The 1,138,215-nt window shown below is 38.4% G+C and overlaps 11 protein-coding genes and 1 long non-coding RNA gene across 24 annotated transcripts; 7 read left to right on the forward strand and 5 right to left on the reverse strand.

Annotated features, from left to right (window-relative positions):
- Positions 1-40,243: 40,243 nt before the first annotated feature.
- Positions 40,244-665,798, forward strand: CTNND2 (catenin delta 2). 7 transcript variants are annotated; one of them, XM_085220451.1, is made up of 24 exons: positions 40,244-40,679; positions 151,090-151,223; positions 276,784-276,896; positions 360,431-360,465; positions 360,941-361,057; positions 382,738-382,910; positions 390,758-391,322; positions 413,276-413,470; positions 430,124-430,376; positions 496,972-497,104; positions 518,633-518,846; positions 535,634-535,817; positions 570,109-570,226; positions 573,628-573,813; positions 583,590-583,763; positions 593,782-593,932; positions 625,844-626,054; positions 629,269-629,353; positions 635,816-635,941; positions 651,381-651,507; positions 654,926-655,057; positions 659,013-659,090; positions 662,006-662,079; positions 664,604-665,798. In XM_085220451.1, the coding sequence occupies exons 1-24, from the start codon at positions 40,643-40,645 to the stop codon at positions 664,862-664,864; spliced, it is 3,876 nt and encodes a 1,291-aa protein (XP_085076577.1). In that variant the 5' UTR covers positions 40,244-40,642; the 3' UTR covers positions 664,865-665,798. The 7 variants fall into 7 exon arrangements, with proteins under 7 accessions (XP_085076577.1, XP_085076582.1, XP_085076578.1 ...); XM_085220456.1 differs by having other exon boundaries at positions 40,245-40,679; positions 391,190-391,322; XM_085220452.1 differs by lacking the exon at positions 659,013-659,090 and having other exon boundaries at positions 40,245-40,679.
- An 81,845-nt stretch (positions 665,799-747,643) lies between these two features.
- DAP (death associated protein) lies at positions 747,644-790,575 on the forward strand. Its single transcript, XM_010708504.2, has 4 exons — positions 747,644-747,825; positions 754,891-754,987; positions 786,637-786,679; positions 788,322-790,575. The coding sequence occupies exons 1-4, from the start codon at positions 747,771-747,773 to the stop codon at positions 788,439-788,441; spliced, it is 315 nt and encodes a 104-aa protein (XP_010706806.1). The 5' UTR covers positions 747,644-747,770; the 3' UTR covers positions 788,442-790,575.
- Positions 790,576-803,964: 13,389 nt separating this feature from the next.
- ANKRD33B (ankyrin repeat domain 33B) lies at positions 803,965-841,259 on the reverse strand. The gene is made up of 4 exons (XM_010708555.3): positions 840,507-841,259; positions 815,798-815,927; positions 810,987-811,127; positions 803,965-805,761 (listed from the first exon to the last, which is right to left on the reverse strand). The coding sequence occupies exons 1-4, from the start codon at positions 840,924-840,926 to the stop codon at positions 804,911-804,913; spliced, it is 1,542 nt and encodes a 513-aa protein (XP_010706857.2). The 5' UTR covers positions 840,927-841,259; the 3' UTR covers positions 803,965-804,910.
- A 27,143-nt stretch (positions 841,260-868,402) lies between these two features.
- On the reverse strand, positions 868,403-869,692 carry LOC146544637 (uncharacterized). The gene is made up of 2 exons (XR_014882351.1): positions 869,088-869,692; positions 868,403-868,800 (listed from the first exon to the last, which is right to left on the reverse strand). It is a non-coding gene; the product is annotated as an uncharacterized LOC146544637 (long non-coding RNA).
- A 6,617-nt stretch (positions 869,693-876,309) lies between these two features.
- Positions 876,310-881,698, forward strand: SNRNP48 (small nuclear ribonucleoprotein U11/U12 subunit 48). The gene is made up of 9 exons (XM_010708505.4): positions 876,310-876,451; positions 876,553-876,666; positions 876,761-876,821; positions 877,352-877,426; positions 878,868-879,056; positions 879,964-880,085; positions 880,439-880,554; positions 880,831-880,995; positions 881,424-881,698. The coding sequence occupies exons 1-9, from the start codon at positions 876,356-876,358 to the stop codon at positions 881,461-881,463; spliced, it is 978 nt and encodes a 325-aa protein (XP_010706807.2). The 5' UTR covers positions 876,310-876,355; the 3' UTR covers positions 881,464-881,698.
- On the reverse strand, positions 881,461-890,272 carry ROPN1L (rhophilin associated tail protein 1 like). 2 transcript variants are annotated; one of them, XM_010708506.4, is made up of 6 exons: positions 890,140-890,272; positions 889,249-889,406; positions 888,424-888,547; positions 888,095-888,256; positions 885,172-885,347; positions 881,461-883,562 (listed from the first exon to the last, which is right to left on the reverse strand). In XM_010708506.4, the coding sequence occupies exons 2-6, from the start codon at positions 889,377-889,379 to the stop codon at positions 883,499-883,501; spliced, it is 657 nt and encodes a 218-aa protein (XP_010706808.1). In that variant the 5' UTR covers positions 889,380-889,406; positions 890,140-890,272; the 3' UTR covers positions 881,461-883,498. The 2 variants fall into 2 exon arrangements, with proteins under 2 accessions (XP_010706808.1, XP_003204882.1); XM_003204834.4 differs by having other exon boundaries at positions 890,040-890,173.
- A 2,401-nt stretch (positions 890,273-892,673) lies between these two features.
- MARCHF6 (membrane associated ring-CH-type finger 6) lies at positions 892,674-936,173 on the reverse strand. Of its 2 annotated transcripts, none has more exons than XM_010708508.3 (26): positions 936,066-936,173; positions 932,070-932,166; positions 930,970-931,043; positions 923,049-923,192; positions 919,960-920,032; positions 918,621-918,789; positions 917,155-917,347; positions 916,795-916,856; positions 914,569-914,601; positions 913,644-913,695; positions 911,029-911,087; positions 910,336-910,416; positions 909,146-909,214; positions 908,960-909,034; positions 908,220-908,354; positions 907,118-907,237; positions 906,712-906,812; positions 905,938-906,075; positions 904,414-904,615; positions 903,156-903,225; positions 901,895-902,076; positions 900,715-900,849; positions 899,431-899,520; positions 898,168-898,300; positions 897,371-897,506; positions 892,674-895,240 (listed from the first exon to the last, which is right to left on the reverse strand). In XM_010708508.3, the coding sequence occupies exons 1-26, from the start codon at positions 936,082-936,084 to the stop codon at positions 895,150-895,152; spliced, it is 2,733 nt and encodes a 910-aa protein (XP_010706810.1). In that variant the 5' UTR covers positions 936,085-936,173; the 3' UTR covers positions 892,674-895,149. The 2 variants fall into 2 exon arrangements, with proteins under 2 accessions (XP_010706810.1, XP_019469374.1); XM_019613829.3 differs by having other exon boundaries at positions 932,070-932,169; positions 936,066-936,140.
- Positions 936,174-953,316: 17,143 nt separating this feature from the next.
- Positions 953,317-958,773, forward strand: LOC100539497 (carboxymethylenebutenolidase homolog). Its single transcript, XM_031552782.2, has 5 exons — positions 953,317-953,524; positions 954,150-954,257; positions 956,096-956,238; positions 956,641-956,732; positions 958,392-958,773. Exons 1-5 carry the CDS (start codon positions 953,319-953,321, stop codon positions 958,569-958,571), a joined length of 729 nt encoding a protein of 242 aa, XP_031408642.1. The 5' UTR covers positions 953,317-953,318; the 3' UTR covers positions 958,572-958,773.
- Positions 958,774-974,201: 15,428 nt separating this feature from the next.
- LOC100538725 (carboxymethylenebutenolidase homolog) lies at positions 974,202-981,284 on the forward strand. 2 transcript variants are annotated; one of them, XM_010708509.4, is made up of 6 exons: positions 974,202-974,365; positions 977,023-977,297; positions 978,039-978,146; positions 979,243-979,385; positions 979,787-979,878; positions 980,788-981,284. In XM_010708509.4, exons 2-6 carry the CDS (start codon positions 977,083-977,085, stop codon positions 980,965-980,967), a joined length of 738 nt encoding a protein of 245 aa, XP_010706811.2. In that variant the 5' UTR covers positions 974,202-974,365; positions 977,023-977,082; the 3' UTR covers positions 980,968-981,284. The 2 variants fall into 2 exon arrangements, with proteins under 2 accessions (XP_010706811.2, XP_019469379.2); XM_019613834.3 differs by having other exon boundaries at positions 974,228-974,365; positions 977,083-977,297.
- Positions 981,285-997,607: 16,323 nt separating this feature from the next.
- Positions 997,608-1,009,106, forward strand: LOC100539651 (serine/threonine-protein kinase SBK2). Its single transcript, XM_003204831.5, has 4 exons — positions 997,608-997,759; positions 1,004,663-1,004,852; positions 1,005,624-1,005,826; positions 1,006,083-1,009,106. Exons 1-4 carry the CDS (start codon positions 997,652-997,654, stop codon positions 1,006,650-1,006,652), a joined length of 1,071 nt encoding a protein of 356 aa, XP_003204879.4. The 5' UTR covers positions 997,608-997,651; the 3' UTR covers positions 1,006,653-1,009,106.
- Positions 1,009,107-1,023,264: 14,158 nt separating this feature from the next.
- Positions 1,023,265-1,030,411, reverse strand: CCT5 (chaperonin containing TCP1 subunit 5). The gene is made up of 11 exons (XM_010708510.2): positions 1,030,229-1,030,411; positions 1,029,953-1,030,013; positions 1,029,692-1,029,856; positions 1,028,760-1,028,958; positions 1,027,524-1,027,716; positions 1,026,920-1,027,069; positions 1,026,464-1,026,583; positions 1,025,890-1,026,075; positions 1,024,879-1,025,016; positions 1,024,227-1,024,407; positions 1,023,265-1,023,548 (listed from the first exon to the last, which is right to left on the reverse strand). The coding sequence occupies exons 1-11, from the start codon at positions 1,030,331-1,030,333 to the stop codon at positions 1,023,421-1,023,423; spliced, it is 1,626 nt and encodes a 541-aa protein (XP_010706812.2). The 5' UTR covers positions 1,030,334-1,030,411; the 3' UTR covers positions 1,023,265-1,023,420.
- A 33-nt stretch (positions 1,030,412-1,030,444) lies between these two features.
- On the forward strand, positions 1,030,445-1,044,171 carry ATPSCKMT (ATP synthase c subunit lysine N-methyltransferase). Of its 4 annotated transcripts, none has more exons than XM_010708512.4 (5): positions 1,030,445-1,030,664; positions 1,031,225-1,031,499; positions 1,033,408-1,033,545; positions 1,034,551-1,034,601; positions 1,037,994-1,044,171. In XM_010708512.4, the coding sequence occupies exons 2-5, from the start codon at positions 1,031,230-1,031,232 to the stop codon at positions 1,038,189-1,038,191; spliced, it is 657 nt and encodes a 218-aa protein (XP_010706814.1). In that variant the 5' UTR covers positions 1,030,445-1,030,664; positions 1,031,225-1,031,229; the 3' UTR covers positions 1,038,192-1,044,171. The 4 variants fall into 4 exon arrangements, with proteins under 4 accessions (XP_010706814.1, XP_085076587.1, XP_010706813.2 ...); XM_085220461.1 differs by lacking the exon at positions 1,030,445-1,030,664 and adding an exon at positions 1,030,739-1,030,811; XM_010708511.4 differs by lacking the exon at positions 1,030,445-1,030,664 and adding an exon at positions 1,030,743-1,030,802.
- The last annotated feature ends 94,044 nt before the right edge of the window (positions 1,044,172-1,138,215 follow it).

The raw sequence follows: 1,138,215 nt of genomic DNA on the forward strand, positions 1-1,138,215 counted from the left end.
ACTAAACGCCTGGACAATATAGCAAGATAACAGTTGTTAGGAAACAGCTCAACTATCTTCCTTTATTGTAACTTTATTTAAGAACTTGAAATTAATTTAGATTTGGTAAGAAATTGATTTCTACATCTCTTTATGAAAGAATGAGACATTCACAGCTCTGAAACTGTTGTGAAATTCTTCAGAAGTTGCCATTTTGAAATCCAAGAAAAAGTTGTAGCAATTTTTAAAGACCAAAGATACAGTCACTACAGAAAGTAAATCTTTGATGAATTGTGTTAATGAGTTTCCAGCTTTTGAATTGACTTAAAACAGAATTCTTCTTTATTTTACCTTCCAAAAATCCAAAAGTATTCAACATATATATTGGTCACAGTGATTATTGGAAATGCTACTATAATTTCAATTGACTACAATTGACTATAGTAATTTCTCCTAATTTTATTCCATTCTTTTGTGGCTACATTTCAGTGATCTATGAAGTGATGATTGTATTAGTTTTTAACATAATAACTTTTAGATTAGGATAAAACACAAAGCAGATTTCCTGAATTGCTCACTTTTGTCTAAACTTTCTCAGATTTATCAGACTAATTTAAGTTTAAAATCCTAACTGTCATACATTATCATGTTGAGACTAAAAGAGAGGAAAAAATGAAATTACTAAATGCATATCAAACATGCAGACAACTAGATTCAAAATATATACAGATTAGCTAGAAAAATATTCTTTGAAAGAAAATGAGTGTTAAAATATACTTCTCAGGAATAAAGCCAATGAATGCTAGCTGGAATGTATAAATGGCATTTATGCTATCTAATCTGGAGTATGTATATTCAGCCATGTAAATGTTGCATACTTTTCTTCTTCCTTTTCTTAAGTTGATCTCCACTCAGGTAAAATAAATTTGCTTTAAAGTGTTTGAAAAGTAGACCAATTTACAGAAATCATCTGCAGAATGTAATTGCCAACTAGTATTCCAGGCAGCTCTCCTAGCTATCTGGAGAAAGAAACAGGTAAGGTAGAAACATAAATTACAAACAATAAGAAAGAAGTAGAATTATAGACTGCTGAGAAGAAAAACTACTGCTATCAGTCCTGCCAGTTCATAAGAAACTGATCTGCAATTCATGAATGTGACAGAATACATTCTTCTTACAAAACAATAAAACACTAAGAGAGCAGATAAGTAGGGGCAGAAGGAAAGATGCCCTGGTGAAATCAGTGCAGAACTATGAACAGTGTTTCCACTTAGGTAGATCCTTAATGTGTGAATAATGCAAGGACACAGAGAATGCAGAAATAATGGGAAAAAGTGGCAAACACATTTTCACATTTTAAAAAATGAACCCACAAAAGTAAGGAGCAAACAAAAAAATCTAAGCTGATATAACCCAGGAGTCCTGTAATCCTTATACTTGAGAAGCTATGAGAAAAAAATGTTATTTTTGTAGTTGTTGTTTTTTCTAGCTGACAGAAGCTGAAATTCCAAGTTTTCTACTGTTGTTCTATTTTTTGGGTTGTTCTTTTTTCTTTTTCTTTTTTTTTTTCCAGGAGATTAGAGCTCCTATGATCCTTTGTCTATGATTTCTTTTTGGTCTGATTATTTCAGAGTAACCAGGTGTCTTTTTTATTCTTTTTATTCCCATGTCTTTAAATGCATTGGATGGGAAATTGCTTTTTATCCTCTCTGTTGGAAATGCAGAGGTATTTTCGCTTCTGGTAGCAAAAAAAAAGAGTACTTGAAGGATCAGAGTGAGTAGACATTTTATGATTGTACATAGGCATTTTTAAGTGAGTCAAATAATGCATGCTTTTTCACTGTAAAGCAAATGTGGTACTCTAAACCATTAATTTCAACTTCAACAACTTCGGTTGCCAAGTTTTCACAGAGTTTGGCATTCCTTCATCCTTCATCTAATTCTTGATTCACATTAATACCCAACTTTAGGATTCACAGCCCTAGATTCACATTCTGGGGTTTCAGATTTATGTGAGGAAAGGAGAGAATCCCAGATAGAATAGGTCAGAAGTCAAACAGCTAAGTCCACGTGACATAGCAAAAAGCCTTATTCCAACATAGTTATCCTCAGTTTAAAACTTTTTTTAGAATATAATGGAATCTCTGGTTCCAGAGCAAAAGGACAGTTTGTTCTTGGTATTAACACCTTCACTGCACAGTGTTCTCATCTCCTGTTTTTCTCCACAAATGATTTTTTTCGCTCTTATATCTGTATCCAGAACAAATAGGGGTAATATCTAAAAAGAATAATACTAACAGGTTGAAAGGTAATGTGTGGAGTCACAATTCTGTTGCATTTTTTCCAAAGTGAGTAAAATAGCGGAATTAATTTCAGATTTATAATCATATGGAATTAGTCTAATGAGAGGCACTAATTACACTCCTCTAAAGCATTAAGCATAAAATACATAAGTAGGGATAATGTATTATAATTTTTATGGACATCAAGGCCATTGGTTTTCAGGAGAAGTGCTATGCAGTGAAGAAAAGACTATAACTTAAAAATTAGCCACGAGGTCTGTGATATTGAATTTTCTTTTCGATCTGGAAAAGAAATCACTGGAAAAGATGCAAAATTTTGTTTTATATGACTAGTAAAGGCAGGAAGAGATAACTGCCTAGTCCCCATTTTTTGAATGTTCTTCCAAGCATTGTTTTTTATAATAATTGAATCCTTCTTACATCAAACTATGATCATTCCTTACAAATATTTAACTAATGATAATTTTCCTGGGGTTGTCTCCAAATACTGATTTTAAGCATCTATCACAACTTACCCTGGAAAAGTTAATTTTTACTAATTTAAATAAATGTTTTAAGTAAAAGAAAAGACTTAGGTTTCTATATAGGAAATAGAAATAAGAATTAGACAAGGATAAGGAAAATCAGTCCATCTTAAAATTATATCATAGCATTCAAAGTCATCCTGAGGAAACTTTTTAGATCACAATCCAAGTGAATAGCAAATGGAAGCTGAAAATTAACATCTTTTTCAAGTGTTATTTCTGAAATGTGATCCAATCAACTCTGCATCAAGGTCCATAAGAGCTTGTTAGCTTGCCATAACACTGTCAGTCATGCTCTTTTCTCTACTTAAACTGTTGTTTCAACATCTAATATCATAGAATCATAGAATAGTTTGGTTTGGAAGGGACCTTTAAGATCATCTAGTTCCATCTCCCTGCGATTCCAATGATCTAAAAAATTGTTCCATAATGTATTCAGAACTCAAAGAAACCTTTCTGGAGAGAACATACCTAACTCCTGTAACCAGCTAGCAGCGATTTGCTTGACATAGAATGAAGAATTTTGTTTGATTGTTATATCCTATAAACATTCTTCATGCTGCCATGTTTATGAATTTTCCTCTTTAGGTAAACAATTTATATCATAATGCTGCCTGGGAGACATACTTCTGAAAATTAACAGCCATTCAGCTTCCCACCAAACCTTCCAGCATTCCAACACACATCATCCTTTTATGTGTAGTATTCTCTTGAACTGGCAGATGCTGTGATGAGCATCTTTTCAGCGTTTTCTTCTGGTCTGCTTATCTTTAGATGCTGCATCAAAAGAATGTTCAAAATGGTGTGAGCATTATTTAATGAAAGAAAAACGTCTTTCAAAAAGTACGTTTCCATTTTGTTTTGCCAGTTCTGTATTTAGCTGTATTTCACAAATAGAGAATTAACTTACTCCTTTTCTTGGCAAATTAAAGCTAAAGCTGGTTAAACTTGGCAGGGGTACGTGGAAGGGAAGAAATAGCAACTCTATTTCTGTTTCAATCTGCAAAACTACGGAAATGAGTCTTGCAACCAACTTGCAGCTGTGTCAGGCTTTTGCTAACCTGCAGGAATTACAAGGGACTGAATTAGAAAGATGAGCTGTTGTATAGCATATCTCAGACTAGAACCTCCCAAGGTGCAAAGAGAGTCTCTGAGCAGCATTAATAATCCTTGCACATTTTCTGCCCAGCACTGAGGAGAACCCACGGCTGTGTAACCCCTGAAGGAAAAGCAGCTTGGCTAGGTGACTAGCAATGGTAGCCAGCTCAATATACCTCTGCCCTCAAATAGCAAAGCACAGAAACAGTTTCATTGTTCATGTACACCTACTACATGTAGCAACACACTTTTTTGAGACTCGTAAGAATGAAGAATGTGTCTGAGCGGATGGTTGAACTGATGCTTCTGGATTCATTCAAAGCCAACTAAGTAAATGTAAAATGTTGCATTAGCATTAATAAGCTTCAGAGACCATAATCCTATGATCTGTAGAGCATGAGCCTGATTTCACAGTAAATCGCTTCATTGCAGTTATAGAGTATAACTAATGTAATAAGATTAGAAACCCCCTCTCATGTATATTTCTTATTTCACAATATAAATGGATATGTATTGCTTATAGATTTGTTCTACCTGTTCCTTTCCATCAACTTTTAATTCCATCATATGTATATTCCTCTTCTCGGATAATGCTTTGAGTCTTGTTAGATGGAAAAAAAACTGTGACATGGAAAAGGTAGCAACTTTGGCTCAGTATGTCCAAGAATAAAATTGAGGAAACAGACATTTTTATTACTGCTGCAAAGCAAACACACTGATTAAACTGTAACATTCTGAATGAAGAAATAAGAAATGCCAGAAAGCAAGTGCTGACATGAAAAATTCTGCTGAATTATTTCACTGATCAATGTCTTAGAAGCCAAATTTGACAGTATCTATAAAATAAAGAGGCAGAAAGATTTGTAAAAATACACCTCTTCAGAAGGAAAAGTTTCCTTTCTAAAAATGAAAAGATGATAGGGAGAAAGAAAAGCATTTTTTTTTCAAATGAAAATCTCATTAAGAAATGAAAGCTGGCAGCAAAAGAAGACTGCTGCCAGGTTGTTTGTTCATCTTAGTGTATGTTGTGTTTTTAGTTAGACTAGAGGACTTGCTTGGAACAGATTCCTAGAACAGTCCAAAGATCTGTGTGACATACATGCTTCATCTCTTGAGATTTACCCAGCAGAGGGAGGAATTTTTCCCACACTGCATAGTGTGGAAGAGGCTCAAGGGAGAGTTCTCCATATGAGACAGATGAATTTTTTTAATTCTGTAAATCCTGAAGAATTCTTATATGAATGCAGAAACAGGAAAGTGGGAAAGTACTCTACAAAACTGAGAATGGACAAGTTGAAGATTTCCCACTCCAGCTTATCTTCAGATACACTGCTTGTAGTAGATTATTTTGCACTAGCTGAGCATTAGAGGTATCCAACTGGAGCAGTAAATCTAGCCCAGTATATTTCATTACAGAAGGAACTGCTGAGCCTGACATTTACATGACCTGTAAAGGATATTGGTCCTCCTTATTTCACAGTAGACTAACCACATTGGATGTCACCTCAGGGTGAAGTAGGTACACTTGCATACATATCCAGTTTTGTGAAGGAACTAAGTACTGGTAGGTACAGAATGTAAGAGAAACCCTCTCATCAAAATCCTGATTCTTGACCTAAGCAAAATTAGCATTGAATATATCCGCTTTTTGTTTGACAAAGTACTGTGGGGTATAACAAATCATCAGGCAACTAAGTGCTTAAAGACAGTGTAAACATTCTGTGCTTAAACATACTGTGCCCAGAGGTGTCTTAGAAATGTGCACTGGAAACACAGGTATAAGCACAGGGCCTGTTTTTTTTCCTAATAAGCTAAATAGGATACCCTGTGTTAAAATGGCACAGAAACCTACATTCAGGCACCAAACCAATCCCCCTGTTTCTTATATGAGAAAATAGGAGGAAAAAAAAATCAATAAATCTAAATTTATTTAGTGTCTGTGAGCACCAACACTGATCACATGTCAATTGATTATTTTGTATCTTTTAAAAGAAAGTCATTAAGGATTTAATGTTTCATCGTTCCTAAGGTAACAGAACATAAGTTCCTTGCTTCACAGAGAGGGCACCCAGACTGGTCCATCAAATGAACAGTGCATGGTTTTGTTTCACCACATGAGAGAAAGGAGCATACATTGCCTGAACTCCCTGGGAAGAACTTGGCTACCAAGGATCTTCATTCCATCCCCACTGCATTGCTTTGACTTCCTCATCTACGTGCCAGTCCCAACTCCTGCCTCCCTGGTTCCTGTTCATTCTCTTTGTCACAGGTGTGCATGCATGAAAGTGATGGCTAGGATTCTGGCTTTCAAGATTCAACAAGAAATCTTTCATGGAGGGGACAGAAACTAATCTGTGAATGTTAACTTTGTCTAAAAGGGTGGTCCATATTTCAACAGGTTAGCTTCTGCTGTCACATCAGACTGGTGACCACCTGCACAAGATAGCAGATTCTTTCTAAACTGCTTGCATGTTATTTAAGACTGGTTGTGTGCAGTGATTAACCACAAATTTCTCCATTATTTCCTCATCCTAGACAATGATGTGGTCTTTTAAAATTTAATTTTTCACCAATTTGATCTATGTTGCTTATTTTTCTCATTCTTGCTTCTGCTTTCATTGTGCTGCAGGAATCCTTTTTCCTCTATGGAAATACAAGAACAGAAGAAGTTGTTTAATTATTTAAATGTGCCCCATACGTATGCACTCTGGGGAAGAGTACTGTGATATGAGACAAGAGGTGACAGACATAGCAGCAAGTAGTAGTCAAAAGTTTCAGCATGCAATGGCTTTTGCACTTTATTGTGTGGATATATTAGGGAAGGACTAGGCATGAATGAACAGAACAGAAGGCTTCAGATTTCTGGGTTCAGTGGCAAGGCTGGTATTTTTGATTATGTAGATATTTTATCTTATGGTGAATGAGCACCCACAGGAACTTATCTGTGATTTACAGCAATTGCCCCATGAACTTATTACTGTCCAGGTGGAGTAATAGGTCTCTAAACATTTCCACTTGAGTCAGGGTAGGTTTATTCTGCTCCCCATCTGAGACTTCCAGGTCAGGGGATAGAGTACCCCGAGAATAATTAGTATGATTAAGACAGATGTAAAGAAGGCACTGAGGACCTCAGCCTTTTCCTTATCTTCAGTGGTCCCATTCCCTGCCAATCATCCAGAATATAATGAATATAATATTCATTATATATATACACACACACATAAAGAAATAAGGGAAAATTTACTCCTTTCTCAAATGTGTAGTTTATTTTTAATTCATTCTACTTTTCAAATAGTGGAGTTATATAGGAATAACACACTAAACTAGAGAGTCATTGACAAATTATGTATAGAAACTTCATATAATATTGATAATATTATCAATGAATAAGAAGCTAGACACAAATAGAATAAAATTTTTAAAAGAGATGAACATAGTCTTTGTTTTCCGCATGTGCACTGCATGAAGATTAAGTATACAAAAACTTTTTTTAATAACTGAAAATTCCAGTTGACAGTTGAGGAAACTGGAAAACAAAACCCACAGTTCCTCTGACTCTATATCATATTCCCAGTAAATTGAATGATTTACTTTCTATCTACCTCATCTCTTTTCTTTTTTTTTCTGGCTGGTATAAACTTCCTTTAACAATAAGACCAATTTCTCTCCATGTTTTACATTTGCACTGTGTAAAATTATTTTAAGTTCCTGTTTTCACTGTATGCTTTCTATGTGCATTAGATTTCACGTATATTTTGTTTAGAATACAAAATTTTTTAGTATATATATATATATATTCTGTATTCTTGTGCATCTTTGTTCAGTCATGCACTTATTTATTAGTTGTATAAATTATAGTACAGGTTTTTTGTCAGTTGAATTCTATCTGTCCATTAGAGTTAAAATCCTTCTTGTTATAGAAAGCTATAAGGAATTACATATAATTTCTTTCCCATTTTTCAGTTCTGTTAAAATGCTTTTAGTTTGCTGAATAATTAACTTTTACCTCTCCTTAGGTACAGTATGAAGCACTCAAGGACCTATAATATTAATGTGCTATAGAATGTGCATCTTAAAGGAGAAAGACATTAGAGTCCAGCCTCTCTTGCTTCAAAAGAGTCAATTAGAAAATTTCACTGATGTTAATACTGCTAGCTTTTTTAATTTGAAGAGTGGCAAAATAATGAAGCGTTCCTTCTTAATGCTTTCGGATGTTTGTTGTGAGCACTAGCTTCATGCTGCATGCAGTCTGATAGCTGTCGAATGCTGAGAGCTTGTGAGGGAAGAGAAAAATATATTAGGATTACATTGGAGACCATGGAAAAAAGCAGGGGTCGAATAAGTCAATGGAATTATATAAGAATAAACAGGAGGTACAGATAGAATAGGAAAGCAGTAGAAGGGAAATTTTATGAGTGAAGCAATGGCAAAGGAGATATGAATACAGGGAGAAAGAAACCTGAGTACAGTGTTAGGATAGATAGATTAGACAGATAAATGACTACATACTGAACACAATTACCTTAGCATTGTTCTCAATAGCTAAGATTATGTAGCTTTGGTCGCTGCAAAATCAGGAATTTCTAAGTATTTGGGACTGAGTTTTAATAAACTTATAAATAAACTCACAACTAAGTTAAAAAATGGAGATCAAAATTGCACCTTACTGCACTATTCAAAGATAGTCCTAAATAAATAGTTTTGACAAATTTTATACTTCTTCAACAAGCCAAGACAGGACAAAGAATCAGAAAGCGGATCTGCATATCAGCATATTGGAAACATATACCTATATAGAAATCTATATTATGCAATTGATCTTGCCACCAATACAGTACATGGGAGCATTTTATGAGACATGGAAGTATTCAGAAAATCAAACAAATTAAAAGGAGGAAGAGCATTGAGGTCTCAGTGGAATGATTGTCCTCTCTAGAGAAGCAGGGTGGAGATACAGTAAGATTCTGGCTGAATCAAAAAGTGATGCTGTCAAGATAAGAAAGTTTGACTACCCAGAAGCTATCACACACTCATTTGTCTTGAGATATGGTCTCAACGCAGATACAGATAATGGCATGGACAGTAAAACAAGCTTGAGACTAGAGAGAGGGTGAGAAAAATTAGATATGCCTAGTCTCCATATGTAAATGTTGATGGGAACAACTGAAGTTTTTAAAACAGCAAAACAAAAAGGCAAACATGTGAGACTTGCAGTAGAAAGAATACATAAAATATTTTTTAGCTGCAAGCACTAATATGACTTTTTTTGAAATCTCACTCAGAAAAATCAGGAGTCGAGGCAGTAAAATGGAGGAAAAAACTCCCATGCAATATATCGGAGAGAATGTTACAGGAATAATAAAAGAAAGACCAGTGGCACTAACCATGATTAAAGTATAGGACATAGCAGTTCTGAAAAGACATAAATGAATGTAGAAACAAAGGGACATTTTAGTTTAATTGATGATTGTAAAGAATTTACAGCTTGAACAAAACAAGACTTTTTGATGAAACAGAGAGAAGTATTGAAAATGTCCCAAAAGTTGGTGTACGGGATACAATAAAGAGGACTAAGTCTTGAAATGAATAGAATTATTTATAAGGTTATAAGACAAGTAATTAACAGTGAAAATTGAGGCATTATAAGCAATTCTAATTTCTTAGTGCTAGACCTAGACAAATGAATGCACCAGAAGCAGCAGATATCACATTCATTGTCAAGATAAAAAACACCAGAATCCTTTACAAAATAGCAAGGTTATAATAAAAAGAAATTATGCTAGTTTTATTTTTAGTGAGAGAAAATAATGCAAAAGCAATAGAAACCTTCACCTTAGTAAATCAGGGGTTTTACATAGTTATAATTTCATAAAATTTTGAGAACTTTGAAAATATTGAAAACTTTGAGAAATGCTTGAAATTTTCTAGCAAGGTTGCCTAGAATTTTGAGTTCAAAAGTTTGAGCTTGAGGAGGATGCAGAATCCCATTCTGTCCCAATTACTTGCATCACTTGCTGCTTGCATCTCACAAAATTAACAAAAATAAACAAATACTGATGGGGCTACAGAAATCCTATGCTAATTAAGCAGTCTTACAGAGATGAAAAGTAAGAACAGAGCATGGAAACATGGAAAAGGGGATATATTAGAACAATATCTTGGCAGTTCGAAGATGCAGAAAAGACTAACAATACATTCTGGACTGATATTTTTTCACATTCTCACAATGTGAGAAGTCAAGAAAATGGGTAAAAACAGTGTTCTGTAGAGTGGCATGAAATTAAGAATAAAAATAAGCTGAATATTAAAAGATGATTCAATAAAGTAATAAAAGTGACCATAGTATAATGGAAAAACAACTACATCTAGAATGGAAAATTATTTAAATTGCTAAGGGTAGCTGCAAGAACAGAGATGTGATAATACAGGTATAAATATCTAGATGCTACAGAATAGAAGAAAGAATTTTAAATCTCACCACTCCTTTTCATGGGACTTTGCATTTACTCTAGTTGTTGTTGCTGAAATTTTCCAGTGACTTAGCAATTTTTCTCTGGTGTTTTATTTTGTATTAGAGAAGTGATCCACATTGAACAATAAAAGTATTTCATATTCATATGATATCGTAAAACTGTAGTACTGGAAATCTTCAGAGTATTAGACACATAACTTTTCTTACAATATACTGAAAATCCAATTAGAATAAATATTTCTAATGATTCCCCACTGTTACCAAAGAAAGATTTATAGCATCACCAGTTCTTTTGCAGTAATAAAACAAAGCTGTGCAACTTCACCAGTGTGACTTACAAACTACAACAAATCCCTAATCTGTCTAAAATTCCCGTTTAGCTAAGACAAAGAAGGCAATCACTTTTAATTTCACTTCTTAAGATAGATACTCCTCTCCCTTTAATTCATCTAATAAATCACTGTCTGTCTGCAGATCAGATTTTTGCTTCTGTACAAAGTCTTGCCAAAGCTGTATGTGATATTCTGGATGAGGTCCTGCCAATGTCTCAAAGAGCAATTCTGGTAATGGTCTATGTCTGTCAGAAAACTCTGTTTCTCTGCTTTGTCATTAGAATAACTTGCACCACTCCCATCTGGCAGCTCAATAATCTTCTCCAGATGACCATACTCAACTCAGATTTCCCCTCCCGCATTTCCATTTGGATAACTAAGCAGACTGTAGCAGTTGTTTCAGCCTCCCTCAGTGCCTGACTTTTCATTGTTTAATATCACTCTGTTTCTGCTGCTCCCTGGTTTAGTGACAAGAGTCTGCAGCTTCCTGTTTTCCACAATTAAATGAACCCATGTCTACTCCTGGTGGCCTCTGTTGCATCTGTTAAATCGGATTGGTTCCTATGACGTTGTTTAGAAACAATCTCCCTCCTTTCTTACAGCTGTTAAACTCTCTCTTTTGACAGCTTTTTTAGCAACCTCACAATTGGCTGGCAACGTCCAATCCTCACCTTGTTTTATAATTGTACAGAAGTCATGTATTAAATGATTAACTTAAATCTTGATCTATGACATTATCTGGATTTGATCCCTTCCGTGAGAAATCAGACTTACTTAATTTTTCTAAAGACACATTGATCTTAAAATCTATCTTTACTAAAAATGTGCTGATAATTGGGATAACTATGTTTGCCTTTTTGTCCATAGTCACTATTCAAGATCATCTCTAAGACAATAGCCAGTGTTGAAGTGAACTATCATGGAAATTTTTGGTGAATGATTTTCTACATTTTTTTGGAAAATAATGAATCATAAAATCATAGAATCACTCAGATTGGAAAAGACTTTAAAGATCAACAAATCCAAACACAACCTAGCCATACTACCCTAACTCTAACAACCCTCCACTAAATCATGTCCCTGAGCACCACATCCAAACTGTTTTTAAACACATCCAGGGATGGTGACTCAACCACCTCCCTGGGGAGCCTATTCTAGTGCAAGCCTTTCTGTAAAAGTGTTTTTCCTGATATCCAACCTAAACTTACCATGGTGCAACTTGAGGCCATTTCCCTTTGTCCTGTCACCTGTCACCAGTGAGAAGAGACCAACCCTGGGACAACTCAGCTAATCATGTGGTTTCCAAGTAGATAGCATGTCTTATGCAGCATACTGCAAATGCAGCTCTGATAGATGTATACATATTAGCAGAAAGCATGTAGTAGATGTGATGAAAAGAATTAAATGCCTTCTAAACAGAAATCTAATTTGAGGTAGGTTCAGTATCATGCATAGCTAGAAATGGTGAGCAGGGAAGGAAACAATAGTAGCCATCTCCTATCACTGTATGTCTTCAGATCAATAGGCCAGACCTAGGTGTTAATTTTTTTAATCCATGACATATTTAAAGAGAATCAATTTAAAATGGAGGAAATAAATACAAAAAGAAAGAATGTGAACTAACAGATATTTGAATTTTCCCTGCTCATTGAGGTATCCATGTTGTATGATATTCATGTTTATTTTTTTTACAACTGTTTTGTTAGTATTATTTAGAGACATGCATTGGTATCCCATGGAACATTCATGTCAAAAAAATCAAACAAGAAAAGGAATGCCTCATAATAATTACTGCTTTGTACAAACAAGAGTATTGTGACCAAAACATGTTTAATAAGGAATTTCTTGCACAGATACATTTTATATACTAAAATCAATGGTAGAATCCATAAACTACTATGACTCACTGAAATGAAAGAGGAAGTCTCAGAAAACTACTGAGAATTATTTTCGATCATTTACTCAGTGACATGATGACTTATAAGACATACTGTGGTCTTTAAATATAGCAATAAACCAAAAGTGTAATGCTACAAGGTGTGATTTATTTTTTCATTAATTTCTCTCCATCCTGGTCTTTTCACTTCTAATATATGAGGCAACTTCAACCAAAAGATGCTCTGGGGCCAGAAAGGCTGGAAAAAGCTATGAGATTCAACATTCTGTGGCTGTGAATAATCTGAATTCTTACAAGTCAAGGGAAGCAGAAATCAGTAAAAATCTACCTGTCTTCCTAATCCTGAAATCTATGGAACCAAGGGAGTACAGCTTTTCAATTTACATGTGATAAATAATACAAGTTTCTGTCCTGAATTATAAGAATTTTATTTTGGACAAGGCCCATTTAAGTTATTTTTTCCTCATAAGTGATCTGTCAGCATAAAACTATCAGTTCACGCATAATTTTACTACTGTTGGCATTTTCAAATCCTCCATCATTTGTAACACAAAACTTGGAAGATGTTCCAGAGAATCGTCATTCAGAATGTTTTGCTCTTTACTGTCAATTTGAATCAAAATTAAAATTCAGCTTATTTTTACCAACACCTTTTACTTAATATTCTGTTTCCTACTTTCTTACTTGTTATTTCTCACTGTACATTGTACTTAATGAGAGTATAAGATGTGAGTCTTAAGCCGGGCTATAATTTATCCTTTTAGTTCTTAATATTCTGATACTTACAGTCAGTGGGTACTTCATAACTGCATAAAGTAGGGAGGGCTCAGAATCTATATCATTTTGGCAGAAAATGCACCATAGATTGTTGTGATTGTGAGAGAAAAAAAGATGACATTAAAATTATATACTAGTAGCTTACATGACTAGCTGCTTCTGAAGTACCTAGCTGCACTTCATAGTATGCAAAAATCATAGAATCATAGAATGGCCTGGGCTGAAAGGACCACAGTGATCATCTAGTTTCAACCCCCCTGCTATGTGCAGGGTCGTCAGCCACCAGAGCCCAGAGCCATATCCAGCCTGGCCTTGAATGCCTCCAGGGATGGGGCATCCACAACTTCCTTGGGCAACCTGTTCCAGTGTGTCACCACCCTCTGTGTGAAAAACTTCCCCCTAATATCTAACCTAAACCTCCACTGTCTCGGTTTAAAACCATTCCCCCTTGTCCTATCACTATCCACCCTCATGAACAGCCGTTCCCCCTCCTGTTTATATGCTCCTTTCAAGTACTGGAAGGCCACAAGGAGGTCTCCCTGGAGCCTTCTCTTCTTTAAGCTAAATAAGCCCAGTTCCCTCAATCCTTCTTCGTAGGAGAGGTGCTCCAGCCCTCTGATCGTTATTTTGGAAGATCCATTGCCAAGTCATTATATCTTCAGAATCATTATATGTATGGGCATTTTTTTTTTTTTTCACTGAAAAACATAAATTCCTTTAAGGTTACAAACAAACAAACAAACAAACAAAAAGAATTTGTAAGTGGTATTCCTGAGAACCATGTAATATTAGTATTTAAAGGGATATAGAAATTTGGAGTACCACCTGTTGGTGAAACATAGAAGTAACTTATTTTCCTGCTGAATGGTAGATGTTATGCTTTAGTGAAGAGCTGGAGTCAACAATGATTTTTGATAATTATCAAGAAAACACACATAACGTGAAATTGTATTACAAGAAATATCAATTATTTATGATTTAGTTGTTTCAGGTTGATGATATTTAGCATGGATTCAGCAATTTTGGAATTATTTATGAGTTTTGGAATTATTTATGCTACTCTTTTTGGAATTATTTATGCTTTTTGGAATTATTTATGTTACTCTTTGTTTTGGATAAATGTGTTAAATTAAAATTAGACACCCCAACATGCAACACAGTAAAAAAACAGAAGCAGTAAAAGTTAAAAAGATTTAATTTAGCACAGAGACCATTCTAATTTTATCAACTGTGAAAACTGCGGCTATGTAAGCTACATTACTGCAGGCCAGATTCAATCTTTAAGGTACATCTGTGGAGGTGGTACAGAGAGGCTATTCAAGGCACAGAAAATAGCCTTGCCCTAAAAAAAAGTGTAACATTGCTAGTTACCTAAATCAGAAAGGGATGGAGTCATAAAAAAATAAATAAAATAAAATAATAACATGCTGTCACTTGTGTGAACGTATCATTCAAAGTCTCTTTAAAAAAAAAAAAATATATATATATATATATATATATATACCTTCTCAGTTCTAACTTAGACATTTTTAACTCGTCCTAATGTTATGTTTCAGTTTTTAGAAACTCCTCTACAATTTTTGCTTAGAAAAGTAGAGAGGGAAATGGAAGTCTCTTACAAAGAACACAAGTGTGTGCCCTTCAGTCTCTGTTTAGTTACACTACTAAATCTTATTCTGTTAGTCACTGTTCACAGAAATATCTACTCTTTCTCTGAACAGTCTCTGTGTTTCTTATGGTACAAATTTAATGTTCTTGAAAGTGGATGCTTGCTATATATACAGTATATGTAGTACCCAAGATAATTTTCTAGGGTCCTGCATTAATTTTTTTTACTCTTCAGCAAATTCTTCTGATATGTTTAATTGCATTTTCTTTCTCTTGGCAACATCACACCGATAACTTAACTCATATTTATGAACTCAAATTTTTCTTCCTCACTGTAATTTCATTTTCATAAACCTTTCATTTTTAGAAGAATATTCTTTTATCAATCCTTATTAGCAAGAACGTCTTGTTCTTGCATTTTAGATGAATTTCTATTTGCCTCCTTAGCCTTAAATACTTTTTCTTTGCCCGTGCATTCTAAGTTTTGCTCACTGCAAGGGTCAAAATAATTTATCTGCAGCTGTCCAGATAACTCACTCCTTCTGAAAAGTGCCTTTTCATTACTTCATGAACTATTTTCCATGCACACAACACTGAACTTTTAGTCAAAATAATCACCTCTAGACTTATTTGTGATTTCCTATATTTCTGTAGTCAGCAATATAAAAGCTGAAGATAATCCATCCCATCAGGTAGTCTACTTATTAGACTGCTGAAGAGATACTGATCACCTCGATTTTTCTTGTAATTTCAAGTGTGTTGGTTTACTGTTCCATACTGTTCCATTATTATCCAAGCTGTCTTATTTCCTGTAACAGATTCAGCAATACCCCACTTTCTGAAAACAGAAGCAGAGTACTAATTCAACCTGGAGCTATATTCAGCTTAATTTTGAACTTAATCAGGAGGAGCTCAACTTTGGCTAATTACTATCTTTCCTATCTCCTTGATCAGATTCCTTACTTCCTTGAGGATTAATCATTTTTTTTTTCTTTTTTCTTCATCCTTACAGGTTTTCATATTTTTTTTCCATTTTTTTTCTTAGTATCTTGTCTTAACTGCCTAGATATTCAGATACCTGTAGTGCCCTTTCCTATTTTAATTACGTCAAGAAAATCAAAATATGTTATACTTTTTCCCTTTATAGAACCTTTGATACAGAGATCTTTTTGGCCTGACCTCCCTAAATTTCTTTGCATGCCTCAAATCAGTGATTTTGATCTAGACAACATTAGTTAGGAACTGCTTGTTTATCCTTTCTTTTAAGTTGATCCTGCTCAAGGCATTTAATTGTGTATCTACTATTTCCTTCTGGAATAGCTTTATTTCTTCTCAATATATCGTTCTTTAGTGGTATATCTCTCAGCTATCCCAAACAGAAATGACTGTGCTATTCTGACTAATTTTTCTGTCATCCATATGTAGGAAATTAAAAATCCAGTAAGTATGCAAATTCAAATACTTATAGTATTTATAATACAAAGAACTACAGAATAAAATTCTTGAAATATGTAGAATAATTTTAATATTGCACCAGTACTGTTTATATTTTAATCTTTACACAAAATTATTTTGACTAATATGTCTCCTTTTAATGTCTCCCTCAGACATACTTCACCCACTCCAGTGGGAATATTTCTCCTTGATAATAATTAATAAATTAATAAATTTTTCTTTGTTCCCATCAGATTTTCTTTTTCTTATGTCTACATGTTTTATTTTCTGTCTGGCAGCGTGTTCATTTTCCATTCTCCAGTTCTTCTTTGGCTTCAGGACTGTCAATTCATTATCAGCAGTCCCCACTAGAAAAAACACAGAGTTGTGATGCTTGTGAGAGTCTGTTATTCATTTCCTGAGTATTCTGATTTCAATTTTCTCTTTAGTATCATTGACATTATTATTATTATTATTTTTTACATTCCTGCCCCTGGCTGCCTCCATTTCTTCTTGCTAGAAAAAGTCTTTCTCTTTATCATATTATTTTCTACCTGACTTAATTCTCAGCTCTCCACTACAACAAAGTTTTTCATAAGGGAACTGATAGACTTGTTCCTCGTAACCTACGGTTTGCCAAGTGAGTTAGTGATTTGACTCTTCACTCAGCAGTGGGGAGGGAAGCATGGGAAATTTCAGCCAGAGTGAAGTTACAACTGGAAAGAGTCCCAAAAGTCTTCATATTCTGCTTAGCTCCTATCAGCCAGGAAATACATCTTGGAATTAGCTCTCTTATTTAACTAACAATCCTGGGCTCAAATGTGCAAACCATTGTCAAGCAAGACTCCTGCTGAGTTCTTAAACTGACTTTTCTCCAAGTCTTATCTTTCTAGACTTCATGATTGGGAACTAGAGGAAAAAAAAGAAAGAATGGTCTGCCAACCCTATTTCCTCTCTTTTGTATCCCTGTTAAAACCTGTTAAAAGCATTATTAAACAAACTGCTTGTGATCTGTGATTCTCTACAAAATCAACACGCTGACTAAACCACTGAACTATTGTAAGTTCTTTTTCAAAGAGGAATGAAGCCATTATATGATAACTGCTAATAAATTTCCATTGTCAGGCATTACTTCAGAGTTTCCCTAAAGTCCTATTTCTAACTCAAGAGCTTAATCATTAACGAACATAGAAGTTTAGATTCATAGGATATAATATTGTTTTATATTTATTCAACACCATAAAGATATCCAACTACCTTCACTTGTTATGAGAAGCATCTTTTAGTTCAGATTTGACCCTTATTCACCCCATGTAGCATTTCAGTCTCCTGCATAATGTTATAATTTCCTGACTAAGCTTCCCAGAGATAGGGCCTTTTAGCAACTGTGGAAATGACAAGGGAAACTCTAAGATTATTTAGAAATGTCAAGCCCAGAGATGTAGCAGCAAGTGCTTTCTTTTTTTTTAAACTTTGTTAACCGTAGTGTTGAATCAGCTTTAAACTGAGAAAATAACAGATCTATTTATGACAACCGTAATAACTGAGACTGATGAGGTCTCATCCCAGTTGTAAGCTCAAGTTCCACAAAGTCATTGAAAGTTCACAAAATGTTCCCTGACTCCTAATAACATGTACTGATAGGAGAAAGTTCAAAAGACAGAGGAAAGAGAGAAAATGCCTAAAAGAATATTATACCAGACCATGGACACCATAAAAAGACAGGAATAAAATAACTTTTGGCAAACAGCAAAACTGAAATGAATGAACCAAAACTGGTGTACTGGAAACAGAGTCTATTCAATACCTGCCCTTAGCCACTGCCTTTCTTATGGTTTTTAAAAGATTGTTTGAGGCAAAGGACAGTAACTTTTTTTTTTCACCTTTCTATGGACATTATCAGATTAGCTCATTATAAAGCCAGCAAAGAACCCCTCGTGATTAATGCATCTTCCTTCTCTCTTATCTTCCCAGGATCTGGAGGAAAGACTTTTAATAAAAACTACTGTGACTAAGCTCCAGACTTGTATGCCAAAAAGTAAGCCAAAAAGTCACATTTCTCCTATCATTTTGATTTCATTATCTTTCTATACTTTCTTGTTTACTTAGAAAATAGGACAATGGCTGTCTGCCAAAATCTGAAAAGGAATACTTTTTTCCACATGACATATGTACATATGACAACATATTAGATTTTAATTAATGACTTATTACATTTAAAAAAAAAGATCTTGATGGTTCTTTGACCATCATCTTTGACACTCTTTTAGTGTTTTGTTGATAGTGTATTTTTTTAAGTAATTATTTCTTATCCTAACACATATTTCCTAGTTTTTGTGAAACGCTAAGTGGAGGTATCTCTACTTAAAACCATTTTAACATTACCATTACTAAAAATCATTGCATACAACATTAAAATGGAACAATCAGTGTATGAATCTTGGTAATTCAGCAGGCTTCTTTATCCTTTAATTCTAAAAGGTAGATTTATGGGAGTACATATATAACTGAGCAATTCAGTATGACTCCAGATCTGCTAAATCATGCCGTTGAACAAACCACTCTTCATGGGCTATGGCAGAGATTTGGTTAAGAAATAGGAGGACATCAGACCATTTCACAGTGAAAAAAGTCAATGTTCATACCACAGCAACTGTTATCTGATGCACTTTTGCCAATTCCTGGAAGTTTTTGCTCTTGTTTTCCTTGCCAGAATACATCTGTGGCTGGCTGATGAAAGCTGCTCAGAAGAAACACTGTGTCACTGAACCGCAGACACTAGGTATCCCCTATGGTGACTGATGGAGAATGTAACTGAAATATCTTATCTGAAATATGTTATCTTAAGTATCCCTGTAATAAGATAAATTGAAAAGAGACGGAAGATTTATGGAGTACTATACATTGTATATCTACATTTGTATGAACAGTACAAAATAATGTGAATCTTTCCAAACATGTCTGAATAGTAGTTTCTATAGATTAAAGGAACTTTCAGCATAAAAGTTTACTGTGTCTACCAAAAATGCCTCTTCATTTAATATTTAGCAGGATTCTAGCACAAATAGCACAAAGTGAAATTATTCTGAAATTATATGATCATTTTAATGCTTAGGTAATTTCTCTATGAATTATTTACGAATCTGTTCCTCAGACAGGCTTCCCACTGCCTGTTAAATATATGACTCAGGTTATCTCACCTTCCCTTAACATTATCATGCACTTCCCAGGGCACTTTTTCTTTACACAGTCTTATGTCCTTTAACCATTTATTCACATATTTACATCTTAGATAAAATTCATCCTGGGGCATATGATTCCACTTAAGTATTTGATTGTTTACACAGGTACAGTTTAAGAATTTTGAGTCAGATGCATCACTGAGTAAATGTCATGTTGTTTGCTGTTTTTTTTTTTTTTTTCATATCACCCAGTATAATATTCATATCAGTTTATATTAATACACTGATTGTATTACATATATTTTGTTCATTGACTAAACCGTGTGTCTCCTCCTTAGAGGAAACTATTTAAAGTCTGCATTAATCAGGATTTAAGTAAACATATCTGATTTATGACAGTGTGTTTTGCTTTTGGATGGAGAGCAGTCAGCCAGTTATTTGTCATTCATCACTGTGTAACAGCACTGATATTCATTCATTATCGGACCTTCAACAAGCTGGATACACAATATTTCCTTACCAGCTGATACTATGATATATTTAGTTGGTGGTATGTTTTGTATTTTGAAACTCATGAGGCAATTTGGTATCATATTCCTGAAAGCACGTATTTCTGTATAACTTGTATGTTAAGTAATAACTTGCCATGGTTCTTCCATTTCTTAGTGTTTTTCGATCATCATGAAAGTTGCCTAAACTAAAAGGTTTTATTTTTTTCATCCTCTAATTTTCAAAATATACAATTTTTCTTAACAGCAAGAAACAAGCTGTAAGATGCCAACTCCTTATTCAGTGTTTTATGTTAGATCTAAGTTTATTATTTTTAAACTATTGTTCTTCTGTACCCAATACTTGCAAGTTATGATGGAGTTAAATAATAAGTAAACTAAAAATATATGAAATCCTTCTCTGCACTCTCATGCCTTCCATTTATCATCATTATTATCTCCTCTATATAAATTCTTTAACTAGATTTTGGTTCCTAACAATGCTTAGCCAATTTGAATTAATTTTTCATTATGTTCTGAAATAAAATCTGTGCAAAGTAATCTCCGGTGAGCACTGAGGTTTACATAAATGTAAGACAAGGTGATATTTCGGTTCAAATTAAACATCATATTGATTTTCTACAAGAATTCTGGCCTTTGATTCAGGACTGCACTCTCCTAATAGTTCTATAGGAACACATTCATTTTGGCTGAAATGAATGTTATAATGGACCATTTGGAAAAAAAAAGATAAAACATCAAACAACTGATTGTGGATGAATTCATGCAGTGTTTACAACAGTTCACACCATACCTTCAGAAAATGACTGCTAAGCTCATCTTAGTCTGGAAAACATAGAGGTAGCTGACAGAAACCATTCACCTAGAAAAACCATACTGTGACAGCTGCTGGTTTCACTCTTTGCTTTAGTTTAGAAAAAGAAAGAGAAGTTTTGCAGTTAGGAAGAGAGGGGCTGTCATGTTGCAGGTAAGATTTCTCTACCAAAGGTAGTATTTATACATAAAAAAAGTCTTCCTGTTTTCCCTGTTTTCAAGAAGCTTGAAGTATTGTTGTTCCCATGAGAACAGGAATTGTCTTTTGTTTATGCCTGCAATACACAGATGTCTGCATGCATGCACACACATGCACACACATCTGTTTATGTTTATCAGCCTGTGATAATTTCATATAAAGCAATACTCATGTAACTAGTACTTAGACTATTCTTACTCGTATTCTAAGCACTTTTGGGACTGGTAGTACAAATGACATCATCTGAGAAGCACTGAAATTAGAGATTGCAAGAAAGTAAGAGAAAAGCAGTGGAGAAGATCTTTACTTTGTTTAAAGAAGGCTAAGGAAAACATCTAGAATTATTTTGTGTAACCTATTGGGAAAGGCCTGGAAGGAAGAATACAGGTACAGTACTGTTTAAGGATCATAGAAAATGAGACCTACAGAGATGAGAGGGAAAGAAATAATGAGTATTGGGTAGATAAAGTCCTCTAGCGAGCCCTATACTAAAGCATGATAGTGAAAGTGTCAAAGATAACAGAATCAGTGTCCCCTTGATAGCTTTTATGTGCATTTACTCTTACCAAAGTGCCTGCAAAACAGTGGAAGAATTACTTCTTTTCATTAGTCAGGAATATCCAGGAAGCTGATGGACAAAAGCAATCCAGAGACAAAAGTACATAAGTGGTTTGGTTGTCTTTTGAAGAAATGATCTTGCTGCTATTGGAACTCCTTGTGGCTAAATACAGGTGCTAAAACACAGGTGCTAGAACACATAAATCAGAAAGAAAATATTGTACTTTGATCATTCCTAGTGTATGCATGGAAAAGGGATGTTAGCTTCAATACCAGAATTCAGGCCAATAGTTTAGCAGATTTCCTCATCCTTGCATCTTAGCTTCTCTCCGATAGGAACCCACATTTTTTAATATCATAACCAAAATTGTGAATAGAAGGAAAGAAAATCACAGTTTGCATAACATTTTTGTCTGGTCCATGAGAGCAAGAGACTCCACCTTTTTTTCTTTTAGCTGTAAGTTTATTGTAAGAATTTTTTTCTCAACAGATATAGGAAAAGTTATATAAATTTAAAGGAAATTTAGTGTAATGCAGTTTCTAAGATAGAATGGTAATTGCCTTTTTTTTTTTTTTTTTCCATCATTAAAGAATAAAAGTAGAAGAACATGGAAATTCAATATGACCTGGTAGAATATATGGAAGAAATCTATATCTTGAGAACAAAAGGATTCTTAGAAGATTGCACATAAAAAATAGAGACAAACTACTATAGAAAAGAGAGTTGAAATACAAATGAAGGTGTTTGAATGCTTAGGAGATGTTGATTTCTTGAACTGTTGCTGACTTTTCTGTAGCTGAGGAGCAATCAGCCACAGTAATCCCATAAACCAAATCTGAACCAAAAGATCCTTTTGGACTATGCTAAAAGCACATAATGCTGCAGGTTCCTACAACAGGTTTTGATCCACAAAACCTTGTCACACTTATGGCTAGATTTTTCATTGTAAATAAGCATTTTAAAAATCAGACAGAGGTCACATAGGCATAGATATATTCAGTTAGGAAAGAACCTTGGGAGACCACCTAGTCCAATCTCATTCTCATATCAGGGTCAAAATTCAGTATAGATCACACTGCTTTGGGCTTTGTCTAGCCAGGTCTTGGAAGCCTCCTTAGAGCTAGTTTGAGAATTCTTTGAAATGAACACTAATAAAAGAAGTGAGAACTGTTTGGACATTTCATTCTGAACTGATTCAGAAAAGATTATCTCAGAGCTATTTTAATAAGGAAGTTCAAGAAATTTCCAGGGGATATTGTTGTAGCAGAACTGCAGTGATACTTTTGCAACCTAGGAAATTTGAATAGGCTACCCAGTCCTACTGTCTGTGTTCATGAATCAGTGTTGAAGACACTGGATTTGGCAAGGAGAAATAAGATTCTGCTAGATATGATCTCTAGAGTTTTTAGAGGGGCTGGCTTATAAATTACATAAATACCTGTAGCTTCAATTTTAGAAAACCTGCTTCCTACACTGACATGAACCTATAGTCTGTTGCTGAGTATTTTGTTAAGCTGCTTTGTTGGTTCAACCTTAGGCTACCTACAGTTTTAGGGAAACAATTCTTAGTTAAGGAAATATAATTGCTTGATCTTCCTTCATAAAGAGCAGACAGATGCTTTTTTGATAGTGTTTAGCTTTGATGCGCTTAAGAAGTACATTTATTCTACGATAGTTACTTTCTGGGAAGTTACATTATCCATTGTTAAAATACATTTCCCCTTGCTAAAAACTGTCATAAGAATCTATTTTAAAAATATTGTAAGAAAGCTTTCTTTGTGACACATATGTCATCACCTTTAAGAATAGAACTTAATGATTTAAGAGATTTTTCTTCTCTGTGGGAGATGAGATTACTTCACAAAGAAGAAAAATTTAACCGAGGCTAAATTGTTGTTCATAACATGATGTGAATCACTTCAGGTTACTGCTTTTTCGTTTTGCCAAATACAAGATTAATACTATTTTAAGCAAATGGAAAAAAAATAATGACATATATAAAGAACTGATTTAAGAAAAAAAAATAGAATTAAGAATTTCAGTTTCACATGGCAATTCTTGACATATGTTTAATTGTAGTGCCATTTCCTCACGTATCAAAATATATTGTTTTAATATTTTTTTGTCTATATGAACTTAAATATATTTCCTCTACATTAAACTCATTGAGAGCATGAAACTGTAACCTAAGACTTGTGCTTTCACAGAGCAATAAATGATGTGCGGAAAACAACTAGGAGTTAGAACTGAGGAAAATTTGATCATTTTCAACCTCTACACTTATACTTTCTGTTTTCTGTACTTTCAATCTGGTAAATCCTGATTTTAGTTTTGAACTGGGAGACAATATAATCAGCAAATTTGGTTTCTAGGTCGGGATCTTAATACAAAGACCAAAAAAATTTAGAATTTAGGAAATTGCTTTATTTTCATAACTGTTGTTTTTAACCTATGTTAAGGAAGACTAGAAACATGAAGAGAGAATTGCTGTGTTTTAGCTACTAAGATGGACATCAACAGATTACGTAAAGAAAAGCTGCACTGACATTTTATGCTCATAGCAGTGAAATGGCAATGCTATTTTCACCAGCCTTATAACTGGATATTTTATTCACAAGCTTCTCAATCTTTTTTCTCCTGCATCACAGTATACGTAATCACACTTTCCACAGCTTTCTATGACCCTACAGTCAACTTCTTGCAGCAACTCATCCTCAAATTCAGAAGTGCTCCAGAATATTTTCAAACTGTTTCTCAAAAACACAAAAGTAACACCCATGACCTCAGAAAAACACTTCCCTGCTCTGGTCATAGGACTAAGTGACTCATAAATTGAGATTTTCTGATCTACACAAAAAAACTAGAAGACTAGATGATTTAGAGGACATGCCGAAATATTTCAAGACTTTATCTCCTAAAAAAGCAGAGGGAGAAGTGTGAAGATCAAACAGATGGAGATTGTCAAAAGCCTTTATTAATGTTTGATTTTATGTACCACACTATCTGAGGCACCGATACACTCAATCTCTTTACTGCTCTGGATATATATTAGAATTTGTGTTGTCTGGAATGGTTGATAAACATAAAACACCTTTTGTAATCGCAAGAAAAAAAAAGTAATAAGAATTATTACACATGAAGAAGATTTACAGTGTTGCCATAGGGTATACTAAAAACAAACGGGAAAACAAATGAACATTAAAGGCCGGAAGATGATGACTTTATTGTTGTTCAAGGTCTGCCCTCACCATATGGTACATCTAACAATCCATGATTGTTTTTACCTTTCCCAGTTTTTTATTGATCCTTTTGTGTTGCACACATAATTGCTAGGAAAATTAATTGCTGGCACATTCTGATAAAATGATTTGCAAATATAAAATGAGAACCATTTCAGCATTTTCCCCTTTGAAAATACAACTAGCTTTATTTTTATCTAGATTTTAAGATCCTCATTTGTCTTCTAGAATCTTCCAAAAGTTGTCCAAAACAGTTGTGTAACTGTATCTTACAACACACAAGTGTCTGTTCCAGTGTAGTCAGAAGCAAATACTGTCACGGCATTGAAAATTAGGTAGGCAAGAGGAAATAAAAGCTCTTCAGCAGAAATGATAGCAGCTGTTGTACAGGCCACATACTCTCCACTGTTTGACTGTGTCCAGAGAACATATGGCCCATATTTTCTATCCCAGTACCTTTGCTGCCTACTCCTAGCTCATTTACCTTCTTCCAGTTTTAGTCTTATACTGCCTTATGAGCATCCACGTGACATGGTGGTCCACGACTTTGAGATACAGAATCAGAATCACAGAATCACAGAATCATAGGGGTTGGAAAGGACCTCCAGAGATCATCGAGTCCAACCCCCTGACAAACCAGGTTCCCTACACCAGGTCACACAAGTAGGTGTCCAGGAATATCTCCAGAGAAGGAGACTCCACAACCTCCCTGGGCAGCCTGTTCCAGTGCTCTGTCACCCTCATCATAAAGAAGTTCTTACGCACATTTATGCGGAACTTCCTATGCTGCAATTTCTGTCCATTTCCCCTTGTCTTGTCTCTACATGCTGCTGAAAAGAGTCTGACCTCACCACTCTGACCCCCACACCTTAGATATTTATAGACCTGGATCAGATTCCCTCTCAGTCTTCTTTTCTCAAGGCTAAACAGGTCCAATTCACTTAGCCTTTCTTCATAGGGGAGATGCTCCAGGCCCTTCACCATCTCTGTGGCCCTCTGCTGGACTCTTTCCAAGAGATCCCTGTCTTTTTTTGTACTGGGGAGCCCAGAACTGGACATAGTACTCCAGATGAGGCCTTACCAGGGCAGAGTAGAGGGGGAGGATCACCTCCCTCGACCTGCTGGACACGCTCTTTTTAATGCACCCCAGAATGCCATTGGTCTTTTTGGCCACAAGGGCACACTGCTGGCTCATGGCCAACCTGTCGTCCACCAGGACACCCAGGTCCCTCTGTGCCAAGCTCCTCGCCAGTAGGTCACCCCCAAATACTGGATATATATGTCACTGTGTTCTTTAGGGTGCTGGATACTCCCTGGTTATTTTGGCAAGTTCTGTGTACTCCTTTTGAGCTCTGCTGGTCACAATCCTTCCTGCTTTTGCCTCTGGCTAGAGCTACTCTCTACCAGTAGATGGGCCTGGGCAGCCCTGGCTCCAAAGGTGAAGGAGAGGATGTACTTTCCAGGAATTTGGAGGGTGGCATGTTTAGAAAATTTTCACTTGCTTAATGGAGGCACATTTCTGCAAATACCACCCTCCTTCTCTTTCATTCAGATGTGGGTTTCCAAACCTCTATCTTGTCATTCAAGTAATGGGAGAACCTCATCACCAATAGGACAGAAGAGGTTTCTGAAGTGCACAAATACCTGCTAAGCTGATGAAAAAATCTTTACCCTTCTCCCCTTTTTCTCCATCTTGTGAAAACAAGGTGGATCTTCCTAGTCAATTTTGACAGAGCAGAAAGAAGAGTGACAGATAATGTGGCCAAAATGAAGAGTGGAGCACTACATCTGATGTATTTCCTGAAGGCAAACCAGTGACTAGCTAGTGGTTAGTTTTCCCTGCAAATTTTTTGAAAATATGGCTAAAAACAATAGAAATTAAACCTTGCCCATTTTACTCTTAGTTAACACCTCTGGAAGCTACATAGAGCTAAGCTCTGCATGTTTCAAATAGATATTCAAGCTTGAGTAATGTGAGGGTTTTTATGTTCTTTTCAGCATAAAGAAAGCTTCATGAAAAATATTCTAGGGACTGATGAGGAGCTGTTTTGTGCAATGGCTTGTTCTCCTGAAATGGTAGGGAAGTTCTCCACACAAGTAACTGTACTTCTGAGTCGGATACATCAGAGGCGGATCCAATAGGACAAAAATGCTATAACAGATGTTAAGACTAAAGATACAGTAAAAAATTGTTGGCTCTAAGCAAATGGTATAGTGTTATTGCAAGTGAAGCTCAGGACAAGGAGGTGTGATGAGCTCTGACAAATACACAGAAAAGAAGCCTTATTTCTCAGATAAAATGTGGCAATATGTGACATGTAATATGTTCCTTCCTTGATCATTGTTTGCATGTGTGACGACAAGAACTTGAGATCTTTTGTTTTCCTTGTATAGCATTTGCTAAATCTATTTTTGATGGAGAGAAATTTGCAACATTAATAGAGAAGATTGTTAATTACCAAGAAACAAGATACTGTACCTTGCAAAATGTCACTTACCATGTAAAAACTGAGACCACTAAATGCTTTCAGCATAAGAGGACCCACTGTTTTTCAGCAAAACTGAATTCTGCAAAGTTAATTACAATAATTTTTACAGGCCACAGTGACAGCTTCTAATAACAGCTCATCAACTGTAGATGCATCAGTTGCCAGACTGAGTCACCTTTACAGCCATGATGAGCTGACGACTCCTGCTTGTGTGCTGTGTGTGTGTGTAAATAATCAAAACAAAAACAGTCAGAAACACAAATTGAATTGTCAGCATTGTTCATATCTGTAAATTCCTGCTCATGTAGTGATTCTTCATAATCTGTGAGGTGTTTCTAGGTCTTGTTAAATGCTAGCTAGCATGATTGACTAGTATTAGCACTGTTTGCAAAACAGAGTTAATGATCTAGTTGTAGGGTTATAAAACAGACTTTCTGAAAACAATTGAGAAAAAAAAAAGGCTATCTCTTAAAAAAACATGTATTATATCAAAATATTTAATTGATAAATCCAAACAATTCTACTGAATCTGCATACTATTTAAATGAGATGTATGGCTGATTAAGAAAAAGCCAACTAAGTCTGTATTTTATTAGGTGTATATTTTCTGATAATTTTTTATCTTCCACATCTACTTTGTTTAGCATCATCTTTTCCAAAAGAATTTCAGGTTACGTAGGACTTTTAAGCCAGGGCCACGTTTTCACAGTCTTACAGTGCAGTGAAGAGGAAGGATAAGAAGCAATTGATTTAACTAATGAATTCTTCAATTGCTCCAACCAAAAGAAGAATACAGGAAGTGAAGTCTGAATCAGATTGCAAAGGATGAGTGCAGAATAACATAGGCAAGCATGTGGAAACAAATGAACAAAGCATAAACCTCATGAAAACAGGAAGACGTATCACAGTAATAAATGCTTAGCATGCTAGCAGAAAAGAAAAAAATGTAGCTCGTTATCCAGTAGAGAATAAAACTATCATCAGCTAGAAAAACCCAATATTTCTTATCTTTTTGAACCTTGCCTCTCCCAAATTCCCCATCCATCACCATTTGGCTTCCACAATTGGTCAGTTCACAACAGTGGGATAAGATCTCAGCCTTGAGCAAAGAGAAAATAGGTATGAATGCATTCAGGTAAGATAATTACTTTGATATCAGCTAACTCCAATAAATTTCATTCTAAAATGTTTATGGAACTGAAATAAACACAGTCTCCAGCACTTATTTTTGAAAATTTGTGTCGAAAAAAGCAGCGAAATTGCAGGCGAAACCTGAGAATGGTGAAAGCTGGAGGATTTAATGTGGATTTTGCACATTTTTTTGCTCCATTGTTAACCCTGAATAATCTTGATGCAAATAAATAAGCCGTATGTTAGTAGTGAAGATACTAAAAGATTACAATATTGATATCATCTTACATGGATTTGTAAAAGATTAAGTGTCAAATCAATATAATTATATTCTGTGGCAGGGTGACAAGACTTGGGGGTAGAATGGAAACATAGAAACAGTAAAAACATACTTCATATTGTGACACTAATTTTAAGTATTAATGATGTCTCACATGATACTCTGGTAAACAGGTTAGAGAGATATGATCTACATGCAATTTATTACAGGAAAATCCAGATAAAACCTACTTCAGTGTGGGTGTAAATCTTGTTGGAAAACCATAATCAGGGGTAGTTATCAACAAATTACTGCCCACAGCAGAAGAGGTCTGCTCAGAATCCATTTTTACTTAAACTTTGTCATTAATGGATTTGATACTGAAATAAAAAGCAAGATTATTAAATGTACAAATGATGGAAAACCAGACAAAGCTGAAAGTGTGTTGAAACATAACATTAGAATTCAAAATGACTTTGATAGATTGCAAAAATAACCTGACAAAACAAGAAAGTTAGCAGTGAAAAATGCAGTGTGCAGTTGTGCAACTAAAAGTTGAAAAGAAACCTGTTAGAAATTAGTCCTGTGGGAAGAAGTAAAGAATGTGAGCATGTAAAGGCTACTCTCAGAGGATTGTTTTTGAAAGACAGAGCACTTCTAAGCCATCTATGTGGCCCTACTGTGCACCTGTTATCTAGTATTGTCCTACATATTCCAGGAAAGAATAAGAAAATGCAATATCATCTGAATGTGTACACTGAATAGCTAGGGTAATTAACTTAGGCAAGTTAAGATCTAATTTGGAGTATTTACTTGAATCTAGATACACAGGGAAAAGTGTGATATCTACCCTACAGAAAATTGGCCCCAGAAGATGCTAGAATATTTATTGGGAAAAGAATAATTATTAGGATTTTGAAAATTTGTAAGGGACCTTTTAAAATCGTATTTTCCAATGTGGAACTATGGTATACCTGGTGGACATCTTTATTTCTAGATTAACTGTCTGTGTCACCATGAAAAGGAAAGAGAGAAAGAAAGAGAGAGAGAAAGAAAGAGAGAAAGAAAGAGAGAAAAAGAGAAAGAGAGAAAGAGAGAGAGAGAGAGAAGAAGGAAGGAAGGAAGGAAGGAAGGAAGGAAGGAAGGAAGGAAGGAAGGAAGGAAGGAAGGAAGGGGAAGGGGAGAGAGGGAGAGAGGGAGAGAGCGAGAGAGGGAGAGGAAAAAATAAAAAGATTTTTATTGAGTTTAGAGGGGAATTACCTTAATATGTAACTCTTAGGAATTTACAATGAACAAAATCATCAAAAATTTCTTGGAAGATACAATCTTTTGTATTGCTCAACGAAAGATGTGGTACCAGTCCTCTCTGCAGGAATTTTTCAGGCTTGTAGGTTGTAAAAGTCTAAGCCATTGAATTCAGAAACTATTTATTATTCATCCATGCATTTCCCTATATATAGAAAAGCTTCTGCTTTTCTCACGTAATCCTTGCAAAAGAAAAAATGACTCTAAATCCCACCTTCCTACTCTTTTGCTGCTATAAGCTCTAGATCTAAGAAGTCCTTCAATTCCATAGTGTGAATTGTGATTGCTTCAAAGTGAGGGAACAGCTTCAGTTTGTGTCACACAAAGACGGAAAAGGGAAGGGTAAGCTGTCCCTGGGGAGGGCTCAGGTCTATGGAATATCTGGACAGATAATGAACTGCCTTTCTAGAACAGGCCAAAAATTTTCACTGCAGATTAAGACGAATTTACTCGTGTTTGCTTTGTTTTGTTTTGTTTTCATTCATATAACAGGGTATGTTCATCAAGTATTCCCTTTCTGTTGGGAAGAAAAAATTTTGAAAATGGACTTATTCAATAATTTCAGTTTCACAGCTGAAGAACATGACGCAAAATGAAGTTTCATGTGCAATTTCTTCTCACATTAGGCAATATAGCAGTGAAATTGCCAAGAAACTGCTAGAGAAGATACCCTAGGAAACAGAGTGATGCAGCTGAGTTTTGATATATTTTTTTTTTACTGAATACTAGTAGCTCTCTGAAGAATAGTCTGACTCTCTTGGCTGCTGTTGTAGAAAAGCTGCCAAAACAGCTCTAAAGGCTCTGAAGATCACTGTGTTTTAAAAGTGGGTGTTTTAAAATCTCATAGGCCTGGTCTGTCTTGATTCTTCATATTATGTTATAATGCAAGTGTCTAGTAATTTGTTGTTACGAAAGCTGTTTTTTTCTTTTTATATCAGTGTGTTTCTTCTGCCAGTAAAGTACCTGTAAAAATCAAAGTCTATTTCTGTAGTTGCACTCTTGTGTCTGCAAAGGCTGTATTTCTTAGAAGTTGAGTGATGCTTTCCTCAGAATCTTGTTAATAAATGTCCTTAAGTAAGAGGCCTTGTTTTCTTATCTTAGATCAATTTTCTTAGGCAGGTGAGCTTGACTTGCCTGAAGATTGAAGAATATAAATAAGTACTGTAAGGATATGTAGAAAAGGTAAAGCTATGTGAATTGTAGAGGATATGTACATACTTGTAATGTAAGGACACTTCATATGGACAAAGTAATGGCTACCCTGCTTAAAAACAAAAGGAAGAAACAGAAAAAGTAAAAAAGCCACCAAGATTCACAGGTACTAAGGAACAAGATATAACAGAGACAATAGCAAAAATTAGATATTTCAGATTGCTCATTAATGGAACACACATTAATGGAACACAACTGAATGAGTCACTCAAAATCTTGGAAAGGTTAGACTAGCTTTTCCTAATTGATAACAAGAGTTTGGGTGGGAAATAGGAATATCACAGACCTTACAAAAAGCAAACTTAGTCTGAGGTCTATAAGGTGTTTATTACAGTGTGTTTAGGAAAAGAACCAAGCCACAGAAGGGGCCAAAACTCTTGTCCATATGAGCTCTGCACCTGACCACTGCAGTCTATACAATATTCTTGACCCTGTTACCTTTTCTGTGTGACTTTGTTCTCTGTGCAGGTAAGCAGAGGTGACTCACCAGCAAGCTTCAAGCTATGCTAGGCAGCAAGTTGGAGGAGATGAGAATCTGGAAAAATCCAAATTTGGAGATGGAGATGTGTTAAACAGGGCATGGACAGGGGGCAGACCCATCTCATCTAGGGGCCCTTGAATGCAGGAGTAACTACCAATGAACAGTAATGGTGTGCTAATAACCACTAGCAAGTTGATCATCTGGAGAGGGAGAACAGGGTGTTCAGCTGTGTTGTTCATTTCCACTTTGCATGCAGGTGCAAGCAAAGACACTGCACATCACATCCATATGGATGGCCAGACGTGTGCTGTGTTCCTCTACTGGCAATGCACACTAAGTCTCACAACTGAATGATCCCAACAGGAGCAGAAAACAGACTGGATAGGAGAAATCTCTTCAGCCTTAAACTCCAGTGGGTTTGCCAAGCCTTTGTGCACACTCAGGAATTATTCAAGTAATAGCTATGCTATAACTTCTGTTCAAGAATGATGAGGAGGAGGAGAAGAGAAAACAGTTCTGCAGTCCCAGATGTGTAATCTTCTTTCATTCTCACCTTGTAATTATATCTAGTTTCCATTAAGCCACTAAAGATTAGGTATAGACAAGGGATTGAATGATTGTCATGGGGGAAAAAAGAGAAACAAATCTAAATGAATTGCTAACTAAGCAGTCATAGTTTCCTACACCTGCTTAAGAAAAATAGGAATGTGGTGATGGACGGAGAAGAAAAACAGGGTCTCTAAGAGTAAATGTGAAAGCCTCTATAGTCTGTTAGGATAAAGGAGTATGTCTTACAGTCAATAGGGTACTGTAAATGGAATTTGACCTAAAAGTAGCAACAGATCTGTACAGAGGTCAGTAGCTCAGACAAAAAGAGTTTGAAGGATGACAGAGCTGGCTGTGGTAGACAATAACAGTGAAAAGAAATCACATGATGATATATCTACAGAGACAAGAAGTTAAGAGCAAGGGAGGCACCTGTGATACAAGTGAAAGAGCCTTCTCAGTTAGCTCTGGAAGGCTAATAAAGCTCCACTCATCTGAAAGTGTAGGCAGTACATGATCATGACTACGTCATTTTGGCCATTCTCCACAATAAAATATAGAAATTTACAGTATATGGTTTGCAACCTTACCTCTTCCTGTAACATTCTTTACATAGAAGAAGGAAAGCAGAGAACACCAGACAAACCAGTGGGAGAAGCCTGCCAAAAAGGCAATCATATTCTGTGCATCTACCTTTCACTGTATATTGTGTTGGGATGGCTCTTTGTTCTTGGCCACTCGAGTACACTGGCTATGTTAAAGATGTTTTTGTATTTTGCATGCTTATGTTGCATCCCTTCTCCAGAGATCTCCATTTTATAATTGAAAAAGTAGAAAACAGGCATATAGAAATCATCATGAACTCTATGAAGATTTATAACAGAGCATCTTGACCCTCAGTCACTTGTTACAATGACTGCATCATACATATACATATATGGTGGAACATACTAAAGGTTCACTATTCCTACCACTACAACAGTCTTAAGATTGTTAGTTGATATGTTAGAATTACAGGTCAGATTTCTTATAGCAAACTGAAATGATATTGTACTAAAAGAACAAATCACTAAATTGACGAAATAAGTATTTTTCTTCACCATAATACAGTGGCCCTTACTTCTCTGTATGAACTCTAAGTGCAAGATAAAATTTACATATTGTTCACATTAACACTTGCCATTTTTAATACTTATAAGCATATACTGCACTGTTTAAAGAGGCATTTGTTTCTTCTTTTGAACTCAGTGTATGAAAACAAAAATTGCAGCTTTCAAAACCTTATTTTAGCTGACACTGTGGATTACTGCAATAAGACAGCAAGATGAGATACTTTATATTATGATCTTGCGATTTCATTTTTCTTGGCTATCTAAACTTAAAAATTCATAATCATACATGTAGACCAGAGTTTATGCTGTGTCACAAAATTCCTTGAAGCAGCATTACACTGGCAACCATCATGTCTGTTGCTCATTGGAATAAATAATAGGATAAAGAATACAAAGCAAGATATTTGCTTACCGACATTTTTTCTACAGAAGATGTTCAAACAACCCAAAGCACTGTACTACTCTCTGCTGCTTTATAACAGCTGAGAAATCTGCCAAGCATCACAAAGTAACATAAACATCACCAAAGGTCACTGAATCTAATATGATTTTCTGAATTGATGTCCTAGCCTGGAAAAAAAAAAAAAAAAAAAAGTAAATTGCCATCTGAATTCTGTATGTGGCAAAGGTAACTTATTTAAGGGATACAGTTGACATGGGAAATGTCAAAGATTTTTTGAACTTCAATTAAAAGGTTTAACCAGTTTAAAGTTCTTCTTACTGTTGGGTTTATCAGAGCTGTCACAGAATACTTTTAACTTGTCTCTGAAAGAACTGATTCTGGTACAAACTACGCTACTTTTGAACATCTACAGCTGTTTTGTAGCTTGTAGCCACAGAAGCTGAGGAAAATCCAAAATCCAGCCCCAAACACTGACTAACTAAATTTAATGCAGATAAATTTTTAATAAGATCCTGATTAAAAATAATAATAGTAAAAATCTTAATATTTGGAGTTGGCAATATCTTATTATTTCCCTCTTAGTACTAAGTATTACATAATATTACTTTCATTTTTTTTTCTTCTTGCATGAAGGGTAAAAGCATGCTAAACTCAGTTATCTTTTCTTTTTTAATAGAAGCAGGTGGTACTGATGAAATACATATTTCTATTTTCCATTAAGTTAAAAATAACACAAGGTGGCTAGGTTTGCAGTAGTACAGAGATTTAAATAACAGGATTAGACCAAAATAAGCAGACACTTTTTCTGCTGAAAATGCACAGGATAATAAACTCGTATTTCTCTTCGTGTTACCCTGAAACTGGAAAAGCAGAAGCAGAACAGAAAGTTAGAAAAAAATCCTTCCCCATATGTTCCATATATTTTCCCAATGTAGTTTTCAGCACTAACTTTAAATATCTTTGATAAAGGTAAAAAGCTGAACAATTTATATTTGTTTAAATGTCTCAATCAAGTTTTTATTATTTCCATTTTTAGAAGATTATTGTAAAAATCTGATTTTCCAGTGGAAAACCATGATTTTGAAAACTTGCATGAGTAAAATTCAGTGTTTTACTTATCATCCATAAGCCAGTAATCCCCTACTCATCCATTTCACTCCTGGTGAATGGTCTTTTAAAGCAGTTCCTTCCTTGCTAAAATTATTATACTAAAAAATTCAGTTCATTGAAATGCAATTGGGTATGGAGATTCTATGGAATGCTGACAAACATGTCTCTCCACTGCAAATTACATATAGGGCTACAGATACCCAATTACACAAGAGAATCTCTAACAATAAGTGTAAGACCTGGCAATCTGCGTGAACCAGATAATCTGATGCACTCCAACATTTTTCTGAGACAAATTCTGGGGACTGACAGAAGGAGTTATCAGGTGGGAGACAATCAGGTGGGAGACAATCAGGCATCTGTTTCACAACTATGAAGTAAAAAAGTGCTCAGCTAAGGAAAGAGAGGAAATGGTGGAGTTTTGGTTCCTGATCCACTTGGCTGAAATGTTTTTTCTTCTGACAGGAAATATTGACATTACTCACTGGTACAGTGCAAAGAAGGGAAAACTGGGGCTCAGTTTTCTGAGATCTTTTAATGTTACAGGACTCTATGTCCATATCACACCTATATCATCAACAAAATCCACAGTTGCTGCCAGGCCTCAATGCATACAAAGCACGCTAGAGGACCTTGAGTCCTTGTTGCAATTGGTGCACTCTAGAATGGAATCCAGCTGTGATATCAGCCTTGGTTCCACTAGTGGGGAAAACACTTTGAAAGCACCAAGAGGGTAAACAAGAAACTCCAATATAGATGTGTAAGGAATATTGTAACGAGCCTTCCTGTACACTAAAGACTAAAGTAAATGTCATGTAAGAAGACAAGACAAATATGCATGATATGTAAAAATTTGCGTGGAACAGAGAAAATCTTGCAGGAATTTGCTAACCCAAGGACCTTCAGTGGTTCCATACTTCACAAAGCTTGCTAGTGTGATTACTAAATGAAACTGAGAGCATGAGCCTGGATAGGCATCAGGTGAGATGCTAATCTCCTGTACACTAAGAAACCAGATCAGCTGTCTCTGAGAATAGAAAGCCATACTGGATGGAAAAAAAAAAAAGCATATGACTTTTGGAGAGTGTTACTCACAGCGTTAATAGCCAAATTTAGCTTCATTTTTCCTGTTGTTGCCTGAATGTGATAGAGAATAGTTTAAAAAATATGCTACATAATTGCAAGACATGCGAAGTAATTCACTTCTTTTTCAGGGTAAGCAGAACCTCAGCTTTCAGCGAGACCTAAATAGATGTTGAATCTACTGGTTCCTTAAACTCTAGCAGCCATTCACACCATAGAAAACTACGAGCTAAAACTCACACATAATTGGATTAAATAAAAGCATAGTCCACGTAATGACATTTTGCTAACTGCTATTCAAACCATCTCTATCCGAATCTGTGGCAATATTTCTACTTGGCCTTTTGCAGGATGGCCTCTACTGTTGAGATGGACAAACACAACACAAAATGCAAACAAGTACAGTGGAAAGAAAAAAATAATCCAAAAAGCACAATATCATTTTCTAAGTGTTATACCTTAATCCTAAATGCTTTTGCAGCTTTAAGTGAACAAAGGAATACATTCTGAGAATAGCTTGGGATTTCAATTGACACTAATAGGGATAAACTTGTTTTGAACTATTAAAACAAGACTCTGATTTTCAGCTGAGTTGACAGCTTAGTTCTCATAAAACTGGTTCACAAGCAGATAGATTGAGATTACTTTCTTCCATGGAATTAGGGTGCAGAAATTGTTACTGAACACTCACGTCTTTGTATAAACTGTGTGCAATATAATACATGAATTTCTAACAGGAAAGTTTATTTTTACCATGTTGGGAAGAAGAATTTTTATATTACACTGGTTTTTGTTTGAACTTCTGGCCTTTCATCTTCTGTACAAGATACCAAAAAGTTTTAAAACTATATTTCAATTAAAAACAAAAACAAACCAACTCAAATCTCCTTTAGTTCAGATGTGTGCCCTTAATAGAAATAACTGTTCATATTCTCTATGTCTTCTTAAATATTCCCTGTGTGTTCTTTCTTTGAGCTATATGAAATTCCTACTGTCCCATTACAAAGAACTCTTAGATAAAGTTCTCTTATGAAATAATTGTTATTGAACAAGACTGCTGTTTATTTGTGATTGATGTGCTCAACTGAGTTTCTGACCTTTTTGTATCATTGTACATGAAAATCTGATATGCTGAAAATGTCAAATTGCTTAATAGACAAATGGAAACTATTAGCTAATATTCATTTTTTTAGTGATTTTTTTTTTAAATTCAGCAGATAGAAATACAAACAAAAAAACAACAAACCAACAAAAAGACTCCAATCCATCTGTTTTATAGAGGTTTTGTTCATAATCATCAATTTGATCATCCATGGACAAAGTTAGGAAGAAGAAAATCCTGGTCAAGTCTCAGGAAACTGAGAGTTGTCTTCAGTACATACAATCCAACTTTCCCAGTGCAAATATACATGCATTTACAAAATCTGCAGGTACTATAAATTCAATTGTATCTTCCTTTTGCCAGCCAAGCTTAGCACTTAAACAATAATCTACTCATAACAAGACTGAGTCAAAACCAGCTGTGTCTCAGAATTCAAAATACCATATACTTCTTTAAAAGACTGCTGCTAAAAAAAAATATTTCCATGGGATCACAAGCTTATGCAAATGCGATCATGCAAACCTTCTCTTGCTATTTTCTCTTTGTCTTATAGGACACCATTCTCATTCCAGGATTTACATGTACTTTACTGTTAAGTATGCAATTGTGTACATAATACTGTGTAACAACTTAGGAAAAAATAATAGAAAATAAAAATATTATAATCCAAGGTTGACTTAGCTTATTAAGATAATATCATAGTCAAATGGGAGAGAAGAAATTTGAATCAGCTGTTTCAATATTCGTTTTCATTAAGGCAACATACTGTGTGTCTCAAGAAATACATACTTCCTATTGGAAATGTTTACTTTTATGGATGTTGTCTATTTCTTTTTAATAATTCCACCTTTAAATGATTCTTAGAAAGTGATAAAACAGCAAAACAATAACCTCTTTAAAGTATTGCTCCAAATATGAAATATTAGTTACGCTTAGCTGATTTTTCAGTTAATTAAAAAAGCCAAAAAAAACGTTCTACTGATTCCAGGATTGCTAAAGATTGCCTGCAACATGAATCTGTTTCCTAGACCTAGTTTTAATTCAGTTACATTTTTAGTATTCATAGTTCCCATTGACATCAGCGTGACAAAGAAAGGTGCTGCCCACCATTTCTCCCCTCAACAAAGGATCTGGATTTGGGGACGTTGGAGGCCCTGCATATGGCAGGGGGGTTGGAGATTCATGATCCTTGAGGTGCCTTCCAACACGGGCCATTCTGTGATTCTCTGATCTTAATAACCTTCAGATGAAGTATACATCTAATTTTAAACATTATCTAAATGCAAGTAAATCCAGCGTTTTCCATTCTGTCCAGAAACCTAGAAAACAAACGCCCATACCTTGTTCTGAGAAGGATTAATCCAAGAGTAAATATATTTATTTTGAGAGAGAACATGCAGATACCATTATTGCTTGTGTCCATGTAACTCATGTTTTAGACAGGTTGTCTAATTTTGGGACAATGGATATTTTCCTTTTCTCCTTGGTTAGATTTTTAGTTAACAGCAGGAAAAAAAAATAATTGCTGCCAACTAACAATAGTAATTCACAAGCCTTGCATATAAGTTTAAACAATTTGTAGCTGTTACTGTTTGGATAGGAAATTGTCTGGAAAAAAGTATTACTGGACTTAAATCTACTCATGTTATGACTTTTTTTTTTTTTTTGGTGCAAAAATTTCACTTGCTCTTATCTTCAGCAAGTAGAAACTTAAGCCCTCAAGGACATTTGAAAATATTACAGTTAAGTATAAGTGACAAAGACTTTTTACAGCTTCTATGCTCGAAAATCTCAGCCTTGATGCGGTCATCATTTCCATATCTTTTCCCCTCTAATTAGAAAGGGAACTTAGAAGTCGATGAAGTTAACCAAGGATTATGCTGGATACACCACTCCTAAGGCACAGCTTAAGTGAGACTGGCATCACAGGCTGCCTGCGGCTGAGAGGGCCGCGGGGACCGAGAAGGGAGCAGCCTGCACCTTTCTGGGATTCCAGCTCATCAGAAAGCGGCTGAGTCATCGGGAAGGAAAGGGGCACATAGGAGCTGCGACGGAAGAAGCAACCCCTTCCAGGAGCTGCCCTTACTCCTTTGTACTTTCCGCTCTCGTTTCCTCTTCCTCCGTATCGCAGAACAGGAGCAGAAAGACACTCGTGGAGGGCCGGGTTGGCCCCCTGCTCCCGCTGCTGCTTCTTCCTCATCCTTCAGCCCCCCCCGCGGGCGGCAGGGCAGGGCAGGCACCTGCTGGAGGTCGCAGAGCAGCCCCGGCTTAGCGGGGAGCCGCTGAGCGAAAGGTGGCAGCAGCGAGTTGCTCTCGAACCTGGCGGTGGCGGTCCTTCCCACCGAATCAGTTCAGTCCGGTGACGGACACCTCTCCCAAATTCCCTGCTAGTTAAACACCCGTTAGCACTAAGTCCACCGCGCTGCCCCGGGGACGGAGCAGCCCCCCTCGGCCCCCGCTCGAGCTCAGCCGCGCTGCTCCAGCCCGGAGCGCAGGTGGTACCCAGGCGGCGCGCGATGCCCCGACCGCCCCTGGCACGCGGGCTGAGCGGCGTCCGCCAGAGGAGATCGGAACCCGCTGTTCAACACGGGCGCAGCGCCGCAACGGCGCTTAAACGGAGAGGTGGAATGGGAACTTTCGGGCGCGCGCTGTCATTGCGTCGCACGCAAGTTTCTCGGTAAAGGGTTAAGCGCATACATAAGTAAATACGACTTCCATATTTCTCGCGCTCTTCGCTCGCGAAAAGACTTCTGCAAACACGGTAGGTTTCCCACCAAGGATGCAGAGAGAAAGCTGCGGGATAACGAGCGCGGGCGTCACCCAGATCCCATTTCTTCAATGCTTTCCCCAGCGAGGAGAGCTGCCGTGAGGGGATCCCCGCGTCCCCTCCCGCAGCGCCGTCCTTTTCCCGCTTCGAGGCCTCGGCGCGGCCCCGCCCGGCGCAGGCAGCGGCGGCGCCTCATCGGGCGCGGGGCCGCCCGCCCTTCTCCCTCCTCCTCCTCCCCCAGCCAGCGCCGGCTGCTCGGCCGCGGCGGGCGCGCTCCTGCTGGGGAGGGGACGGGAGGGAGGGGCGGAGGCAGGGCGGGAGGCAGGCAGCGCGGCGGCGAGAGAGGCAGGCAGCGCGGCGGCGGCGGCAGATGCTGCGGCGGCGGCCGCGTCTCCTCCGGCCACATCCTGCGCCCGCCTGGCGCGCAGCGCTACGGCGCGGCCGCGCAGCCCGGCTTCAGCCGCAGCCCCACGCCCTCGGGGCGGTGGGTGCCGAGCGCGCCTCGCCCCGGCTGCTGGCCGTCCTGAGCGCTCCGGAGCGCACACGCACGGGCGCGCCCGGGGGGGGGGAAGCCGAAGATGCTGCAGCTGGTGCTGGGCAAGGTCAGGACCTTGCGGTGAAGCCCGGGGCTGGCGCACCCCCCCCCCCCCAACCCCCGTCCCCGGCCCTTTTCATCCTTGCCCACCAGAGTGAGGATTTGCCGCTGGGGTTTGGTGGATGCTCGGGAGGAAACAGGCTGGAGCGGCGCCGATCGGTGAGTACGGCGGGCACCGTCATGGTGCCAGGTCCCCCGCCTCCCTCCCTCCCTTCCTCCCTTCCTCTCTGGCTTCTCGGTGCGGGCTCCTGCGCTGCTCCCCTCGGCGAGGCGGCCGGGAGCCCCGTTTGTGCTTGCAGACGGGAGGTAACAAAGTGCCTTGTTTCTTCCTCCCGCCTCTCTTTCCCCCCCCCCGCCCCCCCATCTCTTTCCTCCCTTTTTTCATACGCCGCCTATGTAGGGCACAGTGGCGGCTCCGTGCCGCCTGCCGCCCCACGCCGATGCTCTCGTTACGGCGGTGAAGTCATGGGCCGGGGCGAGGAGGAGAAAGGCGGTCTGGCCCGGGGCTGCTCTGCGTGTCTGCGCGGCTCTGAGGGGTGTCCTTCCTTTGAAGCCCCCCCGCAAAACGCTGCGCTCGGGGAGGGGGTGGGGAAGGGGCTGCGGAGCGCTCGCTGATCTATTTTTAATGGCTGAAAAGAAAGATGCTCTTCTTCCCTGTACCCTTCCCTTACTCTATTGCTGGTGTGTAATGTGTTCGCATCGATCGGGCAGCGCGGAGCCGCGGCTGGGTGAGGGCACACGGAGGAGGTGAAGCAGCACGAGCGGTGATTGTAGCACACCAACCCGTCTGGCCAGAGAGATCGGAGAGGAATCAGAAAGCCCTGAACTGAAATCATTTGGGGAACCATGTTAAATCTCCCCTGTAGGGACTGAAAGCGTGGATACGTGGAAGATGGGAATAGAGTATCTTATTGTGCTCAGACGTTTTCTTTCTCACAGTTTAAGTGTTGGTGTGTGCTTTGTTCTGAGTCAGGGTGTCACGATTAACCTCCTGTGTTACAGGAAAATAGCCCGAACTTAGAGGAAAATCTGTAGGAAGCGATAGGCCTCTATTAAAAGCCAGCTGTTAACTTTATTGGCTGTAGCAGAATATATCAGTGCACCTAAAACCACGTTTGCTTCTTTTATTGGTGATAACACGATGAAATAAAAACTTCATGTTGCGGGCTTTTTTTGTGGTCTGCGCGTAAAGTGGAGCCATAGTTGGTAGCCAACTGTTCCGTGGGCTGTGCCACACTCACAGCCGCACCTTTGGGGAGTGAGGGCATACTCAGAGCTGTGCAGGGTTTATGTAAGTCTGCTGTGGGCTTCTGCTCAATCAAGGGAGGGAAATGATGTGTGTCATCCTGTATCTCAGGATTTACTCCTCTTGTCTTGAGCTCGGGAAGTTACCTGGCTGTGCTGGGCTGATGTTGTCCAGGCAGCTCGGCTAGTTGGTCAGTGCAGAAGTGACGTGGTGTGAGGGAGTCGGTGCAGGTCTGTGGGGAGGGCTGCTGTGTGACCTGAGGTGGGCCTCAGGCCCACAAGGTTTTGGAGACTCGGTCAGTTAATTGGCACTGTGGGCATAGGGAGAAACCCCAAACCCAACCGCCAGGGAAGAGTGCAGTAATTAAGCAGAACTTGTGCATTCTGTGGTGATCAAACATCCCTGTAAGACCAGTTCTGTGTGTGAAGCTGCCCCTCTCATCAGGAAATGCCTTTCACTTTAGGGAACTGTGATGGAATATCATCAGTCTGCATGCTGCAAAGCTGCACAGAACTTGCAATAGATCATTCTTATTAGTAAGAAGTTGATTAATGGCTTGGGGATGTGTTGGATGAGACTATTGAGAGCTGCAGTACAGAAATGGGAGATTGCATCTTGGTCGCGGTGCTCAGAGATGGTTTTTGCAGCCTGTTATATAAGAGAGGCTTCGAAAAAAGAGGAGCGGGCTGTGCTGTGTGTACATACCAAAGGAAATACCTCCTAAAGCTTCTGGTAGGAAGCAAAGTGTTTATTTCTGGATTTCAGTTGCATGAGGGTTTGGTTTGTGGGTTGTGAGAAGGATGCTTTGGGAGGGAACTCCAGCTACTGTGTTGAGTTCTGCTTGTCAGATCCCTTAGCTGATGCCAAGCAGTGATAAATGGCTCATCAATGGCTCTAGCTTCTGATTTTCACTTTTTTTTTTTTTAATAATGCTCCTAAAATTATTTCATCCTCACATAGTGAACTCTGACAGACAGCTGCACAAAATAGAAATAGTATCAACTAAAAAAAAAAAAAGTGTTTGCATAATTCTTGTTTGCATAATTTATCCTTGCTGATGGATGGTATCGATTTAATGACTGCGATCTGTTGTAATGTGTTTGTTTCTCGAGACGTGTAACATCAACTTATGCTACAAAGGAAGGGATGGAGCAGCTTATTTTAAGGGTTTTAAGAAATCTGTTTTTAAGTAGGGCTGTAGATTGGCATGTAAATTGAGCAGATAACAAAATCAGCAGAACTCACGACTGTTAAATTTTGCACTAAACTTCAGATACATTTTCTATTTCATGGTTCAGTATGATACGATTTTTAGAGCCTATCACTCATGGCAATTCCTGCATATCTTTGTTAGGATTCCAGACAAACATTTCAAGTATTCCTAGAAGCAACTGCGTTCACGATTGCCAGTAAGATAAGGAAAACATATCATTATGGCACTCTTTACTTAAATAAGAACTTGTGGTTTTGATTCTTATTGATTGCACTTGTAAGTCATGAAGTTTGATATTTCCAGTTACAGCTTTATCTGTCAAAAATGAAATGGATTGTTTTTCTCCTTTTGAAGGTCTCAGTACGATCTTATTACAGGATGAATTTTGGGTGATTATTTAACTGCACAGTGTTAAATTTAGTAGTATGCTTGTATACAACATAAGTAATACATTGCAATGGAGGCAGGATTTTTAAATATAATACATTTTTTTTTAAATGACAGAATGATTTTTGAATAAGACTAAAATGCCTTTGCTTTTGAGCAAGAGATTGACTTTGCTCACAAATGTCAGTACATTTACAGAAGCATTATTTTTTTTCTGATTTTAAGGGGGAAGACATAGACAGCTATGCAATATTGGAATTAAGAAAATAGGTTGCCCAGAGAGGTGGTGGATGCCCTGTCCCTGGAGACGTTCAAGGTCAGGTTGGGCTGGCCTCTGAGCAGTCTGATCTAGCTGTAGGTATCCATGTACATTGCGGGAGAGTTGGACCAGATTACTTTTAAGGGTCCCTTCCAACTCAAACGATTCTAATCCTCTGCTCATGAACTGCTGAACCAATGCAGTTGGTTTATAGCTGTTCTGTAGTTAGGGTACTTGGAAAGAAGTCTGAATGGAGCAGGATACACTGAAGTGATTTCTTCTGTTCCCTTGGGATGTGCTAATGTGGTACCATGAATGGGCTGTAAAAGCAGATTGTCTGACCAGATTCCCTGGCAATATTCTGGTCATTATAAATGTAAAGGAAATATGTTATCTGCTATACGGACACTGATAGCTATGCTAATAGATTATTTTTTTTCTCATATGAGATGCTTGTTTATTGTAAAATTAGGAAAGAGGGAAACATCTCGTTATCTGTGACAGCAAGCATTTAATGTTTAAGTTGTTCTTGGCATGCTAACTTCTGGTGCATCCTACTGGCTCTTAATCTCCCTGTTCTGCTTTCAAAAATTCAGTTATAGGAACAAGCAGTTACTTCAGGAGACACGAAATATAGAGGAATATGTAGTATCTTGATCAAAAGGGCACTCTATTTTGTTGAAGTTTTTTGGAGAGGAAAAAAAAAAGACTTCTAATGAAACTTTGTATTTCTTGTATTTCTCAAACCTACCAAGAAAACTGCAAAAAAAGCTGTATTTGTAATGACAGTATTTGGTGTTATACTTGATTGTTTTATTGCTTTAGCCATTCTAGCTCTATAATATAACAAACTATGTTTTCCACCTGTTTACATTCATTTTGAGAAGGCAGAAATATGCAGAGTTGACAATGAGTGCTAACATAAGTTAAGAGCATCTGAGAGCCAAAGAAGTTCTACATCAAATGCTCTTTAAGGGAAGATTTTGGTGGTTTTTTTTTTTTTTTTTTTTTTTTTTTTTTGTTCCCCACCCCTTTTTTTCTATTTTTGCCAAGTTTTCAGTTGACTTAATCACTCAAAATGTTAACAGTCAAGAAAACTTCTTTTGGAAACAGATCGTAAAACTTAAATGTTATACTAAGCAGACAATATTAGCATAAGAGAATCATAGGATAGCCTGGTTGAAAAGGACCACAATGGTCATCTAGTTTCAACCCCCCTGCTATGTGCAGGGTCACCAACCACCCTAATATCTAACCTAAGCCTCCCCTGTCTCAGTTTAAAACCATTCCCCCTTGTCCTATCACTATCCCCCCTCGTAAACAGCCGTTCCCCCTCCTGTTTATATGCTTCCTTCAAGTACTGGAAGGCCACAATGAGGTCTCCCTGGAGACTTCTCTAAGCTAAATAAGCCCAGTTCCCTCAACCTTTCTTCATAAATATCTTTCTTCATATATACTCCTCTTTCAGCCACAGGTATGTTTTTCTTTCCTAACACAGTAAATTATTGTTCAATTAAGCATCTCCAAAATATCCCTTTAAGGCTGAATTTTTTTCAACAGAGCTGAATGAAATTAGGCATGTAGCATAAATAAGAATTTTTTTATGAGCTTCTTAATTGTTTTAAACACACTGGGTTAGACTTGACCTGAGATAAATTAATATGTAAAAGTTAACTTCTTTTAAATTGCTGAAGTGTTTAGGGAAATAATTAGAAGCAAGTTACAATGAGGTGTCTTCTGGCATTCTTCTCTTAATGTTGTACCTCTCTGGGTAGTAAGTAAGTAATTCTTGAACACGCACATTGTCTGCTCTTTCACAGAAAGTAGGTTGTTGTCCCAGTCAAGCTTGCATGCTTAAAAATAATCCTCCTCCTTGCCAAAGGTTTTACTGTTACCTTACTTGTTTGGCATACGGAAAGGCAAAAACCTTTTTGTGATCGTTTTTTGGCATGAGGAATTGTATGATGTTGAATATGAAGGTGTCTGAAAACTAAAATGACCCAGAAGTCTGGGTCAGAGACTCATTATCTATGGAAACGATGGCTTGAATGTCTTCAACAATGTAAACGAGTCAAGGTTAGAGAAACCCAGGCAGAGGAAGCCTTGTTATTGCAAGTTTTCAGAGGCATTGAGCTCTTTAAATAAGCTGAGACCTGAAAGCATTTTTGAAATCATCTGTCTCATGTTTCTTACAGCAGCTAAACTCCACTACAGCTTTTGAATATGCCCTATGGCAGCATCTCACTTCAGAATGGCTTGGGGCCTTTGACAGGGAGATTGTGTGTTCTGGAAGCTGAATTCTCACAGAAAGCAGGGCTTGGGTTCCAAAACACTGTTGATGCTAGAATGGGTCTTCCAGATAGATCATCTAGTGACTTCTTAGAAATCAAAGTCCCGGTCTGTCTATGACAATTTTGACAAACTGACAAATATGATGACTCATTTTGTTAAGCTGAGGGTTTCTAATGAAGTACTCATGTCCAGGGTAACCGGACCTTCAATTCTGTCTAACCTTGTCTGACCAGTTGTGCTTATAAATGCAGTGAATAAGTGAACAAGCTTTGGGTATTAAAAAAAAAAAAAAAAAATCAACCATATCTTGTGCATTCATGAAGCAAGGTGACAATAATTGAAGAATCGTGTTATTCTTGCTATTCTTACTGCTAATAATATTTTTGAAGCTTGAGTTATAAGAATCATGTAGCTTTATGTGTGGATTTCTATCATGTTGCTGAAGTCATTTAGTGTTGCATGGAAAAGCTTAGAAATGTGAAAGCATGCCTCATCTTTGTAAGTGTCTATAATACAGAAGGCTGAGTGCATTCTCAGAAAGATCATTATGAAAAGAATAATTGAAGATACATGGCATTTATTTTCTTTATTTCTTGTTAAACCAGGTTTATAGTATTTATCCCAATAGAATGATGTTGAATAACAGGATTAAAAGCCCTGCGCAGGGATCACCACATTAATTCCCACATGCCTCTCTGCTGTTTGTGATTTCTTTTTTAGATGGTAAACTTTGGTTCACTCTCGGAAAAACAAGATCTGTGATCTGGCACAGACCTCATTAATGAATGACTAGTACATATGCTTTAATTTTACCAATGGCATGTAGCACCCTATAATGAAATGTATATTAGATACATAACAAAATTTCCTCTATCATATCCTATGATAGTCTGCTAAAGATTTTTGTAAGATCAGAAGTACGTATTTTTGGTTACAAGTATTTCCTACAAGGTTGGCAGTTGGCAGCTTCTTGTTCTTGGTAAAGACAACAGAAGTCAGAAGTGGCAAACAAGCACAAGTATAGTATCTGCACAAAGCCTCAAGGGTCTTGGTGGTTTCTGACTTTAATCTCTTCAAAGAAGGGTGGGCAGGTTGAACTTAATTAGAAACATGCATGTCTAATGAAGGAGTAAGTTTAGAATTGCAGATTAAAAAAATCTGACATTAGAAATAGTCATGGTATGAAGGATCTTACATATGAATATCAGGATTGAATGGAAGCCATCATGTATTTGAAAAGCCTAGTGCACTATTCTACAAAGCAACTATTTAATACACTCAGGTAAATAAGTATTTAAAATGTGCCGTTACATTTTGTGCATTAAAATCAAATACTGAGGCATGCATTTCTGGTCAAATTAGGGAAGTTCGTTAGGCTCTGTGTGCTTCCACTGGGATACTGCACACTTAATTCTCAGTGCTGACTGTCATAATGAGCTATCAAAGGATGAATAATACTCCTCATTTCAAAAAGAAATAAACACTTCCTTATATTGTGTCACCTTGTATAACCTAGCAGCAGTCATGTTCAATGCATGAAATGTGAAACTATGATACAAAACAACTTTGGCATCTCTTCTCTTCCTCTCTGAGGTGGAGTTTTGAGCAACTGAGTTTTGATGCTCCCTCTCTGTAAATACCTTTTAATTAGAAGTAGACTTCTAATCAGCTTCATAATTGTTACTTTTCTGTCTGTCTAGGAGATACAGTGCATGTGTAACTTTATCTGCCTTTTTTTTTCCCCTACTCTATTTGAAGATACATGATTTTTTGGCAGTGAAGAGTAATTATTTATTTTAGCTCATATATATTAGTATTAAAAAAATTTAAACTGAGAAGGCATCTTGCTTTGAATGCTAAAAACAAAATTTTATACTTTATTCATGTTTTAGGCCTTTGCTTTAGTTCAGAATGGCTAAAGCTTTGCATAGTTAGATTAGGGAATTTAATTTGATTTCCAGGGTAAGATTTTCTTTTTATTATGTGTTTTACATACATACATACATATAGGTGCAGCATTAGGGTTTGAGGAATATAGTATATCTGATGCTTAATTCCAGCTAAATGCCAGATAATCCTGACCTACATTGAGAACTTTGGGATGTCTTGGATTTTTAAGACCTAGCATCTCTGATCTCCTGAATATACTGGTATCATTGGAAAGACACCAGCAAAGGCAAAGTCACTTCAGAGAACTTGATCTTCCCTTTCATGTGTGTATGCCCACCTATATTTTTGCGGGCTGTTTACTGTATAGTGTCAGAGTGCAGACACCTGAAGCCAGGTTCTGGTTTGTCTCAGCAGAATGGCACTGCAAGCAGAGCCTTGTCTCAGCTGGCCTGTAAGGAGAAGGACTTTTCTCTACAGTGCTGCTCTGGAGTCTTCATGGCTGATGGATTGCTCTTTGAGGCTTCCTTAGCATGGTCTCCATTCTGAAAAAAAAAAAACACATCCAGTGAGGAGCTGCTTGGCTTTTGATTAGTGGTGATGACAATATTTCAGGTCCCTGGATGACAGATTGTTGGTGATCTATTGACAGAGCAGACTGGGAGCGGTGATGTTTGTCAAGGAGCCAAAGACTCTCAGCACTATAAATTGCTTTTGCATTTTTCACTGTGTCATAAAAAAGGGTGGGGACTGGGAGAGAGGGTGAAAGTCAGGATAGCTGTACTGTCAGCAAAATAAAACGATGCTGATTCAATCTTTTAATAGGTAGTTGAGATAATCTGATTTCTAATAAATGTTTTCAGATATACATTTTCAGGAATACTTTATTTGAAAAATTATACAAGGTGTAACAGGATGCCTTGCACAGATTCAACAAATAAACCAGTTTGAACCTGCTTACAAAATGCTTCTGTGTGTGCTATTTGAATGCTATAAGCAAGATGGAACTAGCTGCACCTGTGTCAAATGCATCTATATCGTGCAACTTGACATGCTAAGCTCCAAAGCTGTATAATTTTTGGCTTTTTTTTTTTTTTTCTTTGAGCAAAACTCAGTCATATTCTCAATTAAGTAACAGAAATCCAACTGGTTCAATGGAAGATGTATGCTTTACAAGATGGACCTTGGTCAAAAATATTTTCTCCTAAGTCAGCATTTTTTCATCTACTTGGGTCTTTCATGAGTCCATGATCTAATGTTTGTCATGATGCAGGAAATACTGTTTCTTTGATTTAAAGAAAACCACAGGCATCTCGGTGGTATATCAAACAGGCAGAGTGAATAACCTCTGTACTAGTTTATACATTTTTTTTTCCTAAAATTTAGAATTTGTAAGTTTTGCTACACTTTTTCCATCTTTGATGAATGTATGAATTCCAGATGGGGGAAAAAGAGTGGAGGAAGGAAAATCGGTGGTAGTTTGTTTAGCTAACTTTCTCTACAAGGAGATCCTGTAAATAGCAGTGTTCCTCAGGGGGTCTTGTTCAACATCTTCATCAGCGACCTGGATGAAGGGATAGAGTCCACCCTCAGCAAGTTTGCTGATGATACAAAGCTGGGAGGAGTGGCTGACATACTGGAAGCCTGTGCTACCATTCAATAAGACCTGGACAGACTTGAGAAGTTGGTCAGGAAGGAACCTGGTGAGGAATAACAAGAGCAAGTGTAGAGTCTTACACCTGAGGAAGAATAATTACATGCATTAATACAGATTAAGAGGTGACCTGCTGGAGATGAGCTCTGCAGAGAAGGACCCCTGGTGGCCAGGTGGCACAGGTTGGCTATGAGTCAGCAATGTGCCCTGTGGCCAAGAAGGCCAGTGGTATCTTGGGGTGCACTAAAAAGAGCATGATCAGCAGGTTGAGGGAAGTGATCCTCCCCCTCTACTCTGCCTTAGTGAGGCCACATTTAGATTAATGTGTCCAGTTCTGGGCTCCCCCATTCATCAATAAATAAATACCTAAAAGAAGGTGAGAAGCAAATGGATAAGGCCAGGCACTTCTCTGTGGTGTGTAGGCAAGGAGTAATGGCCTTGAACTCGTACGAAGGAAGTTCTGTACTAACATGTGGAAGAACTTTATGGTAAGGGTAAAGGAGCACTGGAACAGGTTGCCCAGAGAGGTTGTGGAGTCTCCTTCTCTGGAGATAATCAGGATTCTTCTAGACACCTACCTGTGTGGCTTATTGTAGGGTACCTGCTGTAGCAGGTGGTTGGACTTGATGATCTCTCGAGGTCCCTTTCAACCCCTGCAATTCTGTGATCCTTACACATCCATAACAATTAAGTTCTGGATGCGTAAGGCTTATTTAGCTGATATCGTTGTGTGCTTATCAAGAAGTGATATTACTTCCTATGAAAATGTTTTCTTTGAGGGAATGAAGCAATTATTTCTCCCCCACAATTCATTTTAAAGTTTTCTTATACAGTGTTCTATTTCATATGCTTACAGTAAAATACCAGGAGGTCCTGACTGTGAAGGGTTTAATATTCTTATAATGTTTAAATATCCATATTTGTTCATATTTTTTTCAAATAAATCTTTATTTGAATATGGTCTTCTGGTTCCTTTTTCAGTTTAATTACTAGAGTATGTTGACAGGATGCCAAGAAATGGTTGTGTTGTCACATGTTTTCATTAAAGTATGTAATTTATATTGCTGTGCAATATAGTCATATTTTTTACTTAACAAATGAGAACGAGTGGCTAGTATGAAAAAGATGAATTGGGTAGAAGGAATGATACAAATGGGATAATTGAAGCTGTCCCTAAAACTGAAGTCAGATGGAGAATGGGAAGGAATAGTGTTTCCTCTTGAGATTACAGAGTAAGAGTATGTATCTTTGTCAAACTTTCTGAAATACATTAGTCCTACACTGTGGACTGTAAGGATCAGATGAATCCTTACTACAGACTCTTGAGATGTTCCTTTGGAGAAGCATGTGTTGATTCTTCCCCTGTGCACGCTGAAGATTTTAGTATATGCTCTTCTGGGTTCCATTCTTTCATACTTGCCTACCTAACCAGCAAAACCGCTCCCTGTGTTGGTAAACTTGTTACAGGTTAGGATGCTGTCACTGCAAAGAAGTTAAATTGGGGTTGACAGTGAAAATAGGATTAATGAGTTCCACGTTTTAATTATGTAATTTATTATTCTGATCTGGAATAAGCTGTTGGACTTTAGGTTCAACTTTCATCTGAAAGATAAGAGCACAAGCTTTGAATACTGAGAATATGTTTGAATACTGAACACATGTTGCTGAATGCATATTAATGTGGGCTATTGCTTTTTGAATAAAGCTTAAAAAAAAAAAAAAAAAGAACATTTAGATTTCCATCTTCTCACTAGGAAATATGGTAGCCTCTGAAACTCAGGCTAGTAAGACTTTATTGTCTATATAGAATGTTAATTTTGCTATGATGTTTTTAAAAACAGCTCTGCTTCTTTGGTGGTTAGTTTAAATTTGGTTGGTTTTCTGACCCTTTCCACAGCGTGTTGTGTAAAATGTACAGAGCACGATCAAAATTATAACAATGTTTCAGCTGGATCAATCCTACTTTCTAGGAATCAGAGAAACCCATGTCATATAACTAAACTAAAATAAATAAATAAATCTTTTTTCTTTTTCTTTTTTTTCTTCCTTCTTTCTGAATCAGGATGTTTCCTGAAATGAATATTTTAGAAATCTTCATGAATATTATCAGCTTGCACTCAAGTTTAGTAAGTACCATGAAAAGGTTATAAGTAGACTTTTAATAAGAGTCAGTAGCTGTTTTCATTATCTGAGCAAGAACTGCAGTCCTTTGTGTCGTTGCTGCCAGAGAACTAAGGTAGCTTTTGAATTTTATATCAGTGAAGTTGTTTAATTTTTTCTGAGGTAAAACTATTCATTTTCCCACAGTGTAACAACTAAATAAGGCTAGAATGATATTAACAGTTTTGACACAACTAAGTTAAGTGGATGGAATAGGAGATAGTCAAAAGAGTAAAATTTTACAATCTAGATCAAGGTGATGGAATATATGTAAAGGTAAAAATATGTACATAGAATTATATTATGGGCTTTCAGAGACTGCTCCAATTCAGACAGGAAATCAACCTCAGCAGTAATGGGTGATAGCTAAAACATTTCAGACTGCCTGTGTAATACATCAAGACTCTTACCTGCCGAAATAGCATGAGTTGAGACTTTATTTTTTGTTTTGGATCAGTGAAAGGAGGCAATATCAGTGTGATAAATCCTCTACTACCTCAATGGAATTTGACAATAGTGAAAATAATTTTAGTTTTCTATTCTGTTCCCTTCAGTGTGCAATTTACAGTAGTTTATGTGGAAGGGTTAGGGACTTGTGATTTATTTCTCAATACCAGGTTCTAGATATAAAGTATATTTCTGAATCATAGCTATATATCTGCATTTCACAAGATCCGTCAGAGAAAGGAAAGCCAGCACAAAGCCCTTTCTTCTGTGCACATGAATCCCTTTATAGAGCTTCTTCAAAAAACTGTGGCTTAAACAATGCTTCTGATATTTTAATCTTCTCTTTTTGTCATATATGTGTGGAGGAGAAAAACAAAAAGGGACTTGTAATTTAAGGTCTGAATATTTCTGTGTCCAAAACTTTTGAAGTTTGAATATTTGTCTGTTTCTAAAAATTTTTAGTAAAACTTAAGACATTCAGATATTATCCTAAGGATAAGAAACATATAAAGCAGTATGACCTTTCTCAATTTTTTATTTCTGTAGTTCTTCTTGTTTCAGGCTTTCTCTTTCGTAAAGATTTTTGTTATGTTTGTCTTGAAACACTCATTAATTGCTTAAATAGAAGAAGGCTTATGGAAGATCTTGTTGCCTTCTTTGCATTTTAAATGTTTGGGATCTCGTGCTCTCTGATAGAATGTGAGTTCTTTCTCTTGATCTCAAATGTGTGTTATATTCTAATAGTTCTTCATACTGTTTAACAGAATTAAGGTTTATTGCTGAAATGCAACAGATGTTGCTAAGGGCCTGAGGCACCTTCCTTTAGATATAGGCTAGCTTGTGGTAGAAACTCAAGAAAATTCCTTCAGTCATTGTTGTTTGCAGCTCGTTTCAAACTTTTTTTTTCCTGAACTATTCTGATGTGGAACCAAAGTTTTCAAAGTTTGAGTGGAAGTATATTTACTCATCACTACTAATTTTGTTATGAAACTGGACCTGAGATAAGCAAAAGTTACAAAAGGAGCTCAGAGCTAGTCGTGAATATCCCAGCATTTCAGACCTTGAGCTACTGTGTGAACTCAACACCTCTGAATTAATCCCAGAGCTCTTACAATCCATAAAAAACACAAGAACTTCAGTCTGACATAAGATTCAGCAGTGTCTTTGTACACAGGCATGTGACCATCTCTTTTCCAGCATGCTTGAAAAATCATGCGCTACAGCAAGATGCATTGATGGTCCCATATGTAAAGACCCATATGAAAGAACAAATGAAATAACAAACTGCAGTGCTAATTTATCACTCATCTAAGCAATCAAACATAGCTGTGGCTTTTTATTTTGTACTACATCAGTGTTTTGACAACTGAATTTAGAACACAACCCTGTTGAACTGGTGCTGTCCAAAACATTCTCACAGATGGTTCTGTGCTGAAGAGTTCAAAAACCCAGCTAATGCAACTGCTGAAGAAAAAGCACGCATAGAGAGGTTAAAAACAGGTCAGATACAAGCATGAAAACATGATCTTGGTTTCTTATGTACTCTGTTTCCCAGAACATGCAGCTCTTTCAGTGTAGTTCAGGCAAAGTTGTTTCTTGTTATGCTGCTATCAGTGCATGGATACCATAAAACTTTTGCTTGACTTCATATGGACATTTTTGCAAGTAGGTAATAATGCAAAGCATTAAATGCTGATTCTGATGTTTTGTTTTAAAAAAATACTGCCGAAGCTTTAAAATATCCTGGAAGTAGTGTTTTCTGAGATAATTTTTTGTCAGTATCCATCTTGTAAGGTAAAATAGTAAAGCACCCTATAGTTACTTTGACGTAATGCAGTGGATCAGAAGGTAACCACTGACTTATTTTTCCCCTCCACTAGGGTGTGTTACTCAGAAGAAGAAACTTAGGCCAGTATCAGCTTCAGCAAGGCTTTGAGGACTATGCGTAAGTTGTGCCCCTGCAACAACAACATACAGAAATAAAATGGAAAGATAGTGGGAGTGGGAGAAGGAAAATATTTCAAGGTTGGCATAGTTACTAAAAATAACTGTTTCCTCAACAAGAAAGTACCTGTTTTTTCTGAATCAGTGTCAGAATGTTATAAAAAAGTAAAATGCAGTTGCTGTATTGGATAGCAGCTGCCTTTATCATTTCAGGTGTTTAAAATGAAGTAAAATGTCTTGACAAGTATGGATTAGGACTTTGGCAAGAACGTATAATGATGCTTTTAATGTGGCCAGTAGACTACATTGTTCTGTAATAGCTTAGAAGATAATGTAATACATAATCAAAAATCTATTTGATGCAATATTCATTTTGAAAAATAAAACTCGGTAAACTTCTTAATTCAAAGAAGAAAAATTAGTTGTGGCTTTGTAGCTGATGCTGCTTCGGTTTAAAAAACACTTGACAACAATAAAAGCAAAATAAACAATAAAAACAACAACTCAAAGCATTTTGCTTAGCAAAACATTTATATTTTCTATTACTATTTAACAACTCTAATCCATTGATATACTTGTGGTCAGCGTTGAAAATATGGCCTTTTTGAATATTTGCCTTTTAATAATTCTAAATATCACTATTCTAACTGCACGCACCTAGGATGATTATTCCTTATACTCTTACGTTTTATACATTTCTATTTTGTATATTGCTCAAAGCATATATTCTTTTTCCTATCCATTATTCCTCTAGATTGACAGATTACAGTCTGCAAAGTGTGAGGTTAATAAACTGCATATGTGACAAAAGGGGAAATATCATATGAATGGCAATATTTCCTAAAGACATAATTTGAAAAGAAATTTCATTTCAAAAATTAGAGTTTCTAGGAGATAAATTGGCTTACTGTTAGGTTATTGTAGAATATATTACCTCCTTAATTCATGGTAGAGATACTAATTATTTTATGTTCTCAGAAGGTGGATGGACTTAAATTCTTTTTTATTCCTTTTTGTTTTCTTTCTTCCAGAAGACAGTTCTACAGCTGGGTACCCTTCCTAGACATCACTCAATATCTTGTTCTCATAAGCTTTGCTCCAGGATTCATTATTTGTATTTTCAGTTATTAACTTACTTGTTTTTGATTCTGCCTTTTGCTGAGTTGGGCTTAGGCTGTTCTTAGTGACTGAGAATCTGAATTCACTTGTCATGCCTGTAGCAACATGAAATTCTTTTGCATTGCATTATTTTGCTGTGGGATTATACAGCTATCTCTGGAGGACTCCAGTAGGACTTTAACACAGTCCGTACTGGAGAAAAGGAAACAGTGCAAGAATGTGCCTAATCAAACACTAATAAACAGCTGGTTTGTGTTTCAGAATTAGCTTGTAGGCAACAGTAGATTTTTCCACTGCATGGAGAAGGAGTCAGTATTTATGAATCTCATAATTGTATCTGACCATCACCTTCATTTAAATTTCTACTATTATACTAGTTGTAAGAGATTAAACTCTCTAACAATTACCTTTGAAAGGTCATGGCACTCAGGGGAGGTTCCTGAAGACTTGGAGGAAAACAAACATCTGGAGAGCTACAGGCCAGCCAGCCTCAGGTCAGTCTCTGGGAAGGTGATGAAGCAAATCTTCCTATAAATCATTTCCAAACACATGAAGGACAGAGAAGGTGATTGGAAGCAATCAGCATTGGTTTGTGAAACAGATAACATGCTTGACCAAACTGATAGCCTTCTACAGTGAGAAGTGTGGTGGATGAAAGGAGAGCATTGACTGTTATTTATCTCAGCTTTAGTAGAGCTTTTGACAGTACCACATATCATCATGTTAGACAAACTCTTGAAGTGTGGGTTAGATAAATGTATGGTAACATGAACTGAAAACTGGTTGGGCTGAGTTATAATCAGCAGTGTGAAACCCAGCAGGAGGCCACCTACTAATGATGTGCCTCAGAGTTGGTACTGGATCCTGTATTGCCTAAAATTGTTGTTAGTCTTCTGGGTTATGGGACATAGAAACGTTGTCTGCAAGTTTGCAGATGATACAAAACTGGGAGAAGTAATTTATATACCAGAGGACTGTGCTGCCATTCTGAGAGATGTTGACAGGGTGGAGAAATAAGCTGACAGGAACCTCATGAAGTTTAAGCAAAGGCAAATTGTCAAGCTCTACACCTGGGTAGGAGTAACATCTTGTACTGGGTGCCAACTGGCTCGGGAAAACAGCCTGGGTGAAGAAGAGCAACAGCCTCATTGTCTGTATTAGTAAAGTTATCATCAGGACATGGAGGGAAATAATTCTTCCCTTCCACTTTACTCTGATAAGGCTTGTGGAGAGCTGTGCCCAATTCTATTGAGTATTTAAATAATTTGTAAGTGTTCTTTGACTTCTGACAAAACAAAAATCAGATTTTAGTGAGCTATAACATCTGCTGAACTGTTACTTAATTTCAAATGAGGAACAAAGCTTTAAACAGGGAGCAGAAGCAGTTTGGGACAAGGGAGGCTGGCATGCTCCAGATGACACTTGATTTCAATGTAGCAGGTAACTCATTTCTCTGCAAACCTGAGACCGTGTGTGATCTTCAGATTCAACCTCAAATGCATTAATCATCCCAAGGATGTCAGTTGTTTACTGTGGCTTTTCCTGTGTGCAGGAGAAATTTCTTTGCAAGCAGACAACAAGTTAATGTTCTGATATTACCTGAGAACTTGGATGTAGCAGTTTGTAAAGGAACTCAAAGCTTTGCATGGTTTCTAGAAGGGCTTATATGCCTATGGTAGAGATGTGCAGCATCATTCAGCCTTAAGACCAGCTTTTCTACATTCAGTAATTAGTTTCCTAAAATTCAAAATTCACAATAGCTAGAATTGGATCCCTGAGAAGGCATCATCAAGATATTCCAAGAGTCTCAATACAGCTTTCTCTGAAGAAGATACTCTATGATTTTATTAGTGATTGGTCTTCATTTCATTTCATCAGTCACTGATAGGGCAGGCTGATTTGAATAAAGCAATAGGTATGTCTCAGATTACTCTGACAGTAAAACTGGAGAAGTGTATTGCATGCTCTCTTTTTTTCTGTTACTTTTGAGATACCCTTGGCACTCTAATCCAAGTGGTTTTGATTTGCTTTTCTAACAAAAGCAAGAAGAGATATTTGCAGCAAAGCATCAGCGGTCTCTGAGCTGGAAAGCTTTAGATTAATGGCTTGCAGTTTCAAATTGTTCTAAAAATAAACACTTCACAGTTGGAATTTACATTTTTATGGTATCATTGATGACAGGAAATGCCTCTTAATATTCAGATTGTTAAATGCATTTTCCTTTTTTTCATTCATAATGAAGTATCTTAAACAAACTATTGTTTTATGCTTTGTTTTGAGGACATTGCTCGAAGTCATAGAACTGCTTGGAAGACCCTGTATTTTCAGGCATGTAGGATGATTATAACAGAAAATTAATGCTTAATGTTTGAGCACCTTTGTCTTGGACTCTGGGGAGCATGATCCAACAAGATCCAAACAGGTAGTTCATTGTTATGTATTTTAGGAAGTTGCATTCTAGCTCCAACTTGATAACAAAGTCAGGAGGCATTAAGTAAAACTTAAAGTAAAAACTTTCATATTTGGTATGGATAGGTTTTGGGGGAGGGAGGGGATGGGGAAAGAAACAGGACAAATGATGGCAGATCAAGTGATTATTATTTCTTTTATTCAGAGAGCACAAATCAAATTTAAATTCCATTTGGTAAGACATAAAATGCATAAAAAAGCAAATCTGTGTCATGCCAGAGGTTTGAGCTGTTGTTTGAGCATTGCATAGATGGGTGATACAGTGTTTTGCTAACTGTCTTTGCTTTCTCTCCTTATAAACTAAGAGGAACTCTGCAGTGTTAGAAACTTTTGTGTGGTGAAAACTAGGTTTCCTGATCTCCAGAAGAGAAGTACTATTATTGATGTACTGTTTCTAGTTGTTGATCCTATCTATAGACCCAGCAGTCTTGGGCTAATTGAGTGGGACAAGCAGTTTGGACACAGACTGAAAACAATTGTACATCAATTGTTGTGTTGTGATGGTTTAGATTTGCAGTCTGAAATGAATATAAGTCTGCATTGGTTTTTCATTGGAATTCTGGATCTTCAGTTCTCTCAAGTTGTACAGAAAGTTATCTGTTTCTTCTGAACCGTTCCTCTGTTGGAGCAAAACCTCTAGGGGGTGCCAAGAAGTTGCTTTTGGGTTAAGGAAACTGGTAAGTTTTCTCTCAGTGGTGTCAAAAGTGCACAATTGCATGTTGAGATTCAGTTCCTAATAGGTCTTACAATTCTCAGTAATTCAGATGCCTTAAAAAGGACTTCTTCAGTTTTGCTTCTGAAGTCTTTCTACTCAGTGATAAGTTACCTTTGAGTGTGTGTGTGTATGTGTCTTTTGATACTAGGCACTATCTGTATGACTGACAAGTCTGGTTTTAGATTTTTTAAAACATTTTATCTTTATTCATAACTTCTCCGAACTGGGAAAATGCACAATGTTCTAAAGTCACACAGAGCATACATTAAGATAAATACAATTTTTTACCAAGGCTTGGTATGACAGCTGAGGCTATATGACTACAAGTTACCAATTCCTTTGAATCTTGCACAAGACTGTGCCATTTGTTGCCAAGTTAGTAAAAAGCCTCAGGTAGCTTTAACACACTGGACTGTTAAGCAGTGTCACTGCCAATCAGCTGCAGCTAGTGGTGAAGAGGGCACCATCAGAAGCACAGCTTTTTAGAGGGCTGTAAATTGTTCATCCTTGTCAGGGGCTCAAATTTGCGTTTTTCTTGCTTCTCTTAGATGCGTATCAAAAATATCTGGACATGTTCGCATATTTGTAGTTTGAAATACTCCTAGGAATTCTACTCAACTGCAGCTTTTTGCACAGCTGCACCAGGCTTGAAGTGGCTGTAGGCAGTAATGACATATAAAAGTAAGATGGTGTATGGGAACTGTTAGGTCATGGCCTGAACCAGTGATTGAGCACCTGGTGAAAGAGTGTGACCAGCCCTGAGACTACAGGTGCAAACAATTTACCCTAGCTTCATTTAATGGTTGGCAGCTGAAAAAGAAGCATCACCAATTGGAGATTGTTTCCTTTGGGAATTTACAGCGAGCCCTGATTCTTGGAAAGGGGTGATTCCTCCTTGTTGCTGGAATGCGATTGATACCTTTCTTGAGTGACCCAAAAACTGGTCGAAGGTAATTATATCTGCTGCCTATCCTTACAGAGAGTATATAAAAGATGGAATTATCATCGCATTAAAAACTGGGGAAAGAAGGTTCTTAAGGGCTCTGTAGGTATTTGGAAGCTTCTGCAGTGAGATATGGTTGTTTAAGAATTTCTTATATGACTCTCTGCCCTATGTCAAGGTAAAGGGAATCTTTGTATTCTCATCAACATAACCAAATCCTGTTCATATTTGCTTTCGAAATCCTGTTGCCATCAGTTGGACTATTTACATGAGTAGACACCACTGGGATTTGTCTCAAACTGTATAATCTCCTAATGAATTTGTTAATTTATATGTATTAACAGAGCATTTATAGCGGTTCATGATCCAAATTCTTGTTTAGTCTACAGAAATGTTACTGTGTATAAAATAATTACATGACCCCTTAAAGAGCATTTGAAGAATATTGCAAAACTAACTGCCTGAGGAAAAAAGAACCAAACCTCATACTTTAAAAAAAAAAAAAAAAAAAAAAAAAGTGATATAATGTTAGTTACTGATGCTCATTTTTAACAGAATGCTGCGGAAACATTGTGAAAATAGTGAGTGAGGACTAGGTAGATAAGTAATTGTCCCAATTAAGTGCACAGACTTTTTAGTGTAGCAAGACTAAGGGACATAGCATTAAACAATATCAGCTGGGTTTGCAAAACATTAAGGTAGTGTTACTTGTGCTGGTGGTCTTAAGAATGATGAGATTTGATATCCTTTGTCTTTCTAGGGAAGAAAAAAAAAGGAGTGTGTGTTTGGGGGGGGGGAAAGGGGGGGGAAGCAAAAGGTAAATCTGTCCTATTGGATATGCATTGGAGCAAAATTAGTTGAATAGTCTAAAACATCCAGATTTGAGGATCCTTACCCTTTAGTGCAATCAGCTGAGACACTGCAGGTGGAGTGAAAATGGCATTACAGCTTTGAGTGACTCATGATCTAGGAAACACCTGGGGAAGATGGAGCTTAAGTGACTCCTGATAGAGGGCTTCTTAACTCTGTAGCAAATAAATCAATGAGATTTGGAATTGGTGTCTAAGATTAAACTGATTGATTTCAGAAATAGGTTTAGAATTTTCATACTAATTGTAGTTCGTCATAGAAATAAAATGTCCATATGACAGCATTTTTAATTCATTTACTTGAAGACTACGTATATTTATATGTATAGTCAGATTGGTAAACGATTCTGTCTTAGATATCAGATTCAGTTGTGTATGATGACTTTGTATTTATGAATTCTTTGTTTTACTGATGCACTTTAGAAGTTACTATTTTGCTCTCAGTTGCTCACCAGTACACTTGATTGTAGTTTTCTTAATGTAATAAATATGGCTCTTATAAATATTTTGGAACTTGGCAATACCTGAATATCCAAATATTTAAGACACTTCATACTGATTCATTTCTTAATAATGTAAACATGGTTTAGGCTCTTTCATGTGCCAGTAAGGTATAGGCGTGGCTAAATCTACAGGACACAGGTTTTGAACAACCTTATTGTGAGATGATATGGAGTTTTGCAGTTTAAAAGCATGTTTGTTCTGCAACTATAACAGCTTATCTAACTGGTACTTCTGATGCTTAATTTAGGGAGTGCTAATTAAACTTGACTAATTTTGAACATCTTAAGCATGTTACGAAAGCAAGAGGGCTTTTCTTTATTTTAAAGGATAGGGGAGAGAGTGAGAGGCAATGGATTGATATTTCTAGTTCTTTAATCCAACAGTTAGAAATGTTTCTTGGGAAATTGTAGTACCTGTAATGAATAATGAGGAGCTTTCAAAAAACTATTTCTGTAGCTTGTAGTGCTTTTTCATTTTGCTTCATAAGTAGAGGAGTTATGTGGACAGTTTGAGTGCGTCTGTCCAGTTTATTACAAAACTGCATACACCGACACTTCATGTTTTTGTTTTCCCCAAATACAGTGACAATTACTTTGTCTCTGAAGAGTAATGATGTGCTGTAAGATGATGTGGTTTAGAAGAAAGTACAATTCTCCTAATAGTATAATGACCAAAGATGTCATTTTCTGTGTTTTTTAATCATTTACACTTCTATAATGGATCAGATAAAAATGAAGCTTCAGCATTTTTTCCTCAGTTATGTGACGCAGCTGTTCAGTGAACAAGGAGTTCAGAAATAGAATATCTCATAACTAATCGAGAAATACATGTACAAATAGAAGATGGTTTTTATTTTTATACCTTTTTTTTAATAGCAGCATAGTTCAATGATATGTGGGTAATTAGAAGCCTATATTAAAGGCTGTACTGCTGCTGGGGTTTTAAATAGTATACTTGGCTATTTACCAACAGAATAAATGTTTGAGAGTCACTTTTTCCCTCTGGATTTCTTCTTCCGTGCTGTAAGCAGAATTCCAGTGCATGAGTGCTCCGCATTTGCGTGGAGAGACGTGCCATTGCCTTCTGTTGCGTTTAAGTTAGGTGCTTTTTTCATAGGATTTTTTTTAATGGGATGCCAAGATGGTCCTGTAATCACTCCAATAAGGACACTTAAATAAGCTCTCATTTGTGGATGTTTTTAGTATTGTAGTATTCATACACCAAATATGTATTGTGTGTTTTTTTTTTTTTTGGTGGTGTGTTTTTTTGTTGTTGTTGTTGTTGTTTTTTGGTAGAATTCAGAAGAGACTGTGACTGTGGTCTCCTCTGGGGAAGAGTGAAGTCTTAAAGACCAGGAGCAATTTCCACAGTCTTCTGAAGGGCTCAATACTGGCAGATCTGCGAGTTGAGAAGACAGACTCTTGTTTTCTGTTGCCTCTTGCACTGGTCTTTGAGTAAAGCATCGATGTTTTCCTCTTTGGTAGTGACTGAATTGTGAAGCTTTTAAACAGTGTGGAGATCTGGAGCCAGGTTGTGCTGTGCCAGGAAAGATGTGGGGTTTTTGCTGCTGTTGGGCTGTATGGTCTGGCAGAGCCGCATCCTCTGAAATGTGCAAGGGCCGGCTTTGCACTGCAGTTTGGCTCTAGAACTGTCATTCTGGAGGGGAAGCCGCTGTGTTGAAGATAAGGATTTCAGAAAGGGGAACTGAAGATGCTTTCCTGATTTATACAAATCATGCTTGAAAGAGCAATTGCAATGTCAGGTGAAATAAATAGCATTATATAAGGGGTCTTGAAACATCTCCAAGCTGAAGTAATCAGGACAAGATTCAGTCCAGTTTGCTGACAGTTTGCCTTCTGCATCCTTCCTTATGGTAAATCTACTAAAATTAACGGGTGGGTGGTGAATATAGTGGTTAAAGGCTTTTGTACATTTAGTGAAATAGTACTCCTAACAATTTTAACAAATAAAATATGCGTCTTTCTAAAATACCCTCATAAAACTGTGAAACGGTAATTTTAACTAAATTTATTTTCTAACTCAGCCTAAGAAAAACTGTTTCTGCCTTCAGAATAATTAATACTTATTAATTCATTCTGTTACTAATTACTTGGTGTCCAAAGACACCTATCTGAAAATAAGTGATTGCTGTGTGCTGTTGCAGTCATCAGATGTCTTTATTTTTTCAAAGGCCTGTTAAGACTACCTCTTGTTTAAATGGGTTAAGAATTGGCAAAATATTTCACAAAAAGGCTATGGATATGCTCAAGAGGGTAATAGGAGGATAAAAACAAATTCAAAGACAATATGAAATGTTAGAACTTTTTTATTTGCTTACAGAATCTCACATCTTACACAAATGTGTTCTCTTTTGTGCACAGATAGCCATTGACTTAAGGGGTAAGCTTGATGGACAGAATCAGATCCACAAGCAATAGAGTCCTTTTTCACTTAGCAAAAAAATGCTGCCATCCAGATGTTACAAGCATGTTCATTGTCATTTTTTTTGAACTTGGTTTTGATGTGGATAATTAAGAGATTCATTGCTTGCTTATCAAATAGGGGAGAGGAAATGTTTGTGTTTTTATTGCGTACGGCCAGATGTCATGATATCACGCTGCATTATTTTTCTTTGAGATTAACAGTGCTTTGTCTGTCTCCCAGATGTATGCTGAACACCTGCCACTTTAATATCTGTCTAGGTCACAGTTACAGGGAGTTTCTTCATGATGTATATATGCTGTACGAACATCTCCTTTAAATGCCTTTTTTCCAGCTTGTTCTGCTTCTATTTCAGAGACTAGAGGATACACACTGATCTGTGGAAGTGCAGGAAAAGTCTTTAGCTCATCTTCTCCTCTCCTGTCAGTGTGAGGGCTTTGTGTTTTCAAGCCCAATTTTTTGGTGAATGTGAGAGCAGAGCCTTTTTCTGGCTTGGCCAAAACTTCTCTGCTGGTGTAGGCATTGGAATTGAGAGTAACAGCTCTGTCCTTCACCTGCTAGCCCTGTCAGAAGAACAGAGAGGTGCAAGTTTCCTTTGCCATCCCTTTACCTTCTGCTCAGTGTGTCTTAGCTCATGAATAATGGCACCGCTATGTTCTTTGTGGGGCCTTGCCAATGTCAGAGCTGCAAATGGAGCATGGTTCCTGCTAGGTGCCATAGCCTCCCCACTGGGCTCCCGGTGGCAGGGCTGAGTGATAACAACAAGCTCCTTGTGTTTTCCCTCTGCCACCATTTAACAAGCCTGTGTGTAAGGGGAGAGATTAATGCAGCTTTCTGTCTGCTGACTTGGGATAGCATTACAGCACTTGGCGTTAGGAAGCTTAGGTTTTCTTTTATATGATGTGGTGGGATTTAGTATTTTTAGAAATAATTTGGCACAGAAAAGTTGTCAGGCTTCTTAACTTGTTGTAGGAGACGCCATCCCTTAGTAATTAGCGAAGTAAAATATCAATTTAAGAACCTTTGTGTGGTGCACTCTGATCAGTGTGTTTTGCCTGACTCTACCAGGAGAGTGCCTGCTTCTGTTGGTAGCGCTGACAATAAGCCCCGCTCAGATTGGGATTTAATCAGGAAAAAGGTAGACCTGCAATCTGGCCTCATTTCCTTAACCTAAACATTCCTATGAATGGCTTTTATTTTTTGCCTTTTAAGTAGTGAGCATGTACATGCTGTTCTTGGTCCATAGGAAAGGAAAACTGATTGCTGTCTTCCTCAATTGTATCACTGAATAAGGATGCAGCCTTTTTGTCCCTCCTTGTACAAAATCTAGCTGCTCTTTTTCAGACCCAGCTCTGTGTTCTTCTGCACAGGGTGACCTGTGCTGCTTCATTAGCTCTTGCTAATGTTTCCAGATCTGTTGTGGCCATGCCTTCATCTCCTGTCCCTTTTGTAGATATTCCCCTCCTCAATAGGAGAAAGGGTATGAAAGAAACAAGTCTGTGTGATTTTCTTGCTGCTATTAGTGGATATCTCACTGTACTATGGCTTCACCATTTTTACTGTGTTTTTGAACTGCTCTGTGCTGATTGACCAGAAGTCACCATATTCAGATATTTCAGGATGTGTTTCAGAAATGCTGCGAAGATTGATTGATTTATTTACTTTAAAAAAAAAAAAAAAAAAAAAAAACCCTTATGAACCAGGACCCATTCAAACCATTTTATCTCAAGTACTTGAATTGCAGATGTCCAAGTCCTGGAACAAGGAAGTCCTATGAAGAGGATTTTATTTCCCACTGCAGTCTGTTTTACTGCTTTAGTGCTGTTCTAACACTTCACTATTCTTGCTCCTGTTTTGGGGACTTGATCAGTGTGTTCTCCTGTCATGACAGCAGAAAATTAACCACTTGAGTATGAAGGTCTGGAAGAAAATGCATAAATCTTCCCATTCTGCATCACTGCAGAAAGGTGGGATCTAATTTTCATAACATCTGCTGAGCTGTGACGCTCCTGTACTAGTTCTGTTTTAGTACTGTATCTTTAAGTCCGCAGCCCAGGTAACCTTCCATTGCAATAAAATGAGTATTTCACTGCAGTAGATGAAGAGAAAGAGATCTGGTTATCTCTTTCCATAAAGTACTTTGAAAGTAAGTGTAGCATAAGAATGAGTGGTTCTTTTTTTTTTTTTTTTTTTTTTTTTTAGCTGATGAAACTGGCATTTGTGTTTGCAGTAGTGACATTATTAGGCTTGTTAATTAGTTTTAATATGGGATTGAGACTACTTCTGGTACCTACAAGTAGATAGAGACTGCAGTTGCCAAAAATCAGTTGTCATTGCAGCTGCTTCCAATTTGTGTGGATATGGAGTGTATTTTTCCAGTCTCACAAGAGAATATCTGTGATACGGGAACAACACTTGGAGATAAATGCCAACTATTTTTCATTTGCATCCAGTTCAGACACTACTCAGAAGTCAGTTAAAATTAGTCAAAATTAATTTGTAAATGTTAAATTGAAATGTATCCTTTCACTTAATGTCATATTTATATTGAAGTTTGGGGAAGAAAATGAAGTTACATGTTACTATGGAACTTGAATAAGGTACTGAAGCTAATTTTTGGAAAATAATAATAATAAAAAAATCCATCTGCTTGCTGTTAATTAGGAGAGCATGATTTCTCAGGTGCCTGGGTGACAGAGCCAGCCTATTTTGGTGTGCACAGAGTAAACCCGCAGTGTTCAAATGTCAGTATAAATTTTCAAGTGTATACTTAGGTTCACTCATTCGCAAACTGCAACCTTTCATAAATTGAAATGATCTTTAACAGATATTAACGTATATTTCAGTAGGCTTGCATGTTACAGGTGCTGAAAAGGAAATGAAATTTATTTTAGGGGCAAGCTTTTGAGTTGTAGGGTTCATTAATGTTAAATGAAGCATTGTTTCTATAAAAACAGCTTTACACTTTAATGATTAAATTTTTAATGTGAAAAATGTTTTAGAACTTTCCCCTGTGCTTCTCTTTTGAACACGATATTTCACTGGGATCCAGACTTTTCTCCATGCTAAAAATTAAACCGTGTATTAGTGTTCTGGCAAATAATTTTTGCCCAGCATAACAGTGCTGCAAACAACTTCTTATAGTACTTTGGAAGCTTTTTGAAAAGGTGAAGAGAAGGCCTGTAAGGATGAATATTCATCAAAGTAGCAAGCCTATTACATGGTCCATCAATGCAGTTAGGAGTCTTAGCTGAAGTCAGCAAGCAAAGGCTGGCTCTGCATTTTTGTGTTTTGTTGGACATTTTGCTGATGTGTGGAGCTTGGATTTCTGCTGTAGGTGTGAAATATGCCCTTTTCTTATATTCAGCAGAAAGTCTATGACTTACACAAATCACAACTCACTAATATTTTGAAGTCTTATGTCAAGCACAGACTCTTTGCTGGGCTACTGGTTGAGATGCACTCTATACAAGGTATATTATATATATTATATATATTTGGAGGACTTAGACGTTAAGAAAGCATCAAGTTCTACTAGGAAAAAAAAGACACTTAATTTGCTTAAAAATGTAAAGGAAGGGAGTAAGAATCATAGAGTTACAGAATAGCTTCATCTAGAAGGTACCTTAAAGATCACCTCATTTCAACCCCTCTGCCGTGGGCAGGGACACCTTCCACTTGACTGGGCTGCCAGAAGCACCATCCAGCCTGGCCATGAATGCTTCCACAACTTCTCTGGACAACCTGTTCCAGTGCCTCTCCACACTCATATTTTTAAAATTATTTCAAATATCTAATCTAAATCTACCCTCTTTTAGTTTAAACAAAGATATAAATAAGGAGGGGAGAGGGAAGGTATAAGTTAGTTTCTTTTTTATCTAGCATGGATGGTGAACAACATCACATAAAATGTGCTGGAAATTTTCACCATGGTTAAGCTTGATTTAAAAACAACAAAAAAAAAATCCCAAACCTACATTTGTTACTGCTTATGTATTGCAGTATTTAAGTCAAATTGTATAGGATAATGAATTCAGAGTGTTATATCCAATTTTGTTTTGACTGGCTTAGTGTGACCCCCCCCTCCCCTTTGAGCTATGAGCAAAAAGTAGCTGAGATAACAAAAATGAGTAAACTTTAGTTCTAAAATGCAAGTAGTTTATTTTTCTGAATCTATACTAATCCAAGTATATGCATTTTTTTTAAGAGTGTTTGAATAGGATGTGCCACATATTTTGAGCTGATTTATGACAAGACCTGCATATGTTTATAGAAAAATCATGAGCTTGCTTATCCTATCTCTGAAGACTGTATGCAATTCTTAAAGACGGAGGAAAAAAAAGTTGTTTACTTTCCTTAATAAACAATGGTGTTTCTTGGGCATGTTGGGCTTTACTTTGTAATGTTATTTATACTGTCACTGTGCCTAGGGCTTCACTAAAGCTAATGAATAAATGCATCAGCTAGCTGCACAAGAAACCAGTTCAGTTGGAAGGCTGATTCTGAATTATATTAAGGAATGCTTGGAGAAAAGAACCAAGCTAACCAAAATACCTACATGGTAAGGCATTGTAAATTTACAGATGGTAATAAAACAATATAAAGCTGCTGCTTCCTCTGTTTGGAATTTGTCTCTTTACTCTCCTAATATGTGATGAGAGGTAAAAGCAATGAAAAAGGAAGGCTGTGAGGAGTGAGTGGAGGGCTGTGGAAATGCACCCTCTGCTCTCTTGTGCCCATCTGATGTCTGTCTGGGATGAAATGATGGACAACAAAATGTTGGTAAGTTCTATCAGTCCTTTCTTGCAACAAGGGCTGATTAACTTATTTGAATGGGGCATACGTAATTGGTGATAAACGTGTATAGAAAATCAGGTTTGGAGGGCAAAAAGATTACCAAGCCTTAAAAACTCTTAAGTAAAGGAAATGATGCCTTAGACAGGATTAAAACAGAAAATTTACCCTTACACTTTCAGATGTCTGCTAAGTACAAAAGGATTGGGGAGGGGGGGAACAGTGGTGTGTAAACGGCTATTTGTTGCATGCTTACCAGAATGGGTATTATTATTATTACTATTTTTTTTTTCCAACGGGGTACCCTCCCATAGTGCTGTCCAAGCCATGGATTTGGAAGAGACAGGAGTAAATTAATTTAGTCAGTACGTTCTAATCCCTCCTATTGTGTATGTAGATAATTGCAATACCAATCTTAAAGTTGATCTGATTGTGAACATATGGGTTTGGAAGCACCAGAAGGAAAACACTATAGGAAAGGGGCCCCAGGGACAAATGGATCCAAGCACAGACTTTTGGAGATGTGGATGAAGGATGGTGATCAAGGCCTTGAATACCCTCGGGGTGGAAAGGCTGTCAGGTAGATCCTGAAGACTGCAGGAAGCACACCCAGAGCACCTTGTGACTTCCAGAGAGGAGTCAACTTTGCCTAAAAATTTGCTCCAGCATTACTGTAGTAATGTAGCAATATCCTACAGACTGTTGTTATCTGCTGCCTCGTGACAGCACTAAAGCTTAGGGGAATCTGTAGGATGGGTGTTTATGGGGTATAAAATGCATTCTCCACAAATGCTCCATCTGTGAGCAGTTAAGTACTGAAAAAAAACATTTTGAAAACAAAGAACCACCATCAGCCGCTGTCCTGGTTTCACTGTATGAGTTTCAATTCTCTCCCCCATCCTGCTGGGAGCAGATGAGTGAGCGGAACTGTGTGGTTTTTAGTTTCTTGCTGGGTTAAACCATGACAGCCACTAAGGCATTTGTTATGCTTCAGCCTTAGGTCCTGGAGTGCTGCTTGCACGGGTGGTGCTGAGTGATGGGCCTGGGCGGGCTGTGAGATGTGAACACAAACTTAGAATATTGGTTTGCATCATACAGTGGGTGACAAAATTTAATAAAGTAAATAAGGAACAGAAAAAAAAAAATCTGTTCACATAAATAAGGAATTGCTTTGCTATGAGGAAATTATCTTGAAAATTCAATTTCAGATAATTCCCTAGAAACATTACATATATCTTCACCAGCAGTAAACTGATCACTTGTTACCCTGAGCCTTGCTACCTGCTCTTCTAGCTGCAGAGATTTAAGACTTCTTCAGTAAGAAAGCAGTCATTTTTAAGTGATTCCATCCAAGATTTTTCCTAGTGATGCTGAAGAAATTCAGTTGTCCAAAAGATACTATGGATAGTCCATCCCAAATTACACTTAATTAAAGATGTAAAGATTATAAAGGGTGAATGAACAATGTATGAGGGCTGCTCTGAAGTGACCCCTAATTGATTGTGTTGGCCCACAACATCAGAAGTGCATGTTGATGATACGGCAGTAGAGGCTGAACCTTTCTGCCAGTATTCTATTTCATGTTGTTGCCGTGTGACAGATGGCAGCAGAGGGGCGGTCTGACAGAATGGTGTCTGACATGGAAGCGCAAATGGAGCAAATGTGTGTCACTGAATTTCTCCATGCAGAAAAATATGGTACCCGTGGACATTTGTCAAAACTTGATTAATGTTTATGGAGGTCAAACGGTGGATGTAAGCACAGTGAGGTGATGGGTGGTGTGTTTTAGCACTTGTGACAGTGAGGTACCTCCAGTGATGCAGATTGCTAGCAGAGTGTCTTGTTCATTCCTGGAGAAAATTCACAGCTGATGGTGATGACTGTTGCAAAATAGTGTTTTGTAGCTGAGAATTTGCTCCATCAAATAGTGTTATTTTATCTGTTGGAGTTTCCATGGAAATAAATAGGAGGCATTACTTTCACGTAGCAGTAAGGCAATCCACCATATTAGCCTAAGCTTTGTTTTTTCTAGTTTTCATTACTTATTCTTTCAGGTATTCTATTTTCTTGTTAAAATGTAGGATCACACTTTAAATTCTTTTAAGACAAAGTTTGCTTCAAGATGAATGGGAGCTGATACATGAGGATAACTATTTATTACTCTGAAAGTAGCTCTGTGCTCCTGCACCAAGAGGGCTCCCTTTCCAGAGTTAGATTAACTACAAAAAAAAAAAAATGAAGTGGATGGCTAGTGAGCTGTAACAAAGCTTAATGAGATCAAATTTAAAACTATATTCTGGAAACAAACAAAAAAAATCTCAGTACTGGTTGTATGTACTGCAGTTCCTTTTTTTGTTTGTTTGTTTTTGAAGCAGTGAAAGTTTTTCTAGGAGAGTGGCCAATCTACTGGTGGCATTCAAGGAGGACACTGAATTGTCAATCTATTTCTGTTGTAAATGCTGAAATAACCATACAAATACATTTAAGAAATGAATTTGGTAATAAAGATAAAAGCAAGGAAACTAATGCAAAGAATATGTGATACTGTGTTGCTTTGTCAGTGGTTTTACCCCTTGGGGTGCTTTTCCTTATTCTAATTACATACAGGTGTACAGCCCAGATGCATTGAAATGTTGATAGTCATAAAATGACTTTGGATTTTTGGAGAATGCTTCTACAAAAACAAGAATATAATTCTTGGGCTTGCTTTGATCAGACAAAAACAGCTTTGGCTTTCTTAACTGGAGCAGGATTGTATGACAAATACTACAATATATTTTTGATATTTGAAGCATGTAACCCATTTGTGCTTGTAAAAATTATATGTTTATGAACATACATAGATATAATGATATCTCACTCCCACTTTTGATTCTTCCATGAATTATTTTTGTTTTGTATGCTCTAGGGAACTATTGGTGAAGTCTGAGTAGTAGCCATATGTTCCATAGACACTACCTTTGTAATACATTATGGTTTCTGTGTCGGAAGCTCAGATTCATCTGCTGAGTTCACGGCTGCTGAGTTTGGATATAGCAGGTGGCTGTGGGGGTTGAATTGCTCTTGTACTTTATGTAGAAATCTTTAGTCGTTCATTGACAGTGTTTTATCTTTTTTGTGGACTACCTATTTTGTTAAGTGGTATTATGAAGGCCAGAATATCTGAAGTGCCTGCAGAGGTGGAAAGCTGTAGTAGAGTCTCTGTTGATACATGATATCTGAATGATTCCATTTGTTTTTTAATTCTGTGTTGCACAACACTGGGCTCTGTTGGGGTTCTTTTAATGCTACGAATGTTGAGAGCTTTAATAATCTCTCAAACCTTTTTGCACATAATCTTTTTTTTTCTAATGCTGGAAATCTGGCAAATTTTAGGTCATTTCATTTTAAAGCTATCTAAATGTTTGTAAATTGCCTGAGTCACAGTTGGTATTTAGGAAAAAAAAAAAACAAAAAAAAAACCAGAAAACCCAATCATCTTTTCCATTTATTGTCTAAAATAAACAACAAATGCTAAGAATTCTCTTTTTCTGTTGTTTGTTTTGAAATAATTACTGAAATGTAATTTATCAAGGTCTTAACTTTACAGAATTTACATATTTGAAAATGGTATGATACCCATGCCTTTCTATACAAATGTGTGTTTAAGAATGTTACATGCTATGTGATGCAGTATAGATTTCATGCTATTCAATGTTACTGTCTTATTTCGTGCAGACTAATTAGTTATGGAGCTATGTCTCAGTCAAGCATTGACTTCATTCTTAAGGGGAGTATGTCCTCTCGATACTGAGAAGCTGAACATACAACTAATGAATATAGGATGCAAGATAACGTTTTTGTCTAGCGCTAAAGGAACTTTGGAGTCCTATCACATGTCTATCCGATGTATTTCCTATTATAGTAAGGTCCTGTGAGGAGTTTGAGACTTACTCTTCTTTTGAATCTCCAGCAGATCAATTAACACAGGCCCTCTCTAAAATGGAAAATCTGGTAGATCAAAGCAAAGAAAGAAGCCCTGATCATGTCATGTCCCAAATGACAGGATTTAAATCCCTAGGCTGGCCATCACTAATGGAGATGTGGTTGCTACAGTTCTGTTAGGTCCCTATTTAAACAGCTTAGAAGTTTAAACAAAACAGAAAGCAATGACGCTTGAGGAAGCACGGCCCTCACAACACAATGAGAACTGCTAATGCATTAGAAGCCAGATGTCTCCTTGAGCTTTGTAGATGCTGAGCAGCGGGAAACGTGCTGTTATCATACTGGAGCTGCTAAGAAAAACAGTATCATAAAATGTTATCATTCTTGAGTGGCAGAACTTAGGACAGAGTAAGAAGATGTAGTATGAGTGCACACAGTGTTGTGCTCGTGTTCTGTGGCTTCAAGTAGATTACTTTTAAAAGGGTGTATAATATTACTGCTGTGTACGGTGTGCCTTAAGTTGCAGTCACTTAAACTTGGTGGTAGAGAATGGCATGGGACTCACTATGTAGAGCCAACATTTTCTTTACTGAAAACTAGGGATGGCAGAACTTGCTCAAGGTTGACAGACTGAACTGTCTGCCTGCAAGGAGTATCTCTGCGCTGGATTTTTGCTAGAAATAATGAAATTAACTTCATATTTCTGTCTTGAACTAACGGAATCATAAGAGGGTCTTGTACTACTTGTTAAGGAGGCTGGACATCAAGGCTTTTATATGCTATGTTCTAATTTCTTTGAAAGTATGTGACAGTAAAAGATCACTTTTGATCTTCCAAATACAATAACAACTTCAACACAGAATCTTTTATTTCAAATTTTGTAAAGACAGCTAAGGGTTATATTCCAATGTGTTAAAAATAAATAATCTGAAATGCATGAGAGTTCTATTTCAGCTGGTTGTTTTTCTTGGTTTCTTTATAAGTTTTTAATCTCCTATGCAGATGTGGTATCCAAGCAGAATTTAGTTTGTAAATCTGTATTATCTCCCTCCGTACAAGTTTCTGTAGCAGCTGTGTGGCAACTGTATCAAAGAAAAATCATTAAATCCATGACTATATTTTCCAGTCTCCCTACTGACAAGTTATGAGCAGAATGGATCCTGTTTACATCTCCACTGAAGTATGTGATTTGTTGGGCTCAAAGATGATTTATTTGAAATATTCTTTTAAAGAAAATATAGAGTAAATAACCACTATATGTAGTATTTGGATAACAAAAGAAAGCTTGCTTACCTTAATCAAAGCAATTCCTGCAAATCAGCCTGGGACTGGAGGTAGTGAAGTGGAGACTTCTTTGGAAGAGCACACCGCCTCAGCAATTTGTCCATTGGAGGGAGTCCATTATAAATGGGAAGATGTAATTTCTTGGGACATAATTCTGAAAGGAAGGCCACATGTCTCTCTGTGCTATTGTATTGAAGGGCTGGGGGGATTCATACCAGGAGTGAATTCTCAGTTGTTTGTAATTGTTCATTAACGGCAGTCTCAAGAAGTAAGCTGCATTTAAAACTTCTGTTCCTGTGATAAAATGATCTTCTGACAGTATTTGGATACCATTTTGCTATGAATGTGTTAATTTTTTATTGGTGATATTTGAAGAGTAAATTACAAAGCAGTGTGCTGTAACAATCTTTAGAAAATGGTGCACATTGCAGTACAATTTTTCAAGTAAATATTTTTTAAGTACTGATGATGTGATGGCAAATGTTTTATGTGAAAATCTTTCATTGCTTTTTTCTCCACTTAGTACAAGTATTTACATCTAAATCTAATCTAACTTAAAAATTAACCTGATTGTAAAAATGGAAATAACTTCAGCGAATACAAAAGGAAAACATTTTAAATGTGAATTTTAGCTTTCAACAAAATGTGATAAGTATATACACAGGAAATGAATTAATCAAGTGATTGCTATAAACTACTTGTACCTGAGGGATATTTCTCATAACTCTCAGGTATATGGAAGAAAGCCCTTATTCATCTGCGAGTGTTTAGCTAATGTATTTGAGAGAAATAAAGCTTTTCACTTTTGTTTTCATTGTCTGCCTCCACAGAATTCTTGTAGGTTCTCTTTCATTGCTTTATTTCATCTTCCTGCTAAATGGTGGACTGTGTTAGATTTGAGCCTTTGTGTTTGGGTAAATAGCTGTTTTGTTTTTTCTAAATAGTAGAGACAGTCAGTCAGTGTAGTTTAGCAGTTTGTTGTGTCTGTATTTCACTGCTGCTTTTCTTTCTGAAGGGTTAAACAGCTTGGGCCAATTTATTGTCCCTGCTGCAGCATATACATGAATGAGATTCTTTCTCCTTTTGGCCAGAATCCTCTTAATGTCAATATATTGATTCTTCATTGGAGAAACAGATTTTGTTTGGCTTTTGCTCTGAAGTACAAACATGAAGATTCTTGCTTTCCTTCCTCCTCCTCCCTCCCAGCTGTTATGTCTGTGTAGGTATTTTGCACCTTCAGTTTGAAGAAGGAGCCTGCATTCCTCCTGATTTGTAAGAGCAGCCAGAATAGTAAATGGAAAAATTGTGCAAAATTACAATCTTAGAGCAAAGCGAGTGCTCTCGTGTCCTTTTCAGGACTGAGAGCCAAGACTCTTTCCAAAGAGACAATCTCCTGGAGTGACATCCATGTCTGTGCTGTTTTATTGAAAGGTACCCTTTCAACTTCTTTGACAGTTTGCAAGTTTGTTAAATACTAGTGCCTGTGGCTTTAGGGAAAATTAATGAGAATTGGGCACGCAGGATTTAAAAGTTTATAAGTTCAGCCCTCCCTTTCATATCATGATGATATTGTACGCTTTCACAAATTGGAAGATGTTTGCACATGTGAGGAAGGCTTTTGCTAGAATTGCAGATTTGTTTGTTGAGCATGTGTTGGAAAGTCTGAAATACTGCTGGCTGTACAGCTAGCGTAAGCTGTGCTGCATGCAGGTGTTCAAGGCTCACTTCCTTCAAAATCAATGTCTCTGACTTGATCAACAGTCCTGTGGCTGCTGCTTGTTTGTTAAATCTGGTAAGGTACAGAGCCATGACGATCCCATGGTGGCAGCTGTTATTCTCTAGCTGCATTCTTCAGCTGAATCTGGCAGCTGTAACGTGGGGAATGAATGAAAAGGGTGAGTATCCAGGTCTGTGGGATAACATGACCAGTGCTGCCTTTTCTCCTTTGCAACTTGTTTTTCCTTGCTTTCTTTTCTTAAGAGCCTTTGAGACTAGCTGTAAATGGTAATTTGTGTACAGTAAGATCCTGCTGACTGCAACTGCTTTGTATTTCTGCTGAGACCTTGTTGTAGTTTATGGTCAGCATTTTTACTATAGTGAAATTAATGTTTTATTGCTGCTTAATGTACAGAAAGTGAATTCTGTGGCAGAGTTGCTAGTTGCTTGCCACTTTTAAAAAATATCTTTTCTTCAGCTCATTCTGTTATTCCCTGTAAAGAATGGTACTTGTTCTCTGCTCTTGTGAATTGTGAAGCTCTCCATCCTGAGCCATATTTCCTTCACATTTGTTTTGCAGAAAATGTTTTAGGTTGCCTGGCATGTTCCCCAGACCAATTAACATTAAAATCTGTCAAAAAACAGTTCAAGCAAAAGAACCTAGCCTCTAACATGTCAGACTACAGCGAGCAATTGCGTTTTTTGACTAAGTTTAAGATAAGCACCTCTGCTGTTTAAATTATTATTCTATTTAGCTGAGATTTTCTTCTTTCACAGTGTTTACTGTCTGTCTGGCAAATGTATTCCCTAAACAGGCAATGCTGTTTCAAGTACAATCTCTATTCCAAACATTTTAGAGCCTATAATTTCCCCAATCAAATACCTGTCATAGCCAGAATCAAATTTCTAGTGTCTCATATTATTCGGTTGTGTGAACAGGAGAGAATTACTCTCTCATTGCTGTAGGTAAAACAAGGATATTTGCTTCATGGTCAGACAGAGGTGTTTATGCCTGTGATTTCTCCACCTGCCTATGTCAACGTGTTCCGTTGCTCTTCACTTGTTCAAGCATGCTTATGGAAACTGAATTGAGAAAGTAACTTATTTCTCATCTGAATTTGAATTTTGTTAAGTCATATGAATGAAAACTTTCTCTTACCTTCATTCATCTTTATGATAGCAATTTGTTGTGCAGTAGCACCTAGATAATCTAATTGAGGAGAGTTTTACAAACATGTAAGAAAAAGTGCAGACTCTCTAAGAAATTCTGTGAAACTTCTCATGGGATGTAGGCAAGAGATGAGTAAACTGTTTTTAAAATTAAGTAGGCCTTTTAGCCTATGATCATGCAATGTACCCTGGCAGTATTGAGAGTCAACAGCCTCCTGGGTTATTACTACATTAATGGAAGTATTTAATTCCCCTTTTACTCAGTCCTCATTAGAACACACCTAGAATATCAGATCCCGCTTTAGATACCCCGATTCTCCTTATCCAGTTTAAGAGACATTGTTGGACTAAAACATTTTCATTCAGGACCACCAAAATAGTTGAAGGCTGAAGCACGTGTTCTCTGAGGAGAAGCTAAGGGAAAGGGGACTTGTTCTTACTAGGGAAGAATTTTCAGTGATGGGTGAGAACCTAATGGCAGTCTTTCAGTATCTATGAGGTTGTAATCAAGAAACATGGCCAAGACTGTTTAATGAAGTGTTTGACTGGAAGATAAGAACCAATGCACGTAAATCAAGGGAAGCGAGATTTATGTACATAAATCAAGAGGCTCTGACTTAAGGGGAAATAGGATAATTAGGCATTGGAGGAAGTGGCCTAGAAAGTCTGTGGAATTTTTGTCCATGAGGGTTTTCAAGTCCTGTCTGGCCAAGCCCTGAGCACCCTGCTATGAGTTCAGTATTGACCATGCTTTCAGCAAAAGCTGGAAGCATGTGGCCTCTAAAGTCTATGGCTACGTGAAGTACGCTATGGTTTTGTGAACCAAGGAAGATCCAGAGAAGCAGGAAATGAACTGAATGTTTTCTGCAAGAGTTCATGGTTTTACAAATCACTAACTTCCTTGTAGGTGATCAAGAAAAAGAGATGAAATAGTTTTGAGGCTGCATTTCAGATTTCTGAGAATCATCTACCCAATCACCAGAATTATGCAAAGTTCTGAAATTATTGTAGTGATGGAAAAATGTATAGAAAATGGAAATAATTTTTAGATTTTGGGACAGCACCTCTTTGAGGGATGGTGAATGGTTAGGACCAACAAAGCCTAGAGAAAGCATAACTATTACGTCTTCCATTTACAATCAAGTGGTCATTGAATGATGCAACCAAGGAACACAATGAAATAGTGAGAAAATGGTTTTAACCTTTAAAGAGGTAGTTAGGTAGGACGGCTTGCTGCAGTTGTAATTTTTTTTTTTAAAGAATTAATGACTACAATAAAAATAATCCTTCTGTTAAGAGGTTTGGAAAGGATAATGGAAGAAAATATCCACTGAGAGCTGTTAAATATAGTGACTTTACCGGTGGATTTGGGGAGAGTATGAGAGCGCACCTGTTTTTAGCTACCGCTGGAGACAGAAGATGGAACTCTGGATATTGATACTGACATATTCTTGTTCAAGGATCAGCTTATTATGGAAACATGAGTTGTATCTACTCAGGATCTGTCACCCTGGCAAACCTTGAAATTATATGCTGTCATAGTCTGGCAAGCAATCAATGATCAGTTGTTGATTGAGTCATACTGATGGTCTAAGATCCTGGAGTGATCATGAAGATATGAAATAAAAATATCTTTTTAATGAAAGAGAGTGCAGACAATTTCCCCCTTGCTGGTGGTCTTGTTGACTTTCAGTGATAGTTCGTTCCCTCATCATTTCTTGACTACCAAACTTGTATCCTCTTGTGTGCTTACCTTTATTTGGTAAAGAAAAATAGTCCTTTTAATATTGTCAATGGGCATATCATATATGTAGAGCTGTTTAGTTCAGTGACTTTATTATGATATTTTTACATACTAAGATCAGAAGGAAGCTTGTTTTCAGACTACAAAAAAAAATGCTTAGACTACTTTATCCTTTGGACTTGTCAGGCACGAGTATCTGAGTACAAAGTATTTAGTGTTTAATTCAAAAATATTCAAGATCCAATATACATTTGAAGTCCGAATTCGTTTCAAATAATCATGTCAAGAAATCAAGCTCCTTAGATTAGCAAAGCTTTGTCTTGCATGATTGGTAGCACTTTGTAATAGCCTGTAGCAAATATCCAATATGTAATCAAGGGCATGTAATTTAACGTCATGTGCTTTGAATGCAGCAAGTGAGCATGTAGGACATCAGAATATTGTAACAAATTTATCCACTGTAAGTTTTTTCAGTGTGTGTGGGATTTCTAATTATCACAATATGTTTCAAAAACTGCAGATAGACAACTGCTGTAGCAGCTTCTTTTTATTTGAATAAATTACTGTTAATAACAAATATGTGATGCCTGCCAGAGATGTAGGAGCAAAACACCATTAATGATCTTCCAGAGTTCTTATGCACTTCTTTCCAATCCTGGTTCATTATGTATCAAACTTGATCTGTGGGTATGGCATCCAGCAGAGATCTCTTGAAAACATGGGTAGAATGAAGAAGACAATGAAATGGATGTATAGACCAGACTTCATCTGCCAGAAGCATTTTTATAGACTGTATTCCATAAAAAAGCTTTCTAAGTGAAGATAGGCTGCTTTAGTATATACTTCTGTCAGTATTTAACATGATAGTTGTCTTCCCTTCAGTTCATAACCAAATGCTAGTAATCACCATTTTATGCCTATGGCTGCAAGATGGCTGTCTCCCTCTCTGTCATTTGCATTGGCTATATATGAAGCCAGAAATGTATGCATACATGTCTACTGTTTAAATGAAGGCTTTTCTTTATTTGTTCATTGTCTTTGTCCACTTAAACACTCAGAGACCATGTTAGAAGAGGCTTATAAGTCCTGCCAAGTTTTATATCCCTGTAAAACATAAACACTGAAGTTTTAAATGATCATCAAGGCTATTGTTAGTACAGTCTTTACATGGCCTTGTGAAAAGTGATGTTAAACTGTATTTCAAGCCAGTGTCATCTTGCAGGAAATCAAATGCCTATAGGCATACTGTAAATCCAAAGACGTGATGCAATTAAGCAAATATACTCTTTGGCTCAGCTGTTTTTAGTCTTAAATACTTAATTATCCATTTAAAAGCAAAACAAAACTAAAAACTCAAAAAAAAAAAAAAACTGAACAAGAAATAAGCAATAAAAAAAAACTAACCCTGCAAAACTAGTCAGTGGTGATTATGTCTATTAATGAATCACAAATTTGTAAAAATGAAGTTTAAGTTTTATATACAGCTAAGTGTGTTTATCCCATTGTTTCACTTTATGCTTTCTACTTGAAAACGCTTGCAGTGAAATAAGAGGTTGAAAATTATAAAGTGTATCATACCAGCTTTTACAAATAGGGGAGAAATTTGTATAAACACAGTTTCCCACAGCTGAAACATTGGAGGTTTGTGTTCAGTGGTGACTAATCAACTGGAAAACATTCTATTGATTTCTAATTTTAGCAGTCTTTATGCAACTGTATATGTATAGAAAATGTGTTGAAGACTTAGATGACTTTTTTTTCTATCTCTACGTTGGAGGTCTCCATACCACATTACCATATATATAGTGCCTTGTTCTGTTGTTTTTTCTTTTTTTTTTTTTTTTTTCCCCAGCTTCTATGCAATTTTCTATTCTTACTGGTTCCTAACATCTATGTATAATGACACGTGGTTCAGCTCAATGATCATTATTTTCCTTGCGTGTCCTATTTAGGATTGATTTTTATCAATATAAAAGCAGAAATATGAATTGAATGAAATTACCTGAAATAGAATAGAAGGAATTTTGTAGGAATACTTTGAAACCATTTGGAGAAAGAATATATCCTGTTCTTTATCTTTCATATACAAAGACTCTTTCTATTTAAAAGTCACCGGCCTGTTTTAAAATATTTTTGGAGATAATGAAATATTTTTACCAGTGCAGTTGATGAGATGTCAGATGAAGATGTGCTTAGTGACTCATTTTTATGAACATGCTCATATTATGTGCATGCTGAATAGAAAAGTAGCTGACGAACTCTTGTGTTACTGGTATGTTATTAGGTTAAGTATGACAACAGAAATCATGTGAATGTATCTGCTAATAAAATACCTCTAGCACAACGTATAAATCATCATCAAAATGGCATCACTTTGCATGGAAGATGATGACTTGTAACTAAAGTAAATATGGTTTCATGTCAGTGTCTACTAGTTTATGTTAAAGCAGCCCTAGCTAATGAGTGCTATTCTGGAATACAAGCGAACACAGAAGCTTGAGGAAGATGTTTGCCGGTGTAATAATTCTGTATGTGCTGATTGTCAAAAATCTGGCAGGTATCAGTGATTTAGTGAAAATTACAGATGGCAGAAGAAATAATTCACTTTGAGAGCCTATGGCCTTTTTTTCTTTTAATTATTTCTGCAAATGTTTCAATGATGAAAGATAAACAATAGATACGGGGGCAGACATCAAACACTTTTTTGTGCATTTAGAAATTAGTTGCTAGAGGAAATCTAATTTTGAAGAAAGACAGATGATATTGGTAAGCTATTTTGAAGCCCATACATAGTATTGCTTGCTTATAGTAGCATGGGATATATTGGTGACAAGGAGATGAGGACCCTGTCTTCTACTTGCATGCTTCTGCCAGGACTTCAGCTGGTTAATGAATGTTTTTAATGCTCTTTTGGAAGAGGAACTTCAAAAGAATTGAAAGTGGGTGGGTCTTGAAAATTCTTTTGCTACCTCTTCAACAGGTTATGTACCCTGAAAAAAAAAGTTGATAAAAATAATATAAAAAAAATCACAGCTAAACATGATAATATCTCATCCTATATCTTTCTGACACTTCAAATCTGTGCACACAACAATATTCATGGTTGACCTCATGTGAAAGTTGCCGTCAGATCAGGGCTTCCATTTACTCTTCAGCTTTCTCCTTGATGTCAAATTTGACTGTGAAAGCAATGACTTACAGAGACTGTTGCAGAAATGTGGTTCAGGGGCTACTCACAAAACTGCGTAATTCTTAATTCATTCCAACAATAGAAGTGGAAATTTAGCTCAATTTTCTCTAACTCTCATCTTGATCTTGCTGGATAACTTACTATTGCAATAAGAGGCATCCTGACTAACTGGTACTCAAAAGTGGCATCAGAGACCAGCTCTCAAGCTATACCTCCTGAAGAATCTCTAACATTACACTTTTCATTTACCTTCACTTTCAGTGTAGTTTGTATACCATGAGTTTCCTTCTTCCTAACTTTGTTTCTCTTGGTGTGTTGTTTTTTTTTTTTCCCAGTGTTTCTTTGTTTCATACTTTGTTAAACCAAAATATCCAAAATATCAGTTTTATTAACTGATTTTATTATTTTATTAAATGAGACATTTCAAGAAAAAATGTTTGGAGTTACTGGCATGAGAAAAACTTTCAGGAACAGATCTTTCAAGTAGAAATTAATTTGAATTAATTAGTAGAATTAAGTTGAAATGAATATTTTAAATGTAGCTGGCTTCTCACTGTTGTCTACTTGACCTTATTATGTATCAGGCAAAATTCTTGGTCTTTTTTCAGGGATCAGCATTTACGGCTATTATTCAGTTGTTCCTATTACCTGGATAATTATCATCAGGTATTTTCTTGTATGTGTAGCGTGCTTCTATGGGGCTTGTACCTTAATCAGAAATTGTCATTTCTGAACAGCCAGCTACTGCACACGTATGACTAAAGTTATCTATGGCTTTGTGTGTTTTCATCCATTTGACAGATACAGGGTGACAGACATGGTGATATAGTAAGCTGAGAGAAGGCATAGTTAGTGGAACAGTCGCACCTTTCAGCAAAGGCCTAGTTTCAGAAATCCTTCAGTAATTACTGTTTTTGAGCTGACTCAAACTTTTCAGAGCCCAAGAAAAGCTGCACAATGACTAGGGGACTTTTCCTTTTGTTCTTTTAAAGCCAAAGCTGAGCCATTTGTTCTAGTAATATCAGTTTGTATAACAGTTAAAGGAAATGTTTTCTCTACCTGGAAAAGAGTATTTTTCTGTGAAAGAATAGAAGAGCTTAGATTTCATAGCTGGGAAGTGAGTACATAATTAACACTTCCTTGTTGCTGTTATAATAGAAATGAAATGGTAAAACAAAGCATTTTCTCTGCAAAATGTAGCTGTAGAGAAAATGCAGAGTTGTAGGACTGGCAGCCTGAGCATTTGAGCGATTTCCACTAAACTTGGTAGCCTATTTGGTGAACAAGAGGGATGTTGCTAGTAAGAAGACATACTAGAAAAAAAATACAACAACAAGCTATTACCAAATATCTAAGTATAATAAAGTTGCATTTCTTAAAATGATCTGCCTAGAGTTGATTAGATTTTTGAGAAAATGCAAATACACATGATGTCTCTGTATCATTTTTGTAGTGGAGAAACTTTTGGGGAAGATCGTCCTTGAAACATCCCTTTCTTCTTTGTTCCTTGGTTCAGGGAGATGTTATTTAGAAAAGATGTACAAGCAGAGACTACCTCTTTTGAGGAGGACCATTACAGTGGTGTTTGGCCCATTTCTTCTGTTCTTGAAATGGCAATAGGAGTCAGCACATCCCGGGGAAAGAAGTAGAGAGCTAAACAGGTCTCCACTTCAAGAACTGATGAAATAAAAGGAGATTTTTTTTGAAAAAGCTCTCCTCAATGGAACAGAAGGAGAGATGGGGAGAAAGAGGAACAAAAGGGAAGATGAGGAGAGCAAAATTACCAGACTTTTTCAACATGTTCTCAAATCCAAGAGCAAGTATGTGCTTCTAATTTGCTTGCTGATTGCAGACTCCATCTGTAAATGCATTGAAAGCCTGTACTCCAAACTTAAACTTTCCAGAATTATCCTACATGATTGAGAATAATTTTCTTAAATGTTAGCTTTATATGCAGAAACTTAAAAGCCAACAAAACAGCACATTCTTCTGTCATTAGAAGTAAGCAGATTGTACTGCATGTATCTCTTTTGAAGACAGATGTGCAACACTGAAAATGTTCTGCTTCGTGGTTAAGTTCATAGTAGATGTAGTGTAAGCTCTAAAGGTTTATTTTTCCATACTTTCTCTGTAGGGAAGAATTAAGGGCTATCTTATGGATGAGGATTGCTCTGAAAGTAATGCCTTGTACTCTATGATGTTGGCCCAAGAGGTCAGAGGCAGATGTTGGTGGTATGACAGTAGAAGTTGAACCTTCCCACCAATATTATATTATATTTTGTTGTTGTGCAACAAATAACAGCAGAGGGATAGTCTGACAGAATGGCATCTGATGCAGAATAGTGTGTGAAGCAAAGGTGTATCATTGAATTCCTCCATGCGGAAAAAAATGACACCTATTTGGCTTTTGTCAACATTTGCTGAATGTTTATGGAGACCAAACAGTGGATGCGAGTACAGTGAGGGGTTCATGGTGAACTACTCTGAAACAGTGGATCACCTGATGGTGCAGATTTTCATCAGTGCAGCAAGTTCATTCCTGGTTACAGCTAATGGTGGTGACTGTGTATCAAAATTGTGCTTTGTAGCTGAAAATTTGTTATGTCAAACAGTGTTGTTATGCTCATTGTATTGGTTGTAATTTCCATGGAAATAAATAGGAGGCATTACTTTCAGAGCAACCAATGTACAAACACAGAGCATTTATATGTTTAAGTTATGTATAAGCTCAATTTACTTTTGCTAATCATTACAAAGATTTTTAAAAACAAACAAAAAAACACCATTCCTGTATTTCTATTGAATTACTACTATGGTAAGGAAGAGGAAAAAACAGGCCCCAAAAAACCCCCTCAAAAAATAGCACTCCAAGCAGGATCTGTTAATGCAGTTCAGAACAGTGAAGTAATCCTCAAGTTTGGTCCCAGAGTGTCAGCTACCTGCAGTATGAGCAGGAAGAAGCTGTGTGCTGCAGACCTCACCATCTTTTCGGCTTGTTTTAAGTGGATAGAATCCTCCAGATGATTTTCAAGGTCAAGGCTTTTCCTCTTATCCTGTTTTGTGAGGTGAATGCATTTATTTACTTTAAGGACTTCCTTCCTTCAATTAAATTGTTCTGTGTAGCATCCCTGAGTGAATTTGAAAGTATAAATGCTTACGTTGTTGCAGCTGGGAATAGAAAGCAGACAAAAATGGGAGTGAGGAAGGAGGAACAAATTGTGTTGAAGTTAACAAGTTTTTAAGGCCACTGCAATGTTTAGAATAGCTCAGTTAGAAGAGAGATTCTGAGTTCTCAGCCTCTTCTCACAAGACATGCCTTCAGTCCTATTAGATTTGATTGCCCTCCTCTGGACGCTTTTGGGGACCTTAACAGCCCTTTTATATTGAGGAGATCAGAACTGCATGCAGTATTCAAGGTGAGGCTGCACTAATGCAGCCTCAATAATGGAATAATTCCTTTGAATTTTATTATTCAATAATGGAAGAATTCCTTTGACTGACTGGCTATGCTGTGTTTCATGCAGTCATTGTTCTTACATGCTCCTTCATTAAAAAATTTAATTTATTGTTCATGGCTGTTGCCAGAAGTGAAGGGAGCTTTGTATGAATCCCTGAATCACAGAGCTTTCCTCTGAGAGTTCCAGCAGCACAGCCAGGAGACAACTGTTGTCAATATTTGTGTCACTCCCTTCAACATATTTTCCAATAATGATGTCAACAGAGGGAACTATCACTGCTAATTTCTCCCATCACTTGAAGAAATGAGAGCAGCATAAGGGAGGAGTTGATATGGAGCTTGTCTCCTCTAGCCATTCCTGCAGCATTGTGAGCTGCTCACTCTATGCCATAGTGATGGATTTATATTAAAGGATGATAATTTCTATTTAAGATTTCATTTTAAAAGAGAAGAAGGAAGTACTTGCTGATTTGCCTCAAGCTGTGTCCAAGGAAAAGACTATTTGCTACTCTTCAAGGAAAAATGCACATAGAAATAAATCCTAGTAGTTTAGACTTCAATTTCACAATGTTCAATAGCATATAATTATCTTCATACTGTTTTCTTGCTATCTCACACAGGCTTGTTAATTGATTACAACACTAAAGCAAGATAGAGCTTATAAATTAAGTGGTGAGCAGCTATAGGTTTCGTTTGCTGTTGTACGACACTAAGATGTTTAGGGGAAAAATGATTTCAAATTTTTGTATAATGTTTACAATAGACAGTACTTCTGTGTTTTAAAGTAGGATACAATTGAGTCTGTGGTTTGGTTGGCTGAGTTGAGGTCTCCTTGTCCCATATAACTTTATTATGTCAATGTGGTCAATGGCTAGTAGATTATGGGTGGAAAAATATTAAATGGGAATGTGACTCGCCATAGTAAAGATGATCCTTTCCTGCTAATCACCCACATCTGGGGAAGGTGCTGGGGGGAGGGTGGATAAAGTGAGAAGAAGTAGGGTAAAATACTTGACTCCTAACTAGAAGTCCACTAGCTGTGTCTTATTGCCTTTATTTCCTCTGTTTTACTTTTTCTAGCGGAGAGGCTGGGTTGGGTATGGTCAGTACTTCCGTAGGCCTTTGGGTTCCATGGAGTGCATTCGCCAGCTTTCTGCTGCCTCCGTTTTTCCCAGCAGTTGTTTTCATTACTTGATTTTTTTTTTCTTAAGGGTCTTTGTGGATGAGAACAACTTCGATTCAGGATTTGTTGCTTCTTCCATAAAGCATATGCTGTCCATATTTTATGCATGTACACTTGACTTTATTGAGCAAATGAAATTTCGGGTGGTTGGCTCTTTGGTGTTGGTGTGATCGGGCTGCAGGGTGTTTATACATTAACATGTAGTTGTTCAGTGAATTTGGAAGAACTCATTGTTCTCAAAGCAGGCGTTTTGTCACAGTGAGTGAAAAGGGTGAATGCATCTCCTATTATAATATGGACTCCCCTACACATTTTCAGTTCCTTCTTTGATGTATTACAACATATCAAAATTCAGGTTACTTCCTAAGTTCCATGATAAGGCACTACATCTTTGGGGTTCTGCTTGATGCTGTGTGAAATACTCCCCTTAACAAATACTAATTCTTAATTTTTTTTTACTGTTTGCTGTCTATAGAAGTGGAAAAAAAAAAAAAATTGTCATTCGGAGATGTCAACTGAGTATTTTCCTTTATGACAGTGTTGTAAATTGTCTGAGATTGTTCACGTTTTCTAGAACAGCCCTCTAGCTTCACAGTCCATCAGAAAAAATACTTAAGTGTTTTTAAAATTTCTCTGTGCTGTTTATTTGATGGACTGCTGTTTGGCAGATGAAGACCAGAATTTTAATATTTGCTACTCTTTTTCTGCTTATAGATAAGAAGAGAGTAAAGTTAGTGCATGTGTATGCACAGGCTGACTTAGTTGAAGTAATTAACTTATTTCAGTGGTACTCTTTGGTAGTGGATATGCACACTATATGAAGTAACATTTTTATTCATTAAACAGTTAAGAATGAAAGACAATTATTAGTTAATACACTGAAGGATCAGTTCATGTAAGTTCAAATCTGTGATAGAAAAGTAAAAAATGGTTTTTACAGGCAAGAGATCTGATAGAGATTAAAAATCACTTATTTGGCAGGCTGTACTGACTTCCTACAGTACAGGAGCGAATTACTTTTCTAATCTAACATACAGTTTACTTGATCTTCTAATTTTGTAATTCTGTAAAGGAGACTCCAAAGAATGCCAGATAAAGTGTGCTGCATAAAAAATGTTGACATATTAACTTTCAGGAATCATCTTTTTTCAACATGTTTTTAGTTTTTATAGTTCATCTCAGTGCATTCAAAATTATGGAAAATTGTTTAGAAGTTAATGTTTGTCCATGGTAGGCCAACATACACATTTTCAGTACAGTGAATGCATAAAAGCATCTCTACTATGTTTTTACATATTGCATGCCTATGTTACATTTGGCATCAATACACCATGTTTACTTTCCCTCCCCTATGGAGTTTAGTTGGGCAGCACTTTGGGATCACTGTTCATGTTAGCTCAGGATTAAAAAAAAAAAAAAAAAACATTTTGTAGTGGTCTTTTTGGTTTTGTAATATTTTGTTGTGTTTTCCCTGGCTGGCATAGGGAGACTGATTCTACTGTGCCAGTTACTCTGCTACTTTGAAGGAATAGCATGGAAAGGACCCTTTGAAGGGTCTCTGAATATGGAAAGAAGCCTCCTAGTCATAGTCAGAAGTGGACAATGTTGTATGCTTCTCTGCTTCTGTTACTCTTGCTCAGTAACAGCAGCGTAGCCATACAGATGGAGCTGCAGGCTGTCCATGCGACTGCCCAGCTCTTGGGCTATGAGCGTGGCTGGGGCTGCTCCCTGAGGTAGAGCTCTGCTGGAGCACACACATTGTGTGGAGTGTGCTGGGCAGTGAGCTGCTCTGCCTGCTGGTCAGATTTCCAGAGGAGATGGGGAGAACTCTGACCTGTCCTGGATAAAGACAGCAACTTGAGGGAGACCGAAGGGTGGAAGCAAATTTCTGCGTGAAGATAAGGATGCAAGCCCCTGACTGCCCCCTCAACTTCTGCTGCTGAATAGGTACAAGACCCTGAGTATGGTAGATGAGTTACTTGAGAAAGAGGGAAGAGACTCTATTGACATCCTTCTGGATAAATTGTGCAACTATGAGATGAGCAGGTTCACACTATGCTGGATGATGAACTGGCTTGACAGTAAAGCTTGAAGGCTGTAGTAAATGGAGCTACATCTGGCTAGTGGACAGTCACCAGTGGTATTCCTCAGCGATCAGTTCCAGGACTGGGCCTGTGTAACATTTTTATCTGTGGTTTGGATACAAAAGTGCTGTGCGTGCTCAGCATGTTTGATGATGACACTAAACTGAAAGGTACTTTTACTCTATGGAAGAGAAGACGCATTGAATTCGAGCCTAGATAGATGAAACACTGATTAGCAAGGGCATGAACTACAAGAAAGGCTGCTGCACTTAGGACAGGGTGATGCTAGACACAGATGGGAGATGACTGGTTGGAGAACAGCTCAGGACGAAGGGACCTTGGAGTGCTGGTGACAACAGCTCAGCGTGAGCCAGTAGTGTGTCCTGGTAGCCAAACCAGGCAAAACCACATTTTAGGATGTATCAAACACAGTGCAGCCAGACATTCTTCTCCTATACTTAGCAATGCTTGTATCATGCTTACTCATGCAGCCTCTCTGTGCTCTGAGGCTGGTGGTGTCTGCTCTCCTCAAGGGCAGTAGTGTGGAAAAGTGCTGGATGACTTAGCTCTTCTCTGGGGGTGCCCTGAAATGATGTGTGTGAGGAAGAAGTGTAGGCTCTGTTGGGGGCTGTTCTCATGTGTTCGTAAATGTTCTTTTCAGATGCTATTTTTCTAAATGGCTTACTGTTACTTTCTTTTCCCACCACATAAATGCAACAGGACTTGTTGCACTTGGACCTTTATCACATACAGTTAAAGCAAATCTTTGCAGAGTCAGCATTAAGATGTAGAAAAGTAAGGTATTACTGAGCTGAAGAAAGTAGGTCACTGCAGAGATGGTGTTCAGCTATAGGAAACAACCCTCCTACCCAGTCCTGACTGTATTGATATTTGTGGTTACAGCTAAAGAAGATCTGTGACCATCTACTATTCCCTAGCCAGCCCTGAGGCAAGAGTTGTGAGGCATGCCCTGGGCAGCAGTTACTGAAGAAAGGAGACCAGTGGCACCTTGCAAGCCAGCTTGCTGGGTAGGGAGAGGCTGCTTAAGGGCAAATACAAAGAAAATGAGTCTTCAAATAGAGGATAGATAATCTGCCAGAATATGTCATCCAGCATTACACATCATGGCTCATGGGAACTCTTTGTTAGCATGGACCACTCAGTGGCATTTCAAAGTCACTTCTTTACTTTAAGGTGATGAATGGACAAGGCCAATTTGGGCACACAAAAGAAAATCAAAGTTTGAAGCACACGCTGATTTTGGTGTTTAAAATCTTTGATTGCATTCTAAACTTTTACCTTTAAAATGTCATTGATTTTCATTAAAAGCCTTGTAATGTACTTCAGAACTTTGCTTGCTTTCTCTTTTCCCTCCCTCCCTCTCTCCCCCTCCCCCCCCCCCCCCGCCAAAAGATCTGTTGTTAAGGAATTATACTTATTTCTTGTTTTGGATTCTTTCCAGTCTTATAAATTTGGACTTAATCAGGGATGCAGAACAGAAATAGGTTTTATAGTGAGTAATAGCTCAATAAGATATTTTGCTTGAATATGACTTGAACTGCAGCTCTGTACAAACGTGATATAAGAAAATGTTATAGGTTTCTTAATGTTTTGACTTACTATTGGTAAATATTTCTTTTTTTGAGAGAGATAAGTAAATTTATTCAAAATTTCTGAAAAGGAGTGTAACCAAGTTTGGATCTAAGCTTATTTCCCTAAGTAAGCATAGCTTAGAGTAAGAGGATAATCAAGCGTTAACAATTGTGTTTTTTTCCTTCAAGATGTCTGTCAGTGTATCCTCACGTAGCAAGCTTGATTTAGGAGACTGGATCTATTACTTATTGTTAGAATTATCTACTTCATTAAATTATTATGCCTCATGATGAAAACCCTGTAAAGGTGTGTTGTTGTTTTCTCATTTGTCAAGTTAGGGCAAAAGCCTGCCCATTTGAACCATGAAAATGAGACAGTGCCCTCACTCAAATATCTCTTTAAAAATCAAGATTACTTTAAGTAGACTGCGATGACTTTTTTTTTTATTTTTTTTATTTTTCAATATCATAAGTCATCTTTGCTGGATAACTCATATTCAAGTTCTCTTCAAGAAGCCTGACAAAGCCTCTGGATCAGCTATTCTCTATCTGTTTTCAGATTTTATTTGGAAAGGGGCCAGTTGAAAACAGTTCCCCCTCTCCATTTTCACATGTCTGTGAAAATGAGAGATCGAGAGGAGTCGTGATATGTTGCTGTGTTGTTGCCTAATACAGTGATATGTCTCTGGCTGATGAACATAAGCACTGCTCAATATTGTATAATCACTGAGCCTTGTGTAATGAGGCGGCTGTGCTGCTGTTGCTTCTGTGCATCTCTCCTCCCTGCAGAACTGTTCTGTTTCACAGTTTTCAAGGAAATGACTGTGTCTCTTAGGGACAAGGATTATCTCTGCTGTAAGTCCAGGGCTCATTCTGTACCGATCCTCTTGGAAGGTAAGCTCAATTCTGAGGTAGATGTATAGTAGATATGGATTAATTAAGGAAAAATCATCATTTTATTGCTAATGCACATCTCTTTTGTTGTTGTGTCATTTCACGAGCACAGCAGTAGCATGGCTTTCAGTGTAAGATATGTATCAGGACATCACGGTCAGTGTATGTTAACACAGTCAGAAAGTAGAGAAGTAGATCACTTAGGCCTAAGCAGACAGTACCTGGAATAACAGCTAACTGTACCAGCCAGCAGCAAGAACTCCTGAGGCTTGCTTAGATGGTGCTGTTAGCCATGAGTGACCAGTGCAAAAAGTTAGTGCCAACTTTGGCCCCATCTTCCACGTGCTAACAATTCATGTGTAGGTGATGCTTAAATACAAAGCCACCCTGTGGATTTTGGCTTTCTTCCGCTCTGTGTTTGAGCTTGGCAATAGGTTTGGCAACCCATATTGTATGGGAACTGCTGAATCATGGCCTGAACCTCTGATTGATCACCTGAGGTGAGTAATGAGTCAGCCCTGGCAATTCACCTGTGCTGCTGGAAGGGGTGGAGCCTGGCTCCACCTCTCCTAGACCCATTTAAGAGCTGACTACCAGTGGGGAAGGATCTCTTTCTGGTGATCCCTGCTTTGGAGTTTTACAGCGAGCCCAGGACACGAGTAAGCACTCTATTCTCTTTTGGTATAATAACCTGCTTAGCCAAACTCTCTTGTATATTTCATAATTATAACATCTGTATATTCATTGATTATACACATATCCACATATGTGGGTATCTTTTCCTATGCAGTTGTATAGTTATTACAGTGTAAAAGGTTCAAATATGTCACAGCAGGAATTTAGTTCATATGACATATAGCTCTTCTACTTATTTTCTGCCACTCCCTCCCCCAAACAACAACCAAAAAGAAACCAGCTAGACTTTTTTTTTTCTCCTTCTGAAGAAACAAGCATGATTAATATGCTAAATCTAATTAGTTCCCACCCGAGATTGCTATATCATTCTGACTTGGAAACTAGTGTTCTTTGAAAGAGGATAGAAGCTTTACTTTAATTAGTTCACCATTTAGCCACAAATTAGCCAGTAAATTTGTAAATGAATAACTTTGTATTTCAAGTTACACTTATCGAATGAGTATTTACATTACTTTATGCAAGTGGAATAATTACCTAAGTGAACTAGCACTCAACAGTTATTCAGTTTAGATAAATCTTTTCATTTAAGTAAACAAAAAGGCAGAATGACAAAATCTTATGTGTTCTTTAAGTCCTTAATTTAAATTCTTTTAGTCATATGTGAAATCTTGAAACTTCTTAAGCTCATTCCCACCCCCAGGGAGTCAACGAAACCAGCTTTATGTAGCAAGCGAGTATAATCATCACCACTTTTCTCTCATCCAAGAAATTACTCTAACTTCTCCAAGGGATGTGTCCTTCTAGTCCATTTTCTTTCATCAAACCATTGTATGGCTTGTGAACATTAAGAAAAATGACTTGCTATCTCAGGAATTGGATTTTTTTTGTGCGTGCGTTACAACTATAAATGTAGAACATGTGTTTACAACTAATCATTTCTCCTAAGTGGGGAAAAAAAAAATGTTTGAAAAAGTTAAGAAATTATATTTTAAGCTTTATTTTTCAGAGAGTAAAACCTTGCTAATATAATGGTTAATAATGAGAGTTGTCAGAGGGGTTGGTGCTTAAACATTTCAATTAAAGAAAAAAGTACTCATGATGTGCTGATTGAGAGAGTTAATGAACATCTGTAAATGTGTTGGAAAATTATTTTCCAGTCATAACCTCACAATTGGTTCTATTAGAATAACTCCAAGTGCTTTAAGAAATCAAGTCTTTGCCTATTTCACATGTGCCTTAGGCATAGAGCTTTCACTTATCAAGTATGCTTTGTGTGAATAATTTTTATTTTTCAGCTTATTTCTCTATAGTATCAGAGATTCTTCAGGATCTCAATGCCATAACTTGATACAAAAATAGTTTTTATCAAAAGCAGTAGTGCATATTCCTGAACTATTGGTGTTACTGGTGTAGTCTACTTTACAATCTTTATCCTTTTGTATTTTCTTCCTCTGAACCCCTCATTGTGCCCCAAGGCATGAGGCTGGAAGAGCTTATCCACCATCAAGTAAAAAATTTTAACTGTGTTACAGTGTAATTTGCAAAATTTATGTCAATGAGCTATCAAAAGTAAGTCAAAATTCAGAGCCCTCATGTTGGGAGGGAAGGCAGGGGTATCTATTACTGATACAAAAGATATTTTGTATTTATTTATTTTAGAGTAAAAGCAATGATATATTTTTGCAATGAGATAAGCTCAAAACAAAATGTTTTAATATAGCCTTGCAGCAAAACATTTTGTGAGAAAGGCTGTCAGTGTTCAGCAAATGCATTATAAGGGAGCACTTAGCCTTAGGCATAACATTCCCTTCAGTGGGAGGTCATCAAAAGTATATGTTTTTATCAACCTTTCTTAAGACTTCATAGCTGTTAGATGGATCACTTTGCATATTTATATCACAAAGGTCAGCATGTTAGTTTCACTGAACTGGCTTTTACGAAGAAATATTGAACAAGTGCATATAGTTGTGTTTTTTAGAAGGGGATGATTCTTTCAAGTATAGAGTTTCTAAGAGGCTCAGGTTTAAATACTGACACCTATTTCTATGACTTTGGAGTTGAAAAGGCTACTAAGGATATGCCTAAAATATAGAAACTTTGATGTGATGGTGGCAGTGGAACAGGGTTGGTAAATCTGCTCTGAACTGAAATTTAATTTCATATTCCTGTGTGGAATAAATTATGTTGGGAAACTGGCAATTCTGCCTACATAACTGCTTCTACCATGGAGGAATCTTGTTGGTTCAGATCAGTCAACTAGTGGAGGTAACTGGAGGTGAATGACATTAGCATAAATGTGCTCTGATTTGACTTAGAAATGTGTATCCTGGTTGTGAAACAGGATTAGGTTTTGGAGAAAGTAACACAATGTATACCCTGTGGTACTCTGGGTATATCTGGCAAGACTTTCAGCTGAGGTTAGTGAGAAAAATTATCAGAACATTGACCGATTTGTGCATGCTTTCACTGAAACCCCACTTGAACAAGAATTGATTACCCAAAAGAAAAGAAATTATATTTTCCCTTTTCCAGTTTGGCTACCAGTCTGATCTGTAGCAGCCGTAGTGGTAGGACTCAATGCAATCAAATATCAAATGTTTTTGTACTGTCAGCACTAAATTGGAGACCACCCTTGGGGAGTTACTTAAGACAGTGCATTTGAGATGAGGAAAAGCAGTTCTCTTCTACTTCCCCAGTTCTCCCATGGGAGTACTATTACCTGTAAGAAATTTATTACAGAGAATTAAGGAAGCTTAAGTGTGGAATTTAATGATGAAGTCACTATTTTGAAGTGTTGATTATCTGAACTTATAAATTCCTTTGCTCTGACACTGCCTTTTAATGTAAAAAGTTGTATAACATTTGGCAGGAGGATTACTTAATCCTAAACTAGCTCTCCAAAGAGCTGTTGAAGTCTTGAATAACCCTGGTATGGAAAACCATGTATTCTTTAATGGAAAAAAAATGCTAGAGAAACGAAATGGAGAGGTAGCTTGAAAATTACAAGTTAAGTTTGAGACTGATAGTTTGAATCCAGAAGCAGCCGAGAAGCTGCCCACACGTAGTGGTGAATCTTGGTTGCACAAAGTGTGCCCTGTAGATACTTGTGCAAACTGAGTTGGAATGAGGAAGATTGGCTGCCATTTGCCCTGAACGTGAGTGCTTCCAAGGCTGAGTGCCTGTGGGGTGATGAGGAGAGGTGAGGAGACGTGAGAAAATGGCTCTGTTGTGTCTGTTACCCATCTGTATTGCAGTTGGGTTTTGGCCTTGGATCAGTTTTGTGCGGCCTTGCAGCTGCTGCGGCTAATGCCAGCAGTGGTGGTTCCTTGATAGTTGTACAGCTGCAGAGCTGCTGGAGTATGGCAAGCCCATGTCCCCAGATGGCAGGAATGCTTAGGGTAGAGACTGTTTTTCTTGGATCTCTGCTTTGTTTTGTATATGAAGAACTGCATGTGACTAGACATGTAAATAGAAAGCAAATAAGCTTCCTGAAGGATGTATAGAAGTCTTCAGAATTCTAAAGTTCAGTAGACTGGAATTCTAAATTTTTATTGCTATGTGTCATGTTGAGTTGCACATTGCTGCAGAAGTTAATGCTGCCTTATTTGTGCTGCTTAGTCTGTAAAGAGCGTAGCTCCACTGAAACTAGTACAGATTTGCTATGAAGAAGAAATGTAAGTCTGGGATAGGCATCCTGGATCCAGCAGTTTGACAAAACCTGGCTCCTGGTGACCAGTCTGTAAACAGCACTGTTGTGTGTATTCACTCATTCTCACTTCTGCCCAAAGGTTCAAGATATCAGACTCGAGCCTCAAATAACTTCTTAATCTGAAAAGAGAACACCTTCTTGAAAATGGTATAATTTGGTGGCTTCCCACCACAGAGGCAAGATAGCTACCGCTGCCCATCTGGTTATCAGTTTGACTCTACTGAAGGGCTAGGGATACCTTGAAATGCAAAACATGATGCTTATTTGAGGTCTGAGTCATTGCAGCTCCAGCAGCAATTTTTGAATACTTACCTTCAGGATGCTGTTTTCTGGAATATAAGCATAACATAACCTGTTCCTTTTTACTGTCCTGTCTTGCAACATTACTTTTTTTTCATGCTTTCTTTTTTTTTCCCGGGGTATCTAATGTAATCAGAGCTCACAACCAAAAAGACAACAGCAGCTTAAGAAGATAGGCATGACTGTAAAGGGAAACGGGAAACAGAATAGTGATGGTAGGGAGTTGAGTTTACTGGAAATGTAACAGGCTTGTCTTTTCTTTTTGAGTTGACTATTTTTTTTGAAAGTTCTGGAGGAATGTAGGAATAGATAAAAACTCAATGGCACAAAGCTCAATATTCCTGATCCTATTGAACCCAAACTGACCCACCCTGAACAATGCACTGAAAGGTAGTCTTTTGGAGTTTTTAATTGTCTGTATAATAATTGTCGTCTTTGATATAATCCTGCCAGATTAATCTGTACGTTTCTGCATAGCACTAGCATAGCACTATGTAGGACTGAGCTTTCACACAAGGCTTGTTGATTATATGTAGGCACGAGAATTTGACTACTCCTATCAGCTTAAAATAGCTGAGATTTGCATGAACCAAAAAAACCACATACACTGTAAGCACACACAAAGACGTTATTTTATTCCACTTTGAACATAAACATTTAAATAGTTTCAAACTATATTGGTTGGACACGAATTTGAAAAGCCTCTTAACTTTCCTTGCTTGTGAGTCAATGCTTCCAGTTAATAAATCACAGAAGAACACATTGTATTATTTCTATGAAGATATGAGGATTAGTTGTTACCAATTGTGATGCAATTTACGACTGACTTTGGCTCAAATTTTGTATGTAATTCTTATTTCTCAAAATGTACTACAAAACTTTTCATCTTCTTTTATGTGTTAAATGCAGACGCATAAGTGTGGCCTAGCTGAAGATGTTATAAATTATTGAAACTGTTCTGATTTGGCTAAGGAACACATCCTCCTTTCAAATTCTCCATATCAGAGAGGTTGAGTGAGAGGTTCCTGGCAATTTCTTTAGGTGTTTTCTGTGCAGTCAAGTAGTTTTTTATCTCTTGGTGCGACATTTAGTAGATAAAAGCATTTGCAAATGAAAGCTTCAGTAAACAAAGTAGGTTGCAGAGGTGGGAAGGGGCAAGTGCTGAACTGGAAATAGCTCTCTATTTTCTGTAATAGGGTAGATATCAAGTTTTCTGTTGATTACAGACATCTAAAAGGATCGGGTGTCTACTTCATAAGTAATATGCTGAACAATAAATGGCTTTTTCAAAATCATATGATGGAAAAGGTAGATAGTGATTTGACAACAAATTTAATAGTTACAGTAATAAGAATGAAACTGCTAACGCTGAATAGCAATCCATCTTTATTTGGATGCAACCATCTGTTACCAACTTGCTGGGAAAATCACGGTGAAGTGGCATCATCCTAAACAAGCAGGTGTTCTTAAAGTCCTTACCTTGCTTATAGTGAAATGCTAATTGCATCAAGGAATACTTAGTGAGAGTGCCCCAAAACTGTTAAATATTAAATGTTTCCTTCCAATTTCAAACTCGGTCCTTGGTGTTTTAAAAATGATTAAAATTAGTTTCTTAAAAATAGTGTTACCAAGACCTTATATGGTATTAAATTTGTACAAAACTGCTTAGAACAATGGTAGAAGGGAGTGTAAAGTCCGTCTTGTTTATCTCAAACTGGGAGAAATCTAATTGCACTTTATCCTACTCTGCCAGCAAAAGTAGTTTGACTAAATTGAAGAGGGTCATAAAAAGTGAGGGATGTGACAGACTGATGAGTAGGTTGAAAATGTTTATCCTGTAGTATAAGGAGGCTTGGGCATGAAGACCATCATTAATCTATAAAGTAAATGAGATAACTTGAGAAAAATGTGAGTTGAATATGGTATAATTTTATCATAAGAAGTTATTTATGAAGAGATCTCTTTTTTTTTTTTCCCACCAAATCATTGTGTTGGTGTTGGGTTGAATAAATGACTTTCATATCACGTTGTCAAAGATAGTTGTTGTAATCATTAACTATAAAAATATCACTCTTCTGCTCTAACAGTTTCTTTTCAGTGCCTGAGAATTATCTTTGGGTACAATAAGGAATATTTATCTGTCATGAAAGATTTCTCCGGGAGATCCAGAAACATAAGACAGGATGTTTGAAGGGAGTGGAGGACTATGAATAGGTGGGAAAGATTGTTCACAATCAGACATGTTAACTCAATTTTTTTTTTTTTGCTGCTTCCTGTATCATGGGAATATCCCAGAGTTTCTAAATGAGACCAACCTCCTTATTACTGAAGATAGTGGTTGTATACAACCGCAGAGCAGGATTTTAGTAGTCTTATATTTCTGTGGAGTATGCTTTGCCCAAGAAGGAAGGGGGGGGGAAAAAAAAAAGGACTTGAAACCATCATATTAGTTCTTCATATGCTGACAAAGAATATGCTAGCTTTTGTGGGAGACATAGCTCTATCAAACTTGTACCCAATCAAACTTTTTTTCTAAATGGACTCTATCAGTTCAATGCAAGAAGCTAGTTCTAATAGACTGCATTTAATGCGGTGTCACCTAAAAGTGTTGATATTGCTAAATTTAAAACTAAGTAAAATTACTTACATAGCCCAAGAGCAGCTCCAGTGTGTTTCTTTTCTGCTCTGCTTAGCAATTAAGGAGCAAATCTCTCAAGATTAGCCAGGTGCAATATGCTGCTACTCCCTTCTCTGTGAAGCATCAGGTGTTGGCCAGTGCTGGAGGCAGCCTGCCAGGTTTCAGAGCAGCAATATGATCTGCTGTGACAAATCCTGTAAATTCTTTTGGGGTGGTATGAAACTACTCTGCTTTGAACACTGATGCATTCTCTACAGATAGTGTTTAGTGGCACGTCTATTTTTCTACATCTTGGTTCATAGTGATTGTATTTTCCACCCTGTTGATAGAGAAAATTTCTTCTACTTTTATGTTAGCATACATGTAAGTATGAAAGCAGCTGGAAGGATGTAATTAGTGTGGAGGAAAACAACACAAGGAGAAACAGATACCAGTGCAAGTCTAACAAGTTTGTATTTGTATGGGCAGCCTATTTTTTTTTTTTTGTGTGTGAAAATTAAGCAGAACTGGCTGAAGTATGGCAGCAGCCATGAAGTTAAGCATGTGCTTAACTTGAGGTTTATCCTCAAGTCTCTGTTGTCTTGAACTCTATTCTGAGCAGGTTCCCACAGGACACCCTTTGAGGGTGATGAAGCATAGAGAGTTTGCCCAAAGAGGTGGTGAAATCTTATTCTTGGAGATCTCTAAAAGCTGCTTGGACATGGGCCTCAGAGAACCGCTCTGAGTATCCCAGCTTGAGCAGGAGTTGGACCTGATGGATTCAGAGGGCCCTCCCACCCTCAGCCATTCTGTGATTCTTTGTCTATGCTAATCGTATTCTAGAGTACCTGAAAGTTAACCTAAACAATACTTTTTTTGTTTACATTTGTTTTGTTGTTTATTTTCAGATAACTGACTGAATTAGTGACGTGAGAATTTTGTTACTAATTTCCAGAAACTGTCATCTTAGAGCTTTACTGTGGTAACAAAAACAATAAGTTTATCACATCGCATACTACCAGAAGAGAGTGGTGTTTTATTGCAGCATTGCTATGACGAAACAAAAATTCAATTTCCTTTAAGAAATGGAGAGACCAGAGCAAAGAGAACAGGAGCAAAGATGGCAAAATGTTTCATTATCAGTCAAATTGGCAATGAATAATGAAAGTGTAAGAAGAATATGTTACAATGCAGTGTTGAGGGCTATCTAGCTCTGAAGGAAAAACAAAAAACAAACAAAAAAAAGACGAATAGAGACTCTAGTTTGGGGGAGATGACTTTGAAAACCTATTGTTATGAATGCTTTTAGGACAATGCTTCAATATTTTCAGAACTGTTTCTTTCAAAGAAAATGTTAAAAGAATTGTGGATGATGATGATGGAGATAGAAATAAGAATAAAATAATGTCAATTCAAAGAACTTGAAAATATAAAGGCAGTCTGGAGGATAATTACAAGATGACAGGAATGAATCTATATAGAAGATAAAATTTTTCCAGACCTTGCTTTTATGTGAAGAAGATTTAAATTTTAAGTGTAGGTTGCTGATATAGCCAACTTAATTTTGTAGAATTTTCTTCCTTTTTTGTTCCTTCTTCTGTTGCACTTGGAACATTTTAGTTTCAAAACTTTATTCCCCACCCCCATTGCTGATTAAGTTGCGGTAAAATGAATGCTAAGTCTGACACTGATTTCTTCAGGCAAAATGTTTTGTTCCATATCTTGAATCAGTGCCTCTGTCAGTTGCTGGCAGTAGTGGGTGGAACTCATGCTCACTCTAGTTTTATAACCAGGATGATATTCTCAAATACAAACAGAAATGTATGTGGATTTTTTTCTATTTTCTTATATCTTGCCCCGCTCTGCAGTTGAAGCCAATTGTGTATTTGACTATTTAAGCAGGAAGAATTTTAAGTTAGAAAAATTATTAATTCTTAATTTTTATGGGTAGGCATGTATGAGTGTTAGATAAATACTTTTGGCTGTATCTGCTGTTTCACTGAGTCAGCACCAATTTTTTGTTTTCATTTTTTTTAAAGATGCGATATTCCGAATGCGAAAAACAGAGATGCGTCTTTGCCAGTGACGGGTTAATAAAGAATGCATTAATTAGGACAATTTCTGAACTTCTCTTATACTTACCTTAAAACAGAACAATATGAAAGCCTCACACTTGTAATTAGTTTGCATTTACAGGGGAAAAAAAATATGAATAGAAAATGAGTGATGTCAGGGGTTCACCCAGTGGATGTTCTGGTTTGAGTCAAAGGCTGGGGAAGAGGGGCCAGGCAGGCCAAATGGATGTGTGGGTATTAGCAGAACTCTCCTAGAATGAGCTCCTTGAAGAAGTGCATGAGACTCATAAACCATTCAGCACACTACAAAATATACTAGGAACATTCCAACTGATCTGTATGGTAGTTTACATCATCTGCTATGATCTGATGGAATCAGAGAAATTAAGCGTTTGTGGGGTTGATCTACAATTTTTCCACTTATTGATTAAAGCTAAGGAATAGAAAAGACTACAAGCACAAATATCTTGATCTGAATATGATATTTTTTAAATGTTCATGTTGACTGTGATTCAACGGGTTTAAGTCTAATATGATATGTACTTTAAAGAATTCATTGGGATGTTTTCTGACATCTTGAAGAAGGTTTGATTTAAAATTCATTGCTAAAAGAAACAAAAATGTGACTAGGTGTACCTTTCTTCCTTAAAATACACTTAAATTTAAAAAACAAAACAAAGAAACCTTCCCAAAATATGTGCAAATTTCAGCAAAAAAAAAAAAAAAAAATCCCCAAAACTTGGTTTATCAATTAGTGAGAAATCCATACACTTTAGGTTTTGCTGTTTTTTTTTTTTTCTTTCTTTCTTTCTTCCTAATCTTCTAGTCTCTGAGGTGACCATTTTAGTTCATTATTGTATTTGGTTAACTTGGATCCATCTAAGCAGAGTTGATGGCTATAATTTGTTAGAATATGAATTGCAATACTGTTTGAAAACACATTTTAAATCAGTAAATTATCTGAAACATCTGCACTGCTTCAGGAATCTCTACTTAAAAAGACCCAGTGCTGGTTGCACAGATTTGTCTGTTTTATGATAGAGTAGAATGTCTTACACTAATATTCTTTCTCTGGTGCACAAATTATTTTTATGTACACTTGAGTGGGTAAATAACCCCAAAATACTTGTTCTCACGGTAATGGATTGTTCTTTTCAGGTGGGAGGTATAGGTGAAGCTGACATAATATTAATTGTTGCTATTGTCTAAATCAGCATCAATATACTAAGATATGTTTGCTTAAAAGAAAAAAAAAAAAACAACAAACTCAAACCTAGCAACAGTAAATCTCTTGAACCACAGAAACTGCATTTTAGCCAGCAGCTTGGATCTCTTCCAGACTGTGCCTTCGTGATATTGTAGAACATACTGCAAATATAGAGGTAGAATAAGAGTAGATTTAAATGTAGTCATTTTTGCTTTTTTTCTTTATAAAAACAAAAACAAAACTTTGAAATAAAACTAGAAACATTTCACATAATCTGAAATAAAACTCTGAAACATTATATTTCTGATATTACTGTTCAGTACAAAAAGAGAATTGTTTACTAAATTTTTATTTCTTGTGTCGTGGAGGAAAAATTACTTGAGCTTGAATGATAGTGTCATCCTTTACTAAGACGCACTTATGCTCAAAAAAAGAGAAACTTGCTCAAGAAGAGGCGGATGCATGCATTCTAATTTTTTCAGGGGTGCTATAAACACCTTAAATTGTTGTAGCTTTGGGAATGTCCTCACTTGGGAAGTTGCCCCATAATGCGAATTATTCTGAAAGACCTTAAACAAAGCAAAAATACTGGGGTGTTCTGTAGCCTAGTTAATTTTTATTTTATTTTTTTCTTCAGTGCATCAGCACAGTAAAAAAGCAATCCATGCTGGAAAAACATTTTGTGGGAGACGGTGTCAGCAAAGAGGCAGCTCGGCACACTTCATGCAGTTATCTTCACCAGAAACATTCAGGAAAATTCTGATTTACAATATTAACACTTTAAAGCAAAATATCTTTTGGCAAACCAGTATCATCGTTATGCTGCTATGGATGATAAGCCTCTACGTTAAAAGCTTGAAATGGATATCAGTTTGACTATTTTTGATATCCACCTGTTAATCTAAAATATAATGCAATTTCTGTTCTTTTTAATCTGTTCCCTTGCGTTTATGAAGATCAACATTTCCTCTAACACACTAATTATTGATTTTTAAAAAGTAAAACCTTTTCTTCCATCTTCATATGCTCATAGAATCACAGAATCACCAAGGTTGGAAAAGACCTACAAGATCATCCAGTCCAACCATCCACCTATCTATCACCAATAGTTCTCATTAAACCACATCCCTCTAGACAAAATCAAAATGTTCTTCGAACACCTCCAGGGTTGGTGACTCCACCACCTCCCTGGGCAACCCATTCTAGTGCCTGACCACTCTTTCAGAGTAGTATTTCCTAATGTCCAGCCTAAATCTCCCCTGGAGCAGCTTGAAGCCATTCCTTCCAGTTCTATCACCAGTTACATGAGAGAAGAGCCTGATCCCCAGTTTACTACAACCACCCTTCAGGTAATTATAGAGAGCAATAAGGTCTCCCCTTAGACTTCTCCAGACATGTGGCTCTCTTTCAGAGCCCTTTCTTTGTATACATTATGATATCAAAGGTAACATTAACCGTATGTTTGGTATTAGGTTTAACTCTCTTCACTTGATGTTTCAGTTCATAGCTGTTATCTGTGTTCTTTCTCATTAAATAGAATGTATCACATCTGAACGGACTGGCAGTTCTATATCACCTAGTGTGTACCATGCTGACTTTGTGTGTTCTTAGCACTTGAGGAGACATGAAGGGATGTGTCCATGTGGAATAACACCAATTTTACTACTACTTTCAGACAAGAAACATTCTGAATTCAATTCTCTATTCAATATAAAGTGTTATCTTGATAGGCACAGAATCACTCTAATTATTACTCTTATTCTTTTATCAATAGATCATTTACAGTGAATATTCCTTTCGTTCAGTTTACTTAGGATCTTAAGAACAGTTCTTGATAATTCCAGTTGCACAATAAAATTAAATCCACTATTCAGAGGAATATTCCAAATGACATTGTACTTTGGATATCAACTTGTACAGATATTTGTTTTTTCTTGATCGATCTCTTATATAGAACAAGTATACAGCACTGAGATTAGTTTGTATTAATTAATTACAGGTAGGGATTTAGATCCACATTCAAGATAACCTCAGAGTGAAGACAGTCAGCTTTCACTTTGAGGATGAGACACTATCTATCCTGCATTTCTGGGGCTTTAAGCTATATGTCATTCTTCCCATCCTACTAATATTAGCAGTTTTTATGTTTGCAAGTACTTCTATAAGTCTGTCGTATATACGTTTATCTGTTTGATATCCTAGGCTTGCATAAATTTGACTGATTATATCTGTTAAGATTTAAATCACTACAAAATTCAGGTCTTGATATTTTATTAAAAAATGCATTGTTTTATTTGTAAACTAGAATTGCTGTATTCATAAAAGTTATCACTATTCATACTTTCTGTTCAAAAACTAATTTGTAAGGAAGGTCCTCTGAATGTTGTTGAAATCACAGATAACTTCAATCAGTGCTAGCACGTAGTCTACACTGAGATCTCTGCATCTCCCAGACAAAAGTGTCCTTTTACCTTCACTTTTTTTTTCTTTAAACTGTTGAATTTTATTTATTTATTATTATTATTATTATTTTGGAAGTGCTGCTTCTCTCACTACTGATGTAGCAATTTCAGCTTTGGCTGGACACTTTCCAGCCTTTGGTCTAGTTAGGCTGGTGCTGCAGGTTCCTGGTGAGCCATATATTAAACTGTTTTTCAGGCTTGTTGATATGGCGCTAGCTAGCAGGGTGGAATCCACCTGATAAAACATTGTTACAATGGATCTCTTTCTTCCAACTATCCTTACATTTGGTATTTCTATAAACTTTCAATAATATAATACTGAGATAGCAACTGATAACTATTTCAACAAGAACTTCTTAACATGGCAGCATTTTTGACTACAACCTTAAATACTGAAGGTTAAAACGCTGTTTAAAACTGACTAAAGCAAATATTTCCAAAGAACTTTTCTACAGAAGATTTAAAGATCAATTTTCTTACCTGAGAGTAATAATTATCATTGTATGAATGTCATCCTTGAATGAATCCAGCATCACGTATACAGTTTAGGGTTGTTTTTTTTGTTTGTTTTATGTTTTTATCTCAGCTGAAAGAAATTTGAAATAAAAACAGTCAGAAATGGATCAGGTTGCTTGGAGAGACTGAGTAGCCTCAAACCATGTAGTTTTTCAAGATGCAGATGGATAAATTCCCAAAAAACCTAGTCTGATCTCATAGTGGCCCCCTTGAGCAAGGAAGCTGACCTATATGATTTTCTAGGGCCAATCCAATGTTATTCATCCAGTGGCCCAATGAAATTCAGATTATGTCACCTGCAGCTACTGAAACTAAAAGAAGAGTGGCACGTATGTGGCTCTTTTTCAATCAGTTCAATCTTCTCTGAGATAACATAAGCAGTGGTAGAGCTACAAGAAGAAATAGAATCATGGGAAAGCAGAAGAAACAAGGCATGCTTAGTGCACAAAACCTTTAATCACTGAACATTTAGATCTTTTAAGATGCCTTCTGATGTAAGGTAATTTTGTTAGCCCCACAGTTTTGCTGTTCATTGGGCAAATGCAAGGAGCTTATTCATGATTGAATTGTAAAAAGATGTGTTAGATGGTCGAAGTGAGACAATGCTAAGGGTATAGTTTAGAAGGAGGAGTGAGTTATACATTACCTTGCTATATAAAAAGCTAAGCTCATAAATATGTATCTTTGTGGTCTATGAATGTGAAAGATAACCTTTTAAAAGTATTTCCTAAAGACCTTTTTTCATCTCTCTTGGCTTATGTGCCCTCACTTGGTGATTATTTTTAACTGCGATATGGACAGTGGTATCCTGTTGGCCATTTTAACTCTCTTGTAAATATCGATTTGAATGTAATTAATGTTTTTGCAAAAGTGGTTAGTCCTCATTTACAGAGACTGTAAATGTAATGCTTCCAGTATGGAAGTGTAGCTTGATATATTGCTCTCACTATGGAGGAGCTCGTGTTTAGAATACCAAAGTGAAGAATGATGTCTATAAACATAGAATTGCTTTTTTTTTCCTTTTTTTTTTTTTTCCCCACCCCCAGTTACTTGAGTATAGTAAAGATGTTAAAATCCCCATGATATTATGTGGGCTATTGCAGCTTGTTTTTTCACAATACTATCTGTATCATATTTTATTCTTTTAACCTATGTTTGTGCGTGTCAGATTTAAAATCATTTAAAATGTCTGTATTTTGTATTTAAGACTACAGACAACTGGTGGGTTAGTTTACTATGGAAAAGTTAACCAGCAGTTATTTAATAGAGTATTACAAACTGAGAAAGTAAGAGAATGAGGAAAATGGTGTTCACGTTCCTATACCCCTGCAGTCTTCTGCTGAACTTGAAACAAAGAGAAATTAAAATGCATCTGGAAGAGGAAGTTGATAGGTTTCTGGGTAATAGAACAGCAGTACCAAATTCAGAGATCTTCCTGCAGAATGCTATCCAGAAATCCCAAGGAGGAGGAAAGGCCTAGAAAATCACTGAACTCATTCTTCCATCGAAACACACAGTGCTTTCTTTCAAAAATTTTCAAATTCTGTTTTCCTTGTGTGCAGTGTTCATAGCTTACTTTTATTAGCTGCACTCTATAAGCATTTCTCTTGTAATCAGGGAGCATCTGGAACTCAGGGTATAGAATTTATTTGGAATTCTGTAAAATTATTACTGAATTTCCTTTGTCAAGGATGCTAATATAAATGAATAACAAAAATGGTTTTCATTATTTTATATGCCTAATGCTTGTATACCCAATGAAGAATTTCAAGAGTGCCTTTTCTATTCCTTTTTTCCACTGTTTGTTGTTCTCTCAGTCACTATTCTCTTACTTTTATTGCAGATTAAATGTCTGTGATAGGCCCAGTCTAGTAGGATATAAAACAGTTACAGGAGGGTAAAAGGTTGCCTTGATTTTCTTCTGACCTCTGTTGAGGGCACTAGGAGCTTTCTGTCAGTAGTAGCGGTGACGTTAGAACAAATTCCTGCAACTAGGTAGAGCTGTGCTGGTTTTTTTTTTTTTTGGTCTCTTGATAGCGTGGGACATAGCACTGCTACTGGAATCTTGTGTTGTGCTGTCCCTTGGTTCCCTCCATGATGTAACTGGTGCCTGTGGGCTTTACTGTAGAGAGCCTTGATGTTGAGCAGACTTGTGCTTTCAATAATCTCCTTGATACTGTAGGTAATAAAGCTATGCTGTAGTCATCTTGACATCTATTCTGAGTCTTTGCTCAGGCTTCACTTTTGTTGTGCAGTGTTAGTTAGTGTTTATACTTTTTAATGACCTTGATATTTTCACCACAATATATACCTGCCAGAGGCTTTTCAGAATATTTTATCATCTGAAACATTAAGATCAATCAGGTAGGCTAAGATACTTTACTTTTATAAAACTCTGTTTTATACATGGCTTCTGAAGGTAAGGAGCAGCCTTGTCTATTTGTTTAAAAAAGTCTGGTATGATTTCTAATGTGCTGTTCTTTGCAAGTAGAAGAAAATAACTTCTTAAAATTGTAACTTTGAGCAAACCTTTTTCCTTGATCAGATGGCAAAATATTAGGTGTTTGTGAATTTTCTATTGCCTATTAAAAAGAAATAAAATATCACTGGTCTGAAAATGTAAATTTACATTTGTTATTAAATTTTTCTAAAAGCTGAATTTTGTTTGCATCATGTCACACATCACAGAAGCTTTGACTAGAGTTCCCTGGCAGTTTCAGGAAGAGACTTTCAAGTTTCTCACAAAACAAGTGAATGATTTTCTTAAAGCACATGAGGGAGATTGACTTTCAATTGGTTGAATTCTGAGTCATGTAAAAAGAATCGTCTTTCTTGAGAAGTATTGTAACATTTTAAACACTTCAGGTGTTTAAAGTCAAATGGGCAGAGTCTTCCAGTATAGCTACGCAGGGAATCTCAATGAGCAAAAGCTGTTTGGAGCTTACTGTCTGCTCCTGTTAGTAAAGGTTGGATGGATATTCTGCTGGAAAGGAACATAAAGGTAGCTGCACTCATCTTCTTTAAAACAATTCCTTGGGGGTTGTGAATGCGGCCCTGGGACGTGAAGGTGAGAAGCTACAACTTAGCTTTTTTTCCTTTACATTTTTTCTGGATGTATGACACACTCATTCCATGAAGTCCCAGAAAGCAAGTTAAAGTGTAGGCGGAGTAACACACGTGCCTCTGGAGAGTGAAATATTTTGTTTTTGGAAAGCTAGAGAGAGACCAAGTACATAGGAGCAACCAATATCTTTGGAATGAAAAAACCTTGGGTTCAGATTTAAACAAGTATGAACAGGGAAACCTTGAAAACAGTTTTCTTTTCCTAGATCAGTAGATTGCTCACTGGAAGAAGCAACCGATTAGATATTTATAAACTGTTAAATATGGAATAAAGGGCAACAGTTTCTTTTAACCACCTACTTAGCTTTAAGTGATGAATAACTGAACACCAACTTAAAATACCTCCCAAGGAATGGATTAGTAGAATTTGTCACTGAATTCTCTCCTCTCTATACTCCCACATCTTCAATTTGATTATATACATGTAACTGATTTCTATGATTTCAGGTTATTTTCTTGTTGTTCCATATTTGTCTTATGCTGTACTTAATATATATGAGTTTTTTTTAATCTAATGACTGCTTTTTTGAACTGTGAAGTTATATGGAAGAAGGCACATTTCCTCATGCATGCAGGAACAGGGGAGGCATGATGGCAGATGGCAAGCCCTAATAACTCAGGGAAGGGAACCCTTTCCCTGGCCTTTCTCTGAGGGGGCTGTCTCTGGAGGGACATTACCCCATGGCCTGCAGCTGTTGCCCATCATCATGAGTCAGTGGGAGCAGCTTTCTGGAGCCCCCTTTAAAGTGAGTGTGGAGAGATTCAGTGCCTGAGGGTACAGGCACATGATGGGTTGCAGGGGACTAGTGTTTCAGGATGGCACTAGCCCATGAGTTGCTTCAGTGCTTTTGGAGCCAGGTATGTTTGTAATGAGCTTCTGAGACCCCACTGAAGAGACTAGAGGGTCCAGGAAGTCAGTAAGTTTCAGAGAGGTGAGAAGGGGTCTCTGTGTGAAACTACTGAAAAAGGAGGGTGCAGAGGCCTTTCACTGCACAGGCACAGAGTATCTCAGGACAGTTACTGAAGGGGAGCACAGTGTGTGTTTCCTGCTAGAGGACCTTCATCCTGATCTGCTGGAGAGGAGAACAGGGTGAGATGATTGTTGTTGGACGTGCTGCTACCTGTGGTCCTTACAACACTGAGGGCCAAGTGATGTAGCCTTGCTGCTGTTTGTACATGTCAGCGTTGCTTTTTCATGACCGTGTGAATTTGATATAAGTTTACCGGGTAGCCATTTAGTCTTTATCTGCAGGATACCTTTCTTTACTGATGCTGATTTTACACTGTTGTGTAGTAACTCTTTGGGAAGGACCTGGTGGACAACAAGTTAACCATGAGCCAGCAACATGCCCTGGTGACTAGGAAGACCAATGGTATCCTGAGCTGCATTAGGAAGAGCATTGCTAGCAGCTCAAGGAAGATGATCCATTCCCTCCCCTCTGTCCTGATAAGGGTCTGATGCTGTTCAAGATGCATGGAAATACTGGAGAGAGGGCAGCAGAAAGATGCAAAGATGGTTTGAAGTCTGGAGCATCTGTCTTACAAGGACCAATCCTTCCAGTTATCTGTATGGCACCTGGTCCCATCCCTTATTTTTCTCCTCCCCATGCTGTAGAATATTAATTCGTTAATTTCCTTTTCATTCTGCTTGTGATCCATCTTGCAATTTGAAGGTATAGTAACCACAGTCAACCACCTAGGTGTTGGGAATAATTTCGGATCTGATTATTGGGAATTGCATTCAAAATATCTTCCTCTTGTGATGGTCACCATCAAGGACTATTTCAGGAATGTTTTATTAACAATTTAATATTTTAAGATTCCTTGTGTTTATTTTACTTTTTAAATTTATCTATCAAGAGTATGTTGAGATTATTTTATGGTTATATGAGATGACGGAAGGGTTGTTGTGTTCTAATAATGCAAAGATCTGTTATAAATATACTGATTTCTAAGTGGAAAATCAAGCATCTTTTTTGGGTTGCTGTACCGATACTGATGATAATGATACTGAGGCCTTTAGCTCATTTGATTGCTCAAAATATGTGGTTTTTGCTCCCAGTCCTGTACTTCAGAAGTGCAGTGAAGAAATCTGCAGAAAAAAATTTGCATTCATATGGAAACTAGCTCAGGCAAAAATGTCTGTCAAGCAAAAGAGCACTAAAAATGCAAAAGTATTAGAAATATTTGTTTCTTGCCTGTTACATGGAACATTAGAATCAAAGTTGCTAGTTCTCACATTGAAGATATTCAAGACAGTAAAGCTGACAGTAATTGAAATCATAATTGTATTAAATGGTAAATATTTTCATTTTTAATATACAAAAAAAAGCATTCATTAGAAAAAAAGTAATTCATTTCTTATAAATTGAATGTAACGTCAGTTTAATTTTCAGAACATTGCCTGGAGCAATGGTTTGACATTTTCTTGAAAACGATCTGATTAGTTCTCAGAATTACGCTAAGAAATGCCACTTACTATGGAAAATACTTTTTTAAGCAGTGAACCTCAGAAAGGAGAAAAATTTTCTTTGCAGATTACTTTGTGCTTTTCAGTGGCAGAAGCAACAGTTAGCTCTAATTGTGTATTGAGCTTGTTTTTATATGATTATGGAATCAATTTAGAATCTTAACAGAAAAATGATATGGATTGAAGCAAGTCTGTTGTGCTATTTTTGTGAAGGTGACCTTAAAGAGTGATCTTAAAGACTTTCAAGTATTAAATTTATATATTTGTCTGCTGCAATTCTTATGACACATAGCACAGAGTTGCCTGTGTAGTGTCTTCCATAAAGTGGCAAACACTCAGATATGGGTTTTGAACGAGAGAACAAATATAATATTACATGATATTGTTTAGGGGACTTTATAATATAAGTATCTGCCTGTATTGTTGTTCAGTACTATGAAGTTTTCAGTGATCTTACTGTGTCTTAATGGATGTTAAATACCGTGTTAAATTACAGTATTTGAGCTAGTTTGGCAAATCAACTGGTAAACTTCCCAGAACTTAAAACCAAACATTAATTGTCAAATTTTCATGGTACAAAACTTCAGTTTCTGCCAAAAGCAACGTCTTCACCAATGAATTGGGTTTTATGGTTGTGTAGAGTAGATCAGCAGAATGCGCTGTCTGAAGGATGGTGATCTTCAGTGCTGTAATGATTTCAATAATTATTTAATATTGAAAATATTTTACTGCCTTTATTTTTAAAACAAAGACTATGTATATTTTAAGAACTTAATGCTGTTTATGAAAAGTATATAAATTTCCCCCTCTATCTTGTTTTTTTAACTAAAAAAAGTTGGCATGTCTTGGGCCTTGCTGGATGACTGCAGTGGAGTGGGTTACTGTCTACTTTAACACAACTAACTTTCTAATTGGATGATATTTTCATGCTGACAAAGTTGATGCATCTTGTTGCTTTCATCAGTCTGTATTCTCTTGCATTTCTTTGTTTTCATTGTAAACAAAGCTCTATTTTCAGGAGACTTCCATCTGTATGTTAAAAAGAAAGTAGAAAGCTGGTTGTTTTCTTTCTCCAGGTTGGGCAAAGTGTCATGTGCACCTCTAATTAAAGAAAAAAATCTTCAAGTGGGAGGAAAATTCTTTATAGAAGATAGAAAATGCATTTGACTAGTATGCACAGTGCAATTAGTGTAGAACATCCTCTTTGTTAGGAATGAGGAGACCTCTTAAAATTATTGGAATGACTTTGGACTTGTTCTTAAATGCAGTTAACCTCACAGTACTCTTGCTGCTAATACTGATCTAAATGTTCTATATGTTACTGCATATATAAGTAGTTAGATGTGCAAATTGATGTCAAAAATCCATTCTGATTATTAGTTATCCAAAATGTCTGTAGCTTTATTTAAAAAAAAATTAAGGTATTTTTAGCATTCAGATATAATGACAGAGGTCAGTTTTTTTTTTGTTTTTTTTTTTCTTCTTCTGTATTTCCCAGGTTTACAGATAGGGAACGTGAGAAGGAAAAGAGAGAATGATTCACTTGTGGTGCATTAAGAAAGGCAATGATAGAAGCCAGATCTGTTTAGCCCCCATCATATGCTCTTCCTTATTCCTAATTGAATACCATTTCCAGCAATGTTAGTTTTAATTAAATGACACTAGTTCTATCTCTAAGCATCATTAAAGTACTGTTTAGAAACTAGGGAGATGAGAAAAGGAAGTCAGAGTTCCTTCAGCAGGACTTGAAATTCTGGTTATGAAACATAATTTAATTTCATGTTCCAGATTATTTAATTGTTAAAATCACTGTTTTCTACTGAATTCTTCTGAAATACAAAAATGTTCAGCTTGTTCTAGAGGTGCTCCTCAAACTCAAAAAAAAAAAAAAGTCAAAACCTCAAAATATTCTTGAGGCCTGAAAACAAGAAAACAGTTTTAATTGTGTGGGAAATAATCGTTTTAAGTACAGTACTTGACGTATTTTTAAATGGATATTGTAATCTAAGGGTTATAGCTAGATGGAAACTAGCATTTGGGTGAATTTGGGTTCAGATGCTTTCTTTTAATAATAAGATACCATGATTATGATACTGAAGTACTCAGCAGATTTGACTTTGTGATACTGTACTTTTTGGGTTCTTTTCTTAATTTGTTTCTTGCTCAAACATAATGAGACATAGAGGACTAGCACCAGTTCAGAAAATGGCATGCCTTTGTGGGTGTGCCTCTTTTACAGGAAGAGGAGAAACCACAGTTATAAAATCACAGAACGGTTTTGGTTGGAAAGGAACTCAAAGCCCTCTCAGCCCCAATCTCATGCCATGGGCAGGGGTGCCACCCATCAGCTCAGCTACCCAGGGCCCCATCTGACCTGGCCTTGAGCACCTCCAGGGATGGAGCACCAGAGCTTCTATGGGCAACACATCTGATGCTGCAAGGCTGTTTAAGACAAGGCAGTTGGAAAGCTGGATTTTTCATTGAAGTGATTCTGCAGCAACATATGAAAGCATTTTAAAGTAATCTTTTTAATTATGCAGTGTTTTAAAATTTGCAACGTGTGCGTGTGTGTTGGGATGACTAATTGATGTCCACTACATCTTCATAGCACTCACAGGAGTAGGAGCTGTGCTCCAGCATTGCGACTTTTTTTTCTTTTTTAAGTAATGCTAATGGAAAGCTACAAGTTCTGGGAGGTAATGGCAAGGTGGGCATTAAGCAGAAATCCCAAATTCCCTGTAGCCTCTGTGAAGTTTGTGAAGGAACTAAAGCTAAAGCTTTCTCCTTAATTTCTTTTGAAGTTACTTTTCCAGCTGACTTAATCCTCTGCCAGGCAGAGGACAGAGGCTGTGCCCTGGAAGTGGATCGGCTTGTTTTTCCTTTGGTTTGTTTTTCTCCAGAGACCAAGCACAGCAAGTGCTATCTTTGTTAGGCTGTTTTACTGATACGCTTCATCCCCGTCCAGTTTATTCCCTGTTCCCAGAGAGGATAAAACAGCTTTCATCTGCTACTCCTCACTACCCCCTCTGCAGAGCCTCTTGTTTGGAGGCATTTATCGTATGTCTTTGGTAATCTGGGGTATGAGCACTTGCCATTATTGTTTTTTTTATTTGTTTGTTTTTTCCATCAAGACTACACTGAACTGGAGAGGAAGAGAAAGCTATCAGCTCAAATACAAGCAGGCTGTGGTAAGCCCTATATGTTTCCAGTTACTCATGGTGCGTGCTTAAACCCAAATCAAATCCCCTTTTCTAACATTTGCTTCAACACTGTGCTTTAGGAAGAGATGAACCACCTTTTCTCCCCCTTCACTACCCTTTAATGTTTGCTTGCTCAAAGTTGGCTTTATTTAAGAGGCACCCTTCTATATTGCATCATTCATTTCTAAGAAGTGATGTGTGCTTGTCACATATCCACTAATACCTAACAAAGTAATATGAAATGGGATACAACAATTTCAGCCCTCCCTAAAAGTGACATAAACAAAATGTATTCTGAGTGACAACTTCAGCCCCGTATTGTGAGAAGAGTTGAGTGTGAAACAGTTAGCTGCATCTGTGGCTCCTGGATGGAGGCATGGGGCTCTTGTCTTCCCATCAGAAACTGCAAAAATTACAAGTGTGTGGTTAAAAAAGGGAGAAATGGTTTTAGACTCTTCCCATATTTTTCAGAATTTTAATGTGTTTGGTTTCAGTACCCTATATGAAGCAATTCAGGTTATCAGAGTTGCACCAGTAGCATATGGGGAGTTGTTAATGCAGATAAAGGATGAGCTCTCAGGTGTCCATATAGCTCTTCTTGAGGTTGTGCATTTAGGAGTAAGTGTCAGCAGCTTCACTACTTTCTAGGTAGAAATGCAAAGTCCTGTCTGCAGGCAGAAAACTGGTCTGTGGTATGACTAGAGAATGAGATTGAAGCATGCAGTGACCCACTCTTCCACAGTATACTGATAATAGGAAAGTTCCCTTCTTTCAGGAGCTGTGAGGATGCCAGATCTTTGGTCTTGGAAAGTTTTTTTCCAGTCAACATGCATTCATCCAGATGGGCTAAGCATCCAGCTCAAAAAGCATGACACTGGAGAAAGATGTAGGAGATATGGGTCTTAACTCCAATTCACTACAATTTTTGCCACTGGAAGCTATTTATTTTCCATTACTCTGCTGAGAAAAGTACACCTGAAGCATTCTCCCTATCTTCTTGTGCCAGTAGCAGGGAACCGATGCCTCAGTTCTTTTCTCAAAACTTAAACAGGTGTTTCTTTTTAAACCAATCTCTAAGGTGTTCATGGTTTCTTGATACTGACAACAGATGCAGATGAAAAGTAAACATGCAAGCACTGGAGGGGAGGGGACAGCCTCCAGTTACCATCCCCTCCCATCTGTCTTCCTCAGGTCCCACTTTTGCTGGAGAATTCATGTGTGGCACTGCAGCTTCATGAGAATAAGCTGCAGGCTGTCAAGATGTTTGTAAGAAATAGGAAGCCAGTACTTCAATTTCCCAGCCCACTATCTTTTTTAACTTGCAGTACCTCGGAGCAGGTGGCTCTCTGAACCTGAAGTGTGGTAGTCCTCTCCTGTCATCTCTTCCTTGCTGTGAAACACTGGAATTCAAAAAGCTTTGTGCCAACTAAAATATACATATTTGAATTTTTCCATTGCAGCCATAAGCAGCCTGCAATAAAGGACTTCCAGGGCATGAATTCATAATGTAACAAGGGTTTAAAATTAAGTATATAAATATACACACATCTATCTATCTATCTATCCACGTGCATGTAATATATAGGGTGGTTCATGTGTATATACATATTTGCCGTTGTTTAAAGTTAAAACCTTCTTGCACAGTGAATACATACATTTGTCTGTCCTCAGTTATCTACTTTTTCTCTGAATAATTGTATATTTGCACTCATTAATATATCCAGGTACAAGTTGTACTATGTAACTGAAGTAATGAAAAAGAAGAAATCATGGTTCATTACATTGTCCCATATTCTAACATATGGACATAATGTTTTCATCACTTCCTTCTTGCACATTAGGTTTAGTTTAGGTTGTGTTCACATGGGTGGATAGTGATAGGACAAGGGGAAATGGTTTTAATCTAAGACAGGGGAGGTTAGATATTAGGAGGAAATTTTTCCCACAGAGGGTGGTGACGCACTGGAACAGGTTGCCCAAGGAGGTTGTGGATGCCCCATCCCTGGAGGCATTCAAGGTCAGTCTGGACGTGGCTCTGGACAGCCTGGTCTGGTAGTCTGTGACCCTGTACGTAGCGGGAGGGTTGAAACTAGATGATCATTGTGGTCCTTTTCAGCCCAGGCCATTCTGTGATTCTATGGTTTTCTGTTATTAGAAATTCAAAGGTAAGAGTGGTGGCCTTGCCCACAACTCTGAGGTGCTGACCTGCGGAACTGTGCTATTGTAAAGTTTTCTGTTATTTTGTCTACTGTCGTTTTCTCCTCTTGTTATTTTCTGTCCAACTCACTTAACGATGTAAAACAGTTCTTTATGCATTGGTCTATTTAATAGCTATGGACAGTTATTCTTCATCTGTGGGTATGGTTTTGCTCTGTTTTTAGGTGTTTTCGTTTCTGCTGGGAAGCTCTGTAAAAGATAAACAACTTATGAGAAATCTAGGTTTTCTTAATGCTTCAGCAATGAACAAAGACTTTATATCAGGTGTTCTTCCACTGAGATAATGGCTTTGAAAATAAAATTTAGTAATTGATGGTAGTATTTAAATATAAAAATCAAAAATTAGTCTAGACCTTGTACAAAAGTATTAAAAATTATAACAGAGGCCCTAATTCAACTGACAGATTATAGTTCCCTCATTCATGCCCATACTTTGATTGGCTTTTGTTGGTGTTTCTCATCTAAGTCTTCTTCACTTTTAGCTGAACAGTACAAAACCATTCCTATTATTTATTTCAAATCTTATACCTACCTGTGTTATTTAAAACAAACAAAAATCCCACACAACCCCCTCATTTTTCCTGATTTGCCATTGTAGTTAACTGAAAATAAGGAACCTGTAAATGAAAGAATCGCAATCCCTGTTTCAGAAAATCACAGACAGGTGAAGAAACTAAAGCAGAAGCCTTTTATCAATATGATGTTTGCTGCTAAAACTGGCTTTGAAAGCTGCTGTCTTTGGATCTACACAAGAGAGAAATAGTGTGCTGCAAGTATAGAAATATGTACTTTATTTTATATTTCTACATAATTAAATATAAAAAGGGATGCTAATTTTGCTCTAGGAGTACTACTATGTAATAAATTGAATAAAATAATAGGCTAGTGAAGGGAAGTATCCTAATCATCTAAATGGATGTAATTTATTGTAGAGTGAAAGTACAGTTACTGTAATTATTTATAGGCACATACTTAAATTCTTTCTGTGTTAATATTTGCTTGTGGTATGAACTGAAAAAAAAAATATCTTAAGGTTTCTCAGGTCTGACATATGAATATACTGATCATTTCAAGTTCTATATAAAATTGCTTGGCCTTTTTGTCACGTAGTTTCCATTTAATTCAGGGGAAACTGTGCAGCTAAAATCACACTGAATTCATCGAAAATCTAGGGCATGCTTAAGGGGCACTTCATCTGAGTAAAGAAATCATTGCTTTGACTGTGGCTATGTTAAGTGAGAGATGGAAGTGAATAGCCTTTAGTTTATTGCTCATTTGAAAGCTGGAGGGTAAAATGTCCTTTGTCTATCGGCCAAGCTCTTCCCCTCCCCTGCCCAAACTTCCTAAAAATGCTCATTTGAAATCTAGCAACAGCTATCTTTGATTTCTTTCAGTAGCTTTACAGCATTACATTTTTGTGATGAATTTGATCTTTTTTTAAAGTGTGATAAGTAAAACTAATGCGTTTTGAAACAAGCCTCAAAGAAAAAGTCACTTAATGGTAATTTGGTACTTAATTCAGAATGTGATCACTCAGATGTGTTCTTGAGTTGCTTAGTCATTTGCTGTTAATATATTAAGCTGTTAGGTTTCTTCATATGATTTTAACAGTCCTGCCTTTTTGTGTGTGCTATAATCGCATCTTACCACAGATGCAGTCTCAGTGTTGTAACATTGAAAAATGGTAATTGCAGCCTACAGGACATTTGTGATCTATGCATTGGTAAATGTGACACCTCAGTGTTATGCAATTAAATGAGGAAAGTAAAATTATGATTTCTACTGGTATCTTCAATAACAGTACTCTTAGTGCATTAATTAGCCTCACATTTGCTTAAAGTCCAGAATGAGGAACAGAGAATATTTGGTGTTTTCGTTGGAAAGCATTAAACAACACAAGCTTTTCTCAGGAGAGGTGACAATGTACATATTGTGGTTTTGCACTTATCCTACTTTTTCTTAAAACTTAATTGGTATTTTGAGCTCCTGACAACATCATGGATGTTATGTAGGCATTTGTTAAGAGACCATCTTGAGAGATTGCTTCTTATGGAGCGGGAAAAAGCAAAGTAAAACATCATCTGGTATCTTTTTCTTCAAAGATGTGTTGTAATAAAGAACCTATGTACTCAGAAATTCAGCTGAAGTATGTAGCTAACTTAACATGAAAACTCACCAAGTCCTTCAACTCGTTTTAAGTGTAATTGAAAATGCTTCCTGAGCAGTGAATTAGATGCTGATCTGATTATCAGTACTTTGCTAGATGCTGTTCTGAGCATAATTATTTATGTTTTGCCTGATAAAGTCAATTGTTACTCCCATGAAGTTTATGTCAGTAGCCCTTAATAATTTTTGTGTTTGCAATAGTAACTGATAAACTAGATGTTTTCCAGCAACGAAAAAATGGCTAGTTAAGATTAATTCAATTTCTCTTACTGTTTTAACTAAACTTATATATTGTTAGTAGGTGTGAAACTAGAAGTCATCGACGATGATAAAAAAAGTGTTTGGGACAAAAGACTCTTAAGTTGAACTTACCTTGGCAGAAGGTCATAAGTACTGCTTAGTGTTTACTGCATTGTTCTTTCTTACTGGATTTTGATAAAATCATATAAAGCATTCCTGATACTTCAGATCTTTTACTGAATTAAATATACTCTGACTTACTGGACCGGATAGATCTTTAAGCTAAAATCTTGATGCACTATGCTTAATTTGCTGTCTAACTTTTTTTCTGCAAAGCGTAAAGGTAGGCCATTATTTGCCCTTCAGGGATATCTTTTTCTTACCATTTTTCCATTTTCTTTTCTCTATGAGCTAGGGAAAGGTACTGCTATAGGTAACGATGCTGCTAAATAAATGGAATTCAAGAATGAGACGTTCTGGAAAAACAAATGTTGAACCTCATGACATAAATGTTGATTCAGTAAATTCTTATTTTGTAAGTGTGGAAAATGCTTATTTTCGCAGTAGCATTAAGGTTTCAATGATAGTTACTTGGAAGTGTTCATTTCTGTATTTTTCTTTGTGACTAAAGTTGTGCGTCCTATTCGTATCCCTGTACAGCACAACTTTGCATTCACACTACATATATGATGAAGGACCTTGGATTTGTACGTAGGCTCAGAGTCATGCTTAAAATGCAGTGCAAGTGTAGCAAAATAAGCCTATCATAACAGCATGCATCTTCCTTTTACAACGGCATCCAGCCAAACCAGCAGGAAAAGAGAGGTTGTGGGTGATGAGCAGTTGTCTTGAAGGTCAGAGATTTGACTGAAAGTTGGCTGCTTGTTGTTTCCATGTCTCTGTAATGGTATTTCACGGTTGATATGCATTACAAAGTACTGTTTGAAATAATAGTTGTACAGAACTGACTATCTTGGTTGTAAAAAAAAAAAAAAAAAAAAAAAAAAAAAAAAAAATTAGATTAACTCCAGTAATTTCATAATCTGCCAAATACAAGTAAAAGGGAGAAAAATCTTTCTTCAGAAGGTGAATTGCATTTTTTTTGTCCTGTCCATCTTAAATATGTGACATTTTGAGGCAAAGATTGTCTTCCTAGCAAATCAACTTTATTTTCTACTAGTTCACTGAAGTATTTTCAAAGATCTTCTTCATGCAGTTTCAAGGAGAAAACAGTGTTAAGAGTTTTCTTAGCTATTATTTTTGAACGATTTGTGTACAGAGTATTTTATAGGACTTTAGTTTACAGCATCATTGATCAGTTTCAAAAAGATTGTGATTGACTAGGTAGATATTTTATTTCCCTGACCATAGCATTTGTTGGATGATGTTACTGTGTAGAATTAAGTACCCAGAACTTGGCTTTTGTCTCCTTTTAAATGAAAAAATAAATAAATAAAGTAAAAACTAGCTTATCATCATCTCATTTAGCTGGTTCCCTCCCTACTCCTTTTCTTTCCCCCCAAAATAGACACTTTAGTGATTATTATTTATTTAGTAACTTTAAAATATGTATCTGTTTTCTGTGGATGCGTTACTTAATTTAAGAAACTTATTTGCTGTAACTTATTTGCTTCTGAACCTTCTCAATTAATGAAGAAAACTATTACTTTGGAGGACAGTTCTTATTAATTAATATATTATGATTTGCAATGTATTGGAAATGTTTAGAAAATGACAATTGGCATGTTGTTTGTGTATACTTTTTAGTAGTATAAATTTGAGATGTTAATGCTTTCTATGAAAAAAGAAAATCCATGTTGCCTATAGCTTTAAAGATTGGGAAGACAACTTTAAAGATTTGCATAGCTGCGGGATTTCATAGCCTGTAGTCGAGGGAAACCCATTGAAGAGAAGTCTTGTAATTTGTTTTGATTATAGCCAAGTTTTGTTCTTGAATTCATTTCTGCCAGCAGCAAATACCAGAGATACATATCATTTGCCAAGAATTTCAGCAGCCTTTTGGCTGTTGAAAACGCAATGCTTGGAGGCAGCCAAACACTTTGTGTCAGGGTTGAAGGATCAGTGCTTGGCCTTGGCATCCCAGCACTCATGCTGCACTGAGCTCTACACAATGCTGTCAGCAGTCCAGCACTGACTGCATCACACAGAACGTGTACTGCCAGGTGTCACAGGGCAAAGGCACAGAATGAAACACCTGTTATATTTATCCTCTCAAACATATGTTGTTGTAGATAGGCTGATACGTACTTTACTATGAAGTCCCAGACCAGAACATCAGAAGCCACATTGCAGTGGTTTGTGTCTGTATTTATTAAAAAAACAAAAAAAACAAAAGTCCTCCCCAATGCTCATGTATCATGTTGTCTTTTTACATTTTACCCTTTTTTTTTTTAATGTGTATAGATCTAGACTGAACAAATTCGTATTCCTGTCAGCATTTTACCATTCTAAATAATGAACAACAAATGTTTATTGGATGTCCTTATCATCATGAATGCTGTAAAGTCCAGGATCCTTGAGTAGTACTCACCAAGGATGGAGTGATGCTTGCTTTTTCATTTGCTTTCTTTTCTAAAGTATGGAGGACAGGATTGGTTTCAACAAGCAGAGAAAAACACATGAAGTATAAAAGCAGTGCCTGGAAGCTTTCAAAAACACTAAATTAGTGCTTTGATATTTCCTAAGCTTTCATTATGTTGGCTCAATGCTTTTTACAGTAAATTTAGCCGCATTTAATCATTATTCAAAAAGCTGTGTTAAACATTTCTGAACATAACATTTTAGACATGAATATAATGTATGGTTATAGGCTTGGACTACTCCTTAAATACCTTCCATAGTAACAAAGCTAGTTTTATATTCAGAAGTGGTAGCGAGCAGCTTTGCACAGTTGACTTGAGATAGTGTTTCTGTTTCCTCATTTGTCATAGAAATGTTATCTTGTTAAGTAGCACCTGAGTTATTTATTAAGCAGATGTTGTTTATAGTAAAAAGCAGCATATCTGGCATTCCTGTAGATAAGGAGATTGTGGATTGTGTATGATAAGTAAAATCTAAACACCTTGGCATTAAGACTAAAAGTAAATAAAATTCAGATATCATTATTACTGCTGGGCTCTTTCAGTAAACAGGACGTGTTTGCGTAAGCTGATTGAACTTCATCTTTTGTTCGGCTTAGATTGGATACTGAATGATATTTTTACTTATGTGCTGCCCTACTGTTCTCATGATAGAACTTGCAAACTGACCTTTATTTGCAATGAATGATTCTGTGCAGAGCTCAACTCAGTTTTATGTAGGTGACAGCAGTACATTATCAGAGAGAGATGGTAGTGCTTATGGGAGAGGTAAGGAATATGGGACTTTTGTCCCACAGAAAACAGAATGCAGCCCAGCAAAGTCACCCAGCTTGTAAGTAAAAAAGAACTAGGCCTTGTAAGGAAAAGAAGGGACAATTCAGATTTTCTTTCCTTGAGATTTGCATGCAAACCAACATAAGTTATTTACATGATGTTTCTTTTTGTTAGTTGATTGTTTTGTTCTCAAGCTAGCCTGGCAAGATAACCCTCACCAATCTCATCTGATCTTAGACTGTTTCCCAAAAGCCTATGCTTCGCTTTGGTTCCCTTATACCTTCAAAATAATTGTTCCTATGTTCTTGTTCCTCGAGGTCAGTGTCTAGTGTATAACCTGGTATTATTGTGACTGTGCTGGCTGGGCTGGCATGTTTTGGGCCCCTCACTATGCGAAGGACATTAAGTTGCTTGAGCGTGTGCAGAGAAGAGCAATGAACCTGGTGGCAGGACTGGAAAACGAGTTACAAGGAGTAACTGTGGGGAACTGGGGCTGCAGCAAGAGGGGTTGGTCTCTTTTCTTAGGTGCCAGCCATTGCTTTTGTAAGTGCTCATAAACTGTTTTAAGGATACATTAATGAAGTGCTTCTATATGCATCAATAGGTAGTATTATTTTTAATATAAACTGATTTTTTTTTGTACATCAGTAAGTAATGCAAATAAACTCAAAACAGTATGAAATTGAACTGATCTTGTGTGTAATAATTTCGCACCATACGCAATTCCATAGGTGCTGGTCTTTGTTTTGAATCTGATTTCTGTATCCCTTAGGCTTTCCTTTATTTTAAAAGAATTGAGTTGCATTTTAAGTATTCTTGTTTTGGAGGCTTGATATTTGGAATTTGTGGAACCTTCAAATATGTTCTATAGAGTTTTTGGAAAGCTTCAGCTTACTCTGAAGATAATTTACTTTTTTGGATTACTGGAAAGATGAAATGATGGGAGGTGGCAGAGGGCCATCGCAACTGTCGTAAAATGTGTGATGATGATCTTACTGGTCTGCTGTGTAGATGCTAAGAAGAGCAGGGACAGTTGCACCCCTTGTCTTAACTGCAATGTGAGAGGAGGAATGAGATAGGTAGTTTACAAGGAATGGACTGTTTAAATTTCCACTTCAAATAAAAATTTACTATGAAGATTAAAGGCTGTGGTGCTTGTCTGCTACCTGAAGGTATTGATTCAAACTAGAAACTTGCAGGTTGAGGGGCAAGTTCAGGATGCTGACTTGTTATTTTTTCATTTTAAGTGACACTAGGAAAGGGGGACAAGGCTGCAGGGTATGCTCTTCTCTTGGAGGACTCTCAGAGCCAAAGGTTTGAGAGTTGATGTCAGAACCAATTAGCTTGTCAAAGTTAGCCTGCACTTGAGTGTATATGTGTGTGTGTGTATATATATATATATATATGCACATATATATAGCTCATCAACTCTACCAAGTTTAATTTCTTCTTAAAAAAACAAACAAACAAACAACGTGCAGATACAAAATCTATGATCTCATATAATTTTTATACACATTTTTTAGGTTGATGGATTTTCTGTATTAAAAAAAGCACTTTCCAAATGATAGATTGGAGTAATATCAGTGGGATATCTTTTTAAAAAGCAAAAAAGAACAAAGAAATTACTTGAAGTGCATATTTATAAAGAACTCTATAGCTAATTTAACTTCTGAATTTATATTATTAACAAAAGAGACTGCCAAGATAAACCAGATACATAACAGAGTACTGAATATATTTATTTGTATGAAGATATTTAAACAATGACTTTCTTCTAATTTGTTTATGATATTAACTGTAATAGCTGTTGCCAAGATCAGAATGAAATCTGACTGAATTATTTTTGCATTTGGAGAAATGCAAAAGGGTAAAAAAAATATACTCCAGGTTGTAATAAAATCTTTTTGCATTAGCAAGCCATTCTTGTGATCTTGCTGCATGTAACCATGGAGTTTAGTAGTCAGGGAATCTTAGCAGATGAAATAATGAAAGAAATTAATAAAAAGCCAAATGTAGCTGGAGCATCAAGTCAAGTCTACCGAGCACTGTAGATGGTGGCGGTCCTATCCTTCATGCTGGGCTTATCCTGTAGCAGCATTTGTACAGCTGAGAGCTTTTGCCTTTGGTCAGAATGCTGTAGGAACAAAGTGTGCTTGAGATTTTTTTACCCCCAAGCAGTTGCTAACAGTAAGTGCTGCAATTTTCCTAATATTTTATTCCAAAATTTATCAAACTCTTTAAGAGTAGTTACAAAGGGAGATGTTTTTTTCTTGTTAAACTGACTTGATTGTTTTAAATGCTGTACATTTACATGCACTTTTTTTTTCTTTAGAAAGGTATTTGTGTGTGTACTCTTCCATACACACTTCTGATTCAGGATTCATACCAAAACAGCTTTTGCCTGACCTTTGATTCTGTTCTTCTTCAGTCATACTGGTGAATACCTGGGGATCCTTTATTGAGCTGCTTACTTGTACCTGCATCCCCAGTCACAGAGCACTGCTCTTGCTATCTTACCAGTCAGAGCAGCCATCTCCATTAAGGTTATTGACTCATCTACATGGAATGAGCACCGAAAATATCCTGTGTTGCTAGCTGTAGCTCCCACTACTCAGCTTATTTTGGTGATATGTGTATTTTCCCTTCTCCACTGTCAGGTGATTTCTTCAGCTGTGTTGAGTCTATCTACTAAAAGCAGATAAACTAGGCAAATGTTTAACTGGAGGTAAACTGTTCTTGTGTCTGTGGACATTTGAATGTTACTGGCATAAGACATTTCAATCCATACAGTCAGGCGCATGACTCTATTTTTGCAGCATGTGAACTGCACACCTCCTCTGTGTGTTCTCTGAGACAGGTATCAACAGGTGGCACAGCCCTACGGAGCCTAAAAACTGCTTTCTCTATGTTATCAGAAAGGAAACCTGGCTGCTGGGGGATTTTCTTCTTGCTGCGCTGATGGTAGTTTCTGTTGCATATTTTCTTGGAGGAAATGTGGCTGTGTTTTGCATGTTTGCATTATACCCAAGGTACACACAACTTTGAAAATCCAGTATGGCTACTCTCATTGTAAGAAAGATTTGTTTGTCTAGTCTTTGTAGGTAAACGTCTCTTTTGGGGCAGCAATTTCCATGAAGCATATTACTCTTAAAATATATGAAAATCTGACGTTGATGTTTGAATTTTATTTATTGGAGTTCTGTGCAAGATCTTAAGGCATACTTTGATTTGCAGAAAAGATGCATCATGATAGTTCATGTACAAAATTTGGAGTTCATTTGCCAAAGTTGGATACCGTAAATAGTTTCATATTTCCTTTTGGTTTGTTTTTCCTGTTTTTCTTTCTTCCTAGTTTTAAGTTGGTACGTATTCAATTTGGGACATTCAATGGCCTCTTCTGTACTTCAGGCAGCAGTATTCAAGAGCATTTCTCCCTTGTGCTTCATAGTGTAGATTTGATATCGTTTTTTTCTAATATAGTTATAATTTATAACAACTACATTTCAATGTACTCAGCAATGTGTCAGAAAAGCTATGCTGAATTTTATTCTACAAGTGAATGTTAAAATAACAGTGCCCACTGTGAACACTGTTTCACATCAATTTAAGGAAATTATTACTGTATCTGCCTAAAATGTGCCACAATCTCATGTTTGGAGGTGATCCTCACCATGACCTTCTAGACATTAACAGTTTAACCAGCATCCCAGTAATTTTCTTGACTGGAACATACTTCAGCTTGTCAGTAGCCTTGCCTCATTGTGATTTGAGCTATAGCACTAGAAAACCTTTATTGTAAATATGCATTAAATGCATCTTAGTAGTCTGAGACACTTGAGAAATGGAGGTTAGTTGATGTCTGCTCAACTGCAAAGAACGTGAGTCCACAGCTGTAAGCAGAAATGAAAAAGAAATAGAAGACTGTATACCCCCCAGTAGAGGTTAGGGATTTATTATTTTAATTTGTGCAAAAATTAAATTACAATTGTATGGATATTTCAGTAGCTCAAATTACTTAGTCTCTCAAATTCAGCATTATTGAGAAAGCAATTCAGTATATAGCAGTACTGTGTGCTAATATACATTTGTATCTTTTACCTGTAGATTCATAAGATTTTTATCCTCTAGTAGAGCATGTATTGGCTGTTATCCACTGAGCATAGGGTTTCTAATCTCATGGAATAAAACCATAGACAGTTTCATAAAAGCTGAAATACAAATTAATTCAAACTAGCTTAGTAAAGCAAATTTGAGGGCTTTTCTAGAAACAGAACATCTTGTACATCAGTAAACCAAATTATGTGTCTGATTATTTGAGAATTTCCATAGAAATAAGAAATTATGCAGAAATCAAAGCATAACGTTCATTGAAGTTTGGACAAGGACAGTAAAGAGACTTGGAGTTGCACAGAGTGGGAAATGAAAGTGAAATCACTGACTTATTCTACTTCTCTTGAGATTATGGTCAAAGATAATTTCCTTTTTTTTTTTTTTTTTTTCCTTCCATTCACTGATGCTTCTGAAAAAGAGCCTTGCTTGAGGTATTGTGATTGGAAGATTAACTTTTGGGACAGTGTAGTTGAAATTACTTTAGTAAAGGTCCAAGTAGACATCTCCATTGTGGAAAACCTAGAGGGAAAATTTGATGTGAAAGCTCTTGTAGAACTTCTTTGTTTTCTGGGTTGAGTTTGAGATGACTGTGACGTCTGAAAAAATGCTAATTACAGCAAATCAAATTAATTCCCTGTGTTAAGGATATCTCTGTTCTCTAAACATATAATTTTAATTGAAGGGGAAAATTTATCAGATTTACAAAACACAAAAATTGACAGCCAAGACAATGGAAATCATAAAAGGGAATCATGGAACCGACTGGGGACTATTAACCCGGGTAATAATGGACTTCTTCGTGAAGCAAATTACCTGCTGACATCAGTGCAGCTAAATCATGAGAAAGTGCTAACACATTTGTAGTCCAAAAATTCAGGTTTGTAAAAGACATAACATGGAATACATGGAATAAGAAATAACCAATCAAAGATCAAAAGGTACACATGAAGAATGTGAGAAAGGTATAAGTGAGGAAGGTGAAAGAAATAAAAATTCAATCCACTAAAAAATAAATTTAAAAAAATAATCCCAAAGGAAACAAAAAGCCAAACTCCGAGAAATACAAACCAAGAAATGGCAATAGAGGAGCCTCTCTGAAAAGAAGAAATTATTTTTATAAAGTGTACAATAAAGAATTAGTGAATCTTATTTCATTACAGCTTTAGGACACAAGTATAATTCTGTGGTGATAATTAAAGACTGAAAAAGCCAAAACTATTTCTCACCCAGCTAGGACTCTTTACTGGTGAATTACCTACAGGCTACCTTGGAAAATTTCGTGCAAATTACATGACTCATCTATATCCCCTGGGTATGGAGAAAAAGGGTGGATAAAAGTTTTCTTTATGTCAATCTTAATAATGGAGGAAAGGAAAACAAACAAGCCAGAAATGTAATTCTTGTAGATATCTGAAATCATATTGTGATACAGTGTATTTAACCAGATCTGCCCTATGACTGTGTCTACTAAGTACTGCAGGAGATTAAATTAAAGCACTAGACTCCGTATATGTTAACTCTTTTCGTTGAGAACATACTTTAATTATTTTCATGGAGGTTTTTATATGTGAATGCATGAAAACTAGTGTGCTGTTAATAAAGGTGAAGGAGGTACCTGCTGAATAGGGAGTAGCAGTGGTTAGTGTCTACCCAACATAACACATTCCCAAGCATTTCCTTGAAAAATTTAACATAACAAATGCTTTGCAATCAAATTAAATCCCAGAGCTTTTCTGAAAATGGATCTTATTTCCTGTTGGAGAGATACAGACAAATCCCTCTTCTTCAGTGGTTTTCTCTGATATTAATGTATAGATTCTTTGCAATGAAAGGACCTAACCCTGTATACCAAGGCCATTTCTGTGGCTTCCTATTTCTTTTCTGGTCTGAGCCTCTTGGTTAACAATCTAAAAATGTTTTTTGAGTGCCCATTTTCCTCACAGGATCCTGCCTCTATCTTCAATGGGAAAGCACCTTCAAGTGCCTGTATCTGTCAGCTCTGGTAGAAATCTTATATTGTTTATTTCTCTAATGAGTCCTGCTGGCTGCCTGTTCTGACTATTCAATTTCAAAATGACTGGCTTCTGTCATTAGTAATTTCATTATTTCTATGGCATCTGACAATCTGTTGACTGTGCTAAGTGCAAGCGACTTCATAGAGCTAATAAGTACTGTATTACTTTAGTAAGTGGTTTTATTTGGCATATGATATCCAAGTAGACTTGACAAACTTCCCAGGTGCATTCCTCTACAGTTCTCTAATCTCTGGACTGATTGTGAACTTGCTTTAGGTTCCTGAAGTACAATTTCAACATAAAGAAGAGTATGGATTTACGTCCAATATTTTTTTGTCTTATTTTTTGTCTTATTATACATAGAAGAAATTCAGTGTAACTGTTGACTTTCTAGAATTCATTAGTTATTCTCCAGCTCTTTGCTAATTGATATTTTACATTACCTATTTCAAGAGAGCTATATGTTGTTTTCCATGATCTGTAATGACACTGATTTCCTGACATGTTTCCCTTGGATCTAGTTGCTGTTCCTTATGGGGGAGATTAGCCATATGCTTGGGGCTGTGAACACCAACATTTTCCAGATCATTATGTACTATTAACCATAATGCACAATTTAAAATCAGTGCAGAAATATGAGGCTTGAAGTTCAGGTGTTATTTGTACAAATCACAACTCTGCATGTAACACCGTCTTTCCTTAACTGGACTGGAAAAATTTCTGCTGAATAGAATACCTGATAAAGGGTATTTTTAAAAAATGCAGAGGAGTGGTTTCTAAGTGCTTTGTCAGTTCACCACAGCAGAGAATTTAACCCAGCACCCAACTAAAAGTGCATAATCATAAATTTTACAGCAAAATCTGGTATTTGATTTTGGGCTCAGCGTTAGAGAATACACTCTAAAATCAGTGTTTTGTTTTTTTTTCCCATATACCAATTTTTATTTGTATTTGCTAAAATGCACTTATATAATCAGCGTAGTTTGCCCACAGAACTGAGGTTTGTAGTTGTAAAGCGTAAGGAAGCTCTGCCAATCCGACTAAGCAAGTAATAAGCATGGAAAAATAATGCTTTTTGTCTTTTTCTTAAAGAAGACACAGAAACACACAACTTTAAATAGTGGTATTATGTTGTAAATTGTATTTAATTATGAAAAGATATTACATCTCCTTAAATGTATTGCAAAGAATTTATGTAGACTTTTTTAAAACAGTTTCACAATAGGACTTAATACATAACAGATGAATAAATGCAGTCATCTTCAGTATATGACTTCTACTATACTGTTTTCATGCTCCAAACTATTTATGAGTGGTCAGTTTAGAAGACAGAGTTAATACAGTACCAGTTCCGTAGCTGTGTAAATCATCCCAGTATCATCTCTCTTCAATAGATGACTTTTTCTTATTTTGAGGTGCTTGAAATGTGGGCAGAAGAAGGGTTTCATAAGAAATGCAATTATTCAAAGCTCTGAAAATAAAGCAGTCTTATTTTCAGTCTGACAGTCTGGATCTAGTTGACCATCATTTATCAGTTGGCAGATCGGTGACTAATATGTGTGCAGTGCTTGTAAAGGAGCAGGCAGCATATTGTGCACCACCGTTGATCACAGAATCACAGGGTTGGAAGGGACCTCAAGGATCATGAAGCTCCAACCCCCCTGCCACAGGCAGGGCCACCAACCTCCCCATTTAATACTAGACCATGGCTGCCCAGGGCCCCATACAATCTGGCTTTGAACACCTCCAGGGATGGGGCATCCACAACCTCTCTGGGCAGCCTGTTCCAGCACCTCACCACTCTCTCTGTAAAGAATTTCCCCCCAGGCATCCAACCTAAATCTTCCCTCCCTCAATTTAAAACCATTTCCCCTTGTCCTGCAGTTATCTACCCTTTCAAAGAGTTGATTCCTCTTCTGTTTGTAGGCTCCCTGTAGGTATTGAAAAGCTGCAATGAGGTCACCCTGCAGCCTTCTTTTCTCCAGACTGAAAAAGCCCAGCTCCCTCAGCCTGTCTTTATAGGTGAAGTGTACTAGTTCCCTGATCATCTTTGTGGCTCTTCTCTGGACCCTCTCCAACAGCTCTCTGTCTTTCTTGTACTGGGGGCTCCAGACCTGGATGCAGTATTCCAGATGGGGCCTCACAAGGGTAGAGAGGGACAATCACCTCCATGTCCCTACTGGCCACCCCTCTTCTGATGGAGCTCAGGTTACCATTTGCTTTTTGAGCTGCAAGAGCACACTGCTGGCTCATGTACCTCTCCTACCGCCTTGTTCAAGAGATCTAAGGTTCAGTATATATACAGATCTGTTTTCTTGCTAAGTGGATAAGGCTGCTTCCTTTGTACTGGATTTGTTGAACAGCTCAATTCATATTCACCAACTCAAACAGAGCTTAATAATGTGTGATTGTTACAGCTGGTGCGTTTGTCTAATGTGATAGACTAATGTATTTTGCCTTGTAAATGCTGAACACCGATCTGTCTTAAGAAGGCAACTCTGATTCATTCAGCATATGCTCCAGCCATGCTCTGTTGCTTCCTGACAATATTTTGCAGGCCACTTGTGAAATCCTTGGGGCAGGGGGTATTTGGGAATCTTTTTAGCTTCCGTTTGTGCACTTGCAACACTTAGCATTTGTTGGCAGATCATGAATCCTGTATGTTGGTTATGTTGCATACATGAATGAGAAAGGAAAAGAAATAAATTAACAAAATGGTATAGTGAAAAACTTAAGTGGTTCTTTTTAAATTATAGAACCTTGGTAACATAATTTAGGAAATCAGGCGCAATGTTGAAACAGTATTTGTCCAAGTATTCTTGAATTTAGAGATATTCTGCTTTTGTTTAAGTAAAGTGATTTGTATTAAAAGTAATTTTAAATTAGTAATGTTGCAAACTGTAGAGCTGTGAGGGATGTTTCCAAAATGATATTCAGATTTTCTGTCAGACCCTTTAAGAAAGGAGAGACACCAGTATGTCAATTTGTCTTTAAAGAAATATTTGTCCTCTTGCTCATAATAGATCAATGTATCATTAGTATAGTCCTGAAGATGTCACAAATGCTTACCTGTATTTATTTTTCATTTTTTTCTTATTAATGTAGCTTAATCTTACTTCTCTTCATAAACTCATGTTGTTTTTGTCCATTTGGTTTTGAGTCTTTGCAGCTTTCTGAAGTTTATTTAAAACTTGTGTAAGCTTGAAAGCACCAAAGAGCTGCAGTAGTCCTTTTGTTATGCACAAAGTCATTCCATGTCTACTCAGCATGCTGTCAAAGTAAGTGTTTTGTTTCCATAGCAAACTCTGGGGTAATAAATTTTATCTGAATTTGGCTTTGTGCTGTAAAAACAAAACAAAAAACTAACAACAAAAAAACATTTTCTGTGAAAAATACGTACGTAATCCTCTTACTAAGCTCTTCATGTGGCATTTTTCTAATTTTACTTTGTTCTAGGAATGTAGGGCTCAATTCAGTTACCTTGACGTAAAAGCCTAATGCCTTCTGAGATGCTCTGAATACCTGGCATGGCAGATATGGTACAGAACCTACAAGAGATTCACTCCTTCTGGAATCTACATCTAGAGTTCAGACGAGATTACTCACAGACAGCACACGCCTACAATAAGCTTTAGTTTGGCTATATTTCAGTTAACCAGTTATGTTGGCTGAGAATCTGACATCAGTGATTAAGAATATCTATCCACTGTCATATTGCTAAAAATGGCCAAAGACAAATGATCAGAACAAGACAAGTGTGCATTATGCACACTTTTTAGCATAGTCTCAGAGACTTTTTACAAAGTGTGGTTCTGTGTTTATTTAGAAATCTCAGTGCTGGGTTTTCTTGTTTGTTTGTTTACTTGCATGCAGTCATGTATACCTTCAGCAACTTGCAAGTTCATTTTACAAGGACTTCATCAGCTCAGTGATGGATAAATAACCGCCACTTCCTTTTGCTTGCTTGGCACTTATGAGTTGCTCACTTCATTTGCTCTCCCTATTTATTCTTATTCCCTACTCACCCTGCCTGTGCTACCTAAGATTTTATAAAGCTTTTTTCACTCATCCCCTCAGCCCTGTCTTTTCTGGACCAAAGGGTTCTGGCATGCTTTGTTGTTCTCTAAACAGAAGCCATTTCATGCCTTTGGTTGTTTTTATTGCCCTTTTTTGCCTTTCCAGATCTGCTGTATCCTTTTAATGAAAGGAAACCAGAACGGTCTCACAGCATTCAAGAGGCCAGTGAAGTACAGCTATTTTATTACTCAGTTGTTTAGTCTTGTAAGGTCCTCCGCATTTGTTCCTAATTGACCATTTTCTATAATACTTTCAATTTAGTACATTAGCAAATTTACTTGTCTCCTGTGCACCTGAAGAAGGGAGTAGTGTGAATATACTAAACAGCACAGAGCACAATATATCTTTTTCTGGGAATTTGTCAGTGTTTTTTTCTCCTTATGAAGAGCTCACTCTTTAGGTTTTTTTTTACTTTTGATGAAGGACTTGAGAAAAGCATTGATGCAGTCTGCTGCAGCATCCTTGTATTTAAGTTGGCACATTACATCCTAGCTGAGTAGCTCACTAGATAGATGAAAACTAGTGGGCTATCAATCCAGGCATGAGTGGTTTACCTTAAGGGATCTGTCCTGTGCCCTTGTCTTGTTTAGTTCTTCATCAGAATAAATCAGTCAGTGATGAAAGGCGTTCTCATCAAGTGGCCAAGAACAAATTGGGAGGTACAGTTGTAGCACCCAGAGACTGGTCTACCATTGAGAAGTGCCTGCATAGACTAGAGGAAGGAGATGACTGTGCGCTCCTAAAGCTTGCAAAGGTGAATAATGCGGTCTTGGAATGGACTAACTTGGGTCATCACTACATCTTGGGCACTCGCTGACTTGAGGAGAATATCTGCTAAGTGGACATGTAGTTTCAGGAAGATGGCAAACTGAGTGTGAGCCAGCAGCACATCTTGGCAGCAAATATGGCCAATGGCAACTTGGGCTTAATCACAAGGAGCATATCCAGTAAAGTGAAGGAAATGTTTGTTCAGTTCTACTCAACACTCATTAGACTGCGTCTTAGAATATTGTGCTCAGGATTTGGGGCACCCCAATTCAGGAGAAGGCGATAGGCTGGTGTGTACCAGGAAAACTTGCTTTGTGAAAAGAGACTAAGAAATTGAGGCTTGTTCAGCATGGAGAAGAGATGGTTTTGGGGGGCCTTGTAGCAGCTTCCTCATACTTAAGAGGAGGTTACCAAGAAGATTGAGGCAGGCTTTTTTGTTGAGATGGAGTTAGACCCTTTCTGAGGGGGATGTTTTTACTTAAGGGAGAACAAATTGTTCACAGTGAAAGTAATTAACCACTGCAAGAAAATGTCTGGACAAGCAGTAGGGTCTTGATTCTTGAATGTTTTAATGAGCCAACAGGACAAAGCACTGAACAGTCTGGTCTAAGTTTAATGTTGATCTGCTTTGATCAGGATGTTGGATAAGATAACTTCCTGAGGTGTGTTCTAGACTGAATAATCATTCTGTATTACTGATTTTCTGATAATTCCATTTTTTTTCTTATCTAACTCCTTAGCTGAAAACAAAACAGTTTTTTAAAAAATTAATTATATTGTGGAGAATAAATTTATTTGTATTGTCTATCAACATTCACTTGACTGAATTCTTAAATTCTAATGCAGACATAACTAAAGAACAGTTAAAATAATATTTTTGTAAGCATTTCTTGTTAGGAATGAATTTTCCTCATCTGCTCTGGAAGAGTATTATGTTATCTCCTTTTCAAAAGGTAAATAATTGTCAATTTGTCATAAATGCAGTGTACACTGTGTAATTATTTTAGTAGTGAATTTGCATGCATACATATTTATGTTGAAAACGTATGAAAAAAAGAACCCAAATTCCCATGCTACGTAATTCTGTGGATGTAACAGAAAAAGTGTAAGAAAATCTTTGGTGTTTACATGTTGGAGACAATTGCTAGCACTGGGTATTTTTACTCATCCTTCCAGAAGTTTTGAATAACCTTTTGATTAGATAATGTTTTCCTGATGAGCTTATTTGTTGGTAAATTTATTCTGCGTCTCAGATGCAATGCATCTTACCTAATTTTAGCTACCTGAAAATGTAGTCATTGAGTTTAAAATAGTTGTCTAAGCGCTCACTACAGGTAATAGAGATGATTCCTTCTCCCCTAAACATGAATCATCCTGTCTGCCTTAGAAGCTTCTCTTGCGATGGAATTAATCACTCTGGAAGCACACATTCTTCCCAACAAACTAGGAAAAGAATATGGGCAGCGGACTCTAACACAAAGGCTAGTTTTATATGATTATTTTGCAGACAACAATATCAAGAGACTAATTCTTTTTTGGTGTTTGGTGTGTTTTTTAACCTTCTTCTCTGGAGATTTCACTTCTTACTTTCATACTGTGGTCTGTTGGCAATCTCAGAGTTGCCAACATAAGGTAGTGGGACAGAACTTCATCTTGGGTAACAGAATTTTCCCAATATACTAAGAGCACATTGGAAATGCTCATACCTCCATTAAGCTTGCTTCAATCTTTTTTTTTTTTTTTTTTTCTAATCTGTGGTAAATTAAGTTGGCTTATTCAATGCAATATTTGTATTTGGATGAGAAAAAAATATATATAACTAAATATCAGTGAGACACTCTGTGGAAACTGTAGAAGCGATGTGTGCAAGACAATTCTCTGAACATGTCCTGGAATTGCCTTTTCTTTTGCTTCTTGTTCCGCTTAGAATCTTGACACAACAAATTGATCCTGTACACGTACTTCTTTTCTTCTCCCTTTGTAATATGTGAATCCTCTTCAGGACAGGTCAGATACATGAGTATATATACACTACAGATTAAGTCAGATGAAGTGTGAAGTATTATTTTTTAAAAAAAATAATTGAAGGAAAATACTGCAGTCAGTAAGCAGAATTAAGCACACTTCGTAAGAGAAACCCTTATCAATTAATTCACAGATGCCTATAAAAGCCCAGCTTGAATTGGTGGGCTAAAGGTAACAGTAACAAAGCATAGCTGTCCAAGATTGTTTGGTGCTTAACAATTAGCTCAATAAATAGAATATATTTGATGATTTATTTAAGGTATAGGACAGGAAAGGAGACAAACATCTGCATTATCAAGATTTATCTTTGTCAATTGTAAATACAGTAGATGTTAAGTCAGGAGGATTCATTGCCATAACTGTTCATTTGGTGTTGTATATCAAAATGTTGCTAGCAAATTTCAGTTAGATAAATAAAGGAAATGGATAGTCATGAATACAGCAAATGAATAGCTGTTTCTAGCCTTGTACAGTCTGTGTGTTCATTTGTTACATCTTGTAGATGTTTGAGGATCATAAAACAATGACTTGATGCACATTTTAAATGCTTCTTTACAGTATTAAAGAATTGTGCAGGGATTTTACTTAGTTTTTGAGAGGCAAGGGAAGGGGAAAAAGAAATCTTTATCATTAAGTGGTTGTAGAGATTATTAAGTCTGGACTGTTTCAGCTTTCTGATTTTGTAAACTATAAAAGGGGCCTCAAAGCCATGATTATCTTCTACTTCTATCTGGCTTTGTTGCAGGTTAGTGAATTTGTAGCTGAATTTCTTTATCCTGTGCATACTTAAAGTGACAAGCTATAGCAAGCCATCAAGAAACTTACAAATGATGCTTTTGAACTATTAATTTTGTAGTCAGAAAATAATCACTTATCTTGAATTCTATGTTTGCTTTTTTGAATGTGTTGAATTCAGTAGTGAGATCTGAATTTCTGCAATCCAGCTAAATATCATTGTGCATTATGATGCTTTTATGATATTTTTGTCTTGGAAGAAACCTAAGAGCTAAGAGACTAAATCGATAGTCACTTTCCTTTTACTTAAGTTCTACTTTGTGTTTGCTATAACTACTTATTGCAGTTCTCTATGTACATAGGGCATGACAATGTACATTTTATGTATGGGTGTGTATAATTTTATAAGATTGTATATTATGTGCATGCATGTAAAAAGCCTACCACACATAGAACTGAGGAGGAAAAAAATACTGTAGTAAATTGAGATGACAGGAATTCAGTAAGGCAAATAAGATTATGTAGCATGGAAATAAGCTCATAGGAAGGTCTTTAATATCTTAAATATTTACCAATTCTAGTGCCCTGTCTGCCAGCCTTCCTTTCTGTTTTAGTGTATGAAGAATGTGTCCATACAATTTCTATTCTGTTTTCCTTCGCTGTTCTCATCTGTACATCTCAAAGATTTCTGATTCGTGGTGACTACATTATCAATTTTAATCAAGTGCTGAGAGATGATACGTGTTCATGGCAAACCAATAAGCTGCACAGTGAACAGTCTTGTAGGACACACCATCCTTCTTTTTATAATGCACCATGCTTTCAGAGTACAAGGACTGGACACTTGCATTGCTTTTTTGCAGGGCTCTATTTGAAAGTACATTTCAGACTGCAAGTAATGTGGGCTGACAGCTTCCTCTGCAAGCCTTTCTCTAGGAGAAGCAACAGCAGAGTCTAGAGAACAGAGAATGAGGCCAGAATTCATTTTTGGTCTATCTTCCTGAGCAGTATTACTGACTTGCCATATCCTTTCCTGTATCTTGAATAGATCACTTTATTTCTCTATGGGCATTTTCCCTTTCATTCTTTATTTTATCCATCCAGGCTTTAAACTTTCCAGGGCTGTCTTTTCTTAGTTTTTGTGGCTCTGGAGCAGTGGGTCCAATTGCAGTTGAAGGCTCTTGTAATACAAATAATAATTTCCTAGCTATGCCTTGTACAACATAAGTACTTTCACAGTTTCCACTTTTATTTAATACTTTTTTTCATAATGCAAAAGACACTTTTCAAAAATAAAATTCTTGGAAATGCCTGAAGTGTTTTAAGACTGGAAGGCGCTTAGTTATGACACAGCTGCTTGGATGGAGTGTTTTGGCCCAAGCAGTCAGCTTGTCGAAAGAGTAAGTGGCTCAAAATAGGATCTTAAATTGAGAAATGCTAAGCGTTACTAGCTCTGCCTGTAATTAAAAGAGAAAGCTAGAAAGAAGGTTGTGAAACTTCCGTAGCAGCTTTAGGTTTGTGAAATAAGTGGATTTCATCAGAGCTCTTTAAAAACCTCACTCCTTGCAGTCGCTGACAAGGTTCCTAGAAAGGCTTGGGACTGCACTTCTCATCTTCCTTCAGCACAGTGGTTCATGTTCAAGAGGCAGCCTGCAGCCCCTTGCTGGAGGAGTGGGAGGGGTGGCACCTGCCTTTCTGACTTCCTCACAGATTGTCAGTCCAATCTCTAGGGCCTTTTGCTGCACCACTGGTAGTATGTGCCTGAACACAACACTTGCAGGAGTTTGTACAAACTTTTAACTACAGAAACTGGATTATCTGCAGTGATGTGTGATTTCACAAGAGGAGTTTGTAAATAAAGTCATTTTAGATTCTGTAGATAGGAAAAGATTGGAGCACTCTCTAATTACATTCATATATTCATGTAGGTGGTTAAACCTGGGTAATATAGATAGCCAAAACGGAAGCTGGAAAACATGTATAACTTAAAGCAATTGTGTGTGACTTTGCATATGCGGTGAAATGTATCTGTTTAGGATGAGTGTCGCTTCTGTTCCAGCCACTTGACATTGCAAAGGAGTTTAGTGGCATCTTAAATCAACCTTGCAGTGGGAAGGGAGGACAGCAGTTGTTATACCGCTCTAATTTAAACTGTATTGTTTAATAGCAGCCAGCAAGGTAGTTTCCAGGATCTTCAGGATTTAATCCTTATAGTAATATGGCATTAATTCAGTTCAAAACTTGGACAATAGCTTTGGTTATAATCTGAAACGAAGGAATGATTAAAAGAAAAATAAATATATTTTTAAAAGGAAGCATTTAGAAGGGTTATAATACATGGAAGGAGTAGATGCTAAAAAATATAATTACATATACTGATAACTTTTCTGTTACCATTAATAAGTTTGATGTAGTAAAATAGGGCTACACGGTGATCAGTAGAATTCTAGAACAGATCAGTCATGGGCAATTTTCATTTCTGTGCAGCCAGTTTAGTTGGTTTAAATCCAGCTCACTGAGGGGATAACCAGCTTGCTTCCTACGCCTAATTCCTTCTATCACTTCATTATTGTTTCATATATCTTAATGTCCCTTTTTATCACAAGGCTATTGTTTAAGAATCAGATTCTGTACTGATGTGTTCTTGGTAAGTCTTGTAAAGTAAACGGGCCCCTAAGAGAAGATAGTAATGTTACAATATTGTAAAAGCAGGCTCTAGTTCTAGGCTTTTTGAGCAAATTGTTGTAAATCACTTGCCTTGGAATGCTTATAGGTAGAGTTAAAAACAACAACAACAACAACAAAAGTAATCATAATTAAAGGCCAATGTAATGGTACTAAGCTAGTTCCATTTTTGATCCTTACTGAGAGTAGAGTCTAGTGTCTCCTTTCAAGGACAACTTGTGGATTTTCAGGCAACACTGACAGTAAAGTGAGAGATTTGGTGAGGTTCAGATAGTGCTATGGCACCATTCCTTTACATGACTTGCTTGGCTCTTAAAGATCACCTGAGTAGTCTGTTGATATGAGGGAGAGATCAATTGGTGATGTTCAGCTTGTGATTTTCTAAGCAAAATAGCTATGGATAAGCAAGACATTTCACAAATACAGTTCACACTATCAGCCTGACCCCCTCACACTTAAGACTTTATGTCTGATTGAGTGTCCCTGTCAACATTTGGGATGTTTTATGTTGTGTTGCACTGTTTGGTTTTATGTACACCTTGTAGTCTTTCTAAATTTTAGCATATTCATAAGATTTTACTTTATACATCCCAATCAATCAACTTGTTAAATTAACAAACCTTTGAAGTTCCTTATCTGGGAGGATCAAGGCTCAAGAATGAGAAATTCCAAGCTGCTGGTGAAGGTAGACAGAATATTTTAAATGGCACACAGAAAAGTTTGCTCTGAAGCAATTATGCAAGGCTTCAGATTTGTGGATATTTTTCTCCAATTGATTTTTGCTATCATTTAGCATATCCATTTTGATGTATTGAAAACGGGAATAGGAAAGACGTAATAAGTCTTGCAAGTCATGGATTCCTAGCTGATGTATTTTAAGAATGTACTCAACATGCAGTGTTTATAGATAGCACTCTAAATTAACACTGTTTTAGTGTGAGAGACTGAAGATTGAAACTATTAGACAGTCTTGAATGTACATATTTTTATCCTTTTCCATCGATTAGCTGTATTCTGGATATCATTTTGGCTAGAAAGAAACCAAAATAGAAGATAAGTATTGTATAAGAACACCGGGCTTGGTTGAGCCACTGTGGGAAGGGATCAGTAATTTCAGGTTGACTGACTGAAATAAAAATGCAGGCAACTACCTTCTCTAAATCACAGGACACAACTTACAAGTAGACATACAACATCTTTAGGTAATTTATTGTAGATTTCTCAGTGAGTTCCACAATATCTGGCTGTAGATTTAAAAAAAAAAATGAATTTGAAGGAGTTGTCATCGCTTACAATTATTCTTATTGTTGATTGAAATGTGTTCAAGTTGAATCTAAACTTTCAAGCTTGTTTTGTGTATGTAAAAATGCAAGGATTTCTGCCTCTACTTCATGATAGGCAGAGAAACAGAGTTTTCTATTCTTCTGACTTTTTTTAATGGTGATCCTAATTCAAGTTGATGTAGTTGATGTATCATTTATTTTCTTATTCAACAGAAATCCAGATTCCAGGGTCAGGACAATGTTTTCAACTATGCAATCTGGGGGGGAAAAAATACTGCACTCTGTAGAAAGAGAATAGTAGCATTTTCTTTTCTTGGAAGTTTTGGCATCACTGGTATAGTAATACTTCTTACACTATAAAATGACATGAGAGCACATAAATTGCTTACAGTATTCTAGCATTTCAAATGCACACAAAGGAATGATACTGATATTTGTAGAATAACCAGGCTGATCCTTACAAACCTGTCATCTCATTAATGGTGTGGGGTGAGGATTTTTTGGTAGCAAAAAAGTTTTTATTTATTTATTTATATACCTGAGAAGTTCTTATGTTTATTCTGGGTTTTTCATGGTGTCTTTTTTTTTTTTTTTTGTGAACTTTACAATTCAGCTATATGTTTTCCTTATCTTTTCAGTATTTTAAGTGGTATAGCTTTACAAGCAGTTACTCACACAGTAAGAACTATGACATTGGTACCATTTCCATCTATATCCTAAAGCATAGTTGTGTGGATAAGATTTTACTTTGTCTTTTCAGATGTCTTCAGATCTAGAAGCTGTGTATTTTTTTAATTATAATTTATGCTTTGTTCTCCTTATTGACTTTAACTAAAACATCTTCACTCACCACTTCTAAGTGTGACTATTAACCTGCTGATTAAGGGACGGAGAAAGAAAGAACAGATGTATTCTACCAATATGGCATAATGCAAAGAGCTGTAAAGATATGATTTTTGAAGCACATTATTGGGAAAAAGAAAATGTTCAGTATTAAAATGTATGTTAAAAATATGTATAATAAAACTCATTTGCAGGAAAGTAGATTCTCGCCTACCTGTTTTATTCTATGTTTTCCACTGATGATGAAATTGGCAAAGTATTTTCTATCCTGATTATACGTTTACCTCAAATTACCAAGAAGGTTGTGGGAAATTGGGTAGGTTAAGACTTATTCTTGAAGAAGGCAGGGAGATTGCTTGAAGGACACCAGTATGGAATGGAATAACACAACATAGCAAAAAAGAAGTGTCTGGGATGGCTATTCAGCAAAGCTGAGTACTGACGTGAAGTTCCAATGTAAGAAATAAGGAAGATTTTGCTGTTTGGTAGAATGAATGTAAAATATAATTAAAAGAATATAAAAAGTTAAGAAATAAAAAAGGAAAACTTCTTAATATCTGGTGCAGGAAGCTTGACAGTGAGTGTGTAGGGGTTAATAGGACAGCTAGAGATTGCTGTCATCTAAGACCAAACGACAGTATGAAGGCTTAGCAGATTGGATAACAAAACATTTTTATCACCGATCTACGCAATTTAAGAATGACATGACTTCCCTTTTCTATGAGAAGCCATACTGATTCATTATATAACTTCTCTGTGAACGGAGCAGAGAATGTAGTCCTGGAGAGAAATCAGATGGGTCAGAATGCTCTTCTGTGTGCAATCAGGATGTAGAATCATGGGGTCGCTTGGGTGTGCTGAAGTGCTCTCAGGCTGTTTTGGTGTTGCCCAGATGGTCCCAAATTCTGATGCAGCATGATAGGATTCTCTTCTCTGTTTTTATGATACTCTGTCTACCCACAAAATGAAGTGTCCTTTGTTGTAGGATTGAGCAGGGAATACCTTATTGATGATTAGTCCTTTCAAATTCTGATTTGCTGCTGTTGCTCACAATCTGCTTGTTCCAGATGCTTCTTGATGTATTTGCACTTTCTGATAATCTACAGGTTGTTTGTGTAGGTTTTCTTTAGCACACACAACCTGTTTTGTTCCTTTGGGCCAGGTGGTTAACTATATTTCATCTGCTTCTGCCTCAGCAAAGAGTTAATATTCACAGGCATATGCTAACAGCTATCTTATCTAGGCATAACTCATGCTAGCTGCTACTGAGAGTGAAGTAAAGGAAGGTTTTTTTAAATCTTGGCTACTGTGTCTTCCCTTGCTGAAACTGTTCTTTGTGGGGATTTCTTGGGGTCTTAAAATCTGTAAAGAGGCAATGAAGCAAAAAAAAGCCACTACCAACAAAATCAAAATATATATAGACAAATCACCAGGAAAAGGTGATATTCACTTGAGGGCTCTAAGGTAACTCAAGAATTAAGTACCTGAATAGCTAAGGATATTGTTGCGTGTAACCTTTTGAACTATGAGTGCTAGAAGGCTGGAAAGCACCCAGTCATTCTGCCAGATTTGTAATGGCTATTGAGTATGTTCATGAGCTAGAGACCAGAAGTATTTGCTAGGCAATTCATTTGAAACTATGTAAAATATTATTAAAATTAAATAGTGTTTTCTGAAGTTTGGCCCATTTAAAAGGGAAGTAATTCATCATAATTTTGTTAGAATTCCTGGAAGGATCTTGTGTCTTTCTGGTTGGTATTTGCTGAATTTTCCTAAAGATTTCAATAATTTCCATTTTTCTAGAGCTTTTAAAGACAGCCAATGTGGGATAAGAGGGAAGTTATTGAATGTTGAAAAAGCTACTTAAAAATATAAGAAATAAGTAACATCAATAACTAGTGAGTTTACTGTTTAATGAGTTTACTGTAGAGGTAGCTCATCAAAGTGATATCTAGCAGTGGGCATCCTTAAATGACTTGGAAAAGGAAGTGAATAGTTGAATGACATAGATGCTAAGCTATTCAAGATAGGGAAATACAAACTGTGTCTGCAGAAGGATCAGCAAAGTTGAGCACTTAGATAAAAATCCATGTGGATTAATATAAAATGATGCACTTAGAAGAAGCAGGGGAGGAGGCAGGGAGGGAGGATTACAACATCCCAGCTTCACATGTGAAAATGAGCTCAAAGACCATCATCTTATTACATTCTGTTCCTTAGAAGCAAGGAGATAAGGGACAAATTGGGAGGTCTTGGAGAGATTGGATGAAGCTGGGGTCAAACCCACTGTAAAGAGGAATAGCATGAGAAAGCAAGAATGGTGTGTAACAAGCTTCAAATAAAAGATTCAGAAGGGTTTGTCAAGCAGGCAATTTATGATTTCCACAGATCCAGGTGTGTTGAACGAGTGAATGAGGAGACTGTGCTCTTCCACCAGCTCTCCATTTGAGAGATACAGTTGTGAAAGGAATCCCAGAGGGATAGCTATGCTATCATAGTTCCATAGTGCAGTCCTAGCTGCTGGATATTGTTTGCGGCCATGAAGGTTTTGAGTTACTGTCCCTGGAGATGTTCAAGAAATGTTCTTGACACATGTTGTACTAAGGAACTTGGTTTAGTGAGGAGATATTGGTGATAGGAGGACGGTTGGCCTGAATAATCTCAGAGGTCTTTTTCAACCTTGGTGATTCTATGATTCTAGAGATGCACTTCGCATAGTATTGTATGGGTGCTGTAAGTATTTATTCTGCATTCCAGCTCTTATAAAAGAGTGAGACATGAGGTAAAGAGGATCTGTGCAATTTAGTATGATATATATAAGTAAGCTCCTTAACTGTAGGAATTAGCGAGGAAGTAGATTAGTCCTGAGATTACACCAGTAACAGAACTGTCTATCCTACTTCAGGTTCAGAGCCATGGGAGACGTTAAGAGTACTCTGTGTGAATCAGCTAGCAATTTAAATTTAAGTAGGAGTAATAAACCGTCTATTTTGGCATGAAACCTTAGTGAATACAGACTTGAAGGGCTGTGCTTTTGTCTTATTTCTGTTTTTGAACAGGCTGTCATCAATCCCATCTCTTGAACTACAAAATATGTTTGTATTTTTCTCATTACAGTTGTTGATGTTGAGGGGAATTACTAATAGTTTCTGGTGGATTGATCCCAGCTAGCAGCTAAGCCCCTGCTCAGTCATTTACACAACAGCACCCCCAGTGGAATGAAAGATAGGCAAGAACACAAACTAGTAGATAAAGTCAGTTCAATAAATGAAAGAAAACCAAATAATGTGAAATCACTCATTGCCAGCCAGCCCCCAAGTAACAGCTACCTTGGAGAAATTCCCCCCAGTTGTATTGCTGAATGTGATGTGATATGGTAAAGAATTTCACTTTGGTTGTTTCATGGCAGCTGTTCCAGCTGTGTCCCATCCCAGCCTCTTGCTCACCCTTAGCTTACTTGTTGTGAGAAACAAGAGAGATCTTGACAGTGTTCAGCAGTAGCTCAGCCCACTGTTTAGGTAACAAATCTAAAGCACAGCACGTCTGTGTGAACAACTATGAAAAAAATTAACTTGATCCCAACCAGACCCAGTACATGGTGTCACCTCCAGCAGACAATAACCACTGAATGAAAAGAAATACAAAGCAAACATTCCATAATTTTTTAGTATCACCTTCTCTTATGATGTGTAGATCAAAAAAAATTCAAGAATTCACTATAGGAGTGCTTTCGAGTTTTGTTTTTAATTGTTGCGTTTTGTTCTGAACGCCTAAGGGTATTGCATTGTTGCTGAAATAAGAGCTCTCATTCCCACAGTAACACAATATTCTTTTTCTGGGTTCCACAAATAGGACAATTTTGCTAGATTTGTGAATAGACTTTTCAGCAAAACTGAAATCAATTATTGTAAATTCTCATGCTGAGATCTGTAAAATATTGGCAGAAGTATGAATTTTTATGTTGGTTTTTCTTTGTGATCACATTGCTGACTTCAGCTGTGAAATATTTTCATAAATTTTTTAGGAGGTTGCACAGTTCTCAAATGGTGTATGCTAACTGGTATGGGAAAATTCTTATGGATTTAGTAGGTGGTTTCAGTGCCAATGATGTTGGAACATGTTCCAAGCCAGCATGTTTTATCTTTCCTAATTATTCACTTAATTACAATAATATGTCAATAGAGAAGGGGGTTGGGAACATTTAACTGGAGAGTAGTCAGTCTTCCTGGGTTTGATTATTTGAATATTTATAGAGCCCGTGTGGATGCTGACTCAAGTTAAAGAGGAAAAAAGCAAGTGACATGCATTGGGCACCTTTTCTTTGCCTTTTTTCAGAAGCCCTGTGGGCCAAATAATGAAGCTTTTCTCTCATGCATTCCTTATATACTGCTAAAATCACTGGAAATTTTGTGAGAATTTTTGTTTGATTTTTATGAAGGAAGTCTGGATAGTGACCTGAAATACTTGAAATTCAAATTATTATAGAAACAAGACTACCTTATTTTATGACATGTTATATGAACAAACAGTACCTAGAAGGATCAGATTGAAGTAAAATATCTTTAAGCATCATAGATAGCTGAAGCTTTAAGCAAGACTTCAGGTTTGGCTTCTGGCATTCTGTCATTGTTAATGCAGACAGTGAAAATATCTTATGCAGCCTTAGGAAAAGACCTCATATTGACTACTGTCTGTATAAGATAATTCATTTTGCTTTTTTGTTGGAGAATGGGACGCATTTTGATCCGACTTTGGCAGGAGTAGAGAGTCTCTAAGGAAGAAACTTTGAGCTGTGATCTTTGGATTGTTACAGGAAATGCCTTTTTGAGTCAGGTATCTCTGAAAGAGAAGGGAGGAGAATTTTATATGTGTGGTCTGCATATGTGCCAATATTTGTCATTTCCATTTTAGGTATTATATGTTTATCTGTAGGATTTTAAGAAAGGATAGATGAGGGTGTTGAGGAAAATTTTCTGATAAAGCTCTTTGTTTTACAGTTATAGCTGTCTTAATCCTTTACTGTGACATCTTTTATGTTTTTTATACCAATTTTGCTAAGAGAAGGGGGAAAATGGAAAGTTTATGGTTTTCAGAACCTGAATTTATACTTCATTGAAATCTGCAATCAGGAGATCATTTTTCATCCATTTTTAAAACCAGAGGATTCTTTCCAGTCCATTTGGAGGCATTAAATACTGTGGTTAAACTAATTGAGAATACAGCAGTTCGTCACACCAGAAGAAAGAGTGGCCTCTTTCTTAGTTAATAAAGAACTTGATGGGTCTACCAGCAAAGAAAAATCCCAGAAAGAGAATAGAGCCTCTGCTCTTTGGAAAGTCCCTCTGATGAACTAGAATAGATAGAACACTGACTCTATCCCTCATATCCCTGACCCCTACTTGAGCTTAAGTCTTTGCAAAGGTGTTTAGAATATAACATGCTTTTAAACTAACCTGTTTTCCCATTTAGTAATTTCTACGTAGGAGGCATATGCTTTAGGATGTTGTGATAACTACTTAAGCAATCAGAAGAAATTTTCTTCTTTGAGATATTTGACAGGATCTGGAAGATTTTCTTCCCCTTGATTCATGAACTCAAGAGATTATCAACTTTTTTTTTTTTAATAATCCTTACCCAGACATAAATTGTATCAAACTCTCAGCAAAGACAGAACACAGTGATCCCTCTGTAAAAGGAATCTACAGTTTCACTTGTTCTGTGTGCAGGAGAAGGCAAGGCACATCTTTATGTACTTCCTGTCCAGTTTCTCTGTCACACAGCTGAAAGATTTACTTTCGTTACAGATGTGATGGAACAGTAAGTATTTGAGCTATAATGCTGAAAAGTTTATTGCAGTGTTAGTAGGTACATAAATTGCTGCCTAGAGCCAATACTGTCTTAGTCATCGATCACATCTCCAGTTTGATTTTTCCAGAAGGGTGCAAATAGGTCATCTTTCTGCTGATAATTCCTTGCATGCCTGAATCCTCAAGCAGTGAAAACATCTTGGTTAGCCTCTAATAGTAATGTATGTGATAAGCAGACTAAACTAAGTCTCAAATAGTTGAATTGGCTTAACTAGTGTAAGTTAGTGGAAATGATTGTTTTGGCTATTTTTTATGTATATTTTAATAGGAATATTTGAAATGCATATTATTAAAATGATAGTCATGCTGCAGTCTGTAACAGAATGTTGTTGTTATGGGAAGCAAAAATTATTTCTAGATGCACAACTGCATGTTGAATTGTTTTTAATTGATTGGTTCTTATCCAGGGCTACTTCCATGTCATTTTATGGTTCTCCAGATTAGATTTTTGAGCCAAATTTGATTTCTGTGTAGTAAGACAGCATGACCTACGCTTTTATGATGAATGTTCTCGCTGATTAATGATTCGTTGTATGGGGAAAACCCACTGGGGAGTACATATTCTTTACCGTAATACCTTTTAATTAAAGAAACTTATTTGGATTTCCTGATTCCACTGATATAATGCAGCTGGCAGCATAGTTGGTGGTTCTTCTTTCACCATAGACTTTCAGACATTCTGGAGCTATTTTGACACATCTGTACATTCTACTCAGAAAGGGATAATGCAACAGTAGACTATGCAAGCAACATTAACAAAGTGACCTTTAAAGGAATGTCAAGCTAATATTTTAAAAAAATCTACCTCTTTAAACCGATTTTTTCTTATCTAAACATAGATTACAAAAGAACCAGAACCTATTAAAACAATGCAGTTAAAGGTGGGAAAAGAATTAACTGCTTGGTTTACAGAAGAACATGCAGCTTTTTCAGTTCTAGGCCGCCTTCTGTGTAAATGTGCTGAATGAGGCATTGCATTTCTGTTGTGGAGGAGAATAAGTTCATTGAAAGGTGATACAGCCACGGCAACTGACAAAGAGTGACAACATCATCAGTGAATTCTGCCACCAGAATACCTTTGCCAGTAATGTCTTCATGGCTACACCCTTGTAGGTCCATGTCCAGTATGATTAAAGTCCATATAAAAGTGCACTTCTAAAATTAAATTTTCAAGTGAAACCATAGCATATGACATTGCTGTTTCCATATGTGAGGATAAATAGCATATATACTTCTTCATTTTACCTAAGGATTGATATGCAGTATAAAATGTTAGCCCTTCCCAAGGTCTCCCTGAGCTGCCCAACCATGCCTTGTGGTGGGGCCCTTGGAGCTGGCTGTGTCTGGCACAAGGCTGCCCTGGCTTCACCTCACACGCATAGGGAAGAGGACATTTTATTTTTTATCTATAACCTTATTTATTCTTCTTTTTCCCCAAAATGAGGTGAATTTTTCAGATTCTCTTAGAAAGATAACGGGGGAGAAGAAAAAAAAAAATAATCAAACTCCACATAGAATTTTGCCAGTGATATTAAGTATGGGAATACATGAATTATTTATATCCAGCTTTCAGTATGTTCCCAACAGGCTGGTAGTACTTTTCCTGTTCATCTATGAATGATCATCTAAGATTTAAATTTGGTTCTCTCAGGAGCATGTATATGCTCTAACTTACAGAATTTCATTTGTTTTTCTCTGACGCTGATATGAAATAGCAGGAAACTGGGGGAATCAAATACAACAGATTGTGTTATAGTTATATATACAGCCACGGTATACTGTTACATTTCTTAATTTTTATTTTTCTTCTACTTGCTATAATTTTCCATTTGAATTTAGGGCTAAGCTCCCTTTTGTTAAAAGCTTATCATCATCAAGTGTAATTTGTGAGGAAAGATGAAAATAATTGGAGTAGCTTTTTCTAGAAAAGAGAGCCCAGAGCAGAGGAGTGTTGTGACCATGTGTGCTAGTGATGAAGTAATTTGATTTCTGTGTGTGCTTCAGATGGTACAAGACATGCTGAGGTTGTACTGGGAAAAGCATGTTAACTAGTAAAACGAGCTTTCTGCCAGTAAGGTGGATAGAACTCCAAAACAGGCAGAGGAGGCCATGGGAGGCTTCAGAAGGGGATGATGTAAGGAGTTGATTATTCATGTTAAATGCTCCAAGTGACTTAGGAAGAAAGAGAATCTGCATCATTGGGAAATTTTTGTAGTGAGATGGGGAACTTGCAGGCCCTTTTCAGCCCCATCTTCTGTAATTTTTAAGTACCAGCAGTTATAAGCCCCATTAAGACTTGAGAGTGCCTGACTTCTTATACTGAAGACCAGACTGAATTAAAATGTATTCCTAATCTGATCAAATGGACTAGTTCAGTTCAAATGCTGGCTGCTCCGTTAGTGTTGAGCAATACTATTCCTGATTCATGTATGATTCTTTTTGAACATAACTGCTTTCAGTACAGTAGCTTCTCTGTCATATTGCAAACTCAATTCTCTGCTTTCTTTGTATATGATTTTTCTCATATGAATTTGCATAATGCAAAAACATTAAAGCACATTACATTAAAGGCTCAGCTGGCTAAAGTCACGCTGAGATTCAGTGTCATGTTATTAAATGCAATTTGTTACAATCTTGCACCCTCAAATAATTGTAATAATAAACTGAACTAATGAGATAGAAATTGTATTTTGTCCAGAAGAAATATTTTAATGGGTGCATAACACATTACTTCTAAAGGCAGAATGCCTTTTCTTTTACTCATCATTTTAAGCTATATATTAAAGGACAAAAGACAAACAACAAGAAAAAGCCAAAAATCATGGGACGCATGAGTTGACTGTAGAATATTAGCACTGCTCAGTCCATATATTGAGCCTATTTTATTGAAGCAAATACAGTTGGTTGCATTATCAGATTTGTTTTCTATTTAAATTGATTTTTGGAAAATTTCAAATACTGCTGGAGCGATATACCATGCCTTTTTATTGAAACAAAGTGTTTACAAAAAGCATCTGAAAATTAAAATGTAATAAATTTAATGCAGTTCCAAAACAAGTTTGTGATAGCAAGAGGCAGTGTGTCATACTGATATTACTCATTCTGAGCAGAGAACTTGGTGTTGTCATATCAGTAGTCTCTTATGATCACAAAGGCTTCCCAATTGACCCTTATAGTTTCTCACAAATTTATGTATTTTGGAGGGTTTGTGCTTAACTGAGCATTTTGTCTAGCATGTGCATGTTTTCCAGTAACTCATAGAGGCTTATTTTCTTCCATCTTCCTGAAAACCTAACAGCAATAGGAAAAAACTGTGCCCCAGTGTGCCTCATTTGGATTTGCTCTCAGAGAGTCTCATGGACAAAAAACAGCCTTGAGTTCAGGAATTATGCTTAATTAGATATATTTCCAATTAACATAAATCTAAAATTATTGATTGTAGTAATGAGAAACGAAGAAAACAACCAATTAAATGAACACAAGGAAAAGATTTATCTCCTCCCATCCAACTAAATGAACACAAGACACGTCTCTGCCCATCCTGATGATAGTTGGCTGAATATGAGCAAGCAGTGTGCCTGGGTGGCCAAGAAGGCCAGTGGCATCTCGCTTGTATCGGGAATGGTGTGGTGAGCGGGACTAGGAAAGTAATCCTGCCCCTGTACTCGGCATTGGTGAGGCCTCTCCTTGAGTACTGTGTTCAGTTTTGGGCACCTCAATACAGAAAGGACATTGAGGTGCTGGAGCAGGTCCAAAGAAGGGCAACAAGGCATGTGAAGGGCTTAGAGAATATGCCCTATGAGGACAGACTGAAGGAACTGGGGCTGTTTAGTCTGGGGAAAAGGGGCTGAGGGTAGACTTCATTGCTCTTTTCCAATATTTGAAAGGTGCTTACAGCAAGAGCAGGGTTGGTCTCTTCTCACTGGTGACCGGTGACAGGACAAAGGGAAATGGCCTCTAGTTGTGCCAGAGTAACTTTAGATTAGAAATCAGGAAAAACTTCTTTACAGAAAAGGCTGTTAAGCACTGGAATAGGCTCCCCAGGGAGGTGGTTGAGTCACCATCCCTGGATGTGTTTAAAAACCGTTGGATGTGGTGCTCAGGAACATGATTTAGCAGAGGGTTGTTAGAATTAGGGTAGTATGGTTAGGTTGTGTTTGGACTTGATGATCTTTAAGGTCTTTTCCAACCTGAGCAATTCTGTGATTCTTCCTCCATCTTATACTCTTTCCCTTTGGTGAAGTGAGGGGTGATCTCTTCCCACACAGGTCACCATGTGTTCTTCTTCCTCCCCACAAAAAACTCTGCCAATTAAATCTTGTCCAGTATGGAGAGCTGCAGCACAGAACAAGTATTTTCTGGCTGGAGCCAGAAGCCTTCAGGTAGTGTTTGCTTCTTCCCAGCCAGGTTCAGTCATCAATGATGTGCTGTGGTAGGGAACTGGGGGCAGAGCAGGCAACTCCTTTTGGTTTGTCAGATGAAGAGGGAAACTGGGCATCAAATGGCAATTCATTGCAGAGCTGGGAGGGAGACTAGGGTACTCTTGACTTCTGGTCTTTTTTAGTTTGCTGGGTTTTACCTCCTCTGGTTAACATATATGAAAATGCCAGATCTGCAGAGTTGTCCTTTGGGATTATGCAGGATGGTGGGGCATTAGGATGAGGGGAGCCAACAGGAGGAAGCCAACTCTTTGTAAGGGTAGATAATAGCAGGACAAGAGGAAATGGTTTTGAGAAGAAGGAGGGAAGAATTAGGTTGGATGTCAGGGAGAAGTTCTTTATGAGAGTGATGAGGTGCTGGAACAGGCTGCCCAGGGAGGTTGTGGATGCTCCGTCCCTGGAGGTGTTCAAGGCCGGATTGGATGGGGCTCTGAGCAGCCTGGTCTAGTATTAAATGGGGAGGTTGGTGGCCCTGTCTTTGGCAGGGGAGTTGGAGCTTTATCCTTGGATCCTTTCCTTGAAGTCCTTTCCAACCCAGGCCATTCTATGATTCTGATATGATTCTATGTTATTTGTATGAGTGTTTTCTGTGGTACTTTACAAGCCAGTAATGATTTGTTTTGTTCCATTTTTTAAAACACATACTAACTTCAAATAGTTAAGCACCTAGAGCAAGTACATTACCAGAACTAAGACGAAGTTTTATCACTTCTGTTTATTTCCTTACAAAAAGGGATTATGAAAATGTGTAGCTGCTTTAATGAAAAGTAATGTTTTATGATAGTAATCTTGTGCTTCAACATGTCAACTAATCTAGTCTGAAAGATATGGAAATTTCACTTTAGAGAATAACTGACCTTTTTTTTTTTTATGAATAATCTGCTTTTTCATGTTTTTACTGTATGTAAGAAAGCTCATCTTCTGAGCTTCAGGAAGCTTTTGAAAAAGACTCCCCATCTAGACTGAATCAGTGTTCCTGGGCAGTACTGAAGCTTAGATCCAAACTTTTATAGAATGTAATCTCCCTTCTTTTAGAGCCCTGCTTTCCCTGTCACGGCAATGTGCTGATTTTTACTCTGTGACCTTAATTTTGTGTGTTGCTGTTAGCCAAGTCCCCTTTACTTTTCTTCAGACTTTGCATTTCTTTCCATTAAAATAAATAAATAAATAAATAATATCTATCTTCGTAAAAACCTGAGTTATGTAAAGTGGGTTGGAGCCAAGCATAAGGTTTTGCCACTGATGTGAATGGTGATTGCTGTGGCATTTAAGTGGAGGTATTACAATATAGCTTAGCCTTCAGAAAAAAATGTATCATCCTTTTCAAAGAAGGAATACTAGTAATTCCTGCAATTACTACGAGTCTTGTTTTGTAACGGATCTCAAAAATGGTTTAACAACTGGTGTGCTGAGTTTTTTGCTTGTTTCTTCAAGAACACTCTGATAAAATATTTTCAAAATCACCCTCTAGACTGGAATAAAGGAATAGTCACCAAGGCTTAAAATACAATAGATACTAAATAGTCAATTGAATTAGGAAGCCAGCACTGGAAGTGTTATATTTCTCTCGTATTATTAGTTGGTTTACTGTTTGCAAAGCACTTCATGATTCATTACTTTCGTGATACTGTAATTTAGTGTTGGATGCTGCCACTGGAATACTTTATGAAAATCACAACTGTAAATGATTTGAATTCTCTCCAAATGTACTGTGGTGAATATTTTAGAGTAAGACTGGGAGATATATTTTGCTTTGAAATGAATTTTAAAAATTATTCACAGTCTGAAATAAATCTCTTTTTTGTTGTTTTTCCATAAACTGCAGAAGCTATGCCTGTTCCAGACCAGCCCTCGTCTTCTGATAAGACAAGCTCCCTCAGTCCTGTGCTGAACACATCCAACGGTGATGGATCTGAAACTGAGACAACGTCTGCCATTCTAGCATCAGTTAAAGAACAGGTATGCCAGAACTGTGTCTGCGTGTTAGGAGAGAATATTATAATTTGATGGTTTTACCAAGGTTTAGTAGGCATTACATGAATAATTTTATTAGCAGATGCAAGTTATAAAGAGCATAAAATATTTGTGTCAGTATGCTTCCATGTACTGTCCTAGGAATAGCTTCAATGTAATTAAAGTGTTGATTTTCTCCTTCATATTTAGTCTTTATTGTGGACATTAGTTTTGAAAAATGTCTCATTTTCTTGTTGGTGACTTACGTGTGGGGTTCCATGGTGGTATTTAAGAACTACTGACAAATAGTAGGTTTGAGAAAAGTTTGTTATTCCAGACATTTTAGTTAAAAGATTTAAAGTATACCAAGATTTTAAAGTTCATCATATGCTTGTTTTTATTCTTATTGTATGCGCAGCGTGGCATGAGATTATTGTAGAGCAAAACTGGGAGAGATAGAAGCTTTTGGCCTTGGAGTTAAAATCAGAAACATTAGAAATCTTAGAAGGAAAAAGACCTTTTGAGTGACACTCTGCATGATTCTAAAAAGACAGTTTTGGATGTTTTTATGTCAATTTTGGTGGGTTGATTGTCTTAGATTTTGTTTAATGCCTCTTTATACTTCAAGAGATTGTTTGTGTTCTGGTTTGTAAAAACACCTAGTTTCCACTGCTGCTTTGTTCACTTCAGCTGTAGCAGCAGGTATCCTGGAAAGAGACATAGATGGTTGCTTTTGGTCAGATTTCTCCTTCCTGTAAGCATCTTGGTTGTTCCTCCCGTTATAAAGTAGTGATCTTAGCAGCATAAGATGTTCACTGCTTCATTAGTGAAATTAACATGAATTTGGTTTATGATATCTAATACCATTGCAATAATAGCTGTTGCATCATTGGGCAAAAAAAAAAAAAAGTCATCTTGTGCTTATTGTTTTATTTTCAGATTTACCCACAGATTAAGTGTTTGTTTGCATTTTTTCTTCCAGGACTGAGCTTGTATCATTGTTTTGACTTCAGACAGGTGTTTCAGACCGTGTTACTTTATTATTACCATGAAAAGTATCTTTCTTATTAGCTATTGGCTTTTTCTTTGAAAAAATATAGACATGGGCATCAAATTGGTAGAAGATGCATGTACTTATCTGTTGGAATGTGAAACAAGTATTGAGTAGTGAGAAGTTGCTTTTCTGTTGCTGAATTTTGTGATCATTGTGCTAGAATGTACTTAGCCATGTAATTTGCAACTGTAGAAAAATAAATAAAAATAAAATCCTCCCCCACACACACAAAAAAAATTATGAATAAGTCAAAGAGTACTAGAGGAACTTGGCACTGAAACCACAAGCCAAAAATGATTTTAAATGGAAAAGATTAGCAAATTTGTTTGTGATTCCTATGAATAACCAGCTAACCTATGCTACTGCTGTCTAAAAAGATAATCGATTGTGTCATTGTGATACAGGGTAAAAATGTGAAAATTTCATTGGTGTTCTCTCCAGTGAATTTGTTTCTTGACGGGTGATCTGTGTGTACTAAGATCAAAAGTTAGACTAATTTTGAGGGGTATCTCAATGCATTCTTCAGAATATATGGTGACTTTAGGAAAGTCAGTTTATGATACGCATTTATGTTCAGCCATGCTGCTGGGAAAGCCATGTAATTTAATGTTTTTTATTATTATTACTTTGTAGTAAAGGTTTGAAATAGCAAATTGATTTGGCTTTCTATTTCTGTTTTCTGTTCCCCATAATAATGTATATTTTGATAGGCTTCTATTAGATAGTGTTTTGTTGGAACAAGTCTAGGCTGCTCTTGCCATACTTAAAGCAGATGAAATGTATTACATCAATTCAGCATTAGGGAAGTAGATTAAGTAAGTTTCTATCTGCCTGTTGAGATGTCTAGCCCTTGATTTTTAGAAGGATGAATGAATGAATAGTATCACTACTTGGTATGAGTCTTTTCTTTATTATTCACTGTAGCCCAGAAGGAAACTTGAGTTTTTGAGAATTGCCTGTGTTTGCATGTTGTGTGACTGCATGAGAGTTACCTGGGATTTAGAATACTGAGTACTGTAATGAGTATTTTTTTCTTTGAAGAGGGCAGGATATATGAAAGAAGGCACAGAGAAGTCATAGAAGTGATGTTTGTTTTAATTTTTATGTGAAACATAAATGATTTATTGGAAAAATCTGAAGCTTTGCATTTGAAGATCTATGTGCTGTCTCTTATTTTGAGGAACAGATTTATGGGATCTAAAAACAATTTTGCCTTTAACGTGAAGTGGCATTCATACTGTTGTGAATTTAGCTACATGCTTTTCAAGGTGGGGATTTATGACTAAATGGAAGTGGAAGCCTATATTTTGTTGCTGAGGAGTTATGTGTATTTTAAGGAATCCTAAACTACTTGCTTTAACATATTAGACATTTTCTTTGTGCTTAACAACTTCTCAAGCATACTGAATAATGCTCATGTTTCAAACCTTTGAGAAGTAGTAAAGGATAAGGGGTGTAAACCCAGGTTTTTTTTCTTGTTTCTAGCTTCTTCCAGGTCATAGGCACTGCTGGAGGTGACGTCAGAATCACACACCATATTTTTAAGAAATCTTTGGATGCTAGACAGTGAACTTTACCTTTGATATTTTCAAGCTGTCCTCATCAGGAGTAGGGGTTATCAACTTCTCTAAAGTGAAAGCTGCTTTTTGTTTCATTGATTGTCTGCTACTTTTGTGTCTGCAAACATTGAAAAAAAATTTCAACAAACAGAAATCATGATTTCTGAGAACACAAATTCTCCTATTGCATCTATAAGGTTTCTTCTGCAAAAAGTGCTGTACGATTTTGATTAAGAATTCTCATCTGTGCAAGAGACTTCTGATCCTACTCAGTGTTAAAAGGTTCCTGGGAAGAGACCCATTCATAATGCTGTTTTTTGTAGGTAAAAATAGCTGCTGGAGAGCCTTTTGAGTAAATACATAGTAAAGCTGATGCTTTTACTGGGAATCTATAGACATGTGGTTCACAGTGGTTCAGTTCTTGGCATGCAGAAACAGCTCTCCTGGAAGCTGAGGATGGATGTAGTGACAGTGATCTAGTAAAGGCTGTTTTGGCAGGGTTGTTTTTTTTAAGTGAAAATGCTTGGAGAACATGAGATAAAATAATTTCCTAAAAGTGAGAGAGCTCTTGAGGCACTGACAATTATGTTTAATGCAGAAATAGTATCATACATTTCTGTTAGATTTTGTGACTCATGTTTTTTCACCATCTGAGCAGTTGCCTATTCCAGAGAACAGCTCTCCTCTCTTTCATAAAGCTTACGCAAAGGAGTTGTGTAACATTTAATATTTCTTCTGAATTGCTTTGAAATCTACCTATTTCAAATCAAGTTACTATTTTTCAAGTGCTTGTTTTCACTTCCCTTTAAAAACAAAATAAAAACCTTTAGTCTCTTACACTGCTGGAACATTTCTCTCTCTGTTTAAAGAAATGGTTGATTAATATGTTCTTTAAGTCACAGTACTGATTCCAGAGAAAACAGAAGTCTCTGGATTTGAGATGGTTGCTGATAACTTCTCCTGTTAAAACAAGGATAAAAGAGTGATCTCGGTTGTTAAATTTGCTCCAGCTTTATAAGGCTAACATATTTTTTGTTTAAAGAAAGATACTTTTAAAAAATAACCAGTATTATTATTATCAAATTGTTTTTTACAGAAATTTCAGTTAAAACTAGTCTAAAAGCACACACAACATGTAATCATTATTACTTTGTAACGTGTGTCATTCTTAAATGAGGGTAATATATGTGCATGACTTTTGTGAACTTATTTGTTAGGTATTCATACTTCCTGGAGACAAACGTATGTACTTTATGCGCTCTTTATATCTGTAAGTAAAACTACAGATGAAAATGACAAAAGATGAAAGATTTAATTTCTTTTCTTCAATCTGTCAGATTGTTCTTTCTACATCTATATATCATCTTTGAGGTTTCAGAAAATCATAAATTTAGGTTAATGTTTCAATCCAGGCTAGTTTTCTAATTTTATAAGGACAGAAGAGGCTTAGGAAATCATTTAGTCACTGCATTTCATACAGTTGTCCAAGTACTTAGCCATGAATCTGTTCACAGAATGATTTCTGCTGCTATTTTTCTGATTAAACTGAATGCTATATTGTGTGATATTCGCCAAAATAAATAAAATCTCATTGTTTCCTTGTAGGAACCAATAATTAGTGTAATAACTTGAAGTGTTCTGTGGATCTTTCTAAATAGGTTCAGTTATGATACATTCATATTTTGCTCATCCTCACACATCAGGCACTATCTTTGCCTTTGTGTATTTTGGCATCTCTTTTTCAGACCCAGGTTAATTATATTCAATTTATATATTTTTTTCACCATCTCAGTAATGTGCCAATATATTCACTTCCATAGTTTTGGAGTTATCTTTTTTTTTCCAGTGAGATTTTAAAATATTTCAAAGAGATCCCACTTCCTTGTATCATCTTTCTTTTCATTAATATATTTATTTTAGATATTAATACACTGTAACAGGAATTTGACTGCATTAGATATTTTGAATACAACAAATGTGTATATATTGGATAGCATTATTCTAAGGGTGCAGAATGGACCAACATACTATTAAAATACAAGGCTGTGTGAGTAGAGCTATTGCTTCTCAGATGCTTTCTCAAGCTGATGGGGTTGCTTCTGAGATGTGCGATTCCCAATACTGGAGTTTTGTAAAGAGAGATCATAGTGGCTGGTGAGGAAGAAAATCATAGATATACTTTATGCTCTGCTCTACAGGATTCTTGAGTTCTTGATTTAATCTGGGTTTGTTTTCGTAGAGCTCTGTAACATAGCCATGAGTAAATTCGCGGGCTTCTCTGAAAATGGCAGCGTTTGAGAGAAGACACTTAGACAAGTCATTCTTTTTCAGATACCTGTATTCTGTAAGTCATCATCTATAGCTACTGTATCTATGGATCGAGTATGAAGAAAGTGAAAACTCTTTCACTGAAAAAAAAAAAAATAATAATAACGCAAAATACATACCTTGTGTATTGCTGGGAATGAGCTAGGTTTGGAATGTCTTATATAAAATTTAGTGTGATGGAACAATGTTGAGAGAATATAATCTCCCAGCAAAACCATCTTTGAAGAGGAGGAAGGAAATGATGATTATGAGAATAAAATTGCAGTTGCATATTTTCTATTTTAACTTTGGAAGTGTTCAAAATTTAGTAATTTTGAGCCAATAATTTTTAGGGAAGCTGGGTAGAATACCACTTAGTGGCAGTTCAGTCTAATGCTAATTTAAAGCACTGTTAAAGGGTATCATAAAGAAAGACAAAAATATTCTTTGTTATCCTGCAGCCAGGATCTGAACACGTTTCTTCTGATCCACCAGCACTTCTCTCTCAACTCTTTTTGTCATTAGCAGAAGAGTTTTGAGTTTGGAATAATGATACCCTAAGAAAGTAATAATAAACTCTGGATTGGAATTTAAATATATAAAATTTGTAACACTGCTGATCTTTCTCATATTGTCATTCATGGGGCTTTTTAAAATCTAAAATATTTTCACATCTAAATTCATGTCTTTTAACTTGCCTAGTGGAATGGGTTCTCAATTGTAACTTGAAATCATTTGAGAGGATCCAGATGAACTCAAAATATTTAGGAGCAGCTAATGAGTTAGCTGAGTAAGTTAAAAATAACCCCCCCTAAAGATTAGAAGGCAGCTTTGTGACAAGGCAGGTTGAATGGTGAGTGTTTTCTTTTCCTTTTTGAGGAATTGTATTGTATTGGTTTGTCTAGATGTTTTCAAGGGTTGGTCTTTTAACAAAGCTGCTGTAAAATATGCTTCAAATCATGGGTCAACTTCTTTTAGTAGTTTTTAGAATGCTTCAGAAAGTCTAATCTAACGTGATGACCCTGTTTAAATGCAATGGGAGAGGAGTTGGATGTGCCTTTCCCACTTCCTTATCTAGAACGTCGTGTTTCTGTATATTTGATTTTCCTGTTTTCAGTATTCCTCTCCTGCTTGAGAGGAGCTTGAATTGCTTGAATTAAGCAAGATCAATCGACAGCTACATTTATTTGCATAACAAAAGAGTTTCTGAGACCCATGGCTTTTTCAAAGCAGCATACCTATTCTGGAGAGAAAATAAAGTGCTATTAAAACACTAAACTGAATGCTTTGGTTAGTAATTGGTTTTATTTCTTCTTCTTCTTCTTTTGTTGTTGTTGTTATTGTTGTTTTGTTTTCTTTGGAAATGAAACAGTAAAAGCATTCTCTGGATTCCTCAGTGAACCCTCTTCCACTTGTCTTGCCAATACTTTTCAGGCAGCTTGCTTTTGTAACTAGAGCTCTGTGAAGGATTTTTGAAGGCAATTAAATTTTCATCATTGTTTTGGTGATTTTTGTTTCTTTTTGTCATTTTGAAAACTTGAGTAGTTCTATTGTGCTTTTCCATCTGTTTCTGTGTGTTTTCTACTCTTGGATGCATTTACTGCTAAGTGGAGCTATGGAACTGTATCTTTCTGTGGGCAATTTAAATCTTTTGTACTCTAAGAAAAAAAAGCCCAAAACTTAATGCGTAGTTGAATACTATGCATGTTATACTTTGATAAAATGATACAATTCTGTTTTATCCCCACATGTTAGAAACCTGAACTCAACGAATGCTAAGCAGAGTTTGAACTTGTATTGAATGTATACCTGAGAGTTAAGATGCATCACTACCCAAATAAGTTTAACTCTATCTATGAGTTATATTAAAATGTTTTAGAACACAATAAACTAACCTAACAATATTTGATTTATGCTTACCCTTTTCCTCCTTTGATGATGGAAATGAAGTGTGCCTTTAAAATTTATGGTGACACAAACTTATTCTATAGATACTCTTGATCGGAATCTTTCCATTTTGGAGGGGTAAAAGGCTAACAAAAGACTTGAAATTTTACTAAGTATCTTCAATTATTTTTAAAATTCTAGAAAAATTAATTGCTTAATTCATAAATTCTCTTCCTCAAGATAAAATTGTAGGTTTGGTCAAAGATAGCTCCCTTTATCTTGTAGGGAGGTTTTACATGCATAACCTATAACATGTAAGAGTACAGCCACAGTTCTTTGCACGTGTTTAGTGCTACTCTTTGTGCAGACACTTTCATCTTCTATGCAAACAGAAAATCCACATTCTGTGGCTCAAGAGAGGTTTTTTCTCCTGTTTCTCTTCTTAAAGTCTTTGTTGAAAGTTTTATTTATTTTTTTGAAGGAGTAGATGAGGTAAGGTTTTAGCTACTTACGTTTGGAAACTCTCTTCTAGGATATCTTTCTGTTGCTGTTGTTGAAACCTTATCATGAGCAGTACTCTCTAGCCGTGTTCTTCTGGATATTTATATGTTGAGGGCATAATATACACTATAGAACTTTATTAATTTGAAGTTGCTTGCAATTATGGGGAATTTTGGTTTAGCACAGTGACACAGCAATGCACTCAAATCACTATTTAATTATAATCTATACCTAACAAAGTATAGCAATTGTAATATAGATTAGATATAAATATGAATCTTGTTATTCAAAATATGCTTACCATCATGACTCTGAGCATCCCCTGGTCACCAGAAAGGAATATGTAGGTTGAGGCTAGCTGAAGACCATAGCTCTCTTCAAAGGTCTTTATGATTGTTTGATTTTAAACATGGTGTTAGTCTTAATCACGTACACACCCTCCCAGTGCTCGTCTGTTGTTACAGTCATGGGGTCTCCAATTCCAAACCAGTTACCCATCTCATCTTTTTTTGAGCCTGCACTGAACTACTTCACTTTTGTAGGCCACTGCTGTTGTATCAGGCCTGCACTTCATCATTTTAGTGGCATTAAATACCTCACTCTACACAGAATAACTGCTTGATACTGCCATTCGTACAAACTATGGTCATAACAAATTACCATAGACACCTGTTCAATTACAAAAATTGCTGCTACAGCAAAACGAAGTAATAACAAAGCTGCAGTCAGGTCAAGCAAAGTTCAGATGGAGAAAGCCTGGCAGAGATTAGTCCTGGGGACTTGCAATCTTGGTACAAAGCTGAGACATTATGTGGTTCAGTACTTGGCTCACATAAAGCTATCTGGAAAGCTCTGCAATGGGGAACACACTCCTTCCTCTGAGCCCGACAGGGTGAGCTGTTGTACAGGCCTGGAGGACAAGGCTTCAGGCAGGCAGCATAGCTCAGCCCCTGTCATATCTTTGTGCTGTTGCACTGCTACTTCATCAGCCACTAAATGTAGTTAGAAGTTGAGCAGGCAGTCACTTGCTGAGGGAATAGCTGGGATCTACAGAAAGACATAGAACAATATGCTGAGTACCTACTGCAGGTGCATGGATGAAAGATACTGTTGAGTCAAAGGATCACAGTATATAAGCAAGTATAATAGGTTATAGAAGCTATGCCATTTTGACTAGTAGCACACCTGAAACTAGTTTTGTTTAGTTCTGGGCCTGTAAAGCACGCAGGTAGTTATGCAAACAATTGAAATGCTTTTCTGGTATAGCATATTTATCTAAAACAGAGTTACCTCTGCATTCCCTTTCACATTGAGATGAGTTTGGCTTCATTTTCAACAGCTGTAATCAATCATTTCATTATTCTCTCTTGAGCCTCAGGGCCACGTATATTCACTTATCTCTTCAGAGCACTCTTTCATTATGGATGTGGATCTGTAGGGAGTGAGAATGGGAGGGGGATTCTTGGATCAGACACAGCCCTTTGTGCACTTATCTTACATACGATAGTACGATTTTTTTCTGATGTGCCAGAAAATTTACCTTTTTGAGTAATAATATCTCACGGCTGCAACTTTTTAAAGTGAAAAATGGCCACCAGTTATCTACTTGACAGCATATGAAGAAGTATTTCTATTTCCATTAGTATTCTCTCAATTTCTTCAGTCTGGATCGTCACACAGCAAATAAGTGCTTGTTGTCTGTTTCCTTGGTTATTCCAAAACATGAGCCTCGCTTCTTAGATTTCATCTGTGTTCATTCATTTTCCATGTCTGTCTCTCTTTGAGTCCTCACAAAACATTTTTCTTTGCATTTTTTTCAGATATTTCCTATAACTAGTACCTGCCTGCATTGAGCCTTTCTTCCTCAGCTGTGTAGCACCCTCCAAAATAATTATTTGTTTAATCTGGAATGGTATTTTGCTGGTTAATGAGGTATTCTAACACACTAACCTGGCAGTGTTATCACTTGGTCACAATTATATATCCATCCTGACAGTAACACTGCAATTACGTGTCTGGCTGTGTAACTAAGTTTTAAATCAAGCCTTTTGTATACCGTCACAAGACTCTTTGACTAGGAATTCTCCCAGTTTTTGTTCACGCTGAAAAGTGTTTTTCAATGAAATCTTTCTTTAGGGGAAAAGACTAGAATGGGAAAAAAAATCCTGACATTATCCATTCACTTGAATGTATTTCATAGTCTTCAGAATCCTGATGTATATTAAACCTTTAAGAGTTGCACTCTATCCTATCCTGAAACTAAGTATCCTGTTTTCACCATCTATTTCATTCCAGCGTAGCAATACATCTTGGCACAAATCTTTTTTTACTGTATATTTAGTGAAATACGTACGCGTTCAGGTTTTTCAACTGCTAGCTGTGGAAAGAGTATTATTTTCCTCTTTCAAAGTAGTTGAGTGTTTATTTATTTTTGGATACTGACTTTCCTGTGTATAGTTATGACCATCTTTGTTCGCTTCATTGTCAGTGTAGACTGTTATTTGAAGATTTTGTTGACAGAGCACTTGATGGTAACTGCATCTGATGTTATAAATAGACTTCATTCTTCATTGTAAGTCAGCAAATACGCTTGAAAATCCTCAAGTTTATACTTAGCTTGATAAACTGGAAGCCTTACCTCGTTCTTTTGTCAACCAGTAGCGTAACAATTTTTAATGAATTGAAATCTTCAAAGCTTCAAAGCTTTGACATTCTACAACTGAATAATTCGCAACTAACATAGGAACATGCTAGTTTTGTTTGCAGGGGGAAAACGGGCCCTTCAAACTATTTAAACTTCAGTTTTTATTTTACAAAGCAGTGCTTTTACATGAGAACCTACTACAACACAGCTTACAGCATTCTGTTTTTTTTCAGTTCACAGAAAATTGAGGATACTGTGCCTCTTTCCATATGTTTTTAGTAGCATGTGCTGTAAAAAACAGATATTTCTTTTGTTAAGTTGGTTTGTTGTTTGTTTATGGCAACTTGTGGCAAGGACCAACCAAACACCATGGATTCTAGCCACAATTTAAGGCAACGTTTTGGTACAGTTAAAGCTATGATAGGTTGCATTTTCTACGTGGCTATAACTGCAGAAAGAGACTTAGGTGCTTCTATGGTTTCAGCACTGGAACAAACTCCTTTTTCTCTGAGGACTTGGACTGCTATGCTTCCCACTGCACGTATGAAGTAAGAACATTGTATTCCTGCTTGCTCATTCATCTGTGAGTTCTGAAACCTCATTTAAATAGTGCTTAAATTCTTAGGATGAAATTAATAATGTGAGTTCATCCAATGCCCTTTCTGTGTGCAGAACAAATGAATTGCAAAATCCAAGTATAACACTAGGTCAGTTCTTCTGCCCCTAAAAGAAGGACTGGATGTACCACAGTCATGCAAATTGGGTTTGAAAAGCTTCATAAAAGGTGTGCTTTTTCCCACTGCAGTCTATAAAGATGTCTAACCACCCCACAGTTTATTTGCAGCACTGACATCTTCTTTAGAGGTTTCTCATACTGAGGCTGAATGATGAACTGTAGAAAGCAGACAGTTGTCCATAATAAATTTGATAGCCACACAGTGAGGTTTGACACAGTGCCTGTTTGCTGACACTGAGTTGGCACTGCTACTTGTGCTGTACTTCTACGTGAGAGATTCATTCTCAGGCACATAAATTCATTGGTAGTATTTGCCACAGCAGTACCTACTTAAATGCAGAAGAGCTAAGCTAAGTTAATGACTCAAATTAATGCGCTTTTAGAAAGTGAACTACAGTTTATTCTGTAAATCCAGTGAATTTATTCAATGAATTCAGTGAATATGTAAGAATTCATATAAATCAAAAAGTTCTTCATGGCAGAGTGGGATGCATGTAGCATGCAATTGTATTCCTTTATTAAAAAAAAAAAAAATCCAATAGTTTTTGATATAATGTTTGAGAGAGAATAAGAATTTTCATTGTCATGTTTTCTGATTCACTTTGCTGGTTTATAAAGATCATAGCAAGTCATGAATTCCTGAATAAATGTCTGGTTGTCTTCCGTTCAATCTGAAGGGAATCAATGTGCTCCTTCCCCTTTTCAACCATAGCAAGACAGGAGTTGAGCTCATTCTCTTCTGTTTCTGACTTCTGATTTTCTTGTGTTGACTACTGTATCTTCTCCCTCTCAGTTCATCTGTGGTCATGCAAAGAATTATTTTACGATTTCTTTCTGTAAATTTGTGTGATACATAATTAGTGTCCTTTAAGAATTTTTATTGCCTTTTCATTAACAAGGTAGGCTCTTTGTCTGTAGTTAGAATGCAAGATTTACAGGTATAGGTGATATAGTTTATAAGTTTATAGTTTATAGTGTTAGCCCATTCTGATAGCATATCCTTTTCATTACAAGCCTTCCTTCATACGAAGGTGTCATATGATGAAAGGTGTTCTAATTTTTTTCTCATTTTCTGATTCAATATTAAAAAAAAGTTTTTGAAAAAGAGAAAGTCATGGATCTTGTTTTGATAATATACTTCAATATTATTGTAATGACTACTGTTTGCAAACTTTGTGCACATCAGTGGATCCTTTTACTGTGATAATGCATCTGTGTACGTACAGAGAAGGAAGGTCTCTTAATAAATTGTATTCATTTGTGTCTTTTTTGATCAACATCTTAAGTAATTTGTTAAAATTTCTATTTTGTCAGACTTCGACTTGAATGTTCATTGTCTTCTTTTTTAATCATTACACTGTCCTACCTCAAAAACTAGAACTGCAGATAGAGGTTTTACCTCTTCTCAGTAAGCCAGGAATGAATGGGATGACATAAGAATACTGAAAAGCTTCAGGTTAACATTTACAAAGATAGGATTTGCATTTACAAAGAAACAGCAGTTGCTGAAATAAATATAATTCTTTCAAATGTGAATATTCTTGACATATGCCTTCCTTGTTGGTCATTTTTACTCTTTACCTTTTTCAGTATGTGCTTGTAAGAGTCATCAAATTATGGAGATAGTGTATCCTTGCAGTTGTGTTCTAAAATTGCTTGCTTTTCTTTTTTTTTTGGAAAGTTCAATATTATTTCGTTTATATATGTATAAATACTATGCAGTTTGCAAGATATTCTGCTCATTGCTCAACAGCATAGTATGAGACAGATTAATTCAGTTCCATTTATTTTAGTGAATGAATTAACAAGATCAAGAGCAGCTTTGCTCTTTTATTAATGGTGCAGCAATTATTTTATAGTAGGGAAAAACCAGGCTTTGTGTGGTATGTTTTCTTCTTTTCCTACAAAAACTTCCTGGGACGTTTCAGAACACTGATGTCCACATTCCCTTCAGGATGAAGTTTTCAATGTGTAAAGCCTACATCAGTCTTTCAAATAATATAGGTTATAATTTCTAACCTTACATGCATGCTGATATAGAAGCTGAGTACACGTCTACTGTAATGTGTTTTATATGTTAACTTTATTTTGTTCTTTACTTGTGGGAAACTATACTAATAAAATCAGGAAGACCAAAGCCTATTTTGAGCTAAATTTCTGGGCATAAAGTTAAATTTTGCAATAGATGAGTAGCAGGAGGGAAATGTGTGTCTATAGATGAATGCTGGAAGGAATGTAATGATGGAAGACACAGAAAAGGCAGAAATTTCACGTTTTTTAACTGTTTCCAGACAAGGAACAGTAACATGGGGGAGCTGGAGTTCAGGGACTCTTTAGGCAATGTGGATGTGTTCAGCTTCTTTGGACACTGTGCCAAGATTATCAAGAGGTTTTTCTGGTGATAGGATTGCAAAGTAGCAGTGAAATGACAATTGAGTAAAGTCCTGAGAACCGGGAGAAGGCTATTGCTATACCAGTTCTTAAGAAAGGAGAAGGATGGAGGGAGGGATCTAAAGGCCATGCCAGGTCAGTTTCTTTCCCCAGAAAGATCATGACACACAACTTCACAATTGTTTCCAGACATGGGACTGACAAGAGGGTAAATGGAAAGTCAACACAGATTTCTTAAGTGCAATTAATGTCTTGCTAATCTCAGTGCCCTTGTAGGGTAAAGAATTGACAATGTGAGTGAGGGGGGAAAATAGGTGATACGATGTGACTGGAACTTTACTAATGCTCCTGTTAGCTTCTCCCACATTAACTGTCAATAGTAAGCTGAGGAAGCACAAACTAGGTATTAAGTGGGCTGAAAATTGGCTAGATTACTGGTCTGAAAGGATAGTCATCAGTAGCTTGACTCATTAGCAGACTAATAAATGGAATTCTTAAAGGGTTGATTCTTGTAATTGTGTAATTTAATTTATTAGTGACTTGGATGACAGAACTGAACAGAATACACTCTCAGCAAATTTGTGAATAATGCCTGGACAGCTGAAGTAGGTCTTAAAGTCTTAAAGCATCTTGATACCTTGAGAACCTGAGGACTTAGTCACAGGAATTTCATGTAATTAAAAGTGAGACGACTGAAATTCTCCTGAGGTTCATCTGAGGTTGAATGATCCATGCATCCATCTAGGTTGGGAAGTATTAGGCTGAGTGACAGCCCTGATGAAAAATACCTTGGGCCATTATGAACATCAATCTGAATTTGAGCCAATGGTGTGTTTTCACTGCAGACAAGACTAACTGCATTCTGGGCTACATTAGAAGAAATGACAAACATGACTAGTGGGCCAAAGAAGGCTGTTACCACCACTGCTTGGAGCTGATGAAGCTGCTTTTGGACAGCTATGTCTTGTTATTGGTAATTAGCAACATAAAAGGGATATTGAGAATCTGGAAATAGTCCAGTGAGGGGATACCAAAATGGTCAGAAACCACATGATGTGACAGGAGATTTTAGGGAACTGTCTTTTTTAGGAAGCTAGGCTAACAAAGGCTGAAGGATGATCTTATGTTAGCTCATAAAAACTTGGAATGGCAAAGATGATGGCACTAAGCTATTCTCAGTAGCGACATATAGTTTAGCCAGCAACAACAGCTGTAGATGGCAGCTTGGACAGTTCAGAGTAGATATAGCAAAAATTTAATGTAGAAGCTATTATAGTACTGGAACAAGTGATGTAGAGAGGCTCTGAGCTTTATAATTTTTCAGCCTCAATCTGGTGTTGGAAATTATCATATTTTTAGGAGTAGGTGGGAGTAGATGACTTTTTATGTTTGTGATGATTAATTCAATAATAATGCAGATTTTTTTTCTCAAACTTTAATTTATACCTGTGTATCTGTGGAAGACGCGCTTTGCTTGAGGATGATGTGACTTAATAATTCCACCAATGTGATTGCTTCATTTTTAACACTTTGAGAAACAAGATTTGAGACTGGGGAAGACTGATTATTGAAGAATAATCTCATAAATGTTTAACTTTTGTGTTAAGTGGTAAGACATGAAATAATAAATCCAGAAACTGGATAGGTGGATGAAGGAGAAAACTAGTGAATGCAGAATGGAATATTGGAAATTTTGGGTAAAATCTACTTTTTTTTCCTTTTCCTAACCATATTTTCCATTACATGAAGTTTTCGTTTTTTAAGCAGGTTTTAGAGGCAAAGCTATTACTTCTCAAACTCAGCCATACCTAAATGCTTACAGGAGAGCAACATGGAAAAAAACAACAAAACATGTTTTCCTAAAGTTAATAATATAAAAGAGTAATTGTAGCCTCACATTTAAATTTGACATCCTTCTTTGTCTAATGATAACTGATCTATTCTCTTCACAGTCTCTTTGTTCCATGGCTTGTATTTATCGTTTTTTGTTTGTTTGTTTGTTTGTTTTTTGTTTTGTTTTGTTTTTTTTTTGAGTTGGGAATAGAAACTTTTTTCTAAATTTCAGGCCAGTTGCATGTGTATATACATGAAGAGAACAGGTTGGGTCCCTTAGGGGAGACAGAATGCTTTTTTCAGTCATCTGCTTGTGTTAGATGAATGGCTGGCAAATAGAATAGGTACAAAAATTGTGTTGTATGCTCTTTGATGAAGATTGCTATGTTGTAGTAGCTGAGCCCATCCCATCAGAGGATTCAGAACTTGTTCTTCATCTACCTATGTAACTTGCACATCATGTTGCATAAAATGAAGTGAGGCAAGTAAGATCTGACTTCAGTAAGAAAATTAATCGTAATATGGTCTGTGTATAGCATATAAGCAAGTAGACGGGAAATCAGGATAGATATTCCTAACAAATGAAAGTGAGTGGCCACTCAAGCTGCTACAATAAGCTGGTTTGCTGACCAGCTTGCTGACCAGCTTGGTCTCAGTGGTACAGAGAGCAGTCGATTCCTGAATGCACAGTCAGGTCCGCAGGAGACTATTCTTTGGGTTAATCCTGGGCTTCGCCGAAGTATTGCCAGGTACTTGTTCAGCTATTTCTAAAGCTGCAAGAGAAATACAATGTAATAGTTGCAGTAATGTAACTTTAGGGTATTGTACAATGATTGTTATCTCTATCATGCTTAAGTGGTTGCTGTGAAAATAAAGATTGCTCACTTTGGAGACAATTCTTAGGCCCTAAGGGAACATTTAGAAGAAATTCCAGTGCCAAAATGCCAGATTAGTATTTCATGCAACACAGGCAAGACTGTGACCTGTTTGTATCTGTTATCTGACTGTTGATGCAGTAGTCATAGGCAAATACCAAATCCTTTCCTCCCCTTCCTTACAGGTTAAATCCAGTGAAGTATGTGGTCCTTTAAAGAAAATTCATACTTGAGCTGCTTTGAGTTGGTATTGTGTAGTTTACTGAAATGCTATTCAACAACACTGTTCTACTTTTTGTGCATTAGTGGATTTTTTTGTTTTTCAATTCTGTTCTGCTCCTTCTTGACTCTGCATGGGCTCTTCAGCCAGAAGAGAAGGTACCAGGGGGACCTTAAAGCAGCCTTTCTGTATCTGAAGGGAGCCTACAGGAAAGCTGAGGGAGGTTTTATAAGGGTAGGTAGGATGGAGGGAAATGGATTTAAACTGGAAGAGGTTAGATTTAGACCAGATATTAGGAAGAAATTCTTTACTATGAGGGTGGTGAGACACTGGAACAGGTTGTACAGTAAGGTTGTGGATGCCCCCTCCCTGGATGCATTTAAGACCAGGCTGGATAGGCTTTGAGCAGTCTGGTCTAGAGGGAGGTGTCGCTGCCTGTAGACAGGGGCCTGGAACTAGATGATCTTAAATGCTCTTTCCAACGCAAACCATTCTGTGATTCTATGTATTTAAACAGTGCCCAGAAAGGGAGTATAATAATGAAGTTGCAGCTTACATTGTCTAATAAACTATATATCAGTGTTTTCTGAAAAAAAATGTTAGCAGTTAGTTTACTTTCCCAATTTCCTTCTGTTGCATCATTGTCAGTAAAACTGAAGTGCGTTCTACTTTTTCTAATGATTGCAAAGCTATATTGACTTCAGTGAGTTTATATAATTTTGGCTGCTTAGTTTTCCAATAAGGTTTCTTGGTTACTTCATGAACAAGTTATGCTTTCTTTCCTAGATACTGTCTAGGATACTGTCTACATTTGGATTAAAAGTAGTATCTGACAGTGTGAGTTTGGTGGTTGGACTTTTTTTATTATTATTTTTTTCTCAGTACATTGTACTGTTCTGAATACATTCTAAGATAATTGAATAAAGGCTTGTTAAATAGGGATTTTTACTCAAGGTTAGATTTTTTTTTTAAGCTTGTTGGTTGATATGAACTGGTCTCTTGTGCACTTTTAAATTTTAGTCTCAAAGAAAAACAGTTCTGCAGAACAAGGATTGCCATCCATTTGCTATATCTATCTTAATTTTATTTAAGTGAAATTTTGTGGATAGAACATGTGTTGTGTAAAGAGATTGCCTTTCTCTATTAGCATTGTTTTTGCTCAGAACAGTAACATCATTCCTATTGCTGGTACCTCTGGATCCTGTCATGTCTAATTTCAAATTAGAATAACTTGATTTTCAGAATATGCTTTAATAGTCATTTATCAGAATCTCCTGAAGTAAGTTGTTCTAAGCAGAACTTCGTTATCTGTGTGCACTGGCTAATGGGACACGTAACGTGGGTTTATGGCCCTCAGAGCCTTGGCAGGTGGTTAGCATCTGGGAAGGCAACACGCTGCTTGTGTCGGTAAGCTGAGTGAGTCCCTTAGGTTCAAAAAGTAAAGAAACCAAAGAAATGCACTCTTTCTAGATCCCAGCAGGTGTGTAATCCCAGCTTGGTGCTGTACATGAATTAATAAATTCCAAAGGGTATTCTTGACCACTCATCCTTTCAATGTTCCTTATATGCCAGAATTTGTCTTGTTGTGTTTCTGTTTCCTGGGATTCTTTTCCCCAAAACATGCCTTTTCTCCATACTCCAAAGTCTGGCCTGTGAAACGTACTAAATGTTTTAGCAACAGTGATATCTGAAGAGGAAATGGGAAAAAAAAAAAAAAAAAAAAAGCCAACAGTACAGAAGGAGATCATAAAGTATGTTAGTTATGTGGGTTATGGAAAATAAGAAATGAGTTTATCTTTTCTTCAGTAGGAAAGAATTGGATTGAGCTCCCTGTCATAACTGCACCATACCTGTGTTTCTGAGAACTTGTTTCTCATGAGCTCCTGAACACAGAGGCTAATGGAGGACAGACAGACTGATGGAGCTGTTGAACGAACAGCTGTTTTCATTTGACTAACTAGAAGCTGAATTTTCAAACTGTTTCTGTATAAATATAAGTGGAAAAGAGGTCTAATCCATGAACATAACTATACTCACATGAATATCGTATGAATGACTTCATTAGCTGTAATATGGGTTATTTGCAAGTCAGAGGCTTAGAGATTTGAGTTGAATCCTGGTTTTAACTTGAAAGGTTCATCTTTGAAGACTTGGAATCAAATGCTGATAAAGTTAATTATAAAAGTGAATCCTTGCATGAAAGTATAAGAGCAATTTTAACATAAATTTCCAAATGTAAATGATGTAATATCCAAATCGTGTGACTTTTTTGTATCTTTTTTATATAATTTTATAAATAACATATTTGTAAAAAAAAAAAATAAATTAAAAAACTAATGATAATTCCTGTGATAAATACTTTATGTAGTATATTTTGTTAAGTTCCAGAGAGCTCTTGTTTAATTTTCTGTGTTTCATAGTTAATGTGGATTTCAGTGTTAAGTTACCTGTACATTTTTAGGCTTGTAGGGGATATGGACTTAATTCTTATTTTAAAAGATTGTAGAAGGTTTGTAAAATGTGGGAAGGCTGATCTGAAGTTTGACAAAACCTAAACAGAGAAAAATTAAATCAGTGACTCAACAATGTTTTGAAAATGAGCAATCTTTACACTTGTCTTTTGCTGAAGAAATAATTTTGGTTTTGTTTCTACACAATGGCTAGAAAGAACTATCTGAAAGAAAGCGATTAGTAAGCGTCCAGAGTAACAATTTTAAAATGTTAATATGCTATAAATTTATTCTACTCCTGAGAGTTATTAAAATACATTTGTATTAACAAAGTTAGCTTATGTATGCTTGATGACTTAGAAAAATTGGTGCAACATGTACGCAAAACTAATATTATCAGAATTACATATAGCAAGAAAATATTTCAGTGGGGTATTCTAAAGCAGATCCAATGATGAATGCTAAACTTTTATGACTACCTAATCACTATGCAGAAGTAAATATAGACCACTTCAGAAACTCAGTAATGATACGATCAGTAAGTGCAATATATGCATGATTAGGATTGTAAATACTACTGATACAGAAGTAGTTATGCTTGCTTGTTTAGCAAAAAGATGACATTATTTTTAAGGATCTTAATCATTAAATGTATTTTGAAATTTGATGCATTTAGTGAAAGCTTATTTTAGCCATGGTAGCATAGTAATGTTGCAACAGAGAGAACAAAATTACTTTTATTCTCATGCATCTGCTTTCTCTTCTGTATGTTTTGAGTGTTTGCATTCTGTCTTCGCTATCTCTTTTACAAGCTCATTGAATTTTATTGGTTATCACTGCAAGCCAAACAAAATAAAAGGAGTTGCACAGCTGTGGTGGTATGAGTCTGAACTGCATCGTCCTTACTCGCAGTAATATGCACAGTGGAGAAAAAAGAAAAAGATAGATTATAGGTCTCGGGAACTTTGCCAGAGATGGTAAACAAAAGATTTTCTCAAAAACAGTTGAACTTTTTTCAACTGGGAATCTTAAAAACTGGAAGAAAAAGAAAAAGAAAAAAAAAAAAACACTGAACCATGAATTCAGAAAACAAGCAAACAAAAAAGTAAAAACAAAAAAAACCCAGATAAGCAAAGATGGTATTTTTTTCTACACCGATAATGAGCATTCTTTGCCCTCTAAATTAATGAGAAGAGCAGGTTTTCACTGTCTGTCAAAAAATAGAGTAGTATACAGAGAGCTTATTGATATTTCAGTTACCTGGCTGAACAGAAGTGTATCTAAATGCATTTACGTTGTCCCTCTGTAATTATGACAGAAGTAGCTGTGGCTGACAATTGATGCTGGATATCAAAATGACACCATTTATTTTTGTGTATAGAGCAACATATAATTTAAGGTCAAGAACAAGTCCTCTTGCACTGTGCTGCTAAGTAATTTCAGAGCACTGCAGCAGGTGTGATGACTGGGGTGAAGGGACATCATCTATCCATCAAGGTTATACCTGTTGAATTACTGCTTGTAATCATATTTAGTGTAGGCAACTACTAAAATTTACGTTTAGATTTCCTCTTAAGAAAAGAATCCCATCTATTTAAGACATTTCTATGTGTTTGTTTAGTAAATCATTTTTCTGCGTTTTCTGCTCATAGGTTGTACAAAACCACGCCTCAAAATTTCAAGCTGGTTTGCTCTGGAATTTGTAGCCAGCTAATTTAAGCATAGCATTGATCAAGTAGTATTGCATACTGGAGGAAATGGTATGTCTTCTGAGAATGGCATGACTTTTAAGAGCTCAAAAGACAGGTAATCTTTTATGAGTGTCTTAGTTTCAGCTCAGGTGAAATTGTTTTCTTTAGAGTATCTGGTATGATGCTATGTTTTGGTTCTAGGAGAAAATGCAGATAATGCACCAGTGTTATAGTTACTGCTGAGCAGTATTGTACAGAGATAAGGGCATTTGCATCAAAGGGCCCAAGGTCGTAGGAAGGGACAGAATCAGGACAGCTGACTTAAACTGGCCAAAGGGATATTCCATACCGTATGACATCGTGTGGAAGGAGTTTTGAGGGAGTGGGAGTACCGAGTTGCAAACCAGTCTTGTTACACCAGGGCAGTCACAAAAGCAGGTGAGGCTTCCGACTTTGCAAATAGCTTAAGCACACGCAAAAGGACATACATTGAAGAAAGTGATGGAACTGGTTACTTGCCTTTAAGTACAGTTGCCTATCTTTATAGAGCTAGGAATGACTGACTAGTTTGTGTAGACTCAAAAAAAACCCCAAACATTCTATACTCTTATTGTAGAGCCATTATAGATCAAAGGTAATGCAAGGCTATTTAGAACAGCTACAAGTGATGAGCTGTTTAGAATCATATTTTGCCTGCTTATCTGTTCTAAAAAAATTTTTATAAACATAGACTTTACCTGTCAGAAAGAGATTGTGAAATCTTTAAAGCTTAAAATTCATGATTTTTAAGTTTAATGCTTGGTCAATATTAAGCAACACTTAGTTTTAAAAATATGTTTTATTTGTAAATTGATGAATTTTCTTCCTCAGCTATTGCTTTTCATGTAATGCAAAAGTATTACTATTCAAAAATCTCTTGCTGGATTATGACAAAATAATATACAAAAAAGTATACTGATTGCCCTGGTTATAATTTCACCAACAAGCTTCTTTTCTTGTCTCTCACACACTAAAACAAATGCACTTGTTTTAATCTGATAAAATAAAATTGAAAATTGGGAAAATAATTTTAGGAGCATACACAGTAAAGTGCATTAGCAAGCAGAAAATTTGAAATTCATCCTTCTAGCATATTTATTGCAGCACTGTTTCTTCATGTTTTTGGCAAAGCAGAACTCAAGATGTTTTTTGAGCACACCTTTTGAATTTTTGCATTAGAATTCCTAGAAGGCTGCAAAGGATCAAATCTAACATATTCAATTATGAGGCTCTTTATAAAGGAAAGATCTACTAACCATGTATTATTTGGTCTTTAATATGGAAAGTAATTAAGTTGGTATTTCTTTCTGTAGTGCTTTTTTTTTTTCAAATTTGAGCAGCTGCTTGTTTACTTCTTTTCCTCTCAGTTACTGTTTTCTGACAGATTTTGAAACTGGAGGAGAGCTCAGAAGGAACTGTACCTGCCATACAAATCTTTTCAGTAATTTGTTATGGATTATTTTGTTCTTGCATGTTCTTATATCTCATCTGCCTAGTATTGGCTTCAATAAAACGAGCAAATGTAATAATAAACAAAAGAGACACTTCAAAATAACATCTAAATATTTTATCTTTGCTCTTAGTGAAACATGAGAATTCAAATTATATTTTTCTGATTTGATTGTCATTTTTGTATGTTTTTGCCTGATATGCCTGTTTATCCTCCAGGAAAACCTGCCAAAAGTTTTAAAAACACTTTCCTCCCACCTGTCAAATTTTAATATAGTGAAAGCTTTCAGTTGCTACAATCAATCTTTGTTTTTGTTGGATGAAGAAATTACTCCACTGTAGGATAAAGTTGTTTTATTCACTTTCTTGGGGAGTAAGATAAATTTATTTCTTGCCTATATGGATATATAAGTAAAAAATGAAAGAGTTAATGTGATTGTCTCAACAGGAAAAGACATTTCTGCACTTTGATTTCATTTTAATTCAGAATTTTACTCTTTTTTTCAAATCTTTGAGTAAGTTATATTAGGATGAGAGTTAATGGCTTCAAGATGCACCAGGGGAGGTTCGGGTTGGATATTAGGAACGATTTCTTCTCAGAAGGAATGGTAGTGCATTGGAACAGGCTGCCAGAGAGGTAGTGGAGTCAACATAACTGAAGGTGTTCAAGAAATGTGTGGATGGATGTAGCCCTGTGTAACATAGTTTAGTGGGTATAGTGGTGATGAATTGATAGTTGGACAAGATCTTAGTGGTCTTTTCCAACCTTAATGATTCTGTGATTCTAGTTGGATTCCTGTGTGACTTCCTAATTCAGTTGTCAGGCCTGTTAGCTAAATCCTTTTTCCCTCTTTTGCTAATGCTATATGACAGTAAATGGATTAAAACGGGGAACAGTCCATACTTCCCTGCCTCTTACAAGCTAGCCTGGAAAAGGGAGCAAGACAGCATACAGATGCTGCTGACTTGATATTACACAAATTGTTGTACTCAGCTCTGAGTGAAGTGACATTTCAAGGTGAAGCCATACTTCAAGTACTGTGTTCGGTTTTGGGCTCCTCACTACAAGAAAGACATTGAGACCCTGGAGGGTGTTCAGAGAAGCTAGGGAGGGGTCTGGAGCACAATTCTTATGGGGAGCAGCTGATGGAAATGGGATTGTTTCTTTTAGAGAAGAAAAGGCTCAGGGAAGATCTTACAGCTCACTGGAACTACGTGAGAGGAAGTTGTGCTAAGGTGGGTATAGGACTTTTTTCCTTTGTAACTAGGACAGGACAGGTTATGCCAAGCTTGATTCAGGTTGCACATTTGGAAAAATTTCTTCTCTGAAAGAGTGGTCAGACACTGGAATGGGCTGCCCAGGGAGGTGGTAGAGTCACCATCCCTGGAAGTGTTCAAGAAATGTTTAGATATTGTTCTAAGGGATATGGGCTAGTGGAGAAATATTGGTAGTAGGTGAACTAAAGGATTCACATTTTCAAGCTTCTTCATAAGCATATGACATGGGTTTGTCTTTTTTGATAGGAAATGAGATTTTCTTGGAACTACCAGAGAACAAAAAGGCAAAGCTTTCAGGGAATGTAGTGGAAAATGACCTGAAGACTTCCACTTTGACCAACCTTTTGCATTTGGTAGGGATATAGAACATAGCAAAGATGTGTCTCTCTAGAAACATTAACAGAATGATCTCACATTATTCTTGAGTTCTTTATAAAGAATTCTTATTTACAGAGGAAATCATTCCTCAGGGTTCATTATAGAATCTTAAACTAGGAAATAGCTAAAATCAGAAAACATTGTAATTTTTTGTTCAAATATTAACATTTTTAGAATAACTGTTTATATTCTGATTTGTGTACAAAATAAGCAGATACTTCTTATTTAGTCTATTAATGTGTGTATTTGAATTCACTAAAATTATCACTTTGAAGTTGAGGCTGAGTATTATCTAGGTATAAATAAACCACTTTGTAGTTCATGTAAGAACCACAATACAGAAAAGTTGTACAGATGTAATACAGCTAGAAATTTTACTTCTCTAGATTAAACCCAAAGGAAAAAATTACCATTTATTTCATTTAACACTGAGTAACGAACGATGAAATATCATTAAATCTCTGTCAGAAGTAATGCTCATTTTCATCTTTGTAAAATAATTCCTCGTAACTCAATAATTATGCTCTGTACAAGAAATAACTCCTAGTTTAGATTCAAATAAATCTAAGAAAGACCTTATCTCAGTTAATGAATGAAGCATTTCTATGGATACTATGTTTGGTTTTCTGTTTTTTTTCTGTTTTTTTTTTTTTTAATGCAGTGGCACATACATTATAAATGATTTTGACTTTTAGAGAACACAAGAATGGACCATTATAGCTTTCATACGTAGTACTGTGAAGTCTGTTAATTTTAGTAGTATTCCTTGTTTTAGGCTAAGTTATATGTATCCTTTTTTCTTTTTCTTCAAGTTTAGTATTTCTCGACTAAATTAATATTTGGATGCATAAATTTACTGTCTAATATCCAAGAGTGGTGAGTCATATTGAAACTAGCCATATTAAGCATCTAACAATCAATGAAAACCAGAAATCCATACATGAATGTTTGGGGAATCCAGTCTTTTGTATTAGTAATAGTAGCAATATGGAGCTCCTGGGAGAATTGCCTTCCAACTCGCTCCAAAAGTGATTCACAGAGGTTCTTTACAAGATTCAGGGCTTTACTTAAAATATAAAGGCAATCTTCACCCAACTCTCAAATGTTATTCCCACTCAGTCATGTTGTTTCCTTTTCTTGAGTAGATTAAGAAATTGTTTCTGAGTTCTAGAAAATTTTGTTGGTATTTTTATAATGTCACAAATTCCATTTAAATTTATAATCTACAAATTTGTACTTTTTTTCATTCAGTCATTTCCTTTTTGTTTTGAGTTACAATTGTGAGAGAAGTCCTTTAAGTCCCCGTTAGAAATAAATTAAACCATCACTCAATAGCAAACATTCAGTGCTCTTACTAGAAAATCAGGTTTAGAGTGTAATTTGCAATTAAACTAATATTTAACTTGCTGTCAAAGCTACATTTAAATAACAACCTTATTAGAAATGTTGACAGGCTAGCACAGGTACCGTATTTAATCTACTTTTCTAAATGCTGCTGTGCTTGTGTAAAAGCCTCAGAAGCTGAATGCAATGTCACGAACAGCAGGATTTAATTTGTGCGGAAAATAAAAAAAAGCATGACAACTGTTCAGTTAAGAGTAGAAAATAATTAAGGAAGATGAAAATGAGTACCAGTAGGTTTTGCCAAGATGACCAATTTACTTCAGTTTTGTTTTCCCAGGAAATAATAGATGGCAGTCTGTCCAAAGTTGAGCATCTCTACAGACTGGGAGGCTCTTTGAGTGTCACTATAAGCAAAGAGCTTGAGTTCTTTTTACAATAAAGGTCAGCTGAAAAGTAATTTGTATTCACAGAATCACAGAATTATAGGTGCTGGAAGGACCTCTAGAGACCTTCGAGTCCAACCCCCCTGTCAAAGCAGGCTCCTTACAGCAAGCTGCACAGATGTTTGCTAAATGATGTTTCACCCCAGAAACCCAGGCACCTGGAAGGTCCTTGATAGTAGCAAGTACAAAGCGGTTCCTTCTGAGATAAGGACTGCCCAAGTGCATCAAATACTAACTATAACTTAGTGCTAGTAAATGAACAAAAACTGACACCAGAAATATGTGCAGGACTAACACAGTCCTCTAAAACAGCTACCTAAATAACTTGGTGTAATCTGCACTGTCACCCATACTGAGGCATAAAGACTTCCTTTGCTTTAGGAAACATTACAAAAATAACAGAAAATTTTGTAGTTCCAGGGAAACAGATTCATGAAAACAGAGACAGAAAATGTAACCTTTCCTAATGTAAAAATGTTGTTTTGAGTTTCTGAATCGTTGTTCCCATGGCCTCCCATCCCCTGATAAGCCTGAAATTGTGAGGCTCTCTGTTAGCTCTTTCTGAGAGGTTGGAGAATGCAGCCAGTTGCGTAGGATTCTGTCTTAAGTTCTTTAAGTGCTAAAAATTGTTTGGCAAAAAAATTAGTTGTGTAAGGATGAAAAACTGCCTTTTTTTTTTTTTTTTTTTGCCACATAGCATTTCTGATGACAGGATAATGACTAAGTTGAAAATTAATTCTAGCTAGTATCTATAGTCAACTCATAGTTAGAACTGATTATAGAGAGCAGTTTCATAATTTAGCTTGCATGTTTAATGTGAGTTGTATTACAGTAAAGCTACTTGCCTTAGACATACGTGTTGATATTTGATGATTCAATTTACAATTTCAGAGTCCACAGCCAACTCTGATGTAACTGAAGCTCGGAGGATGTGAAATGCTCACCAATCATCTCATTCTTAATTAATACTTTGATTCTGTGTTCACTAACCCCTGTTGAGTCAACTCTAAAAGTTCACAACAGATGTTTAATGCATTTTTTCACTTAACTGATTCCTGTCTGAAACTCCTACTTATAGTAAAATTATATTATCTGGATCTTCACTGTATGATCTACTTACTGTAAGGTGAGGCTTTACGTTTTTCAAATGCTGCCAGTCATGTTATTAAAAATCTTCCTAAATGGCCATATTAACTGAAGGAAATAGACACTTTCAAATACAAAAGCCAAATCAATGTCCTTAGGAGCTGTAGTTGTTGTCTGTTACCACAGGTCATGGAAGGAGGAAGAATTATTTTTTCTGGCAGTAAAGGCCTATACATTTTAACCCATGTGCATTTTTGTTCTGCTTTGATACCTCTCTTTAATAAACATATTTTGGAGGACTCAGTTTTTCGTAATGTAGTCTGCTTCTATTTACTCGAGCTGCCATGGGACTGCATTGTCTGAGTGCCCTCGGTCACATAGTGGTCTCATGGAACACCAGCAGAAAAGGCACCAGGAAATCTATGCCCATACAGACCTCTAGGGAACTGCCCAGTGGTGGGGCCCAGGGCATGATCTGCATGGAATAAGGCAGCAAAAGTGGGCTAATTCAGAAGTGACTCCTCTGTAGTTTCTGTGTTAAGTTCAAGAGTGCTCTAGGAACCAGAAAAATTTATTTGCTCAGACATGGTATCCAGATTGAATTGGTCCTCTGTATGTGCAACATGACTGTTCTGATTAATGTCCATAAAGTCATTGGTTCATGGCATGGACACCTGACTTTTTAATTATTGCTTTGCTGTAAGCCACCTTGTGGGCTTTGTTTCTGTGTTGACCATATGTGAGCAAAGCAAGAACAGCTTTGTACAGTGCTCTCAAGAAAGCTGACACCTTGATTTTCAGATTTCTCTTGAGCTCGTCTCAGTGCTGTGAGCATTGAAAGAAGCAGTTAAACCTGCTCACAGAAAACTGATATGCTGACTGTCTTGGTGCTAACCGTGAGCCAGGCACATCCAAGCTGTGGCCTTTGGGCCATGTGTAGCTCAGCACAGTTCACACTGTGGCCTCCTCATCTCATGCAGGATGTTTTCTTTTGCATCCCACTGGGCGCTGCAAGCCAGACTTTGCAGTCGAATGGGAAAACCCTGACACTGGAAGGAAAACACGGTTGTGTTGGACTGTGCTCCCTCAGGACTTTAAAATAGCCTGATGATACTTGGGAATCATCTTGCTTGGAAACTGGAGGGATGGCAGCATGAACATCTGGAAACTACGCTGCTGCAATATGTAGATGATCTCCTTATTGGTGCTGAGATGGGGAGGAAATAATACAATTGACAGTAAGTCTCCTGAATTTTTCGGGCTCTGTTGGGTACAGAGTATCCAAGAAGAAAGCACAAATAGCTTGTCAGTCTGTGATTTTCCCTAGGTTTTACCACCACTCACAGCCTGGGGGTTGAGCAAAAGGAGACAATGTACCAAATAGCAGCACAGAAGCTAGAATGGGGACCATGAGGTTTCTCAGGTGTGGCAGGATTATGGATGCCAATGATGGACTGATCCTGGAACCTTTATGTCACAGGTGTCTGTTTTGATTTGCCCGGGTCACATTAAGTAAAGAGGAATTGTCTTGGGCTACAAGATGCTCCAAAAGTAATGCCTCCTATTTATTTCCATGGAAACTACAACAGCTACAAAGAGCAAAGTTCGATAAAGCAAATTCTCAGCTACGGAACACTGTTCTTCAGCATAGTCACCACCATCAGCTGTGCATTTTTGCCAGCGATTAACAAGAGCCTGCATGCCGTGCTCATAACAATCTGCAGCAGTGGAGGTGACCTGCCGTTGCCACTGCTGAAATGCACTGCTCACTACCTCACTGTGCTCACATCCACTTTTTGGTCTTCGTAAATGTTTACCAATTATCAGTGAATATCAGTGGGTGCCATTTCTTTTCCATGGAAGAATTCAGTGACACACCTTGCTCTATATACACTTCTGTGTCAGACACTGTTTTGTCAGACTGCCCCTCTGCTGCCATCTGTCACACAACAACAAAATGTAATGGGATATTGGCAGAAAGATTCACCCTTTACTGCCCTACCACCAGTATGTGCCTCTGATGCTGTGGGCCAGGGTAGTAAAGTAGGAGGCATTACTTTTAGAGCAGCCCTTGTAAAATATATAATATTGTTAATATCTAAATAACAAAACATTTTTATTTTTAATATTTTTCTTAAAACTAGTGAGTTATTTGACCTTGTTTCTGTATAACTAACACATCAAGATGGTTCTATGGCAGCGGATGTTCTCAAGGTTTCTCAGAGACTTTTGGTGAAATTTTATTCTTTCTGTACTCCATCCTTGACCATTGTTTACAAATGTGCATACTGCCAAAAAGCAATGATGTGAATAAGGCATGATTGTGAAGTAAAGGGCATTTTTTTCTGGTAAGTCAGAAATAATGAAAGTCTGATAGAAGGACATAGTAAGATTTTTGAGTTGAATATCTGCTTATAACTCTGTTCATTCCATTTGAAAATTTACAGGTCATATATTTATATAAACTGAAAATGGTATCACGAGTATAAACTGATATTTTTGGGTTTGTTTTTTTTTTTTCAATTTTGTAACTTGTTCTCCAATTCCTTTACTGAAGCGGAAAACACAGCTTCATATTCTGCTCTGTTTAGAGTACCTGTGTTTAGCTAATGTGTTAAAAAGCATACAATTGTTTAGCATCACTTGAGTCAGCACTGCACAGCACTGCCCTCCCTAGTTTCAATCTCAAGACAGTATTAATTGAGCACCAACAGTTTGGTTGTTGCTGACTGATGGGTGCATGTCTGGGGCCATTTGTAGGAAACAGCTGCTACCTTTATAGCACAGAGCCGGGGGCAGACTGCATGCAACCCACAGGCCATGAGTTGGACATGGCTGCTTTATATGATGCTATTGAAAGAGAACTCTTGGAATGGAACCCAGAATGCTAAACTGCCTGTATTCAACTGAAAGCTGCTTTGATGTCTGTCTCTGCTCTGAGACTTCCCAATCTGGAAAAGTCTTTTGAATTATATGTGCAAGAAAGTAGTCACATTGCACTGGGAGCGTTAGTACAAGAAACTGGAAATCCTGGAAGAGATCAGTGAGCTATTTCTCTAGACAGTTGGACCAAGTAAGTAAAGAATGGTAGCAATGGCATTACTCATACAGAAGACAAGAAAACTGACTTTGGGACAAAAATTAGTGGTTCATGTGCTTGATGTGTTACAACAGCCCTACTCTGGCAGCATCCCCAAAGCAGAACCACCCCGAGACCTGCTGGCACTGCCCAAATCCAGGAGGAAAGCCTTGGCCTACTCCACAGCATGCAGCAACCACTGTGTTCCTTATACACACCCGCAAGGACAGAACCACTGCCAGAAATGGGCTCCCTTGTCAGCGTGGCTGCAGCCTGTGGGGATTGGAGACCTTGCACCTTGCTGGATTCTACGCTGGAATCCAGCTCTGCCTAGACTGGGCCACAGGAAGGAAGATATGGGTTAGATGCTGGAGAGAAAGCAGTCCTATGCTTCCAGCCCCTAACACTGCCCATCTGTGGAAAGGCAGACAAGAATGAAACCGACAAACGTGTATGGAATAAGTTTTATTGTGATGGTCTCTGTAGACAGAAGCCAGTGCATGGGGCTGCTCTCTGGGGCTGGCTGTGGGGATTTTCAGACCGATGTCATACTCTTGAGCAGCTTTATGCCTGGGCCCGCCCTCCCTGTCTGTACCTGCTGCTGCCAACTGCTGGGGAATCCCTAAAGGACCCTGATGGCCCTGGCTGGCAGATATTGGGATGCATCTATCAGCAACACCTCTTGGGGCTGTAGCACGTCTGTTCTCGCAGTGTCCTTGGAACTGAGTATAGATGTCTTTATCTCGATGTAAACGTGAGTGGATTGTTCTCTGGTCTGTCCCAGGCTGGCTGGACTGGCTCCTGCTCTCAGGCACTCCAGAACTGCGTGCTGGATCTCATGCTGCCTGGCTGATGGTGCTGGAGGTGCCGTTCTCAGGTGTCACAGAGCCATGGGATGGCCCCAGTCCCTGCTGGATGGTGGTGCTGGGGCCAGCGAGCTCTGAGTTGGCACTGAAAGCTGCAAGGAGAGGCAGGAAGGTCAGCAGGACAGACCTCCAGCCCCAGCATAGGGCTAGCTTTCATCGCTCCTTGGCTGGAGAGGCTTGGCAACGCTGCCCTGGGGACCCTCTGCCAGGCCTTGCCTGGCCTCAACCTAGCAGTACATGGCTATCAGCCTTTTACTAGTGCTCACACTGGCATAGGTGTTGCACTCCCAGGTGTCTGTGCTGTTGCTCAAGTAGGAGCGGTGCCAATGGGTGCCTTCTGCAGCTGCCAGGGCCTGTAAATCTCACCTGTATGTCTGGTTGTGTGTGCTGTGTTGTTAGGAAGCAGAGGAAGATTTGTGTGTCAGCAGTAAACAGATACAAAGCTCAGCACTTAAACATTTTTGAAAGACGGTGGCAGGCAGTGCCAATAAGGAACTGCCATGTTGAAATGCAGTTTTCATTACATAGCTCATAGATTTTTAAATGCTTGTAACTTCCTCAAGTGGTTTTTAGAAGGCTGAAATTATTCCAGGCTCTGTTTCAACTAGAGGTCATTAATTTTTAAGTTTATTTATTTATTTTTTAATTTAAAGAATCTTTATTTTAAATGATGCTTTTTTTTTTCCTTTTTTCTTTTTTTTTAACGGCAGCACTAAAAACATAAAGCATTTGTTTACAATTTCCCTGTTTCATAGACTGCTTAGACCCCTGAACAGTAATCATCACATAAAACTGATCCAATAACTCTGGGCTTTTCCTTGTAAAACACTGTATTTTATGAGATATTAGCTCAGTAACCATTACATTGATTTGTATGTAAAGACTGCTGAAATGCTTTTGTGCAAAGCAGGCAAACTGAAAATACCAGTATAAAATTGAAGAGTTGTGATTCCATTAAGTTTGACCCGTCTCATTCAGAAGTAGTTTGCTGTAAAGGAAGTTGTACTCAAGCACTTGCAATGGATACAGATTAAATTTACTCATAAATACTGTATTATTTCACTTTTATTGAAATGCAGGCTAGAAAAACAAAGGTTGTGTTTATTGATAAAGAGGTATTCATTTAATATTTTCAAAATTGTTTCCTCTAGATTGTTGAAAGTTTGTTATGTAAAACTGCCTCATCAAAACTAACATCTTACATACTAAAATTTTTTTGTGAATGAAAAACCTCGTCTCAGCACTTACCTCTTTCAAGGACTCACGTTTTGGGTTACATCTGGAAAAGTTAGGCCCTTCCTTTGCTCAGTTTTTCTTTTTTTAAGCAATATTTAATTTATATTTTATTTTTGTTTGGAGAATACTATATGCATAATAACTTTTTGTTACCTAAAAAAATGAAAGTTTTTTTTTTGGGGGGGGGGAGAGGAGGAAGCAAAGAATTAAGTAAAGCCACAACAAACGCTTGTGCATAGATTTTTCTCCCAATTCATTTTTTAAAATTCAAATACAAGTCTTTTCCTTAGGGATCATTACCAATGAGGTGCTGAAGTTTTATGCTAGATAAGTATAAACACTATGTTAGACAACATAATGTACACATTGTACGCATTATTCAGAATGAAAACATTGCTGAGTGTAGGAGATTATTTTCTTTATGTAAATCAGTCATTATTTCAGTACAGAACTGTAATGTAAATGATTGAAAGCAGTCTTTGAAGAAGGGGAATATTTCTGCTTCTCAGATGGGTAACTTCAATGTCAGATTTCTAAATACTTGAGTTTCATTGAACTTGGTTTGCAAAGACCATAGATAGCACAAGCCAAATTTAAATATACATCAACCACATCTCTTCATTAGTATAAGATGTAATAGAAGCGTTTATTTTTGTTGGCCTTGATCGCCTAGTGCAGATATCAGCCCAGAGTTGTTGAATTAATCAAGGAGAACACAATCACCAAGGGCTTCTTTGCACTGCTGTAGGAATGGCTGAAGCTGGAATTTTTCAGCCTAGTTACATAAATGGGATGGTGAATTAAGTCAGTTTTGATTTCACTCTTAAGAGCTTAGAGAGCTTTAGGGAAAGGTAATTGTAAGATATAACTCTTAAGTTTAAGCTGATTATCTACCCTACTCTGGTTTTCTGGTTAATGAAAACTGAGGCAGAGTGCCTCATCAGGTGCCTCAATACATACCCCTGTTTGCTGTCATTAAATCAGCTGTGCCATTCACCTGTGGTCCCATATTTCCCTTATTCTACTCTTTACTGGTAACAGACTTAGAAAGTCTTTCGTTGTACACAGTGTTGTTTGCAAGTTTTATCTCTAGTTGAGTTTTGGCTTTTCCCAAGACCATCCCTATGTGCTGAAGAAGTATTTTCAAACTCCTTTGTAGATTTTCTCGGCTTCCATCTCCTGACAGCAAAGGGAATTTAATTCCACAAATATTTAGCCTTGGCTTTGTGCAAGCTGGCAAGCTGGATGTAAACGGGAAGCAGCAGCTGCTTGTGTTTTTGCATGTGCAAAGGAGTTTTGTAGGTGGGCTTTCTTTCATCAGTTTCTGCATAACGGGTGCAATGTGAAAAATCAATATTAAATGCTTCAGTACATACAATAAGGTATGCACATTGTCAAATGTTTGCTTTCTGTCATCATTTACCCTGAGCATCACTGGAATGACTGGAATTTGGCTAAGTTTGTTTGTAGATGCAGTACTACAGTGTTTGACTAGTGCTTTTAGCACTCCACTTGACAACAAAATTATTCAGAATCATGGCTCTTTTTGGAACTTGCTGCTGATAACAGTCCTGGAGAAACATTGAGTATTCTGGGTGATTTTGTTTTGTTTGATTTTGTTGGGGGGAGGGTGTTGTTTGTTATTTTTATTTTGCTCTCAGAATTGCTAAGAGTTTCTATACATATGTTTTGTATTGTTAGAGATGTTGAAGTATTTGGGGCAAAATTATTTTTTTCAATATTCTTTCAATTAAAAAGCTCATAGTCCAGAATGCTTTAAGTATTGAGAATGTAATATAGAAAATATCTTATAAGGAAGGCTATATTAGCAGCCTGGAAAACCTGTGTAGAAAATGGTAAAGGGTTGTTTTACTATTCAGAACTGCCGCTCAGGTGTTGTACAGTACAATAACTGAGTCTTAAAGATACTGACTATATTAAATAAGAAGAATGCTGAAAATACCAGATATTTGAATTTACAGTTGTTTTATTTAGTAACTTGTTGTATGTAGTATGTCTTTGACTGTCATTGCAGTATCTCTTTTCTTAAATAAACAGCTGATATTTCTATTCTAGATCAATCCATGATGTTCAAGTAATGTTTTGTGGTAATCAGTGTAATTATAATCCACATGATGATGAATTTTTTTAATAGTGTCTCACAACAGAGCCAATATGTTGTTTACTTTTTTATGAAATATGGATGACAATAAGTGATGTTGAATATTCTAGAATTCATACTTCTGTGACATGTCTGTAGTAATGTGGTAATTTAGAAGAGTTATTCTGTGAATCTAATGGAACCCATTACATACGTTAAGATATGCCTCATATAGATACATGAAGTTTCAGCTATTTTTGCCTTTTCTAAAATTAAGTTAGCCATATTGTGATGTGAAAATGCACAGTTAGGGCACCCATGTAACCTTAACAGCCTTCTCACCAACACCCACACAACTGTAACTGCATTATCACAGCTCCTTTTCAAATGCACAGCTCCATTTCACTGAAATTTTCATTGCAGAATGTATTTCGACACAGGAATAATTCTATTTTAGTATGGCAAAGCTTATGTCTGACTTAGAAGTTGGATATTACATAACTGTAAGCGTTTCAGTAAGTTTCTGTCATCCACAGATCATAAAAGGTATTCTGCTTTATACTTTTAAGGAGAGTCTTTGAAACCTGACTGCTGTTCTTAATCTACAGCCAGCAGGAGTAGGTCTTTGGGAACGTGGTTACAGGCTGCTGGATGGCGAAGCACAAGCTCTGTGTGCTCGGTCAAGCTGAGCTCACAGAATGTTAGTTAAAAACATAGCTTAAAACATTAAATACATGTTTGTGCAGAAATTAACCTGTATTTTTTCTAGAAGCTCTGGTGCCATGTTCTCCCTAGACAGAGGTGTGATGAAGTGATGCTTTCCAGCACTGTTTGGAGCAGTGACCAGAGTACTGCAGAAATAGAATAGATGTCATAAACTAAAGGCCTGAGAATTTGTTCAGCTGTGCCTATCGAATGCTAGGCAGATGTTATCCAAGTTAAAGGCCTGAAGTGTGACCATGTGGTCCTTAATTGTTCCAAAATGCCAGTTGTCACTGCTGATAATCCTGAGCTCCCACATAGATGTGTAACAATATGTCTTTATGAATTAAGACTGGTGACCTAATTCATAGATTGCTATAGGTAAGGGCCATCAAGTGAAACTGTTTGTTGTTATTGTTTTTTGGTTTTTTTTTCTTGTGTGTGTGTGTAGAGATTAATTGGAAAATTGGACTCAAAAGCAACTGTGTAGATATGACCTTGGCATAGATATTCACTTAGTATTTACTTGTATTTATGTTGTTGCTGAAGTGCATATGTCGATATTTTTGACGTGCATGTACCAGTTATATGCCTACCATAGAATATCTTAAATTCAGCTGATAATTGATTCATCTGAACTCTGTCATACTGTGCAGAAACTAGACCAGTTCATTCTTTGCTGTCAAGCTGTCTGCTGTTAGAAAGACAGAGGAAACTGCTTCTATTTTTGAAGCCCAAAAAGATGCCAGGTTTATTTTCCTGGTGGATTTTGAAGTTTATTCATATTGATTGATAATCATTAGATTGTGAAAACATAGAATGCAGGTCTAACCTGACAGCACTGCTTGTTAAATTGATGGAGGTACGTGAGAACATAATTATATCTGTCAGATTTTTTGTATATTTTATGGAATTAACTACCCACGTCCCTCCTATCCTTGTGCACTGAGATTATCCATACAGAATTCTGTCCTGTCCTGCTTAAGGTGTATAACCTTTTTTGCTGCAGGAAAGATTACTCTTCAGTGGTATTATTTTTCAGAATATGATATCCAGTCCCTTATTGCTGATTGGAGTATGAAACTACATTGGAAAATATTATTGTAAAAACATGTTTGCATGGCAGGTTGTGGCAATATATGAAGTATAATGTTAGCCTGTAAATTTAAAACACTCACATTCATATTTCAGATTTGCTTTTACATGTTTCTGCTGAAACTTCTTGTTTGGTCTACATATAAGTGAGAGTTGGACAAGGAGTTATTTGCTTTAGTTTGTAAGTTTTCTTCATATGCTTCTGCCAAAGCAAGATATGGTATCCATAATAGAAATAGCTTGAATATTCAGAATAATAGAACTACATGAATGAAAGCAAAATGAAACATTCGTGTAACTGAGAACACTGCTTTTTGTAAACTGAAGGAAAACATAGAATTTCCAAACTTGATTTTTAATGGCCTCTGCAATGATAATGAAAATGAAGATGGTGTTGGTTTTGGTTATTGAACTCTATGGTAGTATTGAAATTATTAGGAGCTGCAAGTGCTCTGTATTTTCAAATCGAGCTATACGCTTGGTGAATGAGTAAGGACAGCCAAGTCCAACTCAAGGTCTGAAGCTCTAAAAACTGTAGAGGAAAATACTGATTCTTTTTATACGCTGTGCTTGTTGCATAGCTACAGGCATGCTGGGATAAAACATACTTTTCAAATCCTCCACTGACCTCTGTTCCTTTCAGGTTCACTAGCCATATGAAAGATCCTTGTAGTATATATCCTAGCTCCATTTACAGTTTCTGACTTCCTGTCCTGTAGCTGAGTCTATTTGCAAAGGAAATCTAATACTAAAACTAATACTGAAAATAGTGAAAGAAGCTACAACTATGCACATATATTGCATTTTGTATTTTATATGTAGAAACATGTTTTACCATGAAGTAAAAATGCGGTTTATGCAAAAACACCAAACAAACAAAAGAAAATCAATTCAGCAACAATAACAAAATCCAACATATGCAGGTGTGTTTTTTGGGGCAGTAAGTACATAGAGATTCCACTTTGTCGTATCAGAGTATCTCTAAAGCAACATACTGTGAATCACACCAGAAATAAACTACGGTAAACCAGCAGGCATCTTTGAAGGTATTCATAGAGGAGCTAAATATCTTAGTAGAAAGATAAACCACAAAATTTTATGTAGAAGGTGTTCCATTTTGTTTCTTGAACCAGACATTTAAATCCTTAAAAAAAATCGCAATTGATTGTTTGGATTAAAATGGGATTCCTCTATAGGGAAACAAGGTAAGTGGTAAGGAAAAGAGTTTTTGTCCTCTATAGTTTTTCCTTGACAGACAAATCTTTTTTTAATACGGCTAAATTAGTCAATGCTTACCTCCCTCAACCAAAGAAGATTTAGTTTTGTGATCAAAAAGAGGGACATGTGTTTTCAGCTGGAAAGTCGAAATAACTCTTGTACCTGTGTAATTCTTAAAAATCTTGTATTAAAAGGCTGAGACATCAATACTTTAGGATGCTGAAAGGTAGATTGATAATTCCTTTTCTTTGTTTGCAAGTGACAAATTTATTTCATATAAAGAGCTTGAAACTTGAAATTCTTTGGTGTAAGCAATAGGTATACTGTGTATGAATATGATATATCCAATGGTCATGACACTAGATATTTTTATAGGAGATAGTTTCAAGAGAAACATTTCTTTGTATTAAGGACCTAAAATAGCTTAACATTATCTGTCTTCCAGAATTGTTTATACACATCTTAGTTGCAATTAAAACTCTCAGGTTGTTTCATGTTTTCTTTTTTTTGTTTTGTTTTGTTGTTGTTTTAACTGAAAGGGACATGTGTTTCATGGACTCCAGAGATGAAATAATATACATACATCATTTTTTAATTTTCATTGAGCTTGTAATCCTGTTGCTTTATTAATGCATTTGCTTAGAAGCTATACTCCATACCTGCTCAATATTCTTTTTATTTCATCATCTTATAGTAGTAATGCTGAGCTTAAACCACACTACAGTTGATATTAGATTGTGTTTTGACCTCTAAGTGTCTAGCCGTGTAAGATTTGTTATCATTGAACATTTACATTTTGATTTGCTGCCTAGAAAAATCATTTTTTAAAAATTATTTGTACATGTTGAATTAAAAATTACTATCAGTTTCCTATAGTTCAGAAAAAGTGTTCTTAAATTAATGAACTCAACAGTAGCGTATTAGCTGATATTAAGGGTGAATTTAAAGGAGATTGGTAAAGTATTTTGACTTGACTTGCAAACTTGAGGAATATTAAAACTATCATGCTATGGATCTTAGTGACTTTTAAGTTTAAAATAAGCAACAATTGAAGTGCTTTAATTCATTTGTCAGTCTATCTTTTAGGACATGTTTATTGGGATTGATTGTTGAACAAATGCAGCAGAATCAAAATCTAATCTGATTTTCAGAAGAGAAAACAATTGAGTTCTAAAGATACCATGATTTGATTTTTTTATTTGTTTCGTATGTGATTACTCTTGAAAGAATGGGTTTAAAAGTATATTTAGTATTGAAACGTGATTCTTATGCTATAAAGTACAATTTAATGCTTTTGTTGAGCTATGTTAGTTTCCGATTGATATAATTTGAAAACAATACATTGAAAAAAAGAACATGAAGCTGATGAGCAATTGATTATTATTTTCATATCTTCATTGAAAGCGCTTCGTTTTTCTCACATGAATTTTGATCTGTTGGCAGCAAAGTGATAGCAGCAACTAATTTCTGTCCCTGCAAAGTTTCAACTACTGTCTATTTAATAAATTGAGAATACTTAATATTGTCTACAATCAACTGCTATTGCAAATGTTCTTGAGCAAGGGATATGGAAGAGGCTTTTGATCTGTCTTGTAGATCTGCACCTGAGATTAGTTTCCTCACCAGTTTTCTAATGATTCAGAATGACTGCCAGGAAGCTTTCATATGAATGGTTTTGAAGCAGGCTGAAAAATTAATTTGCTTTGCTTAGTTCACATACATTAGACACGTTTTCTCAATACCTTAGGTTTGAAAAGTCTTGACTCTTTTAACTTTGGGAATTTGCATAGCAGTGCCTTTCTTAATTCTCCTGATTTAAGCTAATTAAAATAGAACTTCTTTTCTTCTCACTGTCTTCTTAGCACTTTTTTTTTCCCTGTGATGATGTAATCATGATGAATAATATTATTTTCCTGAGAGGCTTTTTAACTTAAGGAAACATGCCAGAGACTTCAGCTTTTTTGGCTTCCTAAGCAGATTCAGAAAATATCTCAGTGACTTCAGCAGATTTTTGCCCCTTCCTTTATGTTAATAACTTTTGTTGATTAAGATTCTGATGGGTTCTCAATTTATGATAAAATAACATAATTTGCTGAACTTTAATTGCAATATCAGCATTTCCTGACTAATCACTAGCAGTCTCAGGCCCAGGAGTATGTCATTACAAGTGGGAGACAGACACAGATTTCCCATCCAGCCTAAGGTGACTTTGCCCTTTATTAGGAAAAAGTTGATGTAACAGATACTCCTGCATCACGTGGCAGTGTGGTAAGTTTGTGCAGCCATCCTCTCCAATAAACTGAGGCTGCAGCCTTTTGTGTGGGTTGCTGGCACAGAAAATTGGTACACTATTTTGTCCTTTTTTTCTATCATTTTGAATCTCATGCAACAGAGCTTAGTAGCTGCCATTAGCTTATCTCTGCTCTTCTGCTACCCAATGTTTACAGAGTATAATTATGTCTGAAGTAGGAAGAGGCCAATCTTCACTGTGCAAGCTCTGTATGTTACCAAATATTTCAGCAATTAATCCTGCTAATAGTTTTTCTTTCTATTTTTGGAGTATCTGAGGGTCCTCAGAGATTGTGTGAAATGTGAAGTTCTGATGGATGATATTAAAAGGCTTTTGGGGCAAAAGCATCATATTTACTACTTCCTGAAACCTCTTTATTACAAGTTGCCCTCCTTATGTACCAGCAAAAAATATGACATGCTAAAAGCAACTCTTTCAGCGTATGTATTGGGCTGAGTGAATTATTGCACTGACTTGCATTTCAGAATGTCTCACATTTACTTCTGCTGTGATTCAATTCAAATAGTGTCCAGAACAGTTAATCATGAAAGGGCTCAAAGTTAGGGTAGAATGTAACAAGATTACATTGGTTACTTACCAGCCAAAATCAATAAAACAAAATCTAATTATCACAAACTCTGTCCTTGTCAAATCAGTTGTGAAGTAAAAAGGCCAGTATCCTGAGGCACAGCATAATAAATACAATAAACTTTAAAACTTTTTGCAGGAAGGAAATTCTGTCTTCTTCATATTTGAATAATTAATGTAAAGTGCATCTCCATACGTTATGTGCTGCTTACAGTAATGAAACAGTGTAAGCTGTGTGTTAATTCTGAGTCAAAATGTATGCATAATTATACCTTCACAATACTTTTATTCTCACCTGATGATACTACATTAATTTAGAAAAATGAACTAAAAAGAAAAAACGAAACAAAACACCTGCGGCATAAAGTAGCACCAAACTGTAGGACTCGTATCTGTTTTGTTTTTTTACTTTTGGGGGTTTGCTATGTGCAGTATAGGCTTCAGGGAAGTCTGAAGTTGTCTCATCATTACTGTTGTATGGGAGAAATGAATTTATTCTGAATAAAAATCCACCCTGTTTCTTTGCTTACAATGTTTTTGAAAAAGATTAAATTTATAACTATTGGTAAGTCAAGGTCATTTGAATAGGCAATATTTGTCAAGTTACAAATATTGTAAATATTTTGAAACCATATTGTAGTTTCTCAATTTTTCTTACTTAGGTAATTTAAGCTATATGTTATTTAAGCTGTATTTTTAGGAGGGAAAAGCTAGCCCTTATTGTAAGATTTTTTTTATTTTCATTTTTTAATACAAAATGACATCTATCTAAATGAAGGAAATTCAATTGCTTAGTGATTCTCAGGGGATGAGAAACTTGTAAACTTGAATGTCTAAGAGCATGTGGTAGACAGTAGTGTGAATAGAAAGTGGGGAGTTTTTGCTTGACTATGCAAACCTTATCTAAGATTTCTTATCTAGAATTAAAGTTATACTCTGTTTTAGAGAGAGGACAAATGAAGAAATTAAAAAATAAATTGATGGTTTTCTCTGTTATTTTTGTGCTTGGTAGTATTTCCCACTTTGGCAGCTTTCCATGCCTTGCTTAGAACTGATTTTAATGAGATTTCTTCACAGTCTCTCTTTCTGTCATGACTTCAGTATTAATTCTTCCCAACAGCTTTAATTTTTTTTCCCAGAACTGTTTAAAAAGAATGCCCTATTTTCACTGGATTGCTTTTTCCCATCTTTTATATTAGACCAAACTGGAAGGAATGTGACAAACTTCAAACAGAAGTTCAGAGGAAGTTTCTGGTTTGGCAGGACACCTGAGTGGGTTATAGCTTCCCCAGCTCAGTGGAACTCTGGCAATATTTTTCGTGTTAGAAGAAGGAATTGCTCCTGTGACCATCATGTTTAAAAAGAACAAAACAGCAACAATCTACATACAAACAAAAGTTGCTCTAGTTACCCTGTGTGTGGATGCTATTGCTGCTTGCAGAGGGCTTTCTGTGTTTTCCCAGTTATTCCCCAGGAGTAGTCCAATGAAACACTTAATGAACGTAAAAGTTATTTTAATCACACTAATATAAATAAGGTCTGTTGAACATAACTGAAGTTTTACAATGGAGTAGTATGCTGCAGTCATTCTATTATGTAGCCCATATTAATGGCATTGTACTGAAGTATTATGAAACAGACTGTTATATTTATAATGTGCAGGTAAGTGTCAATGTAGACATAAGAGCCAACCACTATTAACAAAACCTGGAATTAATAAAGTAGCAAATACTGATATTGAGAAATTCTGTCTGCCTTACTTGTTCTATAACAAGTACAGATTTTGTATAATGCTAGGACTGGAGCCTGGAAAAGCGTGGAAAAAAAAACCACAAAAAATAACTTTGAGAAGTCTGCTTAATCTGTACTTTTTCAGATAGAACATTTAGTGTGAAGAAAAAGTGAATGAGCTTTTTAGGAGGCATTGTTTTTTGCCTCTTCTTTGAAAGATATTCTGTTATTTTGACAATTAAATGATTTGATTTTATCTTTTTGAAAGAGAGATCACAGCACTTTTTTTGCCAGAAATGTGAAGAACTGCAGTTTCAATATGGTGTAAGGTTTTTTTTTTCCGTGCCTGCTGTAGTTAGAAATTGCCTAGATTTCTTGAAAACAATATATGTTTTATTTTCCTTGAAACTATTCCCTATCTTGCTCATCTTTATCTTGTAGCTTTCTTGTTTTTTTACTTTTTTGTTATCTTTGGTTCTCTTCTGGTATTTTATAAGCATCAACCAATTTAGATCTTGGAGCTGCTTGGTAGAATGTTTTGTCCAATCTATGTTTACAGGTCTTTGTTTTTCTTCATCCTTCATCCACATTACTTCTGATGGGATCATTTAATACTCCTTGAACTCTGGCTTCCCTGCCTCATAGTTAACACCTCTCTCATACATGTTTTGAGTACCTTAAACTCAGTATATCTTCCTGAATTTTCCATCATCCAACTTACTGGAGATGAGGAAGAACTTTTTTTTACAGTAAGGTTTGTGAGGCACTGGCACAGGTTGCCCAGAGGTTGGTGGAAGGTTCCACAGGTCGGTGGAAGCCCCATCCTTGGAGACATTCAAGGTCAGGCTGGACAAGGCTCTGAGTAACCTGATCTAGCTGTAGGTGTTCCTGTTCATTGCAGGACTAGATGAGCTTTAAGGGTCCTTTCCAACTCAAATGATTCTACAATTGTTAGATATTATCCTGAATTTTCCTGAGCACCAGCTTACAAAGTTGTTGAAGGTGGTGTGATTCCTGCTCCTATATTAGGCTCACATCATTTGGCACAATTAACATCTTAGGTATTAATTATCTTCATAAACACTTAAATAGCATTTAATATGTAGTTGCCTCTTGCAAGTTAAGTGCTTCAAATTAAATGCATGTTGAAATCAGCTTGTCACCTCGCTTATATACTACAATGGGAATCATAAATACGGACATTGTGAGAAATGACCAGAGAGTTTTAAGTGCAAAGATTATTGCAAAAACTGGCACAGAAGCAAGGTGAGAAATGAGGTGTGTTAATTTTAATAGATACAAGGAATGTGTGGCATCTAAGAATGTTAACACATGCAGGAACTGAATACAATTGGAAATGATTAAGTAGACTGATAGAACAAGGTAACAAAAATGCTTCGAAAGAGAGAAAATCATAGCTTTTCAGATCACCTCTAAGAAAGATGTCAAATCAAAGTGGGAGGCAAAAAAATCTCAGGATCACAGATTTATTAAAATCTGCTTAAATTATGTAGTTTTTAAAATTTTAATTCTCTGTGCTTTTTAGCTAGCTTAAATTTCAGCTGTAGAAGAGAAAGCCTTGATAAAAATGACTCAGGAAAAAAAAAAAAAAAAAGAAAAAAGAAAACCTAATTCCAAATCCAATGTAGATAATCATGAAGTGCCTTGAATCTGCTATAATTTATTAAGGCTTTCAGAAATTCTGCATGAAAATGGCTTCAATTCTTGGTGTCATCTTAGCAGGGCTTCTAGAAACTGCTGCCAATTGATTTTCGTAGTGGGGAAAAAAAAAAAAAGGCAAATTAAGAATTGGTGGTTTCTATATTCACAGTGCCAGATTAAAAGCAACAAATGGGTTGTATCCTATCCAGCTGCTTCAGGTTCTTTTTGTATAAACGTGTATCAATTCTTAGGATTCAGCAGAAATGATGGGAAGACTTTTTTCCCCAAGTAGGGATAAGGATGTCTTATTTTTGTTTGTTTGTTTGTTTTTTGTGTTTTTTTTTTGTTGTTGTTGTTTTGTTTTGTTTTTGAGTGCAACTGGGAATAAAAAATGAGTTAAAAACCCTGCAACTTTGTTATATGTTCAAGTAACATGAGGAAAGTGCTTTAATTTTCTTAGGATACAAGTTTCTTTCACGCAGGTGAAGTAGAAACTTAAAGTCTCAAAAATGTGTTCAGTACCAATTATAAAAGTACCAATTGTATTATACAGTAACTTTAGATCAGTGCTACTAGCCAAGCCAACTTAAGTATATCTACAGCAGCTCTTGCTTCCTGTTTGTTATTCTGTGACCCCCTAATGGCTGATCTGAACTACTGGTAAGTATAGTTTTGAGGAAAGCATGCTACAAAAGCTCAAAACAGAGAAAGTGAGAGTTTGTCCCCTAATTCTGCAACAGCTTCAGGCAAACAATGTCCGGCTCAGTCCTGTTGCTGGATTTACTTGTTCATACAGGAATTATGACTCAGGAAAGGCTGGAATGATATGGAAAGAGGAGGCTGCTGCCATGTATGAAAGAAAAGCTGTTAGTGCAGTAAGGTATATTTTGAGTATTCTGAACCTCTATCAAAAATAGGAGTTGTTAGTCTCTTGCTATTCTCCCAGGTTATATTCCACATATAATACTTCTCCAAAGTATTGCACGTGTTGCATTTCTGTGTCTCCTTGGTTTAACAGTGTATACTATCATTATGGGAAGAAATTACAGTGTTCTTCCTTTTTTCCCCAAAAAAGCTGATATCTTGCTGAGAAATGCGTTCTAGTACTTTTGGTTTGCTGGTTTAAGCTTGATAACTGATACAGGTATTGGGGCAGTGAGCATCTTTGAGAATTTAGGTAGTTAGTTTAGGTAGTTAGTTTAGGTCTGCTCTGTTAAATCTCTTTTGCAGGACATCTCTGAAATTCTGGGTGCTACAGGGAAAATTCAGTATCACCTCATTGCATTTGCATAGTAGTGTAACTGTGTAGAAACATTCTGTGGGAAGCCATACTTTGCCTCAAAAAACGGGCTTTAGATTATTTTATAAACTTTCCTGGAGCATCATAAGGAGCAGCTACGCAGACACCCAGTAAGCTTTCTTAAATGTTTTGTTTTGTAATGTGTACATCATTTCCACTACATAGCGTGTAGATAATTCAAATGATGCATTAAGATGCAAGATGATTCACCAGCAGTGAGCTACAGATGGTCTATTACTGAATTACAAAGTAACAGTGGGAAGGCAGGGACAATAATTATGGTATTTACCTGCACAGGGGCCAGCAAGCTGTTCTTCAGAGCTCGTATGTGAGGGTGGCTTGATTGTTTTTGCAAATCAAACATTATTTTTTTAGTTCACTTATGCGGGTAATCAACAGGCAACTAAGAAAAAGAAGCCCTTTTCAGGATGGATTAGCATAGACTGTGAGTTCAACAAGATGACATAATTTCTACTTCTATACCAAGGATACCAAACAAAGGCAGTATATAAATAGTGTGGTCAAAATGAACAACATGCACAAAAATCTTATCCATATGTACAGAGTTTCAACATAAGATGTTAGCAATTTAATACAGAAAACAAGTGTGAAATACGATTTGCTATGATTTAGCTCGATATCTAAAAGACCAAATATAATTTTGCCTTTTCTTTAAAAAAAAAAAAGTCATTTTTATACTGTTAGACTGCTTTTATATTTCTAATCCAACTTCAGTATTGATAAGCATTTCACAAATACATTTGTCATAAGAAAGATGAAACGAGGATGCAGAAATGTGTAAGTGTGAGAGAAAGTACAATTATTTGTATTCATTTTATGATTGGGTAGGAAAAAAGATATTTCAGACAAAAGGTAACATCTAAGCAATTAACCAAGAAGATAGTCTATCATACAATTTTAAAGGTACTTTGATGACTTTTTCTAATACTTTTAATCCTCTTTACCTCAAAGTTAGATAGAAGTGAATTACACAGACTTGTTCTCTTTCTAGCACTCTGACTATCTATTTGAAAAATGTCTGTGGGAGAACAAACTCCCCAAGGTGCTTTTCAAGACAGTGTTCTATGGTAGAAAACAGTAGAAAGCCTGATTGTTCTCTTGCTCTTATTTACTGCTTTTGCAGTTCTGTCTAAATTCCCTCAAGTTTGTGTAAGTGACAGAATTATGTAGTCCTCTTCACTGTTAGGAGGTGCGCCCAAATCTTTTCTTTTTAAATAATTTATTGTGTTTTGAAACTCTTTTTGTAAATAACATATATACTCCTCATATATATATATATATATATATATATATATATATATACTCGTCCAATACTCCTTGTATCCTTTCTATTCTTTGTTAGAGATGTCAATCAATCACACATTTAATTTTATAGTTTAAGCGTGGATTTCATATTAAGCACATGCCCCAAATTCCACTTTGTGCATTATTTGTCTAGCCAAGCAGATGCTTATAGGATGTGTTTATGTATTTTATTTCATCGGAACCACAGTAAATAATAGCTACATTGAATTAAAGCATTTATTTTCATTTATTGTCTCAAAAATCACAATTTAAGGCATGAAGACGCAGAGAGGATGATCAGTTGAACTGTAAGCTGAAGCTGATGACTTTAAATGGAAGAAGCTAATTTAAAATGGTGGTAAATGAGTAATGTAAAATGTAACATATTTTCCTCACTTTTTTTTTTTTTTCATAGTTGAAATGCTCCCCCCAAGCTACTGCAGATGGTTGCAGTCTTTTTTCAAACTTTTTTTGTCTTGAATTTCCACAGCATTAGGCTTGATTATTTCTGTTGAATTGCTTTAGGGAACCCAACATCAACACTCATTTGCAGTATCCAAGTAGGATGATGCAGTGTGATAGCTTGTTATCAAAAGAAAGTCATTATTTTTTCTTTAACCCCTTATGTAGGAATTCTGTAGGTAGATCTATTATCAATAAAGCCAGTAGCACATTATAGTAAGAGGGAAACTACTGTTGGTGAGGGATTAATAAGTATAAGCTTTCACGGTGTATTTAGTCTTCTTCTGTATTAAGATAATGCCATACAGTGTTGTTTTTATTGTTCATTTCAAGGCTAATATATTCTGTCATTTCACATTGTTAGTTTGGTTTGTTTCATAGCATTATTACAAACTGAGCTAGAGGAAATCTGTGAGGTCATCTAGCTCATTCCTTGAGTCCAAAGGCAAGAGTACCTGTACAATTAAATTATTATTGCCATTAATTATAACTACTTTAGATCCCGAACTTGCCCTGCCTCAAATATTTGATTAGCTGAACAAAAGATATGCAATTCTTAAACAAACAGTGAGTTTATGTCAATTCAGGAAGAAATCTGGAACGGTTTTTGTCTCATCTGAGGTTTGTACTATCAGAGAGAACGTAAAAAGATGAAGAAATATTAGTATTGTTGGTGGAAGGATGAGGAAAGAGCTGCTCAGTTTTCTTTTTGGCTGTATTCGTATGTAATCACACATTAAATGTTGTGTGAGGGTGCAAATGGGAACCCTACAGACAATGTAGGATATTATTATTTTGGATATTGTAACTCAGGAAAGGGGCTTGGGGCTAACTGCATTCCTCCCAGATCTTTTCTTTCTTTCATTAATCACATTTTGTTTCAGACATTCAGAGTCAGTGATACACGGTTCTCGTCCTAGACTGTATTTCAGCTGTCTGTAGGCACATCAGTAGCAGCACACTGCCATATCACAGACTCCAGTTTTAAATCTCCTGTGTATTAGTTTTATGTGAGATCAGTGTCTCTATGTCGCTATCATCTGTTCTCTTCTGTGTTGAATTCTTGGTGTTTACAATATCTAGTAACAAAGAAAATTTCAACTTGAAGTTTTCTCTGTGAGCAACAATACCTGATATTTGTAATATAAGACTAAAAACAATGAAATAGTTTTTGTCCAAAACTCTATATTCTTTGATAACATATTTATATTACCTTTCAAGATTATACTTGGTAATTATGCAGTATCCCTTCTGAAACAGTTCTTTCTAGTTGCCATTTGGTTTATGCAGATTACTAATCAGTTTGTGGTTGAGGTTACACTTGACGTTTTTCTTAGAAGTAGTGGTCAGCAGTGTATAGCATGATTTCTTTTGTATTTTGACATTTCTGTAATGTTAGACTACATCCTAGGGGAGAGAGGACAACTTAATAAGGACTAAACTAAAAGTAGAGCCAATAAATCTGCCTGTTGAAAAGACCCCTTGCAAGAAAAATGTCTTTTCTTCACCCTCTTCCTAGTAAGAGAAGAGTTTCCATTTTATTTACTGACTCCTTCCAGCTCTCAGGAGATATTAGCCCTCCTTTCTATGAGTGGCTATGCTTCTTTCACCTTACCGTGGTTCATCACCATGCTAAGGATCCTGCCCTTTTGTGTGCTTATTACTGTGTAGAGACTGAAGAGCGCTGTTCATGGAGTGACCATGTTGTCCCCAACTCACGATGATCCTTTGACCTATTTTGACCCGTGCCTTTTGTGTCAGCCACTTATCCCACATGGAATCTGCTTCAGCAGACATGGACAATGTGGACTTTCCTGATTGTCTCACATAGCAAACATGAGTGTTTGAGTACAAAGCACTTGCAAAGCTCAGGAATGTGCTTCAAACAATCTGGAGGGTTCATTGATATAATACCATCTTTAGCCCTTTTTTTTTTTTTTTTTTAAATGAATTGACATCATTATTGTCCCTGATTTGCAAGAAGCCTGGCTTAATATTTTTGGTTTAATAAAGCATTCCTCTCATATTAGAACTGCAGTTGGCAGCTAGCTGATGCTGACCCAAGCTAAGCTATTGCTCAAGGAACTTGCAATCCTCAGAGAGGGTAAGATTCAAAGGTATCAAATCACACCTCTGATTATACAAGAGTGGGAAGAGATATTGATATATGACAGAAGAGAGTAGAATGGAAAAAAGTATAACAAATTACAGTAGTGAAAAAGAAAGTTAACAAGGAGAGATTGCAGTAGAAGGAATGATTTCAGACCATGGATGTGTCTGAGTGAAGAAGGATTCTCCAAAGTATCTGCTATGATTTGCAGATAGGAAGACACAGAATTTGTCACATCATATATTGGAAGGAGCCTCTTGATGTTTGTAATGGTTTAATAACCCACTAGTGGTGCTAGCATTGTATGTGATGATGGCAGCAGTATGCCAGCTTTGACTTAATGATCCCCACTGAAGTTGTAAAACACTCTTACAGTAATGCAGTCTTCCAAAATGTAACTAGCAAGTGTATAGGAAAATGCAGTGAAGCAAATCAGACTTCGTTTGCAACTGCAGCCAGTCCAAATGTAATCAGTAATGCCTGCTGAAAAAATAGAATGGAGTTGAATGGAGAAATTACATCTTGTAAACTAAAAAAACAAACGCAAAACAACCCACCCTATAACCAAACACAAAATGCTCTCTGTTTAATTAAGTTCTGTATATACAAATACTTTTGTTGAATATCTATTTAAGTGTTTGACTTCCAAGACCCTTGCATTGCTTTACTTCCTTTACTCTTACATTGACTGTATTGTTTCCAGTAAACTAAGCTGTTTAATGGGTTTACACAGCTTTGAATTGCATTTGAATCACAAGTTTAGATCACAACATGCATGACTAAAATCTACATTTACATAAATCTGTCATTATTTTTTTGTTTACAGTTGCTGTACCAGCATGAAATATTTATTTTCAGGCTTAAAAGGCTACTTCATTTATTTTGACATCTTTGTTCTGAGATATGAGCTTCTCCATTTGTTTAATAAGTTGTGTCTAAGCTAGTCATCAAGAGAGAAAAACAGTGTTTTAAAATGAGAGTTCAAAGTTGCTGCATCATGGCTGGTTCTCACTTTTTGTAATGTTGACTTTTAATGTAACCAGTTAATTTGTTTAATATTACAGTGCAACTAATGCTGCTCTAAAATAAAGATGGAAGAAATTATGGAATTAAATCTGCATTCTAGCCTTCATAACTTTACTATTCTCAGTCAATGTAATTTGTTTGGAATTTTTTTCTTTGCACCAATTAATTACTTGTTTGCAAAGTGCTTTCAGATAAGTACTAAATAAATGCTTAATATTAACATTAAAAGTATATTTATTTGTAATTCGCATAATTGACCTCTATTTTACTACAGTAGCAATTAAATCCTTTTTCAGCCTTTATTGATTTTCTTTCATCCCACACTGTTTTCCAACTTTTCATCTCTAATCCCTTCAGTTGATATGAATATAGATTAAGTTGCTCGTATTTTAGCTTACTCGTTCTTTTCTCAGACTAGGCACAAAATTGGAAAATTTTACATGGTTTCAACTGTAAAAGTTGAGGATGATTAAATTTTTCTGGGACTGCACAGCTTAAAGAATAATGATGTTAATCAGTTGGAGTGAAATACACTGGAATTGCAATATTTATTACTATGTGTGAAAAGAGTGCACAAACTATTTCAAATTGTTTTGTTCTCTTAAGTAGTAAAAGTGAAGTGAAATAATACTGACAATTTTTATTACTTGTCAAGGTAATTAACTTGCAACTATACTGGTTTGACTCTTAATGGCAGATTCTGCTTCAAATAGGGATGTGTTTTCTATCAGCTGTGTTTATTAAAATGAAGAGTCCCAATTATGCCATTCTTTTTCCAGTCCTTAGTCTTCTGAATAATTCAGAACAGTAAAAACAAGCTTATCTATATGATGGGATAAATAAGAATTTCATGGGAGACTGCACAGAAAGAATGGCCTCCTCTGCATGTGGCTAAGAGCAAAAATATGAAGTCTATCAATATGAGGGAGACACACATAAGAAATGATTTGAATAATCAGCAAGTGTGTTATGTTTTAAGGTTTCTTTTGTCTATGGTCCTCTTCCAGAGTTGTAAGTCAGTAAATTTCTACTAAAAAATCCCCATTTTGCAGCAGTACACTAGCAAAATGAAAAAGTATGCTTGGAGGTCTCAGATTGTAGGTGTGAAGAAGTATGTTTTTGAAATCAGATTGATGATTCAGAGATCTTTTTTGAATCTGATCTGTTTAATAGAAGTTAATAAATTGATCAGAATAAATTACTGGCTTAGTAATTATTGGATTGAAATGGGATAAAATCCACGTGAGAAGGAATGATAAGTGCTTTTTTCTAGACAGCTGTTTTCACAGCAGTGAAAACAATTATAAGGTACATTATCCAGAAGAAAACATTTACAATAAAAGGAAAGCAATTACTTTTCAAGATAACAGGGAAATAATGTGGTTTAACAATTAATAGATAAAAAATGAAAGAGACTAGTAGAAAAATACAGTATAAAGGTAGCTTAAAATACATATATATTTATGTATATGCATATATATAAGCAAACAGATAATAATGTCAAGCTATTAATATATTAATGTTAATATATTCTATAAATACAATTGGAATCTGAGAGATTTAGGAAACTTGGGAGGTAAGACTAGCTAAATAAAAGCAATAGAAAAGTGGTTTTTTTTAAGTATGATAGAAGTTCATATTATGTAAAGTTTGGAGTCAGAAAGTTACTTCCAATAAGAAGACTGTTAATACTATTACAAAACTCAAGTAGGAAGAAGAATAACTGCTATTTAATCAGGAATTTTAGATGCAAAATGATTGTACATCTTGTTGTTGTTAAAGTAAAAATTAATTGATAGAAGGGACAGCAATAGTAGAACAGATTTTCCTCATGCACTTGATATTTGCAGGTACTTTTAGGCAGTTGTTGGCAAATGAGCAACCATCACCGGCTAATTTGTTGACAAGTTAATCTGTGTTATACTGGGACAGACAGAAGAAACGCTGTATGTTGTATATGTAAAGATATATGATAAAAGTATATTTTTGTATATTGTATATAAAATGATTTCAGAGCATAATTAGGGATGGCCAGCAGGGACAGAGAGGTGATTGTCTCCCTCTACTCTGCTCTTTTGAAGCCCCATCTGGAATACTGCATCCAGGTGTGGAGTCTCCAGTATAAGAAAGACAGGGAACTGTTGGAGAGAGTCCAGAGGAGAGCCACAAAGATGATCAGAGGGCTGGAGCACCTCCCCTATGAAGACAGGCTGAGGGAGCTGGGTTTGTTCAGTCTGGAGAAAAGAAGGCTGCATTATGACCTTATTGCAGCCTTTCAGTACCTAAAGGGAGCCTACAAACAGGAGGGGAATCAACTCTTTGAAAGGGTAGATAACAGCAGGACAAGGGGAAATGGTTTTAAGTTGAGGGAGGGAAGATTTAGGTTGGGTATCAGGGGGAAGTTCTTTACAGAGAGTGGTGAGGTGCTGGAACAGGCTGCCCAGAGAGGTTGTGGATGCCCCAAGGTCAGGTTGGATGGGGCCCTGGGCAGCTTGGTCTAGTATGAAATGGGGAGGTTGGTGGTCCTGTGTGTAGCAGGGGGGTTGGAGCTTTATGATCCTTGAGGTCTCTTCTAACCCTGGCCATTCTGTGATTCTGTGTGATTCTGTGATAATTAAATATTGTCAACTGTGTCGTAAAAAATGGTGGGGAGTTATGATGCAAGAGTTACTTGTGACTTGGAAGCCAAGCAACTTTCAGTTGGAGGCCTGATGTTATTTGAGCAGCCTTTGTTTTTAGTATGACTTCTACAGAAATATATTAACTAGTTCTTGCTTGGCAGTTGTATAAGAAAGATGATAAACTGAGGAGTATGCGGAGAATGATAGTGATGAAAGGTATGGAAAACTTTCTCTGTGATGATTGATTCAGGAAATGATCTATTTAGCTTATCAAGGGAATGGCTGAATAGGGAAATACCTAACCAGTAAGATTTGTGGTAACAGGTTTCATCTTTAGTCGTTTAGAAGTGGAAGCTGTAAAAGTTCAAACTGAATTAACGAATGCTAAAGTTCATAGTTATGTAAGTTAATGAAATTAAGTTAAAAGTTAAATTAGTTTAAAAAGTGAAATAAGTTTAGGAAAACAATTGTAAGCTGTCACACATACCATCAAGATTACTATCAAGAATACTATGTGTATTTTAAAATGAAGGTGTTCAGCTCAGATAAACCTTACAATTTCTTTTATATTGGAAGCCCAACTGAATATAGTTACTTATTATGTTTTCTCCAGTGCAACAGATATGAGAAGTAATATTAATCAAAACTCAAATGTCACTACTAAAAATCATTTTTAGTATAAAATAATCTTTCATAGTACAAAAGGATTACATTCAGTGATGTACAGCAGTGCAGTTCGTGCTTGATGTAAGTAGTATTACACCAGGTTAGGGCAAAGATCTAGCTAGCTAGTATTCAGTCTTCAAAAATAGTCATAAGTATGAGACTAAGAAAAAATAAAAGGAGATAAGCATTTGCTGACACCTCCCCAGAATGCATTTTACTTATTAGATGAGATGTGGTGCTTTTTTTTTTCTTCCCTATTCTTAAGCCCATGTACATTTTTATCACCTAGCATTGCCCACACAGCTTCAGTGTGTCTTATCAGAAGAACCACCATCTTACGTTAAAACATCTGCTACTCTTCATTTGATGATTGCTAAAAAAAAAAAAAATTGCTGGAAGACATTTCTTATTTACTCTTTTCCAGTCATAATTTATTTTAAAATGTCTACTTTTCTATCCTACTTAGTTGCTCTTCAAATAGTTACTTGAATTTATAAGAATTTTATTACTCGTCAGATGGTCTCTCATTGTTTATAATAATAGGGAACCAGATCTGGATAGCAGTCACGATGACCAATGAGTTTCCTGGGCAGTGGAAAAAACTTGGCTGTCCACTTAAAAAAAAAAAAAATTCCTGAGAAGTTTTAATGAGCATCACACTTCCATCAAGACGTACAGACTTTTCTTACAGGAATGAGGTACTTCCTTCTATGCAGAAAATGGACTCCTGGGATCATAGTAATTTGTCAAAATCTTATGAAACAGTTTTTGATGCATCCCATTCTAACAACAAATAATTGTGATAAGAAATATTTCATATAATTTCATTTTCAAAGTATGTTTAAATCTTGATTATATTATTTGTCAGAACAGTGACTCTACCAAAAGCACTGTAACAGTGGACGACAGAAGGAATGTAACTAAAAGCCAATATAGGCAAAAGTTATTTGGATGTTATCAGAAAAAAGATATTTTTCTTCAAAATTCTTCAAAAGAATGTTGAAAGTGCAGGTTCTCTTTTCTGTCATTTATCATCTTTTTCAACATTCTTGGTTGTATCAGAGAAGCGTTCTGTAACTCATCTTGTCCTGACTGGGGCAACTTGGAAGGTTTCTCATCATAGCAATACCTTCAGATTAGAAAGGAAATAAGCACTTAACACAGTGGTTTTGTAAAGATTGAGACTAGACTTCTAAAGAAGATTAGATATAAAAGTAAAGGAGTGTGTGTTGAAATTCCATGAGAAGCACAAAATACAGTGTACGCACTGAGAAATATTGAAAATTTCATGTATATTTCTGGAAAGTCGTGTGTGAGTCTACTTGTCCTTCAATTCATATTTTTCTTTACAAATTTTGTGTGTAGTTAAGAAAAATTAGGAGTGAAGAATGCAATTGAAGAAGGGTTTCGGTCATCTTGAAACTTTGTTAGCAGGAACACAGGAGTGATATTCTCCTTTCAAAGAATTCAAAGAGACAGTCTTCTGCTAGGGCAGGTAACAGTGATTTTACTCAAAAGATATTGAGACAAGTTCATGTGCATAAAGATTTATTAGCAGAGTTCTGTAGCTGGTGGCATATGCTGATGGCAATAGTGAAAGTTAGGGGAAAAATGGAAAAAAGAAAAAAGGAGAGAGGAAGAGAAAGAAATGACAAACTGCATCAGTGTCCAGCTGGAGGAGGTAGTGTTTAGATCCCTCCCTGGGTGTTCTCTCTAGAGCAACAGGTGCTACACATTGCTTGGCCATTAAGCTCTCTGAATGCATGTATTGCTTCCCTAAATGCAAGGTAAGGTTTACAATGAAGGGCTAGGAATACAGGGGAAAGGAGTGACAAGCTGCAGTTGTTTCCCTTGAGAATTGCTGTAACAATGCTGTTGTAGTTTGCAAATACAAGGCCATGGGAATAACAGAGGGAAAAAAGAAATATTGCAGTGGAGACTTTGGAAAACACTCCCCTGGCCCTTGTGTGAAAGGGGGCAGAGCAGCAGACAAAATACAAAAGGCAAGCCACCAAAAGCACTGTGCAAAAATGTCCCTTTGTCACGAGCAGATGTGTTCCATGTGTCTGCAACTGACCATGTTTTTTCCATTCTGAAGCCTGTGTTTTCCATTTTTCAGTCATTTGATGCACTTGTTGATACTTCTCATTGAACACTGAACAGCACTGTTTATGTTAGTTGTATTAGTATGGATATTATGCTGTGTCATGATTTGAACTTAGTAAGTTCTCTGTTTCTTTTTAATTTGGATGTGGCCACTTCTGTTTTTATATCCTCATTCCCCTTAACATCCTCCTTTTGCTCCCACCTAAAAAATTGCCCTTGCAAAAAAATGGAGTGCACTGCTAATCTAGTTGTCATACCATATCTTGACTGGCTTTGATTTTGTCCAGGACAAAATTTTTGTGTAAAATCTTCCCTGTTCATTTAGAAATTTTAAAATGAAAATGAAATACATCTTCATGATTATGAACTAAAGAAAGTCAACTCTTTTGAAGAATATAAAGTTAACATAGAAAATGAGTTTTAAAACTAGGGACTTAATTTCATTTTGATTCAAAGAAAAACCTCACCTTGAATAAAAAAAAATCCTTTGTATACTGCAATCAATATTTATCCATAAAGGTGTTTCAAAGATGTAAAATGCCTAACAGAGAACATAAAAAAGGGCAATTTAAATATTTCTTCAGAACTTCAAATAAATATGGGTTTGGTTTTAATTTTATAAGCTGACTGGGTGATCTTGGCTGAGAGAAGTGAAAATTTTATCTTCCACAGCAAACAGCAGAGAAGCGATAAGCCTGATGTGAAGGGGTTCTGTTCTGTTTTGTTTGTGTGTGGATGTCCATTACAGCAGCATTTTGCTTTTTACATGCATAATTCATAAACCACTTCAGGGATTCCACCAAATCCAAATGTGCCTGTAAAACAAGACAAATTACAAAACAAATAAACAAACAGTGTTTGCTTTTGAGCCAGTGAGAATATTAGCAAGTTTACCTTTCAAACGGGATAAATCACAAGAGGACCAATAAGTCTTCTTGAGAATGATCTTTTAACTCTGATTTTTCCTCAAAATTGCCTGAATATCAGAGTAGTTTTGTCCATTAAGACAGACACTTCAGAAAGAAGACAAATCAAGGATGGTTTCTCTTTTCTTCATGAAAAGATTTGTTATCTTTTTAATAAGCTTACCTCTCATACGATTAGCAACAAAATAATGTTTAATGGAATCTGGATAAGATTTTTCTGGGTTTGTTAACATATTTGTTGTCCGTACTTGAATTTTTGATTTTTTTTTTTCCTAAGGAATACAGGTATTTAAAATTAGTAAAAGAAAAGAAATTGCAAGGAAGGAGTTCCAACTGCATTTAACACAGGGAGGAAAGTTGTATTTGGTTTTTTTTAACACTTTTGACACATCTGCTGAACTGAGGGCTGATATTTATCACTGAAATCAGAGTACAGGTTGTTCTTTTAATCCGATTCTCTCTGATATAAATCTGATTTTAGTTTTTTTTTTTTTCCCCCCACAAATTTTATGAGATCAGATGTTTATTTCTGATATTTCAGTCCACAAAGATCTAAGATTATTATTTGAATAAAACACTACATTAATGTTAGTAAACCTATATCATCATACAAATCGGTAAAGCAGCATTTAATATTTTGGACAGAAAAAAAACAACAACCAAGCAATTCAATGCTGTGGCATTACAGTTGCATTCCAAATAGGGAGATAAAAAAATCACAAACACACACACACCAAACATTATTCCTGAAAGCATCCTGCTTCATTACAGTCAAGCTCATTGTGCAAAGTAGATTCATTTGATTTAGACATTTAAATTCAATTGAAAAACAATATAACATTTCCATTCTTAAAGGTTAGATATTATTATGATGTTTTGTTGTTCTTTTTTATGCTATAAAATATAAGCATTATAATCAACAAATGTAACTAAAACTGTTATAAAATCGAGCTTAAACCCATGTGTCAGGTTTGATAGCATTATGCCATTTGGATTGTATGATGACTTGCTAATTTAAACTAGTCCATTATACCTGTTCAGTAAAAATGTCATTCAAGTTGAATAATCAGGAAAATATGTCAGGAAGCAAAGGCAGAAAAAAAAAAAGAGCAGTGTTTTTGAACACACTGAAGAGCTGGCAAAAAAAAATTTGTGGCAACAAAGCACAGAACAAGGACAAAGACAAGCGAGCTTTGTTCATTCTGTTCGTACAAACGGTCTCAGAAGCACAACAGCTTAGCAGGAGCCTCTCAGTACACACAGCAGGATCCAGCTGGTACCAAGAATGTGCAGCCCTAGAAGCCGTGTGAGGGCAGTGCCAGCCCCTTCCATTTCACCCTGAGATGTCCTGAGGGAACCTGAGGCAGAACATTGAGTTACAGCATCTTGCAGTGCGGGACATGGGAGGACAGCCTCTGGAGCAGAATGGTACAGCCAGAAATAGTGGGTTTGGGTTTTAAATACATGGGAGTAAAATATTAAGAAACAGGAGTTTGCAAAGGGAATGATGCAATAAAAAACATGAGATGTAGGAGAAAAACATGTGAGGGGAGAATAAGCAAGCTTCATTGTTTGGTCTGAGTCTTAGCTCTAGTGATGTCAGTGAATGATCTGTCCTGGCTCTGTGCTGACTGTGAGAGAGCATGAAAAGAGATGAGGGAAACTAGGTAATCTCTGAGAAACAAACACGGGAAGGTAAAGAGATACTTGAAAGAGCTGAATAATGCATACTTGAAAGTCATACTGAAAACCTAGGATATCTGAAAGAGGAACAGAAACAACTTTGGCTTAGTAGAGGTAAGAACACACTGTGAGCATTAAAGTGCAGAGAAATAAGGAAAGATGCTGATCACTACTATTTAGTATTAATGTTCTAGAAATAAGTTCAAAGAATGATATAGAGAATAAGTAACTGACATCAGTAACCGTGAAATATAGATTTTCTAATTGAAAATAGAAGCTGAAGAGAAGAAAAGCTAGTTACCAAATAAAGAGGCCTAAATGTGTAGTATTAAGTCTGAGTGTTATGTGAGGCGACCTCACATTTATAGGATAAAAATTGCATGTGCAGAAAATGTGCCAGAGGGCATGCATATCTGCTGAGAACATGGGCCAGCCTCCTGCCTGAAAGTACACAGTGCTAACAAAAGGTGTAAGAAACAAATACGGAAACTCTGCACAGAGACTTGAGGGGCAGTACAGTGAGCACAGATATTGTCTCTATTAAATATACATGTAGTCCACTGCGTATCTAATGTTGCAAAAAAACCTCTTGATTTTTTCATGATAGTATGAAGATTAAATAAATGGACAGTGCTTCAGGTTTCATAGATAATTTTCTGAAGGGAGGGAAAAATTAAATAATGGTCTTCCAAAGCCTCCATTTTGAGAAAAGCATTGGAAATCTATTTATAAAGAAAGATGCAGTAGACTAGCACTTAGTAAAACAGTTTGATAAAGGATATCCATTGTGAATTCAGGCAGAAGAGATCATACTGAACTAATCTGTTTGAGTTCTTTGAAGATATTAATGGTAGAATAGATAAGGAAAATTTAGAGAATGTAGCATCTGTACATTTAAAAAAGAATATGACAGGCCTTCGCAGTAGAGATAAATGCCTAAGGAAAGAACTCTAGAGCAGGAGGTAAGTGAAGATGCTGGTAGAAAATTATATTAAAGCAAGGAAATGAGAACTTTGAATTACCGAGTTGAATGACATTCCTCTGATTATTCTGTTTTATGAAAGTTGGACAATAGAACCAAATATGATATTATTAATCTTTAAAAAGGTTGAAGAAAGATAATAAAAGTAACTCAATTTTTAAATCAGTTGCTCAAAAGTTTAATCATTACAATAAAGATTTGCCAGGAACTTAAATGTGTTCACACTTGGATATAAATCTGTTGTTGCATGATCATACGACAACTTTCCAGAGCATTTGGCTTATTTAACGTAAAAAGTGTTTATTATTCACCTGGCTGTAGTTTGGTTTACCTGCAAAATTCAGCCTTGAGTGTTACTGATCAAGATCACTCAAATTCTGAGTAGAAACAGATTTTTTAATTTCCTCATTAGCTTTTCTAGGACACTTTTCAGTAGCATATGCTGTACTACAGTGGATGAGCATGTGTTTAGTTTTGCAGTGATGGGAAACTGAAGTACTGAAAAATTGCAGTCAAAAGTGTCTACTTATTTTGCATTACCAATCTGAGGTGCCTAGAACATGACTATTTGTTGTTCTTACTTTACAAAGTATTTTATATATTCAAAGCTCAACTTCTGTTTATGCGGGCCACTCTGCCTCAAATATGTAGGTGTGCTGTGTGTTCATGCATTAAGTCTAAATCAAAAGAGTGTAAATTCTAGTTTCCTCAGCAAAGTAAGAAGAAAATAATCTCACTGATTACCAGACTTGTATATCAAGGATATGCCAAACATATGCTTTGAAATAGACAGATTTGGCTTGCTAAAACCAAAACTATTATAATTCACTGAACTTGTTTTTTGGTTAAAAGTCCCAATTTTGAATGACATGTTTTTATCTTAATGATAGCATGTTATGTGTGCCTTCTGTATAGAAGGCATAATTTTCTGAAAGTAAATGTGAGAGTACATTTCTCATAAGATGAGAGAGCTGGAACTGTTCAATCCATTGTACAGGCTTCTGTTACTGAAGCTAAGGAGGCAACTGATGGTTAATGTAATTTTATTTATAGATCAATATTAAGGACATAGTTACTTCTTAAGTATTTCCTGGCAGTTGGATTAAATACTGATGTTCAGGAGTGTATAGAGCCTTCCAAGATCTAGATGGCACTATCTGATTAGTGTGCACGGTCTTACTGCACTGCCTTCCCCAGAGCCTCTATTTTTCCCTTAACTGAATTCCATTTTTTTTCCTTAGGAGCTTCTGCTGTACTTGTAACTATTCCTCATACAGTTGTTTTTATGTGACCTAACATTTGATGCTATCCAGCTTTTTTCCCTACCTTTCTTCCCTACCGAGTTAAGTTCTAGGCCTGTTCCACTTTAGCTGTCCAGGTGCAATTCTGAAGTCCATTTACAATATCAACTGCCTCAAGATCTCCCAAGAATAATTTACAGTTATGAGTATGATTAAAAGAATTCAGGAAACTTACATACTTCAGTACGCTTTCAAAGAATTTTTCCATTGCATATAGAAAAGATGTAAGGATTTATCACGATTTGGACTATTCCCACTAGAATTGAAACCAAGTAAAGACAACGCTTTGCTGTGTTAGAGGACTATTATCTTTTGGATCCAGATCCAATACACAAGCTAAACAAGATGTCTCACATAGATTCTATGAGCTGCTGAATGAGATGCAGCACAACTTTCTTCTTTGCCCGGCTTTGTGTCTTGCTGTCACAATTCATTAGAATTTCCAAACAGTAGAGCTTATTTGCCATACCAGTTGAAGTATCTAGAAGAAAAGTTGTACAAAGGCCATTCTAACTAACATTATTTATGTAGTAGTATTCCCTTTAAACCATTTTCAAGCTCCCTGGTTTCCCATTAATTTCTTCTACCAGAATTTTTTGAACTTTTTTCCTTGAATTGGATAACTATGACGCTTAATTTGTATCTAATAGTATTGTTTTGCAAGGGGGAATAGCACTTTTGTGTTGTGACGGTGATCAGAGCAGCGGCACAGGCTGCCCAGAGAGGCTGTGAAGCCTCCTCCTTGAAGATTTCCAAAGGCCACCTGGACGTGGGCCTGAGCTTCCTACTCTTAGTGTCCCTGCTAGAGCACAGGTTGGAACAGATGGACCCAAAGGGTCCTGCCAGCCTCAATCATCCTGTGATTCTGTAGAGAGTTACGAAAATCACTTCAGTTATTGCTGATTCCTAAAATGGGATGTAGCACTTCTGCTTCACAGTTTTTGAAGTGGATATTATTACAATCTCTAAATTTAGAAAGAGCTGTATAATTAATTGTTGCTAAAAACATGGGTTTTTTTCTGTATTAAAGAAAGAGGAAACAACAACTTTTGTTTCACAGAGACAGTAACACATTTTCTGATTGCTATTTCGCCTGTTTTTCCTGTATACTTTGTACAAATTCACCTATAGTAATGAGGTATAACCACATTCAGTTTCTACAATAAGAATATGTTACTGATTCTTATTTCCAAAGAAACACTAAATACTGCATCATCATCATCTTCTACCCTGAAGCCCAGGACTGTCCAGAAGAAAGCAGTATATTTAGTGTTTTCAAGGTTAGTCACTGTTCTGTTTAACTCAGTAGGAATATTGCACTTTCCCTGTCACTGTCCCTTACAGTAAGTAAGTCTCAGTACAGTAAGTCTCCTTGGGTGGCAACATCTTGAGGAAAAGGATTTTCATTCATACTTTAAATTCAATCTGGCAATCTAAAACTCTGATTTTAATTGAAGTGCTCTGGCTTTCATAAAATACAAATTGTTTATTACAGTGCTATTATGATGTCAGTAAAGGATGAGCAGAAGATAAAAACATAAATCAAATGGAGTATTTTTGGAATTTTTTACTTGCTTAGGAGCTTGATTTCATCTAATTGCTGCTTGTGTTGATAGTGGTTTTAAGAATGCAAATAAATTCACCTTGAAGCTTCAAATATAATGACAGAGATGCCCTCCTTTTAACTAACATCTACTTTATATCTTCTGTTCAAAATTTTTTGTCTTATCCCTTTAAAATAGTTTTTCTATCTTAGCAGTGAGTTCTATTTTGGGAGAGACTCTATAAAAACAATAAAAAAACAAACAAATACAGGCGTGGATTCTCGTTATAAGGAAGCATTAGGAATTTAAAAGACTTGAAGATGCTGTAGTTACTGAATCTACAAAATCTGATGTGTTTATTTTTGGGGGCTGTCTCAAATAAAAAATAAGACTTTTCAGTTATTCTTCAGTGGACATACGGCCAGGTACTTAAAGTATTCACTAAGGTTGAATAAATCAGTTAAGTATTATGACTGGACTTCTTATGATAAATTTCAAGTTTAGCTGCCAAATGACATTTGATTTTCCAGCTGCTTCTGTTATGTGACCACAATTCTGTCGCATCTCATCCTTTTTGTTATGCCACTGACTTTTAAGCTACACAGGCGAAACTCAGTGCAACGAGTTGTAGTTGCATGCATGTTATTGGAGAACAGTGGTCAACAATGGCTCCATCAGTCTTTTCTGACCCTAGTGTTGGTGGTTCTAAATTTATAGAAAATATATAGATATGTATAGAATGTTTGTGTGTGTGTGTGTATGTATGTGTGTATATATATATACATATATATAAAGTATACTCTTTCCTATTGTTTATTACCTGGCTAAAGATTGCTTTTAAACAGGATGAAGTCCTGTTTTCATTCAGAAAAGTCCAATTTTAGCAATATTTGACACCAGACTCAGTTCTTGACAACCTCCTGTGGACCTATTTGATTCAGATGCCTTTTTTCTTGTTCTTGCTACCCATCCTGACTTACACAAGCAAGTTCCTTCACGAAAAGGTGGGAGTGTACACTAGGGAATTTTGTGCTGTGGTCATTGATTAGACCGTTCTATACTTGCCAATTTTTCCTTAAATTAATACAATGGTTCTGAAGTTCACATCTATATTTAAATACCTCTACCTTTGTCAACTTGTAGTCTGCTATCTTAGTCAAGGGAACTGAAATTCCTGATGTTATGGTTATTCTGAATTATTACTGCATTAAAAAAGCAGAGAGAATTGCCATAATGGGAGTACTTGTTATTTGTTTAAAAACCTGGAATCTAACATGAATTAGATTTCCAAGTGCATTAAGTGTCTGAGTGTGCAATAAATGTCTTAGAGTGTTAAAATTTATGATAAATGATAAAATTTAATCCTGGTAATCTTTAAATCTTTTCATTGTCTTCATGTATGATGTATATGATCATACTTACTGGAACATCAATCTTGCAAAAGTTTCATCTAAAAAGCTTTGAAGCGGCAGTCATGTTTGGGTCATCAAAGATTTTGAGTCGTTGAGAGACCATCTTGAGGGCTTTGACAGTTTGTATGTGACTTTTTTTTTTAATATTGAGTTCTTTGCTGTCACATGAGCAAAAGTAGTATTTATGTTAAGTTGTATTATAGTGTTTAAACTCGGTGAATGAAAATTTTCAGTCACATCACCATTTTGATGAGTCAGGCTTTGCTAAAATATTTTTCTTCAGTCAGAAGACAGGGCTGTTAAATAGATTTGTCTGCAGTAATCATCCAGCTTGAGTCACTGCAAGTCTATTTATTTCAATAATTAACTATCGAGCAGACCTTAGGGTAGGGTTTGTGGAATTTAGTTTTCTTAGTGAGAGAGAGGAGAGAAGAGGCCCAAGGAGAAAGCATGGACTTTAGTTACAATTCTCAAATGTTTTCATACAGATGTTATTTAATTTACCGCTTTATACTGCATCTAGATTCTAAGATAGATTTTTTTCTGTACTAAAAATATCTAAAAAAAACATCTAATTTCTCTTATTTGTCATTTTTCTTCAATAAAGACAGGAAGATATCTTTGCTGAATTCAGACTGCACCTCTGTGCAATGACTCATGTGAAATGGATGTCACATCCCATATTCATTCTGTTTTGTACTTCACAATTTATTCACGTTGTTAAAGTTCTGGAATTCATTGCTAGTCCTCTGGTTTTTCATATTATCACAGGACAAAAAGAATGACCTCTATGGGTGATTTCATTTTATTGTTGTTTTCTACATGGGTTGATGATGGCAGCCCATGGGGCTGAGACACTAAAGCTTAAACAGTAAAGCTCTCTTCAAGGATGAAGCAGTAAAAAGAGAGGGGGTTGGTGGGTTGTGTGTTATTTTTTTTTTTTTCCCCTTTCTTTCTTTTTTCTTTTATAAATAAGGAAAATGGTTAGACTTGATGAGTTATAGCAATGAAACTGATGAGCTGGAAACCTTCAGTCGGGTGAGAGAGCCATCTTCTCCAGTCAATTTTTGGAGGCTCCTTGATGGAATATGTCTATTTAAATAGGAACTGAGAGAGCAGTAGGAAGATTTTATTGATATGACATTTTTGTGTTATAAAAGAAACTATTCCTGAGGTTGAAAAGAGTATTTGCCTCTAGGGAGCCTTTGGAAAATAAAGTTTTTTCTTTTTTTTATTTTTTTATAGAGAACATCTTTACAAATACTGAAAAGGAAACTGATTTTTTTTAGCATTTCCAATTCTGATTTTACAAAACGATTAGCTCAATGACTGCCTGAAGCATGAAATCAAATTATTTTTCCGTATTTCAGGAAAGTGTAATGATGATATTTATTTCAAAACACATTCTTAGGAAGAAGCTGATTGAATGTTATTCCTTTCCCTGCAAAAGAAGAACTAAAGCTAACATTAGAGTGAAGAGCTACAACTGATTAAAAAAATTTTTTGAATAAATAAAAAAAGGTGATTACTAGACAGTACTCAATTGGTTGAGTACATTGACATGCTCATTTATGAGAAAGTCTGACCAGATCTTAAAATCAACAGAATAAAAAAACCACATTAGTATGTCAGTAATGCAATGTTCTCTTTTTTTGTTGATAGAAAAAAACACATGATGTTATCCTTCGTCACCTCATGAATTAGCTGTCAACATCTTCATTTGTGTAGGACCCACAATTCCATATCTTTGGAAAAAGAAAGGGAAATGGACCTCTAAATTAAGTAGGAGGCAGAAAAATGAGCGTGGCTTCAGAGAGTGGATATTAAAATCAGTGGACACTGGTACACAATTCAAATGTGCAAAAAGTCATTCAGAAGTAAGAAGCAAAAATGGTATTACAAGCTTGCATCCACATGGTGATCGGTTGAATAAAAATTGTGGTATGAATGCATATAAAACCCTTGAACAGAGTGTATTTGTCAACAATCAGTATAACTGAAGGAAATACTCGCGCTTGTAACCGCTCTCCAGCTCCATTGAAGAGACTGTGGCAGCTTCTGCAATAGGTTACTTGTGTTCAGTTCCTGCAGTGCTCATCGCTGCCCACTGTTATTTTAATACTGGAGAGAAGTGCACTCACCAAATTAATATCTGCATAACCTTTTCTTCAAAGCTTTCACTTTTTGTTGGCAGTGTACTTCACAAGGACGCTATCAGCATTTAAGTAAATATTTTTTTCAGTTTATTTCTGTTATTACTTACATCTGCTTGTGCAAATATTTAAATAACTGAGTTTTATTTAGATGGGAAAACTTTGTCGGCTGCTAAATATTGAAATGACAGGAATCGATGTTCTCTTTTTCTGTAGTTGGGGAGAAAAGGTTTGCTTTATCAGGAAAAAAGCTTTATCAGGAAAATCTTCTATACAGAAAGGGTGGCTAAGCACTGGAACAGGTTCCTCAGGGAGGTGGTTGAGTCACCATTCCTGGATGTGTTTAAAAACCATTTGGATGTGGTTCTCGGGGACGTGATTTAGAGGAGGGTTGTTAGAGTTAGGGTAGTATGGTTAGGTTGTGTTTGGACTTGATGATCTTTAAGGTCTTTTCCAACCTGAGCAAGTCTATGATTCCATGATTTTGTTGTGATAATCTTCCATGCATAAGGTTCTTCTTGTGACCAAAGCCAGTATTCTAAAAATTGGTCAAAATTTACCTAACTGCTTGCCTAGTCAAAGGGCATGTGTGATGGGAATCAATTTAATGTGTTTTATTTTGGGAATGGTGATCTATTTTTGTCAGATTTTTTTCAAATCTATGTGGTTTATTGGCATAAAGGAAAAAATGTACCAGAAAGCCAGGAAACTTGAGTTTCCCTGCTGTGCTTAATATAGGAGCAGTTCTCGCTCTACAGGGGCATTTCATTTTCTGCTAGCTAATGTCCACATGGTGTTTTTTTTTATCATTTAGCAAGAAGTTATTTTTAAAACCTTCTGCAGACCCCCCATTAACAATTGCAGTAAATCTTTTGAGCTCATGCTAGAAGTAAAACATTTACTTAAGTGCTTCCTTGAATCTGAGTCTTACATGCTGGCCCTGAAAATAGGGATTCTAATTTTACACCTGCAGAAGATAGTGTTGTAGATGGAGGCTGCAACAATGTTTAAAAACAAGTGAATTATATTATAAATATATATATTTATATATATTCTATATATATAACACTTCTGTTACTAAGCTAAGTAGCAAAGACACAGTTGCTTTGGCCTAATCACTGCAATACTGAGTGATTTCACATGAACAGTCACTATAACAGTCTTGGATTCTCCTGTAGCATTTCTGTACCCCTCTCAGGTGAAGAACAGTCTCACCGCCTCTGATGTGAGTCATTAGCTCTCATTCATGGAGAATTTTTTTCTAAGCAGTAAGAATTAAGTTAAAACATTATCTAATAATATATGTTTTCCTGGGGAACATTTCTTAATTGGAGTATCTTGTAAACCTGGAAAAGGGAATATCTTCCACAAAGGCCTTGTAAGCACTTTTAATGTTATAATAATTTTAAGTCTTGTGCTTTTTTTTTTTTTTGGCATCAAGCCAGAGTCTTGGCCAGTCCTTGCCTGTAATAGTATTCTCTGATGGTTTTGTTTGAATTTCTTAAAATAAATAAATAAATAGACAAATAAATAAAAAAATAATTTTAATTTTTCTCTCCATTCACACACAAAAGGGTATCTGTGTGAGGTGGGAATAGTCTTTCCTTCCTGATAGGAGAAAACTGTCCCCCTTCAAGGAAACTGAAACTATTGAGTTGTAAACTCCCTTCATATCTTCATTTCAGATGTCTTTCCCAAATTCCTTTCAAGTAGAATTATTTTGCTTATTACTTGCGATTATAACATATGCATATTTTCAAACCCAAGTCTAGTGATTTTTCTCTTACAGAGGCTCTCATAAATTGCAGGAGCATGACAGTAATTAACTTGTGTATGTGTAAAATTAGTGGTGTTTTCAGTAATACCTTTTCTGATTTGAAAAAAGAAAAAAAATTTCATAAAAGATATTTCAGAAGCCTCTGAAACTTTCTGCGTGTGTTGATTTCCTAGTACGTACAATCCCACTTTTCATAGAATCATAGAATGGCCTGGGTTGAAAAGGACCACAATGATCATCTAGTTTCAACCCCCTGCTATGTGCAGGGTTGCCAACCACCAGACCAGGCTGCCCAGAGCCATATCTAGCCTGGCCTTGAGGGATGCCTCCAGGGCTGGGGCATCCACAACCTCCTTGGGCAACCTGTTCCAGTGTGTCACCACCCTCTGCGTGAAAAACTTCCTCCTAACTGACTGAGTTAAAATGTCAGACTTGAAATGTCTTCTGATCTGCTGTGAAGCAGTTTCTTAGTTCCTGACCAACCACACTATTGCCTTAAGTCCCTTTAGATTCCTGGTAACAACAGTAGACAATATTCTTCATCTTTTAGTCACTAAGGTGCCAACTCAGAATACAATTAGAAACATTAGTTTATATTACTATACTTAAATCCCAGTGAAGCCAATTTAAACTGTGTTTAAATGCTTTACTGCAGTGAAGACTGACGGAATAGAGGCAGACTGAGTGCTCAGAAAGTTTCTCTGATCGGAACAAGCAATGCAAAAAGAACTTCAGTTCTTCCTATCTCTCCAATTCTGCTGCAAGGTTCAGCAATACAAACCTGAGTGCAAAAGTGTATTAGTTTCAGCTTGGACAGAATTGTTTTCCGGAGAGTGTCTGGTATGATGCTATGTTTTGTTTCTAGGAGAAAAAACATGTTGATAACAGACTGATATTTCTAGTTCCTGCTAAGTAGTGCTGTACAGAGAGGAGGGCATTCATAGTGAAGGGCCTGAGGAGCTGGTAGGGAACAGAATTAGGACAGTTGACTTAAACTGGCCAAAACGATATTCCATACCATATGACATCATGTAGGAGGAGTTTTGAAGGGAGTGGGAATTCATCTCACTCTCTTCTGCTGCTCAGGAGCTAGCTGGGCATTGGTCAGGGGATGGTGAGCGATTGCTCGTGCATCACTCATATACGTTCATATATATAATCATAAATATTTTATTTTTCCTTTTCTCTGTTTTAGTAAATAGTTTTATGTCAGCCCATGAGTTTTACTTCGTTTAGGGTTTGTTTTTTTTTATTCTCTCCCTCATTCCTCTGGGAAACAGTGGGAGGTGAGTGAATGACTGTGGCGCTGACACCTGCAGGGTTGAACCACAACACAAAGCAATCAGCATTTGTTTCCCTTTAGCCTGGAACATGGAAGCTGGTTTCATGGCTGGCAGTTTGGGATTTCATTCAGATAAATATGTGCCACATCTCCTCGCATCTTCATATGCTGAGAGAGCTGGGGCTGTTCAAGCTGGCAAAGAGAAGCCAGCTGAATGCAGTCTCTCAGTATCTAACAGGGGGGTGTAAAAAAGAAAGGGACAGACAGCAGGTTCTGTTGTGATAGGACAAAGAGAAATGGTTTTAAACTTGAAGAGAGAAGACTTAGACTGGATGTAAGAAGTTTTTTATAGTGAGGCACTTTTCTGGATGCCCAGAGAAGTGGTGGAAGCCCTGTCCCTGGAGACATTCAAGGTCAGGCTAGACCGACCTCTGAGCACTTGATCTAACCACAGGTGTCTCTGCTCATTTCAGGAGAGCTGACCTTTAATGGTCTTTTCCAACTCAAACTATTATATGATTCTGTGATTGCAGCAAGGATAACTGATCCCTTTATTGATACAAGAAAGGGTCAGAGTATTGCCAGTCCAAGCAAGTATTTCCTTGTAGTAATAATGCTTCTTTACAGTCTATTATTTCAAGCTACTTTCTGGATTTTTAAATGGCAGTACAGATACTTTGGCTAAGTAACTGACCTCAGCTATAGAGAACAAAATCTATAAAGGGGGCTCCTATTAAATTTTCAGTTTTGGTGGAATTTCAGTGCTTCAGTTTTGGAACTGACCAGTGAACTCACTTATGTACATCTGTAGATATATACTAGTGTCTTATTTCTTTTGGTGGAAACAGTGGAATAACATACAAGCTAATACATTTTAAAGGAATCAAAGAATCAACGTTTTCTGAGTTACTGAGGTATTATTACTTAACGTGAAAATACCAAGAATAATACTTTTTCCACCTAATATTTGAGTAAGCATTTCCATGATTTAGTGGCTTTAATATCCTAAACTGCAACCTAACATTGAATCATAAGCCTTATCAGATGCAGAGAATATTACCTTTTTTCTGAAGGAAAATCACAAGATTATGGGATCCATAGGGATTGTAAGGGATCTCTGGAGATCTTGTCAAATTCCCTGCAAAGGCATTTCCTAGAGTGGGTTCCATGGAAGAGTGTTCAGATGAGTTTTGTATATCTCCAGAGAATGAGAGTCCACAACCTCTCTGGGAATGAAGTAGAATGAATTAGATTGAAAAGAAGCATTTTGCCAGTGCTGAAATTCAGATAAGATCCTTACTCTTCTTTCTCTGCTTTGCAGGTAGTGCTAAAAGAATAGTAATTGTTTACAGTGATGCTCTCTTTTTGCCCTCATCATTTACAGTCTATGTTGGCTTCCAATCAGAAGCCATCAGAATAGCAGCTGCTCACTTCAGTAAGCACAGGGAAGTTATCTCCTGAGGGGCTGGTATGATTTCTTTTAACAGCAGGGGTTAATGTGAGCTAATATATTTAATGCAATTTAAAACTATCTGATCTGGTTGAAATATAGCACAAGTATAACTTCTTTGTTTTCCAGTCATTTGCATTTCTCCACCTGAGTGCTTCAAATGCAATGGATGAATATTAATGAAAGCTTCTAATGAATTTAGATTGTGGTATGTGTTTGATCATTAGATTATATCTTTGAAAAACCTCTGTTAAAACAATGAGAAAGAATTCTGTGCTGAAACTAGATCCTAAATTTGTGTATAATAGGTTCATTTCTTACTTTGTTAGAAGGCCACTGGGTTTCACAAAACAAGAATTTTATGCAGTAGAAATATGTTTTTGTAAAGGATTTACTGAGAAGTGTCAACAAAGTTCCTTTCTGCTTAAATTAGTTTTATTGCAGTTGTTAATGTTCAGCTGCAATTGCTTTTGCACAAAAAAAGTAACTGTCATGAATTTTTAACTGTGTTAAAAAGGTAGCTGAAAATTTATACGGTAAATTAAATCTGTCTCCTCACAAAAGGAAATGAAAATGCTGCCTTTCTGCCTACTCCTACCATATTTATTTGCTTTGTCTTATACCTTATTCCCAATTAAAGCTCTAGCAGTGACTTAGACTACGAAGAATGCAATTACCTTTATAAATGAAGATGATAGGGTTTGTTCTCAAAAAAAAAAAAACAAAACAGTAATCCTTACATTGGTTTAGAGAGCTGAATGCACAGGTGTCATTTTATCCTCGCATAAAAGTTTGCTTTAAAAAAACAACAACAAACAAATCTTTCCATTCATCATTTCAAAGGACTGGCTTAAGCTACAGATATTTTCATATTTCTCACTTTTTATTCCTGGGTTAAATTCATAGATAAGTAATAAGTTTACAGCAATTTAGAATGAACTTTCTAATTTTTTCATGAACAGAGCAGTAGGTTCGTTAGTCTTTCCAGATAAGATAAGTCCTTTCAATTACTGTTGCAATGAAAGATTCATGAAATCAGCAGGACTTTTTTGGATAATTTTAAATGCAGGCATTTTCTTCCAACGGGAAATGTCTTTATTTGAAACACTAAAAGAAACCAGGTAGTCCCACAACAGGATACATTCTAGTAGTACTGTCCATGTGTCTCATTTTTGTTTTGACAAAGTGTGCCAGACTTACGTATTCTATTAAGGGGGTTATTTTTATTGTCCTTCATTGATTCATCTGTTGATTTAAGTTTTCATATGAAGAGGAGGATCCAAAGCACACATTCTTCTGATATTTTTTATTTCTTTTTTCCTATTAAGCAGATGAGAAAGATTAAATGGGAATGTCTATCTCCTTCTCCAATCCCATTTTTGTATTTGTTCACTATAAGAAATAACCTAAATTGCCTAGAGCTTCACAAACTATCATGTCTTTCCTTCAGTGACAGGATTGTTTTGCCTGAATTCACTGGTAGTAGTGAATAGTGAATAGTGGCAAGTATCCATAGGCACTTGGATCAATCCTGCTTGGATTACAGGCAGTCGCGTGCCATGTACCAACCTGCTCTGATGTGAGTTCTGAGTGACAGTACAAGTTGCACAAGCAAGGCAAGATCAGTGAGCTTACTGACAGCAAAGGCAACAACTTCATGGAGTTTCAAACACCTAAATCTTAAGAGGATCTAAAACCTTTTTACTAGGACTCCTATCATTGTCTTTATGAATTTAACTTTCTTAGGAGACTTTAAATTTCCAGGTAACTTGACTCCTAGCATGTAGCCTACAAAGAGGAAGGGAATCAACTCTTTGAAAGGGTAGATAACTGCAGGACAAGGGGAAATGGTTTTAAGTTGAGGGAGGGGAGATTTAGTTTGGATGTCAGGGGGAAATTCTTTACAGAGTGAGTGGTGAGGTGCTGGAACAGGCTGCCCAAGAGAGGTTATGGATGCCCCGTCCCTGGAGTTGTTCAAGGCCAGATTGGATGGGGCCCTGGGCAGCCTGGTCTAATATGAAATGGGGAGGTTGGTGGCCCTGCCTGTGGCAGGGGAGTTGAAGATTCATGATCCTTGAGGTCTCTTCCAACCCTGGCCATTCTGTGATTCTGTGATTCTGTTAAGTTTTCAGTAGCCACCATTTCATTAGCATGAGATTTCAAGAAGTCTTTTTCATTGGTACTAGAGCTTTATTCTTCCTGTGCCATTCTGCCTTGATCCCTTTTGCAACGCTGCTTCTCCATCCTGTTCTGTCTGCCTTTTGTCCCTTTAGATGTTTGGAAGGGTTAAATGAGTGTCTCCATAAACTGTACAGCAATACAAACACTTAAGAAGTGTATTAAAGTATATTGAAGATGGTTATCTGCCAGAGTCCTCTGTGTGTTGGAGCCTCCTGTGTGGCAGCTGCAGTCCCCATCTTGAGCAGCTGTTGCTCATTCTACTGAGAATGGATGTTGACAAAGCATCCATTGAAGAGCTGCCCATGCAGAAATGTACCCTATATTCCTATGCATCTGGCCAAGAAAAAGCCCATCCCAGTGCCCACGCCATTTTCTGCACTTAGCTCTGAATTCTTTGTGTCCCATTAGGCAGGCTTCGTAGGCAACCCACTTGGTTTCTCCTCAGAAGATATTCCCACTAGAGGTTCCAGCTAAACTGCTGTACCCTATTCAGACCTCAGCTTAAGAGTCACAGTGCTGTGGGAGCAGTCTTTCCTTTTCTGCTAGCCATTCTCATCAAATTAAAAGTAATAATAAAACTGTTCTTTTTCCCATCTCTGACTGATGTTCTATTTCACAAGATTCAAGTGTTTGTTTTGGCTAACAGTTCAAAAGCAGACAGTGTAGGAGAGAAGCTGAATTCTCTGCCCTCTTTCCCATCCTGTAGTCCAATAAATACAATTTTGTCATTACCAGAGAGCTACAGGCTTGGTCCTGACCTGGCAGCATAGGATGCCTGGTGGCAGCCACAGCCTGGTGGGCAGTGGGCTGTTGCCTCCTGTTGCTGGTTTCATTCTGGAAGCCTGGGCCAAGCACCTTGTGTGGTCCCTGAAGGACATCATGCAAGGCACTGGCACAGGCCTGGCACATGAGGACGAAGAAAGCTGGGGTAGCAAAACATAGGGAAACAGCCCCAAGGGCACCCCAAGACTGAAGAGGAAGAAACCCCCACCATGAACACCACGGTGCTCTGGAATACTGAGAACTCATTCTGGCTCTCCACACATTTTGAAGACTGAAACTATCAGTCTTAGGACTCAGAGGAACATTGAAAGGGGGAGAAAAGCAGAAGTTTTTCTTTTAGACTTTTAAATTGTTAAAACATTAAATGGACTAGCAATGTTTGGAATGTGATCACAGAATCATAGAATCACCAAGGTTGGAAAAGACCTACAAGATCATCCAGTACAACCATCCACCTATCACCAACAGTTCTCTCTAAACCATAATAGTGATTTCCCCCAGTATTGCATGTACAACTCCGACAGCTGGGGACATAGCTGGTGGCATCCTGCTGAGGTAGAGCAGGGCTGACACTGAAGCTGACTCCTAATGTGGCCTTGTTTTCACACATCACAGCTGGAGGAGGATGAACTTCCAGCGTGGGCCATGCTCTTAATAGTATCAAACCAAATACTGCAGCCTAGCTTTCAAATGTGACATTTTTGCCATTACACTTTGGGCTCCCCTTTTTTGGTTGCAATTAGACATTCAAAACTATCTGCAACATGCAGCTGAATGACAGGATCTAATCTGCATTTGGATGGTAGCAAAAAATTCCACAACAGATTTTAAACAATCTGTTAATTTACAACAAAACAGATGTTAGCTAGACCATGAAATAAATCCAAAAATTCTAGTTTTTCTCATAGGTAGCAAACATGACCTACAATGTATCTCTTCTCTGAGCTTTATTCCACAGAGAAGACCCAAATTTTCACTGTTTAAATTTTTACTGCACGTTTGTTTGGAAGCAAATTTGAGCTTTTTTTTTAAATTCAGAGAATTAGTTACTGAAGATATTGCTATCATAGCTATATACGGATGGCTATCAAGAGTAGAACTCATTCTGTCTTTCCTTCCTTTTACATTTATGTTGTTAGAGTAAGTCACAGTGATGAGTAGCTGCAGCCCCTCGAAATGGAAGAAGTTCCATCAGGAGAGATTTGGATGCCATCTTTCCTGCAGCTGTTTGTTTTCTTTTCTGAAGATATGATTTCGAGTGACCTGTATCCTATCTTGGTCAGGGTGACATGACATATCATCTATTCAGGAAGAAACCATGCTTCATTAACTTAGCATCTTTTTTGATCATGAACTTCATTTATTATTTTAGTAATTATTTCCCAAGAGCTACTTCACTGTTGTGTGGAATCTGTTCTGAATTAATCTGCTGAAAAAGGCTGTTCTAATTGCTTTAACATTTCAACAATCTATGCAGTGGTTCCACTTTAAAAGTTCATTCAAATTTATAATTATTACCACTTCAATAAATATTCTCTATTTTGTGCACTTACAGTGAGGAAATGCCACCGGAACTGACAAAAGTGTTAACGTTTGTTGCATGTTTGATCTATGTAGCATCTATCTAGATGTAAACAAGTATTTATTAGGATAGTTTTCATATTTTAGTATGTAATGCTGTGGTAATTTTCTTTTAAGTAACTGCGTTTTCTGTGTGTTTTACTGTTCTCATTGACAAAACTTTAATTGACTTAAATGGATTTACCTCCTTTCTGCAACAAGAACTGTAAGGAAAGTCTCTGCTGCTTTATCATTCTTCTGCATCCCTCCAATTCCTGCGTAAGCTGATGATGGCTCCACTGTGGTAGAATAGTCAGAAGACACAATAGTTAATTCCAGCATTTCATCTTCTTCCTTCCTTCCTTCCTGCCTCCCTCCCTCCTTCCCTCCCTCCCTCCCTTTCTCTTTTTCTCTCTTTCTTTCATTTTTAGCAGCTATATTTGTCACTGTACATGCTGACTGATTTTTGTTGTTAAGTTGACCTTCTCTCTTCAGTCACACAGGACTCTTGCCTGAAAATCAGTCTTGCAGTCTAGCTTTATAACCAGATTTTATTCATCCTGCAATATGCCACTTTTGTGAAGTAAAATATGCACTGGCCTTTTCCATAATGTTAATAGGGAATTTGTTATATGTAAGGCCTTGCCAAGGTATAGGTAAATTTATTGTATGATTCAATAGCAAATGTTTCATCCAGGGAATAAGGAGTAAGAAGTAAACCTTAATGTTGACAGACTGCCTGACTATGTAACACAAGAATATGATAATCAGCTGTGATATAGAACATACAGTTTTATGCAAAATTAATTTATTTCAATATGAAGTATAGTCATTCTGTTTACATTTACAGACAATTCTATTCAGCTCTCTTCTTTTGTCCACGTAACACTGGATGCCTTGAACTAAAAAATAAACAATTCCTCCTTATCAGAAGAAGAGTGAGAGAAATTGCATTTGCTTTCCATCCTACCATTCCCTAGCAACAGTGTCTTCAAGTCATATTTTGTCCATCCAAAAACAAATAAGTTGTCCAAGGCTAACTCAGTATCACTCTTATATTTGCTTGCTTAGTTGGTTTGCTAACAGTTTCAGCAGATGATATTATGCAACTGTTTCCCGATGAGTCAAACTTTTGCAAAAGATTAATATTATTTGAATGAGAAAGACTCTTTCTGCTTTAGGTGTACTTGGAAACGTATTTTTTTTTTCTTTAATTTTCACTTTTAAAGAGAAACACTAGTTATATTCAATGGTGTTTTTAGCTTATCTTTATTATTCAACACAAATTTCTCACTACGTTTTTAGTATGCATAGTGTTGACTGTTACTGTGAATGTTTTATGAATCAAAACTCAGATAATCTCTAACACATTGTATATTCATTGTTCACATAAGGGTTAATGTCTGCTCCATTAAGCTGGTTTACTGTGAGCAAAAAATTATTGCTTTTTGTACTGTTTTCTTCCTCCCAAAGGTGCAACAAAGATAAATAACATTATTTTTGTAAGAAATCTTATAGAAAATAGGTCTCAAAGGAAAGCCGGCTTGCTGTACACCGTTCTTCTTAAGAAATCTTGGTTGGAATAGGGAGCAGCTGTATTTATTGCTCGTTCATCTTGCGCATATTAGGTGGGTGTGCAGGCATTGGACAATTCCTGTAGTGTATGTGTGGCAGGTTAGACGTCATGGGAGGGGTGCTGTACAGCAAAAGTACTTTGTTTTATGAAATGTGTTAAAGGATTTTAGTTTCATTTGTTCTAAACAATCTCTTTCATGCTCTTCTGTCATTACAAGGGTAAAATATTTCACATATAAGATCCCAGACAGTGGTTGTTTAAGTATTTTCAAAACATTTAATTCATATAGGCAGCATGCATCACTTTTTTGGTGTATTCAATTTATATTGTAAATTATTGCTTAGCAGTCACAAATATATAGGGAGACACTAATAACAAAATAGTAAAAATCTGTTATGGGAGAGGTGACTTTAGCTTCCAGAGAAATGTTGCTGCTTGATATGCAGGAATGCCTCTTCATGCTTCATTCACTCTAAATGCCTATACTTTAACCTCCAACTTTGTATACTGATACTTGCTGAAGTTACTTCAAGACGGAGGATGGGACACATACAATGTCTTAGCTAAACTTTAATATTTTAGTAATACTTTCTGTATTGTTGAAGGTTAAAGTATAGGCATTTAGAGAGAACAAAGCTTTTGTGCAACTAACATAACTGGTTTGATGGCAGTAGTTTTAATTCTCAGTGAGCTCTCCAGGTGTTTCTCAGAGATTGTTGATGAAATTTTACTGCTCCTGTACTGCATCCTTGACAATTGTTCACAAATGTGTACTGCCAAAAAGCAGTGACATGAGTAAGGCATGGTTGTGAAGGTGAAGGATATTTTTCTCTGGTAAAAGAGGGATTATGAAATTCTGGTAAAGAGACATGATCAGATTCTTAAGTTGAATATTTGCTTGCCACTCTATACATGCCTTTTGAAAATTTGCAGGTCGTGTATTTATATCAACTGAAAATAGTATCACAAATGTAAATTGATTTTTTTGTCAATCTCGATATTCTCAAATTTGTTTATCAAACTGGAAAGCATGGCTGCATATTCTTTTCTCTTCAGAACACTGTGGTTTAGCCAGTGTATTAAAATCCACAAACTTATTTGCCACCATCTGAGTCAACACCACACAGTACTGCCCTACCCGTGCCCTGGGTTTAGTTAAAACAGTGTTAGTAGTGCACTGATGGTGTGGTTGTTGTTGAAGGATGGGTGCATGGCCATGGCCGTTTTATGGGAAAAAGTCACTGGGAACAGTGGACAGGCTGCACTGCAAGCTGTGCCAGGCCATAGGTTGGACATACTGCCTCACAAAAAAGAAGGTGGGTGGTATCCTGAGCTGCATTAGGAGTGCTGCCAGAAGGTGGAAGAAAGTAGTCCATCCCCTTTATTCAGCACTGGTGAGGCTGTACCTAGTGTGCTGGATCCAGGTCCTGTGCCTCAGTACAAGAGAGACCTAAGCACATTGGAGAGAGTCCAGGGAAAGTCCATGAAGAAAGTGAAGGGCATGGAGCAAGGGGACTGTGAGGAGACTGTGGGAGATCTGGGCCTGTTCAGCCTGGAGAGGGGTAGAGTACCAATGTCTGTAAATACCTAAAGGGAGGGTGCAAAGAGGACAGAGCCAGGCTCTTTTCAGTGGTGCCCCATGACAGGACAAGATACATTGGGCGCAATCTTTTTTTCACGATCCACACAATTTAGGTGGCCAATATTCCGGGCACATAAGCAAAACCGTAAAGCGTGCTGTTAAGTCAAAGTCATGATCTGTCATGAATTCCCAGCAGGAAGAGAAGGTTGACTGATGAATCCATTTGAAGTCAGCCCTTTTGTTGGCTCACCAGTTCTGACAGCATCTTTTTGCCAGAGTTAAGAGTGATTTTCTTGTTAGAAGGGGAATTACTATTAGACCTCAAGAGGTGTGCTTCCAGATAGTGTGCTGTCTCAAGACAGCATTTTTAGTCAACTGGCAGAGTGGTGTAATCAAAAGATTATGCAGTAACAGCGGGACTGTTGATGCATGTGCACTGCCACTACCTACTATATTGTTTTGATAAATGAGTGAGCAGGACAGGCCTACAGGGACAGCGTGCACATCTAGCAGGATGTCCAGCTCTGGTGTTGTGGACTAAGGAGAGAACTTCTGAGATCGTACTCCCTCTATTACACGCTTCTTTTTGTAGGTGTGGCTGTAGCTTCTCTTTCCCCAGTGGTAAAATGCAGTATTTTCTTCCCATCATGTTATAAGGATTAGTTAGTAGATATTTAGAAGAAGTTTCAAATATGAGAGTTTATAGTATAGTTACATGTAAGACATGAGAGAACACCACCTATTTGTGTTTTTTTTCTTTTTAATCTGAGCAATCTCATTGAAGTCAGAGAGCCAAATTCATTCTCTGATCTAGAAATGAAATCCTTTGGAAGTGAAAAGCCTCTGCGGCTTGCACTTGAAAATTTGATTTAAAGTCTATCTGACCATAATTTCTGAACCGTGGCAGGATGAATTAAATCAAAGTAAGGCAGCTGAATATGTGACTTCATTTTCTGTTCTGAGCACTCAGCAGCTCTCACTGAAGTCAAGAGAAAATGTGCAAACTTTTCTTTTTTTTTTTCTTTTTTTTTTTAATCAGGTCACTTAAACAGCTGCTTCAAGTATGGGTTTAAGAAGGTAACTTTGGTTATCTTGGCTTCTCAGAATATTAAAAAATTTAAGAAGGGTTTTTATTATATGGGAAAGTCATAATGTGCCTTCTCTAAAGACTTCATCCATAAGTGAATTCTTGTAAGTGGGATTTAATATCAAATGAATAGAGTCTGCAACTACAGCAGATGTTTTCAAGGCAGTTTGTGTCACCAAGCAGTTAAAATACTACAGGTAAAATTTGAAGTTCCTTGAAGTCAGCGGAAGAAGAAGTTGTATCTCTTCATTAAGTTCTTTATTTTAGCCAGAGCTGTCAATGGCAGAATGGTTTAAAATTAAAGGTGGGGAGATTTATATTAGATGTTAGGTAGAATTTTTCTACTCAAAGGATAGTGAGGCCCGGGTGCAGCTGCCCACAGAAGCTGCGGTGCCCCATCCCTGAAGGCGCTCATGTCCAGGTTGGATGGGGCCCTGGATGGGGTTGGGGCTTGGTGGGCTTTGTGGTTCCTTCCAACTCCAATCATTTTATGATTCTATGATTCTATGATGTGGAAATTTGTACTGAATAATTTTGAAGTATCTAAGAACGTTAAAGTACTTTTTAGTCATTGAAATATGCTTCTGAAGTGTTAGATTTATAAATAAAGCATAGATGAAAAGAAGACTTGACTGAAATGATTACACTGCTTTAGTGTGTGGGGTTTGACTGTGGTATCTACGCAGAGTTCGTGCAAATAACGGGAACCCCAAGGGTGGGACCTCACTGCCAGAAGAGATGTTTTGTCTTAAACATTCATCAGCAGAAATCTCATGAATGCATGAGCTGCCTATACAGTGCTCAAGGCTATTGTAACTGCAGAAGTAGTGCACACTGGCGTGCACATACTGTGGGGATCACACAAAGTGCTGTGCCGCTTTCCCACTCCTTGCAGAGGCAGCCCACAGAGGAGAGCCCAGTGTTTCTCACTGCCAGGCCCCCCCATTAACCTCCAGATTGTTTCATGGCAGCTGTGCTGAAATGTATTCCATACACCAACTGTCAGCCTAATGTAACTTGAAATGGGCTGCTGTAATAAACCATTATCAAAGCACTTGAGGAGAATACGAGCCTTGACCTTATCTGGGTAATTATCTAATAGAATGCACAGAGTGATCCCGTTAATTGGTGTTGTCATCATCCTTTGCAGCCAAGCTAGGATGTGCTGGTCTGGGCAGTTACCCACTCCTAGGTTTTCCTTTTATATCGATGTCTCTCTTACACTTTTGTAGCCTTTTGGTATAGATATGAATCTCCTATAATTATTACACGCATTTTTTGGAGAGATAATTCAAGAAAATTCTGATTTATTAGTTTTTAAAATCGTTTGATAACATGACTCCATTCAGTTCTTGATCATTACTGATCCTCTAGGCTATGTTGTGTCAGAAATCTCTGAACGCTATAACCAGCTTAGGTGGTGGTCAGCAGACTGTCCAAATGCAGGTCCACTTGGCCAAGACAAGTTTTTGACCCTTTCATGACCCATTTTCAGCAGTGTGAAGCACAAAGCTCAGCTATTCTGGGACACAAATGTGCACATTTTGCTTATTTCACAAAAGCAAATATTTTTGGCAAAGCATAGATTACCAAGGTTCAGCAATACATCTGTCAAAACTTGTTATCTCTGGTTTGGTAAACAGGGGCAAAGACACAAACAATTTCTCATTCAGTAAAATGATTTTAAAGCTTTGAGCTAATTTTATTTAAGGCAAAGAAGGCATTTCATGAGGATCTATATGTGCAGATTGAAGGAGCATCAGTTTTTAAATCATTCTTCTGTTACGTCTCTGCTGCTTTCCCCTTGTAAATTCACCTAGTGGAAAATATACACGAAGTGGCAAAATATATTCACAGCCCTACTATAGGAACTCAGATTCTTTAGACCCTGAACAATCTCTGCCAATGTTCATGCTTTGATTATATTAATATACTTCACCGTAATTTAGAATCATAGAATCATAGAATGGCCTAGGTTGAAAAGGACCACAATGATCATCTAGTTTCAACCCCCTGCTATGTGCAGGGTTGCCAACCACCAGACCAGGCTGCCCAGAGCCACATCCAGCCTGGCCTTGAATGCCTCCAGGGATGGGGCATCCACACCCTCCTTGGGCAACCTGTTCCAGTGTGTCACCACCCTCTGTGTGAAAAACTTCCTCCTAATATCTAATATAAACCTCCCCTGTCTTAATTCAAAACCATTTCCCCTTGTCCTATCACTATCAACTAATGTAAACAGTTTTTTCCCCTCCTGTTTATACACTCTCTTCAAGTACTGGAAGAATGTAGGTTGAATGAAACAGAAACTTAATCACAGATGAAGTTTATCACCTCTGAAAGAAGTATCTCATCATCTGTATTGTCCTGTTTCTTGTCCATACTGGATTCTGCAGTGTCAGTTTCTGGAGAGCAAAATCTGTGTTCTTTACATATGCAATTTTCTGACAATACAGTGGGGAACATTTTACAATTGTGCTGCTCAAATAATGGTATTTCATTTCTTCACCTTACTGAGAAGCCCTGTTCCAGCTTGTACTCTTGAACTTTTGCCCTCGTATGCCTTTCAAAATCAAGTGCCTGAAGAAAACTTTCCATTAAAGGCATTCACTTTTTTCATCTTCTCAGCAATTTTTTCTTAACCAATGTACTTGTATTATAAAAGTACTACAGCTATTCCTTTATACTGGCAAGTTTATGTCAAATGAAGTTGCTTTTGGTTGGTTACTATATTTTCCTAATTAATAATTTACCCAGCGAGATTAATACCCTGAAATATTAGCTGTTTTCCTCATGTACCTAGGGAGAGAGGGGTTTCAGCTGTGAACAGCAACTCATATTTCAGACTGGAAGAATGGAAACTTAATACACTGCAAATTTTTAAAAACATTTGTTGATAACAAAGGTCTTTGTTTTTTTTCCATGTGCATGTAAATGAAAATACAATACAAAGACTGTCACTCTTTTACCAAAGTAAAACTTTAAAACAAAGCAAACAAAACCCTTGCACCAAAGCTGTAAAAATAAACTATGTGTGAGAGCACTGATACAGGTCAATTCAGCTAGTCCCCATATTCGCTGTGACAGTTATTGAAATAGCTGGAGGCAGAGTGGTTATTGATACACTATACTGTATTTAGAGTTTTAGAAGCTGTAGCATTGAAAGCAAGACCATTTGGAGCACTTAACGTGATATTGTTGGTACAGAGGTTAAATTTCATCCTGAGAAAAGAGATAATGATTCTCATGGATTTTGGCACTGAGATGCTACGGATAGTGCAGTGCTAGAAGCTTATGTGATTTTCTTCTAGTTACTGTTGTTTTTACACTTAATTTCTGAGTTCCTGAAATATCCACAAGCCCCTTCTTAATGGAGTAGGCAGTGATATACATAAAAAGTGGTTAGGTACTGGGATACTGCTGTAGCAGAGGTCAGTAAGCTGCGTATAAATGTAATCCTACACTTACAAGTGATATTTAGTAGATAAAAAAGGATGAATGTTTCCATGCTGGGAATTGGGCAGAGCCCAGTCTAGGCAAAAACAGAGCCTGTTCTGAACAAGCAGAACGATTTCTCAACTGTGCAGGTAAAGCCTGAGATGGTCATGTCAATCCCACGAGCCTTGTTTGGTGGGGAAGGAGCTGGACGTAGGCAGAGAGGAGAGAGAGAGATGGCAGTAAAAGGAAAAAAAGCACAGGGTGATAGATGTGTGGATACAAAGAAGGAACAGGGAGTCAGGGCATGTCTGGTCTGGCACTTAACCATTTGGCTTGTTTTTTTTCCATGCAATTTTCCCAGGAGAAAAAGAAGGAGGGGAACTCTAGTTATTGGTACTAGATCTGCATTTTTGTCTAATGGAAAATATTTATTTTTTTAACATAGCCGTTACACAGGAATAGATTCATTTGAGAAATGAGCTCAGTGCTATAGCACTTAATCTTATTTAAGGAGTATTAAATAATATAAACCATTACCAACAGAACAGGGATATCCTCAGAACTACTTCTTGTATGGAGATATGCACTGCAGCTTAGAAGCAGATACATAAACCCCTTAATTAATGCAGTTTTTTCTGTCTTCACCTCACGTCTTATCCCTGGGCAGACAAATGTTGCTCTGCTACAGATTTGTATCTCCTCGGCACGTAGTCTAGTAGGGCTGAAAGGTTGCTTGGGTGTATCGTAAATAAAAAGCAAGACCTTTTGGTTCATGCTTGTAGTTAAAGGTGAGAAAAGGGTAGGCTTTGTGATGACTGATTAAGTTTGGAGTTGCACTATGCTTGCAACTTAGCAGCAGTTGCCAGTAGTCAAGATAGATTATGAAGTGTATGTTCTATTGATATTATTTTAAAAGACCACATTCTTGACTATAACTCTTTAGGACTATTTTGTCTGAGAATTGCCTTAAATTTTGCTGAAGTGAGGAAAAATATTTATATGTGCTGTCATGTAACTCAAGCAGCCAAACAGATTTGAGTTGCAGCTTTTCTGAGATCTGTATTTCATTATTAGAGCTCTAGCCCTAGCATAACAGCTCTACTTGTGCAGCCTGAAGCTTTTTGTTAGGGTGTAAGGCTGATTCTGTGGTGCGCAGAGTGCACCAAAGGTAAAATCAAATGTGGTTTTTCTTTTGTGTCCATTATTAGTTATGCTGCCTCAATCTTGCAGATGTTACAATCTTCACTAACCATTGCAAGATAAAAGTGAGTTAACCTGACATTGACTTGACTTTCAGATAACTCATTTCTAGCAGCAAGTAGGTGCTAGAAGTGCACTGAATAAAGTTGTTATTTTGTACTAATTCTTATTAAAGGATTAAACTATAAGCCTTATGCAGAGTTATTTTTTATAAAGTTATTTTTATCGAGTTTCTTTGAATCAACAGAAGAAAAAAAATAGAAGAACTCAAACTATGAGAAAGCACCATTATTCAGAATCTTCCAACCAGGAAATTATTTGTCTACTTTAAATGTAATAATCAAGGACTCAGAGAGCATGCTGGGCAAAACTTTATTCAATTTATTTTTGGGGGGACCCCTCACATGAAAAATTAATATGAAACATACTCTGACCTTTTGGGTCATTGTTTTTCATAATGTGGAAATGTGAAGTTCAAGTTTAGAAAGGTAAATTATTATACTTTTTTTTTTTTTTTTTCTTCCTTCATCTATACAAAATGCACTGCATTGCTGATGCTGGTATATTCCGTATGAAGGTAAAAATGTAACTTTGTGGAACAGGAAAATGAAGGAGCTTTTGAAGAATAATCCCACAAGAGCACTATGATTAAAATATGACTACTTCTTGAAAAAAATGCCATTTTTTTCATATGTATCCATACCTATCCAAATATAACCACGTATTTCACGGTGATTTTCTTTTCAGTGTATTGTATTGTGTAAGTTGTTTTTGTCTTACTTTTAATGCTACTGTGGTAAAAATCACCTACATACTGTATCCCATGTCTAGTCACAGTGGTCAGAGTACTTTCTTGGAAGTCATGAAAGAAAGAAGTTTCCTTTCTGAAAAGGGAGTATGAACTGACTAGCCACAGATGGGTAAGGATGAGGGAACAGAGAAGTTTAGGAAAGAAAACTGCAGTGCCTGAGTGAAAAGCATGCAGCTGTGCTCTTACAGTGCTTACTGGCAGGAGGCAAGACAAAGAATAGAACTACAACTGCAAAAGCAAATAGTGTATTGGGAAAAAGTCTGGGAAGGAAACTGATTTGCCGGGTAAGGGGAGCAACTCCAAATTTTTTAATGCAAATTGGAATTACTTTGTGCCTATATTCTGAGAAGAAGAATTGGTTTATTCTAATAATAGATGGAAACCCCAGTGAAATATTTTGTGGAGGGAGCAGTGATCACCTCTTATAAAACAGCTGGTGTAAGTACAGGTATGCGGCTGGTCAGTGACATACCTGTGAGCTTGTTTAAAGTTGATTTAAAATGATAATAGCTATTGTAAATAATAAATTCCTATTGATTGCCATATAGTTATTTTCTATTTACAGTATATTTCTTCTCAGTGAGTGTTTCTTTTGTACTCAAGCTTTATATACTGTTAACAGGTCATATAAATGGAGATATTGTGTACAACAATTGTTTTAATTACAAAATATCACATCTTCCATTTAAGTGTGGCTTTAATGAATGGGTATTTAATTAAGAGCTTTAAATCAGGTAATCAGTTTGCAGCACCAGGAGACAAGTAATCGGTTTATAACATGCAGTTGAACAACCAAAAGAAGCAATAGGTAAACCTTTTCCTGTTATTGTTTATTGGCTAATTAAATAATCTGGGCTCCAGGGTACATATAAAACAGGGAATAGATTTAAGTAGGAAGGATGCCAGAGGAGGGAACTCAACAGTGCTGATGAAGCCACGAAACTGTTGTTGGAGGCTTGTCACACAACTCAATGTGTATGGTGTACCACCTTTTGCTAATAAAGGAAAGAAAATGTCGTACCGTTGCCTATCTTTGGCAAATACATTGCAACTCTAATTATGTGACATTAAAGATATTTACTATTGGCTATAATATTAAAGATCACGTCAGTTAAGATTTGCTTTTTGAGGTAATATTCAAATATATTTTTCTGATTTACTTTCTGTTTCTAGATCTAATACATCTTCACTGTTTCCTAGTTGGATGAAACTGATCACACATTTCCACGAGAAAGCTTCTGTTCATATGAATACCTATTGGTATTCCCCTTCAAGAACATATGCAACAATCTCATCTTATGATCAGGGTGAGACACACCTTCTGTTTTAGGAGAAGGAAAAACTGCTTTTCTATTTGCTTAATCCTCCTATCCATTTGTAGTTATTTATATTTATCTATCTTCGTGTGAATTCAGATTTTGATGCAACAGACTTGAAGAACAAGTGCACTTTGTGGGCAGAAGATTTCAAGCATAAAATCATATAAATCATATTATCTGTCTCAAAAGTTGTGGCTGCTCTACTTAGTCAGAGAGAAAGTCAATCTAAAAATATGAAGTGATGCAAAATCCATTACAGTTCTGGGAAGTTACTGTTACGTTTTATTTCCTTTGTGATTAAAAGCTTACTACTTCTTTCTCTGTTTGTTTTGCTTTTCCTTCTGTTAAGCCAAGGTGAGCTGTCTGCTAACTGAACTGTCTTTTGTAGATCATAATTTTACAACATAGCTAAAATACTTCTTAATGTTTCTTCCAAGAAATAATTACAGTGGGATAATTCTTTAAGGTCACAGCTCAGTAGAAATGTTCGGGAAATGGTAGTGGTTTGTAAAAGGCATTCATGTTTAGATAAGAGTCCAAACCACACATGATCTTAAATTGAATATGGGGAAGCGTTTCATATTTAGTTACTAGTTTTACCTTTCAGGCTTTTAGATTCCAGAAAACAATGTACATGCGTGTGTAACAGGTTTTCTTTTTTTTTTTCATTTTAAGTTATGGCAAGTGTAGATTTTCTATTTAAACTTCAAGAACGGATTTCATTGAATTGCAGAATGGTTTGGATTGGAAGGGACCTTATAGACCATCTAGTATCATCCCCCTTGCCATGGGCAGGGATATCTTCCACTAGACCCCATCCAACCTGGTCTTGAGCACTTTCAAGGATGAGGCATCCACAACTTAGCTGGGCAGTCTGTTCCAGGGCCTTACTACCTTCTGAGAGAAAAATTTCCTTTTGACATCTAAATTATATCTCCTCTCATTCAATTTAAAACTGTTACCTCCTGTTCCATCACTACATTCCCTGATGAAGAGTCCTTCCTTATCTATCCTGTAGTTACCTTTTAGGTACTGGGAGACTGTAACGAGGTCTATCCAGAGCCTTCTCATCTCCAGGCTGAACAACCCCTACTCTCTCAGCCTGTCCTTGTAGGGGAGGTGTTCCATCCTTTGGATCATTACTGTAGCCCTCCTCTGGATTTGTTTCATAAGCTCCATGTCCTTCTTATGCTGGGGGCCACAGGGCTGAACACAGTGCGCAGGTGAGGTCTCAGGAGAAAAAACAGAGGGAGAATCACCTCCCTTGAGCTACTAGCTGTGCTTCTTTTGATGCAGTGTAGGATACAGTTGGCTTTCTGAGCTGCAAATACACATTGCTGGTTCATACTGTATTTCTCATCAACCAGTACCCCCAACTCCTTCTTGGGGCTGCTCCCTGTCTGCTCTCAGCCCCTGTGGCTACCAAAGATGCAGGGCAATATCATTGTCTTGGATGCTCTTCCTTCCCTCCAGCTGCATCCTGGTTCTCCTGCTGTGACAACAAAACCTTTGAGAAAAGAGTCCTGAATTACATGAGGAATGGTCCTGGCTCTATAATGTTTCTTTATGGCTTTCTTAGTGCAATGAAATGTTCTAAGACAGCATCAGCCTTTGAGACAGTATGCCCCTTGGTGTCTATGCAGTAGTGATAAATCATTCCTTTTATGCTGTCATTCTTTTTGTTCAGATTGGCTCAGAAGCCTCAGTGATAAAGCATGCATTGCCAACTGGAAGCATCAGCATCATTAACAATGTTATGTTACTTTTCCATCTTCAGCTATGAAGTTAATAACCAAACAAAACCTATCATTTTAAACTGCATAGAGCAGTGTCTCAGTGTTATTCACATTGAGAAATCAAAGTAACTTGAAATTATATTTGAAGTAAAGAAAATTCAGGCTGAGAGTATTCCAAGTTCTCCTGTAGTGCCCCCATGCAATGTGGAAAATAACACTATTAAGACAGTACAACAAAAAGAACAAAAATTTACAAAGTAACCAGAAAAAATTGTTCCATATTATTTATTAAATTTCACCTTCAAATGTTGTCATGTGAAAGAGTATGACTATACAAAAAGGAATGAATGAGACGACTTTGGAAGTCTGACAAATTTTGAAAAACCCTTATGAAGTCTCCATAAAAATGAGATGATCTACTTGGTCTGAAGTTACAAGCGTATTCTGAAAGTAATTTTTTAGCTATCCTTCCTCTAACAAATATGATTGAAGCTGTACCATGGTGAACTTTAGTGTCACTTAGTCATATGTAGCACAGCGCAATAATGCAACAGGTACATAATAGGGAACTTATATCTCTCCTTTTATTTATACATATTTTTAAGAGATTCGGTTGCTAATAATGTTTTCAGTATACAATAAGCTTGATAAGGAAGCCCCGATTCAGCATTAGAATTACCACTTCATTCTTGTGAAAAAAACTTTTACTCTGTGGAAATCAGGAGAATTTGCAAGTATACAACTGTGAAGATAATTCACAAGAAAATTCCTGAGACCTCAGTCTTTACTTTCAATCATAACTTGAATGAAAAAAATGTGCAAAACACTTAGGGTGGTGAATGGTCCTTTGCCAGGGCTCTTGTATCTAGAGATGACTTTGTTAGGCAAACAATTCTGTGTCTGTAGACTGCTTATCAGAGGGTCTGAAGAGCCTTTAAAATAAAAAAGAGAGCAAAGTAAAAATATAAATACTAAACTTACTTTGTGCATGGCAAATTTTGGATATGGCACATTTACTCTAGTTTTTCCAAGCTCTTCATTTCTTCTGGCAGCACTCATCCCATAAATACAGATAAGCTGCACTTCACTTTTCATATTTATTCAACAAAAAATGTTATTATTTAATTTAGAAGTCTGGACTTTATGAACTTATTCTCCATTTCTAAAATGTTGATTTACTTTCCAGAAAATAATTGGTATATTTCATTTATAACCACATAAATAATGGTCAAACATTTTATCTAAATCTATTTTTGCATGCACATCATAAAACCATAATAATGTCAAGTTTTAAATAGAGCTCCTTACTCACACTTAGTTGCTAAGCATGGCCAACATCGACCTTGTGAGTTTAATTGTGGTTAGTTAATCAAATACAACATTTATCCATACTGAGAAAAATACGAGTTGTCCCTCATATGGCACGTACAGTTTTTGCTTTCTCAAGGTTATTTGACTCAAGTAAATCAAAATGTCTTTGCTGTAGAAGAAATTCCCTATCACTCCAGTGATACGGAAGCAGATAACAAGATAGGTGGATTGGAAACAAGAATTCTCTGAATCTTCCATGGACACTTTCGCTTAATCAGGCATTCAGTAATATACCAGGTTTTTTTGTTTGTTTTATGCTAAATCCTGAATTGAAAAATTACGTGCTGTTTTTAAGTGCAGTAGAATTCATTAGATTTGTGAATTAGTTGTCACATAACATCTGACATGACAAGACATAAAGCCTAGAAAATTCCTTATTCTTTCTGAATGACTTTGATTTAGTCATGAATGTTCTTCTCCATAACACTGCACAATCTTTTGTGTCAGACTCCTGGAACGTTTCAAAGCCAGTGACGGACCGCCCAAGAAGGGAATTGTTTGTGAATTGGTGATGAGTTTAAAAAATATTTCTGACATCTGAGACACCATTTTAAGTCTTAGTTCTGTTCAGTGAACAGCTTGCCCATGAGGCAAGGCAACAAGCCATCCTCCCAGAGCTTTTGGTTAGCTTTTCCTGCAGTAGTGCTAATAGCCAATATCCCACAGGCTGTGAGACCTGGTGAAAGAGCCTCTCTGGGCCCTGTGCACTCCTTACCAGCTGCTTTCAATTATGTTCCCACAGGCTAAGTAATTCGCTTTAGGCTTATGAAAAAGTGTGAATTAATCTCCAGACTGACTTTATTCCAGTACTTACTGCTGTACAGCTGGCAAAAGACATTTCTTCTAGCTGAACTGTCATTGTCTTCATTAGCATGAAGGAGCAAGAACATGAACATGATTATCAATTATGATTATTACTTATTTAAATCTGCTTGCAATTTGAGGTTCTTGAGAAGGTTATTTGTTTCATTCTTCATGAGAAAAAAATATTTTCATTAAAAAAACATAACATATTGATAATTATTTTGCTGTATTAATACAGTCTCTAGGAATATGCTATTTTGTATGCTATACGTTACCTGTTCAGAAGCTGTACTTCCTACAGCTACAGGTTGTACAGTATATTGTAAATTCTAAGCTGGATTAATTTTTAGTTGCGCTTTGCATGAGAATGTCTTTTTAAGTGTGGAAAAGCTCATTTAAACTGGTGCAATTCTTTCTGCTCATATATTTACTCCTGGGATGTCTGTGACAGCTGTGGTTGCTTACCAGTATTGTATAAATACTTGTTTTCAAAACTTCCAACAAGTGCAAATATAGCTTCAAATCAAAGAATCATCAAGGATGGAAAAGACCACTAAGATCATCCAGTCCAACTGTCAGCCCATCCCCACCATGCTCACTAATCATGTCCCTCAGTGCCACATCTACACATTTCTTGAGCACCTCCAGGGACTATAACTCTTGGTACCACCTCCCTGGTGGTAGAACTATCACAATCATTGACTATGCATTTAAAAGTTTGTTTTGCATCAATTTTTTTTTGCTGTTAAAATAAGTAAAATACTTAGTTGTGTGCTGTCTAAGCCATGAGGAGCTATTAGAATCAGTGCTTTTGTTCTCGAAACAACATGGGATGTGCCTGTATGTAGAGCAGAACTACCTTACTTGATCTCTGGAAACACAAGTCAGTCCTTAAGTGGATTAAAAACAAGGGGCTGGGTTTTTTATGCTTTTTTTTTTTCTTCCCTCCCCTTCCCTCCCTAGTTTATAACACTGCAGTAGAGATCTCCTTCCAATCACTAAGAAAATTCAAAAGAAACATTTCTGCCCACGCATGCAGAACCTTTCTCAATATTCTTTTGGGCAGATATTGCTTTTCTTCATGAAGCAAGCCCTGTCCTCCGATCTACCTGCAGTTGTACTATCAAATTTTTAGTTGAGAGAAATTCTGTCTTACACTAGAAGAGTGTGCAAGGCAGCTTACTTTATAGTATTTAGCCTCTCTTGACCATTTTGTGAACATACTCAAAAGCAGACCCCTCTTCTCTGAAGGTGAAGGAACAGACACTGTGCCCTAAGTTGTGGCTGTTTACAATGTCAGATATTTTAAAGATATTTCAAGAGGATGAGTTAGGGAAGATTCCAGTCATTCTTTTTGCAGATTTTTACAGCCTGTAAAAGTTCTTGTTAAGAGGCTTCACTTTTCTTCTCTTGTAAGACATTCTGGGAAATGTGTTGCTGCCCTTCCTTGCCCACTCCTAGCAGATATTTTTAATGTAGATCAGTTTGAGCTCTTACATGGGTCAGCATAATGCAACCTACCATCTCCTATTTTATAAAGATAATGTAGTGTCAAATATTAAAGTAAGTCCCTAGACCAAGTAGTCTCATTAGTTATTAGTTGGTTGCCACCAATATTTTCCATACAGTGGAAAATCAGCTTGAATTACTAAAGTTATAAACATCTCACACAGGTGCAGCTATTCTGAAAGCTTGGGCAGATTTTGAGTTTTACACTTGCAGGCAAAGGTGTAAATGCTGACAGACACCTTAGCACAGGTCAGGTCACAAGCAGAAACTCTTGCAAAATGTGCTGCCAAAAACAGAAAGGAGGCAATGGATTTATATCCCTGCATGGGAAGAGATGACGTGACTGAAATCTCTTGAGATCTGTGAAGAGGGAGAAGGAAAAATAGTGGGGCAGCATTCTGCACAGAAAAAGTGTTATCAATTAGGTTAAAGTTACTAAGGGCTGGCAGAGCAGGTAGAGGTGGGCTGAAGGATATTTTTATAGAGTGATGCATATTGTCATATACCTTCCCGCTCTTCTGTGAGGGGGCAGTGACCAGCAATGGGGCCCCAGGCTGAGCTAGGCTTATCAGCAGGGGAGCTGAGGTCTGGCACTGGTGTCTGCAGGCATTTCTCAGGGAACAGGCTAAACTTACAGGGAGTCTTGGGGGGGTTTTGAGGTGATGATTATCTTGTGCTAATTTTTTAAGCATAAAGGGGTAGACAGGAAGCAAGTCAGATTTAAAAAAAAAAAATATATATATATATATATATAAAAAACTGAATGCTATTCATGCTTCCATAGTATGAGCAACCAGCAACATAGGCTCCAGACAGTATAAACAGAAAGGGCTGTAGGTGTTTTTTATCAACAAAGTACTTTTGGGTTTGTATGAGGGACAGAGAAAGACCACATCAGCAGAGACAAGAGTGTGCTGGGATTTCTGTGGTGTTTCTTGAAGTAACTGGACTTAGCCTAAAGTTAGAGAGTTGAGACACACATGGAAGAGAAGGGAAAGGTAATAAGAGAGTATGGACTGAGTAGAATGATGGAGCTGCAGAGTGAGGCTGGGTGGTGCGAGAAGGATGTTATCTAAATATAGCACCTGTAAGTTATTAGAGTGAATGCATGATTGACTGGAGAATGTTTGCCAAAGTTTGTCACTTAATTAGTTTGCTAGTCACTGGCCTAATTGCTTTCTCTTGGGCATGCATAACAATGTTTCTTTTCTTTTTCTGCAAATAATGTTTTTAAAAAGTTCTGAAAGTAGGATTTGAGGCCTTCTGATCGTAGTTCCCTGTCTTCCTGTTCCCCAAAGTCATTATATCCTTTATAAAACTTATGAAACAGGTGTACTCTGTGTTTTTTATCAGGTCAAAAGTCTAAAGTAAAATCCCAGTAGCCAGTAAGTCATGGTTTTCCCATTTTCCTTCAAAATTCTCAGAAACAGATTTATTTTGTACCTGGTATGATTGCTTATGAAGATTAATGAGTCTGCCACCCCCAATAGAATGGTGGGTGAAGTCATTAATGAGTGCATTTCTCTCCTTCCTGTTGGTATCAATGGCTCAAGTACCTTTTGGAACCTCAGATTCACTCCCTGCTTTTTACCTATTCTCGTTTTCTCCCTTCACCTCTATTATTCCTTATGATCAGCTTAACTTATTTTCATTTCTAGCAATCATTCATCAATTTATTCTGAGAACTTCCACAACCAATATAGAAATCCATTAAATCTTGGTTAATCTCAACTAGTAATTACTCATTAATCTTGATGAAAATACACATTTTCTTGAGCCCTTTGCCAATTCAGAAGCCTGAGATAAAAAAAAAGGGAAGGATTTTATCTGTTTTGAAAAGTTTGTTAATGACAAATTCTGTCTGACAGATTAGAAAATTAGGTTCACTGTGTTGGGGTGCATTCAGTTTTAAAAAGTGATTAACTGTATGCCAAGCTGTCAAAGAAATTTTGCATGAAAAAAGAAAACTTGTTAACATTATGTCTAAGCCTTATGATTTCATAATGTACATTTTAAATATACATGGAAAAAAAATCAGCAGTATACAACCATTTTCAAAAATTGAAGTATTGAAACTATCAAAACAGAAGTTTCAAAGAGCTTTTTTTTATTCCCTCATTCCCTCCTCTTATTCTTGTCCCAATACTTTTGACTTTAAAAACACTTTTATTTTCCCTCTAGAATTTTAGTTGTGCTTTCATCTGCTTTATAATTCAACTGAACATAGAATTTGTCCTTCCTGAAAAGCTCCTCCTTGCTCTTAGCCTCCCATCAAACCACAGCTACCTCCTGGGAGACACTCTTTCAGATCAGCAGTAGTTCCTGATGCAGGTAGGCCAGAGCTTAGGATGATTTAGAATTCCCATGCTTGCTAAGTAATTACAGCTATTTTATGTCAATTTGCTTAATATATAATTTCTGCAATTGCTTAAGTGTCTGAGTAAAGGTCAGATTGATTCCTTGGCTTCTACATGCTGAACTTCTGCTGTTTCTACGTACTGCTATCACCACATCTTCACTTCTAATTGATTTGTTGAATTAAAAAATAGATAAAGAATTTTCTAATTAAAAACATTTGTCAATACTGTCCACTCCCACCATGGATTTCCACTATATTTTTGAATAGTAGCTCACAACCTGTAATGTATATATTGTAGGTTTACTTAAAAATCAAGATATTTCCTGTCCATACAAAAAAATTCACGTTTCTCCTCGTCTCTAACATTGCAGTGTGCTATGTGGCAAAAAACTTACATTCATTTTCAACATCTTTTTGGAAAAAAATAGGCTGATGCTACTGATGCTACAAGGCAAGTCAAATAATTTTATATTCAGAAAGAAGAGGAAAATAACCTGTTGTGAGCAGCAAGTCTTTATGCTTGGGCAGAGATGAATTCCCAGATAAAAGGATATATTTCTTCTTTGCCTTGTGACACGAAGTAATACTTAAAAAGCCTTCTCGTTGTTCGGAGTGACTGCGAGACTAAAGAAGTGACACCATGTAGGACTGTTACGACATGTGAAGTTACAGCATGCTTGTTCTGCAGACTCAAAGTGCCCCTTTGGATCTTGAACTCATTTTAGTTTGATAGAAAACCCATCACAATGTTTGACTATTACAGAGCTTCAGCATCACAGAAGTTGAACTATACCTGACGTTTGTGTACATCATACAAGATTTAGCAAGTGGAATTTGGCTACAGATACTGCTTTGTGCTTTTGTGTTGTACTGATAAATTATTTCTGTCACTGATTACCTCACCCAGCAATGCAGTACACAACTGTAATAATACATTTTCACATTCCATTTGCTTGTTCCGATATTGATTTTTTTTTTTTTTCCAATGTACCTTTTTTTCCCCCTAGGACTTACTTTACTAATAAATAAAGTAATTTTGAGATTTCCTTTACTTGAAGAATAAGCTAATAAGCTTCAACTAAAAAACTCCTGTATTTAAGGATTAAATATCAGACATCACCCAACCCTCTAAGATCTCTCATTAATTAAGACTTTCTCATTAATTTGTTTTTCCATAGTTCCCTGTCATCACTGTGACAAGTAGTCTGTCGAAGGGAGATGTCTTTTGAATGCACTTGTGACAGAAGCAGTGGCCTTCTTTCCACTGCACACTGTTGTGAAAAAATGCTGGTCTCCGGGAACACTTTGACAATGGGAGCTTCCACTGCTCATGTTTAAGATCATTCCTCATATGTTACTCCTACACCCCGTCTTTGTCACTTCTTCAGCACAGCATTGCTAGTCAGGGAAAATAAGTTTTTTGTTGCCTATGACGTGATGTTTCTTTTTCCATTTTCCTAACATTTTGAGCTAGCAGTATGCATCAGAAAGGTGTGAAATCAGACCTTGAAGTCTGAATCAGCATGGACAATTAGATTTTGGTTGATAAGGAAACCTTTTTTAGCAACTTTCTGATGTGGAAGTCAAGTGAGCTGGTAGTCGTCTTATTCCAGTGCATTGTGTTCAGTGTTGCTGAGCATCTGGTCAGTTTCTCTGATGCAGAGAACAGGCATCATTCTTGGAGACTTAACCAGCAGAATGCTTGATGACCACCATTTTTCTTCTGAAGGCATTTTCAACAGGAAATACTGTTAACAGATTGCAAACTACAAACTAGTTCCATTTGTGCTTATAGGGGCACATCACAGTTCCATAAATGTTAATTAATTGTGGCAGTAGAATATTTGGGGATGGTGGTGGTGAGAATGATGATTTCTCCAGTTTCTCTGATTTTTATGTTATACTATCACTCCAAAGATCATGCAGATTTGATTGTTGTGAAGGATATGCATGCTTTCAAAACAGTAAGCATGAAATACAAGTGAAACTGCATAAAGAGAAATCTGTGAACATTTAAAATTGAAGACATTTTAAAAAAATTGCAGAAATCATCAATCAGTTGGGGGTTTGGGGACAGCACTTCCATAAGTCTGAGCTCTCCATAGTCACTCTGCTTGTCTTCGGTCTGTTACCACTGGAATCATAGTGACTTTCATTTCTTGTTTCCAGAAAGTCGTGGATGTGCCCAATCCTTCATAAATTGTTTTGTTTTCCACTGGCTGACTTCAAAGTGGCTCCTATTCTGTAAAGTGATTATTCGGTGTGAAGGAACTTCGAGAAATCCTTATAAATTGATATAAGAAGATAGAGAATTTCTAGTTAGCTTTTCTAACAAAGTTTGTCAGAAGGTATTTGAGTGCTTTGTCATTTTATTTTTTTTCCCTAAAATAACTGAAATGATTGCTCTCACAGAAAGTGAAACACATTAAGTCTTAAAGACTGCTTGGTCTGTAGAATCTAGAATTCTGTTGTTCATTAATGTTGCAGTACATAAAGCGTGGAAGTTGGTGGACATAAATGCTGCATATTACTGTCTATTCAGACCCTGCAAAAAATGCTTTCTTCTTTATTATAGAAGAAAAAATTTTCCCATGTATGCTGTATGAGTATGTTATATGAGTATGCAATGCAAGATGTGTAGTAGGGGTCTGCAGAGTGACCATGCACTGTGTGACAGAAAATCCTCACTTGTTTCTGGTCACCCCAAATCAAAACAGAAATGCGAATAAAACATAAGAAGAAAATGGCCTGAACCTTAGAAAACATCTGAGGTTTTGCAGTAATTGCAGTGTTATCTCATGGTAACTTTAATATCACAAAATAGAAAATGGGAGTAGAGAAAGAGGAAGGATTCAGGACTCATAGAACCATAGAATCATAGAATCACAAGGTTGGAAACGACCTATTACATCATCTAGTCCAACCGTCCTCCCATTTCCATTGCTACCACAGCTACCAAACCATATCTTGTAGCTCCTCATCCAGACACTTCTTGAACACTGCCAGGGACAGCAACCCCACCGCCTCCCTGGGCAGCCATTCCAGTGCCTGACCTCTCTGAGAGAAAAAGTTCTTCCTTATGTCTATCCTAAACCTCCTCTGGCACAACTTGTGGGCATTTCCTCGGGTCCTGTTCATTGCCTGGGAGAAGAGGCCAAACCCATCCTCATCACAACCTCCCTTCAGGAAGTTGTAGAGTGCAATGAGGTCTCCCCTGAGCCTCCTCCAGACTAAACAATCCCAGCTTCCTCAGCTGCTCCTCATAAGACTTGTGCTCCAGACCCCTCACCAGTTTTGTTGCCCTTCTCTGGACACGTTCCAGGGCCTCAATGCCTGACTCATTGCTGCCTGAGCGTACATGCATAATCGAGCAGAAGAACAGCTAAATTTGTGCTAGAAAAGATTTAATAGACCAAAAAAAAAAAAAAACAACAAAAAAATCAACAAAACATTATGGAAACCAGTAAAAGACTAACTCAGTAAATATTTATGTGACTGTAAGTGTGTGAATCTGTCTGCTTTAAAGAGCAATTTATTCCATGGGTGTATCCTCTTGGCTTACTAGACACATTAAAGTGAGCACAAGCTAACCTAACCCTTGCCTCTGGCTTTGTTATTGCTCCCTTGAAATATTTTCAAGTTTTTATCATCTGATAAAAAACAAAGATTTGAATACTGATGTTTTTCATTCAGATTATGAAGAATGTAGCTAAGTGCTATACTCCAGATGTTTGAAGATGTTTGAAATGATTCCTTAAGAATCAATGTGAAAAGGACAGGCCATGCGCATTTGCATGGATTTAAAATGAGGTGAATGTTAGTATAACAGCTCAGAGATAACCATTCATACGCTGTGTAAGTGCTACAAAAATCCTGCACATACATCTGAACTCCGCTCTCAATATACTAACTTGAGGGCAGTAATCATTATTAGAAAGCCTAAAATACATTATAGAATTTCCTGCTAGTTTTCCCTGTCCAAACTTTCAAAGTTTGCACATATTCAGAATACAAATAAGAGCGTCAACAGAACACTTACGGATATAAATTTTAAGTGTGTAGGAAATGCTGTGATACATAAATGCATACATTCTAACAACATGAAGGGTATGTAGGTTTGAAACGAAAGGTTTTCTTCCATTTCCAGTTTTATATGAGATAGGATCTCCTTACACAAAGATTATTTAACAACTCTCTCATGATTCTACTACGGAAGTCCATTTTGATTAGTGACCTCCACAAGAGTGAAACCTCTTTGTATATAATAGTTAGGATGAATTCCTCTATTAAATATACTGCTACATTGCATTATTTGTGCACTGCTGCAGTAGATGCAATGACTATCCAGTGCCTGTTTTGTTATTTTTTCAGCAGAGCATTTCTGAGACAGCGATGCATATTAGCTTCATTGAAATGAAGCAGGACGGCCATTCACAGTGTTTCAATGAAACAGGATGTGCTCAGACTCCTGCATAATTAATCACCCCTCGGAGACATTATTTCATGTGGAGTAGATTTTCTTCTATTAAATTGCCATTTATTTGTGACCTTTAATTTATCATAAACAATCTTCTTTCTACATCCCAGGCAGCAAAGGAGAACAACAGTAAATTGTTCCATTGTTCTCCTTAAGTGACACTTACAGCTTGGCAGCATTACAAAGGAGCCGAGTGTGTCTGTGATTCAGAAGCTAAAAGGGCTTTACAAGGCATTTTTCATCCATTGCCCCCGGCAACATTTTACTTCCTTGAAGTTTTAGAAATACAGTTAATTGTTGGGATTTCTCCTTCCAGAGTTTTCAGGAGGAAAGCTAACTGCATCCTTTCCTCTCGGTACATCTGCAAGTTTGTTGATGCTTCAACACCTGGAGGCGCTCAAGGCCAGGTCGGATGGGACCCTGGGCAGATGAGCTGGTGGGTGGCAGCCCTGCCCACAGCACGGGGCTGGGGCTGGCTGGGCTTTGAGGCGTCTTCCACCCAAACTGTTCCGTGATGCTGTGCCTGCCTGCTGCCCTTTGAGCCTTTGTAGGCTCTTGCTGTTCACTTTTGGGAGGAACTGGTACAACCTGGGTCAGCGTGTTGTTTTTTTTTTCCTTTCAACATGCATACCCCGTGTCTACTAACATCGAACAGAAATGATCCCAGCCTCCCTGTGACATTTAGAGAGAAGGTTGATGAAATGTGCACTGAAATCTTATGGCTCCCAACTGTTCACACACGGCTGGCTGGCAGAGGACAGCAGGTGCCTGGCCGCTGTGATTCAGAGAAGGGAATGGATCCCTCCCAGCAAAAAAAGGGCTCTTTCCTTACAGTCTGAATGGAATATGTAATAATTGTAAGAAAAGGCTGAAATGCAAGCCTATAGTTCAGCCCTTCGTTCTTCGAGCTCCACGTTAGCAACAAGCAACCACCCGCGCGGCCGCAGCACAACCGTGGGGCCGATGGGCGGGAAACGCCGCTGGGCGGTGCTTCTGGCAGCGGGCGGGGCGCGCGGGGACGGTGGGCGGGGCACCGGCTGATGGATTGTTGCCTCCACGGCGCGGCGGGGGCACGCGCGCCGTTGCCATGGCGACCTTTGTGCCCGGCTGCGCCGGTGGCTGGGCCCGGCACGCGGAGCGGCTGCGGGCGGGGGGAGGCGGAGGCGGGACGCGCTCGGCGCCGGCTTTCGCCTTTCTCAGCCCCCGGCATGGCCGGCAGCGCGCCCCGGCGGGTTTCCGCCTCCTCCTTAAGTTTCGCCCCGCCGGCGGCCGCGAGAGGAAGCGGCGTGCTGTAGGGCGGACTCCGCGCGGGTTGCCCTCAGGTAAAGCTGTGCGGGGAGGGCGGCACTCGGAAGGGCTGTGGTGGGCGGCTGCTGCGGGACCTCGGGCGCTCGGAGTGAGTGCTGAGGGGGTGCTGGGCTTCGGGATGGGGAGATGCTGCGTGACCTGTGGCTGCTGGCAGCTTGGTCCTCTTCGTGTGTTGGGGTTTGCTGGTTTCTTTGTTGGTTGGTTGTTTTGAACAGTTCTTGGTTAGAAAAGAACATCAATCGCTCCTCTCTCCCCCCAAAACCAAACCAGCAATCCCTTCCCACCAAAAAGAAACAAAACGAAATCTCAGGAGTAGTTTTGTTGAAGTCCTTCTGAAGCAAGAAAGTGAGCGTTCCTCCACAAGGCTTCATTCATGCCCTTACCCGGGGTCGTTGTGCCTAGCAATCTTCCTTGTTTCAGCTCATCTACAGCAAAGGTTGGAGAAAATCTTTAAAAATCAGAAATTCCACTGAGGTATAATAATCTCTTTATTTGCCCCCAAATGTCCCTGCATTGTAGCAGACTTGGAGCATGAAGACCTGTTGCCGTGCACTCCTACCCTAGAAAATCTTCCCAATGAATGCCTGTAGTCAGCTGTGGTGATTGATGTCTTCGTTCTCAGATTGTAATACTGAAAAAGGGAGAGCGGGATTTGCATTTCCCATGTAACCTCTGAGTCTTCAGTAAGCTTTTCAGGTAGATTTAAGTGTAGGTGGGTCAGCTAATTTGAAATTCATTACAGAAGATTAGTGAAAATAATGCATGGCTTCATCTGGTGCTGCTGAAGTCCCAGGGAAATGTACCTGACTGCTCCAGGAATTAAGCAAGTGAATTCTGTGTGCAACTTAGTTATCTGATAAAGTCCTAACAGCCTTTACAGATAGATCTGTGTGTAAGAGAACAGTGCATCTTCTAGCTTGATGTTTTGGCTGAATTCAAGTGAAATATCTGAAATTTTTAGGAGACAGAAACAAACAAAAACCCCGTTGTCTTTTACCTACACCAAATGGAGTGTACAGAGCAGGCTGATTTTTAGTATTACTACTACTACTTAGTATACTGCAGGAATGTGTTATAGGGGATTAATTCTATTTATTAGGGGAGTGCACTTGTCAGATTACACAAATAAGCAGTTCCCTTCAAAAGCCCGTGCTGAATTAAACATATGGCTCTGGGGGATTTCTGTTTTGATTTCACCATAATGGATAGATATTATTAAATTTGCGAACTATTGTTTTTCTTCTATCAGACTACTTTTATTGTTCAGCCGTTTGGTAAGGACTGGTTTGCACTTACTCTTTTCCCGTCCTTCCCTCTGTCTTTTTCAGTGTATTCCAGAGTGTTCAGCATGACTAATTGTCCTTTGGATGCTCAGATCCTTAATAGAGAAATAGAACTGATCCAAGCTGGTTCCTAGTTAATCCAACTGATCTTATTGACTAGTTTGTGCCATTGCTTTTTTTAATATGACTGCTGAACTTTTTATGTGATCCTTTTGAGTTGGCTGCAGTGTCTCAAAGTGTTCTTGTTACTGTGGGATATTTCAGTAGCTTTTTAGTTGCATACAATTTATTATTACTGGCTTTGGAAATTAATCATGAGAGACTTCCCATCTTCCTCTGAAGTGGAAGGTGTGAAGATGCCAGTTGAGTTGGCACTGTGGGGAGGATGCCGACGTGAGCCTGAGCCAGAGCCAGTTACTCAGGGACTTGGCAAAACAGTAGCTGGAATTGTTTCAGGACTTGATTTCAATCTCCTTTTCTGAAGTTCCCTATGTCAAGTGTAGAAACCCAAATTCAGTGAAGTCCCTAATAGAGTGTGCTCTGTAGAACCTAGTGCAGCTGATAAATATTTCAAGAAGCTGAAAGTTAGTGATACATTTTAAATGCACTGCTAAGCTGTGATACTTCATGGTCCTTTGCATACACATTTACATTATTCATTTGTGCTGTGCAGGTAGATAATGGGCCAAATTTATCTTTGGTATTACTCCACTGATTCCTGAGTAACTGAGCTAATTCAACCATACTTGTACATCTTGATTTTTTTTTTTTTGGAAGTTCGAGGCAAAGTTGGAATTACTTCAGTGATTTTATTATACAGGTAGAAGTTGTTTATGTAGAAACTAATGATGTATCAGAAGCTTAGGCATTCTTTCATTAAAATAATCATAAGCAGCAGGTATCATTTTTTCTTCTGCCAAAAAAACCCAATGTGTTCAGTGTTCCAGTTGCTGCTCTAGTCGTCTAGTTGCTGAACCCTAAGGTAACTAACAGAGGTGGGATAAAAACTGCCATCTGCCAGTGGGAAAAATTCATCCTAATAACCTACTAAATTAGAAGATCTTCACACACGTTCTTGTACCATGATACTTACTTACAGCAGCAACTTTTTCTCTGTTTTAAGTAGCTTTCCTCACAGTGGATCTGTAGGTAATACTAACGTGCTGCGTGTGTGTGTGTATATAAATGTGTGCAAGCCATATGTGTAAATCTGCCATATAAAGTTGGTTATTGTTTTGTTGGAGTTTTCTTGCTTTTTACCATTTTTTTTAGCAATGATGAGTGCTGTAGGCAATAGCTGGGGTCAGCTTAATAGGAAATTTAAAACATTTATTTCTGAGATCTGAAGTGGTCCTTTCAGAAAGCTGCTAGCAGAGGGTATCATGCCGATGCAAGTAGCTTCTGTCAGAGGTCTTGATCTCTGGCATGAAGCTCTCAGAATGGTGATTCCGTTAATTGGCCTTTGAGGAAAAGTTAATCTGGTGCTTAAGGCAGGCACCTTGTCTTCCCAGCCTTGAACATATGCCCTCTGTAGAGGCACAACTGTGAATCTATCTCCGTCTATCTTGACTGCAACAAGATTGTGAAGATTTTTGAGGATCTGGAAGAAAGAGCAATTAGAAACCCACCTAGATGTCAGCTGAGATAAGCCTCTCCTTGCATGCCTTGTGTCTCACCCCTTCTAATTACAGTATGGGGATGGGTTGCTTCTCAGAGGTCCTTGACTTTACAGCAGTGGAATGGGGCAAGTGAAAACTCGGAAGCGTGTGGGAAAAATACCTATAAATTTAGAATGTTACCTGAGAATTATCAGCATTGTGTATAAAACTGTCTTATCAGCATTGACTATAATTTGTGTTTAGACAAATGCTGTAAGTTTTATTCTCAGTAGGTTGAAATATTTTAAAGCTTGAATAACTTCCACAGCTTTAAAAGTTGTCAGATGAGTTGAGGGTTGCAACGCTTCTCCCTGCTGTGCTATGGCCACAAGTTGTACCAGAGGAGGTTTAAGTTAGACATAAGGAAAAACTTTTTCTCTCAGAGCGTGGTCAGGCTGGACTGGAATGGCTGCCCAGGGAGGTGGTGGAGTCACCATCCCTGGCAGTGTTGAAGAGGCATCTGGATGAGGAGCTACGAGATATGGCTTAGTGACTGTAGTAGTAATGGAGATGGGAGGACGGTTGGACTAGAGGATCTTGAAGGTCGTTTCCAACGTTGTGATTCTATGATTCTGTGAAAGGCTATAGAGTATTTTTGGGCCTGGAATAATCCGCTCATGGGCAGTTTCTGCTGAAGCTATAGGCATTGAAATAGATATTGTTTTAATTGGTGAGTTAAAGCATTGAGTCATTTGGTGGTCAGCCAACACTTGGGAAGATGTCACTGTTGTTTTTTCTTGTGGTGGCCTTAGTCTTCCCGATAGTGATGAATAGTATATATATATATTTTTCTTTAAAAGGAAACTTGCATTGCCTGGACAATATTATCAGTGAGTATGTATGTACAGTGCATTAAGATGTTTTGGTAGAATAATACAGGTTTGTACTGCTTTTAACCATTCTCTTAGGGTTGCACAAGTGTAGTCTAATGATATTTGTGCCTGGAGTGGTAGCAAATGGTTCGTTTGGAAACTGAGGGTAGGTGCCTTTGCTTTCTAATACATAGAGACTCTCATTCTGGCACCTTATTTCAGCTTAAATACATACTTGCCAGTTCCTTGTTAGATTTGCACAAACAGTTGCTGAGGGATGCTGCTGGCTACGTACATGCTGTGCAGCATGGTGAGAGAGGTAGGCTGCTGCAGCACAGCACAGCGAGCTCCGTAGGAAATGACAGCATCCCTATGGCAGCCGTAGTAGGGGCTCATTTTTTATTTGTGAAGCTACTGTGTCTTGTTGTGTTTGTTTCCTTGTGGGAGTTCTCAGGTCGCACATGGTTGAGTGAGCATCTGCCACTTGATCCTTTGTTTTCGATTGAATTTACTGGTAACTTTTCAATAGTAATAGGCAGTTCTGTTTTGATTTCTTACTTGAGCTGACTGTTCCAGTACCAAATTTGCTTTTTAATGTATACAACTTTTTCAGACTTTCTTAGGTGCCAGAGCTTATCAACATGCCAAAGGGACGTACCAAAATCTAATACAAATTCTCCTGTCTAGATACTAACACTCACCCACCATCAATAATGCCAGCGTGATGCATTTGACAGAACTGTAGACAATAACATAAATTAAATAGATGGTATTATATACAGTTTTTACTTTTTATTTACTGTTTTTTAATAGCTCATTTTTAGATGGATCAGTATTTTATCACAGAGTCCAGTCTAGCTTGAACCTCCTAATGTGTTTCTTTTGGGCTGTTTAAGCTGTTTGTTGTCATGTGCTGGACACTAGGCAGGGAACCTGTAACTTAGAAAACCTCAAATTCTTCTCGTGCAAGAAGTAAATTATTCAGAAGAGAAATAATTTAAAATAAGATCTACTGGAAGAGGAATTTTTTCTTTCCTTCAGGGATGCGGTGTTACGCATCAGCACCGGTCTGGTTTCAGAACAGATGTCCCTTGTCTGCACAGCTGATTCTTTCAACTGACTTTGGATGTGCTAAAAATTCAATAGCCAAACTTCAGATTGAGAACCAAGCATACAAATGGCTCAGTGTGAGTTTTCTGTGAGCTGCTGCTTGGGCTATGCTTCTTTTCTCCAGCTTTCTCTGCCCAGTGATGTAGTTATTTTTCATTATCTGTCTTTCCCTGACATTGAAAGCCATTATTTGTGCACAGCCAAATACTCCTAGGGTATGACTCTCTTTAAATAATTTCCTACCTAACTGATGTTCAGACTTATTCCCTGGGTCCTTCAAAACATCTGCTGCCAGTTTCAGACCCTGCCATTAGCCTGGGAGGGAGCCTTCAGTTCTCATGTGAAATTCATTGCCATTAGTGCAGTCTGTGGCTGCTGAGTCAAAGAATATATTTTTGGTAATTTCTCTCCAGTATTTTTCTTGTCTTACCAAACCAAGGACATGCAATGGAGGCCAGAACAAGTTCTCAAATTGTTTAAAATGAGGTCCTGAGATTTACTGAAATGAGTGAAACTTAACTGACCTAGGGAAGGCAGCTTGGGTGTTGGTGTTGAGTGGCTTTATGGTATGCGTCTACTTGTGGAAGAGCCTTAGCTGAGCTTCGGAAGTCATAGATTTTCTTGGGCATTTGCTGAACGGAGGCACACAACTGCTTTTAGTCACTGCAGACACAGTAAATGAAATTGCATTTTGGCATAGCCCATGGAGGAGAAAACATCACCGGTTTTACCTGCATAAATTGTTTGAAGTCGTTCACCCAGAATGATGTGATTAGAACAAGGGAAAAAGTGTGTCTTGTATATAAACTGCGAAAGCCTGGGACTTTCCTAAATAAGCACTTAAACACTTGAGCTGTCTCTACAGCATCCTGCTCGAGCCTGTTCCCTTCTAAGCAGTCATGAGGTTAGATGTCCCAGTGGAAAGGCACGTGCTCAACATTTATAATGACTGACATATATTTGGTTTAATTTTTACAAAGCCCAGATTCCTAGAAAGTCATTCACAATAAATGACACGTAGTGCTAGGATTAGAATATTTCTTCTTCCATATATTAATTGAGCAAACATAGATAATAATTTCCTTTAGTTATGCTTCTACACACACAAGTTTTGTACGGCATGGGTGTTTTATTAATGCCCACTAACCAGATCTCCTTCTTTTGCCTTAGCTCACTTTAAGGCTGAATGCTGTAGTGCAGTAATGCCAGTAATTTTCATCAGCAATAATGGAACTTCTGTAAAAGATATTGTGTATTCACGATCAAAACATGAAATATAGCAGAACTCTAGTTCCAGAGGTGGGGAATTATCTTCATCAATAACATAACAGAGTGTATAGATTTTTCATTTATTTTTTGATGCAGAGCTTCAGCTCTGGGTGATTCTTGTATCCATTTGTAGGGAAGATCAGAATCCACCTCCAGGATCCCATTACCACAGGTAGCCGCACGCACTGATGGGCTGACAATCCATGTTCTGTTGTGTTTTCTTTTTCCTTTAAGCCCAATACTCTGATTTTGTTTCCTAGGTGAAATAACTACTGTGTTGGATTTTCAGCTATAATTTTGCTATTGGCCTGGGTACCCTGTGTGATTTTTTTCTTTTTCTAATAAACATTTAAACACCAAAAAGCTTTAAGTGTAACTGTAAGGGGGATTTTCAAGTGCCGCTGTCTCTTAGGCAGGTGTCTGCAGTTATTTGAAAGCATGTACACATTTACATACAGTGCAGAACGACAAAAATATAAACAATTTCAAAATTATCTCTTCATTTAAACAGGAATTTTATCTAGAACGTGCATCTAAAACTGTGTTCCTCCCACAAATTGCCTTTGAAGAATGACATTTTCCCAGTTTCTAATGATTGATGTTCACAGGACTGTTTACTTTAACAATATGCTATTTTCAGTGCTCAACAGTAATTTAAAATTGCTTTAATATTGAATTATCGTTATGAACCCCTGCAGTATGTACTAAATCAGTTGTTCCAAATATTGCAGGAGAAATGACATGCATATGTCACAAAGCTCTGGCTCACTTATGGGTTGCTCTAAGTCAGACATGCATTCCTTTGTTCTGAGGAGCCAAGTGCTTCCTTCCAGGTGGCTGGCTAGGCTGGGAATCAATTTGCTTTGTAACTGCAGTTCTGGGCTGCAGACCTAAAGATAAGTTGTGACTTCAGGAAGGGAGAGAACGGGAGGAAGGAGGAAACAACTTCAAGAGGTGCATGTACTACCAAATGAGGGGTAGTTTTGCAGGATAAAATAATTAGTTTGAATTAGTAACAAAATTCCACGTGCTTTTTACTCTTAAGCTATTCTTACTGTCCACTGGCAAGTAAGTTATTAAATAGCCACCTGTTTTTAGTTGATGTTCCCCACCAAGGTGGGGAACTTGCAAGGTGGGATCCTTGCAAGCCTGCTCAGATGCAGAGCACAGTAGTGGTGAGCTTTGGTGCAACCCAAGACCACTCCAGGCCCTGTCTGGATGCTCAGGAAGTTTTGAGTCAGTAAAAGTACATTAAGGATACCAGGAGGGCATACTGAGGAGGGTACTGTATGTATGTGCTTATTTACTTCTACCTTTGTTTCTGAGTAGTTGAGTATATTCATAGTTTTAAATCCACAACACTGAGAAGGAAGCAGTCACTTTGATCGTATCCCAGGACAGGAGGTGAGACGTGTCCAATATACCATACTGGCACCAATCCATGTTTAGAGCAGCTACCAAAATTGTATTGGGATCGTGTTAAGTGCTGTCCTGTTTGAAGTGTGTTGATGGGACAACTGAGGAAGTTTCAGACTGAGGAAGGGCATCTGTTCTGGCAGGCTGCACAGTGATTTTACTTGCAGTGCATTTCCAGACTATGAAAGTCATCTTCTCTGGCTTGTACAACTTTGACAAGCTTAGAGCTTTCTTTGATATCACTGACACTATTTTATTCCCTCCCAACCCCCAAGAAGAAAGCAGGTTGCATAAAGAGTAACCAGCTGTGTCAAGGATTTGGGCAGTGATATACGACTTCCTTTCCTGTGTTAAACTTTTATTCCTGTTCACTCTGACATCTTACCTGGTTACAAATGAAGCTTACTAAGCTCTCAGAGACTTCTCTGACTTATTTCAACAGGCCTTGCATGAGCTCGTGTAAGAGTAGTTTTGTTTTTTGTTTTTAAATAAATTCTGAGTTATTTTTACTCTCTGTTCTTAGACATCAGACCTATGGCTACAATAAATTCACTCAAAGACATAAGTGAGGACTTATTTGCTTCTAAGTAGAACTGCACAGATGAATGGCACCTGCTTTTACCTAGGTGAGAGTAGCTTAATTTTGTCTGTAAATACACAAAGTGTTTATTTCAGAGGATCTATTTCTGAATTTGTGAACTCTTTCTGAGAAATTGTGATTTTTAGGAAAAAAACTACTTCAAATATTTAATCCAGCAATTAGTTACTGGCTTGCTAGAAATAAATCCAGTCTTTTGAGTTCTCAAAATGTGCTGTATGACATGCCTTTACTCCATTTTTTTTTTTCCCTGTAGTATGTTCAGAAACTTGGGATGTGACATCAGCTTAGGAGAGTCTAGCAGCAATGATTGTTACTGTTTTCTATTCTTACTTTTAATTCTTTGGTATCAGCATTATACCACCTCCAAATGGAAATGAGCTTGGATAAATGTAGAGGCAAGGTGTCCAGACACCACTTTCTGGAAATAGCCTCCTTTCATTGATAAGTAGTGCAGCAGGATGGCTGTGGCATGCATGCAAGATAAGGCAGCCAAACAAATTGCCTGCTTGGATGCAGCCTTTGGATAGATTCTGGGTGTCTGTTTGGGCCAACTCTGAACGGCTTTACTGTTAAACCTTTCGTCCTGCCTGGGCCTCTTGTCCCTATTTTTAAGTTTGTATGACAGGAAACAAATTGAATCTAATTTTTAATTAATACTGGCTGTTGGGAGGGGAGCAGAAATGCTGTTTGTAAGATCAGGGTCGCTTTTATTTGGACAAAGGCACGTTTCTCAAGCTCTCACACAACCTGCTTATGCAGGTTTCTCTTCTTTTAAAAGTTTATTTTTAATGTTCATTGAACACTTAAAAAATGAAAAAATCATTCAGTGAGAATAAATGAATTGCAGATTTGAGACAATAGACTTTGCATTTCTCATTGCTTTTGTGAATGTCAGAGTAGATTTAAAATGGAATACTATATGTATATATAAATAAAATGAATGCATCTTGGAAGGCAGTTTTGAGAATAGACATCTGTACATTGTGAAGGGAGCGAAACTGCTTTTGCATCTATTGTGGCCTTTTGGGCACTAAGCTGGCCTCCTTTCAATGGGAGCTCAGCCATTGCTGATTGTCAGCACTGCCCTTACCATTTCCAGATACCTTTCCATCACAATTTTTTTTTTATATATTATGGAATTATTATTCATTAGATACTTTTGCTATCACCTCATGCTGGTCCCAGCTGAAGTTTTGAAGCATGTGCCTGCAGGGAACAATATAACAGGCAACTGTGAAAAGCACTAATTTATTTATTTATTTTTCTTTCAGTTGAACATAGATTTTTACAAAAAGATCAGTTTGACCCAGTTTACCAAAACATCTGCTGAGTTCAGGAACAGCTTGTTGGCCAGTTCTGCCCTCTTCAGCAGGTGTAATTTCAGTTGATGGAAATTGCAATACGTGGTTTCAGGGGATGTGTGGATAATGTGTCCAGATGACAGCAGTATCAACAAAGTGTAGGGGAAAAAAAACCAGGCAGATGTTTGGTTTATTCTGTCTACGTGGATACATATACTTAAATTCACTCTATTGGAGTTTATCTGCTATCATGTTGTGCTTCACTCTGTTACACAGAAGGATTTTATAGTAGGCTGCTAATCCTACAAAGCAGTCCTGTTCCAGCAGCCATGTCTTACCTGCTGATTTATTTTTATTTATTTGGCTTCCTTGTTTTGATCTTTCTTTCCAAAAACTTAAGTGTTTGGCCTGCCTACAGTGGGATGCCTTCCTTTGTGGCTTTGGCATCCAGAAGGTTATTCTTGCACTGAAAAAACAGAACAGATACTGCATATTTTCAGACAGATAGAGGGTAAATGACACACTTTTCAAACCTCACCCTTTAAAAACAAAACAACAGCAACAAAAAGCCTGTAGGTTTTTAAACTGAATTATTCTTTCTTTTGTGTGTAGTTCAGTACTGTGTGTACCAGGAATACAGTCAATTCTGAAATGGGAAAGGAAAAATAAAAAAGATCTAATCTGATCAGTAGAATATTAGAATATGTCAAGAATTAAAAAAAAATAATTAATCGTGAAGCTATTAGTGACTGTTCTATGGGTTCATCTATGCATAAATCAAATTGGTGGTGAATCTAGCTGTTGTCTGATCTAAAGGTCCTGTTGTTGGTGTGCAGCATGAACAGATTATTCCACACCTTCTGCCAGCTCCAGGCCTTTCTCTCTCCATTCCCACTACCAGAGCTGTTAAGGTTCAGAGTCATTGTGACTTGCGAATTTAAATTCATTTCTTCGTAAGATTAATTCAAAAATGTATCAAACTTTGATTTCTGAAACTGATGTGAATGCTTAAATAAAACAGATTCTATCTGTTGTCCATGTAATGCAGCATGAAATTAACATCTGAATCAAACAGCAAAAAATTTAGTAAACAAGATGCAGTATCTTTGGGGAGACCTCATTATTCTATGTACACAGTAATATTTCCAAAATGTATATTTTTTTTTTCTTCTTTTTAAGCTATTCCAAACACTTTCCCTGTTTCTCAACAAAGCATTTTGTGTTCATGTTTGTAATTAGATCATTTGCGTGTGGCAGTTGTCACTAAAAAGTTAGCATCTCTAGTTAGAGATGAGACTGGTAGCAAATGTACTGGTAGCAAATAGAACTGCCTGTAAACTCATTACACACAGAACACTTCCCTGGGTTAAGAGAGATGCTCTGTGAGCTCAGTGGCTAAAATCCTATTAAAAACAAAGAAGCAAAAGCCAGAAGGTATCCAATTCAGCAGCCTCCGGGAGGTTAGGTGCCCCCTCTCTGCCTCTGACAACAGCGAGGTTGCAAAACTCTGCAATGCGTTGGGGATTAGTTTTATGTAGTTCCTCTTGGTTGCAGAGTCTGCCTTGTGCGGACCGGTAGTAGTTACTCTGAAAGAGCTTTGTGCTGCTTTGCTGTGCTAAGCACGAACTGGAAGAAGAGGTAGAAACTGTTCTGCCTGTTCATGGGGTTATGAAGCTGCTTAAAGGCAAGGGAGCTGATTTCTAAGAGATGAATCTTCAAAATCCTTCCCACTAAGTAGTGTTACAACTGGGGAGGGGTTTGTTTTTTGGGGTGGGGCGGGGGGGAAAAAGATAAGACACTTTATATTCCAGTGTTGCTGTCAAAGACATCACAAAACATTGTTGCAAAGCTCTCTTGCCACTTCTTATGAATGCATTCAAAGGAGGCAATGCTGATGCTGTGTAGCTTTCTCTGTTTCTGACTTCGTTCTGCAATGGACATGAGCCAGAGAAATGTCTCTCTCAGTCAATGCAGCCTCTTGTTTGAGGAAATGAAGTAGAGTAGAGTGAGTACAGTCAGTGCATCCCATTAAATTCTTTCTTTCATTCTCATGCCATTGACTTTGCTTTAGGAAATTATATAGACTTCACCAAGCATGTAACACAAAAAAAAGCAGTCTTTGCCACAGTCTTTACCAAATAGAAATCAAGCTCTAGAAATGAAAAGTAACATAATAAATAAAAAACGACAAAATGTCCATAGAAATTAAATTTGGCTTAATTCCTGACTTCAGTGCACTAAATATTTAGCCTTCCTTTTTAAGCTGAAGACTGAATTGCTTTATAAATTCCTAGCACTTGCTAAGTAATCAGCCTGATTTCACATTTTCCTTCTTAAGTGGTTATATAATCTGAAATATGCAAGTAAACGACAACAGAATAAGCTCAGCAAATTAAGTAGCCTTTCTTCTGTTCTTGCAGTTTAGCATGGCAAATGTTGCTTTATTTATTTATTCTGGGCTGCAGAGGTTCCTCTCAGAAGGTCTAAACTGAAGAAAAGCTTGATTCAACAAAGAGACTTTGCAGTGCTTTGTTCAGTGCAGCTTCTCAAGTTGAGTGTTTTCCATGGGGCAAGGTATTACTGAAATCAAGGCAGTGTCCATGAACAAAGAAGAATGAACTCTGCAAGATGAGATAGTCTACCCATGATCAATTCAGAATATTAAAAAAAAAATCCTGAAAACTAATGCCTGAAGGGAAGGTGCCAGGAAGATGGAGCCCAGCTCCTGTCAGTGCCTGTAGCCTGGGCAAGAGGTGATGTGTACAAATTGGAACACAGAAGATTCCCTTTGAATATCAAGGAAACATTTCTTTGCCGTGTGGGTGACTACTACAGATTTCCAGACAGGTAGTTGACTGTCTGCCTTGGAGACCTTCGAATGCTTTTTTGACGTGCTCCTGGGCACCCTGCCATGGGTGCTGCTGCCAGGGCAGGGGGATGAACCAGATGGCCTTCGGAGATCTCTGCCAACCTTGATTGTTCTGAGATCCTGTGAAGATGCCTGTCCTGCATGATTAGGACCTGGTGTGGTGCTTGGATACTGCGTTGTGGTTTGTGGGCAGGTGGCTTGATTGGCGTTTGGAACTGGCCAGAGTAATCTTGTGTTTTTGATAGGTTGTACAAGCGTAGGTTGCAATTCCAGGTTCACATCATTTTAGGCTAGCCAAGATCATTCAGAAATGTCAAACTTCATCTGTCTTAGAGATGTTCAGATGTGCAAATCATACAGCTTTGACAGAGTTACCCCAGTGCGTACACAGTCTTGAGGTGCTGAAAAGCCCTGTTAAGACTTACGTACTGTGAGTATTTGTGAAGTAAAAGTGAGTTCCTCTCATGTAGCCTCAGATCATGGCAGGGGCACATCTCTGCTTCCTCATAGCCAGGGAGTGATCAGAACTGCCAGGCAGCGTGCCCATGGGGGGCTTGGGAGAGGAGGAGAGCTGAGAGCTTGCTGGCTGTGCCAGATCAGCCATTTCGTGGCGTGCATTGAAGCACAGCAGTTCTCTAGGGACCTTCTGGGGCAGGGTGCTTTGCCTGGCCATCCTTCCTGACCAGTTTAGTGCAGTTTTCCTTGTGCTGCCATGGAAACAGTGCCTGTGGTCACAGGAGAGGGGATGTGTGTGGCATCCGGGCACTGCTGCGTGTGGGTAGGAGAGAGCAGGCTTTTTGCTGAGTCCCTGGTTCCCACAGTGGTCAGAGGACAGGTTTAAAGTGGGGGATGGAGGGTAAGAGATGCAGTGACTCAGAAACCATTGCTGGAAGTTAGTTCTGACACTTCCCTCCCTTCCTTTCTGCCATTAAATTAACTTCAAATGTCATATTTAAGGTAAGTATGTTTTGGCTCATTTTTATTTCCTTTGCCTTTCTTCAGCAACTGTGTTACCAAAATCTGATCCCTTTTGAAAAGGGAACATAAATTCCTACCGCTAGCTTTGCACTCAGGGCCTGGGGGCTGTAATGATGCACCAGGTATTTACCAGGTCTTACATAGAACTGCTGGGGCTAACGACTTTGCTAGAATAAGGTTCCTGTGTTCATCACCCAGGAGTAGATACAGTTGTGATTGTTTTATTTTGCTATAGTAAGGACTTACATTTCAGATCACTAATGTCGGTTAAATGTCCTTTTTACACTTGCAGAGTAAGTTGATTCATTATTTTTACTTTTTTTTCCCATTTCGGTGAAAAATACCAATGATTCTTATGGCTCTCTTATTTTATAATTGTACTGTGCTTTAACTCTGGTATTGTTGCTCTAAGGAACATCCTTGCAGAGATTCTTACAACACTCCCATACTGACATTTTGGTGGCAGCTGACTAGTACTTGAACCAATTCCTGGTGGTGTGAGTGGCATTATTTTAGTGATTATTTTATTGATACTTGATTTTGCTGAGGTGCAGCCAATGTCGGTGTATGTTTGATTACCCAGGACCATAACTGCAAATCCAGTCCAGTATGTCTAATTCTGTTTCATTCAGTTTTTCCATAGGATAAATACTGCCAGATGTGTATTTATCTGCTTATTTAAAGACTCCAGAGCAAAATTGTTTTGTTCTATTGCATGACAATCCAGATCCCAAATCTGCATATTTTATGGATAAAGATCTGTTTTTATATTAAGATGATTATGTTTTCTGGTTTCTGTTTTGTGGCAATAAATGTGTGATTCAATAATGAGAATAGCCTTTATTGGTCATACAAGTTTTCTGTGCCATTGACCATATGCATGCACTGAAGGAAGAGTAAAAGCAGGGCAAGAATATATGATACTGCCACCTAATGCTTAAAACTTGCCTATTTTCAGACTTCAACAATCCTATAAAGCCGTTATGTGCTTATTAAACATCAAAACCATTTCTCTAAGGCAAAGCACCACCTTCTTTCACCTGTTTTCAAGTCTGCCTTTTATTTGTTATATGTCCTACTTCTTCATTTGGGACAGCTAGTGCATATGTCATACAGAGTTGCAGAGATGCAGAATCTTGGCACTTGGCTGGGAAGGTGAATACATTCCCATGGAAGAGACAACCAGGCCAACAGATCTAAACAGTCAGGAAGAAGAAATGCTAAGTATAAGTGGTCTCCCTTCAGTGGTGACTTGACACACAGTCATGGGAAGCTGGCTGCTTCCAGCAAACATCCTGCATCAGTAGACCTCAAAGATCATCCTGAGCTTAAGAATTTACTGCTCTTTGATATGACATCAGTGATGCTGCAAAGTGTGGCCTGGAAAATGAAGCAAGACTACCAAAGGTTAGATTTAAGGAGAAGGGCTCTCAGTTTGCCTTCTCATTGGTTTTTCCAGGGAAGAGGACAGGCAGAATTAGCTTTGTTGTTCAGGTCAAAGCTTAGCTGTGTGGCTGTTTTCCAGGACCAAGAGATACCACAGAGACTATGAGCAACCAAGCAGAAAAGAGATTCACTTATCAAGAAGGTGCATGGACATCTCTAATAGTCTGGCTGACAAGAAGTTGGACTTTAAGATAGAGTTAAAGAAAAGGAGACAAGCAAGGCTAGATTGGACAAGGTGAAGGCATGCAGGGAGCAGTGACAAGTTAGGCCACTACATTCCTCTCAGAGACAAGCAGAAAACAGGACATTATCTCAAGTGCTTGTGCACCTACCCTCACACTCTGGAGAACAATGTAGCCGTGTGCAGTCACAGTGTTACAGTATCACTGAAATTACAGAAACTCGGGGGAAAGTTTGCACCTGGAGTCCTGGTTTTCCACTACAGTTGTGTTTCGAAGCACAAGAGCAGTCTAGCTAACCCCTTCCGAAGGAAAAGAAACAGGCATAGAAAGAAATTGGCTGGAAAAACAGCAAGCTACTGAAAGAGCTCAAATGGAAAAAGAAGCACAAGAGTGGAGCAAGAGGGTACAGACTCCCAAAAATGGGAATGTGGAAACACTGCTTTGGTGTCTAGAGATGCAGTGAGGAAGGCAAAAGCTTGGCTAGAGCTCAAACTCCGTGAGTTATCAAGCGTAGCAAATTCTGCAGGTATGTTAGAAGGAAGCAGAAGCACAGAGAAGATGTGGATCTGTTGTTGAATAGGGCCAGCAATTCAGTTAAAATAATACAGAAAAAAAGTTTAGTTACTTGGCCTTCTTTACCTGGAATGTTGGGCACTAAAACACAGTCAAGAGGGAATGCTGAAGCAAATGGCAGACCACAGATAGTAGAGAAGGGTTAAGTGAGGAACCCTCTGTACAAACGTGACAAGTACAACTTTGTGGGATGTGAGAAGGCGTATCTGAGAGTGCTGAAACAGTTGGATGATATCATCACAAAATTGACTCCTAATGTCTTTGAAAGTTCATGGAAGTCAGAGGAGATCCCTTGTATTGTGAAAATTACAATTATTTCACCTATCTATGAAAAGGGTGGAAAGGAAGATCCAGTAAACTGTAAATCATTCAGTATTGTTTCTGGGGAAAATAATGCAGCTCGTGGAAGCTACTTTTAGGTAGTTAAAGAGATTCTTTCTGCTCCCTGAGGATCACCTTCTATTCATACATGTAACTTATCTCTCATTTTATATCCTGCTTTTTCATGCCATGAGAAGATTCTTCTAAAATGATCTATAATCAGCCTTACTGTCACACGTAGTTCTGTATCACTGGCAAATATGGTAACCCTGTTGTTCATTCTGTTTCAAATAATTTATAAGTGTATTGAACAGTGTTGAACTGGCGCTTCACTGGTGGACACCTTCAGCTGTGAGAATTTACCATTTATTCCTACTCTTTATCCCCTTAAGAAAGAATTTCACCATACCGAAACCATCTGGATACTCTGTTCATGTTTATCACAGTGTCTGCTAATTGTGTTCCATGCAATAGACTCTACTAATTTGCCTAATGCAAATCAGATCTCCCTGGAAACTGGTGTTGTAATCAAAGTCTTCTGTTCTCAGGTACTGCCTCAGTTTTAAGGTATGCACTTCTTCAGTTCCTTTCACAACTTGTAAGTGAATACCATCTCATCTTCCGGTTTGTTACAGTGTGTCAACTTATTTCACCAATATTTTGAAGTCACTTGAATTTCAGACAGATACTCTCATAAGAGCTTCTCAGTGAGTTCTTACCATGGGAATTTCCCATGAAATAGCAGAAACCATTCTGAAGGAATCACTTAGTTTCTGTTCAATGAACCCTTTTGTATCCTGATCATCCAATGACCCTACAGAGTCTCCAGGCAGCTTTTTGCTCCTGATGTGTTTGAAGAAAGAACTGCTGTTACTTCTGATGCCTTTGAATATTTGTCACTTAATACAAAACTGTAATGCTTTGTTTATTATATTTTATTTTTAACTTAACCTGCCAATATTTATGGTCACTTACGATTAAGATGATTTCAGCTTTTGGAAGGAGTCTTTTGGTTTCTAAAGACTTCTTTCGCCTTCCTGTTGCTCTGTGCTTCTTTTTGTTATGTCTTAAGCATTTCTTAACACGTGAATTGGCCCTCCAAGTGCTTCCAGTATGATGTCATTAAGAAGTTTGCATGCTGTCTGTGAGAAATTAACTCTTGGGTAATGTTTGACTTTTGTGTTTGCTTTCTTTCTTGTTGTTTTTATTCTGTTTTGTTTGTTTGTTATTTATTTTCTCTCTCAATGTAACTTACAACTTACTTTTCTGGGGTGTTAGGTCTGAGCACAGAGCAATCGCTGTTTTAAAGAGTAGCTTATGAGCCACAAGAAGTCAGTCAGACCATCTTTTGTGCGCTATTTGAGACTAAGTCTAGAATTCTGCCTTTTCTTATGGGTGTTCTGAGCAGCTCCCTGTGCTAGTATCCAAAATTCAGTCTTTCTGCCATGTCTTGCTGTCTTGGCTTTCTGGATTCCTTTTTTTCTTTTTTTTTTCTTTTTTTTTTTTTTTTTTTTTTGACTATAAAAACAACAGAAGTAGTTGAAGACTCTCAGAAGTATTGATTTTTTGTACTCTCCTTACCTTTCTAACCTTCCGAAGCATCACTTCTCTTATCATACATGTTATTTTTATTCAGTGAGATTGTTCACTCTATTTGATTCTAAGCTCTTTCCCTATCTTTGTACTACAAATGTTATCCTGAATGCTGTGTTCCGTACCTGTTTGTTTTCAAACAGGTAATTTTTAGACTGTAATTTCGTTATGAAAACCTTTTTTATTTTATTCAAAAGATGAACTTATTCATACTGCAGTAAGATCATAATAATACTTCTTAAAACTAACATTTTCATTATTAATTGTTTCTCTCTTTCATTAAGAACAATATGAATCTGTTGGGAATTACCTTAATGCATAGTATTCTACAGGGTAACTAGAAGAGGAATGAATTGCCTAATTATTTTACTCCTCTCATGTTTTTATGTCTCTAATAGTAGAAATAATGAAAGAGGAAAAATTCAAAAGCATATTTTGGATTATCAAATTTAACTTCTACTGCTACAGAATCTTCTGTGGAAGAAAATGCAATAATTTTGTGCAGTCCTTGAGTTCACTTATTAGGCTGGTTTTGGTTTTTTGAATACTTTCGGAAAAATATGTAAGTTGTTTGACTAATCAATATATTGTCTGCTAGAATGCTAGAGGGTTTTTTGTTTGTTTGTTTGAAAAGCATCCTTGCCTTCATGCAGAATTTCTTTATGGCTTAACAGTAATCCTGTATAATTTGGAAGCCCAGCCAAGTAGCAAACTGAATTCTGCAGGTATGCAGCAAATCAAACTTCTGTGTTATTGGCTGTGAGGGAAGGAAAGCAAAATCCTGTAGCCATTAGATTGGGTGCAGTAGTTTGTTCTAAAAAACAAACAGCCCATCTGACTTTATCTCTGAGTAACAGTAATGAGTAGCTTTTTAAAGGCCACTTTCAGGTCTATTATCCTAACTAATCAAGATTCAATGATAATTGCAAGTTATGAAGTATGTTTTTTGGATGCTCTACACTGCCAGTCTATGTATTGGTTGAGAAATCAGGCCAGAGACAGCAAGAGAAACTGTTCACCTGAATAATTTCTGCATTACAAGCACGAGAAGAGGAAAGGACAAGATGTCTCTAATTTCCTAGAAGATTCTGAACAGAATAAAGCAAGTGATAATGATATATAATGCTGACTCTCCGTCTGCATGCAATGCCTAGGATATAACCTGTGGCTTCAGAGCTCTGGGATAACTAATAAAAGGTGTATAAATTGAGAACTGGGAAGCCCCATGATAAGATGCTGAAGCATTCTTTGAATGTCTAAACACGTGAGCAGAAAGACTGTATGCAAAGTGTTAGGTGGTTTTGTTAGCCACATATGTTAGTGTGTGAACTGACACCTCTGTAGCTCTTGCTGGCATACCAGACCACAGACTGTAGAAGAAGGAAAAAGCTGGAAGCTGGATGTATTATTGGGAGTCAGAAAGTATTCTCACAGTGCTTCAATATCTGTAGCACTTCTGGAATTTTCACTTTATTAATGCACGCTGTTCTTATCTTTTCACATCTATGAACTATACATAGAATCATGGAAGGGCCTGGGTTGAAAAGGACCCCAAAGATCACCTAATTTCAACCCCCCTGCTTTGTGCAGGGTTGCCAACCACTAGACCAGACTGCCCGGAGCCACATATGCAAATAATCTTTACATCACAATAAAGCATCTTCCAACCATATCTAGACAGTGTTGCTCTTCTCAGAACAGAAATACCCAACAGCTATGTATCAGAAGATCAAGGCAAAGGGCGGCGTTCCACAGCTCATTATGATAACAGTTGTGTATTTTTAATGCCATAATCGAATCTTGATTCCACAAACAACCCATATGAATAATAGCCCTTGGTTGGGAATTGCCATGTTAATATCTTGTGAAGAAACTTGTGATTGCTAATGTCATCCGATAACTGGGAAGAAAATTCTCAATTCCTAACTCCATTGTGGTGTTAGAAAGCAGTATTCCTTTATTTTTTTATTATTTTTTTATTTTTTTTATATGTACCAGGTGATTTGACAGATCAAGTGCACGCTCTTGCAGTTCACATTCTACCTTTAAAGAGTTAAGACATACGTATGCAGTGCTTTCTTTTCTGAGAGCTCATTAATATATGCTCATGTCTCTCTGGGCATGCGCAGTTGTGTCTAAGGTGGCCATATGTCACTGATTTTTATCCCCATTTTTCCATCATCAGCTTCATCACAGAGACTTTTGGCTGACCTCTGGCTGTTTTTCTCAGATTTGGCAAACTTCCATTGCTTGTTAGCCATAATGAGTGACTTCAAAAACAATATATGTGACATCTGAAGAAAATGTCTTTGGACCTGGTGGATGCAAAAGATAAAAGTAGTCTGTTATGACTCCAGTGCCTCTTGTGAAGCAGAATTGTTGGGGAAAACAAGGCTGTTCACACGTGAATCAGGGTTGAAATGCAAAGTTTTGGAAGAGCACTCACCGATTCCATCTGCTAAGCTAATATATTGGTCCTTAAATAATATCCTGATCTCTATGGCTGAACAAACCAGCGTACGTCGCTAAAGCCTCACCATCAGGTGAATACCTGAGCTAGAGAAATGCAGGTTCTGGCTGACAAAATACTAGCGCTTGTGTCAGCTTAATGTTTCTTAAGGTAAGTAGGATGATGATCTGAGTTTGATAGTAGCTAATCTGTGCTGGGCACTTCTTTTAATCCATAATGCAGATTGGCACAATTCTTTGAAAAATATTTTCCAGAACTCATTGATTCTGGAATCCTGGGAAACTTAAAAGAGACTTGGGAGGTCCGTGCCAGGCAGGACTGGCTTCCTGTTAGATCACATGTGCAGTTCAAAACCTCCAAATATTGAGATTCAAGATTCCACAACCTGCCTGGGCAGCCTGACAGGCTTAACCACTCTTGCTGTTTGTTTGTTTGTTTGTTTTTGCTTCTTTATTTTGCACGATATCCAGTAAAAATTGACAGGGCTACAATTTGTGACTTCTGCCTTTTGCTATGTATCTCTGACTAGAGTCTGGTGCTGTCTTCACTGTTGTCCTCCATTAATCACAGAATCACAGAATGGCCCAGGTTGGAAGAGCCCTCAAGGATCATGAATCTCCAACCCCCTGCCACATGCAGGGCCACCAACCTCCCCATTTCATACTAGACCAGGCTGCCCAAGGCCCCATCCAACCTGGCCTTGAACACCTCCAGGGACGGGGCATCCACAACCTCTCTGGGCAGCCTGTTCCAGCACCTCACCACATTCTTTAAAGAACTTCCCCCTGATGTCCAACCTAAATCTTCCCTCTCTCAACTTAAAACCATTTTCCCTTGTCCTGCTATTATCAACCCTTTCAAAAAGTTGAAGTAATAATTAAATAATAATTAAGCAGTAATAGTTGGCAGCTAACTCTTCTCCAGTCGTTTTCTTTACCATGCCAAACAAACCAAATTCATTCATCATCTCCTTGATTCAATCCCATAACCATCTTATTGGCCTTCTGAACCTTTGCTTCAAGTTCTTGTGTCTCTTGTTCTGGTGACCCAAAATCAGGAGTGTACTTGAGATGCAGCTTCAGGAGTACCAAATAGAGGGGAATAGTTACTTCTGTATCATGCTGAAAGTTATTTTGGCATTGCAACCAAGTACATTGTTGTCCATCATCACAAAAAGAATGCCCTGCTGATTCACAGTCTTTTGTCTGCCACAGTCATAGGTACTTTTTGCAGAGGTGCTTCATTTTCCTTTGTGAAACTTTGTGACATTCAGGACTTTCAATTTTTCTTTCTGGAACTGCACGACATTCCTGCTGACCTGTTCATACAACTTGTCAAGGCTTGTCTGAGTGGCATTCCTGCCCTCCAGCATATGAATTGTTTCCTCCAAATCAATGACACCTGGAATCTAGAAGTTTCGAACAATTATAGTCAACTCTTAGCAACTTTTTTTTTTTTTTTTAGGTTTTTTTTTTTTTTTTTTGCTTCATTAAGATCCTGCAACAACATACCTACCACTGAGTTGCTAGAATTTGCTACCACTATGTTCATCTATTTATTGCCTTGTTCTGAGCAGTTTCCTACAACTTCATTTCATTAAATGAGTGAGAAGAACGAAATGTTTCAGTGAAGAAGAGTAAGAACAGTACAAGAAAGATTAGAGAAGCTAGGATGGTTGAATGGTACATTCTAAAGTCCAATTTTGAAGCTTCTGAACAGCATTCAGTGTCAGATAGGGGGCATCTCTAGTGATGTTTTTATCATGCTTGAAAACATCAAGACATTCTGTTTTCCTTCTAGATGCAGGGTAGGCTGTCAGGTCTGGTTTGTGTCTGATGTGGTTTCAGGATTTCTGCCAATTTAAACTTCTCAAGATTTTGCTGTTTTCACAGGAAGTTGGTGCCTCACGTATAGCTGCTCGTGTGTTTTCAGGGTATAGTAGGTTAAAAAGAGTTTGTTTAAAACACCTTGCGAAGTAATGGCATACTTAGGAATTTATAGATATGCAGCATATGGAATTATGCATGATACCATGGGAATTGCATAACAGTATATAGAGACTGCTTGTGACATCGACGTACAGTTTTTCTTGTTTAATAAGCTAAAATAAGGTAGAGCCAATATTTTGCATTTCTACAGACTATGTGCTTTAGGAAATTCTGAGATTTCTAAGATATTTCTAGAAAAGGCATCAGTTCACAAGACCACTTCTTTGTTGAGCTGTAATCAAGCTTTCTGTCTTCATCTCACCAGAGATTCCCAACCCTCCCCTAATGCTGTTATTTGTATACGAAGATTCAAATGATCATCAGTGCACCAATTTGGTTTGTATAGCACGTTTATATTCAAAAGATTAACACTTTCTTTTCTTTTAACGTTACAACTTTAAGATGCATAAGAATTAAATGAATTCATAAGGATATTCAGTCTAAATTTAGATCCAATCAAAATGATTTTTCAGCTGCTTTTAACCATCTCTACTCATTTTGCCGTGTCTCTTGCACAGCATCAATACACATCTCTCTGCAAAAAGACTGAAAAATTACTTTGAGATTGTAAGGGGTAGAGTGAAATGAGATCAGCTCTGAATATCAGCCAGATTTCTTTTGGCCTGTTTTCCTCCTCTGAGCATTCAAATGAATTGACACAGACCACTGAGCAAATACAAAACAGAATGTAACCAAAACCCCTCCACTTGGTGTGCTCTGAGCTCGGAGTTCACAACCTCTGGAGGCTGTGAAGGTTTCTGTCAGGCCTACTCAGTGTTCTGGACCACTGTGAGATACAAGACTTGCCTCAAGCGCTTAGTGCTTCTATGGCTGCAGAGGGTAGATGGAATGTAAGTCCCATACTGAAAAGGCTGTCCAGTTACCCTCTATGGTGTGGTGAGTATTTTTTCCCCCAAAGTATGTTGATAGATAAGTAAACTTGTGAATAAAAATTGCTTCAGACTCTATCAGATACTGTTTTGATCACTTCAGAACAATTTGATAAAGTTGTGTTGAACTTCCTCCCTTTCCAAGCTGCTCTCTTGACTGATTTCTCTGGATTAGTCTTGTTGTGATGTCTAATCTTTCTGCTGGCATCACACTCCCACACTCTTTTGTTACTGCATGCTGAGGACTGTCAGAGCGGTCACTTTGGCTTTGCATTACCTTTGCCTGTGTACTTACTTTGGCATCATCCCCTTTTTAATGCAGGCCATAAAGCTGCATTTGGCATAGCTTTGCTTAAATTAATTATGAAGGTGCAGTGTAGTTTCTGCAGTTCTTTTGGAGATGAAGATTTGTGTAAATAGTGGCTAGAAGTATGCTTTTCATTTTGATGTTCAGATTAGTTTGATTCAGATGAATAATAGAGGATTGTGATGATAACACAAGATGGCATGATCTGGTGAAAATGATTGTAAACAGAACAAATATTACAAATAATAGAGTAAGCTTCATTGGATATTTGCATAGAATGTAAGCAAATACTATTTCTAGTTTCTGTCTTCTTCCACTGTGACAGCTGCTTGAAATCTAAGCATATGGAATTATTTAACTCTTAGTCACTCTAAGTGCCTCCCAAACAGAAAGGAGGAAGCTTATTAATTTTATTTTTTTTTTTTTCTGGCAGGCATTCTTAACATAATGGAATAGCAAACTCGTCCTACTCTTACTTGAATCTTTCTCTGCTTTCATTCTAAGGCAACCCTGTGGACCTTCACCTTGGACATCATATGAGGGAATATCTAACTGTTTTATATTAAACTAAATGTCGAGGATTATTATGGAAAGACGGTTGTGTGGATCTGCCCTTTCATGCACCCTTTGTTCACCACCTTCTGTCTTATTCCTCCCCTTGGTAACTTCTGTCACCTGACAGGACATAATAACAGAATGAGAAATAGCAGCTAAGAAATTGCAAGCTAATGATGAAGTTAGTATTCTAGCCACTTGATAGTGGCTTGGATGTAGGTAGGAACCCAAAATTATTTTTTCCTTTAGTGATCCAGAACATCTTTTTTTCCTGCTTGGGAAGGGAAAGAGACACAACTGTCCTTTTCCATTTATCTCTGTAGGACAGGACTGAAATAATGTGGACAAGGACACAGACCAGAAAACACGAATTTCTGCATCTCAATCAGATAAAGATTTTCACAACTGGAAATTGCCTATAGGGAAAGGCTTCTTAAACCTGTAATTTCTAGGAAATTTGCAACCAGTTCATACGGTAGGATTGAAAAGAGATTAGTGGAAGATGAGTCATGATGTGTGCTATGAAATTAGAGAAGAAGAAAGTAAGAAAGACATATAGATGGTTAAGAATAGAAAAGTATATTTTGAAGACTAAAATCATGAATATTGAACAAAAACATGCATGTCCTACCTCAGCTGGGACAGGAGATGAAGCTGAATTGCTGAAAACATATGCCAAGCTTCAAAGTCTGTATTGGTATCACTTTTATGATTGAGTAAAGTAACTTTAAAAGTAGTGGTTTAGCTGTTAAAGCTTCTACTGTTGTTTTGAAAGAAAATTTAATGTTTGGTTACGTCTGTTTTGTACCTTATATTACCAAAATTTCTCAGTGCAGATGTATTTTAATAGAAAGCATGTTTGTGTAGCAGATTTTTTAGCACTTTGATTCTGTGTTCTTCAAAACTTTAGTAATATTTGTATTGCAGTCCTTTCTGCAGTATTCAAATCCTGGTCTTGTTTGTGTAAAATGATAACTCTTGGGGAGTTGATTAACGCTCTTTTCAGATGGGTGATTTTACTAGTTAAGCAGGTAAATGTTGTGTGTGAAGTAGGCATATCTCAACCAGATGGTTATTATTAGGTGATTTTTAATGATGCTATTTACAAATAACAAGGAAAAAGACATTTTGGAGTACAACAAAAGCATGTGCAGAGCATATTAACAGCTATGATTCCTGATGCGCTATTGGTGTACAGCAAGCACTGGTTATATCTTGATGTGCTCTGTGCATCAGTCTGTCTCTTTTGAGGGTGAGGAACCTTGGATAGTCTTGCTTGGAGTAATGTATACAAAGTAGGCTCTGTCATAGAGTCAATGGCCATTTAAGTGCACTCCAGCTCTTTCTTGCTGTACATTATCCGTGTGGAGGTTCTGCACTACTTGTAGTGTGGGTCAGAAGTTTTTCTGTGCTAGTAAAAACAGAAGTAAAGGGGAATGGCCCTGGTGAATCAGGTGGAACAACCATCAGCTCTTTCCTTCTTCTATTTCAGTTATAGATTTACCAGTGACAGAGGTTTAAATGTTTTATGCTTCCATGTATATGTATATATACATGTGGAGGCTTTTTGTTCAGAGGTTTTAGGTAACAGACAAGACGAAGGCATTTGAGTCCTTGCCTCTACCATTTCTTTCATTCTGAAATGCAATGTTCCCTAGTGGCACTTGGTGCACTTAACAGTTGGGCCCAAAGATCTCCGGTGATGTTCTTTTGGTAGGCAAAACATGGCATGCTTTGCCTTGCCTCTGCAGCACAGGGAGATTGCTTTGGGAAGGAAAGAAGGAAAAAGGAATTATAGGCACATTAAGAAGTGGATTTTCAAAATATACGGGTTGCTCCGAAAGTAATACCTCCTATTTATTTCCATGGAAACTACAACAGATACAAAGAGCACCATAACACAGTTTGATACAGAAAATTGTCAGCCACAAAACGATATTGTTCAACATAGTCCACCATTAGGTATACATTTTCAATGTGACAATGTGACAAACAAGAGCCTGCATGCTGCTCTCTAAAAATCTGCACCTGTTGAGGTGGCCCACTGTTTCACTGCTGCTTTGATGACATAGTTGCTGGGAAGATGCTGCCCATGCAGTGCATCTTTCATCAACCCAAACAGATGAAATCCAGAAAGGACTAATTGCTGAATGTACTGGTACTGTCCAAACAAGATTGGGAATGTGCTCCATGGTCTGTAAGCTGATACAAGGCTTGGTGTTACTGCAGTGCAAGATAAAGGTTCTTCCCTGGGCTGACTATGGAAGAGTCATCAGAGACATCAGAGCTGATGAAGTGTCCGGGTTACAGGAAAAACAGAAGGATCACCCCTTTCCTACCACAAATCTTTGATGGAGAATTCACATTGTAACTCCATGGATTGCCATTCTTACTATGGCTTATATTGGTGACAGCATTTCTCGTCACCAGTAGTGATGCAGTCCAGGCAATTGTCGTCTTCAGCCTCATATTGGTTCAGTAGATGGTGACAAATTTGCATACAGTGTTTTTTCTGTTTCTGTGTGAGCATACCTGGGATTCACTGGGTGCAAACTTTGTGACATTCCAACATTACCAGATTTCCAATGCACTGGAGCTGATATTCAGCTCTGTACAGAGTTCCTTTGTGGTAATCTGCCAATTTGAGACATTTTGTGGTGTGACAGGTGTGTCTGGCCATCCAGAACATGGCTCGTCTTTCATGTCACTGTTGCCACTGCTAAAATGCACCACCTATCCCTCATGCTGCTCACAACCACTGTTCGATCTCCATAAATGTTCAGCGAGCATTAATGAGTGTCATTGGGTGCCATCTTTTCTGAATGGAGAAGCTCAATAACACACCTTTGCTCCATCTGCACTTCCCATTTTGTCAGACTGCTCCTCTGCTGCCATCTGTTGCATAGCAACAAAATGTTATGGGATACTGACGAGAAGGTGGAACCTCTACTGCCATACCACCAACATCCACCTCTGACGTTGTGGCCAACGTAATAAAATAGGAGGCATTACACTCAGAGCAGCTCTGGTATATCTCCTTTAGCCTTCAGTGTAAAGGAGAGAGGCAAAAGAACAGTTTCTGCATACCTATGAATGTGATTTTATTTAATGGTGTTCAAAATGAAAAGGCAGCATGTTTAGCAAACTAAAAAGAAATAAAATGTAAAATATTCTTTTTTAAAAAAAAGCATAATTCCCTATAAATATTTCTATTTTTTGTTTGATGAAAATACTAATAAAAGATGTAGAAAATGCAGTTTTTCAGGGAACTGTGAGGATTAAACTTGGCTTGTTTTTTTGTGTGTGGGGTTTTTGTTTTTTAATTTGTTTGCTTTTAAAATTTAATTTCAGGAAATAGCCTCTTGTGTATAGAAATGAAAATTCATTTTTGAGCTCTTCAGATAAATCTTGTCTGGTGGGGCTGGTTTGACTTCCTTGTCAGAATGAAAGAAAATGTATTCAATTTGTGGCTTTTATCCAAAACTGCTTGAGTTTCCCTTCTGCGTGCCGTTAAGTGCTGAAATTTAATCATGCTCAGTCCAGAACAATATACCTTCAATTTAATTTATTTCAATAGTCTGTACTATGATGGCTGGTATTTTTATCCTCAGTAGAAAAGCTTTCCTCACCACATGACCATCTGCAGAACTTTACATCTTTTTTTAGTAACCAAATTGTTGCTTATGACACAGCATAGTTAGATCACCTTGTTATAAACATGTTTTTATGCCAAGGGCTCTATGTGAACTGTGGCTGATTTTGACATGGGCCTGAATTTTTTAATGTGTTTGGAAATTCCATTCCCGATAAGCTGGCTCATTCCACAACGCAAATCAATGGAGCGAGTGAAAGAATGAGTAGGTGGTACCGCTAAGATTTGGATTGTAAACACAATAAAGAAAGGTTTTCCCACAGGGTAGTGTTGTAAAATTTTTTGCAAAATTATTTTATGTACTGAAATTCTCAAGAGAAGTCAAAATGAATGGTTTCATGTGTTTTTTCAGGAACTACAGTTTGAGAGACTGACTCGAGAGCTTGAGGCTGAGCGTCAGATCGTAGCGAGCCAACTGGAGCGATGTAAACTTGGATCAGAAACTGGAAGCATGAGCAGCATTAGGTAATGCATAAACTGCTAATTTCTTTGTTGGGTATTGAAAAGAAATACTATTGATCGTGGTGTGAAACAATTGCACAGCAAGGATGATGAGCTTTTAGTAGAGTTTGAAACTTGATTTTTTATTTTTTTATTTTAAAGAAAAGTTCAAGAGCAGAAGGAATTTTGTGTAATTGTTATCTACTTTGTCCAGTAACAAGGTGGTAGTGACGTTTGGAATTTGTTGACTGGCAGCTTGCTATAGTCTGAGTGGATTAAGAGAAAAACACCTGTTTCCATTACAAATACAGCTACCATTCCCACCAAAGCTTCTCAGTTTTTAGATCTGCAGAAATGCAGTGATAAGCGTATGAACTTATTTTATCAAAACTTCATCAAGGTATTGAAAGCTTTAGGGATTCTTTCAGCTGTACATAAAGCTGCTGACCTGACTTAAAGTGTAGTGATAAAATATGAATCTTCATCTTTTTTAAATATTGGCACTCTTAAAATCAATTATTCTGTACATTGTTTAGATGATGAAAGTATTATTTAAGAAATTGTAACAAAAGGAGTCCTTGGTCAGTTCGGTATGACTAAAGATTTTGTAGTCTTGAACTACTTCCCAGCCATTCTTTTTTCTCAGGTGAACTTAATAAATAAAAGATGATAGTGTTTGAGTTTCAAGGACCAAGAGAAATGCTGTGTGGACATGTCTTCTGTTCGTGTCAGTGGAAATACTAAGTGTGATGTGTTTGAAGACCAAGCTTAGTATGAAGTTTTATGTAATATAAATAGAAAAGCCTGTAAAAACCCTGTCACTATTGGAATAAACTCTTCTTCAGTTGAAGTAACTCAGCCTGTACAGCAATTAAAGAAATGATTGTTTTCCATAGTAGGTAGGAAACAGTTATTCTCCAGAATGCTACAAATGCAACAGAAATTCAAAATGCATCATTAAAGTAGCAAAATTCAGACGAATCTTTCATTAATTCAACCATTGTGCATGAAGTTCACTTAAATATAAAAAAGTCTTAACATTAAATCATGAATTAAGATCCTAAAAGAAAACTCTGTTCAATTTTATGTATTCTTTTCTACTAGCTACACTTCTATAAGCATTAGGAACAATTGCATTACTTTGAATTATTTAAACACAGTGTAGTACTATGTTTGCACTTGAGGTACATTCGCACTGTACTTTCAGTTTTGTGTATGGTATGCTTGTATTTCAAAAAAGCTACCTGAATCATATCTGAATAGTGCTGTTAACTTATGATCCCTATGATTATTCCACATAGTATTATGGAGACTGTGGGATTTCTTGTTTGGAAGAAAATGTGTTCTTTTGCTTTTTGGTTACTGTTTGTTTTTTTGTGAATATCTTTCAGCAAATTTAGACTTTTTAATCATCAGTGACATGAAGACTGTTCTCCATCTCCAATTGTTTGAGAAGTTTAGTATTTTGATTACTAATCTCTCCATAGGACAAACTGCTACTGTGGAGATTTCATGTAGAACAGTTTGCCCCAGAAATGTTATACTTGGAAGAGTTTAATATTTCTAGCATTTCAACTAGGAATATTTAGCCAAATACTTGAAACAACATTGAAAGCTTATAATTGAAATATATTCTTAGACTTGCAAGTTGATTTTCAGAGGAAATCCATAATCATCTAGTATGATCTGGTATTTTTCCTGTATATACTAAATGATTTTAAATTTTTGTTAGTTTGAACAAAACTTAATTATAACTAAGTTTTATAACCTATTCAGTTATTTTAAAATTATGGGTGGGATTAGAACTATCAAAAATACTAAGGTCAAATATCAATCTGGCTGTTGTGCAGTCTTTCTGTATGACTGGAGTCTGTAGAGGCAGAGACTTGCCTGAAGGAATTTTTTGTTAGATATAACCACCTGTGAAGCTCTGCTTCTTAGATATACTTGCTTTGAAACAAGGTTGTTAACTTTGTTGCAAATATTTGCTATTTTTTAAGTCAACTCTTCTACTGATATAGTATATTCTGAAGGATTTCTGGCTTTGTTGTTCAGCCACTCAAAGTAAACCCAAGAGGTCTGAGACAGATGATCTTCCCCCGAATAACCATATAAATGTCATTCATTCAAATGTTACATCATTTTAATGTTGAATTTTTGCTATTAAGTTGGAAGTAACAATATTAAAAGTTTCTGAATCATTCATTAGAAGGCTACTACTGGATTTCCAGTTAATCCTGTGATTTCTGCAGTCATAATGGTAATCTGTGCAGTTAACAGGTTGTTTTGTGTTCGTCTTTAGTGGATTTGTTTTTTTGTTTGTTTGTTTTTTGTTTTTTGTTTTTTTTTACAATAACAATCAGAATTAATTTTTAAAAACTGCTTTTGTTTAATACTAAAATAAATTGATCCAAGTTCTTGGGATTGGCAAAAAAATAAAAAAATAAATAAACATAAATAAATCCTTTGAGATTAAAGATTTAGATCCAGCAAGGATTAATTCTGTTCTGTGACTTTCTGTAATAAATATGTAAGCTCACGTTAACGTTTAAAGTTTATTTGCTTTCCTACTTCAGTCAATGCATTTCAGGCTGAGAAATCCAAGTGATGAGAACACTTTCAAAAATGTAGATTAAGTTCTAAACAAAGAGATTAAGAGTTTTCAAAATGTGAAATTGTACAGGGGAAACCAGAGATATTTATGGCTAAAACAATTATATTTTCTTCTCATTAATGAGGTAAGTGTTTAAAAATTAAAAATGCTCACAAGAAGAAATTCTTACCAGAATTACCCCACCTCTGTATCTGAACATGGTGGCACACACCCATTGAGATCAATTTCAGTATAGGGGAAAAAAAGGAAGAGAATTGGATGATGAGGAGAGTAAATTTGTGGCTAACAAGTGAATAAAAGAACTTGGATTCCCTTAATCTTCCTTGAGCCCAGTACTTGTGGAGTCTGTTTCCCTCTGAAGGGACACTAGAGATTTTAGTATCTCTGTCTTTTTACATAGAGATTTTAATATATGTAAGTGGATTATATTCATGATTTCCACTGCACCCAGTACTGCATAGCATTTATTGTAGTGTGTGTTTCTATCAATCTGCTAAGCTTTTGTTTTCCCAAATACAGAGTTGTTTGACTGATGTCGAAGTGTCTTATTAGAGAGGGGGAGAAAGTCCCCTTCTTCCTTCCTGAGATTTTATCATAGAAAGTCCTACTTTTAAAGCTTCATCCTCCAGAGTTGTTTGCTCTCCCTGAGTATAGCTTGTATCATTCTCCCTACTTGCACCATTACGTTGCTAAACTTCTAGGGAAAGAAAAAGGCAGTGGTTTGCTTGTAGCTGGGGGCTGAGTGACATGATGTAGAAGCCCCCCAGAAACTTTCACCAGAATTAAAAAAAAAAAAAAAAGCATGCTTAAAAATTATAAATAGATCTGCTTGGAGTGTTAGTTTTTTTAACCCTTTTCTTCTTCTGGCATATACGTAACGGTTCAGTAATCAACTGTGTTACAACTCTTTTCACCTGTGTGGAAAGCCTATATAACCTTTGCTAGCTAGTATCAGTGGAGGACTAAAGCTATTATAAAACTGCATGAACAGCCATAAAATACTATTTTATGATCTTATGATTGTAAAATCATAGAATTGCTCAGGTTGGAAAAGATCTTAAAGATCATCAAGTCCGACCACAACCTAACCGTACCTCCCTAACTCTAACAACCCTCCACTAAATCACATCCCTGAGCACCACATCCAACGGTTTTAAACACATCCAGGGATGGTGACTCAACTACCTCCCTGGGGAGCCTATTCCAGTGCTTAACAACCCTTTCTGTAAAGAAGTTTTACTTGATATCCAGCCTAAACTTATCCTGGCACAACCTAAGGCCATTTTCCCTCGTCCTGTCACCTGTCACCAGTGAGAAGAGACCAACCCCCCCTCTCACTGCAATCACCTTTCAGATATTGGAAGAGAGCAATAAGGTCTCCACTCAGCCTCCTTTTCCCCAGACCAAACAGCCCCAGTTCCTTCAGTTGCTCCTCATAGGGCATATTCTCCAAGCCCTTCACAAGCCAAGGAACTTTTCATGTAAACATTTGTTCTATGTGTTTGTTACTAGCCAAGGAATTAAAGCTTGTACACATGGAGCAGCTTTCCATATTTGCTAGCAGGCTAAACCAGCTTACAGTGGTGTTTACTACCATGTCTTGATGTAACATCTTGAAACAACTGCACGTGTGCATAATGAAGAAGCTCAGTGTACTTCATAGGGGAGATATCAGGAAAACTGTTCTCAACTTTACTTCCTTGGGATATTAATTCTATGAAGATTTTATGGTTGTCTTAAGATTGTGCCTTTGAAACCACATTTTAAGAACATGCTGAAAGACTGTTAGTTCTATCTACTTTTTTTTTTTTTTTTTTTTTTTCTTTTTCCTCTTTTCTGGCACATTTTGCACTTGGCCCATAAGGAGCTGTGTGTCCAACCGTACTGTGAAGCTTCAGGTAGCTTGATTTTCAGGCATTAAGAACTTAGTATATAGCCTTTTCTTGTCACGGGAGTCAGGATTCAGAGATTAATGATAGGCTAATTTGTAAACCTCAGTGCAACTAATAACAAACATGCAGCCTAGATCCACTGTTAAATTGATCATGTCTGATTGGAGGTGAATCTAGTTAGCCAGGATGAAATGTAATATAGTCAATAGTTTTAAGGATATGAAGTGATTTAGTGAATTAAATCTTAATAGTACACTTTTTCTGAAGATGGTCTCAGCAAATACTAGGTTCTTGAAGTGCTAAATTTCGTAGTATGAGTAGTATCTGTTTATAGGGAGCTTGCCAGAAATACAGACAAGTGTAATGTAAGTATGAGTAATAGAAAAAGTTGCTAACTAAAATATTCCTGTTTGAGATATGCTTTCTCAAATACCAAGGTGAAAACGTTCCTGCTTTTTTCCTTTGGCTACCTTTATTCTTACTGATCTCTTCAAAACTTGGCACAGTAAAGTTGAAAGAATGGCAGTGAAAGAAAACACTAGTTGTAAGGAGCATGTTACCAAAGAAGTAAGGAGCAGGTGTTTATAAAAACCTTTGGAAAATGGGATCTAGTCATATTTAAGTTTCTTATGACAAAACTGTCCAAGAAAAGTAGAATACTAAATACCACAGTAGCAGAGGTCTTTGTCTGCTTCTGTCTCTGAAGCTCTATTTACCAAACAGTGTTTCAGGCTGTCCCATTAGACTCCAGCAATCTACTTACGTGTCACAGAAATCCTTGATGACTTTGTAGGTAGTGGGTTGCTATCTGGCAGATGATGGATGCATGTCTTCTAGGTAAAGTCTGGAACCCAGCATTTCTGCAAGTCAGGCTACTGATTCACATTTCTGCTAAGGCCCAGTATTTAGGGAACCAGTTTAAAAAATAATAATAATAAATAAAAAATAAAAAATTGGTACAAGGTAGTCAAAAGTTGTACAGATTCTTGATGCTTCCATTAACCTAAAATTTGTAGGGACTCTGTACTGGTTCTCCATAATAAGGCATGTTGAGAAAACAGATTAGTCCTATTGATACCCTACAGGGAACTAACTAGTTTCACAGTTTTATAGCAAGCAAGCTTCTGTTGCTGAAAGGCAAATATCCAGCAAATGTCCAAGCAGTCAAGTCTGGTGTGATTCTCTTTCTTACAGTTCGTCCCTATCTTTTACAATATAATTGTTTCTTTTCCTGCTGGAGATATCACCTCTATGAGAGCAGCAATACAGTAACGTTCAGCATTGCTCAAGTTTTAACACTAATATGTTTATATGAAATTAAAGTATCAGATTTTTAAAAAATGTCATCCACCTTACTGCAAAGAAGCAATTTTTCTCTCTGTTGCCCTAGGAAAAGATTTTTTCAGCTAACAGCCTTATTTGGGGCTGCCACTTGTCACTTTGATTCTCTCACAGTTAGCTCAAGTATTTCATTATTTCTTCCGTTTCACTAATACCACTAATAGAAAAGTAAAAAAAAAATAAAAAAAAATCAAGAAGCAGAATTATGGCAACAGAATAAAAACTTCAGATTCTTCATATATCATCATTTACTGATATTTGAGCCAATGAAAACTCTATTCACGTGGATGTTTTCTAAATCAGTGCATTGTTGGTGTGATTCTAAGATGTCCGAAAGTTCTTTCTAGTTGTCATATTCACACTTAAGTATCTGGCTGCAAGTCTGCACTTGAATATTGTGCTAATTTGAAATTAATTGGGAAATACTCATCTTAGGAAGTATATCTTTGTTAGCGTAAAATTCAGCTATGTCTTACAGAGTTAAGTTCTGTGTACTTTTGGCAAACCATTTGTTTGAAAAATTTGAGCAATACCACTTACCATTAAGGACAGATAACACTGCAGCAGACTGCCTAAGATGTAAAAAATATCATTTGAAGCTTAAACGCTTGTAAAGTATCTGTCAAAAAAAAAGGGTATGAATGATAAGACTTTCTCTACAACCCTTTGAGCTCGACTTTTTATGATTCCTTCCTGTACTCTGCTTTTATAATTCGAGAACGTTCTTTTTGTCCCCATCCTTACTTATCAGATGTGGAAATGTTTTTGGACAGGGTTGGAGGAAGACAAGATTGAGGATAATGCTGAGGGAAAAGTGCCTTGATACTGTGAAGTTCTTTGAATTAGCGCATTTTCAGAAAAGTTGATTTTTAGTACTTAACTGCTTGTGGATCAAAAGTACTAGATAGCTTTTTTTTTTTTTTTAATATATCTTCGATATATTTTGATACCTTAGAAATAAGTGGTTTATGACTGAGAACAAATTCTGTAATACTGGTGAAATTATTTAATAGCTATGAACAATTGAAATCAAATGCTGTTATAGAAATAGGGTAGCAAAGATATTTCAAAGTGCTTTGAGAAATGGTGGACAGATCCTATCACAGTGTCTGTCATTAATATTGTATGCTGGTCTATATTGAACCAAGATTGCGGTTTTTGCTTATTTTGCCAAGGTTACCTCCCTCTGAAGATGTACATTGAGAGGTATATTTGTGTTATGAAGGGAATTTCAAGCAATCATCATCATCATTGCTGTTGTTGTTATAGATTTGTACCACCAGCCCTATGGCTCTCCCCTGCTACCCAGGCCACCATGCCAGCCCTTGGCATTCAGCCCCAAATCGAACAAGCACAGCCAGGTCCCAGCTCCCTACAGCCTGCCCACCCTGGCCATGCTGAATCTCTAGGCGTAGTCTCCGAGGTGTTATCCTATCTGGCCTTTGGTGTGTTTAGGGTAAGGAGAGGTCCTTCCAAACCCAATGAAAAGAGGTCAAGAAGCAGATCTATAGGTGCATACAGGATCCTAGTTTCTACTAGGAGGAAAAGTTAAGGAGAAAGAACGTTTGTTCCAAAAGTAGATGAGGCATCTGGAAGAACCCAGACATAGTCTGAAAATGGAAGAATTGGATTTAATTGGTCCACAAATGAATCAAAAGTAATAAGAACTGAAGAGTGGGATGGAGCAGGATGAGGAAAATAAAACTCTCAGTGACTAGAGAAGAGTAGGACACAAAGATAAGGCAAAGGCATCAAGGAACCTTATTGTGCCTTTCGTAAGTGTTGCAGAAATAAAGATAAACGTTGAAAATATCCATTCAAACTGGATACTGGAGTTGAAAAATACTTATTGTAGAAAACACAGATCTCACTGGCTTCATTTGCTATTCCAATTAGTCATCACATCTGTATGTCAGTTCCTGAGATACTATCAAATCATTAAGATTCCTGCTTATCTGGAAGGCTGTAGAAAAAAAATGAGAAACGGCAAATACCTGACAATGATAAAAATTAATCTTTACAATAGAATTAAACCGCAGAAGTTGATACAGTTCCATTGGATTTCCTTTAGCTAGTTTTATAAGCAGATAGATATTTCCTTTGATTATGCACATCTTACAGCTTATGAAACTCCACTGATACTTTGCACAACATAACTTATCCCCAAAGCAATTTAGAAATGAAATGGTCATGAAACAAAAGTTATTTAATAATGTATTTTTACAAGGAGTAAGCCAAAATGCAGTCTGATGAAGGCTTCCCAGAACTTCAGACAAACCAGTTTTGCTGTTCCACAAATGAAAAAAAAAAAGTGACAAAATGTTGTCCATATGCTTGAGGAAACAAATTCAATTTTGTGCTTTCTCAGAAACGTATTTCTCAGAGACTATGTTTTCTATCCCTTTGCCACTCATGCCTTTGTCTCTCACCATCTGAACTTGAGTAGGTGATCTTGAAAGTATTCCTCATTTTTGATAACTTCTTTCTTTTCCATTACCTTATTCTGCCTAGCCTTCATGCCTAAATACTCCTGTTCTAGAACCTCCTGTTCTCAGCACTTCCTTGCTTTGGTAGATTCTGATTGTCTTTCACCAGCACAGGTATAGGAACAGTTACTATTGCTTCCTGCCAAAACTCATCCAGGCTGGTTTACTTGTTTACAGCAAATGACTTGAGTTACTTTTGCATGAAGCTGGGTTTGCCTGGGTTCTTGGTTTTAATAATTGATTTTCAGTATAATCTTAGAATAAATTGAAGATTTTCAATGATAATGCATTGACAAAAGTTACGACTTCTCATCAGACATAGCTTTCAGAAATGCACTCATCTCTACAGTAGTAATTTATGCTTTCAAATGTGGATCTGGTGTCTTGCAGTTGAACAGTTTTGAATTAAAAATAATAATAATAAACTTGTATGTAACTAGTGTTTGATGCTGGAAATTTAAGATTTATCAATAAATTCTGAAAAGCTTTGGGTTTGGGCTTTTTTGGGAGTGAGTCTTTTTTCTGTTACTTCAGAAATTAGCAATGCTGTTATTAATAATAATTAGGTGATCTTTCCTTGGCAATATGTGATAATGTGTGCAGGAATGAGTCCTCTTTGTATTTTTCTTATCTGTCTGCTTCTTCTGAGGGGCTGTCATAAACATCTCAGTGGAGCTGCTACAATTGTGACTGTTCTGGAGCAGAAACTGAGCTTTCCATTCCTTGATACTCAAGTATATTCAATATCAAAAGTTCATAGGAAGTATTAATATATTTGTTGAATTCCAGGAGTGGCATGAATGGATGCACTTCTGTTTCTGCAGGCTTCTCACAATTTGATAGCAACATACTGTGAATGGTTGATGTTATAAGCTCTTGAGGCATGTTGCCATTTCAGCAGTTAAGTGAAGATTTTATAGATTTTTAATGTGTTAAAGAGACTTTTTAATCTCCTGGGATTTCAATTTATAGTACGTGTCTCAGTTACTGCTAATTGAGAATAAATATTGTGCCTCCTTCTGGCTTTCCTTTACCCCTTATACTTTCACCTCAAGCCTCCACACTGCTATTTGCACAGAGAAAGGCTTAATTAAAAAAAAAAAGAAAAATTAGCCTCTTGCACATCAGCTCTCTACTTCCTCACTCTCTGTAGAGCAATATTCCCCTACTCTCCAGATGCAGAGAAAGAAGATAAAGTATGTCCTTTATTTTCTTTCTATTACCTTGAAAGAAGTAGTTCATGATTAGATTGTTGTATTTTGTTTTCACAAAGGTACCTCTGCTGTCTGGGGGCAAGACAGCTGCAGGGACAAGGAGGGTAATGCCATTAGATGGGCAGTCCCTTCATCCCTGCCAGCTGAAGTTAAATAAATGTGTTGTTATCACTGCATTTTGTTTCCTTTTTCCTCTTTTCCCTCCCCAGGAGGGACGTAAGCAAAGGGTGTATGGTGTAACCTGCTGGGTTAGATCACAACAGTCCTTTTGGCACCCAGCATGAGGCTCAAAGGATTGAGATAATGACAGATCTGACTGTAGCATGTTAAAACAAAATTGTTGTGTTACAATAATTTAGTAGTTGCTGTTCACATTGTTACTTCTCCTGTTTTTAGAAATCTCTCAGGATTTTTTTCATGGGATGATATTACTTGCTATGTATGACCTTTGTTGCACTGTTTATCATTTCCAGGGGCTATTATACTGTACATTGTATTGAGACAGTATTGAAGGCTTTGCTAAAGCCTGGGTAGACTATGTCAACAGCACCATCCATCATCAGGTTGGTCACTTGATCATAGAAGGAGATCAGGTTGGTCAAGCAGGATCTGCCTTTCTTTAACCCATGCTACCTAGAACTGATCCCTCAAGTTGTCCTGCACGTGCTGTGTGATCTCACTCAAGATGATCCTTTCCTGACATCGAGGTCAGGCTAACAGCCCTGTACTTCCCCAGATCCTCTTTATGACCCTTCTCGTAGATGGGAGTCACATTGGCAAGCTTCCAATCCTCTGGGACCTCTCTGGTTGACCAGGAGCACTCTGCCAGCTCCCTCGGCACCCTCGAGTGAATCCCATCCGGTTCCATGGACTTATGGAAGTCCAGGATTTACAGAAAGCTCTGGCAGCTCTTTGGAAATTAATGGCCAAATAATTTGTCAATGAAATGTAGTACATGTAAATTGATAAATGTAGTTGTTGGGGATAACTAAGCACCACACGTTGCTAATCAGGATAGAAGACCCTATTAATAAATTGAAGTAATTACCACCTCCACTTTCTATGCTTTTCTGCTAAATATATTATCAGAATACGGTTTCCTAAGAATATGTAAATGTCAGGATATGTGACTTTAGATATGGAAAGCTTTTACAGAAAGCTTTCTGATGTTTCCTTTCTAGACAGTATTAATCCTGTAGATGAACTGAGCAAAAGGGGTATGGCTTATCCATATATAAAAACATTTATAAATCTGCTCTCCAAAAGGGTAGCATATGGAGTAAATTAAGGAAGTCAGTCAAAAAGAGCTTCTCTAGCAGCTCTCCCAGAATTTTTTTTCTTGTTTAAAAAATATACTGAAGTTGGATGTTAAAAGAGTGGTACTCTTGTTAATGGATATTCTTCTTTCATCCATCTTCTTCTCCAGTCCTTTCCTTTAGACTTCTTTCCCTAGAGTGTTTTCAATTAGTGCTGTTATTAAGAAGATAACAGCATTTTCATTTGTAGTTAAAAACTTGCAAGGCATTCACCTTGAGTCCTTAATTTTGGCTCTACTCCGAAGTTCAAGAAATAGCAAAGAGTTGTGTACTGCCACTATTACCTCTCTAAGAAACTACTGTAATACACCTCAATTTTCTTCTTATGCTTCAGCTGCCTTTCACTAATGAAGACTTAATCTTACCACCTGCAAAATGAAGAATGAGCCAAAACTTTTATTTATGTTTTCTACTTTAGTTTTCACATAGGTTTTGCCTTTACTTTATCTTTACTGATCCACTTTCTATATGTATATGTACACACTACATGTAATAAAAATAATTTTTATATATACAATAATACTGTAAATATATTTACTTTAGTTGTCCTGGAATGCACAAGTGTTCACGATTCATTTCTGCTTCTGCAGTTAGGCATTGATAATATGTTACTTTATTTCTTTGCAGTGAATTTAGATGACAGTTTCTATTGAGTTTGCCTTTCTCCTCCCTCTCCTTCCCCCTCCCCCTCATAAAAGGGATATCAGTGGAGTTACAGTAAATGACATTATTAAGGAAATCTGTGACATGAACCTCCTAACATCAATAATGATTGGATAAACATGGTTTTTATTCTTTGATGAGTAAAAATTAAAGAAAACCCTGTTAACATGCATAATAAAATCTTTGTCAGGTTTTGATTATTTAAAGCACTCACTGAAAATCTAGACTGTGGTGTTTAGAATTGTTTTTGTTTAGAATAATGCAGGATATACACGGTGAAGGAACACAACTGACCAGTCATTTAGAAATATTTTGTGGTTGATATACAGCTTTCTACATTAGTGCTGACTTCTAGTGAGAAACAAAATTGTAGTTACTTTAGTGTTTTAGCATAGGATATCATTAATTATGAGTGGGACCAGCCTGGGGTAAAGTTTTTTTTTGTCTATACTATTCTTTCACTTTATCCTGTTAGAATTTAAAGGTATTTTAAGTACTGCTAAAATGTAATATTACTAAATACTCTTAATCTATCCTGTGGTTAAGATAGGATTTTAAAAAGCTATTTTGCTTTTTAATTTACATTTTGTTTATTTATAATTGTTTATGATGCTTTGTTGTCTCAAGTAGTTTTGATTTTAGAAATGCAATGGTTGGTATCTTTCATCGAAGAAACTATGAGAAACATTTCCTGGGAATTGCTTGATGTCTAATGATGTAGAATGATGTAGAATGAGTAGAGCACATTGGTAGTGGGATTGGCACTGGTGATGCTGATAGTAACTGAAATGGCCGTGGGCAGAGCAGGACCTCCCTGCCCCAGTGTGGCACAAGCTGACCATGTTGACCCTGGCAAAACCAACCTCCAGCAGGCATCCACGTGCTTTACTTCTGAGCTGCCAGTTTGTCCACACCATCAGTTATGTTGAATAAGAAACAAGAAGTTATTGTAATTAAACTGGCTTACACTTCTAAGGTATAAAACATGGCTTGTTATTTTAAATATTATTTTCTGACTTTCCTGCAATCTAATATTTGCTACTGCTTCCATGTATTTCTTAAAATTTTGGTTCTGATTTAGCTTATTGTATTTATAGCTATTCTGCTGTTCCTACTTTTTTATTGATATTGGAAAAGTGTTGATCTTTTGATGAGCAATGAGCTATTCCTTGTGATTCAAGAGAAACTGTTTTACCAGAGTGATGTCATATCCATGAGTTTCAAGACCTAAGGTCTTGAACACTTAATAATTTTAATTACTAATTAGCCCTCTCTGAAAGATGTGTCTAAAAGGGCAGAGATTTTTTTTCTCTGTTGAGCATCGCTGTTTCTCTGGTGAGCCAGGAATAGGTATGGGACCTTTCAGTCTGCTGTCTTCAGATAAAATAGAATCCTTTCCTCATTTTCTCTCAAGCTTTTGCAGGTGTCTTTCTCTTTGCTTTTGTAGCAGTAATCGTTTTGTGTCCTGCAGCTTTGTCATCATTTTGTGATGTATTCTGCTAATATCTTCTGTTCAGTAGTGATTCCCAGCTTAGAATCTGGGGCTCCAAGACTAGAGGTAGTAAAGAGTGGGAAAGATTGTAAAACTTTCATAGATGCTTGCACTGTGAGTGAATAAAGTACTTTTGTGCAAGTCTGTCAGAAATATTACATGCTATATTTATTGATAATAGCTACAAATAGAAGATTATATGCAAATGCATACACTTATTTCACCTGGTATTTCAACTGTTTCAGTGAAATATGCTGTCCTTCCCCCCTTAGGCTTCTTGGAATAGCTCAGTATGAAAGCAATGCACCAAAGTTGCTAAAGTTTATGAAGTAATCTGTTCAAAAAATTAAATCATTAAATCCATTTCGGTTGATGTTTAATTTTACTGCAGCCAAATCTCAAGGAGGAATACTGTGCAATATGACTTGTGAGCAGGCAGGAAAACTTTTAATGGAAGATACAAATCCTGCTGCTGTTCTCTAATTCAATGACCTCATTAATTTCAAAGGTATTGCTTGGGTAAAGAACTTAGAAAATGACCTTTGGTTTTGCCTATTTAAATTGCTAGTGAAGCTGTCACATCATTCTTATGGAAAAGAACTATGGATGTAAAAATAAAGATATTAAATGCACGGTTGAAAGTACATTCTATGTATTTGCTTCTTTATTGATTTTCACAAGCTTGGCGATATCTGCTTTAACTTACTGTGCAATGGTTAGAGGTCAATCTGAAAAAAAACCCACACTAAAAACTTGCAGCATTGATTTGACATTGGACTTTCTCATAAGATGGAATTGCAAAAGAATGCAGAAGCTTTGGAAAGGCCACTATAATCACAGCTAAATTTAAAGTATCTGTCAGTATTAGATTACATATTTGCTTTTGTGGAACTTCAGACCCTTGAAAATCTGTAGAAAGAATATTTTTGAGTGTTTCAAGGCAAAAATTCAAGCTGAGTTTCTAGTAAAATCTAGACCACTTCTGTGAGACCAAGGTGAAATTTTAATTGCTTTTCAATATTTTTTGTACAGAGATAAATACTGACGTTATACTTCTTTATTGAATTCTTCTTTTTCCTTTCTAAAAGGCTGGAGACAAGTTGATTTCTTTCTTTCATTTCTTTTGTTGCATGATTCCACATGGAGAGGAAGGGAAAAAAAATAAGAACACATTTTTATTTGCACGGAGGAAGGGAAGATTTCAGTGTCTGAATGAAGCATTCAGTTCTTCCAAAGCATCCATTCTCTCCTGTGGCATCAGCGCTCTGCCAAGATTGTCAGACTGTGATACCTTCTTTATTTTTAAGCTGGAGTCTTTCTAAGGCTAGGATCTTTTCAGTCTGTGGGTCTGCAGTATGGTAACATGAAGCCTGATGGGAAAGCTTCACCAGCAACTCATGCTTGGAAAAGCTTTGGCTTATACTTTTCAAGCATAAAACTTGCAGTGAAAGAGCAGGGAGTGGTGGAGCAAATGTGCATGGAGAAGTTTCTTTACTTATTTGATAGGACACTATGTACAGTCAGTGTGACATTGCTTGTCTCTTCCTCTGTCATTTTGATGGCCTTTTTGTAGCACCGAGGAGCAAAGCTATTCAAATACATGAGGCTTTTATGGGAAATGTACCATCTAAAATGGCTTTTCTTACTTTTTGAACTCAGGTCAAAATGCCTTCAAATGCCAATTTTGACTACATTGGATTTTCTAAAAAAAAAAAAAAAAAAGATGTTTAATAAGGAAATAAATGGAAAATCAAGATTAAAATCAATTCATTGTATTATTAGAAGTTCTAGCAACGTCTGTTCATAAGTGTTAAAGTGGTGCTTGTAATGCTGACAATAGTAAAATTTCTCCAATCTAAAAAATTATGCTACATTTGATGAATATTTCCTAGTTTTAATTAGTTTTGCACTAAAAACTCTTAAGATACATTTATTTGTAGAATCATAGAATGATTTGTTTCATAATGATTAGAAACAAACAAGCAAAACAACAGTGACAGTTACAGTCTTATAACAAGGTACCAGTCGTTGGTCCCCTATGGATAGGATACCAGTGTGCTGAGATGTATGGTTGTATGGAAACATTTATTTTCAGTGGTGGCTGCTGACAGTAAAAATGTGTGTTTGAAAGACATTTTTTAAATAGCACGTGCAAATAAGTGTAATTTCATCAACTGAAATGACCAAGAATTTTTTAATATGCACTATTTAAATGGTCTCTGAAAGCATTGTACAGGAGAATGCCCTGCAGAGAAGGACCTGGGGGTCCTGATGGATGAAAAACTTAACATGAGCCAGCAGTGTGCTCTTGCAGCTTGAAAAGCAAATGGTATCCTGGGCTCCATCAGAAGAGGGGTGGCCAGCAGGGACAGGGAGGTGATTGTCCCTCTCTGCTCTGCTCTTGTGAGGCCCCATCTGGAGTACTGTGTCCAGGTGTGGAGCCTCCAGTACAAGAAAGACAGGAAGCTATTGGAGAGAGTCCAGAGAGCCACAAAGATGATCAGAGGGCTGGAGCACCTCCCCTATGAAGACAGGCTGAGGGAGCTGGGTTTGTTCAGTCTGGAGAAAAGAAGGCTGCAGGGTGACCTCATTGCAGCCTTTCAGTACCTAAAGGGAGCCTACAAACAGGAGGAGAGTCAACTCTTTGAAAGGGTAGATAACTGCAGGATAAGGGGAAATGGTTTTAAGTTGAGGGAGGGAAGATTTAGGTTGGATGTCAGGGGGAAGTTCTTTACAGAGAGTGGTGAGGTGCTGGAACAGGCTGCCCAGAGAGGTTGTGGATGCCCCGTCCCTGGAGGTGTTCAAGGCCAGATTGGATGGGGCCCTGGGCAGCCTGGTCTAGTATGAAATGGGGAGGTTGGTGGCCCTGCCTGTGGCAGGGGGTTTAGAGATTCATGATCCTTGAGGGCCCTTCCAACCTGGGCCATTCTGTGATTCTGTGAAAATGTATTCTAGTGCTTTAACCACAGAAAATGTAGACTGCCTCCCTGTTAGGGAGCATTGCCAATTTTTACAAAGTGTTGCAAGCCAATGACAATATATTTGTCTCTGAGCTTTGTGTGAGATGGCTGCACTTGCAGATTGACTGTGAGTGCGACAGGGAAACAGAACTTGTTTTTGAGTTTTTTTGTGTTACTCTGTAAATGTAGAGGCAGGTTGTCTTTTAAATGAGTGTGGTAATATACACTGCTATACACTGCTGTCTTTAATGTCATCTCCATTTCATTTTGCTTTCCAGAGCAATGCAATGGTATGATGGCATTCTTTACTCTCAACATAGTGTTGGTGAGGTGTTTGGTGACCAGGGATAATAAAAGAAGAGTGTGAGTAGCCTTGCTACCACCCTCAAGCTAAGTTTACAGTCTGGTTCAGTAGTAATGCTCAGGTTTCCAAAAAGCTTTCCACATCTGTCTTGCTAACTTGCATTTGGCCAGAAACATATAATGCAACATGAATGCTCAGTATTTAGTGTACCTCTGGAACAAGCAAAGTTTCCTCCTAAAGGGCTCCAGTTTGTACACACTACAGCTATTCTGCCAATTGAACCAGCATTCAATGTGATTGTTAATTGGTAATTCACTTCAAAATCCTGCAAATGCTTCAGACTGAAATGGTAATGTAGAGTAGATGCAGTCTTAAGATGGGATTTCACGTTATTCTTTGCCACAGAAAAGAGTAGTAACTTTCATTTTCACATCACTTTCTGAGTGCTCCCTCTGCATCCTTTTCTGAGCTTGTCTTGTCACTGTAAATCTCTTCTGCTTAGAGGGAAAGCTAACTCATGAAAAACTGTGGCTTTTCCCTCAGATCAGCAAGCTAATCAGAGTCACCATAGAATTGCGCAGTTGCTAAATTTAACACAAGGGAAGAAGCAGAAACACAAGGGGAAAGCAGGTCCTTTCCCTCTTGCCTCCTCCTGCTGTTAGATTGAATTAAGTATAATGTGAAACTACACCCTGAAGGAGAAGCATGTAGGTTTATTCAGAGATTGTGGCTGTTGCTGCTGGTTGAGAATTTGTACAGCTGAGGTTTTGCTGTTTAAAAATGTTGTGGAATTCCTCAAATGATTTCATTTATGGTAGTTTTTTTTAGAGAGGAGAGTTCTGTCTGTAGCAGTTAATAAATGTTTTCAAGATCTTTCCTGATCTTTCCTGACAAATGCAGGAATGCTGGATGTGTACTTGGCTGTCTTTGTTGGCCTTCTCAGAAGAATGGCAGGATTTCTGAGTGTAATAGCAAACAGTTACATATCACCATGACATTCATGGTCAAATACAGTAGAAAATGCACTAGAAAACTTATGCTTCTAGTATTGTTTTCTTTACCAAAATCTTTAGGATCAGTTTAATATGAGGCCAATTCCCTTACTATTTTTAACTTTTGTCTATCTCTACTTATAAAATGATAAAAATAGAAATAGTGCATTGTAATTTTCATAGAATCATAGAATCACCAAGGTTGGAAAACACCTCCAAGATAATTTAGGCCAACCATCCACATATCACCACTATTTCCCCACTAAACCATGTCTCTAGTACAACATCCAAATGTTTCTTGAACACCTCCAGGGATGGTTACTTCACCACCTCCTTGGCCACTGGAGCACACTGCTGGCTCATATTTAGCCGAGTGTTAACCAATACCCCCAGCTCCATTTCCATACAGTGTTCCAGCAGCTCTGCCCCAAGCCTGTAGCATTACCTGCTGTTGTTGTGGCCAAAGAGTAGACCTGGCAATGGGTCTTGTTGAACTTCATCCCATTGGCCTCAGCCCAGCTATTCAACTTGTCCAAATCCTCTGCAGGGCCTCACTACCCCCAGGCAGATCTACACTTCCAGCCAACTTGGTGTCATCTGCAATCTTACTGAGGGTGCACTCAATGCCCTCATCCAGGTCATCAGTAAAGATACTGAAGAGGACAGGCCCCAGCACCAACCCCTGGAGAACACCACTCATGATCAGTTGCCAGCTGGGTTTAACTCCCGTTCCACCACCACTCTCTGAGTGTGGCCCTCCAGATAGTTCTTCACCCAGCAAAAAGAGTATCTGTCCAAGCCATGCTATCAGGTTCTCCTGGAGAATACAGCTGAAGTCTAAGTAGATTACATCAACAGGCTTCTTCTTATGCCTTAAAAAACTTCCATTCTGTTTTCTTTCCATTCCATTTGTCTTTTTCTAAAGAAAAAAATGTCTAAAATACCATATTATTAAACTGCTCAATTTATGACTGAATCTGAGTCATATTGTGGAACTACTGTCATGTCACCGTAAAATAAACTGAAGAACAGGGAACTATTCCACTCCCTAAATATAGATTTTGCTAGAAATAAGGGTATCCAATGAGAGCATGTTAGCTTTGGAAATTCTCTGTGCTAGTATACAAGCAGAATAAAGTAATAGGTGTAAAATCAAGTCCTGCCTTTGTATTAATGTACTGTAAGTTGTTTCTTTCTTCATGTACATGAGCAGCTCTCAGAGATTTTATCTGGTTTGAATAAACTCTGTACAGCCTCGTTAGGCTCTCTAAGGTTATTTCTCCCTTCTAGCCCTCTGCTTTCTACTCTGTACAGTTCTCCCTGGCTCCTTCCCCTTACTCTTCTCTCTATATATAGTGCAGAAGCCAGAAAGAAAAGGTAGCTACATGCATACATTTCTAGCAAAAATAGCAGATAACATTTAGGCATTATTTTCAACAGCACAAAGCATTCAGAAATGAAGCAGATACCAAGTGAGATCCTTTGACCTTATTTATGTCCTGCAATCTGCGGGACTGCAAACTGATAGCTTGTAGCTAGGACGATCCAGGTTCAGCACTAGGTTTTTGTCAAATGAGTTTAAATGTGTCTACAGTTAGCTTGTACTTGTAATAAACTTAGTGTTTGTTATATCCATGACATTAAGCATGCTTTGGGAAAGTGAAATTGCTGATAAACGTATCCAGGTTCTGAAACCTTGGCTGATCTGATATTTCCATGGTTACTGTTCATGAAACTGAAATGATTTTTCCCTGAGGGAAAATACCCATGCGAATATGCCCAGCAAGGTTGTGACAGGTTATATCAAAGTATATTAGTTTGTGTGATGGAGCTTTACACAGGAATTACCAAGGCAGTACTTCTGAAGCGTGCTTGAGGCTTGTACTGGAATGGTGTTAGAGTCATCATATCTTTGGATTTCAAAAGAAAGAAAGAAAAATCCATTCTGTGATTATCATTTACATAGCATTTACAAATATAGCACTTTATCACCAGCTAAATTTTGCTGACTTAAAGAAGGACCCATATATATTTTCAGGGTTTCTTCTGATTGGACTTCTGATTTTCATCCAGCTGAAGAAGCGCCGTAACTATGACAAGAAAGACCAAGAACAATCCAAGAAGAAATCAACCCAAGACACATCTCTGCTTTTTTTTTCTATTGTGAGAAATGGGCAATAGAATCACCTGCTATCCAAGGGACCCTCACCACGTCTTTCCCTGCTTCCACTGTCAGGATAATGAAAAACATCTTTGGGTCTCTGAACCTTTGGAGATATCTTCACTTTTTACCTGCCACTTTCTGTGTGTATATGTATATATCATTGACACAGAATGCTTTTTGTCCCAAGACTGCTCTCCATTTCAGTCAAACCTACTATATACATTTGTGTAGCTTGCTTCAGAGTATCTTTCCCACTTATTATCATTACTTCCAAAGACTGAACAATTAATACTGAACCAAATAACATTTTTTTCTTATTTTAGTCAGCATAGAATTATACGTGTTCCTTCAGCATATTATGAAACATTATCACCATTAACACTGTCCTTAAATAGTCAATTCCAGTGCTTGAAACCTGCTTCCCTCAAGTTGTTTTCTTCTGAGCTTTGGCTGCCCTTTGGTAGAAAGCTGTAGTTATGAGTCCGTAGGGTTTCTTACTTTCATTGTAGAGAACATCATGAGTGAATGTGTGTATATTATGTTAAGGTAATGCAAATAACTGTGGCAGATACCAAATTGTTTTGATTGAAGTCATGAATGAAAACAATTACTCTGTCTGTAATTCTAGGTATATTCCAGAATGTACATTGGTGGCACAACCAAACAAAATATCTAATTAAATTATGCCAAGGCTGTTGCTTTAGTTACAAAAAATAAGGACATTCAAACCCTGACAGTTCCTATTTCTCATCATCTTGTAGCTCAGAACCGCAGCAAAATAGCATGATGTGTCAGAGGTTTGACAGCAGTACTTAGATACCATATGCATCACTGAAGACGTGAGCGTTATGTAAAAGGAGTGAGCCTGGTGGGAAGTGACGATATTTCTGTGATGTATTGAGTTCTGTTCATATATTTGTTACAGTGAGGACGACAGGGTCATGGCCATTCCTGCTGTTGCAGGAAGCAGCTCAGACGAGAAGCTTCTTAGATGCTTCTTGACTGCACATTATCATGGAAATCCTTTCATGAAGAATTAAATATAAGGACCCTAAAGCCCAGCAGTCATCTGGCATTTATGAGGGTTTCTCATCCAGGTGTCCCATTCTTGATTGTCATGAATTCTACATTTTCAAATACCTCCACACTTTATCCTATCTCTCATCAGAAGTCTCTTTCAAAAAGTTTCCAAGTGCAGAACAACTTTGTGTTTTTGAAATTGTGCTCACAATTGTGATAGCTGTTCAGTCATTCTCTTTTGTGTGTGTATGTGTTTTTTGTACTTTTTCTGAGGACAGATGCACTAAAACCTGATATGCAGTAATGGGGAATGAAGACCACTTGGAGAGTCCTTAAGGGGAAGGAGAGTAAAGAACAGTTAGGCAGAGATGTTATGGCTCTGAACGTCTTTTCCAAAGAGAAGGAAGAGGAAGCCTGGATATAGATCTGCAAGATTGCGTTCTGGTCTTATATTATAATGGACAATATAAAGTATATCAGTTTCAGTGTAGTACTTAAAGTAATGACAGCCTTCTTTGTTCTTGAAGGCAGATAAAAATTGCTTTGGGGGTTCCAAATCCTCTATTGTATGTCTTTTGTTGCTGCACAAATTTTGTTCCTGATACATATCCATTTTCTTTCTCTGCCATTACTTTTTCTTTTCACTTTAAAGTTGAAAAAAGCAAAATGAACATTTTCAGCTAGGGACTGCAACACAGTTTAAGTTTAAATCCTTAGACTGGAGGGGGTATGGATTACTTACACTTCCATTAACAAGAGCAGGTGCTGTTAGAAAACCCTTTTTGAATATGAATAAATGCCATCCTTTAAAAACTTATGGGAATTGATAAATTCCATGTTTCTATGTTTTATCTATCTCACCCGAGCAGACAAATGTTTCCTAGGTTCTTGAGCCTCTGTACTCGTAGCTATGGCATCTTCATAAGGGCAGGAGAACTGTTTCTCTTTTCCTTGCTAAATATGGAGACAGGTGATGCACCTGCTTTTACCCCTTTCTCTGCCTCTCAGAAGGTTTTGCTCGGTGTAGAAATCACAAACCTCCAGACCTCTTCTACTGACTTTGCCTCATTCTCTTTTTGTGACTCATTTTTTTTGAGAGAAAGGAAACTAGGAACTGAACAGAGCCAAGTCAGAAACAAAGAGGAGGCTGAGAAATGAAAAATGATGCTTAATTGTGAGAAGCTCCAGGAGTACATTAGCAAGGTGAGAAGGATGAGGGCAGGTGAGGATACAATGGGACTGGCTGGGCAAACACAGGAAGCCAATGGTGTACTAAAACAAAAGGACTTTACTGGGTGGAGTGGTTGTGGTGGTGGTTTCTTCCTCTTAAACCTTGGGCTGCCCATGGGTCTGTTTCCCTATGCTTTGATACCTCAGCCCAGCTCCTCCTTCCCACATGTCAGGCCCAGCCTGGGAGCTGTAGGTTGATATTTCAGATTTGTTACATTTTGAATATACCTGAGGTAAGTCAGTTGAATTTGGTATTCAGTCGTGATAATAGCAGTGATAATAGCTCCCTGTTGCTTCCTGAGTGCTTTGCAGGAGTTGAAGAATTTATCATCAAAAATAATAGATGAGGATGAAGCTAGAACAAGTATTCATAGGGAGATAAGCTTATACTTAAGTCTTGTGTCGAGACCAGAGTGCAGGGATTTCACTTTCACTGTACTGTATGACAGCTAAAAGTAATATAATTGTGTTTCATATTGATACAGTAAATCAAGTACTTAACTTAGATATACCCTGATTATCTTTCATAAAAGATTAATTCGTCAATCCAGCTATCACCTTAACTTGCTAGTAAGCTAGACTTAGGTTCTGGGTAAACATATAGAGGAATCTAAGTGTCAGTGACAGAGATTTATTTTCTTTTAAAGAGAAAGGTCACTGCTCTGCTTTTTGGGAAGAAGTGTATGCAGAGCTTTCTTTTGATGACTTGATTAACTGATTAATTTTGAGGATGCTTATTGTGGCAATATTAGCGATTTGGTGTTGTCTGCTCAAACTCAATACTTAACACTCCAAAGGGGACTAGATGATCTCCAGAGGTCCCCTCCAACTCCTATGATTCTGTGTACATGACACACCCTGGCTCTTCCCCCATCCAGGCCATTTCGCTCTGGGCATGGAAAGCACAGCCAAGCTAATTCAGCTCTGAGCATGCAAACAAAATGCTCCTGTTGAGCTGTAATTGAAATGCCTACATCAGGGGGAAGTGGCCAAAGAAGGTAAAGGGGAGGGACAAAGTTTAAATTATAACCTAGAATCTATTGTTGCAATGTTTGGAGACGTTTCTTTTTACTGACCTGCTGCCCAAGCACTTGAATTGTTTGCATTTTGGTGCCGAGGGGCCACCTTCCCTGGGAAACTGCTGTGTCTTTGTTTTCAGCCAGCTGAGCTGTTTCTTCCCTGACCATGGAAACACCATTCTCAGTAAGGACTGGCTTCTCTATGCTGTATTGTCACCATACCTGCTTTTTTTATACAGTGGCAGTGCAGGAGCTGCAAACCATTCCATGAAGGCACTGCTAGAAGCAGTCCCTCAGATCAGCTTAGCAGCTGTCTCCAGAGCTCCACACCTGCCTCTCATTTGTTTTACATAAGCAGAAGAGGATAAAAGATGTATCTAATGGGCTCAAATAATGTTCTGGAGGAAAAGTATGAAGGATAATTACTTGCTGCATATTTTTGCAGACTTCACCCTCCTTCCTTTGTCAAGCCATGATCCTAAGCACTTTTGCTTTCCTACTATCACTGTGGGAATGCAAGTTTTGATGCCTGTGCCAAGATTTGATGAATGTTGTATGTTAAGCTGTGAACTAACAGAAAAATATATTCTTCTATCTTGTAGACGACAACTTTGAAGTCAGCAACTCACAAAGACTTCAAAAAACTCAGAATTGTCAAATTGTTCACTTGTCAAATACCAGTGTCAGGATATGGGTTATATAATCTAAAGTAAATGTTAGATCATGCAAAGCACTGAATGTTCTCAGTTGGTGCTGAAGACCAGGCTGCTTCTAGATGATTCTTTATCTAACAAAACCGTTTCTGTACTAAAAAAATTAAGTACTGAGTATTTCAAGTGAATGGAGCAGGATTTTGAAGGCTCTCTTCACTTCTGTGTAATGTATTACAGCACATCATTTGTTGCCTTGTCAAAATTTGTGCGTTTTCTCATTAATGTTAACTTACTCTCGGGCTAGAAGAAGCCCTGTGTATGTGACTTTGTTTTTGATGTCATTCAGATAGTGATACTGTAACTCACTGTTTATACTCAATTGCTGCTAAACTGACCCAATAATAAAATGTCATCCCCTAAAGGCTTTATTTGCACTGGGGGTAATCAGTTTATCGGCAGTCTGTTCCTGTCGTTTAGGATCATCCCACACCACAAACAGTTGCAGGGAGCTAAGGTTCTTTTTTGCTCAGTGTCAAGCTGAAGGAGTATAAATTCTGCTTTTGAAATGACTGTTCAAGAGGTTTTACTTTGCTGCTCTGCCAGCATCTTTTACAAAGGCTACAGTGTTTGAGTACAGAATAGTATTTCTTACCACTTAACAGGATGCTCTTGGATTCTCTTTCCAACTCAGCAGGGCTCTCACATGGTGCCAGTGCTTTATTCCTCTCGTATCCGGCCTGTACTCTCAGTTCCAGGATTACTGTCAGGGCCCCATGGGGGATGACTGCTCCCCAGGGGAGGGGGAGCTTTGGACCAAAGGTTCTAACAGGCTGGCAGAGCAGTGGACTTGCTGGCTGGGACCCAAACCTGCAGTGACCAAGAGGGCTGGTATGGAGGTGGTGGCAAGGTTTGGTGAAGAGTTCAGACCATGCAAGGTTTACTAAACAGGTTGGACAAGTTGGTGATGATGGGGCAGGTCTGAGGTGAAACTAGGAACGCAAGTCACTATGTTATGGTCAAGATAAGTACAGAGAGTTGTAGCAAATGATCCACGGGCAAGATGATGGAGCTGAGACAGATCCCAGGTCAAACTGGAAAGTCAGTCAGGGTCTTGATCTGTGCCAGTGGTTCACTTGGCCAGGCATAGGCATGGCTGCAGTGCAGCTGCAGAGCGGCTCAGATGAGCGCCCAGCACTCTGCTTAACATCCTTTCCTGCATAAAGGGCAGGGGAGCCACTGAGTCTTTTTCCGACTTTCCTTAGAAAATCTCTTCCAGGCTGACTGAGCTATCTCAGAGCTGGCCTTCAGAGGAGAAAGTAGATGGTAGTGCATTCTAGGCCCTACAGGATAGTCTAACCTCTGTGTCCTACAAAATGATGACCAGCAAGTATGTTCTTTGTACTGACTGTAAGACATTGAGGATGCAACTCCAAAGGCTATCCTACTCTGTTATCTACTCTAACTCATTAAAAGGGCAAAAGCTATTAAAAATTCTTTAAAAAAGCAGGATAGGACAAGCATGTTCATGCATGCCCATGTTGTTTTTCCATGGATCTGTGATATTTTTATCTCTGCTTTGTACAATCTTGGAGGCAGACCATGCTTGTCAGCTAGTGACAATGCAGACATGAAACTGTTTCAGAAGATGCCATTTTCTTTAAGTACTCTTTCAAGTGCTGCTCGGCAAAGTAGCTTGTTCCTGATACTCAGCAAATCTAAAGGAAATACTTCTTAAGATCTTCGAGCCTCTGGGTGTGCTTTTATGAACAAAGGGATTTATGTTTTTCTTTGAGGAAAACACTGTCTGTAGACCACCCACCTCTCTTGCCACATGGAAGACAATATGGTAGGGAGTGGTGGAAAGCAAGCAAAGTGATCTCTGTGGTTTATCTCTGTTAATCAGTTCCCTGACTCAAGTGGAGGTCGTGTCAACCCATAAAAGCTTGGGCTAGGGCAGAGATCTGTCCCTCTCCTTATTTACATTCTACATACCTCTAAAAAGTTTCTGTAAACCATTAACAGTAACTCAAATATTCAATTTACCTGACCCATCACAGGTGCTGATCCTAAGATTAGTGACATCATCCGTTCATGTGGTCTAAAACAAAATATTAAAGGGAAAACAAGTGTGCCCTACAGCTGTTCACTTTAATGATGGCTGCTCAGCGCTGCTGAGATCCGGCTCATCTTTTTGGCACTAAGGCAACAATCAGTTTATAAAACCACAAACAAAGGTCAAGCTCAAGAAATTCGCTTTTACTATATTTGAGCCTTGGAGAACTTGTTTCAAAGTGGCCACCCCAAACTCTCTACAAGACCAGTAGAGATATTGACATGGCTCTATTTTTATTTAATAGAATGTCTTCAATTTCTGAAGTGATGCTTAGGTGGTTAATCCATCTCATTCCCTACTTAAAAAGTGCACTTCAGAAAATGAAGGAAGATGAGTACCTTTCTTCACTCTTCCCTCTCTATCCTCCATGCCTTCAACTGCTGAAGCATTTAGTTCTTGAGATTTATCCAAGAGCTGAAAATCACAGAATCACCGAATCACCAAGGTTGGAAAAGATCCGCAAGATCACCCAGTCCAACCATCCACCTATCACCAATAGTTCTTACTAAACCATGTCCTTCAACACAAAATCCAAACGTTCCTTGAACACCTCCAGGGTCAGTGACTCCACCACCTCCCTGGGCAGCCCATTCCAATGCCTGACCACTCTTTCAGAAAAGCAGTATTTCCTAACGTCCAGCCTAAATCTCCCCTGGCACAGCTTGAAGCCATTCCCACTAGTTCTATCACCAGTTACATGAGAGAAGAGGCTGACCACCAGCTCACTGCAACCTCCCTTCAGGTAGTTATAGAGAGCAATAAGGTCTCCCCTGAGCCTCCTCTTCTCCAGACTGAACAATCCCAGCTCCTTCAGCTGCTCCTCATAAGGCCTGTGCTCCAGACCCCTCACCAGCTTTGTCACCCTTCTTAGAACCCGCTCCAGGGCCTCAATGTCTTTCTTGCAGTGAGGGGCCCAAAATTGGACACAGTACTCAAGGTGTGGCCTCACCAGAGCTGAGTACAGGGGGACAATCACTTCCCTGTTCCTGCTGGCAACACTTTTCTGATGCAATTCAGGATGCCATTGGCCTTCTTGGCACACTGCTGGCTCATGTTCAGCCAAGCATCAATCAATATCCCCAGGTCCATTTTCTCTACACAGTCTTCCAGCCACTCCACCCCAAGCCTGTAGCGTTGCCTGGGGTTGTTGCGGCCAAACTGCAGGACCCGGCATTTGGCCCTGTTGAAACTCATCCCATTGGCCTCAGCCCAGCTATTCAACTTGTCCAGATCCCTCTGCAGGGCCTCGCTACCCCCAGGCACTTCCAGCCAACTTGGTGTCATCTGCAAACTTACTGAGGGTGCACTCAATGCCCTCATCCAGGTCATCAGTAAAGATACTGAAGAGGACAGGCCCCAGCACCGACCCCTGGGGAAAACCATCAAAATTCATCCATCAAAATCCATTACTTCTAGCCTGTAAATTCAATGCAAATAACCATCAGTATTTTGTTCCTATGATCTTCCTTTGTTAAAGAGGGCTAAGTCTGTGACAAAATGTGTGTGCACTTTCCTGTACAGACTGTTTCGTTTTGTAAGACAGCCTTCCATGTCCAACACCAGAGTAGTAAATACTGCACAGCAGCAAAAATTTTGCACAAATTTTTTCAAGCAATTGCCTTGTGAGCCTTCAGTGTAGCAGGAGGTGGCTCTGGTGGCACTGCTATACACAAACTGTACCTCTGTGGCAGTCATTTGCATTGGGCAGCATTGGGAAGGGTCTTCAGTTTCTGTGACTAGGAATCACTGGGATGTTTTTCTCTGCTGCAGCACTAGTGGGCTTACACTAACCTAACCGAAGATGGTGGGGATTCTGGGCATCCTTCAACTTGCAGACTTTCCGAGATGGAACTGTGTTTTTTCTGGCCAAGTGTGACTTGCCTGCAGTACTGAACAGAATAGATATTTGAGTCATGTTTGTGTGGACTTCATTACTCAAATCGAGGCAGTGTCTTATGCAGGGCCTGTGTAAAGGCTTGCTGTGTATAATGGGGATATAATCCGGGGAGTCTGCAGGGAACTGCTAGAGTGTTTTCTGCTTGAAAGTTTCTTTGGTTTTCACCACAACTAAAAGCACCACTTGCTTTTAAACCTTGTTTATTTTTTTATTTTCTCCACAATTAATTACTGTAGTGACAGATTTCCAGTTATTCTGACAATGTCTTTGGACAAGATTGAACTTCTTAGATCAGCAGGAATCCTGAGAGCTGTTAGAATCCATTTACTGTGGCAGCAGCACTTAGGAAAACTCCAGTACACAAAAAGATAGGATAGCAAGAAATTGCAAAAAGTGCTGTCTAGCAGTGACACAGCACAAAGCAGCTCAGTAAAAAGACTTTTAAATCAAAACTGTTTATATGTATGCAGAACTATAGTGAGTGTTTCAGTAATTTGTGTTTATTTCTTTATTCTTACTAGATTAATGATGCACTGGAAAGGAGCAAGTAGGAAACATTTCATGGTAATAAAAATAATTTCATGATATTTAGGTAGTACAGCTTACTTTGATACCTAGGTTAATACATACTTGTCAGAAATAAAAGGTAGATTATTTATTTATTTTCTTTTCCAAAGGCAAAACAGAACATGGAGAAACTCTTTCACTGTAGCTGTAAAATTGTTTCCCAGGTACTTCTGAGTCGTACATGCATTGCATGTCAAGTTAAAGCATTTTTGCTGCCTGTTTCTTCTTCTTCTTCTTTTTTTTTTTTTTTTAAACTGTTCTGCTTCAGTATGTTTGGGAAGTTTTATTTTGAAATGGTGAGTGCATTCAATCAATGCTGCCAAATTCCAGGAATGTTACAGTTAATACAGGACATTTAGTTGACTTTAATTTGTTCAGCTTTGTGAAAGCAATGTTTTAGCAGTTAAAGAGTTGTTAAGGGATATGTGGCCTGAATTCTTCTGTGAAAAATTCTGCAAAATCAGAAAAGCTGTTAGGATACCCAAATGACTCATAGAAGTAGTAGTTTACTGTCAAGAATGATGAATATGCATGGTAAAGTCTTTTTGACAGGTCCTTTTTCAGAACCGACACCACCCCAGCACTCCATCTTCTGTTTTATCACAGCCTACCACCCCATCTTTGCTTTTGTAGGTTCCCGAAGGAGAAGGCACTAAGCCAAAAATGTGGCAGTTGGGTTGAAAACCATGCATCAGGATTGAATCTCGGTGTTCCTGAAGTTATCTTGCCATTAGGAGATGCATGTTGTAGGAGGCTGTGACAAGATCTTGAGTGAGTGAATAGACCTAGTCTTCTTGTAGCTCCCCAAAAGAAGACCAGAAAGTCGTCTAGATGCAGAATAAGGAGAAAAAATAACTTTGAAATGCAGAAAACTCCAAGTGGCTGGGAAAAAAAGCAGAATCGAAGAGGAAGTGTTTTCCACTGTGTCCTGGTACAGTGAGTGAGCCTGTTGGGGTTTGCTCTATGCCAGCTCTGTGGCTCTGGCTTGTCAGCAGCTCTGCGCATGTGTCCCCCTGAGCATGCTGCCTCTCCCCTCCGTCCACCTTGGTGGCCTGACTGCACAGCCATCCCTCTGGCTCCTCCTCTTTCCCCCTTGCCTTTTATCCTGCCATGACCACCTGCCCCAACAGCTGATCCTTCAGAACCAGCTTCTGGCATCAGGCCTGAGCATTCTACTGGGGTGGCACGGCTTCAGGCCCTCAGCTCACTGAGGGAGTCCAGCATGCTCCTATGGGCTTCGGCCTCACAAAGGTGTCTGGTGGCAGCTTCCCCAGTGGCCTCTGAATTACTTGGCATAGAGCTCCCTGGTGCTTTCCAGAAAACTGCTAAATCACGGTTCAGTCTGAGGCAAAACAAAGCTGCCCTTGACTTCAGGAATAACAAGTGACAGCCTTAATTATTCTTGGATTTAAAGGCCTACTGTTAGCAGTAGACAATCAAAAAGGAGAGCACTTTAATACTACTACTTGGTATGGGTTTGCTGGTTACTGGTACTTTATAAAGATTCTATTCGTTTGAGCAAGCTACTTTCATTTTGGGGTTGTTTCGCTTTGCTTCTCTGAAGACGGTAAACAGGGAGGGAATTTGTTCATTCCGAGCAGAGTAGAGGATTTAGGGAGGTTTTCCCCAGCAACACGAAGCAACTCAGGCAGCTCTTCCAAGCACATACCCTTTTCATGGTGTTGCATGGCATCTGCAAGTAAGCAACGGCACAAGAACTTTCTTGTCCAGGCAAACAAGAAAAGGTGCCTTGTGATACATCTGCTCGAGTGACTTTTCTAAATGTATCACCGGGCAGAAAAAGTTTGAATGGCTGTAAGGGCTGCGACATTTTTCACTAAGAAGTTGTCACTGAAATTACATTTCAAATCTTTTGTGCTTTTTTGCAAGTTGAATTTGTCAAATACCTACTCCAGTAAACATTCGGTAGAAATACTTTATACTGCTTATCCATCCAGTGCAGCTAAGGTTGCTTTTTCCTGATAACTTACAGTTTGCCTGTGAGCAGTTGTATCCCCATTTTGTTTAAATATTTTCAAATGGTTAACTTCTCAATGTTTCTTTACTTAAGGAGTCCTGGGATAAATATAGAAAATTGTTATCTCTTGCTAGAAAAGTTGATATTCTAAACGATTTAAAAATAAAAATAAAAATAAGCCCTTTAGTTCTAGAGTTTTTTCTGTATCTAGCTTCTTGCCAATAATCCCCTCCCCAAATGTTTGGAAAGCAGAACTTAATAGAAACTGCTTATAAGATGCTTTTGAATTCTGTTGCAGAATAGTCTTTATTTGTAACTGAATCTTGAAGGAAATAAAGTAATAGTAAACTGTTGAAGGAGAAATTTACCACAAATTAATTTTTAGTATCTGTTTTTAAAACAGGATTCCTTCATGTTTTCTTTCCTGTTTTTCATGTTTTTTTTTTCTTCATGTTTTTCTTTATCACTCACAATCCGTAGGTCTAGATTCTACATAGGTCACTCCAAACGCAAAAGCAATGCCTCTCATTTATTTCCATTGAAATTACAACAGATACAAAGAGCACAATAATTTAATTCTCAGCTACAAAACACAATATTTGAACATAGTTGCCACTATTAGCTATGCATTTTCACCAGCAGTGAACAAAACTCTGCATGCCATGCTTGTTAAAATCTGCACCAGCGAATGTGACCCACTGTTTCACAGCTGCTACGATGACATTGTTGCTGTATCACCCACTGTCTCACTGTGCTCATATCAACTGTTTGGTTTCCATAAACATCAGCAGGCATTTATGAATGTCAGTGGGTGCCATTTTTTTCCGCATGGAGGAATTCAGTCATGCATCTTTGATTCCTATGAACTGTCATATCAGACACCATCTTGTCAGACTGCCCCTCTGCTGCCATCTGTCCCATGGCAACAAAATGTAATGGAATATTGGTGGGAAAGTTTAACCTCTACCATATCACCAACATCCGCCTCTGATGTAGTGGACCAACAGGAGGCATTACTTTTAGAACAGGCTTTGTATATTCTGAACAAGAAATCTATTTAGCTACTTACATTGGCTCTCTTTTGGTTTGAGATTTAAAGCACAATTTTTTATTTATCCCAACTCTTAATAAGATATATTATGATTTCTGTCAGTGGTATTTAAACTATAAAATTTCCAGAGCTATGTGTTGCCATCACCCCAATAAATAAATAGATAAATAAATAAGAAGAGTGGCATGGGCTTCATTTTTCATAAAGATAGATGGATCAAATGAACTCTGTAAGTGCAGAACATCACACAAAGAAATGGAAAGAAGTCTGCCTAAAAAATTATCTTTGAAACCATGAGTGCTTTCCTTTGCTGAAATCAGACATTCTGTGTGTAAAATCTCAAAAGAATAGATTATAGGAAAAGAGTAAAAATCAATGACTGCTTTTCACATTCACTTTACATTGTCTTGATAAAGATAAGATAATGTCAGTATGTTTAAACAAAAAAAAACAACAAACACCAAACAAACATGGAATATAAAGGATTTCATTATTCTTACTGAGTTGAGGAGAGTTCCCATACAGCTACATAGTTGAAACCAATCTAGAAGTGATGCACTGAACAAAGGTTTTGCATTTGCTTTTGTTTTGTTGTTGCTGCTCTTTCATTTGTTTTTTTTTAATCAGTTATTTCACATAGTGTAAGAAATGGTTTTCCAGTGCAAACAATTGACTATAAACTGTGCTTCATCTAGATCACTTAAAGAGCGACTAGATAGAAACTTAAGATGCCAGTCTAGTGCCTGCAGACATCATTTGTATTTTAAAAAATGCAGCTCAAATTTTGTGATTTCAAAACTAGACCAAAAGAAAATGCGATGCGGATATACCAAAGAAATTAGCCTTTCTCCATTGTACTTAGCGGTTACGAAGCCTTTGGTGTTCAAACTTCCTATCTTTCACCCAATTTTTTTATCCTTATTCTGCTTTATTAACAAAACAGGTCTTTTTCAATTAAAGGCCAACTTGGCTTCTAATGGTTACAGCATCCTCTGGAAGAGATTAAAGTCCATTGGTAAATATTTATTGATTTACCTTATTCATGAAATTTGCAAAGACGCAACACATTTGTTTCATACTGTTTTTCTTTGAACAAATTATTATCCTGGACAATAAGTTGATTGCTAACACTGTGTTAGGTTGGAGACTCCCTTAAGGTTCAGAGATATTATAGTGCGGAATGGAAATAAAAGCAAATGAAAATTCATGGCATAATACAAAGGAAGGATAATGTTTCATCAAGAATTTAAATTATAGAGTTAAGGCATTTCTTGTTTTTCTTGCAGTAATTTTTACCTTTGCCTTTACACACCCTTTATAACTTGATTGAAAAGAATGTTGTGTTTATTTGGGAAACTGTGGACATCTGATAATGCTTTTCCTTACAAAATACACACATTAGACGCTTTACACTTCAGTGACAAAGTCTGCAGCTAGCAATGTAGTCAAGGAGTGGCCATATGATACCCATGGTGTGTGAGGTTTAGTCTATATTGCATGTGTCAAAGCAGGGTCAAAACTATTCATAAACAGTCTCCACATACTGCAGGTACAAAGCTCTTGGGAAACATTAGATTCTTTTGAGTAACCACCTACTCTAAATATGCTTTAATAAAATCAATGAGAATCATCAGCTTGCCCTGGAACTCTGAACTGTCTTACAGAGGCAAAAGCTTACAGACATCCGAAAAAAAAAAGGAGCTGCCTATTAAAAGTAACCAGTGTGCAAGTGTTCTGGCACCCCACAAGAGTAGGTCAGAGCATTTGTGACTTACTGTTTGAATTCTAGTGCTGTACTAGTCTTCCATGTCAGCAAAAGTTAAGGGAGGTTGTTGTGTATAATATTTGCAACATTTCATTCTCATGAAGAATGAAGATTTTTTTTTAAATCAGATTTGCTTGTGTTTGACCTACTACAGGTGACCATCAGATATGTTGATATATCTTTGTCTCTACAGCAGGATGAGACATACATATGCAGAAGAAGTGAAAATTTTAGATAAAGAGAGATGAGCATGCAAAATTACAAGGAAAGACTGATAGAAATTGTTCAGCTGTTGAAGAATCTTAAGCAAAAATTACTTCTTATTCATTTATTTATTTTTAATTTACTGTCCCTTTAAGCCTATGCAAATATCTATCATTTTGCCAGTAGTAATTATTGTCAGTTTGAACATTAAGAAAGAACATTTGACTGAAAGACAGATTGACTGATGACAAGGGATGCAATTATGCATCTTGTAGGTTATACATATTACTTGTACTAATTTAATGGCCTCAGAGAATGAGAGGTGGTTATTAAAATGCCTAGTTCAAAGGAACAAATGTTGGAAGAGTAACTTATTTCTCTATTTCAGGTTTGAACAAATCACAGAATAACCGAACTGTGGGGGATGGAAGGGACCTCTGGAGATCATTGAGTCCAACCCCCCTGCTAGAGTAGGTTTCCTACAGCAGCTCACACATCCAGACAGGTCTTGAATCCTCTCCAGGGAAGGAGGTTCCACAGCTCTCTGGGCAGCCTGTTCCAGTGCTCCACCACTCTGACAGTAAAGCTCTTCCTTGCTTTAGTATGGAACTTCCTCTGTTCCAGTATCTGCCCATTGCCTCTTGTTCCATTGCTGAACATAATTATAATACTTATTGATGAGTCCTCCAGTTATTTGCTAGATAGTGGCGAAGGAAAGCTAAGAATGGCTACATTGTTAAGAGGATAAAAATAGAAAATGGTGCTTCTTGGGGGTATTCATTTCTTTCATCACGAAGTCTCACCACATGAGATGTGGTGCTTCCTCAAAGGAAAAAGGAGGGAAAAAAAGTAGGAAAGAATATGTATGGAGAAGCCTTTGGTTTTGGCAAACTTTTCTTCCTGTAAAAAATAACTGTGTTCATTTTACTTATGCAGCCAATGATTGACTCAAACTAAACGCAACAAAAGGATGTGAATTTGAGCCTTTCTTCAGCAGTTCAAGAAAAGAATAGCAAGGCCCCAGTTCAGGCTGCTAATGGCACTTGTTTTAAGTTAAGCATATCTTCAAATGCCATTTCTGCGTCAGAATTTTCCTGGTTTAACCCAGCAATTACAATCAAACAAAATAAACTTTGAAATTCTTTCAATCATCACTCCTCAGGCTACTGCTGATAAGCCAAAATCACGGTCCTCAGCCCGCATGCCTCAAGGGGAAAAACCAATTTATTTCCCAGTACTGACTTCCAGAACTGTCACAGGCTTAAGGATGAGGATTTCTTAATCAATTTTTTGAGATAATAAACCTTTCTGACTGTGGGTTCTCAAGAGAGGGGCAGTGTAAAGTGTGAGTATGAACTGAAATAGGAGCAATGGGTTTGTATTGACGAGAAAATGAAAACCGTACATATCTGAGAAAATTAGCTGTAATAACCTTCAGGAAGGAGTGTTTGACTTCAGTTTCTCATTATTCTCTGTACACAGATGTTCCACTGCAATGAGCAATATTTAGTTTTTGTGATGATATTTACTGTACAATCCCATTTTGTGTTTTTGCTGCCTTGTAAATGTCATTAATGGTTGACATTACAAAACCAAGTCATGTTTCAGCAGGCACTCTGCTTGTCAAGGTGACAAATCAGTCACTGAAAATTACATGGAAATCTGTGGATTTCACTGAAGTTATGGCTGTGTTCACTGACAGCAGTGAATTTGGGACACTGTACAAAACACTGAAATATCGACATTAAATGCATTGATGGCAACTGGGTCTATAGTCTTCAAGTAAATCCATCTGACAGGGACTTATCTTGACCTCCTTAGAAACTATTCTGGATGAGTTAATCAAAACTTCATCACTGATGTGAGTGTGCTCAGCATAAAACCTCAGCCAGGCAGGAATTTATTTGAAAAGCACACCTTGCAGCATAGCACAGATGTTCTTCCTTTTGAGGATCTGAAGGACAACCTACATAATATGTTGTCTGGTGTGGACTCCCATCCTATCTCAAAATGTTAAGGACTGTGAAAAGCACATAAGGAAAGTGGTCGAAGCTGTTTATTGCCGTGTTGCTTCATTACTTTTCTCCCTCCTTTCTTTTGCCACTGCTTCAGTACAAATTCTGCTCTTTTACTAGAAGACCCAAGTGACTGAAATGAGTGAACAGTAGATGTCTATTTTATATCTCAGTTGAGAATCTGAAATATTGAAGTATTTTTTCAGGGAGTAGGGGAATATAGAGTGAGGGGGAAAGTGACAAAAAATTCTAGCAATTTTGAATTCTCAGAAATTTAAATTGATGTTTGTCTGAGAATCTTCTTTCGCACGTCTAATATTGGATGTGCTGAATGGAAGCAAGCTGAAACTGTCTTAATCAAGACTACTGTTAAGGAATACTTGGGAAACTTCATTTACTAGCTTTTTGAAGTTCCAAAATGTGTGCAATTCCTTTCTACATATGTGATTTCATATTTCAAACTGCATATATTTACTGAAATTTGTTCCTTGTTTCCTAATAAAATTCTAGTTTGTGCACAGCTGCTGTGCTGCAGGGCACACAAAAAAACAGAATGCACACTAGTTGATTTATTCTACCTATTAAAGTCAGAATTTTAGATCACTCTAAAAATGTGATTTAATAGCAGTTGTTACGTTCCCAAATGTCAAATTTTATCTTGTTCTATCAGTGTACTTAGTTAGCACCCATGTACAATACTTGCATTTGAATGCAAAAGTATGTGCTACTTCAGTCTTAAGATTGACCATCTGAAATTGGTTTCAAAAATATAAATGATCCAGTGCAGATTGTTTCACCCCCTTCAAACTCAGTTATACTTCTTCATTGAGGTCAAAGTGAGGAACCTGAATTAGTTCAAAACTTTTTCAGCACAGAGACCAATACTGTTGAAACCTGCTAGTTACCGAAATGATGGAGACAGAGGCTGTCCTGTCTAGAACTTTGTATAACGTTTGTTGTATCCCAAGCCAGATCATCACACATGAATAATTATGCCTACATTGTATTGTGGACACAAGACACTGACAGCAAACACTGAGACTTACCTGCTTGCATTTTTGAAACATTTCAAATGTTGCACAGAAATGCTTTTCCCAAGACAAGAAGATATTATTGTAGGAGTCACTCAAATTAAGTTTACATGATCTTTCATATGTTGTGAATAGTGTACCTTGCAGATAAAAACTTCTGATATTTACAGTAATGTGCACTGTGCTGTGGACATTGCCTGCCAGTTCTGTTTAACATCAGTCTGGAGGGATGCAAAAGCTAGCAACAGAAAAAAAATACGTGATGTTAATAAATTAAACAAAAATTAAGTGCAGCGCTGATAGAGAGCAATGAACTGTAGATCAACGAGCAGGACAAATGTCTACAGGATGGGGGGCTCAGTATAGGATGAGGAAAAATGCTTGAAACATTTGAGTTTGCTTTACTGATTTCAAAAATTGGAATGAAGATTGCAATTTATCTTTGGTTTTGCAATTCCAGGTCAATACATCAGCATGAGCCTGGGTGAATACCTGTTTTTTATTCTTTTTTTGAGACATGGGACGATCTGGATGAAACATTTTGCATTACAACAGTAAGATATCTATCTAATCATTGCTGGCAAGTTGTAGAAGTACACTGAGACTTAGGTTGGTATTTTGTTAGGGACGTTACTAAGAGAGCACAGAGCCAGGTAAGTGCTTTTCTGAGTTGTCCTAAAGGGCACGAGCACAGTCTGTACCTCACTAAAACACATGTGCATACAAATTGTGTACACACCTGTATATGGGAACCCTTGATTCCCATATACAGGTGTGTATATCAGCCTGAACCACTGATTGATCACCCGAGGCAAGCACTGAGTCAGCCATGGGAGCACAGGTGAAGGCAATTCAGCTGTGTGATCAGAAGGGCTGGAGCCTGGCTGCACCTTTCCTCATTTAAGGGCTGACTGCCAATGGGGAAGGATCTCTTTCTGGAGATTGTGTTCTTTGGAGTTTTTCTGTGAGCCCAGAATACAGGTGAGCATTTTCATTTGTTTTTGATTATCCCTTTCCATCGTGATGATCTTTCTAACTATATGATCTGTAGGTGCCAGCATAACCACACCACTCTGTAAATTTATTGTTTATACACACCTGCTACTGTGTTTTGTGCCTGAATGAAAGGGAAATACAGAGGAAACATGAAAAATATGGGGAATAAGAAAAGTTGGTGTCTGGTAGAAAATAGAGATGTAAAAATATGTGAAAAAATTGTGGCTTATATGAATAAAAACTGCTTTTGGAGATACAAAATGTATTAAGTAAGAGAAGAAAACTTAAAAGAATGAAGAACTTAACTTTGAATTACAGTTTTCCTGGGAAATTAGTATGTTGTTAGCAAATACTAAAATGTGTTTTTATCCACTCTTGGAGGACATGCTTTAAGTTGTTTCAAAATTACTTACCCTAAATGGATATTAAGTTTTCTGTTTATCTACAGGTTTGTGTAATGACACTTTCTTAATGCTTTAGGTGTTATGTTGGTTAATATTACTAGGTAATATTGAGGCAAATTTTATTCTGTAATAATGCATTCTGATTTATGTCTGTATTTTCGAAGACATCTTTCCAAAGTTTCTGCAGTTTCACAGGTTATGCCCAGCTGTTAGTTTTCATTACAGTCTAGTATATTCTTTCAATAGCGAATTTCTTCCACTTCTTATCTTTGGTATAAAAGGGAAGCATGGGTGTAAGTGACAATTACATTTGACTTGTCATTATAACTGACACTCAGTGTGACTGAGTAATGGAATTGTAAATAAGCCGACTGTCTGGAAGACTCTTCTCTTGATGATTTCCATGCAAACTTCTCCAGGAATTTTCTGTTGAGCTTTTGAAATAGCTGCTGTAAAATGCACGTGCTACAAGGTGCTGGAGCTCATTTAAATACAAATCTTTCAGTGAAGATGTGTGTTGTTTATGTCAGCATGAAATATAGATAAATACCTTTCTCAGCTGTGCCTTAACAAATCTCTCAGGATGCATGCTGCCTTGTTAATCAAATTGAGATATACTTTAACGGGGATGGATAACATTCTGTAGTCACACAGCATAAGAAGTTGTCATCTTCAAAGTGAGTGATTATTGTTTAACTCGGGATGTACACAACTATGAACATAGACTTATGAAATTATATAAACTCAGTGTACGTTCTTGAAAATCTCAGAATAAAACGTTTAATTATCATACAACACTATGAAAATCCCTTGTGATTGTTGAATTTTCTTGATATCATTTTAGCTTCTCAGAAGACTTGTGCAACTCTATTAAAGCACATTTGTAGCAAGAAAGTAGTATTCTAATGTTTGTTTATATATGAGAAATTGAAGGCAAACAAGCAGTGCATAATTCACTTAGCATTTTAGTCTTTTTGTGTGTATTTTTCTATCAGGATGTCATGTTTATTGTATTTTCTTTTGAGAAAGGATTTTTGGGCAAATGATGTGTGATAGGTAAGAACTGAACAAAGATAGATAACCACATAACCTTACCAATCTAACCAATTGCTATCGTTAATAATTAGGTAATTTAGCAAATGAATGCTTATTGCTGCAGTTTTCCATGCACCTTATCCAGCTGAGGGCAGAAGGAGGAGGGAAAGAAAGGTTGGAGGAAATTAATTTCCATGTTGTGAATGTCTATTGACAAATCTCTTTAGTGATCTCTGATACTGACAGGATGTCAAATGGAAAGCAAGAAAATCTTGTAGTCCTATCACCCAGGAGGTTATAGCGTATACTAAAATACTCCATCAAAGGATTAATGTAACTTTTAATACTGTGTAATTACTCATCTATATCAATTGGTGCCATACAACTACTTGATCTTTACTGAAGAAACACATCCCCAAATTATCTGTAGTAAGCCTAGAGAAAGCTAATGTTGGCAGCTATAATTCGTATTTGTCAATGTAGCTTCTGCAAAGAAGTCAAGACATTGAACCCTTGTTAAAAATGCAAATGCATTCTTATCTTTTCCAAACACTTGATAGTGGATGAGCTGTGATAAGACTGGCTCTGTGCTATGTAGTGCATAAATCTGCAAGCTGTGTCAGTGTGAGATGGTTGTTGTAGGATCATTTAGGCTGATGTGAGTGGTAATGCAATTCCCTAAACCTGGACCTCTATTAAGCTGTGTGTGCTCTCTCATCAGAACTGTCTACGTCTTTCGTGTATTGATAAACATAATTTCATTCACTGAAATTGTTTCTGATCTGGGTGTTCTCCCAAGGTCAACGAGTAGTGAATAAACAACAGAAGCTCCCCACGTAATCCAGAATGATTAAATAGTAAAGGGTGCAGTTTACTGCTCATGAATTTCATAAGAGAAATGGTTTATTAGAAATTGAGGTGAAAGTGGTTTTTAAGGAAAACTGCTTCTTTATAGTTCTACTATAGACAACTATTTATATGACCCTTTAGAGTTTAATAAACTGCTGAGTAGTTATGTGATTATAATACTTCCTAAATACTTGCAAGATGTCATACCTCCTGGAACAGTGTAGGATGATTTAAATTGGGGTCTATTATGAGATCTTTTCTCTACACAAATCAGTGCCTAATAGTGCTACAAATACAGCTTTAGCTGCACCTCGGAAAGCGTATTGGTCTGGAGATTCTGTAAAGCCCTTCTTGTTAATGATTAGTTCAGGTTTTTATTTCTTCACTGGTTTCATGGTCAGGCTATTGATAGATCTCGCTTGCTGAACAGGCATCATTCAACTACTTCTAGACTAAATATGTAAATCTGTTATTTGCTGTATTTTATTATTTAATTACATAATGTTTTAGGTCTTCTCTTTTATCTAGTATTGCCTTTGCAGAATCATCTCTTTTAAATAAATGATAGCTTTAGACTCTGCGGATAAATCCTCAACTTCTGCTTGAGCTGAGCTTGAGTTTCTTGAATAGAGTACGTTTTTCATTATATTTGTGCTGTGTTGCTGTATACCTGAAACAAGAGTCCACCTTATTTTTATTTTTTTTTTTAGTTCTAGCTGTGAACAACTGTTCTGGTGGTAGCTTGACTTACAATTCACATTTAAAGATGTGGGTCTACATTGAACTTACAGAGAACTCAGTTCATAGGTGAACCCAGATTTTAAGCAGCAGGCTGTGATTGTGTCAAAATTCTTACAAGACTCTTCAACTTAAGTGATTGTGAAGTGTCTTTTTAATTTTTTTCTTTACTTCAGGTAAATTAAAATATCACCTGCATGTGATGCTTTGAGGTCTTCCTGGAGAGTCAGAGGGTTCTGTCAGCCTTTTCACTAAGAAATAGTTCCTTTCTCAATTCATAGCAATGAATTGAGACTATTTAAAACTACTAGCACATCTTTTAATTAATGTGTCTTTCTGCTTTTCGAGGAGGTGTGACAGGGAAAATCGGCCCTTCAGCCGTTCTCACTCTGATGGAAGAATGTTCCATCATAATTCCAGAGAATCTATTCAGCTGGATGTAGTTGTTGCATAGATAATCACGGATAGGATTTTAAGGTCTTTAAAGAAGAACTAGCTCAGAGAAAGACTGGCCTGTTGGCTCAAATCAGTGTAGGGTCTCAGTTGTGTTTGCGTGTGCCTGTCAGTTCTTGGTTCACCGAGAACTAAAGTCTTGGGTATGCATACAGGCAGAGATCTAGTGTCCAGCCATGCCACAACTACAGTTCCTCATTATTCTTTCATTCCTTCCTTCATTGCTAAACTGTGAGTTCCATTATCTGGCCATATATTTTCCTAAAAATGTACGTCCTACATTCTCACTGCAGAGAATGAGGATAAGACAGAGCAAGACACTGGAAACACATATACACACTAACATCATTGCTTTGTCTGTGAGTAGAGCTTATTTTTTTTTTCATTTCTAGAGGATGAAGGCACTAGTTGCAGTAAAATGAACCTCATTCTCATTCCCTAAAATGTTTTCAGTTCCTTTCTTTGAGGTTTTCTTCTTTGGATTCCAGTTAACAATCTTGCTTTGCTCAGATCTTTTTTCAGATGGGGCCCCAGGAGAAAATGTGTCATGGGGCCAGTCTCAAAGAGGACTGATACCTAGCTGTTAGGAAGGCTGCTTTTATCCTTATCACAGCTGTGGATAACATAAGCTCTTAAGCTTAAAGCTCATCTTTAAAGGTGGCTAGCCTGGGGAAACTTGTCTGCAAAAGGTCCCTAACTGTGGAACATACCTCCCAAGTATTCTAGGAAATTGAATTGACCTCAAATAGTAAATAGATTACAATGGATTAACAATGGAAATTAAAGAAAACTTCAGTTCTAACAGACTCTTTCATCTTGGAATTTCTAGGAGCGCATCTTTATTTTTATCTTTATTATAGTTGAATGCCTCACTTATAAGAAATGCCACAAAAGAGATAGGGATGAATAATACTAAATATATAATTGTCTTTGTTAGGTGATAAGAAAGTGACTGAATTTTTGTGGATTTTCCTTTCAGTGTGCGTCTCCACAGCAACTGATCTCTTTTCAAGGGAACTCGTGGTTAAGAGTCTGGAAGAATGGATACTGCCTGGTATCATTTCATTCATGACTCTAGAGGCTTCATAGGCTCCAAACATTGCATGTGGACATAGGGTTTACAGAATAGCCAGATGTGTTGAATTCTGGAAGGCACGCTGTGTTTCTGAAGTGGGAAGTCTTGTGAATTTAAGGTGAGAAGTACACTGCGCTCTGTCTTCACTAGTTAAACCATTAGTTTTGGTCATTTCATGGATGATAAAAAATAGTGCTGTCTTTAAATCTGCATTTAAACCTGCATCTATTTACATCTTTATTCTCCTCACCCTCACTCTCCACTCCCTCACCTCCCCCCCAACAACCACAAAAAGGTGTTAGGAAGAGCAATGTTCTCTAGAGTTTTATACAGGACAAAACCATCATGAATTGATCTTTCTATATAGTATAAAGCATTCTTAGTTTAACTAAAAGATGAGAGAACCGTGAGTGTAAATCAGCAAAGAAAAGTCAAGTAGCACCTGTTGTGATTAATATCTTGGTTTTAAAACAAATCCACTGTTTATTATTCTTCCAGTCATCAGTTACACACTCAACTGGTATTTTGCTGTTCCTCGTATATTAATAAAGTAATTATGTAGTTTCTGAAAATATCCATTGAATTATGGTCTGCTTTCCTTTTTCTGAAGGAAAAATAGGAAATGATATAAGGTATGATTCCAAAGAAAATCCCCAACAAGAAAACATTATAGCAAAAACAGGAGTTGGTGCCAGATCTGGAGGTTGGTGGCCCTGCCTGTGGCAGGGGTGTTGGAAGTTGAAGATCCTTGGGGTGCCTTCCAACCCAAGCCATTCTGTGATTTATTTTTTTTTTTAATGATCTATTCCCAGATTGTAGCCTGGATCAACCTAAGATGGTAAAGAAGTGACTGTACTAGTTGACAGGTGAATGTTATGTTACCCTTTGGCGCAGTGGCCCACCTCCACAAGTGAATCTTTTAGGAATTGAGAAGTTCTAGGTCAAACTTCATTATCGCCTTCATTCCTTTTTCAGGGAAGGAGACCCCATTATCTGAAGTGAACCATTATAGCATCATATAGTTGTACCTGTTCACATTTCTGGACTGGTGACATAGGAATGCTTTCCTTACTAGTGTTTCATTTAGAAGAAAAATATATTTTCTGAGACTTGTTGGTTATATATATCAAACATTTATAGGTGATGGATGGCTGGGCAAATGCTGCTGTGACATTTTGTAAAGAAAGCAAGAGATCTGTAGGACAGTCATGATACTGACAATACATACGTGCACTGAGAGTTAAGGTTGCTTAGCTCCAGCTTATTGTTGGTTCCATCAGAAAAACTAAAATGACTGCATATTGTAGCCTAGTCAGTGCTAGTCAAAAGCATCCTTAGAGGCTGGTACTATTATTAAAAAAAAAAATCACGTACTGCTTACTGGTGGAGTATCAGTAGTACATAAAGCACTATAGTAATTGCTATTCTTGGTATGAAGAAGTGATTTAATTTATGACCTAAATGTTACTGAAAGTAATAAAAATACTGTGCTGGGAAGCTGCAGGAGTAGCAATCATACAGAAGCTTTAAAGCCCAGAAAATGCTTTCCAGTATTTCAGTGGCTGCATATTGTTATCAGCTCTCTACTGTTAGTAAAGATTCTTAATTTTGGTTCTGTGACACCAATGTTTTATTATATTTAAGTTATCCTTCTGTCTGCTTTATATCTGCTGACTTCCTTAGTAGAAGGCACCTTTTGGCTGCCACTTGTTAATATGAAACACTCATTCGGAAGTCAAATTGTGCTTGAATTGTGCAGTAAAATACTGCAAAAAGCATAGAGTATCTTTTTAAAGTCTTATGGTATCATTTTCACTTGTTCTGATTATCTGTCTTTTCAACATTCTTCATTTGGGTAGAGAAGGTGATTATGAAGTGTTCTTAATTGTCATTTGGAAGTAAAATGTGTGTGTAGCATAACACTTTATCTTCCACAGTTTATCCATTTCTTTTAATGCTCTCTGACATGTTTCTGACTAAGCCAAATAATCTGATTCAGGATCACATATTATTGTTACTGATCTTTCAGTTCAATAATATTTGAATAGTAGAACGCAGTATCCCACTGAATAGTTTCAAGATATGCCATACTTGACCAATTCTGAAGACTTTAGATGTGTCAGCAATTAAGTTTTTTTTACATGATTTTTCCTTTCTGCTTGTTTAGCTCAGTAGCAACATATGAGGCACTAGGCTAGTTATTTTTTGAAGTCACCTACAATACCTAGGAAAAAAATGCTGTTCTTAGTCACAGCTCTGACAGAGAGCTGTGCAACCTAAATTTAACTTTGTAGTTTAGAAGCATCCACAAAGTGGTGATTTGCTACTAAGACACACCTTTCTGGTGCCAGGCAAGGAGTTGCACCCAGCTTTTCCTAATTAGCAGCTTTTCTGGAGTGGGTCAGCTATTGAAACAAATAGCAGAACTAGCTGTAATTGTTCAAATCAAATAAATTGATGATTTTTAAAGGAAAGCTATGGCTAAAACAGATTTTGGGAGGCAGCTAACTCTTCTTTAAGACTTGATAACTTCCACTGACTGGGTAAAACCATGAAAATAAACCTCTGCATCTGTATTTAAGGAAGGCCCTTCACCTGGCCATTTTGTTCTCAGACTCATAGCGACGGGACTCTGTATTATAGTTTTTATTGCTGAAAATAATGAAGAATGGCTATTGATTCTGTTGCAGTTTCTCAAGTTTTAAGTAGTTAAGCAGACTTTGGCCCTAAAGCTCTTTTGACATGAGAAGTTCAAAATAAAAACCCCCCAACTGAGTAGATAGGCGTAACTCTTTAGCCTTAAGTATGAGAATCTTTATAAAAAGGCAGTCTTTGCTTTCATCCATAGCTGTAAAAAGCTGACATTTTGAAAGGAAAAAGACTAATGACTTTGTGCAGCAATTGCATTGCTTGAATGTATCAATATTCAGTTATAATACATGATTTCCCAATATTGAGATAAAGAGTTTTAATACGCAGTCCAAATATAAATGATTACAGTTATTTCCATGCCATTCAGTGTCAAGAGCATTATTCTGTTCACGTGGTACATGACATTAGTTACTAGCCTACTTCTGCAACTGTATTCAGAATATTTCAATTTGATCAGTGTCAGATTTTAAATTCTCTTTGGTTCAGCGTTTCCTCCTTCTGTTTTGGCTTCTTTTCTTCTGTTACTACGTACAAAGGGTACTAGTGTGCTGCCCTGTATTACATACGTGCAAAACTTAGGGCAGCTGAAGAGTCATTCATTATCCATGCATAAAGCAGTAGTAAGCGGTGATAGATTTGTATTGTTATCTTGAATTTTAATTGCAGAAATTGGATCTCATCCTGAATCGGAAAATTCTGTTTTGATCCCTCTTCCATCCCACACCTGCACCCCAACTTATAAAGGGCCATGCTGCCAATAGCAGTTAAAAAACAGTATAGATGTGGCTATTCAATGGAAAGAATGTTTCATTATTACCTTTCCACCCTGTATTCCATTTAATCACATGTGACAATTGTCCTTTATGTCCTGCAGTTTTTTCTCCATTTGGCATGCATATTAAGTCCTTCATCTGAAGCCGAGTAACCCCATGTGACAGAACAGTCTGGGCTGCCTGGATAGAAAGTAGCTCCAAGAAACTGCTGGACAGTAAGTGGAACGTGAGCCAGCAGTGGCAGAATGAAAGGCAATGAACAAAAATTGCAACATGGTCAATGCTATTTAGATGCTAGGGATTTTATTTTCACCACAGAAGTGGTCAGATTTGGGAAGAGGTGCACGGTTTGTGTGTGGAATCTGTCCCTGGAGACCAGGAATCCTCACACAAGCACAGCTGTGAGTAACCTGATCTAATTGGACCTGCTTTGGGCAGGGGACTGGGCTAAAAGACCTGCAAGGGTTGGTTCCGACCCTTTTTTTTTTTCTAGTTTCATGATTGGCAACTTTTGAATCTTGTCAGAAGAGTTGGAAACAACATCTATGCAGTACTGAGCAAATTGATTTTTTTTGCAACAGTTAAATTGGGTACTGTATTGTTTATGCATCCTAGTAAATAAACATAAATTGGATATCTGTATATATACACAATAATGTGTGTGTATATATATGAAACACTTGTATATTCTCTTGAGTAAAAAAGCCTGAATCCTAGAAGACGTTTTCCCTGCAGAACTCGTATGCTTGTAGGCTTAGAATTTAACATCCTAAATGTTCTCTGTCTACTCCAAATGTATTCTTTTTCAAGAAGTAGAATTACCCCAAAGGCAGAAAGAGAGAGGAGAAAACCACCACTGTCTTTATAAAATGTTTACCATACAGCCAGCAGGGAAGCACAAACTTCATCTGCAAGGGTAGCCCCATTTCCTGAAACTTTAGAATTTCTTTCTTATTCTGTAATTTGGGCGTTGCTGAACACTGTCATATTGTGGCATTTATTTCTACAGTTGTTTTTTTTTATTTTTTAAATATGTAACAAGCACAGTATGTGTTTATTATGCACAAATACAACCAAGAGATGGCAGCACTGCTTTTAATATTCTGTGTGCACTAAGTGATCCATCTGTCAATAACACTATGAACCTTTCCCTTCATACATGCTGTGCACTTCCACTCTTTGGCATATAGCTTCTTAATGGAAGATTTATTAAAATTAGCAGCCTGCTACTAATGAAAGTTGTCTTTTACCACTGGATATTTACAAAATGCTGTTTCATCTCTGCAACAGAGAAAACTCATACATAGGAACTCCAGTGAACATCTAAATGCCACATGGCTACCTTGTTAGCTTTGACAGAGCAGTCTCATGTTGTCATTTGCTGTGCTTATCTACAATTATTTCACTTCTTCATTTTTACTCTAGAGAACCTTTCTTCTCATGAGGCAATGTTTTCTAGAATATAGGACACTGAACTGTCTCTGTCCAGTGTTTTCTTTGCTGGTGAATTCAAATATCTTCTCAGAAGTGAAAAGTGATCAGTTTGCAAAACAAGCTGGCAAGTGAACGTAGCTGTTAGAGAACTGCTGACATTCTGAAGATATTGTTAGTGTTAACAGTATTCATCCATAGGCTGTGTAGAATCACTTCCCTGAAACAGTAACGGGAATGTCATATCACTGTGTGCACAAATACTCCAAAATTTTTAGTTTGCAAATGTTCTGATACAGTATCATTAAGCAATTTTTTTTTTTGCAAGTAGCAGGCATTTGGAAAAGATTGCAGTAAAAATTAGGTAATTGCAACTATAAATGAAGTATTTGAGTATTAAATAAAACAGGATCATGGAATATTCTGATTTAGAAGGGACCTATGTGGATAGTTGAGTCCAACTATTTGCTCCATACAGAATCACCAAAAAAGCAAACCATATGTCTGATAGTGTGAAATGTTATATTTTACGTGTGTGAACGTTTTTTATTTCACATTTTATTAAAATTAAGTCAGTCAACAAATACATAGTTGCAATTTCAGAATTTAGCATTAGGGTTTTGACCCTCTTGAAAAAGAAGGTGATCTTGTTTGACCCTCCTAGAACTGACTTCTGCTTTTAGTAACTGACTTTCAGATCAACTCTTACTGTCATTTTGCGAGAAAAGTAAACAAGTATACAGCTTGACCTTTCAGTTTTGGAGGTCGTGGTTGTTTGGTTTTTTTTTATAGCAACTGCATTCTTGCCGAGATTGACTACATAAAAGTAATTCTGACTGACACTGTGAGAATCAGATATCTGTGTATAGTTAACCAGTCAGAAAAAGATGTGAATAGTTCATGAGTCTGAACTTTGCTTTCTGGCCACCTTAGCACTTTACTATGCCTAATCTCTGCTAAGAAAAGTGCATTGCTATGAGAAAATATATCCCTTTCTGGGATTACTCCCGTTTCAGTACTTACCTAGTCATACAGCAATGTGCTAAGTGTAATAAACCATCATTATTATAAAATGAACACTTGGGTTTTCACTAACACTGAAAACATGTAATTCAAATGATTAGTTGTATTCAGAATGAAGACTGAGGGGATCAGAGGCAGGTGCTGATGGTCTGGTGCTGGACCCTGCAACTTGGGCCTGGGCCTAGGCAGTGACAGGCAAGGCCGGCAGTGCCCTTACAGACTTTGTCTGAGCAGTTCATACACTGACCAGCTGTGGTAACCGCATGTTAAGAATATCTAGTTAGAATAAAAGCCAATATAGATGCAGTAGATATTACAAGCATTCAAATAAAATATTTGTACAACTTGAATGTATTTTGAAAAATGAAGCAGAAAATGAAGCAAAAAACTTTGCTTATGCAACCCATACTGAGAAGTCTCAATAGCAAACAAGGATCATTGAGGTATGTGTGGAGAGTCCAGCAGAGCAGAGTCACAGAGATTACAACAGGGAGGCCAACTGAAATGGACATATCTTGTTTCTTACTTGATGTCCACCTGAGTTGAATGCATTTAAAAAAAAACAAAAAAGCCAACATTGCAGAGAACTGCAGTTGTACTTGATGCCATCTTTTGCTTCAGTTTTCTCTTGACATTTCCCTTCTGTTTTGTAAGCAGCAGGGTGCTGGTCATTAACGAAGTAAAAGCCTCAGAAAAGTTTTAACCTTCTGAAGGACTTTGGAGTCTAATAGGGTCTCACAGATGAAGTCTGGGGGAACGTTGAAAGTACTGAGAAGTGTTTACCTGATTGATGGTTAACAGACCTGTCTACAGACTTGGCCAGAGACATTAGTCCTATCTTTGCATTTGAAATGTATTCATACTAAACAGTAACAAGAGCTTTGTAACAGTAGTACTGGCTTTTAAATTCACCGTGAAGCCTAAAGGCATTTCAGAGCTTCACTAACTTGAAAGTGGCATCTGTGTTTCTCCATGACCTTCAGAGTTCAAAGGTTCCACTGTGAGTACTATAGACCTTGGTATAAACCAAAGTGGAGAATATGATGATGGTTAAGACCTAAGTCATTATTTTAAGACATCATGTATTCATAATATGCTTATCCACTGTTGCTAACTAAGCAGAAAATGCAGCCACTTTAAATAAATAAGGATGTGTTTAATCAACTTAATTGGCAAGTGACTTGAAACAAAGACCTAGAAGCATAAAATTGATGAAATAAAGATCAGTGAAAGGTACAGCAAAATTGTTTGTGTTCACTGGTGGAAAAATAAACAGTGAAACCAAATCCTGAATAATCTTTAATGGGACTTGAAGTATATCCAACAAACCAATAAAGTCCTAAACAGCAGAGGCATGCAGTCATGCAGTAAAGGAATTTCAAAGCATTTCAATAAGTATTCCAAGTGTAACAGTGAAAGGTAATTTTAATTTAGATCTGGATTAATAAAAAGGTGTTCTTTTAACAGAAATTCTGTAAACTTAATTGCAAATGTAGGAGAAGGAAATTTATCCAAACTTCCCCTCAAAATTGATGTAAACCTGCAGGACTATATGTGAGCAAGGCTGCTGTCTTTTGTATTTTCCTCTGACATGAGATAATGGTGTGTCAAATCTGATTGCATATAAAAGCAATTAGTTAAAATGAGATTTAAAATGAAAACTCTCAGGCCTTAAAAAACGAGTTATTTTAATTTTCCTAAATACTCTGAACTACTTGCAAATAAAACACCAGTAAAAAAGAAAAAAAAAAAAAACACTTTTTTACTTATGCAAAAATTGAATACAGTAAAAAAAAATGTTTATAGTGGCAGTCTAACAATCTTACAGGAAACAGTTGACAATGCTGTAAAGAACCTCTTTCTTCCAAAGAAAGAGGCAGTAGGTGGCATTAAGTGTTGTTTCAGATGGCAAGATCATTAAAGAAATCTCTGGTAAGAAAGAATAGATCTTATTTTAGTGACTGAAAACTTAGAACAGGTTGGGTCACTAGTGATTGCTGCTACTTTGATTGAGGAAGGCCTGCCTCTGTAATGCTATTAATGCCTAGGAGTGTTTTATCTGACCACTGAGAAATTCCTGCACAGGACATCCATGTACAGGAGACTGAAAGCTCATCAGCATCCCATTGTGTGAACTTCCTGAGTAGGATAACATGAAATTTTTGATGTCAGGTGCTCACAACTCACTAGCAGGCTGCAAAATGTAGTCAAGCACTAGAATGTAGGTTAAAATGACTGAAAGCATTGATCATTGATAACTGTAAGTTTCATTTCATACACACTTGAACCTAATTATTGAATATACAGCGCATACCTTAAAAGGAATTAAAGGAACCTTAGGAACCTTAAAAGGGACTAAAAGCAACTAATATAGGAGGGCTAAATACTTCAGCATTTAGTATCCTTGGTATTAAGAAAAAAATCCAAATCTTTGGCTTTCAGACAGCCCTTCCAAATTTGTACAGTCTTGATGAAATAGAAATCAAGATAAGGTGTTTTTCACAATTGAAAGACATGACCAAATCCATTTTTTTTTTAAACTGAGAATGAAGGCCTATCTTCCTAAGAAGTGCGTTTTCATCAAAGCAAACATAATAGGACTTCAGCAAAATCAGTAATGAAAACCTTTTGTGTACAAGTAAAATAAATTGGATTCTAAATTAACGACCCTTTCTCAAGGGTCTGAATCATAGGGTGACGTAAATGCACAAGAAAAACTGCTCTATCAAATACTAGGCCACAACAGATCTGTGCTGTTTGATTTCCATCTTTAGTAAGCATATTTACCCAGATTATGTGGACTGCATACAAAAAGTAGTTTCACAGCAAGGAGCAAAAAACCTCCTTCAGGCTTTTCCATGTCAGTAACAATAACCTCAGGGCTGCAGTTGTCTAAGTGGCTACATTTATAATTTGTTATTTAGATTCTCTGGCTTTCTGTGGCTGGCTTAGCAGGTGACCTCAGATTTAAATTCTCTGGAGCAGAGACCATACATTTCTATGTGCATGAACAGTGGGGATTTGATCTTGGCTGGAACTGCAGGGTATGACTGCATTGTAAATGTCAAATATAATAGAGTAGGCTCAGGCAATTTCTCTCAGAAATAAAACTTGCTGCTTTCAAATGTCACTAGGCTAAAGAAACTTAAGCATAAACAAATACTCAGATTAGTGGAAAATACGTTTATTCAAAATGTAATGTAAGTATGAGTTATTTAATTGTATGGCATATTAAAATTTTGTTAATCCGGTTACACTGTATTCTTGAGCCTAATAGGAGTATGCTACTTCAGGAAAAAAAAGTTTGATGAATGCATATGAAATTACCATGCTTTCCTTTTGTCTCTTGAGCAATTTTTGACCAAGCATACTTTGAAACATAATATTTTAAAATATAAATACATGTTAAATCAACTATACTGCGCATTCCTCTTAGAAATGTCAAGTTTTCAGATGTCTTCTGAATTGTCAACGTGATTTCCAATACTGTGAGATGAGGAAAAAAAAAAATTGTCACCTTTATGAGGAACAATAAGAACTTGAAAGGATTTCATTAGTTCCTTGAACTCTTTAGAGCTGCTTAACCAGGATCTGTAATAGTTATGGTACAATATAGCTGAAAACATAAATCTTAATAGTCCAATCTCAATGAGTGAATTGAAAGAACTCTATACATAGGATCTTGTTCACTTTTCTTCCTAGCAGCTTTTTACTCCTGAAGCATACCTTTCATTTTTAGGCAATTTAATTTGTTGCTGTAGCTAGAAGAAGTTGCCATCCTCTCTTTGCAGCTGTAGGGATTGTTTACAGAACGAAGTGGAGAATTTAAATGTGAATTATACTGGGGCTTTGAAAAGAAAATGCATATGATATAAAGAAGATAAGTACTTGATTTGACATAAGTGAATCATTTTTGTTTTCTGGAATAATTTTTCAGTCACCCTTCTCAGATGGTGTCCCTTATATGATTAGTGCTTGAATTTAATAGCAAATAATTATATATAAACTAGATACTGTGAATTTTGAATCACTGATACCAAATCCATTTATCTCAGCTAAATAGGTGCCATGATTAAAGGGAAAGAATTTAGAGAAAAATATGGGAAATCACAAGGTCTTATGGAATACAATCAGAAAGGAAAAAAACTGTACTATGATTTTATCTTTTGGTAGAGTAATGCATATTTTGAAAAGTTCTGTCACTGACTTCAATGAAAGAAGGGACAGGACAGTGGTACTAAACAGGTGCACACTTGATTCAGAGACTAACATTTTACATAATGGAAGATGTATTTAGGGCACTGCTCTTTGTCAGGCTTGTTATGACATTGAAGTGGGCAAACTTGTTGGGTGGGCACCTTTTGCATTCACCAATAGCAATACTTTCTAAGTATTGTTGTCTCTCAGAAGGACCGTAATCTCTAATCTATGCAGTAGGAAAGCTGTATCATAAGGCAGGACTTCATAGGTGTAACCCACATTGCATTAGCTCCATAAACCTTTGTCTCAGGTTGGAAGCGACCTCAAGGATCACCTAGTTCCAATGCCCCTTCCATTTGTCAGGGATGCTGCCCACCATATCAGCCTGCCCAGGCCCATGGTGCTGGGGTATCTACTACCTCTCTGGGCAGACTGTTCCAGTGCTTTACCACCCTCTTTACAAATAATTTCTTCCTAACATCTTAACCTAAATCTTCCCTCTTATAGTTTAAAGCCATTCCCCCTTGTTCTGCTTCTATAAACCCCTGTAAAAAGTTGGTCTTCCCTCTGCCTATAAACTCCATTCAGATGCTGGGAGACCTCAGTGTGGTCTCCCTAGAGTCTTCTCTTTTTCAGGCTGAACAAGCCTATCCTCCTCAACCTTTCTTCATGAGATGCTCCAGTACTTTGATCATCTTTGTCACTCTCCTCTGCAGTCCAACAGCTGCATCTTTCTTGTTTTGGGGCCCCAGGCCTCAACACACTACTTCAAATGGGGCCTCACAAGGGCAGAGTACAGAGGGACGATCACCTCCCTCTCCATGCTGACCACCATCTTTTGATGCAGCCCAGGATACCGTTGGCTTTCCAGACAGCAAGAGCACACTGTTTGCTCATGTCCAGCTTTTTATCCACCAGAACACCCAATTCCATCTCTTCAGGGCTGTTCTCAGTGAGTTCATCTCCCTATCTGTACACATATCTGTAATTGCCCTGATGCAATACAACACCTTGCACTTGGTCTTATTGAGCCTCATTAGGTTTGCATGGGCCCGCTTTTCGAGCCTGTCCAGGTCCCTCTGGATGGCTTCGCTTCCTTCTGTTGCATCAAGATCATCACTCAGCTTGGTGTTGTCAGCAAACTTGCAGGTACATGTGATTCTACTGTCAAAGTTAACGGAATAAAGCGTATCTACTCTAAGTTAGTTGTAGTTCTGACTGCTTTTTACTAACTGAGAAGAGGATTTGTTTCAACAACTTTGTACTCTGTGATGTGTAGAGTAATGTATCTACTCTGATGCAGCTATCAAGTCCTAAAGAGAAAAAATAATTGAATGTTAGCATCTTTTTTATGTTGTATCTAGCAATGATTTCCTGGCATGTTTGTTATAGAATGTAGCTTGTAGAGCCTTGATAGGACTGAAGAACACGTGGGTACATGTACATGTATATTCCTAAGATAGAATAGTCTACACCAAAAGTGTTCATATGGCTGTCATATATAATTCATCTCTTTACTGTAAGAAAAAAAAAGGAAGACCACTATGTTAGAGATGCATCTACCACCATCTAATCTTGAAAAAATACTATATTATTTTTGACTCTGAAACTTGTAAGCTCTATTTTCTCCTCACCTGTCTTTCAAAATGACAAAACAGTTGCCAGGGGTTATCCCCTATTACATTTATCTTCATTCTCACCATGTATGCAGGAAATGCTGACCTACATAGAGTTGTGTTGGTTCAAGAAGTTGTATTTGTGCTTTGGTGTGGAAGGAAGGTTGGGAGAGGACAGTCTGGAATAGAGATGCAACCCAAGGCAGAAATGAGGAATTGCAAAGCAGTGAATGATAAAGTACAGATCTATTTGCAGTACAGTATGTCCCTGTAAAAATACAAGCTATGTCTATGGCAGACTGAAGATGGATATTGAAATGCTACCATGCATCTAAGGAATTAACTGATCTGAGATCTTAGCAGGATGTGAAGACCTCTGCACAGTTTTACAAACCTGTGGATGTTGCAGCCTGTAATGACACCTGCCCTCTGCGAGCTTCCTCAGACTATCTTGCCTGAGTGGCCTCACTGATGCATGTAGTAGTGTGATGGTGCAAAGCATAATGCTGCTTTTCTTGCTGTGCAGTTTCCTTTCTGCTCGGGAAATTGGACAGAAAGGGAAAACAGAACAAACAAAAGAAATCATGTTACTTAGCTTTTACTGCTTCTAAAATCTCGAAATGAACTTTTTTTTTCCTTTCTCATATTGTTTTAGGTGGACCAGTTTTCTGTTGCTGTGATTTCCACATTTTAATTTGAAACAATTAAATTGGGAGGGAACAAGAGAGAGATGCTCAGAGACGTTTCTGATCTGTACTGTTGATCTGTTCATTATGGAAATAAAATGGAATACTATCAAATGAGGTTGGATATTCCATAAGCCAATTTACGTTTACTAAGGAAACTTCATTGCCTGAAGGACTGTGTCCTTAACAGAGGACATTGGATTCAAATGTTTTGTCTGGTCACAAGTATGAATGCTATCTGAAAGAGTAATTAGTCCCAGCATTAGCAGATTGGTTAAAATAAAATAATTACTTTCAGAGCTAGAAATTATTGTGAAGTTAAGACTGAGAAAGGAAAAAATGCAGACTTAACAGGAAAGGGAGAAATGCATAGAAATGATTTAAAATTATTGACACAATTTTAAAAAGTGAACTATTAACTAGAATTCAGAATACCGGTATCACTGGCTCCGTAATGAGACTGTCGGGATATCCTGCATGTCTCAATATCTGTAATTTATTTTACAGTGAAAAGAGATATTCTTCCTACAATTTATATTCAAACAGTGAAAGAAACATTTTAAAGCAAACCTTTGGAAAGGGATGGAACGTGGGAAATCCTACTGATCATAATAGTTGCCAATACAAAAATTATAAAGTGTTGATTTTGGTGAAATAATTATTAAATTCAACTAATTTATTACCAGTAAAGTTGCTATAATACTAGTATGATTATTAATCACTTCTTCAGAGTATTGTGTTCCAGTATCTTAGAGTTGTGTTAATATCTATGTGTTCAGTGAGTGACAAATAGACTTTCTCTTTTGATGCAGTAAGTTAATTACCATAGATGAAGAAATCATATGCCTATATTACATTATCACAACTTACAATAATTTTAATCATGATCAGTGATGTATCAATCAATGATGAACAGTAATTGTAATTGTAATCACAGTTAGTGATGCACTCAGTTCCCAAAATAAGATGTTACTGTGTCAGAAAATTACAGACAAGTATTCTTATTTCAGTAAACAAGTGGAATACATTTACCCCCTTCTAGCTTATCTCAAGATCAATGCGTTTCCTCCTCAAGCTGCTGTAGTTCTGGTATTTGAACATTTTACAGAAAGTAAATTCTTGGTTTTATTCTTCAGCTTTTCTGTGCCCAAATGTGATAGAGTCTTAAACCTTGATTTGCTAACCAGCATTAGTACCTCTTCCAAATCAGTTAACAGGGAAACTCTCGCATTGCTAATCTGTGATTACTTTAGATAGTTTTCTGTTCAGTCTAGAAAGCTCACAAAAGATTTGAGAGTTTTCCTTGAGTTATTTGCCCTAGAATTTTACTATTTAATTTATATTCTAATGGCTGAAATGTCAAATAACATGAAGATATCTAAGATCTCTGTTATACTTTGTTCTGCTCTGAGAGCTCCGTCAGTAAAGTCATTCAATCAGCAGTTAAAATTGTTTTGAAATTTTAGCACTAATTTACTGTGAGGGCTGCCAGAAATGTAGTGGTGGTGTTAGATGTATCCAATGGAAGGAGTTTGTGTGCCATCTTTAATGGCTGTTGTTATAAATTACCTCACCTCTCAAAGTATGCCGTGCTTGAAATCAGAAGAACAGTCATTGTGCTAAGCTCCAAAGTGTTTAAAGGCAGAGGTTTGTTGTTGGAAAGGTTGATCTGATGGTCTTCAGGGTGAATGTTCATGTCTTTTTTTCTATCCTAATAAATGACTAGAAACAATATTCACTCACTTTGGGTATGATTTTTTAGGCTTTCTTAAGTACTTCTGCTTTTCACTGTCACTTATGTGGTACACATTACTTAGTACATTGTACCAGTAAGACATTAAAATAAATCATTCTCTTCACACACCCAGAGCTCTTCTGGCTGAGCAGGATTAGCAGAACTCTTAAATAGCAGAATACACTAATCATCTGAGCAAGATCTTAAAACGGCTGTGGAACCTAAGTGCTCTTTTTCTTCTTCCCTCTATAATTATGATCACGTTTCAAATGGATGTCACCTGGTCTGAAACTTAAACATGGTCTGAATTTTGCTGATTGCAAGCTAGCCCCCGTAGCCTCATCTTTCATACATCCATTTCCAGCAGTTATTCTCCAACCATGCTTCTTGCAGCTTTTTTGCATTCTCAGCTTGTGTTCTTTTCCTTACTATTATTTCCCAGGCTGCAACTCATGTTAATACCATGATGGAAATGTCAGGCTAATTATCTGTGAGAATAGGTAATAGTTTGGGAAAGAAGAGAGGAAAATAGCTACACAACAAAAAAGACCTTATTGCTGAAAGGCTTGCCAACTCTGCTTTGCTGAAGTTAATGGAATTATGTCGTGTTTTATGGCATGTGCTGAAGCATGTCAGTAAAATTTACAAAGGAAAATGTTTAGGATTCCTCTCCTTCCCTCCTAAAAGCAGTAGTATGTCTGAAATTGAGACAGGAATTTCCATTCCAGAATGAATGTAACTGAGTGAGCACTGAGTGTTCCTGTTCATGCCTGTAGATGTCCCTTGCGTTAATAGAAAAGACCATAGCATAGCAAAGATTAAACAATCCATGTTGCTGAATGTTCACTGGGTTGGAGACTGCTTTGCTTCTCTAACAAAAATATTGTGGTGCCTTAAGGTGCAGTAGTTACTTGTTTAAGGGAGCTTCTTTGAATATGTCAAGAAACACAAGATTTAGATCTGCTGTAGATGAATGCCATCCCATTGCAGCCAGAAGAGATGCTCCATCAGGTCTAATTTTCTGCTTCTTCATTCAAAGGACAGCAGATGATGACCGAAAAAACACTTAGAGTGGGAGAAGATGTGTCTTTCCATGAAAGTGCAGGTGCAAGAATGCTAGGCCACTGTCCTGTCAGAAGGGAGAAGAATGGCAGATTTATTGCCAGTAAATGTAGACAGACATTCTATTTTGGTTAATTTTTGAGAGAAACAATAGAAACCTTTATTTCTTCTCTAAGCCCTTCTTGTTTTCATTGTGGTAAGCTGTGAATTCCCTCGGTGAGGTGAATCAAGTTGGCTCTATTGGAATATTAATGCAAGTCATGTTCAGTAGACTTGTAGTACTAGATATACAGCTATAACAAAAAAATAGAAACAATTAAAAGAAAAGTGCTTCTTCCTCAGTGTGCTATGGTAGTTAATTTTAATATCTCCTAAAATATTTTATTTTATTTTTCATTTATTGTATAGGAAGGTACATTTTTTTTTTTGGTGTTGAAGACGGTGGAAGAACTCTTATCTTCCATATACAGTACAATATTGGAACATCCTCCTTCCATCAGTGTTCTTTGTATATCTAAGATGCAGGATGGTCCAGTTTAAATGTAAAGTAATGAGTAAATACTACAGCTATGTTGGTATTATGGTCTTAATCCCCAAAAGATTTGGTACAGAAACTTGCTTTTGTCTGGAGTTAAATAGTCCTAAAATACAACTGGATGATTTTTCTCCTTGCCAAAAACAAGTGTTGCTGTTGCCAAGACACTTGAAATTTACGTATATTTCTCCTTAATATATTTTGACTTCTCTATTGTTGTTTTATTTTTTAATTGCAATCTTTCACAAGAACAACTGAGTCTCAGTATGAATTCATTATATTCCTTCCTGGATGAGCACTTGTTTATAATCTTAACTTTCTTACCTGTTGATCTGAAACACATGTAGCAACTTTCAATTTTTATAACAAATGCAGAAATGACAGAAGTGCTAGTAATTGCTTTGAGATTTTATCCCTTGTGATTCGGATAATATCATGAAGCATCCTTTTGGCAGAAATAATGTAACTAAGTGTCAGGTGAATGTATGCTACAAAGCGCTAAACAGGAATGGAATCAAATATTGATTGCATGCGTTCAAGCATCTGTAATCACAAATGCATTCAACGAAAGATTTGACAATTTGATGCATTTTTAATCCACTTTTCAAGTGCAAGACCTTTGGATATTTGTGTTCTGAAGGCTGAAATCACTGTACATTGTATGTACCGATTTATGCTTTAGAAAAAATTTTGTTCATCTACCAATAGTGATAAAATTTCTTAGTTTTTTTCTGAAGGCAAAGCTTCTGAAGTTTTAAGTGTAAGTAACAATTCTACCATAGTAGAAAATGAAGTAAAAATTATTCAGCATCTATCTGTAAAGGGATTTTACATAGAAAAGGAATGTGTTATCACAGAATGGCCAGAGGTGGAAGGGACCTCAAGGATCATGAATTTCTAAACCCCCTGCCACAGGCAGGGCCACCAACCTCCCCATTTCATACTAGACCAGGCTGCCCAGGGCCCCATCCAATCTGGCCTTGAACACCTCCAGGGACGGGGCATCCACAACCTCTCTGGGCAGCCTGTTCCAGCACCTCACCACTCTCTCTGTAAAGAATTTCCCCCTGACATCCAAACTAAATCTTCCCTCCCTTAACTTAAAACCATTTCCCCTTGTCCTGCAGTTATCTACCCTTTCAAAGAGTTGATTCCCCTCCTGTTTGTAGGCTCCCTTTAGGTACTGAAAGGCTGCAATGAGGTCACCCTGCAGCCTTCTCTTCTCCAAACTGAACAAACCCAGCTCCCTCAGCCTGTCTTCATAGGGGAGGTGCTCCAGCTCTCTGATCATCTTTGTGGCTCTCCTCTGGACTCTCTCCAACAGCTCCCTGTCTTTCTTGTACTGGAGGCTCCACACCTGGACACAGTACTCCAGATGGGGCCTCACAAGAGCAGAGCAGAGAGGGACAATCACCTCCCTGTCCATGCTGGCCACCTCTATTCTGATGGAGCCCAGGATACCATTTGCTTTTCAAGCTGCAAGAGCACACTGCTGTTAAGTTTTTCATCCATCAGGACCCCCAGGTCCAAAATGTTCATAATAATATCAAAATATTGATTGAAAATAATCAAGGCAAATGCAATGAGTCTGCCTGAATTTTCATTTAATATAATAGGGTGACCAGGGCTCCTCTGATACCTGAGTACTACAGTCACACAGAGATTGAAAGCAAGAAGAAGTGCTGCAAGAAGTGCTTTCATGATGAAAGAGCATACAGGTTGCAGACCTGTGCCTGCTATATAGCAGTCATGACAATATGTGCAAAGCAAAGAAGTGTGGACTCTTTCTCCATTTTGCTTTTAGAAATACTTCTAAGAGATGATCTCTTTATTTTGTTCTCTCTAGTTGTCATGGACTTACCTGTCTTTCCTATGTTGAAAAAATCTGCACTTATCTCTTTTGACAACTACTAGATAGGGGTCAAATCCTGCAACTTCGATAAATTCTTTGAGAATTAGAATTTTAGCACAAGGTGTAGATTTGGTTTCTATATTTAAAAAGTGCTAAAAGGGTATTAAAACAGATTCTTTGTAATCCTCAATGGCCAGTCCTTAAGTAAGTCCAGGTTTACCTACCTAAGTTGTTGTACAACTTTAGAAGGATTTGCAGCTTTTAGTGAGTTTACATTTACTTGCAATGTGCTCTTGTTGATACCTTTAATGTTGTTGTGATGGTCTGTATCTTGTCTCTGGCATTTATGGTTTGGACAGACAGATGCATGGAACAGTGGAGAAAGTAGAAGTCTTCAGACATCTGCTAGATGTCTTTAGTTATGTCTGGAGATTTTCTTGAGTGTACTGATGCCTGAAAAGTGTAGGTTACTATGGACACAACTTGTCTATTATTTACTGTGACTGGAAGCTAACCCACATGAGGTTAAGAGTTTCAGTGTTAGCTGAAAGAGTCAACATTCTGAATGGGGAGCGAACTAAATTCACAGCATGTAGGCATGCAGATGTACGCATCTAGCCACATTTTAGATCCTTCACTTTGAACTTTAGGAGGTCAGTTCTGTGTACTTGTGCTCACTGGCCTGTGTGCTTACCTGTATATTAAAAAATGGATTACATACTTTCCACCCATCTCCACAGTGGCATCACTAAAGGCTTTTGATGCTCGAATATCTTAAAGCCAAATGCAGTCAGTCTGCTCAGAAAATCTTCTAATGACCTGTCATATGAATTATTTTTGCTGAGATTTATTTTTATACTTCCTGTTATGGCTGTTCTACTGTACACAGAACTGAAGATTCATCTGAGTGGAAAGAGGTCGAGGAACATTATTCTGACAGCTGGAGAGGTACCTGTATTCCCATCTGTGCTTACAGGATTGTTTCTGCATTGGTTTCAAGGACTGAGATATCAACACTTAAGATGTAAACCTTTTTTTATTTATTTCAGGCTTAAAATACCAATTCATTGTTTTCTAAAAGTGACATTTTATTTGGATAAACAAACGTGTAAATACTGGAAAGGGGTTTTATTTATCAATACTTTGATCCTAGAAAAAAAGAAAACAGTGGTTCATTCGCTGTAGTCCAGGCTGCACTCAAGGAAAGGAAGTGTTCTCATTTCATGATGATTCATACAGAATTTGAAGTAGTTTTACTCTGAAAAATATTCATGTTCCTAAATAGTTGTTAGGATTTCAAGGTGGTGATTGGTTAAAGTAGCAGACTTTTTGTTCAGAACTTTTGTTTTTCTGAAATCATCAGCCACCAAGCTGGGGGTGTGGTCTTTCATCTCTCAAGCATCAGACTTGAGCAGTTCAGCTTTCAGAATATTTTTTCAGTAGCTTGGTTTCCCTGGGGGGAAAAAAAAGGCAATTATAACATAGACAAACACATCTTTTAATGAAGTCCAGGGCAGCATAGAGATGTGTCCATTACCCCCAAGTGTACCCCCTTGCTTTATATTCGTTGTAAGAATAAATTAATCAAGACGTTACTTTAGTTGCTCGACAGAGCAAATATGGAGTGAGCATAAGGCTTGAGGAGGAACGTTAATTGTGTTTGCCCACCTATACCATTTTTTTCTTAGAAGAGGAGAAAGCAGAAATCTAGCAGTTACTCTCAGAGGAAGGACATTATAGAAAAGAAAAGAATGCTTATGTGACAGCACACCATTCTCCATAATAAAAATCAAAGCCTTTAAAATTTTAAGCAATAGCGCTAAAGACAGATGTAATAAGATTAATTATCCTGGACAAGTCATATTTTAAAGTCTTTACAAGCTATCTGCAGTTTTCACACAGTTAACAGTTCTAGTTCAGTGCCTTCAGTCTAGTGGTTGCATGGGGTTAGCCTGATCTGACAGAAGACAATCACACATTCCAAATAAAAGACCAAATGCCTTGAAGTAAGATCACTTGGAGATAAACAGTATTAAAATGGAAGCACATCTGCCAAGCATCAGCTGTCAAAGCCCCGCAGCTTTCTGAAGCCAGCCAAGAATTAGAATAATCCATTGTAGTGCACTTCATCTTTAAGTCTTTGTAATCATCCGGCCAATTCCGTGAGCTACGTGGAAGAGCATGCATATGTGTTTGTGATTATAATAATACTTTAAGTGAAATCTGAAATAAAGAACAGATACTTAATCTACAGCTTTGAGTTTTAGCACCTTATTTCATCAATATTTCCTGATTTCCCGTGATTTCATAATTTCCCATGGCAGCTAAAAACATTTATTCGTTCTTTATCTAGCTGGGAATTAAGATAAGTTGATAGAAATAGACTAAACCTCTTGCGCAAGTACAAAAAGGACATAAATTATTCCAACATATGCATTGTTGTCCTTTTGTCCTTTAAAAATGTTTGCATAAGACTTTTTGTGAAGGGATGGGACAAACTGTTTGGTATGGCTCAAAGTCTAATTTTCAACTAATCTAGTTGTCAGCTCAGGTATATTCTGCATTTGTGTGGAAGCTGCAGAAGTTAGATGGCTTCAGTGACTTACCTGTGCTGTGGTCACTGAATAAAATGGGAGCATTCTGTAGTGGCTATGGAAATGGCTGATAGTGAGAACTAAAAGACTGTTGTGTAGAACTGAAAGACAAGCCTCTTGATCCCCTTTTTCTTTCCTTTCCCACATCTTAACCTCCACTTTCATCTGTCTTCATATGATTTTGATAGGGCAGACACCAACCTTTTCATACACCAGATCTAACTCGTTTGGCCTTTTGTAGAGCACTTGGACATAATAGTATGCAATGTAATTATTTTGCATAAACTGTGGAAAGGCTGTGTTCCAGGCTGTTGGATTTTAAAGCAGGAAAGAACTCTAGTGTTGTCAAGTAAGTGCAGAAGAGAAGCAGAATGATGTGTAGGCCCAGCCCATTGGAACTTTACTGATGTTCAAAAATGTATTTAATAAATATAAGGTATAATATAATTGTATCTAACCTCTGCCCCTGATTTTTTGTTTTCCTTCATAATCATTAGAGCACGAGTAGATTGTGTTTTCCCTGATATGCCAGTATGTACTGAGTGCAGTATTTAAAAGTTTTGTGGAGATAAATGATCTTTAAAATGTTTGGATCTAACCTCTCCCATCTCTTAAGCCATTTCATTTCAGCCAGCCTATATGAATTTGGACAACTTATTTACCCTAACATAATTTTCAGAGGAATTCACACTCTTGGTTTTTATAGGCATTGGCGATGCAGAGTCTATCAGTGCTCTTGGTAGCTTGTAGCTGTACTGGTTAGCTGTCTTCATGAGTATTTACACCACATTTTCAGAACAACAGTTTGCTATTGTAATGCTTTCCTTTTACACTTTCTGTGCTAGAAGAAAACTCCAGTGCCTTGACTGGAAGAAACTGCTTTCCGTATGTTGTAATCAGACAACCTCTCAATCTCCTTGATTAACTGATCAAACTAAGCGTTTTAATCAGACAGGTCATACAGAGGCATTTGAATCAGTTTAATTTGTATTATCTTCACTTTTTTTCTCCAGCCCTTTCAATAACCCCTTTTGAGTTTGGTCTCTGTAAGCAATATTTAAATATCAAGACTATTTCTCAAAGCCTTCCATCAAAACAGCATTTCTTCTTGTGTTTTTTATTCTTTTTGCATACATATTATTATATAATATAATATTATGTCCTGCAACAGCTCTCACCTACCTAGATGTTTCCTCATGATCCCTAGAGCCCTCTGTTTTTTCAGGATACATCCCCCATTCTCTAGGAAAGGAGAGAATTACCTTTAAAAAAAAAAAAAAAAAAAAAATTACTCATCTTTTGGCTGTTACAAAACACATTTTTACATAGGAAAGTAATTACAAGCAATCTTTCTAATTGTTCCCCTCATACCTAACAATTTAACCAATCCACTCATTAGCAAGCTTTATAAAGTGATTATAATGTTAGTTCCTTCTCATCAATGAAGATCTGTTCATTACCTGTGCAGAATCCTATAAACTGCTCCCATTTGCCACTAAAGATGTCGGTCACTTATGAACGTGCACTTTGGTTCTACCCAATTTTCTATCTGGGAAAAAAAAGTATTGTGCAAACTGTATCCATTGTTACTTTTTAAAAGTGAAACACTGTATCTCAGAAGGGAATAAAATTAGTTTGGTAATGCCTTTTCTCAGGAAAATCTTTTTGACTGACATTAGGGATCAGCTCTAGCTTGGTCAGTGCAAACAGAGAATATCTTAATAGACCCATCAGTAGCCTCAGCTACCAGAACGAAAACTAAGTGGGCTGACAAAGAAATCATATAATCCCTTCAACTGTATTTGAACCGCCAACTCCATGGGCACAGATGTCCCAGACGGCTGTTTATTGTCCTGGCCCTTGTATGTGACTCCACAACATAATTTCAGCTCTAGCAGGTTTTTAATCAGGCATAATTTACCCCAGAACTTATGCCCAGAGTAACATACTGCCTTATTAGACTTTTCAGTTTGAACCAAGGGATGGTCTCATAGTATAAGTATAGTACAACATAGTATAAGTGATGTGAACAAAGTGGCTTGTGTGGTCTAAAAAGTGCTCTGATGAGACAGGGAGAAACTTGGAGTCAGTCTCTTGGAGAAATTTGGTGCCAGTCTCTTGCTCTTCATTTTAGCTTTCAGCTACACATGGATGAAGAAGGAGCTGGGATGTAATTTTTGTTGGAGTTGTATTCTGTAGAATATTATTATGTGCTAAGTAAACTTGGAGTCATTATGTATATAATTGCTAAGTGTTTTACCAGGATAAAAGTTTAAATATAAAGTACTAATTAGGCTTCATAGTTTAAATTTAATCAATAATATTTTCTAAGTGTAAATCATATGAGAGATTAACTTTGAGCTTTTATGAAACTCATTGAATCAGTAGGTATTGGCAATCAGAATTTGAGGTCAAGAGTAAACAAACCTGTGTTTGAATTACTGTAACTGCCCTTCACATGCTTCAGCTTTTTAAGATTTTGCGTTGTCTATCTGTGGTAAATAATTTACCATCCTTTTTAAAAGATCCTGGAATACATTAACCTGTTGACTGGCTTCCTGTATTAAATTTTCCTGTAGCCACTGAAAAATCCAATCTTCTCTTTTTCGTTATTCAGGCTATAAAACAGCTTGGACAGTTCAGTCTGTGTAACATATTAGATCCTTGCATCTCGATGCAGAGCGCAGCGTTGAGATGGCTTTTCTGTTGAGACAAGGCTGTTCCTGTAGCTTGTAGTACACCTGCATGAGTGCACGATGTTGGGAATATTGACGACTGTGTCTGGTCATGAAAGGAAACGAGGCCAACTTTCCTGTTCTTTTTTTGAACTACTAGGCCTGGTGTTAGGCAGCCATACTATCTATAACACACAGTATGTACAGCAGTTTGTGCAACCTGTAGTGCTGCTTATGGGCTGAGTTAGCTCAGCTGAAAATTAAGTGTAATGTGGTCAGTGATACATGCAGGTTCCAGCCTGTTCTAATTGACCGATTTTCTTAAAACAGCACAGACATGCAGAAACAATAAAAGTTTTTTGAGTTCATAAAGAGGATATGAAGAATAGGCTAGAATGCTCTTGTTTTTTCGTGCTACATCATTGGCTTGCTTATTTCAAGAATGTATTCTAGGATATCTTGCAAGAGGTAGATAAGGTCTCTCAGCCTGCCTAGTGCTGAGCTAAGACTGACAAACAAGATGCCTTTTTTTTTGTTGTTGTTATTACTTTTGTCTGTGGACCAATTGAACTAAAACTCAATTCTAACCCACAGACCATCTAGCTGAAAAGTCTGCCTTTCCAGTTTGGATTCCAATTTAGACAAAATAAGACCCTCAGTTTATTGCCTGCCTGTGCCCTGCTGAACCTACTGTAAGAACATAGCTATAAAAAATCAGGTAGTTATAGGGAAGGAGCAATCATGATGAGTATTCACTCAGTTCTGAGATTTAGAACTTAATAATGGAATAATTTGATTGTCTTAAAAAATAAGTTTGTCTTATGATTGTAAATGTTTCATCTTCTATACTGGCATAACTCAGATAAAAGTATACAATTTAGTGGCAGGTAGTGTTGGGCTGAGATGGGGATGCTGCTGCTACACTTTTTATGAAAGAAAAGTGCAAGTATCAAATCATGGTTATTTTTACTTGTGCCAGTGTTTGCAAAAAGTAAAAAATCTACAATGTTTGTTTCCTGTGCATATCTCAATATCTCATTTGAACAGACAAGGATCAGGATTTTTTTTCTTTTTTACTTTTCAGAGTAAAAAGTAGAGACCATCTGTCTATTAATATTTTTCACACGTTCCAAATGTAATTATTCTGTAGTATCACATATTTCATAATTTAAGCATTCTACTTGTCTGTGTGTGTGTGTGTGTATGTATATATCAAACTCTATCCAGACTGAATGTAAACCTATAGCTCATGGCTTTAATGTTGCTTTTTCTTGGCCAAGATACATCCTCAATTAAAAAAAAAAAAAAAGTCTTCCTAATCTGTTTTGTATACAAATCTCAATTTAAATATTTGCAGAATGCAGTTAGCACAGAGTTGACATTTATCATGAAACTGTTCTTGAAATATAAGATTTACTGAGCAATTTAGATGTGGGATGAACCCGGCTTTTATCCTGGATGCATGATGTTCTAAAAATAGAAATGGTATTTCCAGTTCTTGCTTTTGATCCAGCTAAGTTGATATATGGTGGCAAGGGTTTTTCTTTGGGGGGGGAACAGCAAATGTTTCTAATTTTCAAAATGTCTTTTTGGTTTGGAATCCCAGCCCCTTTCTTGAGTTGGCCAAGAGATGTTGGGGCAGTCACCCCTTTGGGATCTCAAACTTGAAAGAACCTGAGTTCCAGTATCTCTCAATCCAATTTTTTCTTTTTTTAAGCTTTTGCCTGATTTTGCTGTTGGTTATGCTTTTGTCTTTTTGGTTGTTTTTTGGAAATGCCAGTCTCACTTCCTACGTTACAAAGATGTGTCTATGTTGTCATCCAAATACCTTACCAATTCAGATAAGAATGGCTTAACGATAGATTAATAAAATAGCTGTGTCATAATATACATTTATGAGGAAATGAATAACAATTATTAAAATAGCTTTTAATGATAATTACATTATTTTAAAACAAGATATACCACTATATTTATAGCAAAGTTAGCATGGTAACTCAGAAAAGCATTTAAGGATAACAAGAGTGCAATTTTTTCCTTGTGTGCAACCAGAGTACTACATTAAAATGGAGCCTTGTGCTGTAAATCAGTCAGAGAGCACTGTGCTTCTGCTGGTGACATCCATGTGTGCAGCTGCAGTGCTCAACTGAGTTTTTATCTGAGGCTTTCACTCCATAAGGAATTAGTGCACATATTGGCAGGGACAGATAGCTCTTTAGTTTCAGCCAGGGGAAGACACGACAGGTGAGACTCACAGGCCTTGCAGACCACTCACACAGGTAGCAGGGAGCCTTGCTGAGAGGCAGCTGAGAGGGATCCAAGAACTGAACCAGGGCCAGGAATTAGTTTAGTTATGACACCAGGACCTTTCATCTCCTCTTCAGCTTTACTTTCAGTGCCTCCAGTGGAGGGCTGCAAGATATTCTAGATATTTTTCAGTTTTCAAGTCTATGATGTTCCTAATAAAAAAAAAAAACCTGATATTTAATCTCAGCTTTCCTACAGTAGCTGAAGTGATACATGCAAAGTGTAAAGATTCATACTCTTTTTGGTGTTGTACATAGCTGAGAAGGTTGAAGCTGATGATCTTGTGTTAATTTCTTTGCTTTTGTGTTATACTTAGTAGCCATAGCGAAATTTTATTTCTGTTTTAGAACTTACCTAGTTTGAGCAACGTTCTAGAGTAATTGAGTAATGTAGAAATTCTTTGCCACTTGTCTGTTCCTTTGCAAAGCATCACATGCTTGCAGAATTACATAGGGATTCCAATATGCTCCATCTTGAAATCCCGATGTCAAATAAGAAAATGGTTGAGGCTTTAAGGCAACATTTCTGGAGCTGTCTTCTCCAGCCACCCTGCTCAAAGTGACATCAGATGCTGCTAAGGCTGTGTCCAGTGGGACTGGCAAGTGGGGCTCTGCAATTTCTCTGTTCAATGTTTTCCAGTTTACTCACTGTAAAAAAAAAAAAAAAAAAAAAAAAAAAAAAAAAAAGTCTTTTTTGTTTAATGAAATTTGTTGCATTTTTAATTTGTGCTTATTATCAACTATCCTCTCACCTACTACCTGTGAGAGGAATGTAGTTCCATCTCCTTTACTGTCTTCTGTTACATATTTATACACATTGGTAAGATCCTCCCAAGCTTTTGCTTCTTGAGGCTAAACACTCCCAGCTCTCTCAGCCTTCTCCCACATGACAGAGGCTCCACCTTTGTGGCCCTTCACTCAACTCTTTCCAATATGCCCACGTCTCTTCTCCAGCATTCAGCTCAGCACTCCAGAAGTGCCTCATCTATGCCGAGTACAGGCGGAGGATCACTTCCTTCGTTTCATTGGCAGTGCTTTTCACAGGGCAGCCTGGGATGCTATTAGCTTTCTATACCACAAGGTATGTTCTCATATATTTCTCATCCAGTATGACCTCTGGTCCTTTTCTGCAAAGCTGCTTGACAGGACTTAAATCCCAGCCCATGGTGGTGTTCTTGCCCAGATACAGAACATGTCATTCCTCTTATTGAGCTTCACGCTGTATCTATTAGACCGTTTCTTCAGTCTGTTGAAGTCTGAATGGCAGCACAATGGTCTGGTCTTTCAGTTACTCCTCAGAATTTTACATTATCTGTGAACCTGCTGAAATTGTACTGTCCTGTTATCTGCATAATTAAATTATGATAGTCAAAATGTTCACCTCCAGAGTGACACTAAACCATGTTTTATTTTCATCCAAGCACCTTTCCCTTCAATTAATAAATAGAGAATACAGCTGAAGAGCAGAGCACTGCTTAGTTTCTTATAATTAGACAAGGGGATCCAGAGCCTCAATTTGGATCTAAAGGGTGTTGGGTTTTGAAAGTTAAGAAAGAATACTTATGGATACATATATTAATGTAGGATTTTCAGATGCATGGCCTCACTATATCTTCATTCTGAGCACCAAATGTATTAGTTTGGTGTCTTTCTCACTGATAATTAATTTCTATTACGTGTTTGTTTTTTAGTATATGTGCCTTCTACTTTGTATACGTAACTTCTCTTAAATTTACTTATATCTGTATTTGACTTAAGTAAAATAAAGTATGGACTTCATTCTGCCTAATTTTTTTTATATTGCCTTGGAGACATTCTGTGAAATATAACATCTTGAAATTATTGCTGCTGTGCCTGAAGTGTATCCTATGTATGTCTATTTGTAGAAGTTCCTAATTCCAGACTTTGTATTTAATGGACAATAAAATCCTATTAGATAACCATCTTCCTGGGGATGTGTTATTTCTTCAGGAGTATTCATTTATTGATTATTCATTTAAGTAGGCTTTAGTTAAATGTTTCTATAGTTCAGTTTAGGCTACAGAGGTCTTGGTAGTAATTGTACTGGCTGGATCCAGAAATGTATTTGTATAAAAATCAAAATACCACTCATAGCCTTAAAGATGGAAATTGATAAAACAGTAGAGCAGTATTTAGACCCAGAAGTCAGATGAAAAGAGAAAAAAATGTTTATGATAAGAATATTTAAAAGGTTAAATGAATTTGAATATGATTCACTCTGTGATACATAGAGTGGTGGTATCTTCAAAAACCTAAAAAAACAAACAAACAAACAAAAAAAACCAAACAACCACATTGTCTTTGCTTCTAATTGGGCTGTATCTGACCTCAGGTGATCAAGCAGCGGTTCAGGCCATGACTCAACAGTTCTTGTACACTTCAGATACGTAGTGACTCTTTTCCCACCTAAGACAAAGGTAGTTAGATGACAAGTAACAGCATACACTGCAAACAAACAAAAAAAAATCTTACTTTTGAAAGATGTTTACATAATGTATGATTTTGCTTTTGTTCTGATACAGTAACTTAAAATGCAGACCCATCTAATGTATGCTGCAGTGAAGCAATATGGAATCCAAAAGTAAAAATAGAGGGATTTTTGTTAGAGGCAGGTGAGATGCAAAATAAGATCAAGGCAATTAGGAATACAAGGACATAGTGTGAAATCAGGGCAGGTAATCCACATCATGATAGGGTATAACCTTTTTCAGACTCATTTTTCAAGTGGATGACGCTTTAGTAAAAAAAAATTTGGGCAGGTGCTATGAATTCATTTATGTAAGAAGGTAAGCTTGAGCTTGGTGGAAAAATGAAGGCTACAGAGTAAGTGTGGAGCCAGCTGACTCCAAAAAGTTGAATTTTCCATGCCCAACAACTCAAGTCAAATACCTTGTAGCTGCTGAATAGACTGACAAGGAATGATTTGTATTTCTTTTCCTTCAAAGTGTTAGGTTACTCTTTGCTCTAATATAAACTTGAGGCTTGAAGGAAAAAGGGGAAGAAGGCTATCTGTTGTCAGACAGCATCGCAGTTCAGATAATGCCCTGTTTGTTCTTGGCAGGTTGTTCTGCAGCAATGAGAAAGGTTGCCCTCTCTGTCACATACATAACTCGTGTCAGGACTTTCGATAGAGAATTTCAGTGGAGACAGGCTTATTGTTGAGTTTCAGTTGTTTTTCAGGTGATGACACATATGTCTTATTGTTCTCTGCTCAAGAGGAAATTGAAATATTTATTTCCTTTCAAATACTTTGCTGAAAATTTAGAAGAAACTGAGAAAATGGTATCATGGGGTTCTTCTTCTGTTCTGGTGATTTAGTATCATATTTTCACAACAAAGAATTATAAAACAGAGATTGAATTTCCCTTCTCTTTTTCCCATTTGAAGTGCCATCCACAGCTTAAATGCAAGCTAAATAATAATAAATGCAGCCAGGTGGCTCACACATAATGGTCCTAGTTATTAGGACAGAAGTGGCACTGACTCCAAAAACACTGTACAAGATTCAGTGCAAAACAGTTGTTTTTTTTCAGATTGCATTGCATTGGATCGTAGTCCACAGAATTGAAATTTGTGTAATAAATGTAAATAACGACATACTCAAAACATATCTACTTCATATAAATAGCACACTGGATCCATCTGTTTCAAACCATTTTCCAGCAGGGACATTCAGAGCAAGGAGCAGAGGCCTACGTCCAGGCAGCTTCTGGAGATCTCCAAGGAGCAGAATTCACAGCCTCTTTGGGCAACCTGTGCCAGGGTTCTGTCACCCACGCAGGGCAGAAATGGTTCCTGAAGTTCAGGCAGAACTGCTTATATTTCACTTTGACTCACTGACTCTTGTCCCTTCTCAGCTCCTACAGATTTGGGTAAAATCTGAACTGCATAGGGAGAATTAAAGAATCCATGAATAATTTATGATAAGTATATTTATTGAGTGGATGAATATTCTTTGGGATTCCAGTGAGCTCAGTTTTCCTACAAGTTCCGTTAAGGCTTTTTCAAAGACAGAGGAAAAGTCAGAAGATGGGAAGAGGTTAGAATAGTTAGAAAATATGGGGAAAAAAAAATGTTGTAAAGGTTTCCAAACCAGCAATATTGCAGTTTGGTCAGATTTTATTTATTGCTGAAAAATAGATAGGGATAAACTAGGCAATCAAGCCGCCACCCTCATATGCATTCAGTGAGAAAAGAAGGGCAAGTTTAATCCTTCTCCCCCAGTTCTGACAGTGTCCTCACCCAGGACCTCCCCAGCGCTGGAGTGAATTCAGCCTTTTACAAGACATATGATGGTGCTGGCATTCCAACAGGTAGTGGTTGTATCACATTCCCAGCTCTGTACTTTGCTGCTGTGTGGTCAGTCTGTGATGGATAGCATCTGTGCATGTTACACATTTTTAATTATAAAATTATTCTTCAAAGCTTTTCTGCTGCTGAGAAGTAGACTTTACAGTGCACACAGGACTTAAGGAGACGATTTTTTCCTTGTAATATGGAAAAATTAAGGGTATTTTGAGCTCACGATGCTGCAGAAGAACAAGTGTTTGAATTTAATCTCTTAATGTCTTAAGATAAAAACAGGACAGAAAACGTTCATCCTCTATTAGTGTGCATCATCTAAACTTCTCATAATCTGTCTGCTAGCATTTTTTTAGATACAGTATTTCTAAAGACCTACAAGTTATTAACATCATGATGGTAACTTTGGTAAATAAGACTGTTATGGAATCATTCAAATATTTTTAATGGCCTCATTTTGTTTCCAACTTTTACATGTACATATGATACTACGTTTAATATAAACAGTTGGGTGATTCTGAAGTACTCAAATGAGTCAATGCTATTTCTATGTACATAAACAAATATGTACAAACACATGTATGTATAAAAACATATTTGTGTCAGGTGAGGAGCTCCATATTTCTGATAGAGATCAGAGGCATTTATTTGCTTTGAAATCTGGAATGTAAAATTACAACTAATCATTATTTGTCATCCTGGAAGATGAAAATATGCTATAATATGCAGTTGGAACATGTGTATATATTATAATGCCTATGGAAGCAAATAGCTATACTTCTAATATAAGTTTGTGGCTATTCTTTCTCTGCTATTCTATACTTATTTTTCTTCTCTTTCAATTACAGATGATGTTCCCATGCTGAATTAAAAAATTAGTGAATGTATTGGACAAAACAACATTTTAACTTCCTGTTTGATGCATGTAGTAGTAATTATAGTAAACCTTGATTTTCTCATCATCCCTCGATTTGTCTATCTGTATTATTGAGTGAATGTTTTGGAGCAGTTTACTGAATTTATGAGTAATAGAAATCGTATTGCTATGATTAGCTATATTTTATAGATGGCCATAAAGTATTTTCAGAATTCCTTTAATTTTTTTCAACAACCTCTTCAAAATCCATTTACTCTTTTTTCTCATTATGAAAAATAGAGTACTCATCCAAGGAGAAGGAAAACAATTTTCAGACTTAGTTTGCAGTTGAAATTAAATCCAAGTAATAGTAAGATGAGGTTTAATCTCATCTGAAATTAACTTGAGAATCAACAAGTCCAGTCTTTCTGTGGTATCAGAAGACTGGTTTAATACATTTCCAGTACTGATCTTGCATCAGCTTCAGTTTGTCTTAAACAAACTGAAGAAAACTTGGAGAAAAGTCCAAGTTTAATCCCAACACTGATTTTTGAGAAACTCTGTGTCATTTCCCTTTTGCTCAACCTCACTTCAGCATACTGGTTGTCTTGTCTGTTTTATTACATCTTCTGCTAAAAAACCTTTTAATGATCCTCGCTTTATTTTTAACCTATGAATTAAGCAGTGTCATCAGATAATGGATTAAATGCTTGATGAAATTCCAGATATTAGATCTATATTTCCTATTTTTACTCTCTCGGAGAAATCTACTGTTTTATGTGCTGTGTGAAGCCTTAATCAAATTCTGGGCATATATTTCATGTTCTAGGAGCCATTAGAATTCTAATTATTAGCAAATTAAACTATGAAAGTCAGCTTAGGCTTAGGTGGTGGCTATTTAATTTTCTTCCTCCATTTCTTAAATAGATACAATACTTTGTAATGTTGTTTAGAAAGTGTTCACCATACTGACCACCATACGTCAGCGGATGCTTTCAAGTATTCTTTATAGACTCTTACCCTTACCCTTTTTATTCTTTAAAATGGAAGCACATTAAGATCTGGACACAATTATTAACACTTGAAGAATGGCCACGGCTCCTAGCCAGTGCCAGATGAGCCTGCTGTGAGCAGGGTGTTGAGAGAGGTGCTTGGGAGTAGAAGTCCGTCTCTGCTTTCAGCACTGTCTTTACACTAACGTTCTAAGACTGTTATTTCCCAAAAGGACTACAACACACGGTGGTTTGTTTTCTTAATTGTTTCCACCTATTAGCTGTAGCATTTCTATACTTGGAGAAATGAATTTTGTCAAGTCCAGAAAAGATTTGTTTCTATTCGTATTTCGGGGAAATCATCTTTCTCTCTCTCTCTTAGCTTTATTTTGCCTATAGAAGCAGATTTCGCATTTTGACTGGTCTGTTTTCTCAACACACTGACTGGATGAGTAGAAAAATAGAAACTAATTGATTTTATGAGTAACTTTTAAACCTAGATTGAGATATTTAAAAGTAAATTTAAAGATATATTTAAAAAATATTTAAAACTTGTATGGTAGTAAAATGATGAGATAGCTCAGTAGACAAGCTCCTGAAGTTTCATTTACAGTAATAATAGAAAAGAAAAATAAAAGCAAAGCTGGAAACTATTGTTTCACATGTGCATGTTTTGGATGATGGAACATGTGAATAGGTTATAGGATAGGGCATAGGTTTTGCTTAGTGACATGCACTGTATGAAACTGAACTGGAGTCCACATCTGCCAGCTATGGAGAGGAAAGAATTTTGATTAATTGTTTTGAAAAAGTGATGTTAACAAATTCTAGAGAGGGATTTGCATAGGTGGCTAACAGATTAGTTTTCCTAAAATTTAGGAATCCCTTCACCAAAAAAAAAAAAAAGGCTTTTAAAAATTGAGCATGGTTCTGTATCTCCCACTGTGAAGTTACTTGGGATCTGTTTCATTTCCCATGTCTGATTATTCAGCAGTTACAAAAGTAGTGCTTCCATTTAATCTATTAGTTTAACATTTTGCTGCATAATTATACAGTTTCTCCAGAAAATACTAGGTGGCCCCTTGAGCAGAATGAAGATCAGTGCCCTATCTTAACACTTTTAAGTGCTACCACTTTTTAATTTCAGGTGCTTTGAGGATGCCAATAGATATAATTAGATTTTTATCCAAAAAGCCTTCACAGCAGTTAAATTCTGCTATTGAGAGCTACTGAGTTATGACCACAGTGCTATCAGAGATGGTAGAATAACCAATGTCTTAAATTTTTACAGTGATTAAAGTATATAGCTAACCCTCTTAAATTGTTTTCGAACTCAATGTGAGAACCTGTAGTATTCGTTAAATCACCTGTCTGGTGCACTGGGGCTGATTTGCATCAGGAAAGTTTGTGGCAATTAGATAACAAACATCTTTCACTGTTCTAATTTGCACAAATTGAAGACAAAAACAACAAAAAAAAAAAGAGTAAAATTAACTCTAGTGCACTGTGAATTTCATACTTCCAGATTTTTTTTGCAGAGAAAAATGGTCTTTTTGGCCATTTTAAGGAACAATATGGAAATTCAGGGGTAGGATTTTGTTTTCCATGAAAGACTGCCCAAAGCAGAAGAAGCAGGAGAGCTGAACAGGTTTAAGAACAAAATCAGCTGCATGGTTACAGATGCAAACAAGAATTTTTGGTATTAAGTTACAGAGAAGCCAGGTGAAAGCCAGAAGCAATTAGCAGATTTTCTGAGATCAACCGGGCATTTGTCTCTTGATTTGATCTGATTTTCAGTCACACTGCTGTTACTGCTGTAGTCCTTCATGGTGTACCTATCTGGTAGGTCTTAAAGTCAGTGCACACAATAGCAGGAAATCACAACTCCAAAATTCTCTTGCAACTTTAACTCGGTAATGAAATGTGTAGATTATGTACATATAGCAGGGAAAAAAGATTGAATACTGAGCCACACAGTGAAACTTCATGTACCAGATATATAGTATTTTTAAGTAGAAAGGTAGTTTCATCCTTTTGTTAACAAAACAATTGCAAAGGATTGCTCTTGTTGTCAAATGACTATTTAACAACATTTTATATTGTAATATTCTTCTAGGAATAAAGGCAGTGCAAAATGTTTTTGTTATCCATTGCATTAGCATGTTGTCTGAAAGTTTATTTTTTTCAAATTGCTATAAGGACGTCCTTTTACTGTTTAAGATTATTCTTTTTAATGCATACCTACTCTTAAAAATATATATTTCTTTAGTAATTTGTAGGCAATGAATTAATGAGTATTACTGTCTTAGGGAACTGATTATTTTTTTCCCCTCTGAGCATTAGTGGGGAAAAAAATCTCAAATAAAAGACTGTATTTTTATAGGGCAGAACTCCAGATGTGTCTGGAGGTTACATTTATTTTTTTGTCAGCTTGGATTAATGTAATTTTAGTCATTTTCAGTAATGAATATGTGATTAAACGTTATCCATATAGCTGAATAGCCGTTATTACCAGGTGCCGTTTTGGTTACTTGGATAATTTGTCAGCTCTGTTTACCAACAGACAGTTTAGAAATGAGAATTTTCACTCCCATAGTTGAAATCATAAATCAATAGCAATTGTTCAAGGGTTGATTCAGCTGCTTAACACCCATCTAATCGGCCAAATTACTTTTACATCCATCCAACAACTTAGTTTGGAAAGTAGTTCTCTGCTGCCTTTACATTCATACACTGAAAAGTAAATTTAAGGGTCATCATTTTTTGCATATTTGATTCTTGGTGCTGCCTGCTTCTCAAGTGACTGAATTTCTCCATTTCTTTGTGTTTCTGATAGTCTGAGAAACTAAAATAGGCAGTTGTGTGTGTGCTACATACTGTAACAATCATCAGGCTTCAGCAGGCTTCAGGATAACAGCCTGAGAGTAATTAAAAGGCTGAATACTGGACAGACCATCTTGGGATCTAGTCCAGTTCCCTTAAGTTTAAACTAGCATCAGCTCTTTCTAACAGATTTATCAAAGAACATTACAAGAACAGGTGAGAGTGGGGCCCATCACCACAAGTGGGATGGTTACTTCCACAATATTTTAGTACATTTTCTAAATTTCCAGCTAAAATTTCAATGAACCTCTTTGTTCTTTTAGCACACAGAATCACAGAATAGCCTTGGTTGGAAGGGACCTCAGTTATCATGAATCTCCAACCTCCCTGCCCACGTGCAGGGCCACCAACCTCCCCATTTCATACTAGACCAGGCTGCCAAGGGCCCCATCCAACCTGGTCTTGAACACTTCCAGGGATGGGGCATCCACAACCTCTCTGGGCAGCCTATTCCAGCACCTCACCACTCTCTCTGTAAAGAATTTCCCCCTGACATCCAACCTAAATCTTCCCTCCCTCAACTTAAAACCATTTCCCATTAAATCGTTTACTTAATCTTCCCCTAAAAACGATCAAAAAACTTTTCCTGCTCCCTGCAGTACCTTTTCCTGTTTCACGGCAATGTCTCAAGTCACGCATCTGGTGGAGAATACAGAAATAAAAAACAAAAAGAAATAAAAATAAGGTGGAGATGGCAATTTATTCAATCTCAAAATGCAGAAATATTTTAATGTTAAGAATATATTTTGTTAGTTACAAGGGACATCCATCCTATATTTTGGCACAGAGGGTGTTTGATCCTGGCCCAAGTAGCAGATAGCAGGTCTAAGCTGTGGGAAGGGGAACAGCAAAATTATCAGCTATGCAAAAAATTCTCTTCAGTAGGAAAGGAAAGGGGAAGGAGAGGAGAGGAGAGGGAAAAGGGAAAAGTTTTTTCAGTAGAAGGAGAAGGCAAAGAACCCAAGAAGGGTCAGTTTCTTGGAAAGAGCTGAGTGAAGCTAATGTGAAGAGGCTGTAAGGGAAGGGAATTGGGAAGTGGTGTGATGTGTGATTTCACGCAGTGTCAGACCATTTGTGTGTTGGGAGGTTTCTGCATGGAACGTGCTTTCTTCAAGGTACAGCCTGTCTGGCTTCTGTCTGCATTATTTCCCCAAGGAAGTGCTGAACTCAAAATGAGTCATTCCTCAAAAAAACAGAGAAAACCACTTTCTTACTGGATACTGAGGACAATACAGAACAAATAGTGTGGTTGAAATACTCCTAACTAAGTGAAGTCACGCTTAAAATAATTTACTTAAAGCAATGGTCAGCCTGAGTCTCTTAGCTGAATCTGCATTTTAACTTTGAAACTTTGAACAGAAAGGGTATCTCTGTTTGTCTATAGTGAGATAAAAAGCTTCGTGTTGCTGATGCATGTTTGTTATGTGCTGTAGTGCTCAGCTATCCCAGGAAGAAATACTGCAATGATCAAATGCACAGAAGTGGATTTCCTCAAAGGAATTTTATTTATATTGCACTCTGTTTCTTAAGAAGTTAATTTCCTGCTACCAAAGTCCAAATCCATAAAGTTTCAGAAAAAAATGTGTTGTGTTGATTATTTTTAACTAACGTAGAACTATTAGAGATTGTCTGAAGGAAGGCTATGAAGATGGTGAGGGGCCTAGAGGGCAAGATGTATGAGGAGCGGCTGAGGTCCCTTGGTTTGCTCAGCGCAGAGCAGAGGAGCTGAGGGAAGGCTTGATGGCGGCTCAGCTCCTCACAGGGAGCTGAAGGCAGCGCTGAGCTCTGCTCCGTGTGACAGCAACAGGGCCTGAGGGAACAGCATGGAGCTGTGTCAGGGGAGGGGCAGCTGGGGGTGAGGGAAAGGGGCTGCACCAGAGGGCAGTGGTCATGCACTCATACAGACTCCCCAGGGCAGTGGTCATGCACTCATACAGACTCCCCAGGGCAGTGGGCACAGCCCCAGTGCTGGAGTTCAAGGAGCATTTGAACAATGCTCTCAGACGTATGGTCTGATTTTTGAGTGGTCCTGTGTGGAGCAAGGAGTTGGACTTGATGATCCTTATGCGTCTCTTACAACTCAGACCACTGCAAAAATAATGCCTCCTATTTATTTCCACGGAAACTACAAGAGATGCAAAGAGCACAATAACTCTACTTGATAGCGAAAACTCAGTTACAAAACACTATTTTTCAACATTATCACCACCATTAGCTATGCATTTTCATTAAACATGAACAAGAGCTTTCTTGCCATGTTTATAAAAATGTGCACAAAAGGAGGTGAACCACTGTTTCACAGGTACAATGATTGCGTCATTGCTAGGAAAATGTTGCCCACACAGTCCACCTTTCACCAGCCCGAACAGATGGAACTCAGAAGGCACAAAATCTGGATTCAGAAGGATCACCCCTTTCCCTTTCCCTTTTTTTCCCTTTCCTTTCCCAAAAGACAATGCACATCATTTTACCTGCTGAGAGCTGCATCTTGAACTTTTTTTTGATGGTGAATTCACGTCGTCACTCCATGTGCTGCCATTTTGATTTTGGCTCATAGTGGTGACACTATGTCTCATTACCAATATTGAAGCAATCCAGGAAACAGTCAGCAGTGTTCTTTCTGTTTCTATGTGAGCATTTGTGGGGTCCATCTTGCACAAATTTTGTGATACTACAATGTTGCCACCATCATTTTCAAAGTATTGAAGCTGATATTCAGCTCTGTACAGAGTTCCCTGGCTGTAGTCTGGTGGTTTGTGCTGATGAGCTGATTGAGACACTCGTCATTTTGTGGTGTGACAGCTGTGCATGGTCCTCCGGAACATGGCTTGTCTTTCACATCACTGTCACCACTGCTGGAATGCACCACTCACTGCCTCACTGTGCTAACGTTAACTGTTCGGTATCCAAAAATGTTCACCAAGTATCGATGAATAATATCGACAGTTGCAATTCTTTCTGCATGGAGGAATTCAGTGCTTTATCCTCACTTCCATGTCATCATCAGATGGTATTTTGTCAGCCCCTCTGCTGCCCCTCTGCTGCTGCAGCAAAATGGAATGGAATATTGGCAGAAAGGTTCAACATCTACTGCCCTACCACCAACATCTGCCTATGATGTCATGGGTCAACATCATAAAATAGAAGGCATTACTTTCAGGGAAGCTCCTGTGTGACTGTATGAATCTATCATTTAGATGCATGATGAGATCCATCATTGTGGCTGATCAAATACAATAGTACAATACTATCCAAACTGATACTCTCAGAAAGCATAGTTAAATTTTCACTGTGCTCATGTTCAGGTGCAGTTTGAAAATGAACTCCTTACCTAAATAAAAATAGCTAATGAAGCAAACAGGAAGAACTACATTATTACTTTATCAGAAATCCTCTTATTTGTGAACCATCATCTTTTTTTCTTAATTATTTTATGAATTAAGGGAAATTACACAATGAATTAATTTGATTTGATTTTAGCTTCTCTAAATAAGAACATGAGAATGGTTTTATTGATTCATAATTAGGGTATACATAAGTCTGTACCCTATCTGCCCCAGGAGACAAAAATGGGCATCTGTGGAAGAATAAAAATAGGAGTTATGTAATTCTAGATTCTCTAATATTATTATTGCTTCCAAGTTTAAAATGAAGTACAACAAGGACTCAAATGTATCGTCCTTTGAATTCTTCTCCATGACATACTTCAGAGAGTTTTCTGTGATTCTCTCTCTGCATTATCACACAGGAAACTAATGGCAAAACTGAAACTAAAGAAAACTGGATGCTTCTGGCAAGCTAAGTAGCAAGTGTTTTGTTTCCAAGTGGCTAAGTTCAATCAAAACTTCAGTAAATGTTTTTCATAGAATCATAAAATAGTTTGGGTTGGAAGGGACCTCAGGGATCATCAAGCTCCAACCCCCCTGCTGAATGCAGGGCCACCAATCTCCATGTCTAATACTAGACCAGTTAGAATTGATCCTCTTGTTGACTACTTCAGGAGTGAGGATAAAAACTATAAGGAAATGGACTATATTATGCTCTCTCCATTAAATAGCAGCCTTGCTGCCTGCTTTGTGAACACATCAGTAGCACTCTGGGCAAAGAGCAAAACTGCTGAAGGTACATACACTGCAGTTACATTGTGCTCATACTACTGCAGCACGTTGAACATTAAATCTCACCTAAGTAAAAAGAAATGGAACGTCTATTACTAAGCATAATCAGTGCATGAAAAGTGGAAATAAAGAGGCTGGAACATTTTTAAAAAGTCACTTTTTAAGGAAAATATGTCTGCACATTGCTGCATCACTTTTGAGATCTTAAGGAAATTTTGTGCATAATTCCTTGTATCTTTGAAAATAAATACTAAACACTCACCATCGAGCCTCAGATTTCTGCTATTTATTTTTGAAAACCTAGGGAATTGTAAAAATTTGTCTGGGAAGAAAGAAAAGAAAAAGACAATTCCCTTTCCTCGTAGGAATTTGTAGCAAGGTCTTTCTAATACAGGTGGGAATTAACCAACAGTTTTCGCAGAATCACAGAATTGCAAAGTTTGGAAGGAACCTCAAAGGATCCTCAAGTCCAACCCCCTGCTAAAGCAGGTTCCCTACAATACGTTGCACAGGTAGACATCCAGATGGGTCCTGAATACGGAAGGAGACGATGCCAGTTTTCTGGCACTGTAATCTGTGAGGAAATCTGTAGCAATTTTAAAAGTTTCTTTGAAATTCAAAGGGTACAAAAGCTCAGTACTCAGATGAGTAAAATATTAGGGGATTTGAGGAGTGGGGCTTTCTGTTTATTCCTTTTTTTTTTTTCTTTTTTTTTTACAGTTTTGATGATTGTTGTAAAGTATTAAATTTGATTTGTTGGACCATCAAAAGGACTTGTTGATGTGACAGCTGAGTTGATACCATGGCTGATTAATAGAATGTGATTTAGGAGAGATGACTGTGTCCCATCTATAGAGGTGATTATTGCAGTCAGAAATTCTGATGTATTTTAAATTGGGCAACTAAGAAATAGTATAGAGCAATTAGGACCTTTTTCTACGGTAATTGTAAGGAATTATATCAGATTTATTCTTAGTTCTTTTTTTTTTTTTTTTCCTCAGACAGTTGATACCAAAGGTTGGTTTATTTACAAAACATTAAAGAAAATATATTGTTTATTTAAGAACTGTTCCTCCTTTGCTTGAACCAGAATATTAGTGCTTCTCAACCTCCATGCTTTTTATGAAATGTCTCTGAATCTTTTTTGTTCCACCTTCCACAAATGAGAACTTCCAGAATAGCATTTTAAAAATCAGTGAGACAGTATCTGCCTGTAATTATATACAGCTATGTTTGTGAGGCTCCATTGCAAAAGTAATTGAAAAGATTACAGCTGATACAGCTCCTCATAAAAGTCCTTTTATAGCTGTTGCATAGTAGGGTTAGATATAATTTCATGAATTGTTTTAGAAAACAACAGAAAGAAACATTTTATATAGCAGATCATTGCAGCACTTCCTCAAAAACGGAATGACAAGTGGAAACTTAATGACTTCTGCACACAGAGAGGCACACGAACGCTTCTTGGGTAATCAAAGGAATACAACAGTGTGGGTTTGCCCTTAAAATGTGTATGCAGCTCTGTGATAAATCGAGAGATGGGCCAGACAGAGTGACTTAAAGTCCTGAACTCCCACCAAGAATTAAGGGTCTTTGTTGCAGTGCTCTTTTAAAGATCAGTAAGGCATGTGACTTGACCATCATAGTCGTGTGCACTGATGTTCATTTGCACCAACATTTTTGTGTGGGGTGACAAAGAAAATGAATTTTCACATTCTGCCTTTGGGCATGGTTTTGGAACCCAGTCCCGATGCAGACTCTGCCCCAACTCCCAGAGGTCTCTGCATTGCCACCACCTGGTGAGCCCCCTGCTCACCATCCCTATGGAGCAGCCTGCCCTTGCTGCCCTCTGACACCTGCATTGAAAGACAATCCTTGGGTATCTATCCAGATAGCTCACTCTTTGTGCACAGATTTAGATTATCTTTTCTCACTGACATGGATGAGATGACTTTCAGTGTTGTTGCCAACAAGATTTAGAAATTTGTTTTGCCAGCAAGAAAGCCACCCGAGGTATTGAATTTTGTGGTGTCACTTGAGGTGGTATCTATTACTTATGTAGAAAACTCGATTCTGGAGGTAGGACTGTATAGTGGGGAAATATATGCTGCATATTATGGATGACTCTAATTCCAGGAAGGCAGAATGCTTTCAAGTTGCTCACTTTGCTTTGAAACGTCTGCAGGTGCCAACTGAACATTCAGTTTGAAAAGTTGGGCAAACGGAATTGCAAAAAGAGCCACTGTCCCTTGTCACCACCAAATGGGGTCAAGGCTACATTTGAAAAGGCATTTTCAATTAAAGTCATCTCTTCAGTTCAGTACTTTGCCATAATTATTTGCCAGAGAACTCTGGCTGTGTTTATCTTCAATATTATTAGCTTCAATGCACTCGAGTGCAAACATTTTAGCTGAGTGTCTGATCGAAGGACTAGCTTCTTAATCTATGAAACCCCACACCAGTGCATCAAAATAAGCCACAGGTGGAGGATATTTGGAAATTAATGATGATCTGTAGATTTGAATTTGTCAAATTAACACTTGTGATGCCAGCTGGAAATTAAAACATGCTTTTAGTACTATTTATATGTAAATTAGGCAATTATCCTTTTTTTTTTTTTTAACTACCAATTTTGATCAATAATTAACTTAGGTTATTTCCATCCAGAAAGAAGCATTTCATTTCATTTACATTATTCTTATTCACAGGACATAGATGCAAGGAGCTCTATTCACATATTCATAAGAGGTTCAGCATCCGCTAGGAAAGGAGAAAACTATTCAAGATTTAAAACCCATGTGCTTCTAAGAAAAGCATTTATTCTTGACGTCAGAAATAAATATTAGTTTTGTTTGAACCCTTCAAAATTCAATTTGTCTTGTTTTTTTTGTTGTTCCTGTTGATTTTTATTTTCCAATAGGTATAAAGATGTACAGAAAAAGGTTTTAATCGTGACTGTAATAATCAATTCACTATTATTAAAAGTATTATGAATGACTGCATTTTGTATTCTTGGCATGTAAGGAAGATCTGTAGCGAAGGACGGGCACATCATGCCTTTAGAAAAGTGTACTCATTGGCTAGTTGAATATATCCTTCATTTTATCCACTAAGGAAAAAAAAAAACAACAACATGGAAATCTGACCTATGTTCTAATGTACACCCTCATTATTATAAATTAAGACCTTCCATTGCTTAAGGGCTTGTATATGAAAGAACAAACACTTCTAAGTTTACTTTCTTGTGCAGGCCAGTTGAATTAGCTTTGCTGCACTTTTGAGTAATAAAAATGTACATAAGTAGAACCAGGAACAGTGCATGTAAAGTCATTTAAAAAAAACAGAGGTAACTGCTCACTTGAGAAAGCAGTCTAAAAAAACAGGAAAATCGGAGAAATAGGATCTCCAGAAGTTGCAAAATGTTGACAATTTAGCTTTGCAACAGTGTAATTTCCACATTAAGACTAAAAGAGTGGCTTCTGTATGTACATTTTCAATTATTTAGTTAAGAAATAGTTTATTTTTCCCTGCTGAATGAATACTGTGCAAGTTATTCCTAAAAAAAAAAAAAAAGAAATATACATAAAATAATGCTTCATAAACTCTGCTATTTATTCTCAGGTCAGTTTCTTCAGAATATATTTAGATCTACATATTGGTGGCACAGAACTGAATCATTTCATAAAAAATTAACATTTTTTCTTTTTCTTTGCAGTTCAACAGAAGAGCAGTTTCACTGGCAAACACAAGGTAATAAACTTATCTACTTGTAGAGTACTGCATATATTCTCTCCCATAAAGAATATGCTTCCTAAATAAGGTAGAGGGGAGAACAGCATGCATTTATGTGCTTATTGGGTGTTTTCTTTTCTAGTGTTTGAAAACTCTGCTGAAAAAATAGTAGAACTTGACAAAAGTGGTTAGGGTTGGCAAATGGAGCATCTACATAGATAGAATAAAGCAAAGTTTTGAGAGAGGGCACTGGTCTCTAGGTTTTTCTTAAGATAAGACCTGTGCTTTCTTAGTTTGCTTTTATTAATCCAAAGCCAAACTTATAAAGGGCAGCATAACTCTCCTGGATCAATGTGGCCAGCTTGCTCATAATATGCCATTTTGGTGAGTTTTCCATTCCTTCATCAGCTATAACTGATATATGTACGTGATAGCACGTAACTAGTTTTATCTTTTGCGTTTCTTGTACTTTTTTATGTTAATGTTATTATAGATGGTCAGAAGGATATAGAAGATGAGCTCACTACAGGTCTGGAGCTGGTGGACTCCTGTATTAGATCACTGCAAGAATCAGGGATACTTGATCCACAGGACTATTCAGCCAGTGAAAGTAAGTTGCAAAAAACTTGCTTTTCAGAACCCACAGTTATTTGTAATATTTCATGCTTTAAAACTGAATACATGTATTAGAATGTTTTTCTCATTATTTTCTCAAATCAGCAGAAAACAGTGTAACTGGGAGCAGGAAAATTGCCTCCCTGCATTTCCAATTTGATTTTTGATTTTCTTTGTAATTGAGAGAATTTCACTGGCAGTCCGTGGGCAGAAGCCCCATGGAATGTATTTTAAGAAATACATTTAGAAATTGCAGTATGGCCATACTGTATTACAAGGTCATGACACAAGACTTCAACACCATCACTACAAAAGCATCTTTAAAGCAGCACTGCTTCAGTATGCAAAAGCAGTAATTGAAATGTGAGGTGGTGTGATGTCACTTTTTAGCTAGTAGCTGATAGTCTCTAGGACCAAAATTTTCAAATGGATAAATGGGCCATAATTGTTGAACTATTTAAGGATGATGCACAGAATGCCAGCAGCAGCAGCAAGAAAGCTGAGGCCTATTCTCAGATGTTAGTTCACTGGTCATTTGGTAGCTGTTCTTATTTTGCAGAAGAGTGCTTTGAGTGGATAGATCCTCTGCTAGGATCAGCAGCTGGAGAAGTGAATCAAAGCTGCAGTGAGTAAGGAACAGGGACGTGCCACCCAGTGTATTTGTAGAGCAGATACCTACAAACGCTTGTGCTCCGAAATCACATACACTGAGACAAAGCTTTCCAACAGGTTGACAAGTCTGATATGAGATGTAACAATGGGCACAGAAGATGCAAATTAGTTCCCTATTTTCCTTTGCTTTTCCTCAGTCTCCTGTGTGATGCACTGTTCCTGTCTGCCACAAACTATACACGCTTTCCCATCACTCCTACTGCTGCTCCTGACGTTACCTTGGCTTTTCAATTTTCTCTCTTTTGCCTCTATATGTCTTTGTCTCTGCTCCCTTGAGCCATTTTTGTCTTTTTCAGTCCCTTGCTGCTTAGTACCCTGTGACTGAGTCACATCTTTCAGGGTGGCTGCCCATATTCAGCTTTCTTAAAAACAAAGGGAATGATTTCCCTTTCCTGTGGAAAGGCTAATGGAATGTGACAGCAGCCTTCTGCAAAGCAATGGTGAGTTGTCACCTGAAATGTCGTCATCATTTCAAGTGAAAGCAAAGCAGTGCAAGGCTGAATGCAGAATTTTAATTTGTCAGAACATTTTTCATTATTTTAAAACAAGATTTGCAATCAGATTCAAAGTTGACAGTCCTGGAACAGTAGATAGTGTTTCACTTTTCATGTACACAAGATTTCTGGGCCAACAATATCACTAACAGTTTTGGTAAGATGCTCTTTGACCTGAGAAAAATTTTCTGTTGGGAAAGCATGATGCAACAGCTTAAGCCCTTATAAGTTGCCCTGAGTTTTTCACCTCTTACTCTATTGTATTCATTTTGGAGTGAGAAGAAACAGACTGAATGACTGATCACAATTGTTTTCATACATTAGATAGAAAAATGAATCTGCGTGGACTGCATAGGGAAGGTTGAAAGCGAGAAGCCCCCATGGCTGGGCATTGCAGAAACTGGATGAAGAAATTAAAACTAAGAAAAATGTTAGGGAAAGATGAGGATAGTAGGTAGAAAGAAATCTGAGTAGGTGAAGGTAACTGGTATTCAAACAGATTTCTGAGGAACATCACAGAAAGATAGGAATCAAATAGGAATGCAGTGAAACTAGATTGCCGTTTGCTATTTATGGTTGTTAATTAAGAATCAGATATATATGCCAAGGCCAACAGTTGCAGTTAATCGATCATAAATGCAGTCAGGATGTCATACACTAGATTTTTCCTTTTGTTTGGGAGTCTGTTTTCAATTTAGAATAAAATTTAACAGATCTATCAGTTAAAATGCTATTCTGTTTGCAAAGCTAAAAACACCATTATCAAGACTGTCTGTGCAAAATATTTTTTTTTTCCTTGTGACTGTACTCTACAGCAATTATTATCATGTTTCGTTTTGTACATTTTCTGTCAATGCTTAATTTACCCTAAAGCTAAGGTTTAGATTGTGCAGTAACAGGTTGGTCATGAGCCAAGAAGGCCAGTGGTATCCCGGGGTGCATTAAAAAGAGTGTGGCTAGCAGGTCAAGGGAAGTCTCCCCCTCTACTCTGCACTGGTGAGGCTGCATTTAAACTACTGTGTCCAGTTTGGGGCTCCCCAGTTCAAAAAAGACAGAGATCTAGGAATCCAATGGAGGACCACAGCAATGGTAAGGGGCCTGGAGCATCTCCTCTATAAGGAATGGCTTGGTAACCTGCGTCTCTTCAGCCTGAGGAAGAGAAGACTGAGAAGAGATCTAATAAATGTTTATAAATAAAATACCTTAAGCTGGAAGGCAAGGCTGGATGAGGCCAGGCTCTTCTCGGTGATGAAACAGGACAAGGAGCAGTGGTCTACTCTTGAACATAGAAAGTTATATACTAATCTGCAGAAGAATTTCCTTGTGGTGACGGGTTGCCCAGAGAAGTTGTGGAGTCTCCTTCTATGGAGATATTTAAGATGTCTAGATGCTTACCTTTGTGACTTATTGTGGGGTACCTGCTGTAGCAGGGAGTTGGACTCTTGAGGTTCCTTCCAACCCCTGTGATTCTATGATTCTATGATTTCATCTTGAGCACTACTAACTTCTCTACACAATGAAAACATAGATATTAAATGAAAACAAAAATTATTTATTTAATAGTTGAGCTTCTTACTTAAAGCTTACTTAAATCTCTCCTTTGCATCCTAAAGTTCTGATGTGATAGTTAGGAAATCATTCAAGTTACCTTTTTCCAGTATATAGTTTTATATGTTAGTGCTTCACCCACAGGTGTGTTGAGAACAAACACATCTAGTTGAACTGTGGTAGCAGTGTCTCAAACATATGAAAAGTTATACAAAGGGAAATCTAGGACTTACTCTGGAGTATCTCACAATATTTGCATTTCATAAACAATTTTCATCGTAATTCGTTCAGTTTCTACATAGGATGTGAGATAAACATCTCACTTCATAAAAAACATTGTTTGTGGTGCATTGGAACTTGAATATTGAGTGTCATAGTGTAATCCACAAGAGTTTGTTTTTTTCCTTTGTGTTGGACCATTTCAAGGAAGACCCAAAGTGGCATGATGAAGAATGAGGCAATCATGCAACACTGAATAGGTTTGCATTTTTGTGTGCACTGTCCATAAGACAAGGAGAGAGAGGAAGGGTGATAATTCAGAAAAATCATCATTGCATGCCATCTCTTAGCTTTTGTAGTCTAGAATTTACAATTTTACCTGATTTTACATCTGCATTTTGAATGCATAGCTGTATTTTATGTCACTAGGCTAACCCTGAGGAGAACATTTCTAGCCTGCTGTGTCAGTTCTAGCCTAGTTGAGGCTGATTTTTGAAATCATGATATGAAAGCTTCCCCAAGGATGCGACCACAGCTTCTTTTCCCGAACTGCGTGCACCTAGTGTAACAAGTTAATCTGTTGGTAGCTTTACCTTTGAAGAAGATTAGTGTTTCTGTAGTCAGAATCCTTATGATTCAGTTTTATGCACTCTGACTTTCTCAGAACTGTTTTTAAAAAATGGTCATGTAGCAGCCACAGGCAGCTGTTATAATACCTCAAATCCCAAATATCATCTCACGTGCTATTTCTTTATCAGCAAATAGAAGTCATGGACATAAGCTAACAAGACATATCATACGAAGGTGGCTTAGGCAGGAGGTGTTTCATATTGCTAGGAATAGTGCTCACTAATTATCTTTGCTGAATTAACTGATAGACAAATACATAGGTAGTGCTGTATAAAGCTCTTATTAGTATGGGGCAAGCAGAGCCATCCATTATTTTTAAGTAATTATTGTCAAAGATGAGCTTTCCTCACATAAGCTTTCTGTGGTTGCCCTGGCCTGGGACAGGGCTGTATGCATCTGAGAGGTGCTCCTGCACTGTGGCCAATCTCTTTCTTCTGTTTCAACTCAGTATAAACTGGCTTCCCAGAAAAAAAAAAAGTGTTTCTATTTTGTGTTTCACATTGGATGTTAGGAAAAATTTCTTCAGAAGAGTGGTGAGGCATTGGAACAGGCTGCCCAGGGAGGCAGTGTAGTCAGAGGTGTTCAGGAAACTGGTAGATATGGCAATAACGGACGTGATTTATTGGGCATGGTGGAGATGGGCTGACAGTTGTGACTAGATGATCTCAGTGATCATTTCCAACCTTAATGATTCTATGATTCTGTGATTCTACTTAGAGACAAGCAAAAAGCAATTGATTATGAATAAGGTTGCAGGTCAGTTAAGACCTAAACCTGCATACCTTTGTCCAGCTTCCTGTACTGCAGGAATTTCTCTTTGCCTTTACATAGCTATAAATCTGTCGCAATTATGTCACTCCGATTATTATGTCACCACATACAACCTGACGTTGCTTTCATGGTGTTAGAGAGGAGCTGAGATTGTCTTATGTGCTTGTGGAGATGCCACCAGCAGAAGGTCAATAGTTCACTAGTACCCTCAGTTTCTGAGGTGGGCAGCTAAGGGCTGCTGGTCCATATGGTGGCAGCCATCTTGTACTGCACATCCCAGGCTCCACCAGTCCCTCAGTGTGACTGTAGCGGCACTCCCTCCCTCCTCCTTCTGTCAGTAGCTGTAAAACTCAGCATGGCAGCCTGAAGTGGGTGGCTGAGCTGGCTGTTCCTTTCTGAAACTTTCTTCAGCCCACTGTTTTCTGTTTCTGATGGGCCCCAGAGCACAGTTTTTGTACAAATGAATACTTGTCATTTAAACAAGGTTCAGGGAAAGATTAGAGAGATGAAAGCCAAGCTGGGTCACGTAAAAGATGCTGGGAATGGGTCTCAGGATAAGGATGGAAACGTTCATTGAGTGTATGGACTGGAATCACTGAAGGAAACATGCAGGGGAGCAAAATTTTGATGGGCTGTGGACCAGAGTTCAGGACAGAGTTAATACTGATGATGTTTCAGATAAACATAAGGCCACAAGGAGTATTGAGTGATGACTCTTGCTCAATTTGTGGTGTAACTGAGTGATTCAATCAGCAAAGAAACATGAAAAAAGCATTTTCAGAGAGCTGAGTAAGTGGAGCTATGTATTGTGGAGACTGTATGTTAATCGTTTAGATTAGAAAGCTTGGAAAAATGGGAGATGAAAGAAAGAAAAGACACAAAAGGAAGAAAAGTTCAGGGAGAGAAGGCAAGTAAACACAGATGTACAACTGTGGATGAAGAAGGTTAATTGCTGGAGAAAGCTTTTCATTAAGGCTGATAAGGTCACAGTGTTGCCTGCAGGTAGGTGGGGAACATGTTGATGAGCTGTCTGAGGCACCAATGCATCCATCCTCGGTGACACAGAGCCTGGAGGACTCTGAGCAATCACTGAAGTCCAAGCTGCCTTTTCCTGCCAATGTTTGTAAGTTTGCATTTTAAAGATGAATAAACGAGATCAACATGGAATGAGAGGAAAGTTTTGGTCCTGATTTTTTTTCCTTCTTACTAGCTTCCTTTTGCCATTGTCTCTATGGTTCATTTGCATGCCACACTATGGACTGCATAATACTAGCATCAAAATCAATTCTGACATAATTCACTGGGGCAGATGGAGTCCTTACAGACCTGTAGAGGTTGCAGAAGTGAGGAGAGGCAATGGTTACTTACTCTTGTCATGACAGTAGCAGAATGAGGGCTAAACAGACTGCTGAGATAACTGAGCAAATTCATTGGCACTTTCTTCCTAACATAAACCACAGGCTCAAATGTCTCCTAATCCAAAAGTCTCTAACTTTAATTTAAGGTATCTATACTTAAATCTGTCATGCTATTTCCTTTGCTTCAGTCTCCACAAAATGAACCTTAGACTGGTCTTAAAAAGATTATGGAACAGATTTATGGAGCTTTTGGTGTTTAAGTTTCTCATCGAAATGGAATCGTCTCACCAGTTATTTTTCTCTTGCTTAATCATTTCATGTGGAAACCCTCTTTCTTTGCTCTCTAAATAGTTACTACAGACAGCAGCAATAGAGCTTTTGTTGACACGGATCACAAAAAACTCCTGTATCACTGTGACATGGCTGCAATTCTCAGATATTTTTAAAATGCTGCATTCTAATCTTTAATTTAAAACTTGGCGTTTTGTATTGAAATTCCCGCTTTCCCCACCTGACTGCCAGTAATACGGGCAGTCTTTTTCACATTTTCTGAATATTCACATCTGTGACTGCTGTCCTCTGTTCAAGATTAATTAGAGAATACAGGATGCTGATAAGGCAGTAAATACAACATAGATTAAATAATACTGTCTTCTTGGCTTTTACCATTTCAGAGTACGCTTTGCTAAGGCTACATATTAACAAAATTGCAGGCAGTTAGGAACATCCCAGTCCTTCTGTAGAAGAAAAAACATGGCTCAGCACAGAGTATTCAGTCTCGTGATGTATTAACTCTTCTAGTCACTTAAAACTGTTTGCCCCAAATGCAACACAGATGGATAGCAGTCCATTTAAAAGTCTCTCTTTTTTTTTTCCTCTAAAGAATGACTGACGTTAGATGAACAGACAATTTTTATCTTGGGAAATTATACGTACTGTTGTATTAGACAGATGTGTTTTTCACTTATCTAAGCTGCCTAATTCTGAGGCTAAAAAGATGGGCTATGCTCTTATTTTATTGTCTTAATTCAATTTTGTTTCAGCAATTTTTTACAATAACAGAGATCCTCCTTACTCAGTGTGAAAACAGATGTCCCACTCTGAAAGAACTCCTTCTCCAACCTTTATGATTTTCATCCTTTATCAGCTGCTTTATTCATTGATATTGAAAATAGATTGAAACAAAAAGGCCCCATTTACACAATGAATGTGTAAAAAGATATGTGTTTATGTGTTTTCAATTCCACTGCTCTTCTTTGTGAAATTGCCACCTGTCAGATGGCTGACATGCTGAATGAGTTGAAATTTGGCATTGGTGGACCTCACAATTTGTTGATAGATGAAGTTATTTCCATTTCATTATCTACTGAGTGCCAGGGTGATCCAGCTGAGTCATTCTTTGCGCACACAAAGAAGGTGTTCTCATGGGATCTCCTGATAAACACACAAACTCAAAAAATCATGCGCTCTTCAAGTCTGTTTCAGAGACAAAAATCACCTCAGCACTGTGGATGTCCCTCTTTAATTTTAGAAACTGAGTCTTTGGAATAGCAGTGGCATAAGTACATTAAAAGGGTCACCTCACCTTTCCTCCTACTTCTCTTTCCTGTTGCATTAATGCAAACCTGGCAGTCATCTGACTCAACAGTTTTTAGCTACAGATAAGTCACACTGGGTATGTGTCTGAGGAACCATCTGACAGTCTTTTAATATATTCAGAGTAAATATTTATGGGTGGATCTTTGGCTCTTGTTATTCCATCCATCTCTTTTAATGCAAGCCTTCCCAATTTGTTAGCTTGAAACTCGGGGGTTTTCAAGTCATCTTTGCCCAATTTCTAATGACGTACATCCTCTAAACAGTGAGCAGCAGCCAGAAACATCTTCTGTTTAAGTGCAGTCTCTCTGTTCTCTGTTCCGTGTTCTCACCCAGAACTTTGCGCACTAACCGTCCAAACCTCTTATCATTGGTATCAGCATGGTAAGATTCAGGTAAAACAAGCTTATCTTTCTTTCTAGTATATTGCATCATGTTAAATTCATGCTTGGCTTCTCACTTCAAGAGAATAAGTGATTTTTTTATTTTTTTTTAAATCTTTCCTCTTTTATCAGTTCCCTTACACAGTCAGGAAAAGGCCACTGCAAAGAGTAAGTTTTAGGAGTGGAGCCACACACCTTCCCAACAGCAAACCTGATGGTATTTGGCATCTGTTTCACCAGCCGTGCCCTGCTAAGTCATTCTGACTGTGGGATATTATGGATTGTAACTCGGGTCACGCTGATCTTGCTCTGCTTAGATGCTGTGCCCATCTTCAAACTCTTAGGACTGTTTACTCACAGGAGGCCTGGGGAATTCTGCAGGAGTCAGCAGCACTCTGCAAAGCAGCCTCTGCTTTCTCTGGTTCCTCAGGGGTAGCAAAGGGGTTGCTGTGAACACCCTCCTATGCATGACACTGAAAGCCTGTTTTTCTGCAGTTATTTTAAAGACCAGTCAGGCATCCAAGGGGATTTATAGGCTTCTCAGGGAGAAAGTGGTTGAAGCCACCAGCAGAACTGTTCAAAACATGACAGTCCAGTATGTTCATGTCCTGTTGGATCTAAATTGCTGGCTTCATTTTAATCTCCCTCTAGCCTTGTCCTTTCCGATGCTCTCATCTTTGCTATCCCACTGTTCCCTAAAATACCCATTCCTTTCTTGCCAAACCCTTATGTCCATTACTTACCTTCTTGCTTCCACTGTCTTTTATTTTCCAATTCCTTTATCTTTTCTGTTTTCACACATCATGAAATAAAACCTCAGTATCTTGTTTCCCAAACAGATGCTTATTCATCCTCAGAGAAAAAAAAAACAAAACACTTTCAGTATAAAAGTGGCCTTGTAATCCTTACTTCTTACACGTTTATCTGACTCCAGGCTAATCCACATTGCTTGCTCATGTGTCATGTTGACAGAGCAAAAGTAATAGTATGACAACGTTGCACATAAGTCATTTGTAAGTTCCCTCCATTTCTGTACAGTAGCCTATAGTATGATTTTTGTTTCAGTGCATTGTCACCTAAAACATGTTTGTTAGGGTTCCCTTATCTCAGGTTATGCCTACGTGATGAAATGGGCTTTTATATATCACTTCCATACTGATATCACCATATTACTATATACTGGGATTGCTTCTCTTGAGATGAGTTTGACTTTGGAGCATGGTGTTATTTTATGCTTTTTGACTTAAAATTGTTGCCTAAAGAAAACAACTCCTTAAATTTTCACCTTTTTACTGCATTACAAAATGTGAAAGTTGAATTAACACAGTAGTAATAACAGCTGGTAAAATATGTATGGATGGAGGAGGAAAATGGGAAGGAGAGAGCAAAGAGATCAGAAAAGCAAGAACAATTAGTAGCAGCTTCAAAGATGGAAAGGAGGTAATGATCAGCCTGTAATGATTAGCCTGTGGCAAACACAAATCCTGCTCGAATAACCAGGTGTTCCCTCATCCACTGCAGGAAGCAGTTAGTGAAACTCATTAGAAAGTGACAGTGACTTATGGTAGCATCTGTAGAAACATAACAAAGAAAAACTTTTGGCATCTGAACCTGCAGTGCAAAAGAACATCAGTAAATATTTTGTCTGTAGTACAGGCCAGGAAACAAGTGCACCCACATCCTCTTGACAGACTGATAAACCACTCATTCTGCTCATGCTGTAGTGTTATGCCAGCACCCGTGCTCTCAGCACAGTTAGATGCCAAGAACTGCACAGCTCAGTGATTCTCTGGTGCCAGCTCATGAGCATGAAACCAGTCTGTAGATGCAGCCGTGCAAGAGGTAATTGGTTTGTTGGCCTGCATGAGACACAAATGGAACAGAACACCTTGGCAGGTATGGTTTGGGGCTTAATTTCTTTTGTGCTACATGGAGTTTACAGAATTCTCAGCAAAGTCAAATTTCTGTGACTTGTCTAACATAAAGTAGGCAGTTTTTCCATTATTTTGCATTTTTTCCATTCTGGCTTTAGAAATGGACAGATGCATTTTATGAGTACAATCTGAAAGGAGGGTGGTGCATATCTATGAACACTGAAGGAGAAAACAACAACAACAAAAAAAAGCATCAACAGATTCCTGGGTGTCTGAGGAGTTTAATGGAATTCTTTCTCTGCAAAGGACAACATGCCAACTGCTGTTTATGCTGGAGATATTACATAAGTGAAATCTGAGTGGTATTTTTTTTACGTCAATCAAAATGTGCAGAGAAGTTCTTATAGTACACCTTTTGTTTTATGAAAGAGGTGTTTCTGGGAGATTAAAAAGATTTTCATAAAATTGACCTTGTTGACTTACTACTTAGTAGACTTACCTTTGCGGCAGTGTTAAATACGCTCTGAATCGGTTTACCTCAAGGCCAAATAGCCATTTTCATTTGTGGACAGAAAAGATTCAAGTCTGTCAAAGGTTAGGAAAAAAAATAAATAAAATAAAAATAAAAATGGATTACTTTGCACGAGAAAAGGAAACCTATTCTGTGCTACTGGTTAAGTTCATAGAACAAAGTGATAAATCTAATGATAACTTTTGTATTATACCAACTATCTGTGAATAGTTGTGCATCCTTTATAGCCAGAAGCTGCTATGTTTGGCTGGTTTTGTTGTGGAGCCTTGGAGATTTGTCTTTTATTATTTTTTTAGTTATTATTTCTGATTGATAATGCATTCAACTTTGTGTGACTCATGTTTATGTGGTGTCTGTAACCATCTGATTTTATTTCCTAGAAATGAAAAGGGAGCACTTTAGTTCAATACTATCAATAACAGCCTTTGGCTGTGCGGGCACATAGGGTGATTAGGAATACTTGAAACTGACAGTTGATCTTTTAAGGTATAAAATACTTCCAAAACATTATGATTTAATCATGCAAAAGATACTCTTAATTACCTGGCTTCTTCTTTTTTTTTTTTCTCTGTAAACCAAACTCATATTCAATTTTAAAAGTATTTATTCTTTACAAAATAGGAGATAGGTAATGAAAATGAAAATTTAAAAATAACTATTATTTATGTCAAAATAGTGTGTTTCCCAAATCAAAGCATGGGACTTCCTGCTTACTTGGAGACTGCTGTCTGTGTAGCTGCATACAGTGCCTGCTCTCACATACAGCTTTCTTCTTCTGGTCACAGGATAAGAAAGATAGTAAAGGGTGTGGAGGGTAAGACATATGAGCAGCGGCTGAGGGCCCTGGGTGTGCTCAGCGCAGAGCAGAGGGACTGAGGGGAGGCCTGATGGCGGCTGCAGCTCCTCACAGGGAGCGGAGGGGCAGCGCTGAGCTCTGCTCTGTGTGACAGGGACAGGGCCCGAGGGAACGGCATGGAGCTGTGTCAGGGGAGGGGCAACTGGGGGTGAGGGAAAGGGTTTTTCACTAGGGGGTAATGGACATAGAACAGGCTGTGCAGGGCAGTGGGCACGGCCCCACGTGCTGTAGTTCAGGGAGCACTTAGGTAATGCTTTTAGACGCAGGGTTTGGATTTTGGGTGGTCCTGTGTGGAGCCAGGAGTAGGACTCAGTGATCTTTATAGGTCCCTTCCAACTTGAGATATTCTACGATTCTAAACCCACCCGGAAGCCAAGTTCAGGTACTGTTCTGCTGTTGTTCCATATTCTGATCTTTCAGTAGGCAGAAAAATTCTGTTACAGTGAATACTGTGTGACTTTTACCACTCCTGCATAACACATGTAGAGTTTCACAGAAGTAACGTCATCTACAAATCAGGTCATTCGTAGAAAGAAGAGATTTGCATTCTTAAAGTAGTCCACATCGTGTCTAACCCCAGCTACTAACAAGTTTTTTTGGCACAGGCTTCTGATGAAGGTGTAACATGTGCCAGCAGAAATTGTACTGCCAGAAGAGCTCCAGTTCAACCTTACACATCCATAGATAGAAGGCTAGTGGGAATTGTTTTTTCTATTTGTGTCCTCTGCAGTACAGAAATGCAATTTAGCTACTATCGTTGCTGCCCATCTTGCTCCTGTGTGCTTTCCATCTATTGCTCCTGTAGCACACGTCATCCTAATGGTCAGTGATAAATTATGTTTTCCAGATCATATCTGAATTCAATATGTGCAGAGTTTAGCAAGCAATTTCATAAAATATGATTAATCTTCTACAAAAGAAGCTGCTTAATCCTGAGGTCATTTAAAAATTTGCAGTAGTAGGTTATCCTTGTTTTTAATCAAAATTTCAGACAGCTTTTTCTATAAAAATCAAAAGCACAGGCAGCTTCTGTATACTGAGCTTAAATATGTTTAAGCCTATTATTAAACCTGCTTATCATTAGAAGTCTTGATCTCCACTAATTTCTCTCATTTAAAATGGAGCTCCAAAATTTTTTTATTATGAAGTACTACCAAAATTGCTCAAGAAAGAAGATTTGGCAGTCTGGCATTTCATAAAGATATCTGGAGTAATGCCCTGTTTGGTAAGATACAGATAGCAAAACAGTACACTACCTGAGTAAATAACACTGCACTTACCCTATAATGTCAGGGCTGCTTAGACTTCGCTACGTTACCTTGTTCTGTGAGTCTGCTACAATTTCTTATTTGCAAAATATACTTCCTAACTTCCCAACAATTTTTAACTGAATTCACTGGAAATTCTGTTATATTCATAAATTAACACTTACAGATTTTTGCCATCAATGAAGAAATTTTTTCCCTTTATGTAATTTCTTAGCCAGCTCAGCTACTTTTACTATTCTTCTTGTCTCTTCCATGTGTACAGTTAAGTGAATTTTAACTACTGGGCAATATTTGGAGAATGCAAAGGTTTGAAACATAATTCCAAAACAATATTTGGAGCTCACATTTTCCATTTTGTAGTCTTGGCTTAATCAAGTACAGATTCTTCTTATCTGGACGTGTGTTGTTAGTATTATGCTGTACTTGGAAACCTGTGGAGTCAAGCATTCAAGAATTCCAATAAGAGCATTCAAAAAAAAAAAAAATAATAATAATAATCAATAATCAAAAACAAACTCGTTATTGTTGGGATGGGATGCAAGAGCACCAAGAAGTGTGAGTGGGTATTACAGCTTCCAGTAGTGCACTGGAGTCCTGATAGTCAGTGTTAGTGCTCAGTATCCAGCAGCCTGGATTGTAGAGATTGTAGAGCTGCTTACGAGTCATCAACAGGAATTTCTAAATGGCTTTTTCACTTCAAGTCTTACAGTTTTCTGTTACTTCTTACGAATGTTTGTGGTGCTTTGTTGTCCCTTGCAGTAGTGATTTATTATTTCAGATCCTAACCGAGGTCTTCTGTCTTCTCCTTACAATAATGGCTGTATTTTTATCTTGTAGAAAAAGCATATGATAACCAGCATGTAATGAAAACATTTTCTGTTCCCAGTTCACTTATTCTTGAAAGAAAGTGCTCTTCGTCTTTTATTCTAGCAGTAATTAGGTCAGAAAGAGAGTTAGAAGGGATATCATTGTATTGTTCCTTTACATAATGGTATCATCCTAGTTTCTACATCTTATCTCCAGATATGTATCATTTATAGGTGTCTTGAATGAAAATGAACATATGCTACATTTCTGAACACATTCCGCTGAAGCCTACTTTCCAGTGCTTACAAATAGGTTCTGTAACAACACTACAGCCCTTTTCTGTATCTGTAGGTAGTACATAGCCCTCTTGGTGTTGGCACTGCATGGTACTGCATATAAATTACTTTCCATTTCTGTAAAACAAGTTCATTTTCTGTCTACTTGTTTAAGAGTTGCTGCCGTTCATCTGAAGGGATGTTTGTTTCATAACAAGGAAGCTACTTTAATATCCAAAGTTTTATCACTTATTTCTTCATTTTGAGTATGCATATGCTTCTTCACTTACACTTTTTTCAGCTTTATACATTACTAGGCCATAGAATAGCTGTGTTACGTTGTAGCTTTGGCATTCTTTATTGTAACACAGAGTTACCTACATATTTAATGTTGAATATCTCCTAGAATATAGATCTTGAAATACTTTGCTAGTACAGATCTTTATCTGAAGGAAAAGTGGGGAGAATGCCTTTTGTTACTGCTGTTACAGCTACATATTATCTTCCATGTGAGATCTTACTAACAGTTGTCTTGAAAATCCTTTTCCTACAGGATGCTTGACCAGTCACAGCTAACTGAATTTGTTTTCATCAATTTATTTATTTTTTTCCTTATTATTTTTTCTCATCATATTTTATGCATACTAAACCCCTGATTCAAGCACATATTGATGGCTGAGCTGTATATTTCCTTTGGATTTTACATTTTCCCATGGTCCAATCTCTCATTTTTCTGCCTCTAATGAAGAAAATGTCCTCTTTTTATAACAACCACAAAGGTCTCCCATCCAGTTCCCTGGACTTTTCCCCACAACTGACTGCTGCCACAGCTGCTTCCATCTGCAGTTCCACAGAGACTAGAAATGGGGAAGAGAGGAGATAAGGCTGTGCTTAAGTAGCAATTTGGCTGTTCCTTGCAATCCCCTCAGGCTTGCAGTCCTGAGGAATCTTTTGCAGGGCATCCCTCACCTTCCCTCCACCTAACTCTTCAGCTTTCCAGAACTGTCCTAAATAATATCTGCAACAGAGTTTCTTAAAAAAATATTTCAGATTATCTCAGAAATAGGCCATGCTGCAAGGGAGCGTTTGAGAACAAACAAATGTTCTTTGCCCTTCTGATTTCAAAGGAAAATTTATTCCTGATTATGAGAGCAAGACTCGAAAAATGGGAGATACCAGTAAGATGCCACAGAATTTGTCTCTACCTATCGTCCCCTCTAGAGTACCATCAAATACGCTGGAAACAACCTTGCAAGTTACCATCCAGAATTATCCAAGTTTTCATTTTCCTTTCAGTCCAGTCCTAGCATTCCTCCAGCTTCCCAACTGAATGCTCAATCTAAAGGTACTTGAGCCAATATTTTATTTTATTAGATCTTTCAAAATCATACATCTCTTTGCAGAACTGGGCAACAAATACAAGCTACTTTAGAAGAGGCTAGCTACTATTTTGCATGAATATACACTCTTAAACACTCTGGAAAAGTAGGCTGTAGGGTTCAAATCAATATTTCACACAAAACCTTAATGACCTAAGAAGAAGAAGAAAGAGTAAACAGTGACATCTTGGTATTTGAAATCCTTAATTAGGACTACTAAGGAACACTTACAAGATAATTCCTCCAACTGGAATGTGAGGCACCTTGACCTATTAACTTTGTAAATGAATGTTTAAAGGACATTAAAAGAGTTTTGCTAGTGCTTTCTTTCAACTGTTACCCAAATGAGCAAAGCAGATTGAAGAATGTGTGAAGTGATTAATTACACTAATTAAAAACACTTTATTTACACTTACTCTATAATTTATCATTACTACTTCTGTCAGTTGATCGAAGGTGAGAGAAGTGTTGTTTATAATTGGAATGTGAGCTAATTAAATGTTCGTTTTAGCATGTTTTGGTCTATTTCCTTTGTCAATTAGGACTAGCATTGCAGTAGATGATTGACCAAGTGGAAATGTATAACACAACAATTGTGCTCCGTTTTAGCACTTAATTGGAGAGGAAAGGTGCCCCAGTAATCCAAGTGACTTTAAATCTTAAGGACAGAAAAAATCCTGCTTTTTTCACTTGCATGATATTTTCACTGGAAACTTCACATGGAAAACTAAGTAGCAAGCATGTAATTATCGCATGGAGGCTGACTAGGTGTGTATGTCTGCAGTTCGTAGTGTAATTATTTTATCCAATTCAGAAGTAATTATTGCATAGATTTAGAATACTGAATTAATCATGCCTTTATCTTGTAATAATACAGTACTTTATGTAACTTGTCATTATATGGTAATTATTTGATAATTTAACAACTAGCAGATAATGTATTATTGAATACTTGCTACATGATAGCTTTTGCTGTGTAATGTAAAATTCTAGTTGTCTTTCATACTGAAAATTGACCATACAATTGCTATATCACATGAACTAAAAATATATCTTGAATTGTCATGGGTTGTGAAGCTACAATTTTTAAAAGTACTCTATGTGATATATTCCATGAGATACTGCAGTCTCCCTGTTAGGAAACAAGTAACTTTTCAGATGATTGATTGGCAAACAGTCGGGATCAGCTGTCATTAGTATCACCACAGGGAACTATTTCTTTGGCTTCTTTTAGTGACTTCTGCCTTCACATAATCCAGCATTCACCTGGCTATTTAGCTTTGTGAACAAGCAATGACTCTAAGATATAAGGCTGAAAAAATATGATGTTCACTGAGTTTTTAATGCAGTTAATCCTCAGATTCCTACTACCTGAACTCCCTGTCCTGTAGGTTAAAATATTTCAGCAGCAATACTGACTGAACTTGATTTGTACCACACTTATCACATCATGTATTTGTTTCCACATTCCTCACTGAGGATGTATAATATTACAAATAGCAAAAATTAATAGGATGTGTTTCTTCCCCTCACCTCTACTCAGTGTAAAGGTACTGGACTGGTCTCTCAGAACTTCACACGTCTTCTTGGCACTTATGCAGCTACTTCACTTCTGCCTTTGTTAAGCTCCTTGGAACACAGGTTCCTAGTGAGTTTCTTTCATGAGATGTTCTTCTGCTTATGACCACTATAGGATAAGATTCGGTTAAGCACTGCCACTGTGTATTTGCCAGACTGGGTCTTATTTATGAAAGAAGGGAAAAGAATGGGTCGTGACTCATCAGCTCCAATTCTCAACCAGGTTGCCTAGCTATCAGATTCCTGATTGCTGTGACACCGAATTTTTTGTCATCCCTCCCTGAAGACCCATTAGTCATTAAGGACTGCCCACTAGAATCAACATTCAGTAGTGTGATTAACTTTGGTCTTTCTTGCCTTTTTTTGAAATCTTTTCATTTCTTTTCTTTCTGTACTGCATTTTTAATACTATAGCTATTCATTACCATCATTGTAATTTTTTTTACATTGGTTTTATACCCTGAGTTCAGTTGATGCATTTCCTCTGTAAGTGTGCTTCAGTTTCCTACACCTTAATGTATCTTTATACACCTTAATATATATTACAAACTGATTTGACTCCCACTGAAATTGACAGGCATATTCCAGTGGAATTGAATATAGTGGCCTTAGCCCTTGAGGATTTCTGAGCATACAAAAAAGGACATTCTGGACCTTCCTTCAATGTATAAGTGGGATTGTTCTGATGAAATGTAGGTAAAAAGTCAGTTGCACAAGTGAAACTAACTTTTGTGCTGAGCAACATAATACCATTTAAAATCAAACTATATGTTTGTTCCAAACAATGCAAAGGTTCTTTTATCTTGTTTTCAGTAGACTGCAAAGCATTGTTTGAAAAAGAGAAAATGTAAAGTATGACCTAAATAGAGAACTACAGTAAGATAATTTTGCTGGTGCAATTTTCTTGTTACACTACCACCTTCTTTCTTTCCTTTTTTTTTTTTTTTTCCCTTAATGGTCTATAATCTCTTATCACATCTTAAATATAAAGTAGAATTAAAAGTTTCTGTGTATTTTTTCTATCACTAACTATTTCTCTACTGCCTTAGAAAGCACTGTTAGAGTGCACACAGTGCCTGCAGGTACTTAGAAGTACCTTAGTATTCTGAGTATTCTTCTGCTCTGAAACAGCTACATAAAATATCTCTGAATGCAAACACTAACTGTAGAAGGATAACTTAAAAAAAAAATCATTCAAAAATAATGTTTTGTATTTTGTTGGATTTTTGTTTGTTTGTTTGTTTTAACTTTGCTGGCTTGTTTTGTTTTGCTCACCAAAGACTGGAATAAGGAGGAGGAGGTGGTCTCAATAAAGCAGAAAGGACAGGCAAAAGATTAAAATAATACAAGGACAAATGTTTTCATAATTTTTTTTTCCCGTTTTTGACATAGCCATGGATGGCTATAATTGAGATTCTTAACTGTTACTGTGATGTCCCTGAATTAATAATAATAATCTTATCATACCACTCATTTTCTTTGCTTGCTTTTTAAATATGTACACTGCAGCTTGTTGCAGCTTTGCACATTGTGTTATTAACCAGAAAGAACAATGGCCAGAGATGAAATCCTGCCATGCAACCCCAACAGGCACAGGGCACAGTAACATCCCTGCCTGTGCCTGAGGAGGCTCCTGCAGCAGCCTCTGCCCCACATTCTTGCAAGCTCCTGGATTCCCCTCCCTCCTCCCCACCTTGCCAATAGATCAGTGCTGCACACTTTTTCTCCAATGGTGCCTGTGCATCAGCAGCTTATATGTACAGCCATATACACCATATTTAGTGCCATGAATCAGCTTGTTTATAGTAATGCCGTGATCTGCTTGTTTTCTCAAATGCAGTGTGGCAGGAAGGTAGCAACAGGTATTGTGCTGCAATCCTTATTGGTTGGTGGGATTCAAGGTAGGCCAGAATCCTGCAGTGGATCTGTTCCCCTTCCCTGTTTTGCACAAATTAAATTTGACATGTACATGCAGGTGCTCCAAACCTCTTAAACTATTAAGTCTTTAATGGAGAAAAACTACCAACCTGTAACACAACTGCCATTAAGAAAGGTGGGTAATACAATGAAAAGAGCTTCATAAGAAGCCTCTCTCCTTCCCTCACTCTCTAAATGGATAACTCTTCTTCTAACTCTGCCATGCCTTCCAGGGCCTGGGTTTCCAGACTGTGAAGGAAAATCCCATTTGTCTTCTCTGATTCCTGGCAAAGCCCTCTGCTCTCCATCCCCTCCAAGGTTTCACTGTGGGTTGGCTCCCTGTTGTAGGCATGTCCATTATCCCCCTGTTTTTTTTCTCACCTGGTCTTCTCCATGCTGTTGATTTAGAGTACCTGACAGAAAAGAGAGACTTTTTAGCTGTTTGAACTCTTCTGAAAACAAAAGAAAAATAACTGCATATGCAGGTTTTTAAATTAACACAGCAGAGGTGAAACTGTTGCTGAGTAAAAAGAGTATTTTGCTGTGGAGAGCCATTGATAAGCCTGTGTACAGCTGTACACAAACAAACCATTTTCTTCTCTTCTGTCGAGCTGCAGGCTCTTCAGGGGGTTTCTTTGTGCCTTCAGACTGAAATTTGAAGAATCCTGATGGGGAGGTGATCTGTCCTTTTCCTATCAGACAAGACAAGCCTGTAGTCACTAAATCCTGAAAAAGGGACTTGTGTTTTTTGAAGATCATTCTGATCTCAAATGTACCTTGCAGTTTGCATGATTGTTTAGACTTAGTTATTTGCAGGCGAGCAGCCACAATTCTCATTCTGATTAAGAAATGAGGAGGGTTTATTTTAAAGATAAATATCTATCTGTCTCTTTCAAATGAATTTTTAATTACTCAAATGTGTGTAAATTATTAGCTCATTTCTACTTGTTAAGGTACAAAAGAAAAATGATTATCTGGTATTTGTTGAGTTCACAACTGTGTGCTTCAAATTTTTTTGCTTTTTTCTTCCTCATTTGAATATGTTTCTTAAATTCCACTGAAGCATTTAAGCTAAATTGTGCAGGGAACCCATGTATGCAATGCTAGCTATGTACATCCCCTGATGAGCAATAGTAATATGAAAGGAACACTTAAAAGCCAGATGCAATGAAAATTTAAACATATTGAGTTCATAGCATGTGATAGTTTAATCATTATTTAAGCTTTAGAAATGTCATAGCATAATTACTTTAAGAATGAGTTCAAACACTTTCATGTGCAAAAATTTCTTTCTCACTTCAACTTTTTTAGCCTCCTGAGAAACTTACACTCTTATGAATTTTCTGCACTTAATCACATCATTTGATCACAGGCAAATTTTCAGTGAAAAATCAAAATCTGAAAGATTAGCATATAGTCTAAAATATGTATTTTTAAACTAAGCCTGTATTTTCTTTATGATCTTTAAATAAATCTATGAAAGTGTTTCTTTTATTAAAGAACAAGATCAGCAACAAACTCTGTTAAATGGAGAATGTCTAGAAGAGCTTCTTATTTGCAGAGTCACAGAATAGAAAGCTGCTGTATATTGGATTTATAAGCACCCAAGCAGGATTAATTCAACTCTCCTAAGTATGTGATACATTTTTAATAATCTCTCAACATATATGAAGCTGTCTCCTTCTGCACTTGCAAGGAAAGGACAAGGACCAGAACTTATTTTCTTAATTTCTCCCATACCTGGAATATGATTAATTAGATCGACTTGGCAATTAATAATCTACGTTGTTATATAAAACAGTGTCATAATCACTGTCTGCACTTCAGTGTGAACACTTCCACTATTATACAGCATACAGCAATTTTATTTTATTTTTTAATAATATGAGCCATCCAGGTTGGATTTTGAAAAATGTCAGTTATAATGAGTCTGCCATTTCTGAGGAACAAGCTGGGGAAAAAATATTTTCCATGTAAATTTTGGAGAGGGGGAGGGTTGTTTGCACATTTTTTAAATGGAAATCTTTGTAGAGCAGCTGTACATCCTCTAAGCAAAGACTTACAGGATGTAAAATTTGGCATTTGTATTAGAGATGTATTGGGAATTATTTACCGTAAAATTCACTGAAATTTGACCATTGTAATTCTCTTTAAAACTGAACTTTTCATGTGTTTCATCAGAGCTAAATCAACATTATTGTTTCCCATCCCTTAAGCTTTGTACCACCTGCTGTGCTCTCATGAGCGTGTTTGTGCTAACCAGAACCTGAACGTCTCATCTCTGTGGAGCTACTGGATATGCATTGTAGTTGTTTGGGTGAAGCCACGCTGCCTTGTAGTGTGTGCAGTACCCAAGGCCTAACCCTCATCATTTCTCCTCTTTCACTTCCCTTGGTGGACCCAGACACCATGGCAGGCAACTAGTTCTTGGAAAACTAGGAGACACTGATCAGAGACGGCACAGGCTGTGGGGCCTTTGTGTGTGGGGCCAGGAGGAACTCACCATCAGCAGTGCGAGGGCCTGTCTCAACCACGCTGACAAGGCTGGGCAACAAGCCTCTCCCTGCCCAGTACATGCTCTCACAGCCAGAATCAGAGTCTCCTATGTCAGTGTGATGCTATGTCAACACTAACAAACCTAATGAAGAGGTTGCGCTGGCACAGATTGCCCAGAGATGTGTTAATACTCCATTCCTAAAGACAATCAAGGTCTGGCTGGAGGGGGCCGTGAGCACCTGATCAAACTGTAGGTGCCCCTGTTCGTTGCAGGGGAGTTGGACTAGGTGACTGTTAGTGGTCCCTTCCATATGATTCTTTGATTCTATGATTCTACAAATATGGGAACATTTTAGTTTTGCAGAACAGGTAGAGGAATATTAGTGTCACTGTTCATTTTCCTGATGCTGCAAGCACCTTTTGGTTTGGCAGCCCTCATCTGAGATCATTACCTGTGCTCTGCTCTCCTACTGTGTGCTTCCATGAGGGGAAAGATAAGGTAGGCTGACAAAACAGTCATCAAAAATTCACCAAGATCAGGGTGAGCCCGACATGATGAGAGGAGCTATTAATATTTTAACAGCTGTCATCTACCTCCACAGGCACCGAAGTATTGCATCCCTGTGTGCATGCTACAGTCAATAGATGCCATGTGCTGGGGCACGGGGAAGGGCAAATTGGCATTTCTCATACTGACCAGCGGGGTGTAACTAAGTGAAATGAACATGGCTTATGCAGGGAAAAAAAATTGGTAAAGTATTCTGAGCTGAAAAACATGAATTCTTTATCAATTGGCTTAGGATTTCTTTACCAGATGGTTTGTTTTTCTTGAAGAAAACAAAAAGAAAGAGTTGTGGTCTGTGGCTTGAACAGTGTAAGACTGATGACTGAGTGATAGACACTTTTATTTCTCTGTCTTTTATTACTGAAAAGCCAAAATGTGGCATGCCACTGATAATGTCAAACGCCACCGGGTGCATGCTCCTTCCCTGAGACTGACGGCTCCAACCTGTCCCTTGCAGGGCCCAGCCTCCTCTCGCAGAGTGCTCTGCAGCTCAACACCAAGCCCGAGGGCTCCTTCCAGTACTCGGCCAGCTACCACAGCAACCAGACCCTTGCCCTGGGCGAGACGGCAGCCGCCCCACTCCCAGCCCGCAGCACTCAACCCAGAGGTGCCATCCAGAGCTACAGCCAGGTAGGTGCCCTTTGCTGCCTTGCACTGTTCCAACACTACACCCAAAATCATGCAGGGGAACACTTAGGAAGGAGAACTGCCTGCCTTCCAATGCTTGCCTTTTTGTCTTGCTTGAGGCATCGTGCAGGAGGTTGAATTACCACTGTCATTTTCACATATCTAAAGTGGCTTGACTTTCAGGGTAATAAAGTAATCCTGATGAGAAAGGAGATTTACATGCTATTTTTACTTGCTTGCTTGTATATTTGGTGATCTAATGTTTAGTCATTTAAGTATGAAATTCTGTGCTGCTGACCCAGATAAGGACAGGGCCTTGCCATGTTGGTATCAGATTATTACAGAAGGCACTTTCATGCCATAGAACAGAAACAGAGCCAGGCTTATGCTAGATGCAAAATCTGCTTGGGACACTATGTAGGGCTTAGTGCTGTCATTCAATCCCATTTGTAAGAATCACTTTTTGCTTTTTTTTTTCTCTGAATTTTAAGATGAACAACTTATCAAACAGCCACATGTACATTTCAAACTTTTTAAAATTTGTTTCAGATACTCATGAAAAGTCTGAGTGGTTCCCTCAATTTCTAGCACATAACTCTCTCATCTTCTGTACTTTTCAGCATGACATTAAAGCCTCTCACTTAAACCAAAATTAAACCAAAATTTCTCAAAGTATTCATGCTTCTGTACATAAACAAAGTCAGACTGGATGTTGTCAAAACAGGTTATTTTCTCTTTTTAGAACTTATCTGTCATGGTACAGAGACCATTTCAGTGTGACACTAGGACATTTTATAATTCAAGATTCAGTGGAAGTGAGCTGCATTTGAATTTCAAAGCCTTAAATAGCTAAGAGATTTCAAGTATTATATAGCCATCACACAGCTTGTGGGATACCAAGAGACATACAATATTCCATTTACCCAATTTGCTCAGAAAAGCCCTCTTCCCTCTAAGACTGAAAAATTAAATAAAGCACAGTTAAATTTCATTTCAAACTGAGTTTGTACTTCTATCAAGGGTTTAAAATGTTCATACATGCTCATACAATGGCCAGGTCTCAGGATTTTTCTGTGTTTACAAGGCACCTCCTTCCCTTATGCTGTTAGGGATTGGAACCAGCAAAGGAGAGCAGGACTCCACTTGGAAAGAAGAGTGGCAGCTGTAATACTCAGTAGTAGCCTGGGCAGATATAATTAGGAGGTATGCCTTGTGAAAAGCTTCACACCCATGGTTAGTCTGAAAGAGTGGCATGCATTCTGCAAGGAAGATAGAAAAGAGAAGTAAGATGATATAAAAGGAATAGGTTGTAAGTTCAACAGAAACAAAATGAAAAAGAAGAGAGGAGAGTGGAAGGAGAAAGAATCTAAAAAACAAAAATCAGAACTAATGAGGAAGGAAGAGAAAGTGTAAGTGTACAATTGCTCATAGTTTCAAAAATGTGATATTCTTAATATAAATTTCGTCATCATGAAGAGAGAAAAAATCGGTGATCGACATTTCTGTCATTTAAATTACGCTGAACCGCCATTGCTTAGTTCTGAAAAATGCATTAATTATTTCATTCATATGGAACTGAGTTACTAAAGTAACCTTTTCTATTTTATTTTCTTCGGTTTGAGAGGGCAGAAGATAAGGTTTCTTTCTGTATTTCTCTAGATTTTCTGGTAGGTGTTCCAGCAGAGAAATAACTCATAGAAAGTACTAACAAGAGTGTGTATCGATATCTTTCAAAAGATACTTGGCGGCTTCACTTAAATTAAAGCATATCTTCAAAATGTTAACAACCATGTGAACTATGAATTAACATCATAAAAACAAATAAATAAATAAAAGAATACAAAGTATTTTTAAAGAGTTTTGCAGGAAGGCAAAGATTCAGTTAAAAAACTCTGAATACGACCACTGCTGATCCCATAACTAAGGGGAAAAAAAGTCAATCCTTGGAATTGGTTTGCTGTCCCTATTATAATTAAAGTAAGTCTCAGGAGTCATAATTGTTCATATAGTGATAATTTCCTTTGTTGTTTGCTTGCAAGGAATATAGCTATCTCTGAGCATGAATGATAGCCCAAATGTGTGGGAAAATTTGTAAATAGTCCCAAGGCCAGCTGTGACAGCAGAATAACTTCTGAAAATGCAATTGTATAAAAAACAGGAACTAATTAGTCTTGGGATTTCCTGTATAGAGCTGCAAAGTACAATATAACATTTTTGTCAGTTTGGAGGAGTATGTCATAGATCATAGAGTTTTTCTACTGTTTTGACTACTTTAGAACACCAAACTTCTATCTTTTAAATGCTACAAGAACAGAACTTCTCAGCAACTGCTCCTCAAACAGGAAATTAGTCTGTTTCTGAGCTGAAAACAGCTTCTCAAATTTGGAGTCCATATCCTGATACACCCTATATTGATCAATTAATGCTATTTGCAAAGAGTCTGCAATGGGTTTTGTGACAAAAAAGATTTTGCAGATGAGTAAGTGAACACTCTTTGGACAATACACAGTTTGTGAACAAATAATTGGGTTTATTGTCATCTTGAGAATGGTCAACTTACCTTGTAGATATTACAGGAATATAAAACACATCATGGAGTGCAAATAGTGGTTTTCAGCTTGTTCTACCATGTACTTGCAAGGAGAAGGGAAAGGAAGTGGAACAAATTAGCACTGGATGATTTCTTTTTTTTTTTTAGTCTGCTGATCATGTGTTCTTCTCAGAGGCCAAGGCAGCAGGCAAGATTAATCACTATTGTGTTATTATCCCATGCTCCAAAAGCGTCTGGACATGCTGGCACAGAATTTGAAAACCATTTAAAAGGAAAAAAAAAAAAAAAGCCTTGAAACATTTGATTTTTGAACTTGTCTCTTTCTTCCAACCAAGTCATAAGTTAGTTATTCAACGGACTACTGCATTTCACTAGTCTTATTGAGAATGTAGGCAAAGGAGCACCAGAATGTATTTAGTTGCCAAATAAAAACTGCATGCTGGCCCTTCTCAGTTAGAAGATATTTATTCCTGCCACAAGTCAGGTGATGAGCAACCTGAAACTCTATCCAGACAAAATCTAAAATAGGGACTTCACTTGTGGTAGGATGTGGCAGATGTCAAGGCATTTAAAACTGGGTTCCAAACATGACCACAAGAAGTAAAGGAAGCAGATGAAGTCTTAGGACAGATTACTCTTACTACAAACATTCCTAGAGAACAATTCACTAGAATAGTTTATGCTAATGAAAAAAATGACCTGTATGATGCTGATTTGATCCTACAGTAGTTAGTGATTGCAGCCAGCAGTGCTGCTTTAAAATCGGAGCTTGGTCATCTCTGGACAGCCTAAAGGATCTCACAAATTCTGTTTCTTGATGTAGAGACTGTGATGATATTAGCCAAGTTCATCTGTATGAAATACATCTATATCTGTAACCTTTGTGATAGGACCAGGTAGGCTGACACGTTTTCCTCATAGTGTTGGAGTATGCTTTTCAAGTACAGTGTAGAGATGATCTTGCATCATTCATGACCTTTGTGACGAAATTGGGAGAAAAAGAAAATAGGTCACAGTTAAAGGGTTCACCAGTACAGTCAGCATCTGTTATCATAGAAGTGCATCTGAACATAGATGGTATCTTCCTGGTTACAAATGACATCCTAGCAGTCCTGCAGAAGAAAGATCCACCCACAGGTATTGCCCAAGGACTGAAGGCTGCATTATCAAGTCTGGAGAATGTTAAGCATTTTCCCTGTCTTCTGCCCTTTGCAGAAGAGCACTGATGGAAGTTTTGGACCAGAAGAGAGTGATACCTTGAGTTAAGCCATATGGGGGTGTTCTTTGAGTTGACAACAAACAAACAAAAAAGGAATCTCAATAAACTGAGAAGTCTTTCAGTCACTGAAAGAGCACAGAACATCATGTGGATTATAAAAGAGAGTTGGACACTTAAGAGACCACCAGCGTCTCTCAAAAACCCTGATAAGGACAATCAAGTTTACTGCCTAAAGCTGACAACAACCACTGATATTCAAGAAGCCAAAGCTGTGGTGTTTCAGCAGCCTAGAGGAATGCCTTCCACACAATCCAGTTAGAAAGTCCTTCCTAGAACCCACAGAAAGGTCTCCTCATAGGCAACAGTGTGCTGTGATGGCGTCCGTTATCACTGGATGCAGCATTTTTTTCCTGAACTTACCTGTGCCTCAAAGAGACATGCTGGGGTTTGAGATTGTAAGGGCCAAGCAATCCCTAAAAGCTCCAGAGAGCAAAACAGTCTGAAAACTGGTTTATTTATCCCTAAGCCTGCCAAGTACTAAAAACGCCTCTGGATACAAGTACATCCAAAGGTGGAATAGGCATGCAGACTTACCCAAAGGTAACACAGTGTTTCAGTTTCTTCTGTTCTCAGTCAGGAAAATACAGAGGACACTGAGCACAAACCATAGTTTCTTAAGAACAACTGGCATCATGACACAAATCTTCCAGCATGTTCCTGGAAATTTTATTTCATTCCCAAGAAATGATTCTGAAGCCTTTTGAGTTATATCTGAGACTCGGCCAGCTGCATTGACAGACATTCCGTTCCTTAGCACCTATGAAGTATAGATATACGGAATCTACCAGGTTTTGGATTTGCATTTTGGCATGCTTAAGGAAAAAATAATGTGAAGGGATTTTAGATGAAAACACGCATCTGCTGCATCTGCTAATATATCCATACTGGTCATTTGATACTTTGAGACTTCGTGTTCAGTTTTTGCTTGTCTTACACACTTTTCTTCCCGCTGGGAGCAGCCTCCAAGAAACAACATGCTGACGTTTTAGTAATCAGCAGCTGACCCCAAAGTGTTGCTTAAGCTGTCTAACCACTGAGGAACTTGTAGCTCCTTATCCATGAATAATTTCCAGCAGAATAAATAATTCAGTTATTTGTTCCTCTCGGTTCTACTTTATAAAACAGAAATCTTGTATCGCAGTGTCTTTCACTCCATCTTTTTCAGGTAAAGATCTGATTTAAATGTTTTATTTAAATTGAATTATTTAAAATAAATAAATAAATAGCAAGGGGTGTCCTGAAACTTAGTGTATTTGAAACATGAATGCTGGCAGCCCAACATCAGTTAGACCATCAGTCTACCGTAACCTAACTGGAAACCCTCAGTGATATTATGTGCAGAGGGTCTGTAGATCTTCTTTTGTCAGCATCAGTAGAAAATGATCTTACTAATAACATTAAATAAGAAAATATTTTTCATACTTATGTTCATATTCTCATGCTTTTTCACTTACTTCTGCTGTGAAAAAGGATATAACGGAACTCATACATTGAATCCAAAGAAGCAAAACAGAATCTTTTTGTTTGGGATATCAGAAAAATGATATCTCTGAGAATTAGAAGAGATATCTGCAGGGCTGTAAGAAAGAAGTCCTTTTTTTTTTTTTCATGTCTATGAAATAGATTGATGCATGAGGATAGAGCTACTGGAAAGCAAATTTGCTCTCAACTTATTAGTGTAAGCACAGTTTCATTATCAGGTTGACAGCAAGAACAGATAAATGGAAAAATAATGGAACAAATACCATTGTATTTCATTCTTCCAGATGAAGTGTAGTATTGGAGTGCAGGATGAACAATGACGTATCTGTGTTGTTGTCTTAAGCTACAAGCAGGGAGAAACCTGAAACTAAAGTGCATTTTGCCTCTGAAAACACAACCGGAGAATGCAAATGTATTTGATCCTTTGGAAAAAATAAGAACCTCACAATAAATGTAAGACAGGTCTGAGATTAGTCACATCTCCAAAATTACTGCATGCTAACGTTTCCTTGCAATCTGTTCATCCAAAGTTCTCTCCTTCACATGGAGCAAATGCTTGGCTTTTCACAAAGTGCTACACACTGGGTTTTTAATTAAGCATTTAATTCTTGTGTCTGCCACTACATCTTTTTTCCTGTAACAGACAATCAGAGAGTGGGATTTCTGGTTTTTGAATTAGTGCTTACAGAATGCCTACAGCTTTATAGAGATTTATTAGGAATATGGGATAATATCGGTTTACTTGAAATTAATTACTTTAAATCCTTGACACGTCAAGCAGTGTAAAAGTAGATTAGAAAAAGAAATAATGCATACATGTTGACAAGGATTGCCTAAAATCCATAAAACCAAGTTATCAGTGTGCGGGGAACACCCTGGTAACAGTCTGTATTATTGTAATTTGGAGCTATTTTGAATATTAGAAAATAAATTATAATGTTGGTCCATTCTAACCGGTCAAAAAGTAAAATCTATTACCAAGCAGCAGTGGATAACATTGTTGGTTCAAACAGCCATTCGTCATGTGCAAGCCTTGCTTTGTACATGTTGTCTTAAATCTTGGCAGCCTGGTTTTGTTTTATAGAAGATGTTGCCGTACAGTTTAAACCTTGAAAATGAAAAATGTTTTTTTGTCAAATACATTACTGGGAAGTCAGTTTCAGGTTAGCCCTTCTTTTCTCTTTCAAGACGGTAAGTAGTTCAGAATGCAGGCAGCTCGTAAAAGTTGTTTGATGTTCCCAGCGCTTGCATTCCTCGGTTTTGTCATGAGTCCCTCAAATGAGTGACTTGGAACTGTTGGCCATTTGTAACAATCACAAGACAGGTATTTGTGCTGCGGTGCTTTTACCTGCTGGCCTCAGCAGTGAGCAGACTGCTTCCATTGGCCATTCCTATGCCCGCTAAGGACTCACACTTTAGAACGGGCATGGTTTTTATCAGATTTATCCATAAGGATACAGAGATGTCTTGTGTGTTGGAAGCCTCCAGAAGCCACGAGTTTGGCTGCCTTGCAATGCCCGAGTGCTTTGAGCGCTACCAACAGCCAGAGGGAGCTCCTCCAGAGCCTCTTGGCCATCCCTAAAACAATCCTGGGGCTCCCAAAGATAAAGACAGGAGAAAAAAAAAAGCGAGGGATGGAATCATTTCCAGCAGGTGTACATTGGAAGAAGCATTTTTCTGGCATTTCGAGCCTCATGCCTGCATTGTTCTGATTATTTTCTTTTTTGTCTCATCCTCAGTTCCTCACCAAAATCCTCGGTTGGGTATCCAAGTTTCATTACTGGAATGCGGTGATTTTGTTTTACTTGGTTGTTTGCTTTTGGTTGTTGGTTTTTGTTTTTGTTTTGTTTTTTTTTCCCTGTAGGACGGGACTAAAAAATCCTACGTTTCTATTTAAATGTGAAGCAACACTGCTGTTGGCATTCACTGCAACTCCGAGCTGAGTCACAGAATGCACTATTTGCATTTTAAAGGCAGTTCTGGCTCAAGAAGCCTCGTTGAGAGGTGCGCGTTGGGACGAGGCTCTGGCCAGTCTCGAACTGCAGCTCACGGGATTTGCAGCACTTTCTAAGGTTTCATGTAAATCCTCTGCATCATCAGGAATAAGAAAAAAGTTTAAAAAATAAAAAATTAAACCAACAAGCGAACATCTGAAACGCGAGCGTGCCTGTCGGCAGAGCCGAGCTGCCTCTGGCTGCGGGGTGCGGTGACCGCCGGGTTTGGATGTTAGCAGGGTAACAGCCGCAGATCAGCTCCCGCGCCCGGGATGGGAGCCGGCCGCCGGCACCGGGAGCGGGGCCGCCCCTCCCGCCCCGCTGCGCTCCCGCAGGGCCGGGCGGGCCGCGAGAGGGGCCGGGGTCGTCGATGTAAGCTCCGGGCGGACGCGCTCTCCAAACCCTCGGCGCCTCCCGCCGAGCGGCTCTCGGATCGCGGCTCTCGGCCCCGGGCCGCGCGCGGTGGGGGGGCCCGGGCGAGCCGCCGCCGCCTCTCCTCGTCCCCGCGCGGCCCCGCTGACGCCTCTGCCTTTCCTTCCCGCAGCAGGGCCCGGGGGGCCGCGGCGCCCAGCCGGGCGGCACGGAGCCGCCGCCGCCCGCCGCCCCGCAGCCGCGGGAGCCCTTCGCGCCCAGCCATGGCAGCGCCTTCCACCTGCCCGAGCCCCAGCACGCCGCCGCGCTCTACTACGCCAGCTCCACGCTGCCGGCGCAGCGGGTGAGCTCCCCGCTGCCCATGCAGCCCGGCGGCTCCCCCACCAAGCTGCCGCGGGCCGGCTCCGCCGCCGAGGGCGCCGCCTACGCCGGCGCGCAGCGCCTCTCCTCCCCGAAGCAGTCCCCCAGCCGCCTGGCCAAGTCCTACAGCACCAGCTCGCCCATCAACATCGTCGTCTCCTCGGCGGGACTGTCGCCGTCCCCCATCCGAGTGACCTCCCCGCCCACCGTCCAGTCTAACATTTCCTCCTCTCCTATCCACCAGTTAAGCTCCACCATCGGCACTTACGCCACTCTGTCGCCCACCAAGCGGCTGGTTCACGCTGCCGAGCAGTACAGCAAGCACTCCCAGGAGCTGTACGCCACCGCCACCCTGCAGAGGCCCGGCTCCCTCGCAGGTAAGCGGGGCGGGGGGCCGGGGCCGGGCGGAGCGGGGCGGAGGGGGGGTGAGGGCAGGGTGTCTGGCTGCCCGCAGCCCCGTCCTCGGGCGCGTTGAGTCTCCCAACGCGGGGGAAGGAGCGGCTCGGGGCGCCGGGTGAGCCGCGGCCGTGGCTCCGGAGGGGATGTGCCGCTGCCGGGAGCCGCCCGCAGAGCGCTGCCCCGGGTGTGGGCAATGGGAGAGTTCGGGAGCGCTCGGTGGAAACTTCTGGGTACAGAGAACTGCGCTGAGGCGTCGGCAGCACTCGTTGGGCTCCGTGCGCGCTTTCGGGAGCTCGACCAGATGTAATTCCGCGGTAACCACGGACTTCGCGCAGACCCCAGAAGCGAGCCGCCGGCTCCTTGCTCCCTGAGCCATCTCTGCCACTCCGAGCATCCTTCGGTGGTGGATTTTTGTGTTCTCAAAATTTCCAGTTTCATTGCTATAGTAACAGCTGCTATGCTCATATGTTCTCCCGTGTGACATAAATAGATGTGGAGATAAATAGGATACATTAAGGAGTTGGGCTGTGTTTAGCAGGCAGGTACTTAAGTTTCGTACCAGAGTTAAAACCTCTTCCCTCTGTCACCCATCCCCCCCCATCTCCAGCGGCTGTTGGCATGGGACACAATCGCACTATAAAGTGCCAAAAAATACAGGTTAAAGGAACAGATAATGAAACATAGCTTTGATTTATCTCCTTTGTAAGAACTGTTATTGTTTTTTTTCCCTGCTTAAAACTTGAAGGAGGATTGGAACACTTTTTTTTCTTTTTTTTTTTTTTATATGTAACCCTATTTTTGAAGTTCAGAATGTGTAAGAAGACAGCATCACTGAATGATGCCAAAGCAGGGATCCCAGCACAGTTTGATCATTTCTGTTGTCAAGTCTTCATTACTCCCATTTCAAACAACTTCTCAAAGTGTTTTATACAGCTGTTACATTTATGTGACTTCTTGCCAGGTGCTGTTGACCACAAGTATTAAATACCCCCTTTGTAGGGCAAATTGAAGATGTAGAGTTCCGTCAGACTTTGTATTTTGGGGAGTTTTGCATCTTCCTATACCAAGAGTTGTTTGAGTCTAAATAGGCGTGGAGGAGCTGTCACTGTAAACAGAACAGAGGAGAATACAATGTGAAATTTATACACCTGTGAGTACGCGCTGCCAGTATTCTCCTGTTTTTTCTTATCTTTGTTCTCGAAGAGAAGTATTTGGTGATGGAGATTTCTAATGGGCGCAGTCCCTGTTTCCCTTCATTTACGTTTAGCAGTGGGGTTTGTATTGTACTGGGTCTTTCTTTTTGGAATGCATCTCTTACAGCTTTGCCACATTAACCCTGTGATATTTGCTTGGAATAAAACTTGCTCTACAGGGCGTTAAGGGCCACCATAATGTGTCTGAAGTGCCTCAGTGCTACAGAAGCAGTAGAAGCTGTTTATCTTATGCTAGACGTAAGCCACAACATGGACTTGGGCTGGTTTTGGCCATTTGACAAGTTGTGGCCATACATGCAGTTATAATGGGGCTTTCTATGTAAATTTGTATAAAAGTTACGTTGCTTTTAAATGAAAGCTCTTTGTAGACTTCTGCTGCATCTCGCATTGCGTACGTACTTCCTTCCCTGCTTCTCTGCAGGACCTACTGAGAGGAGTGGCATGTAACTGATGAAAGGGTTGGGTGGAAGAAAACCCATGGGCAGATGCATTCAGGAGGTTGGGCGTGTATTTCGGATCTTAACGTGGGGAAGGGAACATTGATCATCTGAACTTGGCAATACATTTGCAAAACAGCACAAGCTTTGCCAAATGTGGTGCCCATTAGAACACACATCGTGAGTCTGAGTTGTTCTGTGTCGTAGGGATTTGCTTTTAACTTAGGCAAAAATCTGTGTCCAGTTTTCTAACAAATGGAAAATGCATTTTATATACAAGTAAGTGCAGAGTGATAAACATGCAGAAATAGTGCTGCTGCTTTAAACAAACAAACAAACAGTGGAGGCAACAGAGTTTTAGTAAATACTGTGTTGTTTGATTTTTGTTTTTGTTGTTTTTTTCCCCCACAGTGACGATGTGCCTCTCAAGTAATCCTTGGAAGGATCTCAGTCACATGACCCTTTCTTTTGCAAAAGATCCCTCTTGTGTACTGGCTTCCATTATTTTCCATTAACATTCTGTAGCGTGTTCATTGTGGCCTCCCAGCCATTCAGGGAGTTACACATCTGCTAACGGTGTTAAGTGCTTGACTAATCTTCCAGACTTCTGCTGGATGCGCTGAAGTCAATGGGCTACTTAGAGGCTTAAAATTAATGTATGCTTTAGAGTTAGACAGGATCAGATGTTGGGGATACTACTGAGGCAGAATTCGTTACTGTATTGTCTCTGTGTTTCTGTAAGCGTTTTTACTCAGAGCGGGTTTTGTATTTGAACTGTAGGCTTACTGTGTTGTTGCGGGAGTTTTCCAATCATTGCATTAGAAACCAGCGAGAGCAAACAATCTCATGTTGAAAAGTTGGTGCCCTGTAAGTGGGATTTTTGCTGCTTGTTTGTTGCACCCAAAGATAGTTTTTCTTTCGGAGAGGAGGAGGAGTGGGGTGTAGTTGCCACATTGCACTGATTAATGGTTTGCCTACAGTGATTAATGCAAAGTTTCAGTGGCATGTATGTGTCATTGCAGGGGTGATGTTACTCAAACTAATCTTTTTTTATAACCAGGGAGAAAAATATTTGTAGTAATTACTGGGAATACAAATAATGCATTCGTTTTGTTTTTTTGCCTAATGTTAGAAATTAGTGCAGGAGCTGCCTGGTTCATGAGTAGAGCTGTGTCTCAAGGTGCCACACAGAACAGTATTGGTGCCAGCATGAGCTGATGAGCAGAAGACCTTCAGATGTGATTAACATTTCTTAAAATCGTAGTTGAAAATGTTCAACATAGAAACTGAAACTGTGTAAGACTTGATTGAAGAGATGGCATCATTTATAACAATTTCCTACAAATAAGGTTATAAGAGAACTTGAGATTATAAAAAGCTAATTTTTAGACTGCATCTTGAATTTAAAATAAGACATGCAAAAGCGTGCAGTAACTCAGTTTTAACCAAGTTACCGTAGAAACATCCTCAGAAATGTATTTCAGTCTAGTTGCACTTGAACCATTATTGCTGCCAAGTGTACACGCATTTGTGTATACCTGGTGGTTCTTGTAACTGTACCATTGCTGGGCTTATTCTTGGTCTGGCTACTTTGCTGTTAGGAACTGCAATTGCAGTTCTGGCAGTAGCTGTCTGATCTGTGCTGCTGCTACGTTTAACTCAGACGGCAGTTCAAGCAGTGTTGTGCATTCAGGAAGCCCAGTCTGTAAACCACGGAATCACAGACTCGTAGGGTTTGGAAGGGACATCTGGAAACCATCTAATCCATTCCTTCGCTAAAGCAGGTTCCCTACAGAAACCCAGAATGCCCAGGAAGGCGTTCAGGTGGGTTTTGAATATCTCCAGGGAAGGAAACTCCACAGCCTCTCTGGGCAGCCTGTTCCACTGCTTTGTCACTGTCACAATAAAGAATTTCTTTCTCATGTTTGTTTGGAACTTCCCATGTTGCAGTTTTTGCCTGTTACCCTTTGACCTGTTGCTGCAAACTACTGAAAAGAGCCTGTCCCCATCCACTTGACTCCTGCACTTTAGATATTTATGAACAGTCTTCTTCAGGCTGAACAGACCCACATCACTCAGCCTTTCCTCGTATGGGAAATGCTTCAAGCCACTAATCATCTTTGTATTACTTTTCTCTTGTACCACATGTGGGCTTAGTTGCTGTGTGCTGCTTGGTGCCAGTTAGCTAACCTGCACAGGGCAGAAGGCAGCAGAAACATGGGGTTGCTTTTTCTGAGCACTGCACAGCAACCCACTATGCACATTCCTTTGGAGCATCTCCTGCTGGCAAGAATCGGATGCACAATCCAAGAGGTTTGCTTAAGTCCATGGGGAGTGGAGGCAGTGAAAAGGTGCTGCTGAGGCAGTTTGTGCCTCAGGTTATGTGATGGGGAGCAACCCTGGTGTCGCAGAACCTCTCTGCCTCTTCATCTCTCCTAGGGAAGACTAGGGATACCTGTGAATATTGAAGATGGTTCTAGGCATTGCTTTATTACAAACAGCTCTCAAAAGCTAGAAGGAAAACACTGAGAATTAAAGAATCATAGAATGGTTAGCATTGGAAGGGACCTTTATGAAAATCTAGTTCCAACCCCTGTGCTATAGACAGGGACACTTCCCTCTAGACCAAGTTGCTTTAAGCCCCATCCAGCCTGGCCTTGAACACCTCCAGGGACGGGGGCATCCACAACCTCACTGGACAACCTGTTCCAGTGTCTCACCACCCTCACAGTAAATAATCTATTCCAAATACCTAGTCTAAAACTACCCTCTTCCAGTTTAAAACCATTTCTACTCGTTCTGTTGCTACCTGCCCTTACAAAAAGTCCCTCCCCAGCTTTCCTGTAGGCCCCTTCAGGTACTGAAATGTCACTATAAGATCCTCCAGAGCCTTCTCTTCTCCAGGCTGAAGAGCCCCAGGTCTCTCAGCCTGTTCTCATAGGAGAGGTGCTCCAGCTCTCTGATATGTTTGAAGACTGCCTCATACTCTCTCAGCCCACCGGAAAGGTTAGGTTTAAGAAATGTGTGTTGATATGAATAACTTTGTGTAATATTAGGTGGTAAGAACCTTATGCAGCCATTCTTTGTGTCATTATGACATGTAGCATTGAGACAAGAGCTAGAATGTGCCATATAGACACTCTTGATACCACTTATAAAAAAACTTTCAGTGCTCCTTCTCCTATTTGCAAGCAGAAGCTTCTTTCAGGTCTCTGTAAAATAAGGATGAGAAGTCATTTGTCCTTTCTGAGTTAGAACTGTGTGCATGTGCAGTATTAACATTACAATATTGTGATACTGCTGACAGAAAAATGTGGCACGAGTTAATATAGAAATATGCTTTTTAGTCTTTATAGTGCAAAGAGTTGTGAGTTTATCAGGGTCATAACTGATTCCTTCTGCTCCTTCATCTGTCGTGTCTTGCTCCTCTCACACTTTGCTGGAACCCTCTTTTGCCCTTTTTCTTTCTGTATGCTTTTCATTGCTTATGACATGTTGAACCTGGTTTCCTGTTTATGACAGGACTGCTGTTGGTGAGTGTTGACAAGTTCACAGAACAGATCAGATTATGTGACTACCTGTGGGATAACTGATACTACCACTGTCATGGATTTAGTCTTCCTTTCAATTGCATGAAAATACCAGATCATCTGTATATCATTAAATCGTTGCCATCTTAATGGAAAAAAAAATCTAGCTTAGCATTACAAATTCTCACAAAATCACACTGCTGTGTATTTGTGCTAGAATGGCCATATTACTGCTTGAGAGCCTACCTGCATCCACCTTCTTCTTTCATGCCTATACGTGAGGAAGAAATAGCTCTTTTAGCAGTTAGTATTAGAATCAGTTTTAGTGCTAAGCCAAGTTACCATCAGCCTCTTTAAGGAATTTAAACTTAATGCAAGTAAAAATTTTGTTTTTTCACTGCCAGTGTTCACATATGTAGGTAAGCTTTCACAGCATGCATCATCATTCAGGTTTTGAACAGAGCATTGCAAATAGTGAAAGTGCAAGCAAAGTGTTAATCTCAGCATTAAGCCCAAGGAGATCTGCACCACCCAGAATTAAAAGTTGCCGGTGCTTTTAAATCATACTTTTGAGACATAGGGCTGAGCCAATTAAGCAGTCTTCTTTGGACAAGTAAGGAAGGAAAATCTTTGGATTTTCTGCTATTAACTTACAAACAATGAGACTTGGGCTATCAATTCAATTGATGATAATAAAAAGGACACTCTGCTGTTTCCCTTAACTATATTTCTTTTATTTTTAGAGAATCCTGTATTTCTTTTATAGGGAGAACAAAATTGCTTCATTAATTTTAATCAAAATAGTCTTCTATTGATTTTTTTCTAGGTTCTGTTTGTTTTTATTAGCTGGAAAATTCCTGTATCTGCCTCTCAGAGCCTTTATACATGAGAATATTGTTAATGCCCTTTTGTTCTTTGACAAACAGGATTATTTTTTTTCCTCCTTCTCCTCTTGTTTGTTTTGAGACTCTTTTGGACAAGAAAGCAAAACAAAATAATATTTTGAGGTATCTAGTAGTATTTTAGACAAGTTTTCTTCTGATTGTAACCCAGAGGATAGAAGTGCTGATGGTGGACTCGCAGCTGGTAGAAATACTCATCTCAGTGTTCACTTCACTTTTCATTGCCACTACTTCTGCTTCCACTTATTCCTTCAGTGATAATTAGGTTATCAGTTATTTCAATTAGAGCATTTACTGGAATGCTCAAGTCCTCCTTAGAAAAGACATCTGAAAGGGAGAGTCTTCAGCATAAAGCAGAAAGCATAAGGTAGATGTCTTTCAAATATCTTCTTATTACCACCATTTTTGCTTCTGCATCTTTCAGATCTATCTTGGAATTTAGGAGAGGGATAATTGACAGAACCAAGTAAGGAGGCTCCATCTGCATGGGTATGTCTTGGAGGTAATGAGTTTGAGCTTTGGCTTCCTGTATGAGTAAACACTGCAAATGTGTCTAAATTAGCATCCTGGTCAAAACCTTTCCTTTGGATTCCTTTCTTTATATGGTAAATCATGCAACTGATCTTCCTGATGATCTTTCAATTATTTTGAGGTAACAAGCTCCTGGGCAAAGAAAACCAGTTTACAACATTGTTGAAAACAGATCAAACTGGCACAAAATTGCAGTAGTTTGGCTAAATGTGGGAAACAGTGTGTCAGTGGCTGTTTCTGGATTTTTAGGTGAATACAATATCAGAGATGCTTCAGACCAGTGCTGCCAAGGGCTTTGCTGTTGCTTTTAACCATACAACCTGGCATGCAGTTTCTGGCCTCTGGTCTTCAACTTCAGCAGTAAAACCTAGAATTCTGGATTCAAGGGCTTTTCATAAGCACGCAAAACCACTTGAAGAAATTTCTTAAGTATCAGAGTAGAATTTCAACAGTCTATACTTGTATACCTCCTGAAAAGAAATAGGGGAAGACCTTGGCAACAAGCTAGCAGAGAAGTCAGTGTCCATAGCTGAGAGCTGCTTTATCAGAGGATCTGGAATCCTTTCCTTTTTTTTTTTTTTTTTTTTTTTTTGGCTACTGAAATCCCACAGAATATATTAAGTTGAAGAACAGTGCTTTGGAAACCTAACTTCTTGGAACTTTTGTTTAGCAGTATGAAAAGTCATTAGCTAGTGTTGACAGCCTTAAATCATAAAGCCTTTTGGACTGAATGATCTTGGAGGTCTTTTCCAACCTTGGTGGTTCTGTGATTCTGTCATCTGTGTTATTTTTTTTAGGCTGGGAGATTACATGAAACAATTGGAGTATCATGGGCTGTGATAGGTCTCAGTGGTTGGCTCTTCAAGGCATGCTGATAGGGCTGTTTTGCCTTTGCCTGTTTTACTTATGCTTTGTCTCTAAGGTCTTGAACGGTGTCTCTGGTTGCCCCTCCAGCTGACAAATGTGTAACTCTGGACCCTCCCAAGTCTCTTTGACCTTGGCTCGTCTGCTCATCTGCTTAGAGTAGAAAGAAGTGTGTTATTTGGGGTAAGGAGCATTAGCATTTCTGATGCTTAGGTTTTGTGGCATCAGTGGAAGTGTTTGTACTGTGTCATGTAAATTGGATTTTGTTTACCATTCTTGTGCACTGGACCAAGAGTGCAGAAATCTAAGCTGTAGCTTCCTCATGGTCTGAAATCCCATTGCGACGCATTATGCAATAAGCTGGAAGCATTTGTTGGTAAGGCTCAGAAAATAGGAGCAGAAATCTTTAGTCCCTTTTGCTCTCTGTAGACTCAAGGGAAGGGAGAAGACACTTTCATTTTTATTGTGATGGGAATAATAATTTCTTGTTGTGATACACATGTTGACTACAGCAGACCAAGTAGTTGTGATCTGGGAAGTCAGTGCAGAACCAGTGAGCAAAGTAATCACTCTTCCAGTGAGCTATCTAACAGCTTTTGATTCTGCTGTGCACACAGCAGCTTTAAAGCAGTGCAGGTGCTTCTGATCAAAAGTAAAGTGGTTAATTATGGTAGGAAGCGTGCAGGCTGGGGAAATAAGGAAGGTTCCCTTTATTTGAAGCTAAAGGGTGGGTGGGAAAGTGTCTGTACGCCCATGCTGAGATGCATAGTGTTCACAGGACTTGTCAGTGGTGGCTGACAGAAACTACATTGGGCCAAATTCTCCCTGAGAGCAGTTGTGGAAATAAGACCAATTTTTCTGTAGTACTGGGATCGAACTTGATTGCCTAGGTGTAGGCTCAGAGCAGACAGGACAGTTTTTGTCTTTAGTAAAAATGGTATTACGTAGGGCAGAAGGAGATAGTCTAGTGATAATGAATTCATGGAACTGTTTATAATCATAAGTGGGTAGAATCAAAAGTCAGAATTTAATATTCTGAAATCAGGAGGACCAAGTGATGACTAATCTTACAATTATAAGGCATGGCATATGAAATTGCCAGTTGGATGACATAGATTTTATTAACAAGTGCATCAAGTAGTAACTTGTAGTGTGTAAGTGAAGGATAGAAAAGTGCCATATTAATTTTAATACAAGTAGCTGTGAATCTTAAGCAACTCTCATTTTACGTGAGGAAATTTTTGAACACACTTTATCGTATTTCTCTCTCTTACATAGTATATGTTTGTATCTTGCTTTATGGCCTCTTAGCTTCCTTATCCTACCCAGCTGTGAGCCCAGTTCTTTTATCAGGTGGCCAGCTGTGCTGTTCTTGGGCAGTAAAACCTTTTGATTTTAGGATTAGAGCTAGCCATGGGCTTAAACTGTGCTGCCTGGGAGAAAAGTAAAGATGGGGAAGGAGCTCTGACTCCGTGATGTTAGGGCGGTTTCCTGTGTCAAGAAAGTACAAGGAACCCGCTCCATAGGGTCTTTCCCCCACCTTCTTAGCATCCTGCAGTTCAGCAGGGATACAGATTTAAGTTGGCTCACCAAAAGGTGCCAGAAGCTCTTCAAAGGCTTGGTTCTGAAGGCTTGGGAATTTGATTTGCAAAGGAGGGTAAACAGGATTCCTTGGAAGGGGAGAGAGCTGGGGGCTAAGAGCAGCACTTTGTGACATTATGACAAAAGCTGATGGAGAGAATAATGCAAGACTGAAAAGTAAATGGTTAATGGGGTAATTTGCAACATGAGCTTGCCAAAGCCAGATGGTGCTAGAATGACTTACTCACTGATCTTTTCTTACACTATATCTGATGTCTGTTTCCCATCAGAACTGTGAGTACGCATTTTCTGTAGTGCCACTTGGGAAATACTTAGTTAAGCTAGAGAAGATGGATGTTCTTGTAAGAATGGAGTTGGACGAGGACCTCGTCGAAGGAGAATTCTCAGTTTGTCTTTTTGAAGATAAAATCTGTGGAAAGGAAGGATGTGACTAATAACGTTCCACAAGAGGAACTCTTTGGGCCACTTGAAAAATAGTTTTTCAATATATTATCTTGGCACAAGACCCACGAATATGCCGAGGAAACTTCTGGATACGGTGATATGAGGAAATCGTTTCTGAACAGAGAAAGATAAATCCTGTGTAGAAAGAATTGCCCAGTTTTGAAGAGTTGAGCTAATAGCACAATTCATAGCTGGTTACAAATCAGGGATCCTTGTCTGAAAAGAAGAGTGAGGAAAGTCCTGAGTGACCTGCTTAACTACTTATCTTACAATCAGATACATATCTTATGAATACAGTCGGGTGTTTCATGGCGTCATCTTGTAAAAAACAAAACTGTGGGTGTTAGGCATGGTTAGGATTTTAGACAGGGAGCTGTACACAACTGTAAGCCTCTGCAGTCAGGAAAGATTTTCCAGACCTCTTCTGAACTAATTTGTCTGATTTTTCAAGACATTAAGAAGCTGGTTGCACAAAGAATGGATGTTGTGTTTCCCTCTTTCCATGAGAGAGGCTGCTAGCTTACACAGCTACGATTTCTAAATGGAGGCTACTAGTGAATCCTGGCAAGAATGAGTAATTTGGTGAAGGATTTCCCAGTGTTTTTTCAAAGGCAAGATCAAGTGTCTGATAGCTTTTGGGGAGGTAGCGTCTGATCATGGAGGGAGTGGAGACCAAAAGTAACACATTAGTGGCATGTTTTCACACAGCAGGCTTTGCACAGCCAGCTGTGATGTGTTTGGTTTGTGTTCAGGATCTTTGTGTTATCTAATGTTCTTCAGTTTTCCCTTGAAAAGGTGAAACCGGTCACTACATTAGAGTGGCTCTCAAGTCATGATTGCACTTCTCTGGTTTCTGAAGAAGCACATCAAAATTGTGCATTTCTTTCAGTCTGAAGTTGGAGTTCTTGTCTAGTTCATGTCATTTTTTGTTGCACCTTGAGCTGCATTTGGCAAGAATCTGAAGCTAATGCTGAACATAGCAGTCTACTTCAACGTGATCTAATTTGTGTCCTCTCCTGCTTAGGATCCTGTCCATCTAGGAATTCAAGAATTACTGTCTTAGTCCAGAGTCTTTTTTTCCCTGAACTGTGTCAGGATTGTGATGTACATCACTGTTTTTCCCTGTTTGCAGTAGGGTTCGGGCTGCTTTTGTAAAATCAGACTAAACTTGATGCAAATGTCTTCAGCGAGTCATGTGATCTTGGAAGCATTGGTTTCATGAGGTAACCATTTGGCATGCAAATAATATTAATTTGCATTTATGAATAATCAGGAACTAATTATGGGGTGGTTCAAAATCCCTAAAGTGTTTGTCACCTTTGGACTGCAGTGCGTCTTGTCATTCTAATTGAAACTGTTGTTAAAGTCCTCCTTGAAGCTGAACCGCTCCAACAGTTTGTTGCAAACTGTTGTTCTTAACTATCATGAGAACTTTCCTTGTATTCTTACCTTAGGTCTGCCCTTCTTTTGCTGGTGACCTTCTGTCATCATTTTTCCCTTTCGGCATTTGTCATGGCCATTTCTTTTTATGAGGGCTGCTCCTAAAGTAACACCTCCTATTTTATGATTTTGACCCACGACATCAGAGACAGATGTTGATGGTATGGCAGTAGGGGCTGAACCTTCTCACCAGTATGCCATGCCATTTTGTTGCTGTGTGATGGATGGCAGCAGAGGGGCAGCGTGACAAAATGGCGTCTGACATGGGAGTGCGGATGAAACAAAGGTGTGTCACTGAATTCCTCCATGCAGAAAAAATAGCACCCAGTGACATTCATCAGTGCTTGGTGAACATTTATGGAGACCAAACAGTGGCTGTGAGCACAGTGAGGCAGCGAGTGGTGTGTTTCAGCAGTGGCAACAGTGGGTCACCTCCATTGGTACAGATTTTTATGCAGGCTCTTGTTCATCGCTTGCAAATATGCTTAGCTAATGGTGGAGACTCCATTGAGAAATACTGTTTTGTAGCTGAGAATTTGTCAAGTAACACTGTGTGCTTTGTATCTATTGTAGTTTCCGTGGACATAAATAGGAGGCATTACTTTTGAAGCAACCTATGTAGCTTACGCTCTAATTGAGTGATAGGACTCTGGCAGCTTGGTCCTTTTCTTTCTGTTATTAGGGATAATCGGAATCAGTGAGATTAATGGCACACTGTGTAGTCTGCTCTGCTGAGTTTTTTGTGTTTGGGATGTTTTTTTGAGTGTTTGTTTTGTTTTTTGTTTGTTTGTTTATTTTAAATAAGTTACTCAAATCTGAAACCATCCATTTCCTTTTCTGTTTGTTTCCTTTTTTGTTTGTTACAGAAGGATTTATGTAAGATTTTTTTTCTGACTTCCTGGAAGTTTGATACTAAAAGCTTACTATTCTTGCTGCCATGTTAATAAACATAATGGAATAGAAGAGAACTTTATTGATAAAAACTGTGCAATAATTACTCCAATATAACTTTGCTTAAGTCCTTAAGCCCTTTGTGGTCTCAGTGGCAGCAGTATTGCTGTTCTTTGTCTCTACATTCGGCATTTCTTTTATTCAGAGCAGACCTATTAGAATTGTGGTAAATTATAATGATTTTAATAATAGGAGATTACTATTAAGTGTTCTAGCAGAGGTCTCAATGCACATGTAATGGGAACAACCTAAAAACAGCTTGAATAATACTATAACAATCTATTGAACAAAAAGCTGTAATTGTAAAAGTGGATAATCAGTGGTCTGCATGTGGTCTGCATAACTAAAGAATTTAGTTAGATTTTATTGAAATTGATATATTTAGTAAAACCTGCATTGTTTTACTCATATTTTTAATGCAATGAGTCTCAAGTGGATGATGAAAACTTGATGAGTATGTAGTGTATTACAGAATATCCAAGGAATATTCCTTTTCTTGAATGAGGTTGAAAAAAAGACAATCGACCCGTTTCCCCTGGAGCGTCACAAACCTGCACCTGGGGTCTCAGTGAATTAACAAATGCACACTGAGGAGGAGAAAGCTGCTGGGTAGAGGAGGTGCTTAAAATTCTATCAGAGATGATTTGACACAATAGAGCAATGCTATCTGATGCTTTCTTCCATTCTCCTGCTGAAATGCAAGTTTGAATACAAAGCGTTAACAGATAAAATCTCCAAAATTTAATGTTGTTCACACATCTAATAATGCGCGGTCTCATTCTAAAAGGAATTACAGAAGATAAGTTGCAAACATAATTCTTTCTGTGAGCAAACCCCAAATGTGGTGTCTTGGATTTCAGCTGTGTATCTAGAATGTCACATTTGCCAAAGAGGTATGTGCAATATTCAACAGAGAAGCATCCTTTTTAAAGATGGATACGTGGTCAAGATTCATTGGAACAGTTTCTTTGCATTTTCACTGTTAGTAGGAAAAGTACCTGCTGTAACAGAGAGCAGGCAGGAGTGCCAGTATGTTTAGATCAGAAATCCACGTTGCCCAGCAAAAGCCAGTGGAGGACTGTTGGAGTTGGATAGACTTTGATGCTTCATTACCCCCAGAGAGTTTTGTTTTCAGTTGGTACTCCTTCTGGGAACAAAGTTTTCACTTTGAGAATTAGTCTTCTGCAGAGTAGAGTCATTAATCCACGTGTTTTCAGTGCCAGTTTGAGACTTCCCTGTCTGGTCTGGCTTAAGTGCTAGATGTCTGTTCCGGCTGGCTCCCCACTGCACACCCAGCTCTGCTGGGGGACCTTGCTCACTGAAGGCTGGCTGAGCTGCCGCTTGGTTCAGGGAAAGGGCTGTGAGCTGCTGGGTTTTTTAGAGGCTGTGCTTTTCCATATTGTTGAACACAATCAGCAAACGGAGTTTACGTGGGCTCCCATCACTAGGGTAATGCCCGCTTTGCCTCGGTGGCGGCAGCGGTGCCTTTTTAGTGAATCACCCTGGCTGCTGGCAGCAAAGGTCCATGGATGAGGAGACATGCAGCCTGCACTGGTTCTGCTGAGGTGTGCCAACATCACCCCTTTTGTGGCCAGGAGCCCCAGAGAGAAGGGCAGGCCTTACTGCTCTTCTCTTGGTTCGCAGTGCCAGACAAAGAAGTGGTAGTAGTTGGGCCTGTTGAGGATCACACCCAATGTGATCGTTCAGTTCATAGTTTATGTGTATGATTTTTATCTTTCACCTTCTGCCATATTGAAGGCAAGGTGTTGCTGTGTAGTAGTGGTTAGTTTGGGAGAGTTGTAGTTTTTTGTTCTTTCTTCAGTGACAGTTCCCTAGATCAGAAATGAAATGGGAATTATCTCCCTGAACTTGTCTGTCACATTTAATCTGCTGTTTCTTCCTGGCTATCTTCGTCTCTTATCTCTTTGCTCCCAGTCACACTACTCTTCTTCCACTAACAATTTATTTTTGATAAAATGTTTTAAGCAAGTGAATGCTTTTCAGCAGAATGAGGACAGTTGCAGGAAAAAGAATACTTGCGAGAAAACAAAAATGCTTGGTTCAGGTTATTTTCTTTTTTTCCTAGATTTGTACCACTGTAGAATTAAAAGAATTGATAACCATAACTTACCAGCAAAAACACATTGCACGACTGAAAAGTAAACATGGAAAAACAAAGAAAATACTTCTCTTTGTTTCTCTTTTAAATGCACTTAGGAATATTATTAATTTCAACATTTTATATAAAAACTAGTTTTGAAAGGATAAGATTTGTCCTAAAAACTCTTACATAGACGTATTAAACTTTCTGGCACTTAAAACAAATTTCTTTCTTTCTTTCTTTCTTTCTTTCTGTCTTTCTTTCTTTCTTTCTTTCTTTCTTTCTTTCTTTCTTTCTTTCTTTCTTTTTTTTTTTGTTGTTTTTTTGTTTGTTTGTTTATTTTGTTTTTTGCTTCCTTCCTTTATTTTTAGCAGTGATGTGAGAAGAGCTAACCTGAGGTCAGAGGTGGGTTTTGCAGTGTCCCTTAAGCAGCCCGAGACAATCTCTTTTCAGGAGACTTTCCTAAGACCCGTAATCTTGTTAGCAGACAAATTGTGTCTGGGAATTTCCAGGGTGTGAACTACACTCCTGAATGTGAAACTGCTAATAGGTTTGTCAGTGCAATGATAGTTTACAAGAAAAAGCTCAGACTGGTCAATGCATTGCACTTCAATCTTTTAAATAGAAAGCCTGAAGAAAAGCTGCCTAAGATACTGACAAGTGAAGCAAGGATGTTCTTGCAGTCTTGAGGACTTTTAGGAGAGGTGATCACAAAACAACTCATATGGACCACAGATGCAAAAGTAACACGTCATTATTTCTGGAGATCCAGTGTTAGATGTGAGTCGAAAGGCATCCATGTGATAAATCAATCATTTACCTCCTTTACTGATATGAAGAGACCTGAGTTGTGAACAGAGCAGCATAAGGAGAATGGGAAAAAGAGTATAAAGATAAAAAGTAGTTCAGTTCTGAAATTCCTTTCCTTAATCTTTATTTCAATATTTGAGTAAAAACCGAACAACAGGAACAGAAAAAAGCCTTGATACCTAAATCAGTATATTTAGAATGTGCGCATATAAAACCTAAACAGATGAGAAAACTTGAAGAAAAAGCTCACCTCGAATTAAAAGGAATTCACTTCAGAGTCTATTTTGGTTTGTTAGGGCAGATCGTTGGTGTGCTGGGGGCGCAAACTGATGCACTTGAGGTATGCATTAGCTGGTCCTGCCATATGGCCTGTCACGTCTTACTGGTTAATGTAACCATCTGTCACCTCTTGACGATTTGCATTCACTTTCAGCACTTGGGTAGAGACATCTTTGGTATTCTTCTTTTCATCAAGTTGTGCTGCCATAAACCTGTTTTCTGAGTTTATTTCTTGATGTACAATCAGTAGCATTTGTTGTAGATCGTACTGTTCTTTTCTGATGGTATAAGGAGAAGATGCATGTTATCAGACAAGCACTTGGGAGAGGTTTCTGCATACATTTCTGGCAGAAAAGGTCAGTATTTTACCAAAATTCTTGTTGCAGATGTTTGATTTCTTTTCCCTCCTCTTCCATCAGTGCTCTCTAATTTTGCACCTGGCTTCACATTAGTTTCTTTACAAGTAAACCAAGACAGTTTAGTAGCTATAAAATATCTCCTTCTGTATGAGTTCAGATAGAAATCCTGCTGTTTATATCTTCTTTCTCCCATATTGCATTTTTGTAGTGAAGCTATACCTCACTTCACTTCCTTCTATCCTCTGAAAAACATGCAAAAAAAATGCTGTGTTTCTCTTGTAGTTTCTGTGCCTGCAGTCTCATTGCTGTCTTGTTACAGTGTTACCATCATGTGGGTGGCTCTTTGTGTTTTTTGACTTGTAATCTAAGAAAAACTCATCACAAATTACATGAGCGATGTTGTCATTACGCTTGAAATGAAAAATCTATACAGGCAGTTGTGGGTGGTCAATCCTCTGTTAAGAAATCACATCTCCTGAGTGCACTGCATTTGTAGTGTTCCAAACCCAAGCTTGATACTTGGAGCCTGATGTTGCCAGAGATAAAATGCGTTGAAATGAGTGCAGTTGTAATCAAGTTAGGTTAACCAGTGTAAACACATTACTGGTAATTGTTTCTTGTTGTAATATAATGGACATTGAGTTTTACTCTCAACTTGCATCTCATTATTGATATTCCTCTATCACAGACATAAGGAAGCTGTTTTAACAGGGCATTGATGACTGTTTTGTGATGGAAGATTTTAAAATGAGGGGCTAAATAGTTTATCCAGTCAAATCTGGACAGTGTTTTTCATGCTGAGGCAGCCACTTGGGTATTTCATAATTCTAATGAGCTCTGAAGTCCTGGAGAGGAGGGCAGCCCTATATGCTCTTGTACTTAGAGCTGTTCAGAGTACCATGAATTCATAGGGCTCTGTAGAGCTTGAGCAAGGCAGGGTGATTCTTAAAGGCTGTCACAAAGGGCACAAATAAAAGCCATTCTAAGACATATATAAATGTCTGTATATCCGTTAATTTGAATAGCTTTAATGACTCTAGCTTACTAAAATGAAAAATGCTGCAGTGTAGCAGTTTATGTTGATATAAACTGTTGGATTACCATTGTCATTTAAATGTGCCTACTGTATTTATTTCCATGACAGCTTACAGAAGATCTGAAAAAGGAATTGGGGATTCTTTTGTGTATTTCTCTCATGTTACATTTGTCTGTTTACATTATTTTTCTTTTTCTGGAAAATGAGACTTTGTTCACAATAAAGAGCCCCAAAAACATTTTCCTAGGACTTAACCATTTTTCCATACCACTGAATAATATGGAAATCTTCATCTATTAGGGCTTTTCTTAAAAATAAAAAGTCTCTTTAGTCTCCAGTAGGTAGGATTGCACTCCTGGTTTCTGTTACGCCACTTTGATGCAGGAAGAGAGAAAAGCTTCTAGGAATGTGATATCTTCATGCAGTGAAAGTTCTAAAAAACACCTGGCTGGTTCTAGATTTTCTGTAGCCATAATCAGATGCACCTGTCTGGGGGTTGACATTATTCCTCTCCTGGAGCCTGACCACTATCTATTTTTGTGAGCTCCACAGAGATGCAAAAGAATGGGCATTCCATTTTCAGTCTTATTTTAGACACTTTAGAAAGCAGAGAAGAATCTCTGTATGCTTTGTTCTTACAGTTAATTATTTTCTGTTTTAAAACAAACGTACCCCGTTTGGATTTTTTCAACCTATCCTGTTTGCTTTTTTTCTGTTTTCTTTTGCAGCTGTTCTAGAGCCATTTAGACTTCTGTGATGCACCTACAGCATTGCAATCAAATAATTCCTCAAGCTTTTTTTCTAACTAAAGATTACACTAATAACTTAGGAATTAACTGTAGTTCCTTCAGCCCTTAAATAAGTTTTCTTCTTCTCAATGCTTTTTTTTTTTTTTTAATCTAGGAGAAAAATAACTGTTTCTTCAGCAATGTGCTTATAAGAATTTTGTATCTACTCTTACACTAAATGTATCATTTATAATTAACAGCTTGGCAAACTGTAGATTTAGTAGTTAGTTGTCCTTGAATTTTGTATGTAGACCTGTACTGAATGGACTTGATGGCCTGTAGTCTCATAAGACCAATATGGTGTTACTGGTTGATGTGGGCTGGTCAGGGAATGGGGAATGAACATATTTGCAGATGTAAGAGAGATATGTGTGGACTCAGTGCACGTTACTGCTGTGATTTCAAGGAACTTAGAGTGACAGATTGAAGGCATGAAGGGCTTGAGCAACTACAGTTTGAAGTATGCAGTGCCTTCATGATTGCTTTAGGTTCAGGGAAGCAATTTCTCTGAGCCTCCTTGTCTGTGAGAATACTAATGGGCCTGGTAATTCCATGTTTATTACTTCCTGGTAGTATATTGATCATTGCTTTTCCATTCTGACCTTGTGCTTCTCAGGATCTCTGCGAGCTTTAGACTGCATTAATGCAGATTGTTTGATGCAAACAGTACAGATCAGCTGACAGCATCAGGCTGTAACGGATGTAGCCATTTGCTGCTAACCTAGAGGTGCAGGTAGGAGTCATGCTATCCTTGTCCTTCTCTCACTGGCAGTAATTTTCTTGAGTTCACAGCCCTGGTTTTGATCAATTATTCTAACCATCTTTTCAATGTCTTCCAGAATAACAGCACAACATGATAGAGAAGGGCTGAGCATATAGATGAGATGGGATGCAGTTGTCTGAAAGCCATTATGAAGCTCTTCATTTTCTTTAATATAAAAACCTACAAGTCTACAAACCTACAGTTAATTTCAGCTGTATTTGTATGTTAGCTTTTCTGAAGTTATCAATGTGATCTTTGGCATTAGCAGCAGATGTAACACCTCTCTCCCAATAGCTTTTGGTTGCTGTAGTGAAAATGACCCAGTGATTGAGCACCTGGTGGGAAGGCAGGACCAACCTAGGGGAGCTCAGCTGCATGCAATGTACCTGAGTAACCAGAAGGGGTGGAGCCAGGATCCACCTCTTCCCAGACCTCATATAAGTGTAGAGACAAGGGCATCTTGTTGGAGATTCCTGTGTACCTGAGGCCTTCTAGATGTAAGCAGTTTCTTTTCTTTATGTCTGTGCTAGGGTTTGTTGTATTTGAGTAAGTCTCGCTTGTGGCAGTCTAGAACTTTGCTCTTCTGCTGTCGTTGTGCTTTCCATCATGTTACAGCATTATCGTTAGTTATTGTAATACTTAAAACATGCAGTAAAATCTGTTGCTTTTAAGTGTAGATACATAAATAAATGTGTAAGTATCATAATATCAATAGATAATGAAGATCAATAGAAATTTTACTTGAAGACAAAGCTATCTATTCCAGCTTTTGAAACAATAGCTTAATAAAAACACTGAAAGTGATTTTGATTTTTTTTATCTTTTTATCTATTTACAAAATTTAAGAACTTTAAAGTGGGCTAGTATTTTGTGTTTAAGTATTGATGTCTTATTGTTTGGAAATTATGTGTTAAAATTGCTTAGCAAATCCTATGGAAAAGTATCAGATTCTGCTAAGCAATTAAACATTTTTAATGGACTTACCTTAAAAAGTATGTATTTACTTACAGAGTAAGTTTTGTCATTGTCCATGAATTAACAAATATTTAACACAAAAATTACATATACACGTGCAGAGTAAGTTGTATCTTCTTTGAAGATGATAAGCAGTATGTTTAAGGAAGAATCCATGAAATTGTCTAATAAGGTGATAAAAGTAATCATTTCAGCAACAGTCTCATGATACAAAAAGAGAAACGCTAGAATGGTTCATGTTCTGCTAGCTTTAATTTCTGGGGTTTAACAGTGGCTATGTTTGTGAAATAAAAGTATTTCAATTATCTGTTGAAAACTTTGTCATCTTGAAATGTTTTGGGGAGGATGGATGAGTAATAACTACTTTCTTTTGCTGTTTGTTCCCTCTTCTTTGTGTTGTTTGCTTGATCTGTAATAAGGTCAGGTTGAGAAGTTTCTCCAGTTATATGCATCTTTACTGTTCAGTCCAACATCATTCCAGTTCTAATAATATGTGTGGTAATCAAATATACCACTGTGGTGTGTTGTTTTTGTGTGTTTTTTTTTTTTTTTAATGAACTGTATTTGACACTTGCATATTTAGGACAATCGGTAGAGGAAGAATTAAGGCTACCTCACTAGAGGGCTAGCATAATGAGAGCATGTTAGTGTTTACATTATACTGCCTTGGAGCTCAACGGGAAAAAATTATTTCTGTTCACTGGGAGCAGAGTTACAAGGAAAATCTATTGCTCCAAAGAGCATTATTACTTTGTAAATGGAGAAAAGGCTTGCTCTACCTCCAGAAGGGAGGTGTAATTCTCTATTCTGTATCAAGTCTGTTTTGTTAATGCATTGTTGAACCACTGAACCATTGTGCTCATTTTTTTCCTATAAATTTTTAGTAAATACAGTCTGAACCAGATATGCAGTGAAAACAGCTGATGCAAAAACTTGAGTATATACCTTATTGGCTGTATTTTAGACCACTCCGAAGTATGGTATGCTTTGGTGGGGCTGTTCTGAGAATCAGTCAGTCACCATGATGCAGGGACCTATTGTGGCCTTCCAGTACTTGAAGGGAACTCTATGAGCAAGAGGGAGACTGACTTCTTACATGTGCAGATAATAATAGGACAAGGAGGAATTGTTTAAATCTGGAAGAGGGAAGATGAGATTAGATATCGGGAGGAATATTTTTTTTCTTTCTTACTCAGAGGGTGATGAGGGGCTGGCACAGCTGCCCATACAAGCTATTGTGCCCCCTATCTGGAGGTGCTCAAGGCCAGGTTGGATGGGGCCCTGGGCAGCCTGAGCTTGTGAGTGGCAGCCCTGCCCATGGCACAGAGTCGGGGCTGAGTGGGCTTTGGGGTCTCTTCCAATCCAGGTCTTTCTTACTGTTCTTGAATGCAGGGCTAAAGGAGTGGATCATGAAGAACATACTCCTTTAAGAGTAATATCAACTTCCTGGATAATCCAGTAGTTCTAGGTAAAATGTGTCTTTGAGATCCTTTCCAATAAAGGGAACAAGAGGAAACTCGCAGTAGTGTGCTAATGGCAATTCAGTCTGAAAAATATTTGAAGGGAAAAATACGCAAATAGGATATTCCACTTAACACGTATGTACGTTGAAAACTTTCAAAGAAAACCTGAATGTGGTACAAACTGGTTAAAAAGAAGGAAATAGAAGAAATTATTTTCCTCCAGGCAATTTTAATGAGATTTAAGTAATTTTGTGTATCTTTTTTCATTTCTATCCTGTACTAGTATTGCATATCACTTTATATATTTGCTTTGGATTTTCTTCCTATTTAGTGTGTCTGCAGCAAAACTGTAAATACAATGAATGTGGTAGAGAATTACGGCAGGCGTGGCTACACATCTTGTATGGGCAGCCCAAGCTGAGTTAGTAGAACCCTGCCTCCCAGATTTTAATCTCACAGGAGTATCGGCAAGGAATGTGGTAGTTAAATCTGATTGCTTTTCTACGCTTTTAACTAGCACATTATCACATTGTGGTGTAAGACTCTGCTTTGTCAAGTGTTACTTGTGTAGTTGTCTATCTTTTTGCCTTTCAAGTGTGTAGCATTTTCATGCCTTTGTCATGACTATCTTTGGGAGTCTTGCAAATAGTACCAAAGCTCATAATGTGATGAAGCAAGTCAAGTAAGAGTAATAATTACAGCTAGAAATGTATACGAGTCTTTCTTTCAATGTAATGGTAGAAAATAATATTCTAGTAGTACCAAAAAAAAACTTAATGCAATTCCATTTGATCTTGTTATTAGAGAGGGGAGGAAAAAGTATAGTATCCTTGCAATATTGTTCCCAGATGGTATGTTTAATTTATTCATCTTCAGAAGATTTAAGTTGTAGAAAGTCATAGCAGTAGATTATTTTTTTTTTAATGGTAGAGGGCAAAATATTGGTAAGACTCAACTATTCTGGTGTAATCCAGTGAAGCAGCAAAAATATTAGCCTTCATACAACTACATCTGTTAATCAGCTTTAATTTATTTCATGATTAGATTAAGATATGGCCATAATACATGAAGCCAGTTCTGATTCTGATTCTTCTCCCCCTTCCTGATTGTTCTGTGCTCATATTTGGGCTTAGGGCCTTCCTGGATCTCACGGCTTCTCCCCTTCCCCATGCCTGGGAAAATTTTCTAATGGCCTTTCAGAATATGTCTCTGAAGTGTTACTTCTTTCCAAGAAAATAGCCTTTGCAGTAGATGTGGGCAGTTGGGTGATGGAACTGAAGTGAACGAAAGTGAGCTGCTGCTGCTGTCATTGCATGCTGTTTGTATACTGAAAGCTTTTTGGTTGTTTTTGAACTGCAACTTTCAAGTAAACTTCATGAAATCAGTCTGTATTTATTGCTTGTTTTTCCTCTATCTTAAATGTCTCTTAAATCTATTTGCAGCTGGGTCTCGGGCATCTTACAGCAGCCAGCACAGCCACCTTGGCTCCGAGTTAAGGGCATTGCAGTCTCCAGAACATCATATAGATCCTATTTACGAAGACAGAGTTTATCAGAAGCCCCCTATGAGGAGTCTCAGCCAGAGTCAGGGGGACCCTCTGCAACCAGCACACACAGGCACATATCGCACTAGTACAGGTAGGTGATTATAACTTGCATGATTGTCTTTTTATGAGCTCTGTCTTACTCTTTACTACTAATCTTCTCTTTCTGATGAGCTAAACAGCATGCATTGTGTGCATGTCTGTAAAACAAAATACCTGTGTAGATGCAGCTATCAACAGAACCCTAAAAGCATGCACAAAATGTAGAAATGCTTAGTGCTGTATACAGTAGCTTAAGCTAATTTGGAGAGAGGGCTTACTCATAAGGAGAGCGCTTCTATTAATCTTGTGTATTGTCTTCGAGAAAAAAAATCTCTAGAGTAATTGCTATTTTTTTTGGTTGTGAAGTTATTTTGTGTTTTGCAAAGGGACTGCAATGTTCCTTTCTCATGAAGCTAAAGGATTGCTCATTTGACTTTCAAGTGATTCATATGTACGTGTTCTTCCTCTCTCCTGCACAGGTAAGCTTATGCATAGGTACCCAGACACAAAATTGAACTAAGGCACTGAGGAAAGCTGTTAGCATCCCTGTTTTATCCATAACAATTGCCTATGAAGTACATTGGTGTATATGTCATCCTCGCAGAATGTCCTCTTACCCAAGTGAAGTGCAGTTGTATGTTGAAACTCACAGAGATTCAAATCAACAGGGATATTTATGGTATTGAATACTCAAAATAATTAGAATTTATAGGTGCTGTAGCCAAAATAGCCGAAAGCAGATGTTGAAAAAACTTGCCTGAGGAGTTGCAAGTATTTCTAGTATTTCGATAAATAAATAGGGAAGATTCTGTCTGCTCTCTCGCCACTTCTGTTTTCATCAAGGAAAAAAGTGTTTGGTTTTTTTTTTGAGCAAGATAGTTTACTTTTTAAAAAACTTATTTTATTTTTGAAGTGTTCTAAGGGTAAAATTGGCAGTTCTTGCATGTCTGAGGTTTCTAGTGCCTTATGAAAGTTTTGGGTGTTCAGAGTAAGAGAAATACTTAAAGAATTTAATAACAGAATTCTTTAGTTGACTAACTAAAGCTTTGTAGTTATTTAAAGTACTTTAAGCCATTACTTAACTGAAGTAATTTTATACTTGGTGAAGAGTATTTCCTTTCGGTGAAAGAAACTACAACAGCACATTTTGTGTAGACGTGTGTGTGTGTGTGTATGTGTGTATGTATATATATATATATGAAGAAAGATAGCTATTCTTTGCGTGACTGGGACCAAGACATCTAAGTCACTGGACAGTAGTGGTAGCAAATAAAGCAACTATTTACATTGAGCTTTAATCCTTGCATTCCACGTGCAGCCTCTTATTTTGTATGCAGTGCACTCTTTCCCGATCATGCATTGAAGAGGATTTTTTGTTTTGCTTGCAAAATGTCTTCTGAGTCTCCGTGCAGAACTAGCAGGCTTTCTTGTGACTTATCTTCACAACAGCTCTGTAAGTAAGGAGACCCTGTGAAACTAGATCACAACTATAGCGAATGAAACTGGATCACAGGATATTAGTGGGTAATACATAAGAAAGCTTTTTCAGAAGAGAAGAGCACGAAGACACTGTTTGGACAGAAGAAGTGAACCCTGTGGCTGTCCATTTTGTTTTGCTGTGTTTGGGACTCGGACTTCAGCATTACTCCAGATTTATCCTGAAGAGCTGTTACATTGGTCTAGCTCTGTATTTTGTTGACTCTCCATCACTTCTGTCTCCCCCCCAGCACCCATAATGCTATCACTGGCAAAAACAGGGCTGGAGGCATGCCAGGCTATCCACTGCACTGCTCAGTATGGACAGTTGCTGTCAGCCTTTTGCACAACCAGCCTGAAGAGCACTCAGTGGTCAGAGAGGGCTGGACACACCAGCTCTCAGGCTCCTTCTGCCACAAATGTGCATGCTTTTGATTATGGAGGCTATATATATTTTCTCAAATTAGCAGAATAAAGAGGTAGGAATCCAACTTAAGTTTAGCACGTGTATATTTTCAGTTTTTCATTGCCCGTTTCCTATTTCAGACTGAATAGGAATTTGCTTTCACTATTGGCGTAGGAAAGGAGGGGTGTAGATTTGTGTACTCCCTGAAGATAAATGTAGATTGTTCAAATCATGTTTCTTTCGTATGCATAAATCACACTGGGGGAGAGATTTTAGGATTTTCTGCTTTTTTTTGTAGACTGTAGTTCACATTTCTTTTATGTATTACAACAGTATCTTTAATTTTTTCACATTTGATGGAGAAAAGAGAAGGCAAATGTAGTTGAAGGACTTTGGATGAAGTCTGATTTTGTTTTTTTTTTTTTTAATTTTCTTTCTCTACAGCTGACATTTTGCACTAGAAACAAAAGTTATGCAAATTATACTTGGAAGCCATTTGCTTCTATGACTTCTCTTTTGAAAAGAGAGAACTCCTGAATTTGAAGCTTCCACATTTCTGACTCAAAATGGAAATGTTTCTTCTTTCTTTTTTTAAAATAGGCATCACCTCTCTCTTTTCTGAGCTCTGAAGTAGCTATTGCATTTGGGAATGTTTACACAACTGAGGATAAAGCCCACTCAGTTTCTCATTGCCTGAGTGAATCAACATGCTGCGAACAGAATTCTAAGATAGTCTAAGATTTCTCTGTAGTGTAAATAACACAAAGTGAATTTAATGTACTTGCTGTATTTTTTTAGCATGTGTTTTTAATTTCATGTTTCACTAATGAATGAAATGCATGACCATAGTTATACACTAAGGGCTACATATTGCAGAAGGTGCAAAGTAATAGGAGCTTGCAGAACATTTTTCTTCTCAGCATAACATCAGATAGGGGCAGGACAAATTCTTCATCACTTTGAAGTTGAAGTCATGATTGGGTGTGTTCCTGTCATGCTGTCTTAGCTAAAATTAGTCTTTAAATCTTCACAGCAGTGGCTGCATAGGCTTCCTTGGCCTGTAGTTTTATGTAGCAATTCCTTCTGGTCTTAAAAAGGTTGTGGCTTCTCTTGTAAAAAGTAGTAGCGTAAATTTTTGCACTAAATTTCACAATAAATTTCAAAATTTACTTACTAAATAGGAATGTACTTGTTAACTAAATAATACTAGTAAGAAATTTTTTTTTTCAAGCAGTCACCTCATTTATTTTTATTACAAACCTAAAGGCATTGCTTTGTTCATTTAAACTGTGAACTAATGATAGTAGAGATAAACTTACTTAGTTGGATGTTTGCATGAGTGCTGCTGGAATTTGAAGAGTGCTGTTGCTTAAGAGAGGAAAAAGATTTACTTACAGCCCGCACAGGTTGCAGAATAATTATTCTCTCATGCATTTGCTTAGTTTGCGGAATTGGAGGTTAGGACTAATGTTTTAGTCTTATTTAAATCAATTATTGGCATTTTATTCATGCTAAACATGAATCAAGTCCAAGTTTGTAAAATCTGGCTGTTTTGTAAGCATGAAATTTTTGTAGTCTTTTTGCAGAGAAGCCGATGTGTCTCCGGTACCAGGGTACTGGTTTTGACTTACAGTACAGGAACATGGCTATGACACCAGTAGGTGTTTTGAGATCAGTTGCTATTATCCTTGGGAAGCTGACAACACTGTGTCTGGAAATGCACTTGTCCCTTTCACCGAGGGACCAATGAAAACAAGCCCTCTTCCATAAAAGGATGTGATTTCTTGATTAAAATTATAAAAAGCTTTGAAAGAATGATGTTCCCAGGATTCTGGGAATGGTGGGATGTAAATGTGTTTATCTTGGACCCTCCCCAAGTGGGGCCTGGAATTTTATCAGCTGAAAAATGTGCTGCTCTTTAAAAGCAAGATGGTTGCTGTAAACTGTGGATGTGTTGAGCTCAGAAGGTGCTGAGCATTCATGCTGTGAAGAGAGTTTCTTGGTTTTCAAATGAGTATCATTGTCCTCAACCTCACTCAAGTGGTAAGGAGGAGCCAGCAATTAAACAAAAAGAATGAACCTGTCCTCTCAGCTCTACAAAACATGTCTCTCCTTACAAAGCATGTGTCTCCCTTGTATCAGGACTTCCCTGATACACCACTGGAGAAAGCTGAAGTGTTGCCTCGGTGCATAGGTTGATAATTGTCTCTGCTCTTGAAGGCCACCATGAGGAATGCTTGGTAGCACAGCTTGATGTAGGGTTATGCAGGCAGATGATATTAGTTGTGAGTGCTGGGTGCTCAGACCCAGCATTTGGAGCACTTTCTTGTTATTTTCAGAGGTTGAGGAAAAATCTTGGAGAAGAGGTTGGAGTCTGTGGTAGAACAAGTTTGGCATTCCTGATGTTAAAAAGAGGATCCCAGAATTAAAGTTCTATTGTGAACAAGGTCAAATGGTGGAAGGATAAGCAGTCTAGCTTTGTATTGGCTTCGTGTGGTAACTTAGCATAGGAAGCAAAGTGTTTATGAAGCGTGGTTTCTGGGCTGGGGAGCGTATGTGCAGCAAAGACATCCTTGCTGCACAGGACTCTCCTGCATTGCTTCTTTCTGCTACTTTTGAAGCTGCCTGACATCCCTGTGTACAGCAGCCAGGGTGCTTGCAGCCTCTCCTTCAGATCAGGTCTCTCTGAGCATGCTCACACAACACTCTGTGGCTCCATCAGCACAGTGCTTCTGAAGATCTTTCATTAAAAGCTGTGATGGCGTGATCTGTTTGGGCTCCTGAGTGCTGTGGTAGAAGACACTCTTCAAAGAGAAGAGGCCTATGAAATTTGTGATGGCAAGTGCAAAACAGAAACATGGCTCTTTGTTGGCTGGATTTGTGTGAGGAGGGAGACCACCACCAGGAGCATGCAGCAGTGTTGCCATGGTGAGTCCAAGGGGCGGTTCTTTGGAGGGAAGAGCTTTCTGCAGTAGACCTGTCCTGTGCCAGGAGGATGTCACGCTTCAGCAGCAGTAACCAGGCAGGAATGTCCCTGCTGCAAGTGCTTTCAGTGATTGGTGTTTACTTTTGGTATTCAGTGAAGGGCACAGGGGGCAAACACAGCAAAGAACCACTTGTCTCCAGGCATAGAGCCTATTGCTCCTGGTATCTGTTCTGGCACTTAGCAGCGGCAGGGAAGATCCTGGATTTCACTCTGTTGTGATGCAGTACAGGAAAAGTTGTGGGAAGTGAGAAGTGTTATTGAGCTTCTGGATGAATGCTGTTTTCCTCTTTCCTGCCTTCCCATTCCTGCCTGCTACTTCCTTGACTGAATGGTTGGAGCCATGATTACATCAGGCACTGTTCTTGGTTGTTTACAAAATAGTCTTTATTTGAGTATGTCTTGCTTTAGTGGTGTAGAAGCAGTATTTGCTTTGGAATCATCTTCTGTGATAACATAGCGTTCTTTCTGAACAAAGAGGGATGCAGATTTGTGCCAATGGTCAGACGCACTTTTAGATGGGAAGCAAGAGGATCCTTGCTGATGCTGCTTCACACTTGCTGCTCTTGGCCCTGGCATCTGCTGTCCTGGAAGTTAAGCAGGAACTGAGGGGAAGATTTACAAGCCAAATGAGCATTCCTTTTCATTCAGTGAGGTAGTGGCTTTCTTGCAACATGTGGTGAAGATCAAGTGTCTATTCAGAGCTAAAAGGAAAGGCAGGAGAGGAAGAAGCGAAACCCCCCTTCTGCTGCTGCCCCAGATAGGAACAGGCCTTCCAAAACTGTTTCCACTTTTTTTTTTTTGTGGCAACACTCATTTGTTGCTTGCAAAGCGTTCTGACAGCCTCTTTTTATCTTTGTTTAACTGGCACAAGCAAAGCATGGCCATACAATTCCAGCTATTTGGTGTCTGATCGCTGCCCAAGTGCATGGCTTCCACCTCAGCTCCCGCTTTCAGTAATAGGCCCAGGCCCCATTTGCCTCTGGTCCTTGGGGTTTCCCTTTTTGTATGAGAAGGTGGTGCACTCTCAAACCATTTGAACTTTCATCTTGTTGGTAAGCACAAGTCTAACACTATGGAGTTGGTGCTGGTAAGCTGTGCCAGCTGGCAGCACATTGCTGCTGTCCTGCTGTTCCCTCTGTTGCCAGCACAGCACCTTGCCTTGCTCCAGGACTGTTGCTGCTCTGCAAGCAGGAGGCTCTGTCTTAGTGCAGCATGGCAGCTGGCAGCCTGTGGGAGCCATAAATGCTCAAGATGTGCAAGTCAATTTTTTTCCAATTTCAGTTTTTACAGCAAGGTCAAGGAAGAATGTTGCGTGGAGAGCTTGATGCTGCAAGTATCTTACTTGCTGTATGTTTGTGTTGTTTTTGTAAATGCTGGTCCAACTTAGTCTTCCTTTGATTCCCAAATTTTTGCCACATCTCTTAGCTCCTTTATCCTTTACAGGAGACAAGGAAGAATGCATCACTTGATCCCTGTGTTATTTTCACAGGACTGTGAATATGTGTCTTCACATATAATAGAGTGTTGGATGTATTTGGTGTTTTTAAAAATCGTCATTATTTCAAGGTGAAGATTTTCATTTTAATATTGCAAAGCAATTTTCTAGTATTTGGAAAATTGTCCATATGAAGGAAGCTGATATCTGAATCAATGGAACAGTGATTTTTCTCATCTTTTAAGAATAATTAAGCCTACTTTAGAGTAACTTTGAGGCATCACAAATTGGGAGCTATTCTTTTGTTTTCAAAGATGAATTTGGACTCTAATCATTTTAACTAAAACCTTCTGAGGTTTTGTCATGGTTTAATTGCTTATGATGTAGTTTTTAACAATATTAAAACAATATCTAAAACACATTTGTTTTGCTTTGAGAGGTGTCTTTTCAGTAGTCATTTACAATAGCGTGTAGCAAGCAGCCCCTTGGAAAGTTGTTAGTTTTAGTCCTTCAAAATTGCTGAAACTGTATGTTACCTAAATGTGCTGGAAAAAATCTGAGAAATCAGCACAGAATTCTGACATTGAAATAGGACTACATAAAAAGGATGTTGTGGAAATCCAATTTTATTGTCATGATGAATTCCATGTAGTGGGCGTAGTTCACAGGAAGTGTTTCTACAGTTGCAAGGCTAGCAGATGTAGTGTTGACTCTGGAAATCAAACATAGAACTTCAGTCTCCCACGTCACCAGTGACAGGTTTCACAGAGCAGTTGATAATGTAATTATCCTACTGCTATCTGATTTTTTTCCTCAGTCTATGTTAATATTGCCTCCTGTCATGGAATTGGAATTTAGTTAGAAGTATGAGATGTAATTCCATGGTCTTTGGACTCTGTAAAATGAATTTTAAGGTAATTAACAGGAAAATATTCTTTTTCTCTTATATACAGTTAGGGGTCTTCAGACTCCTACGGTGAGCATTGCTGAGTACATTGGTATAGTTTTACTTTACTTTCAGAATAATATCTGAATACTAATGGGAAGTTGCCTGTTGCATGCTATTTCATCTGGAAGTAACAAGGAAACTTCAGTTTCAGAAATACTTTTTTCTTATTTGGGGCTTGAAGTCCTCACTTTTCAGCTAAAAAGGAGAAGTGACAGGAAAAAAGAAACAGCTCTTACTTGCCCCATTTTCATTAAATGCTTTGCCTGTCAAACTGCTTCTTTATTCTTTTCAGCCCTAAAGTACCTTGCTTAAGTTATAAATAGCAAACATCACATCCTCCTGCCTAGGTTGTGTTCTTTTTTTTTTCTGGCTGGGAGCCAGGTTGGCTTGGTTTGGTTTGTCTTGTTTTGTCACAAGTTGATGTGATATGCACTGGCATACTGCGATGCCACAGCTGCAGGTTGAGAATCATGCTGGTAAATCACGCAGCATGAAGTTTAGGCTATAGGACATAATGTTTTCAAGGAGATTAAAAAGAAAAATTATTCCTACCGCTGCATTTCTATTAGTTTGGTAATGTTGTGTTAATAGACCTGTATTCCTAACTGACATCCGCTTGATAACATGGGTTTGGGAGAGAGAATTACGGGAGGCAAGCAGGGAACAAATCTTCACTACAAAGTAAATTGAGCACAAAATACTATAGTGATCTGCATAGCGAGTAACAAATCACCTCAAAGTAAAGGAAAGCCATAATCTTATTTCACTTGACAGATCCTGAGTGTTTAGTAAAGCATTATCTGTGTTTATATTCTTGTATATTTGTTTTTGTGCTGCTTGCCTGCCAGGTAGGCTATGTGACATCCTGTCTGAGAAGGATGTGGTGCTTTTTTTTTTTTTCCACTCGTATTTACAACTTGGAGGAAGGTTTATGAAAGACATTGTTTCTAATTTCAGTGTTATTCTGTGCTCCTGGAAAGCAAGAGAAATGGGAGAGAAAGGGAAGTGATAGAAGATGAAAATTCCGCAAATTCACCTTTGTCATCTGCTGTCAGTATCTTTCTTGTAATGGAGAATCTTTCCTCCAAGTAAGATACTTATAGCTTTAAGTTATGCAACCCGTGGTTAAGGTCTATTGAGGAATCATACGTGTCTGAACGTAGCCCAGATTTCACCATTGCTCAAAATAGAGATTTGTTAACATTATCAGCATTCACAGCCTTCTTCCTCTGTCTCATAAACAGAGTGTCTCCAGAGATTTGTAGAGTCATTTGTATTTTCTAATTTTATTTTTTTTTCCAATAGCAGAATGATTTAAAATGTCTGAACACATCTCAGATGTCCCTTAATTTTTAGTACCTATTAAAGTAGAATCATGAATATAAAACTTTGGTGAGACCTCTGAATCTCAGGGCAAGTATATATCCTTTAAATCTCACCTGCCACTATTGAGAAAATACAGTGGCTACTCTGTCAGAAGCTGTCTGCATTTATCATCTGTTTACTCTGTAGATGTAGTCTGAGGCATGTTAAGGCCTGATCATACTAAATTTTAGTGATAGAAGACTATATTCTCTTTTATTTACTTCAGCTTTTTTTTTTAAAATACAGAATTGTCCCTTATGAAATAAGGTACTCAAACATTCTCATAAATCTCCTTGTAAATCTTTGCTGAATTAAAATGATGCTATGCCTGAGGTAACTATCCAATAAAGTCTTCAAGAGGACTAATGCTTTTGTTTAAAAATTTATACTTTTTGCATCATTGTGTTTAAAGGCACTCTTTCAAAAATCATCAGCCTATTATTAATTTAATTAAAGCTGTGTATGCATATAAATATTAATAAGACTGCCTACTACCTAGTAGTTTGCACGCAGGTGTGGAGTTTCTGCAAGTAGAGCAAGATGTTAGTTTTCCCTCTTAATGTGTCCAGCAACTTTTAAGCTTTCAGTTGCAGAACTTACTGTGTGTTTGATGTGTATAACTGTATATACCAAATCTGTAATACAGTTATAGTTAATTTACTAATAAAATAACTGTATTCCAGAGCAGAAAACATAAACTACAGTAGCTGAAACTTGGTGAAGTATCCTAAAGAACACAGTCCGATAACATTTTTAAACTTCGGGATTACAGCTTACTAAACAGGAAGAAGTCAAAATCTGAAGGAGATAAGGGAAAATTTCAATGCACTGGAAACTTTTTATCTGTAATGATTTCATTTTTATTCACTTAATTTATGATTTTGTGATGATTTGATTTTTGATTGTCTGTTTTTTGTTGGCTAGCTGGAAAGTTAACTTTAACAAAAGGATTTCAAGAGAAGGTTAATTTTGAGCAGAAATCTAGCTGCTGTAGGTTTGTCTGTACTCAACAGTATTGGTTGTGTATTTTTTACTTTTAATCAGGTTTTATAATGGCTGTTGTCATTATATCCCTTGTGCACAAGGTGGAAGAAATTCTGTTGTACGTAGGTCATTCTGGAAGTAATGCCTCTTGTTTATTTCCATGGAAACCACAACAGATGCAAAGAGCAAGATTACTCTACTCTATAGAGCAAATTCCCAGTTAGAAAACACTGTTTTTTCAATGTAGTCACCACCGTTGGCAATGTGTTTTTGTCAGCCGTGAACAAGAGCCTGCAGACTGCACTGGTATAGTTTATTTAAAAAAAAAAAAAAAAGAACTCCAGAAGAAGTGACCTACTGTTTCACAGCTGCTATGATGGCATCGTTGGTAGGAAAATGTTGCCCATACAGTCTATCTTTCACTGACCCAAATAGATGGAAGTCAGAAGATGCCGGATCTGGGCCATACAGTGGGTATGGTAGGACAGTCCAGCCAAGAATGGTACAGTCTTCAAACTGGTGTGGGTCCTGGTGTTCAAGAGAATGGTTATCCTCTTCTCTGGGCTGACTCTGGAAATTCAAGGCTTCAGCTTTGACCTCTACGTTGCACTGCTAATTTGTACAGCTTCCAGGAAATCTAAAAGGGTCGTGCTTTTCTTATCCCGAAAGAAAGTGCATATCACTTTACCTGCTGAAGACTGCAACTTGGACTTTTTCTTCCCTGGGGAATTTGCATGTCGCCACTCCATGTGCTGTTGTTTTGATCACAACTCGTACTGGCGGCTCTATGTCTTGTCACCAGTAATGAAGCAATCCAGAAAACTCTCACCTTCAGCCTTGTACTGGTTCAGTAGGTCCTGATAAACTCATATATGGTGTTCTTTCTGTTCCTGCATGTGCAGACGTGACCCATCTTGTGCAAACTTTGATATTCCAATGTTGCCATCATTGTTTCCTAAGCATTGAAGCCAACACTTAGCTCTGTGCACAGTTTCCTGGTCATAATCCACTGACTCACAATGATGAGCTCTTCGAAATACTTATCATTCTGTGATGTGAGAGTTGTGCACAGCTGTCCAGAATGTGGTGTTTTTTTCTGTCACCACTGCTGAAAGTGCACCAACTATTGCCTCACTGTGCTCACATACACTGTTTGGTCTCTGTAAACATTCAGCAAGCGTTGAGAAATGTCTTTTTTTTTTTTTTTTTTTTCCATGTGGAAGAATTCATTGTCACACCTTTGCTTCATACAGAGGTCCTATGCATACTCAGTTCTGTCAGACTGCCCCTATGCTGCCATATGTCATGTGGCAACAGGATGTAATGGAATATTGATGGAAAGGTTCAACCTCTACTGCCCTACCACCAACATCCACCTCTGACATTGTGGGCCAGTGTGGTAAAATAGGAGGCATTACTTTTGCAGCTGGTCTCATATTACAGAAAATTGAAGTGTTGTATATGTTTTCTATTGTGCAATTGCTCTTGACTGAATTCAGTCTCCCATGATGAATTTTAATATCTCAGAGTCTAAAAGGTCAATTGCTTTCAAGGGCATTGGCAGTTGGTACTTTCTCCATTTAAATGCTCTTGTAACAAATGAATTAAGCTGTGTGTTCTCCCCAGACTCAGGGATACAATTCAGAGGCAAGAGGCAGTCTGAGAAAAGGTCTTGACAGAATACCTTTAGCAGCTGAAGGTAGCATCTGATTATCATGTGTGGATGCAATTTTTATTTATTTGTAAAGAGGAGCATGTTAGAACATGCTAAACATCTGAAAGTCTGAGAATGCAAGCTATGTAAGTTAGTAGAAATTAAAATCTATCCTATCTGAAATGTGCTTTAGCTTCAGAAGGTGGAAGGATGTTGTTTTTTTGCCTGTTAAAAACTTGAAAGTCATGGCTTCTGCCCTGCAAAAAAGGCAGTTGCTTCTCTCTTGAGGCAGAGAGCTGAGAATCTGAAGTAATTTAAAATATGTAGTTGCTGGGAGATTCTGAGTATCTGCGTAAAATCTTTGTGTCCCCTCAGAAAAATGCACAGATCTCAAAATGCTTTAGGATAACACACTTTTGAGATGCAGGCTGTGTTATTGTGATGGGCAACCTGTAACTTTTAAACCTGATGATGAAAGACAATTGGAGGAAAGCGTATAGAGTTCTCAAAGTCTGTGTGTGCTGTGGATGTACATGTAAGGTTGAGTGCAGCAGTGAAGCCACCAACATTCCTTGGCTTAGGAAAATGTTATGTTCAAGTTTTGACTATTAGGCTTCACTGATCACTTCAAATAACGCTACAAATAAGCACTGATTTAGAACATTTTAGGTGCATGTGAATTAAACTGAAATGTAAATCATTGAGATTATAATATTGTTAGTATTGAAGTTCACAGAATTGCTTGTCTGCCTATTTCTTTATCAAAATTTGTCAGAGGGGCACATAGCCTTGTAGATGTCTTTATTCTTAAGGTATGTGTTTGTTGTTATTACAAACTAATGGGAATGGGTGACTTCAGATTGCCAGCTAATTGCACATGTGAACCTGTACATAAAATGATTACTAGTAACGAAATGCCAAGTCTAAATTGGTAGCTAAGAAAATTATTCTATGTGCTAAGAGTAAGGCAGTAAGAGTACTTCTTCCTCTAGTGGAGTTGTTCACTGAAAGGAAACATTAAAAAAAAAAAAAAAGCACAAAAGCAAAAAAGACAGTGTGAAGATGTGCAAGCTGATGTGGGATAATATAGACAAATAGATCTTTCAATGTGAACAGATACTGGTTGTTCTGATGATAGAGACATAGCTTAGAAAAGTAGTAGTTTCTTGGTTTTTTTGTAATGCCAAATCAGTGAAGGGACATCAACTTTCTAAGCGAAGGAATACTCAGCCTTAAAACAATTAATGTCAGATCTAAAAAGTCGTCTTAGAAAATTGAAGTGAAAGAATGCATAAATGCAGATACCGCTTTCGGTTCTTCAGTCTCCAAAGATCATCGCTGTTTGCATTGGAACAGGATTTATTATTATTCACGACCATCCGGAGAGCACAAGTTACGTTTCCTTGGATTCTACGAAGCAAGGCATTGTTCCCCCACAAAACAGTGGCATGTTCTTTGCAGCTGACAGTAACAGGAATGGCCTTTTGGATTATGCTAGAATAGTATTGAGTATTTCCCAAGGAACTGTAGTGTCGTCTCTGGGATAGGAAAATATGAACAACTAACATCTCCTGTGATACCATCTGGAGGAGTGATATCACAGTGACTTTGGTAAATTCTTCCTTCTTACCATGTAATTGGAAATTTATTAAGACATATTAAAAAGAATAATAATTAGAATACATGCTTGTAACAGTATTTAGACGCATTAATTACAAGTAGGTGTGATAGCCAAGTATAGCCAGTACTTGACAAAACTGTAGCATGTTTATGGGTGGAAAAGCGACCTGTTTCTGAATTGTTCTGTTTTCCCTTTGCTTGCATTTCCCACGTACTGTGTGTTATGTTCCTCCAGTAGGAGATGGCTGATACAGCAGAGTGTAGTGGTTTGCTATGCTCTGCCCATTGAAAGCAGCAAGCTGGGTGTGTGGGAACTGAGTGGAGGGGAGGAGGTTGCAACTCTCTTGACATACACAGAATGAAAGCATCTGGAGAAGGTTGGGGCCTGGCAGAAAGAGCCTAACTAGAAACAGCTGAGAGAGGGAGAGGACATGGAGGCAATAAAGGGAAAGAGGCTTCTCCAGTTATGTGGAGTTCAGTGCAATTCTGGAAGCCCTAAAAAGCGGAAGTGCTGAGAGCAAAGGTTGGCTGGATGGAGAAGATGCTGTCTTATGAGGATGCAAGGGGAAGACTTGTCTACAAATTCTTTATCTCCCTTCTGTCTGAAGATAAACTCAGGCAATTGAATAGAATGGAATTTGGACACTAAAGTTTTGCAAGATCAGCAACTAAACAAAACACATAGAAGTGAGGGAGAACACAATGGAAAACAAAATGAGAATTGGAAGAAATTTGGCTGTCTTTCTTGATAATAAGAAACTTCATAGTGAAGTGCCTGAGCTACAGAAGACTTCCTTGGTGTTAAACCTAAACTCAAGCTTTGTATCCTGCACCAAAGGCAACCACGTTCCTGTTTTGAATGGGCCAGGTTCCAGGGAAGTTAGCCTGAGGGCTAGCACGTTTCTGCTGCAGCACACGTTCCCCTCCTTCTCTCTTCTTTTGTTGGATCAAAGCCCTGATCCTTGTCCAGGTAGCATGACAGGAGGCTACCTGTGTATCGTGGTAGCTGTACGGTTACTGCTGTGTCTGACTTTTGATTTGTGAGAAGTCAAATATGAAAGTTGGAGGAACAGGTAAGTGAATTTGTTTTAAAAGCACACTACAAGGTTGCATTGTCATCTTCAGATGTGTCTGGTACACGAACACTTTCTGGTCTGCTCAGCGTGCCCTGTGATTTAACGTTGCCTGGTGAAACAAATGGATTTCTGAACTTTATTGTTTAATAGGCATAATAACTATGACTTTGGTGTTTAAAGAGCTAAATCACAGGGATTTCTCATTTAGCACTATGCTTAATAGGCTTATTGTCAATCAATAAAGCTAGCTGCTAAAAGAATTTAACTTAAGCAATTGTAATGGGTTGGTAGAAGGTGGCTTTGCTTCAGTTTGACTTGAAACTATTCATGTAAAAATGTCTATTCGAGTTTTACAGTCAATGGTAGTGATTCTACTCCAGTTAAATGTAGAAGTTACTCTAAAGTGAGTGGGGCTTTTTGTGTTTTTGCTCTTTTTTGCATTTGGTTTGTCGGATTGTGTGGTGTTTTTTTTGTTTTTTTTTACACTTAATTGGCCTAACACTGGACAAACAAGCTGAGAAATGAATGTTTAGCTAAGTCATAGACTTACTCCATTTTTCTACTCTAACTCTGGTAGGTCTGTGCTCATTGTGATAAAATTTGAAAGGATGTAAGTCTCTTTTAGGAAGATAATTTGAGAAATAAATCAGTTACTCAAAAAGCACATAGGTGTTAGAGTGACAGTTTCCGTTCATGTAAGTGAGTACTTATTTTGATAACAAGGCAAAGGGGAAAATGGAAATAAAAGTTCTCAAAGAGTTTAAAAACAAACATGTTTTCCATTGAGCTGCCTTGAGAAGTAAATACATTTCTTTGCAAAATATTCCATTGTATGTTACAATGTAGCTGTTATTTTCAGCACTATTAGCATTGTAGGATTTTTATGCAATCCTCCCTGCGTTGTATCAACAGCTAGCAGGATGTTCTGCATACTGACAATACTTAAAAGCAAGCTATATCAGTGTACAACCCCACTTTTCTCTCCCTCTTAAAAATATTTCTAGAATATTCTCTGACTTGCTTTTTCACTTTTTTTTCCTCATAAGGCACCAAATGTTCAGTTTGAATTAAGTCTATTTTCTGTTAAAAAGTGATGTTTTGTGTCTTCATAACACATTACTTTTTTAATTTTTAACCAATTTAGCATGGTTTGTGCATGAGATGTTCTGGTATGCTAATATTGTTCTTTCATTTTAACTGATGCAGATTTACAGAAAGGTCTGTATGTGTCTTATTCCTCATTTCATGAGGAATTATTTGCTAACAATTAAGAACAGTACTTAGAAAATCTTGCTGAAAATTTACATCAAGGTAATTCCACTTTTTTGTGCTTGTAACAGTGCTATAAGATAGTAGTTGTTATTGTGGAGCAATATGCTTCAGAATCAGGAAAAATGAAAATAAGGCAGAATTTGATACAAATTTGAAACAAATTTGAAATGTTCATAAACTGTAAATTTTGACAAATAGTAGCTCAGACAAAATTGCAGTAATTGTTTTTTAAGCTCTGTCTATTTCATTTGCTGACACTGAAAGGGATTTTAAGAATTTTCCCTTTAATGGATCTACAACATGCCAAAAATGTTTACTTTCCTGAAGCGTCAATGTAAATGTTAATTAAAAAAGGACTGGGAAATACTTTATGAATATCTAACATAGGAATATGCAATTTTGCCTACAATTTCGTGTATGAATTTGGCTCAGCAAAAAATAGTCCTGAACCCAGGCCCATTCCTGCTTGCAAATGTGGGGGAAATGGGACCCATGAAGAATTCACTTGTCATTGTAAGCAGTCCAAGCCAGCTTTTAATTTGTATTTCTTTTCAGGCTGAAGATTATGTGGGTGTTGCTTCTCTAGCCCTTACAGTGCAAAGCCAATTGCCTATATTTGGACTTTGGTTTAAAAGTATTGTATATTTAGTAAGAATCTCAAAGTTGACCATATTCCTATTACACTGCTGCATAACAGAAAGATAATGGGCTATGAGGGGATTTAGTAAGATTTTTTTAGATGAAAAAGCATTAGATCAGTTTAATTGTGTAAGTAGGCCGCTCAGAACTGATAATATAATAATCTTTAACTTGGTGTACAGCCCCTATCGGTATGCATTAAGATATCTGTTGGCCTCTTTGTACCTGGCTCTCTTTCAGACTCAGGTAGGGGTAGCATTCCTGGAAGTCTTTTATATGGTGAAATACGGGGTGGGGAGGAGGGGAAGGTTACAGAAGTTTACACAGTAACAGTCAGTGGCTGGTATCTGGTTTTACCTTTTGCACAGACACCAGGAATATCAATTCCAGCTGGCCGTGGCAATTTCTTTTGCCAAGGAACAGTACAGCATAGCTTGTTAAATCAGGCTCAGGAGGCCGTTTCTTCTGCTCACCTCTTGAAAGGCTGCAAAAACCATTTGATGGTGTTTGTAAATCCTACTGTGATGAGTCCTATGCTTTTTATGCACTTTTTGTCCCAGGTTAGTGCAAGTAAAACACCAAGTGAAAAGCATTGCTGCAGTCTGTTTAGCTGAAGTAAAGGCCCCCTAGTCTAGAAGTGGAGTGACATTTAGAAATTCATTTGACAGTTACTTACTTCAGTGGTTTTGAAAATGACAATGTTCTTTGTTTTGTTTTTTTTCTCGTTCTTTTTGAACCCCTGTTTTATATGTGTGTGTTTTTTTTTCCTCTGCCTAGACCTGGTTAACCATTTCTGTGAACAGGTCCTCAATTTTTTACTTTGTCCCTACTTTCCTGTCGTAGCCCCATCTTCCCCTGGTGTCGACTCCGTACCCTTACAGCGCACAGGCAGTCAACACGGCACACAGAACGCAACCGCGACCTTCCAGAGGGCCAGCTATGCTGCAGGCCCAGCCTCCAATTACGCAGACCCCTACCGACAGCTGCAGTATTGTCCTTCTGTTGAATCACCATACAGCAAATCTGGGCCAGCCATCCCACCTGAGGGGACCTTGGCTAGGTCACCTTCCATTGATAGCATTCAGAAAGATCCCAGGTGGGTGAAACCTTAATTGTCTACTATTTCTTGCTCATGCAGAGGTTTGAAATTGCAGTTTGCTTTGTGTATTTCTGCTGTTGAATATCACCAACAAAATCCCACGACCCGAAACCTGATGGTAAGTATAAAACTTTTTGTATAACACTTTTATTCTGATGCTTTACCTTGGACAGGCTCTCATGAGCTCTTCTTAAAAATGAAATGACAGATGTGGTCTTGGATACATACACATCTAGCCTGCTTTCAATAGTCCCACCCCTCCAAATCTTCTGGAAAGTAATTTTCTCTGAAAATGGAAGTGGTGGTATGACTTTCGATTCTAACAGTTGTGAACTAAACTTTCAAGGTACTGCTTGGGCAGGAGTTGTTACAGTTGTTGGTTTTTCTGTGGTTAATATTCACAGAAGGATATTCTGGTATCAGGTAATGAGACTGAGCGATGTAAAACAGCCTATGGCCAGGTTTGTGCTTCACCCTGTGTCTTATGCAAGCTTCTAATACCAGTACGTGATAGCAGAATGTATGTGCTACAGCTTTCTATAAATGATTTTTACATTGCATGCTCTTTCAGTGCCTATTACAACTTAGTCACACCCAATAGCAATACGGTTGTGATGTGCTCATGTGCCTAGGGAAGACACAAGAGGTAAATTTTATAGCCATTCATATGTCCAGTGGACGCAGAAACAGTTTAGGGAATTTTCTGGCATATGCTTTGACTTCCATGATAACAGTAGTGCAGATGCTGACTGAAATCATTGATGCACTTAGTAATTTTCTTTAATTTTCTGATGGAAAAGAGAACAGGTTTGTTTGTTTGTTTGTTTGTTTTTGTGACTGAAGTTTAAACCTATCAAAAATGCCAGTTCATACAATTTTTTTTTCCTGTGGTAGATGGTATGAACTGCTTATCAATTTGTTACATGTAATACATAAGTGGACCCAAAAATTTGCACCCCTCCAAATTGGTGGAAATGCTAAGTAAAAATTTGTAAAGACTTTTCTTGCAGCATTAAAAAACCAGTATTCACAATCTGATATCTCTACTTGTTTAGCATGAGGGAAGTTCTTTCTAACCAAGTACCCAATAGCAGCTAAATTTTATGGCACATCAGAAGAATATTGGTAACCGGAGGGGAATAGTCTTTTTAATAAAAACTCAGTGTTTTGATATGTTTGTATTCCAGAATATAAAAGCTAGCAGAAGAAAAAAGGATTTCCTTTTGTAAATATCTCGCTTTCAAACTTGAAGGAAAATTGCTTTAGGAGAGCACAAAAAAAATGACTGTAATCCATGTGAAATGTTCTTAAGAGCTGCATGATGGCACTCTTGCTGACATACAGGAAACGTATTTGTAGTATCTCTACAGGTGCTAGATATTATGTCTGTGTAAAATAAAAGGTCATCTCTGAGTTGCTCTGCAATCACTTTGAAACTGATATTCAGTTACCATCTATGAAATGAGCTTATAAAAGAAGGTTTTCTCTTGCAGACTTCTCATTTGGCTGTTTTTTCATTCTCCTACTGTGAATAGTTGTGCATTCATGAGTATTGATTTTTGTAGGAAAAGTAGCAGCATATAGACATCCAGGTTAAATTGAACTTCATAAACTCTTAGAGGCAGTCATTAAATGCTGTTTTGCTATGATCACTGCTAAATGGACTCGGACTTTTCACCACTTCTCTAAAAGAGGTTTGCATTATATAAATCATGGTCTATGCATCAAATGAATGAGATTGTGGGGTGTCCATTACTTAATGATGCTGCTCCTACGTGTTGGCAGAGAATACTTTTTATAGAGTTTTATAAAGTCAGCAAGTTTTTCAGGAGGACTATTGATTATTTTGTTGTCAGCTCAGTCTGCAGCAGCTATAGTCTGCCTTGGCAGACCAGTTTGTGAGACTACTTGTGGACTGTAACTATCGTTGATCATTCAGATACTGGAAAGACTTTGAAAGATTGGAAGGTGTTCAGAGAAAAGAAACAAAAGTGGTTAGGAGATGGCTGATTTATATGGATAAAGTACGAAACTTCATATAAGTGGCAGGTTTGGAAAGGAGAGAACAGAAGATTTTGCAGGTGCTTGAATTTTTAAGGAAAGACAGAATTTATATAGTATAGCATATAGGAGATAAAATGAGTGGCTATAATTAGGAAAACCAGAAAATTTTTTCAAATACACAAAAAAATTGCAATAGTGTCAAGTTTCATTGTATTCCTCGAAGGATTTATATCATGCATAGCAAAAAGAAAGAATCTTGTTACCCAGTAAATGGACTTGAGCGACTGATAAATCTTGAGCTTCTTTACAGAGATATTGCTGCTTTTTGTGATTTGCTTGCTTGTTTTTCATTTTTAAAATGACTTAGATGAGTGGTTACAGAGTGGCAGGCATAATTTTCAGACACAGTCAACCTTTCCACCAGAGGTCCAAACAAAGGTTTACTGGAAGAGCAAACTGTGAGACAAAAATAAATTAATTACAGGCTTTTGAATAGCATTTGCTATATGTCAGTCAGTTCAAGATGGAAAATAGATGCCCAGAAGAGAATAATAAGCCATTAGAGTTTCTAAAACTGAATGCTATTTTCTGGACTCTTAAGTTTAGATGAGATTTCCGTATGAAGTCCAGGAAAAATGGTTGGCAGGCACTGCAGAAATAGACAACTTCTTCCATTGTTTTCAGCATGTAGTTTGAATAGCAAACACTACAGTTTTACATATATGTTCTGAGCTGACACTTTGCAAATTAATTTTTAACTCAGCATCTGTTCTCCATCATTCAGCTCTCATAAAATATGGTTTAATATTCATTATCTTAAAGTTTAGCATCTATTTCTAAAAAGCAAAAGAATAATTATCAGGTTTGTGGTAATAGGTATTTTTTAACTTACTCAGGCTGCTAGCTGGTGAATGACATGGTGAAGATGGTGAAAACTACATACATGTATTCTGTCAGTCTGGTGCTTTGCCTTAATTAGAAAGGAAAGGAAAGCCCTTTTCTCTCTGCATGTCAATAATGAAAATTAAGTTATGTGTATGGAAAAAAACAAGTTGAACATCAGACAATTTATTTACAAGTTGATTATTTTTTGTTTGATTGCTGTTAGAAGAAGAACAGAAGTTTGAAGTGTAGCTGACGTGAACTGTTTCATGCCATAATTTCTTATATGAAAACGTGGTGTAAAGGAAGGGTGCAAAATAACAGTATTTGTTTTCTTAGTATTGTCTTGGTTTTATTTCTTGTTGAACTGTAAACAAGAAAAGTTGTGGGTGTTTTGAAGTGTTGGAAATATGTGCTTGTAATATTTTTCTGCCCTGCTTTTATTTAAGAAAGATTTGTCTGTCCTTTAAATTTCAAAAAATTCTTTAAGGTTTGCCCATCTGTAGAACATGGGGCAACTGGAATGCCCTGGAAATTGAAGCGTCAGTATGCAATTATCAGTCTGTGTGCCTTCCAATTTCTACACCGAAATGTCTTTCAGATTAATACGTATCAGTGATATTTGGTAGTAACTGGCTTTGCTTATTTATGAATGGGCCTGTGTCTGGTTTGATGGGTTGAGCTAACAATGCTTGTGTTGTTTTGTGACTCCTGTTCATACATGTTTCAGACCCCTTATAACCATTTCTTCTGAAGAAACTGGCTAATTTGGTGAATGCAATTGTAAGAGGTTCATTCTTTACCATAGTGCAGTCTGCAGCAATAACAAAACATCACCACAAGCAGTGGAATTGTGTTGCAAATAAAGAAGAAACGAACATTTCTAAATCCAGCTGTCTCACAGCAGCTCTTCCTTTTACAGCAGTCTGTGCTTAGGTCAGCATAGTGATGGAGCTTTCCAGGTATTGCACGCTTGAGCTGTAATGCCCAGAGATGTTTCTGCTTCATTCTGTGCATTTGGAGTCAACATTGCACCTCATGATTTCTGCTGGCTGTAATTTCTTCCATAGCAGAAAATGAGAGTTCTGGCGGTCTAAACTTAAAAGTTGGCTTTCTTACCACTTATAAAAGGAAATAAATTGATCAGAACATTCTGTATGGACTACTAATTTCAAAACTCCTTGTTTTTCTGTTTTCTATTTTTTTTGGTGTTTCATTGATGTGAGTTTTTTTTGTTGCTTTTTTTTTTATTTAAATGTGCTGTGTTTTCAAAATGCAAGCTAGAAAGCTTTTTCTGCCAGAGAAGTCAAAGAAATAGAATAAGTTTTAGTTAACTTCTGTATTCCAGTAAAATTGCGTATGGGATCAGTACACACAGTTTGGAACATACTGTGTTAAAGGCTGAATGTTTTTGCAGGAGTCTTTACCATATATTTAATCTTGCTTTGTTCCAAGTGTTCTCGGCACTGAAATAGTGTTAGTCTGCTATAAACTGTATAGCAGCTGGGCAGTAGAATGGTATAACAAGGTGGGAAAATAAGTGTAAACCTGCATGTGTGGGAGATTGGATGTTTGTGAGAATGTGTCTGGTAGGTTCCTTAGGAGAGGATATCACCTGCAGAAAGGAGCTTCAGTTGAAGGAGAAGTGACCTTGGAACAGCTGATGACAACAGTGTGCTGTCCTGCTCTGTTCAGAGCTGAGATGTGGGCTGGGGTTCTCAGAATCCAACAGGCTGCTGGAGGTGTTGGTTGGACTCTGTCCTTCCTGCTGGCATGTGGCTTGTAGCACTTACTTATCCAAACAAGGACAGGTCTGCCACATTCCAGGTTAAAGCCTTTAGGACTAAATTATCATGTGCTGTATCTCTGATACTAAACGATTTGTATTATATTAAAACATTTTGGGAAGACAGAGAGCATATCTACGGTGGGAGTGGGCAAGGACTTAGGGAACCAGAGCATAGTTCTTTAACCGAAGAGGTGGAGGGATGAAGTTAATATTCATGATCTGAATGTGACAGAACAAAGATTGCAGATTCACCTCCCTGGTTCCCTGTGATACGATGTGATGGGCAGATCTCTTCACCCACAAGTTTTCGAAGGTCTCTCTTACCCTCATCTGATATTAGGGGTAAAGTGGAAAGGGAAATTCTCCAAAGATGTTGGTAGTGAGGAAGCCATGGGAAGCATATTTCTAGTGGATCTGAGCACATGTATGTTTGGCAGTGTGGACATACCTTGAGAAATTGAATGCTTCAAATTCTGAGGTCCTGCTAACATCCTACTAAGAAGTCCTTAATCTGGTTAGATATCTTTTATTTATTCAGCTAATAAATATCTGGTTTATTTTCCCCTACATAAAAAAAAAAAAATAATTGTGCTTCCTCTCTGAAAAACTGACCTTAAAAAGAAAATAAAATCAGAATTTCAAAACAGCACAAAATACAGGAGATTCAAGTAAAGCAAGTCCAGAGAAAATATCACTTCTTCATACAGATCCTTAGTGTGCATAGTAGCTTTGAGAAAAGATGAAAAATCATATAAAGTATGCAGAGATTTTTTTCCCCTTTCTGTTGTACATAAATAAGGTTGAAGCCTGCTTATTTAAAGTAGTTGAGGTGGAGATCATGAATTGTCACAGTCTTAATTTGGAATTTCAGAAGACTGCTTTGGCTGGAAACCTTTGGCTGGAGAAGACTTTCTTTAAGAGTATTCAGATCCAACTTGGATAGAGCAAAATAAGTGAGCTGGTAACTGATCCAGACCTGGGTCAACTTTGAAGTAGAGGAATAGTGCCCAGAATTTGGAAAACATATCATGTGTGGCCACACTGCTGTGTAGACCGACAGTTTCTATCTGTTTTTCCACTGCTTACGTAGCATTGGTCTCAAAATGACTGGATAAGTGCTGGACAGAAGTAAAATCATCCTCTGGTGCAGCAGGTTTGATTCAGTATGCATGAAAGCATCACGTCTATTTGCTTTTTTTTCAATATTGCAATTGTCCCATGCTGTTTCGCAACTTCCTTTGTCTTGGAAATCCTTTGAAGGAAAAAATCCTGGAGTGTACTCTACAGAAATAGTACCTGTGCTTTTAGCTCATGAAGCACGAGCATCCACTTGTTCTTGTCTGTAACTAGTAAGATTATTGGCTGCAAAACGCCACTCCATTTTTGTTGCCATCCTATTGTTAAAGAAGATCTTATCATTTACAAACCTGCTGTACTGTAATCACAGAACATCACAATCTAGGTATCACAGTAACATAGAAGACTGGTCCATGTAGTTTGAGTAATGAGTCTGTCCTGAAGTTCTTACAGTTCCTAAGCCACCAACAGAGGAGAATTGGCTATATATAGCCATTTTATTTGGTAGGAAATTTATGTAGGATATATAGAAGGTATAATTTTGAGATAGAGATAAAATTTTTGTTTGGTTTGAAAGTGTAGTTCTATCAATATTCTGCCTCAAACAGAAGGTAATTTGTTTCTTTTGTACTGGAGGAAGAGAAGTGAAAGGCTGCTTATGTACTTGTCAGTGATACAGGGCATTCACAAGGAAGTGGTGGAGATTCACATACTGTTTATAAATCCACAGCTGAGTAAATGAAAGAACAAAAGAAAGACCAAGATCTCCTCCTTCCTAAATAATTTTTTTTCCCCATTGCAATAGTGCAGATCTGACACTTGAAGAACAGCAACAAAGTCCTTTTCACTGTTTCTTTTCCAATCTGTTGTGTCTTTTAATGTCTTAATTCATCTAGGGGAAAAAAGCAGGTGGGCGGTGAGCCTCATTCACATACTGTCCATAGCTCATTTTTGTCTCTTGAATGGTGTATCTGAGCATCTAATAGTGAATATATGTCCCTGTGCAATTTCTGCCTTTGTTTGCTAAGCATTTTGTTCAATACACTGTGGTTCATTTCCAAACTTTGACAGATGCAAAATCTGTGTGGTTCCTTTCTATGATGGCAGACTGAAACAGCTAAAAAATGTTGTAAGCATGTCTTCCTAGTAGACATTAAAAACATGGGAGAGAATCATACTTTCAGGCTTTTCTGGGCTCATGTAAGCTGTTACTATATCCTGGCACAATAAACCGGGTAAGTTTCTCAGTAGTAGCTCTTGAGCATCTCATCAGCCATATGAATAATAATGATCTTTTTCTTTATAGAGATGTTCAGAGCAAGTTTTAAGGTGCTTTGAAGTTCAAAGGATAATCTTGATTCCATGGTAAATGTGATGGAAGAGAGAGAAATACATTAGGTGGAGAGGATGAATGGGAGGTCCCTTCCAACCCCTACAATTCTGTGATTCTGTGAAAGCTTTCAAGAAGCTTGCTAAAATCAGGACATGTTTGCTGAAATTGTCTCAAAAAAGAAAAGTCATCCTTGACACTGCCACACAAATTTATGAGCAGAGATTGTTGCTTTCTGAGGCTGGATATCATTGTTATTTTGTACAGCTATTAAATAAGGAAGAAACAGAAGCCAATTTGTTGTCAGTTTATACAAGTGACAAACAATACATTTTGTACAAAACGTCATTGTGAGTAAAGGATTTCTGCAACAGAATACAACCAAAAGTTTGCTGAAATCATGTTTCAAGTGTAGAGGTTAGTGAAAAATGATGAGCAGAAAGAATAGTCAAGAATTTTTATTAGGCTCTGGTGGAACTTTGTAGCTGTGGAAACTGAACAATCTGACTAAAAAAAAAAAAAAAAAATCTGCTCTGTGAAGACTATTTCAGATGAGAGAAGGCCAATCTCTGCCAGTTCACTCAAGATCAGAGCTTGGTGTGAAGTCTACCTCCTAGCCTTTCCTTCCTAGTGTACTGCCATTCTCTTGGCAATCCCCACTACCTTCGTGGAGGTCTTCCTTCCTCACTGAACAGACCCAGTACAGAGATGCATTGCGATTTGTAGCATTTAGCTAGTGGTTTCCTAGGAACCAAGAGCCACCACTGATCCTAACAGAAATCCTACAGCCGTTGTTGCCTGGGAAACTCCCAGTCTCTGGGTTTACTGTGGAATATTTTTTTTATGCTTTTTTTAAACCACTGCTATCAGTTTGCTGTTTAGCTTACCTCTCACTGCTATAGTTTTGAGGGGATTGTATTTATCTTTACTGTGCAAAAAAGTGGAGGAGACTGGAGAGCAGATGACCTGGAAATAAATTGTTTTCTTAGCTGAAAGGAGAAGGAATGAAATGTCTAGGTTTTGTGATACACCAAAGGTAAAAATTTGGAGGAAGGAAGAACTTGTGGTGAAAAGATGCACTTTGGCAAACTCTGCCAGAGTAAAAGAAGTTTCTTAAAAAGCATGCAAAATCTGCACATTGACACACAATAAGAGGACTTTGAAGTACGTTCAAAAATAAGGTATATTAATTCAGCTTTCAGCTTTTTAAAAATATTTTCAAGTTAGTTTGATAATCCCTTTGTTCCATACCAGGACATGGTGTATTTGATTCATGCATTACGTTTTGAAGAGGAAGACTGTCTTTTGTTTTTATACTGTTTGATGCTTTGTTTTTTTCTTTTAGAATTTGAGTTTGCACGTTTGGCACTGTCAGTTGATGTGGCTAAAGGAAAGTGATTGTGTTTGTTAGTTCATGTGAAAGGAGTGAATGCTAACAACACAGGTGTAAAACTGTTTCTTAGTAGTAACAGAGGCTCCCCTAACTTCCTGCGACAATTCTGACTAACATTTTAGTTACTCCAGTAGAGAAACAGTGCTGATCAGTATGCTTTATTTGTTCCAACTTTTTATACTAGAATAAGTAGTTTTCATTTTTCTTGACTCCCACTTTGACTTGGAATGATTCAAAAACTAAATTGCCTGTAGCTGTTTTTTACGTAATTCCATTGTCCTTCAAAACATCTAGTCTCCATAACTTCTCTCAGAGCATTGCCATCTAACTCAGTGCTGGCATTTCCAAAGTACTTGCTGTATCCATACAGAAACACCAGTACACTTTCTAGCCAGGAATTCTGTACGCCTCCAAAATTCAACCAGTTTATTTCCACAGTTTTGCAGTGTAGGATTGTCCTGCTCTTAATTTGTTGATGGTGGAAGTGCAGAATATCACGACCTTTGCGTATGAAACAATTTATGCAAAGCAATGAACTGATCTTAAATCACCTAGGTCAGAACAATGAAAAAATGTGGCTTTCATTTTATTTTTTATCGTGTCTCAAATCAGGATGTTGGTCTGTAGCTGATTCCTCTGGCCTAAAACCTGAGCTGGTGTGTAAAATATTAGGTGCAATGTCCAAGACTTGGGAGCTTAGCACCAGCAAAGCAATTTAATGAGAGAAAACGAATATGATACTTTTCCTTAGCCATGAGGCAGCCTGTGGCCCTAGGAGAGCCTGTGAGCCAGTTGGTGCACTCCATTAGCTGGGGACCTGCCTATGGTGCTGCCTGGGTGTGGAAATGGCTGACTGGAGGCCCACTGCTCCTATCCACTTCCTGTGCAACAAGGCTCATGGCTGTGACTGGTGGCAGAGTGGCCTTATGTCACTTGTCAGCTGTGGGAGCTGGAGCCGCTACGTTTCAGGGAAGCCCGGATGGATCCACAGTAGTGAAGCCCAAAAGATACCTGCCAGGACAATGCGGAGAGTGAGCCTGGGCCACCCTAGATCGCATAGGAAAATCTAGGTGGGATCTCCATGTTAGCAGGAAGTCTCAGAGTATGTGCCGGATGTGTGAACGTGGTCAGCAATTAGCCCCTTGTTTGTCATTAGTCTAGCCTACGTGGGCAGTGAAACATATGGTAGATGTGAACTCTCATGTCATACAGTCCCTGTGGGGTTACCAGGAGCTGGCCAAACACCGCCTAGGTTCAGTGTAACCACATAACAGCTGTGTAATGGATGATTATTTCCTTTTGAGAGGAAGAAAATACTCATTTGGACTAATTGGAGCAACCTACAGTTTTTGTTCTAATTTGGAGTTGTTCGTTTCCTGCTGGATCAATTGTGTGATTGCTGTAATCCCTTCTGAGTCAATACCTTCAGCTGAATGTTTCTAAAAGTAGAGTACCCGTTTAGTTAGCTGCTTGCTAGTTAACCTGAGAGTCAGAATATGTGGGCCTACTCATGATGGATATTTTGTTGTAAATGATGTTTACAGTAGCAGAAAATATACAATGTTGAAACTGTTTTAGTCAGTTGTCCTTCGCATCAAATGATTCTTGAATAAAAGCTGCATTTTCTGTGATGTGATCCCTAAACTCCATAGGTATTCATATTAGTATACTTCAGATTATGGTCTGGAATGGCTATAAAATGGATGCTTTTTTCCTTTTCCCTGTAGGAAGTTGGTTTTTGTGAGGGGCTTCCCTTTGTGGGCCTGTTTTGAGTTTTCTGTATTGTTCTTTCATTTCTTCCAACAGCTTCCAATAGGAAAGATTTCATATTCTTCTGCATCAAAGTAGTTGTGAAATCTCTTATGAAACACTGTGCACAAATTGGTGCATAAAAGATTCCTCAGCTGGTCTGATGTTAGGTAGATTTTACAGATAAATTGAGAAAAGGAGTGTGATATCTCTCTCTGTCTTTGTACATCATAGCAGAGTTTGCCACAGGTAACCAACTTGTAAAACCTGCATGCAGGCAAATCCAGTCACATACTTAGGAATTCTTTTGAATATGTAAAATCTTCTCTGCAGAGCAATGACATCTCTGTCATATACTTAATCTTCCCTTTGGAATGCTTTTTTCTGTTTGTCAGCAGCTACGTTTGTTTTAATGAAATTTTATCCTAAACTGTAAAGTTCTCATCTGGAGCTGCTGAGCTGCTGTCAGCCACTGCATTTCCTATGGCATGTCTCCAGCAACCATCTGTTACCTCCCTGTCTCTGCCCTGTGCATGCATCAGGGCTTCTTCCTGTACTGAGCAGTGCTGCAGATAGGCTCCTTCTGAAGGATGTCAGATCATCTGTGAGTTATTTTATGTGGGTGTGGTTCTTGGGCCTGCTAACAGAAAACGTGGTGGTTTGGTTATGCTGCATAGGAGGAAGAGGGCTGCCTTCTTACAGGGGGACGTCCTAAGTGAAATGTTCTTGCATGATCAGTGGGCAGGCCTACACTTTTTATGCATTTTATGAGGATGTCAGAACAGTGATGACACTAAAGTAATTAACAGCATAGAGCATATTTAAACAGAATTCTGACAGCAAGAGGGAGGACAGGTTTGAGAGTTGAGCAGGAACTGCATTCAGGTTTGCCAGTGTGTAATGGTATAGGAGCTTCTGTGCTGGTGATGATGGCATGTGACAGAGCTCCATGGGACAATTCAAGAGCTGATTTCTCAAAATGCATGCTGTTCAGATTTTCCCTTCCAATTACTGACACTTGCTGATTCAGTTTTCAGGCCAGCTAGGTGGAAGTGCTTTCCTTTAGGGCTCTGTTTATCACCCCCTATATGCCTGTAATCATATCAGTTGTGCATGTGGGTACACTGAAACTGAGCCAAATAGCTTCTAATCCCCACCAGGTTAATTAGTAGGCCAGGCTTGCCTCATAATAATGCAGCTAACAGCTTCATTGAATATATTGAGGTGGGAGTATGGAAGCCTGATTCCTGTTCTGTTTCGTATTCCTTGATGTAAAGATCAGTCTGTTAATGAATGTGTATCTCCCTTCCATCACTTTAAAAGAAACATTTAGGTTAGATTTTGCTTTCATGTCACATTAAATGTGGCTTTCATCAGCTTATGAAATGGTTTTTGAGAATCCATTATGAGAAATAGCATTTCCATTGCTAAAAAGAAAAAAAAGTATTTTGGAAGGGTGAAGGGAAGAACTAGTTTTACTTTTGTCGTAAGGAAAATTAATTGTGGGGAAAAATTCAGAAAAGAAATCTATGTATCAAACTTTCTAAAATTTTTATGATAGATTGTATTGCCTCTATGCGATTAGAAATGGGATGGATGGCAAAAGAATGATGGAACTTATAGGTGACAGCTGACGTATTCAAAATAGTGAAGGTAGCCTTTCACTCTTATGTTGACAGTTTCAGTATAGCCTGAAGGATAATGAAGCACATGAAAGATTCCAGAATCATTTTAAAATAAACTATTTATGAGCATGCTTCGCTATCGTTTTAAACTTCTTTGGTAAATGGAGCTGTGTGCACATGGTATTGATTTCCTTGGTATCATGGGCTTCATGGGAAAGCTAAACTCTCAGAGCTCCCAATTCTGCAGAACAGCAGTATGCCAGCGATATGAGTTAAATCTTACAGCCTTCTCAAAGAGGAAATTCCATTTACTTTGGAATGCAATTTTGAATGGAGTAAATGCAGCAATGTAGAGGAATCTCGAAATGGAAATTTAACAGTGGGTCTTGACTAGCAGTGCAAGATGCAAATTGTGATTTTTAGAGCCCTATTATCTTTAGTTTTCTTAGAAAAACTAAATCTCTCATGACATTGTATTCATTCAAAAGTATTGGATTTCAGAAAAATCACAGGCAGTAGCTTGAGGTTCTACATGTGCTCTCAGTGCAGCCAGAAACTGGAGCTTTACTGGTATATTTTTCTCCACTTCTTTGAAATTTTTGATACGTAGAGGGAGGGAAATGTTACAAGGGCACCATTGTGGAATTCACGAAGTATGTGCAATGAGAAATATACAGAAAACTTTGACGTATTTCCTGTGAAATGTCCTTGTATGTCAACAGCTAGAAGCTGTTGTGGTTTCTTTTTACTACATTTGGACAGATAATAATGCGCTATTCAAAAAAGAAAATAGTGTTTCTTGGATAGTAACTGTGCATGAGGGCTATCACTCAAAAAATTAAGATGTCATTGTAACAAGAAATATTTTCTGCTACCAGCATTTCTTTAGAATAAGGATTTCATTTCAATCTGGATGTCATGGATCCAGCCTTAAGATGTAATTAAACCAGTGGAGAAATGTTATCCATTTTTCTATTAAGACTGAAGTTTGAATAGTTTCTCAGAGGTAAGAAAAAGAAAAGCAAATAAACTTTTAGAGTAGCAAGCAGTAGTTTTATGTAGTGGCACTTAGTTTGGGTTAGTAACTTCAGAAAAACAACAATACTCTTTTGAAATAAATGTCAGAAATGGCATGGAAACCAATCAGAATAAATGTGTTGGGGGATTGTTTTTTGTTGGGTTTTTGTTGTTGTTGCTTTGGGAGTTTTTTGTTTCCACTTGACTGAGTTTTCTAGGAAGCCAAAGACTTGCAGAGTTTAGATATTTTAGTCCAAAGTTTAGAGAAGGGAAGAGATCTGTCTGCTTTCAGCTGAATGTTGTAAAATAAGCCAAAGAAAGAGTCTTTGACTTAATTTCTTTTAATTCAGAGGGAAGAAAAAATTGGGAAAGAACATTTCCTTCCCTATTCTCCCTAAACCCATGTAACATTTAGACTTTGTAATGCTGAATTCTCGTAGAACCATAACGAAATGGAAACCTCTGAAGACTAATGCGTTCCTCTCAGTACTTGCACGTGGTAGTGAGGATGATCCAATTCCTGTGAGAATATGCAGCTTAGATTGAAGGTATGGAAAGCGCTGGGTGAATTGCTGGATTGCTGGCCTGTATTCCTTGCTTATGTGTAAGACAAGGGTAAATACATGGATTTGTGATGCAATTTTTGTGTGTCTTGTTAGTATTTAAATGGTCCAATGGTTTAATTTTGCTATGTGGGTTATGATTATGTAAAAATGCATGTCCTTGCCTCAAAAAGTTTATGTTCAATTTCAAATGAAATGCAACAAGAGAGGAAGAATGAGAGAAAGTAGAAAGGAAGGCAGGGTTAAAAGTAAAAGCAGTTAAATCATTTAATTATGTGCATAGGCTTACCTCTGAATCGGTCAGGGGCTTTTATTCTGCTTAACAAATAATTGCTGGTGTCTCCAGGCTGTTTTCAATAGAGTGAACATTTTGCTGCTTTTCTGGTAAGCAGGTCTCAGTAGAAAATACAGGGATTAAGAAAGGGACTAGTTTCTTTTGGAATAGGTCAGCTGTGAAAGTCTGTAGGAAGGATGCCATGTGAAAATCATAAAGATGTTTGCAGAAATGTGCTCAAGGCTGATGTTAGAAAGCGATTTCAAAGAGTGTGGCAAAGGGCAGAACTGTAAAGGGCCTTGGACGTCTACAGAAACTCAGTGGAAAACGTAGCCAACTATATTCAGCGATCTCATGCTGTCATCTGTGAAAATAAAAACTGCTGTGAAAGTCTTGCTTCTAGAATATATTCTTTTTAAAGTGGATCATTCAAATAGGGTAAGAATCTGATTCTTCAACTAGTCAGCTAACTCAGGGAAAAAAAGATAGGGTTCTTTACCACTCCATGTTTAGTATTTGCTAAGTTAAGTTTACTCTAACTTCATTTCTTTATACATGTATACAGTATCTTGTAGGTTGAGCATGTTTTGGCCACCAGAAATCTCAGAAAAGTGGAAGCACAAAGCACAGTATATATTGGTGATTCAGCTCATGGTAATGTCATTCTTCTTCAATGTAGTATAAATACAAGATATAAATATACATACATGAAAAATATGTCGTACAAATACATAATACATGTATTGATTCCATAATCCCAGTATGCATGGCATGGAGCTGTACATTCATGTCTGTGTGCAGGTGGGGTGCAGAATGTGCCCAAGAGCAATGTGCCATGTCAGCTCATCATACATGATGAGGCATGTCAGGTTGCTTTGCTGTGTTAAGAAATTGTATGATGGGTTCTGATGTGAGTTCAGTCAGCTTGCCGTTTCATTTGCTGCTGCTGGACTTCATTATGTGGATGTTGGTAAGCACTTGGTCTGGTATAGACACCAGGATTCGGTTGTTACTCACATCCCTACCTCAGGTAGAGAGCTGTTATCCATATCCTTGTGTGTTCTTTGTACTTGACAATCAAAGTATCTTTTCTGTCTGCTTTGAAATGATCAGTTCAGGAGCCGCACATTTTACATACCCAAATTCAATTACAGCTGCTAGTTTTATTGCTGCCAGTAGAATTCCCATACTTATAAAGTGTAAACTGCAGTGTCATTTTAATTCAGTTATGTATGTTTTTAAATCACAGACGGACGCTTCCGTGAAAGGATGTGTTCATTTTCAGTGTTTTAGTAACAGGAGAATTTCACGTTTGTTTGTGGTATTATTTTTTTAATGTTTGCAAGAACAGAGAAAGCATGGATGCTTGTTTTAAAACAAAAAAAAATCATCCACGCATTTAAAAAAAAAAAAAAAAAAAGACAACTCTCCACATTATTGAGTTGTGTAGTTTAACACTCTATTTTGGACACGGTGTATGCTTACATAGATCTGGGTCAGTGATTGTAAGGGTAGAAACCCTTCCTGACATGTGCTGCACCTGATTGCTTCTATGTACATGTTATATAAAGAATCCAAATATGCATTAAGGGAAGTATAATTCTAAATTGACAGAGGCTGTTCTGACTTTTTTTTTTTGTCAGTTGACAATGCCTAAGAAAGCCTGGCATCTCAATGAGGGAGTGAGATCATAGAATGATAGAATCACCAAGATTATCAAAGGACCCATAAGATCATGCAGTCCAACCATCCACCCATCACCAATAGTTCTCACAAAACCGTGTCCCTCAACACAAAATCCAGACGTTTCTTGAACACCTTCAGGGTCAGTGGCTCCACCACCTCCCCGGGCAGCCCATTCCCAAGAGTGCCTGACCACTCTTTCAGAGAAGTAGTATTTCCTAATGTCCAGCCTAAATCTCCCCTGGCACAGCTTGAAGCCATTCCCATTAGTTCTATCACCAGTTACACGAGAGAAGAGACCAACCCCCAGCTCACTACAACCTCCTTTCAGGTAGTTATAGAGAGCAATAAGGTCTCCCCTGAGCTTCTGTGAGATTTGGAAGTTCTACCTGAATAAAACTGTTATGTAGGCTTGCCATCTTTGTTTTGTGGTAGAGTTTATGATAAAAAAGAAACTAGCTTTCCAGTTGGTAAAAGGCAAGGAAATAAATAGGTTTTGAATTAGTTGTAGCTGATTGATTGCTGGGAGATGTTGCTCTTCTCCAAAGACCTACAAATGAGACCTCACCTTGCCCAAACTTTGGAGAGGAAACTTTGTCTCAATTAGTATTCCATTCTCTCTATCTGTGAGGAGATTTTTGCTTGGGAGGAAAAACAAAACCAAGTAATTTGACATACAGGACAACTCGAGTGAGATTTAATTGTTGGCTGATAAAGTACTTCTTCATTTTGAATGTGTTATTATGTTTGAATTGAGCACACCTATTCATTTTTTAAAGGCTATTATTCCTGATTATGGTTTTACTTTCAGCTTTTAGTACTTGAATTCCCTTTGCTGAGGAGTAGTGGAATAATTTTGAACAATTGCATGCTACATTACATAAGAAGATGCTTCCTTCTATGGGGCTGGAAGCAGACTCTCATCTTGCTTAATGGAGAATTATGTTTTACTGTCTTAGAGATTAAGTCTCTGGATGGAAGCTTGAGAAACGAAGGGTAAAAGCATATAAAATTTTCTGGGGTTTTAGTCGAACACTGGGGAGTCTCACCCTGCAATAATACAAACCTGCTAAGAGCCAAGTGAAGGATCCCCCTTATGTGCACCTCATCTGCCAGTCAAAGAATTGAGTCTCCCAAGTTCTTAGAATAGTTTCTTCCTGTCATGTTCAGTTGATGTTTCAACTAGATCTAGTTGAGCGATCTTTAACAAGTAACTAAAAATATGTGGAAGAGCAACAGATATAAAACTGGTATGAATTAAAGTGGTCAGAAGATTGACATTAAAGTGTTTCTTCTAAATTTGTCAAAAGGAAAAGTAGAAAAACAGTCAAGAGCAACAGTGAAGTAGATTTGCATGTGAACCCTTGAGAGCAGTATTCGTGGGGGTAAATTTGCTTCCTGCTGTTTTAATCCTGAGAAGTATTTCTAGCTCTTAAGCTCCTTAAAATTTAGGTATGACCTACAAGACACTGAAGAGTTTTTGTTTTTTGTTTTTTCTTCTTTAAAGCATTTGATTGAACTGTGGCATGCAGGTGTCCCAGCCAAATAACAGTTCCTTCGTGTAGAAATTGGTGTCTACCTTTGTTTTCCCCTTTGTTAATATTTCTAGAGCCTCTTGCAATGTGTTGTGTGACAGAACATACAACTCTCTCTTCAGTCACATTTTTCAGCTCTAAAACCTCCTCTTTGCTTGGATGGGGGATTCTGTCCCATTTCTTCACATCTGAAGCTTATTTTCCCTCTCAAAAGAAGATGCAAGTCTAGTTTCCTTGGGATAACTACAAACTTCTATTGTGAAAGACGATAAACTTAGAGCAGAGTTCCATGATGGCTGTGCAGAGTTCTGTGAGTAGCTGGAAGGGTGAAGCAGGACTCTTATTTGCTTACATGTGTGTACAATGTGAAATAGTTTTCATGTTGGTTTACTTGATCTTCAGGCTACCTCTGAGGGGCCTACCAGGCAATGCATTTTTTGTTTTCCTGTCACCCCTTACTTCACAAATGTTAGGGAAAGCTAATGAATATTTTTGGATATGTTCAGCATTCAAGCTGACCTGAATGCAGTAGCTTAATGTTCCAGTTACTTGCTTAGGTGATACCAAGCTCGCTGTCTCATTAACCTTGGAACTCCTGAGGCAGGGGCTTGCACTGAAATAAACAAGAGCAAGTAATTTTGCCTGCCTTCCCCTTTAAAAGGGCACTCGTTGAGGAGTGTAAGGGTTCTCATTGCAACAAATAAGTAAATTTGAAGTTGATACAAATTCATGAGTTATTAAAATATGGTATTCCTGAATATTTGCAATTTTAAAGTTATTTGAATGTTCTCTGAAATTGTCATTGCATTTTTATTCTGAAGTTACTAAACGATTTAAGTATGCTAAATGATTCTGCTGTATCTGTTGATTGTAAGAAAAAGAAAAATGTTCAGTTTGTTCTATGCTTCTTTCTAGTCAAAAAAAGTTTATAAATGCATTCAGTAGGAATGCATGTTCATGAATTCACATGTATTCTTCCATAAAGTACAGCCTTCTACAGTTTTTTGTGACTAAAGAAAGAGTTGTGCAACTGCATTTCTCTTTGTAGTCTGAAAAGTTGTACTTTTCTAGTAAGTGAAATTTTTTTTAATAGAATGGAATTTTTTCATAGCATAGAGTTTTTCTCCAGACTTGAATATACATATTTATGGTACAAAATGCTGGGAGGAGTTGGGTTCTCTGTGCTATTCACAAAGGAGGGTTTTCTTTACCAGCTGATTTACACTACAATTTTGAATTTGCTGTTTGTTTTGAAGACAGTTTATGTACTTCTTTGAAGCAGTAGCTATTAATTTAGTAAGATTTTTATCTACTGACTACTGGCCAAAGTTTTGTTTTCAGTGTAATGAATTGTAATGGGAGGAAGGGGGCAAAGACACAAAATGATGACTGTTTCTGCCATCTGACTAGAAAGAGTGGTGCACTAACAAACCATTTCTAATATGTCTTTGAATTAAAATTAATCCTTGCTTGCAGTCTCCTAGTTCTTTCAGTATCAAGTTAATCATACTAAAGTCAAGTCTCTGAAAGTTCCATGAGTATTTGGGATAGCAAAGCTAGGAATACGATGCATAATTGAAATTAGACTTTCTTTTTGGTTTTTACCAAAGAGATGCTGAGGTGGATACTCTTGCTAGTAAGTCCATAGCAGAGTAATGTCCAGATGTGGAGTCTTCAGTATACAGAAGAGACATAGACCAGTTGGAGCACATCCAGAGAAGGGCCACAAAATTGATTCAAGGGATGGAACACTTCTCCTACAAGGACAGGCTGAGAGAGCTGGGGTTGTTCAACCTGGAAAAGAGAAGGCTGTGAGGTGACCTGAGAGCAGCCTTTTCAGTATCTGAAGGGAAACTACAGGAAAAAAGGGGACAGACTCTTTAGCTGGGCCTGGGGTGATAGATCAAGGGGAAATTATTTGGAACTTAAAGAGGGGAGAGTTAGTTGGATATAAGGAAAAAATCTTTTACAATGAGGGTGGAAAGACATTGGAACTGATTGCCCAGAGATGTGATGGATGCCCCGTCCCTGGAGGCATTCAAGGTCTGAGCAACCTGATCTAGCTGAAGGTGACCCTGTTCATTGCAGGAGAGCTGAACTAGATGACCTGTAAAGGTCCCTTCAACTCTACTCTAAATATTCTGTGATTCTATGATTCTCGTAGAATCATTTACTTAAATACAATGGTATGAACCGGATTAAATAAATGAAGCTAGTTTGTCCACTTTTTTTTTTGAAGGAGTTTTGACTGCATAAATGCCTGAGCACTTCACCAGTCTTCCAAGATGTCTATATTTTATTGAAGATTTCTACACCCTTACAAAAATAATTGGAAAGGAATGAAAATGCCTCCCTGTAAGTAAGAGATCAGGGGAAAAAAATACACTTTTTTTTTTTAAAGGTTGTTGTATAATGTATAAGAACACAAAGGAAATTCGGGAAGCACTTCCGCAAGGGTATAAACCTCTTAAGAGGCTGAATCCCTAAACATTTACCTTTTGTGTTTGAGCTCTTGATTGTAACAACTGTAACAGGTGTACTATCTGATTCACAGTAAGTGCTTTAACATTTACTGGTCCACAGATATATAACAGAATGGAAATTGCTTTCTACTTCTGATGATGCCACTTTTCACTACAGGTAAACTTACAGTACTGCTGCTGTTGTGCAAGCAAAATGAGTAATACAATACACATCTGAGCCAGGCACCTAGGGTTTTGATGGCAATGTGCAGAACCAAAATTGTTCTGCAAAGCACTCTGAGAGTTAGTCGATCACTTTTTATCTCTGTGGGTAGGTGAGGAAGCTATAGCTGAAACATACTTTGATTTCTCAGTGTAAACTACGGTTTATGTATGCTCCTGAAATTACTGAATTCTCAAATGAAAATTACAGCATTCTGTTTAAAAAAAAAAAAAAAAAAGCTGTTTGTTTCATAAGAGAGAAAGATGGTGAAAGGTGTTGCGGACAAGTAAAATGCTGGAAAAGGTGGGAGAAAATATCTTCTGGCAGCCTTCATCCTTTATTAGTGCTGTTTAGTACAGAAGACAGCCTATGTCATACCATAGAATGGTCAGTGCATTGCTCTGCAATCCCAGCATCTGTGAATCCATTTGGCTTGTTAAAAAAAAAAAAAAAAAACAAGGACAGTTTATTTAACAGTTTCTGCTTAGATATTTTCTTGTTTAAATTTTACCAGGAAACCTTTCCTTTTCTGATTGCTGTAAACCCTAATGCTTTTTATACAGATTGCAGTTCTATTTTCAGTACTTTGAGATAGATTGGATTTTGACACAATCACTTTCATGATTGGTTGTTCTACAGGCAGTCTTGAAAATCTGTGATCTACATTGTTTTTGTTGTCACTGATTGCTTCTGGCACAGCGATATCTACCTGTTCCCCTTAATCCCCTTATCTGTTAATTAGAAAATTCCTCTGAAATTTCATGAGGTAGCTTTAAACTTAACTCTTTGTAGGTAGGAAGTCATATTACCTTATGTTTCTAATTAGCGTACATAACTTCTCTAATAGAGAAAAAAGTCAGGATGAACTCTTCCTATAACAGTTGATAGTACTGTTTTGGGAAGTGGGTAAAGGATCAACTGTGTCTTGCTTGGGATTTCTTTTCATTGATTTAAAGTGCTGTCTTACAGTTATTTGGTGGTGGTGGTTTCGATTGGTTGATTTTTACATTTATATAGCCTCAAATATTTGTATACAGGATGGGAATATTGAAAAGTAGGCAGCATGATGCTTACACATGTTTGTCATGTATTATAGTATGCTAATTTTTTTCTGAGACCCATATCTGCATATATTGAAAAAGATGGGGTAGAAAAATCAAGAATTCAATCAAGAAAAGTGTTGACTCTTATTTTTCTAGTTGGCCTCATATTCTTAAAATCCTGTGGGACACTAGTGTGTATCTTGAACAACTGTTTATTGGTGGCCACCAGGGTTTTTAGAAGATAAAACAATGTATTTATTTTCTTTCCTTGCTACTGCAATATTCAGGAGTATACAAGAACTGTTTTAAAACAGAGGCTTCTCTGTTGTTTGTTCATTTGCACCCTTCTGCCTCAGTATTTTTTATGTCTTTCTTACAGAGTTTGCTTATATAAAATGGAAAATAGCTTGTATCAGTCTTGAATGTTTCTTACTTTACGTAGTTTAAAATCATTTATAAATTCCAAAATGTTAATTATTGTCATTATACTATGCACCATGGAAAAAATGAAGCTTCCATCTTTTTAAACAGTGAGCTTAGCAAGCTTTATAGCTAAGTGGCCTCTTGTCTATTCATTACAAACCTTTATTAGAAGAAGCTTTTAAAGGTTACTTTAGTTTTTTTTATCACTGCTCTTCAGATAATTGTTCTTCTAATTTGCCTGTCTTGATTACGTCACTGTTAAGTAGCAAAATAACTGGTCTAAAAGAACCTAGCTACAGTAAGTGTTGTGTTCTAATGACATGAAATACTCAAGGTGCGACAGAATGATGGATTCTTTTGCTCAAATAAAGCGGAGAATTCAATCCCTATACAGGGAAGTAAAACTGTAAGACGGTGCCACCTGTTATGTTTGCATGATGATGGTGCTATGGTTTAACCCTGGCAGTCAGTTCAGCCAGTTGCTCACTCTCCCCAGGTGGGATCAGGAAGAGAATCAGAAAGGTACAATTATGAGAATTCATGTATTGAGATAAAGGCAGTTTACCTGTAAAACAGAAGTCATTCACACAGGCAAAGCACAACAAAGAATCCATTCACTGCTTCCCATCAGCAGGCCTTCTTCGAAGCAGAGGTTATCACATCTAACAGTCTCTTGGGAAGACAAATGCCATCACTCCAAGCACCTCCCCTCCCCATCATTCTTTGTTTACAGCTTTTATTGCTGAGAATGATGCTATATGGTATGGGATATCCTTTTGGTCATTTGGAGTCCGCTGTCCTGGTTCCATCCCCTCCCAGCTCCTCTTGAACCTTCAACCTTCTCACCATCAGGACTGTATGAGAAGCTGAAATGTGCTTGGCTCTGTATAATTACTGCTCAGTAACAACTAGAACATCAAGGTGTTATCACCGCTTTTTTCATCAAAAATCCAAAACACTGCATCAAACAAGTCTCTGTGAAGAAAAATTATCTCTGTCCCAGCCAAGACTATGACAAAATTTAAACTTGTCCTGACCTGAGGTCTTTGAAAATAGGATGGTAGAGTTGTACCTAATTAATTTCAGTTGAAATACAGGCTTGCTAAATTTCCTGCCTCTCAGCTTTGGCTGACATAATTGTGAGCTCCAAAACTGAATTTGGGTTGATAACATAGAAGTTAGGTGGCACAGCAGTTCTTGACTTTTTTTATATAGGTTGTTTCTCCTCAGTGAGAAATAACAAGTGTGGATGTGCACAAATATTGTACATGAGCAGATTCAGTAGAGGCTCTGTATGTAACTAGTCCATAATAGCTGATGAGAAACATTTTGAACTTGTCTAAAGGTCTGGGAATTACACCTAAAATGCTAACTGGAAGATTGATATAAGGAATCTGTGGTTATCCTCTTCTGGTGTGCTGTTTGAAAGCTAAAATGTTTTATCAGTCTGAGCTTCCCAGTTCAAAAAATCTAGTGATGATGTAGAAGGAGTCCGTTGGAGGGCCGCAAAGATGATAAGGGGCCTGGTGCATCTCCCATGCAAGGAAAGAGAGGGAGTTGGGACTGTTCAGCTTGGGAAAGACTGAAAGGGGATCTCATCACTGTTTATAAATATACAAAGTATGGGAGTCAAGTGTGGATGGTACCAGACATTTTGCAGTGATGTAGAGGGACAGAACAAGGGGCAACAGATGAAAACTGGATCACAGGAAGTTCCATACAAACATGTGAAATAAATTCTTTACTGTGAGGGTGACAGAGCACTGGAACAGACTGCCCAGAAAGACTGTGGAGTCTCCTTCTCTGGAGATACTCAAGACCCACTTGGATGCTTTCCTGTTCAACCTACTATAGAAAAAGTACTTTAACGGAAAAGAGTTGGACTCGGTGATCTCCAGGGGTCTCTTCCAATCCCTATGATTCTGTGATTTCTATTACGAAGTCTTTTCACTGAAGTGCTAAGATGTTATAGTCTTGACTATGAGTCAAAAATTTGTGTATCACCAAAATCTGGATGAATTTGTGCATTCCTATTCTTAAAATTCTAGCTATAATTTGCAGGACACCAGAGGATTTTTTTTTTTTTTTTTGCTTCTAATTTTCTAGGAGTAGCAGATAAGGTTTCTTATAAAAATGAGTTTCCTACTGGACAGTATTCTAATATTAACTGCCCTTTAGGGAGAAACGTGTAAGCTGAGAAAAGACTAGAATAGTGGTTGTTTTTGTTACAGTCTGTTAGTTCTTCTTTGAAGACAAAGATTTTTAGATCGAATGCAAAGTTAGTGTGGGAAGAAAATGAAAAACACTGGCTCTAGTTTACAGGCTAATCTTAGAGAAAGAGCAGCCTAGTCCTGTAAACCAGCTCAGACCTAGTGGACCTGTTTTTACATACTATTGTGTAACACTGGTGATGATTTGCTTCTTAATAACTGGCTTTAAGAGGTCAAGTTTTGTCAGGCTCCATAAAAACAGGAAAAAACAGATGAAAAAATAAAGGGTGAGGGAAAATGACTTGAATGGACAGGTTCAACAGATGTGTCTTTTTAGATAGCACATGAGAATTAGCTGATGTCATCCATCACATCCACAAAAAGCATCCATCCACAAAAAGCATGTGCTTTTTGTTACAGTCTGTTCGAATTGTCTGCTGGAAACCAGCATAAGAAAGTGTAGTGAATTCATCTATTCATTGAGAAGTTCCAGGCAGACTCTTCAGTCTGCCGGATATTCAGGCAGTGCTCATCTGTTAATAAATCATACCTCCCTTTCTATGTTAATTTTAACTTGTTTCCTCTCTTGTACTACACTTATCAAATCTGCATTCAGCACATCTTTGATGTATTTGTCACCATCCTTAGATTACTTTTTCTTGCTTTGTAGAAAAGAATGCCTTCCTATGAGACCTATTGATAACTGTTTATTTTCCAGACATTGCAAGATCCTGTTTGCCTCAGTCCTTTGACACACTCAGACTTCCTATTAAAAGACAGCCTCTCTTTCCTGCTTGACCAATGGCTATAAAGAAAGCTAATGGAGGTGCATGTGAGGATTTGCAGTTTGAAGCAGAGAAGTTTTTCTGTAATCACTCTTCACTTTGTACTCCTTCATTCTGCTCTGGGAAGATGGTGTAGAGGCTTCATAATTACTTCTCTGCCATATAAATCACCCAGGATAGCTGCTGTAGTGTGAGTCGGTGTATTTCAGCTTAGAGCTTAGGGAAGCAGTGTCATCAGCAACAGAACTTTTTTTTTCAGACCAGTGTCAAAACATCTCTCTACATACTCATCACAGTTTCTCAGCAGAAAAGACTTCTAGCCAGAATTCATATGTAGGCAGTGATGAAGCGGCAAAGAACATATCTTCCTGAAAATTCGTCTATGAAGGGCCTTCAGGAAGTAATATTACTCTAATTCTTCTTTTCTAGGAATATTAGTCTAATTCTACAATCCTGACCATTTCTTATAGCCGAAGTTCTTTTCCTTCTCTCTTTTTACAAGCACGTATCTGTGAAAAATTGAAATTAGACTTCTCACAAAACGGAGATACAGAGTCTTTCAAAGAGAAGTTTTGACCATATAGAAGCCTGTAAGGATGTGAGACAGATGAATGTCCGTACAGTGGTGGTATGTAAGTAGCTAGTCTCTGTAGCCTTTCCACAATTATAGACATATTGGCTATTGAGATAAAGGTAAATAAGGAACTAGCAATCCTGACAACAGCGTAAGCTTGTATGGAGAACACTTTTCTCGAGGTATCAAACCTATATTTCTCTTCAAAAGGATTTTCTGATCTGTATCACTGTGCTTGAGGTGCATATGTTGTGCCTATTTTTGAGATTTACTTGGGATATCTGCACTTCAAGCCAGTACCTCAGTGAACTGAGAGGAGAATCTTTTCTTACAGCTCCCTTCCAGAGTCTTGTCTTTTTCCCAAGCTTACCTTATCTTACATACACAAGTATACTTGTCTTATTTTCGTCATAATTTGCATCCACGTCGATTTATCAGATGTTTCAGAGTACTGAGCTGATATGTTCTTAGAATTGCTAAAATCCAAGGTTTTGCATTTTTGAAAAAATAAAGTGCTCCATCGTTTATCCACAAAATTCTCGTTGCTCATGTAGTTGCATGTGTTCATAAATTCAGCTTATCATAGAGCATTTTGGGTAGGAAAGAATCCTAATGCCTACCCTGCTGTGGGCAGGACTGCACCTACTAGCTCAGGCTGCCCAGGGCCCCATCCAACTTGGCCTTGAGCGCTCCAGGGATGGGACATCGACATCCTCTCTGGGCAGCACTGCAACAGTGCCTCACCCGCCCTCTGAGTATAAAATTTCCTCTAGTATCTAATCTTCTGTCTTTTAGTTTTAAACAAATCTCCCTTGTTCTGTCTCTATCTGCCTGTGTTAAAATCAGTCTTGCTCTTGCTTAGAAGCTCCCTTCAAGCACTGGGAAGCTGCAAGAGAAGTTTTCTTAGAAATCTCCCCAGAACCTTCTCTTCTCTAGGCTGAACAAGCCCAGCTGTGTCAGCCTTTCTCTATAAGAGATGTGCTCCATTCCTCTGATAATCTTTGTAGTCTTCCTCTAGACCTGTTTCAACAGCTCCACATTTCCTCCATAGTTTCTGAAAATTTGACTGAGATTTTATGAGCTTCTGGTTCCCCATGTGTCCCCTGCAGTGCTCCTCTTTTTTAGTTAACGTTACTTTATCCACTTTATCCACCTTTCAGTTCCTTAATACAAATATGTTGAAGTGGTAGATTGCATGCTCCAGCTAGAGGCCCTTTTACTTTGGGGTGTTGAGGTATGTGCCATCCTGACCTGTCAGTTCTGTTCTGTGTTGTTGTTCCATTCCCTTTCCTAAAGCATTTAACACAAGACCATTTTCTCAGCAAGATCCATACAAAGAGCTTGTTGATCTTTCTCACGTTGAACGTGGAAATAATGAATACGTGCAGCTTCTCTGCTTCATCTTTATGAACGTCAGCTTCATCTTTATGAACATACTTTTTTTTATCTTACATTTTGCAGTCATCCTCTCATGAGTGTTCTTTTCTTTTACTCTTGATATTTGTTTGAAAGGTGATTTATCATTGACATTTATACCTTTATGAAAGCTGTTTTTGAGCTACTGTTTTGGTTGCTGTTTTGATCTGCCTCACTTTCTGCATTTAACCTGTTATTTTCTTGTATTTTCTTTTATTTGCGTAAACATAACTCTAGGTTTTTTGAAGACTATTCAGTTAACCTCTGAGTCTTTCTTTTTCCCTGTTGTTTAGCCATGGTACCTGTTAGGTTCATATTCATTTGTATCAAGCTTCAGTATAATGTCCTAAACTGTAATAAACCTTGATGGATGTTAGAGAAAGTGCTAGCTTCCCTTCTTAATTTTTTAGCAAACTTGCTTCATTCTAATGTGTTGTCCTTGAAGGTAAACACAACTGTAGTGATTCTGAGGATGGATTGCTTCTGCAAAGATATTTAATTTCTATATATGTTAGGATTTTTGATTGATTTGAAATTCTGGTCTAGACTTTTTGCACAAGTGAATGCTAACACAGAAATTACATTCCCTATTCAGATTTCCAAGGCCTAGCCCTTCCATGCATGAATGTCTACAAATGTTAGCATCTCCCTCCTCTTTTCATTGGATTATTTGTATACTCTGCTTAGTAGCTTTTGCTTCCACCAGATCTGTTTTCTCTCTGCATGTCTCAGTTGTGTCACCCTTCTTTGTGACACATACTGTAGTTCTAACATTGCACCTGTTCTGTTTGTGCTTGAGCATGTATGTGGCTGTTCTTAAAACGTATGTTCTTTTCCTATGGGAGAGAAAGAAGTATAAAACCGCCAATTATAATAATGGTACATGATGCCATTCTTACACATTTAGTTTTCTGAAAAGAAAGACTCAACCTCTTAAGTTAGGATATTGCTTTTCAACTTCTTACTGATGATCACCCCCTACAAGGGCTGGTCTGAAAGTTATGCCTCCTATTTTATTACATTGGCCCACAACATCCAGGCAGGTGTTGGTGGTATGGCAGTAGAGGTTGAACCTTCCCACTGTTATCCTGTTACATTTTGATGCCTTGTGACAGACGGCAGCAGAGGGGCAGTCTGACAAAATGGTGTCAGACATGGGAGTGTGATTGAAGCAAAAGTATTCAGCTGAATTCCTTCATGTGGACAAAATGAGGCACCCACTGACTTTCACTGATGTTTGCTGAACATGTATGTAGACCAAACAGTGGATGTGAGCACAGTGAAGCCATGGGTGGTGCATTTCAGCAGTAGCAGTAGCAACAGTAGGTCACCTCTGCTGATGCAAACTTTTATGACCATGCAGGCTCTCATTCATAGCTGCTGAAAATGCATAGCTAATGGTGGTGCCTATGTAGAAAAATACTCTTTCGTAGCTGAGAATGCACTCTATCAAATAGTATTCTTGTGCTATTTGTATCCTTTGTAGTTTCTGTGGAAATAAATAGGAAACACTACTTTCAGAGGTACTTTGTCGGTAACAAAAGGTTGATTTTTCTCTACAAGGTGCTAATTAGCTTTAGGTTTTCTGTGGTAAAAAGAGAAAAACAGTGAGAGGGAACAGAGGGAGCAAGGAGAAACTTCCCTCGATAAGTGAATGTGTCAGACTAGAATCAGGGCTTTTAAGATCAGGGGAGTTAAGGGGGCTACGTACCATATATTGCGGAGGTGTGATAGAAGATCTCAAAACCAATATGCTAGGGAGCAGTTTTGATATCTGTAAAATTTGTTTACAGTTACCATGCTAACCATCTGTTCTCTTGTGTTGTGAATTGAGGTGGATGTTTTGTAATAGGGAAAAGATCTTAAAAATATGGTTTATATATTTGCATATACGTTTATAGAGCACGTCTTAAAATGAGGTTTAGATCGCATTGATGCTATTTGGGGATGCTACTGTAGTCACCATGATATAGTATGAATACAGTTAATTCTGTGTTTACAAAGAATTTCATTAGTTATTAATGAAGTATAAGTTACCTCCTTTCCCTGTCTGTGTGTGTACAGGCAATGGCATACTTTTTGATGAAATAGTTTCTGGAGCTTGTCTTTAAGGGTTTTGAGGAAGAGGAGAAATTCTGTCATAGAGGATTATAATATCTTTTGACAGGAATTGCCAGCTGTGTATGGACTTCTAGGAAATACAGCTCTGTGCTCTAGTACTTGAGCTGATGCATATTCATAGTATAATGCTGCTGCCTTACGTACACTTGCTGGTAAGAGTATGGAGACTACTGTTATTAAAATCAAGGATCACATTTGCTTTCTTAGGTAGTAGACTTGTATTAAGAAGCTAGAAGAGATGTACAGCTACAATACTGCAATATGTTTCTTCAGAGTAATGGACAGGAAAATGTGTTTAGTTTGAATAGGTGTGGATTCTGAGCTGCCCTCTGATCCCCTAGGTAATATACAAGAGGTCCATGATAGTCTTTTAACGTGTGTTTTAGTGAATTTCACTATGCAGGCTTGCCACTCTGTCACAAGGACATAGGATGATCATAATAGGTGAAGAATGTGATGTCATTTTTGAGCATGAAAGGTACGTTCCATTCTGCACAGCATTAACATGAGCCAAAAAACCATAAAGCCTTCATTCAGATCACCAGATAAAGGTTACCTGAGTTTTAATGCATCGTTATGAATGGTTTTGTTTCCTGTAGTATATATTGATGTTTGTTGGTCTTGTGTGTACTCTTGTATGTACCCATTCAGAGTGTAAACCTAATGTTTTGTGACAATTATTTTACAATTTTGTATTCACGTAGAAGTAATTACAGCTTCTAATTTCATTTTTGCAACGTATTAGGAGTTTAGTGTAACTCCTGTTCAGGAATGTGCTCAGTCTGGCTGGAATCATTGCTCAGTTTTCCTTGAATTCAAGGAACATCTCTGGAAGAAATAATGCTGATTCTGAGGCTATATGGTCCCTTCTAAACCAAATAATGAGAAAAACATTTCTGCCAACATTAATAACTAGTCCTGGAATGATTAGAAACTAACCCTATAGTCATTTATGTTGGATGACAAAAATTTGTGTGATTGATGCAAGACGAGTCCCAGCAACTGTGATCAGCACTTCAAAAATACAATAAACCTTTCTGCAGCAGCAGCAAGATGTGTATGACTTTCCTCTAGGATGACAGTGTATGTTTCCCTGAGTAACAGGCTTTTAATTCTATGTATAATTGCTTGACAACTGTGCAAGCATAGTTTGAATGTGGCTCAGATCGCAGCAAGTTTCAAAAGCTGATGTGTGCTGTGGATGTATAGTCTTCATGCTTGGCAAAGAGCTCATGGTATTGGCATCTTTTTATGAATGTTCTCCTTTACTGTTTCTCGTTGTTGCCTCTGAAATACTTGTAGTTTTAAAGGATTAAAAGAACGAAGTATTGTTGGTGGTTTTTTTTTCATGTACACTTTTGGCAAATAAATGAATAAGACTTAAATTTCCTTGTTTTTTTTTTTTTTTTTTTTAAGGAGCAAACCAGGCAAGACCCATAAGGGAGATATCACAAGGTATATGGTGTTGTAGCTACTAGAGAAGTGTTAGGATTAACTTAGTGTGCTATCATAGTACTTTACGTAAGAATGATTAATGAAGATTTTGGAATTAGTCCACAGATTTCTCTGAAAATAAAGGTACATGAAGACATTTGATTAGTTTTACTTCTGTACCAGCGGTGGCCCAAAAACTGTGAGCATGAAAGTGAGGTGGTTAGGTAGGCTATCTACATTAAGGAAATCTTTCAAAAAGGAAAGAGAGAAAGAGGATTTCAAATGGTGTTACGTGTTCTATTAAATAGAAAAATAGCATGATTTCCACCACATATACCTCTAGACGATGAAAGACTGAGTTTGTTACTTGTTGCTGTAGAATTTTTTTACAATTATAGAAAGAGAGAATAAATCAATTTTATGTTACATGGAGTAAACATTAAATTCTTGAATCATTAAAATAGAAATAATGTACTCACTAGTGTTGTAATTACTCTGCAGTATATGAGCACTAACACCATTTTTTTTGGTAATGTAGTGTTAATTTCTAACTAACTGGAAACATTTTATATAGGCCAAAATTGAAGGCTTATCCCAGTGGTGGCTTTTGCTGTCTGATTGGTTGTTTTTAATAATTTACCAGATTTCTTGTAAAGAGCGCAAAGTTAGAATATTAGAATCTTTCCACATGGAGGAAATTTCAGGAGGTCCTAATCCAACAATCTTTTCAATGAAAGGTCAACTCTGAATTAGATCAGATTACTCAAGGCTCTGTCTAGGTTTTCCTTGAAAACCACCAAAGATGATTCCGAAGCCCCCCTAGGCAGCCTGTTTTAATGTTTATTTCTCCTTGTACTGCACTGAAAAATTGAAGGCTGTTTCTGTGATGCTCTACACGCCTTAGAGAAATATGACTTGTCTGAAAGAAATCAGAGGAGATGTGCGAGTCTGTGTAGCATTTGATGCTGTCATTAATTCACAGTAGCTGAAATAAAAATATGAATCCCATGGTATAAAAAAATAATACAAATACTTTTTAAATAATAATAAAAAAAATCATACATAGCAGTGTAGAGAGATGACAAAGTGTATGCTGATGGGAGCTTGACAATGGGAATAGTCCCATTCTGTCTTCATTATTAATCTGGAAAGAGAGCAAATGTGTGCTAACTTTAATTTTCTATTTCGTTCCTAAATTTGAAGAATATTACAGTAAACAATCAGGATAAAGATTTGGCACTATTATTTAACATTATTATTTTAAAGAAAGAAACAAGGAAAGAAAATAGAAGGGAAAAGTAGTATTTGACTTGGAAAGTACAAACTAATGTGATGAGGGGGAAATGAGCCAGATTTATTTATTTAAAGATAAGAAACATTAATGTAGGAAATAGTGGTACCAAAGAAGACCCTTGGGAATCCTTGCTGGCTGCAGGATGGGAACACAGCTGATTTGCAGAGCCACCAGCTCACTAAGGAACAGAGAAGTTAACAGAACTTTCCTCCAATGTTGCTGCTTCTTGGAAGAGGAGGAACAGGTCAAGTAGGGATTTAAGGAAGGCTACCACACTCCTTGACAATTTTGAAGAGACGTTTCTTGTTTTTAAGTATTTGCTATGTTAGTAACTTGTTCCTCTGTACTTAAAAATTCAAACTAAAAGGGTCATGTTCAAATTTTACAGAGGGGAAAAAAAAAAAGAAAAAGAAAAAGCATGTGGGAGAATCCGTTACTGCTGGAAGGATGTTTTGGAAAGTTATGAGCATGGTTAATAAAATACTCTGAATTCTAAAGTAGAGCAGTGACTACAGGCAGCCGTTAAATTTGTCTATTTTGCAATGTGAAAATGACATCTGAACATATTTAAAAATGTGAGCAGCAGTGAACAGCACAATGAAAAGATAACTCACACAGCAATTCATCAGCACAAAGCTAGATAGTGGTACAACTAGATAGCTTCCAGCAGTCCAGAATGACTTGAACTGATCCTCTTGGAGGCATTGAGTACTTGCCTGCCAACTCTGCTGTGACTGAACCTGGGAAATAGGCAGAAACCAGAATTTCCCATATGTCTTCTGTCTGAAAAGGGCTGGATTTCAGCAGCAGGTATCTTTGGGTTTAGTGTGTATCTCTGCCTTACTGCTTCCATATTGTATAGAATAGTGATTTAAGTTTTCTCTTTCAAAAAAAAAAAAAAAATTTAAGGTAAATGAGTATGAGCTAATGTGTAACTTCACAACCTAAACAAAGATCTGCTTTGCTCACCTATACTTTAATCTTTTTATTTTAAAATTTTTACAGTCCATAGATGTCAGAAGGTGGAGAATAATCAATATCTCTGCCGCATTTAGGATTAAACTTGATATTTGCTTGATATGTGATAGTATATGTTGTAATCTTTATTCCCTATAATATCTTAAAACTTGGTTCTGTAGAATATCTAGTGAACAAGTGCTTCTTAGCCCTTAGCAACTAGTGTTAATATTTAATAACTAGGAATTCATTAAATGTTAAATCGGTAATAATAAATACAGTTCAGCAAATGAAGATGTAATGAGACTGATAACAAACTGTTTTTTAAATGAATCCTATAGAGAAGTTAAGCAGCTGTTGCTTGCTGTGCTGTTGTTGCAATTTCTTCTTAAGATTTTTTTTTTTAAAGTGATTGCACATTAAGCTGGGCAGCTGTTTACATAGCACATAGATTAATTTCTGTCAGTTGCCTCCTAGATATTGTTCTAGGGACACTCTAGCAAAGTATGGTGCATGCACTTAAGAAACAGTTCACAATGCATATAACTGCATATTCATAAGCTTAGTTATGTAGGCAAACACCTGTAGATAACAGATGTTGTCATAAATTTCTGATGTGATTTCATTTCCACTGTATGTGGACTTTGTATTGCTTGAAATCACGGAGCTGTTCCTTGAGGAACTGCTGCGTGACATCTTAAACCATCTTGCTGTGTATCCAAATGAAATATACATGACTCAAAGAAACATTAGAACTTTGGTAAATAAATGGAAACAATTCATCATTTAGTATCACAGCAGGTAAATAATCATCAAAAAGGCAAATTTCTTGTGCATTTTCTAATGTGGGTAATCCTTTTTATTTTAAAATGATTCAAATAATATTGGTATTTCTCTTAGTTGGTTTTACTGTTTTTGAGGTTGGATTTTAAATCTTCTTCAGTCAGATTAAGAAATTTACCCTAGTAAATATGTTTCGGTTTCATTTGTATCTTTGCTTTTTCTATCATCTTTTTGATTGCGTCTCGTAATGCAATGAGGCCTCGTTCCAAAACTGCTCAGTCACTCTGAAAATGTTAAAACATCCCATAGGTGTTTGATTGTTAGGGTGAAAAATCTCTAGCAGTCCAGCTGACCCAGTGTACTCTTCTGTATTGTTCCAAGTCAATTATTGTGTCTTGGTATTTTCCCTGGAATAATCAAGAGTCTCCTCTCCATATCTACAGTGGTTGCGCATCAGATGGCACCAGTCTGATTCAACAGGAATGATGTAATGAGAACTCATGTATTAACCATCTAAGTTAGAACTGCTTTTCAGATTTCTTTATGTTGTGGTTTCTTTAAGGTAAAAATAAAAATCATTATTATGCAATATATGGAAGGCCTTGAAAATAAAGCTTAGATTTTGTTATTTACATACTTTAATTTATTTCCACATACTTCACTTAAAAAAAAGGCAAAATACAGAAGAAATGGTGTGACGTTATCAAACAGGTAAAAATCATTTAAATCAGAGACTGATTTCTATAATGAGTGTAAGTTTAGTGATGAGGGTTCCAGGTGTTACCTGGGGTTAATTCAACTGCAGTACATGGGATTTCATGTCTCAAGATGTTACTTGATTATCTTGATTTTCGTTCTTTAGTTTAACTGTAGCTGGTGTTCATCAGCTTAATAAAGGTAAGGTTGAAGCCCCCAAAATCCATAACTGATTGCCCAGTCATGAAAGTTTAATGGATTTTCAGTTATAAACAGTTTGGATCCTTTTTTAATATGAGTTTTAAGTAGAGCATTTACTTGGGATTCATGTATATTCTGAGTGTATTTTGGAAGCATATGTTTGTTTCACAAAATGTGTGGATATGATTTCAATAAGAAGTGTTTATTAGATGGTAGACAAGGTGCTTGCATTACTCTGATTGTTAGTAGTCATAGCCTTATGGTCAGTAGACACTCACATCAGCCTGCATTTTCCAAAATTATATTCACTGATGAGTATATGTCTCATTTTGTCATATGCGGTCACAGTAGTTAGAATAAGCTCAGTTAAAGATCTTAAGAGATGTTTCAGGCTCCGTTTTTTTTTTTTTAATAGTCTCAGGTAGATTTAGATATTGTTTATTTTCCATACAACTCCTGAGTATGAGCAAGACAAATTTAGTCTATTGAATTCTTCAGGGATCATGCAAACTATATAAATCTCTGAAGGGAAAGCACCAAGAGACTGAACTCCTAGCTTTCTATTTTCATAATTCTTTTTTAATATTTTCTGTCCTTTGTTTCTCTCCTTATTTTACAGCAGTACTTTTTTTTGCAAGATTTCATAATACTTATCTATTACAAATCTGGTGTTAAAACTTGTTAGTTTCATAGGAAAACAGGAAATATTAGTCACTGTCTGGAATTCCTGCCTTTTCTCTGTACATCTTTACAAAACAAGGATTAGAAAATGATAATTAGTTCAGCAAGTGTTTTTAATTTGATTCTCACTTTAATGTGTAGTACTTGCTTTCTTCTCCTACCTAGTAGTGTTTCCTTTTCTTCAAATGTTATCATTTTTTTTTTCAAGGATGTACCAGATGCATGTTCAGATACAGCCTTTCTAAGAATTATACTAGGAATGCAACAGATGGTTTTACCTTTGCTGTTTGAGTGAGCTGCTGATCAGAGCCCAGAATGATGGGAAGGGAGTGCCGGCAGAGAGCCAGAAAATCCAAAGCCCTGACTGTTGCTTTTTAGTCATTAAGTCTCTCTAATAGTCTCTAGGTTTGCTTGCTACTTCTGTTAGAGTATTAGCTAGCCCAAAGTCTTTTCTAATCTTATACTGAAATAGATAATGATGTTGCTCTTTATGAGCATTTGGAAGCTGCTATTAGGAAATAGCTAAGTTCTAGTTCACAGAATCACAGGATGGCTGAGGTTGGAGGGGACCTCAAGGATCATGAATCTCCAATGACCACTTGCCACAGGCAGGGCCACCAACCTCCCTATTTCATACTAGACCAGGCTGCCCAGGGCCCCATCCAGCTTGGCCTTGAACACCTCCAGGGACGGGGCATCCACAGCCTCTCTGGGCAGTTTGTTCCAGTACCTCACCACTCTCATAGTAAAGAACTTTCCCCTGACATCCAACCTAAATCTTCCCTCCTTCATCTTAAAACCATTTCCACTTGTCCTGTTGTTATCTTTCAAAGAGTCACAGTTCAGCTGTGACTTCATTTTTAAATCACACCATTTTATGCACCTCAGTAAGTTAATGTTTATTAAGTATTTTCAGCTTTTGAAATGAACCAAGAAATGCAAAATATTCCCAGATCTCTCCCATAGATTTCTAGTGACTGCACACTGCAGAGCAATTGAAATACAACCCTGCTGCTATTCCTCACATCTATGCAAATGATTCTTCCATTATTGAGTCATCTTATGGACTTGATGCCCTCTGTGCTTTAGGTGCCTTCTGAGTTCCCCTCTGCTACACCACAGCTGGGACAGATTTTACTGTTCTATCTGCCTGTAGATAGAGTCACATCTCACCATGCCTATCTTGGGCTTATGATCTAAGCTTATTTTTGAGTTCTTCATTCTCCAATTTCAAAAAACCTGTACAATTTTTCAGCAAACAGATTTCAAAGACCTCAGCAGAATGTCTTGAAAATTAACATTTCTCATCTCTCTGGATCTCTGTAGCTTTTCTTAAATTCCTGATATCACTGCCATGGTGCTTTCCTTCTGTTGTCCTGAAGGAGCATTTGTGCAGTCTTTTTTTGTTTGTACATGTTCTCTGAAGTTCAGTGAAACTTTGGAGCCCTCACTTTACATTAAAGTTTTGAAACGAAGTCTCTCTTACAGAATGGCTCTTCAGTTGAAACAGTTCAAATGAATTTGCATGCTAGCAAAGTTACATGTTCTGTAGTGAACTTCGTTTATGGACTGGTAGATAAAAAATTGAGTATTAGCTGGTGCTGTTTACTTGTAGCACAGAAAGCCAACCATATCCTGGGCCACATCAAAAGAAGCATCACCTTTGGGATGAGAAAGGTGATTGTCCCCTCTGTTCCACTCTTGTGAGACTTCGGCTTGGAATACTACATCCAGGTCTAGGGATCCAACAAAAGAAGGACATCTAGCTGTTGGAGCAGGCTTAGAAGAGGTCCATGAGGAAAATCAAAGGGCTGGATCACCAATTCTGTGGAGATAGGCTGAGGGAGCTGGACTTGTTCAGCGTGGAGATTAAAAGGTGCCAGGATGACATTCGAGCGGCCTTCCAGTATCTAAAGGTGACCTACAGAAAGGGTGGGCATTGCACATGTATCATGGAGTGTAGGTCAAGGGGTAACATCTCAAATAATCATAGAATCATTAGGGTCAGAAAACATCTCTAAGATCATCTAGTCCAGCTGTCAACCCATCATCACCATGTCCACTAAACTGTGTCCCTAAATGCACACGTCTACCCTTTTCTTGAAAACTTCCAGAGATGGTGACGCCACTACCTCCCTGGGCCACCTGTTCTAATTCATTACCACTCTTTCTGAGAAGTCTTTCCTAACATTCAAACTAAACCTCACCTGGCACAACTTAAAGCTGTTAACTCTTGTCCTATCCCTGTTGTTTGGAAGAAGAGGCAACCCCCACCTCATTCAAGCCTTTCAGGCAATTGTAGAGACTGATAAGGTCTCCCCTGAGCCCCTTTCAGTCTAAATGGTCTCAGTTCCATTAGCCTTTCCCAGACTTGTACTGCAGATCCTTCACCAGCTTCTTTTATCTTCTTTGATTGAGCTAAGTGAAGATCTCTTTCCTTCATGCGGTTTTCCAGGCCCAAACCTGTAACACTGCATAGGGTCATTGTGACCAAAGTGCAAGACCTAACATTTAGTCTCGTTGAAGTTCTTGCAGTTGACCTCTATCCATTGAACCAGCCCATGTCCCATCAAACCGTCCCATCAAACCATCTCATCAAACAAGCCCATAGACCACAAATCATGCCTGAAAAAGAAGGTAGATTTAGATTGCATAAGGAAGAAATTATTCATGGTGAAGGTGGTGACCATTCTCTTTTTCAGAGGGACTGAGTTTTGATTTTTGAAGACCAGCCTGCTCTCCTGTGTCTCTGAAAGTGCTGCCTGTTAGCTCTGTTCTTCTGAACTTCTTCAGTCTACCCACCTCAACAAAGCTCACTAATATGTTTGCATCATCCAGGCTTCTTTCTGCAGCACAGGTACTTATGAAAATGAGATTTGCAATAGATACCTTCTTGTTGGAGTTCTGTCTTTGTTTTGCATCAGATAGAAAAACAGTAGTTTTTACAATGGTTTCTGTATCACAGTGTTTCACATAACTTCCAGATGTTATCAGGTTCCCAGTGGATCCAAACTTCCATTTACCTTCTCATTTCACTTCCATCTATCTTCGCAACAGCACTCCTCACTCCATGCTAGGATCCAGCTTGCTTCAGGAAGGGCTTCTTGCCCAGCTTCTAATTCCATATCTCTGGTTACATCTTCTTTCCCTCATTCCTTCTCTCTACAACCCCCACTGCTTTCCTCAGTGAGTTTCTGTCCTTGATCTTGAAAGATTCAGAGATGATATTGAATTTGTTGATATAGGAAGGACAGAAGAAAAACTTGTAGATATTTTATGTTTCACATTTTTATATATATATTATATTATATTATATTATATTATATTATTTATTATAAATAAATATATAATATATATAAAATATATAAATATGGCCACATAGAGTACTTTACAATACTAGGAAAGAAATAGAACTCTACTTTTTTAAAATACTAAGAGCATTAAATCTATATATATATGTATATTTATATATAAGTAATATTTATGTACATACATACCATGGACAAAACAGAATTCCTAACAGTCTTAATTTCAATTTAAACACGCAATGTACTGGGAGCGTTTTATTACATACTTTTGACTTCGACCAATTATAAAATCAATCAATTCATCAATTCAATCAATTATAAAAATACAACAACCTGAATAACTCCACTTCATAACTGAAAGGAAATCAGATCAAAGCCATCTTTGTCTTCTGATCAGGAATCAAACATACTTAAGTGAGCCATATTGCAGCCTGAGGTTGTCTTGTTGGCTTTGCCTGTAACATGCATTGGTCTACAGTCATCTCATCTATGAGGATTTTCTTGGAGTTGGCAGGTCTTGGGTGGTTCCCTTTTCTTTTGGACACCTCCAAATTTGCTTCCTAGTCATTTCTTATGATCTGCCCTCAGCTCTGAGATCAAAATTATTTAATACGTTACCAAAAGCACTGGGTTGTTGCAGACATGTATCTGTCTGACATTTCTTGGCTTGTTGTGTGGATCCTTTGTGACTTTCAGAAACTATGACCTTGGCCTCACCACACTGGATAGCTTTAACCCCCTAGGAAAAAGGGGGGCAGAAGTTCATTGTCCTCAACACAAACAAGCATAAAGTGTACATGCACTCTGACTCTGTCATACAATGGAACTCTCAGTTTAATTAAGGACATTTCTGTGGGTTAATCCCATAACTGGCTTGAAGCATCCTAAACTCTGAATTTCTTCAGGGGTTCATAGCTATTTCACAGAAACTTTTCCTAAACTTTCACCTCCATATTTTGTTTTCTAATGCTGTGAGTACATATTTGTTTGGTTCCAGTGTAACAGCGTAAGAGAACACTATTCTTTTTTGTGTGTCCGTGCTCAGAACACATGGCTTGTGTTGTCAAAGATATTTTGTCAGAGTGAGTTTTGCTTAAGAATGGGGTAGCTGCTGAACACTGAAATGTTCAGCAGTCTTCCAAAGAACAGACTTGACAGATAGATGTGTAAATGGCAAAAATTTCTCTAATATGTAAGAATTAAACCATTGTTCCACTTACTAAGCCCTATTTTATCTGATTTATTTATTCGTACCCTGGGTGTTTTCCTAAAAACATTATTTCAGACTTTATTTATAAACTTCCAGCAGTCATAAATCTTCTGTGACCATTGTTTCAGTGTTATTGTCATGATGTGTGTTTGTACTACAGGAAATTGAATACAGATCTATAATTCTGGCATTTTTTAGCCTCTGAATCCTCTGTCTCATAACTTAAATATTTTAATATTGTTTTGGGTGTTTAATATATTTATTTGAAATCTGTTAAGATTTAATTTTGCATTTCATAATCTTCCTCATGAAATGTGATTCAAATTAATTCATGTTGGGTTTTTTTAGTTTGAGGTTTTCATCTATTCTGAGAGCTTATGAAAGGGCATGATTATTAAAGCTGATGTTTTAGGTTCTTGATTCTTATGGGTCTTCTTTTAAATAATCTTTGTGTCAGATGATTGTAAACGAGATGTCCTTATTAACAAAAAGAAAGAGGGAATGAGGAAGCATAGCAGTGTAAGCTGCTTATTTGGAAGTGTTTTAGCCTCATGTCCAGAGGAGGACAAAGAAATACAAAAGAGTTGGAAGAGTAAATAAGTAAAATATTACCATTTACATACGAATTGATAACTTGTAGAAAAAGAATGCAAAGAAGCAATGACGAAGAGTAATAATGGATAGCAAATCAGATACTTTAGAGATAAGATATTTGAGCGACAGTAGCTTGCAAGGCTTCTTTCTGTGGTTAAATGCAAAAAAAGTGTGTTATGTTAAAGCCAAACATGCAAGATAGCATGCAAGAAAGTAAGTCTTCAGTATCAGTCCAGAGATGGACAGGCACCCTCTGTGCATTAAATTTAACACAGGAAAGCGAAAATGAAAATTTTCTGTATGGATTCATATTTGCAAGAATTTTGCTTTCCTTTGGGTATCCAGAACGTAAATGTTTTCCAGTTCTTTTGAGAAACATTTGGCAAAAGAATGTAAATAATTGTGTTTATCTAAATCTAACTTGTACTCTTCAATGAAGAAGCAAATTGCAAAATCTGAGAACAGTGGAGAAGTCGATAACGTAAACCTTTGCTGCTTCTAAAAAAGAATCCGTGAATTTTCTCATTGATCTAAGATGAATATTAAAATTTATAATTGTAAATGCTTTTAGAACTTCACTTCTCGCAGTGCAATTTATGATGATTTTCAGATGAAAAGACCGAAGCAGGAAAAAAAAAAAAGCCAAAGTTCAATATATTAGAAGTGAGCTATTAGTGAACAGCAATAAGTAATACATTCAAAGGAAATTATGTTCCCAGAGAACTACATGCTCGGTATTGACATTGTAGCCCCTCTGAAAATCAGATAATTCTTTTTGTTTAATTCATTGTTTCAGAAACTTCTCTTTTAGTTTACTCTTTTTTCATTAATAAGAAACAGTGAGCTTCTTACTGAGACAGTAAGGTTTGCCAAAGCATGTATGTTGGACATGATCTGGATCAGCATAACTTTTTTAGGGGACAGAAGAACTTGGAACATTTGGAGTGTCTCAGTCCAACTTGCATATGTTTTCCTTTCCCCTATAATATTCACAAATTTTCTGTGAAGAAACGTAAGGTAGGTTTGTTTTGAAGTTCTAAATCGCAATATTTAGAATTAAAAAAATCTGTACTTTCCAACCATTGGCTTAACCTCAAATTTTATTTCCAAATTTGCATTTATAAAATTTGAGAAATCTTATTTTGAGAACCTGTATTAAATTTGATCTCTTTTTTCATTTTCAGAGCTGTAAAAGAAACCAGTGTTCTCAAATTTGGAGCTCAGTTCCCTAATCCCAATCCGTTATCCAATAGGCACTGAATTTCTTGAGTTAAGTACAGTGCAGCATTCAAACATCATTAACCACAAAGTGAATCTGTCTAGTAAGTAGATGTGAGGCTGATTCATATGTCAAAGTGTTTGTCATTTGTGAAGGAGACAGAACCTAATCAGAAATGAGAATTTTTATTTTTAAGATTTAAAATTCGTAATAAACTTGGAATTATGACATAAATCAAGTTCTTAACTTTATTAAAATACCTTTTTTTAAAAAGCAAGCAGCTTTTAGGTATTAACAAAACCTACGAGGTACAATTAGTCTAAAGTGTTTACATCCTGTTGTACATAATAAGGAATGCACATTTCCAAGATTATCTTTAAAAATTATTTGGTTTACATATTTTATTGCGATGAAGAATGAGAGAGGACCTTAGTTTGCAAGATTTACGTGTTTCACATAAAACTTGGGTTTTACAAAGCAAATTTCAAGGTTTCCTCTGCTGCGCTTCTTAAGAGGTGACCTACCATTCAGTCATGTCTCTGATAATCACCAAGCTCTGAAATTGGAAGCTATTAACTTTGTTGCTGCCTCAACCCATGCTGCATGCAATCTGATATCTGCAGTTCTTAATATCATAATTATATGTGCTGCATTTCGGAACATACGTATCTCTTGCACTGCGAAAATATCACTTGTGATCTCTCTGTCATCAGTTAAAATGATGATGTCTCTGGAATGTGACATCCTGAAATCAATATAGACAAAGCTTAGAACTGACAAGAGCTTATGTGGCATAGAGAACATAATACACCAATTTGTTGAAAATGTGTTCAGCATCACATAGCTCATTTAGGCATAGCCAACGCTCAGTTCAATCTGTGAATCACGCTGTTTGTTACTCTGAAAGAACACATCTTTCTTCCTGAATTTCTTTGCCAGCTGTGCAATTTCCATCAAAACACCTGAAGAGGAGATGAAAAGTTTTCATTTTTCCTTCCTCTGCTTTTTGAAGGAGAAGAAATAAACATATCATGTATGTAGCATTGGAAGCAAAATGTATGGAACAAATGCTGAATTAGGAATACAAATTTCCACGACTAGGTAATGTTCATCTAAGTGTAATAAGACCACTCAAAAACAAAGTAGCCCAACTGGAGGCTATAATGTTGTGACTTTTTCCTCCTCTAGCCCCCAAGAACTGATTAATCGTAGATTCATAGAAGGCTTGGGGTTAGGAGAAACCTTAAGGATCATCTGGTTCAACCTGTGCTGTGGTCAGGGGCATCTTTCATAAAATTGGGTTGTCCAAAGCCTCACCCAGCCTGACTTTGAATGCTTCTGTGGATGGGGCATTTACAGTATGATGGTTATTTTCTAAAAGATCTTCAAGGAAGGTGTAGGCAACTCATATCTAAATCCCATTTGCATCAAACTGATAGAAATAGCAATAAGAACACAGCTGAGCTCAATTATTAATGTAGACAGGGAAAAAGGAAGAAAAGATCTCACACCAAAATCGGATTAAATCCATTTGGGTGAGTATAATGTATGTAGAAAAAAAATTTTACTTTCACATATACAGAAATGGATTCTAAACTGATATGAGACAAGAACAAGGAGTCTTCTGGAGGTGATAGATCATTCCATTAAAGTGGATTTTGGGGTGTCAATGGCAACAATGAAAAGCTGGAGCTACTTGAAAAGAGTTACTGATTTGAAGCATTAGCCTGACCCAGAATGGTTTTTCCCTGGTTGCTAACATAGTACTTAGTGTGACATTTGATTTTCTTAACAAGTTGCTTAGCCTTTCCAATAGTAAGCCCGGTTTTCTCCTGATTTTGATAATATCAGCTACTGCCTGTTGAAGGTCTGTTTCTCTTCATCAAACCAGTATCCAACTAGAAGGGTAAAGGGTATGTAGAGAAAGCAATCTTCAGGCTGAAAATCTTGTTGACCATGATTTCCTTATGATGAGCATAATACATCTTTACAAATTAATCCAGTGCTTATTTATTTATTCTGCATTCTTTTTAGATTCAAAAGGTAAAAGTATTCCATCAGAAGAATCTGAAAGTGCCTGTTCTTCCCCTACTGCCCTTACCAAAACTATGAGTCTTTGTGGTGCAGGAAAACTTTTTAGTTGATATGCAATACTTCATAAAGTTTTCTTAAAACCTAACTCGTTAATAAGCAATATTTTATTTCTAGAGAGCTTAGGATTAGGATACTTCTGCACTCTTTTTGTTAAACTTAATGGTACAGGTATACCACGTGCTGTCCTTTCTATGGAAGTGTTAGTCCTTATGTCTGATCTTTTGCTTTGCATTTCCTAAATGATGCTAACAAGTGTTCCCTGAGTATTCTTTCATTCACTATCAAGTTCTATTTTCTGTAATGTTTCAGCATTTCCAGTCTGACTCAAAACGTCTGATTGGTAAACAATTACAGTGGCACAGCAGTGTTTGACACTTAAAATTGAATGAAAAGACTGAAGATTTTAGAGAAACATAATTGTCTCAATAAAATGTACATTTGTACAACGAAAACACTAGCAAAGAAAAAAGAAAAGCAAGAAAATCTGAATACTCATTCATGCTGTTTGTGGTAGAGAGAAATTTTAATGCCTTCACACTCCAGAGCAGCAAAAAAACCCATTAGCACGCAGATTCTCACAGTCATTGGCTGTGTGGGAGGATAGATGGGTTTTTTTCTTCACTGCAACAATATCACTAACAGCAGGAGCCGAAACATACTATGCCATGTCAACCTGCAACAAATTAGGATTTAAGGATCTAATAAAGATGGGATTGCTCGGTAGTGCAGTTTGCTAACAGAATGTCATTGTACACAAATGGTACATGTTCAGACCTGGGTAGCTATGGCAGTTAAGACGTGCATTTCCCTTGTGAGCTGAATGTCAGCAACAACCCCACTGCAGATTTCAGTCTGTTGTGCTGATTTCAAATTTTCTATGGTTGTGAAGTAGCTGTTATGCCAAACAACTGAACTTAAGTTCCACTAAGAAAAATACCTGGTAACCCATTCAAACTTAAGACATGCAGGTGTACGCAGATTCCTATACCACTGTTTCTAATTTGATTTGACATTTGTGATCACAGCCACGTGTGTACAGTTTGAAAAAAATAATACCAAGATGTAAATGGTATATGCTATTCCTCTTTTTATTATTTAAATAAACCCTCATATATGCATATGCATGCCATATCAATGGCAGACAATCATTATAGGTGCTGTATTCTACTATTTAATAAATACTGCAGAAGCAGGGGTAAAATTGGCTGTCCTCAAATTATTTAACTGTTGTGTGAAGTGGGACATGCAGCTATTTGTTCTGGCTTATAAACTGCATTTTAGGATGCTTGTGCACGAACACAGCTCTTCTGTGCATTGGTAGTTTGACCTCACTCCCATTACAAAAATGTTTTTTTAAACTGCTTTGTTTAAAAACATAATGACTGTCGTATGTATTAGATGCTTGTTTTTCATTCAATACAGGGAGCTATCTCTTCACGAATTAACTTCATAATATGAAAAGCAATAGAATGCATCATAGATGAACTAAACCAAATGTTTTTACAACTACCTTTAGAGTAAAACATAAAAGATAAGTTGAATAGATCTTAGGGAAAAAAAATAGATCATTAGGAGCCTGTAGAATAGTGCAAAAAGACAGCTTTTGGCTTTGTTCTTGTTTCGCTTAATGACCAGTTTACAGGTTTGTGCTAGTTTAAACTAATTGATTGTAAAGCCGCTGATGCTGTATTTGTTTTCCTATTTCTGTGCCATTCTAGACATCATTTGGACATCATTATCTTCCCATATACTGGTATTTTCACAGTTTAGCACTATTAATTGCCTGTTTTGCTGTGCAAGGAAAGTAACAAAGGAAAGAATAAAGTATCTGTAACTTGTAAGGTTTTCTATAAATGTGCATAAGATCAATAAGCAGGCTGTTTAAAGGAGAAAATTTCTCTCTTCTATCTTCACTTCCTTTACTCAAAAGAAAATAGCAACAAAACTTCCATGTGAAAGTGAGTATTCCGTTTAAAGATAAGAAAGAAGAATAGAAGTTACAGAGATAGACAAAAGTCCTAGTGATTAACTGAAGGAAACATCCTACCGCATACATTTTCCAGGCTGCCAGCACTTTTCAGTACACCTTAAGTATGTTTTCTGGCACCACTTCTTTTGTCTTAGGGAGATGCTGGTACTGCCTTGATATCTTCTGAAGGTGCTGTTCTGAAACCTGACTCTCACTTACAGTGTTCTAGAGCTAGTGGTTCCCTGTCTCAGGGGATCTCATGTAGTTAAAATCTAGTAATTCCCTACCTTGTGCATTTCAAAGGTCAGTGTCCTACCAATGCATGCAGACAGATACATAGGTTTTTGTTTTGTTTTGGCAGAGGCAGACTAGCTGTTTCTTTTGCTTGTTTTTGGTTGTTTTTTTTTCTGTTTCAATAGATACTTGTTCAGTTTGCTGTAGATATGTCTTAAACCAAGTCTTTACAGAAATCACAGTGTTATTTAATCTTTCTAGGTAGTCCTTTGACTGGGAAATGAATTGTGCATCTCAGTGAGAACTGTAAGGTTTGTTAGGCTGTGTCAGTCTCATCATCAGTCTGTTCTGTGGTGGAGGCACTTTTTTGTTATCTCATCCAAGTTTCAGCAGTAGTCAGCATTAAAAAATCACGATGCAGTACAGTTCAGAACATTAAATAAGAATACTTGTAGTTATTGCATCGTACTGTGTCTCCATTAAAGCTGGAGAAGAATTTAAATATTCATGGATTTTTAATATCTGAGATTTCATTACAAACATTAAAAATTCTTCAAATTTTTAAAGAAGTGTTGAAAACTGCAGATGTTTGAGTAGGGAGAGAGAGATGATGTTCCACAACTGTGGCCTTACGCAGTGGTGGATGCATTTTATTTTATTTTTTAAGAGCAGTTTCATTTCCAAGTGAGTGTAGGAATCCAGTCCCTACTCAGACTGTTTCTTTCTATTTTTCACCATCCTGCTGCTTTCCCAAAGTGGGCATCCTTCCTCCCTTTGCTGGTTAGCCAAATAAACATTCCCGTCTCTGTCCCTGTCCTTCCCAGGCTCCCAGAAGAGATGGTATGAGTGCGGGGCAATCAGCCAGCTACTGCAGATTTACTAAGAGAAGTGACAGAAAACTGCTCTGTCAGAAGCAAAGTCAGAAATGCCAGCTTTTTCTATGATAGTGTGTGCGTACAATCTTACTGTACCAATCTCTGTGGCACAAACAGGGTAAACTGAGACTGCTTACCAATGTCTGAAATAGCTGTCATAACCCACCCTTGGTGTACCATAGAATAAAAGAAGCAGATATGAACTGATCTGGCCCATCAGATCAAAAATGTTGCACGGTCCTCGCTACAATGCCAGTTATTTTCCTTGTGACAGCTGGCCGGGCAGTGAAAAACAAGACAATCATCTTCCTTCTCCATCTGCATCTAGACAAATAGTAGAAGAGACTTCTCACCGTATTGCCTATTGAATGGAATTGACATCAGTCTTTTTAAAGTGACTTTGCAGTCCATTCCACTCCATATAAGGACAAAGTGCATGTATTTCAGTGATGAGGAAAATTGATTTACATCTTCCTAGAGATAGTAAACTGTAAATGTAATCTGAGAGCAGAGAAGTGAATGCATCATAGGAGCTGCACACTCACCTTTTGATGTGATTTCAGCACTTTGGTGTTGGAAGAATAGTTTACACTTGATTTTTTTAGTGCAGTTAAGCTGTTAGGAAGTATTCCTTTTTTTAAGCAGTTCTCTTGTTTTCTGGTGACAAGATTAAAACTATATGGGTAAATGAGCTCTTCTCACTTGTACGAACTGAGACTGACTAATACTGCTAATACTGAAGTAGCTGGCTAATAAGCAGCTACTTCATGTTGCAGCCATGATCTTGGTCCTTTCTATTACATGTTTTACTGCAGTCATCGCATTTAAGTGCTGGACCAGCCCTGATCTGATCATAGTCTGGGTAGGCAGGAGTATGTCTCCTTCCTGAGAACTGTGTGCCTCTGGGTCAGGCTTCTGCCTGACTTCTCTTTGTCCCAGAGATTGACATGTCATGAAGTAGTCATAGGCAGTCATGTACCTGAGTGCTATGCCCTCAGTGTTCAGGTGGGACTCTAGACTGTTGAGATTATGCTGAATCATTGCTGTTAACTGTGCTATAGCGCTTTAATTTAGCACCTCAGTGTTGGGAATTGTCTACAATTAATCCCATCATACCCAAAGATAATCGGAATTTAGCTTCCCAGCGATGAAATCAGCAGTGGGTATATTTTGATTGTGTAGGGTTCATAACTTTACCTCGTTGTGGGTTTTTTCAGGCAGTTCTTCTTTAGAGCCCTTACTCTGAAATGTGTAAAAGGCAACATAATGGTAGGCATGTGGTATGTTAATAAAACTTTTTAAAATAGGTAAATATACTCTTTGTCACTACTCATACTATGGATGCATCGGTACAGGTTAAGGGATAACCTGCTGGAGAGGAGCTCTGCAGAGAAGGACCTGAGTGTTCTGGTAGAAAACAGGTTAGCCATGAGCTAGCATTTTGCCCTGGTGGCCAAGAAGAACAGTGGGATCCTGGGGTGCATTTAAAAGAGTGCGGCCAGCAGGGCGAGGGAGGTGGTCCTCCTCCTATACTCTGCCCTGGTGAGGCCACTTTTAGAATGCTGTGTTCAGTTCTGGGCTCCCTAGTTCAGAAAAGACAGGGATTTCCTAGAAGGAATCCAGCAGAGGGCTACACAGGTGATAAAAGGCCTGGAGCATCTTCTGTATGTGGAAAAGGTTGAAACCTGGGACTGTTCAGTCTGGAGAAAAGAAGGCTGAGACAGGATCTCATCACTGTTTATAAATATCTAAAGTGTAGGAGTACGTGGGGTCAGGCTCTTTTTGGAGCAAGCAACAAGAGAACAAAGGAAAACGAGCAGGAGCTGGAGCAAGGGAATTTCCATACGAACACAAGGAAGAAATTCATTACTTTGTGAGTGACAGAGCACTAGAACAGGTTGCCCAGAGAGGCCGTGGAGTGTTCTCTGGAGTTATTAAAGATCTTTCTGGACCTACTGTAGGGAACCTGTTTTAGCAAATGTTTGAACTCAGTGATCTCTAGAGATCCATCCCAACCCCTAAAATTCTGTGATTCTCTGCATTTTGCAATCAATCAAAGGTAGTCTTGAGGCAGACACAGCAGGAAGTTTAATGTGGTAATAAATGCATTCTTAATTGTTACCTTCGAGAACTGTTAATCCAGTGAGAACATAAAAATTGACTTAATTTGTTCAACTGCCTATTTTTTAGTTTTTATTTGATTTCCCACACTCAAAAGTCTTCTCCAGGATAACAATTGAGATGGTGATGATAGAGGCCGATAAATGCTGGTGTATCTGGTGAGTGGTAGCAGATAAATACTCAGCTATACAATTTGCACATCTCAGGCTCATTCAAGCTCTAAGATAAAGCTACTATGGAGCATATATAAAGTAAAATCTATCTTTTCAGTAAGATAAGTATTTCACATTAAAAACCAGGAGCAATTCTAACATGTTCAGATGGTCATTAAACTTCCCTAAGCTTTCAACTGTGAGAGGCATTCACATATTTTGTTGAAAAGTTGGTAAAAGAACAGGTAAAATGCTGACTTAAGATGTCATTTGATTAAGTCCTATCCTCAGCAAGTACTGGTGATCGACCTCCCTTGTGGCAACATACACTAGGATTGCTTTTAATAAGATGACGAAATGTTAGGTTTTTTGGTTTGTTTTCTAAAGCGTCTCTCCCCCGCTCTTTATATGTATTGTGAATAAGATCTCCAGTTGGTGTCAGTTCTCAGTATTGGGATATGAGGAATCAATTTTAATGAAATCCCATTTTTTAGGGCAAGAGGAAATCACCCTGCAACTTAAATGAAAAACAGAACCTCTTTAGACATTTGAAACAAATTGCTTTTTACTAAACTACTCATTTTCTTTTAGCACGGGGCTTGTTAAACAAATGGTAGTCAATAATCTGCCTACGGATGGCTTTTTATGTCTTGGATTTTCACCTTCTTTAAAATCATCCAAGCTTCAGTGCCTGCTCTGCACCCCTACAGCAGGACCATGTCATAATATTTTGCCTGGGAGTTTAGTGGTTTTTACAGAAAGCTCTCAAAGCTTTTCAGAAGGACCTTTCTATAAGTAGCAGAACAGATGTATAGAGAGATGAAATGACATGGAAAAGATAACAATACAGTTATGCCTCCTGTTTCCTTGTCTCTTGCTGTGCCTACTCTGCATGATCTCTGCCTGACCTACAGGGTTTTTTCTTAGTTTAATTCATTGTGAGTATATTGCTTTGCTTTTATCTCATGTCTTCAAGCCATACCTCTTTATCTTATGACTCAGAGCTGCAGGATCGAAGGGTGAAACCGAATTTCTTTCTTCTGATCTTAGGGCTCTGATGCTCTGGAAAGAGAAGGCAAAGAAAAATTGACAGAGCTAAATAACTGTCAACAAAAAAATACAGGACAAACAGAAGACCACAGTTTTAAAAGTGGCGAGTAATTATTGGTGAAGTAATTTGAGGTGTGTGATTTGATAGAGGTGATTTACCTACAGCCAGGCCTCTTCAGCATGGCAGCCACAACTGTTAGGACAGCTTGAGTTTTTCTTGTGCTTTGTAACCATCTTGAACTGGATGTGTATGTATAGTCTGGAAGCAGCAGTTGATGCTTCATTAGTATGTCAAAATAAAAATAAAAATGGTTTTTATAAACTCATTTAAACTCAAATTCTAATCAAGCAAGCTTTGCATGGTTATGTTCGTAAGAAGGCAGTGTGCTGAAATAGGTATTGCTGATGTGTTTTTCTTCAAGAACTGATTTCTTAGTTTCTGTTGCTCTAAATTTATATTGAATTTTGAGAACATCTCCTCCCATGTTACATTTCAGCAGCAGGATTCAATGACTGATTAGTATGCAGGGATCGTTTTGGTCCTGGTTCTGCTTAGTAGCAGTAACCTCAAAATAAAAAGTTAATTAGAACAAGGAGAGTTATTAAAAGGGCCTATGTGATTTAAAAGCTGAAGCCTACGTTTTCAGGAAAGTCTTAAGCATTTTGGAAATCTAGTCAAATTAAAATCCTCTATGAGGATTTTGCTTTTAAATCACCTTAGTGATTTTGAAAATCTCAGTCAGTGCCTTTCACTGTCTCACACAATCAGTGATAATCCTCCACAGGTGAAGTTTGGCTTTATACTATTTGTAACTATTCTATTAGAAAAGTGCAAGGACACCATCACCGACAGCACGTATTTAGTCAAAATCCTTCACAAAGCCCCAGAGCACTTCAGATAACAGCTCATTTTTAACCTCCAGTATTTAGGAACAGATGAAGACAGGGGCATGTACTTTTTACATTCCGGTTAACTGTGAGGAGGTGTTTTGTGTGTATTACAATAGAGGCTACATTTCATAGCCCAAGAGCATAAAACTGATGTACACTGACAGAGAGCATGCCACGGACATCAGCAGGAGGAGAACAAGGTGATTCAGAGCGTCACTAGGCCTTTCTTCCGAAGGCCTTGTTTGCATCAGGCACTGCAGTACTTAAATACCATTGTCCACGTACTACTCACTGGCCTGTTGAAAATTAGTTTGGTATTTTCAGGCCAAGCACCAGGGAATGAAGTGCCTCTAAGAGGCCCAGGTGCTACCAGCTGGCAGTCTGATTATTAAATCCCCACCAGCAAACAAAGGACTAAATGAGCCTGGTGACTGATTTGTCTTCACTTACAGTGGCTCTGTTCAGTGGGAATTGACTGGCTGCTATTAAATTGATGGAAGAGACAGTGCTCATTTTCTTTCATAGAGCCACTCACAGAAGCAGCATCAAGGAAGCTCATACATGGAATGGGATAATAAGTAACCTGATGGTAGCCCTCAGTGAAAGGGATGGGACCATGGCAGGGCTGACAAAGTGGGCAGGATGTGTGCCACTTCTAGCAAGGACATTGCAAGTCCTTGAGTGTTTTGCTTATTTTGCTTATCTTCTCTGAATGCAGCTTCAGATGCTTGTTATAGTGCAGATATTATTTAATTCATCTTCTGTTTTACATGTGCTATCTTGTACGATATAATAGGTGTTTAATGCAGCTATGTCTGTCTCCCTTCTTCTAGCTGTCTAGAATATCCTTGGTATTTAAGATCAACCATTATGTCAGCTCCTTTAATAAAGAATGTGCTGTGGAAATTATGCTAATTAAGCTGGAGTGTAATTATGGGCTAGAAAGATTATTTCACAGTCAGAATTGAATTGTTGTAGATAAATGTGCATTAACTTAATAGTATGCAGCTAATTAGTTTTGCTATTTACTCTTAGAAGTTAAAAAAAAAGATTTAATCAGTTACACAAAAGCTTCAGAAATTAATATATTGCAGAGCCAATGGAAAACATACTTGTGATATCTTTTTCATTATTGTTTTGCTAGAATTTTTTCTCAGTTTTCCTATTCTGAAATTACATTGGACACAAGTAACCAATTAACATGCTTAACTTTATTTCTTTTTAAAATATATACTGTACAAATAAAATGCATAATTTTCAGTTCAATATGAAAATGATTATGACATTGTGGTCTCTTGTGCTTTCCACAAAAGGTAAAATATTTTAGGTCTCATTATGTAGCAAACGAAGATGGAGAGTTGGAAATTTAATTTATTGGGCATCTCTAACAATAGTTTGTATGTTCCTCAGCAAGCTGAAATTTGTGCTTGATATGCTTTAAAGGAAGGTAAAGCACTTAAATACCAGAGAGATATGTACTCTAAATGCACTAAATACCACCTTTAATATTGCAGTTGCACAGTTATGGTAAAGTTGTGAAATGCAAAAGTGCTTAACTGCTGTATTTTCTGAGTTCTATCTGGACCCTGTCTGAAAGCTGAAAGCTTCACAGAGTTATGAAACACATAATTTGTGTATTCCAAAAACCCCATTGCTGTATATCTCAGATATCCATGAGTGTGAAAAGAAGGCTGCAAGATATTCTCCTTAATGTAAATTAGTATTAGGTCCTGAGAACATCTGATACAGTCATTTCATTTGTGTATGTAAATTCACATATCGAAATTCTTTAAAATCCAAGTGCGAGTGTATTTCTTAGACGAACTCTGAGTCAAAAAGACTCTACTTATGTGGTGTAGTGAATTATAGCTGTGATTAAAATCACAAGCAGCACATGGATGATGGTGTGCTGTGAACTTCATATCTAGTGTAGTCTACAGTGGTTTGCAGTTTGATCAGCTTTCTTCATGCTTAGACAAAACTGTTATGAAACAGAAAAAAAAAAAAATCATTTCAGTAGCTTACATAGTGATTTCTTCACTAATAAATAAATAATATCAGTCGCAATATCCTCTTTAATAGATCAGTTCCACAGCTTTTCCACGCTGAGTTTTAATGAAACTGGGTATCAGTTTCATTTTTATCAATTTACATCAGGAGCACAAAGTCTCAAGTGAATTTGTATTTGCCATTCTATTAAAACTTTTGCATTGATGTGGCCCTAAAAAAAACCTCAGACTTTTCCCTCTCCTAGCCTCCTACTGTGCAATCTGCACAGATGAAAATTTGTAAACATCGTTGTTTCTAAACTTGATATTTAAATTTGCATCTTGCTGCTATTTTTCTAAATCATACACTTTTGTCCTAAGATGACCAAAATTAAACTTCAGTAAGAAGCACTTTGTCATCAGCTTTTTTTTCCCCCCCCTGGTCTGATTACTTATGTTTTTCTTTAATGTACTGAAACTTTCTTATTCAACCTAATCAATATCCTTCATTGGTTTTTCTCTTTCTCAGTTTGCTCTTTTTTTTCCATTTCTTCCTCCCCTCTTACCATCTGGCAAGATGTGTCCTCATTTCAGATGTTTTAAATCATGGAAGGGAAGGGAAGTGGAAAGGGAGAGAAGGAGAAGGGAAAGGGAAGAAAAAGGAAGGGAAGGGAAAGGGGAAATCTGTACTTCTTGCAACTGGCATAATATATGGTGGGGTTTCACACACCAGCTGTGTTCTTCGGTCAGTTATGATCAAGGGCAATTGAACTTAGTGTATCACATGAAAAATCCCATCCAGAATATACTTCATGGAAATAAGTACCGTGCAACTAACAAGATCTCATCATTTTTTGTAGGTAGTTGCACTTCCACATGCTGAGGAAAGACTTCTGATAAATTGATGCATGTATTTTCCCTTAACAAATTCTCCTTCAGGGATCTTTTCAAGATATTGATTCTGATTTATAAATGACAGATCCTTGGCAGTATTTCTCCCATCTGTTGATAAGGGTGATTGCCCTGATTCAGTAGTGTGATTATTTTGTGCAGTGGGTTTATTAGTGTTTCGCAACTCAGCTAGAAACATCTCTGCAGAACAGCCTGCAGTCTTGTTCCCCCTATAAAGGGTGGAAAAGTCATGTCCCAGTTGCAGCATGATAGGGTGGCAATTGAAAGATGAGCTGGCAAAAGTTGTTTTTCTGTGAGTTGCATTTTACTGAAGTAAAAGTAACAAATACATGTATGAATTGCGTGTTTTAGGCTTCCTTAAAATACACAGCCTCCTTCTGTAGTGTTCTCAGTATCATCCATGTAAAATGACTTTTTGCTGATTTAGTTTTTGCACTTTCTTCTTTTAGATAAGATTGGTTTGGGTCTGGTTTTGTTACCAACACAACAATTCAGGGTAGTAGGATTCTCTGGTCTTCCGGAGCACTGGCAGTCCTGTTAGTTTTGTTTGTCCACCAATTAGCTTGTCATTCTGCTAGATTTGTACTATTGTGAAGTGTCCCTGGGTTATGCTGGGATCAAACGGGCCAAAAATGTTGTCATGCTATATTGTACCCACCTAGAAGTTATCCTTTCTCCTCTAGTTTCCCTGCAAGTGCAACCTTGTTTTCTGATTCGGTAATCTTAAAAAGGAGAAACGTATTACATACATTGGACGTGATGGGGACAGCTTGTTAGAAGAGGGAAAAAAAATGCCCCTTCTGAACAGGTATGTTCAGTGACAGTTCCTTTCTCATGTAAGCTGAGACAACACTTGAGCTGTTGATAGAGTCAGTGAAGTCTAAGATTGATTAAAATCAAGATTTTCTTATGTGAGACTGTCTTTATCTTGAGCAATGTATGGTGTATCGTATGGGCCACATAAAAAGAACCTTGCAATCAGAAATTAGCTTTGATGGCGCAGAAGGTATCTTCTTGTCCTGTGCTCCCTTGGAACACTGTCTAGATCCTTTGCAATTCTGTGGCTGAGAAGCTTTTGCAGTCAGCTCGCAGTGAGGCAGCATATTCAGTTCAGAGAGCTGAAAATATGCTGAGGATTTCACAGTTGCTCTTCTAACTTCTGCCACTTTTAGTTTTTTCTTGTGAGAGAGCTTTGTACGTGCCATCATTGCTTCCCCATGTGTGACGATGTGTTATTATCTCCATGTTCTCCATGTGATGATATCTTCGTTCTGCATTAAGAGAAGTCCCAAGAATTTCTACAGTGTTTTATGTGTAAAATAGATGAAAGACCTATGACAGGAGAAATAGCAATAGCATTTGAGTGGCAGTACTCACTAATGATTGGATATTTTTCCTTTCATCCAACTGGTTTACATCTGAGCAATTTTTTAACAGTTTGACTCTTCTGTTATTGATCCCATGAACTCTAGAACTTGACTGTCAAGAGTATGCATTATCACATTGTTTTAGTGGTTTTATGTTGAGAGATTCATCTAGGTACTTTGCAAGAGACCGTTCTTTTTGTGCTTAATGAAAGCTGAAATAAAGCAGCAAAGAAAAGCCATTAGTCTGTATTTCCCTTTGACAGGAAGATCAAATTCAAGTGCATTTGCTGTGTTGCACACTTTTCAGATTTAATGAACAAAAATAGTTCCTTCGGAAATATTGCTCAGGAGTGTAGTTGTGCAAAGGACAGTGAGAATAGGTTTTTTTTCTACATCATTTATTATAATAAATTCATGTAGTCTTTCCTCTTGGCTTTCCTCACTCTTTGAGTGTTTGAGGGCAAATCAGTTTGGGACTTAACAATTTGTATGATATTTTGAATTGCCTTCAAAATGTATTATTTAATATTCATTGTTTAAGTATCAAAATAATGTCTGCTTTGAAGAGTTCACTCAGATTTCTGCTCAGAAAGACAGGAAGTGCTGCAAAGTGTTGGATAGATAAGAGGGATGCTTGACCATGCTTGAGCGGAGATGATGTGGGAACTGGTGCTGCACAGTAACCAAGTAAACTAATAACGCACTCAGGAAAGGAGAAAACAGAAGAGTTTAGGATCAATACTTTCTAAAACTTCAGGTGGACACCCTTTCCCTCCACCCATAGTACAAATTATTTCTGAAGCTTGTGTTGAACTGTACATATAATGTTTACATTTCCTTCTTGATATCTGCATATGAAGTACCTGATTTCTGGCTTTTGTACTCCCACTGTCTTGTGTCATGCTGCAGGCAAGATGGCTGGCAGCCTTCGTAAGCTTTGTATTTGCAGAAAGGTGGAAAACATCCAATTTGCTTGTTTCTTGGTTTCCTTAAACCTTACAAAAATGTGACTTTCTGTCACACTGAGTGCTGAAGCCAGAACTCTTAATTGGGCAAAGCGGATGGAGGACCCGGGTGCTGTCATGTCATTTGTTGTGAAACTCATCATGCTTAGTAATGTGATGTTCAAAACTAAGAGTGAAGAGGGGTTGAGTTCCCCAGAACATTGTAGGAACTTGTTGTGGTTTAATGCATCAGGTGGCTGAGCACCAGGTGTTCACTCACTCTCCCACTTCCCAGTGGGATGAGGGAGAGAATCAGGGGGAAAAAAAGAGTAGAACTCATGAATCGAGATAAAAGTATTTACTGAAATAGAGAAATGGAAAAGGATAATAGTTATTACAATACATATATATGAATGTATATAACAAGTGATACACAAGTAATTGCTCACCATCCCCTGATCAATGCCCTGCTAGCCCCCTAAGCAGTGGAAGCTTGTGAGATGAACTTCCACCCCCTTCAAAACTCCTCCCACATGATGTCACATAGATAAAGGGATGGAATATCCCTTTAACCAGTTTAATTCAGCTAATTCTGTTCCCTACCAGCTCCTTGGGCCCTTCACTGCAGATGTCCTTGGCTCTGTACAGCAGTGCTTAGCAGGAACTGGAAACATTGGTCTGTTATCTAGTTTTTCTCCTAGAAACAAAACAGAGCATCATACCAGACACTTTGAAGAAAATAATTCCATCTCAGCTGAAACTAAGACAGAACTGTTGGAGTGATTATTTCAAGGAAAAAGTAGATGCTCTGGGATTGTGAGGGAGTGCTGTGTGTGCTGGTTTCCTGTCCTGCAGACAGGCGTGACGTGAATTGGTGCTGATGGGGCAGTGGGGAGCTGTACTGTGCTGCTGTCCTGTGTATAGCTGCAGTGGTGAGGTGCCCTAATGTGTGCGGGTAACTGAGTAACTGTCATCCTCATCGCATGTCCCTAGGAAAATAAGGTGTTTGGAAAACCCATATTTTCCATTAAATCAGATAGAAGCAAGATTCCAAAAGCTTTTTTCCTCTGTCGTTGAAATAAAGATTTAAGAAACTCTGAATGAAAACACTATTTCTAGAAAAGGAGACAATTTTGATTTATAACATCTCAAAGGACACTGAGAATCTGTCACGCTTCTGAGAAAGGCACCAAATCAGATGACTTTATCTTGCAAAGCAAGTCCACAGCAGAGTAAAGGCTTGACACCTTTCAGCCTGCCTGCTGTTTCCATCTCCTGCCTGCATTCCCACCTTCCTTGCCTTTGAGAGGAGCGTGCCCACAGCTGAAACAACAGCATTGCCACTGCACACAGTTTCAGTCTTGTGAGATCCTCTCCGTGAAGTGTAGGCTGCACAGAGACAAGTATATGTAAGCAGACCTCTCAGGGAAGGGTTAATATAATGATGCAGTGCATTAAGGTACTGTGAAACCCTTCTGTAGTAGGGGGATCAGGAAAACATTATGCATTGCAGGGAGAAGGGAGATAAATTAGACATCATGATAGCTTACTTAAGTTGCATTTTATTCAGCATTGCAGAAGTGAGCCCTGTGTTTGCAAATACCTGCAGAGGAAGAGGTGAAACAAGATTTTCAAGACTGTTTCAATTCAACAGCCCCAAAAGAATAATGCAACTCCTTCTAAAAATAAAATAAACACACAAAAGAAAAAAAGTAAAAAATAAATAAATACAAATGGCAAAATCAAAGATATCCAAAAGCACCAAAGTCCCTAATTTTTCTTTGCTGTCCACTCCACAGTCTAGAGCAGAGAGAACATTTTATCTGCTACATGGCACAACCAACTTTTTTCCTGAAAGCTCTCTCACTGGGAATGAGGAAATTAAATAAGATCGGTGTGCCGATAGTGTGAAAGATTATTTCGTAAAGTTTCACAAATATATTTCAACTAAAAAGACATTCATAAATGAAGTCAGGGTGACCTTGAACAGCTAAGACTCGTGCCTCTGATTTTCATGATGCTGTATTGGAGGCAGTACCACAGAGTAATAAATAATACCATGTGGGCCGGTGTCATGGATAATCTTTACTCAACTATAGCATCTTATTAATCTTTTATGAAGACAGTGTTCAAGGAATTTACAGGAAGTTCAGCTCCAGACTACTTTGTTCTTATCTTACCTCCTTACAAGCTCACTTCTTATGTTTTTTAATTTTAAATTTTAAATCACAGGTAGTAGTGTAAAAGCAGAAGAGGAATGGATGCAATACCATGTGTGTATAAAGCATACTGAGGCATAACTGCTTTTAGTAATGTGCAGTAGGGAATGCTTGCCGTGGTACAAATCAGATTTAGCCCTTTGCCATATAGGAGACCTGATGTTGAGAAGTCAGCCCTGACTGCTCAGGTCTGTGGTTTTGTTAACAACCTGGAACAGGTCGAACATCTCTGTCACTGCTCTGCAGGAGTTCTCTTTGTCTGCCACAGCACGTCTTTTTCGACACCTCACCTGCAGTCACAGAGAGATTGCGACACCAGACTAAAAATCACATTTGTGAGGAAGCTGGGTGAGCATTGCTACTTGATTCTTCTAGGTTTGGCCATGTGAAAGAGCAAGACAAGGAAAATGCCAGCACCTCGAAGCAGTAACACGAAGATTCTTTCTGCAGGTTTTCAACAGGATCACCAAATGTTTGTGCAGCTCTTGCGTGTTTAGCTGTGCTAAATTTGAAAGCTAGAGAAGAGATAAACTACATGCCTAAATAAAAATAAAGCATCTGAGGATGTGCAGTCAAACGTTGCCTGCTCATGCATTTTACTCTTAATATTTAAATGGTGCATTGCCAGGATGCAAAATGTTTATTTCAGTGAAATTGTTGATCCAGTTATGTGGCAAGGTGTGTCTAACACAACACGTAGAAACAGGTTTCAGTATGCCTGAGTGTGTAGATCCAGCCTATTAGTCAAATGAAAATCAGTAGCTGTTGAGCCGTGTGGATGTTACTGCTTCTTTCCTGCTCAAGTGCTGGCAAGCTCTGAGATCAGCTTTTCCCAAATATGAAGTGGGATTCTCCAGTGAAATGCTTCCTCCTCTTTCTGATTCAATTTGTACGATTCTTGCAGGCTTAGGATTGTTTTTTTGGCCTGCAAATTTACAGTTGTGCGCATGCTAAAAATAAATAAGCAACCCAGCAATTAAGAGGTTATTGCAGTCATTTTTCAGTGCTACAAAGCCATTTGGCAAGCACTCTGCTCTAACAATAGCAACTCTTCCAAAAGTGTTAAGAGAACTCTGGTAGTAGAAGAAACAAATGGTGAAACTTTGTGAAATTCAGAAACTGTGAGGCTGATGAAATGTGAAAGAATATTCAGATTATATGATACAGAATGCATTTGCTTCTATCACATGAAGCACTGCAGTTATTCTTCCATACCCTTGGCAGGTTGCTGTAGCAGAGTCGTGGTGCTCATATTAATGTACAGAAGGCAGACTACAATTTCTGTTTTGTTCAATGTATGCAGGATGTGGTTTTTAGGTAGGGATAAACAATAACTTAAATGTTTGGGGGTTTTGTGGAACTTACATTTTTATTCACAGAAGATAGGTTGTGGTGCATTTTCTCTGTCCTTCTGGCACTTACACGTTTAGTCTAGATTATGTCATTTTCTTCAGTTCTAACTTTTCCAATAGTCTTTGTTTTTCCTTTTTGAAAAGCCAAACCAGCAGTACAGTTAGGTCTCTGCTGATACGTGTTCACTGCTGCCTTAAGGGATTTAGGTCTAAACCCAGCATTATTGCATTCTTTGGATGTATGTTGTTCATAACAGCATGGGGCTGAAGATGATCAGTGGCTTGTTGTTGCACACTCCTTTAGCCAAATTGGACTAGAAGTCAGAGAAGGCAATGTGGATTTTGTGCATTTTCTAAAGTGAGTTGAATGGAAATTGATGTTTTTATATTTTCTCCCTAAAACTGTGCTAAATCTCATCCAATTCCCACATTCCATTTTCAGAAATACTAGTAGCAAATACAGTAGCTCTGCCTCCTCTTAAATTGTAGCAGATCGTTCAGATCAGGCTTGCAGCATGCAGTAATAAACAACTATGTGTACATAGCTGTATTTGGATATGGAGAGGTATGCTTGAAAAATGGGAAAATATTAAAGGAAGGTTTTCAGAGTACCATTCCTGGTAAATGAAGTATAGAATGTTCACTTTTGTTTTAGAATTAGAAGAGTTCAGTTGAAAAGGACCTACAAAAACCATCTAGTAAAACTGCCTGAGCACTTCAGGGGGAACCAAAAGTTAAAGCGTATTAATGAGAGCATTATTGAAATGCCCCTTTTGGCAAGTGTCATAGAATCCAGCAGTCTGAAGAACAGCCTAAGAACAGCAGAAAGAAAATGAGGGAACAAGCTGTTAGATAGCTTCTTCATATCTGGATCACATTTCTTTTTGGTACATAATCTTTAAATGTTTTTTTCTTTTTTATCAGTTAAGTTTAACATCTTGTCTGTATTCTTTTTAAATGTACTGAGATAAAATCCTTAGAGAGAGATTCCTGTAGCATTGGTATGTTCCCTTCAAAATGGTTTTAATCGAAGAACGTTTCTCCTCTTGGGTAAGAGACATAGTTCTTTCTTTGATCCCCTTTTGACTCCTGATGATTTCTCTTTGTGTTTGATTGTGTAATTTGTTTTCTCCTAGTACAACCGAAAACACATTCTCAGAGCTCTTCTTTCAGAGATGAGGCAAAAGAGATTTTCAGGCTTTATTTATTGAAATTTTGAGGAAAAAAGAGAAAGAAAAAAAGAAACACAGGGGTATATCTCTACTGCAACAAAAATCTTGTAGGCTAGGATTAGCAATGCTGTTTCATATGTTTCATATGTGGTACCCTCTCCTTTACCAGTCTGTAAGCCTGTTTTACATATGTATGTGCTTATTAAGGCAGGCAGGTACATATAAGTCTGGTGTAAGCATACAATTTCATAATGAATATGTTTACAAATCGTGCATTCTCTGTCTTTCGTAAGTGCTTGGTGGTAGTTAAGTCGTTGTTAAACATATGGTTCTTCATAGCAGGCATCTTCGCATCACTGCCTTTGGGGAATGATGCTGAGACTGGAATAGCTCTGGATGTCAGTGCTTGCATATGCCAACTGCTCGATCAGATGCAAATATTCTGCTCCAATAATGTAAATTAGAAATAAGAATCCAAGCTCCCATCAAATTTTCTGTGGCCAATGGATAAACAGTATCTGATGCCATCACACCTGCTTCTCAGATTTCTTTGTAATGGTTCCGATTGGTGTCCCTATGTTTTCAAACTTTGTAGGATTTTTAAAATCAGCTTACACAGGTGCAACAGGGCTTTGGTGTTCCATTTCTGTGTGTAATCAGAATTTGTGGTAAAAGAAGAAAAAAAAGTCTTGCAAGGTTTAAGCAAATAGTAAGATGCTGTACATAGTCTGTACTCAGCATCACCTTTATGTGAAACCATGTAGACGGTACTGTCAGCTGTGTTACTAACAGTGTCTCCTAAATCTATCTTTCCTTTGTCTTTCTGACATGTAGGTGTACTATGGTGGCAGGAGTAGGAATTGGTTTCAATTGGTGTCATCGTGTTGATCTGGATTTCTTATTACTGCTATTTATACTGCTCCATTTCAGAATCAATATATCTCATGCCCAACTCCCACTTGATTCTCTTCAGTTAACCCTGGATAAAATGTAGCCTATTGTGATATTCTGTATGTAATTTACTCAGTGTTCCCTTTTGGTTCATCTTTTGACAGCAGCCTACTGCAGTACATAGATCATTACATTAGTCACCACTTCCAGCTAAAAAATTTTGAAGGATTCAAGATGAGATCAATCTTACATTCCTAGAGCACAGTTTCTGTCAAAGAAGCAAGGTGGAAGGAACACTGGAATACTTTCATCAGTTCTCTCAAATGATGATACTTCCTAGAGAAAATGAACTTCTGTGGTCTCTTGATCTGCCTGAAGTGCGCTGCAAATGCTGCTTTCCGGCCAGAGCTGTCAAGTTGTAACACAGCTGTAATTTTCTTGAGGAAAAGCTACACCACCACCAGAAGCCTTTAGCTGCCCATAGCTGCATAGAGGTTGCATTCCCAGGGAAACATGGGCAGTAGCAGAAGATCTTCAATGCGTATGCTAGCTTACTGTTCATTTTCTGATCGACTGCACTGATAATTTGATAGAATTCTCAAAAATTGCACACCTCTGATTTACTCCAGCCTTCTGACTTTTTTCACCATCTGTGTGGATTTTCTCTCTCACCTAAGCAGTTGGTAAATGACAAGTAGCTAGGTAGTGTTTCTTTAGGCTACTCCCTGCAGTTTCAAATTTTCCATAATTCTGCTATAATAATTTTACTAGGGGTTGGATTCTCATTTGCTGCCAGTTGAACTAGTTTCTGTGTGGCACAGTATCAGATATTTCACAGAAATAGAGATGGATCTGATCTTCATTTTCTTTTTCCCTTCCTTTAATCTGACTCTAATCATCAGGTACTGACTGTAATATTGCTTTTCATTGTAGTCAGTAAAGGATATTTTGCTATTTAATTTTACTTATCTTTCTGTGGTGTAACCTAGCTTATTCTAACTTTTGACTTCCACAGTCTATTTTCTTATCCCTAGCAGTTTGTCTTTTAGTTTAGTTTGGCTGTCCGTTTTACTGAGCTTTGGGTATGTGTGAGGCCATGGCCTGGAAGCTCCTCAAGTCTATGCAAAACATTCCAGGTATTTTTTTTTTACCTTTGTCTTTGAGAAATTCCAGTCCTTCCTTATCCAGGCCTCTGTCAGGTTGACTTTAAGTAGCCTTCCTAACTTTTCATAGTAAGGAGAATTTAGAAATATATGTTTATTTTTCAAAGTAAATTTTGTTATTAGAGCTGCAGACTTTTTAGAGAGTTTTTAGAGAGTTTCTAAAAACTGCAGAGTTTTTAGAAAAGACTCCATCTCTAGCTCACTTTTTTCCTACTCAGTATGTTAAAAAGAAAACAATTGAAAAGTATAAAATCCCAGAAGTTACTCTTCCTCGCCTTGAAGGCTGCTATAATACTGCAGTTATTCAAGCACCCTTAACTGTTGACAGAAACTTTTGTTTGTTTTAAATAGCTACCATCATTCATTTAGAAACTACTTAAAATATAATAGTCTTAAGAGACCATCTGCCTGAAAAGACAATGTATATTGCAGCTAAATTTTTTTAACTTCTTTTCTGCTTTGTTCATTCTCTTTCCTATAACTGATAATATGATCTGTGTTAGAAGTTTCTTTTCTGAATCAGTTTTCCACTTAAGTCCATTGTGCACGCAAACATTCAGACAAATGTTTATTTATCATCAGATTGTCTGCTGGAAGACCAGAGGAAAAAAGTAGGCACAGCCTTGTTTTCACATGTGCATACATACCATGTAAAATCTGCAGGTTCATTAGATGAGTTAACTGGGCCTATGATTTTCCTTTTGCCCTTCATTTCCTCTTCTGTCCTGGATTCCAGGACAAGTCAACAGAGAATTTGAGCTTGTTGTCATAATCCATGGTGTGCTATTGCACATGGTATTTTTGTGTGTATTTGGTTGAGTAACACACCTGTTCAGAAGGAAAAGCATTCTTTTTGGAGACAATTTGTTGTTAGAAGTTTGAAGTATAGTTATGTAGTTTAAAACAAAAGCTTTTGAATGTTCCTACTCCTTGTCTTGTCTTACAAGCTGTTTTTGTATAATAGAATCATAACCGAATCATAGAATGGCCTGGGTTGAAAAGGACCACAGTGATCATCCAGTTTCAACCCCCCCCTGCTATGTGCAGGGTCGCCAACCACCAGACCAGGCTGCCCAGAGCCACATCCAGCCTGGCCTTGAATGCCTCCAGGGATGGGGCATTCACAACCTCCTTGAGCAACCTGTTCCACTGCGTCACCACCCTCTGTGTGAAAAACTTTCTCCTAAAATACCAACACCCACTCTTAAGATCTAGGAATCTAAACAAGAATGAATTAGAAGATGAGCTGGAATAATGAATTTCTCATCAGGGTGCTTTGGATTTTTCATGTTTTATTTTTATGTAAAAATAATTTCTCAATGATATCTTTGGTTGAGAGCCATATATATAGACTAACGTGGTTGAAGAACTTGTTAATGTGTTACTGCCTAAGTATTGTCGTAACTGTGAAAAGTATGCATAAGAGGAAGCCAACACATCAAGTAACATTGGTTCTGTCACTCACCTCTGTCAATTTATGATTTGTTTATGGGTTTGTTCTATCCGTTGTTAAACAGAAATAAGTATGTAACTGGAGAATCACTTAACCTGTAAATAGAGAAATGTTAAGTTAGTATGTGCAGAAAATGTGGTATTTGCTATTGCTGGTTGCATCGTCTTCAGCTGCAAGTTCAGATCTCATTAAGAGTTAGATACTAGCTGGTGTCAGTCAGTGCTCTGTAGGCAATGAAGAAGAGCCATCCAATGAAGTGTTCAATGCTCAGCCTGTAAGTTGATGGGCTGCCTGGTCCTTCTAAGCACCAGCTCAGTTTCTAAACCCCTTCTGTGAAGGCAGCTCAAGTCTCACAGCATTGTGAGGCAGTATTTCTGTGAGAACTGGGACAGGTTGTTCATCTCAAGGAGATAATCCTTTTTATATTACATAGGTATTCTCTGCGTCATTTCTGTGAATTGTTTATATATATTGTCTCACACTATCTATATACATATGGATTGTTTAAACCATAGCTATTGTCCTTATCCTATTATTAGCCACCAAGGTTTCTGTGCTTCCCTGATACCTTTTACAGTGTTCTGCACTTCAAAAATACTAGTTCATTGTCAAGATCTTTCTGAATCTATGTAACAGGTCTCCTTTAGAAGTTTCCCAACAGTCTGTGTTGTCCGAAGGTTCACTGGAAATGCCCACACATAATGCATTGCATTACATCTCTGTGTTTTTTTGTTTTTTTGTGTGTGTGTTTTTTTTTTAATTTTATTTTAAACACTTGATGTGAAATTTAATATTCACATCTTAAGATTAATTTTGTCAGAACAGGAATAGCAGATGAAATTCCATGTGTGTTTTTCTATATCTCTTGCTTATATTCTACATCTTTTTATAGAGATATGAATAATAATAACTCTCAGTCTGGCAAACATCCTGTATGAGAAAAGAACAGACAATGCCTCCTTCATAGCAATCCATTGTCACTGTAAAATGAGTCTTGTTTCAGTGAAATGTCTCAGAGAGCTGTAATATTTGAAGAGTGAGATGCCTGAGTTTACTTGAGACAGCCTTTGAAGCTGCCTACTGTAAGCTTTATTCAAATAGGTCAGTTCTCCCAGTGATGTGCACTTGGCCTCAGTCCAGCAGAATCCTCATAATTCAGGAAGGAAACTAATGATAACAAATATTTTTTTCAAAGAGATGGACTTTGCAACTGTTCTTGTATTGTGTTTTGTTTTGTTTTTTTTTAAAGTGAATCCCTCAAGTGATTATGGTAACTGCAGTGAAGAACCTGCAGTCATTTTCACAAGTTTTTATGGAACTTGACCCTTTCCCCTAATTTTACATACCTAACCTCTGCATACCTAAATGGGGTATGTGTTCTTCATGGTGGCTCCATTGGATAGAAATAAACAACGTGGGAATTCAGTGCTGCTTGCTCTGAATTATACCCCAGTGTGGATCTTGTGTGCCTTTCATGAAGATGCAAGAGATTAGGTTCCCATGTGCCCTATGTAGAGACCCCAGCAGAATGCTGAGGTTGAGGTGGTGTCGTATCTCCCATTCCATCTTAAAGGGCAATTGGGACCAGTGTTACTTAGGCCTAAGAACCGTATTCCTGTATTACCTTGTACTATAGCACTAGATGGAAGATGATGAAAAACATTTGTATGACACAAAGCAGTGTGCCCAGGTACCAAGAAGGCCAATTGCATCCCAGCTTGTATCAGAAATAGTGCTGCCAGCAGGAGCAGGGAGAGAGTACACAGCTCTGGTGAGCCCACTCCTCGAGTACTGTGTTTTGTTTTGGGGTCCTCACTACAAGAAAGACTCTGAGGCACTGCAACGTATCCAAAGATGGGCAGCGAAGCTGGTGAGCAGTCTGGAGCACAAGCATTATGAGGAATGGCCAGAGGAGCTGGGATTGTTCAGTCTGGAGAAAAGGAGGCTCAGAGGAGACCTTACCACTCTCTCCGACTGTGTAAATGAAGGTTGTGGCCAGGTGGGGATTGGCCTTTTCTCCTACATAACTAGCATTAGGGATAAGAGGGAACGGCCTCAAGTTGTGCCAGGAGAGATTCAGGTTGAATATTAGGAAAAATTTCCTCTCAAAAGAGTGATCAGGCTCTGGAACAAGCTGCTCAGGGAGGCATCTGAGCCACGGTCCATGGAGGTGTTCAAGAAACATTTAGATGTTGTACTGAGGGACATGGAATAGTGGGGAAATATTGGCAGTAGGTGGATGGTTAGACTGAGTGATCTTGGAGGTCTTTTCCAGCCTTGGTGATTCTGTGATTCTAAAGCACATAGGAATTCAGCTGTCTCGTGCAGAGTGGCTGCATGGATTTTGGGACACAAAGGCAAAAGCCATTTTGATGGCTCTTTTACCTGTAGACACAGAGTGGAAAAAATGACGTAAGTGACACATTGATTTTGAGTTCTGGAAACAGCAGAATACCTGCTGGGGCTTGTTCACCACACTTGGAATCAATTGTTTCATTTAATGCTAATGATGTGTCATGCTTCATAGCAATAAAAAGACAGTGCATGAGCTGAGTCGTTGTTATTTGCCTATCATCTGCTTTAGACTGAGTATTACTAATGAAGATTTAAAAACAATCAGATGCATAACAATGTTTTGTATATGGTATAACTGTAATATATGTAAAATTGTGTAATTGTACGTATTGTACAATGTATCATATACATTTTTACCATTAAGCCTGAACTATATCTGAAAAAATAAATCAAAAGACAAAATAGGTAATCACTAATTATATGAGATAGTAATTTTTATAAAATAAAGATTGCAGTAAATAAAAGACTTCCTGACAAAATTTCTTAGCAAACCATTCAGAGTTATGATTCTAGTACTCTATATTTGAATTTTAATAGAGGCTGTATAATGGTGTGGATCTTTCTGTTCTTATGTGATGTTTTATTTAAGGAACTTTAGCATGTAGAGACAATTCCATGAAGTTATTTACTCTAGCTATGATTTATTTAACTTTTTTCATACTAGTACTATTTAGAGCAGAAAATCCTTTCATATATGATTAAATGTGCACTTTAAAAATAGTGGAAAGTAAAACTTAGATATGTTTTTCATCTTAGTTGGCCGAACTGTTGCTACATATATCCATCCACTAGTAGAAGAATTCTTGTTGAGTCTTTCTTATTTGTTTTCTCACAGAGAGTTTGGATGGCGAGATCCAGAGCTTCCAGAAGTTATACAGATGTTACAGCATCAATTTCCGTCTGTACAGTCCAATGCTGCAGCCTACTTACAGCACCTCTGTTTTGGAGACAATAAAATAAAAGCAGAGGTAAAATTTATAATTACCTAATTTTCAACTGTGATGCTGTCTGCAATTTATCAGCAAAATTATTTACATGTGTTCTAAAGTTACAAGAGAAATTATGTATGCCTGTCTGGAGCAATTTCAGTCAAACTTTTACTTTATACATTGTTACTGATATAGAAAGAAACACTGCAGAGAATACTGTTGTCACTCATTTGGATGACTTTTTTTGTTTGTTTGTTTTGAGTATTTTAATTGATTCTATACCATTAAACACTGTATCAGTAAGTGTTAATAGTAGAGTCTTGATCCCACTGAAGCATTTCCTGAGAATTTTCAGAGAGAAAAGTTTAGACTCTATAGACACAGAAAATGAAAATTAAATGAAATTATTCTAAATCAAAACCTGCTTTAATGTGTAATTGTGGGTTAAGAGATTAGCTTGAACTGTGATAGTTGATCTATGATCTTGAAATTTAATGCAGATTGTACCTAGAATGCAGTTCCGAAGGGAGCATAGACTTTGTTCAGTTCCTGCAGTTAATCTGTTCTTCTTGCTTGCTTGTTCCCTATGGTCAGTGGGACCAGTTAAGCTTTTGGCATAAGTTAAAACAGAAGGAAGGCAGCACTGAGGTATCTGACAAGCACGCAGTAGTCAATTAAAATTGAATGTGTGAAGCTGTTACCAGCCCCAGCTGGCTCCCTGGCCCTCTCAGAGATACTGCTAATCAGGGAGATGTGATGTGCACATAAATGTGTGCCTGTACTGGCATCCCTTAGCCTAGCACGCAAAGGTAAACTGAGATCAAGATCTGCTATTGCTTGTTTGTCTGAGCTGTGAAGGGATCCTGGCTTGCTTGCCTTCATTACTGTCTCTCACAGCACGCCCTAGCAGCTTTCCCTTCAGGGATTTTTCACATTGAGAAAATTCCCAAGTGAGTAGCTAAGCTTGCAGCCTGTTGGCATTGCCAGAACTGCAATAGAGAGATGTTCTGGGTGCATTCCCCAAACAGAATGATAAAAAATGTAGAAAAGAGATTTCTGTTACAGGTGTTGCTGAAAGTTTCAGCTGCATACTCTCCTCATGGTTTTTTCTCTCATCCTGATTTCACTGATCAGTTTCAGTAAAATAATTGATAAGTCTGTGAGATAAGCGGTTAAATATTCAGAACAGTTTATTCATTGTGCAATCTGTGCATGCTCCTATTACCATAAATTGAGAGCCACTAGGTAGTTTCATATTTGGGGGAAGGACACGGTTTGATTTTTGTTGTTAACCATTCAAGAAAAATATCCTTTAGAAGATTGGCTATTGTTGATGTATTGCATATTATTAGGACATCAGCCTTTGTAAACTTCAGACTCGTGAGCTGGGAGAGCAAGGTTATGGTAGCATCAAAGAGTATAACATAAGGCAGCCTTCTGCAGTGCTTCTCTGAAAAAGGTCAGCAGATAAAATGAGGATTTCCTTCCTTTGTTCTTTTTGCTGCTTTGTTCCTCACGCCATAATAGGTAAAGTGTCTTTGGAAAAGAAGCCACAGTATTTTTTCAACAGTTCTCCTGAGAATATGCATTCAAACTTCTGTTAAAATAGATTTTTATAAGACAAAAATCAAGGTGTATTGTTGACTCTTCTAATGCTTTGTGAAGCTTCTAAACTAGCTTGGAATGCTAGGAAACTGTTCCATCTATTTGTCTATTATCTTAGTTTTTTAAGCATAAGTATTTTGTGTTTGTGCCGTGATTCAGCCAAGTACTTAAACAGCTTGTGTGTGTGTTTCTTGGGATCAGCTACCCAAAAGGGTCAGATGTTCCCTAGAATCTGCTTAGGTTCTCTACTAAGCGAGAATTTTTTGAGGAGCCTTTTGCATTAGGAGACCAAAATTCAGTCAACAGGGGATGTTACACCAGATCTCAACACCCAAATTGGCCAGATTCATACTATTTTCCTCCAGCCAGAAGAATTTGAGTGGTGCTGCTAAACTTCACTGGGACAAAGCATGGGCTGCCTGTTAAGGATATGTCTGAATTACATGCTGAAGGATAACGTAAGTAATAGAAGCTGTTATCAAAATATGCCCTACTGCAAGGTGTTTGTGTTGCAGTTGGGTGTTGTGGCCAGTTCTCCCCTGTCTGAAGCTGCCCAGATTTCATACCTGATTCCTTCTGCTAGAAAGGCAGCATTCTTGTTATACTGCCCACAGTCACAGGGAAACATGCCACGGGGATACAACTGGGACGCACAGGTGAAAAATTCCAATTCTTTTGAAACACAGAAAACTGTGCTCTTTCACTAAATAGCAGCGTAGCAAATAACTTAGACTAAAGAAGGAAAACTGCCTTCCTGGCCTTTCAAACTTCGGAGAAAGGCCAGACACAGGAATATTAAGAAAACTACCGGTGTTTTGTACTCCTGACAAGCACCAAAGGAAAGCAAATTGTCCGAATCCAGTAGTTAAGTGTTAATGTATAACATGCCCTTGAAAGATCGCCACATGCACACACAGAATGGATAATGTTATGCAACAATTTAGGTCATTCTAATGGTCACATGGAATTTGAAATGTAATTTGGCTGTTAAAGTTTCAACTCTGGAGGTTAACTTAGGAAGAAAACAGTTTTATGGACTTATCACTAATGAGTATGAAGTTGCCATACTGTAATGAATGGCTATTTTATCCTGGATTTCTGAAAATAACCAGTTTGAAATAAATTCTTCTATTCTTTTAAGCATGATTTATGCTATATTGTCTACAGAAATGTGATTAATGATTTTCATTGGAACTCGACCATTCTTTTGTTCTTGCAGTTTTGATTTTATGTAGTGATAGACTTGTCCTACTCTAAGGAGACTTTGCTGGAACTTACTAATAGATGTTTCCCCATGTGCATGGTGGGACTGAGGCCTTTCTACTCTGAGTAGAACAGCATCAATTAAATCAGGCAAATAGAAAAGGAAAACAGTAACTATGACTATGTGCATTTCTGAGATTCCTAGCACCAATCAGGATTTTCTCTTCTAAAATATTTTGTTTTCTGTTGCTGAAGTGTGGAAAACTACTCCCTACTTCTTCTCTGCCCTTGACAATAAAAGGAAGTGGAAATACTCAATTGAAGTCAACTATCAAAACAAAATGCTGTAAAAATCTCCTTAAGTATGGCTAGGGAAAAGAGAGAGCACTTCTATGCCTGATTTTGATTGTGTTCTGTTAGGTGTTCTTTCTAAACCATGTGTGATGTCATACTTTCTTCTGAATTTGGTGATATTGATTTAATTGTACATATATTGCTGCATGAATGTTAAAGCCTGGCTCATTCTTTTATGCAGCAGCTCTCTCAGAGCCATAAGATCTGCAAATGCCCTTCTCTATCTTAAAGAATGTTCAAAGTTGGAAGCTGCTTTGGTGAAGATACTCCGGTCTGGCTGCAGAGGTGTCTGAAGTCATTTAATTTTACCCGAAAAAAACTTTCAGAGAGAATTAAATGTTTCTGGTGGAATTTTCATTTTATCTTTGAATATGCTAGTGCTATGTAAACGTAGTAAGTGGTGGCACTTGGAAAAGGAAGTGTTATTGCTTGAAGATGTTGCTGCTCAATTCTGCCCAAAACAATCCAGTGCCAGTCTTTGTTTAAAAGCACAATTGCAGCTGACAGTCTTACCTGAATTTTATCCTCAAATGCTGCTTCTGAACCTGCTGAAATATTGCTGACTGGAATCACTGCAACTGTTGTCCACAGCACTCAAGTGTTCTAATTGTATGCCCAGTGCTCGCTGCTTAAGTGGTGCAACCGTTATTGAAGAACTTTGATTATTTGTGCTACTGTCCAATAGCTTAATTTTTCTTCTCCTTTTGACCAGCCACCAGTCCTAGTCATGTAAAAGGGAACCTAGGAAGGCAGAAAGCTATCATAATTATGTGGGCACAGTTATGAAATTCAGAATTTCAGAATGCTTTAGAGATTTATTGTATAAATTAGGCTTTCATTGATAGCAGTGAAGAAATGCAACTAGAAGACAAAAGGAAAGGAGGAAAGCGGTTTTGATCAGATATTTGAAGGCAACTGCAGAGTTGGTCAGGCAAGAATACAGGAGGGTTCTTTCTCATGGCATTTTCTCCTTAGGAGAGGCCTTTTATACCAACAATGGTGAGACTGTGTGCAGAGCCAGAGCAGCTAGCCCTGGATGCCAAAAAGGAACAAACATGGCCTTTAGGAACAGAGAAGCATTTTAAAACAGTCAGCAGAGAACATTTCTTTAAAAGAGCACGTTCTATTAAACACAGGATTCATTCTCCTACTGCAATTTTTCTTCCTGTAATGACAGCTTACTCCTTTGTATGAGGTCACCATATAAAAGGATTGATTTGTGCAGTTTCACACTCCAGCACCATTTTGCTCTCATGGCAAGTGGCAACCTGCCATCAGCTGCGAAGGTGTAACAGGTCACTCAGGGTTTTTGGCACCAGTGACTCCTTTCTGCAAGCTAGGAAATTAATTTCAGCCATCAAAGCCACAGCACTTGTTAAGTTCTTATCTTAGGAAAATTGTGCAAAGGTGCCAAGTAAAAAACGGTAACTGCTGAACTGTCCTGCCTGAAGGCTTCCCTTGAATCCTTAATAAATCTTTCTGTGTTGGACAGTTTCCTGTCTATCTTATGTATTCACTTCACACCATATTAGAAGTAGCAATCTAGCTGTTACTGCATGGAGTTTGAAAACTGAGTGACTTCATGTTGAAAGTGTTCATTTTCCCTTTTGTTCAAAACCATGATTCATGTTCATTTTGTCATTAATCCGAAAAATGTTTCTTCATCTTCTGTGAGTTCTTCAGAATATGCCCAGAACCTTTTCAACCAGGCACCACTGTTCTTTCACGTCATTTAGTTTGCATAAACTTGTAAATCCCCATTGTTTTATGTTAATGTTGCTTTTGATTATTGTTTGTGAGGGCTTGATAAATATATATATATTTTCTCATTCTCTACATGGTAGCTCATTTAATTGAAATGCAAGATGAACACAAACAGTACAAGAAAAACTTATTCAGTATTTTCCAGGATATATTTTCTTATCTCCTATGTATCTGTGTAGTTCACCTAATTGCAGTGTTGTAGTACCTTTGATATCACCCATACTATCACTAGATCTATGATTGTCAAGGATACCTATGTGCCTTTCTCTAGAAGGGCTTTGTCCCACGTAATAGTGCATGTACAATTATAGTGGCATGGACGAATGGTCCATGTGATGTGACTTTTAAACCTGGTAGCTAACACTGACAGAATTCTTCACTCTGCATAGCATTCAAAGGATCAAGAAGAGATGTCTGAGGTACTTTTAATGTCCTTAAATGATATCTTGAGTTTATTTCTGTATTCTTCTGCAAAATTTCCTTCTGTTTTCTTAAGGAAAAAGGGAAAAAATAGTATGGTTTTTTCATGTGCAATTTGTTTTTGCCTTCCAATAATCCTCCCTTTTTTCCCCTGAGATCTCTTCAATTAAAGGCTAGAATTTGGCTTGTCCAGTGATGATACTGTCAGGTTTCCATTAGAGATGCTATGTAAACTCCTTTAATCTGTGGATGGACGATGGTGGAGACATGATGTTTAATTTAAATGAAAATAGTATCTCAAAGGCCATACAGAAAAGTAATGAAAAGTCACAAGAGACTAAAACATTTTGCTGAGAGTGCATTTTAACTCAGACAATGATAGTGTGCTTTTAGAGAAAGCAGACTTCCCTGTTTGGTTCTAAACATTTTATTAGTACTTTGATAACCATAATTTTCATGTTAAAAATCTGTATTGGTAAAATCTCAGTTTGAGAAAAATTGCCTAGGTACTTTTTCCAGACATTTACCATTTTTATGATGATTGTTTATGTGAAGGAGTGCTTGCCTACATGTTGTTCTCAATATAAGTGCTGACACATTCATACTTTTTATAGAATCATAGAAAATAGAATGATTTCTGTTGGAAGGGACCTTTAAGATCACCTAGTTCCAGCCCCCTGGAGGAACACCACTCATCACCAGTCTCCTCTTGGACATTGAGCTGTTAACTGGTCTGATTGTGACCATCCAGCCAATTCTTTATCCAGAGAGTGGTCCATCCATCAAATCCATTTTTTTTTAGTTCCAATTTGGTGACCAGGATGTCATGTGGGACAGTGTCAAACACTTTGCACAAGTCCAGGTAGATTACTGTGTGCGATATGCTTTGAACATTACTCCCATCACTTTGAGCAGTCATTTTCACCTGTGCAAGTAAATTTCCAAAAAATGCCCTTCAAATAACACTTTCTGCTCAGTTTTTACTGGTGTGAGTTCCTGTTGTCAAATAAAGAAGCACCTAGTGAAACACCCAGAAACAATCTTTCTATGAGTTTAAAAGTTTTCTTTATAATGCTTGATTGCTGATAATTTTTCAAGATAACTTTCTGTTTCTTCTTTACCTTTAGTCTGTTTTTTAGAAAGTTAATCAATAGATCTTGTGAGATCCTGTGAAGTTTTGTGTTTTTAAAATTAAAATGGCCATACACAGAATGTTCTTTTATTTTTGTTTTTTTTTTAACTCTCCAAGTAATTTTGGCAATGATCTTCTTTGCCTTTGATTTGTCTTTAAGAAACTTCCTTGGTTTGCATTTTTTGAATAGATTTTTTTCAACAAGACATTCCACCTCTGGCACCTTTTCATTCAGAGTTACAATTTTATAGTGAAAGACAGTAAGGCGCCATGCCCACAAGCAACTATCATCAGCACCACAGAGTCCCTCTTTAGAGATTTGAGCCGCTATTAAATATACCTTTATGAGTATTTCTTCACTATGTTCGAGATTTTTATTCTTTGGTATTGCCTTTTCTATACTTATTTATCTTTTTAACTTTATTTTTGCGGGAAGCCTTTGGCATGTGTAAGCTGTTTTTCAACTAACAGGAGCTATAGTACTTATAATGCTACAGTAGTTACATAGCATGCTGCATATATCTTACATGGACAGTAACTGCAAAGTATAAATAACTGACCTGCAATTATTAAATAAATTTTGGTAAATCAGAGGAATTATAACAATTACAACAAGCAAAACTATGATGAGAAGTTAATTTGATCAGTTTGAGTGTTTATTATTTTAGCTTTTACAAGCATACCGTTATATCAATTCTAGTCTATCCTTTTGTGTTGTGCTGCCGCACACCAAAAAAAAAAAAAAAAAAAAAAGATCCTTCATAGCAAGAGATGAAAGACAAAGATAGGATAAATATGAGAGATGAGCAGATGAAGTAATACATCTTAAATGATGAGCAGATGAAGTAATGAATGTACACCAGAGTATATCTGAAATAACTTGGTTTACAGTGAATGCACATAAATAAGGTTCATGGCTGAGGTCCATTTTTAGCCCTGCATTACCATGAGCTCTTCTGTAAAATGAGGACAGTGATTTTATTCTGCTCTATTTTTTTATTGTTGCTATTATTATTATTCCCAAGGTGGTTTGTTGGCAGCAAACCATTGAGATGAGCACCTCTGCAGTTTCAAGTTTAAAGCTTCTGTGAGGGTTTTCCCACTTGGCTTTCATTCTGGGTACTTTTGTGAATTACTTCAGTAGTACCAAAATGTCACATTCTTCCCTTTAGCACAGATGCCTGTGAGAGCAGAGCTGTGCTCTGCCTAAGCAGTGGCATGAGAGAGGCTTCTCCCGCACCCTTGTCATAGGGCTCTGAGGTGTTTCACTTATGGGGCTGCTTCAGGCATTGGAAAGTTGCCCAAGGGAGACAGCTCCTTTCCGTTTTATTTATTCCAGCAGTCAGTGGTTTAAGATATATTCTGCTGTCAAGGAAGGCAGGTCTAAACGGCCTGTAGCCCCAGAGAATAACAATGATTTCTGTATTTCACACCCATCTCTATTGACGCATGTACAAGAGATATAGTTTATAGCATTTTAGTGACTGTAGCACTTGTCTGAGGTGTCTACCGTCTGCTATGTATTCTAGTTATTATCTCTCAATCTAAAGTGCAGTGCTGAGTTCATCTGAGTTACTAAACAATATTTATCAGAATACATCAGTCTGTTCTTGCTTGTAAATTTGCTTTATTTTGCTTGTAAATTCCAGAAACACGGTTAACGCTAAAGCAGCAGGCCTTTTCACTTCTCATTTTTGAAAAAGCATGAGCCCACCTTCTATGAGGAAATTAAATCTTAAGTTGATCATCTTCTTTTCAGAAGCATTTTGAAATGCATTTCTGAATTCATTTCTCTGTTCCGTTTTACCAGTTAATTTATGCACTGCCATTTTATAATATTCATCTCTTTTGACAATTGAGTGCATGTCTTTGTTTTATGCACTGTCTTTACATGTAATTAGACCAAACATTAATGAATGTCACTGAGTGCTGCGCTGCATGTCTTCGATCTGTACTTTCTGTATCACAGAAGGAGCAACACTTTACATTCCAGGGGTTCCTCAGTGGTCTTTTAACAATGATTTTGTTGTCAGGAGACTCTCCCTGAATTATAATAACAGTTTTCTGTGTACCTGGCGTATTTCACTTGGTATGACTGGGAAAATATTACAGGTGTTAAACATACAAGTTAATGGCAAACCCTGATTTAACACCTGGTTAAAATAGGAAATAGAAGAGCTAGGATGTAGACCAAATACTGCTCTGCAAAAATGGCATCAGAGCAGTGAGTTCTGTCTTTATTCTCCTCTGCACTGATAAGAACCTTGATTAATGCTTTGGCTTTGTTGCATTCACATTTTGAAACTATTCCTTTTGCAAAATAGCCTCAACTGGGAATTAAGCATCAATCCTGTGCAGTGACATGGTCTCAGAAGTAAATAAACAGGCGTGTATGATTTCATACATGTAACTGAAAATCTAGTTCTAGTTATTTTTTTCTGAGTTAATGCTAGATAGGCAAAATTTAGACATTTTGCACTGTCTTCATGTTGTTTTCAGTCATCTTGTACAATTACATTATTCCCTCTCATGTCACAAAGAGGCAGAATCAAATGAATTTACAGAGTGACTGAAGACATTACGGTTTTGCAAAATGATGGGCTTAATATCAAGAACATCTCTGTATTTTTACCTCTCATACCGCATTACTCTGCTCTTCTCTTCCTCCCTGTACGGTGCACTATTATTCCCTCTCCAGAGAACACCAAATGGACAAAGTTCTGCCTACTTTTCCCAGAACTGCCTCTTCAAGATATTTTTTCCTATGATGCTCATAAGTATCCAACCACATTATTTAGAGCCAAAGCAAGCCACAATCAGTTTCTGAATTATCAACAACACTTCATGTGGATAATGGCTGTTCGTTGTTGTCTGGAGTGTCCTGCTCTGCTGTTCATGCTAACAGCCAGCTATTAACAGGGGTGTGAGCATCTTTGTGATGCTACTCTGGCTTTTCTTCTGCTGGCATTTAGGGGCCTGGTACCAGTCTTCTTGTGAGCAGAAGGGAGTGAGGTCCTGAGTGAAACCTGCTTATCCTTTCAGTTTGTCTGGGGTGTGTAGCACTCACTTGTCATTGTCTGCCCAGCAGGCGCCAAGCCTGGCTAAAAGTTTCTGTCTTTTTCAGCATTGCACAGCCAGAGTTTGCCTCTGAATAAGCAACCACACATAGGAGAATTTTAGGCAATAAATTCAATTATCCAGAAAATTTAAATGTGAACATCTGGTGATAATGCTTTTCATGCCATTAGGACAAGAGGAGAAAAATCAGTATTGTGTACATAAGATGAATGCCTTCATGCTACTTCCTATGGTGTGCAGCAGGTGCAGGAATAACATTGTACTGTTTCATGAATCTCTCTCCAGTGGACTGGGAAAAATGTCCTGGTTGCATTAAAACATTTGTAAAAGCTGCGTCTTTTGTATTTGGAAATACTAGGCAGTAGGGAAGGAAAGGTTAAAAGAAAGTGTCTTTTGACATAAGTAATATGTGTTCCCACAATTTGAATGGGCGCTGAATACATCTGCAGCTTTTCAAAGCAGTATGATGTTGTAGCGTATGGTCTGATTTCTTTCTATACATAGCTCTTCTGGAAATTGCTTCTATGATTTATGAGGCCAGTGTATGAATGGGGGAGATTACTTTCCTATAGTAGAGCATATTTTTTTATTACTATTCTCATCATCCATCATTCCAAGGTAAGACTATATATAGAAATAAAATAATGGAGATCAATATCAATATATGTAATTTGATGCTTTCTCAAGATACCTGTAGTAAAAAGGTTGGCAGCAAAACAATTTCAATAATGCGAATGGTAGTCCTGATAGAAAAGCTACACTAAATGAAACATCTAATGTAGAGGCTATCAGATGATCATCAAAATGTATTTAGAGTTACAGAGATGGCTGTTACCTAGCTACCTAGCTAGAGGGTAGTTGAAGCAGAAAGCACAATTTTGCAGAGTCATGAGGACACCTAAGGCTCTAAAGCTAAAATGTCTACCTACCTACCTGGCCACTGTCTAATAACTGTTGAAGGCACTGGAACCAGTGATTCCTTTAGGTAATCCCGAAGTAAACTTACAGCAGTGCTATGGGAGTCAGGCCTGCTTTTATAGATTTACACTGATACAGCTCAGAGAAGAGTTTGATTTGTGCCACTTAATAAATAAAAGCAAACCAAAAGAACTGTAAATAAGACACAAACATTATCCATTTCAGAAGCCTGAAGCACTGCTGTACTTTTTGTACTGATTGTGGACCAGATTCTTCTCCTGTCCTCTTCTCAGAAAAGTACTTCTTGACTGATAAAAGGCTGACATTTTTACTATTGGTGTTATCTCGTACAGACCTTGGTTCAGGCAGATAAGGAAATGTGTTAGATCTGTGAGCTATGGTTTGAAAAGTTATTTGGAAGATAATAACTTTCTAGCTTCACAAAGAAATGCAGTTTTTTCCTGCATACCCAACTGTATAAAAATTAATTGTAATACCGACTCTAGGGACCATTTATCACATAAAAAGAAATAATTCACACATAACAATAAATGACACAGCAAATCCAAATTAGACCCCTAAGTCTGAGCTATAGCTGCCACTGTAGCTGTTGAAGAGCAGGTGGGAAATACTGCCCACCTGTGTCATCAGCATTAATGGGTTGATCTGGGCACATCCCTGGGCATATCACAGTATGTGGGTAGGCAAGCAGGGTCCTAAAGAAGGGGATGTAATACGTGTGCCGCATCCAAAGTATTATCGGTTTGGAGTTGGTTTTTGTTTTGAAGCTACTACTTTGCTATTCTTATATCCAAGCCTCTAAGACCAACTGAAAAATTGCTACAATTCACAAACTTGTTTCCAAAGCCATCACAGCAAAGATACTTCTTTCATAAGTGAAAGAAATGTCCAACACCGTGTGAACAGGGCGTTAGAAGAAAGTTGTGGTCAGAGAAGGAAAAGAGAACTTGACAAAGACAAAAGAAAAAAACGTGTGTGCGCGTGTATGTATATATATGTAATATTGCATATTGAACTGCGGGTATTATAAAATCCATAGTACATGAGGTGGACATATGTGCGCATGTTGACTTTTCTTCTGCTTATAATAGTCATGTTAACTGGGAAGTGGAAGAAAGAGTATGTAGTGCAGCTTTTCTTTGTGTCCTTAGACAAATAAGGCACATCAGGAGTACATACCAAGGAGACATGTTGTGACAATGAGTTAATTAGCTTGAGACAGTAGCTGTATCCCACTTCATCTGACAGAAAATTTTCATGTGACCGAGAGACTCTTAAAAGAATAGTGCATCAGTTAAAAGAAGATAATGCTTCTTGTTTAGATTGCAATAAAGGAAGTCTTGGGAGCAGAGGTCATCAGATGGCAGTATAATACCTGGTTGGATAAACTGTAAATACATTTTTAATCTGAGAAGAAAGGATTTGTTGTTTATTCTATGAAGTAAACTGTCTGGGATAGCTACAGCATGAGTCAAAGAAGTATCTTTTCGAGTTTCCAGTTAAATTTGAAATGAAAGATAACATTGTTTGAGCTTAAATCACATACACACACACAGAGGCATTATCTGTGGTCTTATTTGTGACCACTGTTCTTTGATCATATTTGTGTTTGCACTGAATAAATCCCACAAGTAACATGCTTAGCTGAATGTTAAGTTAATTGCCACTTCGTCAATTTTCATCTGACATTATACTGATGCTATTTTTTGGAATATTTGAACTACTGACCTGCTTTTGTCTAAAGAACTTACTTTTTTATGTAAAGAAAGCTATGAGTTATCTTGTTTATCTTCACTAGGAATTTGATAATAAGAATGATAGGATGTTCTTAAGTGAAGTGTATATGAAGAAATTTTCTCCCCAAGAATAAATATAATCATTCATACTCAAAAAGATTCTTAATTCCTTTCTAATAAGAGAGAGTAAATGATCCAAATCCTTGGCATGAATCCTCATTCTTTTCATTTAACAGTGCTAGATCAGTGCCTGAGTAATGCCTATGACTTTTGCATCCTAAATTGATACTGCTGTTGTATCATCTGTGGAATGCACACTGATGGACCTTCTTTAATACTATGCCTTTTTGACTGTTTTAAAAGGAAAGACCACAAATATAAAGCAATTAATTACAGTACTTTCTGGAGGCATTGACTTGTACGTATCATTTCTAATATGTGTTTGAATCACATCCCCAGTGACTCAAAAGCTGAGAAACTTGTTTAATGCAAGTCACTATGGGTCTGTTTCTTTCAGGAGATGCCAGTTTTGAGAGAGGACTTGAAAATCATATTCATTATACTTTTGCATTCAGATAAGTACATTAGGTCAGCTCTGTGCCTGCAGTTTGGAGTGTTATTTGAATGATCCCATTAATGCTTGATGTTCTTTTTTAGAATAGGATGCTTGTGTAGGCGTACAAATTATTTGGTTTTATGAGTAGCAGGGTAAACTACATTACTATGCTTAACTTGTGCCTTGCCATAGATTTTTCTTAGTTGTAAAAATTAAATCTTGCTAAAGCCGTGATTTATAATAGGCACAGGCTTCCTACTGAGGGTGAAAAACAAACTGCATCACAGCACGGAATACATTAAGGCTTACTGACTGAGCAACATGTTTATTCATACCATCTCAGGGCAATTTTAGAACAAGATTTTGAGTCTCCTTCTGTTGGAACATGTTTTTCAGTCTTTGTTAACCCCACGCATCGATTACAGAATTTGAAGAGGTCACTGAAAGGACACAGGGATAAATAAATGTATACTTGGTAACAGAAATATGAGGGCTGGTATGGCAGTAGAGGTTGAACCTTCCGCTAGTATTCCATTCCATTTTGTTGCCATGTGACAGATGGCAGCAGAAGGGCAGACTGACGGAATGGCGTCTGACATGAGAGTGCAGTTGGAGCAAAGGTGTGTCATTGAATTCCTCCATGCGGAAAAAAACTGACATTCATTGATGCTTGCTGAACATTCATGAAGACCATTAATGGGTGTGAGCACAGTGAGGCGGTGGGTGGTGCATTTCAGCAGTGATGACAGTGACAGTGGTCACCTCCACGGGTGCAGATTTTTACGAGTGCAGCATGCGGGCTCTTGTTTACAGCTAGCGAAAATGCCCAGCTAGTAGTGGTTGATGTATTGAAAAATAGTGTTTTGTAGCTGAGAATTTGCTCTATCAAATAGTGTTCTTGTGCTCTTTGTTGTAGTTTCCATGGAAATAGTGGGCATTACATTCAGAGTAACCAGTGTGGAGTATCCACTCCCAAATGGAAAGCTTCTGAATATTGACCTTGTGCTTTGAGTCCTCATGTATCACGTAACCATTCCTCCAAATAACTACGTGATTTCTTCAGGCACGGAAAAGAAATTCCCTTCCTTTTCAGTGTGCTACAGTTTAGCATGCAGAGAACAATTCTTATTTGACTTAAAGCGGTACACCATATATGTACTAGTGGATGAATTTATTTAAGTTATGCCTGTTCACAGCTTTATGTCACCTCGGTATTTGATCAAACAAGTCCTAAATGGCAGTTCTGCAAAACTGTTCTTAAATGGGACCGAGATCCAAACCCTGATTTAAGTTCCTTAAACAAATTAGACTTCTGAGCTAATGCAGCAATTTGCATAACATTCCACTTTATTTTAGGATGAAATTGCTCAGTACTTTTTTAAACTTGTAGCAAATTACTTTGCTAATGAGACTAAATTGTTCTATGATGTTACAGGTAAATTGGTCTTAATAAATCTCACCGGTGTTTGCAATGTAGGGATTTTATATTGTCTAACTACTGCTCCATAGGCTTTTTAGAAAAAATAGTGGAGAGAAATCAAAGTTTAAACCGGTATATCTCTCATAAGAGTATTATTGTCCTAAATTATTCCCTTATCCTGCTTTGGAGATTTTTCTCTCATTCAAACCCATTAATTTTTATGAATCAGCCTTCTGAGGAGCCCTGACACTAATTAGCAAAGAGGCTGCCTGCCTTCCAAAACCACATATTTAAGTGTTTTTTCTGCTTTTATGAAAGTTGTTTTAATAGTATAAAAAGGGCAAAGATATATAATGGAAGTAGCTAATGGAGTGGGAAAATCTAGGTATCTAATATTTTTATGGGTGTGGTCAAGTTGCTGTGCAAGCATTGGCTTCCTGGATTGGTCTGAAAGAAGCACCAGTTTCCTTAACTGCTTGTAGCTGAGGAATGTCCCAAACACTGTGCTGCCAGTCACTGTCTAAAAATGCTCTTGGCATTTGATTTTGCTTTCTCTCATCCATGGAACAGAATTGTTGGCAATCCATTTGTGTGTGAAATCATAAGCAGTTATTTTGCTAGCTAGAAAGCCTTTTCCAGCATCTAAGTATGAATTAAATGAACTAGTACTAAAAATTTCAAGAACCGGTTTTCAAATTAACTTCATTTTTAACTTGGGATCTATTGTATAAATACCGTTACTTGTGCTAATAGTCAATTGTATGTTGGTTGTTGCATACACATAGTGGTATTGCAAATAGTTGTCCGTATTTAAACACTTAGATTTTGATATATTGAAACATGCTTTCTTAATAGTGAAAATGTCACTGAATAAGTGGCGAATGATGCATTGTGTTATGTCAGATAAGTTGATGATTGGTATCTGTGATATATCAAAAAGCATGCTAAATTTCCTCCACCTCCTTTGGATGAAGAGTCAATCAAATTGTTAAGAAAAATGCTGAAAGTAAGCATTTAGCCAAGAATTCATCTTTACATTGGGATGTAACTGTGAAGCTGTTAATGGCCGAACACTTAACATCTTGTTGGGAAGAAGAGATTGTAATATATTACACACTTTATCACCCTGTTAGTCTATAATTTTGTCACTTATTCTTAATCCACCTCTCTTTCCATTATATTTTACTTTGTGAGGCATGGCAGTCGGAATTAAATACAGCTCCAGTTATATTTACTGGTAAATGTGAAGAATATCTCAATATCTCAGATACCCACTTGCTGAGTATAAATAGAAAAGAAAGGGTGTTTTGATTTCTGCCACGGCAGTATTTTTAGACAGTATTGGAATGCTTTGTTATCTAACAGTTTTTTTTGCTAAACTGGTTAAAATTTGAAGCTTTTTTTTTTTTCTTTTACTGTTGACAAGAATAGAATAATTTTTATTTCAGCATTCATTGGAGTTCAAAACAATAGTAATACTGAAAACACCTAACTCCTATTTGTTTTGGCTTTGCTTCTGCTATTGCAGTGCCATAATCAACAGCCAGATTCAAGGACTGGTGTTCTGATGCCTTGATATGAGGAAAGATGACTCACCTATAAAAGCATGCATCCTGCTCAAGCTGACAGTCTTGCTTATCTTCACTTTTAGGGCAGACCTTCCCTTTCCCCAGGGAAGCAAGCCAGTAGAGCTTTCACATTCAATTGTTAGTCTTCAAATAGTGAGCCTGGAGGAATAGCATGGATTCCGTGCTGAATCGGTGACAGGTAGCATGTTTTGTCAATTAAGGTCATGGACTGTTATGCTGTTACTTCTTACACCTGACAATAATTCATTTTCAAGTTGTGATATGATTTGTACAAGATTTGGCATATATTTATCATGAAAAATAACTAGGAAATTAAGAAGGCTGGAAATATCCTACAATACTTTTTCTTTCCCCTTAGGTGTTCATAAATTGTCCTTCTGTCAGTTATAGCCATTCAGAAAATATTTTTTGACCCAGAGTAGACTTGAAAAGAATAAAAGCAATATTTAACCAGTGTAAAGAAGAGCAGGAAGATGACGCTGTAAGCTATAGATCCAGTCATCTTTCCCAAAGGGAGCTAACATACCTGGGACATCTCTGGATATTTTTTGAATGTAGCTCTTTGTTTGATCCACTGACTGTAGTATATCTTTGTTAGAGGACTACTTGAATGCCACATGAGCTACCTCCTCCTGACTGAGGAATTGGTATTAATGGTGTTTGGAGTTATCAGGACTGAACTCCATCTGCTGCTTGTAAATGGAGCAGGACAAGTTATGGCATTGTATAAGATGGACACTTCTCCTTTAGATTAGGTTAAGGAGCCAACTGAAGATTTGTCTTGTTTATGTCCTTCAGTGAACGTGGTACAAGGCTGAAAATATAATCTTATGTATCAAATTAGGAAAGCAAGCTGTCAAGTAATTCATATGCTAAAATCATGCAGTCATCAAGGGAGTCTGTATTGATTCAGACGTATTATTAATGTATCATTGACTTGTTTTTATTAGTGCATATGCTTCAGGCTGGTCACATGTATCTCCTGGTAGATTAAATATCTAACAGTCCACTGTCATGGAAAATTTGTTGTGGTAAACAACACTGAACTTTTCATGGCTTCTTGAGCTCTGAAGCAATATCCACTGATTAATAGTCAGGCTTGAAACTTATAAATTACATTTCTCAAAAACTCTCTGCATGAGACATCCAGATTTTCCTACTTAGGAACATAGGTAACTTCACTACCTGCAGCAAACATGTGAACACATAGAATCATACAATCATAGAATCCTTAGAATTGGATCTGAAGGCCTCCAGTCCAATTGCCCTGCAATGAACAGGGACACCACAGCTAGATCAGGTTGCCCAGGGCCTGATCCAGCCTCACCTTGAAAGCCTCCAGGGCTGGGGCATCAACCACACCTCAAGTCCAAATTCACTTTACGTCTGCATAGTGTGGATACAAATACGCTCTCAGATGTGCTGGAAAAACAAACTCTATATGAGGCCAGAGAAGAAGACTCTGATGTATCACACTGACATTAATTAGACAGATCTGCCTGTGAATCAGAAAGTCTGGCATCTTTTCTTCTTCTGTTTGTCTGAGTACTGGCACAGTGTGACCTGACCTGAGCTGATCAAGTGCTTCTCATCAGCAAACACTAACATTAATGGAGGCTCAGCTTTAAAAGCAAAATTTAAAATCTTCCTGGAAGAGAAAAAATAATTAAAAAAAAAAAAAAACAGGATTCATTAGAGGAAAACTGCTTTGTACCTTATTACATGGAAAAAATTCCATGAAAAATTTCATGGCATCTCCATTCTATCCAATTTTGTTTTGATCAGTGTGGATTTACACTGAGTGGTTATTAGGAAAGCAGAATCAATTCAGACTTGTGGATGATGGCATTTCTGGTAGGAACTGTCATACACTCTGTCATGCCATGGGCAAAGAGCGCAACCCGTTGTATTTATTAACAACTACCTACCATCATCTTCTGAAGAAATACAAAAAATATTTGCAAGGAGAAAAATAGGGAACTACGTTCAGAAATGAGGCATACTTGGATTAGAAGAGGCATTTGAGAAATACTGTAACAGAGATTCACCCAACCTTTTTATTCTTGTCTAATCACCTTGACAGAGTGAAAAGGGAACAATATATTCAAGGAACAATGAACTTTATGATGTGAATGGCTGAACTCAGTTGTGCTACAGAACATGACAGTAATTCTTTTGACTTCACTACTGACTACTCTGGAATTGAGCTGTGTGAGGACAGTTTTTTCTCCTGTATTCTCTGGTAACTTGGTAGTATGCTGATTATTTGGTCACAATAGGCAAGCAGACGTCGCTATATTCTGTTTTATTTTTCTCCTAGATGCAACACAGCAGTAGCTACTAATGTGTCATTAGGTATTACATTAAGAATTATTCTCTTCACAGAAAGACAGGAGAGAGACAGAAGTATCTATCAAAGGTCCTTTAGGGGGGTGGGATTTGATGCCCCACTGATGTAATTGCTGTTATCCACCCATCTGAGTATTCTTGGCAAAGACATTTGGCAGTAGCTCTGTTGAGCTTGTTGAGTCATGGCAACTTCTCTCCACTCAAAATCTGCCCCAAGAAACTCAGTAGGGCAGAATTCTTCTCCAGGCTGCTGTAACTCCGTAAAGAACTTGAAATAATTTCATTTTCTTTGCCTAAATTTCTGCAAATGTGAATAGGTTCTGTTAACAGTCATCACCATCTCACAATTTGTGAGGCATAGTTCAACCTGCTGAAGAATGCAGCATTAATTAGCTACGTAATAAGTGATGGAAATACAAAGACATGGTGAGACTTCTAGGGAAATGCTATTGAAAAAGCAAAAACAAAGCAATGCAATAGCCCAGGTTGAGAAAAGCATCGATAACTAAGGTCCTAGTTCTGAAGAATCAGCTGGATTCTTCAGTAGCTACTTTACCAAGTGTATGGGAACTTTTGAGTCACAGTCTGAACCACTGATTGATCACGTGAGGCAAGCACTGAGTCAGCCCTGGGAGCACAGGTAGAGGCAATTCAGCTATGTGACCAGAAGGGCTGGAGCCTGGCTGCACCTCTCCTAGACCCCATTTAAGGGCTGACTGTCCCTGGGGAAGGATCTTTTTCTGGAGATCCCTCCTCTGTGGAGTCTTTCCTGCAAACCTAGATCTTTGGATGTAGGTGACCACTCCTTTCCTGTTTATTTCTTTTCCTGTTTTTGTCACAGTAATCTTTCCAGCTGTAACACCAACTGAATCACTGAGGATGTGAGTTTGGGAATTTAAAGGAAGCTGGCAAAATAACGTTTATCTTTCTAATGTGCCAATAGGTTCTTTCATCAGTAGAGCTTAAGAAAATTTGTCAGGTTAGGTGTAGTGTTACATGATATCAGTTTCATTGTTGTTGTATTACCCTTATTTTTTCTTCATGGAAATATATTTTAGATAAATACTTAATGTCCTTGCTTTTAAGAAAGTATCTTTGAATGACTTCAGTCTACTGACAACTTCATATTCCTGGGAGCTAATACTACTGAGCTGTGAGTTACCACAACTGAAAAGAGACGGTACAGTTCAAAAATACTTCTTAACTGTGTCAGAAGCAGACATTTTCACCTAGAAAGGAGCAGAGGATGGGAAAACGTGTCAACTGAGAGCACCCACAGCAGTAACTCTGAAGGAGCCTGAGATGTCACTTGGCTGATCACTAGGAAGTGAAAAATGGGGAGCTTGTACAGATGTTATCTGGAGAGTGTATGAAACAAAGCATGCACCTTGGGAACAGGGTGAGGCCAGGCTCTGGTGTGTGGGGAAAGCTGCACAGGCACAGCTTGCCTCGGAGCACTGGCAGAGCCCTTTTTTGCTTTGGATGCTTTCCAGCACGCAAAAGGATTTTTGCAGTGTAGTTCATATTTTTTCTCATTCCTCTCATCATTCGTATGTTTTTATTTTTGCCATTGAAGCAATTGAAATATTCAGTCAGCGTTTTGTGTTTTAAAAATATAAAACACAGATAGATGGGTATGTTTGTATTTTGTCATTCCTGATATTACTCATAATTCCAGAACAACTTGTGTATTTTTTAACTGCATTCTGTTTTCCATCAGATCTTGTCTCATTTCTAGGTAGAAGTGTGAAGCCCCATGATTGGTTCACCTTTTGCAGAACTGAAGCATAAATTTTTGTTTCTAGTCTCCTTCAGTAAATGTCATCTATTTTGTCATGTAGGTGGCTTTTCATGTGGTATGCTTGATTCTGAAAATCTGGTAAAGATGGGAATTAAATGTATTTCAGACCAAAGATTAAATGGTGGTAGATTGCAGAGGAGAAAAAAAAAAAAAAAGAAAAAAAAAAAAAAAAGAAGAAAGAAAGCAAACAAACAACACTCTGCTCCTCCCACAATTATTACCTCCTCCCAGATAAATCTGGTTAATTATTCCTGGCTTGGAACACAACAAATGTAATTGCAAGTCATCCTGTTCCCATTGGTAAAGTTTTGATCTGCAGCACATTTTCTCTTTGATATCTTTTTCTGGTTACTGAACTGAAGGATGTCAGCGTTTCTCTGAGCAATAGAAGCACAGGCTCTTCTTGACTGTACCAGTGTCTGCTCACAGCTCTGTACTTCCATGTGGTGCTGGCTGCTATAGCCTTCCAAGCGACCAGCACACTGCTCAGAATGTTGGACTTGATGAGAACAACTCTGATTTTAAAAATCTCCCCTTTCCTGCAGTTTTGAAAGAACCCTGTAACTGCCTCCTTTCTAATGCCAGTCAAAATATTACTAGAGGTGGTAAAATGGCCAGGTAAGTTCCTGGCTTGCTTTGAGTTTTCATCAGCAACGCACTTAGTGAGAAAATTTTTGACAGAGATGTCTATATAGCCTACTTGAAATTAAAGTATTGTATTCCTTGCATGTTAGTTGTGCATCAGTCTTGTGTCTCATAATTAGACACAAGTATATTTACTATTTTTAGAGAAGAAATGCCAGAGTACCCTCAAGCTGTATTTGTTGCAAAATATTTTGGAATAAGCTGTTCTTGATATTCTTGACATCCTTGATCATTTAACTTAGGTACTTTTGTTTCTCTTAGTGACAGAATGATAGTTTATATAAGATGGTACGTTCAAAACTTACTATGTAGGCCAGCTTAGGAATGAATAAGACTTTTTGTCTTATATCGCTTCAGGGTCCACCTCTAAATTAGTAGAATGTGTATCCCTTGATTTGTTCATCGTACCTTTCTTTATGTTTCTGCAGACTTCCTTCTCTTTGCCTTTTAGTTTCACTCGCAAGACTTTTTTTCCAATTTTGATTGTCACAGGTGCTGTAGTAGCTGCTCATATTTTGAGTTAACTGCAGAAGGAAGGGCTCCTACTAACTTTATTGAGTAAAGTTTTTGGTGTATTTTTTTTCATGTGCAGTAATCTCATGTTCTTTTCCTACAGTGCTTATGCTCTCTAACTTACAATGCATTACAGTCTGAAAGAGGTGATGTTTCTCCAGTGCAGGAGAAACCTGTGACAAGCCAAACTTGCTGAACTTTGAGAAATCTTGCAGAGGCAACACTTTTGGCTAACTTCTGACTGCTTTTACAGAGGTTGAGATTTGTCACTGTATGGTTATGTTGCCACAAAAAAAAGTAATACTAGAATTCAAGTGGATGTAATGTAGCAGCTTTGTGAGGCTGCCAACATATCTTTACTGTAGTATACCCTGCATAAGCCAGAGCTTAATTAAACTAGGTAACATATATACCGCTGGTTTTTATTTCCTAATGTTATGGTTATCATTTTGGCCTATTTCAGATAAGAAGACAAGGCGGAATACAATTACTGGTGGACCTATTGGACCATCGGATGACTGAAGTCCACCGTAGTGCCTGTGGAGCTTTGAGAAATTTGGTATATGGGAAGGCAAATGATGACAACAAAATAGCTCTGAAAAACTGTGGTGGTATTCCAGCTTTAGTACGGTTACTCCGCAAGACTACAGATTTGGAAATCAGAGAACTGGTCACAGGTTTGAATCTTTCCCTATCTTTTGTTCAAGTTCTGTGTAGACCGTACAAGCACAGTTCTGTGATGTGTGTCAGTAGCTCCATCAGTAACTTTTTTTTAATTGCTGTCTTCCTCAAAGTAACAAAACGCTTCCAAGCCTTCTGGATGTATGTGACATAGAAATAGCTTTATTTGATATTATGCTGTCTATGTACCAGAGTGGGCATGGTTTCCTGATGGAGTTCCTGCTTGTTTTGTTCTTGTTTAGCCATGGATGCCTGTGCAGGAGATGTACTCCATGCACAGCTGTGACTTTTTGGGGGGGCAGAATTCTACCATCAGCTGTACTCTACTCCCTGTCATGTCTCATGTAGGGCTGTGGATGTAGAAGTCAGCATTCACTGAATGCTCTTAAAAGCTGTTATTCAATTCCTGTATATCTTATACAGGGAAAGTGGTGGTGGTGGTGGTGGTGTTTAATTTTCTTATAGTTTTGATAGGAAAGTGGAAAAACGTGCTGGAGAGATCTGTATCCTCTTCTGAAGCTTTTTGTTCCAGAATTTGATAACATTATATGTGATGTATGTCAGATAAAAGGGAAGCAGGTAGTGGTAAAATCTATTTCTTTTCTTGATAGTATAAAAACCATCCTTTCTGAGATTGTCCAGCATTTTTTCTCTAATGAAATTTAAGTTTATTTTTTCAAAAATGCTCTCGAACAATACCAGTCAGAAGCATTTGGAGATTCCTTTCTCCTAAACCACCCTAATTAAAATGCAAAACAAAAGATAGATGGCTTTCTTTGATATTTTTTTTATGTAGTGATTTCATTCTATTTGATTGCTAACATCAATGTGGTAATTAATGCTACAAGTTAAAAAAAAAAATCTTAAGATCTTTTCATTATCCTATTTTACAGTGCCTGTATTTTCATTAATATTTTTCCTCTATAGCATGTGAGAAAAGTTCTTATCTTTGTCATAGCATTGTCAGAGTACACACCATCATCCATGCTTCTGCAGAAATTACTTAACCTGGTGGGTTTGGCCCAGTTTGATAAGATTGCCATTCACTGGTTGACTCCAGATTCCTTCCTTGAGGGTATCTGAACAAACTTCACTGTGTTTATTAAATGAAGAGTAGTGTATTTGATTTTGTTTCTTAGTTACATCACCTATCACCTCACACTTGTTAGGCAGGATTAATAGCACTGAGATGCTGGGCTACACATACTCTTATGGAGTCTCCTGCAGAGTGACAGAATTACTGGCAGATCTAATGAAATGTAACCACTACTTCAGATACAACATACTTACTAGAGTCTTGTTATGTTGTCTCTGCCCCATCTCTAGGGAACATTCTGCTTTTTTGTTCTGAGTAATAAGTGGCAAACACTTAATGAACATCAGCAGTACACTTCAGTGGTTTGTTTCAATGGCAGCTTCCTTGCTGTCTGTAGAATATACATTATGCTATATGTCACTTAAAGAGAGATAATAGGCTACAGTTTACATTCCTTCCATTACACAATATCTTGTTAAATTTTTCTGAATTTCAACAGAAAGAATGAATGTGCTGTATGCTCTCAAATTGCTACTGCCAAGCAGCTAAGGTACTATCTGTGGTAGGAACCACCCTGAATACAGCTAGATGCAGCTAAGGGAGATGTTTAGTGCTGGACATCTGTGAAAGGATTGCATGGTGAGATGACTTCGAGGAATAGAATCAAACCTGGCAGCTCAGGAGGGCCCACTTTTGTGTTTTGTGGGGTTTTTCTTGTTTGTGTTTTACTTCTAAGCCTAGCAGGCTGTTTTTTGCACTGGCTGTGTTTGTGCATTTTGGAATGCAGATTGCTATCACTGGCTTTGAAAATGAAATTCTGATGGTGATACTTTGGAAAGCTCCTTTCAAAAGCAGTGCTCATAGCTGCACCTCTCGTCTTGTGCCTCTTTAAAAACACGCTGGAATTTGTGCATCTTCGTCAGTTCTCCTTTTTTGACAAGCATGGTAGTGTGACTGCTACCCCAGTTAAATTCCTTACCTTTGCTTTTTCTGGAGAAGGAAGGGTGAGTCTGCAGCAGCTGCCTCAGGAATAAGAAATATTTAACTTGGTGGTGGGCAGAAGGGAAAATAAGAATTTCTCCCACTTCCTGTCAGCTTTCTTGAGTTGAGGTGGCAGGAGGATAATTATTTCAGTAGTGCCACTGTAGCCTGAAGGAAGTACAGAGAAAATAATAGCAAATGTGTGTTTTAGTAGTAAACATACTGCCTGGAGCCTTTCAAGCCTATGTTCATTCTGCATCCTGTCTACACAAAAGCTGGTTTTGTTTGTTAGCTCCAGAGAGAGCACAGAGTTCCTACCTTAAGAACTCAAGTGGGTTGTGTCACCACAGCCTCTGAATATTCCTCATGCATTTATCCTCAGTGTGCTCCTCTTGGGTGGAGACGTATCATTATCTCAGTTTTACAGATGGGGAATTGAGCCTATCAAGTCTAAATGACCTGTCCAGAAATCCAGCAAGACGGAGGTGTAAATCATTTTGAGTAGGCACTTAGCTGTGAGGAAAAAAATATGGGCAGAAAATGTTTTTAGCAGCTCAATTTATCTGAATAGTAGTGAAGCATTCACTGCCTACTTCAAGTACTGTGAAGCACATGCCCACCAAGGTGAAAGTTATGATATTTTTTCTTCCCTCCAACATGCACATATTCTTCCTTGTTGTTCCTTCTCTCTGAGGAGCTTAGAGTTTCAATTTCCAGCTATCTCAAGACTGGTTTTGGAAGGGTACTTAAACCTGCAAACTAATTTTCTATTCTAGTAGCTCCTTGCTTTTCAACATTGCCTTTAACACCATGAATGTTTTCTTCCTTTTTCTTCAGCTCCTAGGCTGAAGCTGTGAAAGAAGTGTGGTGCCTAGCTGCTATGAAATGAAGTGGCGTTAATGCCCATTAAATACATCTGGAAATATTGAAGGTTTCTCTTCCAGAAAAACTTCTATAGTCAACTGTGGGGTTTTTTGCTGTAAGAACCTGAATAAAGTAACTGAGGTAGACCAATAGATATTGGTCTTCTCAGCAGCCCTGAGGAGAAGGATTTGGGGATGTTGGTTGATAAAAGACGCAACATGAGCTGGCAGTATGCGCTTGCAGCCCAGAAAGCCAACCACATACTGGGTTGCATCAAGAGAAGTGTGACCAGCAAGTCAAAGGAGGTGATTCTGCCCCTTTACTCTGCTCTTGTGAGACCCCACCTAGAATATTGTGTCCAGTTCTGGAGCCCCCAACAGAACATGGAGTTCTTGGAGCAGGTCCAGAGGATCAGTGGGCTGGAGCACCTTCCCTATGAGTACGGGCTCAGAGAGCTGGGGCTCTTCAGCCTGGAGAAGAGAAGGCTCTGGGGGAGTGGCCCCAGTATCTAAAGGGGGCCTACAGGAAAGCTGGGGGGGGACTTTTTGTGAGGGCAGGCAGCAACAGGACATGGGGAAATGGCTTTAAACTGGAAGAGGGTAGATTTGGACTAGATATTTGGAATAAATTCTTTGCTGTGGGGGTGGTAAGACACTGGAACAGATTGCCCAGTGAGGATGTGGATGTCACCTCCCTGGAGTTGTTCAAGACCGGGCTAGATGGGGCTTTGAGCAACCTGGTCCAGGGGGAGGTGTCCCTGCCTACAGCAGGGGGGCTGGAACTAGATGATCTTAAAGGTCCCTTCCAGCTGAAACCATTCCATGATTCTATATAAATGTTACATAGAAATGAAACATTCTGATAGAAATAAGTGTTTTCATCAGAGCCTACGTTGAGGAATCTGCAACCTCTGACGATTTCCAGAGACGCGAGGAGTCTTGTTTCATGTAGATATGTAAATGAAAAGAATTCCATGTAATCTGAATGCACCACAACTAATTTAGACGTTTTTTTCAGCCCTGCCCTGTGTTACTGTTTTCTACAATAGCTCCTGTTAGTGGGAGCCTTTTATTTTAGAATAATTAAATGCTAACACTTTTCTAACAAACGTAAATAAAAGAGAACACAGTGCAAAATTAGAACAGATTCTGCAGATGGTAGAAAAATGTTTTCACTTTTTATTAATGAAAATGTTTAGCTGATCGTGACACAGCTTTCCTTCCCTGAGTTACAGTTAATTATGAACTCTTCCACAAATTTCTATTTTAGCATTCTTATATTTGATTTATTATCAGGGGAAGAATAAAAACCAACATGTAAAAATAAGATGTGCTAGCAAGATTAATCCTGTTGATTCCTTTTGGAGAAGGTGAGGTAAAGCAGCATTTGGTAGATTCATGCTACCCTTGCTCCTTGGCTACAACAGCTACACCTGATGACTGATTACCTGTTTCAGATAGAGTAATTTAAACTCCTTTTCATTTTGGCAAACAAAATCTATAACAAATGGAAACACAGATTATACTTCTTGAGGAATAAGCAAACTAAATTAGAAACACCTCAATTTAAACAGGTCCATTCTATGACTGTACCTCAATTTTTTTTAAACTGTATATACTGTATTTAATTGAAAATAAAAATGATACACTTTTAGAAAGCACATGATGACAAATAAAGCTTTAAATAATTACAGGAAAATATTTTTTTATGCTGACAATCAGCCTGATGCTTATTTTGGTTGACATTAAAATGTCAAATATCTAGCTATTGTCTGCTGAAAACACAGAAATTGTAAAGGTAAGATTTTTACCCTCAACATTTAAAAAGCATGAACTGTATAACACTGCACATATGTACTGTATAGAAAGATGCATGTAGTCTCAGTTTCATTCACATTTATGTTGAATCAAAAAAACATGTTGTTGCAATAAATAGAAAGAAAAAAAAATAACTTTTGTACCTATATACCTTCCAAATAATCACTCATCTCCAAATGTGTTAAAACCATAGTACGATTGAACGTGAAATTTTTTTCATTTACTTAATGGATCTTGGTTTCTATTACATATCTGTGTTGACTGTACTTTCAGCTGTGGCTTAGTTAGATTTTTTTTTTGCTTGATTTGTCTTCAGTTATACCAGTGCAATATTATTATGTCGTGGTTTTGTGCTTTATGTTGCCTTTTTACAATTTACACAATATTTATAACAAGATATATTATAAACTTACTGGTAGTCTGGTAGTGTTGCTGAAAGCACCAATATGTTGTCCTACTTGTAAATGATATGAACTCACATATATATAAGTAGGTATATAAATCATTGGCATGTTGGTCAGGAAGTTCCAAAAGGTCCCTTTGAGTCTCTCGTGTATCTTTGCTAATCAGTTTAATAGCAAGTTAATGAGCCTGCAGTGATGTGTAAAGCAAGTTTAAGGGAGTAGTCTATTTAAATGAACTTTTTGGCTGATCTCAGTGAAAGATATATTGTGATTATTTTTTTTTTTTTTAGCTAATTCTGGACAATTCTTTAGAATTTTTAACTTCCTAGTACAGTGACAATTCATCTATTGGGGGTTGCCAAAGTCAATAACATTTAATAATATTATGACAAAAAAAAAAAAGAGTATTTAATACTTAGGATCTTAAAGCAATTTATCAATTCAGTATTTCTCTGAAAAAGTGCCCTTGATATTAGCTCAGTTATTGGAGCGTATAAACACAGATGTGACTTTTTATTGTGATGAAAACGTAACTTTTAGAGGTACCAACTATTTGTAGCCCTATTGCTATTTATCTTGATCTGAAGATGATTAAAGGGCGTTTCATCTCACTCTCAAGAGATGTTTCCACAGACATAGAATTAGTAATATTATTATTTTATTTTTCATTTATTTAGTTCTAAATATCCCAATTATATCCTTTTCTTCAGATTTATATTAAATATTCTGGTCCAATATTGTGTATTTAAAGGCCCAATTACTGCTTATATTCAAAAGCTGTTAAGAAAAAAAAAGCATAAAGATAAGGAAGGTTGGCCAGTGAAAGATCGAAATAATTTTCACTTTTTGATGTTTAATGTAAAAGGATAGGTAGGAAGAGATGTATGAATCGGTGTGCTTTTGGAACAAAAACGAAGACTTCAGCATTACTGTAACTAAAAATTAGATAATAAAGATATGGTTTAGGTTCAAATACATATGGTGATTATAAAAAAGATATATATTTTCAAACTGAAAATTTGAAAAGTCGTAGATGTGCTTACATTATTATGATTGTGTAACCATGGTAATAACATTGCTACAGGGTCAACATAAATTTGGTTCACTGTAGGCTTTAGCTAAGTAAGACCCCCAGCTATCGTTTGGGGCACATAATTATAGTTAAAGAAAGTGGAAGAAAGGAATCAATGAAGAAAGTACACAAATACCTTTCAAGATGCAACTCGGTGAATTAGCTTCTTCTCCACCACCATGAACCAATCTCTTTCTCCTGTCAATCAAGGAAATTAGAATGTTTACATGTAGAAGTAGATAACTACTAGATTAAAGCACAGCTTTCAGAAGTGCCTGTTTTGATTTGGGCAATAAAAGGCATTAATTCATTTTTTGCTTAGTTTTTCCTCTCCGGATATGCAAATTCCTGTAATAATTTGAAAGAAGTGCTTAGAGGAACTCAAGCTCATTAATAGGTGACTTACAAACTTTGTTTACCTTCCAACACCGGGAAAGATTGAGAAGAAAAATAAAATAGAAAAAAGATTTAAAATTTTCTTAGGAATACTTTTTAACTTTTTTTCCTAATAATTTTATAATAATATTAACAAATCTCAACTCTATCTATTTAATCACTTAAATTTGCTTTTATATTTAAATTCCAAATACATTTTCTTCAGAAGGGCTACTTGAACAATACTGTCTCTTATCTTTCCTACTGTTTTATTAAATTGATGTACTGTAGGTACAATTTCATAGTAAAATAGATTTTGAAAGTGGATTAAGTCTTTTGTGCTAATACACTCTTGGTGTTTTAAATAAGAGTTGTTTTCAACATTAAGATAATTTTTTATATGTTGAAAACTTGTATTCACTTACATTGGATGAAAGCCACTGATTGGATAAAGAATTACACACTATAATTTTACCAGTATTTTTTCTCTAAAAGCACAAAAAACTTTCTATTTCACAAAGTTACTAAACAATTTACTCTATGTCATTTGTTGTAGTCAAGGTATTCTTCAGCTTCCTTCTTATTTTTGTTTTGGGTTTCCTATAAAATGCCAAATCCTGCAGGTCTTGGCTTACTGTAAAAACATGCGTTTCATCCCATAGCTGAAACTTTGCATATCATAGTTCCTGGTTCTTATTGTTACACTTAAAATCATATTAAGGGGAGAAAGGAAAACCAAAGGTTTCTTTTGTGTAGGAAAAGTAATTGCTACAACTATCTTGTTACGTATGCACCAAACAATTATGCTAAGTTAAGCAAAAATAAAACAAATAAAGGATTAGGTGCATTGTTTTCAGGAGTGGTTGTTAGAGTTAACCAAGTTAAAGATTGCAGCTTTGAACAACCCTGGCAAGGTCAGTAGAAGCCCTTTGGACTATTGCTAGCAGTGGCAACAGGATGGCTAGTAAGCTACAGGGCTACTCTGTTTTACCACCCCTTTCAGTTTTTTACAGTGTCTTCAAAAACTGTTATTGCATCAGCAAAGGAAAATACCTGGACTATCTTCTTGTATTTCTCCAAAGTCCTGAACTTTTATTTCATAGTCAGTAGATGTGTTTTACCAACACACAGCTAGCTGTACAGTCTGATAATATTTAAATTTTAGATTTTTTCATCATCTACAGAAAACTGTGAGCATTGCTAGAAACATAGGAGCGAATTACAAACAAATTCAAAGGAGGAATTAGTTGGCATTTTATAACATCTTCCTAAGAACCTGTCATGCCACCACTTACTGTGCCATGAATCCTCTTGGTCTTGACAAGCCATTGTTCTTACTAATGGAGGAAGGAGAGGGCAGTGCTACTCATACTTTAAGTTGTTGTGATGGCAATTTCCATCCTGTAGGCTACAGCACTGCCAATCAATCAATTGCAATGCTATTCAAAACACATTCTGTCTGTAGCTCATCTGTAATGGCAAAGCTAAAAGTAATTCAATAAATTGCATGATTTTGCTTCAGAAATGATGCTGTCTGATCAAATAACACTTATGCAAACAGTATTGACAGTTTCGGTGGAATCATTTTCTACAAAATCTACTACAATTTACTGTCTAATTACAAACAATCTTTGCCCCTCTCTCAGTATGCTGTCATTAGTTTGGCTCTGAAAACAGGGAAAACCACTGATAGGACTTGTCTTCATGAAGAGTTGTTCTCAACTCTTTCTAAATGATCTGCTGAACTTGTTCATCCATGTTGCTACCAAGAAAATAAGGAAAGAGTTTGAAACAGATGCTGCCTAAAATCTTCTGCTCTGCTTTCTTAGCAACAGGCTGAAGCATTGATGTGATGAATCAGTTGTTACGCTCAGCATGTTATTGTGGGCAGGAGCAACTCATGAATAGCGCTGTGGCTCAAAGCCTCCATCAAGTTGACAGTGTCAGTTCACAGAATCATAGGGGTTGGAAGGGACCTCTAGAGATCATCGAGACCAACCCCCCTGCCAAAGCAGGTTCCCTACACCACGTCGCACAGGTAGGCATCCAGGCGAGACTTGAATATCTCCAGAGAAGGAGACTCCACAACCTCCCTGGGCAGCCTGTTCCAGTGCTCCGTCACCCTCACCGTAAAGAAGTTCTTACGCACATTCTTGCGAAACTTCCTATGCTGCAGCTTATGTCTGTTTCCCCTCATCCTGTCTCCACGTACCACTGAAAAGAGACTGGCCTCACCACTCTGCCCTCCACTCCTCAGATATTTATAAACCTGGATCAGGTCCCCTCTCAGTCATCTTTTCTCAAGGCTAAACAGACCCAGTTCACTTAGCCTTTCTTCACAGGGGAGATGCTCCAGGCCCTTCACCATCTTTGTGGCCTTCCGCTGGACACTTTCCAAGAGATCCCTGTCTTTTTTGTACTGGGGAGCCCAGAACTGGACACTGTACTCTAGATGAGGCCTTACCAGGGCAGAGTAGAGGGGGAGGATCACCTCCCTCGACCTGCTGGACATGCTCTTTTTAACGCACCCCAGAATGCCATTGGCCTTTTTGGCCACGAGGGCACACTGCTGGCTCATGGCCAACCTGTCATCCACCAGGACGCCCAGGTCCCTCTCTGCAGAGCTCCTCTCCAGCAGCTCATCCCCCAGCCTGTATTGGTGCATGCAATTATTCCTCCCTAGGTGTAAGACCCTACACTTGCTTTTGTTGAACCTCATCCGGTTTCTTACTGCCCAGCTCTCCAGCCTGTCCAGGTCTCGCTGAATGGCAGCACAGCCTTCAGGCGTGTCAGCCAATCCTCCCAACTTCGTATCATCAGCAAACTTGCTGAGGGTGGCCACTATCCCCTCATCAAGGTCACTGATGAAGATGTTGAACAAGACCGGACCCAGCACAGACCCCTGGGGGTCACCACTGGTTACAGGTCTCCAGCCAGACTCTGCACCACCAACGACGACCCTCTGCACTCTGCCAGTCAGCCAGTTCTCAACCCACCTCACTGTCCACTCGTCTATCCCACACTTCCTCAGCTTTGTTATAAGGATGTCATGGGAGACAGTATCAAATGCCTTTCTAAAATCAAGGTAGACTACATCTACCGCTCTTCCGCCATCCACCCAGCATGTGACAGCATCATAGAAGGCCACCAGGTTGGTCGAGCACGACCTCCCCTTGGTGAACCCATGCTGACTACTCCTGATAACCTCCTTTTCTCCCAGTTGTCTGGAGATGGTATCCAGCACAAGCTGTTCCATCACCTTTCCAGGGACAGAGGTGAGGCTGACAGGCCTATAATTACCCGGATCTTCCTTCTGGCCCTTTTTGAAGACCGGAGTGACATTGGCTATCCTCCAGTCTTCAGGGACCTCCCTTGTTATCCAAGACCTCTCAAAAATGATGGAGAGCAGTTCGGCAATGACCTCCGCCAGCTCCCTCAGCACACGAGTTCCTCAAGATGAATAAAGGGAATCACGACTCACTGGCATCCTGAGGTCTCAGTTGGTAGCAGTGCAATGTCCACAACAGATAGTCCCTCTCACCTTGGCCTTGGGGTCTGCCTGGGGCTCCTTCCACAGCCCTGGACACTCCCGAAGCAAAGCTGTGCTGGGAAGAAGCAGGCTCCTGCCTACCAGACCATGGCTGTCATGATCTGCTGCCACCAAGGCAGGGTCAGGCCCATTCCAAGGCTCTGCACCACCAGCTCACTGCGCCATTTATTCACTTGTCCTAAATTCAATCAGTCCTAGCCCAAAACCCAAGGTGGTCCCTCTGTGCTCACTTTTTGTTGCTGGAAATTGAGTAAGTCACCGATGAACCAAATTAACTTTCCAAAGTCAGTTAGAAAAAAAATTGTTTTTAGGCTGTACAATCAGGAAGATACAATTTCTTCTAAGAAATTCATTTGAGTTATTTTGATTCATATGGCAACCAGAGTGATAGAATTCGTAATTAACTAGCTAAAATACATGTAGGGTTTTTATATTTCTTTTTTTTTTTTAGTTTGGTCAAATCTAAGTTTAAGATGAGGTATCAAGACAATCTGGACTGATAAATAGAGGACATCTGTTGCAGCATATGGCTTGATGTAACAGCTGCATTGAACTTTGTTCAGCAAGTAGTAATCCTTTGGAAAAAAATCAACTTGGCATATAATTTTGATGCCCCTGCCTGAACACTGGAGTTTAAAATACTTGCAGTTCAAAACCTCCCTGTAGTATGGAATGTTTGCAATGGAAATGTTACTGTGATTGCAGCACAGCATAATTTTTCTTCTAATAGACCTAAGTATTTCACGGTTTTAATTTGTGATTAAAATCTTTTTTTTTTTTTTTTTTTTACTATGGCCAAACCAATTTTTTTTTTTTATTTTAGGCCAACTTCCCTCCAACAATTTTATTTTCAGCTCTGTCTTTTATATATCACTTTTAAGATACGGCTAGATTGTGAGATTGTGGGTAAGTGTTCACTGAGCCTTCCATTTTGTACGTAGTTGTGACTTTACAGATAGGTCTGATTCCTATTTGGTTCTTCTGAGAAAGGGCCTTGCTACCTAAAGGTTTAACTTGATGGTGAACTTTAAGTATAGCTTTTTTTTTAATCTCTGTCTTAGTGCCTTTATAAAACATATGTCTTACTTTTGGGTGCTTTAGAACATTCTCCAATAAAATGCACACGTAAACATTGAAGAAAAAATAAAACCTTCCCATCCATATGAGTGTCATTGTTTGATTTTCTTGTTTTCTGGCAAGATACTTAAGTGAGAATGGTATTGTTGTTACGCATTAGGATGACATTTTATTTGAAGTTTGTTTATTTTTACTGTTTTTCTCAATGACAATTAATTGCTTTTGATTTGATTTCTGTATTTTATGGCAGTAATATGGAACCAGTTAAATTACATCAGTCAGGAAAAAAAAAAAAACAGGAACCACTGGTCTTTCCACAATAACTGAGTTTGGTACTTCCAGTAATTCCTCTGCTGTCTAACATTAAAGCTGGTACCTTTATAATTCTCTTGTGTGACAGTTCCCTTCCACAATTAGATGTTATTTTAAAGCATACAACAGAAAGAAAGCAGCAGTGCTAGGTCAAAATTCAGTCCTGTGATCAAGTATGCAGACTTTTTCAGTTAATGCAATAGCTTTTGGACAGAATTTGTTCAGCAAAATATGTGCAAGCACTTCTAAAATCTTTATGTTTTAATAAAATCCTATATTTAATTTTGGAGCATTAAGAAAGATAGCTTTTCAGTGGAAATGCTCATATTATTCTTTAATCAAGGTCAATCTGCATTTGTTTGCAATGAAAAAGAAAACACCTACTTCTGTTAATGTTTTTGCTTTGTAATGTTGTAAATGGCTGCAGAAGGAAAATAACTGAATTGCCTGCAGCTTCACTTACTGTTCCATGAGCTTGTAACTGCTTATTACTTTCACTGAAACTCATTTTTCCTCAATTTGCACTCTTCATGGGCCATCTTATATACAGGTAGGCAGAAAACCACCTTTGCGTATGTACAGAAGTGAATTACATGAAGGTCCATGTAAGGTATTTATCCACTAGCCAGATAAAATATTATTTCAAGAAAACTAATGAAGCTGCCTTCTCTGTTACACCAATTTTGAATTTTTTAAGTGTGCTTAAAAAAGGAGCTTTCTTGAATGCTTTGAATTCCTCAAGCGCCAGAGTTCAAATCAGACTTTTTTTTTTTTAATCTAATTTACCAGTTAAGAAATGCTGCAGCAGTTGGTGTTTGACATCTTTTATGCACATCAGTTACGTTTTCCTACAGTTGTAGGGTGGATGCCGTGATTCTTAAACACCAGTTGCACGTAATGTGATGTGCATTTTTCAGTAGGATAAATGATTTCATCTCTGCCCCTGCTCTGAACTCAGCAGAACTGACGTAATGTATATGGAGCCCACACCCTGCTGCCACAGCGCTGATCCAGTTCTGCAAGTAGCATTACAGTTATGTGGGTCTCTTGAGCAACAAAGCTGCAGTAAGAGCCAGCAAGTGACTTTTCTAGTACCTGAGAGCTGTGGAGTAGAAGATGCTTTTCCTTAGGGCTCCAGCAAAAGATCCCTTGTGCTTGGCTTCTCAGCAGGGTATTTAGCTCTCAGATTTCAATCTGATTTATGATATGCATGAGGGTACTCCCAGTAGTATAAACAAACAGCCTGCAAAAGCTGTGCTTGCTCTTACTGGGACCTGAGATCTTAGCTCTACCAAATCATACACTGCATCAGACCATGACCAAACTGTGAAATTAAGATGGAAAAGAAAAAACTGAGTGAGTTGCAGGACTTATTTTGTTTATTTTTAACAAAGAATATTCAGTAAGCAAAGTCTTAAGTATAAGGCTGCCTTAAACATACCAAATTGGGAAGAATCAAAGTTCTTTTGTCTCCCAGTAATATTTTTTTACTTACAGTCTTTTTTATCTCATATTTTATTTGGTGATGTACTTGTTCTGAAGCACAATCAGAAATAATGTATGTAGTGTCATTGTGGCAGGAGTAATACTAATAGTAAAAGCTGACTTTTTCAGTTTCTTCATTTCCACTTATAGTCTAAGTCATTGTAAGGGGCTTTTTATATATATAAAAGTAGTGATTAGAGATGGCATAAAATCATACACTGAATAACTGTCTAGACATTCCTGATTTTACCCATGGTCTCTGATTCTCTGATTTTTGCACATGGTGTCATATCTTTTGCAGTAGCTTAAATTCATTTGATTTATGCAAAAAAAAAGTAATGCTGTTTCTAAGCTGAAGGCATGATGAATCTGTTCTGTTTGCTTAGCAGTAGTAGCCTCCTACTAGTCTGGATGGTATTTTTAAGAGTTGGTCTTATCTTCAACTTTGACTTCAATCCAAACTTCAGCTAAGTGAAAGATAAATCAGAGTTTTTCCTTGTTTTCTTTTACTTTAGTTACCAACATATTTAAATTGCTTTAACTAAAATCTGCATGTGGTTTTCCTTATGAACCACATCTGTCTAGTTCCCAGGGTGACATATATGTACATGTATATATTTATGTTTTACTAGCATACGTCTCTGTAAAGGTTAGCAATAACAAAAAATGGTAATAGGAACCCATAATCCACTGTTCTTGTTGAAACAGTATTATACTAACAGGTAAGTTAAGATGAGTTCCTTATTAGTGCATGATTAAAAAAAAAAAAAAAAGTTTGGTGTTATTCCGTAAGAGAAAAGAGAGAAACAAAAACGGCATAGTGGCCAGTAATGACAGTAATTGGGTTTCAAACCTTTTAACTGTTGTAAGATGACTTTGAAAATATTGGTTACAAACTTTTTAATCAGTTTAATAATTTGATTGTTGTCAACTGTGAAAGACCTTTTTAGAAAAGACTTTTTATCTCTAGTGCATTAATAAACATTGCTGAACCTACTCAATGCATGTACTGTGATAAGTAATTCCAGAAAACTTAACTTGGTACAGCAGGGTCACCATAGCAAGCATTCCAGTAGACTCTTTGAAGAGTCCTTTATCTGATGTCTGCAGGACTGGTAATTGGTATTGAGACCCCAAATCCATCTTCCAGCTTGAACCAGCTGAATGCTTTCAGTACAGCTTACTCCTTATGTTTAAATTCAAAATGAAACTACATGATTCTGTTTCCTTAGTCTTCAATTTGTTTTATGTAAGGATGAAAGCTTCAAACTACAGAGAGACATGATCAGTCTGGTGTGATTACTTTTTACCTTTAGCATTTGACAAATAAAAGTGTTTTGCAAATAGACAGGGAGACAGAATGCCTTCTTTCAATGCATTGCCACCTTAAAGGCAAGGAAAAGAGAAGATACTATGAACATGAATGATTAAGAGATGTTCTGCACTGATTTGCCCAATTCCTTATTTTCCTCTTCCCTCCCAGTGGTCAGTCTACAGATGATAAACTATTGAGTTAAATGGCTGAGTTGGATTAACAACTTTCTTCCAATCCATATTCAGCAAGATAGGTCCCATTATTCATGATTAATCATTAATATGCCAAGTCTAGTCTCCTTCCCTCCTAGGAGCAGATGATGGCACACAAATGATTTAGGAGGCAGTCGAGACACCTCGGCTACTATTCCAGACTTGCATATTGTGCTCTGAAACCCAATTCATTTGCGGCTTTAAGAGCAAGGTGGCAAATTATCTCCATGATCAACTGCTTAATGGGAGTTGATCTTAAGAGGAAACATAATGCATGCAGTGTTTAAAACCACGTTCAGACATATGCCACAGGTCAAAAATGGTGATGTCTTTTTATTTCTTGCTTCTTGAAAAGTCTAGGGAATGGATTATCTTTGACACACATAAATCTAATTCCAGATCCTCCTCAGCAAAAGTAATGGGAAATGAAATCCCAGTGCGCTTTCATAACTGTAAATTCTTAATTAAGACAGTGTCATGGTACAGGGAGACACTTAGAACGCCAACCTCAGCAAGTAGCAGTCTACCAACTGCAAAAATAAAATGTAACTTGTCATAATGAAATTGTTTTATTCATTAATGTATTTGGTAGCATTCAAAGACTTAAAATTCGATGAAAGGCATTGTTATGGGGTGGGAGATTAACTTACTGCTTAAAACTGCATGAGGTGCAGGAACTTAAAGGCAATGTCAGGCTTAGTGGACAGTGCTGTTTTATTAAACTACCGTGACTCACAGTCGTTGCAGAAGAACACAGAACAGTGGAATCTAGTCTGGTGAGCCCTTCATCATGATACTGTGAAAGTTTTATTTCTGGCTAGCGAAACTGGACCTTACTTCCTGGCTCTTAGCTGAGTGAGTAGGGTTTTATTTCAAGCTGGCCAGTTCCTATGGCAGTTAGTGAGCAAAAGCTCTTGTATGCAATGTCGAATGTCAAAAGGGCTTAAAGATTATGTTTCTTTAACTTTCCTTCTTTTAAGTAGGAACCTACCAAATAACAAATATTACATACATACACATTCTTAATAATTTTGCTGTCAAGGACTTGTTTGCTGCTTCTGGGTTTTTTTCTTTTTTTCTTTTTTTTCTTTTTTGTTTTTTTTTAAATGGCTTACGACTAGTACCTGAAGCCTAAACAACTGTTTTGTTACCATCAAAGAACTATTCTACTTCAGTTCCAAAAGAGAACTTCTTCACAACGAAGCGATACATTGTCTTGCTGAAATATTAAATCAGACCTTGAAGAAGGAAAGCTTTGGATCCTACTTCTCTACCACGTGTAAGAATGGTTCACAGAAAATTGAATATAAATATCGTAACAAATGCTTTCGTTCTTTAAATAAGGTATTACTTTTCATAAAGGCATTCATAACAAAAATCAAAGACTCTTTTCCTTGTTACTTTAAGGAACGAGTGAAAAAATAAGCTGTTTTATTTCTGGTGGTTTTTTTTTTTGTGTGTGTGTGTCCAGCTAAAGTTTGTTAGTTTCTATCTGTTTTACAGCATACAGAGAATTTAAAGGTCTTTTTATCTTTTTGAATACAGATTTGTAAAATCTGCATTTGAATACAGATCTGTAAAAAGTAATTAAAACATGAAGTTGTATAACTGAGACAGTCTTCCCATAGACATAATTAAATTTAAAGGGAAAGCAAAAAATGTAGGTTAAATTTAAAGAGAAAGCAAAAACTGTAGGTTGATTCCCTTTAATTATAACTCTCCTTCAAAACACAGAATGCTAAAGAAAACCCGGAGCAAGTAGAGCTTCTTGTTTGTATTTATAAATGTTGGAGCCCACATTTGTAAGATCTTCAGCAGTTTCCACCCACCATCACTTTTTTTTTTTTTTTGTATTGTAACATAACATTCATATTTGCAACCTCTGCTATATGTTGATGATAATATTTCTTGTTGGCTCAAGTGGTTCAAAACTTGAACACAATAACAGCAAAACTGAATTTTTCCCCTTAGGGTTAGATGTGGAGCCAGGCTATTGTTACCACAGTAGAGAAAGTAGGAATGATCTGAGGCTCAGCTTAGATAAATTTCCAATGGCGCTGTGACCATTTGTGTATTCAAAGCTTTATTCCCACTGGGGAGGCGTTCAGGTATCGTTCAGCTCCATTTACAAGTTGTCTTTATTTATTTATTTATTTTCTGGTGCCAAGAACAGCTTCCATAGAAGCAATAATCATGTGATTTAATTTAATCTTTTTTTTTTTATTATAACTATTCAGTGTCTTTTTCCAAAATTGTTAATCATGAGTCATTTTCTTTTTGTAGGAGTTCTCTGGAATCTCTCTTCCTGTGATGCACTGAAAATGCCAATCATCCAGGATGCCCTCGCAGTGTTGACCAATGCAGTGATCATTCCTCACTCTGGATGGGAAAACTCTCCGCTCCAGGATGATCATAAAATACAACTTCATTCATCACAGGTGCTGCGCAATGCCACTGGGTGCCTAAGGTAAGTACAGCCAAACATTTGCTTTGGCTGAGTCATCTTGCTTTGGCTTGAATTGCTATTTCTCGTTCTTAGACATCTATAAAATAAATAATTTCTGTGTCAGCAAAGAAGATGACTTTCAGTGCTATAAACTGTCAAGTCAGAAATTAATTAGAAAACAAGCTTCAGGCCATTCAGAAGCAATCCCTAGAAGTTTGCCACTTTTCTTAATGGCTTTGACCAGTCTTTTCATCAAAGCTTGTATATTGCAGATGTTTTTTTCCTTCTAGATTTTTCCCATTCTCTCACTGTTCCCTAAGTGAAGTCAGTATGTTCTCACTATTACACCCAATGTACTTAATGCAAAAAGCAGTGAAGATGCTTAGAAAAAGTAACATGCCTTGAGGGTTCCCAATGCCATTGGTAAAGTTATAATAAATATATCAAATAGATTTTTTCTGCTCTGTGAAGATGAAAACCATGGTGGAACTGGAGACCAATCAGATAAAAATTGTGCAACTCATGTACCTAAAGAGATCATTAAGTATATGTTATGTGTACCAAATATATATATGCAGTACCAAGTTGCATTCATATAAATAAGTGCAACATGATAAATCTGTTCTTAAACATCACCATAGGTGTAAGAATAAAAATAGGATGAGTAAGAAGAGTTTCATTTCTGACAAACCCTTGCGAAAGGACTACATCTCTGAATTCCAATCCTTATCAGTGTGGTGGTGTATTTTAATTTATTAGGCAAGTTCTTCAAGTGATGATTTTGTTTTTCTGTTTTTATACTGGAGTTTCTGTAATGTCTTAGACGCTTGTTACGAAGATTAATGAAGTAATAGCTTTAGGTACTTCACAGGAAAATTTTTAGGTGAATAGTATTTATTGATGATACGGCATGTGTTCTGTGTTTCATCCAAAACAGAAATCCATTGGATAGAGGTAAATCAAAAAACATTATCTGATTATTTTCTTAGGAGGCAAATAAAATTGCAGTGTTTTTTTATGTGTAGCAAGCACCTTTTTCACCTTGTGTTTTTTTCATCAAATGAACTGTCTTCTCTTCAGAAGGGAAATACGGAAGGTTTAAGGGAAAAATAATAATAATTATTGATTTTTATATGTAATCGGTAGGCACTTAAATATAGAAGGTAATAATTTATTGTAAATATACTTGTATTGAACTTAAATATAGGTATGTATATGTGTATATCATCTACACTAGGTTATGTGGTTGGAGCTAGGTAATTACAGCTGAGTTTTACTGATTTGGAAATATTATGAAAAGAGTTTTGTGGTATATTTCTGTTGCATTACATTCAAACCCCTAAAAAAATACTGGTAGAATTACATTGGTTATTCCATAAGGACTTATACCATTTAGTACTTTTCACGCTTCCTATGTTTAGCCTCAGTTAAATAGCAGCCTCTGAAAAAATGCCTATTATAAATTTGGGCCTTTGCAGGTTACTCTTCTCTGAACATGCATATTCAGTGTTGGTTTCCTTACACCACAGATATCTTCCTGTTAACTTACTCCAGCTTCTTTTCCCATCCCTGACCCTGCAGACCTCAGTAGTTCCCACCTCTTAGTTGATGGATTCGTGTCACATTGGTCTTGAAATCTTTCTTTCTTTCTTTCTTTCTTTTTGTGAATATGTGCACGCCCATTTGCAAACTGATGTGAGCTTACTGTAGCCCACTCTGGGTCAGCCTGAGGACTTGTGGCCACATGAGAATGGTACGTTGTCTGATACAATACACACTGCTTTGCAGCAAGGCTTACTGCCAAGTGCTTGATAGTACTCTGTCATAGCAGAATGGCTTCTGATCAGCTCTTGCAAAATAAGCTCATATCTGCCTGCAAAAGATTGTGCATATTATACCTCTTGAATCCTTTCCAGATAGCTGCAATAATTCAACTGCTTGTCCTGAGCTGGTTTGTCTTCTTTCCTTGTAACCCTGGGCCCTTGAAGAAGACTTTTTAGTAACTTTCTGATCTCAAGCCCTTCTTATTTCCCTGGTGCATCTTTCTCTCCTCTATATCTAACTGCGGTATTTATTTGGCCTTTGTCCATCTTCAGATAACTTCATCCCACTTAGTCCATGTGGATGCTCTTTAGCAAAGCCAGAACATTTGGAAAGGGCTGAATTTACTTTTGCTTCATTAGCAGAAATTTTCTTGCTTATCTCCTCAGTCTCTACAGGAAACCTCTCCCTCTGAAGAAAATGTAAAATTTGAGACAGTACAAGGAACAAAAGTATTAGCTGACGTTTAAGGAGCTGAATGGTTGCTTTTGTGTGTTTGTTTTTTTGTTGTTGTTGTTTGTTTTTTGTTTTTGTATTCATATAAAATATTGGGGTTGAAGAAAACAGTGAATGACAGAAAGAAAAGATTAGAAAGCTGAGTTTTACTGCAGCTGATGAGAGCAATGCACCTCTGTGCTGCTAGTATGCTAACTAACATTCCTTAAATACCTGCCACCTCCAATAAGCTTGAAACAGTTTTCACACTTTCCCCTTATGACTAGATACAAGCTTCAGATTTCCATTTCAAGATCTCACATTTTGGGGAGATATTATGAAGCAAGAAGATAAAATGTACTGGCAAAGACACTGCAGTGCTTATCTGGTAAACTCCATTGCTATCTTCCATGGGATAACTATTTTTCAGACTCCTGTTTGGTTGTCCTCTACTGCTTTCTTTTTCTCCTTCTTTTTGAGCTGGTTTGCAAGGGAATGTTGATTCATAGCAGCTGCACCCAGATTTTCAGTGGTAGTGCTCAGTAGCATAGGAAAGCTATTTGACAAATGTTTCTAAATCAGTAATGTTGACAGATTTTAGAGACATCAGGCAGCATTACATAAGGTTTAATGCCACCAGATATGCTAGGAGGCTTTTTTTTTTTTTTTTTTCCAAATCTTCAGTGCCTTTGTTTTTCTGATGCATCCACTGTTAAAACTTTAAGGAGTATCTGAGAGGTGCTATAATATAATCCTTCCTACTTGGAGTGCCCATTGGCTATTATATAGGAATAGTAAGATCTTTTATATATGCATTATATGATTATTTTTATTTCTGCTATCTTCCTGTTTCTCAATTTCTTGATGAGATTTTTTTTATCTTTTTCAATTACATAGTTGCTTATTAACTATGAGTTTAGTACTCCTACCTTACTCTTGACAATTCATAAAGAAGTTCTTAATACATTTTTTAAAATGCTGAGTGGGACAACTACTGCAATTTCAGTAAAACAGCAACCCAGCTGAAATCTGTATGAAATCACATGAAAGATAGCAGCAAAATCAGATGTTCTATTCCTGTTGTATTCTTCTTTCTTGAAAGAGGTTATTTACAAACTACACGGTAGTGCACTTTCATGCTTTAAAAAGAAAATAATACATTATTGTGCTAGTTAGTTTCATATAAATTAAATATTTGAAATTGTTTAGATAATTCAGATTTTTAAATACTTTTTATTTCTGTCAATTATAAATTGGTTCTTAATATTCATAATTCAGAAACTTCTGGGCCTCAATGTGACATATTGGAGTAATCATCCAATTTACTTGCCGCTCCACTGAGGTATCAGGACATTACTTCAGTAAGCTCTGTGAATGTTTGGCTTTTTTCCTTTCGGGTTCAGCTGTGACTGATTTATTTGCACTTGTGAAATACTGTGTGTTTATTTTGTACCTTCTGGTTCATGTAGTCTTCCCAGGGAAAGTCTAGTGAAAGCTGAATTTTGAGTCCTATTCGTTTATAGGAGGGCTTATAGTGTCCCTACTCTGAAATTTAATGATCAACAGGAGGCATTTTGCACAATGTTCTTTTGACCTGATCTGTCAAGCTTACATATTACAAAACTATATCTCTGTGCAAAGACCATCCAAAAAAATTTCTGGCAATATCTTTTCAAAAGTCTTTTTCCTGATGTACAGTTTGGAATCTGGAGAGGCTGTGGGTTTTTTTCCATGAATTTGACATAAGTTTAAGGTAATAGAATGTCACCTGAGGACTTCAAAGAATTTAAGGAAGTATTGCTTTAATGTTCTAAATCTGTATTTTAAGATTCAAAATCATAAAATTCTGCCCTTTTCTTTCTTCCATGTACTATGTAATTTTTAATCATATGAAAATTAATATATTAAAATATAGATCTCCCTTTACAGTATTGGATTTGAAACTGTGTAGGAGAGAATAACTCAAGTACTTTTTCTTTGTAGAGCTCCATCCCTTTCACATTTTGCTGTTTCAGACTTTCATACTTGTCAGATCTTTCACAAAATACCAAGAATTATTTCTTTCAAATGGAAACAGACATAGCAAGCGCTTAGAATAGAAAAGCAAAGGGGCAAGGTGTTTTTAAAACATGGATTGAATGCAACAGACCCAGTAGTATTTTCTGGATAGGTCAATTTTTGGAAAGAACAAATTACCTTTTCACAACAATTTGTTTTAACTGTGAAACCTGAAAGCAAATGTTTCTAACTGCTCTGCAGATGAATGATCTGTTTCACAAACATTTGCAGCTAATGCATTTATCCCTCAGCCTTATTTCTTTTCCAGCTCTCTTCTAAGCATCTGAAGACTGTTAGTTCATATTCTTAGCAACTTCTGTAATCTCCTTTGAAAATGACATTCTGCTGTATACTGACAAAAGAAAATGTGTGAGCAGCATAAAATAGATAGTATTATTTGCCATATGTTTAGTTTCTAAAAAAAAGTATATATATGTGTGTGCAGAAACTTGCTTTGATGTACATATGAAACTTCTTAGGATACTAAACTGGTACATATATACGCATATGTATGTACATTTGTATAAATATGTAAGAGGACTGATTGATGAAGCTAAAACATGTTTCTGTCTTTACTGACAATTTCAAGTTCTGAGTATCTTCAATTGGGCATAAATGAAATGAACTTATTGTAGTAGGACCAGGACCTTTGTAGCTAATTTCTTTTTTTATTCTTCTCTCACGAACAGCAGGCAGAGTTTTTTCATCGTTATATGCTGTTATAAATAAAGAGATGTTGAACTTAGCAACCCATTTCTGCTTCTCCCTTGCATTGTCTAGAGCTCACTCTCAAACTTGCAGTCTTGGAATCAGATAATAGAAAGTCTGTCTTCCATTCAGAAGCTTGTTAAAATCTAGGGTTAGGTTATAATGGTCAAAACTCTTATTAACAGCCTGTCCAAGGGAGGGGCTTTTACCATAGGCAGTTCTGGAGAAGAGACATAGAAGAGTGGCAGTTACTCAGAAGCATACTGAGACAGCATTACACACTTTTAGAGAGGGATCTGTGCAAATCCACACTCTCAAATTCTCCTCCTTTAAGATTTTGAAGTCCTCTCTTGGCCTTGAGAAAAGTATAAGCACCTCTGTTCTTGTCTTTTTAATACAAAGCTAGCATAATTAACTTTCAAGCATCATCAGATCAGTAGTTTTTATGCTAATTAGCCACATTCTACTCATGTACTGTTGTGAAACGTGTATTTTACATAGTCTGCATGACTATATACCATGTGTTAAACCTCATTGGGCCACTGTTAGGGTGTTGAAAATAGTAAGAAGGTTCCCAAACTCTGCAGTTATATTGGTGCATCTGTTGTTCAGCAAACATATATTCTCTTGACATTTCTTCTTGACTTGGGAGTTTCTCCAGGACCTGGGCTTGGAAGTAACTGCAGACATAAACCTTGCCAAGAAGTCAAGGAAAAAATTAGCTTTGGAGTCTCTCATGTCTGGTTCAGTGCAATTCAATTCCTTTTCACTAAAACCAAAATTCTTATTAAACTTGCATAATTTATGCTCCTGGGTCCCAGGAATGCACTGTGATAACAAGCTGAAGAGGAATTGAGGCACTGATGTCAGCTTTCCAGTATTTTGAGAAGACCAAGAATGATTCTTGTGATATATTGTATGATTGGCTACTAGATAATTTCCAATTCAATAAATACTTGTAATATAAATGAAAGTACCTTGTTCACAACTTCTAAATCTCTTTCTTTCTAGGATAAAGCCAAATGTCATATTTATATCCTGAAATAGAAGTAAAAATAAACAACAAATTTAATTGCACAGCTTACTTTAAAATATAGTAAATCAGCATTCTGTAGTTCTAGTACACAGAGAACTTTGAATAACTTTAATATGCTTGATAATACTTCAGTGAATATCATACTGAAACATAGTTCACTGCAGGGAGAAGAAGCTGAACTTCTGTTTCCTGTCTTTGGAAGAAGTAGGAAGGAGTAAATTCTAAGCTGCATTTACTTTACAGCAAGTATTTTAATCAGTGAGTAGGCTCTCAAAAAAAAAAGTCTGTTTTTAGAGGTTTTGAGTATCTTAGACAATCACTGACTCATCAGCTCTTAAAATCATTTGCAGTTTTGATGATGTCGATATTTAACTATTTTGAGTGTCTAATTTCAGGCATCTCAATTCAAAACTTAGACACAGGCTGCTTTCATGGACATGAGATACGCAAAATATTTATTTTTAAAAAGCCTAAAACTTTTACTAACTCATGAATAAATATTCACTGCCATATTCCTGATCTTCCAAGCACAAACCAAAACTGGAAAAATCAGAGAAAATGAATAAAGAATCAATCAAATGTTTCACTTTTTCCAGAAGCAGAAAGACCCAGTCTAGAAAAAAGTCACAAGCCAATTGGAGAGATTACAATGACAGGATCACGCTTTCATGTAAAGTTTAGGAGGCAAATTTATGCAGGATATGAGAAGGATTGTGCCTTACAAAAAGCTGTGATGATTCAGAAATGTAGCTGAAATAAAAACCTAATGATAGAACTTGGGGTAGAGGGTGATTTTAGTTTTGAATAGCTCAGTGTCCTCTGATTACTGCTGTAGTATTTTTATTCAGAAGATAAGTGAGAATTACGAATAGAATGAAATGTGTAGCGGTGTCAGATCCTTAAGCACCCCACTTTTTCATAATGCTGCAATCACTCCCATTTTACATATCCATGAACAAATTTATAATGTTCATACAAGGTCGTACTGTATTAATTATAGCACTGGTAGTCAAATGGCACTGAAGTTCAATGCGTTTTCAGCATTTCTGACTAAAGTTTTGCTTTCTTGTTGCGTGTTTTACATAGCTCTGAAAATTCATTCTTTGCTCAAGTTTTATCAAAATATCAACCAGAAATTTTATTTTTAAATGGCTGTTAGGTGATACCTTTTGTATTCTGCTTTGATCTGAAAAGTAGCACATCATACTTTTTTTGAGTCTTTTTACTTTCTTATGCATAGAAAATATATAACAGCTTTAGGCAGGATGCCTTCTTCCTCCATCATTTTATCTGGTGAAACAAATGGGATTATTCTGACTAAATCTGCCTTCCAATGCAGGAAGAACTCCTAATGATTTTGGATTAAAGAACCAAAAAGTAATGATGAAACCCCATCTTCTAAGTGTTATTTAAGCAATACCTGAGTAAACAATAAAACTCATGTTACTCTCAATGGGACTTCATGTTTGGATACAAATTAAAAATATTGGTCCTCATTATAAAAGTTTGATAATTCAGGACCTAAACAAAGTTTAGTTCCTGTTCTTCAATTAAGATCTTTTATTTTCTTGAATATTTCTTTGTGTTAGTTCTAGGGAAAAAAAGGAAGTTATACCATTTACATGTTTCTTTGACAGCAGTATATTCTTCCTGTAATTTACTAATATACTGTTGATAAAAATTCTACATATACATTTCAAATTAATATATCTCACTACCTTTGCTTTCATCTCATGATACTCTGAAGTTCAGTGATGATAACAAAAATATCAGCTCCTGCTCCAATTGTTTATGGTTTCCCCAGCCTTCAATTAGGACCACAGTGAATAAATATCTCAAGTGTGTTTTGAATGACTGACTATTTTCTCAGCTTTTTGTGGTTTTTATTCACTCCAGGTTGAATGCCTGCTGTTCACTGATGCCTAATGTGAAAATTTCATCTGCTCACATTTGTGTGGTTTAGGTGGTGTTAATTTACATTCCATTCTGTCACAGTTTTACCCAGTGTGGATGTGAATGTTCTAGAGAAAGTGAAACTGTTTTGTGAAAGGATTTAGATTACATGGTGGTTTGGGTTTTTTTCCATTATGGAACAGTTTTCATTTGTGTAGGAGCGAGAGTTAAGCTTGGCAGTTAGGTTTTCAGGAACCCATAATAAAATATGATCTGAAACTTGGTGGCCTGCTGCCTGGATATGAACAGACTCCAAGTCCCACTGACTGTTATGAGCCTCCTCCATAGTAAGATGCAAAACTGAATGGCGCGGTGGTGCAGTCCTTTTTGCAAGGAATTTCCAAGGCAGTGTGGAATTGTGTTAGTGTAGAGCATGGCACAGTGTGGTCATTACATGGGAGGCTGAACAGTTGTGCCTCGTCTGTTTTGGCGCATTGGCCTGAAACTCTTTTCCTTAGAATGAATCACAATGCAGCAGGAGGCAGCAGGTGTCAGCTGGAGCCACCATCTACCTCTGCTGTTGCTTTGCTGACTATTGAGAAGTGTAGGCATTCCTTTTTGAATGGTTACTCTGTAAAACTGATTTAGTCTGTCTCTGCAGAAAATACGACTTGTCTCAGCATGACAGAAAAACTGATTGTGACAATTCTCTAGCACCACTTGAGGTCATGGTGACCGATGTTTCATTTACCCAAGGAAAATGAGAAACACAAGCATCCAGTGTTTGTATGCCCACTCAGTTCCACTACAAACACTTTAATATATTCCGTAACTCTAAAGAGGGTTGAGGGTTTTTAGCCCTAATTGCTTGATTTCTATATTAACTATCTTTTCTCCTCTTGAAACTGTTTGCAGTACAGGAGATGTGAAGAAAACATAAGGCTCTGCGTAGTGAAAGAGAGGCAGGGCATACCTGTTCAGCTTTCCCTCATTATCGTATGATAGACTGCTTCAAATCTGAAGAAAGTTCCCATAGGAGTGAGAAGATTATCTGATCTCTTTGGTTGGTCTGAGGGTTTTCAGTAGAGATATCTGTTTGAAGTGTGCTGATCTTTCTTCATCCTTCTGGATAAGTGAGCCAACATCAGAGTAAACATTTTATCGTGCTGGTTCAGAATGTATTGAACATGTGAACTGTCACACTTCAAGCACCAGAGTAATTAATGCCAGCAGCTCAAGTTGAGCCAGTGCTCAAGTCTGCTGCAAGAAGGCTTTGATAGCATTCCAAATTTCTGCAACTTGGTGAGCTACCGAGAGCTCATGAGAAATACTTCACAGTAATACCCTTAGTACTAAAGCTCTCAGACTTGCAGTCCCCACTAGCCAGACTTGTGAATTTCATTGCTGTTACGTGTTTTGGAAATGTTTTCTCACAAAACCTCCTGATGAAGTAAGTAAAAAGTAAATAAAAATACAGTTTTTGAGAGTGTGATGAAGTAGACTGTAGACTGCCAAGCGTGCTTAGCATACACTCATGATGTCTGAGCTCAAGACTGAAAAGCTGCATATCATTTCTGGAGGTCATTTTTTGTGAAACTGCCTGGTGTGCCTTAAGCTTGTATTCTTACTGTCACTACACATCTTCATGGAGAAGTTTTAGCATCTTAGTAAGATTTTTCACTGAGCCTGAGAGAGGACAATCCAATAAGAACATGTTGACAAAGACGAAGTCCATTACTTGAAATCAAATGGATTTCCCATTGGAGATAATTAGTGAAGGAGACAATTAATTTGAACTAAATTGAGACTTCAAGAAAGACTGAAATATAAAGCATGTGATGCCTGTTGCTAATTCAGTTTCATGAATTGTATCAATTTGGCTATGCTGAAGAGAAGCTCTTGTGCCTGTGGAGTAAAAGAGTTCATAAAGCAAGATGTAAAGTGGTGCTAATTTCAGCTATAGCTCTGTGATAAACACACAGCCTTGCAGACACTGCTTGCTTTTGAAAAAGTCTTAGTCCTAGGAGAGTGACAGAATGGGATAAAAGTTTTATCCTGTCTTCTGTCATGAAAGTTTGTGAGAAAATTCTGTCTAATATGACATACAAAGTGGAAGACTTCTCTCTAGAAAAAGAGCTAAACAAAGATATTAGAGATTTAGGAGTTTAAGGTTTTTTTCCAATTACATTCCCTAAGCTAGTTTAATTTTATACTTTCAAGTCATATGTTACTATTGAGAAAATTTTCTTTTGAAAGAACTCAAGCTTTCTTTTTTCTTAAGTAATAATGTCTCTGTAATTTAACTGCACCTCTATGTACTATATAAAAACATTCAGCATCTACTGGATAGTATTTTTAGCAAGAATTACACACTACCTACAGAGGGTTACTGTGACGAAGGAGTTCTGAAATATTCATCCTAGGGTAGCTTTTTCACTTTCACAGCTCATTTCTTTTTGTCAGGTACTCATTTATTATAGTTAGTTGGTTACAGCTTCAGCATTTTCATTTGAAGGACAGAAGCATTGTGAAATACTTCCTCCTCTTCCCCTGCTGTCAGTCATCTATCTTTATATCTGATCTACTATGCACAAAAGCACTATAATTGAAAAGCATTTCCAAAGACAGAGCCATGAAAGGGTACAGTGTGAATATTGGGCATGCACAAGTGTATGATCTTTTTCAGAATCCACTAACAAAGTAAAAATACATAATAAATTGGAAAATAAAATTATTTACATCAAAATATTCACTGAATTCCTTGGGTTTGTTTTATGTAATTAATTTCTATTGAACTTACTAGTCAGAGGGTCAATCAGTTTGATTAATTTTGATTGATAGTTACTGTCTTTGGTTGCCAGACCTTGTACTAAGAAGGAATGCCTTGTACTAAGTATAAATATGAGAAAATGTTCAGTGTTGCATGTATTTTTGGTAGTTACTCATATTATATATGCTCATAGCCTGTGTGCATTCCAGACTGCTTGAGTCAGTGGGTAGACCTAAGTCTGCCTGGCCCTGTACACAACTTGGGATCTCAGGAATATTGAAGTTTTGTAACCCTACAAAAATAAGAGAGATCTCGTGTATAGTTAACGAACTAAATATGAATTCAGAGATGGAGAAGGAGGGACATTCTTTTCATAGCTACTGTGATGAAGAAGGCACAGCAAAGACTAATGTTCTGTATTCAGCTTCATCAGGACCTTCATCAGGACCAGAAACTAATGTTTTTGAAGTTGTATGAATGCTTACTATGCACAAGACAATGATCAAATCTTGGGACAAGTTTAGGAAGGAAAACGTGGCTTTATTGAATTCACATTAAGAGTAGTGATGTAACTAAGGTATTATCTTCTATGCTAGACATCACCTAGCACAAAAACAGTGTTTGGCACAACACAGAATTGTAGGGGTTGGAAGGAACCTCTAGAGATCCTTGAGTCTAACCCTCTACAAAAGCAGTTACCCTACAGTAGGTCACACAGGTAGGAGTTCAGATGGGTTTTGAATATGTCCTCAGAAGGAGATTCCACAACCTCTCTGGGCAGCCTGTTCCTCTTCTCTGTTATATGCACCATAGAGAAGTTCTTCCACGTATTTGTGTGGAACTTCCTATGTTCCAGTTTTTGGCCATTGTTCTTTGTCCTGTCACTACTCAACACTAAGAGTCCGACCTTGTCCAGTGCCTCCCACGCTTTAGATATTTATAAACATTGATCAGATCTCCTCTGAGTCTTCTCCAGACTGAACAGTCCCAGGTCTATCAGCCTTTCCTAATATGGGAGATGCTCCAGGCCTTTTATCATCGTTGTGGCCCTTCTCTGGACTCTTTCTAGAAGATCTCTGTCTTTTTTGAACTGGAGGAGCCTAGAACTGGATACAGTATTCCAGATGTGGCCTCAGCAGGGAGAAATAAAAGGAGAGGATCACCTCCGTCAACCTGCTGGCCACACTCTTTTTAATGCATCCCAATATGGGATTGGCCTTCTTGGCCACAGTTGCAAATTGCTGGCTCATGGCAATCTGTTATGTACCAGGACACCCAAGTCCTTCTCTGCAGAGCTCTTCTCCAGCTCTTCTAAGCCCCTGTACTGATGCATGGGGTTATTTCTCCCTGGTTGCAGGACTCTACACTTGCTTTTGTTGAACCTCATCAGGTCCCTCTCTTTGTGACTCTCCAGGACGACAGGGAATGGCCTCAAGTTGCACCAGGCAACATTCACACTGGACATAAAAAATACTACTTCTCTGAAAGAGTGGTCAGGCGTTGGAATGGGCTACCCAAGGAGGTGGTGGAGTCACTGACCCTGGAGGTGTTAAGGAACATTTAGACATTGTGTTAAGGGACATGGTTTAGTGAGAACTATTGGTGATAGATAGGTAGTTGGACCGGATGGTCTTGTAGGTCTTTTCCACCTTGGTGATTCTGTGATTAGTAGGAGACTCACATTTTTCCTTGTTTTCTTTTTACTATTGACATACTTTAAAAAGCCTTTTTTGTTATCCTTTACCTTCTTTGCCAAATTAAATTCTAAGTGGGCTTTAGCCTTTTCCATTGCATCCCTACAGGCCCTTCCTATATTCTTCCCAAGTCGACAGGCCCTTTTTCCACATTTCATGCACTTTCTTCTTTTCTTTTATCTTATCCATGAATTCTTTCCTCATCTACACATTTCCTGCCACCTTTCCTTGATTTCTTACTCTTAGGGATGCGTTGATTTTGAACTTGGAAGAAGTGGTGTTTGAGAGTCAATCAATTCTCATGGGCTCCCTTTCCATCCAGCACTCTAGCCTATGGGCACTCTAGCCCACCAAATAGGTTCTTTAAGAGGTCAAAGTAAACTCTCCTGAAGTCCATGGTGCTTCTTATACACATGATCCTGAACTCCACCATCTCGTGTTTACTGCATCCTAAGCTGTTCCCAATTTTCATATCCCCAACTAGCCCTTTCTTGTTAGTAAGAGCAAGGTCCAGCAGCTCACCTCCTTGTTGGCCTCTCCACTGCCTGTGTTAGAAAGTTATCTTTAACGTATTGCAGGAACCTCCTGGCCATGCTGCAAATCCAACAAATATCAGAATAGTTGACGTCTGCCATAAGAACCAGTGCCCAGGATCATGAGACTGCTTCCAGCTGCTTGTAGAAGACCTCATCAACTTCCTCCTCCTGATCAGCTGGCCTGCAATTCAGCCCATGCTTAATTAGAGGAAAGGAAAATTCATGTGAAGGATACTTTTTTTCTAAGATATTTTATAAGATTTATAAGAACAACATGTAACTTTTTATTTGTTTCTAAAGGTTTGAGATATTTGCATGTTTCTATTATTTTGTTTAGGCTTTGCTTTTCACAGGATTGGTAATTTTATTTAGGGAAATAACTAATTCAATTAGGTTGTAGAAGAAGTGGATTAAAAGAGTTTTTAGTCGCTGAAAGAACCTCAGATTCCCTAGAATGGTGGGGGTTTTTGGATAGTGTTTTTTTCTGATTATAGTTTTAATTAAGAAAATTGAGATACCCGAGGGTAGGCAGGCAACATCTTCATCTGGGAGGACTTCAGGGAATTAATCAGTCTCCTTTGATGATGAAAGCAGTTCATGACTTGTATTAGGTTGGTTGCTTAACTAGGCACCCGAATTAAGTGCTGGCCGTATAGGGGTGTGCTACTCCTGTGTGTCACAGGTGATCTTTTCTAAATAATCAGTTTAGTTTACCATTTGCTCCTCCACATCTACAGATAATTTAAAGACCTTGACATTATTGTTAAATTGAATGAAAATAGAATCATAGTCGCAGAACAATATGGATTTTAAAGGTCCTTAAAAATCAACTAGTTCCAGTGCTCCTTGCCATAGGTAGTAGCATGTTCCACTAGATCAGGTTACTCAAAAACCCATCTAAATATATCATAATAACCCAAAAAGATGTGTTTGCATCTTTGTGTGCATTTGTATGTGTTAATATATACTATACTTCTTGATACCGTCCTTGGATTGAATAGCAGCAGTTGTTAGTATTTCTTTAAGAGAGTGGAAAGAGACCTAACTAACAGAAACTTTTTAATTCTGGAGTTGTTGCTCTGCCTATCCTGAAACACATGCAAAGCATTAACTGATTTATTATCCTCCATAATTCTCCATCATAGTTCTGTCTAGACTATATAATGCATGCTGTATTGCTTCTGTCACAGTTACAGTTTACTTGACCTTATTGCAGGCATACAGTATAATTACTAAATGGGTGGTAATTTATGTAAACAAATGTTAGTTTTTCATAGCAAGTGCTCTATCATTATGGTTTATTGCTATTGGATGGGTTATAGAGCTAGCCATTTTTCAAGGATTTGGGTAGATTGTTATTCTGGTTGATCTTTGTACTTGAAACTCCAAGGATTTAGTGCTTAAAAGGTAAAAGCATTGTAAACCTTGGAGGTGGTTGTTTTCTCTCCTCCAGACTTGTGAGAACTTTGCTTCAGCAAAATTAACGTATCAAAATATTTTCCAGTTAATACACAGAGAGTTTGGGAGATGTTTACTGCAAACCAGATCTTGTATTAGCAGATGTAGTAGGTAAAAACAAATATTTAAGAATATATTTAATACTTTGATAACTGTAGTGTTTCAGCCTTTCTTTATTCAAAAGCTTAGAAGTAGCTGCCACAAACTAAAAGTAATTAACTTCCATTTCTCCTTTAAAGCTAAGCTAACCAAAATCTCCTCCCATTCTTAATCAAGGGTAAAAGTGAAACTACAAACCAGTTTTCATCTTGGATTCCAAATTTTTTTTTCTTTATTTTTTTTTCTTTATTTTTAAGTAATAAGGAGATTTATTATGTGTACAATGACTTTTGGATAGTTGTAGTTAACCTTGGTGTAGGCATGCAGTGGTTTTTGGAATGTGACTCTTGGCAGGTATCTAAGCTTATTCATTTCTTTCCTGCTTAATCATTCATTTCACACTTATTCCTCTCTGTTGGAGGTCTGTCCATGTTCTGTTTATGTTGTGAAGCTCATATGTACAGTAAAATATACATGATTTTTCTGTATTATCAATAATAAATATTTGTTCATACTCAAAAGCTGCAGAAAGAAATAGAGCGGTTTCCAGCAGATGCTAGTTGATATTTCGCTTTGCTGTTTTAAGAGTTTGCATGTAGTGATGTTAGTGGCCTCAGCACAATTCCTGCTACTCTCTTACTAAAGTAGTGCTACTTTTGTCAGTCCTTGGTACACCAGCACGGATAAGAAATTACATTGGCAGCGCAACTGGAAGGTTAGCTTGCAGTATTGGATGAGTAGAGCTGCAGCAACTACTATGCATCAGCTTGTTCAGTTAGCAGTTTGGACTGTCGCATTTTCTAGAATCCTCCTGTTGGCCAGAGCTACACATTTAGATTGCAGTTCTCAACTGTGATAGCATACTTACCTTTTTAATTTTGGTTGTTAACCATATCTACATAATGCTTTGATCGTTCCTTCTGACAGCATCACCAATATGTGTACAGAAGTCACAAATTCAACAGGTTTTGAAAAACTACTTTCCTATTGCAGGCTATGTTTAACCAGAAGGTGTGATCTGTTCTGCTGGAGGGTTTTTCTTGTGTTTGATCTATAGGGGAAATTGTTATGGCCTTTGGTGCTATTAGGATGAAAATATTCCTCGGCCACATACGACGGATGTGTCTGGGACTAGGAATGCTGAATGGAAGCATATGTTGGGAGGCACTGTAAACTGGTTGCCTGGAATCAAGTAGGAGGGCACAGCTCCATCTGAGAATAGAAGATGGAGAAGAAGACTATGACTGGTAGTAACTTTGAAATCTGAATGAAGGATTGTCTGAGAGAGGAGAATGGACTAGGATGAGCATCCTGAGGAGCACACACTGGGACTCAAGTCTGTGATATCAAGAGAACTGGGGCAAATCTTAACTTGTGAGAAAAATAAGAATAACACAGGCTATAGAAATATGTCAAAGGAGATCAAGAGGCAGTGGGAAGAAGAGTCTGACAATGGATTGTAAGAATCTAGATGCTGCCATTGCTCACTATCAATAACCTTCTGATAGGCCACAGTCTGTGTTGGTCATTATGTGGCATTTTATCTGGGCCAAGCATGACTTTTCTGGGTATCAGTTCCTGTTATGAATGTCTGGCACCTCTGCAGACCATCTTTATAGCCACAAGGCAGAATGCTCTGTGGAGCTGCTTTATAGGAGAAAGGTGCTCACTGATCTAAAAAAACAAGACAAAGCCTCAGTGAGAGATGGGAAATAAGCCTCTCTGTTGTACAGGGAGACTGGCAATTCTGGCAGAAAGCGTCATAGCAAGCTGAAGTACTAAAAGAGAAAAAAGTGGAAACTATAATACCTGACAGAGTTTTGACACTCGAGGATGAAACAACGAGGATCAAAGCCTAGCTGGAGCAAAGTGGGGGCATAAAACTGTCACAACAGGGAATTTTACCATTATACGTATCCTGAAAGCAAACACAAAGAATAATGCACTGATGCATGGGGAGGACAAATTTGTGATGGGCAAAAGGGAGGAGACTGAAGAACTCAACACCCTTTTTGCCTCAGTCTTAACAGGTAAATTCTCCTAATAAGTTTTGTCTTGAGAAGTTGCCTAAGGAATAGGAGAGCAGAAAGCAGAGAGTTGCAGAATAGCTGTTTCGCAGTGAATACTGCCAAGATAGAACATGTATCCCATGTCCCCCTCAGAGGAAGTCAGTGTGGAATAAATACTACACATGAAACTCAAATACCATTTCAGTAAGCTTCCTTCAGCAGAAGAGTCTGTGCAACGCACGTGTGTTACTGATGTGTTCAGTGGCACAGATCAGTACCAGTGTATGTTCCTGCAACGCAGTGTATAGCTCTTCCCGCAGCCTAAGCAGCGATGCAGTTTTCTGCGTCTAAGAAGTCTGCTCGTGCAACCATGCTCAGAGGGACACTGAGGATGCAGGGAGAAGCTCTGGTTCCCAACAAAACCTGTATCATTGTCTGATCCTGATCACGGTGCGGGGAGAAAGAGAGGTTGAGCCTTGGCTGACGACCACCAGTTCTGGTGCCCTGTGTGTCAGAGGAGGATGTCGGCCCTCAGCTGTGTAGCATCCATAGAATAAAGAGGAAAATGAAGGATTGATCTGGCCATCCAGTGTGTGCATGCCTAACGGTATAAGAACAGGTGATTTTAAAAATGACATTGTTAGAGCTTTGGGTTTATGGGGGAGTTGCGATTCAGGGGACCTCAGATTTAGCCCATATACTTTACATTTACGGAGACTGGTAAAATTCACAGAATCACTGAATGTCCCGGGTTGGAAGGGTCCTCAAGGATCATGAATCTCCAACCCCCCGCCACATGCAGGGCCACCAACCTCCCCATTTCATACTGGACCAGGCTGCCCAGGTCCTCATCCAACCTGGCCTTGAGCACCTCCAGGGACGGGGCATCCATAACCTCTTTGGGCAGCCTGTTCCAGTACCTCACCACTCTCTCTGTAAAGAAATTCCCCCTGACATCCAACCTAAATCTTCCCTCTCTCAACTTAAAACCATTTCCCCTTGTCCTGCAGTTATCTACCCTTTCAAAGAGTTGATTCTCCTCCTGTTTGTAGGCTCCCATTAGGTACTGAAAGGCTGCAATGAGGTCACTCCTCAGCTTGCTTTTCTCCAGGCTTCGTAGGGGAGGTGCTCCAGCCCCCTGATCATCTTTGTGGCTCTCCTCAATTCAAGCTAGTCCAGTGAAATATGCAGGTCCTAAGGCACTCAGAATACTAGACCTTTAAACCAAAAGCAGTTCTCCATCTGTAAACAGAATCCTCAAGACCAAAATAACACATATGAGAGGGTCAGCTGCCTACTAAGCTGTGTCAGGGAGCAGCAGGAGCAGGGAGACTATGAGCTGAGGGAGCAGCATCCTCACAACAGGCACCCTGAACCATGCGGCAGCATCATGAGGAAGCAAATCAGCTCCAAAGTTGAAGTAGGAGATCCAAAAGAGAATTTAGAATCGGGGCTGGTTCCCACTGAGTGGTGAGGTGGCATCCTTATCTTTGGCCATGGTCACAGGTGTGTGAGTGTGCATAAAAGATGAGGTAAATTAAATAATATACAAATGGTTTGATTGTACTCTGTACTTGGCACTGGTGAGACTGCACCTCGAGTACTGCATTCAGTTTTAGGCCCCACACTACAAGAAAGACATCGAGGCCCTGTTATGTGTCCAGAGTAGGACAACAAATGTAGAATACTGATTATAACTAATAATTCCACCTTTTTGGGTGCCTGTTCTTGCTTCACCAGCAGACAGGTAGTTTATAGTTTGCGATCAGACAGGTCTGTGTACCTCCTGGTCTGGACACAGAGATAATTCAAGCACGGGGAACCGGAACATTGTGATGCTTGATACATGCAGCTATTGACTTGATGTATCACAACCACCTGCTCAGGAAGGAAAACAAAAGAGGAAAAAAAGAAAAAAAATCCACCAGTATCTTGAATTACTATGTTTATTCCAGAAAGCTTTGGCAACGTAAATCAGATAAGCGCTGAGCTTGATAAAGTTGCATTAAATAAGTTGTTCTCTCTTGTACCCAATGTAGGAAATTCTACTGTAATTCTGGGAATTGCGTTTGCTCTATACTGGAGGAAACTGTGTTGTTGGGTAACTGACAATTAAACGAGAATGTTAAAATAATAATTACAAAATTAGAGTGAGTGTTTATTCATAAAAGAACAGTCACCTCTATGAACTGTAATTAACATTTTGCTAATTTGGTCTCTGACTGGCACAGAAAGCATACAAGTGATTAAACTCTTCCCAAACATAACACAGCCACAATCATAGCATTGTAGCAGAGGTGAGATTTGTGCATGGGTTGTGTTGTAAAAGCAAGGCACACAGGAGCAAGTCCAATGGTGCCAAGTGTCTGTCACTCAGTGTATCTATCTGTCAACTAAAGAATAACTACAGCTACAGAAATCCCTTATAGTAGGAATCATTACAGAGAGATTTAGGCTGAACATTGCCACAGTAATTTTTTATTAGAAAACAGCTGTCAACTTCGTCTGCTGGTTCAGTTTGCGTAATCATTCCCCCTCCTCCACACCTCCAATTGTTTTTCTTGTTTAATCATCAGATTTTAGAAGATAAGCGCACTGTGCTCCTTGGCCCAAAGAGTGCACAGTAATGCCCCTGTGTGAGGTGACAGTTGATGGAAATATGAGACACATAAGTGATCACAAGGAAAAGAACATGATTCTGCAGAAGCCTTTTCCTCTGTAAGACTGCACAGAGCTCTGGCAAAGTCCATTGTTTTGTTCTTCTTTTAATTTTTTCATCCTTTCCTTTGACTGCATGCAGGCGTTCTGGTTCAGTTTTTACATAGGAAGAATCAGGACACAGTAGACATGGTAACATGCTAAGTGAATATGCGCTACATGAATACATTTGCAGAAGGGAGAATAGAATATATGAAGGCAAGAATAATACATTTCATGCCAAAACAAAGAGTTTCTTGCGTGAGCATCTTGAGACATTGATGGCAAGTTTGAAGTTGCTGTTCAGTTTAAAAGAGAGTGGTGAATTGATACCAAGGGTGTATGATAAAATGAAAAGGGAAAAATTAAATCTCTGCTGTCAACCCCCTCCCAAGTGATTTCTGCCATACAACAGTTGGGCACGAAGTTGGACACAAGAAATAGCAGTGTAGAATTTTGTAACAGGTTCATTTTGGCGGTAAAGCTGAGTTGTCAGACATCATCCCTAGGGTATAAGCCAAAAGAATAGAGAGCAGTGACAACACTGCTAGTAGTAAAGAATGTTTGTACGTTGTTTTATATGGCATGGGCTAGATGGGGTAAGTAGGGTTGTGGTAGAGTGATTCCCTTCTTTTTTTACAGGTTATTTCGAGCAGCAGTGATGCACAATGACTCATTAGGCTGAAGGGCACGCTAGAGGGTCAGTTCTTTCATCATCTCTCAGTATGCACATAAAGCCGTTTGGAGATATGATGAAGTGACATAATCTGAGGTAGGATACACACTCTGGCAATTTCAGGTTAACTGTCATCAAAATAGGACATGAACATACATATTTATTTCTTATGCTGAAGGCGTAATTTAGCCCAAGTATAAGAATTATGGTTTACTGTGCATCACATTTTATTTTTTTACAATTAGGCAATTTATTTTAATGACTTCTTTTACAGATATTTAGGATAAAAAAATCATAACACTGTGAGATGTTATTAGCAGAAAACAGCATAGATACCAGATAGATGTTTCTAATGGAGTTAAAATACAAGAATAAAATTGAGGGGAGAGATTGCTCTGGAAATAATAAAATGCAATTTCACATGAGAAGTGTCATAAAAATGAGTTATATGACTAGAAAAAAATAATATGAGCAAGCAATAAACACATTTTAAGGTGCCTGAGTATTACGAAGGAAATACTGGTAATACAGAGCGAGTGGATAATGAGAGTGAGATAAAAGGTAGAATTAATGACTAGTAACTAGTCTTGACTTATATAAAATTATAAGAATGTGTGATTTGATAGGGCAGAAAGATCCCTCTCAGGTTTGGGAAAATACTCAATCAATTCAATGAGGGCATCACACACAGATGGAAAATATTTAACTTCTACTTTTCTATGCTGTGCTGTAACCTAATTTGTTTCATTCCAATATTCTAATATTCTAAAGAGTGTTCTGCTTGGTGACTTCTTCTTATCTTCTGTATTATATTTTCTAAGTAGCTGATCAGGAAGAGATGAACCTAATAATCTGATTAACAGACTGGTGTTGTAATTAATTGCACTTATCTGATTAGTCAACAACCAAAGCTGATTTACCATCCTTTCTTCTCAAGGCTCTGCACTGATAATGTTCTTTCAAGACTGTAAGGAAGATACAGGGAGGCACTTGAAACTCAGATGTAACAGAGAGATTGCTTTATAGGTTAGGGTGAGTCATCGTACTTAAGCAATCATGATCCTATTTATTTGTTTCTCTAGGCTGATAGGATTGCTTATGGCAAGTCATGTTTTTTTTTGTGAACTTAATCTTCATTCATAGGATTTTCAAATGAGTAACTCCATTTAATACAACTATTCACATTGTTTACGATCTGATCTTGGTTTTTACCTTTTTCACTTGATTCTAAAGCCAAAGCAAAATAGCAGTATCACTTTCCAATATTTTGATTTATAAGAAATGTATTAATAATGCTTTTAAATGTTTCAAATTCAAAGACTCATGCACACAGACGTACTGATCTTAGGACCCTGTGGTGGTTTGCCAGAGGAATATATAATATGTTGTAATACCTGATCCAAAACTGGTCGTTTTGATTTAGTGATAACAGTATTAATTTAAAAGTGAGCATAGCATATTGAAAAGTGAGCATTGGAACATAAAGAATAGTATCATATATCAAAATAGGACCTGGAATGCAAATTTATGTTTATATTTGCACTGTACTAAGTCACATAGGAACTGCAATATCGCCCGGATAGAATGCTAGTCTGACAGAAAGAGAAGTCATCTCATGATATCCTGGCCCTAAGATTTTGATTAGCCTGCCCTCGAACATTTACTGTTCTGCATTGATGTATGTGTAATTAGCAAGCTGTACTTCTCTTTCTTTCTTCTTTAAGATGCAGTTTTCACATTTGCATAGACTCTCAATCATATCTGTAGATCATTGCAGTTTCATCTTTTTACTATCTTGTCTTTTAGAAGGAATTTGATAGTTGTAGCACAGGGCTCTTAACTGTGCAAGCTGAATTTGCGCGACTGAAATATTTGGAGGTCCTTGAAATATTTGGCCAGTGGGTCTATGTGGCATAAGGACGTTTTTGCACTTGGCAGGCTATTCACTGGATGCTCAGATTGCCTATTTTGTCTGGGAGGCTGACTGACTCTTCAGTGTTTCATTTGTACATGTGAGCAAAAAAGGAAACCTAAGTAATATCAGCAAGACAGAGATCTATAATTTAGTAGTTTAAACAGTATGGGTTCTTTTATTGCACACAATTAAGAGAGGATCTATGGGTAACAGTTGAAGTTCACTGGAATCCAAGACACACAAGTGATTGAGAGAATATAAATACATATGGTAGTCTTCAAATCACTTTCAATTTTTTGCTTCTATGGGTGATACAACTTTGTTCTTTCAGAAGAGACCTCTTAAATTGCATACTGAGATCATATTCTAAGTGTTTGATGCAAATGGATCAAGTAATGACTCCAGATAGTACAAACTCTCAGCACTTCATGGGTTCCTAATTTCTTGACAGAGGGAAGAAAAGATGAACAAACTAGTACTTTAAGAAATATGTTTAATAAATAAACTCCCAAGAAATCCCAACTTCCAACAACCTCAAATCTTTTATTCTTCGTTTTTTTTCTGATTCCAAAAAACATTTCTTGTGAATATTTGTTCTCAAATGTTTTTATTTGTAAGATTTATTAAGCAAACCTCTGTGTTGAGAAATGTGTCATGCTTACTTTTATGTGATAGTCTGGTCCTTTCCGTATTAGTCTGCAGACAAACATATATTCTGTAGCTAGGACATGGTAGCATGCTGGCATTGAACAATTCAGGGTAAAACCTGGCAGCAGGTCAGGAATTCATTTTGATCCCATGTTAGCTTCTGAAGTCGTACTTTGATCATAATCAAAACATTCACTGCAAATACTTCTGCGAGTGCAGAGAAGAGGCTCACGCATATCCCTGAAAATCACGAGCCACTCTGGGATTATGCCAAGGGGAAAAAGCTGTCAAACCCAAAAGTTTTTGTTTTCATTTGTTAGCACCAGTTGTTCTAAATCTAAGACAATGTCAAATACTTCAGAAGATCGTGAGGAATTTCACGTTATATGGAGTTGGCTAAATTCCTTTTCTCAAGTTGAAAGACAGGAAAGAAAATCCTTTTTCCCAGCAGTTGTAAATGTTAAATTTTTGACGGAAGGAGAGCAATTTTTTTCTTGTACAGATATTAAAGATTTAAAATTATATCAAAGAAACATTGCATAAAGGATTTTACAAAGTGATGTCAAAAATGCTGATAAGCACAGTGAGAACAGTATTTTTAAACACCGTAAATTATTATATTTTGCAGAAAGAATATTTTTGCTTATTCTGAACTCCAAAGCATTTTGCCTGCTTTTTTGCCATAGCTGTTATAAATGCAGTCATGATGCCAAGATTTTCCTGATAATACAGCCAATGAAAGATAAAAAAGGAAATATTCTTCTTGTCATGGAATTATTTTTGCTAGTGCAAATCATGCAAGATAGAATTTCCCACAGGATTAAAAATGGTAAATACAGTCTTCAACTTGAAGTGGAGGAGAAAAGTAGGCGTAGAAATGATGAACAAATAAACTGAATTTTAATACTTTAGAAACTGTTTGAACAATGATTGTAGAGGAAGGCAATTAAGAATATCAAAAATAGGCCGATTTGCATGCATTTAAAGAAAATAATATGATAAATAATAGGTAGAACGAGGTTAATTGAAAACCATATGTGTCTGATCAGTGTTTTATTCTGAATAAAATACCAAGCTGTATAGGAAGATGAAAAACAAGAGAGACTGCTTTGCAACAGTGAAGCATCTGTCACAATATTTTGAGTTTCACAATGACTAGAATGGATGGCCAAGGAGGAAGAGATTACACCAATAGTACTTCAAACTACCCTCCACCAGCCATGTAGGCATTTGTCTGGAGGTTGGCATAGGGAACAGTGCTTGCATTAACAGCATTAATGTGTTCCATTGCCTTTGGATCCATGCAAAAGTTCTAGCAAGGCATTGTATAGGACAGAAGTGCCTGACCTAATTCTGGAACAGATAGTTCACCTGCAAGGAACAGTGCAGCTATAGTACCTTTTGTGATCAGCTGTGCGGAGAAGTGTTCTTCTGTGCCTTCTAGGTGTATAAGTTAGGAAAGGTATGGCTCTTAGACCATCAGCTCTGAGCACTGATTTGGAAGCCATTCCTGAAACACTGAGCACCTTTCTTCTGCTGTTGGATGGCTGTTGAGATTACATGTTCTCTCTGGGAAACTGAGTGTTGGTGTTTTGTTTGTACATAAAAGCAAGAAACCCAAAGCAGTTCTCAGGGTTAAATCCAGAATTCTGGATTCATAAGGCTGGTGCCATTTCAGGTTCACTTATCCTACGTGTTTCTTTGCTCTCCAAAGACAAGTTTTAATAACTCTTAGTAGAATTATCTTCCATGAACTTTACTCTCTTTGAGCCCAAATACACTTTTTGTCAGCTACTGCTAGTTTTTGGGAAGGATGTCCCTTTGTTTTAAACCTGCCTTGTCTGCTTCCACCTGATAACACCCAATTTTCCAACTGAAGTGAAAAGTTGATTTCACTTTGCCTTTTCTGTGACCATAATAAATTCATAAATGTTTCTTGTATTCTTCTCCACATTTTGTCTGTCACTCTTTCAAACCAATGGGTTCTGGATTATTAAAGTTTTTCTTGTGTGGCAGTGTGTAGCCTTTCTCTGAATCTTTTTGAGTTCTCTTAATCTTATTTTGATATGAGTTGGTCAGAGTTCCTACTGTAATAAGGATGCTACATACAGTAGTTCAGTACTGTTCACTGCTATAGTTTACATAGCTTGTCATATATGCCTCACAGTCCAGTTTGCTCATTTGGCTGCTGCTGAGTGTTTTGCCATCTTTCCATGGATCTATGTTATAAACCCAAGGTTTTAGCAATCAGCAGTGCATCCAACATACTGTAAGGAAAATCAGGAAGTAGAACAAGAATTTATAGATCTTTTTTTCTAGAATATATCACTTTACATTAATCTGCATTAAATTTAAAGCTTTTCTACAGCACTTCCCTGTTATCACTTGTCTTATTAGTCTGAATAATCACTTACTATTTTCAGCAAATTGTCATTTCATTGTTCATCTCCTGTTCCTGATAGCTTATGAATAAATCACTCCACTGGTGACCACCCTCCATTGTGAAAACTGACCAATCATTTCCTATCTTTTAACAATTATCTGTTAATTATCTTCCTATGGTTGCTTAGTTTCATTGAAGTCCTTTTGTTAGAGATATGGTCAAAAGTCTTTTGAAAAGTGAAACAAATGCTATCAATCTGGGTGGGATTGTGAATCAGCCCCTTGACTCCTCCTAGTATATCTTATTTATTTGTGCGACCTTAGGGTCTGTATTTTATTATAGTTTGCTGTAATTTATAGCATTTTTCAAAATGTTGTATTTGCATCCTTCCAGACCTGCGATACCAAGATGGTTTGAAATGAGAAGCTGTACGGCATGGTTATGGCATGGTCTGGTGGCAGTGAACAGTTCAGACTCTGTCATTAGGGGTTCTAACGATGGCATCCTAAGATTTGCAGAGTGCAACTGGCCCTACACAGCGTATGTCTGAGCAAAAGTAAAGGCTGAATTACACCTGGTTCCTTCTCTTTTTAATTTATACAACTTTTATAAGTTTTTTTATAAGTTATAAGGATAAGGCAGCAGTTGTAAATTGTTGGGACTGACCAGTTTATTGTGCATACAAAGAAGAAACAGAAAAGACTTTACTGGTAATAGAAGTCCCCTTTTCTTCATTTGTGGATTGGCTACAGTGGCCTTTATGCATTTCCAGTCTCATATCTGAATGTGAGCGAGTGGCAAAGCAGTGCTTAAGTGCCAGCCAGGGTCACACCCATCTCACCACACTTCTGTGCGAAAGGGCTGCGACACATTTAGAGCTCCGCTGTTGTTCAAAGCCTCTTAATAAATTCTAGGGAAGAGTCACGTTTGAAATGTTACAGTTCAAAATGGAGAAAAATATCTTTGCATTGGTGTCTTTAAGCTGCTCCAGTTATGACCTACAGAGTCTGCAGCAGCTTCTTCCCAAGGGCAGTAAGTGATGCTATATTTCAGCTCTTGCCAACCGAGTGAACACAGTGGTCAAGCTGAATTTCACCTCCTGCAGGTAGCACATTAACAATAGTATGTGGATAAACAGCTAGGCGTTAATAAGTGGAATGAATCTTATGCAACCAGATGCACGTCAAAGAAATGAAAAATCAGAAATTTGCTGCAGTTGGGATTTTTTTTTATTCTATAATTTAAAATATTTGCTGAATATGATTCTGTCTGCAGTATTTAAATAGAAGTTGTACTTCGAATGGAAACACAAAACATGAGTTGAGGAGTTAGAACCATGTTTTATTTCTTTCAGATGTGGTTCTTTGTGCTATGAATCCTTACAGAATCCTTACAGAAAGTGTTGTAGTGTTGTAATTTCTTTTTTTTTAAGGAAGTTCTTTAAAGATAGTGGTGTGAATTCTTTTCCTCCCTGTTATCTCTTCAAAAACATGTCAAAATAGCAAAAACTGATGCTAGAAGTCAGATGCTTCACAGATCACTCTCAGTGGTCATAGAAGAGCACATTTAGCCTGAGGATTGGACAGGCAGGCAGAAGTACAGTAATGAAGGGAACTTGTTGAATGCTTGATTTGGGAGGCTAATATCTCTGATGTTTTGAAAAGGAAAGGTATGGCTGAATAATCAAGGCTAAATCACATTGTCATAGCATTTGATAGAAAGGTTAATAACCCAGACTGTATCCACATTAAACTCTCAGATGTTTGCCTAATTGCAAAGTATGCTTTTAAAGTGAAACTAATACCTAAGAGATAAAGATCTGGGGCCAAATTCTTTGTTGATATAAATTCTTTTCTTGCCTCATTAATTGGAGTTGAGTGATGCTAATTAGTAGTAGAGAATTTGCCTCACAACCTGTGTTATTGTTACCCACAGGCAGGATTGATAAATAATTAGTAGTCTGTAAACTACCTTATAAATGAGGAAGGCTATCACTGGTACTGAAAACGTTTAACAAGAAGAAATTTTCGTGGAGATACTGTCCCATGTCATAGTTGAGTTTAGTACAGTGTTATGATGTCCTGCATTTTCCTGTTCTTTTTAAGTGACAATGCATTGGATTGTCATTCAAATCTGATGAAATTGTATGGAGGATTTGCAGTAGTCACTGAAAAATATGCTTTCATTTACTGTTACTTCCAAGAAGCTGTAGTCACTAAAAGCTTAGCAATTAGAAACTTGGAATAATGAAGATGAACCATCTTGTGTTCTTATTTCTAAATTCATTAACTTGTTTAAATTTGTATGATGTCTGAGAAACAGCTATTCTTGTCAGCTAGTCTGGTTTTCATCAGTAAGGGATGGTTTTAAAAGATCTTAGTGTACAAATCATGATTAAAAAGGTAGAATTTGTCTGGACTTCTAGACTCTAGAAGTTACAATAGTGAAGCTCCTTTTAATCTGTTTAATACATGTATGAAGGATGCACTGCATACTTACAGATACGCTAATGCAACACAGTCTACTCCATTATAAAACATTATTGAAAATTCGTAGTTTTCAGTGGACTGCTTGTGTTTGTGATACTTTCCTGATAATGTGCATAGTATTGATTGCTTCTTTTTGTTCTCAGTGTTACAATACTAGACTTTTGCAGCAAAGAGCCTTAATGCTTATAGAAACAGCTGGAAGTAAGCAGAAAAAAATAGTAGCTCTTATGAAGTCACATGCTACATTGCAGACCTACTTAAAGAATCGTAACTAATCGTTGCAGACAGATGATCCCAGCTACCACCAAGACAAGGCTTTGCCACTGAAGGAAAATGCTTTACCAATCAGACCAAAATAAAATTAGGCAACTTATAAGAGCAGCATGGAGATAAGGACAGTATGAAAGTTTGTTTTTTTCTAAGTGGTAGTGTTGATTTGGGGAGGGCTTTTTTTTAGATGAATACTTTGCACATTCCAAGAAACTAGATTTCATGACTGGATTGATTTTGGCATGGATTAGATGTGTCATGGAGGCTGGCTCTCTTCTGTGAATCATGAAAATGCTTATCTAGTCCTCGATCTGTCAGCAGAATTCAGCACTGTTGATTTTGAATTGCCCTTGGTAAAGGACTGTATCTTTTTAACTTTGGTTTCTCTAGAAGACATTCAGAGAAGACGTCTTATAGATGGAAAAGTGCAGACATGAAGAACAAGGGGGAATGGTTTTAAACTTTGACAGGGGAGATCTAGGTTAGATATTAGGAGGAAGCTTTTCAAACAGAGGGTGGTGACACACTGGAACAGGTTGCCCAAGGAGGTCGTGGATGCCCCAGCCCTGGAGGCATTCAGGGCCAGACTGGATGTGGCTCTGGGCAGCCTGGTCTGGTGGTTGGTGATGCTGTACATAGCAGGGAGGTTGAAACTAGATGATCTTTAAGGTCTTTTTCAGTCCAGGCTGTACTATGGGCTGCATTAGGCAGAGCTTTGCCAGCAGCTCAGGAGAGGTGATTATGTCCCTACTCACTGATGAGACCACGTATGAAATGCTGGATCCAGGCCTGGACTTATCACTACTGGGACATGCACATACTGGAGTAAGTCCAAAAAAGAATGATAAAGATGATAAAGGGGCTGAAGCACCTCTCCTAAGAGGAGCGGATGAGAGAGATGGGACTGTTCAGAGCAGAGATGTCACAGGGTGGACCTCATCCATGTGTGTAAATACCTAATGGAAGGATATAAAACAGACACAACCAGAATCATCTTGATATTAATGAGTAACAAAAGGACAAAAGGCCATGAGCAAATCCTGAAATACACAAAATTCCACTTAAACTGGAGATAAATCTGTTTTTTCTTTTTTAACCATGAGGATGGTCAAACACAGGAACAAGTTACCCAGAGAGATTCCATAGTCTTCATCCTTAGAAGTATTCACATTCAACTGGAAGAAGTCTTGAATCACTGTAGCTGTAGTTGGCTTTTTTTAGCAGGGCAACAGGACTAAATGATCTCCATAAATATTTTACAATCTCAGTGATTATGTGATTCTTTGATTCTAATGCTCAAAGCTTTTATGTTCAAATTCAATTGTAGGAGCCAGTGTCTTATTTGGCAACATATGGCATGGTACTTTTAATATATTGCTGGAGCACAAAAGTTTATTTTGCTCTTCTGCTGCTCATTTGTACACATTCACTGTCACACTGTACATACACTTTCATTTTCTTTTACCTTTAGCAATAGCTCTAGAGGCAGGTCTTCCCTCATGTCCTACATATTGGAATAGCAGCAGGCAGGAGCAAAGCCTGACACATAGTCGCATTTCCTCTCAACTGTTTGGTTGTACTGGAGTCTGTGTTCATGACGTTCTCTGAGCAGCAGCCTGTCTCAGGCATGGCACACTACATCACTGATAGTTGTTTTCATGGTATGAGGGCTCATTTCAATTAGCCATCTCATCCCAAAGCAAAAGAACTTGCATTCTATTCTTCTGTCATATGGCTGAATAGATCAAGGCAGCTTGTATCTTTTACCTGCAGATGGGTGTGTCTCTGTGCTTATCCAACAGGCTCCTAACGTCAGTGACTCTGTCACGTTCTGGTATGCCTTAAATACCCAGTAGCGATGGTACAACTTGCCAAATGATTTGGTAGGACCGTTCTTTTCAAACCGAGCCTAGGAGTAAAATCTACATAAAGAAATGCTTTGAGGATGGACTTTAGATGCCTTCTTGTCACACAGTTCAAAGACTTGGTGGCCAACAGCACACAGTAAGTTGTGTGAGTCTGAGACACTAGGCAAAGCCCTGGGTAATGCAACGTAAGTCCCAGATCACCTGTGTTTGGTGGAAAGCAGTGATCACTAGGAGGTCCATCACAAAATATAGTCTACCTTCTGGGATCTCTGCATGCTCCAAAGGGCTATCCAAGTTGAAACTATGAGCAGGAAGTTAAGAACATGTTTCATCAGTGCTGACTGCATCTGTGAGTCATCATTTTGTGCTTCAGGAGAACTATTCTCAGAATCTATCAACTTCTTTCATAGGCACTTCCAATCCCCCTGGTCACCCTACTCAGCCTTTCTCTCATTCTGCTGCTATTCAGATTTCTGAGACAGGTGACACATAGCGTGTTATCAGGGCAAATTTCAGTACTTGGAGGCAGTTAAGGCAGTCCTTGTTTCTAGCTTCATCTCAGAGCAGGTCCCTATGTAGTGTGCAAAGTTCATACAGAGCACCTTATAGGGATAGTTTCATCCAGACCTGACATCCTTGATGTCCACTGCATGATGGCTCTCAGGACTAAAGCTCTTTCTGGAGTGCAGCAGCATTGATAAAAGTTATGCACTTAGTGCATGTTTATAGCTGAGTAGGTTAGACATTCAGTGTAACATGTAGAAGGGTCAGGGCTGGCTGAAAAGGCTCTTCTGGGTACAATGCTGATAACAAAAGTGTGCATGTAGGGAAGGAGTTATTTTGCATGTTCGAATATGGGGCTTTCTAGTAGCTGAATGAGTATGTGCTTAATAGCAAAATCTGCCTGCTTCCTCACTCAAAATGATTACTGGACGTTTTTTTTCCACTCAGTTGCAACTTCATTATACATTATTCTCCTGAGGGGTTTTCCCTTGCTAGCTATCTTCAGTGAAACATAACCTTGGTTTCAACAACAGTAATGACATTCTTTGAGTTCTTGGTTCATATAAACTTTTACTACTTTCTGGGAAACTCTCCATTTTTTTGTGGCTATTATGTCAAGTAGAAAGATGGAAAGATTGAGGCTGTGACAATTACTCTTCTTACTCAAAACTTTTTGAAATGAAACTATACTTTTTATTCATAACAAAAGTAACTTCTGAGTTCATTAGTTTAGAATATTGACCTTCGTGTGTCCTTTCTTATGTCACATCACACCAAATTAAGAAAAGAAAATTACATATACTCAAACATGCTTTGTCTATATCAAGGGGTTGTGAGGAGGACCACTCTCAATTTCATCTTTGCTAAATACGCATAATTTGTTCTCAGTTTTTATTCTACATGGCTGCAGTTAGATCTGCAACTTGCAGAATTGTTGCCGGTACAGAAAAGGTCTAACTACTTGCTGTGATCCGAGGATGCTCAAGAAGAACAATCCACTCTGTAGATGCTGTCTTTGAGATCTGTAGAACTATCACAGGGTGTAATGTCAAAGATTGTAATGTCCCGTATCCACAGAGGATGTCTCTCAGCACATTGGCTTTACAGATGATCTTTCCATAGATCTCCATCTCCCCTCCCTCGGTAAGTCAGGTGGACTGAGTTATAATCATAAAGACATTGTATAAAAAATGATATGAAAGACGGAAATTATTTAGTGCCTCCTATCTTCTATCACCTCAAATCCTGCCAAAAAATATTGAAAAACTAAGGTACATGCCAAGCTTGACAGGGTGTTGTTGTTTTGGTTTTTTTTTCGTGAAAACCAGTACATTGTATGTCTGGATAACATGGCTTCACAGTGACCTGTATATTTACAAATGACAAATCATGCCTTACTCCCTGTCACTGCCAACTACAGCTTGTTTGAGTTAATGACTAGAAATAAGAAAATTAAGATGGCAGAGTGCTTTCCTTGTCAGCTTGAGTAACCTGGGACTTGATTCTCCTCTGCAGAACTTCATAGCCTGAATGTGATTGTGTAGAGCCCTTTTATGAAAGGTCTCAGCAATGACTTACAGGGTTGAGAGTGTTTCCTTTAACAGAGTTGAAATGGGAATAGTTAGATAGTATGATACATTTATTTTTAAATAAAAAATTATTTCTGCCTAAATGTTAATGTGAAGGTTGGATTTGTCCTGTTTTCTAAGCTATTCCAAATCCAAATCTGGAATCTAGATCTGGGGAGGGCTGCGATAGCTGCGAGCCATGTTCAAGAGACAGTGCTTAATCTGTATAGAGACTTGTAAAAGAAAAGGAATAGCAGTTATGGGAGTTCAGTGTATGTATCCACCTTTCGATTACAGAAGCAACTGTAGGATGATAAGCTGAAGAACTGAACTCGGCAGCTCCTCCATACAGAGTGAAGAAATGCATTTTCTGTGCAAGATGTGCCCCTAGTCTTCTTTCTGCATAAAGGCCCCATATTCTTTCCTTTGCTAGAAATGAATGAGACAGACAGCTCAGTGCCGAGGGACTATAAGGTTGTCTGCATTGCTATCTTGTTGAGGAGGAGTCTCTAGAGAGCTTGGGAAGGAGCTGAAAGGCTTCCAGTTAGGCTGTGGTGATGTTTGTCCATGTTAGAGAAAAGAAGAAAGCACCTCTGTGAAAAAATCAGGGAGAATATACCTCTCTGTTTCTTGTGATGCACAAGCCTGTATGTTTTGAAAGCTTGCACTCAGTGTATATAACTGTAAATGGAAGACACATGGACAGACAATGGTAATGCAAAATACTACTGCTGTTTGAAGGAATCCAGTAATATTTCAGGGTTTTTTATTATATATATATGTAGTGTTGCAAGGAAAGGCACCGCTAATAATCTGTGCAGTATTCTTGTAGGGCTGGATACAGCTTTCTTTCTGTTTCTCCTTATCTTGCCAGAGGGTAGGAGTTTCCAGTGAAATAAGTCTATAAATCCTCCCTTCTCCTCACAACCCTCTCTCCATCTCTACTATTCATATCCTTGGCTCTACTTTTCCTGCTTTTGCTGTACGTACAGGCAAAGCTGCTGACTTTAATAAGGGGACAGTCTACTCAAAATACACCTAAGCCAGAGTCTCTAGTGCTACGGGAAAGGCATGCTCTGTAATTTTATCTTCTGATTTCTGTCACCCAAAGGGAAGTCAGAGGATTTCCATCATATCAAAGAGGGATCCAATGGAAAATTTTTTCCAGTTAATGCTTTCTGGATGATAGAAGAAGGCACCCTAAACTGGAAGAAGGTTCCTCATCCGCAGCTCCTATAGCAGCAGGGAAAGAGAAAAAGCATTCCTTTTAGAAGAGAAGCAAAACCACACAAATCTTGAAACAACTCAAAACTAGCAATGACTTAATAGGAGGCATTTCTGATGTGCAGTGTGAGCAGAACTGAGGATTCTCTCAGGAATTTGTAAGCTAGGAAGTTAAAGGCATTTGTTCTGGTTACAGTTCCTGGGCTTTATGTTTTCCATTAGACTGACTGCATACATGAAGGGAACAGTGTTGAATTAATTGGGGCAGCTTGCATGTGAGAGCAGGACTAAATAGGGCAGCGTGGGGATGCAATTATAGCTGGAAAATGGTGTACGTATTTGATCCAGAAAAATCTTTGGTGCTTTGTTGGAATGGAAACGCTCCTTTTAGATGTCAAGGAGGCAGAACAGGAAGAACTATACAGACAAAGAATTGAAAGGAGACCTTAAGTTCTCTCACCTTCCTCCTAGAAGTCATTCTCTTCTCCCAAGATTCGCATCTTCTTTGTGTTTTTAATACCAAGACAATTTAACATGGTATGAGAGGAAGAAAGTGCCTTGCCCTCTTCCCAAATGAAATGCCTAGTGTCCTCTCTTCCATTTCCAGATGTTCATACTAGGCAGTTAGGGCTGGTGTCAACACTTCTTTGTTCTTCCTTTGTATGAACTTTGGAAGTGAGGAGAGAGAAGCTACAGATGAGCACCTCAGCAGAGGGACGTCTGCCCCCAGATTGGAGATTGCCAATTCACCCATTTCCAAATCAGAACTGCTGCTGGATACAGTTTTTCTCACTTTTTCTTGACACTAACAAGCACAGGTCCTATTTATATATACACAATCATACATATTTGTCTTTTTATATGAGTATTTTGAATTTCATGACACGTTATTCATTAGATTTTATTTTAGTTGTATTTTTATAAAGATGTTCAGAAAGCCCTCTGGCCCTATTTGAAATAACTTGCAAATAATGATATAAAGAGAAGATTGCAGAACCAGTGTTCTCTCTAAAAGGGAGAAAAGGAAGCACTTGTGTAAAATGAGAAACAAGGTGTTTTATGTTAGGCTTTGATAATTTTTTCTTATATGTTAAGAGCCCTAGCCACTGGGCTCTTCAACTTCCAAGAGATGTTTTTGGCAAAACTTCTAGACTTTTCAAAGCTTTATTTATGCACACCTATATACATTTAAAAACACTTTTTCATTAATATAAAAGCCATTCTTTAAAAAAAAAAAAAAAGAAAAAAAAGAAAAACAACAGAAATTATCAGGTCTTCTCCAAATTATAGTGGGTTGTGAGTCTTAGCTCAGGTAGGCGCATGCTGCTTGGCATCTCAACCCTTTCTTGTGGAGGACCTGATGCTTTCCATTTGCTCCCCTCTGTGTTACATTTCCAGAGCTCATTCACAGCTGTCTTCATTATTCACAGCTCTGAAGTGATGAAAGGAGAAAAAAGCAAATGTTGTAGCTTGATGTTAATTGTGAGAATGTTTTAGGAGGGGCAGTGGGCACGGAAGCTGTGCAGGTGGTAACCTTTGCTGTTGCCTTACAGGAATGTCAGCTCTGCTGGAGAGGAGGCCCGCAGAAGGATGAGGGAGTGTGATGGCCTGACGGATGCATTGCTGTACGTGATCCAGTCTGCTCTGGGGAGCAGTGAAATTGATAGTAAGGTTTGTCATCTTTGTCTTTTCGGGAGCAAGAAATCTAGATATTCAGCGTACCTCAGAACTATAAAGCAGTAGCTTTTAAAAAAATGTGTTCCAAGTGATGCCTTATCAAATAGTAGTTTAAAGCATCATTTTCTTTTCCTTCTCTTGAACTGTACGTTTATGTGTGCTAAATATTGGGTTTGTGTCTAGCTGTGTAATGTGTACAGGTAAGCATACATTCCTCTCACTTTGATTATTATCAGAGAAAATATAATAACTACTTTAAGAAGAGCAAATATGTCGTATTCCATGTAAACTTCCTTACACCACTCTGCCAGGTTTACCTTAAAATTGATTTTTGGTACCCAGTATGAGGCAGAACAGTGTGGTAGGCTTACAAGACAAACAAACAAAAAACAAGTGGGCAATTAATAAGCAGTTTCACAGTGCTAGCAGTGTGACATCTTCTTTGAGGAGGATCAATGAATGCTTTTAGTAACTATTAAGATGTATTTTTATGTCAGCATCACTTCGCTGAAAGTACTAGGATACAGACAGGACTCTTCAAAGGTGGACGGCACTGTTTAATTAAAAGGAATTCAAGGACTTACAAGCTGAAGAGTTGTAGTAATCAAATACATCTAAGTATTCCACAGAAGAAGAAAAAAAGGCTAGCATCAATTACCTTCTGTGTTCAGTGTATTCTGCTAAAGCACTTCCAACAATCTTGGTCAATTTGCCAACCTTTAAAAATTCCATAAGGGAAGCCTTCAGCGTAACGCCATCTTAAAGCTGGCTATGGATTTCTGAACGATCTTCCATGGTGTTGTCTGGACCTCTGATGGCTTGCAGATTGAAAATCTCCAGAATTTTCTGGTCATGAACTAAACCAAACAGCTGAAAAATGCTGATACTTTCATGGTAGGGAAGGAGGAATAATGAAAGGTTTATACCATGCAGTGCAGGTTCAGTGGCAAAATAACTAAAGCCTACCACAATTCAGAGGCCTAGGATCACGTTTCCACTAATAAACATTTAGTGAAGTAATAACCAAAAGAGGCCAACCCACAAGGCACTCACCATGCTTGCATCAGGGTCCACAACAAATCCAGCAGCCACAAGCTGCCTCCCACCCCTTCATCTCACTTCCCACAGTGCAGCTCGGAAACACAGGGGTGTTTTTAGCTTCATTAGCTTTGGGAAAGCTGAATCAGGAATTGTATCAAACCTGCCTGATTCAGTTTGGCTGCAAGAAAGGAGAAGACAGGGAGCTTCAGTGGAGCAGACCAGGAGGTAGATTGAGGTGGAGGAAGTAGATTGCTGCCTTTCTCACAGCTTCGCTGCTGCTCTTTCTTTGTAGATGACTGGGCTGATTTCAAGATTGTTATACTATTAAAAGGATTAAATAAGGAGCACAGTAAGCTCTCTGTTTTGCCTCTTATCACTAATATAAAATATTCCATTTATGCTCTCATTTGTAGCTGTTACGACTTTGTAAAATCTGTAGGCTGCGATATGAGGGAAAAAATGAGGACATGAGAGAAGAATTATTCTCCCTGCCTGAGTAGTTTTAACCTCCTGTCAAGCAGGATTTTAACTATGATGGCATAAAGCACTTGTGCAGCTAAATGCAAAACACCATATTGTAGCCATAGGTCTTGCATACTTTTCCCAAAGCTGAAAGTGATTTTAATTAAACCCAATATTTGAATAACTGCCTCTAAATCACTTTTTAATCTAGTGGCCATTCATGATAAAATGTTAGAAATATCTGTAGGAAAGAGGAAAGTGAGGTCCCTTGAAAGTTCAGAGCTACAAATCAGAAAGAATAAAACCTACTTCTTGTCTTGTATGAGTTCATCCAAATGGCAAAGGTGTCAGTTGCATTTGAGGCATTATCACTTTCTGCTGCAAGGTAACATTGTCCTTGTAGTAGACTCACTTAAAACTGTGGGTTTTTTTTACAGAATGAGAATTTAAAGTGTGGAAATTGATATCCATACAAAGGGGCAATAAAATGTCAAACATTAATCAACACAAAGCTGCAACTTAAGCTAGTTGCAGTTGCACAAAAGTAGTTATTAGCACGAGCCAATACAATTCAAATGTGTAAATATTAAAGATAAGTTAAAGGTATTAAACTTAAAAAGTATTGTGGTCACTACAAGGTCATAGCTTTCAGGTAGGAAAGATGCATTAGAAGTTTTTGCATTTTTCTATATATTTTTCTGTATGTGTTTGTATATTTGGCTGGAGATTTCAAATCAGTGCAAGTTTAATTTGAAGTTTCAGTCCTTAAAAAAAAAAAAAAAAATCCTGTCTAGATGTTTAATACCTTCTCTAGAACTTTGCTGTCTCAAAAACTGTGCCAAATATTACAGGGCATAAGCTCATTCAATTCATGGAAGTAAGTGCAGCTCCATCTGCTTGCCTGCCTGAATATGGCAGAGTAGGATAGAGCTGAAACCTCATACTCACTCTGTTCTGAGTTAGTGGAGCAACAGAGCTGGAATGTAGTGACTATTGCTTCTGTCTCCATAGAGCATTAGGAGCAGTTGAAATAGATAAAGACAGATAATGACTTTTTATTAATCATGCCTTCATAAAATTAAGTGCAGATTCTTCTCGTAGTAGATAGCAAAGCTAAATCAAACCAACTAAATGAATAGGATTCAAACAAGTCTAAAACTGAACTTCTTTTAGACTTGCAGAAATTATGCTGAATTACCACTGCCATCTTTTTCTTCCACTAGGTCTAAGTCTGCTTCAGAATTCCCTGCAACGTCTTTTACAGAAGGCCCAATCTATTTAGAGGACAGATACATAGGAGGGAAAAGCTGTCCACCAATTATTTGCAGCCTAGCTAAAAGCAGTAAAAATATCAAGACCACTGAAATTCATAGTCTTGCTTTTTAGCCTCCAGAAACATAATCTGTTCATGCTACAAATACTTCTGAAACTGAACTTGGAAGCTGTTTTTTTCTGACAATTACCATAGATATGATGGCAGAAATAAGTGTTATTTCTAGTTTAAAAACAACAAACATACAAAACCATTGCCACTTTCATATAATTTTCAAGTTCAGAATGACAATAAAAAATCTCATGGAAAAATACTGCCCAGATTGGTTTTTTTTGTTTGTTTTTGTTTTGTTGTTTTGTTGTTGTGGTTTTTTTTTCCCATAAAAGAGTATGTGAGACCTTGCCAGATTTTCTAAATCTCTTAAGCAGTGGTTACCAAGGGAGTACTCAGAAACGAGCAGATAAGTATTGTACTGGGAAAATGTATTGGAAAGATCAATTATACTGCATCTGCTTTGTATACAGAATGAGCAAGAGAAGTATTTTAACTTCTGTTTTTCTTTTGTTTGTTGTTTGTTTGGGTTTTTTTTGTTGTTGTTGTTGTTTTTTACACTTTTCAGACCGTTGAAAACTGTGTGTGCATTTTGAGGAACCTCTCATACAGGCTAGCTGCAGAAACATCTCAGGGACAGCAGATGGGGACAGATGAACTTGATGGATTACTCTGTGGTGATGCCAATGGAAAAGATGCAGAGAGTTCAGGATGCTGGGGGAAGAAGAAGAAGAAAAAGAAATCACAAGATCAGGTAATAAAAGACACTTGCAGTTGTATTCCAAGTAATTGGAGTGCCCATCATGAACATTAATTATTGTATCGTGAGACATAATTAATGCACATTAAGCACATGGAACATGATGTATATAACTGTTGCTTTCTGAGACTCATCACCAAACCATGTCCCCTAGTGCCATATCCACACATCTCATGAACATCTCTAAGGGTGGGGACTTCACCACTTCCCTGGGTATCTTGTTCCAGTGCTTGACCAATTTATATACGTGTATTTGTTTCAGAATTAGTTTCATACTCTGCTTCTGCATTTTAAGGAAAACTGTATAGAACTAAATTAAGCTATGTGAGTGAATGTGAAGAAAACACACATGTTTTTGTGTAATTAATGTTGTTTCCAAAGATAGGAAATTACAGTCCTGATAATTTCTTAAGTTACCTGAGGGGCTTTTGTTTTAGATTCATGTAGCAGAAATGCTAAGTCACAGCTTGACCCAGTGACTGAGCACCTGGTGGGAAGGCAGGGCCAACCCAGGGGAACTCAGCTGCATGCAATGCACCTGAGTGACCAGAAGGGGTGGACCTAGGATCCACCCCTTCCCAGACCTCATTTAAGGGTTGGCAGTGTAGGTAAGCATTTCTTGCTGGAGATCCCTGCCTACCTGACTCCGTCTGAAGGTAAGCAGCTTCTTTCCTTTATTTCTGTGTTTGTGGCTGTTGCATTTGAGCAAGTCCTTGCTTGCTGTAGCCTGGGACCTTGCTACTCTGCTGTTATTGCTGTGCTTTCCATCACGTTACAGTGCATTTATGTTAAAATTGGGTTTATTTCATTACTTTCTCTTTCTGACTGAAAAGCTTAGGAATGCTGGTAACAATATTACAGACCATGTTGTACTAGTAAACACCCAAAGTAGCATTGAGAATACTTACTGGCTTAAGAACTTCTTCCAGCTACGGATACGTCTTTTAACAGATGTAGTTCTTTCCATTACTATGTATTCCTCTTTGAGACTACTTAAAGGCTATATTCATTTGAGTAAGCAATTAGGCAGACAAGGTATTTGTGTAAATGATATAAACTATTAGTGAAAATATTCTGTTCATAAAGGCAGCATCTATTAATATGGAAAAGTTAAAGTAACATAAGCTAAGGTTCAATTTCTTGTGACTAGTAAGCTCGTGTGACTGGTAAGACTTTTAACTTCACCTGCTCTTGTTGTTGAACACTGTAGTCATCAGATAGCTTGTATTTATTATGACTTTTTGTTGGGATTCCAGTGTTAGGCTACAGTGGGGTTAGAAAGTGGTAAAGCAAGCTATTACAGAATTGTAGGAGTTGGAAGGGACCTCCAGAGGTTGAGTCCACTTTCGCCTGCCAAAGCAGACCTCCTACAGCAGGCTGCACAAGTAGGCATCCAGGTGGATCTTGCGTATTTCCATAGAAGGAGACTCCATGACCTCCCTGAGCAGCCTGTTCCAGTGCTCCATCACCCTCACCATGAAGAAGTTCTTTTGCATATTGGTGCAAAACTTCCTATGCTCCAGTTTATGGCCACTTCCCCTTTTCCCATGAAACAGTCATTGTCCCTTTTCCTACATTAACAGTTCTCACACTGTGCTTGTGGTTGTCAAAAGAGCCTAAACAAAAATATCATGTCTGGATATTAATGGATTCTTCTGTAACTGCCCTTTCCTTCTCGATGCTCTAGGAAAATTTTCTCTCTACCTCTTTCTCATCTTTTACATCTTCTCTGTTCTTTTTATAACTTCTGGATCTTGGGCTACTTTTGTTTCATCATTCCTATTAGACATCATTCTTTTTTAAAGATTCCTTAGAACTTAGAATTCCTTATCTTCCTTCTCCTCTAGGCCTTTTGGTTAATTTCCTTTACAATATACAGGCTTCTGCCTTCCAGTAGATATACTTTGCCTGTTTCTTTGATCATTCATTATCAGTATGCAGCATGGAAGAAGCATCTCCAGATCTGCTCGTGTTTGTCAAATTGAATGGTTTAGTATATTAAAATAATAGAAATAATAAAGTTGTGCACGTCTTTTCAGGTTTACATTCACTAGGCTTTCCTGCAGTAAGAAAATTAATTCACACTTTCCAAAATTAACTTTGTGTTGCTCAGGACTACTTTACTTTAGAAACATTAGAATAATATTTCTATTATTTTTTTTTTCTTTCATCTCCTTTTCATCTGAACAGTTTTTCAGGACCCAGATACATTCCTTACTACTGAAAATTAAGACTAAACAGAAATCTAGGTTGTTTTCTTCTATGCTGTGTCACAGCCTGGATGACTGCATTTCCTGGGTTTGTGTGTGTAAGGAGAAAGAGATATTCCTATGTATTGTAGAGGTTATTTTTGCCTTGCAAGAACCTTGTACAACTGGATTGTTTTGTGTTCCTCAGCATAGGCAGAATTCACCCCATCCAAATCGAACTTACTTGCTCTTTCTGCAGCTTCCAGGAGAATGTTTTTAAAGTGTTCTTTGATGATACGTTGTCACCCAGCGTGCTGACTGATGCACTGTGCTTTACACATGTACATATTCTTTTGCAATAATCTCACAGGTTTTTTTGCAAGACTTAATTTTTTCCAGGTAATGCTTTTTATAATCTCTTTTCAATTGCAATGCCTAAGCTGTTACCTTCTGCTCATTCTATCCATCAGCACAGATACCCTGCTCTTCTTGGGATGCTGTATTTAGAGTGCTCATTTCTTTAAGTGCCTCAGTAGAGAAGCCTTTATCCTCTTAAATATGTCATAATATAGTTCTGAAGAGCATGCTGATAATGGACACTGTTTTTCCTGTAAATAAACAATACATACATGTGGAGTCTTCATAGGATATGATAATTAAAAATACCTGAAACACTTAAAGCATGACACTGAGGTTGAAATCCTTGGGAAGAAATCTGGGAAAAAGACAGAAAAATAATTACTTACCCAGATGCTTCTAGATAGAGCGTCAGATGAATTTTAGTAAGTTGTATAGGCTAGGAGTGCATTTTTTGTTGCCTGAGATGTTCATCACGTACATAGAGTATCTTTTCTTTTAAAGCTCCATAGTATTGGTTATTTACAGATACAAAAAAAGAGCTCAGTGGGTTTTTTTGTATTTGTGCTTCCTTTTGTATTCTTCAGACTTAAGCCAGTCATGTTAGAAGAAGTGCAGAACATAGGCACATTGCATCATAAAATCACAGAATGGCTTGAGTTGGAAGGGACCCTGAGGATCATCAAGTTCCAACCCCCCTGCCACAGTCAGGATTACCAGCCACTAGATCAAGTACTTGATTAGATTGCCCAAGGCCACATCTAGCTTGGCTTTAAACACCTCCAGGGATGGCCCTAAGCATCGTGATGCTGCAGTACAGGGAAATCGTGTCCAGTTCTGCAGCCTGCTACGTTTTATGTCTCCAGAGAACATGTGCTGATGTTGGTATAGGTATCTTTCTTTTCTGGCAGCACCATGGAGTTTGTGTAATGAAACTGTCTCTTTTAGGAAGATTAAGCCCACTTGACAACGTGGGGAAAAATGTTCAGATTGTCATGAATGTAATTGTGGGATTTTCCTATAACAGTACATATCTTTGGTTTTTAGTTACTTTCTCAAGGGTATATTTTCACAAATTCCCTCTGAAGTGGCCAGTGTAGGCTTACGTAGGATAATCATTAATTTTTTTTAAGTTGAAGTACACAAATTATCTAAGAAGTTCTAGTAGTGGAATTACTGAAATTGGGCAATAATAACAAACTTCCAATTTTATATGTAGCATGTGGTTGAAGTTCTAGTTTTCTATTTTAAGATAAAGGAATCCTATGCACAGGTAGGGAGCTTTGTTTCTTAAACCATAAAACAAGGGGAAACCTCTTTTAATGATGAGGTTGCTTCTCAACTTCTCTACTTGTAAAGAAAGAAAAGTTAATTTCTTTGTTTCATAGTATAGGAGACAATTACTGTTATTTCTCTAACTTATGTCACTTTGTTATGGAAGTTTAACTCCAGAAAAAACTCAGACCTTCTAAATACTTGCACTAAAAGCCATGCACAACATAGTATCAAATAGAAAATAGAAGCAAAACTTCAGTGGAGGCTTCAGGAGTTGTGAGATGCACTTGTCTGTATTTCTGACTGAACTACTGAGAGCTGCAGTTTGTTTGCCACAATTGTATGTTCAGTTCTCCTTGTGGTCAGCTGTTAACTGATTTCTCACCCCACAAAGCTCCCCAGCTGCAGAGGGCTGCCTCCCAGACCTGAGCATAGTAGACACATCAATGTCTCTGTCTCATGTCCAGCCACTTTCTAAACAGAATTTCTCTACCTCTGGAAGCTTTGTTACTGCTTTTAGTATTCTCACTGTTGCCAAGAGGCTTGTTCTTTAAGCTGTGTGAGAAACAAGAATTATGACAGAAAGCAGTTAAGAAAATTGGGTATGTTATCCAATTTCAGTAAAAAAGCCAGGGAGTTGTCATTAATCCTTATTTTAGTTCTTGTTATGCAGCCCATTATGTGCACATGTGTCACTGTTTCATTTCTTTTCCTCTCCTCACAAAGAAGAAACAGGTTTACCTCTTGGCTTCACGCTCTTCTCAAATTCCTCATCTGTGAGCACTCTTGTCAGCCCAGAATCTAGCCCCAGAGCTGACTTTTGATTGGAAGTGGCACTTGTGAAATGAGCCTGCCCTTCTTTTTCACCTTCTGTCAGGAGCCTGAAGATATAACAGCAACACTTCAAGTTATATAGCATTATGAATTGACTGGCACACATCTTTAGTATGCTAGGTAAATGGGCTGTAAATCCTTCTATAGCAGTAAAGTTGCCATTTAACTTTCTATTGCAAGGTATCTTTGCTGATTGAAGAAGCCAGGTGAAATTTCAGGTTTAAGATGATAATATTTCAAAAAGAATAAAGAATAAATCAGAAATAATGCCTTTTCATATGACAAGGCCACTGTTCTGCCAAGCATGTTTCAATACTGTACTGGTGAATACCAGATTATAAAGCACAGAAACAGAAAATAGGCAGGAGTTCAGGGTTTTCACTAATAACTTAAGCCAATTTTGGGGATGAAAACCTGTATTGCTGGTATATTGTGCTTGAGAAATGTATTTTCACTTGTTACTTCCTTGTCTTTCATGAAGTAGTTATGCCAGGTGCTGTTTAGCAAGAAATCTACTATTTTGAACAGTCCCTTACAGAACTTCAGTTTCTAAATTCTTTGCGTGCACGTAAAACCACAGGGATCACTCAATATCATGTATGACCAAATTGTTTTCAAACTCAAAACTACAGGGACTTTAAAAGTGATTTTTGGATTTGTCAATTTGTGAAATATAGTGCAAAGTCCACTAGTATCTATGGAGACCAGTGAAGAGAAGAAGTAGTTAGATGCCAAGGATTGTAACTGCATCAACTGAGTTGAACCCTTTCCTGGTATTCAGTACAATTTCACTGTAAATGTGGATTTTCTTTTATTAAAATGAGAAAGAAGGTGATCATCTGTTGCAGGGTGTTGAGGAACACCTCAGTAAGTGATTTTTTTTTCTTCTCTCCAAGTTCCTTAGCAATATGAAAACTTTGAAAACTTTTTTAGAGTACTCTTACTTTCCTAAGTATGTTGTTCTTAAAGATCTTCGTATTCAGTTTTTTATTTTTTATTTTTTTTTTACTTTCATCCTTTCTTTGCAACATTTTCAGGAAATGAGAGATTTGTATCTCACCCACATAACAGTTTGTCAGCTTCAGTCATAATATATGTGGGCAATTTCAGCTGAAGCAGGGAAGCGTGCAAGGAATACTTGTTTATGACTTGCTTCCTCCTTAGAATAAGCTTGGGAGAGTAATTGTGTACAGTTGTTCTCTTTTTTCAGAGGTTCATACCACATCCACAGCCTATCTCAAATAGACCTTATTGATCATTCCTGATGGTCTGCAACAACACAGTAACTGTTCAAGTAATTCACTGGGCAGAGTTGTGCCTCAGCTCATTAATACTGAGCAAAGTGAGCTACAAAGCAGCTGCCATGTCTTAGCCATCGTTTGAGAAAATGTATTGTAATACCATTTGGAGGAAATCACCTTGTTTTGGTTCAGGCATTTGATGTTTTTATTTATGGAATACAGAATAAATGGGTGAGGATCGGGAAAGTCTTTGCAGTGGCTTTGTTTCTGACCTGTATTAGCTCTGCATAACATGCAGCAGTTGGGCTGTAAGGCTGCAAGCACTAGTCTCTTCTGCAAGGAAGGAGACAAAAGCAAAAAAAAAAAAAAAAAGCCCTTCATTGAGAATTCAGCTGAGATCACCTGTGCAGGAGGAAGGAGCTAAGGCGAGGAGATAGGAAGTGCATGAGAAGTCATAGTTGTTTGTACCCTCTGCGTCCCAGGAAGGACCAGGAACTGGCTACAGGAGCACCTTTTTGCGTAACCTTAAAGCTGCCACAGGCCCAGCACATTTGCCATGCATGGCTTGCATTTCAGCATGCCATGCAGCTGCTCTGGTCACAAGCTTCTATTCTGAAGAGTAGTACAAGAGGCTTATGCAGCATCACTGTGTTTACTGCTTCCTTGCTGCACATGTGGTACCAAACCTTTCAACCCTCACCGTGACTCTGAAGCATTGTGATGTTGAGAAAAAGGTTTTCCACAGACAGGAGACAACTCCCTTAGTCAGTGATAAATTAAGATAGTATGTGCTAAAAGACAGCAGCAAGAATGACAGGCAAAGGCGATAATTTGTCACACATTTTTAGAAGTGTTTTGTCATTACTGGGCAGAATGGCAAAGCCACATTAAATATTAATTTCTGTGCAATTATGATTGCTGGTGATCTACATGTACCAGTACAGCTCGTTTTATATCAGCTGATTTTCTCTATATTTTCAGCAGTCCGTGGGATTATGTGACTGTTAGTATTTGAGGTTTTTAAAAAAGTTATATTCTCTTGTGCACAAAAAATATATTGGATAGATCTGATGCATTTGATATATAAGTATATTGTTCCTGAAATAGTGTAACGAATACACTCTGCAAACATTGTTCAATTGTGTAATGCTTCCATGACACATGCAAATCAGAATTAGAGGAATAAAGATCTGGACTTGTGTCCTTGGACATCACAAGTTGATCATAAAGGGACTTACTGAGGTAAAAGGCCCAAATGTGGTGTGAAGTTGGATTTGACCTGTAAGGCAGATTTTCTACTTGTTTTCCAAAAAATTATGATAGTGCAATTGAATAAATTCCAAGAGTTAAAATAAGAACCAGATTGTAATGTATTTTTCATGGGCAGGTGAAAGGACACTTCTGGCAAGGGTGGTGATTTATATGGAGAGAAAAAAAGAGAACTGAGTCACATGCAGTGAAATCAATGTAGTGGTCTAAAGGCAGAAATATATTTAAGAAAAAAAATAATCAAAGCCCTGTAACAGCATCTTTTAAAGGGATTTTTTTTCTTTAAAAGGCAATTTTCATCTTGTTTCTGTGATGTTGCTCTACCAGTTCTTTTAAACTGTGGTAACGTCTGTCCACTGCAGGAAATTTTATATCTAAGCAACTTCTTCCAGTTGAATGTGAATACTTATAAGGATGAAGACTATGGAACCTTTCTGGGTAACTTGTTCCTGTGTTTGACCATCCTCGTGGTTAAAAAAGAAAAAACAGATTTATCTCAAGTTTAAGTGGAATTTTGTGTATTTCAGGATTTGCTCATGGCCTTTTGTCCTGTTACTCATTAATATCAAGATGATTCTGGTTGTGTCTGTTTTATATCCTTCCATTAGGTATTTACACACATGGATGAGGTCCACCCCGTGACATCTCTGCTCTGAACAGTCCCATCTCTCTCATCCGCTCCTCTTAGGAGAGGTGCTTCAGCCCCTTTATCATCTTTATCATTCTTTTCTGGACTTATTCCAGTATGTGCATGTCCCAGTAGTGATAAGTCCAGGCCTGGATCCAGCATTTCATACGTGGTCTCATCAGTGAGTAGGGACATAATCACCTCTCCTGAGCTGCTGGCAAAGCTCTGCCTAATGCAGCCCATAGTACAGCCTGGACTGAAAAAAGACCTTAAAGATCATCTAGTTTCAACCCCCCTGCTATGTGCAGCATCACCAACCACCAGACCAGGCTGCCCAGAGCCACATCCAGTCTGGCCCTGAATGCCTCCAGGGCTGGGGCATCCACGACCTCCTTGGGCAACCTGTTCCAGTGTGTCACCACCCTAATATTTAACCTAAACCTCCCCTGTCTTAATTCATAACCATTACCCCTTGTCCTATTGCTATCAACTCCTGTAAACAGTTTTTTCCCCTCTTGTTTATATGCTCCCTTCAAGTACTGGAAGGCCACAATGAGATGATCCCGCTACCTTTCCTTTTTGGTGTTTGTTCTCCTTCAATTTAAAAAAAAAAAAAGTACTTCTGATTCTCAGTGGTAATAATCTATCAAAACTTTGGTACAGTTGATTAAGATGTTGTAGTGGGTATTGGATAAAGCTTCACTGTCCTTTAGGTTGTAAGTAGATTTCTAAAGTTATCTTAAATAAAATTATAGTTATGTCCTGAAAATGAGAGAGAATGTTTCTTTCCTGATGTAAGTATTGCTGTTGCTTTGAGTCATAACTGATTAAATCATCCAGGAAAATTAGTAGTTACAGGTCTAAACAAGGAATTAATTTGCTGTGTGCTATCTTTGCATGTCTAGTAGATATTTAATGTTACAATACATATCTGCGTAATCACAGTAAATTCTAACTCAAGGTATTTAAAAGTCTGTTATGTGCCATATCATGAAATCTGTAGATACCAGAGGTTTTGAAAAAAGATTGTGCTGAAGATTCAAGGACTGGTTTTAGCAAGGGTATTAAGGCTGTGAGTTTTTTAAATCCCTTGATCTGTACAAAGTAGGGCAAAGCACAATACACATTTACTGCATGTGCAGATAAAAATCACATATTTAAAATATCATTAAAAATGCATTACAGAAATTAATTTTGTTTTTCAAAAGTAAGAGTGGTCTTTGAATTTCCATCTTTTAAGATGTTTCATGCCTATATGGAAGTTCTGTGCATTTCAGGAGAAAGATAAATCACTGTTCTTGTGGAATAAAGTTTGTGTTATCAATAGGTGTGGCTTTTTATGTAATATTCACCCTGTTGTCCAGGCCTTGTTACTGCCTATTTTGGATCACTCTAGTTATTTCCATGGCAAGACAATGTGTTTGGTGGGAAGAGTGAGGTATGTGAGAAGTGATTCTACCGAACAGATCAGAATCTGAATGTGAAGGTTGTCGGCAGTGGGCTGGCTGCCTAGAGGATGCCTGCAGTGAGAGGTCAGAAGTTGTATGGCTGGGATGATGTGCACTGCAGTTGTGCTCTAGGACTTGTTAAGGGATTGAATGCTGATGTCATTGAATGATTTAGGTTTACATAGTGGTGTTTCTTGTTGACTTTTCCTTCTCATAAAAAGAAAAATTGCAGAGAACTGATCAGATCTATTCCTGTGCAAGTTCTAGTTTTAACTCTGAACGTATATTTTTATTCAATGGGTTTCTGTTCCTAACCAAAGGAGTACATGCAGTGAAGGTTTTCGTTCACCTAGATGTTGTGTAGGAAATTTGATGAAATTTGGTTTCTCCATAAAGAAGATCAGGTGATATGCTATAGTGAAGAGTGACTGCTTTCCTACACGCACACGTAGGTGTGATAGCTTCAGCTGAGACAACTCTCAGTATTTCACTGATCCTTGCTGACAGTCTGTCTTGTGTTTTCCAACAGTGGGATGGAGTAGGTCCTCTCCCAGACTGTGCAGAACCACCCAAAGGAATCCAGATGCTGTGGCACCCTTCAATAGTCAAACCCTACCTCACACTTCTTTCTGAGTGCTCAAATCCAGACACGCTGGAGGGGGCAGCAGGGGCACTGCAGAATTTGGCTGCTGGGAGTTGGAAGGTAAGAATACTGACTTGGTATGTCTGTCTTGTTTCATTGAGAACTCCCCATAGATGACATCAAATTGTTGTTACAAGTGTGTCTAAATCCTCCTTCTAGTGGAACACCTCTCTATTTTCACAGAACTATCTGTAGTAAGGTTTCTGATTCTGTTTTAAGTCCTCTGAATTGATAATCATGGGAAAAGTTGTCATACAGCAGTGAAAATCACGTTGGTCAAGTGTGAAAAATGAATGTAGAAAACCGATATCCAAATGACAGGAAGCAGCATCTTTATGAATCTGTGGACATGTAGCTATGGATATGAGTCAAAATATCACCCGTGACAGTAAAATGAAACCATTTTGCATTGTCACTGCAGAAACTGGTTTACATTTTGTCTCTTAGGAGGAACTAGACAAGAGCACAGTAAAATATAAACCAAGTAACACCAACACAAGTAATCTTGCTGTCTATTTAAAAAAAAAAAAAATCAAAATGATTAAAATATATCAATAATGATTAAATGTGTACAATGAGCAAGGAACTGCTCAGTCAATATGGCATATTCCAGCTAATCCCAGCTTGGAACAGTCAAAAGATCAAGCTTTCCCTTTCCAATTATTTACAGTATATTGAGAAAAAAATTATTCATTTATTAGATTTTAAGAATATTCCTGGGTTTAGAATAAATCACTAAAATGTGAGAGTTGGTGAGCCTGATTTACTTTTATGGCAATTTCTTCATCCCTTTTCTGGCAGTGAACTGTTCTGATTGGGTGAAAGTGCTATCTAATCCTGTTGAATAAAAGTAATGTATTGACTTTACTTTCTGTGGGAATTTTTCACATTTACTATGAAAACTCACATGTATGGGGGTCTGCAGTTATCAAAGCTAGGTCTCAGAAGGAATCCTGTTTCATTTTCATCATTCATGTATTTAAGTACCAGTTTCAGAAAGAATTAATTTTGAAATACTAGCCCTGAAGCCAATGAGTGACTTTTTTTTTCCATAGAATTTTATTGACTGTTGAGTTAGCACTTTCAGCAGATTCTAAGAAATGTGATTTTTGGTGGTGTTCCACCAAACTTTTTTTTATAAGTTTGACTATTGCTTTCAGTGACATTATGGAGCAGACAACAAAGTCTCTGTGCAGTGATTTTTGTCCTACAAAGTGCTGTGAAAACTTTGCCTGAAAACCGATATTATTCTCATATCATAGACACACCAAATGATTTCATAATCCTGGCACAGAAACACAATAAATGTCTTATTCATCTGGGGATGGGTGTATCCCTGGTCCAAATGGGGGAGGAATGTATGTGTATTTGCCAGGACTAAAAGGAGTGCAAAAATTGAAGCAGTGCACTCTATTTCTAATAAGTCTGTATCTGTCATCCTTTAATTGGCAGATATATACAGTGGACCAGAGACAAAAAAAGAGCTCCACAGAGCTCTTTGGCAAGTGATGTGTTAGAAAAACTGATTTGAACTTTAATACCATCTATGCTGATACTATGGGAAAAAGCTCTGTTATTCTCTTGTTGCTCTATTTCTCTAAAGATTTGCCAATTCCATTACAAATGATGTGCAGACACAAAATGAATATCCTTAATTTCATGTGTCATACCAGCCATTTTTGTGAGGGGAGTAATCCTCTTTGGGGATTACATAAGCATTGATGTTTCCACCTTTTGACCTCTCTTTTCCACTGCTACAATCTTCTGGATAGAAAATGACTGAAATAAAAGATAGCAGGCTCTTAAAATAAGAGGTTATTCCTAAGGGAGATTTTCATTTTTTGAGTTCTTACAAGAAATTGTAATTGTATAATGGATAGGAAGTTATTTTGTTTTAATCTTTAAAGAAGTACTTTATGATAAAGCAAAAAGAGGAGTAGAGCAAGCCTTGTTAAAATAGGTAATGTTTCAATTAATAATAACAGCAATTCCAGTGGTGTAGTTTCTTTTTCTAAGCAGCATTATTATAACACTAGAAGAATACTAGAATATATGAAGTAACTGGTACACCAGGCATGCTTAAATACTTCCAAAGATAGTCTCATCTGTAAAAATAATAATAATAGTGTGTGTGTGTGTGTATGTGTATGTATATATATATATGTTTCATATACTTGTATGACTCTTCTGGCTTTTCTGCTCTTCTGGTTCCCCTGGTATAAAACTGACAAAATCTTCAGTAAGAAAGAGGTAACACTTTAAAACAGGCAGTGCTTAACCAATGCAATTATGAGGGGAAAGTGGGAAGATAAAAAAGAAGCCTAGAGTAATTTAAAAAATAAAATAAAATTGCCTAAGGAATTTAGATAAATGTCTGTCACTGGAATTAACAGATGATGTGTGTCTAATTCCCTTAGACTACTTCTTTCAAATTTCAAATGCAAGAGGAAAGCAGCATAGGTTTAAGGATTAATAGCAGAGGAGGGCTGAAAGTGTCTTTTATTTCAGGGAAGATAGTTTTTCACTGATACATAGGCATAAAGTTGAGGAAGGTACATAATCAATCTTACTCTACAGGACATCTTAAACACTGTTTCACTTGTAGGAATTCCTCCTAAAGCCAAACACTGGCAAAAAAAAGTGTGGAAAATGAATGTACTTGTGCAATATTTTTCCTGTGTAAATATAAAACACTTTGGACCAAAGTCTTATTGCCTGAAGGCCTGTGCATATTACCATTTTGTAGGAAAAACTTGATTTTTTTAATGATTAATGCAATATATACTTAGAACCCAAACACTCTGTAATGAATAAAGAAAATGAGCATAATTAGCAACTAATAAATTAACCAGTCCAAATGTAAGTTTGCCAATAAAATATGTTTTTGACCTTAGGTATGAGGAAGGGTATTTTCAATGCAAAACCTTAATTTGAGATAGGAAATATCTGCCTTGATTTGACGTATATTCTGGTTCTGAAAAATAGATTGGCAGTATACAGAAAAGATTCATTTTACAACAGAGGCTGTGAGTATGGAAGTTCCTTTATCTCACTACTGCACTGGGACTCTGGTATGTAGGAAGGACATCGGTGCTGGAATCTGAAGGACACAAACCTGTTTCTTTCATGGAAAACTACATGAATAATTGGATATTAATAATGGTGGATTTCTGTTGAGGGGACTTGTTGCTTTCCAGAGCATTCTTTCCCATTGCTTCACGTCCATGTTATTTTCCCCATACCCTAAACTTTCTGCAGGCAGAAGAAGCAACAAGAAAAAAAAGCCATTGATTTTAGTTTTGCTTTCTTTAATTTTTATTCTTAACATTTTTCTTCCAAAAATAGACTAATTATACTTCATACATTTTCAGTTATACTTAATAGGTTATACTTAAGGCTGCTTATGGCAAGGACATAAAAACCAAAGCAAGTGTGTTTCTCATCAAACTTTGTTATATTTGTCCTTGAGCAAATCAGGTTTGAGGCATGCAAATGAGGTTTGGATGCAGTAAAGACTTTATTTACCTCCACTTTCATTGGGAGCTCTGCTAGCTTCTCAAGTTTGTGGAGAATGCACAAATAGAAATGGGTGGTTTGCTGAATGTCTGCTCTGTTCAGAAGGCACTTGTCTACTCACTAAGAATTCTTTTCGACCTCATATTAAAATAATGATACCTTATGAGGTACAATGTTACAAGACCTGTCTTGTAAGAGAAACCTCTGTAGTTATTTTTTATATATATTATGTGGCATCAGTTCTTTTCCTGGCATGGTGGGAATAGAAGTGGTAAGTTCTCTTTAGTTTTCACCTTGGTCAATAGGCTATCAATACATTAAATCCACTGAACATTTAAGAAGTTAAAATAGTTTAATACTTAACCTTGGCTTCTTGACATTATGCCCTTGCTGAACAAAGTTCCCCTCACTGAAAGAAGGGAGATATTGAGATATCTGTGTATTTCTATGTTTATCTGTGTGTATGTGACAGCTAAATTTAGGCTGTTGTCAATTTATCTGCCAGACACATTTCTTTTGCTTTGAACTTGTCTCCTACAATATTATCTTCTCTGTTACATGGAGTTAAAAACATTGTTACAAGGAGCATAATGTGCTTGGTTTTGCCAAACTCTAAAAAAACTCCTTCAGTCATTCATATGACTGTTTTGTTTTTAAAATGCCACCGTAATTTATGTAAGTAATGCCTACCTTTAAAAGCTAGGAAACAAGATCTATAGTTTATCTGTTGGCAACATAAGGTCCTATGTAAGAATAGGTAGCACACCTACTCTGAGCCATGGTCAATCCCTGCCATGTGCCCAGCCTTCGTTCTCAGTTGCTTTGCAGACTTTACAAACTTGCTGCGCCAGCTTTAGTGGCGGGATGGCAGACTCCATTCACCTGAATACCTGTTAGTCTCTTGCTAGTCTCATTACTCTCTTGTAAAACCAGGAACAAGTGATGCTCTGTGTAAGTCTTGAAAGAGCTTAAGGCCAAAGTGTTCCTCAGTTGGTTCTTTCTGCCTCTTTTCCTTTCCCTGCCCTGTTTCACCATACACCGCAGGGAATAGTGATGTTTTTTGGGCAGACAATGGCATGCACCTGCCTTTGATCACCAGCAGGTACAGTATCCATGTGAATTGGTGTTTCTGGGTCAGTAGTCTAATCCCTTGAGATAGCTAGGTGAGATGCCAGCCTTCATTCCTTAGGCAAGCAACTACATTTATTTTCTTAATTCCGTCCTGAAGAAATCTGAAGTCTCATGGGAGCAAAAGCTCTAATAAGTTATTAGATAAAGGAACTGCAAACATTAAAAGGGACTGATGCAGTCTGAAAGTCACTGCTGCTACTTCAAAGAGTAAAAAGAAAGACGTTTGGAGTGCCTTGCCTTCCAAATTCTTGGAGATAGTGAATAATTATTATCTAAAGTAGCAGACATCTAGGTTATCAATCTTCTCTTATCAGGCTGGGCCATATTGTGAGTTCCCTGCCAGGCTTTTCTGATGCAAATAATTAGAATCATGTTATTCCTTTAGAGCTTCACCAGGCTGAGGAGGATGTTTTCTGGATTCTAGTGAAAAGACCTTAGTTTCTTCAAAATATTTCTATTATGAATTCTTTTATGGTAGAGTGGAGAACACCACTTGTTGTAATTCATCAGCAAATCCCCAGAGGCACACTTTTGGGAGAATCAGTGCACTAATCTAGCAGTCATTCTTAACGTAGATGGAACCCCACACATGTATGAGGCTGCGGCAGTTAGCACAGAGAAACGTATTAGCTCTGTAGGGAGGAGGACAGTATTCAAAGGTCTAGATGATACTGAGGAAACCTGCTCTGGAAACAGCTGTATTACAGACATCATGAGCTGATCAGCATGGGGGTCAGTCAGGTGAATAGGAACACAGTATGGTAATATGAGTACAGTGAATTACTGTACTACATGAGATGCACCACTTTTGTCTCAAAGCCTTTCATTTATAATGATAGGCTTGGACAGTTTTTCCAGTGCTTAGAAAAGTCATTATAATGGCTCTCAGATCATTTGAGTACAAGTTACATACTCGTACTGCAGATTCAGATGACAGGGTGCAAGGGGCAGGTCCTTCTGAATTTTCCTCAAACACTTAAGTTCTTCTGTTCACAGCATTTTAATATTTATTTTATGTTCAAGTCTTTATCTACCTTATTTTTCCTTTTTCTTAGAGCTTGACTAAGATCACAGTGCAAAGGGAAATTAATGGGTTAATACCACCTAGCAAACTTGTCATCTCTCTAATCTGCTTGGTTCTGTAGGTAGTTTAACCTGCCCTGTCATACTTGCCACCCTGAGTTGACTTTCCTGTTGTAGTTTCTACCTCCCCTTAACATCTGGTATCTCTGCAGAGTCATAGCATCATAGTGCTGAACTGCATCAGTACAATGCAAATTCTAGTTGAAACTGAAGTATATGATTGAGCTATTCTGGAGATACTCAACTAACACTGATTTTTGTGGCAGGAAAGTGAATGCATGTAAAATATCAAGACTATTCAATTGCTAGTATTTTTGGGATAGTGTTTTGTTTTTGTTAATTTTTCATTCTGTGGTGAGCATTTCTTCACTTCTAGTTGAGTTTCAGGCTAATGTAGTTAATCTCTATGGACATGCGGCTCTAGAAATGGTCTTCTATAATAACTGTGATAAACATAAGAAATAATTTACCAGATTACTGTATTTTTCTTAATTACCATGACAAAAATAAATAAAAAAAACTACTAATGAAAGTGGACATAGAGATGCACTAGATGTCTTCAAGGTGCTGTGTAGTAGTTATGCCCTCTGGATTCTATTACCTGCGAATACTGTTCTAGCACAGATTGTGGCTCCCATGTTTGCCTCTGGTAATTTAGCTGCAATCTGATGCAATAATGATTTTTGCTTATTTGTTTCCTTATTCAATCTGAAATGTGCTCTCTTCCCATAGGAGTCATTTCTCTGTACAGATTGAACCATTACTTGACCATTGACACTGCCACTGATTTGTGGAATAACAGGATGATTAAGTATATTGGCAGAGTGCCTCATTCACCAATAGGCAACAAACCCTTTGTCTCTTTTTTTTTTATGATTTTTCATCTTTCTCTTTTCTACTTCACTGAGCTCATATTAGCAATTGACCTGCAAAGTGCAAATGCAGGAATGTTTCATGATGGCTTTAGGCAAACAAAAGAATGATGAGTATATGCAAGAGTGAATCAATTTTTCCATTCTCTGAGAGAATAAAATAGCAATTTTGAGGCATCTCAATTTGAGTCTTCCTGAAACAGAGCGCAGCATAATTGCTTGCAGAGACTTGTCCTAATTGGCAGTTTTAGGAAAGAGCCACAGACAGTTCTTAGCACTTGCAGAATGGAGAGTTCTCCAGAGATTGTTGAAACAATTAATAGGCATTTCTGACTTTCTGCCTAAGGTGCCTGACTTGAAACACAGTTGAAATGATAGCAATTCACAAAGAGGAGCCTCTGAACTTCTCCAAAGCAGATGGCATTCTCGCCGCTCTTTTCCAGTTTCAGAAGAGAGCTGCGGGGAAAAAGGAATGTGCAGGGGAGATGAGAGGTTTCACGCATACTTTTCCCTCTCTCACCCATTGTTTTATTTATGTGTGCATATGTCCATCTGTAAAACATCATATCTGGGTTTTTCTCATGTGAGAACTTTAAAGCTTATTGTTGACTATTATCAAATTAATTGGTACATTGCAAATACTGAAGACTTACGTGTCATTTATTCAGAAAGGGGGGGGTGTGCATTTTCTTTTTTTCATGCTTGAGTTATTTCACTGTTTCTCCTACATAGTCTTTTTTCTCTCCTGGGTTAAAAAACACATTTGTTAATGTATTTTGTAACTCAGCTTGCTGCTTTTAGCCTTTTGCAATATATGACAAAAAAAAAAAAAAACTACAACCAAGAAGTCTGTTGTAATACTGGGTTTTGAAAAACAAGTGCTTGTGTTTTCCCTTGACAATTAAATGAAAAATTCAAAGGAAAACTGTTCTTGGAGGTTTTATTATGAAGAGCTTTGTAATACAGTGAATAATCAATAAAATCATTTTAGATACTCTCTGGTATGGAGTAGATAAAAAAGAAAAACCACCCACAAACCACTCCTACTGATTCCCTGTGTAATCCATATTAAAAGCTCTACATCTGGGATGTACTTTTACTATGGGCAGCAGAATCTCTCTGGTAGCTTGAGTTCTTCAACCGAACAGGCTCACTGCATTATCAAAACAGTCTCACTGTGAACTTGAGCTCTCATGGTGGAAGTCACCGTGCAATCACAGTAGATACAGTGGTGGTCTTCATGGGAGAGACATAGAAACTCCCATTCCTATATTTTCTGAGTGCTTTGGGTGCACCCAGCTGCAGGTGACAGCGCACTTAACTGGGAGGTGTATATGTGGTTATTAAAAAAGAAGCTCAAAAGATTACTTTGGGGTTTTCAAAGTGTCTTTTATATTTAATATCCCATTACCATCAAATTATAGGAAAGTGGGTTTTTTTTTTTTTCAGCAGATACTTTCAGTTAAAATCACTGATGTTTATGAATTGCTTGTTTTATATCCCATGATCGGATATGCTTGTTATACAGAAGGCACCAGAGAAGCAGAGGGTACAATCAGCCAAGAATCCTGCTACTGTTTATCTTTCACCTCAGAGCTATTCTTCACTTCACTGCAGTAAATGGTGGCACATTTACATTTCAGATATATTACGTTATTGTGCTCAGTGATGCTGACTTCTGTGTCCCATGGACCTGACTAAAAAGCTAATTGCAACCATTATCACTTTGGTCTACAGCAAAGTCCAGCCAGCTAGTTTTTGCTGTGTATCTTTACTACAGAGGAGAGGTGATAAAATAATACTCTCCGAGTGCTGATTTCTCTTTTTCCCCGTTTCCTCTGAGTCATATAACCTAAAATGAACTTGTGCTCCACACGTTACAAGATAGCAGCCATTGCCTGTTTATTTCTACTGGTGTTACTGTAAAATGTGTTCTGACCTCTTGCTGCCCAGGGCACCTGTCTGTAATGGTATAAACAAATGCTTGCTTTCTAAAGTGAGCACCTCAGCTATGCTAAGTAGAGGTCATATGCATGATGGCAATAAGTGTGCTTTCCTTTTTCTAATGCTTTATGTCATGGAAATTGTTTTTGCTCTTATTGTTTCTGGAAGATCACTATTGTGATGTGACTGTTCTTTGAAATGTGATATAACTGTTTGTTAAAGTTTTCTCAAAAAACAAGAGAACCATGATCTGAAAATGTTTAGGCTTATCATCTTAGTTTCTAAAATATTTGAAATATTTCAAAGTCTGAAGGGTTCCAGAACTTTGCCTTTGCCTCTCAAGTATGAGGGCACAATAAGCATCCATATCATAGCGCTGGAAGGAGCCAGAATCTCAGTTTCGGTTAACTCCTTCTAAGTATAAGTACAAGGAGCAAGAATTTGGTCTTTTGAAAATTCAAGAGAAATGTTCAAGGTATTGGAAGGAGTGTATGCCTAGCAGGTGGCTCACTTCAGAGTAGATTGTGCTAAATTGACCTGTGTGTCCTGCAGGTGTCCAAACATCTCAAATTTGGCAAAAGCCATTGTTTTTAAAACCACAACTTTTTATTCTTGTTTGCATTTTTCCAACTTCTAGAGCAACAGTAGAATGAAGAAAAGGACAGTATAATTAACCTTTCAAAGCTTCAAATGCTTGGAAATACAAATTGTACCGCCATGAATAAAGCTCCTGGTCAGGGCATACACTGTGTAGATACTGTCCATGAAGAGTTTCACTGACATGATAGTATTTAGAGCTCTTAGAAATAAGAACTCTGTTCATCATTTCTGCTGTTAAACAAAAAAGGGTATTCATGGAAGAATATGCTGCTTCACCTCAGGATAAAGACTTGGACGTGCCAGTGTTGTCATCCAGGTACCAAGTGGGAGATACCTACAGGCTCCTCTGCTACAACTAGTAGAGAAGCAGTATGTGTGCTGCACAGACCCTCTCCTGCTTGAGTCAGCTCGTATGTGAATTACTGACTCCTGTTTGGGGCCACTACAGGTGCCAAAATCAGATGTATAACAGTCTCATTTTTCTTTCTGAACAAGTTAGCAATTGTAAGAGAGATTTTAGAAGCATTATCATGTTTCTATAATATTTGATTTTACAATAATAACAAAAATTCTCAGACTTTTGAATGTATTTTGTAGTATATATATTATAATTTTGTGGTTTTAGCGGAGAACAAATGTCATGAAATGTTGCATAGCAAATGTTGATGCAAAGCTTAAGTCTGAAGACTTAGGCTGTAAAATGTAACCAGGTGTGCTAGGATTCAAGTCAATTCATCAATTAATTTCCCTGCCACCATAAAAAATTAGTGCTGGTTTTCAAATCAAGTGGTTGCTTAGCATCATAAATTCAATTATTTCCTCTCCTTTCAGTTAACATGCTTCTGTTACTCCTTGCTCTGTAACCTCAGATGCCTTACTGTCTTTAATGGATTTTTCACTTTCTTCACCACGCTCTCCATGTGTCTTTACAGTGGTCAGTGTATATCCGTGCTGCTGTCCGCAAAGAAAAAGGACTGCCAATCCTGGTAGAACTGCTTCGAATAGACAATGACCGGGTGGTATGTGCAGTTGCTACAGCTTTACGAAACATGGCCTTAGATGTCAGAAATAAGGAGTTAATAGGTATGTTCTTTCCCAACTATCTGTATTTTGTATTTGGTTTTCTTCTTGCTTACAGCAGAATAAGCACGATGAAAGCAATTATTCTCACATTTCTAACTTAATTTCTTTAATTCTTTCTCTAATGCTTTATATTCACATTTTATGTGACGCTTAGTACTATATTTCAAGGAACTGTTAAATTAATTAAATATCATGCAGCATTTTATGATTTGTCATACTGTAATCTCCAGAAGAAAAGTGTTGGCTTTGTTCTACTTTAGTGCTTCATTCATAGGCTGACAGTAGCACTTGCGTCTTCCAGATCAAGGGTATGACAGAGCAGCCACCTCTGATCCTCAGATTCTCTATTGAAAGTGATATTGGAGATTATGAAGTGTCAAATCATAGACTTAAAAGATGGTCTCAGGAATTTGCTGGACATGTTAGTAGCTCCAGCAGCAGAGCTTGGAGATGCATAATTTTCAAATATGTGCAGATAAGGAAGAAAACAGTGTTATCTAAATCATTGCTCTTTCTGAATTTTGATGGTATGGTAAGCAAGCTTTTTAGGTTTTCTGTTGTATTTTTTTGTTTTATGGTGGTTTTTCAATTTGTTTTGTTTTTTTTTTAGCTATAATTCATAAAAATGCTGTGAATCATTGAAACTTTATTTTCATGTTCTGTGTTCAAAAAAATATGGTTTTTTGGTTTTGAATTAGTTTAACAATCATGACAAAAATTATTTCTAATTCCTCTGTACCTTCAGTGCACATTATTCTTCATTTGTGCTAGGTAGTTAAATTGTTATCATTACTGCATACTGTAATACTTTGCCCTTAATTACAGAATTCCACAGATAAATACTTTGATCATAATGCTTTATTATTTGTATTCAGTGCTTTGTAAGAGCAGTGCTCTGTAGCTCATTAAAGCAAGGCAATCATTCCCCTCACTTCTTGTACAAAATAGTGAGAACTTCACTGACAAAATGTGATAAAGCAAACAGAAGTAGAGTTTGGTGAGTAGTATAAACTTGCTGGGGTACTAAGGAACTGAACTCAAGTTGATGCTTTGCATGCAAGACCAACTTAATCATTCAGCTTTTGCTCATGTGATAGTTAGCAAAACTGACGTGAAATTCAAGTTTGCTGTAATATGTTCAGTCTTCAGGAAGTTGCTTCAGGATGCTGTACGTGTGTTCTTAGTGGGTTTTTTCCGTTGTTTTCTAGGAATCTTAAAGTAGAAATTGCTGCTGAAGCAAGTGTATCAGGCCATCTGATCTGGATGAATAACTGATTATCTTTTCATTTTATCTCATGATCCAACCTTCACTTTCAGTCTTCAGCATGTTATAGTATTTGTCATTCAGTATTTTAGTCCTTTTAGTTGAAAGTTTTATTTCCTTCTCAGCTATGCAAATTTTATTAGGAATGTAAGGCTAAGCATGCAAAAGTTAGAGCTGTCTTTTAATGTGATTATGCCATACAAAATGCTTGTCAAATTATGGATAAGATTGCATAGCCTCCAAATTATAATGTTTTATGTAATTGTCAGAGAATGTGTGGTATAAACAAAGATGAATTTTGAAAAGGTGGAAAGATTCTGTTGACAATAGATTTATTTATCTGTCAGCTGGTAATGAGCAGCACTGCTTAAATTTAAATTATTTGTGGAACAATTCTGGGAAGTTGTAATTTATAACTCCAAAGCAAGGTACAGACATGCCAATATGGTAGGAAAGGTTTGACCATAATTCCTGAATTTCAGCTGTGATGTTTATATGCTCATTTGTCTTATGTCATTGAACTTTGAAGAAACAGTAATAATGGTCATTATTTCTCTTGTGAATTTTTTATAGCTAGTAGGTCACATCATACTCTCATTTTCATAAGTTATGAACATCTGCAGTTGTCAAGAATTTCAACTTGTCATAGGTTGTTTATTTTTGTGAATATTAAAATTCAGCGTGTTCTGAGAGACCTTCTAAGAGGACTCAAAAGGGGCTTGTTGGTGTTCATTACATGAGTGTCTAAGTACAGTCGGCATCCTGTTTATCTTGCCTCTTTGAAGTTTCAGTTTGTCATATTCTTGCAATGACAAACTGCCTCACAAATTGGCCTTCTCCCCTTCAGATAACTTTTCTTAAAGGTGAATTGTCCATCTGTATATGTAGTAAAGATTGTATAAGTAGAACTGCATTTTTTAAATGCATCTTGGAGATTCATTTTACAGTGTCCTTCTCAGTGATGCTGTTCTCCCATTCCCAGCTGACAAATTTTTACTGAAATGTGCCACAGAATGAGGTATTTCTTTGCTGCTGTTGCCAAGCAGCCCATGAATCAGTGTTGTGGCATCTGGCAAATATAGCAGAAAGCTTGCTAAAATCCAGACTCACCTGTAGCAAACCACAAAGCAAATGATAAGACTCATTTTGAATGACCAGAAATTCCTTTCTAGACTTTGTCAAATTTGCCAATCTATTTTGGTTTTGTCACAGATCTATTAAGTGTGTTTACATTGATAAAGTTTGGTGCCAAGCCTCTCTTAAATTTTTTCTGAGCCGTCACCATATAACGTTTTCTTCAGTGAGTTCTTCCTTGGTTTCATTTATGGTATGCTCCTTGTCCTTAATATGACCTTCACTGTGCCATGTGTAGTCTAGTTGGAGGCTGAGGTAGTGGGGAAATTAATCTTTTTTTCCTTACTGAAATTAGACCCCACTGAGACAAAGACATAGTAAATTTGCCGTTTTTTTTTTTTGTATTGACACTTAAAAATACAGCACTTGATTCTCTATCCTTGGACATAACTGCCCAGTTATGTTCCAGGTGACACTCAAGTTGTATTCATTTTCTGCTCACTTTTGAGGACCTTTGTCTTTACAAAATGGTACCCCCTCTCTATCATTTCCCAAAACAACATCCATGGGAAGATCAATCAATGTTGCCTTTTTTTCTGGCAGTGCCACAGCTGAGGGATGTGTAGCTGAGCCAGTTGACAGCTGCTATTGCTTGTTGAGCACTGTCAATACAGTTGTGCTTCAGGTCTTTCTGTCAGTTCGCTCTTATCCTGACAGTGGTTTCTAATGTTATTCTGAGCTATTGGTGGTTGAGAGAAACACTGCAGCACTATTTCAAGAGCGCCACTCACACATTTTCCGTGGCCACTTGGGATGTAGTTTTGTAGTTAAACAAAACATGCTTTTGGAGGTATTTTGGCCACTCATCCTTGAAAGAGTAGGAAGTTGTACTAATGATTTTCATTGACCTATTGACACATGCATAAGATGCATCCTTATGTAACTCTTTGCTTACAATATGTAGAGAAGCCACGTGTCTATTCAGGGCTCTAGATTTAAGGCAGAGAGGGGACAAATTAAAGTGCTGCGATACTTAAGGCATCCTTTTTGTGGATATTTTTGCAAAAGCATGATTCAAACTTAAAGGTAAAATTTTAGGTTTTCACAAGGTTTTGAAGCAAGCCCTGGAACAGGGTCTGTAAAGGAGGGGTTATTTTTGAATAACTTATTCCTGCTTCAAAGTGTCAGGAATGAATCATTCTCAATTCACTGCTCATCTGCTGGTAATATAGTTTTGAGATAGCATATCCATTGAATTGTTGCTTAGCTTGTTATAATCTGCTTAATCTTGCTAGGTGTCTAAATATTAGACTTCCTTATAACGGACAGAGAGAGAAAGAGAAACACCCAGAAAGTGGTTTATCTAACACGATAAAGCGGATCTCAAACTGTACTGCCCAGCCAGTGCTGAGAGAGAGAAAAAGTTAGGGAATGCATAAATTGACACTGAATATATGTCTTAGCATCTCATGGGCAACATATATGTATTTGAGTATTTGAAGTAGCTGGTGTTTGTTTCAAAGTTTTAATGCTAAACATGAGAGAGTTTGGAATGTCTATCAGATATTCACAGCTGTAATGAATCATAGGATCATAGAATCACCAAGGTTGGAAAAGACCTCAAGATCATTCAGTCCAACCATTTGCCTACCACCAGTATTTTCCCACTAAGTAGAATCATGATACAGAATTCTGAAAGATGGTAAAACATTGTTAGACTCACTGCATAATTCAGGTTACAAGGAACCTCAGGAGGTCATCTTGCCCAGCTTTGTACTCAAAGGAGGGTCAGATTTGTTATTTCAAACTGTGATATTGATTCACGTTTGGAAAGACTTGCTTTCAGCAGGCAGGCAGAAAGCACATCGAAAACAACTGTTTTATTCTAACAGCAGTATGTTCTGGAGTATAAATAGTGACATGGGCTTCTCCTATAGTAAAACATGGCCACATTTTAATACCATAACTTTGTTTCAGTATCTCTAATAAATCCAAGTGCAGATGGTATTTATTTTTTTTTTAACTACAAGAACAAAAGCTATAAGAAATTCTGAGCAATAGTAATGTATGTTATTGGGGAACACAATGATAGATTGGGAGATGATTAAATCAAGTATGCAATTTTCATCCCACTTAGAGCACGTAAACACTTTTCTCTCCTTTTAAATGTGAGCACTTCTGAATTTGTCACAAATAGATCTGCAAGGATCTGAGAGGCACTGCTTTTCTTATTGAATTTTTAATCATCTTATAATGTTATTTAGTTACTGAATTGTTAAATTGACAGAAATTCACAATGCATAAAATGCCAGAAGGCATTAATCTCAAATCATAGGCGTTTGTTCAGAAGAATTTGAAGAAAGAATATATGCTGCAATTTGTTTAATTTGTATTAATTTTACTGCACTTCAGTTGCTGTTTAGTAGGTGAGTTGTGCAAAACACATATTAGAGTAAACAAAAACCTGAATTAGAAGAGGTGGTTATCAAGAAGTTGATTTACGAACTGGAATGTAATAGCTCATGCTCTTTACTTTGTGTCAGTGACAAGAAAGATATTAGTTAAGATGGTAAATATGTACAAAGTCCAGACTCCCTGGTTTTTGATGTTGTATATATAATTTAGCTGAAAATTTAAACTGATAGAAGTTTAAATGCTGAATATTCTTCAATTACAGTATGAAAGCTTTGTGTCAAAGCAACTTTGACTTTTCAGGTACCTTCAGCCACTTGTGCATTGCCTTTTTCTCTGGTTTATCTCAACTGTGTTTCTGACAATCAGATCTGTTACAGAGGTTAGGAAAGATTTCTTTCATCCCTCATTTCTAATTAAATTCTCAAGTAAAGAGATCTAGGGAGAAAAACAGGGTTAATAACTAAATTCTCATTTTTAAGATCAAATTCAAGATCAAGTCGTCTTTGCATCTGAGTCACTATGGATTTTGAGGGATTTCTCTTAACCATGAATCATCTAAAAGTCTGGCAGTTAAGCTAGTCAGGTAGGCTTCTGGTGTAAACAAGAAATGGCCCTGCTGAGGTGTTCACCCTCATGACCTTTGTCACTTGAAGTATTGGATCTTAGGGTAGAACTAGTCCTGTGGTGAGAACCTGGGTGGGCAGAGACTTGGTGGTTATCTTTTGGGAGACTAAAGATTAGATAGCAGATAGAATCTTATGAAGTTCTTTTGTTACGTTGTCTTGCTGCCCTTCAATTAGCTTACTAGAATTGGCAAGAGCAATTAGTGAAAAAGCACTACAATTTTCTATTGCCACTCAAAGCATCAGAAATAACTGAATACAGTCTCAAGTCTACTGTAGCGGAGACCACTAACAGAGATGGAGTATTTATTGTAAAGCTGTAGTTAAATAAATATACAGTGTTTCTTCTCCATATAGTAAGATCAAGGTGTTTCACAATACTGCAACCCAGCTGCAGGCTAGCTTTTCCTCACTGTAGAATAAACTGTAAGAAAACACCTAGAAAATGCCTGCATTTATATTTTAAATGCCAAAGTCTCGAGAGAATCATCTGCAATATTGCAACATGACAGCTTATCTAGATGATAGTGGCAACTTGAATTAAGACATATTGTGGGTTCTGTAAGTCTCTATTTACATTCAGTATTACTTTAAAATTAAATTCTGAGTGCAGGTCTTAAAAATCTTATGGAGATGGCCCAAAAAAGTCCAGACTCATTGTGACTGCCAAAAGCAAAAGAAAAACCAACAGAAATCAAAGAAACAGACAACGGAGGTACCTTTTCAGCTCATTGATGTCCACTTCATAAGAAAATGCCCTGACCTGCAGATTACATTTTGAGATGATAAACAATTTGTTTCTGTTCTTCTGCACAAAGTATAAAACAAATATACAGGACATGCATCTCACTCAGAAGACTGACGTTTCAAACAACTCAATATTAATTTTCGTCTCTGTTTTGCAGTGCTTACACTCAGAAGTGCAACCCATTCTTTGAAAATTTACAGTTCTCATCTAAAAAGTGCATATAATTCAGTTTAATATTACATAAAACACACAGCAGTAGATATGCAAATGCCACAAACTGCTAAAGTAATTTTAAAAGTACTTTTAAATCCCTGAGGAATTGTCATAAATCTGGAAAGCAGTTTCAAAATCCCAACTTCTGTAATTGTCATACATTAACAGATAAGTGTACCAAACCAGGTGTTTATAGCTCTTTCAGTATCAGCTTTGAATCACAAAACATAATTTTTTTTGTGTAGTGTGCAAAATAGCTTTTTCTCCCGAAATATTTGTCAATTTAAGTTATTTTCAAATAATAGAAATTAAATGATATTTTTTTTACTAAAAGCACATTTCTTTGAAGAAACCAGTAATCCAGCGTTTCCCATGATATGTCAGTGAAGGAGAGTAGCACATGGCAAGTGAATTTTCATTTCATAGAGGAAACAAATCATTCTTGTATGTGAAGACTGTAGGAATGGGTCTACTGCACTGTAGTTTTGAAGGAGAGAACCTTCATAAAGGTGACATTAGAAGAAAATTCAAATTTAGGGGCTTAAAAGATTTGCATGTCCCTGCGGAGGAGGACTAGGCTGACATTACACAGGCTAACACCAGACTCAAATACCTGTGCATATGCAACAACAATGTTCGTTATCATCCATTAGCTAAATATTTGCATCATAAAATGTCTTATTTTCCCAGGGTAAAAAATAGGGCAGTGATGAAAGAATCAGAGTTGTTTTTCAAAGAATGTTTGATGAGGAAGCAGTATGAGTGTCTGGGTTCTTACAGCTGGCATTATATCCAAATTTCAATGTAATTAAACTCAATTTTATTTTTTTTTTTTCCCATTCCTGACTATTAGGAATTTACACAGCATTGCCAGTTTTTAACAATTGCTCTGGTCTATGAGTAAGGTGACTGTATTTCTGTGATGGGCTGTATGTATTCTGTCCCAAAATATTGGAAGCCCTTGTGTAAGTTCAGTTAGACAGCTGTACAGGCAGCTCATACTAATTGTTTTCTTTAGATGGCATCTTATATGCCAGTGTTTTACATACACAGTAATTGTTCTTCATGGAGTACTTTGATGTAGGATTTGTCTCCTTGTGAAAACCCAGGCATACACCAGTCGTTTACATCATTCATGTTTCTTAGGGTTAAAGGCTCTTGTTTTAGGTGTTACCATTAAAACTTTGAGTATCCTTTAGATTACATAAAGCAGAAAAAATAACTTACAGTGACAGTCTTTTCAAATGAATTCTTGCATTTCATCAGAAATATCTCATACCTTTTGGTGTGTGTGTTGTCCTGGATAGCTGGAAGCACTATTAGCTTTCTGCTCATTTGGGGGAGTTCTTCTGTTGAATACTGGTTGTATAGGCCTCATATTGAATCAGCTGGTACCTTTGCAAGAAACTTAAAAATCCAAATTTGTTGTTTCATGCTGTTATCTGCTGGGGTGGAACAGCAGCAGCTTTGTAATGCACAGTGACAAAAGACTAAAAGGGTAACTAGTTCTAATAATCTGATGTAAGTGAGGAAATAATTCATTTGCTGAGAGGCCTTACTATCATAATTCTATAAGGTAAGACTGTGTTTCAGGTACTTAATATCTCAATGGCTTAATTAAACAAAAATAAAGAAATTTCATTTTCTTCCCATGGAAAGCCCTGATAACCTTTAGAATGAGCTTCAAAATCTCATTGATCTCTCCTTGGCATCTTTATGAAATATTTAAAATCTGGTATTACTTACATTGTCTCATTTTACTTATAATATGTTTTTTTTTTTCCTTTTGCTTTCTCTTGTGGCTGCAGTATGCAAGAGATTGTGTAGATGTGGAAAAGATGCACTGACTACTTTCTAGAGTTCAGAAGTTTTTGTATATGTAACGTTTAATACTTAATAATAGATCAGACTAAAGAAATTGATCTAAGAAAGCATTTGTATGCATTACTGTTTAAGCCCATGCTTTTTGTGTAGAAATGTAATATGTGTAGTTGAAACATCAGACTTTGTTAAAGCTTTAGATTGACAGGTTTTTTTTTGTTAAACAAACCAAGTTAATTGAATATTTTAGATATATTCCCTCCAATACTGCAGATTGAAGGCTTTGAACCAACTTAGCACAGAACTATCTCCAAAGAGATCATTTTGAGTATTTTCAGTAGAATGCCGAGCTCCGCTCTGTAGAGAGAAATTGAGATAAAATCTACTTCATTGCTGTTTTTTTTTTTTTATAAACCCTAGTGAATGTGTAAGGAAGTCATCACAAGTGAAATTGAAAATGTAGTCATTTTTAAAGGCAGCCTTATCTGCTAAGTAAGTGCTGGGTTAAATACATTAAGAAATTTGTTTGATTTGTTTGGATACCAAATAAAATAATTTGTGTAAGCAAATTCTGCTCTTGTTATATTTCATGTAATTAAGGAAAGTATTATAAAGTACTGTCATCATACTGGTTGAAAGAATTGTAAACCTACAAGGTAAGTCTGACTCCATCTTCTCTGCGCTATCCTGTTATTTCCAGACAATAAGAAGATACTTCCTTAGCATTAAATTCTTGCAAATGTAGTTCTTGTATGCCATATGTTCCAGCCCCTGGCTATCTTTGTGGTGTTCTTCCACCAGATTTGCTTCAGTGTTGTAGTGTTTCTCCTGATGAGACCAGAACTGAATGTGTACGCATAATCTACATGGAGAAATCATAGTCGTGGCTATTCCACCTGATTCAGCCTGGCATGTGGTCAGTCTTTGCTGCCAGGGTGTATTGTGGACTCATGTTCAGCTTGTCCACTGGCAGCCCCAGGTTCTGGGTTTCTTTTGAAAATTTGCTTTTTAAATAGCTGTTCTCCAACCAGTACTGTTCCATGTGATTATTTCAGCCCAAGTACAGGGCTTTACATTTGGCTTTGTAGAACACTGAGATTCCTGTGTAGTAGTTCATCTGTGTAGCAGCCCTGACCTCCAGTGTTTACGCTATTCCAGTATATTGTCTGGTCTTCCAAATATGTTGTCCACAGTCATTCTGAGAATGCCTTCTATCAGTCACATTGTTAATGAGGGTGTTCAACAGTATTTCCCCCATTATGAACACCTGTGGGACACTACCAATAACCACTTGCCAATTGGATTTTGCATTCTGGTCACTCTTGAGGCCAGTAGTCAAGCCAGTTTTCCATCCACAATATCATCCACTTATCTGGTTCAAGTCTCACCACTTTGTAAAGATGCTATAGTGAGTAGGCTGATGTGTTAATTACAGCATATGAGGACCAGTGTCAGATTGTCTTATTCATATTGTGCAATCAAGGCTATAAAAAGATCATTGTCATTAAATGCACTTAGACACGGGAGTTGGCTTCCTTTACAAGACATGAAACTGCAGTAATAGTTCACAATGTTGAGGTTTTAGTGAAGGACAGTACTTACTAGTTTTAAAAGGGAAATGTGGTGGAATGTCTCTGTCTTTGGAATTGGTTATTTTAAAATCAATGGAAATAAATATAGTTTCCATAGTTCAATAGGGATGCTTGTTATTAAATTATTCTTAGTAATCACATTTAGACTCTGACTTGATCTCATATGTAATTAAGTTCTGCAGCAACAACATAGATTTTGAATTGTTGCAAATTGGTGCAAAAATTGGTGGCTATAAAGCAGTGTGATCACACTTATGTGCAAAGGCATTTTTCCTTCTCTCCATTTTAATGTTCTTCAACTTCAGCACTGTGTATCATCTGCAAAATTAACCCCATATTAAATTGACATAGAATATCTTTAACTTATTACTTATATTCTGTATGCATTCATTTATATACATGTTTGCATGTGTTTATATGTAGATTTACCTATACCAAAGATGAAGGGACAGTGTGGTGGGGGGTACGCATGCATATAGAAAGGTATTCTGTTCATTTAAAAAATGTATTATGGCACATAATTGCAACAGCAATAAAGTCTTGTAACTGTCAGCTTAATCTTCTCATAGAAACTAAAAGGAATTTTTCCATCATTCATGAGAAACAGGATTCATCGCACAGTAACAAAGCAGCATTATTAATGAGGAGTGAGTAGGCCTGAATGGTGCTATTTATCATAACAGTGTAAAGGTGTACTGTAAATCAGTGAGTTGAGAGCAGGGGAAGTGAAAGTACAACTTGTTATCACTATGTTAATAACATTTGTGTGGATTTTTTTTAAGTGCTTGGTGATGAATAAAGAAGTCAGTATCTATTTTCAGTCATGACATAGGCTCTAAGCAGTCATTTTAAAGGGATTCCTGGTCAGCTTTGAAAAAATGGGGTTGGATGCCATGTAAGTCATTTTATTCGTTTGAAAATGTTGTGCTTTCCTCACTTAGTGAGGAAACTTTTAGTTAGAGGAAAGCACATCTTCTGTGTAAAAGAAATAAGTTCATACTAAACTGTTATATGGAAGAATTCATTTTTAATAACAGAACTTGTTATCTTTCTAAAATTACAGGTTCTCAGTTGATTTGAGTTAGCATGTTTAGGAAATTACAGTTCTCTTATTTGGTTATTCTCCCTGATGCAGTCCATGGCAGAAGATACCCTGCTCCTAGCCTCCCTCCAGCCTCTTGTTAACACGTCATATATATGCTCAGGTTAGCTATGTGAAGGTTGTCGTTGGTGGTGCAGAGTCTGGCTGGAGACCTGTGACCAGTGGTGTCCCCCAGGGGTCTGTGCTGGATCCGGTCTTGTTCAACATCTTCATCAATTGATGAGGGGATAGTGGCCACCCTCAGCAAGTTTGCTGATGATACGAAGTTGGGAGGATTGGCTGACACGCCTGAAGGCTGTGCTGCCATTCAGCGAGACCTGGACAGGCTGGAGAGCTGGGCAGTAAGAAACCGGATGAGGTTCAACAAAAGCAAGTGTAGGGTCTTACACCTAGGGAGGAAGAATTGCATGCACCAATACAGGCTGGAGGATGAGCTGCTGGAGAGGAGCTCTGCAGAGAGGGACCTGGGCGTCCTGGTGGACGACAGGTTGGCCATGAGCCAGCAGTGTGCCCTCGTGGCCAAAAAGACCAATGGCATTCTGGGGTGCATTAAGAAGAGCATGTCCAGCAGGTCGAGGGAGGTGATCCTCCCCCTCTACTCTGCCCTGCTAAGGCCTCATCTGGAGTACTGTGTCCAGTTCTGGGCTCCCCAGTACAAAAAAGACAGGGATCTCTTGGAAAGAGTCCAGCGGAGGGCCACAAAGATGGTGAAGGGCCTGGAGCATCTCCCCTATGAAGAAAGGCTAAGTGAACTGGGTCTGTTTAGCCTTGAGAAAAGACAACTGAGAGGGGACCTGATCCAGGTTTATAAATATCTGAGGTGTGGAGGGCAGAGTGGTGAGGCCAGTCTCTTTTCAGTGGTACGTGGAGACAGGATGAGGGGAAACAGACATAAGCTTAAGTTTCGCATGAATGTGCGTAGGAACTTCTTTACAGTGAGGATGACGGAGCACTGGAACAGGCTGCCCAGGGAGGTTGTGGAGTCTCCTTCTCTGGAGATATTCAAGTCTCGCCTGGATGCCTACCTGTGCGACGTGGTGTAGGGAACCTGCTTTGGCAGGGGGGTTGGTCTCGATAATCTCTAGAGGTCCCTTCCAACCCCTACAATTCTGTGATTCTGTGAATCAGTACTACCTGACTCATTGATGAGAACAAGCTGAGTGAGCAAGAAATTACTTTTCTTCTATAGACAAACCCTTCTGAAACAGAACGAAGTCAAAAAATTCCCATGAGCAGCTAACAGGAGAGGTGGAAAACTCTTGTCTTGGTCCAGTACTGCTTGGTAGGCTCAAAATGGTGTTATAAACTGATACGTTTTCACACTTGCATGCTGGATGTCTGCCCACTCCCTGCTTTATTTTCTTAGAATCCAAACACTGTGAATCCTACCACAGTGTTACTGCACCAGTGTAAACCATTATGTTACTGGAAAAATAATGCTTTGGTAATTCCTTCGTGTTTTTATGAAAACATAAGTAGCATTCCTCAGCCATATTAAAAGAGACTGCTTTGGAATACCAAGATATCAGATAGGTTGGCAAGACTGCATGTATATTCTCCATATGTAGGTATTAAATCTTCAGGAGTTAAAGGTGTTATCCTCTGTTGTACAGCACTGTACTGCAATGTCTAAATCAAGCCCCAAAGAAAAGGGCATGTCTCCTCTCTTGTGAGCCACTAACAATCTGAGATAGGGAGTACAGCGTCAGCAGAGCCTTTGATACAAGGGTTCTAAGGATGGATTTTTGTGCATTATCCAGTGCAGTTAAATCCATACTTCTGCTTTGGGATTGAATAAGTATGTGCCTTATACTGAAAAGCTCAGCCTCTTTGTGGGAAGACTGAAATTCATCTCATTCAGTTGGAGCCCTATTTAAGCATCTTTCCTTCTCAGGGACTTTTCTGATAAGCTGCCCTGAGCTTACGGAAACTTCAAAGCTGAGGCAAAGTTATGAAAAAGAGAAAGGAAAAAAGAACTACACCTTTAGTTAAAGCTTCAAACAAGGCAAAAATTGATCAAGTGTCAGAGATTAGCTTAGTTGTAACCCTTTGCACATTCTTACAGAAGTCAAATGTTGTCTATATTCACTCTTATTTATTTTAAAATGTACTTTAAAACATAAAAATCAATAGCTATTACCCTGACAGTATTAATAAGACTGCAATTAGAAGCCCTATGGCTAGAGATTTGTTCAAGAGTTGCCACTAAAGTAAACAAACTAAGATAATTAAATGGTTTTGAAGGTAAACATTAGAAAATCACATCTGTTAATTGGAGGAATTAATTTGTTCTGTGTTTGTTCAGCTATTTCTGAGCAGGAGAACCATTAAGTCTTAGATTGCTTCTTGAGATGGTCACTGGCCAGTTACCTTTGTTTCTCTAAGTGCAGGTGAATAATCACATCTTTGTCATTGTCAGGGACTGTTAATGTAAAAAAAGTGCTTAGAGAGCATCAACTAAAAGGCATTCTAAAATGCAAGTCATTGCTACAAATTGACAGAATACTTGCAGACAGAGCTGTACTAATCTGTAAACTATGACAACATGAGCAACATGGAGTGTTCCTTAGCTCCAGTCTGGGGCATAGCCTAGATTAGATTGTAGAGAGAACACAGGGGAAATCATCCAAGGGGAGCTGCTCACACACCAATCACACTGTAAAGGGCAGTGCTTTAACTGTTGGCCTTTCCAAGCATGCTTAACTCTTGCAGGGTAGGCAAGTCACAGGCACTCGTTACATCTGACAAGAGCAATAAATGACCTAGAAGCCAGGATGGCCCAGTCACCTGAAGGCCACAAGCAAAAAGAAAATAACATTCACTGGATAATGAAGAGTAGTGGAAGGAGGTAAGACGTATGTTCTTATGCTGCTTCTGATCCTGAAGGAGCAGATAACACAGGTGTTGGATATCAGGAAAAGGTTCTCCACCAAAGGGTGGCTGGGCACTGGGACAGGCTTCCTAAGGCAATGGTCACAGCAGTGAGCTTGCCAAAGTTCAAGAAGCATCTGGGCAACATTCTCAGACATAAGATCTGATTTTTGGATGGTTCTGTGTGAAGCCAGGGATTGGACTCAATGATCCCTATGGGTCCCTTCCAACTTGGGATGTTGTGTGATAACACAGAGGGCATGGAAAGAAAGTTAGGGATCAAATGAACTGCGAGATTTGAAAATAGAGGCATAACTGAGATTCAGAGATGTGGATTGGCTGACTCAGATTGCTGAATATGCCATGTCCCTCATCTCTCTTTTCTTTCTTGTTGGACTTCTTGTTTTCTTGTCTTTCAAGTACCTGTAAGTTAAGTGGTTTCTTCCTTTTCCAAGATCATGTTGTATAACGTTTCAACTAATATATTCCACTCATTCACTTGGCTTTCAAGTAACTGCTCAATTTTCTCCTTGAACACTCCCTGCCTGCCCTCACCAGCTAATGTTTTCATGTCAGTCCCCATGTTTTGCTCCTTATTTCTGCTCTAACCCAAATTCTTTCTCCCTTGATCTTGTGGCCATGTGTTATGTCTTTTCTACTTTCTGCTTCTCCTTCTGCTCATCTGCTACCTAAGAATGTCTGCTTTCTTTGGATTCTTCTCAGGACTCCATCTACTCCAGATAAGAGGCTACTTCATCTAGAAAATATACTTAGAGGCCAGAAAGGGAAGCTTGCAAGTGTAAATTCAGAAACTACAGCTGACCCATTTATTTTAAATCATTTTATTTTGGACACAATGCATGATTTTCTTCAAATTTTGAAAGTAGGCCATTTGAAGATCCCACCCTGAGCACACCATGGGGCCACGAATTTTGGGACTCTGTTTTTTCTATCTTCTCTTGATCTGCAGCCTCCAGTGGAAGCTTTCTCTTCCATATTCTGTCACTGTGTCATTCATTCATGCAAAGTAAAAATGATGCAACTTAAAATACATTATTTACAATTTGAAGAGGTATAGTTAGAGTAGCTGTATATACCAAAAAAGCTGAGATACTAGCAGTTAATTTAGTTTATTCCTAGCTGTTCTCCTTGCTTTCCTTTGTACTTAATCATCTTTGTCCATGTCTTTCCAGAAATTCACGTTCAGACTGGCTGTGGTGCTCCTTCATAGGTTTTGCATATGGGAAAATGTTATATTTGTGTGCTGACAACAGTAGCTGTTAGTACACTCCTATATAGCTGACTTTTTTTCACAGCAACCTATCTTGAAACTCTTGCCTGTCTATCTTGTGATCTTCTTAGACATCTTGACCCTTTCCTGTAGATTTATTAGACTAATAGGTTATTCCTTGTTCTGTATTACTGCAGATTATCTCCTACCTGTGTATAACGTTCTGTATTGACTTTAGTGAATTCAGTCTTTCTGAATTAAGATACAGGAATTCAAACACTTTTCCAGCCCCTGTCCTTCTCTCTTTCACCATCCATACTATCAACTGTGATGCTGGATAGATATAGACCTGGTTTAGAGATTGTCTACAGACTTATTTCATGCCTTTTTGACAGAGTTAATTTGATATGTGATTCTTTTTTAACAACGGTTAACTATTCTGAGTAGTGGAATCCAAACATTTTTCATCCCATTTGCAGTAATTACTGCTTTGAGCTGTCTTATGAAAACATCATGCGAAAATGCTCATATGAGCTCTAGTGATGATAACGCAAGTGAATGCACAAGCTGTCTTCCATGAGGCCTTCTGCTACAGAGTATTATCTCTTACCTATAAAGTGCATGAATATACTGTATTTTTCTGCTGCATTTACATTTTTAAAGGTGTAAGTATCAGTGGTTTACAAATATAAATATATATATATATATATATATATAAAATATATTAAAAGGAAGAAGAAACTCTTGAAGCATTATTATATGGAACCTCATAGTATCACCAAGGTTGGAAAAAACCTCTGAGATCATCCAGTCCAACCGTCCACCCTCCACCAATATTTCCCCACTAAACCACGTCCCTCAGTACATCTAAATGCTTCTTGAACATCTCTGGGGATAGTGACTCCACCACCTCCCTGGGCAGCCTGTCCCAGTGCCTCACCACTCTTTCTGAGAAGAAATTTATCCTAACATCCAACCTGATTCTCCCATGGTGCAACTGAGGGTTGTCTCCAAGTGTCCTTTCCAACCTCATTTATTTTGTTTCTAGACATAATCATGAATTAATCATGAATTCTACTTGATAGTAATATAAACATTTGTTCATGTGTTTGAGTATCTAAACCAAATACTTTTCATGAATTACAAGAAGAGCATTATTTGACTCCATCTCTGAAAGAAAAGATAATTCAGGGACAAAGAAAGCTTGAACATAAATGACAGATTTATCTACTTAGTTTGTTTTCAGAAGCGGATTTCATAGCTCAGAAGTGGGCCAGGTTCCAAGATAATCTCAGGGATGTTTACTTTTAATATTTGAAATAAATATGTACTGGGGATGTATTTCAGACGTTTTCAAAGATAGGAATATGTGCATCAGTAAATCTGGAAGCAAAAAAATATCCAATGTAATTGGTAAGAATGTGTTTTATATTAATGATTTTAAAAGGTAATCTTTTTAGCACAGTTCTACTGCTATGAATTTCATACAGCATTTCTGCAAATCTTTTTTTATTACTGATTAAATATGAGCTCCTTATCAAATATAAAGGAATATATAGCTGCATGGTATTGCTTTTACTCTCTTTCACTAAAATGCTGATAGTATTTTTGCAATGTCAATTACAACTTTCTCACTCTTATAAAGGTTTCATTTTTCTGAGTAGAACTTTTTAGAACAGTAAGGCTGTGATATTTGTAAGCCACTGATTTTTAATGATATCACTTCAATAATGCCATTTAAATACAGCATAAAGGGAAGACCAGTGGCATTTGCTAGAGCATTGCATCGGACCTGTCACTCTCCTTCAGCTAATATAATTCATAGCCAAGATTTTTATTAGGCGTTTCTGATAAGCCAAACTAAAATCCAGCTTGTGCCACAGAAATACCATGGCTAGTGGGAGAAAATTCTTCAGTTTTCTCACTGAAGACTGATGTTTTCTTGAGAATTGATAGATGAAGCCTTACCTCACTGCTTCTGCTCAGCTTTATGAGAGCAAGATCATGCAAAAAAAAAGTATGATTTACTTTTTGACTCTTACAAATATGTCTTTTAGCAATTGATTTTCTCCTGTTGCCAAATTACTTGTTATTGTATTTTTGTCACAGGTTTGGATTTAAGCTTTGTGTTACTGAGATCGGGGAATAGAATTTGGGATTGAAATACAGGTAGGGTTGGGAGTTAGGAGTCAGCCTTGAGGTTAGTGGCCAGATTTACAATAAGGGCCTTACAAGTACGATTATACAATCACTTTTGTGACTACGTTGCCATTCCTTCAGTTGCCAAGAAAACTCTAAAGAAATCCATAAGCCAGCCATGATCACGAGCAATAAAAAAGGCGAATAGCCTCCTGGGCTACGTTAGGAGCAGTGTTACCAGAAGACTGAGGGAACTGATCCTTCCCCTCTACTCAGCGCTGCTGATTCCACACCTGGAGTGCTGGGTCTAAGTCTGGGCTCCCCAGTGCAAGAGAGACATGGACATATTAGAGAATATGGCCACAAAGATGATTAAGGGCCTGGAGCCTCTCTCCTATGAGGAGGGAGGAAAGGCTGAGTGCTGGGGCTGGAGAAGAAGAGGTTGAGAGGTTGAGGAGGATCTGATCAATGTACATCTGATGGAAGAGTGCAATTTGGGCAAAGACAGGCTCTTTTTTGTGATGCCTAGTGACAGGACAATTGGTCATGAGTACAGCTTGAAATACAGGAAATTCCATCTGAATATGAGAAAATACCAACTTAGGTGTGCTGAGGAGTCTCAGCCTGGGTAGAGAATTTAGACTAGATAGCCTCCACAGAGCCTGCCAACCTTTAAATATTCTGTGATTCTGTGGTTTGTACAGAAATGAATTGTATGGAGCTTTTTTCATTTTTTTTTACCAGAAGTATTCATGTGCACTATCAATTATGGCTGAGCTAAGGACCTAGTTCATGCATGGCTGTGCCTCTGTTTTATAGACTTAGCCCCTTGGGAAACAGGAGCAGGGACGGGCTGCTTTCTTTCAACATGAGGAACTTAGTTGTTTAATTAAGCAGTGAATAATCCAGTTAGTTTATGACTGTTTTTCAATTTTGCTTGAGATACAGGGTATGAATTTCTTGCTCAAAATCTTGAGAAATCTTCAGCAGTCCTAGGAGAAAAAAGGTCCTGGTTCAAGTTGCACCTTTTGTAGTATATGGCAATAATTCAACTCTGTGTACTAAAAGATTGTGTAATGGTGGCATTCAGAGTCATTTACTGTTTGATACAAAAATAAATTGCCTTATGACTAACTCCTCTTAGGAAAAAGGTTCCAAGATCTCATAGATTGTGTGCTACTCAGGGTGCTCTTAAAGTGATATGTTTTAAACATTATTTGTATTTTGTAAGTCAGAATTATTCTAGTAAATAATCAGAGTGCTAATTTTAATTAGAAGAAAATGCATATGATTAGCATGAGTATATGCAAAGTCATATATTTGTGCGCAGAATTTTTGAAGGTGACACTGCTGGAGTGTTGCTCTCACAGAGGGAGCATTGTATTATGCAGTTTTAATTCATCATTTGCAACGGAGCAGTCCATCAAGAAATAGTTTTACCTTTGGGAATGCTGCCCCCTGAATCTCCTATGGTTAGGAGGTCTGCACTGTATCTCACCTCTCACCTATTCTGTTTGACATTTATTTTTCTGCTGCATTTTTCTATTTCTTGTTATTGTCTAGACTTTTCTGTCTCTTCAAGGATGAACTCCCATCCTTCCCCTGCAATGGGGAGTGTAGTTCAATTTGTCACTGAAATGGTGAAACTGCTGAGTAGAGGTAAAACTTCCACTCTGATTGCCCCCTGATTTTTCAGATCCCAAGTGTTTTAGGATAAGGCATCTGGAGCCAGGAAGCCATCTGGTTTCTGGCACATTCTTCTTTCCTCCAGCACTGGAGAGAGGAGACAACTACTTCTGGCAGACTTGCCCAGTTGCCTCCCTTTCTTTGAACTAGCAGAGATTAGCCACGTTGGGGATAAAATAATTTAAAGCATCCAAGTGATTGTAGGCTTTGCCTTCAGCAGATCACCATACAACTTAATCTCCAAGAACACTCAGATCTAAGCTATGGCCTCTCTGGCTCTTGCCCTGTGGGCACTTGTATCCTCGTGGAGGTCAGAGAATGAAATTCAGTGAGGACCGAGTCCTGAGAACACTTTCTCAGGGTTCTCAAATGAATGTGTGTTATTCAAAAGAAGGTGATCAGCTGTAACTCAAATTGGAAGAGCAATAACTTAATGATGCTGGCCAGGCTTACATGGATATTGATATGTGTTCTTGGCATTATTATTTCGGCACCATACATGAATTAATTATCATAACTGTTCCATGTAGAATTTTCACTGTGATTACTTAAGAAATGTTTGAACATTACAGTAATTAAGGAATTTATGGACATTGCACCTGGAGTGATTTGGTATTTGTTAGAATAATTGTTTTCAAAATACACTATCACTTTACAAAATATTAATTGCTCAGCTAACACATATTAATCTATGCATTTTATTTAATTTTTAATTACAATGTATCATGAGGTTTGCTTTTCTCTTAATATTTTAATATACATCTATTAACAGCAGAATTTTAGTACATGTCACTGTGATATCATCGTAACTGTGACAAAGGCATGAAAAAGTAATCTGTCTTTCAGATATGATGAGACAGATGAATTCATGAGTTCTAGCTAATATCCTAGAACAAGTGGAGAAGAGGAAAAAATAATAGCAAGTGAATAAGTGTTTGCATGACTGGAATGTTGTCATGGAGGGCTATGTGCTTTTTAGGAAAGATCGGCTGGCTAGGCGGGTGGTGGAGTTGCTCTTTATGTGAGAGAGCAGCTAGAATGTATTGAACCTCACTTGGGGGAGAGTGATGTAGCAGTGGAGAGCTTATGGGTGAGAATCAAGGGGGAGGCTGGTAAGGGTGACACTGTTGTGGGTGTGTACTACAGGCCCCCTGATCAGGATGAGGAGGCTGATGAGGCCTTCCAAAAGCAACTGGATGTAGCATCACGTTCCCAGGCACTGGTGCTTATGGGGGACTTCAATTATCCAGATATTTGCTGGACAACCAACATGGCCAGGCACGCACGGTCCAGATGGTTCTTGCAGTGTGTTGAAGACAACTTTCTGATGCAGGTGGTGGAGGAACCGACGCGGGGAGGGGTGTTACTGGACCTTATTCTCACCAACAGGGATGGACTTGTTAAGGAAGTAAAGGTTGGGGGCAGTTTGGGTTGTAGTGATCATGAGATGGTGGAGTTCAAGATCCTGAGTGGGAGAAGCAAAGCAATAAGTAGGATTGCCACCCTGGACTTTAGGAGAGCCAACTTCGATCTCTTCCGGGACCTACTTGGAGCTATCCCATGGGCTCAGGTGTGTTAGAAGGTAAGGGGGCCTCTGAGAGCTGGTCAGCATTTAAACAGCTCTTCTTCCAAGCTCAGGATCGGTGCGTCCTTGTGAGCAAGAAATCGGGAAAAGGTGGCAGGAGACCTGTGTGTATGAGCAAGGAGCTCATGTGCAAGCTCAAAGGAAAGAAGAAGGTCCATGAAATGTGGAAAAAGGGTCTGACCACTTGGGAAGAATATAGGAATGTAGTCAGGGCCTGCAGGGATGCGACGAGGAAGGCTAAAGCCCGCCTGGAATTGAATCTGGCTAAAGTGATAAAGGATAATAAAAAAGGCTTCTTTAAGTATGTTAATAGCAAAAGGAAAAGTAGAGAGAATGTGGGCCCCTTACTAAGTGAGGGGGGGATTCTCGTAACGGGGGATGCTGAGAAGGCAGAGATACTGAATGCCTTCTTTACTTCCGTCTTCAGTGAAAAGGCTCTCCCGCAGGAATCTCACACCCTGGAGGTTAGGGAGAGGGTCTGGGGAATGGGAGATTTCCCTATAGTTAGGAAAGAGGACATGCGTGAGCACCTAGGCAGTACTAAGGTCCACAAGTCCATGGAACCTGATGGGGTGCATCCACGTGTGCTGAGGGAGCTGGCAGAGGTCATTGCCGAACCGCTCTCCATCATTTTTGAGAGGTCTTGGATAACAGGGGACGTCCCTGAAGACTGGAGGATAGCCAATGTCACTCCAGTCTTCAAAAAGGGCAAGAAGGAAGATCCGGGTAATTATAGGCCTGTCAGCCTCACCTCTGTCCCTGGGAAGGTGATGGAACAGCTTGTGCTGGATACCATCTCCAGACACTGGGAGAAAAGGAGGTTATCAGGAGTAGTCAGCATGGGTTCACCAAGGGGAGGTCGTGCTCGACCAACCTGGTGGCCTTCTATGATTCTGTCACATGCTGGGTGGATGGCGGAAGAGCGGTAGATGTAGTCTACCTTGATTTTTAGAACGGCATTTGATACTGTCTCCCACGACATCCTTATAACAAAGCTGAGGAAGTGTGGGATAGACGAATGGACAGTGAGGTGGGTTGAGAACTGGCTGAGTGGCAGAGCGCAGAGGGTCGTCGTTGGTGGTGCAGAGTCTGGCTGGAGACCTGTGACCAGTGGTGTCCCCCAGGGGTCTGTGCTGGGTCCGGTCTTGTTCAACGTCTTCATCAATGACCTTGATGAGGGGATAGTGGCCACCCTCAGCAAGTTTGCTGATGATACGAAGTTGGGAGGATTGGCTGACACGCCTGAAGGCTGTGCTGCCATTCAGCGAGACCTGGACAGGCTGGAGAGCTGGGCAGTAAGAAACCGGATGAGGTTCAACAAAAGCAAGTGTAGGGTCTTACACCTAGGGAGGAATAATTGCATGCACCAATACAGGCTGGGGGATGAGCTGCTGGAGAGGAGCTCTGCAGAGAGGGACCTGGGTGTCCTGGTGGATGACAGGTTGGCCATGAGCCAGCAGTGTGCCCTGGTGGCCAAAAAGACCAATGGCATTCTGGGGTGCGTTAAGAAGAGCATGTCCAGCAGGTCGAGGGAGGTGATCCTCCCCCTCTACTCTGTCCTAGTAAGGCCTTATCTGGAGTACTGTGTCGAGTTCTGGGCTCCCCAGTACAAAAAAGACAGGGATCTCTTGGAAAGAGTCCAGCGGAGGGCCTCAAAGATGGTGAAGGGCCTGGAGCATCTCCCCTGTGAAGAAAGGCTAAGTGAACTGGGTCTGTTTAGCCTTGAGAAAAGACGACTGAGAGGGGACCTGATCCAGGTTTATAAATATCTGAGGTGTGGCGGCCATAGCGGTGAGGCCAGTCTCTTTTCAGTGGTACGTGGAGACAGGATGAGGGGAAACAGACATAAGCTGCAGCACAGGAAGTTTCGCACAAATGTGCGTAGGAACTTCTTTACAGTGAGGGTGACGGAGCACTGGAACAGGCTGCCCAGGGAGGTTGTGGAGTCTCCTTCTCTGGAGATATTCAAGTCTCGCCTGGATGCCTACCTGTGCGACGTGGTGTAGGGAACCTGCTTTGGCAGGGGGGTTGGTCTCGATAATCTCTAGAGGTCCCTTCCAACCCCTACAATTCTGTGATTCTGTGAAGTGTTGCTACTGTGGAGACATTTGAAGCAGAATAAAGTCCCTAGGTAGAATTCATCTTGGTTACGTCAGTCTCCTGTTACAATCTTTTTCTGTTTTGTCTACTGAAGTAGAAAAGCTACTTTTTTATGAATCCAATTTAATAACTTCTGACATTGGTAGACAGGCTCATTAATTTCAGTTGAGAGTTGTATCAGGACATAGATCTTGAAGTTTAAACTTATTTTTCCAAAAATAGATTACATTCTTATTTCTTCATTATGACCTAACTTTAAGTCCCTTGAAACAGACTATTAACAAAATATTATCCTATCTCACAAAATAATACAGATAAAACTGAAATTCCACTCAACACTCACATGGCACTTTTCTTCTTCAAAGCACTTTAGAAAGACTGATTAAACATAACATTAATTAAACGACTACATTTTTTCTAAGTTCAACCTTCCAAAAGCTGTATTCTCAGCAGGGAGTAGGGAAGAGGATAGCAAGGGGCTAAAACAAGCTCAAGTAATCAGAAAACTTAGCCTGCAGGAATTAACTGAGGAATCACTTCCATTTGCAGATCTTTTTTAAGTTGTGCAGTGAAAAGATGACAGTGAAGTCTAAACAGAAGAAAGAAATCTGTTTGTGCTTTAAAGAGCTGGTTAATTATTTATGTTTGCGTGACTTAGGTCAAAAGGTTGGCAAACAACTCCTTTCTTTGCCTTTTCCAGTTTGCATGCCTGGTGAGGTGTGAACAAAAGGAATTTTAGAAGATTAACTTGAGTGCTTGTTCACATGGACTCCATTTATTCTGGATATAAAATCCAATCATAGGAGATGAACTTCCTTGGATTGTTCTTGGAAACAATGATGTCTGGTTCTGTCACTTCTGTTCCCAGCCAACTTGTAAAGCTAAGACTGTAAGGAAGAGTGGCCAAAGCTACCATACAAATCCTAAGTCTATAAGTTTGTAACAATTTACCTTAAAAAATGCTGCTTCCTCTGCTACTGAAGGCAGACAAACAGAAGCTCCTTGGTGAAAATTTTCCTCTTCCTGTGGACCCAGTAGTTGTTTGATGTACCAGGTCAGTGCATAATTACATAGGTCAAGCTAAACTGAATGGAACTGACTCATTTTTGTAGTCTCTATGTGGATGAGACAGTCAAAAAATCACCCTGCAAATCTTCCCAAATGTGCCTTCTGAAACCAGGGTGCAAGTCAGAGAATGTACCCTGAGCTGAGTTGCCTGAGTATGTTGGTTTGTTTGCTGAGTGACCTCTCTAGCACAAGAGAGTGGAGAGAAAATACTTCACTGTTACATGGATTAATATTCAAAATAGAAACCATTCATTATGCTGGGTGAGAGATGCAGTTAAGGAATAGAACATCTCTTTGGACACGGGACTCATAAATCCATTTTTGTTACAGTTCTCTCTGTTCTGCTCCAATATCTACTCTCACAAAAGCGATGTAGCTTCTCCAGAAATCCACTTTTCTGTGATAGCCTGTATCCCACCAGAAGGATGGTATTTGAGTGTTGTTAACTTGGATAAAGGAGGTAGAAATCTAATGGCTGTTCTCTACTTTCGGCATTAGCTCTGTTGGAACCAGCTGAAGCTGAAGTGTAGACAGTGTAGACATGCACAGTGTAGACACAGATCTAGCTTTTAAAGAATATATTGGATCAGGTATACTGTATGAATTAGCAGTTGGTTTCTGGCTTGCTAAAGAGCACTAGAAATTCTTTAATCTCCAGATCTCAAGATAAATTCCAATGAAAGACCTGCAGATCTGCTGTCTTACTGTGTAGGAGAAATGGAGAATATGAAGGTTTTCCATTGACAGAAGAGTAAAATCAATGTTAGGAGCAACAATAGATTAAAGGATAGCTGTCAAACATGGATTTGTGATGTACAAGAGGGACAACGCAGTGGTACAAGAGCAATAGCCTTTAAACACACCATTATTTTCAAGTCTAAAATCTATGCTTCTAAAGCTACCTAAAATTTTCTTTAGTTCAGAACATCAAAGAGCAGGAGTCTGGAGAGGATCTTGGGCATGAAAGGGCATGGAAAAAAAACAGGATCTAACTGAGCATCGATGTGGAGGTAGTTAAGCTGATCTGAGGAGAGAATAAAAAAGCCTGGCAGATAGAGGATGCGGATGTACATTGAAGTTTCAGATGCACAGGAGACAGCAAAGGAACGGGAAAGCTTAGTGGTTAAGAACCAAAGTGCTGAGGGGGTACAGTTCAAGTAAGAAAAACACTTGTCATTACAGAGAGAAAAGGCGACCCTGAGAAGATGAGTTGAAAGCAAGAATGATAAGCTAGAGGGAAGCAGGAAATATGTGAAATCAAAAAGTTAGGTTTCTAGAAGCAGAGAAGCTGAAGGAGGAAGGTAGCCAGATAAAATGCTGCTACGTGAAAGCAAATCTATCACAGATCATGGATCTGAGAAAGCAATTTGTTGAAAAGCTGTGATTGCATTTCACCCTGTTGTGATTTCCCATGGCACGTTCAGGGTGAAATTACGATAATGCTTCTCTTTTGTCTTTTTCCATTGCTACTGGCTTCTATACGTGTTACTCCTCCATCCTTGTTAAGGCAGTGCCCTTTGTCATTCTTAGTTCTCATGCCATCTCTTTCTCTTGGAAAAGTTAGAACATGCATTTCTAGTCTCTTTAAAAAGATAAAAGCTTCTATACTGGTTATTCTTTTAGATGTTTAATTCCTTTACAAGCAAATCTCAGTTGATGTTGCCAATACAGATATTGGTGGTTCACATACTTTCATCGCTCTATGACAGTTTGAAGGTTTCTTGCCTGAAACTATCAAAGATTAATGTTCTACTCCCTGTAGGGCTTTATATGCTGTACTACCTATGGCTGAATGTATTCTTGATGAAAAGATACTAAAAAAAGAAAACCAATGAATGGTACATCGCATACAATGCATCAGGGAGAGTATTGTTCCTCTTTGTTGTGGGCCATACTGAATACCAATCTTATATTTTGAAATCTTGCTGCCTTTCATCAAAAGTGGTGAAAAAGTGAAAAGCGCATATTGTGCTTCTGAGGTGAAGAGAGGATCTGAGAACTCCACCTGATACTTTGTTCTATCTCAGCAGTTGTGAACAAAGTGCACCTGGATTCTTGGTGGCACGGGATGTGTGTGTAGCAGTTTTACGTCTTCTGTCTTCTCCAAAATAATTTATTGTCAGAGTTTTCAAGTAAGTTCAGATAAACATTCAAGGAGGTAAAATTCAGCATTGTTCTATGGCTCAAAACACCCATTATCCCAAGTTAATTAGCAGGCCAGACTGAATGCGAAGCAGTTAAAGCAATGGCCGTGGCCCACTGCTCACTCAGACTAGTCTAAGTGACTGATTATCACTCATTCCTTTAGAAACAGTGGAACAGAGGTAATATTCTTAATAGGGAAAAATTCCAGTAAACTTCATCTCCTTTGGTCTGCTACCTTCATTGATGGCCTGACCGCTCTGCCATTACCCTTCATCTTCCAGGACTTGCTTCCACTTCTGACCCACAAAAAAAAATATAAGCTTTTGGCCCTAGGGCCCACTCTGCCAGCATTTCTTACCTCTTAACTTAGTTTGCCTTTAGAAGTTTTGGTTGTTTTTTCCCTAGATGTTTCACAGGCAGAAGATCTGCCTATAAAAACTGTCCTCTTAAATCGCATGTTATTCCTTAATGCTCTAATGCCTGGGGAATTCTTTTCCCTCTCTAGGCAGTCTGAGTCCAGAGTTTGCAACATACTATACCAAGCGTAACAGTTCTTTGTGGGCTCTCTATGCCTCCTTGGTTTGCTACGCCTCTCTCTTGCACTTCACTCTATTCCTGATTTTCAGTGCTCAGGACAGAGTGACGCACTGGAACAGCTTGCTGAAGGAGGCTGTGGATGCCTCGTTCCTGGAGGCATTCAAGGCCAGGCTGGATGTAGCTCCGGGCAGCCTGGTCTGGTGGTTGGTGACCCTGCACATAGCAGGGGGTTGGAACTGATGATCATTGTGGTCCTTTTCAACCCAGGCCATCCTATGATTCCATTCTATGACTTGAACGCAGGGGGCTTTTAGGCACTAAACCAGTGGTGGATGTCACTAGCAATTACACCTTAAAACAACAGTCTCTGGCAAGAGAAGCACTGTACACAAATCAACTATTTCTCAAATACTGTTGGAGATGTTTCTGCCCCTGCTGTCATGTGATGGATACATTCCAATTTATTAGACTGTCAGTGGAATACATGGACTCATTATCAAAATTTGTTCCATATGAATTAAATAGACAGTTTGGGTACATACATTAAATATTATTTGAAAGTAATAATAAAAGGTCTCCCGGTAGTCCTTCCATAAAAGCTATGCAATACTGAGGCTGAATAGTCTTAAAAACAGACATAGATGATAAAAATGCACAGAAACATGTATATCTGGAAATTTAAATAGAGCATGCATTAATAATCAATAGCACAGAATTTACATGTATTGTAACATACCAGTACCAATGGTTCTGGGAGAGGGTATCTGTAATGTTCCAGTATAATGTGGTGTTATTTTGCTAACTTTTATTATCTAGCTACAAGATGTGAATTCGTGAGTAAATCTGAAGGAGAAAAAATCATGATGTATTACTTACATTAGAGCAAGCTCTACCTCTAGGACAAGGATCTTAGTTTGAATTAATATCTGTTTGAGGTTTCTCATGTTTCCAATATATTAATTTTCCTACTCTTGTGCTTTCAAACCAGGAACCGTGCCACAACTATATCAAAACTGTGCCAATGTGTCGAAGTCATTTTTCAGAGATGAGTGAAAATGGAAATGAAGTCCTTGGGGTTACATCAGCAGTGAATTTATCTCAGGGCAGCATTAGGGGAATGATTCCAGAAGTGGAACCTTTTCTGCAATAATCTTGCTCTTGTTAAATCTACCAGAAGAATAGTTGGCTCTACTGATTTGCTGTGGAAACATAATTTTTCTTAGGACAGCTCTCAGTTTGACCCTATGAAAAGCAGAAAATTTCCCAAATTAAGGAATAGAAACGTGTACAAAGGCGCTAATGAGACCTTATCATGCAAAGAAAAGATGTTAGATTTGTATTGTTGATGCTTTTAGTAAGCAAACATTATCATCTCATATCTCAGTACATGCAGCTAGAGGAATCCTGCTCTCCAGATAGAACGGTGATGGAAGTTTTATCTTAGGAAAATAACTTAAGTTTGTAGAGTCAAATAAATACTGTTCCAAACACAAATGAGACAATTTCTTTCCTGTGACAGTGCCCCTAAATTATGAATATTTAACATCTTCCTTTCTTTACAAGTCAAATTGAACAAGTATGTGGTGTTTTTTTTTTTTCCCCTTGTCAAGCTGGTGGTTTAATCATATTATGTAAATCCTCTTCAACTGTATCAAATCAGTTTTGAGTCTTATGATATGTAATGTTGGTCAAATAAAAAATCAGTTCATTTGTAGATCAAAGCAGTTCTTTATGGACTCTGACAAAAATTAGCCATGTCATTTATTTTTACTACCATTCTTATACACATCCTCCTCTCTTCCCAGGGCCCTCACGAGTTCTCAGTTCAGGGAGGCTTCTTGAGCTACAAGTTGAAAATCTCAGCCCTCCTACTGGTAGAGCTATACAGAACTTGGCTGACATTACACAGCTACTGTCCATTACACATTTAAGTCAGGTTTTAGAAGATATTCTTAGTGTCAAAAGATGAATTCTGAATCCAAACAGCCTGGATATGTAACACGCAGTAATGCAAAACTCAAGGCTTTTTGTTGTTTTCAGCTGTGTTTGGCTGATAGAGCTGTAACTTTGCTTTTGTTGGCTGCGCTCAACCTCCGCTCTAAACTAACACAGGGTATTTTGTATAGGTAATGCTAGAAGTCATGACTCTTTTCTGCCACAGGCCTCCTGTGAAGCAGCAGAAACATAAACGAAATAAAAGAAGGTAAATGATAACTAAAAACTTGTGAATATTGTACAGTAATTATTAACTAACTAGATCTATAGTTTTAGAAAGCACGCTGATAGTGCAACAATTTGCTCTGCAATGTTTTCTACAATATATAGTAAAGACCTTAACTTTTATCTTGCATAGGGACTTAAACATTTGGACTAGATATTAGGAAGAAATTCTTTACTGTGAGGGTGGTGAGAAATGGAACAAGTTGCCCAAAGAAGTTGTGGATGCCCCCTCCTTGGAAACACTGAAGGCCAGGCTGGATGGGGCTTTGAGCAACCTGGTCTAGAGGGAGGTGTCTCTGGCTATAGCAGGGGGTTGGATCTAGATGATCTTAAAGATCCCTTCCAACCCAAACCATTCTATGATGTAACTCTGAGTTAAAGCAAAGTTGGTGCTTTTTCAGTCTAGGTTCAAATGTTTTGAATTATATTAATTACACTTCTTTTATCACTAAGGCATTCTTTTTCATCACACACATTTTCAAAGAAACAACAGTGTTCAAAATACTAAAATCACACAAAATAGGTTAACAATTACACTTCTCAATAGATTTTAATATTGTGTAAACAGTATCTTACATCTACCTCACCGCCAGCCAACCTCCCTCATCTTGTAGCTCTTTGGTTCTCACTTTCTGGTGACTGTATGAAACAACATTTTGAGCAGGGATTCCTGCTTATGCAGCAGACCGCTTTACCTGAACATACCTTGAGCAGCTCTGCTGGAGGTGTAAACACTGTAGCTGCCAATGCTGCATAAGGGATGTGGTACTGTCCCACAAGTTGTGCATCAGAGAGAGAAAGCCTGATCTGCTGGTGCAAAGTACCTAATATTGATTTGATCTTCTCAGGCCAAGTTTCATGTGTTCATGGCAGAAATATTAGAGCTGTTATTCCTTGGAGCAGCCATCCAGATTTTCTTATACCTCATGCTAAAGGATATAACCACTGGCTGCTAATGGAAGCATTGTGCTCTTCTGACAGAGGACTGAGACTGTGCACTTTACATAAGGTGGGATACCATAGGAGAAAGAAGGATTGATCTGTATGTGTGTGCAGAGCAAAGCAGAATCTCCCTGATCTTACTGATCTACTTGTGCTTACCCCTGGCCAGTGGTGGACACTGCGTTCAGCGGAGTAACAACTACAAAGAAACGTGGTTTGGGTTTGTTTGGATAGTTTGGAGGTGGGGCTTTTTTTGTACACACAAGCTAGATTTGGTATGTGCTGTAGACTGATGTAATCACTGAAAGTGATAAGTAACTATTAGTGTGTTCATGCTACATACAACAAACAGGTGCAGATGTAAAGAGTATTTCTGTTTATTCTTGAGCAGTGTTTCATATGTTCATAGGGCAAAAAGAAGTAATGGAGTTTGGGCAAACCATTGTTAAAAGAGAAAGTGGTTTTAACACCTGTACTACATCTGATGTTAACATGGTATTTCTGAGAAGCTAATAATGCAAATGACTGATTAAATACTAAGTGCAAAGAAATAGAAATGTTTGAAGATAGGATTTGTACCTAAATGGCATGTCGGTAAGATTCAAATCCTACTGTACACACTGTGTTGATAACATAATGGTTTTATAATCAGTAATACTTTTGCGTGATATAAATTGAGTAGTTTCTAAGATTCTCACCACAGAATCAACTCGATAGCTTCTAAGTTTAACATTACAGTACAAAGCTTGCGTCTCTGCTGTAAGCACTCTGTTCCAAATGACTATCCATATTCCTACCACAGCAGGCAAAATTGTGAAAAATGAAAATAATGTAGTATTTAATGGTAAATGATATGATTTTGCTCTTATCTTTGCTTTAAAATATGGACGTACACAATGAAACTTACAATTTCAGAATTAAGATCTTTAATAAGTACTCATACACTAATTTATCAGAACTTTTTAAAATTCTCCAAAAAATCTGATTAAATTATCATATTATATACAATAATCATACCTGATTATTTCATTCATAAAACACGATGTAGATTCGATTACTAATTAAATTTATTTTTTTCCTACTTTCCTGTTCTTTTCATTCTAAATGATGTGCTCTCATGATGATTGCTATATGCAAATTCCTAGCACAGCTGCACTGAAGATGACTCAGAGTTGTTTCACTGACCTAGCTACCACCTCATCAGGCCTTCATCCTCAGTGTTCTTGTCTTCCAACACAATGAAATCTGCCATTTTCCCTTGTCAGTAACACTGTAGAACTGCATGCAGCACCTCACATATCTCTGCTGGAAGGTTCTACGCCAGTGCCAACCTTGCCCCATAGTCATACTATGGCATACAATATATATAAATTCTCCAAACCTGCTCATGTGTCATTTTCACAAACACTGTATGACTTTCAGGAGTGATTTTGAGAAAACAATATTTGTTTGTTTAGACATGAAAAACATTACAGTAATCAGCAATATTTCTTTTTTGTGTCTTCAGTTAAACATGACATGACTTGGCAATCATAAAAATTACAGAATGGCCTGGGTTGAAAAGGACCGCATGATCATCTAGTTTCAACCCCCCTGCTATGTGCAGGGTTGCCAACCACCAGACCAGGCTGCCCAGAGCCACATCCAGCTTGGTCTTGAATGCCTCCAGGGATGGGGCATCCACAACCTCCTTGGGCAACCTGTTCCAGTGCATCACCACCCTCTGTGTGAAAAACTTTCTCCTAATATCTAACATAAACCTTCCTTGTCTCAGTTTAAAACCATTCCACCTTGTCCTATCACTATCCATTCACGTTATACATTGCTCCTGTCATTTTATATTTTAAGTTCTGGAAGTTAGGGCTATGTGAAACAGTTCCTTACAGAATGTCAGGAATATATGTCAGAAAGGCTTCCTTTCTTGTCAGTACCATGCATACAACTAAGGATGTGTGGAAAACTGCAGTGTCATCTCTGCACTGTGGTCATGCAGTGTAGTACTAAATAATCAGTAAAGTCACAGGAACACCAATAAACAAAGTGAAGATGTTGTATAGAATTAACCTTATGCAGTAAAACTGTTCCTTCAGAGAAGGCTTCTTCTAAAAAACAGCAGTTTCCTTGGCTTTTCTTTTAATGTAGTGATTTTAACAACCGATGCACATTTTATTTATAATTCCTTAAGTTATGAGTTGTGCAGTGGGAGATGAGCTCTGCAGGTGATGATATTCATACTGTCTTTATACATATACTGAGCTTTTATTATCATTGTTTCATTCTCATAAGAACATGATGTAGCCCATATCTGAAGTCTCCAACTCATGCGATATGGAAATATTAACAGAGGCCTTATGTGTGAAATGCTTGACCGTGCAATTGTATAAATGTGGCTTGCTCCAAAATAGTAACCAATAAGATTACATACGATGATGAAAATGGTGCTAATACAGTCTTGCATGTTTTCCCTGTACTTCTTCTCCGTCACCCTTTTTGACTGTATCTTCTGAATTCTCCCTTCGTTTTCTTCCAACAAAGGCAAATATGCCATGAGGGATCTGGTCCACCGACTGCCAGGCGCTAACAACAGCAACAGCTCAGCAAGCAAGGCCATGTCTGATGACACCGTTACTGCCATTTGCTGCACGCTGCATGAAGTCATCACTAAAAACATGGAGAATGCCAAGGCCTTACGAGACGCAGGCGGCATTGAGAAACTGGTTGGCATATCTAAGAGTAAAGGAGACAAGTATGTTTTGCAAATCCTCTTGCACCCTTTTTAACATCTCCAGTAGTTCTAACTAGTTCTTAATGTGTTTGCCTCCTCTCTGCAATCGTGAGTTGAATACTTTGGTTTCATCACAAATCATGTGCCCAGTGTGAAAGGTAACAAGAAACAATGGCAATAGCAAAAGCCTCTGCTGTAGCCTCTTTTTGAGGTACTATCAGTAGGCACGTGCACTGTAAGAAAGAGTAATTATCTCCACTAACTGCTACCTCAAAGCACTTCCAGAAGATCCTGGTAAACATTAGGGACCAGAGTTGTTGGACTGCACTGTACAGGGATCCCATGAAAGGAAGGGATGTTGCTGTAGTTCTCTTCCTGCTCCTCCTGCTCTGGCTGTACAGTCACTGTCCCTCTTCACCACACCCACGCTTTTCCCAGCCACTGTCTTGCTGGTAAGGTGGACTTTAGAAGAAAAATGGATCTGTCAACACCTTGCTTCCGAGAGAGCATTAGGATACCTGCAGGCTACTTGGTGAGGCTCTAAAACCAAAAAATCCTGCACACAACTGTGACATTTTCAGAGCAGCCATGGTTTCATCTTGTCCATTTTCCTATGTGCATGCTTTTCAGGAAGAGTTCACTCTTCATCCTTCTTTTGCCTAACTCAGCCTGATTCTCATATTTGTCAGCCTGCAGAAATATAATGCAATGGGGCTATGGCAGTTTGAATACAAAAAGCCTTTACTATAGTGTAGAAAACTTCCATCAATGCACCTGCTGGAAGCTGTCATCACAGCCTACTGCAGCATCGGAGCTCTAAGAGAGCCCCCACAAAACCAGGCCACAAAGTGAAGGAAAGATTTATGCACCCTACATTTGGGTTGAGAACTCCTATGATCAGAGCATTACCAATATAATTTAATCGTATTTCTTTTTCTCTGTTGTCACTCTTTTGTTTCATACCAAATTCATTACTGAAACACTCTCACATGCTGACTATAGAGGGCAAAAAGTAGTAGCATAACAAATGTGGGAGCTCCCATGTTCTGCTAATTCATTTACATTTGCACTATTTGTTATTATTAAATCTATTTGATTTTTTTATGCATTTTTGCTAGATCAAGTGTGCAGGTTGCAAACAGGTTCACATCATCTCTCATAAGCTGTGTCTCTCCTCAAAATAAAGCATTTGTCTACCTATTCATTATCTGGCAGAGACCATTAATAACCTGTTGAGTCTGGAATTTTCAGAATATCAAAGACAGTCTTAGGAGGACCTAAGAGTATAGTTCCCTAGGTATTTAGCCCAGGTACTGTTGAGTAATTATAAAATGCCTTCCAAAATAGTGATATTTGTCCTCATCCGAAGTACTTTGATCTGCAGTCAGATGTTCTTATTGTTACAGAAAACAAAACTATAGAACAAGAAAACCTGTCAACTCACAGTGATACTAATGCTCATTTTATTTTTCAACTTTAAGAAATGTTAGTATTGTTTACCATTGCTTTGGTTTGCTTTCTTGCAGATAACTCACTGTTTAAAAATCAGAATTGTTAGTTGTTGGACTGATAGGAAGTTCTTGTATTCTCATACAGTAAAAAACTTCAGTATGAATTTGTCTTTTCTGGGATGAAGCATCTGTTTCTGCAAGTGCAGGATCCTGGCCTGGCCATGCATCTTGGTGCAAGTGTAGAACACAAAAGTGTCAGTGCCACAGACTGGACTCACTAGCCTTTGGAATGTGCCCATGGTTGTCACACATTCCCAACATGAGACAGCAAGAGAGGACTGGCATTTACAATGTCGTATTGGCCACGCCCAGATCTTTACCTAGCTCCCATTTCTCCTCAGTATTCACATTACGATTGATGCATTTATGGCTACTCCATGGTTATTCCAAGCTACCAATGCCTCACTAGCCAGTGCAGCTGGGAGTACAATAAAAGCAACAATTCTCGATATTGTTTATCAAATTCCTATCTATTCATCAGTTACCCACTTATTACTGTATTCTTGATGAGAAATGGGGAAAAAAGAAAAAAAACAGTAGGTAAATGACTAGGAAAATACTGCATAAGATCATAGACTCAGTTATGCCATGAACATCATTATACCAGCTTTACTCTCAGCGTCCCAGTGGCCATTGTCAGAGGTCACAGCACACCACAGAACAGCTAAGAAGATTTGCTGCCCAAACCAGTAACATATGCTGCTGGTTTTCTGGTTTTCTTTTTGGTTTTGCAGTCCTCTGCCTTTTCTGAGTAAAACTTTAGTCTCCTCAGTGGCTGTCCCAAACCCAATCGTTCCTCACTTCAGACTTTGGCCTTTGCAAGATTAGAAAACCTTGTATTTTGCTGCTTTATACAAAGTACTGGTGCAGTATAGGAGCTTAAGTATGTAATGTATGCTCCCTTAATGGCCTGGGTTTTCTTCCCAGTCCCTTTCTTTTCAACTGTATTTCACTGAGCTAAATGTTCTTAGGGTTCTTCTGTTGTTTTAGGTGGAGATTTTTTTTATGTTTTGTTTAGATTTTAAACGTTACATTTCCCAAGAGGTATAAACGAATGAATGAAACAATAGTTTAGAACCTCTTTCAAAACCTGCTTGAAGAGATAGTTCATGTGAAGTTATTTGCAATTTTTAGCATAACATTAATAGCAGCCATCATTAATAGTATGTTAAGTGTAAGATGAAAATCTTAGTTGGGATTCCTGATGAAATTCACCATGTCTTTTATAATTAGTTGTATTTCTGCATCTGGACAGCCCTGCAGATTGAAGCACAGTGCTCACTACTCATCTAGAGTGTTTCTCCTGGCTGCTGCAGAGGAGCGCATAATGTCATTTATAGAGAAAGAAATTCTGGCTCTAAATTCTCCTGGATGCCAAAAGTTTTAGCCAGGACATTCTCTTAGATGTACATAATACCAGCCAGTTCCTCAACAGTGTTCCCGTTGCTGCCTCTCCCATTCCTTTTGCCGTGCTCTCAATATGAATCCTCACTCTCACTATGATGAGAAGTACACATTTTGCTCCTGACTGAATAATTAGTACTTAGTGCTTGCTTGTAAGAACATTGCTTTCTGAGATGCCAACAAAAGATCTTAATGTACACTGATAACAGAAATTCAGTTGTGGGTTTAAGATTGTAGTAATGCACTTGAAAATTAGGATGAATGGAGTCTGGAACCTCGCACTCTCTCACTTTTTTTTTATCTCTCTCTCTTTTCGATAGGCATTCGCCAAAAGTGGTGAAAGCAGCATCTCAGGTCCTCAATAGTATGTGGCAGTACAGAGACCTGAGAAGTCTCTACAAGAAGGTAAGGCTTGAGTTTTTTTCCAGATTTGTCATCTTTCATGTGATTATCTGAACTTGGATGCTGAGAGACTTTAGGGGCCAGAACTTTCATAAGAACTGAAAATTCACCTGGAGTTTAAAATTTTTCAGAGTTTGAGCTGTAGTTTTTTTTTTTTTCCCATTTCTACTTTTAACATAGGAATAATTCCTTTGGGAAAAAAAAAAAAAAGAGAGAAAAGAAAAAAGAAAGGAGAAAAAAAAGAAGCATCATGATAAAAATGGGTTATGAATTTGATTTTCTAAAGAATTCATTCAGAGAGTGCTTGATCTGGCAGCCCTGGAGAGTGAAGTCTTCTGTACACAGAACAAACCTATGCAAGCTCTCCTACTGTTTCTTTCTTTCTTTCTTTCTTATACCTCCTCATACTGTCCAGAGGAGGTTACCAGATTTTCATCCCTTCAGCTCCCAAATTTCCTCATGAGATTGCCAACAAGAGTATCTGAAGATGTGAGCCTTAGGGACCAGTTACTTGTGAAGCTGAGCTGAAACTTGATAGCTTCGCTTCCAGTCAGCTGGCAGACAGTAGCATCAAACTTGGTTTTTAGACAGTCTGTAGAGGGTACCATATGATTCCCTTGAGGCCTGCTAACCTCTTAAAAATGAATTGCAGTGCTGGTAATGTGATCCTGTGAAATAAATTTCCTGTAGTTTTTAAAAATAAGTGTCTACTTAGTAAATGACAATGTATCCAAGTATTTATTGTGGAATATTTCCAGACTGAATTACACCATGGTTATACACTATAACTACACTGCTTGTGTAATCATCATTCTGCAGGCTTAGTTTTCAAGGGTCTGCTTACTATGTGGAATTTCACAGTTTATATAGTTGCTATTTGTGGTCTCAACAAAGAAGGCTAAGAACTTCATCTGGCAGAAAAGTTCAGGTCCTGGTTAAGGCTGGGATGTAAGAGAGGGAAAGTTCACAGTGGTGTAGTCCATGCTGTGTGTGTTTGGCACAAGGAGTGAACTTAGTTATGTGGAATTTATGCTCTAAATCTCAAACTCTCTGAAGCTGATCTTCTGCTTGAAATGCTGTTCTTCTGCATGCCTCAGCTCTGCTTTGCATCTCCCTGAGGAGCAAGGAAGGCAATTATTGAGTTTCTCCCATTGTTCACTTCCATTAGTTTCAATCACCCTTTGGAATCATAGGGGTACAGTATGTAAAGGCATTCTGAGTAATGTCTGATACTCAGTTGTCCCATTATGAAATGGAAGCAAACACGAGCTAAAGTAGACTTTTCTTGAGGCAAGGCAGGAGCAGGCTTGAGGTCTCCATAGCCTGACTTTCAAGCATGTGGGCGGCTGCACTGTAGAGGCTAAACTTTATTACACCATAATCTGTTCAAGTTTCATACCATGACTAGCTCATTTTCAGCCTTCTAGCTTTATATGTATGCTGTGATGGATAAGTGGTTCCTGAGGTTGCTCCATGCACAAGGTAATCTATATGCTGTGTGGCTTTTAAATATATTGCTGCCTAAAGGACATTCTGTTGGCTGCCAATGTGAATGTGCCCAGTAATGTACTTAAATACTAGGCATGCTTGGATACTAAGCACCTTGCATGCTTAGAAGAACATTTTCTGAGGCCACAAATGCATGCTTGTGGTATGGAAAATAGGGCAGGCTATACTTTGAGGTAGCTTCCGGAATATTCTTGGAGAGTCTGATTGTCTGTATTCTCAGGAAGAGGTTTAAAAATCACAGTATTGGCTAATTCCTACAGACTTCGCTAAATCTTGAAGTGAAGTTCATTCTCTGCTAGAAGGGCTGCTCTGAAAGTAATGCCTCCTATTTAAGTATGCTGGTGGATGTTGGTGGTATGGCAACAGCTGGTATGGTAGCGGATGAACCTTCCCACCAATATTCCATTCCATTTTGTTGCCGTGTGACAGATGGCAGCAGAGGGGCGATCTGACAAGATGGCATCTAACATGGAAGTGCATATGAAAAAATTGTACCCACTGACATTCATCAATGCTTGCTGAACATTAATGGAGCCCAAACAGTGCATGTGAGCACAGCGAGGGGTGGGTGATTCGTTTCAGCAGCGGTGATAGCAATGTGAAAGACAAGCCATGTTCCAGGCAACCATCCATAGCTGACACAGCACAAAATGAAGAGCATTTTTATCTGCTCATCAGTGCAAATCTGCAGATTGTGACCAGGGAACCCTGTATAGAGATGAATATCAGCTTCAGTGTGTTGGAAATGATTGTGGCATCGTTGGAATATCACAGATTTTGCACCAGGTGGATCCCCAGATTGCTCACAGAAAAAAACACTGTATGCAAGTTTGGCAGAACCTCTTGAACCAATACAAGGCTGAAGGTGACAGATTCTCAGATCACATCATTCACAGTGATAAGATGTGGTGTCACCACTATGGCAGTGTGTGGATAACAACATGTGAATTCCCCATTGAAGAAAAAGTTTGAGACACAGCTCTCAGCAGGTAAAGCGATGTGCATTCTCTTTTGCAGTAGAAAAGGGGTGATTCTTCTGGATTTCCCAGAACCCACACAAAACCATCAACTCTGACTGTTACACCACAATGCTGGCTAAGCTGAAGGCTCCAAATTCCAGAGTCAGACCAGAGAAGACAGTTTTTCTCTTGCAACAAAATAACGCCAGACCTCATACCAGTGTGAAAAACATGGAGCACATTGCCACTCTTGGCTGGACCATTCTATCACTGTACAGTCCAGATTCAGCACTTTCTGACTTCCATCTGTTTGAGGCAATGAAAGATGGACTGCATTTCCTTAGCAACGACACCATTATAGTAGCTGTGAAACAGTGGGTCACCTCCACTTGCACGGATTTTTACAAGCGTGGCATGCATGCTCTTGTTCATCACTGCTGAAAGTGCATAGCTAATTGTATTGGCTATGTTGGAAAACAGCACTTTTCAGCAGAGAATTTGCTCTTTCAAATTATTGTGCTCTTTGTATCAGCTGTATTTTCTATGGAAATAAGTAGGAGGCATTACTTTCAAAGTGACCTATGTCTATACTTATATATTCATGTTTCATTATATATGCTGCCAAGCATCATATCAGTGCAGTTTCTTGTGCTCCAAATGTTTGGATAGTTTTCTTAAAATTCTCTTTTCTTTAAAAAAAAAGGACATGCACTAACCTTAACGAAGTCACAATATTTATTAAACTTGCCTGTAATAGGCTGTTGTGCTGGATGCCTATATTTCAGGACTGTTGGAAAGATAATGTTTTTATAATTGGAAAGAAGCAAATGTTTGCATTATTATAATAGTCAGCTAGTTATGCAATAAAATTGCCCAGTATAATCTTTGTCCAATTAAGATATTTATTCTAGTAAAATTGAGTGACTATACAGCTGACAGTATAATACAATCAGCACTTGACAGTATCTTGCATTTTCACAGCTTTTTTGAAGGGCAGGTAAATCCCATTGCATAATCATTTGCAATTTCTTTCTATATATTAAAGTATCTGTACAATTATTTTCAAAGAATTGGTGGCATATGGAGACACAGTTTTATATTGTAATACAGGCAAATTACGAGTATCACATCATATTTAGGGAAAATCAACAGCACTTACCTTACTGTTCAAGAAATAGTGTAATCAAACAATTTGAATGATGGTATGTTTTATAGCTGCGTGTTTAAAGTAGATAAAATAAGGAGAAGTAGAAAGAATGGACGTTTTATCCTTGTAGTAGTGGGGAAAGGACAATACTTATTTAAGTTTAATACAGTGGTAGTCAATAGATTTAGCCCAATTATACGATTACGTCAATAAAAACATGAAAACGTCACGCACTCTTCTACGTTTGCTCAACATTACAGGAATCACTTCACAGTTGGCAGAACATAATCTGCACTGACTGAAAGTTTATCCAGAGGCGGGGGTTCTTGTAGCAAGTCACTTAATGATTTGCCAAACCTGTGAAGAAAGCCAAGAAGTGCATAGGCACCGATTTCCTTCTTGCGGCAATCCCTAATAGATTCCTGTCTGTGAAGTGCAGGGAATTGCAAGAGTCAAAATCTTGTTCCCTCACTGCTGCCATGAACAGGATTGCCATAGGTAGGGTAAGCAGTGCAAGCCCCATCCCATCATTTGTGAGCATGCCCTACAGCTTCAACCAGGGCAACATTAATATGCCTGTGTAGTTAAACCTAAATTATGCAGCCTCTAAGGAAGCCTTAAGAACTCCCTGTTGCATACAAAATAGCCAAAATAGACAGATCTCAGGGTGCCAACTTCAGCTGTGCTGCTTAAAAGAATAGTCTGATTTCATTGTGCCACTCTGTGTCTGTCCAGCATTGCCCATTTCTCTGGGTCAATGAAAGCCAAAATCTGCTGCCGCAACCACAGTGACTCAGATAACTTTATTGAACAAATCAAACAATGTGCCTTGTCTTGGTGTGTTCGTGTATTTGGCTGAGAGTGCATAGAGTATTCTGTTTTGAGACAATAAAAATTTAAGGTCCTATCTAGTTTTTTTATCCTGAAAAATGTAAAAAAAAAAAAAAAAAAAAAAAGCCCACAAATGGGTGAGATAGAAGGCATGGGAAATCTGGTAAACCAACTTAAGTTAGGGATATAAATGTTTCTTGTAAAAGAGTTTACGCTATGCTGTGTTTAATCAAAAAGGCAGTATAAATAAGACTTACGTTTCCATAAAAGGTCACTTATTTTATCTGCTTCTGTCCTCAGGAGTCCCTTCCTTAACACTTAAAATCTGATTTTTGAAAGTTGTTAATGGTTATGTAATCCATAGGCAGAGGGCATACCAGTGACTCAGCACTTACATAAAACGAGTAGGGGAGCTGCCTAGCTTGTCCTTGTGCTTGGGAGTTGTGGTCCACCCTTCTTCTTGAACTATCTGGGCAACCTGTACTATCAGTGAGAGGGCTAAGTGCAATTTACAGTCTCCAGAGAGAGATCCTGCCCTATTTATGGTTTAGGCACCCACGCAAAATCCAAGGAACTATTGTAGTGCTCCTTCCAAAGGCACCTATTTCCAAGAGGGGAACACAAGACCCCACAGTAGACTCTAGTGTGATCGCTGGCTGAAGATGTGAAGGCACCTGGGAAAACCAGATGTGAATATGACTGTAGGAGAGCAGATTTCAGTTAGCTGCAGATGGTAGACTATCTATCTCAATATTCAAGAAATAACCAGCTGTTCTCAAACACTTGTTAAATTACATGAGGAAATTTGAGCAAAAGGGTTGTGCAAAAAGGGAAACTAAATGAATTTAACATGAAAGAAAAATTATTAGCCTAAAACAAGCTACAGTTAGCTTAAATGCTTGTAACATGAAAGAGCTAAAGGAACTGTCAGGAAGAATGTTTTCTATTAATTGTTTTGCTTTGCATATCCACTTAGACTGCAACAAAATGTCTCTTTACATTCTCATTACGTTTACAGTTACTCTGTCTTCCAGGATATAAGTAGAGATCATAAAGAATTTGTAGGAATTATTTTTCTTTTCCATTTATTGTCATAGGTTTCTGTTCTGCATGGAATAATAGAAATATCTGTCCTCTTCAACTACTGCATGAAAAAAAATGTAGCCAATTACTTCAAACTAGGGAGGCTGACAAAGGTGATGGTCCTTCAGTGTGTACCATGCCATTTACACTAGGAAAAGTATTTTGAGAGGCATTTAATGAAGTCAGAGTAGTCACTCTGAAATGGCTTTGTCTGTTTGTTGGCTGGAAACGATATTTAAAATTGTCTGAAGCCTTACAAGCTGTGAAGTGGGTCTAGATCTAGGAGAGGATACTCTTTTCATGTGACTTTCAGAATAATAAACTGATGAATCTGTGAGAAGGTCCTTTATTGCTAAATGTTCCATGAAAATTGCCAGCAATAGACTTCAAAGCTTTAGTCAAGGTGCTTTAAAAATCTAAAGTCTTTCTTCAGTAAAATACACCTACTCAGTCTTCAGAGCTATTAATTGCATCACGTTAACATGTAGACTTGGAACACATCTTTTGGATTTTCTTCTGGTGACGTTATCACCATACTCTGAAAAGATGCTGTTTTTAGTTTAAATTTATCTGATGAAAAGGCCTATGCAGAACTTAAACCCTATATCAAGATCTAAATTCCAAATCCAGAACATTGAAGTTTGTCAAAATGTGGCTTAACTTGAAGGACTATACATGTGCTCAAACTGATAATGTACTGATCTTTCAGTGGGACTAAATGTATTACTATATAATGGTGGAGGCTTTTTCTGGATGTATGTATGTCACCCTTTCAGAGCAAGGGTGGATTAATGTAAGGTAGCCCCTCCACTCACTGTAATATAAACCTGAATTGTCTTTACAGAGAAGGCATTGTCTAGAGCCCATTTTTATATTAATTTTGAAAATGCAATACCTGATTAATAAATGATTGACTGATTGATTGATTTATGGCAGTGGGCGGCCCCAAGCTTCATTGTGGCTGAGGACAGAGGATTTTCACCAACCCACCACTCTGGGTCATGGCACGCTCAGCATACTCTCTCCCAGAGCCAAGAAACCAGAATCTATTCCCCATCCCAGGTATTCTGGCTGTCAGCTGATCAGTGTTGAATTGTTATGTTTAATGCATACTGAAGTTTGTACCCAGAAGAGTTCTATGGAAGATGTTTGAATGAAAAGTAGGAAAATCTTACTAGAGGATATATTTTAAAATTATACATTTTATTTTAGTAAACTCTATAGTTCCTAGATTGAAAGCTGCTCACTTCACTTAAGGAGCAGTCCCATTCATTTCTGCAGTGTAAGATACACAGAGCTTTGCTCTCTCAGGGCAGCGTATACCAGAGAGGGATAAGTGAGGTCCATCCAGATCCCTTTCAGTCTTCATTATTTCTGTAACTCATTTTTTTGATTGTCAGACCCTTTCAAACAGAATGACAGATATTGATAAGCACTGTGTTGCAGTAGCAGATTAAATTTATTAAGCACTTTGCTTTCTTTTCTGTGACATCTTTAGGAGAAAAGCAATAGCTTGGTATTTCAGTTTGAGGATCCTAGGGGAGCTAGGACATCACAGGAAAATCAGTGTGTCCAGTAGTCAATGAAATTCTCAATATTACAATTTCCAAAATCTTTGTTAATAAAGAGCAAAGGAGATTTCCATCAACCTTAAGTCCAGTTAATGAGAATTAGCACAACTGTATATTTTTTATTAAAGGCACTATTTAATTTAGGTACTAAAATTCCTTTTCCCTAACCACGTATAGTCTTTTCTTTTTCTTCCAATATGTTTTTAATGATAAAGTGTGACTGTGTGGCATTACTGCAAGAACAAAATAACATCTTCTATCTACGTGTGACATCCAAATAAATCCATGTAGAAACCTTCACATACATGTATTTCTTACAATAATATATGTGGGGAAAATATAATTTTACGTGTTCTTGCCAGTAACGCAGAACACAGCAGTTAAGCTATTTCTTTCAATTTGCTTTTTCTATACTGAATTTGCCTAGAAGAGGAAAACATCAGAGGAGATCTCATTTTAATACCTCAGCCATAAATATCTTTCAAGGTTAGAGTAAATCTTTTTAATCTCTGCGTAACAGGAATATGATTTTTTTGAATTGTGAAGCATTTAATCTTGATGTGTGACATTCCCTTATTTTGTTCAACAGGAATTAAGCAAATTCCTAAATTGATATTAAATAAGGGAAATTTGGAAATTTTATGTGGGCCTAAACTATTCAAGCTTTTTAAAAGCATCATCTGAGTAATACTGCAAGATATAGATTCTGTAAACAATATAGCAAAAGAAATTATAGTCTTCAAATACATGCTTTCTATTTTTTCTTTATCAGTCTTTCGTGTCTAAAAAGACATTACTCACTTTTAAATGAGCATTTTAACTGGAACTTTTTTTCACATGATAGTCCAGTTAAATACTCAAGCATGAAATCGTCACTGGTTTCAGTATCATAGAAAAATTGGTATTCTTGATTTTTGTGATTTGTATTATTAATAATTCTACACTTGATGCCATACATTAGTTTCTAATGTTTATACAAGGCAGGTTTACTTTTCCCAACACATATGCAAATATATATTTTTTAATTAAAGTGAAGACATATTTTATATTCCACAGACAATAACAAGTATTAGCTGCAGGCCAAAGAATTATCTGTTAATCTTTTCTCAACTTTTCTTAGAGATAGAAGACACATCAATGAGGAGTGATGTGTTAGTCTGGAATTTTGTTTTTCTTAACTTTGTATGATTTTTTACAGCTCAGTTACCACAAGGCTCCATCACTGCATAGTATAAACTTATTGTTTCACTTACCTTTCTTTTGATGACGTATGTCTTCCCAAGGATTGATTTTTTAAGAATCATTCTGAACTGCCAAGTAATTTTTAAGACTTGTGTTTTTTTGTTGCCAGCTTTCTGCTTAAGTAATATACTGTTTGTACAATTGAAATGTAGCTATTTCAGGCAAAATCACTGACTCTGAAGAGGGAATTCTGCAGATAAATGGAGCTTAGCTAAACAAGGCAAAACAGTTATTCAGTTGTTTTAGTTATTTCAGTATTTATGATTCTTTGTAATAAGAATTTTGTTTTTTCTACTGTATTTTAAATGTTAGCTGTAAGATACAGTTTACACTGAATTGAAGATTCCATACTGATGATAGTACTTTCAATAAAAATATCCTCTGTAGCTGAAGCACGTCCCTACACTATTTTGATGGATGCTCTTTCACTGAATAAAATCTAGAAAAATCAAATGTGATGGCTGAGCTCCATTAAACCCAAAGTAATCATCCCACACTCCTTAAAAATACACATATACCAGTGTGATGACATATCTCCATCCATGCTGGTAATTATCTGTACATGCATATATCTGTATGTCTACATGAATGTGAAATGAACTCACAGCACAGCATAGAACTAGGAGATGCTGCTGCCTTTAAGCATGGCGTCTGAAGAAACAGAGATTGGGATAAAGGAATAAACCTTCATGGTTTGAGCTGTGAGCTTAGAAAATATATGCAGCTATGACTGACTGTGGCTTTTCCCCTGAGGGCCTTGAAAGCACGATGGTACTTTCCTTTAACATTCAGCTCCATAATAAGCAGTATTTCAGCAAGAACTCAGGATCGATTCTTCTAAATTATCAGCTTGAGTTTTTCGGAAGGTGACACCATTCTTATCCAAAACCTGCTTGTCTCAAGAGATGCTGATCATAGTTTGCCCAAATTCTTCTCTGGGATGACTAATACACATGCAATGCCAAAGCATCTACTGCATTGGCAGTAAGCTTTTGTGTTTCAGTTGAAAACTCCACTCCATTTTTAGGTGACAAAGTGTAGATTTAGAAGACAGAAATTTAACCTCAGAGTTGCATTAAGTCTGTCTTTAAAGTACTCCACCTTTTGAACTTCTCTGAAGTAAAGAAAATTTAAAATGCAGCCCTTTAACTTAGAGCCTTCCTTCTGAAGGGAATTATATCTTACTGAAGTTTCTGAAACATCCTCTGAAGGGGTATGCATAAACGGAAGGTCACATTGTCTCGCTCCGATTTATAGGAGGGAGATGAGGTTCTTTTAATATCTGTATACCCAGCTTGAGATTAAGAAACAACGGTTCAAATGTTGGTCCGCCCAGTTTATTATAAATCCTAATCAGGGAAATGGGAAAAGGGAGGACGGACACTATTATGAGTTAGGGTAATGGGGAAGGGAAGGAGAGCGATAGAAAAGATAGGAAAGAAGAAGCAAGGACTCTTGATAGGAAGCAATAAGGAGATAGTCACCACCATGGATCCAGCGTGGTTCATAGTTCAGTCATTGATCTTCAGTAGTGATGGGTCATCGGGCATTGTTGTTCTTTGACGACAAAAACGGCAACGGTGACTATAGCCATGATGGCTCCTTTTCAATGCTTTCAAAATGGTTAAGTCAGCTATTTTGGAGTGACAGCTCAAATCCAACGTGGTTGAGTCAGCTCTCCTTGGAGTGGCAGCTTCTGGCTCTGGGATCTCAGCAGAAACTCCTTTGTTCCTATCTTCCGGGCCTTGCCAGCAGATAAGATGCAGGATAAGGAGCAGGGATGGCCATCTGCATCCTGTTTTTCACAGGACACGATGGTATCATTCCCCAATTTTCCCATACCAAGCTGGAGCTATTTAGTCACAGGCCAGATCTTCCGCCAGTAAACACTCCTGAGCACTCTCTTCCAGAGGCAAGCAGCTCTGGAGGAAGGGGCTTTCAAATGTTCCCAAAGTGATGTCAATTGTCACACGGTAGCACCCATCACTTGCCTCCTCAACAAATCAATCAGAGTTTTATCACAAGAAATACCTCAGGAAGCAAGTTTTGAGCCGAAAAACAAAGAAGGATTCTCACACACATCTACAGAATTTTTCCTCTCAAAGCACAGTCCTTCAGTATAAGCCTACGTTTTAGTTCTTGAATACAGTATATATCCCAAAAAATTATCAGCATATCTTTCTGAACTGGGAACATTGCTGCTCTTCTTAAGTAATGTATGAAAATTGTAAAATATGTACATAAATAGCATCAGTTGCTAGCAGACAAAGTGTAACTTAATACGGAAAGAAATCCAAAAGTTCTTCAGATAGAAACAAATTGTCTTGTAACAATGTATGCTAGGGCAAACTGTTTTTATTCACATCAATCCTTTTCTCAAAAATTCATTTGAGAAATATAACTACCATGCATAAGTGTAGCAACATAATCCTAATACAGCTATCATAATCTTAGCTCTTCGGGGTCCTGTGAGGAAATAAAAATGTTTGTTTAATATGGCTAGTTCATGCAAATATAGTCAGATTTTGTTGAAATATTAAGCTGGTACGTCAATGGCAAGTTCTCAGTTCTTTGATGTTCTATCTGATCTAAAAATAGGCAGTGACAGAATTGCTGGAAGTCCTCTGTATTTGTTTTGTCTCATCACCCTAAAACTGCACCCTAAAACAACAGACTACCAAAGTGGCCTAAATATGTATTTTGAAAAGTCTCTTGTAGTACACATGCTTTGTTCTGAGTTGTTTTATTTCATTTCTAAGATTATATAGTTCATCTTGCTAGAAGAGCTATAGATGCTTCCTGAAAGAAGGAGAAAATGAAAAGTGTCATTGACAGTTTCTTAATTCATTTTATTACTTTTATTTTTACTGAGAAAGCTGTGGTTCCCCCAGAGTAAGGGTTATAGGCTTTGGTGCAATTAGGGCACTAAAAGTGTATTGCTTTTTGGGTTAACAATACTAAAATTCTCATGTACTGAAATAAAAACTCCTAGTGGTATTTCAGTAAAAAATAAGATGCATTTCTCTTTCTTAATGTCTGTGCATACTGATTAACTACATGTTCAAGGTAAACACCCCTAAAACTCATGCAGCTTAGTAACAATCACTCAGATGTCTAACTCTAATTTAATTTTTATTTTGCAAGAACTTCTGAGTGGAAATCAGAGACAGCAGGGCATTATATAGGGATTTTTCTGCAGAGACACTGATTCCTTGTTTGTCAGACAGTTCCACATTTGAATGAAGCAATCCCCAGTATTCAGCTACAGTGCTGCCTTATAGGAGGCACAGAATCCTGTTGCTATTTCGTCACAGCCATTGTCCATAAGCCTACCATTTTCATCAGAAACAACTGTGGAAGTTTGATTCTGATAGTGATTTTATTGTGGATTAGCAGATATAGCAGAAGAGCTGTATTTGTTTGATTTATGACTTGGTACATAAGTAAGAGTAAGGGTTGTTGATTGGTTTATAGTCTTTATAAAAACAGTGGGCTTAAGAAATTATCCCTATGCATAAAACACTAATTGTCCCTGAAATTTTGACTCTGGAAAGAACCAGAGATTGCATTTCTGGGGCATGGACATGTTAAGAGAGATTAAATTGCATTACGGGGATACAAATGACAATACAAGTCAAAAATTATTGTAAATGCTTTCTGAGACATAAGTTTTCTCTGTATTTACAAGATGGAAGCAAAAATAGTTCTTTGAGATTTTTATCATTTAAATTGTAATTTACATACTTTATGCATGGGAAATGGGAAGAGAACAGAAGTCATAGCTGAAGGGGCAGATACTGCCATCATTTCCTGTAAGATAGATTCAAATAATTTCATTTCTGTATGAGAGGCAAAGTGATACTTTGAAAAATGAATTTATTTCTTTTTATTGCTGTGTTTTGAAAGGTTTATTATTTCGCTGCATATAACCTCAGTAAAATGAATGATGAACTCTGCTGTATCTGAAGACTTGTCCTTCATGCTTTGCCTCACGTGCAGTTCCCCTTTCTAACAGCTGTTTTATTCATCAGATTAGGTGTTGTCATCCTCCCAACTCACCCAACAGGAAATCAATAATTAATTATGGATAGGCAAAGTGATGCCTCACTGATTTCCTGAAACCTACTGGAGTTGCACTGTTAAAAAAAAAAAAAAAAAAAAAAAGACAAACAGGGAGAGTTATTTGGCTGTTTTTCACTCAGATAGATTTGGCAAGTAATTAACATATCTCTCCCTTATCGTATGTTTGTCCATCGCTAAAATCTAGGGATGAGATCTAAAATTACAGCAAGAGATTCCTGATCAGAAGCTAATCATGCTACAAAGTAAAAGCATTTGAAGAAAACCTGGCAAAGCAAGGCCATCTGAAGTATTTTGAAAGAGAAAAATGGGTAGTGCTCTCAGAAGACTATAGTACCTCAGGCATTGAGATGACAAGTATGAACCAGGGAGAAAAAAATATGAGAGATAAGGTTGGTGTTGAAGGCTGACAATCTGAGAGTAGTATCTCGTCTCACAGGGCTGCTGAGGTGTGAGCCAAAGGGTATGTGTCTCATGTAGCGAAGAATGAGTCCGACTGCTGATTCTGAGAATGGCACTTTAAAAATGCCCTGCAGAAAACTTAATAATCCTCATTCAATGCCAGGCAGTTCTGCTATTGTAAATGACTGTCTGACCAGGAGCCCTTTTTTAGCCTTACACCGCCCTGAATAGATGTTTCTCTTACAGCTTCATAAGAAGTTGAAGTTTTTCTGTGTCTGTGATGCAGATGGTTGGAAGTAAGGTGAGTTTATGCATTTAAATTCAGAGCAAAAAGGAGAGAAACCCCAAGATTAAGCCTCCTGCACATGATAAGAAAGGCGCCTGACGGGTGCACGGCCCACCGGCAGTCATACAGATCTGGTGTGAGAATCCCACAGTGGGGAGGCACCCAAGGAGAGGGCTGAGAGTTTCCAGAAGTAGCCACGCTGGTGAAGGGCTTGTGCTTTCTGTTCTTGGAGCATCACCCTTGCTTTTTGCCTTTGCTCAAGGGATTGCACTGTTCCCACAATACTCTCAGTGGGGAGCTTCCTGTCCTCACATTGAATTACACGAGGGCAAAGGAGAACTGAGCAGCCTCCATCCCAAGCTCATGCTGCTGCAGGTGCCCTCAGCATAACCTGTAATCAGTTAGTTGTCATGGAGTCATGGAAAGCAGCCAGTTTTTAACCACTTCCACCTTCTTACAACCACAAAGTGCAAGTGCTGTACTGTAAGCATCTCCTGCACTTTAACTGAATGATTATAATATTTTCAAATCACCTGTGCTTGCAGAATTTCTCTGCTTTAAGTAACCTTCTGCCTTTCGTAAGCTGTGGAAACGACTATAAATACGAATACTAAAATCTTCAAATCTTCATTTCCCATTATCTGTTGATTTTGAGGCCCTGGCTCATAACTGTTTGGGAGAGGGGTGGAAACAGGAGAATTAGGGTCAGCATTCCTATGTCTTTTGCATTCAGTGAAATTACTCCAGATTTCCATTTGCAGTCTTTGAAATTCAAAGGATTTAACCTATCAGCACACAAATGTGTTAGCTGGGACAATGCCTCCATCCCAACAACGTATCCGGAGTTCCCACCTTGGAAGTAGAAGACAAAACCTTAGGAGTATAAACGTCAATATCCTATTTAGAAGTGTTTGTAACTTGGCTGATGGCATTAAAAGAGAAAAAAAATCAGGAAAGTAGATTAATTCAGAGTACATCGTAAAGTAGATCAATGCCCAAGAATTTCCTGCTCCTTTTGAGTTTTCTCTGAAAACACACAAGCATATCTGGACAGGATGATCTATTCAGGAGCTGTATACTGATAATAGGATCTAGCACTGTAAATTTAAAGTACAAAAAAAAAAAAAGGACAACTGTATTTTTAAATATAGATGTTTTATCTAGAACTAGTTGTTTTGTTTGATGAGCGTTTCCAGCAGTTTTAATTCAGTTAAAATCTGTTTTTCAAAGTAACACACTTCTAGTACAAAGACAGGGGCCTTTTTAGGGAACAGCCATCTCTCCTGTCCTTCAGCAGCTGACCACTTCACTGCTGTATTCAAAGCAGCACTGCTAGGGAGCTGAATATTCATGTGAGTTCATGGGGGTGGTTTGGATCCACTGCAGTGGGGCAGGCAGATGGAGAGAAGTCAGACTTGCTGTCTTGGCAGCTGTCCTGATGGAACAGCCTACTGAGGAGAAACTTTGGGAAATGTTCTTTCTTCCTTATTGTACTAGAGCAAAACAATGTGATTGGTTGTGAAGGTTGTAAATCCTAATGATAAATGCAATGCTTGTTAAGCATTTCAACTGCACTATGTCAAATATCCCATTTAAGAGCTCAGCTAGACACGTGTGTGGATCACCACAGCCTTGCTATAATTTCGGATTTCTCACGGCAGTCAAGTCACGTACATAACTTCCGTATGTCATGGTACATAGATAATATGATCCAGTTCTAATTTCTGTTATGTGTTATTAATGTCGTGACAACACATTCCGATGAAGGATTGCCCAGACCTGTGTAAGTCTGATGAGCCTTGACTTAGTTCACATCAGATTTGTCTTTTACTGTAGATGGTGTCATACAGGTGCACACCAGTCAGAAAGTTTCATTTAACCTGACAGCAGGGCCTGAGATTGTGAAAGAGACAACACCAGCAACTCCTTCAGCAATTTCTGGCTGAGTTTCAAACCAAGTACATACTATGTTATGTACTTTCTTAGAGGCATTCTGCCTATTTTGCTATATCATCCACTTGTTCTGGGTCTAGTTACCAGTTCCTGCCAGTAGTTACCTATAAAAACTTTACATTTCTGCAGCTTATTACCTACCATAAACAGTTACTATTACAGTTAATATACTGAAACCAGTAAAATGCTGGCTTGCAGCTAGGGGAAGAGGGAGGACAAAACAAGTCTGATCCTGTGTGATTTAAATCATTTGGCAAAATGTCTGTTAAATGAAGTCATGAACAGGATCAGGTTTGAGGCAAGAAATAACATACCGGGGAGTCTGCAAACTGAGCAGAAGGGACACTTCTTCTGTAGTTTCTTGGGTTTCAGCCAATTCATTATCAGATTGGTTGTATCATTTTTGTTTGTTCTCCTCAGAGTGTTTTTTCTGAAAAGAAAATGTTCTGAAGATACACTCTTTCTTCCTGTCAAGGAAGTTAGTAGCCAGGAGACAGAACAGAAAACACTCTTCAGCATAGACAGATACTCCTGTGCGTGCAGCCACAGCAGTTTTTCTAAACCACAGGTGACTTTCAAGTCAGTGTCATCAGCCAATCAGTATAATCCATCATAGCACAGGGCTTGTTTTTATTTTTGCTGCATGGCAGTTAGCAACTGAGCTGATACAGGATTTATTTTGGAGCAGATGTCATGAGGTCATCCAAGCTGGCCATGTCTATCTTCGATCACACCATGCAGCCCTTGACTCCACCATTTTGGCTTCTCACCTCTTCAACCTATGGGTTCTTCAGGCTTTGGTTCCCTATTGTGTTAGCATGTTGTCACTTCCAGTCATGGCTTAATTTCATTCTGTCTTCATAGTGTTATTGTACAACAAACCAAATGGATAGTGTCTATGATACCACCCACCTCAGGAAGTCAAGGATTCCTCTACTGCAGAGTTATGGAAATTGGAAAACACAAGAAAACTGAACACAATGTGGAAATTTTAAACACTATAGAAAACTGCTGTCTTATCTATCTTTAAACACAGAAAAAATAATATGGAGAAAGCAAACTATATTAGTTAGTCACCCTGACTAACTAATTATTTCATATAGGCTTGAAGAGAGCTGTTATAGTTGAGCAGGAAGGCAAAGGACATGTTCACTCCTTAAGCCCAGTTAAAGTTGATCAGTGAGACTATAGTATCATACTTGTATTCTGCAATGATTAAGCCTCCAGCCCAAAAACTAGTCCCTGCAGGTTTCCAACAAGCACATGATCAGAAATACATCTCTGCTGATGAAGGTCTGACACATACCTTTTAACATCTGACTTAATGCAGTGTAATTGGGGGAAAATGCACATATTCATTATAGTCAGAATTTAGAAAAAAGCCCAACAGAAGCTACCTTGGAAAAGGTGATAAGGACATGCAGTGATATTTGTGTACTTCGGTTGTTGTGTGCCTTCTTGTAGTGTGCAGTTGTTACTTATTAATTAATTGCTGCCAGTTAACAAACACATCCATTCTTGTAACAGAACTACAGTGACAGAACTACTCTTCAGTTTGTCAGATCCTTTTGACTTACCCTTCCCCTCCTAGATCAGGTTTGTGGCTGATAAATTGGTTTCTGAAAAGCAGTCTCACACATTGGTGTTGAGTTAGTTTTCTTCTCTGCAGGACACTTACATACTGTATCTTTAAGTACCCAAATCAATTTAATTAAATTTCATTACAAGCACTAGAGCTGAAACAAACTAATGAAAGCAGCCATCACGTCAGGTGCTATTTATCTCAGCATTAAATTGAAAATACTCCCTTAAGGCTCTTAAAAATTAGTTTCAATATTTAACGCTAATAGCTTTTGGAATTGTTTCTGGGGATAGTTGTAATGAATTTGTTACAAACAGTTTACCTTTCCAAGGGAAGGACCTTGTTCCTTGCAGCAGAGAAGAGCTAAATACATATGACTTAAAAGTATTGAGGTTTTGAAATATGTGACATCCATGAGCTGCAAAAATACTGTGAAGCTTTTCACAGTGCAGTATGCCTTGTTGAGTCATAAGCATTGCCAAGTAACAATTCATGGTCAGTATTCATGTTAGAGTTTATTGTTGACCTAACTCTGATTATTGAGCTAATCAGGCTTGCAGCTTGCAGACTTTAAGGTTTGTAGCATATTTGTTTTGAAGACCTTACAACCGCCGCTACTCTCAGCAGTGAAAATACCTAAGATTTTTAGGGAGAAGAGGAACAGATGTGCTACAGAGAAAAAGGCTATTGCTAGCGTCCCAGCTGTAGCTGGATTTTATTCTCTTATTGCTGAGGTACTTTGCAATGCTGTTGATGAGGAAGAAATGCTGACAAAGTATAGATTGATATTCTTCCAAGCAAAACTGGTGCCACACACAATTCCTCTGTAAGTCCATGTGAATTTCATCCACTTCCCATCAGAAAGTAGCTCTAGATATTAAAGTGAACAATGCAGAGAGAGGATGTAGTAGAGAACAGGAGGAAACAGTGGCCTGGGTCAGTTGTTTTTGTTGTTTTTCTTTTTTTTATTAAAAGAGGGGCAAAAAAAGGTAATTAAGCTACTTAATACATATTAAGTTTGCACTGTAAATTTGTATCAGTTTATGCTCGTGCTTCCTACTGATTTGTAGCAACTTATAGATCTCCAGTTTCTTATGTGGACATGATGTAAAAATTCCAAGCTTGTATTCATGACTGTAATAATTCTTATTTCATAATGTCACTAAGCACTCAGCAAAAGAATGAATAATGGATAATTTTTCATATTCAAATGGATAATTTGAAAAAAGAATTATCTTTAAAGAATGAAACACTGCAACATGGGCTTTGTGCACCACTTTTCTAAAGGGACTGACCCACCTTTTAAGAGTTTTTTGTGAACTTCTTGATGGTTCCCGTTGCAGACAGTCCTAGAGACTCACTGAAGCAGCTCAGGCTGCTGCATAGTGTCCATCACACTCCACAGACTCAGTCTCTTGATCATCTCAATGGAAGGATGCTGTGGGAGTGCTGTGCCTCACTGGTCAGGGACTTACTTGTGGGAAACAAGAATGCAAAAGGACGTTGTGCATTGCCATACGTGCTTCCAGATCCATGGAGCTCAAAGCACTTTCAAGTAGCACTGTGTAAGCATGGCTGATGACTCTTTATTTTGCACGTGGATGGAGATAGCCTGTTTCTTCTCCTTTTATCAGATCTAGAGTTGATTCTCTTGCTATTCTCTTACTTAAGCAGAGGAGTCTGCTTAAAAGAAATAATCATCAGAAAACTGTAACAAAGCAAATTATCGAGGTCACCTTTCTTATAAGAACATAAGACCTCAGAGAATGAAGAAGGGAAACATTTTTCCACAGCAGGATAAGGGCGTGGGCTTCTCAAGTTTGCTTCTTTGTTCTTATAGTAAAAATTTATCATGTAAGTTATTGTTAATGGAAGATGTGAAAATAACACAAGTATTTTTCTTACACTTTTAATGCTTTGATAAGATTATTGGACTCAAGCTATTTGTTATAGTTTTTAACAGTTGTTTTTAAAAATTTACATGTAAATATTGAAAAGTTTCTAATAATTTCCAATGTTATTCAACAATAAATGTGTAGGACTTTAAACATGTTTTTTTTAGTATTCTCATTGGTCCTCTTTCTTGTTTGGAGAACCTGACCTGTGCAGATGTGGCCTCTTGGAAACGAAAGATTAGATACAGAAATTTGTGGCTTAAGAGAATAGTATTAAAGATTATTTCTTTTTCTAAAAAAATCATATTTAATATATGTATATATATATAAATATATTTTATTAGTTACCTTTTCCTTCCTCATGTTTTATTATGTGATTGCTATGAAATGTAAGAAGCAGTTCAGGGAGATGTCATTAAAATGACTGACCGCAATGGATAAACACTTACTGCCCATTTCAGAGAAATTAATAACCGCACTACAAAAGCCATGGCTTACATTTCCCTCTTCCTTTTCTTTTCAACTTGTGACTGAGAAATACGGATGTTTATACAAGGACTGCTCTGAAAGTAATGCCTCCTATTTTATTATTTTGGCCCACAATGTCAGAGGTGAATATTGGTGGTATGGCAGTAGAGACTGAACCTTCCCAACAATATTCCATTCCATTTTGTTGCCATATGACAGATGGTAGCAGAGGGACAGTCTGACAGAATGGCATCTGACATGGAAAGATGGCATCTGAAGCAAAGATGTGAAACTGAACTGAGAAAATGGCACCCACTGATACCATAAATGAATGATTACTGAACATTTATGGAGACCAACCACTGGATGTGAGCACAGCAAGGTGATGAGTGACGTGTTTCAGCAGTGGTGAAGGCACTGTGAAAAACAAGCCACATTCTGGACAGCCATGCACAGCTGTCACAGCACTAAACGAAAAATGTCTTGATGAGCTCATCAGCGCAAACCAGGAAACTTGGTACGGAGCTGAATATCAGCTTCAATACATTGGAAATGATGATGGTAATGTTGATGTATTACACATTTTGTACCAGATGAGTCACATGAATGCACACACAGGAAGAAAAGGAATACCTTGTGCAAGTTTGACCTATTGAAGCTGTATGAGACTGAAGGTGACAATTTACTGGATTGCATCATTACTGGTGACGAGACAGGGTGTCACCACTATGAGCTGGAGGCAGAACAGCAGTACATGGAGTGATGATGTTAATTCCCCATGGAAGGAAATGTTCAAGACATAGCCCTTAGCACATAAAGTAATGTGTGCTGTCTTTTGCACTAGGAAAGGGATGATTTTTCTGGATTTCCCGGAATCTGGACAAACCATTGACTCTTGCTGCTACACTGCAACAATAACTAAGCTGAAGGCTCAAACTTCCAGAGCCAGCCCAGAAAAGAAAACAACCATTCTCTCGCAATACGATAACACCAAGCCCCATGTCAGTTTGAAGACTGTGGAGTACATTGCCTCTCTTGGCTGGACTGTCCTACCACACCCACTGTATAGTCCGGATTTGATGCCTTCTGACTTCCATCTGTTTGAGATGATGGAGGATGCTATGACGCCATCATAGCAATGTTGAAACAGTTGGTCACCTCCACTGGTGCAGATTTTTACGAGCACAGCATGCAGGCTCTTGTTCATCATTGGCAAAAATGCAGAACTAATGGTAGTGATTGTGGAAGAATAGCATTCTGTAGCTGAGAACTTGCTCTGTCAAACAGTGTTATTGTGCTGTAGTTTCCATAGAAGCAAAAAGGAGGCATTACTTTCAGACTGACCTACATAGAAATGCATTCTATAGGGAGTACAGATGTTTGGAACCTGTAGCTAGGTGTCAAGTCTCTCTCTCCTATCAGAGCATTTCCCTCTGCATCAAATGTGAATGCCTTCCTTCCTCCTGCTGCTATTAAAAGAGACGTTTGCCACACTGTTGCAGAGTTCTCTTTCTTGAAAGTGGAAAAGGTGTCTTTGAGCCTTTCCCTGCTGCAGCTGGGAGAGCTGTGTGCCTGTGATGGGCCCAATGGGAGGGGTGGGCCTCAGAGCTGGGGATCAGGGGCAGCCCAGGGAAATGTCCTTCTGCAGTCAAGCAGAGTTAGTTTTCTATAAGCAAGAGTAGAACTCCTGCTGGTTGTGGGGGTGGGTGGGGTTGCAGTATTTTAGTGTTTGCTTACATCCAGCATTTCACTGCAAAGCCATGTTTAGCACCATGCCAGTTCCTTGACTCGATATCCATGAAGCATAGCAGAAAGTGGGTGTTTGTAAATGCCCTTCAGCCTAAAAGCCCTTCAGCCCAAGACCAAACAGGATCGACCTGTGTTATAGATTTAGATTTAAAACTAAGTAGTGATAAAACCAATTTCAACATGAAAATATTTTAAGGCATCTGAAATATTGTAGTTTAATAAGAGTACTAGTAAAAGTCCATTTATTCTTTCATGATATTTACAAGTTATAAAGCTAATTATTTAGGAGCATTACATTCTGTTATAATAATACAATAATAAACTGTGGAGGAATTAACTCTTTTTATTTCTGAAGTAGCTGTTTCTAACATTTCTATCGCTTTGTTTCTTTTTTAAAAAAATGCATCACCGTTACCACAGTTTTACATACAGGGAATGGAATTTCACTCTGTACAACTTGGGAAAAAATGCAGTGAAGAAAATGCATTGATTTTTATCGCTCAGTGTGAACAAATGGGCATGAAATGTATCTTACTAAACTCAAATGTTTACATCAATTTTGATAATGTGGTAGCTTCACCTTCCTCTTACTAAAGTTGATATAGGAAGACAGAAATGACTTAAAGCAAGAACTTGCAACAAAAGGTAGCTTCATGAATTGGAATATTTTTGTAGCCAGAATGTCATCTAAAATGTGAAAGAATCATAGTGTCATGGAATCATAGAATGGCCTGGGTTGAAAAGGACCTCAAAGATCATCCAGTTTCAACCCCTCTGCTATGTGCAGGGTTGCCAACCACCAGACCAGGCTGCCCAGAGCCACATCCAGCCTGGCCTTGAATGCCTCCAGGGATGGGGCATCCACAACCTCCTTGGGCAACCTGTTCCAGTGCATCACCACCCTCTGTGGGAAAAACTTCTTCCTATTATCTGACCTATCTAACCTATCTATCTAAAGTAGAGGCAAGGAAAAAAAAAATAAGATGTTATCCAGTGTTTTCATAACTTGAGTTTTTCTGGAATAGAGTACTTTACAGAAATTACTGCATTTTAAAATTGTTCTTTTTGTATGTCAGTACAGTCGGTATATTGAATCTGGCACCGCTGAGAGTATTTGTCACCCAACCACTGGAAAAAGAGAGTAACCCACTGTGTATAAGCAGTAAAAAATAGAATATGTAGGAAAATGCTCTGTACTTAATAATGAAGAACAGTGAGGAAAAACACCATATGCTGTTTTTGCTGATTGCTGTCATAATGTTTGATGTTGCAGGACGGATGGTCACAGTATCACTTTGTAGCCTCATCTTCAACGATAGAAAGAGATCGGCAAAGACCATACTCTTCATCACGCACGCCCTCCATCTCTCCCGTGCGCATGTCTCCTAACAACCGCTCAGGTAAGAGCAAGCTCCCAGGACCAAAGTAAATGCTGAAATAATCAATTACTGTCATTTGCCTCCTTTAAGCAATGTCTGATGTTAAACAATGTTATTAACAATAATGGAAGGGCGCAAGGTACAGTCTTTGCTCGTATCTGAACTATCCATTGAAAACAGGAATGACTTTACTTTGCAGGACATTTCATAAAGTTCTACAGCAGAGAGATTACTTAACTTTTTGTTATGAATTACTACGCAGTGTTTTCCTGATTTAGATTAGATAACTAGATCTCAAGAACAATTAATTCTACTGTTAGCACAAGGAAATTCTGCTACGTTTTGCTAGTCATGAAATCTCTTATGTTGTGGCAGAAATCGAAAGATCCACATTATTCCTGCCAGCTTTTATTCTGATTGTATGTGTATGTGTGTATATGTACATAAATGTGCATATGCTTGCATATACAAGTTGCAAGTTTTAAAAAAGTTTGACTGCAGGTCTTCGTGTAATATTGATGGTACATTTAGAACAGCTGCCATTAATTCTGTATGATCTCTGTAATGAATTAAAGTAAGTATGGCAACTTGTACTGATGTTAATTTGTTTTTCTGCTCAGTAATCTAGGCGTTTTTTCATGAGCTTATTCTAAGATAAAATATATCCTGTCTAGTTAAAACAGGCTCAGTATTTTAAGATTAACAGTTAAAACAGACAGACTTTCAGTGTGCATTTCACTGCTTGTTCAATCAAATCCTGCCATTACATAGGTATACCAGTAGTTTTAGATTAAAATTTACCAAACTGGTTATTGCCATCAGCATCATACAGTAGTTGTGTTTCTAGGAAAATAGTTGTGTTAATTATCTATAAGCTGTATCTTAGTCCTGCCGAGAAACCACTGAGGAAGTTTGAAAATGTGGCTGTAAGTACACCCCAGTGAGAGTTACCGTTCTTACTATTCCATCTAAATTTCTTCTACGATATGGTTGTAAGGCTTTGTTTAAAGAAATAGACGGCAGACAAAATCAACACTGATCTGAGAGACTATTTCACTCATTATTTTTATAGGCAAGCCAGGGCAAGCTAGTAAACAGTCCAGAAATGTAATACATAGAGGATACCTGTGAACTTTGCAGGTGGCATAAGTCTAGAAGAGACTCACCTTATATGGGGAGCACTGTTAGAATTCAGAGTTGTCCTGAGAAATTGAAGCTACTGTCTGAAAAGATCTTATTCCTTACAAATAGATTATAAGGGGAAATCTGGCTAGATGAAACTGCATTAGAAATGACTTAGGGATTTTTGTCAGTTGCAAACATGAATGAGGAGATGGAGAGATCAGAGTATGAAGACACACTGAATGGACTGTAATTTTTTAACTCGGAGACAAGTGAGAAGAGATACATACCAAGGCTTCAGACATGTAATAGGCAGCTGCAAAGAGGCATGCTATGAACTTTCTCTGCTTTCATAGAAGACAAATAATGAGCAGCAAGGAGTCAGGCTAGACATCAGGGAACATTTCCTAATGGCAGAGAAACAAAGCATTGTAATAGACTGCTTGGAGCAATTACTTGGTTTTTGTCATCAGAGATCTTTAGTTTCAGACAAATCTGTCAAAAATTATTTTGGTATAGTGTCTACTACCTTGGAGTAAAAGGCTGAAGTAAATGAACTCATAATGTTCCGTTCATCCCAAGGACTTGGTGATGCAGTGCTTTTAACTAGCTTGACGAGTTCTGTCTTTTTGTGTGTAATTTAAAAATAGTAACAGAAAAACTTGATATTACTTCTTAGTCTAATGTAAAGTAATGAATGTATGTCTACTTCCAATAAGAACTCTAGAGGAGGACAGTTCTATATTTTAACACTTACCAAAAAGCCATTGTTCTAACATATGAGGAGAGGTACAATTTATACAGGGAACAGAGAAATGTTTTTTTCCTTGTCAGTCAATTTTATTCGAAACAGCAGATTGTTAAAAGTATTACTAGACTATGGGAAACAAAATGCATGCAAGTGTTAGTTACCTTTTCAAGGTTTGCATCCTGTTTTGTCCCCTGCTTAAGTCAAGCTCCCATTAGCTGATTTGGTAATCTAATGTCATGTCATGTTTCTTCATAGTTAATACTTTTATCACCTTCAGAATTACATACCGTTGACAAGCAACTTAAAAGCAATCCCCAGTTTTGATGGCTTCATAAGAAAGCCATCTGTCCCATGTCTGCTCTGCAATTTCAGCGAAAAGATGTTATTGCTCTGGAGATTATTTTATCATATTGACTGTCTGGGTGGCAGCCAGGAAGCATGAGGAAACAACCACCAAAAGTTCAGTTATTTTTTTACCATATGCTTTTACTAACTCTAGGGTGTTCTGCTACTGACTTTGTACTACCTTCCCTCTCCTCCCCTCCCCAACAGGGAAAGTGCATTGTATCTACCAACATCTGAATGTATCAAAAATAGTTTATTTGAAATCTGCTATTTTTGTCCCAGCTTTTCTCTTTTTCCTTTCATAGCATCACAAGCTGTGAGTCTTTGTGATCAACACCACTCATCACCTTCACATTCTTCAGTGTGTGAGAATCACATACAAGCCCAATTTCTTAGTCATTTTTCACTTCCCCACTTTTAGCTAGACCACGTTTCAGTCAGACTCTTTCTTACTGGCTTCTGAAGCTCAGTCAGTTGTGAAACAACCCCATGAGCCAGCTGTTCCCATGACATTGTCCCCCAACCCCCTTCTTTCAGCTGTATCAGCCTCTGAACGCTTGCAGAGTTTCACAGCACGTGATGAAAGAAATTTTGTTTTAATGCCAACTGTACTTAGATAGTTAATGACAGAGAAATTATTTAAGTTACTTTTAAGTGTTAGATATTCTTTCTTGTATGTATTCTATGAAAAAACAGCTTTATTTTCTTCTTTTCCCCCCAGAATTATTTCAAGGCTTGTTTATTTTCAACAGAGAAGGGAGGAAAACACTTTATCTCCTTTTATAAGGATTTTTCTACTCAGTTGAAAGTTAAGGGTCTTTTAAACAGAAAAGAATTGACCATTTTAAGAAAAAAAAAAAAAGTGAATTAGCTACACTGAGAAGTTTTGACACATTAGAGAAATTGAAATGCTATGGGAAATTTGTTGGTTTTTATTATTATTATTATTGCTGTTGTTGTAGTTTTTTGTAATGATCATCTTAGATGTTGAGTGTAAGTGAAAAGAGAAAATGATGTTTGGAATTGATAGTCCCGTTAATGCATTTGTCCTGAATTTGAAATAACAACACTTTTCCTTTCATAATGTGACAGTGTTTCTTCAAACAGCTGAACAGTAGCCTACTAGCAAATATATACTTTACTGTGATGTTTACTCTAGAATTGAACAGTACATTCAGTGATGATGTGCTTAAAAAACCTAAATCCATTTTTATGATCTAGCAAGTGCCCCAGCCTCACCTCGGGAAATGATCAGCCTAAAAGAAAGGAAAACAGACTATGAATCAACTGGAACAAACGCCACTTACCATGGAAGTAAGGGAGAACACACTTCTAGGAAAGACACCATGACAGGTGAGATTATGCTTACATAGCACATGTAAAAATCAGCGATGATAGATGGCCGATTTAATAGGCTTGGCTGAAGAGTTGACTTGCTCTGGTTTGTGCCAAAGTTTAGCAACTTTGAAGAATAAAACTGAAAAAGTGCTTGATCTTAGTGAATTCAAAGCTCTGTGAAAATGATTTGTGAAGACCGCGATTCTTCATAACAAAAAAGTCTCTAAGAATATTTGTACATTTCTTTTTAATTTTGTTCTCTTTTCTGAAGAAAGTGGATAAATCCACCTTGTATTAACTGGTGCTGTTTCTGTGAGCGTGACTGTGGCTGAGCATGTATGGTGGTCACTGATGCTAGTCTTTTGCAGGGAATGGCTCTGTGGGACAAGTTAGATGTTTTTATATGTCACTCATTGCTAGGAAATTCCCTAGCAGTTTGGAAAGACTATTTAAAATTTAACAATTTTCTTGGCATATGTATTACCATCTTTTGCAGGTTTCATTGAAGGCCTTTCTCCCTTAGTGAGCTCACTCACCTGTTAGCATTTCAGTAATTAAGAAACATTGACTACTTTGGCTAGAATTGTGCCTCTTCTTTAGTTCTCTGCAAAATATGTGTCGATCTCTATCACCATTACACAGGCTTATATAAGCTCTGGTGGGTATTAAGTTATATTTATACTGTACTGAGCATCATAGTGTCCACTCCACCAAATGCTCCCTTGTAAAAAATTTACATTGAGGAGTCATTCTGCACTTTTTGAATGCCTCTTGCCTTTTTCCATTCCCTCTGCAAGGGTCTTGCTCAGAGAATGCCAGAATGGGTTGGTTTGGGTTCTTAAGCTCACAGGGGCATCAGAAACATGCTGATTAGATTTCAAGCCATCCATGCTAGTGTCCACTTTCAGCACATGACACTACTCACACAGCATCTATTCTGCTATACACCATTGTGCAATCACAACCTAAAGGCCAGTCTTTGAACTTGGGTGAAAATGCAATGCCGAATTAGCAAGAAAGTGAAAGTCTGAAGAAGAGGAATGACACTGAAGAGCATATGGAAACCACCGAATCGAATGTCCTGAATCACCTCCGCAGGATACCAACGAAACTAAAGAAAATTCAATCAAGGTACTGTATTTAAAGTATCTGTAACATTTTGGGTGTTTCATAGTCACATGAGAGGATTCTCTAAAACACTTCAGTGGCCATTACTTGTGTGGTTATAAAGGACAGGACTTCGTTTCTTTTCAGCACTTTCATGAAGAAGGAATCTGAGTAAGAATTGCAGAAACATTAGTATTTCACCCTATCTGTGTCTGCAAATTCAGACAACCAGATTATATTTGAAAGTTCTCAAAAATGGATTTCCGTGTGGAAAAACTTCCTTGCACTGTTGCTGTGCTTCCTTGCAGTTCGTTACTTATTCTTTCATTTCTCTCTCCCCACTTCAAAAAAATGTCTTTTTCCCCATCTCTTTTTATTTTACCATTTACTGTAGTGTCTTTGTTCTCCCTTATGTCCTTGCTGTATCTGTGCAGTTTTAGGAACATGAGGTTTGTGCTTTCCCAGCAACCTTTGCTCCACTGTGATTTTTGCATCCTGTTTTCTTTTCATATCTGTTTGTATTTTGTATGTTTTTATTGATCTTTTGGAGTGGTTCTTAATAAGAGCACTCGAGACTCTCAGCATCACGCTCACCTATTGGTATTTTTTCCAACTATTGAGCTCAGTGAGAAAAATCAAAAACAGTCAAACTTATAAGCTTTATAATGTTTCAAAATCTTGTATAGCCATTGTATAAATGAATATGAAATTAACAAATCACTTTCTTTGTCTTTCAGGTCACTAAATCTCTGCTCATTTCGTCAGAGCTCAAATTAAACATCATTTTAAGAACAGAAAATGACAGGAGTTGCACTGTCAACGTTTGATGTGAAATGTGTGTAACATATCTGTAGCTGATTAAATAATAAACATTTCATTAAAGAACAATATGAAACTTATGACTTTAATTGTGAGACATTTTGGCCTTACTTCTGTGGTCTTTTGTAAGTTTGCATAGCAAATTCATTCCAATTCCTATATTTCGTTGTATGCATCAAATAATGCATTGCAGTTAATACCTCCACAGAGCCTATGGGACTTAGATAAATGTTTTTTCAAGTTCCACCTGGCGTATACATATACTGAACTGCTCTTGTGTTTTGTGCCAAGCTGATATATTGCACAAAGCTTTTTTTGACTTACAGATTTACAGAATGTGGAATGCAACAGCAGTAGTCCCAATTTATCTACACCTGTCTCCATGCTCTTCTTCAAAGCTCTTCTCAGTTTATAGTTCAAAAATTTTATGACCTCTTGGCTAAGACTGAAATGAAGGTTTTTTTGATGGATTTTTGAGGTAAAAATGCTGGCTTCCTGCCATCGTGGAGAGCTGTCAGGAAACCTCTGGGAAAAAATGGAGAATCTATGAAGTAAACAATTCGGCTGAAAATGATAACTTACATTGATTTCACAAGGACAGCTAAAAAATAGGGGAACAATATCAAAGTTTCCATTGCCCTCCTCACTTCACAGGTTTATGATGCTGTGTATATTTACAGTCCATCTTCTCTTTTCTGTAGAAAATAATAACCAATAATAAAATTTTATCACCTAAAGTATATTTTTAAGACAAAAACTATTCTATTCTTTTTTTTAAAAGGAGCTGTAAATGAATGTGGTAACGTTATTTATGCCTTGGTGTTCTCCTTCAGAACAGAGAAGATAAGCCTACTGTATACTGTTACGGGACTTTGTTAGTACACTTTCTGTACCAGTATGTGCATCACAGTCTGCACCCTACATCTTCACTTCCACCAGCAGAAATACCTTGTGATTAATTTATTATGTTGCTTGTCAGTAATCTTTCATCTGTACTTTTCTTATTTGAACTGACTTGCACATTCTGAACACAACCCCCAACTGTTAAAATACTAGAGATACTCAGGTGACTTGAACTCCTTATTACTTTAAGAAACCACAATAAAACTGTAATCTTTTGACATGCCCTTTCACCATAAATGAAGGTGGCGGTGGTAATGACAGGCAGTGATCTCTGTTAAGTGACATTTGTGAGAAACGGAAGCATTTTCCTTCACTGTCTTGAATTAAATTTTAGAAAATAGAGTCCTGTTGATCGTAGTAGGAAGAGCAGGTTAAGCAATACCATTTGAGGATGACTGCCTGCCCGATTGATCTTTCCTTTCTTGTGTCTGTCAGTGTTTGTGAGTGCAAAAGGTTAGCACCTTATTATTTCAAACTGCCTGTAAATGTGTTCTGAATGGGTACGCTTAGGAGCTGGAAATTGAATGTTAAGCCACAAATCAAGGGACTGAGATACGTGGGGAGGGCTTCAATCAATGATAACTTTGTCACATAAACCACTGAGTGACATAATTCTCAGAGCTGCTGTAAGCTTTGGAGAAGGTGGCCAAGGGAAACTTGTATTTTTTTTTTAATCAATATCACCTTGAAAACTGGGGAAAATAATAAAGTAAGGTATTTTTCTCTAATGTTCTTTATACTACACAACCACAAACTACTGCAGGCGTATCATAGTATTCACTTCAGAACTGTCACTATTTTGCCCAGTAAAAAGTACCTTTTCAGTACTATCTTGTGCTGTTGTTTAGATACTGCATAAAATACAGATGCACACACTCATCAATTCTAGAGTCGGTTTATCTTCAGCGACAATTCTCACCTCTCTGTAAGGAAACACGTTTGATGGAAAACCTCTGTCTCCTGCTCTTTGTACCTCTTTCCTTTGCCGTGTATTAAAAAGTTTGATTAACTCTCTTTCTCTGTGATCATTTTACTATGATGACACATGTAACATCAGATACTAGCCACCCAAATATTTTTCCTTTCATCGGGCTCATCCTCTCCCTTCTTTCTTTTATATTCACCCCCTGCTTTTGGACAGCAAGAGTCAGCTGCTCACTGAAGCATGGCACAGCAGGAATGGAGTTCCCAGGAATGCCGCCTGCGTGTTCCGAAGCAGGTACTGGAGTGGGGCTGCATGCATTAGTGGCAGCTACATTGCTTGGCTTACATTTCCTCCTGAGACAGAGTTATCTCATCCTCTCAGCTAGACTAAGCCAAGATTTCTTGTTTGTGAACTCTTGGCGTTCATTTCAAAGCATTTGATGTGTCATTGTACTCCTTTTAATCACGTTAAGAAAAGAATACCACAGTTTGCTTGCATATGACCGCAGTGAAATCAGCAATGCAGACCTTCCATTATGCAGAGACTATCCATTTCTTCCATCACGGAATCTGTGATCTGGGAGACTGCAAGTCTTTAATCTGGCTTGTGGTATACAACCAATTTCACAGTACTGTGGTTGAGAGCTATGCATCAACTCTGAACTGTTCCTATTTTTTTAATAATTATGACTATTAGGGGCACACGGGTTCCTTGTGCTCTTTTAGTTGCCTATAAAAAAAATTGAAAGGCTGTGGCCCTCCTAAGAGTCTCTCTGATTGCCTGTGGGAACACTGTGAATTGGCATGTGTCCAGTCCGCTGTTCTTCAGATTCTCCATAAAATCCTCAGATTTGCATCTTATACTACTCTTTATTCTTGACAAATAACTATGAATAGTATTGTACTTTCAGTTATTTCTGTCTGAAAACTTGCATGTCTGGATCTTCAATCCTGCTTATCTTTAGATTTATATACATTAAAAAAAGAAGGGTTACAAGAAGCTCTTCCCTATTTATGAAAGTCCAGCACATCATCATTTCCGTATTGTTCAAGCAAGCTTCTTCTAGCACATCATGGGGCAAGCAGGGAAGTCAGAAAACCAGCATAAAAAAAGATGGTACCACCAAATTATCTGGCACTACTGAGCACCACATTGCTCAGTTGCCACAGTTGCATGAGAAGCACCTTACACAATAATGCTCATGCATGCTCCTTGGCTCCTTCAACACCAAAGTCTGTCATCAGAATGAGAATTTGAAACACTAACCAGAAGATGCAGCTGGAATTCATAAAAAATACTGAAATAACAACTGTCAAGCCTCACAAATCAATCAAGTTTAATGAAACAACTTGAAAGGGGAACCTCTGTAGACTGACACTTCTATGCTAACATCTATGGCCACAGATGAACTATCCAAGCAGTCATCATTTCCATCTGTTACCACCTGCTTGCACACAGAACTGGGAATACTTGCCACCAAAAAAAAAAAACAAACAACCACTGTCCGTTGCCAGAGTTTATATTCTTAGTTTCAAATAAAGGATCCCAGTGCACTACTTGGAGACCCCTGGATCTCTGCTCCATTTCCTACACAGGACTACTCACTGTCTTAGTAACTGCATCCAGCACATCAAGAACTAAGAGTTTCTTCACCTCTACTAGATAACAGTGAAAAAAGCAGGGGGGAGGGGGCTGATTTTTTTTCCAGCTGGTAAGGATCATCACCCCGTCATATAGGTCCAGTCTTCATCCCATTTCAAGATCATCCTGGAGATCTTTAAGAACACCACCTGTGATCAGTGAAGTGACAACATGGAATAGTGCACCAAGCTCTGTCAAAAGCTTTACCTTCAGCATGGTGCCTATAGCAGATGTGGAGATCAGAATGGGCACTTCACAGTCAGCTTTGACTAATAACCATGCCATTCCTTCCTTTCTCCATAGTGGGTAGAGTGACTGGAGAAGAATTGCAGAGGCACTTTTCTGTGCTGGGATCCATGCTAGCAGGTTTCCAAAGGAAGAAAAAGTGGTTACTTCTTCAGTAACTGTGATTCTTCTTGGTGATGTGACCAGCATGGATCCCACCACCAGCTTTCATCTCTGCCCTTTAGTACTGCCCTCCAAGTTTTGAGTTGTGAAGGTACTAAAACATACAGTTGCACAGAGACCTGAGAGAAGCTGAATGGGCAGCTTGTTTCAGTTCCACTGATGCTCTGATTCACTGCTCTTCAAGTTTTAAAATTATTTTTTGGGCATATGCTTTTACAGTGAGAGTCACAGTGGCAGTTATCAAGTCATTGGTTCTAGTATCTGGAAAGTTAATAACATATCCAGCGAGCACAGTGTGCACCAACAACTACATGACATCCTTCCATCAGATTATTTCAGATATGAGAAATGTATACATTTCTGGTTCTATCAGCAAGCTGAGCTTCAGCTAGATACTCAAATCAAGGTGATCGGGGAAGGTTAAAGCCTTGCAGAAAAATCCTTGGTTTTGAATGTGTTTCTTTAGGCAGGTACTCAGTACTCTTAGCAAAACAGTACAATGTCATCTTTGTCTTCAGAATCCCTTCTGATTTCAAACTCATAGCTCAGTTTTGTCCATGCATTTTAGTAGTATGGTATTTGAGAAGAAAATTACTGCAGTTCATGGACTTGAGACTGTCTTGGCCAGAATATCTTCGGTATAACTACTTACTTTTTGCGTAAATCATTTTATCAGTTGTATTTAATCTGTTTTCCCATGAACAATTTCACAATATAACAGCAGCACTGTTGGATAAGTAATCCAGGATTTGGTGCAACGTTCAACTGAACTGAAATGAGTTAGATGTTTCTTAATCCCAATATTTACAGCTGTTACCTGTTTAGTATATGTGTTATACAAAATCCCACATATAACCTGAAATATATTACTGAATGCTAGCTGTATATGAAAATATTTTGTTGATTTAGGTGTGATGGTAAACGATATAGTGCCTGTTACCATTAATGTGTTTACCACGTACATACATGTACCCCAGAGCAAAGATTAATACTGTTTAGTGAGAGAGAAAAAAAAAATAGAATACTGCTGATGCTTTTAAAGATTTTTGTGTAAGGGAAATGAGCACTATGCAAGTATTAAATGAAGATTAAGAATTTATTTTGAGGCCAGAGAGGCACAGCTGGTAAAACTGCTTTTCCTTCCGTTTCTCTCTCTCCAGCTCAGAACACTGGAATCTCAACTTTGTACAGAAATTCTTACGGTGCACCTGCTGAAGATATCAAACATAACCAGGTAAGTAAGGAGACATATATTGCTGTTCTAGACTGCAAGATGTCAGTGTAACATTTTGTATGGAAACTATGAAAAATATCACAAGGATTAAAAAATCCAGGTTAGAATAAATGAGTCATATGCTTGACCACATGCTGGCAATTCCACTGGTTTAAGGCAAGTTATATTCTTCATGTTAATGCATAATTTCAGCCCAAGTCTCAGAAATGTCCAACAGGTTATGACAGCAGATGCACAAGAATTATTTAAAGCATCTAGGCCTTTCACTCATAATGAAATCAAGAGAGGCTTGAGACCTACATGCCTTTAAAGTTCTGGATGTGTGATGCACACTGCAAGGGCCAAGCTAACATAATGGGCACTTCTGCTTTTTCAAATACCTGGTGATGTCCTGTGCCAGTAAACTTGGTGAAGTGCATTCACATCTCACTGCTTGAGGGTATCCGTCATAAAATTGAAAGCTACTTCGGCACTGTCTGGCTCACAGGCTAAGGCATTTTGTCAGCAACATGATCTCTTACAGGCACATATGCATTGGCTGTATATATGCGTAGCTTCATTGTTTTGCACAACTGTATCTTATAATAAATTATCACAGTTCCTTAATATTTTCACAGCTTCCCTATGCATTGTACATCCTTCTTCAAATAGAGGTAGGAGGCCAAAAACACTTAAGAAAAGCACTTTACATAGAAACTCAGAATTGCTCTGGTTGGAAAAGACCTTAAAGATCATCAAGTCCAACCACAACCTAACCATACTACTCAAATGATGAGTAGTATCAGAAAAGTAAAAGAATATTTGGTGAAACTGATTAAAAAAATCCTGAAAATTTTTACTAGATTACCTGAAATTTCAATTTCAATGAATGTTATTTCAATTTGAATCCACAAACTTAAGGCGAGTTTCTGCTGTTCTGCCCCTATTTTCCTTGTATTGGTTTTGCTCTTTACTTAGCCAGTATTTCATGTGGTGTACCATATTCTTTGTGTGCACCGCTTCAGTGCATGAAGGTATTTCTGCTTTTATGGTCTTTAAAGAGAAAAGTCCTTCTAATTAATACAGTGTTTAAGGAAAGGAGGAGTATGAGGTATTTTAACAGCTGGTACACTCAGGCTGCAGTCATAAATAAACTAATTTGATTTTTAGAGTGAGAGCAAAAGGAAAACACCACTTTTCCACCTTTTTTCACTTGTTTTCTCAAAGAAATGTCAGGTTTATGATTGACTTATCATAAATAATGTTTCTATTTATAAAGGACCCCAAAATAGTAATTTGGTCTTCTTTCTACTCAAAAATATGACTGGCTATGTCCTTCTGGTTTATGAACAGATTGCTTAGTATGTAATTTTTCTCTTCTGTCCAAATGGAGACACCTGTATTTGAACATGTGGCATTAGACAGAAGTGGTGCTAGAAATAGAAAATACAGTTATTAGGCTCCCTTTTGCCATTTTCATGTTGTGACCAGTGTTATAAGGTCACTTGTACAGCTGTTAAAGGCAGTGAATGCTGACTGTCTTTTGCAAGTTACTCATAGAGTCCCATTCAGACATTTTGAAAGAATACCCAACAGTTTGGGACATAGACATGGCTAACTCATGCATAGTCTGCAGGTTTGGCAGAAAGTCTTCTGATACGGACATTGGCTCACTGGAAAAGACAGCATTTGAGGACTGAAAGACCGTGTCATTTTGCAGTCACAAAGCCTGCCCAATCTTCATGGAGATGGCAGAGTGAAAGATAGTGTTCCACTAAGATACTTGGCAAATGATAATTTTCACATTTCGAGTAAGTCCCAAATATCAAAACTGAGATTCACTATGGCTGTCTGAAAAAAACTTAACAGCAAACTTCGGTTAGGGGTCCACTTGAGACTTTTTTCTGTATATCATAAATATTTCAAGCTCAAGGCAACTTACTGGAATGTAGCAACTCAAGACTGTCAACATGAAGTGTCAAGGCAGTGGTAAGAAATTGGTTCAACTTAACAGTAGCAGAAGAATACACTTCAGGGGACTTAGTCTGAAATGTTCTCATATTGGTACCCTGAAGGCTATACTTAGCTCTCAACGGTGTCACCCAGTCTCTTCTGTGGCAAAGGAAGTTGCAAAATGTTAAGCATATTGGAGTGCGTACACTGTCCATTCAGATTCTTCCAAAATGAATTTTTACCACCAATATTTGCACTGTATAGCTGCAAAATAGTCAGAAAGCTGTATACAGATGATATTTACTAAAAGTTACTGTGAGCAGCACTGCTCAGAACCAGATTTTAATTACATTTGAAATAAACCAGCATCTGTTAGCAGCAATAAAATGAAATAATAAATGAAAGTGTAAAGAATATAATGACAAGGCAGAGCTGAGGAATTAATTCACTTCTAAGTGCTACTTTGGGCATTCGTTAAGTAATGACCAAGTTTCCATTTCCAGCACAGTGAACATAGAATGAGATTCACTCTTTCTTCCCTCCTGCCCACAGAAAGTTGTATCTAAGAGGTGCGGATATTGCTGTCTTTCAGGTTTCAACACAGCCAGTTCCACAGGAGCCCAGCAGAAAAGATTATGAACCATATCAGCCGTTTCAGAATTCAACCAGAAACTATGATGAGTCCTTCTTTGAGGACCAAGTGCATCATCGTCCACCTGCAAGTGAATACAACATGCACCTGGGACTAAAGTCAACTGGCAACTACGTCGACTTCTATTCAGCTGCTCGTCCCTATAGTGAACTTAACTATGAAACAAGCCACTATCCAGCCTCTCCCGACTCCTGGGTTTGAGACTTGGGCAGATAGAAAAGCTCCAGGAACTGTGCATGTGCATGCATACCACAAGACATTTTTTTCCTGCAAATTTAGTTTGTTAAAGCCTGTTCCATAGGAAGGCCCAGATAACCAGTGTGGAAAAAATTAAGAGATTTTTTTAGAAGGCTAAAAGAAATGAAAGCTAAACCTTGGAGTAATTAGAAAGAAATATATATACTATATATATATTTTACAGTGTAGGACAACTTTAGTGTTGGCCAGTAGTCTTAAGTTCATTGCTGTGTATTGAATGTGGCTGAAAGAAAGAGGGAGATTATGACAGTGGATGTGGGTCAAGAGTTAAGCACAAGTAACTGAGCAGCGTACATACTTTATGGGGAACAGCTTCTCACACTTTGTTTAATATCCTCATTCATTGTGACTCTAGGCTTCAAGTTGCATTTGGGGTTTCCTCTGTACAGCAAGATGTTTCTTGCCTTTTGTTAATGCATTGTTGTAAAGTATTTGATGTACATTACAGATAAAAAAAACAAGTGCATTGTGTATATTACACCAATGCCACAGTGTTTCTTCATCTATGGTTCTAAATATTGCTTCAATTTCAATTTTTGAAAGATGTATGAATTTCCAGTTTTTTGTTTTTCTTTTCCCCAGTGCGTTTTAACAAAAAAAAAAAAAAGAAAAAGAAAAAAAAAAAAAACAAAAAGGAATATTTAGCAGTATTGTTCGTTCTGATATGTGAATTTGTTTGTGGCAACTAAAAAAAAAGGCATTCAGCAGTTTCTGACAATTAACATTCATCATTCCACACTCCTTGTCAACAAAGTGCTTTTTCACTGCCTAAAATTTTAGATGTAGATATTTGAAATAGATTTTTTTCATTTATACCAGTTTTCTTTATGATGATACAGTGTTAAAAGGAAATAAATTACAATTGATCTGTCATCCATATTTGCTAAGAATGTCTATTTCCAAGAATCTACCATACAAATATACATTCTTACTCGTGTGTGTCCACGTATGCATAGTATTCTGTGTGTGTGTGTATGTATTTGAGTGTGTGCGTTTGTGTGGTATAAAACCTATTTTCATCCAATGTTTTTCTCGTTCGAGCTTCAGTTTTTGTTTGATTTTCAGTTTTTTTAAACAGTGGAAACTCCAGTATGTGCTTTCTCTTACTCACTTTATTAACCATAGATAGCAATTCAAAACTGTTAGGCCACATACTTGCAAAGGAAGGGGTTGTAGGATATTTTTCATTGAGTCCTTCACCCTCAGGTGCCATTTCCTTTAAAATAGCATCTCTTGATCTTCTCTTGAGGAAAGAAATGTCATTACTTTCCAGCCACCAACCAGCAAATACTCAAGGAAGAGAGAGTTTGATCTTGCCATCTCCCTGGGGGAATGGAGAACCAAGACGCAGCAGGCTAAAGCCCGGAGTGCCCAAACTCTTCAGGCTACAGAAGGGTCCAACTCATGAACCATTAGGACAATCATTTACTTTAACCCATGCCAAAAAGAAAACCCGACACCCAAAACACATTCCTCAAATATGAAAGATACTGACCATTTCTGTGCATTTAAAATAAAAACATTTTAAAAAATGAAAAAAAAAAAAAGGAACAGAGACTTTTTTTTCAAAAAATAAAAACAAACAAAAAAAAAATAACAACAACAACAACAAAAAGGAAAAGAAAGGAAACTAGGCTGGGAGTCCAGAATAGCTGGCCTAATAATCTTAGCTTTTGGGATTCAAGAAGTTAAAAAATTAAAAACAAAAAAACAAAAAAAATCTAGCATTTCTTTCATTCAGCCAAGAGTTTGGCATACAGTTTCCATGGAATAAGACCCAACACAAAAGGAGTAGTTGTAAATTGCTTAAATTACAATTAAGGAATTTGTTTTAGGTTGCAAACATTTCTGTGGTTAGTCAGTGTAATAGTCTCACCATCACCTGGCACACTTTGGCTGTGTGCAAGGGGAAAAGTCTCTCACAAACCATCGCCTGCTCCATAGGACACAGACCGAGTAGTTGGTGCGGGCAGATGTTGTGACGTAGAATTGGTTTTTCGATAATCTAGGACTAGAGTTTAATCTTTTTGGCAGCTTTTCCCAGTGTACGATATGTAACCTTATCTGCTCTTTGTAGTAAACAGGGGGAAAAAAATCGCATGCAAAAAAAATTTTAAAACATTTAAAAAAGGGTGGGTGGGAGGGGCACAGTGGGCCAGATGTATAGTGAGGTAGATGAAAATATTATTCATAGTTTTGGACACAGGTTGTTTATATTTTATTTATTACATTGATTTTAATAAGATAAGTGACATTTGCAGTGCTCTTTTGAACAAAGCACATTTTCAGTATAAAAGCTTTTTTTTAATAAAGAATGTCACTCTCAACTTGAAGTTCTTCTTGCCTGTCTGATAACCACCAGATCCGTGCAGGCCTCCAGCCGCAGGACCACAAACAGGCCGAAGGGACCTGTGGTTCTAGTTAAAGTTCTTTAGACAGAAAGTTAGTGTAAGTTGGATTTATTTCCATTCTTCAAACTACTTAAATGCCCACATTGCCCCCTTGCAGCTCCTCTCAGAAAATTAATTGCAGTCAAATGTTGACCATTGCTCAAGTGAAACATTTTGGACCGATGAAGTGGCATAAATTATCTTTTGTCTATAGTTTGTGTTGCTTTGTTTCCATTCTTCTGTAGTGGCAAGTGCTCCTACTACCGTTGTTCACTCTTGCTGTACTGCATTTTGAGAAGGTGTGGAATTACCTGGCTTCTCTTCCAGGCTTGGAAATCCAACACTGCTGCCATACTGAGCAGGATATATCATGATGCATTCTCTTTAGTACTGAGGAAAGTATCATTATCTATTGCTGTTCCCTTCATTCTTGTACTAGATAAAACACAGAAATAGAGAAGAAACCAAACTGTTCCAAAAAATGTATAAAATGCAATTGATGTACTGTCAAATGTCAGATTATTTTTTTTTAACAAGCTTCGTATTAGAATCTTGATCAGCTGTGTAGACCTTGATAAATCTCACTGTTTTATTAAATGCTGTTTATGGTCATGGAAGGAATGGTTAACCTATCTCAAGATTAACAAATTTGCACTAACATGAGCAATATTGATTTGAAAAAATAATATGAATTCAATATTTAAATGATAAACTATGATTTTAAAGGTATATTAACACTGAAAGTACATTTTGACAAATAACATATTTAAGCCCAAAATATAAGTGGTTATGTCAAATAACACAAAAAGAACTATAACAATATAGAGTGAGAAAAAATGTGTTTCACTGTACATGTTGCTAACATGTACAAAGACAAACTCATATTGACATATTTTCTATTAATAAATCCTACTGTATTGTGGAGAATTGCTGGTCATAGTGCAGTATGTTTACAATCAGAAATTGTCTCCATATGTTGATTCCCAACTTCATACATCCAACAACTCCTCTGCAAGTCATATATTTTAAAAATTAATTGAATATTAATCATCTCTCACATCATGCGCTGCCGCCACCCTACAAATCAGGTTTATGAGCACAACTTAAAAGAGCAAGCAAAGGGGAAAGGCATTTCTGAGAACAGTGTCAACACTTTATCACCCTCAACTGAGGCTTGAGTGGTAGCACTCAAGGACACTGGATGGGGACATTATAAAAAATACAAACTTGGCCCCAGTGTTATGTAGGCTATGGTCAAAAAACTCAAAGAAAGTAATTCAATTGTGCATTGCCAGGGATCCTGGCATGCCATACATGCAGCAGCTCGGAGATGAGTGTTTCCTGGGGCTAGGCTGCCTCAGACTACAAAAGTGTCTCAAAAGGGAGGCTTACAACCAAAATTAGGAAGGCAGACTTTTTTCTACCTTGACACAACATAGGCTGCTGTGCAAGGCCAAGTGCTGCAAGGGAGGCTTTCTCAGCTCCTCAGCCCATGTTACTCACCCTCTCCTGATGACAGATAGAAAGAGTTCTCAGTTGGGTGTTACTGCTGGTAGTATAAGGATTGGGGATAGGAGACAGTGGTGGTGAAGGCAGCAGTCTGGGTTGGGGGAGGAAAAAACAAGGGGCATAAGCATACAGAAACACAGTTTGTACATGCAGATATGTGCACACCCATAATGACTAACTGAAATGAAATGGGACCAGAAGGTGTGTTCTGCACTGAGCTCATCAGATACTGCTAATAACCTGAATAGCCAATAGCAGCAATATGCTGGACACGAAGCTGTCTGCTAGCAAAGAGAGGGAATCACAGCTCTCCTCTGGGCACTTCCAGCTACATCATTCTAAGCAACAAGCCAAGAGCAGAGCATGCTTGGCACAAGGGCAGTACCACAAGCTGTTAGGACATGAGGGGAATTACTCTTGGTCAAAGACTACATGTCAAAAAAGAAACTAGAAACCTAAAACAGGGAACTCTGCAAGCCCCACCACCACCATTCTGTGCTGCCATCCTCAGTGGCAGTGCCATTTCCCCAAAGGTACAGGGATGGTGTGCACACAGGCGCAACCCCATCAAGACTTCAACTTGAAAAAGCCCTTTACTGGGCAATAGCTGGTATAGATGTGCCTGATTCCAAGCTGGTGGAGAAGCAGTTCCTACCACTTGCAACTTAAAGCCCAGTGTTTTCCCCTGAGGCAGGTGAGATCAACAGCTCCTAAAAGGCTGTGCTATGTGCACTGCTTCTTTTTCCAGTGGACTCTACAGCTCTTACGCAGTGGTCTAAAGCCACTTTATTCTGAAAGTGGGATATGTGAGTTTCCTGCAGATCAAAGTCTGCAGTTGCCACTGACTTACAGGAGGCACTGTTGGGAAAAGACCAGGAGATGAGCAGTCTGATCTGTTGATACACCTGCATTACGAGCACCTCCAGCATTAAGTCTTCTGAGGCCCACGCCAAGGGTCCATCCAGCACAAACACTTCAAGCTATTTCTTCTCCCCAGTGCTGCTTGGGTTTTGCACTATCTTGACAGGACCACACCATTCAGACCCGTACACCACAACCCTCTAGTCCCATGCCTGAGGATGGTGCTGGCCAGGCACGACCCTCTTGCAAGACACCAAGACTATGTGTCACTCTTAAAACTGACTCACTTTCAAGCTTACTTTTGTACTTTTAATGCAGTTTTAATAGCAGTTTCCTTCCTCTGTAGGCATTGGTTTCCCAGAAGACAGCACATGCTAACCTCTTGTAAAGATGAAGCCTTTAGCTCACACCTCAGTTTAAAGCCCACAGAAGTGCCTGTAAGACTTTCAGCAACTTTCAGCCATGTGTCAGGCCCAAAGTGAAAACAGTCAAAGATTGTAGGTGCAGCCATCAAAGGATGAAAGCACCGAGGCCATCCCAACCACTACACTGAAAGCTGCAGTGCACAAGAAGCTGAAAGAAGAAAAAAGTTGTTTCCTCAGACATGTCAAAATTTACTGTATAGCCTTTGGCTCTATAATTTTATTTTCACTCTTTTAAGAGGTTGGCTTGGATAAAAAGTACTCGCAATGACTGACAGGTGCAGTTAATTTGAGCAGCCTGATGGGCAGTTTCAGACATTGAATTACCTTTCTCTCTTAAGTAAGAAACCTGCTGCTTAGTCTAGGAAAGCAAAATAGCAGCCACATGCTGATGCACTGGTTTTCACAAATTCAGTTAAAGTATTCGTGCACATAAGGCTTTTCGTTTACACATATTCCAGTGGCTATGAAGGTTGCTTTTTCAAGAATTTAGTCACTGTACATGAGCGTTATATATGGGCAGAAAATGTTAATGACTAAACACACCAAGGCTGAAGAATAAATGTGTGACAGAAGTCAGGCTGCTGCATACAGACACAATTGATTATTACTCTGTGCTGGTGAGGCCTTACCCAGAGTACTGCACCCAGATGGGGATTCCTTAGTGCAGGAGATACATAGACCTGTTGGAACACATCCAAAGGACAAAAATGATCCAAGGGATGGAACATGTCTCCTATGGCTGAGAGAGCTGAGGCTGTTTAGCCTGGTGAAGAAGGCTGCGAGGTGCCCTGATAGTGGCCTTTCAGTATCTAAAGAGGAACTACAGGAAAGAAGTAGACAGATTCTTTGGCAGCGTCTGTGATGACAGGAATAGGGGAAATGGTTTCAAACTAAAAGAGGGAGGATTTAGAATGGATATGAGGAAGAAGTTTTTTACAGTGAGGGTGGTGAGACACAGGAACAGCTTGCCGAGAGAGGTGATGGGTGCTCTGTCCTTGGAGGCACTCAGGGTCAGGTTGGACAGGGCTCTGAGCAACCTGATCGAGCTGTAGGTGTCTCCGTCCATTGCAGGGAGTTGGGCTAGATGGCCTTTAAGGGTCCCTTCCAACTCAAACAATTCTATGATTCTGTGATTCTATAGCCTCTATTTGACATCAAACCATTTATATTCTTTTTCCCTCAGGGGGGTGGGGGGGGAAAGAATAAAAAAAAGAAAAAAAAGAAAAAAAAATAAAAAAGAATGAAAGAAAACTTTTTCTTTAAGCTACCATAGGTTTGAATTTTTACTGGGGTGATGGGAAGAGAGAATTTGAATTATATACAATATTTGAAAGATGTTTCTGTTGGTTTCATTTCTACCTGTGCTTGGACATGAAGAGAAAATACATTCAAAAAAATGGCATTTTTTCCCTCTGGGCCCCTTTTAGTAATGTAACGGTCATTGTGATCCACTCCAATTACCAACACCTGGTGCAGAGTCAATGCTTGTGTTTCAGCAACTTGTTCCATTGTTGTAATCACAGCTTATCAGTGACAGGGAAAAAAAAAATTGTTTAGAAGAAACAGATGATGATGTGCCCTGAAAAAAATTTGCATTTAACTGGGTTTTTAAAAGCCTGGATTCTTTAAACATGCATAGTCTTATAGTACCTTAATGAGTGCACAGCCAGACACCAGGTGAATTACAGTTGCAGTTTTAACACAGGCAAAAAGTGTAGGTTCCTTTCCCACAGTTGTATTTTTGTTGGTGGTGGTTTTTATTTTCATAATTAAAGCCTAGGGCAATAAACATTTTGAGGTAACAATCTGTGGAATGTAATTTGAGTAAAAGGGCATGTTATGTAAATATATATACAATTGAAAAAAGATTGAGACAAATTGTGATGCCTTCTTAAAATATGATTTATATGTGTAAGTTAAGATAAAGATCTGATTTAAGACCATGATTTTATTATGAATAATGTAATATAGTAGACTATGAAATTTTGTATCTAGTGGGGTAGATAGATATCCCAGATATAGTTAATGGTGTGCATACGTAGTTAATGCAAATTTAAAGTTTAAAAAGTACTGAATAAAAGGAAGATTTTGGAGCTTCTTCCTAAAGTGACAAAATGATGGCTGCCATTTGTCTCGGAACTGCTACACCAGAGTTTAATCTGCTGTATAAACTTTGACTTTAAAAATAAAAGCAGTTTTATAAACCAGAGCAGCTTCAACCACAGCTGAACCTCACCTGCTGAACTAAGGGTTATAAAAACTGGGAAATAAACTGTACAGTGTTTTACTGTGTTTCCAATAGCCCATCCAGAAACCATAAATTATCTCAGAAAGACTGGGACTCTTTACTCCCAGGGGTTTACTCTCTGCATTGCTGCTAGCACTCACTACCCATCACAAGGCCATCCGCCAAAGAACCACCAAAGCACTGCAAGCAGTATTTTTATCAGCTCTTAGCAAGCAGGGATGTGTCTGGGAAGTCAAAAGGAAGGAAAGTATCTCAGCATGCTGACAGCGAAGCGAGCTTAGTTAGGGCAGTGGGGAAATGGGGCAGAGCCCCTCATGCAGCACACTAGCAATGCTGTCCCATGGAGCATCCATCAACACAGCAGCCTGATGTAAACTCACTCTAGAACTGGGATTGGGGGCACATAAAACTGTTTAGAGATATCTTAGCTATTGTTTTCTTTAATAAGTGATTTTGGTCAAAAAGCAATATAAGATATTTCGGTTTGGGGGGAGGTTTTTGGGTTTTGTTTTTTGGGGTTTTTGTTTGTTTGTTTGTTTGCTTGTTGTTGTTTTTGTTTTTAACAGCAGGAACAAGTTGGGGCAGTTTCAGCTTAGGCAAGTCACTGGAAACATCAGGTAATTCAGATGCTATTAACAAAGATGTACCAGGTGATACTCTCTCTTCTGTGCCATGTGGATGGATCCAGTGGCTGAGGCATAAAAACAGTCCCACCTGCAAAATTATTCCAGAGGGGAAAAAGAGCTACAGGAGATTGTAGAGAGGTGGGAGTCAGCTCTCCTCCCAGGTAACAGTGGTAGGATGAGAAGGAATGGCCTCAAGTTGTGCCAGGGAGGTTGAGGTTGGATATTAGGAAAAATTTCTTCTCAGAAAGAGAGGTGAGGTATTGAACAGGCTGCTCAGTGAGATTGTGGAGTCACTGTCCCTGGAGGTGTTCAAGAAACATAGAGATGTGGAACTGAGGGACATGGTTTAGTGGGCATGGTGGTGGTAGATGGACAACTGGACTAGATGATCCCACTGCATCCCACAGGCCCAATTTCATGGTCCCATAGCCCTGGATTTGGGGTCGCACAGCTCTGGTTTCAGGTCTCATAGCTCATTTTTTGCTTGGAGAAGATTGCTAAGGAACAGGAAATTCAGGCTGGCCCATGTAAAGGTCTTTTCCACCTTGGTGATTCTGCTATTGTGCATTCTGTAAAATGGAAGTATACTCAATGAACATGGAGTGGAGAGAAGGACAAATGTAATGATCAGTGGACAGACCTATATAGCTTGTATTAGTAATTTCATTGTGTTTGCAAGGCATTTCTGCAAAACAAAACAAAACAAAACAAACAAACAAACAAAAGTAAAAGCAGACTGCAAATGAGAGGAGAGTTTGTAACCAAAGAAGCGAGGATGGCCTGGGGCAAGAAATTGCTCTACTGCACTTGAAAGAGGCTTGCAAAGTGTAGGTTCTGAAGCCGTTTGCAGTGTCATGAGCTGTGCCCTCACCCTGGCAAGGCATGCAGCAAGGCAGTGACACAGCCTTCAGGGGAGGCCAAGGAGCAAAAGCTGAGGAACATGGAGGATCCAGGCACAGAGACAGGTTGAGGTTGGAAAGGCAGTTAGCCCGTAATTGTATTAGGAGAAATCATGCTTTTTATTAATAGTAACATTTAAGCCTTCTAACGATAACAGACTGTATTAAGCCTTAGGTCTTGCCTGGATTTGTCTGGTCTTTAACATATTTTAGCAGTATTTGCAAAAATCATCCCAGAAACTTCTGAGGCAGCAAGTCTGCTATTCATCTTTCTGTAGCCGTCTTAGTATTTATGTGTCTCAGATAGGGTTTTGCTGAGTCGTGCACAACTGCCTGGTGTCAACAGTAAGCATGAGTAAAAATCTCCATCCAGACACAGGAGGGATAAAGTATAACCAATTAAGCAGCTGTATATTGAGGCATTGACTGAGGAAAGGAGCACATGGGCAGCATCTGAGGCCAACCTGGTAAGCGTTGCAGAGTGTGGATGTGCTCACAAGCCAATGAACAGCAGGGAAAGGACCTGGTTAATAGCAAACCTTGTAAGAGGGATTGCTTTTCTCCCACTGATTGGATACCAACAGAGGAGGTTCTGCAAACAAGGAGCTCCAGTCTGACATTTCCAAGGCCTGGCAAGCTTAGAGAAGGAAAATTTACTTAGCTTTGAATGTATGACTGTTCTTCACATGTATAAGAACTGCTAAAAGTATATCAATGATCAAGAGGTATTGACAAGCGATTGTTGTGTAGCATTGCCAGGGACAAGACCTGCAAAACATCTGTGCCCATTCTAAAACAAAAATCCACCAGAAGTTGAGTTGCTTATCACTAGCATACCTGCAATGGTGAGTTTTTAGTTAAAGACTTCAAAGGTTATTTTAATAAGGTCTTGCTTTAGTCAAATCTCAGCTGTCAGAATCACTGAGCCCCTCAACTTTGGTTTAGGCTTATACTGACGAAAATGAAAAATTCCTTGAGGACATCTGTTAATTCAGGATTAGATTTAATAAAATTGGAAACTTTCAGGGAAGGAAAATGCCACATGGCACTGTTTCATGCTGGAAGGTGACAGGAAAAGACCTTGTTCTGGGGAATAGAAGCCCTGTTTAAGATTATCTCAGGATGGAGGGTCTCAAGGGGCAAAGTATTGTTCTTCAGCGGGGGTTGGTTTGCTATATTCAACATTGCTTCTTGTCTTCCATTTTCTAAAAGCAGAATAAGAGGATCCCTTTACTACGTCTGGCTAAAGCTGACACAGATTGAGACAGGTACTTTAAAATAAAGAAAGAATTCAGTGTGGACAGACAAAACAAAATACTATTTTTATTCTTTGTACTCTTCATGCTGCTGTTGTTGTCCCCTAAAAGGATGATTATCACTATTTCTATGTGCTTGGGGTGAGGGTTTTTCTTTTCTTTTCTTTTCTTTTCTTTTTTTTTTGCATTATTTACTAATTTCCTTTATGATGATAGAGCCAAATAGCAAAATAATAATTCTCTGCAATTTCTACTAGTTCACTAAAGACATTTACAACTTACAGCAATAATAAAATAATGCATAACTGGCTTTCTATTGCTTTCCAGAAACATCAGATATATAGTGTGATCAATTTATAAGATTGAATCAAAAGATTCTGGAGCTCTGATTTTTGTAAAACTGTCACAATTATCTTCATAAAAGTAAAAATGATGTTCTAAAACTGATTTTTACAGCCTAAAACCCTTTACTTTGGATAAAGCTTGGTTCCGGAAATCATTTGGTTCTCCAATCAAGTAAGGCCAGGAGACATCTTGTTGCAGGGAGCATCTCTTGTTTTGTCCCTGATGTGATGTAGGCTGGATGAGTACCTTCTGAATTAGGACAAATTTTAAATTGAGCTTTTGCAATAGATATGTATTGTTTGTTTTTTTTTAAAGCACATGGACAGGGTCTGGTCTAAGAGTGTTTTTATAAATCTCAATAAGCCAATATTGCTTTTCATTCCTGGAGGGAATTCAGTCTTACTAGAAAATCTTCCTTGCCTGAACATGCATTTCAACATATGAAGAATCATCCCACGTCAATCTTCACTGCTTTCATTCCATGGCAACACATGTAGCAGCATATCTGAAGCCAATTGTATTTGCTGATATACTTAGTAGAAAAATAGATTTTTTTTTATTTTCCAGATGGATTCTTACAATGTATGTGTAAGGATGGGGTGTTTTATCACACTGACTAGAGGTTGTGCATCCTGTCCAATAAAATGAGTAATAGCTGAGGCTGTATCCTTTATCAAAATTGCTGTTCAGATTCTAGATATTGTCCCTCCCACTAATTTACCTCCCATTTTTTGTAAATATCTCATGCAAGAAGAATTTATTTTTCATGAGGAAATGATCTTCCTATTTATTTGTTCTAAAGGATTAAGAAGCTTTTTCATCATTGTTTAGAAACAGAACTATAACCTTGAGTTTTTCATAAAAGCCATTCCTTCATTCAAGGTTATGCTGACTAAATTCAACTTTGCTTCTCAGATTTGTACATTAAAGAATTGTTTCTTCCCACAGAAAAACAGTGTGAGCATAGTCCATAGCTTTTGACACCAACTGAAAGTTAGACTAACATTAGAGAAAATAACTACAGAGACTAAAATAATATATAACTGACTCCAGAGCTAACAAGGCAATAAATAGTCACAGGGTTAACTGCTTGAAGACTGTGTTCTGTTTCAGAGGTTTTTCTCTTCCAACAGATGTCTGTAAAACAAAAATGTCATGAGAATATCTAACATCTGACATACCATTCTATATCTGCAGATCTGATCTGGGAGTACCAGTGGGTACCTTCCAACTCAGGATATTCTCTTATTCCCTTCCCTCCCACTCCACTCCACTTCACTCCATTCCACTCCACTCCATTCTATTATATGAAGGATTTAACATGCTACCTAACTGATGGCCATAATCAGATTGATGTAGTCCTAAACTTGAGCATAGAAGGTGTTGGAACAAAGCCTTTTGACTTCCATAAAAGGTGAAGCGGGGGAACCAAAGACATGCTCTAGTATCAGTCTATACATATACTTTATACACATGCAGGTTACTCTTTTCCTGTGAAAAGATGAGAAAAACTGAACATGTACAAGACAGGTTATTTGTCCATGTTTCAGGAGGTGCTTAGTTCATTTTCCTTGTGTTTTTGTATTCCCAAATGCTTCAGCACTTTTTTTGATAATGACAGACATTTTATAGAAGAGGCAAAAATCAGGTAAATTCTTCTTTCTTTGCAGTTTTCCTTGGATGCAGTTACTGACATCTGGAGGTTTCTTTAACATGTCTGTCGTCAACCATCTCCTGCAAAGTTAGTTCCTGGTAAATCCTGTCTGAATGTGAAGTCAGTAGTCTCTCTTACAGCTGTCTCTTCACTGTCATATTAGGAGTATCCTGTTAATACTGTGCTGAGATTCTTGCTAGCAAAGTTCAGCTTTAATTTTTTTTCCCCAGTATGACTTAGACTGGAGTCTGCACTAAAATCCTCTATTTCTTCCTTATGTCTTTCACAGAGCAAACAACAATTTGATCAACTAAATAGATTGACTTCTAAATGTCATCAACTGAATTTCCAGAAACTAAAGCATAATGATTTCCCACAATGCAACTATCCAAGACTCTTGAAAGAATACGGTCATGGAGTATAAAAAAAAAACAGTAAAAAAGAAATTGGAAAGAAGTATTAGAACTGCTTCCTCTAAGATCTTGTCCTCTGCTCTCCTTTGAGGAGAATACCTTTCACCATCTATCAAGGCTTCTAACTCATGCCTATGTAAGAACCTGCTGCCATTGGTAAAGTTTAGCTAAGACAGCATCACAAGATTTTGCATGTTCTGCGGTAGTCTCATTCATATTTACTCACTTTTGAGCACCTTTTTTAGGCAGAGGCAATATATACAAGGTCCTCCAAAACAACTTGGTCATTCTCATTACATGCACATTTGCCTTTTCTACTTCTACAAAAACCAGTAACTGACTCTTTTCTCTACATTTCAGAGAAAATACACACAGCAAGCTTTCTGTTAACTCCATTCTCTCCTATTATGAAACTGTTTAACATTTCTACATTTCAGTCTCTCTAGATGCTTTCAGAAATCTGTCCCAAGTCTTCATATTCTAGAGCATCACTTCACTTGTATAATTTGTGCTGAGCCCAATACTTCTCCACATTTAAATATATGCTCTGCAAAGCTTTTTTACTACTTTCTGTGACTTACAAAAGCAGTCAAACATGCCTTCCATAACAAATCACTTCACCAAGTCTATCTGCACTTCCTCAAGATAGTTCCCTCACTTTCAGTTCCCTATCTGCCTTTATGACTAGCTCCTTGTAAATATGACCAATCTTATCCCATTTGGATTTACATGATTTAACTCCTCCTTTGCATTCTCTTTATATGATACTCTTGCAAAATAATTGCTCCAACCACTGCTAATTAATTCAGCATTCATTTCCAATATACCTTTACCTCTAATGTAAGCAAGTGTGTATGTATCCCTTATTATTTGTTCTCTTGTCTGGATGAGCTTGCAAGTGATTTTTTTTGTATTGCTTGAGTCCTCCTCTCCCTAGAGAGCTATAAAACTCACAGCTAACTCCAATTCTAGCTGGCACTATTTCTTTGGCTTCTTTTTCTCTTGTCGTATTTTCACTGTTCCAGCAATTGTACTGTCTTTCCAACCTAACAGATTATTTTACTAAAATTTTTCATAAACAAGACAACTTCATCATACAATTTATCTCTAGTAGTAGTACCAAGTTCTTTTTGCCCTGTTTCCAAAGATCTTATCGTAATTCCCAGGATATCCCATTTGCCTCAATTGTGTTAAAACACAACTCAGATGTTGTTAAAACCAGCTAGAAAATGGACATTACATAAAATCAGCTGGAAAATGGACATTACATATAAGCACTAGGATATTTTCTCACCCATTTGTCTGATTTTTCTGAAGTGGCTTAGAAGTAGAATTACACACCAAACTTAATAAATTCCCTTTGGAATTACATATGCTCAGATGAGAGGTTTTATCTTCTGTGAAGCCATCCAAACCATCAGTCACTTACCTTCTGAACATTCTAGATAGCAATGCTTCCTTTGCTCCAAACATCTCTAAGAAGAAACATGCTGCTATATGAATGAAAAATCAAGTTGCAGCAAAGCATGAAAGTAAGCTTACTAATCACTTAAAAAAAATAATAATTGTAAAATGCTCAGTGCTTCAAAATTTTAAATGTTCATGATCAGATTTTTTTCAGAAGATCTCACTTGCAAAAGTGGGTTCTTTTTGACAAAATTCACTAAAATTCACCTTTTTTTTCATGGAATATGTCTTCAAACAAACTGCTGATGTATGCACAGTGTATCTGTTAAAAGTGAAGAAACTAGATACCATATCCACAGGACTCACTTTCCTATGTTTTTGCTACCTGAGCACCTCCTACTGTACAACTCTTGTTCTGTCTGGCTACTGAGCATAAAATTCAAGAAGAAAGCAGAAAAAAAGGCTCTCCAAAGACTAGAGGAAGGATTAATCTAGTTTGAAATGTCTCGGGGTTGCAATGGAAAATAATTTCAGTGGGGCGGAAGAAAGCATGTATGCAACAGTCACTTGCAGCCAAGAAGTGAGAAATGGACTAACCTCTAACCAGGACATCTAACGCTCTGTCATATCACTTGAGTGTTAATTGAATTCTGTGACAAGGTTACCTTAATTAGTTGGCAGATGATAGAAAGAAACTTGACAGGTAAGCATAACCTGACAGGTCTTGAATCACTGCTGTCCCCTCTGCCATTTCATTTTGAGGTGAAATTCAGTCTAAAATATGCATTGCTGTGAGGATAAAAGTTGGCATGGAGTTCCAGCACCAGGTGTTAATTTCACTTTTAGGAGATTTTGGAGGCATACTTAGAATATTTTAACAACAACAACAACAGAAGTGCGTAAGAACTTAATTTTTAAATGACTAAAATCAAGGTTGACATTTTCCAGTTTTAATCAGCAAACAGAAAGTCTCTGAGCCCTCCCAGTTAGAGAACACTTACTTTTTTTCCAAGAAGACATGCAGATCTGACATAATATGAAAATGAAACAGCTTTCAGGATCAGTGAGGAGGAAAGGAAATAAGATGCATTCTAAAAAAGAAGAACAAAAAAAGCTTGTCTATATCTGAGAAATTAGAATTATGAATACTTTTCTGAGACTACCACTGATAATCTGAGCCTGATCCTGAAGGCATTTCTGCAGGTAAGTACCAACCACAGCTTAAATGAAGAGATCCACAGCTCTGTGGGATCATTTATAGGCATGAAGGTGCAAGGGGCTGCAAACTATTTCCAGGATCAGAGCCTTAACTTCTGACTCAATATTTAAGTTGCAAAATATGACTGTACTCTGAGGGTGAGCATGTACCAGTTTCCTTTTCTACATCACTTCCAGGTAAATCAATGGAGTTTCCCATCAAAACAGTATGTATGTATGTATGTATGTATGTATTTGCTCCAAAGGTGATTGTATTCACTTCCCAGAACCCAAATGATAGACACAATATTTAGCCTCAAAGATTTCTGCATGACATTCCTGTTTCATAAGTGTAGTGGAAATGCTAAGTCAGGGCTTAAAGCAGTGATTGAGCCTCTGGTGGGAAGGCAGGACCGACCCAGAGGAGCTCAGCTGCATGCAATGTGCCTCAGTGTCTGAAAAGGGTGGAGCCAGGATCAACCCTTCCCCAGACCTCATCTAAGGGTTGGTAGCGGAAACAAGGAGGTCTTGTTGGTGATCCTTGTGTGTTTGAGGTTTTCTGAAGGTTAGCAGCTTCTTTCTTTTGTTTCTGTGCTTTTGACTGTTGTATTTGAGCAAGTCCTCACTTGCTGCAGCCTTGGACCTTGCTACTCTGCTGTTACGGCTGTGCTTTCCATCGTGTTACAGCCATGTTGTCCTACTTGGTAAGGTACATGAGTAGAAAATGAAAGAACTGTGGAAACCTGGTCTGGACACAACTTAGTTGAATGTATGTCAACATGGTGGTGTTTTCCTTTATTGCTTGTATGTTTTTTTAATTATAATGTTAGACACAGTTCAGTAAAACAACTTTCTTCTTTGATTCTTATAGCTTTCAGGCTAACCAAGCAGTACTTTTTCTGACATCTAAAGTGTATTATAGAAGCAATAGGTAACATCCTCTTGGTGTGGGTAGTTCTTGTCTGAAATCTTGAACTTGGCCCTAGACTGGATTTTTCAGTATTAAGCTTAAGAAAACTTAATACTGAAAAAAAAGAAAACTCAAACTATTCATTATTTGAGCATTAACCAGCTTGGGAGATTTCTGTATATTGAAGAAATAACTATTTACTTAGCTCTAGGCAAAGCTCTCTGTCAGAAATCAGTAACTCAGTCAAAAAATTATTTGATATGGTAAGAAGTGTATTTTCCCATAAAATATACAATTATAATATGCAAGCACTACATTGTAGATTAGTGTCCATTATCAGCATTATCAGTTGTTTTTTTTTTTCTTTCTCTTGGAAAGAAGCTTACATGTACTGCTAAGACCATTTTTTAAGGGAGATGTCTGCCTTCTGGGTCTAGCAATTGTCACTGGTTTCAAATTGCCAGGAGAAGCCAACCTGACAGAGCCTTCACTTCTTGTTTTGATTAGTGAGGAGAGGTGTTGTATCTACATGCTGCTCTACAGGTGATGTGGTTTGCAGAGGTCTGAACAGTGGTCTTAGTATTAAGAGGGATAGCCTGAGCAGGTCAAAAGAGCCTTCTATTATGGAAGCACTTGCAGAGAAGTTACAGAACCAGGAAACAAGGGCATGTATAGTTGTTGCTTTTGTTTGGTAGAAGTTGAAAGCCTTGGCAGCCATGTGAGTTGACGCTGTTTAAGAACTTGCAGGAGAAAAAATGATTTGCCCTACTTGCCCAGTTTGAAGCTGGGAAGGTTAATTGCACTTTACTCCTGACTGTGGCAACACTTTCTCCTTTCTAATTCTCTTAAGTTTCATAAGAGATGAAAGACTTGAGCCCAGTGCTTTTGGTTAGAATATAAATAAAAAAATCTGAAATGCTGACTTTGTTTTCTATATTAGAGCTTTACATTTTGAGCTGATCTCTTGAAGTCAGTCCTAAACTTGATTATATGAGCAACGTGAAGCAGTATAGCTTTGTTTCCTTTTCTAGGTTCTGGTTTCTGTTTCTCTGGGAACAAGATCTGCTTTATCAAATCTTATTTGCCTTTTTTTAATCATATCATCTTGATATCTATTTATAGCATAATAGTAACCAGCAAAATTATTCGTTTCATTTTATTAATTAAAAGGTAAAATAACTAACTCTTAACATTGTAGCATGGTAGTTTTCAAATGCTTTGGCTATTTAAAACCAAAACATTGAAAGACACAAGATTTAAGCTAATTTCAGAGACAAAATGAAAATAAAGTGCTATCCTTTTAAAGCATTTGAGTGCTATTAAATAATAATATATATTACATGTGAGTGGAAATGTATGTTCATAGTTTGTGTGCATATTTGGTGTGGTAGTATTTATTTAAGCAGATGGTTCATAATGATTCTGATATAGTTAATGATCTAATCCAGTTGGAATATCTCTGTATGTTAGCTACAGAGTCACAGTAATGCCACAGACAGAGGTTTGCACCACAGAGCTTGCAAGGATACCACAACTGGAAGACGATGGTCACACCATCTGGACTAACCCACCAACAGTGTGGTATACTCCTCTCCTGCTTCATAGAGGAAGATACTACCATATCCTGGTTCCCTTCCAAAATGAGAGCATTGTACTGAAGCAGCAGGGGAGGTCTGCAGTGAGTTTTTGAGCAATGTCTGTTGGGAGCCATACGTGGAGTTGGGAAGCCAGACCCTGGGAGATATCTTTGCATGGCAATTTAGGCAGCCTAATTTTATCTTGCTTGTTTATACTCCATAATTTTAAAATCCTGGTTTTTGGCAAGTTATCACATTCAGATCAGAGAAACTATCAGTTGTAGGTCTGAGCCTGATCTTAAAGCTATTCAAAGGGTTTTGATGAAGCCCTACGAAATGATCAGCAGTAATGAAGGTAAAGAAGTTCTGGATGCTCTGGTATAATTGCAAGAAGACAGAACTGTCTTTTATTCTGTAGCTTGTTTTTGGCTTTTTTTCCAGCACTTTGTAGAAGTCTCACGTCACCTAGACAGAAATAGATTTTTCTAACCTCTCAGAATGCATACTTTGAAGATTAACTACTGTGTAAATGAGAACAATTATTATTTATAGCAAAAAAAAAAAAAAAAAAAGCCACCAGGAAACCATCAGTGCAGTTGTTAACTGAAAGGATCATGTGAGCTGGTTATTAGCTTGCATTGTATAGCAATGAACCTGACTATGAGACTTAAAATTTTTCCTTAAACAAGGGGCCAATAAGGTGGGCTAAATATACATAAACAATAATTGCAATGTATTTGCTTTGCTTTCAAAATGTTTTTTTCTGATGTACCTTATCACACAAATTTTGAAAAAAGAGAAACTCTTCTTTCCACTTGCATACTAATGCTAAATATAATCCCAGATGAGGTTTTACCAGTCATAGAATCACAGAATGGTTTGGATTGGAAGGGACCTTTAAGGTCATTTAGTTCCAATGCCCTGCTATAGGCAGAGAAACCTCCCTCTAGACCAGCTTGCTCAAAGCCCTATCCATTCCTTTATGTTCATTCTATTCCCAGGTTTTATTCCACTCAAATAATCCTGGGAACTGGAAAGTAACTTTGAAAGGAATCACTGTAGAGACACTCACAAGACAGTCTGAAAATTTTATCAAAGAGATGCTTGAAACTCACAACCCTTTTACAATATCTGTGGATAAATTTATCAAGAGTTTGTTATGATAGATAGAAAGTATTCTTGAAAAGGCTATTGTGAGACTACATGCATGTGATTATCAACTTAAAATCACAAGAAAAGCTTCACAATTGCCTTATGACTTCTCTGTGCCCTTGGGAGATATATTAAAAAAAAAAAAAAAAGACAAAGGTAGCAGAAAAAGTATTACACAAGGTACTTATTGTTTCTTTCTTTGTTTTAAAATACTACATTTGTGTATTTCATTTTGTAAGAGGATAGGAGGCAATAGAAAATGAAAAAGTTTCTGATATCTGTTTTGATTTGGAAACCCATTAATGTTTTCTAATCAGGAAATTGGACAATTAAAATATCAATGTTGCACATAATCAACACATTATCCTTATGATGCTGTATTACATTTGTTTTGCATATAATTTGTATGTAATAAATCCAGCCTATGCTGGACTGACATAAATTGCTCAAACTTCAGCAGTTACACAAAGCTGTGTCTGAAATCAGTGCTGTAGCACTGAGGAGACAAGTTGAAGCCTCATGAAACCATCATCCTCATCAAGAATAAAACACCAATTGTATTAACACAAACACTTCTGAGAATGCCTGGACAAAGAGACAGCTGATTCACAGTGCTGTAGTGCTCCTGGTGGGCTTCAGATCAAGGCTTTATTTAAAAATTACAGCTGTTTGATGAATTAGTTGTGTCTATGATTGTTGCTGAATCAGTAGAGGAAAAACATAATTGCAAATTTGAATGAATATTCATATGGCACAAATAAGCGGTGAATACTCATCGTGGCAAGCTGACAGAAATTACATGCAAGAAATGTGCTGAAATTGGTTTTGGAACAAATTCAAAATTCATAGCCCGTTGGCAAATAATTTGCTAGCAGAAAAAGAGCTACAATTGTCATAAAATTATTTGCAGAAAAATATTTGACTACTTCACTGTTGGACACAGCTATTTCATTTAGCCATAAGGATTCTAAGACTTTCATGTCTGAAATAAATTCCTATCTGAAATTCACAGGCTTTAGAAAATGTGCTGATAAATTGTCTTTGGCTCCCACCATTTACACCCTTATCAAGATAAGTGAGTAAGTCTGGTGTACAGACTCTTATTTATATCCTCAGATATCATTAGTGGAAATTAAAATGTATTAATTTTTAATTCACATTTTAGTACTGAATCCAAATTGATGTTTCATCATCTTTCTTTTCACATCATCAGATGGTTATGGTGGAGGTTAAGCAGGCAGCCATTCCTATCCTGGCCCGACTTCTTCACACCTTTTTTTGGTTCAAAAGACACTTCAGTCCCTGTAGCACATTAACACCTGGTATGCCCCTGCCAGGGGCTCTAACTCATTCGCCACTTGTTTGCCTTTCCCATCAACTGGCTCTTATTGTAAACATATCCACTCTTTTCTTTTTTTTTTTTTTTCTTTGTTACCATGCCCATTCCAGCAGCAGCTTATTACCTACTTTATCAAAGTATTCTGCTTTAAATTGCTTATGCGGACAGCTGCATTGGCAGATGCCTGACTTGCCTGGAATGGATTACCTTTCTGAAACTGCACTTCCCAGAGGAGGAAGCTGAATACACTGTGAAATTTGTGCTTTTATTAATAACACTGAATTTCTTTGTTCTTTAAATTTATAACTTACTTTAATGTCTCATAGAATAATAGAAGCACAGAATGGTTGGGGTTGGAAGGGACCTCTAAGTCCACCCAGCCCTACCTTGTGCTGTGGGGAAGGGGTGGAGCACCACAGCTTCTCTCAAACACCACCAGGAAGAGCAGAGAAGAGTATTTTTTTTTTTTTCTCTATAAACCATAGACAAGTTTGAATCCACAAAAATTGGTAATGATGCAAATGGTGACAGTGTGCTTTACTGTGTAAACTGAGTGATTCCTGCGTCTCACCATCTGCCTGGACTTCCTATCTGAAATGTCACAGTGCTCCTTAAATAAGGGATTGTACTATATGCTTAACCAAAAAAAGAGTTCAGGGACAATTTCTAGAGCATCTACAGCCATCACATTGTCAAAATCTGTTTCTTTTATCAAGCCAATAATCTTGCAAATGGAAGCAGTAGGCTGAAACATTAAACTCTATTGTAACGACTTTACTCAGAAGATTTCCACATGCTCAGCAAAGCTTCAGCTAATTACCAGTCTTATAAAGCGAAGGCAAAGACCCTGTGAGGCTGCTCGATGAAGATCTCTTTAGAAAGGCAGCATGGAAGAAAGGAAGAAAGGAGTTGAAAACCAGCCTTGCAGCCAAAATTTTGAGTTTAATTAGTACAGGAAACTTCTCTTAAAAAAAAAAAAAAAAAAAAAAAAGCAAAGAAACAAAAGCCTAGCTAAAAAGATATTGAGAACTAATTGGGCAAATATTTGCACCACTAATGGTAATTGAAATCTTACAGGTACTTGAAGAAACACTTGATTATATGCTTCCTGTCTTCCACAGAATGTAGACCCTCCAGTAGATCTCCATTCTTTGCTGCCCCTTTCTGGGTTGCAGCCCCAGTACCTTTTTTGCTTTCTCCATACATAATTGTAAGCAGTGCAGTTTGCATTTCAGTGAACCTGGGTTTAAAAAGCTGCTTGGGGAATTCACTGCAGGAAAAGGTCCAGAAAAATCCTCTTCACATTTGTACACCATCTGGAGTCCTATCATGTGCAGTTTGGAGCATAAGGTGGTAAATGCTGAAGGGCCAGTGTCCCATTAGGCTTCAATTTACATGTCCTTGCTCCATACTTGTCTTTGGACAGCATTGCTTCCAAGAACACACCTTGAGATCTCCTCACTTTTTGGTATGTTCAGCTCACTCTCTGTATCCTTACCCTGTGCTCTTGCTGAGTGGTAACTGAGGGTTGTTTTCTTGAACTCAATCTCTTTCAAAGCCCTGCATTTAGACCAGGACCATCCCCAAAACCTAGTGACATATTCCAACTGGCTCCTGACAGAGCCTTCTCCTTTTCGCTCAAGTGCAAATCCAATGTAGAAGATTAGAATAAAAGAATTGTCATCCCATTAAGTTCAAGTCCTTCTACTTCACATAGCCTTGAGGCTAATGTCTAATCTGTGCAGCAGCATCTTGGGAGCTGCAAAGCCACTGGCCTGGCATCAGCGGGTCATGGCTTTAAATGTCATAACTGCCTCTGTCACCGAGATCTTCTCAAGCAAAACCAGCCACCTTTGCTCACCTTTTTCTGAATTTTGGAGGTGGCATTCTTTTTGCAGGTTGGATTACTCTGAACGTGACATTTTCATCTTCACATGGTTTGAACCCTGCAGCACAAGTGACAGCTGTATATCCTCTTGCGTTTCTTAGATGATGACAGTTTCCAGGACCTCAGCACAAACTTCTGGTTTAGCTGTTTGTTTTCACTGCCAACACTGCAGGATATGTTCCTCCTGAAGTCAGTGGCAAGTTACTTCATTTTCACCCTTTTAGGTACTCCCTGTATATACAGGCAAACTTGTTCACAGCTGCAGAACAGCTTTGCAGTGAACTGACAACCAGTATATGTTCAGGACTAAAAACTGACGGCACCTTCTGTGCAATTTGTGTGGGCAGCTGCTGCCTGCAGACCCAGAGCCCTGGGCTGCCTGCCTTCATGTCCCTGATGTTTTCCTTCCTCCCAGAGATGTTCACATTTTAGTTCTTCTTCCTCTTTTCTATGCTGTTTTGTTGATTTTTTTTCTGCTTGTTTTCGTTGTCTTCTTTTTTTGTTTGTTTGTTTTGTTTTGTTTTGTTTTTTTACTGTTTTGTTCCTAGTTGTACACTATGTTCAGTGACCATTGGAGACATTTGACAGAGATGAGTGGCCCAAAATGCCTCAGGTGCTCCTGAGTGCTATGCAGAGGAGTGACCCAGCACTCCAAGGGTCTGGCACTTCCTCCATTTCTATTTTCTGTACAGGAATGTTTCCCATCTGTTTGGTGGTTTTGTTGTTTTTTTTTGTGTTTTTTTTTTGTTTGTTTGTTTTTTGTTTTTGTTTTTGTTTTTTTTTTTGTTTTTAAGATTATTATTTTCTGTTTTCACCTTTTTTTTTTCTGGGAAGATAAATAATTTGTAGAAGATTACAGATAAAAATGTTGCTCCCCTTCCTATGAAACTGCATTTTTTCCCACAAGAGCAGGTGCTGTTGCCTCTCTTTTTACATTTTCAGACATATCCCCCTTCTTGTCCAAGAAGATTCTGCCTCAGCACAGCAGCCTGAGGTGGCTGATGCCTGCAAATGGGGAAGGACGTCTGCTGGGGAGCCTCAGATGCTGACCAGGATAGGAGAGCAATCTTATAACACAAACCATTTAAAATTTAGTAAGTTCTGTGGCACAACAGAAGAGATTTTCCAAAGCTGCTCAGTTTTTCAAACTGCTCAGATTTTGCAGAAGCAGTCCTAGTTTGTTGAGGCTACAGGGAAAACAATTACTTGTCTCCCAGAAATGTCAGCAGCAATTAAAGTCTCTCTAAATCAGAGTTCCAACAAAACATTTCTTACAGCTGTAACTTCACATGGAACTAATATGGTAGGTGAGTTTTCAGTCATTTCCTTTTAATTTAGAGATTCAGCACTCGGAATAGCTCTTGGCAACATTACAGTGCAGTAACTTCTGAAGCCCTATATCAGAGTCTCTCACAGTACAATATCCATGTTTAATAAGAGGGTCATGGAGAGGAGGAAAGCCAGAACATGTCTAACTCTTCAAGGCTTTATTAAACCAGAAAATCAAAGCATTAAAAAAAAAATTCTTTAATGCTGTGGCTAGAAGAGCTGCCTTAGACCTTAATTTATCTTATTAAAAACAAGAGCAGATGCAATCTAGAATTAGAGAGAAAATAGCATTAACTCTAAAACTTTCAGTAATTTGGTTGCTGAGAATGTGAGTTATCTATCAGGGTTTAAATCTGTATAAAAAATTAGTGTTCATACAACACCATGCACATGTTAAGCAGAGGCTTCATTCATATTTTCTAATGATAAAATGTATTCCAGTTGATGGATTTAGGACTTCCATTATGCTACTGGACATGTCTCAATAGCAACTCCAACAGTATAGGTCCTCAAGCTACTCTAATATAAAAGCAAAAAAATAATAACTAATAAAATAAAATCCAGCAAAGTTGGCAGACCTGACTGTTGGAGAGATAGAGAGATACATAGTCAAGAAAACTTGTTTACCAAAATTTGTGCACTGAGGAAAACTGAACACAGAAATTTTTCCTGAACTCATAATTGCCTCAGCTAAGAAAGTGGGAGTAAGTATGTTTTCATTTATGGAAGTTCCTTTCCACCACCTGCCCTTTAAAGTTTTTATCTTTGTAGAAAGTGACAGCAATACACTGTGAATTAATTCTCTTCTTCTACATGGGCAAGAGAATAGCTGTGCCAAGAAAACAAACAAACCAATGCAAGACATACTGTGAAGAACGGATTATACGCAGAAAGAATCTCTTCCTGTCTCCAGGGATTAACTGACAAATACTTCTCCTGATGTTATCCTCCCTGGTGGGTAGGCTCATGTCTGCACTGGATGACCTACTTATCACATTCATAATGATTTCCATGAATTTGGAATACATTAACAATTTCTATTTTTGTTTACACTTGGTTGATTATGGAATAAATGAAGTGCCCACTTCTTTTCAATTTAAACAGTGTTTTTAATGAGGTTTCCCTACCACCCTTAACTACATTATTTACAAAGAAGGTAGGAAATGTCTAGAGGTTTTAGAATTAGGGTCCACTCCCTAGAGAGAGCACGACTGCCACTGTCTGTAGTGGGCAGCCTGCATATACTTCCCAGTAGGTTTCCTAATGATGCCCAGTGTTTTGTTGGCTTTTCTGGCTGCTGTTATACATCAAGTCAGTGGTTTTGGAGAACTTACCACAGTGACTCCAAGATCTCCTTCCTGAGTTGTAGCAGTGCTTTAGGACTTCTTAACGTATCTTTATTGATAAATGTCAATGGGTGCCATTTTTACTCATGGAGGAATTCTGAGACACACCTTTGCTCCATCTGCATAGGAGATTGCATGTCAGATGCGATTCTGTCAGACTGCCCCTCTGCTGTCATCTTTTGCATGGCAACAAAATGTAATGGAATCTTGGTGGGAAGGTTCAGTCCCAACAGCTATACCACCAACATTTACTTCTGATGTTGTGGACCAACATCATAAAATGGGAGGCGTTATTTTTGGAGCAATTCTTGTAGAATATATTTCATTTGACACAAAGAATGCCTTAAGTAGCTTTGTCATTTTAGATTTCACAGAGATCCATGTTTTCTGAAGAAATTTCTGCATACCCAAAATATGTAGTTTTATATTCCTTGGAAGTTACCAAATAATACTTTTGTAAGGTTTACTGGAGTTCCTCACAAGCTTTTCTGAAATATGGAACAACATATTTATCTCTCTTCTTTCTTTCCGTTCATCTTTTAAACCAATCATGACCGTCTCTAGGTATAGCTGCAGACATGCACATGGATTTCTACCCCTTTCTTTATATGTAAAAGAGTTTCCATACATGCTAGTGCTTCTTGAAAACACGTCGCTTGGCTCAACACATCCCTATAAACACTTAGGTACTGGAATAGATGTGTGAAGGATATGTATATTTTTCAGTAAATAGTGCCCCAGAAAAGATCCTGTCTGGCCCAATTACACTAATTACAGAAAGAAAGAGTAGGAATATGCAAAAGTGATTGAAACAAAGAGTGTAAAGTGTGCCCATCATCAGTTTATAATCTAAACAAGTAAAACACGTTTTTAAGGGCTGTGGAGCCCCAGTAGTTTTTGGAAGACAGAAGTTAAAAAAAAGAGTTAAAAAGCATAGATAATGTTGCCAGGGGACAGAGAGTGGGAAGAAGTCATTTGAGTATTAGAAATCATGGTCTGCTGTGAACTTCAGTTGTTGTTTCCCAAGGAAGTCTGAAAGTAATAAAGGGACTGAATAAGGATAACCTGAAAACCATATCAAAGGTGTTTGAATTTTTGCTGTGTGTTTTTTTTTTTTAATCTCAATAAAACTTTATAATTTTTATTATATATATTTATATTGTAAATGATATGTTTCTGTACTATGTATTCACATAAATATGACAGCATTCATACACATATATTCATAATATGTTTTTAATAAAAAGTAAGTATACATTCAAATTTTTCCTTGAGATCTCAGTCTTGCAACAAGTTGTAAGCAGGAAAGATTTTCTACCTGCTACAGGAGAAAAAGATTTGAGGAGGGCAGCTCATCTGTATACCCAGGTGGATATACAACTTTAGTCAGCGGAGTCAGGTTCATGGTCCACATGAATATACTCCAGAAAATATTTGACTTCACACCCTTGCTGGCTCTCTGATGCACATTTCCTGCCAGTACTCAAAAAAGCATCACATAACTTCTACTCTGAGTTGTCTCACCGAACATAGTGAAGAATATCTTATCTCTACTAGTCTTTCTACAAGTCTTTCCACACAATGTAGGAGTCTCCAAGTAGAGGCAATACCAAGAGCTTTTCTCTCTTTAAACAGCAGTTGTAAAAAACAAACAAACAAACAAACAAAAAACATCCTTCTAAAATGAGTTGCCAGCTGGACTTTTCTTTTGGACTGGGGCTGCTCTCTGACTAGCAGTTGGCCTTCCTTTCAAACTTTGCCTGAGGCATCTTTAAACATCTGTTGCATTAAGGGGTTCAAATCTCACAAACCTCACTTGGGCCTTAAGCCCAATCTATTACAGGATCAAAAGTTGCTTTCATCAATGTTTTAGATGCAGAAAGCATAAAGAATTTTTCTGGGGAAGAAGCAAAGCATGATCTGTATTTCTGAGCCAAGCGTAGACCTTATAGTTCCAGCCAACCACGTACACAAACCAGCACTCTCAGTTGCTACATGAATGTATGTAACTACAACTCCTACCCAATTCCAAGGCAGTCACTTGTCTAGATCTAAATTTGGTGCTGTGAAAAAATAAAAATAATAATAAAAAAAAGTCAAATGGCTTGAGAGTCCTCCACTGCTGTGTTTCAGTGTTCTTTTAGACATTTGTCACATCTTCATTCTCAACAAATAAGTCAAGGCACTGCATAATGGGTTCGTCAACAGTGCCACAGTTGCTTTGTAGTAGCTTCTCCTGGCTCGTGCACTCCACCATCTCTCTGGATATTGGTTGGCTTTGAGGGAATACTTCCAGTCTGTAAGACCTCTGTAAGACTGCTGTTCCGCATTTTCTCATCAACAGGAGCAACTGAATAGCTTTGCAAGCATCCTCCTTGGAATCTTACCTGTGGGTGAAGGAATTTCAGAAGGCAGAGCAGAGTCCCAGCTGGGACAGATGTCTCAAGGCACAAAATACATCCTTTGCTCTCAGGTACTTCTCTGCTATAGATTTAGACATATGGAGCAACAGATTGGTGGCCAGGGAAGCTGGTTAAGTTAGTCTGTAAGTTTCCTGTTATTAAGATTAATGATTCTTCCACAATGATGACTAACATATTTGCAATTGAAAGGGTACATTTTCAGGTCTACTCATAGGTGAAGGGTCACTCCAGACAGATTGTTATCAGGGAGTGTTTCTGCTGGTAAGCAAATGTTATTATTGTTAAGCATGTTGCCAGGTGATATTCAGCATTATTTTCTCTTTAGCGTGCTCTGTGGTTTGCAGGCTTACTCATTAGAATTTATGTAACTTGGTGTATTCTTGCTGCCATGTAAGAGAGACAAAGATAGGCTGTGCAGAAGTACTACAGCAGGCAGAATCCAAATGGCTTAGTGGGTTTGTAAGGCCAGCTTGCAGTAGTAATTTTCTCTCAGCTCAAATCACGAGTACTGACTTTTTAAAGTTCAAGTATCTGGACTCTCACTGAAAAATTAAAAGCTGTCTTTCAGAATGGGAAATTGGAAAGCAGAGACCAGTGTGGGGTCACAATTTTATCCCAACATGCTGTTTGAAGTTGGTATGAAATGCATTTGTAGATGCATTTGGAAACAATTTAAGTCTTCAAAATAATGGTCAAAAGAATGAAATAAAAAGAGCACCCACAGGTAGGGCAAGCTTTGCTATTGAGCTGATGCCATTTTTCTGTATGAAGTATCCTTCCACATCCTTCATGGATCTCTTGAGAAGCAGTAAGCAGGAGGACCTCCCTCTGAACACCCCAGGAGCTCTTACTTCTCAAGATCTGATGTTCTGAATACATCCTTTGCGCCACTGGCAGAGAATGGTTTAAGCTATGTGACAGGAACGAGTGCCTACAGCCAGAATTTCTCCGTGGATCCATAAAGCAGAGAGAATGTGGTTGGTGAGATATCTGTCAGCAAAAGGAATGTGTGTTTTCCTTAATGGTTAGTGACTATCTGTACGGGCTGCTGTTGGAATAATGTGTTTAAAATTTGAAACTACCTGATTAAGTTATGAATCGGCCCCGTGTGCCATACTATTTAGTTATCTTCATATATGCTTCTTAAAAATGAAGAAGTGAGGCTTGGTAAGATTATGCTGCACTTTAAGTAGTTTGTCCTTTGGTAGACATTACAGAAAATAATACTCAGAGTCTACAGAGACTACGTATTACACAGTGCATGAGACAAAGAAAAGGAGAAAACAACAAGGAGAAACGTAGAGAACTGATCTGAAAATTACAGGAATTAAATAAGTGAGTGAGATATATGCTGAAAAAGAGTAAACGCCTTCATAAAATTACAATCTCAGTGGTTTTTTGTAAGCCTTTGTGGTTCTAACCTATATATTTTCTGTGATGATAGGGAAAACAGTAAGCTTTATTCAAGAATACTAATAACATGGAAGGAAAATATGTTTTGGTGGTATTAATGGCATCAGGCTGTGAGAATGGGGATGTCCTTTTCAAACACCCTGGCATCAGAGCAGCAGGGCAGAGCTGTAGGACCACAGTGACCCTTCACATTACTTAAAGTCATTTTGAGAGAACCCCTCTGGAGTATTTGACAGGTTTCAGGTTCGCATGCTAAAGAGACAGGAGGGAAACATATTAAGAGTGCTTTCCTTTCCCGCTGTGGGTCCTGGAGAAGGCTTCGTGAAAAACAAATAGCTAAACACAGACTCTTAGATTGTTTTCTGTGTGAAAATTCTGGCCATGCTTTCAATCACAAACCACTCATTCCTTTCTTGGAGACTTGTAGCCAAATCTTTCTACATCTCCATCCTCAATGCCATTGCAAGCTGTGGTGAATGAATTAACTATAACAGTTTTCTGAGATAATCCTCAGTTCTGCTTGACTGTGTTACGTGATGAAGTTCCTCAAAGTGCTTAAAGAAAATTTTCTCCCTTAGATATTTTTCCTTTTCCATTCAAAGAAATTGTTGCAGACAACCAGCAGGTAAAACCAACTGGCAGAAAATGGTAAGACAGTTTGCAATGGACTGAAGGATTTACCCCATATATGTGGGGCAGCTATGTGCTCACTGTCTTGATAGCCTCACCTGGCTTCCAACAGGAAAGCCAGCTTGAGTAACAGATTACAGTTGTCTACATACAAGACAGACCTGAATATCTACATGCAGTTAGTATCAAAAAGCACTCTCATTCTGGCCTGTGAGTGAAAGAGCAAGGTGGAGCATCAGTGGTCTACTGCAATGAAGTGACTGCAGTCTGAAAAGAACATATTGGGAATATCTGTAGGAACAGACTTTGTGGGAGCATGCTGCAGTTCTGGAGAGAGGTGATTTGGCTGCTTGGAGATCAGATGCAAATATGAAATTATTGAAGAACTGTGTTCCTGTGCACTGTGTTGAGAGTATAGTCACTTATAAATGAGGAATGTCAAAGCACTTTAATTAAAGTGCTTAATTAGGGAAACTTCACGATAAAAAAACTTTAGTCACGCAGTGCCACTGGTGGCTCATTGGCAGGACTACTCATCTTGGTTTTCTTATGTTGAAGTCTGATTTTTAAGAACTATAGGCAGTTATACACAACATGCATTACTAGGAAGGATGTAATTACTGTTGCACAGTCATGCTACTAAATCAGCAAGAGTCAGAATGCCCTATCCTCTTTTTCCACTATGTTTGTGCATTTGACTATATGTGGAACTGTCTGGGAACTCAGTTTTCCAGGATGTGGGAAATTGCACTACTTCATAAAAATGAAACAAAACAAAAAAATCATCTTCTGCACTGGATTGAAAACAAGAAAAAGTTTTCTGCTCAGAATAAAGGGGCAACAGTGAACCCCCTGAACTGTCTGCACTGGTTAGTAGTGTCCCTTTGGAAGTGATAGTATACCATCTGCTTTCTGGGGTAGTAAGAATGCTGGGATAGAAAGCTTCAGAAACAACATCTTCATGCATCAGTCTGGCCACACGATCTCATCACATGTAGCTGAACTTCTGCATTTCTTCTAGTGCACTGGGACTTTGACTTTCTCAAGACCTAGCAGAAGTACATTCTCCCCTTTTTATCTATTTATAAAAAAATGTTTTCCTTCAACTGAAAAGACAAAAGCAATCTTTTGCACTAGAATCATTGAAACATTCAAAGATAGTATGACAAAGATGAGGGAATACGCTGAAATTGTCAAAGCAACTTTTGCTCTTTGCATTCAAGCTGTGCTTGTCACCATATTGAGGTTCTAACTGAAAATGCGGCTAGGAATTTTCATTGTAATCCAAAGGCAGTGATGGTTATTTCCTATACAATGCTATGAGTTTTGCAGGAGGTTACCTTGCAAGAAAAATCTCTGAACTGTACAGAATTTTATGGTTTTTATATCTGCATTTTCATATTAATATCATGGGTTGTTACACCTTGCCCTAAAAGGAACAGGATCCAGCCCACATGGTTCTATAAGTCCAGTGTACTTACATACACTGAGGAAAAAATACGGGGGGAATAGGGAAGGACAAGTTAAAAAAAGAAGGGGAAAGAAGGGAATAAGGACAAAAGAAAGTTTAGTAGCACAGTCGTGCTAGCTTGAAACTCAGTAGCTTCTCCTTTCTTTAGAAAGTGGAACTATCAGTAACACCCTGCTGTCAACAATAGTAAGAAGCCTAAAATGTAGAGCTAGAACACTGTAGCAAAAAAGTGCTCCTACTGTTCACATTAGCAAGCAGAGCATATAGCTGAACTCCTTTCCTTGCCAGAGACTAGGCAATAAATGGAATTTCAAGGGTCTGACGAGCAAAAATTCCAAGGTCACTCAGCCTGAGTGGAATAAACTGTAATATGCTTCTCTATAAATAGCAATTTAGTGACCTGTTGTTGCAACTATGGGTGAGTTATCAGTGATGTATTTTCAAGTATTCTCCATTAAGAATATTATCCTCCATGTTGAATTTCAGCCTGTAGTAAGTTCAGCTTCTTTCCTTTCTCTGTATGTACAGGTACAGAGGCTGAGATGTGTCCCAGCACACTACAGCCATTTAGGAAGGAACTGCTTTAACCTAGTGTTGTAGGTTTCTCCTAAAAGAAAGATTTGTCTTAGCATTATCAGACAAATGGCTTCTGGAGGTGCCTATTTTCTTTCCCATGAAAGGAGCTTCCATGACCATTCGTAAACCAAGGGTTTCACTTTCAGGAAGATAAACGACAATTGCCATGAACAGTAATTATATTTAGAGATATCCACTGCTGGTATAGTTCCTGGTCGTGATCTGTCACCTCACCCAATGGAGTTCATTAAAAAAAAGAGGAGAATACTTAGCGTGACTGTTTGTGTTATCAAAAGTATGGACCTTCCTCTTTTATTGATTTCAAATTTTGCATCTCAGCAGCTACGATGAAATTAATGTGAAGTTTTTACAGTACAATCAAGAAGAAACTGATACATTTGATGATTTGTTCTTTATTAGCCTGAAAATATTGAAGTATGGCGTATTCTCAATTGGGTTCTCAGTGATACTGTATGAGCATGAACTTGCATTGTTTAATATTAATTTGCTGCTAAACAAAGCCTCTTCTGACTTCAGCGTGAATCATGAATTGCAAATTAATCAAATTTGGAGGTGTTTGTTTGGTCTTTAAAATGATTTAATCAAATATACCTCAATTAGAGAGTGATTTAATAACAAAGGTAAAATAACAGTTAACACTGAAAGAGTCATGCTCCAGCATGAAGCAGATCGTTCAGATCAATTGGCTTATGAAGGCAACAAGCAGTCTACAAAAAAGCAGACTTATCACCATACTTTTCAAACTCACCAATAGATTCAGTATGTTTCAATTAACATACCCCACCCCCCAAAAACATGTACCAAAAAAAGCATCAACAGGCATTTCTTATAATTTTGACTTGTGAAAATAAATGTTTGAATTCAGTATATCATTCAATAGATCATTTTAATACACAATGCAACAAAAAGTCAGTATGGGACATGTTAATAGTAATTAATACTAAGCTTTGAATCACTGGTATCGGTGGAGAAAGTCCAGTTTACTCCAGTTCTGGCTGTATCACTGAAATACTAATGAAAGCATTGAAGAATATGAAAAGTGCTCTGAAGCATGAAAATAATTCTCTGTGGAGAAAAGATTTGGTAAGCAAAGTCACAAGCAACCATTTTTCTGAACCCTAACTCCATAGGGAAAGGATTGCACTTATTTAAGGAACAGGACAAAGACGTTTTGCCACTATTATAGTGTTGCCACTGGAAAAGAAGGAAGATAAACAATAAGAAGTTTTGAGTTTCCTAGCAAGAGTTGTCATCTTCTAGAATGTGTGCTTTAAATGTTTACTGCAATTAGTATGGGAAAGGTGAAAATAATGAAGAAATGTTGTAACTTGTATGTCTATATTGGAATGATTCACACTGCTATATAAAAACCTCCATGTTCTAGCAAGCATAACAATAAAAGTCAGTGGGGACCCACTGTAACTTTTTTCACATTGTAAATTTTCATTCTTATATTACATAATTTGGGGTTTGCATTTACCGTTATTCAGCTGGGAGATATAAACTCTGCTTTTTTTCATAGCAAAACAGGAACAGTTTGATGAGTCAATCAGGCAAAGATTTGACTAGAGTCGGTAGTGGATTTTCTCCTGGTATAATGATATTCATACAGGGAATCCTCACCATCTCAGCTTTCGCATATCCCCTACATACTGCTAATGGGCTATCCTCACTCTCCCTGAATGTGAGTAGTTTCTGACTGCAAACAGCTTCCAGCAAATTGCCATCCCTCAAGGGACTTCCTGAAGCAGAACTGGTGCTTCTGGATTTATGTGCTGTGAATGGTGTTTATCTACCATGATTTTGTCCGGCCATATTTTACACACATACAGGTCACCTCCCCATAATTTCATAGATTGACTGAGTCACAGAATCATTAACACTGGAAAAGACCACTACAATCACCTTGTCCAACAATCAACCCATCACCACCAGTATTACACACCAAACCATGTCCCATTGGTGCCACATGTTTCTTGAACATCTCCAGGGACAAAAAGTGAATAAACAACCTTCCTGGGCAGCCTATTCTACTGCCTGATCACTCTTTCTGAGAAAAATTTTTTCCTAACATCCAACCTTAACTTCCCATGGTGGAACTTGAGGCATTTCCCTCTTGTCCTATTGCTGTTACCTGGAGAAGAGGCTGACCTCCACATGGCCACAACCTCCTTTCGGGTAGTTGTAGAGAGGGATAAGGTCTCCCGTGAGCCTCCTCTTCTTCAGATTGAACAATCCCTGCTCCCTCAGCTGCTCCTCATAAGATTTGTGCTCCAGAACCCTCACCAGCTTTGTTACCCTTCTCTGGACATATTTCAGGGCTTCAATACATTTCTTGTAGTGAGGGACCCAAAACTGAATGCAGCAGTCAAGGTGCAGCCTCACCAGAGCTGAATACCGGGAGATGATCACCTCCTTTGTTACTCCTGCTGGCAGCATTATTTCTGATACAAGCCAGAATGCCACTGACCTTCTTGGCCACCTGGGCACACTGTTTGCTCATGTTCAGGTGAATGTCAGCTGACACCTGCAGATACTTCTCCTCTATGCAACTTGCTGGCCACTCTGCTCCAAATCTGTAGTGATGCATGGGGTTGTTGTGACCAAAGTGCAGAACCCTGCACTGTGTCTTATGGAACAATTAGACTCAGCCCAGCCTATCCAGACCCCTCTGTAAGGCATTCCTATTCAAGCAGATGAACCAATGTGGTACAGTCATCCAGATCAGCAATAAAATTTGCTACCTCACAACAGTCAGTACTGTGGGCTTCAGGGCACATGCATTGTGTAAACTTGCTCTGTTTTACATAACAGAAAAATGGAAATTGCCCTAATCTCATTAAGCTTTGCAAAAACTCTCTGTAATTGCAAAGATATGTGAAAACAAATAACTGTGCATATGATTGCGGTATCCATACCAACACATCCCTACTGTCTCAAAAGATTTATCTATGCTTCTCTCCAGCTGTGTGGGATGGTTGATTTTGTTTTTCTAATGTACTTACTACTGGCAGCTGAAGTGCACTAACTTAATCTCCTTGTAGGCAGTGTGTTACCTCAATATGCAGAAATGCAGAGGTGAGATTCGGGAATTCCTAAAGGAGGAAACAATATGTGACTATGTGACTGGCCTTGATGTTCACCCTTGGTTTATGGAAACCACAGAACAGCACAACAGAAGTCTGTCAGATCTGCTAAAACCAAGAAATGAACCTGCTTAGGACCCACGGGGGACTCTTTCCTGTGTTTGTGCACTGCCAGCCATAGCTTTAAATTCACAGGTTTGTTTGAGGCCATTGTTTTTCCCCTCTTATAAATGAGTGAGGCATGACTGCTGTTAGAATATCCAAACCTGAATTATAGTTTCAGTAATTTGCCGCTGAATTGTTCCTCTGCCCTGAGCAATGCGTATAAATTCTCAAAGGCAGTGAACAGAATAAAACTGACACCAAAACTTGTCTGCAGTTCTTTATGAAATGATTTGTGGGAGCTTCTCTGTCTGTGTAGGAAGCAGCAGGGGCAGAGAACCAGGACATTTCATCAAAAGCATTACAAAAGTGTCGGTTTTCCCAGGGAAGCTGAAGAATAAGATTTTCTGAAAACTCCACTACCTATATATATATACAGTATATATATATATAATTTTTTTTTTTAAGAAGCACCACAGATTTTTTATGGTCATAGAAACATAGCTATGTTGTGGTAGTACTGAGCTAGACCTTAGGAGAACAACATTTATGTAGTAGTTCAGCCTTCCCCATTCTAAGCAATCTTCAGTAAATCTTGGCATATCTCATCTCAGCTTTCCACTTTATACATACTCCCTTTGTTCTGTTCTTTGACTGCCTTAGGCTGCCCATTCATTAGGGCAATGACTCACTCTTACAGTGGGTAGCAGAAGACACAGTACTGAAAGAAGTTTGGGGATTGCTGAGTGTTGTTTTGGCATTGCTAGGTGTTAACACTGCACAGAAAATCCAACAGTGGTTAACCTACCTTATTCAATACAGCAATCATCCTGTATTAACTTTTCTACTTGGGAGAGGCAGAAAATTTATTGCATGCAGTCTTATTCCCTTATTTTTGACACTGTGTGCCTGAAGTGCCTGAAGTAGAAGGTAAAATTGAAAAATGAATCGTTGGAATAATTCTAATGAAAAATAAGTAATACAGTTCTTCTGGGAGATGATTATTGAGCTTGTAGCCCATATGTATATACAATCTAGAATAGCTTTGTGACTGCTGAGAATACAAAAGCTCTCATTTCTACAAGCTGGTGAGCAGATCGAAGGATCATAGTCATACTGGTGGAAGGGCTCTCTGTAGAGGTTAAGCAGTCCAACAGGGAACCCAAAGCAAAAGCATCACCAATACAATGTCAGCTGAGCCAAGGCTTTGCCAGGTTAGTTCCTGAAAGTGTGCCTATTCTCCCACGTTCCCAGTTAAGCTGTTCCTGTGCAATCTTCTTAGTGAAGGATTTTTTCCTGGAGTTCAGACTGAACCTCCCACACCATAGCTGGTGTTATTGCTCCTTGCTGTGTCACCTGCCACTGCCCATCTTTTTTCCTTTCCTGGAAGTAGCTGTAAGCAACTAATACCTGGTACCTTGTTTTCCTCTCCTCCGGGCTATACAAGACCGACTCTCTAACTGTAGGCCCCTGATCATCCTGAACAGTCATCTGCAGACTTTGTCCTGCTTCTCAGCAACCTCCTTGAACAGGAGGAGCCCAAACCTGCATGCAATACTCCAGAGGAAGCCTCACCACTGATGGTCACACTTCTTCTAATGCAGCTTCCTAATGCCATTCTTTTTGATGGGGGCTCACTGTGGGCTCCTACCCCGCTTCTTATCCACCATGATCCCCAGCTCATTCCCAGAAGGGTTGTGACGGATGCATGCAGTCCCCAGCCTGTTTTCGTGCATGGGGCTCTTCTGCTAAAGTAGCAGAGCTCTGCATTTCACCTTACTGAGCTTCAGGAGGTTTCTGTTGACACTGTTCACAAACCTCTAGAGGTGCCTTTGAATCAAAGCTCTATTATTCAGAGTAAGGACTTGTTCCCCTCACCTCAATTTAGTATTGCCCGGAAAATTGGGCAGGAGGAATTGGAAACTAATGGTAGAACATCTTCAAAAGTTCTAATAGCAATTGTTCTAATTCTGCAGTGAAAGGCTGTTAGTACCACAGTTTATCTGACTCTCCTAAGTTAACAAAAAGACCTCCCACTAAAACAGTTATGAAAACAACCCTTGTCATTTTTTGTGAGTTTGTGAAAAGACATCTCTTACAGAAAAACAAAGGTATGTAGTTATTTTTATATGAGAGTTACATTATATTGAACTACAAGTTTTTTAGCATAAATCAAGGACCACAGCAGTTTCACAGCATTGACTCCTGTAGTAACTGAAACTGAAGTTTGCAGTTTAATGTTTTTGGTAGTATTGAAACAGTACAACAATTGCAATTTACATATTAAGTGCAACAAGCACAGCTCTGCCCAGCACAGCAATACAGCTATGCTGTATGTTCACCAGCTACACAACATATATCAGAATATCTATTTGGATGCAGGCAACCAACCACATAATACAGGTTAAAAAAGTGATAGACTCCAAAAGTACCATAGGATAATGGATTTAAATATGTACAGAAATGGTTGAATCAATCCAATATTGATTTAGTGTTCTGGAGCAATTCTGATAGATCTGAACAACATAGCCTCTTCCAATCATAACTGGCTGTTCTAATTCATGGAGAGTACAAATTCTTCTAAGAGAATGTCACATTATGTTGGACTCTTTGGTAAACCTCAACACAATATCTTTTCTGTCTTTAGTATTTTCACAGTTTTTGCTTTTTTTCTTTTTCATTTTATTTTTGCAGGGCATCTGCAGTAATTGACAGTACTCTGCAGCTGTAAAACTATTCTACTTGTATGTTTTAGATTTGCTGTCTTGCAACTCCACATGTGATACCATTATAAATTTTCAAAGGTTGCCCTCTGAGCTGTGTCTGTTCTACTTACTCTAATATGCTCTCATAGCAGACGTTGTCTCCATTTACAGTCAGGCCCATGGTGGTTAGCCCCCTGGAAAAGACTACCTTCTGTTCTTTTCTTATCTGATCTTTGCGGTGGCTAAGGGTTTGCAATTAGGTAGGCCTTTTGGTTTTGACCTTTAATGCCATGGGGGCAATGTGATGATTTTTGTGCCTAAAGAGGAGCAAGTAGAGTACAAGCAGGTTTACTGCTCTAAGGTATGAAATGAAGCAGTGCATGCTTTCATGCTTCAGAAAGCTCTTTGCCATTAATAACAACTGCATTATGTCAAACATCCTGGTCCAAACAGTCAAGGGAACTGCAGGGATGGTGAAGCTAGAGTTAAGTCTTGAGTAGCTTGGTTTTCTCCAGTCATTAAGCATGATTCTCCATGTCCAGGAGCAATAGAAAATAGAGCTTTCTTATTAAGGACTGCTGAATCTGTATAAAATAAACACAAACCATAAGGCAAAAAAGAAAAAAGGTGACGTTTGATAGTCTTCCTATTCACGAAGATACTGTTGAATCCAATATATATTCTGCTCTCTTTCGAACCTCTCCAATTTCTGATGTGAAAGAAATACCCTGGGACATCAAACGAACATTTCCTAGTGTTCTCATCTTTTTGAAGATTCCTACTGAACAAGTGGAGAAAGGTTGAGAGATGAGATTTCATAATACCTCTGTGAAAAATTCTGACTGAAGTTGTGCATTATTAATATAAGGGAAAAGGAAGAGGAGAGAACTGTTAAATGAAGTTAAGGTGTTGGAGTTGGGTAAATTTATGTTGTAGTCTTTCGAATTTTGTTTGCAACCGCATACACTTATCTGCTGTTCAAAACAAGAATATAATTTCCTCTAGTTTCAGTGAAATCCAGAAATGATGGCAACCTGCTGTCTGCTGCTGATCTACTTCAATGGCAACTTCTAAAAGAAACTCCCTTGGAGGAAAGCTATCTTTCATCTCTGAGGGGGGGAAAGAAATAAACTCATTAGCACATTTTCTTTGTACTCTAGGAATGTTCCTGTGTCAGTACAGGGTGTGGGAAGACACACTGCATGGCTGCTGGGAACTCACAGTTATCCAGTTCCATTCTTCCTTTCCTTGTGATTAGGAAATAGTCTTAAAAGTGAGACTACAGTGGGCCAAAAAGGACAAAAATGAAAGAACTAGGATTTGTATTCAGCCTCTGAGAGCCTTGTTACATAGAAGTTTTGGATACTACTTACTTGCTATTAGCTTGTCCTTTTTAAATTGCTTTGCTTCTGTTCATGGCATTTTTATCAGCCTGACAGATCTTAATGTTCATTACCAGGACATTTTTTTTTTCCTGGTCTCACTACTGAGCTAAACAACCTATATTAAAAACAAATATTCTTGTTAATGGTGATTTAGCCAGGTGGGCAGAAAGGGGGAGGGCTTCTTTAAAAAAAAAAAAAAAGAAAGAAAGAAAAAAAAACACAACAGAAGCTTCTGTATTTTTAATGTATAAATGTTTTTCTAAGATAAATGTTGGCTCCTAGTTACATCCCCAGTTGTAATAACCTTTTCAAGCCTAGGCTTGTGGATTCTTTCAACTAGTGTCATGATCATCTCAGCCCTTTCCTAGGCTACAAAGCACCACAGTGCTGGGCTTCTTCTTCCACAATAAGTTTTGTTGGGAGCTCTTTCTAACTCCATAAAGTTTTTCTACGCTGGCTGCAATTAAGTGAGTTATTGGCTAAGATGAAAATTATTGGAGCTCATCATGACAACACCGTTCATCACATTAAACAGTACTGCTGAAGGGAAAGAACAATATACTTCCAAGACAATTCACCTGTGTAGAATTACCCAATAAATGAACAACAGACACATGGCTAAAAACATTACTGGAAAACATATTTTTAAGAAAAATCTTGATTTTCTTTTGCAACAATCTCTAAATACCTCAAATGTTAAAGTCTTTGGCAGTCAAAAAATGCAAAACTACATTTTGTGCCACAGGAAGAAAATAGCTCATTTTTCCCTCTTGCATATTGTTTTATGGTTCTCCCCCTCATCATTTTGCCTCTGACACTGGTACTGCACAAATTGATTCTTATGGCTGATGATTCCTCCATAGTCCCACAGAAGAAATGGGAGCAATGTAACTATCTATCCAAACAGAGCAACCATCTGCAATACTTCATTTCCTCAAGTATAAAGAATTGTACTCTGCAAGTTTGTAATGGTGAATATATATTTATACTACTGTAGCAGTAAAAGATACCAATATGTTACTGCCAGATTATTTGGTTGTCATGCCATGCCTGAACTGAGAGCAGGCTGTGCAGATGGATGAGGCAGCATCCAATGACACCTTTTCCTATAGCACCCTTGATTCTTGTGTTGCAGCTCTGTGGAAGTTTGTGGTGAGTAAAGGAGGAGCCTGAAGAAAGAAATAGAAGAGATGAGCCATTAGAATCGTGCCATAGAGAAATTTGCTTTATTCTCCAACACCCTGCTGCAGAGTTCCTTCATTATTAAACTTTTCAGAATAACTAGTTCTTTGGTACCCAAAAGGAAGCACAGAAAGAGATGGGTTTGCAGAAGTGTTGAACTTTTAGAACAGCGATTGAGAGATATGGAGGCTGTGCAATGAACTGCTGTGAGACAATAAAGTAGAAGAAAGGGGTGAAATTCCTTGTCCATAGATTTCTCAGGCACTCCTGAATGCATACGAATGCAAACAAAGAACTTTGTGGAAATGTATGGAAAGCGTGTGGTCTGGGAATCTCTAGGAGAAAACAGATCTTTCTGACCATCTTTCTGTCTACACTCCAAGCCTCTGCTGGAGTTAGTTAGGATGGAGTCTTCTGTACTAGGTCCTCTCTTTTCTCATCCCCATCTCACCTTATGGGTGCACATTCACTGTCCCTCATCACCCTAATTTATCCCCCACTGCTTCCTCCTACCTATCACCTTCTTTTGTCTTTCTTCTGCAATGTAATTTACATTGCTTTCCACACCTTCCCTCTTTCCCTCTCTCCACAACTTGTATAATTTCCTCCATTTTTTTTCATTCTTTGGCATCAGGAGAGAAAAATCAAATTCAGTAATTGTCAGGAAATTTCTGGTAATTCCTCAAGTTCCCATTATGCACAGGTCCCTTGCTGAGATAAATCAACCTGAATTGTTTTAAATTTTCTTTTTTGCTGTGGGATGTCTGATACCCAGATGTCTAACCTGAACCTTTCCTCCTGAGTTTAAATCTATTACTTTATCCTGTGCCTATTACATACATAGAGAAGAGTGTATTCACTTGCTCTCTGCAGCAACATCTTTACACATCTGAAGACTATTATTACACCTTTCCTTAACATTTTCCTCTCTAGCTTAAGTAGCTTCTGTTGACTTAACTTTTCCCTATAGATAATGTTTGCCTGTGTTCTCACTGTTCCCTCCACAGTGATTTTTGCACATGCCTTTCAAAGCATGTCACCAAAACTGGACACAGTACTCCTGCTGAGTCCCTGGTAATGCTGGTAGTTGTGGAATTCAGTCTTTTGAGCTATAGTCTCTTCTTTCCCTGCCTGTACATAGAGATATAAGAATAAAACGTAACTCCTAGTATACTAGGTTGCGTGTTTTTTGTTTTTTTTTTTTCTTTAATTATTATTATTTATCATTAGCATGACACTGTAGATGTTATTCACTATAAACAATTTTTTTTTAACAGAATGATTACCTTGCTTCTTCTTGCTCCTCTTCTCTTTACATAAAGAACGATTCCTGCCTCCCAGCATATTTCTTTCTATTACTGAATGTTATCCTGTCTTCTTTACAGAATATTCCTCCAATTTGACAAGATTACCTGGAATCCAAAGGTTGCTCTCTATGGCCCTTCTTGATATGATACCATCTGCAGACTCAGTAATCATACTTTCCCTTCCATTGTCTCATCTTCTATTCAGACTTCCTGGTCTAGATTAAACTAAAATGTTAAAAGCTACTGGATGCAGACCAGCCTGTGATGGAAACTTGCTTGAAATATTTCCTCCAGTTTTGACAGTGAATTCTTTTTATGACAGTATGTCTCATTGTCTGGAGTTTTCCCTGTATAAAAGTAATTCATGTCATAGTCCATAGAGATGTCTAAAGTTAAGACAGAAGAAATCTGTTGCTTTCTCCATATGCACAAGGTCTGAACATATGCAATAAAATGAAAATAAATTAGGCAGCACATGCTGGATGTGCTACCTCACCTCATTATCTTCTAGGTGCTTATGACCAGTTTGCTTGATTACTTGTTCTGCTGTTTTTCTGTGAGTGATTTTTTTCATTATGATCATGTTAGCATGGGTGTATATTATATCCTTTGTGAAAGTCAGGATATTTACCTGCACCATCAGAATATTTGCTTTGTAAGATCAGTAGAATCAAGATTTTTAAAGGACGCTGTTAGCATTAACACATGCTATTTCTTGCATACAGGCCCACAAAACCAATGGAAAGACAACCGAAGGAAGTGAGCAGCTTTGGCAGCTGACACCTGTAGTGTGTGTGGTTTTCTATGCAATATGCATTGCCCTATTTCAGAGCCTCATCCTGGCAGCTGGAGGAGGAGCCGCTGGATGGAGCAGAACACAGTGCCATTGAGCAAGGGTAGGGGAAGAAAAAGGGGAATCTAAAGGATGGGACTGGGTGAAGAGTGATGATGAGCAGGCATTCAGCAAGTGAGGAGCTGGCTGAGCAGCCAAGGGAAAACTGCTGAGGAAAGCAAAAAGTGGATGGACTTGTAACAGCAAGAGGATGTTTACCTAAACAGCCAGATGAGACGGTACAGCTCTTGCTAAAAACAAAAATGCTAGTAAGTTGCAAAAAAGGTCTTGCCCCACAGAGGCATGATGGTGTCATGAAGACTCATAAACAAGTCCTTTTATTTCTGTTGGTTCTCATTTTGAGTTGTCTTTGCTCTAAAAAGTTTTGTCTTTTAGTTTATGGTACAACATGACTTCAGCTTTTAACTACCTTTCTGATGTCCTGACCTCCAGATGAGATCTGATAGTGCCATCTCAGTACTCCAAGTCAAGTCAAGTTTCACTGTATTAGCCATGAAACCTCAGCTCCTAATTTTTCATCACTCAACACCAACCTGCTCTTGTTAAGCAAATTGGACAACACCCTCATTCCCAATGTCCCATGCCTGACTTTTTGCAATTCATAATATCCCTGTTGGTGAATATGAAATCCTATGAGTTTGGCTCAGGAAGCTCTAGAAGGCTCCCAGCAAGCTGAAGTTTCCTCTAGATAACAGGATGCTCTAGATAAGGAGGATGCACATCTGTGGCTGAGGGACTGGTGGTATGCATTACAGGTGATGTAACTTTTCAATTTCCTTTGAGCTTGTGTCACTCAATCTAAACTACTTCATAAAGAAGCAGGAGATCTGTACAGCTGATATTTTATTTATGAATTAGATACCTTTCAAAATTCAAAATTACCTCTGTCCTTAGGCTCCAGCCGTGACATTCATAAACAAAACTGGCTCAAGGAAAAGGAAACATAAGCGAAATCAGATTTTCCTCACCCAGGGATGACAGACTAATACCAATTTCTTATCATTAGAAGAGCCATGTAGAGCTAGGTTTGCTGCTCATAGGGCTGCCCGGCAGCGGGAATGGAGAGACGGCGACTATGATTACCAGAAGCCAGGGCCCCATCTCACAAACAGAGAACTTGATACTGTTGGCCAGCCTGGCATTTTTGGACCAGTCATAGATGAGGTTGGCAACCTCCTCACTCTCCTCCCCTCCCATCCCATGGCCTCTTTGTTTCCCCAAGGCTTTAGCCAGAAGGCAGATGTCTACTTTGCCTAGGCCATCTTTATTTACTTATGATGGGCTTTACAGCATCTCCATGAAGTAAATATTTATATGGATAGGTAAAATTTCAGGGACCTCTGTGAGTATGTTAAAGAAATATGAAAAAATTAAATGTCAGTACCCTAGCAAAGCATACCATATCTGATAGTAATTTGCATGGCTGTTCAAACCTTTCCCTTCAGTGGCAGCTTAGCATAGCTTCAGTCATGGAAAAAAAAAAAAAAAAAAAAAAAAAAGCTATGTAGAACATCCCTAGATACTTAGCTTCTGAAATCACAAGACAGTTCTTCAATTATTATCAGGTAGATGCTATTGTTTTAAGAAGGCAATTTTAAATAGGAATTGCCATTTTTAAACCTTTGGAAGCTACAACAAACAGACCAACAAACTCCATATCAAATTATTACTTTCTAAGCTTTATACTGAAGAAGACCTGTTCATTGATATCCCTGAGTACATTACTTTTTGGAGTCATAGAATCTGAGACCATCTTTTGCTATCACTTACAGCTGTGATGATGACTGCATTATAGAGGTTTTAGAGTTTCATAAGGGAGGACTGAATTCTCCCAAGAAACACAGACAACACTCCTCAAAACAGAAAGCCCGCCAAGTCACTACATTCTCTTCACAGAGACTTTCTGTAGGAGAAAATTTTGTGTGTTGGCCTGAAGCTGCTTCAGTTGCAGTTCTGATCCCTGGCCCTCTGTATCAGAAACAAAGCAGCTGAGAGAGCAGGAGATAATCGCATGCTGGCTGCAGATTAGTTTGAAACAAGATTTCCCTAAGTCATGGGTACTAGAGGGTTGCAGTCATGATTTCTGTGTATACTGCAGGATGTTGATTGTTCTACACATGCTCCCTGGTATTAACTACGCTATGGAAAACAATCCTTTGACAGCAGCAGCCTTTGTTAACTGCAAAAATTGTAAATGCTAGGGGCTACTTCAGCTAAATAGCATATTTCACCCTTTGGAGTCCTCAGAGCACAGGCAGACTTGGTCAGGTCTCAGTGACTAATTTCATCTCAAATAATGGAAGAAAGTCAGCCCCGGTGCTTTTGAGCTATTCATTATCTCCTATGCTGAACTATTCAAACACAAGAATTCTTAACAAGAAAGAAAAGATTGTCCCTGTAAGATAATACCTTCTTCCACCTTATACAACTTTTCAGCTTTGCCCTTTAATAATCTGGATGCTTGTGAATGACTCTAGAAATGTGTAATATCTGATTTATTCTTCTAACGTAAAGATGTCTTCACCTTCAGCCTTGAGGCATGTAAATTATATTAAATATCTAAACTAACGTTATCTTCAAGATAATATAATTTACTTGTTAATGAACTATCAATAATCTACCTGGATTTTCTTAACAAGAAAACAAGGCTTAAACCAAAACCCATTTAGAAACTGAAGACAAAGTAACTTGGCAATTACTCCGTTGTTCCTTCTCTAATGAGATACATTTTACATTAAACATAGATATTACTAGGTGTAGCAGAAATGCTAACTCAAGGCTTGAACCAGTGATTGAGCACCTGGTGGGAGAGCAGGTTCAACCCAAGGAGCTCAGCTGCATGCAATGCATCTGAGTGACTAGAAGGGGTGGAGCCAGGATCCACCCCTTTCCCTTCCTAGACCTCATTTAAGGGTTGACAGTGGGGTTGAGGGTCTTTTGTTGGAGCTCCCTGTATAGCTGAAGCCTTCCAAAGGTAAGCAGCTTCTTTCCTTTGTTTCTGTGCCTATGACTGTTGCATTTGAGTATGTCCTCACTTGCGGTAGCCTAGGACTTTGCAACTCTGATGTTACTGCTGTGCTTTCCACTGTGTTACCCTAGGACAGTGCCTACCTAGCATAAGAATTTGCTTATGCCACTTGTATGATTAGCCTTTGTGAACCACACTTTCACTTAGTTTTCACACATAACCTGAGAGTACTGTGTCTAGTAAATAAGGGGACAATTGAAGCTTTAAACTTGGTCAGTATTTCAGTATTTCTGTTTAACACTTTAAGGCAATGAGGCTGTTTTTACTGCATTTCACAAACTGTAATTTATATTAATAGTTACTAAATAATGAAAAATATCCAATCATATTAGTTCCACCAAACAGCTAAGGAACAGGCAGAAAGATATCAATCATTAAGTGTATGAACAAAGAAAAGAGGATTTCACAACTGTTCTGTTCCATCTGCAGTGTTTATGCCTCTTTTTTCTTAGCCTGGGCTAATTCAGAAATCTGTTTCATGAGTGGAGTACAAATAAACACGCTTTTGGATTCCTTAAAATCGCACACACGGAGAAGGGTAGGGTAGAAGGGGCATAATAACTGCAAAAAGTGAATAATTATTTTCTGGTCCTTGCAGCATTAATACATGAGATCTCATCAGCACGTTGGTCTTTGCACATCAGGGGAGATCACACTACATTATTGGCAATCTAAGGCTGTCATGAGATAGAAGCAGACTGACTTCCCAGATACAAAAACCAAGTCATGCAGTGATGACTCAGAGCTGCATACAAACAAACACAGAAGGTGAGGGGGATTATCAGGGTGCTGTCACTTCACAAAATAATTTCTGAAGTTGACTGAGCATCCACATACACCTTCCACTGCTAAGATTGTCAATAGTTTGCAGGTCAATCACAAAAAGATCTACTCACCAGGGAATGTCTGTCATTGTCTAGATGTTTATACTCTGCTTACCTTCATGGCAAGGATTGGCATAGACTGAAATCCCTTACCTGCATTGCAAATAGACTTAACATAAAAAAAAAAACTTGCTGCTTTTTAGAGTTCTGAATTTGTTGTTATATCCTGATATCACTGAATCTAAACACTGTATATGGTGATGATGCGAACATTAGAATAGTTCTCAAATTCACCGAGTTTTCTTGGGTGGTATAAACCAAATTAATTCTACTCATAGAATCATAGAATTGCCAGGGTTGGAGAAGACTTCCAAGATCACCTAGTCCAATGCTCCATCTACCACCAGTATTTCACCACTAAACTATGTCCCTTAGCATAACATTTAAGTACTTACTAAATACATTTATTTCTTGAACTTATTTATAATCTTCTTTATTCCTTTCTCTCTATATATACTGCAGTCTTTAGATTGAATGTTCTACACAAACCACACCAGTTCTATTCCTTTTCATCAGATTATTTCATTTAAACAACTCTATCACTACTGGTTTTTCAACAATTAGCTTTGTTCTAGGTGAGAGTTGGAAATCTAAATTACATTTCTCTAGACAGTTGAATTACCAGGGAAGTCTGAGAATCCTGCCTAAAATTCTTCTTGCAGTAGGTCTATAACAGGGACTTCCAACCTTAAGAATTTGGGGTATTTATATAAAATTTGTGAAATCCAGCTGGGACATCTTTTCTGAAAGAGTGGCTCAGACTTTCAAGCTGTTCCCTCAACCTTCAAAGCTCCTGTTTCACAGTTCCTTCCTTTTAAAACTTTTTATGCCTAATAGCTACCAGTTCTCTGGACTGTATCATTCTCCTGTGCTTCTCTCTGTACTGCTAAATTATCCTCTGATTTGAACACTGAGATATAAGTTTTACTCAGACTGGCATGCCTGAAGTTAAGTCTTTAAACAAGGAGCTTGATTTTTCAAAGACAAGGGGCACTTACAGCTTTCACTGCAGTCAGTGGAGTTTCTCAGGAATTACTTCAGCAACATTCTCTTAGAAGAGTGTGGTGGCATGCACCCTGAATGTCAACTATAGTGTGATGGAGAGAAAGTAAAACATCCCAAATGTTGGTGAGGTATTGGCAGCAAAATAATCTTCCCTACTTAAAAATAAAATCAAGTGCTTCTAGATTTCATCCTTTTAGTCTAAACAAATGGCTTGAGTTGAAATTACTTGATAGTGCATAAATTTAAAAAAAAAAAAAAAAAGGAATAATGCAAAATTAATCTGGTCCACAGGCTACAGTTGACTTATCTGAAGAACAGCAAACATTTTGGCAAACAAAGGCAGAATTTCTGGGGGAGAGGCCAAGTTTTGAACAAGTTAACTTGAGCCTCAGCTTATCTCAGGCTGATGTGCAGGCAAATTTTGGCTGATGGAGGAATCTTTTCATGACATAAAAAACACAGCAAGGATTCTCTTTCTTTCTGCGGATAAAAATGACATTGGCTTTCATTTCTTTGGAAAGACTTCACTCCTGCTGGTCCAAAGCAGCTACCTAGATGGGATTGGAAAAGACCTCTGAGTACGGGGTCTTTCTTTACATGAGGGAAAGGTAAAAACCCTGACATGATCTGCTTAATGAAATGCTTATCAATTTTTTTGCAAGGTGAAATAAACTTCTGGATAATCAGAACAGCCAGAGAGAAAGAGTCAAGAGTCAGGAAAGAGCTCCTCAAATGTGTCAGATGAATGGGAGATGGAATATAAAACTACATATCTTCTTTGTGTTGCTATCTAACAATTCACCAACCCCATCTCCTGCTTGGCTTGTAAAGCTCCTAGACTCTCCTCCTTTTTGGCAAAACTGAGTGAAATTGGCCATGAGTACATCAACCAGATCTGCAACATCTTCCCAACTGAGTAGGATTTAGCTGGCTGTGCTCAAGGCTGTTTCTGACATGATGCACAGTTTTACTGTGAAAACAGCTGTGTTACGAGAAGCCTTACCTGGGGCTATGGACAGGGGCTGTGGTTAAGCTCAGGGCCTTGCCCTTGCTTTTTGCCCAAGCTATGTGGTAATGATACGCCTGTGCCTAGCCACATATCTTGCTGACCCTGATCTTGTCTTGCTGTTGGAACCTTCTGGCTGGATCTCTGATATGCTCCATCACTGCCTACTCTTTTGGTGACCGTTGCCACATGAATCTGTTTACTGCTCTGCTGCTCTTGTTCCTGCAAATGAATCTTCCCCCTTTGCCTTTGAGGATGCTGTCCCAGCCTGCCCCACTGCCTCCCTTGGTCCTCTGCTTATCTTCCCTTTTTCTGAGCACCTCAAGATTCTATGACACACAAAAAAAAAATGTACTTTCTCCCAGACTGATTCTAACTGTCATCAGTGCATAGTAATAAGTCACGTTCTCATTATAGCAAGAAGGGTTGCAAACACATTTGGCAACTAAAAATCAGTGCTGAAGAGGGAGCCGGGCATGAAAGTGTGCTCTGAAAATACTGAAGCAAAATTTTGCTTTCTGCATTTGTTAATCCCAATTGTTGTAATAGAAGGAACGCAAACTTATGGAAACAAATTCAAATTATCCTCTCCTTTTCCTAGAAACCACTCTTAGATATTAAGCCCAACTCTAATTTAGAGAATTCTCTGTGTAGTTGTGCAGGCTGTGAAGAACACTTGCAGCTGGAAGTTGCCAATGTCCCAAAATAATCCCCTGTTCAGAAGATGACTTCTCTGTAAAGTCAAAGCTGGAATATCCAACAGTTTCAAGAGTGTGTATGAGGGGAGATGCAAACAGTGTGTAAAAAATCACTTGGTAAAATTATTTGTGTCCAATTTAAAATGCAGCCTTGCACTTATCAGGCATGATCAAATTACTTCATGTTTGTCTTTTTGCATAATAAAGTCCTTGCTACTTTTCCCTGCAGCTTGGCTATTAGTCAATAATTTTTTTCAGCCCTAAAAACAGGGAGAGATAATAACCTATTCATCAATTATATCATTGCAGAATAGTGCCAATCCTTGACTTCAGACTAGATGAGATAGTAGCTGGAAAGATCTGTTATTTGGGATCTTGACTCAAAATCTTGGCCTAAACAGCTGTCACAAAAATTTAGTCACAAAAAAAGACTAAAAAATAAAATCCAAAAGGTAGTCTGCATGCTAGGTTAGGAAGAAAAATAAATCTACAAATTTTGAATAATCTGTGCTGCTTTATATTCTCTCTGCTCTGGCAACAGTCTCAAAAGTTAATCACCTATTTATATTCCAGTTTTTCACACATCATTTCAACAGTATAGTTAGTAGTTTTACCTTTGATGCTCTTTTTAGCTGCTTACCATTTCTGAAAGCCATTTTCTGAGTGTTCTGAGAGCTAGCTGCAAATTATAATGCAGAGTGTTCAGAAAGAAAGCATGGTCAAGGAAGGTAGTGCTACAATTTCTTGAAGGGGATTTTTCAATAGGTTTTGAGTTAGGTCAGGCTAAACATTTCACTCCCTTTTTCCTTGACTGAAGCCAACATTTTTATGATTAGATGCCTCAAGGAATTGTTCTGTACTGAGGGGGAGGAAAAAGGCATGGTTCTTTGATGCACAGGAGAGGAAAAAAAAAAAAAAAGGAAGAAATGTCATGTTGGCTGAGACTCATTAATTGTTCTACTTTTCAATTTTTTATAACTTTGCAATGTGTTTTGGGAAGATGGGACATGGGAAAGAAAAGCATCAAAGCACAGCTAGTGGCATCGTGTTCAGTGTCTGCTTTTTAGATGAATGAGTTTGTTGTAACAGAACAATGAAAAGTTCATAACGATATCAGAACATCTTAGCCTCTAGTCATCTGAACACCAATGTATTAAAAAATGTATATTGAATTTACAGACTGTGTGTGTATGTACTGAAAATACTAGGCAAATTGCGAAGTAGAATAAAGATGTGCTTCAGTCTCAACTGGAGTTTCAATTACTTTGCAAGACTTCCAGCTAGATGTATGTAGGCAAGAGCCTCCAATAATAATAATAATAAAAAAAAAGCCTTATGATCTTGACCATCAGCATCCAGATATTTTTAAATGAGGCCACATTCCTTGTCATTTGAGGACCTTCCAGTAGAGCATGAAGAAATTTGACCAACATCTGTCACAACTTTTTCTTCTCATACTTCTAAATCTTGTGCATGGGTGTAATGGAATAATCAGTGAGGTAGAACACAGAATTTATTTCAGGTTTAGACTCTCTATGTAATCCATGGAGATGGGAGGACACATGCCTAAGGGATCCATGCAAGCCAGCTGGCTGGCTCAGCTAGGCAGCTAGCTTACCTAATAAAAGGAAGTGAAGATGTCTGTCTTACATTGTGCTGTCTTCTGAGACTGGATGCTTTATCCTAATACAGAGAGAGGGCTTCTGCATCTCTCTCAGGGTCAAGTGCCAAAAGCGGTGTCTTGCAGAATGAAGAGAACAGAGATAGATCATATGTGATAGTTCAGTTACTGAGGTGGAAGATTCCTTTTCAGCCTTCTCCTGATACAATTCTTACAGAGCGTATTTTGACCATTGGGCTCCAGAATTCACAGCAGCCCTACCAAAGAGAAATGTGTTGTATAGCACTGGAGATGAAAGTTGTTTAAAGTGTGTATTTTCCTTCAGCAACTGTTTCTCATCTGCTTCTTGGGAAGTAGCTGAAGCATTCATGCATGTGATGGTGCAATAATTTGGAAATAGCTAGGCTGTACAGCATTCTGTACAGATGGTCTAAAAGGCCATCATCTCCATCATCTTTTAGGAGTAAATTTCATTTCTTCTTTTACACTAGCTCCTCTTTTTACACTACAAAAGAAGAATGTGCTACTAGCTTACTGATTTAGACATCTGGGCAGGACACTATCCACATTTCAATGAGAAATCAGTCCAAGCTGAGTCTTTTGAGTCCTGGCTCCAGTGAACACCTCTCCTATTTGTTTGATATTTTAAGTAGTTCTTCTTTTTTGCTATTAAATCCTGCACATTGATGTTCTCAGATAATTTTCATACTCTTATCTCTAACGAGGTTCTTTTAATAGTCTTCTTTATGATAACCTCTCTTTTTCTTATAATTATAAGAGATCTTTTCAGTATCTCTTCCAGTTTGAATTCAGTTTCCTCTAACATGCATAAGGCAAAGTGAGGTATTATGAACACAAACTTCTCTTGCTGGAAGCATTCTGAGATTTGTTTTATGATAGAGAGCCAGGATCTTGTTTATATATATCCATGTCCAAGTTGGACTACATCAGCATGCAGCATTTATTGAATTGGATGTCTTTTAGCTTGGGGATCTCCAGTGTCATCTGTTTTACTCTGGAGGGGGTGAAGCTGCAGTACAGTTGTGATTTGCCTCCTGTATCTGTCAAGACCTTGCAAAATAAAAATATGAATTATTTAGTGGAAAGCCAAGTGCTTGTAGCAACTTTTGAAAAACTTACAGCAGAAATATTCCTTTCATTAATAACTTTTTATTTGTGCTAGTTTTAATGTTTCCCAGAGGTTATGACTGGTATTTTTCAATTAAGTTGAAATTAAAAACCAGCCATCTTGCTTCACACAGATGTTCTGTTATCACATGCTTACATTTTTGTTCTGCCTGTCTTCATCATGTCTCCATTGATTTTTATGTTTGTTCTTGGCTCTTACCTTAGCTTGGTCCTTTCTTCGAGCACTCCTCCGTATGCTTGATTCTAGTGCCCTGCCAAAGTAAAAGGTACATCCCAATGTGGCTGAAGCATTGGGCTGTATATATTTTTTAGGATATAAGAGGTACGTGTGATTTATAAGGCTTCTCATAAGGTAGACCCCCATTCTATCATGAGTGCCTGCATGTGATTGCAAAATAAATAATTTTATAAATAGCCTTTGAAGAAGAATGAATTCTTGTCCATTTCTTAAAGTGAGAACTTATTTTCTTGGTACAGGTGGTTGGCTCTTGCCATGTCAAAGGCAACAAAGGAAATTTCACTTGTTATGGGCTTGCTCTAAAAAAAAATCATATTCACATGCACTGGAAGTGAGTAATGGATTGCGGACATTAATGTTTATATAAACAAAAAAAATACAAGAAAATGGTTTTCAATAAAATATAAAGAAAAATGCTTAGCTACCTGCAAATAGTTAAGTTAAATGCATGTTTGTCATTTTGGACTTTAAGAAATATGTTGATTCCACAGAGATGCGTCAAACATCTCCTTCACCTTAACACTGCCCTTCAGTGCAAAACTAACCTGATGGGAGACATTCATTACTATGCCAACACAATTGTCAACAACTACAGCACTTGGAATAGTAGCAGTAACTCTAGTATTCCTATACAATTGCCATTGTGCAAAATTTGCATATTACCTGTAAGGAGAAATATAAAGACATTTTGAAATTGTATTTTAATTTGTCTATATCCTTTACAATCCAGAAAATTATCTTGACAGAGCAAGGAGTGTTACTGCTAAGGAAATATACTGTTGAACTGCTCTCAGCACCAGTGAATATAGGGTACAATTTCAATCACCAGAGTGGTTCTCTGCCCTCTTTTTCTGCCCATGCTCTAGGCTGACATGGAAAGATGTGTGTGCTATTAAAAAAAAAAAAAAAGCTCTAAAACTGATAAGATCACCTAAATGTATAGTAGAGGCTAGCTCTTGCATTTAAAATGAGAGCCCATTTATACTAGGTGAAAAGGCTACTGCAGTTAAGTAAGGTTTCTGAAATATTTCAGCTGTCTATAAATAAGCACTCTGTGGCCTGGTTAGTACTCTGCAGTGTCTTGTATGCAGTCTCTTGCTGTGGCACATCTATGTAAAGTAATGGCAGGAAAATGATCATTCCGAAAATAAATTCCTTTTATCCTAACTTTTATTTTATTTCCCCTTATTTGAGCATAAAACCTCACTGGAGGTTGTCAGGTGTGGTTATTGATCTGGATCTGACAGCATAGCTCTAGCCAAACAGTCCAGGAATAACTGAGAAGTGTAGTTTTTCCTTTTTCTCACTTTTAATTTAGATTTTATTTTGAAGAAAGTTAGTATAGAGGTAGCTAAATACCAAGAGTAAAACACATTATCAAAGCAGAATCAGCCTTTTAATGGCTCAGAAGCCTGGAAGCCCTCCTGTAGCAGCAGTATACACATGGCCATAGACCTCTACAGATCCAGGAGTTCTGACAGACTGTGTTGATCAAGTAGAGAGAAAAAGACAAAAGACACTAAAATTGGAGTGTTACCAATATTGAATGCAGTCTGGCAGGAGCATCTTTCAGCTTAATCTGGGGACTTGCCCTGCACACTGAAGGAGTCTGACCTCTCTTCTCTTTCTTCTCTGATTTTGTCAGTTCTTGCACGATCAAAAATGTCTTCGGAAAGTTTTATCAATGAAATTGTGTACCGTGGTTTAGTGGCAGGCTGTAGTCGTCTTCTGATATATGGTTCTCTGTTGTACAGAAAATATTTCTGCAAGCTTAGTGTAATGGAGAAAGATTCATCTTTTTCAAAAGCACTGTGAATGTCCTGGAGGGTTATATATTACCTAATATTTTTATTGCAACTGGTGCAAAGTTCAAAGCTTTTACTCCATTGACTTCATTGAGAATTTGCTTAAGTATGTGATGAAGCTTGAGTAAAGATATGTTATGAATCCCACATTTCTAACCCAAGGCAGAGCATGCTCAAGATCTTGCGTAAATACAGGTGTGCTTGAACTTTTCTATCTGAAAAGGAGCTCAAAATTTATTTTGTAGTAATTCTAAGGCAACAAAATCATTTTTCTACAAATTACGTTTTTGAAATGATTAGAATAGACTCAAGAATGACTGGAGGTGATTTGTGGAATATCTGTAAACTAGGATGGAAGAACAGAAAGATTGAGTGCAAATTTTGGAAGTCTAGTTCACCTTCACAAGCCCTTTTCTCAGCTAAACAGCCCTAAATGGAAGAAGGAGACTTTTATATTAGAAAATAAGAACATCTGTACAAGGTTGAACCAGAAGTCCAACAATCTGTTACTTAATTGTGACAATGACCAAAACCAAGAAAAACTGATGAAAACCTAGGAAAGAGGAAATCATAGAATAGCTTGGGTTGGAAGGGACCTCAAGGATCATGAATCTCCAACCCCCTGCCACATGCAGGGCCACCAACCTCCCCATTTAATACTAGACCAGGCTGCCCAGGGCCCATCCAATCTGGCCTTGAACACCTCCAGGGATGGGGCATCCACAACCTCTTTGGGCAGCCTGTTCCAGCACTTCACCACTCTCTCTGTAAAGAACTTCCCCCTGACATCCAACCTAAATCTTCCCTCCTTCAACTTAAAACCATTTCCCCTTGTCCTGCAGTTATCTATCCTTTCAAACAGTTGATTCCCCTCCTATTGGCTCCATTTAGGTACTGAAAGGCTGCAGTGCAATCACTCTGCAGCCTTCTCTTCTCCAGACAAGTTCCTGGGCTTGTCCAGCTACCTGTCTTCGTACGGGAGGTGCTCCAGTCCTCTGATCATCTTTGTGGCCCTCCTCTGGACCCTTTGTCTTTCTTGTTTTGGAGGCCCCAGACCTGGACACAGTACTCCAGATGGCACCTCAGAGGGGCAGAGTAGAGAGGGATAATCACCTCCATATCCCTTCTGGCCACTCCCCTTCTCATGGACTCTAACCCTCTTCTGATGTACTTACAAACAGCCTTTGTGTTCAACTGTGCCAGTGGCTGAAGCAGGACTACCACAGCCATGGTTACTGTCGTCCTCACACTCTTGTCACTTCAGTAGCATCCCTGAGATGAGGAAAGAACAGAACAAGCATACTGTAGCCCAGTAAATAAGGGTTTTGTTGCAACCAGCAGAAAGCTAGAGACACAACAGGGAGCTGATGGCATAGCTCGACCCTGGTTTGGTGGCAACAGGAGATATCTGGTGGCGGTCACAGATTTTTGGGTAGAGGGACATGCTGCCTCCTGGTGCTGGCTTCAGTTTCGAAGCAGATCCTGAGGAGGAGGGGAGAGGGACTCCCCCATTGCAGACATTGCACTGCTGCTAGATAAGACCTCAGGATGCTGCTAAGTCAATCTGATTCCCTCCAGTTTGTTTTGAGGAAGGCTCAAGGCTTGATTTTATCTCCCAGAGGGAGATCAGAAGGGTGAGCATATCATCAGTGAGAAAAGGGTAGAAATCAACAAGCACTCTTGAATAACAATTTTAACTGTGTAATTAATTTTTTTCTTACATTTTTTATATTATACATTTGTATAATTTTTACAAATAGACTGCTAAAATATTAACTGGGCCACTAGAAATGTCTTAGCTTCATATGGGTACATATAACAAGATTTTGAGTGTGACAATGTGTTATATTTCCCCGCTCTCCCAACATGCCACAGCTTATGATTCAGAGACCATCTCAGACAGATGTGGAATCTTGATTAGCTAATAGCTTCAATTAATTAATTTTCTTCCCCTGAGAATTGCCCAGTTAACCCTCAACTCGCACAAGCAGGTGCAGCCTCTGACGGAAAGTCTTTGGGCAAGTTAGGTGCAGGGTGCGTGAGGAGTTGTTTCCACATGCTCATCACAATTTCACCACCAGCTCACCTCATCTGATGTCCTCCTAGGACAGCAGTGGTTTGTCTTTGTCTGCCATCAGCTGACCTCCTTCCTCTGTCCTCCAGGGGCTTTTGATCATGCACTGTTTCTCCCAGTCGTCCTCTTTTAGGGCCTTGCTTCCTCCTGCCTGGCTGGGCCCTCCTATCTTTCCTTCTGAACCTTCCCTGGAAAACGCATGAGGATTTGCTTTGCAGATTTCTGTGCTTCCTTGGTTGCCTCATAGAGATGGCTGACCTCGCTGGGGTACAGATATCTGGGATACCTTCTGTTATTTTTAGTCAGGAGCTGCAGGCTTGAGATGTCAGGGAAAATGACCTTGCCTAGAAAAATAGCACTTGCAATGAAGTGGGAATAATACCTATTTTCAGGGAACCTGCACTGAGGACAGAAGGCTTCTGATTACATGAAATACCGTATGCAGAAAATCATAAACTCTGTTAAAAGTTTGGTATTTTTCCAGGATGAAGTTCTCGATTTATTCAATAAATTGGAGGACATTTTTGAGAAGTTTCATATGCAAAGAAGGAGCAAACCATCCCATGCGTGTCTTGCCAAAGCTGTATTCTAAAAATCAGCCCCTGCAAATAGTTGATGCAGTCTCTTAGGAAAAGCTGGGACTTAAATTCTGTGTGTGAGCCAGTGCATGAACTGTACAGGTGCGTGAGCAAAAGCGAGTGGAAGTCGAGGATGCCAGCCATTGCTGCAGTTTGAGCAGAGACAGCCATTAAATGCACTTAGGCAGTGCCTGCTGACAGAGGCCCTCTGGCAAAATAGGTGGAGAAGAACCTGCCTAATGGGTGCTAACAGGGCTTATGCATGAGTAGGTTTTGAGAGGCTCTGACCTGTCAAGTCTGAAACATTTCCAACTTTTGCTCACAACTAGAAGTGCATGTGTAATGCAATCTGGGGGGGAAACGACTGATTATGTACTCCTTAAAAAAGTGAAGAACTAAAATTATTTTTTAAGGATATGAAGATTTAAGGAAGGGCATTCTGCCAATTAGATTTAGCAGTAGCATTAGGAAATAAAATCATTTCATTCAATTTTCAGTCACATTTGTAGCCATTAGTTCCCTTGGAAACTTGTCAAAGCTTTAGAGCACAGCTACCAAGGCAAACAAATAAACCAACAAGACACCAGGAAAGGAGTACTTTAAAAACAGTTTGCAATTGACCTTTAAATATTATTTTCATCAAGAAACTAGCAATGTGGAAGACTTCTCAGAACAAAATCTTTTGTGTGTTACTGAAATTATATCGTATTCTGTTTGTATTTTACTTGGTGTACCTAAATAGATACGTATTTACACACATACATCACATACTTGCATTATATTACATATTTCTCTTACTAGCAGTAGGTTTCAAGAAAATCATTTTGGATTAAATTAGGACATGAACATTAGAAACATGGCATTCATGCCTCTTTCTCCAAATCTAATAATTACCTTTTTTAAGGGGGCAAGATGAAATTGTCCCCTAGGTGTTTAGTTCTACACAATGGGATAGATGAATTATAGATTTTATCTGGGTTTTTCTGCTGCCCTCTTTTAATGCACTAAGCGCTGGCCACTGCCTGAGGCAGAATTTCAGACTTGAACTAAAATACTCATATATTTCATATAATCTTAAATTTTTTGGTTCCTATGCAGCAAAACCACAGTAATAAGAGAGAGAATAAATAGCTTAAATCAAGGTTTACTATGCTTACATAAATGAAAGCTTCATGCATGGAGGAAAGATTGGTTATCAAGTACATTACCCAGGTTTTACACAATGCATATATAATATAAATTTATTTCTTTAAATACAATTCATGATTTTTTTTCTCCTTCAGCAAGCAAATGAGATGGTAAATGTTTTGCAGATATTGATTGTTAATTAAAACTATTTTTACATCATTTTAAGGACTAGTATAACATTACAATGGGAAACCATCATAAGCTGCTCTTTTATTACTCCAAGGAGTTTCAGTACTGCAAAGAAATCTGTATTGTCCTTGAATCTGTTCTGCTGCAGCTGCTTTAATATGGATACTTTCTTTAGAACTTTTCCCTACTTGTCTTTCTTCTGTGAAAGAAAAAGAAATACACAACTTTTCTAAGTGTATTTTTGCAGAATACTAAGAAGAAAGGTTTGGAACATAATAATCTAAATGGCCTCTAGAACCTTTATTCCACCTTGAGTTCAAAATGCATCCAGTCTAAGAGGAAAAATGGGCTGATAACACTCTCTCTTAAATACAGAACAGCGCTTGCATTTTTTATAACATCTTTGACGTCTATTTACTTTATCAGTCTAACAGACACAGTGGTAGCCTTCTAACCTCTGTATGTGTGGGTTAGATATATCTAAATACATGCTACGAGAGATATACACTGGGCAACGCTGCAATGAGCATAGGTTGTTCAATTCTGCTGATAAATGTGGCAAAGACTGTTTTATGATTCATGTTTCAAAAACATCTAGTAAAACATAATAAAAGTAAGGACAATAAAAGCGTAGGCAAATGATGATACCAATTTAATGACGTTCATTCTTTTTATTAGTAGTAATCCCACAGATGCCTGAGGAAACGCATTTGCCTACATGAAAACAAAGCCATTCTAGAAACTGTTCTGATATCCATCATTAAAACACTTTATGTGAGTAGTTTATCTTACTGTATTATTAAACCATTTATTAATGTGGTAGATAAAAACTTCATTGCATTGGGAACCTGCTGTGGCATTACAGAAATCATAAAATCATGGAATCATTTAGATTGGAAAAGACCTTTAAGACGATCAAGTCCAACCATCCACCTCACTACAAAGCCCACCACTAAATCATGTCCCTAAGCACCACATCCACACGTTTCTTAAATACCTCCAGGAATAGCTACTCCACCACTTGCCTGGGCAGCCCATCCCAATCCTAAACCATCCTTTTTGTGAGGAAGTTCTTCCCAGTGCCTGATCTAACCTCCTCTGGCACAACTTGAGGCTGTTTCCTCAAGTCCTATCACATGTCACCTGAGAAAAGTGACCAACACCCTCCTCACTGCCTCTTTTTGGGTAGTCGTGGAGAGCAATGGGGTCTTTCCTCAGCCTCCTTTTCTCCAACAAACCCTGCATAGAAATGATGCAAATATACCATGATAAGGAAACAGTAACACGGTGTAAAGTAACATTAGGCATTTATTTCAACTTGTGTAATATTTCTGTACTCACAAGTCAGCTTCCTCTTCAAAAAAAATATCTTTTTTGACTAAAATTGAATCTTAGCTGTGCAGTTTATGAAATGTTTGCTAAAACATGACAGAAAACAAAAATGAAAAACTCTACAGAATTCACTGCACTGACTTCGTGTCATTTTAAGTTCCTGATACAGTTCATAAATGTGCCTAGACAGCTTGAACTGTATCTCCAGCACTCAGCAAATAGCAAATGACTGTACTTAAAACACCTTAAAATGCATCAGCTTAGATATAGAGTTCAGTGAGCAATGTATTTAGGCATGAAGGCAGTCATCACTAGCCTTTTATGTCTCCACTATAATACAGGAAACACTACATTTTCAAAGCTAGATTCTATAGATAATTTCTTATACCACTATTGCAGTGTTTAATCACTACACAGCTTTCATCATCCCTTGCAGTGTGCCTGGAAAATAGAAAAACATACTTTGGACTCTGTGATAAACCAGATCACAGAATCAGAGCATCATTGAGGCTGGAAAGAACCTCTCAACATTGTCTAGTCCAATCCTCTGCTCAGAACAGGGTCAGCTAGAGTAGGTTGTTGAGGGTTGTGTCTAAGTCATTTTGAATAAAATAATAAATTTTAATTATTCCATAAAGACACAGTTTTTGATCTTTTCATTAAAGATGACATGCAATCTAATGCTGTCATATTGTATCATTTGAACTACAATAATCTTAAAATATTAAAAATCCACAGTGTTTATTTAAGCAGATCTTTATCTGAACTACTAGTTTCAGGATCCTTAGAGGAACATCTCACGTTTTTCATTGAAAACACTAAAAATAATGTCCAAACATCACAGGAATCAGATCTACCAATATATAAGGGACAGGCCTCACAATAATTAACAGAGAATTGTTGGGTTTATCACCAGGCAGACTCCAAACAGAAAGTTAAAGTGCATATGTGATACTACATAGAAAACAAAACAGTCTCATATAACTTCATTTGTGTACTGATTATGACTTTACCAAATGCCACTATAAACATTTTTTCACTGTTTACAAAATATAGAACATGCGCGCTATTAAAAATCTCTTGTCTCTGGGGCAGAATTTTGCTCCTAGCGATACTGTAGCTACATGTGATATCCTTACTTTAGTATTTTATGTTTAACACACAGCCCTTTCCGGTTGAAAAGATCTTCAGGTAGACTTCAAAGATCTTGAAAGTCTACATCTGAAATGGGGAGAGATAATATAACATACATTCGTTAGTGTCATCCACATACGCTGTTACAGTTGTAATACTATCTGCTAGCATCAGACAGATTGCTATTCAGTATAAAATGAGATGGGTTTAGGCCCAGCCTCAGAATAGACTACCATGTGCAATGAGACTCCCTTTTTTTGGGAGTCTGATAGAGATTCCATTTCATACTGTTGTCACTTAACTCAGTGTGACACAGAGAGTCAGACCTCTGCGTACCTCTGAGGCTAAGTGTTATCCTTGGAAAACTTTGTTAAATTATATGTGAATTTCAGATGAGAGGAAGCAGAGCAACTATAACTACATGTAATAACTTTTGCTATCCTTATCAACAGTCACATCAGAGGAACCAGGAAAATTTCACCATGGTATCGTAGTCAGTTTGCAAGATTACAGTTAGCTATAGTTGACAGAGCTAAGATAGTCTATAAATGAAGGATAATACTGCAGTCAAACTGCATTACTGTTTTCATGGTTAAACTACTCAAAGTCCTTGTTTGGCCTTCATTATTCTTTTATTTAAATCCTAGAAAAAATTGTTATGTTATTCATCCCCACAGCCTTGAGTAAAGGATTATTTTCCATGCTGATGAACTGAAGCTTAGAAAGGCCAAAAATCAATTTAAGTATCTAATTCTAAATGCTTAAAAGCCTCTAAAATTTTGCTCTTATACGTGGACTGATTCTTTTTTTAGGAATGTTCACACACTTGAATAGGATCCAGAAACATATTCAATCACTCAATGGCTCCCTTTTTCTATTCTTACTGCCTTATAGTTACCATGCTCTGAAGCATGGTTTGCCCCATGCCCACCAGCAGTCTCTGAGATTGGTGAACCAGAAGCAGTATGGACACAACCACATCAAACCCATTTGGCCAGCACTGTCCTTCAATGATACTGCAGGCAACCATGTAATCTCAAAAATTTTTATACACCGCCATGCCATATCCTAATGTATGCAACATATACCTTCTATTTTGCTTAATTTCATTGCTGTGTACAAGACATACAGAAATGACAGGCTCTATTAAAGTTCCTTCATTGTTTCAGACCCAGAAACATATTTACATTTTGGAGCCACAGAAGCACTCCATAGAGGAGCAAGTTTCCATTTAGTGGGTTCACTTGGGCCTACACAGTTCAGTGCACATAATACTTCTTTGTCTTGTTTAGGCTATTGGTAGAAACATAGCCATTGTGCCTGAGTAGTCAGACATTTCTCTCTGAATATGATATGGATCGTTAGGGTAAATGTACTTCAGCCAGTACAGCTAAGAGACACGGTCTGGAAGGAATAGTCTCTCCTGTTCCCTTCCATTGCGATAACCAACTGTTCAAAGTTGAGAGTATTCTCCTAGAAAACCACTTTTGTGCATTTGAATCTTCCTCAAGCACAGGAGGAAGAGGGATGTTTGATTTCCATTTCCTAGTGAGAGCTCCCACTCATGTAACTGAGTACCTCAATCTAAAAAGCTCTGACATCTGACATTATGGTACAAACCTAATTCTCTTTGGAGAATTGTTCTTAAGTGACTTGCTTAAGGCCATCTCAGATACCAGACTCAGAGACCAGACTCCTATATGCATACGCCATCCACCTAGCTACTATTCTTTCTTATCAAACTTGTACTCAACTTCTATTCTGCTCTAATTCTCATTCATTAATTTCCAATAAAGTATGAAGAGCATGTCTCACCAAAATTGTGTGAATATTGCTTTCACAACCTCCTCCTAAAGCCTGTCATTCTTGAAATTCTTTTTTTAATCAGTGAAAGGCATACTTTTTGTATCACCTAGGGATTAGTGCCATCAAAACCTAAGTAGTGCCACTTGAAGCTTCTGCTCTATTCACTACATCTAAGATCTAAATATCAGGCCATATATATAGCAGGAAATGTCATGACAGAAAAAAAAACAAAAAAAGTTTGGCAAGATCTGAGGACAAAGACAGAGTATTTAGTGCAGGCTGGAATCGGGTAAGCCAATTACTATTAGGAACTTTCTGAAATAAAATGTATTAACTAACCAACTACTTTGCTAGATAATAACTACTTAGCAAAGTAATTCAAGAGCAATAGGCCCATTTAAATTTTCACAATTTAAGTTAATTGGATACTTAATTAAGTACTGTAAGACTCAAGCTAAGTTAAAAATGCAGATGGTCAATGTTTCTTCAAATGCTCTCTGAAGATAGAGGAGTCCCTAAAGTACTGTAAATGTTAGTTACTAAGGGGTGATTAAGCAAGACAAGGATATATTTAGGAAAGACACCCTAAATCATGGGTGTCCAACATTTTGGCTTGCCTGGGCCACATAGAGTAAAGAGGAATTGTCTTATGCCACATTTAAAATACATAATATATATAATATATTAATATATATAAGTAACAAGACTTTTTGTCTTAGAATGCAAAAAACACCTGGCAACAAAGACGTAAAAAAACTAGCTGAATATTTGAATGTTTTTTGAAACTAATGCATCAGACTGGTTTGATGAAAGTGGTTGCAACTCCTCATGAGCTCTCAAGGTGTTTGTCAGATATTGTTGATCTAATTTTACTCTTCCTGTGCTTCATCCTTGAAAATAGTGGTTCACAAATGTACATACTGCCAAAAGCAATTACATGAACAAAGCATGACTGTGAAGTGAGAGCTAACTTTCTCTGGTAAAAGAGGTCTTATAAAAGACCCACCAACTTCCATCATGACTTTGCTACCCACCTCAATTGCACTGCAGCATGTGCTCCATCCCCTCCACCACAGCCACCTGAGCAGACAGTTGTGGGGCCAGAGATGAGAGTGAGGCTGGGCAGCGTCCTGCCACAGGAGTGGGCGGCACTGTTCAGGGAGCAACGCAGCATCCTCAACCCTGTGCTGCTGTCCCTGCACCAGAAGCTCTCTACCATCCACAGGATCCACAGGTGGCAGGTCTGACTGGCTGAGAGCCTTTTCCTTTGCTGTGTCAGCTGGGGACAGTCAATGATGTCATGCTCCAGTGCATAGAACCCAGCGTGGGACTCATCACTGCGCTGCTCATCAACTATCTCATCCACACCATCATCAGCCACTGTGACCAGGAGGCCCAGAGGCTGTGGGACCTCAAGAATGATGGCACATTCAGGGGCAGGATAGCCCCGCAGCCACCTCTCCATAGGGGACCCTCACACTCAGCACTGTGCCCTCCAGCATCTTCACAGCTCTGAACATGAAGAAGTTCCCCGGCGCATCCAGTGTGCTCCTTCACAGGGGCGCAGGTGAGCCCTGGGGAGTGGGAGCAGCCCCATGAGGAGCTGGGGCAGGAAGTGCTGCTCTGGGGGGGCACAGCTGGTGCTGCCATGTGCATACTGCTGCTCCCTGGAAGTACTTAAAAGGTGTGTAGATGTGGCACTTCAGGACATGATTTAGTGGTACACTTTGAAGTGCTTGGATAACATTTGGACTTGGTGACCTTAGAGATCTTTTCCAACCCAAATGATTCTATAATTCTGTATACCAACAGTGCACAGATATATCTGAATCTACTGCGTGCACTGGCAGAAAGCAATGACATGAATAAGGCGTGATTGTGAAGCGAGAGATATTTTTCTCTGGTAAGCAGAGGTATTATAAAAGCCTGGTAAAGAGACATGATCAGATTTTTCTTTGAGTTGAATACCTGCTTGCAACTCTACATTCCTTTTGAAACTTCACAGATAATTTATGCCAATTGAAATATATGAAATATATGAAAATGTCTAAAACGTGAAAATAGAATCAGAAGTATATCTAAAAACTGATGTTTTTTTCAGCTTTTTGAAATCTATTCTCAATTTTTTGTATCAAGATGGAAAACATGCCTGCATATTGTTTTGCTGCTCATAGAACTACGTTTAGTCAATATATCAAATTGCAGACAATTATTTGCCATCACTTGAGTCAGCGTTGCACTGCACCCCATGCCCGGGTTTCAGCTCAGACAGAGCCAATATCACAGCAATGTGTTGTTACTTCTGAGCAGTGGGTGCATGCCGGTGGCCAGGCCAGGCTGTTCTGCAGAACAGAGCCACTGCCATGGATGACATGAGATAGAAGGAGGCAGCAGGACAGGCTGAACCAGGCCACATGTGGCCTATAGGTTGGACATGCCTGACCTAAGTAAATGCAATGTCTAAGGCATGATGAGAAATTTTGCAAATTATGTTTTATCATCAAGACTGATTTTTTATTAAATATCAGGAACTGATGAAGCTATGAAGAAGGGATGTGTATCTTGGCTTGACCACAAGCTACCAGTTTTCATGACATTCTCAATACGGCATCACATCCAAACAAACTTTCACACTCAGTCAAGAGTACATTGTCAGACGTGACCTTCAAATCCCAGAGTAAAAGTTAGATTGCTACCATGTCAAGCCTCTATCCAGACACTTTAGTCATATACAGTGAATCCTGCTGCTCTGGATACTCTTCTCAACTCTCCCGATAAACAACTTCTGAAAAAATATTCATGGGTATCACTGAGTGAAACATCCAGAAACTTGAAGAGAAGTTTGATCGTATATACATGCAGCACTCTGTGAAAGGAACATCACAGAATCCACAGTTAAACACTGTGGGGGAAAAGACAGACTGCTCACCACAGCTCTTGTCATCCAGATTATGCTAGTAAGGCAGCAAGGGAAACTAATTCCACTCAAAGGGAGAACAGGAGAGCAGAGATGGACAGAAAGCACAGAAAGGCAGCTATTGCCAATCATTTTCAGAGGGGCTTGAGAGTTTCCTAATATATGAGCCCCCTAACTAACCTGTGGGCTTCCTCACTCAGACTTGGCCACTAGTACAGGTGCTACAGCCTTCTCTGAGGGGAACCAGCAATCCTAGTCCAGTAAGCATCAGGTGACACTGAGCTGTGCATGGACGGGACAAAGAAAAGGGTAAATTAAGCCAGGCAAAAGAGGATAGCCAACTATTAAACTGGACACAGCTGACCAACACAAATCCACATTGTTCCAGGGCTGCAGAGAGACAATAAAATTTACAGTCAACTACACGTGGTAAAGTGAACAATTGTGAGATCCACATAAAAACGCAAATCCTCATGGCGAAGACTTTAGAAAAATGATAAAATACTGGGTAGGATTATAGTGTTAACTTGAGCAACGCCGCTGTACCATGTTTTTGTTCTGCTCTCTTTAGAAGATGCAGCCTCCTTCTTCCAGAGTACTGAGAAGTTCTCACTCATCTAGATGAGTCATCCCTTCAGTGATGCTGTGAGACAGTCAGCCTGCTTCAGCTATCTCTCATCAGTCTGTTGGAGGCTCTGATGGGTAATTGCTTTTCAGGTCCTTTCTTTGGAAAGCTTCCTACCAAAATCCTTGCGCACCTCTGATGCACTTATGGATTTTCTCTGACTTACAACAGAAGAGCTGCATTTAAATTTACTTAAATATTTAGCATCTGACTTTCACAGAATGAATAGTAACATTCCCCAAGCTTGCTTAGTGATGTACCTGTAGGAGTACTTTTAGACTCTCCCCTGTTGCTGTCAGTTAAAACTGAGAAAAGTGGCTTATTGGTAGCAAGCATGGGAGCTTTACCTTCTGACTTGTGAACGTCAAACTTAATTCTTCAGTGCACACTGCTCTACCTGACCCCTTCCTTCTCCTAAATGATATTGAAACTATTATCACTGGCTCTGTCTCCCCTTCCCTATTGTTCCTTTCTTTCTAAGCTCTTTATTTTTCCTGACACTTCAATTTTCTGAGCTTCTACTGTATAATTTTAATCCTCCCTGTGGTTCTTGTCTTCTAGAATTTTCTTCAAAGGTCCTAAGGTCCTTTCTTACAGGCTCTTCCTGCTGTAATAGAGAGAGTTCCCTAGGCTTATCTAATTAATTTGATTTGCATACGTTAGCAGCAGTATAGACAAAATGAATGAAAATTTGTGTTAAATTACAAGAGCTCAGGGAACTTCTGACTCTTTATTAGAGAAACTGACAGTTTGAAGAAATATCAAATGCCTCAGTGTTGCTGACTGCACAGTAGTGTTTTAATCTTCAGACATATCTATCCATACAATTTCTTTTGCTTTTCCATTCTGCTTTTATCCAGAAGTATTGAAGCATTTTGCAAATATTGAGTAGTTTTACATCCATATGTTTCTGAGATATGAGTAGATGCAGACATGCTTACCGTAAAGCCAATTTACCTGGGAAGCTGAGAGGGAAAGTGAAATAGCTCTGTAACAAGTTCACACCAACTATCACAGTTACCCTGGCCAGAAGAGCACATCACCAAGCACATCTTACCATTTCGCTAATGAGGGGGAACATGTATCCTTCTTTAGTTGCAGGTGATGACATGCCAACCACCTGGCCCATGGGCTGACCAATGCCTCTGACTGGTAAATATGAAACATGGGACATGATGGACACAAATAGACAAGGAAAATCTCAAAAATCTCTCTGGCGCGCATCGGCTACCTCTGCTACTCTGAGAATGAAGTTGGGTTCGTGTTGTTTATGTGGTTAGAGACAGTTTCTTTGCTTTATGCTTCCCCTGTGACCAGAACAAGATTTGCTGGGACCCTATGCAGCTTCCCAGGAATCATGAAATCAAAGCAATCCAAAGTAACAGATCTGACTCCCAGTTTCCACTATGCGTATTTTCAGTGTATGAAAGCCAGATACATAAGACTGGTCTGGGCTTTTATTTTTCTATTTTGCTTTCTCTCTTTTATTCTGGAATGTATTCCGACCTCTAAGGAATTGTTAAGTTGGATATTAGCTGTTTCCCCAGCTGTTTCCTGTTTTCCTGTACAACAGGAAAAGTTTGTAAAATACAGACTGTGCCTTCTAAGGCATCTGAGAAAGAATTTGAAATTCCACAGCAGTGAAGAAAATACAAAATACCTGTTGAGCCACTGAAACTCTGCAAGTCATTGTAGCAGGTTTTCACAAAACTAAGGTCTGCTTCAAGCAAGGAAGTGTTATGATATTTCATTCAGTGGCAGACTAAGAAAACCTACCTGACTGGCTAAAATCTGTCTCCCTCTTTCACTATTCTACTTCTCATTTTGTCAGGGAAAAAAAAAAAAATTGGTAAAAAGAATTGAAAGAGCTGCTAAAACAGGAAATAATATTTTAGACGTATGATTCTCTGAGCTCTCTCCAGCACCAGCATCTTAGGCAATGGCTCATCACATAACATTTGCTTTATATTCTCTTTAACAGTAGGATATTTCCAAATTTGTGCATTCCATCTGTATCCATTTTCACAATGACTGAACAAATGCAATTAGTCTGCAGTCAGCCATGTAATGGTCTCTTACTACTACCACTATGTATTTTTAGTCCATGGATTCTCTTATTTCTCAGCTATGCCTCTTTCTTTCCTAGCTTACATTTATTATCTGAGCTACTTCACCACCATTCTCTGTCATGGAAAACATATATGCTTCATTCTTTCATATTTCTCTCATGGTTACCACAATTAGTACATACAGGCTGTTGAAAAATCAGAATATTTTTCAGGAAATTATTGGAAGATTTGCCCATTGTTTCTTCTCAAGCTCTGAACTTTTTTGTTATTTCGTAATCTACCTAGTAGAGTGCCTTCCATTGATTACTACATTTTTACAAAGATGTATGACTTCTGGAGAACATAAGCCTGAAGATCACCTTATTGATCAAGAAGTTGCATTTCCTTTTCCCACAGCAGATTATCAATGAGTCTTTCACCTCACAGCAGGAAGTAACATGGCTTTTTCTAAATCCAGATAGCATTTCTATTACATGCTGAGCAGAGAAGGAAGGAGTATAATTCTATGTATGCTCTTCTTTGCCCATAAGATGGCAACTTAGCAGACTTTCTTACTGCTTTAATACATCAAAAACAACAACATGTCTGAATCTTTCTTCATCTTTTCCGTGTTAAACATGTTCTCTGAATTGGTCATTTGGTTTCTTCATCAAGCTATATGTCATACATTTATGTGTATCAATGATCTTGGCTTTCTTTAATGCTACTTGTTGAATGGCCCTTTCTGTCTTTCAGACTGCCTTCTATTACTGATTCATAGAATCACAGAATCGTTTGGGTTGGAAGGGACCTTTAGGATCATTCAGTTCCAACCCCCTGCTATAGGCAGAGATACCTCCCACTAGACCAGGTTACTCAAAACTCCATCCAGCCTGGTTTTGAGTTCTTCCAGGGAGGGAGCATCCACAATTTGTCTGATTTCATGCTGTGTGTATGTGGAATTTCCTGTTTGTTTGTTTTCCACAAAGCAGTCAAACTTTCTTAATTCTTGCTCCTTTTCTGAGGTACTTCTGTGAAAAATGACGATTCCCCAGTTGCATCCTCTTCACTGTGAAGTACTTTGTTGTTCCTGTATCAGATTTGTCTTTACTGTGGACAGCACATGTATTTATAGCCTTGTTTGTAACAACAACAAAAAAATCCTGATTTATTTTAAACCAATTTTTAAACCAATTTCACTCAACTAATTCAAACTCTTATGTTGAGTTTCTTACTTGGTATTTAGAAAATAAACTGAATTTAGAAAAAAAAAAAATTAAAAAAGAGAGCTAAGCTGAATGACTAAGCTATTTATTCAAAAGTGTATCCTAAATAAATTGGTGTAACTTTGTTATATAGAAAAAACTTTGAAATACAAACAATAAAATAAAAAAAAAGTACATACAGCCCGCTAGAGCATTTTTTCTTCTATGCTCTCTGTTCTCTGTCTTTTCCACACTTCTGTCTCTGATTGCTAGTACATTTTTTCAGTTGTTCCCAAAACAGAAACATGCATAAAATTCACTGCAGCTTCTGGGGACTTTACTAATCTCCAGAAATGTTCTTTTGCTCAAACCAGTGGCTGTTTCCCCTTTTACTCTGTTTTTTTTTCCACACCATCTCTGTGGATTGCACTGGCTCTGGAGCATTTTTGAATATTTAGTTTACAGTACCTATCTTCAAAAATATAACCAACTTCCAATTGGTAAAAATGATAGGAATATCTTCCAAATATATATATAGGGAGACACATATATGTATACTTATGTATATAAATGTACATATATATACATTCCTTCTTTTAGTTGACAAAGAACCATTAAAAGAAATATACTAACAGTGAATAGAAAATGAAATGGATTCTACCTCTGGGTTTGCCTGAGTTATACTCAGAGGCAGGATATACTATAGAAGTTAAATAAATACAGCAAGCCTGAATCTTTTATTACCTATGTAACGAAAGATAGAGAATAGCCAAGCATAGCAGCAGTGATTTTATCTTTTAAGTCCAAAATCTTCAGCTTGGAAATACTTCCTTTGCTTCTTTTTGAACAGGCTCAGAAATCTTTTCTGCCTTCATCTCTCTTTTTTCTCAGGAAAAAAAAGAAAAGAAAAAAAAGAAACTATTCTGGTTTCTCAGTCAGCCTGTTTTCAATAAGTATTTCAGTTTGTACCTCAGCTCAGGTTCATATGTATGAAGCACGTATTCACACATGATTGAATGTTACCGTTGTTGGTCTTTTTTTTGTTTTTTTTTTTTTTCCCTTTTGCATAGACATATTTACTACTACATCTCTTTCCCTTTGATATCAGATTAGTGAGGCTACATTAATTATTCATTCTTCTAGGCGACAAATGCTCTGTGTTCAATAGTTGACTGGCCTGGTTCTTTAAGCTCAATAGAGATGTTAGTTTTAGCTATTTCAGGGAGGACAAAGGAGAAAAAATACCTCTGCAAGAGTTCAAATATTTATAACAGATCATTTTCCTACTGCTTCTCATAGTGCTGCATGCCTTTCATTTTATGAAAGTCGACATTTAAAAAATCCTTTTATTCAGTGTTAGGCAATATTCTCACACTCAAATTGGCAGAATTCTTAGGTTAAGCAGTCTCACCCCTATTCTTCCGCTTCACTCACTTGCACCAGAAAATTCTTCTTCCACTTATACCTCTATTGTACAGGCTCCAGGAAGCAAAAATGCATTGAGATTTGGGTATTGAAAGAATATTCCAGGAAAGTGATTCCAAAAATAGCCGCACCTATGGAATTAAGTGTGAAATTAAGTGTGTTTATTTACCACAAAGGCATCCTTAAATCAAGCCAACAGGCAGTAAAAGGAATGAAAAATGTTTGTCTGAAATTTTAAATAGGTGGTTGCAGAATTTTGTGAAGTCAAGCAAAAAGGAAGTGGAAGATGCATGCAGATCTATTTATGTTGTCTTTAAAGTTTCTTCTTACACATTACAATGCAGCTGAGAGACTGTTAAAAATTCAGACCCTCTTGGCTAGGATCCAGACTTCAAATGGAAGAGGATTTTCACTCAGGGAAGATTGTTGCCCTTTATACTAAGTTCCATCAAAATACATTTTAAGAATGCATTCAAAATCAAATTTCTATTGCTACAAAATTTTGAACCTTAACCTCTTAGGTGAAAAGCGATGTTTCACTTTGGATCTTCCTTTGACTATTAATCACTCTTGCCTCTTTGAAAGCCATGGCTTTTATTTGGCAAAACATAGACAACACTTTGGCTTCAGTTTTAGCAAACTGTTATCAGCTAACTTGTATAACACTCTTCCTACCTGATCAAAACCAAAATACTTCTGAAGATCACTGTTAAGTATCTCTTTCATCAGAAGCTTTTATTTCCCATAAGGTTTCATCCATGATTTATACAAGCATAACAATTAACTATGCCACATCTGGCTATCAGATGCAATTACAGACATGCAACTGAGCTCTACATTAGATATCTGAAGAGTAGCCCCAGCTGACTACTACATTTGCAGCATGGCGTTTGATTCATTTTTGGTCCATGATCCAGATAACAGGGTTTAGTGCAGGGTACAGATTCTCACCCAGCACTTCTCAGGCATCACAGTAGCACCCCAGGTGCATTGGTACAGAGATGCTCTCCAGGCACAGGCTCCATTTGCTACAGTTCTCCAGCATTTGACAAGGAGATGTTCAGCGTAAAGCCCCACTTAGCTGAGAGGACAGCAAAGATGACCAGATGGGACAAGGGATGTGGGTAGCAGGCCACAAGAGAACACTCCATCAGATGGTGTGGAAGCACTCATGGATTATGTGAGATTTTTTTTGTTTGGGATTTTTCACTTTGTTTTTTTTCCCTATTGGCTTGAGTGTCATGAGGCATGAGAAGGTCCCATGAAACTAAAAAGCATCTAGATTTTTTCCATATAAATTTCATTAGCTGAGGGAAGATTGATACTGCAGGACTTTCTTCTAGGGTCATTTCTGAAGGATGAGTAGTAGATTATGTGTGCAGAAGGCAGGCAAAATGACAAGTATTCAACTGATGTATGGAACTGAGCAGAGGAAAGCAATGGCACATTTTTTCCAGAACCGTCTGTTGGTGGAGGGATTTCCATCATATGTTCAGAGTTAGTAGCAATATGAAGGACTGGCTAATCTTCTAGAAAGACAACATTTGGAACAGGAACATATAGAGCAATTTTCATTGCTGCATTGCGAAAAAATAACAACAAAGCAGAGAAAGAATAAACCATAGCTAACAGGAAACGTTACAGACACAAGAGGCAGGCCAGACAGTCTTCTGAAGGATGGGCTTTTAACATGTGATTGAGTTTAGACAAGAATTAACTGCTGACAAGAAGACAGAACAGTGAAGTGTGACTTCTGGCTGTTGATAATGACAGCAAAGGGGACAGATCAGCAGGTTACAGACAATAAGTCTGTACTGACAAGTAATGAGGAAAGGTATAAAGGGAAGCTTCTTTATGCCATTCTGTTTTGATGTAGAAAACTGTCTTTTTGACAGCTTATAAATGTTTGTGCTGCCATGTGAGATGTGGGTTTGGAAACTACAGCTACATCTGTGCCAAGGAAAAGGACAAGAAGAACAATAAGGAGCAGAAGAAAAGGGCAAAGAAGGAACACTAATCCTTGGGTAGAAAGAGAAGGCTGTGTAGGAAGCCAGAACTTTTCCAGTTAATCTGCTCAGTTTAAGGATGACCATATGAGACAATATTTCTAGCAGAGCTGTCCTTGAGGGGGAATCAGGAATACTGCAACAGCCAAGAATTTAAAATCAGTGAAGAAATGGCCTATCAAGAAATAATAAATGAGGTGGCTGCAAGGAGGATTATGAGTCCCTTTACTCCTCTAGGACAGGTATTGACAAAAGGATGTTATGAATTCAGAATGGTCCATTCAACCCCCCTCTCTTATCCTTGCAGAGTCCATAAATGATGGTAGTGACCCTCGATTAGTTCTTTGACATACATTTTCTTTGACCTAACAGCATCAGTCATTCTTTCCCATAGCCTTGTAACACGACTTGCAAATTGTGACACAAAATTGGTATTTCAGCTACTACCAGTTCACCATCACAGCTTCAATTTGCAGGGATTCAAGATCCAGCAACAATATTTCTTCAAGAAGGCAATGTCAATAGGCTACTCTGTGGTCAGTGCAGTTTCTCATAATTCATCAAAAAGCAGCATAAGCAGTGAAATGGGAAGTGGAATGCCTCTGGTAGTTTACTGTCCTGAGGACATTGCTGGAAAGGGAGGAAAGGACAAACAACAGTCCACAACTATATGGAGGCAGATTATGGTAGCAGGAAGGCAAGGAGTCCTATGGATATGTAAGAAGATAAAGGATTTCTGTGTAGAAGCTGCCATGATAAGGCAAACAAGGCAGAAACCTATACAGGAGCAACTCCTCTCTCAAGAGGAGAGGATGAAAATCAGAAAGATAAGAGTTGGGAAGGATCAAGTGCTCCTGGGAGACATAGTGGTAGCAATTGCACAATAGCATTGTGCACTAAACACTGCAAAATTTGATGTCTGTATATGAAAGAGATGCATCCATTAATGAGCAACATGATTTGCCACAGCACATTAACTTGGAGGGAGTTTGTTGTGCAGTGCTGATTACATTACATCTTATTCCAAATGAGGACATTGTAGGCCTGAGTAAATGAATCTGAGACAATTAATTTCAATTTCAGGACAACAGGTTGGTTTAGGAAACTATCTCCTCAGGCAGCCAATTGCTCAGGGCAATGCCTTTTTGCTATGGATCCTGAGTATAGTCAAGGGAAGGCAAATCTATTTTCTACCAGAAATTCTGAGGGCCTATAAAAGCACATTCTGATGAGTTTTTGAGGTTCTCAGGGAAGGTAAATCTGGAGAAAAATGTCCTCTGCAATGCTTATAGGCAGCACAATATGGGTTTCCTCACTGAGTAGGACCTGGCAACATCCACTAAAGAAGTCAGTTGGTAGCTGCTGCTCTGAATACAGAGTTGATGGATTTCATGTATACAGTGGGAGTCCCACCTTGGGCTGAGACTGAGATGGTCAAACTTAGGTTTCTTGGAAACAACTGGAGAATACATGCCTAGCTATGGACGTTTATAGAGTGTCACTGATCAGGCTGCACACTTTTGTCTTCAGAAATGGCTATTAGTTATGCAGTATGTGATGCACACTGAAGTGTATGTATCTTATTATTATTTTGGTGTCTTGAGAAGAAACTGAAGTGATCCTGATACGACATTACAACTGGTCTATCCATACCTGCAATAAATGTAGCAAACATATATCTACAAATTTTAGTTTATATAAAAATGTGTTTAAGAGCAGTATGATGACAGATGTCATCACACTATGTATCAAACTCTGCATTTAGCATCTTACAGAATTTTTCTATCAACTTATTGTTAGATTAAACAGAGACTTTATGGAGAAGTTCCTCTTAGTTCTGGAAGGCAGAATCCCAAACAATTCTCTTTCTTCTTTTCCTGAGCTCTTATTGCTGGTCAGAACATCATGGGACATCCTTTTACTCTATTCAGGCCAAATGCCCTGTCTGTGTCCACTCACAATGACTTGCCCACCCCCAGCCTATTTGCTATAGGGAGTAGAGTGAAAAAAAGAGAAAGCTTCTATGCTGTGCAAGCACTGCTCAGCAACAGCTAAAATACTGGTGTGTTAATGATAATATTTTGGTCACAAATCCAAAAACAGCACCATAGGAAGAGAATTAACTCCATCCCTAACAGAGCAGAGATAAGCATGAAACAATAAAATCATTTTTATATTTTGATTAATGCTCCACGTAAGAGAACTGCTGAACATCAAACTAAACTTCTGCGGTCAATATAAAAATTGTAATAATAGCAACAAAAATAATTTATATTACGTAGTTGGAGCAACTGGAAAAAAATTGAAAATTAATAAATAAAATGAATCATTATGCAAAGAAAAATAAAATACAAATGCATAAATTAAACATTTCATCTTTCCCTTCCACCATTGTTCAAACACTGCAGTTTCCTGCAGAGAGGTTGTAAGACTTTGCAGCCCCAAAGAAATGTGATACTTTGCATTCTTTTCATGTAAGAAGAAAAAGAACTAGAAAGATAACAGGAGAAAGAATGTGTTAGTCTCATACCCTTGAGCTATGATGAAATACCAGTCTACTTACATTTAATTATGTTCAGGTTATAACAAAGTATTCAGCAGAAAACATCAATAAGAATGTTGACATACTCAGACTCCTTCTAATAAGAATGAAGTACAATTATGGCTGGAAATCTAGCATCTAGGATTTAACTGAAAAGGAAAATTTTGCTGTTTATCAATTTGTTCTCTCTATAAGGTTAACTAGTGTTTCTAAAGGAAAATTATTGGCTTGTTTAACAACCAAGTTATGTGTTAAGATCTGTTTAAGGATTAAAAAAAAACAGTACATTTCTCTAGAGAAAGACACGCTGGGACTAAATATATACTCCAATATATTATCTGTTGTTGTCTATTAGTTAATGTTCTCTGGAAGGAACAGAAATAAATACTGCATGGAGCGAAGACACAAACTTTGCAACTGATAAATTTGCTGCAGAGTTAATAGAAATCTTAGGTCAACTAGCAGGAATCTGAAACTAAGGCTCTTCCAGGAGGTAAAGGGTTTTTTAGAACAGGGCTATCTCATGGATTAATGGAGTAGAGTTAGATAAAGCCAATGGCAGGTCTTGTGGGAAGCCAAATACCAATTTCTCTAATACTCTTTAGGAGTGGCTGTTTATGCCTAAGCTCCAGTAGGGTCAGGCACTAAAAGTCAGCACCTCTTGACATACGATGACTTGGTGTTAATGGCACCTCTAACAGTCAAAATAGAGTTTAGAACCCTACAGTCTTAAATGGTTATTTCCTAGAAGCAAAACCCAACAGTCCATAGTTGGGTACACACAAAACTCTCTCTGACACCAAGAACAATTGCTATGAAAGAATGGAAAGAACCTGAACATATTAAAATAAATGAAGTTTGGTGCTATTTATTCTGGATGTGACATATGATACTAAACATGACATATGGACATTAAACAACTGTCACTTCTCTAGTGAGTGTTTATTTCAAGGCTTTCAGTCAAGATTCTCAGTTTTAACTTAGCCCCAGAAAAAAATCTGATTTTACCTTCAGAGAAATCAAACATAGGAAAACAACAACAACAAAACACCAACTCCAATGAGCTTTGAAAAAGTAAGAATTTAAATTAGTTTGACCTTTTTTTCACTTTTACTTTTGAATCAACATGAATTCTTTCCTTTATTGAAATAGTATTGCTTCCTCAGATCGAAGATTCCAACTCCATTGCAAACTTAGAAAGACAACTCAAATGAAAATAGAAGAATAGATAAATGTTCACACCCAGCATTGAGCAGAAGCCTAATTCTCTTGAGTCTCATTTCGGAACCATACCAGTAGCTCACAGTCCCCATTTCCACTGGCAGCGGTGCTTTCATGTGACTCAGAAAACCTATAGGTTGTGCTCACTCACACTTGTCATCCACAGAGCTTGAGCAGCAAGGCCTTCTAGCTGGGCTGTACTAATGTACCCATTACCTATAATGACAACATATTGCAATTTCTTTAATAGGTCCAAGACTAATGAGACTTAATGGAGAGAGAACTGTGCTCCCTGAGTTCCATTTTCATCTCTGCTGTTACTCTGAAGTTTGGCTTTGGCTACTTATTTTTACCTCCTTATACTTGCTTTTACCCATTTTAAGTTGGGGTATAATTAAAATGATGGTCTTTTTGCAGAAGATCTTTGGATTAAAAGACTCCAGAGGAAAGCTTTCACTTTCTCTGTTGTATTGAACTTCTTTCTTCCTCTCTCTCCTCCTTCCTACTCTACTTTTTTTTCCTTGCCTTCCTTGCCTTGCCTTCTCTTCCCTCCCCTTCCCCTTTCCTCTTCCCATTTCCTCTCTTCCTCTCTTTCCCCTTTCCTATCCCTACCCTTTCCCTTCTTTCTGTCTTCATTTTTTCCCTCTCTTTCTCTTGTTCTCTCTCCTCCCTTTTTCCCTTTGTCCCTTTTCCCTCCTTCTACCATTCCTTACACTGAATCTGTAAATTGCTGTATCAATCTTAAACATCACAACTCTTTTGTAGTATTATCACTGTTAGTGTCCTATGGTAGTACTGAATTGCACTGAATTGGAGAAAGAATGAACAGTGCAATTTTACAGCGCAACATCTGTGGAAACCTACAGAGCTTTATTCACTTTATTTTGCCTTATTTTCCCTTCAGTATTTATTGGTAGAGAGATTTATAAAGATTTCAATGAATAGCACTACCTTTTAGCTTAATGTGAGGCTATATTGTGATAGTGGTTTCCACTTGGGTTTAAATTAAAGGCACAATTCTCCCATGAGGTCAAAACAAATTTCTACTTCAGTAAAACACAACCTGAAACTGGTCTTGAAAGAAAAGAAGCATAGTATGCATTATGCCACTCTAGCATGCACTTGTCGAAAACTTAACAGAATGATATCATAAAAAACAGTGAGGAGAAGCAAATGTAAAAAGTAGCAATTACATCCTAACACATGGTTGTCCAAACCTTTAGCTTTCCTGGGCCACATTGAGTGAAGAGGAATTGTCTTGGCTCATTCTGTCAGACTGCCTCTCTGCTGCCATATGTCACACAGCAACAAAATGTAACTGAATATTGGCAGGAAGGTTCCACCTCAACTGCCATACCACCAACAGCCACCTCTGACATCGTGGGCCAACATCATGAAACAGAAGACATTACTTCAGGAACAGCCCTCATAAAATATATAATACAGTTAATATATATACGTAACAAAATATTTTAATTTGTAATATATTTTATTAAAATATAAAAAAAAAAAAAAAAAAAAGAGCAACAAAACCATAGAAGTAGTGGGATATGTGACCTTATTTTTTGAAACTAACACACCAGACTGGTTTGGTGGCAGTGCCTGCAATTCTTAGTGAGCTCTCAAGGTGATCATCAGACATTTTTGATGAAATTTTTCTGTACTTTTCAACTCTTCGTTGAAAAGAGTTGCTCGCAAATGTGCGTACTGCCAAAAGCGATGACACGAATAAGGCATGACTGTGAAGCAAGGGATGTTTTTCTCTGGTAAGACATCTTACAAAAGTCTGGTAAAGAGACACGATCAGACTTTTCTTTGAGCTGAATGTTTGACTGCAACTCAGTACATTCCAGTTGAAAATGTACAGGTTGTGTATTTATGTTGACTGAAAATGGAATTGCAAATAGACGAAAAGATTATGATTTTTTTTTTTTCAATCTTGAAACGTGTTCTCAAATTTCTTGACCAAAACATGGAAAGAAAGCATGGTTACATATTTTTTGCTGTTCACAGGACTGTGTTTAGCCAATGGATCAAAATCCATAAACCTATTTGCCATAACTTGAGTTAACATTGCACTGCAACCTGTGCCCTGGTTTCATCCCAGATAGGGTCAACATTGCATTGGTGTTTAGTTGTTGGGAAGAGGTAGGTGCTCTCCCCTGGCCAGGATGGTTGGTGGGAGGAGTTGCTGCCGTGATAGAACACGGCAGGGTCAGCCACAGTGCAAGCTGTGCGAGGCTGCATGCAGATTATGGGCTGCTGTTTGTACATGCATCATTCTAAGATAATTACTTACAGAAAAACAGAATGCTTATGTGAAAAATGCATACAGAACAACTTCTTCACTTGCTAGAAACCCAAATTTGACTGGCATCTCAGCAGTAATCCATCACACAGAGAAATGACTTTTTCTGCTGATTTCATGTTTGATAACAGCATAGAAGTCTGAATATTTTGACAATATAACAAAAGAGCGACTACATTAGGCTGCAGTGTTCTTTTATGAAAACATTATTCCACATTTCCAATGAGATCGACTGCTGTACACATTTTAGCAAAAACATTTCTAAGAAAATCTAATAAAAAAAGTAAGATAAAAGAGAGTTTGAGTCTTTCAATTACATTATGGTTCAGCTTAGTAACTTATACTACTTACAAATTTCTATGTTCACCCCAGTGGGGGGCCTATTCTAACTCTAAAGAAGAAGAAATATATAGGCTTCCTTAGAAAACTGAGTTAGTAAATCCAGCAAACAAATACATTTGTACTTCTTGTCACAGTAACAGTGTAGCTGGGGTAACAACATGGAATCAACCATATCATCAACTTATGGAGAGAACAGTGAGCAGTTGCATCCCAAGTGATTTTGATCATCAAGTCAATACAGCCAAAGTCAGTAAGAGAAGAGTGGAAAAGCATGCATAACTCATTGTCCCAAATTTGTTAGCTTTTTTTTTTTACATAAACTGCTTTCTCACATCTGTGCATTATATCAAAAACATGTTTTTGAACGGTAGTTCACACCTCTGCAGATTTCCTGGGAAGCTGTAGTCTTAAAAACCTTATGTATGGGAACTGCTGAATCACGGCCTGAACCTCTGATTGATCACCTGAGGTGAGCAGTCAGCCACGGGAGCACAGGTGAAGGCAATTCACCTGTGCTGCCAGAAGGGATGGAGCCTGGCTCCACCTCTCCTAGACCCATTTAAGAGCTGACTACCAGTGGGGGAGGAGCTCTTCTGGAGATCCCTCCTCTTGAGTTTTGTAGTGAGTCCATGGCATGGGTAAGCATTCCATTATTCTCTTTTTGTTATTATAATCTGCTTTGCCAAACTCTCTTGTTTATCTTGTAATTATAACATCTTTATATTCATTGACTATACACCCTACATTTTGTTAATGCACAGTAGCAGTGGGCAGGGCAGACCTCATATGACCGTTATTGGGCTTTTACTAAGGCTTTATGTATTTCTATTGAAGTAGAAAAGCGAGGAATTTCTCCATGTTACGACTGTATCAGATTGCAAACCCTTTGTTTTAGTTAACAGCTACTGACATATACAAGTAAAAATCTACAAGGTCAAAGGAAAAAATTCTAAAGAAAACCCCTTAGATTTTTTGGTGGTGGTGGTTGTTTTTTTTTTTTTTGCCATTTATCAGAAACTATCATGCTATCCTGAAAGTATCATAGAAGATTAGAACTACATGGAGAACTAATATTTTGATTAACTGACTGAACAAAAGAGAAAAACCAGTCAAGTTTCTCAGTGGTCTTTAATATTTAAAAAAATAGCAAAATCTTAAAACATCAAAATGAAATAGCTCAGCTTTCAAAACTGCTTTCAGGTGAAACTACTTTGGATGTATATCAAATTTAGCTAGTTATTTTCACTGACCTTATAATTATCCAGGAATTGGGCAAAAGCCTATTCAATAAAGAGCCTTGCCCATCCTATAAGTGAAAGCAATTTATCATGCTCCCCAAAGTTTACAGCATACAAATGCATATGTGTGCTGGAGATGATGGTTCAGAGGGTTTCAGCAAAGTATTTAGCTGCCTTTTGAGCACTGAGTGACTCTAGATTGCACTGCTGTGATTTCCTATTGACCCAAGCCCAGTAAAGGCTTTTCTACATGTTTTAACATTTTCAGCAAGAACATGAAGCTTTGCTGCAGGCCCAAATGAAAGCACAACAATTTGTATCCATCTGCTAAGTACTGTGGACTAGCTTCAAAACAGACATAAATGATGTTCTAATCACAGTTCAACAGACTGCCTATTTTTAAAATAGACTGCTGAACATACATTGGGCTATAGAGCACACAAATAAGAACCTACTATTATTGTCAGAAGTCTTGTGAGGGGCCAAGTGCAACTGAAAATAGCATCTTTAAGCATGCCTTAGCATGCTCTCCTATTCAATCTCTTCATGTGTTGTTTTTGTTTTAAACTTAGCCTTTAAAATCTGTAAAGGGCTTTTTTCTATTTTTCAATTATTTTTTGAAATGTGGGATGGAACATGGAAAGCTGGGGTTTTGCCTCTACCATTACCAGAAGAAAAGTAGCTTATTTCTGCTTGTTATTTTAGGTAAAATTAGTAGTAGCTGGAAAGTGCTCTTTCTTGCCTGCCCTGGATATTGTTGCAGATGCTTGAGATTTCTTTTAGAAACTCTTATCGATGAACTGAAGAGGTGTTCTGTGGAACGTTTCACCAAAATGCTCTTATTCTAAAAGAAATGCTGGTCTTCAGAACAGCTCTTATATTCTAAGCAGTCTGATTTTATATACTCTTCCCTCACAGTGCCTTTGCACTTCAGTGCCATGTCCTGTGATGCTCTCATTTACTGGTTTTCCAGTTGAGACTTGCCTTTGTTCCAGTTTCTAAGATCTGGATATCAACACCAGGTATGGTGGTCTTGGTGAGGGAAGCTGCCCACATTTTGTAAATGCTTTGCCTGTTTTCCTCTGCAGTTGCCCATAGATGTCATATTCTATGTGTTTTGGTAGAAATAACAAGGCTGTTAGAAATGACAAAGAGACTGACCACTCACATCTTTTTAATGTCTACTACTAACCTCTATATGCATGTCGGCATAATCAAGAAGGATATTGTTGCTAATATTAGGGCAACATCTCTAGCAGAAGGAATGCTCACTACCTTACATTTGGCAAGAAATCAATTGCTCTGCCAGGGATCACATCCAGCCTGGCCTTGAACACCTCCAGGGACAGGGCATTTACAACCTCTCTAGGCAGCCTGTTCCAGCACTTCACCACCCTCTCAGTGAAAAAATTCCCCAACATCAAATCTAAATATCCCTTCTTTTTGTTTAAAACTATTTCCCTTTGTCCTATCAGTACCTATCTGTATTACTGATTCTCAGAGGAAAAACAAAAAACACATTACTTTGAACTGTTTTTTTTTCTTTTTAATGTCATAAAGCATGTTATCTTGAATTTCCATTCTATAATAGCTGGTTTATATTAAACCTTCAAAAGCAAAGATTCATACTGACTGCTATAAGCAGTAGAGGGAATTTCAAGCCAAGCATACCTGGGAAAACCAAGAATAACTAAAATGTAATCTTTTCATTCAAATCAAGAGAAAAGTAGACAAGGAAACCTTATAATCTCAATTTAGGAGATAATTCTACTCCAGAAAATAAAGAAAATCTGAATAGACTTTGACAGAGGCTGGAAGGTGAACTGGAGTAACTCGTATTAAGCTACACAGAAGGTGGCAGAACTGAAAACATAATCGAGACTTCAAAGTGCTGTACACGTAAGAAAATAAAACTACCCACCAGCAAAATTCAACAATTTATTTACAGCATTTTGACAGCACTTGTTCATTCAGACTGCTAAGGATACTGTGTTGTGATTATATTTCGATCTGTTGCCAAAAAAACCCCTGCCATTACCCATTACTTATATTTTGGCAATGGTAATATTTGTTAGAAAGATTGACTGCAAGTAAGTAGAGTATGCTACGTCACATAGCTACATTAATTTCCCTGTAACATAACTGGGATGGAGTACTGCTACAGCACTCTTGGGAGGTTCAACCGCAACCATCATAAGCTCAGTTTCTGGGGACTCACATTCAGCTCTACAGGTGTGAGGCACAGTGGCTGGCAAACTGCTTAGAGGAAAAGGATCTGTGGGTGTTAGCTGATGGCCATCTGAACATGAGCTGGCAGTGTACCCAGGTGGCCAAGAAGGCCAATGGCATACCGGCTTGTATCAGAAACTGTAGTCAGCAGGACCAGGGAGGTGATCATCCCTCTATATTCAGCATTGGTGAGGCTGCACTGCAAGTTCTGTGTTCAGTTTTGGGCCCCTCACTACAAGACATCAAGGCCCTGGAATGTATCCAGAGATGGGCAAGGAAGCTGGTGAGGGCACAAGTCTTATATGGAGCAGCTGAGGGAGCTGGGATTGTTCAGACTGGATGGAGGGTCAGGGAGACCTGATCACTCTCTATGACTGCCTGAAGGGAGGGTGTGGCCATATGAAGGGTGGCCTCTTTTCCCAGGCAACCAGTGACAGGACAAGACGGAGTGTCCTTCAGTTATGCAAAAGGAGACTGAAGTTGGATATTAGGAAAAAAAATTCCCAGATAGAGTGGTGTGGCAATGGCACAGGCTGCCCAAGGAGATGGTGGAGTCACTTCTCCCTGCAGGTGTTCAAGAAATGTGCAGATGTGGCTCTGAGGGAAAGTGCATGGGCAGTGGGTTGATGGATCATCTGGATGACCTTAGTCGTCTTTTCCAAACTTAATGATTCTATGCTTCTGTTCCTTATCTCAAATTATAAAAGAGAACCAAACCAGCACATTTGCACTTTGCTGGTAATGCAGTTGATTATTACAATTCTTAAAGGCAGCCTGTTGCTGGCACCAGTTGCATAAACGCTTTCATATTGCTTAGGGGAGAAGAAAAAAAAAAAAAAAAAAAAAAAAAAAAAAAAACAACGGGCAGACTTCAGCGCGGCGTTGGTTTGGCAACACGCTCCACGCCGAGGAGCGGAACTTAAGGCCCGGGTGCACGCCGTGCTGCGGGTGGAAGTCCGGGCTCCGCGCCAGCTCTGCTCCGGGCCGCGCCCCGAGCAGACAGGGCGGACCCTCGGCCGCCCCCACCCTCTCTGGGCGCGTCCTGGCGGCGGCGGACGGCCACGTTGACAGGGCGGGCGGCAGGCGGTGCTGGCGGTGGGAGCAGGGTGTGGGCGCGCTCGTGCGGGCGCTGTCAGGGTAAACATGTCTTCGCCTCCCAAAGAGAAAGCCGAGACCCGGGCCGGACACCCTCCTGCTGGTACTGCCGCCGGGTCCCGTCTCTCCGTTCTTTTTCTTATCGCCTTCGGGGCGGGCCTCGGGGAGGGCCGGGGTGGAGGTGGTGGAAGAACGGGGAGGCCTCGAGGGGCGCACCGCGCCCGGCAACGGGGCAACACCCGGCCGGGGCTGGGCACAGGTGGCCTCTCCCGTGCCCCGGCCCAGCGGGCTCTCCGCGGCGTTGGATGGGAGGGAGACGGCTGCTCGGCGCGCCGCGAAGGGCTCCGGCGCCACGTAGCCGCGTAGCGAAGTCCGCAGGCAGGAGGTTCAAGGCTGAACCTGTTTGCGCTCCGTGTTTGCCTGTTGAGAAGGTCGCCAGCTCGCCGGCCTCCGTCCCCTGCTGTGGCCTAGGACGTGGAAGCGTGTGTGTGCTCTGTCCGGGTCTCAGCCAGCAGCTTGCCATCCCTCCCCGAGCCGTTCGCTGGCTTTCTGGCAGCTTTCCTTGCTCAGCGGCAGAGGCTGCTGTTCCCCTGTGCCTTCCTCCTCGTTCTTTCCCAAAAAGCTCTCTGCTTGCACATGCTTTCAGGCCTGGTCGCTGCTGCTTTTGACACTTTCAGGTTCTGACCTGGGTGCTCATCCGTGAGCGTGTGTTGTCCTTGAAAGGTGAAGAAGGTCTGGGAGCAGCCCTGGGGCTGACAGAGGTGCCCTGCCTGCACAGGAGGGGGAACAAGCAGCCTGAGTTGATAACAGCACGCCCTGCCATCTGCAAGGCCCTGCATGCCAAGTGGAAACACAAACCAGGAGCTCAGTTTGCTCCTTACATCCTTTTTTTGTGTGTGTGCACAGTGGTTCTGGTGCTGCATTAGGTTAAGGTGATTGAAGCCATGCAGTGATGAGCTTTAGTTCTAGAGATGAGTAGGGAAGGAGGCAGAACAAGACACTCGCTGGCTGAGGCTGTTCTGGCAGTTTCCACCCAGTGCTGCTTGCTCAGAGCAGAGCAGTGGTGGGGCGCAGGCTGAGCTGAGTCATGGCTTTGGTGTTGCATAGATCCGTCAACAACCATGGACACGGGAGCTCCTGCGTGCAGCGGGGGCCCATTGCTCGTAGTGTTGTTCTTTCACACTCTGCTCGTTTTTCTTCATCTTGATTACAATATTCTTAAAATGGGAATTTCAGTCATTGCTCCACAGGCTTTTCTTACGACTTCCAGCATTTCCTAGTGGAATAGTTTTTCAGATATTTCAGTCAAAAATGCTGAAATTCATCAGAGTTCACAGAACGATAGAAAGGTGTGGGTTGGAAGGAACCTTAAAGCTCATCCTGCCCCATCCCCCTGCCGGGAGCACAGTTTACATCCACCAGATCAGGCTGCCCAGGGTCCCATCCAACTTGGCCTTGAACACCTCCGTGGCTAGTTAGATCTCCTGGTAGCTCATTCAGGCAACAGAAGCCATTGCTGTTGAAATTCGGTCTCCTTGAGATGATGTAAATGAATGTTTGCTTCAGGATAAAGGAAATACTGAGATGTTAGATTGGTGCAACAAGAAGACCACCTAACCCCTCAGCAGAAAGGGGAGGAAGGAAGACTGGTAGACATTTCCAGCTAACTGCCTTGTAGTTATATTTTTTTTATATTGTTGCTTATTTGATGGTTTTGTTTCAAAGCCTGTGTTCTCAATCAATGGTTTGTTATTTAAAAATCTCCATAGGCCAGTTTAAAAGTGAATCATTCACAGTGCAAAACTGTAATTGGAATACAGCAGGTTTTCCTTGCTGTCAGTGTTTCAGTCCATTTGTAAAATGTGCATCCACATATGAGCTGAAGAACTTACTCAGCTGTTTACTGTTTAAGATCTTTAGCAACCCTGAGGGTGTCCTGTGAGTGTGCACCAATTCAGCTTTAGAAGGGGATTGCAAAGTCTGTCTGTGAGATGAGGGAAACGGATGTTTTACAGAATCTTTGAGTCATCTCAGGAAGAGGATGGTTCTGAACTGATTGTCAGAGGAGAGTGCTTCTGATGCGTTGTCCTTTGAATGCTTTGAAAATCCACGGTGAACATGCTGACTAATGGCAGTTTATATTTACTATGGAGGCTGAAGCTAGGTTTTAATCCTCTATCCCAAGCTGGTTTAGATCCTTGAATAATGTAATAATGTAATGTAATGCCATATGGCTGTTTGCACAGAGGTTTTAATAAGTCAGGAATTCTTCAAAAATAAAAAATAAAAATGAAAGAATAACCTGTAGTCAGTTCAAATAGGCTAATTCTTAGCCAATAGGCTAGTTCTTAGCCAAGCAAAGCTGTAAATAGGAGAACTTCATTGACTAACAGCTTGAAAGCTGTGGATTTGCTGCTTATGGTTGTATCTGTAATCAATACCATTGAGTATGAATCACATGCATAAAAGTTAGGAAAGATTTGGATCATGAAATTGAAGCTGAATTGACAAACTGATTATATTTCATGTGCACTGTGAGCCCTCGCTGACTGCATGCAGTCTGCTAGCTTCCTCTCTGCATTGATCTTTTCCCATAGGTAAAACAAAAAAGACAAGAAAAACACTTGAAAAAAGAAAGGGTAATGAAATAGAAACCTTAAGACTTCAGGTTGGTAGCAGGGTACACGAAGTGGCTTTGAACTCCTTTCTGAAACTTAATAAAGCTTAAGTTGAGGCCCTCATATATATCTGTCAGTAAGATCAATGTGTCTGTAATACAATGCTGTGTAGGTTTGTATAGCTTGCAGCAGCTGAAAAGAGCTGTGTAATTATGCTTTTAGCTGTTCATTTCTTCCAGTAACTACTCTGGATGAGTAAAGCAAGGTGATTGTGGTAATAGTTTATTTATGAAGCTTTACAATGGATTCATGAAAATAGTGATGTGCTTTAGTTCTGCATTAGAACAAATAGCTCTAAGCCAGGATTTCTATGAAATGAAGGTATATAATAACTCTTACTTCCATTGTTTTGTCAGATGCTAATATTTGTTCCCTTAAGCATGCAAAAGGGCTTGTTTAAGGTTTCTCTTGGTCTTGGGTTTTCATACATCTTACGGTAACAGCTTCCATTATACTAATGTGACTCATGAGAAATAAATTACTAGTATTTAGCACTGCACTCAAGGTGAACAGGAAGGAGCTGAAGATCTTGGCTAAGCTGTTGATTTCTAGAGGCTGCGAATGGGATTATTTCACCTGAACAGAAGGTGTGCCTAGGGAGGGCTGCCCTAGGCCATGAAGCTACACACTGCCCATCTGAATGAGCTGTGGTCAGAGCGGTCACTCAGTTGCAATGTTTCTGAAGGTGCCTGGTGCTTTCTGGCCTGGTGTGATTTATTTTGGAAGTCTAGGAGCGTGGCAGTGGGAGGGAAGGTTAAATAAGAATGCTTGCTGATTCCAGGTCACCTTAAATATGAAGCAGGTTGCTTAGTGCATTTCTGGGAGGTGTCCAGAGTAGCTGTACCCGTAAGAAGAATGCAGGCTTCATTCATAGGATAAACAAGACAGTCCTGTCTGCAGCTTAGAGAAAACCAACTAGTAACTAAAAACTGTATCTTATCCAGTAACTGGACCTTTCTGCTGCCGTTCCCAGAGTTTGCTGGGAGGTGAGCCCCTCTTCATTTCATGCTGTGGAAGATGATGGTACCTCATCAGCTCCACAGCAGCCATTCCCATCCCCTGCCCTCACAGGGACCTTGTGCCAGCAGCACTGCAGACTGAGGTTTGCAGAATTACCCGTCTCAGTACGGGAAGTGTTTTGTTCCTGATCCCAGGGCAATTGCTGGTACCTTCCTGTTTGGGGCATGTATTCCTGGCAATGTTCTGGAAGGTGGTTTCTCAGTTATTTAAGTCCTTTTTCCGCTCTAGAAAGAATCTGAGCTCATATTCTCTTAAGAATAGTTTTTAACTGACAAAATCATTGTGGAGAGCGTTTGACCAGCCATTGTATTAAAGTCTAGGCAAGTAGGAAATACATGAATCCTCTTAATCCAAGAGAACCTCACAAATGGAGTGTTTTTCCTTCAAGTTGGGGCATATAATCATTTCTTCTCTGTCCACGCTGGTGTGTTGCTGGGTTGAAATCTTTAGAAAAGGGAGATGAATTGTGGTGTTAAGATACTCTTTCTCAAGTCTTTTGAAACTAGTTTAGGTATTACTGTGTTGTATCATGGCTGGCATAGATGTAGCTCAGCTGTACGTACAGGAGGCTGGGGTCAATATTTCACTTTTGTTTTCAGAAATTCAAATTATAACTACCTGCAGAAGGATCTGAATGTTAGCTGGATATCCTTGCCATTGTCAGCTAAAAGAAAACAAGTGGCTGCCAGGCTGATGATATATAATGGAAGAGGAGAGATGTTTTAGACCAGGTCAATCCTCGGGTCCTTTCACCTGGTTCTCTATTAGATGGTGAAAAGCTGCAGTGTGGGAACATTGTTCAGAAATGCTGTTTGTGACCTGGCAGATGGGTGATAGCATCCTCTACAAAAAAGAATTTGAAATGGAGTTAAAGAGGGTCTAATTATTCAGTGAGACTAGGTTTAAAAGTTACTGTTAAAAAAAATAATGAAGGTAAAGCAAAATGAGTACTGCAAGTAAGTATTTTAGGCTTCCAGAAATGCCTTGGTGTCAGTAATTTAGCTGGTGGGTCTTGCTCTTGTTCTAGCTTGTAGACTTTGATTAACTAAGTTAAATCAAGATGTTAGAGCAAGACAGTGCTTGATAAGACTCAGTGTTTATTTTTATGAATAGACTTGAATTTGTAAGGAGTTTGCATCTAGAAAAAAATCAAGAGGATTTTTTTATATCTGTTCCATCTTTAACACTACATGTATTTGCTACCTAATCTTTCTGTTGTTCCCTGTCCCACGTGAAACATGTCTCACATGTTAAAATATTTTAGTTTTATTCTGGAGACAACACAAAAATTGGTGAATATGCTGTGTATTTTGTTATTGCATGATAAGGTTTGTAAAAGGTATTTTGTTCTTTTTCTGTTGGTTGCTTGTCTTTAATGTCATTTATCAAATCAAAATTATATCTTTCAAATATTACATGAAACTTAAAAATCTATTTAACAAATACAAGGACCTAACGTGCATTTTTCCTTGGGGATGGTTACTCTCTCTGCCTTCCTCAGTGTAGGCTGTAAAACTTAAACTCAGGAGTGTATGTTTCATTGCTGCTCTGAAGAACTAAGTTAAGAGCTTGCCCTGTTCCTAGTCTTCAGAGATTCGCACTGAACCACTGTGCCTGAACTTCTGTGAGGTGGGTAGCAAGGGGCTGTCAGAAGTCCTAGCTTGCCCTAACCACAGCAGCAAGCTGCTTCAGCTCCCTTCTAGTCACCCACGCATGTGCCCTGGCACTGTGCTCACACAGTGTGCCATCTCTGAAGCTGCCCATGGACCTTCCACTTGTGTAAACAAGGAGCACAAACCAGCCTGTCTGTAGATTTTCTTTTTGTGACTGCTGCAGTGGTTTTCTGATGTGGTTACTGATTGGAATGGAACTCTTCCACTTTGTTGTGATGCATTCTCTTATATCCAAGCAAAGATGCAGGTTGGGCAGAGAATGGCTTGAGAGCAGCCCTGAGGAGAGGGATTGGGGCTGTTGGTCGATGAAAGATTCAGCATGAGCCAGCACTGTGCACTTGCAGCCCAGAAGGCCAGCTGTATCCTGGGTTACATCAAGGGAGGTGTGACCAGCAGGTCAAGGGAGGCGATTCTGCCCTTTTGCTCTGCTCTCATGAGACACCACCTGGAGTACTGTGTCCAGTTCTGGAGACCCCGATGCAAGAAAGACATGGAGTTGATGGAGCAGTTCCAAAGGAGGGTCACAAAGCTGATCAGAGGAGCTGGAGCACCTCCCCTGCAGAGATAGGCTGAGAGAGCTGGGGCTCTTCAGAAGAGAAGGCCCTGAGGGATGTTGTAGGGGCCTTCCAGTTCCTGAAGGGAACTACAGGAAAGCTGAGGAGGGACTTTTGTAAGGGCATGCATCAAAAGCATGAGGGGAAATGGTTTTAAACTGGAAGAGGATAGATTTATTCTAGATATCAGGAAGAAATTCTTTACTGTGAGGGTAGTGAGTCACTGGAGCAGGTTGCCCAGTGAGGTTGTGGATGCTCCCTTCCTGGAAGTACTCAAGGCCAGGCTGGATGGGGCTTTGAGCAACCTGGTCTAGAGAGAGATGTCCCTGCCTGTAGCAGGGGGTTGGGAACTAGATGATCTTAAAGGTCCCCTTCAGTCCAAACCATTCTGTGATGATGTCCCATGTTTGATTGTAAGCATGCAGAGCAATTGTTGAAGCAGAGAGAAACCTACAGTATTAAAACAGAAAGTCCATCAGAAGGACCCAGCTGTTGCTCTCCTTAGTTGCTGCAGTGTTACAGTCTGGATCTAGCTCTTATTTCATATTTCACATGGGTAGGTGAAGATGTGAATGTAAGTGGATTTGCTTTCACTTCTCAATCTGTATTTCAAAGGGATGCATTTCGTGATTACGTCATTTCTAAAACTGAAACATGACAAGGATTTGAGATGTGGTAACGATGGTCTTGCAAAGTAAAAAGCTCTATTTTTAATACAAATTGAGTCTTCCTAAAACTTGCTTTTTACTATACTGTTTATGATTTTTTTTTTTTAATAAATATTACCACTATAATGTTTGAGTTGCATTTCTCACTTAAAGTGACAAATGAGATTCTTCTGCCCGTCTTGTTTTATGGGAGTATTTAAAGTTTGTGACCTTCTGGATACTATTATGCAAGCCGTTGCCTCAATTTCTTCTGAGTACTACAAGTTAACAGAGGTGGGGGGAGAGTTAAAACAGACTTGAATGTTCTGAAACAGTGTTGGAAGCAGGCGGTGAAATGAAATGCTGCTTCTCAGGATGAACAAAGATGGCATGATGTGAATGAGAATGACAGATGCAGTCCTGAAGTAAATGCTTCTCAGATTTGCCTCTGTTAAACAGTTTGGGCCCCTTTATCAAACAGTGGTTGTTATAAGTTACTCTGCAATATACTGTGTGTGGAGAGGTCATCAATAAAGCATTTGTTATTCACTTGTGCTGGTTTAAGTGAAGTTTTGTCTTTCTCATTTCTGTTCCAGTTAAGGCGGGTGGGATGCGGATTGTGCAGAAACACCCACACAGTTCTGATACCAAAGAAGAAAAAGATAAGGATGATCAAGACTGGGAAACCAGCAGGTGAGTGTTTTGGTTTTGTGAATAAGCTGCAGCTAATTTCCATTGCCTTGAACGTTATCAGCAGTTTGTTTTACTTGTAGATAGCAAAGCAATGGTACAGTTTTTCTATTATAAAATTGATTTTAAGCAAGCAAGTTATGTGCTCTGTGAAGAGAATTGGAAATTCTGGCATTTTTTCTACACTGAGCCTCTATTAAATAAGCAAGTAGGAGAAGGTTAGAGGGAAATAAAACACAGCAGTTTAAGTAAGATATCATCTTTCCTAAAAGTCTCTGAACATCATTTCAGGCTGTGCAGAAACAGAAGCTAGGCACATTTGGACACAAGCTTTAGGTTGTCATTCTCTATATGAGATTGTCTTGCTGTGTGCTAGTGGAGTCCTTTTGCTGTTCAATTTGTAATTCTTTCTCTGTAAAGCATTTGGCAATATGGTGTCAAGACAAGTAAGAATTAAGTTATTAACATGAGCCACTTTAGGTGGGCGTTCTGCTGTTTTCGTGGTGGAGGATACCAAGACAGACAGCTGTTATGTGATAAATCTGCTTAAAATGCTAAGTAACTGCTGTGTAGAAATGAAAGCAGGAGAGGTTCAATGAACTAAGCTGTACTTTCAGAACATTCATACAAACGCTTCCTATTTTTTTTTGCTGCTTTCCTTGGCTTGCTCTTTTTTTTTGTAGCCAGCACTGTATTTACCTAGAACTCTTATGTACTAGCTATAACTGCATTGCTTTGTCCTTACAATTTGCTCATAGCAAAAAATAAAATGAGAGCACTATTCTTCTGCTTAAGTGACACTGACTTAAGTAATGTTTATTTAACATCTAAAACAATGGTAAGAAAAAATAAACATCGCAAAAGTGTCTGAATAAAAACTGACTACTTTTGGAAAACTGTTCCGAGTCACACTTTGCATTGGAAAGAAGTAGTGCTCTTATAAGAAGGAGAGAATGATTTTAACTGATGTTTTCAAATAAAAGGTTGGAAAACTAAAGTTTCTGCTGTTTCTTTGCTAACCAAATTAGTCACCTTGTTCTTCTTTTTAATGGAGTGTAAGTTGGAGCAGAGTCTGTATTGCAGTTGAGTTTTGTCCAAAGGGAGGGATCGCATTTTGTGGGTAATTTAAACTTTGCTTGGGTTTACATGCTTTTATTTATCCTGTGTGTTATACCTGCTGTTTCTTCCATTTCTTTGACATACCAACATCACAGTGTGGGAATCTCAATAGGGTCCAAATGACAAGGCTTTTATTACTATTCACTGATCTAAATCTCTGGTATAGTTTAGTTACCTGCTTTGTTTCTTTATACAGGATTGTCATTTTCCCCTGTGAGTCAAATAGGGTAGGGAGAAGTTTAAGTTTTATGTTGGTATTTGTGGCTATGTCTGCTTCAGCAAGTATCATGGCATGAAAGGAACAAATCTGTAGGTGGAAACATTGCTAAAGACTTAATGTTCACACTGTGTGTGTGTGTTCTGGAGACTAGTTTGTTTGGTACTTTAGACTGAATGACCAGTAAAAGCTGGTATGTGTGTTAGGTGTGTCCTTGAAGTACATATTCCAGTTTAGTTTTGTCTGTGAAGAGTCTGGGGTTGGGTGCCTGTAGATAATCCACAATGGAAAGAAAAGTGGGGGCAGTAGAATGACTAGGAGGTTGGGAGGGCAGATCACCTCCTGGTCTTAGTTAAGATGCTAACGTTAATTGCATTAATATTGTAAAGCAGATCCAGGATCAATTTTTACTCTTAAAGGAGAGTAGAAAGTGTGACGGCTTCTGTACCTACTTTATTAACTGGAATTTAGTTAGCTGTTGCACCTCGTGAAATCCATTGCCTTAGCAACTTGATAAATTTATTGTCAAAATATGCACTTGGAGCCTGCTCTTTGTTTTGCTTTTGTTTTAGACCATCTGTTATCTGTCTTTCAGGCTCTTGTGCATACTTATTCTTGAGCATGTTTTTTAATACAAATAACATTGGTCTGAATTTCTTTTAAGTCTTCCTGTGAAGGAAAGTGGCAGGATAAATATAAGGAGCATACCTAGGTGGAAACCAGCGTGGATTATAAAATTTTAGGTTTCCTAGCAGAACTGGGAGACCTTTCTGTATGAGGGTAAAGAGTTTAATGTGCCTGTTTTAGGTTCCTGCGGGAATACATCTGCAGCTGATGGCTGTACATTCTGTAGATGTGAGCAAGTGGTTATTTAGCTGTAGACAGGATAAGCAAGTTCCTCAGGTCATAGTACATAAAGCTGTCGGAATTAAATTAACATGCCTTGCAGCATGATAGCTGCTTTCCTTCTGGAAGATGCAATCCCTAATTCTGTGCCTCTGCATCTGGTGGTCCATGGTGACCTTCCAAAACGTTTGGATTTCTAATGCTAATGGAGAGAGGTTTATCAGCTGTGGTAGAAGATGACACTAGTGTTCTGTTGTGGTTTCTCTGGCATCAGTATAGTTTTTGTCAAGAGACATAAAAGTGTCTCTTCACTAAACAGATCTTTCTAACTTTCTACTGTTAAATTTTCAGTCTTTGGTATTTTTAAGCCATTTTTGGCCATTTTAAGACAGCCATTTTAAGGCAGTATTGTTGATATGATGCAATCTCTACTCCATGTTGCATTCAGAGTCAAAAAAAAAAAAAAGAAAGAAAAAACAACAAAAAAGCAAACATGTTGAAGCAGTTCTTAGCAGGTGTTACCAGCTCACAATGATTTAAGAGAAAATAATAAAACAAAGAATAACAGTGTGTACGTTCACAGGGAGGCTGCAGTGATCTAGCAGTTTTTCTAATCTCATTGTAGGTTTAGTTGAGGATAGACTAGTGGAACTGGCATTAAGTCGTGGTAGAGGATTTCAAGTTCTCCTAGAATTCCGTGGGAGCTTTTGAGAATGTGCCCTTTCCAAGTCTGCACGTCCATCGGCATGGGAATCTAAATAGTTGTTTAATAAAAAATAAATAAAATTGAGCTCGACTTTGTAGAAGTACTTGTGGCTTTGAAGAGGCTAACATTGTTTTTGTAGTGTGCTTGAAGGATAAGGCAATAGGTTAGTATTTCTGGAGTTAGTGTAAATGAAGCTGATATAGGTAATTGAAGTAATTAATGGCACAGCGACAAAGCTACCTACCAAATGACATTCACCAGGTTTATCTTTGATATTTCTTTTACTTAGTTGTTCAACACCTTGCAGTCCAGTTACTGTAATTTAGTTTCCAAAATATTTTATTCAGTCCTGCTTCCTACATTAACATTTTGTGACAGCCTACTATTTCATGATTGACTTTTCATCATGGAATTTTGTGATCTCTTAATATGTGGCAAGATGGTTTTGTACTAATTTTAAACCTTTTCTGTAAGACAGTTCTCAGCTTCAAATGGTAATGATATTACTACAGTTTTATTTAAAGAGGAATGGCTGGTCTGATTCTGTGAAGAAGAGCTTAATGAAGAAGGCAGAAATTGGATTTAGGTGAATTAAAAAAATCTTGTGCTTGTGAAATCCAAAGCCAGTAGTGTCGCTGTGGCCTGGATGTCAGTGGTGAACCTGAAGGCATGGATGAAGTCCTTGGCCTTCATGTTCTCTAGGACAACATGGATTTTGATTAGCTTGGCTGGAGATAGTACACTGTCTGGGTAAACTTCTGATCAAACAGTTTATTGCTGTAATTGCTGCAGATATCTGTCAATTTTTTTTAATGTTGCAGTTCTGATTAACAGTCATTTTGATTACTGCTGGAAAGTTTTCTGGTATATGATGAAGGTGAAACATACAATTAGAAGTAAGGTTGTGAATAGAAACTTGTCATTTTTCAGGGTTCTTCGTTGTCATTTGGAATAAATAGACTGTTCATAATTCTAAATGTTATTAGAATGCATGTTCTATTTTGCACAAGATCTCCATTGTCAGCTTAGGACCTCAAGCAGAAGAAATGATAGCGAGATATATTGGTATCCGGATGGTTAAAAGAGAAAATAAGGCAAATGTCTGGTTCATTTTCTTATTTTAACAAGCAATAAGCTGCCAAGACTTTCAGGACTAAAGATTATTCTCTTTTGTTTCATTTCTGATACAGGGCGGGATAATAACAGTGATTTAATTACTGAATATAAATGCAGTAAAATTTGAATATTTTAGTTTAGTTACACTTTTTTTTCCTTGAGAAGCACAGTGAAAATCTCAGAAGTCTGGACAGTGGCTATGTACTTTTATTCAGGAATAAATTTATTTTACCTTTTCCTCGGTTAGCTTTCTTGCAACTAACAATAAATAAGCTGTAGGCAATATTTCTGTTTTCATTTGTCACAGAAGAGTCTTTTGTCACTGAAATTTTTTGCTATGTAGTAGCCCACTTTATGCGAACTTATGGTAGAATTTAAAAAGTACGAAGTGATTATACATCTAAACCATTAGCACAAGTGTATATGTTTATTAACACCCTAAGCATAGAAACCCTTGAAATTATTTTTATTTCTTGCATTTCACTCTGTTCTGGTTATTTAGCTGGTGCAGGAACTGTAGAGTTGAGGTCCTCGCCCTTCAACTTCAGAGTAGCTGCCATATATCATAACCAAGTACTGAAAATGACATCATCTGACATTCAGTTCACTTTGCACACAAGGCTTGTAGGAGGTAATGAACGTCATGGATGAAGATATTTCAGTCCAGTTTGTTCTAATGTTGTCTGTTCTAGGGATAATACTTGCTTGATGAAAGAAAATCTTGGAAATTCTAAACAGAGTCAAAAAAAAAAAAAAAAAAAAAGACAATTTATAGACTGTTGAACTTAGAAACCAAACCCCAGGAATGGGCAGCTCTACTTCCATATGTATTCAGAACAAACAGCGTGTTAATGTTTATCGTGTGTCGTTCACCAACACAAATCTGAAAGAGCTCCTCTTCATCTGTGTTCCTGTATCTGTTAAGTGAAAATGGTGGAAAAGTGAGCAGTAGAGAGAGTATTCAAAGTTTAAAAAAAATGAAATGGGTGGGGATAGATAAGATACTGTATCAAATGCTTTAGTTTTTGGAGAGGAAGTACTCAACTCTGCATAGGTCAAGGATTGACTCAGACTTTTCTGTGGAGGATGCCACTTCTTTGCCTTAAAAGGTCCCTTGGGCTATTGTATCACTATAGGCAGCTTTGCAGGAGTAAATTGATAATATCTACAGGTATCAGTCATCAACATCCATATCTTTCTTTCTTTTTTTGACAATTCACATTTTACTGCTTTTTGTCTTTCCTCACGATCTTTTTGGGGCCTTATTCTGTTACCTCTGTGAGCTGAGGTGTTTTGATGCAAAGATTTCATCCAAAGAGAGTATTATTTTGGTTGACCATGTGAAAACTGAAACTTGATTAACTGTGTGGATGTAGTACTTGTGACTCCTGAGGGTTTTTATTCATGTCTTCGGTTTTTGAGCTCTCATTACTCGGGTATGGAATTTTGGAGACTCTTGGCCTTAGAGGATGAAATGTCTGGGGGAAATGAAATGGAAAAAGCACCCTGGCTGTGAACACATGCTTGCAGTTTCTGGGAAAAATACAAACCGCAGATAACGTTGGTGTTATTCTCTTTTCATGCTAGAGTTTGATGTGACTCACACTTTTTCTTTACTTGGTTAAATATTTCAAAGGCTAAAAGGCAGTTTTGCTATCAAAAAGACTGTAAAGATGTGCGATTATACTTTTGTGATATTCTTAAAAAGAGTACAGAACATCTTACCCCAGTAAGGGAAATAGGTTTCCACTCTCCAAAATATCTTCATTTTTCTGAAAGATTGTGTCATTTGTAGATATTTTTTTTTTATCTGATCCTCTTCGTGTTTATTATTTTAGACTTAAATTCACAGTTAGGAGGACAGCTTCTTAAGTGTTACATTCTTCTCCTTTATGGAAGTGATATTTTTCTTAACACACTTTCCCACCTCGTTTTTCATCTTCTGCCTTAATCTTTTGCATAGAGCATTTATGATTAACAGATGCTCAAGCCTAATAAAGTTGAGCTATGCATAATTCAATTACATAAACAAAAGTAGTATTAGCAATTTTCACGCAACTGTTTCAGGAGAATAACTTTTCCTGATGACCAGTCATGCAGAGAAGTAACAAGATAACGCTATGACCTGTGTTGAACCTTATCAACTGCATGTATTGTTAAAGATTTAGCTGTAACTACCTGCCAACTGTTTATGGGTTAGTACTGTGAGGGGGCCCACGGATCCATGAGCTGGGAAAAGGGAGAGGGGGAAAAGGTTAGGAAGATGGGCATAAAAACAAAACAGTGGCAGCGATCTGAGGAGAAACAAACTCATTTACTAGAAAAGATAAAAAGGATACAAGATAACACACTGTAACACACTGTAACACACTGTAACACACTGTAACACACTGTAACACACTGTAACAGGAATTGAATCTAATAAATAAAATGAGTGTCCAAAAACCGAAGGTTTTAGTGCTGAGGGTGAGATGTCCAGCCAGAATGAGCAGAAAGGCAATAAAGAGGGACCTCTCATGATGTGCAAACAGTTCTATCTTTCCATCTGAACAGAAGATGGGAACAGAACATGCTAAGTCCTCTGGGGTATGTAGTATGTAGTTCTTCTCTTCTGAGAACCAGATACCTGGAACTATCGACAATCCACAGAACTGGAGCATTAACTCTTTAACTCCCAGTGCACTGCATGATGTTATGATGTGAAATACCAATAACAAAAAACCATAAAACCATGCCACTATCTAAAATAGGGTATGTAATACTGATTTTTAAATGCAGAAGTTCTGTAAAGCAAGAGAAGTGTTTGTGAATATCTCTGTTTAAGTGAAAACATCTGTATATGAATGGGAAGGAGGAGAAGCCAGACAAGATTATTGATGATGCATTCTCATACAGGAAGATGCTTCCAGTATTTCTCGATGCTTGAAAGAGTAAGTCGATAAAACCATCAAAGTGCTACTTATTTTGTTTTATGGGTAACTCTTTTTGTATTCCAAGTATTCTGTGATGTAAGAAAAGATCTGATATTCCACCCCTCAAAGTGAATAGTAGATATACCATCTGCCTCAGTGAGAACCTTGTTCAGTCTCGAAGAAACATATGTTGTCTTATGAAATTAACTGGATTGCTGAGTTGATTTGTCAGCCAAGCTGGTGTAAGAAGAAGATTGTAAAAGAATGAGTCTGTGTGATGTATTCATATGTATTCTGTGTGGTGAAGAAAGTGAGAAAGCTTAGTCATATGTGAGAGTAAAATGAATGTGAAGGGAAGTAGTATCTTGAGTGACAGAGTTCATGTAGCATGACATTCCATGCAAACATTCCATACAAAATGTAAAATCTAAGATAATAGCTTCAGCAATTATTTTTGCATTGTATTTTTCTCTTGGTATCCTAATGTAACGCATGAAATAAAGGTCCCTATACTAGCTTGAAGGTGTTATAATGCATAAAAGTCTCCCAATCCAAACAGTGTAATTGAATGATTTTCATTATGCCAAGTAAGCCCAAATTGTTATTACTTAAGTATTCAGCAACTCTGAGATCCTTTCTAAAGCTAACTGTCTGAATTTCTATTAGAAAAAGCTGCCAAAGAACCAGATGCTATTCATTTATTTAGAATCAAAAACCTATGTTTGAAGTGAAGCCACCATGAGCTAAAAATGAGTAGGAGGTGTGTGAGATTGACACCATGTGTGCCAAGAGGGGATCTAGTTTTTTCAAGTAGCACCTTCCTTTCCTTTGTTTTTGTTTTTTTTTTTTGTTTTGTTTTTTTGTTGTTTTTTTTTTTCAGCCTCAACTGTGTTAGGATCTGAAGCAGCTTAGAATGAAACTAAACTTTAGAATTATGTTTTCTTTTTTAATTGTCTTTGGGACAAACTGGAAAGGATTTCATGCAGCTGCTCCCAAGACCCTGGTGGTAGAAGCTAGAGACACGTGAGAAAGAATTAAAGACAACAGTCTTATTTAGTCTGCTGTAGCAGTTGGGAGAGCTGTTCCATTGCAGCAGATTACTTGCTTAGAAAGCATTCACTGCAGTAGATTTGCTGCTTCCTGATTTATTGTAACATTTCAGTGATTGCAGCTTGGTTGGAGGCATCCTGTTAAATAAACTGCAATTAGCAAAAAAATACTTCAGCAAGAGTCACACAGATCTCAGTTCTGATGGGTTTGGGTTTCTCTGGGACTTCCTGGGAATTCCTTAGTATATGTATAACACTGTATATGTATAGGGCTGGGGCTGCTAATGCATTCATGTAGGAGCTGCTTTTCTTGCTGCAGCGTACAACGAAATTCCAAGGTTTACACGCTGGGATTTTTCTTCAACATGAAACAGGATAGAATTTTTCTTCCTTCTTAGACTTGTTTAGCTTTAATTACCAAGGATTGTTTCCTGGAGATCAGTTTCAGCATAGCAATATTTGGGTTAGCACCTTAAATCTCCTATAATTTATTTAGATTTGTTTCCATTACCTTTAATCTGCAGCATAAATTTTGTAATTCTGTGTTCTTCAGGCTACAGTCTGCATAAGTACAGACTGAGCTTTTGTAGCAGATAAGAGTGAAAATAGTCATTGAAGCAAAGAGAAGGACTTGATTTACATGTTTTTATTTTTTTTTTATTTTTTTTTTTTATTTAAGATATGAGTTGCACTGTTAGTTGATGATTCATGATCTGCCAAATCCAATTTGGCGTGAAAGAGCAAAAAAAATCCAACACTATGTTTTAGTTTTCAAAATATATAAAGAGAAGGAAACATAAGAGTGGCTGGAGCAAAAAAAGATACCTCGAGTCTGACAGGGATTTTGTACAGATCTTTATCTTTTTTTCTCCCAGCTGAAGAGCGAGGAAAACAACCTGGTAAAAAATAGATTAAAAACTTAGTTACATGCTAGTCTAACAAGCATAGTTTTTGCAAATAAATCCTGCAGTGAAACTGGTCAGTCTGTAGATTATTGTGAATAAAAGGATGTTTTTGATTTAGAAGCTTTATTTGCTTCTGTTTATCCTTGATGTACTTTGTCTTCCTTAATGTAAATTATTGGAATAGATAAATACCAATGTATACAAAGAAACCTGAAAATCTTTATGTAGAAAACAGGTGCTGTGATTCAGTGTCTGGTACTTGATGTTCATGACTTTTCCTACTCCGTAGTGAGCTTCTCTTGCCCCCTTACTGCACTCCTGGTGTGATAATTCTTTTTAGGATGCAAGTCTGTTGTCCATCTGCTGCGAGGCTGGGGGTTAGGGAAAGCTTCTTCACCAGTGGGTGAGTGGAGAAGAGGTACTTGAAAGCAACTCTTTCACCTATGTCAAGGTGCAGCAAGGCGATGGCACTTGGAACAGAACATCAGATCAGTCACTTTCGTGTTTCTTGCAGTCTTAATTGTTCTGTAATACTACGAAATAAAAGTGATATCATAGAGATTATCAGTAAATCAGGTAGAGAGGAGATGTGAGATGCTTTTATTTTCTCTCTTTTGTAACACAAGACTGGAATATCCAGTGAAAATACAAGGTAATAAAAGGGAATATTGAACATTTGGCCTTTCTTAGATGAGCCGGTTGCTTTCTGAACAAGCAGATTTGTGTAGAGAATTTTTTATGATCATATATCACAGCAGTGTGGAAATCTAATAAGGATTTCTTTAATTGCACCGTAGTCTGTATTGCCTCACACACTGAAACACTTCCGAGAGGCTGGCAGTCTGGCTGCTGTCTAAAATATTCATGTGGTTCTTGGCCATCTTTGCTAGATTCCTGTCTCTGGCATGACAGTAGGAAAAGAAAGAGAGATTGTGTTAGAAACTATGCTGTGAACAGAGTAAGACAACTGGTAAAATGCTTAAATCTCTCTGTTCTGTAGCAATAGCTCTGATTCTGTTAGAAGCTTCACCGTGGAGCCCTGGTCATAAGCTAACACAATTTAGTGCTAGCTAACAGATAAAATGAATCAAATGTAGGCTACAGCCAGAATGTGAATTAACCTCTTTCTCTTCCACCAGCAAGGAAGAAGTTGTTACCTGATGTTATTGGAATAGAGTTTGAGCCCTGTGTTTACTCTCCAGGCCAGCAGGGGGGCTAGGCTAAGTCTTCTGGAATCACAGATTATAGAATGGTTTGGGTTAGAAGGGACCTCAAGGATCATCAAGTTCCAACCCTCCTGTCACAGGCAAGGATGCTGGCCATTTGATCAAGTACAAAATGCAGTACAGATGATAATACTAACCCTCCAAGTCTACCTCATAACTTTCTTGAGGAAAAAAGCTTAGAGTCTTATGACAGGACAAAGCTGACTGTTTTCCTTCTCTCATGTTTCTGTTGATGTGAATAATCCTTTTTCTCTGAGCCTGATGGTAAGTTAGAAACTGCAACAGCTGTGTTAATTTATGGTCTCATAATAGTAAACAAAAGCTGTATATATGCTTAGTTCTATGAACAGCCTCTGAAAGACAACTGTCATGAATACTGTTGGATTGTGTTCCCACCTGTCTGTGGTCATTAAAGTATTACTTGCAATTGTTCTTTTGCCTCGAGGGCCATTTTATATTTTAGTCACAGGTATCTGCAGTGACTCCTGTTCTTTGTAACTTACTAACATGTTCCATGAGGGACTAAGCCTCATATTAAGCGCAGTAAGCTATCTTCAACTAGGCCTGGTGAAAAGAGAACCTTACAAGGCAATCAGAATGATGTTACGCTTTTAGGGTAGGCTGAGGTGCAGAGGTCCTAGTTTCAGATTATTCTCTTCCTCTCTATATCTGGCTTTAAACTTAGGACCGTTGCTCCCCAGTGCAGGGTTATCACTGTGGAGGTACAAATGTCTCTCTTTTGCTGCTGTGTCCTCCATAAGGGGCCATGGGGAAGTTGAATCCAGTGCAGAGTTGTACAACTTACTTAGGAAATAAACTTCTGTATCTTCAATACACCAGTGTTCTGTGCAGACCTCTGGTAGTTCTTCCTTAAGCTCATGAACTAGATGCAGGTTTTTGGTTTTCATCTCCAAATCATAAATAGTTTTATATTGTTTGTTATCTGGCCCACAGGAAACATAGCTGCTGAACTTGAGATTTCTCTGTAAAATGTCCTATAAGAGTGCTTTGAGGAAGTTGTAACAATCTCTGATGCGTGCTATGTCTGTTAAATAGAGAAAGATCAACTTTGCAAGATACTCTGGAACTTTCTAAGAGCATAAGGACTGAGCTAAGGTTGATTATATCTACAGGGAGTACTTTAATTATGTTGTTTTCTAATTGGTGGGAAAAAATTTCAGGCAACTGGATAGCTTAAAATATTTTTAAATGACCAAGCAAAAAGCTGTGCGATATCAGCACATTTGACTCAGAAACTTGATGTCATTGCAAGCAAGAACTTTGCAGGGTTTAAAAATCTTACAATATCAGTACATAGATAGTATCATTTATCTATCAGCTGACTTCTTAAAAATAAATAAAGGCTCCTCCATCTGATGCGGGAAAAAGAAACTTCCTTATCAGATTCTTGTATAATTTGCTTGCTGTTGTATATCTGACACTTTTTCCCGAGGCAAGATGAGTCTGTGAATGTAAGGGAATGCTGGCTGATACTGAATTAAAAAGAGGAAGTCTTCAAGGCTAATTTTGCTGGCATTTCTTTTTGTGTGTATTTTTTTTTTCCTTTCTCCTTTAGATATGTGAAGACTTCTGTCCTTGAATGTCCTCTGTTTCTGGTAGCTAAAGAGGCCTTGTCCTCGCTGTGTTACTTTGGTTATTGTTCTTTTCCATTGGAGCTCCTTTGTAGACCTCATCTGCAAAAGAGTTGAGGGCATAGACAGATGAAGAATCTGAGGATAAGAAGTGAAGTATAGAGGATACTGTGTTTATTAAATATTAGTTCCTCAGAGTATACTGTCATCCTCGTTTAGCAGAGGAATGTAAGAGAGGTTCAATATTCCATGTGTTCTTATACCTTACTAGCTGCTACATTAGTGAATGATAGAAATACTTAAGTCAAGATCTTGTGTTTTCTTCTTTAGGGAGGGAGGGAAATCTTTGTTCTGTGTACTGACAGAGGGTAAGGTAGAGGTTTGCTGTGTTCACAGTAAGAATGACAGGAGGAGCAGAATCACCTAGCAGGAGGAGGCTATTGCAAAAACCATGCACTGGATGAAGGAGGTGTTTTGAAAGAGATGTGTTTTAGTTAACCATGTTCTTTCATCAAGAAACTGCCTGTCAGGTTTAATTTGAAATGAAATTAATTGTTAGTCTGACAGCTTGATGTTCTGGGAAATGCAATAAATATATTGGTACTAAAATTATTTTCAGCTCTATTCTCTAGCCATTGTTGGACTTAATGAGAAGAGAAGAGCTAAAACATGCATGTTTTTAGGAACTAGTTGTTATAAATTATGCTTGTGTAGAAACAATGTACAATTTTGTGCTTTTTTAATCAAATACTTTAAAAACTGTTTCATAATCTTTACTAAGGCATATAAAGATACTGCTAGTTCTGGTGACTTGTTAGTATGTTTATTCCTATGTTTTTGGTCCTGTTGATATTTTCTTCTGTGGTGTATCTGGGACAGCGAGCAATCTGAATTCCCTGAACTATCAGTATTTAGAACTAAAGCATTAATTTGCATTTTTGGTCATAAGAGATTTCATTTGAATCACTTGAACTTTAAAGAACTAATTGCAGTTGGATTTAAAAGGACAGCAAGGTCATTTTCTCTGATCAAAGCAAAGGCTGCAACTGACGCAGTTAAAATTGGAACCAGTTGTCTGAATGATCAAAGTTCTATTGTTACCATGTCACACTAGTCCAGTTCGGCAGTACCTTTCAGGCAGTCATAGAATGCACTTAGGTCTGTCCAAAAAGAAAAGAAACTTGCCAAACACTGCTATGAGACTAGCTTTGTAATTAGAAATACAGTGCTTTCTCAGAAAGGTAATTCTCGATTGAGCACTGTCTTTATAGACAGCTCCTTTTACTTTTGCCACCACTTTTTCATCTTTGCTTTGTTCCAGCAGTATAGATTTTTCTGAAGAAGTGTTATACTCTTATCATCTGTTGCCTTGTGATAGTGAGCAAAACTGTACAACAGTACCAGAAAGATTTCTAGCAAAACTTTAAAGTTAAGTTTGTCATATTTAAAGTAGGCATTTCTTTCTTCCTGAATAATTATTTTTTCCTCTTCACAATCTGCCAACAGAATGGTACTAGTTATTGGCAGCAGAGAAACATGCCATTTCCTGAAGTTCCATTTTGACTCTGCAGCAAGAATTAAATAAGTAGAAGATCCTGGCTGCAGAAATACATAGAGAGTAGTGTCTCTAAGCAGTAATTTATCAGTACTGTTTAATAAGGAGAAGAATTAAAGGTCCTGAGAAGATGAGTATCTTTCTAGGACAGAAGTGAGATTCAGGGCATGTGGAAGAAGAGATTGTAATTGTCTGAAAAGATAATGGGAAGGCGGAGCTGTGTGTATAGAAGAGACCTGAATTGTACTAGGTAAGACAGAGAACTAAGTGAGAGACCTGCTGAGATTTATATGGAGCTAGATAGAAAGAAGGAACTGAAGGAGGATTTAAAGCAGAGTGGCAGAAGAATTCAAACCTGAAGAACAGAAAGGAGCAGAGAAAGGCATGTTTGTTTCTGATTGTGCTGTTGCTTTGTGGCCAGGAATAAGATACAAAATATTAGCAGTGCCCTTACCTCATACATTTGCTAGCCAGAGCAAAGAATGACAGCTTATTGCTACTATCACTTTCCCTTCTGGTGAATTTGAGAATCTAAAAGTGCTCATCATTGTGATGGTGTTGTGTGATCAAATCTGTTTTTCCAGTTTTCTTTTTACTTGGAGAAGACTTGGAGAAAATTCATTTCATACAAATGTACCACCTAATGACCAGTATGCAACCTTTCAACCCTATGAAAGTGATCTCCAGAAGAGCAACAACAAAAAAAGCTGTCTTCCTTTTATTTATCCTGCTACCAGAGGGATTTTCAAGTGGTAATGTTACTAGGTGAAACTAAGCTTAATAAAAATAAATCTTTGAACTTCATTGAACTTTGGTTTACCAATTTTCTTCTAAAAGTAGCAAGAGATATTGAATACCTGTCTTTTTTCAGGTCATTATTAGATGGAAGCGTTATTTACATTTTGGAGATGATTCCAGGTGCTGAAAGCAAAAGCAATGGTGAAACTTCAGAAAGCTCTCAACTGTGGATTGCCTGGCTGAATAGGAACAGATGAAGCATATTACAAACACAGTCCAGAGTCTGGATCATGTAGTAATTCAGGTTCAAGAGGTCCTCAAGATCTCTAGACTAGCCTCAGAGCAGAGTCAACTGTAATGACCAGAACACTCAAGCCTTTATTTACGTTGGTCTTGAAATCCTCTAAAGATGGAGGCCACAGAATTGGTTGTCCTCAAGGTAAGAATATTTCTCCTAATAGCCAGTGTGAACCATCTTTGTTTCAGTTCATGCTTATTTTCTCTTATCTTGCCACCATACACCACTATTTAGAGCCTGACTTCATCTAAGATGTCAGAAGACAGCCTCCTTTGTAGGTAGTGGCAGGCTTCTTTCCTGCTGTCTGAACAAAGCCAGTTAGCTCGTGCCTTTTCTCACAGGTTGAGTGGTCTGGCACCCTGATCATCTAGGTGGTTCCACTAAGTTCACTCCACTGTATTGATGTCTTGTGTGGGAGGCATAGAACTGGATGCCATATTCCAGATGTGATCCAATGAGCCCTCAGCAGAGGAAGATAATTTCCTGCACAGTCTGCACATCGTTGTGTACTGCTAGGGAACTCTGCTGGTTCATGTTCAGTTTGCTGTTCACCAGGACTCTGGGAGAAAAATACAGAATATTAGCTGTAAAACTTTGATCTCTTCTTCATTAAATACAACCTGCATTTCATCACTTGGTGTGCTCTGTTTTAGGTTTCTCTCCAGTTTAGCTTCAGGTGTCTTTTCTTCTCTTCTACAAATCCCAGACTTTTTTTTTTTTTTTTTTTTTAATCTTCATCTGTTCCTGCCTGACCTGTCAAGTTCATATTTTCTGCACTTAGACCTCTTGGGATTTGTCTCTGTAAGGGTATATAGTAGAGACATCACAGAGAAGCAATGATAATAAAGCGTGGCTGGTGTATTACATTGTTGTGGGAGGATATTGCAGTCTGCTGAAAATGCAGGAAGTCCCATTTAGCCCATGAAGTTTTGAGGACTCCTGTACAGGGTGAGCTGTATTTGCTGTGCCTTAATGCGTGTCTAGTAGATACATGCAAGCACAAATACTTTCAAAGTATAATTTACAAGCACAGATAAAATATCTCATTAGTCCCTCACTTAGTACTGGGAAATTTAGATGAGTTTTTGAGCTCCTCGCCTTTTTTGGGGCTTGAAATATTCAGACTTGTCACACACCTGAAAATTCCTACAAGTCTTGCCTTGTCTGTGTCCTTTGTCCATCATGGGACAAATATTCTCTGCTGTCACCTTCAGGACCCCTCATGTGTTTTTGCCCCTTCAAAACACCAAAGGGAAAACTCTTTACAAAGGAGCATTAGCTGAGGCTCTCTTCTAAGCAGGGCTACATCCTTTTTTTTTTTTTTTTTAAATCATCATCTTCTGTGAGAAGGATTCTACCTACAAGAGGGTAGGGAGCCTTTTTGCTGTATAGGAAGTCGAGCCCTGGTGGGAACTGTCTCAGTTCTTCTGTCAGTCATGCATGAATATTTCAAGGAGCATCAGGATGAATTTTTTAAAAGTTAAGAGGTAATATGCTCTGACTTCTGTACAGCTAGAGGTGTTCCAGTGAATAATTTCATGTGAATCCCACTGTTGTGCGCTTCTTCAAGGTCCTTACCTTTTTATCTTTTGCTTTCCATTACTTGATGAATTCCAAGAACCATGTGTTTGCAGAAAACAATCCTCAGCTGAATCTATACTGATTTTGAAGTATTTGGAAAAAAGCAGAGGTAGTTTATAATGTGTGAGTTGTTTTGTTTTAAATTAAATTTGGAGTATAGTTAACACAGAAAATACAAGATTATCATCCCTCTGTTGCAACTAAACAGTTGGGCGGCTTAGAGAACATTTCCTGCAATGGTTAAGGGATTCATTCTCACTGACAAAGACATCATCTTGGAAGACGTTCTCAAAGAGAAAGTCGGGTGCACTGCATGACCTTATTGTGCTGAGCAACAGTGTGGAAATAGGTGGCCAGGGAGCCTTGATTTTATACGTGAAGATTGAACCAAGTGGAATGAGGCTGGTCCCTAAAAAGTACTTTGCTTCTTCAGAGTTGATAACTAATCTTTTAGTATTGATACACAGCCTAGTTCTGAGAAATGAGGAAATAAATGATCTCTTAAGGCTGACCTGCGTGTGTAGTATTCTTGCCAACTTCTCCTCTGCATCCCAGTAGGAAACAGTTTACACTATTAAAATATTACTGGACAGAGGGACTGTGGTTTACAGGCTTCTTTACTGTCACTTAAGATTGTGTAATGCCTTCCAGTGACAGTTGCATAAGTGAGCGTTCCATGCAGCTGTTAACATGATCAAAATGATTCTTGATTGAAATGACTAATGATTTTAGATTCCATGGAGAAAATACAATAGTTGATTTTGTTGTTTTGTTTATTTTTTAAATTCCTTCTTGGTTTAACTTTTCGATTCTTACTACATTCTTTCCCCATTGGGACAGAATATCCTTCACAAGTACATGCTGGCAGGACATGGACTGGATGGACTAGATGGCCTCTAGAGGTCCTTTCCAACTTTACTCTTCTCTAATTCAGTTACAACTCCGTAATTTTGTTTCTTTCAATTCTTTCAGCATTGTTTGTCTCTCAGATTTGGTGGTTCTTCTAGTTCTCAAAAATAGGCAGAATCATAGAAGACAGTTTTACTTTATGGACTGTGTAAATAGTATGTCCGCTTGGTCATTTTAAAGGGATAATATAATCCAAGACAGCAGTTTTAAAGCAATAAGAAGTGTAGTTAACTTTAGTAAGAGTGATCTGAGAAGAAGCACGTTCCCTCTTTGTTGTTATCTAAGCAGCACCTAAGCAGCAACCTGTTAGTCAGGATGGCCCTGCAGAGTTGCGTAGGCTTTTCAGGGTGAAATCTCGTGTACACATCCCCAGAATGTCACTAATTAGGCTACTGGGACCACTGGAAGCCACTTCTTGATTATCTCCACAACCATGCTGCTTGATTTAATTTCTCATCAACAGGAGTGCCAGTGTAAATGGGTGTGTTCACAAAATATATGTGCGTGTGGTGACGTGCTCCTAAAAGGAAGTAAAACTTACTGATCTTCCACATGAAGCTGCAAATTGCCATGGGCATTTGAACCTCCAGAGATGTTCTGCCCTGAGCGCTGAACAACCAGTGCAACTTTGTAGTGATGAGTCTGTTATCTGTAACTTGCTGTCTATTGGCATGGCTGGCAGAGCCACAGCTAACAGTGAGGAAAGGCACTAGGGAAGATGGAACAAGGGATGAGGTCATGTGAACACTAGTGTATGAGTTGGCCTCTGCTTTTGTTGTCCATTCTGTGCTTAGGGTTGTGATCTCTTGGGCTTTCAAGAAATTGTAAATACCTAATCCATTTGGAAACTATGGCAGGTTATATTAATGCAATAAACCCAGATTCCAAGTCCAAGTTTAGAAACTGCTTTTGAAACTGCCGCATTGTGTGTGCAATGACTGAGATACTGAATAGGTAAGTATTCCCTAGATATTCCAGGATACATAAATACTGCTAATTTATAGCTTTACATTGCTACATTAGTATATTGATCTTCTACAGAACGCGACCTACCTGAAATAGTTGAGTCTTGTCATCATGAAGCAAAGTCTTCCAGAAGTTCTCAGTATGTATGTTGGCTAAAAGATAAGAAATAAATAGTCACACCTGCCAGCCTGATGCAAGTTCTTAATTGATCTGTTCCTCAAGATTACCATACCTAAAAGAAATGGTAATAATGGGTGGTCAAATTGGTTGATATGTCAAGTGTTAGTGAAATAGCATTAAGTGAAATCAATATGAGAGTCTTTGAGCATTGATTAGTTGCTGAGAAGGTTATGAGAGCTGCTTGCTCTCATATATGACATATTACCTTGCAGAGGGATCCGAACTTGTGCCCAGGTGTATTTTCCAAATGACTGAGGCTAAAGGTAGATTGAACTTCCTGCTTTTGTGTTTCTGGCAGAAATAGCATCAAGTATGTGTTTGTTCCCTTGTATATTGACGTATACTGTGCTGGATTTTAATGCGCTGTGTGTACATTGCTATGAGGCACTGGTTGGCTTCCCTTCTCCTGTCACTTGCTAATGGACAGGGTTGTTGGAATGAATTTCCTTTTTGATGTTGTCCTCTGCTATCCTTGTAAGAGATCTCTGCTACCTATCTGGAGGTAAGGCAGTTTAATTATTACCTGTGGGATGCTAGACCTCACTTCTGACATTTAGGATTTCCAGTCTCTTTTTGCAGAACTCACCAATCCTGTTATTTTGCTTCAGTGATCCTGTTGCAATCAGATGTGCTCTGCAGCAGCAACCTGTTAACTGTCTTCCCAGTTGTTTCCTAACAGAGGCACATGTGAACCTGCAGGTTTCAGCTGTTGTAACAAGAACTGCTTTCTCTGAATGTTTCTTCCTCCCTTGTCACTTATGTTGTAACGAGCACTTATCCTTCCACCACTTTCTAAAAAATTATTTTTGGTACTTTTTCAGTACTGCCAAAGAAGAGGACTTTTCCACCTCTCTCCCCTCTTTTTTTTTTTTCTTTTTTCCTTCCTTTCCTTTTTCCCCAGTTTTCGTCTCTCATCTTGCCTCTATAGTTTCCTATTCTGTACTAATACCCACTGCTTTATAAATAAACAATATGAGCTATCTGGTCGTTGGGAAGAATGGGCTTGGCTCTTTTTATTTCCACCCACAAACAGTGAGCACTTTTCTGAGCTGTGGATTGTGCTTATTGTGCTTGTATCCCCTCAGTCTTGCACTGTTCAGTGCTGTTCTTTGCAGCTGAACTTCATCAGTAAAGGAAAAAAAAAAAACAAAAACAACTTTCTTTTCTTGCTTAAAGCTCTTTTATAGTTTTTTACTTCCCATGATGTGTTATAGTAATGAATGAGAATCACTGCTGTAAGATTTGTGGATATTTCTTTCTTTGCAACTGGGAGTATCTAGACAAGATCTCTCTGATAGACAAAAACAAAATTAAGCTTCAGTTTGCAGTTGGCCATTATGTAGCAGCAGCGCTGCTGTCATCTAGGTGCCTAGAGCATGTCTCAATGGACTCCTTCTCTATGAAGATTTTAAATAGATACGACAGGAACCCAATACCCTCCTGTCAATTTTAATGTCATAGCAGCAAGAATTCAGAGCAAGTATGCACAAGAGAGGTCTGTCATCTCTTTGAATGTGTGGGTTAATAATAGGAATGCCACATCGGTTAATAGAAAATTTTGCCATAAATACTGACATTGAATATTAGAAAGTGATTTGGTCTTTTGGTAAATTAAGGATTTTCTCTTTACACCTGGTCTTTTTGCTTTTTTTTTGTGATGGTAGAGTCACAATGAATATAGGTGTATTTGACATGAAGTGTGCAAACTTGTTTGCAGATTGAAAGCAAACAGTTTATAAAATGTAATCTCAGGCAAGAATGCTAAAGGACTGTAAGTGAATACAAAGACAAGCTGTAAAGCTATCAGCTATTATTGTGGCGGCTTTTCTTTGCTCTTATTTTGGGTTCATAAACATAGCTGTCATGTTTTGACTAAAACCTGTAGAAATCCACAGGTTTTTTTTTTTTTTTAAGATTGACATGTATTATAAATTACCACGCCAGAATTTAGAGTGTTAATGGGATGTGAGACCTTCCTCAGGTGTATGTATTTCCCTCCATTTGATTTCTACTGTCTGTCTCTCTTAGTGTTCACATTCTTTCATGGTCTGCTTTCCTGATGTAAGCAAGTTAACCATTTGAATACTTTCTTGGTGTTCTTTGACTTAGCCATCTCAGGCCAATACATCTATAATTTTGTCCCTAAGTTTTTGATTAAGAAGAAGAAAGCTAAGATCCAAAATCGTCCAGCTCCTCTAAAGTACTTTAAGACTTCTCTTTTCCAAGGTTTTCAGCTATTTCTATAATGATCTGAATTCAGAAGAGTTCAGGCAGTGCCTCATCTTACACTCCATCCTGCAGCTAAATTTGGTTGCTAAGAAATTACAAATTCCTGTATTTTTTTCTATTTACACGTGAAGTGATTATACTGTGAGTCAGAGGTGTTTTTTCATGAATGTACCAGGCTTGGAGCAATGTTCTTTAAAGTCATCAGTCTTCTGAAAATAAGCAGTATTTAATAATTTACTTGCTACTGTACACAGTTAATGTTACCATTCAAAACAAGCAAAATGTACTTTACTGGTTTGGGAGCTAGCCCTTGGGATCTAGACTATCAAAGTTAGTTGGAGGTGAAGGAGATGGAGAGGACCTTCTACCAAAATGTACCATTAAAAATTTCCTGTGGTTCCTGCTTCTGCAGATGTTGAGCTCCCTCTAAGCTCTTGCTTTCGTAATGAAAACTAAATAGAGATGTTTCATATGGAATTCTTAAAATAGAGGCAGCATTACTGCACAGTTGTTTTAACTGTAAAATCACAATAGTCTGAAGAGTCTCAGTGGTGGGAAGGACACAAGAAAATGTAACAGAGCTAAGAGGTAAAAAGTATATTTTTGAAATAGAAGTGTCTAAATTTAGAAAATATTTCTTCGAAATGTGAAAACTGAAGAGAACAAGCTGTCAGTCCTGACACATTATGAAAAGTCCTGCACTGTAGTATTTACAAATGGGCGCACATGGTTGCCTGGATGGTAGAAGATGCATTTACTCTAATAATCACTATTTGTGCTTTTTAATTATTTGAAAATCTCATTCTGGTGTCATACATTCCCATTAATTTTCACAGTGATGTCCTGGGACTCCATTACTTTGTTGACCTGTACAGAGTAAAAATGACGTTTTGAATCAGGAGAGACCTCTGCCTTTGGTCATTGATGGATTTCTATGAAAGCTATCTCCTGTCTCATTAGCAAGTGAAACTATAAAATGTCTATATGTCCAGTTAGATATGGTATAATAGAAGTGACCCTTTGAAGTGTACAGAAATGTCAAGAGATCTTCTGAAATTTTTTTGCTAATTTAATCTATATTGATGCTTAGGTAAGTGCAATTTATTTTTTAAATAAGTAGTACATTCTACTTAGATCAATTGTCCCTGATTTCGAAGGTGAAAAAGCTAATAACTTATTCAGTCAGGTCCCATTATTATATTGTCACTTCTTGGACTATGCAGACAGTAGCCAGAGGTACTCTACCACTAGGCTGATGTTTTGGATAAGCTGTGTTCTTGCTGTGGACACCCTTCAGCTACAGTTGCAGAAACACAACTGCAGAGAGTGCTCTGGCCAGGTAGTGGATAAGGTAGAAGGAATTTTTACAGTGTTTTTATTTCTCCTGTCCTCTGTGTGAAAAACTGTTTGTTCGAGCAGCATAAAATACTATTACAAACTACTAGTATAAAGTATCAACATTACTGCTGTTGTTTAATAAGTGTAAATTCAGCTGAGACCGTGGATGCTTGTTTTGTTTCCTTTCCTCAAACTGATCTATTTGTTCTGTAAAAAGCAGGCTGAAGAAGCAGAGCAGTGTATGCATCACAAACAGAAGAAGATGTGATCTAACTATGTTATAATGGCTGTTTAATAATGTATGTAGAAACCAATGGAGCCAAGTGGTTACCTGCCATCTTGCAGGTTCTGTAATACTTGTTTGAGGAATTGAACTGCTTTAGCTATTTCAGTTGAAGCAATTAAGTGCCATTCAAACGTGTGGAGCACCAGGATGTGACAGTCCTAACAGACTAAACTAGAAAATGAGCACTCATTTTGTTAGATTAACAGAAAAATTGCTGGTAGTACTGACATTCAGGAGATTTTAGTTGCTTTATGGTTTGTACATTCCCATTTAAATGAATGAGTATTAGTAGAGAACTATATTCAGATTAAACAGCACGTTGATCTGTCACCCGTTTGCACTGTCACAGATTTTATTATCACTTAAAAAGTGAAACATCTATTTCATGCTGAGTGGAAGTGTACCATCTAAGAACTACTCTTGAAATCCTCAGACTGCAGTGCTTTAAATCCCATTGCTATTGATTTCTTTGGGGTCATTTCCCATGTCTTTCCTCAGTATGAAGTTCCAGTCCTGTTGACATTAGTAGAACGTTTGCAGTTTATTTTAGTAATATCGAATGTTGACCTTCTGGATTAAACTCTTAAGATAAACACAGAAGGAAGAAACAATCTGTTCTGTGTTCAGGTGACTGGATGTTTCTAGATGAAAAATGAAGATTCTGCCTTACCAACTACTGCAGCTCAGAGCAGGCTTAGTAATGGTAGTAGAGGAGCAAGGCAATTGCTTCCTCGCAGGTCAGTGGAGGTCACTTGATCTGGAGAGATTCAATTTCTCAAAGTTCACTTACACAGAGATATGCTCTTGTCTGAATCAGAGGGCTGGAGCACCTCCCCTGTGAGGGAAGGATGAGGAACTTAGCTTGTTTAGCTCGGAGAAGAGAAGGCTCCAGGGAGACCTCACTGTGGCCTTTCAGTACTTGAAGGGAGCATATAAACAGGAGGGGGAACAGCTGCTTACAAGGGTGGATAGTGATAGGACAAGGGGGAATGGTTTTAAACTGAGACAGTGGAGGTTTAGATTAGATATTCAGAGAAAGTTTTTCACACAGAGGGTGGTGACGCACTGGAACAGGTTGCCCAAGGAGGCTGTGGATGACCCATCCCTAAAGGCATTCAAGGCCAGGCTGGATGTGGCTCTGGGCAGCCTGGTCTGGTGGTTGGCAACCCTGCATATATAGCAAGGAGTTGAAACTCATGGCCATTGCGTTCCTTTTCAACCCAGGCCATTCTATGATTTCTTTCTAGAGAACTTTGTTCCTTGTCTTGTCATACTAAAGCCTTCACTGTGCTAAGTGAATAGGGTGTTGGGTTGGTTTTGGTTTTTGTTTTTTTTTACTGTTAGATGTATGCTATTATGATGAAAGCATGTTTGAATTCAGACTTCTGATGCTCCTTTATGAGCTCTAAATGCAAGATGAGGTGGTACTTTTTTTTTTTTTTTGCCTTATGTGGCTGAACTAAGAGGTAAGAGGAATTTCAAATTCCAAGATTTGCTAGTTTCTTATTCCTATGACAAGATGTATTCCTCTAGAAATTTCTCTTGCCTCTGGAGGGCAAAGAGAATTGTGTAAACAACTTCGGAAGGATTTGAACTAAAGTGAGATCCTGGCCAATACACCCAACTCATGCAGTCTTCAGCATGGAATCTAATACTATAAGAGTGTAACCTTCCAAAATGCCCTTGGTTATGCTGGGAGCTTTTCCAGATAAGGAAATGCACAGAAAACTTGTCGTGATCTGTTCTGCTGCATGGGAATTTTCATCTGTGTTTGCTTTGGAGAGCTTCACACAACAGTGGGGTACAACTGCAGAATGTGAGGTGTAAAGCAGTGTTAAGTCAGCTTCTTGTAGTAGTGCCATGGATGTGGAAGAGGATGTGTTTATACAAATGGAGACACGTACATATATCTGTTGTGTAGTTTGGATTAATAAGAAATGGTATTGCAATTGTTGAAACCAATAGGAAAGTGAGACATGAATTTCTATTGAACTGGTTAATGGCCTGAGATATAGGAAGGCAAGAGTCAGGTATAGATTTCAGTAGCAGTAGCTGAAACATTCTAAGGCACCACTGTGAGTCTGAGACAAACACAGATTCACCAGAGAGATTTTAGCCTTCTTATTAGCTTCTAATCTCTATGTCTCCTCCATTGCACTGACATCATGTGTTCCTAATACAGTGTCACAGTGTTTCTATTTCTAATTCCACTCCATCTTTCAAGCACTGGGAGGAGGAGGAGAAGCTACAGCAGTGCCACAGCTTGATAATGTCTCCCAGAATCTGAGGCAGTGCAGTGCAGGCCCGTGCTCGTCATATTAGTGTGGAAGCATGCTACTGTCATGGGAACATTCAGTGAAGCACACTTCAGCATTTGGCTATTGCAGAAGACTTGATCCTCTCCTCTGCACTACCATCTTTGGCCATTTTGCAAATGCTCAGAGTCAACTCTACATAATTCTTTGTTTTAGAGTTTCCTTAGAGTTATGCCACTATTGAAACTTGGTTTATGTCAGTCTCCACAGCTTTCATTTTTCCAGCTGAAGGGCTACAGGTACTAAGTGGGCTAATGCTGCAGTTACTGCCTGTGTGAAGTTTGTCATTGATGTTCACTAAATGCTATGTAGTTACTGGGATGACAGGTTTGAACCCTAATAAATGAACCAACAGCAGGGGAATTGTGGTCTATTTTTAAATCCTTGATTCTGTAGGAAAGTTGAAGTGCTTAAATCTTCATTCTGTGGTCAGAAGAAGGCAAGAAAGAGAAACATGCTCTCTGTACAGCCTGTGTAACAATGCAGATTAGAGATGGGAGATAGCTTTCTTAAATAATTTTCTTCTGTCACTAATGCATGCACTAAAAACAAAGATGAATGAGATGCTGGTGAGATTAATCAGGCCATGTGCTGCAGCGAGTTGACAGAGGATGTAAGAACAATGAAAGTCAATCAGTCTCTATTAAACGTAATGAATAGTGATTTGCTATCTCATTAAAAGATCAGGACACCCAATTTGCTTGTATATGAATGGCGAAACAAGTAGTCATTAAAATGCCCTCATAGGGTATTCAGAGCTACCTTAAAACTTGCTTTCATTTGCCTATGTGGAAAGAGCAACCATTTAGCAGAGTGAAAGCCATCTCATGGAATATATTGGAACACAGATTACTACGTGGAGAGAAGGAAGTTATTTTCCAAAAGTAGTGTCTGTGTGTATATTCCTCATTTCATCAGGAGGAAGAAGCGTTGCTTCTACTTGTTGTAGCATTTGCCACAGCACCTGGATTTTTTTTGAGGTTCTGTCCTTACATACACATTAAGCAGAGGTTCAACAGTGCCATCCTGTGGGTGATCCTAAAGGTTTGAAAGTTATGGCAGATAAATAAATGACCTCAGCAGGATAAATTATCATAGAATATCAGATACTGCATGTCCCAGTGCAATCAACTAGCATATTTCCCTCTGGTAGTCAGTCAGGCTAATTATTACTTTTCTGTCCAGAAAATTAATAACCTAAATGCATAATAACCAATTGGAAAGTATCTCAGGCAAGCTGATGAGCAGTGTGCTTGTTAGTCTTTCTCTGTTGCTGAGAAATGTGTTTTTAATCATCTCAGTGTCTTTTTAATCATCTCAGACTTCATTTTCACCGACAATGCCAAAATTAAAGGCAACCATGTAAATTCAGATAAGCACACTATGAAGAAGTATCTGAACACTTTTAAAAAGCAATTTAACTGAAACTAAGAACTGTTACCTTTAATGTTTCGTATTCAGAATATATGAATCCCTAAGTATGGTTTGAGCAGCTCGTCAAAATGTTTTCAACTCCAGAAAGAGAAGGGTAGGATTAAAGACAGGCATTTTATTGATTGAAAATGATCAGAATATTTGGAGAAATTTCTGTTCATAGAGCAACTGCTTTGGTGGGACAAGGTGCAGAAGCAAAATTTGTCTCTAATGAGGGAACAATTGGGGTGGATCATCCTATTTCATGTTTTTCACTTTGCTTGCCTAAATAACTTGTTAATTAGAGTGTATGATATGTGTTACTTGGAATCTTTTTTTTTAACCCAGGAAAGTCATCTTAGCCTTGCAAAGGACTAGTATCTGTATGGTTCTATCCTTTTTAAAGGAGACTAGCCTGTTCAAGTGTTTCCGTATTGGGAGCCTTGTGTCTGTGCTCGTACTCTGATAAACTGTGGATAAATCAGATGTATCAGGAAAATAATTTCTTGTGCTATTTCATTGAAGGCAGGAAGGAAAATAAATTACAGAAGTTTAACCTCTGCGCAGAACAGATTTTCTTTGCAGACCTTGTCATTTTGAGGTTAACTTCAGCTACAGAGCATCAGCATTTGTCTAACTTCTACACGTTTTTATCCTGATGTGAACGTGTGTAAGTCACAGAAATACCTAATTCTGATTTTGAATCTTCCTAAATTCTTGATCTTAATATTTCCTTATTTTCAGGAGGTTCTGTGTTTCATTCTGTGATGTTTTAAAGGTGTCTACTGTTACAGGTTTTAAATGTTTGTCTTCTATTTTATTTAAGTGGCACTTTCTACACGTGTTACAAAAAGAGGAAATAGGAACAACGTTCTCCACTCTTCCATACAGAAATATGGAAATATTTCTTAACTCTTTCCTCACATAGAAGGTCTCCATGCTCTCCTATCTTTTTTTCCATCTTTATTTCTGCTCTGATTTTCCTGGACTACATACAGTATTTTAAACAAGGTATATAGTGAGTTACTATTTTTGTGGTTGCTTTTTCCTGTTCTTCATGTGTCTTATCACATTGTTTTGACTTTTCTGATCACCAGCGGGTACCGAGCAGTAAGTTTGTACCCTGGCTGGCTGCTGTATGAGCCTGTTTCCTTCTACAAGCTTTTATAATTCATGTGGAAGAAGGGACAGATACCCAGTTAGTCAACTCTAAATATAGGCTCCTGTTCTGAATCACGAGTTGAGTGATGCTCACAGTCCTTCATTCAGATTAGAACTGCCACTTAGCCAGCCAATGGAAGGTGGCCTCAGCTTCAGATCCATCTCATCAGGTAACACTGGGGTGGGTGGGCAATCTAGGTGCTGCAAACAGGGCAGGGGATGTGGGAATGTGCTTGTGCTTTTTCCTACACTTTGGACCACTCTTAAAAAGCTGAGAATGGAAAAAGCTGTGAATTAAAAAGCTGTGTAATTTGTATGTGTATATAGCATATTATATATGCATGCTATATACATATGTTTGTAACTTATTAGTTAAGGGCTATAAAAATAATAACTTGGAAAGCTGCTTTATTCGGGTTCTATATTTAAATGGAATTGGATAAATGATTATAATCTATGTGTATTTTCTGCGGGCTGTAGGAAATTTTGCTGTAATTCTAATACCATTGTGTTTGTTTTTACAATACTTTTGTCAGACTTGGGCTCAGCCAATCCCCTCTAAGGTGAAGACGTAAGATTCTACTATTATTAATGCCTCATTTCATCTAGTTAATGATCTTTTCAAGTATTCCATCTTCTTTTTGTGATTTACTTGCAATGTCAAATAAAGGTCTTATTTAAGCTTAATATGAAATAATAAAAATCTTTATTTGAATACAATCAAGATAAATGAATCTAGTTGAGATTCTGATGTTAAACAGGTACAATTCTTAACAGCATCACATATAAAATCTGGATAAGTTCTTTAAATGCTGAAATCTTGACAGATGTGTTCCTTTCCTCTCTGTGTTATAATAAAACAACTAAGTGTTGACTCTGAAAGTATTGACACATAATAAGTTGTCTTGGCAAGTCTACTGTTGTATTCCTTGTACAATATCAGCTGCGGCTATTATTAAATTATAAATGAATGTGTGCATTAAATGTGTTAAAAACCTATATGTTTGTAAACAAACACATTTTCTGTCCCAAAGTAATGTTTTCTTGCTTTCTTGTGTACTGATGCCTAGATAAAGGAATGCTCTGTCTTCAAAACAACATCTGTCAAACCGATTTTCATCAGATTAAGTAGATCCTCAAAGCAACCACTGCAGCTTATGAAATAATAAAAATGTAGGTTGTGCTTTATTTAAAATGCCAACAACAGAATTTGAAATACTTAATAATATTTTACAAATGTAACAATAATAGCCTGTGCATATTCTCTATTTTCATATCTATTTTTGGTAGACTGGAATGATAGTGAGTGAGTGATGTTGAAATTCCACAACTGCAATAGATGTCCTGGAGTGTGATTATGAAATTATGGTCCTGGCAGCTAATCTGTGTCCGACAAAGCCAATGATTTGAGACTCTGGCAGTAGAGACTGAATTTATTGCAAAGAAGTTCATCTGTAAAAAGATTTCTCTCATTAAAAATGAAATTGAAACTTGAATCAATGACTGATTATCCAGGCCATTCTTTGATCAGTTGGATTCCTCATTAGTATTGATGTGTAATGAGATGTGCTGTGGCCTGATTCTGGTTCTGTGAATCATCCAAGATAATCAATAATATTAAAATTTTAAAGATTTTTCTGAGACACTATATTCTGATTGAAATAAGAAAATGCCAGTGGCCTTAGCATAGAACATAAATAGAGATTCACTCAATCATTGATGTTTCTAGCCAGCCTGCTGTCTTTTTACCTGCTAAAGGATAATTAACGTATGAAAATGAACGTAACGGTCAGATGATGTTTCTTCCATAGGAGTGAAATGTTCACCTGTTTGCTTTCGTGATCAGCTCTATCAGAGAGGATGCCTCATTACAGTAGTTATTGAGGATGGTTACTCAGGTCAACCAGAAAAGAAAAATAGAAATGCTTGAGGTGGAAGTCTAATGTTCTTCAGTCTGACAGCTGCAGACCAAGCAAGAATCTGATCAAAAAGCCAGGAAGAGGACAATCAAGGGTGGAAATCATAGAATCATAGAATGGCTTGGGTTGGAAGGGACCTCAGGGATCATCAAATTTCAACCATCTTGCTACAGCCAGGGTTGCCAGCCACTAGGTCAACTACTTGATCAGATTGCCCAGGGTCTCATCTAACCTGGCCTTTAACACTTCTGGTGATGGGCCATCTGCAGCCTTTCTAGCAACCTGTTCCAGCATTTCAGCGCTCAGTAAAAAAAACTTCCTCAACATTTAATCTAGTTCTCCCTTCCTTTAGTTTAAAATCATTCCCCTTTGTCCTGTCACTATCTACCATGTCAAAAGTTGATTTCCTTCTGTTCATAAACTCCCTTTAAATATTCGGAGGCCTCAGTGTGGTCTCCCCTCAGCCTTCTCTTTTTCAGGCTGAACAAGTCCAGTTCCTTCAGCCTGTCTTCATAGGAGAGGTGCTCCAGCCCTTGGATCATCCTCATGGCCCTCCTTTGGACCTTCTCCAACAGCTCCATACCTTTCCTGTGTTGGAGACCCCAGACCTGGGCTCTGACCTCATGAGGGCAGAGTAGAGGGGGGACAAGCGCATCCCTGTCTCTGCTGACCACCCTTCCTCTGATGGAACCCAGGGTGCCATTGGGTGTCTGAGCTTCAAGAGCACACTGCTGGCTCACATTAAGTTCTTCATCAACCAGAACCACCTAACTCCTTTTCAGCAGGGCTACTCTCAAGGAGTTCTCCCCCCAGTTTGTATACATATCTGGGATTGCCTTGACCCAAGTGCAAAACCTTGCACTTCACTTTGTTGAACCTCATTAGGAAATGAAAGTCACATTTGCTCCAAGCAAATCTGGATGTAGATACTCTGGTTTCCAAGTAGGTTAAGTACTCTTTTTACCAGCAAATTGCCCTGTGCTGTCCTGAAACATTCTGTGTTAACTCTGGGACAAGTTTAGTGTGAGGCATTTTGGTGGGTCTAGTTATTGTCTTATAAGATAATGCAATTAAAGACAGTCCAGGAATCAGCTGTGTACAGACAAGTTTAAATATGTCAAATATGATAGAGTTCTAGTTAAATTCTTCGTATTTGAGGAAAGTAGTTTTTACCAGGAAAATGGCATTACCGATTTTTGTCATCTTTATAGAGATAGGCCAACTACATCTGTTGTAGTACCTGAAACATAGAACTCTGGCAGGCTTTTATTTGTACTTACTATGCAAATGATTCTTAAAGGGCCTTCAGCCTTGTTCCATAGACAAAAGAATATACTAGTAAGTGAAAATATGTGCAGAAACACACCAGGTATTCTAACTCTATCCAACTTACTGCATACCCAGGGAACTTAGCATTTGTAAGCTCAGGTCCTTTGATTAATAACAGCTTGGCATTTCTAAATAGGAGACCAGAGTTCCTGAGAAGACTTAATATTTGCAGTGGGAAAAGTTCCTTGAAACATCCATTTTGCTACAGCTGTTACACTTCTGGGTTTTATTTTTGGCCAAAAGCATGGAACATTTAATTTGTATGGAACTTAGAACAGATAATACAGTGTGGTGGTAGACAGGCAAGCTGTAACTCATTCAGCATACACAGCCCCTTTTTTTTTTTTTTTTAAGAAATGTTGATTTGAATTTCATGCAGCACACAGGCATAGTGAGCACTCAAATATCATTGTAAGAATGTAGGAAAAAATCCATCTGATTTGAATTTCTCACTATCCCGTATTGTTAATAATGTGATGCCAAACAAATAATTATTCCTCTGAGCATGATTAAAGCCAGATCCCATGTATAATTTAAGAACATGAAGTAGCAAGAACAACTTGCTACTTGTTTTTTCTCCGTTTCTTGTTCATTTCCTATATATTGTCATTGTGTTACTTTATGAATGGAACCAGCAGCCACTGCAGTACATCCGTATTTTCTCAGAGTTGTTCCTTTCAGTTTATTACTTACCTTACAGTGTTTCTCATCCAGACTGTAATGTACTAATTGGCTGAGCAAAATCAGGATAAAATGAAAGCATTTTGCTATTGATCTTCGCTTGTTATTAGTTTATACTGGCAGAAAATGAGATCAAAGTAGTGCTAATATAGCTATCAAAATACTTTTTCTCATCACAGGAAATACTACTCGTATTCTTAAATGGAAGTATTTTAAAGCAGAAATTCCTTTCTATTTTCTCTTTTTCTAATCATGTCTTGCTAACTTTCTAAAAATTTCAAGAGGAGCAATGATTATTAAGTAACTAGGCTGTTCAGAGACTCTGGCAATGCCATGACTTAATCAGGAGATCCATAGGCCAGGGAATCTAATCCATGTGTTGACCAAGCTTCCGAGTCAAATTCTACTGTTGAATCTGGTTCTGTTGATGCAAATGGAAGTCTGCAAATGAAAAAGTAGGCAGGCTTTGTTTTGTTGTTTTTTTGTTTTTGTTTTTTTTTTAACATTTGTTTTATTACAGGCATTATTCTCCTACATGTAAGAGAGTAGATAAATATCTGCTTTAAAGTCTGTGATTTAAAGTATTGGGTTTTTTGTTTTTTGTTTTTTTTTTTTTTATAAGACTCAGAATCTTACTTTATTTTCCCTGACAGCAGTAGGTTTACTCCAGCTATAGTTTTCACTGTTTCTTACAGTACAAATATACTAAGTCTAAAGTATACTGCTGGCAGCCTATATATAAAATTTGAGGATTAATAGCCCAATGCAAACAAACTAAGAGTCTTAAGATGAAGAAGGGAACACAGAGCATTTGGACTAGCCTTTTACTTCTGTCAATTAATATGAAGTAATAGCAGCCCAAACCTGCAGGTCTGTATCACTGTTCTTGGCTGCAGAAAGTGGTAGTAAAACAAAAGTCATCTGATGAGGAAATTTATCTTGTTCTTTGAAATATTAATTCTAAGAATGCCTTTTATTTTTTTTTTTTTTCTATTGTACACGTGATGTGCTTCTCATTTTTACCTTCTGAATATTTTGTACAATTAATCCCTCTTATTTTTTTCAGCCCACCTAAACCAACAGTGTTCATCTCTGGTGTCATAGCAAGGGTAAGATTACCATTAAATTTCTTTTAACCATAGAAATATGACAGTCAGCTTTTTGGAATAATCACTGATCAGAGCAGAATTAATCTTTTTCTATTCCCCTCTCTCTTTTACGAAAAAAGTCTTTATGTTTTGTGTATCTGTTTATGTCCCTTTGAGCATTCTTCTTGGCTTTTTTGTGTGTGTGAAATTGAAATTATTTATTGAAAAGGTTTCTACCATTTTTCTTTGAATTTTAGCACTTAAAGCTTATTTGATCTTCTTTTCATATCTAAGCTAGATGTTACAGCATTGATTTTCTTTGAAAGCAGTTGCATTTAAGTCTGCTCTGTAATGTGACACAGCACTTCTGGCAGTGATAGTGTGTGTTTGAAAGCATTACGCTCCCATGGGTGCCTTGGGGTACATAGAATTGCAACAACAAGCAAGACCTGGAAATCCATAAGCTAAATCACTAATATTAACTATTAATTTCCTGACCAGTAATTCCTTCCTTGTGCACTGTGACAGGCCTTTAGTCATGATGGTTATCACTGGGGTGCACAATATGGTTCACCTGTTTACTCACAAGTTGTAGAAGGAGTTGCTGTTACATAATCTGTCTGCAACAACAGGGTGCAAGGTGCCAGAGAAATATGTAAGAGACAAACATCAGCATCAAAGAGAAAGAAGGTAGAAAAGTGTCAAGTCTGACAAGAAGAGCTCTTTGAAAATTAGAAGCAGCTTGGAGTAGTCTACAAACTGAAAAAACATGTTAAGTGCTAACCTGGTGATAAAGATTAAAAAAAAAAAAAGCTGTCAGAACGGAATGGAGGAAGTTGAAGTAGGTTGGAGTGGGATCAGGTGAGAAACAAGCAGTCTGAGGCATCTGCTTTGTACAAAATCCCTGTAACATTGTCACCCTCTGAACCAGTGGAATACAGGCTATTCTGCCTTGTGTCTGTCCCAGCTTCTAAGTAGGGAAGTTGTGATGCTGTTCTCTGTCATCAAGGACTGGTTGTAGTTGTTGAAACCAGTTGTTGACTGGTTAAAGAGTTCTTGAAAAAAAATCAAACAGTACTAACCCTAGAAAAGATATTCTAAGTCAGTTATAGGTATTACATGTGAACTGATACTCTAGAACAGTATCAACAGATTAGCAGACTTTGTTACAAGAGGAAGTTAAAAGGCAGCTTGAAGATTTGAGTCAAGAGTAGTCTTAGATAGTGCCTTTCTTCCTGCAGAACTAGTATTACTGCAGTTGTTTTTTCTGTGCAGGGAGATTTTCAGGCTGCCTCAAATTATTGTAAAATAGTTCCTTTGTTTTATTACATCAAGTAAATCTGACTATACAGAGCAGTGACGTGACACGAGGGGCTATTCAGTGGTGAAGATAAAAAGTTCTTTTTTTTTTTTCCCCTTCGAGTCACTCTCGATAGATATTGCATTCTTAGGTGCTGTGTATAATTGGAAGAAGTTAGATTTGTGCAAATGAAATTTTGAAGTTGGCTGCAAGAAGGGCAAGATAATACGTGTATGGCAGGACTTCAGAGGAATATGCAGCACTGTTTTTCATATTTTCTTCACACTTTAAAAGCCTTATATCCACTTGAACTAGAACGTACTTAATACTTCTTAAACTTTTCCCAATGTGTTTTTCAAACAGGGTGATAAGGACTTCCCTCCAGCAGCTGCTCAGGTGGCTCATCAGAAACCACATCCTTCAGTGGAAAAGCTTCCTCACCCTCAACATGTCAAACAGCACATCCACCAACCTCGCAAGTGAGCTCACCACAAAAATCTCAGCCAAACTGCCATCAGTGAATATGTTTTTGAGAGAAGATGTTGACCCTTCATGATTCACACAGTCAGATCAACGATATTGACCTCTAAAATCTTATCCTGTTCTGTTCTTTTACTTAAATTCCCAAGGGCTAGGAAGAACAAAGATGTTATTGAGTTGATATACCAAATAAAAAGTTTTCCCTTTTCTATTAAGTATTTGCTGATCAGGGGAGGTTTTTTTGATAAGACTGTCTGATTGACAAGATGGAAATTATGATTATGATTAGTGAGCTTAAAACTTGTGCTTTTAGTTGTGGCATTGCAATAGCAGATAGTTAATGTAGTTTTTATGCTAAACCAGTAGAGAACATCCCCTTTGTACTGGTACTTTTGTTATCTGGGAGTTTGTTGTGTTGAGACAGAAATTAGTGATTGTCTTGAATACAGTCTTGCAGTCTTCAGTATCCTGAGATGCTAAATTACAAGTAGGCAGAAATCCAGCTGAATCTTTTTTACATCCCTTTGCACTCCTAGTCTTGATGAAGTTCTTTTGTACAAGCTCTGTGTGGGTGCAAAGAAGTAGTCAAGAGTTATAAGCACGCTGCTGCTGTGACCTCACAGGCCTTTTTTTTTTTTTTTTTTTTTTGAGATGATGATTTCTCAAATCTAGCAACAATTTGAAGGAATTCAGGACCTTCAAGAATTGAACTTAAACCGGAGGAAAATCTGTTTGTTTTTTTTTTAAATTACGCTATTACTGTGTTTAGCTTAATGAGCTAAGCTCTGTTATGCATCTTTTTTAAAATTATTATTAATGAAGGGAACAACAGTTACTTTTCAGACACAGCAATCAGATTAGGTTAACCCATGTATTTAAATATGTCAATTACACAGTTTGAAATAAAAAAAAAAAGCACAATCTCTAGCCAATTCCTTCTTCATCTCTATAAAACCCAGGAAAGTCATTTTTTAAACATTCTACCTACATTTTAAAAATATACTTCTGTTTTTAACTGACTAGTACAGGTTTTAATGCCCTGTTGAGTTTATAAAACTTCTAAGAGTCTCAAAAAAGTGAGTACAGGAGCAAAACACTATGAAATACAGCCCATTTCACAAGTGGAATAACTCATGTCACATGAGTGAAAGGACCTGGTATGGCCATCTGTATGTAGGCTTGAAATACAGAGAGTGTACTACAAAAGATAGGCATGGATGTATTTATTCTGCACCAAGGAAGGGGACCTATGATTTGTGTATGAAGTCCTTATTTTCAGTTAATTAGATAACTGTACTTGCCTTAAGGAGCGAGTGTTGTTTATAAGAATTAATCTGCGTTAGAATATGCATTAAAAAATGCTTTTTTGTTCCTGATGTCGGTACTTCTGAGGCCTTGTTCTTAGCTGCTCGTGAGTGTACAAGTGATTCACACATGGGTAATTTATCCTTGAAGGTAGAATTGTTGAACCTCATGGAACATATTTAAGAGCTAAATCACCAGGAGATTCAGGACAGAGAGACTATCATCTCATGGATAGTGCAGCCAGTAGTTGTCGCGTTCTGCATCAGTGTGTCAGCTGGTGGTTATGGTCACTTGATGCTGGTAGCTGCTGGTTTAAGAATGGTGGCATTCAGCTCTCCTATTTTTATGTCTGCATCTGAAGTAGCATGTAGACTTTAACTGTAGTCAAAACAGTCAGTAGGGCAGACCTGAATTGCTCTTGACTCCATTCATCAACTATAGTGGAAAACTAAAAATACTTTAGAATAGTTGCACGCCATTTGGTGGGCTTGGACAGCTCTACTCTATGTGTTTCTACCTTATGTAAGCAACACCACATTTCCAGCTTTTGAGTTAGAAACAACTGCTCTTGGTTGTTAATGCAATATATATAGCATTAATAGATAGTATCAAATTTGTCTTTGATTCTTTAGATGGGTATATAAGTTTGTACAATGAAGTAAGATTCTCAAGATATCTTTAGTCACTTTTAAGACTGCGGGATTCACTATATGATTAGAAAACGTCTTTGTACGAAAGCGTATTATGTATGGTTGGAAGATATCCATGTTTATGCATAGCCATCTTTACCAGTGCATTTTTCTTGCCGAAAATAAAGAATCATAAGCGGTCATTTGGATTGTCTGATGATATTAATACTTTTAAGTACATCACAGTCACATACAAGCACGGCCTATGTTCAGATGTTACATGAAATTATTGCAAAAGAATTGTCCTGAAATTGTCAATGTGGCAATAACACAACAATAAAACCTGAGATTGTATATTGGGCTAATTTCTCTGGAAGTACAAAACAAACCAGCAAGGTAGCTTCAGTGGGATTTTATTACAGAATGCCACACTTTATAGATAGTGAAAATTATTAGGAAATTTTATGACACAGTGATGAAATTTTTTTGGTTCTGCCAATTGGAAGGTGAGTTACTACGAAATTGGAGAGCTCCACTAGGTCTAGGTGAAAGTATAGAATCCAAATCAGTACAGTAAAGGAAATGAGATTTTCACGTTTACTGTTGATTTTTGAGCTCTAGTCTTTCAGAAAAGAAAATTTTATAACTAGAAGAGTTGACAAGCATCTCATAGCACAACAGGTAGCATGCATAACACAGGCAGTTCAGAGAAAACTTGAAATATATGACCACAGTGCTTTTGGAAGCTCTCTGATACTTTTGGCGTTCCATGTTTAGCATATTTGTAATATGTATGTAATAAACATACATGATGCCTCAGTAAACATAACAGATTTACTGCCCTGCAAATACTGTTATGTTTTATCCTTAGCCTCAGCAGTCATGTAACGAAGCACTACATTATTCAAAAGCTGTTCTCTTTCATTAAAGCTTTGAGAAAAATACATGAACGTGATGTTTGGCATACTGTTGATTGAGTTGTCCATAACTGTTTCAAGCCCTGTTTTCTGCAGTGTAATGCTCTAATGGTATAATGTGATGAAAAGTACAGCAATAATAGCAGAGCAGCACAATCCTAGGCTACAGCAAATGAGAACAAACCCATACTTAGCAGTTGCGTGCACAGAAACAAAAGAAGAAAAACTGCCTACCTTTGGAAGGCCTCTGGTAGGCAGGGATCTCCAGTGAGAGACTTTTGCCTCAGCTGCCAACCCTTAAATGGGGTCTGGGAAGGGTTAGACCCTGGCTCCACCCCTTCTGGTCACTCAGGCACATTGCATGCAGCTGAGCTTCCCTGAGCTGGCCATGCCTTCCCACCAGGTGCTCAATCACTGGTTCAGGCCATGACTTAGCATTTCTGCTACATGCAGTTATTACTAATTAGTTCATTTACTTCTCCTTTCAATAGTGTGATTTATCTGTTTCTCACTGGATGGCCTGAAACAGAAGTCTTGTGCTTTTAGTTGTGGTAGCATGATCACCACGTGCTGCTGGCTCTTTAGTGAAAATATTCACAACAGTCTATTTCATACAAAGGTGAAGGGGGTGGTTTGGACGTAGTTTTAGAATAACACATTCAGAATATTCACCATCTCCACAGAGGAGGAAGGTTATGGGTATTGTCAACAACTTCTTGTGTCCTCTTCAGATTTCGATATATCAAATTTAGAATGAGATACAGGTCTAGGCCAATGCCCTTTAGGATTAGGATATGTTCATTGTGAAAATGTGGGGATGTCCGTAACAGCACATAACTGTTACAGCAGGAATAGATGTTGCAGGCTAGATGCTCCAATTATGTAAAGAAGAGAATTTCAGTTTGAGTTCAAGTTCTGTGCACACAAACCTCCTCCCTCATAAGAGAAAGACACTGAAACGTGGTTTATGCACAAGGGGGTCACAGCCAACATTGTTCTATCAGTAAAAGAGGAATCCACGTTGCGTTGCCTGGAGGAGGCTAGAAGAAAAGGGCTAGAAGAAAAGAGAATGAATCAGGTCTACAGTGATTAACCATCATCAGACCTCCTCAACAGAGGGGGTAAAATAATATACATTGTCGCTACAGTCTTGGTAAGTGTGGGTGTGTTTGTATAAGATGTAATTATTAAAGGTGTTTAACTTGAAATCCTAATGATTTTTTTTTTTTTCTCAAAATTTCTTTGTCACACCTCTGGCACATACAAGTTCTGTCTTAGGAGGATGGAAGTTTGTATTTTGCTTGTTGCTGTGTTCTTGGGGCTCCTTCAAGTACATATGTTTGTTGGTTTTCCTCATCCTGCATCGGAAAAAACAGTATTCACAGAATGTCTCTTTCTTTGAGTCTTTTTCATAAAATCTTAGCACACGTATTTACACAGGAAACCTCCAGGGAGAGATGGAATGCATTGTACTTTACAAAGCACTCCGTGAATGAAGACTGAGTTTTGTTACAAAGACTGTTCCCTTTTCTTTCAGGCTGCTGATCTCAGGTGATAACAGGAATACCAATTGCTGGGAACATACTGCTTGGAGCTGGCAGGCATGCATGGATGCTGGCAATTCTTTTTGAAAATGTGCTCCCAACCCGGCCAGGCTGGGACAACTCTCAGACACAAACAGTAAGCCCATTGCAAGCATAAATCTTGCAAGTGACCTTGAAAGGACTCTCGCAATGTAATCTCTGCTGCCCAGCTTGTGATGGAGTTATTTTTAGAAAATTCTGGTGGCCTGCATTCTATAGGTCATTCCTCAGCTTCAAGAAAGAAAAGCATTTGTAATCTACAGTGGTTTTAAGGATAGCAAAAATTGTTTAGCTGTTAACGAGCTGTGAGCTTTCTCTAGCCGGTAGTAAGGACACATGTATTACCTTGGTTACATTCTCAACTTGTGCCTAAAGCTAGTTCATTAAGGTGGATTTTGTCCTTCAGTCTGTCTGACACACAGCGTGTTGTGAAAGTGGGTAAAATAACATGGAGAGATTTTTGGTACAGACTGTCTCCGGTGTCAGCAGATGCCTGTTGCTGTGTTCAGAAGGACAGTGAGGTCACTTTCATACAAAGGAACAAATGCTTTGGAAAGCATAGCAACTGACATGGCATCAGGTCTAGCAGTGGATGTGGAGGTGTTCTATGAAACAGCAGATCATTAGAGAAAAGAAACTGAGTGTCACCTTTCAGAACCAGGTACTGACCATCGTCTGTAAGAGCTCAGTGCACTCAGTTTGCACTGCTTTAATTTTAAAGTGCACAATTCACTGATGTGTTAATCTACATTTTTTTGCATGGAGAACTTTGGATGAAAAAAATCTACGAATGCAAAACAAATAAATTCTCTCTGCTGCAAAAGCCAGCACTGGGTGCATTTGTATATCGGCTGTGGAATTGAGACTTACTTCAGTTGAAGGGAGATCTAGTTAATATTCTAGTATGTGTGTGTACCTACAATGAAAGACAGTAGTCAGTTTTAGAACTGAAGAGCTCATGTTTTATTCATCCAAGGAGTGTTAAGCAATGTAAGATCAGATTTCTTGGAACACATAGTTGGGATGAACGCCTTTAACATCCTTTTTGCAGGTATCTTTTCACTGCTTTAAATGTGAATTGCTAATAAAAAAAACGACATTGGAAGCTGATTCCTTCCCTAATTCCTATTCTCTGCATAAAATATAAGGAAGATCCAATGCAAGAATTCTTTTCCAGGGCCTGATTTATCACCCAGAACAGAATAAACATCAGCCCACTTCTGATGTGACAGCTGTGACAGCTGGAGGTGCCGGGTACGGAAGGCTGAAACCTTAAACAAGCCTTTCAATTCAGCTTATTATGAGGACATTTGTTAAGCACACAGCCTTGCTTTTCACTGTGCCAAATAGCTCCTGAAACGCACATGCTGGAAACTTAAGCTTTGTAGTACAAGAGCTCTACTTCACATACTAATAGCTGGTTCACCATTAGCCAATTGTTTCCAAGATAAATATTTATGGCAAGTTTAGAGCGTGATCTGACTGTTCATTGTGACTCGTAATATTCCTCTCTCCTGGATTTACACATTTAGTTGATTACGGAATGCAGCCCTTTCCCAGCTGCCATTCTGCACCATGTGTTTTGTTCTCTGGTGGTCAGCGCTTTCTGACAGGTGTGACTTTGTTCAAGGGGAGAGGAGTGAAGGGCACAATCCTCTGCCAGCCTCTGGAGCTGCAAACATAAGAACAGCATCTAAGCAGATCCTTCCTGAGAGACTGACTTCACTTCTGAGCCAAATCTATCCCGGGGGCCAGGCAGGCTGCAGTGCGTGACACGTGGCCCTGCCCCGTCCATGGGCAGTTCTCAGGGCCAGGCCATCACTCTGGCATCTTGGGTGAGAGCCTCTGGCAAGGGCAGAAGTGGTGAAAAGGTGCTTTCAGGAGTGGGGTGTTGGTGATGGCCAGTGGCACCAGCCCTGAGCACAGAGGCTGTCCAGGCTTTGTGTGTGCAGCTGACAGGAGAGGGGGACACGTACTTGGCTCCAGACCTCAGCCTGTGGGTTGCACACCTCATAGAATCATAGAATTGCTCAGGTTGGAAAAGAACTTAAAGATCATCAAGTCCAACTGCAACCCAACCATACTACCTTAATTCTAACAACTCTCTGCTAAATCATGTCCCTGAGCGCCACATCCAAATGGTGACTCTGTCTTGTGGTGACCATAAGTAAAAGCACGTGTCCCTCAATAGGCAGCACTGGCAGCAGTGCTTAGGGCATGGTATTGGGGTATGGAATCGGATTTTAAGGGATCTGAATTCCATTTCAGAGGAAGCTTTTGTTGTCTACCGTGAAAGCTGATTGCTTACCAGTAAAATGTGCACAGTTGTTACAATTTAATAGAACTTACCTGTGAAAACAGATGTGGAACTGCCTTTAAATAGCTCCATGCCCTGACAGCATCCCAGCATTTGCTGTCTAACTCATAGGTGTTTTCTCAAAGGAAAAATGCCTATATAGTTAACGCTAGCAGAAACACTTTGCAAGTCAGCCTAGTAAAGGTGTGAGCAGCTCCTGAGTGACTGTGCAGGCAAAGACCTTGCTCCAGAAATGTGGGTGCAGCTCAATGGGAAAGAAGTGCAGCTTCCCCTCCTTTCTAACATGGCGTGCTTTGTGATTTTGTCTTGCAATTGTGAGCAGTGCCACCAGCACCTTGAGATAAGAGTTTTGTGGGCTGCCTGAAACACCATTGCTGAAAGAAAAGAGAGACTCTTAATGCATCCAGTGGTGTTGACTCTGAAAGCCAAAGCATCGTTAAAATTGAAGCTGAAGGGAAAGGTAAGAAATAATCAAAATAAAATCTCCGGCTCCAATCCTAACTGCAACATTTATATTTTCATTTAATTAAATAACTCCAAATAAACCAGACGAGAAGATGCTGTGTTTCCTCTGGCTTGTGACAGGGCTGGGCCCAGATGGCTGAGCTGTCCCTGGGGCCGAGCTCACCGCCTTTTGCCTCATCCTCACCAGTGACTCTCCCAAACTGCACAGGAAATTTGCTCAGCCCCATCCAAGCACGGCCTGCCTCAGCTGTGCTTATGAAAAACCTCACAGGAGCTGAGGCAAGATGATGCTTGAATATTACATGGCTCTTACAAAATGATCTTACCCAGACTAGAAGGAGTGAAATATCAACTCTTGTCCTAAAGCGTGTATTGATGAATGTCTAGAGCACCTTGTACTTGTTTCACAAGTCAATAGTTGGATTAGTTTTGATAACTGTGGCAAGATAGACCTGCCTGCTGCAGTGGAGGGGGAGCCTTTGGGCTGTGGGAGAAGGCAATGCTGCTTGCCTCTGCTCCACCTTCAGCCTATAAATATGATGGCTGTTGGGGTGGGTGCAAATCCACAATTGCACAAGAACAGTCAAAGTTCATGTCCATACACTAATGTGTTTTTCAAATAACTCTGGTGGGAAATAATCACTGTTAAATTAGGATTTGTCTTCATCTCACGTGCTGCTGCAGCTGGATTGCTGCCTCCATCTTTCCCCTCTTGTCTCCGTGCATTCTGTCATTCTTCCTCTGATTCACTTAAATCCCTTTTAAGTGTCATCTCTGATGTGTCTTCTTGGCTGGCACGCGGCTTTCAGCAGAGTCTAGCTAATGGGAAATGACAGCACAGGGATTTAACGGCATTTGGACTGCGGTGACCTGCCTTTTGCTTTCATGACTTCATAAATCTGGTCAATGGCCCACTAGAATCCCCAAAAGCTGGAGCTATTCAGAATGGTAGGGTGTGATGGTGGTATATGATGGTGGTATATGAGGCAGAAGATTTTTAGCCTTGCGTTTCTGAGCAAAGTTTTCAGTGTCTCATTTATGTGGGAAAGAAAGTGGTGGAAAGAGCAGGACGAATCAGCAAACTGCAATTCTGAGGAAAGTACCTGTATTTTTTTTTCTCATTAGTTTGAGAGGATGATAACTTCAATGTCTGTACACTGTTTATGCATTTCCACTCTTTTTTGGTTTTCAGCAGTTGTCCAGGCTTGGTCACCTCTCAGCCATGAGCAGCAGATGGCTGTCATTCAGAATGTGACAGGCCTCACCATCATTTGGCATCTGTGGAATACCAGTAGGATCGCCCCAGGCTCCACTGCTGCCTGAGCTGCCTCCACCATCTGCAGAGGACTTTGCACGTTTTTCTGAAGCAAATAGATTTATGTGCTGTGATGGCTTGATTGACACAGTTTCCATTACGTAGCTTAATTTCTATGGGTTTTCCTATCCATCTTTTTTCCCTCATTACCTGGTAAACAGGAGCTGCCCCTATGAGATAACTAGGGATTTAAGAATACATTTCTATGTGATGAGGAAACTGAGGCACAGTGGTGACAAAAAGCTTTGAAGTTTCTGCACATACCTGGACAGTGATGTTGGCTTCAGTCTGTTTGCTTCTCGGTGCTTCTCTCAGCCTTGCCCCTGTGATGATGGTTTCCCTTGTTCTCACCCAGCCTCCTGTTCTCCTTGCTGCAGTCGCATCCCAGCTGCCTGGTACACATCCCTCAGCTCCTCACTGCTGTCTCATTGTGTTAGATTTCCAGTTAAGTTAGTTCTTGTCCTAAGCAAAGGCCCCTCAACCCCTTAGAAAGAGGATGATCAACATAGCATTCATTCTGTGTCCTGGGGTGATGAGTTTTGGAAGGAAAAAGCCAGAGCTTTCCTACCACATTAACAGTTTTTCTTCACTATTTCCTTCTCAAAGACGTACGTAAGATTTGTTTTTTAGTGACTGTAAATACCCACCGCCATACCTATAAACAAAGAGCTGATGGATGGCTCCAAGTAAGCTCCAAACTCAGTGGCTGAGGGTAGCTGCATGTCTGTAGGACACATTTAAATCCCACAGCTGACTTCTCCACACACTGTGTTTTGTATGAGGAGGCCTTGGGAAGACCTGCAAACATGGAATTGCTATAATCCAGCTTGGATGTCACAAAAGCATAGATTAGAATTTCATCATCTGCCTCTGACTGTTGTCAGGCTCACTTTGTTCCTGAGATGGGTCTGCGATCCTCAAAAGACAGCGCTGAATTAAAGATGAAACCAGTATCTTACTTGACGGAAAAAGAGGAATGTTTGGATACAGCTCTTTAGCCAGCACTGCATGTGCTTAAAGTTATCCAAACCCAAAAAGTAATGCAATGCTGTAACATGGTGCCGGAGTCTGTGGAAGGGGCAACTACAAGCCATGGGGGGTGAGGACCTTGCGTACGTTTAGACTTTGTGTTAAGGAACATGGTTTAGAGTGAACTATTGGTGATAGGTGGGCAGTTGGACTGGATGATCTTGTAGGTCTTTTCCAACCTTGCTGATTCCGTGATTCTATGACCTCCCTCTCCTCCTAGAAAAATGGAAGCTGCAATGAAAACAGAATGGATGCAGCAGGCCTCAAGAGAGAGCCCTAGCAGGAAGGAAATGGTTCTCTGTCCATGGATGGGAAGCACTCCTCACTAAAAAGTCAGCAGTTTAGCTAAATGGCTACAGCTCTCTGGCCAGAAACTCTAAATTCAGAATGAGTAATTTCTACTACTTTAATGTCAAGCAGGTTCTGATTTAACCAAGTGAATATTAGCCAGACCAAGTCTGCAATGCTTGCTGTACCTCTTTGCTCAGCTTAACCCTTTACTTAAAACAGTTCAATTTCTTTTTTATTAATTAGTAAATTTGTTTGTTTATTTAAATTCAGACCAGACCTAATAAAGAGACCTGGCTGTGCGGACAGCCAGTGTGCAGTGTAACTCCAGCACGTTGCTTTTTCAGAGCACAGTAGATAGGTCAGTCACAGAAACCTTAAGACAGCTCAATTGAAGCTTCATAAATGGACGGGTGGCTGGGGACGTGGTTTCCCAAGACTGTGAAGAGCTCAATGTGAGGTCATAAACACAAGTGGTGCCTGCAGGTGGGATGGTTGCTGGCACCCTATAGGGCTGCTGCTTATGACTCAGCAGCCACCGACACTGAAGGGACACTCCCTCTGTGGTGTAGAAAGCCTCACATAGGCCCAAGAAGTCTCTTGCAGAAGGTTGCTTCATGGTGGCTGGAAAACCACAAGCAAATGCTGCTCACTGTGCCCATGGAATTGAGAATAGAAGCTAATGCAAGCCATCATATGCAGAATAAAACCCCATAGTTTTCACAAACCACAAGTGAAAAAATGACACGTGTCAAACACATCCACAAAGTACTTTCTAAAATGAACATGCTGGTAGAACTTGAGTTTTCAAAACAGATTTTCAAGAGAAAACAAAGTACCCTTAACCTGGCACAATCAGTCTGTTCAGTTCTGTTGCTCAGCAAAAGTGAGTTGTTTTATTTCGCTTATAATAATACGTTCGGGGAAGCTGAGATTATATCTTATCTTTCCATGTAAGACCATGGAAACTGGGCAAATCCTGAGTGACAACTATTTCACTGCCCTTTCCTGGGAAAGCAGCCAAGCTGGCAATAAAGAAAGTCTATTTTCAATACAACTGCATTTGTATATGCTTTTGAAATGCTGGAACAGGGCTTTTAATGGGGCTATTACTTAACTGAATCATATATTGATTTGTGTCACATTAACATTGCCTCACAATGATGTAGAACATCCCAATGCCACCAGCTCCTGCAAGAAGTTGGGTGCAACACAATGGCAACAAGCACTAGGAAACCTTAGCTCCTTCTGCCAGATGCAGTTGGAATGTAAATATTTTATCACCTTGAATACAGATTCCCAGAAAACACCTTTGATGGCTAACATTGTCCTCAGCAGATCTTAGTTACTATGGCACTGATTGTAAAAATGCCATATGCATGCTCATGCCTGCCCACTAGACAGAGAAGCTGGTGGCAGTTCCTGTGCCCATCTCTTGATCTGCATTTACAAGCACTCCTAGCTGGATTGGAGCCTTGTGAGATATTGGTATACTGCTCATTGGTGAGGCACCAGCACAGGGTGCCAAGGAGTTGGAAGAATCACCATCATCCCTGGAGGTGCTCAAGAAATGTGTGGATGTAGGCTTGAGAGATGTAGTTAGTGGGCACGGTAGGAATGGGCCAATGGTCTTTTCCAACACTCATGATTCTATGATTCCATGATTCTATGAGATAAGTGCACTCAGGATGGAGCCTCCTAGCACGGGCTATGCTCATCTGCCTCTTAATGGTTTTGTTGGTTACTTTGGGAAGAACAGCTTTGTAAAGCAGCAAATGCCATTTGTGCTGGAAGGTGCTGCAATGGGGAAAGGAACCACCCAAATCCATTTCCCCAGCCTCTTCTGCTTCCTCAGGGTGGACGGAAACAGAAGCATTTGGCCTGCTCAATAGTCACGGCTCTGCAGCCATGAAAGAATGGTGAGAGCGTTGTGAATTTAAATGTGCAGAGAGAATGCCAGATTTAAACCTGACTAGGCAAAATTAATATGCACAGTAACTTTAATTACCCGATGAAGTACAATTTTTCACAGAACACCCTGCCTTTTTCCATGCAAGAGCTCTGTGGTGGTGTTCAGTGAGAAGGCAGCTGGTCTGGTTTCTCTTTGTAGCCTGTTTTATGGCCTGAATAAAAGGCTATTAGAGAACAATTACTTACTGCTGGCTTTCATACAGCAGTCATCATTAGCATATCTGAGTACCCTACATCATCACTGGGAGGTGAGAGGCCTTTCATATGTGTATATTTTATAGATGTGTAAATGCATATGAGTATATAAGTGCTAAATAATCTGCTACTATATATGTTAATGATGTATGGCTGTGTTTCCTATAGTTAGTTTTATGGGTTATTCTAATACCATGCATAATTAATATCATTACACAGGCAGGGAATTAAGTTGTTCACTGATTTGGGGCATTCAGTTTGCCATGCTTGAGATGTCCTTATTCAGAATATGTAGCATTATAAAGCATGGCTTCATCTAAACATTGATTTAATTATCGATTAAGATGAAGCTTTTTTTTTTCTTCCCCCCCCCAAATCAAGTCTTCTGCAATTCTTTGTCCAAAGCCACTGATGAATAGAAAGCCTCAAAAGAGCCTCTGGGATTACTGCAGCAATGGATTTGTCCATTCAGTAAATCCTTTTCTTCGTGCTACTTGCAGTCTATTTTCTTATCTGCACATGATGCTATGCAGGACATACACTGCTGTTGCATCACGTCAGAGCCACTGATAACAGCAAAGAGAGGCACTGAGGTCTCAGTCACCTTGTGGGGTTGTTTTTTTCTTAAAAAACAACAACAACAACAACAAAACACACACACAACCACCAATTTTTATCCCCTAATGACTGCAATGATATTTCACAGTAAAACATTTTAATATCTATACCAACACCTCTAAGAAAGTAAGTAGATATGTTTGGGTGTGATGTACAGACTAATTATCCAGTCAGAAAAGTGCTGAAAACAGTGACTCTGAATGACCAGGAAAGCCACTTCTGAGAAACTGAGAAGGCACTGAAGAGGCTCACACCAAATCAATTTATTTTTAAATAATATACTCCTTGGTGGACCAGAGAAATCCTTTGTGGCTGCTTCTAAGTCTTGTCTGCACAACAGTCTGAAGAAGTTGGGTCAAAAGCTGATCTTGTTTTATATCAGAGTGCACATCAACGTATTTTCTTCCCCCCATTGCCTCCATTAGCCCACATTCACATTCCTCACTGCCCAGAGACGATCTCCTCTCATCGTTATCTCTAATAACATCAGCTTAGCACTTTTCATTAGTGGCTGGGAATTCAGAGGTTTAATTGAATGATTTACTGTACTGAGAGGCAGTGCAGAACTGTCAATCCAGTCCTGCTTGACTCAAGACGACCGCTGGCTGCTCATCAGCCATATCTCTGCTGAATACGCTCTCTCGGTGAGCAATTAAGTAAGTAATGAAGAACCTCTTTAAATGACCCAAATGGCCACGTTGGTTTGAAATTATGCAAGTGATGATTTAAAAGGAAGAAAAATGTAAGGGTAATTCCCATTTCTCACAAATCGGTTTGCCCTGCTGGCCTTCTCTAGCAGTTCTGCAGCTGCTGGCACTTGTTGGGCCCACAACAGAGATCTGGGACATGGACTGGGGAGATGGGCCTTGAACCCTCACCATCCAACAGACAGCCCATGCTTCTCTCTGCGGGCTCTGAAGGGACAGATACCTATCAGACAGCATCACTTCTGGGTTTCACTCAGCAGAACACCATCTGGAGCTGCCTAGCCTGTGCCAGGGCCTCCTCCTCTTCCACCACCTGGTAGTAGTGCTCCTTCCCCTCCCTGTTCCCCTGCTCTGAGAAGTGGGAGGCAGCACTCCATGTTCTATCTGAGGAATAAAGTCACCAATAAGTTCCTGAGCTTGTACTTCTTTTAATGGAAACATCACACACTTACATTTGTACAATGAAGTACAAAGGGTTAGAAAGCAGGCTTCAGGGCTTCAGCCTCTATCACTAACCCACTGCACTTTCATCCCTGAGAGTACCTGGCAGCTGTGTGCCTCCTGCAAGTGCTACTGAGTGCAATTTCACCTGCAGCACAGGTTGCTTTTCCACACTCTATCCAAATGCTCAATCTCCAGTACACTCGGCTGGCAGTAAGCAGAAATTAATAGTAAAGCCATTCAATATAGTGCACCAAATCCATCCTGCCATTCTTGCCACAGAGGGGGGTTCTCCCACTCTCTGGAGAAACAAGATCAGCCTTACATTCAGGTCACGGCAAGCCCATTACAAAAGCAGTGCCTATGAATTGCACAGGACAAATGCATTGTGCAGACCAAAACCATCTTTATATTCATAGGAGTGGGGAGGTTTATCAGCAGGGTGCTTATTGCATCACGTCAGTACAAGGGAGGCAATCTGACACTGCAGTCCAGCCAGCACAGCTCTTCCAGCAAGACGTACAAAAACTGGGCTCTGCTTAACATCCTTGTTGCACCAGTCAGCTGCAACCTGTGGAGACCAGACCCCAAACCTGCTGACTAGCAGTACCGACCTGAATGCGAGTTTATAGCCAACTGAATTTATTTTTCCCATGATGTGAATAGCTTCATTACAAGTTCAGTGAGTTACTGGTCAGCCTCTGAGATGTTTTGGCTTCCACTCTCTGAATCTGCTCTTTTTTCAGCAAGCAGCAAGAACAGAGCCCTTGCTTACCAGAATTTTCCAGGGTCTGGCACATCATTCAGACTGACTTCTGGTAACAGTACATACAGCCTTAATCTGGACCAAGAGAACCAGCACCAACCTATGGAAAAAAGCGCTTACAGAAGCGCTCATGCTTCTGTAATGTACCAAAGGATGGGGCTTTTCTGTAAGCACAATGTGTTTCTCTGGCCATCAAAACAGTCTGGATCTAATTTTGGGATAGAAGAATGGCTCTGAAAGTCTTCATATAGTGAGGATAGTATGGTCCCCATACATCCAGTGGTTTTAGGCTCAGAGACTGGACATCTGACATATCAGTCTTCAACTATGGGGCAGCATGGCTCATTCCTGCTTTAACTTCAGTACTAAGGAATGTTTTCTTCTGCTTTTGAGACAGAGTGAAGTCCTATACTCTTCAGGTACCCAGAAACATGATATCAAATCTCACAACGAATCCAACCACAGTTTCCAAACATCAATGGCTGATACTGCATCTCTGACCAGATTTTCATAGCTTGTGGCTGGACTTGATACCTGGGACAATTGCTTCTGTTCCTGTAATGTGCATGTACAATTAACAAATGTACAGTTAGAAGAGTGGAATGGTTAGGATGGTATTTCACAGGTTTATAATTAGAAAGAATAGCATGGTGGAAAGACACAATCAAAAATGAAATGCTCACCTGTGTCCTAAGCAAAACTCCAAAAGAAGACATCTACAGAAAGAGATCCTTCCCCAGTGGCAGTCAGCCTTTAAATGGGGTCTAGGAGAGGAGCAGCCAGGCTCCACCCCTTTCAGTCACACAGCTGAATTGCCTTCACCTGTGCTCCCAGGGCTGACTCAGTGCTTGCCTCAGGTGATCAATCAGTGATTCAATAGGCCATGATTCAACAATTCCCATGCAGTGCATAATTAATCTGTCTTGGTTATAACCTGGAAAAGTTGCGGAGCAGACACTGATAATCAACTGGTGCTTATTTATTTATTTATTAGCAGGAATTTAAATATCAAGGGAAAAAGACAAATCTAAACCCGCCTGAGATTCACCATCGCCATTATTTCACAGTTAAATGCCAAGACAAAAAAATCCCTGAGACTAAAGAAGAGACAACAGATAGAGAATACGGGAAACATAATGGGGGAGGCAAATGTTAGAGGTGACTGTGTCATACAAAAATTGGTTCAACTTCTCTGTTACTCCAAAGAAACCAGTCATTATCCCTGATTTATATCTGTAGATGATGTGAGTACGTCAGCTACAGAAATATTTCATATGCAGCCCTCTTTATATTCAACACAGAACAAAAACATTAAGAAATGTATCCACACAGACCATATAGAGCTGTACAATTCAATAGCTACCCTGCACTAATCTTTGATTATTAGAATTAATATGCCATAAAGTGCTTCATACATTAAAAAAAGAAAAAAAAGAGTAGACTTAGATTTTCACTGCCCATTGAGACTGTGATGTATTTTACATTTTTCATTATTTCTGTAAAACCTTGTAATACGCCTACCTATACAAGGAGAGGAAATAATATCTAGTGTCAAAAATACAACTCCTTAATTGTGCCCATTACAAAACAAACAAACACAAAATATGATCTTTTCACACACATTATTTTTCAAGCAGTTTTGCAGTCATTCACCTGGAACTGGAAATAAGGAAAAAAAAAAACCACTTGAACTTCCTATCAACGGCATACAGGTAAACTTTTTTTTGTCTTCCACCCAAAAATAACTTCACCTTCCATAATCAGACACATTGTGGTATAGCCCTTGCCATGTTTCTGCACCACAAAGACCACTATACAGTATTTCAGCTCCATCAACAGCAGGCATGCATGACGGCATGCAGTCTGTTATCTTGCTCAGATAACAAGACTAATGGCCCTAAAACCTTCCAAGTAACTGCCAGTAAGTCAGGTTCTGCTTCTGGCAGGAGACACCTGCCTCTGTCTTTGAGCCTCTGCTACTCTTTTCTTCTCCTGTTCCTCTGCCTTCTTCCGCTCCTCTTTTAGCTCCTTGTATCTCCACTTAGGAATCTGCAAGTAGGGGTCATCTTTAGCGCTGCTCCTCCTTCTTGCCTTTTCCGGTTGAAAGGTGGGTGGAGGAGCTTTGCTGACACGGACTTTGGGGATGACAAATCCTGGCCTCACGCTACTTCTTCTGAGCAGGTGGAGCGGCAAGAGGCTTGTTTTCCTGGTGGCTATGGTGCTCACTTGAGACACTGCAAGGCTGACGGGCTGCAGACTTGCTCGACGGTCCTTCTTTTTGGGGATTACTGTGATTTTGGAGTTCTGAAATAATTTCTCATAGCTGCTAACGTGATCTTTGTCCTGAGATCGGATCTCCTCAGCTCTCTGCTTCCTAAGGATTTCTTGCACAGCTAGTCTGCGTTTTCCCACAGAAGGTGGGCTTCCTGGACACACAGTCCTACATGACAGAGCAATGAAAGGACTGCCTAAGCTTGTTGTCACCTTCACCATGTGATCAAGGACCCCATCCTCTTCTGGGCCATGGAAGGCCCGGAATGAGACAACTGACCTCACACACTCAGAAATCCTCTGCAAACAGGTTTTTGGTTCTGCAGCCTTGGCAAGGAGTTCCTTCATCTTTGGCCATTCTGGTTTATATTGATCACAAAACTGTTCAGGGCATGGTTTATCCATCAGCCTTTGCATGATGAAAGCAGATTCTGACCTTCCTGTATAACAAGCCCATTCCCACGAAGTCAGTCCACGGCTTGGGTCTGTTGTGTGAACATTTGCCCCTCGAAGAAAAGAAAAACAAGCAGTGTTAGTGAAACTGTCCACATTCTGAGCACTTTAATATTCACTTTTGATGTACATGTATCACTGCTCCTGTAGATAATTTCTTAGTTCCTTGAAAAAGTTTTAAGCTGAAAATATGAACAGGCTACAACTTCTGACTTCTTGATGAGCTTCTCTATCAGATGAAGTGCTACTTTCAAACAGCCAACACATTACCAACCTACAGATATCTTGTCAAAAAAGAAAAGGCATTCTGTCACATTGCTTTGGAAGATGAACATGCACAGAGACTGAGACCTGGGGAAAAGGCCAGAGAAGAATCATGATGAATTATTTTTTCCCGGTTGGATTTATCTTTGTGACAGCATTTCAAACCAATGTGAGAGGAACTAGATATCAGGAAAGGCAACCAGAAACTGGTTTCTAATGGCTCCAGCTTAATCTTCCACTCAAGGGGTGTTCAAATGTTACAGAAAACAGGAAAAAGGAGAACACAGGGAAAGTGACTGGAAATTCAGTTTTAACCCTACTAAGTATCATTTGACTCCAAATTCCCTGAGAAAACCTCTAAAAGAGAAAGTAGGAGACAGAGAAAAAAGAGTGAATGTGAATGGAAGGAGAAATCCAAAGCAAAGAAGTCAATCTCAATTTAAGAGGAGTTTAAGTGAAGTTTGCAGAATCATCCAGAGAGAAAGCACAGAAACACTTGAAAGAGCGAAGCGTGGAGCCCAACCTTGAAGGAAGCAAAGAAGAAGAAGATTTGATCAAAACAAAGAGTTCATTAGCTGTCGGCTGAAGAAAGGCTTGTGAGAGCTCAAAGGCAAAGAGTTTGAAGCTGTTCATGACAATAGAAGCTACAGACAGACCAGGGAGAGGAGGTTGGAAGAAATGCACAAAGACATTTCCTCCTGCTACAACAGCCTGTTTCTGAAATCCTTCTGCCCAGACTCCTATCCCTGACGCTCTTGTTCTAGACTGTTGTCTTGTCCCCTTCTGAATACTCACCTGTGTCTGTATTCCTTCCGACTAAACCTGACTGGAAACATGGTGGACTATGTGGAAGTTGTTTATTTGCTTTTTACATAACAGGCAAAGATTTACTAAGGGAAAAGTAGAAGCTAAGGGAATTGTGTCTAAATTTACCCTTGCTTGGAGGCTGCATTCAAGCTCAGACACTCAGCTCTGGTCATTGCCTGAGCTGTGCTGCAGCTGTGCCTGGCCATGTGCCTTGCTCACCCTGCCCTGCACTCACTGGTTTCACCTCAGACCTCCTGTCTCTGTGGTCTTGCCTCAACACCATGGACTTAGCTGACTGTGGTTATCGTCACCCAACCTGCTCTGCTCCTTCAAGAATTGCCTTTATTGATGAGGCCAGTGCCTCTGGCCTTGCTGCAGTCCTTGGATCACTCATCTTTGAGGTGAAGCATCCCTCACTGCTCCTGACAGATGTGTACCCAGGTATTTGGGAAACTTTATCTCAGGAAAGAATACTACATAGTGTAGAAATCCTGATCTTTCAGTGGAAATCGATGTTGACCTTGTAACTTGTTACACAAGATCTCTTGTAAGTCATGATTTGCTATCGTGGTATTGATTTTCTGTACAAATCCAGAGGCATTTTTAAAAAAAAACCTGTCACTTAACAAAATGTCACACCTGTAAGAGACATGAATAGTCATGTCCTTTTAAAAATATTAACTAGATGCAGAATTACAGAATCACAAAATCCCAAGGGTTGGAAGGGACCTCAAGAGATCAAGTCCAACCGCCCTGCTAAAGCAGGTTCACACAGGTCCAGATGGGTCTTGAATATCTCCACAGGAGTACTCCACAAGCTCTCTGGGCAACCTGTTCCAGTGCTCTGTCACTCTTAGTGTAAACAAGTTCTTTCACAGATTTATATGGAACTTCCTATGTTCAAGTTTTAGGCCATTACTCCTAGTCCTATCACACCACACCAGAAGAGCCTCATCCATTTGCCTCCCACCTCCCTTTACATATTTATAAACATTTATCAGATCTCCTCTTAGTCTTCTTTTCCCTAGGCTGAACAAACCCAGGTTATTCAGCCTTTCCTCATATGAGAGATGCTCCAGGTCCTTAATTATCCTTGTGGCCCTTCACTGTACTCCTTCTAGGAGATCTGTCTTTTTTTGAACATGGGAGCCCAATACTAGACATAACAGTCTGAATATGGCCTCACCAGATAGAACAGAGGGGAAGGATCACCTCCCTTAATCTGCTGGCCATGCTCTTCATCTCTGAGGCGGAACCTCAGACTGTCCAACAAATCCTAGAGGGTTTCCTGACAGCCAACCATGCCCCTTTTGCTTGGCCTTGCCTTGCTGAAGGGCCTTGAGAGAGAAATTCACAAAGATCAGCTCCATGATTCCCTTCAGACAATGCTCTGATTGAGTTTGAGTCCATCTGACGGGGGAGAATGGGGCATGGTCTTGTCAGCACAGAATCATGGAGGCTCACACACGTTACTGCAAAAGATCCACAAGAGGCAGGACTTCGGGTCTGGGAGCTCTTAGCTCAGAAATATTGCTCAGACCCATAAACTTCCAGCACGAGAATTAGTTTAGGAATAAGTATCAGACCAGAAAGAAGAAAGCAAAATCACAGGAGAGATTTCCCAGGAGGGAGCTGATGAAGGTGACTGAGGGCACCAGAGGGAGCAGGTGAGAGGAGCATGTGCATGGCCAACACATTGGCACTGCGGTATTCTGTGTTTAACAGGAGAGCATAGTGAAGCAGGCATCTATTAACCAGCTGTTTTACACACAGTATTTAAAGCCCAGTCTCTATGACCACTGCCACACCAGTGGCTTTACTGAAGCAGCACTGAGTTTGCACTGGAGATTTCAGCAGGGCTTGAGTGGTGAGCAATGATGTATTCCTGTGTTCCTGCCCAGGCTCACTGGCTGCTGGCACCATTTGGTCCTCGCTGTGCAACCACCCATGACAAACTGCCCATGAGTGGCACAGCTCCTCTCTTTTTCACTTTGGATTCCCAAATCACAAACCCCTACCTTCCAAAGAATCACTTTGAAAGAGGAAACATTACAGCCAAGTGTCTCAGAGCACCTTCGTCTTACCGTGATTGACCTTGGCCACTCTCCAGGAACTCAAGTTTCAGGAAGAACATCCACTTAAAAAATCCAGCTCCAACCATCTATCACACTCTGCTGATGTCCCTTTCCCATCCAGCAGCCAAATTCTACTTAGGCAGCTAGAAAAGTGAGCTTCTCTTTACTGATCTCCTGCACTGCCATAAGAAATTGCCAGAAAACAGAGATCCGACCCAAGCCACTAAGCAGATACTGGATTTAACTCTTTTATCAGCACACATGCCTGTTTTGTTGCTGTATAACAGTCAGAGGTTACGCAAAGAGACTCATAGCTGATTATGGGCTCCCCCCCATATTTCCATGTGTTCTCACTGTTTAACATACAATTTAGCTGGAACCTAAGGAACTGTTTTATTTATGAAACTGATTTTTTCCCCAGATCATTCAACAACAATGTATTATGCACTCTTCAGCAAAGCAGCACTTTATAGTCAGCAGCCACTCAGTATCCCTTCACCCCCAAACTATTTCTAAATCCATTCTGAACAAGCTGCTCTGTCCCCTCCGTTTCACCAGGCTGTACAGTCCTATAAAATAACTGGATATTGAAAAGGTCCCTGTTTTTCAGCTGAAAATGTGCAGACCTGCAAAGTGATCTCTAAAACATGTAAGTAAACTGCAGTTTAGAAATCTGTAGTATATTTGAACTCAATGATTCTTACGGATACCTTCCAACTCGGGATATTCTACGATTAATCCTACAACCCTTTAGCCAACAGATGTTCTCTGCTACCTCACTATCTCTAATGCACAACTAGCCCAACGTAACTTTCTGTAGATAAACATGATAGGAGGCTAGCAAAGTCATTTTCTGATTGGTGAAAGGTTTGTTCTTCATACTGATCTATTTGCTTACAGAACAGGAAGAAAAGTAGGTGGCTATCCAGATGCCAGAGGCAGCAACCATATGTTAAACTTGATATCTATACTGAGTTACCTGCAGTGATGGAAAGTTGTGAAATAGCTTGTCATGACCAAAACAGGCAGAACAAGTTTCCATCAGATCTCCAGTGATAATAATAGAAAGCCATGACACTGTCAGGTCAATCTGACAAGTTTTAAGGTATGGGGGTTGAAGTTTCATTTTAAGTGATAATTTATAACAGCCATTGGAAAATTCTGAACTAGCATCTGCACAAAAAAGACATTAGTTCAGAAAGTGCACCTGTGTCTAGCAATATACCAGCTCTAGCCATTGTTTCATAACTTTGTTTCATAAAAATTTAACTCCAAAATGAATGATCTGACTCCACAAAACCTTGATTCCAGTGTAACAGGCAGGAGAACCTTGCAGAAAATAATGCCAGTTGCCATATCATTCAAGCATTTCTGTGTCACATCAACATCAAGAAACTGGATATTATAAAAATGGATGAAAGTAATGTCACTATGTTTGATAAATGCCTTCTACTTAAAACAGTCAAATTTAAGTTCTGCTCACTATGAGAGTGGTGAGGTGCTGGAACAGGCTGCTCAGAGAGGTTATGGATGCCCCATCCCTGGAGGTGTTCAAGGCCAGACTGGATGGGGCCCTGAGCAGCCTGGTCTAGTATTACATGTGGAGGCTGGAGGCCCTGCATATGGCAGGGGGTTGGAGATTCATGATAACTGAGGACCCTTCCAACCCAGGCCATTCTAAGATTCTACAATTCTAGGAAATTATGAAGGATTAAACTTCTGTGGCAGTAAAACAGCAGAAATGAACTACCTATTCAACATCTCAGCCTACAATTAAATGGACCTGTGAGATTTGGGGTCTAAACAACAACAATATTCATATGCTATCTATTATTATTTTCATAAAAACTTATTTGTGTCCAATGCCTGCAACTGTAAAAAAAAAAGTACACTAACATACATATATACCAATTCTTTAATTGTTAATTAATAATTTATGTATCAATTACTCAACACAGTAAAGCACACAACAATATGGTTAAAAGGTGTTATATGTCCCTGCCAAGAGTCAGCCTTGCTCCTGTAGACGATGCTGCCCCAATGTTCTCACCATCCCTTGCTGATGTTTATGTGTGATGGTCTAGTATTTGCAGTTAGATGATGAAGAAGAAACAGCAAAGCACTTCACATACCTGCCATCATCAAAGCTTTCACGCATTCTGTTCGTCCCTGCATCGCAGATTTCATCAGTGCTGTAAATCCAAACACATTCCTCTTCTCAATGTCAAGCCCAGGGAAATAGTTCAACAAATAGTTTGTAATGGTTATGTGCCCTTAAAAAAAAAAAAAAAAAAAGACGAAGAAGACGAAGAAGCAGAGAAAATCCATCACAGAATTAAGAGCCAGCCTCAAGGTCAAACCCAAAATTGCTCCTGCAGGTTTGATTAGTGCAAATATATGGACGATGAATGGGATCTGTTCTCAAGTAACTTTTCTGCTCATTGCAGTCATTGGCTTCAACATTAGGTGGCACTGTTCTGTGGCAGAACGTGGGACAGGCCAGGAAAGCTGGACTCCTACCGCTTCCCGGGTTGCCCTCAGTGAGGTTTGTTCCTCTCTGAAAATGAATCTAAGGTACAGAAATAATTAAAGATCAGAGGTGGTCACTCCGGGGTTGAAGAGGCCTCAGTTTCTTGAACAGGGGGTCCTACTGACTGTCCCTTGGGTGAACTCCTAGCAAAGATTCAGCTTTTTCACCCCTCTGATAAATTTGAGCCTTACAGTCACAGTGCTCCACTAAGAAGTAATTATATGTGGTAGTTCCAGCCAATACTACGAGCAAACCATGCTAGCCATGGTACTAAACAAATACATATTTTGCGCTGGCTGCCACATTTTTACTTTACCATCTGACCATGCAAAGCCACATGTCCGTTTTTCAGCAGCAGGGAAATGGAGCTGCACTTCAGTTTAGGTAGCAAAATAAACACTGTGTTCGGTCTTTAGAAGCAACTTGTTACCATTCAAGTGCCTCATGAGTGTGGACAACTGGTGTCAGCAGGAGTGTGCTTAGTAGCTGAAGCTATCTCTGGCTAGCTGGTAGGAAGACTAATTAAAATATCAAGCCTTTATAATTGGACCTTCAGAACAAGGCAAATATTCAGTGCCATTATGACTCATTCAAAAAACTTTACCCTTTTTTTGCCATTCATTTTATGATGCTTTGATGTTCTATGAAATAATGCAGTCTGCCAGGCAGCTGTGACAATCACAGTTTAATTACGAGGCACTGTAAAAATATTCTCATTTCTCTCCACAGTCCAGCTGAATATTCTGTGATGCATATCGCTCAAATTCATCTAGAAGTATTACTGAAGCAGATTATAATTCATATAGGACACTTTTTAAAGCTTATGGTGTTGCATCTGGTGCAGATTTCATCAGATGTTGCTTTGTACCAATGCAGTCCTGGACTCACTTTGGAAAGTAAGCTAAGAAAAGCTTTAGCATTGAATTTAAGATGTTTGCCAGGTGTTACTCTTTGTCTCCTAGAATCTGCTGGACTCTGCTACCTTGCCACATAACTGGATACCCTGCTGGAACTTGAACAGGTAGGGAGAGAGCACAGATCAGCCCAATAGTGCCAGAGTCAGGGAAAACCAGGGAAGATGATCACAGTACCTTGGATGGGCTGATGGAAACGAAACGTAAAGATACAGCAAACTGCAGGAAGCGAACAGCAAAAGTGAACCATGTTCAAGGCAGGAATTGAGTGACCCAGTCCTGCTTACTCAGCACACAGGCTTCAGCTTCACTGACTTTATGGCATGAGACCAAGTTCTGACAGGGTATCAGTTACTACCAGGAGAAGCTTCATGTCCAAGCTGCTTTGCAGGACATTTTCTGTTTTGTCAATGTACAGTGTGCTTCATGATTGGTTTGTAACAGCTGAAATAACGCTTTTTGACAGAGAAATTGGAGACAGGAACCAAACCAAGAAGAAATTTTTCAGCACTTATACATTACTAAAGATATTCTTCCCTTTGTCAGGACCATAGCTGCAGTAAGACATTTTTCTGTGAATTGGAGGAAGCCTAAGAGACAACCCAAGGGACTTTGCTCAAACAAAACTCTCTGGGGTACTACAGATGGCCCAACAGTGTGGGGGAAATAAAACACAAAATCCAGCGCCTCCATTTCACGGGCATTCCTGAAAATCACTTCAGTTTCAGTTTGCAAGAGGTTCTGTCCTCTGAGTTTGTTTCAAATTTCAAGTTCAAACAGACATCAAATTCAAAGCAAAACTCAGATCTGCCAAGTTTGTGTTCAGACCGTGCCATATGCTTTTGATTTAAGGCCACAATGTTTGCTTCAGTCCTCCTGCATCTGTAGGAACTAGTAGCGCATATCTAAGCCATAAATCAGCTGAGTGAGTCTTCCATGATTTAAAGCCCACAATGGAAGCTGCATGAAGCTCTGCAATAAATGAGCCTAGCATCAGGCAGAGCAGCAACACGGGATCTGAATCAAGCTGCTGTTCTGCTGTAAGTTCTACCTGCTGGAGCACTGGCATGCTGAGGGCACAGTCCTTTGCCCTATGAGACGCATTTAGTAAACAGCACAGATGTCTGTAGCAGCTTAGTTCACTTTATTGCTACCACAGAGAGAATGTATGTAATGGTTACAATAATTCCTAATAATCTATTTAATGCAGGCAGAAGGATACTCTGTGTAATAAGGAGGATGCTCTGCCATATAGTGTCACCACCTGGATATGACTTGTGGTTCCAGATAGCCTGCATTTGATCTATAGACACTGAATGCTTTCTGACAGACAAGTAGAACTGAAGATGCACAGTCGTTACGATCTGCATGTCTGAGGTAGTTGCATTCTAATGACTCCATTAATGCAAAGAAACAGGCTACTTTGTGATTTGTTTCAAGAGCCTGCCCCAAAGTGGACCCTGTAATGTATAATATCCATACTTCAAAAGGGAAAAATTACAGCTCTATAGCCCAGCACATGCTGATTACCATACGTTGCCACTAATGTAACTATGCTGTCATCAACAGCAGAACTGAGAATCAGCAGTTTTTTATTTAATGTAGTCTTTCACCCTCTTTCCTTCTTTGTAACCATTTTCCTTCCTTCCTTTTTGCTGCATGTTATTTCATTCTCTCATTTGCATCAATTTTTTTTTTTTTATTTTCTGCACTTCCCCTGTTCTGCCGATTAATTAATTCATCTCTCTTTTAGCAGCACCACCACCTGTTTCTGGGCTTCACCCCTTGCTGGCCACTACCAGTTTTCAGTTTTGGAAGGGAAAGGCCTCTTGAGAAGGATGCTATGTCTGTAAGAAATGCTGAGAGAGCAAGAAAACAGACCCATTTTCAAACCTGGAATTTACATTTGACATTAAAATGCTTTGTCTGTGGGTGTTTTTTCTATTTCTGATATTCTGAATATTTCTTATTCAGAACCCACTGCTTCCCACTGATCTGATCTCCTCAGACTATTTTCTTCAGGTCAGCCCCTGCAGAAAGGCTTCAGTTTAAGACAGGTTCTTTGAAAGATGTGTTCTTTGAAAGATGTGAATCTAAAATTATCAAAATCAGAGGGGTAAAAGGAACTGAATTCAATGCTCTTCTTTGACCCTAGCTGGTCTGTAAAATAATCCTATTTAATTTTAGATGCTAACTACACTGAAACAACATGTCTAAGCAGCCATGACACTTCTTAAGCACCTACAGATGTTTATGGGACCATAACAAGAACAGAAACACTCTGAAACTACCACTCTGCAGTTAGTTGAAATAACTAGACTTTCTGTAGGAAATATTGTTGGTTTGGTTTTTTGCATAAACATCCGAGAGCTTCTTGAATAATTTGTTTTGCAGAAATGATGTTCAATAAAACTGAATCAACCCACCACTAAAGGTGAGATAGCACAGGCTTTTCTTTCAGTTCTTTGTAACACACTGCTTTGTGTTGCTACTTAAAGTTCAGCAGTAATTAAGCAGCATCTATCACATGTAGCTACTCTGGTTGCAGTGTTAACCACATGGTAATCTGTATTAATGCTACAGCTGTGTCTCATGATGATGAATTAAACAACTGGTGTCAGTGTCAGAGCTCAGGATTATCATAGGCAGGGGAAAACTTCCCAGTTGTTAGGGTTTGTGTATGCTTCTGCTGACTGCAGTCATTTGCAGAGGCGATGGGGATCAATAACAAGTGCTGGCAGACAGAGTCAAGTCAATGTCAGCCCTCCAGATTAATTCTGAGCTCATTAGTGTGAGTTATAACAATCAGGAAGGAGTTGGTGTTAACATTAAACCTTCTACTATCCAAATTTGTGTTAGGCAGATAAATAAAAGATGAGTGCTTTGGAGACCTTCTCCACTTAAAAAGCTGCCATGCTCACAACTTTGATACAAACTTAACTGTGGTTGCAATTCCTTCTTTCAGGGTTCTCTATCAGAGCTCACTTTTAGGTGCAATACAGGGCAAAGTTTGGTTACTCACTAGAAATGTTTTTTAGATGTACACTGAAATTTCTGAACAATGACACATTTTCCTACAGTCAGCAGTTGTTATAAACCCACTGAGGAAGGTGCAATGAGCATGAGACACAGCAGCAATACAGCACATTATGGTACAGCAGTGGTGACTGGATGCTCATCCGAGCAAACATAGAAAATGAGTTTAAAGAAACCAAATCATTCAGGACTGCACATTCTGGGCACACTTTAAGTTAAAATATTTAATGGCATCTGATGGAAATGTATAGCTTATTCACTGTTAGTCTACAGGATAAACGTTGCTTTAGATCAATTACTTCAAAAAAAAAATGACAAGCTTATTTGGGAGCAGGCTTGGCCAGAATAATCTTATGCAGACTAATTTCTTGTAAGGCTTTGAAAAAAAAAAAATCCTAAAAATAGCAGTCACAGCATGGATCCCTCCTAAGACCCCATACAAAAGGGCAGAGAAGACCCTTACCTGCCTGTGCAGCTGTGATCAGGGCCGTGTTCCCTTCATTGTCCTGCCAGTTCACATCAAGATGAGGACATTGTGATAAGGCTATGACAATATCCACATACCCTTGGTAACAGGCAACGATGAGACCATTCTGTAAGCAAAATAGAAAGAGTTAGGCTTTCCAGACTCAGGATAAGTCCACTGAGGAAGCACATTTGCATGCTTTTCATTTGTTGGCTTTTTTTTTTTTTAAAGAGTGAAGAACTGAGCAGGTATCAGCATAACTAGTGATTAGCTCCAGGCACAATGTTCAGATCCAAAACACAGCTTTCTGTCTCTGCCCTTTGGCAAGTAATTCTTGTCATTCATCAGAAATACCTCGGGCAGTAGGCTTTATATTGCGCTACTTGGAAAGTAACTGTTTATAACCATCTTGAACTTACACAGCTATATACTCTGTATTCAAATGAGAATAAATCAAATTTTACTGTACAATAAAAGGAACCAGGCAGGTAGGATGAATTGTACCTAATGTGAATATGAATTCTGTGAACAATAGGCTTGTTCTCTGAAGGGATGGCAATGGAGAGGATCTGTGCTCCTGCTGCCTGTTGCTATCTTTTAATGTTTGACTTTTGCCATTAGAACCTAACATTTTTGATAAGCATAATCACTGTCAGAGTTCCTCTTTAATGTGCTTTATGACAGCTGGAAGCCGTACAATTTCCAGGAGGAAGCCAAACCAGGAAGTGAACCTCAAAGCTTGGCATTGAGACAGCCTATCACTCAACAGCAACAAACTGGGAGCTTCTCTAAAATGCATCAAAATACATTTGTCATTAATTACATGGAACTACAGTGCTTAACTTGCTTGACAATAGCAATTAATTCCATTATCTCTAGGTGTCAGGATGTCTAAGCAGTCCTATGTCAATGTGTGCAGAGCTGACATGTGCCAAGTGAAGGCACCTGTGGACACACCAAAGCTTCCTGCAGCTGCCCCATATGACCAGCACCACTGCCCTGAGATCAGCATCAGCTTCTGGCTACCAAAAGGATATGGTGGTAGACACCCATCTCAGCCTCCCTGGTGTCCCTGCATGCCCAGACACACTGCCTGCTCACCACCACAAATAGCAGCAGGAAATAAAGCCTGGTTATGAAAAGAAGTAAGAGAAAAGAACATGAAAGCTTTTTGAAGTGTAAAAGACAGCATGGCCCAGCCTGACTCCTCTGTCTCTTTTTTAAACTGCTCTTGCTTCTATGCTCTTTTTATTTTTTTCCCCCTCTATATACACACATAGGCAGAGCCATTCACCAAATGACCACAGCTGTGGCTTCTGATATGTTGTCATCATAACCAGGTATAAATATTTCAGTGTCCTGGCTCACTCTCAATCTGGATAGCTCCTTTTTGGTTTAGGTGGCAACCAGCTTCATTAAAATGTGGAGGCAAGGCCAGCTCTTCAGGATGCTCACAGGTTATCTACAATATTTTTCAATTACATCATTAGATAATTACTCCAATTTATTTTATTCTCAGCTCACCACCATCCTTAATATAAAACAAAGCCCCAAACTCCTTTATAAAGAGCATCTCATTTTCCCTGTGAAGAACCCATAATAATTCAAAGCATTTTATTGAAACTGTACAGAGGATTCTGTTTAAAGATACCCAGATACATATGCACATAGTTATGACCTCAGATAACGATCATTAAGAAAATACATATTCTTCTGATGGACTGTCCAGATGCACTCAAATCTTAAAATATAATCAGTCTTAGCTTTAAAAAAATCATCAGTGTCCACTCGGCAAGGATTTCAATATTTAGTTCTATAAAAATTAATCTTTCATGTAATGTTTGAGACATAGGTCTTTACCACTCCAAAAGCTCCACAGATTTAAAACATCAGCCACCCATTCAGAAAAAAGTCAATTACTATGGTATCAGAAAAATCAGCATACAACAATTTGGAGACCTAAAATTCTTGACAATAAGGAGCTGGACTCAATCTCTTGAGGTCACTTCCAACCCATACAGTTCTGCAAATCAGAAAGGAAGTGGAATCCTAATCTTGAGTATATTAACAATTCTTGAGGGGAGTGGTATTTTTAACAAGTTGTACAAATTTAGACTAGTTATCTTCTCTAATGCAAGAATGTTTCACTCAATACTGAGACATGTTTTCACAGAAGATTTCCACAGGAGATACGTATTCAGCAAGTCTATGATCCTGAGATAACATGTCATATACTGTTCTCTTTAAAAGTGAAAAGAAAAACATTTTAAAACAAAAAAATAAGCAGCGACAAACATTAGCTCTTCTTTTTGCAAGAAAGCTTTGGCATTAAAGTATATAGGGTCTATCGCCCTATAATGTTTTCCATTATGTTTTGAGCTTTTTCTGAAATCTCAATTAATAGTTATAAAAAAAACACAACATTTCTTTCAGTAAAGTGTTTCTTGAAGCAATTGTTACAGCAATTGATACAGTATGATACAACTGTGCATCTTATGTTTCACAGAAGATAAAAAAAAAGCATTATATATAATTTTATCTAGGAAATCCTGAATCTGAGCAATCTGATTATCCTCACACAAGACACAACATTTTATCTCATCTGTACAATTAACAAATGTAAAGTTAGAAGAGCAGCATGGTTAGGATAGTATTTTACAGGTTTATAGCTAGAACAATTATCATGGTAGAAAGAGACAATCAAAAATGAAATGCACTCATGTCCTAGGCTCACAGTAATGAACTCCAAAAGGAGGGAACTCCAGAAAGAAATTCTTCCCCAGGGACAGCCAGCCCTTAACTGAGGTTTAGGAGAGGTGCAGCCATGCTCCACCCCTTCCAGTCACACAGCTGAATTGCCTGCACCTGTGCTCCCATGGCTGACTCAGTCCTTGCCTCAGGTGATCAATCAGGGGTTCAGGCTGTGACTCAACATTCCCATACGTTCATTACAATTCTACTAAGGTATCAGTTATTCTACTTCTCATACAAATAATTTTAGGGCACTTGCGAAATGGTCAGCGTATGTAGAAAATAATAACTTAAAAAAAATTGAATTTGCTTTTATTTTTTTCTTTTTTTGTCAAAAAGATAAATTCCCATATTCCTGCCTTTAAAACTTCAACCTTTCTCCATCTATGTTTTCCCTCCTCTCCCTTTTACATATCCCCAACCACTGCTTCTTTGAAATGATATAGTAACGATCCAAACTGTTCGCAAATGCATACCATAACAATGCATAACCAGGAGAAATAGCTCTTGATGTAACCCACCATGCAAGCACAGCATTCCTGATTCTCAAGGGCTGGTTTGTTAGCTGACAACCGTCCTCTCCTGCTTGGCAGCCAGGGTTCTGCCAGTCATCTACCAAGACCAACGAGACACAACAAACAAAAAATCTGCTTTGTCCTCCGTGCAGAAGGATAGCCGAGGAAACCATAAACATAAAATGGCAATGATGCTTCTGGACTATAAGAAAAGTGATTTCTTCGCTATAGGACTCTTGGCCTGTTGGCTTCCCTGAGTTGCGCAAGAGATCCTTTTCATTTTTCAAACCTCACACACGGTTTCCACGTGACAGACAAGAAAGCATGTCATCCATTGTTCCTATGTTAAAATTTACTGCAGATTGTGTCACGTAAGAGGAGAGATGTTAAAACTGATCTCAGTAACAGGTTTTGTGTTTTTTTGTTCAACAAGAAGCCGTGATACTGCCAGGTGTTGAGGAAACATTTAGCATTTCACAGAGCTGCCCCCCTGTTTTTCTGGACAGTATGACATTTTTTAAGTTTATGTAACTAACATTTTTGAAAGAACTTCCTTTGTTTTAAAGTGACAAGGCATAATTAGCAGTATTTTATTTAGATTATCTGGCAAAGCAGTCAGTCCCAATTTTCCATGTATTATAAATAAAATATCCTTGGCTGATTGTCAAATGGACAATTTCAGGCGTGGGACTACCTGAAGTTAACCACATTTGCTGCACCTTCCTCAAGCAGTGCTTAAGAACTCCAAGAGATTTACACCATTCTTCTGTAACTGGGATAATGGTATTTATTAAAAATTCCCATAGAGGCATTATTTTGAAATGTGCATGTTTGTAATATAATAAAATAGCTGGAGATTAATTGCCATTCATTTTAAACTGAAATGTCTTCATGTGCCTTTGATTCCATTTAAGACTTGAATAATGCTGCCACTACAAAACCAGACTCTGACTTGCTCAGCTCTGTTGGCTAATGACATAACAAGTCTGATTAAGTGAGACAATGGATATCTCAAGAGACAATTTTATAGATCAGATTTTACAACAAAAGTACGGATGTCATGCTATTTGTAAACTAGATCATTACGGATAATAGAGATCAGAAAAATACCAGAGGATCAATAAGGAACTCAAGCTGAACAGCAGAGCAAATCACATACAGCACACAATTAATTCAGCTTTAAAAAAAATTCTTCAGGCAACTTATTTTTACCAAGATGCTGAAAATAAAAGCAGATTATTATAGCTTTTTGCTTATTACCCCAGAAAAAAAAAATGTTTTTGGCAGAAGGCTGAACTGACATTACCCACTTTGTTTTATAAACATCAGGATAAAGAACTGTCCAGTTTGTTTTGTGAGCAGTCTGTATAGTATTAGTGACAATTAGCAACAATTCTGCAAGGTTGGCTTAACAGATTAAACCAGCCTGTAATTGAATTAAATGATAATGATTTATTACAATCCATAATCATAAGCAGAGAGAGCTATGAAAATTATGCCTAAGTTAAAAGCATATCGCACAAACAATATTACAAGTAATAGAAATGGAAGAAAAATAACATATAGAATAACAAGAAGTTTTAAACTGTTTTCCATTCACTTACTAAAATAAAAAATAATTCAGAAAATTAATATTTTGTGTTATACATAACATGAAACTGTATCTCTTTTTAATTACATAAAGCCAAATAATCAGAGTAAATACTGCAAAAGAAATCCCCTAGTGTTATTTGAGGGAAGAGCAGATCTCCATTACTCTGCCACTCCACGGAACTTAGGTTAATAATGAACCTCCTCATCTCTGTCCTGGTAAAAGAGAGTAAAATTTAGTGCTGAATGTCCCTATCGGCTACGTACTAATTTGTGTACAATGCATAAAATCTTCCAGTCCATATAAAGCAATCTGAGAAACTTTTGTAAGTGGCTTGAGCTTATATTGTAATTGGTTTAGTTGATGAGATCAGCGGTGACTGAGATGAGGTAATTATTTGGGTCATCAGTCCCATGAGAAGTGGTGGTTATGTGCCACAGAAATCCATCAGGCGCATAAGCTTTAACATTATCTGCACAAAATAATTCAGGCTGACCTTTGAGAGAAAGAGCTGTAACAGCTTAGCCATGTGCAAATTTGTATCGAGAAAAAAAAATCAGGAATTTAAATGAATTTTGTTCAACCACTGTTAGGACAAAACCCAGCACCTGGCCTGGGGAGATGCTGATTTTGCAGGGGAAAGCAACGAGACAGGTGCAGAAAGGTGTTCTGGTGCAGAGGGATGCAGCAGCATGCAATTCCCAATGATCTGCAGAGGAGCAAAGCGCCTAAAGCAGAACCTGGCAACAAAAGCAAGCCTGACTGACACTACACGTTCCAGCGGCTGAACATGCAAGGCACAAAAATGCCACCTTTGCTTCTCAGCATTACAAACCAATTCATGTTACAGGGTGAATCCCACTCCAGGAGGAACAAACACGAGGCAGTCTTCAGACATGCAAATGAAGAGCCACAGTCTTCCCCCTCCGTTTTGTGGGATGTGCTCAACTCACACATTTCATAATCCCCCTTCTATCAGTCAGGCTGCATGTCTTTAAGTAAAGGTATAGCTTAGCAGATATATCATCTCTGCAAAAGCCCTTACTTAATCTAGTCTAATCTAAATCTTGGTAATCACCTCTAAAAATAGTGTCAGGAAAGTTCATTTTTGAATGAGCTCACAAAAGCTTGCCTTACACAACAAATAAAACCACTGCCACTTGTGTAATGAACCAAGTAACAAGAAGAGGCACTAACATCACAGTGACTTCTCTTCTTTACCAGCATGCACAGCCTGCATTGGGTTCAGTGTTACTAGTGGTACCAACAGCTGACAGAAGCCCTCAGAAGCTGCTGCTCAGGGCTGTGAGGGAAACACAAAGGGGAAAGCTAACACACAGTGTGGTCGGAGATGTTTGAGAGGGGAGGGTGCATATGAAGATACGGTGATCATCTCTCTGCACTCAGCACTAGTGAGGCTACACCTTGAGCACTGTGTGCAGTGTTGGGCCCCTCACTACAAGAAAGGCATTGAGGCCCTGGAATGTGTCCAAAGAAAGGCAACAAAGCTGGTGATCCGGAGCACAAGTCTTATAAGGAGAGGCTGAGGGAACTATAATTTTTTAGTTTGGAGAAAAGGAGGCACAGGGGAGACACTAATTGTTCTCTATAGCTCCCTGAAAGGAGGTTGTGGAGAGATGGAGATCAGCCTCTTCTCCCAGATAACCAGTAACAGGACAAGAGGTAACAGCCTTAAGTAGTGCCAGAGGAGGTTCAGGTTGGAAATCAGGAAAAATTTCTTCTCAGAAAGAGTACTGGAACAGACTGCCCAGGAAGATGGTGGAGTCACCGTCCCTGGAGGTCTTCTAGAAAAGGACAGATGTAGCACTGAGGGGCATGTTTTAGTGGGCATGGTAAAGATGGGTTGACATTTGGACTAGATGAGCTTTTCTAATCTTAACGATTCTACGATTGTGCCAAACCTGAATATCATGTTTTATCATGATTAAACCTTCCACTCCTGAGAAGTTTGATGAGAAGAGAATGGGACTGTTACACAGAAAGTAGCAGTCTTCTATCCTTACCACTCCTGCAGGAAGTTTTCCTGGTCTTCCTATGAGGCAACCTGATACTCAAGAGCACTTCCCACAGCTTATCTTCTAAAGGAAATTCCTTTATCGGTGTTATCTTCTGCATGCACTGTCCCCAGATCACATTGGTTGCAAAGGGCTGCGGGGCTGCTGAAGTACAGAAAACATTCTTTTGTTTCTTTTATTACTTTTTTGTTGTTTAGATCTAGCAGCAGAAACAGCCATGCAAAAATAAAATGAGCTGATGGGCACTGAGCTGAGTTGCAGGCGGATAGGACTGCATTGCTAGCTGAACTCACAATGTGCATTCAGATGTCACTTGATGATTCTTCTTAAAACAGTAGAAATGGAATCACATTGTCACATGAAAAAAATGTTATTTTGTTCTTTCATTTCTAGACACAGCTTGAAACAAAGAACTGAAGGCCACATAGAGCAGTGCAAGTTGTGGATACAGCTAATGCAAGAATACCTTAACTTTGGGGCACCTGAGTTAAAAATTTAATGTGATTCTGTTAAAATATAAAAATGCTTATAAATATATAGGTTTAACTAATTTATTTCATCAATATGTTAGCAGGTATACACATTCATGCTAAAGACCGATTTTATAAAAATAATATATTATTTTAGAGTGACAGCTGGTGAGACTATATTAGGAATGTACTGATCAGCCTTAAGTTCCATCAGGTGGGAGAAATGCCATTGCTAGTGACAGCAGGCTTGTGCAACAAAATCAATAAACAGCACCAAGAAATGTGTATGGAAAGGGAGGGAACTGGATCATTCTTTCGCAGAATAGAAGAGAGAACAGAATCACAAAAGTTACATTTGAGATATTCCGGCAGTACACAGTTAAGCATGTAGTGTATGTGACACCATAGGTCACAGCAGAAGGTAAAAAGGTACAATCTTAGGAAAGGAGTATGCAAGGAAACTGTAGTGAAACAGTGAATAATAAAAATAACACGTATTTACAATGAACTGACAATTCATCCAGTAGAGATGTACTTTCATTAGCCATACACAAAGAGGAAGTTATCACTGGATTCAGTAACATGGAAAACAGAGCAGGATTTTGTTTCTGGGGAAAAATTCTGCATTCGGCTTCGGGAAGCCTGGCTGTAAAGGACAGAAAATGCTGTGGGATGATGGTAGAGGAAGTAACACTATTTTTATCAGGTTACATTTCACATTTTCCATTTATTTAGACCATCATGTCAGGTACAACTACTAAGCAGTGATGATCTCTGACAAATAATGCAGCCTTACTAATCCTAGCTTTACTGTTTATGTAGCACATACTAATCAGTGTTAATACTATCAAATGTTAGCACGAAGTTTTGATAGTGTTGACAGTAATAATACACGATACACGGCAGCCAAATTTATATATTCCTCCTCTCTAGTCTTTCAGTATGTGTGCAACATATGGGTCACTCTTCTCTGGCTTCAAAGAGGGAAGATATCTATGAAACAGAAGTGAGAGGTCTGACTTCAAAAAACAGTATAAATGGCAAACTTCATTTTAATGAGGGAATGCTGATTTGGATTTTCTGAACCTATCACAGACCCCATGTCAGCAGCTCAGGGCATATCATCATAGCAAACCAATGCACCAGCTGCAGAGGGCTGCAGGAGGTGGTGCAGCAGCCTCCCACTGACACCAGGATCCTGCTCCAGTAATGGTGAGCTCATCTCAATCTCAAATTTCATGTCATAAGCACTGGCTTGCCATGCAACATCTATCAAGGCTTCTTATAAACAACCCAACAAGGATAATGTATTTCTCACTACTGAAGCAGACTGCAAATTATTAGGCATCGCTATGAACAAGCATTTTCAACAAGCAGTGGATTTAAGACATTGTGGGGTGGAAAAATTCCTCAGGAGCACAAGGCCACAAACTCTGGCAGCTCCTGCCAGTGCCAAACAGAGCCACAGGGAGCCAGGGGACCGCAAGAGAAAAATGAGGTTGTAATAAGGATCAAACCACACCTTCTGTGGAAATAAGTGCATGGAGATCATTTTGAAAGATCTCTCAATTTCCAGAGTACTTCAAAATCTAAGGTTATAATAATTATCTACCAATCAATTTAATTATTAAAGTATATATATATACATACATATATATTTTTTCATTTCAGAAAGGCAGTGATCTCACTGCTGCAGATTTTTATGAGCACAGCATTCAGGCTCTTGTTCATTGCTGGTGAAAATGCGTAGCTAATGGTGGTGAAAAATATAAATGTTGAATATATAAATATATAAAAAAATAATATAAAAAAAAATAAAAAATATAAATGTTGAAAAATATAATGTTGAAAAATATTGTTTTATAGCTGAGAATTAGTTCTATCAAATAGTGTTATTGTGCTTTTTGCAGCAGTCGTCATTCCATGGAAATAAAAAGGAAGCATTACTTTCGGAGCAACCTACAATATCTGTTCACACATTTAATATTAAAAAGAAGAGGCGGCACCATTTTATAAACATATTTTGTAGCATCTTCAGAACAATATGAAATCCATTTTGTGCACTAAGCTAACTATCAAAAAATATACCCCTTGATTTTAAGGCCTATCATTAAACTCTTTGGCCAAGTGTTTAATAGATGCATTTTCCTTGCTCTTTCTTATGTTCTTTCAGGCACAGACTGCCTGTAGCTCAGGTCTGTTGCAAGAGGCTAAGAAACGTTTGAATGCATTGTGTTGGTTTGTGGTTTTTTTTTCCTCAGAAGACCTCTCCAAAAATATTAATTCACAAAGTCTTTGTAAACAATAAATTTAAACTTGACACTGGCTGAGAAATAAATACATAATGTTCTACTCCCTCTGTTCCTAATCTCTCTCTTCCATAAACAACATATATTTATAAAGTCATAGTGTGGTGCATTTTCACTGTGGATCTCTTTGAAGAGACACGTCCGGAGATGAATTTGCAAGCACTCTCTTGTGGCAGTGAGCTCCTGTAAGTGATATTAGTAAAGACAAAGCATCCAAGAAGTTCCAGTGCCTTTTTTTAAATTTCTCTAAATTCATTTAGCTGGTGTTTATCTGACCCTTCTCATTGTGGAATCACATCAGACTCAAACCTTGTGAAAGAGCTCAAGAAGAGATCTGCCACCAATGGTCAATCAGCCACTGAAAGCAAAGGCTTCAATACTACAGAGATCATCTTGATGAAGAAAAACTCATTTGGATGAAAACTCTTCCTTGCAAGGCCCTATACTCAACAAAAAGAGCAAATGCATGCCCTTCCTGGGATACTAGAGGTGAAGGACTGCCTACACACAGAAGTATCACTGTACTTTTTCACCTTGTGATCTAAAGAAGCTGCAAGAGCAGTAAGACCAATCTCTTAATCCACTCTTTGACATTAAGTTTAATAACATCAATCGATAAATAACACTCTCGTATCTTCATTCCTGTCCACTGATCCTCACTGTTTCTTTTTTTCTATGACACTTCTAATAGTAACCCTCCTTACTGATGTTGGATCTTCTAATAATAAGCTGTATTGATCTTGGAACTGACTGAGTGGACCAGGAAGCTGCAGTAAACATTCCCTCCCAGTGGGAACAAAAAGAAGGGAGAAGGTCAGCTGCCCTACCACAGAACAAGGGGCAGAACAAGGTTAGTATTTAATCCTGTATGCACATGAAACTCTGGATTCACCTCATAGACTTCACTATAGATGAGTTATCATATAGCAACAACCATCATCTCTTTTCAATCAAGAGGATGACATGGTAACAACAATCAGTAGGAGCCATTCACAAAACACAGAAGCTACTTACTGATATTCTGAAGGAAAAGTGTGTTGAAGTATTAGTGGTAGAGATGAAACAGGCTTTCCAGATGTAGCAGGTTTTTGTTTTTTTTTCTCTACTACCAACCAAAGAACCCACTATTGTGAAAATAATGTTCTTCCCATTAGCTTGTCTCTTCAGATTATCATCAGTTAGTGCAAGTGACAATGTTCTTCTGATGTTCAAGCATTCAGGTCCTTGAAAGCCCTTATCATTATGCATTCAACAGTGAGAGTTTCCTTTATCTAGGATGTGTATCTAATTTCACCAATACTGGATTTTGTCTCATTTATGCCCCATCCTGCTTTCTCCCAAAAGGGAAAATGAATATATATGTATATGTAGATATATAAAATTCTCTGAGCAATAGAAGCATCCATTGTGATTTGATGAGAAGTGTCTGTTTTTCACTCAGGAACCTAAGGTGGATTTTGGATGTATGGATTAATTTCAGGTCCTGTGATACGAAAGGTTTGCAATCCTGTAATCCTACAACTCTGTATAACACAGCTACTGTAGGATATTATAAATGATCATGCAGGAGGCCAACAGCTGGATTTTTACTGATATAAAATTTATCCGATAAAACTCACAGCCTTGGATTTAAGCTTCTGAAACTTGGAGGAATATACCACAATTCTCACATTTCTAAGAAGTCTTTCACTCCTTCCCACTTACTGTACTGCTGTTTACCAGTGCTCCACAAATGGCACTGAGAGCTGGCTCTCCACAAGGACAGAGGCTTAAATTCAGCCTCAGGAAAACCATCTATCTGAATACTGGAGATTTTCCATTCTGGCTGAGAACAGTACTTTTGAACCAAGTATGCAATTTTCAAGTAATGTACAAAGAACTATCTTTGCTAATACTAAAGAGTATAAAATTTATGCCCAGGTCTTTCCTCTTTTGTAGCTGTTAGAAACATTTATTATAGTATTTCTTTACTGATCTTATTAAATCTTACAACAATACCACGAGAAAGTTTTCAAAGTTTGCCAAACATCACAATAATTACAGGTCTAACATTTTCACATAACTGCACATTTAGCTGCAGCCATCTTGAAAAAAAAAGGGATTAGCAAATAGGTCTGTAAATCCCTTAGCTCTGTGTGTTGCTTCCCAGAATGTTTTGTTTTTCTGTTACAGGAGGACACTTCCCATCAGCTCAGCACTGTGTTAGGTCACAGAAGCTGTCAGGGCCGATCTGTTGCATCCAAGCATAAAGATTGGCAAGCTTGGGGAACTGAACATGTTTTTCTGCTAAAGATATAACAAAGATCTACCAACAACAACAGGGATTCCTAAATGGTAAAAGAAGACTTTAGGTAGAAACTGACTTGGTTGCTTGGAGACAAGCCCATTGAGCCAGCACAGAGAAGGCCTGTCAACACAATTTTCCTCATTTTTGTCATTTTCAACTCCACAGCACTGGACTTAGCTAAGAAATGGAAAATGGATTCTACAAAAGCAAATGCATTGCAGTCAGTATTTTCTGTTTTGCTTTCAATCTTGAACAGGTGTGACGTGATGTGCTTACTATGTAGCCTTCAAAGCCTCTGGATGCTCCGTTTGAGAGAACTTCACGAGTCTTGTGCCCAGCACTACAGAATGATACCCTGTGTCCCTTTCCTTGCCTCAGAAACGACTTGCAGGTCTGGTGAATGGTATCAAGCCACCCAGTAAGACTGATTTATACAGGAGCAATAAACAAAACAAGATGAGTGCCATAATGATTTCAAAGAAAACACTGTTTTCAGGTGATGAGCCTTTCTATTTTTGAGTCGGAGTTGTTGCATTTTTTCTATCAAAAATTGTGTGCTAACTCATAAAACTCAAATGGATATTAGAAAGCACAGTGAGAAAATATCGAAGTCTTGTTTCTGTCAGACACCTGACAATTTGCAATTTCCTTCTCTTTTTGAAACTCATGAACAAGGAAAATAGATTTTACAGCCAAATTGAAAATTATTGATTTAGTAGTGTCTTGCCTTCTGTATATCTTCATTGATTCACATTAAATCGTTTGTGGTGTCAAGAACTTCATCAGCATGTGGCTTTCTGCATCAGAAGTCTCTGGTCTAAACATTTGCTTAATATCAAAATTGCCAGTAGACTTATGGAGATTTAAAATATTTTTAGATAATTTATAATCAAATTTTGAAGTAATTTCTATTTTCCCTATCAAGGGTAGTATTTACAATTTTCATCACTCTTCAAAAATACTTTGATATGGAAACAGGCTGTGAAGCTCTTTCCATTAGCTTTTATTTAAAATTCAACCAGGTGATTTAGGTCTGTGCAGCAAATGTGCACTGTAGTAAAAAAGGAAGGCTTGTTCAGATCTCCCTTCACTTGCACAAATGAGAAGGGCAAAATTTTAAAGAAATGAAATGGAAAACAAAAAATATGGTCAAGCATGGTCACCCTTCACCTGCAATTCATCAGGCAAAACATCTTTCTCATGACTTCTACAATTACTAACCAAATTTTGCAGCTTCTTATTGCAGACCTCATTTAAGTTCAGGTACTACAATTCCAAAGAAAGGTAGCAGTATTTCTTGCTGCCACATGATAGCTAGTTAGTGGATTTGATAGCTTTAGGGACAGCAGACAGTGCTAGATCTGATGTACAAAAAGTACTGTAGAGCAGCATCACCTTGCTAGATACCTCTAGGCATTTTTTTCTTTCTTATCTGAATTCACATTCCTGGAGGAAGAGCTGTTCACGGTATGCATGTTGTCCATGAAATGATTACCCCGTGGTATCTGCTTTATTTTTAAAATTCAAAAGCAACTTTTCAGAGTCCCCAGGCAACTATACTTCTTGTAACAGGTGTGACTTGGTGAGGTAGCTTGGTCTATCGCATCAAATTATCTTGCTTTTGCAGCAAGTTTTCCACACTTGTGTCATGGATTCAGTGCACTCCATGGGAACTTGTATGAAGATAGTTATTGTAAATGCACCAAGACATCTGTGTTCAGCAACCCACATACAAGCTATTTTAATTCAGGTAAGGCACTAGCAAGGTGATGATCTACTAGTACTGTGCTAAGGCTCCTACTTCATGAGTAATTATGTTCAGGAATACATGGACATGTTGCACGCTCATGAGGAAGAATTTCCGAGCTGGGAAATGCCCACTGCCCGTACAGCAGCAGGAGAAAACACCAGTTCCCAAAGCAGTAAAATGAAGCAAAGCAAAAATAGCATCAGCATCCTTCCCATAGAGGACACGCAAAGGGCAAGGAAGAGTCGGCTCTCCACTCAGTCAGCAGTCAGAGGACTGTGGGTTGGTGAGGGCTGATACAGCTTGTTCTTTGCTTTTCCTTCATCCATACCTAAAGACATTCCTATGAATACACAGCTAATTTTCACATGTTCCCCAATCAAATGGCAGTCCAAACTTTTTTTCATAGGAGCAAAACATAACAAGATACCTAGACTTTCTAAAAAAAATATACCAAAGACTTCTGCTTTTTGTGAATGTACTGAGTATATTCTGTTATTTGCCACCATCCCTCTTCCAAAAGTCTGCAACGGTGGCTCATGTAGCAGTCTGGCCATGTTGTAGCAACACAGACAGGACTTCCCACCAGGCACTAATCTGGGACAGTAGTGGTGGTTGGCGAGGCCTCAGCGCCAGCATACCTGACTCACAGGCTGCTCTGAAGGCAGGGCCTTGCATACAAAGAGCCGAAAGACAAAAACAAACAAATAAATAAATACTACACAAAAACGTAACACTCGTGTGAGAGAGTTTTAACATATCACTAGATCAGCTGACTCAGTATTATAGGGTCAGGCTCAAAACATTCTACATCCGAAATGTGTGAAACAACAAAAGCCCGATCGTGCGTCATTCCCATTTCGAGTCAGCTTGCTTTCAAATTACTCCCTGTGGATTCAACAGACGTGATAGAAAATAATAGAACTGAAAAAAAAAAGGGAACTATTTCCATACTGTGGGTTTTTCCCACAGAGCATATGATTTGAATTGCTAATTCTCTGCCAGATGTGCAACTACAAACTCTGTGACAACTATCCCCTTCACATGGTACTTAATTATTTCTTAATGTAACTTACTGGGCATGCTAAAAATGGATACTTAACAAAGGTGGGAGGGTTTTTGGTTTTGTTTTTAATGAAAGAACCCTCAGAAATGGTTAAATCCAAATCTATGCGATATAACATCTTAAATAACAGCATAACCTTCTGAGAGTAACTTTATTTATAAAAACATTAAAGGTGAAATCCTGTTTTCAATAAAGCCACTGGGAGTTCCTTGTGGCTGTCACACAGTCCACAGATTTCATTTTCTATTTAAAAACACTACCAGAAGTTTTTAGTGTCTTTTGTGCAACTCTACCTCAGTGACAGAAGTTAAGCCTAACTCCTCAGTACAAGCACAGACAATATAGGAACAACGCATTGAAAAATAATGAGCAATTTGTTGGAAAACCAGGAAAAAATAAGTGGATTTTAGAGAAGCACTTGTGGTCAGACCCAGCCCTCATGAACTTGGCTGCACAGAGCTCCAGTGTCACATACTTTGCGATGCACAAACAGCCTGGGCTTGTCCACTGTAACCCTCCGCATCAAAAGGCTGCTGACACTTTCCAAATTGTACTGTATTTCAAAATTAGCAGTGAATTTTAGTTAGTAATCAAGTATTTCTTTTCTACAAAGGAAGAAAATTGTGTTTTAATGAAACGTAATTTAAAATATGTGCACATTAGGTTCATCTGACACTAAGCAAGTAACATCTGTAAAGTAATGTAAGAGTCTCATTATTATTCTTCTCTGTGAAAATTAAGTACTATTCAGACATAATAGTATTGTGATAAATCACCCAGTTTTTGCTGGTCTCAGTTACACAGTAATCATCACAAAAATACAGATGTAACATGGCTTTATGTTTTTTATATTTCAGTATACCACTTCTTGAGCAGTCAAACAGATTTTGGATTGGTTTTAAACTTTGGCAGGGGAGATTTAGGTTAGATATTAGGAGGAAGTTTTTCACACAGGGGGTGGTGATGCACTGGAACAGGTTGCCCAAGGAGACTGTGGATGCCCCATCCCTGGAGGCATTCAAGGCCAGGCTGGATGTGGCTCTGGTCTGGTTGGTGACCCTGCACGTAGCAGGGGGGTTGAAAACTAGATGATCATTGTGGTCCTTTTCAACCCAGGCCATTGTATAATTCTATGATTTCAAATGTACATGCTGAAAAGCCTAGATAGATTGAAAAATCTACTTTGCTTACTTGCATTCTTTGTTCAACATTTATCAGTATTTATTTTCATAGTTCATGTTATTTCCAAGCACAAACACAAAGCCTTGTGACTAAAATTAATACAAGTGAATCCTGTGCCAGAAAAGCCTTTTTGTATTAATTTTGAAATGTCCTCTGAAACCAAGAAAGAGGTAAGCCACACTGAGCAGAAAACCAGAAATCTCACATCTCTGCAAACTGTAACAGCAGAAGGAAAATCAGTCAAAGTCTCCTGCTGGGGGAGATGCCCAGCCCTCCCTTCAGTCTGGCAGTGGTATCAGAGGTCCTTCAGAAGGCAAAACTCAAATTATCGCTTCCAGCACTACTAGGACCAACAGACATGAAGGGACTCAAAGTTAAGCTCTTGGAAAGATATGGAACAAGGAACTGCTGTCATACAGTCTGTACCCAAACCCATCACTCGTATGATGCTTCCATGTTCCTATCTCAGATGTTGGACTGAGAAAATTTATTTTTCTTCTTCATCCAGCCTGCCTTGAGATCAAAAGCCTTAATATGCACACTAACCAGACAACAATCCACTGGTACTCATCTCAGAATTTTTGAATTTTTGAATTTTTGGACTTTTGGACCCACGTTCTTTCCTAGTGTGGTAGCTCCTACAGCCTACTGATACTCAACAGGAAAATGTTTCCAAAACTACTGAGTGCTAGTGCCATCTTGTTCAATTTCCATTTTCTTTCCAAAAAATTACATTGGCATGTACTTTGTTTCAGGTCAGGCATGAGGCCTGAAAAGTGATGTCTACGCAGGATAGTATCCTAACTGAAGGGGCACACTCGTTGCTCAAGGATTTGAAACACCCTTATGACTGGACATTTGGGTTATCTTTGATTCACAAAGAAGTGCTACTGGAATCTACAAAAAATTCTAATCTGCATCAGACATCTTAGACCTTGAGGAGGGGAAAGCAGAAGAACAACAGTGCTTGGAGATGAATCACTTCTACCAGTATGCGTGTTAGTAACAGGAAAAATGCTGGGATCAAAACAATACAGGGATTCCCCATAACAGTCACATGTCCTTTTGATCTGTCAGTGCTCACTGAAAATGACTGAATAACTCAAAAATGAATGCCTTCATGCCACCACAAAACAGCAAAGAACTCTAGCTTCATTTAATTTTGGATCTATCTTATCCTCTTTTAAAAATAAAAGACAAAATCTGTTAATGAAAATACATATGCCATCAAATCTTTTGAGGATTCTCAGTCCAAAGTTGGGCTCCTTTTAAGGCACCTTTGACAGTACTAATGCTCTGTACAAAGTAACTTTCTATGCAGTTGAACAACTAGAACTGAAATGCTTTAATTGAAGTGAGGCAAAGCAGAATAAGGAAGAAATTATGAAAAACTGCTTATTTCCTGTTACAAGAAAATATATGACTGCTGGGATTGGTAGCAAAAAGGAAAAATAACCTTCCTTTTCATGTCCCAGAGTTTTCAAAGCCTGTACTAGGCTTCAGTTAAAAACCTAACTTGTCTGCACGGGAGTCTTTATTTTCAACATAAGCAAGGAGAGAAATATCACTGTCTTTTTTCCATCTCTTTTATTACAGAGTTTAAAACTGAATTTCTAAAGACAACTGTTCTTCATGGATTTTTCTGAGCTTTTTTTTTCCCTTTGTCTCTTTCTTTCTTCCTGTTTTCTTAGACTGCTTTTTGCAGCTTCAGCATCAAAAGGAACTTCTGTCTGAAGTTGTGTAGAAAGCCACAATGCCTACACATTACTTCCAAATAACCCTTTTATCAAACTGCAAGAATTCAAATCTTATCTAAGTCCTGATTTTGAAGAGAATTGTATACCCCAACAAGACTTCAGGAAAAGGAACATAGGAACATTTAAGTGAGAAAATTAATGCTGGTGCTCCCTTTTGAGCAATTCCTTCACAGCTCTCTTCCAACAACATGAACTTGCATTTCATAATGAGGTGAACGAATTAGCAGTGCCACATTGTGCACTGTAAAACAAACCTGAAAGACTCCCACTGGAAAAATGCAGTAAGGCATACTGAGGTTACATTTCTTTTTCTGTGTTACAGACATGGTTTACTAAAGACATCATTATACATCTGTCATTATAACTGATGATAAATATCTCGGGAACCACCCTTGTTAGAATACCTCTTGTCATAGTTTTATGATTTTTGGTTATCGGTATTTCACATCATGGATGCTTGAAACAGTTGCATTTCTTTACATCTAGGGGCAACCTGTACTCCACTGGGTAACTGGGATCATTACAGCATCACTGAGGAGCTCTGCAAGTCCAAATAGATGACTTAAGATACTGATGTGAAACACTGCTTAAATTGGAACAAAAGATTTTTATGACCTTTACTTCTGGGCTATAGTCAGGTCAGGCTGAAAACCTCTCTCCTGTTCAATATACTTTGCAAGAAGCAATTTGTCAAAATTCTTAAAAGAAATTGCTCTTCATCTGGTTTCTTTAAAAGCTGCATCACTTGAAATTAGATTAAACTTGTACAACTTTCTCAGGTTGATGAGGTCTTCAAATCTGTATCTATCAATTTCAGAAAGAGCTACATCTGTTAGATAATGCAGCTTTTGACACTAAGTACAAATTATGTCTTACTGCCTGCCTATTTCTTGGAGGATGCAGTACATCTCATTATGCATTTCCAGTGGTCTGATAAAGATTTGCATTCCCATTTACTTCTAAGCACCCTCATAATCCATATTAACCATTGCCTTTACTCCAAAGAAATCATGTTCCATGCAAATATTTCTTCTACAGATCAGTCGTTTCAAAGGATTTGTTTCTGTGCCAGACATAGGAAGGCATTCCTTCCAGAGAGGATGAACACAGACAAGGACAGGCATTCACCTACTCTGCATGTACTCTTCCGACAATGCCTCCATGTGCCTATCTGTATCATAGAATCATATCATAGAATCATAGAATGGCTCAGGTTGGAAGGGTCCCCAGAGATCATCAAGTTCCAACCCCTCTGCTACTGGCAGGGCCACCAATCTCCAGATCCGGTACTAGACCAGGCTGCCCATGACCCCAGCCAACCTGGTCTTGAACACCTCCGGGGTGGAGCATCCACAACCTCTCTGGGCAGCCTGTTCCAGCACCTCACCACTCTCTCTGTGAAGAACTTAGCCCTGACATCCGATCTAAACCTTCACTCCTTGAGCTTAAAACCATTCCCTCTTGTCCTATCACTATCTACCCTCCGACTATTTCACCAAATTCCTCCATAGACAATTAACTTCACATTCTCCATAGCCTATCCTCTCCTTTCTGATGGCTTCCCTTGAGTTGTAACTACAGTATTTGAAAAGTTCCCAATCTGGTTTGAGTGGCATCTGTATTGTGCGAACTGTTATTTCTTGCTTTTTTTTGCTCACTCATTTCCTTTTTAAATATATACTCATAAATATATCCAGGAATTGTTTTTTTGTGTGTGCATTTAGGGGTTTTTTTTTACTATTCTGAGGGGTTTAAATTAGATTACTTTTGCCTTTAGGGTCTTTTTAAAACTAATTCCACCCTAAAAAATTCCCTTTTATGGTTTAGCGTCATGACATTAATACAATTGCTCACATGAGAATACCTTGTATGAGAGAACACAAGGGAACTGAAACAGACTATGAATATAAGAAAAAATTTCCTACCAGAGTAGCTGATGACATTTGTCAAGTCCTTTTTCTGACAGGGGATGACTTATACTGTGTGCCACTAAAACCAAAAAGTAGCACATGGCAAGATCTTTATGTACCTTTATCTTGTCTTCCACCACAAAATACTACACACTTTGTTTTTCCTTTTTGCAGGTTAACATCACGCAGATAAAACAAAAACAACAATAACAACCACGCTACCCAAGCTCTGACACTTCTTGTGATGTGTGCAGACAGTCTTACCAAACCCAGTATTTCCTTACCCAGGAAATGGGAACCACTGGCTCTGTGTCCTCCACAGCCAGTCACAATTTTGGGAATATATGCCTTTAGCAAAGGTAAATTCGGGTGCCATCTTCACTGAGTATTCACTGTGCATATCTGTGAAGGGTGACAGTACCTAACCCGGAAGAGTACGAGCATAGCAGAGACCCCTGAAACATGCTCTGGAGAAACCCACTGTTCTATGCCAAGCAAAGAAGGAGAAAGTGGAAATATTCTTCCACTTCACCCCACAGAAAATCTCTCCTGCTCCATCCTCTCTGGACTGGCTTCCAGCCCTACGTTCTCACCAGTTTTTCAAGTAAGTGCCTAGAAGCACACTGCTAACTGTTTTTTGCTTTCTGAGTAGTAGCAACTTCCAGAGTTCTGAAGCAGAGTCTTTGTCCCTCCCCAGGTATTTCTTCATTTGTTTTTCTACTGAGCATCAGCCACTAATGAGAGAAGAAATCAAAAGAAATTTATATCGTGAAGAATAGCCCCAGATCAGTTCTCTTCCTTTAACAGAAAAAGGAGAGAAGAACAAAGACACAAATCCAGGTTTGTTTGATGAGAGAGCTGTGGATCTACCATGCCTCAAGGGAAAACCAGCTACAGAGCAGCACTGATTAACAGCATCCTGTATGAAGAATTTATGTGAAAAATCAACTGTGCTCAAATATGGATTTAGGAATATTTTCTGAAAGGAGAAGTAGGAGTTCACAAGCTGAGCCACATAGGTTATTTTGTCTTTTAAGAGAAATGAACTAATTACACAAATGCACAAGCTCCACTATGTAATGGTAAGCTTACACAATAATCTGTTTAATTCCAAGTATTTTTCTAGCAGTGGTTCCTGAGTATGCATGAAACTGGGTGAAAGACCCACTGAATAGTGACTTAAAAAATGAAAAGCCAAAGAAGACTACAACAGAATGTTTTGATACATATATCAACCCTAAAATACAGACCTTCAGCACAGTCAGTAAAACAGACTACACAACTTAGGTAGTTAACACAAAACCATTCTGAGGATAAGCTACAGTGATTATTTTAAACCTGGTGGGGGGATATTCTTTGCCTTTTCACCTTTTTCTCTCATTCCTCATTGCCTGACATGGCAAATTTCGTTTTGTGGTTAGGTAACACCAAAATTTGAATCTCTGTTTTTCTGAGTATACATAATCCTGCTCTTCAGACAGGATTTAATATTATGTCAAACTTATGAAATGTAAATAACTAAAATTCTTGAAATGTAGCTAGCAAGGAGAAAAGGAAAGCAGTCCCCCCATCACATGGTGAAAAGCAGTGTCTGACTGGCACTTTGGTCCCTGTCAGGTCAGGAATTTTCACTGAAGCCAAAATTTTATCTTCTGTATATTTGCAGAACCCTCTTTACTGCCAGAATGAGACAAGTAAATACTGTAGCACAAGTCAGGTAAATACTTTAAGCTAGGAAAGACAATCCTGCTTGATCTGCAACTACTTTATTATACGTTGTCATAGTTGTTTTCCAAATATTTTGTTATCAGATCTGCCAAGGAGAGGAAACAAGCAACATGAAGCTGGCCTTTCTGGACTCCATACTCAGCCAGCAGGGCTGCAGAGGATGCAGGGATGAACCTTTTTGGGAACCTGCATGTACACATCACAGCATATAAACTGCTGTTTCCTTTATGACAATGAAAATGAGACAGAGGGAGACATCGGTCCTGAGGCTGTGGTGACTAATAAGTCAGATGTTGTGAAGGATGGTGAATTTAATGTTTACTGCAGGAAGGTGGATTTAATGAAAGTTTGTGCCTGACAGGTGGTTCTTGCGTGGGGGATCCTGCAGCTCATGAACACAGCACAGGAAAAATCACCTCCTGCAGAAATCCTGTGAAAAGTCACTGTGGAGGCCTGGAAAACAGTCTCAAATGAGAGAAATAGTGTCTTTCTATGAAAAGGATCAAGAAAAATATGAAAAGTTTCATCTAGACTTTGTCATTTTTGGAAATAATTTCTTCAAATCATAATTTGCTCACAGAATAGATTACTTTAGGGCTGGGGGTCAAAATATAAAAGCAGAAGAGTGCCAAAACTCCAGCTGTTCACTCCCAAATTCATTTTAAGGATTTAATCATTTGGAAGTTTCTTCCTCATGTTATATTTGAAGATTTGAGTTTAATCACTTTGAAAATCACATGTGATCTTATCTTTCTACCATAACATACTGCACTTTCTAAAAAAGTACTGTTTAGGAAAACAAATTAAATTGTGGAAATGCAGGTGCATAGTACATACATAACAGAAGTTATCAGATCAGAGCTGTGAACACAGTCAGTTTACTCAATCGGACAGCCCTTCCTTCACCACTGCACTTCTCTAAAGCAAGTGATCCTTCTCTCTCCTGCCTAGTTGGAAAGAAAGAAAATTTGAGAAGCAGCAGAAGTTCTTATCTGTTCAGTGAGAAAAAAAAAAAAAAGCATCCAACTTTTCAATAACTGCATGCAATAATGCATTGTAAACAAGTAGTATCATGGACTTCAAAAGCTATTAGTACAAATTTGAGGAATTTAAAGTAACCTTAAAGTGGAAAATGTAACTCCTTCAGTTGTCTTTAGGCAGTACAAATAAGTTTTGCTTATGTGCCATTTGCAGTGATCTTATATAGCAGGCAAATTCAAGAGCTGAAAAAATTCCACAGGAAAAAGAAAGAGCTGAGGGATTCCTTTTTGTCAAGTAAAGTTCTCAGAAACATGGCTGTTCTATTGCAAAATAATGTGAATTTGCTGATTTTCTGAACAACAGTGTCTGGGAAAGAATAAAAACTAACTGGGAATAGACGCACAATATCAGAAGAGGAATCAGCGATTTTCTTGGGCACTTTACTTAAAGCCAATGGAGAACGTGCTGTGGTTTAGCCAGGCTGCTCGTTTGTGTACTGGTTCCATGCTGTGCCTGAACCTGCTGTGGGACACCTGGAGATTCAGCAGAAACGCTTCTCCTGTCCCATTCACATCTGTTTGGAAAAGCCAGACTGCCTTGCTCTGCATCGCTGCCATTAGGGCACTTCCTGCAGGGTCGTATCCCCTCAGGCAGACAGAAAGATTGAATTCATTCTCCTCGCACCACCAATGAGGCTTCCAGAAGCTGCTGAATTCCAGAATTTCTTTTACTTCGTTTTCCCCCCAAAATGAACAAAACAGAATTTGGTGTCAAATCTTAATTTCATGTCAAATTGCATATCTGCTTAAGAAGAGCAGAACTATCTTTACAGTATGAACAAGTAACTTTAAAATTTGAATCCAAGCTAAAGTTCTGATTCTTTTCTGGGATACTGGAAAGATGAGAAGTAACTAGCTTTGTGAAGCAGGATGGTGAAGGGAGGGCTGTCAGCTGTGCTCACAGCCCTGAGTCCCAGCCTACAAGAGGAGGAGGCTGCTTTGCTGTGACGGCCTCCTGCCCAGAAAGGGAGGCCTTCGTGCCACGCGCACCAAGGACCCAAGCTTGCCCCACAGCCAAGCACTTTGGGAGCACTGAACCTGCAACCCTTGATGGAGGCCACCGCCATGCAATGCTGCTACAGGCTGGGGCCCAAGCTCAGGCCTACCCTCCAACGCAGACAGGTGCACCAGCACGCCCTGCCAGGCCTGCTCTAGTGCAGCCCTGCAACTTGTGTTACCAGCCAACACGAGTTGGCTTTGGCAGAAAGTTGATTTAAAATATTTCTAGGCTCTACAGCTCACTCCTACTCCCATGGCTGGCTGCCCCCTCAGCTGTGTTCATACAACTTGTTGCATTCATCTCTTTCATAAAAATTCACTGTGAGTCAGGTCACTGAAATACACACATTACAATAATCTTTTGTTGACAGAAGGAAATATATTTTGCAGGAAAAATCTTAAAAGTACACATAATAAAGACAACTTTGAACACATTCCAAACCAAATTATCGGCCCATTTTCCATGCAGAGACCTCTAATGTTTTGAGAATATGCAAGTTACTGGCCCAGATAAAATCATTCTGGCTTTATTTCAAAACATTCCTGTCATATATGTCACGTGTGGTAGAAGCCCCATCCCTAGAGACACTCAAGGTCAGGCTGGGGGGGGCTTTGAGCACCTGATCGAGCTGCAGGTACCCCTCTTTGTTTCAAGGGACTTGGGCTAGATGACATTTTAGAGTCCCTTGCAACTCAAACCATTCTATGTTTCCACTCTGTGAACATAACAGTCAGAGAAACTTCTTGGAGATTTTTTTGGAAACTCCAAGTAAAAATTATAAATTCTTTTATATGAATTGCAGAAATAGAAGTGAGTGCAGTTGCTATTGCTAAACTTAGATGTTACTCAAACACCCCAGTAACATTACTAGGAAAAGTTTTCTCCTGCTTTAGTGAAATGCACATCTTGCCCTGCAGTTAGCCAAGTGACAGTCAAAAGCCAAAATCACAAACACTGTACTGACACAGAATCCTAACAACACAAATACAGAGAAAATTCAGAACAGTCTGATTTCAGCGCAAGAATTCTGCAAGTTCTGCCTGGCAACGTAGGGGCTGAGAACAAGCTGAAAGTTTTTAGAGAGCAAAAGGCGGAAAGACAAGCAGAAAGAAGGGGAGGGGAGGGACAGTAGCACTGCCTAAAGCGAAGCTCTCAGAAACTCGCAGCTGATGGCCGGAAAGTGGGACTGCAGCCCCCTGCTCCCCAAGGAGCGCACCCACACCGCCGCCCGGCGGAGCCTCCTCCTGTCCCGCCTCGTCCCAGCGCCTCTGGGGCCGAAGCCCACGGCACAACCCGCGCGTCCCCCGTGCCGCTCACCCTGCGGTTGCGGTCGGTCTCCCGCACCTCCTCCGCCTCGGGGCCCTGCCGGATGAGCGCCCGCAACACCACGGCGTTGTTGGTGCAGCACGCTCGGAAGAGGCTCAGCGCCTCTGGGCTGTCGCGGTCCTCCTGCTCCAGGGACCAGCTGTCCTCCGTCTCGTCCTCCAGCCCCCCCGGCGGGTAGAAGGAGTCGTCCGAGGCGATGCTGCAGGTGTCGGGCAGCTCGGAGAAGTCTTCATACTCCTCGCAGTCCTCCTCCTCCTCCTCCTGCTCCTCATCGCCGTGCCCCTCGGCGGCAGCCCCGTCCGCCCCCTGTTCAGAGCCGCTCTCCGCCTCGGGCAGCTCCTTGCCGGCTCCCGGCGCGGGGCAGACCCGCTCTCCAGCCAGCTGCTCCCCGGCCCCCGACAGCAGCACCATGCCGCCTGCCGCCGCCGCTCCCTAGGCGTCCCGACGGCGGAGCGGGGACGTCCCGCCGCCTGCCCCCCGGCCGCCCCCGGGCCGGGACATGCCGCTGCCGGCACCCCGCTCGCTGGCCCGGCGAGGAGAGGCCGGTCTGGGGTGCGGGCAGGGCGGCGGGCAAACTCCTGGCCCGTAAGCCGATCAGCATCCCCGGGAGCAGATTGGGGCTCGGGCTTAGCGCGCTGACATCAGGGCGCATCTGACAATGCGATTTGCTCGGGCGGCGCGGCACACAGACGGGCTGCGGGCGGCGGTGCGGAGAGGGGCTGCCGGCGCGGAGCGGGGGCACTCCGCGTTTGGCAGGTGCAGCGGGCACGGGGCCCGCGAGTGGAGCAACTGCAGCTTGATAGAGAGGTGCCAAGCGCGTATCTCTAATGGAAGGCATCTAGACATTAGACTAGGAGGAGTGAGACGTGCACACTGAGTTTCTGCATTGCCATAGTTGTTCTGTAACTCTTTTTCAAATGCTATGGATTAGCACAGGGATCCAGGGAGGGAAGACCTACCAGTCAACCCAGTGGGATACTCCATTTCTTCACTCAGCACTTGTGAGGCCACAACTAGAGTACTGTGCACGATTTTGGGCCCCTCACAACAAGAAACACACTGAGGCTCTGGAGTGTGTCCAGAGAAGGGCAGCGAAGCTGGTGAGAGGGGTCTGGAGCACAAGGAGTGGCTGAGAGAGCTGGGATTGTTTAGTCTGATGGAGGGTCAGGAGAGACCTCATCACTCTCTACAACTCCCTGAAGGAAGGTTGTGGCCGAGTGGGGGTCAGGCTTTTCTTCCAGGTAACAAGTATAGGATGAAGGGAATGGCTTTAAGTTGCATCAGTTCTGATTGGATATGAGGAAAAATTTCTTCTCCGAAAGAGTGGTGAGATGTTGGAACAGGCTGCCCAGGGAGGTGCTGGAGTCACTGTTCCTGGAGGTTTGCAAGATGTAGATGTCACACTGAGAGACGTGAGTTAGTGGGCATGGTGGTGGTGAGCAGACAATTGGTCTGGATGGTCTTAGTGGTTTTCTCCAGCCTTCAGTGATTCCACGATTCAATGTTTCAACAGCATCTCGAGGAAAACCTCATGTACGTGACAGGCTTCAGCAGTTGTCTGGGGTCCATGTCTGCAGAGAAGGAAATGAGCATTCTGCAGTGATTTGAGGCAGAGTGTGAGACATTTTTTAAATTAAAAGAAAGTGTCAATTTAGAGTCACGCAGAAGCATGAGCAACAGGGTCTGTGTAGTGGATGTCCACAGCCTTGCAAGTGTACACCATACAAACCAGACCTCAGCGCTGCCACCATGCTAGGGGGCCTTTGCCAATGCAGAGCTGCAGAGGGGTGGTGTGGCGTCTGGCAGACGGATATCTGTAACCAGAATTAGCAACAGATAGTGCCCTGATTGGCTGCCTCTGCAAAGAGGCTAACCCGGGAAGAAATGGGATTAAACTGCTCCCTCACCTCCAGGCATCCTGGGGATCACTGCTTCATGTTCAAAGCAATGCTCGCACTGATGCTGCCCATCTCCAGTCAAGTCTTCATGTAAAGAAAGGCTCCCTGCCGCTGTCGCTCCTATCTATCTGCTTCCAAATTGCATGCTTCAGACTTGGTGTAAATTACAGCATGACAGCACTGTCAAGTTTCAGGGCTCCATTCAGAGAACTTTCTGTTTCCCACTCAGCTGATGTGGCCATCTGTCCAGCCGACACAATGCTATCTCTTAGAGCACCACTTGTATTTTGGAAGAACTTCAGTTTTCCTGATACTGACAGGGAGCATTTGCACTGCTGTCAGGCAGAACTTACCATAAGAGCTCGATGCCCAGAAGGGCTCTTGCTTGTGGTAACTCTGAGCAGGAGAAAAAGTAAAAGAGTGAATTCCAACAAAGTAGGAACAAATGTTTTCTTGCTGAAAATTCAGCTCATCTATAGGAACCAACTCATCAAATATATTTGCTTTGTGTCTTATAAAATGACTGCAAGAGAATAAAGGTTTATTTCATTTACTAAATTGTTTTTAAAAATTTATATTAAATATGTTAGCAAAGATGCAGGCAGCGGTAGCTTTGAACAGTGATGAATTTCAGAGCATCCTAATTCTAATCAGAGAGATACAGAATTTATTTCAATTTAGGAAAAAAAAAAAGTTTGTGAAAATTTGTGGATTTTTTCCTATGTTCAGTACATAGGTTATCAGCTTATTGCTGGAGGAGAGACAGATCAGCCCACTCCCATAGGTGTGGTGATTCTTCAGGACTTCACAGATGATAGAAACTTTTCTCTCATTGGAGCTCACCACTTCCATCTTTTTTTCCCCAAGAACAGTGCTGCATTCCTCGATCTCTCAAAGCAAGGTGTCAGACTAATACAGAACATGCACTGTGTTTTCCATTTCATTTTTCACTTTCACAACTGCTGCTGAGGCTGTTGGTTAGTCTCTGTGCAATGTGACAATGAGCAGCAAGACACCACCGAAGGGTGCAGCCTATTGCAGACAGACCCTTCTTTGGCCACCCGAGACGATGCTGCAGATCTTGGTCCTGCCAGCACAATGCTGATCTGCTTGAGTACAGCCATATACGTAAACCAGATTATGCTCAGTTCTAAATGCCTTCAATGGCATGGCAAAAAGGGTTTCTTGTCATTTGTGCTTCACCGTGCAATTCGAGAGAGAACAATGTGAAGAAAGGCTATAGAATAAATCTGCAAAATGCTTTCAATTGAACAGAAAGAAACTGTTTCCATGGCTTCTGTAAGAGGACAGCCTCAAACCTTTCTTCTAGAATAGATATCAGTTAATGTCACCAGAGTTAAGTGTTGGTATTTAGAAATTTTGCAATAAAAAGAAAGAAATCAAGATTGCCATCTTAAGGCAAATAGCCTAGTATTATAACTATTTATCACCATCTCATCAAAATTTATTGCTGGAAATTAACAAGGCAGGAAATTATAATATCCAGAGCAGATCCTACCTGTCCTCATGCAGACAAAACTTCCTTTGAAAAAAAAAATTTTGTTTTGGAATGATAATAGTATTGGGCCCCCATCATTTGCCTCATTAAGGTTTACAAGCCGTTTCCTTTATAAACAGCTCTGAGGCTGAGATTTAATGAGGTTCATGTCTAATAGTAAAATTAGAATGAAGATTCAGTGAGTGTTGAGTGTCCCTCCCACGTTCAATGATTTAACCTAAGGAAAAAATTCACGTACTGAAAGAGATTGTTAAAAATAAAATCTGGTCAGGTTTTAAGAGTGTTTAAGAGTTTTAAGAGTAGGTTTCTAGAAGAAAAAGTAAATAAATCCATTTAGCTGCTTGGATTGTTTAGGTATTTGGAATTTCTGATCAATAGGAATGTTGATTATGTCTCATTTTAACTTGCAGGATGCCTATGTACCCTTTTTGAAATTTGAGGGCATTTCCCTCCTCCTCAGATGAGCTCTTTGCAAAAATCCTCCAAACAAGAGAAGTTGAGGCTGGTGAGATACAGGTGGAGAAGGTATTCAAGGTAAAGATGAAGAATTAATTTGAAGAGATCACTGAGGAATAATTTCCTGCTGACAAAAAGAGCCAAAGAGAGAATGTTTGTTTCTGTACTTATGTGACTGGAGGGAAAGCATGGGGAAGAGCATTTACAAACATGAACCTGGCAGCATTTGCTAGGCCACACACTACACTTACAAAGTCCACCCTGTTCGGAAGGAGTAGTTTTGGAACCTCAGTTTTCCTAAGCTCTAGCTAATATTTGATGTGAAATCCTGCTTGATCTGAGAAGTAATGTCTGCTACAGATGGAAATTACATGTTTCCTAGAAACCAAAGACTTGGGCTCAATGGTGACAGCAGAGGCAGAGAATAAGAAATATTAGCAATCATCTTGCTAAATGTGTTTTCTCAGTTGCTTTTAATTCAGGGAGTCCCACGTGAAAAGGACATAAAACTCTTAAAGAGTGTCCAAAGGAAGCTACGAAGGGTGTATAGGGCAAGACTTGTGAGCAGCGGCTGAGGGCCCTGGGTGTGCTCAGCGCAGAGCAGAGGAGCTGAGGGGAGGCCTGATGGCGGCTGCAGCTCCTCACAGGGAGCGGAGGGGCAGCGCTGAGCTCTGCTCTGTGTGACAGGGACAGGGCCCGAGGGAACGGCATGGAGCTGTGTCAGGGGAGGGGCAGCTGGGGGTGAGGGAAAGGGGCTGCACCAGAGGGCGGTGGGCATGGGACAGTGGGCACAGCACCAGGCAGTCAGAGTTCAAGGTATGTTTTGGACAACACTCTCAGTCATATGGTCCGATTTTTGGGTGGTCCTGTGTGGTTCCAGGAATAGTACTCAGTCCTTGAGGGTCCCTTCCAACTTGGAACTGCTCCACTGCAGGAAGCCACATACTTAAGTCTTTTTGGACAACTTCCTCAGAACTGTGAAAAACTACTGTTGCAGCATGCTCCTGGTAAGGCACTGAATGTGTTATGTGCTGTTTTGATACTTTTGGAGGTGGTGAATAAAAGGCTGACAGTGAAGGAGCAAGCAAAGTGAAAGGGGAAGCGAGATAGATGGAGTTCCCCATAGCTGCTCTTTTCAAATTTACTGTAGACTATGTTAATGAAGGTCCTTGAGGCTTCCAGTAATTCCCCAGTGTGGAACTTCTGTGTTTGCATTTCTCTTGATTTCTGTCTCCTTGGGAGAAAACTGATGAAAACTTATTTTTAGTGTTCATATGTTGTTTCATTAAAATACTGAGGAAAACAGAAGTTTGCATAAAATCTCTGACCAGGGCTCAGCCTCGTCTGAAGAGTGGATTCGAAAAAATCCCCACTGTTTATTTTTTCAGTTTGCATATTCTTTCTTAAAATACTTCACACATGCACACAATGATACGGAAATATTCTTTGTTTGAAATGCCAGTTTCTATCTTTTTTGTTGGATGAAGGCTAAGGAACATAGAGAATGGGAGAGCAAAATATTTCTCCAATTAAAAGTTTAATTTTCTTTTCTTGGTTTTAATATCTTTTGATAATATAATACTTTGCTAGAAGTGAATAAATTATAAAAATGACTAGGGAAATATCCCCTAAGATGTATTTACTTTCTAAATTATAAATACTGAGTCATCTGATTTTCTCAACTGTATTAGCATGCATGGGAAGATATTTGCAAACTGTTGTTTGGCTTCTAGTGTAGCAGAACACTTACCTGTGAAAAGATGTCACTCAAGTGGATATCTAAGAGAAAAAAGTAATGTAATCTTTACACTAAAATCATTTCTCCCTCACAGAATTTCTTTCTACATGCGAAGAGTAAGCCATGTATTTGCTTCACATTTTCTTAAAATAGTTTCTTTGACTTTATTGTCAGGTGAAGCAACCAATAACCGGTTGCATTGATGCTAGTATGAATAAGCCTGATGATGGTGTTTCATATGGACAAAATGTGTAGCACATCTACTCTTGCACTTCTGAAATTTAAGATCATTCACTCCTCTTCTGCAGATTTTCCACGTATCTGTGGGTACTATCAGCCTTTCCAGACCTAAATTTTGGCTCTGGGATGTTCAGGACATACCATTACAGTTTGGAAGAGGTTCAGGTGTTATTTAACATCAAGCCATGGGTATATTAAGTGCTAGCCAAGTACCACAAATATGTGCCAGATATGTACCCCTGCTGTAGTCCTGCAGTAAACTGTAAGGAAGTCAGTGCTGAATTCATTCTAATTCAGTATTTTCTGGCAAACCCCGAGAAAGCCTTAATATGTGACCCACTTTCTATTTCTGAAATACAATGTTTTTAATCCTCTTTCTATTTCAGTTCTGTCTAATACAAACTGGGAGTTGGTCCCTGCTATCTAATGCGATCCACTAGTGGAAAAACATTGTCATAAAAACAGAAACAGAAAGTAGTTAAAATTTTTTCAAAGTAAAGAAATTAAGGACAAAGTTTAAAAGTTCTGCTGCCAACTGTATTCATTTCAAATGTGTTCATCTCATGAACACTTCTGTGAGAATTTGATGTACTTTAGAATAGAACTCGCACCATGGCATGCTTCAGCACAGAATCTGAGTTCCTGTTGTAAAGGTGAATATCGTTCTCATTTTATAGGTGCTGAAATTGAATTACAGGGTGCTTAGATGCAGCAGAGCAATGCATAATGTGACTTTAAGGATAAAAATGTTTTATTTTGGCACTACTCAAATGCTTTAAACAAGTCATGGTTTAAATGGCTTGTCCAAAACTATATAGCCAGGAAGATGGGAGAGAGGGTCTGACTCTTTACTGAGATCTTTAAAGAAAATATCCTATATACAAATAGCGCATCTCCATTGAGGCTACAAGTGTTCATATTGAAGCTATTTCTCTTTTTGAAATGTAATGAATGCTGGCCAGCAAGTATTGTAAAAGGCACTTTGTGACATCTAAGTCAACACAATAATTATATTCAATGTCCTGCATTTTTGTGAGGCTGTTTCTTCTAGACAGTTGAATATAAACTAGAGCACTGATAAAGTATTCTCCAGCAAGGATACAAGACTACTTTATTGCTTCAGATATTTTTTTTTTTTTTTTTCAGTTTGCACTTACATGGTATCAAAATAATATCACTTTGTATTTGGAAACGTGACTGTATCTGCCAAGGGGTCATGCCTTAGAGGAGCAGTTCCTTTCTCTCTTTTGCCTCTTCCAGAGATAACTGGTCTTTCTGGCATTAACTGGTGTTTCACCAGAGCATGCAGTATTGCGATTAACCAGGGGCTTCAACTGAAAGACAAATACACTTAAATATTCTGGAAAAGCTTGATGCATGTATTTTAGCAATTTAATGAATTAGAGCCCTGATAAGGATATGTGTGCTTTGAAAATGTATTAGAAACTTGTAGAATGACTATGGGGCTATTATTATTTTCATATTGTGCCCTGCTAACTTTCATTGCCTCTAACAGGATCATACTCTTTCTTGTCTTTGCAGAAATGTGATGTTCTTCAAGATTTCTTTTTCCTGCAAACATTTAAGTTGCCACGTTGTCAGGTTAAAATAAAGAGACTCGTCTCATCCAAAGGTTTCCTTGCTTCTTGGTGTTTTTGTAATGCAATTTCCACAAGTTGCACACATCATGGGACTTGTTCCAAGAGATGCTCAAGCAAAAACTGAATTTTACACATGTAGCATACCCCCTTACAAACCATACCTCCAATTTGATCATCATTTATGCAGTTCAAAATGTTTTACACTGTTATACCTCCTTTCTCAGCACCTTTTGGCAAGAAAATACCTTTCCTTTTATTTTCTATGGAAGAAATCATAGAATCACAGAATCATAGAATGGCCTGGCTTGAAAAGGACCACAATGAACATCTAGTTTCAACCCCCCTGCAGACCAGGCTGCTCAGAGCCACATCCAGTCTGGCCTTGAATGCCTCCAGGGATGGGGCATCCACAACCTCCTTGGGCAACCTGTTCCAGTGTGTCAACACCCTCTGTGTGAAAAACTTCCTCCTAATATCTAACCTAAACCTCTTTGTGGTAAACTGCATGGTTCTATTGATTTATTCTCTGTTGCCTTGTACAGCTGTCTTCTGTATGGATACAGTCTATGAAAATGAGGAGCTGTCGCTGTTCAGAAACATATTATGGATCTTTTTTGCCCTCTCTACTGAGCTATTTGACAAGTAATACCAATCTGAGAGTACGATGTCTTCTTTCTGTGTTGTTCTCATAAAATGTCTTTTCTTTAAAGATCCAAAAGGGTCTGCTACTGATTCAGTAAAGGATGTATAAGAATCATATGGTTCTGTTTTCTCTTGATGCATTCTGTGAATCTAATGTGACTTCTTTTTATTGCATCTTGAATATTGAGCAACAAGAAAGTCTTTAGCTTTCTCTGTAAGAAGGCAGCATTGAGGGATGAAATTTTCACAGTCAAACTACTTCACAAACAGCAATTAATAATCAGAAGACACACATAGGTAAATATTGTTATCTCTGCTTTTCAGTTGGTGAAACTGAAATAAAGAGGCCAAGGTCAACGTCTTCTAATTTAAAACGTATGGTTGTACTTCAGCAACTAAATGAGTAAAATGAACTGCAAATTTTTAAAACCTATGAAGTCAAAAGAACTGCACATTCTTGGGAATCCTGAAAATCCGAACACTTATTTATATGCCAGACATGGTGTAACTAAGTTAAACATTCTTGTTTTAATGATTAGGGCAATGTTAGGTCACGGTCAAAGATATTCTGAGTCTCTCTAGTTTTTGGAGTTCAGCAGTAGATATTCCCATTTAAATTACTTCCTTTATTCATTTTTACTTGTGTAATATCAAGATAGAATCATAGAATCATTTGAATTTGAAGGACCTTTAAAGATCATCTGGTCCAACTTCCCTGCAATGAAAGGGGTACCTACAGCTAGATCAGGGTGCTCAGAGCCCCATCCAGCTTTTAATGTCTCCAAGGATGGGGCTTCCATCACCTCTCTGGTTCCACTGCTTCACTGCCCTTACTGTAAAAAAACTTTTTTCTTATATCTGGTCTAAGTCTCCCCTCTTTTAGTTTGAAACCGCTTCCCCTTGTCCTATCACAACAGACCCTGCTAAAGAGTCTGTCCCCTTCATTCTCGCAGCCCGACTTTAGATACTGAAAGGCCGCTCTGAGGTTCCCAGCAGGCTTTTCTTCTCCAAATTGAACAGCCTCGACCTTCTCAGCCTGTCCTCATAGGAGAGATGTTCTATCCCTTGGATCATCTTTATGGCCCTCTTTTGGGCGTGCTCCAACAGGTCTATGCCTCTCTTGTACTAAGGACTCCACATCTGGACACAGTACTCCAGGTGAGGTCTCACCAGCACAATTCAGAGGGGCAGGATCACCTCCCTCGCCCTGCTGGCCACATATCGTTTAATGCAGCCCAGGATACAGTTGGCTTTCTGGGTTGTGAGGGCACATTGCTGGCTCATATCCAGCTTCCCATCCACCAGTGCCCTCAGTCCTTTTTGGCAAGGCTGTGCTTCATCTTTACACTCCCCAGCTTGTATTGATGGAAGGGCCACCATAATCCAGGTGCAAGACAGTGCACTTGGCTGTCTTGAACCTCATGAGGTTCACCTGCACCCACTGCTTGAGCCTGTCTAGGTCTCTTTGAACGGCATCCCGTCTGTCAGGTGGGGTGTGTTGACTGCACCACACAATTTGGTAGCTTAGACAAACTTGCTGAGGGTGCACTTGATCCCACAGTCAGTGTCATTGATGGAGATAATGTTATAATATATGATCATATAATATGATAAACAATGTTGACCCAGCACTGACCTCTGAGGAACACCACTTGTTGCCAATCTCCATCTGGACATTTGAGCCAGCAACCACCACTGGGTACAGTCTTGCAACCAGTTCCTCATCCATTGAAAGGTCTACCTGTCAAGTTCATATCTTTCCGATCTGGGGAGAAAGATGTTGTGACAAAGGGTTACAAACCTGATCTTTGCTTACAGCAGGAGGGACTTTGCTCGCCCAGTTTTCACCTTCCAATCCATCCACTCAAGATCTTAGGAAGAAATCTCATTTGCTTTTAAAGTTAAGTTTCACTTAGCTTTTCCCTGGCTTCCTTTACTATAGCCTGTTTTATGTTGATGAAGGAGCTTGTACACTTGAAGGGAAAAGGCATTGTCCACCCTATGGGTATTTCTGCAGAAGATTAAAAGCATTCCCTTATGACAAGAGGGAAGAGGGAGTATGGCAGTCAAGGCATCTCTTCAAGACAAGGCTGGCATTTGATTCCCAAACAGCTCTGTTTGAAAGGGTGCCCAGAGTGGTGAGCAGAGGTGCAGGCCTGCAGCAATATGGCTGGTGTGTTCATGTCACTTACGAGCAATTTGTTAATAAAGTGGCACTGAAAATGCATGTCAAGAATGCGTGGATTTTGTAGGACTCTTAAAGACGTGAGGTTTTTAAACTGTGAAACTCAAATGTTTTGAACTCATTGACCCTTTTAGCCCACTCTCACACATTAAGGCATGGGGAGAAAACAGGTTTTCCCATTTTCAGCAGACATGACAGAAAAATGTTAGAACAGAAGGTACAGTTTTGCTGCCTAACTTAGTAATCAGTGGTGGAAGAAGAGATACCTTTGCTCTCCATTTACAAGTGCTCCATCATTCTTGTGCTGTGCTTTTCTACCTCCCTAGAGGAGAGGTCACATCAGCTCTCCCTTTCTCCCTAGTGCCCAGAGGTGGCACGTCCTGCCTGCAGAAAGAGTGTCCTGAGCACACTCTGCCCCATGGGTGGGCAGGCAACAAAGGGGACACAAGCCAGAGGCTCTTGTATGATAATTCTTGCAGCAGAAACCTGGAGACAGTATTTAGGCATTCCTTGGAAAGGTATAGGTTTTGTCTTAACTGTGCATACTGTTTGTTATATTACTCACATGCGTTTAATTACACCAGTAAGTGTATTAGCATTACAAGAAGCATAATGAAGCATAATTGGTACAAGGGCTCAGTGTGAACTAATTGACCTGCAGAAAAATGCCATTTCAGAATGCAGACAGGAAACATAAATCTTGACATTTCCTAGAAAGGAGGGATTTTATTAACAAAATAATAAGAGAGAATTTAGAACTTGCTAGCAAGCTGACTAGGTTATTTTTTGTTGTTGATTAGTTTATAAAAACTGTATCTTGTTTATCACATAGAAATGTGGTGTACCAATAGGGACTTCTATACTGAGCTGTGTTTGATTGCAAACATTGCTGAAGATGTTATTTTGGGAACAATGGGTTACAGCATGATTAAGAAAAGAAAGACTGTTGCTTCTGTTGCGAAGGCAAAAATCTAATAATATTACTGAGATAGGGAAACACAATCTCGCTGTAACAAACCTGTCAGTACCATTACAAGATTTTGCATTGTGATATGCTGCATTGCATACTTTGAAGTTTAAGCCACAAGAGATAAGTTTTTAACAGGTTACCGGAGGATTTTGTGGCATTTATCTGATCAGCTGAGAGGGACAGGTTGCCAATTAAAAACAGTGTAGTGGCCTTTAATTTAAAAAATCCAAAAACAAAAACTCTGCCTCCTTCTGTACCTGTCTTTTGTTCTTGATTAAATTAAAAATTCAGTTATTAAAAAAAAAAAAAAAACACAAAAGCAACAACAACAGAGATCTAACATTTTATTTTACAAATTTGCCTTCTATTTATCCATATTAAACCTATCTGGAATTGTGCTGCTAGGATTTAGGGTTCATTCTTGTGGCATATGCCACGCTCTTCATTCAGCTTTTATTTACCTCTAAGTAACAAATCCTTTGGCAGCTAAGAAAAATGCATTAGTAACACTCTAAAACACTACAGAACTGCAAGAGATGCAGATCTGAGTGCTGTGAGAGACAGGTTCAATTTACTCCCAATTTCCCCACTTTAGTGTTTTGGAGTGAGTCATTTTGCACTGTGTGTGCCAAGGCAGCAGCCCAAGCACTGCAGTAGGTGGAGTTCCTCCCTTTGCGTGGTTGGTGGGGCAGCTCAGCACAGGTGGTGCCACCCCTGTCATTAACTTTCTCACCTTTGTGCCACAGGTGGGCTCCCATCTTCTAGCTGTGAAGGAAGAGTTGGTGGCATAGGCTGGGTGAATAGAACCTCCCCAGTCCAGCACTATGGTTTCAGCTGGGAAATACCTGACCTGTCAGCAGAAATCTGAGAAAAAATGAACTATTTTAACCTTTTCTGAAGATAATATGGTTATTTATGCTGCTAAGTACAGGATCTTTGAAAGCTTGTAAGTGGCAGTCCTTGAAATCTGTTACTTACTCTGATACATATACTACGAAACAGTGCACAAGTCATGAGTAGCCCCCAAATGTGTGGTTTGTCTCAGCTCATTCTGCTGCAATCTGAGCTGGAGTTTCTATCCTCTGAATACTTGCTGATGTGAGGCATGACTACACAAGTTAGTTATTAATTAGTGAAAACTGCATAACTTAAAATTCAGTTGTTAGTAATCAGTGATTTGGAAGTATACCTTGCTGATCCAAGTTCCCAAGTTCTTGGCTACTTCTTTGTGTCTACCCTCAACCTTTGTTCCTGCACTTCAAACTTTTCATGTGTGGCCCAAGGGCATCACAAAGTGATTTCATGTGACCAACCTTCCATTCGTGGGGAGCAAGTTAGTTTATTAACTAAAGTTCTGTGCTGGACCTTTGAAGAAAAGTCTATGAAGCTCCTGATTGATATCAAGGATTCCACAACAGAGATTTTGCCTCTTGGTCCTTCTGTGATTAAGGCAATTTAACATTTTCCCATTGCAAAGAACCCTTAAAACTTCAGCAAGTTTCCAAATACTCCAGCAATGCTCAAGCAAAAATCCTTATTTTTTAGGAGGGTTGTTTTTATGACTTTATTCTTTTACCCTAATTTTCTTTGCTGCTTTCAAGATATATATGTGTGTGTGTGTGTGTTGTTGTTCCAGCATGATAAAAAAAGCAAGCAACCAGCCAAAACAAAAGAGAACGCACTCTGATGTCTTCTTTGAATACTGACTTTCCATAAATATTCTGATGGATTCTTCTCCCCAGAGATGCCTTCCTGCAGCCCTTTGAGCCTCACTGGCTGCCGGTCACCAGATGTATGGTCCTTGTTCCCTAAGGGTCTCTATTCCTTCTTTTCAAAGTCCTTGATTTATTTTTCAAAAGTTTTATTCTGTCACTGCTGCAACTGAAATGTATCCATGTCACTGGGGAAAAAAGACATAGAAGTTGTAAAAATAGTAAGGAAAAGGTAAAGGCACGTGTGTCAGGTAGCTAAATATGTTTGTTTACTGTAGATACACTGACCAAATCCATGTCCTTAGTACCTCCAGCAGCATGCTGTAAATTAGCACATGCTTATGACCACTGTTTATTCTTAAAACTCCTTTGAAAAAGCTTTTTCTGTGTGTGCCAAATTTTGTTTCACAGTGAACTGTTCTCTTCTGAAATCATCTTTGCTTCGCTTCTACCATTCCTTTTTCTTTCTCCTTTTTCTTTTTTCTTTTTTAACCAGGAGATATAAAAGATAAGGAGAGATGAGAACTAGAATTCCCTATACTGCCATGACCTTGGGGTCAGCAGGACGCACTGCCAGGCCCTTATCCTGCCAAGCAGGCCCTGTGGCTCCTCGCCCTGCTGCTGTTACACAAGCCTGGGGCAGACGCCTGTGGATTAGTGTGTGTGGATGTTGGGTTTGTGTAACAGCACCCAGCAGCTCTCATTGGAAGGATGTGCAAGCAGAAGGAGATTGGCACAGCCATCCTCAACGTGCCTGTGCTTCTCCTGGCTGTTAGAAAAGGGTCTTTCTCCTAGTTAGAGAACCTTTGCCAGCACAAAGGTTTGCAACGGTTCAGTGTGCCTGAGTGAATGAGACTTTCTTGTTTAGTACTCAAGGCCTGTGTCCTAACCTGAAACAAGCCTGAGATTCCTTCCTCGGCAGCCTTTCCATCATGAAATTGAATGCTATCAAATACCTGGCTGCCTGACCTCTTCTACTTCAGATTGCAGAGATGCCGTGCCTGTAACTTCCTTTGTTAAAGACTCTCCATAGTACAGTTTTGCCTTTAGTTGCCCACAGTTTGTGTGGGTGCACACAGCTGTGCAGGCCAGAGGATCAGTGACATAAACAGCCTGTTAGAAAAGGTGTTTCTGAAAAAAAAAAAAAAAAAAAAAAAAAAAAAGTCATAAATTCTGGTTAAGGGAAAATATGCATATCACAGTGGAGGGGCTTCAGCCTCACCCTGTCAGCCTCACCCTGCTGAGTGCAGGCTGTGAGGCACACCCCATGTCAACACATCCAGGGCCCACTTCCCACCAGGCCTCTGCTTTTATAATATAACAATGCTTTCTTTTTGTAAGTCTTCCTCTGCTTTGTCTTTTTGCCTGTAAACTCTTAGACCAGGGTCTCTGTCATATATGTGCTGTCTGGACCCCAGTGTTACTCTAGAAACTGCTGCACCTTCACTGCCAAACATGAATAACGCGGCACTATTATCATCTCCTTGATCAGCATTTCCCCATAGAGCAGCATGTGGAGAGAAAAACACGTTTAGGAAGAGGAGCATATCTCCTAGGAATGATCATTTATTTGACCTTAATCTGTCACTGGCAGAGCTTCCAGGCTGCACTGTATTAGCAGATGGATAATCGGCTCCAGCTGAAATTACTTGCACAGTTAAGTAGTTTATTTTCTCATTTTCCTACAGCGAGAGTCTCCAAGAACAGGGCTGGTGTATCAACACCTACCTGTGTTTCTGCATAAATGCAGTGGGCCTGTGTGGGTATGGAGCTGAGGTGTTATCTGCTAATTTCTGCCACTGTACAAGAAACAAACTGTGTGAGGGGAAAGTCTGCTCTGCCTTCTGAAGCCCCTTCCAGAGGGTGTGGAGAGGGAGAATTTTCCCAGCCCTCCTTCCCTAGAAGACTATCTTCTGTTCTTTTCTTCCTTGGAATAGCTCACAAGGCTTCCTTTTGCTGGGATTCTCTAAAAAGTCTTTGTGCTGTGTGGTGAGGAAGTAATTAAAAGAAAAATATTACCATAGCAGTAAAGTGAATTAGAAAATCATAAGATTCAGAGCAAATAAGACTCAGCTGACAAAATCAGAGAAAGCAGTGATTTTGAATACATAAAATCATATTGCCTATCACTTGTGCTAATGGGTTAAGGACAGATTTTAATAGGAGTTTTATAAAAGTGTAAGTAACCTACTCCCCTCCCCCACAAAAAAAAAAAAAAAGTAAAAAATTATTAGTGGTGCTAATTGCACCTGAACAACTCAAATACTGTTAGAGCAGAATGAAGTGCTGTGCAGTTCCTGTGTTCCCAAAGTAGTAGTGTCTCACTTGAATACAAAGATGCAGAGGGATATTTACTATAAATTAAAGCAATGTCAGTCAGTTGTGCATAAGCTAAGTGGCACACTCAAGGGCTGCATAAGGAAAGAACTCACTCAGGAGTTACACTCAGAAATTTGCATTTGAGGAATAGCAGTATGGATGCTCAGTAACGGAGTTACAGAACTATCATGGTTTTGGTTTGGTGGAAAATTGTCATTTGAAGCTGAGTTCTCTCCTTGACTCGTAAACCTGACATAACTGTTACTGATGACATGGGGTAATTTTAATGAAACATAATTGAAAGAAATTGGAAGGCAGGTTGGGTTTGAAACTCCCATCTCAATTATATTAATTCTGCTTTTATTAACTGCAGACAAAGAAATTCATTTAGCTGTGCTATATTCCTAACAGAATCATGGGTAAATGACATTCAAAGGAAATTGAAAAAGGAAAGATGTCCCTCTGCTGATAGTTTCAGGAGCTGAATTAAGAGCAGTATGGTCAAATATCCAGTAGTCCATTTAGAGGCAAGTAAAGAAAACTGACGAGAATTGAATCATTTAGATATACAGTAGAAGGGAGTAAGTTGTGACATGAAGCCGCAGGAAAATTCCACAAACATTCAGTATTTGCTAATGCTAAGGCATTGCACTGTGAAAGCAGCAGGTCCGTAACCTAAGTGCTGTTGAGCGCCCTACACCTGTGCCACATGAAGGCCGAGTCTCTTACATCAGCTGGTTCCATCCCCTGATCCAAGTGCCCTCACCACACTCGTGCCCCAGGGCTCCACCAAGGACAGTGGCAGAGCAGATACCTACACGCCTTCCACTGCCAGCATTAAGTGTGTCCTGCTCAGGAATAAACATTGTACCTCACATTTAGCAGTTCGCTTGATTTAGCCAGTGCTGCAGACCCAAGCACAGTAAGAGATGGAGAACTGCAGACTTCTAGTACAGATTGTTTGGAGATCACTGTTGGCCCGCAGTGTTCAGGATTTATCTAAGGGCAGGGTGATACAGTGTGTGCACATGAACTGCGAGTGAATGCAGTAAGATTGGTGTAACCAGATATCCTCCATAGAAGTACAAGGAATTAGTAAAATAAATAGCATTTTAATCTTCTAGCAACCTTGTAGTGCAAAGTCCATTATTCCAGTATAAGTAATTACATTTCTAGTTCAGTGTCTGAATCAAGTAAGAAGCTGTGATCTTTTATTGCTGTTTTTTTAGGGTAAAAAGTGGGAATGACAAAAATACTTGCAGAAGCCATATGAAACGGCATCTTTGCTGGACTTAAAATTCACAGGCAGCATTCTCCCTAGTTCTGAAGAGTCCCTGGACTTTGCATAAATCAGCAAGCAGTGGCATTTTCCTAATGTCACTAATGACATTTTGGCCAACAGGACCTCAGCTGACTTTGTTCACTGCAGAATTGTGCATGGCATGTCCTGAAGGGAATTACTGCATCTCTGTGTTTGCTTGCATTATTCTTCAGCTGCCATGCCCAACAAGTGCAATTAGCTGTCCAGTGAAACAAGATCTTTCATTACCATCTTGTCTAATGCTTAATCAAGGAATAATTCTCTGGGATATTTGTTACATGTGGTGTAAATAAATAGTTTCCTTCTCAGTGTAGTGAATCAAGTTACTGTTGTCAAATGGCGAATAATGTAAGACACGGTCTACCCAGAGGCACCGTTTTGTTGGGATAAATCAGGGAAACTGGACATTGATCTGATGCAATGCTGTAGAGGTTATTATACAATAAACATAAGAAGATATTATTCCAGGCTCATACAGATTTATATCAGCTGAGGGGCCAGGAAAGGTTGCAAAAATCTCTTACCAGGAGGAAGAAGAACACACCAAATGTTTGGCAATAGCTGTGCTGCTGTTACTCGAGTGTCAGTGATGGATCAAGACAATGTTGATGTAACTTGTCTGAACTTACCAATGCCAAGTTACACTAGAGGGAGGCCTGTCATGCTGCTGTCTGCCCTCTGCATTCCAGGATTACACATTGCGTGGTGTTTTTCAGTGTACCATACCTCTAGGGTCCTGCCATCTCACTTCTTTACTGTGGTAGGGCAAGACTGCATTTGTGCTGATATCCCATTGGTCTCAGAACAGGCCTAGCTGAGAGCTCAGCACATAAAGTACTCTAAGAGATGTAAAAAACAAAGTATCTTACATCTGAGAAAGGATTAAGTGACCAGGGCCCATGCTGTCCAGATGTATAATGTCTCTGAGTGTCATGCTCCTCGGGAGGTTGTAATGTGCTCCCATTTAGTTAGGTTACTGATTCCCTTACTGTTAAGATATAATGCACTCCTTTTAGTTGGAGAACAAGGCAGTAAAAGAAGTGCTGGAACTGCTCATTAGACTGGGGATTGTGACCCACAGCTCGCCTTCCCTGGGCAGAAGAGGCAAAGATGGAAGGTGGGGTGGGAGAATGGGAAAACCATTATTTCCAGATTAAGGCATCAAACCAAGTCTCTTTTATACTAGTTTGATTCATGAAAGACACATCCTTGCTGATATTTTGAGGCAAACAAACAAGTTTTTTGTTTGATCAAAAAGAATACTATCCAAGAACAAATGAGCAAAGTGTGAACTTTAACAAGCTGACACCGATGCAAAGAGAGAGTAAGTTTGCATTAGATGCTGTTGTGAGCTGTTGGACCAGTGAGGGAGGCAGATACAGCACTCATGGCACCTGTAAACTGCTGTTCTCTTCCTGTTTAAACCTAGCTGCCTGGTTTTCTGTTGAATTACAATGTCAAACAGCTCTGCTGCTGACTTGTATGCAATATTAAAAATTCGAAGTATATGATTTTTGTTTATTTATTATGAATTAAATTGTACTATAATAATTCAGAGATGAAAATGTTCCTGTTGCAGAACAGGAATCTTTTTTCTCAAGCTTAGTAACTGTGCATTGTAAGCTGTGAAGATCATGGCTTGGGCTTTCAGCTGCAGGGGGAAGGTGTCTGGGCTGGCCAGGAATGAGTCGGAATGCTCCAGAGTCTGACTAATATCTCAGCTTGGGATGTAGGAGATGACAACTGCCATGATAGGCAAGATTCCTCTGTGACTGTGGAGGGGTTGCTTACTCTCTTTAGGCCTCACTTCTCTAGCTACAGACATTAGAAAAATAGCAGTTCACAGATGTATGAAAGGAGAAATGCGTTGATGAACGCTGAAGCATTATTCCATGTACACATTGATCGGGTGGAAATGAAGAACTTGTGGACAAATGACTGAATTGCAAGACAAGTGGGACACCAATAATGGCATTTTCACCAATATCAGTTTAGAATGTGAGCATTTTTCTAAAAATTAAATTATTATTATTATTTTAAGACTATATTGGATACATGTCCTTTACTATTTTTTTATTATGTGAACAGGAGACCTGAAAAGTTTTCTAGCTGTTATTTAAAAGCAGTCATGTTTATTTTTTTTAGATTCAAAAAATATGGAAACTTAAGTCTATAGCATTTTTCTTTTTTCTACAGACTTCAAAACAAGAGAAACTTAAGGGATTTTCACCATGTTTTCCATTCACGTGTTTTTATTGAGACGGCAGAGATACTAAATCCTAACAGTGATGGACTTTCTCCATGTGGTTTGTTATGTTTAAGTAGGTAAGCATAGAAAAAAATCAAATAAATTCTGATGTGTATAAACAGCTGAGTGAGGTTTTTTGGACTGTTTTCAAGAAAGTAATTGAGAATTCAGCATTAATGTTGACATCACAGCCTTCCACGATAAACAAGAGTTTAATGTCAACTTTAATGGAGAACCAAAAAGTGTCATTTGTCAAACACTTGTCAAATCGTTCGAAATACTCTACAGATGAAAAAAAAAAAGCCACATACCCAACTATGGTCCTTCCTTTCTTGCCAGAATACCTGTAATGTGAATGGAAATTACTTTTATAATAGAAGAACATGCCATGGGATAAGTCTTTCCCAAGTAATTACCTTCTTTCACAGTAATGCTTTCATGAGAAATAATCTGATGAAATTATTTTGGTCAGGAGCCTATTTTTAATTAAATACCCTAAGGACAGCTCTGCAAGATAAAACATTTAGCTCACTTGCTTTTAATGGTTGTCAGTAAGCTCTGAATGATTCATGTGGTCAAAGAAGCTGAAGCTGTGCATGCATCCTAACTCATCACAGCCTGAATCTGAAACACCTACACCTGCTTGTCCTGCCCCTAAGCTCCCCTGTTGGCTTTTGGTGTTTGGCAATTTCAGATGGAGCACAGATGGATGAAACAACTTTGCCTTGTTGGAACACCCTGGAATTTGATCTTTTCAATACTTCTGCAGCCAAATAAGTCTCCTGTGTCCCAAACATGAGAGTTCAAGCATGCTCTCAGAAGTGCTTGCTCTGGCCATTAGCAATTGGCCTAATAACGGGGAGGCCAACTAACAATTGAGGCTGCTGATGTCTCAGATAGAAAGGGGGCCTGAGAATGTGTGTGTACATATATATTACATAGGCACGGATGTAATTCCTCTTACATGTATTTATGTATGAAGGTTACTCACACAGGCTGAATGCACACTTGAGATTTAAGACACACAGAGCACTCTGAGGACTCTAGAAATGAGTGTCTGGGGACTTTTATAAGATATTCTTCCCATTACTGCCACAGGGTCTCTAAAGGCAGGAACAGAAATGTATGAAATCATACTGTGGTATTTTACATTTTGATTTCATTTCAAATTTTTGGCCACACCGGAAACATAAATTTGCCAAGTGTTCCTCACCTTGAAACAAAACTCTAATGAGAATACGCTCATTACCGATGGAAGTGTCTGAGCCCACTAGTTGTACAGGGAGGAGAGCAACTAAAAGCAGTCCTTAGAGCATTTTAAAGCCTTTGTATGATTATGGCTCTGGCTGATAGGCTCACAGAGGTGTAACCTTCTACGTGATGTACCACATTCAGACAAACAGCTTCCAACACACAGCCAACTTGGCAGCCTCACTGGCTTGGCCACTTGATGGGCTCCATCTTACAGTGTTACACATGAATTTTAAGGAGCTGTGAAGCTGAAAGGGGGTTTGCATGATGTGTGGCTAACTTAGCTTGCTGGCTGCGTGCACTGATACTAAACACGGAGATGGCTGTATTGCTGGTGGTGCAGTGAATTTACTTCGATTTGAGGCTGACACATGGGCTCAGCATCAGCAAACAGAGACAAATCAGGAAAATGTACTTCATCTAGGAGCAATGTCACAGCATTTATTTTGTTTCAAATTTAATCTCATAACATCATGCTCTAAAGCGTTTCAAAAGAGAAAACAAGTAGTACATATGTCTTACCTCACACTGACGACCTCTGTAGCTTACAAGTGCTGATGGAATAATTCTCATAGTGCACAGGAGTAAAGTAAGTGTCGAGTTTCTTTGGGGAAAGTAAAGGAACCAACAGAATAATTGAGCTCCCCCAGGTCACACAGCACATTTACGTTCCACTTAGAAATACAGATCAGACCTTTCCACTAGCTGCAAATCCCCTTTTCCTGAAAGCTCCCTGAAAAAGAATAATATCTGGATTAGGAGCACAGAAATTCTGTACTGTACAGAAGCGCAGTGCAGAAGAGGACAAACTGTGATGCTAATAAGCAATCAGCGAATCTCCATCTCTCCTGATCTTTGATATATTAAAACAATTGATATGAAGTTTCTGATTAGATTGAGTATTCCAGCAAGGTACTTATTAATCAAGCCATTTGTCTCTTACTAAGCTGGAACAAACGCCCTGATCATTCGCAGTTAACATGCTTTTATTCAAAATAACACACAAGCCTTAACTCGGGCTTCAAATGAAAAAATAAATTCAAATAAGTGTCTGTCTTAAAAATCTCATGAGGAGCTTATTTTGTTATTCAGGTATGATATTTCTTTACTAGTAACAGATATTTGGAGTGATCGGGACGTGCCCTACACGTTATTACAGGCAGCCCTGTGCTGGAAGCAGTCAGCGCCAGCAGGACAGCCATCAGTGCGGCTGTGCCGGGCTGAGCACACAGCCATGTTGCTAATGACCGATTGTCACAGCAGTCAGTGCTCTGCTGGTGCTGCTAATTTTTCCCCTGCTTCTTTCATGGGACTCTGGTTGTCTGTTAGGCGTAATATTGTCGTGCTAAAGTATGCTTAACAGAGTGTAATTGCCACTTAAAGCATTTTTTTTCCTCTCCATAATTTTTACAATGTGTATAGCAGTAGAATACAGAGTGTAGGCTTAGAAAATACGTTTGTGTCCAACTTAGGAATTAATTGCTTCTGGAGGTCTTGGCACAGACCTGTTTCAGACCATAGGTTTCCTCTGAAAGGGAGAGGCAGTGCCTTGTCCCATCAGCCCCATCGTCACGCACTGTGGGACAGGAGCAGCAGCTCATAGTGCAGGCTCTTCTCTACAGGACTTCTGCCCTAAATATGGGTCTTTTCCCAGCAAAATCTCACAATGGGGATCTGTTGAGGCTGACCAAGGAAGGCTTATGAAAGCAATGTCTGTGAAGGTCAAAGATGCAGCTGGGTGATTTTCAAGCATTTTAAAATGAGAGCAGGTGCCAGAGGGTTGGGATGGGGCAGAGCTGAGCACATGGAATGCAGAGCTGCATTTCCACAGAAGCACACCCCACAGACGTGTGGGCTATTGCTGCCTGCTGCTCCCTCTCTCTATGTAGCTGACTCTGCCACCTGTGTGGATGTGGCACACCACTGCTCCAGGGCAGCCCAGGCTCAGGTACTCACTGAAAGAAGGTTTCTGGTAAACACAACTGTATTTTCTTGAGTTATTTTGGAAAGTCAGAATGGATGCAGCCCCAAATTATCTGTATGGGAGTCTCTGCATCTGTTTCCACATTGTGCGACTGCGAGATCATATCAGCCATCCTAAAAGGTGCAGCTTTCATCCTAACAAATCCATTCTGTTAAGGGCTCTGCAGCCATCCTGCATGCAAGTGTTGGCCGCGTGCCCTTGCAGCAGGGGCTGCTGTGGTAAGGCAGGGGGAGAGAGGTGCAGCCGCCCCAGCCTCCGTGCCCCCATTCTGTAGAGAGGAGCTCACTTCAGCAATCCTGGGCAGCTGCTGGAGCATCTCTCTCGCCCTCAGGGACTGCACAGCATCCTCACAGCACAGGGAGCACCAGGACAGCCAAACTAAGTGAGTTAAGGAGGTGAATCTGATAGCTCGTTAAATAATTAACCTCCTCCTAAGAAAGTGCCTTTTAATGAGAGAAGGAAGGACGTTTTTTTTTTGGTTTTGTCTTTTTACAGGGATTTAGCATCCCTTATTCATGCCACCGGGTAGGTTAGCAGAGAGAAACTTTTTAGTGCCTTCTGCCATCCAGCTGCTTTCTGGAGAAACAAACTGTTGGTAATACTGCGACATGATCATCAGTGCTAATGAGTAGACGTGGTAGGCCATCGTTATGCTAGACACAGGGCTATTATTATGCACTGTATATAACCCCAGCTAAAAGGGGTCTCCATCCTAAAGGATCTGAAATCCCAGGCTCCAGCCCTGCAATTTGCAGTACATGAGTGTGCTTCCTGACGTGTGTGCCATGCCAGCGCAGTCAGTCACAGGGGAGCAGTTATTCACAGCACTGCAGCCTTCCTGGAGCTGAACTGGAAATTGCCTGGGAGGACCCAGTGCTCGTGTGTGGGATTTAGCTAATATGTTTGATCTTTTCCTGGAACCGAGGCAGCTTTTGCTTGAGGAATGGCGTGGGACAATCCCAATAACTCGCTGTGAATACTGTCGCGGTGAATCTCTGGTGGTCCCAGAGGGTCTCCTGGGCATTCTTCCATTCCCATACATTGGAGGCAGTTATGTGCAGCCAGCAGCAGCTCTCCGACCACAGAAAAAGGAACAATTCACCACAAGTGCTGTCGTTGCTGCCCTTCAAGTAGATGGACAGAAGCCCCTAACTCAGCTGCTGGTACAAACACTGTCGTTCGCAAATAATTACCGTAACTTAGTTGTGCCATCTTCACCATGGGAGAAGTGTCTGGGAAAAGTCATGTATTTTGTTCTTTGCAGCACATTGTGCAAATGAAGGCATGTTAATTTGCATTTATTTATGCTAGCAGGTACATGGCACAGGAAGGGGAATTTTGCAGTGCTACGTTGCCCATGACTCCCCGGATTGTCACCGTGGTTTGACAGCAGTCAAACGAGGGCTCACTTAGAGGGGATGAGAGGAGTCCCAGTGAGGGGCTAAAGCCCTGGTGCAGCAGCATTGTGTTTATGGCCTGGCAGCCCGTTCCCTTGCTTTGCTGCCTGCAAAACGATCGCACAGCCAAGTCCCATATGCACCATAAGCATTTTATTATGTATTTTGGGATACAAAGCACATGTTGAAGAAACTCATCCGCTTTCCCAGCTGTACAATCAAACTGTGGGAGATCAGAACCAATGCTATTTATTGCCATTGCTGCAGTGAAGATAGCCCCCGGGGACCCCCACGTCCTGAACTCAAAAGTTCACTCTGACTTCTTTTCTCAGACATCTAAATAAGTGTGCTTGGATGGACTTCCTTTCTTCATCCCTCAAAACACTTGACTGGAGTAATTGGCATTGCCACTCTGTCTAGGAGCTGATGAATTCATCACTCCAAAACCAAAGGGAAAATTAGTGGTGTGAGTTTTCCAATTAGCTTTGTTCATAGCTTAAGACATAAGAAGAAATGGAAGCACGAGGAGTCTTCATTTGCAATAGATTTTTCTTTTTGTGGATCATGTATTGGGAGGGGGGGTATTGCTGCTGTAAAGAGGGGTGAGATGTAGCAATACATCTCAGAACTCTGCTGCATTTCTTTTAGCATTGGGTATCATAAGACTCCTTCAGAAATGAATAGCTGCCAGCTAACCTGAATTGGGGCTGTGCTTTGAGGAAAGCAATTCCCCAGCAAGTGTGGGTGAGGCCTGCTGGGGATGGCAGCTCTTCCTCCCTGTCCATCTGCCAGCTGCCTCAGCCCACAGTCTGCTCTATTCCCAGCTGGGAAATAATGAGCTGCAGTACAAGATAGCAAAACAGTCAAATATATTTAGGAATAGGAAAACTATTAAAACTGCATTTTAGAAAAAGTCATCATATTGGCTATCCCAGCTTAACAAGAGAACGCTTTGTCTGAGTCTTTGTGCTGCTTACAGGTGAGGCAATTTGTTTTTCTAGGGTAGGTTTGCCTTCTAATGCAAACAGTGTGCATAAAGCAATGCATATTGCATTTTCAAACCACTCCTTAAAAGAAAAGGAATAAATAATTAAGAGGAGTATGATAAGCAGTTGAAAAGCTTGTCCTCCAGTCTTTTCAATACAAGTGTAGGTATCCTAAAACTAATCTCTGTTTCCTCTAGAAATACACGCCAACAGTAATTTATTTTGTATTACATGGCGATATACTGTTTCTCAAATTCTTTCTATGCATATCTATCTATGTATATAGATATAGGTGAGAGAATGTTTCCTCACACCAGCCCTTAGCAGCCCTTGACACCACTACGGGTAAAGGAGATCTCAGAGTGCTGCTCACACTGAGCAATATCACACTTTCCCCTCTGCCCACCTATCTCTGTACCCCCAGCTCAGCCAGGTGAGCACAATCGCACCAGAATCTCATTTTTTCCATCAAAATATTTCCTTTTCAGTGGGAGACAGCTGAAGAGCTGCTCAGTGCGTGGCTCTCACAGCAGTGTAACACAGTAAATAATGTTGAATCTGACTCATCCGTGACAGTGGTAAGAATATTTATTGACTGTGCTGGTAAAGATAAAGTAGAGGAAGAATTGAGAACACAAAAAACCACCAGCATGCTGACTTTAAGGGCAGTTGGGGTGTTCTGTTCCCAGCTGCAAGGGGAGGTACAGTCTGTGCACCTGGGGCAATGCCTGGCAGGGTTGGGCTGAGCTCGTGACCTGGCTCTGCTGCTCTGCCACATCGCTGCCTCCAGCGAGCCCTTCTGCCTTTCTGGCTCACTTCTCTATTTGTCAAGTAAGATTAATTGCAATCAGATTTTCCTTCCTGCTAGCAAGATTAGAAGGGTAAAGCCAGGCATGTCTGCTAAGAAATTGGTTAGTTGTTTTTTTGGATGTCTCTTTAGCAACACGCAGTTGGGCAGAAACTTCTCCAGTCTCCCTTAGCACAGTGAGCCAGGATCTCCGTTAGGGAAGCCAAGAGCAAAATCTCATTAGGTAATCTGTGCTGCTGCACCTTTACATTTTTTCTGCATGATGTTTTTTGGAGGAACGCTGGAACCTTTGTAAGACAAAATACCACTGCCATCAATGCCTTTGTGAAGCAGCACAGTTATCTTCCTTGTCATCTGCAAATGATAAAGTGTGAAAGAGAGAAAGGAGAACTGACAGGAGCTGGCCAAAGTTGCCTTTTTCTGTTCGAAGTCTCTCAGTGTATTAAAACTGAAAACAAAACACAGCACATGCCTACGTTATCCCAGTAATTGCCTTCTTTTTCCATGTGACTCTTGCATGACGCTGCTCCCATGTCTCTATAGGAAGACAGGACATGTTTGGTGGCTGTGCCTCTTTCTCTCTCTCTCAGCGTTATTCTCTGCTCCCTCTAAAACAGGCACAGTGATGCAGACTACATAGATTGTCCTGCCTATGTAGTCTGCAGGCTACACAGATAGTCCTGCCTTCTGAAGGTTAACACATGGGTACTGGCTGAAAGCAAGGGCTTCCATGCACAGCTGGAGTGTGTGAAGCCTTTTTATTCCATCAGTGTGTTTTATGGCTGGTCACCACATGGTGACCTGAACCCCAGGAGATATCTGCCCAAGCATAGGAGCAAACGTTACTGATCTGTCAGTTTAGCATCTCGCTATTGCACACTTACAAGCTTCCAACACTGGACTTTCCACAGCCCCTCTGGACATAATTATTCCAAATCTTGCATGTATGAATGACGATGCAAATAACTCTAGCAGAGGCCTTACCAGTGCTAAACATACAAGAGAAACACCTGTAGGACAGCTTATAGGTCTTGCTGGCCATCCTGATGCTTATACAGCCCTGCACAGTGTTCATTTATTTCACAGCAGTCTGTCAGTCATAGTCTGTTCAGTCTATGACCCACCGCAATCTCCAGAACCAATTCTCCTCTACTTCCTACCTAGTTGGTCCCAATTTGTATTCATGAAATTAATTACTCCTAAACAAGTTTAGTGCTTTGCACTTGTCTTTACAGATTTTCATTCTAATATTTTGCAGTCTGTTCCTCCAAGTTGTCAACTTTACATTTAAATCCTGCCTCTGGCATTCTTGGAGGAGGAAGGTACAGCAGCAATGTGCAGAATATGGTCACATTAACCTTACATCCTTAGGAAATTGGTTAAAAAAAAAAGCAACAAGAGAATTCAAGACTTTACCATGTTGTGCTGACAACGTTCTATGTTTGCGGTGGGAGGGAAAAGCAGTCACTATGAACTTCATTCCAAATCTGGAAGCTGAGCCTCCTGAACCAAGTCCTGCTTCTACCCCAATGCTCTCCAGAGGGAGATCAACACAGAGGCCAGAAAGCACAGAACTGTGCAGGCTGTACCCAGAAGCACTCAAGCTCAGCACCACATTGCCAGCATATGTCTGTTCCCATTGATGTGGAATCACTGGAACTACAAAACAAGGCTTCTTGAAGCTAAGCATGTGTTTGAGTGCTCCGCTCGATCGGGGCCTTTATTGTCTTCTGAAGAGGTGTGAATACAGAAGCACAAGTAAGATCAACTGCAGTCACATTTTCCTACCTCCCAGTAAGACTGGCAGGATGAAATCACACGTATTGCATTCACATCTGTATTGGACTGACAACAGAAAGAGAAGCATCTGGTGAAAGCTCATTATTGGCACTTGAACAGCAATACACACTTTTAATAAAGTCACTTGTGGTAAATATGCAGAATAAGGAGGCTGTACTTTTTACAGTCTTCCTTTCAGTACAAACACTGTCTTGTTTGCAGACAGATCTGTGTATTTGATAATGACTCCAGTATTTAGCAGGGGCTATTTTGGCCTATTTGCTGGGAGCCTCTCACAGCTTAGTCTGGTTGAGCTCATTTTAGAGAGCTTCTCTCAGTTCTAGGACCATCTGTTACCCACCTTTTTTTTTTTTTTCTTCTTCTCCTTATTGGTTTTACACAGGCCCTTTAGTTCATTTTAAATTAGGATTGTTTGGGGAAAATTGTACTGCAATCTTCAGTTGCCTTCTCCCTCCAGTAATTAGATGGAAAGTACCCCATGATAAAGAGTGCTGTTGAATTTAGCAGGCTGAGAGAGAAAAGGTTGCATTGGGGATTTTCTCTGAAGGTAAGCCTATAAAACCTGCAGAACATGGTGATGACTACCAGCCTTTATGGCCATCCTAGGTGACCTACAGTGTTTTTAAATTAAACAGAACAGCTAGAAATACTGAGACTCGCTTTCCTTACTCACACTATTGACCTTTTACATATAAATGTGTATGCATTCATACATGCATATATATATAAAAATAGACACACATACCATTAACCTTTTAAATATGCACATAAAATACATGTACATAAATAAACATACATTTTATACATGTATATAATATGAAAAACATCTGCTTTATTTCCTTGGGGATTTTCTCTTTCATTTAAAAATCTCCAGCTTCCAAGTCATAGAGGTCACGAATGGGCTTGAGAAATACAGGGGAAGCAAAGCGATATTAGAAAATTTCTAGGAGCCTCTTGAGAAACACCTCCAGACAGATGACAAGTCTGTTTTGTTTCTGGAAATTGTTTTTGTTGTTTTTAATTTTGCACTCTGAGCAAGAACCAGAGAATGCTGCAGTGAAGAACTACTACTGTGGGGAAGATGCAGAAGTGGTGGTGTAGGAACAGATGAGCAATGTCGGGATGAAGGAACCTTGCCTCGATTCCATCATGCTCTTGCCATAACAGGGCTCTCTGAAATCCTCGGGGCTTAAGCCACTGGCATATTACACTGAGGAAAAAAATAAAGACGAAGAAATAGACAACACCAGGGCAGCCTGGTGTAGTGGGTGGTAGCCCTGCTGTGGCAAGGGGTTTGGAACTCGATCTTTGAGGTTCCTTTCAACCTAAGCCATTCTATAATTCTATGATTGACAAGCACAGAAGTGCTCTTCCTTTGAGTTGTTCATTTTCGGAGCAAAAAAGCTTCCTCCCTGGCTGCGGGGAACAGGGAGCACAGCAGCCCTGCCCATCCCACGGTGGCTACGGCCTGAGTCTGCCCACACGCTCATGGCTTACCCTGGGAGTGAGATGCAGGGCTGTCCTCGTGATGCAGAGATAGCAGTCCTCCAGAAATAGAGAAGAGAGTTTGTGTGTAACTTCTTCGTGACTGCGTGCGTGCAGCTATGCACCGGGAGCCAGGCGTAAGCTCTTCTACCACGGCCTGCAAGAGAGAGTAACGTGAAGAAGTAAAGCTAGACAAGGCAAGGGACATTTTGTCTGAGAAAAGGGAGCGTCGCGGTGAGAGTGCTGGGGCCTGCCGTTCGTTTTGTGCAGCTCCACCTGGCGTCAAGCCGCACAACGAGCACGTCTGCCTGCCACTGAGCGCGGCAGAACTGCGCGTTCCTCCCTAAGCTTCATCTCCTCGGGGCCTGAGGGGACACGCGTCCTGCTGCCCTGCACAGCCCGGCGGCGAAGGGACCTCTGCCCCTGGCCAGAGGGCTGGAGCGCCAGTACGCTGTGTCACTGTGCAGCTGAAACAAAGCTGCTGCGTGCGGCTGGCTTCTTCTAAGAGAGGACACATTGGCATTGACTGTCACACCAATTATAGCTTCCGGAGCTCCCTGACTGCATCTCCGCATACACAAGAGATGAGAATATCACCTCCTGCAGCGGGACGGGTCCATGCCACGTGTGGGGAGGGAGGCCGGGCTGTAAGAGCAGCTCCACCTCCCACAGAGGCAGCCACAGGCATGTTCGGAGAGAGGCTTTCCAGCCACTGGCCCCGCTTATCCTGTCTGTAATCACGGCCAGATCCATGAATACCCTGTTGCCAGCACCAGGAATAGAGCAGAGTAATACCGGCGCTTAGCAGCCCTATGGGAGGTTTGGCAACTTGCAGCCGTTCTCACAGGAGATGCCACCCGCCTGCACGGACAGCGGTGTCCTGCAGACACGAGGGGCTGCGTGGGTCACAGGCACAAATGAGGCTTTTTCTGTTAAGTCTCCAGCTCAAATAAGATGGTTGTGAGGCAGCTTATGACTGTGGAACCCGGATTACTTACTGACACGCTCGTGCTTTGCTAACAGCTTCTGCTGATGTGAATGGAGATGTTCTCTTAGGATAGATCTTATTAGTGCTTCTGAATTGCGCCTGCTTTGGTGGGTGACAGATAGAACCAAAGTGAGACACTTGACTGCACAGAGCATTGACAGACACTGCCAGAATGTCAGGGAAGAGGAATAAACAAGCACTGAAAGCAAACAGCCTCATTCTTCATGCACACTTGCGGGGCAGAGCGTGCAGGGTGCCAGAGCAGAAGCTGCATCAGTGCAACAGGTGACCATGGCTGCTCTCCCTTTTTGCTACAGCCAGGTCACAGTTCGCTTGGCAATGTGTGAGGTAGGAGACACAAAGTGTCTGCCAGGGAACATGCAGCATGGTGTCAGGATGGTTGAGAACTGCAAAAATAATGACATGCTGAGCAGAATGGGGGTTTTGCTTGGCTGGGGTACATCTCTTGCCTGGAGGTGGCATTGCTGCAGTCCAGGCACTGCCCAAGGATTGTGTTGGACCACGGGCAAGCCATTGTGCTTTCTGTCTCGGCTGAGAAGTCGCTCTTCCAAACATGATGCCACCAGTGGCCTGCAGTGCAGCTTTGTGCTGAACTCAATGAAATATCGCCATGGATGAACTCAGTGCATACAGTGATCTTGAATTGTGAGCCTCTGTGAGAGCCAAAGCCTTACTGGTGATTACTTGGAAGGCTCTCAGCTCCTCTCCTGTGCTTGCTGTTTCCTTCTTCAGCCCTCACGTGCTCAGGAAACCTGTCATGGTGCGACTATCTGAATGTACGCCAGCCCCTTCAGAGGGCATCTGTAATCCACCAAGTTAATCCTCCTGCAAGGAGAAGGGGCCTGGTAGGCTGTGCTTGCAAATCCACACCCCAAATACAAAGCTCATTATAAAACTGCCCTGCCATTGTGCCTGCTGGCTCCTGTTCCCAAGGAACTGCTGTGGATGAGTAAGTTTCTCCTTCCTGAACACTCCCTTGGAAATATTGCTTCAGCTTCAAATAATATTGCTTGTTCTGCACACCCTTATGAAAAGAAATAGCAACACCTAGGGACAGCTATCATTGTTCACTGTACCAACAGCGATGAACAAGAGAGGCCACATTTTCAAGGCGACCCTTAAAGCTGCACAAGCCAGCAGCTGTGGCAGAAGCGTGTGGCTCTACCTGCAGGTGCCCAGCCACTGCTTGCCAGCCCCACACAGCTTGCAGGAGGGTGGCAGGGCTCCAGCTGGCTGTGGGCTCCAGCTGGCTCAGCCCACCGCACGAGGTGCTGTGCAGGTCATGGGTGGAGCAAAGGGAGGGCAGTGTTACTGCACAGCATGCAGTGACCCAGGCACAAAGGGCTGGCGTAAAGCTGCGACAACAACGCACAGAGCAGCAGCTATCTGTTGCTGTAGGCTTAGATAGATGCACAGAGGGAGGAAACGGATTGCACTCTTCATTTCGGTAACACCTTTCAGCCAAATAACACATTAACAAATACGTTATCCATTAGCCCTTGCTGCTGTTACTGTGGAAAATGAAGCAGGGCGGCAGTAAGGCACACATTTTCAGAGGTGGCTGCATATTACTGGTACTTCTGCTGTTCCCTGCCCATCTGGACTGCTGCTCAGAGGCAGTGCAGGACCTCAGCTCACGCTCACTCGTGGGGAGATGTCCCCAGGAAGAACACTGTCGCAGAGCCTCCCCTCCAGCTCTGAGCTGGAAGGCTTCCCCAGGAGCACTGACACAGACCTAGCAAGTGGTTGAGCAAATTGCTGGCTCCCCATTTCCGTGGGAGCAGACATAGCTGGATCCGTTGCGTGGTCTTTCCCACCCTGCCCAGCACAGAGGACAAGAAGCTCCATGCCACAAGGGCCTTCACACCAAAAGTGCTCAGGGCAATATGCTTAATCACCACGGGCAGTAAAGAAAGGAATGTACTGCAGGCAGATGCCAGGCTCTGCTGGCCAGGCCATGAGGAGATCATGAAGAGAAGGCAGGTGAGCAATCTCAGCACTGAGCCGCCAGCAGGCATTGCCTGCCACAGAGCTCATTGCAAAGGGAGGACAGCAGGAGCAGGCAAAGGATCACAGATTGCAGTGCAGCAACTGCCAAGGTGCGAGGGCTTAAATGGCAAAATCCATGTAAGCTCAAAACCACCGATATTAAAAGTTCAGCACACAAGAGGACTTGCTTCCAACTGTGTAACGGTGAATTTCCAGGCTTATAACAGGATGCCTTCTGTCTGACATGGGGGGGGGAAGGGGGGGGCAACACTAAGTTTTCAATTTATCTTTAAAGATCAGGATCATAACAATCTGATACACTGACCTAAATCTGATCCCTCCGCAAGAGATCACAAGGTGGTACAGAAGGAGGAATCGATAAGGCATTAACAGATGCTAGAGTTGCCACCTGTAAATCTATTTGGAAGTGTTCAGTGTAGTGCAGTTTATAAAATATACCTTAGGCTTTAATCGTCAACCAGACTAAGCTAGAAAAATAGTAAGTCAAGGACCCGTAGCAGGCTCTGACCAATACACAGCTGAATGAATAAACCATCGGCATTTCCTTGGCAGAGGAACTAATGAGGCCCAAGAGCAATCTATGACTTCTTTAGTTCCCGTTAGCACCTATATTGCCCCACAGTAGGGACTGGGATGACCTGGAGGGGCAACAAAACTGGAACTCACACAGCAAATGATAGAAGTTAAACTCTGGTAAAGGCCCTGACTAGGGGAATTTTGAAATGTCTGCTTATGCCATGAAGAATATTTCCATTATTTGATTCACGTGCCCTGGAGAAATTCACCTCGTGTCCCTGCAGATAACAAGACTGATTCAACTGAGCCTGTCCTAGAGATCTTGAGTGTGGTATCTTAGCTGAAGTTTAGGAGAGCGGGGAGTAATAGAAACAGTAACAAAAAATGGAATTTCAAGTCCCTATGTGCTTTATCTTTACAAAATCTGTTTGGTTCAGTAGCTTTTGCTGAGTGAAGCCCGTTCTATCAACCTGAGTACATCTTCTTCTCTGGAGAAGATGAGTTTGACACGTGGTCTATAGGGGCAAGGCGGAAGAGACAGTATCACTGTGTAGGCAAGCTAGCAGAGCTGCCCTGAGGCGGGTAGAGTCAATTGTACCAGTGAGGTGCTGGGAGCTTCTGCTGCTCAATCCAGCCTCCCATTTCCACAGTGCAGTAGGTGAGTGCATTGGATGCTAAGAAGAAGGGAATCTTGGGATGAGGTGGGTTTTGTACTGCGTATGCCCCACTGGAGCCATCCTTGGCTTCAGGACAGGTTGGTGTCTGTCAGGCAGAGGCTGCTTGCTCCTCAACCTGTGCTAGGTCCCAGCTTGCCAGATATCTTGGGGTGAGGCCCAGCAGAAATTCCTGCCTTGGGTAGCCCCATAAAGTTTCTTTTTATTTTTTAACTTGCTTTTCCCTTCTCTCTGGCCCTTTTTTGGTCCAGAAATATGCATGTCCATCATAGGAAGGCCCAAGAAAGCTGTTAAAATGATTATTTAATTTCTCTTTATATGAAGCATGTTAAAGCAAAGGAACAATATGAAGTTTCATAGTAAGGTTTTTTTTTCCCCCATCATTTCCAGGAGGAATTACTGATACCATGTATCTCCAGGTAATGCTTTGTATCTGGGGAAAAGAAAAAATACTAAATATGAAAACTGTCTTCTCTGCCATGTTAGAAAAAAAAGATTTTCTTCAAGCAATCATTATGCTTCTAAGTACAGAAAGCCTGCAGGGCTTTGTTATCAGTGAAGAAACAGAAGTGCAAGCCATGGGTGAAGAATGCTCCTTCCTGTGTGATCTGTTGTAGGAAGAGTTTTATATCAGAATGAGTGTACCCACCAGAAAGTGTTGCACTGTTAGAACAGTGAGATTTTACCATGATTTCAGGTTGTTGCTTTAGGGGAGGCAGGGTGGTTCTGTTGCGTCAACACTTCTGACCCTGCACTGAGGTTCCTACCTCAGGGTATGGAGGCTAGCGGACATGCAATGTGTGATCAGCTGTGTTTTCTGCAGTGCAAATTCATTTGGAGGACACATGATGGAGTTCCCCAGGAGAGCAGTACGGTCTTTATGTTGACATAATGTATGCACTATTTCACTCTTGTGCCTTCTGCTTATTCCCCAGTTTCAGATTGTTCTGCTGTGCTGTGAGGATTTTTGGGGCTGGTTCCCACAGAGACTTCCTCAGGAGATCCATATTGCCCAGAAAAAGCTCCTAGAGAAGCACCAGATTACCAGCACACTCAGCACTTTGCGCTGCAAGGGTGGCAGCCTGTATTCATGTCTCCCCCTTCTGGGAGGCTGTTTCACACTGGGAAATGCAGCTGTGTTATTTCCTCTCTCCTCCTCAGAAAGGACCATGAGGGTTGAAATGCATTAAGCTCGATGGTGCTTTATGAACCATGCCGTTCAGTGTTATAGTCACAAAGCCATTGGCCTGCAGCCCGCACGGTGTTAGCATTGAGGAGAATAGAGATGCCACTGCCTGCAATCAGCCAGGAGAGACGACACAACAGATAGGTGATCTCACCCCTTATTTGATAGGAAACCCATATAAATGTGGGAAAAAGGTACTGTGAATTTTTGTGAGATGATAGCCTCTGATTTGGCCAGTCAGTTTGCTCCTGGAAAGTCTGTAGCCACAACACATGGCAGGAAAGTGGCTCACCTTTCCTCGAAAAGGACCTTACCTCCCAACCATAACAAACACAGCAACAGCCTCAGAAACTTTCACAGCTGCCCTGAGGGCATCCCTGTAAAGCACTACAATTGTGGCCATTTCCCAAGGCATCACTGAGCCTAAGATTATCCCCCCTGGTTCCCTCCTCTCATAGAGGCAGCTGGCAGAGGGGTGGGCAGCACGAGGATCCCTGTTGAGCTGCACACTTGACTCGCTGGATACTGGAGCTGCTTCAGAGCACCTGCTGTACTGTTACAAAGACCTTGGTTCACCTGTTGTCCTTGATTGTCTTGTAAATCTATTTCAGGGGTTTAACCTTAGTCTTGTGTTGTTTCAGGCCCCACTGTATCTGTGCACCACATAACTAGATTTACTGTAGCTCAGGAAATGAGGCTTGACTCAACTTTTTCTCCCTGAACTCTGGAAAGAAGAACCACCCCAGCAGTTTCTATCTCAGGGATTTCCCTAAGTCCATAAAGGCCAGAAACTGAACAAATAAATAAACAAAAGAACGCCACAAAGATGATCTCAGGGACTGATACTTTTAGGAAAACAAAGAAATACTGTGAATCATTCAAAATGTCCTAATTTAGTAGAGCAAAACAAATATTTTGATTTTTCAATATCAACTTGATAGGTTAAAATAATAATAAAGAAGAGTTGTTTGATTCTATCAAGCTACCATAAAAAATACTTTGATATTCAGTTGGACTTTTGTTGAAATGGTATTTTCCAGTGGAGATGGCCGGAACAGCTTTGCCCAGCTGTTCTCATCACTCCTCCAATAAAACGTGCTAATGGGAGCCAGCATACTCCACTACAGCACAAATGAAATTGCAAGGGCAGATGGGGAGCCTTCAGCTCTTAGTATTCTTTATCGTGTGAAGTCTGAGATCCTCAGGCAAACACGGTGAGAGCCAGCAAATCTCTCAGAGGGCTAAAATCCCAGCTGAGTCTCAAATTCTCTGCGCAGGAGAGAAATGGCTGTAATCTACTAATGAAAGCAGATGTACTGGGGCCATTCTGGCAGCTACATCTGCCGTGCTTCCTCCACCCCGCCCCGCCTTGCTAGACCGACTCGTTCCACTCCTCACGAGGGGTGGCAAAAATAGGCACGCACAAACACCAGTCACGTTAAATTTTTTAAAGGATGGTTGTTTTCTCCTTGACCCGCGCTGCAGCCGTGCTGAGCCCTGCTGCAGCCTCGCTGAGAGAAAGCGTCTGTCCTCGTGGCTGTGCTTGCGTGGGAATGGTGCTGGGAACAAAGGCAATCCTGGCTCTACACCACCTCAGCCCCCTGACAATGTCTGAGAAAGCATCAGACCTGTAGGACAGATTTCCACCCTCGGGTGCTCTTATTAAGCTCCTAACCAGGGAAGGGCACGGAAGCGCAGCAGCTCTTCCCATAAGCGTCCTTTCCAGAGCTGTTTGATGCCTTTCAGAAGCAGCCACATTCCGTCAGACCGTCTTTAGGACAGCCAGTTGCAGCGCTTCCCATCTCTCCTCCCTCCCTCCTGCCCCTCAGAGCCTGCCCGAAGGCGCCCCCACAAGATGGCGCCGTAGGGCGCGCCCGGAGTAAAGATGGCGGCGGCGCCTTCTTCCGCTTCTGCGGTGCCGGCGGCTGTCCCGCCCTCAGTAACAATGGCGGCTTCCTGCGCGGTGTGGCTGGAGGATCAGGTAACTGCGCCGCCCGCCGATCCCCGGCCCCTCTGCTGCCCGGCGAGGGTCGGCGGGAGGCCTGGGGGTCGCGGTGCGCGCTGACACGTGTCCCACCGCAGGTGGAGCTGGTGTCCTGCCCCTACGACGCCCATCACCGTGTGCCGCGGGCGTCGTTGGAGAGGCATGCAGCATCCTGCCGCCTCCGTAAGATGGGCTACTCCGCCGAGGAGCAGGTGGGCTGGGAGGGACGCCGAGCTTGGGCGTCGGGGCGGGGGGAAAGGGGCTACAACTCAAAAGGTTTTATGACTAGGCTACCGTGTCCCGCAGGCTGAAATGTATGACTCCCGTTTCTTCTATGAGAACCTGAAGGTGCCCTCCGTTGCAATGGGTAAGCACACGGGTGGGCGGCAGAGCGCTGGGGGACTGCATGGAGTGGAATCACAGCGTGGCTGAGGGAGCTGCGGGTTCGCCAAGAGCCCGCGCCCAGCTCCAGAGACCTCCAAGCCTCTGGGCAGCCTGTTAACACCAGTCTTGCTCCTGCAAAGTGCGACCATGGGCCTGTTTGGAGTACTCCTCGTGTGGCAGAACCTGAGTCCTCACCATAGCATGCCATGCTGCCCTGCCATCAGTAATCATCGTCATTAAAAATCCTCCCTTGAGTTTGGAGGTACAGTAACAGCACTGGTGAGGATTTCAGTGTACATACATATCTTTCCTTATCCCTGTAACCCAAAAATCCTTCCTTTTTTTTCCCCCTCAATTCAAATATGGGATAAGAATATTTTTCAACTGTCTCTTATGCACAAAAAAAACTACAGTGTTCTATGAAATATCTTAAGTCTCTTGGGAAATAAGACCAAGCCTACTAAGTACTTGATTTAAAAGTTCTGTGTGATACTTTCTCTTCTCTGTCTGCAGATAAAGATCTACAGTTTCACGTAGTTCAGCAAGCTAGAGCTCAGAGTGCCAAAGAAGGCATAGGCTACACTGAAGGTAAGTGGCATCCAGGTGGGAAACAGCTTTTCAGCTGTTCTGTGGAGAGCTGCTTGATTTCCACTTTTGAACTGCTGTGAGAAATTTTCATTTATTTATTTGTTTTTAAAATTCCTTCCCTTCTATATTGGGAGTAAAACGCTTTCTTTACGAAGGGCAGCCAGGTAAAGAACTTGAGATAGTATCAGTAGTGCGGAACTTGGGAGTTCCCTGAAGCACCAGTCCGTCACTTCCCGTCCCACTCCATACAGCTTACTGTCTGCCTGCATTTTCTGATACTGTCTTCTGCCTTTGTGGCCCAAACTCTTCTCAAGGTGCCTCCCACCTTGTTCTTCACGGGATGAGTGAGGAAGAAGAAAGAGAACTGTGCTTTGAATTCAGTTTAAGGATTGTCAGTTATAAGCTGTGCATGCTTGTCCATTGCTTCTTAGGTCAAAAGCTGAACAGCGCATGCATTGGTGTTATGTTGAATTGTTTCTAGACTCTTTTAAGTAGTTACATAATAAATATGCTCAAACATCTGCAAATACTATAAAGTTCTTTACCGCTGGTCTCACCACATTTCTTTGTCTCATTTTGTAGCAGGTATTGTGACTGTAGAGTAGGTTAAGACCAATTTGCGCTTCTCTTGGAGAGTTGAGATAGAGTAGAAAAGTAGGGCCACCTACAGGAGCTTTGTTGCACTTTCCTGACCTGACATTCAGATACAGCAGCACTTGCTCAGGCATGGATTTTCATGTTCTTGCTTCTTTCACAAAGCAAAGCCATTGTGTGATTGGCACTGGGCATTTATAGCATGTCAGGTACTTTTTGCTCTGGAAAAAGGGATAATTCACTAATTTGATATAATTATAGCCAAGTAGAGAAAAATCAGTTAAGCCTGTAAGAGGTGCATCACATAGGTGTGTCAGTGAGCCACCAGATGCCAGTGTTTGCCATCCAGTTTTCACTGTGATTTTGCATTTCTATGAAGATAACACTAAAACTGTATGGAGTAGTTTTTATTATGGTGCCTTGGCCTCTTCTAAGATGTGCTGACTTGAAATTATTTGTTTAACTTGAAGTCTTTTGGCAGTAGAGACAGAGGGGGGAAAAAAATATAGCTGTAGCTTGTGTAATAGGGCTGGAAGGCTGGTCTTGATCATAAGCTGTGAGATCATTGTAAAATCACAAGCATGTAACTGCTAGGGCATGTTTCTGGGTTTCTCGGACCCTGTAGGAACAGTATATTCTAAAAATAAAATTCTTTGAAATAAGGATAAAATTAGGATATCCTTTGAAAAAAGGATAAAATTATCCTTTCAACTTAAGGACTTAACTCCCTACAGATGTGTAAGAGAAGGGTGAACGCAGCATAGGTGCTTACTGCATTGCTGAGCTTTTCAGTGTGTTCCTGTGTAATTATGCCATTTTACTAATAACAGTGCTGTTCAAATTCCAGGATCTTATTCATCACTGCCTGTAGAAGTTCCCCAAAATCACAAGCGTTTCACCTGTGACCTGACTCAAGCTGACCGTCTTGCTCTTTATGACTATGTTGTTGAGGAAACAAAGAAACAGAGGTCTAGGTCACAAATCACAGAAAATGACAGTGACCTCTTTGTGGATTTAGCAGCCAAGATTACTCAAGGTTTGAAAAATAATTTACTGTTGAGTTTATTGCTCAGAGCTTTAACTTTACATCGGTAGATGAGTTTTTGGTGAAAGCCAGCCTGAACTGTTGTTTGTTATTGGTTTTTATTGTGGGAAAACATACAATTTTAAAAAACTGCAATGACATTCTGGCACCAGGAAACAGCAGGCTGGTATTCTTTGTGCTGACAGTTCTGAGAAAGCCTTGGTGCTCTTTTGTTGGCAGAGGTATTGGTTTTATCTTAATGGATGGATCTGCTGTCATTTGCAACTGACTTCAGGTTACTTAATGCTGAACAAGTTACTGCAAAGCCTGGAACAGCATTTACTACAAGAAATGATGAGATTAAAGATCATTTAAAATTAAAAGCCTGGGGAGAGTTTGGTGATCTCTGAGTTTAGATGTTGAGCAATATAGGAATGGATGCAACAGACAAAGCCTCCTATTGCTACTGAGACATGCCAGTGTCTCCAAGCAAAACTTCCCTTTGTTATTCTGTGGACCCTGTGTGTAGGAGAGATGGTGTTTGTCATCTACATGGGTACATATTCCTCAGAACTTGGCTGTCTCAACTGCTGTGTCTTGCACTTACAGTGGCTTTGAAGATGCAGCCTGTGTTTTGAAGAGGTCTGACCAAACTGCAAGCCTGTACACTGATTTGGATTACTGCTGGGAGATTAGGATCACATAATAATGTTTGAATGTTGTCTTTTTAGTCTTGTATAGACAGCAAGAAGGCTGGAGAGGAAGCTTGTGTTAAATTCATAATAGCTATTCAACATTGAAGAACCTTGAGGAACAACACAATTTTTTTTGTTTTTTCAGACACTTTAGTAATAAAGCAGAGACTTACCTGCTAATGCTGTGCTAATACCCATTTGTTTTACTTCAAATTCTTTGTTAGATGACAGTCAGAAAGGTCCAAAGTCCCATCTTGAAATTCTTGCTGAAATGCGAGACTACAAAAGGCGACGGCAGTCATACAGGGCTAAGAATGTTCATATAACAAAGAAGTCTTATACTGAGGTAAGCAGCTCAAGAGAAAGCTCTGAGTTTATTGTATGCTTAGTTCATATCAGCATAAACAATGGTATGCCTGTTCAGACAATGAAAAACCTCTTCTGCTTATTGTGCCCTTCCTGGTTAGAGTTGCAGACTTGGTAATAAGAGAATTTCTTTTCTTTAGTTTGCTGCAGGAAATTATAGGTAACAGAAGTATTTCTGGCAGTAGTGAATTTTTCATGTGAAAATGGCAGCAAGATACACTTTGTTGTAAAACAGTACTATTACATTTATGCTGAAATGCTTTTCTTTAAGAAGTATATCGTGACGCACTGCTTTATTGTTGTTTTTTTTTAATATCTTTCTTTACTCTTGAGGTGATTCGGGATGTGATTGGTGTACATATGGAGGAACTCAGCAACCACTGGCAGGAAGAGAATAGGTTGGATAATGCAGAGATGTGTGAAGGGGGAAAGTCAAAATCTTCAGGAAGGTACATTACAGTTGGCATTTAAACATTCATGAGGGATTTGCTATTTCTGTGTGGACATCAGCAGCCTGAGAGCCTGTAATGTTTTTTTGTTGTTGTTGTTTCTTTGTTGGTTTTATTTGGTCCTCTTTTTTTAAGAGGAAGTGGCTTAATAGGATGCCTTCTTTCTTACATTGTTAGGAAGTCATTTTGTTACAGAACTGATACTGAAAAACTAGTGACTGTGAAACTGTGCTTACTGAATCAAATCAGTAATGTTTTTGTTTTTTGTTCTCCCAGAAAGGAAGACAGGAGGTCAGCTTCGGTGGACTCGAGGCAGTCTGGAGGAAGCTCAAAGGACACTGAACGCACCAGACATAGGCGAGAGAGCAGCAGGAGTCCAAGTAAAAGAAAAAGGAGTCGTGACAGAGGGAAAGACAGAGATTCTCGGAGGAAAAGAGAAAGGTGAGATGAAATAGCATCAGCTGCATCCTTGCTTCTGAATCAGGCCACTGTGCAGAAGAACTTATTACAGGGAATAGAACGTCTCATCTAATGAAAAATCTAGGATAATCTCACATGCAGTACAACAAGCCAGTGCCTAAACAAAAGTTGCTGTGATGTAGAGTTCAGAACTTTCCACAGCTGAAAGGTCGATGCTTCCAACAATGTTACAGGATTAATACAACACTGTCTGAGGCTGCTTATCTTGACATATCGCATGGGGATAGTTTGCACTGGGCTGTAATCAATTGCATTGTTTATTTCACCAATATGAGGCTTACTTTCTTTCCTTAGAAAAGGATATGATTACATTTAATGAGAGCTTTCTTTTTTCAGCTACTTTTATTCCTTCATTAACAACATCCATGGTGTTTGCTTTCTTGTTTCAGGGAAGACGACAAGTATCACACCCATAAAAGAAGAAAGTAGAAACAAGAACATAATGAGTTTTTATTCAAAGAGTTACTTGCACAGGATGTATTGTTATTGCTGTTATGACAGAGACTGTAATACTGCAAACATAATGCTGGCGTTGCCTCACAGCTGTGTTCAGAGAGAAAATCAGATAATGTTCAGCGGTTGGCAGGATGGAAGCAGTGTACGTCATAAAATGTACAAATGTATAAGACTAATGTATCTATTAATAAATTATAGTGATTTCTTAGCCCTTGGAGTTTAATTTAACAAAGGCTAATGGAATCTGAGAGAGGCTGCACTAATTTACTATCCTGGCCCATGGGTAGTATCTAAAGGTGAATGTGGCTAAGCCCTGGAGCAGCAGGATCAATTACAAATGGAAAGGCATGAAGGCAGCTCCCTTTCTCTCTACCACCTGATATTGTCACCTCTGAGAACAGCGTTCCAGAAAGACAGCACTTACTGTCACATTATGGCATGCATGGAAGGTGACAGGGCAGATTTCAGAGTTCTCCAAAAGGCTGTTACCTTCAGCTGCAGCTTTCAGTAAATGAAAAAGTGGTAAAAGGATGGTAACAGGCATGTTGCTGTTCCCAAGCTTGTGCTTAAAGAAATTTAGGATCACTGTCAAGCTGGTGATGGTGGTGACAGGCATCTATAAAACCTCTAGTAAGGTAGAGATGTCCCTCATACCTCCCCCCTACTTTCTATAATTTTATTGACTGTCATTTTCAAACGTGAGGTTGAAAGATCTTGGTATTTATACAAAGAAATGAGTAAGTTTCCATCCTGTATACTAACATGAATGCATTAATGACAGACGTTACAAAAACACTAAGACTTCAACCATCCAAGTACAGACTAAGGGTGTAAAGGAGAATTCCACTTAACAGCTGTGGGATTATACCAACTTCTAGTTTTGTTAATTTCTTACACAATCTACTACAGTCAGCTTGTTCCTTCTATGAAGGAAGCCAACAGCAACATCTTACAGATTAGTCTTTTCTATACTTCCTTATTTTCAATCAAGCTGCCAGCAGAGGACTCCCCTTAGCACTGTCATTTTGGCCTCCTCCATGGCTGTGTGGGGCAATATGCTCTGCACAGTGCCTATGGGCTGCAGACAGGCAGGAGGCTGATCTTTATTAATTAAAAGTCCATCTAGAAATGAGAAAAGTATTTAAATTCTGACGAGAGTTGGAGAAGAAGGCTACAATGAGGTCTCCCTGGAGCCTTTTCCAGTACTTGAAGGGAGCATATAACCAAGAGGAGGAATGGTTGTTTACGAGGGTGGATAGTGATAGGACAAGAGGAATGGTTTTAAACTGAGACAGGGGAGGTTTAGGTTAGGTATTAGGAGGAAGTTTTTCACACAGAGGGTGGTGACGCACTGGAACGAGTTGCCCAAGGAAGCTGTGGATGCCCCATCCCTGGCCCTGGGCAGCCTGGTCTGGTGGCTGCGACCCTGCACATAGATGTTCATTGTGGTCCTTTTCAACCCAGGCCATTCTATGATGATGATTCCAAATTAGAGATCAAGCTAGATGGAACTATTGCCATTAGTCTAGTTGATATTTTTTTCACCATCTTGGCTACGGCGTTCTTCATGGTCTTTGAGCAGCACCTGGTGAAACCATATGTTTGCTAGAGTTTGTTCATGCAAACAGGGTAGTCAAAAGACAAGCTATGCTTTTGTAGGAGTTAAAAATAGATAAGAAAACTGTTACTTTACTTAAGAAATGGACCAGTTAAGTTATATCTGTCTAGTCTTCTCTAAATTTAATTTTCTATTCATAAAGTCTAGGTAGAAAGATTCATGAAATACATTTGATTAAATATAAACAAATTAGCAAAAGTACCACTCCCAAGCTGTGAGCAGCAGTATTTCAGAAGTGAAAAAACAATATGACAGTATGTTCAATTCACTCTGATAAGAGACAATTTCAAGAATGAAACAAAGAAAAAGGAGTGCTGGAGAAGAGGTTCTTTGTGTAGTGTATTTACTTCATTTTTTCCACCCTCATCTGGTGCTGAAGAGTTAACTTGATCAAAACTGTGTTGAGGGCTGGCTCTGAAAGTTTCTGAGCAATACCATGCCACTTTGCTGGTCACTGGAAAGGAATAGAAACCAAATGTCTTAGAACACTTCAAGGTGATCAACTGTAGTATGTGAGGCAAGATATAGTTGAGGGTTACATTAACTGAGAGTACTAGTGTTAAAAAATAGTTTTAACTAGAAATCATTCTGGTAATTAACAACAAAGAAAATTAAGTTCATTTCTTAGTTTTAATGCTTGTGCATTTTTGGATTCCCATATGCAATTGGTTGCAACCTAAAACAGAAGGACCAACAGATGATGGGAAGAATCAGTATGTGAATCTAAGTGTGCCAAGTTTGCAGTGCTCAGAGGACAAGGCTGTTACAGATCTTTTAAAAACTGGTGAAAAACGGAGTGCATTTCCTGTGACCTGTGTGTGATTATGGGCAAAACAAATAGGAATCTATTACTGACAGGTGGATAGAAGTCTGCCATTTCCATACACCCCTAATGCCAATTCCAGCTAATTTTAGAAGGGATAGATCTAGTGTATTGATACATCGTTGCCTCCAGTTTTTTCCAAAGTTAGAGGTGTCTGAGTTTTGTGACACAGGCTTCATAGAACCAATGTGTGTGTATTAGAGATGGTCACCATTAAGGTGACTTATTGTCTGTCCCACTGATCACCCCTGTTCCATTGAGCACTGTATTCTCTAGCAATAAAACTTTTGATACCATGCTAATAAGGTGCTACAAATAATTACCTTGTCATGATATGAGAGATGAATCATTCAAAGAGCTTCATCATTTGTTAACAGACTGCACTTAATTTTAAGTCAAGAGTGAGAACCAGGTTGCCTATTTATTACAAAGTAAGCCAAGTTACTTAACAGCACATAAAAGTTTTGAGCAAAGCTGCCACTGATGGGATAGTCAAACTGTGAGTTTTTTGCTTGGCATTCAATCTAGACATCTCCTGCTGTGATGAACTGCATCAGTTTGTGGCTTATTGACAAAATTAAAGCTAAGCTCGGAGGAAGTAAAAAGAGGAACATAATAGACTAGAAAGATTCCCAGCCTTCCTGTTGTGATATGAAAACAGGATGAATTCAGGTGGGATTATGAGTAGTCTTTGTCTTTTATATCCAACCAACACCAAGACCATTTCAAGAACGACAGTTTACCATATCTCGTATGACAAAAACTGGAGAGCTGAACTATTTAATAACAAGCTATATATTCCCCCACATAATTTTCAGGCAGAGGTAATCTGGGGAGAAACACAATAGAAAGTTCACAGACTCCAAGTGGGAACTCCCAGTTTCTCTCTGATTTATGATCCCTGTCACAAGAGCTGCCCATAAGATGCTGATAGTTCTGCTACCAATAGTGCACAGATGATACAAAGCAGTATATAATTGCTTCCTAAGGGGAAAACTACATCACCAGAGAGTGACTAAAACATTTCAAAGATGGCTAAATAACATTTCACAGTTCAAAGCCCCAAGGTTTACCACTTACAGGAAATAACTATGTAAGCTTTTGATATAACCTGAGTCAACCTTTACTCCTATCATGGATACGCCTCAAGTGAAGACAGATGACTCATCTAAAATTAGAGGTCTATGGAGAACCCAGAGGTGATGTATAACTTAAAATTGATGCCTGAACTTTTACTTACGCGTCTTCTTTAATCTTTTGGAGGAAAGCTTTGATTTTCTCCTTTGGTATGTCTCCATCGATACTTGCCAAATAGCAGTAAAGGAATGAGAACGTTTCATAGGGAATACGAGCTGCTCCACCTTCCGGGTCCTGTGTTAAAATTTCACAGGCGTGTTTCATTGAACTCAGCAAGGACTGGAAGGGGTTCAAGGAAGGAATGAGAACTGTATCAGAGCCATGAACATCTTTTGTATATCATGACAAAATGCAGACTGTAAGCCATAGAAAATGAGTGAAAATGAAATGAAGGCTTTATCATCATTAGCTAGCTCTAAATATCAAATTTCTAGCTTTATGAGCTAGCTTTATGAGGAGGCTGAGGAAGCTGGAATTGTTCAGTCTGGAGAAGAGGAGGCTCAAGGGGTGAACCTATCACTCTCTACAACTCCCTGAAAATCAGACGCTGTGGTGAGGTGGGTATCAGCCTCTTCTCTCATATAACTAGTGATAGGACTAGAGGGAATGGCCTCACGTTGTGCCAGGGGAGATTCAGGTTGGATGTCAGGACATAATAATTCTCCAAGAGAGCGGCCAGGCATTGGAACGGGCTGCCCAGGAAGGTGGTGGAGTCACCGTCCCTGGAGGTGTTCAACAAACATTTAGATGTTGTACTGAGGGACATGGTTTAATGGGAATATTGGTGGTAGGTGGATGGTTGGACTGGATGATCTTAGAGGTCTTTTCCAATCTTGGTGATTCTGTGATCCTATGATTTACCAAATAGTGCAGGTTGTGAAAGGGAAGCAATAATAAAGTTCTAGTAATAAACAGGAGTAAAAAATACCAGAACTTTGTAAAGCTGAAAGATTGCACAGAGTTGTCTGAGCCATATCCAATACTGCCATTCTGCTACTGTAACATCTCAAACCTCACTATATCTGTCTACGTATATATATATGATCTCATGGGTCTACATGAATTCACAGTGACAGTTAAGATAGACAAATCTACAAACAACAACAACAGTTTATCATTACATTTTAGAAATTATATTTATCCTCTTTGTATGTAAGTTCCATTTTAATAGTTAGTGGAAAAAAACCCTAAAACAAAAAGAATCCAAAAAGTGTCCAAGTTCTGTGTTGAATAAAAACATGGCTCAAGTGTTAGCTCAAAGCATGCTTTGAAAAAATCCTTCATTCCAAGTAGTGCCTATAATCAAATGCCCTATCCATCCCAGGCTATTCAGGGACATATGTGGAAAAATCAGGCATGGAATTTGACTGAATCAAAGGCTGGTTGGATGCTATTAAAAAAAGACCTTCCCTCCAAAAAAGAAAACAAAAAACCAAAAACACACAAAGAAAAAGGCTTTTCTTAAGCCAAGAAGTCATATTTTTGTCAGAATTTCTTCAGACTGTATCTTTACTTCTTCATCAACATGCAAACAATGACTTTGCAAACATATATGCCAGTTAAGTCTTGTTTTTATAATCCATAATGGCAGAGGTAGTAGCAGCTTCAGTAAAACCCTTCCTGAAAATGTCACTTAATTTGGCTCCTCCTATAGGAGGCCTCTCTGGGAACAGTGGCAGCTGCTCACACAATAAAAATCTCTGCACAGGCTTCAAGTCTCAGCAGTATGTTACCACTACATTGCCATACCCACTTGCAGCCACTCCAACCTACTCATTCTTCCATACAATGCAGTAAATTTATTCCAATTGAATTTCCTGCCTTTCAAAGACAGTTTAACAACCCAGTTGTGTGCTCATTTCTTAACAGGTGAGTCTGTAAATACACATCAGTTTTACTGAAAGATATTTCAAATGAATGGTGTTCTGAAAAAGTCCACATTATCCTAGCTTAGGATTCTACCTGTCTACCTTTGTATTTCAGCTGCGACCCTTCTTCACTTGGAATGTAAACTAAAACTGGAATAACAATTTGTGAGCCTTTCTGGTTTAGCAAACTTAAGTTTAGGTTTTCATCATGCAGAGATAAATTCAAATCATTTCAATATCTGAAAGGGTGGATAAAGGATGTAAATTTGTGCTGTTCAGCTCCATCAGAACAATGTCCTTGGGACTGCTTTTTTGTTTCAATTGTTTTCTTTTTAGTGAAGGAAAGAAAAAGAAATCACAAAATCCAGTTCTGGGGGGGACTGGAATAAAAAAATATGCAGTTCAAGTAGACAAGTACAACTGCATGGCCAGACTGGGTCAAGATTCACTGCTTTTCAATAACACAACATTCTCAAAACAATATTGAGCATTTATTTTCTTAGTACCCCTTCTGCAGTCTTTAATTTTATACTTCACAAGAACATCAGCTTAGTGTAAGTATTTTATAATAATTCATTTACAATGCTCTGCTGAGATTTTATTACTGACATTAGAAGAATTAAATGTATATTTAGTAACATTAACTGCTTCTGTGAAAATGTAATTGGCTACACCATTAGAAACTGATGTTTTAATTTCTCCCTCTAGCTCTTCTATTTAGTCTTTTACGCTGATAGTAAGCTAAGCATTGCTCCTCTATCGCCCCCCATCTCTCCTGGGCTGAGCTGCCAGTGGACAAGCTTACTGTCCTACTGCCACAACCCAGTAAGCTGAGGATATTACCTGCCCTTTCTGCTTAAGCTCTCCTCCCAGAATGACCTGTAAGCCATTTTGACAGGCACTGTTTGTAGACGCACACAAAGTGACAGAGAAGCGCCTTTACACAATCTAACTCAAAGGTCATTTGCATTAATTATTCTACGATCTACCTCATGCATTACCATTAGTGGCCAGCCATGACAGTTCCTGCTTTGAATGTTAGGCTGGAGGAGGCTCTGTGCACCTGATCTAGCTGTAGGTGCCCCTGTTCACCGCAGGGAGTTGGAGTAAATGAACTTCAAAGGTTCCTTCCAACTTGAAACAGTTCCGTGAACATACCTCACCAAGCACACTGCACCCAAGTGCCAGAATCTTTAACCACTCCACCTCTTCATCAAAGATGTCCAACTGCAGGATAGCTTCCAGCTGCTCCTCTGGCAAGCACAAGTCTTTCCATTTTTCCTTCAGTTCTGCAACACTTACAGTGCCTTTAGCGGAAAGCTGTAAACAAAATTATAGTACCACAGTAAGAACACTGAAAAAGAATGGAACTAAGAGCAAAGATGCTTCCCAAAATATATCAAATTTTTGACAGTCATCTACTGATCATCTGCCATATTTTTCATCTAAGACAAAGCATTGTGCATTTGCTAAATGTCTGGTTGTACCTGTTTGTGCAAGACTTTAAGGAGTCCTGGGGTCAAACCAGCATCCATTTTCTGTTTTGCTGAAGGTATTTCAATCCTCTCTTTCACTGGAAGAGGCTCACCTTTTGACAGTGCTGTAAAGTACCTAAGTGAATGGGAACAGCAAGACACTCCAGTTCCTAAGATGATTAAAAACTACACAGAAGTAAGTAGTCTTGCACTTACAGCTCCCTAAATCAATCTCCATGCTCTTGTAGATATGCAGCACTGTTCAGCAAGTACTCCACATGCAGGATTGCTATTCTCCTCCTGCCCAGATCCCACCTTTCTTTTCAGCAGAAGACAGTTTCTAGATTTTACATACTCCTCTTTATAATACTCTCATAATTTATAAGTAATTTAACTTATTTTGCGCATGATATACTCAGCCCTTCTTGGTAAACGCAGAAAGAAATTCATTAACATCAAGAATATGCTTGCACAACCAAAGCCCAGTCTTTTCCCGTTAGATTGATGAGTACCTTACCAATTTATTTAACTGATTTATTTAGCATTCCCCCCACATGCTACCTACAAAGCAGAACTGGCCATATTGCAATGCTCACATAACCATTTGTGCCAGTTCTACCCATTCCAAAATAAAATTCAAGGATGGAGTAGAAAGAGAATTAGATACGAGTCCTTTACTATAAGGCTAAATCAAGTACTACACGCTACTTTTAAAAAGCCTGCAGATTATATTACACACTGAAGAATGCAATGCTCCTCTGTACAGTCAACAAAAACATCAGGTCTTTGTGGTTCTGTGCTGACAGTGCTACATGGTTATGAGGATGCCATACTTACGCAGCTGACCATTGCAAAACATCACGAGGCTGAGTCCTAATAGCAGCTTTAGTGAACTGTTTCATAATATCTGGTAGCTCAGGGGGGATTTTGATCTGCTGAGCACAAAACAGGGTGTCTGGAAGAGGCATAGCCTTTTCAAGTTTGGTTACGTGGACCTGAAGGAAGTAACAATAAAACAGATGTAGAATGACAGGAACTACCTGCATACATAAGGGGAACAGTGCTTATACCCAAATTGCTCCTTTCTAATTGGGTTAGTAGGGAACTCACACAGCTCAGAACAGAAAGCAGACAAGCACTGGGCAGTCTCTAAAATCTTAATCTTGATACCAAGCAAATGCCTGAAGATAGACTCCAACCACAGCTCTAAGCCAAACTACTTCTGCTGTTAGCAGCAGCTTTTGTTAAGTGATTTTCCTCCTCATGACTACTGCTATGTGTTTGTAGAGCAAGCAGTACAAAACCATTGGAGTTGGAAGGAACTCTGAAAGGGAACTTTAGCCCAACTCCTACAACAAACAGGGACACCCACAGCTAGATCAGGAGCTGAGAGCCCCATCCAGCTGAACCTTGTCCTTTTGGTACAGAAACTGCTGCGCACAGATTAACAGATTTCTACTGAGTTCATATATCAAAGACATCCTGTGGCAAAAAGTTAGTAACCTGTGCTCCTCGCAGAAATAACATCAAAGAAATACCAGAAAAGAAGAAAAGACATTGCAATCATGCATCACTCTTTGCTCATGCAGCTCTACGGTTCAGTTCGTCTTATCTGCAGCATAACCTACGTATTGTGAGGAGCTCCCCAACACCGTATCCCGGTGCTAGTGACACCCACACGTCGCCTCGCCGCCCCGGCTCGAAGAGGCCCACTCAACCCCGCCTCACCTCCGCCTGCACAGCCGCTGCCCTGGCAACGAGTGCGCCGTGCCGGCTGCGAGCGGGCCGGCGGTTTGCGGCCCGCGTCGCTGAGCCGCGGGGGCAACGCCCGTGTTTAACCCGTTCAGCCTCGCCGAGTGAGGCAGCCAAGCGACACAGGAGCACACAGGCCTGAGCCCACGGGGGGCCCTGTGGCTAAGAACAGAATGAAATGGCGGCCTCTGGGGAAAACAAAACAAATCACCGAGTCCTTTTGAAAAGGTGTTTTTTTCCACTCCCCTTTCCTCCTCCCCAAATAATTACACTAAAGCATTAGCCTAAAATTCACCATAGTTCAGGGATAAGCAAAAGAAGTGAATCATACAATGGCCTGGGTTGAAAAGGACCACAGCTATCATGAGTTTCAACCCTCTGCTGTATGTAGGGTCACCAGCCACAAGACCAGGCTGCCCTGGGCCACATCCAGCCTGGCCTTGAATGCCTCCAGGGATGGGGCATCCACAGCCTCCTTGGGCAACCTGTTCCAGTGTGTCACCACCTTCTGTGTGAAAAACTCTCAATATCTAACCTAAACCTCCCCTGTCTCAGTTTAAAACCATTCCCCCTTGTCCTATCACTATCCACTCTCATAAACAGCCGTTCCCCCTCCTGTTTATATGCTCCCTTCAAGTACTGGAAGGCCACAATGAGGTCTCCCCAGAATGAAGAGTAGAATCACTTCTGAAAGAATGAAATGAGCAGGGACAGGTCAGTAACAGTTCAGATCCAAGGGTTAGTGCAGAGCCTGCAGAGCTGGCAGCAGCAGGCAGGGTGCTGTGAGGGTGGCTAGGTGAACTCAGGATTACACTGGTCAGTAATGAGCTTTTGATGAGGAAAGGGACATGCAATATTTTTAAATTCAGCACTCAGCACCTTCATATCTGAACTGGGCTGCTTAACATGTAATAATGCAGATATTTGCTACTGAGTTTCCCATAAATGTTCTATTCAGTATAAAGAAATACCGAGTTTCATAGCATTGTATTTTTGTAATGGATGAGTTGTTCCCTCCTAGTAACATTTTCGAGGATAGAACCAATCCTCGAAAGCCAGGTGAAGGGACATAAATGACTTCAGGAAAGTTAATACCCTCCAACTTCAGTTACGTTTCATTTCAGGAAGGAAATAAAAGCCCACGCCTGCTTGATACTGGCTGCCAGTCAGTAAATACCAAAAGCAAGGCAGCAGTAAGGCACTAAAACTGGTGTGTATAGTTGTGCAATCATCGTGTCACTGTTCCACCCCTCTCAGAGTTATTTTGGATTAATATTTGGCCTTTGGAAATACCTTCTAAGTGTATCCGTTATTAAGTAACTTTGATTTCAGCATCACGTTTCTCAATTTATGGTGACTTCTGAACAAAGAAATTAAAAAAATAAGCATAGCTTGTCACTGGAATAATCCCAGACAGTAACATTTTCATAACTCTGTTGTTCTTCTGTTCATTAATCCAATTACCAACTGAGGTATCAGAGGAAAAGAACTCTAACTTACCTTAGTACATTGTAAACGTTCATCTCCTTATCTGTTTTTGAGGACAGCTTCTGTTCTTTATTTGAACTTCACTATAAAAATTCAGTTCCCTGTTTCATGTCTTTATTATTTCATCATTTCTGCTGGGAACCCCAGCCATTGCTCAGACCATGCAGCACCTATACACAAGGCAAACCTAACAAGAACACTGGCCCAGTCGCAAGAAACTTACAGTCAAGGTACAAACAAATGGACAAATAGTGAAGTAGAAGAAAACAAAGCCATGTTGATCAGCCTGCTAGGCAGCAAGATAACAAACCACTGCCATCTGTGCTTTGTAGGAAAGGGCTTTTTACAGAATTCTCTGAAGAATAACAGGGCTGCTGTTAACACTTTTACGAGGACTTTTGCTCAAGCACAGGCAAAGGAGAGGAAGGGAGGAATGCACCCTACTGAAAAATGATGCAAAGTGCTGCAATTGGTGCTGGAGCTTGCGTCTGACTGAGAAAGCAGCTGACAAAATAGTTACAGGCACCAGAGGGCCCTCAGAACATAAACAACTTAAGCTTTACCCAGTGGAGAAGGGGTAGTCAGAGAAAAGATGCAAAGTTGTAACTATTTTTAATCAATATAAAAATATTCTGTGTAAAAATTGTCAAAGCCATGCTGCAGTTAAGTATGCAAAAGATAGCTACAAAGCCATCTGACAGCTCGTGGATAAAAGCCTGTAGAACTAACACCAGTAGACACTCAACACCATAGAGCCGGTGCAGTTAAGCTGACAGACAACTCCAATCCCTCCCCCTTCTAAAGATCAACAGAGATTGTGAAGAAGTCTTCTTCCACTTGAAAAGTAATACAAGACCACTGCACGCTGTATTATTACTCCGGCACAGATGGAAGTCACTGGAACACAGCTTGTCATCTGTCCTAGCAACAGTCAGCTCACTGACAAGCTTACTATCAAGTGTCTATTGCAGGAGAGTACACACAGCACCAGCAAGGCAAATGATAAAAATTTTAAACAACAATTAAAAGAAATCATTTAATTTTTTTTTTTTTTATACAACCTTCTTTCCTAGAACATGCTTAAAATAAAGAGATAGAGATGAGATTTTGGACTCTTACAATAGCTTCAGAAACTTCACCCCATCTGTGATCTGTCAAGTAGTGCAAAAGCAAGCTTGAGTTTCATTTGAAACCTGTTCTCATTAACAAAGAGCAAATACAGATAATGTAAGCTACATTAAAATAGCTACAGTTCACATTACATGACTGAATCAACTTTTTTTTTTTTGGTTAACGACTTACTAAATTAACACTAATAAGAAACAGCACAATGGCTTTTTCTTAATAAATTTTAATGTTAAGACCAGTTTTGATAAAAACACAAAAGTTACACAAATTGCACTACTGCAAATTCTGCATGAAGCACAGCAGTGCTGCCAATATTTAAGATTTTGGGACTCTTTACAAAAGATTTGTTAAGGTCAAAATTTTGGCAAAAATAAAAAATGTAAGTTACCAATGAATTCAATCTTGTGAAAAAAAAAAATACTTGTCCCACAAGGTGCACCACTGTAAATATTCAAATGCAACATTTATGCACAACAAAAATATTTGGGGGTAAATACTCAATTTAGCCTTTAGTCAGCAAGAATGAATTAGAAACATCCTGGCTATTTCTCCATAACTTCATTTAACTGGAAAAATCCTACTTAATCACTCCAAAAGCTAATATTTATGGTCCAAAACTATCAGGAAAACAGTAACTCTGCAAAGTAGTAGTTTCTGATCTCCTGACAGTGAGGTTCCATGCACTCTGATGCATTTGGTTTGTGCTCAGAACGTAAGAGTCCAGACACCAAGATATGCACTACCACCATCACAGTCTGGACCAAACCAGTTCAAAACACATAAATCAGAGATGCAACATCAATAAATGGAGATGACATGCTCTAAAAACCTGCCAAATGCTCAAGTCTTAGTTAGATACATATGTGGTTAAGTGCAGAATACTGAAGGACAAAGTACTAAGCCCCAAAGTTGATTGTTTCATCAATTTTCTGGTTACTGCAGTGGATACTTGTATTCTCTCATCTAGTTTAGGAAAAGCACTGCAGTTTTAGTACTGATTTGATGGTACTTAAAGCTTTGTGATACTATGCATTTTCTTTAAAAGATATATTAAAAAAATGCTGCAAAAGAACTCTATTTCTATATGGAAACAACACAAACTTGATTTAGTGGCTCTTGCTTGACCATCCTTACAAAGAGACCTGTTAACTTTTTCTTGCCTGTTTAATAGCAGATATAATAGCATGTATTTCCCTTCTCCACAGGCAATTTATGGTATGTAATGAATGACTTCCTCAGGACTACTCTCATGAAAAATTCATACTGACCAATTCTGAAAGACCAGACTTTTTTTTTTTTTAAATGTAATTGTATAAATAAAATTCATACAGAGATTTGCAACTTAGGTAACTCACAGGAAAGAAAAAAAAAAAAAGATTTCAAGCTCTTTAATTAAGGACCAGATCAGAATGTTGCTTACACTATGCTCTTTGTTTCTGTGCAAACACATTGATAATGTTCAACCCTTCACTTGGGGTCTTGAAAAATACTTCTGTTGATTAAGTGGTAAACCTATCTTATTTTTCTTGGTACCTTTAAATGCATCACCTAGAATCACCTACCTTTAGTGAATTTTTACTTACTGCTTCAGTACTGGAAATCCTGATTCCCAAAGCCCCAGAAGTCCCCAAAGCAAACAGAAAAACCCAGCTGAGCCTCAACAGGTACATCTGAATTCTCAGAAAATGACATTTTCTTGATTTAACAGTAACTGTACAATATTACAAACTCAGACACATGAAAAAACAATCAGGCAATAGAAAAATGTACAACAGCTTTGGTGTTATACAAAATAATAAAAAAAGACTTGACAGCAAGATACACAGTTCATAATGTTTTCACCACAGCCACTTCACTGCTGAATGTAAGACAGCTGTTTGTTTCTCATATTCTCCATGTGGCCCTTCTTCCACTCATGAAAAATCATACTATATTACTACAATAAGAACTGTTATGAACACCATAAAGTAAGCTCCAGATTTTATAAAAACATCTTGCCTCTTTGCACTATTGCTTTGTGGCACATTGTTTGTCAACAGAACAACAGTCCAAAATAAAGTGACAACTAGATTTAATAAATTAATATACTTTTTTCTTCTTTAAAAGATGTACTATGCACATTCTTTTTTAATCCAAGGTTTTAGGGTGTCAGGATACTTCTATTTACACATATACAGACCTCAGACAGTATTGATAACACCAGAAAACGCAGATAAGGAACAGTACCTTAACTGCAATCTGGATGCTACAAGCAGAAGCCAAAACACTGCTGAGAGTATTATTGAGAGAGATATCCAAAAACTGAAGAAAAGTCTATGAACAAGGAACATGTAAAGGCAAAGGGAAGGTCAAGATGCTTAACATGACCATTTATTCTTGTGAAGACTGAGGTGAAGTTGTTGATGTGCCTTGTTTGCCAGATTTTCGTTCATAATTCACGAGTCGTTGCCCAACAAGGTACCTGGAATGATAATAAAAACAGTGAGAAAATAACTCAAATCACTACTGTTTTGAACCACAAAATCCATTCTATCTCATCTGTCGCAGAATTAGCTTTATTTCAATAAAGGTTATTCTACACATGACCTTCCCCAACCCCAAGAGTCTTGAACACACTCCATGTTTATCTTTTTTTCCTCAACTTCTATGTATTGCACAATGGAATGCAGGTATTATGAGTTTACATTTACAGACTTAGCCCTTGCAGTCATAAATTCAGACATAAGTAGGTTGAGTCAAGATACAAAATATGAAGAGTGTGTTTTCATTATTTACATACCCATCTCCATCATGGAATGATAATTCTGTGAACATTTTTGCAGCGTTTCCCTGAACCAACAAAACATCCGCAACAGCAACAACAAATTTCTGATACAAAACCAAATCAGAGTGCTAATGAGTTTGTAAGTTCAATAAAGAACCTGCCTCAATGCAGAACATGCATCTAGAGTACTGACAGGCTCAGTTCATATATCGAAAGTAAAACAACCCTGCTGATTAAAAAAAGATACTGTAAAGGAAGAGCTGTTACAGAAGCTCAACCTTTCTTAAAGGCTGAGAAAATAGCCTGTTACATCACCTCAGGTCTAAGGGCTGTATGATTCCTTTATTTAAACCATTTCCACATCTGACCATCCCAGCAGCTTAGTATTTTTTTTTTTCTTACATTTCACATAATTGCTTACCTCCTCTATATCATTGCTTCACACACCTACTTTATGCCATCTAAGTTCTTTTCCATGCTTCCTATTTGTCTGCTGGTTCTGTGTGTAAACTCATGAATTCTTCACCTGAAACTTATTTCTTTTCAAACTTTTTTGTCACTGCTCCTTTTCTCGCTTTATCATAACCAAACAACCGACACGTTTTGCACATTTCATAACATCACAAAACTTGCATATAATTTTGAAATGTGTTACATGAAACAAGTATATTTCTAGACTATAATTCTCTACTGGTTAGGGTAGTTACAATACTTCTGTAAGTAAATATTGAACTAATTTACATTTACAGATATTTTCTTAGTTTTGCATGCTGCAAGAAAGCAATATACAATATTAATACAAGTTGAATTCTGCCTAAAATATATTTATCTCAGAATGTGTATAAAAATATACACAAGCTGCATTTGCTACAGTAGGGCAAATACTGTAGAACGTTATAAAGGCAGGTGGACAATAAAAATTTTAAAAGTACTAAAATATAAAGGGAACTGCTCATGGCTCATGTTTGTTACAACTCTACATATTTCAATATTTCATTAATTTTACATTTACACCAAACATTTTTAATGTATCAGTACATTCCTAACATTTAAGCATCAAAGAAGCTCATTTTAGGTTTGAAGTTCTGACTCCTTTTGTAAACAAGGGAAAGACAACCTGTTCTGTGCTCTCTCAGCACATTAACATAAAACTCATTTATTCATTCTTCATATACAGAAGAAAAAGTAGGAAGGCTACTTGCTGGGGCTCACAACTAGCTTTTCCAAATAACCTCCACAGCAGTGGAATTGCACAGAGCACTACTTAGGAAGGGATATAGAATATTTTTTAAAAGAAGGTCCTATGTATATTCTGAAAGTATGAGAACAAAATAGAAATATTAGTTCCGGTACTTAACAGATAGAAGTGAGCAGACATTGAGACATCTAATTTACTGTCGCTTTCAACATCAGAAAAACAGGAAGATAGTAAGCTGCATTAAGAAAGTAACGTGGATATACAGAATGGAGTAAGTTATTAAGAAAGGAATTGTACAGAATTTAAGTAATCATTATTTTCATCTGTTAAGCTGCACCCGAATTTAAAGAACTAAATCATACATACACAAATACGATTGGAACAGTTCTTTCATAACGTCTAATGCATTACTGATCAATTTCAAGCAGAAAGGGCATGTTCTTGAAGGACTGAAGAAGAGCAAGTGTTATAAACTTGGGTAACAAAACTTCCAAACTAATTGGGCTAACTAGAAAAACTCGGAAAATTACATTTGAACACGTATCTATATAATCATTACTTATTATTTAAAGTGGAAAAATTCAAAGATGAAACAAATCACCACCACCAAAAATATACTATACACTCACTTGTCATTCTTAATATGTTCATAAAGGCGCTTGAACTGGCGGACTTGGAAGGAGAGGATTCCCATCAAAACCACCACCATGAGCAGGAAAGGATAAATCCGACGCTGAACTAGGTTTTGCATTTCAGCAGTAACTCCTACAAAAAAAGATACAACCTTAGTATGATCTAACGTTGCTGAAGGTAACACATGCAAATCTGCTTCTGTATGTGCTTTTGCTTTTTGTTATACTGTAACTTCAGTAGGAAGATAGTGAAATAGCATCCAATTATCTCAAGATATCCAACACCACAGATGTCTGTCCTGATCGTCCTAAGCAGAGCAGAAAGCTTTCCACTAAACACAGTGAATAAGAGTTTATCAATTCTACTTGCTTATTGACTTCTGTGTAATTTGCATCAGCAAACGAGTTGAAAATCTCACTGAAAAGGTGTCCTAAGCTCAGTAGTACTTTTTGAACAAAGTATAAAATTAAAAGCTGACTGTTCAAAGAAACTAATTAAACGTCACCACCTCAAACTTGCTAGCTACCTACATTTCTGCCACTAAAAATTATTTAACCCCACGCTTCTGATGTATTCTGCACCTTAGTTAATTAGAAAGCCAGTCAGAATAACATACTGCACAAAAAAAAACACACCACCACCTCAAACTCCAGACTTCATTGACAGAACAATACTTATGCATTTATATTTGCTGGCAGAAGTGGTTATATAAAAAATAACCTAGAGCTCCATGTTTTATTTCCACAGGTAAATTCACCTTGCTCTAAAGCAGGTATTCTGGTTGTATACATACCTAGTAAAGGTACAACACCAGAAGCTATGATGTACGGTACACACAGGGAAAGCAACAGAACAGAAATCACTGGTGCTGCCAGTTTACAGATTATGAAGTGTAAATCAATGTTACGAATCCCATTTGCATATACCTAAGAAGAACAAGTTAGAAGTAGTAGTTAGTAGATCAATCAAAAGAGCAATACTTTTGTGCTTACAGTAGTAATTACAAGGTTTCGCAAAACTCTCCTTATGAGAGGCAAATGGTGTTCCCAACTTGAAGAAATCATGATGGTCATGATTGTAAAAGAAAAGACTCTCTGCTAGTCTGCCTCATAAGGACTCCAGGAAATCATTTCAGTATTTCACTGGAGAACAACTTCAATCAGCTAGCACATGTACCTATATAAGGGCCTCTGTCCCACAGCCTGGAATGCAGTCATTTCTAAGGATGGTTCAGAAGTGCACATGTATAAAGCAGGCCCAGGAAGAGCATATGGAATAGAAGCAGCTATGGCATGCACTGAGTTACTCAAAGAACTAAGACTACATTTCTCCTGGGCAAACCTAGGACGATCAGTAAACATTGTTATGAAATGTATAGAACATAAATGTTATAGTCAAGGATTGTGCATTTGTGCAAACAACTCACATGGAACAGCTCACTCAGACTTAATCTTTCCTTTCCTCTTTGATTACTATTTGATATATCTATTCATGTATGCATGAGGGAATCTCTACAGCTCTTAGAAAGGGGTTAGAAAGGACCTCAAGAGATTGAGCTCAATCCCCCTGCTAAGGTAGGCACCCTACAGCAGGTCACACAGGTTGCTGTCCAGATGGATCATGAGTATCTCCATAGGAGATTCTACAACTTTACTGGGCAACCTGTTCCAGTGCTCCTTCACTCTTACATAAAGTTCTTCTGCATATTTTCTGTTCTTGAGTGGTGGGACACTGCATATGTCCACTATATGTACACATATGAATTCATCTGAAGAAAGAATAACGCTTCTTGCTCTAACACGAGAAAGTTGAGAAAATCTGTGTATACCCATAAGCAGCATTTTCTTGATTTCATATTTCTGAGGTTTATTTTTCTTTTATTGCTAAGTGTATCTCAATGGATTAGGCCATGCAGTTTAAAGAGGTTCTACATGACTACTTCAGTTTTATTCAATTACTGAAATTACTAGAACAGTAATTCAATCTTCTGACTGTTTCCACAAAACATTCATCAACATGTTCTACACAGATCATTCTCACAGACAATTTTTCTCACCTGTTCAATGACTGTTTTCAGCCACCACTGAGGACCCATCAGAGTTATGGCAGCAATTATTTTGGCATGCAGAACTCCAAGAGCCCAGTCCTAATTGTGTAAAAGCATACAGTTAGCATTAACAACTTTAATAGCTTCTGGCTGAAAGATTTTAAAGTAAGTTGTTATTATTTAGAAATGAAGATAAAACCAAACCATAACCAAACTTTTTTTTATTTACAAGGGAAGCTGTTTAAAAGAGTTGGCTTCTTCTGCAAATTCCTAAGAGACAGGATACTTTCAGAATTAAATGACATCTATAAAATACTAAACTCCCTGCATCTGGAAAAGTCAGCTACTACTACTTTTAAGCCAAAAGAAACTACCTACAAAATAGAAGCATTACATTTAGAGCAACACACTATTGCTGTTCTAGTATATTCTAGTACAGAGAACAGCGTTTGTACTACATTTACCCAAAAATAAGTTGTTTTAATTTCTTTAAAAATGAAAATGAATTACACAACGTTGCTCATACAAGTCAGAAAAAAAGTTGTTTTTCATCTCTTAAGTTGTAATTTTTCAGAACACTGGAGTTGATGTGAGAACACAACGGAATGCAATGCCCTTCATAAAAAGACACCATAGAATTCTGTGGAATGTTTATACCTTACCCTATGGTGCAATTATTATAGCATGGAATTTAAAGACACAACATAGCTACCAGCTTATAGTGCAAAGTTAAGTATATCCTTTCTGTACTAAACATACTTGTAAAAGGTTACTGAATAAAAACATTCTATAGAAAATCTAGTATTATGAAAAAAGCCAGTGTTCAAGTTGCTTTGAAGCACTTTCTGTGTTTGCTCAAGCACACAGTCTTTGTCTAAGTCAATTAATCCCCTTTTGTGAAAAATGGAAATTATTTCCAATCTCCATAGCTCCTTGTTAATTGAAAACCAAGTCTCAAGTCTCCCTAGTCTGTTCTTTTGAGGAAGCTCTGCCAAATGAAAGTAACATCTTTCAGTATATTTAACCCAAACTTTTAAAAGACATGCATGAATTAGAAATTGGTAGAATCAATAGCACAGATTCTTTCCAAAAAGGTATGTGAAATATGCATCTACCAATTCAATGATATAGTTGACTTAAAATAACAGCTGTACAGTATACAAGTATACTTGTATAAAATAAAAACAAACAATGAACTCAGGTAAACCCTTAATACAGGAACTCAAATAACCCTTAATCCTAAGTGAAGAAATGGATCAATGGATCAGTAGGAAAAGAATGGGAGCAACTGACCTGCCAAGGACAGAATAGAGGTGTTTGATCCAAAGGGACTCTCAAAGGTGCAACAATGACCAGCTCAAACAGAAGACCAAGCAAAAGTGGAACCACACCAGCTAGCAGTATTGCCACTATCAGTGTCTTCATTATCTTAAAAAAAAAAAAAAAAAGACATCCAATTCATATGGTTGTTAGGAAACTTTTTTTAAACTTCAAAATGTAAATTAAACTACATAGAGTTGGAGAAGAAACACTATAGATTTCTAATGCACATATATTATATACGCATCCATAAAAATCATTACAACCACATCAACAGTTTTGTAATACAAATTTTTTTTTAGGATCAAGTCCTATTCCACAGGCTGTCCAGAAAAAGCCACGACTGCACTTACTGGTATCCATATAATTTTTAACCATAAATTCACATTTTGCTCTTATCGATAGGGAACACTATCCTATGGCATTTTATTATACATATTTTCTAATATGGGAGTGCAGATGAAGCAAACGTGTGCAACTGAATTCCTCCATGTAGAAAAATGGCACCCACTGACATTCACTGACACTTCGTGAACGTGAATGAAGACCAAACAGTGGATGTGAGCACAGTGAGGTGGTGGGTGGTGCATTTCAGCAGTGCCAACAGCAAGTTTCCTCCAATGGTGCAGATCTTTTTGGGTGTGGCATGCAGGCTCTTACTCATGGCTGGCAAAAATGCATGCTAATGGTGGTGACTGTTGAAAAATGGTGTTTTCTAGCTGAGAATTTGCTCTATCAAATAGTGTTCTTGTGCTCTTTGCATCTATTGTAGTTTCCATGAAAATACATAGGAGGCATTACTTTCAGAGTCACTTATGTATACCTGAGGACATATGGCATTCAGGGTAATATAGTGCAACATTTTTTGTTTGTTCCTGTAAAGTGAATATGTACACATGTTTACGTATACATGTGTCCCCCTATGTAACATATATATGCAAACTCATCTCCACTGACTGTTTAACATTGTGCTAAACTGTTTTCCAAAATTAGAGCTAGCCTATGCAATAGGAATGTAAACTCCACATTTCCTAAGCCTGAAAAAGGAGAATGCAGTACAAATTACGGTGCAAAACTAGCAAGGAAAAAAAAAAGAAACAAGTTTTGTCTGCTAACTTTTCTTGATACTTCAGTAAAAATATTTAAGACTCACCATGAGAGACCACTCTTTGACCTTCTGAAAGATCACTCTACGACCCTGTGGCATCCAGGCTACCAGCACAGTCACTGCTCGGATAGTTAGCCAACAGACATAAAGACCACAAGCAGCTGTATACAGTTCATGAATTTTGGCAGTCCCCGTCCAAAATGACATTAGCCATCGGCCAGCAAACACTGAAAACACAAACACTTTTAAATAGAGTAATATTTTTTGATATAGTAAGGAAGAATGCTAACAACAAAAAAAATACTTCCACTCATTGTTAATTATCAGTGCTACAAAGTATAACAGCATTTTGGTACTATGCCCACAAGGCACAAATGTGCAAGCCTCACATAAATAGGGTAGATGTCAAATACGTATGTTTTTTTCTCTAAAACTTAATTGCACCAACAAATGTAATCTGAGCTACTGCATAACAAAACACTGCATGCAATACTGTTAAATCCTAAATAACAATCTTTAGAACTTCAAAAGGAATAACGTATTAGTGCATAAGCTTGAACTAAAATCTTGAGTGATGTATGGGTTATTTCACTGTCAAGCTCTTCAATCAAAATACTAAGACTCATTCATTACATTTCATTTTTTAAATAGCTTCAATTCACTAGTATTACAGTGGAATTATTTTACATAATATTATTCAAACCACTTCAAAACTTAGAACTCATACCTTGATAATACTGACAGTAGGATCGCTAATAAAAGTAGGTAAAAATGACACAGTACTACAGCAGTCAGATTTTGAAATTCAAACCAGTTCCCATGTCCCAATTTGTTCTAAATTCTTTAGAACAAGTACAAAAAGTTTTCATGAAGGTGGGATGTACATCACTTTCAAGTGTACTAGTGACCTGATATGATGAATATTTAAATAAGGAAGATAGCATAAGAAGTTCTGGTAACAGCCAATATATATTTTCCTTCTCTAAAAGGCAAAGCAAATCTAAGAGAATCAATTCAGTTCTTCTCTCAATTCTGCTACAAAGTGTCTCAAAACATAAATAATCCCATACAACTAAACAAAGGAAACACTGATCACTTCTCAACTGAGCTTTTGTTTAGATACAACTATTACCTCAATCATACAAATTTTAGGCTATTATAATTTTATGATGTACCTTTCAAAACGAGACATGATTTCTCCATGTTTTCTTCTTTTAACTTTAAGCTGTGATTTGAAAACATCTGCCATTATTGAGCATTATTCTCTGGGTTATTTGTAGTTACAGTTTTACAAGAGTAGACTTACCTGGTAAGGTAAGGCAGATAAGACTAGCAATCAATAATGTTATGCACATGAAAACAATCAAAAGAAATATCTGAAAGAGGAAAGAAAAATTGTTTATAAGAGTTACTTACTGAAAGCCAGCAAGCATATAAAAAGATAAATCATTCTAGAAAGGCAGCTAAGCCAAAACTCTTCTGCTGTCTGCTGCTCAAATATCAACTCATGTTTCAGGGTAATAGGCCTACCCCCACCATACATGCAGCACATGTACAGTATTGTGTATTTCTTTTAAGAGCTTTTGTCAGTTGTCACAACAGTATAAAGATTTGAATGTAGCAAAACCAAAGTACTTTGCTATGTGACATTAAAAAAAAAATAATCTTTTTTTGCACTGACCAGCACAATAACTTTCAATTAACCTTGAAAGTTTCCAGCTCCCTGTCAGATAAGCAAGACAGTGACTTCATATTACATGGATCAACTTGGTAACAAGCTCTTATAGGTGCCCTCAGATTTATGTTACCAGCAGATAACATCATATTTGGTGGCTCTCTGATCATGTTTACAGCTATTAAGCATCACATGGTATGAAGTTCTGCTTCCCTATTCATCAAGATCACACAAGGAACAAGCTTACTGTGGGAAAACTAACACCTTAACACAACAGACAGGTTAGGTTAAATCTGTAACGCGTTTTTCTTGATGAGACTTTTAGACAGCAAAGATCAGTCTCATCTCTAGGTTGTGATCTTCAACACTGCCTAAAGGAAGGGAAGCCCTGTGATTCTGTAGCGTGTGTGAAGGGGGATGATTCAACAACACTCAAAGTGCATGCCAAGAGACAGCCACCTACCCTTCTGCACACAGAACATCTTTTAGGGCTAAGGATTCCAAATAACACGAAGAAAACCAAAGTGGTTGACAACTGGTCTGCAGCTGTCAGTCAGAAAAACTGCTCCGTTTGAGGAACATATGGTGTGACTTGCCTGGGATCAATGCAATCTAAATAGTAACTGCAGGAGTGCTGGGGAGAAATTAGTCCATGTAGGAATAAATAACACAGGAAGAAGCAGACAAAAATAAATGATTAAATGCTAACGCGTGAAAATAAAATGAAAGTTTAGTTTTTAAAATATATAAACCATATAGAATACAAAACATGACTCACCATTTGACTTCCAATGTGTAAGCAGAATCTTGCAGAACAAAACAAACCCCCTCCCACAGTTATTTTTAAAATGCCTTTCCCTTTTCTCTTTATACATTAGATATACCTTACCCTGAGTGGGAATTTTAAAGGCCTCCGATAAGGCTGGAAACCCACAGGTCCTCCTTGTTGAAGTATGGCTTGATGGGCTGCATGAAGACCTTCTCCCACAACTGGAATGGCATTGTTATTGCGAGCATGATGATTGTTAGGCTGCTGGTTTGCATTGTTCTCATTCTCTTCCTGGTCACCGAGTAGGTAAGAATGGAGGTCTCTGTAACAGTCAAATTTCCATTTTTGTTCTGTTTGATATGAATGAGATTCTAAGACGTTCAAAGCCTGCTCACAACTTCCTAAGAGCATCAATCCCAGAATCATTCAGTCTATTTGAGAAGCATTCCTTTCATATTCCTTGTATACTTCAATATCAAATCTTGAACGTTAATTATTCTCAGCTGCAGCGAAATTTTCATTAGCAGAAAGGTGCATGTAGATAGTCTAGTGCCAGTCGATGAAAGCATTTTCAGAGTACTGCTTGCTATTTTAAGAAAAGCTGAGGAAAATATTTTAATCTTTGCTCACCTAGAACTGCTACAGAAATATTCTAGAGTTGTTCTTTGCAACTGCAACAATGGAAAGAGCATAGCAATTTCTGTCATCATCTGAACTTCTTCCACCGCATTTAAATGCTATCAAAACATTGACAAACTCCAAAAATAACTCTTGAAAATGCAAACTAAGAAGGAGATGGTAAGGTCCTCATGAGAAGTTGAAAACATATTTCAGATTGCAATGAAAGAAAAGGTCTCTCATTCACAGAGTCTCAGACAAAGCTTAGCCTTAATCCTAATAACACTCTATTCATATGATCCAAGATGAGCACAACATAGGGGGACAATGTCAATCCACACTGAAGATTAATTAAGAAATTAATAGAAACAAAACCAACCTTATTTTCTGATGAATGAGACAAGCAGCACATGAACTCAAAAATCATTTCAAATGTATGAACTCTGCCTGACCATTAAATAACTCTGCTTTTGTGATCATTTACTTTAGGTTACCATGATACAGTTTAAAGTATATTTTGAGACTTATCACCCACCTCTAAAATCTATAATTTTTAATAAAATTAATACTAAAAAATTATAATTTTTAATAAAAAATATCAGTATTTTCAGATTGATATTCTAAGTCATCTTCCCCTTACTTCAACTCATCCCTCATAGTATAAGAAATAAGTGTATTGTGCACATGGATTACGAGTGACAGAAATGCTCTGACACATCTCAGTTTTGCATTTAATAGAAAGTTAACAACTTGTTTAATCAGACTTCTGTAAAAGTTTTCCTAAGCAAACTCTGTAATAGCATACGAAAGGCAGTACTTGTCAAAGACTAGTATAATTTCATAGAAAGAGGTACACCCACAGGAAATCACTATAGTAGTTTCTTCAAAAATCATTTATCTATTTATAAAAAACAAACAAACTGTTCAAGCTACTTGCTGGAATAACTCTCCTGAAAGCATACTGCCTTTATTAAGAGGCTAAACTACAAGCCTTGTGTCCAGCTAATTTTGGCTTTCTGTACTTACAGCAAGTATCCAGCAGTTACGGTCCATGCTCGTACGAGACCTTTCAACCATTGTCTTGTATGCCCTTGTTCTAGCAAAGCTGGAAGCACCACCTGAAGCAAAAGGAGCTCTAGGGAAAGCTCACTTACTGCAGCATCACTAGAAATGGGAAGAGCAGAAACATAAGGAGCATTCTGTCAGTAAACTCTTACACTGAATCATACTAACAACAACAAAAAAACTATACTGGATATCAACAGAAAAAAATTGAACGTTTTTCCTTGTAAACTATTCTAAGCTCTTACTAAATGCATTTAAGCATTTAAGTGCACAAGAAATTTTAGAAGAAATATTAAGAAATATGATATCCCACCATCCAATTTGCTCTTCCATATGCTTTAATCATTGCTGATTCAACTATTATTTAGTAACAGAAAAATACTCTTGCTATTGCATCTACAGCCCATTTTTATTTAATGGATAACCAGGAAAAACAAACACAGTAGCTCTCCTATCGTAAGGCTGAAGAGAAAACTGTTTTGAAGGTATACAGAAAGCAAACTTTTTTTTTTTTATCAGCTCCTCATTTGACAAACTGAATGATGTCCCTACATGCTTCATCATTTTACTTTTTGAGAACAGGCAATAAAGTTTGGTTTAATTGGAACAAAGCAAACAAAAAAACCCCAACAAAATAACAAAAATAACATACCAAACAATGCCATTTTAATGCTCAAAGAGCACTTTTTTCTAGTTACTGAACTGAGAAAAATCTTATTGAAATGAAATGCTTACCTGTAGAGCATAACATTGTATGGAAGAAAGTTAGGCAGGAGATACTTAATAATGCGTATAGGAAGCCAGAGCATGAGCAGTACAATTGATCCGAAGACAATCTACAGAAAAGAAATTAACCATGTTAGTCTGAATGGCAGAATCAACCAACGCCATTCTCCCATTCAACTTTCCAACATGTTTTTTTGTGTATGATGGGTTAGCTCTGGCCAAGTGACAATCATCCATTCACCCAACCACTTATTCATTCCCTTCTCCAGTTGAGTTTTCATTATCTCAAAGCAGCAGATTCTGTTGGCAACCAGGTACGGCATCTGATCACTTAAGTTTTCCTTAAATATTTTAATTATATAGTATTGCATAAGTTTTCTTTCAAAGTAAAAAAATAAATGAGAAAAGCCCTTACCACTGACAATATAAACCTCCTGAGATGTCTATAAATGGGCAAATGAATCATTTCCTGCACAGGATTAAAGTCTGGATCATTCAAATTCCTGAGAAACCATAGGACACCAGGTCTCAGTACCTAAAGTGGAAAACAGGAAACAAACATGAACTTCTGAATTCCATGTTTCACATTTTGCATAACATTCCTGCATTAAAAAAAAAAAAACAACAACATTTAAACATAGCAGTGGCATAAAATATAACAAAATGGTACAGGGAAAGAATAAGAAAGTATTTTCATTGAATATAAAAGAAGCAATTAACAATTACAAGCTTAGCTTTCAATTATTAATTTGAAGGCAGAACTCACAAAGATTCAAGACTCAATTGAAACATTACAGTATGAGAGCTGCTCCAGAAGCAAGACCTCCTATTTTATTATATTGGCCCAAAACATCAGAGGTGGACATTGGTGGTACGGCAGTAGAGGTTGAACCCTCCCACAAATATTCCATTCCATTCTGTTGCTCTGTGACAGATGGCAGCAGAGGGGCAATCTGACAGAATGGCATCTGACATGGGAGTGCAGATGAAGCAAAGACGTGTCACTGAATTTCTCCATGTGGAAAATATGGCACCCACTGATACTCAGTGACACTTGGTGAACATGAATGGAGTGGATGTGAGCACAGTCAGGTGGCGGGTGCTGTGTTTCACCAGTGGCAACAGTGGGTTTCCTCCACTGGTGTAGATTTTTATGGGTGTGGCATCCAGGCTCTTGCTCATGGCTGGTAAAAATGCATGCAAATGGTGGTGACTGTTGAAAAATGGTGTTTTGTAGCTGACATTTTGCTCTATCAAATAGTGCTGTGCTCTTCACATCTATTGTAGATTCCATGGAAATAAACAGGAGCTGTAACTTTCCGAACAACTTTTGTAAAGCATTACCCTATATCATCACTTTCCACTAAAGTATGTACCAGGATGGCCCCTTCTATATAGCTCTGAAATCCAATCTACACACAAAACACAGTAGAAACAACACCAGTTGCCAAAGATGTAATAGATCAACACACAAGCTTCAACTACATAGCACACTAATCCTGTCCTTGTCAACTTACCTCTCTCAGTAAAAGAATGAAGGACGCAAAATAAAAGACGTAAACCATCCCAACTAACCAGTGCAGGAACATTGTGGTACCTGGGGCAGACTGAAAGCTTAATTCTCTATCTTTTAAAGTGGCATCAAACATTTCCTAAAAGTAATTAAAAAAAACAATGACACCTGGCAGACTTTCACAGTTACTCATTTTGTTTATCCTGGTGCATATACACTACTTAACATTTAAATGTTTGTCTCACATTAATTCATAATTACAGCATTTAAACAACAAAAAAACCCAACAGTTATTAAAATTTACATTAAGAACAGCAACTAGAAATCAATTTTTGATCAACAGAGAGAACTCCACCTTTTACATACATTAAAGAAGTTATAAAACAAGGTGGCATTGTGATGCAAGCAAACACTTGTTAATTTCTTATAGCACTAGTGGAGCTATATATTTAACTTTCTCCATTTAAAACTAATTCGTTTTTTCCCAGAAAAAAACATGAAGAAATTTATTCAGTACACCAGTTTGCCTATAAGCTTGTTATCACAGCAGTCTTTTACTGGGTTATATAAAGGAGAATAAAATTAGCATCGTGTGGTATCCACTCCAATCCCTTCACTCCAGCAATAATGTATTTATAAGAACAGGAAGGTGCTATCCAACTCCTGTCACAATTCTCATCAAAACCTTTTTGTTTGACTACGAACACCACTGAAAAAGTTTTTATCCTATACTTTTATACCTACCAAAGAGCATATATCCAACCACCAGCCACAGATGAGAGGAAACACACCAATTTCTACAACAACTAATAAGGAAACCTTCGGGAGAAAAAAGAAAAAACATCTCAGCAGATTAACAGAAATGGCTAAGCAAAGTATCATGCAATTTTGATTGAGAGAGTTGTTTTGCTACAGAAAAGATGGGATTACCTTGACGACGATATAGCAAACTCCTAACAAACGCCGTGACCGCTGGAACTTAACAAGCGCTGCCAAGCCCTGAATAGTTCTGTCAAGAAAATAATACTGAAAAATACTTTTTGTAATCATCCCAGCATTTTATAGTTTAATATTAAACACTTATGTGGCTTATCTACAGGAATTTTTATAAAAGACAAAAATTAAAAAACAAGTCGTTATCAGGGCTCTCTATTTCAAAATTGGTTGGGAGACCAACATGCCAGGTAACCTCCAAAAATATAAACCTAAATTAAGAATAATAAACTTTCTTGAAGTAATTCAACCAGAATTTCTCTCCAGAGAAACTACTGCCTTTGAAAAACCCATGCTATGAATAGCACGGCAAGGCCAATTTCAAAATTTTCTTTTAGGAGGCAAAACAGAGACATGCCATCAAGCCTATTACCACATTTACACTGCACACTAGCATAATATGGCCCGAAGTTGACATGAGCTTTGTGTACGTACACTTGAAGAGGAAACCGCTAACAAATATTCATTCTTTAAACTGAAGTTGAGGCAACTCCTTTAAAAAGAAGCTGCTATGGTGTGAACTATTTGCCCGTGGTCTTCTACCTTTCAAAAATACACTGCTACTTAATTTTCTCTGTAATAAAGGCTATCATCTGAAAGCAATGCTTGCTGCAAAGCCTCTGTATTTCAGAAGAGAAATGAGAAATTTAGTCTGTACACTAAAGATCTGGCAGGAGCAAAGAGATTTGAATAAACTTCTTATTGTGTCCTTGGTCTTTTCACAGTTGCAGGGTTTTGAGAAATGAGACTACGTAGTACATGGCAACATTTAAGAACAGTGAGGAGGAAAAAAAAAATTAAAAAAAAAATCAGAGGATCTTTACTCATCATCTTGGACAGATCTTCAAAAGTTATCTACAGGCACTCAAACATGCCTGTATAATCTCCTAATATCCTACAAATTTGTCTTATTAAGTGTGCGCAAGAGATCTGAAGCATGCAGTCCCACTGACAATTTTAAAAGGTCCAAGAAAACTAAGAAAAAATTTCCTTCCGATTTCACTGAAAGCACAGAGCAAAACAGTAAATCAGGTGCACCTGCAACACTTCTGTGCATCTCCAAAGTATTTCCAGAAAGACAACCCACAAATAAGACCTGAACCAGGTAACTAACGACAAAAGGATACATGACAAACTATTAGAGTCACTGCCAGCAGAACATATCCAACTATAGTTGTAATCAGGCCCTCAAAATGAGATGCTTGAACCTAGAAGGAAAAAAAAAAAAAAAATGGGGGTAGATTGATTAATCTCTTAAAAGGCTACACCGTTGTTCCATGTAATTAAGATAGAGTCAAAATCTCAACTCTTCAAGAATGACAATTTTGTTAAGGTTCTTCACACCGAAGTGTGGTTGGGCACTGGAACAGGCTCCCCCAGGGCAGTGGACATAGCACCAAATCTGCTGAAGAAGAGTTTGGACAACCCTCTAGGCATAGGGTTTGGGTGGTCCTCTGTGGAGCCTGGAGTTGGACTCAATGATCCTCATGAGTCCTGTCCAACATACAGGTCCTGTTCAACTTCCATGATTTACCTCTATACATGAAAGAAGAAACCTTACCTTACAGAACCCCCTTGCCTTCAATACCAGATATGAAAACTACCCAGTACACAAAGAATGCATGAGGAACAAGGTGCTTTTAAGAAACACACACAAAAAAACCATACATGCATTTTCTGTAAAAGGAAGAAAGCACACTTGAAAATGACTTTTCAGGTCACTTCTAATCACAAACAGAAGTGGAAGAGTACTACAAAAATACTGTGATTACATAAATAATGGCAGTCTTTACATTTTGAAAGTACTAAGCAGTACTTACATATTCCTCAAAGCCCAGGCCAACAATGGAGAAGTGACCAATGTGGTATGGACAAAATGCTGTGTAATTTAAGCAGAAAGAAAAAGCCATGAAAACTAATCAGAATCTTATTTGCAGGATGTGTTATACAACATGGTAATCATTCTATTTCTCATCAATTCTGAGAAAACCACTCAAAAACCCTTTTTCTCTCTGTACAAAGATTTGTGCTGTAATTCCACTATCCTAAAAATGCTGAAAGTTGGATTAAAACTCCCACTGAAGGACTACAAATATAAAACCGCACAGACCAGATTGCAGACTTTTCTTTTTTAGCTCATGTAGCTGTGGGGAAATTAAATTTCCAGTCTATGTACAAGACTGATACTGATCTCATACACATACTGCTGTAGGAGCCTGTTACTTTATTAATGATTCAGTTTGCTCTAACTTTTATGATGATGAAAAATGAAAGACCTGAATATGAGGGGAAGAGACAACACTCCAATGAAAGCATAGGAAGAAACTGAGAAGGCTTTTACCTCTACCCTGAATTACTGTATTAAGAACTGTCACAATTCTTGATAACTTTCCCCCATTCTGAGGTCACAGAAGGAATGTACTGAAAAAACACAGTACTTCCCCTACTTCTGGACACCTGTGTATTTTCAATTGTATTAACCAGTCACTTCAGCTCATCCTGCGGTCTCACTAAGGCTACAAAAGACTAAAGAGTTCAAACTCTCTTTCCTACCAGACTAAAGGGAGGCAGTAAGAAAGTAAAAGAGAAGCAGTAACTGCAGTCTCTTTCCTTTATTGCCTTTGCTGTATCATAACAATCCACACCGGGGACTACTGTGGACTAAATATACCCTCAAGAAGCCTGATAATCTTCTTTCTCCTCCTCATTTTCATAAAACCAAAGTGCAGGAAAAAAAAAAAACCTGAAAGATTTATCAAGATGTGCTATCCTAACCAATGATTAGAAAGTCTTAATCCAAATCCCTGTCAAAGAGCTTAGCAGGTACTGTGAAGGATGAGAAGCACTGATAAGTTCTTCATGCCCAGAGAGAACAAGTAGTAGTCAGATGAAAAATCCACAATAACTACAGACAGCACACTCAAATTTAACAGCTACATTTCTGTATCTTGAGTGTTTCATGAGATGACCGTGCACAGTCTACCTTTTCTTTTTAGTAACTTCAAGAATTTCTAATAGATCCCTTTCAATGTAAAGGTTATAAACTTCCCGAGTCCTATAACAAGCTACAGAACATATGAATTAAGTCAATGTCACTAACTTGTTGGAAAGAACATCATAGAAAAACTTTTAGACCAGTAATTAAGGTTCCAAATTCTTTCCCTCTGTTTTATCTACTGTTGACATACTTCCTGGGACATCTGAACTCACCAAGGCTGTGATAACTAATAGCTAGAGATTCGGCAATTATAAGTTAAGCAGTATTACTCAGCAGGAAAGATACTAAAAATAGGCTTGAGATACAAATTAAATTCCCATATCTCCTGCTCACTTACTCCAGAAAGTCATTCCTTTTTTTATTGTTACTTTCCCATCCAGAAAACTCAGTCAAGAGCTACTGTAAAAAAAAAAACTGTAAAAATTGTAATTGTAATCTACATTGTAAAATAACATCTATACATTATTAATTACCTTATTAATTACCCATATTACTCAGTTATTATTAAATTTATACTAATGTCCCCTTCTATAGTCAGAGCAGAGAGGAAAATGCAAGTATAGGCTAAACTTGAAGCAGTAAATATAAAAATAAAAATTCCAGGAACTCTTCAGGGGGAGCTCACTGCTACCTAAAAGAAGCTGGGCACTTTAATCTTCTCTTTTAGGCTTCATATGATTTTAAACTATACACCTGCACTTTGGGTTTTTTTTTTTTTTAGTCATTGCAAGTTTATGTCAGATTTTCCCAGCTCTAAACTACACAGGCAATCAGAACATAGAAATATTCCTATCTTGAGCTCAAACAATGTTGCAAGACTTCAAAGTTGCAGTTCAGCTTCCTTATCTCTAAAACAGCGCACGGAAAATTATGTAAAATGCACCTAGGACCGGAATTTACTATTTTCAAAAAACAAGTCAGACTAATTCAGCAGCGTGAAGGAAAATTGTTCAGTAGTTGTTTTGTACACAGAATGGAAGTCCTTCTGACAGCTTTACACATTCAGCTACGTTCCTGCCATTCCACTCTTCCTAATTTTGATCTCCAAAACTGAATTCTTGATGGAAGAAGTAATTTGACTATACCTAAGGAAAACTATAAGAGCACCCAGACTCATTTCTGCAAGTACTGCAATTGCTCACAAATAAAACTCAAGAAGGTTCTTCCTTTAGCAGTATTCCAAAAATACTATTTCCTATGACCTGACTGACATCATTAAGCTTTCGCTAGATTTCCTATTTTTAAAATTATTCACTTAAAGGAATTAATCTGACAAAGCTAGAAGCACTGAAGTTTTATTATTCATATTCCTAGTTCATTTGTGGTTCCATTTTTAAAAGTCTCAACACATATTTTGAGCCAACAGCCTTAAAATTAAGCTGCATTATCGTTTTACAAAGAATTATTTTTTTTACTCTGAGAGCAAATGACACTTACCAAACACAAGTATGAACAATGTATTTAAAGATACCACCCAAAAGACATGTTCCTGCAAGGTGAACGGGGGGAAGAAGGGAAGAAGACAAGAGAACAGTACATAAGCGTCACTAAATATGAGACAACATTGAAATATAAGACCTTACGCTTCAAACATGAGACATTTATTCACTGCACTAATAAATCATTCATATTTAAGAACTTTATTTCTTTCATACAGGAGATAAAGCAGAAATGATACTGCTCAAGAACAGCATGACTGAGCTTTCCCTTTAAAATATAACAGGTTTCCATTTTTAAAATAGGAGATCTGGCAGTTGATAAATGCAGCTAAGATGGGTTAAAGTTTTGTTGCCACTGACTCTTCACTGTCCCTCTCCTCACCCACAAGCCAAAGCCAGGCATCCCCAACAATTAGAGAAGATGGGCAGCGGGGAGAATCTTTCAAATAAGTAGTAACAAAGCCCACTGCACGACATGCATTACACAGACCAATTTTTCAGGGGAGATAATTACCATGAGTCTCCCCACAGACAAGTCCAAAAAAGCCAACTTTTAGCAATTACCTCCTTAAATTTTCTTAAACTAGAGAAACTTTGGAATTAATTTAAAAGATAACCTAAAAGAAAAAAGCAGACTGACTATTGTTATCTTAAAAAAGACTTCATATTGATATCAATAAAAGTAACATATAGCAAAAGAACTCAAAGCCAAGAAACACCGTTGATGCCACACAGAGCGCCCTACTCTGTGGAACTCCTAATAAAATGGTTTCCTTGGTCATTATATTGTATGAAAATCTATATAGTTTATATCTATAAATATACATCAAATGAAATTAGAGACTTCAAACAACTGATACAAGACCAGTTTTCTCAAAGACAAACCTGTTACGCAAACTTCTAAAATGCAGGATTGTACTTACTAAAAAAACCAGAGATCCATCAAGCCCAAGCATCTGCAGATATAAGAAAATTGGTTTTATTCACTGAGAAAAATACAAGTAATATATTTAAGTAGAAGTCTTTTTCACTCCAATTTTTAGATATTCAATAGGCAAAAGTTTTTCTATCACTCAGCTAACAGAATTCAGACAAATTCTTGGTAATAATGGTAGTAACTAAGTTCTCATTCAACACTGTACAACTGTAGTTGATGAAAAGCAGTGATATACATATAGAATTATCTTAATAAAAACGTATTGATAATGTAATGGATTCATTTATAGCCTACTTCTTACCAACACTTTGAAGAATTTAACCAATAAAGGTTTTATGTTTACGAGAGTTTAGTGTTTGAACTACTGTTTAAAACTGTTTAAACAACACAGCATTAAAAAAAATAGATGCAAATTTTGTCTTCCTAATTGCAAGGTATTACCTTACGTTTCACTTAAAGAACTGCAAGAATATCATTCTACCCGCAGTGCATAAAAGCAATTAGTAATTAGATAACGTTGCTATATTCTGTGCTACTAAGTTTAGAACAACACTGGTTTACAGGAAACAAATCCTCCATCACTCCTTACAGCTGCTACAGGAAGCATCCACAGATCTGCCAAAAATACAGTACCTATTCCAAAAACTCCCGTCCCCATACTTCAAGGATTGTCTGCTGTTTTAGTCCTGACTCTCATAATGCTGCTGAAAAATGGCAGTTTCGATATTAATTTGTTCAGGGTGTTGTGCTAAGATATTAAAGCTGAACATATTTTACAAAGTAAACCAAGATGCAAATATATTTCTGAAAACTTAGAAGGCTTGAACATTGTTTGCACAAGATAAAACAGCAGGAAAACCTACCCTGCTAAACATTAACGAGAGTATTGCCTATACCAGCTCATAGGCTCAGAAAAGATTGTAAGAGTTTGCTAAAATTGATTTCTACATTTCATGGAGAGGCATCCAGAGTATTTTTCACTAGTTCAACAATATGTCCTAGAACATAAAATAAGAAAGACTCCCCTTTTGGCATATACAGTATAAGACAAACCAATGTTCTTAATTGTTGCTGAGCCGTGCTTAGACAGACCCAAAGACTTTTCTGCTTCTCATGCTGCCACACCAGTGAGGAAGCTCGGCATGCACAAGAAACTGGGAGAGAACACAGCCAGAACAGCTGACTCCAAGTGACTAAAGGGAAATCCCATATCACATGGCATCGTGCTCAGCAGTAAAAGCTGGAGCAAAAAAGGATGAAGGGGGGGAGGACAGAGTGATGGCAACTATCTTCCCACTAAACCATTATAAGCAGTGCTTTCCTCAACACCTCCTTGTCAATGGGAAACAGCAAATTAATTCCTTGTTATCACTTGCTTGTGTGTTTGGAGCTTTTACTTTCACCAGAACTCAGACTATGAGTTCTTGCGCTTTTACATTTTCAGTTCTCTCAACAGAAGAGAGTGAGGAAGCAGCTGCGTGGTGCTGAACTGCCTGTTGAGTTTAAATTACAACAATCCCTTTAATGAAATGAGGATTTCTAGACCTTGTTCAAGGCAACGACTGTCTCATAACCTAGAAACGGAATAGCTAGATTTACAGCTGCCTGCCTTGGACACTAGTGGTGATGGTAAACAAAATGATCAGAGCATACATCACACATCTAATTATGGAAGCTGTTACCCATAAACAAAACAAAAACAACATTAATGTAATGTGCTCCATCATTTTTTATTAAATGCATTTATCTTTTACAAATATGTAAATGAAGTATGTAATAAAAACTTCAGTTTTCCTCTTTTCTTGAGTTTGATTGGTACTTTCAGGATTACAAAAGTGAAGTACTCAACTATATATCACACAACACTCATATGCTGTTAACATGGTATAGCATCCTCAATATAAGCTGCAATTCATTTCTAAAACTGACCAATCAGCTGAAGATTCTAAAAGGTCTGGTAGAAGATTTTAAGCTGTTACTGCACTGCAAATCAAAGAAATAACTTTCTGATGCTTAAGCAGTAGTAATAATAATAACATCTTGTCTTTAACCCACTGACTTAATTTTAGGTCAGTAAAGCCTCTTACTGCAGTTTTCACACTGGACAACAGTGCTCAAATATATCCATATATATGGATTTTGTTGCAGCAATACTGCATATCATTAAGTACAAACCAGAGAGAAGTAACTCAAGAAAATTATTCCTACTTACTCTCTCCCAAGTAAGCTCTTCTGCAGCTCGATCCCATTCCAAAGCATTCCAGTTCATGTCATCTGAGGAGACAAAGGCCATTCTTACAGCTGTCAGACTTACCCAAAAACAGATGTAACCACTCCACACTGTCTTCAATGAATAAAAGAGCCAAGGTGAATACCATTCAACTCATAAATGCCGACAGCTTTCCAGGGAGCTTTAACACTCAAGAGAAATGCATGAAATTTGCAAAAGCAAGAAGATAAATTGAAGCAGAAACTTATACAAAAAACTTCCTTGAATTATGAGAGTTCTATTTTCAACAGTTTCATTTATATTAAAAAATTTAGAACAGTACTGTTTTGAGTCACCTGTTACCTTGTGCTCCATTGTTTGCATCTGCTGCATCTTCTACTACAGCATCTTCTTCATCTTCATTATCCTCCTCCTCTTCATCTACCTGCTCTTCTTGAATTTCAGGGTTCTCACCTACAACTGCATCGTCAGCAGCTGGGTTAGCAGGCTGATCAAGCACAGCGTTTTCAACAGCTCCATTTGCAACAGCCTGAGCCTGCAGGAACAGCATGTAGCATTCAGTTAAATGCTTAATCTGTCCCTGTACTTTATTCTGTATTCATGCAAAAACAAAACAATTACTTTTTTTTTCTTAATTTAGTTACCATTTAATGATACCAATAAATCTCTTAGAAGACAAAGAAACATTTAGAGTTCTAAACAAACTAGCTTAGGTTGGAAGAGGCCTCTAGAGATCACCTAATCATCTCAAAGCAGGGTCAGCTACAGCAGGTTGCTCGGTGCTGTTTCCCGATGTCGTTTAGGTAACTCCAAAATCTCTCTTTTTTTTAGAAAAGGTCCAAATGAAATTGCCTGTACTTCTACTTGCAGCTATTGCTTTTTTGTCCTGCCACTAAATACTACTGAAAAGCCACTGCATCTGTCTTTTATACCTACCAACCATGCATTTATACACACTAACAAGGCACACCTTGCCCAAGCAGAACAGTTAGTCACTCTTAGCCTCTCCAGTTCTTCTCTTGGCTCTTTGTTTAATCTTCTGTTGGCCCTCCAGTATGTCCACTCCCCTACTGTACTGGAGAGTCCAGTACACAGCACTCCAAATGTGGTTTCACCAGAGTTTAACAGAGAAGAACCTTCTTGAGCTTATGAAAACTGTCAGTAAATTAAAAACATAATTCAAGGACAACTTAAATCAAACTAAGGATTTGGATCTCACTTTTTAAAAAGCTGACATGAAAAAAATGTGAAACTTTACTCAAGAATTCCACCCCATGCATGTACTGCTTGCATCATCTCTTCTCCCACACAAGAGTCTCATCAAAAAAGAAAAAGCAAACGAGTAAATCAGGGTCAAGTGAGAGGTCAGAGAATCTCTAATTTCAGAGTTTTCAGAAAGCTTCCAACTACCTACAGAACAGTGAATTGATACCTCATGAACTACCAAAATAAAAAAGACAAAAATGGCATTTTCATTTACTATAGTTGATAATTCAGCTCTATATGCACAAAACTTTCTTTAAAAAAAGTATAAAATACAGACAAGTAATTGTCATAAGAACCTACACAATTTTAAAGCTACCTAACAAAAATGATACTGAAATAAATCCATTACCATTCCACTTTATAGACCTTCAAGAACTGAACAGTGACATTAACATATTTAGGTAGAAGCACATGTTCAACCTCAATAAATTTAGAAATATACACTGCAATCAGATGAAATTACTGCTGGTTCTGATAACATATTTATCCACAGAAACACGTTTTCTATATTTATTATGAACTATTGAGCAGTTAAGTTTTACCTCGTTTTGTTGACCAACACCATTGAGTGGTTGCTGCTGATTTTGTTCCAACCACTGTGGTGCTCCTCCGTGGACGATCTGCTCACGTAACCAAACAAGGCTGATAAATGCACACAGAGTGCATGTCACCACAAAACAACCCTGCAAACAGTCTGCCAACAAGTTCTCCCTGTTAAAGAGAAAATAAACATTACTTAAAAATGAATACTGCTTATTAAGACTAAACTTGTTAAATACCTCAAACAAATCCTCCCAGTTCAAATCAACAAAAATCCACATTTGCGTGAAAAGTTGAATTTACTTGTGTGTCTAGGTGAAGAAACTGTATGATTTATTTTTTAAAGCTCTGCTGAAAGGCAGTTTCTGTAAGTACCTGTGTACAAGCAGTTCTAAGCACCAAGATAAATTCTAATTTGGTAAAGTTTATATGTCCCTGTTTTGACTTTTGAAATTACTACTGTTTAAGTAGAAATATTCCTGTAGAAACAAGATGAAAAATAGCGTCAAGAATAGTTCAGGAAAAAGAACATTCAGGAAAAGCTTAGCTAATAGATAAACAAATTGCTATATCAAAGTTGTTTCTTGTAGAGAAAATCTGGATTTACTACAGCAAAAGATCTGTTTATCCACCAAAATGTTTTATCTGCAGAGTTACCCTAACCAAACAAATGGAACTGCTGTGTCTGTCTTTGATTCAACTTTTTAGGCAGTCTTATACCCCAGATATTTTTTCTTCCACTCTACTTTAGAAAACCTGAAGTATCAACTCACATAAAACTGCAAAGCAGCAGCAAAACAACATTCAGCTAGGCAGCTGAAACTAGGGTTTCATATAAGGTAAGAAATACTTAAATTGACTTAAGCAATCCTCACTCCTATTCCAAGTGTTCCCTCTCACTTTCACCCTCGTACTTCTCCTTGACCATAATGAATTTGCTCAGGAAACTTACTAACCATGCTAAGCCTTTTAAAATAAGTAAGAAATATGCTATCAGAGTACTTTGCCATGCCCTGTGAAGCATCAGTCTGGCTCCCTGTGGAGCTATACAAACACTTGTGCTTGCATAGTACAGCAAAGACCACAGGCAGCAGAAATCTAAAGTGAAAAGGCGACACCAGATGCTACTGAAATCAACTCTGTCAAAGAAATACATGTCAAAGCATTGTGAAGCTGTACTTTGACACACACGAGTCCTTTATTTTTCTCTCTAAATATAGGTTCTGTAGACTGTAATGGATGCAAAAAAAAAAAAAAAGGTGAAGGAAGGGACATTAAGGAACCATTTTCATGATTATCTTCCTAGAAAATTTCTTTGTATCAGTCTGGTTAAGTACTTACGTTGATAGAATATCTAATGGCAGTGTCAGTAGTGAGCTCACAGAGCCAGTAAACAAGCACTTGTAGATACGACCTGCAGAAAAAACACACAAGCATGGTATAAAGTTGTTCTTAGTTATCGTCTCATTTGGAGTTATTATCTTTTCACTTGACTTTCTAAATAACTTAATCACAATTTAATCCATAAGCAAACTGATCCCAAACTACTTTTTCCTTACAGACTTCATTCTTCACATACAAGCACTAAAATCTGTAGTAAGGAAGTCTGGAACAGATCTCATGTGCAACACTTTAGACAAAGGACACCAGCCATTAAATCCTTGTCACATCTCTTGGATAATTCTTGACTGGTGCTAAGGAACTGATTTTAAATTTGCTTTTCATGCATAGATGCCACTTAAGATCATTGTTTTGTTTTATCCCTTTCTAGTCTTGGGTAAAATTCATGAATTTCAGAGTTCTCTTGTCTTCTTTTACATAACTTATACAACTTACAACTCCAGTCCTGTTCTCTTCATAGATATTGCAAATATCTACAATTTTAACCACTGTGTGACTACATGAAATGTATATCGAATTGCTCTCTTCACCAATATAATTTTTAAACTGGCGATTGAATCACTCCAGAAACATAAACTCATGTGCAATGCTGGAATGTGATTTCTTAAACTAGAGACAAAAGGAAGCTCTTTAGATAACCTATCTCACACTATGGCACTTCCCACTGCCTTACCATACACACCCACTTAACTCAGAGTGTTCATGTCTCTCTTACCCACGTACTGTAGAAGTACTCTGGGAATTTTGCCCTGGGAACTAAGAGGCTGAATCCAATTATCACAGAGAATAAAGCCACTTTGGATTAAATTGGCTCAATTAATTCCACTTCTCTGAACTGATCACAATGTGTCATATAATTAGCTTTTTCCATCTAAATATGCTGCATGCCAGGAAAACAGCAACAGCCTACCAGTCCACTGGGATTAGGCTGAGGGTGAGTTTTTAAAGAGAAATTCCTTGTACCCTCCCATCTCTGATAGGAAGGCCAGAAAAAAGTGAAATTACCAAAAAAGAATGAAGAATTTATTCCCCACCACATATTTGTTCATGGATAAGGTAACTGCACGATTAGCACAACAACCTGTAAGATGAGCATTTAATTCTTTGTTCAAGCAAGTATCTCATTTGGGATATGCTGCATAAATAACTTGGCAGACATTTTTCTTCCAGGTATAAAACAAGGAGAAACACACTTATTTGTGAAGCCAGCCACACACAATTATGTGAGCCTTATGAGAGAATAGGGGGGAAATCAAAGTAGCACTTAATATCAGATGTCAAGACTTACAAAAATTTATGTTGCTGAAACAAGTATTGACAAGGGAAATAAATGGATTTTTCAAGGTTTTTAGACTGAATGGCTCTATCATGTTGGTTATCCTATGCAAATACCCTTCACAGCACACTAACTCCTAAAGGAATCCATGAGGAAGGTCACACCATTTCTAATGTGATGTAAACAAAGAATTAAGACAAAGTAGAAAAGTTTGGCATTGAAATCGTAGTTACTATGTCAATATGACTGAATGATAAGTGAATATTAAAACTAGCAATGGCACAATGACATCTGTAAAATAAATAAAGTACTATATACTTAACTTGTAGGTGGTGACTTTTGGTAACAATTCATTATCACTAAAGAGTCATCATCAGGTTTTCAGACGGTTAAGAAAATTAAGTGCTTCCATTAATCTACTGAATATTTATTTGCTGTCCTTAGAAAGTTTTAATAAGAGAAGTGCGTGACATCTACACTTTGAAAGTCAAAGGTAGAAATCAAGATTTGTCAAAAACCCCAGGAATAAAAATAGTTTTCAGAAGAAATTAAGTTTCTCAAAATGAAAACTTATAAGGGGGAAGAAATAAGAAAAATGATAGAAGATAAAAGAAAAACCTACAAGATGAAATGAGAAAGTGAGAAAAAGACTACCAGAATGAAAGAATGATACAAGATATTTTTAAAACTTCTGGCTGGTTACAATTCATCCCTATAACCAGAGGACTCATATAGAGCATTTTTCTTTCACACTGCTGTAAAATTCAAAATTACTAACATTTCCCACATGCAGAAGTTTGCAGTTCAAAACCCTGTAACACAGATAGCTAACAAAGGTCAGAGCAAAGGCTATGCTAAAATCAGACACCTGAAGAATTTTAACTTTTTCTAGTTTTAGTCCAGAGTGATTTGTCATCACGTTTACTGTGTCCAGAAATGCTCTTTTTCTTGTGCAGAAAGGACAAGCTACAGGAATAGAATCACTCTTTGATAGGTGATGCTGGTATTGTGCTACTCTCCAACTAAGCCAGCATCAGCTACACTTCAAAACACAGAACATATTGAGAAACTACAAAGGGAGGTTCATTCACTGGCTTCCTGCTCTTCTTTTCAAAGAGTATTCTACCATTTGTAAAGATGCTCTTCCAATCACTTCCCTCACTGAACACTATATTCCTCATCCCTTCTTTTTACATCTTCTCTTTATTTTTAGCTTGTTGAAACCTCAATAGTTCTCTGTTTGTATTTGAAAGTCAATTTCAAATTAGATGCTGCAACAATTCCAATGTGTGTTCCTATTTTCTGCCTAATTCTTAACTACCTATAAACTCCTTTAAAAATTGTTGTAAAAGCAGCTTTACTGGCCAGTTTATGCATGACTTCAAAGGAATTTCAATTTTCATACTAACAAAAAATTTGCACTTATTCTTAGACAGTTAAAAAATAAAATTACAATTCTTCTAGCCAAATATTAACAAATAGTATCAAATTAAAACTTCCATACAGATTTTCAAGATGACAATTAAAAATTGGCATTTTACTGCAGCAAGAAATTTAAAAGCTCTTATATATTTTCTCTCATCTCAACACCTTGATGCATTGCAGTACTGGCTCAAGAGCCAATGTTATTTGACTTATTTCACTCAGACTTTTTTTTTAAGTAACCCAACAATACCCACACCAAGCTTTTCTGAACCAAGCAACAAATTTTCTTGTGTATCCAAGTGTTACAGTACAGTAAATTTGTACTCACATGCAGTAAGAGGTACTACTCCCAACCACGCGAAGGCCACAAGTGTATAATGAAACCAGTACCGTATTGCTGTGCCAATACTCGTAACCAGTCCAGCAAAGATGTCTTGGATTGGAAGCCGTGAAGGCATATCTGGGGAATAAACTGTGTAGAAAAGGCACTTATTAATCAGCTCGGCCTTTAAACAAGCATTTATGTAGAAGACCTGACAGCTACGAAATGTTTGTATTTGAGAAAAATCTTACAATGAGAATAGCATATTCTATGGACTTCCAACAGATCACTCCAAATAAATAACAAAAAACGTCATGACACATTTGTTACATTATGCATTGAGTTTAATAGGAAAATCAATACTCTCCATGCTAGTTTTTGACTAAAAGATGTTGTTTTCTTAATAGCTTTACTACATTCACTGCAAAGTCAAAATAAGCAGAAGCCTGCAAGAAAAAGCAGGTTTTAAATTCAGCAGCTCTCCCACTCATCACCTGGAAGAGATCCCTGTTACTTACAAATCTAGCTCAAGGAAAAAGCACATGGAACAACGTAAATCTCCAGTTTTGCATTCTCTCAATTTGTACTAAATAGTTCAGCCTACACTTGCCATCCAACACGACAAAATTCAGCAAAGAAAAAGCAAAGTAAAACAGCATAAGCCAGAGGCAACTAATGAAATATCTGCAAGTGTTGATACTTACATAGATAAACTTTCATTTTCATGGGATATCAATTTCTAGTACAGTTCCACTTATTAAGGAACATGTGGCAATTCTCATAAAAGTAAATTTTCTTGACCTTTTTAATTGAACACCCATATACTACAGAAATCTCACTACATTCAAAAGTCAAGAAAAATAACGTCAAGGTTTTTTTTTTTTTTAATGTGAATTCACTTTTATTACCTGAGTCAGTAGATAAAAGAGCTGCACGATTTCTTTCACAATACCACCGATATTTCTAACTTATCCTTCCCCAAATGATACTCAGATATGGAACTGTATCTTTCAGATTACAGGCACTGATTACCTAAAGTCTTCCTGGCACATTAAGCAATTGGAAACATCTACTTCTAACAATGTCAATACATACAAGTAGCTTCTGCACACTTATACGGATGCCTAGAAGTCATAATGTCCAGCATGGATACCAGATGTGAATGAAGAAGATAAACTACAGTTTAGCACAAAGATATTGCTGCCTGGGTAGTAAGCAGTTACACTGAGAACAGGTGAACTTGAAAATATCAACACATTTAACCTGGACTATTGTTTGAAAACTTGATGTACTTTCAGCCACATAAGTGACCCACATTTTTCTTTGTAAGAAATATTGGAGAAAAAATTTTCCACCCTCTTATACAAACCTTTTGTTTGCAAGTCTGAAAAACACTGCTTCGTGCCATCCACCTGCATTCACCTTTTCTCTAAACAACAACCCTGCTCTCTTTAGGTGCATTCATGCTTTTACTCAGAGAGAAAGCCGCTATGTGAGAACAGACCACTTTTTTTCTCTCCAGGGAAACTCTCCTAAGTATCTGTATTGTAATAACGCAGGAGCACAGAAGAGCAGCATCAATACGCAAAGGAATGCAGAGAGTTTGGTGCACTTCAACAATAAGTGGATTGTATGTGACACAAAGTAACAGCAAAACAGTAACTGTGAGATAAACTTTAACAGGTTTTAGGTTTCAAAGGTATTCCGCAAACAAAATTCATTAAGAAAGGACTAAAATAAAAGTGTAACAGAAGAGGAGCGTAACTGTGAGAGCAGCAACTGAAGAGTACCACAAACACATTCACGAATCAGATTTAGTATGCAATTGGGTAGAACCACAGAAAAGACTCATTCAAGACATACTAACAATCTCAGCTCACACTAATGAACGTCCCTGATAACTTAATGAGGAAATAAGTAGACTTCTGTTAAGTGTGCTAAAAGAATATCTACCTAAGGTGTATTTCTTACTGTATTGCTCAGACAAAACACAACTCAGCAGACAGCTTGAGGATTATTTTTTTTCCATCTTCAAAAAAGGTATTTTTGATCAGTGCTTTGGAACTACAGAGGAGGCTACAAGGAAACCATTCATGATTTAGTTGTTAAAGGGAAGCTGTGAGAGTTTAAAGCAATTTAAAAAAATAATACTCTTTCATAAAATTGTGCAAATGGGGGGGAGGTCTGTAAGAAGAATGCCCATCCTAATGCAGTAAAACTGCACTGGTAATTTTACACACTAATTTTTCTAAAGGCTCCACGATGACAGCAGAAAATTCAAACACAGAATATAGCTACTGCTCAGGGTGAGTTGAGCTACATCCCCCAAATCTTAATTCCTGGTGATGCCAGGAGCTGGGTAGGTGGGTGCTGAGAGAACTGATGTTTTTCTTGACTTTGTCACATTTCGTAATACATTAAGCTTCTATCTAGTTCATTTTGACTTCTCTGCCCCTTTGAGCCACCAAATGGAAAGGTACAATGAACAGTCCACGAACTTAAGTGTGCTCAGTTACTTATTATTCCTTATTTATGTACTCATTTGTTGAAAAAGGCCCACATCCTTACCCAATTTTCAGGGAAACAGTTTGTCATTACATTTCAGCTGACAGAAAGATCCACAACAGAAAAGTAGGAAAGAATTCCCAGTACTCTATCCTATCATAGTGATACCCTCAGGCTTATTACAGGAAGCATTCTTAGCATTCCCATTTTCTCAGAGGTTATTCAGCACAAACACTACATAGTTGTGCTTTGACAAACACAATGGAGACAATCTGCCGACCCTAAATAATAACCACTAACCTTCCCAACAAGTAGAACAAATGAACACTGTCAACTTAACCTTTCCTCACCATTTTTTTCCAAATACCAAAGTTAATCCAAATGAAAACTATCCTGCAAGTGCTATTTTCCTTGCAAGAAAGTGTAAGAGTTAATAGCCATGACGGGCAGTACAGAAAGAAGCTCCAATCAGAGCAGTATCCCAGCAACAGAAATATATACAGGTATTAAAATACCCCACAACCCCAAACCTGTTATATTGATATAGTGTATAATAACCATTAAAAATATTAAGAAAACCACGTGTATAATCAATGAATATAAAGATGTTATAATTATGAAATAACCAAGAGAGTTAGCCAAATCTGTTTATAATAACAAAAAGAGAACAGATAGAAAGCTTACACACATCCTGGGCTCACTGCAAAATTCCAGAGGAGGGATCTCCAGAAGAGATCCTTCCCTACTGGCAGTCAGCTCTTAGATGGGTCTAGGAGAGGTGGAGGCAGGCTCCATCCCTTCTGGCAGCACAGGTGAATTGCCTTCACCTGTGCTCCCGTGGCTGACTGCTCACCTCAGGTGATCAATCAGAGGTTCAGGCCATGATGCAGCAGTTCCAATACACCATCTAAGTTCAGACTTCACTTTTATTACTTGCATGATTGAAAAACAAAAGTGAAGGGAGGATCAGCATCACCTCCACTCCAGGAGGTTAAAAATGCCAGGTGCACAACAGAAAACATACAGTACCAATACAGATAGAACACCCGGCCCTTCATAACCATGAAATTCTCTTGCTTCTCTTCCCTATCCCACAACTGCAGTAAATCCCTGTACAAATCTACCTGCAATGAGAATCACCCACAATTTGAAACATACCAAGGCAACTGTCCAGGAATTTCCTTGTCCTAAAGTGTTTGGATTCATTGGGAGAAACAAGTTGTGCAGGTTTAATTATGTTACAAGCTTGTTCATCTCCCCCATTTATGGCTAGTTCTGCCATGAGGTAGTAAGTGGATGAATACACGTGATCAGGTCCAGGGAAGTCACATCTAAGATTGTAAAGAACTAATATGAAATACAACAGAAAGTTATCTGTGCTTTTTATGCTGCTGGCCAGTAGCATTCTGAAAATGCTAACCTTCCTCCTAGAAGGAACTAAATATCCTGAGTGGTTTTTTTTGCCAGTTCGTGTTATTCCTACAGATTTCATGGCTTCTGCAAGTCCCTTCCTGCAGTGCGTCATCTTACTACACTGAGAGAACCAGAACTGCATAAAGAAAAGCAACACCCTTCAGACATACACTCACTCTTTCCCTCCCAAAAAACACAAACAAAACAACCCTATACTATTTATTATGAAGGATCAAATGCTTTAATAGTTTTATTTTTCCCCAGAGCTGTCATAATGCAACTGTATATTATTTCACAGCTCACTTTTCCCATCTGTATCAGCCCATGTATTGCCCATAACCTAAACAGATACATGTCCAGTACGGAAGAAACCAAGCCATCTTACTTTGCATAGACAAAACTGCCATTTAGGCAATTTCACAGAATCTCCACATTTAATCAGTTCTCTTATGCACACATTTCCTAGATATCATTACACTTGCAAGTCACTTATACATCACTTTAATCAACCTTGTGCACTGATCATGAAAGTTCTACCTAGTTTGCAGAGGAAAGCAGGTATATTCTACAATCTTGAGTGACATGGACTCTGTTACAAATTACTAATTCAAAATGAGAAAAATGCCATCCCTCCTTATGCAAACCATAGCTCTAACAAAGCATATGAAATTAACACTCTCGTATATCTCAGCTACCCTGGAGCTGGCAGCAGACACCTCAAATTCTGCACCACGTAGCATTTTGCATATTAGAAGTTTATATCTCTTCAAACTAAACATTATGGATAGGTTTAAGATACTGGCCACCGTGTTAAAGTTCGTCCAAGCCACCAGATAAGAGTTATCCCATTTTATTCTTCAATTAAATCTTACTGTAAATAATGAGTCCAAGAAAATGGGTTACTCACTTCAGTGTAATTACGGGACAACATCTTACAGATTATTTTGTATAAAGTTAAAGATCCAGAAGTTTGGACCTTAACAAACTAAGTACAACTACAAACAACATGCAATTACTAGCAACATTCTTCCGTACGCTACTTAAGAACGTGAATATATCATCAGATAATTTGCCTACATAGTCGAACACTTTAGAGAATGATCCTACTTTTTAAAAGAAAAATCAGTTCCTTCACATCCCTTCCAAGACACAGGCTGAACCTCCTACTCTCTGCTTCCTTCCTTATACCCAATAACTAACCCAGTACGTAGTTCAGGTGCTGAAATACAGGATGTTACCGGATTTGGAGACAGTGAAGGACTTCAGAATATACGCACTAGAATCATAGAATCCTTAGAATTGGAAGGGACCTCTAATTGGAAGGCTATCTAATCCAACTGCCCTGCAATGAACAGGGTCACCACAGCTAGATCAGGTTGCCCTGGGCCCGATCCAGCCTCACCTTGAAAGCCTCCAGGGGTGGGGCATCAACCGCAGCACTGGGCAACCTGTGCCAGCGCCTCACCACCCACACTGTAAAAGATTTTTTCTCCTTACATCTAACCTAAATCTGTCCTCTTTGAGCTTGAAAGCCTCTCCAATTGTTCTATCACCACAGACACTGCTAAAGAGTGCTTCCTTCTTTCCTTTCGATACCGAAAGGCCATTAAAGAATAGCACTAGGAATGTTTCATGAACATTCTGCACATTCCATTACACTGGCAAAGGAACATTTTTTCCAGAATGACAGCAACAGCCTCAATAAGCAAATCAAGGTAACCTAAAAGAGGAATTGCTGGTATGACAGCACAGTGAAGTTTTCTCAACTCAGTGCGTATCAGCTGAAGCACAGCTATTGGCTATATAAATGTGTTTATTCCACCACATGCCATGGTGAATAAACTGCTAAGAGCATTACACCTGGCACAGTTATAGGCCAGAACTAACTTCATTATGGATGACAGGCATATACATCAATCCCACCAATTCCATCTCTGCACTGCCATTTTCTCTCTAGCATCCGTGACCTTCTTTTCCACACTGTATCTACAAATTATTTTTCAAATACAGAGGGATAAGAGAAACTAAGGAAAGCATAATTGCATGAATTTTGTGTGTGAAGGAAATTGAAAGAAGCGATGAAACAAGACGTGCTGGGTAAAGAGGACTGAAGAAATCTGTGCTAGCTAACTGACACGTGCTACCACTATATGCAGCCTGGTAGGAAAAAAAAGCATATATATATATATATATATATATAGGATAGAGAGAGAGAGAGAGAGAGAGGGAAGATAATTTGTGCAATGTGGGAAGAAAATGTTATCAATTGATAGTACTAAGCGTGCAGAGCAGCCAGCTCACGACAGAGAAGGATAAGCAAATCTTTGCTAAAAAGGTTCCCCAATTGCCAGTTTCAAGGCTCCTATAACAAATGCTAACGTGCTAAGCCAAGCAATTCAATCACATTCTCTCATGTGTCCACAATCTGCAACTACATTACAAGCTGTGCTGGTAACAGATAAGTCAGTCAAGGATAAAACTTCTGCAGGAACACCTGTATTGATTACGGCAGTAAAGACATTTTCTAGTATCAACATTACCATATATATTAAAAACCAAGCATTTGAACCTTCTCATCACTTTTCTTCTAAATCTTAATGAAAACAACAGGCTTTTGTCTTTTTCCCCCCCTCATACAAAATTAGAATGTCTTCTTTCTTATCTCTTTTACGTTTCTTACATGGAGTCTCTGCATTACTGAAAAAAGAATAATCTGAAAGCATGAAGATAGCTGAGATCGATGCAAAATATGCTGTTCTCTTTACAGAGGTGAGACATAGTATTGTACACTTTGATACTGATAATCTCAAAAACTGCCTAATGTGCCAAATTAATTGTTGACAGAAACAGAAAATTGTGAGATTCAATACATATTGGGGCAGGTGCATCATAGAATCTTCGGAAAGGAAAATGCACATACTAACACATACAGCTCTGTAGCCTCAGTAGTCTGAACCAATACACAGCTAGTTAAGAAGGATGGGGAAGATGACAGTATGAAAGCTCAGTCCTTCTAACAGGGACAAGCCACCCTGAAAGGGAGCTTTAATTTTGACTGTACCAAATATGTAAAATACTAAACCCAAATCAAGCTTCTACAGTGTAAATACCAGTTGGTAAAATACACCACCACATGTCTGTAGTTCTAGCGGCTGGCAAGCCTGCCCTTGGCAGGAGAGTTGGAACTAGATGACACTTAAGATCACTTTCAACCCAAGCCATTCTACGATTCTATGACCTGCACTATGAAGAGCTAAGTTTAACACCTGTAAAAAGTAAATCGGCATAAATAAGTTTAATGACAAAAATGCACAGCACATGTTACCTGTTCAACAGTCAGTAATGTGGTAATACTAAATAACAAAGCTAGCCTGCCACCACGCCAAAGGGCTTCACTTATTCCTACTACTATTAACCAAAGTGTAATTAATAACTATATAAAGACACAGCCATTTTTATGATAACTTATTGAAGTGAATCTAACATAACAGGCAGTGTAATATCTGGTAGTTACTGTATCTTGACTGAAATGCAAGTAGAAAAATTATTGTTTGCATTACTGTCACAACTCTTTGAACTGAAGCTGTCAGAAGCCATACAGTAGTGTCACAGGTAGATAGACAGTTTAAAGGTCACTGAAAACTGTGTTTCAAATTCAAATTTCACCTTAACATTCAGACATCCAAACAGCCAGTCAACAATAAATAAATAATCAAACAAAAAGCCATATGCACTAATGTTGACAGTAATAGCATTAGACTAAGGAAGTCAGAACAGGTACGAAAGATGCTTCTGTTACAGCTCCTGTAAGGTTATGAAAGCACCATGTTATCCATCATTTAAACAACACACATGATCTGTGATGATAAAGAACTAATTCAAACTTGAATTCAGAAATTAAAAAACAAGCGTGGACCTAGCGTGCTGAATGAGAAAGTAATCCCTTCACAAATACTACGATAAAAAAAATGAAGTTCTGAAAAAAAAAGGAGTAGCGAAACATACTTACTTGGTGTGAAAGCAAATCTGTGCTTACATAATTCACAGTATTCTTTTCTGCTGTGTTTAAGCCACTGAACTAAGCTGAAACAAAAAGTGATCACATTTAGACATGCTATTACATCTTTCCCCTTTCCTCTCCATTACAAAAAGCAAATCAATTATCTGTTTCAAACAAAGCAGAACCTTCATACTATCATGGAGGACAAACTAACTTGTTTATTAAGTATACTTAGGCCACAAAGTCGCAGAAAGTGGAAAAAAAAGCTGAGTTCCCCAGGGAGGTGGTTGAGTCACCATCCCTGAATGTGTTTAAAAACTGTTTGGATGTGGTGCTCAGAGACATGATTTAGCAGAGGGTTGTTAGAGTTAGGGAGGTATGGTTAGATTGTGGTTGGACTCGATCATCTTTAAGGTCTTTTCCAATCTGAGTGATTCTATGATACATCTTCAATTACATCACTTACACAGAGAAAAGTACATCATCAAGTATGTATGTTACTGAAAATGGTAATGGCTGAAAGCACATACCCTCGTGTAGATACTGACTGGGAGTACCAGTCCTTAAAAATATTTCAGGATTCAAAACCACTCTATCTGTGAAAGAATGACTATTAAAATACAATCAAAAGGAGAGCGCATCATAGACTAGAATTATAGTCTTCATTTTTAGGACTTCCCTGACTGAACATCATCTCAAAAATATCTTAGTATGGTTTGTTTGTTTTATTCTTAGCACGAGGTTAAGTACTCTTCTTCATTCACTATTAAAAAAGGCAGAAAAAAAGAACGTATATCTATTTTTCTGCTTCTTGTTCTCATAAGGCAGATGTGTGAAGAGAACTGCAGATGTGTGAAGAGAACTGTACTCTCAAACAAACGTATGAGTACTTCCTTTTCACATGTAACTGCTAAATTCCTTGTGAGAATTCACACTTCTATGTAATGAACCATCATACAAAAAAAGCCCCAAACCCTGAACATATTTCCTCTGAAAATTTGCTTCATTTTAAACATGTTAACATGAAGACATACGAAGTACTGCTTTTAGAAATACATTAATTTTCTTAAAGAAAAATGAAGGAACAAACAAAAACTCTCAGAACTTACCATTCCTGATGAATAAATTTAATACTGCCAGTACACACACATGGATGATACAGGGGTTTCTCAGGAGTTCCTTCAGACCGACAGACTCTGCATATATCTGCTGAACAAGACAACAGTTATCACACTTCTGCTGGCAGAAGTCACATTTACAAAACTAATTACACGCGACGGAAACTTTGCCATGTAGCAAAATGAAGCAAAAATAATTGGAAAAAGCTTTAAGACTGATTTAATGTGATAGAAGATATGAAGACTTGAGGACTACCAGAACAGAAACAACATTATCTCCCTGATCATCATCTTTAAAAAAAAAAACAACAAAAAACCCCACCTTTTTCTTTATTACATACTTAAGGTTCTTAAGGTTGCTAGGATATACACATACCAGAGCTGTATGTAGAGCATAATAATAACAACATCACCTCTAAAGCAACATACAGTTTGCAAAGGACAGTCTCCCTGAAAGCAAATGTAAACTTTGAAACGGAATAATTCTGAGTTTTCGATAAGTTAAAGAGAAGCTGAGTAGAAGAGATTTACCAGTTCCTAACATGTGCATAAGACAGCCACTACTCTGGAACATAAAGTGCATGCTGCTTTGTGAGGAAAGGAATAATCAAAACACCAAAATCATAACGAACACAAAGAGATATTTTGTGACTTTGCCACTGAAGCTGAGTAAGGCCATCCATTTAACAGCCTGCAATCCAGTCACAAGATGAAAGACATTTTCTATTTCTTATTTCATAGGAGTCTTGAAGCTTCTTTATGTTTTTGACATTTTCTTACAACTAACCATTGCAAGATGTTTTGCAGGCACAGAAGTGAACGTATCCTTTTCCCTCTAAAGATAGGATGTCTTTTCTAACACTATTTCATTATCCAGAGCATTTGAACACAACTCAACTATTTTGTTTGTTTATTGACAGATGTGTGTTATATTCCCTTATTATTTTCATACCCTTGCACCCGTACTTGCATTATGGAAACAAATATAACACGTCCACTTTTACAGAAGATTTAGGTTTAGGATTCTCTCTTTCAGGAAACATTTCTCCATCAATATCATCCAGCAATGCTAAAGAAGTAACTGATGCATATCGAAGGAAAATACTAACTTATATCAGTGATGTAAAAACACTGAAAATACACAATTTCAAGTTAAAACCACACATCTTTATTCTTGGTTCAAATCTCCAAACGTTACTGTTTTTCTATGAAGAATTTCAAAGGGAACCAAATGTTACAATCCGAAGGTTTTTCTGCAAAGAAATCATAATTTGACCAAATCCACAATTTACACAGTATTAGAATCATTTCTACACATAGCATGAAAGAATTAAAGTAATTCTGAAAAAAAAAAAAAAAAAGATATTTTCTAAGAGATTTAACTCATTCTCATGGGATGAATATCTATAATTAATTCCAGAAACTTATATTAAGCACCACACCAGCGATGCTACAAGCAAACACCAGAAGTATTTCCATTGCAGTCACGTCAAGTAATGTCACATGGCTGCGAACACCAAGAGCTCCTGGTCTCTCTGCCTACAAGAAAGGCCAGAACCACCACTTCAAGAAACAAAGAATTCATTTTATGACAGAGAGTATTTCCAGACAACCATAGAGAACAGATCTCTCCAACTTCCGGGCAAGATCTACCTTCCTCACCTTACCCACAGCAGGCTGACAACTTGATATGTCAGAGAGGCCTTGTGAAGGGTTAGACAAGAGACAGAATGGGGCAGATAACAGAACACAGGAACCAGGGGTTACATGGCTTCAACTGATGTGAAACTACTGCTTTAAGAACACTGTGGCACCAGAGGAAGCAAGTTAAAAGCACATTGTTTTCTGAAGGACCCCCACAGCCCTCTGAGCCCACTCATTAACGGTGTATTGACTTTCACAACAGATTGCTCATGCATTCCCAAGATTGCTGGGAAGAGCAGAATTTTCTTTACTGAAAATCAATGAATTCTTCTCTAAGAAAATGATTTCATTCTTCTGTTAGCTTATGAAAAGAAGTTAAGCCTAATTTTTAGTTTTTTAAAGGAGATGAGAATTTCTAGTTATTCCCTCTTGTTTTATAAAATCAAACACATGAGAAGCAACAATCTGGTCTATTTAGCAACATCTAACATCAAATCAATGACCCCTGCTAAGGGTCAACATGCACCTTATGTATAATAGCAAGTACAGAGAGAATTCCAGAGTGTAGTAGATGCTATTTTTCTACTTGCATACAGACTTGGCATCCTATTACAAAGATGCAGTTTGGAAATAACAGTTCTGGGTAATACAGCTCTTTGTTCTCCCCACAGAAAACTTCTTTGCCTGTCACATATCTAACAAAACATTCACCAATGTAATATTTAAAACTGAAGTTCAGATTATTCAGCAAGAAACTGATTTAACTGGAAAGACACGTGAGTTTCTTTCTGCTTCAATTATTAACTTCATCAATCAGCCATTCTGTTTAGACTGTTTAGTCTGGGGAAAAGGAGGCTGAGGAAAAGGAGGCTGAGGGGAGACCTTATTGCTCTCTTCCAATATCTGAAAGGTGCTTACAGCAAGAGTGGGGCTGGTCTCTTCACACTGGTGACAGATGACAGAATGAGGGGAGATGGCCTCAAGTTGCATCAGGGGAGGTTTGGGTTGGATATCAGGAAACACTTCTTTACAGAAAGGGTTGTTAAACACTGGAATAGGCTCCCCAGGGAGGTGGTTGAGTCACCATCCCTGGATGTGTTTAAAAACTGTTTGGATGTGGTACTCAGAGACATGATTTAGCAGAGGGTTGTTAGAGTTAGGGAGGTATGGTTAGGTTGTGGTTGGACTTGATGATCTTTAAGGTCTTTTCCAACCTGAGCAATTCTGTGATTCTATGATTCTAACAGAAGTGCAACTGCCACAAATATCACTACTGGGTTGTCAACACTTACAAAGGCCCACTTGAAATTTACAGCACAAGTCTGTGCAACAGTTAGTTCCAGTCCTATTATTTTTAAGCTTTTGAGGGCAACATTAACATGTAAGGTGCTACATATGGTACACAGATATACATATAATGCAAATGAATAAATAAATACAAACAGAAACAGCACAAGTGTAAAGTCCAACTGGAAAGTACAGCACAAATGCGTCCTAGAGGGTATTTAACGACCCCCTTTCTCTCCTCCCATATTCCCCAATCATCAGATCAGGTCCTCTGAAAGCACACAGGATCAAAGGCTATCATTCCTAGCAGCCTGCCTGTTACAAATTATCAGCTGTGGATTTTGGATTAAATCCACCGAGATGGATTTACCAACGACTGGCATGGTGAGAGCAGGACTGGTCAGTTCTGAGAACCCGTCCCACAGTTCACTGTAATCCAAGCATCCTGGACAACTGAATGCCAAGTAACCAAAACCTCAGCAGTCACTTGAATCACGCCATCTGATGGAACTGCTGGGCTGCAGAAGCAGAGGAGTGCTGCAGCAAGCAGCTTTACAAGTTGTTAGATGTTAAGCACACGCACGTTGTGATTTCTTTTGTTTCCACGAGCGCTGAGCTTCCACAGCACAGCGCAACGGGCATATCTACGAAGACACAGCCTTATTCCAACCCATCGCTTCACGTTTTCCCAGCTGTTTTATCCTCTCAAGTTGTTAAGCCGAGTGCATGCAAACACACACGCAAAGGGACGGCTCAGTAACGAAAGCCAAGCCGCTAACGTTTTCCTCATACCGAACCGAACTGAGCCGAACCGAGCCGCGCCGTTACCACAGCACCGCCGCCACAGCACCGCCGCCCCTCCCCCGCCGGGCAGCACCCGGTTCCCAACGGCCGCGGTTATGTAAGGGACGCGCGCCCCGGCCCGCCCCGCTGCCGCCGGGTAACGCGCTAACGGGGCCCCCCACACAGCCACTGCGCCCTCAGTGGCAGCGCGGGCAGAGCCCCGCCGTGCCGGGAGAGCTGGGGGAAGCGAAGGGCACCAAGCGAGCGCCGTACCTTCCTCGGCGGTCTCCATCTTGCCTGGCTGACGCAGCGCCGGCCGAGCGGGTGGCGTGACGGCGGCGGGGCGGGGCTGCGCGGCGCTGCGCGGGGCGAACGCCCCGCCAACACGTCAAGGATAGAGCGCCGCCCGTTCCGACAGCGCTTCCTGCTGGCTTGGCGGTCTGCCGGTGTCAGGCCTTGCGACGCCTCCGAACGGCCGTGTTGCCTCGGGGTGTGACCCGGCACGGTGCTGCTCAGGTGGAAAGTGTGTCTCCAGATTACCCTTTCCAAGCACCAGAGTTGCTGATAGGGTGGATGGTATCGGCCGGTGCAAGCGATAATCTTGAGGAAAATGGGAAAGGTTAGTGTGGCTCCCCAATAACGTTGTAATTACAGCAAAGTACTGCATTGGAACACACGTGGGTTACTCATCACGCCCAGCTCTTCCTGAGCAAGGCAGGGTGACAAGACTCCCACTTAAAGCTTAAAAATATCGATTTAGTTTACAAGTAAGCTTATTTTCCCCTTGACAGATTTATTTAAAAAAGCACCAGTGTAAGATTGCAGAAGGGGCAGCGTGCTGGATTCGTCTGAATGGGGACCATCAATCCAAACACCAAGAGAGGCGGTCTCGTTTCCAGGCATGCTGTAACTCCCATTCTTTGTCTTCCCAGCTTGCAACCACTGTTGTTGCTCAGCTGCGATAAATACAGAAGAAGCATCATATAGAAGTCCCTAGGTTATCCCTCACATTCAAAAGACCGAGGCAAAATGAATGCACAGAATTCCCCTTAATTAACTTATGCATTTGTCCAAGTTTCAACCTTTCAGAACAGACTTCTAAAAATCAGATTAAAACCTTTGAAATGAGTAGCTATATGCTGCCAGTGAATGATTTTATTGTTGTCTATCTATCCAGCCATTTAAATCACCTATCAAGCATTAAATTTATACCACCTACTCAACAATTAGAGAGAATTATTCCCCCCAAACTTGTTCTTACCCAGTGTTTCAGTATGGGTTTGGTACAGAAGGGGATGTTAGGAGATGGTTGTTTGCTTCTGACTGTGATCAAGGTCAAGAATTGGTGCCAACAGGCTCTGAACAAACATGCTAAAAAATATCTCTGCTACAAATAAGTTATGATGTGAGTGACAGTGGAAATGGGGAAATTTTATAGGTGGAAACCTAAGATAGGAATAGACTCAATCCCAAATCACTGAAGATCATGGTAAAAGGGAAGATATAATTAGAATGAGTGGGAGGAGTGGAAAGAAGACAAAATTATTTTGAAGATGGTCTTATTTTTGTAAAGTACCTATGTTTTTTAATGCTTAAATACTTAGAAAATTATTGTCTTAATATATTTCTCTTAAAATACAAAATGAATGTAGAAAAATTGAAACCACCCAGTATTTGCACTATGATATTTCCATCTTTTCTCCAGTTCTAAAATAACTTCACAGAAAAGGTTCCCTTACATCCTAGAGTTATTTTGGACGTCTGAAATATTGAAAATCCAAACAGCAAAAGTTAATGCTTTTCAGTTTTTCTTTAGCTAAACATTTTCAGTTTAAAAAAGAATGTGTGAAATGGCATCCGCTGTTTCTGGTATAAATCTCAGCCCTAGTCACTGAAGGCTGTCACTCAGAGTTGGCAGCAGCTTGCCTTCTAGTGCTGACCTAGTTTTTTTTCCTCAGCTGTCCACGTGATTCTCACAACAAACACTGCTCAGTGGGTTATAAGCAGCAAGTTACAGAAATATGGAAAACATGATGGATCTTTAGGAAAGCAACTAAACCATGATTTATCTCAATAAATCAGGCAGGGTTTTGGGTGACTGTGTAACTGATCCAACTTATCCACCATCACAAGGGAGATCTAGGAAGAGTCTCCGTGGCAAAAGAGAAGCTGTTAGAAGTAGAGCAAGGACTCTGATAACAGCATAAAGTACATCCTACAGGAAATTAGCGTGACACGATCAGATTAGAGAGGACAAAGTTCTGGTGAAAGTCATTGCCACCACAGCTCTTGCCAGTGCACTATGAAAGTCTTTTGAAGGACACATGTCTAAACCACTGGCCATGTGGCCACAATATCTCATCAATCTGCATCTGATCAGTAGATAGCTGCTGTGCCAGAGGATTCCTGACACAGAAATGGAGGAAAGTAGTCTTAGGAATGCTGTACAGGCAATAAGATTTACTGCTTCCTCAAGAGGATGCCCAAGTTGTTGAACTAATGCTCCATGCTGACTCTGAAGACTCTGTATTTACCAGTCTGCTTCCTTTCAGCTGGCATTGGCTTAATACTGAACCTAGTCTGTGATGAGTATCTTACACTGCAGAAGTGCAGAAGAGATCTTTTCACATGTATTGGTTACAGTGGATTTTCTGTTTAAAACACAGAATGTCAACTTGATTGGGATCTTGCTGTCATGCTTTCCATGGAGCACATGGCTGTTATGAACGTACCAGATATTTAGAATTCTACGGGTGCTGTTGTTCTGTGAAGGCTTCTAAAAATGGGCTGTGTTTGCCTTCCAGAATATCCCATTCCTGCCTATTATAATATCATTTAAGGCTGGCGGTTCTATACGTCCCATCAACCTTAAGTGAACCTTCTAGCTAGTTAGATATGTTGTTAAAATAGGATGAGGGTGTTGTTTTATTTTTTTTTTTAGTTTTTGCATTCTTCTCCTTGCTCTCCTTATAGGAGGACGTAGTGAAAAAAGTACTACATGTGTCAAATGACTGCTTACCAGTCCTTCTGAAGGCTTATTGATTGTTATGTCTTTAAAAATCCAGGAAGCCATCATCACAGATAACAGCAATTGGGGATTATCCTCAGTATTTAGCAGGAGCAATCTTATTTTCCCAGGAACCTTTTCTTGACCATTTCTTGTGGGTGTTGCTGGAGATTATACCAATGAAATTAAATTGAATTTAAAGCCACATTTTAACTGTTAGCACTGCAAAAAAGAGAACATGTCTATTGTGGAGAATGATCTTCATTTTGCCTGTATTGATGCTATAGATATTTTTAGAAAGATACTTATGTTATTGCCTCTGCCTGTCCTGCATTAATTAGGGGAGAAATTTGGAAGGGCTTAGGTTTCTAATGATTTGTCATTGCTTTTTCTCAGGTCTTTCTGCAACAGGAAAAAAGATGAGAGTTGTCTTGGCCAGAGAGAGTTGTCTTGCAGTCCAGAGGTCAGAGTTACTACAGGTTAATCAGTCAATAGCCTCTGTTTTATGAGGTTTCTGATTTTGTAGAAGCTTTCTCTTGCACACTGAGAAGTCAGACATAAAAGCCAGCTTTGGTTTGTTTCCTTAAGGCAACAGTGCACTTATTGTATGCACTGCCTTTACTGTAGGATTGGCAAATACAGTGAAGAAACCAATTAGTGCTTTTAATGTTTAAAGAGAAGGATGTCAAAGTGCATGGCTCAGTGAAGTAGATTTTCAGATGGATGACTAATATGAAAAATCAAACACGTTTACTACTCAAAACCTGTATTTTCTTGGCTCTTTTGCATGGATCAATGAAGCATTTTGATTTACCTGTTTCTGAATGCAGTCATGATATCAGATGGTCTTCTGCCAGGATCTCAGCCTGTTGGTTCAAGGTGCTAAAGTCCTCTCACAAAGATGCTGATGCTCACAGAAATGATGGTGCATAGTCTTTCTCACAGATTTGTCCTGAGATTATGTGGAAAGTATCTGAACTCTCACCCCAGGACCCCTGTTCAGTTCTTGAGAGCAAGCCTGTTTGGAAACTATCCTTTTCAAAAACGGAAAATTCCCTAGTTTAGAAGTGTATAGTTTATCCTTGCTTTAAAATTAAGAGTCTTTTGAGAGCCTGTACCTTCTCATTCATTTTTAGCTGAATCCTGGGCATACAAATCACTGTCAGAAAGTTATATCAGATTTCCTGGTCAGGATTATTATTTTCAGGGTAGCAAATGGGGTTTTCCGTGTCTTTCATTCCTTCTCTGAATCCTCAAGATTGTTTTCCTGCCTCTATTCTCCAACCTTTTCCAGGAAGGAAAGCAGGGGTATTTAAATGATTTACAGCCCCTTGAGAGCATGTACTGTCTCTGCTTTTCTTGTATGCTCCTGGTCCACTCGATCTAGTTCCCAATCCTGCTTACATGGAAGGGCAGGGGAGAATTTGTATGGTAAAGGACAGTGAGTACTCTAGGAGGCCTGAATTTCACAGTTGCTTCAAGGAAAGCAAAGGCTCATGGACAACTCTCTCCACCACCATAAGTCTTACTCCAGATGAGTGTAAGCTGGAGCTGGGCAAGATTTTTTTTCTCTTCTACCAAAGTCCTACAGTACAGGAGTGTGAAAAGAACAGCTAAGAGCTGTACAGATGCAAAACATGCTGGAAAGGATTATGTTGAACAGCATGGCCAAAATAAGCGTGGAGAGTGGGGAATTGTGTGAGTACAAGGAACTGGAAGAAGAGGGGCTATGTAAGAGATGATGTTTTGAGCACACACTCTTCTCTTGATTTTGTCATAGAGAAACTGGTGAAAGCTTCAAGGCAACTGAGACCTCCAGCCCAGGAGCAGGACCAGTGAGGGGAAAATGATGCACGTGTGCCACAAGAGGGCCCCTCTGTTCCAATCCCAGGAAGTGGCCTAGGGACTTGAGAAGATGACTGAGGACACTGAATATCTCTGGGACCTGCAGTGGGCCAGCCAAGCAGGGAGCAAGAGAGCATGGTGATGTGCACCACAAAGACCTGAGGGTTCAGGGCTTCCCCTAGGAGCACCTGGGCTGAGGGTCTCTGCCTGCCCCAGGGACTGCTCCTTGTCCTGCCAGTCAGGGCAATGTGAGGACAACCTGCTGGGAGTTTCTAATGTTGCCTATGGCTCTTGACCTTGACAGGTCTGGCCTAGGTGGGGGTCACTCTCCCCCCAGTGATGGTCAGCTTTTCTGCCAATTCTTGTCTCAAATCTAGGCATATTGTACGCTACTGGTAAAGCATCAGCAGCAACAAGAGCCCAAAGTCAGGAGGAGAGAAACTTTCATTGCCCACAGGGAAGGAGGCAGAGGCAGGGACAGGCGTGTGCGAGCACTGCAGCACAGACACTCCAAGTGCTGTCATGCCAGCACTGTTGTGTAGGTCTGGCCGTGAGGGATGGGATCTTGTCTGACAGCATGTCCTGCTTAGCAGCATGCTTGTGTGAACTGATGTGCCCTCAACAGCAGCCTTTACCTTGCAATTACAGGAGGCAGTCCAAGTAGGTCAAGAAACAGGAGACTGAAAGCTGTCTTGTTTGTGTAAGCAATGAGGGTCGGTAAATGTAGCTGAATTGGAAGTCTGTGCAGCAAAAGAGAAATTGGTTTGCTGCTTTAGATTTTTTTGTAGTCTAAAACTGGATTTTGAAAGGGTATGCCTTATGCTATTTAATTTGAAGTACTTATGTTAACATATCTTCCACAATTAGATCAGAAATATTCTTGGACCTCTACTCCACTTTGTATTGGCTTCTAAATTCTGAATCTAGGATCAGTTCCATATCATTTATCATGACCGAAAAAGGCTTGAATTTAGATTGTCACTGAAAACGAGAGTAAGGAATTCAAAGAAATCTTCCTGGTTTTGAAAGCTCATATTTATAGCATGCATAAAAACAAACCATTTACTAAAATGTAACTAAAATGTAACTACAGATCAGTGATTTTCCATCTATTTTTTCCATCACATTTCCCCTGTGCATTATATTCCAGTTGTTATATTAATCTCTGTCAATTTATTGAAGATATTTACTAATCTTCTGCACTTTAGTATCACCTATAATCACAAACTCAATAAGATTCTTGCCTACTCATTTTGAACTAACGTGACCATATTTTAATGAAAACTGGAAGCTGAAAGATACAAATTTTCACCCATCTTCAGGTTCATCCTAAACCCAGTTTTTGCCCAAGGAGGTTGTGGATGCCCCATCCCTGGAGGCTTTCAAGGCCAGGCTGGATGTGGCTCTGGGCAGCCTGCTTTGGTGTTTGGCACATAGCAGGGGGGTTGAAACTAGATGATCATTGTGGTCCTTTTCAACCCAGGCCGTGGTCCCAGGCCATTCTATGATTCTATGATTGTGTGATTCTACAAAATTGCTGTATGTATTTAATGTTGTGCTTCATGGAAAAATCGAACTCCTTTGTGAAGTCCAAGAAGTGAAGTGAGTTGGGCCTCAGGAAAGTAAATTGTAGGACTGGGGTCAAAATTAGCTTAGCGTTCAAAGCTTGGCTTGAACTTGGCTTCTTCTTCAACCTCTCAGCTGAAGTTCTTTTATAATTCTGAGGACAGTAAACTTGGAATAAAACAAAATTTCAAATATATATTTTTTTAAATTATGTTTTTAAAATAGAGAGACATTTAGTACAAGAGAAAAGAAAGTTATGATTGTAACAAGGAGGTATAATTATTGGCTTTCATCTGCTGTTGTGACACCACAGGAAGAAGAGTTGCTCTAAAAGGTACCCTGTCTAAAGAATATGAAAAATTTCTAGCAGTGTTTGAAGGTTGCAGGGTCTCTGGAAGGTTTCCAGGAGTAAGCAGGTTGACTGCCAGTACTTCAGCTGTCTGAAAGATAAATGTATCGAAAATTACTCTGAATTGTACCCAGGTAAAATGTGCAGAGTCCAGTTTTCCAGACTTTGCAAAACCTTTTTACCCCATTGAAGTAGGAAACTTAAAACAGGCCTTTTAACAGACTTATATTACAAAATCATCTTATGTGCAAATGAAGAGACTTAATTATAAATGCCAAGGAGGGTGGCTGTTGTTTTATTTCTGACTTTCTATTCATATAATTCACAAGTTCACTAAGGAATTTGCAGTTTCATCACTTTTCTTCTGAATCATGCCATGCTTAGTGTTTGCTCTCAGATCTCATAATATGTAGTTGTCCCTGCAAATTGGCTTAAGTTTCAGAGCTCTAGGTTTGAAAATACAAACATTTTTGTCTTTTCTTTGAGGAAAGAGTTGTAGTGATTTTTTCATAACATATTTAAGTCATATGTACAATTAAACATGTTTTTGTTCTTTTTTTTTTTAATGCTGAGGAATGGAAATGAGCTGCCTTTTTTTTTTTAAGTTAAAAAAATATACAGACAAAAAAATATATATGATCAAAATTCAGTTTTGATGCTATTTCGAAAAAAAATTCCAGGGAATAGACCAGCAGCAGACACTGATTTCTGCTTAAAACCAGAGAGGGTGTTTTGGAATAGCTCTCAGTAATGGCTAATAGTTTACTGCATCTGACTGAAACAAGAGGAACCAGACATCTGGTTCCCATTCACAAGAAATTATATATATATGTAATATATAGAGATATATAGATATAACACCTGACAAATATGGTGGCCTTCTACAATGGTCTTAAAGCAGTGATGGACAGGGGAAGAACAACTAATGTAATCTACCCAGATTTGTGCAAAGCGATTGACACTGTCTCACATGATATCCTTGTCTCTAAATTGGAGAGACGTGGTTTGACAGGTGGACCACCTGGAAGATGCGGAATAGAATGGATCATTGAATTCAAAGAGCTCTATGTCCAAACGGAGACCAATGATGAATGGTGTTCTTCAGGAGTTGATACTGGGACTGAGCACCAAAGTTTAACATCTTTGATGGTGACCTGGACAATGAGATTGAGTGCATCTTCAGCAAATTTACCGATGACACCAAGCTGGGATTGTTCAACCTGGAGAAGAGAATGTTCTGGATAGACCCCCATGAAGCCTTCCAGTACATAAAGGGGGCCTACAAGAAAGCTGGAAAGAAATTTTTTGCAAGGGTGTGTAGTGACAGGACAAGAAGTAATGACTTTAAAGGAGAGTAAATTTAGATTAGATCTAAGGAAGAAAGTCTTCATTATGAGGTTGATGAGGCACTAGGATGATAGCCCAGAGAAGCTGTGGACACCCCACCCTTTGAAATGTTCAAAACCAAACTGGACGGGGCTTTAGGCAGCATCGCCTAGTGAAAAATGTCCCTGCCCATGGCAGTGGGATTGGAACCAGATGATCTTTAAGGTCCTTTCCAATCTACACCATTCTGCGACTGTGATTCTAAGGTCTCCTAGAGAACACAGAGGGTAAGAAGTAGCCATGTGGGTATGATAGTCCCTACGTGAATGAACTTAGTGGGAGAGCAGCAGGTTTGGACTGTGTATGCCTTTGATACAAACTCTTAGGTTCTTTCAGGGTACTCTCATCCAAGATTTCCTTCCACACCGTTTTTTCTATTGTCTTTATATCCAAGATTTTTTTTTTTTGTGTAAACTTTTAGGAAAATGTTATCTATTGCTCTCTCATGGAAGAGAATACACATTGGCTGAGACACAGTATGAATTGCTTCTGGGGAGAAAATGGCTAGTTTCCCTTTATTTTTTACTCCTCTTTATTTATCTAACTAACCTGAAGATCATCCACACCCTGGAGAACTCATTAATTATTGTAACTGAGCTGGTGAGAAGGTTTGTACAAGCAGGAGGGGAAACCCGCTGTGGTCTAGTTTCGCCGAAGCAAGCTGTGATTTTACTCAAAACCATGTATCTCAGTGGGGAACTTGGGGAAAGCAAACCTACAAGCAAGCTGAGATGTGTGGTGAAGATATTATGTTGTGATGCATACTGTTGGTCTCTTTGAAGAGAGGCAGGTGACTGGAGATTGGATTCTGGTTTTGTGGGGCTGAGTTTTCCTACTGAACCAGGAGAACAGGCTGTAGTGAATAGACTAGCTTGGCCTGATGTCTGAGCCACAGCAAAAGACAAGGCTCTGGAAGGAGCCTGTCTTGTAGCTGCTCTGTCAAGTATATACAGGCCATAGTTTCCTATGGGAAAAAAATGAAAAATTAGAGGACCTGAGAGAGGAACCTTGCAAAACAGTGAATAAGATGGAGCTAAGCTTTTTACTTCACAGCCTGCAACTTCTCAGCTTTCTGAAATCTCTTCCCAAGTCTGTCAGGCACCTGAGGTCCTTTTGTTTCTGACTAGAAAGATCTGGAGTCAGTTATGTCATCCCTTTAAAAGCAAATCTGATAAGGTCATGGAGTTTTCTGCTTATCTCATGCTTTTCCTTTTGCTGAACCTGCAGTATCAAACTCCTTAGTTCACAAACAAGCTGTGGAAGAACGAGCTTAGGACTTCACCCTTCTTTGTTGCAGCTACTTTGACACAAATAACCCTTTCAAAAGTTTGAACTGTCCAGGTAGGCAGGGGGAGATAACTTCTTCCACACAGTGATGTTTGATGGCACACGCAGCTTGTTGGACTCCGTGGTCCCAGAGTTCCCTTCCACACATAGCACAGTGGGTTCAGGTGCGTGCTGTGCACTGGTGTCCTGGGAGGTGGAGGAGCAGTGGGTCAGCACCTCCACTGCCTGGGACCTTTTTCCTCACACCTTCCATTCAGTGTTTACTTCAGTGTATGCTATGGGGCTTTTAGAAATCAATTTTGTTGAACTGGCAGAGACTATAGAAGTAGTGCACCCCCAGCACAGTTTACAGGATTACACTGAAATATCATTTCCTTATGCTTGTCCAAAGTTCCTTATTTTGTTTTAGAAAATGAGTAAGAACATGCGCTTTCTGGAAACGTATTTATTAAAGTACCTTGATCGCTGTGAGCTGATGTATGTATGGTAATCACCTTGTAATGTAATTAGAAAGTCTCATATTTGCTTTCCTTTAACTTGTTGCTTTGATGTTGCACTTGGGCGTCTATATTGTTCTCTGGGCTACAATCCAAAACTATCTGGATTCTGGCCAAGATTACTAATGTGTAGACGTTTGCAAAACAGGATTCTTAAAGACAGGCAGACATGGAAGAAGATTTTTTTTTTTCCCCTTTCACTTTATTTTAATTTTGGGAGTTTAAACACTGATTTAGTGTAGACAATTTTTTTTTTTTTTTTTTTGGCAAAAATTTATCAATAATCAATGATAGTAGCAAACATTTTTCCCTTATCCAAACTAGGAAAAAAAAGCCTGAAAGTTCATCCAGAAGATGTATAGTTTATTCATCCTTGAAGGTAATAGTCCTAAAGCTGGATAGCTAAAAGAAAAAGAATTTTCCAGCCATTTCTAGGTGCCAAACTTTTGAAGTTTTAGAGAAGACAAAATGTTTGGTAAGAAAACCCAATAGACATATTCTTATGTCATGCAAAAAAAAAAAAAACAAAAAACAAAAAACAAAAAACAAAACCAGATTTTTTAGAGACGGAAATATATTCTTAATCCAGGATCCAGGTAATTATTCACATAATCCTAATTCTGGTGTCCTGCTCATATCTCTGTATACAGTTTTCAGTGCAATAATGCTGCTTCTGGTCTTAGATGGCTATTTTGGAGTAATTGCTCCAAAATTTACTAGTTTTTCTATATTTTTCTACCACTATTCATTATTGTTACTGTTAGGAATCATATGCCTTATACTGAGATTCCATTAGAGTGTTTTTTAATCAAGTGATGAGCTACTGAATTACCTAGAAACACCCAGGCAGTGTTAGGTAATTTTAATATGCCTCTGTAAATGTCAGATGCAACATTAAAATAATTTTCCCTTTATTGCTTTGGTGTAATTAAACTTGCACCCTACAGTTTTTCTATGAAGTTCACAAACCTCACTCTTTAGTCTTCCAAAAGCTCTTTCAGAATAAGGAAACTAAGGTAAGTTTGTGGATGACACTAAATTAGGAGGAGTTATTGACTCCCTTGAAGTTACAGAGACCTTGCACAGAAACTCAATGATCCTTGTGGGTCCTTTCCAACTATGATTAACCTCTGTGCAATTTGAGAGTAAATATTCACCATTTAATTTAGGTAAAAATTAATCCAAATTAATCCAATCCAAGTGTGAGAGATCCAGAAGATTTTGGGCCCACTGATTCTACACACCAACAAGGAAACGAGGAACGTGGCTATCTGAGATTATTAGTGTTATTATTATTATTTTTCAGATCATTCTTCTGTTCCGGTGGCCTATCCTATAGATTTGATTTTAGGGAGAAAAAGAGCTGTGTGCTCTGAGAGCTGACATTGGGCTACCCAAAAGGAAAGCAAGACGATCAGGGCAAAGCTCAGACGCATTATCCAAGACAAAATCAATCATCACAAGCCCCCCAGGTCTTTGTCCTTGTGCTACATTTTTTTTCACTCACAGGTGATGACTCCGTAGATAACTTTAGATACAGAACGGATGCAAAAGACTCAGACTAACGAACAAAACCCACAAACCCAACTCCAAATTACAAACCCAGTAATTAGCTCTATGAAACTGTGTGAGAGGGCCTGGAAGTGCTCCCTCCAGTAGCCACCCACTCCCATCCCAGGGGAGTGCCTTCTGGTCTCAGGTCTGGGGCAAGGAGCAGAGTCCTCATTGGTGTTGCAGTTGTTGACCTTGCTATGCCTTTCCTTTCACTCTTCCTTCAAGCCTCTCCACCAGCTCCTCCGTTTAGCAGCCCCCCCAAAGGCCTGCCATCCTCCTTCCCTCACTTGCAGCTGCTGGGGGCTGAGGCTGCAAGCAGAAAGAACATCATTCATCACACATATTTTGAGCAGGGCTTTCACATGTAAATATAACATTTGTAAGGATTTCAAGTTTCTGACAAGTTTGTTGCTACCAGCAGTGCTCCAAATACTGTACCAGGTGAAGGTAAATGGAACATGTTTAAGCCTGTACATTAGTCTCTCAATCAGGCTGTTCCACACTAGATCCAGCAGAGTTACCTGCCTTTCTGGGATTCTGTGTATCATTAGTTGTCTGGGAGAAAGTATCTTGCTATTTTGCCTCCAGATAGCAGGCTTGCATGTCTTAGCATCTGGTTTCTTATGTTACTATGCAGCTAAAAATGCAGCTGACAGCTGTGAGGGTTTATTCTGGGGTTTTATTCCACACTCATTTCTGTAAAACCAGGAGGAATATTGGTGCAAAGCCTTAAAAAAAAATAAAATTCAGACAAAAACAAACATACAAGCAGCTGTGTTTTTCAGGTGAAGGACAAATTTAACTACTGTGTGTCTGAATGCATGTCTACAATGAACTCCACAGTTGCAAGCCTATTACAGAGATGATTCTATCTTGTGGGGAAAGAGCCAGTCTCTTCAAATAAGGGAGGTCTAAATGATTTGGGGTTTGCGGGTCAAATGTAATGACAGTGTGCAGGTAAAGGCTTGCATTACAACAGAGTTTGTCCTTTGCTCTCCATTCACCCTAGCAAAATCCAAAGAGATGCTGGGCACAAAACAAGGATTCGCAAGTGTCAGTATGCATTTTCGATCAGATTTCTGGTTCTGCTGGCCTGTTTCTGTCAGAGGGTGCTGCAGCTTGCATGGTCTCAAATCCTGGGGCTTAACAGACTCAAGCCAGATGCCATTAGGATCAAAGTAAAATCAGATCTTTTCAGTGAAGTCCCACTCCCTCCCTTGCAACACTAGCAATCTTTTTAATAGTTTCTTAAACAAGAACAAAGCTAATGACAGGCATGACAGGACAGGTGAAAAATACTGTCTCTCAGAGATGACAGACCTTAATTTTGAGTTGCATGGTAGCACACAGAGGTGGGACTCATCTTGCCTGCCTGCTGATGCTCAGAGCACAGCGATCTACACTAGCAGTAGGTGGGTAAGCTGCCATTAAACTCAGAGATAATCAGATCATCACAGTTGGTGGCATCTAGGGGACTACCCATGTCACTGTAAAGAAGATGTCCATAAAGTTTGAGTCACACATCTCAATGGAAAGTGTGGGGTGCAGACACCTTGCTAACATACAGACGTCCTCACTGTAAATGTCTGAAGTTTGGGTGAACTGAATCCAGCTTGTTCTACATAGTTCTCAGATGTGGTGGTCACTATACAGAGTACAGCTCAGGATCTAGCCTTGGTGAAAAGGCTTGTCATCTGGTGGATGACAAGCTGGACATGAGCCAGTAGTGAGCCGTCACAACCCAGAAAGCCAACCGTATCCTGGGCTGCAGCAGAAGAAGTGTGGCCAGCAGGGCGAGGGAGGTGATCCTGCCCCTCTGCACTGGTGAGACCTCTGAGACCTCACCTGGAGTACTGCATGCAGATGTGGAGTCCTCAGTACAGGAGGGAGTTCTTTTGTCTCTTTAATTTGTCCTCCCCAGCATGCATACGTACACAAACCTCATGCACACACTGAGAAAATTAAACCTGTAGTAGACATCATTCTGGGGGCTGAGCTAATGCATACAAATCCACTATGGAAATGGGAATGGAAAATTTCAGCAAGTCATTATCAATAACAACCAACACAGACTCAGATGTTTCTAACTTGTTGAAAGCAAGTCTAATCAAAAATAACTTGAAACACCTTTAGACTTGTTTGGAATACATGTGGGTGTGGCTGTAATACATTTCATTTGTGCGCTGGGGAGACCAATTTTTTTGTGCTGCAAATTTGCCAGAACAGATTCATCTTAATTCACAAATTCCATTAAAGACATCATAAGTGCATGAATGTACTACAAGAAAATGCATCTTGGAACTTAGTAATGTATCAGCAAATTTACCTCTAGGTGTTACAAGCTAGGTGTCAGCTTTGGAGATCCAAAGGTTCTGCAGTCTTAAATGGCTGCATCGCACATTTCATTGGTCTGTACAGGACTAGAAGGGAAAGCTTATCAGAAAAATAAAGTCTGCTGATAAGAAGAGTCACTGATTTTCATTCAACATCTCTATACTATTTTGTTAGGAACTACATACTTTTAGAGAAATGGAAAAACAAGTGTTTTTTAGTGTCACTGTGTGTCTTGCTTTCAAAACTCCTTAGATAATAAATAAATAAAAGATGGAGTAAAAGGCAGTTGATTTGAAGTCTGATGAATGTACCAAACCTGCCTCTCTGCATGATCTGTCTCCACCCCTTCCGGTCTGGGTGACTTGATGTACCAAGCGTCTCCTCCCCTACTCCCAATCCCAAACTATGCAGCAGAGTTGAAGAGCACCTGGAAACTGGATGAGCAGCAGCAGAAAAACTATCAGCAGAACTTGTTTTCTTCTTTTTGCGTATAGTGAAATCTAGCTGGTTTTTCAGTGAACAGAAGAAGCGAGCTGTGCTAACTCAGGATCCTGTACTCCAGGTAAGTGATGGCAAACTGGTCCACAAAGACTGTGCTGGCAGCAGAGAAAGGCTAACTATTTTTAACTGTGTTGAATGGGTGAAATCTGAAGCTGCTGAGCAATAAGAACCAAAGATGGTAAGCAGTTTGAAAATGCATAAAATATTCAGCAAAAAGCATTTATAGAAGGACTTCTGGCTTCAGTAAAAAAAAAATGCACAAAAATAAGTACTAAGGAGCAGTGCTGCAGCACAGCAATATTTCTAAAGACACCCCAAACATATTTTTTCCTCTAAACATCGTCATGCATTGGCACTAAGGGAGGTAGTACATTCACTTGAGGCTTTTGACTCTAGACTGACTTTGTTGGAGATATCCTACATCAGCCACAGTCTGGGGGCTTTCTATAGGAATTACTGGTCTCCAGTTTATGTCCAGTAGTAGCAAGATCATGTCAGATGACCATGATAATTAATTTTGCCTTCATGATTATTAATTTCTGTTCTTTCCCTTGTTTGGTATATACTGGAACATTTAGCATTGAAATAAGTTAATGCTGGAGTTAAAACTGTTATCACTGGATCCAGTAAATCTTAGCATCATCAGTTCATCTCGGCAAAAAGCAAAGCACCTTGAGATCACATGCTCATACTCAGTTTCTAAAAGGTGGGGACTATCCTCAGGACTATCTTTTCAGGACTACCTGATTGTTTTTGAAAGATTCTTAGCCCCACTTCAGGAGTATGTTTTTTTTTCCATTGAAAACTTAGACTAGGTAGGTTTTACTCGTGTTATTTGCTGCTCCCTACAAGTGAGGTAGTTTGGGTCTGTGTACTATTCAAGGAACACCATTTTCACCTTGTGATAGTACTAAATATTTCTCCTCGTTTGGAACTGGACCACTGGGAAAGCAGGAAGGGGAAAAGTGTAATGGATGAAATTGGTGGGAAGAGAGAATGAGGTGAGACAGGACAGGTAGGAAATATCCTGGGTCGTTGCTTCAGTGCACAGCGTTGCGTGGAACAAAGCGGGCAGGAACAAATAAATCTTCTGACTGAACAGGATCCCATCAAAGACTTCTAAGCAGTTCAGGTGTGGCTGACTATTTACTAAGTTCTTCGCAGACAGGTAATTGGAAAAGAACCAGCTGGCTAGGAATTAATTAAGATAGGCCAAAGAAATAATTGCTGGGTAACAATCAAAAGATAGGCAGTAGGTTCTTTCACAGCTGCTGCAAAGCATAATGCTTCCTAAATGTTTCCTTGAAGGGGACACCATGTGTTGTGCCCTTGTGAACAAAAGTTGCTAAGGTGTAAGGCTGAGCAGCTTTCTCAGGAACCGGTGGTGTAAGCTGTCTTTGGGAATGCCTGTGAATTCTTCAAGCAATCTCTCGCACTTCAGCACCTCAATCATATTGGGTTAAAAGAAAAACAGGTAGGAAGTACTTTTGCATAAGCAAAAATCATTCAAGTATTTTGAGGCTTGTTATTGGGGATGAAAGCTAGGAAATACTCTCCCATGCATGTTACAAAGCCGTGAAGGTTTGGTGACAAAGCAGTGGAGGTTTTAGTCCTGAAGACTGGACTAATTCATACTTTCTAGCACCAACCTTGATGTTTGGATGTTGAAAAAGATGGGAGAACAATTAGCAAATGTAATCAGCTCTCAGTTATCAGCACAAAGAATTACCTCACCGTGTACGATCATCTATCTCATCTCTATTTGTGAAGCATCTCAATTCTTGAAATAAAATCATATCCACCCAGTTCCTGTATCACTACACCACGCTCAAACAACCAGTACTTGTTATTGTAATAAAGCATATTTAGATAAACTCAGTGCTGGCCCTGCCTGACCCAATGACAGCATCCTCAGAAGATGATCAGTGGAAGAACAGTGTTTCTAGATCATACTTCAGGAAGGTTAATTATTCTGAGTACACAGCAGACTAAGTGCATACAAAAAATTGAATGCTGTTATTGGGCCTGTGTTAGTCGTGCAAGTAAGAAAGTACAGTATAGGTATAAGAAATTTGTGAAACTGCAGCTCAACTCTGTCCTTCAGTCTGGGTGCACCGTAGCTCCCAGTGTGTCTCTATTACTTACCCAAAATTTCTTGTTACTCAGCAAAATCTAGCTCTCTGCTGCTAGTTAATGGAGAGCTGAGGAAGGGACACATTTTTAACATAATTTGCTGTTTTTCTATAACTGGACAGTCTTCTGAAGAGTATGTTACAGTTCAAATGGAAATAATAGGCTGATGTAGAAATGCTGAAACTGAGACAGACGTGATGTGCATGTAGGTGTGTACGAATTCCCAAAGGCAGTTTTAAAGCCAGCGTGTGGTTAGGAAATTTTACTACTGACTCTGCCTCTGCAAACCTAATTGGATTCCTTGTATAGATGGATTATAATTCTACTTTTAATTACAAGATTAACATTCTACTTTGTGCAGAGTCCATCCCATGCTCTAGACACAGAGTCAGAACAGCTTCTGGCATTTGCTTGCTTTATTGCAATCCCTTTCAAAGGCATATGAAGCCAATGCCTTTCAACCTAATCTAGAAATCAGTACTGCAGCCTGTTGCCAACCGCTCCTGGTACACGGGATGCCAGAGTTGCTGTGACAATCCATAGCTGCTACTGAAAACACACGTTAGCTGGCAGGTGCCAGCACTGCAGGAAGCTCTGAATGCTGTGCCTTTCTGTAGCAGCTGAGTGCTGTGGTCCTTACCCCTCACGTAGTTCAGAGAAACTGGCCTGTGAGTCTGGGTGAAGACACGTGTGAGTGCTGCCACTGGTCACTGTTCCACATGTCTGGGGACAGTGACATCTGAAGCTGTCACTGCCCAGTTTATGTGCTGTCATGGGAGCCAAACAAAAGTGATACAAGACCTATATGAGAGTTGTCATATTGCAACTTTTTGTCTCTCTTCATTCTCAGTTTAATAACATATAATAGACTAAGATCCATTCTGAATTGATGCAAGGCTTTTGCATTTTACTACTTTCTCCTTTCAGACAAGGATGTCAATGTTATTTATCAAAGCTATTGAACCACTTTCTGCTGACTGCACTTGCCTTTGTTTGTCCTAATCTTGTACTAACAAATTTGACTTTCTCACTCTTTTTTTTCTACCCCCCCCCCCCCAGGTTTCCAGATGGCTGATCCTTTTCTCTACAATACTGGAGAAAGATCTGGATATGGGTGCCTTGGACATGAAGTGCAAATTGAGCATATCAAGGCATACGTTTGCAGACCATCTTATTTCACAGATAAAGCTGTGATTGTGATTCATGATATATTTGGATGGATGTTCCCAGACATTAGATATATAGTTGATTTAATTGCAGGTCATGGATACATGTAAGCACCTATCGTTCCTATTCTCCTCTTAATCAATGCACTGATAGGTCACCAGGCCCAAAGCTAAGCATTGTGTATGTTTTCCACACACATAGGGCACTTCATGGCCACTAAAGGTACTAAAACTGATCAGTCAAGAATGGCTATATGAGCAAAAAGCTACAAGAAAGGTGATGAAGTGACAGTGTTTGTGCTCATGTGGCAATGTGGATAATTAAAAGATTAAAAAAACCCCCAAACATTAGTATGAACTTTTAAATTGTGTAAGCTTTTCAAACCAAACCTTTCGGAGTTCATACAGCAGCGAGGGTTGCTTTAAATTTTACTAGCAAAGAGATAAATAACCATTCATTTGGAATCAGGAGGGTTGCTTTATTCCTTTACTTTTGTACTAAGTGTGTCTAAAGAAAGTAGGAGAGTTTATTTGCATGTGGTTTGTTTTTCCATAGCAAGACATATAATTTTAGCTTTGCTGACTGCCAGAACAGGATAAGTAGAATACGATTCAGATGATAACTGTGTAGGTGTACACCCTGGAGTAGAAAAGATATTAGAAGTCATTTAGACATCCACAGATTCTTCCCACCTGGACATAAAAGTTGATTTGTTTCCATGTCTTACGCAGAACCATCTGCCCAGACTTCTTCAGGGGGAAGGACCCCTGGAAAACTACCAATCACTGGCATGACTTTGCTGACTGGATGAAAGAACGTGACCCTGTGAAAGTAGACAGGTAGGACACATAACTGTGCTTGCATTTTAAAAAGCGTTTAGCAAACAAGGGGAATTTGTACGTATCTGAAATGTTTAAAGTGACCCTCACAGCAGGGCAAGCTGGCTACATGCACACAATTAATTCATCCTGCGTGGTTCTGCTGTGGTGCCAAGCACTACCCTGGGATTTGGAAATGGTCATCTGCTCTATCTATCATGCTGCTTGTTGTCCCCTCCTCACAAACTCTTTTCTAACTATGTCACACTGCCTGCACAGGCCCATAACTGGTGTCTCACAGGCTATGAAACACCTAGAAATCTCACTCATTAGTGTGGATACTGCTTCCAGGTCCTCAGGATAAGGAGGAAAACTCTTCCACAAGTACGCATGCTATCTACCAGTTATCACTTGCCCATCTTTCTTTCTGCCTTGTAAATGATAGATGCAGCTGATAATCTCCTGAGCAGTACTAGGTCAAAATTTGCAGAATTTGCCCAAATACTCATCTGATCAACTATGCTGTTTTTCTCAATATATGGAGTGGCCACTATCTGTACATCCTAGCAGAACCAGTAAAAAAAAAAAAAAAAAGCTTCCTTAAATTAAGGCAGGCATTACTGCTTCTTTAGTATCTGTTACCACAACCTGAAACTTCAGAGAACAATAGACAGTGACACCCTATTACTCAGCTATCATCTTGTAAGCCGCAAAGTGTTTATCTGGCCCCTGCAGCACTCAGGGCCCAACCAACATTTCTCAGCAAAGCTTTTGACAGTACAGTTGCAGAGTTGTGACTGAAATTTTGGAAAAGACAAATGATTAATACCTATAAGAATTCCTACTCCAGACAACTATCTTAACCATTTAAGACCTGAAGAACATAGCTGTGTGGTCTACTAAGTGTTGACTTGTAGCTGCCCTTAAGATGTCTCAGAGCACCAGGAATCCTGCATACTCATGACTTACGTTATACTATCTCAAATAAACCAGAGCTGAAAGAGCTCATTCATTCATAACGTGCTGCTCATACAGCCCTGAACATGATCTGCTGATCATGGCACTTTCATACTGCTTTTTTGTCAGACTATCCAAATTTGTGATAGACATACTAATATACCTAATACTTGAAAATATGGTTATTAGTGTACGCAGTCTGCATTTAAAACTCACTTAAAATTCTGTAGATAATGAAAAAGATAAAAACATTACCCCCATGAAGTTAGCAATAAAAAATTAATTAAAAAAAATTAATTTAAAAAGTGACCTGCTCTGATCTATACAATTTTTTGTATTTAATTCATTATACCTCATGCAATACTCATTTTTGAAAACATTGTAGCTGGTGACATGTTAATATTGAGTAATCATTATTTAATATAGTAATTTTGTATATGGCTTGGTTGGATATTATTAACTCATGAAACAGGAATGACACACTCGAGATAATTCCTTATCTAAATAGGTAGACTCTAGAGATAACACATTCAAGCTCATCTATTTCCACATTCCATAATGCAAGATGTTGTTCTGCTTGCAGATATGTCTTGTCTTTAGTTGTCCTGTCCTAAACAAAATGATTCAGTGAAAAAATGCTTCTTTTGAAAACAAAGGAGCAGGTCACAATTCAGGTAAGTATTTAAGCACTACAACTGTGTATGGCTACTTCCCTAAATTAGGACCAGAAATGTTAACTCCCATCTAAGAATAGAAGCCATTGCTTTTTAATGTACTCTCTGTTTTAAATGATTGGAGGTGCAGGTACAGAAAATTTCATGTCTCTTTTAATTTACTTCTTAAGCAGTCAAATATTGATTATGCTACAGATCCCTTAGTTCTCTTTTGTTTGTATGTCTTAGGGAAGCTGATGTTGTCTTGAAGTATCTAAAGGAACAATGCGATGCAAAGAAGATTGGTATCGTTGGGTTTTCCTGGGGTGGAATGGCAGTACATCACTTGATGCTGAAAAATCCTCAATTATCCGCTGGGGTGTCCCTCTATGGTAGTGTAGAAATGAAAACTTACACGGGCTCACATCACTATATGTAGTTTGTAAGTCTAGTTACTGCTTTGTAGTGTTTTCTGTAAGTACCCAACTTAAAGGTGAGTTGAAAATTTTAAATATGGCTGTTTCAGCAATGTGCTATATTGCTATCAACATTATAAGAATACTGTAAATTGGAAAAAAAAGTGTTTCGTTGTGCACATATATTTTCTAATATTTTTTCAGTGCTTGGAGAATGGAAAAAATATTTTCCAAATGCTCTTTTCATCCATCAGAATAGAAACTCTCCTCAAGTAAAAAAAGTATCTAACAAATAAACCTAAGTAGAAATTTTGTCACATAATTTTTCATTCATCTTGCAAGAATGATAACCTCATTAACATTCTTTTTCTCAAATAGGAATAATAAGGGACTCTGAAGAAAGATACAATTTACTAAATCCCACGTTTTTTATATTTGGTGAGAAAGACCATACTATTTCTTATGACCAGGTAGGTTGTATTAGAAATGATTTTTATTTTCCCTTCTTTCTTCTATCCTAGAGAGAATTCCTAGCCTGTCAGAAACCATTTTCAGATATGAAAAATCACATAGGCTGGATTGTTTTGCTTATATTTCAGCTTACTTCCCCCATATCTTGCTTAGGTTATTCAGAGCTTCTCTTTGAGTTGAGAAATGCAGTAAAGATCTATTATTGGTCTCTCAGAGGCTATGCAAGTAAAGTGTGAAACTGGGCAGGAAGGTCCAACTTGTATGAACCAAACACCTCAAGAATTTGGATACCACAGTCATATATGGGAGAAGAGATAGTTAAATTACTGAATTTGGACCTTCCTTGAATGGAAAAAAATAGTGTCAGCTCAGTGACAAAACTTTCTAATGATGTAGACCAATGACAGTTGCTTTTGGTACAAGACAAAGTAAACTCTGTCAGAAGAGTGGTTGTGAATTTTTAATAAGTTGATGACAACTTGTGGATTCTATTTTGACTCCTGACTGCAAGCTATATTTTTACATAACCCATATAATAAACTCATCTGAAAGATTGGATAAGTATATGTGTAGTAAACTGAGGCCCTCTTCTGTTGCTTCATTTTTTCTCTTTATAGGCAATGATAGCATACCACCTCTAGCACGGTTTGTTGCTGCAATAATAGAGTCTCACTGGGGACCAAGCAGCATGCTCTGTGAATGAAGAAGCCAACCAAAATTTACTTCTCACTGTGTATTCCAATGTGTTGATCTACACCTCAAATATGAAACTTCTCTGTGCAGGAAAACAAATTTTTCATTCACTCTCCCTCTTTTCTGGCTAAAGCATTTTTTACCAGTCATAATTTTAATTTTAATTTTTATTTTTTCCCATCATATGTCAGACACTGAAATATCCCATTTTCTCCAGAGATTTTCCCTTTCAGAGTTTTTGTATCCAGAGTTTAATTTAAAAAATCATCCTCAAACACATTATTTTCTGCACTGAATAATGAAGGGTTATGTGAAAAAAGAAACAACATAAACATTAAATTACATGAGATTAAATGCACAATGAGTAGAATTAATCTTGCAGAGGTAAAATAAGTGATCATCCCCTATTTCCTGACTTCCTTATGGAAATAAGCACAAAGTGTGTCTATAAACATGTTCAGGTACAGTGTCATATGGCTAGCACTCTGCATGTACTTAACATCAAAAGATTGTGCAAGAACAGTGCCTTTTTGTTGTACAGTAAAGTAAGAAAAAACAACTGCTTTCTTAAATGTTATTACTAAGTTTATCAAAATATTTAGGACTGTCAATTATTAAAACTTAGGCAATATGTTCTCTTGGGAAATATGTCCTCTCAAGATCAGAGTTTAAAATCAGGTTATAAGCCATGTTATGCCTCTGAATAGAAGTGCACTTATTCATTGACAGCAACAAGATTCACCAAACCATCTTAGCAGTAGCTGTTGGGGATACTTAGGCACCCCCAATGGTTCGAAAACCATTTCAGTCTTACATTCCAAAGAGGGATTTTCTCATGTACTGAATAACAGAATCCACATCAGTTGTGACAACGGAGAAAAAGCAAAGATGTAGCAATATGATTAATGGCAGGTTTGTCAAACTTAAAAAACCACAGCCTAACAGAAAAATGCTTTATTTTACAGATAACCTTATTGGATGAGAAGTTGAAACAGTACTGTAAAGTTCTGTATAAAATTAAAGTTTATCCTGGTCAGGTTCATGGGTTTGCACAACTGAAGCCAGAAGATATGAAACCTGTTGATAAACCTTATATTGAAGAAGCTAGAAAGGATATGGTTGATTGGATCAAGACATTTATTTGACAAAAACATAAAGGAACACCGGGCTTCAAAATCAGAGTTCAATTAATTTTAGAGAAGAAAACAGTCAAGAGGAAGATGGATAGAAACAAGGAACAGAAACAGTTTAACTTACACTAATTTATTTTTTGCAAGGTTTACTGAAGATTGTGAACTCAAAATTGGATTGAAGGACCATTAAGCATTAAAGCACTGTTTGAATTTATCTTGATTTGTATTTGTTCATTATTCTACATTGTGACAACAACAGTAATGAAACTGTTTTGCCACTCATGTGTCCTAAAGAGTATGACTTTTCATTCTGACATTACCTGAGTATTTTCAGGTTTTATTTTGGTATGAGAATTCTTAGTTGCAGTTATTAGCATAGAACTACCCTAAATTTGCATGAAGAATATTTTTATTACCTACAATGCATTTGTCTCAGATATACTGCTGTAGTGATCAAAATTCCCATTCATGAAGTGAACAGTTGGCTGTGTTAAGGACTTAGGAGGGAATGATGCTGTTTGGCAACTTCCAGGTATTCCATTAGCACTGTTAAAAAAAAGTACTTCCAGTATTGCTTCATTGACATCAAGGAAAAACATAGACAGCCCCTCCTGACTGTGAAAGTAAGTCAGGCATGAACATTGTGGAAACAGTGAGTTCACTGTGCTGCTCCAAGATATGATGATCAGGCACAGGGCTGACCAACAGGTAAGCCAGGTAAACAAACAATCAAAAAATATAAACAATAATAAACATTCCTGTTAACTTTTACTGCACTAGTTCCAGTTTTGCTGACCAGATGACCTTTTTTTTGAGTATTTTGAATTTAATTGCCTTGGCGATAACTGGGTAGTTTGTGCTTATTCAGAGATCCTCAGTCTTCATCTCTTCTTATTTTATTTTCTAAAACATCTGCCAGTTTCTCACATGATTACCTTAACAAGGTCCATAAATCAAAGCCACCATAGGCATGGATATTACTTTCCCTCTGATAGCAAGAAGATTTGGCAGTTTCACAGATTGCTGTGCTCTCGACCTAACTATATTGTGTGCCATTTGTCTGCATACCTCAACAAGATGAATGTGTTAGACAATATTGCTGCAAGGTGTGAAGTCAGAGATGCTATAAGTGGCATGAAGCTCAGCTCTTGGGCTGAGGTGCCCAAAGTATGCTTGCCTTTCTGTCTGCTGTCAGCGTGTCCATCTTGCCTTTTGGGCAGCTGTATCAGTGGAGGTATTGCCAAAGAGATGATAAGCAAAGATGGGAAGCAATGGAGAACATTCACTAGCTGTAGGAGAGAAGGAAACATTGGTAAAGTCCACTAAGATAATCCAGTCTAGCCATTAGCCACCGTGCCTACTAACCCATATCCCTCAGTGCCACATCTACACATTTTTTGAACACATCCACGGATGGTGACTCCACTGCCTCCCTGGGCAGCCTCACCACTCTTTCTGAGAACAATTTTTCTTAACAACCAACTTGAACCTCCTCTGGTGCAACTAAAGGCCTTTATCTGTCATTCTATCCCTGTTACTTCAGAGAAGAGGCCAACCCCATCTTGCTACAAGCTCACTTCCAGCAGTAGCAGAATGTCATAAGGTCTTCTCTGAGCTCCCGCTTTTCCAGACCGAACAATCCCGGTCCTCTCAGCCGCTCCCCATAAGAGCAGTGCTCCAGACCCCTCACAGCTTCCACACCTCCCCCCCCATGCTCCGGATCCCCGCAGCCGGTGCCGTCCGACCCGTTCCACTCTTGTCTCCATTCATTCCTGGCTGCCCTCATCCTCCCCTCCCCTGAGCACAAGGATGGAGCCAAAATTTAGGCTGGGCTCCTCACACCACCTGCAGGACAGGTAGGAATAGCCCAAGTAAAAGGAGGTGCTTTCAGCACATGGATCCTGGCCGCTCGGCCGAGACACAAATCCCAAGCTCAGGTTAAGTCCCGGTGATAGCTACGGGAGCTGGCTTTACAGCGCTGCTTTACGAGCACGGAGGCTGCCACAGCCGTGCGTACTCCAGGAAACGTCCACAAGATGGGGCCCCTCTCCGTGGTCGTCATCAAGGAGGCCTAGGGGAGGTTTGGCTCAGGCTGTGGTAACCAACGCTCAGAACGCCCCGTGTCAAACACTGAGAGCAGTGCGCTGCTCTCACACGCAGCCTGGCTTATCAGTGCTCAGCCGAGCTGCTGAGTATTGTGTCTGAATGCAGCACGGAGCTGTAGGATGCTGGATTTGGGTAAAGTGTGGATTTTCACCTGCTCGGGACTCTGAAAGGAGGAGCCCTGGTTGTGTTACATCATCGTGACACCTTGTATTTCGTTTTGTGTTGCTGAATGTTTGTTATCTGGAAGATTAGCTTATCTCCAGTATGCAACAAAATCAAATCGTCTTGGGACATCATTAAAGCTTGATAAGGCAGTAAATTGGAGGAAGCATGCTTTTGATTGTGCCCCGAGGGCATTCTGTTTGTGCTTGCTCATCGTGAGTGTGAGCTTTCTTCTCATGCAAATATAAATAGTGGCATGCTGAGCTACTGAAGGGAATTGTAACCATGTTAAATGGCATTAGTTCCAGTAGCTGAATTTGTCTTACAATTCTCTGTTATATAAACTTGTATGGCCAAATAGTACAAAATCACATTAAAATGACTCAGCAAACTGAAACACAACTGAGGAAGGATAGACCTTATGCAACCCAGATACATTTATTTGATGAAGCAGCTTTGAAAGAACAGCAACCAGCAAACCCAAACCTCTTCCACCCAGCATCATCAGCGCTATGAAAGGCAGGAGGAACATCTGCCAGCTCTTCTGCAAACCATTCTTCCCAGTTTTGTCTCTGATGTTCTTAGCATGTGGGGATAAGAACTCACTGGGTGAGGAGATGGGGAGGTGCCACTTTGACACGGTGCCTAGGAGGAAGCAGGAAAAGGGCTTTCAGAAAGGTGTTTCTGAGCAACGGGAAAAATAAACGGAGGGATGAAAGAGGTTGCTGAGAGACAAAATGAGAGCTGTTAAGAGTCTGTTTCTGTGTTGATACTGTGTTGGTAGTGTAGCCTCAGGCTCTGCACGGGGTAGGATAACAGTCTATTTGTTGTGCAGTGGTCTCAGAATTAAAAGTAAACTGATCAGTCTGTTAGCCTAAACTGAGCCTTACCAAAATTGTTTGATTGTTTTGTTTTTAGAGGAGGCCAATTTGATAGCTTAACTCCTGTAGCTGGGAAGAGTGAATCAAGACAATGGAAATGCTAGATTTGGGCTGTAAATACATCATATGTGGTCTTGATGAAAGTGTGATGAAGTTTCTAAAACTGTGAGACTGTACAGTATTGCATAGAGAGTAATTGTTTGAATAAAAGTGAGACATACAGTACTGTAAAGTCATGACAAAATTCACAGCTCAAAAAGCTTTGAAAGCAAAGTCGAAGAGAGGTGGCAGTGCAACTGATTTCTTTGGTGGAGATCAAGTCATTACCTGATAGCGCAGAATCACAGAATGGTAGGGGTTGGAAGGGACCTCTGGAGACCATCTAGTCCAGCCCTGCTGACCACGTAGGTGCTCTACAGTAGGTTGCACAGGAAAATGTCCAGGAGAATTTTGAATATCTGCAGAGAAGGAGATTTCACAGCCTCTTTGGGCAGACTGTTCCATATGCATCAGGCCATAGACACATTTACCTATTTTTTATGCAATTTCAGGAAGAACAGATGTCAACTACAAATACAAAGAGCTGACCTAAACTGCAGTTACAGTCAGCTTCCCTGAACAACCACTTCCTTCTTGTTAGATTTGTGGTGGTAGAAATACGTATGGAAAATCACAATACAGGTAATAAATAATGTCAATAATTTTGCATTCCTAAATTTTTATTTAAATGCATATTTCTCATCAATACCAGATAAATTCTACATTGAGAATGGTGTGGTGGAAACCTTTTTTTTTTTTTTTTTTGGTGGTCTAATCAGTATATCGACCAATCCCTTTTGTGAACTGTTCTTATGTGCTTCTAAAATCTACATCCATGTCAGTTTAATTAACATTTCATAGCATAACTTCACTCTCCTTAAAGGAATGTTAAGCATTTTGGCATGTTTCCAGTGGTAGAAACAAAGAATTTTATCCTGTGAAAAGAGCATAAGTGATGTAAGGTAATTAGTTTTGATGTTCATTGTGCTTTCCTCATTTGGTCTTAATACTATTCTTATTATGTTAAAGAGATTTGTAGCAGAGGGAAGGATGTACTGGAGGCATATTAAAGGGCTTAGCTGAGATGTGTTTGAATTAATTAAAAAATCTAAAATGAGATTCATGATTGAGATATTTTCCTAGCAAAGAGTAGACAAGAATGCATTTCATTTTTATTGCCTGCACACTGCAGAGACCAAGGAATGTTTTTACAGTGCATGCATTCACATAGGAAGAGAGATTAGCTCTTGTTAATAAGCAACCAGTGCCATTTTGATTTGCTAGGAGTGGTAGCAGAATCACGATAAACAGAGGGCAGTGAGGCCCTAACACAGCTGCCCAGAAAAGTTGTGGGTGCCCCATCCCTGGAGGTGCTCAAGGCCATGTTGGATGGGGCCCTGGGCAGCTGAACTGGTGAGTGGCAGCCCTGCCCGTGGTATGGGGTCGGGGCTGAGTGGGCTTTGAGGTCCCTTCCAACTCAAGCCATTCTATGATTCTATGATTCTACAGTTCTGTGATTCTATGATTCTATAATTCTACAATTTTATGATTCTATGAAACAGCTTCCCAAAGAGTTGTGGGCAAGAAGTATAAGTTGAGCACATTCGAGCATATGTCTGCAAACCACAGCCAGCACAGATAAAGCTGTGATTGCGATTCAGGATATATTTGGATAGCTTCAAGCTTAAAGAGGGTGGATTTAGGATATAAGGAAGAAGTCTTTTCACTAAAGATGGTGAGGCATTGGAACAGGTTGCTCAGAGATATGGTGGATGTCCCAACCCCAGAGACTTTCAAGGTGAGGCTGGATCAGGCCCTAGCAACCTGATCTAGCTGGAGGTGTTCCTCTTCACTGCAGGAGAATTGAACTAGATGGCCTTCAGAGGTCCCTTCCAACTCTAAGGATTCTATGATTCTGTGATTCTATAATTCTATATATCTTAAATATGATATTGAATGTACATTGAATGTCATATGCATCCCTGCCTTATTAAATACAGTCCCTTTCAGCCTTCCGAATCTTCATGCTCATTTTTGGTGCTTTACAAGGGTTAAATTCTAAAATGAAGCAGTACCTTATGATAATTGAATATACTACAAGCTTCCCTGCTTGTATTGTACAATATATTAATGTAGAGTTGGGACTGGGCTCCAGTTCCAAAGAGCAAGGCTCCACATAACTGTATAGCCATTAGTTTAATAAGATGTTGCCTTTAGTGGTTTCAGCCATTAGAGCATAACAGAAGTCAGATTTCAGCGGACAGTTTCCATGTGACTAAGATCTCTTTGTAAAGCAGAAAGGAGCCGAAAAACAAAACAAAACAAAAGAACATGCTTTCAACACACTTTGGTTTGCCTTAGGCAAAGCTGATGCAACCATTTCATCACGATCCTTGAGGTACATATAGTATCTCTGAGCAGGGAAGTGAGCCAAAGACACTTAGTAAGTGAAAGACAACTGTGGTTTCCCAAGGATCCCATTGCTACCCTGTGGCCTGGGCTTGGCAGAACACATAAAAGTATCTGAGGGTGATCTAGTGATGGCAGAGCCAGCTTGTTTCCTTCTGCATGCCAAGACTGTGCAATCCCCTGGTGACCGCACCTTCCTGATTCTGCTGCTGGTCATGCAACACATCTTAGCTGAGCTCACCCTGAGTCAGAGTTTGGCTTCCTTCATGGTACAGGAACTATGTAGTACTGAGTGGACTCTTACTGTACTTCTCTTTTACCAGTCACTACGTCCACAGTAAAACTCTCAGTCCATCATTATTTTTTTTAATTTGTAAGTAAGGCTCATGATGTGCTCCTTAAATAATTATTTTCTGTAAATTTTCTTTTTACAGAGTCCATTAATGATGGACTTGTGTGAAATGCTATGATGCAAAATGTGATGTTTTGTGCAAAATGTTAAATTGTAAGCAGGACCTTGTTTTATCATTTCACATGGAAACATTGAAAAAATCACATATTAGATGCTTAGAAATGTTTTCTAAAACATATAGATCTTTCTGTAGAATAATTAACATGGTATTTATATGTGATTTTCTCAGGGAAAAGAAATCAAAATAATATTATGACTTAGTAGAAGTATCTCATTGTATAAAAGGCCAAAAAGTCATAGTTTGAAGATTTTGTTGAATTTTTATTTTGTCTGTGTCTGTTTGTACATGCAGAGCCATCTGTATAGTCTTTGCAGGAAAAAATGTTTGGAAAACTTCGGATGATTGGTCCAAGAACAACTGTCTCAGTGGTGGCTCAGTGAAGACATAATTATGTCATATGATGTTGATATCATAGACTACTAATTTCTTCCTCTGCCACAAAAACCACTGTTTAAAATGGCCAGTGACACAAGAAGTGAGAAAGCATAATTGCAACTGTGTAACTGATGCTCTAAGTTGTTGTGTGGAAAGAAGATAAGAGTAGTTGATTCCAGCTCTGACCAGTGTTCCTGGACCCAGGCAGCTGACATCTGGGTCATCTGTTCTCAGCATCTCTTATCTCACATTGCTCCTGCACAGGGGCAGGGCAGGCCCCTCAGAACTGACTTGGGCAGGTCTGAAGTTAAGCTGGGAATGTAAATCTGGAAGCAGGAGCAGGTTCAGAGATGTTAACCATTACAGGGACAAATCAGGAAGGTCCATAGTGATGTGGCAGGGCTGAGACGAAGCTCATAGGACAGTCTGTGGGTTTGTTACCCAGGGCCAGACATGGCCTGGCACAGGTATGGCTGCAGCATGGGAAGAACTGTAGCTCAGGCAAGGCCAAGTGGCAGTCTCAGCTGAAAAGAAGATCTCATGGCAGACAGGGTCTGAGGTCACTGCATAGTGCTGCCCAGGAGCCTTCCCCTTGGTCACTGAGGGACTGGAGCAGCCCACAGCTGTGATCCCTCCACATCAGCTCTCAGCACTTGCCAGGAAGCCCCTCAGGGGAAAGAGGATATGCGTTCAGGTGCCTGACTGCAGATTTGGCATGCAGTCTTCTTTGCACTTTTCACGAGCTTTTAAAACTACGTTTGCTGTAATTCCAGACCACAGTGCATTGATTGACTTGAACAAAATATTAACTTCAGACAGTATGTCCGAAGAGTCCTCTGCTAGTGCCTTAGAGTCAAACTTTTGGCCAAAGGAAAGGTACAAGGCTGTACACACATCCAGACTGTTTGTCCTTGCAGTTAGTGAGATCAAGTATATCTTCATTAGCTCCTAAAAATGTTATCTTGATACTGCTGCTGAAGAAACACTGTTAATTCCAGTTCAGTCCAGCTGGAACAGCTAAAATAATAGGCAAGTACTAACTGCTGCTCTTCATTGAAAAGGTTTTGACACTGTTTATATACCAGGTATGATCTGTTGAACCCAGGCTGCTACAGGATGCTGAGGTCTTTTCCCAAGCAAAGGTGTTTTTGTCTCTGCAACTTGGACAAGAATCTTTAAACCTTTAAAGCCTGGTATAGATGTAGTGCCCCACAGTCATGTGACTGTTCCTATGGTAGATGACTGTCATGTCTTCAGAGAACAAGTTTGCATTGGGTCCACTGCAAAACAGAAGCTAGTGCATAACACTTGAAGTAGTCTGTGAGGAACACAGAATAAGCAGTTGTCTGTACCTGCTATGGCTCCTATTAGCTTGGGATTTAACCTGTTCTTTGATTTTAACTTGTCAGTGTTAGCATGTGAAGTGTCCTGTTACAGTCTCCTGAAGAGATCAGGCCTAGTCCTCTCACACTTTCAACACTGTCCAAACATTTCGTAGAATCACAGAATTGCAGGGTTTGGAAGGGACCTCGGGAGATTAATGAGTCTGCTAAAGCAGATACCCTACAACAGGTCACACAGGTAGGTGTTCAGATGGGTCTTGAATATCTCCATAGAAGGGCATTCCACAACCTATCTGGGCAACCTATTCCAGTGCTCCATCACCCTTACTGTGAAGAAGTTCTTTTGCATGTTATTACAGAACTTCCTATGTACAAGTTTTAGGCCATCATTCCTTGTCCTATCACTGCACATCCCCAAGAAGAGCCTGGCCTCATCCGTTTGCCTCTCACCTCCCTTTAGGTATTTATAAATATTTATGAGATTCCTTCTCTGTCTTCTTTTCCCTAGGCTGAACAGACCCAGGTTACTCAGCCTTTCCTCATACAGGAGATGCTGCAAGCCCTTAATCATCTTTGCAGCCCTCTGCTGGACTCCTTCTAGGAGATCCCTATCTCTTTTGAACCAAGAAGCCCAGAACTGGACACAATAATCTAAATGTGGCCCCCCTAGGGCAGAGTAGATGGTGAGGATCACCTCCCTCAACCTGCTGGCCATGCTCTTTTTAATACACCCCCACGTATCCCACTGGCCTTGGACACAAGGGCACACTGCTGGCTCATGGCCAACCTATTTTTTTTGGCATTTAATTTGTATGTATGTGTTGGCAGATAAGTTGATATTTGCAAGGCTAATGTATCGTGATCGTAAACAGACTGCATGCCCAGGAGAAAGGGGCTGAAAATAGTCTCAAGGTGATATAAAACACTACTGTGATACCCCTCTCTCCCACCAGTACTTTCCCTTTACTCTGCCTGCATGTTGAAACCTACTTCTGGAGTAAATGCTTTCTGAGTACAGTGCCTGGGTAAGGTGTATTTCAAATGACAATGTGAATTCTCAAAGCATCTTCCATTACTTATGTGTTGACTTTCCTGCAGTTAAAATATCTCAGATGCTAACTTACAGTTATTGTCAACATTTTGACTTTCTAATAAGTTATGCTCACTGGAGAGGCATTTATTTCTTTTTCTGTCTGCATGAATAAAACAAAAATTCATTCAGCTCTTCAGAGGATTTCAAGCTTTTTTACCTCTTAGGAAAGTATTTAATCAATCATCCATTCCATCCATTCCCTTTGGTGTATGTTATCCATGCTGTGTTTTTATTTAATTCCATTCTTTTTTTTTTTTTTACACTATTGGATGATTTCAAGTTAACAACCCATAATATTTACCTGAAGTAATGATTTATTTAAAGTGTATGAAAGAAAATATGGTAGCAACATGATCTGGGGATGCTTATACATCTTTATCTTTTCATATTTTCCAGTACTGGTTTTACTATGGGTGATTAATTTGCCTTTGCTTATGTTCCAGAGCAGCTGATTCTGTCCTGAAGTATCTAAAGGAACAGGGTGGTGCAAAGAAATTAGAGATTGTTTGTTTCTGATGGGGTGGTGTTGCTGTATGTCACATGATGATGACATACCCCAAACTGAAGGCTGGTGTATCTCTCTATTCTAGGTAAATACAAGGATGCAATACAAGCAGGCACATGTACACATATGTATTGTGTAGCTTATGTACTTGATCCATCAGTATTTCTTCTAATTAGATTCTCAGTTGATGATGAGAGATATTTCCAGTAAAGTAGGAAAGCTCTTATGCAAAGAAGATGGTGATAAGGAAATTTGTTCCTGGATTCAGAATGAATCATCGGAGCTGTGTCTTTATTTCAGGTTGGACAGACATACATGAATTGGGTCATCTTCCCAACTCTGCTCCATTTTCCTGTTTCCTAATGTTTTGCAACTGCATACTGCAGAGCTAGGATGTCACCCCTATGCAGACAGCATTATTTTTGATCCAGTTATTCTGTACAGCTAGATTGTGGTTGTTTAACATCAACTTTCCTTTTACGCTCTTCCCAAGAAGCTGAGATATTTAAGCTGTTCTTTGCTACTGTACTCAGAATGCAAATTTTTGAACTGCTTGATGGGGACTTTCCCCATAATTCAAAAGAACCCAGCATTCAGATATTCAGTCAGTAGCTTAAGAAACTGACTTAGATAAAATTTTAAGCCTGGGGGGTGTCATACTAGAAGCCATATTTACAGTAGCTTGACAAAAAGCTGACGTTTATGGCTACATACTGCATGAGATGTGCAAACTTTTCATTGCATAAACAGGATGCTGCACTTGAATTTGAATCTCACTTTAAAAGTGAATTGAAGATTTTTAAAAAAACTTTCTAAGAATAGTCAAGTATTCTGATGGTGTATCCATTCTGCTGAACTCTATATTTTTCATTTTTGCTGAAAAAGATGACTTCATTCTCTTCCATCAAGTATGCTGACAACTGTCTTTTTTCATTTGCACGTTTAAATTTCCCTCCTGAATTATGAGTTAATGCTCAGTTTCGTAATAATATTTGAATATATATTAAAAAAAGAAGAGCAGAAAAATGGAGCCAAACATAGAAGGATTAAAGTAACCTAAGATAAGAATGGTTTCTTTTCTTATGTCTCTTTATTTTGTCAGAGTATTGCCAGTAACTCAGGTAGCAAAGTTGTATAAAAATCCTGTTGCTGTGCACTCAGGAACAATTCTGTTCTAGATGACTTTTTTTTCTATTGGTCTAGACATGGTTATTTTCTCAGACTTCACAGTGAAGAAAATGTGTAGAAGCGATGTATAGGAACTGTTGAATCATGGCCTGAACCTCTGACTGATCAGTTGAGGCAAACACTGGGTCAGCCCTGGGAGCTCAGGTGAAGGCAATTCAGCTGTGTGACCAGAGGGGGTGGAGCCTGGCAGCACCTCTCCTAGACCCCATTTAAGGGCTGACTGTGTCTAGGGAAGGTTCTCTTTCTGGAGATTGCTCCCTTTGGAGTGTTTTTTTGCAAGCCTTGGATGCAGGTGAGCGTTTTCAATTATTTTCAATTATCCCTTTCCACTGTGATAATATTTCTAGTTATTGGGTTATACTGTATAAATCTTTAGATACCAGCCTAACCACACCACTCTGTAAATTTGTTGATTGTACTGGTGAGAAGTTAGTGGAGGGAATAAAGTCAAGAATGAGATGAGGAACAGTCTTGTTTTTTCATTGCAGCTAACCCTGTTCTAGTTAATATGCTGGAGACGTGATACTTACAGGATGAAAAACTGGTTGTTTTTTTTTCTTCTTCCTTCAATTCTTTGCTTCCTCCAGCATTCACAGATCTGTTCACACTGCAAACTTTTTTCTTTTGTCAAACAATTTGTGTGCTTAATAGTGATGAACTTACAGATGAAAGAAGCTATCCTGAGAGTTGCATTATGAAATATAACACAAAAGAAAGAATTAAGGTTGCTGAGGAAACTTTTGGTCTAGGATTTGTGAGCACTTAGTCATTCCATTTGTCAAGATTACCAGCAGCTATTTTCTGTGAAATCTTAATGATTGTCCATATAATGATGAATAGTAAGCCTTACTTATAGATGTCTCCACATGTCCTGTGAGCTAAGATGTCATTATGTGGAATGAATTTCTTCAGAGTTGTACTTGTTTGTGTGCATATGAATCTACAAGTTCATAAAAGGACTTCTATGGGTGATATAAGAAAGCCAAGTTTATAATTGGAGAGATGGTCTATAGGAATTGTAACTCGCTCTTGCATGCGCAGTCTGAAGTAGAGAGAGAATTTTCATGTAAAGCGACTTATGTTCATGGTTGATTAACCATACTCCAAAAAAAATTTCAGAAATCTCAGTGAGGTCAAACTGTACATGGCTTTCACAGTGCTACTTAAATTAGAGGTGATGCAAAAATGGGTAAAACAGAGGCAGACGCTTTTCAGTGATATTCAGTGAAAGCAGAAGAGGTAAGTAGGCCAATAAAGAAAACAAGAAATTTCAAGTACACATAAGGAGCTTTTTTTTATTAGAGAAGTGGTGAGACTTTAATTCTTGAGGATACTCCACCTGAACAAGGCCTTGAGCAGCCTGCTGCAACTGACTCTTAGGGGTTAGACCAAACAGTCCCCAGAGGTCCCTCAGTAATTCTATGGCTATATAGAACTTGGAAGTGACACAATCCTTATCTTCAACGATTATTCTTAAAATTTTTAAAAAAGAAAAACAGAAACATCTTGCTATCATTTATGTCATTCTAAATAGTACATAAAAATTTTTATTTGAATCTTTTGGGCGCATACACTTATAGAGTGTGCATTATAAGCCAATTTGCATTCACTGTTGTCCATGTGAGGTTTTTCATCCAGTTTTAGTGTATTTAGCATTGTAATGTTTCATATGTACTTTTCTTGTATCCATATCTTTGCAGGTTGTTGTGTCTGCCTTTATATTGTAACAAATTTTCTAGACCATCAGTGAAAGTGTTTTTTCTTAACGTAATTTTACTTTTTGTTATGCCTATAGGGAACCTGTTTATTGGTTTCAGGCTTGAATGATGAGTAAGCTATGGCCTGGCAGCATGGAATATAGCTATATTAATGTAATCATGACTATGCTTTATATTACAGGTCTCCCTGCTGCAGCAGGAGATAAAGCAAAACTGTGAAGTTGATTATCCGGTTAAAATTTGTCCTGGTCAAACTTATGGTTTTGTTCGTTACAGAAAAGAACCTATCAATCCTAAGGATAAAACTTATATTGAGGAAGGCAGAAAGGATATGGTCAACTGGCTGAATAAATATATTTAATAGAATACCAAGTGACTAATTTATAACATAATCATGTAATACAATGTGGAGACTTTCAATAGCACATCTTAGAAAATTAGAAATTATGTTATTTAGAAAATAGAAATTACAGAAAAAAGCAAACATACTTCAGCTTTTTTTTTCAGTAGATTGTAACTCCTATCATGTTATATTCATTTGAAGCCATTTTAGATCCCACCTAGCAGTGCTGTGTCTTAATATGCTATAAAATATTCTCCAGTACTTTGTTATTCAGCTTATAATTAAAACAAATTATGGTAATGGTCTGTATGTTATGGCCACTGTTCATTTAAGTACCATGTAAACCATAGGCCCAAAATTTAGAGACACCAATTGATTCTTTGGTGGAGATCATGTTGAGACTCTAGGCTTCTTTGACTGGTACCTCAGTGACGGGTATGTATTTAACAAGTTTAGGAATTAAAAAGTATAATACAAATTTCAAACATCACGTTGTTGTGTGCCTTACAAGCCCTCACTGCTGCTTAAAGAAGGAATGTTCAGTGTTTTTTTTTTTTTTTTTTGCATAATGCATCTTGTTACGTAACTTTCCCTTAATACAGCAAAAATCCTTGCATTGCAGCAGCTCAAGATTGCATCTTCCTCAGCACTCAGCCTCCAGCAGCACCCGCTCAGGGAATTTTCACTCTTGCTCCATGTCCTAACAGGCAGCAATGTAGGGATTTCCTGAGCTGAATCTTGCCATTAGGTCACTGTGTTGAACAACCACTGATGACTTACTCTCTGTGAATTTGCCAGTCCTGTTTTAAATCTGCTTACAATGTTGACCTCTAGTGCATTCCATGATGGGGACTTCCGTAGTTTAATTATGCCCTATGGGGGCAGAGGTGTGTGTTCATTAGTTTGTTGAAGTAAGTTGCCTAAGATCTTCATTGGATGTTGTCCCTTTTTACCTTCTCAGTGCTACTGACATAAAGTGTTGTGTGATTTAGGGGGAAGAGAATGTAATTTTAAAAAGCTTTAATTTTTATAATGGCAATCTCTCACATTAAACATATCATCAGAGAAATATACATTGTAGTGTGTTTCACTTAAAAATGAAGTCAACAATATTAATTGACCATCTCTCAGTGGGTTTTTAATTTCTTTTTGCTTGCTTCAATGAACATTTTCCTCCTTTATTTGCTGCTGATGGCTGTCCATCTTTCCAAAGGGAAGACTGTAGACTTGGCTTTGAGTCTTCAAGGAGAGCGCTTAAGCATGCAACTGCTTAAGTGTTGCTTTTGATAAAATAATATCTGTATGTAATATACTGATAACACATCTTTCTTCCAGGACAAGAATGTAGAATGGCAGTTCATTGTGTCTTAATTACCACAGTGTGAAAACTGGCAAACACCAAATTCAGTGGACTTTCATTAACATTAGAAGAGTATCTCTTGTGTAAGAGGATGATCAGGCCGTGCATTTAGAGAATTGTACTGATTCATAAATATTGACTTATGAAGTAATGACTAAGCTGTAGGGGGAAAAAAACCTTGAGACACAGTGTTTGCTGGAATTTGACAGAGTAAATCCAAGTTACTACAAGTACAGCCAAATCTTCATGATAAAACTGCAGCTCACTGGAATTTTAAGATTCAGAATTAATGTGTACAATATAGTACAAAGTGTAACCAACTGCACATGGAGAGATCATGAGCTGTAAATAAAAAAAAAAAAAACTAGAATGCATTGTCCAGCAAGGAACTAAGAACCAACAGGAAATCAAAATAAAACCCATTAAAATTTTAAGATTTGGTGTTAAAACTATTCAGCATTGCCTGAATATTAAGTATAGAGTTTCCACAGGCACAGTGCTGCAGTTCAGGGGCTAAGAAACTCCAATGGAGAGGAGGTTCTGTAAAACATTGCTTCTAGGAATGATTTCAACTGCTTATTTACTTAACATTTGTTTTACTACTGTTCTTTGAAGAAGCTGGGGAGAATCCAATACTATGTGCTGTGTAACTCTATGTGGGGACACCCCCAGCCCCAGAGAAGACTTCCCAAATAACTGGGTTTTGAATCTTATGATTTCATTGTCTATTTCTTTGTTGTTCTCCCCCCCTTCATTTTAAGAACTGTAAACAAATAATAGTGATAAAATTATTTAGAACATGGGAAAACAGCTTATGCGTGAGGACCAAATGGTAAGCCAGGCTGCTTTTCCAAGACAGAAGTGAACCTAGTGATGCATTTTTTTTTCAGATGTGCTTCTGAGAAAACAGTTTTGATCATGAATGTTCTAAGAAGCAGCTCTATAGAGAATAAACCAAATTATGCAATAAAAGATCAGAAAATTCCAGCTTCTTACAAAGGTGTACAAGGCTGAGGAAGTGAGTCATTTTATCTTTTAGATAAAATGTCATTTTATTCTTTTAGAAGAAAAATAAATATTATAACACATCCAATGATATGATAAGAATGTATCAGCATTTTAAACCTTTATTATACAGATATGTAGAACAATGTACAAAAGTGTAACCGTTTTAAGTTTTACTTGTTCTCACACTTTTCTTGTGCTGTGCTCTGTCTTGTACTGAGCTTTGAAATGATTTCTTTGTGTCACTGCCTCACCCTGCTGATGATTTAGCATTCCTCTATCACCAATGAATAAATAATCTGAGGGACCTCACCCTGTTGATGACTTAGCATTCCTCTATCACCAAAGAATAAATAATCTGAGGGAATAAAAATGTCAGCATAATATTTGTAAGTGATACTAGCCCAATCCTTAAAAACAAAGGAACACCCTTAAAGGAAAAAAAAGGTCTAAATGGATTGCTCAGGTAAGCAAACACATTTCCTAAGTGTTCTTAATGTTGTTTTGTACAAGCTACAAGGAACATTTCATATTCAGACATAGCATGACTTGCCCCAGTAGCACCTCCTGCTTGTCCTTACAATAAAATGAAAAGCCTTAAAAAAGTGAACTTTTGACTGTTTGACGTTGTGCTACGTGCAGATAAGGGCAGTGACTGACGTAACTCCTGTCTGAAGAAACCTGATCTTGGTTCACACTCCCTCCACTCTGAGTTAGCACTTTCTCCACGCTGCTGTCCAGTGCCTGCCGTCTCTGCTGCGCTCTGCAGTTTGGCTGTGCCATCTCATACCTTGGTTGTGCTACAGGTAGGCATGGCTAGCTGTTTGTTTTTTTTTTCTTTAACTTTCACTGCTTTTCCTCATAAGAATCATAAAGCCAGTGTGCACTGAGGGAAGACTTAACGCGTCTGGGGAACCTGCATGTTATCCATGTGTGTTTGTACACAGTTCACACTCACTGAATTGCCACCAGGGTGCTACTTCTTCCCTAACTGTTCTGGACAGTGGTTCAGAAAGGCTTTGCTTTCCTTTTCAAGGTGATGAAGACCTGTCAGATTCAGGACAGCCTCTTGAAAGCAGAAGAGCTGTGCTTTTATATTTTATATAAATACCTTTATATTTTTTTCTAGTTGTAGGTTCCGGTTGCTGACAACTGAAGTTGCTGTTTGGTCTTAAGTGCTCAAGTGTTTGGAAGTGGAGATGAGGAAGGAGAGAGCACAGTGTTGGCAGTGGGCTCACAGCTTCTCCCAGACTGCCTCTGTTGAATATAAAGCAGGGGGGGTTTGTTCTTTAAGAAAAGTTTCAATAGTATCTTAGAAATACAAAAAAAGAGTATTTGTATATAGCACCTATGGGGGCAAGTGTAGAAACATAATCCAAACGGATCAGTGTTACAAAGCTCACAGGCCTATGTGGCTGATGCACCATAGGAGCCTCCACAGCACTGCACAGACTTGAGCTTGGAGCTCTTCTACCCACATTTGAACCCTTAAATATTTAATATTTTACATTAAATTTATCAGACAACTTCATTAAAAATGTATGCAATTAAAGCCTTTCAGGATACGCTTAACTGTAGGGCATAACGCTTGCATTTTTGAAGTTCCAAAATGTTTCTTTACTATTCAACTGATCTGGTTTTGCTTTCTGATTTTAGTTTAATAAAAAGGAAACAGTATGTAGAAAGGAAGATACTTATCAACTTCTTCTATTATATGTTTATACTGTGCTTTGGCTTATAAACCTGTCTATTAATTCACTTTTTTCCAGGCAAACTTATTTTAAATTAGGTTTCATATATATATATATATATATATATATATATATATATATATTATATATATTTATATTTATATATTTATATATATATTAAAATAAATATTAAAATAAAAATATTTATTAAAATAAAATAAATATATATATATATTTCATATCTATCTATCTATATATATATGAGAATATATGAGAATACAGCATGTATATATGAGAATACAGCATGTATATATGAGAATACAGCATGTATATATGAGAATACAGCATGTGGGGGGAAAAAAAAACCAACGACAAACACCTCTAGGGGGGTGTGGCTTAGACTTGCACCCATGTGTGCTGAGGGCTAATGCAGCTTTCAACTAGGATACAACTTGTCTTGACACTTTCATCTGTGGAAAATGAGATCTCATTAGATGTGCAACTCATCTGAGATAATTGGATTTCTGAAAATTCTGGACCACTGTGCAGATCTGGCTGTAAAGTTGGTTGGCTGTTGGCAGCTATCCCATTCATACCACTATGATTGAAGCCAACGTAGTTCAGGGAGAGGTCTGTAACCTGCTTTTTGCCACTTCTCTTTGTGAGCGTATTTGGCACAGTCAGGATGAGCTGTTCTTGTTTGTATACCAAGCAATTTTTTTCTTACACAGTGCTCACAGGCTTTGCAGTTTGTATGGGAAGAGTTCAGGCAAAGCTTAACCTACATTCTCTCAAAAATCTTGAACAACTTGGAGATGATTTTCACATATTCAGGCAACTTTATTTGAGTCATTTTGCAGCAATCTGGAGTCAGTTAACCCAGTTGGTTAAGCTAAGATCAGTCATAAAATCATTAACTTGTGGCAAAAAGAAGATACACAAACACTGTTAATTTCTGTTGGCGTTTTTTGACCTTTGTAAATTACTTGTTTATTTTCATTGAAGCAATAGCTAGTAAAAATTTAATAGTAAAAATTTAACCATACCCTTATTGCTCCTTTGTCTGTAAAATATTTGATTCAATTTCAGGAACTTTTTCCTTATATTCAGTTTTTTTCCTATAGTTGAGTTAAAATTAATTCCTTTTAATACTGACTAAATATATTTATACACTTGGCTACCACTGAGTATATTTTTATTTGCAAACCCCGTAAGCATCCTTCAAAATTTGCAACATCTGAGGCTAAAGCTGGTTTAGAGAGAGGATTTTTTGACACTGAAAAGGTCTGCTATAGAGAATGGACTTTTCTAGAGGAAAATACTGCATTTAATATAAATCTAATTTTTTTTCACATGCTAGTTGTTTTAATTCGTTTTACTTTTTTTTAATGCTAAGCCCTGTATTAAGCCTTCACAGTCTATGATAAAAAAAGTGTTATACATTCTTGGCAAGGACATTCATATGATGAAGAGTAAAAGATTTGGCTTCGTCCCTATTTTAATTATTTGTGACGGTTGCCTGCCTGGTTGCCCTTTACTTTACTGTATTACTGTAGAGTGCACAAGTTCTAGCTACATACCAGATCCTATAGAATAATTGATAACATAAGCAGCTCTAATGATATTATTATTATTATTATGAAAAATGAGCCAATTTGCAGATTGATCCATGTTTCATTTTTGACTTGACAGCAATGAGCTTGTTCACAATATCAGTGGAGTGATTAAAAAGTTCACCAGTCTGTGACACTGCTGTATTTGGTCTTTTTCAGTGTACTGTGCTGTGATATTCACCCCTGAGTGTTCTCTGTTTTTCCTGGGCGGCATTCCAGATGGCGAATGAGTTGAGGCCTTGTCCATGTGACATTGGAGACAGATTTGATTATGGCGGCCGTGGGCAGGAAGTACAAGTTGAGCACATCAAGGCCTATGTCTCCAAACCATCCACCAGCACAGACAAAGCTGTGATTGTGATTCATGACATCTTTGGATGGGAACTCCCAAACACGAGATACATAGCTGATATGCTAACAGCCAATGGATATGTGTAAGAAATCCTACACTTTGCAAAGTGTCTTTTTAATGAGAAAGTCAGATTACGTTTCCACTTTTCTTTGTAAGCCATACAAATATAAACAATTTCATAGGTTTCAATTAAAGAATCTCCTGTTTGTTAAAGCAGTATAAGAATGTTGTTGAGCAGTCCTACCATATTGAGGCAGTATGCAAGTACTGAAAAGAAGAGGGGGGGAAAAAGAAGCCTTATTTTGAATCTTTGGGTGACTGAAACGCTTCTGTGAGCCTGACACAGCCTGCTTCATAGCATGCTTGCATGTTTGCTGTTTTGGCAAAAATTTCAGGGAAGCTGAAAGTAATTCTATGAAAATGAAGTGTACAAGCTTGTACCAAACAAAGAAACAAGGTCTCAGATATGTGAAAGCGTCCTGCATATCCTCTTCTCTGTATTAGTGCATTATCATTCTTTCTAGCCCTAATGAGTGAACCCTGTAAATTGTAGGCTCTCACTTTTTTTTTCCTTCTATTTTGGTAGGAGGCCACAAAGGACTTCCAATTTCAATTAAAAATGTGTCAAATTAATTTAGCAGGGCAAATTATGCTGTCTGTACTTATTAGACAGAAAAATAATGAAGGTTGCTTGTGTAATGTTTTGATGGAGATTAAATTCTACGTGTATTCAAGAAACCAAACTTGTAGCACACACAGACTTCCTTTTAATGCCTTTTTAGTGTTATGTCATGGGTATAAAATGTTTTTATTTTTCCAACAGAGCCATCCTGCCAGATTTTTTTGTGGGACAAGAGCCGTGGAAACCTTCAAATGACTGGGCTACCTTCTATGATTGGGTGAAATCACGAGATGCCGGCAAAATAGACAAGTACAACAGTTGTTCATTGTTCAGCATGTGGATGTGCTTATTTCGTAGGAATTTTTGCCTCAGTAAAGATGCAGGATTAGGTCTTAAATTATTATTGTGTCAAATACAGCTGGATGTCCAGAAACAAAAATTTCATGCAGTTCAAGTGTTGAATTTACAGTTATCTGAGGAGTCCTTTTTGGAGAACAAGAGTAAAAGTGACCATTGTTTAGTTCTACTGAGAGTAGAAGGAAGATTAACGACTCAAAAGAATAACCAAAAGCTGGGGGGCTTGTTCCACTTCCATTTGGTGTAGTTCCTACAGGCAAGCACAACTTCCATGGGCTTCAGGCAAGATGTAGTCACCTAACAGAACTGAATTCTTTAGTCCTTCTCCCTGTCAGATTTGGTGTGCTGATGGACAGTTAGCTGAGTATGAGCCAGCAGTGTGCCTAGGTGGCCAAGAAGACCAATGGCATCCTGGCTTGTATCAGGAATGGTGTGGTGAGCAGGACTAGGGAAGGAATCTTGCTGCTGTACTCAGCATCGGTGAGGCTTCACCTCAAATGTTCAGTTTTGAGCACCTCAGTGCAGAAAGAATATTGAGCATACTACTTTGCCATTTTCTACTCCATATTTCTTAAACTTTCCTCAGATATCTTCTAACTGTGTTATATTTTACTTACGCTATAGGACAAATACTGCCACTTGTAAAATTAATTGACATACTATATGTAAAATCCCCTCCGGTTCTAATTGCAGTGATCTGGGAAGAGTGAATCTGCGTGTTTTCTCCTTTGGTTTCTCACCTACACTTTGTCCTATAATTCAGAAATGAGTAATTGTACCACTGTGGGACCTCAGCCAGCACCAAGAACTCATGCATTTGCTCCCAGGCAGGACAATGAAGAGAATAGGAGGGAAATAACATGAGAAAGCTCGTGGGCAGTTTATTAAGTGAAGGAAAGGAGAAAAAGCACAAGCAAGAGAAAGGCAGTCACCCTGCCTCTCCCATGGGCAATGGATGCCCAGCTGCCTCTGGGCAGTAGCAGTAGCCATCAGGGAAGCCAGGGGAGCAGAGCTCAAGCATTAATTATGTTTCTTTCATCTTTCTTAGAGAAGTTGATGTTGTCATGAAGTATCTGAAGGAACATTGTGGTGCGAAGAACATTGGTGTAATTGGGTTCTGCTGGGGAGGAGCAGCAGTACAACACTTGATGCTGAAAAATCCTCATTTAAAGACAGGAGTGTCTCTTTATGGTAAGTGTCAGATGGCTGTTGTGTTGTGGGAAGGCACAGCCAGAGCAGGAAGCTATCCTTTAGGAGCACTCCTGTGACAACTCAGTGTGACAGCTTACTGAAGAAAGCAACATGATTACAAAATACCATTATGTAATTTGACTACTTAAATTGGGAATGGGGCAAACCGGTAATGATCTTCCCTGAACTTTTCAAACAGAGTCTTTCTGTCTTTAACAACAACCCAAAACATGGGAACTTCTCAAAATAAAAGGGATTTTCAAACAAAGTGTTTAATTCCATTATAACCTGATCAGCTCTAACTTATTGTAATGGCTATTATTTTGACTGGATAGCTTTAGTAGTGGTTTAACCTCTTTAACAAGCATTAGTCACTTCATGTGCCTTTCCTTTTCCCCTAGGAGTGATCAAGTTCTTTGATGACAAAAGCAGTTTGCTTCACCCAACCTTCTTCATTTTTGCTGAAAAAGATGAAATCGTCCCTCTGGAGCAAGTGAGTTTCCCATTGGAGATATTTGTCTCCATGCTTTTTGTTCTTGTTTTGTAAATTGATATTTACTTAAGAGAAACCAGAAGATGAATTTAGAATCATAGAATCATAGAATTGCTCAGGTTGGAAAAGACCTTCAAGATCATCAAGTCCGACCACAGCCTAACCATACTACCCTAACTCTATCAACCCTTTGCCAAATATTGTCCCTAAGCACCACATTCAAGCGGTTTTTAAACATATTCAGGGATGGTGACTGAACCACCTCCCTGGGGAGCCTATTCCAATTTGCACTTTTCCCCCCTTTTTACTTTAGTTCTACACAAATTAATGTTGTTCATCTTTAACCCAAAAAGTTTTACAGTGAACTAAAAAATGTTTTCTGATTCTGTTGTGAAATATGGACACTTTACGTGAGAACTGCTTGTCCTGCAGAGCTTCTGCTTTCTAATACACTTGTCAAAAGTCTTCCTGGGGAGCAAGGGTGGAGAATGTCTGGAGAAAAAGATGATCTACAAAGGGGACCAAACAGGAGGGTGTGTTTTCTTTGAGTGGTGTTTTTCCTGGCAAAAATCCCAGTAACTTTGATCTGTCAGTTTTGCATCTGTTCTTCTTCTCCCTCAATTTCAAATGGATTCAAAATATTGCCAGGTTTTATTTCTTAGAGCCTATCAACAGTTACTTGTAGCAATGACTTCCTGTTATCCTTCTTGTGACAATGAGCAGTAAGTGCTTCTATCTTTAGAGGTATTACTAGAGTAACTTATACACCTTTTTGCAGTTTTGTACAGTCGCATGCTTTTATTCTTCTGGAGAAAAAAACCCACTAGTTAAAAACATATACTGAAAAGGCTGTAAATACCTAACATGCTAACTCAGTGTTCAGCAAAGATGGTACGTTCTCTGTTACAGGTTACTGTGCTGGAACAGAAGCTTAAACAAAACACTAAAGTTGATTATGAAGTTAAAATTTACCCTGGACAGACTCATGGTTTTGTGCACCGCAAAAAAGAAAACATCAATCCTCAGGATAAACCTTATATTGAGGAAGGAAGAAGGGATATGATTAACTGGCTGAATAAATACATGTAGAAGAAATCAAATGCCCATAAAACAAAACACTGTCTTATGAAATCAGAAAATAATAAAGATTGTATTGATTAAAATGATCTTAAAATCATCAAAATACTTTCAAATACCTTTTATAGTAGCACTACTTGTATGTACTTATTTTCTAAGGAGATGTATACATTTTTACAAATGCTGAAAGTTGTAACTGTAAAAATTTTTTTAAATTTAACTTTGTGTACCTTTAAAATTATCATAATATGATGTGGGGTGTTTTCTAGAATCTGAAGAATTCCCTTTCTTTATTCCTATCGGTGTAATAAAATAATTGAAACCCTGTGTCCACTCAGATAATGCTCTCATTCAAGCTGTGTTTAAAGTTGTTGGGCTGTGAGACATGTGACATCATGGAGGAAAAGCTCCTACAAAGATGATCTATTTAAGTTTAAATAGCCACATTATCCATAGTTTTTTTTTGTTTGTTTGTTTTTTAAATACCTTTTGAAAATGGGGATGCATGCTCCTTTTTTTTCCATCTGGACAGAGTGAACCAAGATCAGGATAGGAGGTTATTTATATGGCAGAGCAGAGACTTTTGCAGGCTGGGGCATTTTGTTGGAAAAAAATGTTACGTTCAGAACTCATAAAAATCAAGCCTGAGAAAGCACTACAAAGAGAGGAAGGGAACAGAACAATGGGAAGAAATGTCTACGGAATGAAAAGGGGCTACAGAAGGTTGGGAAATATAACTGAAGCATTGGAAAAATGTGAGGAGACTAGAGGAATGTGCAGATCAAGCAAAGAAGGACCTGAAAAGGGTGTAGATGGTAGGGCACAGAGACTGTGAAAGGATGGAAAACAGAAGAGAAATAAGAACTAAGTAGGAACAGAAGACTATCTATCAGCCATATGTAGAACATAAAAAAAAGAAACCAATAACAGACAAGTGAGTGAAAACTTTGAATCCTTCTTCCTGCATTTCCAGACAGTGCTCTAGTGGGAGTAGGGCTCAAGGGCAGGGATTTCATCTTGGCTGCCACCTTGTTAATTCCTTTAGCATCTTACTACCTACCTTGTGTCTATCAACTGAATTCAGGATAATCTATTTTAACAATTTTTGGGTATTACAGCTAGCCTGAATAGCTTTAAAATTTATTAGGGTCTTCCTTTCTTCCATGGAAATGCCTTGCAAAGACATAAGAGTCAATGTTTTGGAGAGCTGCCTCAGCACCTCAAGTGAGCTACAAACCTGCCCACATCTAATTGTTCTAATTTATCTTTCCCCTTCTTACATCTGTACTTCTTCTTTGATAAAATTAACTTCTTCCAGGATATGGCTAACATTTTGTACTTATTTTTTTTGACTTGTTTTGTAATTAATGAACTTAACAGAGTTCTGGACACTTTAGTCTTTACCAGATTTTGTGGGATTAGTTCTTCTAGCCAGCACTTTCCCTTTGTCTTTCTCATTTTCGTGACCTATACAGATACTTTTATTACTAGTTCTCTGACACTAGATAGCAGTAAGCTACCCTGAAGCCTCAGTCTTTCTACAGGGCTCGTTGTTCTGCTGTCCCAGATGCATGCCACTATCTCCCCCTCTATATGCCTGCTTCTTGATTCTGAAACACTTGCAGACATATGGATGCAGCTGCAGTGATCTCTTGCTACGCTATCTGCCTGTCCTCCACATCAGGATCCTGTGACATTTAATAACATCTCTTCCACAAAGCACCAGTGTCCTCCACTGCTTCCTCCTTTTCATTATCTTCATAAAAAGCCCCCTTGCCAGCTCAGCTTCTGATGCTGATCCTTCCTTGTTCCATCCCCCCAGGAAAGTGCATTGCATCATTTCATAATCAGCTTGATGCAAATCATCTGTCATCTCAGATGATCTCAGGCAGTTGCTCTCCTTCTCCCTTAATCAGAGTTGAGTTTAACACAGCATTGACCTCAACATAAATCCTCACTTCCTTAAATCCTTCCAGTGCCATCAGATTTCTCTACACTGTGATTGAATCAGGTATCAGGATGGGTAACACGTAGATCCCACAATACAGCCTTTATGATAGACTAGCTGTGAGAAGAATATAACTGTATTTCAGCTCCTCTTTTCTTCCCTTTTTCCTTCTCAGTGTATTCATTTAGTGAGACTGCCTGCATCTTTGACGTTGGGGAAATAGATGCAGATGCTGTGCTAAGCATGGCCAAATTTAGCTTCAGTGAAATCCCAAGGGGCTTCTTCAGCTTTCATGGAGTATTGGCCCAAAGGTGCATCTCCATTGCCCCCCATCATCCCTCTGCCAGACATGCCTGGCAGCTCCTGCAAGCAGTTATCTTCCCCTTGGGCACCACCCTCAGCACACCCAGGAGAAAATGGTGGCAGGGAGGAATGGCAGACACTTCCTTTCACTGGTGCAGCCACATCCTATGCACGTGTCCACGCAGCTCTGCTGAAACCTGAAGATAATGATGTGTGAACCTTCCCAGAGAGTGACTTGGGCATGTGGCTCAGAAAGCCTGTAAAGTGGGAACTGAATTCCCACCTGTGGATTCCTGCCCAATTTATTGGGGTTGCTATGAGAACAGACAGAGATGATGAAATCAAAAAGCATACAACCACTGCCTAACATGGATTTTAAATAAAACAGCTCTCAATTTCCCTTATTAATACCCTCCCAGTATGTTTCACGGAATATTTCCCTCCCAACATGTTTCTCAGCTGGCCATGCCAGATTGCAGGGTTGTGTTTTTTTTTAATGTGAACGAGCAGATGTCACTGAGAACTGGGCTAAGCTTTGCTGAATTTTGTTGGAGACACGGCAGTAGTGAAACTGTGAGCAGCATTGTTAGTAGAATTTTGTCAAAATTAATCATCCTTGGAGAATTCAGAGTGGCTTGCTCTAGGACAGGTGTTGCATTTCATCATGTGTTCATATTTGCCATCACCGGAGGCTGTAGAAATACAGGACTTGAGATGGAAGATTCATAGTTTTGACAATGTTAACATTTACTTTACTGAAAAATTCACATATTCACAAAACTGGCATTTGAGAATGTCCTTTATGTCTGGAAAGCACTGACATATAGGCATATAGGTTAAGACATTACAGAAGTCCTTCTGCCAGCACAGTATTTTTGTAGATCTATCCAATTCCAACAGTCTGCCTTGACAATTTAATAATTTTGGGAGTGATTTCGTGTTGGCACTGTGCATGTGGAATATGAAATGTTAACCTTCTGTGATTATTTTTTTTTCCAGTAAAACCCCTCATATGCATTTCTACCTTCTAAGGATGCAGCATATGAAGAGAAATTTGAACAGCAGTGCTGTCAGCTGGTGCTGTCCTTCTTCCCCTTTCCTTGGACGAGAGTGACACAGGAACATCAGAAGTTTTGGCTTTCTGTAAGTAAGTTCATAACAGCCTTGAATAAGCAGTGCTATATAGAAAAACTTACAGAATCCTTCCCTGCAGAGGACCTACAGCTATTTTTTAAACATTGCAGGAAGAGAGAACCTAGAAGAATCCTACTCCCGCCTTCCATAGAGTGAATGGGATTTTGGCCAGTGAGAAAGTGTTATACCAAGGAAGGAAATGGAATGACCTAAAGTGAACTTCCTGAGGAAAACCACAGAGACTGGACAAGTTAGGTGAAGATGGCGAAGATCAATGTCCTGAAGAACAAGAAGCCATATCCTGTCCACTGCTGATAACCTCCTGTTCTCAAAGAAGATTGAGCCCTTCATGTTAAAGCAAATATTAAACATAACTCAAATCTAAAACACTTGATCCTCTGCTTTCTAAGAAGTTAAATTCTGGGACCTCATTTCTGTTCTCTGATACAAATATTTTGATAACATCTGGTCTTTATAATCAGTTTCATATTACACAGACGTCACTGTTAGTTCTCCATTTGCTTCTCCTTTTGTTTACTGAGTGAGAATTCTTTTATGGGCTTTCAGTGCAATCTTTATGGCAACAATTGATGTTTGATGAATCTTCAAGTCTGCTCTATTTTCTCCATTCCTCTCTGTTAGGCTTTACTGTTTCTTTATACCAAGGTATCTAAAACTGATAGTATTTTATTTTGACAACTTTTCTCAGCTTTTATGGCTGCCAGGTTCCAAACAGGTATGGTCTTTCAGTGTGCAGCTTGTAGTCAGATGGGAGATAGAAAAGTACTTTGCCTTTCTCAGACATAGCAGTGCCAAAACTCGTATAAATTAATGTGCAAATAGTATAAATATATATATATTATCTTCTAGCCTGTGAGCAAGATGGTATTTACACTTAATGGTAGATTACAGAAGACTATGCACTTGCTTTAACGATATGCTCTCTGCACAGTTCCAGCTGTACAATTATGATTAGCAGCTCTCCTTCCCAGGCTGAATTTGCATTACTCAGCAGCAACATCTGGCTCCAAGGAATTCTGATGCTGGGTCTCAGGGTGTGGGGATTAACTTTGTCTTCTTCAGAGTAGATCCTATAGGGAAGCTGAGTGAGAATTGCGCTGGATAAGAGAGGCTCCTGGGTTAAGAGGAGCAACCAGCTGAACCAATATAGCATCACAGAAAGGAGAGGGGAGCAGGTTAGAACCAGCTTGGTCCCAATGCAGAGCATGAAACCCATGTCTTCCTATACTTCTGGCATGCTGTAACCACAGTCTTCTTACTGCAGTCCCATGCATGTACCAGCATTGTGACCCAGGACCCTGAGGAGAAGAGAAGCTGTTGGTGATGTCCTCTCCCTGCAACCAAGCAGCAGCCCAACACTTCGGCCACCAGGAAGAGCCAAAGGCAGCACGTCTCTTACATTGGAATGTTTCCAGGGCACTGCCAAAGTCCCCATCTCTGGAGGTAACTGAGATATATGGACATGGCACTAAAGGACATGGTTTAGTGGTGGGACTTCATAAGTTAAGCTGATGGTTGGACTAGGTGATCTCAAAAGTCTTATCCAACCAAGACAGTTCTATGATTTTTTTTCTATCAACAAGGAAAATTGATGGATGAGGGGAAGAGGTGACTACACCAGCAGATTCAGATTTAACCCATCTGACGACTTTGTTGTAATTCATTTTGGCCACATCCACAGGCATACTGTACTTGCTATTTCAAACTGTAATTGCCTATACACCAAAGGTTGTAATCAAACTGGACTTTGCTCCTTTAACTATTGACATTTCATTGTGTTTCATTGCAGGCTATGAATAGTAGCTTAGCTTTGGGACTGTTTTTCAGGGAAGTATGCTTGTCACATGGGCACAAAACAACCTAGCTTAATTTCACTGAAGACAAGGAAAAATGAAGGTAACACCACAGAGAGTACTTTGTTGTAGAGCTCCCTGAAAAGAGTGATGAGAGTTTGGTGCCTGTCTCCTCTTTATGCCCTTAGAAATCTCCCTCAGCACATTCTGCTTATTTGCCTGTTTCTGTTCTTTGTCTCTGCAATATATCAAAGTTCAGCAAATACCAGAAAACGTAACTTCAGAAAGTGGGGAGTGTAATGGGCTAGTAAAGCTCCGAAACAAAGTTCCCCTTTCATACTGTGGAGCAGATGGTGACACCTGTGGCAATACATTTCCTTTCCTTCTAGCTATATTCAGAGCTGTTGAGGAAATTTTGTATCTGGGCTGATAGTTTGCCATAAACATAGGCAAAGCTATGATAAAATTATTTGCTAAGGGGATCAGAAATTATCTGCACTATTAAACTGTTCTTCAGTTTTTCTACCAGGTGCTGAGCTTACCAACTGTTGAATATTTCTTGAAGAATCATTCCTTTTTCCAGACTCTACATAAAATTAAGAAAATTGCCAGAATACCTCAGATAAGTGACCTGATAACCAAAAAAACAGTGTTTCTCAGTTAAAAATAAAACAACAATAAAAGCAGTGAGACAAAACATTATGGCTTCCTTTGACTCTTTTGAGCAAAAAGAGAAGGTAACTATTACTGGGACTACCAGCAGGGCCCAGTGTAAGGACCAGTGCAAGAAAAATGAGACCTTCTGATCTTATTTTTGGCTGTGTGAATACTCCGCTGTGTGGCTCAGGCAATGTTTTGTTCTCTCTTCCTGTAAATGGCTTTTCCCTCCATTGTAAAGCACCTGGAGGTCTCATCGTGATTCCTGTTTAAGATCTAAAAATTAAATTGAAGTTAGCTATGGGAAAATGAGACGATTCCATTGCTACCCTCTATTTTTTCAGATATGATAAATAGCTAATGCAGCTATAAATTCACATCATTAAAATCAGTGAAAGCCAGAAGACCAGAAGTAATGATGCCCTTCAGATACGTTATTTATTGCTCCTTGTTCCCAGCCCGTACTTGCTGTTACCATTTCTCTGTGTAATACCAAGGCAGAAAACAAACTGTTGTGTTTGGCTCTGTGAAGGCTGTTGCAAGAAGCCATAAACTTGTTCCCCTTGTAGTCTGAGCCAGGCTATAAGCTGTGTAGCCTAGTTAGCAGGGCACTTTGCTTAAACAGTCTTTGCTTGTTATGTCATCTCAAAATTGTTATTCATAGCCAAAGGGCTTCCAGGTAGGACTAGACTTGTACTACATGGCTGGCAACATGGCTAGAGCTCACTTAATCCTGTTTTTCTGCCTTTCCAAAATACTGCTGAGGCCCATCCCTGCCTATCTGTCTGTCTATGGAGTGGAAAGGTAGTGGGAGTCAGAAGTCGGGCACTGAAGAGAACAGATAGTGGTGGTGGCTGCTGAAAGTCAGAAAGTTGTGGGAAAAGTAAGGGCTCATGCATCTGAGATAAAAGGAAAAGAACCATTGTGAACAAGGGGCAAGCAGACCCAGAGCTGACCTTTAAGGACACCTTCACTAGTTCAAGTGCCTCCTACCTATGCAGAGACTTTTTGCCTGCCAATAATCTATTGAATGTGAGCACATAGGGGTGGAAACACAACAAAAAAGTAAGGGAAAGACATAGGATGCAGATGGTAGGGCAGAACAAGGAGAACTGGGTTGTTAAGATGAAAAAGTCGCTGACAATGATGATGATGATACTTCCTAAAAGGCATGGGTATCCTTGACTTATTAGGCAAGGATAAGGAGACAAACACTGCTCACTATAGCAAGTCTTCCTCCATTGCACTGTGAGCAGTGGCACTGCAAGAGAAAAATGGCCTTGTCATGTTACTTCATGACTATTGCCAGGTCATTTTTATATCTTCTTCCAAACTGAGAAATTAGATTCCCAGGAAGAGCTGAACCCAGGATAACGGCAGGGAAGTAGACATAAAGGTTTTTGGGGTAATGGAAATTAATCCTCAGTGAAACAAAAGCAGCCTGGGAAAGATGGTTATCTCTTTGATTTTCCCCCACTCCCCTCCCTTGCTTATCTCTTGATGTATTTGTTTCACTGTGCTGATACCAAGTGGTAGGAGCACAGAGGATAGAAAAGGAACATGTTAGGATGTTTCAGTAGAACAACGAGGAGCTAGAAATTAATTCAAAGGAGGAGGAAATAGAGCAGGAATGAATAAAGAGGAACATATTTTAAGTATTAATTTTCCTCTCCCAAGCAAATTGAGGAATGATAGTTTGAAGGAGAGAAAAGACATGGGAGAGAAAAGAAAACTGTGTGAACTGTCTCATGCTACACCAGTAGAAGGGAGGAGGGAGGGCCCAGCAGAGGCCCTGCAGGCTGGTGTAGTTGGAAGAAGACCTCTCTGTTTCTTGTTGTCCAGCTGGCTTGTTGCAAACTGGTGATTGCTAGTCCCATGATATCTTTGATAGCATGTTTGATGTACTAATGAGGAGAAGCTGAAGATATATTTGGTAGCATGTCTGATGTACTAATGATGAGAAGCTCCATTCACCACTCAAAAGAGGGATTAGGACTCACATCACCATTCCAGCTTGTCACTCACCAAGGAATTAAAACCTTCTTTGAAAGTGGAATTTACTTACCCCACGGGAGAGCCTTAGGCTAAGGAAATGATGCTTTAAACATGAGATCACTGAAATAAAATAATGCATTAGCTAGAGAGCTTTTAGCTTTCCAAGCTGTGACAGAAAGCCACTGGGCAACATTACATAGAGGCATCTGATTCGTACTCCAGCCAGATCATCACAAATGCTGTTGTCATTTCATCCACTGAAGAAACAGTGAAGATCTGCAGAGATTCCAAGATAGCTTTTAAGAGTTTGTGTGTCTAGTATGGAAGAAGTTTTGATGTGCGTCTTTCCTAATGGAGGAAAATATCTATTTACTGTCCTGGTTTTATCACCAACAGCTGGCCATGTTGACCAGAATGGTTCAGTGTCTGTGGAGAAAAGCACCTGGAATCTCATGAACCAACTTTCTCATAAGGGAGGACTCTGAGCCTTCCAAGAGCGAAGCTTCAGTTTTCATGTGATCCCAGAGACTGACGGTATCTCCATTCTGGATGAATTAAATTGGATCTGAGCTCCCCTAAAGATGGAGAACCACTGGGTGCCCTATAGCTCATGTCATGCCTGCAGATCATCCGTCAGAGGGCAGATCCCTGGATGCACAGTGCAAACAGATACATCTGTAAGGACTGAAAGAGTAGACAGCTCCTACATGGAGGCAGACCCAGGCCAGCAAGAACCAGAGGCTCATTAAAACAGCCAAGACTGTTTTGCCTTCTTTTTCTGTGGAGAAAGAAGAATGTGATAACAAGGTTGTTGAAGCTGAATTCCCTACTCCCTCATATATGTCCGTTCAATAATGTCTCACCAGGACAAGGAATTTTTTCTTCCTGTTTTGATTCTGCTCGCTTATTTGTGTGTCTCTTTTGTTGTGTGCAATAAAAATGTGTGTCTTTTGTTGCACATCTTCAGGCATTCATGTGTAGAGGTATTTGTCTGATCTCATACCAGAGATGGATCATGGGACCACAGTGACAAACAAAACTGTAATGTGGGTCCTGGGAAGTTACCAATGCAGATAAATGAATGTTTGAAAGGTTTAGATGCAACACATCACTTTTGTGACACTGAATTTCAAAGCAGCTAAGTGAAACCAAATAATATACTTCCACTTAGTTTAATATCACCCCCTAGTGTCACAGGTTGTATTTTTCCACACTGGTCTTGGTTTGCTTCTGCCTCTGAATATCATGACCTTGAAAATGCAGCAGCAGCCACACTACCGATCATGCTTTCAGGAAAATGACAAAACAAGCCTGCTTTTTAGAGGTAGATTTTTTTCCAAGACATCTGACTTCAAATGTTTCTCCTAGGGAGTTTAGAAAGCTTTCAAGCTCCTTTCTTTTATCTATGCCTGGGAGAAGCCTTGGGATACAGTTCCTTCTTCTATTAGTGAGCATGTAGTACCCTGTTTGTTGGGGAGATTTCAACTCCTGATGACATGTTTGCAGTAGACTGATCAGAAAAGACAGTTTATTCTTGAAATAAGACCAAACAGATACCTTGAATATTTATAAGTCACCATGATTGGATGACATTTTCCTGAAAGTCGTGAAGGAATTCAAATGTGAAACTGTGAACTGCTGGCCAAGCTGTATAACCTGTCATTAATGTATCTGTGCCAGAACCCTTGTGGATTACCAGTGTAACTCCGCTATGAAAAATAAGTGGGGAATCTGACTTCCTTGTGTGGCAAGACAGTGGTGTCTATAGTAGATAGTAAGATTGACAAGTATGTGAAAACCATCTGTTGAGAAAGGGTTAATATGGCTTTTGTAAAGAGAAATTATGGCCATGCTGTGTTCTGGAAGGATGGGGTTCTGCAATGATGTTAATATGCATATGACTAGAGACAAGCCAGGCAAAAATAATACATTCAGACCTCCAAAGCCCCCTTGACAAAGTTCCTCACTGACAGTAAGTAAAGGAACTAAATTACTTCAGGGTTAGAGGAAAGGTCATTTTGTGGAATGAAAGATGAGCAAAGGATACGTCGCATTTGGTACTTTTCAGGATGAAGAAGAATGAACAGTGAGCATATCCCAGGGGTTGCTGCTGGGACTAGTTTCGTTCAGCATGTTTATGGATAAACTGGAGAAGCAAGTAAAAAGTGAAATCAAGTCTAAGGCTGATACTGACTTACTTTGCGTGCAGAAATACTGTTCTGATGGCAAGGAACTTTAGGAGAATCACACAAAACCAAGAGGCTGAGCAGAAAACGCTCAGATGAACTTCACTGTAAATAGTAATAAAAAATTAAGCAATCAAAAACTTAGTAAATCTAAGTAAGGTTATATTCTCACTTAGAGAAAAGATTTCTCATCTAGAGAAAATAAACTAACCTATGCTGACATGATGCTGATCTCAGAACTTGGATCTGCAGTTTCAAATTAGGAAGGAGATCTTGGAATTCACATTTATTACCCTTTTGGCAACAGCCACAAGAAATGTTGGGCATATTGATAGTAGTAACTAAAATTAGACAGAGGATGCCATTTTAGCTCTAGATAAAATCTCTGTGCAATCTGATGTTGAGCTCTGGGGACTGTTCTGATCTCTGTATTTCAAGAAAGATGATGAAATTACAGAAGGTACAGAGAAGGGCAGCAGAGATCAGGCATGGAGTAGTTGCTTTATGAGGGATTATTGGAAAGCTATTCTTTTGGAGAGGTGGTAAAGTTGAGAGAAGATATGACTGACATTTATAAAATCATGAAGATGATGGACAAGATGAATCTATCTTTCACAAAGAAGTTCTGCAACATGGCAACCTAGAGGATACACAGTGAATTTAGTGTAAGAGGGATTAAAACAAACAAGGGAAGTATTTCTTTACATAGTATCGAGTGAATGCGTGGAACTTGATGCCACAGGAACTTGATGCCTTGATTGTAGAGGCCAATGCTATCAGTGGGTTCAAAAAAGGGATGAAATTAATTTATGATATTTAAAGAACTGGACTGGGTTTCACCCTCCAGCTTCCATAACACAAGACTTTAAGATGTTGGAAGATTACTAGAAAAGTAGACTGCAGAAAGTGGGTAGGCATGTGCTTTTAAACATTATCTATTACTGCTGTTGGAAAACTGAGTGAGTACTGCTGAGGAAAACATTGGGTTAAATGGGCCATTTTATTTAAGGGCCTATTTCTTACTCTCTTGATTACTTTCAGATGTGGGATGCTGAAGATCGATTCAATGTAGCTACAGCTCTTGAGAAATAATTTTGTCCTGATTAAGCAAGGTGGACCAGACTGCCACTGTCAGAGAAGTAATCCCTTTCTCCCAAAAGTCTGAGAAAAGCTGGAGAAATTCCTGATAATAAAGAATTATGTTCTAAAAGATTTTCTTGCTGCCCACTGCTATGTTACCATTATTTTTCTTTCTCTTAAAAGGCCACCTGTGAAGACAAAGCATTCACAGGTGGCCTTTTAAGAGAAAGAAAAATAATCCAAGATGCTGCAGCTTAGTGTTGGTCTCCTCTCCATCTCTGGAAACCTTCTGTACTCTAAGGGCTCTGATCTACCTACCAGGCAAGCTCCCTCCTATCTCCTTGACCCTTCTGAAAGATGTCACCCTGGCAGGGAGGGATTGCAAAGATCAAAACCCAGCCTAGGACAGAGAATCACTCACCAGACATTCAAATAAGCAAGTGTGGGGCTGTTCTGAGAGAAATGGTAATGTCACCACAGAATTTCATTAGGAGAATAAATGAGGACAGCTGAGCCAGATCAGAATAAAAGACCACTTAACTACATATCATGGCTGTGAGACTGTCCAGTGGCAAATTCCTCGTGGAAAATACAAGAGCATGAAAGTATGTAGTCAATCTCTCCAAATATTCTTTTAGCTTTGAGCAGCCTGAGAGACAGATGTTGAATCTTTGCATTTAATTGTGTTCTTCCTCTGCAGTTTCTCTGTCCGGTTATTTTATGAAGCCATATAAATACTTTTTACTTACACTTGCCTGAGGCAAGGTATCCAAAGGATGAAGGCATGCTGCGTGAAGAAGCCTTGTACTTTTTTTTGCACCTATCTCTTGTTCTGATATCTTATCTTTTGAAAAGATAGTGAGCATTAATTTATTTTCTTCTCTTTTACTCCATTCAGTTTTTATAATACCTATTTACTGTATCTACTACATCTTCCTTCACCTGTCATCTCTTCTCCAGAGGAGGCACTGTTACAGGCAGTTGGAAGCCTGTGTCACTGGGTGTCTTTCAGAGGAATTTGGAGAAAAATAAAGCGGGCCTAGAGCAGGCAATGGGAAGCACCAATTGGCTTCAGAAGGGACCTTCCCACACCATCATCATAGAATCATAGAATCATTAAGGTTGGAGAAGACCTCTAAGATCATCTAGTCCAACTACCACCAATATTGCCCATTAAACCATGTCCCTAAGTACAACATCTACATGTTTCTTGAACACTTCCACGGATGGTGACTTAACCACTTCCCTGGACAACTTGCTCTCAGCCAGCAGCAGAGCCTAGCTGACCAGTGTGTCCCATCTGTGTGGCCATGAGTGCTCCCAGCCCCTCAGCTACCCAGACCTATCAGAAAGCAAGGGTTTGTTGCTGACACTCCACTGGGACTATCTCCCTCCCTTCTGACACATGGATTGCCTGCTTGGCAGTCTCTGGACTGTGTCTAACACTGATTAGCAGCATGGAGACTGACTCTGGCCTACAAATCAACTTCTCAGCTAGTCCTTGGACTTGCCTGTCATTACAGTCTTTACTGATGACTTGGTCTTGCAGCTGCACCTGGCTCCCATCATTGGGCCTGCCCTGCTCATCTTGCATGGATACTGTTGTCGGACAGGCCCTGTTTGCCAAGCACCTGTACTACCAGCCTTGTTATCTCTCTCATCTCCTGTCTCCCTGTTACTTGGCTCCCTCTCCATGCTCAGAGAGAAGAAAGATTTCCCATCAAAGAGCAGCATCTCTATACCACCATTCAAGTCCTACTCCTCCTCTGCAAGTCCAGCCTTTTCTCCTGCGAAGACTCCCCATAATCTTTCCCTCTCAAGGATGTCTCTAAGTTGTCTGTACCCAGCCAACTCATCCTGCTCTGACAGCACCTTTACCATGCTGGCAGTGGTGAAAAGGACAGCTCAAAGAGAGGAGGTTGGAATGGAACAGGGCAGGGTGCTGGCAGGCAGAAATGGTGGTCAGTGGGTAACCAGAGGCCATGGATGCTGGAGAGCATGATTGAGAAGCACCTGTGGAGAGTGGGGCCTGAGCTCAGTGAGAGCCTGTTGTGCTAGCTGGCAAGCGAAGTGGGACATTGTGCTGTGCTGTCAGGAAGGTGGCCAGCAGATTCCTCAGCGATGGGGTAGCGCTGAATGACCTCATAGCACAAATGGTCTGTGCAGCTGGTGGATGACTCTGTGCACCCTGCGTGTGCCGAGGAGAGCTCAGGGCCCCAGCTCTGTGTTCATGAGGCAGCCCGTTCCTTGTAACCCCCTTGCCTGCTTACTGGGGCTGGAGGGGTGGAAGAGTTGGAAGCTCATAAATCTATTCATAGAAGAAGATGTAGGAAGGCAATGGGGAAAATCAAAGAGCTATTCACACTCCAGCATCAGGTGCTAAGTTGGTTCTGAAAAGATGTGAGAAAACTGCATGCTGGTAATGAAGAATTCATGGTTGCTCTGAAAGCTATCATCAATGATGTTCTGTGAAAAGGTTTATTATCAGTTTGAGCATGTATAGACAATATGGATATTGCCATAAACTTCAAACTAAAGAGAGCAGTCCTGGTAAAAGGAGCTTGATGTTCATGTTCATCAGTCTTCTCTCTCATGTGTCCCTGCTGATACTTGTGTGTTGCCAAAGAGTGCTGTCTTGAATTCAAATGCTCACCAAATCTTTTGTCACACTATGTGCTCCTGGTGGCTTTGATAGTACAGAAGGGGAACTGAAGAGCCATGTGGGATCAGGTAACTCTGAAATGAGAGTACATACCCCACCACCTAGTGCAAAGGGAGCATTCACACTAGGGCCAATACCAGAGAAACTGAGTATCCTGCTGGTGATGTGTTGGAGCAGCCAATACCCTCAGTAGCTCTTTTCACACTTGCTGAAGCCTGGTGGAGTTATCTGTGAAGGGCCAGTGATGTTGTCAGAGCACTCACTGATAGGAATGAGGCTTTGAAGTTGCATACAGTGTGTACTTTGAAGTTCTGCTGCTATTCTGAAGGTGAAAAGGACTGCAGTGTATACGCCAGTGAAGAGGAACAAGGAAGAAGTCACTACAATGTCTTTGTGACTCTAGCTGCCATATCTGGCTTTTGGGAATGTTCATATTCCATTGTTTTTCTGCATGCTGCCCCTTCTAAGCCACGCATACAAGGGAAAGAATATTTACCATGCTGGTAAACTCAACAACAATTCAGAGGCAAAGAAGGAGACATTTTTGTAATGTTTTCAGACAACATTGATCAACCACAGTATTTGCGTGCATCACAAAGCACAAACACATTGTAAAGGAGTTTTTGCAGAAGAAAATATTAAACCATCTGAACAGAAGAGCTATTAATACCTGTAAATCCTTCCTTCTTTCATATTTCCTCTTCCATTCACCTTCACTGTTTGTTTTTTTTTTTCTGAGGACTGTGCAGATGAGTTCCTTTTTCAGTTTTTCCTTGTAACTCTGTCTTCAAGCAAATCCTCAGAGATACTTTTCAGTTTGACTTCTGACTTGTATCTCAATTGGAAGCAATGGTCTTACTCTGTTCCCCATAGAGCTAGATTCCTTGTTCCTGTGGAACTGTGGTTTCACTATCATATTTATTCTAAAGCTGAATCCTCGGACACTGAATAATTTTCTCTTATATATTTCCACCAGCCCCATAGTAATGTTTCTGGCTGTAGGAACACTGAAGGCCTTTTCCAATCACTATACCATCCTCCAAGTCTGAGTGAGAAGGGGCAGCCTTGGGTGGCACAAGACCTTTAGGCCATGCATCATTTCCAACTTCTTATCCAGAAGCACGATGACAGCTGGGAGTTTGGCTATGCTACTCCTCTTACCCTTGGATTTCTTTCACCATCAGAGCTAGGTGACAGCAGCCTGGCTCTTCACCAGTCTGTGATGACATTCTTGTGTCTTGCATCTTACCTTGCTGCCCACAGGCCAACTAGAGCCTGTACTGACAAGTCCTTCCCTCCCTTCAGAAAGCAGACATAAGATTCAGCCCTGTCCTCTGTTAGACTTCATTTTTCACCTCTGCCCTCTTTCTGCCTTCCTCATTACACTGTATCCCCACAGTGGGTATGGAAGCTCATTGGGACAGCTTAAGCCTTTCAGGTTCCCTTACATGGTCCCAGCTCCAGAGAACATGGAGGCCAGCACTGTGACACTCCTGTGCCACAACCACAGCTGCATTCATCACTGCTGCATTCATCACTGCTGCAGATACACAAACTGATGGATCTCTTAGAGTGTAAAACTCTGTACTCTGCAGCCAGTATCTAAGACATGCATGGTGTCCATATCCACAGGAGTTTCTTTCCTGTCCTTGCTCAAGTAGAAGAAAGAGAACTTTAAGGTTGAAGATAAGCCCTGCAGGGATCTGGGGTTCTGGCTGGCAGTAAGCTGAATGTGAGGCAGCAGTGTGCCTTGGCAGCCCAAAAGGCCAACCGTACCCTGTGGTGCACCAGGCTCAGAACTGCCAGTGGGTGAGGGGAGAGGTTGTCTGCTCTTTTCTGTGCTGTGCAGCCTCACCTCCAGTACTGTGTGCGGGTTGGGTGCCACAGTATAGGAAGGACATAGAACTATTAGAGAGCACCCTAAGGAGGGCTATGATGATGGTGAATTGTTTAGAGGGCGAGATGTATGAGGAGCAGCTGAGGTCCCTTGCTGTGTTCAACCCAGAGCAGAGGAGCTGAGGAGCTGAGAGGAGGCCTGATGGTGGCTGCAGCTCCTCACATGGAGAGGAGGGGCAGCGCTGAGCTCTGCTATCTTTTACAGCGACAGGGCCCAAGGGAACGTCATGGATCTGCGTCAAGGGAGGGGCAGCTGGGGGTTAGGGAAAGGGTTTGCACAAGAGGGCAGTGGGCATGGAACAGGCTGCCCAAGTGCAGGACTTCAACAGGTGTTTAAACAACACTCTCAGACACGGTTTGGGCAGTCCTGTTATGGGGCCAGGAGTTGGATTCAAGTTCCTGTGGATCCCTTCCAACTCAGGATAGTCTATAGTTCCATGAATATCAGCTAGGTGGAAGAACTGAGCATAGATGTAACTCCTACAAGCCATTGTAGTTACCATTAATAATTTCACCTTCTCTGTAACTGTAGTACTGGTCTGTGTGAGGAGCCTGTGTCATAAGCCCCATGATGTGGCCTTGAACTAGTTACAGTCTGTGCCTAGACTCTGATGCTCACTGACATAGGCAGCTGTGACCAAAATGCCTTCTCCCCCTCCAGTGACCAAAAGAAAGTGCTGGCTACCCACAGTGGTCCTCAGCCCTGCTGTGAGGGCTGTACTGTGACTTGGCATGGCTCCATGTTCAACTGTAGGGACAGCCGAAGCTGGAGGGAAGGTCTGCAAAGGGTGGATCTTCTGAAGGATCCCAGGGGCTTGTGATGGTCCGACTTGAGCAGAAACAACAGCTCCACCTCCATCCCTATGACGCCTCCCTGTCCATGAGCTGGGCGGATGGATAGCCCCTTTCCTCCCCACCACCCCCCTCTTCTCCTCCCACTGAGAGGTCACCTTCAGCCCGGGGCGGTGTGCCCCTGGACCAGAGGCTGAAGAAGGGGCGGAGCGTCACGCTCAGCCCTGTAATGCCTGGCAGCCCCTCCGGCTGCTTGACACAGCCTGGTTCCAGCCCAGAGGCAGCAGAGGGGGAGTCGAGGCTGCCCACGGCTGTCTGCCCTGCACTGCTGGAGAAGGTGAGAGGCCTGGGGGAGACGGAGAGGGTGTGTGAGAAGACAGGCTGCAGTCATAGTAGGGTGAAGGAGACTGGACAGGCAGGTAAAGGGGCACAGCTGGGCACCCCTCACGGACCAGTCTCTGCCTTCGTGTGCTGCCATAACTTGTAGTGCACCCATTCCCGCATTTGGTGCTCAATGTGGTCTGGTTGGTGGTGAACTCCTTTGGGCAGCTGTGCCCCAAAATCTTTCTCTACTTACGGGAGATTGCTCAGCGGTTGTATCTGGTGCGGCAGTGCTGCGGTGAAGGCATGTTGGTTGGGAAGAGAGCATGATGTGGCTTGGTCCCAGCGAGATCACTGCCGATTTCTGACCAAGCTGCCTGTGGGGAGGCTGGTAGGGGTCTGTGCCTGAGGAGAGCATTGCACAGTGCTGAGAAGGAGGCAGTCAGCAGTTCTGCTCAGTGAGATTTGCTTGCTGGCCTGTTTCAGAAAGCAGCTCGTAAATCTATCAATAAAAAGGCCAGAAACAACCACTGTGATAAAATGTTCTGGTACCATGCCTGTATCCACAGTTTGCACTTGAGTGTAGCTTTTAGGGAAAAAAAAAAAAAGCAAATTCAGGTTAGAAGTCCCGAACACATAGGGATAATCTTGCATAATGTTTGATGAAGTTTTTAGGAGTAAATGACCTTCTTCATAAAATGTGCACCACACCTGAGGTCTAAAACCACCTCATTTTGGCTTCAGTTATTGGTTCTTGATGTAATGCTTTGAATTAGTGGGAGAGTGTCTCCAGTGATTTTCTAGGACCAGTGAAGGTATGTGCAGAAGATAAATTTTGGTACCTTTCTCGGTATCTATTTAATAAGCTAAAAAAAACTACCACTCTGAAAATTTCCCCTGCAATACAAAAATGCTGTCCTTTCAGCATTCTCATGGTTCTTCCTATGATTATTCTCTGATCCTTTTTTTCTGTCAAATGTGGTCAACAGTGTTATTTTGCTGAGTTGTGGTCTCATCAATAGCATTAAAAAGATAGCATCCAATCGCTAATTCTGTTGACCTTCAGACATCAGCCATCCTCCAGAACTGCTCAGGAAATTTATCCTAGGGAAACCAGACTTTCACATTAATAGATTTTTGACATTCCAAAAAATACCATAAAAAAAGGAGATAAATAATAATGCAAAGCAGAGCGAACTGAAGGAATGCATTTCTAATGAAAACACAAGTCCGATGGTGCACAATATTCTCAGTTTCAGTGCAGAAGTCACTAGCAGGTGGCCAGCTCTTTAGAAATACAGCTTTCCTAACTCAGCTGATTTTCAGAGATTAAGTTTCAGACTGTCTCAAGGCGTATGCATGTAGAAATCTTGCAGAAACAGAGTTCAGTGTAAAAGGCATATAATCTCACAACAGATATCTTCTTTTATTAGAACTACTACAAGTAAAGTTGAATGGCTATATCTGGTTTTGGTTGCATTTTGTTTGGTTGGTTGATTTTGCTTTTTTTTTTTGTTTGTTTGAGTGAGGCTTAATTTTTAAATTACTATCTGGCAAATTCTAGTTTATCTCTCGTTGATGTTTCATGCTTCTGATGCTCTCTGGACATTCTCTTCAGCAAATTGAATGCAAAGATTGAATCTGTAACATCAGTAGCTTGTAGTCATTATCCTCTTATGCTTGTCCCTGTATCATTCAGGTGTAATCTGTATCAACTGCAGTCTATTTCCAACACATTAAGGTCTACAAAGGAAGTGAGGGCATAGCAGATCTACATTTATGAGTTTACAAAGCATTCACTTTATTGAAAAAGTGGCACAGAGAGCTTAGATTAATCTAATTACCATGACATTTAACTTTTTTTTTTGTCCCTCAATACCAGACTGAACTTCTGTCTTCTTTGGTAATTTATAACACTTTCGACATGTGCATCCACATGCGTTTTATCAAGCAACACATTATTTATCTAGCTCCATTTTTGTGTTACTAGCAAACATTTTCTGATGATTTCAGTGCTTTTTCAAGATCATTATGAAAGGTAACATTATTATAATGGAGTTGAAATTTAATGAAATGTGTAACATGAGGACAGCAATAAAACATGGTAGTTTCCACTCTACAGAGTCTTGCAAGTTTGCTTGTTCTTAAATCCACTGAAAATGTGTGGCTGGTTGATTTTGATCAATGCCAGAATGAATTTGTACAGATATTTTTTAGAGAATGTTCACTGGGTGGGATATTTCTAGCAGGTGCCTTACAAAAAAAAACAAGGCTAAGAATGGTTCAGGACATCCACCAAAGATTTAGTGGTTAATGGAAAAATCCCTGAAGGTCAGTTCGAGAATAACGTGGAAAAACACTGGAATCATAATGGATTTATAAGGTAGTGCAACTCTCAGTGCATTGTTCTTGCTGAAAGATGTCTGGGGGTCACAGGAAGAGGCAGAAGGTAATTTTGGCTCAATGTTTCACAGGAAGTATTCCCACAGAAGAGTCTGTGTTATAAGATGGAGCAGCAAATCTGGCAACATTTCAGAAAAGAGCTGTAAAATGGATCTGAGAGCTGGAGAAAAAGTCTTATTTTGAGAGCTGAATAGAAAGTTGTTGGAAGGTGGCTGATGAATAAAGAGACTTAAAGGTGTCTTATCTGATCTGCTTACTCAAAGTACAGTGTGAGTGAAAATGTACAAAGTAAAATTTCAGGAAACATTCTCTCTGTTTTTAAACTAACTGTTATAGACATTGCAGAAGCACAATGTGCCAGATGGTTTGTAAAGCCCATGCAAGGTGTTGATTAAATACACAGGCTGAATTTAAGGCTGTACCCTGCTGCTTTTACTCAATCTAAGTAGATTAAATATGTGTCTTCATAGGCTGTAGCCATATCTCTGAGCACAATGTCTCTAAACCCTGCAGTGGTCAGAAGGAAGGACACTAGAAAACTTTTCTCTACATAGCAGCATCAGGCAGGTAAATTCAAATTAGGATATCATATAAATACATAACACACTCAATCACAGTTTGCCTTTGGATCAAGAATGCACAATGGAGAAGCCCCAAATTGTTTTGTTTATTTGGTTTGTATTAATGCTCTGTAGAAGGTTGGACTGGAAAATGATCCCAACATGCCAGATGCTCAGGGACATTTATAATGGAGGATTTTTTCTATGAGGATAAACTGAGAAAGCTGAGACTCTTCTGATCAGAGAAGAGAAGTCTCAGAGTTATACAGAAACCAAATGGGAGGCAATGATGAAGATGGATCCAGGATCTTCTCATCAGGAGATCCCACTTACAGGACAAGAGAAGATGTGCACAAATTAAAACAAGGAATTCCATTTGAATGAGGTAAAACAGATTTGAAGCACGGGAAGGATAGTGGAGGAAGGAACAGTTTTGAAAAGGGATCTGCCTGCTGCCTTCAGTATACCCCAGCCAAATGGTGAGTGTATCTTGGCCAGTGCCTTGAAGGTCTCCTGTCCAAACCTGATCGCTCAGCAAAGGGCATCTGCACTCTAGAAGGTAACAGTGGTATATGCAAAGCACCCAAGCACACTCTACTCATTGGTGGCCCAAATGTAGCCCACACTTAACTTCCTAGTGAAATGTCAAACTCATGTCAGCATTACCTCAGATAGCAATGGCCAAATCCTGCAAACTGTTCTACAGTGAATGCAGTTGATTTAGAAGGAATCCTGATCAGACCTCTGGGTTTGCCATTGTCCCTAAAGACAATTTTAGCCATGTTATGTGACTGATCTGCTTTTCCATGCTGGCTATTTCACTGATTCTTTGCTTTGCATCTGAAGAGTTTACAAACTGAAATATGTTGACTCTGAGAGCTGGAGTGAGAACCAAGAATATACAGAGAAGCATATCCTCTCACTTACAAGAGCAAGATATGGTGTAGTGAATATGAGAAAATTATATAATTAATAGAATAGTTGAATCATATATTAAATAATTGATGATAATAAAAACTGATAAATCAATATGTAGGTGCTTGAAAATTATATCACTATTGAATGACTCATTAAGTGGATGCAATGATAAGATTCCAGTCTTTGGATTAGATAGTGCTAACAGGTGGCCAGCCTACAGGGGGAGAAATTTTATCTAAGTCAAGTTGAGAAATTAAGTTATCTGAGAAGATTGTGAACCATTTGCTGACAAGAAATTGTATAAGACCATGAATTTGATACAGGAGAAATACTGTCATCAGAAGAAATCTTTTTATGCTTTATCAGAAATATAAATCTAACAAGGCAAGCTGATATCTTTCCTGTTACTCCATTCCCTAGTTACTGTGACATTAGCCTATCTAATATCACAGGGAGGACTATGTGCTTTAAAGATCTACTACATTTTTTTTTCTCTATATCCCTAGATAGGACTCTTTAAAAGGCTTTCTCAGATATTCCTTTTAATGCCTAAATATGACAACATCAATTTGAAAGTGTCAGCATCAAAGTGAATTCATGGACAGGTTCTGCAATGCCTTTGCTGTATGCAGTTTCGTAGGCTGCGGTGGCTGAACAGCAAACAGGAGGACATCAAAACAAAATCTCTAAAATACTTTCCAGAATGACTTTACTGTGTCTCCCCACCCTTCATTTATCCCCTCCCATGCACACACTTGTTCAATGTTGAATAACCCATGGACTGTGCTAACTTTGGTTGCTGTTGGCTCTCTCAACAAGCCAAAGCCTGTTCAGAAATGTAAGGTCAATCACTTGGTACTTATGAGTTGCATTTAACAGTACTGTCTAGGTGAGAAGGGAAGGGAAATGAAGGGGAACTGTTCCACAGGCAGTCTTATACTCCTGTAGAAATCTAGGCTTTTCTCTTAAATAATTCTGTTTCTACATTACTGGACTCTACAGATTTCGCAACACTGGGGGCTAGAAATTGAAGGAACTGCAATAAGCTCTGGTTGCAGGCAGAGCAATGTAAAACCTAAGAGAAAATGCTACATTCTTTCTTTCATTCTTACTCCCACTCATATTCCCAGGATGCCATCAGCCTTTATAACAACTTGAGATCCTACTCCCTTCCTTAAAGGTTTCATGTCAGTCAGAATATTACATGGAAAGAGATTTTGAATTTATGGTTTTATACTGCATCTCTGTCTCAGTGCACAGTAAAGGTCCAACCTTCTGTCTTTGTGTTGCACTCTGGGCTGCAGTAGGCAGTTACCAGCAGCTCCAGAGGGGTGATCCTTCCCAGAGGAGGTTAAGTTGGATAGCAGGAAAAACTTCTTTATTGAAAGGGTTATTAAGCACTGGAATAGGCTCCCCAGGGAGGTGGTTGAGTCACCATCCCTGGATGTGTTTAAAAATTGTCTAGATGTGGTGCTCAGGGACATGATTTAGCAAAGGGTTGTTAGAGTTAGGGTAGTATGGTTAGATTGTGCTTGAACTTTATGATCTTTAAGGTCTTTTCCAACCTGAGCAATTCTATGATTCTATGATTCCCCTCTGCGCAGCACTGGTGAGGCCACATCAGCAGGTTAGGTCCGGTTCTGGGCTCCCCAGCAAAAAAGGGACATGGACGTAATGGAGAAAGTCTGTCAAAGGTCTGCAAAGATTATTAGGGAACTGGAGCATCTCTCATACAAAGAGACACTCAGGGAGCGGGAGCTGGAATTGTTTATCTGTGAAGGGATCTTCTTACCTGATGGAAGGGTATAAAAAAGATATGTCTAGAGTCTTATCAGTGGTACTGTGTGACAGGACAAGAAGCAGTGGGCACAAACAAACTCAGAATTCCTATATAAGCATAAGGAGAAACTTTTTAACCATAAAAGTGATTAAACACTGAAACAAGCTGCCCAGAGCAGTTGGGGTATCTCCATCTTTGGAGATATTCAAAACCCACTTGATCGCAGCCCAGATGAACTTGCTCTTATTGACCTTGCTCTGACCAGAAGTTTGCACTCAATGATCTCCAGAGATCCCTTCTGACCTCAGACATCCTGTGGTTCTGTGGTTCTGTGACCTTGTCCTGAAACTGAAACTTGGAGGGTTTCCCAGGACCAGAATGGCAGAGTCTCTATTTTCAGAACAGAGTATAGACTGTGGGAGAATGTTGCCATTGATACTTCAAAAAGTTCCCGTGTAGTATGTTAGGGGTACAGAAAACAAACAAACAAACAAAAAACAGCAACAACAAAAAATATTTATCTGAAATGAGTCTGAACCATTTGGTTCTGGCACAAAATGACACTGATTATCCAAGTTTCCTTCTTGCTTAAGTTTCTTGGCCTCACAGATGAGTGAATTTGGGTCAGAAATGTCAGAAGACACATGAGTTACTGATATCCTTTGCCTACTCAGTGCATATCACATCTGATTGTTGCCTTTTTGTCATGGGCTAGCAGTGCCTCTTTCTAAGGCAAGTCCATTTATGCTGCTATCTTAAATTTTTTCTTCAGTAAGCACAAGGGCTGGGCCTCTGTGTAGGAAGTCACAGATGTGGTGTCTGCAGTAGGCTGAGGAGGGCAGGAGAGTTGGGTCTTGCTTCACAATCTGGAACGCTGTTGATGTTTTACTTACTGATGAACATCATAGAGAATACGAAGAGGCCTGGAAAGCCAGTATCCAGTACAGATACAGCAAGACATTTCAAGTATTTGAAATGAGAGGCCTCAGGCCTACAATTAGAGAGAGATGAGCATTTGGCTGGAGGCCAGAAAGGATTAGAAGTTCCTTCAGTACATGGACCTTCCATATGGTGACAGCCTTTGCCTAGAAATGCACTCTGAAAAAACCACCAACTCAACCCTAGCACAGCCAAGAGAGTACCCAGAATCCGTGTAGCAGAAATATCCCTTGCTGTGGTATAGTCTGTGGCATGTTTGATCCATTTTTGCTCTGTGCATGTTGTTCTGTTTCTGACTCAGGCTTTGGTGTTTCTGCAGAGCTCAGCAATGGCTGAGAACTCAGCTGTGGCAGTGGCACCAACAGCAGCACCAACCATGCTGGAGGAGCTCCTGGAGATCACGGCTCAGAGCCTGGTGCGCACTGAGGTGGCTGAGCACTATGAGGTTATTCGGGAGCTGGGCAGGGGCAAGTACGGCCATGTGATGCTAGTGACCCACAGGCAGAGAGGTAAGGAACTGGCTGCATCCTGTGAGCTGTTGTGCTTGGTCTCCTCTCCACTTGCCCACATGTGTGGGCTGATGGGGGCTTGGGTGTTTGGGACCAGGAGTGTCAGAGAATTCCCAAGGGAACCAACAGGGCAGGGGACTTCCAGACAGGGATCTTCCCATTGCACACAGCCAGGAGGTAGGTAATGATGGGGGGACAGCTCAGAGCAACGGGCAAGACTGTGATGATGAGGTAGGCCCAAGGCCAAGCTGGGAAGTCAGTCCATCGGTCAGGACCATCAGGACTCATGGCCCATGCATAGGCATGGATATCATATAGCTGGAAACCAGCACCCCAACAACATAGCGCAGTCAGGGAGTAAGTGCTGGGCTTGAGCTTAAGTTGGTCTTCTGGGCCCATGGATTGCCATGGTGTGGGTGAAGGTCTAAGGTGGGACTGCCCAAGGCCATTAAGGCCTATGAATGCCCTCAGAGCATTAAGAGTACTCATCTCCAGGAGTCTCAGGTTGAACTGATGAACTCACATAGCCTGAATTTCTCTTCCCCTACCCAATGTTCCTATGGCATGAACTGAATAGCTCAAAATTCACGTGAGCAGCAGTATCTGTTTTCTTATCTGGTCCCAGTATGACATACCTCAACATAAAACTTTTGGCCAGAGACCCCAGTGGCCGCTATGAGTTTCTAGGCCCATTTCTGCCCAGTGCTCTCTCTGTCTGGTTTGGTGTGAGTGACTTTCAGGGGAGATCTAACTCATTCTTCCCATCCCCAGGAACTCCTATGGCTCTCAAGCTGCTGCCCAAAGCCAGTACCAAGCTGCACACCTTCCTGTATGAGTACTGTGTGGCACTCTCCCTTGCTACCCACCCTGCTATCATTGGCATGTTTGGAATTGCAATCGAATCCAGTCAATATTATGGTTTCCTCTATGAACCAGCAATGCATAAAGACCTCATATCAATCATCAAACCCAGGGTGAGTGCTGCTACAAAGGCATGGGAATTGGGACAGCAGTGTTTGGCCTCTGCAGACTGACTGGGGCAGAGGGAGAAACTCAATGGGATGTGGGTCTTCCACTTCTGAGATTTACAGCTTTGAACAAGATTTGAGCTTGCAAGAACAGAAACTCAAAGACATTCCCGAATGGAGAGCAAAAATGAAAGCCCACCATCTTGATAGGACTGACTAGGCCTGTGCAAGTGCAACATTGTTTATCTTTCTCCCTCTGCAGGATGGGATCCCTGAACCAGCTGCCAAGCATTGTGCCAAGCAGCTCGTGAGTGCTCTGGAGTTCATCCACAGCCGGGGGCTTGTGTATCGTGATGTCAAGCCTGAGAATGTGCTGCTTTTTGACCCTGAGTGTCGGCGCATCAAACTGACTGATTTTGGGCTAACACGGCCCAAGGGTACCAAGCTCAAACTGGTGGCTGGAGTAATCCCCTACACTGCCCCTGAACTAAGCAACACGACTGATGCCCAGGGGGTGCCCATAGATGCCAGCATGGATGCATGGGCCTTTGGTGTGCTGCTTTTCTGCTTGCTGACTGGCTATTTCCCTTGGGAGCAAAGCCTGCCCAAAGACCCTTTCTTTGAGGATTTCATGCTGTGGCAGGAAACGGGCCTGGAAGAAAACCTGCCTCGCCACTGGAAGCGCCTGACAGCTGAGGCCGCTCTCATGTTGCGGAGCCTGCTGGCGCTGGATCCTGCCAAGCGTTGTCCTGTTGGTGGGGCTCTGCGCTATGTCGATTGCCCTTGGCGTCAAGATGAGGGGCACAGTGAGGAAGCTGCTGTGAAGCCCTAGAGCCTGCTCCCCACAGGGGAGGGAAGTTACCCTACAATGAGCTGTGGGGCTGAGGGCATCATAGTGGGCCTCCAGCAGTGTGGCTGTGAGATGCCATGGTAACCCAGAGATCAACTTCTCCACAGCACTATCCCTTCCATCATAGAACCAAGCTTCTTCCCCAAGATGTCCTCACTCTAGGCTCAGCATTGACCATTGCCACCTCCTTCCTTGAGACTTGAAAATATTTCCTTTCTCACACAGATAAGAGATGTTCACACATGATGCTTCATGTTTGAAGCATCTACTTGTATCCTGGCCACTGGACACTCTGAGGTGGTTTCTGGGGATGCAGCGCCTGCCTAACCTTTGAAATAGAGCAGATATCTAGTTCTTTGTTTCCATGTGTGGCTCTTCTTCTCTTGTAATAAAATGTCTGCAGGGGATCTGTTTGCTGTGGGAGAGCATAGGTATGACAATGCCAGTGGCCATCTAAGGACAAACTGCCAGAGGCAGGGGCCGTCTGACTCCACCAGGGCCCTTGAGGGGTGGATTCAGGTATGTGAGGTGGAGGTGGTGGGAGCCCTCACCATATCACTGTGGATGTTATCTGAGGACTGATGATGATGCTGAGAAGATGGTGGGAGCCAGTGTGGCGGGGTGTTGGAAGAAGGACTGTTAGTAGCAAGTAGACATAGAAGAATGTTCACAAGGTGCTGCAAGGAAATGAGCAGAGAAGGGATAGGAGCTAGATGTGAGTGAGAAATGTAGCACTACAGATCTGTGCCTTGCCTCTATCATGTATTCTTGCATTAACTGTTCAGAGATTTTCCCATCAACAGAATTAGACATACATTTTATATCTAATATGTTTCTTTGCTGCCTACTCCTCTCAATGTCTCTGAAGACATTTGTCCTGTTAATTCTACAGTGATTGCAACTGCTTGGAATTCTCTTTTCTACTTTATTTTCTTCTTGTAAAGTTTCTTAATACCAAACGCATAGGTTGCTCTGTAGGATTTTCCCTCTGAAAGACCTCCCTTGTGAACAGGAAGGAGATACAAGGAACCACAGGTGATGTTTTTATATATTTCTTCCCATTTCCTTCCATTGAGGAGCAGATGACAGTGGGTTATTAACAGCTGAAATTACAGTTTATCTGGTTCATGAGTATCCTCCTCTAGTTCCTTTTATTCAGGAAAACATCCTTTTGCAAACACTGTCATACTTGATGAAGCACAATTCACCCCTTTCCCTCCATGAGTGGCCAAAGTGCAATTTGAAAGGGAAGCTCACTGCCATGAACATCTTGATTTATGATTCAGCTGAGAAAACAGTAGTGGTATGAGGATGGTTTGTCTGGGTTTTGCTGGGAAAGGATAACAGAGGAACTATAGTCACAGGCAGGGCACATTAATTTATCCATTAAAACAATTATGAAGATACCTCCCAACAGTTGTACATTGTTGCCTTGCTCTCAATCCTAACCCTCCTTCACTTGGACCACTCCCTCCTCACAAAGCCAGACCCCTTCTGTACCAGCATCTACTACCACTTCATCCTTCCTCCTGACCTGAGTCTTTCAAACTCAAGGAAGAACTTCCAGTGGCAGCCCAAGAATACCTCCCTTGTTCAGCTTGCAGGTCCTAAGACAACATCGTCTATGATCTTTTGATTCCTGCCTTTCCCTCTAGAAGACCTTCCTTCTCCCATTTCTTACAATCTCTCCAACCACACCCCATCCCCATCAAAACCCCTCTCCTAATCCTAATCTCTGTAGGTATACATTTTAATCTTGAAAAAAGTTAACAAGGAGAGAATTAGGAGTTAGAAGCTCTTATTAGTTTCCTACCATTTTCCTCAGACAACTGCTGTTGGTAATCCTTTCCAACTCAAATTACAATGCTGTTGTTGGAAATGTCTTCAGCTCAATTTTCATTTTCAGTGATTATATAACTTTTAAAGATGTGTTACCTGGCATCTCACCCTTTCTAAGAGCAAGGGATCTATAGGCCAGGTAGCTAATGCCTATCCAGTGAAAAAACAATGCAGAATCTAATAGAGGTGCTTATTGAAAGAGAACTAAAGATCAGAAACATCATTTTGTGGACCGCAACCCTCGGTGTTCTACCTGAAAATCGTGTTTGATAAAGTTGTGATTGATAAAGTAAATCCATAGCCTTATGGTGCAAAATTTTGTAAGGCGTGACTTATTGATATAAATAAAATTATAGTACATTGTATTAGTTAAAACAAGACACTATGCAAAGTTATTAAAGTATATTAAGAGAATTGAGAACTTGCAATTTAGAGAAGAAATAATTGGGAATGGTCTTTGATTATTTTGGTTGGTTTCTGCAGGGATCAGTAATAGAATGAAAACTATCAATACTTGAACCAGTGATTTGAAGTTATATACAAAACCACTTCAAATAAAAACCTACAGATAACACGAAACTGAATAGACTGATAAACAGGCCACTCAAAGAGTTCTGTATAACTTTGTGAGATGGGTGTATTCAAACAAAATGCATTATCTTGCAGATAGAAGAAATGTGTTCAGGTAGGAGCATATAGGAATAAAAATCATACTTGTACAAGGATTCCTGAAAAGCACACAAAAATCTTTGTAATACCTAGAGGAAACATAAGATTGTGTGAGTTCTCATTGTGGTATTCTGCCAAAAATACTGATGGATCCCTTGCAGGGCTGGACGGGGTGCAGACACACAAGGTGGTCAAATCTCCAGCAAAGATAGCTAGCAAGATTCCTGCTGGCCTAAATAGGAGTGCAGGAAGTAGGAGCAAACGATCAGGGTTTGATACCGTGGAGAGAAATTCTGGAGATGGTACCATTTACATGCAAAGTAGAAACAGGAGACAATTTAGCAAAGAACCATAGTGCGACCATTGCTTGAAGCTGTAAGAAGGCATTGTTACAGTCCTGAAATTTTGGCAGAAGGTGTTTCTGCTGCCAGAAAGTTGTGCAGTATACAACTTAGTGATGGAATCAGCACTGTGACTGCACCAAGCTCCTGATGTTGGTGCAGAGTTACAATGAAGACAGAGCAGCAGCCAGCACTGTGGCCAAAGACCTGCCTGAATCCAAGTGCCCAGCCTGGGCTCTTTTATCAGGGCTTACCCATAATTGCAGCTGGATTTCTTGAATCAATGAATAAGCGGACCTGTTGAAGCCTATCCACAGGGGGTCTGAAAGAAGATCTACTTGTCCCCATCAACCCCACAGCAGCTGCTGGGAGAGGCCAAATGGAATGGAGCTGCGTGCAAACATGCTGGCCCTTTGCATGCTCTGCTGCTTTCTGCAAGAAGGCTGGCTGAATGCCTGATGCAGTAAAAGGGCAAGACTTCAGTTAATGTAGGCACAAGGTATGGGGCGGATCTGGTGTCGTCCCCAAAGAGGCATCAGGTGACTGCAAGTGGGAGGGAAAGACCTGGTACTTCGCTTCTCTCTGAGATGGAATGAAGAGGTAAATTGGTTAATTACAGAGCTCAATGCACTGTGTGAATTTTGGATGCAGCAACAAGAACAAGAATAAGAACAAGAAGTGTGAACACAGCTCCTGATGCCCTAGTGCATGCATCCCATAGCTCTGGAGAACATGTGGTCTGTACAGTTGGATGTTGTGGTCAGTGCCATCTCTCCCTTCTATAGATAGATTGAGGAAAGTCACACTGTTAGACTGGCTCACCCTGTGACAATAGACAGAAAACAGGTCCAGCTTTCAGGATCTCTCTAATTAAGCTTCTGTGCTCATTTCTAGAAGCTTGCAGCATATAATCTTCCTTCTACCATCTGCCATGTCAAGTCTGACCCTCTGTTACTTCCATCTCTTCCCACTTGAATCATTGTGAGAACTGTGCCTTAGGTTTATTAGGAAAGCTAGAGAAAGACTAATCCTCTGTATTCCTCAGACTTCTCTTGTAGCACTGTCTTCTGAACAAGGCTCCTGCTTGACGCTCCTGTGATATCAGGTGTTAAGAGTATCAAAGAACTGAGCAACAGAGCCCAAAAGTGGGTGCAGGAAGCATAGCAAGCCAGGGAATATAACAGGGCAGATCCGAGACTACATACTACCCACTGCTGCTTCCTCCTTCACTGCTTTTTCTTGACTTTTGACATTCACCTCAAAGGCAAAATGGGCCAGAGCTTTGATAAGCACAATTAATCAAACAAACAAAACAAAAAATAAGACTCTGTTCTGAACAAGCATCCTTCTGAGCACAGGACTGGAAAGAGACAATATCTGGAGGATAGAGAAGGTGAGGATTTGTTACCTTTCATCCTTACTGATGCGGGCAGTCTGGCCACAACTGCAGCCCAGTTGCTTTCTTCTAGACTTTCTAGAGCTCTTCCCTGACTGGAAAATATGAGATGGCTCATGGAGAGTCAGCCATAAATCTTTAATTAAATTTTTTATTACTGAATCTTATATCATTGAGTGGAGATATGAGAACAAGAGAAAAATGGCTTAGGCAGAGAGATCAAAGGAACAGCTTCCATATTTCCCTCATCCCATACCTTGGGTTGCACTGTACCTCATTGCCCAGAGTATAACATTAAGTCTCCTTGTGCTTTGATGGGCTGTCAGTGTTAGTGTTGACCACAAAATGAGAACTGACTACTACTAAATCCCATAACTGTTCTCTGAGTCCTAGATTTCCCTGCTCACAGACCAGCCAAGCTCTGCCAACCAATAGTCTGGGCCTGTCCATTTACAGGCCTGCCCATATACAGGCCTGTCCGTTGCTATGGCCGTGTTTCTGTTTTTCCCTGGGGCTGACAGGCAGTTGGTCATGTGTGTAAGCCCTATCCCTTGGCTCAGCTTTGTGCAAGAGAGGGAGGAAGGGGGATTTGGCTGAGCCTAGGGTGGTGACAGAAGGTGGTCACAGTTGTCACGCAGACTAATTGCACTTCTAACTCCTCTTTGCTGTTTACAAGCTGCCCCCCACCAAGGAGTTGTGTCTCTGGCTGACCCCAATGCTCCAGGATGGAATAGCACAATATTCCTGCTCTCACTTGGGGCCCTGGCAGTACCTTTTGAGTATTAACTCTGACCAAGGTCAACCTCTGCCAGAGCTTTCCTGATAGAATTTACTGTAAGGGATTAATACAGTCTGTTTTTCAGTTTATCCCTGATGTGCAACTACTGGTTACTTGTCACTGGTTACAGGCTGCAAACAGTCGCTTGAACAGACATCTCTCAGCCCCCTGCCCTTGTCCCCAGCCATGCTCCTTGCCTGCCTCAGATGATTGTCTTCCACTGATGGAGTGGGAGACGGAGGCACAGCAAGGACAGCCATGTGCTGTCATTGTTTGGCTCTGCTGAATCTGCTCTTTCCAAAGCCAAGTAGGAAACAGTGACAGCTTTCACATCCCCTTGTCCTTCTGTTGACAGTTGTTGCTATTGACACCCTCTCTTGAGAAATTGTTTCATCTTATTAAGAACAGTAAATTTTGAAGAGATTGCTGAACACAGGGCTAATATAATCAGCATTCCCAGGAGCACGTTGGGGAGGCTTAACTCCTGGCAATTCCTTCTGCAGAGCCTCTTTGCTTGCACTCCTTTCAGAATCTACTGAAAAATCCATGGCTGCTCAACCTTATTGGTAGGAATATATTTAATGGCCTGCACTGTTATGATGTGCTGCTACAGGTCAATGCTCTGAGGTTCACGGCAGTGGACAAGAGACGCGGGAACAGGGCTGAAGAGACAGGTGGAGCAGAGACCAAGAAAGGGAAAGAGAAGAAACAACAGCACACAAGGAAGATCTCTGAGAGCTCCTCAGGTCATGAAGGAGAGAAGAAGTCGTTAGTAAGTGTCTTTCTTCAGTGTAAGGAATATTAGTCCATAGCAGCATGAGCATTGCAATGCCATCCAGGCCCCACATGCATGGAGATATTCTCACCACCCAGATAGTCCCTTGGGCATAGCACAGCTTCCATGTTTCCATGATCTGTGTGGATCATTGCATAGCAATGCAGCGCTGCTATGAGCCTTGGGCTAGGACAGTCTTGTGTCGTCTGTGGTTGGATCTATTGCATAAATCAGCTGTACGGTGCAAAACTGCTGCATTCAGTCCATATTGACTAGTCCAAAGGCATGGAAGTTCACCATCTGCTCATGTTGCTCAGTCTCTGGACTCCGGAAACTTATGTCCTCAGGCTTGCCTTCCTTCGTACTCACACTGCTCATAGCATATCAGAGAAGACTGCAGCACCTTTATGCCACTAGGACTGCTCATCACTCAGCTGGAAACATATGAGCACACTTGCCTGAGGAGCAGCTGCTGTTTGGGTAGGATGGGCACCTTCTATTCCCGGTGCTGGAAGAGTTTAGGGCAAGGGGATGCTGGGGCTCCTGGCAACTTTCTGCATGGCTTTGAAGGTAGCCATTGCCAATCTCTGTTTGAATTTACTGTTGCTGGGCTACCTCCAGGAACTGCTGAACTGGTTGGCATCTTGTGGACTGCTTCATAATGGAAATCTGGGATTAAGGCGAGCTGTGATAGGCAGCAATTCTGACCAGCCCCTGGGCAGCCTGCAATCCTCCCACTAGTCTTTGGCTGCACAACGGCATGTCAGGAACTGGATAGGGCTGGCAGAGACTGGGCTGTAACAGGATGCCCCTGTTCTTTTCTTTCCTTCCACTGGGTTTATGGCACGTGGTGTGTGGGGGCTGCCAGGTGGTCATAGGAATGTTGAGACATCAAAAGGGAAAGTATTGTTGCTGCAGCAGGGTAAATGGATGTCATTGTCAAATTCTGCAGCCTTTGCATAACTGGCCACCCACCACCAAAACTGGTTTGGTTCAGTGGGTGGAATCTCACTGATTAGAAGTTTGGACACTGAGCTGTAAATTAGGTCACCAAGGGGAAAGGGAACAATATTCAGTAATTCTGACTTCAGAGCTCCTTAACTGGCAGATATGTTACTGTATTCCCAGAGCTGGGCAAAGAACCAGAAGTCCTAACCCTAAGTATCAATTTTCTTTCCACTACTTCCTCTCTATTGCCATTAACCCCCACTCACTGGACTTCATCTTGGGATTGTATTCTTTGAAAGGAGACTTTGACACATTAACAGCATAAGATTGAGCTGAGCCAGGGAAGTACGAATGCCTAGGACTGGGGCTAAACTGATCAGTGACAGGAATGTGTTTTCCGATAGGGAGGTCACCAGATGTACCCACAGAAGTATGTAGAAATAATATATTTAGAAAAGAACTGTGAGAATTATTCAAGGTCTTGAAGCTTTGCTGAAGGAAACAAGGAAAGAGGATAAATTTTGTTTAATAGCATGGATCTGAACATGCTTGCATAGAACAGTTGATTGCTGTCATGATGCAGGTTGGAGTTCTTCCAAGGATCTTCACAATGGAGTCTCCAGATGAATTAAGTTAGACTTCATGAACTGCTGTTTTGCTAAATTCTTATATCCAGCTGGACCACAGTCCTATGTATCTTCGCTAGCATATGCATAGTCCATTGCTATTACTTTTCTTAAACGATATACATCTCCTGATTATCTGAACTATCTACAAAAGACTGTTCTGTTCACCCATTTCTTCATCTGCAGAAACAAATAGAAACAATTAGAAACAAACCCTAACCCTAATTATTTATGTATAACTTGGTGAGTGCTCAGTTCCCACATTAGTCTCTGAAGTCTCCAGATTCTCCACTCATTTAATTTACATGCTGAAACAAAAGAGTTGGTCTGGGCACAACAGGAACTGCTTGGGAGGAATCTCCATGGAATTCCAAAACGCACATTTGAATACTCCTGCTGCAATTAGTTAAACACTTAGTTGCGAATGTGGATAGGATTCAGTCAGTTACAGAATCACAGAATTTTAGGAGTTGGAAGGAATGTCTGGAAATCATCTAGTCCAACCTCCCTGCTTAAAGCAGGTTTCCTACAATAGGTTGCACAGGAAAGCTTCCAGTTGGGTTTTAAATATCTCCAGTGGAGACTCCACAACCTCTCTGGACAACCTGTGCTCTGTCACTCTCAAAGTAAATAAGCTTTTCTTCATGTTTGATAGAACTTCCTGTATTCCAGTTTCTGTCCATTGCTCCTTGTTCTATTGCTGGGCACAGCTGAAAAGACCCTAGCTCCATCCTCTTGGTATCCTTTCTTAAGGTTTTGATAAGCATTGGTAAGATCCCCTCTCAGTCTTCTCTTTTCCACACTGAACAGTCTCCTTGACTTTCCTCATAAAAGAGATGCTTCGGGTCCCTCATCATCCTTGTGGCCATCTGCTGGCCTCTGTCTGGAAGTTCCCTGTCTTGAAGTGAGGAGCCCAGAACTGGACACGTAACTCCAGATGTGGTCTCAAGAGGACAGAGTAGAGGGAGCAGATCATCTCCCTCAACTTTCTAGCCAAACTCTTTTAATGCACCCTAGGATTCCATTGCCGTCTTGGCCATAATGGCACACTGATAGCTCACAAGTTGACATCATATCTCACTGTCTCATTTCAGTCCATTGCCTCATCTGTGCAGATGAACAGCCTAGGAGTTCCTCATCCGTCAAGGGAATTAATGTCTTGTGTGTGCTAAATGTGGATAAAGGCAGAGCTGCCACCCAGCTACACAGTAGGTTTAACCTTTGGATGAACTGGAGTTTGACACTTGTAACTTAAATTGCACAGCTCTTGCCACACACCAAATGACTATAAATAAAGACATGGAAGTCTGACATGGTATCATTCAAAAACAATACAATTTTGCTGTAGCTGAAGAATGAGGGGCTGATTGGCACAGATGTATGTCTATCCTACACAATCCAGAATTCCTACAGAAGGAAAATGTTTGAGGATTTTTATTGCTGGAGTTGTGTTCTGGCAAAAGACTGTGAAAGCAGTATCTCTCTGTGCAGTCAAACAAATTTCCTCTGACCAGCTCTAGTAGTTCCTTTCCAGGTCACTTATTGACTAATGTAATTTGCCTTGTTTAAAACAGAAGTGCCTATAGTCGCACTGTTTGGATCTTATATCAGCTGTGTTAAGCACATGCCTCACCACAAACCTATAGGCCATGAATTCCTAATGCTAGGGAAAGCAAGAGCAATTTCTGCATGGCCTCATGTACTGTTGTTTCTTGTGTTCCAAATATTTGGTATGAGTACTTATGCTAAGCTCTGATACAAGTTTTGTTTCTCTTTAGTGGCTCTTTGGACTCTTTTCAGCTTGCTGCCCATAGGATGGCTGAAGCAGGAGCGTTTGCAGGTTAGAATTGTGTGAGGGAGGGCAGCAGATCAGGATGAACGCTGAGGATGGATTTCACAGCCCTGCCTCTAAACTTTCTGCTTGTTCTTAAGGTCTGGGAACAATTGTATGGGGAAATTGCTGTTCTCACATAGATAATCAGAGATAGCAAAGAAGAAAGAGTAATAGGAACTCTTTGCTGGAGGTCAGGGACATTTGCTTACCAACCAGAAAAGCAGACATTGTTTCTGAGACAGAATCACTTTAGGAAGGATAATGTTCCACTCCCTTTTCCAGCTCTTCCCTTTATCCCAGGATCTCTCAGGATGCTGGCAGAAACGTTCATGCTGATTCACAGAGCTATTGCCTTGCAGATCTCCCTCATTAACCTTAGCTTCAGTGTCTTTATTTGTATTTGTGACTTGGACAAATCACATATATCAAATGTGCAATCTGCGTGCATGCTGCTGCCTGCCACTCATCTTCTGCCTTCCACAGAAACAGACCATGAACTATCAGGACCAGGACTATGATCCTGGCAACTGAGACACCAGAGCTGCTAAATTTCTTTCTGTGTGGGCTTGAAAAGGCATCTATTATCATCTTATCGTTGCCTCTACTTAAATTCTTATAGGAGCTAGCCCATCTTGAAACTTCACAGGAGCTGGTCTGTCCTCATCCTGCCTCATCAACAGAGCAATTCTTCCTCCCCACTTAGTTTCTAACTGGTATCCTGTTTTTTGCAGGTACCTCCAGGGGGTGTTTCACTGCAGGAATTCTCATGACCACTTCTCAGTCCTTTGGATGCTCATACTGCTGTGTTTCAGCAGCTAAGCCTTCAGTGCTGGGAGTGAGCCAAGGACCCAGACATTCATATCCACTAGCTCCCGTCTCAGCAATCCATATTGGCTCAGGATTTAGTAACACAACCTGCTTTTAACTGCTGTGAGCCTCTCCCACTAGACAGAGTTCCACCTCCTCCATGCTCAGTTTCAGATGGAAATTGAAGCTAACACTTCAAATCAAGCTAGCACTACTAAGTATCTGCTGAACTGTGCTAGCCCAGTTAGCTTCTGCACTTCTACTCAGAAATAATGCTCAGTGCTCTGTTTTGAGAGCTGTATGCCTCTGTTTAGGTTATCTGCTCTTCCTAAGCAACCAGGAGCTAGGTAGTTACACGCTTTTTGCATTACCAGAAAAGTCTCCAGAAAAGCAACTTTCCACTGTCAAGGAAGACGGGACTAGGCAGCTCTGATTTGTTCCTCTCCTATAAACTTGCATGATCCCAAAATGAAGGGAACAGAGAAAGATCCTGTCAGAGATCCTGAGGAGTCAAAAATGGCGCTCCCACGAGATTTGTAGCAGTAGCTTTTCTTAGAGACTGAGTCACCATAGCTGAAAAGCAAGGCAGCACACCCAGCATTAAGATGATGTTCCAGTGCAAGCCTGTGCCAAATCTACACAGCAGAGGATCTTTCCTAAGCAGGTTTTCAGATATGTCTGCTTCACCAGCCCTCTCCACACATCACCTTCCATCTCTCTGAACTACCTTGCCAGTCACTACCTCTTGTAATCACTTAACTTTTGGCACTGCCCTTAATTCAAAAGCAGTGCTGGAGACTTGCCTTTCCTGGCCTTTGGCCTTTTTCCACTTACTAGAGACGTGTTAATGAGAACACCTCATATCTAATCACCCAGTCAAGGCACTAGCAAAATGCCAGCCAGCACAGTAGCTAGATGTGAAAAATAAGAAACCAGCTAATGTCAGCTTAGACTGCTGCTTGAAGGGTCCTTAGATGAGGGTTAGGTTCACTGGAAAACTCAGCTGAGGGTGGGGGCCATCAGCTCCTGCCCCCGGTTGGAGAGACAGACCTGGCAGTGAGCAGCAGAGAAAGCGGCGATGTATGCGTGGGAGAAAGGTCAGGAGATTGCAGAGGGCTTTGCACCTGCGGCCTGGGTGGTGGGAATGGCCAGTGAGTGATGAATAGGAGCAGCTGGCAGAGAGGTTCACCACCAGACAGTCCAGTTAGAGAATGGGAACTCAGCAATTTTCATGCTGGACGAGTTTTTTACGATATATTGAGAACTAGGTGACATAAGGCACATAAATCAAGGCAGCTTCTTGAAACTGAGACAGTCTGTGGCCTTGATGCCCTCAGACTGGAGCAGCTGAGGTGACACTGGATAGTCCCTGTGTACACGGGCCCTGTCTGTGCTAGCAGGGAGACCACCCTCCTGCACTGGAGGAGGGAACAAATGTTGTTTTTTGAGGATCCAACTTGGTTATGTGTGAATTTTACAGAAACCAACAGTTTTCCATCAGAGATCATGAAATCTAAACTCCAGCCAAACATTTAAATGTTTCATGTGCATTTATTTTTTGGCTTATTATACTATGAAACTACACTAATGAGTTTTATTATATTTGCTCACACACATCCATCTGCTTTGGTTTTCATGAAATTATTAAGGTTGAAAAAGACCTGTAAAATCAACCAGTCCAACCATCAGCCCATCCCCACTTGCCATGTGCAACACCCACACTGTTCCTGAACACCTCCAGGGACGGTGACTTCAACACCTCCCTGATCAGCCTTTTTTTCTATTTCTTGTCTCCTGTTTCTCTCTTTGGGCCTCACAACTGCCCACCTCAGAAAATGAGAGTACAAGTGTCTGCCTGCCCCACTGTCTCTCCTTGAGTCATTTGAGGCAAGCCCTTTTTCCCTTTCAACCCCTGCCACTCATGTAGGCATTAAAACTTCATTCTCTCTCAAGAGACACCAGGAAGAGCGAGTGCTGCCTGTGGATGTAACGTGGGGACATTGACAAGATGCAGCAGGAACAGGCTGCTCCACAGGAAAAGGTGGGCCAAGGACTGAGGGTGACAGCAGGGCAGGCAGGGACAGCTCATAGGCAAGGGGGACAAGCAGGAAAAGCAGGGCATCCAGAGATGGTGACCAGGGTCAGCCAAGAGCCCAGATCATCAGGCAAGCCCATCACAACAAGGCAAAGCAAGTCACTAAATCAAAGCAGCACTGGGGTCAAGGAACAGACATAGATAAAAGGTAGCTCAGGTGAGGATTGAGGGACTAGGCCTGGGCTTAAATGCAGCTCCTGAGGGAAAGGGAGAGGCATCTCCCACTCCACACTTTTGACAGCAGCCTAATTGAAGATGATGCATCTGTGCTTCCTGCACAAGTATCCAAACCCTGGGAAAGAGGCAAGGAGAGTGCTGTCAGAGCCCCGGAAGTGGTGTCCCATATTCAGGGAGCAGGCAGATGCCAGGCAGCTGGCAGGGACCCGTTCCTTTCAGTGCCTGTGCTGCTGCTGTTCAGTACTAAACACCAGGAGCCTCACTGTAGCACAGTCTGGTCCTAAATAACCTAGGGAGAAATACCATAAAGATGCAGATTCTAGCACATGTTCAATAGGTTCAGTGTCTTGCAGAGAAATGCTAAAGCATTACCCTCCTATCATCTGAGTTTAGCAAACTGTCTCTGTTGTATCACAGAGAGGACTTGTTTACAAAGCAAACATTGTCAGTCCATTTAATTGGCTCTTTAACATGGTGAGAAATGTTTCCTGGCAAAGAGCTCCCGGGAAGCCCTCCAAGATGTGAAATGGAGAGGTACTTCTACGCAAAGAGAACAAACAGGGCTAGTTCCTCCTAACTGAATCATCCCTCCTGGGATGATGGTACAAGTTCAGGAGCTGTAACAGCCACAGCCCATATAATAGCAATTTTTAACGGTGCTTGGCATGGTTATGATGGAGGAGGGAAGTTTTCCCAGCTTGTTCTTTAGGGTAAAATGATTCAAGGTTGGTTGTTCCCTGGCCATCTGAACAGTGTAAGGGACTCGCTGCTGCTTATGCAACATGTGGCACCTTTGAAAAGGGAGCAAATGTGCTTTATACAACAGAAGCCAGTGGATCCCAGTCTTTTCTTCACAGCTTTAGCCCAAACAAATACTTGCCTGGACTGACTCTGGAGCCAGACAGTTTAGCTTGTATAGGCCACGCACCTTGGTAATGCAGAGAATATTAGCAAGCCTGAATATTACCAAGACTGCTCAGCTCCATTTGAGGCCCTGCTTATGATTGCTTGTGCTTTTGTCAGATTGGATTGCTCAGACTGGAATTGCTCACGCTACAGTGCATCTTCCCCCTGAAGGACACAGCCAGAAAACATCAATCTGAAAGGTAGCAGTTTTTCTCCTAAGTGTAGGAGAAACACATTTGTAGTAGAAACGGTCAGTTTGTAGAGAAACAAAAATGTTGTTTCATAGCTCTGCATAATCTTCTTCCTGGAAAAACCCACCCAGATCCGACACAGCTGAGTCACTGCTGTGCACCCAAAGCCAGGATCCCAGCCCTGGACAGACTGCACCCAGCAGCTGCTGGCTGCCACAAACTGGGTGTGACCAAGGGATGGAGAGGAATCTGCAGACTGTGCTCTGGGAACCTCCTCCGAGCACCTGTAAAGATGAGCGTAGTGTCAGGAGACAGGAGATGGAAGAAGGAAAGGAACTAGGCCCAGGAACACAGCAAGAGAGGCATAGAAATGGGTCTGAGTTCTGATGCCAAATGGCTTTTCCATGAGTTTAGCTGCACAATGAACGATCAGAGTGAGGGTCCTAGGATGACAAGAAACTGAGCTTTTGAAAAGATTCAGATCATGCTGGTGACAAACGTGTGGCATGCTGGTGTTACTGGGAGAAAGCTGCCACGCTCCAGCTTACTGTTCAGTCCAGCTGCAGTCCCCTCATGGCAGAGATATACTTACATTGCCCTCCAGTGGTGAGCATTGCATTTTGCCAGGTTAAAGGAAAAATTTGAAGGCCGGTGAAACGCTTCATTTCAGTATCAGTGTTTACTTCCCACAATTCAGATTTGGCCCCAAATCGTAACAGTGGGTTTATGGTTAAACAAAACAGCGGGCATGACAATTATTCCTGTCTTGAAAGCATACCGCCTTGAGTTGCATTGCTTTCAATAATCTGGTTTAATGCTTTCAGTTGCATGTCACTGTCCTCCTATTATCTATGCAAGACTTAAATGTCAACTACGTGCATGTGTTAAATAACATAGATGATAATGCTACATGTTCTGGTTGAAAACCAGAAGTAAAAGCCTCAGGAAAAACCCTTCATTTTTAGAATTTCGTCAATGTTCCACTACCAGTCTTCAAACATTCCACATGAAGGTGTCATTTAAGATTAGATAATATTTACATACATACAAAGACTTTGTTTCCTTAAGTCAGATTAATGAGAAGGATCACCTTTTCCCTGTTCCAGAGGCTTCTGGACTGCAGTAAAAAAAAAAATCCCCCAACCCCCCCCAAAAACTAAACCCCAAATCTGACCAAATTTCAACTTTCACATCCCCAGAGCCTCCTGGCCTGATGGCCTGCAAGTCTTTTTTGGAATTGGGAGTGATCTTGTCTACATTACAACCTGCAAGCTGCAAGCTGCTGTGAACCAATGCAACATACAGAGCAGAGCACTATCACAGCTTTCTCCCCTCCAGTGGCTGTGCTGCCGCACAGAGCCCTCCTTCCTTCACATCTGTAAAGCAGCTACAATGTTCAAATGCAAACAATAGAAGGGGTGTCCAGCTTTGCTCTTTCACCTGGACATCCTACATTTAAAACAAACCATGTCTTCTAAACCATGCTGAAAAAAACTATGTAACTGAAACAGCTAACAGGTGAAGCTTTTAAACAATCTGGCAATGGAATTCAGTTTTGGACAAGACAGGAAACAGGATTTCATGAGAGAAACGAATGAAACACGAATAACAAACCATTTTCTCACTTGCTTTCTATCATATATACACCATCAGGTGGCAAAGGTACAATACAACTCCTATGGAAGTTATAGCAACAGTTGTTTTGTGGTGTTTTTTTTTTTGCTACTGAGTAACAGAAGAGATGGCACTGTATGAGCCAATAGATTTATGGGATATTAAGAATCACTATTACAATCATGAATTGATTCAGAGTGCCAGACTTCAGCAGCAGTAAAAGTGACTTACTGCTTTTGCTCATTGAACTGCATGTAAATAAAACAATTTTTGAACAAAGCAAAAAACCCAAAAAACAATAAACAATCACCAAACAAGTTATGCTACTCAGTTTCTAACAATTACAATAGTGCTTCACAGGACTCTTCCTTAATTAGTTCTAGAAATACACTTTTATCCACATCTTAAAGGTGGAACTTTCTCACCACAAAAAATCAATTTTCTTTACCCTTCCTCTGCTGATGCTCGCTGAAGGACATTGTTTCATTTAAAGTGGTGCATAATCTTAATACGTTGCAGGAACAAAACATACCAGCTAACTGTATTCCAGGTAGTTTTCTCTGCACTACTATGCTCTGAAACTTTAAACTCTGTATATGAAATATAATCTGTGTAATGCTGGTATTTTCAATACTTTGTGCAGTTCTGGTCTAACCCTTCTATGCATGGAAGTAGTACTTATTGGTAAATTTTACTCTGCCACTGTAAACACACTCCTTTGTAGTAGCATAGGTAAGTTCTAGAAAAACAAACAATTAAAAAAAAAAGCCCACACCTGGATAAACATGCATCCCTCTGAAAAAAAAGAATTCACCTTGCACATAGCTCAGCAACACCCTACAAGGAAAAGATTAACCTCAGCTTTTAATGTGTTAATACACCAAATGAAGATTAAAATACTCAGATAAGCTGTTTGAAGATTCTGTAAGGATCGAATAAGATTATTATTTTCCTAAACCCTTCCAGAATGGCACTGAAACGCCCATTGCCACGTATTTTATATATGGCATAGAGCTGTTCATTTAGCTCGCTTCTTGTAATGTGATGTTCATTCGTGCCACTATTCAAATGGCTCTAGCACTGAATAAACTCAAGGCTGTCAAGATCTGGGAATGCATCATGGGTGTTTGAGCAGCTTGTATTCAGTATCACAAGTAAAAACTGGCAAGCAACTGGAAACATGTTACATGGTACCTTAAATCTTCAAATGCAAACTTCATAATCAATATATTTAGCATGTAAGAATTACTGGAGGCTATAATTACTTTCGGCTTCATGCACTACAGAATGACAGGCTTCTTAAAATGGAAATCTGAGGGCTTTGCTTACAAGCAGTTAAAGAACTTAGCTGTAAGAACAATGGAAAAGGACCAATGAAATTTTATTCATGCATAGAGTCATAGAATCACAAGGTTGGAAAGGATCTACAAGATGATTTTGTCCTACCACCCTCCTACCACCCTCACTACCCACTAAGCAACTAAACCATTAGCATTATCCACACCTCTCCCCCTCTACAAATGTTTTTTCAAAATGTTTTTCCTAAGAATATTCACAACTGTCTACAAAAAGACGCAATGACAGTTCTGAAACAAGTCTTGAAACCATCAGTGCTAAATTGCCTTTTATTTCCAACAATTAGCCATTACAGTATCTGAAACAGTGTCCAAAATAAATAGCTGAAGATGAAGCATCAGAATACTACCGTCTTCGCTACTGCTGTGGCCCCCTTAACTTCTCTTGATTTTTAACCTTTACTCTTCAGATTCTCCAGGCCTACGGATATCATCAATCTTCAGAATCATTCTAACGACCTGAGTTGCCAGAGAAATCTGTTGTTTCTTACCAATCAAGGTTTCTATAACATGTTGCTGTTTCATATCTGTTAAAAAAAGATGTGAAAGCATTAGATACCTTTCTCAAACCCAAATGTAATATTTACCCGAGATAGTTATTTTCTATGTCATTTTAAAGAATGTAATAACATTATTTCTCTTTGCAATCATAATTAATTTGTATAAACTACAGCTTTAAGCCTGGGTTCTTCCCAAAGACCTTAGAACATTAATATCAAACTCTCTTTTCACAACTAACTCTTCCTCATTTGTTACTTCACCTTCCTGCATTTCTGTATACAGATATAAGAAGCACCCTAAGAGTAGAGCAGTCAATGAAAGCTGAAGTGTCACAATACAGAAATATCAAGGAACTATTACGCATTTACACAAGCACAACACCTGATGTTTCAAAATTTCCTTTTTTCCCCATAAATAAACATCAGAATAAGAATTTGAAGTGTAAGTTCAGATGAAAATAAATGCCCATACACTGACATTTTAAATCTGTCAGTTACAGATTTTCTTCTTCTTCTACATCATTCATCTCTCCACCCCCATTCCCACTTACAAGGTAAGATAAGACACTTTGTAATACTGACAGACATATTAAAAAATAAAATTTAAAAAAAAAAAAAAAAGAGTGCTGATAAAATAGAAAGTTTTCAGATTTCTGAGGAAGGAAGTCCTGTCATGTTCCCTTTTCTCCATGTTACACTTCTTACCATTTGTTCCTTTCTGCAAACAATCAATGCCAAGAGCGGGATTGTTTTCCTTCACTTGCCTAGCCCGTACTTCAGTCATTGTCTGAATTGGATTCATTCCGCTGTTCTCCGAAAGGGCCATGGGGATTACCTCCAGGGCATCTGCAAACGCCCTCATCGCATACTGTTCTAAAGATGGGCACTAGGAAATAAAAAATAAAAATGATACAGCTTTTATTTCCAAAGTGAGCAAAAGTGCACTTCTGCACTAGCTACAGAATACTGTATGCAGTTTTCTTGGCAATATTCACCTCAATAACTGACAGAGCATTCTGAATAACTACGTGCAAATAAAAACCATTTTATACTGCTCTTATCAGAAAAAGTTCTTGCAACACCTTTACATATAAAGGGGTGAAGTAGAACTTTAATACTGGTTATCAGTAAATGTCAGAAAGTTCCATAATATGCATTTTCTGGAAACTCTTTGAAGTTTTTTAGAAGCTCTTCAAATAACAGACTGTAAGAGCATTCAGCTACTGGAAATTATACAAAGCTGCTTAGGTTGCAGTTGAACTTGATGATCTTGAAGGTCTTTTCCAACCTGAGCAATTCTATAGTCTCTTTCCTTCTCAAAAGAAATGAAGGAAAACTGTTAATGCTCCTTCCTTACCTTATCTGCTGCTTCACTGACTGCCAAGGCACACGAAATTTCAGCTGCACCACCACCATACACAATGCGGTTATCACGGACGAGATTCCGGATCACACACAGCGCATCATGAAGAGATCGCTTCGCTTCTTCAATAATCTGAAATGATACAATAGCACATACTTTATACTACACACAACTGAAGAATATGAAAATGCATTTCCTAATACAGAAAAAAAGAATGCAAGTAAACAACAGGCCTTCCAATACTTGAAGGGAGAATATAAATAGGAGGGGAAACAGCTGTTTACGAGGGTGGATAGTGATAGGACAAGGGGAAATGGTTTTAAACTGAGACAGGGGAGGTTTAGGTTAGATATTAGGAGGACGTTTTTCACACAGAGGGTGGTGACACACTGGAACAGGTTGCCCAAGGAGGCTGTGGATGCCCCATCCCTGGAGGCATTCGAGGTCAGGCTGGATGTGGCTCTGAGCAGCCTGGTCTGGTGGTTGGCAACTGTGCACATAGCAGGGGGTTGAAACTCGATGATCACTGTGGTCCTTTTCTACCCAGGCCATTAATGATTCTATGATAGGACTGATGTGACCTCAACACAAACAGCATTGCCTACAAACCTCCACCTCCCTAAATTTTTCCACACTGCAGGTAGAGTTTAGACAAAATTAATGGAAGAGTTAATGGGCTCTTAAAATGAAAGAGACTACATATTCAACAACTTATGTATAAAACATCACTAACTAGCTGCTGTGATTTAACCCAGCAGGGTGCCAGTTTGGATCAGCTGTCTCGGTTCTGCCACTTCCCAACTCCTTGTGCTGCCTCAGGCCCTTAATGGCAGGGCAGCATGAAGAGCAGAAAAGTCCTTGGTTCAGTCCAGAACCACACAGCAACAATGAGAACATCAGTGTGTTATCAGTATTATTTCCCTAAATTCAAAAACTATCACCATACCAGCTTCTAGGAAAATTAACTATCCCAGCCAAAACGAGGACACAAACCAAGGATCTTACCATCTTATTTCCTCCTCTGATGAAAATGGTCACAGCTCTAGAATTCTGGCACTGCTCAATGACAAGCATTCTGTCCTTTGTTGTGCCAAAGGAGATTTCTCTGACAATACCAGCAAAACCCAGTTTCTCTGGTGTGAGCTCACAGAAACGAGGAACGATGCGTCCTCCAGTTGCAATGGCGATTAACTAAAATTAAACAATCAGTTATTTTGAGAAGACTTTTCCACAATGATTTTTAATAAAGTAAAGCTAGAAGTGAACCTGTCAAATAACTTCAAAGAAGTTACCTTCCCATCAGGCAATGCCTCAATTCTAAAACAAGACAGAAAGCAAAACTGCTCCTAGCCACATAAAACCTGTAAGGAGAATTACGCATGGAATCCAGTACACACAATCCCATTAATTCCAGCTTCTTTCCACGTACAGATCCCCAGTGATTTTGCTTCAGTATGTGCCAGTGCTACATAACGATAATATAATTCTACTCAGAAAGCCTAAACTAACTTGTACAGCAGACTACTCGACAAAGGTTTGAGATCTGGTAAAAATCCCAGTTTGGGAAGATTTTACTTACTTCTATTTCAGGTCCCCCAACCCAACGAACAGCAGGCAGCTCATTCTGAAGCAGCAAGTGGTTTGCCTCATCATCAAAACCCCACTGGCAAATAGCAAGGTTTGCACCAGTGTCTTTTATCTGAAAGCGGCACACAATGACAATCATCAGCACCAACACAAAAAATGAAGAATTTCATGAATGAATCTCTTTGTTGTTTTAGTTCTACTTTTTTCAAAACAGAAGACAGGTATATCTGTACATAACAGCATATGAAGTAATGAAAGGAAATTTCAAACTAGAGTGTTATCTATTACTTAGATAAACTTCACTTTCATTCATACACTTAGAACTGTCTACATGTTGCCTCTTATCTGGATTATTAGCTTATGAGTAGAAATAAATGGATGCACTATGCTGCTTTGTGTAAAGGCTACGAAAAAAACACAAACAGAAACACAATTCTGAAGACTCTACCTGTTTCACCATCTCTTCAAACTTCTCTTTCTCGTATTTCTGCAGTGCCTTGTAATCGTCTACAGATGTGACATCAAGCTTATGCTTGGTTTTAGGCTTTGGTGGTTCAAACGGGCAAGTCAGGATTGCAATTTTAGCATCTTTAAGCTCCTGTACAATAATAAAAAGTTGAGGTTTGATGACAGTCACACCTCCTTCTTGTATTTGCACAATGCAGACATTCCCTTTAAAAAAAGAGAGACTGTACGATTCTTGATGATCATTTCAATGATTCTAAAGTGAAGCCAGTTACACTCAAACGATTTTATCAGAAATTTCACTTGAAAGAAATTGCACAGCTTCAAGACACAAGTGCTGAAGCACTCATCAGTCTTCAGTCATTTATTTTAAATACTAGATGTTTAAAAAAGAAGAAAGCTTCCTATCCACAGTGGAGATTGAAAATACTACCCACTCACTTTCACAGACACTTCTGAATAAGTATGAACTGATATTTTCCTCTTACCTTCCTTTCCACAAGATAAATATCAGTGCAACCTAAATACTACTCATTAAATGTTATTTAAACTGTTACAGATGAGATGCAGACACAGGATTCACTCACCTTAGGCATCTGTGGATGACTGAAATCTTTATCCACAATCACTCCCTTTACCAGCTGCGTATCTTCCAGTCTGCCTCCCACTTTGCCTTGTACTTTGATCAGCTCAAAATCAACATCCTTACGTTCCATATCTGCTACTGTCAGTACAGCATTCACGGCAATTTCTGCCATTTGTCTGTGACAACGATTAACTCTAAATTTAAAGAAAATATAATGAAGTTGTGTTATATTTGCACATTCAGAAGAAACTGATTCTATCAATTTTGAACAGAAAAAGAATATGTCTATATAGCTAACATATTTTGTTTGCTGCATGAAGAGAAGGCATCCAGCTCATTGATGCACAGGAATAGCAACATGCTAAATGTGACAGAAAAAGATCTTATAGTTTGTCTACATACCCTTTGTGAACAGAGTCTCAAGACATCAATAGGAAACAAGTGAGGAGAATTAAATACTACTCAAAACACTCAAGTCACAGAAACCACTTTTAAGACAGGTCTGCCAAGGAAGGTCTTACAATGTGTCACGAGATAATCATAAACTGCACTTCATAACAACTTCTGTCCCAAAGTAATTAAAAATGGCACACTGCCATCTATATTTTTCTGTCTTTAATTTTCTCTCATGCCTTTCTATAATTTTACAGACAGACCCCACAATGGTATCTTAAAAAGCTGATCCCTAAGGAATAATAAACAAAAATTGGCTGAAGAAATACAGCTGAGAAATGACACTAATGCTTATTCATTCTATACTGCATAGAAAAAAATTATATACAGTAAAAGCATCTCCATCCCTAAGGTCTAGATTTATATATATGTTGAGAACCAGTAATGAAAATTGCAATTGTGAATCCAGAACTTTTCTGAGTCTGTTCAGAAAAAAAAGAAAAAAGAGAAGAAAAAAAACCCCACCACCTTTCTAAAAATAACTGAATGTTAGGACTCAAAGTTTCTAAGTACCAAGATACAGTAATATAAAAGAGAATGGGTAGAAAGAAAATGATTTTGCAGCTGCTTAACTTCACGAAATTGCCCCTTGGAGAATAAGGGCTTCACAATTTCTTATCCTGAAATATGAATTCATTGAGAAATTTGCTGCAAATATAATAAAGCCTTCAGCAACTACTCCAATAACAAAAACAATGTAGTCATCCATCAAAACACTTTTTTTTTCAACTAAAGTGTACGTATGGAAAACATACATACTTTCATTAAGCTTTTATAAACTTACACTTTAGAGCCTAGCGTGGTCTTTGCTGTCTGTATCAGAGGTTCGATGTTCTGTGGATCAACTGGAAAGCTGTCACTGATTTTATCCAGATGCTCAACAGCAATACGAGCTGCCTGCTCATAACCATCAGCTATTCTGATAGGGTGAATACCACGATCTAGTAATTGTTCAGCCTGTTCCAATAATGCTCCAGCCAGAACTGTAAAACAGAATTCAAAAACAAACATTTACTCTCTTACAGATGAGGGCATGATACACAATCAACAGTTTAAAAAGTATGCTTTAAGATTTTTTCTACTGCATTTTAACTGTTTGAGGCTTCTACATAATAAGAATGGTACCACCAAACTCATATTCACTAAGAAAACTGCATTATTTAGACAAAAAAAACAACACAGAACTCAGTAGTGATCACCATGGAAGAAAACCATGAAAATAAGTTTAGACAAATAGGAGGACTTTCAACACTGATTTCAAACGCAACCACAGTAAAAAATAAGTCACAAAAACATCTTTCTAATTAAAATGCTCCAAATAAGAAACCAAAAAAGAGTACTGAAGAAGTAAGTATTCTAAAATACACTATGGGATTTCCTTCTTAAAATACATTTGAAAATATGATTTCATAACTGGAAATCTCACATTAAGCAAAGATTTAGGTTGGATATCAGGGAGAAGTTCTTTACTATGAGAGTGGTGAGGTACTGGAACAGGCTGTCCAGAGAGGTTGTGAATGCCCCGTCCCTGGAGGTGTTCAAGGCCAGGTTGGATAGGATCCTGGGCAGCCTGGTCTAGTATTAGCCACGCTCCATTTTTCATGTGGAGCCTGGCAGCCCTGCCTGCAGCAGGGGGGTTGGAGTTTGATGATCCTTGAGGTCCCTTCCAAACCAAGCCATTCTATGGTTTTATGATTAAGCATAACTTGCTCTTACCCACGACTCCAGTGGTTCCATCCCCAATCTCATCATCCTGAGATTTGGCCAGCTCCACCATAAGCTTGGCTATCTGGTGATCCACATCCATCATGTTCAGGATAGTGGCTCCATCATTCGTCACTGTCACCTCACCATCTTTGTCCACCATCATCTTATCCAAGCCTGAAAACAAAAAAAATACTCAAAAAGTGAGTGAAAAAAGCTAGAAATCTACAGAAAACAAGTAGAAAAGGATGACTATAGTTATTTCATTGTTACCGTTTGGCCCAAGGGACGTTCTCAGAGTACTTGCCACAGCCTTTGCTGCCATGATGTGAGACTGTAAAACAACGGAGAAAACAGGTAAGTCGCTGCTCAGCCCCAAGCCGTTTTACAAAGGTAACTTACAGGCCGCAAGCTCACTGCGGACAGCCGCGTGTGGCTGAAGGCAGACCAATCCGTACGCGGCCTAACGGCGGCACGGCGGCATGGCGGCACGGCCCAGCGAGGTCCCCCTCTGCAGGCAGATCCGGGCCCGCCCGCCCGCTCGCTCACCTTGAGAGCCTCGAGCCCCATGAGGCGCGTCTTGCGCTCCTGGTCCTTAAGGATGAGGAAGGGCCGCCCATACTCATCAAACGCCAGCGTCCCCATGGCCGACATGGCTGCAGCAGCGCCCACCCGAGCACAAGCCGGATCCCGCCGCGCCCGCCGCGCCCGCCGCGTCGTGACGTCAGCACGCTCGCCCGCTCCTAGCGCCGCGCCTGCGCAGAGAGCCGCCTCGAGACTTATTTCTCCGTTGGGAGCTATGTGGCGCCTGGGCTAGAGCGTTCTGGAAGCGTCTGAGGAAGCGCGGCGCTGGATAGCCCTGTCCAACAGCGCGGGGGGAGTAAGGAAAGAGGATATCCTTGGGTAGAATACAGGAGCTAAGCGGCGTGCGCCGGGGTGACGTGAAGAGAAGGAGTGAGGACAGACACACCGCGGATTGAGAAAGGTGCTTTCTTTCCTCTCCCCACCTCCCGGAGCGCAGTCAGAAGGGTGCTCCTCAGTTCTCTCCCCCGCCATGTTGGGATGGTATTGCCCTCTTGTATAAGTAGCTGCAGGCGGCATCCGCGCAGTGTGGTGCAGGGCGGTTAGCGTTGTGTGTGGTTTTTGGTTGCGTGCTGCTGTGTGTTCTTTCGGGCTGTCCTGCGCCGGGTGCTTTACAGACCTGTAGGGGGTGGAGGGGGGGGACTTCTGTAGGCCCACCTGCTAAAGCAGGTTTCCTCCGGTGGGTTGCCTGGGAAAGCATCCCAGGCTGGTCTTGACTATTTCTAGGGAAGGAGGCTCTGCAGCCTCTTTAGGCTTAAACACTAACTGCTTCGCTTTCTCCCCAGAAAGATAGCCTAGCACCTCAGCTTACTGAAAACACAAACTTACCACCTAGAAATCGACTGAAGGGTTATAAGAGATTTTCCTGCCCCTAGTGTCTTACGTCTTTGGTACAGTGATGTATTGCTTTTTCTGTTCAGGAAGCAGTCAGTAAATCTGCTATGGTGTTGTGTTTGCTCTCAGGTGTGATGCCTGGTGTCCCAACGGCAGAGAGCCCCTTGCCAGCAGCCTCTGGGAATGGTTCTGGAAGAAGACAATGGGGGCTGTGGGTCACAGCTGGCATTGGTGGGACCCTGGTGGCATTGTATGCTGTTGTCACCCCCTTCGTGGCTCCAGCTCTGAGGAGAGTCTGCCTGCCCTTTGTTCCTGCAACTTCAGCTCAGATCGAGAATGTCCTGAAAATGTTACAAGGCAGAAGAGGCTCTGTAGTTGACATTGGTAGTGGGGACGGCCGTATTGTAAGTCATAGACGTCTTCCTTCTCTATTTCTTTTCAAGTATGTGGCAAATACTCCAGCTGTGATCAGTTTTCTACTGTTTTATGAATATTTTGTCCCTAGCATCTACTGTTTTTGAGTCTCATGCAAAGCTGCAAACCCAGGAATGGTTTACGTTCAGTTTGGGTGAGCGGTCAATAGTTCTGTTCCTTTCTTACCCTCAGCTTGACAAAGTGGTGTTTAGAATCATAACCTTATTCTGTTCCTTGGAAAGAATTATGCTGTTCACATAAAAAGATATAATTAAAGTATTGGCATTGTGTTTCCCCAGAAGTTGTATTCTTTGTAGGTTTATAGCTATAGTATGAGAGTCTGTGAGCTTAAACAACCCTCTCCTTTTGGAAATGCAGCTCTGTCCTTACTATATAAAAGTGATAGCACAACAAAAGAGAACAAGAAACGAATGACGGATTGAAAAAAAAATCAGTGTCATGGTGTCATTAAAGCTACAGGCTTCACATCTTTGTGCTGTGCTAGCTGCCCCTTTTCAAAATGGATGTGGTTTAAAAAGAAGAAAAGAAGAAAAAAAGATAGTTCTTGAATGCTATCTTTGTTCATATTTCGTGTGAATGGTTCAACTATTTGTCCTTACTGCAGAGTTTGATTTGGAAATCAGAATCTGTGAAGGATTTGGGCCTGTGTGAGAAACAGAGAAAAGCACGTTGGTACAAGAGGATTGCAATTCCTAATGTCCTTTCTAGTCTGTATTTTGGCTCTTAACCCTCATCTGATGCACATAATTTCAATGTGTATGTGTGTATGTATATAGTACCTGAGCATCTGATTTGTATGAATATATGTATATAAAAATGTATGCGTACACACATCAGTACCTAAATGGAAACTGAAGACCACTTGGAGGGCCAGGTGCCTAAAACTGGATGCTGGGTATCGCCTTAGTGCATCTATGTTAAAAAAAAGTTGAGCTTCTGTTAATATGTTCTTAGATATTCAGCACCTACTCGTTATCTGTGAATAAACATGACCGTATCTTTATTTTGAGCATGGTAAAAATGTTATGCTGTTTCAGTATGCTTGCAAATTGGTGTGCATGATGGAAGAAGCATTATTTTAATAGCATGAAGCATCTTATGCAGATAAGACATGGGATGTTGTGTGAAAAAACTTGCATTTCTTCCTGATTCCACCTTGTCTGTTCTGTAATTTGTAATAAATCAGGCTTTTCCTGATTAGAGCTTGGCAGTAAGCTTTTAAATTATGACTGAATCCAGTTTTTTGACGCTTCTTAGAACTAGTGCCTTTTTGGTTAGTATTTACCTTAAAAAAACAAAACTGTAAAATCAGCAAGTTTTGATCTGTTTTTGAAGGCATTTGCTATACAGCTTAACAGTTTTGAGTCTTAAGATTTAATTCAAAGGAGTGTACTGCTAGAGTCCTTCTACTGAAAGATCCCAGCTTGAAATCCAAAATGACCTATCAAATGCCTGCCTATCATTGCTTCTCAACAAGGTTAAATGCTCTGAGCACATCTGCCTGTGTGTTGCACAGTCTCCATGGTCAGTTTTAGTACCCTTTAAATCAAAGGTGGTATCATGAATATGTTAAGTTTAACTTTGGTGTAAATCATAGATGTAGAAGAAGCTTGCAGCTCTGTCCTGTGTATGTTTAAGTGATTTATTTTGTTTGTATCAGTATCAGTTTCAATGGAACTTGTCACAATAGTAAAATACGGTTTGAATTTTTGTTAGTTGTACTAATAATCTCTTAGGAAATAAAATCTGATTACTTACTGAAGTGCATTCCTTTGACTTGCATTATAAATAAGTCTCCTTTCTCTTATGTGTTGAGGTGAATGTACTTTTGAGCACTTTCTCTGTTTCTAAGTGAAGGTTTCTTTTCTTCCTTGTAGGTGATAGCAGCTGCAAAAAAGGGATTTGAAGCTGTTGGTTATGAGTTAAATCCCTGGTTAGTCTGGTACTCCAGATACCGTGCGTGGAGGGACGGGGTGCACCACAACACCAAGTTTTATATTTCAGATTTATGGAAGGTAGGTAGTGAAGAAGCTAAGAATGAATCTGGAATGTCTGAGAGATTTACTTGGTTTGGAGGTTACTTTCTTGAAAGAACTGGAATGCTGTCTGACCACAGGTTGCTGTACTGGACTTTGAGAAGAGTGCTTAAACTGTAGAGGCAAAGGCCACCACCAAACACAGTGCTTTGCTGCTTTTGTGCTTCAGTGTCTTGCCTCACTTGCACGCTATGCTCCTTGAGCATACTGTGTTGTACTTCTGTGTGTTGAGTGATGGAGGCTGCTGTAATGTCAGGGTTCCCTGAGATCCCTTTCTGTTGAGTCAGTAATGCACAAGCTTAATTTGATATTTCCTTAGATGTGTGTTCTTCTATGCAGCGTGTTATGTGATTTCAAGTGTTGCTTTAAGCTAAGGTGCAACTGAGAATTTTTTGCAGCGTTCAATCATTCCAATCAAAATCGCTTCTTCAGTTAGATTTTTTTTGTTGTTGTATTTGTCTTTCTCCAGCTATTCCTATCAGTCTTCAAGTGGTATTTCATAATTGGTAAAGTGAATGCAAGGAATTTGGTGAACAAGTGTGAGTGTACTCTTTTTATCTCTGTTCAAGAAAGGAGTGTTGGAAAACTGGGCGCTGGTGAGAAGAACCCAGGCACTGGAATGGGAATTTCTAGCTAACATCTAACAAAATGGGATGAGCATAACAGACCTCAATATAAATAGGAGTTCTGGCAAAACTTAGCAATGAGTGAAATTCCACAAGGATTTTCTTGTCCTCCTGGAAACTGATGCCATATTCTTGACCAGGCTGTAGTTTTCTAATACATGGCATTTTTAAAGCTGTCTGTATATGGAAATTCATGTGAAGTTGATACAGGATTTCAGTTCTTTGTATTTTTTGAACTAAGTTCCTGTTAAAATGACTGTAGTTAAGGGTTTACAGTAGGAGAATGATGAGAACTTTTGAAATTATAAATGCTGGATTTTTTTTCGTATTTTTTAAGATTTGTTATATTTTTTTCTAGGTTTCTTTTTCACGTTATACAAATGTTGTTGTTTTTGGGGTACCTCAAATGGTAAGTTTACCAATTTTACGTTGTTTAAATGCTTCAAAACCAATTCATCTGCAAAACAAATCAAACTACAAAACATCAAAGGTAGTACTAATACCTGGGTATTATTGATTGTTTATGTTTGTGATAAAATCTGATAAAACTTGTGGCAGTATACAGACTGGAGTTGTTTTTGGTGTCTTTACTATCCATTAGTCAAGATCAGAAATAAAATGAAAACTGCTGTGCTGAAGTTGCTTTGAGAAGGTGATAGATTGGTTCTTCAAAACTTCAGTTTTTCACACTGGAAAGAAATGGGATGTTCCTTGCTCTGTCTCCCTGCAAACTGTTTACAGCTGCTTTCTGTGAACTTGTTACTGTGCAGTGTTGAACTTCCATTGTATTATCCAAAAATGCTATCGCCTCCAATCAGGCCAGCAGCTAGTGTACTGAAATAATCCCTTGCTCGTGTTAGACTGTGAGGATTTAGGAAGGGAGGCAGATACTTCAAGTGTAGTGTGTATAAAGGCACGTATTCTTTTTAGGAGAGCTTTGTAGCTTACGATGATCCCGTCTCTGGTGAAAATGGGTTATTCAAGATTGCTGAAATACATTGTTGCATAGATGCTGTTTATTTGGCGTGTTAGATCAGTCAGATTTTTTTTTTTACTTTTGCTTTCAGCTTTATCTAGTTCTCTATTCTACTAAAAAGAGAAAAATAAGAAAAAAATCTTAAGATTTGCTATTTTGATTTTTTTTTATTAGTGTGTTTTACGTAGGTTGAATGCACACGTAGAAATGAAATAGAAATATCCTATAGATGCTTCTGTATCATTCGTTTTTCTGCTGGGGCAGATGTGGAATGAAATGGCTGCAGAGCTCTACCTGATGCCATGCTGTGCATCATACACTGATAGTATTGCTGGGGTAGCAATAGGGAGGTGTGTGCGCCAACAAGCATAGGGATGTTTCCCTGCTGTTTGCTTTTTCTTTGACAGTATTGGAATTAAATGCCTACTTCACATTTATGTCTGAACTCATGTTGAAAACCAAAGTGAAAATGCACTACTTTTTACTTCTTTATTATTTTTCTCTGGTGATGTTTTAGTGAGATCTAATACAGTGCTTGTGCTGCAGATGTTTCCAGGTTTGAATGTTGCATGTTCTCTAGCTTGAGTTCCAGGAGGGGGCAGTGTGAAGATTGGAATCTGGAGTCAGTAACTGTATTTGAACCAAGGGCAGAAGTGCAAGTGAAGAAAGCTATTTCCATAGACTAGAAGTAAACAAATACCCTGGAAATATTGGCTGAATTTTTAAAGTAACTGTATAAAGTGGGGTAAGTTAGTAACAGGTATGAAGGAAAGAGTAGCTATTAGTCTCAGAATAAGATTCAGTAAATCCAGTAAATACCAGGCTGAATACTTCCAATAAAAATCCTGTCAGAAATGTAACAGACTCAAACATACAAACTACTGTGTTTCCTGAGAATTAATTTGCTTGTTCTGTCTTTTAAATTTACTTTTCAAGTTGTGAATGCTTAGCCTTCTGAATGCCTAAATTGATTTTGTAGAAACTAATGCATTTTTTCTTTTTTTTTTTTTTTTACTGAAGGCAGTTGATGTCTTTTAGCTTTTGTAGTAATAGTGGTCTGTTTTGATGCTGTCACACTGTGCTTTTATTTCACATCCAAGATTAGCTAACAGAGCTGGGATGTATTGATCTTCAGGGAAAACGGTGAGACCTCTCTGGTCTTGCAAGCATCTGGGGGAAGATGATGTTTTTCAGTGAGTCATTGCAAAGAGACTTATTTGTTTGGGATGGGATGACACAATTTTTTACCAGGTGTTCATGTGCACAACTTCTGTTGAATTTTAACTGCATATATACTATACAAAAGCTTTTACTGAACTGTATATCTATGTAGACATTTTAAAAAGCAATAAAATCATATTGATAACAAATAAAGTATGATGATAGCATCTAAAGTTACTATGAGTTATAACTTAACACTACTTTGGCTCAAAGATGTGATTCTTTTTGGCCAAAATATTAATAAGTTCTCTAATTTGAGACATGAGATGTCGCTGTCTTTCAGAGTTAATTGTTAAAGGTTGGACCAGGTCCACATTCATAACCTATTGTAATTGCTATAACAACTTAGTCCTACCTTTTCTGGTGTATTAGCTCAGTTTGAGAGATGAAATTGGGCTTGCTTTTCTCGTTTATTTAAGGTATAGTAGTGAAAATGTTTAAAAGCATTTGCTATATGGACAATCAGAGCATGCAATGCTTCACAGATCTAATGTACCAATGGGTTACCTCTGAATAATTTACTAAAATGTTTAGCTGTAGTCTAAACCTAGCTATAGTGCGAGGCTGCATCAAAAATGTACAGCTTACAAGTGTGTGATAATGGAAGTCAGCTTCAGCTTTTGGAAATAGTAGAAAACAAGACAAACTGAAAAACTGTTTTGGTTTTATTTTGTGTCCTTCCTGACTTAAATTGAACTGTATTTGTCAGTAGTTTCTGTCCTTTTAACCTTTTTAATAGCTAAATGCTATGCCGTTATATCAAAGTATATCAAAGATCAACATAAATAGATTTTAATTCTGGAGCTTGCTGCTGTAATTACTTGCTATGATAGATAGTGTTTGTAGAAAGGAATTTCAAACTGATACGTAGTGATCTACTTAAGCATAACATCAGGCTCTTCCAAAGGATAGAAAAGGATAGATTTATAAACTGGATTTTTTTTCTTCCCTTTAAGATTAAAATATCTCTCTGAGGTTGGAAAGAAATTCTTTTGAAGTCTAAATGTGTTAATACATCTCTCACAGTCCATAATGGAATTTTTGGCATATTTAAGATAGAATATTTGGGCAGAGTGTTGCTCTGCTCTGAAGGAGTAATGATATGCAAATGATACGCAAAAATCGGGCTGATTCAAGAGACAGTGGAGGAAAGCTGTACTGAGGAGATCTTTAGTCAAAGTATATGATGTTCCATACAGTACTGCTGAAGGTACTCATGTCAGTGTGTTAATAGGCAGGGGGAAACAAAGTTCAAGTACTTTACTGCATAGTGCTGGCAGAGTACTTGCTTTGGATTGCTGACCAAACATGGTATTTTGAGTCCCAAGGACTGATTTGAGATTAGACTGGAAATCGTGAGAGGTGTTGGCTTTTGAGCATCACACAACAAACAGTTTATGCAGCTTGGGTGTTAGAAATAGTATAAAGTCAGGGTGCTAAACTCTCATGCTCTATAGAGAAGAGTCATGAATGAAGAAAATAATGAATTAGAATCTGCTAAGTATTTTCTTAACTTCTTGTTTGTGGTTGTTTTTTTTTCCTAATGTGTTTTTTTTTTTTCTTCCAAAATCTGTTTCTTAAAGTATTTTATTGCTGCTCCACAGATGCCAGAGTTGGAGAAGAAGCTCAAAGAAGAACTTGAATGTAATGCCAGAATCATTGCTTGTCGTTTTCCATTCCCCTGCTGGATCCCAGATCATACAACTGGAGAGGGAATAGACACTGTATGGGCCTATGATTTGAAATATTCTGGAGGATTTGAAGCAAGAAACTTGAAAATTACACCAGAAGGAGAATCTTGAACATCCACTGTGTTTATGTACTGAAATTTTCAGCTTTTACTTCATTTGCTAGATGATAAGTGTAACACAACATATACCTCAGGGTATGGAGTGCTATATGCTCTAAAATGATGGGGAGTACACTGATTATTTGAAAACACAGAAAGCTGTAGTTTAAGGATGTAATGTGGTTGATAAAAGAATGAGAAATCATTACAGAAATCAATAACTGTGATATGGAAAATGGAGTAAAATAAGGTACAGTAATATTAAGGGAAACACGTAAGTTCAAATACTTGAATTAGCTAACCTAAAATGTGTATTCTCTTTGATCCTATGTAGCATTTGCTACTGTTTTTGGGGGTGGTGTGCCACTGGCTTCTCAAATGAGCCGTAGTTCCCAATGTCTTCATTAGGTAAGCTAAACAAGCATAATCAATATACATCATACATCAAACTGATGCAAACCGAGTGTGAAGATGCTGGTATTTTGTACTTCAGCCATAAATGTGTGTTTTTAAATGGGACACCATACAACAAGCAAATATAATGAGTATATTCATTAACAGAATTGCATTCCTTCATTATGATTGTGCATCTTTATTTCTATGGAGATGAAACTGAAAGTTTCTTGTTGGAATAGGTCTTTGCAGATGACCCTGATTTTGTCCTAAGGTCTCTGATTTGCAGTGGGGAGCTATGACTGCTGTAAGGTTGTCCTTTTCTAACATGGTAGCATGATTACAACACTTCTCTGTTCTGCAACATTCTGCTTACTTCATCTTTCCTTTGGTTCCTGGGTAAAGTTTGACCATCTTCTCCTATTAACAATGAGTGAAAAATAAAACAATAGCCTATCTTGGCCCCATTATAAAACAACAGAATGGCTGAAAGGGGCTTCCAAAGGTAATTTAGTTCAATCCTGCTCAAGCAGGGCTGGCTAGTCAGTTGCCCAGAGTTGTGTCAGTCAGCTTCTGAATATCTCTGAGGAGGGAGACTTTGCTATGTAGTGACCATGTAAGTTTGTCAGACCTCTGCATGTGGGCTATCTGTAGAGCTAAGCTAGAACAAGTTAGGAATTTGTCATCTGACCAGACACTGCTTTTTGGGTCAACAAAAAGCCTGTGATGTTTCATTAGCAGTTGAAAAGGTGTGTTTCTTGGACTTACAATATCTTACTTGGAAATAAATAGTACAGTAGAATCTCAGGTACACAAATGAAGAAAGGAACAAATGTATCTGCTGGAGCCTGCAATGGAAATGATGATTGCAGTCTTGCATATGGTCAAGTGCAGCTGTGAACATCAAGACTATCTCTTGAAGATTACTTATTACTGGTTGTATGGGGCTGCTGAATCACGGCCTGAACCTTTGATTGATCACCTGAGGCGAGCAATGAGTCAGCCATGGGAGCACAGGTGAAGGCAATTCACCTGTGCTGCAGGAAGGGGTGGAGCCTGGCTCCACCTCTCCTAGACCTATTTAAGAGCTGACTGCCAGTGGGGAAGGATCTCTCTCTGGAGATCCACTCCATCAGGAGTTCATCTCGCGAGCCCAGGACAGGGTGAGTGACTTTCTCTCATTTTCTCCAATATAAATTATATTAGCCAAGCTCCTGGATGTATATATATACCATCTGTATATCCATTGATTAAACACTGGTGAACCATCTTTTACAGCACTTCACTACAGTGTCACATAGTAGATCTTGTTAAACTACACTAAACTCTTTCAATGTTATTTAAGAGATGTAAGTATTACAGTGATAGGACTGGGCTACAGTGGCTTATCTAAAATGTCTACGTTTAATTTAATATCATTTAATGGCTGTAAAACTAGAATATCAAAGGTTGCCTGAAACTGTTTCTGCTAAAATAGACTATACAGAAGGAGTGTTAGCTAACTGAGCCAGGAGTCCTTCCCTGAATATTTATAAAGGGGAAGAAGCAAAAGATTTTGATAAAGTAGGGTTTGACTCATCTGTCATGCTTTGCTTTGACCTATCTTTCTGCTACTTGCTTTCACTGACATTCACTCAGGTTAGATTGCCTGGAATGAAGCAGATATATTTTCCTTTGTGTTTGGTTTTCCCTTGTGTTTGGCTATGTATTTGTCCATTGTATTATAATTTACTTGCCTGTTAAAACATAAATCTGATTTTTTTCAGTTCTGCCTTTAAAGACTGTGATGTGGACTTCTTAGTTATCACCTATTGCTCCAGAAATACTTGTTGAAGAGAGTGAGGTAGAATTAATGATGTGGTGGCCTGAGCTTTAAGAACATTAAGTGCTGTTCTCAAGGCAAGGAGGAATTTATGATTGCTTTTAAAGCAGAGGTCTATTTCTTAGTCTGGACATACACCTTTTGTTAAGGGTCTACACTGAGATAAGCAGTGGTCTACAGGGTTTTTATTCCTTATTATATTAAGGAATGCAGTACATTTCTTGTTTTCATGGCTGAAGCGCAAAATAGAAAGCAAATTGCTCTGATTTATACAGGGAACTGAGAAAGCATTTTCTTTTTATGTCATTTTCAGTTTTCCCAATCACTTACTAGTATTTAATCAAGTAAGGTATCAAACAAGCATAACCATGGCTTCAGTTTTCACTATATGAATTATATTGCTACACTTCGAATTGCTCAGATAATTATGATTTCATTGATGTGCTGCTTCAAAGTGCCAATTTTTTACTTTTGAAAACTAAAAAAGTCTTAGAGAACTGGCTTAATCAAATTATAGTGCCAGTCTGAAGCCAAGTTATGCATGCTGCTGTTCAAAATTAAGGTAATTCAGATGCACAGAAAAAAAAAAAAACAACAACAAAACAATAGTTTCTTTGATTGTTTTCTAGTAGAATCACCTGAGTTTTGGGAGCTACTTGTCCTGACATATCTTAGCAGAAAAGAAATGTTGCTGCGTTGCCAAATGAGTAATGCTTTACTGAAATTCAGTAGAACTTGATCTGTGTGAAAATAAATCATTGTTCTTTGGGCAGCGGTTTGATTATGAGAGAGCCATCTGATATGCACATTGCTTGGTGTATGCTGCACAGTCACTATGGCTGCTCCAGTCTCAACCTAGCTTGGCCAGATTTGTGTATTTGTTTGATGAGCTTTAGGCATTTCTGTATTACTAGGTGTTTTCAAGTTCTTGACGTACCCTCTGGAGTGTGATAATATGCTGTCATTTAATCTAATACTGCTCCAAGGAAGCTCATCCTCCATCTCTGCTTTGCTATATATTTGTGACTCGTGAATTGTAGCCAGGTAAGGAGATGGAAAATCAAATTTAGAGTACAATACTGCATTTCGAAAGGGTAGGGGAATGAGTATTATCTGTGGAGAAAACAGTTCCAGGGCCCAGGCTTAGGGAGAGTCTTTTAACTTTAATAAAGGATATGTCTCATGAGGCACCAGAGATCTCCTACATTCTGCACTAGTATTGTTTTTAAGACATTTCTCATCTGAACATACTTTAAAAAAAAAAAAGTTACCACCATTGCAGTACCATTCTGAGATCTGAAGAGGAAGTAGGCAGAGGTAACATCTTGTTCATCTTCTATGTTTTGTACTGTGGGGAGAAGAGAGGAAGGGTATCTATAGCCAGAGTACGGCACTTTGAGCCATTCCAAAAGCAGTCTGACAGACTAGCATCATATCTGTATGTATTACTCATTGGATTTGTGCATTCATGTTAAGAATGAGCTGTGGGGACATGAGAGTCAGAAGTGAGTCTGATGCCATTATGCTTGAATGAACAGGGATTCCTCATAGATTACCTCCGACTTCTGTAGTTTATTTTTATTACGGTTTGCGAATACTGAAGCATTATTCAAGGAAAAGGAAACATGATTCTTTCAAATACATGATTCAAGAGGGCACTCTAACATCAGATTTAATGACAATAAATTCTGATTTAAGTTACTTTTCCTAAGTTTGCATATGTCTAGATTTATGACGTAGCTACAACCTGTTTGTGTTTTTTGTTTGTTTTAGAAATAGCTCATTTGTGCCAGAAGAGTTCTGAAATTCTTGATTAAAAATATGACTTCTATATTTAATTATTAAAAAATCACTCCCATGTGTGAAAGCTGTAAAAATTAATCTTCTTAGTATTTTTTTGTTGGTTAATCTTTATTCATCCTCATATCCTTAAGAAGACTTCGTTGGTTGTTCGTTCTTTCTTCATTGTTTTCTGACTTCTTCCTCTTATTCCAGCATTTGCTTTTATTTTTCATAGTGTCGTCTTACAGTTTTGATTATGTGCTCTCATAAATTCTTTTTCCGTAAACTGGTAGCTTTTTTTATCAGCAAATGTAGGAAGACTGTTTTGCAGGAATGTCCTTTTTCTCTAGTTTTTTTTAAACATGTATTTAACTTTAAACCCCTTGTTTTATTTAGCTGTCTGTATGCTGACACAGCATGATTTTTATTTCCAGTAAATGAAAGAAAAACACATCCACCCATATGGTTTTTAGACTGAAAAACAGCCTTGGTCTACAACAATTCTGGCTATTTAGTAGTTTTAAGTACTTAATTTAGCATTTTTATTATATTTCATCACTTGGGAAATGAACACAGGCCTTTTACCCATTCAGTAGTTCTTCTCGTTTGGGTTATTTGTTCAGGTGGGATTTTTGCTGATTTCTTTTTCTTAGTATAATGTTGGGTTTTCTATTACAGACTTTGGTTGAAATGTGGAACTGATGTTTTTGCTGTGAATTGCTGAGTAGTCCCTGAAAGATCACTGTAATACAACTGAGTGAACTGCTGTGATTGGTTTAAAAAAAAAAAAAAAATTAAGTGCCAATTGCTTACCAGTAAATGTGAAGGGATACTTCTTGGTTTACTGTGTATGCTGTGCTCTTTGAAAGTTAAGTAGGTTTTACAAGACCCTTATAAAGCTTGTGGAATAAAGTTTTGAGGTGACTGGAGGTCTTTGCAGTGTCAGAAATAGAAAATTAATGGCTTTCTCCTGAGGACTGTGGGCTGCTTCTGAAGAATCCAGAAGTAATTTAAAGAACTGATCTACTGTCAGTAGGTTTGCTGCCTGTCGTCTTGTCTTTCCATTGGAAAATTACAGCGTATTTGAAGTGAACATTTGAGGGTCACTGAACTAAAAATATGGATTTAGATATGATGGTATGGACCAATGAAAACAAGTTTATCAAATTGTTGGGGTTTCTGCCTTCTTTCTGTTGTCCCTTGCTTTGGGCCGTTGAGCCTTGAATCTCTGCTCTATACAAGTGTTTGTACCTCTGTGCATCTTCAGGTAAGCACTTCATATCTGAGTGAGAGCAGGGGGGTTGGTTTTGCACATTCCCATTGTTCTCTAATCAATTCTAGCTTTGAAAAATAAAGTGTGAGGAGGGAACTCAGAATGAATGACAGAAATGGGAGGATCAGCGGAAATTCTGGGGAAGAAATGAATGGTGTGATGTATAGCCCAAAATCCAAAGGGTCTTCCCTGTCACCATCACTCTAGCCACCTCAATGCTGATGCTGTCTCTTTTTCTAGGACTACGTAGCTCTTACGTATGTAGTTCAGAGTGCATGCACAAATCAAAATAATTCATATGTCCAAATGTGCCGTAATTCAAATTCTCTACAGAGGTCCTCATCATTTGTTTCCCTGTATGTTTTATTGTTTCTTTTCTTCAGCTTCAGCATATGTGGAAGCCAGGTTTATATCCTGACTACCTTTGTGCTTAATTCATATGTAAGTTTTGTGAGTATAATCAACACCAACTAAGTTTATTTGCAAACATAAGTCTCACCCTGCATCAGTTCTATATAGATTCTGAGCAAGAACAGAACAGGTAATGGTCATGATGTATGAATACAAATGCTATTTAGTGACAAAGATGGTCAATCTCTTGCTGCTTCAGTGCTTTAAATTCAGTTGTCAGTCTGGTATGTCAAGCAAAGTCCAGGGAATGCAGGGCTGATAATAACAAAGTAGCATTGTGTGGTATTTTAAAATAAATGTGTATTCTAGTAAGTCTTGAGAAGGTTTTTTTTTAAATAAAGTATTACAGAATAAACAATATTGAAAAAAACAGAAGATCAATACAAGAACAAAAAATCTCCAGCCCCCTCTGAGTGACAGCATCATTGATTTAAAAGGAAACTGCATTTATCACCCTGAAAAGACATAGAAACAGCTTCCACTATGAAAACAATCTCTGGCTTCAGGGGCTGGCTAGTTTTTACCGGAGTGAGTTAAGTATAACATAGGTTAAATCCACGCTGATTTAACAAATGCTTAAGCTTCCTAGAGCTGCTACCTTATTCTTGTAAGCCTCTCAGATATGCCATCTAAATTAGGTTGTTTGCTTATTCTAATAATAATCCTGATCAAATAGAACTCTTCTGAGGATTATTTGTCTGAGTGGAAAGCTAGGTAGTCTAAGCACACTTCCAGGAAACAGGAGTCTTGGATGTTGTCATATTTGTCTGATATTGGTTGCTCTTCCAAATGATCTGTAGTGAGTCTCATGCCTCCTCTTCCTCTGCATCCCATAATCAGTGATACTCCTGTTACAGTTCCCATGGCTCGTGGTGCCCTAAATTTGGGCTTTCACCTGCCTTTGTGCCCCTGTGCTCCTCTGGTTCTGGGGAGCGAGGCTGATGGCTCTTTGGGTGGGCCTTGGAGCAAGCAGGGATTATTTGGGCTTTCTCCACTGCTTTCACCTTCTTGTGCTCCTGTGTGGGTGTGCAGAGGAACTTTTATCAGTTAGCTGAGGAAGATTTCCTCCTTACAGCAGCGTAATCTATGCAGTAGTAAAAATATTATATGGTGAAGTCCTCTTAGTTGGCAGCTGCATGTCCGCATCTACTGCTGGAAGAGTGTATTTTCAGCTGGCTGCTGCTGAGGGTGGAGGTACTTGTGCCATTACACAATGAATGGAGCTAGAGATAGGTCAGATGCTCACGTGTGACATTCAGTGCTGTATTCTTACTGATGACTGAAAGACAGCACCTGTGGTGCTTCATGACCTTTTTTTTCTTCAGTTTTGCTTAGCTATTTCTACATCAAGTAGTTCTTACCATTTGATGTCTTTTGGTTACAGCTTTTTAACTGTATTTGGATTCTGCTTTTTATATGAGAGACTGGTTCTTCTCTATATTTGATGATTTCCATTTTTTTTTTTGTAGGACAGAAGTTCAAACTATCACTGTTAAATATAGATCAACTACAATCCAGTTCAGGCACTGTGGCCTTCTTACTGTATTATTTACTTCAATTTTTATTTTTTTTACCCTTTTTTTACATAGTCTGTGTTAGTTCCTTTTGGAAGTGTCACAAAATCAGCATAAATCAATGTGACTTTTTTTTTCCTCTCTTCAGAAATTCTTTGGGTAGATCTGTCATGGCCTGTGTTTGTAAGCCTACATGTTCTCATTTCTTGCTTTCATATTTTAATTATTCTTGGGTACAAATAAGATAATCTGAGGGAAGGACTGTTTTCCTTAGGCCTAACTTTTGTCAAAATGACATGTGAGATAGATTTCATGAAACTTTTTCATTCTGGCAGCAGCTCTTCCTGTTACAGCTCACTATCTTTACAAGCCCAAATGCCTTTCAGCCTGACGTTACCATCAGTTTAGAGTACAGTTACTGTCTTGATCTCTTTCAGAAGCTGTTTGGCAGGGATTAGCTTAACCAACTCAAGGCCAGCAGTGGTGCGAGTTACATTTGTCTGGAAAACAAGCTGCTGAAATTCATAGATTCTTCCTAGGCCAGTTTTTTTGGGGGTAACTTTTCAAGAGTCAAGGTTGAAAACTTGACATTTATCCTCTCTAAATATGAACATCATCAAGACAAAATACTGCTTTCTCTATCATATATGGGGAAAATGCATGTTGAATTATGTGTGAACAAGTACATTGCCTTCACTGTGACAATCAAATCTCTTTATCTGCCTATTAAGCAAATATAATAAAAGTTTATTAGTCCAGCAACAAAGCTGTTAAACAACAGTACTGCTTTCTGCTTCTTATCACCAAATCATGAAAAACAATTGTGAAATCAGACCACTCTTGTGAAGTCAAAAAACAGATCAGAATGGATGTACAGAATGTTTGAAGTGATTCTACAAAGGAAGCCTAAATTGTTGAAAGATTAGTGACAGTCCTTCCTTAGCCCCTCAACTGAAAGACTTTTCTCTGCATCACCTTACATAGAATGCTTACTTTTGCTGCAATGCACTAATGCACATAATCCAGACCACTAGAATTAAAAAGCTGCATGGGAGAATGGTGGTGTTCCTGCTCAAGCTCACCTGCTTGGTAACATTAATCAGCCACAGTGAGAATTGGATGTTCAGTGTGTGCTTCTGTCATGCCATGCTGATGGTACATCAGGAACCTGAAGATCAGGTGGAAGTCAAATATGCTTCTTCAGCGGGGGTTGATAAGAGAATGAACAGCACAAAAGAGCCAACTGAACTGAAAAGCATTAAAGCTGCTTCTAAGAAGCAAGAAGGCTGTGCCACCTGCTTTCTGAGTGTTTATTGGAAAGTGTATGGGAACTGTTGAGTCAGGCCTGAACCCCTGATTGATCACCTGGGGAAAGGACTGAGTCAGCCATGGGAGCACAGGTGAAGGCAATTCAGCTCTGTGACCAGAAGAGGTGGAGCCTGGCTGCACCTCTCCTAGACCCCATTTAAAGGCTGGCTGCCACTGGGGAAGCATCTCTTTCTGGAGATTTCTCCCTGCTGGAGCTTCCCCCTGCAAACCTAGAATCTTCTGATACAGGTGAGCAATCTTCTTCCCTTCCTTTATAGCACCTTCCTATTCTGCTGGTTCTTTTGTCATCACGCCTTTGTAGTAATGCCTTCCCCATTGCATTGATCTGTCCGGTTGCTACAGAAAGTGATAGAGAAGAAGTGTGTAGTCTGTTATTTAAATTGTTTTCGTTATTATAGTGCTGTTAAACTATCTATTATTTCTATATGCATTAGGGAGGATCTGTTCTATAGACAGACTTAACTGATTATGCTGATAAAAGTAATCTGAAAAATCATTTGTTCCCTCAAACACTATGGCCTACATGCAGTGTAGTTCTGATCTAAATGCTGTTGTTTTTGAGTGATTGTACAACAGAGCTTTAATTTTCAAGGATCAATGCATTGCAAATACAATTTTTTAATATTTTTGTATGGATAATTGGCTTACAATGGTATCTTTGGTTACAAGTGTATCTTCTAGGTTTGTTTATCCCACAGAGTACAGAGAATTCATACCAGTCTTGTTAAAATTGTGTTTTCTCCAATGTTTTAGGTGAGGTATGTTACTGGTACTTGATGCCATTAGGCACTAGATTTCAGAAACAGGTTTCAGCTTGTATGTTTTGTAAAGCAAAAGGTACTAAGATAAAAGAAACTATGGTATTAATATACTTGTTCTTTAAGAAAAACTTGATACTATCTGATTTTAAATGTTTCATAATCTCTGTATGTTCCATAGATGATCTGTTTATGGTTGGTTGATACATTCATAAGGAACCAGTAAGTTGCACAACCTGCAAAGACTGTTATCATTTTATTTTCAAATTGTTCTTGCTATTTTCAGTTGCCTTCCACTTTCTCAATCAAACTCTATTACTTGCTCTCCAGATAGAGATGTAACTTTTGTGTATTAGAAGTGCTTTAATTGCTACTTAACCTGCCCTAACCTCCACCACCCACGCATCTTTTTTTTTTTTCCCTTTCTTTATTCTAGGTTTTTGAAGGTTTAGCTGAATTAGGACATTCTTGACTTCTACACTAGATATGTTAGCTTAAGTCATAGTTTGGAAGATAGCAGTAGGAGGATTAACTCAGCACCTTCCCCAAATAGATTAACTTGTACTTAAAAGAAGCCTTATTTCTAGATTCTAAAGCTCCTTATAGAAAATCATCTTCAAGATGTGAGACTGAGGAAAACAAACAAACGGAAACCCAATGAAGTAGATGATAGCCTCCAAGGGATGAAGTTTATAGAGACCTCTCTTAATGCATTCTGAAATGTATCTGAAGATACAGTCGGTACTACAGTTGCTATTTGCCTCAAATAAAGAGCAGGAGGAAAAGCGGAGGCTGAGACATTATGTTAACAGCTGGTAGAACTCTTGTGACTTGCAAAATAGAATTAACTTTCTATCTCCTAAAAGAAGTCTAGATAGAGTGAGTAAAGATATCAATTAACCTTTCCTAGTGATAAATCTCTGTGAAATGTAATTGGTCTGAGTCTATTATGCTTTTATATTTGCTGGCTCATGGTTGACTGAACAGTCCCTTGGCCTTTGACCTATGAAAAATGAGGCCAATCTCAACGCTACGGTTGTGCATGGCTCCTGCATCTGCAGGTGGGTATTTATGACCATACGCAATTATCCTACTGTGCTACTCTGAGTTTGCCAGATTGGTCTTGCATAAGTTAATGAAACTAACAAAAACAATACCTGAACTAGTGTTTTTTTTTTTAAATTAGTCAGTAGTCTGACATTTATTTTATTTTTTTTACAATCATTTATTTAATTTAGAACCCTCATGTTTTTTTCTGATTATTTGGTTTCTCAGTGAGATGGTGTTCATGCACTCAACTTTATTAGTATTCACTCAGTACTGGTAATGTAAAAATATAGGAATAAATACCCCAGGTTGCAGCCTTCATTTTGTACATGAACCTTAGTGGAAGTTATGAAGAAACAGTACCATTTGGACCGATTGGAAAGAAAATTGAAACGGTAGTTGAGATGCAGACTTAAATAATAGTAAACCTTCTGACTGGAAAACTGTCTTTTTACTGATGCTCTATTAAACTGCAGCAAAGCAGTCTTTAGCCTTTTACTGTTTGATGTTACATGTTGCAGTATTTGTAGTGCAGTGTATGCTTAAAGTAAGTCATAATCCTTCTGGATTTTGGTCAGTTTGATGCTTCTGAGTCTTTCTAAATGTAGCTCTGTTCCTGGGTGAGTTGTTAATGGTAATGGTAGCCGAACAATCGTTATGTTGCAGTACGCAATTCTGCCTACTTAAATTGAGGAGCTACTCAACTATTAGCTTCTTTCTGTCATTATGCTCAATCTGCCTGACCCCCAAACTGTAATAATGATAGCATAAAGGGTGTGATGGGGAAAATGGCTAAAAATAAATACTCATCCATGATAAATTCTCATGACCTGAACAGTGAGGGGAAATTGCTTTCATTTATTGCCTGATGAGCTAACCTTTCTTTTTTCAGAGAAAGCTTTTATGATGAGATCAGAGGACAACATCACGTGATAGGTTTTATTTAAAAAAGGCAAACTTAACATTCACTCCTGTTTGCTCGCTTCCTGGCACTAAGTAAATAGACAAATATTTCTTCTTTGAAAAAGAGCACCTGAGATATTGAGACAAATGAAATGCCAGCCAGATGTAACTCCTTTATTCTATTACAGATTTCTCTAGATAAATTCCTAAGCAACTTTATCAACTATAATTTGTATCTCAGGAATAGTTGGTAACCTGAATTGTGACTGAATCCTGTTGTACTCTTTAATCTTTGCCCTAAACCATGTGCGAAAGGACTTTGGCATCATTAAGTTGGGAGCATTTGTTTGCCAGCTGTAGGAACTCAATGCTTTTGGATGCTTATCTTCAGTGAAAAGTCATGATTTGGTCAGTGCATTTCTCTGCACGGACAAGATATAAGACAAGATATACTTCACCTTTTAATAAATAGCAGGCTTTTATTTGTGTCTCCAAATGTTTAAAGGAACCCTCAGAATTCTTGCTAATCAGCCAGTGCTGATGAGGGGACAGGGACTGAACACCTGCAGGCTGATCATCTGTTTCCCATCCTGACCTGCATGTGAAGACCCAGGTGTGACTGGCAGGAAATAGAACCAGGCCCATAGCTCCATTTTATCCATTCTGTAAGTGAGAGCCTTCTGCTTCCCGATGGCCCTGCACTTGGTTGTGGATGCACTCCATGGGTGTTCTCAGACTGACTTCTCGTGACCTGGCTCCTGATGTTACCTAATATATGGCCTGGTTCTCAGCCCCGATATCTGCTTACTGTTAGCATGTCTGAGTTTACTTCTCTTTAGGGCCCTGCACTTCTGTTTGTTCTGTGAACTCCTGGCAAGGCTATGCTGCCAGCACTGTTGGTTAACAAGCAGTCAGAAGTTTATTCTGTTTACTGGTGCTTGGTGTTTCAGCCTTCTTTGTTTTTACAAACTGTCAATTTCTCCAGTGTAGCAAGCCTTAATAATAAGGCACAGCCCTCTTTTGCTCTGAGAAAGATTTAGTTTGGGCCGTTTAGGGCATTATTCTGTTTAGAAAGAAAAGAAATCAGGATACAAATTTACTGTATTCTGCAGAAGATTTAAATTCTATAACTCTGTTTTGTTTAGATTTTTCTTCTGTGAGTTTGTCAATATGCTTTCATAAATTTGGGTGCATTTTCTACTCTTTTCCTCACGGTAATCAGGCAAGCAGAGATTTCTTTTGTGCCTGAAACCCAGACAGTAATTTGACAGTTTAATGTCGCAAAATAACAGCAGTATGTTAACATATATAATTCTGAAGCCATTACTACAATTATTTCAAAAAAAACCTCTTGTTCAATTATTTATTTTAGGTGGGATGTTATATTCATTGTGCTTTTGTGGTAATCTTTCTTATTCAGTGCATAGGCTGGGTGTTTTATTGTTTTTGCTACCTAGAACCTGCTGGGTAGTAACATAAGAGTTTTGATGCTGCTTTTTTATCCGCTTAATTCAGATTAAGCAATGGAGGTGTCAAGGCTTACTGTAACATTCCTCCTTCCTGAGTTCAGTGACTTTCTGACATCTGCACGTGACTTTTGTTCCTTCTACCTTTCCTGGTTGATATACTATTGGAACCAGTACTTGTTTTATATAGGCTTCAACTATTTCCTTTGATATTTAATAATTTGTTGGGCACTTTCATTGTGAGAATGGTAGCAAGTCTACGAAAAACAGAATTGAGAAGAACATGTATATTATGAACAAGTTGTGCTTAACTTGTGCCTAATCTTGCACATATTTAGCTTTGTTCATAGTGCATGAAGATTAACACAGATGATCTGATCTGGACGAAATGGTAGAATAAATGCTTTACTTTGGCAAATATCTGTTTCATGACCTTTAATACCATTAAGACAACATGCCTCAGAAATTACTCTTATTTGATGAGGACATTTTAAAAGGTGAATTTAGGACACAAGGATTTATTTTCCTTTTTCAGGAGGTATGTAGTGGAGAGGAGCTACACTGATACAGTGAGAACTAAATCTTTGAAGGCCATAAAAATAGCAATCTGGAAAAAAACCACGTAAAACAAAATGAACAAAATAGATATTCAAAGAATAGCCTGGGACACCTAGTTTGTCTGTAAACAATGTTATTGGATTTTATCTTGAAGGAAAACATTCTGATTTGTGTAATTTTTTTCTTGGATAAAGCTATTCACTGAATTGCAACCTAATGCACAAACAGCTTTGTCCCTGAATCTGTATTTTCTAAAAGCAAATGAGCCTTGTTAAATATTGCCCAGGTTTCTATGCAACGTACCATAGCACTCTGTACATAGGTAATTGTGCTCTAGCTGCAGTCTTTTCATTTCCAGGTATGAGTGACACTCCTAACTTAACAAAAACTGAGGGGAACTCATGTATAGTGTAGCCATTTTCCCCAGTGATTTTCCACACATTCATTGGGGTAAAGTGCTATTTGATTTAATAATTAGAATAAAAATGTCTCGTTTATGTAAATGTTGGATCTCTATTATATTACATTGTTTTCTAAATTTTTAACCTAAACATTATTTGTTTTTATATTGCTATAATTTAGTCAAACTGAATTGGAATATTTTTCATTACTGAAATTAAATATACAGGAGTGCCCTGTTTTCCTGTGGAAAATACTCCATTTGTATGCGTTGTAATTCTTTCTCTGCCTGAGGGAATTTAATTCATGTGTCCCTATAGGACTTGAGCATGCAACTCTTTTATTCTATATGCATAATTAAAGCAGCCCCTGCTGCAGGGGTTGCCAGAGTTCTTCCTCTGCCACCAGAGAAAAAGACCAAGCAACGACTTCTAAACCTCTCTTACGTCTCATGTTCACTGTGTCCCCCTTATTTTCAGCAAATCAGTGCTGTCTATGTGTTATTAGTATGCTGTGGAGGTGAGAAGGAAACCTCCAGCCCTTTCCTAAGAAGGCTTTGCCCTGTGTTTTTCCCCACCAAGGAAGTGCTGCTGGCTCTGATGCTTCCTCCTTCATCCAGATGAAGTGATGAGGTGTGGGGAAAGGTACTGTCACCTCTGGGCACATTTTGGCCTTCACTGCCATGTTGTCGTGATGCTGCTTATGTTAAGGACAAACCTACTCATTTTCTGTCAGTAAATATTTCAGGCGGCTCTGATACCTCTCTTTATCTTACTGCCCTTTCTTTTCTGTCATATTTTTTGGACTTACATGACAGACAAGAGACAGGTACCTGTCTTACTGTTCAGTCAAGTGCCCCAAGTCCTCAGCTCTTATCGCCAATTACATTCTAAGTTTCAACTAGAAAGGCTGTCTTGATCTCCCAATCTTATGGCTAACGTGCACAAACTAATTGATGAGAAAGCATGTACATGTAGTACAGTTAACACCTACTTAATGTGCAGTCCTTCATAATATGCTTTATTTTATAGTCTCGTGCCATCCATAATTCAGTGTAACATTGGGCAGCCTGTTCCAAGGAGGTGGTGGAGTCACTATCCCTGAAGGTATTCAAGAACTGTGTGGATGTGGCACTGAGGGACATGGAAGTCGGAAACCTAGAACTTGAGTAAAGATTTTTATCAGCGTTGCAGCTGAAAACGTGATAATGTGTGACAACAGAAAAGCTTTCGTTTAATTATCTTCAGAATATGTTTCAATTACTAAAGTTCACTCCCGTATTGAAGGGATTGTCTTATAACTTATTTTACTTGAGAACTTTTGGTCAGTAGATGGAATTAGGGTACCTGTTTTGTTGTTTACACCGTTTATCATCTTACATTCATACTGAGAGGTAAATAAGGTATTTCATACTTAATATAATTACTTGAAAAGTTTTAACAGTCTGTCAAAAACTCCTTTCCACAAACTGAATTCCAAGTACAGCAAGAAATATATATGTATTTTATTTTCATAGACGTTGTGGCAGATTTGAGTGGTAAATTGCTGGTGAGTAGGGAAGGTTTTTCTGTGTATAATTGTTTTGTTTTTGTTCTGTTGTTCTGACTTAAATGTTGACAATTTATCTTTGCTGAATGACACTGCGATGTCAGATATTTTTAGCTAGTATGTAAGTATTTAGATGAGAAAACAGAACTATCATGATAGGTTTTTCGTTTTAATAAACACATGGCAATGGAAGTTAGTTTCTGAAGAAAACATACTACCTGTTCTTATAGGTAATACAGACACAATTTTTTTTTTGTGCAAAAATTGATGCTGTATTTTCTGCGTATGTTCTAAGTATCTATGTCAAGATCAGCAGTGGTAATGTTCTGCCTCATGTTGGCAATCTATGAATGACTGTGTGAAGGTGAATGTTATTTAGAAGTGTATATAGAGGCAGATGGTAAGGAGAAGAGAGAATTTGAAGTAATAACCAAAAGAAGAGTAGCTATAGAAAATACGTGAAGGTTTTGAGTTAGAGTCCTTGTAGCAATGAAGTAACTTTGTAAAAGAAACTGGATTTCAGAGTACAGTTAATTTGCTAGTCACATCAAGCAAAATGAAGAAGAAACAGGAATGGAATAATACCATTTGGAACTGAATCTTTCAGCTCAGTATCTATATTCTGTAGTGCTTGCTTTTTTATTGTGAAAGGATCATGCATAAATTCATTTGTAGTGCATTTATTTTTTTGTCACTGACTCATCCTGATAAAAGTCTATCTCATTGAAGAGTTTCACATCATTAAAAAAAAATGCATTGTTTATAGAGTCACAGTTTTCCTGTAATTATTGATAAGACTGTAGTTGGAAGGTCTTCAAACAGTTAATGTTCTTGGATTACTTTTCGTTAAATATGGAACCAGTAATTGTGAAGGTGTTCATAAAATTAGAGGTTTTGATGTACTGTATCGCCTCTTGCTTTAATCTTAACGGTAAACAGCTTATTGAAAAAATGAGCTGCTTAGGAAGTCTTTGTCATAACAACAGTGACCTGAGATTGCATACATATACTTGCAAAAAGTCTATTTGAAGCCTGTCCTAACTTCTTGCCTACTTAGCTATGCTTTTAGCAATTGGTTTCACATGAAAAAGTGAAACCATGTTGACATTGAACAAAACCATAATTTACTAGCTGTGTTCAAACCTGTTGCATAACAAAAAGTCTCTATTTTGCTGTTGGTACTGTGGAACAGATGACTTTTTTAATTTTTATGGGAAAAGGTGATTTTGCTAGCTAGAGATAAGTGATCATGTAAGCCCCGTTGGAAGAATATTGTTGACTTTCTTGCTGCACAAAAATCAATGAATATATCTTTAGAATTATTAAAGTGTAAGTGGCAGCTCCCATAGTAGATTTTTATGAATTTTGTTTAGTTAAATTTCATACACTTCCAAAACTATGTCTAGCTTTCAAAAAATTTAGGGGATGGTCTTTGTAAAAAAAAATATAGATTACATTATTGTCAGGGGAGGGGAGAAAAAAACCCTATAAGTTTATTCCTCCAATAGAGTATTTTCATGGTATCTTCTAAAGAATACAAATTATACATTTGTTTTCTTGATATGTTTGAGGACAAACTTTGGTATAACCAGGAATGTTTTTGGTAGGATTCTAGGGACACGACTTTTGCCAGGGAGAAATACCATCAGTGCAAGTTTTTTTTGCGGTCTTTTTTTCTGGAAAACTGGATGTTAGAAGACAGTTATATCTATATAAATATTCTGTTTTCAGCCAATTGTTCAGTAATAATCCAGGCATTTCTTACACGTTTTAATTTGTATTCACCTGTCCTTGAGCACTGGCAGTTCCTTTTGGCATGGTTATCTCTAGAAGTGCTAGCAGAATAGAGAAATGCTCAAGAATTACATTGTCCTTCCAATGCTATATATGTAGCTATATATATATGTAGCATCAAAGGAGATTTTAAAGGAGTAACAAATTCTTCAAGGTTTCTTTGAACCACTGTTTAAAAAAAAAAAAAATCTCGGTAGTATATCTAACACATTTATTAGAAGCTTTTCTTTGGCCACAGTTGATATGCAGTGTGTTTGTGGATAAAGGCCTGTCAGTCTCCTCTGTGGAAACCTTTGTTTTAAAATTGACTTCAAGTTTCTACTGTAGTAGTATTTAATAACAGCATGTTGCCAACAGATTGAGAACAGGACACTTTGGGGTTAAGTGTAAGATTAAAATGTCTCTTGCTTATGTTTAAACAAATACCTTCCCATGTTCATTTTGCTATATGTTGTCGTACTTCACCTGATCTTATATGTGATGTCGAGCCTTACTTACGCTTTGTCATGGACTTACGAAAGGCAGAATTACTCCTCACCTTTCATTGAGAGTTGAACAGTTTTGGGGTGATAAGCATACCCCAGTTCTCACTGATTTCTAATGAAATAGTGGAAATGGAAACTCAGGCTTAAACCTGACTTAGCAAGTTTTAAATTCTCATTGGAATCAAGGTCAGATTTAATATGATTAGTCAAAAGAGACCAACTGCATTACCAAACAAACCTTCCCGCTCAGTAAAAACATCAGCATCTGAGAACATTTTCATTTGTGACAAAAACCTGTACCTTGAGTTTAAGACTGTTTTGGGAAATGTACAGAAGGTGTACTTTGATATGTTATGAGCATGCTGTGACAATGAAAGTCTTTCAGTAGGTCTCACATCTGCAGTTCTTAAAATTTGTTTCTTGTTGTGATGAGTTTTCTAACCACCATTTCACTTGTGTTTTATTAAATTCCAGGTATTTGGAATTTAACTGCAAAGTTCCTGCTCTGCCTTTGTTTCCTCACTGCTTTTATTTCTTGTTTTTCCTCCTTTACAGATTTTTGCCTTTTATTGAGGAGAAACTGGCTTTGCCAGTCAGTAACTGTCAGGCCAAGTGTAGGTGGAGGGCAGCATCCGTTTGGCAGACCTTGAAGTCACTGATAAAGCTTTGTGTTCTGTCCAGCACTGCATTTGAGTGAATCAGCCCTAAAGATTACCAAATGCCCTTATATATTTTTCTTAGTTTCACTGTTCTTTTATGTATTGTCTTGTGTTAAGAAAACTGGTTCAGATGTTAGCAGGAGCTCTAGCCTGACTCAACTAATGCTTTTTCTTCTGATAATTCCCATGGAGAGGGGAAAGGTTCTTGAAATGCTTTGCAGTTGAAAGCTGTGCTGTTGAAATATCAAGCTTGGTTTTTGTTTTGAATGTAAAATGCTCTAGTTGTGTTGTCTTTATTGAAGGTCTACGGATTTAGCAATGACTGTTACCATGAGACAAAGCAGCAGATGCCCTCAGCTTATTGAACCACAGCTAACTGCTTAGGATTTGTAAGTGACAGGATCTTGCTGGCATCATTGACTCCTTGAGTTTATCAGTTTTGTGGTAATTAATACAACACTTTCCATTTAGATTCCTGTCAGTGCAGTTCCATTGCCTCAGGCTTCGTTTACCTTGCTTCTCAGTGTCAAAAGCAGTTAGAGCCCACAGCTTTCTCCCTGGACTTCTCTAATCAATGTAAATTTATAGGACAGGAAGGGGATTGCAGAAAACTTGGTATTCCTGAATTGGAGAGAAGAGGTAAATTTCTGCCTGAGGAGGAAGCTCAGTTGTGTTATTTATCTTTCTTGCTTCCTGTGTTCTCATCTTGCTTGCATCCAGCATTGTTTGAAAGAATAGAGCCCATCCCCTTATTCATGCATTGCCTTTTGTAGAACCCTTGTAAACCTGCTTGTTCTTTTTACAGCACGTGTCTGTGTCTCAGTGATTTTTTGCACTACCTCTTTTTGTGCTATTTACTTTGGTTTTAAATCTTGGCTTTTCAAAATGCCTGTTTCTGCAAACCATTTATGTTTTCATCTATAAGTCTCCTGAATGTTTTCCAAATCTACAGTGAGTCTGTAGAAACTATTAAATGGTTCCCTCAAATCTTTGTGGTGTGCACATTTCTTGGTTGTGTTTCCTACAAGGGGAAATTATGAAATGGATAGGAGTTTATTTTCTAATCATAGAATGACTCAGGTTTGAAGGGACATTGAAGATAATTTTCAGGTCACTGTATATTTCAAAATCATAACATCAAAAACACTGTCTACTCTGTGACGTCTACTCTTGCAAGCCAAATCAGGAACTGTCATTATCATTGTCTCCATGAACTATATTGAGAAACTTATTGAGACTATGATATGAACTGTAATGTTAAATGAAGAAAATGTAACTTGAATACTTATAAAATTCACAAACAGTTATATCTAGTCGGAGATACGTGAGGTTGTGAAATGGTACTGTTTCTTTTAAAGTTTGAAAAACGTTGTTCATTTTTCTTTTCCCAAAATATCTTTATAAATGTGGGGATCTGGGAAGAGCCAGATAAGATAAGGCACTCCTGAAGTTTTAATGCACCAGGTAATTTAAAAGCAGATTGAAAAGATTATGTTATGACTTGAGCAGAGAAAGATTGACTCATTGGATCATCACATTGCATATTGTGAAAACAGTGTCTTTCAGTAATTGCTGACAGCTCTTATGCAAAAGGTAATAGTGGCATTATAGAAAAGCAGCATGCATAGATTTTTCAATTAGATGAAACTATTATAGAAATATATTATTTGAACATTGTGCTACCTTCCAAATTTCCTATAATTTTTTTCCATTTCTGAGGAGGTAACTTGAAACTTGGTCATATAAATATACAAAGCTGATAAATTACTCATTTGCTTGAATATGATTCTTCTTTGAGTTCAGTGCTGTTTTTCTATTGTATGTTTTTGTACTGGTTTGAACTGCTTGTGTAGCAGGTCAAACCAAGTAAGTGGGTTTGTGAAAGACCTACAATTAATTAAGCTTGCCACAACAATCCTGATGTGGAATGTGGCCTTTGTATTGTGTAGCGTGTTCTGTCAGCTGATGGACTGGAGGAATAACTATAGCCATTGTGCAGGTACCAGAATACAAACCACGGGCTGTGATGAACGTGTTTTCTGGCATCTGCTGATTATTTTTTGTCTTGTTTATAGTAGGTCTGATTGACTTGTACTTTACAACAGTAATTAACTTTATAAGAAGAAAGTTCTTATAAAACACTCTGAAAGTTTTGAAGAAAATGAATTTTCTATTGAAACAACAACAAAAAAGCATTTCTGAATCACAATTAAGCCCCATGGGCATATATTTAGTTTGTTACTATCCCTGTGGTGACATTGTGATCATAACCTGTAGTGTTCCACCTTTAATCTTTTTAGAAACCTCTATTGCCTCAGCCATTGAAAGCCACAACTAGCTCTGAGATTGAAATCTCTTTCTGTAACAAATACATGGAATTTAGCAAAGCTTTAGCCTTCTATTATTTATATTATGGGTTTATATTATAGTATTCTTATTTCTCTAAAAAGCTCAGTTTTTAACTTGACACAGATATTGCGTATGCAGCCCATAACTGCATTGTAAGAGCAAGTCTGGGGAAAAAGCTGTAAGCATCTGTAACTGTGTAGGGGATAGTAAGCATGATCACCAGGACCAGTTTGAGATCTTGCATTCTCAAGGTCAATTAAAGATTTTGGTGTGTGAAATTACACAATTTCATATTCTGTAATCTTTAAGTGCACCTGCCTGCTGCGTACTACTGGCTAGCAAAGCAAGTGGATGTGCTGTTTGTGCAGAATTATTGACCATAGATTTGATAGCACTAAATAACAATGCTATTGCTATAAAATTAGGAGGAGAATAGAGTTAACATTGTGTCCTGTGTTGAGAAAATGGCTATTTGTATCATATTTTGTCCTTACTCTTCTGAGTAAAGAGGCTGAGGAAGCCAACCTTTTGTTCTCTTTTGTGCTACATTTTCAAGGCTGTGAACCTTACTGTGAAACAATAGCTGTAACATGGAGTCTTTGCCCTTAGTTTATTCAGCAAAATGCTTTCTTCTTTTGAACTATTTCAAGATCAGCAATTCAGGATACTTATTAACATTCCAGCATGTAGAATGAAGAGGGAAAATCAAGGTCTACATAAAACCTCGTAAGGTTTTAGAGATTTTATTGAATGTGTTGCTACAGAACTTGCTGTTTGCTATTCCAAAGAAACAACTTGCATTTAGACATAAGGAAAAAATGTATTCTTAATTGTTACATGATAATTTATTTTAATTTTTCTTATTTACTCTCCAAGACAAGGCATCAGATTAATTTTGAAGAAAATAATTTCTTCAAAATATATAGGATGCTTTAGTAACAACAGTGATGTATAGAGTATTTAGATTTACATATTCACTTCTTGGATGTCTATATTTACTTGTAATGACATGTTTTTGAATGTTGGCAGTGAAGGGATTGAAAGTGGTTTGTCCATCTGTAATTAAGAGACTTTAGAAATAGCACAAATACTTTTTTTTTTTTTTTTTTCCCCCCCCCACTGTTCCAGGTGAGAAAACAGGACAGATGCTCTTTCAGAGGTTTGACTGACTAAAAGGACTGATAGCTCTCTTTATTTAAAGAATTTCTTAGCTTGGACTTATTATTCCATGGCTGAAACCCTCTCTCCTCAAACTAGAAAACCATTGATTTTCTATTATGCCAAGATTAAGGTCACTTTATTTCCTGACTTTACCAACCCACATATATGGGGGTAAAGACCTTAACCAAACCACATATATGTGAATATGAGAAGGAATGCTTTTTTATTCAGTTAATTTGCCTGTTGAATGGTACCGGTTATTTTCATGTGAGCAGTAAAGATGTATACTTTTAAGAAAGAAATGGTGAGAAACAACCTTCTTTCCAAATCCAACATGTAGGTCTCAAAGAAATTTTAGCAGGAAAAGGATTTAGAGTATTACTATTTTTTGATTGCTAAGTGAGTAGACTAAGAAAAAGAAAAATTCACTTTAGGGTTTTTCTTTGGATGGCTCGGTCCCACTTTGGGGTCTTAAATCTAGCTACAGCATCTTACTGCAGTTTTACTACTTTTCCTATGATTCTTTATTTATCATTTTTGCTCAAAAAAAATGTTATAGTTTTGTTAACTTGTGAATTCAGCTGAAATAGTTTGGTTTGAGAAATATTGATCAAAGTGCACAGGGGAAATGTTCAGAATTTTTCCTTCTACACCCTGCTGTTTTTACATGCTGTATTTAAAAGCTGCCTGAATTCCTCTGAGGCTGCAGGAATTCCCAAATGCTTCTCTTTGCAGAAAGTAGATCTAAGAAAAGCTTACATCTTCTCTATCATGCTATCATGAGGCCTAGCCCAACTTGTAAGGGCTGGTTAAGCATCTGAATAAAGTATAAGAATCAGCTGGATACTTCAAGATGAAGATTAGAGGGGTCTGACGTGGAGCAAGATATTTAGATCTGTTCTGTACCAGCTTTGCCAGTGAAGTCTACTGGCTGTAGACCCAGTTCACATTTGCCAAAAGATACTTTTTCCATATTGCTCAAAGATTAAGTTACTTGTCGAATTGCACCCATGCCTGGTTGGATTGAGAAATAGGGAAACTCTGTGGCACTTGTCATTTTCTTTGGGTGCTGGCTCTTGGTTTTCTTCCATCAGGTCTTGCAGGGGAGAGGAAGGAAAAGCCAGGTATTTATATTCAAGTCTCAGCTTCATATAGATTAAAAGAAGACTTTGTGTGTGTATGTATGTGTGTGTGTATATATGTATGTGTGTATATGTATATAGGGGAGGTTTTAATTGCCCTCTGTACTATTACTGCCACTTAACTATACTGGTGTGCTATTTCCACATGCTTCTTTATGGTGGCAGAATCTTTAGTGAAGGCTTGAACAACTATACTTGGAAAGTAAGCTGAGGGTATAGGCCAGAAATTGTCTATTTGAATGATAAGATTTTAAAAAAAAGTCTGTGTGTACTTTCTTGAGTAGATTTTATTCTCTCCTGATGCCTCTGTAGTGATAAGAAAACACAACAAATCATTGCTTATTCAGAACATTAATTTGTAAGTGTCTAAAGACTGGTTTCCCTGAAGAGGTTGCATAACTTTCTGATCTTTGAGAGCTTTATAGTTTTATTCTGTCCTGGAGATTCTCCTGAAGTCTCATGTAGCTCTTTGCTTTCTGCTCTTTGCTGAAGTGTTCCAGTTACTATAGTTTGAGTTTTTGCTTAAGTGAATGAAAGACTGATTTTTTTTTTTAATTTTTTTTTTTATTTTTTTCAGATATGCAGTGTAGCTGCTTAAAATGTGACTGGCTTAAGCAAAACAAGAATGCCACCCTTGTAGCATCCCCTTCTATTTCCCTTTATGTGTGAATTCCTTGCTCTCTTCGTGGCTTTTCGTGATGAGTTTTCATACTTAATCCAAAGACAATGTTTCTTTGGAAAACTTTAAACAGACTGAATATTTTGGTTGGGCTCTGGTTTTTGGCTACTGAAGTATTTTGGATTTTTCGGATGAAACAGGTAATTTACTATTATCTTAACTCACAGGATTTATGTTTAACAGGCCAGACTCTGTGTTGACAGATGCACTTGCTCTGATGTGTTGGAAAATACTGTCATCTTTAGATTTTAAAACTTCAGTGTTTCAACACAGTGTTTTCATGGTGTTGGATCCAGTCCTTCCTCTTAAGTAAAAAGCAATTTATTATTGTAATCACTGGCAGCAGAACCACAGTTTGAATCCTTCCAATGCTTCTACATGGTAAGTAGGTGGGATGAGCATATGATTTAGGGATGAGTAACTCAAGCAAACATAACAAATGAACTGCTGATCTCTTAATCTTTATTGGCAAATGTACAAGTTTTAACTGGGAGGAGGATGAGCTAGAGCGCGTAAAATGTGGATCACTGTGAAAGTTCAATCTCAAATTGAAATCAAACTTTCAATATTGCAAAAATATTTCTCATGTCCATGCCCTTTAATATGTGTTTTTAACCTATGATATGTAGGTAAATATCATAACCTTTGGGACAGCACAGAGTCAGTGTTAATTGAGTACTCAAACTGGGAAAGAATAAGCACAGGTCGTAGTGTTCAGCAAATGCAACAAAAATGCAGTTTCTATTAGTAACATTTGAATGGATAGAATTTATAGATAATTAAATCCCCTCCATACCTATCCTGATACCTTGTTTAATGAATTATTTAAATTTTCTCCTGAAAACTGAGAAGACTTTAAGAAATATCATACTGTAGCGTGACCACTTCACAAGTACTGCAGAGATGCTATGAAATAAATTATTTCCTCTCTTAGCATATTTATCTTCATTTTACAGAAAAAATAATGAGGTACAGAGTGTTTTAAATCTAAAATTGTCACATTCTCTAACTTTGTACATTTTTTAAATGCTTGGAATATATATCATATCATATATATATATATTTTTTTTTTGTTATGAAAACAGACTTCCCAGAGACTTCAGATGTACTTCTTTTCTCATCATCACAATTTCTTCAAAACTGGCGTTTTAGGGAATGGACACCACACTTGGTGGATCAGTAGTGAAAAGTTCAGCTTGCTTAAGACTGAGAGATTCAAGACTGATGAGGTGAAGGTCAGACCAGTGATGCCTCCCAGGAAGGCATTTAACTGCCTTAATCATACGGCCATCCTTCTATCTCCTGCAGTCCTGGGACTCAATTGGAACTGACCTTTCTCATCCCGTGACACTCCTATAGAGGTGTTCCACAGACAGAACTGTTTCAGAGGTGATTCCCAAGAGGCATATTTTCCTCTCTTGCATGGAAAAAGTCAGGCTTTGTTTGGCCTGTGAGGGGGTGCAGAAACATTGAGTCCAACTGTGTTAAAGCTGGGGAAAAGTAGAAGCTGCAAGAAGATGGAGCAGAGATGTAACATGGAAATAGTTTGAAGTATGGTAGTATTTTGTATTCCCAATAAAGGGCCTGTTTCAGTTTTTGAAGTATTAACTGTAAGCAATCCTGTTAGCTTTATTTACCCTAATTCTTGCTAATTATCTTCCTCTAATCTTAGCTCTCATGAGCAACAGAGATTTCTAGCTCTGCAGAAATCTCAAGTGAGTTTTCAAAAGTCATAGTGAGCTCCTGTGTCCTGGGTCTTAGCTTAGAGTTCTGTCTGGTGTGTCGTGCAGAGGAGCAGCTGTTTGTCTTCTACACAGAGTTTTGGGCCAGATGCTGAACTTCTGTATGAAGTTCAGTTGTAAAAACCATATTTGCAGAAATGTGCTGTTATTCCAGGCTTAATTATCAATTTGATATAAAGCTATAGTAAATGTAATAGTAAATAGTAAATGACTTTATACTTCTTAAAAGTTAGAGTTTTTACTGCATAATATCCTCTACTTTCTCTGTAAGCTAATTAAGAGCAAATTATAAAACAGACCGTTACTTGCTGTACACGGACGTTTCTATATCACAAATAATACACTGTCTTATATCTGCTTCTCGAGTAACAATCAAGTTGAGAGCCTGAAATGAATGAGGCATTTTCTGCTCAAAGCTCAAACGGAGAGATTAGTACTGTCACTTCCTTGATTAGTGCTGTCATTTGATTTTCAACACTAAAACATAATAAGTAGGGTGATGCAAAGAGAAAAGTGCATGATAGTCATTTTCTTTGCTGTGTCTAACTTTATGCAGCCATACAGCAGTGCTGATAGCCAAGTAATTCTGCAGTAATTCGAACATTTCAAATCTGTATGAATTCATTGTTTCTTCTTAAAGCCAGCCCTGTCAAAATGAATGCTAAAATGTTTTGGCAAGAGTTTCCATAATAATTGGCGTATTGTATTTCTGTTAAAATATATTCTAGTGAAGTATTCCTCTAAAGAAAACCCCTTCAATCTGTTCTGATATGTGAATTTATCGAAATGCACATTCGGAAATATTCCTGTCAGCCTATTGTATCTGAGTGTCATGGTGTGCTTTGAGTTAGCAATACATCAGTCTGGAAGAAATCCCACTTCCTTTTCGTATTTTCACCTAATTGCACATGCAACACCTATATAAACATCCTTTAAAGTAATGACTACCTGAAAGGGGGTTGTGATGAGGTGAGGGTTGGCCTCTTTCCCTGCATAACTAGCAATAGGACTAGAGGGAATGGTCTCAAGATGCTCTGGGGGAGATTCAGGTTGAATGTTAGGAAAAAATTTTCTGGTAGAGTGGTCCAGCACTGGGATGGGCTGCCCAGGGAGGTGATGGAGTCATTGTCCCTGGAGGTGTTCAAGAAACATTTAAGTGTTGTGCTAAGAGATGTGGTTACTTGGTATTATTGGTGGTAGATAGACAGTTGGACTAGATGGTCTTGGAGGTATTTTCCAACCTTGGTGATTCTATAACTGAGCTCTCCTTCAGTCGTTGAATGCATAACCTTGACTTCCCTAGCACTATGTTAACTGAAATAAAGATAAATTCATAGCCTATTTCTTTAAACTGGCACCTCTGACAGACTGTGGGCAGTTCCAGCCAGCTGATATTCCTGAATCTCCTATGAGGAAAAATGAAAGAATACAGCTACTCGCAGTGGTTTATTTTAAACTCATTACATACACATTTGGGCACCTTGCAGATCCATAGATTTCACTGCTGCCCATACTTACATGAACAAGAATTTTGTTGCTGTCCTGGCATCAGATTCAAACCAAGGGACTGCAATGTCTCGTCTTCCTGCAAGCTGTGTGCTGTGAGTGTTGCCACAAGCCTTCCTGCTATATGGTATTCTCGAAGAATGGCCTGAAGTAGTTTACATCAGCGGTGCTCATTGGAATCTTTTCCCTTTTCTAGAGACTCAGCATGTGTGCTGGCCAATGAAGGCTGGCAGCCTGGGTAGCTGGGTTGGTGGTGTTGGTCTCTGCAGGTTTGCTCCAATCCATGCTCTACTGGGAGGCTATTTGACTCCTCTGCTCTTCCTTGGGGCAGCTGCTACTGCTTCTGAGCTGCCATTTGGTCTGCCTGTTCCAAGGATGCTTCCTTATGAAGCATGGAAAAGCTTGCCTAGACATGGATGGAGCAGCAAAGTGGTTCTTTTTGTGGAAGTAAAAAAAAAAAAAAGGCTTGTATATACGTACAGAGAATGGATAGTTAAACCTGGTATATGTTTTTTTCTCCCTATTCCTTGATTAGATTACTCAAAGCAACAGAAATGTTGCTGTCAGGTTTCTCTTCAAGTCTAGGTATTGTACTCCAAGTCTTCCAGAACTCACTCCATTAACTTTAAGTTTGCTGATAGAAAACATCACACCTAGTGTAGGTTACAAGGAGAATTTCTTTGTTCCTATGTAAGCCTCATATGTGTGACATGATGCTATTTCAGCAGAAAAGCATTATTAAAATTGTAAGGATGTACCATCTTTTACAGTTTACATCCTGTTCTTTCATCAGCAAGATCTCTTCTATTTGTGAGGGATTATATTTGTCTCTCCAGTGTTCAGCAACCCTTAATGTTACTCCTGTATCTGAAAGACTGATGAAAGATTTATTCCACGTCAGGACACAGTTACTTTTAACTCTGGTTTGACTTGTTCTAGTCTGAATCTGTTATATTTATGGCAACACTACTTATATGCTGACTTAGAGGAACAGTGTAACACGTTGGTTCTGATTGCTATTTGATTCTCAGTTTCTTGTGTCTATTATTGTTTAGTAGGTACTGTTTTTTGGTTTTTAGTTTGGACAATTATCACACTCAATTTTCAGTAGTAAGAAGGGCTGTTTAAAAGGGGAAATCAAAACACAGAAACAATTGCCTGCAACTTGTAGTTTAAAAATATTTTATTTCATTCTTTTTCATCTATTAATGGCTCTAAATAGCATCACTAGAATCATCGTGCATTTGTAATTGAAGTTTAATAGTACTCTTCTGTTAAGCTTTGTGTTCTACTCAATTTTTGGGAAGAGCACAGGTTTTGTAAAGTGACAGTTCCAAAAGCTAAATAGAATATCCTAATAATCCTTTTGTGTTTAAAGCATAGAGACAAAGTAAACATCCATGGTTACAGTTCTGCTTTAATTTTCATTACTTGTCATATAAGAACTGTTTCATGTTGACCAGATGAAACTCTATCCTGTACTCTTAACTTCTTGGAAGTCTTCCGTATTTGGGGGAGAGATTTTCTAACCACTCAGATTCACATCTCTCTTTTTTTTTAATTTTTTTTTTTTAAATTTAATTTATTTTTTTAAGAACTTGTCTGCTACAGATGCTATATAGTTGGCTCTTCAGGTAGGCTGATAAACAGAAATGTGTGACTGGCACGGGCTGCTTGTACAAGCTGTGGTCCCCCATCCCTGAAGGCTGTCAAGGCCAGGTTGGATGGGGCCCTGGGCAGGCTGAGCTGCTGGGTGGCAGCCCTGCCCACAGCAGGGGGTTGGGGCTGTGTGGGCTTTGAGGTCCTTTGCAACACTATTCTGTGATTTCTATGATTTATTCTGAAGGATTTGTTCATCAAACGTGAACAATTATGCCTCCTTCATTTGCTCACTTATCTGATAGCTGGACAGATTAAAAAATTGAAATGTTCATAATGCAGTGTGAAACTATTTAGCTATTTTCACTACTAATTTTTTTGTTTTCAGACCTTCCTGACCTTGTCATTCCAGAATAAGTTGTTACATTACAAGTATAAAGATTCAGTTAGCAAACATGATCCTTCTGATAGTGCGTTGAGGAAAGGAATGAATTTTACTAGCCACCCAAGTGCCTGTTCCAAACATCAGACTCCTTTTGTTAGCTGCCTGTATTTTTATATGAATTAATATTGGAAAGATACAGTATTATGAGACTAAAAACACTGGAACTAAATTTGTGTACATATACACTGATTAAGTCTTCAAGAGATGAACTGCAGGGCATGTTGAGCATCATAATTACTTAAGCTTCAGTAGCAGTTATCATTTTTTGAGGGAAAAGAAGTATATTTAATTCAGAATGGTGTTGAGAGTTAATTTTTATACTTGTTTATTAAGAGTTTTGTCCTAGATTAACATCCTGCAGTTATGACTGAGATTTCAGGCTTGTAATATTCTGCTACTCATGAGTTAGAACTAAGATATGAAGGTATTTTCCATTCTTAGAAGCTGTCATTTGTATTTCTCTGCATATTTCCACTATTTATTTTGAATTTATTCTGAGCATTCCAATGTAATTCCAAATCTTTATTTCAGAATTACTGTAATAAACACCAGTAAATTTAGAAGTGAGTGAAATTTAGCATGTACTTTTGAAAACAGGAAATGGGCAGAGCAGTAGTTTTTTTTTTTTTAAGCAGGAAGATCACAGTACAAACGTGCAGCATTGTGACTAAAATGTAAATCTACTAAATCTAGATTTATTTCAATTGAATGTTTACTTCACATCTCAGCTGCCCAACTTTCTGACTGACTGGAATGAATGATGTATGAAGCATATTGATGAGTGTTATGTTTTAGAAAGAGTGACATAAGCTTGGTTATAACTGAAGCTTAATTAAAATGCTAGAAGAGAAAGAACTGTGCAATTTCTAAAATAAAGTGAAAAGCTACGGGGATATGGATATTTCATCAAGGGTGACTTAAAAAGTTTCAGTGGCACATTACATGCATGTAATGAGGTTACTAAGCAGTGGAAATTTTGCAGAGACAGTTGAGCATTTTGTTCTTTCATGTTTTTTGGAACCTGGTTCTTGTTTGTTTTAATGTAACAATGAAGTGCTACATTGCTAGCTTTCAGAGGCAGGGTGAAGAGTACTTGAAGAAAGGTGGCTGAGGTACAGTCAGAAATGAAGGCTTGTAATCTGGGATTAAAAAAAAAGGTTAAGCTAAGCAACAGGCAGATGTGCAAATTGGAGTTCAGAAAGGGCTTATATCGTGGATGTATCAGGAAATGCTTATATGATACCTGTATGGAATTTCTTATCCAGGAGGAATTTGACGCAGGTCTGTGTTTCTCCTCTTTCCTTAAAGCGATTTGGTGCTGCTCAGTATCATTCTCTGCTCAGCATTCAGAAGGTATTTTCACAGAGATAACTGAAGGCAAAAACACCTAATCGAAAATGATTCTCAGTGTTTCCTCAGCATGGTTTTCACCTACTGTTTACGTGGATGCTGCAGGGGATATATAAAAGGATTGCTGATACAAGATAGCCAGTTTGAAAAGCCTGGCTGTGGCACTTGGAAAGTCCTTTGTTTTGGGTTTTATATGGCTAACCCCTGGTACTTTAACATCTTGAGACATTCAAACAACTGATAAGTTTGTATTTCTTCATGTGGTGAAGGCCAAGTGGATTACAAAAGCCTAGTTACAACTAATTATATCTCCATTTTTGTATCCCTCCACTGGCCACGTTGTAGTGTTAATGCTTCCGCTACTATCTGGAGGATTGTTTGGTGGTTGAATTACTTTCTCACCTGAAGCACTTTTCTTCCCTGATGTTTCATTGCATTTTGGAGACACTGTAGCTGAATTTTATTATCTAGCCTGGTGGTGTTTTGGTTTTTGGTTGCTTATTTTAGAATAAATATACCACCCTCAGAAACAGTGTTCTGCCCACAGACTAGTCTCGCATTAAGGTCTTCTGCTACGAATTTTAAGTAGGTTGGAACTTGCAAAGCATGTTGTAGCTTAGCAACCAGGATGCTGCTGTTTAACAGCTGATTTGTGAACTTCAGAGCAATCAGAAATGTCTTATTTCTTGAACATATCCAATGAGTAAAAAGCAAAGATCTTAACATGAAGTGAAGATTTAAGTTCTAGATTTGGCATTCTTAGTCTGTTGGTACTTACTTTCCAAATCTTAATAACAGAATAAGAACTATTTTTTTTTATAAATAAGATACGAGAAGAACAAACGTGACCCTGATGTCATTAAAATGACATGGTTTTTCTATCTCTTTTAAATGCTTGATATTTGCATATAATTTTCCATTTATTTCCAGTAAACAGTTTTTTTTTTTTAATGGAAATTCTGAATTCTGGTCTTTTAATATGCAGCAAAAGCACTGAGCTGATTTCAGTTTTAATGCACATTAATAGAATTTATTTATTCTTTCATATGTTGTTATAGTGCCATCTGGTTTACATGCCTTTTGCCTACAGCAAATAATAAAGCAAAATCATACAATCACAGAATGGCCTGGGTTGAAATGGACCACAACGATCATCTAGTTTCAACCCCTTGCTATATGCAGGGTTGCCAACCACCAGACCAGGCTGCTCAGAGCCACATCCAGCCTGGCCTTGAATGCCTCCAGGGATGGGGCATCCACAACCTCCTTGGGCAACCTGTTCCAGTGCGTTACTACTCTCTGAGTGAGAAACTTCCTCCTAATGTCTAACCTAAACCTCCCCTGTCTCAGTTTATAACCATTCCCTCTTGTTTTTTTCACTATCCACCCTGGTAAACAGCCGTTCCTCCTCCCGAAATAAGACTGCTCTCTGCAAGTCAAGTAAAAGTTGTAGTAGGTTTTGAGTTCTTATCTCATGATCATAGCCATGGTTTTCACAATATCCTGCAGCTGTTAGCTGGATTCTCCCTCTGAAATGTTTTAGATCTCAAAAGTGAAGAATGGGGCTTTACTGTTCTGAAGCAGTGAGTCTTTTTGCAAAAACAGTGGAAGGGAAACATGAGAACTTTGTTTATTGCCATAACTGTTTCTACACTGACCAAGTGAAGAAATATATATTTCTCAGATTTTCTAAGAACTATTTTTGAGAACAAGTAAGACTAATCTGCTTACAAAGAGAATAAGCAATTGAGAAGAAGAGAGTGGAAGTATTTTCGCACTACTTTTATGGTGGATTTTTACTTCAGGTGATAACATGATTAAGAACCTGATCTACGGCCCACTAAATTGGAGAAAAGCCCTCTTTATCACATAGTGCAGGGAAAAGCTCCTAGCAGAGCTAGAAGAACATAGAGGGGGGGAAAAAAGATTATTTAGGTACTCCATTATTTGGTATAAGCTTTCATGTTTGAGGTGAAAATATTCTTTGCAATTGTTAGGAAGTGGTGCCTAAATTAAGTCTTGATTACCTTGCAGGCATTTAGTGTTCTTTACCCTGCAAGAAAGTAATACTCAATTCTCTTTTTTCCTGACTTTTATTAGGAGCATACAAATCCTTTAAGTGGTGGAAGGTTCATGTGATAGTTACATTTAGTTGCATCTGGGACTTTAATTTGCTACAAACTTATCTTTGTCTTTTCTCTTTTGGGCTTGGCTGGGAAAGAGAAATAAGGAGATGCTTTCAGAAAAACAGGTATGGTTTCCATCCCCCCCTAATAGTGACACCTATTTAATAACAGTTGTGTTCGCACAGAATGTTGTCTATGTGCATGCTGCTCTCAGGGATAGCAATGCAATGTCTCATTGATGAAGGATTTGAACTTCTGAAATGTGTTATATTTATTAATCCTTTTAACTTCTTTAACAAGTCTGAATCATATTCATTTTTAATCACTTGGGTGCTACAGATAATCTTGAATTTTAAGTATAGACTTTTATTTGGGATTTACCGTAATGTTTCTGTGGTTTGATTCATATAGCAAATATTCATATAAATTATTCTTGTGAACTGTATAATTATTTTATTATATTTAATTCTGGAAAAACACAAATACGTATATATTTTTTTTTTACTTAGGCACTAATCCTGTTTGTTTCTATTATTATTCAAGCCTTGGTTTAAGGTATTTCATAACAATTTAATCACATCTATAAGTACATTATTCTAGATATAGTTCCTGTGCTTTCATGATAAAACATTACCATTCTTTTTTTGTAGTTGGCATTTTCAACTACATTTTCTCCTTATTTCTTCTGCAACAAATCTTATTCTTCTCTGTAGTGCTGAGTAATATTCCTGCGCTTTTCTGTGGTGCAAATTCTCAAATCAAGATCATCTTTGAGAAGGATATCAGAATCCTAGGTCTGACTTAAATGACTCCAACTCTATCTCTGAGGAGAAAGAAATCTGATTCTGGTGTTTGTCACATTGGTCTGACCTAGGAGACCTTTCCAACTATTCAGCTACAAAAAGTGATATTACCCAGGCAGAGTGCTGACTTGTTCATCATTCTCAATGCTTCATACTATTTTTTGATGTTTTCACTATTGCAGGATCTGTAACCATCACAGCTAATCTTCCTTAATCTTTAAATCAGAGTGGAGTTTTCTGTGATGCCTTTGCTCAGTATTTTTTATTGATGTTTTCATGAAAGTAGTTGATTAAAACATACTAGGTAACTGTGAACAGTAATTACTGTAACAAGTAAATGTATTGAAATACTGCTGTCGGTAGCAAACTCTAAAATATACGTGTAGTTTCACTTTGTTGTTCGTTAGAGAGAGCAATAATCTTAGAAAGATTTGCAGAATTCTATGACGCTTTCAAATAGGTAATTGGGTTGGTAGTTGGGTATTGAGTTATTTCTTTCCATCGTCAAGAAACAAGTACTTGGAGTTGTAAATTGAAAAAATGATTAATAAATGTATAGGTCAGATTGCTACTGAAGTAAATTACGGTACTCTTTTAGAGAATACTTACATGTTTAATAGCAGCTTCCTGTCTCTACTATTGCTATTTTGATAGTAAGCAATGTTTATGAAAATTGATGCATTGGGTGACTGTGGAACAGAGATCCTCTGCAATAAGCAGAGGATATAATTCCTGTGGGCAAGAAAACACTGACATCCACACTAGATAAGTAGAGGCCTACAGGTGAATCTTGGAAGAGCAAAAAACCCTCAACATATCATTCCCTCTGTTGTCTTAAGACTGCATGGTTTGGTCTTTGGCTATACTTTAAGGCTTGTGTTTGTTATGCTTAAACTTGGTATAAGGATTTCTTCCTGCAGTAGAAAATACCTGGCTGACACAGGTACTGCAGTAAAACTAGTGCCCTCTCTTCTAGATACTATACAGATTAAGGATGTCCAGTGGGAATATTGTTGTACGAGCATTATGCCAAACACTTAAGTGATGATGTATGACATCATATACATCATATAAAAGTAGTTTACTCTTAGTCACAAAATCTATTATTTCAAGTGGTGGCTTCATACATTTTCTTGTATGTATACTATTACGTGTGCTACAAGGTCGCATATTCTTTCAAGGGAATAAATGCAGAATAGGAAACCCCAGCTTTTATGTTTCTGTCTTCGTATGTTGTTCTCTTTATCAGAGTTGATCTCAGTGGTTGCTTTTGTGGCTAGTACTGACTGTCATAAAGCAAGTCTGTGTGATATTTTTTTGGCTAATTATAGTCACCTCAAATACTGTCATTGTGTATGTGAAATATATTCTTTTTCTGTATGCATCACTTTACATTTGTCAGCTGTGATTTTGTCTGATACACAACTCTCTAATCTAGTAAGACACTTTCATGAGGATAAAAACAATGCTGGAGTGCTTGCCCTTTACAGGGATTGTTTGGAGGTGAGGGTGTTGTTTCTTACACAATGTCACAGTTATTGTGTTTTAGAATCCCCTTAAAGATGATCTTTTAGGGAACATACTGCTTCGTCCCTTTTGAGGCTCACTTTCCAATTTCCTAACCTCAGTGTTAGATAATTAGTTTTGGAAAGCTGAATGGAAAATAAAAGTAATTAATAGATGTGTTTGAATGGTAGCATTGTGCAAATCTTCTGCAGTTAGAAAATTGTGTAAAGTGTTGGCCTTCCAAAGGTAATTGTTAGCAAAAGGTTGAGTTCTCTTTCTTTTTTTAATGAGTTCTGCCTAATGCTGAGGAAAAAAAATTGTCTGGTGTAGAATATTTTCAGTAGTGCTAATTAAACTGTTCCTCCTACTTATTATCATTTGATCCAAATGAGAAATTAATGCTTTACTAAGAAAACAATTTAAGTCTTAACAAAACAGTTTTATTTTGCCTCAAGTAGGACTTTTTTTTTCACTGAGTGAAATTGAGCTTTTTTGTAGATATGTTGTAATCTGGACTCTTAAGCGGCCTTTCAGTATTTGAAAGGGGGCTGTAAGAAAGAAGGGGACAGACTCTTTAGCAGGATCTGCTGTAACAGGACAAGGGGGAGTGGTTTCAAATTAAAATAAGGGAGATTTAGACTGGATATAAGGAAGATTTTTTTTTTTATAGTAAGGGTGATGAGACAGTGGAACAGGTTGCTCTATGAGGTGTTGGATGCACCATCCTTGGAGGCACTAAAGGTCAGGCTGTATGGAACTTTGAGCACTTGATCTAGCTGTATGTGTCCCGGCTCACTGAAGTGGAATTGGACTAGATGACTTAAGGGTCCCATTGACTTGGGGCTGTGCCCGTTGTTCCATGTCCATGAAACCTTTTCCTTACTTCCAGCTTGACCCTCCCCTCGCACAGCTCCATGCTGTTCCTTTAGGCCTCGTTGCTGTCAGAAGAGAGCAGAGCTCAGCACTCCCTTTCAGCCTCCTCTGCTCTGGGCTGAGCAAACCCAGGATGAGATCACACAGTATAGAACAGAATGGGACTATCTCTCTCTTTGCCTGGCTGGTGGTCTGGGCCTGGTTCGCCCCACGGTATGATTGCCCCTTTGGGCTTCCTGGGCATGCTGTTGGTTCTTGTTCAACTTGCTGTTCACTAGGACCCTGAAATCTCTTTCAGTGAGTCTGCTCTTAAGCATCTCATCTCCTAGTCTCTATGTGGAGTCAGAATTTCCCTTATCAGGTGCAAAATCCAGTGCTTACTCTCATTAAACTTAATATGGTTGGTGATTGCCCAGCACTCTAATTTGTCTAGATCTCTCTGCAAGAACTACTATATGGGTGTCCTACCTTCTGGTTGGCTTGGGTGGTGTTGAGTAAAGAGGAATTATTCAGGGCCCCATCAACAAAGGTTGCTTCAATTTATTTCCATGGAAATGACAACAGATATAAAATGCACAATAACACTATTTGATAGAGCCCATTCTCAGCTATGTATTTTTCACTTTTTTCCAACACCACCATTAGCTATTCATTTTTTACCAGCTACAAACGAGACTGCATGCTGGGTTTGTAAAGTCTGCACCAACAGAAGTGAACTGCTGTTGCTGCTACTCAAACGCACCACCCCCTATCGTACTGTGCTCACATCTGTTTGTTCTCCATAAACCAAATGCAGAACCAGTGTCAATGCATGCCATATTTCAACATGGTGGAATTGAGTGTCACACTTTTTATCCATATGCCCTTCCATGTCTGCAGACTGCTCCTCTGCTGTTGTCTGTCACATAGCAACAAAATGTAATGGAATATTAATGGGAAGGTTCAACCATTACTGCCATACCACCAATATCTGCTTATGGTGTCATGGGCTAACATCATAAAGTAGGAGGCATTTACTTTCAGGGCAACCCTCTTAATATGGTGAACATAAGTAACAAAGGTTTTTGTTTTTTTTTTTAGTTTTTAATATTTTTATTAAAACAAAAAATAAGTAATAAAAACACAGAACTAGTAGGATAGGTTACATGCAAAAAAAAAAAAAAAAAAAAAAAAAGGTAACCTAACGGACCAGACTGGTTCAATGGCAATAGCTGTCATTCTTAGTGAGCTCTCAATGTGTTCCTCAGAAATTGTTGGTGAAGTTTTACTCTTCCTGTGCTTCATCCTTGAAAACAGTTGTTCACAAATGTATGTACTGCTAAAAGTGGTGACATGAATAAGGCTTGGTTGTGAAATGAGGGGTGTTTCTATAAGAGGGGGCTTATAAAAGTGTGGTAGGGAGACATGATTGAATGTTGGGTTACAACTTTTTACATTCCATTTTAAAATTCACAAGTAATGTATTTATGTCTACTGAACATGGCATTGCAAATAAAATTGACTTTTTTTCAGCAAAAAAAGTCAGTGTACTCAGTGTAGCCAAGTACACAGCTGCTTAAGCTAGAGAGTACAAAATGCTAAGGAAGTTCTGAACACCTGGCATTTGTGCCAGTACCTGGAAAGGAGCAGAGAAAAATCCACCTGCTGGTGAATTCATCCAAGTGTTAGGAAACAAATACACCCAAACAAGTAAAAAGGGCTGAAACCAGTGATGTGCTTTGAGATGACATCAGTGCCTTTCATCATGAGGTTGTACGACTTTTGCCTACACTTGCTTATAACTAGTTTGCCTCCATCTCACCTCACTGGGAGAAAATTCTGTGGTGTGGTAGAGGAGGGAATCCTATCTTGTCCTGTCCACTTGTGAGGCTGATCCTCTGAGCGTATGTGACTCTGTGCGTAAGGGTACTGGTGGGATCTCTTGACTGCCCTGCTATGACCTGCACAGCATCCCAGTTTATGTTGGACTGTTCTGTGCATGTCTGCTCATGAGCTCCAACCAACCTGGGCTCCAGAGCTGGTCAGCAGTTGAGAGAATCTTCTGGAGATCCTGGTGGTTTCTAAGTACTGAACTAGTAGTACGTCTGTGTTACAGCAGCTGTAGTTTGGGTGGACAAGTTCAAACTAGCTAGAAGATACTCAGTGTATGTACTGTCAATGTTACAGCTGCAGCTGAAAAGCCACACAGGAAACTGGTTTAAAAACTGCCCTGTGGCCAGAGCTTGGCTATTTCTTGCTGTGGCTGCGTTGTCAGCAATATCTAGCCTCTGTGTTCTGGATTTATCAAGAAAGTCTATGTGAGCTGTGGTTTTGCAATAGTGAAATGACACATGTACCCATTGCTCCTTGAAGGAGCAGTTAAGTACTGCAATGAATTTGTGCTGAAGAATGTAGAGTGGTGGAGAACAGATTCTGGAGTCAGGATCAACTACTTGATGCTATGTGGGGTTGTGCTATCCATTCTAATCTTGTTGTACAGTGAATATGGTGCTTATCCTTAGCAACTCCTTTATAGATTTGAGGGCTGTGCTCACAGTAGAAAATAGAATTAATAATGTATTTTCACATCTGCAGTAGACAGTCCTTGTCCTGTATATGCTCGGTCTGCCCCCGCCTGGGCCGTTACTAATTGTTGTTGATCATAACTATTGGTGGAGTATATGCATTAATAGTGAAATGGTATGAAAGAATGCAGCCTTCTATTTGAGGCCCTGTCTTTCTTTAATTCATTAATCTAGGCACATCCATTTATTTTAGTACTGTCCTTACCAGTTTTGAATATTCTCTGATTTCCCAGCATTTGTCCCTGAGCCACTTTTGTATAATTTCACTAAAAATTGGCTGTCTTTATCTCTGTATGCTCTCAATATGTAGCTAGATATGCTGTTGAACACAGCAAGATCAAATGGTTGCTTTGTTGAAGATGAATGGTTCAGTTTTAGTGCAATGATTTAAAAAAAAAAAAAAAAGCTGTTTTGTGAAAGGATATAATGTAGATGCCACTAATTAGTGCTCTTTACAAACAATTGTCTAGTTCCTATTATTTGGATTCACTAGTCAATAATCAACATAAACCATTTATGCCTTTGGCATGACACTGAGGTATGTATATATTAAATAACGTGCATAGTAGAAGGCAAACTCCTAAAAAGACAGTTTGGCAGGGTAGGCATAGTAAAGAACAAGTTTGGTGGTACGTATTTATTATCCTTCAGTGGGAATGCAACACTGTGTCATACTTATCCTGAAAAGCATGGGCCAAACTCATTACCTTCTTACAAATTTAAATTTGATTTTAAATTTGATTTTAAATTTTCAGTTTATTAATTCTAAGTCTTTCTGCCTTTCTTTCTCTCTTTTTTTTTTTGTTGTTGTTGTTGTCAGTAGTCGTTTTCTAGTCTCATTTAAAAGAAGTAAAAAAATACTTGCATGGGAGATCTGCCAAAAGGTGAAGGTAGGAGGTATAATTTTCATGTTTTTTTCTCTAAGCAAATACTAGGCATTTTTGGCACTTTTGTGTTGAAGGTGCCATTTGTAAAAACAAAAAAATTAATACACTTAAGAACATAGAAAAGTGAGTGGCATTTTAAGCTGTTTTCTGACGAAAATCTAGACCGTGTTCTGTTAAAAACTGCCTTTCGACATTCATTTCTGAAGTAGGCAAAATATTGTCCTTAAACCATTGACATTGTTTCTTCATGTAGGTAATGTGAAGGGTGGTCTTATTTTGTTTTGGTTCTTTCCCAAATGTTAACATTTTTCCAGGACGCTTCATGAGCAAGGAGTGTATTTCATAGCTCTTCTAAGCATTAACTGTGAAAAGCAAGTTACAATGGCCAGTGCTGTTTACCTCACAAACTTTCATAGAATGATAAAAATTCAGTTTAGAAGTGACCCCTGGAGGCTATCTAGTCCATTCTTCTGCTAGAATCAGAACTGTTATAAACTTTAAATCAAATCAGCTGTGGTTTTGTCAGTCTTGAAAATCTCTAAAAATGGCAATTCCACACATGTGAATAATGTATTCTAGTGCTAACCAGTCTTTCTTGTGAATAATTTTTTCTTGATGTCCATCAGTCTTCCAAAGTGCAACTTCTCCCTGTTTGCCATCTGCCATATCTGAAAAGAACTTGGCTCCATTGTCATTGTAAGTAACTTTCAAGTAGCTGTAGGCTGCTATTAGGCCTACTCTTGGATTAAACCTTTACCAGATTAAATAAACTGAACTCTCTTAACATTTTCTAAAGAGTTAAATGCTGACCATCTAATGAGCAGTCTCCTAATGGACTCTCTTCAACTTCTTAGCATCCTTTACAAACTGCAGAGCCCCAAACTGAACAGTTTTCCAGGTAGAGCCCCCCCAGTGATAACTCCCTTGACCTGATATTCACTATTCTCTTGTCTGTACAGCTAGTTCTTTCATCATAGAAAGCAATTAGGTTGGTCATGCATGACTTGCCTCTGGTAAGTCCCTGCTGACTGTTCCTGATAAACTTCTTGTCCCTCGTGTTCTTGAATATTGATTCAATTTCATCTTAATGTGAGTGAAAGGGTGTTTTTCTTTGAGACAAAGGCAATGTTCTACTGGTAGTAGCAGAGACATTTCTTCTCTGGAGGGGACAAGCAGAGATAACCTGTCGTATTGATACAGATAACTTCCATTCTAATGAGGAAGAGAGAGAGAACTCTCACTATAAAACTAAGAAAAAATGTCTTTGTTTGGCTAAGGTAAGATTTTCCTAGGAATGTGGTGAAATGTAGCTACCTGGGCAGAGGATCCTAGCAGTGTGATGAAACTGTTTTTGTAATTCACTTAGGAAACACTAAATTACAAGGTAGAATTCATTGACGTCTTAATTTTATAGCTATTATGTTATGAAAATAAGCTAATAAACCTCCAGATATTTAAAAATACATGTAATTTTATCTTTTGGATGACGTATTGACTAGAAACTGTAAAATTAGAAGTTAATCTGTAAAAAAAATCATTGTGCATTTGAAAAAGTGTAATTTCTTTTGAGAGAGAGAAATACTGTTTCTTTAATGTATTTAAAATTCGCTTTCTTAAATAAATTTAGGAAAGCTCCGTAGCTCTGCCACCAAATTGTAGTGGTTTCTTACCTTATTGCTTTCTTATTTTCTCCTATGTCAAGAAGGACTATAATTCAGTCCTAGATAATGTTTCAGTTTAAAGATGATCTACTCTGCTGCTACAGCATTTGATAATATCAAATTAGAGGTCCATAGCACTATTTTTGATTGATTGGTTAAGAATTTTGTTCTTAACTCTAGCTATGTGACTTGCAGTCAGGTTTAAATGAGTTCAAATAAAGTAATCACCCAAAAGATTGTTTGGACATTGTAAATCTGTACCATCTTATTTTCATAAGAAATATCTGTCTTTGCTTCATTTATTTTCTGCCAGCATTGCATGGCCCCAGGACTTTACTAACTTTGTGTCTTTGTGTTAAGAGTCTGTATTCTTGCTACTTATCAGAAGGCAGAAGACAAATTGAGTTTCTTACCCCTGAAAAGGTGCGACTTTTTTTTTTTCTTTAAACAAGGGTTTCCAGGAAAGAGAGAACTTCTCTTTAATAGCAGAGTGAATGAAAAATTCCTCTGGATATGTTGCTTTTCCTGGGCAACCTAATGTAATTGACCCAACTTGAGCAGGAAGATCAGCATCTTGAGAGATCCTTTTCAATCTCAACAGTTTTGTGATTTTGTGATTTGATCATGATTTTAATTTTTTACTTTTCTGTAGTGCTGTTGCCTAGTTGTCATTCCTCTGCATCTGTTTTTGTAAGGACTTATTCCTTCCCAGCTGCAGGACTTCAGATTCATCCTTGTTGAATTTCATAAGATTCCCACTGGCCTGTCATTTTGACAGCAGTCCTGCTCTTAGGCATCTCAAATGTTTCTCCTTACTTTGTGACAGCAATCTTGCATATCATCACTTTCCTCTAGTCAGGCATATCCAGCCTGTCCTGCAGCCTCCCCCTGCCCTGTATCATCATGGCAGTGGCTGTACCCTGCTGAGCAGCCCGAGCATGCACCCATCACTCAACAACAGCCACACATGGTTGTCTTACTGCTGCAGGTGGGGAAAGTGGAAGGTGACATTTGCCTTCCTTCACCACTGCTGCAGCCCTGCTGCTGCATACTGCAAGAGGGAGAGATGTTGCAGTCAGTCACTGTGTCAAGGCATGCTGAAGACGTGCTCCTGCCCCTCAGCAGCTGGGCCATCTCCTGCTCCCCTGCAACACAGCACCAGACTCCACATGGACACTCCTGGAAGAACATGTCTCTGCACCATTCATCTCCACTGCTGCTAGAATGTCTCACTGGTCCTTGTCTGCCTGCAGTGGGTAGGGCCAGGGAAACATGAGAAGTACTGTGGGGATAAGCGCTGGAAACTGCTGTAAGCAGCCATAGGCATGGCCCAGCATAGTCAATGCATCACTCAACCTCCAGAGTAGCTCAGCAGAATCAGAGTTAAAAGTATTTCTACAGTTGAAGGCAAATAACATCCACGAACCTAGTCATTTTATCCTAGAAGACAATTTATGTTAGGTATATCTGTACTGGCTGTTCTCACTCACCTTTAACTACTTCATCTACCCAGAAACATGCCTGAAGATGGCTTGTTTTTGATTTTTGATTTTTTTTTTTTTTCAGCAATCAGATTGGGGCTTTAAGTTCCCTGGATTTACCTCTTGTCAGTTTTCTAAAGATTGATAAAATATTTGTCTTTCTTTGCTCGTATCAAACTAACTGATTTCCATGAGATATCTGTGATAATAGAGCCTTCTAAGGATATTGGTCAGCTCTCATGCTCTTGGATGATGTCTGTTGGATCCCATAGACTTGTATGGGTTGAATTATCTCAGGTAATCCCTAACTGAAACCTCATGTATTGCTGGTAGGTATCAATGACCAGTTTCACTCATTGCAGGGATTGTGGGGGATCTTGGTCATGACTGAGGCAAAGAGGACTTTTAAATGCTTTAACTTTATCTGTGCCTGCTGTTGCTAAATCACCTGCCTCGCTTAGAAGTGGGCCCATATACTCGTTGCTCAGCTTTATAGCTGGTTTTCTGCCTCTAGTCTCCAATGAGGCATTGCCTTCCAGTGAAACCATTGTAAATCAATGCACTTCTTATTTTGGGTAATATTTTGGGGAAACTAATAAATGTAATGACCTTTAACTAGATGTTACAAGGTTTATAAGTAGCAGGTAAAGTTTTGTTAGGCTACAGTGAAACCCAAAAAGCTTTTGTAATCTTTCCAGGTCTCTCTGATGGTGTTTTGCAAGTTGTCATGGTCTTGGGGGCACTGTTAGCTTTAACTGTGCCTGCCCACCCTCTGGAACTATCAGTAAGTGCCCCAGAGATGGAGATCAGCCTTGCTGTATCATCTCCTCGCAGCCCTACTCTGCCTGGTCATGGGCCTAGCCTTGGCCTATTTGTGAGAGGGACCTAATATCCAGACCTGGGGCTGCGCTGGTGACCCAGGCTGCCTGGTACCTGGATGGGGGCAGTAGGACAGGACTTGGCTGCCTGGCTCTGCTGGATCCCATTCCAACAGGGAGGCATTGGCTCTTGCTGTTCCCTGGCAGAAGTTGTCTTTCCAGTGCACCCTTTTGGAGATCTATCCTTGCAAAACAAACAAACAAACAAACAAAAAAACCCCACAAAAAACAGCATCAACTTTTCTGATAAAGCTGTCTTCAGTCATGACATGAAGGTGAATTCAAAAATTCAATATTAAACAATAATTGATCAGACATTTCACAGAGGGTTTTAATACATTTTCAGAATACTCTGATGAGTACTGCAAAATGCTTTTGCTCTAGACATTAATCATATTTCTAAATTCTGATGCAGAAAAATATGGGACGTTGCTGAAGCCAATCAGGGACAAAGGACTGATATGACAAGGACACTAGGATAGAAGAGTGATAATGAGCCACTGGATTTAACTGTCTGGGATTTTAATTTAAGAAATTAGACAATACTCATTTCTGTATTGAGTCTTTTTTTCCCCTGAAATGCTCTGGAGAAATTAGAAATAACAGGCATTGATAAGGGGAAACTGGACGTCGAGTTGAGCAGAAGTGATGTTCAGGTTCTATTTTGTTAAAATTCAAAGCTGCAGAGATTTCAAATGCAATATCCTCTACATGTATTCTAATATAACGGAATGTGTAATATTAGGATTTCCCACATCTGGGCCTACTGATTTAAAATAGTAACCAGAATTTTTTTGTATAGTGTATTTATTTTATTTGTGTTTCTAATGGTGCTCCTTCATTTGAACTTTGGATTTACTGTACAACTCTTACACAGTTTGCAGTATACAGAGTACATCTATTTCCTTTCTTCCACTGTGCACAGTACCCATAAGATAGGTGGAGTATTGTGCTATTTCAGCTCTTCTTAATTTCTTCAGGAAACAATATTTGCTGATGATGGTCTCAATTGACTAACTTGCTGCTGCCTTTCTCTTCAGAATTTTTTGAACTTATTGCCAAGTTCTGCAGCGTCTGTCTCTACAGAGTATCCTTGTGGTTTTGTTTGACAGCTGCATTCCAATTCCTGAGCTAACATACTAGCTGCTTGTGTTGTCCAGGGAATCCACTGAGTTTTCTGTTGCTGCTTCTCAGTTAATCCCTGTGCCAGGAAATGGATGGAATCCAAACCCAAGAGAACTAGCTGAAAAAGGTCAAGGTAATGTTTTTGCATTTTAGACCTCCCTTCTGAGTTATTCGTGTTCTTTGATGTCACATATTTTTCAGTACTAACTGCAGTTCTTCTACTCTAAAATGAGGACCTTTCCTTAAATAATTGCCTATAGCTGTACAACCTAGCCTTTTGACCCCTGTACTATGATTGCTATGAACTGCCCAACACCTTTTGATGACAGTGCTTAACAGGAGATTGAAAAAATAAGAGCTTTAAAGTGCCCTTGATACATATTCATTGCATCATCATCAGATGTTCCACACTCAGTTAGGTAGATGCATGCAACATTCAAACATGAAGATTTTTCTCATGGGGAGCCCAGATAGGCCTGCTCATTTGCAGCATTCAGTGCTTGCTGCCCGTATTTGCTGAAGGGATTCAGGGATGTATCTGAACTCTGCTGATCTTCTTGAAAGATTTTTGTAGCTTTTGGCTATTCCTGTCCGGCACAGTCTGCCTGGTATTGTCCTCCAGAAATTAGTCCAAACTAAATAAGCTTTGCTATTATTAGCTTCTTGATGAAGGATAAGCCATTTCTCAAACACACAATATTCCTGAAGTTCCTGATGATTTCAGCAGCAGCTGTGGGTGCCATGCAGTTCTGTTCTGCCTGCTGACTGTACCTACAAGGGCTCATTCACACTCAGCTGCATAAGAAGACAAACTATAGAAAAGAAATACAAATCACTTACCTTTATTTCATCTTTCAAATGCAGGTGAGGACAGGCCTGAATTAATTACTGAAGAAAATGCAGAATACCCAAGAGAATGTCTTGATTCATTTGTTTTAGAGCAATTAGATGTAGCACAACTTATGGAAAATGACACAAGCGAACAGCTTTTAAGTTGCTAGTGTTTTTCACTAGACACTTGAAATTACGCACATTTGTATTATTATTTTTTTCCTCAATACAGTGCAGTGGATCATAGCCACTCTTTGATGTAAGGATTGCAAGGTTTTCTTCAGTGTCTCTTCAATTTTTATTCATTAGCATTTGCCACCCCTAGCAAACAGTGCCATGTTTTATCATGACTTAGTTCTTCCCGCGTATGACAAGACTTTTGGGCTACTTCCTCCTTACTGATTTAGACAGTGAAATTATTAAGTCTGGAAATCTGATGACTTTCTTATACATAACAGCTCTTTCTGCTCTAGGAGTGTTCTTCTCTGCATAGCACTGTGCTATCCCTTTTGTAGTTTGGGCCTGAGTAAAGATCTACATGACATGTGGTGCATGTGCATCAGCTATGCATGCCTCAAACTGTGCATAAGATCAAACCGTTGATTGCTTAGCATTTGGTGTTATTTTTGTGAGAGTAAGATCAACAAAGAGTAAGAAGTTTCTGAGGTTCCAATCTCATTTATACAGGAAAATTCTCATTCCAGACTGTTAACCATCCTTTGTGTTAGAAAGCATAACTTTGATGTCAGAAGTATTAAACTTACAGTTGGTGGCTGACAGTGCAAGTGAAACAATTTCCTTTCTAAAGTCCTCCAGCAATTGCCAATTTTTTTCTCCAACAAACCTTTCTGTCAGTCCAAAATTGAAGGGATATTCTTCCATGTTGTTGAGAATATGAAAATATTTCTTTGGTTCCTACATTTGTTTTCTCTGGCCATTCTCCTGTTCCATTTTAGTATGCTGATGTTCCATACTCATCTCCCTGCTTCGGATGTTTCCACCGTTCTCTGCGCTTATCTGTAATTTTCTGACTGCTGCTGATCAATGTTCTTAATGGTTGAAGTTGCTTGGGAGCAACTACTTAGGTATTCTCTTCTTGCACATTTATCAGACTTAATGAACTTGATGAATGTCACTGAGAAACTGTTTTTTTGTTTTTTTTTTTTTTTTTTCCCCTCCATACTTGGCTGGACATGTTCTCTGCTGTTTTGCACCACCAGGTAACTTCATTGCTCTAGTCTGGGCAGCACATGGGGTACATCACATCCAGAATGTCTGAACTCAGCAGTTATGGAGCACTGTCGAGGTATGGATCAGTCTGCCTGGACAGGCCAGAAGAATGCTCAGTGTTTCAGATGCAGATGCTGCTGGAAGTCCCTGTTTTACTGACCATTGAAAATAGGCATTAACTGTAGAATGTGGTGAGTGGGAAGGGCTGTCTAGGCCACTGTGTGGAGCCGTCTTCTGGAGGGAGAAGATATGTAGGTGCCATTCTCTTCACAGTGGAGATGGAAGAGGATCTGCCTATCTCCTGGTTGATGGCATGAAAATGGAGACATGCAAAATGTGAACGTTTGCCTTTCTCCACCAGAATGTTGCTGTGGATCTTTTTAAAGTGAATTTGGTTGTAATTGTCTTAAATTTTGGGGAGAAATTCAAACATTTGAGACTTAAAAAAAAAAAAAAAGTAACAAAAAGCAAAACAACAACAACAAAACAAACAACACTCATAACTTAAATAGAGGTTAAAAACAAACCAAACCAAACTTGGGTTTGTTAACTTGTGGTTACCCAATTGTACTTCTGCATCTAGAAAGGATTTTTTCTTTTTTTTTTTTTATAGGAGGATTATAGTTTTGCTCCAAAGTACATTTTTTATATAGGCACATGAGGAACTAGAAAAAGAAAATTATCCAAACATCGTATGCAGAATTATTTTCAGTGAAAATTATAATAGGCTATGCTGTTTTCTCAAAACCGAAGGTATATATTGATTTCAAATATATATATATATTTTGTTAATGTCTTTGGCTTGATTATTTTACATAAGAAATCCAGATAAAAGAAGGCAGGTCAAGGTGTCTTGTAAAACATTTGGGCTCTTATTTTACTTTTTCAAGGTGAAGATAGTTTTTAATATTTAGTTGTTGATAAGAAATGGAATATTCCTACTGGGATAAGCACAACTATTTAGATCAAGGACTGGTTGAGAGTGGTAGTATGTTTTTGAAGCAAAGTTTAAAAATGTTGGTTGCTCTTTTGTGGTAGCGTCGCCTGACAAACAATTTGGCTTTGTTCCTAAAGCCTCCAGCACTGTTGGTCTCTAGTCTGGCTGAGGAATTTGGAAAGTACTAAGAACCAAATAAGAAATAAAAAAGCTTGAGGGAACTATCTTCATGGTATTAGTTAACTATGCTTAATTAACTCACTTTCACAAAATATGCTTGAAGAAGAAAGAGAGACTGAATGTTGCTTGATTGTTGAATGCTGGAAACTCTGCTATTTATAGATGAAGGATTTGAAGTGTTCAATAGAGAAGTAATGTATTGCAGTTGTTATTGTGGACAGCACACTGAATTATGGTAAAGTGATTGCTCACCGAAGGCAGAAGTTGCATATGTGGTGATGCATGACCTGGGGACAGTTCTGGTAGTGAGATGGCTGTTATGGGCTTGTTAATGATACTTTGTACAGGAGTAGTCACAAAGCACCAACACTGAGCCTGGTATGCTCTCATAAAGCACATGAAGGAGCACCAGGAAAGGGACAGAGGCAAAAATGGAACATTAGCTGTGCTAGACTGTTGGTGGAAAAACTATAATGATAGATGCATATGGCTATCCTTTGCCCCAGCGTGAGGAGAATGTACGTTTTGGAAGTGTGCTGCTGTGGTGATAAGTCTGTTAACTCAAAGAAAAACCACCCAGAAGAGAGCCATGATTCAGCATGCTCTGGTGTTGTCCATTCTCTCCCAAAAGCCCCATCTTCCACTTGGCTGCCTTTGTTCATGAGGCTATTCAAAAAAAAAAAAAAAAAAAAAAGGAGGAAAAAAAAAAAAGAGGAACAAAAAAAAAAATCAATACATAATTTATCTTCCTACATATGGCAGAGTTCAAGAAAATGAAAGAAGTGGGTAACAGCTGTAGGAAAAATGCAGTGCTTTTGATACTGTGCTGGTAAGGAAAAACAGTTTTTATAGGAGAAATCCTAATGTGCTTCTGCACATGTTGCTTGCATATGATATCTGGATTTATGCTTGGTACTGCTTTGCAGACGCTTCAGGAAAAAAATACAGAAACAGATGCTCGCTACTAGGAACGGAAGGTGATAACACTAACATTCTTCTAATCAAGAGCACAAGTCTTGGTGTATTGATCCAAAATGTGAAAAGCACAGATTTAGGTCTTCCTCTGTCTGAAGGGCTATAAAACTTTTGTTTCTTCTCCCAAGAAAAAATGAATTAACTGATCTCCAGAGAGGCAAGACTGTAACGTGTTTTCAAATTCTATTGATGTTGTTTTAATGCATATAAATATTTCCTCGGAATGTAACCAGATTCCAAGTTCTCTTTTTCCAAGGAGCATTTTGGCTGCTAGTTTTAGAAAGTCATTCCTACACAGTTTCCTTTTGATACTGCTTAAATATTTATACAAAGCGGATCTACATCATTAGGAAAAGCGAATGGACAGCCATATGAGAGCTTCCAACAAGTCAGTGAGTGAAGCACTCTTTGGGAAGTCATAGCATAAAACATACGTAGCTTCTGCTTTTTCCTCTTTTTTTTTTTTTTTTTAAATGTGGTCTGTGCAAGCTGGAATGAATCACTTGCCATTTGTGCTGCTGAGCTGTGTGTTCACGACTCTTTCACAGAATCCCTAACTGTTTCTGCAAACTCTGCATTCATGCCTTGACCTTTAATTTTTTATTTTTATTTTTTAACCTCTTCCCTTCCCTGAAGTCCACTGATTTATCCAAGTTGCTGTTCATTATAGCAGTTTGTATGCAAAGGACGTGTAGCCTGGACTTCTGATCTAAGATAGAATAGTTTCTGTTTTTTTTTCCCTTGTTGCTTCCAAAAGCTTGACGCTTTTTTTATTTTTAAATGAAAAACTGTGTGTACAGCTTTGTTTTTCACAGCAATATGAATTCATCATAGGTTACACTGTTATCCTTCCTTGCAGGAAGCTATCATGAAAGCATTATGAATTATATCTAACGTCTACAGTAATGATTTTAGATAGAAAGTAGAAGGCAGGATGAATTCACCAGTGCAGCACATTGATTTACAGTCATACTCTGGTATCATTATGACTCTGCACCTTGAATGATTGATTAGTTTAGGTTGGGAGGGAAACCCTGGAGATGATGTAATCCAACACTGCTAAAAAAGCAGCGTAATTTCAAAGTTTCTGTTTCACACAGGTACATTTTGAAACCTTTGAAGAATGGAGACAGTCTGTTCTTTGGCTTCTCTGGACAGCCTGTTCAAGCTGTTACCCACTCATCATATATTTTACTTACATCTAGTCAGAATTTCCCTTACTACAACCTGTAGCCTGAAATTTTGTCCTTTGGCAGCATACTTATAAAAAGAGTTGTTTTCTCTGTCCCCCTCTCCTGCTCCCCCCTGTGGAGGCGTATAGTGACTAGATCAGCCTGAAGCCTTGGCAGTCTGAATATACCCCGCCTTTTGGTCTTTTGTCCTGGCCCTGGTTGTCTCCTGGTTTGTCAGTGTTTCTCTTTTGCTGGAGGCCCCGAAACATAACTTCCTGTCTTGTGGAACGTACAAACACTTCCAGATGTCATTTTGCCTTTGATAGACTCTAACTGCTGGTAAGATCTGTGTGGTCTTTCAGAGCAGCTACAGGCTGAATAGTGCAATTCATTTGTTTAAGGAGCAGATATACAGTGTTGTATAATCAGAAGCCTTTCTACTTTGCAGGATGACATTGATTTTGCTGATAATAAAGGCTGATATTTGCATTTGTTTACTCTTCTGAGAAACACTTTATATTCTTTTATAAAATATACTTTTCCAAATTGTGGGGAAGAAAATAGTTCTTTTTTTTTTTTTTTTAATTTTACTTTCTAGCCCCCTGCCCCCAAATTTAACATCATTACATCAGACCTCATAGCTCCTGGTAGAGCTATGAGAAGCCATGTGTCACTGCTACATATCACACTGGGATAAATGAACAGAGGAAGAATGAGAATGAGCAGCAATTTGATGTTGCCAGACCTCAAACCAGTGAGGCCAAGGGACAGACTTTTCTATTAGTCATGAAAAAATATTACTTCTAGGCCTCTGCTGAGAAACACTCTGGGAAGGTTAGAAATTGTTGACATTTTGCCTTTATGTTTGCAAATAAGTTAAAAGCATTTGACCTTGTTATGCTTGTTGTCTTTAACAAAAGAATTTTCTATCTGTATATATATATATATATATATATATATATATATATATATATATAGTAAATCTACTGATCTGCAGTGGCTCTTGCAAGGATATGTTTTCTTCTCCTAGCCTTCAGAAAAAGGAAACAAAATACATGGGGCTCTTTCTAGTATGAACAGATGCTGTTTTATTGATGTGGATTTAATTGTATCATTTTATTTTAGCAGGGAATTTTGTTATGGTAATCTATAACATCTTCAGCTGTCTTCACTCCTGCTGTTTGCCATGATACTTGATTTCTTTTTCAGTTCAATTTTTTTGTTGTTTTACACGTTTATTGTACTGGCTTCATATCCAATGTTGATGTGATAGCTTAAGTGCAAGATAAATCTTTGAGAGACTTCTGCATGGAGGAATGGTCATGCAGATTTGCACAGAATCACAGGGATTAGAATGGACCTCTGGGGATCATCAAGTCCAACCCCCCTGATAAAGCAGGTTCCCTGCATCATGACCTTCTAGGAAAGACATAGATTGTGGGATATCTGGGAGGGTTCCTCCATCTTTTTGGAGCCAGTTCCAGGTTATGTAGATCTTACAGGTTACTCATGGCAACTGATGGATTGTCAGCTCCCCTGTTTCTCTGTTCCTTGTTGCTGTCATTAGGGGAAGAGTTTCCTTAAAACTATCTGCTGTCTGATAAAGACTTTGCCTGCTGAGTATGTCATCCTGTAACAGGAGCTATTACAAATAATCATCTCACTGTCACCTGCAAAGGATTTAGAAATGGCTTGCAGACAGCGTGTACTGTTGTGAAGTTAGGTGGCTAGAGTCAAAAGGGAAATACTTTATATTTTATGCACTTCATATAATAGAAGTGTTTAATTGCTGTTATGCTGTAGTGAAAAATCCCAATATAATTTTTCATTGTATCTTCAAGGGCATAGAAGGCTCATGCCTAGAGCATCATTTCTTAGAGTATCTGGTAAGTTTGTACAGGTGGCATCAGGAATAGCTCATATCTCAGGGGCCAGTTTTTCTGGTAGTCAGACTCTATGATACGAAATCCTAGAGTACAGTTGTACTCATTTAGATATATTCTTAATTGCTATGTGTGATCTAGGGAGCTCTAATTGTTGCTCTCACACACAGTGCCTTGACTACAAACCTTCATCATTTTCTTGTAAACACAGTATAAACTGAGAATTGTGGTAGTTCTTCTTAAAATATTAACCAATTCTCTTTGCTGGTGCCCCGAATTCAGGTAAACAAATTAAGACTGGGCTAAGTTATGTTCTCAAATAGGTCAAAAGTATGGGATTTCTGCCGTGTTTTTCTTCATCCCAGGCTCTTGTTATGATGATGTTTAATTTTTTTTTTTTATGATTGGTCTTTGCTGCTGTAAGTTTTGCAGAAAGTTTGTAAATACTTGAAGATATTTTAAGGACAAGGGACCTAGATCTGGAAATTGTTGGGTAATTAATCTATCATCAGTGCCTATACTTGTTCATACAGCCTTAAACTCTTCCACTGGGAGAAGAGTTTATTGCATTTTTTTTGTAACTCCATTCAAGGATTTTTTTGATTAAAAATGAGTGACATTGTGCCAACACTTAACTCATACCTATAATTTTGCTTTAACAATAAAATTATCTCAGTTCAGTGCAAGTTGGGTGTTCTGTTTGGATACACAGATGATTTTTCAGTCTTGCTTACTGAAGTAGTTTTAACTTTACAAGGAAGATCTACAGAGATGAGATCTGTATTTATGTAATTTAAGGTTGTTGCTATTAGACCCACTTAAGTAATGCATGATGGAGAGATCTTCCTGTATTTGGTCATGATTAGAAGACTGTAACGTTTCCTTTTGCAATTAGGGAATTTATTGCCATGAAATTATCAAATAGGAGTTAATTGTTTAGAGAATGCATCATCATCATGTACTCCTCTCAAACATTTATATTTTATTTCCACTGTGTTTAGGTATCAACACTTTAAGTAAACAGCTGAATATTGATCTCAGTCTCTGGGGCAGTGTGTACGTTAGCAGTCTGGTTTGGAGGAGTAATGCTTTTCTGAAGCAACCCTCATGAATTTCTCTTTATGGACTCATTTTTCAGGGTGGTTGTGCTGCATGTGGATTTGTTTCTTCTGGAAGAAATCTAATTTATAACTTCTCAGACGCTGGCGCCTTTTTTTCACCTACTTTACCTTCTGTTACAATAGTTTTTAGCAGAACCTCCACAATCCACCCATTTCCCTCCGTTTTTAATATCTTCACTGTTTTAAGTTCTTTTTTTCCCCCATTCTTCTATTCCCCTGTGGCAAATTGTACTTAAATTCTTGTGAGGTGCCACTTGGGTTCCTGAGGAGATGCTGCTTACTAGTTTGTGTTATGAAGGCTGACAATTTTTCATGTGGCAAATTGATGCAGTGGATCTGCCAGGCAATTGCTAATCTCACAGCTACTGCAAGGTGCAAAAAACATTGTATCACAGAATCATTTGAACTGGGAGGCACCCTTTAAAGGTCATCCATTCCAACTCCCCTGCAATGAACAGGGACACTCAGTGCTCAGTGCCCTGTCAACATTGAACGTTGGAATAGCACAGATGTGCACAGATCTGTCACAGAGACTTTGAATAAATTTAATCGCTAAGCCTGGTATTGGTTTATATCTCTGTACCCTGGAACCAGGGGAACTAGAACTGATGCGGGAGATACTCTGGAGGAACTGGTTTGGGGATTCATCACTTAAGGTTCTTCACATGGATAACACAACCAGGGATATCTTTCTGATATGCATTAGTGGTAACTGATTGCTTCCGGAACTTCTGTCTTCATTCTGATAGGCATCTATCTGCATAAGACACATTCTTCTGCTCCTTGAAGCTTCAGACTTACTAATGAAACCTATGGAAGAAATGGTGCTGTAAAGCTCCTGTGTCTGACATGGCTGAGTTAAAAACTGTAAGAAGAGTATTTCATGTGTAGAGGGAAAATTGGATTGTAAGTCTTTTGTCTTTCAACAAAATAGTACAACAGACTTTAGAAACAGTTAAGTTGCATGCTTTCAGATTTTTTTGTATGCTGGCTTTTTAGCCCTTTGATTTTATAGAATAGCATGTAACATAGAGGTAACAGAAACTGAGAGTGACTGAAAAGAGTTGGTGTAGAGGCTAAGTATAATCAGCTCTGCTGAGCCTGTTAAATGAAGTTGTTTTGTACGTGTACATCAGCTTAGTAAAGGGTCTTGAAACTTTTGATATCTCATACATGCCACTTTAAGGTCTGAGTTTTATGCTGATTCTCCCATTCCAAGCTGTTGGAGCATATTGTAGAGAAGGGTAAATGTGGTTTGGAAGAAAACTTCACAGTCCTTTGGTATAGTATGTTGTGTTGTATTTCCATAAGGCAGCTACGCTCATCAGAAAATGTGATGCTTGCCTGTGCTGCTGAGATGCATCACAGAGTAGGCAAAACAGGGACAGGAATGGGAACTGCTTGTGAATTATGCTAAGAACATATTATGTCTCTGTGGTGTCAAGCTCAAGAATTTAATTAAGAATTAATCCATGAATCCACCAACAGTGAATTCTGGGGTGCTAGGCTCTGGCATTGAAAAGCCAAGCAGCATTCCGTTTTATTTCTATGAGGCAGAACTGCCACTGTTGATCATATGCTGGTTGTGAGGGGAAAAAACACTTCCCCAAAGAACCCCAAAATGTACTGAAAGTCTTAAATACTTTGAGACTGGAAACTATTAGAGACAGTGATGCTTCTGAATTTGCTAATAACCTTATTTTTCTGTCAAACTGCAAGTTCCTGAGCTAGCATTTCTATTTGCTCATTGAAATTACACTGTGGGACAAACTAATAGAAAATGGTACAGCTGCTCCTTTGGCCGCACAGGCAAATGTTCTCAAAGAGTTGAGATTGTGGCTGTTACATATAAGAGAATTTCAGTGTGTTGCTTTGCCATCCCTGAGCAGGGACACAGCATCTGTGCACGCATAGGTGGTAGCTGTGCTGTGGCTTTGGCTGCAGATAGTGCAAAAGGAAGTGGGTTGGCTGCTCAGCTCTGGGAAGTCAGAAGGTGCTCATGTTGCTTGGTTTTCAGCAACTTCTCTTGCTCTGCAATTTAGCTGGAAGAAATTAGAAATGCCAAGCTTCTGCACATCTGCTCTGAAAGCTGTCTTATTCTGTATTGATTCTGGGGGGGCAGTGCTTGCCAGTCACTGATAATTGTTAAATATGTTATATATGAGTAAGGTAACTGTTTTGGGCGCAGTTATATTGAACACATTGTTCACATTCTAAGATTACTACATCAGAGAAATCTTTTTACTGATTCTATACCTGTTCTGGCACAAATAACACTAACATGTCAGCTTTATTATGACCTAGTCTTTAATTTCATAACAATTATTCCTGTAAGTATGCATTTCTTCATGGCCTGAAATTTATAAATCTTTTTTTTTTTTTCAGCTTCCATCGTTTTAAAGCCACTGATAACCTGTTGGATAAAATTCCAAGTACAAAAAGACTATATTATAGTGACTCTTCTAAAAGTAATCCCTCCTATTTTATGATGTTGGCCCATGACGTCAAAGGCAGATGTTGATGGTACAATAGAGGTTGAACCTTCCCACCTATATTCCATTACATTTTGTTGCCAGATGAGAGATGGCAGCGGAGGGACAGGCTGACAGAATGGCATCTGACATGGGAGTGCCAGTGGAGCAAAGGTGTGTCATTGGATTCCTCTATGCAGGAAAAATGGGACCTATTGACATTCATAGACGCTTTGCTGAATGTTTATCGAAGTCAAACAGTGAATGTGAGCACAGTGGGGCAGTAGGGGGTGTTTCAGCAGTGCCAATAGTGGCAGTGGGTCCCTTCCGCTGTTGAAAGGTTGTTACAGCCATGATATGCAGACTCTTGTTTGTGGCTGGTGGAAATGCATGGCTAATGGTGGTAACTGTTGAAAAATAGTGTTTTGTAGCTGAGGATTTGCTCTATCAAATAGTGTTCTTGTGATCTTTGTATCTCTTGTAGTTTTCATGGAAATAAATAGGAGTGTTATTAGCGCTCAAAGTAACCACTGTGTGAAAACCAAGGATATTACTGTCTGAGTAGGGCTTGGTACATTATTTACTGCATTACATCTTTCTTTTCCATGGTGTTCATTTTTTTAGGTGCTCCGTGGTTCCTTATGTAAATGAATTAATAAGGAAAATGGACAGTGTTTTTTACACATCAGCATAAAATGCATTTATAGAACATTGATGAAATAAGAAAATAAGACAGTTCTTTTCAAGAACAAGCCTCTATTCTGAAAAACAAAATAGAAATGCATTAATTCATTTGTAAATGGAAGTAATTAACCTCAAAACTTGCAACACTCATTTATGTACTTAATCCTAATTGCTTTGCCTCAGGGCACAGAAATTTGTTTTAGAATCCCCCTTTTTATTTTATAGAGATAGAAAATAAAAAGTAAAAAGCAAAGAACAGAATACATGATGAATCCTTATGTAGATGCCTTTCATATTTTGACTGCTTTTAAAATATGTTTGGATGTTTGGAACTTAAAAGTTGTATTGTTGGTTCCTGCATTATTTATATTCTCTTTCCCACTAAATGAGGAAGAGTTTGACTGCTGTGAACACTGTATTATTCCACTTTCAATCCTATACTGGCGGCAAACATGAAATTTTTAAATATTTAAGCAAGTGAAAAACCTCAAACCTATATAGAAATGATGGATCACACCTGGTCTTTTGTTGGGTAGACTAACTTTTACATTTTAATCTTAATTTTGAGTTTCTCTGTTTTTCTTTTTTCTTTCTTTTTTTTTTTGTTTCACTCATTTTACTAGTTATTCTATATTTTCATATCAAATGTTGATCTGCTTCTCTATTTCAATTATTTTCCACACCTTTCTGGAATTATTAGCTGAAACTGTACCTACCAGTTAGGGAAATTCTAAATAGTACATTCATTTTATTTCATTAGTATGGTTTATACATTAGTGATTAGAAGTCATTTCTACTTCTAGGATTATGGCTGTAGGAAAAGCTTTTAAATTAGCAACTTTTGAGCACTCATGATGAGTTTTTGCTTCCTTTTTGTTGTTCTATCAGTTTTGCAATAAGATAACTAATCAACAGTATGGTTGCTGGGGCTTTGGGCAATCTAGTCTAGCAGGAGGTATCCCTGCCTATAGTAGGGGGGTTGGAACTGGATGATACTGGGTGATCTTAAAGGTCCCATCCACCCCAAACAATTCAATGATTCTGTGATCATTTTCCCTTGTCTAGCAGGGGGAAGAATAGATAGGTTGGACAGTCTTTGTCTCCATCGCCCCTGACTTACGTAAGCTACTTTGCTGCACGAGGAAAGAGATGCCTAAAGCTGGGGTTCAACAAAACCGTCAGAACAGGAATTTCAGAGATGAATGATACAGGATGTGGTTTAGACTAAGACACCGTCTTCTCTTTCAATGCAATTGAGTTGTATGAAATAACTTCCTTTGAGAGTAGGTGTGGGAAATTAAAAATTTCCTTAGTTCTGGAACGTGTCAAAAGGCTAACGTCCAAGGATGTCCCCTAGCCTGCTGGTTGATCCTAGGAGGCTGGAGTTTGTGTTCCTGCTTCTACAGTTGAAAACTGTATGTGATATAATGTGATCTTTATCATATGATCCTTATAACATGAAGTGATCTTTATCCAAAAGCTCATCAATTGAAACTATGCATCTCTGTATAATATTGATCTGGTAGACCTCATCTAGGTGTGTGTACTGGATTGGATTTTTAAAAAGTAGGAAAAACAGAGGGACAGTGCCTAGTCCAAATGTACTGTAAGGATATGCGTGCTGGAGATGTCTGATGCATGTCTGGCTGTGAGAATGTGAACATCATGACTTTAGTGCTATAAAATTTGGTGCCAAAGATCTTCTGGTGTTTCTGCAACTCTACCGGAAACTTCACAGAAGTGTGAATGAGGCTCTGAATTAATCCTCCGTTGTACTTTCTTATCTGCTTCTTCAGAGACCAAAGTAGTCATCTTCGTTTCAAAATCATGTTTGCAATAATTATATATTATAATATATAATCTTATATATGAGTTTAAAACGTAGTTTGGAGGACCCAAAGCCTCCTATCAGTTGAGATAAGTCTTCTAGAGCTTTAGGTCTAGCATATCTAGGTCTAGTATCCTGTTGTCTCTTGCAACCATGTGCCCATGGGAACTGTGTTTGGCAAAAGCAGTTGATGCAAAAGAGACTGAATTAGCAGAGACAAAATAGTAGAATCTTTTGAATTGGAAGGGACCCTGAAATGTTGTTTTGTCCCATTCCCCTGTAATGAACAGGGACACCTATGCCCACAGTAGCATTAGACCCAGTTTGCTTTGGGCGATCAGGTGTTTGAATAAAAGAAATTAATGTATTTCTGTGAAGAAGTACTGCACTTCGTGCTCTACAATGTAAATAATATTAATGCCGCTTTATCAAATATGTCTATTTTTCTTAGAATGCTTTGTCCTTTGTGCCTCACTGTAGAAGCTTATAATGTATCCAGAAACCTGATGGTGATTTTTAGGTAAAAAAAAATATTTCTTGTGGAAGATTTGAAAAACATAATAAATATGAGTGAGTGAGATTTGTCAATAGTTGTGTGGTCAGGGTGCTTTATTTTCTCTGAGGTACATGTCAAGATAGTGATACTTTGTTCATAAGAATAACAATTATTTTGGTAAATCATGCATGATGGTGGCATTGGGATTTTGTGGTTTAAGAAACAGAGCTGGTTAGAATTCTTTTTTTTTTTTTTTAACTTTTGATGTGGAGACTAAGAACTTATATTTCTTGCTATTACAAAAATTCCCAAAGATAAACAAAGCCTTGGTCACTGTCCAAAGGCACATTAATTATTTAAGTCTATCTTATCACATGACTAGATTTTTCCAGTTGCTGCTGCAAACTCTGTGTATCTTAGACAAGCACAAATTGTCCCAAGAAGTCGTCTCAAGGGAGGCAAACCAGCTTTCCTTGTTCAAAGAACCTCACCTCTGAAATCCACTACTGCTAGAAAATATACATTACTGAGCTAGGAATTAGTCAGAGAAATAAAGCATTCCTACAAATAATTGTAGCAAGGCCTTTTTCAAGAACTATTTCCTCAATCACTAAGAAAAACAGGACAAGAACAGACCTCTGGGGACCAACTGATTAATTCCCCCCTTTCTATATTTTATTCCCCTTCGTGTAGACTTCAGCTGCATTGTTTTATGCTAAGAAACTGTCTAACCTGTTCTTGGATGTCTCCAGTACACAAGATTCTATGGCAGATTCTGGTCTCTCAATATTCTTTCTCTTTTTCTAATTAAAAATGAAATAAAACTGCAACACAACAAGAATGAAACACTGGAAAGGTATCAAAATGCAGGTCTCCTGCACTCCTGTGTATCCTAACCACAAGGCTGGATAACGCTGCTCACCCTCTTGGCTCAAAATCATTTATTTATGTATGCAAAGGAGGCAAGAGGGACAGTGATCTTTTCCCCTGTGGCTCTGTAGCCAAGTTGTTTTCTTGGAGTATATTGTTTCCCTTTCCTTCACCATAAGGAAAGCTAAATTCAAGTTTTTAATGTTTGAGTTACATTCAGAGGAGATGAGGAACCCTGCCGTCATTTAAATGAAAAATAATCCTTGTTGTGCCATTTCAGTTTTTAAGTAGTATATCCAGGGGAGTACCTCCTGCTGTAAGCATTCTCTTTCCCACAATATAGGTATTTACAGGGATAACTACAACAATTTATTGCCTAATGTTGTTAATTAAGAGAAAACAAAATGTGAATGGAATCATCTGTGGGCAAAGCACAGCTCTTCTTTTCCAAGATGCACACTATACCTGAAGAAAGGATAGCAAAACTGTTGAAATACATAAAGTATAGGGCATTTATGAAATGCTGATGAAATAGCAGATTTTTACATAAACAATGTCTACTATTTGTTTTTTCATCTTTTGATTCATCAATATGATGTCCTTAATTGCATGAAATCTAACGGTGTACTGTGAAAAGACAAAGAATGAATAGTTATAAGTTTACATAGTTAATCTTATCTAAATAGGTGGACTTGGCTGTGTGTGTGTTTAAGTATATGTATACAAAGAGATACGTTTGTTCAGTTTCCAAACACTACCATATACACAGGTTGTCTCCAAAAGTAATGCCTACTATTTATTTCCATAGAACTACAATAGATACAAAGAGCACAAAAACACTACTTCATTGGACAAATTCTTGGCTAGAAAACACTAATTTTCAACACAGTCACCACTGTTATCTGTGCATTTTCACCAGCCATGAAGAAGGGCCTGCATGCCCTGTTTGTAAAAGTCTTCACCAGCAGAAGTGACCCGCTGTCGCTGCTGAATCGCACCCCCACCACCTCGCTGTGCTCACATCCACTGTTTGGTCTCCAAAAGTGTACAGCGAGCATTGATGAATGTTAATGGGTGCTGTTTTTTCCACGTGGAGGAATTCAATGACACACCATTGCTCTGTCTGCACTCATGTCAGACGTATTCTGTCAGACTGCCCTCTGCTGCCATCTCTCATCCGGCAACAAAATGTAATGGAATATTGGCAGGAAGGTTCAACCTCTACTGCCGTACCATTAACATCTGCCTTTGATGTCATGGGCCAACATCATAAAATAGGAGGGATTTCATTCAAAGCAGCAGCCCTCAGAATTTTTGAGATGTCTGTTAGTTTTGGGTGAAGATCTCCCTTCTTAGTAGCGTTTTTATTTGATTGGCAGAAGTACTTTTTTTTTTACAATTCTGATTTTTTTCTTTTTTTTTTTAATATGTATTTTCATTTAAGTGGAGAAAAGCTTGTTCGAATACAGAGGTTTTTCATCATTTAATTTAAATGCAGTGAATGTTGTCAGGCTAGAGACAACGAATTAAATAGACAATAGATTTAATAAATCTATTAGATAGACAATAAATTTAATAATCATCAAATTAGATATGACTATTTTATTTGTCGAAAAAGCAATCTCTACCAACAGATGCACATGACCCTTTTTGTTTCCTGTCCAAAACTTTAAGATAAATAAGTTCCATTCTATGCTTCTATTTTGTATGCCTCCTTTCAAATTGGAAGGGAAAAAAATCAATAGATCCTCAGCTTCCTTAGTAATTCATTCTGCAAGTCCACTAACAGTTATCAGGAGCCAATGCTTGTTGTAGTCTGAGGATAAATATGCGTGCATGACTGGTGTGAGTGAAGTTCATATTAGAATATGGACAGGAAATCATTTACTTGTCTAGCTGTTAACAAAGGTGGTCTTAGATGTAAAGGGTAGTATCAAAAATAACAGAACGTGAGACCTGATGTGAAGGTTAAAGGATAACCTTTTTGCTAAAGGTAGATAGAAGAATTATCTTGACTGTCCAGAAAAACATATTATCTTTCTGCCTAAGTGAGAGCCCTTCCCACTTAAATGCATGTCAAAAATATATTATTTGCTTAGGACAGGCCTTCACATCTGCTCTCTCATGTTTTTATTCTCTTGATTCTCAGCTGGATCATTTGAGTTCTGATTTCTTGTCAGTGGAAGTAAATGGTGTCCCATTCCATGAACTGAATTTGAAATAAATTGTCTTTGCAGTATGTAGCTGTGTCACGGAAGGGTCAGGCTGAATGTTCATGAAAGGTTGGGCACTGGCACCATCTCACCAGGGCAGCCGTAAGCTGATGGAGTTCCAGAAGCATTTAGACATCTCTTAGGATTTGCATTTTGTGTAGTCTGATGTGGAGAAAGGAGTTGAACTCGAACTCGATGACCTTTGTAGATCTATTCCAACTTGGGAGATTATATGATTTACCATAATCATTCTCATTTCTATCACAAGTGAGTTTGGCTGAAAATCTTGTGTGTCTATGCTTTTCTCTATTTGAAAATGAGCATGCAAGATACATAGAAATAAAAGCATGCAAATATTTCACATGAGAACATGGATATTTACTCTCTTACTGTTTCAAACAAAGCTTCACTTTTGCCTGTCTAATTTTCAAGTCTACAAATAGTTTCTCTAGTGGTTATACTGATTGTGTGGCAATTATATGTTAAAAGCATTCCCTAAGCAATTATAAAATTTCTTCTGCGATTTCTCCTCTGTTTTAGCTTTAAAATATATGTATATATATGTATATATATATCCAATTAATTGTAATTAAGCTAGTAATTATGTGTATAATATTTAGAGTGTGCTGCTTTTGCATCATTATCATAGTATGAGAAAATCTGTAATGTCTGACTGTAATGTTGTTTCTTCATCAAAACTGATTTCAGATATGTTTACAAATAGCTTTTTTCAACATTACATGTTTATCTTCAATCTGAATGCTATCTTCTTTAAGACACTTTCCAGTTGCTGCCAATATTTTAAAAATTTCCCTGTGCTTTAAGGCCACCCCACTCCTTCTGTTACTGATACACCATTGCTTAGCTGTCTTTAAAGCCTGTAAGATGTTAAGCTATGCTGCCTCATTTTTGAGGTCCTACTTTTCAGTATTCTGTGATAAAGGCTGAAGTTACATTTTAGATTAGACAATGGGAAGCAACTATCGATAAAACCCTTCATTTTCCTTCTACCACACTGCCTACTTTGCTGTATTTAATTTTTTATTTCTTCTTTTGGAAAGGATAATCTCAGCAGTCTTACTGCTTCTTTTTTCTCTTTTTTCATTTTTTAATGAATTTTTATTAGAGGCTTTCTGTCTTACAGTACTCGATTTATCGTTACTGAAAATTCCTTACATGCAAGAGGTAACAAAGATATTCTGTCTATACTCTAGTAACAACAAGAGCAATACTAAGAATAAATATAAAAAGACATCTCATTTAAACCATATAGATGAAAGAGAAATTAGAAAACTTTTTTTTTTTTTCCCCCCACACTTTTGTGTTTTACTGTTAGGCATCTTGGAAATTAAATAACTTTAATCTGATTCAGTCATCCCTCTCATTCTAATAAATTACTTCAAGGAATACATCTGTCTACAGAAGTTTCAGATAAACTCCTGACTGAATTTTGCTCTTCTATCTATGTTATTCCCAAATCAACTTTATAAATATGCAAGATGTATTCTGTGTTTTCTTGCAACTCTAATATTAGACATAGTCTACAAATTATTCTTTTCATGTTCTCTAGTATGCCTTAGCAAAACCAGCCTTCATTTTACTTTATCTCCCTTTATCAAAACCCTTATTTGCTTTGGTAGCATGAAAATCCTAAAATTTTGGGGCTGCTGCTGCTGTTTGTCCTCAGTGTCCATTTCAGTGAGTTTCTTGACTTAGTTGCTGATGTTCTTTGCCTGTTTCAAATCTGAGACAAGGGCTCCTTTTTATTTAGATCCATTTAGATCGTATCTGTCAGAAGGGGATGCCATTTTGAACAGTAGTTTTTAAAGATGAGCAACAAGGTTAAATTAGCAGTAATTGTGGAGCAGTGGCATAAATGTAATAGCTGTTTATGGTTGTCACTTCAAGGTATGAGTTCATTACATTTCAGGTCTGTGTGCTCATTGCTGGTTCCTTATGCCAGTGTCCATCGTGGCTGTGAAACCTTCTGCTCCTTAGCATCTCTACTTCAGCTGCATTACATATATCACCTTTGGACTTTGTACTGTGACTACGATTGTCTAAGATGACATGACAAGCCTTATTTGTTTTTGGTGTTGCCTCCTCTTAAAATATCAAATCATTTCTTGTTGCTTTTCAACTGTTAAAATGTTTTTATCTCTTCAGATTTCTATTTATTGACAATCTTAGGTAGTTCCACTGTGTTAGGCTTTTCCCAGGCAGAAATTGTCAAAATGAAGTGGCTAAAAAACATGGTAAAAGGAGGCCTGCTGAGAAGCTGTACTGATAGCTTCTAGGTGAATGGATGCTATCAGCTTATTCCTTGGCACAAAACAGATAGCCCTGCAGCAACATGTTAGATGAGTTGTGCATCTCTGATAGCAGCATTTATCACTGAAAGTACTTCTGAACACATCAGTGTGAAGAGTGTGTTTTATATCCCGGTGTAAGTATGGTACTGTTGAAATTGATGATGAATGAAGTGAAATAAAGATGTTTTGTGTTTAAATTGAATTTTATTCACAGACCAGACATTAAGTTTTGCAGCAGGTCAGAAAAGTTCTGTGATATCCTTACTCTTTGAGAGGAAAGGGGCGAGAAAAGGTCAGACAGCAGCTCTGAGTAATGTGGATATGCGGATTCCATTTCAGAACAGTGGCCTCCTGACCTGCTGATATGTGACATAAACCACAATCACAGACACTCCACCACACCTGACTGCAGAGCAGAGATAAAAAAAACATTTATCTCTCAGAGAATTACTCATACTTTTGCTATACAAAGAGTAAAAACTGTGATTGAACAACTAGTTTTGAAGAAGGAATAATTGAAATTTATTATGTCTAGTCAGTATCGCAGGCATCAAAAAGGAAATGACAATCGTAAAACTATTCAAAGAAAGATACATATGTACTATGAACATTATATTCGCATTGAAGTGATAGACGTGGCAGGTAGCAGTGCACAGAAAAGATCAGTTCAGATATTTCATGTTTGTACTGACACATAGATACGATAATTCAGGTAACTTTGTGAGGACTATATTTGTCAGAGCTGTCTGTAACTCGCATATCATTTCCAAGGACTAGGACTGCATTTCCAGAGCTGCAATGGATTCTCTTTCTTTCACTTCTTGTGTATTTTTTTTTTGTGTGTTTACTAATAGAACACAATTATCACAATCACTGCCACAAAAAAGGATTGCATTACCTCGTCATTCTCTGAATGTCTCAACTTTTCATACAGAATCCCTGATTATTTTGAGTCAGTGTTTTTTTTTTGGGGTGCAGTGACAATCTTTTCATAAAGGAGTTGGCAGAAAATTGCAGTCCTTAGGCAGTTTATTTTTTAAAATGGGCTTTTAAGTTCAATTATTCTCCAGGGTTAAGTACAACTGATCCTAGAATGTGTAGATTTGTTGGAAATTATCATGGCTGTGGTGAATTCATGTAAACCAGGATCATATTTGTGCCTCTGTTCACATTTCTGTTTTTGCATTTAAATTACAGCATTTAGCATTGTATGTGAAGTTGGGCTCTGATGAAGTATATGAGTAGTTATAAGAGAAAATGGCCTTTTAGGAGGTTGAACTGAAATGTGATGCCTTTCAGAACGCTTTTGTCATTAATTTGTGTTTGTAGATCGATGAGAAGCCTGAACGAATTCTCTCAGCTTTTACTCTCCAATATTTAGCTTACCTCTTTTGTAATATTTAAAGAATGAGAACTCTCAACTGTAGCTTGGGCTTCTTAATCTTAGACACCTTTTCCTTCTTGAAAATTTATCATTTCGTGTGTGAATAAGTTTCTGGAAGGTCTTCATATCTGTAAAGGAAAAAAGAAAGGTCTCTAAACTTATACTGGAAATTTGCTGAGATCAAATAAACTGTGAATATCTGCTTTGAAAAATAGGTAGTTTCATTTTTTTTTTTCCTGAGATCCTACAGTTCCATTTATGGTTCCAGAAAGGTCAAGTAAGTGGAGAAAAGAGGGATATGAGAGACATTTGAAATATTATTTTAATTTTTCAGGGGAGGTTTTGGCATTGCTTTTTTCGAAACACATTTTCTTTCCTATTTACTCAGGTTTTGTTTTTTTCTTTTCTTTTTTTTTTGTTTTTTTTTTAATTTTCTTGGTTTTTTTTGCCCATCTGCCTTAAGAGAAGGGCAGACTTTATTTGTAATTCTTTCATAATGGAATTGAATTCTAATTATAAGCTGTTTATTCTTAATCGGTGGAAATTCTGGAGGGAAGTCATTCTGATAGAAGGACTTCCAACAGACACATATGCACTCTTGTTTGGGCTTCAGTGTCCTGAAAGGAAATCAATACCTTTCTGCCCTACTAACAGTAAGTAATGGCTATCAGTTTGCCATCCACAATCTGTAAAACTTGTTTTGTAAAGGAAGAAAAAAAAGCAATTTTGGGAACCATATATACCATACATTCATTTCTGTATATGTGGGTAGGTAGAGTACTGAATTAGTAGCATGCTGTATTGCGAGAACAAATTGATATGCAGGACTCAAAATTGTCAGTAACAATCTTTTATATTAATTACTGAGGGTTTTTGTTTGTTTGTTTTGTTTTTCAGATATGCAATTAAAAAAAAATCCAGTAAATTTTTCATTTTCCCAACTTCTCCTTTTTAAGATGTATTCAATTGTCATCTGTATATTTTCTGCATTTCTGAGAGATTTTTAGAAAGTTGACATAATGGACTTCATGGAGGCAATATAAGAAACAGCAGTTTAGGTGTCTCAACCAAATTTTTGAAGAAACTTGTCACGTGGGCACTGACTGACAATACAGATAACAGAACTTCCTGAACCAAGTCCATTTTGGATGTGCAAGTTGATTATTTCTAGGCCATCTGGTAGCAAACCTGAGCAATACATCACCTTTGTGAGCCATGATGTTGTCTGGGCTCTGAGATGTCTGGGTTTGCCACACGGCTGTTGCCAGACAACTGTTAATTAGGCACAGAGACAAAACTTCATTCTTATCCTGCAGCTGTCATCACTATTTATTTATTTATTTTAAACTTTTGGCTTTGACTGATTTTCATTTAGAACAGCCAGCCTTGTGCTCGTCTCCCAAGAGCACTAGAAATCTATTTACCATCCCTCTCAAACATTCATAATACAAAGTTGTAGATGAGGTATTGCATAATGAAAACAGCAGCCATTTGACTTGTCGATATGAAGGTACTTTTCCTTACTAAGTATAATTGTCACAGATGTCTGAAATAGTCCATTTTTCTCCCTCACCTCATGTTCTCTGGTTGCAGGAAATCTCAGCTATTGATATCAGGGTAATCAGTGCTAAAGTTATGATTTTCTTTCAGCATTTTTCCTCAGCCAAGTTTCTTATACTCAGATTTTGAACAGAGCTAGGGCGTGAATATGAAGCAAACTTGGATTTCACCAAATTGGCAGAGCTACTCAAGGTAAACAGTAGTCTAGTTTAAATTTGGGTCTCATCCTCTTCCATCCTTTGTGGCTCTTTGGAGAGGAAAAGTACTCAAAATAAAAAATTAAGCAGACTATGATCACCAGGGTTTTGCCCACAGAGATAAAGCTGGTATGCATGCCTTGCCAAAAGCAGTAAATGTACGAAGCAATCAGCTTCAGAACACTCAGAGTCTCAACACTTCCAGTCAATGCCTGAAACTGAGTTTCAATGTGCAGCATGCCTGCTTTGCCAGTTGGGCTGTTATATATAAGCATTATTACGCTGTGTATAAAGCCTGTTGTCTTAAAGTTGTTTTGAGAATTGTGTTGATGACCTACATTGGAAGGCAACATTTAATTCCAGATTTTCAAATAAGGCTTGCAATTTATAAAATTTTTGAATAAAATTATTTTCCAGATCAATGTGAACAAGATCAGTAAAGCTGCCATTTATCTCTTTCAACATGTTCCCCCAAAAAGCAAGAGTTAAAGAGGTTCAAAAGTCTGAGATTTATATTTTATGTGTCAGTTGAGGGCTGTCTTCATGTTCTGTGTACAAAAGGCTATTGGGTTGTTACAGAAATTGCTGACTAAAATACCCAGAGCTGATATATTTGTCAGAAGAGTGACAAGCAGCTGGTTCAATAGATGTTTTCAGCCTTTTCTTTGACATTTTGGTGGTTGGTTATCATTGTGAATGGGTTTGTTAGTGCATTATTTCCATCTTATAGCTCATGCAGATATAGCAGTTTATAGCTCTCCGAACCTTAAGACCTAAGACAATATTCTTTTCCTTTCCTTGCACTTAGATGAACTTTGTTTTTAGTAATATCACTGCTTTGAGGGAAAAGATATTTTTGAAAGGCTGTGAACTCTTACTACTGCACCACACCATTACTGCAAATAGATAATAGTCAAATCAGTTGTTCGTTTCCCAGTATTTCATTTTGAATGCCTTCAAGTGATAGAGTGAGCACTTCATCATTCCCACAGAATACATGACAACTAAATAGGAGTTAAAACTTCATTTTTCCTTCTGTGCTAGGAAGCTATTCTTCAAGATCTAACTGTTATGATGAGATTTAATATATTAGTTGAATAAACATTTGCTAAGTGGTCTAATGTTTAATATAATATATCAAGTATGCTATGGATTGAGTATATTTGTCTCCTCCTTATGCTGTATCATGTGATCTACACTCTATTTCTTGGCAAGTCTTTACTGGATTGAGAGTGCAGAAAGGGTAGTATGGGGAGCACAGGAAGCATCTCTTTCCATTTATACAGCAGTCAGTAGTAGAAACCACTGCTCTATATCTGAGCAATAGTGTGGCCCCAGTTTTTACTTTGAACCATATGTTTAAACTCCCTACTTCTGTCTCAGAGAAGATGATGGAAAAAATTATCTATGAATTTGCTACATACAATGGTCACAGTCAGTTTCTGAGCCTTGTATCTTTTGGAAAGTGAAGTTAAATTTTCTAATGCATAATATGACATCCAGAACTTTCCTGCCTGTAAATGCAACCATTCTGAACCTGGCTATGTTTTAATATTCTGATTGCTCTGACCAGAATGACAAATGGGGGGAAAAAAGATGCATTTATTTTTATTTATTTTTGTATAGTCATCTCATGACAACAGCTTCTTCATACAGAAAAAAAAACAGATGAGGCTAAATTTATGGACTATTGCTGCAGATGCCTGGGGACTGAGTAACAATACACATTTTTGTGTGCCTTGAGTTTGCTTAGGTAACTACCAGAACCATCTTCTATTTACTGTGAATAAAAGACCCATGGTTACTTCTGCTTCTATATTCCGAGAAACATATAATAGAATTATAGATCATATGAGCATATCATACCAAACTGGTTATCGTATCAGTTTGGTCCTAGCTCAAATCAGCTTTCACAGCTTTCTTTGTGTGACCTCTGCTAAATGTATAGTATCTCCTAGCTATGTTAGTTGCGTTAGGGATCTGCAGTTCATTCACTTTTTAGAATCAGTGTTAAAAATGAAGATTTATGTTGATCTTTGTTGAAAAAGGCACACTGATATTGTAGTGTGCCTTTTTCTCCAGATACACGCCTGCTTTTATAGTTTCTGTTGTTTGCAAAAGTCATAGCTTCTTCTAATGCCAGCCTAAGCTCAGGTTGCATGTCCAGGAAAGCAAATATAAGAGGTTCCCTCACCAAGGCATCTTCTGGCAGTTAATCCTCACGTGAACCCTTTTATACCTTGCCAATATCACCGAGAGTCTATGTGACATAGTAGCTCAGATAGAAAGTGTTGCTCTCTATCCTCTCATGATAGAAAAGAAAGATGATAACCCATCCTTGGATTAAGGAAGTAGAACTGTTATATCTGTAGAATTAAGAATGTCACTGTTTTATTATAACCATTCATGGTGAACTGATCTTTGACTTGTTTGATGTAACATCTATTTCTCTGCCACCAGGTAGGAGTGATACATGGAAAAGTTAAGAACTCCAGTGAATCAGGACCATTCCATTCAAAAGACATGTTCAAAATCTATTTAACTCTAAGTTTTTCGGTATCATGTTATAGCACCACTTCATCTGAGGTTAGCTATTGTTATTACACTTAGATATTTGTTCGAAGAATAGATTCTTTATTTTCTGCAGAATACACTGAGCTCTTGGATACCCTGTACTTCAAAACTGAGTGTCCAAATTCAGATACTGCATCCTACATACTCTAAATTTCACTGAGATGGTACTAGGTTTTGTGTTAAATAAAGCTTTCTGCCTTAAACTAGATTCCTTATATAGGTGTTACAAACTGTTTTATAATTTAGTCATCTCTTTGTCTCCACTTGGTTTTAAGATAACTTGCACATTCAAGATTTCTAGGTGTTACTATGCCCTCAGTTTTTGTGTTAAGTTTGGCTAAGGACCATGCATTCTTTAGACAAACAATCTGTGCTGAGCGCGATAGTTCTCCCAGTAATATACTTGGGGTTTTGGATAGTTCAAGTCGGGTTCTGTAAGCAGGTGCTCTTTCCATCTTCTCTCACCTTTGATGTGACAGACCCTATGCCATCTGCTTGTATGCAACCTAATGTGTAAAACATTTCGGATCTGCTTCTGTGTACTTAGTTAATTTACTACATAACAGTACAGTAAAAATAATGCTTTGTACTGAGATAATCGAGTGACACAGGATTCCTGCCTTTCATCAGGTGCAAGAGAGCATCATTTGACTAATAGAACTTTGAAATGAGGACTGGAAAACCCCTCTGTTACAAATACCAAGAAAAAGTGTTACATTTTCAGGTCCTTAAATAAGGTTGTATAAAAACACATATCAGACGTATTTCTGAAACTCCTTTTTCACTCATCTGTCTGTCCAGAAGCGACTTTAGAGCCCCCCTCCCCCAGTTGTAGATCCATTCACTCAACTAGTTTGTGTAAACACCTTTACTTCATGTCATAAATGCTGAGTATGTCTCATTACTACGATACTGCTGCTCTTTCTTGACCACGGGAGTTTACTCACAAAATAATCCAAATTTTCAGTCTCAAGTTCCTCTTAATTTATTTTCTTGGTTCAATCATAAGTACCCACTGGAGGAGAATACTCAATGAAGGAGTTTCCACTCAGCTGGAGTTTCTGTTTTCCCTGGAAGATGACAAGTTAAAAGGAAATGTGTAACCTCAGTTGATACAGCAGGCTGACTCCTGAGCTCCATTTAAGACTGAACAATATATTTCTATTCTGAAAGGACCTTTGGAGAAGTTGAGGACTCTTACGGGCCAAATGTTTGTATTTCTGGTAATTTGTTCACTACTCCATTGTATATCTCAGATTGTATCTTCTGAGAGCTGCTATTTTGGCTTGCAAGGGGAGGGAAAGTAATCTGTGTTACTTTGGGATTCTTCTGCTATCCCTAAACATTTATTTTCAGGTTCAGTGTGCTCCTATGTACTCTTGCAAATTTCTTGCCAAGGTAGTTGCTAATTTACCCCTCAAGAGATTTATCTAACTAAATTCAATTCCTCTAAGGCTGAAGTTGCACCTCACATCTTAAGAAAATTCTTTCTTATGTTTACAGATTCCTTCGGATATTGAAAGGATTATTTGAATTAACAGCTACAGGTCTAAAGGAAAATCCATTTTCACATAGTCGTTGCCTTTTCTGCCTAAACAGTACACTCCATGAGAGTTCAAGCTAGGTCTGGGACGTCACGGAAAAATGTTTTACTCCCCAACATTTGCTTAGTATGAGACTGAATCTCATTTTAAAGTTTTGCATTATTGCAAAGGAATTCACCGTTGAGCATGCTTTGGTTGGATAATCCTTCATTTACTGCCTGAATGAAGGGCACCAAGACTCTGGTGACTGAGCTTGGAGAGTGTTTAAAGTCACCTTCCTATGGAAATGGATGTGAGCAGTCAATGGAAGGTTGCATTCTGGTAACTACAGCTTGCACATAAATTGAAAGCACACACATAAATGTTTTGAAATTCCAGTAAATGATAAGTAACATTTTATATCAAGTATGGATGCTGTCAAAGAATTTGAGTAACATGAATGGTGGTCCGAATGGTTGCTCTCTCAGCAGAAGAAATCTAAGATTTCTTGAGTGTCCCCAGGAGAAGGTCTGATCTGATGAGGCAATGTGATTCTGGAATTGGATGTTGTACTAGTGCCTGGTAAGTTTCAAAAAAGTTTCAAAGAAAGTTTGACAATTTCAGTGCTGTTTCAAGGTTTGTTTGTAGTATAGATGTGTACATTTTATAATGATATTAGAGATGTTAAAGGAATATTAGTCTTATTTGGATATAAATTGTGAAGGAAGTTCTCTGGTTTTAAGGACCCTATGATATTCTTTTCATTCCTAGTCATCATTGTGCAGTATCAGAATGTTTGGTGACGAATTTGTGGCAGAGTTAAAAGAGTTGTATGGTACTGTAGGTTTACGTTTGTCATCCTGTCATTCACCAGACAACAGTGTCAAAGCTGAAAAAGGATTGAATTAAATCCTTATGGTGGTTTGTGAGCTCACCTGAGTTAAAGCCACATGAAAGTTTCATTGTATCTTTTGAACTGTGACTGTATAGGGGAAAATATACCTTTGGGAATATGCTGAATTCTTTTACATGGTTGGTTTTTCCCTAGGGCTGTAACAAGTCCCCAGCAAACAGGAAACAATGAGAGAAAATAACAATGTGAATTTTAAAAATAGACAGTATGAATCTTTCATAGTTCAGGAAATGTTGGTAGGTATACAGTTGTCTTTAAGACTAAAAGGCCCTGAGCACTGCAAGATTTTTTTTTTCTGTGAGTGTTCAACCCATTTTGTCCCGTTTTCAAAATACCATGGACTGTTTGCTGTTAAGAGACCCCTTAAGACAGCTCTGAACAGGATAAGTATAGTTAAACTATGGTGTTTTGAGACTAACGTGAACGAGAATCTATACGATGTGCTATTTACTCAAAACTCTAAGTGAATTGCAAAAGTGGTCTTGATTTGTGATGGAGATCTTTTTGTAGACTCAGTCCTTCAAGTGTTGCTTATCTTTGTCTATCTACTGCTCTCTATGTGCTGTTATAGTCACCACACACTTTTGCTTATTGCAAGTCTAGTTGAAAAGCCCAGCTATACAAATTTTGAAGCAGACACTTGTTATGCTTATGCCCATCTGTTTGGCTGATATGAAGCCTTTTGAGAAGCGTGACTTCAACATGTAATTCAGACAGATGTATTTGCTAGCCAAAGACCAACTTCAGAGAAATCTGCAAAACACAAACAACTTTCTTCCTTCCAGAAGAAACTTCAATATGATAACAGTACCCAGTATGGGACAATGACGCAATGAATTGCATCTTTCAGTGGGATATGATTGTGCTAAAGATACTTTCTTTTTGATATGTCCTTTTTATTGTTTTATCTCTGAGCTTCAGATGGAGTTCATAATTATATGAAGATATTGAGAACAGTTCTGACCTCCTTTGAAGAAACTGGAATTTTGTCTAATGACTTTTTCTGTTATTGGAGTCCAGAATACTATTTTTCTGTATGTTCTGTCCAGCTGGACATAAAACAACTTCTTTCTCTTGATCACCTCTTTCTTGTTCTTTGGAGTTTGAGTTGCTTTTTTCTTGGAAATGATTAGCATTTGCTTCAACTATCTGAGTCCGAAACCAATCTTCCATCATCTGAGATGAATCATCTGTTTCTGATGAAGTTATGCAACTATCTTTTCCTCAAATCTTTTTTACTGTTAGTGTTTGTTTCTGAAGTAGCCCCTTCTCAAGATATGTATCTTGGATCTTTTCGAACAACTTGGGCTCTTGTGACTCTATCCAGAAGATATAGTGGCAAGTGGTTCTTTGTTGTCTTCAGCTAACCTAGATGCTAGTTCCTTACCAATTCCTTACTCAGAATATGGTTGCCTCCCATTGATTTAGTCTCTTATCTATTTGTGTTTTTGTTTACCACTAGGAAAATAACCCAAAGCCTGAAAGCTTGAATTCCACTCTCATTATTTCTTATACAAGAAATAACAACATTTTGGATGATTTGACTTTCCAATAGTTTTGGATGCAGTTTTATAATTCTGGAGATTTGAATTATTAAATTTATAAATTTACTGACTATAGAAAATCCAAACCTGAAAATGCATATTTCTCTTCAATGAAGATATGAACCGGAAGCAGAAATACTAGTAATAACGTTGTAGAAGTTTTGGTCTTCTCACAGAAATTTCAGTCTGTTGACCAAATACTAAGCAATCAACTAAAGAATGTCAATCACGATGCTGCCATGCTTGAATGAGACAGAATGAATTTCTTTCATTCGCTCTCATATATGCTGAGTTGTTGGCATCAATTATTTTTCTCTCTTTCTCTGTAATTTTCTTTATGTGGTGTTATTATAAAAGGCAAATTTGCATAGCTACTGAACAGCAACAGATTTGTGAATCTGCCTTTCTCATATTATTAGCAAGAAGGTTAGTTCTGTATCAGTTCTTACACAAAAAAAGCATTTTGTTTGAATCCAATATGAGTGAATAGTAGCCAAGACATATGCCTGCTTAGGCTGTGTCTCCCTGAGTCCTGTTTCTTGTTGTACTTCTGGTACTAAAACTATTTATGCTTGTTAGCAGGAACAATTCTCAGAGAACTATAACTTGCTATAGTTTTACTTTTAGTGAGTTTTAACTGAAGATAATTAATATTCCCTTTGAGTGTAAAACATGAATGATAGGATCTAACTTAATATTATATTTCATATATATATATATATATATATTTTAGCCACCAAGTGTGTAGGGCTACTGTGAGAGGACTACAATGACCTAATTTCTGTCTTATTTAAATATGCTTAAGGCATTTTAACACCTGCTTATACAAATATTAAAGGAATGCACTGTAGTAGTCAACTTTAAAAGAAATCATATAGGTTAATTTTATTAATAAGTCTCTTTAAAAATCTCCTCTCTACATTTTTGAGACTTTCGTTGTCCTTTTTTTTTTTTTTTACTAATCAGGTGTGTTAGTTTATCTCATTTAAAGAGTGTGAGATTTCTACCAACTGTTTTTCCTGGTATAAACCTATATTAATTAATTGACTGAATGAATTGCAACCTCTCAGGTTTTGTTGGTAGGTTCTTCAGGCTTTTGCATGCTTTGTAAAATTAGTGAATCACAGGGATTTTCTATGGAAAATATGTAATCTATATTCTGATTTCAAACACTTTCCTAAAGGTTTATATTTTTATCCCATATCCTTGTAATGCTCACAATTTATGGATTGAAATTTTCAGTTTTAAGATAGAAAATAATGTATTAAGCACTTACTCAAGATTATAAAATCATCAATTTTGACATTAGCAGTTTTATTTGGAAAGTGGTCATATTCTCCATTTTTATTACTACAGTCTCACGGGTAAATGACTTTGAGTGTGATTTTGTGCAATGATATAATCACAGAATCACAGAATCATAGAGGTTGGAAGGGACCTCCAGAGATCATCGAGTCCAACCCCCCTGCCAAAGCAGGTTCCCTACACCATGTCGCACAGGTAGGTGTCCAGGCAGGTCTTGAATATCTCCAGAGAAGGAGACTCCACAACCTCCCTGGGCAGCCTGTTCCAGTGCTCCGTCAACCTCACCATAAAGAAGTTCTTACGCACATTTGTGCGGAACTTCCTTCGCTGCAGTTTCTGGCCGTTTCCCCTTGTCCTGTCTCCACACTGCTGAAAAGAATCTGGCCTTGCCAGTCTGCCCCCCACACCTTAGATATTTAAAGACCTGGATCAGGTCCCCTCTCGGTCTTCTTTTCTCAAGGCTAAACAAACCCATTTCACTCAGCCTTTCTTCATAGGGGAGATGCTCCAGGCCCTTCACCATCTTTGTGGCCCTCCACTGGACTCTTTCCAAGAGATCCCTGTCTTTTTTGTACTGGGAAGCCCAGAACTGGACACAGTAATCTAAATGTGGCCCCCCCAGGGCAGAGTAGAGGGGGAGGATCACCTCTCTTGACGTGCTGGACACGCTCTTCTTAATGCACCCCAGAATGCCATTGGCCTTTTTGGCCACGAGGGCACACTGCTGGCTCATGGCCAACCTGTCGTCCACCAGGACACCCAGGTCCCTCTCTGCAGAGCTCCTCTCCAGCCAGTCATCCCCCAACCTGTACCGGTGCATGCAATTATTCCTCCCTAGATGCAAGACTCTACACTTGCTTTTGTTAAACCTCATCTGGTTTCTTACTACCCAGCTCTCCAGCCTGTCCAGGTCTCGCTAAATGGCAGCACAGCCTTCAGGCGTGTCAGCCAATCCTCCCAACTTCATATCATCAGCAAACTTGCTGAGGGTGGCCACTATCCCCTCATCAAGATCATTGATGAAGACGTTGAACAAGACCAGACCCAGCAGACAACCCCTGAGGAACACAGCTAGTTACAGGTCTCCAACCGGATTCTGCACCACCATCTGAGTACATAATCCGAGTACAAAATTATTCATTTAGGCATCTGTCTAGATAGGTATATTATGAAGTTAAATATCTGAGTGATAATATTATGCATGCTTCCATGTAATTGTAGGCACCTGTAGTATAGGAGCCCCAAAGGATTGGCAAAGTTTTTCTTTTTTAAAAAATTGTACTACTTTTTATCACTCATTATAAAAGTTTGAAACCAATGTACTCTCTCATTTTGAAAAATGCACACTGTGCAAAGAAATTCATATTATTCCTCTCACCACATGAACTTCCAGACTAATGGCCTCAGGAAAATGGATATGGAATTTTTTTGCTGTAATACTAATAACATCTGCAGAGATGAAATTATCAAGATAGCTATTAATACCTCCAAATTAAACCTTACTTATAATCTTCACCATGCTGAAGGTCGTTCTTGACATACTCTTTGGGAAATCTGCTTAAAATAATCAGCCCTGTTTATGCCTGCACAACAGTGAAAGTGCATGCTCCTTTCTCTCCCTCCCCTCTCCAAAGTTAGCCTTTGGTAGGAAGAAGTTTTTGATAGTGCTATAAAAAAGTATTGCACAAATCTCAAGCTAATGCAATGATATCCTGACTGGGTTTTACTCACATTTGTTAATAAGAAAGGTCCACTTCAGTGCATTAACTTGAGAGCTGCTGAAAAAGAGGCATTACAGCAACTAGCAAGTTTAATGTTGAAAAAAAGGAAATGGATGCCATGGATTTATGATTAGATACTAAGACAATGTGGGGCAGGAAAAGCTAAGTTATGTATTTTTTCTCTCTTATTTGTATATAGGTTTTAAAGAATAGAAAACTCATACCATCTGTAAACATACCCAGAAATAGTAATTACTGACTAATTAATAAATGACCCGAATTTTAACTGAAATAGATATCTAGTATATAGAGGTTCAGATGTCTGCGAAGCTCAACAATGACTAAAAGGATCTAAAATATGTTTTAGTATCTAGGAGAACACTGAGGCACCTAGCTCTCCTCCACATGTTTAGGTTGAAATTTCCTTTGGAAATTTTCAACATTTGATTTGGCGAGACTTCATTCACTAAAGGGACTTTTGCTAATGCAATGGAAAGGAGGAATTAAACCTCTGCAGCAGCATGTTGTTTGACTGCCTTCTGCTTGATGTAAACAATTAAGTAGTTATGAATCTCACTAACGTCTATCATCTGTCTGATTCTCTTCTCTATGTAGTAGATATAGTGGGAGTTGTTCTGGTAACATAAGAGCTAGTTGAATTATTTACTTGAACCTCAATATAAATGTTAATTTGTGATTGGAAATTTTTGATTGAATTATTTTGTCTTCCCAATATTTTTCAAAATGTGATAAAGTAAGGAATTGGATAGGGCAAGGGGTAGTGGGTGCAAGCTGGAACACAGGAGGTTCCACATAAATATGAGAAAAAACTTCTCTACGGTGAGGGTGACAGAACACTGGAACAGGCTGCCCGGAAATGTTGCAGACTCACTTCTCTGGAGAGAAAACCTACTTGGTCATATGTGACCTAATCTAGGTGTTACTCTTCTGGCAGGGGAATTGGACTAGATGATCTTTTGAGGTTTCTTCCAATCCCTGACATCCTGTGATTCAGTGAAGGAAGAATTATTATTATTTTTTTAACTGTTGCTTGCTTGAGTCCAAGAGATACTTGAATTTTTGAAAGAAGACCTTTATTTAATGGAGTTCTGTCTCTCTACAAGCCTAAATGTTCTGTATTTCTAAAAATGCGTAAAAAGTGGGCTTTTTATGGCTTTTGGTTATGGCTTTTTTTGTTTCTGGTATAATATAGAAGAATAAATATATAATGTGTGGAAGGGAGCAACGTACATATAACGCAAATCCATCCAGCATTAGTTTGTAGTTTCAGTATTCAATATCCTGAATTCTATAAGTGGGAATGTTTGTGTGCATTTAGTGTTGTGCCCATGCCTAAAAACTTTCAGAAGTAGGACCTTTAACATTACAAGAATCTCAAATCAGATAAAATTGTACATTTCCAGACTATGTTAATGAAAACATTAAATAATTCACAAGAATAAATGCATAAAAAATACTTAAAATAGGTTTGAAATTTATTTTTGGTTTTTTAATAGACCTGTTCCATTTTTGAAAATTGTAATTTAAAATGTATAATTCAGTAATGCTGGTAGGAGTTATTACCCTGCATTAACACTTTGGCATTTTGGAATGTTCTGTGTAAAACTTTAATGTCTTTGTTTTTATTAAAGTCATTTCAGCAAAAACGTGGTCCTGAAGTTTGAGATATCTTCAGATGTACTAACCTCAGTCAAAGGCATAAATGAAGTTGAAGCAAAAATTGTGGTATTTTTCATTTTCCCATGAAAATGTGATTATTTGAGTCATTATATGGCAATGCCCTAACTGTTTAAAAAGTAATACTAGTTTTGGAAGTCTTACAGCTTTCATGACTGGGCACATAGTAAGGGTGGTGAGTACTAAGTACTAGTATGAGTTGCATTTATCACTAATTTAATTTCTTCTTGACAACTCTTAAAACCTGTCTTCTCATTTATCATAATGTAAGTAAGGAGTAGCTCTACTGACAGTAAATGTTTCCAGTTTAATTGCTGAAATGCTGTCAAGCTGATTTGCATCCACAGAGTAGAAGGAAAGATCTTGTTAACCCTCTTCTAGTTAAATCTGCTCAACTCTTGGGTATAAATAAGGCTCCATGTGTCAGTATGTGTAGAAAGCGAACCAGTTCCTTCTGGCTCTGTTTAAAATGCTGACAATCCCTATGCATAGCCTTATTTCAGTTTTGAATGGCTTATTTTAATTTTCTACCAAGTATAGATTTGAGATAGATTTAATTAAAACAAAAAGTCCAACCATTTTATAACATCAAAGATCAGCAACTTCCTGGTTGTATTAGCAAGAATATAGCTAGCAGCTCCAGGGAAGTAATCTTTCCCCTATATTTCTTGGTACTCCAATATAAAGCACTGATGTATGGGAATGAGTCCACTGCAGGGCCATCAGTGTGATCAGGGGAGTGGAGAACTTGAGATAGAAGGAGACAATTGAGTTTTTTCCCTGAAAAAAGAGAGGGATCAGGAGAGATCTTATTGCTGTCCGTGCTGTTCTATTGGAGCATTCTTCTTGGTGGTACACAGTGGTAGGATGATACGCAAAGTTGAAAGGACAGAAGTTGGAACTTGGAGAAAACTGATTAAGGAAGGAAATAAATTTCTGTGAAGTATGATCAAATACAGGGAAAGGTTGTTCAGGAAAATGGTGGAGTCTCCCTCTCTAAGGTTGTTCAAAGCTCAACTGGGCATGGTTTGCACAATGTTATCTAAGGACACCTGTTTTAAACAAGAATTTGACTAGATAACTCAAGCCTATATTATTCTGTGTCTATGAAAAAGTACTACTTGGAAACCTAATAATGTGTTGGCTTCACAAAATTATCTTAAAACTATGTTTAGAGTAATTTATGTGTAGATGGAATTCTCACTGAAGGTTTTTTCCTTAATTTAGCAAGTTTGGAGAAAACAACAAGGTACTTACAAGTTAACTTGCAGGAACAGAAATTTGAAGGGCTTTCTCCCCACTAGAACTTTGTACTCAAGAAATGCTCTTGATTTAATAACTGTGACTGTAAGACCTTCCAAAACTGATAACAAGTAATAGGGGTATGGAGCAGGGCAGTAATAGAGGAAAAAAGAAGTTATGGAGTATGGAGTTACCTAATTCAGTGTTAACGTAGCACATGTGATTTCTATGAAAAATGGAATAAGGCCGGATGGTCTGTCCTAGTCTTGCCCTCGTCCTGTCTTAAGGTTCCTTGAGTTTTGGACTTCACCTTTCTTCAAGGTATATAGGAATTACCAGTTTATATTATATAGTTGGATTACTAACACTTCTTTTGACATTTCATTTCAGAGGGGGCCACACAGAGGATCACTCAGCCTTATTTTAGTAGGAGAAAATAATCACTCAGACGCAGCATTTATCCATTACCTGGGACTCCCAGTACATCAAGGAGGATAACACTAATCATGGACCAGAAAGCAGATCCTTCCTTTTCAGCAGATTATGCTTTAGTTTTCTGAGGTAGACATGAGAAAGTGTTTTTCTCATTTGAACTGCACACAGGTGCATGTTACATGCTAATTCACTGTTCACGTCTTTTGTGGTAAGGTTTATTTTTAGCAATAAATGTGATTATGATATATATATATGGGAAAAAGTTTTGGAAATACTGGAATTTCATGTAATAGATAAGTATATTTTGCTCTTGCAACATTTTATATATATATATATGTATATGTATGTATGTATGTATATTTTCTGCTGCCTTTCAGAATGCCAGAGCCAACTTTATTTGAGGTAAAATGACATTTAATTAAAAATGAACTGTGATGTGTTTCATTGTTCTAGGTTTTTCTGGGAGTCAGTTTCCTCTTGTTTTTACACAAAGACAGAAGTAAGCATTACTGCTCTAATAGGAAGAATTATATTACAACCAGCAAAAGCAAAAACAAATTGGTGATAATGGAAAACGTTTGAGTTACTTTGTAGCATAAATTAAACCTTCATAGTATTTCTGACATTTATCTCATTTTAATAAAGGTAGAAGGCAGCAGGCACTCTGTGACTCATTTAACCTCCAAGAGCATGCTGATGTTTTTCACCATGCCTTCTTCCAGAAAGGGAGAGGGAACATTAACACTTTACAGCACAGACATTTTCTGTGCAAAGTGGTGAAGAGATGCACAGGGCAGACATCTTCTGCCATATAACTAGTGTCATTTCACTTAGGTTGTGTTAATTGCATTGCTTAGGTGAGTAATCTAACAAATTCTGATGTGTGATCAGGAAAAATTGTTGCTGTTGGCAACGGTGAGTTTGAAAGATCACTGTGAATTTTTGCCATGAACTTGTTCTGCACCCAAGGTTTGAGCAATGGAAAAGAGACACTTCAACATGCACTCTCTTCATGTTCTTTGTGGAGGAAATACAAGGTAATGAAACAATGGGTAGAACTAAATTTTTCTTAAATGATTAGTTTTATTCCTGTGTACTTGAAATAGGCATTAAGTTTTCTTTGTGCTTAGATTTGTGGTAGTATTTCACCAACAGTGGATGGAATCACTACTAGTAGAGATGAGGAGATAGAGACTTAAGGCAATTAGAGCTTTTGAGTCAAGGAAAATGGCAGTGATTCTCTTGACATCTACCCAGTAGGGTCCTGGAAATTTCTACTTTCCTTTTCCTTTGCAAAATGTATTCAGAGAAATGCTTCTGAAACTGATGTGAAACCAAATGTGTTCAGCTCTTCATACCTAGTCAGAAGAAAAAAAATTGCCTTTCTTCCTAGTCAGACAAATAATAAGCCAGTCAGCCTTTGTTTGAAATTGTTCAACTGATCTACTTAAGTGAAAATTTACTTAATCTGCATTTTCCTGATTTCTTTTTGTTTTTCTCTTTTCTTCTTACAGTTTGCGGTTTTTTTTTCTTCCAAATAAGTGAGATTTTATTTTATTTTCCCTAAAAGATGAAGAATATCAGCAAATTAGGAATTAGAATTGCACCTTATTTTGAGTACTGAATCAAAGGCTTCCTCTTGCATCTTTTGGACTAAATACATTTTCTAATCACAGCATAATTCCTGAGACAGAAATTGAACCTGGCTCTGAGATGTGGTCAACTCTAGGCTGAACTATCCAAAACTGTGGCTGCATCCATCCAGAGCTAAAATGAACTTTATTATATGAGCTTTATTGTTGCAATACCTTGTGTTAGAGGTATTTAGAGGTTAGAGATTCCCTAGCACCCTGCAAAAAAAACACAAAAAACAAAAAACAAAAAAAGTTTGGGTAGACTGTAAAGAAACATTCTTTTTTTTTTTTTGCTTTTCTTTCTTTTTTTCTTTTTCTTTGCTTTTTTTTTTTTTTGACAAAAGGGCTGATATAATTTCACAAGGGTCTCTGAGCACTTCAAGTGAAAACAAATTTGAGATTAAGCATCTGCCAGGTGCTTTGAAGCTTCAGCTGCTCTTAGATTTTCGTATCTACTCATTGTTGAACTCAGTGTTTTTCTTTCTTAAGGAACTGCTCCAGGACACTTTTAAGAAGGAATTAATAGGTTTACTTTGTCTTGCATTCTCTAATAAAGCAGCGAATAAAGTAGAAAAGAAGTTGCCAGTTTAGAAATTTCATTAAGTAATATACCTTTCAAAAGTCCATCTGGACTTTTGAAGCAATGGAAAAATGCTTCTGCTCCCCATCCTGCAATGCAGTTACATTGCTGTAGAGATAGGAACGCTGCGTTAAAAAGGGAATAGGAAAAGTATTCAAGAGATAGAATCTATATGTGATTATACCTTTGATTTTTGCTCTTCCTGCTCTTCATATTACAGCAAATGTGTTTGAAGTTCTGCCTGTTTTATGCAGTGTACTGAATTAACAAATATTGCTTGTGTTTGGATATGTGCAAAGATGGATCACTACAGGATGCTTAATGAGAGATATAAAAATTAGGCAAATACAGAGTGAAATATTTTCCTAAACATCAGCAATTAGGTACAGAAATGTTTTTTTTATCTTTCATGTCTTGAAAGAGTATGCAAGTACCAGTCTCTTTCTTGGGTAAATATGCAATTTTTATTTCTCTCTGTGTTGTTTTGTCTCTGAACAATTATTTTGTGTCCTCCATCTTCCTGGGAATCTTTTTTTTTTTTTTTATATCATTCTTTGGGAAGGCTGAATTTTGTACATGGAGAAATTTTAGCACTACTTTGAGTTCCTCTAGTCTTTTGTTTGGAAACTAGTTATGAAAATTATCTGTACGGGTAAGAAAGCAATAGAAAAATTGGTGAGGAATTTTAAAGCTAGATCCAGTTCTAAACTAGTTTAGGTCTAAAACTAGAACAGTTCTTCATGCAAATATTTATGTAGTGCTTGAGAGGTTTTTTTGTATAGTAATACCAGCATGACATTATGTACCAACTATCTAACCCCCAACAGAACTCTTTATTTCAGCCACTGTACATCAGTGACCAACCTTGGCCAATTAGCAATATGCTTGATCATTAGTTGGAAGTATATTTCTTTGCATTTATCACCAATAAAGAAAGGATTAAACTAGTTCTTTCTTGAATAGTTTTCTCCTCAACCACTCAAAATTATCCCTTTCCTCATGCATTCAGTTAACACAGGTAACATGTTAGTAGTATCTGTTGAGAAAACAAGATCTTTCTTTCCCTGAGCACATCAAGTTTTGACCTTGGGTTTTTATCTGCTTTTCAGAAATTTGTGCCTCCGAGAAGAATGGACCACGTGAAATACAGTAGAAAAAAAAATCTAAGGCTTAAATGTTCATAAATAAAATATTCTGTTAGAAAAATAAATGCGAAAAAAAACCTTAAGTTGAACAGAAGTGGTCTAAAAGCGGCTTTCCAGGAAGGTCAAAATGTCTACTGTCAGAGAAGAAATATGCAGTGGTCAGAGCTGCCACTATGCCAGTCCCAGTATTGCACAGCTCCTGCTTGTCATTCTCAGAAACCCACTCTGAACTGTCTCAAGGACCACTCTAGTATATATCCACAGTTTACTTCAGAGTATCCCGATGTGAATATACATTTGCAGCTTTGCCATGCCCTATGCCGAATTTAGGGAAAAAAAATTCATTAACAGTCTAAAAAAGTTAACTATTCAGTGGTTGTGAACACTTCAGTGAAACATCCTATATCAGAAGAGCTGTAAGATCTTCTTTTTTTCCTCATTTGAAGCCTAATCCTACTTCTTGCAATCATATAATGTTGTATGCTGTTGTATGCGTGTTCTGCAAGATCATGATCCTCTAAACAATTGTTCAGTTTTTCTTCAAATTCAGACAAGAAGTCTGTATTTCACTCAGCTGCTAGTAATTCTTGACTTCTCAGCAATATTAAGGGTAATGTTTTGTGTGTTATGCTGGGGCAGCTGACTTCACTTCTCCAACACTTGAATACGTGGTGTGATGTGTTTAATTTTCTTTCTAAAATCACTGTCGTGTATTTTTGAGGTCTTCAATTAGAAATTGCTGTTAAATAAAATGGGAACATTCTATATTTAGTTATCCCTGAAATTCTAAGGACAGTCTTGTCTCACTTGCCGCTGAGAAAGGCTTCTTGCAGCCTTTATAGCATTAAGATGCATTTGAAAATGGTTATTGAATATTGTCAGTAGCCAAAGGGTACAATACAAGAAGATACCTTTCCAGAGAACAGGTGGCAGCAGCAGTTACTTTATTCTGATCACCCTTGGATGCTGTTGAACAATGTGATTATCCATTTTAATGATAAAAAATTAATTATTATATATTAGTGATAAAAATCCTCCAGCAGTATGTCTTCACTGGAAGTATGAGCCATAGAGCAATATCACAAGAAGATTCATTTGTTTGATTTCTCTTTACTGTGCTAAACATCACACCCTGTACTCACCTTTGTCCAAAACCTGTGTGAGTGAAATTTTAGTGCTGCTGAAATTCAAAGACAAAACTCCTGCTGATGTTGTTGAGCCAGAGCCTGAGGAGTCCTAACCAAGTTGCAAAGAGCCACAGGAATGTTCCCTTTTCTAAACCATCTAACAGAAATTATGAATCATGGTGGAAAGAGAACAGATAGGGCAATCTATCCAAAAGAGGCACAGAAGTCAGTGCTTCTATAATCAGAGGCATCTCAGAAAGCTTACAAGGCATGAGGTCTGCTGCATACCTTGGTAAAACTCAGAAGTATTAAGTCTTGTTTACGAGTCTTCATAACCTACTTATATCAGCCTCAGCTGAATTGACAGCAGATATGTGAGCATAAGTGGACAACCTGAGGTTCTCACTGATTTTTCAGTAATCCATATAGAAAAGACAGAAATGTGGCACAACTCTGATGTTTCTACTGATAGAACATATAGCTCAGAATATCTGCCTAAATACTGTGGACAAGAGTGTGCTCCTCTAATTTAAGATATGTGTGTGAGCTAGTTTTTCAATCTCCCTTATGGTCAATGGAGAGAAAAATGTGGCAGTAGGTGTGGCTCATGATCTGCTGTGTATCCTAGGATGAGATAACTACCTTGATGCGCATGCTTCTGCTTATTGACTATGGAAGAGCTCTAGGCAGCTACCTTGGATGCAAATGTTTGCTCAGTAGAGCAGTCCTTCTCCATAATCCCTGCTACCTGTATCCTTAAGACTGACTTGCATGTATTTCTAAATGCTTTCTGTTACATTTTAGTTCAGTTTTATCCTTATTTTTGCTGATTGTAACTGTAAGTTAGAGCATAGCATGAGTCCTTCTAAAGTAACCTTGGCAAAATGCTGAAACAAAACATAAATCTTGTATTGTAAAAAATATTGTAATATTTTCATATTACAATAACTTTTCCATTATCATTTGAATGAAACAAACTAATGTGACTTTTATTTTTTTCAGTTCTTAAACAGACTGTTGTAACACTCAAAATTCTAAGACGAGCATAGTAAGGATGCTTATACTGAAGATTACTGTCCCAGGAATTGCACTGCATGTTTGGATATTAATCATTGTCACTCAGTGATATCTTGAGATCCTTCTGAGTTCGTTCTTTCCTACAACTCAGCTTGCTGATGCATTTTAATTTAGTAACAATTGATGTTCTGGTGCATTATTCGGATGATTAATGAAAATACCTAGCAGTACTATGCAGACCAGTGTGGAGCCCTAACTACACAGCAGTAATGCAATTATTGATTTTGCAACTTTTGTAGCTTTTGACCTTGGTTTCTGAGCTCCCTTAAAAATAAGAAAAAGTTACCTCAGGTCTTGCAAAAATCTTTATAATTTCTAGGTTTTGGTGCTCTTCCATTACTCACAGGCCATGTAATTCTGCCAAAAAAGAACATTACTTTGGTTAATGCAAATTATTCGTAAAGAATAGGTCTTAGCTATTATTTATGTTTTTTTATCTTTGTGCTTAAAATTTTGTTTACACAAGTAATGATCTATGAATGTATGTTAATTGAGAACTCCCCTGATTCTTTTCCCCACTCTTTATATTGTTTTTGTTTCTTTTTCTGATTGCTTACTATTTTGTTTTCCCTTGAGATCCTACAAATAGTCATTTAATTGTTGTGAGACCACTTCAGCCAGGTCTTTAATTATGTTTGCATGAATTCATTCAAACTGGGCAGCTTGAGAATATTTAATTTAGCATAGAATATTTAATTCCTCCTCTTTTAGACTGAATTCCTGTACTATTAATATAAACTCGAAATTGGTAGAGTAGCAGAGGTGTCTTCCTTTTTATTTTATTTATTTCTTTTTTTCATGCTGTTAAAATTCCTTGGTCCCATGTCAGTAGTTTTTTTTCTCTGACCTTATTATACTATGGACCTATGCTATAATTCTTTTTCCCTTACTACTAACAAAGTCTTTTCCTGTTGGTTTTACACACTCGATTTTGTGGTCTGGTCTGTTGGTGTTTTTTGGTTTGTGGTTTTGTTGTTATTGTTTTTTGTTTTTTTTCTTCTTATGTTTGTGCTGTTCTTTAGTATTTACAGTGATGTGCGCTTTTGTTTTAACATTTTCTACATTTTCTTTTCATGTTTGATATCTGTAAAGCTAAGAGCTCATCTCTCTTGTTTTTCCTCTGCAGTAGAGTAGTTTGGGCTTTTATTCTTATATTTACTCGAAATCTGTCTTCTTTATTTCCACCGTTTTATTTTGCCCTTCCTTCTTTCTTTTCCCTAAACATTATGAATATTGTTTTGTAATTCATCTCACCAAGATTCCTTTCCCAGTCAGTTTTTTTGTCTTAACAGAATCACAAAATGGCTGAGGGAATTTTTGTGTTCCAGTTTGTCCCCATTGTTCTCGTCCTGTCAGTGGGCACTATACCAAAAAGAGCCTTGCATTGTCCTCTTCACACCTTCCTTTCAAGTATTCATAGACATTGATATGATGCTCCCAGGCCCTTTTTTTCTCCAGATTGAACAAGCACAGCTCTCTCAGCCTTTCTTCATAGGAGAGGTGCTCCAACTCTCTGCCATCTTCTCCTCTGGACCTACCCCAACGGTTCCATGTCTTGTGCTGGTGGCCCCAAACCTGGATGCAGTAATCCAACAGGGGCCTCAGAAGGGCAGAGCAGAGGGGGAAAAATCACCTCCCTCCCATTCCTGGCCACCCTTCCTTTGGTGCAGCCCAGGATACTGTTCTTCATAGCCTTTAAGCACGTGGAAGGTGCTGCACAGAAAGGAATAAATTATTTACTGTGTCAGGGGAGAGTAGCAAGTATCCTGAATAGCAGTAAGGATAATTCAGATTAGATTCTAGTCATTCTTCCTTAATGATTAGGATAATGAAGCCTCGGGAAAAAGTGCTTATATTGGCTGTACAGTATCCGTTACTGAGTATTTTTAAAAACAGCTGGTCGGATTTTCCTTTATTTTTGTCTTATCACAGAGGAATGTGTTTTGGCTCTGATTTTCTGCTGTTCTTGGATAGCTAATGCAATATTTCTGCAGCAAAATCAGGTCATAGATATTGTGATTAGAAACTATGAATGAACTGTGGCTCTGTCTCGTATCTGTCGTATATTCTTCTGGCAATACTGTGCAATAATCAGTTCAGTTGTGTCTATCTGCATCCCACGTGGAGCTCATTGTGTTGCTGCTGAGGACAACATCAGGTTAGCTAATAGAGAATTCTCTGGGATGACACATGATGAATATCTGGCCAGAAGCTGCAAAGGAGCTAAGGTGTGATCTGTGAACTGGGAGAAGAAAATACTGACTGGCTGAAAAAAAGTGAAGACTGACACACTCTGAAATTTTATACTTGTGAACTTCACAGATATCTCAGTTTAAAATATGTTCTTGCAATGCAAATTTCACATGTTTCTTAGGTATCTCATAAATCATAATTGCTCAACATTTTGTAGTCTTAAGTGTGATGTGATTGTGTATTCCTTAGGCCTTTAGAAAGGGCAGAGGATCTTCTTGCCTTTGAGCAGATACGCGTATTTGTGTAATATTTATGGGGAGAGAGAAGGAGAACACAACAAGCAGTTAATTAAGGTTTAGATTGTATGCAAGTCAACTCCGTTCTTTGGTATGTAAATAAAACCTAATACTCATGAGTTTTTTCAAAAAGTTATTTAATTAGCACTTTAGTGGTGGGAAGCAATGCCAGCCTTTTTTAAACTTTTCAACAAAACAGACAGTGGCTGTTTTGCTCATAACTTTAATTAATTTGCTTACTTTTGACAACCAGTTATCATCATGATGGCACTTCGTATCTCTATGTTTTGCAGATACACTGCAATTTTTTTCCACAGCATAAATATGCATATCAATCAACAGAATACCTAATTATTATACAGTCTGCAGTGTAGACATGTCTCTGAAGAGTCTCAGGTCTGATAGTCAATTCATTTTTAGAACTAGCTCAGATTCTATAAAATCAGTCCAAACCAGTTCATCTGTGCCATACGGAATTATGGAACAGAAGTGATGCAAGAATTTGAGTAGAGCTCATAAATCAGAAGAGACTTTAGAAGTTGAGGGAAGAGGTTCTTAAAGTGATGTGATTACTATCTTTCAGCAAAGCAAAAAGTACTGAACCAAAGTTCAAAGACATTAATGTTGAGTTTTCAGTTTTAATTTGATTACTTCCCTTTACAGGTGTCACCAATGGGCCTTACTGGCTCTAGTTGGACTCATCTAGCTTTTTATCAGCATTCTCTGCTCGTGAGCCCAGAAGCTGCATTTCAGCCTTTCTCATAAGTAAGTCTGTGTCCTGTTGAGTTTTCTACTATTCTCAAATTGGATTTCTCAGGTTGATCTTGGACTTGGTTTTTTGCTGCCCTGTCACTCTGGGGAGTGAGAGCTGCTTTGTGCTCTCGCAAGCCAAGCATCACTTGTCCACAGTGGGACTGTGTTGTGTTCTTAGTTGGTCTTCCCACAGGAAACAGCTGCACAGCCCCTGCATGACCTCCAGATCTTTCAGGGAGCTATGGTGAACGTGTAGAAGGAACTTGCAGCCCCTTTGTCCCTCTTTAACATCCTCTGCAGCCAGACTGACCCCTGTTCTTTAGCCAAGGTAGAAATTTATCAGCTGTGTCCATTTGATAGTAGCTCTTGGACACTGAGGTGTCCAACCTAAGAGATATTAGCTGCTCAATAGAAATTATTTTCTAGCTCTTATTATCCCTGAACTGAGCCTGGCCTTTGTATGCAGCAGCTCAGTGACCTCTGCACCAAAACTCTGAAGTCATATTCATCACTTTAGAGCAGCGTTTGGGAACAGTATTCATGCAACTGTGGCTAAAACTGTCTCCCTGAAGTTTTGGTGAGGGAGTAAGCTTAAGTACTAACTACAGGAGTCCATTAATGAAGCTGGATGTGGAAACTAAATCTCTGCAGTTGTTGGAAGCTGCTCATTTCCACCACAGATACACATTCTCTGCTTTGGTGCAGGCATCTTCATGGTAAAGGGATTACATCTTTGCTAAGGCTGATAATATCACTGTGCATATAAAGGTCACCTACTGTTTCCCTACAGCAGTCTGTTCCTTTCTCAAAGATGTTACATTTGATTTAAAATTTGAGCTGTGAAGCAGAAGGATAATTGTCTTTGCATCTCTTTGCTCACGGTTGATTTTATTCATAAACCTTTGTGACTTCTGTTCTTAACTTAATGTGCTCTTTCCCAGCATAAAGTCAAGCTCTCTTGTTGACTTTAAAACTGGATGTTTTAGATAAAGCTGTACAACCATCAAGTTTGCCCAAATCTAGTTAGCTTTAAGCACAGCAAGCAAAGTTGTGTTAGCTGCTAATGTGTAATCTGAGGGGGATAGCTTTATTCTTAGGACTATTCATTAATTTACAAGGGTGTTAAACATCTTTCTACTGTCAAAAAATATATCTATATGATTCATGTCTTTATGATCTAAAGATTCATATTACCAAATGCTTTCCACATTTCTTTGATTTTTTCATAAACAGATTTGACAAAATGAGGTGTTTTGTATATGCCACACAAGATTTGGAAAGAAGTAACCAAACTTGAATTTAATTTCTTTGGGAGCACATGGGTAGTGTTTTACAAGATTGATTTTTTTATTATTATTATTTTTTTTTTCTGGGCTGTCTTCAGTGGGATTTCTAAGAAATGAATAGCTTAAGATGGTAAGATATGATCAACTTCTATTGCCTTGTTATCTCACATTTTGTATTTATTTTAATCCAGTATGAAAACATGAACATCTATTACATACCTAACCGAGTTCAAAGACCTTCTTCAGCCTGCCACTGCATCTGATATTGCTTGTAAAGCTGATGAGAAATTATGGCTCAAAATGAAATGTTTCTAGCCTAAAAAAATACTAGCTCATCATTTTTATATTGCACTTTTGTGTAGTTAAATTTATTAATGCTCAGAAAGCTACATTTAGAGTGTGGGTTTATTCCTATGAAAATCAAAGTTAATACTCTGCAAGTTCACTTTGTCTCAGGGAATGTGTATGTTGAATCGTGTAGAAAACTTTAATAGGACATTGTCTTAGACAACAAATGTTTGGTATTCAGGAGTAACATTATCCAAAAACTTGTCATGTATTTATTAATATTATTTGTGCTTAGCTTTTGGCTTTCTTTCCATATTGTAGTCTGGTAAAAGATTATAGAAATGCAAAGCTCTGTATTCTTGAACAAATGGTGATTGTTTGCAAGCTTGTTGTTTTTTTTTTTTTTTTTTTTTTTTTTTTTCCCTAATAAGCAATTCCTTCCTTCTGTAAGACTCTTCTTTCTCTATGCATTTTTTTTCCATTGCTGAAAGTCTTTTATTGCTTCTGATTCAGGACATCGGCTGGTCACCTGCAGTGATGAGGAAGGAACTGTCTGTAAGTACATTAAAGTTCCATTGTAAGTAGCTGTAGTTCACCAGTCAGTGGGGGGGGAAAAAAAACAGTATCTGAAAGTACTGAAAAAGTTGTGTTTATAGGAGGCAGGATTAGAGTCTGCTCTGGCATGGCAAGCAATAAATGTTTTTTTCCGGTTTGAAAATAGCTAGCTTTAACCTCTCAAGCCTTCTCCAGGATGAACAATCCCAGCTCTCTCAGTCTTTCCTTGTAGGAATTATGCTCTGGTTATTTGATCATCTTGGTGGCTCTCTGATGAACTTACTGTGGTGTATCCCCATCTATCTTGTACTGAGCAGCCCAGAACTAGACACGTATTTCAGGTGTGGCCTCACCAGTTCTGAGTAGAGAGGAATGATCATACTGCCTAATACAGCCAAGAGTACCATCAGCCTTCTTAGCAGCAAGGGCACATTGCTCTAAAGACGTAAACCTCATTTAAAAAGTGGATTAAAATATTTCATACTAATATCAGAGTATTTTTATGCTATTCTCTGTACTCCTTTCTAATTCTTCCTCAGAACAAAATTCAGGCATATCTCTTCTTTTGCAGTTTCTCTTCATGTAATTTTGTACATGAAAGTGAGAGCTGAGACCATTTTCCTAACCTCGTAACTCTAGATTTATTCCTGTTGGACAAAAAACTTTCACTTTGTGACTGTTCTGTTTATGAATTCAAAAACAGGATGTTGAGGAGTTCTGTTTCACCTTCATTCCTGAAATGACCTTGACTTTTATTAGAGTGTTGCCTATTGTAACTTGGGCATACGATTTTCTTTGCCATTCATGAAAATATTGTACTTTTCAGTAAGTTTCAAAGCAGAAACAGCTCAGTAATGCTGCATATAAATCTTAAGTGCATATAAATCTTAAGTGGGAGGAAATGATGAACTATTGAGGTTACTGTCTGCCATGAAGTGACCTTTCTGCTCCTGGGATGCATGGTTTCTTTTTTTGCTTAAATCTTTCCATAAGTATTGCAAGAAAGTGTTGAATACTCTTCAATTGAAAATTTGAAAATTAGTGTTATTATCTGGGTGCATTTGTGATTCAGGAAGTAAAAAGATAGATATTGGAAAAGATGTTTATAACTGGATTTTACAAAGCAGATTTTTCAGTGGGCTAGGTCCATGTTTTGGCACTTTAGGAGGGTGCAGTATTAAATATTTTTATATCCTATCTGAAGCCAGCCCATACAAAATCATGGGAAGAGGTCTGACACGTAGAGATTTAGTTCTCTTTCAAGCATGATCTCCTCTTTTGAGGATACGTCTGAGATTTGCAGCTGTGCAGGCTTGTGAGAGATACAGGCCCTATCTGGGGGTGAACCAGAATTCCTTTGTGAGAAAGTTTGAATGTATCTTGTGCATTTTTAAAAACACAGTGAGAATACTTTTTTTCAGGACTTGGAAAACTTCAGTGCTGGCTGCCTTTCTCAGCTGGGAGGGCTCATTTCTATAATGGCATTAAGTTGTGCCAGGGCAGGTTCAGGTTGGATATTAGGAAGAATTTCTTCTCATGGAGAGCAGTGAGGCAGCGGTATAGACTGCCCAGAGAGGTAGTGGAGTCACCATCCCCGGGAGTGTTCAAGAACTGAGGAGATGTGGCACTGAGGGACATGGTTAGTGGGCATAGTGGTGGTGGGTTTGTGATTGCGCTTGTTCTTAGAGGTCCTTTCCACTTGATGCCACGCTAGGATTGGATATGTATGCTCTCCATTTGTATCTGCCCTATTGCACAGCATGGAAGGTAGACTTTTCAGGAATTACGTGAGGCAGCACAGGAGCAAGTAATCTATAATATGATATTTCTAACTTAACTGCAGGTGTCAGCAGCTAGCTGTTAATTTTAGGCTGGTGTCAAAACTCTATCGCAGTCCATGGTGGAATCAGCTGGTCAGCAATGATCCACCTCACCAGCACATCTGCTGTGGGGTGGTAGCTGCTCTCTGGTCTCCTCTGACTATGTTGGTTAGCTCTCTCTTGTGTGTAGAGGAACCTTAGACACCTTCATAGGAGATGAATTCCCTGCTTGGTGTTTGGCTACAATTGTATGGTCCTCCTGAATCTTTTCCTTTCTTTCAGATCAGCTTGTGTATCTGATCCAAGGCCTGCATAATGCAGAATTTAATATAAAAATCCTGAAGCCAGGGGAAGAGCTACAGCTGTGTTTGTAGTATACTCAGAGATAGCTACCACCCTGGCGCTTCAGTGGATTTATGTACAGGATCTCCCATTTCTGAATCCCATTCAAGCTATGGTGTCAGTGACCTACTGGTGATGGTGCTGTACAGACCCGAAACTCTTCTGAGCATGCAGTTATTGTCTGGTGATTACAGATCAGATACTGACACACAGATAGCATTCAGATGCCTTCCAGGTTAGGTGGCAACTGTGAGTGGAAAGTAAAGCAAGGGAGAGGGAGATTGCAGCCCGAGGTCTGTTTGCTTTTGGTTTTGCCTTTGCTCTGTTTTATGCACCTAACATTTTTTTTTAATGTGACCTTCAGAAATGCAATCTGAAGAAAGATTTGTTTTTGTCAGTGAGCAGATTTGTTTTTTTTAACATATAGGTTCCAACACCTTTCTGAAACATATCCTTTAGCAATTTTTTCCTTTGTGAATAGCTTTGACTTTTTTTTAAGCAAAAGATATATTAAACAGCAACATAAAGAAATATTCCTTTTGACTGTCCTAAGATGACAAGTAATGTTTAGTCTTCTTTCATCTCAATTTGATCTCTTTCAATTTCCCTGTTTTCATCTTTTTTCCCAATGTATTTTGCTTTCCTTGTGATTTTTTTCACACTCCAAATTCTCTATTTTTTTTTAATACATTTTAATTATTTGGTTATTACTTGCTTTTGAATCTTTCCTTTAATTAAGATTCCACTTTTTACTGCTTTCATAACCTTTTTTGGCTGTGAGAAATTGTTACTCATTTATTGTCAATTCCTTGTAGATTTTTTTTCCATTTCAGGAGGTAAGCTCCCTTTAAAAAAGAAATGTATGTGTTTGCATATATTTCTATTTGCATTATTTAATCTCTCGGGCATTATCACTGTCAGCTATTCAGTAAATAATTTTTGTAAGTAGTTCCTCTAGATATATTCAACTGGATAAAGGACTCCCTAATCATGATGCAGAGTTTGATCCTTGATGCTTGCTCTGTTCAGAAGACTTCAATCATCTTATTTTTTATCTGATTAATTAAATCAAATCACTTACAATTTTATGCCATCAGCAAATTTTGCTACTTTGCTGTTAAGCCTCATTTTAATGGATCAGTAGTGCATTTGTAAGCACCAAATCTGCTAGTGAGATTTGTAGATGGGAACAAACCCGAGGATATCTTTACTCTAGGGGAAACAGATATTTTTACCCTGGTTTTCTGTTTGTGTGTGTTTGTGGGTATTTTGTTTGTGTACTGTCTTTTCCCTAGTGGATATAACTGATTATGCAATGGGGATAAGTATTTTGCTTTAGGACAATTTTAGATTTGGTCCGGGAATGGATTTAGCATGTGTTCCCCTAGGCAGAAGAGCTTCAGCTTACTGATAACTGGCAGCCTAGTAATAAATTCTAGCTCCTTTCTAAGGACTTTATGGCGAAGAGGCTGAGAACATGCTAGTTGGTAGTTTTGAACGTATGACTTGTCTGATAAACAAGCATTTTGTTCAACTTTACAGAAATACATTTGAATATGTAAATGAAGGCTGTCTAGAGCCAAGTGTGAGCTGCTTTCTGGATGTTATGCAAGGCTTGCTGCAGTGATTACTGAGTGTTTCCACAGAAGGGTAGCAATTACCACTGCAACCCTTACATTAGATGACACATACACAAGTACAGAAACACTGGAGTAGAAAAATAAACCTAGTTTGAACAATGTCCATGAATTAAAACTTCTCTGTGAGACACGTAAGGAGGGAATTGGTGAAAAATGAGGTGCTGGATCTTCAACCTAGAGGGCTTCCAGTATCTATCCAGCAAGTAGAACAAGAAAGAGACAGGTGTTTGGAAGCTTGGGGTGCAAAAGAAAGGCTGTATATTTATGGGATACAAAAGCAGTTTCTTTTGTGCACAGACACCTAAGATTAACTTATTGCACCGTCCTACGTAGTAGCTGTACTTTTATTCGATGTACTGCACAACATATTGTATTCCTCTTAAAATTTATTATTTTATCTTGTTCCCAAATGCCTCCTTGAATATCACCGCCATGCTCTGTAGGCTTTTACATGAATTTCAAAGAAGCAATTAATTTCTTATGATGTGGGGGATGGGAAAACAAAGGAAAGTTTAGGCATTTCCATTGTTTTTCCTTTTGTTTTATTATTTATTGTTGTTGTTATTATTGTTATTATTATTATTAAGCTTTAATGTAATTGCAAATATGTTTTGGCCAAGCAGCAGATGCAGAAGTTCTAGATTACAGTAGCACTGCAAATGTGTGTGCGTAAGAGAAGGGGAAAGAAAGTAAGGGAAAGCAGAGAGTGGGGCTAGAAAGACACTGCAGCTGATTTGTTGATGCAACCAAAGAAGCACCGAAGATGTCATCATTTCTAGTGCTGTCTTTTCTGAGTGCTCATGCTACAGAAAGTATTGGGAAACACAAGAAAGATGCACAGGATTCTACTCAGATAATAGTATCTCATGTAAAATCCACTTTATTTTAAACTTACACGCTAGCCATTTCATTACTACTCTTTTTGTTTTAAGATTTCTTTATAGATGCACTTTCATCTTTTTATGTGTGTCCCACCTATTTCTTTCTTCTCTCCATACACACAACACAGTACACTTTCGGAAACCTTAAGTTTCTCCTGTCCACTATGTCACAAGTGTCCAAACTTTTGGCTTGCCTGGGCTGCATTGAGTGAACAGGAATTGTTTTGGGCTACCTACACAAAAGTCACTCCAAAAGTAATACCTCCTATTTATTTCCTTGGAAAGTACAACAGATACAAAGAGCACAATAACACCACTTGATAGAACAAATTCTCAGCTATTTTTCAAAATAGTCACCACTGTTAGCTATATGTTTTTGACAGGAATGAACAAGAGCCTGCATGCCACACTCGTAAAAACCTGCACCAGCAGAGGTCACCCGCTGTTGCCACTGCTGGAATACACCACCTAACACCACACTGTGCTCACATCCACTGTTTGGTTTCTATGAATATTCAAAGTGCCAATGAATGTCAATGGGTGCCATTTTTTTTCCCACATAGAGGAATTCAGTGGCACACCTCTGTATCATCCAAACTTCCATGTCAGACACCGTTCTGTCAGACTGCCCCTCTGTTGCCATCTATCACATGACAGTAAAATGTAATGAGATATTGGTGGGAAGGTTTGCCCTCTACTGTCATGCTACCAACATCTGCTTCTGGCATCGTGGGCTAACATCACAGAATAGTTTGCATTACTTTCAGAGCAGCCCTCATAAAAATATATAATTCATATATATCAGTTCATATATATCAGTAACAAAACTTATTTTGATCTTTAGTGTTTTTTATTAAAAGAAGAGAACAATAAAAACACAGAACTAGTAGGAAATGTGACCTTGTTTTTGTGAAACTAATGCACCAAGCTGGTCCAATGGCAGTGGCTGCAATTCTCAATAAGCTCTTGAGATGGTTCCTCCCTCAGACATTTTTGATTAAATTTTATTCCTCCTGTACTTCATCTTTGAAAAGAGTTGTTCATAAATGTATGTAATGCCAAAAAGCGATGACATGAATGAGCCGTGATTATGAAGTGAGGAATATTTTTCTCCGGTAAGATAGGGCTTATACAAGTAAAGAGACCTGGACAGAGTTTTGAGTTGAATGTCTAATTGCAACTCTATACGTTCCTGATGTTTGACTGTTGCTAAGCGATTTCTTGTGTAATGAGAAAAACATTTATTATCTTGAATTTACTAGTAACAGCCATTTAGTGTGCTACATATAGATTTTGACAACTCACTCATCATCACAGATGAATTGATGAAGTCAGAAGAGATGCATAATGGTTAGCTAGGACAGAGCATGATTGACAGCAGAAACATAGTGAAAGTTTGAGCACAATAAACAAATTGTAGGTCATGTTTTCTTATCTCTCTCTTATTTTCTAGCTTTTAAACAGAGTTAGTAACAACAGCAACAACAAGGACAGTATGTACATCAGATAATTTGTGCCAAGGGAAAATGAAATATCACGGAGCTAGCTATCATCAACTCCTAAACGTTAGATTTTGAATTTTCCATCTGATTTTTTTTTAGCTCATTGGATATTTAAAAATGAAATTAAGTTTTGATTTTTGCTGCAGTTATCGCATTTAATTAGCAGTTTTTGAACACATGTCGGATCATAAATGTGGGCATGAAAATGCAAATAAAACAAATTTCATTTATAATTTTCCTCTCACTTTTTCTAGCAAGAAAATTCCATATTTGAACACTGATTCGAGGTGGAGGGAAGGGAAGTCTCTCTATTAGCCAGTGATGTTGTTTATGTTTTTTGAGTAACACTATAGAAAACTGGGGAGAAATTATTAACAGGGTTGGATTAGGCAGGTATAGCCTTTTTTTCAGAGGTTACCTGCACATAGAAATTATATATGATTGGATGCTATTACTCTGTGACAGTAGGAGCTTGGATGCAGAAACTTAAGCAGTAAGTTTCTGTTCCTGGTCTCTGAGGAAAAAAAAAAAATTCTGAGCTGTTTCTACTAATGGTTTCTTTTTTCTTAATATAAATTGCATACTGCATATTAAATAATCTCATATAGGATAGTGAAGGCCTTGGGACGTCTGACTTGTGCTTAATCTTTTGCAAGGGTTACAAACCTATTTTGCTCATGCTTATTGTGCAAATCAGTGCAGCTGCGTGTTTGAAGGTAGTGCTGCATTAGGTTTGGTAACCCAAAACTTGCTGTCTTCTCTGTAGATTTGGTAAAATGTTAGCCTTGATCTTTATAGGTTTAGTTCATATTGTGATGTATATACTGGACCTTCAGTAATGCTTTAAGCTGATGTACTGCTCTCTGCTCTGGAGTAACCAAGTCATGCATTCCTGTCTGATGTGATGTAATAACATCTGTAGAGGAATGATATGGAGCTAGGGGAGTTAATAGATTAAACCATTCCTTCTAGATTTGCCAGATTTCTTCTGTCAGAGGCCAAGTCCATGAGTCTAAAGGATGCGATCTACTTCCTGTTTATCAGTGTAGTTCTGAAGTAACTGCACTGAAGGTCATGGTCTTAAATCTGTGTTGGCTTGATGTAACCAATGGCAGAACTAAGACTGCAGAATCATTTTGTGTAGAATAGGAAGTAGTTGCTTCTATAAAATACCATCAGACCAGATTCTTTTGTTTAAAAGAAAAAAGTGCACGTGTCTGCTTGAATTTTGCATTTTGCTGCACGTTTCTTTGTGTGGTTGTCTGCTCATACACAATATTGGACATATTTGCATCATACTAAGTTCTTCCATGTACAAGTTGGGCAGGAAAAAAAATCTGTGTTAATAAAAAAGTGCTTTGAAGGGATCTGGGTACAACATAAAGGTATTTATAGGACTCTCACAGTGTACCGTCTAGGTGTTTACAACCTAAGTCCAGGTTCCTCTGGGTGGCATCCTATTCCTTGGGCATGTTGACCGCATTACACAGCTTGGTGTCATCTGCATACCTGCTGAGAGTGCACTCAATCCCACTGTCAATGTGATTGAAATTAGAGTATTAATCTCTATGCAATGACCCCAGAGGGACACAACTTGCCACCTATCTCCATCTGGAAATTGAGCCATAGACCACCACTCCCTGGATACAGTCTCACAACCATTGAACAGTCCATCTATCAAATTCATATCTTTCCATTTTGTAGGGAAGAATGTTATGGGTGACCATGTCAAAGGCCTCTCTGAAATCCAGATGGCATCTGTAGCTCTTTGCTTGTCCACTGATACAGTTACACCATCATAAGAAAGCGAGGTTCATCAAGCAGGACCTGCCCTTGGTGAAGCTATGCTGATTATCCCATATCACCTCCCTCTCTTTCATCTGCCTTAGCATACCTTTCAGGAGGGAGAGTTAGTTGTTACTTTTATGCTGTTTGTTGTTTTTTATTGCTGTTCTTGCTTTTTTTTTTTTTTTTTTGCCTTCAGGTGTCAGATTGTTAAGAATTAATGCTGTAAACTGTTTTCGCTTTTTTTATAAAATGTTTTCCAGATGCTTTTTAGTATTCCTGAGCTTCCACAGGCCTTCTCACTTGCACATATCAAAACTCTTCAGCAGCTCCTTTTCACTTTTCAATGAAAAATGTAGCCAGAAATGTTAGATGGTTCCCAGATGTTTTTTTTTTATTATTTTTTTTAAAACAGAAACATAAACCTCATAGCTGCAGTAGCTCTAGAAGAATGAAGAAATTCATATTCACAGTGCTGCTTCAGAGAAAGGGAGAGGGAGGTTTTTAAACTGTGCTGTGTCAGTGGCCAGAACTCCCTATTCCCCTCAGCCTGGATGCAGCTGCATCAGCTATTTGCTTTACATTTCTTTAAGATGCTGCCCTCCCTCTGTGCTTTTGGAGCTCAGCAGCAGCTTGGATGTTTCATGTGAAATGTAAGCCAAGTGCTCAGTTGAACTGGAAAAAGCATCTGGGAGAGTCAGTGACAGCAGAAGAGACCCCCCTCCTTCTTTCCTCTGTCCCCAGTGAAGCCTGAGCAGCCATTGATCTTCATGTTCTGCTGAAGCACACAAGCAAGATCTGCCTAATGCTACTGAGCTTTTTTATTAGAAATGGGAAGATCAGCTGAATTAGAAATCTGTGTAATAGGCGGGGAGAAAGATATAAAGCAAAGACAACAGGGAGGCAAGACAAAAATTGTTTAAGCAGTGTTTCAAGAAGTTCTTTTGAGGTGCTGGTAATCCTGGTAGTTTTTTTCTGTTCTGTCTGCATTTGGAGAGACAGAGTTCTGCAGCTTATTTTGAGATAAGTACTGAGCTCAATGATCAGCTTATTCACTGTGGCTCACTTTAATCAAGTCTAATCAAGATTTTACAGAGATTGTTTTTGTATTCTCTCTGTAGTAAGACTTTTACATTGATTTATTTTCAACAATAATACCTTGTCATGATAAAGATGTCTTCTCATCCTGCTTTTAATTCAAATGTGGACAGGTACGCTCTTTGTTGGGTAAAGAACTGATAGGATGGCCAGGCCCAGAGAGCGGTGGTGGATCACTGGGCTGTGGCCAATAGGATGAAGTTCAGGAGTGCTGGGTCCTGCATTTTGGTCACAGCAATCCCAGGCAATGCTACAGACTTGGCGCAGAGTGGTTGGAAGATTGTGTGGCAGAAATAGACCTTGGGGTTCCTCACTACTAGAAAGTGCCCTGGAGCACGTCTAGAGAAGGGCAACTAAGCTGGCGAGAGTTCTGGAGCACAAGTCTTATGAAGAGCGGCTGAGGAAGCTGGGATTGTTTAGTCTGGAGAAGAGGAGGCTCAGGGGAGATCTTATTCTCTACTACTACCTGAAAGGAGGTCGTGGTGAGGTGAGGATCGGCTTCTTCTCCCGTGTAACTCCTGACAGGATGAGAGAGAATGGCCTCAAGTTGTGCCAGGGGAGGTTCAGATTAGATATTAGGAAAAATTTCTTTTCTGAAAGAGAGGTCATGCACAGGAACAGGCTGCCCAGGGAGGTGGTGAAATCACTGTCCATGGAGATGTTCAAAAAACCTTTAGATGTTAAGCAATACTGTTAATGGGCATTATTGGTGGTAGGT

This window comes from Meleagris gallopavo, chromosome 3 (genome assembly GCF_905368555.1).
Source record: "Meleagris gallopavo chromosome 3, MGAL_WU_HG_1.1, whole genome shotgun sequence".
NCBI lineage: Eukaryota > Metazoa > Chordata > Aves > Galliformes > Phasianidae > Meleagris > Meleagris gallopavo.

What these genes read in the sequence shown, in the direction of transcription:
- DAP (XM_010708504.2), top strand. Translation starts at nt 747,771, where the DNA reads ATGTCTTCGCCTCCCAAAGAGAAAGCCGAGACCCGGGCCGGACACCCT. An exon ending in GGCCGGACACCCTCCTGCTG is followed by an intron (nt 747,826 to 754,890) that starts GTACTGCCGCCG and finishes TTTCTGTTCCAG; the next exon opens with TTAAGGCGGGTGGGATGCGG. An exon ending in TCTCTGGTGTCATAGCAAGG is followed by an intron (nt 786,680 to 788,321) that starts GTAAGATTACCA and finishes TTTTTCAAACAG; the next exon opens with GGTGATAAGGACTTCCCTCC.
- CTNND2 (XM_085220451.1), top strand. Translation starts at nt 40,643, where the DNA reads ATGCTCGGGAGGAAACAGGCTGGAGCGGCGCCGATCG. An exon ending in CACATATCGCACTAGTACAG is followed by an intron (nt 413,471 to 430,123) that starts GTAGGTGATTAT and finishes TTCCTGTCGTAG; the next exon opens with CCCCATCTTCCCCTGGTGTC. An exon ending in TGGCTGCTGGGAGTTGGAAG is followed by an intron (nt 583,764 to 593,781) that starts GTAAGAATACTG and finishes GTGTCTTTACAG; the next exon opens with TGGTCAGTGTATATCCGTGC.
- ATPSCKMT (XM_085220460.1), top strand. Translation starts at nt 1,031,203, where the DNA reads ATGGTGTTGTGTTTGCTCTCAGGTGTGATGCCTGGTGTCCCAACGGCA. An exon ending in GTAGTGGGGACGGCCGTATT is followed by an intron (nt 1,031,500 to 1,033,407) that starts GTAAGTCATAGA and finishes TCTTCCTTGTAG; the next exon opens with GTGATAGCAGCTGCAAAAAA. An exon ending in TTTTTGGGGTACCTCAAATG is followed by an intron (nt 1,034,602 to 1,037,993) that starts GTAAGTTTACCA and finishes GCTGCTCCACAG; the next exon opens with ATGCCAGAGTTGGAGAAGAA.
- ANKRD33B (XM_010708555.3), bottom strand. Translation starts at nt 840,926, where the DNA reads ATGGTGCTGCTGTCGGGGGCCGGGGAGCAGCTGGCTGGAGAGCGGGTC. An exon ending in GATCACAGCTGCACAGGCAG is followed by an intron (nt 811,128 to 815,797) that starts GTAAGGGTCTTC and finishes TTTTTTTTTAAG; the next exon opens with GGCACATAACCATTACAAAC. An exon ending in GAAAGCTTTGATGATGGCAG is followed by an intron (nt 805,762 to 810,986) that starts GTATGTGAAGTG and finishes CTTTTCTTCGAG; the next exon opens with GGGCAAATGTTCACACAACA.
- CCT5 (XM_010708510.2), bottom strand. Translation starts at nt 1,030,333, where the DNA reads ATGTCGGCCATGGGGACGCTGGCGTTTGATGAGTATGGGCGGCCCTTC. An exon ending in GTCATCCACAGATGCCTAAG is followed by an intron (nt 1,027,070 to 1,027,523) that starts GTGAGTGAATCC and finishes ATTATTGTACAG; the next exon opens with GAGCTTAAAGATGCTAAAAT. An exon ending in TTGGGGGACCTGAAATAGAA is followed by an intron (nt 1,026,076 to 1,026,463) that starts GTAAGTAAAATC and finishes GTTTAATTTTAG; the next exon opens with TTAATCGCCATTGCAACTGG.
- MARCHF6 (XM_019613829.3), bottom strand. An exon ending in CCATTAGATATTCTATCAAC is followed by an intron (nt 918,790 to 919,959) that starts GTAAGTACTTAA and finishes TCTCTTTAACAG; the next exon opens with GGAGAACTTGTTGGCAGACT. An exon ending in GGTTGGATATATGCTCTTTG is followed by an intron (nt 908,355 to 908,959) that starts GTAGGTATAAAA and finishes AATTACTTTTAG; the next exon opens with GAAATGTTTGATGCCACTTT.
- LOC100539651 (XM_003204831.5), top strand. Translation starts at nt 997,652, where the DNA reads ATGCCTGGCAGCCCCTCCGGCTGCTTGACACAGCCTGGTTCCAGCCCA. An exon ending in GCCCTGCACTGCTGGAGAAG is followed by an intron (nt 997,760 to 1,004,662) that starts GTGAGAGGCCTG and finishes GTGTTTCTGCAG; the next exon opens with AGCTCAGCAATGGCTGAGAA. An exon ending in TATCAATCATCAAACCCAGG is followed by an intron (nt 1,005,827 to 1,006,082) that starts GTGAGTGCTGCT and finishes CTCCCTCTGCAG; the next exon opens with GATGGGATCCCTGAACCAGC.
- LOC100539497 (XM_031552782.2), top strand. Translation starts at nt 953,319, where the DNA reads ATGGCTGATCCTTTTCTCTACAATACTGGAGAAAGATCTGGATATGGG. An exon ending in ATTGCAGGTCATGGATACAT is followed by an intron (nt 953,525 to 954,149) that starts GTAAGCACCTAT and finishes TGTCTTACGCAG; the next exon opens with AACCATCTGCCCAGACTTCT. An exon ending in GACCCTGTGAAAGTAGACAG is followed by an intron (nt 954,258 to 956,095) that starts GTAGGACACATA and finishes TGTATGTCTTAG; the next exon opens with GGAAGCTGATGTTGTCTTGA.
- ROPN1L (XM_010708506.4), bottom strand. Translation starts at nt 889,379, where the DNA reads ATGCCTCTTCCAGACACCCTGTTTTGTGCTCAGCAGATCAAAATCCCC. An exon ending in GTTTTGCAATGGTCAGCTGC is followed by an intron (nt 888,548 to 889,248) that starts GTAAGTATGGCA and finishes CCATTCACTTAG; the next exon opens with GTACTTTACAGCACTGTCAA. An exon ending in GGTGCAGTGTGCTTGGTGAG is followed by an intron (nt 885,348 to 888,094) that starts GTATGTTCACGG and finishes AACCCCTTCCAG; the next exon opens with TCCTTGCTGAGTTCAATGAA.
- SNRNP48 (XM_010708505.4), top strand. Translation starts at nt 876,356, where the DNA reads ATGGCGGCGGCGCCTTCTTCCGCTTCTGCGGTGCCGGCGGCTGTCCCG. An exon ending in AGGCATAGGCTACACTGAAG is followed by an intron (nt 877,427 to 878,867) that starts GTAAGTGGCATC and finishes TTCAAATTCCAG; the next exon opens with GATCTTATTCATCACTGCCT. An exon ending in TCTCGGAGGAAAAGAGAAAG is followed by an intron (nt 880,996 to 881,423) that starts GTGAGATGAAAT and finishes TTCTTGTTTCAG; the next exon opens with GGAAGACGACAAGTATCACA.
- LOC100538725 (XM_010708509.4), top strand. Translation starts at nt 977,083, where the DNA reads ATGGCGAATGAGTTGAGGCCTTGTCCATGTGACATTGGAGACAGATTT. An exon ending in GATGCCGGCAAAATAGACAA is followed by an intron (nt 978,147 to 979,242) that starts GTACAACAGTTG and finishes CATCTTTCTTAG; the next exon opens with AGAAGTTGATGTTGTCATGA. An exon ending in AAATCGTCCCTCTGGAGCAA is followed by an intron (nt 979,879 to 980,787) that starts GTGAGTTTCCCA and finishes TCTCTGTTACAG; the next exon opens with GTTACTGTGCTGGAACAGAA.